The sequence below is a fragment of the Miniopterus schreibersii genome, assembly GCF_964146895.1.
Source record: "Miniopterus schreibersii genome assembly, chromosome: 2".
In the NCBI taxonomy this organism is placed as follows: domain Eukaryota; kingdom Metazoa; phylum Chordata; class Mammalia; order Chiroptera; family Miniopteridae; genus Miniopterus; species Miniopterus schreibersii.
The window spans coordinates 15,777,914-16,931,346 of NC_138102.1; the positions used below are offsets into that span (position 1 = coordinate 15,777,914).

Here is a 1,153,433-nt window from a genome sequence, read left to right on the forward strand (position 1 = left end):
GCTGTGAAACTAAATTGAGAAAGTATTATTGTTTTTAATTCATTCCCATTTGACCTTATTAAAAGTTAAATGTGCTTTTACTCTAACTTTTAATCCTCTTGACATTTCCTTCCTTGTATTTTATAGGTCCTTTTGCCTTCATTCATCATAATTTTCTCTTTATATTGTACTGTTTCCTTCTGGAAAAGCATGGTGTGTCTCCTTGCCATTTATTAAAGGGAACATCAGCAAAATAGTCTTGAGTATCTAAATTGCCTTTATTAACTGTGTTACTGAAAGAATTATATGAGGCAATTATTTCCCACTTCTATGAGACCTTGGCCTTGTATTTTAACAATAATTGCTTCCAAGAATGTTTGTCTTTATAATGTGATCTCCTTGAGAGCAAGTACATTTCTTTGCATCCCTGTTTCCCCAATAGCCTAACACAGAGTAAGCTCTCAATAAATGTTTGTTGAATGAATTTATAATTGGTAATATATTATAGTTGTTTATTCAAGTACCCATCTCCTTTGCTAGATTGAATTAAAAATGTGGATCAAATGTTATTCTTCTTTATACTACTAGTTTCTGCATATACTGTTTATGTAGTAGATATTTAAAATATTGCAGTGAATAAAGCAATGAAAAAAGGAACTAGATGGAGTAGAGGGGACTGTGCCTTATTATTTAATGGTTGTGGGAAAGCTCCCTCCAAAGTTACCTTTCTTCCACGCTGCCAATGATGTGGGTAATTCCACTGCAGGTTTATTCACTGTCTGCTGCTAAGGGGGCCTCATCATAAAGTAAGTCCAGAATTTGGTAAGAACTCAAGGTCATTTTTTAGAAATGCAGTTACTTCTTCACAGGATGAGAACACTGGTGACCTGGAGGGAAAGAAAATGATTAAGGTGGGCAAAAGACACTGAAAGAGGAAGCTTTGCCACTTTGTAATGTTGCCCTAGGTCAACCTGGTGGTAAGATGGAAAGACATTGAGACAGTCTATTTTAGTGTGTAAATATTAAAATAAGAAAGGAAATTCATGTGTAGCAGTATTTCTATGGGACTAATGAGTAGAGTAAGTAAAACAAGGCAAACATATAAATGAGAGGCTTCATTTATTCATAAAAAATATATTTTTGAGTGCCTGCTGTGTCCTAGAAACGGTGATAGATTTACTGTGGATATAGCAGTAAATAGCTAAAATTTTCACTATGCTAAAGAGTTTACCAGCTTGTAGGCAAGATTGATATTGAGTAAATACAACTAAAAACTATATATTTACAGTTGAAAAAGCAACATGAGGGGAAAATGCCTGGTATTGTGATACATATAACAATGGGACTAACCTAATATGAAAATTAAGGGACAACTTTCCCAAGGAAGGATCTTATAACACTTGAAGAAAAATAAAATAGGCATTAGCAATGCAGAGATGGAAAGAACGATGTTCTCAATAAAAGTGAGAGCATGTGAAAAGACCTCAAGGGAGAAAGGACTTGAGCATTCCTGGAACTAAAAGAAAATTGTTGTGGTTGGAGCTTAGTGAGAAAAGGGAAGAATAGAGCAAATTAATGTAGAAAAGTGAAAAAAGGCTTGGGACAAATTATGCAATGCCTGAAAACCAAGGAGCTTGGATTTTATTTTAATAGGAAGACAGTGACTAATTTAATCCAATTTATAGGAGAGATATCACCAACTAATACATTTTTTAAAAAGATGACTGTCAGAGATGGCAAACTAGGAAGCTCCCTCATTCATCTGCAGAAACATCAAGTAAATGATAATATACCAACCAAAGTATCTTTGTAGGAACTCTAGAAACCAGTTAAGGATCTGCATCAGCCTAATGAATTTCCAACAAAGGAAAAGCCACAGTCAAAATGTAGGAATTGTTGGGGCATGTTTGTTCCCTTTTGCTTCACTCCCTACTTGGCGTGATGTGGGAGGAAGCCAAACATTTCCTGGTTTCTCATTCATAATAGAAAAAAAAGTACAACTTGTCTGTAATATTCTGACTGGTATGGGGGTTGTCCAAGGGACTGGTTTCTGTCTTGACTGACTCAGAGCACTGATGGAAATGATGGCATAGTTTGGTTATCAAACTGGAGGTTGCTAAAAACACTGGCAGGCACCATGGCACAAGAGAGCTTCAGGGAGACCGCACACCTATGAGTACCTTGGGGCAAGAGATTATAAGCAGGGGGATATAATAGAACACTTACGGCTCTGTAAAGAGTAGGATTGAGACTCTCAGGGAAATTAATACATTTACATTTAAAAGCAGCCATGAATATAGGAGAATATGATAAAGTGCACACATACAGGCCCACGAAAGATGTATGCCCAGAAAAGGCCTGAGGAAATCTTAAGCCTTCACATCAGAATTTTTAGTAAAAGTCTTCCCTGTACAGAGCCATTCTTCAGCGACTGGATGAGGAGGCTATTTTTTCACATGCCCAATTTACAACAAAAACTCATAGGCATACAAAGAAATAGTGAAGCACAGCCCATTCAAAGAGAAAAGATAAGTATCAAGAAACTCAATCTAAAGAAATACAGGCTTCAGACTTACTTGACCAAGACTTAAAAACTGTCTTAAATAGTATGCTCAGTAGGATAAAAGGAGAACACAGAGAACTAAAGGAAATCAGGAAAATGATAAGTTAAAGAAATAAAAATATCAACAAGCCCATAGAAATTATTTAAAAAGAGCCAAACAGAAATTCTTGAGCTGAAAATTTTAATAACAAAATTGAAAAATTTACCAGAGGATTTCAACAAGAGGCTTGAACAAGCAGAAGAAAGAATTAGAAGACATTTTGAAATGATCAAGTCTGAGGACCAAAAAGTTAAAATAATAAAGAAAAGTGAACAAAGCCCAAGGACTTATGGGACACCATCAAATGAATCAGCATATACATTATGGGAGTCCCAGAATGAGAACAGACAAAGGGGCTATACAAATATCAGACAAAATAGACTTTAAATAAAAAACTCTTACAAGAGACAATGGACATTATATAATGATAAAATAGTTAATGTAACAATTATGAACATATATACACCAAACATTAGAGCTTTTAAATACAGGCAGCAAAAATAAACAGAATTGAGGAAAGACGTTGATAGCTATACAATTATAGTAGTGGACATTAATGCCCCGCTTTCAATAATGGATAATACAACCAGACAGAAAATCAATAAGGAAATAGAGCACATGACCAACAGTATATGCCAATTGTATCTAACAGATATAGACAGAACACCCTACCCAAAACAGCAAAGTACACTTTTTTTCAAGTGCACATGGAAGATTCTCCAGCATAGACCCTATGTTAGGCCACAAAACAAGTTTAACAGATTTAAAAGATTAAAATCATTCAAAAGTATCTTTTCTGATCACAAATTAATGAAACTAGAAATTAATAGCAGAAGGAGAAGTGGAAAAAATTTTTTTAAATGTGAAAATTAAACAATATACTTTTAAACAAACAATAGGTCAAAGAAGAAATCACAGGAGAAATTAGAAAGTATCTTGAGACAGATGAAAATGAAAACACAATACACCAAAATATATGGCTACAACAAAAGCAGCTTTAAGAGGGAAGTTGATGTTTACATTTATAAAAGAAGATCAGATCAGTAACCTAAATTTATACCTTAAGAAAATAGAAACCCCCCCCCACACACAGATTAAACACAAGTGAGCAGATGGAAGGAAATAATAAAGATTAAAGATAAATAAAACAGAGAATAGGAAAACAATAGAGAAAATCAATGAAACCAAGAGTTGACTCTTCCTAAAGATTAACACAATTGACATATCTTTATCTAGATTTACTAAGAATAAAAGATGAAAAGCTTCAACTAAAATCAGAAATGATAGTGAGGAGATTATACATACATATAACCAATTTTACGTAAATAAAAATATGCTATGAACAATTATACATCAAGAAATTGGGTGAACTAGATGAAATGGATAAATTCCTAGAAACATACAACTTACCAAGACTGAATCATGAAGAAATAGAAAACTTGAATACATATATGACAAGTAAGCTGATTGAATCAGTAATCAAAAACCTTCCAACAAAGAAAAATCCAGAGCTATATGGCTTCTCAGGTGCATTCTATCAAACATTTAAAGAATTAACACCAAACCCTCTCAAACTCTTCCAAAAAACTAAAGACGAGGGAACACTTCCAAACTCCTTCTCTGTGGTCAGCATTACCCTGATACCAAAACCAGACAGACTCACAACAAAAGAAAACTATAGACCATATTTCTGATGAATATTGATGCAAAAATTCTTAACAAAATATAAGCAAACAGAAATGAACAGCATATTAAAAGGATTACACACCATGACCTAATGGGATTTATTCCTGGAATGTAAGGATATCTGAAACATATGTCTAACATATAAAAATTGATCAACGTAACATAACGAAGGGAAAAACACCACATGATCATCTCCACTGATGCAGAAAAAACATTTGACAAAATTTAACACAATTTTCATGATAAAAAACACTGGAAAAAACTAGGAATAGAAGAAAACTACTTCAACATAATAAAAGCCATATATGGGAAGCCTACAACTATCCTATAAAATATAAAAGCTAAAACAACTAAGTAGGGTTTTTTTGTATTTTAAAAATTTATGTAAGTGGCATTATACCCTCTCTATCATTTGGTAATTTGCTTTTCTGCTCACCTTATATTTCTGAGAGGAGGGGTTTTGAGTCCCCGAAGTGAAAGTTATGAGTTTTCCTATTGATATTCATTTATAGAAAATACATAATAATATAAAATTCAAATATAATAATAAGAAACCCTGCTGTGTAACTCATATGAATGATATCTGATGATCAAAGGTCTTTATAAACTTTGTATCAAAATGATCATTGGAGTCCCATTTGGAGAAGAACCTAAGGAAAACACTGGCAGAAAGGAAGACCTCTCTTTTAAATGATAAAGACTTTTTCACTTTAATTTGAATAAGTTTTTCTGAATTGTATCCAATGTCAATTTTCATAACAACATACTGGTTGCATAACCCATTTACCAATTTTCCTTTGCTGAGGAAATTTTTGAAGTTGAATAAAACTTAAGTTTTTTCTTTGCTTGGGAGCAATTTCTGAACTATTAAGAGAAAACGATCCCAAGGACCTTAGTGATTGAGCCCTGGCGACCCCACACAGTGTTATAGGTGCTGAGCTTTCATTAGAAACAATATTTGCCCCTCAATGTTCTATGTATTATTTCATTTTGTCTCTTCTACATTCCTAGGAAATGGACACAACTTCCTCATTTTTCAAATGAAATAATTAGAACACAGAGGTTTGCAAGTCACCGTCACATAAGTAAATGGTGGCGTTGAGACTCAAAGCCAGGTCTTCCTTCCTCAGAGCCTACGCTCTTGATATTCTCTGCCAATGCAGATAAATCTTTGAGAAAAGTAAAAGTCTGCTTGGGAAAATAAATTTAGCTCATTTCTTTTCCTGTTTCTCCATCTGATTTTCATGGAATTTGTCGTCGTTTGTGAATAGACTTCCATATATTTTTATTGGCCTCAGCTATGTGACTCTTTTCAAAGCTTAAAAAATAGAATGTTTTCTCAAACTAATCTCGGTCATTTATAGCTGAGATTATCAGCTTTGCCAGAATGTCATAAACGTGCATGTTTATTTCATTTCTGCAGCTATTTCATCTCTTCTTCCCCCTTCCCTGGTTCTCCTGTGCCCAAATTCAGATATAGCTCATGGCATTAATATCTACTCTGCCTTCTTAAGATGTGGTTATTTGTACCAAATGAGAAAAACAAGTGTAAAAAGGTTTTGTAAACTCTGAGTTACACATGTCAAAGAGATCTAGAAATAATATATTTCAACCTGAAGGTTAAGGTCACTCTCACTTATGTCACTGAACAAGAAAAGGGATACGTTTTTCCCCAAGTTTCATTTAATTCCTTGAACATTTATGGTCATTATTTTGTTCTCTGTAAATAAAGGGGGAAAGAATGAGAGTATATACAATGGTTTCATTTGCATATAGAGTAGAAGAAATCCAAGGAACTCCTACAACCGTGCACTTGTATTTTGGCAGGCTGTTTCATTCCCCTGCAATTTAAAATTGGTGGTTTTCAGTGTATGTAAATTTACTTCAATAAAGTTGATTTTAGAAAGTTTTAAATTTAAAGTAAAACAAAGAATACTACCATTGTGCAACCACTTAAGATATAGGTATCAGGCATTGGTGGCTGCTAACATCCCCAAAAGAGAGGTAGCTAGACATTACGTGCCTTCTGCTGAAAGAATGCACCACTACCTAGATAGAGCAATATAAGCACCAGAACTTACATCTGATCAGCTTACAAGTAACCTAGCAGCCAGAAAATATGTTGAACCACCCTGTGAGGATCCAATCGGCAAAATCCAGACTGTGAGAATCTTTACAGAGAAAACAACCTTTTAAGGACAAATTAAGGACAAAATAAAATACATGGGAGAGAAACCTGTAAATTAAGGCCATACCATATTGAAAAGAGATTATAATTCCTCATCTTCATTGTAGGCATGCATTTTGTCACCAAACCTTACAGTCTCTTTTCACCATAGGAGGGGCTGCTTGCTCTACCCCTTGACACTGGGCTTAACCACACTCAGTTTCCCCCATTATTAATATCTTACATTAGTGTGTTACATTGGTTATGAATAATTAACCGGTATTTATACAGTATTATTAACTAAAGTCTATAACTTAGTTAGATTTCCTTAGTTTTTACCTAATTTTTATTTTCTGTTCAAGATTCCACCCAGGAAACCACATTACATGTGGTTGTTATGTCTTCGTAGGTGCCTCCTGGCCCTGGCAGTTTCTCAGACTTTCCTTGTCTTTGGTAAGCGTAATAGTTTTGAGGAGTACTGGTCAGGTATTTTGTGTACTGTCCCTCCCTCAGGATTTGACTCCTGTTTTTCTCATGATTAGATTGGGATTATGGGGTTTGGGAGGAAAGGTACAGACTATCAACAGGATTTATCACTATTGATATTGACCTCGATCATCCAGCTGTGACAGTGTTGGTTAAGTTTCTCCACTGATAAATTATTCCCCTCCCCCCTTTTTACTACACTCTTTGGAAAGAGTCACTATGGAAGCCAATACTTGAGGAGTGGGGGGAGTTATGCTCTCTCCATTTGAGGGTAGAACATCTATATAAATTATATGGAATTCTACTGCATAAGAGTTGTCTCTTCCCCATTTATGTGATCATTTGTTTGTATTAGTATAAACTTACAGGTATACTTTGTACTATAATTCAACACTACTTCACTTATTTTGTTGCTCAAATTGTTCTAGATGGAGACATCAGAGCTCTTTTAGTTGCATCCTGTGTCCAATAACATATCTTTATCATTGCATATGGGTTTTTGTTTGTTTTAGCACTTCCTCACTTTCTGGCACGACAAGGCACTCCAGGCTCATCCTGTATATTTCGTGTACCAGTCCTAGAACCAATCTTTTTGCCAAGAAGCCCTGGTTTCTTCTATTGGAGAATTATATTGGAAACCAAGATCTGGGCACTAAGTATGGTCACTGCTACTGGAATATCTTTGCCTCTAGGCCTTCTCAGCTGACAGAGCAAGGAGATGTATGTGTATACTAACTTTCTATTTAGACATATATACAAATATTGCACAAGTTCATACTGATATCTCCGCTCTAATCCTTCACTACCTTTTTCTCTTGTCTGCCTGTAACTTCCTAATTTAACAGTGAGAAATCTGGCTCCTATTTGCCATTCATTTACTGAGTTGTTCAGTTCTGGTGTATATATATCTAAATTCTTCAGCACTGCTAACCTGCGGCCCATGTGAAATAATTTTATCAACTAGAGTATAGAGTTTATGTACATTCTTATGGACTCTATTAATTTCTCAAATTACTTAGGTTGGCATCTCTTTCTTCCCTTCAGTAAAGTTGTTCCAGATTTGTAATACAGTTAGATTCTTTTGTCATATTGTGCATTCCATACTGGGTCTTCCTGAACTCCTAAATGATGTTTAATATTTGCATATATTAAAGTTTACTCTTTGAGCTGTAAAGTTCTGTGGGATTCAACAAATGCATAGTGCCATATATCTATCTTTATAGCACCATACAGAACAGTGTCACTGTCCTAAGTATGCTTTGTGCTTCCCCCTCCACTAAGCCCCTATCAATAACTGATCTGTTTACTGTCTCTACAGTTTTTATTTTTCCAGAATGTCATATAAATGAGATTACACATATGTAGCCTTTTCGGGCTGCTTTCTTGCATTTAGCAATATGCATTTCTAACTCTCCTAACTAGTATTCAGTTATATGGATGTACCGTGGTTTATTTATCCACTTACCAGTTGAAGGGCATCTTCATTGCTTCCAGTTTTTGGGCAATTATGAATAAAGCTTCTATAAACATTTGCATGCAGGTTCTATGGGGATTACATTTTCAAATTAGTTGAGTAAATGCCTAGTATTACAATTACCAATCATATGGTAAGATTAGGTTCAGGTTTTGTAAGAAGGTGTTAAAATGTCTTCCAAAGAGTCTGTACCATTTTGCATTCCCATCAGCAAGGAATAGGGGTTCCAGTTACCCCACATCTTTGCCAGCAGCGGTATTATTAACATTCTGGAGTTTAGTCACTCTAATAGGTGTGTTGAGATATCTCGTTTTAATTTGCATTTCCTTGGTGACGCATGATGTTTAACATCTTTTCATATACTTACTTTTCATCTGTATATCTTCTTTGGTTCAGATCTTTTGCTCGTTTTTAAAAACAGTTTAAAAAACAGTTGTGTCACTCTTAGGGGAAGCTTAAGAGAGGCAATGTGGCGGGGGAACATGGCAGGGGGATGGCTTAGGCACTTGTTTTGAAGTTGCATTTACATAACAAGATGTTTTTACTTAGGTTTGGGGAGAGGGGAGAAGAATAGCATAAAACTCTGCAGAACACCTCTTGGCCTCTCCACTGATTAGGACTTTAGTTATTCTTAAAACCTGATTTAGAGTATTTTAGTATTCTTATTTAATTTTTATAGTGATTGTACAGAATGCATATAAAGAATCAAAACTTTTAAAAAATCCTATTTTTATTCAGTTTTCATTCAAGTACTTTAAAAATGGACATTTCATCAGAGATAATGTTATGTGTGTTTACCTTACTATCTCCATGGCTGAGTGAGCCTTTACACTGTTATCAACTCTCTCCTGGTAATACTGAATGGGACTATGGCTCTTAAGTAGGCAATTTTGAGAAGGAAAAAAATCTAGATGCCGCCCTTTAGAGATAAACTGATCATCACACCAGGGTTAGACCCAAACAGCCTGCATATACACCCATTTTAAATGAACATCTTTCTCCAGTCTGTGGATAGAAATTCAATGTGTATTCTCTACAAGGCTCGTAAAAGAACAGCTCCTCCCATTTAAAGGATCTAATGGTCTTAGGGCCCCTTGAGGAATCTAATAATGGAAGCTACTCGGAGAATTGCAGAACATAGGAAAGCCAGCTAGTGAATGTAAAACACTTGGATCCAAAAGCTAAAATACTCTCTATCTCACGAGGCAAAAGCAAACAAAGAAATATCCACAGCTATAGTAAAATACTGATGATGTAAGATTTTCCTGTTGTGTTTCTGGCTTCGCAGATGCAGTGTGGGTTTATATATAAGTACATCAATTATATCAGCTTAAAGTATAGACTATGGAGAAACGCATGTTAATTGTCATCATTCAATGGTTTCCATGTTCCCTCATGAGCCTGCTACCTGTAATCATCAAAATACTGAGCTGGCTTCCACCTGTGGAAAGTCATTCCTGAAAGTAGTTATTTCCCTCTCCAGCATTTAAATCACATGCGTTGACCTAAACCTTAGAATTAAAATTCTGTCAAAACAATTGCTGCAATTTTATAAGTTAAACCTCAGTTCACATCCTCCTGGGAGGGTCGGGATTAGTTGTGTGGCCTCTATTTAAAGGAAGAGGAATCTGAAGTGTAGGGAAGTGATGAGATGCCTGATGCCACCCAGTAATTAGTGGAAGGGCTGCTACGGGGACCAGTGATTCTTTGAGGAAATTGAGGTCTTTGTGCCTAAACAAAACTTTGCCAACTCAACTGAATTAATTTCTTCTAACTCCACTGATAGACATTGGTTTGGGAGTACCCAAGGTGAAATTTATCTTTCCAATATCTGTTATTTATTATAAAAGTTTGATGAGCAAACTAATAGTAAACACAAAATTTTAGAGACAAAAATAAAGGGCAATTATTTTGAGCTACTGGAACAAAATTTTAAGATAAGACAACTAATTTTCATATAATATTGAGCTGAGTGTTGTTGATTTAAGCAATTCCTATCTGAGGGTTAATGCGAAAGCTCCCTTACTTGGCCATAGTAGACATCTGACACCATTTATTAGTTGTTACTTTGGTACTGACATCCTAGAGAGTTAAGGGGATGCTGGTTTTAGATTAGTTCAGATTTTTAAACTTCATATACCAGCAGAAGTTCACAGAATTCTGGAATTTATGTAGAATTTTTATTGTGTCAAATAGGGCCCTTAAAAACAATTACCATTTACAATCACCTTCATTTCAAAAAAAGAAAGAATTTTACCCATAAGAAATTGAAAGACAGAGGGGCTGGGGGACTGAGTGAAAAAGGTGAAAAGATTAAGCAAAAAAACCCCCCAAAACCTCATAAACAGATAATATTATGGTGATTACCAGAGGGAAAAGGGGGTTAGGGGAGGTAGGAGAGAGAAAAAGGGGGGATAAATGGTGATGGAAGGACATTTAACTTGGGGTAGTGAACACACACTATAATATACAGATGATGTATTATAAAATTGTACCCCTGAAATCTATATAATTTTATTAACTAATGTCACCCCAATAAATTCAATAAAAATTCGAAAGACACATTCTCAGAATCAAGGTCAGTTCCACAAACTGAATAAATTCAGCATTATAAAAATGTGTGTTTCACCTCCTTGGTTATTTTTGTTATTTTATTTTGTTTCGATTTTTCATCTTGTGAAAGAGCAATATCAGTTTTGTCACGGGCTGGCATTGGCTTGAGGACCAGTGTCTAAAGCTATCTGTGACTGAGACTTTTGAGTGATCTGACCAGGATATGCTCACGTCGCTTCAATGCAGTGTCATGATAGTCAAATACCATCCCTTCAGGATAACCTAGAGGGAGCCAAGAGCCTCTCTAGTTGGCCAACCTCAGAACAGATGGAGAAATGAACACCTTTGTCCCCTCTAATCTATGGCTTCACTTTCTACAGTTTCAGTTACCCTTTGAAAATATTAAATAGAAAAGCCCAGAAATAAGCAACTAATATATTTTAAATTGCATGCCATTCTGAGCAGCCCGATGAAATCTCGAGCAGTCATGCCCTGGATGTGACTCATCCCTCTGTCCTGGTCTCCACGCTGTGCACCCTCCCCTCTTGTTAGTCACTTAGTAGCTGTCTTGGTTATTAGATCAGCTGCTGGTATCGCAGTGTTTGTGTTCACCCTTATTTTACTTAATAATGCCAAAGAGAAGCCATGCTGCCTTTAAGTGAAAAGGTGAATAAAGTACAATAAAATATTTTGACAGAGAGAGAACCATTTAAATAACTTTTATCACAACTATTGCTATAGTTCTATTTTATTACTAGTCATTGTTGTTAATCTCTTACTTGCCCACATTTATAAATTTAACTTTATCACAATACATATGTATAGGAAAAACGTAGTATATATAGGGTTTGTTACTATCCGTGGTTTCAGGCATTCACCGGGGGCCCAAACATATATACTCTGTGAATTAGGGGGGGCTACTTTATATTTACGAGGAGAAACTGGCTGGAAAAGAAAATACTTTGTGAAAGCTGTGATCAAAATGAGTACATGTGCTTTGTGAAAGCTGTGATCGAAATGAGTACATTTCAATTTTAAATAAGATCGAAAAAAGGACAGCAGAGCAGTTCAATTGTTCAATTAGAAATAACAGTTCTCAATGAGAAAGGGGCTAATTAAAATAATAAATAGTTCAATTTCTGATAAGCTCTACAAAGTTTATACTAAAAACAAATTATTTTAGAAAAGGCATGTATTTGGAACGACAGTCTATCTTCACAGTCACCTCTGCATGAACTCATTTATATATGAAATCTAAAAACCAAAACATGCACACAAATAAAACAAAACAAAACCCAGACTCATAAATACAGAGAACAGATTGGTGTTTACCAGAGGGGAGAGTGGGTGGGGGAGGGAAGAAATGGACTTAGGGGATCAAGAGGTACAAGCCTCCAATTATAAAATAAGTAAGTGATGGGACGTAATATCCAGCCTGTGGAACACAGCCAACAATATTGTATTTTGGTGATCATTTCACAATGCACACAAATGTCAAATCACTAATGTACACATGAAACTAATATACCAGTGTATGCCAATTATACTTCAATAAAAAAGTAAATAAATAAAAGTAAGAATTTTTGAAGAATGCGTGAGCTGTTTGCATCATGAGAGCTCTACTTTCTGCCTTGTTTTGGTTGCTGGAAACAAGATTTTGTTGTCAGTAGCAGGAGCACTAATATAAAAAGCAGAATTTGTGTGCTTTGTTGGTCCGCATAGATCATAATTGAGGGCCATGAGCAATGCGCAGCTGCTCTCTCATTGTACCAGGAAAGCAAATATTTTTGCTGTGTTACAAGTCTGTGTGCTCAGACCTTCCTAACTTGCTCCTTTCAGAATAATTTCCCCAGAGTCAGATCTCAGCCAAGTGCAGCCCTTACATGCCGAGGCGGGCCTAAGTGCTAGCTGGAGGATTTTTCTGAAGTTGTCCAAGGTTCTCGGGTACTTCACTGGCTGGCTCAAGCATGTAACTGTGCAGGCTTTCATATCAAAACAGCGTTCCTTAAATTTTTCATCCTAAACACCTCCCCTTTTATTCAAAATCAGGGGATAATTAGAAAAGCAGCTTCATAAGATTCTGGCTTTTTAAAAGAAAATAAAGTTGTTTCAAAGCATGTAAATTATGGTATTTATTCTAACTCCCATAGCAGTAGTTTTGCATCCTTTTGTGCCCTGCTTGGCTGTTTATGTTTGGAATCCATCTGTTTTGTTTCAGTTCTAAGATGCTCTTTTACCCCAGTAAGAACAAATTCTTCCCTTATTTATTGTAAGAGAGATGACATGAGGAACCCTCATTATCTATGCAATTGGGTGAAACTACAACAAAATGAAATGGATTTTCATGGATAAAATTTACATAATTGAAAAGAGAACATTTTATCTCTAAGATAAATAGTACTATTTTTTTTTTTTTTTGGCCGCTGCTTTGCAATTCTTACAAAAAACAAAATAAAAATGAATCAAAAAGAAAAATCAATTCTGTGTCTTTACAAAGTGGTAAATATATATGTCAAATTTCCTTAGAACTGTAAATGGCTTTTATTAGCATTTTTCAAATTCCCAGATGTAACTGCATAAGTAATCTGGTTTCCAGAGGAGTTTGAATATTTAAAAAGCACCTGCTGATTTTCTCCAGTAGAGTAAAAAAAGTATTTTAATGATATACAAACAGCAGAATTGAAAAAGGAAAGACTTAAGTAGAAGGACCACTTTAACTAACCAATTTATTAATTTTCAAATTTCAAGCTTATCGCATTGATACCAAGACATGCTGCCCATTAGTTACAGATAGATGACATTAGAGCGAAATCAGCTATATTGTTGTTTTTTAAATGTAACTGAATGATATCAATGCTTCTCGTCCTGTCTTGATCTGGCGGTTCAGTATCCATATGGGAGAGGTGAACTCCAGTTGACTCTCTGGGTCATCCATGGGACTGGGATGAGGGCTGGCATGGATAAATGATATCCACAGATAAATTCAGAACATTTTAACTTGCATCTCTCCAATCCCCCCCTCCTCCCAAATTATTTCAGGGTCGTTGAGATGCAACAAAATGTGCTGAGTGCATTTTTTCCATTTCCTACTTAGGCTGGTTACCTTAACAGAAGTCTAGAAAAATTAGAAGGTCATTGTGTAGGCATGAGGAAAGAGACATTGAATTTAGTGCCTCATCATTAAGTAAGCAAGGCTGGATTTGCCATGCCCTTTCCCTTGCAAACCACTTTTTTCCCCCTAGCCTCAACAAATTATAACCTACCTAATGGTGAGCCTGGCCCTGGCCCTGGCCCTTCTCCATGCCTAATAACTGCTCAGAACTTGACTGAGATAAAGGGTCCAGCTGCTGCAGAAGCCAGCTTGCACGGCACAAGCAAGGTTAGCTCTATTCTCAAAGGCTGATTACTGAAGCATGGGGACAGCTGTCCTGTCCGTCATCCTGGCCACTTTGGACCAGAGGATTATTCTCACCTCATTCTGTGGTTGAGCTGAGGCTGGAGGAGGCTGTGCTTTGGTGGTTCACTGTGCCAGCTAAGAGAATAAAAACATGACAAAACACCTGAAAATGCGGCACCTGGCCATGCAATGACTTTAATGAGACAGGCTCTTATTTCTCTTTGGGGTTTGTAATGGTGACAAGACCACATTTGTTAGTTTTTATGTACTGCTCAGTTCTTTCAATGAAAAGCATTCTGTGTGGGGTTAGGGGTGGCTGGATGGCTAAAAAGAAACTGGTAAAAAAATTCCAATGTCACAGGGATGTAAAGTACAGCATAGGGATATAGTCAATAATATGATAATAACCATGTATGGTGTCAGGTGGGTACACCTGAAACTAATGCAAAATAATACTGAATGTAAACTGTAATTGAAAAATTAAAAAGAGCCTAAAATTAGAAAGAATGACTAAGGCATCTTTTAAGAAATGAAAAAAATTCCAATGTACCTCTGGCTGTGTCTTCTAAGGTTTGGACTATCTTGAAAGTAGGTATTATTTCTATTTGTTTTGGAAATCAAGTAGAATATTCAAACCAAGACTCACTGTTTATTTCCTTGTAAATAATTTTTAAATTCATTTATTATATTTTTGTACTTTTCACACACATACACACAAAAACCACGCTAATTTCTCTGTTTTTTAGGGAAAAATAAAGACTTGGCTATCTTTAAACCTTTAGTATCTAAACACTAGGAGGTGCTATAACATAACATTAAAAAAATGCTCCCCCATTTTCCCTACCCCACCACAGATTTACACGTTTGAAATTCTAGTTACACAAAGTTTGTTAATAAAACTGTTTTCTCTGAAAGGCCCTCAAAGTTCAGGGTCTAAGATATCCAGAATAGCAGAACATCCCTAGAGCTAAAGGACCCTCAGGGGAGGACAGTAGCCTTGTCAAGACTTCAGGGATATTAGTCAAGAATTGACATAAGAGTTTCTACATGGCTATAACCAGAAACTATTTGTGGAAGCATGGTGATTAAAGAATATTGAGCCCAGCCGGGCGTGGCTCAGCGGTTGAGCATGGACCTAGGATCCAGGCGATCGGGGTTCGATTCCTGGTCAGGGCACATGCCCGGGTTGCGGGCTTGATCAATGACTCTCTCATCATTGATGTTTCTGTCTCTCTCTCCCTCTCCTTTCCTCTCTCTGAAATCAATAAAGATATATTAAAAAAAAAAAAAAAAAAGAATATTGATACCATTTTTTATTTTGTGCAACACAGTTTAAAATACAAAAAATACAATCAGAAAAAGATGAGACTGTCAAGTGAATTCTGGAGCCTGCATATTATCTCTTCCCTGCTTGAGTATGTGCTTTTCCGACCACATGCCAGGTAAGGCTATGAAGACAATCTTTTCAGGTACGTAGTTAAAGAGAAATTTATTTGTATTTTTCTAGTGAACTAACAGCATCCTCTCTTGTGGAAAGCATTCTAAAATAAGCAATTTAAAAAAATTATCAGCTTCATCGAGATGTAATTTACTTAAAATGAAACTACAACTTGAAATGTACAATTTGATGAATTTCGACAAATGTGCATAGTCATGTAACCACCACCAAAATCATGATATAGAACATTTATATCACCCCAAAAACGTTCCTTCATGCCTCCTTAAAATTAATATTATCGCACACAATCTGGACTGAACTGTTTTCTATGACTATCCTTTTGATTTTTCTATAATTTATGTAGTCTTTCACGCCAATTTATTTAACTTCTAATGCTTTTAAGATTCATCTATGGTGCTTGTATTAGTAGTTTATTCCCTTTCATTACAGAGTGGTGTTTCATTATATGGATATGTCTCAATTTGACTTATATTCACAACTTGAACGTTTGGGTTCTTTCCAGTTTGGGGATGTTATGAATAAAGCTGCAGTGAAGATTCTTGTTCTAGTCTTTACATGGATACATGCTTTTCCTTTTCTCTTGAGCATCTGGGATGGGAGTGGATAGAACATATAGTAGATATATACTAACCTTTTTAAGAAATTGCTGCAATATTTTCTAAAAATGGTTGTGCCATCCTACATTACCACCAATAGGACATGAAAGTTCCAAATCCTGTATACTTCTTCACCAACACTTGGTATAGTCAGTCTTTCTAATTTCAGCCAGTCATATGATCTTAATTTGCAATACTCTAATGCGTAAGGATACTGAGGATCTCTTCATGTGCTTACTTGACATACATATATCTTCTTTAGAATTTTTCATTCAAATATTTTGCCAATTTTTAATTGGGGTGTGTTTTTGTACTACTGAGTTTTGAGAGCTTTTTATATATAAAGATATACATCCTTTACCAAATTTATGCTTTACAAATATTTTCTCCCAGTTTCTGGCTTGTGTTCACATTCAGAGCAGAAGATTTTTGTTTTTATAAAGTCTTCCTTATAAATATTTTTCACAGACCAAACCTTCTTTATTGTTGCTAAAAAATCTTTAACTCAAAGACAAAGATTTTCTCTGAAGTTTTAGGTTTACATTAGGCCTGGGGTTATTTGTGTTAATTTTGTATATGTGTGAAGTTGTATCAAAGTTCATTTTTTTGCATATTTCTTTTTTGCATTTTTCTAGCATTCTTTGATTAAAAAAAAAGATTACCCTTTTCCCACTGACTTACTGTCACACCTTTATAAAAAATCAGTTGTATGGGGGTTTATTTCTGGAATCTATACTGGTATAATGACCAAAAACTTTACTTTTACACCAATATCACAGTGTCTTGATTCCTGTAGCCAGGATCAGCTACGTAATTTGTAGGTTCAGTATAAAATGAAAATATGGATCCCTTTGTTCAAAAATTATTGAGAATTCCAAGGCAGTGATAGCAGAGTATTACACCAAGCATAGGACCCTCCTAAGTAGCTGGCCCTGAATGTAGCCTTATATTTTGAAATCAAAGTCAGATAGGGTTAGTAGTTCTACCTTGTTTTTCCTTTTCAAAATTGTTTTGTTTGCATTATAAAAATCAATGAAAATATTGAAGATTTTCAATTCTGAAAAATATTGAATATGTATATTGAAGCACAAATTTTAATTTGTTCAGGGTAGTTTGATGGTAATTATGAGAATCATACCTTAAATCTAAGCTCTTGATATTTCTTTCTTTTTCTGTCAGTTCTAAAAGTGTTCTACCTTATGTTAATTATACAAATTCTCTTTGAGAATAACTGAACCAATAATTTAAAATAGTTATCCAACTGTGCATTACTCTTAGTTTCTAGTACTAAAAGTCTCTTTTGATTTATGGTGTAACAATATCTATAACTACAATAGTTCAGTTCTGATAAATTTTAATTTTATTTAAAAATATTGGTGCAAGGTAAATTTTAAGCATTATAAAATTTTTACTTTCACTTTATCTAACTTTGGAAAGTTTATATGAGAGTATTAAACCCCCTATTTTGCATTTGCTTTGTTTCATTAACATGTCTTGATGATGTTTCTCTATTAGCATTTATATTTATAACTCTTTTGCAAAATTTTTCTTCATGTGCATGTATGGTAATATATGTAATTAGTCCCCTATTTAAGTTTTAAATAGATTTTTTGTCCAGTTAAAAATATTAACATCAGCCACACTTATTTTATTTTTGATATTAAACATCTGTAAACCTTTTAGGATTTGTGTTTTATTTACTGAAGTTTCCAGAATTTTTGGACCACTTCAGCTGGCACACTTAGATCATAATTTTTGGCTAAGATAAAGTGTAAAGGCTTTAAAAAGTCCACAAAAGCAGCCTCTACAGCAGCTTCTCTTGGCAAAACACATCCCAGAACTAAGCCAATAGGTCTTCTCAGCTTCACTGCATTGCCTTAGAAGCCATGAGTTGTCAGCATCCTTCCTGTAATTGTTGCAGAGAAATGCCTCAATTCGTACTTGGCTTGTTGGATTCAGTAGTTTGGCATAAATGAATACCACAAATAGGTTCTAGTTTGCTGGCCGTACATTACAAAATTTTTTGAATTTATGTTTATCCATATTTGTAAATTTCAGTTTTTAAAAAAATTGATATCCATTTTATAAAATGAGGCCTACTGTTTTCTAAAGCAGGGTTTAGGATTACTAAGAAATTTCTGATACTATTTTGCAATGGGCTTTATAAAGTAATATTTTGAAAAAATATATAAAGAAGAAAGAGACCACCTTCAAAATAATATAAATGTAATATGTGTTTAACACTTTGTCTCTTAAAAGCTTCTTCCTTAGATATTACCAAATTAAATGTCACTAGAGCCATGGAAGAAAGATTAGTGAAGGAATCTCAGGCATCTGTGGGCTCCCCTTTTTTGTCCAGGAGAAAAGAAGGACAAATAATATTTATTGCTCAGATCCCATAAGAAGATCACATCGTCCATTGTTTCTTATAATTCTTAAAACAATAGTGTGAGGGAGGTGTTATTAGACCTGAGATCCAGTGATTCAGTTAGGAATTTGAACAAGTTTGTATAGCTAGCAAGTGACAAAGTTAGAATTGAACCCAGATCTTTTACCAAATTCTGTGCTTTTCTCCAGAAGGGAGATTTTCCCCACTATAGGATACCTCCTGCATACATGTGCATGTTGTGTGTGAGTATCTGTCTGTCCCTCTGGAGACTTGCTTCAAAATTCTCAAACATTATTATACCCAAGGAAAGAACAAAAAAAATCACATAACCTGCATTTGTTTTTGAAGAGGAAAGGAAATAAATTTTAATGTGTGAGCCCACTACTTTGTAGTCTCCACTATTCTGTTTGCAAAAACGGATGAGGGATGGAGGCCTGACTATTCAATTTGATCTTTGACAATTTAGAGAAAACCGCATTTTGAAAATGTGTACTCTTTCTTGGGGTGTCACTGGAACTGAGAAAAAGAGAAGAGGGTCCTAGCAAAATGGAAGCAAAGTCTAAATAAGGATGGATTTGTTAGTAAAACATTTCCTGTGGTCAGGCCTGGAGGTGAATGTTTTGGAGCAGTAATGTGTCACAAAAAATTCAAAGTGGTTCCTGTTCTATATGATAATGATTTGGTTTTTGTCATTAACTCTTCAGTTAAATATTTTTATACATAATAGCTCTGTGTTGCTTTTATTTTGGGTAATGAAGGAAGGGAGTCATGTCCAAGGTAAAGCAAAATAGTGAGAAAAGAGGGTAGCAGCCACTGGAGGCTGGCCAGTGAGTAGCAGCCAGGAGTTCAGCAGGGCAGTGATGGGAAGGCAGGGGCAGGGGCTTTATTTCCCTTCCCCATCCTCATTCTGTTCTGCGCTGAGGCTCCTCAGTAACATTAGGACACTGCCCTGGCCAAGAGAGGTGGTAAAGGAATTGGGGATTCCACGAAGGAGGCTCGAAGACTTGTTTTACCATTTGGGGAGTAAATAAGATGCTTCACAAAACGATTTCTGTAGTTAACCCTCGATAGCCCTGAAGTGATAAATTATTACATTGTCAAGTTGACAATTAGGGCCTTTTAAGGTATAGAAACTGCTGAATTGCTTTATTTCTTCCTTTATTTTTTCTTTCCTTTTCATATTGGGAGGGTTATGTGTGCAGATGGGTAAAATTTTTACACATAGAAAATGGCTTTCTTACAAGCTGTTTAAAATTCATAATGAACATGTTGTAGGCTTTCAAAACAATCTCATCGCTATAAGAAGACTGAGACATGGAGGTGCAAAGAGAGTAACGTCCTGCAACAGAATATGAAGTCTGGGCACCATGGCCTGACGTAGAATGACCCGTGGTATTTGCTAGACTGTGTGAGCTGTCATTGCTGCCATGGAATCTTGTGTTCATTTTTCTGTGGAAGGTATAATGGAAAATCAATATAACAAGGTTAAAGAAAATTTCCAGTTTAAGTTAAATTCAAATAAAATAACTTGATTTTTAAAAATATCATTTAAAATTCAATTTTTAAAATGGTAATGCTTTAGTTATCCATTTCTTGAAGCCTCTCTAAATTAAGTCGCTGTATTAAAAATTCTAAAATAGATTATTATCTTTTTTGTTTTTCTGGCAAGGTTGGGTTCTCTCCTTTTCCAAGAGCAAAGCAGGCTTAGCTGTTATTACTTCCTGAATAAAGTATCCTCTAGACTGCCATTTAAGAATCTCAATTTTAACGACCTTTTATTAATGCCTGCAAATAAAGTGCATAATACTTTATATTGGTTTTCTGGCTTAGTTAAGTAAATTATTACAGGTGTTTCCTGGTCCACCCATTCATTAGAAACTAAATTGACAACACAAAACTATTGGGTGCATTTTTATTTTCCTAAAGTAAGTCAAATATTAATAAATTCTTACACAATCCCATTAAGAGAGATGGTTATGTCATGGTTCAGAGTGTGGACTTTGAAATGAGATGTCTGGGTTTGAAGTCAAGCTCCACCACTTACTAGCTGTGTGAAACTGGGCAGGTTCCTTAATCTCTTGGTAGATGGCTACCTCATCTAGAAAATGGCAATTAAATAGCATGTCCCTTATCTAGTTGTTGTAAGGATTAAATGAGCTGCTACATAGAAAGCAATTAGAATAGAGCAGGGGATACAGTTAGTACTTAAGGTTGGCAAATAATCTTTGTTTTAAAACCAAACTCAAGCAAAATTTATCCCATGGTACTTAATATTTTTAACATTAAAAAGGACAGGGAAATAATAAAAATATAAAAAGACAGTGAAAAAGCAATGTAGTTTAATAGTTAATAGCAAAATACCACACTGAAGTCATCCCTATTTAATGCGATGGTATGTAGATTTAAATTATCCTTGATGTTACCTGCATTATCCCAATTGTTGCAGGAAATTGTTTAATTAAACAGTTTTCCTCAGGCGGCAGAAAAAGCCATGAATAATAAAATACTTCAAGCTCAGCTATGTAGGCATCATTATCATAGCATATATTTTGTCGCTTGTAATTTCACTAATAGTAAGCATTTTTTTAAAAACAACACATTTATAAGATAATTATGTAAATTATCTTTTTCTTTTTTGACAATCTTAAGATTTTTCTGTTCAAGTGAATTCATTTTAAAATAAGGAAAACCAATAAGGCACTTTTGTATATTCTTGTCCTTAAGCAATTTTTTTATACCTACTTCATCCTGGTGAGTTTCCTTTTCATATGTTGGGGCCTAAATCTCTGCATTATAGTCTGTGACTTTTTAGTAGTTTTTTATTTCCAAAATATTATTACATTTTTACCATTCTTGTCACCCTCTCTGATGTATCTGTGAGGTGAAAATGGGAAGATTTATTTTACAAACATGGAAGCTGATTTGAGAAACTTTAAATAACATGCTAAACCCCTAAAATGAGTGTTTAGAAGAAATGGAGAGTAGCTTCTGGTGAAAGCTTCACTGATTCTTACAGGGTGGCCTTGTCCTGGTATGCGGAGGAAGTATTCTGTGATCATTCCATGAGCACACCAAGCCTCCTCCCCTTGAGTGTGGCACGACCTGTGACTTGTTTCTAACCTATGAAATACGGTAAAGGCGATGGGATACATGGGACTGCGTACATGTGCTCACATTACATATGATTGTAATGCCTGCCTTGTGGGTAGACTCGCTCTCTCTTGTTAACTTTGAAGAAGCAAGATGATACGCTGTAAAAAGTCCACATAAGCCCACAGTCTGCCAACCCACAAGCTACTGAACACCACTAACAGCCATGTGAATGAGGAAGTGGTTTCTTCTCCATGTAAATTTCAGATGAGACTACCTGGCTTACACGTTGATTGTTGCCTGTAGAATACCCAGCTAAACTGTTCTCAAATCCCTGAACCATAGAAATTGAGAGATAATAAAAGTGTTTTGTTTTTTTTTTTAATATACTAAGTTTGTGGTAATAGATAGATGATGAGAGCAGATTTTAGTACCAGGAGTTGGGTGATGTCATAACAAATATCTAAAAATGTAGGAGTAACTTTGGGACTGGGTAATGGGTGGAGGCTGGAAAATTTTGAGGAGCCTGGTATAGAAAGCCTAAGTTGCCATGCTGTAAGCTACCCATGAAGAGGGTCACATCGCAAGAAACTGAGGGCAGCCTCTGGCCAGCAGCCAATAAGAAACCTCAGTCCAGCAGCCTCTAAGGAGCTGAATGCTGCCAACAATCTCTTGAGTTAGGAAGCAGATTCTTCTGACTTAAGCCTCAGACGAGAGTCCAGTCCTGGCCAACACCTTGCTTGCAACCTCGTAGAGGGCCCAGTTCAACTGTGCTCATGCTGCTGACCCACAGAATCTGTGAGATGATATAAGTGTATTTCCTTAAGGTACAAAGTTTGGAGTAATAATTTTGCACAGCAATAGACAAATAATACATGGAATTTACTCAAATTTACACTCCATGACTGCAAATAATTTTGTTGGTATCTCAGCACCTATAAATACGTCTTGAAATATAGAAGTATTCAATAAATATTCATAGGAACTAAACAAGAAAGAAGGAAGGGAGAGAGGGAGGAAGGGTGGGAAAGAAGTTTGGTTCTCACCTGTGTCAAACTAATTTGGCTATTTATACTAAATTGAGAAGTTTGCATGTAGGTGTTTGGGCAGTTTGATGAATTCAGAGGAATTAAATTAAAAATATCTAGAATGTCTTTCAACTTCTATGCTAAGTATATGGTTCCTTTTATCACTTTAATGTTAATGTCTTTATTTTTGGAAATCCAGAACAAAATGACACTAAGTGAGGATTAAAAGTGTGGTTTTGGGGGTAGAGAAAGAAATACACCAATTTAGCTTGCCATCCTCATAGAGTGGAATAGATTAAGAGTGGAATAAGATTTAAGAAGGACTGAAATAAATGAATGAATGAATGCTTGATGGGTCCAAGGGAAGGTGCACAAGGCTGTTGGTCTACACTCCTGAATGCTTTCTTTTGCTTATTTGGAGGGCAGCCATGCTATCCCCAGAGCCTCCTTCTGGTTACCATTGTCAAAGAATAATGACAAGCTGCAGAAGCCGGGGTGCAACACCATGTAGCGTTTGTTATGTTTTAAACTTCAGGTATGAAAGGCCGGGCTATTCACAGACCAAAAGTAAGTAGGTCACCATCCTTTACAATACCCAAGCTTCAAAAAGAGCCACCTCATTTTTTTGATGTTCAGATGTTATACACATTTTTCAATGGTAGGGAGCTTGAAAAACATATGTACGTATAATAGGTGACATGAGTGTCTAAACTAGGACACAAAATTTGGGGAACTTATAAGTCAACTTCAGCATGAAAAAATTAACTGGCAAAATTGGGTAGCTAATGCTTTTTGAGTAATTGCTATGTGCTAAGTACTGTTCTGATTGCTGTATATGTATTAATAAACTTAATCCTTATAATAATTCTACAAGGTAGGGATAATTTATGATTATCTCCATTTGTTACATGAGGAAACTGAGGCACAGAGAGTTAGATAAATGGTCACGCAACTAGGAAGTGTGAAGTCAAGATCTGAACTCAGAGAATCTGGCTACAGAGCCTGTGTTCTGAACTCTTTCATTATTATGCGGAGTAACATTTATATAATGTAAGATATACCTAGATGGTTGTTGCCTTGTTACCCAAACTATTTACTGTAATAAAATATTTGAGACTTTCCCATTTTTATTATTGAGAATTTGTAATCATTTGAAAAAATTTAATGAAGTTTAATACTATTAACTATTTTAAGAAACAACTCTTTTGTAGCTTTTAAAAAATAAAACCATCGCTTCTTGGCCTTTTGGCTAAGATCAAGTGTAAAAATAAAACCAGAAATCACTTTTCTGTCCAGTATATCCCCTTAACCAAAAATACTTTCTCTAGTCGTGACTGTTATTCTTACTTTCACTTATTCTGTCTTAGGGTTTGTTGCTGGAGAATGTGCCTGGTTGAGAGTCCTTGCAAGTTCTGAGATGATCTTCCCCTTAGGGGTTCACACTGCCTTTGAACTACTTTGTCCTGGGTAATCCCAGGATGGATCAAATAATTATTCATAAGATGCAAAGTATAGTAAGAAAAATACCTTATTATATTTAATAGATTTTTAAAAACTTTGTTTTAAAAGAAATATTTTTATATTTATGCTTAGCCATTTTAATGGCAAAAATAATTTTGATAGATGAAGCATCTGTAAGATAAAGAAACATAATATATGCTTTTCAGATAACCAAGATGAGATAGGAATCTAGCAACTAATACCACAAATGAACAGAACTGTGGTTTAGCTCTACAGGTGGTATCACACCTGGGAGGGGCGTATGTGGAAAACTCTGCTTTAATGTGTCCAAGTTAATAGACAAAATAAGATTGCCGAGGGGGAGATTTATAAATTATTTCAGAAAACCAATTTTTTTAGCACCCTTAAGCTGGAGAAAAAGCAACTGTTTACCTGCAAATAATTGATATGCTAATTTTAGATAATTCTTTTCTAGGCATGAAATCAAATCTCATAAGAACCACTATTATGGAAGTTCTTTGATTAGTTTGAATTGTCTCAGGCAACTTGCAACTTTTTCAAAGATCATATTTCTTTTAAAATAGTCTATAATTTAACATTTCTATTCTTTCAGGCTGTTCTTTCTTTGGTTACTCCAAGTGGTTGCTCTCAAGTACTCCTCTAATTTATAGGTTTCTTATTTTCTATTCCTATCCATAATTCTGGGAAAATAAAGCAATTGTTCAATGAGTAGTAATATGAATGCATAAATATGTCCTCGCTGAAGCATTAACATAATTTAATGTGCATTCAACAAAATTAAAGCAGCCAATAAGGAATACAATTCTTATTTACATTTTGAGATGATGGTAACAAAGGGCTTTGTTACCTGTTTTGTAAAATGCAAGTTCCACATTAATTTAAGCTCTTTTAAAATTCTATGGACAATATAAACTATATATTAAGTTTTCATTGCCAAATTAAAACTTCTTTGGTTAAGTGTAGAATAGAAAAAAATATCTTCAAAGGACTGAATATTTGTGCTATTTCCCAATTTATATTTTGAAGCGTTACTAGCAATGTAATATTTGGAGATGGGGCCTTTAGGAGGTAATTAGGTCATGCGAGTGGAGCCCCATGATCGGATTAGTGACCTTTTTAGAAGAGACACAAAGCTTGTTTTCTTTCTCTCTGCCATTTGAGGATCCAAGGAGAAGATGGCCATCTGTAAACCATGAAGGGACTCTCACTAAAACCCAACCATGCTGGCACCCTGATCTTGAACTTCCAGCTTCCAGAACTGTGAGAAATAAATTTCTGTTGTTTAGCCACCCACTTTATGGTATTTGTTATAATGTCCTAAGCAGCCTAAGATACCCTATAAAGAAGAAAATATAATAATCTAATTTCTCCTGAACTCTATATAAAATTAGGCATCAATCTACATCAATATGTAGTAAAGACACATAAGCAGAACGTACATTGCATAAGGTACGCACATATCAGGGTAGAGTAGGTAATAATGCTTGTCTTAAATTATATAGATCCATTTAGATTCTTTTGATTTTATAATTTGGCCTCTTTTTTTTTTTTTTTTTGACCTGAACTGCTGCTTATTTATTTCAAGTTTTACAATATGTATTTCTCTTTTGAGGAAATGTAGACAACTGACATTAGGATAGAGCTTAAATTGCAAGAAATACTCAACTGTAGTAAAAGATATACATCAGAAATAATATTTGGTTCACTTGAAATTTTACTGGAATTATGTGTCAAGCTAAGATGTGTGAGAGAGCTGATGGGTTATGAATGAAATTTTATGTTCTACTCATCATTTCTAGAAATCAAAATTAATTTAAGACATCAGTTTTCAATAGTATTCTTATGTGTAACTAAAGCACGAGATATGTGATATTAGGTACAATAAAGATACATGCCTTCCAGCCTTTTGCGACATCTGTCTTCATGAAAGAGATGAAAGATACCAGCTCATGAGTTACGTAACCTTGAGACAATTTCCAATTTCTTCTTACAAGTATGAACAAATATCATAATAAAGACCAACTATCATTTGTTATATACAAAGTAAGTGGCTTTAAAATTATTTTTTCTGAATCTCAACAACTACAGGTGATATTTATGAGAAATGAGGTATACTGAGTTCAATTGAGAAAGTAGAAGATTCTATATCTCCATTAACTTGCGAGAGGTTTCATCATTTCAGTCCCCTGCAGACAGCCCAGTGATCTTTCCTTTCTCTGAACTCATATGGTATGACTGTCATTTGGCATCAATTGTACACTGAGTTAACACATAGTCTGTGTATGTTTCAGTATACACGTAGGAATATATAGAGAGATATGTATTGATGTTCTAGTTCCTTGGGAAACATACTTTAAGACTCTGAGATTTACATGAAGGAAGTTCGTTGGGGAGTGCTTTAGGGAACAGTGAAAAGAAGGAAAAGGCAAAGGGACAAGTTGAACGTCAATTGCTATGTAAATGCAGGTGCAACAGTCTCTGCTAGTCCTTCTGGGAGAAGCCTTACTTGGGTAACTTGGGTGATGCATTTCTTTTTTTTAAAAAAAGAGATTTTTTTATTTTAATTTTATTTTTTTAGAGAGAGAGAGGAAGGGAAAGGAAGAGAGAGAAAAATATCAATGAGAGAGCAAAACATCCATCAGCTGCCTCCTACACACCCCCTACCAGGGATCTAGCCTGAAACCCAGGCATGTACCCTGATCGAGAATTGAACCCATTACCTTTAGTTGTAAGGGATTAAATGCTCCAACCAACTGAACCACCTGTCCAGAGCTCTATCTTTTAATTTTAAGAAATGGCTATTGGAGTCTATTCTTTGGAGGAGCCTAACTCCCTAAATGTTGTGAAGTTTCTCACATGTAGAAGTTTCTTTCTTGTTCCCACGGTGGTGTTGGATGGGTAAATAGATGAATAGAGCGGTCCTCTTCCACTGGGTGACTAAGTCAGACTAATAAAGGCCCCACCTTCTTCAGCACAAGAAGCTCAAGAGCCCAGGGATCATCTCGCTTCCCCACAGCCGGAAGGGTGCCTGTGGGTCTGCACTGGAAGTGATGCGCATAGCTTCTGTTTACATTCTACTGGTTGGAAACCCAGGCCCGGGCTACACCTGTTCGCTGCAGGGAAGACTGGGAAGTGCAGTTAGCTGTGTGTCTGGTGAGTCTTGCTCATGATACATTGACTATGCTTTATATTTTCATGGGATTGAAGAGACCTTAGGATGGGGTAAATAAACTTGAGGTTCACAAGGCATATCTCAAAGCCACCTCTTTGTTTGGCCTGCATTCCCCTCTCTTTTCGATACGCCAGAATCGTGTTTTATTTGGATGCATCCAACTCCCACTCTCCAACATTTAGTACCCTGCATCTGAGCATGTTTTATAGCTTGCCTTTGTGCTAATGGAAAGGTTATAGTTAGAATTTATGTTGAAGCTTGGTGGATATTCACCTTTAAATAGTAACATGAACAATGTGTTCATCATGGGCTAATTAAATCATTGTCCACATTTTAACAAGTATTTAACTTGCTAAACAGAATTCTTTACCTTTTTTAATTGCTATGTTAGCTTTTGAAATCTGTTTTAGAGTAGTAACGCAGAACAGTGCAACTTGTTGCCCGCAAGACAATAAGCAATAAACAAGTCTATAGTCTCACCCAGAGGAGGGGTTCGTTGCTCCTGGGCCAGCAGTGCGTGCTTCAGGGGCCCCCAGGCCACAAGGTCACTCTGAGGTCTGGTAAGGGGGCAACGCCATCAGGCTTATCCTCCAGATGGGCCCTTACAGACCACGGTAAGAGTTTTCAAGGCGTCGCACAGGGATGTGATGGGCGGGGGAGGAGAGCGGATTGCTGAACTAAAAGGAATTTGGAAGCCCCTGAAATGAATTGGGGGGCTTAGCCCTTAGTAACTCCTAGATGCTCCGCGCTTCAGGCTGGGCAGGTGCTGCTGCATTGGCTACTCCCACGATTAATCGTAACATTCACAAAGGGTCTTAAGACTGGGTTCTGGATTGTCCCCTGACTCTATGGTGACCATGATTACTGGGAGCATGAACAATTTTTTAAATGCTTTCACAGACATAATATTATTTTGATTCTGTCACTTAGGGAGGGTCAGGGTTTATGTTCTTCCCACTCAACTTTGAGTTTCTAGCTCAGTCCAGGGTTTGTGTAGTTTGTTAAATGAAGAGTGTATTATCAACAGCTCTAAAAGTTAACAAGGCAGATGCCGCGTCGCTAGCATTTTGTAGAAGAAAGAATGGGTTCAGTGCTATTATATGCCTTTCCTTACATCACGTAGTTGGGTAATAACACACTGAATTTTGAAGCAAGTTCTTCCAATTCACTTTTCATTGTTCTTTTTACCAAATTATGCTACTAATCGCATTCTTTTGAATGTACTCAGGAATTGCAAATATTCATTTTTTGAGGATAAATTCCAGTTGGAATTTATTAAGATCAGAACCAGATCCAAGGAAACTGAAAACAGAAGCAAGTGAAGAGCAAAATGTGCAGAGTTCAAAAAATGGCCATGTTTAAAAACTGAGCTTTTGTTTCCAGTGATTTTAATAAAGCCTAGCATGCATAACTCAGATTGTGACTTGGCCTCCAAGAGGCGTTATTTGTAAATGTGGAGAGAGAACAAGCAATTATTTCTGTCTGTTCTGTTAGGTGATTTACTCAAATTACTCCTCAAGACAGTCTGTGGAACAATGTTTCCATTTCACAGATGAGGGAAAAGCTCGTGGTTTTCAGCTACTGATGAACTTAGTAAATAAATAATTGAGAATCTACACAAAATTTAGCTAAATGGCTATTTTTCCCCAATACCACAAAACTGTAAATAACCTCAACATCCACAAATAAAAGACTGATGAAATAAATTATAGTATAAATCAATACTAGTCAGCCAAAAAGGATTTACAGAAATACTTTTATTAACATAGAATTAAATGTAGTGATACTGTAATTCATGAAAAACTAGCATTATCTCATAGTTGTAAATAATATAAATACATATATATTTGTATATATACACATGTATGTTTACATACATACATATACATATTTTTATGTATAATTATTTCCTCTTGAGATTTAAATATAAAAAGGAACAGGAATTAGAATGGCTTCGTATGTCATAAAAACAATACTGAGAAAGAACAGTGGGGCCCTATCTTCTACATTCTAAGGGAAAACAGTTTTCAACCTAGAAGTCTATACTTGGCCAAACTGCCAATGAAGTGTAAGGACAGATTAATTGTCACTGAAGTGTAAGGACAGTCTGAAAATGTTTACTCTTAGGTACCCTGTCTCAGGAGGCTCCTGAAGGGTGTATTCCATTAAAACAAGGAAGTGAGTTACAGTCTTTTATGTAAGTTTCCTTGCTTATTAAACGTCCCGCCCACCAATGTGGATGATCTGCTTCTTTCTTCTGTGTCTCTTTGCCCTCCTGCCTGGGGCCAGTGTAGGATTTCACCCAGGAAACTCCAGAGGTTGGGAACCAACACTGAGGCATTCCAGAAAAAGACGATGGAAAAACCTTTCACTCTTTCACATCCCAACTTGAGCCAATTTCTTATGCCAGGCAAGATCTTAGCTGTTGAAAAATGACATACTCAATAAGCAGGTACAACCAGTAGAAAGCTGTTGCTTTGTTAATTTGGGGGAATAGTGGCAGGGGAGGCTGCTCAGCCTGCTTGGTGGCTGACACCAGGATTCTTCTCTGGTCTAACATTTGATTTTTTTTTTTTTTTTTTAATTCAAAGCATAACCTATTGGGGAAAGTTTATGATGTTCTAACACGGACCCCCGGGTTAGGGAGTAGATAATAAAATATTTATTTGTACCACACTTTCATGAGTAGATATAGTAAAAACTGATGCAAAACCTACCAGTGGGGCAGGAAGTTAATGATTTCTCTTGCTTCGATCTTTTTTATTATGTCTTTGTTTTTCAGACTCCCATGTACACTTCAGTAACAAGCTCTCAACCTAGTAACAAACTCGCTACCATAACTGAGACTTTTACAAACACTGCAGAATAGAAGTACTTATAGTTTCCATGGAGTTATGTTTATGTTTAGGAGTGCGTATGTCATTCTGTCCACATGTGTGAACTGTTCTAAAGCAGAACAATCTGTAGAACCAAAAGAAAACAAAACTGAGAAAATTGGAAGCAATCTGCTGTCATGGAAAGAGATGCACAAGGTAAGTTGGGCTGCAATGCTACCTGAGTTCTGAACACCCATTAGCCTCCTTCTGAGTGATTGGAGGTGCCGTCCATATCCCAATCCTTTCAAGGCAAGGAGGTGATGAAAACTTATGTGTGAAATAATCAAAAATTGAGAAATTGTTGAAAACAAAGTGTCAGGACTGTACCTTTGAGTCTCACGATTCATAGGTTGCCTTTTTCTTTCTTCTTTCTTTGACTCAGTCAGAGTGTGTGGTTCTGTAAGGTTTAGAAAAATAGCAGATCCCAAACATGACCATTTAATTTCCTGCATGTTTTTCTAAAGTTTCTTCCAGGGTTGTAGTCATCCCTGAGGAAAATCCCCGAGAAATGTTAAGAACAGACATTAAATCCTTTTGCAATAATTGGGAAAAAAAGCAAAAATGCTGTTTACCTTTACCACTCAGGAAGATACAACTCAAAACAAACTTAACCATTAAGCCTCCCTTTTTTTCTTAAAATTTGGCATATATGTAAGTAGCAACAACAAACTCCAAAAAGTGCCCCTAGAAATATAAATAAAATCACATCCATTACTCCTCAATATCCCTGTGCAATAAAATTTTCAAGTCAATTTTTGAGGGGATTTATGCATAATATACTTAGGATCTTAAGTAGCATATTTCTGTCAGATGGTTTATATGTTATCTATTGATAGCACTTCACTGCTAATAAGGCATAAGAGAGAAAATTGTGCTCAAGGAAAAGTGATAAAATAAAAATAATACTTGATCTTAACAACTGGCTTCCATAATCTGCCAAATGGTGATGATAACGATTCCTTCTCTACCTCACAGTATTGGGTTATCTTATTAGTTAATAATAATGTTAATAGTAGCACAGATATGTATCAGTTCATTGTTCCCAAGAAGGGTACCCGGGAAGTCATATTAACATTGATGCCTGTCTTTCTAGCCCACTAGCTTACCTGGGCATAATGACAGGGTCTTAGCTTGATATTTGCCTTCCCCCGACACCTCTTCCAAAGCGAGCCATGGGAGTGGCTGGGAGTTCCCACTGCAGGGACTGCCACACACGGGAGGGAACTACACCTGCTATTGTTCTGCTCTGTCATCTTTCTTCAGAGGTGCTGCCATGAGAACACAGCTCTCCCCCTTCCCTGACAAGTGCTGCACCTTGGTGCCCTTCCAACGCTGTCTTGCTCCCCCTAGTTCCCGCAGGACAGTGGTCCTTCCCCGAAAGGGAAGCATTTTCTCTTCACATTGTTTTTCAACTTTCTCACCTGCATTTTAAAGCAACATGTGTGGTGTGTGCCTTTAAGTTTTCTAACATACTTCACAAAGTGGCCACTCCAGCTTTTACTTGTGATTCTGTCCCTGGAAGGATGAGCCCTTGTTCTGAGCTAGCCTGGGGAACACATCCCATACTATCCTGTTTTCCATACTCTTCCCTCTTCTGTTTCTTCCTCAATTCTCTCCTTTCTCCTTTAGAAAACACGCACACATGCATGTACACACACCATCACCACTACCAAAATCATCAATAATCCCCCTTCAAAAAAATCACTAACTCATACAAACAAATGGGAGAGGTGATGGGGGAGACAGGATTATTAGCCCCAGACCTGCAATCATGGCTGACTCAGTCTAAACAAATAATGGCATAGCCTTGGTGCACATGAGTATCACTGGATCTTATGTAAGATACTTAAATAAGATCTTACAGCCTGTTAAATAAAAAACACTTTTAAATAGTCAGATATGTCTATTTAAAGCATCCCTGGGAAGTAATGAGCTCCTGACAATAAAGATATTTAAGTACACATACAACCAACTTTAAGGCGATTTCCAAAATGTGCTGCCTTCATTACTGTGTTGGAAGATTCTTGAGGGCCAGATATCATTTATCCACTTTGTATAATATATAACAATAGAGTTTCTAAAAAATTTTCATATATATTAACCCATTCTACTCTTTGCAAGTGTCCTGTGAAATAAAGCAGGGACTATGCTTATTCAATAAGTAAGAAAACAGACTCAGAAAATTCATACAGTTTCCTAAGGACTGATAAATAGCAGAATTGGGATCTGACACCAGGCCAATTATGTCCCTGAACTTTACATATATTGTCCAAGGCAAATGTCCAATGGATGTTCATCTCTTGGTTGGCTGGTAAGGGCTCTTGCTTGGTGGGTTAAGAAAAGTCAACCTAATTGAGGCTTCTTGATCTTCCATGCTTGACACAAAGTTCAAAGACATCTTTGATCACAATGAATAAATAAATAAATAAATAAATAAATAAATAAATAAAACCAGAAAATCCTATTGGTTTCACTCTCTTTTCTCCCTCTCAGCTGGGCTGAACTATGTGAAATCTATAGGATTTCATGTCATACCAAAGTGTGCAAATTAGTGACGCTTAGGTTCTCAGTTGTTTCAGGGTAGGAACCTTTCATCTCTGTATTCCTGCCTTATGCTACATAGTACTGCCCTTTTTATTATATAATTAAAGAAATGGATGAATGGATGGATGGGTGGGTGGGTGGGTGGAAGTGACCAGGGCCTCCAGTGTCCGTGATTCAAGGCCCTTGGCCCAGTTTTTGAAGATCCATATTGTGGCCAGTATTTAATAAGTCTCAACTCTCTAGCTACTCTTCAACCAAGACATTCCACTACATGCTTCTAATGGGTGGCTTCAGTGGGCATATAGTTCACCAGTTCTTTTGTTGCTCTTCTCTCAAGCCCAGCTTATTGTTAATTCGCTGTGTCTAAATTGTTCTGGGTCCTGTGTATGCTCCAAGATAGGCTGCTAAGCAAGCAAGGCTTCTTTTAGCAACTGCAAATTCAGGACTCCAGCACCAAGAGCACAGTTGTTCCATGATTTATGGCTGGAGGTGTGCACTCTGTGTGCTGTTGGTCAACAATGATAAAGTAGATACCAGCGCCTCTGTGGATTCCCTGCTGTCCCTTCAACAACCACCATTTAGAAGCATTTAATCAGGTATAATACTGGGGGTGGGAAAACCATTTTAGGTTGCCATTGCACTGAGGACTTCCTCTTCAGATTTTCTAAACTAGTAAAAGCAGTATTTCACATTTACCTGCATAATTTTGTCTGTTCTTTCCTTGCTTGAGCAGATGAATGTCAACAGGAGAGCATACATGTCTTCTTAACTAGTCAGAATATATCTGCTTAATAAGTCTTCTTTTAATAACCAAGGAGACAACCCACATTTTTTTTTTTCAAAATTGGAATGGGAAAAATTCATGAGGAAGGGACATGGAATATTTGAGCATAGTGCCTAAGTATGTTTATAGATGTTTATAGTGTTATTATGCCATGTAGATTGAAGTTTATAAATCTAAAGGTTTGGGCAGTGGTTCTCAAGGGGTGGTCTCTCCACCAGCAGCAGCATCACTATCACCTGGGAACTTGTCAGATGCAGATTGTTGAGCCCCACCCCAGATCCCTGCATCAGAACCTCTGGGATGGGGCTGGCAACCTGAGCTTTTTGATGCACAAGTGCTTCTGATGCACACTAAAGTTTAAGAACCCTGGTTTTTAGGATGCTCACAAGAATGAACCTTTTTATTTTTGTCTTTTTAGAACAATAGTGTGAACAAATTAAATTACCTTTTTTTTAAGAGCATTTAATCACACTGAACAATTATTCATACCTTCTCTCAAACATGTTAGTCATATTAGAAATGCTACTCCCCCTTCATTTAAAAGGGCCAACGAGGGTAACATCCCTCCAATATATGGGTGCCCTCAAAAATGAGGACTCCAAGAACTGAAATGAAATACATGTGCAAGTAGTTCATAGTACTGAACTGTCCTAACAAGGCTACCCTCACACAGAAAATATCCACAAGAATTACTCCTTACCACTCAGCTGAAGGAGGGGCAGGAGATACTGTGGGAGTAAGGTAAGAGCATTAAAACAATGCAGTAAAAAAAGGCATTAAAATAGAAGATTATTCTTAATCATAGATAAAATGCTTTGTAAATTACCAAGAGGGGGTATGTATGCATTTAATGACTCTCTAAACCAGTGGCTTAAACCTTTATTCTTGTCTTTACTGCCTGGAATTCCATCTCTCTGTGACAGTGCTGGACAGTGTTCGAGGTAACCTGTGGCGAGCACATCAGTCCATGGTAATCAGCTGACATTTGCTGAGTGCCTACCATGTGCGCCAAGCTGGGTTCAAACAAGGGAACACTGAAAATATGGTGTCTGCTTTTTAACAAGCTTACAATCTAGTTGGAGAGATTGGAGTAAAACCGAAGCATTTGGGCTCAATAATGTAACAGGCTCGAAAGTGAGGAGGCACACTACAGACGGCAAATACAGGAGATGTGTACCGTGGGGAGTGGTTACACTGAGTGTCTAGTACGTATTTATGTATTTCAGAAAGGAGGCTTCGCCTGGCCGGTGTGGCTCAGCGGTTGAGCATTGACCTAGGATCCAGGCCATTGGGGTTTGGTTCCTGGTCAGGGCACATGCCCGAGTTGCGGGCTCGGTCCCCAGTTGGGGGCATGCAGGAGGCAGCCGATCAATGACTCTCTCATCATTGATGTTTCTATCTCTCTCTCTCCCTCTCCGCTCTCTGAAATCAATAAAGATATATTTAAAAAAAAGAAAGGAGGCTTCAGGGGGTATGTGGACCTCAAAGAATGCTTATTCTCAGTGGTGGATTATTTGCAGAAATGGCCTTAGTTCCTCCCCTTGTGTCTCTGCCCCTTGGCAAAGCAAGTGATCAGCTCCTCTCAGCTCACACTGAGTCTGCTCCTCCACTCCTGGAATTTGACTGGCCTTGGAATGGTGGCAGTGTTGAGGTGCCAGTTCTGAGCTTAGGCCTTAAGATGCCGTGCATGCTTCCGGCCACTCTCTTGGAACATGTCCGGCTGCCATAAATAAGGGCAGGCTAAGCCTGTTGAAGGAAAAGAGACCATATTTTTTCAAGAGATGAGCTGTCTCAGTTGAGGCCATGTGAGACTAGTCAGCTCCCAGCAGAGCCATCAGTGAGCCCAGCTGAGAACAGAAGAACCTGCTAGCTGAGTCCAGTCAAAACTGCCAACCCACAGAATACTGGGCTCAATGAATGCATATTGTTTTCGGCCAACACATTTTGGAGTGGTTTGGCATAACTGGTACAGGTCTGGAAGGTGGAGAGAGAGGGAGAAAGTATTGTAGGTTAGAGCTGCAACTCCAAAAAGGTCAAGAGTCAGAAATGTGTGAGGTCAGGTCAAAGAGAAGTGAAGACACTAGTAGGCTTGGGTGTTAGACCACTTTCTTTCAATGAATCACTAGGAGCACCAGTGTTCAAGAGAACATACATGGAGGACAGACCTGCACGACTATGCTGTTCTATGGTGATCATCTCTTGAAAGCATTCCAGCAGGGCCTAAGAAGTAGGAATTCCTGCATGTTGAAAACAGTGAGCATCAGGCTCCATCCCTCCAAGCTGGACTTTGAGAGAGTGGGACATTGTTTTCTAGCTACCTATGTCATGCCAAGAAAAAAATAAAAGATCTTTGTGGTTTATAATTTGCTTTTATTTTTTATATAAAAAAATCTAAAGCTTATGTGACATACTTTCAATAAACTGCTAGAGGCAACTTGTAGAATCTCAGTATAAAGAATATTATGAACCTTGTTCCTTTTCACCGGTCTCTAGATGAGCCGCTCAGGCTATTGTCACCACCATCCCTCCACCACTGCCGCCCCCACAATGCTTCACTGTCGCTGAAGCCACCTCCAGCAATTCTTCCTACTGATTCGAGTGACCGAGACCCTGGTCGGATCCAGGGCTTGGTGCACCTTGATTTGGAGGAAGTAGGGCAGAGCCTCTATCAGGAGAGAAGTCTGGAAATCCTGGGGAGAAACTAGTTAAAAAGAAGTGGAATCTTGATGAGCTGCCAAAATTTAAGAAGAATTTTTATCAAGAACACCCCGATTTGGCTAGGTGCACAGCACAAGAGGTGGAGACATATAGAAGCAAGGAAAATTACAGTTGGAGGTCACACTGCTCCAAGCCAGTTCTGAATTTTTATGAAGCAAACTTCCCTGCAAAATATCATGGACGTGATTGCAAGACAGAGCTTCACTGAACCTACTGCTATTCAAGCTCAGGGATGGCCAGTTGCTCTAAGCGGATTGAATGTGGTTGGAGGAAAACAGACTGGATCTGGGAAAACATTCTCATTTGCTGCCTGTCATTGTCCACATCAGCCATTCCTTGATAGAGGTGATGGGCCTATTTGCTTGGGGCTGGCACCAACTCGGGAAGTGGCCAAATAGGTGCAGCAAGTAGCTGCTGAATTCTGTAGAGCATGTCAGTTGATGTCTACTTGCATCTATGGTGGTGCTCCCAAGGGACCGCAAATCAGTGATTTGGAGAGAGATGTGGAAATCTGTACTGCTACACCTGGAAGACTGATGGACTTTTTAGAGTGCGGGAAAACAAGTCTGAGAAGAACGACCTACCTTGTCCTTGACGAAGCAGAGAGAATGTTTGATAGGGGCTGAGGACCCACATAAGGAAGATTGTGGATCAGATTAAGACCTGACAGGCAAAGCCTAATGTGGAGTGCAACCTGGCCAACAGAAGACAGCTTGCTGAAGATCTCCTGAAGGGCTATATTCATACAGACATTGGTGCACTGGAACTGAGTGCAGACCACACCGTTCTTCAGACTGTGGATGCACGTCAAGGCGTAGAAAAGGAGAGCTTACCCATCCGATGAAAGAAGGAAGAGCTCCTGAACGAGACGGAGAATCAAACTATTGCTTTTGTTGAAGCCCAAAGATGTGGTGAACTTACTGGAAAAATGAGGAGAGACGGGTGGCCTGCCATGGGTATCCATGGTGACGGAGTCAACAGGAGCGTGACTGGCTTCTAAATGATTTCAAACATGGTAAAGCTCCTATTCTGATTTCTACAGATGTGGCTTCCAGAGGGCTAATTTCCCCCTCCCCTCCCCTCCCCTCCCCTCCCCTCCCCTCCCCTCCCCTCCCCTCCCCTCCCCTCCCCTCCCCTCTCCTTTCCTTTCCATAGAAACGTGGTCTTTGGGGCAAGGCCTAAACATGACAATTGGAGGACTCGACAGGGATGGAGGACCAGTGATCAGTTGCTTCCAGTCAATTAGAGGGGTGAAAAGCTGAAAATGTGCAGTAATCTTCAAATGGCAGAACATACCAACTCTGCCACCTAAACTGATCTCTCCGGGGGGGGGGGGGGGGAAGAAGTGGAAGTTATCCTCACAGTTCACTGCATGGTACTCCTGGCCCATCCTTTGCATGACTGCCGTGGTACAGCATGGTTTCAAACTGTTTACTGTGACCTGTGAGTCTTTGAGTGTCCGTGAATTTGCTGAAATGTTGAAGAAATAGTTGCAGACTTCAATGTTCAATGAAATTTTTGTTCAAGTTTGAAATGGAGAGAGCAGCTTTAAAAGATACTATACCTTTTACAAATTGGTGAGTCCTGGGGCATGAGCTCTAGAGCAAGAGCAGCTTCCCACACACAGTCAGTGGGAAAAGAAAGCAAGGCTTTGAAGGTTTCTCCCCCACCTACACAGTGGTCCTCAAGTGGGAGACCTGACGGAGAGAGACATTCTCAAGTGAATCTTGCCTTCTTGGAAACGCTTGCTCAGATGAGACACAGTGCACAGAAACAACTTTTGGGGACAGGTATGTTTTTCTTGCAGCTGCAGTTGTAAGGTCTTGGCAAGACAAGCAGTGTGGCCGGAATTTTGAACTTCTGCTGAGTGTGTAATGCAAAGGACCATGTATATTTTTGTTTAAAGGGCCTCAAAAGGAGCACAAGAAGAGGTTGCTGGGAACCTTTAAGTGGCCCTACTGCACAGAAGCATTCAGATGTCATTTGATGACCTGATCTGTAAGGGGACTTGCTGATTTGGGAATGTGTTAGGGAATACACATCCTTTCGACAGGCTCTGTTATTCGGTGGGTAGTAACACAGATGACTTGTGCTTTTTTTTTCCAACCTCAATGGTATCCTATAGGGAATGGATAATAATTTTTAAAAAATATGTATCTTTATTGATTTCAGAGAGAAGGGAGAGGAAGAGCGAGAGAAACATCAATGATGAGAGTCATTGATCGGCTGCCTACTGCACGCAGTAGGGGATCGAGCCCGCAACCAGGGCACGTGCCCTGACCGGGAATCAAACTGCCATCGCCTGGATCATAGGTCGAGGCTCAGTCGCTGAGCGAGCCTGCTGGGCTGGATAATCATTTTAACTATATATATTTTTAAGCCCGTTCTTTCTTGGGAATACCATTGTCTAAGTTTTTATTTTTGGTCTGGCTGTTGTGGTTTGCAAAACTCCGTGCATTGCTGTTTTGCCACACCGGCACACCTTACCGATGTGGGGGATGGGAAATTTGTCATCAGTTGTGACTACCCTAACTCCTCAGAAGATTCTATTCATAGAATTGGAAGAACTGCTCCAAGTACCAAAACAGGCACAGCAGACCCTTTCTTTGCACCTAATAACATAAAGCACTTGACCAACCTTATCTCTGTGCATCGTGAAGCTAATCAAGCAATTAATCCCAAATTGTTTCAGTTGGTCAAAGACAGAGGTTCAGATGTTCCAGGGGTAAGAGGGGGCATGAAGGATGACCATCAGGACAGATACTCTTTGGGCAAAAGGGGTGCATTTAACACCTTTAGAGAAAGGGAAATTATGGCAGAGGTTACTCCAGTTTGCTTAAAAGAGATTTGGGGGCAAAACCCCAAATGGTGTTTAGAGTGCTACCAGTTACACCAATGCGAGCTTTGGAAGTAATTTTGTCTGCTGGTTTACAGACCAGTTTCAGGACTGGTAATCCAACAGGGACTTACCAGATGGGTATGACAGCACTCGGCAATATGAAAGTAATATTCCAGACATGCACGATGATGTGAACCAACACGCAAATGCATACCCTGCCACTGCAGCTGTGCCCGTGATTGGTTAGCCAATGCCAACAGGATATCCTCAATACGATTTTACAAGTATATGTAAATGTCTGTTTTTCACAACTGCTCTTTATATCGTGTGTTATCAGACAGGATAGTTATTTTAGAAACATGGGAAACCCTACATTCCTGAAACAATTTTTAGGTTTTTGTGTGTTTTTTTTTTTTAAACTAGAAAATGCAGGCAGTGTTTTCACAAAAGTAAATGTACAGTGATTTTTTTTTCTTTTCTTTTACTTTTCCCATCACCATTTATCCCCCCATACCCTCTCCTACCCCCCTCCCCCAATCACCACGCTGTTACCCGTGTCAATTAGGTTTTTTTCCCCTTTTTGGCGCATACCCCTCCTGCTAGTCCCCTCCCTCAAGTTGTCATCTGCTCTTAGTGGCCATTGAATTACAGCTTCCACCCAGTATTATTAGGTCGTTGAATATATATTTTTTACCATAAAAGAGCCTGAGAGAAATATTTTTCTTTAAACGCTAAAAATGTGTTCTCTCCTTTTAAAAAATGTATTGTTGACAGTATTACAGGCCCCCCCCCCCCCCAATGTGTTGTCTTTCTGTTGCGTGGTACTCGCTCGGAAAGAGCATCCCTGGGAGGGGCCGGGTTCTGGTCTGAGAAGCAGCTCCTTCGGTTTTGCAGGACAGGCGGCGGGAGGGGCGGGCCGGCGCGGGCCGAGGTCGGTGGGTGGCCCTCGGAGGAGACAGTCTACCTACAGCTGCTCAGGTCCCGGACCTTTTGTGCCAGCGGCCACACCAACCTCTTTTCAGGTTTTTTTTTTAAATGACTAGTTGACCAAGTGCCATAAACTTTACGCCGAGGGCCTTGTGGAGCAACAATGCGCCCGCCGGCAGCGCCACCCGTCCTAAAGCCGGGCGAGCGGGGGCTCCCGCAGGGCCGCGCAGGGCCCCGCGCCGGGCGCCCGCGCGGGCGGGGGAGGGGGCGCCCGCCAGGCCCCGCGCGGCGCCAAGTTGTGCAATTGCGGCCGGTCCCCGGTGAACGTGTTGCTCCCTTTGACTCTCCAGCCGCCAGCTCGCCCCAAACTTTTCCGAAGCGAGGGCCCGCATCTCCCGCGCCCCCTCCCCGGCGGCGCGCCCCCGCCCCGCGTCCCGGCGCCGTGCGCCGCCGAGCGGGCCCCCCGCGGAGCCGCGCAGCCCCCTCGCGCCGCAGCCCGCCCGCCGCCCGCCTCGCGCCGCAGCCCGGGCGGGGAGGAGCGCGGCCGAGCGGGCGCCATGGGGCTCGCGGGCGCGGGCCGGGCTCGCCGCGCGGGGCGCAGGGCGCCGCCGCGGCCGCCCGCGATCCCGGGCACGCAACCCCGCCTCCCGGGCGCTCGCCCCGCGCTCGCCCGCCGCCGCCGCCGCAGCCCTTCGCACAAAGGACCGTTCCCCGCGGAGCCGCCGCTCCACCTCCGCGCCCGCCCCCGGGGACGCAGCCCCGACAGCGGGGCTCGCGCGGCGCCGGCGGACCCGTCACTCCCGGCAACGCGGGCGGTGGCGGCGGCTTTTTTTTTTTTTCCTTCCCCTTTTCTCTTTCGCTGTATTTATTGATTTATTTTTTTATTTATCTTTCTCGCCCTTATACCTCTTCGCCTTTCTGAGGTCCCACCCACCTCCGCCCGCCCTCCCGCCGCCGCCTCCTGCTCCCATAAACAACTCTCCGCACCCCCACCCCCCAATAAATAAATAACAGGAGCAGGGTACGGGCGGGAGGAGCGAGGAAACGGGAGGCGGCGGGAGAGCGCGAGGCAGAGTCCGCACCGACAGCCCGGAGCCGCGCGCACCTCGCACCATGAGATGGCGACGCGCCCCGCAGCGCCCCGGGGGCGCCGGCCCTCGGGCCCCGCGCCCCGGCCCCGCCGCCCGCCCGGCGCCGCCGCTGCTGCCGCTGCTGCTGCTGCTGGGGACCGCGGCCCTGGCGCCCGGGGCGGCCGGCGACCCGGCGGCTCCCGCGGGGGCCTCGCCGTGCCCCCCGTCCCCGCCCGGCGCGGGCGCGGTGCAGGAGCTGGCCCGGCGCGCCGCGGTGGTGATCGAGGGGAAGGTGCACCCGCCGCGGCGGCAGCAGGGGGCACTCGACAGGCGGGCGGCGCCGGGCGAGGCGGGGGCGCGGGCAGCCGAGCGCCAGCCGCCAGCCGCCGGCCGCGGAGCGCCGGGGCCGTCCGCCCAGGTCCCGCTGACCGCCGCCCAGGGCACCGTGCCCCCCCCGCCCACCGCCCCCGCGCCCGGCGCCGGCGCCCCGGGAGACGAGGCGCCCTATCTGGTGAAGGTGCACCAGGTGTGGGCGGTGAAAGCCGGGGGCTTGAAGAAGGACTCGCTGCTCACCGTGCGCCTGGGCGCCTGGGGCCCCCCCGCCTTCCCCGCCTGCGGGGGGCTCAAGGAGGACGGCCGGTACATCTTCTTCATGGAGCCCGACGCCAACAGCAGCAGCCGCGCGCCAGCCGCCTTCCGAGCTTCTTTCCCCCCTCTGGAGACGGGCCGGAGCCTCAAGAAGGAGGTCGGCAGGGTGCTGTGCAAGCGGTGCGGTAAGTCCCGCGCCCCCGGGGCGCGCTCCGGCCGGGCCGCGCGGGGAGGGGGCGAGCGGGGCGCGGCGGGCGCACGCCCGGGGCTCGACGGCTGCGGGCCAGGCGCGCTCTGGCAAGTTCAGTTTGGGGGGTTTGTGGACTTGTTATCTGAGCGCACCTCCGGCGGGATTCCACAGGCAGCGCCTTACCCGGTTTCCTAGGCTTTGCCGTTGGTGAAAGCCCAAGTTTGGTCCTCGATTGGGGCCGCCTGAAACTTTTTAATCCCTTGATTTCCTTCACCAAGCAGAATGGCAGTGACGCGTTGCTTTCTCCTGGGTGCAGTAGTGAACTTGGCTTTGGTTAGGAACTGCTGGTTAGGGCCGCCTCTGTGGTGCTTTTCCTTTGAAGGAGGAAGGGCGCGTCCAGTAGGGTTTTCACACCTCGCCTGCACTTGGGGTCCTGAGTGGTCAGGGGCCTGTGTCTGCGCAGAGCCCCCCCGAGATTCCTGTCATGTGGCAGCTTTTGGTGAACTCAGTGTCCAACAGATAGGTTTGTTTAGTCTACCTTTTGAATGTGTGTATGTGAGAAGTATAAAGTTGGTTGTTTTTTTTTTTTGTTTTGGTGAAATAATTTCAAGCATTTCTGTTTTCACAATATTTTGGTTTGGAGTGTATTTTTTTGCACTTGAGTGAATGAGAACAGATGACTGTAATTGTGAAGCTTCGCGTAGGCCCTGAAGGATTTCGGAAGATAAGTTTAGCAGTCGACTTCCCAGACCTTTTTGGATTTGCCACCAGCAAGTATTCTTTCCAGGGCTCCTGGAAAGAATCTGATCAGGTGTGAGAAATTAGCTGATGATCTAATTACATTCCTGAGGTAGCATTGCATTTATAAAATAATTTCTAGGTTCTAAATACCTGTATAATTTCCCGATTATCACATAATCACTGAAACATAGCAGGGTTTCTTCTCAAATCAAAATTTAACATGATTACAAATCACAAATTGTAACATGCGTATTAGCGTTTTCCTGGGTCTTTTTGTGTCTGTCTAAGGGGTGGTTGGGTTAATTGAATTTTGCAAAACTCAGCTTCGAGCCATGGTCCGTCTGCCTGAGATGCTAAGTGTGTCACTTCCTTTACATTTATACCCAGGGTGGCCAAGTATTTACATTTTTGGCTGGCATTTGTGGTGCTTATATCCTGCAGTTAATCAATAGCTAATGACTTGGTTTTAATGACAGCAAAGAGCATTGTTCATCCAGCATTTCCATATCCTAGAACAGTGCTCGCTGGGTGCCAGAGACCTGTTAGGATTGCACCACTCTGTGGACGAAGCTGTCCTCAGACAGTGGTGCTGAAGCAAGCTGAGTGACGTTGGGATTCCCTGGGTCTGGCTGATCCATATCACTGTGAGACATGGGAGACGCTCTGCTGGGACTTGGCTTATTAGGCAACACAAGAGCTCCACACCACTGTACCGCACGCAGCATGTTATTCTGTTATAGAATCTGAAACAAAATCTTTTTTTTAAGCTGTGCCAATCGTCCAATTTTGATGTTTTATTATATGCAGTTCAGGAAGGATTTTGCCTTTACCCCAAACCATATGAGTTGCGAATCATTTGCTGTACATGGTATGAAGTTAATATAAAGGGGATTGTAGTTGGCAATGGTGCCTAGGATTGGGGGTCTTACTAGATTAGCAACAGTGTTGGTTTTTTTGCCTTTTAACTGGAAATAAATGCCGGGCTTTGTAGGTAAAGTTCTTATAAGCATTTGGCAATGGAAAAATCATGTTGCCAGGAGGAATACTACCCTGTTTTTGTGCTTCTAAGGAGAAAAAGCTTCACTGAAGGTAGTTAGTTTTGCCCTTTTATTTGTCGGTCAAACGAAACACATAGTTCTAAGTTGTGGCATGCTATGCATAGCAGGTTTTTCTGTTTGTTTTGTTTTTTATGAACTGGAAATCTCCCTGCCTGTCATTGAATACATTAGGAAATCATGAAGTTACTGCTCTAGGTTTGTGTAATTATTGTGTATGTTTGGTGATTTTAGCATTATGTACTTTAAAGTAGGATAGTGCTTGAAACATTCATTAACTAATAGATGTAGCTAAGGATTAACTAAAATCATGCTAAAAGTTTCTCTTGAATTTTTATGGACGTAGTACTACTTATTGTAACATTGTAGGATAAAAGCAAACAACATAAGCTCTTTTATATAATGTAAACTCAGTAAATCCATACTTGAAATGTTGGGTGTAAAAGTGTGTGAAAACCTGTGAATTCATCCAGTTGTGTGGTCACAGTTAACGATGTCATTCAGAACCTACCAGGCAAAGGAACACAAACAATTGGGAAAAAATTAAACCGAGAGAATAGGGGCTGATTTGTCCTGGTTCGGCTGCTTCTGTGCGCTTTTGGTCAGAAGATTTCAAGGACGGCGGTGGAGCCCAGGGTTCTTATCTAACACGGAACTGCCCTGGGGCCGTGATGGTTGTGTTGCTGCCGGAGCCCTGACGCTAGCTGGGCTGGAGAGGGAACATGGCAAAGTCATTTTGTGATCTCATGCCCAGGGGAACAGTTCTCAGCGCTCACGCGCACAGCTGCAGTGTTTTCCACAAGTTGCTCACTAGAGTAGAAACCACACATGCAACAGATTAGCCTTAGTATCCAGTTAATAGGAGTCTTCCCTGAGTTTTTTTTTCTTCTTTTTCCCCCCATCTAACTGAAACTCCTGAGTAGTGTCTGTAAAAAAAAAAAAACTCTTCTCTAAAGAAACAAACCTCTTGAAACAGAAATTGTTCAGCGTTTTTTAGAGACAACGCAGAGTTTCATAGCTTGTTTGCTTTATAGTTGAAGTTTGCGTAGATTACGCTTCCTTTACAGTTGTTTAAATTCTTGCCAGCCTTTGTTGTTTTTTCTTATTTGCTGAATGAGCTAAGAAATATTTCTAGGTTCGATGAAATTTCTATTACTCAAACAAATCATTGTTTGAAGTGCTATGTTTTTAGTTTTCAAAGCATTGCTGCTATACTAGGGAGAAGCTAGTTTCCAAAAAGAAGTAGAAATACTGATGTTGAATAACGTCTATAATTGGGCTATGCAAGATTTGTATATCAATTGTGTTCTTACAAGCCAATCTAAATATTCAGTATATCATATACTATTGAATGTATTGATTCTGTAAATATGTTTATCAAATATTTGTGATAAATAGCACTGCTTTTTCTAATATCCTCCATATCTATTTAATAAAGTGTGCTGACCTTATGGTGTTATGAAAATGAGAAAAATGCTGTAGGGATTTTCCAGCCAGCAGTGAAGAAAATTATTTTTAATAAGAGCTATATTAAAGAAGTAGCAATAGGAACAGATATAGCTTAACTGGTTATATTTCATAAATACACATGTAAATTTAATTTCCCAAGTGTTTGTGACTGCTCTTTTTAAACTGTATATATCTTACTTTCAAAACTTTATGCTCTATTTAAAACACTCCTTTCTGTTGAGTAGAGAGACTGTATTTTTTAATATTTGTGTTAAAAAGATGAAATAAAGATAGGTCATTTGGGAGAACGATCCCTTAAAATAAAAGCATTTTAAAAGGATTTAAATATCCAAATTAGAATATTTTATAAGCACTAGGGGATGGTTCTTATTCATTGTGGGAGATCTATAAATCCTCTGACTCTAGGGAATGTTTTGCCATATGTCTTAATGTATTAGGTAAGACTGGGAAGCTTAAACAGCACTGAGGGTCAAAATAATGAGCTGTGTTCCTGCTGGCCTGTATATTTATAGCAAATGAGAGCAAAAGACGTGATTGGGCGGGTTAATGCCCTTGTCAAATGTAATCTATTCATTGTTCAGGAAATCTTCTTTGCTTCAATGCCCATTTTTCTCTGTTACTTTTTCTTAATTATAAATGTAACATCTTTTAAAACCTATTTTTTAATTTCAGTGACAATATATTAGCTGGCCAGATATCCAGAGATCCTCAAACTCTCATCTGCCCTTAGAACTTTGCAGTATTTGGGTTTTTTGTTTGCTTGGTTGTTTGATTTTTAATATGTTTTTATTGATTTCAGAGAGAGGAGAGGAGAGGGGGAGAGAGAGAGAGAGACAGAAACATCAATGATGAGAGTCATTGATTGGCTGTCTCCTGCATGCTCCCTACCAGGGATGGAGCCCGAAACCCGGGCAAATGCCCCGACTGGGAATCGAACTGTGACCTTTTGGTTCATGCGTGGACACTCGACCACTGAGCCACACTGGCTGGGCTGTTTGTTTGCTTTTGATATGCTCAAATGAAATGAAAAAAATTATTTCTATAGATAGCTCTGACTGAGTGGGTATTTTGATTAGCCTTATAGAAATAAGTGAAAATAATGAAATCAAAAAATATATAATGAGTAGTAGTGAAAGGGTTCATTGAATGTTGTATTCATTGGAAGTATATGATAGAAACAGAAGGTAAAAATTTAGGGCTCTTACTGACTCATGCAATTTGTTACTAAAAATAATAGCGTAACTTGCCTTAGTCAAAATTTTCATAAGAAAGTAAAAAGAAATTTTTAATGTTCTTAATTTTAAGTAACAGAAATGGCTGTTGTGGACAGTTTTCTATCCATATATGAATGCTCTGAATGTGTGCATGTACATGTGACTTTGTGCTCTTATGTCATCATCAAATAACTTAAAAATAAAGTAACATGAGTGAATGTATGACCTAGCTTCTTCCCCAGTAGCTAATGACTGATGTCACTTTATAATACTTGAACAGCTGATTAGTGATAGGAATATCCTGTCATACTTTTAAATCTAAAGTTGAGTTATTTGAGAATTTACAGGACACGGACTTAAGTCTCACCGATTTGAGGTGAGCGCTAGTCAGGAACTTGTGTTTCCATTTTGTTTAGTGCATGTGAGTGAGGCAGATCTGTTTCTGAAACTGGCCTCCCGGCTCTCCATCCCCGAATGGCCCACACAGATTGAAGCGTCTAAAATAAAAGACATTTTGGTGAAGCTGGGCGTCGATTCGATTGACATGAAACAATTCCCCCCAATACAGACTTGCCATCCAGGAATCCCAGAGAGAGCTGGTAATTGACGTTATTACTATTATTTCTTGTTCTTCGAGAGAACCAGGGTATTTTTTTTCCTGTGGCAAATAGTTTCCTTGGAAACTATGTCCTAACCTTGGTTCAGCCCATTAGGACCTGGTAGAATCTCTGTCTTGTTTTCCATGATACCTAAAAGAACAAAGAGAAGAGGTTTAGCTTTCCCACAGCCTGCTTGGTACGTGGGAGACAGTCCCATCAGTGCGTGAGTCAGGCCCCACAGGCCTTTGCCCTCTGTTGCCCTGTGAGGCAGCCACAAGGGGGGCTTAGGTAAAGGGGGGGACTTAGGTAAAGGGGAGTGGACTCCTGGGTGGATCTCAGTCTGCGAGGGACCAAAGTGTAGGGCTGTCATTCAGCCTGGTGCTGACCAGCCCTTCCCTTCACACCTTGGGATTCAGCTGCCCGGGGCCACGTGTGGCAGGCAGCGGAGGCCTTAGATCCCAGGCTGTGAATGTGGGTGGCCTGTCCGTTGCTCACAGGCTCTTTGTCCGTCCAGTAAGGACAGTGATGGTAACCCGCACTGCATCTCTACTTTGGAGGCGTTTCCCCCCGAAGCCCGAGGCTCGGGCTTCAACATCTGCCCCAGTGTGGTGCTGGGACCTGTCAGAAAACAGCATGGCCTGGCGCCCGGGGCCAGAGCTGGCAGCCAGATTTCAGAGGTGACGCTGGGCCCAGAGATCTTAGAGGATGGAACTGCTTCTTTTCTTTTTGCCAGAATCTGTGAGCAGAACTGAGCCCAGCACAAGGGAGCGTGCCTGATGAGGGCACAGAGTCCTGGCAGGGGGGTACCCAGGAGCCCAGGGCATGGGGGCAAGACCTAAGGGAGGCGCCCCATTGTCCGCTTTGCTGAATTTGGAAAGTGCACAGCAGTGATACTCTCATTCCAAGTGTTATCTCTAATAGGGAATTCCTGATTCGTTAAGGCAAAGGGAGGGAAAACATTGAGGGGCTAACTAAAACCACATTGATACAACTACCGCTCACCGAGTTGCTATCTTTTTTGCCTCTTTGTTACACACATGTAGCTTGATCGCTATGTGTAGATTAAATGCCTGTTCAATAGCTAATTGAACGAATGAATGACTACAGCACCCCAGCTCATTAGATAAGTGGCAATCACTGTTTTGGGCTAAATTTTGAAAGAAAAGGAAAAAACTCTTTCCTGATTCTCCCTCTTCAGATCTGTGATTTGGGGAGCTGAGAATGTGTAGGAAGTAGCATTTGGAGCCATATTTTACCAGGACCCCATTTCTTCCTCTTACCACCAAGAGCCTCACCTCTGAATCGACCTTGGGGCTTCAGAGAAAGGCTATTTAATTTCCTAAAATTTGTGTTTCCTCAATTATTTACGGACATTATTTATTCTGTGTAGTCTATAGCCCCAGCTGGGGGGAGAAAATCTCACATCATTCCAACTAATTTTGGGTGCTCTGGATCTCAGTACTCTGAAATTTCTAGGTTCTTCCTTGATCTCCACAGGTGTTAACCATCTCAGACTGAGAAGTTGATAAGTTCAGTTCTCTTAACTGAAGATAGAAAAGTACCACGCGTATCCCTAAGAAGTAATAAAACAAGATTTGGGATGAGTTACTTGGCACTCTTGTCTCCTTTGTTTTTAGCATCTCGTCGGCTCCCGGTGGGGCTGCAGGTGGGATGGTACACGCGGTTCGGGCTCGAATGAATAATGAGTTGCTGTCCCTTCGCTTTCTCAGTCGCCCCTGGAGACACCATGGGTGAAGATGTGTTGTCAGTGGCAGCATTTTCTCTCCATGTGCAGGGGGCGTCCTGGCTGCACCTCTGCACGGAACATGGTAGCTTCCTACTGCGGAAGGAGGGATGGCTGTGTGTGCTTCAAACAGAATTTGGCTCTAGACTTGGCCCTTTGGAGGTGACTGGAGGCTAGGGCTCTTTGGTGACTGCCAGGCTGGAGGTGTTCAGGTGACTCCCAGGCTCAGAGCGAGCACGTTCAGTACAGAAAGGTCAGCGCTTTGGAGCTGCCCGGGCTCCCTACTTCTTCGCAGGCCGGGGCACCTCTGAGACGCTCCTTCCCGCGTCGTCTCCTTTCCCATCCACCGAGACTACTCACATCTTGTCCTCGGAAGCACTAGCAACTTATCTTTCGTTGGAGTGGGTTTTTTTTATTAAAAACTCAAGCATTTTGGAAGATAGTCTTACTCTGGTTGAGCAGAGTCCCCCCGCCCCCCCAAATTATGGAAACATAAAATTGACCATTTACCCATTTTTAAGTGTGCAGTTCAGTGGTATTAAGTATTCACATTGTTGGGGAACCATCATCATCAACCCTCTCCAGGACTTTATCTTTCAAACTGAAACTCCATACCCATTGAAGAACTCCCTCCCTCCTCCCAGGCCATGGTAACCACCAGTCTACTTCAGTCTCCGTGGATGTGACTATTCTAAGGACCTCATATTAGTGGCAAAATATAGTTATTGCCTTTTTGTGACTGGCTTGCTTCATTTTGCACAATGTTTTAGCATGCGTCGGAGTTTTCTTTGCAGGACTGGTTAATATTCCGTTGTAAGTACATGCCACGTTTTGTTTATCCATTCACCTGTCAGTGGACACTCGGGTTGCTTTCAGCTTTTGGCCGTTGTAATACTGCTGTGAAGATGGGTGTACAAATATCTATTTAAGACCCTGCTTTTTCCCTGGCTGCTGCAGCTAAGTGGTTAGAATGTCAGCCCTGGCACCGAAGGGTTGCGGGTTTGATTCCCAGTCAAGGGCACGTACCTGGGTTGCAGGTTAGATCCCTGGCCCTGGTCAGGGTGCATTCGGGAAGCAACCAATCTATGTGAGACCAACCTATGTGTCTTTCTCACATTGATGTTTCTCTCTCTCTTTCTCTCTTTCCTCCCCCTCCCCTCCCTCCCTCCCTTCCACTCTCTCTAAAAAAATCAATGGAAAAAATATCCTCAGGGGCAGATTAACAATGACAAAAAGACCCTGCTTTCAGTTACTTTGGGCCTGCGCCCAGAAGTGGAATTGCTGGATCAGATCGTAATTCTATGTTTACTTTTTTGAGGAGCCACCATACTGTTTTTCACAGCAACTGAACTGTTTTACATTCCCACCAGCAAATCAGAAAGGTTCCAGTTTCTCCACTCCTCACCAATACGTGTTATTTTCTCTTGTTTTGATAATAGCCATCCTAATGGGTGTGTGAAGTGGTGGTGAGCAGTTTTCCTGTTGTTGTTTTCTACTCAAATTTATTGCCTCTAATTATACTGTCGTTAACAGGAGACAAAAGTTCTTGGAATAATACAGAGGTGTTTATCTGTTCAGCTTTCAATTTGCCCAGCATTTAGGCTCCTGAATCTGAATCCACCAAATGACAAAATCACAACAGATAATAGCTTAATAAAAAACAGTAAAAGTTTAAAGAGTAAGTTTACATATACTTAAGAATGTGTATTTCTACTTGGATCGCTATGGATGTGGTCCAGAAAGGCACTTGTATTAGTATCTGAATCTTTTAATTGATTTTCCTTATTTATTAATGTTTCATTTAAAAAAATTTCCCTGCCTCTGTTCTGTCCTTTACTCCAAATCACCTTTCTTTAAACACTGCACTGGGGGATGAGTCATCCTGAAATACTAAATTTTATTAGAGTTTTTCCCTGGCTTAGAAACTGTCAATGGATATGTTACAGTTAACTCTAGATCCTGACATTCAGTGGCCTTCTTGGTCCAAATTAAGTCTAATCTTTCTCATTTTCACTGTAAGAAAGTTTTCATCCAGTCTGCTGCAGTTGCTCCAGGAACAGTCATGCACTCCCTAGTCTCTTGTTTGTACATGTGCCATTGCCTCTGCCTGAATCTCTTTCCTCCCTCATTTCTGCCCCTGGGAATTCTACATTTTCTTCAGGGGACAGCTCAGATTCCATTGCTTCCATGGCAGTCCTGGCTATGATCCTGCCAGAAATGCTCACGCTAGTCCTTGAACACAGAACACCTTTTACATGGTGCTCTTACAAATTCTCCTTATGTCATCTTGTGTGTTTTTTAATATGTTTTTATTGATTTTAGAGGTGAGAGAGAAACATCAACTGGCTGCCTCCTGCATGACCCCTACTGGGGCTCAAGCCTGCAACCTAGGCATATGCCCTGACCGGAATTGAACACCCGCCACCTCCCAGTGCTCAACCAACTGAGCCATACTGGCCAGGGCTTGTGTATTTTTTATTTTTGAAATTGAAGTATTTAAAAAATTTCCTGAATGTGGACATGTCTTTTCTCACCCAATAGGCCATGGTGTCCTTGCGGGCAGACACTTGGAGCGTCCTCAACTTATTCACAAATCAAAGTGCCCCATTTTCAGGGTCAGAGCTCCTTTCCACCCCCAGCTTTATAGTTTAGTACCTGTGTGGTTTTGGGTACATAACCTTACTTCTCTAGGGCTCAGTTCCCTCATAGGCAAACTGAGAAGGTAGAACTAAAATGCTCTTCATGGTCCGTTCAAATGCATCTGATCCTTACCTCAGAAACGACCTGAGTTACCACTTCTGCTCCTGCGCCTGGAGCTTGTCTTTTCCTTTCCCCTCCTTTTAGTGTTGTTCTAAGGAGAATAATCCTGGAAAATCAATTGTGAAACTTTTAGACAATCTGAAAAGGGCGGGGGGGTAGTAAGAGAGCTTAATGAGAGGGCGGAGAAAGTTTCTCTTCCCCAGATCTTTTTACTTCCATTGCTTTTTTGTGTCATTTTGTTCTGCTGTCTAAATACCAATTTATTTGTATTCATGAGCATCATCAAGAAACAAATACCATTGTTTCTGCAGGCCCATCTTTGAAATGATAAAGTATGAGTAATAGATTCATCCCCTTCTTTATCATGAGATGATAAAGAAGATTCAAAATGTTTTACTATGAATTTTCACTGATTTAAAAGATGTACACCTGGCCCTGTTTTGGTTCTGCTGATCGGCACTGCTGTGGAATAGGTGAGGCCGGCACAGAGGGCACTGAGAGCTGGGTTTGCAGCTGGACGGCATCAGGCCTGCTGATGGCAGGGAGAGGACTCCTCCCTTAATGCAGGGTTGGCATCGGAGACCTTTTTCAGCTCATGATTCGCGTGGTTTGGGCAAGAAGGTGATATATTTTTGTCCTTTCGTGAGGAGAATGAATGGGCAATGGAGAAACAAATTCTCAAATGAGGAATAATTTGATCTGACTTTCAAAATTACTGCACGAAGAGGCCCAGGCAGCGCCACCGGGGCCCGGCAGGGCAGGGCAGGGCAGGGCACGATGCAGCTGGGCTACTTCCAGTTTTATTTTTTCCTTCAAGTTTGGCCTCCCTAAGCCCCTGGTAAGTGCATCTCATCCAGGAGATCCAATGCTGCTTATAAACTGTGGTTCCTAAATCCATATCTAGCCCAACCCTATTTTTTGGCTCCAGACCCATATATCCAACTACTTACCAGATAATCCACTTAAGTGTCCACCAGACACTTTCCATTAAACATTTTAAACAGTGCCTCATCATCGCCCCTGTCAGTTTATCTGTAAAATAATGAAATTACTACCACCACTGCTATTACAATCAATACTATTACTACTAGTGGTTTCTTTGATTGACAGCTTATTCTGTGCCACATAGAGTAGTAGGTGCTGATACATATTCAGTTAACCCGTCATCATATAATCAATGTATTCTTAGTTACTCCAAACTGGAAACCTCTCCTTTTGCCCCGTATCAGTTTGGTGGCCAGATCCCATTGGTTCTGCCTCCTTCACATGTCTCAGATGCCTCCCTTCTGCCCCAACTCCATTGCTTCTGTGGTACCTCTTCTTACTGTAGTGGTCACAGCCTCTCATCTTTGCTCATGGAGTCTTCTTTTTTTAAATCCATTCCCTACACTGTTGCTCAGGTGGTCTTTCTGAACCAGAAAAGGCCACACCCTTTCATAAAGCTCTTTAGTTGCCATCAGGATAAAATCCAGGCTCCTTAGAATGGCATATAAGGCCTTTCACCTTTTGTCCGAGTGCTCTTATCCAGTTCCTTCTCCAGCTTGGAACCCTGTGCCATGCAGATGCCACTGATCCGCTTGTACCAAGTGGCTTTAGGGCTCTATGCATTTGCACAGCATATCCTTCCTTCTTTCCAGAAGAATGGTTAATTAAAACTATGGATAGATAATAGATTTTGTAGTCTTTAAAAATCTTGGGGTAGAAGAAACTATAGTGACTTAGAGATACGTTTATAGTATATTGTCAAGTGAAAAGAGGATTATGCAGTATGTATATGATTACTTTTATCTACCTATCAGTCATTTGCTTACCTCATCTGTTGATCTGCCAACTTAAAGAGAAATAAAAGGCTGGAAAGCTGTATAATAAAATGTTAACAGTTGGGCATTGGAATTATCATTGTTTAGAATTTTCTTCATTTTGTTTGTTTTTCTAATGTTTTTCTAATGAATGTGTATTACTTTTTAGCAAGGAAAAGCAATAAATGCTATTTTAATAGTAATACTGATTTTTAACAAGGACTGAGTCTTACTTAATGGACTTTGCCCCTTTAGAACATTGGCTTTCTCACAGTAGATGAATTAGAATTAGGGTAGACTAACTGCTATAACAAATGGTACCCCAAATACATAGTGGCTCAACTGCACTAGTTTATTTCTGCCCAGTGAATGGACAGAACGCGAGAGGTTCTAGTCTTTACTTTCCTTTGAAAGAGACCTTTGCTAACACCTGAAGTATAACTGAACCTTACTTCAGACAGATTGGTTGAAATAGGCAGGGTTCCCATTCACGATGGTCATTTTGTTTTGAATGGCATAGCTGTCCTTGGGAAAGGAGACACATTCACCTTCTGCGGCCTCATTGCAGTGGGAGAGCCCCATAGCTATGTGCAGAGCAGATGGTAACAGCCATCTATGTTTACTGTAGATAAATAGCATGCTAACTGCATGCTCTTTCTTGAGCCCAAATGAGCATTTTATGGGTTAATTTTGCCATAAGTATTTAAAGTTTAATGCTCACTGTGTCTGGTTTTGTTTGCTGTCGTTGAAAGTGTAGAGGGTCAGACCACATTCACGGTGTCTTTTTCTGGAACGTTAGGATGCCTTTTAGAGCTCCATGTTGAGCAAATCGTTTTGATATAAGGACTGTGGGGAAATACTCTTAGGTTTCATCACTGCTGAATTAATTGAGTTTCATGATGTATATTTCTTCTTAGTAGGATAAATTAAAATGGCTGATAAAGCTGCCTATAAAAGCAAAATTGTTAGGTTAAACCTGCCTGGTGTATTAAATATACTGATGAGTAATCTTTCCACTGTTTTTTAATCACTTCTATTAACTTTTCAGTAATTTTATTTCTAGTAACTTACTAAATAGTGGTCATTAGGTACTTAGAAATATTTCTCTTTAAAATGCTATTGAAAAGTCCATGAAAATAATTAAGGTGCCAATATCACCCACCTACTTCCTGCTAGTAATTGTTGGTGATTTTATAATTAGCTGGGTGAATACTTGGGCTTCCTTTGTGAGATCCAAGAGGAAAGTGAACCAATTCAAAACAGGTGAATGGAGACAATGAAGGGATGCTTTTGAAGCTGGGTAAATAGTCTTTTGTGCATCTGCCTACATTGTGCATGTTGTTATTATGCTCTTTAAAATATTTTATTAAATACTGAGAAGATAAAGAGGATACTTCGGAATTGTGTGTAAAATATAAAGAAGGATACATTTGCTGTGCTCTTCTTTGGTTTCACCTTTGTCATGGGTCATTGGGCTTTGTAAGGTCTTGAGTTCCAAGTGGCTAAAGAATAGCTTAAGGCATTGTCTTACCTGCAGGTCAGCAAGGGACATATCTGTTAATTAATTAAAATGGATTCAAAATTCATCATTAATTTATCCCTTATTTTTCCAATTTATTTGTGTAACCCTCAAATCTTATTTCTTTCCTTTGAGATTTAGGCATTCCCAACATGTGAGAGAAATTATAGGGGCCATTCTGAAGGTGATGCTTTAAAAAATTATGATAATCATGAGAACACTAAGCAGATGTAGGTAACCAATAGAAAAAGAGAAGCAGTGAGCTCTCTGTGTTAATTATTTATTCAATAACTGTTTATTGCGCATCTATTATTTGCTAGTCTTTGTACTGATTTCTGGGATCACAGCAACGAAGAAATTAGGCATGGCCCTTTCTGAGCTAATAGTGCAGAAAGACAGGATGGTTACACAAAACATGACATGAATATATTTACAATTGTACTAAGCTCAATAAGGGACTGGTACAAGGCACTATGAGAACATGTAACAGAAAAGTCTATTTAAGTTTGAAAGATACAGGAAGTTCTCATTGAGAAAGAGAAATTTCTGATAGGGAGGAGTTAAGAGAAAGTAGGAGGGAAGGACATTTCCAGTCCTGAGACAGGGATGAAGCACAGCAGGGTGGAGAGTCAGTGTGTAGGAGGCAAGAATGAGGTCTGAGAGGTAAGGAAAAAAATAAGACCGTTCTGGAATTTTTAGGATGCTGGCCTCTGTCTTAAAAGCATGGGGACCACTGCAGGGTTTTAAGTGAGGGAGTTATAAGATTTCCATTTTAAAAACATCACAACACGCTGTTGTGCAGAGAATGGACAGAAAGGAACCTAGAGAGCGTGCAGGGGACTCGGGTGGGGCTCCAGGTGAGCCCGGGGTGTGGGCCTGCACTGCAGTGGGAGCGGAGAGATGAAGAAGCATAAGGATTTGAGATTATTTTGGAGGTATCTTTTTAGTCTTGGTTATGAAGGGGGGAGGCTGGTGTGTGGGGGGGATGCCTCCCGGGTTTCTGGTGCGAGCAGTTGTGTTTGTGGCAGGGAGTGAGATGGAGAATACTGCGTGAGAAGGAGGGTGAAGTTCAGTGGGTTTTCGATGTGTCCAAAGGGAAATACCAAGTACGCACTTGAACGGATGGAGCTCAGAAGAGAAGTTGTATTTATGAATGTGGGAGTTTTAGGCAAAGACAGGATGTTTCTCTCTCCACGGAGTAAATGCAGTTGCTTAGGGAAAGTGGGGAGAGGGCGAGGAAAAGTGAGTAGAGAATGAAACATGAGGAAGAGTAACTGTTAAAGTAAGGCAGAGGAGGAGCCAGAGGTCAGGAGAGGAGTAGCGAGAGAAGGGACAGGAGGACCTGACAAGGACCCAGGGTGGCAGCGGTGGTCGGCCTGTCTGCGTCCCAGACGATCCTTGTGGAGGATGGAAGGGAAAGCCCAAAGCGGCAGTACCTACTGCTACTGCCAAACACTTATATATATACATATATATATTTTAATATATCTTTATTGATCTCAGAGAGAGGAAAGGAGAGGGGGAGAGAGAGAGAGATAGAAACATCAATGACGAGAGAGTCATTGACCGGCTGCCTCCTGCATGCCCCCAACTGGGGAATGAGCCCGCAGCCCAGGCATGTGCCCTGATGGGGAATCGAACCCCGATCACCTGGATCCTAGGTCAACGCCCGGCCGGGCCAAACACTTTATATTTAAACGTGCTCATTGTTGGCAGCGAGAGGGAGTCCTTCTAAAGCAGTTCTGGCCAAGTGCTGCAGGTGGAGCCCAGAGAGGGTGGGTTGAAGTACTGAAGGCCAATCTGTGCATTATTAAGACTGGGCTTATAGTAATATTTGAATTTATTTGAACACAAGTAACAGGAAGCCATTATAAGAACTTTGAACCTTTTTTTAGGCATGGGCTTGGGAAGGATGATTCTACTTGAGAGATGTAATGGGTAGTTTGTATCAAGATATGATTTCTTAAAAAAAAGTCATCAACTTGATTAAGTCACATATAGTGTTACTGAAGTGTTGCTGAAGGTCACCCTTTTATTAGTATTTTTTCCCCTTGGCTAGAAATTTTTTCCTATGAACCATGTAAGCCACTTTAGTGACAAATTATTGTTCAAATTCTTCTTGACACACCAACTTGAGAACTAACCGCTGTCTCTATAGTTGGTACCCAAGTCCTAAGGGAATTTAATGCCTCACATCAATACTTGTGAAGTGACATCCATCAAATCTTATTTAAACAAATATTTGAGTCAAAAGGTCCTTGGACTGTGTATTTGGTTGACACAGAGCTGCCTTTATTTGAAGCTATGACTGAGCATTTTAATGAGCAGCAGTCAAGAAATGCAAAGTTATTATTCTGACAGTAACTGAATGCATTTTCCTGACTGTCCATATAAAGCCTTTTTATTGTCTACTAAGCTGCTGAATTGATGCATTCATAGCTATTATTTGCATAAGGAGTTTGAACCACCATGGGAACAATGGTTTGGGGTTTCCTGTTTTCATTTGTTTACTTTCTGTGCAATAATAGTGTTTTCGTGCAAAGATTTTTTTTTTACCCTGGGTTTTCCTAATTTTAATACAGTGTAAATAAGCTAGGAGTCGTATTTATGAAAATTGCACATTGTAAGTCAAAGGAAATAGGGAAAAGGTTGAAAATGAACTCTTCAAAAAATAGGAAGAAAAGCTCTGAGTCCTTCAGCATCAGCAGCAGGCTCTTCAGTCCAGCTCACCCTGGGGTACCATAGATGGGTTTTTGGCCTGATGTTTTCTGTTCTGGGACAGTGGTTTGCAAAAATAGTTTGCGGGTTAGAATGTGAAGATCCCTGGCCTAGACTACTGGAGAAAATAGTTGATTTTCAGGGTGTGTCCTGAGGATTTGCATTTTTGGAAATCTCTCCAGGTGATTCTGGCGTGCACTTAGGTTTGGGAGCCCTTGGACTCTGTGGCCACTAAGGTTTTCTCAACGAATAAAGTCAAGGAGTCTCTGGAAAGTCAGAAGATGGGTAAGAAAAAGAGAGAATTAGAATTTACTGAGTTTCTATTATGTGCTGAACATTTTTACATATTTTGCCTTCTTTATCCCTTCACACCGTCTTGGGAGCTGTATCATTTTTTTTCAGTTTTAACCCGAGATTGAAAAAGGTTTACAGAACTTTAAAGGTCACACAGCTGCTGAGAGGCGGAACCTTTATTTGCATTCAGGTAACTTGATTTGCTCTGTTAGAATGATGACCAGTGTTGGACCTCTGCAGCCCGCTGAATCCTAGTCGCACCACCCCGAGGGAGTCCTCTTGCCCTCTCGGTACCCCCCGCCGCAGCTGCACCCATTGCGAATGGTAACCTTTCCTGTTTATCTTCAGAGGCTGCACACGTGGGCGACTGGGAAGGGAGGACTGCACGTGTTTTCAGTGTACTGAAGTCAGATCCACTTGGACAACACTATGTCTTCAACAGCCTGTAATGAATAGGCCAGGTTATTGTGTCCAGAGATGACACTGTGTCGCTAAAAGGTCTGTGCTAACAAGTTCATTGTCTGAATGAGGGGACACCACACATCAACATTAATTTTCCTCCAGGAAGGGAATGAGACACGGGGGGATCACTTAGGGGGAAGACTTGGATGCTGGAGTGGATTTAGCACATGGCTTAAGGATCAGGCCTCGGCTCCTAGACCACTGGTGTCACTTGTGACCTTGGAAATGTTGCCTGACATTTCTAAACTTGGTGTAAAATGAGAGCAGTGTGTCCTCTTAGTGATGAGTGAGTGAGTGTGGGCTGAGATAAGCGTAATGTTTGTACTGAGCCTGGGTTAAAGCAAGTGTCCTGTTCATGCTAATTGGAGGGCTCACGGGTAGTCTCCATGGAGCCCAGTAGAGACAGGGAGGCTACAGGGTAACTGGAGACATGGAAGAAAGTAGCATTAGAGGCAGCAATAAAGATGAACATCCGTGCTTGAGCACAGTGCTTTCGAGTCCCTTACAAATTTATCTTCTAATCTGTGGTGCCCAAGGTCCTTGGACAGAGTGCCTCCAAGTGTGGTTTGTGGATTGGCCGCACTGTGCAGTAAAACCTAGTCAATAGGCTCTTAGAAACTGTGACTTTAAGCAAAAGAATGTATAACAACCAATTTTACCACAGGCTAATTGATTCAAACAAGAGTGAGGTTTCTGCTGCGTATCTCTAGTCACAGAAACATCATCCAGCGTCTAGATAAAGACCCTAAATACTTCTAATAGTAAACATTGAAATAAATGTGAGCTCTACAAACATTTAAGAAAGATTAATAAAAGCAAGAGAATTCTTTTCTTACCTGCTTATTCCCTTACAGGGTTGCAGGTGGCCCCAACCTATTCCAGCAGCTCAGGGTGTAAGATAGGACCTACCTCTGGATAGGACATGCTTCCGTCACAGGGCGCAGTCACACTCACACACGTGTGCACACTCCCTCTGCGTAGACACCCATTGAGCACAGCTTTGGGATGTGGGAGGAAACTGGAGTCCCCAGAGAAAACTCACGCAGACATGGGGAGAGGGTACCAACTCCACACAGACAGTGGCCCTGGCTGGGAACCAATTTTTTTTTTCTTTTATCATCAACGTTATCATGACAAAATGTCATTGGAGGAACCCATTAGGACTGCAAATCCCTGAGTCCTCTCCAGAGCTGTTGCTCACCAGGGGTTTCGGATGCTCTGTGACGTTTTAGCAGCACTGCTTCAACGGGTAGCCTCCCTGAGGGGGTGGTGGGTGTGCCTGGGGAAGGTGCTTGGTCAGAAAGGAGCATTTGCCCAGGTTCAGCCCAGGTTGGCTCTGCAGTGAGGGCTCTTTCTGTAGAACTCAGTATACGGTGGTGGCAGCCACAGAAAGAGAAGTGGGGGGGGGAGAAAGAGAGAACCTCTTCTAGAAAAGTTAAGTGATACCTCCTTTCTGGACTCCAGGACATAGCACCAAGAATGAGCAGTAATGAAACACTAAGTAAGGATACTTTTCTCTGAGCCTCACACTGAACCCTGGGCCTAAGCAGCGACAGATTGGGGTAGGTGCCCTTGGGGAGGGGAATTGAAATGGTCCCATTCCCAGAATTGCTGATGGAATCTTCCAGCACATACAGATAAAGAAAAATCTGCCAGACTCCACTTGCCTAACTGGAATGCAGAGTGGTCCAGACCTGTGAACTTCTGTGAAGGAGAGGGCACCTGTGCTGGGCGCACCAAAAAAAAGAAAGTCTAGGGAGGATATTCATTTAACATGGCACTTTTTGGGTAAATAGGGTTGCGCTTCATATTATGTTTGCAGAGTGTGTTAAAAACCGCTTGCCGAAGCACGTTGCATGTGTTTGTCTGAGTTGGAGAAGGTAGAACAGGGCGAGTCTTACCCATACTAGACATTTGCGCCTCGGTTGGGTAAGTTCTATACTAACGAACACAGCCCCACCTGCCACTGGAGATAGTAAAACTCTCACAAAAAACCTTGTCAAATGGGGCAAATCTTTGGATGAAAGAAATGTGTCTGGATACGTTTCCTTGGGAAAAGTGTAATTTCTGTTTTGAGGGGGAAATAAATGAACACCGTGGCTTCAGTTCTATTATCGGAAAACATGACTTTGTCTTTATTTTGAGGTAAGGTTGTTTTCATCTACAGTTGGAAGTCTGTAGTAATATAGACATTTTCTATGGTATTATTTGACGCCATCATTTATTCCTTTAAGTCCATGTCTCTGGCCTCATTTATAATTGTTTCTACATTTTTTATACTGGCATTTAATAGCGACCACCCATTAAAATGATTGCAGTACCTAAGTATATTATAAATTCATCTGACATGTTATTACTTCTGGATTACAAGCTGGAAAATAATTACAGTTCTCATTCTTGTTGTAATGCTAGCATTATAATGATTTAATACTTCCCCAAACAGTTTATGTAATTTGGTTCTTTTCTTCATTTGTCTGTTTCTTTATTTGCTGGAAAGGATATTTTCATAGTTATATTAAAAAGGAATAAACCCTCAGAGCTGTTGATTTGAGAAATCCTCTTACAATGCTGTATTAATTTATTTAGTTCTCAGACCTTTCTTAGGAGATCGAAGGAATTTCCTGGCCACTCCCAGGGGTCTGACTGGACTTTTATCTGTCTTAAGGAAGGTAATGAAGGTTCCTCAGCTTACCAGAGTCTGGTCTGGCCCTAAGTGAATTAGTCCCTATCAGAATCTTGGAAGAGAAGTATTAGCAATGCATCGATTTCTGAATTTTTTAACCTTATAGTTCAGTTGGTTCAGGCTAAGGTAGTTCCTGTAGTGTGAGGGCAAACTTAGATCTACATAACCTACAGTTGGCAATATTTCAGGGCAATATGGGTCTTTCTTGTTCAAACTCTAATGATTATTTGATTCCTGTGTCATTCATTTCAAATGCATCTGCAACACTTTGCTGACATATAGCAATGAAGCAAATGCTTCTTTAACGAATCATCCAAACAACCAGCATTTCACTGCATCGTTGATTTCCCATATGACTTTATACAAAGTTATTAATTAAATGATACGCCTGACCTTTTCTAAGCATGCCCTGTGGATGTCCACAGCCTTAAATCTTCAACAAAATGTTAGAAGTCAACAAAAATATCTTCAGCAGAGCACTCTTTACGACCTCCATAATCATAGTCATTAATTCAATAAATATGCTTGCGCGCCTGTTACGCACCAGGTACACTGTGCTACAGATACAGTGCTGTATAAGGACCTTGCCCTTATGGTGCACAGTCATAGTTTACAATCTGTCTGCTCAGCCTGCCTCAGAAAGGACATCTTTTCCTGAAGTTAAAAGGAAAAGGGGACATCCTAGGATGTAACCTGAGTTTTAGCCTTTTGTCTTTTCATGACCTTAGGAAGAGAGGGAACAACAAGAGAAAACCTTCCTAGAGCAAATGATTTTCCAATACAGGACACAGGCGCCTGGCCCTTCCAGAAAAATGAAGCCATAAAGTCATGGTTGTGTAGTTGGTGAGCTGGGAGCAGGTAATTGTGGACATAGTGGAAGTTTCCAAATTTTTACAAGATCATCAAGAGCTCTGAGTGGCATGTAAGTACTTTTGGCCATAGTTTTGACATTTGAATTATTTTAAATTAAAATATACAGGTTGATATTGTGCAACTAACTGAAAACGAGCTCTCTTTCAACAAAAGCATTTGTCACACGAATGGAAATGTTATGAAAAGTCTATAGTGGGCTTAGATCATGTAGTTTCTGACATTGCTTCAAAAAGACAAGAAAACAAATGTTGAAGCTTTTGCATTTTCAGTGTCTGTCATTCTACCTGCTACCCCTGCATGCCTGGGTTCCACTTTTGTCCATTTCTAGCTCTCATTTGGTTTACAAATGTCTGATTGGTTCCATGTGCCAGGTCCTGGTTATGTGATATCAGTGCCATCATAAATAAGTCAAGGACTCCATCTTTTATGGCCTGGTTCAGCTACCAACTTCTTACATGTCTTACCAACGTCTTACACGCCTAAGATACATATGATGAAGGTCCTCTTTAGGCTGTGTCATCATTACTAGGATGGAATGGATTTATGAATGTTAGAAACACTTAGAGGTCAGAGAATGAAAGCCTATCAAGAATTTATTGGTGGGAGGTGGGAGGGAACTAAGGGAATTCTTTGGGTCCCTCATCCTACCATCCTCCTTATAAGCTCCTCCCACGTTAGGAGGAGTTGGTCATATGATTGATTCAGGTTGTCATTCATTGGGCCGTGTGTCATTTTGGGCCTTCTCTCCCTCCCTGTGGTCAAGCGTGGAAGAGCTTGTGTTCACAGGGACGGCTCACCACACTCCTTGCCTGCTATGCACAGCAAGCCATGTTGCCTTCCCTGCTCACGGTGTGGATGGGACACCGGGCAGTGCCCAGGGGTCTGTGCCAGTGCTGCATGAGGCTGGTTTGCTGGAGGGTCTGTTGGTCCACTTCACAGACCCAGGATAGGTTGGATCTGAGAAAACAGGAAACCTCAGTGAGCCTTTGTGGGTAAGCTTTCTGCCCACGTGCTGTTTGCCAAAGGAGTTGTGATTTGGAAGTAGTCAGGTATTTAAATTTGTCCAACTATTTATAAAAACGATGCAGGCTATTCTGTTTACTTCACTCAGCAGGGAACTCTAGACGGGAAGGGAGTGAGGGGTAGGACACAGAATCAATACCTTTTACCCCCCACCAGCACAGTCCAAGAGGGTCAGGTACTAGACCCTCTACAGTTTATCTGGTGCCCCGCAGCTGTGGATGATGGTGTGAATGTTCTATTTTCCTCGTTCAGTTATAGGTGGAAGTTTGAAAGTCACACCTCTTTGGATCTCTGACAGCACCTACATAAAGCATGACTTACTTTTTCAACTATGAAAGATTTTTGTGTAACATCTTATTGATTGAGGAAGGCAGCTTTCACAAGGCCAGGAGCAGGGTTGTGTCCTGTGATTGATCGGGTGTGTAGGTTGTGCCGCACTTTTGAACAGGCGGGGGACTCTCCAAGGTACTAGCCTGCTTCCTTGGGTAGGTGGTTTTCTTCCCCCATTTTCCCATTCTCTTCTATTTTTGGAGTTGGAAATCAGAGGAGGAGGGTGCTGCAGGTTGAGGATGATGGGGAAAAGCAGAAAGCAGAGAGGACAGGTTGTTGTACTCAGCTTTGTTTATCCCATTCACAACTCGAAGTCTGACTAGGAGCATGCGGCCTTTCCCTGTGAAATCGGTAGTAAGATTCGCCGGTTGATCAGCTGAGAGAAAGGAGAGACAGGGAGAAATGCTTCCTCTTTTGCAATGCGGTAGGCATTTGCCATTTTTGACTGTTTAGCACCTAGCTTCTTTCTAACCACCCCCTTTGCTCATAGTCTCCTGCCTTCGTTCTCCAGCTGAGAGAAGCAGGCCCCGCTGATTCCCCTGCAGTCAAGACTCTGCACCACTGGGAATTTCCCTCTAAGGCAGGCACGGTCCAGTAATAATTGTACTTCTCCTCTCCAAAATTTGTTGGGCGTCTTTGAAGAAGAGATGATTTAAGTGAGTGGTGAAGGGATTAGCCGGGTATGGGGAAGCAGTGGGTACCCGTGCAGAGAGTGGGGAAAGGTGGAAACTGGGCGGGGAGAGGGTAGAGCTGATAAAGGAAGATTGCTCAGAAGGCAGGCGGGCAGTTATGTAGAGCCCGGCGAGGGACTGTTCTACCAGTTCATTAAAATTTCTTTTTCCTCTAGCCTTCACCATCTGGTTCTGTAACTCTTCCTCTTTAGCCTCTAAAGCAGTAGGTAGTAATTTTATGTTGTAATTCATGTTAACATTATAATGAGAAAAAAAAGTTTTTACTAGATCCTTTGTGCCAAGTGGAGATACCCCAAAGGATTGCATCCGGGTGGAGAGGGGGGTGGCAGTTGTCCTGCAAAATCGGGAGTGACGATCGCTAATGTCTTCAGGAGCGGAAGAAAGAACAAGCCACAGCCAAGGGGCAGAGCCGAACAGGTTGTGAGTTAAGGCCCCAGGTTCTGCCAGGGACTGCCGTGGGTAGGAGAGAGAGAAAGCAGGGTCAATGACGGGTGGGCTCCTACTCTCATTGCGAAGGTATCTGGGCCTTGGGAGAGAGCTGTACTGCAGGATTGTTTTTGGCAAAATGACAAATGAGCAAGTTACGGATAAACGACATGAATGTTCAGAGGAGGTAGAGCTCATGTTTACCAGAAGAAACATTTTGAGGGGGTTAGGTTGGCGGTAGACCTTAAGTGATGGGCAGTGTCAAAGAAAAACCAGAGCTGGATAGTCATTAAAGCAGTAAAAAGAGAATTTATTCAGGACAATTGCAACAGAGAAAGGAGACCTCGGGATAGAACCAGAATCCATTCTGAATACGGCAAATGCCAAGTGGGGATTGTAGCCAAGGAGCAAGGTGGAGGACAGTGGATGGAAAATTACTAAGAGGAAATATCAGGTGTGTGTGTGGGGGGGGGTTCTGTCTGTCTTGATTAATAGGATTCTTGCTGAAGACAGGCCAGGGTGATCTACATCACCTGTGGAGGGATGGTAGGAGGTGGAGAACCTGATCAGATATTGGGGAGACCAAGGTAGTGGTTAAACTGACTTAGCAAAGTTCTTACTAAAATTGGACTTTACAAAGATTCAACAGATGGACCTAGGAGAAGGCTCAGGAGCCTACCTGAAGTTTGGTCAAGGAAAGAATCTTCATCAGTGGGACACAGGGAGGAACAGACGTGAGTGATTGACACTGGGTTGGGCACTTTATGTATCTATGGTGGTACCCATCCTTCCAACAGTTCTGGGAGAAAGCTCTGTTACTTCCGCTTTATATTAAAAAGATGCAGGCTCAGAAAGTATAAATATGTGACCCAGCCTTCCTAACCTATTAATGATAAAAATCAGGGTTGGATTTTAAACTCAGGGCCTCTTCCAGCATCAGCTTGCCTGCAGGACATTCTGTACAAAGATGTAGCCTGGGAGCAAGAATGGGAACATTTTGCACCAGGATGGAAACCAGATCACTTTGGTGAAGGTGCAGAGTCATGTTGGAAAACTGGGTGGCGAGTTCTGAAAGGTGGGCTGGGGCTGGTTGCCGTGGACAAGAGCAGAGACTGTATCTCACACAAGGAAGGAACCATGAAGGAGCTCAGGCACAGGGGATCAGCCAGACTGCATTTTAGATACCTCTCAGAGAGAGCAACTGAAATGAATGGTTTTGTAGACATGGCCGAGGGTTTAACTGGCAGCATTTCCAGCTTGATTACTTTTAGTTTCAACCTGCATCTGAAAATCAATTATTAATATAGTCAATCTTTATTAAATCTTTTAAGTTAACTGTCAATATAGGAAAGCACAGGCTTAAAAAAAACTTTTTAATTCTCCTGGTGGTGTTTTGTTAGATTGCCTCCATCCTGAATGCATTAATGAAGTGGCGTGACATGACCTGGGGCTTCCATCTGTTTAATTTTGCTAATTTGCTCCGTTTTGAAATGAGTTTCCTTGGCTGCAGAAGCAGCAGCCAAGCGTGAACACTTGAGTGCCACCTCAGGCCCTGGGGATATTCTCTTATCTTCTTTTTGCCATTTGGGAACACAGCCACATTGTTTGCAATTGAAATATAGTTTTTAAACGTGCCTCCTACTGTGTTTTTATAGAAAGAGAGCCTCTTCTCCTGGAAAACAAAACACCACTGATTGAACCAAGGACCCTTCGAAAGGGCTTTAATTACTATATTAATTGCAAACTTCAGGACAAACCTGGGCCCAGTAGTAGCAAACTATTGGGCAGATTCCTAGGCTGCTTTCAAGAAAATGTTAAAGCCTTTTGTATATGAGAGGCCAGGTTGGTATGTGAAGGGCACTCCCTTCCTTCAGGCTGTGAGCTTTGCATTTTGCAAAAAGCCCTCCCCTCTCTAATTTGCATTGGGAAGTCAAAGGACTCCCTGCTCCAAGGCCTCTATCTTTCCTACCTTATGTGGATTAGTGGGAAAGGAGGAGGTGAGCTCAATTTTGTAGTTAGAACTTCTCTGAAAAATAGGTGACTGGGAAAAACGAAATACACTCAGTATACTCCTTTCATACGATGATCTTTGAAATGATTATTTTTTATTCTGAAGGGAAAAAAAAGCAAATAATTCCTTCTCTGGCAGAACACCCCCTAAAGTGTTCCCTTCACATTCTGTTTCTGGTGGTTAGCTTTTGGGCAAATTACCGAAATGTGAATACAGGTTTGGGAACCACCAGAAGACTGCATTAGTCAGTTTTTATGACATGCAACTTGGTCTCTTTCCCAAGGAAGATAACTGATTAAATGCTGAGGTAATTAGAAGGAATTGAAATGCATGCCTCAGCGATGCTTTCAGGATGGTGTCTTCCTTCTAAGGTGCTTTTGGTAGTAAATTACCACGCATCCTTTCTGGCAGGACTAGGACTGGCAGCCACACTTGTCTTCCTGATTTGCAGTATTGTAGCACTTACTGTGTGTCAAACATTACTCCAGGACTTTAAACTAAGGACTCATTTGATCCTCACAACAGCCCTGTGAGGTTTGGGACTGTCATGAACCCTTTTTGGCAGATGAAGCGCCTTGGAGAATTCATGGTGTAGAGTGCAGGCTGTTGGCTCCAGTGTCAGCGTATTCTAACCAGTGCTCCAGGAGACATCCATCTCCTTTAATGTCACCTTGAATATTCATCGTCGGTTCATGATTGTTACTATCATCTCCCCCAAAGGCTTTGTCTGTCTACTCTCTACCTATTTATCTATGTATCTATCTATGCACTTTGCTGCCTACTGAACAAATCTTATTGAACAACATTCTGGAACAAGATTCGGCATCATAATGAGGAAAGACCCCATCCATACACTGAGAATCTCCTAATCTAGTGTGGAGGACTGAGAAGCAAATAGGGTGCTAGCGGGTGAAGCATCAGACCCAGGCTTGGAGGACTCATTCGTCACTCCATTATTTTAACAGGGTACAGGGAGAGTATATGCCAAGTGCTGTAGACAAGTAACGATGCTGCCCATCGTTAACAGTTACAGTCTAGTTAGAGGAGATGGACAAGTAAACAGCACCTTGCAGTTTGCTGTGAAAAGTGCCGTAGTTATGCCCCAGGGTCAGCAGGGGTACAGCATTTGTAAATGTATAAGGCACAGACCCAAGAGAGGCAAGGGGCAGTTCAGGGAACTGAATGCTGATTTAGTGCAACTGGAGAGTGGGTGTAAGTGGAGAAAAGAGGTAGGAGGTGAGGCTGGAGAGGCGACCAGAAGGGCTGGGAGTCAAGGGCATTGCTTACGATGTGAGGGACCCTAGACCTCTCAAGGTGATGAGAATGGTACTTGGTGTCCAGCACTACAGTCTCAGGTCTCTTTAATTGCAAAGCAGAGAAGCTGAACTGCAGAGTAACCTAAAATCTAGCAGTGATAGGATGCTGCAAATTTCAGAAGGTTGGGAATCACTGCTGTTATTTATAGCTTGCAGCTATTTTCTTACCAGAGACAGACCGAAGAAGAGGAATCCGTATCCTGTGTGTCTGGTGCTGTGTTGGTTCAGCAACAGAGATGTTGTTAGAAAGGAAAGAAAAGGAGGGGCTTAAGAATCAACGCCTTTCCCATTAAGTTTTGATTCTTTTAGGTCGAGAACAGTCACATTTCAAGGTCATGTTATGGAGCCATGAGACTTACGGAGATAATTTATGGTGGATCTTTGAAATTTCACTATAAGCGAGTAATGAGAACATTACAAAGCGGCCAGATTTTATACTTTTCAGAATTAAAAGGAATGGAGTGGAAATGGATAATGGGTTCTGGAACCTCTTATTCTTGGATCATTGGTTTACATAGATCCCAGACTGGCAGTAACTAAAAGTTATTTCAATTTTATGTTTGCTCAGCGGCTGAGATGAAGTGGGTTAATAGATGAAGTTTTGCTTTTCTGTGGAGGAATGCCCCAGTCACAGAAATCCCTGAAGCTAACTGGCCTTCCTTATGTCTCCCCAGACATTTCCCTAGGCTGAATGGAGAGGGAAAGAGGCACCTCTGTGTCTCACACTGCCTTCTTACTAATTCAGAATGGACAGTGTACCAAGAGTACTATTTAGAAACATGAATCTAATTTTAGTTTATTGTGAAGTTCAATGGATCAGAAAGTACTGTGTCCCTAACCAAAACTAGATGATTAGAAAATTTTAGACTGAATGTTAGGAACGAAGTGCTGGAGAAAGGTGCGGATAAGATGCGGAGGCCTGGCTTTCTGGCATGCGTACCTGAATCCTTCTATCTTTTGTCTCAGTGCTTTACCTCTGTCATAGGCATGGACTGTAAGCTGTTGTGAAAACTGTTTGTTCTATACAACTTTATATACACAGTCCTTGATATAATGTGTGACTCATGGCAGGAGTTCAGTAGTTGTTAATGAGTGAATGAATGAATGGTGTCATCAGCATATAACGGTTTGGCTATACTATGCATAACAAAGCTACTAGAGGAATAAAGAGTCTTGGAAAAACATGCATTACAGAAAGGAAAATTTTAGGTATAAGATTATTATAGACTTAGAGAAATTCAGGACTAATTGCATGTAGTTCATTTATATTTTTTCCTGAGCCATGCCCCCCCCCCCCCCCAAGCCAGCCTTCAGCTTTTTCTCTTAAAGCATTATGGGTCATTAAAAACATATTTCATGCTATGTTTAGGACAGAAATTTACTAAAAACAATCCATCCAGCACTGAGTCCTTCCTACTTACTGAAGTCACCATGGCTCTAACGCCTTTTCCAAGCCATTTTTTGGGGCTTCACTGGCCCATTCTAACAAATCCCTGTCCAGTTCTTCTGAGCTCCTAGGCTACAGGCCTTTCTTTTCACTTTTTTACACTGTCCAAAACAGACTTTACCTCTTCAATCAAAACTCATCCAGGAACCTTGCATTGCCTCATTACAAAATAGTTATTTCATCTATTACAATGTATGTGTAACTGAAATTAGGAAGGCATCAAAAAATGATAAGCAGGAAATGTGATAATTGGCAGAAATGTACCAGCGCACACGCTTAGGGCTGCCATTCTGTTTTGTAGAAGATGTAGCTCCTGGCAGAGATGGGCAGAGCAAGAGCTCCCAAGTGTGGGTTTCCCGAGTGTCCGCCAAGCTTGATCCGGGCCACTCTGTGTTACTTGGTGCTAAATTAGAATCTCCCTGGTCCTGATAGATAGGTGGTGGTAGTGGGGCGGGGAGGGAGGCAGTGAGGACATTGTCACACAATCCAGGAGGACCAGGGTCGTAACTTACTCTAACTTGAGTTTTGAAAGGCATTTTTCTACCGTAACACTTTCCTTTGAGCTTTTTATGTGACTTCCTGGGGATAAAGAATGTTGTGGAAACTCACTAACGTCTGATGCAGTGAGAAGAAATGACAGGCTGCCAGGGAACAGTATGAGATCAGAACCCTTTTTGTCTTTGTTTTTTTTAAAGTACCTGTTTCCACATACATGCTCTAGTAAAAAAAAAAAAAATCCGGTGGGGAAAGTGGACTTTTAAGATGCTGGCAGTCTTATCGGGAGAAGAGAATCATCATAAGCATGACCATTTCAGCAGCAATTTGTTAAACAGATTTAACTTCTAAAGAACATTAGACACTAAGCCACTTCACTCTTAGTTTCACTATGAATTTACTTAATAAATCTCCCCTCACCCCTAAAAACAGAGCAGAAGCAAAAACAAGTCAAGCTTTTGTTCTAACTAGTACAGACTTAAAACCGATGATGTTTTGTTGATGTAATCAGGAAGTTTTATGAGAAATTCTTAGAATGCAGTCATGGCATCATGAAAGGAGCAAAGGGAACAAAAAGTTGCTGACATCCTTGTGGGAGAGAAGCGAGAATTTCATGAGCTGGAGGCGTTAACAGCCCACCATTCATTTTACCAGAGGGTAAAACCAGTGCCACTAGCAAAGAGATATGTCCCAACGTAGAGCTTCCTGATTTGAGGAACAGTTCTCAACAGCAGAAAATAGAGTTGTTCTCAAGACATATGTTAGGTCTCTCACAATCTATCAGAAATAAAAAAAAAGATAGTATAGAGGTGAGAGAGAGGAAGAGAGAAAAAAAGATTGAGATTGGCTGTCAAAATGTTGCATACACGGATGTATCGAATGTCACTATTATAAGAGGTCTTACTGTAATTACATTTCCTATCTATTCGGATTTACTCGTCCTAAAATCTTTCAGTTGTCAGTTTGGGAAATATCTCCTATCTAGGTGTTTTTTCTTCCTTGTTAAATATCAGCACGGCATCATTCACCAAAATTGGGTAGGGCAGTGCTGGGAATATTTCCTACCTCGGCAAGCCCAATATATCATTGATGTTGGCAGATTTCCTTTTTTCTGTTTCTACCATAAGAAAATATTAGACACCAGCCTAGTAGTAGACAAGTCATTAGATCAATATACTGAGACCTAGAGAGTTCCAATATTGGCTTGCATCATTTTTCCCATTTTAAAAAATGACAAAATTGTTCAACAAAGATGGAATGCAGATAATTTTACTGAAGCCGTGAGTGTGATAAAGGTCACGGACAAAAGATTTCTGCGAAGTAACAATCTGGGCTGGTTTAAGCGTTTGGATTTCCAAGCTTCTGCGTAGGAGCTGCGCCTGCTAGATCATGATTCAGGACCCGTGCATGAGAGAATTGAGGCCGGATTAATATAAATTATGACCTGTAGCACCAGAGATGTGTCTTCGGAGCAAATGATGCCTTAATGCTGGTGATTTGTAGGAATGCTGATTTTTTATTTTTATTTTTTTGTCAAACAAACTACATACTTTGTCAAGGAAGGTAGGTTTGGGGAAATAGTGCAATAAGTAAACTGAACATACCGATAAGTAAAAATAATTTAACTATTATGATGAGTCATTGAGTGGCACCTTCAGGTCATGAGGTGTTCTGGATTAATTTTCCTGAGAGCAGAAACATATCTCTTTAAACGATCAAGCATTTTATCTTCATCAATCTTTGAAGAGTATATTTCCAGAGTACATGATACACCCCCCCATGTCTGTAAATATTTTCTTTTTTAGAATTTAAAGAAATATTTGGGGATCTTGGAAAATAATGTTACCTCATTGTTTTACTGTCTTATCTACAATATAGGAGGTTTGGATTAGATGGTGATCAGTGTTCTTTATATCGCATATTCTCTAAGAATAGATCTCTTATGTTTTAAATTTTAGTGTGTACAAGAATCACCTCTGGTGCTTGTTAAAAATGCAGATACTCGGGCATCATTTTTGGAGGTTCTGGGTGAGAATGAGACTATATCATAAATAAGCACCACAGCCATTCTGATGACCTCATCTTGAGAAACACTGTTTATCTTTCCAACTTGGGTAACAGATGCCATTGTCCCGTTGGCCCCAGGGTCGGGGAAAGTCACGGCCGCCCTCCCTCAGTGACGTTCTCTTGTGCCAGACGAACAGCCCCAGGTGGCTGCGTTTCCATAGTCTTTGCTTCTGATCCTTTCTTCAGTACGACTGTCACTTTGTTAACGTCAGGAAACCAGAAAATCAAGCCTATTAAACCAGGTGCCCTGTATTTATAGATATAATAAGTCACTGAGTTGTGATCTCAGGACGGGGTGGGGGTAAGGGGACTCCCAATTTTCCTGGTCGCGTGAAGTGCAGTAGTTCAAAGTAAGGATTCTGGGGTCAGTTGCCCGGCTTCAGATTTTAGCTCTGCCCTTTAGTCGCTACTATTTCTGCCACTTAGGTACCTCCATGAGGCACCTAGGGAGGAAGCTACTTCCCGCTCTAAGCTTTAATGGTCTAGTCTGTAAACTGGTGGAATAAAATGCTGATTGCTCCTGTAGGAAGCGGTGAAGACTAAGCGGAGTGATGCATGGAAGGTGACCGTGCCTGGCACACGGTCAGCGTCCCTGCAGGGGAGCGGTCGTGCTCGATGCTGCCCCTGAGCCTCATCTTTCCCTGGACTGTGCGGGATAACGTCCGTCACTTATCCCTGGCAGCTTGACGTTTCGCTACTCATTTCTCAGCCTGAGCATTTGCAGTGTGTTCCATTTTCAATATTATGAAAATGAGAGTAGTTTTCACACTAAAATCCCCTGATGAACTGTAATTGAAATTTTGCTTACTGCCACCAAGCCAGTTCCCCATCTGGGGCAGAATGTCTCTTTGATAATAATTTAAGGCCTTTGTTTTAGAATGTGGCCTAACACATTTAGAAAGTCTAAATAAACATTGTTTCCTGCTTTAATTTATTTATCACCTCGAAAATTTTAGGTTTTTAATAGCTATATATATTTATAGATACCGAATCTGCCTATAGATATAGAGCATCTATTGATACAGATATAAATTCTATATCTATATTTATGGCTTTTCTTCTGTTAGATTATCCTTGTTTGCGTGCCAGCTCAGAGTCTGTTCTTTATTAGAAATTCCATCAACGTACCCTATACTTCCAACAAATCCGTGCTGAATTTTAGTTTATTGGAGCTTTTTCAGAGTCTTTGTTAGGAGACAATTCCTGGGCTATTTGTATGACTTGACCTGACTTTGCCTATAAGTTTATAGTTGATTCCGAGATCGTGCAGAATTCTGGTTGGACGTTATTCCATCTTGGTGATTTATTTTGTTTTTATTCTTTATTATCTTTCTCTGATTTAGCAATTTGGACTGCTTACTGCAGAAGAAAATTTGTATCCAAATATCCTCTTCAGTAACATTTGTCCAAGTCTTAATACATTCCCTTTAAAATTTTTTATTCATCCATGTATACATGTTCGGAAGTCCAGTTGATTCTTTGGCTGGCTTTCTGCCAATAATAATTAAAAGAAAAAGAAATCAACAACCATGAAATTCTTTTAAATTCCTTTTTGTTTTTTAAAGCATTCCTTAAACCCTTCAAAGTATTTTATAAATTTTATCTGACTCCGCCGCCCTTTAGGGGCAGCATTTCTCTAACAGTGCTTTGTTTGTGCCAGAAATAAAGGGTTCCTGGGTCAAGCTGGCATGGGGAAGGCTACATGCTTACGCAGTCACTCCACACCCTACCCCTGCAAACAGTTTAGTGATTCCTAATTCACAGTGGCATTTTAAGAGATTCTGAGATGTCCTGCATACAAAATTCATGGTAACTTTGGCCTGTGTCTCCCCCCCTCGAATAAACATGTATTAACCTGCCCTGAACTAATGTGTTCCACGGAACACCTTTGTGACCTTCGAATTTACGTGTGTTCTTGTTCTGTTTTGGCCGATCTTTATGTTTTCCGATGTACTTTTTTGCATTTGGACCTATTTATTTCCTTTTTTTCCAGTTCAACTTGCTGGCTCTCTTTTTCTGTTTCATTCTTAACATTCATTTGAAAATTCTGTTCCCTTATTTATCATGCGCTTCCTCTGACACATTTCAAACTATTCCTTTTCTCTTTCTGTGATGTCGTGTTTGAGGGATTCCCCTTTTTTGTCATGTTTCCTTAGAGTGTCAGTTCCAGATGGGGTCAGATAACCGTAGGGAGTACTTACCATGAGTCTAACAAGTTTTCGGTCTTATATCTGTGAATAGCTTTTTTTATTTCCCATTTATATTCTTCTCATGTTTATTTTATTTTTAAAAATACTGCCCTGACCAGGAATCGAATCCCGATCGCCTGGATCCTAGGTCGACTCTCAACCGCTGAGCCACGCCTGGCCGGGCTCATGTTTATTTTTTGACAGGTGTGTGTGACCAAAGTCGAACTTTTCTAATGCCCTTTACTTTGCACAAAAGAATAACTTTTGCTCATTACTTATCTTTCTGTGTTTTATATTGAAATGGTTATTTAGTATTTTTAATGAGAATGTTACTTTGGTTCTACCGGTGGTTATAGTGTTTTTAGCTGTTTTTGTTTTGTGCTTAATAGCTAACATGAGATTTTTAAGCTTTATTGCTTGTGACAGGCAATAAATAACTAAAACAGTACATTAACACTTATGTTTTCCTATTAACCTACCCAGATATTAACTTTTCTCTTTAAAATTTGTGCCATAATTCGATACTGCCTACAATGTTCCTCATCCCATCTTTGCGCTAGCTCCTGTCCAATGTCGTTTTCTCAGTGAGACTCATTCTTACCCCTACATTTACAATTGTTGTCCCCCCTTTCCCAGCACTGCCTGTTCCCTTTGGCTTCATTGTGTCTTTTGTACTGATCAATAGGTAACTTACTACACTTTTAATTTATTCATTCTGTTTGCTCCCCCTTAATAGAAGGTAAATTCCTGAGGCCACGCCTTTTCATCTGTTGTTCCGTCACTGCTTTACCTCCGCTGTCTAGAACAGGGTGACTCATTATAAGTGCTTAATAAATGTTTGATTAAATGGATACATATAATCTCAGTAGATGTAGAAAATGCATTCCCTAAAATTCGATATTTATTCATGATACAAAGTCAACAAACTGTGATTAGAAGGTACGGTCAGCAAACTTGATATTTAATGGTGAAACATTGAAAGCATTCCTTTTTAATATTGCAAACAAGATAAGATACATACACTCTTAGCAAGGCAAGACGATACTTCTGTGCAGTATTTTGTAGGAATTCCTAACTAAAATAATGCAGGAAGTAAAGGAAGAATTCTGAGCATTGGAGAGGAAGGAGGCATGGATCACTAGTCATTGAGGATGTTTTGTTTCTGTAGAAAAACCAGAAGGATCTACAGATAAAGTATTTGAATGTGTGAAAGAGGTTAGCCAGTATGCTGCAAACAAAATCAATACTATAGAAAACTGATTGCATTTTTGTACTCTACTACAACTATTTAGAGAAGACAGTGAAATACCATTTATACTAGTATCATCATAAATATAACGTATCTAGGAATAACTCCAACAAAAATAGGAAACACCTACATAAACGAAATTATAAAACGAAGACACTTAAGGAAACCTAAGTGAATGGAGAAATAAATCATATTTATGAATAAAAAGTCTCAATCTGCAAACGATGCAATTCTCACCAAATTGTTTTAGAAATTTTATGAAACTAGAATCAATATCCCTCTGCCTCCCTTCACCCATGGAACATGCAAGCTGATTCTTAACTGCAAATGGAAGCGTGAATGGGGAGTCTTGACCTACCAGTTATTAACACCTTCCATTATAAAACTATAGCACTTAAAACAGTATGGTACTGAGAAGAAATGGAAAAAATAGATGATTGGAAAATAATGGAGAACCTAGGCACATACACATATATTTATGGAAACTTCTTTTTTTAAATATGTTTTTATTGATTTCAGAGGAAGGAAGGGAGAGGGAGAGAGAGATAGAAACATCGATGATGAGAGAAAGTCCTTGATAGGCTCCTGGGGATTGAGCGCAAAACTTGAGCATGTGTCCTGACCAAGAATCGAACCGTGATCTCCTGGTTCATGGGCCAGTGCTCAACCACTTAGCCACACTAGCCAGGCATATTTATGGAAACTTAAAAAATATTTTTTATAAAGACCTGGCTCTGAGATAGGTGGGAAAAGAAAGAGTTGTCAATAAACAGTATTGTAACAAGTGGCTATATATGTAGGGGGAAAAATGGACACCACTTCATATCATACACACAAAAATCAATTCAAGTTGTATAAGCAAAGCTAAAAATTGTTAGAAAAAATATATAGAAAATATTTTTTATGATCCTTATGTAAGGAAGAATTTTTAAAACAAAATACAATAAGCATTGGCCATAAAGGGGAAAAAATAATTTTACTACATTAATGCACTATCAAAGGACTCAAGTGAAAAAAACCCCACAACCTGGGAGGAGATATTGATAACATACACAGGGGTGGGCAAGAGTAGGTTCACAGTTGTTTGTATGGCAAATAATACAATAATTAATAAATAATACAAGAATAAACTCTGTTTCATGTACTCACAACTACAAACCTACTTTTGTCCACCCCTGTATTACTGAAAAATGGTAAGTATCTAGAATAAATAAGAACAGGCCCATGTTAAAAAGACCAGCAACCCCAAACACAGTGGGCAAAGGACTTGAACCAGCACCTCATAAAAAAGAAAACACAAAGGGCCAAAAAAATCATGTGAGAAAATACACAACCTCCTTAGTCATCACAGAGACTTAACTGAAACCATTACGGTGTACCATTTCCCAGTCAGCATATTGGAAAAGCTAAAGTCAGCGATAAGAAGAGCTGCAGAAGCTGGGAACTCATAGACCGCTGGAGAGAAAGTAGTTACAACCAATTTGGAAAACACTTAGACTTTATCTTTTCAAGTTTAACATACTCTTTGGTCTACCAGTCCCACTCCTGGGTACCTACTCTGGAGAAACTCTTATGCATTTAACTAGATGATCATAATATTCACAGAATAGTTGTTTAAAAAATAGACTTTATTATTATTTTTTTGCTCATTAACTAATTAATTCATTGTAGCTTTACTGAGATATAACTGACAAAACTGTAAGATATTTAAAGTGTACATTGTGATGATTTAATATATTTGTAAGTTATGAAAGGCTTTCTCCCTCCAACCAATTAACATATCAATTACCTCACATATATATTTTACATGTACTTTTATTATTTTTTAACATTTAAGTACTCTTAACAAATTTCAACTACACAATATGGTGTTGTCAACCATAGTCATCACGTTATACATTATGGCCTCAGACCTCATTCATTTTCTAGCTGAAAGTTTATAGACTTAATTTTTTTAGAGCAGTTTTAGGGCCACAGCAAAACTGAGTGGGATTACAGAGATTTCTCATATACCTCTTGTCCCCACAACCCTCCCTGGAGCAGTGTATTTGTTACACTCGATGCACCTGCACTGACACGCCATCACCACCTCAAGTCCATAGTTTGTTGGGCGTCACTCTTGGTGGTGTACGTTGCGTGGGTTTTGCCTCATGTGTAGTGACATTGTCCATCATTAGAGCTTCATACAGAGTAACTTCGCTGCCCTAAAGCTTACATATGTCCTGCTTACTCACCCCTTTCTCCCCTGGTGACCACTGATCTGTTTTACAGCCTGCATAGTTTTGCCTTTTCCAGAATGTCACAGTTGGAATCATAGAGTCTATGTAGCCTTTTCAGATTTGCTTTTTTCACTTAATATGCATTTAAGGTTCCCCATGTCTTTTCATGGCTTGATGGTTTATTTCCTTTTAGCACCGAATAATGTTCCATTGCCTAGATGCACCCCAGTTCATACATTCATCGACTGAAGGGCATCGTGTAGGCTTCCAGGTTTTGGCAAGTATGAGTAAAGCTCCAGGTTTCTATGTGGACATGATTTTTCAGTTCCTTTGGGTAAATACCGAGGAGTACGATTGCTGGGCCATGTGATCAGAGTAAGTTTATTTTTGTAAGATACTGCCAAACTGTCTTCCAGAATGGCTGTACCATTTCGCGTTCTCACCAGAGTTCCTGTCACTTCTTGTACTTACCAGCATTTGGTGTTGTCAACGTTTGGATTTTCATCTTTCTAATAGGTAGAACCATTGTTTTTAATTGCAGATAATAAAGGAAATAATTCAGATGTTCATTAATAGAATAGAAACATTGAGAGTTGTGTATGTAATAAGTTGGCATAAAACTGTATACTCAATGAATCAAAGCCAGTTGGCTGGTATTGATTTTGAACTCTAAGTAGGTAAGATGTAACCACTGGAGGAAACTCGCTGAAGGGTACACAGGACTTCTCTGCACTATCTTTGCAACTTCCTGAACACCTATCTTTTTTCCCAACAATTTGAGAGTTGTTTTCTTGTAGTGAAATACTATCCTGCTATAAAAGCAATGCACTATTATAAAAATCACTCGGCTACATCTCAAAAACATCATTCTGAGTAAAAAAACCAATTTGCATAAAAGGATATCGTATAAAGCTTGAAACACACAACCTAAACAGTATATTATTTTGAGAAACAACTGTGATAAAACTACCAAGAAAAACAAGTGAAAGATAAGAAACAAAATTAGAGATAATGTTTATCTCAGGCCTAAGGGAGGAATATGAATACGAAAAGGGACTCAGGTCCTCAGAGGTGATTATAATGTTCTTTTAAAATTTTTATCAATCTCTATCTCTAAACAACTCTTTTCAGAAGTCTTAAAAATGTATAAGCCTGATTTTTAGCATTTAATAACTTTTTTTGGGTAAAGAATAAAACTAAGTGAAAGTTAAATGGGGTTTAGCACAATTAAACATTTTTTTTAATTGATTTGAAAGAGAGGAAGGGAGAGGGAGAGAGAGAGAAACACCGATGAGAGGGAAGCATGGAAGGGCCGCATCCTGTGCTCCCCTGGGGGCCCACCCTCAGCCCAGCCGGCGCCCTGACCGGGAATCTAAGCTGGGTCGGCGCTCAACCCACTGAGCCACACTGGCCAGGCCACAATGAAATGTTTTTGATATCTCATGTAATTATTGAACATCTAAATGAAAATTGGGCTCTAGTTTAAGGGTGGTCTGACTCGAACTTCGGGTAAGTTGTTTTTGGTCAGTGGTTCTTGAAGGGTGGCCCACTTGGATATTTGTTAAATGTAAATTCTCAGACCTCATTCCAGACCTACTCTCTGGAGGAGGGGCCCAGCAATGTACATTTTAACACAAGTCCTCCCGGTGATTCTGATGTGCACAGGCTTTTGGGAGCCACTAGTAAGCTCAACTTTCTCACTCATAAAGTTGGAAGATAAAGCTAGATCAGTTTTTCCCAAAGTCTGGTATATGTACTATTGATCATGTACGTGCAAGATGTTTTTAGGTGATATACATATCTGCATTTTAAATTTTATTATGCATTTATTTTAGTGTCTGTTAGAATAATACAAACATACTTATCTGAGATTCAGAATTTAACCATGGCTAATGGACACTGTGGATTTATTTACATTCAAATCATCAAAATTAAATATATTAAGGAGAAATCTGTTTCCTAAACACCATTTAATTTTAGAAGCAATTTTTTCTTTTCACTTGTAGTATTTTTAGTGGGATAGGCAGATGTTTTTATATAAGGAAATGAAATGAGACTTGGGGACAGTAAAACCATTTTGATAATTAAGGGTTTATACTTTGTAAAAGCCTGCATAAATTATAAATAGCTACAACATAACTGGCCTTTTAAACTAGCATTTTTTAGAACATTTCGTCACCCCCAAAAGTAATCCCGTATTTTCATCCCCTCTACACCCTCAACCCTGGGCAACCACCTATCTACTTTCTTTCTCTATGGAGTTGCCTGCTCTGGATATTTTATATAATTAGAATTATACCATATGTGGTCTTTTGTGGCTGGCTTTCTTGACTTAGTATATAATATTTTCAAGGTTCATCCATGTTGCAGTATGTATCAGTACTTTATTTCTTTTTACTGCTGACTAACATTTCATTGTATTGACCTATCATGTTTGTATATCCATTCATCAGTTGATGGACATTTGGTTTTTTCCCCTTTTTGACTATTATGAGTAATACTGCTAGGTTCATTCATGTGCAAATTTTTATGTGAATGTATGTTTCTATTTCTCTTGGGTTTATACCCAGGAGTGGAATTGCTGGGTCAGATAATAACTATGTTTAATATTTTTAAGGAACTGACTGGATCTAAAAAGCATTCTCATTCCAAGTAAAATAATAATTTTATTTAAAACTAAATATAATTCTACTCTAATTTTTAATGTAACCCATTTTATTTGACATTGGTTTTGTATAAAATATCTCTCCAAAATGATGTTTGGTAAAAATCATTATTAAAATACATGTTTTTGAAAACAGCAGCTTAGACACCACTGTTCTGTATCACAATTTATCATCATTTATCAAAATTGTCACATCCTTCTGTGACATGTTTCTTCCTCTGCATATTTTATTGCTGCCTGTGTCATTTAGCATTTAGGAAAAAATGGCATGGTGTCCGCTTCCTGAGCTGATGATGGCATTCATGGTTTTTGGGGTTGACTTTTACAAATAAATTATATGTCGTTAAGAAACTAATGGTATTTTTCTTCTTTTAAAAGTTTCATTTCAACAATAAAAACAGCTTGCTAAAATAAAAACATAACATTTTGGGGTCTAGCTGCATCTGACACGTACATTTCGCTGTGCTGTTCTAATAATATGTTGAAGTTTTAAGAAGAGATGCCTTTTTAATGTAATGAGTTTACGTTCAGTAAATTGTTAATACTCGACTTTGTCTTACTTTGCCACGATGATTTCTTAAAGGCTTTTGTGCCAGAGTGGCTATCTGAAGATTCCTTTTTAGAAAAGAATTTCAGGATGTTTCCTTTTTATCTCCTTATTTTTAGTACTTTGCTGTTAGAAATAAATATTTCTGGGGGAGAAAAAGAAACAACTAAATGCAGTGAGTACGTGGATTAATAGAAAGGCAAGTAACAGCATAGAAAAAAAGATGCTCCTCAGGGGAGAGAAAGACAAGGTACCAGTTAGGCTTGAAAGGGTCAGATTTGTTTATTGACAAAGAAAGCTAAGCCTTTCATTGCTACACTAAGGAAAAACTGGAATAGTAAGGCAGCCTGAGGCATTCGGTGTCCCCACTCTCTGAATATAGACCTATGGGATTCTGCGCATAGAGTAAGTGAAATCATTCGTGATTGTGTTTCTGGTGGGGTAACCGATCCTGTGCATAGCATGGTAGAGTAGTGGGTTTTATAATGAAGACTCGAAGCGTCACAGTTTGGTCATCTGGGAAGGGGACTCTGAGACTGGGTTTAGTGTGTAGGGTATGTGTTAGTGGGTGTCCTTGGGAACAGTATGGTGGAGGGGAGGCAGAGGAATGAGGATCGGGCAGAGGGAAAAGCCAAGGTGTCCCCTGGGCCAGCCACATAGGGAGCTTTAGAGTTGAAATGGTTTATTAGGATAGTCCCGTGTTGTGCCAACATGACCACATATTTATACTCTACCTCCATGAGTCAGTGGGTGAGGCTGCCTCCCACCCCCAAAGGTGTCACCTTGAGTGAGGCAGCCTGAGGCTCAGGTAATTCTAATTTGTAAAGAGGTTCACAGCTGGGACGAGAGGGTCTTCCATAAAGACTGGTCCCAGTACTCTTCCTCCCGTGTCCACCGCATCGTGTCAGTCACTATCCCCTTAATCTTTACCAAAGTTTAAAAAAAATATATATATATTTCTGTTTATGAAAGTAGTACAATTAGATACATCTTATATGTATATTTAATATGGGAGTGTTTAAATCCAGTTTTTACAGCTTTACAATTAGAGATTATGTGGCGTTAAAATAGTAAAGTGCATCTACGCATACTGACAAAAAATATGCTGTAATATCGTAGAATGAAAATACCAGGTTGTAGGACTGCACAGGCATATGTGCTGTGATTCTGTTTTTATTTACAAAAGCTATAAAGTGCTTGCAACACATAGACACACGTACATTCACCAAAGTTTTCACCTTCTGAAGATTAGATTGGGGTGAGCAAGAAGAGAAGAATAGTGGTTTCGCTTTGTCTTCTGTATTTTTGAAATTGTAATGCATTTGGTATCGTTGTGTGCTCAGTAGATGTATGTTTCCTATTGCTGATGTAAGAACTTACTACAAATTTGGCTTAAAACAATACGTATTTATTCCTTACAGTTCTGGAAGTCAGAAGTCTAACACGGGTCTCACTGCGCTAAAATCGGGATGTCAACCAGGTTGTGTTCCTTTCTGGAGCTTCTAGGGAAGAACCCACTTTCTTGCCTTTTTCCAGCTTCTAAAACAGGAGTGGAGAACCTTCTGGATATTTATAACATCACTCATGGGCCATACAAAATTATCCACTTAAAAATTAGCTATGAACAAAGCTTCTAGATTTATTATATTTCAAGTCCTGCCTGCGGTTGCTTGGCAGGGCCAGACCAAAGTATTTCGAGGGCCTTACGTGCCTGCGGGTTGGACGCCCCCACGCCTGTTAAAGGCTGCCTGCAGGCCTTAGTTGTGGCCGCTTCCTCTCCTCCTGCTATTTTTCCCGTTGCTTTTTCACAGAGAGTGGATGGGACAGAGGGAGGGGGGAGAGAGAGACACTGATGTGAGAGACACATCAACTGGTTGCCTCCTCCATGCTCCCTGACCTGGAGCGGGGAGCAAACCCACAGCCCAGGTATGTGCCCTTGACCGGGAATCAAACCCAAAACCCTTTGGTGTGTGGGCCAACACTGCAGCCATTGAGCCACACCGACCAGAGCTATCCACTCATCTGTTGATGGACACTTGGATTGTTTCCATAGCTTGGCTATTATAAAAAATGCTGCAGCGAACATAGGGAAGCTATTTTTTTAAGTTTATTTTTTATTTTTATTTTTGAAGATTTATCTTTATTGCTGAAAGTATTACAGATGTCTCCCCTTATTTCCCCCCATTGACCCCCTTCCCTCCACTCCCCAGGTCTTCCCTGAACTATTGTCTGTCCATGGGCTATGCATATATGTATATAAATTCTTTGGTTAATCTCTTTGGGCCTCCTCCCCCCCCCCCCCCCCGAAATATGTCAATCTGTTGCATGCTTCAGAGTCTCTGGATCTGTTTTGTTCATTTTATTTTGTTCATTAGATTCCACAGATAAGTGAGATCATGTGATACTTGTCTTTCTCTGACTGGCTTATTTCACTTAGCATAATACTCCCCAGGTCCCTCCATACTGCTCAAGGGTAAGAGATCCTTCTTCTTTACAGCTGTGTAGTATTCCATGGTGTAAATGTTCCACCGGCTTTTAACCCATTCATCTACCGATGGACACTTGGGCTGTTTCCAGATCTTAGCTATTGTAAATAATGCTGCTATGAACATAGGGGTGCACATATTCTTTCTGATTGGTGTTTCTGGCTTTTTAAGATATATTCTTAGAAGTGGGATCACTGGGTCAAATGGCAGTTTCATTTTTAATTTTTTAAGGAAACTCCGCACTGTTTTCCATGTACCACAGCTTTATTCTTTCGAATTAGTAATGAAACTGCCTTATGACCCTGTGATTCCATTTCTGGGTATATATCCAAAGAAACCCAAAACATTAATTCGAAAGTAGTTCACACCTTTTAATGTGAATTAACTTTTGGTTGCATTGGACCTGACCTGTGAAGTAGCAGGTGGCTCATTGTGGGATGGTGTGTGAGCTTTCTTAAGACAGAAGGGAGCGCTAGGTGACTGAAGCAAGTAGTGAAACATGTCAAGGGTTGAAATGTGACCAGGAACCAGCTATTTAACAATGCTCATCTATAACTTTACGTCTTTTCTTGAATCAGAAACCTCAGTGTTTTATGACAATTTTATATTTCCTGAAGGTATAACCTGAGTTTGACAGTTACCCTAGATCTACCATATATTTTGCCTCAGAAAAGTTAATGTGAATTGTGCTATTGCTTCTTGTTTTGATTTCTGGCACAGGCTTTCAGAAGGGCCTTAGCTGAACCCTAGGACAAAGCTGTGGTGACCATCATTGCTGACCCATGCCACAGCCCCCCCCTCTGTTCCTTTGCCTTTTTCAGGGACTTTCTTGTCATCCCTCCGCTCTTATTGGGTTGTCTGATAGATGTGTGGGTGCCCTTGATTTACCATATGTAAATTCTGTAATCTTTGGGCCTTGGATGGAGATGGTAAATACAATCTTTCTTAAAATAGAATTTGTCCCAAGCTATTTTGAGAAAACACACAAGGCATTAAAATTTACATTTTCAATTAAAGCATAGAGAAACCACTTACAACAGGAGTGCAGAAGTTGATAATGTTGTTTATTGTGTTATATTGGGTTATAGACCCTCATTTTACAGTTATTTCTGTAAAATGCAGTAAAAAAAGAAAGCCTAGCACCATAGCAACCCCCATGAAATGAGACATATGCTGTTTCTAAGACTCACAATATGTTTTTCTGATACTGTGATTGCTCATAAACATGTTTATTGTAGGTGCTGTCTGAAGCAGGGGCTGCTTTTCTATGCAAATTCTCTCTTGAACATACTAGTTTCTGGTTCCCCTTGAGGAAGAATGAAGCTTTTTTGGGCTACCTTAGGGACTTTGATACTTTAAGTTTTGAGAACATAGTCAATGGCTGATATGTGTCTTTATGACCTCTGACTGTTCTGCAACCTTAGTTTCAGAGAACACTCTCTATTTTGAGATGGGAGGGAGGTGAAGTATAGTGAAGTACATATTCTGTGTACCACACTTACGCCTTAATTATAAATCCTCTGTCTCTCTGTTTCTCTGTCTCTCTCTCTGTCTCTCTCTCTCTCAAACAGCATTAGATGTGAAGTCTGACCTGGGGTCACATTCTGGGTTTGTCATTATAAACTTTATGACATTGGTGTTAACATTTCTCTGAATCTAGAGAATTGTTAAATTGCTAAATTAAAACAAATTTATGAGATCCTTCGATGTAGCTGAATGCAATGTGCTGAGCGCCCAAGTACACATTCATTCCTTTAGTGGAGATGGCTTACAGTGGTAAGGGAGAGGCTGCTTTTGAGGAAGAAAGATTAGATGGTAAGTTTGGGAAAATGACTTACAGGGAAGGCCTGTGAGGAGGGAATCACCTGTAAACCTGCACTTGTGATCTAGCAAAGCTGCTTTACTTGTACAGGAGGTCTGTGTGAGGCATGTATAATTGGGAGTATGGGACAATAATTACTCAGAGTCAGTGGAGCCTATGATATTTGCTGCATCTAACCAAGTCTTTTTTTTTTTTTTTTTTTTTACAAATGCTTTTGTTTATTTTATTTTTTATTGTTGACACTATTACATATGTCTCCATTTTCCCCCCTTTCCCCACCACTACCCAGCCCATGCCCTCTCTCCCCTCTGCCATCACCACTCTGTTGTCTGGGTCATACCTGTACTTATATTCTTTGGCTGATCCCTTCACCTGCTTTCATTTAGTCCCCGCACCCCCTTCCCTCTGGCAGCTGTCAGTCTGTTCCATGTATCCATGCCTCTGTTTCTGTTTTGTTCATCAGTTTATTTAGTTCATTAGATTCCAAATTTAAGTGAGATCATGCGATATTTGTCTTTCTCTGCCTGGCTTATTTCACTTAGCACAATACTCTCCAGGTCCACCCGTGCTGCTGTTTGTTTCATCCAGGGTCCCAGACTAGGGGGCTGCAGTTATCTTCTGAAAGATACTAGGTATGATTATCTCGCTGCTCTTAAAATGAAATAGTCCAATTTTTGTTGAAGAAATGGTTTATGGAAATAATTGCCTTCGTGTTTTAAACATCACTCTGGACTATTTAGCTTCTTATTTGGGGAAAAGTATATGGAACTTTAGGTTGGGGAAACTACTTGGGAGAATTTCTTAGGAATAACCTAATTTAGATAGTTTGTATGTAGATGTGAGAAGAAAGTTTTCTTTTAAACAAGCCAATCTGTTTTCTTTTAAGTTCAAGTATTTTATTTTCCTTAAAAATAGGGACTAGAAAGTAGACTTTATAGTTTGAGGAGCTTGCCATTATTTAACCAATAACCAATAAATGTAAGTAGCAGTTATTTAGGGAGACTGATATAATGATAAAGTATCAGAAAATATAATAATCTTAATATTATGGAATTAGAAATGACTGATTACCTGATTTTATAGACAGAGTATATCTCATTATTTATCTCCCTAACTGTAAAATGGTAAAAATATTGGAGTTATTTTAAAGATTAAAAGGTAATTTCTTTATTCAATAAATAGTTATGAACTGTTTACTGTGTGCTGAGGCATATCCAGGCTCAGAGGATGTATCTGTGAACAAGAATGAAGAAACTACTGGCCTGATTGAATTTTCTAGGCTAGGAGGGAAGAGGCTCTACCCCATGATGACAAATGTGATGAGGAATTCTGAAGCCCTCCCTATAGAGGGGCATCAGACCTAACACAGTGCCTATTACTCGGGGAGACCTAACACAGTGCCTGATACTCGGGGTGGAAGGGGAACAGAACCGACGTGTCTTGGATGCAGATACACCCATTATCTCACTGAATTCTAACATCCATTATATAAATTGGGTCTAATTTCCCCCCTTTTACAGCTGAGAAAAATTGTGTCCTTGTAGGCCTGTATTCAAATAATGTTTATTAGATAAGTTAATGTGTAAACTTAAACCCAGAGCAGTCTTGTAGTTTGCCTAAGGTCTTGTGTGAGGTGGTGACAGAACTGGGACTGGAACCATTCCTGACTCTAGCCTGGGTGGGGCTCCTTCCTCCCTCGGGTATGCAGGGGATTTGTTCTGCCCCAGATGCCAAAATCCAAGGATGCCCAAGTCCCTTATATAAAATGGCATAGTGTTTGCATATGACCTACACACATGTTTCTGTATACTTTAAATTATCTCTAGATTTCTTATAACATCTAATACAATGTAAAAGTTGTTATACTATATTGTTTAGGGAATAACAACAGGAAAAAGTCTCTGCATGTTCAGTACAGATGCAACCATCATAGGCCTAACTGTGTCACACATGCCGGCCACGACTTGCCACTTTTTTCCTGGATATTTTCTATCTCTGGTTGATTGAATCTGTGCATATATGGAACAGTAGGCATGGAAGGCTGACTGCACGTGCATGGTAAATAGGAAAGGTGCAGTTTTATATATCCCACACTTGCCAATATGAAATCATTTCACATGCTGCAAATACCTCAATAATGGTGAAGTCAGGGATCATAGCATAATCAGTTTTAATTCCCATCACTAGCTGTAGATATAGTCATTTATCCAGATTGACTGACTTTGAGCTGTGGATTTAGTGTATTAAATAATAGGATCCAATTCTGGAACGTTTTCTCCGGTAAGCTACTGGCTGTGAAGTAAATTCAAGCTAGAACTCAAGGTCATTCATCCAAAATTCAGGGTGTCTGAGAGAGAAGGTGTATGTGTCATCTTGTCTGACGTGTGGGTTGTGTGGGAGAGTTTTCTCTTTGCAAATTCAGTTGTTGGAAACCAGTGTTCCTATAACTGCATTTGAAATCCTGCAGCTGGTAAACCTTTGGTAGTTGCAAGTTCTTTCTAAAAGAAAACATCTGTCTTAAGTGTGTATAGTCTAGTTTTGTGTGTCACACATCTTAATTAGTAAAGCTATAATGACTTCTTGGGATTTTTATAGAAACTCCAGAAATTAAAAACAAAGATTTCTGACCCCTTTTAGTGATTCCCATAATCAATTCCAGGTCAGTTTCTACCTTAGGCCGTATATCCACCAACTCCCAATTGTCTTGAAAATATTTTTTCTGAACATTGTTGATAGGAAATTACTTTGAGTGAGTGGGTCTCTTTCTTTTGGGTCAGGAGAGCAGAGGAGTTAATGTTGGAGGGCTCCCCTGTATATCACCTACTTGCAGTGCTTGGCAATGTCTCTAGTCCCAAAGAAATGACATGGGACTCCCCAAGTCTTCTAGGATTTTTAGAAAACAGGTGAGGTATTAATAGTACCTGTGTCTGTTTTGTAATTTATTTGGCCTCTGAAAATTGCTGTAGTGTATCTAATAGAGAAATATAAGACATGTGCCTATTTTCTTAAAAGACAACCTTAATTCCATGTCTCTCCAGTCTGCCAAGGGTCTACCCAATAATTAGGATTTTAAGACTTTATTTTAAAAAAAATATGTTTTTTAAATTTATTTTCAGAGAGAGGAAGGGAGAGGGAGAGAGGTGGAAACAATGAGAGACACTGATTGACTGCCTCCTGCACGTCTCCTTCTGGGGATCGAGCACTGACCTGGAATTGAACTGGTGACCCCTTAGTTCATGGGTCGACATTCAACCACTGAGCCATACTGGCTAGGCGGATTTTAAGACTTTTAAATGGTTAGCAGTCCTAAAAAGGGGATGCCACCCCAAATAATACATATGTTGGCACTACCACTACAGTGCTTTGGGCTTGTCTTTTCATCAGAAAAACTAAACCCTCTGAAATGAGTGCCCAGACAGACCAGTCTCATCCTGATTTCCCGTCAGGAGTCTATTGCTGTAGGAAGATGTAATGTGCTTATAATCCCTACCCCAAATATTTCTTTGCTCCTATATGGGAGTGTTTCTTTCCCAAACACATAAATATCTGTTTGATTTTAGACTTGCAGCTGTGTTATAAGGCAGACAAGCTCAAGTTGACACATACAGTTTCTCTCATGACAAGGACCAATCGTGATTTACGACCATTTACAGGATGCCAGTGATGTGGGAAAAGGTACATTTTTAACCAACAAGGCTATATATATACCCTTTATCTTGGCAGTAAAGAACATGGTAAAAGTCTGTTTTAGGACCAAAAAGAGTATCCTTCACTGCAGTTTTCTTTTTAGTGAAGAACCCTTAGGCTAATTTTCTATAATGTTTGGTTAATGTATTTGTATGTTCAAGTCACCTTAACAAATATTTATTGGTGCCTGCCTCCTGCAAGGTATTATGTTGTCTGAAGTGTAAGGTTTCATGAGAAGCCTAATGTATAGAATTGAGAAGTAATTTAAAAAAAAAAAAGGTGTTTTAGAATGGGTCTTTGTTGCTTTAGTTGAATAGAAACTGTTAAGAAGCGACGGATCTTTTTCTTAACAATTTTGGCTTATTTAGTGAGCATCATAGTAACGAAAGATGAAAAGTAGCTACAAAAACATTTATTCACTTTTAGTATCACTACAAACTCCTATTTTCACCAGAATTCCTAAAATCCTTGATTATAATATAGTAAAGTACACCCTGAGTTTGCCTTTTAGGACCAAGGATATAAATTTGTGGAAATAATAGATTCCGTGAAAGTGCAGACTCCTGCTAAAACAAACCCCAAGTGTCCTATAGATCTCTAAATAACAGTCTTAAAAGTGGAGCAACCGGTCTTCCTGTTGCTTAGGACCCAGTGACCTCCACCGTTGTAACTACTGCAATATAACCTGTAGCGTATGACTGAATATTGTTGGAAGGCTCATTTGTTGCTTATTTTGTTCTTATGAATAAAGAACTGCTTGCATTTCAGTAGTTTACTGCAATGGGGTGCTGAGTTAAGACTTTTTTCCCTATTACCAGAGTTCTCAGAAAAAGTCAAGATCTAATCAGGCACCTTCATTTCATCAAGTTGGACTTTGTACAGAGCCTTCTGGAAGCTAGCATAACATTTGTTCATAGAAACCATTGGCCCAAACACAGCCACATGACTATACTTCCAGGCAAGAAAGACTGGGAAATGTCGTTTTTAATCCATACTTTTGAATTAAAAAATCTGGGTTCTGGTATTAAGAAAAAGCCTACCGTTTAACTGCCCAAGTAATCTCCCCCCACCTCTGATTTCTTTCTAACTCTTAGATGCATGGTCTGGCTACATTCTTTTTCCTGACCTCAACAGCGCATGGATTTGAACTCCATGCCTAAGCCTTTCTACTTGAGGACCCTTCAGAGTAGCTGCATTGGCCCCGGCAGCAGGGTTAGGACTTGAGAGTCCCAGGCCTCACCCGACTTACTGAGCTAGAATCTCAGAGGGTGGGCCCCCGAAACTGTTCAACAAGTTCGCCAGGTGATTCTTGTGGACCCTGAAGTTTGAGAATTACTGCCGTTGAGGCTGTTGTCCAGGGTTTCTCCCAGGACTGTGAGATTCGCTGGTCTGTGATTGGGCCGTGCATGATTCAGCTGATATTCAGAAATTGAAAAAGTTGGGCAGAGATCTTACTTTAGGCTCCTGACGGGTTGTGAGTGTCCAGCAAGTTCACTAGTCCTATCAAAGTATATTCTTCTTGGTCTTCACCGCTCTCTAGTACAACCTGATACCTTCTATGACAAATACATCATTTTGTGGAATCGTGATCATCGCTAGCATGGGAAGGCACCATTACATGGCAGCTGTGTAATACTTTAAAAGATAGACTGAAGAAGAAACTAAATATAACACCCCGTAAGAAAATATTCTTGCAGATTTTTAGGGGGTATCAATATTATCTGGGTTTTACACCTTTACATTAGCTTAGTCCTTGCATCTAGGTACATTCAGTCATAGGAATAACGGTCAGTGGCCAGCCACACCCTAGAGAGCGTGACAGCGAGGATCTCATGGGCACAGACGTGCTTAGGGGTGCCTTCGTGAACGTTGCTATCACTGTGGAAGGAGAGAAGGTATTTATAATAGAGATCTGATTCTCTCTCCTCCTATAATGTCTCAACAGCTATAACTATTTTTTAAAAATTTATTTTTGTTGTTGAAGGTACTATAGGTGTCCCCTTTTTTCCCCATTAGCCCCCTCCTCCCCACTCCAAGCCCCTCCCCAGGCCTTCACTGCACTATTGTCTGTGTCCATGGGTCATGCATATATGCATATAAGTTTTTAATCTCTGAAAGTTTTGTCAATTTTCACCAAAGTATATAGGTGAAGAAGTGCACGTTAGATGTTATTAGTTTTCAAATTGTTTACAAGGCCCCGATATAGATGGGCTGACACCGTGTTGATGTTTTTCTGCTGGGAGGTTTTCTTCTTGTAGAAGGGATCCATTTGTTTTGTGAATCTCCATAAAGCAGTGAGAAGAGTTAAAAATTTATAAGGGTATTCAACAAGTGTTCCAAAGACAGATATTTTGGCATCCCACTTAGATGCCAATGTATTATGTTCTTCCCATGAAAACATAGTTTAAATATATATAAGAACCCTAGTGAAGATTTAAGGGTGATGCATGTCATGCTGTAAGTTCTCTGATAAAGAATTCACGTCAAGTGTCTGCTGCAATTTGTAACCTTTCCAGCAGCAATATAGTGTGTCTTCAGCCCTCATTTACAACCTATAGAAATTTTCCCATCTTATGCAGAAAATTGGAAAGAAGCAGGTGTTTATTCCTAAGCTAGAATTCTGAAGGCCAACAATTAAACATGTCGCTGCCAAAACTTGAACTAAATTAAAAATTTAGCATATAAATTAAAGCTTACTTAAAACTAAGTTTATCAAGGAACTACGTTTGTTTTGCATTACTGGTTTTAATTATTTCTGAAAAGGCTTTTATTTTTACAGAGCACGGAAGATTTTTAAAAAGTTCCAACCAATTTATTGGACAATTGCGCCATTTAGAATGAGTTATGAATGCGTTGTGTAAATGTGTGAGCTATTAGAACACAGTTGATAAGCTTATAGAGAGATGTTAAAGCCACTGTTCACCTCCAGTTTAATATCCATACTCCCAGGGCACTACAAGAACCTGGTCTGCAGACTTTAAATAAAGCTGTGGGCTGAGGATACGTGTAGCACTCTCTTCTCTCCTATTCATTTGCTCCTGTTTGTTGGGAATCTGAATTTTGACACATCTCCTATTGTCAGTCAAATATTTGTACTCTTAGGTTATTGCATGGAAGAAAAGAGAGATTGTTTCCTTGTTTTTTAGTATCTGTCTGCTCTTATCCTATTTGTACAATGTTGCCAAATTAATGTTTCTTAAACAACTTCCTCCATCATTCTTTTTTACATTTAATAAATACTTCAGTTGTTTACCCCCAGCTTTATTGAGGTATAATTGACAAATAAAATTGTGTATATTTAAAACGTTGAATGTGATGATTTGATAAACACATATGTTGTAGAATATTATCTGCAATCAAGTTAATTAATACCTTCATCACCTCACAACTTTTTTTTAGTGGTGAGAACACATAAGCTATCAGCAAATTTCAAGTATAAAATACAGTATTATTAACTATAGCCACCATGCTGCACATTAGATCCTCAAAACTTAATTTATATTCATCTTATAACTGAAAGTCTGTACCCTTTGACCAGTATCTCCCCATTTTCTCTGTGCCCCAAATCCTGGAAACCACCGTGCTATTGTTACTATGGGTTTACCTTTTTTTAAACGATTCCACCCAAGAGTGATGTCATGCAGTATTTGTCTTTCTCTTTCTTGCTTATTTTACTTCGCATAATGCTCTTCAGTTTTATCCACATTGTTGCAAATGGCAGGATTTCCTTTCTTAGGGACAAGTAATATTCCACTGTGTGTATCTCGCTCTATCTCTGTCTGTGTCTCTATCTCTCTCTGTCTCTCTATCTCTATCTCTCTCTCTCTCTCTCTCTCTCTCATCTCTATCTATCTCTCTCTCTCTCTCTCTCTCTCTCTCTCTCTCTCTCTATCTCTATCTCTATCTCTATCTCTATCTCTATCTCTCTCTCTCTCTCTCTCTATCTCTCTCTCTATCTCTCTCTATCTCTATCTCTATCTCTATCTCTATCTCTATCTCTATCTCTATCTCTATCTCTCTCTATCTCTATCTCTATCTCTATCTCTATCTCTATCTCTATCTCTATCTCTATCTCTATCTCTATCCCTATCTCTATCTATCTCTCTGTCTGTATCATCTCCATCTATCTATTCTCTCTCTATAACTGTCTCCTTTTATCCATTCATCCCTGGACGGACACTTAGGTTGCTTCTGCATCTGGGATACTGTGCTGACTTCTGCATCATTATTTATCATCTGGATGACACAGGCTATTACAAAATCACCTCCAAATAAGTGGAACATTCTTGCTTTTGGGTGGTCAGGGTGTGGCAAGCTGTGCGACGAATTGATATTTTCGAGTGAGACCTACTCGAATGGTGATTTATGGGCCTCGTAACCAAAGTTCCCATCAAACTTGAAAGCCCATTAGCCTTCATGACTGTTTGGTCAGGAAAATGAGTGTGATCCCCTCCCTCGAATGAGATTCTGGTTGCTTTTTCCTGACTAGCCCGTGAAGCAGGCACACGTTCCGATGTACTGCTTTAAGGTCACTAGCGCCTTAGGCATTTGAAAGCGAGATTCCGCGCGTTTCGCGGAGCACGTGGCCGAGCGAGGAGGGCAGCTTTCAGAAGAATGTGCGACTCCGCAGTGTCGTGTCTCTCCTGCTCCTGTCCTCTGCCCCCTGCCCCCGCGCCCGGCCCCTTCTGCCCCGTCCTGCGGCGGGCGGACAGGAGGTGTGACGACGGCCTGGATTGACAATGTGTGCGCGGCGCCAGCCGCTCTAGCTCTGCTTCCGACGGCGTCCAGCAGGGTTTCTGCACCATCTCTACTCACTGCCTCACTCCCTCCGTTTAACACCCAGCGAGGCCTTGCGGTGCTGAGATCTACCTTTTCTGTGAGTTCCTCTGCTCGATGGTGTGTTTTCCCTGGTATTTTATGAGATCTGTCACTGCCATTTATTTAACCTCTCTCTTCATTTTATTTTCTCTTCATGTCTTTCTCCTCACTTGCGCCCAGGCCTCTGCTCTCTTGACAAGACAGTTCTGCATACAGAAAATATAGCTTCGGCCCTTCAGGGTACCACCCAAGCAGAGAAAGTATTTGAGCTGATATCATTGGAAATCTGCAGTGGAAGGACCAACTTACTATTCTCTGAGTTTCTTTTCCGTTGTTTCTGTGTAAGATTGTTATCCAATCTCAGTGGCTTTGGGAGTTTACACAATTTTATGAAGATTATATCCTTCCAAGTTGGCTGAAAACAGAGTTTGTTTAAATTTTTTTTCCTCTTTATCCTGTTCCTTTGGTATAATATCCAGGAAGTGAAATATTCTCTTCTGATAACGTGTTCATACGAAAAAATGAAAACTGACATTTTATTTATTCATTTTAGTTTAGTTTTTTTAGAAATTGATGGCCATGTATGTAGTTCAAAATGAACTGTGCATAATTGTGAATAAAATTAGCCAGGGTTTAGGATAGTGGGGAGCACAAGCTTATTCGTGCCCCCACCTCACCGAATGCCACTGATTGTTATCTATTTCTCATTTGCAGTGTTTTTTCTTTTATGGACTGTTTTGTTACTGTGTGACCATATATTGCTTGAACTTAGAGTTCTGTATGAGAAAATGGACTTTGCTCTGTCATCGTTATGACTAAGCATTTCACGCAGCACGGTTAGAAAATAAAAAGCACTTTGCATCCTGAGATAAATTATCTATATCTATCTGTCTTTCTCTCTGTCTGATCTAATCTGTCTAATCACTTTGCCCAGCAGTAGTTCCCCAAATTAGAAAAGCCTTGAGTTCTTATGTCTCTAACTTTCTAATGGAAGTAATTCATTCACTGAATTTAGCAAAACTAGCATCTGCAGATATGTGAAGTTTCTTGCAGATATGATGAACCGATGAGGAAACTGTTGATTCCACCATGAACAGAATTGTTACCTTGGTAGCCTCGTGGATCATTTTCTCTAAATACCTGTTGTTGTGGATCCTTACAAAAGTTAACATTTTGTAAGTAAAGATACATTTTTGAGTGGTTTTGTCTCTGCATTTTTCTTTGGGGATGTGACATTTTGCCTATGACAGAAACAAAATCAAAAAAGTATTTCTGCTATGTTTATGTAGGGATGAATAGATAAGAATTAATTAAGAAGACTCATTTAATATAAAACTTAAGATTAGGACCATGATAAAGTCTTGAATTATAAACATTTGCTGTATTTATTAAGGATGATAAAATATAAAAACAAGGTGAGGCTCCATGGACAAAAAGGTGGATGAATATGGATCTAGGCCAGAGACTGACTAGTGCTAAAAATAAGTGAATCAATTGACATAAATGATCCATGATTAGGTTAAGAAAATATCTATTCAATTCAGAGTTCACTTGGTCACTTGGACTACTGTCCTATTCTTTCTTTTTAAATTTATTTTAGAGAGAGAGGGGAAGGGAGAGAGACAAACACGCCAATATGTTGCTCCACTTATTTACACATTCACTGGTTGCTTCTTGTATGCGCCCTGACTGGGGGTCGAACCTGCAACCTTGGCTTATTGGGACGACGCTCTAACCAACTGAGCTCCCGGGCCAAGGCCTACTGTCCTATTCTTTGTAAAAGTACAGAGAGCACCTTCCTAACAGAGGTGTGGGTAATGAAGAGCGTATATAAATCTCTGAAACAATTTTAATATAATTTAATCAAGGAAGTGATTAAAGTGTATAATAGCTTTCTATTTAAATTCATTCTCAGTGCAATTTTTTGTTAACTTTTGTGTTATGAATTTAATTATTTTTGTCAAGATTTTTTTTTTAATACATCTTTATTGATTTCAGAGAGAGGCGGGGAGAGGGAGAGAGAGAGAGAGAGAAACATCAGTGATGAGAGAGTCATTGATCGGCTGCCTCCTGCACGCCCCCGACTGGGGATCGAGCCCTCAACCGGGCATGTGCCCTGACCGGGAATCGAACCCCGATCGCCTGGATCCTAGGTTGATGCTCAACCACTGAGCCATGTGGGCTGGGCTTGGTCAAGATTTTAAAACATTATTATAACCACATGGCACCATCATTACTTTTAGGGAAGGGACTGTGTTTTTGGGGGAAAAAGCTTGCTCAGCCATTGGGGTGAAATTGAGAACCCCTGGAAGTAGTTACCAGCTGCTGCCAAAGATTAAGTTCAGTATGAAAAGATGCAAGTACTTCTTTTGAACTGTAAGGCCTGGGAATGGAGGTTTAAAGTAGTCCTTTAGGTTTTTTCTACAAGTCAAAAGGTAGGGAGGTTTTAGCTGAAATCTAAGCTATTGTTTTATGTAAATATAGCTTCTAAGTCATAAGTATTTCGAATTTTACTTTAAAAAGCTTCATTGAGCAATAATTAACAAATATATAGTTTTAAGACAATGATTTTAATTTTCTCAGAAGATATGAGTACTTTTTTTTCCAGAAGGTAGTGGAAGTTCACTGTGACCTGATGTCAGCGGATGAAATCTGCATGAATATTCCCAGTTAGACTTTTGTAGCCTGACAGGTAACTTTGTAAACACCTGATACTGATGACAGTCAGGGGTGGCTCTTGTGTCCTGTCTGTGTTCTCAGGAGAGATGCTCCTCAGGGGTGTGCACTGATGTTAGCTAGCTACTTTTGAGGACCACTCACTAACCCCCTTGGGTGGTGGTGGTGGTTTAGCTTTTATATTTTGTTTACTTTCTAGTGAGCTTAATTTTTATTTTGCTTTTTGTTTCTTTTGGTTGTAGAATGCGAACCAGGTCACAGACACACACCGTGTACGTTAATTTCTACATTGCTCTTCTTATTTTACTTCCAGTTTTCTCAATTGACAGTTATAAAATATGCCCCTTTCCCCTCAGAAATGCAACTTGATTTTATGTTAGTTATATGTGCTTAATTGCAATTCCTACCTTATTTCTAAGGATCTCAAAGTTGTTTCTCATGTTCGGTCAGTATCCTTCAGACATTCCTTTTCAGGGAAAGAGGCTTTATAGGAACAAGATTTACACTGATTTACACTGTAGAACTTTTCTCCACTTACCAAATCCTTTATCAACTGGTCCTTAACAACACATATTACCCCCTTGTTAAAATAAATATTGTGTCCCTCAGGTCTAGCTTTATCTCTGTGTACTTTTATATAAGTTTAGAGAGTTTTCACTGAAATATTTAAGAGGCTACTATCTAATCACATAAAAATTTAAAACTGCATACCCTTTTGGGTGAAGTATTAAGCGGCAACCTTAATCGAACAAAAACACTATCAGGTGAAGATCAGACATCAAAGCCATATCAATTCTGTAGTTTAAAGTAAGGCAAGCCTGACTTATATATTTGGAAAATGTTAGAGCTGGAACATTTAGTCTTTTTATTTTGTGGATTAAAGAAAAGAAAGCTCAGAGCAGTGAAATTACTCTCTCAAGGTAATGCTTACCACTTGTGGCCGAACTTGTAATAAAAGTTGCAACTTTCTTTTCTCTACTATCTTTTCTTTCTGTTTTATTATTCTAAGTTTCTTTAAATAAGGGTATGGAGAAAAATAAGTATGAATGGTAGGGAAGATAAGGGGTTGGGTTAACATCAAACCTGGGAGGGAAGAAACATTTCATAGGAGGACATGTAGGAAGGGTACCAGCGGTCAGTGTCTTCCACTTCAGATATCCCTGCTTTTATCCTACAAAGTGGGAACATCCTTGAGTTCCTTGGGTGTGGTCACTACCATGACAATAAGCGAAAACATCCAGTGCTACTTGGAAAGAATCCACAGCTTCATATTTCTTTCCCTAAAATATGCCATTTATAATCTTTGAAAGTTCAAAACAATTAATTTGATTTTAATGATGCCTTTTTGTCATTTCAATGTCCCCTCCAAAGTGCTGCAACACAGCTTAATGAAATTTACGTGACATTTTTGTTGTTATTGTTGATGATGATATTTTTATAGCAATCCTTGAGAGACCTGGGAATACCCTAAATTACTGAAAAACTGTGTTTGGAAATCACCTCTTTGGAAACAGATTACTGGTTACTGAGATTAATGCTGTGATTAATGCTTCTTTGAGTCGCGTGTGTGTGTGCCGGTGTAGATTTAAACATCTTTTTATAGTCTAGTTTTGTAAACATGCTAGATTTTTTTTCTCTATCAGCCAGAGAAATAAAAAATTTCCCAGGGGTCTTAAAAACAAGATTATTTACATTCTTTAACCTAATGGATATTTCCTGTACAAAACCTTTTTTTTCGAGGAGTCAAATACTCAGAAAATTAAACTGGTTGTAGAAGGTAACTGCTAGTTCTACGTTTCTTATCTGAAATGTGTTTGCATTTACTTTCTTTTATCATTTTTTATGGAAAGAACATGCATACATTATGAATGAGAATTCTGTATTCTGTCTTTTCCTTGGTGCATGCTTCAGATAATGTGCACAGCTAGGCTAGGTGGTTGTGTATGGTGTGTGGAATGTGGTTTCATTCATGCCAGGCGTGCTTCTTGCACTAATCCCTGAATGCACTCTCAGCCGCTGGGAGCAGTTCAAGGCCTAAGCGCCTTCATGCTTCGCAGCAGGAAACAGTCGCTCCCACACATGCTGAGCGCTCCCGAGTGAACCCAGAGCGTGCAGCGAGGTTTGTGCACCATCCCCCAGCTCCCCCTTTCCTGTGATAAAGTCCTTGTACCCGTTTGTTTGATTGTGTTTATTTCTCGGTAGTCACAATGCCAGTGGCAAGACAAACTTAAGGCATATCCAATTGGAACCCTTTATAGAGTCATAAAATTTCAAGAATTGGAAACTTTCTTATTGAGGCAACGTACATTCAGAATACTCTGGAATGGGTAGCCTAGATCAAGAAAAAGAGACTCTGAGAAACGGCGAAAGCAACACCATCTCTAACAAGGAAAAATATTTCCAGAGTGAGATATTGATGGGGGGGAAGGGGAGGGGAGAGGTTGAGATTGAGAGTATTTGTCTTAGTCGTAGGTTCTTATGTGCAATAATAAGTTCACAAAACTTTAGGAAACTAGTTGTTAAGGGTAAAAAAATGCTACATATTTGTGTGTGTGTGTCTGTGAATATTATTTGGATTCCTGTCAGTGGTTCCTAAGACCCTTGCTTAAGGCACAGTTGTCCTAAAAAATAAATTTGTATGTGAATGAGATCTGGCTAAAACATTTATCGCGCCGACGGGTCCCCTGGGTTTGATTCAGTGCCCCTGACTGTCTGGTAGGTGGCAACTTCTTTTCTTACTCATTTGTGCTCCCTTCTAAACCTGAGACTTGGTCAAACGGTGGGAATGCAGACTGGTGCAGGCACTGTGGAAAACAATATGGGGGTTCCTTAAAAAATTAAAAATGGAACTGCTTTTTCACCCAGTGATCCCACTTCTAGGAATATATCCTAAGAACCCCAAAACACCAATCAGAAAGAATATATGCACCCCTATGTTCATAGCAGCACAGTTTACAATAGCTAAGATCTGGAAACAGCCCAGTGCCCATCCATAGCTGAGTGGATAAAAAGCTGTGGAATACTCTAGTATTCCACACCATGGAATATTACGCAGCTGTAAGGAAGCAGCAGCTCGTATCCTTTGGGACAGCATGGATGGACCTGGAGAGTATTATGCTAAGTGAAATAAGCCAGGCAGAGAAAGACAAATATCAAATGATCTCGCTTATACGTGGAATCTAAACAACTTAATAAACTGATGAACAGAAAAGATTCAATGACATGGAAGCATGGATCAGGCTGACGAATGTCAGAGAGATGGAGGAGGGTGGGTGGGTGGGGGGAGAAAGTAACCAAAGAATTTATATGCATATATGCACAACCCCAGGACATGGACAGTAGACGGGGGAAGAACTGCAGAGGGGCAGGAGATGGGGGAAGGGGGGGAAGGGAGAAAATGGGGGACATCTGTAATACTTTCAGCAATAAAATTAAAAAAAAGTGTTTGTCTTCTGCATCCTGCCCTTCAGGTAATTTTAGACATATATTCTTCTTTTAATATTATCATTTGGTTATCGCATTAGGTCTTTTGCTCAGAAAAATGAAAAATGTCTCCAGTGTCTTCAAACAAGATTGCTTACATTCTTTAATCTTACAGTCATTTGCTGTGAAGGATCATTTTAAGTGAGGAGAGAAATACACAGAAATTAAACTAGGTATAGGAGGTAACTGCTCCTTCTACATTTCGTGTCTGAAATTGTGTTTCCATTTCTTTTCTTTCATCATATAGCAGCTACATGGCCCTGAAAGAAGTTCTCAAGATTGTGATGTGGAAACAAAATAATTAAGTGCTGAAATTAAGGGTGAGAGTGGTGTGTTTTTGGTTCACTCTAATGTAACTCCTAAACACAGGTTTTTAAAGTATAAAAGTGCCACAGTTACTTTTGAGAGAAGTTCTATTTATAGTGCTTTCGCTACTTCTTTCCTTTTTTAAGGTAAATTGAGGTTTAAGTAAGTGTTGATATAAGAGGGTCACACCTTCTTCTGGGGCATGAACACTTGAAGATGAACCGTAGTCCTGCATGGTGTGTGTCCAGTTAAAAAGAAATGGGAATGTATCTGCAGAGACTACCATATGGGGTGTGTGTGTGTGTGTGTGTGTGTGTGTGTGTGTGTGAATTTCCAGTTCCTGGAACTATAGTTTTTAAATTAATACAATTTTTTGTTGTTAGTTAGGCTCTGATTTTTGGCATGGTTTAGTAGGAGAGGATCTTAGAACAGGCTTGGTTTTTCTTAAGTCTTGTGCAAAATTGTAAGTTGTAGGGAGAGTAGACATCGCATATGGAAAGGCCATCTGAAATGTCCTTGTTTCTGTGTGTGTGATGGAAAAAGGGGCTTTTTAGAAAAATACTTTTTTTTGATTTTTAGAGAGAGAGGAAGGGAAAGGGAGAGAGAGGGAAACATCAATTGGCTGCCTCCTGAATGCCCTCTACCCTGGGGGGATCCAGCCCACAAACCCGGGCATGTGCCCCGACTGGGAATCGAACTGGCAACCTTTCAGTGCTTGGGACAATACCCAACCAACTGAGCCTCACCAGCCAGAGTGGAAAAAAGGGCTTAACAATGTTTAATAAAATACTAACATTTCTAGTTTCTTTATTTGGATATTTCTTTAACATCTTTTTCCTATTTCTATTGTAGCACCTATCAAATTACATTTAAAAATATAGATATAACTCTCTTTCCATATTAAATGCTCCTACTGGCTTTAGAACATGTCTTATGTATTTTTTTATTGCTAGTGGTGCACATAGTAAGCATGTAGTATAAATGTTTGAGTGGATACGGGAGTAATTCATGGATGACCTCCCTTAAACCGTGTTTTTTTTTGAAAGAAAGACAATGCTATGAAAATGATCTCAGCCCTAATTCAAAAAATGAAAGGAAGATGGATATCAAGGAAGGAAGAAAGATTCAGAGCTTATGGAAGTTCAGTGCAGGGACGACAGCTGAGGATGCTGCTTTTCTCATTACCCTATGGAGCCTGTGCTTGCTCGACAATTTGTAAATTAGCTTATTCCTTCCCCTGCATAGGGGTAAAGGAGGGCTTCACGGATAGAGAGGCAATACCTGGGGCTAATCTTTGTGGGCCGTTGTGTTTGTTTTGACGGGTGGAGCTAGGGATGCAGAGCTGATAGGAGAAAGCCGGGGGGTTTTCTCTGCTCCACCAAATCACATATGACTAGAAATTGCAACCAGACAGCAATCTGTGAGGCAGGCAGTAGGAGCTTCGCCGCCTGCGCCTGCTGCGGATGTCTGGCACCCAACTGTACCAGATTTGGTGTAAGTGGGGCTTCTGTTTAGGAAACTTTGCCAGGTTTTTTTGTTTTTTTTTTTCCTTGAAAAGTGGATTCTGGCTTTGTTTCTGCATATTTATATGGGAATAAAGTGTCTCAGAGTTGCAAATATGTTTATTATACCAGAGGCATTGGATCTGAGCTCTCTTTCCCATAGGATGCTGGAATGCTGCCTCTGAACTTTTGCTGCTGCTTTTGACAAAGTCAAGTCATGTTGACATTTTCCATTTTGATGGCGTTTAGATCTAAATATAGGCTTATTTTCTAACCTAGCTGCCCTTCCCTTAATACATACATTTAAGTAGTCAAATTTGGGTAGTTTTTATAAAATGCTTTTAAAAAAATTGTTACCTTTGGTCTCCTTTATCCGTTGAAATGTTTTCTTGTGTGAGAGCACCACCTCCCATCAAATCACCCTGTTGCTTTGACCTGCTCCCTCTGACAGATGACATGTCTTTCTTCCCAGGAGCTGTATTAAACCTTCTTCACTCCTATTCATTTTAATTTGGACATTGAAACTGGAGCATTGAATTTCCCTTATTTTTATCTCGCTTTTCCCATGACCCGCAATGCTATTTATTCTGCTTGGGCATGTGTGAAAATTTGTCTCAGTTCCCTCTCTCCCTGTCTTTTCTGTGGTTATTGTCTCATAGCCTTGCTCTTTAGAACTTTTGAAAGTTAATTAAAAAAATCTTTCTGAGTTGAATTTCTTCATATGTAATAAATAAACATGAAAAATAAAAATGTGATCAATAGTGTATTTCCAGTCTTCTCCCTTCTAGTGAATAGCACCACAGTCCATGCAGTTGTCCAAGTCATACACCTGGGAGTTGTTCCAATTTCCAAGCACTCATCCTTCGTTTATGACAAAGCTCCAAATCGTATGAAATAGTTCTTGTTGCCTCACTAGCCCTCTCACCAGGGTTCCTCCTGCCTGAGCTCACAGTTTACTATCTGCATTACTGCAGCAGACTCCTAAATCGGGCACCTTCCTTTAGTCTGCGCCCTTTCACCACTCACGCCTATATCTTTTCCAACTTTTGTTTACATTTTTCTTAATGTCAAAACTGATTAGTCATCCTCCTGCTTAAAATCCTCCACTGGGTTCCCAGAGCTTTCAGGTTGAAGTTCAAGCTCATTAGCATGGTTTACATGGCTCTTCAGGACCTGGCATTTTCATCTTTGGCCACTTCCCCAGAATGCTGTACACTCAGACCGTGACTAACTGGTTTCAGTCCCTGGTACTGTGGAATGTCACTGCTTTTCCATGTGCACTTGCTTACCTTGAAGTCTCTCTTTACACCCCCCCGTCCCCCCGCCATGTACTAATTCCCTTTTGGCTCAGCAGCACTGGGCATCACTGTCATCTTCCTAATGTCTAATTGGAATGCCTTTCATCTTTACTCCATAGACAGGGCACATCTCGGCACTTTTCCTTTAGCAGTACTGGTAGTTCACTGTCCCTTGATAGTAGCCATAGTCTCCAGGGTCTATCGTAGTGTTACTTGCAAATACCTATTACGAATAAATGGATAAATGAGCCTAAGAAATATTTTAATTGTTCTTAAGTGCTCTCTGTATTTTCATTCACTTTTAATTAAGCCTTGGTTTTACTGAATTATATTGATATTTAAATTTTTATGAGAGCATCATATTTAAATGTCTGTAGCCTTAAATGTTGAATCTTAGAACATTGCCAAGAACAGTACTGTTGACCCTATATCCAGACAAATAATCAGACACACAGGGGAAAAGATTTAACCCATAAACTATACGATCTCAACAGAAAGAGAAGAGAAAATAACCAAGGAGCACTTGCTCAAAACCAGCTGCTTCTGCCATTTATCCCGATTTCTTCTTTTCATTATTGGTTAAGAAATGTTAGCATTGAAAGGTTAAGCCCTTTAAATGTGATGGTTTTAAGCACTCTCTGGGGTGTGATTGACCATTTTAAATGTAAACTCCTTTGTGACTGTGATGTATAAAGTCCTAGTGTTGAAAAAAATTCAACAATAGTTATGATTTTTTAAGAAAACAATTGAAATATGAAAATATTTACAATAACCGGGAAATCATACATTGATGACCTTTGAGATTACAAAATAATCTTCAACTTTCAGATTATAAAATTTAGTCTTGAGGCGGAGCTTGTTTTAGCGAAACTGCTTAAAAACACCTTGATTTTATAAAATAAGATAAAATAGAAAGAGGGTATTTTATATTTTAAGCTTTCCAGTAAGATTCCTTGCGGAGATTTTTCATTATGAAAAGTGGTAGGGATTTGAGTGCCTTTGTCATTATTTTGCATAAGGAAGAACCACCGTTCACCCTCTTGGTCTGTGCCAGCCAAGGGTGAGTAAAGAGTATGGACACCTGGCAAAGGCTTGGATCTCACCTGCCTCATCTAAGTAGGGCAGGAAGAGTCCTGTGTAGCAAGAGAAGGTTTGTCATGGATTTCAATAACTTTCAAAAAGAAGCATCTTTTTCACTTTTTGTGGGGTTGCTCCTACTTCCTAGCCTCTTCTCTAACTGCTTATAATGCTTGAAATGACCTACAAACACTATTATTACCATCTTGGATGATGTTAGTAAGTTGTTATTGTCTTTGGAGCACTACGTGCCATGTTCTTTAAGTGCATTTTCTCACTTTAATTAATCACCTCTCTCATAGGTTTTATCTCTGATTTAGAGATGAGTAAACTGAGACTTGGATGAAATGAACATTCGACAGATATTCAGAAGTAGAGATAATTTGAAACAAGAATGGCCCATAGAGTTCATATCGTCTCTCTTGTTATGTAGGTGAGGTAACAGACGTAGGGAGAAGTTCAAGGAATTTCTCAAAGTCACATCATTATTGGTCAGATGGAGGCTAGATATTATTTATCCTGGATTTTAGTTCAATACTTGCTTGGCATTATTCTTAATAGAACTTTTTCTACATTTAATTAGTAAATTAATAATCATATATCTTCTCTATATATAGTAGAGGGAAGATATAAAGGTTAAAATATATATATATTCTGTAGCTACTCAAGTGTAAAATGTAGAGAGAAAACAGCAGGAGAGATGAAACTCTGTTTATTCTGATTGAATAGTATCTTCAGGCCAAGGCCAGCGGCATGTTTAGGGAGAATGTACGAAATTGCTTTAGTAACTCAATTTCAGAAGAGTTTGACCTTGTCAGGAAGATCTGTTGTATCTGCATGAGAACTATTAAGGAGTCTAAGAGAAAGGTGGCGTGTTCAAGGTTCTCCACTGTTTTGGAGCATCGAAGGAGCCAAAGGGAGAGACTTCTGTTTGTTCTTTGAGTAACGAATCTGTTAGCTAATATTTTCAGGCAGAATATGCTTTCCAAGAGTTTGATCCTTGGCCCCTCATCACATGAAATACTCTAAGTGCCAGGTTGTAAACAAGTTACTTCTGATTGTTATTGAGAAATGAAAGGATAACACTTTTACAAACCAAATAGTAATTAACATTACCAAAGATTTACACCACTTCTTTGTAGAGAAACTTTTTGACATTGTGAAGGAGTATGAGTGACTCTCCTTCATACTGGCTGTATGACCTTGGAAAAGTAATTTCCTTTTCTTTTTTTTTAGTATAGGCATAATACCGCCGCTTCACTGTATTAAGTTTGATGCATATCCATCAGCCTTGGAAATTGCAGTGCTCTAGGTCAGGGGTTGGCAAACTTTTTTTTGTAAAGGGTCAGGTAGTAAAATTTTATGCTTTGTGGGACAGAGGTCTCTGCTGCCACTACTCAACTCTGCCGCTGTGTGAAAGCAGCCCTAGACAGGCCATAAACAGATTAATGTGGCTGTTGTAGTCCAATAAAACTGTATTTATGGACTCAGTAATGGGATTTCATGTCATATTCACATATGATGAAGTGTTGTTCTTCTTTTGATGTCTTTCACCATTTAAAAATGTAAAAATCACTCTTAAACCACAGGGCGTATAAAAACATGTGGATTTGGTCTGAGATCTGTAGTTGGCCAGCCATTCTCCAGGCGATTACCCAGCTGTAAAACAGCTCCCCATTTGGAGGGATGATAGTGGGGTGGTGGTGTTGGCCAATTACATTGACTGAGCCATTTGGATGACTGACTCCTCTCTCTTCCCATGAAACTCAGAACAAGTGTTTGCATATGTCCCCAGCTAGTGGATGAGGATGCCCAGAGTTGGAGAAACAATTTCCTGGGTGGTTTGCCTGCCTTGGAGTTGGACAGAACATCTTATGGAATGAAAGTAGCACACTGCACCCACACAACTCATGGAGTTGAATTGATACAAATAAGTGGTGTCAGTATTTCAGAAACAAATTCCTCAACATTTTGAGGTCTCAGCACTTTTCCAGGCACAGCAGATTGAATCTTGGCATACAAATTCCAAGTCTCACTTTTCTTTTTCTTTTTGCTTGTTATGTTCCAGAGCCAACCTCTTTATATTATAGCTAGGGACTGAAAATGGGAAGCTCATTGAAATAAAAGAATCAAAAATAGGCCCATTTTAATTTTTTGGCAACTGTTGGCCCAATAGGCTTATTTTAAAAGAATTTTTGCATTTCTAAATGTCTTCCCTTGGACTTGTGTTTTATATAGTTATTATAATTGGAATGAAGAGATTTTCGTCACAGGGATGATTCTGTAAGATATCTTATCACACAGGTGGGGAGAGTATGGTCACCACAACTTTTACTTAAGAGACGAACAGACTACTAATACTAAGGTGAATCACAAAATTGTAATATTGATGATCATACCTATTTTATTGTCTTTATTTAAGAGATAATAGTGGCAAAATCTGAAACAGGGTTTGGGGTTTAGAACATATTTAAAGCTTTGATGTAACCTGCACCCCCTTCATTGTAAGCCATAGAACATTGCCTATATATAGTGTGAATTATTTTTTTAATGGCTCTAATGAATTTTTTGCCTTAAAAGAGATCTGGTTGGTACAAATTAGAAGGTACAGCTTTGTAACCACCTATTAATAGATGTAGGTCTAAGTAAACATAAAAAATAAATTTTAAGTACCCAGTTTAGATGAGAGATACTAAAAGAAGCATTAGCTGAGAAGTGTTAGACTAGAAGATTTAATGTTTTTTTTTGTTTTTTTTTTTTAAAAAGGTCAGGTAGCAACTAGTCTTGAGATCGAGAAGTTTATAGGAAGCAAAAGAACTCACTACCACTTTTATGGAAATAGAAACTTTTTAAGGCAAACTTTTGGTATATAATTTAGGAAACTAAAAAATTCACATGCTTCACATTTTTTTGATTTTAGTAGGTCTAGAATGAGGCCTGGAAATCTATATTTTTATAACGCTCCACTGATGTCCCTGGTTAAGGTCTATGGAACAGAGTTTGAGGCAGATATTACATAGGAGGATTATTGGGGAGTGCTCTAGGGAATAATTCCAGCTGGGGAGGGAAGCATGCTTGGAGAGGAGGAAAAGCTGAACTTCAGGAGTGCCTCCTGATCCTAAGGAGCCCTGGAGCTGGGATGGTCCTTGAGGAGGACTTTGTACCCTTGTGTTGACCAATCTTCGGTCGCAGGCTGCCCCAGGGAAGGGGGTGGTGTGTGTGTGTGTGTGAAAACTTGAACCAGGCAGCTCTCTTCAATACAGGGTAGTTCCCAGAGAGGGTCTGGCTGTGCATTGTCACCAGTCGCGACATTCCTGGTACCCTAAGCTTGAGCACTTCAGTCCCGAAGGTGTTTCTGGACAACACACCACAGCATTCACTACAACAGATGATTCTTATGATTGAAAAACGATTGTCTAAGGGGTTCCTGGGAATAAGTATTTGGACTGTGGGGCAGGCAAGGGAACATTTATTTCTAAAACATGTACTAAGTGCCTACTGTGCACTTGAGAGAGAAACATGAAGAGAGAAGTTCCATGCATTCAAAGAGTTTCCCATCTAGCTAGAGGCAGACATGTAAATAGTTAAACATAATTGCTAAAATAGGGGGGTATGTACAAGTTTCAAGATTTTTACAAAGCATTTGTTCACAAAACAATGTTCTATTCACTCCACTTATTTTGATTTGGTAGATTACAGCTTCCAAGTCTGAGTCAATTGAATTTCCTTTCTCTTCACAGATGTTTCCATGTCCTCTAATTTCTTATCACACTGTGATGAGGCAACCAGAGTCTTTAAAAAACAAATACTCTGCTCTATTGCAATCAAACAGTTTGCTGAAAATTAAATCATCACTATGAAGTGCCAAATAGGATAAACTCTTGGCTTATACAATGGATAGACCCTGATACCCTCTCTTAATTCTTCCAAATGAATGATTACAATCACACCATATATTTTCTTCTGTAAAACGCATCAAAGTATAACCAAGACATTTATTACTCTTTTAGACCCTTTAGGAGCCTATAATTAAAGTAATCAGCATTCCAACTATATGCATAAAAATATTAATTTCTTTGATTACGACATATTTTCTTTTCGCTTTTGTCCCTAGTATTATTAATTTTTGGGGAACTTTCCTGCAGAAGTATATGAACGTGATGACAAGCAGGCAAACAAACAAAAAACAAAAGAAAGGTGCGTGATTGTGAGAAAGTTCGGAGGTTAATGTCATTAGTTAAGGGATTACTGCTACATGCTAAGTTCATAGCTCACACAGTTCAACTTTATATCTCAAAAAAAACACAAAAGATTATATAAGTCATGGCCTTTAGGATTGCTTACCAAGTTATCAAATCGGTGAGAGGTAAATGTCAATGTACTGTTCTGTACTAATTATTCACAGATTCCATTGATTGGTTTTTATGATCCTTATTTCATTGACACCCTAGAGTCATAAAACATTGGGTTATTTAAAAGCCTGTTACCATATTTCAAGGTCTCAGAAAACGTATTGGAATTTTTTGGTGAGCAAGAGACTAATAGCAGAGATGATGATAATTTTGTTTTACTTCTAAATTCCATAGATACCATCAATTTAGAGGAGGCTCTAGGGCTTATCTGGTCCTGGAGCTTTTACTTTTGAAGTAATAAAGCTTTCATTTAAAAGAAAAATATGGGTGAAGTGGTAAAGGTTCAATTTTGTGTACTACTTATTTGTACACATATATACATTGACAAATGATGTTGGCACAGTTTGCTTTCAGCAGTCTATTTTAGGTAAAGGTCAGAAATAACAGTATTGACATAAGTAAACACTGGGGCGACGTTGGGAATTAAAAATTTTAAAACAAAGTTCTTTTACCATTTTATGCTACTTGCTAAAAGGTCATATTAAAAATAAGTGTATTATGCTTTCTACCTTTAGAAAGTAACATGTATTATACAAATTCACATGTAGGTCTTGTTTGCTTTGGCAAATACTTAAAAATGAGAGTGTAATTTGGAAAGAGAAGAACATGATGATATTGGACAAAATAGCATTAAAAAAATTTACCACTGGAAAATAATTGGAAGGTTTATAGAATTCCTAGGGTCAGAGTCTTCTCTAAATATGCCACTGAATGTAACCAGCCTTTTGCTGGTCTCTAGGACAGGCAGGTTTGGAGAACTTCGCCTTCTCTAATACTTCCCTCTTATCAATGAGGTAAAAGGTCCAGAAAATGTTTTTGTTTTTTTTCTAGAGAGTTTTCTTTTTTGTATTTATTTATGCCCCATCTTTTTCTAAAGTATATTTAAGGCACTTTATCAGAATTCATACCATACAAGAAGATAACAAATACAGAAATCAGGACAAACAGAAAATAAGGTTTTGAAAATGAAAGAGGTTGAAGTTATTACAAAAAATGTTTGAGGCTCTGTTTATTTCCTGAAAGAGGGCCACTAATTTGCTTAAATGGTCTCATATTTAATTCTAAGAAAAACACATTATGTTTTCCATGTTAAAGTAAAAATCAAACCAGTTACTCTGGGGGAACCCAACTCTTCCTCTCAGTGACCAGAGACAATTTTCTCCCTTGTCTTCAGAAAGAACCCCTGTGGAGCGTAGGGTGTATCATGAGCCATTAAGCTGCGTCTTTTAATGTCTCTTGAGTAGTCAGATGATTTCAGGCATAATACAGTGAAAACCAGTTTTACTAGAAGAAAAAAGAAATCAGTCCAGGAACAACATTCTTGTGGTTTGATTAATCCCAAACTGAATTTCAGATTATCCAGGGATGGAGAGCTGTGTAGACTTTAGACAAGTGCCAATATTTATCATTTCTTTAAGGCTTATCATTGTTGGGGAGGTAGGGAAATCAAATTTATGCTTCCTGGCAAATGCCTGGAGCACATCACTTCAGTGTTGTCTGCGGGCTGGGGCCCACATGCCTTTGTCATTTCATAAGCTGGGGACAGTGATGACATACAGAGGTGGCAGGTATAATGAGGGCCACTCGCTCTTTCAGTCATATACACACACATTCTTACAGATGATTATATTTATATACAAATACACACATACATGTCCTTAAGAATTTGTTGTTTAATAAGTCTAGTGTTTCAAATCAGTGGGGAAAGATAGGCTGGCTAACAAATGGACTTGAAGCAATTTGCAATCTGTTTGTCTAGAAATAAAGTTATATTCTTTTCTTATAAGATATACAAAATATGGATGGATGAAAAATTCACATAATACAATTATAAAAGTTTAGAAGAAAATATAGAATATTTTTATAATCTTGCAAAGGGGGAAGATTTTCAAAGCATCCAGGAACTTCATGAAGAATGTGAAATATTTATGTAAAAACAAGAAGAAACAATGAACCAAACTTTGGTAAGGCACAGATTGTAGTAAACATTTAAAAGTCATTATAAATAAAGTTAAAAGTCGTGACAGACTTAGAAATTGTATTTTAAACATGTATCAGACAAAAGAAGTATCTGTGAATTTAAAAAAATGTCAACATATTAACATAAGGGGAAATAACATGGAAAAGTCAATAAAAAACATTTTTTCCTTTTGAATTCAAAGAATTTGAAACAATTATTTTTATCTTTCGAGGGGTAGGGCTTTTCACAAAGTGTTAATGAATTCTAACTGCCGGGAAAGATGTAGAGTAACAAGCCTCATATTTCTGGAAAGCAATTTGGCAAAATGTATCTTGTTAACATTACATATGTGCTAACCTAGCAACTGTTCATACAGAAATCACCCCTAAAAATATACTAGAGATAAAATCAGAGATATATATTCAAAGGGTGTTATATGAGACATTATTCCTTCACCACCTTTCTGGGAAAAGCCCACATGTCCAACAATAGAGCAGTACTTAAATAATAATAATTTAGTAGCTCAAGAAGATATTGTAAAGCTATTGAAGTTGTGTTTTTAAAGACTAATGACATAGGAAAATCCATGCTATAAAATAAAATGAAAAAAGTAAGATATAAAGTTACAAAATACATACACATTTTGCAGAAAACACACACAAAATATATGTGATATATATTTTATACACACAGAATATACCCAGAGAGAAGTAAATATCTCTATCATAAATACAAATTTATATTATGGATTCATACAGTAGCTCTCTTTTTTGAAATAATATTTTTCAGCAATTTTGAAATTTTTAACAATAAGCATGTATTGATAGTATAATTTGAAAAATATTGAAACAAAACATTGCCCAGGCAATTTACATGTAGTGAATAAGCTTATAATACTTTCCAATGGGAGAAAAGCATAAAAATGTTTAAGGACATTCTGACCTCAGATGCAGTTTTAAACTTTTAAGGCTCTTCATCAAAATACAACTGCAGCCCTGGCCGGTGTGGCCCAGTTGGTGGAGCACCGTCCAGTGCACCGTGAGGCTGCTGGTTCAGTTCGGTCCCCGGTTGGGCTGAGTGCAGCAGGCAACTGATCGGTGTGTTTCTCTCTCTCCCTGTCCCTTCTTCTCTCTCTAAAATCAACAAAAACATATTTGTAAAACACAGCTGCAATATTAAATACAATAAAGGTGTTAGCAGCCAGCATAACTGTGGTCCTGTTTGAGCTAGATTTTTATCACATTTCTAAGACACGCACCTACCTTACCCCGGGCGATGGTGCCTCTGTCACAGGATCGCTTAAAGGCTCCGGCTGCAGTCTGTCATCTAGAACTTGGGAGGTGCTCAGTGATTTCAATTCCTCATCTTCTTGATCCCTTGTCTTCGAAACACAGAGACCAGATATAGAAAGTTATTATTTTTTCCTCACACTTTTTTTCCCTCTATCAAACCAGTGCCCTGCTTTGGTGATGGGAGCTGGCTGGGGCGGCCGGAGTGACCCTCACAGGAGCCCTTTCGGGTCCTCTGGGATGCGCCCCCGTGAGTGCGCTGCTGTTCGTGGACTGGTGGTTCACGGCTGACACTGCTGTGATCGGCCAGTAACCTGGTCATACCAGTGATTTAACGTAACCCATGTTTGTCACTCTGCTTTGGGTATTTCACTCATTGAAATGTAATCACATTAGCAGAGGCAAATCAACAGGCATATGCACAACTTCAACAACTAAAGTCTTGGGCCAGTTATCCTAACAGCCACCCCAGATTCTGGAAACCCAAACAGGTGGACAATAGGTATATCAGTTGCCTCTATTTTAATCTTCTTTAAACCCTCTATGAATCCTTATGAAATCCGGTGACTACAGGCATAAGACAGTAAATCACTGCAGTGTAATAATGTACAGCACAGGAAATATAGTCCATAATACCGTGTTAGCTTTGTACTGGGGCAGATGGTTACTAGACTTGACATGGTGATCACTTCGTAGGGTGCATAGATGTCAGATCAGTATATTTTACACTTGAAATGAATATAATGTGTATCAACTTTAATTTGAATATAAATAAATTAATTAAAATCAAAGAAATGAAAACAGCATCCTGTCTCACCTAGAAGACTGAAGCATCATACGAATACGTACTTTGAAATCTGGCCACACTGCTTCCCAGCGTCAATGGCTTTGGGTAGTAAACTGGCCGTGCCTGTGAAGATTGGACTTTCTTGCTATTTGACTCCTGACCCTTGGGAAGATTTTGAGGCATTGCAACTCTTGTCTGCTTCCTTCCTATGCCCATCTCCAGAAAAGCCCCAGTCTTTCTCTGGGGCAGGTTAACAGCCAATGGATGGATGGGTGTGAAGCTTTGCCTGGCACGTGGCAAACCCAGTTGCCACCCCCAGGCCACAGTTCCCACCATGCCCCATTGGTAAGAGTGCACCCACCTGTCTCCAAACAACGAGAAGTCCCCTAAGAGGCAGCCCCCTTGGGCAGATGCCAGCTGGCCGTTCAGACGTGTATTCCTGCGCAGGCTGCGAATACCACTTGTTTGTGTTGTTGATGCCGGGCTGGGTGACTCTCAGGGTCTTCTTACACACTGAGAACCTAACATTTCCTCCTTTAGTCTTTTGCCGGCCCCACCGATACCGTGTGTTTGCTTTATTTTCAATACAGTGGAGAAGCAGCTGCTTGGGGCTTAGCACCCTTGTGCTGTGGCCAAGGCGGGCAGGCTTGCTTGGAGACAGGCGCTTTTGAAGAACTCGAGAAACAAGGACATTCTGCTGTTCCCCTGCGGCTGGACTGTCCGAGAGGAGGTGTCCTGTGACAACAGGAAGGAGAAAAGGAGCGTCTGCATGGGTGTGCCCACCTGCTGCTGGAGAAAGGGGCTGGAGATAAAAAATGCTGAAGCAGAGTTTATATTCCGTTACAGGACGAGGTACTGCAGTAGTGAGCCAGTGTCCTACCCTCTCTTGGTCATCGGAGATAAAATAGGAACAGTGGCATTTACTGTAATTCCTTTACGTTTTTTTTAATCAGTGACCCACACATAGAAAATAATTATAGTCTAAAGGATTTGATTACTTGGGTAGTTAGATAATAGATGTCATTTCTTTTAAAAAATGGCAGCTTTACTTTCTAAAACTACCTTAAATGTCTTAGGAATGAAAAGATTCTCCTTCAGCCTATAACTTCAGAACCCACTGTTCCATCCAGTTTTCTGTGAACGTTACTGCAGTCGTGATGATAGAGGCTGATAAGTGTGTCCATTCACTGATGCTGCACAAGAGCTGATTTTGTGGTGTAGGAAAAAACCCTGCCTTAGATACACACATCTTTCTCTTCTCTCCTTTCATTTCAAGGCTCCCCGATCCTGTTTCCATTTCTTTGTATCGCTTCCTCTCTCCTGTTTCCAGCCCATCTTATTTTTGCTGTCTCAGAGCCAATGAATGTCAGCTAATCGGTGATGCTGGCGGAGGCCTGGACAGCTCTCCACGGAAGCGTGCAGCGCTGGACCCCTGGACACACACTAAATGCTTCTTGAGCAAGTTGATAACGGCCTTCCGGAGACAAAGCCCTGAACCAATCTACTTCTGCATTTTAGTGGGGACATTTTTCAGGTCGTCTAGGGACAGAATGGTGCAGGACAACAGTGTTTACATAGACTTTAAACTCACTGTATAATGTGCTTTGTCCACCCCCAGCCTTCACACAACCCACTGCTTACTCCTAAAGCATTTTTTTTCTAAGCCCATAGTGGTTTATGATAAATTGTATGTTTGCCGGTTGGAGTCTAAAGAGGAGTAGGTTTATTTAAGGGCTGTATTTAGTGCTGGTGAAAGCTATACTTACTATGCTAATTGAAACTTAAATTAGAGCTTTACCTTTATAACAAAAAAATCCATTGGCTTCCCTAGATATTATTAAATGGTCAGAATTTAAAGTATATCCATTCCTATTTCTGTATCTGGACAATACAATTACACATGGAACAGTTAACAAAAAATGTTACACTTTAACTTGTAAGTAGGACTTCAGTAAAATCAGGATTGGTCCTTTGCTTTTTGTTGAGTGCTTTTGTTTGTTTAGTTTTTTGTGGTACACCCTGTAGTTATAATTAAGTGATGTAAATCTTCACATTTGTGTGTGTGTGCGTGTGTGTGTGCAAATGATTTTCCTCCTTTTAACTTCTGTAACTTAGCATTATGAAGGAACTGGCCTCCTAACCATTACCTCTCAATCCCCCAAAATGACACCTCCAGTTTTCCAGTTGGTCAGGCTTAAGACATTGGAGTCATTTTACTTTTCTCTATCTCTCACATTTCATATCCAATTCACAAGGAACTAGCTGGATACATCAAGAAAGAATTCGGCCACTGCTGACCTGAATTGCAACCATACACTAACTTTTGCCTGGGTTGTCAGGATAATCTGATACTGGATCTTTTTTGCACCTTTACACACTATGCTCATTAGCCAGAGTAAGCCTTCTAAACTATATTCTAATTATATAACTCCTCTACTGAAACCTTCCAGTAACTTCCGACTTTACTCAGTGCAAATTACCAAGGTTCTCACCATGACCTATAATGCTCTTTATCATCTGGCCTCTTGTTACCTTCTGGCCTCATTTCCTACCGCTCTTCCCAGCTGACTCTGCTGCAGACGCTGGATCTTCTTGCCTTATTTGAGGTGCCCCAGGGCCTTTGCTCTAACTTCTTCCAGTACCAGGAAGGAGAATCCTTTGGATATCTACATGGCTTACCCCCTCACTTCCTGTAAGTCCTGTATGTTTCTGTTCAAACACCACCTCTCAGTGAAGTCTTCCTTGACTCCCCTTCATGAACTAGAATCCACACTGCACACCTAGCAGTCCCAGCTTCCTTAACCTGCTCTATCCTGTGAGATCCATCATAATCATGATGTTTTGATCCCCAATACCTAGCACAGTGACTGCTGCATAGTAGCTGCTTCATGATTAGTTTTTGAATGAATTAATGTTTAATTTTCTGTCATTGGGTAGTAGGCCAAACCTTGAACAGGTAGCCAAAAAAGCTTACTTCCCATTTAGGTCTGACACAGACTAAATATATTTCCTATTACAGGTGCTTAATTTCTCTGCGTCTCAGATTCCTCAAGTATTGAAACATAGTAGATTGAATTAGATCATTTCAAAGGCTCTTCTTGCTCTAAGAAAAACACTCTATGAGAAGTAAACACTTATAATCCTATTTATTTGTTATATATTTTTCATACAAGACCAGTTCTCATTAACATATGACTCATGTGGGTGAGCAACGGTGGCAATTTGTCAAAGATATAAGCTCCTTCTCCCACAGTATCACTCTGTTATACTATCCCTAGTTTTAGTTTCTGTTAATGCCTTACTTCTTAGCCCACTGTGAATAAAATGTGAAACATTTAGACTAGTTTGGACAGATACATGATTTTGCTTCTACCTCTCCCCTGCGGCAGACATCACTGATTATAAAACTCTTTCCCTCTGAGCTAGGACTGATCCGAAGAATCCTCTCCATCTGCTAAGGAAGACAAATTACAGTTGAAAATAGAGGCATAGTAATCTGTTTTTAAGCTCATTGTTAGGGTATCTGTGAGTTTAGAAATGGAATAGGGCAAAGGGGACCTGATACACTTTCCCCAACTTTTTTTCTTGGTTCCCTCCTATTGATCCTTTTGAGCTCAATGTAGATGCCACTTCTAGAAGGTTTTGCCTTAATTCAAGACTGTGTTAGGTGCCTTTTCTTGCGTTATTACATAAGACCTTGTTTTTCTCAGTTATTGTACTTATATTATATGGTAATTTCTTTTAACTTGTGTGCATTACCCGCCAGACTGTGCTCTCTAGGGGTGCAGACCACGTCTCTCCTGCTCACCTTTGCACAACTAGAACTGAGAACTGGGCCTGACACTTGCTGGGGACAAAACAAATATTTGTTTAATGAATAATTGAATGAATGACTCCTAGGAGAGGATCCTTGGCACTGCTGGCCTACCTAACATGTTTCTCTTGGGTAAGATTATCATTCATAATTGGTAAAAACGTGTCTTTCTCTTGGTTAAGTCACCTAATAGGACACCCAGCAGAGAATTTAAAAAATATATATTTTTATTGATTTCAGAGAGAGAAAGGGAGAGGGAGAGGGAGATAGAAACGTCAATGATGAGAGTCATTGACCGGCTGCCTCCTGCACATCCCCGCTGGGAATCAAGCCCACAACCTGGGCGTGTGCCCTGACCTGGAATTGAACTGTGATCTCCTAGGTCATAAGTCAAAGCTCAGCTGCTGAACCACATCTGATGGGCCTATCAGATAATTTTTAAGTTAAATCACTGTTTTAGAATAACTGGAATAGCAGGAAGCTATGTTATTTAAATCAATTCGATAGATTATCTCCTAATGCCTTGGGGAAATCTTCTCTTAAAGTTTGTCCTATGGAATCTAGTATCCTGAGGTTTGACTAAAATGGGTTCCATGGTCCAATTTGTTTGGAAAACACTGCTTACTGGCCTTTCCCTTTGGAATTTTGTCGCAGACTTTGGCATATGAGAGACGTTGAGTCCTTCAGGAAAGAATTTTGTTTAATTTGTTAAGCCAGAATTTCTCAATTCTTTTTAACCCAGGAATATTATTCAACATTATAGATAAACATCCTACTGAACGACTATTCCATGGGACACAATTTAGGAAATAGAGCTGTAAGCAAATAGGGGCCAATGAATACCTTTAAATTAGAGAGCAACAGTCATGTGGCTGTGAGCAGGAAGGATTTGAAAGGGGTGAACCAGGAGAGAGGCTGTTGCAGAAATCTGGATCAAAGAGAATGACGTCTGTAACCAGGGATCTGGTAGTGGCCGTGAGGAATGAAAAGAATTGTGCACGAAATTGTTCTTGTTACTGAATATTCCAGAACAACTGAGGTGGTTACAGAACCAGGACTCCCCAATGCCTTACTTTTACTTTGTTTTCAAGCCAACATGGTTCCTTAAATAGCTGTGTCCATCACTACTTAAAGCATTTATAATGCCCTGCTCTATGTACAGTCATGTTAAAAATCAAGATATTTACAACCAACTATAATTTATTATTCTCAAACCATGTACTGATTTGATAAAGAAGGTTTTTTTTGAACTGTTTATGGTAATGTTCAAATGCCTGTATTTGTATAGGTCTTTCTGTGTGTGTGTCTTATACATGTGTGTTCATTTTCTTGGGACGCTGTAACAAAGTACCACAGACTGGGTGGCTTGGAATAACAAAAATTTACTCCCTCCCAGTTCAGGAGGCCAGAGGTCTGAAATCAAGGAGTCAGCAGAGCCGTGCTCCCTCTGTGCCTCTGAAGAGAGTCCTTCTGTGTCTCTGCCTAGCTTCTGGCTGTGGCCACCAATTCTTGGTGTTCCTCCACTGACAGCTGTATCCCTCCACTCTTCACCTCGGTCATCAGGTGGCATTCTCCCTGTGTGTCTCTGCCTCTGTATCTAAATTTCCCTCTTTTATAAGACTACTTGTCACATTGGATTGTGTCCGCCACACTCCAGTATGACCTCATCTTAACTGATTACATCTGCAGTGACTCTGTTTCTCAGTAAGGTGAGATCACATTCTGAGGTTCAAGGTGTAGGACTTCAGCACATCCCTTTGGAGGACACAACTCAACCCATGATGTGTGTGTGTGTGTGTGTGTGTGTGTGTGTGTAAGATATGACAACATATATACCCAGAAGTTTGCCTTCCCAGTTTTACTGGTGATGTTTCTGATGCCTGCTTCCATGAAATTACCTTTACCCTTTCTCTGCAAAAGACGGATAATAAAGCCAGTTCTGATGAGTCATTAGAATCGGTCATGGCTGTTCTTTGTGCTGTAGACCAATTATTTGGCTACCCAGATCTTTTCATTCATAACATATTGTCTCACATTGGAGTTTGGAATGCAAAACTAATTTTAAAATGTGATTCTGATTAATGTATTCTTCTTAGTCTAGCATTCCTTTATATTTTATACTTTAGCTCCCCTCCCCTTTTTACGATCAAAATACACTTTCAGGTTATTTCGCTAAACTATTCTAAACTAATTTTGTTACTTTCTTAATGGTGGGAGGCTATGCAGGGTGGCCTTTTTGAAAGCTAAGCTGTACTGATTTTCCCAAGTTCATAAATATTAATAATGCGTTACTATGCCTCTGTCTGTGAAAATATTGTTGTGGAGATGGTACAAAAAAGTCATTTTATAATTTCATGCAGACCTGAAATAGCAAAAAAAATGGGGCAATGACATTTGGGGGAGCATAATATCTAAATGTTAATATTGTACCCAGCTTACTAAGAATAAGAATTTCTCTTCTGATGATGGTAATATTGCCAGTGGCATGAGAGTTTCCTTTTTAAATTTGTACTTTATTTCTTATGGCAGTTTTGTTCTTTATAAGGCAATTATAAAAGAAAAGAAGAAAGCTGGCATTTTGAATAAAAGAGTTGGGATTCTGTAGGGCAGAGTTGTTACTCAGGTTGCCTCAGTCTTTTGATGAAAATTTCAATTTAGAACAAAAAGACTTGGACACTCGCTTTCTAAGAGACTCCGTGTGTCCAGGCTATCATTCTTAAGAAATGGATTGAACCTTCTTAGTAGCATCTCATAAAAAATTTAGTTAGCTATAAATGTTTAAGGCTGTTGCAGCTGAAATGATTTGCCTTGTGGGGAAAAAATGAGGCTGTTTCCTTTTAAGTGTTTTGTTTTCTCTTCTTTCTGTTCTTTTATGTATCAGGCAACGTAAACCTTGTTTCCTAACTGTGCCATCAAGGTGTTTAGATGAATGGACCAAACTCACACACAGGACTAGAGAGAAGGGAGGGAATGTTCGAGATGCCTGTTTGTTTTTGTTTTTTGTTTGTTTGTTTTTAATGTAGGGGTATGTCTTATTGCTATTTTTGATTTTATATATTTTACTTTTGCTAATTTTAATTTCATCTGTGGCAGACGGTATCTTGCCTTTACTTTCTAAAGGGATTCATTAAGTAAGACTTGTCTTGTATTATAAGTAATTAGAGAAATATCTTGGTTGATACTTAGACCAGAGCTAACAAAAGAGTTCAGTGATATTCTCTGTATTTCTTACTGTTTTTAAATAGAAAAAAATAGTAGGCAAGAAAGTAAAGACAATGCTTAAGCCAACTGCCAAGGGACTCCTTTCATTACTAACAAAAACCTGCCAAGGTTGCCAATTTGTAAATAACTCTTCCTTCTCTGAGAGGGTAACTTGTAACGGCGTGTGTGTGTGTGCCATGTGTGTGTGTTTGTGCATGTACAGACATGTCTGATTGTACTGTGTCATAGAGCTAAATGAGTTAATGTATGCACCATGCCCTGTACATAGTAACAGCTACATAATAGTTAGCTGCTGCTGTTGTTATTAATATATCACAATAAACTTAAGTGCCAAGTTTCTCTGGGTTTGGCTGAAATTATATAGACTTAGTGTGTTAAGACTAGTTAGTATTGTGGTCACAAGCTTTAAGTGGTAGGTTTTCCTATCGTTTGATATATATGTGTATGTGCATCTAGGAAATATTATTGCTTAATAAATGCATTTTATTGTAAACAACAATTTATAGGGGAAATATGGAGGAAATTAAGAGGTCTGTGGCTTGAACATGTTGGGGCATCTTGCTTTAAAGCTCTAGCAGACACTTTCTGTATCTATAGCACAAAAAATATATAGTTTTTCATCGTCCAGAAATAATAAAATTTTAGCAAAAGCACTGAGAATTACTTATGTGACTTCTAAACTTCAAGCTTTCATAGGAGCATCGTAATCTTTGTAAAACTGGTGCTTCGCCTAAGAAAAAGCTTTGCTTTGGAGCTAAGGAATAAGAGTAAAGAAGAGGCTACCTACCTAGCATTAAACTCATGTATTCGCTACGTGAACGTGCAAATTAAATAGAAGAGACAGATTGCAGTGTAGAAATTGTTAACAGATTTTGCCAAGATTCCTTTAAGCCTTGGTTCTTTCTTGCTAGGACCCATGATTCAGGGCGTGGGATAATAGGCCTGTGCAGGGTTATCAAAGGTCTGGTGGCACCCGAGCCTCTGTCCCGAGCTCCACCCCGCCTCTGATGAACGCGTAGCCACCAGCTCTGTGCTGCTTGTCCTCCCACTGCAGTAGAATGAGTGACGAGATCCTCAGTCTATAGGCCAATGTCTGTGCTTAGACAAGAAACAGTGGAGTCTCTTTTCTTTGTGAAACACCATGCCACTTTCTTAAGCATTTTGTGGAATTTATTTCTCCCTCGAAAATATCCTGGCCACCCTCTCAGTCTCTTGGCTCCCCCGGGTCCTCTCTTCTCGCTGGCGTAGTGGGTGACAAGAGCATTGCCCTGCACCCAGCCAGATGACAGAGAGGTTTACTTTCAGCTTGTTCCCTTTGGCTCAATTTCCTGGGGATCTATGCCTGTTTCTGTTGTCTCTGGAGGTGGGCTTACCATGAAGTTAATGAAGTTTAAGCTTCAGGACCCCTTGCTTCCCCGGCCCGCTTCCAAGCCCACGGATTTGGAACACTGTATAAGGGACCCCCACTTGGCCTGGCGCCGTGCTAACGGAAACGCACACGTATCGAGCTGTGTCCTTGCTTTGCACACCTCTGTTATTCCACACCAAATATCTGTAGCAGTCATTTTTGATGTTTTCCTCGGTCCTTTCCCTTGTAAAACAAAAGACAAAACCAAAAAATACCGAACAGAGCTGTTTCTATTCGCTGAGTAAGTTGTGTTCTGAATCACTTGCTCTGTGACATCATGGCTGAGCAACTATTCTTTGGAATGTTCTAACTTCTAAAAAAATGGAAACCTAGAACCACATATTATCTGAAATATAAATTTGGTGTCTTATAGTCAAAACTAAGGGGAAAGGATGAATTATGGCATAACTAACTTGATTAATTCTTAATGAGTTAGAATAAATGTTATCGCAAAGTTACTATTTATCATACTTTTCCTGGAAATCAGGGAGAAAATGATAAAGAAGACTTTACCTGAAAGTAGTTTATAGTTAAGAGAAAGGAGGAGCTCAAACCACATACTTTAATGTGATGACTTTAGAGATGTTTGAAAGCTGCTGAGCAGCTGGTGGCTGAGCTGGGCTTGAAGGATGAACAGAAGAGTGGACGTGCTTTTCCCCCAAACACAAGGAACATTCTGAGCCAACATATTTAATTTGAAGAAGCCGATGAGTTCAAAGTACTTTATGTACTTAACATACCGAAGGGCAGGATGCAGGAGGGGTGGTGGCAGGGTGTGAAACTCAGCGTTCAGTTGTGGGTGATGTGCTTTGCAAATACAATTACAAAGCTATATAAACCATTATATTGGACAAGTTTAAGTGATGGTAGGACTTAGAGGAGACATTCCCACCATTTCCTGTGCTGAGCCTGAGTAGAACAGACTACTTTTTCCAAAAAATGTGAGACTGTTTAACATGATGGCAACATCACAGTCTTGAACATGAGACAAATCCAGGCTGGAATCCTGGCTCTGTCTTTCACTAGCTGAAGCTCTTCAGAGAATTGACTCTTTCTTTACGCATAAATTGAGACTCTGTAATGAGACCTAACTCTCACACTTGCTGTAAGCATGGATTTAATCATATAGTTACCTAGCATACGATAGGTACTTAGTGAATGGTGGTATTATTATTATTGTTATTAACAGATAAAGGGAAAGAAGTGAAAAGGAGGGAGAGGATATCAAACCATCATGGGAGCTGGAGGTCATTTGTAAGGTAAACGTCCGTTAGTTGACATCATGTCAGGAGATTACAAGAGAGAGCCAGCGTGGAGGGAGAACCACGGAAGGACCACGGAGCCGTTTCTCTGGACAGTAATCATTTTGGTTGAAATTCTGTGTTCTGTGTACTTGGACAAATCAGTGTAAATTTGGTTAAATCCTACAGGAGATTTTTTTCCCCTTAAACTAACTCTTTTTAGTTGGCACAACAGCTAAATGTGTAGGCGGAAAAGAGGAGAAGGGAAAATGCAATTGTTTTCAGTTTAGGGGGAACAAAAACAGCCCTAGGAAAATGTTTAAGTGCACGTCCACCAACTAGCAACAGTCGGGCCGGGCTTTCGTGGGTAAACGCTGACGCGGCGAAGGGCCTGCCACGCACAGCCCAGCATTTGCCTTCCATCGAGAATATGTGAGCAGCCCCGCTTCCTTAGCACAATGTTAGAAACGAATGAATGGTAGGGCACTGGCCAAGCAGCGAACGGGTTCGAAATGAAGGGGCCGTTCATGCATGGAGCCCTGACTTAGTGTCCGCCCCATGCAAGACCCCACGCTGGGTGCTGAGTGACAGTCATGCGCTGCAGTTGGGGACGCTCCCTCCCACTGGTGTATCAGACCATACACCTTACAGTAGGGCCTCTGGTAGGACAGGTAGGCTTGGTGAACTAAGTGTTGCCAAAATGCTGTGGGATTTCAGACAAGGACTTTTTGGGCTCGGATCCCAGCCCTGCTCTCTGACAACGCTCTCATCAGGGATGTGAGTGATTGCAGTCTCATGTGGGCTGCCAGATTTGAAATGGAAATTTTCTCATTTCTTTCCATCTCCTCAACCGGTATTTCCTAAGGGTCCCTGTTTTGTGTAACGTGAAAGCGTCTCCTTTCCTCTTCTGTCTGTTCCATTAATATTTTTTTCCTCTGATGTTTAAACACTTTGGCCAGATAGAGGTACCTAAGTAGCCACAAAAATATTTTTCTTCTTGCTTCTACCTTTTTCCTTTTTGAGGGGGTCATCTTGGCGATGTCAGTTTCCTTAATTAAGGTTCCATTTCACAAGCTGTAAACGGTATTAGGACAGGCCTCACTGGAAAAGCTGGTGGTTTTGTTTAAGATGAACCTAGGAATATACTTGTTTCAAAACCACATTGTAATCTTGAAATGAAGTTGGGTCTTTAGGGTTGAAGTAGATCCCAGGCTTCTCAGCTGCAGGTATATAGTTACTATGTTAACTGGAGATGCCTTCTTAGTCCAATGATGACTGACTAGTTGGGGTCATCAGGGTAAAGATTACCCAGTCTTCTTTTGTTAAATTTATTGTCTTGACTTTAATTCCATGTACTTGCAATTCATTGCAAAGTCAATTTTCACCCTACTTTTGTTTGCAAAATCTTGCATAAAATAGGCTGTGCTTCTAGCATATTTAACACTATTGTAGGAAATTAAATTACTTTTCTACTATTCTGCTATTCTGTTTTTTTTCTTTGTTAACATTCTTTCCATACTAAAAAGGTTTCTCTCAGCTTTTGTTGTTTTCTCAACTTTATACTAATAACAAAAAATATTTTTATAGTGCTTAGTATGTGCTAGGTACTGTTCTAAACACTTTCTACTATTAACTCTTTCAATCCTCACAGCAACCTTATGTGTATTGTTACTTGTTCCCATTTCGTAGATGAGTAAGTTGAGTCATAGTGACATTAGGTAGGTTAAGGTCACACAGTGAGTGGTGGGGGAACCAATGTTTGAGCCCATTCATGTACTCCCTCTGGAATCTCTGCCTTTAACTATTTCACGGATTTCCTCCTCAAGTCGGCTTCTAGTTCCTTGTTCTGAATTTGGGATAACCATACAAGCAAACACAAATTTTTGTTTTTTAACTTGTAATATTGTAACTGACCTTGAGCAGTAACATTTTTAGCTCAAGACCTAGATCCTGGAAACAGGAGATCATATGAAAAGAAAATAGAATAAAGGCCCTTTTATCTTATGTAGAACCAGCCCAAGGCCAACTTGTGTAATAGGTGAAGTATATCTTTGGCATCTTTTCACCTTTCTTTCTCTCTTACTTGTTAGCACTCTTTTTTGCTTTCATGCTATTTTTTTGCTCCACTTTCAGTAACTCTAGGCTGTCTAATTCTCAAGAATGTCCCAAGCTCTTAGTGTAGCTCACCTCAAGTACATGTTCAGCGGAAAGCAATCTACCCTCCTTCTGACCTTGTAATCCCTCTTCTCAGAATCCATCCTAAAATAATATTCTGAAGTGCAAAGATTTTTGCATAAAGATATTAATCACAGCTTTCATTTCAATAATAAAAAATTGGAAACTACCTAAATTTACAGTATCGGATGAATGCTCAAGTAAATTATGGCAAATGCATGCAATGCAGCAGTTATCTGAATTTCATGCCTCTGCATAAAACATAAACACAACACAGATGAGCTTGGGACATTAGGTTCTGCACTTCACTTTGGGAAGCTAAGGTTGATGGTTCCATCAGGAGAAGCCACTTCTTTTCCTGAAAGATAATTTATAGCCCATAGTAGAAGGGAGACCTGGTCACATTGATCTCAGATAGAGTTCCCAAGGGATGAAATTCCATCTCCTGAACATCAACTGATTACAGGAAGAAGAGAAAGAATGTAATCGGTAGGGCTGGGAAGCCGTTTTCCTAATCCACTCCCCAATGTCCCCTGCATCAACCTCCTGTGTGAGTTGCTTCTACACAGGGCAGTTCTAGCAGAGAGGGTTAAGCAAGAAGCACCATACTGTCAATGGAATCGTAATTATTTTTATATCACAGGGCACCACTTATGCATAGGAATGTTTTTGCACTACAGATATGCAAATGCAAAACCGCATGTCTAAATCTAATATCAAACACAGTTATATACACCTACACTCTTTACTGTTCTATCAAGGATGGTAATATGTAAAAATAAAAAAAAGGTGAGATATAAGAACTAAATGATTAGAAAAGAAATTATAAACCTCAATTACATTTAAAAATAGAAGTGATCAGTAGAGAGAACTAAGCCCCGTGGAGGCCTGATGCTGCCATCGCCTGTAAGTAAACTGAGAATTGTGTTTTCTCTTTCAAGAATGAGCTGCTGTATAGATCAGGCCTTATTGCAACAAACCACAAGTGACTTTCTAAATTCCTATGCGAGAGTGAATGCTCCTCTACTAAGTGAGCATGGCCTAACCTGGCGTGGTTTTTCTTGATCACGCAGTGATACGTGCGGAGAGGGGATCTGACCTCTCCTCGCTTTCTTCTAGTCCAGTGGCATTTCCTGCCCTCTCCCCCCCTTGTTCCCTGGGTGCTTACATAACTTGTCAGTTTCTCTTGTAGTAATTTGAAACTTTGAACCTCACATCATTAGAATTTATGTGTTCTGCTAGAAACCGGCATAATAATTCAGAAGTGGAATTCATGAAAAAATGATGGCCTCCCAATTACTAATCAAATTATTTTCCTGTAGAGGTGGAAAGAACGGGCCATTCTCTTTTTAAATTTCAATTTCCCAAGTATAATTTATGGCAACAGTGCTCTAAGTCCTACACAATCAAGGGGCAGAGGGGTTGCAAGAGAGGAGAAAATACAATTTGTTGAATGCTTACGATAGACAAGACATTTTTGAAGCAATTTATTTTAATCTTCTTTATAACCCTGAGCCAGTTGGTACTTTATCAATGCTGCACTCGAGAAAACTGAAATTCATAAAATTTTAAGTAATTAGCCATAAAGCCTGGGTGGGGAATGGAGGAGTGAAAGAAGGTTTCATTAAATAAATGGCCACTGGGTTACTAATTAAAAGATGAATATGAGTTACCTGAGTAAAGAGGGGGAGGGAACAACATTTGCAAAGAATCTGCAGTGGGCAGGTACTTAAAACTAAGAAATGTGTGGCTGAAGGACAGTGTGTGGGACAGTCCCCAAAAGCTGAGACTGAGGGTGTGAGGAGGAGCCAGACGAGATAGTGCTTTTCTAGCCCTTTTTAGGAATTTAGCTTCATCCTAAAAGCAATGGGAAAGCCATTGAGAAATTTTAATCAAGGGCTTTAGTAGAAATAGATGTGCTTTTTCAATACAGTATTATGCTTGTAGTGTGGAGTACCTGTTGACACAGAAAAGACTGTCAGCTCAGCAATCTGGGTGAAATGCAATGGAGTTTAGACGGAGTAGTTCTGGATGAGATGGAGACGTGTAGACAGCTTAGGGATGAGAGGTAGAAATGGTAGAATTTATTAACAGGAAGGTATGAGGAGGTGGGGAAGAGAAAGCTGTTTAAGGTGACACAGAGCTCTGCGAGACATAATAAAAAGGTGGTGCCATTTACGGAGACAGAGAACACCAAGAGGACCTGGCTTTGAAAAACTGGATCGTTTGTTTCCTTTTATGAGTTCTGGATTGGAGTAGGGATCACGTCTTTGGCTTTGGACCTGTTGTATTTGCCACACCTGTGAAACATATAAAAACACAAGTATCACGTGATCTCACTTATATGTGGAATATAATGAACAAAATAAACTAACAGAAAAATAGACCCAGAGACATTGAAGCATGCAACAGAGTGAGAGGGGGTGGGTGTGGGGGGGGGAAGATTAACTCCAGAACTTATTTGCATATATGCATAACCCGTGGACGCAGACAATAATGACCTGAAGGCCTAGGGAGGAGGTGGGAGTGGGGTGAGAAGGTTAATAGAGGGGGGAAGGGGGACATCTGTAATACTTTCAGTAATAAAGATAAATTTTAAAAAAGAAATGTGAAAAGGCAGCTGGAGGTGTGACTCTGGACTCTAGAAGAGAAATCTGGGTTCACAAATTTGGGGATGGGCCTGGGGAGACCACCTGGGGTGAAGAAACTGGACAGTTAATAGGCACGTTAACAAGAGTGAACCTGGAGGGAGAAAGAGAAGAACCAGATAAGAGGGAGGTGAGCCCCGGCTGGTTTGGCTCAGTGGTGAGAGTGTCCACCTGCAGGCAGAAGGGTTCGGGGTTCGATTCCCGCCAGGGGCACCCGCCTCGGCTGCAGGCTGGATCCTCAGCCCCAGTTGGGAGCGGTCGGGAGGCAACCAATCCATGTGTCTCTCTCACATTGATGTGTTTTTGTTTCTTGTCTCTCTCTCTCTCCCCCACCCTTCCACTCTCTCTGAAAAGCAATGGAAAAAACATCCTCAGGTGAAGATAAAAAAGAGAAAAGAGGAAAGTGAAGAGATAATGTTTTTTAGAAGGCAAGGAAATTGTTGTTTCAAAATATAGAAAGGGGTGCGTGGTATCGAATGCTGTAAGGGAGCATCGCAGATGCGGAATAAAGCATTTTTACTGGTTTTTAGTAACACGGAGGCTATAGGTGGTCCTAGAAGAATCAGCTCAGAGGTGAAGGCAAGATGGGAAGGGGTTGAAGAGTGAAGGTTGAGTGAGAATATAGAGAAGTGCAGGCAACTCTTTTAGCTGTGAATGGAAGGAGGGAGGGAAGAAGGGGAGGGAGGGGGGACAGGGAGAGGGAGGGAGAAGGTGAGGTGGGCAGGGCTGGAGGAAAGTTAATTGAAGGAAGGGAACGAGGGGAAGAACTTTTTGGGCGGAGAACAAACAATGAAAGAGCCTGAGGCAAGAGAATACTTGGGATGCTCCAAGAAGAGCAGGAAGGACAGAATGGCTGGAGCCGAGTGAGCAAGATTGTCAGAGTTTACGTTTCAGTCCACATGTGATGAGAATGCTTTGGGAACTCTTGAGCAAAGGTGTAACGTGACCTGATTGTCGCTGGACTATCACATCAGACTGCCTGGCAGAGCACAGACAGTAAAGAAGGCAGGAATGGGATGGGTGGGGGTAGGATCAATTAGAAGACTGTTTAGTTAACATTAAGCTGTTTATTTAACATCTACTGTGTGCCAGAGAGCTGTAGGCTGGGCTCCAGCTCTTGAACATGCACCAGAGAGAAGTGGTTAGACTTGAAATATAATTTGCTGATGGACTGGATGTGGCTGCGAGAGGACGAGATGAGTCAAGGGTGATTTCAAGATTTTTGGCTTGAACAATAAAGTGATGGGATTGGGTTTGAGAGCACCTGAGAAGGAGCAGACCTGAAGAGGGGGAGCCGCAAGAATTCAGTTGTGGAATTGTTAGGGGAATACTTTTTATTTGTGGGATTCTTATGAGAATAAATGAAGTAATGAATGTTAAGGACTTGGCAAAGAATAGTAAACACTTATAAAATGCTTATTGTTGTTGCTGTTATTACTATTATTGTCGACAATATTGAAAAGCAGTATCCTGATTTGGTGGGCCCATAACTGTGTTTTATTCTTGACTTTGTCACTAACTCGCTCTGTGACTTCGAGCAATTTATTTATTCAATCTGTCTCTTCCTGTCTGAAATTTTTCAAGGTGAGTGTCAGATGAGCAATTGACTAGTAGATCTGTAAGATCCCAATCAGTTGTAGCAACCTAGGATTCTATGTCATGACTGCTCAGTAGTATCGCAATGCTTTTTTTACTTTATTGATATTAATATTTTCCCTTATAAACAGGCCACTTTCAAAGCAGATTTAGTTTATTTTTTACAAGCACTGTAAGGCACTAATAAAAAATATTTAAAGAAAATTAGCAAAAATTATCTCATTGTAAAATCAGTCATTACTTCAATAAAACAAAAACAACAATCTTCCTAGAGGTGAGGAAATACATCAGTTCTCCCCTCCCCCAATATGTACTCACCTATTTTGAAATTAAATCTTTGGTCTCCATTGCAAGATTTTAGAAATTAGACACAAACTTGGAGGACCGTCGAGAGGAGAGCCTAGGGAGTTTGAGATTTAATTACTTCTTTTAAAAAGTAAACTTCAGTCAATTAAGGAGCCACAATTTGTCTTCTATTATTAAATTAACTGAATCATGCAATAAAATATCGGTGAAGGCTGCAATACTCACTTGGACAGGAATGGCTGTTTTAATTATTCATAGTTGCCAGATCTATCCAAACAATCACTCCCATAGAAATAATAGATGGAAAAAAACTCAAAAACTATCTCTAGTTTTCCTGGTACATCAGGAACTTTTTTTATTTATTTGCTCTCGTGACCTCCCTTTCTCAGGGTTTCATCCATAGATCAATTCAGCAATATCAACACCTATTAGTGATTCTTAGCATATAAATTCTTAGTACATCGACTGGTTCTGGTGACCAAGTATGAATGATGTGGAGGGTTAGAGAGCACTTATTCCAAAGAGTTTGCTCTGAAGCTCACCCCTCTGCTGCTGGTGACCTGCCTGTCACCTTGTGCTAGAAGGTGGTGAGGATGACATCTTGTGGCATCACTGAGATGCTGTTGATGCATGGATAGGTTCTTACTCCTAATCCTGGGGAAGACAATCTCTGTATTCCGATCTGTTCCTTGCAAGTGGCTGAGGCCGCTTCACACATAGGATCTCAGTGGCCTCTAACAGCTAGTACAGTTGTAGGGTCAGGTACAGCCAGTCTTATCTATTCAGATGGAGAAATGAAGGCACAATGTAGTTGTAAAGTAGCCCTTTTAGTGCAAAGTTGCCTAAGGATGGGCCCAGCTATCTTTCCTGAGTCCCTGCTGTTACACAGACATGGGGGTGGGCTGATTTGGTTTCCCCTCGGCCACCTACACAGGTATTTGGATGGGAGGCAAGGGCCCTCATTAGAGCATCAGCTCTCACCACGAACCCAGCGGGCACTGCCAGTTTTGTAGTTTTCCTGTCATCACGCTCTGCCTATTTTCCTCACTACCTGTAACTGCTTCCCCAGCTCCTGCCCTGGACAGGTCAGGGCTGCTGTGAGCATTCTGCCAACTAATGACTAGTTATTAGCTCACTTCCTCCAGAGTCTCAGCGGGGAAGAGTGACCTGCGTGGCCTTGCCTGAACCATAGATTTTCTTCCCTGGGTTGAGCTGCAGCCCTGACTTTTCTAAAGATATCTATCCCTGCGATCCCTGTCTTGGCACCTCATCATATCCCTTCCTGCTAATCGCCCTCCCATAACCCTCTAAGGAAGTGTTTTATAGCTGAGAAGCTGGACAGTGAGAGGGTCGCCTACTCGCTCAAGGTCACAGAGCTGTGCTTGGGCGTGAATGCCGATTCACGTTCTGTTTACTCCCCTGGGCCGAGCTCGGCCCCTTACACTTGGCGCATCTGGAGTCCCAGCCGCTCTGCATGAATGGCCAGCGAGTGCTCCCATTCCACTCACCTCTTAGGCTCTCAGAGCAAGTGGATAATATGATCTTGAACCTCGCTATTTTTAGTAAGTGCTTTACTTAACCCGAGGCAAGGTTAAGTAAAGCGCTCACTAAAAATAGCACTCCTGCTCTGCTTCCTAGGGGCTTATGTATAATCAGCCAACATACCTGACTGTCTATTTAAAGTGGCCGGATACCGTATCTAGGGCTTGGGGTTCCACTGCACTGCAGCCTTGAGTGTTCCCTTTCTCCAAGGGGTCTCTGCTGTTCTGAGAAAGACAGGATTCTCACCCCGAGCCCTCCCCACTGCACCGGCCCGCTGCCTGCTATATGAGGAGATTCCCACGACGATCGCCTCAATTCCTGAAGCACTTGTTCCGAAAGAGTCATCTCAGGTGTGGATTTGATGCGGGCCCAGCCCTTTTTCATAGGATCAAGGCTGTGCGAGGCAGTTAAGAAGGCTAAACGGAGAGGGAAGGCCCGTGTGGACAAAGCCAGCTCGGGGGGAAGCTTCAGCGATTTCTAGCAGCACTTTATTTATAAACAGTCCTCTGTTTGGATAGCTAGGAATCAAAATCCCTGCAAGCCACATTTCACATAGCATAGCCTGTGAGATCCTTGCAGGTGCAGTGTCTTCATCTCCCCGCCGCTCCCCCGGCTTTACCAGCTTGAGATGAGGCAACCGAAGCCTCCATTCAGGTCATACATTTTGGATGAAGCATGTCAGCCTTTCAGAGCATTTGTTCATTACACACACAGAGTGTCCTTGAAAAATATGGGTGTCTCTGAAGACTCACACGTGACACCCCAGTAGTGACTGACACAACTTTGTGAAGTTGATTATGAAACTCTTCTCAGGAAGAAAGCAGGTGCATTAATGGTGAGAGGGGGAGGAGGCAGAGAAAGGGAGATGTTGGCTGAAAGAGGAGGGGAGAAGTCTTTAAAGTGAACATCTGGGCACAGCTGGTTTTCCCCAGCAGGCCCTGCTGACTGAGGGGTGCCTGCAATGTCAATGACGGGCCAGGCCGCCCCAGTGGAGAGCTTAGCGATACACGTGTGGGGAGTGGTAGTCAGCTCCTTAAGGACAAACTTCCAAACTGAGATGAAAGAAGACCAAGGTCAATTATCCTTAAAGCATCTCTGCATCTGGGCCCCACCGGATTCACTTTATGGTCTGTTTTATTTCCTCTTTGTATCTATTAGAAACAAACAGTCAGGGGATTAATAAAAAATGTTGCTGCTTCAAAAAGCAACAAAACCGATTACCTTGTTTGTCTTGTGCCATATAAGTACACGTTTTTGAAGGAAGAACTGTAATGCTTTAACAGGTTTGATGAGCCCACCGAGCCTGGCTGCTTTCTTTTGTCTTTGCTTGTTAATTGATTTCCATTTGAATATCTTGGCGGTCATCTTCTGTAAGCAAACTGAGGTTTCAGTAGGGCCAGGGTCTCAGTAATGCATTTGCTGGACCCTTGCAGGCAAGGGGCCGGGTGTATTTTAACATGTGATCACCATTAAATATTACCATTCTCTGGCATGTTCAAAGTTATAAAGCATCATTTGGATTTTTGCAGCACTTCTTTTATGAGAAAAAGAGAGAATAAAGTCAGGTGCCTGGAACATAACATACTCTGAGATGTTTCTGATTTGGGAACATTTTCAGGCTATCTCAATACTAGAAATTCGTCCTCACTTTTCCTGCATGCTTTCTGCCTATTTTAGTACTTCTTACCAAAAAGTGGGTAATTTGTATAAATAATATATATATAATAAATGATGCCTATAATAAATATTCACATGTATTTTCCTCTACATACAAAATTTATAAATTTAATTGATATTCTCTTCTGTGGTGCCTAGCATGTAAAAAAGACTAAAATATTTGGTCAGTGAAAAGGTGTTTAGACTGTATAGAAGTAAACTCTTGGCATAATTTTATTTACTCATTTGTTAATATATGTATGCATGCCTGCGTGTGGGTAGTGTGCATTTACTTACGGGGATATAAAGTGAGCAGGTGCCCATGGTGTATCCCATTGTTTTATGGGAAAATCCCGTTACAGAAAAACTGACAGATTAACTTTTTAGATATGGTCTATCGTAAACTGGGAAATTACAGAATTTTAGAGAATATCTGCACAGTAAATAATAATTCGTTTTTGAGAGATCCTGAACTTTCTATGTCAGAGGCTGGTTGGAAGAAGTTTTTCTGAATAGACGAACATGTCATCCCAGAATAGTGACAGTTTTCTTTCTTTCTAATCTGTATGCCTTATATTTCCTTTCCTTGCCTTATTACACTGTATTCCAGGACTACATTGAATAATAATAGCATTTGCCGTATTACTGACCTTAGAGGGAAGCCATTTACTCTTGCACCAATAAGTGTAATGTTAACTGTGGGTTTTTTATGGGTGCTCTTTACTGAGTTGAGGAAGTTCCCCCCTATTCCTGTTTTCCTGAGCATTTCTATCAAGAATGAATGTTGATTTCTAGCAGATACCTTTTCTGCAACGTATGTAGTTTTTTGAACTTGAAAGCTCTTCTACTCTCTTGCAACCTGGCAGTTTTCAGGGTTTTTAATATCTTTCTCTGTTCTTCTTCATGCTTTGCCAGAGGGGTTCAAGTTAATTTTTTTTGACCATGTTGAGAACAGAGAAAAGTAAGACTCTCTTCGTCATGGAAGAGAAACGAGAGCTTGGGCTTGTCCTTATAAGGCCATGATACGGCTCCTGGTTCTCTGTACTCCTTGGTGGCTGGGATCACACTCTCTTCGACTCTCGGTTTCAGCATTTGCAAATTGGGAAAAACACAGCAGCTACCTTATATATTTACAGCGATGATCAGATGATTTGAGAGAGGAAATGCTTTGTCAGTGTAATGGATTTATAGATATTAAATAAGTAATTAGCATTAGACGACCTTCCCCAGTACTTAATCATCTTTCTTTGTTATTTGTTGCTGTGCTGTAGTGAGTCATTTGGCAGAGAGGAAAAGATTCTTTTCCCTGCAGAACTCACCAACATCAGAGCACACGAAACCATTTCCCTCAGTCAGGAGCAGGCCAGAGGCAAGCATGCATCTAGCAGCCCCAAGAGAAACCTGAAACAGATTATGACCACTAATACTAAGGAAGCTTTTATGGAGACTCTGAGGCATATTCTGGGCCTTGATAGATTAGTATGTAAGTGGGAGGAGAGAGGGTAGATGGCAGTTTACCTGCTATGTTAAAGTAGATCCCCTCAGTTGTATCCTGAGATATCACAGATAAGTTTCTTCACCCCACTTACTAGACTGTATCCAGAAAGACTGCAGTGACAAAGGAATGATAAGTGCTTTGGAAATAGAAAAGTGTGTGTGTTTGGGGGGGGGGGGGGTATGAGATACTGAGGAGCCAAAGTGTTTACAGAGAATTGGTGCCTACTCAGAACCCTTTTCAGGGGAAAGACAACAAGCCTCTGTGCAGTCCTAAGAAAGCCCAATAAATTTATGAAACACAGATAAACCCCTTGGTAGACTAAGTCAGAGAATGATGGTGGCACACTCAGGTTTCCCAAGACATTATTTCTGATTAAAACAATTCAACTCAGTGTTGGAGCATATCTTTATTTTTAATTCAGAAAACACAGACACTATTCTTTTAATGATTTTTCTACCTTGAGCAATACTCAAGTTGAGTTTTTTCCTGTTCATTAAATACTTCAAATATGTTCTTATTTGGAGGGAGGATTACTGGTCACTAGTTTACCAGTTGGAGTAGAACATGTCATCTCATATGTACTTACCTACCTTGGTCAGAAGCATCCGTCTTTACTCTGATTGGTCATCTGACAGCCAACAGAACAGATTTAACCTTCTAGGAAGCTTTCTTCTTCAGGGATCAAGAAGGACCGTTCCATGAATGTTTTCAAACACTTACTAGATTTGTTTCCTAGTGGAAGAAAGCGGTGGGTAATTCTTTTTACTTCAGGGGCTTACTGTAAGTTGGCCTTACTTTTAAGATGAAAAAAATAAAGAGAAATTCTCAGGGGCCTTCATAGCCTTCGTAGCAGGCTTTGTGACCTGGCTTAGCTAGAGACACCAGCAACAGACTGTTGATCAAAGTCAGTTGATTTCTTTTACCGGAACAAACTGCAGATTCTTTGCCTGTTGATTGATTTGTTAAAATTTCTGGCAGAACAATTAGTTATCAAGTATCCATTCTGAGTAACTAGAATCCTATGCTCTTGTTCTGTGGAAAGTTAAACGTTTCCGTGCTTTTTTGTTAATGCGCCAGTGTTGCATCTATGTTGACTTATGTTCTTGGTTTTACAAGTAAACATTGTTTTGTTTAACAGAAAACATTGAACATTCCCCACTTTGGATATATTATATTTTATATATTGAATATATTAAACGTTCTTTTATATATTGAATATATAGAAATTATTTTATATACTGCCACTTAGCAGGATGAAACTGCACAAATTATGCACACACACATATAATATACACACACATACACATATATATGTATATATATATTTCATGTTTGTGCAGCTTCATTCTGGTAAGTGGTAATATATAAAAAAATGCTGCCTGGCTGGGCATGGCTCAGTGGTTGAGGGTTGACCTAGGATCCAGGAGATCGAGGTTTGATTCCCGGTCAGGGCTCATGCCCGGGTTGTGGGATCGATCCCCAGTCGGGGGCATGCAGGAGGCAACCGATCAATGACTCTCTCCTCATTGATGTTTCTATCTCTCTCTCCACCCCTGTCTGAAATCAATAAAGATATATTAAAAAATAAAAAATAAAAAGAATACTTATAATTCAAAAAAGCCTTAATCTTAATAATTAAATGATATGAGCTTAAATACAAATCATTGTACTTAGAAATTTTCTATATTTGTCTGACATGGGCCATATTTCCCAATTCTTAACAACAGAAAAAAACAACACAACAACAAAGATACCTCTCGTATTGAAGATATGGCAGGGCTGGAGTATATCTTCCTGAAATATATTTCTACCAGATCAAACAACCCATTGCATCAGAGAAAGGAGAAAGGAGTTACTTCTTTACCCCATCCTATAATCTTCACCTCAATAAACTGGTGGGAAATTTTGAACTTGAAATTATACATCTTATAAAATAATTCACTTGAATAATTACTTTAGGCAGCTTTCTCCATGCAGAAGATAATAATTCATCTTATTTATAATCTTGAAAGAACTATATTTATAATCTTGCTTAGACTTAAACAGACCTACAGTTTACAGACAGTTTAGAATAATTTTGTTTATCCAACCCTTTAAATGAATAGAAAAATCTCCACCTCATCTTGAGTTGCCCTGGTGATCAGCTGAAATATTTTATTGGTTAAACTCTCTGGAACGTGCTTGGAGCATCATTTTAATATCACTGGAATGGTAGCCCACTGCAGTCGTGACTTGTGAACATTGTTTAAGTGACCAAGAAGAGTGAATAAATGATCTCCTTGTGCTCAGCTATGAGGGAGTAGTTCACACTTTTGAAAAATCTGACTCAACATATATTAACCATAGATTCTCGTGTTATGCTTTCTAGTGGGGTTCCTTTAGGGTTAGTCTTACTCTTCAAGGTTCTGCATTTTGGGAGACCCTAGGTACAGTTTCTTCTTACACAGAGCCTTGTTTAGTCTGGTGCTAAATGATAGTGAAGCTGGGTTCTTCAGCAGAATCAGCTCCCTTTGTGGGCACAGATAGTATCTCAGCAAAGAGAAAGACACTGGCATATTATTGAATATTCCAGAATGCACATGGTACCCACAGGCTGTCTGTTCCACTTCCTCTGGTCATCGGCCACCTTCAGTCACTTCAAGTGGAGAACTTTGGGTCAGCATCTAACCATGGGATATTCCACAGATGGACTGCGGGATGGCAGATACAATTGCTTGCGATTTTTAAACTCCATCTTATAAAATGTTTCAAAGATGCCCAAACTAGAGAGAACAAGTACTCATCACTCTTTACCAGTTTTTGAAACTGTACCACTTTCATTTCATCTTCTCTCCCATTTAGAATATTATTTAGCTGAAATATTTTAAAGCCGCTCCCAGATACCATGTTATTTCACCTTTGAATATTTCAGTAATTTACATGAGTTCTTAAATTACTAGTCTTTTATTCTGAGGGTTCTTTTAGTATCTTTACCTGCTGTAGAAGTTCATCTCTTGTTATAGGTACTATGTCTCCCTATTTTCTTCTTAAAGAGACTGCATCGTAGATGACCTTCTATAATAGCAATCATTTCTCTGGTCTGGACTGACCATTCATAAAACTGTAACAGTTTAGTTTCAAAATGCATTTCAACCACATCTGCTGATTTAATAAGAGAAAATTGAGGTTCAGAGAGATAAGTGTCTTTGCCAAATAAAGTAGAACTGGCAGTGCCAAGGAATTGAATCAAGAGTTCATGATCTGTGTTTTCCTCTTATACTGTGCTGTGTGTCTACTATGAAGGAGCATTGCGAGTGCTCTACTTTGAGGAAGGCTGTCTTAAAATATGTATTGTTACCCTTTACAGCTTTCCCATGTGTGCAGGTTAGCAGACTGGTTTAGTAAGTTGATACCTTTGATCAGGTAAACAGAATAACACTGTAAAAATGATAAAGAGGTGTAGAGAATATGAATTTTATTAGAGAAAGAAGTGTGATGGCTCTAGGGAGGTTAGCATTGGGAAGGAGAGAGGAGGGACAGATGAGTAGTGGTATTTAAGTGACTTTGGGTCCCAGAAAGAGGAAGTGAACGAAAGACATACTTTCAAACCTCTCCCTTACTGCTGTGACCAGCATCATCAAAATAAGTTGTGTTTTAAAGGTTGGTCTGGTCTCAGAGGGCTCTTTTAAGAGAGCTGCATAGTAGGATGCAATCGTTTTTGGGGAGTCGAACAAGTGTTTTCCTGCGGAGTGGCTTTCTTTGCTGTTCTAATGGCTGGTGGGCCTGAGGGGAGAGTTAGGTGCAGTTTTTCATCTGGTTAACCCGCCCTCTGGAGCAGCTGTGGTCCAGCAGCAGGCTTCGGAGGCAGCAGGAGTGTCATGTGTGGATCAGCTGTAGAAGGGCCTGCAGGGACAGCATTCACCTGCACATCACATCGCATGTTTTCGTATTAAGTTTCCTACACACACGTTAGTTCTTCTGCAAGAGCAACTGTTTTGTTTTGTTTTGTTTTTCTTTCAATTTAAAAACAAATGACTATATTCATTTTGGTGTGCACATTCCTGATAGCTAAATTATTTCTTCCAGGGTGTGCTGTTGACAGATGAAAACATTAATGCTTTTCTACTTTGGTAACACATTAGAATAATTGGGGAGCTTCTAAAAATGTTGGTATTGATACCTTTAAAATATCACCCCAATCTAGGCAGTGATCATCACTGGCTACAACCACTAGATGAACTGTTGATGGGGGATTTTCTATCAACGGGATCAGGCTGGGAGCCCTGAACTAACTGGTTGAGGGACTTTATATCACCTTATGAGTCTCACTCTGTCACAACAGGTAGTAAACAGCTTTCTCCATGAAACATGCCTGCCAGAAGAAGAGCACCTGAAAGGAACTGAGCTGCTGGTGGTTTTCAGGAAATGCTGAGGATAGAGGAACACTTTAAACAACATTACAGAAAATAACCAGACATGTCAGAATGTGGGTCACTGCACAGGAAATATGTCCTGGTTTATCCAGCAAATCATAGCACAGGGGACAGAAAGAAAGACACTGTTGTAGAATAATGGGAATTAAGTGACCTAACAACCAAAAGCATCACGCAGACCTTGTTTGGATAATTGAAATGAACTAAATTTAAAAAAGTAGCTTTGAAACAATTTGGTGACGTTTGAATAGGGAATGACTATTACATCATATTAAGGAACTTTTTAAAAAAATTTTAAGTCTTTTAAATTTTGTTAAGTCTGGTAGTTATAATAAAAAATCAGAATTTTGTACAGAAGTACTTATGAATGATATAATATGATGTGTGGGATTTTATTTAAAATACTTGAGCCTAAAAACAGAATTAAAAAAACTGCATGATGAGGTCATGTTTTGTATAGGTTCAAAAGTTTCCAAATTTAACCTTATAAAAAAAGAAATTATAGTCCAACGAAATTAGAATTTCTGGGGAATGGAACCTAGGTTTTAGTTTCTGGGTTTATTTTGTTTTGTTTAAGCTCCCGAGGTATTTCTGTTAGGCAGTCAAGGTTGGGAAATAGTGGTAAATGTTTCTTGAGTGAAATTTTTGAGATCTAGGACAAAATTATTTTTCTAATAAGACCATAAAGTTCAGAAATGTTTCTGGTTTGCGTTCCAAGATTATAAGTATCAGTACAGTTTGTGAAACTGAATTGTGTACTCTCAAGGGAGTCTTTGTTAATGTAAACCTTGAGATTTTATATTTATTATACATACTTGTAAATCAAAGTTGCATATATTTATCTATAAATCAGTTAAATCAGAGTGTGTATATATATATATATATATATATATATGTAAAATCAGAAGTAGTTATATTTAATTAAAATAAGGTTATATAATTAATTATACATACTAATTAATATAATTAAATATGCATATATGCATATATAAATGTATATATACTGCTGTTATAATGTAATAAGTATATAAGACACAGTATATCATAATATGTAATACATAGTATTTTATAAATAATATATATTTTATATGTATAAAATAATGCATCATAAAACCCTCAGAAGGAAAGGAGAATCTTTTTTTTTTTTTTAAATATATCTTTATTGATTTCAGAGAGAGGAAGGGAGAGGGAGAGAGAGAGATAGAAACAGAAACATCAATGATGAGAGAGTCATTGATCGGCTGCAGCCCGCAACCCGGGCATGTGCCCTGACCAGGAATCCAACCCTGATCGCCTGGATCCTAGGTCGACGCTCAACCCCTGAGCCACGCCCGGCCGGGCGCAAGGAGAATCTTTTGTGGACCATTTTTGTGTGTGTGTGACAAAAAGTTTTAGGTTAATAGTTTTTAAAAACAGTACTTTTTAATGGAAACAACTTTACTAAAAGTCTGTCACAGAATTTTGAGATCCATTAAAACAAGGTATAATAAGAGAAATAAACAATACACAGTATTATGTATTTAATATATAATACAATGAACAATATATTATAATAACAGCAGCCGTAAGTCCTGAATTTTTGCATGATCTCAATTTCAAATGTTCTATTATCGTAGTACACGGTCCAGTTTTTGGTTCAGAAAAAACTTGTCCTGTTAGTTAAGACTTATTTACAGAACTTTTCCGGCTCTAATGTGGGTGCCATGCTGATTATACAGGCCCTTCTTACAGGAATGGTTTTTGGTATACGTATTATACAGCCCCTCCACACTCATTCTGAAGTTTATGGAGTGTCTGTCATGTGCAAACATTGGAATGATTTTGAATTGATGACCGTTTTATTGTATCACCTTTTCTTGGTGGCTCTGTGGTGTTAGGCATTTGGTCTAGATTTTAGGATCTGGTCTTTAATTTAAAAGGAGGAAAAACATAAACTGAAATTGGAAAGTAAATGGGAAGAGACATCTGAGAAATTTAGATTTAGAGAGAACCTTAAGTTCATAACTGAATGGAAGGAATCCCAGAGCATATCTAGTCAGGACTCCATCATGCGTGAGAGCCCAGTTTACCATGACACTGGAGAAAAGGAACTCACCTAGCTTCTTGAACTTGACTCTTCCATAAGTCAGAGTTCACAGCTCGCAAGGATACCTAGCCCAGAGTCAGACAGCTCTAGCTAAGGCTGATCACTGGTTTTATGGACCATGCGGCCACCTCAAGGCCACTATTCAAGAGAGCATGGCTTTCAGGCCTCTGCCACAGCTTGTCCGCTTTCTTCGGCTTGCCTGCTGTTAGTACCGCGGCTGCTCACATTGAGTTAGTTTTTCACTGGAGTCAGAAAACAAGAGGGAAGCATTACACAGAGTCCAGAGTAAAAGGTAAGGAAATAGAAAAATAGAAGGCAGTGAATTGGCCTCAAGAGCATATTTCAGGATAAGGGAGGGGAGATGCCAATGTTGAGGATGAGTGTCCCTTGAAGTAGGGGTGTACGGAGATGGGAGTGTCCTATTTGTAAATTACTAAGGGCGCCAATGGTAAAATAATTTATAATAGGCTTCTCCTGTGACCAAGAGGGTTGAGGAGAGAGATCATCACTAAGAATAAAGTTTGGGGACATCAGTGTTTTATGGATATTTAGAAAGAGAAACAAGAAAATAGAAATGCTGAAAAATTACAAAGTACTTTGTATCGTTACAACTTCTCTTCAGTGAGAAGCTGCAAGTCCTAGAGGAAAAGCTCTGGCGTGTTTGTTTCCAGGGCACCGAAGCTCTAGAGATGTGCCTTAGTCAGACGTACCCAGGAGCAATGGGGAGAGAGAATCCCCAGGACACAGGTGTTGGCATCTGTTTAAAGGAGAGGAGGCAGACTGTATTCTAGAGTCTTAAGGATAAAAATAGAGTGGAACATGTGAAATCATCGTGGGAACAGAGAATAGCCCTTGAGGCTTGGCGGGTGGGTGGGGTCACCTCGGTCAAGTTCCTGCACTCCAAGGGCACATTTTGCTGTCTCTTGGACATGATCCCTCTGTGTGCCTTGAGTTTGAATGGTACACAATATATATATATATATATATGTATTTTTTAGCTAAAACAACTCTCAATATGAAATTATTTGTAGTAAAAACCTGAATTCAAAGTATTTGTAGCAGAAATATTCTTCCTGTTTTGTTACTTATTTTGGTAAAAGTGAATTTTCTGCAACTTTATGACTTGGTATTGGGGTGGCCTAAAATAAGGGGGTCCATTAAGTTATATGTTGTTAAAAACTTAAAAAAATAATTTTAGACTCAGGAGTTGTAATGTTTTAGAGTGTTCCCAGCTGCCTTTACCCATCTTCTCTCAATCAGATCTTACGTAATCATACCACAGTGATCAAAACCAGAAAATTAACACTGACAAACTACTACTAACTGAAGTAGAGATGCTACTCAGATTTCACTAGTTTTTACATATACTCTTTTTTGGGGGGGATTATAGTTTTATGAAATTTTATGACATGTATAGATTTCTGTCACCACCACCACATTCAGGATACAGAACTCTTCAGTATGCCAAAGAAGCTTCCCCCAGCTACTCTTCTGTAATCACCTCCTCCCCCCAACTCTAGTACCTGGCAACTGCTCATCTCCATCCCTAAAAGTCTGCCTTTTCAAGAAGGTTATATAAGTAGAATGACGTGTGTGCAATTTGGGGAATTGGCTTTTTTCACTCAGCGTACATCCTGAAATCCATTGAGCTGTGTTTCAGGGTTGAGTAGTAGTTTATTGTATACATGTAACACAGTTCCTTTATCCATTCACTCCTTGAAGACATTGTTTTTTGTCTCCCCCCACTCAGTTTTTAGCTGTTTCTGAGGTTACATTTTTTCCCTAATTATGTGAATTCTGTCAGTACATCTATAGCTTTTAGGACTTGACTCCACGTGGATGAGTCACAAAAACATTAAAGTGCATTTTGCCAGTTTTTCAGAGATCACTGGGATGATCAGTTTTTAGCTGAATAAAATATTACATCAACTAATTTTTGTATATGTAAGAATATGCTAAGAATTGCAGGAAAACAGGCAATAATCATTATAAAAAAGGAGGAAGGCCTAGGTTCTAAAAAACTTAGAAAGTTCTTAAAAGAATGTTCCACGGCAACAGTTTGTTAGCCTTTTTGAGATGGAACCTGAGAGTAGACCTGAAATAACTTGCTGCTCACGTAGACTTTCTCCCAGACAAGCACTTGGCCTCCGCCACCAAAGCTCCCCTCTCAGCACACTGGGCAGAGAGATGCAAGGCCGTGCAAAAGTAGGTGTGAACGTTGTGTTAATTCCGTGCTTGTGTGTTCTAGTAATTACTCCGCTTTTGTAGGAATGTTTTTGTTGGATGGTAGCCACCTCATGCCTGTCCAACGTAGTTACCCAAAGGAGCTATTTGTGATTATACCACATGGTTTCCAGATCACTCATTATTTTATTTAATTTCCTGAGTACATAGAGTTGTTATCCCATTTGTGAGTGTTGCTATACACAATTCATTATATTTCGGTTATTTTGTCTTCAACACTGGGGAAAAAATACACAGTTTTATATTTTATATATAATAAATACATTATTATATATTACATAATATATAATAATATGATATAATAAAATATAATGTATTATAACAACAGCAGCCATAAGTCCTGAATTTTTGTATGATCTCAATTTCAAATATTTCATTTTATTATTATAATGCATGGCCCAGTTTTTGGTCTGGGAAAAACTTGTTGTAGTTGTTACTTATTTACAGAAGTTTTCTCTAGAGATTCAGTTGTTTCTCGTCATGGTTTTGTACATACACCTTTGTGCTTCTGTTGTGTGCATGTGTGTTCATCCTGCCTCTCCCATAAAAAGTCATCTCCGCTATTTCTTCATAATCAGGACTCTCTTTTGCTGTAGTCAGGACTCTACATCAGTGATCTTGAACTGGTGTGCTGTGAGAATTTTCCAAACATTCACTATCTGACTGTAGTCAGGGACACTGGCCTCTTTCCCCTGAGACTGTCAAATAAAAAAATGACAGGAGCCAGCACAACAGTAGCCCTCTGGTGTGAATTTATCAAAACTGTGCCTCGTTTTTTATGTCAGATCGTCAGACAATACATTTTTTGGTGTGCTGCAGAATTTTAGTAATTAGTTTATGTGCCAGGAGATGGAAAAGGTTGAAAATCGCTGCTCTACCTGGTAAGGGCCTGGGCTGTTGAATGTGATCCATCGAAGGGACAGACAGGTAACTGCCTGACCGCCTCTGGGGATAGGGTTAACAAGGGCTCGAGGAGGTAACCCAGGCTTATTTTCCCTGAGCTTTTCTTAACATTTGTTCCATCTGTTAATAGTATCCATTCTTTTATAGTAACTTTTTTAAAGAATAAAATTGTTTTGGGTTTTCTGCTCCTCTGGAAAACTAGGTGTCGGGTTGGGAAGTAAGTTGGTCTGGGCAAGTGAGCCCTGGCCTGGAGGTGAGAAGATCTGGATTCAGTGCTGCATTTGCCTCTATCTCTCGGCCTGATCATGGGGTGCTTTCTGCTTCCTCATCGGCAAAACCTGGTGGATGCAAAAGCTGGTGTAGCTGATTGGATTGTTGTAATGGAAAAGGTAAGTCATATAAAAAATTCTAGACTGCATGTGGGGTCACACTATCCATTGCAGACGTACCAACAAGCTACGTTAGGTTCATAGCACAGAATTATAAGTCGAATGACGCTGTTCAACCACATTTTTCAACCTCTCAAAATTTTATCTTATAGTATGGAAATAGGCATTACCAGTAGTACTTGGAATACTTCAAAGAGAGTTTGAGAGAAGGCAGAGATTTATTGCATGATATGCCCATCTATGAATGTCCTGGTTCAGGCTGAGCTGACTGTGGAGAATCCTGCTATAATGCAGAAAGGTAGGAAACCTTCAATTTTTCAAAAGTTTAGAATTTCATAACCTACTTGTAGCAAATAAAATTGCTCTGAAACTGGCTGACGGATGGGTAAAATGAAAGTGAGCTCTCATCTTTTAAAAGGTAAAAGTGATATTGTCAGTGTAGCCCAGTGTTCACTGTTGTCCTAAGACTGGATTACATGCTTGATACACTGCCATAGGGGTGATAACATCACGTTTAAGTCATGGCCGTGACAGACGGAAAGTATCCCCTTAGTCTTGGTTTCAACTTTCCTCAAACTGTGTTTACAAAGGATTCTCATAAAGGAATTCCTTTAGGACTACCCTGATTCCATGCCAGGAGGAACACCTTGAAAATATGTCATGAGTTCAATTACGAACATAGTCCAGGCTGTCATCATCTCTTATTCAGACAGCTTCATTGGCTTCCTAACTAGCCCCCTGCATTGGCTCTTGCTCCCCAGTAGTCAGGTCCCCACCCAGCTTTTAGATAGATCTAAAAATATAATTCTTTTGAGAATATAATTCCCAGTGCAAACCCCCCCAGTGGTTTTCTGTTACAATCAAATGCAACACAAATGCCTTGCCTTGCCTACCAGAACCAGGTGTGATCGGTCCAAGTCAGCCTCTTCAGCCTTGTCACCTACCACTGTCCCTTTGCTTGCTTCACTGTAATGACACTGGCTTTCTTGCCTTTTTTTTTTTTTTTTTTGGATATGCCTCAGGACCTTTGCACTTTCTGTCACCTCTGTTGTACGCTTCTCCTCCCCCAGATCTTTGCCCGGCTGACTCGCTCACTTCATTTAAGTGTCTCCCCAAATGCCACCTCCCCAGAGTGGCCTCTGATCCCTCACCCTCTTGTCACTCTATCCCCCAGTCATGCTTCATTTTTTTCCTTCACCTGAGATCATGCTATTTTTTTGGTTTATTTTCTCTTTCTTTCTAGGATGCAAATGCACTGAGGTCAGGGACATTGTCTTTTTCTTGCCGCAGCCCCACGCCTGTGTCAGTATCTCGCTTTGAGTAGGTTTTTGATGAGTACTTGTTGAATAAACAAACACAGAAAAGGGTTGCAGCGAGTCAGATACGCCTAATGTCAATCAAAACCTCAGCAGCGGCCAGTTATTGGAATACAAAGCGTTTCTCTGCAACTTGCTAGGTCTTAGTTTGTAAGTTTTAAAATGTGTGCAGTGCTGCCTTCTTCACAGGTTGCCGGGGGAGATTGCAAACGAAGCCCCAGGTGGGGAAGCCTGTCTGCAGGGCGGCCACAGTCCGAGTCCTGCAGCTCTGAGTGGGCGCTGCTGGAAACTGGACTAGCAGCGCAGGGTTGTTTTCTTTCTCTGTCTTTTTGTGACAGGACGGTGTGGAACTCAAGGGGCTGGTTGAGGCCCTCAGAGGGTTGTGGGCCGTAAGGGTGAGAACCACTGGGCTGTGTCCCTGCGAAATGAAAAATAGGTAAATGGAAAAACAGATGTCCTGGTGCCTGCTAATTCCCAGCTGAGGACCTTGTCTGCCTTCTGAGAAGGCTCTTGTGGGAGGGCATGGAGGGCACCGAGGATGTCCTGTTTGCATTTGGATGCCCAGGCCTCTGTGCTGGAAATGATGGGAAAAAATACTAACTCCCCTGCTTGAGGGAGCATTAGACCATGGAAAGAAATGGAGAAAGTGTCAGGCTTGTTTTCAAAGTCCAGTCCCATTTCCCCCCTTTGTTTCTTTTCATTTCTGTTTTGAGACCACTTCTGAAGTCCCTGGAGTCCTGCCCAGAGAATGCAGTACTCAGGGTTCGTCTACTGGGTGTCTGGTCTCAGACAGTAATCAGAGCTGGAGCAAGACAGGGAACAGCTTACAAATACAATAGTGCTCATTAAGACAATGTAAACACTTACATAATGCTTAGGAGGTGCCAGGACTCTTTCAAGAACCTTTTGTCTATTAATTCATTGTCTTCACAGCAACCCTGTTAGGGAAATAACTATTGTTAGCCCCACTTATGTGTGAGGAAACCCTGAGGCCCAGGGACTAAATATCCAAGGTCACAGAGTTGATCAGTGACAGTCCAGCCCCCAGCTCGGGCAGGCTGGGTCCCAGGCTCAGGTGCCCTGTGGTGGTGGTGGTGAAGGGGGGGGGCATACTATCCCTCTTGTCCCCAAACATCCTAGCTCTCTTCCTCCCTATAATGGGTGAAAGTCCAGGAGAGAGCATCATGTAGGTCTCGGTCATACGAAGAACTATGAATGCAGGATTGGTTAAAATTTTATCAGGCCTATCTGCACTGGAAATCATAACATCTAAAACATAAGCAGTTTTATGGCTTACGAAGTACTTTATTTATCCCTGTTCCCAGAAGCCTTCTCACTCTCCTTGTCCAGAGCTACCACTGGGCCTTTGCGCTGCTCCTGAGTCTCTGCGTGCCATAGTCCTTGCTCTCTGCCTTGACACAGCCCTCCTGTGGTCCAGGGCGATCCTGCTGGCTCCGTGAAGCCGGCCAGCCTCTCTCTGCTCACCACCAGCACACTGTTCATTACATACTGTGCGCAGAGAGGTTTTTGTGAGTTAATTTTCCCCCCGTCTCATCTGCATTTATTTTCCTTTCCTCAAGTGAATCGCCAGGCCGTGTAGGACGCGGAGCGGATCTGTTTTGCCTTTTATTACTCCTTCCTAAGTTTCTGTTGTAGATCTCAACACCTAATTGATGCCGAATAATTGCTATGAAGCTGAATGACCAGCCCAAGGTATAGACGCTCACTGTTGCCTGGCTCATTACTTTTGTAAAGAGAGGGATGATAGGAGTGGTAGCAACTAGTGTCTGCACGGAGTTTACTGTGTGGCGTGGGTGAGGGCTTTACGGGTGGTAACTCGTTGAATCCTCCCAGCAGCTCTAAGCACTGCTCTTAGGAGCTTCATTTGGTGCACAGGGGAGCTGATCGGGGTGGTCAGGGTGCAGAGGGCCTAGTTCACTACTCTGAGAACAGCGAGTGCGCAGGAGGAGTTGCACGGCTGTGCCTCGGAAGAGCTGTGGCTGAGAAAGCAGGATTGTGGCTCTGTGGACTGGGGGTTGACTTGTGTAGCTGAAGAATTATTCTTATTAGATTTATCAATATGTTATGCCACTTATTTTCTTTACATACCCCAAGAAGGCGACCACTGCTGGAAAGTGGGAGCTGCTCCTTGCTGACACTCTGATGGAACATGTTAGTGTAGTGGAGACCTCCGCTGTTGACTTCTCTGGGTACTTACTATCTGCTCGATCTTGGGCGATTACGGAGGGTCTCTGCATCTGACTTGGCTCATCTGCTGAGTGGGTTCACTGTCACTGCCTCTCACGGTTGTGATGAAGGTTAACTGAGATGCCGTGTGTACAAAGGACGCGGTGGTGAGAATGCCCTGGGGTCCTCACTCAGTAAACTTTGGCTTCAATTAGGTGCTGGCATTGCCTTAAAATCCTAAATAAGCCATAGGTTTGGGATGAGAGTTGGAATCCTCGGGTTGGTGGAGTTGTCCCTGCTCCAGATTGCAGGCTTCACCCTGTGCCCCACAGCACTGGAGATGCTTGCTCCCAGGCAGCCCAGGAAGGCTTAAAAAACAAGCATTCTGGAAAGGCTGGTGTTTTATACAACATTGTGAGTAAGGCACTTATAGTTATTGAGCCAAAATTTCCACTGTAATAGGAAAAGCAGTTGCTTTTAAACTTCTGATCCAATTTAGTAATTATAGGTGAGTTAAAATGTAGGCCATTTGGATGGGATTTGCAGGATAAAGTAAGAGTCTACCCCACAGTGAAGGGTGACTAAGAGAGGAGGTAGTTTTACATCGTGGAAACAGCAGCTGACAAGGAGCCAGGAGGCCTGGGGTCCTCGCCTGGGTTTGCATGAAAAAGCTGTAGTAGTCTTGGGGCAAATCACTAAACATCTAAGTTCTCTAGTCTGTGAAATAAGAGGCTGTGTTTTTGAGTGGATTTTTCAACATACACAAGATTCTACCAAGCAGATAACTGTAAATGGAATATGTTATCTATGGTCATTAGGAAACAAAGCATTCTTGCTAGTGCAATACTCTTTTTTTAAAAAATTGCTTTTAGAGAGAGAAGAAGGGAGACAGAGAGGCAGAGAGAGAGAGAGACAGAGAGAGAAACACTGATCGGTTGCCTCCTGTACGTGCCCCGACTGGGGATCCAACCCACAACCTAGGTGTATGCCCTGCCAGGAATCAAACCTGGAACCTTGTGGGGTACGGAATGATGCTCCAATCAACAGAGCTACCCAGCCAGGGCAGTCCAATATATTTTTTTGGAGTGGATAACCCAATACGAACAACCAGAACCCAAGAAAATACATCAGCGCCAGAATGATTAAGATAAACTAGATATGTCCTAGGAATCTTGTAATATCCGAGGGTCCTTACTGTATCCTGGGAAGGCATGACCAGCTAGTTATAAAAGGTTTCTGAGATGAGTCCTTATAAGCAGAGGATTGCCTGGGATCCATCAATGGGATTTTTAAATGGTTATAGGATGTCCTGTCATATACATTATACACTGACAAATCTTGAAAAATAATTTATTGGTTGAACAAAACTCTTTAAACCCAAGTTTGCAAATGTAAAAACTGACTTGGGTTAGCTAGTCTATTCATGTTTCCTTGGCACTCTTCCTTCCTATCATTTCAGTTGCAGGTGTGAAGCCACATTGTGTGCTGACTGTCTTTATAAAAAGTAGGAAGTTTTACGAAGTCAGATTTAAGTGGCATCGCTTTCCACTATCACCAACTACCTGCAAAATGAAGATAGGTCAAGTATGAACAGATGGATTGAGCGATTCCTTGGAACCACTCACATTATAAGGGAGCCATCAGTGGTCCAATAGACATGTTCCTGAGAGTCATGAAAATTAAATTCTTAAAAATAAAATCCGATTTTCCCAGTGGCTTGCATTGGAATCTCAGGGATGCTTTATCTTCATTTATGATTGATTTTCAATTAGCAGTGGTTCCTGCCATTTTAAGTCTAAATTTTAGAGTTCCCTCCCTGCCCCCAAGTAGGTAAAGACATGTACAGAGTTGTGTATATTCGAGAAGGTCTTTTTGCCTCCTTCAGTCACCACCTTCTCATCTGTAAATGATGACCGCCATGGGGCCTACCTGGCTCCAACATTCTGCGCATAATTGAGTGGGAAAAGGAAACTTGCTGTAAATAATAATCTCTCGATTTTTCATCTCATAAATACATTTTCTTAAAATGGATTATACATCTCTGTAATCACCCCTATTCATTATTCTTATTTTTATTTAGCTTTTTTTGACTTGTACATTCCATGTCAGCTGGATTAGATTGGGGATCCTTGGGAGGCTCACTCAGCATAGACAGATTTATTCACTCTTTATTCTGGATGAAAAAGAGGAAAGATTTTAAGATAGAGCTGACGTGGAACATTAATTTGATTGAAGCTTTTCTGTGTGGGGAGTGATTGTAGCATCTTCATTGCCAAAATGGAGAGAGATTAGCATGGATTAGATTATCCCATGTATAAAGGTTGTACAAATTGATGGCCATTATTTGTAGGCTGGGCTGATCTCTACAGTTACAGGCATGACTTCTTAAGCAATAGAATCATGATTTCTTTCATGTGGTTCACATGTGGCCACGAGAAGAGCACATATCCCTTGTTACCAAACCGTGTGTCTCCCAATGGGATCTTGGCAGAGACTCAAAAAACACAAGATGCACATATACAATTTTAAGGAGATGGCACTGGTCATCTGGCAGGCTGTCTGTAGAGTCAGCAGCACACATCGGCCGAAAGCAGAAGAGTTCCTAAAACAGATGTTCAGACAAATGGCTAAAATACTGTCAAAATGTGGTCGAGAATAATTATGAACATAATCCTTAGAAGGTAGCCAAGATACGGTTCTGAATTATAGCCAGTCATGAGATTATTATTTAATTCCAGTTTGGTGTGTTTCCTGCCAAGTATGTGCCAGACCCTCTGGAAACAAATCTGGTTTTTGCCAGAGGTACTTAGCAACTATATTTTAAGCCTAAATTAAAAAAAAAAAAAAGAATAAATTGCTTTCTGATGGGAGTAAGTTATATTTCTAGCAGCCTCTGAAACCCCCCCTTTTCTAGGAGAGACTTTCCCAGACAAGAGTGGAAGAGAGGGGGCAGTCTTCTCTATTGGACCCATCTGGTCTGGTCCCACCAAGGTCTCTCCCCTAATGTTTTCACAGCAGTTGGCACCTGTGATCAGTGAGGAAACGGTAGACAGCATTCATCAGATTCTCAAAGGGACAGTAACTCAAACAAAGGTTTGTGAATTATGGTGTTCAACAAAAGAAACTTTATGTATCAATCCACAATACATCATAACCACATTGTTACAATGGTGAAAAAATAACACACATGTTTGCAAATCCTTTGTGAGATTGTGTTTTTACTGCAGCAGTGTTTTCCTGGACAAACAACTAACTTTTTAAGTTAACGTTTACCAGAGATGATATTTTCGTGGGGAAATATTAGGAGAAAACATTTGCAAAATGCTTAGAACCCAGCAATCCCAAGACAAATATTTGTTTTCCCCTGGCCACTGGAAACGGACCTCAGCTGGAAACATTGGCTAGAAATGAGTATTTGGAAACTCTGAGCCCCTCTATAAATGCCATTGCAGTAGCTCACTTGTACCTCTAATCTGAGGCCAAAATACCCTCAAAGGGGCACTGGTGTAGAAAAGTTGTTTTCAGACACAAAGCAAACAGCAGCCCGTGAAGAGCTGCATAGCTTTTCAGTCAGACAACTTACCCCCAGGTGCATTTTTCTCAGCCAAGGAGTGTGGGCAATTTCGTTCCCAAAGTAATAATCCCCTGAAAGAACAAGAGGAGACATTTGGAGGGACTGAAATGTTTATTATTAAATGGCTCCATTAAATAGACATTGACTATAGGGCTTCATCCAATGTGTTCAGTTTTAGGCTCCCTCGTATTGTAATGGCATCATTGTCATCATAATTGCTAATAATGCTACTCATAACCATAGTCGGTAACATTTATTCAGTGCTTAATATTGCTAGTCAGTGTGCTAAGCACCTCCCATATATTTTTTTGCATGAGAAATACTAGCAATACTTATTTGAAGTAAGTGCTATAATTATTTTTGTTTTGCAGATAAAGAAGCTGATGTGTAGATGTGTGATTTATGTTGTTCAAGGTAATACAATTACTGAGTGGAAGAATTTGGATTCACATCCAGATATTCTGATTCCAGAGCTCATGCTGTTAACTCATAACCACAGCACACTAACTTCTGGGGATCTGGGGACATCTATTTAAGAGACTGTTTTAAATCTTGGTTTAATTTACCCTGAGGGCTAATGGAAATAAAGATTTTTATAAACTCACTCTCCGAAATTAACTATTCTAAACTGTTTTTGAGGAGAAACACCAAATACTCTTTGTGAAGGAAATCGTGGTGAGGTTTTTACTCCTATGAGCTGGCAGCTTCAGTATTTGCATTTCATGGAGGTGCGGATTTTGTCTGGCTCCAGGCATGGCAAGCATAGCTTGGTGTGCAGAAGTGGACCAGGGTCAGGATAAATGCTGTTGTTTTTGATGTGGACCACTTTCCCTTGCACTCAACTTATGCTTCTGAGAATTAATGGAATGTCAACACCTTTTTTTTTTTTTTACTATATCTTTATTGATTTCAGAGAGAGGAAAGGAGAGGGAGAGAGAGATAGAAACATCAATGATAAGAGAAACTTCATTGATCGGCTGATCTTAGGTCCATGCTCAATCGCTGAGCCACGCCCGGCCGGGCTACACTTTTACATGTGGATTGGACAGGGCTTTTAGTTGCAAAGGAACAGAATACGCACAGGCCTGTTTAATCAGGAAAAAACAGTGTAATAATAAATATTCATGAAATTCCAGAATCTCTGGGAGGGTCTCCACAGCCCCACCCCAGGACATCTCTCTGATCACATGGCTTCTCAGAGCCTGTGGTGTCAGGGATCAGCCCCCTGAAGCTGGGGAACCGAGTGCCTCCCCCACTGCCCCAGCCTGGAAAGTGAGTGGCTCTCCCTTGGCTTCCAAAACTGGATCACAATGTGGGAATATTCCAGAATATAGGAAGATTTTCAAAGATGTTGGGCAGTCACCATGAAGAAGCCCCCAGATAAATATGCTAAAATAGCTTCCTTTTTAGCATAGTTTTCCCTCATTTTTACTTCCTTGGACTGCTGAATCCTTACAGAGAACATGGACTCTGTTCATTTAGTCCCCAAAATGGCACTCTGTTACAAGGCTCCTCATGGACTTTCTGAGTCTGGTGAAAGAGGTGAAATTTGTATTAAAAAGGCAGTGGAGGAAATGTGGTGAATTTGGTGCCAAGCATTTTTAACTAGAGAGAGATGGGAGGACATTCAAGTGAACATACAATTGGCAAGGACACACAGGGCACTGGGTTTGGGCGTGGATCTGCCCTCCAAGGACAGACAGTTGAAGCACTGGCCAGAGAATGGATGTATTTTGTGAGCAAGAGATGTCAACAAATAGAACAGAAGACTGAGTATGGAACTGTGAAGACCCCGTCCCCCTTGCCCAAGTCTAGGTTCAGAAAAGAAAGGCCAGCCTGTGAAGGAGCTGGAGAAGGAGTGGATGGAGAGCTCAGAGGACAGTTATATTGTCTTAGTGTCACAGTGGTTAACGGAGGCACTGTATATGTTGAAACTGACGGCATTTCTTGACTCTTCATTAAGATGTAGTTTCCAAAATATAAAACAGAATTTGAAAGTGATCAATAATATTTGAGATGTGTCTTATAATCATTAAATTGAAAAATACTTTCCATGTGTGGTTAATACAATTTTGTGGTTTTTTAAAAAATTATATTTTAATCTAACTTATCCATAAGATAAAATTTAATTTGCATGTAGTTAATCACATATTTGAAGCAATGACCATAGGAATTCCATTTTGGGAAAGAGTATTGCGTGGTGCACAGAGTGTGGGAATGGATACCTCTGTAGTTTCTTGCTGTGCCACACACTGTGGGCCCTGGTCAAGACCCCTAACCTCTCACTCAGAACATCATTCAGGACTAGACACGGAGCCAGTGTTTCAGATCGGAAGAAATAGCACTTTACAGCTTATTACTATGAAACATATGTTGCAGTTTCTTACATTTCTGCCTATTGTGAGAAATCCGAAGGCTTCATTTATTCAGAAAATATTAACTTAAAAAAGCCTACTGTATGCTAAGGAATATTCATGGAGTTTGAAGATTTGGGGTTGAGGTAGGAGAAGGGAGACAAAATGGGTAAGGCTGCCTCCTTACATTTTGAAAGGAATTGAGTTTTATTTTTACTTATGAGACATAAACAAGGAAAAGTGTGTGTCCCACACGACGTATGTCTGGGTGAGGCCCGGACTTGATGAAGGGAGGTTTGGAATCATGGAAGCTTCCATTTCAGTAGTAAGGAAAAAAACCCAACAAATTATGATGTGGATGTTTTTTCTGTCATACCAGAAGAGAAGTCCATTGAGTTTTCTAAGATGGCTTTGACCATTCTTTCTTTAATGCGGAATAAGTTGCCCAGGCATAGATTTTCTGTTGTGGTGACGGTGGACCGTAACCCATTGCTCCTCTTTGTCCTGGTGAAGTTCTGATCCCTCTGCTTACAGACGCTGTTGGACTGGGTTCACTTTGCAGGTACCACGCATCTAGTGCCAGATTTCTGTGGCCCTTTAATTCATTGCTTACCTAACCACAAATCATTTCATTCTGCCTAAGAGAAGAGTGACTGTGGCAACCGTAGGAAATACACAAAGAATCATCTATAGATACATGATAAACAAAGAATAAAACCAGAAAATTACAATGTTTGTTTTAAAAATTCTGAGATTGTTATAATTGTCATAAACTTATTTTCCTAAGTAGAGAAAAGTCAACTTAGACTCCATGCATGTTGGGCAAATATGCTAGTGTTATGTATGTACCTCTCTTGTTGGGGAAGTCATTTGTCTTTTTTTTTTGGTTATTCGGAATCTTTTATTATTTAATTTTTTTTACTTTTTAATTTTTCAGTTACAGTTGACATTCAGTATTAGATTAGTTTCAGCTATTTGTTTTTACTAACATCTTTGTTTTAACTAAAATATCGATTTCTTGTGTTTTTACAGCGGAGCTGTTGGTTTAGTGAATATCTGCAGTAATAATTAGGAACGTCACCAACAATTGCCTGCATTTACTGAACCCTGACCATGTGTCAGGCATTACTGAATCACTTCACATACATTAACTCATGTAGTTCTCACAATGAATCTGCTATGTGGAAACAAGTTATATGTACGCCTATTTCACACATGAGGAAAGTGAGATACAGATATTTTGAGGAACTTAGACAAATTTACACAGTTTGTAACGATAGGGTCAGACTGTGATTGCAGGTAGAGTGCAAATTCAAGATCTTAACTTTGATTCTTTCCTACTTTTTAACGATAGTTACTAAACAAGTCAAATTTTCTTAGAGCATATTTTTAGATTATAAAAATTAGTAAAAGGAAGAAAAGAAAGAAAGCAAAGACACTTTACCACTGGGTACGAGCTCTGTTAACATTCTGAGCTATATGAATACAGGATTCCGCCCCCCTTTCACCCATACCAAAAATTTGGATTATATTATAATGTTCTTCTTCTTCTTTTCTTTTTAAATACACCTTTATTGATTTCAGAGAGAGGAAGGGAGAGGGAGAGAGAGAGAAACGTCAATGATGAGAGTTATTGATCGGCTGCCTCCTGCATGCCCCCTACTGGAGATCAAGCCCACAACCCGGGCATGTGCCCTGACTGGCAATCGAACCCTGATCTCCTGGATCCTAGGTCGATGCTCAACTGCTGAGCCACGCCCAGCCAGGCTATAATGTTCTTTTTAACAGCTTTTAAGTTAAAATATGTTTTGAGAAGTTTTCCATTGTATTATTTTAGTATAATTTTTTTTTTAAATGTATTTTTATTGATTTCAGAGAGAGGAAGGGAGAGGGAAAGAGAGAGAGAAACATCAATGATGAGAGTCATTGATCAGCTGCCTCCTGCATGTGCCCTGACCGGGAATCGAACCACCATCTCCTGGATCCTAGGTCAGTGTTCAACCGCTGAGCCATGCCTGGCTGGGCATTTTAGTAGAATTTTTAATGGTGACATTCAGATATGGATGTTTCATATTTTTATGTACCCCCTATTATTGAGTACTTAGATTATTTTCTACCTCTTGCTTTTAGAAAGCAGGATTTTTATTAAAATCATAAAAACTATTAGGCAATAGTATCAAATATGTATAATTTAATAAAAACAAGAATATAACTTTAACTCCAATTGATTAATTTATGTTTTCCCTTTTAGACTTGTTTGGTTTACTTTAGTCACATCTACGCATATGCTCCTTAAAACTGTAATTTTGATTTGGGAAGATTGACAAAAAAGGGCATCTTTCAGTCTGAGGCTCCATTTATTATTCTGAGTCAGATTCAATGGTCAGTTTGCCTTTGAAAAATTCCTCAGGTGGCTCAGCTGATGCCGAAAGACCTTATCATTTAACATACGTCTAGTTATCTAGGAAAATGCTGGGCATACTATTCTGTGTTGTGTTAAGATTTGGATCTCCGGTGTTTCCTCTAAGAAATGCTATTCTTTTTTTTCTCTTGTTACTGTCTTTATTTATAGAGTCTATTCATTATTTTTTTATTACAATTTACCTTCAGTATTATTTCATATTGGTTTCAGGTGGGCAGCATAGTGGTTGAAAATCATGTGCTTTACAAAGAGTTCCCCCCAATACTCCCAGTACCCACCTAGCACCATCCATAGTTATTACAATATTACTGACCATTCTGAGAAATACTCTTCTTGAGCAGAATTTCCCCCATTTTCATTACAAATGTGTTACCTTTGTAAAAAGCTGATACCGCAAAGCTTTGGTTTTTCAGCCTGACAGCACTCCCCCTATCCAGTGATCCTGAATGTCTCCGCAATGATGGGTATTGTTCTTGATGAAGAACAGTGGTATTTCCATGAAAGTCTTCAGTGGATGATTAAATTGTGGGAAATACAAAGTTCTAGTTAAGAACGTGCATTTTGGAGTCATGTCGACCTGAAATGCTGGCTTGGAACTGCTACGTTCAAGTTCTGTAATATGGCACAAGTTACTTAACCTCTCCAATCCTGTTAATGTTAGTTTGTGTTTTCATTATTAAGGGCATGCCACTTCCAATAAATTTGGAATATTGGGTTTTATGTGAAGAATCTAAGGAACTCTCTCAGAATAGTAGCTAATCAAAATAAAGGATTTGTTGATGGGGGTTGATGACAAGACACTATAAACAGAATTATGATGAATCATCTGGAGTTCGTGTCATCATAACAACAGCAAAATAATGCAAGTCTTTTGTTTCATGTATCATAAATATTTATTTTATAACTATTTAGCTTGCCCAGGATTTTTCAAGAATACTTTATATGTTTGTTTTCTGTGTGATTAATGCAGGTACCGAATCTACTACTGGAAAATACTTAACTTTATTAATTTTGACAATAATTATAAGCTCAAAGGTCATCAGAAGCATAGTTCTAGGTACCATTTCAGAGATCCCACTGAAGAGAGAGTTTCTCCAATGCCAGCCAGCATTGTGATTGGATTCCAGAACTATATTCCAGATTGATCTGAAATGAAACCTTTATATCTCTGGTGTGACACAGTAACAAAAACATTGCTCCTTGCCCGGCTGGCATGGCTCAGTGGTTGAGCATCATTCTATAAACCAGGAGGTCGTGGTTTGGTACCCGGGCAGGACACATGCCCGGGTTGCAGGCTCCCTTCCCAGTGGGGGCGTGCAGGAGGCAGCCGATTGATGTTTCTCTCTCATCATTGATGTTTCTGTCTCTCTTTCCCTTTCTCATCCTTTCTCTGAAATCAATTAAAAAAAACTTTAAAAACAACCACCTTGTCCCTCCTCCCTAGCCTGACCCCAGTGCTGCTAAGCTGATTTTTTCTGTAGCACCTTATTAATAGCTGGGCTAGTTCCTAGGAGGACATTTTTAGGAATCCATATGTGAAGACAAAACTGTCAACACCTTATTAGGGTGAAATAGATCTGTGGATCTTGGATAGACAACTTGCAGAAATCAGAGCCCAAACTATTGGGAAAAGCCTGCATAGAGTTATAGATATTTTTGGGAACGGAGAAGAGAAAAACAGTGTAAGACCTGTCTGAAACCATTGTTTCTTAGCACCTACCAACCCTGGGGACAGGGTACAATTAAATGACATTTCAAAAAAATAATGAAAGAAGAAACCCATTTAGAAAGCTGTTACAGTTTAACAGAAGTAAGAGAAAACATCGACAGATATGGGGAATTCTTTTAGAATAGGCACACTGACAGGTAATTTCTTGTAAGCCTGAGGCTTGCTAACCCTGCCTCTTAGGAAAAGGCAGACCCCCTGGCTCCCAGGAAGAGCACTGGGCCAGAAGTCCTTTCTCTTCTGGACCAGTCTCAGCTGCTTTTATGCTTTTTACTTTCAGCAAAACAAAACCCAAACCAAACCATGTAACCTCTCAGGTGTCAGTTGCTCTCTATAAAATGGAGAGTTTGCACTGGTCCTGTTTTTGTTGCTGTTGTTGTACTGGGTGGTCTTGGAAAATGTCAGAGTCCTCAGGATTTCTAGTGCAGGTTAGGCTGTTATCACTGAGGAGTGCTTCAGTTTGTAAGATTAGCTGTGACGATCAGCTAATACACATCTTTTCACTCTCTTAAGGAATGTGTGAAGATACAGTGCTACTAACGTTATGTTAGTTATTTTTTAACTTTCAAAGCTAATTCAGTGGGAATGTTTTTAATGCCATTTTACAGATGACAGAATAAAATGCAAAGAAGCTAACTTCTGAGTACAGGATGGCTCTAGTTTTGCCCTTCATTATGGGACCATGGAATACATTAGGAGAGAAAGGCAGATACCCTGTCTTTTGTGGTTCTGACTGCTTAAACCAATTCCTGGGAGCCTGTTTTATACTGTGATCTGGGCTGTCTGATGTATAGTGAGGGAGGACGCTTTCTCCCACCGCTCACATGTTCTGGCTCCGTGGGCTGCTCCAGAGGTGACTGCAGAAGGCGGCCTCCGACCGCCTGCAGTTGTGTTGGCTCTTGCGCTCCCCTTCTGATCGCTGTGCAGGATTTTGGAATAAAAATGGTGAATGCTTTGGAGCTGCTTGTATGTTTTTTTAAAAAATTTATTCTGGTCTTTGTGTTCATTTCCATCACCTGAAATATTTTTTTTGAGACAAAAATGTACATTACTCTTTTAAGAAACTAAAGTTTAAATTCTGAAACGTAGAACACATTTATTAATTACACAAACTGTTCTCTCTTTTTAGAACTGTTCAAATACAAGTCAGATTTGAGTTCATATGGAATGTAAGGCCTCTTTCTGGGAGTAAGTTTAATTATTTCCCAGTCCAAATTCTGTTCTACAGATGAGGAAATTGAAGGGTTAACCCTCAGAGGGTTAAATGATTTGTTCCAGGGCAAAGCCTCCCCCCCCAAAAAACACAACAGAATAGGAAAAAGAACCCAGAACTTGCCAGTTTTTTGTCTAGTGCATTTTATCTCACACTACACTACCACCACTGGTTTTAGAATTTGCTTTATTTGAAACTGATTACTTAGGTGTTAAAACATGGTTTGATTCATAGGCTAGTAAAATATAATATTGATGTTCATTTGGGGTTTAGCAAGTCAGTAATATTCTAGATTTTTAGTTTTTTTTCTTTAAACATCTAATGGACATTCAAACCTCTCTATGGTCTCTTGGCTTTGAAGATTATATTCTCCCCAGCTCCATCTCAATTTCTGCATTATTCTCAGCCATAGGGGAGTTTGGAACATGCCAAACATTCATGGTGAGGCTGTTTCAACTCCTAGCCTCGTCTAAAGCCTGGACTGGGAAACCACCTTCACATTGACTTCTGGTTTCACAGAAAGCAGGAGTTACAAGTAAAGCGCAAGACTTAATGCATAACACCAAGATGTTAATCAGCTCTGCTCAAGTTTCAGGTTCTCACCCCCCTTTTCATTTACAGGCTTCTGTTCACGGATAGTTTGCACACCTATATGTATATTAAATTTAAATATTCAATGACTAGCCTATAATTAATCATATTAGAAAGGCATGTGTTAACAAGCAATGCCACTAACTAGTACTCACAGGAGTACTCTAGCTATTGTTACAGGGCTCTTGCAAACAAAAGCACTCGAGTACTGTTTCTTAAAATGTGAGGATTAGGTGTTCTTGAGGTAGAAAAGAAAAAACTATTCTTTGCAGATGGAGGGAAAGAGCAGTGGCTTCACCACTGGAGCCACTTTTATGGAAATGTGGATGTGCACTGCACTGGCTAGAGTTTAAACATGAGCGGAGGCCCTGCAAGATGACTGTTTAAATGCTGGATTAGAAACACCAGATGGAACTGATTCCCAGTGAAATGGAAAACCTGCTCAGTTGAAAAGGGGCCTCACTCAGAAACACTTTATTTTCTAAAACGAGTACCCCAAACCCTTAGTAACTGTTTTAAAACAGTACATAATTTCACATAAGATACATTTTTTATTGTTGGCAGTATTACAAATATCCCCCATCCCCCCCTTTTCCCTCTCCACCCACCCCCTCCCCAAACTGACAGCATATCTGAGTTTGGTGAGACTAAACACGCAATATGAATTTCCCTTGGAAAACTTCAGCAATTACTGAGATTATTTAAATTGAGAATCTATTGCAAGTAATCTAAGCGAACTCTCCCAAAGCATTTCATGGAAGCATTTACCCAAGAAGTAATCTTAAAAACAAAACAAACAAAACAAAATTATACCCACCTTTTCTCTATTTCATGTAACAAAATCCGTGGGCCGAGAAGAAGCAGCTTATGTTCTGTGTGCACAATTTTTGACTGATGCGGCCTTTTTTCAACCTTCTCACCATCTGTCAAGATACAACTTTTATTACTTTTCAGTACTACCTTTTCACAGCGTCTTTTTTCCCCTCCCGCCCTCCCGCCCTTCCTCTCTTTTCCCTCACCTCCTTTTTGTTTCTCTAATGGGAATCTCTTCTTTTGACCTTACATTTTCCCCAGGATGTCAACTGCTTTTATATTTCTCTGGTTCTTCATAACACAGTCTTCGGAGATTTAAAAACACAACATAAATAGAATCTTTAGTCCTTTCTCAGCAAAAAAAAAGGTATGGTTTGTATTACTTTCCTCATAGGATTATTTATGGGGTAAATATTTCCAGATGCCTCAAATCTCTCTGTTATATTTACTATCAAAAACAATAGTTCTTCCCTTTTCTCTACAGTAACACGATTATGTCCTGGGATAGGTCCTGTGCATAGTGCTGTGAGAACAGATGTTTCGTGAACCAAAGATGAGTTTCTTCAATTCAGTTTAATTCAATAAAGAGCTATTGATTCCTTACTATGTCCAGGATGCTGTTGGCTGTTGTGAATGATATGTGATTCCCCTGATCAAGGAATTTGCAATTTAGAATGGGGGAAACTATGCAAATACATATCTAACCCTAAGATGACTGCTGCAGGATAGAAATAAGCAAAGACTTAGGAATTCAGTTGGCAAGCAGAGGAAGTAGAAAAGCAAAGATGAGGATCTTTTATTTGTCAGTGTTTTACTTTAGCTCTGTATAGTTTTGAGACATCACATAATGTCTTCTTAGAGTTCTTGTTACTTTCTAATCATTATTATTACATTATAGTCATAGCTCGTGTGTAGATTGATCCACTTAGTGAATGCTCATGGAGAGGTAACATGCTTCTGGTAGAGTCTTCCTCTGAAAGAGATTTATTGATTTGAATCTGTAACACTAAATTAGGGATTGATGTTTTATTCCAGTTTTCAAATAGCCACTTTATCATATCCTGCAGGTAAATCCTTTGCTCTAGATCAGGGGGAATGAGCCCTCTTAGGATGAGCTGTCACATAGCAAGAGATAAGACTTCCTGGATCAGTTTTCTAAAGTGACAGTTTTATTCCCTGAACAGGACAGGATTTTAACAAACAGGCCGGGCTTCTGTGTGTACATAATTTTTTTTCATGTGTGTCAGGGTGGAAGATGCGTTTGAGGGGTCCTTCCTGTTTCATGGGGAATGAATCTGGTATAAAAGTGACAGAATGCTTTAATAAGATCATTCCAGTTGGAAGACACAAGCAATTAAGTAGATCTGGGCCTTTAGAGAGCATGGTTTATTGGCGCTCTCCATGGTGCTGAACCACTTCTCCCTATATTGCCTGTGAAACAAACCTTCAGACCTTTCAAAATGAAGCTGCTTTTTTTTTTTCCCCCTCCTGACTAGAGGAATTTTCTAACTTGTATATTTCCAATATTTGTTGTTTCTCCAGTATTGGTTATATATAGTAGCCCATTTCTTGTTTCATATCCTTTATTCATTCGACAAATATTTAGGTATAACCTCTGTGTTGGGCACTCTCCTAGTAAAGTGCCCAACTTCATTATTACAAAGTACTAACTATTATTATTTTTGATTTTTAGTGAAATTTGGGTTAAAGGACCAAAGTTTCTGATCCAAATAACTTAGGGATTCTGGGTTTTCCAGTGTTGTTTGAAGAACCTGGTTTCTGGTCTAAAGGTTTGGTCTCAGAAATCAAAACTTGAGAGCAAAGAGTATTGAACGATAAGCTCGCTTCCTGGAGATATTTGCTCTACCTTTGCTCATGGACCACGTTTGGCTGTTCCTTTGCTTTTTATTTCCCATTCCTCAGGGCAGTGATAGACCCTTGTTTAGTCACCCTATGCTGTGAGTCTGTGGATCTCCTCAGAGACCTAAAAGGGTCTAGTTATTACCCAGACCCAAAGTTTATTTAAAAATCTGTTTGCTGATTCCACCTAAGTTGCATCAGTTAGTTATAATGTAGTCTGTTGCTTTATTGCATTGTCCCCAGACTGGGTTTCATGATTAATTTCTTCTTTGCCTTGGACTTACTCAGATAAAAATATGTTAAACAAACAGATAAACTTGACTCTTACTCAGAAGCTGAAGGGTTTCTTCATTACTTTCCTCCATGTGCTTAGGAACCAATGCCACTGGCTGTTTTTTAATTTATTTTAGTTGATATAGTTTTGCTTGCTTAATAGTATGGCATATGCATTATATAAGAGTTCATATACATGATCTTATCTTAAGTTCATATACATGACTTAATCTTATAATTCTATGGTGTAATGTTACTACTTGCATTTTACATGTGAGAAAGCAGATGTTTAGGGCAGTTAAGTAACTTTCTAATGACCACCCATAGAATTAGGAGTAAGGATTGAAGATTCAGACCCAGGTGTCTCTAGCATTAGAGTCCCTGCTTCGTTTCTGATTGTGTTAATTTTACTTCCCACATAAAGTACCATATAAGAAATAGGATTATATAGAAAAGAGTTTTGCCCAACACTGGAGAAAATTATTTTAGAAGAACCTTAGCCAGTTTTTTAAAAATTTATTTTTAATTTTTATTTTTATTGTTGAGAGTATTACAGATTGCCCCCATTTCCTCCTCTTTGCCCCCCTCAACCCAGCTCCCACCCCACCCCAGACCTTCACCCCACTATTGTCTGTGTTTGTGGGCTATGCATATATTCATATAAGTTTTTTGATTAATCTCTTCTCGCCTCTCCCTCCCCACTGCCCTCTGAGATCTGCCCATCTTAGCCAGTTTTATAGATAAAATATGTCTTGTTTCAACTCTTTCTATTCTTAAGTTGTTATTACAAGAGAGATTGACATTTCTCTTATTTGTTGCCCATTTCCCTTTGTGTTATTCTACTGTAAATTGTCTGACTATAGCTTTTAGTACATAATTAAAATGATTGAGTAATTTCTGGTTTTTCCTTTACCAGTACCAGGTATTTTTCTCATTCATCATTGTAACATGTAATTTCTTACTTTTAAATGCAGAGTTTTTGATTGTGTGTTTGTTTGGACAAGCTATAAAGGAATATTGCATGATTTTATGGCTAGAACACAGGCAATAGTTAGGATATCAGGATCATTTGTTCAGCTCCAGTTTTGAGCTTTTGATTCTACTTTCATAAAGTCTTTACACCTACCTTTGGTATCCTTATGTAGAGACAGAATCTTTATTATCAACATGATATGGAATTGTTAGAATTGATGAAGTACTTTGAGCTCAGTGACAGTCGTCAATCGTTTCAGCAGTTCCTTGCATGCTTAATAATGCTGCCATTAGTGCACTCAAATGCTCATCCCCTTCCACACGGGCTCACCTTCCACATAGACTTGATTTGCTGGGAGGCATCTACAGATTCCATGATCACTGGACAGACATGGTCTTTGGGCAAACCTGACCTAATGGGCCTACCCCATGAGCCATTCTCTGCGAAACTAACTTCCAGTAAAGATCCTGTATAAAAATTGATCACTTGTATTAATCAGTTTTCATTATTTTTGCTACTTTGTGGAAAGTAAATATCAACAAGAATTTATTCTCCAAATTCATAGTATATTAGTCCTTCTGCACTAATATTTCCCAAATGTATATCATGCTTACTCTTAGTTATATATGGTACCTAGTCTCCTTTTTAGAAAATACTTTTTAGCTAATCATGTCTTCACAGATAATAATACAAGCAATTTACCTTCAGTTTACATTTTTATTCTGACTTTACTTCATGCTGCAATTCTCTACAGATTGAAATAAGAATTTATTTCTCCACAAAGAGTGAATGTTGCTCATGGTGGAAGAAATATGCTATTAAAAATACCTTCTACTTCATGTTCTAGTCCCTTGTACATATAGACATGTTCTGGGAGTTACATTTGTTCACAGAGTTAAGAAATTGAAAGTTATTGGTTGAAATGTTTGTGTGTTTTTTTTATAGTAGAGTCCCCTAAAAAAGGCTTACGGAAAAGTTGGTTTTCACAAGGAGTTATTCACATGTTGTATTTCTGATGCTTCTTTCTTCTTTCCTTTGAAAAAAGGTAACTCTTAATATGTCTACAAACACTATCATTGTAAAATTACATCCTTCTGCTTACGTCTTCAGTGTTTGTGCTTCTGCTTACGTCTTCAGTGTTTGTGCTGTACCCATTTGGAGACTAAGAGGAATCAGCAACCTGTAAGCTCAGGAACAAGAAGAGCATGTGTGTTAGCAAAACAACATCTGAGTGATTGAAGAAAACTAGCTGTTTCTGGGATCATTCCCAGTGCAGGGCACTGCATGGATCTGTAGTGCTTGAGTGAATGTTGGACTTTGTAGAATGCCAAAGATGTTCTGCTTTTCATATTCAGATTTTAAACAAAAGGAAATAAACTATACGTGGCCTTTTTGATGTTTGGGGTCAATTGTGGGAAGTCACCCAGGACTGTGTTTGTTGCTTTTTGTGGGAACCATAGCACAGAGGAGTTTCCTTGGCTTAGCATTCTGGTATTGCTCACATATTGCCTAATTGCTGATTTGAGAGTGTTCACGAGTGTCATGAATCATGATTCAAAACGATAGATGGTATACTGACTTTTTTTCTTTTTACTGAATTTAGTCTGATATGCTAATGAGAGAAATATTCTGAAAATAAACCAAGGGCCAGAATAGGTGAACCTAGTTTTCTCCAGATGTTGAGATATTTAAAAAGTCTTTTTTCAGTGTGCCTGCCATTATAACCTTTCCACAGATTTCATGAAATGTCAGGGCTGGGCAAGACTTTAGAATTCATTAGTTAACTCTAGCTTAATGGGTGAGAAAACTGAGGACTAGAGAGTAGAATAATTGCCCAAAACCACACAGGTGGCAAACTGGTCATAGAACTCAAGTCTTCTATTTACCCTCCTATCCAGTTTTGCTAGAAAGTTTATCCTAATTTGGGTAAACATTGACATCACATTGGATAACTTTTTGATTTGCCAAACTTACTAGTACATTCTGTTGACCTCACTTCCAACATGAGTCCTGTATCTATTTATGTCTCCATTCACACTCTTCCCCACCAAAATCTTATATTATGAACATTGAAATTGTTTCCTAACTCTTCTCTCTGCTTCCATAACCTTCTGCTACTCATTCCATAGCAATAGAAGAAAAAAATAATCTTTATTAAAATATTAATTGGATAATGGTGGTTCTATACTTAAAATCCTAGGATGGCTTTCACTGCACTTAGAATTAATCCCAGATTTCTTTCCATGACCAGGGATGAATCTACATGATCTGTCTGTCTGCTGCCTTTCTCTGGAACCTCAGCTCCTGCCTCTGACCCTTGTGCGCTACGCTGCAACCACTTTGACCTCATATTTTTTTTCTCCCTCAAACTGAAGGCACATTCCCACCTTCCAGGCTTGGTGTTCACTGATCTGTCTGAAACTCCCAGGTGTGCACATCTTTCAACCTTTATGGCCCTTCTGCTGAGAAGTTCCCAGCCTTGCCGTCTCCCCCAGTTCCTTCCATTAGGCTATTTTTTTTCATGGCACTAACCCCAATTTAATTACATCTTTATTGATTGTCTTCCTCCAACTATATTGCAAACTCCATGAAGATAGAGATCTTAATGTCCTGTTCACAGCAGTATTCCAGTAGCCAGCAGGGGATCTGGAGATAGTAATTAATCAATGTGTATTTGTTGAATGAATAAATAACCCAGTTCAGTAGTGGACTACTTGGAGAGTTTTGTACAAAAATAAAACATGTGTGCAAATATTTCCACCTGCCTAGCGTAACCTTTGCTCACTTGGCCATCCGAAATAACTTTTAATTGGCATCCTTTGTAGTTGTTACTCTCATTCATGCCTGTTAACGCTCAAATGGGGTAGGCATGTCTGCTGTCCATCACAAAAACTCTCCTTGGACTCGGTCAAATGCCCTTCTAATGCCCACTGTTCTGCCCAGAACTCCTCCTACTGTGGGAAATGGGGAGTCACAGAAACAGAACCTATGATATATATTAGAACCTATTATATATCTCTATATAAAAGAGACTTTGTTTTTAGGAATTGGCTCCCATGGTGTTGGCTCTGGCAAGTCAGACATCTATCTATAGGGCAGTCCTGCAAGCTGGGAACTCATCTAGGAGTTGGTGTTGGTGTCTTGAGGCAGATTTTTTTCCTGAGAAACCTTAGATTTTGCTCATAAGGCCTTCCAACTGATTAGATGAGACCCGCACTGTCAAGGGTAATTTCCTTTACTTAAGGTCAACTGATGGTACCTGCTAACCACGTCTACAAAACACCTTCTCAGAAACACCAGGATTGGTGTCTGATTTAATGACTGGGTGCTATAGCCCAGCCTATTTGACACGGAAAACTAAATTTGTAGGGTTAGAAATGGGAAATGCTTCTCCTGAGACCCATTGTTATTATTGGGACTGCTATTACTGGGTCACAATGAAGAGGAAAGTTTTTTTTTGGTAGCAGAATTCAAACTTGACTTGTCAGAAATAAAGTCTATAATAAAAATAAAGTCTGATCAACGTACATAAAATTGAATTGATTATTTTCTTATGCGTGTTTTAAGTTACTTGTAATGTCATAGAATATCATAAAATTTAGTCATTTAGGAATAGAAAAAATTACAAAGACTATTCATGATATTGGCGACTTTGTTTTTTAATATTAAATTTTACTTCTCACAAGCTTTATATATATAATTATTGGAGTTGTAATAACATAATTTGTTGTATTTTGTTCAAGTTAAAAACCTATTATGTCTTTTTTAAAAGCAGAAACTTCCTTATTTTTTTTAAAGAAGTGAGTGCCTTTTCTGTTCCCAGTATATGATAAACAATTATGGCTCTACTAGCATTTCTGTGTAATACGGCTAAAGAATCTGGCTCCAGACGTTGAGACGAAATACACATAATCACTTTACATACTACTGCCTGCCAGTCATTCCCAGCATTGGCTTCCGAGAAGACACAGAATCAAAGTTAATTTTAAAACATACTTAAGGACAAATGATAACATTAGAAAGTTTAGCTGGAGCAAGTCACATGTGGTCATTATCAACTTGACGTAATTTATATTCAGCAAGTTGCCAAATGTCGGTTATAGTAATCAAAACGCAGAGGTTCATGATAATGATTTAGGGGCAGGCCATCTATGCTGTCAACTGGAAAACTGTGAATTGTTAAGTGTCCTAAATTTACTTGTTGCTTAGTTATAAGTATAATTTCTACAGCAAATGGTAATGATTTATATGAATGTTGAATAATTAGGTTACAAATGAAAACTGCTCCTAAGCTAAATATTGTCATATAGCGTCCATTTAGAAGCCAGTATTCTTACCTCCAGCATTATTTACAAATTAATTATGCTGCAAATATATTGATGTCCCACAATTTGTTCACATTTCATCAATACAGATTTCATTCCATAATAATGTAAACTAAAAAGAAAAAGGAGAACAATTATTCTGCTTCAGAGAATATAGATTACCTATCTTCCAGTAAGATGCTCTAATTTATTTAGATATCTGCATTTCTTGCATTGACTAAAAAATTACTCCTCTCATCTTTGCTAATTCTTGGGGAAAAGAAACCCCTTTAATTTTAATCAAAACTCACATCGATCATCGATAATATTGTAAAACATAATGACTAACCCATTGTCTTGATTGTCAGGGACACATTAATAAAAGACTATTTGGATTCATTGCAGTAAATTAAGTGGTAAATGGAGGCTATACCCATGTGATCTTACTTTCTAATGAATCCAACCCATTAATGTACAAGTAAAAATATCTGTAATCAGTTTAACAGCTTTCTGCACTTAATATACACCGAGTTGTTGTTGCTGTTGTTTTGTAAACAGTTTAGTAACGTTTAGACTTGAGTATGTGTGTTGGCGGTGGTTCTGTAACACTTTCTCTCCATGATATATGGAACACAACCTTGGGTCATAGATTCAAGGAAATCTATCACCATTAAAGGGGAAATACTTTGTCAAGCTCACTTGTTTTCACAGTTCAGTTGCCTTAAATGCCAACCTCATCCTGAGTGGACACTTGACCTTGGCTTCCCTCGGGAAACAGGAGACCGGGGACCTGGAAGTACTTTTAGCTGCTTCCAACATGCAGAACTGTTTGCACTACTCTGTACCCTGCTCTTGGCTGCCGCTCAGCCTCACTGTGCTGCTTGAGCATGTTGAGGTTTAACTATTGAATGTGACTCGTGAATTACAGGAGATTGTTATTTCAGTGATGGCGATGGTTTTGTTTTTAAATCACATTTTGTTGTAATTTCTTTTCACTCATCCTTAGATGGGGAGTCGAAGGAGAGCGGAGCCTGTGGCTGAGTCCTTGCCATTATTGCTTTATATCCTCAAGCTGTGACAGCGCTAGATTCAGGTTAAGTGCTCAATAAATACTTACGGAGGAAAGGAAAGAAACAGAGGGGAAGAGGGAGAAAGAGAAAGAAAAATTCATGAATGTTTATACTCTCAAGGCAGGAAAATAGCTGTGGTTTTAAACGATAAAGAATAAGCTGCTCTTTTCAGAGAGTTTGCGAACCAGGGAGCTCCTTTTTCTAAGTAAAAGAAGGAAGTCATAGCACATGAAACCCTGAATGGATGTGTGAGATCATTTAAACTGCTCATTACATTTCAAATACTTCTGTGGGCAAATTTCACAGATTTTGATGAAAAACATCCCCTTCATTTCCAGTAGTCTATAATTTAAACTTTTTCTTTTCTCTTTAAAGCTAACATTATTGAGGAAATTTTTCTTTTTATTTCCAATGTCTTGATTTACTTTTGGTATCGTTTTGTGATTAACAAAGTTCTAGTTCATTGTTATCAGGATACATATTTGTATTGAAATACATGTGTATTTATATATTATTTTTTCTGATGATAATGGGACACTTGCTTTGGGTCAGTTCATGCTGGGAAAACATTTTCTTAGCTTTTAATTTCACATCTTGCCTTAGTTTTAGTTGTTTGTAATGCAAACAGCATCTGGCTTCCCTCCTACTACTCAATATTAGAATTTTAAAAAGACTAACTTTTAAGACAAAACAAATTTAGTAGATTATTTAGCCCATTCACATTTGTTGTAATTCATGATGTTTATTTTTATTTTCTTTTAGTTAATTTTTAATTTTAATTTTTATTGCTTTACCCCCCATATCTTCAATACTACTATTTTTCTTTTTTTTACTGATTGAGATTCTTTGTGTTGTTGCTGTTTCATCTTTTTTCCTCTAATTCACTTCTTATTTTTTTAGTGGCTACCCTTGAATTTTGAGAAAGAGATGTAAACGTATTTTATGTCAATGTCTATACTTAATTAATTAAATGTTAATTAATACTAATACCTTCCCTTGAACTAAGGGATTTCATTCTTAGTATACTATCCCATTCTATGCAGTCTGCTTTTAGTACTCTGATATCACATCCATATTTCCATTATTTTATTTTTAAATTTTGCAATAGCTCATTTTTAGGCATAAACATAAGTTACGTGTTTTGTTTGCTTCCTTATGTTTCATGTTATGCAAGTCTTTCTCTTTGTTCGATTATTTTTTTGTTTGTTTCATTGATTCAGTAACTTTTTCAGGACATGCGCATAGAATAGAAGCATTTTTCTGCATCAGCCTTCCCTGTCATTAAATGAGCCTTATACAAAATTTTGGTCAGGAGAATGAGAGAAAAGCCATGTATAACACTTCTAGGCTTTGCTCCTAAAATACTCCCCAGGAAGGAGGTGGGGAAGAGCCAGTGTGCCTTCTCCATGTTCTCATCGCTTGATTTCTGGCTCCATGTAAGGAATCCAGTGGAAGTCGATGAGTCATAGGTGCTGGCGGAGCTGCTGGAAGTAGGACACTGGATCCCTGAATGACTGGGGACAAAATCTGCCTTTCCACGTCACCTCCCACCAACCTCCGACGGTCTGCGATGTATGTGAAAAATAAACTTTACCAAGCCATTGATAGTTTTACGTTATGTGATCCAACGATTGGCCTATTCTCAGTAAGAGGCTCGCTCGCTTCGCTTCCTGCTGTCATTATTCCTCATGTTCGTTGATGCTTCGTTTTCTGTTTATATTTGTCATTAAGGGTCTAAATAGCAATTTGTTTTTTATCCTTTAAAGATTACTATTTATGCATCTGCCTCTTGTGGTTGAAGGGGACTGCTGGGTTGGGCAGCCCCGAAATGCTCTACTTTTCTGACCCCAGTGCTCTTTTTTAGAATTTTGTGGAGTCAGAACTCTCTACCCACCGCCTCTGCCTTTAACTTCAGGTTCATGACTTCAGCTGCCTACTCAGGACCTTCGCCTTAGATGCTTAATAGACCTCTTGATTGGGACAGACCCCAGGGTGAACTCCCACCCCAGGGCAGGTCTGCTTCTTCCCTGGGGCTCCCCTGTCAGGAGAGGGCGATGCCCTTCAGCCTGTTGCTCCTGCCAGCCTCGTCTCCTCCCTTTCTGCTACTTTCTGCACCCAATGCAGGAGCAAGTCATGCCCTCACCACCTTGACCTTCAGACAGATGCCGTAACTGACCCCCCCAGTGACATCCCTCATCCAGTCACCATCACCTTTCACCTGTCCTAGTGCAGTAGCCTCCAATATGGTCTCCCTTCTTCCATTCTTGCTTCTCTATGTTTATTATCTACTCATCAGCTCCAGAAAATATCTTAAAACATAAATCATGTCACTTCTTGCAAAAAAAACAAAAACAAAACTAAAAACTTTCTAATAGTTTTCCAGTAAACTGACAACAGAATCCAAAGTCCTTAGCGTGAGCAGGGTGGCCCTGCCTTGTCAAGCTCTTGCTTACCCCTCTGACTTTCTGTCATTTCTATCATCTCAATTATTTTTCACTGATTCCAGTCCTGCTGGCCTTCTTGCTGTTTTTGGAAGTAGTTTTCCATCTCAGGGCCTTGCCCTTTGTTTCCTTAGCCTCAGACTCTTTCCTAGACATCACTGTAATTGGGTTTACTTCTTACCTACTTACCATTCACTGTCACGCTTTTTTATGTCCTTTCCCCTCCACCTCCCCCACCTTTTTGCATAACACAGAACAGTGCGTGGTGCCATCAGCATAGCTTTCCTTCCTTGGTTTTGTTCCTCAGCAGAATGGAAACATGATCAGGGTAGAGACTTGACTACTTCTTCACCAGGGTGTCACCCTGGGGTGCTGAGTTGTGTCTGTTACTTGATAGGTTCAGAGGGAATATTTGGTGCCTAAGGCAGTATTTTCCATGAAGGGTTTGCTTTCCTGTGACTGCTGGCATCAGGTCATTCTTTTTGTTATGTTTCCTCTGTTGTCTTTGTGGAGATTTTGAATATCTCAGGCTCTGTGAGGCCCCTCTCTCGTCTGGCGAGGAGCCTTCCTGAGGCAGATGGCTAACTTTATTTAGAAACTGGGTTTCAGGACTTTATTCTAGCGATAAACACTGTGGCTGCTAGTCACAGAATAAACAAAGGCATTGGAGAAGATGGCAAACTACCTCAGCTGTTCACGCTGTGGTCCTTTCATAGTTAGCGTGGTTACTGCCTCTTGACTGTTCATCGGTTGAGTCTGAGTGTGGGGTGTCTCTTGTCGAGCTTTACTTGGAGTTTCTTTAGAGAGAACTGATCTTACTTGTAGCAGATTTCTCCTACATAGACCTGGGCTTTCATATTTCCTCTACTTCTGTTTCTCCATCAGTTAATCCCATCTACTTTAGGGATCCCCCCACCCAATTTCTTATCTACTGATAGATAAATTTCACCCAATGATGGCATGAATTTATTATAAAATATGTTTTTTTCCAAATTTCAGTAAGATTTGGGATAGAAAAGGGGATACATGTGTATGCTTCGTCCGTACTTAAATTCTCTCTTTTGTTTCTACTGCATGCTGTTTTGTTGTCTTTTTTTTTTTTTTAAAAAAAATATATGTTTATTGATTTCAGAGAGAGGAAAGGAGAGGGAGAGAGAGAGAGAGAAACATTAATGATGAGAGAGTCATTGATCGAGCCCGCAACCCGGACATGTGCCCTGACCAGGAATCGAACCCCAATCGCCTGGATCCTAGGTCAACGCTCAACCGCTGAGCCACGCCCGGCCGGGCTTGTTGTCTTTTTTGCTTTAATGGTTCACTAAATGTAGCTAGAGATCCATCTCTTAATCATTAGTTTTATTTTATAGTATTGTTCTATTCCCTTATAGTTTAGATAGGCTATAGAAACTGTGGACTATGCCCCTGAGTAGAATATTATGAAAATCATTGGAATGGCTTTGAGAGTGGGAAAATTTATCAAGGACAGACTTGCAGTTTGACAAAAGAGATGTATGAATGTGCTTAGTATTAAAATGACATAAACATTATTTAGATTGCTATGTAGTCCTACTAATTTCCTTTTTTTCCCCTGTATTAATGTATATATTGAATTAAGTGCCTTAAACTGTGAGATGTTTGCAAGATCTCATATCTCTCTACCGCTACAGCTATTTCTTTAAGCCCTGGCCATTTCTGCTACTTTGTAGTCTAAAATTGCTTCACAACTTCCTTGATAAAAATAGATTATGTGGGGGCTTAGAGTATCACATACACCTCATATAACAGCTGTGAAATTTCAGGTTCCATAGTGGATTATAAGATATTTTTGAACCTTGCTAGAATGTAGGATTAGTTGCTTAAATATGGAATACTTAAATACTGCAAATGTTTAAAAAGCTTGATCTTGGATTTAATGAGAGAAGCAAAAATGAAGACACTTTGAGGAGTTAGTGTGCACGAAGGTGACCTGGAGGACTTTTTAACACAAATTACAAAGCCCCACCCCTGGAGTTTCTGATTTACTAAGTCTGGGTGGGTCCTGAGAATTTGTACTTTTGACAAGTTCCCGGGTGATGCTGTTGCTGGTCCAGGGCCAACACTTGGAGAACTGTTGGATGAGAGTAGCCTTCCATGTGGATTTCTAGGGACAGCTTAGTGATCACTTACTGCTCTGAAGCCTGAGCACCTGATTTGTGAAATTTCCAGACTATTTTATTTTATTATTTTCCCTTCTCTCTCCATCTCCTTCCGTCTTCTCCCCCTTCTCTCTCTTGTCATTCTTGGTATCTTGCCTCTTGAGCATGGCACTACTTTATTTTAACTTAAAAAATTTTTTTCAATTACATTTTACACTCAACACTATTCTGCATTAGCTTCAGATGTACAACAAAGTGGGCAGAAAATCATGTGCCCCACAGAGCGGTCCCTCCAATGCCCCAAGCACCCACCTGGCCCCTACACATTTATCGCATTATTGCCGATGTTCCCTGTGCTGTAATCGACGTCGCTGTGCCTATCCTGTGACTTCCAGTTTGTACTTCTCGACCCCTTCACCTTTTCCACCCAGCTCCCCAACTTCCCTTCCATCTGACAGCTGCCAGTCTCTTCTCTGTATCTATGAGTCTATTTCTCTTTTGTTTGTTTGTTAGATTCCACATATAAGTGAAATCATATGGTGTTTGTCTTTCTCTGACTGACTTATTTCACTCAGCATAATACCCTCTAGGTCCATCCATGCTGTAGCAAAAGGTAAGATTTCATTCATTTTTCAGCCGATAGTGTTCCACTGTGTGAATGTCCCACAGCTTTTTCCCCACTCGTCTATTGATGGGCACTCAGGTTGCTTCCAGATCTTATTGTCAACAAACAGGTGCTGGCGAGGGTGTGGAGAAAGGGAGCCCTCCTGCTCTGCTGGTGGGAATGCAGCCTGGGAAGCAGTGTGGAGGCTCCTCAGAAAATTAAAAATGGAGCTGCCTTATGACCTAGCAATTCCACTCCTGGGAATATATCCAGAGAAACCCAAAATGCTAATTCAAAAGAATATGTGCACCCCTATGCTCATTGCAGCGTTATTTATAATAGTGAAGATTTGGAAGCAGCCCAGGTCCCCATCAGTAGATGAGTGGATACAAAGCTGTGGGACAGCCCTGGTGATCATGGCTCAGCTGGTGGAGCATTGTCCCATCCCATGCACGGAGAGGTCGCCAGGAGATTCCAGGTCAGGGCACATGCTGGGGCTGCGGGCTCAGTCCCCTGTAGGGGATGTGCAGGAGCCAGTTGATGTTTCTCTTTTTCCATCTCCCTTCCTCTCTCTCTCAAATCAATAAAAACATTTTTTATTTTATTTTATTTTATTTTTTTAAAGAAAAAGCTTTGGTACATTTACACAGTGAAATACTACTCGGCCATAAAAAAAAGAGAAGGAAATCTTACCTTTTGCAACAGCATGGATGGACCTGGAGAGTATTATGCTGAGTGAAATAAGCCATTCAAAGAAAGACAAATACCATATGATTTCACTCATATGTGGAATCTAATAAACAAAATAAACTAACAAACAGAATAGAAACAGACTCATAGATACAGGGAACAGACTGACAGCTGTCAGAGGGGAGGGGAGTTGCAGGGCTGGGTGAAAAAGCGAAGGGTTAAGAAAAAAAAAAATCTCATAGACACAGAGAACAGTGTGGTGATTACCAGAGGGAAAGAGGTGTGGGGGGAGGTAGAAGTGGGTAAATGGGGTGATAAATGGTGATGGAAGGAGACTTAACTTGGGCTAGTGAACACATAATACAATATACAGATGATATATTATAGAATTGTATATCTGAAATCTGTATAATTTTATTAACCAATGCCACTAAATTCAATAAAAAATTTAAAATGTTATTTTTTGAAAAAATAAAAATACCAGGTATAAAATTGAACTGGTCTTTGATAAAAAACATGCTAAAGAAGCTACCAGTTGAAGGTTATATCTTCTGGCTTGATATATCTCTAAATAACTCTTGCATAAAGTTTCCACCAAAGCAGACAGAGCTTCCCGAAGCCTAAAGAACTTGACAAGTGTTGCTGAACAAAAATGACAACAATGAAACTACGTGGGAGGGATTCTGCTTTAGGGGCACCTAAGAATTCTCTCTAACAGTTCAGCACTTTTCAGTGTGGAATATGACTTCTGTCCCTCTGTGTCATTTTCTGCAGTCTTGCAAAGCCTTAGAATGGAGTGCTGAGCCTTGGCCTAGACCTCAGATGGAGAGTCAGTCAGTGGGGGAGGGACCAGCGGCGTTCCACCGAGGTGGCCAGTTGCGGGGGCCCAGAGGTGCTTGGCTTCATGCTCTTGGTTTTTCTCTAACTTATTATTAAATCAAGCCCATTGGTAGTAGGCTCACCAAACCACCTCTTGTGTATCATTCATTATACATGGAAAGTCAGAAATGTGTAATTAGATATATTAGAAAATCTTTATATTTACGTTTGTCTTTCCTTAAAAATAATTCAATGTGTGACGTAGTAGAGCCAGGAATATCCCCTTTTCCGGGTGTTTCTTCATTCTCTTTAAACATTCTCAGCACTGGGGCATATGATGAAAAAATAGATCTATTTTCTTATGACAAACAAAAACACTATGCATCCTGCAAAAAAACAGAAGTTGTTCCTTTTAATTCGTGTTGTATGTAAATATGTTTCAAATTTGTGTAAGCTCATTTACTTTAAAATCAGCTCATCATCTGAAATTCCTTTGTAAGATATTACAGTGAACACTAATTATAAATCGTACCCTTGCATATGCAATCCTCAGAGAATCACTTTTATGCTTAAGTCATATTTATTTGATATCTTTAGTCAATTCCAGGACTCCTCTTTCTTCCTTCTAAACATTAGAAATCCTTTTCGACACAGAGAGAACAGATCTTACGGAAAAACCACTGATTTTGCTGTTACTTCTTTTGTGCCTGCAAATAAGGAATTGCCATGGACGCTACTGGCAAGATACTTTTCAAGCTGATTTCAAAAAAAGAGAGAAAAAAAAGCATAAGGTCAACTCGTAGGAATTTTTGAAGCCCTCCCATGACATTGAGTGAGAAGAGTCAGTGTTGGCTCTGTGACTCACTAATTGGTACATATTTATAGCCAGGTGCTGGGCCAAGTTAAATTGGAATGGTTTTTTGACATGATTTAATCTTGATTCATCTGGATTCAATCTGGATTCATAGTAAAACAGTTTTTATATTTTAAGCCTTCTTCTATCAAATAGATTTAATGGTGCTGTGTGCACACTGTGCAAGGAAAACAATACACTGGCATTTTATCTGCTATTGTGTAGTCTGTATGTTATTTAAAAATTTTCAAGACTTTTTTGATGATTAAAATACAAAGTAAAAATCTATCATATTTCTTAAAAAATATGTAACATTTTCTCAAAAAAAGACAATTGAACTTCTAGACTCCTATAGGAATTCAATCGCATAGCTTGGCCTCTACTTCCAATTTTGGATATGTGTTTGGTTTTATTTAATTTAAAATATTATATATTTTAATATAATTCCCACTTTGCATTTATTGTTGACCACACTCTCTTAATGAAAGCAGTTTATTTTCCCAAGCTTTAGTAGATTGTTTATATTTTTCAACTCTCTACACAGTTGTTAGGTCTGGAATTCGGTAGAATTCAAGGAAATAGCGTTACTGACAGTGAGTTATACATGAGAAGCCTCACCTTACTCAGTGGCCAATTTCCCTCCTGTTTGATTTCAAGACTTAATAACTGTTCTTTAAAAAAAAAAGAAAAAGAAGAACAGATAACTTCTCTGCCTTTTGGCTAAGATCAAGTGTAAAAAATGAAAAGATAATAAATTATGTGATCGGAACAAATTTGCTTCCTCTAGAAATGGACCAGTTCAACTTAGCTTCCCTTAAGCAACATGTCCTAATTAGCCTCTTAACTATTGACATGAGGAAGGGTTTATATTACAGGATGATTAATTAATAATTAGATATATAGGTAAAAAAATTCAAGATCATGTTCAATTTTCACAGTTCCACTTATTTTGTCACTTTAGAGTTCTATCTCTATACCGCTCTTAATCAGTTCTCTGTCACAGTGTGTCCAACTAATTCTTCCAAGGTAATGGGTCAGGAAGGCAGGGATACCTTTATTTTATTTAAAAAAAAAATCTTTATTGATTTTAAAGAGAAGAAGGGAGGGGAGAGATAAAAACATCAATGAGAGAGTCATTGATCGGCTGCCTCCAGCACACCCCCTACTGGGGATCCAGCCTGCAACTGGGCATGTGCCCTGACTGGGAATTGAACCACCATCTCCTGGATCTTATGTCGATGCTCAACCGCTGAGCCACACCGGCAGGACAGAGATGCCTTTAGAAGTAAGTCATAAGGGATACTTCCTTTGTGTGATGAACAGTATTAACTTTATATATGGGTCATATGCTGTTAGGAAATATGAGATCTCTGGACCAGAGAACTGATGTTCAGTAATCACAGAACATCTTAGTCCTAGTTCCCCAAGACCCAGCGCCCAGGGGGTGATGCAGTGAGGGCCAGACACCCCTTTGCAGTATTGTACCACATGAGAGGAACCCTGAAATTATGAAACTTGGAGCTTATGTAGGGCAGCTTGCCATCTGCCCCTCCTACCCTCCAGAAGAGAAAGATCTTTATCCTGGAATGTAGACAGATAACTTTCGGGGAGAGTGGAAAGATGAATTTGAGTATTATCTTATGAGCAAATGGTTCCAGAGGAGATACACACCTAAATCTCTCCAGAGCCATTCCCTGCCTCTAACTTCCAAAGCATATTTGCTATTCAATTATCCTTTAACTGAGATTGCCAAAACTCTTTGCTAAGAAACCCCAGATCATGCAGAAATGTGAAAGTATTCACAGAGAATTGTCTCTCAACATATGGTCCCGGGTACAAGAACATGTAGTGTTCTAGAAATAGTTGGTGAGGTTTGAACTCATGACCTTGAATTATGAGTATTGGAACTCATCTAAACCAGTTAGCAATGGAAAATTCACACATTTTGTGAGAACAGAATTCTGTAGGTTAATGATTAGACACAAGACATATATAACCCAAGTCATTTGGGGATTTTATGCTTTGTATAATTTATCTTACAAAAATAGATTCTAATTTATATTGTCTGAGTACACAAGTAGTCATTAAGGCCTTCTAAATGCAATTCAATGTGAGACAAGAGTGGTATATGGTGGTAAAACAAATATTTAAGTGTCCCATTCCAGTGTGATTGGTTTTAGACCTTTGTAGTTTACGTGTGGTTCTCAAATCACTAATGTTATAGTTATCAGGTGAAAAGTACACGGTGTAATTGCATGTTAAAATGAACTATCTGCTCCAATCTTTGGAATAGGAGCCAGATTGTCATCATTTCTGTGTCATGGAACTTAGAAGCATCATGGCTATTAGCAATCGCAAAATAATTCTTCTATGGCTGAGTTTAGGATTACTATTATTATTTTGATTATTTTATTTCTAAAGAGAGTCAGAAGAACATTAGAAAAGCATTTGCAGACATATACCAATTTTGTGGGAGCACTTTTGAACCTTCACTCCTTTGGACAGTTTTCTATGTGCAGAGTAGCTTCACTTTTTAATACATGCCTACTCCTCTACTTACAGGAAAATGCAATGTTTGTCAGGTTTTTCAGCAGGAGCGTGAATCACTGAGTTTTCACTTGAAAAACACACAGCGGGAATCCAGATACTCTTATTTCATTTTTATGTATTAGAGAGAAACCAGGAAGCATGAATTCTCGCTTTTCTTAAAGGTTTTACAGTGTCAAAGGGATGTTTCCAAAGAGAGGTTGCAGGAATCATTGGTTTGAAGTGCATCCAAAATTAAGGACCTGGCTTCTGTGTGCTAGCTTGTTTCTTAGTTTCAGCTGCCTTTTTACATTTATTTCAAGTTAAAAAATTATTTCCACTTTTCTTTTATAAATATACAATGTATATTTGTCTTTGACCAAGGTGAAACACTATTTCCACTGACCAGTAGAGGGGAATTTTCATTTGATTTAATGAAACCTGAGACATAATGCATTCTTTTAAGCCTCTGGTTGGACATATTAAACACAGCTTGAACTAGACCATGACCACCCTTCTGAGTAACTTTCCTTTGTAATAGAGTATTGTATTGAACATTTACCTGAACTTTAACTACCATGGATACAATATAAGTCATCAGAACTTCCTCTTAGAAGCAAGAGTCTAGAAGACAGGGTACTCATCGCAGTCACATTTGGTTCTCTTTATATGAACGCTCAAATAAATTTTTTCTAGAACCAACAAGTTCTCATTTTGATGAGTTTTTTGAGAGATGGTTATGCTGACATGCAAATGTTGTAACTTGAAGGCTGTTCAGGGAAGGTACCCCAACTTCCACCCCCACTTACCTCTTCTAGATGTAACACCGCTACGACCATTCATCTGCGTGCAGTTAAATTGGAAGGATCCTGGGAAGGAAGGGAAGTTGCATGAACCTATCAACTCAAATTTGCCAAGGAGATTAATTTATCAGTATATTAAAGGAAGTATGGGTGCAGAAGGCACATGAAATTTGGGAACATAAAGTACTTTTAAGGGAGAAAAGACATTGGGACCCAACCTGCAGCTCTTAGGCCCTAGACCCCCAAGATGGGTGAATGTGGCTTTATGTAAATATGGCCTGGAAATAGGCACACATTCTTAGAGAATGAAACATATGGATAAGTGAAGTGTTAGAATACAAATTAGTCAATTTACTTATTATTTCCTTTATTTTTAGCTTTGGATGCCATCACATAATGATTCAGATCAAAATAGAGAAGATTAGGTTTTGGGATCATTTGATGAAAGAGATGCCTGGATTCTTCGTGGTATGATTTTGATTCTGTTTGTTTCTAGGTAGAGATCTTTGGAGAGGATGTTAATACATCTCTGTCTCAAGCAATTCTTATAGAACCTTCACTTTAGAATAGCTAAACCTCATTGAACTTTAATAAAGCCAGGTAGTATGCTGAGCTTCTACAAGCATTGCTTCACTGGCTCTGTGTAAGAAGACTAGTGGAGTAGGTATCCCCATTTCACAGATGAAGAATGTGAGAGGATAAGAACGTTGCCCAAGGTCATATAGGTAATTGGAAATCAGGATTTGAACTTATAGCTACCTGAATGCAGAGTGATATTCTCCTAATTATGTGTAAGTCTTGAGAGGCTAGGTAATGACATGGTAACCGATGTCCCTCACATCTCAGTGGCTCCCACAAATAAAGATTTCTTTGAATCTTCTTGTGGGTCGCTTCTGCTCATGCCCCCTTGATCTAAACAGGTCCACTGGAAAAACCTGACATCCATGGGTTGAGGAAATTGAATTCTTCCCCAAGTAGGAGCAGTGGATTTTTATGAACAGTAATAGTGCAGCAGCCTCTGTGCCTCCCAGTCATCTTAGAGATTTCTGAAAGGCAAAGTGTTTTTAGTTCATCTTATGTGATAGGTTGACATTTGAAGCAAAAGACGGGCCCAGGTTTCACAGAGATGAAATAATAATTTAACATGGGAGCCAGAAGCAAACTCAGAGTTTTTGAATTCTTGCTTCTATACTTTTATTCTGGAAGCCTAGACTTCAGTTTCCTATGCAGGCATGGTAGAAGAAGGCATCTTGTTTTGCAAATAGAAACAGTCTCAGGAGACAAATAACAAAGGCATGAGAAATTTATGAAGTTTATTTTTAGTAGCAATCTCAGGCAAGATTTTACTGTCAATATTTTCATTGGTTCCCAAGAATGCAACAGAGGGGGCCATGTTTTATGAACTGACGTGGTTACAAATATTAGCCCTGACATTTCTAAGTGAACAATTGCGGAAAAGATGCAGAAGCAAATAAATATAGAATCCGTGACAACCAGGAGAGATGGAGCCTTTTTGAACAGTTATGAGTAAGGGTATTTTCATAGTAGTCTTGTTTATATTTGCTCGAATGCGTGTTCTTATTTTTTTTCTAGCCCCAGCACCAAGTGACTGATTGCTTCCTCCAAAACAATGTCAGCAGGGTAGGGATGTATTGGCTGGGGCTCATCAGTAACCCCATACTGATCCTTGACCTAATTAACAGTCTGCTATAGGCATCTTGCAGTTTGCTGCTAATGCCACCTCCAAATCAAGAAAATTTTCATTATAGAAAAATGTAAAGGTTGTCCCACCCAATTCATTATAGATTCAATTTTCATAAAATAAAATTGTATAACCTGTAGCTGGCTGGAAGCCTGAATACTACATTGTTTTATTTGGGGAACTTTTATTAGAATAGTTGTGGGTTTTTTTTAAAAACTAATTTCACAAATAGTCTTGTGGCCTAGTTAACATCTGATCAGGTCAGTTCAGCAATTAGCAAGGTGTTGATTTTGGAAATGTTTAGAACAGATTTTGTCATGTGCCTTTAGACTTAAGAAAACATCTTTGTCCTTATATAAATAAATAAAATGTAACTAAACAAATAAAATTGTCACAATGCTTTGAAAACTAGAGCATAGTGACCAAATAATTATGTTTTCTACAGATGCAAAGAAAAACAACCTCTGGTTATTGCAGTTTGGGCTAGAAATTTTCACTTACAGTGTCTTAGATTTAATGTTCATGACAGTCTTCATGTGGTGGCTATCATTACCCTATATTTTAAAATGGGGAACATAGCCCCCCCATTGAACAATTAAAGACGCAGCCTGGAACAGGCAGAACTTCTGAATACAAATCTGTCTGACTCCAAGGATGTTGTTCCATGTAAGACATGTGCTCTCTGTGTGGAATTGTAAGCTTTTAGCAGTTTCCCTTCTATCTCTGGGCCTAGAAAGGGGGCAGAAACTTCTTTGAATTCCTGAAGGGGCTTATAAGGCAAAACAAATACATTGAAAATAACCTTTATCGTTTCTAGATGGCTTTTCTGGAGCAGATGTGGAGTCGCTCTTTTTACGCATGTCGGCAACGCACTCTCATCAATGGCCCCTACCTCTAGGTAGGCGTGACCAATGAATCCTAGCAGTTTAAAACTGAAGTGGCCTGGCCAGACATGGCTCAGTGGTTGAGCATAGCCTAGGAGCCAGGAGATCGAGGTTCGAATCCCGGTCAGGGCACATGCCCAGGTTGCAGGCTTGATCCCCAGCAGGGGGCGTGCAGGAGGCAGCCGATCAGTGACTCTCTCTCATTGATGTTTCTATGTCTCTCTCTCTCTCTCCCCCCCTTCCTCTTTCTGAAATCAGTAAATATGTATTAAAAAAAACAACAAAAAACTGAAGTGACTATATATATCTTGTGTCCTGTTTCTCTTTGGCTGTTTATTCAAGAGCTGATTAAAGTAAATGTATCTGTTTCTGCAGATATGAGTAAAGCTAATTGCCTTATTAACAAAATAATTAATGAAGGGAAGTTATCTTCCATAAGGGGTGAGGAAAGTACTGCTAGCTAAATATTAGCCTTAGGCCATTGTCAGGCTTGCGCTAAGTTTCAGTGCACACACACGCACACACCCTATGTGAACAGCAAGGAGACTGATTTTTAAAAGATCCCTTTCTGCCTCATGTAAATATTTTTTACCAAGAACCACAGAAGAAAAATGAACACTCACCACATGAAAGGAAAAAAATAAGACATTTATTTATGCTGTATATTTTGTTACTTTTTAAAAATACAGCCATGTAGATAAAAATCACTTGACTTAAAAATTAATAACCATGTTTCCCACTTATATTCTTCTAGACGCTACTTTAAGGGAGATGGAAATAAATTCAAAGAACAGGGAAGGGAGAGTAGCTGAGCAGAGGAATTAAAAAATATCTAACACTATCAACACATCTGCCCTCACAACAATGCGAGGTCAGGGCTATTGTCTTCTGTATGAATAAATTGAGGCCCGGACTGTTAAGTAACTTGTCCAAGATATTGAAGATACAGGAAAAAACTCACAAAAAAAGAACAACCACACCAGGCCAGGGTGGCTCAGTGGTTGAGCACTGACCTAGGATCCAGGAGATCGGGGTTTGATTCCCCGTCAGGACACATGCCTGAGTTGTGGGCTTGATCTCCAGTAGGGGGTGTGCAGGAGGCAGCCGATCAATGACTGATGTTTGATGTTTCTCTCATCATTGATATTTCTCTCTCTCTCTCCCTCTTCTTTCCTCTCTCTGAGATCAATAAAGATATATTAAAAAAAAAGAGCAACCAGAAAAGACAGAGGACACACACACACACACACACACACAGAGGCAGGGTGGGGGACAGAGAGAGGGAAAGAACACGTTGGAGGGAAAGTCAACTTAAATCACCCTGTTTTTGAAATTAAGTTACTCTGAGGTGTCACCCACACATTGAGAGGTGCCCCCTGTGACCTGATAGAATGCTGGTTCATCCTCACAATTCCAAGCTCAGCTTTTCCTGGAAATAGAAGTCTCCTGTTAAACTGCACACATTCCCTGCTGGGACAAAAGGCTGCTTTGTCGATTCTTATAGTTAGGTGAGACCATGAGGCTGAATGCAGGGGGCTCAGGGTGGGATTTTTCTGTGGGACCTCTGGGAAATCTCCCTGGGGGAGCTGTGAGGACGCTTCCCACTTTACTCCCCTGGCCCACATTTCGTTACTGCATTCCCTGGGGTGGGTGGGGGTTCAGTCACTGCTGGGCCAAGAGGTGACCTAAAGTGTGGAGGCCAGTGCGTGGCTGTGGAGTAGGAAGATGGAAGAGGCTCAAGTCTCTGATAACTTGCAGGTCCCATTTTAGACCTGGGTCACCTCTTCTTGGACTAATTTCATATTAGAGAGAAATGCCCTTAGAGCGTGCTTAAGTTTGGGAATTTTTTTTTTTTTTTTTTTTTTTTTTACTTACATGATGCTAACTGTAATTCTAACTTGTATACCCTGTTAGTAAGATGATTTTAGAAACCTGCTGGTAAGAAAGTGGTTCACCAGCTTCAGTGGACAGTGACCTAAAAGCAACTGAAACTGAGCTAAGGGCCCTTGCAAGCCATCAGCCTGTGGATTTGCAGGCTCTTTGCAAGAATCATGCTTTAGTTCTTCTGGTTGAGAGCATCTCATTAGAAAGTGGAAATTTACATTTTTTGTGGAACTAATTGCTTTTGTACTTTAAATATCTTGCTAATAAATAATTGCTTTTATATTATACATATTGGTGGTATACTGCAGTTACAGTGTTTTTAGTGTTACAGATATTTTACATGACAATACGTAGAGAAGTGTGGGGTAGTTTCCCCCTGATATTTGGCTGGTCTTAGTTGTAACTGCTACAGTTATGCAAGCTACTTGTCATGGAAGAGTAATGGCCATTTGAGTAAGACTTTCCATATGGCCTTTCTCAGTCACTGGGAGAAAATGAGCCTTTAATTTTCATGTTTTCGTGAGGTGGTCTTTCTCTGTACAAAATAACATGGAGTTGGGTATGAATTTTCATGCATGAATGATAGTAAGACTTTTGAGTGATCATTTGCACAAGAAAAACAGCAGCATGGGTAAAATTCTTTACATAAAACCCTGAGTTTCTATAGCATGATTTTTAGGTGATGATTAAGAAATTGTACTTGAAGACCCGCTATCATAAACATCATTTTTCCTTTCTTAGCACTCGGGTAGACTTCCTAGGCAGATTTCACTTAACAGAAAAATAAATTATTTCTGCTTCCATTTTTTCCTTTCATTTCTCTCCTTCCTTTTCATTTTATCTGATTGTTTGTTTTGATAGGGTGGCTTTCGTTGCTTCCTTAAACACAACTGTGGATCCTTCCCAAAGAGACTGTGTTTGTGGTCAGCTGTATAGAAATCTGACAAAGCTGGTCTACATTTTAGCATGCTGGGATCCAGCCTTACATCCAGAGTGTCTAGCCAGAAAATTAGTTTTAGTTTAGGGTTTAAAGAAATTAGGTGATGTCCTAAAGAATTTGTTTGAGGGCAGCGGGAAACTTAATTTTAAACACTGAAGAATATACAATAGAATAGGCATAGACTGATTTAAACCTGCGAGACTCTGCGTTATCAGAGTCTGTGAGGTTAGGCAAGTCCAAAGTTTCTGTGAGTTCTCAGATATTTTGGAAGACTCCTACAGGTATTTTTGATAGGATTCCACTTGAAAAGCACACTGTATATGATGTGTATTTATGACACTATATACCACGCACGCTTGATCTATAAAATTTTCATGATGAAAACTACTTTGGTCAATAACCAGTGATGAGTTTTTATTTTTGCAAAATAGCCGCTGCTTTTTGCTGATAATTCCAGCTCTTTGATGACAATTAACCAAGCTGGCGCCTGAGAAAGTAACTACAATTGATTTAGTTACATTAAAGGGTCAAAATTATAGCTTCATGGAGCTAAGGTCACGACAGAACCAAAGAGCTCTGGGCACAAATCTTCCTTTCATGCTTGGCTGGGTCCAATAATCCCCCAAGGCTTAGGTCTCTGATTGCGTTTCCAGATGGTTTCCTCTGGTGTAAACACCACTCCTGCTCTGTCCAACAGCATCAGCTGCCCTGGCGGAAAGCAAAACAGCGGGTCAGGGGAGCACTAGGAATCACATAGTGGGGGGCACCTGTTGCCAGAGTTTGACCCCTGCCACCCCTCACCCATTCTCTCATGCTGTTTGCAACTTACCCCGTTGCCTTTACACTTGGGGGTCAACTCTCTAGTGTCTTGGCAGTAAGCCAGCTTCCTCAACATTCCTCCCCTCATGCCTAGATTCTTAGAACCAGTACCTGGAATTTTTGGCAGTCTTGCTTATGAATGCTAGTACTAGTCAGTAGAATGTGTTTGTTTACTTATTTATTCAATAAACGCCTATTGGCCATCAGTCATTTAGTCAACATCTGTTGAATGTCTAAGTAGCAGCTACTGGAGCTATTGCAATGATGAACGAAAAGAGACAGGGCCCCTGAAGATTTGTTTTTCCTTTCCATGAATGCTAGCCTTTGCTTTCCAGGTAAACCATCTTGCCTTGAGGGATCACTGAGAAACCTCCTTCTCTGAGGAGTTCTCTGATGAACCCCTCTCAGTTCTGAGCAGGCTGTCTTTCTAGAATTCTCTTAATACATAAACTTGTAGTCCCTTGTAATATTACTCATCTATAATTGTTCTCTTGTAGATGTTTTGAATTTTTCATGGTCTTTTGTTGTTTTCACTCAGTTGGAGATTACAGTATTTCTGGCACATTAATTAATTAATTTAGTTAAATTTATTGAGGTCCTGGCTGGGTAGCTCAGTTGATTAGGGCATTGTCCCAATATATCAAGGTTGCAGGTTCTAACCCTAGTCAGGGCACATACAAGAATCCACCAATGAATGCATAACTAAGTGGAACAACAAATCCATGTTTCTCTCTCTCTCCTCCCCTCCTCCCTTCCTCTCTCTCTAAAAATCAATAAATAAAAAAATTAAAGAAGATTGCTTTTCTAAAGTAAATAAATTTATTGAGGTGACATTGGTTAATAACATGAGTTTCAAGTGTATGCTTCTATAATACATCAACTCTGTATTGCATTGTGTGTTTATCACCGAAAGTCTTGCCTCCTTCTGTCACCATGTATTTGACGCCCTTTACCTTCTTCATCTTCCCTGCACACTTTTCCCTCTTTGATAACCACTATATTGTTACCTGTCTATGAGTTTGTTCATTTGTTGTTTTCTGTTTTATAGCCTACACACGAGTGAAATGACATGGTTCATGTCCTTTTCTGTCAGACTTATGTCACTTAGCATGATACTGTCAAGATCCATCCATGTTGATCCACAAATGGCAGCATTTGGCCCTTTCTTACGGCTGAGTAGTATTCCACTATATGTACATCTTCTTTATCCAGTCATCTATCGAAGAGCATTTTGGTTGTTACTATGTCTTGGCCACCATGAAAAATGCTGCAGTGAGCATAAGGGTACATATATCTTTACAAATACTATTTTTCAAATGTTTTGGGTAGATGCCCAGAAGGGGGATTGCTGGGTCATATGGTAGCTCTATTCTTAATTTTTTGATGAGCCTCTGTACTGCTTTCCACAGTGGCTATACCAGTTTACATTCTTACCAGCAGTGAATGAGGCTTTTTTCTCTACACCCTCCCTAACACTCATTATTTCTTGTCTTATTAATACTAACCATTATAACAGTTGTGAGATACTATCTCATTGTGGATTTGATTTGGATTTTTCTATAGATAGTGGAGTTGAGCATCTTTTCATATATCTGTTTGCCATGTGTGCATCTGCTTTGGAGAAGTGTCTGTTTAGGTCCTCTGACCATTTTTTAATTGGATTGTGTTTTTATGTTGTGGAGTTGTATGAGTTCTTTATATATTTTGGTTATTAGCTTCTTATTGGAGGCATTGTTTGCAAGTATTTTCTCCCATTCAGTTGGTTGACACTTTTATTTTTGCTTTTCACGTCCACTTATACATCGCCAGACTCTTAATTTGTGTTTAATAAACTTGATGAATTCATTCATTCAATGAAAATTTTTTGCACTTGTACTTCAGCCTAAGAATGGCATTAGCAACTGGGCATTATCATAGCAACTGGGCGTTAGGTAGCAATGAAGAATGGCAGACTCACCGTGATATACTGTGGGTAAAATTTATAATTTGTATTAAAATCTCATTTATTGTCTAATGTCTCATGGCTCCAACTTAATTTCTAAACTTGAATATTTCTATAATTATTTATTAAAAAGGTAAGAACAGTGTCCTTTGAGACTTTCTGAAGGACATTTGATAAGATGGGAAACCACTGTCCTCAAATCCTTCATGGACTTACTCACTGAGCGCAGTGGAACGTGGCCTCACAACCAGTGGAGTGTCCCTGCACGGTTGCATGCCTGTAGGAAGGTGCCTACTTCCACCTAGAATTGGCTCTTTTTGTTTTATGGATATTGGCCAGACTGACAGGTGACAAGGCCAGAGATGAGTTGGCCCCAAGAGGCAGTGGGGCAGCATGAGTTGAGGCACTTGAGCCATTTGTCACCGTCATACTCTTGACTGAATGAGTATCTTCTGTTCTACAATGTGGGCCGAATCCTGTTGCATGTGTCCATTTGTTGCTAGACACCAGGGAGATGTGCTTGTGCACAGTTCCCTTCAGATCTGATAAATGTAAACTTCCTGGTAGCTTAACCTTTCTTGGGATTTTCTACTTCACAGAAAAAGTAGTATAACAGCCAATCTTTGCTCATCACAAGTCACCTTTAGCTGAAAATATCATATCAGTCTTTTCCAGAATATGGTGAGCGATAGTGATAAATAAATAAATCAACCTAAAAGAATGGTTACTAAGAGAAGAAGAAGGCTGCTTGGCATGTCCCTGTTTAGTCATACGAAAAACTTTATTTTTGAACCAGTGCCTTACTCTATCTATTTGGGCTTTTGAAAATATTTCCTACTAGACACTTAGATCAGGTGTAACACTTTTAATTGCAGGTTACAGAAAAAAATCAAATTGGCTTAACCAATGAAGATGATTGGATCGTGGATACAGAGCTAATTTCTGGTGAGGGTGCAGCATAGGGACCATGATCTGCTTTCGCTCACTCCATTTCGTCTGGTTCCTTGGCTTTGGCTCTGTTCTCAGCAGGTTTTGTCTGCATGCTCCTAACTTGACCACTGTCATCTCATTCCTTATTCAGATCCAACAGGGAAGAAAGTTCTTCTTTCCCTAATCTTTGAAAGAAATTTCTGGGCTTCAATGTGATTAGGCCATTTCAGGGCATACACCTATCACTGAGCTGATTAAGTCCACTGCGGCTTGCGGGGGACTTACGCTGGTTAGTTTGAGCCTAAGCACCAGACTCTCACCCACAGGAGCCCCGAGCCTTACAGCTGGAGCTTGAGTCAGGTTCCCCTGGGACACCAGATGGAGAAGTGGATGCTTGCGTGATGATGTGGGTATCATTACCAAGAGGGGACTGCATGCAAGACAATAAAAAACTGTCAGCTGTGCTATACAAGGATTCATTTTAAAAATAGTCTATAGTTTGCCCGACTTGAGCGGCTCAGTTGGTTGAGCATTGTCTCATGCCGTGCGCCAGAGGGTTGCCTGTTCCATTCCTGGTCGGGGCATGTACCTGGGTTGTAGGTTTGACCCCTAGTCGGGGAGCACACTGAAGGCAACCGATCAATCTCCCTCCCTCCCCCTCCCCCCCTCCCTCCCCCCCCTCCCTCTCCCTTGGGTGAGGATTTTTCAAGTCTATAGTTGGCACATTATTCTAAAAGTGTTTGCGATTTCAGGGGAAATTATAGAGCACATGGCTTTGTGCTATATTCAGAATGTCATAAAGCTTCAAACAGTTTTCAAGACAGATGTAGAACAATTTTAAGATTTCTGAGAAGTAATTGATTTATCATTATAATAGTCCTAACATGTGAAACCTTGCTGGCTAATGACAAGAAGAAACATCTGGAACCAGTGACAGGGTTAATTTTGGGCATTCTCTCTCTGTGGAAAGGACCGGTTCTTCTGAGATTGATGTTGGCAGTTTGGAATCTTTTCCAGGTGGGAAGGAAGACTCAGAATAGAAGCTGAGATTGCCTCTCCTCCCATAAGAAAGCTTCAGCTTCATCACAGCTCCCCATGGCTGTGTCATTCCGAGATCTGTGTATAAACTCTGCCTTAGTAATGGATCCACTCAGAGGCCACCTGTGCACTAACCGGTGTCACCTAGGAGGTGGCTCTGTCCTGAGTACTTTCAGGTAATACAGTTTACAAAGGATGACAATGATGACTGTATTTTCAATCTGTTGTTACTCTCTTTTAAGACACCTCCTCTTCTCTTGGTCTTCTCAGCATATCTCTACACATTTCCCTGTGATACAACTTTAAAGACGGCCGGAGCTGACACTTTCTTCTCTTACAATCCAAGGTCTCCCAGTCAGGAAAACAGTTGTGTGCTGAGATGCATCTTCAGATATCCAATTGAAATTGAGGTCTAAAGCCTATTATTAGTGAAATTTTGCTCTGAGTTTAAAATTAGGTTGAGGTGGGAGATAAACTAGCCATGAAATGCTCTAGATTTTATTCATGATGACAAGAACAGCTCCCATTTCATGGTTTCGATTAGGTCCTCCCTCAGCCCTCTCTTGCTTACAATTTGGTACCTTATATTTCTTTCAGTAGTGTTTTTCTCCCTCTACCCAGAGCAAAGATTAGGGCTATTAGCTTGTACTCTCATTACTGAACTGAAACCTTGGCCTTGCGCCACAGGTGAACAATCCAGTTGTGGTTCCCTGTTGTTTTATATGTAACTCTTTTCATTAAAATCACAAACAGTTCAAATTACATGATAATTTCTTATGCACTTTGGGAATCAGTTTACCTTTTGCAGGTGTTTCAGCGAGACTTCATTGCAAAGGAGTATTCTTTAAAACCTAGAACCTGTGAGGTTTGTCTGTTTAGGAAGAAGCACAAGGCGTAGGAACTAGCTTTGCAAAGCTGTGGCACACCAGCATCCTCCAACAAAGGTTAGAGGCCACCTGAAAATCCCAGTGTAATTCACCTCCCTTCCAACCACCTCTTGTCCTTAGAAGCAGATAGCAGCGAAGTCATAGAGAAGTGGGGAAACCCTTGGAAGGAACATTGCTATGAAAGGCACATGGTGGAGAGGGTGGGAAATTAGGAAGAAGGAGATGGAGGAAATGTTTTCTTTTCAGTTAAATTAAAATCATAGATACTTGCTTACATTCAGGTTTTTTCTGACCTTCATATTCAACAGCTATGTGTACTTCTTTCAGAAAAGCATATGGCCCCCTGCCCATTTTATGAACACCTTTCTGGAAGCAACTGATGTTTAACACTTAGGAATACTCTGGTGACACCCTAACCGTGGATATGGAGAGTGTGTAGCCTGGAGTGATTATGGTTCCCAAAAATAACATCTTTGGCAAATTAGTTTTCAACATTGATGCAGATAGATCCACAGAACGCTAAGTCCCTTGGGGGAATTATATCACCTACCACAATGCCTGGTACATTGAGCACCAGTGATTGCTCAATAGATTTTTATTAAAATTAAAACTAAAGGGCAGGAGCTATCAAGTGAATATTGGCTTGAGCAGGCCCTCTGTTGTTTGAATTCGTAAATGTCTGTCCTTGACACAGCAACAACCCTTGTGCGGTTTTTCTTTTCTTTTCTTGATCTTCTGTTTCCTGAACTGGGCCTGTGATCTTCTGTGAATATATGAAATTGGGTAAAATCCTGTTTCTTATTCCACAAAAAGGAACAAGTGGGTTAACTCTATGAGGGAGTTAACTCAAGTTTTAATGAAGTTTCTCTGTACTTCAAAGCAAAGAGTTTCCCAACAGTGGAGAATTTAGACATTTTGGCAAGTCAGTAGGGGAGATATTTTCGACCAGCATGACTCTATTTGGCTCAAGTCAAAGTAAGCCCTCCTGGGCTGGTTTGCAGGTGGGTTCTTGAAATCTGGACATATTTCAAACACCGTTGCCTGTTCTTAATAAGTGCAGTGATGTGAGATGCCATGAGCGGGCATGATCTAAACCTGTCCGAGCATTAATTTTACTCATGAGCTGTTGGCAAATGCTTGTTGTCTGCCATCTCCGGCTGAAGTTTGCCAGTTAGCTAAACATCAGCCAACCATATGACACCAAGTCTACACCATTAATCTGATTTGGTAGAAACATTCATTTTTATAAGGAGTAGGAAAAAGAAAATCACACACACACATACACACACATGCACACACAGAAGTTTTGTTTTCCAGTGAAACAAGATGAAAAACTAGTCTTCTTGCCTAAAGCAATTACTCTGTGGAAGAGACTTCATATAATATACACATGTACCAGGAACCAAAATTGCTTAACGTCCCTAGTAGGTCCTTTTGTTTAGTGGTTTGATGACTCTTTTATTTATTTATTTATTTTTTGGTCTTTTCCTTCCTCATTGCCATTGCTATTTGTACCAGATTTAATCGAGGAATATGCTGTATACCCAGGTTTATGTCACTACACATTTAGTCTTTCGGCCTCTAACTTTCTTATTTGCATAGAGAATCACCAGCATGTGTAGGCCTCAACAGAGTGTGTTTCCTATCTGGTAAATGTTTTGAAGTCAATACATATATATATATGTATATATATTTAAAATATATCTTTTATTGATTTCAGAGAGAGGAAAAGAGAGGGAGAGAGAGAGATAGAAACATCAATGATGAGAGAATCATTGATATAGCCCGCAACCCGGGCATGTGCCCTGACCGGGAATCGAACCCCGATCGCCTGGATCCTAGGTCAACGCTCAACCGCTGAGCCACGCCCGGCCGGGCAAGTCAATACATATTAATAGCATGCTATTATTACTAGTTATATTGATGCCATGAGGATCACACAACCATTTATATAAAACATATATTATGGAGTTTTTTGTAGTACCATTTAATGAATACTTACTGTATGCCCGTGTACTAAATCATTTACCTATATTTCTCTCTTACTTTCCACAAATCCGAGAGGTAGGAACTATTAACACATTCTATAAAATATGACTCCTGTTACATAGCTTGCCAAGTCACGTAGCTAATGATTACTAGAGTCTGAATTTTAACACAGGGCCACCTAACTCCAGAGTTCACCACTAATTATTATTGCTTAAGTAAAATCGTATGTGCCCCCTAGATTCTCATCATTTAGAAAAGAACACCCTTTTGATGATTGGTTAGCCTGTTAGCTGTTTTGAGAATGTGTAGTTTGAGAATGTTCTAGATTGATAATCATGTTAGCCACATTATATCTGGTAAGCTGCAGTGCAATAGGAAATGGCTATAGTGTAGAAGGTGTTTTATATCTCAGTGATGATAATGATGGGTAATAATGTGATTTCACAGCTTGGCTTATCAGATCCAGGTGAGTGGATAAGTGGATTCAGATTCATCAAAATCACCAGGCCTGGCTTGTGGTCTTCCCTTCACAAACCCCTTGGGCTGTACATTGCCCTCTAATAGCATATTTTCCCCATTATAGTTGCCCTTGAAATTCATTTCAGTCACACTTACTGGTATAAATATGTACAAGGATAAGGGAAGATTCCCTTCCCTTCTCAGTTAATTCTCTTGTTGTATCAATAATGTTATATTTTAAATTATTATCTTAATTTATAGAGCACTGTCTAATAGAAATGCCTTTGATGATGGACATTTTTATTTCCATAATATTTCTATGTCTGCACTTTCCAGTGTGGTAGCCACTAGCCACATGTGGTTATTGGGTACTTGGAATGTGGATAGTTTTAATTTTAACTAATTTAAATTTAAATAGCTACGCAGCTAATGACAACCTTATTATACAGCAGAGGGCTAGAATATCAGCTCTGAATGGGACCTTAGAGATGATCAAATGCAACATGCTCATTTTATTTTAGAGGAATCTAGGGCCAGAGCATGAAAAGCAATCCACTTAAGCCTGGAACCCTCATCTCCCAACTTTTAGTCCATTGTTTCTTCCATTCAGACTTAAAATTTTTTTTTTAAATGTTTTCTTCAAATTTCATATTTGAATTTAAGGTTGTTTTGGTAGAACCTTGCTTATAGTTACCAAAAGAATTGTAACAGAAAATACATTTTGAATTAAAATGTGACTTATTTTGTCATATTTATTTTAAATTTTCTAATTACAAAATAGGTCATATATTAACATTTTTACACATAAATTAGGGTCACAGGGTTTCAAATAAAGTTTTCTTCTGTTTCTGTTTATTAGCCATTGATGGCCCTCTCCAAGAGCAGCGGTTATCATTTCTTTGTGTGTATTTCAGACCTTCATGTATTTTATGTGTATACAAATATTCGTTGTTCGGTCCTCTCAAGCAAACGCAGGCTACCGTGTATATGCTGCTCTGCACATTCTTTCCCCGTCACTAAACAGCTTACCTTTGGTGATCTTCCCATATGAGCACACAAAGCGTTTACTTCTAAGCAGTACAATTGCATTGTACATATCAACCTTAGTTTATTAAATAAATCTCCTATTGATAGACATTTACTTTCTTTTCAATGTTTTCTCTTAAAAGCAGTGTTGCAATGAATAGCCTTGCATATTTATAATTTCCATGTGTACAAATATATCTGTAGACTAATCCTTAAAAATGAAAGCACCAGGTCAAATGGTATGTGTGCATTTTAAATTTTAATAAATATTATAAATTGCTATCCATAGTGTCCGCATAATATTATATTCTCGCCAGCAATCTGTAATCTGTGCACCCTCATCAATCTGATGTGCTATTGAGCTGGTTGATCTTTACCATTATAAGAAGTGAAAAAAGCTCAATATAGTTTTAATTTACATTTTCTTATGATGACTCTATTACCATCTTTTATATGCATGTGTGAAATATGTTTGTATACTTTGCCCCTTTTCATCAGTATTTTTTGTTATTAATTTATAGGAGTTTGAACGTATTAGATGAAAATATGACATATGCAAATATTTTCTTCAGTTTGTCTTTTTCACTTTGCTTTTGGTAGTGTTTACAAGAGAAATTATAAATTCTTATGTAAATAATTATGACAGTATTTCTTTTATAGCTTCTGGGTTTGAGTCACAATTAGAAAGAAATTCCTTATTTTGAGAGTATATAATTATTGTAATTTGTTTGTAATTTATCCTAAACATGTAAAGTATGATGTAAATATTTTTTGTTTTCTAAATGACAACCCAGTTGTCACAATACCATTTACTACGTAATCCATCTTTTCTCCACTTATTTGAGATTTTACCTTTACCACATACCAAATCTTAATTCATATTTGAATCTATATCTTACTTTGTAGTCTGTTCCATAAAATATTTTTATTCTTGCCAGTACCTTTGTTTTAATTATTTTATATTTAAGGTATATTTTAATGGATTGTAAGACTATTCTCCCTTCATTACATTTCTCTTTCAGACTGTTCCTCACCATTCTTACGTGTTTATTTTTCCTTATGAAATTTAGACTCAGTTTGTCTATTTGCCCCCCAAAAGTTCTGTTGATATTTTTATTGGGATCACATTAAGTTTAAAGATGGATTTAGAGGTGTCTCAGTGGCACTGAGCGGCCTGTCTGGGAACACGGCATGCCTGTCCGTTGGCTTAGGCATTCTTCCCGGTCCTCAGCCAGGATTTAAGGTTTTCCTCTGATAGAGCTGATGCATTGATTGTATAGTTTTTCCCCGCATCATACTTTTTATGTGTTTGAAATGGAGTCTTTGCTTGTATGTATGAAAGATCCTGACTTCTGAATACTAACTTTGGACCTTACTGAATTATCTTAGTTTTGTAATATTTTCACGATTGATTCTCTTATATTTTCTAAGGACCCAAGTATAAATCCATAAATATTGTTAATTTTTTCTCTTACTTTTCAGTGTGTATACCATTACTTTCTCTGCCTCATTGTATTCAGCATTTCCTCCAGAACTAGGTAACCTGCGGTAAAAATTTGGGGCAGTTTTTTGTTGTTTCTTATTTCAGTTGGAAAAAGTCCAGGCTTTCCCCTTGAAACATAAGGCTGGATTTTAGATTGAGATGGAGCTATTTTATTAAGTGTTTTTTTAAAAATCAAGAATCAGTTTGAGTTATGTCAAATGCTGTTCCAACATCTATGCTAATGATTTTATGATCTCCATACGGGTTATTAATATTGTAAGTTAAATTATTTTTTAAATCCATAATTTCAAAAGCCTGTTGTTTGTAGGTTTTGTTCATTCTCTGCCCATCTTTGTTATTGTTCTTTCCCAGTTCTTTTCCTGTGTGAGTGTCCCAGCGGTCCCTGCTGTGAAGTCAGTGGTAATTACTTCTTTTCCCTGAGTCAAAGCAAATGTGCTCATCAGCAGAGCAAAGTGTCAAATGATAATAGCTGGAAATTCGGCCACAGAGAAATGAAATTTTTTTCTCTATTGCCATTTGTGTATATGTTTGTGTGTCTTTTTTCCAAAGGAACTCACCGTTACTCTTCATATTATGTAGCTGTGTTATTGTGGAATTTTTTAGTGAAAGAAAAGAAGAATATTGTCCAGCCATATAAAAAATATAAAATTGCTAAACCTGCTGGGATACAAGTCAAGAATGTCCTTTTCTGTGCCCACACGTGGAAAGCCTTTTCCCTTCATACTTTCTTAGTTTTGAGCAAGATGTTTTATGTCACAAAGTAGCCCATTCTCCCTTTTCTACTGTTTATGTCCAAATTACATTTTATATTCCAATCACAAAACGAAAATAAAAAATATATTTGCGGAAAGGCAAAAATATCAGTGTCTAGAACATGAAAATACTTAGTAAAACACTTTCAGCTTTCTTCTTAGCTCTGCCCACGGCTAGTCATTTTCACTTGTGCCCAGGTCTCTCACGAGTAAAGCGAGGGTGGCTGAACATGTCCTGTGAAGGGATTTCCTTGCAGGGATGGAACTGTGGCATCTGGAGATGGGGCCAGGAAGATAAGGAGCCAGATATTGGTTTCCAGAATTGGGGAAAATTCCCAAGGCCAGTATGAAGAATGGTCTAGAATAGCAGAACTGTTTTGTACGGGGGCTCTACTAAACCAAATTTGTTTTGAGCAAAGCAAATGAGCACGTAGAAAGGACAAATGACTGTACAAATGGAGTAATAAACAATTTAAGAAAATATATGTGGCCTAAATTTAGTATCAAGGTGACGGGCGAAATGGCTCACTCCAATTTGTGATGGTCCCGTTGCAAATGCAATGTCAGGACAGCCAGTAAATTGTAGTCACAGATTACAGCCAATACATCAATGGAGATGGTCCAGGTGCAGGCTATTTAAATAAGATAAATCATCTGTGAAGAAGGGAAAGGTCAAATGTGATATTCTCTCTCTCTTTGTCTGGATAAAATGGAAACATTAAAATTCCTTCCAAGAGAAGAAACAACTGCACATTAACTAATATGGTCTCCTTCCTACCCGCCAAGTCCGACTGGATTCCACCTGAGCCCTGTCTTGATCTCTCTTGTTTTCATCCAAGTGTAATTTGGTGACTTTGTACCCAACAGGAAATCTTACTCTGGCCTCACACCATTTAGTCACACTTGGAGCCTGATCCATTAATGATCTTCTGCCCCGATAGCACAGAAGATTGTTTTTTTCCAGCTTTCACGTGTAAAAGCATGAGTATTCTCTCTCTCTGTCTCTCAGAAACATTTTCACTGATCCACTTTTCTTACTCTTTGGGGTGGTTACATATTTACTGGCAGTGGGTACCCTTCGTTTAATATCTGTTGGACACCTAACAAGTGTGTATCGCTCTGCCTGGTGCTCTGTGGGGTGAAAACAAGGAGAGAGAAGGGAGAGGACCACAGTGGCGGACTATTGTTGAGAGGCATGCTTTCAGTTTCCTACAGGTTTCTAAGTTAGCTGTGTCTTTTATTTTACAGTTAGTTTGGTTTAGCATTTACTTTTTTATTCATTCATTCATATTGGCATGCATATTCAACATATATTTCGGAATGCCTACTATATCCCAGGCACTGTGCTAGGTTATAGGGATTCAAAGACAAATTAGAATCTCTTCTCTCAAGGAGTTGTCTGGTTATTAGATTTACAATAAAGTTTTAAAAATAGTATAATGTGCCTGCCTAGGATATAGTTGGATCTCAAAAGAAGGAATGCTCAATTCTATTGCTGAAGAAGTGATGATTAGAAAGTTTTGAAAGATGAATAGCTTCTTTACCAGGAAGGCAGGAATGGGAGGTGTTCTGGGCAGACACAGAAGATGCTTAGAAGACCATGGTACTTTGAGGGGACTTCTGTAGTTTAGGGCGGGATGGGTTTTGCAAGAGCCCAGGCTGGAGAGGTAGCCAGTACTTGATCATGGAGCGTCTTGCGCACCATTCTAAAGAATTTGGACTTTAACCTGCAGACACTGAGGAGCCATGAAAACAATTTGTACCACAGCAAGATTTTTCTGGCAAAAACATGGAAAATGGAATATGAGGTAGGGGGAAGGAGCTCAATAAGTTGGCTATTTTAAGGGTACAGTGTGAAGACATAAGGCAAAAACCAAAACCAAACCAGGAGAGTAGATCAGAAAAGAGTGCCAGCCTATTATATTTAATGACTATGGTTTTGGTAACATTTAAGGAAAAATGGACCTTCGAAAATAATAAATTAAGAAGACACTAGCCATTCATACCTTTAATGTCAGGTGTAAGAGGAATATTTTATTTCACCAAGTATATCAACCCTGACTTTAAAAATTCATACTAATACCATTGCAAATAATTCAAGGGATCATGACCTTTCTCACTCTCTTTATATTTGGAAGATTTAGAGAGTAGCCCATACACCCAGATAATTTCAGGGCACCAAAGGACCTCAGAGATCATCTTTAGTGATATTCAATACAAATTCCCTCTCCATGTCCTCCAGTAGAAGATCCCCTGATGGCTCCAATGTGTACAAGAGGCAGAGGCGGACCACTGGCTCTGCCCTCCTCCTGCTCCTTCCCACACCAGCTCGGAATTACATTTGCAGTTTGAAAACATAATTTTGTCAAACCTCCTCATTTCGTAGTGGGGACACTGAGATTCACATACTGGAAGTGATTGATTTACTGAAGGACACATGATTAACTGGTAGTAAAAGGGTTCCTAGGTCCCCTGGCTATTGGATAAAGCTCTTATCTGTTTTGGTTAACCTGATTTTTATCTGGCTTCTTAATAAAGATTATTGTCTCATAAGATCACTTGGGCATGACCAGCTGTTTATGCATTTACTTATACTTGTCATATTTGATTTATGTAAATTTTCTGTAGACAAGCTTGTTTAAGGTCATGTGCTTATTACTTTATGGTTACTATTGCTAAGTGCTTGTTTTTTCCATACCGCTGGATCTAAATTAATATGCAACAAACTAATCTGAGTTTAAATCTGTAGTACCCAATGCAGCCATTTCTTATCATTTCTAAATTCTGTTTTAGTTATGAGGTTTAATTTAATGGAAATTAAACTCCATATACCCCAAGACTGTGAGTTGATAAGCTCTTCCAAGTCTCACTGACCATTAGATTCCACCTACCCCCTACTCTGTCCCACCCCTTCCTGTACTTTATCCTAACACATATTGCTCTAAGTAATAATTTCTAGTTTCTTGTCTTCCTCAACTAGATTGGGTGCTTCTTGAGGCCAGGAAACATGTTTTTGTTTCCATACCATCTAGCTCAATACCTGATATGTAGTAGAAACTTAATAGAAATTTGTTAATAACTAGATGCATAGATACTGATAAGCCTTTGATCTTATCAATAGGACACATGTATGGGTAGTTTTCTTTTTTGTTTGGTTCCTCTTTCGCATTGTCATGGAGAGTTTTACCCTTTAACTACTAGTGGACCAGTAGCTGCATTAGCTGACAGTCCCACCAGACTGTAGATTTCATAGGATGTTTCCGATGATGAGATATGGCTTCAAGACAGAAAATTATTTGTCTTAAACTAATGTACTGTATATAAATCATGAATATTAACATAGAGATGTAGCAAACTTTAAGTTTTTCCCCCCTAAATAAGCATTCAGAAATAGAGTTTGAACACAGCAGGATACCTCTGTTCTTGCTGCCATTGAAATAAACTCTTTTATATTGAATCTCAGCAAACCTTGCAGCCAGCATCTGTCCCATTAGTTTTCATATACAGGAACAATGTGGCATGATTACTCACCAGCAACAGAGGCAGCAGTTTTATAAATCTCCTGTCGTGGTGGCTGGAAGGGACAGAGCTGTGTTCTCACTGTTTCCAGTGCTCTTTTGAAAATTCACCTTTGCAGTGGGTGGTTTGCTTTTTTAGCTCTAGGCGAGCACAGAAATATGTAGTGTCATTAAATGTCATATGGCTTAACATCACTCCAATTTTTAGATAATCTGATGAGAAATTAGTTATTTTTTCTTCCTCTAGTGGTGGCCTACTTCTTCTATAAGGCTGTCTCTTTTAAAGAGGGAAATTGGACAAACTGTTACTTACGAAGGTGCCCCTAAGACTGGTGCTTTCTGCTGATGTGGCTGCTTAGTGCTCTGATTCAATCCTATCACGTTTGGTGGAGGGTGTGAACGACAGTTTCATTAATGTGATTCTGATCCAAATTGCTAATAACCTGATTGTGTACAGGATACTAATTAGGGAAAAAATTTAAACCTTTTGTTTCTGACCTCCAGTCACTCTGCCTCTTCCCCTTTTATTGATGATACTTTTATGATTTATGTAGCTTAAATTTTCATTACAAAAGGAAACCTCTACCGTCACTTGGTGTGCGTCGGAACAGCGTATTAGGGGAAAGATTTTGTTTTTGGTTTTAAACTTCTCCTTGGTCATTGTCAATGTGGTAGATGTCCTCTCCTGATGAGTAATCCAAGACTAGGCCTTCACGGTCAGGATCATTGACAGAAATAATAAATGTCAGTAACAGCTAATATTTACAGTACCCTCTGCCAGCTACTGCTCAAAGAGTTTTATGTATATTAATCCATTTAATGATCTCAACAGCCATCTGAGGTTAATACTGTTCCTACAGGTAAGGCCACTTAGGCACAAAGAGATGGAATAACTTGCTCAGTGTTACAGAGTTGGGAACTCTGTAGGCAGGTCCCACCCCAGGCAGCCTTGCTGCAGAGTCAGGTCCTGCTCCACTATGGCATGCTGCCCATGGGGGAAGAGAGGTGGGTGCTGAGCTGGCTCCCATGGTCCACACCTGCCCATCTCAGAAGCCAGGGCACCTTGCTGCGTGGCTCAGTCAGCAGTCTCGTCAGTGTAGAAACTCCTCTGGCCACACCTCATGCATGTGGTGGGTAGCTCTTGAGATATCTAATGTCTCTTACTGGCTGGTTGGGGAGATATCAGATTCTTTACCCCATCTGTCCCTTTATTACATACCCATTAGGTATATAAGCTCCTGAAACACAAATGTTAGACAGTGATGACAGTATTTTCCTGTCCCCCAAAAAGATTTCCCAGAAGGAGAAAATAGCTGTGTGTAGCGTGGAAAGTGCCTCCAAAGGGGGCTGGCTTCATGAACTGAATTTCTCAGGAGCATCTTACTTTACCTCCATCATAAGTACTTTTCTGCTGCTTCTTTAAGATTCAGTTTACTCATCTACAACTAGAGATAATATAACCTACCTCCAAAAGGTTATGGTAAGTATTGAATGATATTATATTTTTGAAAAGTACCTTTGTAGGTTTAGTGAGTGTATTGTTCCATTTCCTTCCCCAAAGAGGTTTCTGGGGGAAAGAAATTGAGAGTGAGTTTTGGGGATCTTAGAACACAGGTTAAAAAGAGTAATGCTTGCCCGGCCGGCGTGGTTCAAGGGTATAACTTCGACCTATGATCCAGGAGATCGTGAGTCCATGCCCGGGTTGTCCGCTCGATCCCCAGTGGGGGTGTGTAGGAGGCAGCAGATCAGTGACTCTCTCATCATTGATGTTTCTATCTCTCTGTCTCCCTCTCCCTTCCTCTCTCTGAAATCAATAAAGACGTATTTAAAAAAAGAGAGAGTAATGCTTATATGGGTTCTCCCCTTACCTCTTTCTCTCTAGAAGTCTTTTCTTCAGGGGTCACTTTTATTTTATACTTGTGTAGGGTCCACACTGTGTTAGGGAAAATCTTCCCATAAAGAGGTTCTTTTTATCTCTCCCCCCCCCCATTATTTTATTTCCTTTGAATGTCATTCAGATGGACTCTCTTTACATACTGGGCCGCTCTCTAAGTGAGGGGTGTTTGGTAATTGTCACTGCAGTTGGGTTCACCCTGACTTGTTCTAGGCTTCAGCGGTTCTCAATCCTGAAATTTAGGACTAGGTTTTTGAAAGCAGTTACGACCTGGTTTTGAAGGAATGAGAAAATGCTTTATTTGAAAACCCTACATCAGCAGAGATGAATAAAATTCAAGGACTTAGGGGGTTGGTATTTTTTTTTCTTTTGCTAAGAAAATCCCTTTGCTCTCAATAAGAACATTAAAATAACTTGAATTACAGTCTGACCCAGTATTTTTTGGGAGGAAGGGGCTCCATTAGGGCAAGTTGCCATATGTTACATTTTAATTAATTAGTACATTTGAAATCTACATTTCCTTACTGAACCTGATATTGATGAAAACAGAAAAGATAAAGACTTGAGTATATTTATTTATTTACTTATTTCACTGTCAGATTTCTGGTCTCAGAAAGGATTTTATATTTAAAGGATTTTAATAAGTTATATCCATTTAACTTATTACGTGTTTATAAGAACTCTCTGTACAATGTTGCCTACAGAGCAGAGTTCAAAATAAGGCAAATCAATGTTGGATCTCTTTCCAGTGAGCTTTTTTATATTTCAAAAAGGCTCTATTATACCATGCTGATATCCATGGTATAGAGTCCCAAAGTGATCCTCATGGCTTTAGATGTGAGGTTTGAGTCCCAGACACGTGTATCAGGGTGAACCACCTCTTCAGCCAAGTGTTTTTGAGGAACTGCCCACAAGGTCCTCTCACAGATGCTCATGCATCTCTACCTCGCTATAGATAAGACATCCTACAGCAAGTCAGTTCTGAAGTTTCCACGTAACTTGGTTTCAGTATACAGTAATACAAATGGAGCAGAAGTCAGGGAACAAGTTGTTTGGTTCCTTGGGTATTGTATATCCTGAGGCCTAATAGACAAAATGACGAATTTCCTTTAAGCCTGTGTTCAGGCTCGGCAGCATGAGACAGCTCATTATTACCACTGTTCTTAGTATTTATACTTTGCTTCATTACCAGCACTCTCCTGAGTATTTACACATGTTTTGCTGGCAGAAGTTTATATCAAATACCTTAAAATTTGAACATTCAACAAATATTAGTTAATACCTAATGTGTGTAAAATATTGATAGGTGTTTCTTGAGGCTCCAAAGAGGACTCAGGTGGTAGTTTTGGACTGAAGGAGCTCATAGAATAATAGAAAAATATTGTTTTCAAATAACTATAATGGAGTGTGTCCTATGCAGGATGCATATGATGCTGTTGCAGTTCTGAGGGAATTAACTCTTGTCTTTTCCCTTACTCACTCTTATTTTCCTCTCCCCCAAATAAACAAATCAGGGACTACAAAAACTCCGCCCCAGTGATTTTTATTCAATGGAAAAATAATGAATATTAAGCAGTACAATTGGTGAGATTGAAAAAGTTGCCCCCATTTCTTTGCTTAGTGAATATTACTGTCCATGCATGTCAGGCACTGTGGGTAGATATGTGGCACCCATTTCAAGAAGTTCACAAACTAATAAGAAAGGAGAATCACTGGGTTTTGCACATATTTGTTGAATGAATGAACTCATTACATTTTATTTTTTTACATGAATCCTAGACAGATTGTACTACCTAGAGGAAAACACTCATGGAATCTGAGGTTTGGAAAGGGCTCGAGTGATCACATTAATGGACATCCCTTTTATTTATTGTTTTTGGATATAAATGAATGATTTGTACTTTTCCTTATAAAATTGCATCTTGTTTTCACAACACCTTCCTAGATTTTCAAGACGACTTTTAACTTATCCCAACCAACATTTTAAATATTCTTTCCAACGTGGGGCACGTTACATTTTCTGCAGAGCCGAAGACTGAGCTTCTATCCCCACAAATAGACAACTGCCTACTAATCAACATACTTTTGTTTATTCAACAGATATTTACTGAGCAAAGGACCATAACTGTTGTCATTTTCAGAGTTTTAGGATGAGCCGTGCAAGGCGCTAGACCACAGTCACACAGTGATGAATGCAACATGCATGGTGTCATGGACTTTATAGTCTACAAATATGGGGGCTGTGTAGTTGTTCAAGCAGCTAAAGAAATCTAACTATTCTAACTGTTCAGCCATAACAGGAATGCCTCCTTCTTCGAATTGATCAGATCTTCTCCTGCCTGTCTTTTCTCATGTTCCTCCCTGGAATATACTCTTTTATTACCCCTAGCTATCAAGATTTTCAACATTGAAAGGAGACCACATAAGTGTTACCAGTGCCCAGAAGTCCTGTCCCTGTCCTTGAAATCCCTTTTCATGTGACACGATGTAAGTTGTGCTCATCGCCCACTGATTTCTATGTCATTGTGTGTGAACCTGTCTTATTTTCCTATAAACTCATACTTTCCTTTCAAACACTGCTGAGGCCTTTAACATCATTGTATTAACATACAACATTGAGCACAATGCCCTGTTTAGAGAGAGTAAATATAGGTCTTTTCTAGAATAATAAAGACATTTGGGATGAATAAACAAAGGGCCTGCATTCCTTGGAAACTAGTCAGGATCAGCAGGATCAGTAGGTCTCCCACATACCTTTACACAGAAAACTTCCAGGAGCTTTTTTGAAGATTTGACTCATAAACAATTTTAAGCTTTGGACACACAATAGAATACAAAGAAATGCTCTATTATAAATACGAATGGGAGAGCAATCTGCACAATAATCCATGAAATTGTCAGATCTGAATAATAAAATACAAGATATTTCTCATCAATTTACATACTCTGATTCCTAGCATTCTGAAAATAACATTTCAGAATCCTGAATATTATTAGGCTCTTAAAGAGTTGAAAGATGCATGACTGCTCCTAAAACCCCAGCAGGCTTTCTGGATTACATGAGAGTGCCTAATAATGCTTTTCCCTGCTGAAGGGGAAAGCGGTGTGGTTGGCCAACATCTTCACTCGCTAAAGATCCATGGAATTATGATAGATTACCCTCATCATTCACATAGGCTCATTACAGTGTGAATCAGGTGATGTGGCTCACATAGCAAATATATTTCCTTTAACAGATCCAGGGGCATAATAGTCTTTTTTTTTTTTTTAAGATTTTTTTATTGATTTATTTTTTTAAGAGAAGAAAGGAGAAGGAGAGAGAGAGAAACATCAATGTGAGAGCGAAACATCGATCAGCTGCCTCCTGCATGCCCCTTACGGGGATGGAACCTGCAACCCTGACTGGGAATCTAACTGACAACCTTTTGGTGTACAGGACAATGCCCAACCAACTGAGCCACACTGTCCAGGGCCAGGGGCATAGTCTTTTAGCATGACTGACATAAGCCTTTTCTTTTAAAACAGGCTCTGCAGAGATGGAAGAGAGGGAACCAGCGATAGTCTGAGTGCCCACTTCATGCCAGGCAGGATGCTATGTGCTGTAGATACATCATCTGTTTTAGCCAACAGGACTCACGTTACAGCTAATGAACATGAATTGAGAAGAATTAAGCCATTTGCCCTAGATTACATAGCTAGTAAGCAACAGAACTGGGACTCAAATGCAGAGTTTCGATCCTTCAATAGGCCCCTCACTTCTGTATGGTATAACTGCATACCTGAATGTTTATCAGTGAATTATATTTATGTAAATGTATTTATAGAAACGTCAAGATGTGAAGAGTGTTAACACTCTTGTTTTTAGGAGATAGGAATTAACTCATTTCAAACAACCTGTGTTAACTTTGCCTGAAGTTTCCCTGATAAAACCCTGTCACTCTTGGTCACCACGGTGGAGCAACTACTGTCCACTAGACAAATACCCAATAGTACTTTATCTCTCTCCCCTGTCTTATGAGACAGCTACGGGGGGCTTCTAGTTCTTCCTAAGATTTCACCCCTAAGGAGAGAGAGAAGGCTGCATTGTTCCTGAAAGTGTCTTGTGCTGACCTGTCACTGGCATTCCCACCACAGGTGATAGTGGGATATTTGCTTCCTCACTCTTGCCTGTGTTTTTACGAATATATTACTGAAGCAGAGGAATGTGAATTTCTTGTTTAATAACAGTTCACTGTGTTTCCCTGCAAATAATAGTAGCTGTGTCATCTATCTCTGAGTCAGTAATGCAGTTCCCTATGGCATATTTGTGTTTTGAATTTATCTCCGAGAAACCTGGCAGAGTGAAATTTTGGTTGAATATGTTTTCTAAAAAGTTGAGAAAATAAAGTGTAATGAAGCTAAGATAATCTAATAAAAATCTGAGTACAGAATGGTTCAGAATGTCTGTGCTCCTTGTGTGATTTTTTTCTTGCCCAAATAGGGATTTTTAGTCTTATTTCCCCACATCCATTGAACTGAGTTTTCCCCACTGCTGGTCCTTTTTTCTTAACTGCCCCCGCTGTCCACTGGGGTAAACCAGAAGAAAACCAGAGCCAGGCACTAACAAAAGTGGTAAAAATATATTTAATTCAGGATTAGTACAATGGAGGAAAACAGACCTTAGTATGAAGCTGGCTCACTTCTGCACACAGCAGGGACAAGCGGGGATTTATGGCCAGGCAGTAGTGTGAGAGTCAGGGGTGGGAAATTATTGAGAGGTGACATCAGGGGTGAGGAGGATTCTGGTTAAATAAATCTAACATGATTTTTGCCCAAGGCAGGCCAAGGAGATCAGATATAAAGGGTGGCGGGTGGGGTGAGGCATTTGATCAGATATAGAGGGTGCAATGTTCTCTTTAAACTGATTTAGCAAGATTCCTGCTACCACGGGGTGATGTAGGCCTGACAAGGATGCGCACCGAGGTCAAGGCCTAGAGGGCTTAGTGGAGCCCGACTGAAGTTTGGTCAGGGAGGGAGTCTTGTCACTAATCGCTTGCTTTCTGGCCTCTCCTGCCTCCCTTCATAGCCAGGACTCCACAAGAATTTATTTCAGGGTTTCCTCCTTGATTGTTGCTGGACTGAGAGCCTGGCTTATGTTTCCTAATTACTCCCCTGTCCTCCCCGGTAATCAATCTTTTTCCCAGCTTCCTTGCTAAAGGTTTTTAAAGAGAGTCTGTACTTTTTGTCACCCTTTTCCTGTTCCTTACTCTCTTTTTCTTGATGTATGGCTCGATATCTGCCCATTCTACTCAACTGAAATTGCTTTCTCAGGGACCGAACATGCAACTCCGGGTCACAAAATCTGATTATGACTTCTTGTTTTCCACAGCATTTACTGTTGCGGACACCCCTTCCTTCAGGTGTTTCCTCTCCTGGCTCCAGGGTACCCTACCAACCTGGCAGTGTTATTCTCAGTGCTACCAGATATATGAGTAGAAATCGAATGTTTCAGAAATGAAATGCTTGCCAGTCTTAAAGACAGGTAGGCCAGAGAGTGCAGGTTCAAGTTCTCGGAATGAGTGAGCTTTGTGCTTTAATTACATATTATGATATTGTGACAGAGGAAGAGGTAGGACATGCCAAAGCCTTCAATCCACACTAATTAAAAGAACATTGTCTCTTCTTTTTCACCTGTTAAAGGACTTTAGTAAAAGTGTGATGGTGTCTTGGTAGCAGCCTTAGTAGCAGAAGGAAATATTTAAGTGTCTGTCTTCGGGAAAATTATTTCCTATTGTCTATGGTTATTTTAAGTAAAAATTGTACATCATTTCTTAAAAGGATTATGTGAGTGTTCTAAGATGCTGCCTTGGTGAAAGACAGTGTATCCTGAACTATTTGAAATTGATTTAAAATTTTTTTCAATTGTATTCTTTCTATTCTTTGGCTATAATCAGAAGTGTCAACTTTAGAAATATATTGAAAGACATGTGCTTTATTACTAACGTTGCTTTCTTTGACAAGCGAATTGTAAAAATGCAAAGAGAAGGCTGGCATTAACTGTAGTAAAGGTATCAGACGAATTTTGTGCCCACTGCGCCAAACACCACAAGTCTGTGAATCTACAAAACTGAAAGCAAGAGCCACGCTCACATTCGTTTCATTTCATTATTGTTACAGCTCCTCGGTCCATCGTAATCATGTCCCTCCTTCTCAGCAGAGTCTGAGCTACACCCCGTTTTTGTGAAGGCTGTTATTTCCGTCAGAGCGCAGTCCACATCAAATGATTACCTGCCACACGGAGGCTCATTTACAAAGCGCTGGCCTGTTGGGAGGGGCATGTGGTTAACATAGGGAGTGCTAAAGGTATTGGGCAACTGAAGAGCTAGAATGGTGTCTTACAATATAAATTATTTTTTACAATTTGCTTTATTACAAATGGCTTACACATAACTCTGAAAGAACACAGCAGCCTCTATTGCAGAAGGTGAGAAATGTTGGTGAGATCGTGAGAGCTCTGAGCTGGACGAAAAGTGCATCTGCTACGCAATTGTACATCGTACTGAGAAACCAAAGTGGTTCCCTGCGATTGTCTGAATTTCTTGGGCTTTGTTTCCTCTTTCAGCAAACGAAGATGCTACTTATCTTTAATCTCACCTTTCCTAACATTACCTTAGCTCTTCAAAGTCAGATGGAACCTGGAAATTCTAACTTTAGCTCCATTACAGTTTTTCCCCCCTTGTCCATTTCCTCCATGATGAATGGTTATGGGTCTAAATTTAGATAGTAGACTTAGGTTTTTTCCCTAGGTCAGTAGTTAGAAATAACACCCCCTCTAAGCAAAGCTGTGCCTAGGAAAGCAAAGTATCTAGTTGCCCTTGAGGGTTATTTGTAAGATGGGAATAACCATGTCCTGGTAGGGAAATAGATAGAACAGAGTGAACCCCAATTTATTCATAATGGAAAAAACATTGGATGAAAGGGCGCTTTGATGTAGATGGTCGTGGAGATGAGAGAGCAGAGGCAAAGGCGTTCCCCAGTTGGGTTTGTGATAGAGGCTTGAATTAGGGACTATGATGATTGATCAGTTTTGAGTTCTGTAAATGCTGCTGTAACAATGTCGGGGTTCCAGCTAAAGTCAAAGATGAGTATTGTGATGTTTATAACTGTGGTAACACTCATAATGCTGAAGACATTGTAAGAACAAATTAGAGCAGGGGAACACTTTCATGCAGCAAAACAGTCCTCTGGAGCAGAATTAGATCAAGAAAAGGTTGTGTGGTGGGCATTCAGTCATTAAAATATAAATCATTGCTGTGAACGATTGCTGTGGATCTGCTTTCAGACCTATTAGACGTGTCATTTAACCAGGCAATGTGTGCCTATTATTTTTTTAGCATGGAAAACAATTGCCGTATGTTCAATAGTTATTGAATTGTGACTAACAGATGTGCTCCAAAGTAATAATAATGATGACAATAATAATATCTTCGGCTTCAGCTCTCTCTCCAGAAGTATGGGCGAAGGAAAAGTGCAATGATGATTTGGTGTATCTGAATGATGTAGAAGGACAGTCTAGGTAATTTACAGCGAAGATCACTTCAGTAGCCAGGGTTGTATTTCTTTTTCCCTGCCCTTTATTCAGATGATTGTCTGAGTTCCATTTTGCCCTGCCTCTGTTAGCCAAATGAGATTTCAGCTACTTTAATGGTATTGGTCCTGGATATTTGTGACAGGTCCTCCAAAGATTTCAAAAATGCTTTCACCTATTGTATTACTTGAATCCCATAACAACCGTTTTGAGTAGGTTGGAGAGAAACGTTGTTTCCTGTTTTCCGTTTAAAAAGCTGAGATTCAGAGAGGTGAAGTGACGCCTTCTACACCACCAAGAGAAAGAAGTTTGTTGAATTTTTGTCTGATGAAGGTGGGAACCCTAGTGATCCTAAAATAACTGTTCTAATATAGTGTTACGTAGGTGTCACTGTCCATATTGTGTTGGAGAACATATTGTGTCCGAAGGTCAAGGGAAGGACAAGAAGGACACAGATGGACAAAATAAGGGCTGTGCTGCTGAAAGAACAGAACATCATGCGCCACTTAGGGCCCAGAACATTTCTTTTCAACCCAGTGCCTCAGTGGTGAGTAGGTTGCGGGGCCCATGTTGAGGGAAGACGAGTGCTGTCCTGTTCAGATGAAGGGCCTTGTTGTTGGGACACAGATGGGTTTGCATAATTCATATCATGCCCTCATTATGCTGACCAGAGGATGCACGTAATTTTATAGTGGAAAGAGCGGTCAAAATTGATGACCAGATTTTTTAATTTAAAAAAAGTTTATCTCTAGTTAGAACCTGAAGCAATTGTATCCCTTTTTTAAAAAAAGACAAGACAAGACAAGAAGAAACAAAAATCCACGAAATCCAGACTACTAAGGAACAAAATTTCCCTCTAATTTTCTCAGGAAAATTTGCTTTCCACATAGTGGTCGTGGCAACTTTGCAACTGCTCTGATGCAGTCAGCTGGAGTTAGAGTCTTTCACGAATCTGCAGATGTGATGGCAGACAGAAGACATGGGCAGACAGAAGACAGGCAAAGCCTAGCTCTCAGAGAATCCTGAAATGAGAAATTGGAGACCCAAAGGCCTCTTTCCTCCCTCTTACCTTGATGGACAAAAGCTTTTTCCCAGTCATGTTTGCAAAAAGTCCTAGACCCACAGTGACCTATCGTGAGTATATAACATGATCTGATACTTCTTCCTCTCCTGCTATTAAACTGATAATCATTTCATGTGCTGGATGTCACCTTCCAGATTTCTTGAAGAAAAATCTGACAAGTCACCCTGCCGTTTGAAGAAGAAAAATCAGATACTTCTTGTTTTGGGAGGATGTGAGCCGGGATGACAGCAGCCTGTTACAGGGCTTGGCATTTCCAAAGCTGAGTAGAGTCCGCGTGATCAGCATGCATAATGCCAGGCCCCTGGAATTGTGTTTCAGTTCTTGCTTGGATTTGGGATGTAAACAACCTTAATATTGTGTTCGGAAGGATAGACACCCTTGGAAATGTTTTTAAAATATGGCTTTAAAAAGGCAAATATGTGTTCTGACTTACAACAGGTAGAAGACATTTCTTTATTCTCATGCTATACTTCTGAGAATTAACCATAAGGGGTCGCTTGTGTGTGTAGAGAGAAAAGTTATGAGTGAGAAAATGTCTAATTTAGTTGTATATCCATTTATTCTTGATCCGGATAAAATTTCCCATGACTTATTTCCCATGACTACAAAGTGTTTCTAAAACTTAGTTTTGGTAATTGTTGTTGCAGAGAAAGGGAAGCTCTGAAAATATTCAATCTGATAGTGGTGGGTACCGAATGATACTAGATTGTGACAGAATAACATTCAGCCCTTATCTTTAGATATTTGTATTTTTTCTTGTAAACTATTTGCTCTGAGACAAAAAGTTATTGGTTTTGAACTTAACTTGATCTGGGAAACTAAATGATATACCTCAACACGTGCTGTAGCCCTACAGTGACTTTTTAATGCCTTTTCTATTTAATTTGGTTTTGGAAATGGATTTGCCCTTTAAAAATAATATCAGCATTTTTACTTGCTTTTTGTCTGTGCAGTAACTGAATTTGCTCCCTAAGAGAATGACTTCAAATATGCAGCCTTTATAAATATGTGAAAACTGTGCATCAGCTAGAAATGGTGACTCCAATAAGAAGAATGCAGATGTGGCCTTGAAAGAAGGATCCACTGAAAGTCAGTGTTGTCACCCAGATTCGCAGGTGCTGTCAGGGCCACACGCATCCTCCTGAGCCATATTGGCTATAGAGTCGTCTGTTACATCTGCAGGGTGGCCCTTGTGCTTCTTCCTCTGCCACCTGCCTGCTTATCTCCGCCCAGGTAGTTGTCATCAGCTCCAGCAATGGCAGCGAGGGTAGAAGTAAGGGGTGCAGGGTTTAAAAGTAGGGCTCCAGTATCCATTGGTCTCTGCCATCTCCTCATTGGTTCTTGTTCTGTCACTATGCTGATAAGCCCTATAATGCCAATCATTGTCCCTGGTCCATAAAACAACAGCAGTTACGCTGAAATATGCACTCAAATAACTTGAAGCAGATATACGGGAGTCCTGATTTCTTGGAAGCTGAAAGTGCTGAACATTCTCATAGCTATAGGATTATTTATTTGAAAAATGTTGCCAAGAATCACTCCCTGCTTTCAGTTTTCATCTATAGAATGGGTCCAGAAGTCTTCCGAGTTTCTCAGAAATTAGCAGGAAGTTTTATTGGGCAAAGGGGAAGAATCATCACAATCATCTAAAAATTTGTTGTGTTTAGCCCAGCCAGCATGGCTCAGCAGTTGAGCATTGACTTAAGATCCAGGAGATCGCAGTTTGACTTCTGGTCAGGGCACATGCCCAGGTTGTGGGCTCAATCCCCAGAAGGGGGCGTGCAGGAGGCAACCGATCAGTGACTCTCTCATCATTGATGTTTCTATCTCTCCCTCTCCCTTCCTCTCTCTGAAATCAATAAAAGCATATTTTAAAAAAATTGTTGTGTTTAATGCCATTTGCCAAGATATGTGTCTCATCAAGTGCCATGGCTCCTACCAGCCCTGACTCTTGAGCATCACTGTGTCTGTATCGTAGTGATAACGACAGACATGTCATAGCTTCAAATCCTTCAGGTGCATCAGGCTGGTAAAAGAATTTAGATCCAAGAGAGACAAAAACTCCTGTGGGTTTATCATATGGGATGAGCCACTTGCATCCAGCTGAGTGCAACTACTGGCACTGCTTGGAAATAACAAGCTTTTACCTTCTTGCCTGTGTACCAACTCTCAGAAAGTCCTCACTCTCCTTTCACTTTTTTATCTTATTTAACCCAACATTCAGGTCTTGTGTAACATCTTCTGGAAGGACTTCTAGACATTTCTCTCCCTCCTCTCTGACATGTTTTCTCCTGCAGGAAAGGTTCGATATGTTACTGGGTCTCCTCGTAGCTTTATGGATGTGCCCATGTCAGGGTTACCAGCAATCTATATTCTAACACACTTGTCTGAGTTTGTGATTGGATTGTAAATATCTTTAGGGCAGTATCTTCATATTTTATCTTTGCATTTCCAGTTTTCAGCTCATACTGAGTGAATGTATTTGAAATGGAAGCATGGTTTATATCTGGTTATGCAGACATGGACATAAATAATGATTTAATTTGCCCTGACTGTGAAAGATATTATCTTATCTACACCTTCAGTCGACAGGTGAGGAAACTGAAGAACAGAGTGTATGTTCATTCACGTTCATTCATTTTTCATCTATTATTCCTGCATTCATTCATGTAACACATTGCATTAAACGTCCATATGGGCCAGCACTGTGCTAGCCACTGGGTATGAGATGCTGAGTTCAACAGCAAGACCCAGTCCTGCTCTCAGGGAGCTTACAGCTCAGTGCAGTAAAGAAACAGTAATCCAGCTATCACAGGGGACATATGCACTCCCCACTGTGCTGTATAGGAATGTAAGAGCCAGTTAGCATGGGGATTTGCCCTAATTGGAAGAGTCAGGAAGCCCCTCCATGAAGAAGGGCTGTTTGCCCTGAAATCTGAAGCAGCAGCAGAAGTATGCAGGCACCGCTCGGGGAGGAGTCTGCTGGTGCAGAGTGGGAGTGGGCCTGAGGCAGGAGGCGATGATGCATTCAAGGACCCGAAAGGAGGCAGGTGCAGGCTCAGAAGGGTGAGAAAACCAAGGGAGAGGGCACAAGATGAGAATGCAGGGTGGCCAGGAGCCTTAGTGGGTGGGACCTGTGCCATTTAAAAGACTTAAATTGTTGACTAAGAGCACTGAGATGTTTGGATCCCTGGGGAGGTGGTCTGACGACATGGGCATTTCGAAGAAATCTCTGCTGCGGAGTGGAGAAGAGATTAGAGGACCCAGTGAATGAGGGATGGTCCCTCTGGGAAGACTGTGCCAAGTGCCTGCAAGAAAGAAGCCCAGAGGTCTTTCTTCATTTTACAGCTTCTCACCAGTGCTGTGTTTACCTCCACTTTAGCAAGCCAGGCCTTGACCTCCCCGTACTTCTTGTGAGTTCTGCTTTAGGTCTTCCCATTCCCTAGATAAGGGGACAGAGGCTGATGAATCCTCCTGTCCTGTAGCCAAAGAGTTTTCAGTTTTCTGAGATCCCAATCACTTTTGGCACCACTGCTGACCTTGAGGAGCCTTTGACATAGTCCATGGTGGCTCTGGAAGCCATGTGGATAGACGGCCTTGTTATAAGAAGTATAAGGGACTCGGGAGTGACTGAATTCGAATGAGCAGTTGAAGCCACCACTTCATCTGAGAGTCAGTGGCCGCAGCACCAGAGGAATTGGCCTGTTGGGGAGAAGATGTCACACCTCTTCTCTGGGGAGAAGCAAGTGCTATTTAACTACACTGATGAGCCCTCCTAGGAAGCCCACCCCTCACCAGGAAGGACCAGTGGGTCAGAACAGGTGCACCTCTGCAGGCCAGAGAATTTACCACCTGTAAGAAACTTGGAACAAAGATCCGTTTAAAGTTTCAGCTGAAGAGGAATATTAATAGCAAAATATATGTCTTGGGGGAAGAAAGTCACTGTTGACGACTCTTTACATTTTGGGATTCCATTTTTGATTTATATGGTCATGGGCTATGTCTTCCCTCTGGTGACCAGACAGGCTTGTCTGAAGGGACAGATTCAGCCTCAGATTTCCTGTGCAGCTCTTGTCCTAGCCTTTCTCCTCCTCAAAGACTCCTGCCTTTTGGCTCTTCTTCTCTTAAACCAATCTCCTTCTCCTCTGGCCCCTCTGGGCTGACCCAGCCCCTGCTGTAGGTCACTCTACCCCAGGACCACAACTCGAAGGGCTTCCACAGACATTGCTGTTCTGTCACCTTCTTCAGGTTTCTGGCAACAGATGGGAGGAGACAGAGTTGAGATGATGCCCATCTGTGGGGCTTATACAGACTCAGTCAATGCTATCTGAATTGAAAAATGAAGGAAGTTATTTATTAAAGGTTGGGCAGCAAGAGAGTGCCAGGGCTGGAACCAGAAAGCAGGTCTTTAGTGATGCTTTTACAATTAAATACTATTTGGGGAGGAAGAAATGAGATAGTTTGTTGGCTTTCACTGGTCCATTTGGGCTAAGAAAGAGAAATGAGAGTAGGGCTGACTGGGGACCCAAAGGCTGTTTATCTGCCCATAGTACCATGGAAGTTGAACATGTCCTATAATATGCTACAAATGCAAGTTTATTAGAGAGTTGATTTTGTGTATTTTATGAACATAGTGTCATTTCTTGTATGATGTTAACACAGTCCTTGGTTCTTGTTCTCCATAACAGCTAAGGATCTGTTATCTAGATGCAGCAAACTTCATAAACTATATTACTCTCTATGCATGCACAGGAAAGTAGCTTTTAAATGTTAGAGAATTCCATTTTCCAGTTGAAAGTGATTTTTAAAGCATAGGATGAATGAATTTTTATGTTTCATTTTTAGTTTTTGACTTGTCTAGGTAATGCATTTTAGGTGGGCACCGTTCCCAAACTTAGAATAATCATCATTCAATCATATAGTAATTTTAAGTTTCTAATAGCAATTTTAGGATGTCAGATTTTAGATGTCTGGTTTTAACTTGTTTGTCTGAGCTGCCATTTAAATTCAGCCCCAGAGTTATGTGAATGGACCTAGCCTTTTACCACTGCTTTTTTCCCCTCTTCATTGGAAACCAGTACCGAGAACAGCATCATTTAATAAGAAAAATGTTTCCTGCTTTGTTTCCTTTTATCCAACTCAGAACTGCCTGGGGGAAAAGACTGCTTCCTCTCTGACTGTGGTAAGCCACAGAATGGAAAATGTACATGTGAACATTTGCGCCTCTGTCGTCTTAACCTTGGGAAGAGGTGACAGGAATGTGTGAATAACGCTGTTTAAATAATCTTCCTCTCCTCCTCTCTCCTTTTTCTTTTCATCATTATCACTGATGACAATGCTGTAGGTCACTCTACCCCAGGACCACAACCCAGGGTTTTACCTCACAAGCAACTTCCTTAATTTGTATGTTTCAAAGTTGTTTTAATTTTTTCCTCCAAAATGCTACTTGTCTCACTGAAATCCTTTGTTAGATTTGTGTTACTCTAGTTTCCATTTTGGTGATTTCTGTTTCTGCCATGAATGTTTTAATCTGTGATGTTTTTCTATCACGTGAAGCCTGGTGATACAAGATTGGCCCTATTATATGATCCCTTTGCACTTCTTTGGAAAATAAAAACTATAATGGCTATAATTCATATCCCTGAGTTAAGAATATTCAGATTTCATCAACTAGTAGACTGTCAGAAAAATATCTGTTATATATTAGAAGGTAAAATTGGCACATTTTGCTGGTTTCAGTTCATTTAAGAGAACAACTGTTGTTTTTAACTCGTGGCTTAAGAAGTACATTTGACTATTCAAGGATAAATACCATATTTTCAGTTCTAATCTAGGAATGTAGGAAAGTTAAGAAATTATGGAGTTTGTGTATTTGATAGCCGCCTATTGAAATACGTATGTCACTGAAGGTATATTGCAGAAGATAATTCGATCAACTATATTGGACCAATTGCTCTTGACCTGGCTAAAGAGAGTTGGTTTAAGATATGGCCTGGAATGATTGTTTGCTTATGGTCTCATTCTTTCAGGACTAACATGGCATTGCCTAGGGATGGTTGTTCTATTGTGTCATCCAAACAGCTTTTTATGGGCTTGAGCAGTTGCAACCCACCATCTCAGAAACATACACATGCACACACATATGTACAGTTTTTAACTTGGCCTTGGAGATTGAAGGTTGAAGAACTGCAATAAGAACCAAGGAACTCCCAGGACACCTGGCTTTACAGCAAAAGTCAATAGAGAGGTGTGCAGTCGTCTGCTCAGGGAAATGCCCCTAGGGAAATGAGTAATGGAAATGGCAGTGCAACCACCCCAAATACATATTTGTACCAAAACGAATCAATCATCCATTTGACCAGATAAGGCAGGCAGGCCCAGCTCTGATTGGACATCGGTTCATTGATCATTGCCTTCATTCCCATGGATCTGTGCTATTATCAACACCTGCATCAGTCAGAGAACTGGTTATCTTTTTGCCACACACAAATGTATAATCAGGCCACTCCTTATACAATCTGTGTAAACTCTTTGTGACCTTGTCATTATGTATTTATCTTTTTGATCTTTCAAATTTATTTGCCACCCTCACCTTCCAGCACACCAGTTAACCTTTAATAATATCTTATCATGCATTCTTCGTTACCGCATTGAATCCTTGCACTAATCCTGTGACATAGGTATTATTATCGTTGACATTATATACATAAGGGAACCAAGGTTTAGAAGGATCATGTTAGTTGCTCAAGGTCACGCAGATGATTACTAGTAAAGGCAGAACCAACTCAAGTCTGGATGATTCTATAGCCTGCACTTAGCTGGGATAGATGTGTAACAGCCCTAAAATGATCATCTTTAAAATAAGTATCAGTTCATAGGTGTTAGTCTTCAAGAGGGTAGGGAAACTTCTGTAAGTGAGAAAACGTGATTTTTTAATGTTATGTGCTGATTGTGGTGAAGCGGTTATCGACTCCCAATTAAATTAGCTTAAAGTAATGAGCAAACATGCATCTTTGATGATAATGCTGTGATGGAGATTAATGTCCCATTAATGTTGGCTCAGTCTTAGATGTTGGAGGTTATCCTAAAGGCATATGCTTAATCTACACTTGACACTCTGATCTTTTTCATCAGACATAGATGTCCACCTCTCCCCAACAGCAAGCCAAGCCGAGGCTGATTAGTCCCTGGAGAATACGGGTCCTGTGTGGACTCACTCACAGCCTTAGCCCAGAGTCCTGCCCATGGTGCCCATTCAAGCTGTCGTCTCAACAGTTGAGACACTTGACCCCCCTCTGTAGGTTTGGAGCCTTCTCTGAGTGGCCTCTAAGTTCCCCATCAGTGCGCCACTCTGTGAACTGAGGGTGACTGTGAAGTGTAAGTGGACACGTCATCCTGTCTAACCTTTTCTTAAATTAGGACTTTACTTTTTAAATAAAGCTTGGTTGAGGAAAAGCTTTGTTAGCTACTCCCCAGTCTCTCTGGGAAGAAAAGTCTGGTTCACCTTGACCTCCTCCCTCGTTTTTGCCTTTCGGGATTATGTTTGCTCTATGTTTCATTTGAACTTTAGGTGCATAGGAAATATCTACCTGAAACACCTATGACTTGCACAGGTTTGAAAACACCAGTCTAAAAGTGCAAGCATGCATTCGGTGATGGGATTCTCAAATTGTCATAGCATGGTAGCAGGCCCAGCGAGGAGGCATTGGGGGTGCACAGCCGCTGGAAAGCAGCGTGATTCAAAGAGCAAGGAGTGACCTTACTGCATTCATACTACCTTAGGAATCTCTAAATTAGCATAGATGCTTGGGTACCTCTATTAGCAATAACGCAATCAAGAAAAATTAACCGGGGAGTTTCAGTGTTTAGCTGCTGCACATTTGTAAGAAAACTGGATTGGCAAAATACCTTAGGACCCCAGGAAATCTGTCATATTGAGTTGAAGAGGAGAGATTTTTCTTTAAGTTATTGGAAAAAAGCATGGAATTATGTTGTCGTTGCTGATCTCCCCGTAGTTTCCATGAACAAAAGAGGACATTGAAGAGAGAAAACTGAAGCCTGTTTGCAGAAGCGAGATAAGCGGACAAAGCGTTGAAGTGAAAAAAAATGGAATTTAGTCACATGCTGAATCGAGTCTAATTATATTCAGGGACAGGTGAAAGTAATCAGAAGGCAAGGAACCCAATTATGAGATAGTCTCGATAACAGAGATGGCTCAATAAGAATACAAAAATAGAAAGATAACAAAAGAAGGCTTCTGTATAAATTCTGCGTGCGTTTAAAAATGAGTGTGCAAGATGAAAATGTAGAAGGAAAGGTACCAAAATAAACCTGACGAGGTCTGTTGGTATTCAGTGAAAATGAGAGGCTCATTTTGAGTAACGAGCGAAGAAATACGGGCACTTTCTCTGATGTTCACCATTTTATAAGTGCTTCTGGATGGCAGGAGTTTCATCATTGAAGAGTTTTATGAAAAAGTGAAAATAATATAAAACCAATCATACATCTTTGGCTGAATTGTTCCTTTTTTTTCACTTCATTTCTTAAAAGTCATTATTCAAAGTCATTTGAAAATAAAGCTTGAGAGTTGGAATTTTTTTTTTTTTTTTGGTTAAAGTTAGTCCGACTGTTGAAACCTTTGCTGGAGTTGTCTGGCCTTCTTTTACTAAGAATTTTAGATGCACCTCCTGTGCAAAGGGCTGCTCAGTCTGTCCCTGCAGAAGCAATGCTCGACGCAGCGGTTCAATTCCGCGTCTCCTGTGTACCGACACGAAATTAAAATTAAAGTCAGTTCTTTGTGATGGGGTGATGGTTTGAGAATGAAGTCTCAGAACAGGAGTGCTTGTTAGTAACGGACTTTAGTTTTCTTCCTAGTGTTCTTAGCTCTACCCTTCCCTCTTCCTTTCAGTAAGAAAGCCAAATGTCTGCATCTTCCAGAAAGTTCTGTGGCAAGGACTTGGACTCAACCCCAGCCCTGTTGCTTTGTTGTTCTGCACTGTGAGAGGCCCCCAAGAAGAAGTCGCAAAACCCAGTGCCCTGCCATAGTCCAGCTTTCCAGGAAATTGGCCCCTGCAGGAGGAGCTATTTGTATTGCATGAAACCTAGCTCAGCGCCCCCTGATTCCAGGGCCTCTCATTTCCTGTGAGCATGTCACTCACTGTGTGACACCCTCCTGGGAGGGCTAGAAGGGTGTCAGCAGTCAGCCCTGGATTGTCAGCATTTTGTTTCTTATAGTCCCAAAACTTTCCCTAGGAAACTGTAGTTCTTATGTAAAAACAAACCAATAAACAAAAATCTCACAATAAAATAAAACAACTACCAAACAGAAACTCTCCTGAATTATTATTTTTTAATCCTCACCTGAGGATATGTGTTTTATTGATTTTTTAGAGACAGAGAAAGGGGGAGAGAGAGAGAGAGAGAGAAACAGCGATTGGCTGCCTCCTGGACACCAGGAACCAAACCCACAACCTTTGGCGTGTGGATGACAGTTCAGCCAACTGAGCACCAGGCCAAGGATCTTCTTGACTCTTGTTAAGTTTTTCCCATTCCACCCTCATCCAATTTCTCCTTTAAAAAAATAACTTAAAAAAAACCAACAACAAAAAACCCGTGAAATAATTTTGTTACATATTCCTGTTGGCCCAGGATGCATACTGATTAATATTTTTTCCTCTTGAAAAATGAGTTGCTTTTACTGTGGACAAAAAGAGCCTATTAGAAAGGGAGAGAAATGTGAATTCAAGAGGATGATGCAACTTTATACTTGGTCCTGTTTTGTGCAGAGTAACTGGGGGCAGCATCGCCCAGTCAAATCGAAGGTAATCACTGACCATTAGAGCCACTGGGACTCAGAGTCCAGCAGATGTCCTTGCTCAGCCTTGACAGCAGGTCCAGATTGAGGCATGTGAAATGTCCCCAGCATTGTGGGTGCTCACTCAACAGCTCTGAGTGCTGACACCTGAACAAATTCTTGGATACATTGGGAATGGGGAATGGACTTTTAATTGCAAGTCTGTTATTTTCTATCACCAGGAACTAAATTAATGGGAAATTAATTCACAGGGTTTATTATGCATTTTCCTATTTAAGAGAGGACTCTTTCTCCCACAACCCATTCACTTTTGTGTTTTAGCATTTCCCCCTCTCAATACTGAAATACCCTTTCTTGTTCAAATGACATTAGAACATTCAGTAAACTTAGCACCCTGCGAAGTCTGACAATTACTTCCTTACTGCAGTCCTGTCTCAGGACGAGGTCCAGAATATATATGAGTTTTTCCTGTTCCAGTCATTTCCCTGGTGATGCCTGTTAGTTTTCAAGATTGTCCAGACAAAGAGTTACTATGAAATATAAGAAAACACAAATTATTTTATGTTCTATTTGGTGAGAAGCAGTGAGACAAAACGTAAAAAGCCATAAGTGCTTCCTTAATATTTTTATCTGCACTTGAAATATCAGCCAGTGAGAGACAGAGGCTGACAATAGTCGGGAAGGCTTTGCGGATAAGTTCTGTTTATTTGGTCTCTCATGGAAGGGTAAAATATTGAAACAGGAATACAATATTCATCCTGGTAATAACTAATTAATATCAAAGTATTTTGAATTCAACAGCGCTGTATAAACAGTTCTGTGCTATCACTGGGTTATCGTAATGAAGTGAAGTTAACACGTCATTGGTTGTGTATTTGCAAATGTATGAAAGTGAGGTCATTCATTCTTCTGTAAACCACAACTAGGCCTTTGAGTTCTCCTGCTTTCTTATCATCAGGTAAAGGCATATTTGGTTTTTATAAAAAAATTATACATAATTTTGAATTTTCAGAGCTGATCAAGCAATAATAGATTTTTAAATTAATTAATTAATTCATTCATTTTACTTTGCAGAACCAGACACTTCAGGCTTAACATCTTGGGCATATTAAGGCCTAGCAAAGACTACAGCTGTAGTTTACTTCAATTATATTTGCACTGTAAATATTTAGATGAGAGGCAGGATGGAAATTTTGGGAGCTGCAAGAGTAGAATCATCTTGTTTAATTGAATTATGCCTGTGTTTCTGGCACAATTTTCATTTTATGAAAGAAACACAAAACTTGTCATGTTTCGTATTTCTATAAATCCAGGTGAGCAAATAAGTCCTTGGGGTCTAGTTCAGGGATTTAACAAGCATGATATTTGTTTAACAAAGACACGTGATAAATAAGAGACCCAATAGTCAATTGTCATGTTCCTTCTTTATGTTAATGCTGAAATTTAAAGTGATGGATGAACTAGATTTTATCTGCGTGCTTTGACTTTGGAGAAATTGGGAGATTAGAAGCATAGCGTTTTGTAGGAGAAATGTCTTTTTATTGATTTTTCTAAGGTGTATCGTAAACAAGAGACTCATTGGGGAGCAAAGAGGTAAATCCTTTGTGATGAATCAGATGTCACTCTGAGATTCAGGGCTCCTTACACTTTTTTTTGTGTCTTTGAAATCAGCTTTGCCCTTCTAAATCAATACCAAGCAAAAAATCTACACACACAAAAGCGATAGGGTATCCCAGAGTTCTTGTTTTCGTGCTTGCTAGCACAGAGGTTGGCTAGTGGCCACCTAAGTGATGCTCTTGAGGGGTGAAATGGAATTGGAAGCTTTCCTTTCCCCATTTTTTGGAGAGCCTTGTACCTGGGGAGCACTCCTGCCCCTGGGAATCCTAAATTTGAAGCTCCCCTCTACCCGTCCCCCACCACTGTCAGTGATGGAATGTACAAAAGCAACCCCCCTGCCAAGACCCATGTTAGGGGTTTCTTTGCTGCAGCTGTGTCCACAATTTTAACATACTTTTGAATTTCCCAGGAAAACAACTCAGGTAAATCAACAGTATTTTACATTATTTTATTCAGAGATGCTGAATATTTAACATTTCAGAAAGTGACATGCCCAAAGGCAACACTGCTTGTGAATTAAGGACACAAGACAGACTATCAGACTGCATGCAAGCTGTAGCTGCTGCATTACCATGATCCTAAATGGGTACGAGCATCCAGGTACTTTATGTTCTCTGTCCCTCTGTCCCTTTGTCTTTCTCTCTCCCTCTGTCCCTCTCTCTCTCTCTTATTTTGGTGAGAACATTTAAATTCTACTCTCTTAGCAAATTTCGACTACATAAAACAGTGTGATCAACCATTAGATCCTCAAACTTTATTTGTCTTATAATTGAAAGTTTGTACCCTTTACCAACCCATCCCCATTTCCCTCACCAGCCAGTGTATGACAACCACTTGTTTACTCTCTGTTTCTTTGAGTTCAACTTTTTTTAGATTCCACATAGTGATACCAATGCAGTATTTCCCTTTCTCTGTCTGGCTTATTTCACTTATCACAATGGCCTTCAGGTTTACTCTCACTGTTGGAAAAATGAGGGGATTTTCTTCTTCTAAAAGGCTGAATAATATTCTTTGTGGTATATATACAATGTATTGTACACACATATTCTTTATTCCTTCATCTGCTGTTACACACTTGGGTTGTTTCCATGTCTTGGCTATTGTGAATAAATCGGTGTTATGAACATAGGCGTACAGCTCTCTAAGATAATAATTTTGTTCACATGCAAATATGTATGCTTTGTGTATATACTCAGAAGTGGGACTTCTGGATCACATGGTAGGTCTACTTGTAATTTCTTAAGAACCCTTCGTACTGTTTTCTCTAATGGCTGTACCAGTTTACATCCCTACCAAGAGTGTACAACAGTTCCCTGTTCTCCACATCCTTGCCAGTACTTGTTATCCCTGTCTTTTTGACATTTCATTGTGGTTTTGATTTGCATTTCCTTGATGGCAGGTGATTTTTAAAAATATGTTTTTACTGATTTCTGAGAGAGGGAGGTAGAAGGAGAGAGAGAGAGAGAAACATCAATGATGAGAGAGAGTCATTGATCGGCTGTCTCGAGCACGCCCCCTACTGGGGATTGAGCCTGCAACCCAGGCATGTGCCCTGATGGGGAATAGCAGCCATGACCTCCTGGTTCATAGGTGGACACTCAACCCCTGAGCTGTGCCGGCTGGGCTAATCTTGAGTATCTTTTCATGTATGGCTTCTTAGGAAATATGTCTATTGAGGTCTTTTGTCCATTTTAAAATTGGGTTATTTGGTTATTTTGCTATTGAGGTGCATGAGTTCCTTGTATGTTTTGGGTATTAACTTCTTTTCTGATATGTGGTTGGCAATGTTCTCTCCCACTCCTTAGGTTGCCTTTTCATTGATGGTTTCCTTCGCTGTGCAGCAGCTTTTGAGTTTGATGTACTTCCACTTGTTTGTTTTTGCTTTTGCTGCCTGTGCTTTTGGTGTCAAATCCACAAAGTCATTGCCAAGACCTATCGTATCAAGGGCCTTTTCCTCTGTTTTCTTCTCAGAGTTTTATGGTTTCAGGTCTTATGTTCAAGTCTTTAATCCATTCCGAGTTGACTTTTGTGTGTGGTGTAAGATAAGGGTGCACTTGTTTGTGACATAACGTATAATATATCCTGGAGAATGTTTTATTACTGTCTGAGAAGAATATGTACTTTGCTGTTGTTGGGTGAATGTTCTGTAAGGTCCATTTTGTCTGAAGTGTAGTTTAAGTCCAATGTTCCCATATTGACTTTCTGTCTGGATGATCTATTCATTGTTGAACATGTAGTATTGAAGTTCCCTGATATTATTGTATTGCTATATACGTCTCCCTTCAGATTTGTTAATATTTGCTTTAAATATGTAGGTGCTCTTATGTTGGGCAAATAAATATTTATAATTGTTATGTCCTCTGATTACTTTTGCTGTGTCTAGTTTTTCATGCGTTTATATACAAAGTACATATAATTTTATTTTGAGTTAATATCCCTTAATATCATTTTATATTGTATCTAGAGCATTATATTGATTTTTAAGTTATTTATATAGGTAGGTTATATTAGTAAGCATCCTAATTCATTGACTATATAACCTATTTTAACTTCTGTTATGAAAGTCGTATTAAAAATCTCTATTAATAAGATGGCAGGTTGGGTCTGATAAGGCTAAGAAGCCTTGAAATAGAGATCAGTCTACCTGTGAGAACTTACACCTTCTAGCACGATTAGAATTATGTGGCAGTGTATTAGTTATCTACTGTCACCTAACAATATTATCACAAACTGGGTAGCTTAAGCGAGCAAAGACATTTATCATCTCATAGTTTCTGTGAGCCTGGAGTTTGGGCACTGCGTAATCGGGTCCTTTGCAAAGCTGCAATCAAGGTATTGGCCAGAGCGTAAGGAAGGATCTCCTTCCTGCCTCGTGTTTATTGGAAAAATTCAGTTCCTTGATGTCTGTTGGAATGAGCACCTAAGTTTGTTGCTAGCTGTTGGTTAAAGGTCACCCTTACTTTCCTACCATGTGGGCCTCTGCAGTATGGCCATTGCTTCATTGAAGTCACTAAGAGAGACAGTCTACAAGCAAGATAGACATTATAATCTTATGTGAGGTAGTCATGGAAGTGACATCACATCATCTTTCCTGCATTCCACTGGTGAGAAGCAAGTTACAGATCCCACTTATACTCAAGGGGAGGGGATCACACAAGGATGTGACTACCAGGACACAAAGATAATTGGGGGGCATTTTAGAGTCTGCTCACCGCAGACAGCTTTCAGTGGCAGTGTTGGGAGAGAGAATGAATTCTTGGGATCAAAGCGGTGGCTGGTGCATTTTCTAGTATTTATTGTAATGAAGGCAGCCATTATACTCAGAGAAGAGGGACATGATTACTAGAACAGGTTTTTTTCATTTAAGTTGCTTAGACTACAAAGTCTTTGCTAATTAAACAGGCCTTTATCTCACAAGAAATAGCTAATTGCTATAGAGACAGGTTGCAGTGATATGGGGATAGGTTGCCCACATTTCATGCAGGTTAGGATCTTTTCATCCCGGTGACCAAGCTAGTTCTCAGGTGATTCAGAGTTTGAACCGAGGTTAAACCGGGAGGAGAGAGAAAGCATTTTAAGAGCCAAAATTATTCACTGTGTAAATTATTATTAAGTAACTGCTATGTGCTAGTCATTGTTTTAGAGGGAAAGAGGCAGTGTATTAGTTATTACATGTTTTCCAGAATCTGCCCTCATGATTTTCCAGAACCTGCCATCTACTTGCAGTAGATACTAGACACTAATTTTTACATTGAGGGGGAACTTCCTTTACGAAGGGTAGAGTAATATATGTGGGAAGGATATGGGTTTTGGAAGCACACAACCATGGATTAAAATTATAATTGAGCTTATCAGGGGGTGATTTTATTTTAAAAATGATACCTCCTGATCCTTTATTTTGTCTAGTGAAGAAATGAGTCTAATAAATATCTCACAGGATTTTTGTGAAGATGTTGTGAGATTCAGGATATAAAACATCCAGCATGCAGGGGGTTCTTAATGAATTTTAAATCCCTTCTCCCTGTCTCAGTCTTCACTAAAACAGACCACTGCCAATTAGCGATAAAGATAGACTTCGATACACAACCTCCTGCACAATATTAAACAATGGTAATAAATAAATATTTAAACAATCACCTGGAACAGAATCTCTATGAACACTTTTTAAAATTAAGATCTCACAGTTATCCTCAGAATTTCTCGTTCATTATTTGACTATAGCTAGCATGTGCTAATTACCTAATTATACAAAAGATATGAATAACTCAAAGGAGTATTTCTGCTTGACTGCATCAATAGTATGCTCCTTGAAAACATATAAATACAGATGCAAATCAATAGATTGGAACATATTCATTTATCCATTTTGAACTAATCTAGTTTATCAAGTCACAAGATTTATACTGTTGTGGGAATGAGGGATGAAGAGTAGCATCCAACAACCACTCGTCAACATGGAAATTAATTTACTAATTTTTTTCAACATTCATTCATTCATTCATTCATTCAACAAACATATTAAAATTTCTATTCCAGGTTCTGGGTACTTGAAAAATAGTTACCTATTAGGTGTGTAATGAATCACAAAGCAAGATAATAAATTTCTTTTGGAGAAGTTGAGTTTTTTCATAAGTCTTTTTATCCAGCCCAATTCAATAATTTTATTAATATAGAATTCAGATAATAATTTACATTTTTTCTTTTCAGTAGATAATAGGGGGAATAGGTTAATCTGAAATGAAATGTTCTTGCATCCTGCTGTTCAGTGGGTGGAAGGGCATTAGAAACAGTTATTACTTAGCATCTCTTTTTTAAAAAAATTTCCATTTTCAGTGACAAATTCCCTGATATAAAATAATCCTAGTTATCACAAAGAAAGTCTTCTTTGTCTTTATTTACATGTTTAAAAACATTTTTTGACAGGATGGAATTTGAATAGAATTCTGATGGTTGTGTGATTCTGTAATTTCTTTGGTTGAAACTTAGAATATTCTCCCACAGGTATATATTTAATATGTATACCTTGTTTCCCTCATTAGTTTATAGGCCCCTGAGAATAGGAGATCTGTTTCTAAGTGTAGCAGTTGATCAATAAATGTTTTGATAGTTATTATTTGGATATTGAAAATAAATTGGCCCCCATCCAGTTTTCTTGGTGCGTGGGTAATTTTTACATTCAAAGGGTAATGATATATATCTTAGTTTTTGTTTCTTTGATATATTAGAAATGTTTTACTGCAAATTTCTAAGGCATCCTATTTGACAAGACTATTTATTTATTCTGAAGCGCTGTGTAAAATAAGCTTCAGGATTTTGATACACTTTGGGCCTTTGGGAGGGTAATAATACATAACGAAAACCACAACTCAAATGATGGAAAACCTCTTTAGGAATACACATGGTGGCTATGTTCTAGAAGTGTTCTAATCAAAGAGTCAATAACTATTCCGAAAATAACAGCCACTGCTGGCCCCAGAAGGGTTGAGGTTCATGTGGCCATGCACGCTGCTCTCAGAGCAGGGCCCCTCCTCTTTCAGCTTTAGCTCAAGCATCAGTTCTCATGAAAAGCTTTTCTGACCTCTAGCTCAGTGTGACCACTCCCTTCTCTCTGCAGCACTTTCTGCCTTGACTTGTAGGTTATCAGCTAGTGACGTATGAAATGTGTATGAAACCTAAGCTCATCAGAAACACACAGCATACGAAGGCAGCCACACTTTTTTCATAATTTCCCAGTTTATGGATTACTATTTAAATCACTTTAATTTCTTATGAAATATGTAGATCCAGCATTAAATTTACTCTCTCTTGCGTGCATTTGAAGAAATGCAATGGACATTTTTTCTTACATTGTCCTAGGAAACTTAATGATGACACTGAAGAGACACCCAAGAAGACAGTTGAGAACGCAAAGTGTAGCAGGAAAGCCTAAAAGAGTAAATACCGCACAGGGGAGTAAAAAGGGTTTACGAAGTAATTTGAGAGAGATTCTGGCTCTGTGAAGATGCATATCAGTTTTATAGCCCAGTTCTTGGAGGATAGAGTTTTTCAGCAATCCAATTTCATGTAAATAAGGAACAAATAAAAAGAAATTATGTGTTTCTCTCTAGAATGTGTAGTCAGCGACTGAATTTAATGCTACCAATAGATGCAGACTCATGCTGCACAGTAGGATTTCGATATGTTCTGAGTAATCATCAAATCAGAATTGGGTGTCTCATGCCATAAAATTATGCATTTTTAGTAAGTGACTTTAAGGTAATTGGCTCCTAAAGTATTTTTGGATGTCTCAGAAGGGATAGTTGTGGGAGTAACAGTGCCGTAAATGAATATTGACTGTAGAACACAGTAGTGGAAAAAGAAGTATAAGCAGATGAGATCCTGTTACTTGTAAAACGTATTTAGAGATAGAGAAGTTTGTTGTGTGGAAAGTCTTTAGAACCCTCGTTGAAAGCAAAGATGCCCACCACTCAATTCAAGTTCAATTGGGATTGATCTTGTTTTATTTAATTAATTAATTTATTTAAAATTTATCTTTATTATTGAAAGTACTACAAATGCCTTTTCCCCCCCTTTCATTTCATTTTAAACAGGGTTGGCTAATAAATTCCTGCAAAGGATTGTTTTTCTATGCAAATAAAATGACCATAATTCATTATGAGAGAGAAGATAATGCCCATAGATTCTACTCCTTACAGTTGCACTCGCCTAACAAATATATAGGGTGTCCCCCAAAATGTATGCACACACTTTGAATAACTATAAAGACAGTGTTTCTTAAAATTCTGCCTTTATTTTTAGGGACACCCTGTATATGTTTTTTGAATGGGTAAAGATAGAGGTCCTGAGAACCAGCACGAGAGAGATTTCCCATCAGCCTCAATAGTCATGTCATTCAGCAGGTAAACCTGGTACACTCAGTATATCCTGGGCTTTTGCCAGATCTTGGGAAAAATGAAGAGCCTTTCTATGCAGTTGTTTTGTACAATATAAATTAGAATAAACAGAGGAAGCATATTTTAGATATGCCACTGTGATACTTAGTGTTCCTGAACATTTCATGGTCAGAAAATAGGATTAATTGATTAAAATGAGGGAGAAAGTCATACCCACCAAATAAGCAGGTTGAGTTGAAGATGGAACATATGCCAGTAGGATGTGTGCACGTGTACAGAGAAATTTTACCAGTTATTGGAACCCACAAGAAACATAGAAACAGTTGTTTTGGTTAGTAAATATGATCCTTGCTTGGGACATGAGTAAGAATTAGTGAGGGACTAAATGCATGACAAAGAGGGGACAGTGATAGAAGTATATTCCTCAGGAAGGCAGGATATTAAAAATTATCCCTTTACCTATCAGTTCTCCATGTGCAGAGTTAATTGGAAGCTGTGCTAACCTCAATTTAGCACCACTTGGTGACTACCCAAAGTGATAGTGTAGGAGAATGTTTTAAAAGTTTGTTTTATGGTAGAAGAAATATATTCTCTTTATTAATAGTATGAAAGTAGAAATATAGAAGGAAACAAATAATCACTCGTAATTCTATCATCAGAGATAATCGTTAACATTTTGGTGTATTTCCTCACAGTTTTATTACTTTTGCCTAATTATATATAGTTATTGGTCTCTTTACTGTATACAAGATAGTATATATAATTATTTTACACCTTTGTGTGATAAAATAAATACATGTTCAACTTTTGAGAAAATGAAATTATGATGTAAGTATAACGAAGAGTGGATTTGATTTCTAGAAAACAGTGAAAGTAATTTGGAGCTACTTTTTTATTGTTGACACTATTACTGATGTCCCCCACTACTTCCCCTCCCTTTGCCCCCCCCCCCCCCCCCCCGTCTTCCAGCCTCCCCACCCGCCTACCCTCCGAGACCCGTCAGTCTGTTCCATGTATCCATGCCTCTGGTTCGGTTTTGGACAGAGTAGGAAATCAAGCCTTGTTTTTTAACAGACATACCAGTGATTTGAATGTATACTGTGGACCACAGGCCTCTCAGCTTGGGAGAAACAACACAGTGAGAAACCTGTCATCAAGGGCTTGGCTGCTCCGGGCAGGCAGAGGGCTCCTAACAATCAGCAGTGACCTCAGGCTGCAGTTGGTTTTCTTTTCATCGGAGATTCCGGGAGATACTCTCTTGGCTCAGTGAACGACAATCCCAGCTCCTGGCTTTAGCATTCTCTCCAGTGGTTTCCTTCTCTTCCTGTCATATTAATTACTCAGGAGAAATAGCCAGAGGTTTTCTTGGGGTCAGATCAGCTTAGAAAAGACAACTTAATCAGTGAACAGATTTTTTGGGGGTATTTTCTCTGTAATATTGTGACTCTTGTTTGTTAGTTTTGTCCTGTTTTCTGTTTCAGAAAAAGCTGAAAGTCAGCACACAGAGGAATGAGATGGCAGTTTTCCTGTGATGTAGCCCACAATTTGTGAGATGAGATTAGTAGTGACAACTATACCTAAGGGAAAAGGCAGCCTGATATGACACATCAAAATCATTTTAATTTTCAATGTCATTATTTGGATTTTATTCCCCAACTCTTTGACACAGATTTTGGGGTGGCAGGAATATTCTTATAATGAAGATTGTTGAGTTATTACATTAAAGCTACTCTCGTCCTAAGTTTTCCCCTAACTACACTCATAGAAAGGATCACTCCATGGGTGTGGTAAAGAGGAGGGAGATGTTTGAGAGGAAATGAAGAGAGATGCATAGAACTTGGAGCTGTCCCAAGATGGGACTTTAAAATGATTCAAGTCTTAGAAAATAGGATCTATGAAAAGAAGTTAAGGCTTTAGGGTCATTTTGCCTAAGGAAAGATGGCTGTGAAGGTCTTTAATGATGAGAGTCAAATACATGAGACGTTATTATATGGAGGATTCTGACCAGCTGTTCCGCAACCCTAGGGGATAGAAATAGATTCAAATTACAGTGTGTGGGATTTAGATGAGATAAAGGAAGTATGTTCTGATAGTAAGAGTTGTTAAATGTTAGAATATGTTTCCCATGAAGGTTGTAAAATCATTCTGCTGAAATAATTTTAGTTATTTGTGTTTAGATATTAAAGACCAATGAACACATATATGTTACATATTTAACTTTAATATATATGATATATATATTGTGTGTATATGTATGTATGTGTATATATGTGTGTGTATATCTGTCTATCATCTATCTATCTGTCTATCTATCTATCATCTATCTGTCTATCTGTCTATCTATCTATCTATCTATCTATCTATCTATCTATCATCATCTATCTATCATCTATCATCTATCATCTATCATCATCTATCTATCTATATCTATCATCTATCTATCATCTATCAATCAATCATCTATCTATACTAGTCTTTCTGCTATCTGGGGAATCACAGTCAGCGCCTTTCAGACACTGCTCTAGATGCTTTTGAGTGTGTGGACACTATTCCAAACTGCAGGAGGATGACATCAGTGAGTTTCACCCTTGTGTCAATACAGAAAGCTGTTACAGTTCTGCAGAAGAAAAGATAAACCTTCTTTCCTTGCTTTCTGAATTAGAAAAGTGAAGACGTTTTTTGTTGTTGCTGTTGACTAAAAGGAATGTCAAGGCCTCCGTGTGTTCCTGGGAGAGCAGCGATGCATTTCCCGATACTGACAACCATGAGCTTGGAGTTCTGAGGCCTCCAGGATTTTGAGTTGCCTTCTCTTGAACAGGCCGGTATAGATATTTTTTCTTGAGGTTTTCTCCTTAAGCAGCAAATCAGACCATCTACCTTTCAGATATCTACAGCTTATAAGTGGATAAAGCTTTCAAATCTTTTTTTTTTTTTTAAACCATGAAAAGCAAAACAACCAGCAGCAATAATCTCTAGCAAGATACTTTTGATACAGAGTTTTTAGATGCTCTAGGATCTTTTTGAGGCAGATTTTTATGTCCCCATCATTAATAATATGTTATCAGCATTATATGTCTCTTTCCCTCTGTTGATAAGTACTTTTAGACTGACATATTCATATGTGCTTCTGACAAAAAAACATTAAAATATGAATGGAGTGTATGAGAACCCTCTAAAGTTCTATATTTTCACAAAAGAGACTCATAAATATTGGTTTATCAGAGTGAAATATTTTACACCATTTTATGTCATGCTTTAAATCATTGTCATTACATGATGCTATAATCAAATATTAATGGTCAAAATATAAAGTTTCATTCTAAATATCTGTCTTCATTTTATAATAGAAAATAGAACTGAAAAGGAGCTGTAGGTGAATCAGAGAATCATCTCATTTTAAACATGAAGCCAAGGCCTTGAAAAGTGACATCATTTTCCAAATGTTACTAATCCAGTGGTTTTGGTTAACATCATTCTAAATTGATTGTTTAGAAACTTCTATTCCCCCTGTGTATATGACTGCTATTTTTCTAAAATTATTTTGAAGGTGTATCTTTTTGTAACCAAACCTTGTAAACAGACATCTTAATTTGAAAACAAATGAGATCTTTCAAGTTCAAGTTTGTGGACTGAACTAAACATGCATCTAACTCTCCTTTCCCAGACCCCATTTGAAACTGCATTAAAAGCAGATAAAAACGAATATATTTCTGAGCATGATGAGGTGCCTGCTGCTGAGAGCAGGAAGAAGAGGCGTCTGATAAAACTGGAGGAGCCTTCGGGAAGGAGCCTATTGGTCTCAGATTTCAGGTCAGCAGGTGGAGACCAGCATAGGTAAAAAGCAGAAAAGCAGACATTGAGGTTATTGGTCACAACTCTGAAAAGTAGCTCAAGTTTACAGCCTCCGATCCTTTGCATGCAACTAGTTGTAGCATTTAGCTGTGCTAGTAAAGCAGTATAATTCTTCAAAGGAATTCAGACATCTGCAAGCGAGGGCTAAGGCTGCCCGGTGTGTGGGCTGGTGACCCAGCAGCACTGCACCCCAATTCTGGTAGATGGAGAGGCTCTAGCTGGTCTGTGTGTTTCATGTGCAGAGCAAAGCACATTATGGAGAAATGTGTCGGGAGCATGGATCAGTTCATGCCAACAACCTATATCAATCAATCTAATCATGTACGAAAAGGACTTGGCAACAGAAACCAGCAGTAAAAGCGGAAAAGAGAAAGAAGAAGGGAAAGAAAGTTACCCTAGGAAACATTTCTCGGCCTCTGCACTATTGTCATTTGGGGCTGGATATTTTTTTTGTTGTGGAGTGTGTCCTGTACATTGTAGGATGTTTAGCAGCATCCCTGGCCTCTATCCAGTAGAATCTACTAGCAAGTAACCCACCCTCTCTACCTACTGTGAATGACAGTGTCTCCATATCTGGACAAAGATAGTGCCAAATCCACCTGAGGACAAAATCAGCCCCAGCTGAGAAACACTGCCTTGGATGAAGTAAAGATGATTTAGAGGAAAGGTATTTTAAAGCTATCTATTCGTGTCCTCAGAGAGACAGAACCATTATACTCTCGAAAGTAAGAATTTTCTCATATGAAAAATGGAGAAATCAAGGTACGGAAATAATTTATGGAATTTTAATATATAATCACCAATATTTGAAAAAAAGGATTATAAAAAAAATTCAAGGAAATCTCCCAGAAGAAAAAGAGGTGTAAAATACATGATAAGTAAAGAGACAGAATCAATTTACAAAACCTAAAGTCTGTCTAATAAGTTTTAAAACTGGAGAAAAAGAACAACAAATGAGATAAAATAATTATGATGTTCCCTAGAGTTGAAAAAAAGATACACCTTTAGAATAAAAGGGCTGAAGTAATGCTGACAGCAGTGAATTGTCAGAGACTTACACCAGACACGTGCTCATGAAATTTCACACCACCAAGACTAGAGGGAAGGTTCAGAAAGTCTTGAGAAAGAAAAACATAAACAAATGTTCTGTCATGGGAATGAGCATCATACTGAAGTTTTCAATCAATATCTTAAAATGCCAGATGATACTGGGACCATGCCCACAAAGTTCGGACAGAAGACAAACTTAATGCTAGATCTCTGTGCCCAGGAACATATCAAGTATGAGACCAAAAGAAAGACATTATTGTGATATGAAGAGATTCAGAAAGTTTCTATCTCACTCTTTCTGAAAAAAAAAATAAAATAAATAAAATTAAAAAAATAAAATAAAAATCACTTCAGTTTTTATCCTAGTAAGCCAAGTTTCAAACCCATGAACTGTATTTGAACTGGACATGCAAGGAAAGGTATTTCGAGAATGGCAGGCGGGTGGTAAGCAAGACAGCAGGCCTGGCACTTTGGGACAGTTAATCAGTGGTATCATGAGGAAACTGGATGGTACTGGCATCGTGGCATAAGAAAGCCAATGAATGTAAACTGTAATTGAAAAATAAAGTTAAAAAAGAAGATAACCAAATGCCTTGGCTTCGCTAACAGAGTCAATTAAATACTGTTTAAAATTAAAAAAAAAAAAGAAAGGAAGAATGGTAAAAGCATACAATGTAGATTTATAGGGCTTACTGTATGCAGATCATAAAAACACAAGTGGCCCAAAGTGAATGTTTTGGGATATAGTATTAGAGACAGCAGATGGGGGAGACTTTATTTTGTCTTTTATATGATTTTAATTTGTTTTATGTGTAAAAATGAGAATAGAGTAGGAACAAAGCATGGAAAAGTAGAAGCCAAGGGCACACAGGGTAACACTTGCTCTCCTGGCCTGAGCTGCCCACCGTTAATTTGGCTCCAACTCCTGGCGACCCTGTCCCAAAATGTCCTGTCCTCAACAGCCCTCTTCAGCTCCTGTACACTCATGCCTGTGGCTTCTTTTATGGAGTCAATTCATCTTATATTTGGTCTTTCTCTTTTTCTGCTGACTTCTGTTTTCCCCAGCATAATTATCTTTTCCAAAAAACAGTGCCATCTCACAATGTGCCCAAAGTAGGACAGCTTTAGTTTTGTCATTTTTGCCTCCAGGGATATTTCAGGCTTAATTTGCTCTAGGACCCACTTGGTCATCTTTCTGGTGGTTCAGGGGATCCATAGGGCTCTCCTCCAACACCATATTTCAAATGAATCCATTTTTCCCTGTCCAGCTGTCACATCTCTACATAGTAATTAGAAATTCAAGGGTGTGGATGATCTTAGCTTTGGTCTCTAATGACAGCACATCCTTGCTCTTGGTGATCTTTCCTAATTCTTCCGTGGATGTGCTTCCGAGTCTTAGCTTCTCTTGATTTCTTGGCTGCAGTCTCCATTTTAACTGATGATCGAACCAAGATGAGCAAAATCTTTAATAATTTCAATGTCTTCATTGCTTATGTAGAAGTTGTTTGTTTCTTCTTTAGTCGTGGTTTTATGTTCTTGCTGTTCAAATGCACTCCTGCTTTGGGACAGTCACCAAGAGCCTAGGAAATGTAAGCACCCAGTTGTGGTGTTTTTCTTATTCTTGCAAAACTGTTTGCCACAGGAGTCCTTTCTTGTGACACAAGCTCTTTAGCTATTGCTTAAGATTTTGCTTAAAGTTTTGTATATATGCAAAGTTCCCAAATATTTTTTATTGAGTAAAATGTAGCACTTATTTGGAGTTCTGTTTTTATTATTGTGGTGCCTTTAAACTGTTTCTTTAAAGAAAGAAAATATACCAGACAAATAGATAGACATGAACTCACAAGCTATTAAAACATGGAAAGATACACTCGGATCTTATCCATGCTACATTTCCTGTTTTTGTCATAAATCCGAAAACAAGACAGAAAACATGTTCTGTTTATACTCATGTTTCTGGTGTTCTGCCATTTGCCACCTGCAGACATGACAGGAGTAATAAGGGAATGCTGCAAACAGCTCTGCATGCAGAAATTTGACAACTTAGATGAAATGAACTAATTCCTTGAAAAATGCAAAATACCACAACTCATCCAATATGAAGTAGGGTCAGTTGAAAACCTTATAATTATTAAGTACATTGAATTCATAATTGGAATCTTCCAAAAAAGAAATTTATTATCCTAAATGGCATTGATGATGAATTATACCAAACTTTTAAGGAGGAATTAGCACAAATTTTCCCCATTTTTCCCCATAAAATAGAGGAGAGAACACTTCCCAATTTATTTTATGAAGCTAGCAATATCTGTTATCAAAACCAGATAAAGGCAGTGTATAAAAAGAGAACTACAAACCAGTATCCCTCATGAATATAAATTTAAATAACCTTAACAAAATATTAGCAAATAGGACTAAGTAATATATAGAAAGAACTGTATATCACGATCAAGTGAATTTTATTCCAGGGGTATAAGTCTGGTTCAATATTTGAAATAGGTTAATGTAAATTACCATTACAGGCTATAGAAAAATATCATTTGATATAGCAAAGGCATTTACAAAATTCAACATTGATTCATGATAGAAACTCTTAGAATAGTAGGAATAGTGGGGAACTTCTTTAACTTGATAAAAAGAATCTATAAAAACTAAAAAGTAAAACTGACATTTTACTTAATAATGAAAGATTAAAATCTTCCCCCTAAGATTGGGAATTATAAGACATAGATGTAAATTCTCAAGACTTATTTAACATCATACTGGAAGATCTAGACACTAGTGCAAGATAAGAACAGGAAATATAAGACATACAGATTAGAAAGGAAAAAATAAAATTGTCCCTATTTGTAGACAAAACTGTCTATTTAGAAAGTTCCAAGGAATCAACAACAATTAAAGAACAAACAAAAATAACCCAAATCCCAAACTCCTAGAACTAACATGTGAGTTCAGTAGGGTCAGAGGATACAAGATCAACATTACAATGTCAGTTGTATTTCTATATACTAGCAACAGACATGTGGACATCAAAATTAAAAATAATAATGCCCTGGCTGGTATGGCTCAGTTGGTTGGAGTGTCGTACAGGACACTGGAAGGTTGCTGGTTTGATTCCTGGTCAGGGTACATACCTAAGTTGTGGATGCAATCCCTGGTTGGAGCACGTAAAGGAGGCAACTGATTGATGTGTCTCTCTCACGTAAATGTCTCTCTCTTTCTCCCTCTCTCCTCTTCCCCTTCCCTCCCTCTCTAAAATCAATAAAATAATAATAATAATAGCTAATAATAGCATTTACAGTGTTTTTCCCATATTAATATACAAGTTTAATATAATTTCTGTCAAAATCCTAGCAAAATTTTTGTAGACAAGATTATTATATAAAATTTATACAGAAAAGCAAAGGAATTATAGCAGCTAAACAATTTTGAAAATTATATAGAAGAAAGAATCTGTCTACCTGATTTAAGTGTTATTATAGAGCTACGAGTAATCAAGGTGGTATGGCATTGTTGGAGGGGTAAAAACATCAATAAATGGAATGGAATAGAGAATTCATAAGTGGACCCATATACTCTTCCCCGAAGTGGCCAGAGGTAATCTCTGAATATCTTTCACTATTTACTTGACCTAGAAAACTGTACAAAATCATGCAAATCAAGAGGTTCAAGTCTTCTTGTTCACTTTAAGAGCACTCGTGAAACTGCCCAGGCCATCGAGGGTATGCAAATCTGGAAAGCCACGAGGTATCTGAAGGATGTCACTTTACAGAAGCAATGTGTGCCATTCTCTTGTTAACAACGGTGGAGCTGGTAGGTGAGCCCAGGCCAAACAGTGGGGCTGGACACAGGGTCGGTGGCCTAAAAAGAGTGCTGGATTTTTGCTGCACACGCTTAAACAGGCAGAGAGTAATGCTGAACTTAAGGGGTGAGCTGTAGATTCTCTGGTCATTGAGCCCATGCAGGTGAACAGAGCTCCCAAGATGTGGTGCAGAACTTACGGAGCTCAAGGGCAGATGAACCCACTCATGAGCTTCTCCCTGCCACATGGAGATGATCCTACTGAAAAAGAGCAGATTGTTCCTCAATCAGACAAGGAGGTTGCACAGAAGAAAAAGATATCCCAGAAGAAATGGAAAAAACAAAAACTTAAAGCCCAGGAGTAAATTCAGCATAAAATAAATGCTAATAAAAGTTTAAAAAAAGAAATCGACCCATATAAATATGTTCAAAATGATAAAAGTATAAAAGCTCTTCACTGGAGGAAAGCTTGCCTTTCAACAAATGGTGTTGAACATCCAAATGAAAAAAAGTAACCCCCACCTATGTCTTATACAGTTTACACAAAAGTGAACTCAAAATATAGCATGGACTTAAATATGAAATGGTAAAACCCTTAAAAAATAAACAGAAGAAAACCTTCTGAATCTAGGGCTAGGCAAAAAGTTCTTAGACTTGACACGGTTTACATTGCCTATACATGAGAAAACTGTTATATTGGGCTTCATAAAATTAGAATTTGTTTGCCCTGCAATAGAATCTTTTGAAAGGATGAAAATACAAGGTATAGATTGGGAGACAATACTATAAAACACATAGTTCTATAAAACACATAGTTGACCAAGGACTAGTGTCTCAAACCGAGCAGTTAAAAAAAAAAAAAGTTTAGAAAATGGGCAAAAGTCATGAAGAAATAGTTCACCAAAGAGGATATATAGATGGCAAAAAACACATGAAAAGGTGTTCAGATCATTACTTAATATGAAAATGCAAATTCAAACCACAATGAGATAACACACCAACCAGAAAGGCTAAAATGCTGGCCGAGGTGCGGAGAAACGCTCACTCATACACACATTGGGAATGTAAAACGGTACAGCCACTCTGGAAAACAGTTTGGTAATTTCATTAAAAAAGCTAAACCAGCAAGTACCATATGACCCAGTAATTGCTTTTATCCCAGGGAAAAGAAAACTTGTGTTCACAGAAAAACCTGTACATGAATGTTCAAAGCAGGCTTATTTGTAAGAGCCCCAAACTAGAAACAGCCCGACGTCCTCCAAGGGGTGAACGATTAAACACATCGTGATGTGTCTGTGTCAGCGATTTCCAGCCCGTGCACCGCGAGAGTTTTTAAATCATGCAACACCTGACTATTTAGTCGGGGGCGCTGACGTCTTTCCCCTGAGATTGTCAAATAAAACGACAACAGCCAACACAACAATAGCCGTCCCGTGTGAATGAAACAAAATTATACTTATTTTTTCTGTCGGATCGGCAAAATATCTATTTTTCGGTGTGCCGCAGAATGTTAGTAATTAGTTTATGTGCCGTGAGATGGAAAAGGCTGCAAGTTGATGATCCATGCCATGAAATACTGCTCAGCAGCAAGAAGAACCTGATACATGTAGTAGCCTGGATGAATCTCCGGAGCATTATTCAGAGTGAGAAAGGCCAGTCCCAAAGGTTACATAATACATGTTTCCACTTGTATAATGTCTTTGAAATAATGAAATTAAAGAAATGGAGAAGAGAGTAGTGGTTGCCAGGGATTAAGTAGGGGATGGCAGTGGAAGGAAGGGATTGTGGCTACACAAGTGCAATACGAGGGATGCTTGTGATCATGGGATTGTCTGTATCTTGACTGTGTCAATGTCAATGTCCGGGATGTGACATTGCAGCACCACTTTGTGAGATGTTAACTTGGGGTAACTGGGTAAAGGGTTCATAGGATCTGTGCTGTTTCTTACAGCTGCCTGTGAATCTTCAAGTAACAAATAAAAAGTTTAATTTAGAGAATGGATACTGCTTGATTTGATCATTTGATCAAGGTGCACTTAGTTTAAATAATAATTTCAGAACAATCTTCATAATGAGTCAGCCAACCACTGAAAACTCTCAATTATTTATCTTGCCTTCCCTTTCTCTTTCGTTTGGGTTCTTTTTAGGGGCCTCTTAGAAAAAAGTTAATACTAAGGTAGGTCTAGATCTCTTAACAATTTAGGGTAACTTCAAGATGTCTGCAGATGTGACATTCTTATATCTGAGTAATTTACTGGAAAAGCAGTGAATATGTAAGTATAGCAGTGCCCTGATCAAATTACTGGTTGAATTGAGATTAAGAACAGAATAAAATTAACATAAAAATAATCCTACCACTTTTGTGAAAAACTTAAAATATTCTTTCGGCTTTCTCTCCGGGATTGGATGACTCACCTTTGCTATTCTCTATTCTTCTGTGATTTTTATTGGCCATTTAATTACTGACTGTCTAGCAGGGTGGGTGTGGAAAGTGTTCAAAGGTAAATTTCTAATAAATTATGCAGTTTATCATCGTCTCCCTGGAAAAACACAAGTACATGAAATATATGTTTCCCTTAAATTTATGTATTTATCTAATGTGATTATAACTTCAACCAAACTCCTAGAAATAATTTTTGTTACGGATTTCTTTTTGGAATTTGACAATATATATATATGTGTGTGTGTGTGTGTGTATAAAATTCACCGCAAATAAATTCACGAAGATAACTAATTGGTAAAATAGAAGAGTATGTGAGATTATTAGTACTAGTTTTCAAAGTGGAGTTTAAAAGTATATATAGAGTGGTATTATGCTGAATAAAGATTATAGGGAAAAAATCACAAGAGCATAAAAAGAGCAGAAAGAGACTCATCTATGTATGAAAGTCTGTGTAAAATATACTGTATTAATTTATATACTATTTAATATAACATTTTGATAAATATGAGTATAATAGGCTGTATTTCATTTGAAGGAAAGTGTCATTAAATAAAAGATATGAAAGCAACTAGGCAACTATAAACTTGTCCCATTTGCTGCATCATACACCAGAATAGATTTCATATGGATTTAAAGGTTAAATGCAAAACAAACAAAGTCTTGAAGACACTACAACAAAATGTTAAAGACTTTGTTGTGATCTTGCATCAACTGTTTAGAAAATTCTTGAGTGGTTTGTGCTCAAAGAAATTAATCACGACAATCTTAATGATAAAAATTAAATGTTTATCAACAGGGAAATTATATCATCACATACTTATGATAGAATTTTAACTAGGCATTATAATCATGCCTTTGAAGCTTTTTTGTTTTAATAATGTGGAAAAATAGTTATGATATAATGCTAACTGATTAAACAGTACGAATACATGTTTAAAAGCTGCAGGGAAATACGGTAAATTGTTAGCAGCCATTACTACTGAGTAGTAGAATTATAGTTGTCATTTTCTCATTACATTTCAGAATATTCAAAATTTTCAGCTACTGTATAAGCCTCCAACCTTTGTAATCACAAAAATATGTCTTTAAAATCTCTAAGGATATATATCCTTAAAAAAGCATTTAGCTGGTGTAATTAATAAGTCCACAATATTCTTCAAACACCATCTCAGCTTTGTCCTGATCTACAATCCTTTGGCATTGTCTGGGTTTGGCATCATTAACTGCTACAAGTAAAATAACAGTAAGGTGCATTTACACAAAGGAAGAAAGGAGAGATTAAGGTCCCCTGTTAGTGGTAGAGAGTCTGACAGATTCTGATATGTTTTGTGCACTGTATCTGTATTTTCATTTGCACTGATATTTTCAAGGGTTTTACAGCTCAAGCTAGTCTCCAAAGACGTCAGGGCTTTTTTGTGTTACCCACAACTTGGCGGGAGGCGGAATGTCTGCAATTACGCCTTCTTTGAATCCTCTCCTTTTGGCTTGCGCACCTGGCTTTGAGACAGAGGAAGGCAAAAAACTCTATCTGTTGGTTTTCAAATGTCATTTCCCCTTTGGCTTTGTTGATGGTAAAATTCTGTCTTTGCATCTGAAATTGGAAACTCTTCTGATCCTGGAGTCTGAGTGTAATTCATTGGAAGGCTTTCTCTAATCTGTGTCTAGGATCAGCATTTGGTCTGACATTCATTTATATCCAGGTGTAAAACTTGAAGACTTTTACCTTTAGTGTGCGGCCCAAATTTTGTAACTCACTGTGCTTGTACTACCATTAACTGTCAGTTCTTAATTATATCCATGTATGAATTTGGGCCAGCAGGATCTGGGCTTTCTCTTCTCTCTGCATGCCTGACCCTTGGATATTTCTTCCTTCTGTTCATGTTTGGTAGGCTCTGATTTTGGATTTGTAGCCCTGCCCAGTCAATACAGTGTTTGGCATAGAAAACAGTAATTATTTCTGATGGGATTCCCTGTCCCAAAAGTTCGAATACCCCTTTTATATATTTATTTGCACTTACTCCACAGAAAGAATCGAGCTGCTAGATTATTATTAAATATGTCTTTATTGATTTCAGAGAGAGGAAGGGAGAGGGAGAGGGAGAGATAGAAACATCAATGATGAGAGAGTCATTAATTGGCTGCCTCCTGCACGCCCCCTACTAGGGATTGAGCCTCCAACTTGGGCATGTGCCCTGATCGGAAATTAAACTGTGATCTCCTGGATCATAAGCCAGTGCTCAGCTGCTGAGCCACAATGACCCAGCGAGTTGTTATATTATTAACAATAGTATCATGAAATGCATATAGTTCAAAGTTCATAGCGACTTTGACACGTCTGTTCCATTTCATTCTCACAACTCTTCTTAGAGCAGCTTTGCCCAGTTTTCACTTGAGAAAACTACATTGAATAAAGTTGAATGGAGCCTGGCGTTGCTAGCTCCAGGCTTTCCACATCCAGCACTCGCCCCCTAGACCAGACCCATCTTTGAGTGACACTAGTGTATGGACTCAGGTGTGGCAGAATCCATTCTGAGAACATTGTTGATACTTCAGTCAAGCCTCTTTAAAATGACTTTCATTTTTATTCATATTTTGTTATATAGGTGTGTTACCCATTTTCTGTGCAGAAACTTGAAGGGAAAAGAAATGAGGTTCTCTTTAATACTCCTAACCCCCATTGCTTATAAGATGAAGTCCAAACTCCTTCGCAGTCTGGCCCCAAACTACTAAAACATTCTGATCCATTGTCACCCAGCTCCATGAACACTGTACTCCTTCTGTGTGAAATGTTCCTTGTTGTCTGAACGTGTTTCTTGCCTGAAATGCTGGCCCTCCCCATTCTTATTTAGTTGGTGAATTCCTACTTCAGTGGCGTTTTGTTGAACCACAGATGGCTGGACTCCACCTCCAAGGTTTCTGGGCTGGGTCTGGGCCCCCAGCCCTGCATTTCTAACCAGTGCCCAAGTGGTCTGAGGCTGCCGGTCCAGCTCTGCCGCACTTACGGAGTGTTAGACCTTCTTATTCTGGAAGACCTAGCTCAGTAGACCTGCAGGTTCTTTTCTTACTACAGAATTACTTGCAAGTGTCTTCCTTACTTGACTGTCTTCCTTATTTAAAAAAAGGACAAGACTTCTTCTATGTGTGCAGATCCTCATGGTCTAATGTGATGCTGGGCACCTGTGGGAACTCACTAAGAAACCGAATGAATATATAATGTGCTGGGAAGCGCTTGTTCACTGCAGGTTGCTTGCACAGGATGAATACTTTGCTTCACCAGTTTTCTTTTTCATTGTGTCTTGGTTCCCAAACCAAACTTTTCTCTTTTTAAGACAACTGGAGGGGGAAAACTGTTGTGTTTTCGAAAATATCTCCTATATACTAGGTACTGTGCTTTACATATATTATTGTATGTTATTCTTTGAGTTACTCTTATGGTGTAACCATATATTATTCTCATTTTAAAGATAAAAACTGAGGCTCAAATGTTTAAGTAATTTTATAAATATCATATGACTTGAAAGGAGTACAAAATAAGATTTAAATTCAGCATTTTCTTATCCAAAAACGATTTCACTCTGCTACCTTCCAAATTAATTCTTGTTTCTTTCATAGCATGTTAAGATGATTGGGACAGTGGTATATCTCCCGATAAAATAAAAGATGACCTCCATGTTAGCATTATTAGTGATGATTCCTGCTTTCCTCTTTGCATCCAGGTTCAATTCCTAAATTACTGTCAGCCTCACAGTGATTCTACTGTGTCTCTCCTTTCCTTTCTATGGATCATTGAAGAGCTAGCTCCCAATGCCTTCATGTCTGTGGCTTTGCCAAAACTTATGTCGATTGACTGCATTGTAAATCAAATGCAGTTTATTTTCTCTCTTAGTCAAATAGAAGAATTAAGCAAAGAGACAGTTAAAAGATATTAAAACCAAATACTCACTTGTAATTTCTAGTGACTTTTGTTCTCTGCAGCTGAGGAAAAAATGAAATTCATTTTCACAAGTACTCAATCAAAATTGAAAGTTTATTTTCTGGATTTTTTAGTCTATGTACACACTTTATACATCATAATATCATTTTAATTCTCCCTTTGCAAACTGTTCTTTTCTTCTTTCCCAAGAATAGTGAATTGTCTTGGGGATAATTGGATTTTTATACTTACTGTAAGTTATAAGCATAGGTATACTTGGGAAGGGCAAATATCTATTCTTTCTTCCACTTATTAAAATCATTCTTTCCTTAGGAAAGACAATAGATGGTCACTTTTAAGTAAAAAACAAATTTGAACTTGTAACCAATTCATTTTGTTAAATCATTCTCTAAATGTAAATTTCATGTTTTATGTCATTCAGTGATATGAAGCTGAAAACTATGATATATCAAAGGGTTGGCACAAAATTTCAGTTTAGTATCTTGCGTGTATTCATTTGTTTAAACTATTTGATAAAGAAAATATAATTCATCATTTAAAAGGCAAAAATATATTTTGTTCTCTATTATATTGTTGGGTGTTTTTCTGTAGTACTGAAGAATGGACTCTGTATTAATAGAGGGAGGTGGATATGACATGTCTTTTTCGTTGATATTGATATAAATCCTTTTTTTCTATTGGGCAAGCTTGGTGTTTTGCATTTGTGAATTCTGTTAGGCTGGATAATCATGACTACAATGAGGAAAAAAAATATTGAAGAGGGCACCCTGGGACTCTCTTCACATTGTTTATTAGTCCACTGACTGAATTGGAATACCAGAGATTGGTTATTTATTAGACGTATTCAATACTTCCTTTGTGGAAACCTCTGGCTACACTTAGCTGTATTCATTTTTTAAATTTTCTGAGATTAAATTTGAGTTGCATTAGAAAAACCTAAAGAAGTCCATCATAATTAGCCCATTTTATCGAAAGCACTCCACAAACCTTCAGCTTCATACTCTGAAAACAAATGCAGTTGTAAAATTATTACCCAAGGGACAGTGGTGAATTGATCCACCAAGAATTAAAAAAAAAAAAAAAAAAAAGAATTGAGAGGGTAATGAGGTGAATTGCAGATGATATTATTTTTTGCTGACTGATCTTTTGTTGGTTTTTCCAAATCGTGGTCCTGTATCTCCACTGGGTCTTTGAGGTCAAGCATGTGTTACATATGCATACATATGTGTGGTTTCTACACATTCTGTGTATCATTGTTTTGCTTTGTTTTATGTGCTTGGAACAGAACAGACGCAATGAGAAGGCATTAAGAATGCTGCTTGATGGAAAAAAGAGAATAAAATTAGAAGGGTCAAATTAGTTCACTAGTATTGGCTTTGCATACGGTCCCTGATATGAGGGTAGTTAAGTCAATTAACACTAACACTGATACTCTCGTTTGTAGGCAATGGTAGGATACTGGCTACCCCACATAAAAATGAGGTAAATATCTGTGTCTATAAAACCTGAAAGCAGTCCAGAGTAGGAATGCAAACCAAACAAATGAGCAAACAAAACCAAAACCATAAAATATAGTGGAATTAACCATAAGGTCACCCATGAGAGCCCAGGAATTAAAATCACTTTATGATCAGCTAAGGGCCTACTCAACATTTTTACTACAATCCCCTGGTGTAGGCTTTAAGTCTAGCATTGTACTAGAGAAGATGTTTTACTAATAGATAAGTGTAAAAATCACAGAACCTACAGAAAGTAAGTCATCCTGTTAGTTGTCATGACCTCTGGGACAGAGTTTTTATCAGCTATGATCAAATAAGTTGGACAGGTCATATATCAAGTTAGAACTTGCCAATTTTTAAATAGAAAAAACAGATGTCATCTTCTGTTGTAAGCTACATCCTGACCATATCCCACTCTGACTACTTTATAGCATGCAAACTCCCACTCCACCCCCTTTCCCCCTTCTCAAGTAAGCCAACCTACCAGGCTGTGTATTTTTAATCACTTTCTCTAGCAATCAAGAATTTGCCATCAGAGAGACTGTTTCATTGCGCCTTATCTTTCGATGCCTGTGCTTGCTAAACAGATTTAAGATAACAGCAACTGGCAGCAAATGCCCTTCCTGAAAATAGAGGTCAAAGACCTTGCTAGTGAAGCCCTAGAGTAAACGGCTCTGGAAAGCATTTGAAATTTTAGTCATATTCAAACCCCAGATACAATTTTCCCTCGTTTCCCCCCCAGAAATTTCAAAGTTTTTAGAAATAGTTTCTAATTGAAAAACTCTTTCAGTTCTATATAAAAGCTAGAAATTAATGAGTATGGAGTAACTCTTTTTTATGTGTTAATAATGAGAAAGAACATTTTAACTGAAAAAGAAAAGGAAATCCTTCGAGTTTTGGGGGTTGTCTGTGAAAGGACTACAAATGGAAAAAGTTAGACTCACTTTATGGTGATATCTGCAAAAGCAAATAACGTTACATTTGTGTGACCTGTAAGAGCACCTTAGACGTGTTCTTACGGATTCTAAATGGAAGTCTGTCTTAGATCGCTGCTAAGGAAAACCATTTGTTGAGACTTTTTTTTTTTTTCTTTTCTGTGACTATATTGCTTCAATATTACAAACCAAACTGTGTTAGAAAGTGTGACCTGGAGTGTGAGAGAGGCAGAATGAAAGGTAGCGTGACAGAGCGTTTGGTCTGTTCCCCAGGATGAAGGAGAAAAGGGGGATTGACTTGGTGAACCAGCTCTGCCCTCTGCTAAACGGCGGAGTATCACATCAAAGGCCACAGCTCCATTTGAACAGGTGCTTCTAAAAATTGTATTAAATAACTTCTGGGCCGCTTTAGATTATGAATGGTCCACATAACTTCACAGAACGAGTGAGTGCAAGAAGAATGAACTGGCAGGCAAGGCCTGTCTGGTAAAGAATCCATGATCCTGAGGTGCTTATCGCTTTTCAAAAGATTCAGGGTCTGCTTTAAATTAAATGTTTGATGTGACTGAACAAAGTCCCATGAAGGTACTGTCTACTTTCTTCTCAATATCAGTTCCTGGTTGTTGTAATTCCTTTATCAGAATTTTTCAGAATGCTTTTCTTTCTCAAGTGAATTTTTAATTTGTGTATTTGTCAGTGACAATTTCATAAGGATGCCATTATCTGTTCTCTTCTTCTGCTTCCAATTCCATGAACTAGAACTCCTCTCTCCCAACTATGTGTGAAGACATTTTTGTTGTTGTTAATCCTCACACAAGGATGTTATTCCATTGATTTTTAGAGAGAGTGGAGGGGAGGGAGGGAGGGAGAGAGAAACATCAATGTGAGAGAGACACATCAATTGGTTGCCTTGCATGTGCCCTGACCAGGGTTGGGGATCAAACCTGCAACCCAGGTATGTCCCCTTAACTAGGAATCAAACCCATGACCCTTCAGTGCGTGGGCCGATGCTCTAACCAGCCACACTGGCCAGGGCTGTGTGAAGACTTTTGAATGACACAGCTACAGTTAGAGAAGATGTTGATACTTATATACTGATATATGTGTTGTATTCAGAGCTGTACTAGTTAAAAAATGTGTGATTGAAAAAAAAGGGGGACTTGATTCTCCACTCCACCGGCATCTTAAGAATTTAGTTGAGAAGCAAAATTAAACCAGTAGGTAGGGGGACTTAAAAATGGGTAGGATTTAGGAATAACGGGGGTATTTCCAGGAATGAGAATGGGTGGACCCTGGGAAAACTTAACAAGACTAGGTTAGTTTATTACTGAAGATCCTTTTTGATTTTTGGATTGTCTTGTACATATCAGTCTTGATTGCCAAATAATCAGTAATTGTTCTCATATGTGCTGCTGGGCAACCACTCCATACATAAAAATATTTTGGTGAAAATTTTGCTTGTTTTAGTTTTAAAGTTAACTACCTATCAGACTGTCATTGCCAGAGAAAATTCAAAAGATGAGATATTACTGTAAAATGGATGAGTACCAGAAGATGAGGGTTTCGAAAGTATACTAATTGAAACATACTTATTTTATAGTTTAGTCTACAAATGTTATAATTATTTGAATAGAATCTAGATAGATATGTTTCTTTGTAGATTTTAACAGACATATTTTTTATAATAAAAAGTATAGTTATATCTAATTTAGGTTACAGTAGATTATATTTTCCAAAGATGGCCATGCCAATAAATACCATCCCATATGGCCTTCTTCCAGTATCGTGCTGACATTCCTCCATTGAGGGCTGGGGTCTTTTTTCCCTTGCTCTGGAAATGGGCCAGCCTTAGTGGCTCACTTCTATCCAATAGAATGCAGCTGAAGTAACCCTGGAGTCTAGGTCATAAAAGGCGATAGAACTCTCACCTGGTTCTCTCTCTCAGGACACTTGATCTTGGAACCCAGCCACCATGCTGTGAGAAAGTCCAAACTAGCCCATGCAGAGAAATCACATGGAGAGGCCCACACAGAGAGGAACTGGGGACCCAGCTGACATTTAGCATCCATTACCAAATGTGTGAGTGAAAGAGGCTTCAGATGATTTAGCTCAGAACCTTCTGTTTGAGTTTCCCATGTGAGGCCCCAGGCACCATGGAGAAGAGACTAGTGATCCCCACTGTGCTGTCTGAATTCCTGACCCTCAGAATCCACTAGCATAACACCACCAAGTTATTAATCTGTTACATAGCCACTATAACTAGAAAATATGCCAATCAGGTTTTCATACCTAAATTTATACTGGCTCCAGTAAATGAATTTTTCTTTAATATACAAATAACCTGACTTTCAAAAATATCTGTCTGTACTTTGAAAACTCAGTTTCCAAATTATGGACTCATTATTTTGCCAAATTTTAGAAAACAGTTTTTAAAACTCGCCTGTATCTCCGTCATCTCCATCATTTGGTGCAAATTCCTGACTTTGTTATATGCTCCAGAATCAATCAGTGAATCAGTCAGTCTCAAGGTGTGCTGACTAGAGACCTTTCTCTCCATGGCTAGCACTGAAGTTTTTACCATTATTGGAAGAAAATTGAAGTACTACAATTTTTTTGGTGATTTTTCTCTTCTTAAATTTTTATTTATTTTTAATTTTTATTGATTTCAGAGAGAGGAAAGGAGGGGGAGAGATAGAAACATCAATGATGAGAGAGTCATTGATCGGCTGCCTCCTGCACACCCCCTGCTGAGGAACAAGCCCTCAAGCTGGCATGTGCCCTGACCAGGAATCCAACCATGATCTGATCTGCATCATAAGTCGATCGATTCTCAACCACTGAGCCACGCCGGCTGGACTTTTTTTTATTTTTCAATTACAGTTTATTTTTAATATTATTTTGTGTTGGTTTCAGGTGTACTGCATAGTGGTTAGACAATTATATACTTTACACAGTTTTCCCTCGATTTTTTCAGTACCTACGAGCACCATTCATACTACTTGGAGGAACATACAGCCTAGTGGAAAACCAAGGGATGAACTGGGGTTGGAACCAAGAGCTACAAGAGCATAGTATAGGAGAATTAAACTTGACTGAGAGGTTTGGGTAAAGCATCACAGAGAAAGTTAACTTGTGAACTAAGTCTTGAAGGCGGAATAGGAGTTTATGAAATGAAGTGAGGACCAGGGGAGTTATTTGTATAAAATGCCAATCATTGCTTTCACACAGTGTCCTCTTGTAAGAATGCCTGTGCGCATACATAGACGCTGTTAAAGTCCTTATCAGTGCCTTGTGATTCTGGAACCTTGGCCACTGGTTCAAGCACACTGAACAACTGATTCCAAGTAGTGAATCCATAGGTTGTTTTGTGCCATTAATCAGAGTGTCTCTTATAAGATTTCAGACTAAGAGACACAGAGATGGAGAGAGAGCAGCTATTGCTGAAGCTGTTAAGATCATGTAGACATGGGTTTGGCAGCCATACAAGCAAAAGAAACTGGTCTACTGAGCAGAATATTAGGACAGTAGTAACACAGGGCCTCAAGAGAACACAGGGCCTCAGTAGGGACAGCCCAGTTCCTACCGCCTTGACTATCATTCTTGCCTTTTAATTCTGTGAAATTTTCTCTGAATCCTTCCAGTATGCTCCTTTTTTACAAAGAACTAGTTTGACTGGCTTTTTAATCTTGAAACCAAAGAATTTCTAAGGCTACAATAAAGGGAAAGTGTGAGAGTGTATTAGAGACCTGAAAGAGTCTGGTAGGTTTGGGGAACTGCGAAGTTCATCTTCAAAGAAGTATTTGCTTCTCCTGTGTGCTATACACTGTGCTAGATACTAGAATTCCCACAGTGATGACAGAATTTTTTACCTCACCGAGTCGGCATTGGATTACAGGTACAGCCAGTGTTAAGGTGGGAGAAATGACATAGGGACATAAATTCAGTTGTATCTCCTGGCCTAAGGAGTTTAGTCTTAATTCTGTAGTCCATGCCTTTTCAGTAGGGCCTGTTACTCCCAAGGGGCTGAATATCGTCTCTTACTAGAGGAAGACATTACAATGGATTATCCACAATGTCTAATATCAAACTTACCTGGAAAAAATCTTAGTTCTTAATACTTAGTTTTCCTCCTTGGGTAGGAAGGGGTAATGCATAAAAAGTGATGAAACAGTGTTGTTAGCCACAGTGCTTCTTTCTCTGTGTTTATCTTTGTCTTTCTCTGTATTTAGCAAGAGACTTTTTTTTCCTTCTTAATCAGTAATGTATCCAGTTGAAGAAAAATGGCTAGATTACATCTTCATATAGATGTGTTGAACAGCCATGGGAACACATGCTTTTCTATATCCGGAAGACTCATTTTAGTAGCATTTATATTGGGAACTGTGACTGTAGTTTTGGCAGAAGCCACAGCCTGTCCTAGTAACTGCTCTCGTGTATAAGCTGATCAGTGTAGCAGGGTAAGGCCGTCTGCATGTGCAGAGCAGTAGCTTTCTCATCAGTCTTAGTAAAAAGGCGATTGCTCTTGCGCCTGGGTTTTCCCTTTTGAGGAGCGCCACCTGACCTTGGCTTCTTGAGCACGCTTTAGTCAGTGTTGCCAGTGACCTTGTCTTTATCGGTGCTCTTGACACAACCTCAGCCAATTCCGTGTGCCAGGAATCAGCAGGGCAGTTGAGAGATGTGGAGTCTGACTTTAGATGTCACCTCCACCATTTACTAACTGTAGGATTTGGGATAACTTAAATGATTTTCCCCAGCCTTAGTTTTCTGATCATTTTCATCCCAATAATTTATATGAGAATTCAATGAGACCATGTAGTGATGTGCTGAGCACAGGTCTGGTATATAGTAGCACAAAGTAGGCATTAGCTGTAATTATTATGATTATGATCGTATCCTGTAGCACATCACCATCATCATCATTAACTAGAATACCCTTTAGTTCCATGCCAGTGAGATTTCTGATTAACTCCCATCTATGCCTATGTTTCTCTATCTTACAACGCCCTTTAACGGATGGGCTACTATATTAGCTACTTGTTCCTTTAAATAACCTCCAAACTTATCAGCTTCAGATAATAAACATTTCACACAGTTTGTGAGCCTCAGGAATCCAACAGCAGCTTTGTTGGGTAGTTCCAGTTCTCCCATGGGGTTGTGGTTAAGCTGCTGGCCAGGGCTACTGTCTTTGAAGGGTTGTCTGAGACAGGATTATCCACTTTTAAGCTCCCTTGTATGGCTGTAGGCAGGAGGCTTCAGTTCCTTCACATCTGGGACTCTCGGTAGGGCCGCTCACGACACAGCTTCCCTCAGAGCAAGTGATGCTAGTGATGTCTGTGCGGGAGAGAGACCTGGTTGTATAATCTAATCTTAGAAATGGCCGTCACTTTGACTGTATCAACCTTGGTGCGGTGTAGGAGGGGACAGCAGGGAGAGGAAGCCAGGAGAGGGCGATCTTTGAGGCCCATCTTGGAGGCTGCACATCTCTAGCTAGAGTTCCTGTGTTTGCAGAATCATTGCCTAGATTTAAAATGTCCCAATGTACCCTTTTTCACGTGCACTCCCCCTCTCTTTACACCTCAATTTTCAAACTGAGCAGTTCTTTTAAGAAAGAATTATCTTCCCTTTCAGTGTGAGAAAAAACTCCCCTGTGTACAAAAACAAAATAATCATTCACCGTCTCTTTCTAGTGTGTGACACGCAGTGAGATTTAACTTCATTGCTCTGTTTGAATATTCCATGTTCTGTGGAGGGCCATTTAAAAAAAAATCACTCTTTCAGCCTCTGCCACAAGTATAAAAACGTATCTCTCTGAAGTTTGTCAAGTGAAATGGACACAACCATTCCACAAAGGCTAGTGAGACAAAAATAACAAAGTCTACAATCTCTGTCTATGAAAAGGAGATAAGTTAGAATAAAACTATAGTAAAAATGTCCAGAAAACATGTGCTGCTTTTTCAGAAGGAAATGAGAAAAGTCAGAGAATAAAATACAGAGCAAAAAGCTTAGAGATCACAATAGGGAAACAAGACACCTCAGAGCATTTTTATGCAAAATACTTTCAGTGTTTTGGGGCCAACTGCAAAGAAAGCCAGGTATACAGGGAGCTTTAGGGCACTATGGAGAGAAAGCTTCCAAAATGGGCTCTCAGGAGTCTCATAAATAGGAACATTCTCCAACTTACCTGACAATGGGAGAATATGAACTCCTGGTGGGAGATGCCACAGAAAGATTAAGGATCCACCCCCCCCACCCCCCAATGCAGCCATTTCTGTAAGGAAGAGACTGGGAATTGATAATGCTAAATTGATAAATCCAAATAAGCCTTTAGGCAAAACAGACAGTCCTTTTTATTTCTTAATACACAAACCAATCTCAGACCTCTTAACCACAAAGCATGTGTGTTAGCTTGCAGGCTTTTAAAAACTCCTCAGCAAAATAATGTAGTTTTCAAGAGTTATATAAAACCAGGTTTTCATCTTGGCTCCAGTCCCCACTAACTCACATTCTATGAAGCTTGCTTGGCTCCCCAAAGCCTCATTTCCTCATATGTAAAACAGAAATTAAACCCGACACATAGTGTGTACTTTGTGAATTGTAGTTCTTATTAACAGAGAACATTTTTTCCCAAGTGATCTTGATGCCTGGATTTTCAGGAGTTAAAAGTTCTAAGTGAAGCGGAAGGCTCTATCATAAACTTGTATCTTGTTAGTGTGAAATGAAAAATAATTAAACTCAATTCTCCTTTGAGTTTAATGATACAATCAAGGCTCAATAAATTTTTTTGGATTGTTTAACTTCTGATTGCACTACGATATCCTAATTATAGCTATACTTATGGATTTCTGATGAAAGTATCTATCTAAACTGCTCACTACTTGAAGACAAGAACTATCACTCATCACTTATCCCTAGTTTATTAGCACAGTGCTTTGCACATAGAAAGTGTTCAAAAAAATATTTTTTTATATGGAAGGGTATACAATCTAATTCTGGAATTCACATTCCATTTTTCTTCCTATTGTCCCATGCCAGTCCTATTTTAGCTGTTAATATATAGGGTGGAGCAAAAGTAGATTTACAGTTGTTCCTATGGAAAATAATACAATAATTAATAAATAATAATACAAGAATAAACTCTGTGTTTTACAACTGTAAACCTACTTTTGCCCCACCCTGTACATAGTTGAAGCCTGGAGCATCCAAAAAAGGCAGTGGAGACCTATTTAAGCCATTAATTGTCCAAACTTGGTAACTGTCTAGACTCAGTGATCTGTCTCTGCTCATTAGTACCTCTCCCTTCCCTGGAAAGGGAGAGTGAAAAAGCCCATACAAACTCTTAAGCTCAGGGGAAAAGCATGAAATTGTAAGTCAGCATGAAATTTGATCAAAACCAAATTTGTTGTTTTTTCGTTATCTGCATCATCTGTTTCCAAGCATATTTGATAAATAAGACTTGACACTAGATCGCTTCTTTGGGAAAATATGAGGGTAACACTGGTGACAGTGGTTTATGGAGATGAGGGGTTTCAGGTGTGTGTGGTGGCCTTGTCACTGTGAGCTGACTCCCCACAATAGAAACATTAAAATAAAATGCCAGAATCAATTTTCCAGAAAAGATGAGCAATGGGGTGACATATTGAATTTTTACTCACTCGATCTATTCCATCATTATGGATTGAGTAACCATGATGTGGTGGTATCTTTTCTAACTCTGTGGATTACATAAAAATGAAGAAAATGTAGGTCCTCATCTCAGAGAGTTTTCCAGCTCAGTGGAAACAATAAAACAAACAGTTGGAGTATAACCAAATTTCAGCTGTAGGTCATCTTCCCTGAGTTAGTGTGTTTTGGATGTCCTGGTTAGGTAAAAAGTTGGCCTCATGGCATCTCATCATAGCAAACATTGGCATTATTTGTTTTCAATATCCAAAATAGGGATATGTCTTTATTTAATTCTGTTTTTGAATAGCAAATAACCATATGACCTTATAAAATGTACCTGCATTTATCTAATCAAGAAAATATGTTTAATTTTCATTAGTAAGTATTTGGAAGAAATAAAACAACAATATTGCATTACCACTGTAGGACACTTTATGGTTTTCAAGGGCATTAAACAACACTTTTTTAACATGAACTTCTTAACAACCCTGTATGTGAGGCAGGGAAGGCATGTCACAGGTGAAGACATTGAAGCTCAGGGATGTTCAGTGACTGCCGGCTGGCAGGTAGCAGTGGCCTTGACCAGGCTCCCTGACTTGACATTCAGGCTCTCTCACACTAATGTGCTAGAATTGCCCAAGGAAACAGTCTGTATATAAAACAGCATTGGAATGAGTTGACTCTAGCACTTTCTGCTTAGTTTGGTCCATATTTATGTAGACAACTAGTTAGAATTGTTCACTTTCATTCAGTGTGATGTCTCTGAATGGGAGTTAGTCCCTCCCGTCATACTCTCAGCTGCCTGTTTATATCTGTGTCGTATTCCTCCTCTTGACAGACACACAGGCAGTGACTGTGGCAGAGTGTGACTGTGTCTGCAAACATTGAAAATAGACCTGTGGCTAACCCAAATGGCTGTGGGTGGCAGTAGCTTTTGGAGACCTTGACGAGACTTTTCATGGGGATGTTTTCTGTGGAGCAGTGCATTCTATGCACAGAAGGGAAAGTCCTTGTGGGCATTGCTCCTCTTGGAAGCGCTTAGCCCTTCTGCTCAGTAATGCCCTTTGGCTTCTCTCATTCGTCCCTCACCTGAACCTAATCCACTCTAGGCGCTGTTCCTGGTGCTGAGGATGACTGAGCAAGGTGCGTGTGACCCCTGCCCTCATCGAGATCACGTTCTGATGAAGAAAATGGGCTACTCAGGCGCAAACCAAAAATCGATGACCTGTGCCTTCCTATTTTTTAGTTAAGGAGGGAGAGCACTGAACTACACATCAGAAAACTTGGGTTGAAATCCCAGCTCCATCCTTGACTAGTTGCTCAAACTTGGCCACATCCCTTACCTACCCTGAGCCCCAGTTGGCTTTTCTGACAATGGTGAACATCAGACCTACCCGACAAACTTGTTGCAAAGGTTAAAATGACATAGCTTAAGACACATCAGGGACACTCAATGAGTGGCACTTTATTTTTATTTGTAGTAGGATATTGGGAGTAAACACAGGGCTGAAAGCAATTATAAAAAAGCAATTTGTTAACTAAACACTACAAGTAAAATGCGCTGATGCCTTTATGATTGATAACTCTTTTTTGGTCAGCTCTTTAAGTTTAGATATACCTCCTTACTTTCTGGTCCAGATCTATTTACTATGGAGAAGTTGTGGGCGAGTTGGTGGGTAGCCAGGAAAGATGCCAGCTAGCAGAGCTCAGGCAGAGCAGCAGATGGAAGTGCAGGAGGCTGTTGGTGTGGAAGCCCGGGAGGCAGCTGCTCTGGGGTAAGAGCCAGGGGAGGCCGGGTGGTGGGGAGCGGCCCCGGGAGCTGGACGGAGGTGCCGCAGGATGACTCAGGAAAGTCTGCAGGGCTTTAGGCCTGTTCCGCTCTTGGCTTGGAATGTGGGGAAAAGACTAGAATGGGGTTTACCTGTTACTCAGAGATGCTCTTTGTAAGAGTATAAAGGTTGCAGACATGTGCGTGGGCTTGTGCTTCTCCCCGTCTTCCCCGCCTTCCAGGGAAGAAAGCTCCGACTCAGGGAACCCAGAAGCCTGCATCTTCGCCACGTCTGCTGGAGGGGTGCCGCTCTTCAAGCCCATTTTCCACTATCTTAATTATACTTCTCAAGCCTCACATGTGTTGCTATCTGTTAAACTCTTTCTAGGTTATGTCTCCATAGGTTATAGGAAACTCACCTTTTCGCCCTTGTACTGTTTTGGTGATAGGTTGTTAGCTGGATTCAGCCCGCATTTATTGGGCGCTTATCAATCTGTATAATAGCTCTATCCAAGCATTTTTATCATTTAATTTTATACAAACTCTTTGGAAAGTGGGTATTATTCCTCTGCTAATTGGGACACTGAGGTCTTAAAGAGGCTATTTTATTTTCTATAGTTAAAATGGGATTAAGCCATGATTTCAACATAGGTTGTCTGCCTTGAAGCCCTGGCTTGAGCCACTGTGGTATAAAACGATCCTCTTTCCTTGGAAAGATCAGTGTATCCATCTTCCGTGTCTTATTTATAACTAAACAGGTGCTCTCTGCCCTCTTTGTTGAGATATTTTTTTCAGAGTAAGAGGAAGGGAAGGAAAATGCTTTCTTGGCCACATACCATGTGCCACAGTACTTTGCAACTATTTTCTCATGATTCTCAAAGTAATTCAAAATGGCTATTTTACCCCTATCTTGCTTAGAGGGATAATGTTTTTGAAGACACCGCTTAGAGAAGTTGAGTAGTTTATCCAAGCTCATCGTGTTTATTTACTTTTCATCTAACATTTATGCATATCTAGCAATTGCCAGAAACTGGGTCATCCAAGGATACAAAGAAGAATGACAGTCTCTGATCCCAAGGGCCTCAGGCTACTGGAGAAGACAACATATCAAGAGACAATTACAAAACAAAAAAGTTTCAGTAGAAAGGTAGCAGTTTGTTCAACATTGAATGTGAGCGCAGAGGGGCCATAGCCAGCCCAGAAAGAATCTAAGAGGGCAGTCTGCGCACTTGGGCTTCTCTCCTTCCCTAACTGCACCATGGCGCCTCTTAGAAGGACTGCAGTCTGTATGCCGAGCAAGTCTGAGGGGTGGTCAGGCACCCAGTCTGTGCAGGAAAGAAGTGGCGAATCACAAAATTAGGTTCAGTCTTTAATGCCGTCTGCTAACTGTCAGTAACACCATTGCCATCTCAACTGGGTTTCTGTTTTTCTTGAGTTCCAGAGCTGTTCTGGGATGGAAGGGAACTTGGTTTCTTTAGCAGAGGTTGAAGAGCAAAGAAGAAACCAAGTCAAGATCCAGCAGCATCTATAACAACCCACTAGTGGGCATTCTGCCTAACCACCTCTCATTCCTTTTCTAAGCACTTATCCGTTTGGCCAAAGAGGGTATGAACTTCTACCTCCTTGACTTTTGTCCCCCCAAACAGGAATTCTGTTGAAAAGGGACATCCTTCTGCGGGGAGGAGATATTCTTTCCCATTCAGATGTGTAGATGTTGGTACATGTAGAGAGAGCTCTTTTCTGAATTTTTGGCTACTGTGACTCATACAACGTCTGCTTAATATGCAGAGCTCCAGTAACCATCTTAGCATGATTACATGTTCACTTTTCCTCTCTCAGTTTTGCACAAGTTTTAAAGTCTTGGTGCAACTTTTTGGATTCACACTAAAAAACTTCAAGTTTCCAAATAAAGAATTTTTCTGACCAATATTTTGGTGAAGATGACCGCCACTGGAGTTTTCAGCATTTGAGGGAATAGATAGATAATTCTGGAAGGGTCCTAGATGTAGCAGCCTGCCTTGTGCCAGATATGAGCTATGTAGACTCGAGTCTTCTGCAGTTTAACCCCACCGTAGATCAGCTAATGGTGCCCTGCATGTGGAGTGAATTCTTGAGGACTTTAGACAACTGTGAGAGATTTTAAGGGACCCACACATAGTGTTGAGTTCACTTTCATGAAAATATTAACAGCTAATAAAATTACTTGTTTGAAAATGAGACCAACTTATTCCAGCATGGGTATTCATCATTTAGTCAAATCACATTTTTTTCTGGATAGTTTTTAGCATACATTTTCTTTTTGGTGAAGGACCATTTTGTTTCAGAGATCTATTTTCTATTGCAGTTCAATTATTTCACCAAAGCCTGGTCAGAATTTTAGCCTAAGGAAATATATTCAATTGGTTGGCAGGTGATAGTTTCTTTTTGGCATTATTTGCTCTTTTCAAAGGTCACCATATGGTAGAAATTATAAAATTTCAACAATTATCAGTTATTTATATACTAATAATATCAAAGTACTTTCTTTAGACTATTTTTTTATAATTTGTTGACTTTCCAAATTAGTAATTTTATTCAGATTGTTCTTTTTATGAAGTAGCTTAAAGTCACAAATTGAGAGCATTAGATAATACAAATTATTGTTAGAGAGTTGTAATATCTGCCATTCATCTGAAGGCTAGTGATTCAAAAATTCTGTTTCCAGTGAATTTTAATTAGAAACACTTCTATTCCATCTATTGCTTGATGCCCAAATAATTGCTTACATTGCATCAAGTTACTTTTTGCTAAAGGCAAAATAGCAAAAACCATAAATTATGATGGCAGCCACATGGTTTGCTGACAGAACTATATAAAATATTGTTTTCATCCTCATGTCAGCTCTAGTCCATTTATCTCTACATTAATTCCTTGGGGATCTTGTGTAAGTTATAGTTTTGAAAAACATCTCTGTCACACTGAGCTGTGTCAGCTTGCCTTCACTTTACTGGCCATATGACTCCTCTGATAGAACGGATAGGAGCTGTGAGTTATGTCTGAGCTGCACTTGGGGAAGCAGTGCCAAAATAGTTACAGAGAACCTAAATATTAATAACCATGCACCATTGTAATTTAAATGGGATATTTCGCAATCTTACACCTGCAGTATTGCAAGGTAGTTATAAAGAGTACACGGAACTCATTTCTATAAATATATGTTCATTTTATATCCTTTACAAGCTGTTTCATAGATTGCTGATCCAAAAAGCACATTAGTACCAGTGACATGATTAATAGAGTAGATTATAATGTTTAGCAGCTCATTGGAGATGACATATTTTGCAAGTTTAATTTACACATTTTCTTACTGTATATGTTACGCACATATTTCTACGATTATGGGTTTTGATCTTGCCTTAATACCCCTTTCTATTTTAAAATATTATTATTTTTTTTAGGAATACATTAAAAAGTCAGGATGTTTTTAATAAGCATTTCTTAAAAGTATGCTCCACACTACCAAACCTATTCTGAAATTGGAGCTTTATTTTTACTTACTTCTAGCTCATTTCATGGGAATGGCAGGGCCCAGGAACCAGGAAGGCATTAATCGATTATTCATTTTCTTCTAATGGTTTTGATACTCCCCAAATGAAAAATAGTTCAGGGGATATAATATACTAGAACAGTTTGATTATATTGTGTAAAAGTATATCCTCATGGGAAATTGCATGAGAGGCTCAGTACATTTTAGTCTGTGGTTTTTTTTTTCCCAGCTTTGTCTAAATATTTATTTTATTATTTGAAGGAGGGTAAAGTGTTTCAGTTGTGGTTTGAGTATTTCGTTTTACTTATACTCTTCATCTCCAGCCAAGTAAAATGAAGAAAGAAGGAAAGGGTTATCATTCTTGCTTTTTAATTTATTTTTCCTTCAATTTAGCATTGACATAGGAGATCCAAAAGAAGTCATCTACCTTCACTATGAGATTTTGTATTTTGAAAATGTGCATGTGTTTGTGTATTTTATAATAGTGACGACTTATGCATATATTTCTAGGAAATTCTGTTCCAGATAGATTTTAAGGAGGCAGCTTTTAAAATTTGACACATCAGAGAAACTTATCCAATTAATAATATCAATATATTTCAGCAGACACATGGGTGACTCAGTGTTAACCTGATTCTGCCCTTTAGTTTGCAGTGGTGTCTGGACAGCTTTGAGCACCTTCCTGGTACAAAGCCCTCTGCTGCTTACCTCAGGGTCTAGGAAGGTCAGCAAGAGAGATCTTGTTCCCCATGAGCTATAATTCAGTAGAAGAAACAAGATAAAAATATGAGTCCATGCAATATAAAGTGGGATAGGGCAATGTCTTATAAGCCATAGGATTGAAAAGCAAAAATATTAAATGTGACGTGAAATTGAGAATTTTATGTGTGGTTATGTATTTTATATAAAACACATATAAAAAGTAAGTGCAGAAACCTACACTCCTTTTGTCTCATGGCCCCTGTTGGAATGGGGAAAACAACTTGGTTTTTAAATACATGTGCCTAATTGTTTTTCACTTGAGTTAAATAGGCCTTTGTTGAAGCTAACTCAATAAAATATTTCAGTGATCAAATACTTGGGAAACATTGTAGAGATAATGCTCGAAGTTAAAAAAGGGACCCTCACGTGATGTGCTTTGTTGTTTTTATTTCGTGTAGTGAAGATTGGAATGGGGATGCTTGCTCTGTTAGCAGCACTGTTTCAAAGTATGACAACATTTTGAATTACTGTCAGTGACTGGAACCACCTTTATGCTTTTAATTTTATAAAATGATGTATGCACATGTTCTAAATAAGTAATAAAACCTATTTTGGACCCAAATATTTCAATTCTGAAGGAAAAATTGATAGGTATTTTATAGAAATAAATCATCATTATTAATGAATGTATGGTATTTTTCATTCAGTAGTACCCAAATCCAAAACACATGGTGTTGTCTGGCATTGCTTTATTGCCAAAAATTGTGATGTGACTCCAATGCAACCTGGTTTGTCTGAATGACTCTGAATGCTTCTTGAGACTTGCTCAGGGCCCATCCAACTCCTAGGAAGCCTTATGTCACCGTGGCAATGATCCCAGACTCTGCTGACAGACTGCCTGGGTTCAAATCCAGATTCCTTTGCTCACTGTGTTTATGACCTTGGGCAAGGTTGCTTTGCCTGTTTCCCATCTGTAAAATGCTGAACGTTGTATTACATATCTCATATGAATATTGTGAGGATATTCTAAGATAATACAGTTAAAAATGAGCTTTTAAAGTTTTTGCTAAGTAGTAAGGACTCAATTATTGAGAACTTAGAACTAAGCTCTATAAATATATAGGTAGCTTTAAAACAATGTGTGTGAAAGCTTTCTTCTCACAACATTATAAAAGCTTTTCTCAGGTTTTTGTACATTGTCAAAGTATATGATGTATTGCTCCTGCTAAATTTACAGGATAATTATTAGAGAATTCCTGGGAGACCAAACTATGTGGAATTTCCTGGTACAGAATTATAATATATAATGCCTCCCCACTGAGGCATGTGGTAATGACTCCTAACTACCCGTGGCCAAATATCTTTCCTATTACAGAGAGATGTGGATGGTCAGCTGTGTTCTCCACTGTTACCTCAATGACTGGTGCCAGTTCATTGAAACCCTCCAGCTGACTCTTTATTTTTAAAAATATTATTGATTTAGAAAGAGAGAGGAAAGGAGAGAGAGACAGAAAGAGAGAAAAACTGATTTGTCATTTCACTTCTTTATGCATTCATTGGTGCTTCTTGTGTGTGCCCTGACGAGAGCTTGAACTCACAACCTTGGTGTATTGGGATGACACTAACCAACTGAGCTATCCAGTCAGGGCTCCCACTGACTCTTCAACCCAGCCTGTAAGATCGCAAGGAGGTTCTTTTTCATGATCACACACAGGAATGTGGTAGAAACCTCAAGGGCTAGAGACAACCTGCACATACCTATTTTCACACACACAAAAAGTTCTTGGTTATTTTAATTCTGGTAATAGGAAGAACATGGTAGGTAGACTCTTGACATCATAAACAGTTCTTCCTCTGACCTCTGCATGGATCAGCAGACTGTGATCTCTGCAGAATTTAGGATTAATTGCACCAAGAAAGAACGCCTCTGAAATCTAAAATGTGGGCTTGGTCATTAGTTCATTTTGCATGCTGCGAAAACTATATTTGGCATCATTAACAGCTGCTTGTATGAAGTGTTCTGCACTAAAATGTGATTGGTGAACACTGAGAATTTTATTTCGTGATATTGCTTGCAATTATGGAGATGTTGATAGATCAATTTCCATATCATCTAAACCCTAAACCAAGAAATAAAGTGGTCTATAATAGCATGTCCCCTCTATCTGAGACTGCTAATTTTCTTGGTTTTTAATTTTTTAAAATTCTAGGATGGAAAAGAAATCTCTGTTTTAGTGATGTTCCTTGAATACACATCGTGATCACTTTCCATTTCCTAAGTGACTCAAGCAGCAATCTTGTTTTTAGAATATTTCCACTGAAATGCAGGCCCTGGAATTTCAGTGCTGACTAGAAAAAAAGCATTCTAATTACCTCCTGACAAAATCGACCCAATTCAGGTGCAGGTGAATCTGGCAGAATGGGGATAAGAAGCTAACTTACTTAGAATTACTCTGTTTTTGCTGTGGTTTTTGTTACAGTGGCCACTGTGACTAATAGGCAGATGCAGTGGAATGAGCTAGCATAGCCATCAGGAAGTCTGAGTGGCCCCTGTATGGTATATGGTATACGAGTGAAGTCACAGCCAGTGGTGTGCTCAGTGATAAAGAGCCAGCCCTCAAAACCCCAACAAAACACCCTCCCCCCCAACCCACGCTTGGCTTGTAGCATTTGCCATGGTGTAAACACTCCCATCATGGCTGTTTCCACACCATCAACTTGATGCCACTGAATGTGGAATTGGAGCCATGCTCTCATGGAACAGTCCTATTTGATTTTCTGTTCCCTGGGCTGTGTGATTAAATGGCTTTTACTTTCCTCTTTGTGAGAGAGAAACATTGGTCAGTAGCCTCCCTCACATGTCTCAACTGGGGATCCAACCAGCAACCTGGGCATGTGCCCTGACCTGGAATCAAACCTGCACCCCTTTGGCACATGAGAAGGCACCCAACCTACTGAATTTCCAGTGGGAATGCTTTTAACTCTGTTCACTTACAAGATTTAGGACTCTTCATATTTTCCATTCTTCTCATATTGGTTTTCGTTTGGGGTTTTTCAAGAAATTTGATTAGCCATTTAATCAACTTGTCAGATTTATTGACATAAAGTTACTTCTCTTATCTTGTTTACACCAGTGGGATTTCAGTATGTCCCATTTGTTTTTACACCTGATATTTATCATTTGTGCTGTAATTTTTTTTCTTAAACAGACTTTTTTCTTAATTACAGTAGTCTTTTCCAAGAAGAATTTGCAGACTTTATTTTCTGTTGTATGGATTTATCTCGTTTCCTTTCTTTCTTTCCCTTTCTTACTTTGGGTTTGATTTGTACTTCACGCTCTAACTTGTTGAGCTGGAAGCTTAGGTTATTGACATTTAATCTTCCTAATATATGCACGTAGTTAAATTGCTTTCTAAGTTTCTGGCGATTTTTCCTTCTACCATGCTTTATTTAAAAGTACATCACTTACTTTCTAACATTTGGAGATTATACAGTTATTTTTCTATACTTGAGCTCAAGCTATATATACACGGGTGGAGAATATACATTGTATGATGTTGGCACTTTGAAATTTGAGACTTGTTTTATTACTCATCATATGATCCAGTTTTGACAAAAATTCATTGTGCACTTGTTAGTAATGTGTATTTTGCTTATTTTAAATGCAGTGTATTATAAATGCTAGTTAGGCAAGTTTGTAAAATATGCTAGTCAAATCTTGTCTCTCCTTACTGATTTTCATTTTTGACTGTTCTGTTAGCAATGGGACAGCTATGTTAAAATCTCCAACTTTGATTGTGGTTTTACCTTTTCTTTATATAACTTAAAGCTGTGCTATTAACTATGAAAAATTAAGAATGTTTTTGTCTTTCTGGAGGAATGACTCTTTTATCATTATTTTTTATTTAAATCTAGTAATGCTTTAAAGTCTAATTTATTATTCATTTAGGAATAATTTGTCTTTCAAATTAGATTATTCAATCAATTTAAATTAGATGTAGTTCTTGATATGTGATAAATATATCCTGCTTGGGTTTGATAGAACTTCTTGACCTTATGGCTTGATATCTTTTGTCTGGATTTGGAAAGAGGTTGTCTGTGTACAGATTCAAATATTTCTTGTCCCAATATCTTCCTATCCATTTCTTTTGAGATTCTAATCACCTGAATGTTATCCCTTTATACCATGTCTTTATGTTCTTTTCTATAGTTTCCTTTTTGTTTTTTCTCTTTATGCTTCAATCCAGATATTTTCTACTGATCAATTTTCCTGTTCATGAGTTTTCTTCTGTGTCAGCTATGCTGTTAAGCCTATCTACTGTGTTTTACATTTAAATTATTATATAACTTTCAGTTCTAAAATTTTCATTTTCTGCATATTTAATTGATTTCAATTCTATGGTGAAATTCTCCATCTTTTAAAATAAATATTTTTATTGATTGTTAGGTAGGGAGAGAGGGAGAGAGAGAAACATCTGTGTGAGAGAGAAAGATTGATCGGTTGCCTCCTTCACATGCTCTTACTGGGGATCGGACCCACAACCTGGGCATGTGCCCTGACCTGGAATCAAACCGGTACCCCTCTGGTGCATGGGAAAATTCTCCATCTTGTCATCTGTTTTATTAAACATATTAATGACAGTTATTTATTTTAACATCTTCATGTAACTGCTATATTTAAACCATCTGGTAAGTCAATTCCTGCTATCTTTCCTTCCAGTTTTCAGACATCTGATCTTGTCGTATGCTTGGCAATTTTGGATTGGGCATCAGACATTTTGTACAAAAACATTTTTAAGGTTCTGGATGATGATATATTATCTTAGGAAGAATTGTCTTTTGTCTGGAGGAACTGAAGTAGGGGTAGGTCTGCTTGATACAAATCGGAACTGAGATGATTCAGGGCTGCAAATCAGACTTTGTGAGAACTTGCTCTTTTCAGTTTCCCTTTTTTCTTAGGATATAGCCTTTCAGGGGTTTCAACTGAAAGACTGGGCCCTCTCAGCTTATGGGTCTCAGACTCAGTTTTTGCCTCCCAGTTCCATGACACTGTGAATAGCTCTGAACCACTGGTTTCTACTTTCTACTCTGCCTCTCTGCCCTATGCTGCTCCGAATAGGCAGCTGCCTCATGTGAAATTCACTTTCCTTCTGTCCAGATCTTGATCCTTCAGTTTCTGGCTGCCTTAGTGACCCTCCAGTGCCTTCCAACATTTTCCCCCCTCTGGCATTTATAGTTGTTGTTGTTGTTGGAAGTGTTAGTATGATACAAGCTCCTGTTCTAGCTGGAATCAGAAATGCTGCCATTGAAGAATTTTAAGCCTTGTAATGATGTCATTTGATTTGCAACTTAGGAAGATTTTCCTAAGCATCAGTAACCTCATCTGTGCAATGAAGGATTTTGATAAAAACTGTTCCTTAACGCCCTTTCAACTTCAATATTTTGCAAATCTTGAAAGTATTCACAGTATGCCATACCATTGTCAAGCTGCAAAATGCCCAAGGCTTTCTTTAATTTTTATTTACTTATTTATTTTTATTTTTTTAATCCTCACTGGAGGGTACATTTTTCCATTACTTTTCAGAGTGAGCGGAAGGGGGAGAGAGAGAGAAACGTCAATTCGAGAGAGATGCATCGATTGGTTACCTCCTGCACTAACCCCTAGCTGGGCCGGAGATCAAGCCTGCAAGCGAGGTACATGCCCTGGGCTGGAATCAAACCCGGGACCCTTCGGTCCATGGCCTGACACTCTAGCCACTGAGCCAAACTGGCCAGGGCAGAGCATTTAGTGTCAGTAACTTAAAGTGAGGCAAGAGTAAGCTCCGGGGAAAACGGCCTAGAAGGCTTCTGTGCGAGGCGTCTTCTCGTGCGGCTCTTTGCTGCACTGCTGGCCAGCTTCCCGCGTGTCCTCTTGTTTCTGAGCCCAGGTATCTGGGGACCAAGCTGGTTTCCCAGTAGCCTGACCACTCTCTGCCCGCGAAGTAGTGTCCCCTCTGCCCTCTTCTCAAGTGTTTCTCAAGTGAAGGATAGGCCCACCCCACACCCTGTCTTTTCCCAGCACACATTTGAGTAACTCCTGTTCCCTCATGTGATTGTTTTATTAAGCGAGTTCCCTTCAGATAATCAAAGCCCCTATCTGCTGTTACATTGCCCTAGTAAAGTGTGCACACCTTACAGAATTAGTGGGATTTGTTTGTGTGACAAAGAGCAGAATAGCATTTCAGGCTCTGCTGAAGAGGAATGTCTGTGTAGGGGGCCTTTTCTGGTGTTTGTTAAACTCCACTTCAAAGTGCTTGACTGTTCTGCAGACGTTTAAGCTTGATCCTGGGTCTGAGACATGCTAAGAGGATGTCAGTGTCCAGAACTTAGGTCCTTGGGGAATAAGGTAAAGTTGAATTTATTCCTCAGTTACAATGGAGCTATGGCTTTTCTTACTTACAGGACTATGCTCCCTTTTAAAAACTTTTTATGAGTTCATTATAATGCAAATAATGTTTATTATATAAAAATAAGAAAAAAATTGAACAATAAGAATATAGCAGCAGTTCTATCTGTCAATAACCCTGGTTAATTTTTAAGTATTTCATCTTATCTTTTATATACTTTTCTACATGGTTGGAATCACTCATAATTTGGGTTTTTGAATTCTGCTTTAAATTTTGAACTTAAATTATATGCATGTTTTTTATGTTACTGTAAACTCTTGGTAAGCATTATTTTAATGATATACATATATTACATTTTGTTATGGCACCTGTTTTTTTATTTAAGGTGGATATTTATTTAATTGTTTCCTTATTGTTGGGTTTATTTTGTATCATAAATAACATTCTTTGAAGGAAATATTTTTAAAGAAAATGGCTATAAATTGCCAAACTAAGACATTTAACTTCCTGTTTTCCTATCACTACCCTTGATAACGTACCTAAATTTTCCTTTACTATATTTCATTTCCTTCTTTCTTCTTATTTCTAAGGACTGTATATATGCCTTATTATACATATCTTTTTCCTTCACCACTTCTACCTGTTCATCTTCTCATTGTTATTTATAGGCTTGTCAAGTGTCTAAGATAGCAATCTCATACAGCCCACCTTTCTCTTTTGACGTAACTATAAATATTTCATTGTTTGTGTCTTCCCCAGCAAAGCATCCCTTTAGGATCTGCTTCTGCCTTGTCCTGGTCAGCATGCCTTCCCCACTCTGTAGATGACTGGGGCTGATTGCTTTTCTGATTTCTTAGAACAGATGTGTAGACTAGGGAATTAGCTAGTGAGTTCAAGGTGGAGGTTCCCAGGGAGTGAACAGGATTCTTTTGATTATGATCATTGACATGGGGATCCTAATATCATCGTCAAAAGAAATGCTGTTATTGCTGAAGATGCAAGTAGTAGCTAAAGTTAACTGGTTAATGTGTAACTGGTTAAAAGACAAAGTTAAGTCTTAACTTTTTAATTTGTTGATTATGTTTTGAAAAGTTTAAAAGAACACCTAATGAGTAACTAGTGCTAAAGAAATTCCTTTGATGGTTGTGATCCTTACTGAGGCCTAGAAACCCCAGCAAGTGGTACAGTTTCCAGCACCTACTAGAAAATTTTTCATTGACTAGAATTTCATGTGTAATAAAATCCAGGGCAATGTAATGCATGGCAATTTTATATATTCATTGCCTTTTCCTCTGTTTACCTAGATTAACCATCTTTGGTGATTATTTTGTGATGGTTGCTTTCTAAACAACTCTACTGAGGAGCTATGAATAGATATCTATTCTAAACCCCTTAGAGTCTGAGTTCAGTGGATGTTAGTTAAGGGAATACAGTTATTTGGATGTTTTGAGACAAAGAAGCTGAGAAATCGTATCTGTTTGAAGCCAACCTGCTGTGTGACCTTTTATAATCTCCTCAACCTTTCTGAAATGTATGTTTTCTTAAGCGCATAGCAATGATAGCATGACACCACCACCACTTTTTTCAGGGCATCTTATTGGCTAATTTTATAAAATTTGAGCCACAACAGATATGAATGAAGAATCATTTGTGGCAGTTGCTCTCTTCCAAATGTTCCTGTGCTTTGAATGCCATATCTGAATGACAGATTGCTTCTCCAGATGTTATGGGCTCATATTTCCTTCTGGCAAATTGATGGTTGGTTCCTGCCGACGTTTCTCGCAATTTGTATTATTTCTCTGTTTTAAGTAAGATTTTTATAAATACTACATGCTTTAGAGTTTGGATTCTATTCAGATAGAGGATATTTCCAATGGACTCTTGCTTACCTGCTTCCTCCCTTGAGAATGGTAAGAAGCAGTTAGCTCTTTCTCTCCTATCCTCTGGTAGGACAAGGGCTACCATTGTTTGTCGTCTCCTAATATATTAAGTGTACTGACCCCCTCACCTAAGCCTTAGGTCAAAGGAGAAGCAATGATTGTTTTTAATTGGCTGATTGCTACCATATGCTTCCCTTTTTGTCGGATCCAAAAAAAGAATGACCCCCCCTCCAAAAAAGACTAACAAGAGGAGGGCCTATAGAGTATGTCACGAAGGTCCAGGCTTTGACCCTTGATGACAAGCATGCCACAATGTGAGTTTTAGCCCTGTCACCTGCTAACTCTGTGCGATCTTGTGTGAGCTGCTTAACTCATCAGGGCCACAAGTTCCTAACCTATGAAATTATTGTGATCATTGTTATGATGAATGAAAAGTGACTAGCTTTTGAGATTGTTGTGAAAATTACACGTGATAATTGTCCTAAAGTACTTAGAATGGTGTCTGGCACATATTATGCCCTTAGTAAATGTGTTAACTGAAAAAATCAATACATGAAACTACCCCAAGAATCAAAGAGCAAAATGCTGTGCTCCCGTTTATGAAAGATTTAATCTCTTGTGTCTCCAGGATTCTTAGTAACTTACCCTAGGAAGTTGCTGTGGAGAAGTGGGCTCTGTCCCTACCAGGGGATGTCTGCCAGTGGGGCCTGCGGGCAGCCTTACTTACACTACTGCCATCTGCTCAGCTGCTCTCTCGAAATACTTAGGTTGTCACTGAAACTCCTTTATTTCTCTCAGTGATTATCTACCATAAATGTTTCATGTGAAGTGACACTGCTCTAAAAGCAAGCTCAAAGAACAGGAAGGCGATTGTCAGAGTTGTCATTCTGCTGAGTCAGGGAGGGCTTCAGCCACCAAGTCACCAAAAGAGGTGCAGCGTTTATACCTGCCCCTGAGTGGCTCATGGAGCTAAATAGACAACTGAAAAGGAAGATGAATTTCCCCTCCATTCTTGCCTAGTTTAGGGAACATCTTTTGGTAACTGATTTTTCATCTGTCGACCAATCGTGACATGTGTTACAAATCACAGGTTCCTGGGTCTCAGGTAAAATGTGATTTGTAAATAGTATTGTCATATTTCACTGTGAGCAGTCCTTGATCTTGGATATTATTCCATATCTTTCATTGAACACATTTTGTTTATAAAGAGACTTGGAAGCACACATTTTAGCAAGTCTCTGATGCATTTTATGGATTTACAGAGCCAGCTACGTGACAATGTTGTCAAAAGGAGAAGCAGCACTTTTGGATGATGCAAGTATAGAACCACGCCAAGTAGTTGGTACAGTACTTCTTATGTTTTACCTTTGAGATCACCTCATCCTGGGAGCCTAGGGGAGTTGGAATGGTCTTATTTTGATACATTTTTCTGACAGTCGCTTCAAAAAATCTTCAGGAGTGACATTTATTACTCTTGTATTTTCTCTGGCCTTACTTGAAAAGTTTTGCTCATCCAATACGAGTACTTTGAGAGTATATTTTTAGAAAGGTTACAGAAATTTTGTATTTGTCTCTCTTCATATTCTTATTTTTCACATTAAAGTGAAAATGCTCAGATAAAAGAAACTGCGTGTGGAGTAAGTGCGTGGCTATGCTCGCGCTGTGTCATCGCCAGGCTGAGATGTGCATTTATCTGGGAATCTGAGAGCTGAGTCTTCTCAGCTTTGTAGTAGCTTCGGCCGCTCTAGAGGGAATGCGTGTGCGTGTGCATGTGAGAGTGTGTGTGTGTGTAAAACTCTGAATTACTTGTTTAAATGTAGTACAGAACTTCAGTGTATGTAAGCTGTGGAAAGCAGCTGCCTTTAATGCAAAATACAGTTTCCCACGTAAATGTGCTTCTTGAATTTTTTTCCCCTTTTTTTCTATTCAAAGAATTTACAAGAGCAGGTTATGGTTTGAAAAGTGGTTTAGTTATATAAAATTTTATATAAATTTTTACAATCATGATTTTAACTAGTAAGAAGTGACTTATTTTAACAGTAGCTGTTCTAGTACCATACAACAGATTGTTTCTTGTTTATGACAATCTTCTTTTGTTCATTAAATGATAATTGTATTTAACGCTTCTAAAGAGCTCACAGTAGTACATTGTGTATATTAACTAATTTGTTCTCCATAATAATCCTATGGAATATTATTATTATTATTTTCATTTAAGAGATGAAGACACTGGGATATAGAGAGATGATGTAAAATTGCCTAAGATTACAAAGCTAGAAAGTGTAAGAACTAAGATTCAAAATCATCTTGGTCCAGTTCCTGGGCTCTTAAATATTTTACTAGAATGTCTTATTATTTATAACTGCTGTAATGAAGTTGGTCTAAACATTAACAATATTGGTTTTATGTTCCATTTTATTTCTGTCATGTGTAGTTATTAGTTAATAACTATTTAAAATATACTTGGAGCCAATAGTAACCTTCTACATTCCTAAGTATTATTATTTAACACCAATATCAGGATGAAATATGACAGAAAAAATGCAGTCGTGGGCCCGAGTGCATGCAGCTAGTCTGATCACAGCTGGAATACTTCTCATGTATATTTTATAAAATATCAAAGTGGTCACAGCTGCAAAGAGAGTTACAGTTGCTGCAATTGGAAACCTACTCACATATCCATGCTTTTATAAAGCATCAGTATATGTATATGGGTGCCTCTGCCTGTGTGTATAAATGCCCTCTAATAAGCTACAAATTAATTACTTTAGTCTAGGACATTAGAATTTTAATGCACTTTTTTACATATATGTTGAATAGGTTGCAAAATTAAGATGTGTTTCCTGCCCTCCTGTGGCTTAACCTAATGAACAAGGAACTGATTACAAATACTCATAGGTTACGTAAATGGATAAATTTACCTAATAAATTTGGATAGCTAGATGGCTAGATAGATAAGTGGATAGATAAATAGATATAGAGATACCTTTATTTTCTACTACACAAATTTTATTTTGATAAAAGTTGGCTTTTACACCTCCTAAAAGTTGATAATTGTCCAAGGAAAAGTTACCCACATTTTACCTTTGAGGATGAGTTATGCATATACTGGCTGGTAGCAACTAGTTAATAAGTTTTTTCTATGTGTCAGGATCTGAACTTCTCTCTCTCCCTCTCCCCTCTGCCTCTCTGTCTCTCTCCCCTTTCCTCCCTCCCCTATCTGCTATCATCTATATCTATCTATCTATCTATCATCTATCTATCTATCTATCTATCTATCTATCTATCTATCTATCTATCTATCTATCTATCTATCATCTATCTATCATCTATCATCATCTATCTATCTATCTATCTATCTATCTATCTATCTATCTATCTATCTATCTATCTATCTATCTATCTATCATCTATCTATCATCTCTATCATCTATCTATCTATCATCTGTCTATCTATCATCTATCTATCATCTATCTATCTATCATCTATCTATCTATCTATCTATCTATCTATCTATCTATCTATCTATCATCAATTATCTATCTATCATCTATCTATCTATCATCTATCATCTGTCTATCTATCTATCTATCAATTATCTATCATCTATCTATCTATCTATCTATCTATCTATCTATCTATCTATCTATCTATCTATCATCTATCTATCTATCTATCTATCTATCATCTATCTATCTATCTATCTATCTATCTATCTATCTATCTATCTATCATCTATCTATATCTATCATCTGTCTATCTATTATTTTTTCTCAGTTAATTCCAAGATTTAAACTTCAAAATGGCAAGGGTTTCCTTGGTTTTGTTCACTGGAGTACCAAGCACTTCAAACAGCTTCTAGCACATGTGGGTACTCAGCATATGCTTTCAGAATTGAACCAAAACATCTTTATGAGGGAGCACTCATATCTTCAGTTTGACAAATGAGAAAACTGAGACTCAGAGAGTATGGATTCCTGACCCAGTCACAGCTGGGTAAGTGGCAGAGGCCGGCGTAGAACCTCTGTTCAAAGGGCTCCCTGGTCCATACTCACTGCATGAGACTCTGTCACTAGGGAGTCTCTCAGTGCATCGGAGGGGAGCATCTTCTGGGCTCGTTCGGGCCACAAGTGTTCCTGGTCATTTCATCACTCTGAAGTGCTGGCTGAATTCAGAGTTCTAGGGGATTTTCTCTGAAGCTGAAGTATTGTGTGGCTCCATGAGGGCCTGGGCTGTGACTTTACAGTATCCTTCCTAAGGCATTTTGCTTAGCTCCTTGAAGGCTTCCATCCACTCCTTAGCTTAGGAGAAGAATATGAGCAGCCACAGAGAGAAGAGGTTAATAACCAACAGGGATAAAGAAGTAGCAGTAAACAGGCAGGAACGGCCAAGTGGTTGGAGAGAGGGCTGCAGGAGACGGCAAGGCAGCAGTCAGGGGTCACAAAGGCCGCAGGAGGGACTGGTAACACAGGAAAGGTGTAAGAGTTTTAATTTCTTTTAGGTAAAATTTAATTTATGGTAAGATATTTTACTCCATAGAAAAAAAGCAATGGCAAAGAATTTTTGCAAATTTTATTTTGTTTATATTTCAGTGTCCCGTATGTAGTAGTGCACAATAAATGTTTATTGATTCCAACTGAGTAACCAAGGTGTTCAAAAACTTAAATACATAAACTCTTTAGTGGACTGAAACTGAAAAGATAGTCATACATATTTCATAGATTTTTAAATTTTAAGATATTTTATGATTTCACAGGTAAGAGGTTTCTCAAAGATTGGTCTGTAGCCAGATAAAAGTTTTCAACTTTATATTCCCTTTTGCAAGCACCACGATTTCTAGTGATCTCTTTCCATTAACTGAGAACATTTGCATTTAAACCTCCATTGTCTTGGTTCAGGAAGAGCAAAGCAACAGGTCCCCAAAGGTGACCAGATTTGTACAACCCTGTAATACATTCCTGATTTACACAAGTATGTTCCACCTCAGAAAAGTTATCTAAAATACAAAACCTGCTTATTTTATTTTAATGCCTTTAAGAAGAGTCCAGGTATATGTGTACCAGATCTGAGGCCTGAATAAGAATGAATTTTAGGATGAGAACAACTGTCTTTGGTATATTTTGTGTCCACCATGTGTAGAATGAAGTTTAGGTGCTGTAGCAAGATATTATCCTTCAGGCTGTTGGATAAATACAAATAAACATGTAAAACAGGTCACTAAGCCCATGAATTGGAGTGGGCGTAAATGACCCCTTTGTGGATATCTGAATCTTATTGAAAGTTGTCATAAGAATTTTAATCTTGTGCAAATGCCCTTATCACCAAGAAAATGTAATCAGCAAAGCTTATGTTAAGCATTTTACAGGTGACATGCTTAAGATGAATTTAAGAATCATATTTAAAAGAATTTTTAAAATAAAAAGGGCTTAGAAAGACCTCTCACTGAGACCCTTTGGGTCAATTGGTTTTCAAATAAATTTTCATTAATGTCACAGAAAGGGATCATATATGAACTGCCACAAACTTCTACACGTGACCCACACTCTGCCTGCCCTTCTCTTTTAGTTGCATCATCCTGTGGTCCCATCTAGGTCAACCTCTGCACTTGTCCTTGATTCCCATCACAGCTTGTCTACTCACTTTTTACTTTTGGAAGAAAAAAAGTAAAATAGGTCAAAACAAATACATGTCAGTGCTGGGAACTTTGCCCTGCTGGTTGGGTTAAACAGAGTCGAAAGGGGTTAGCTAGAGAAAATGTAATGGAAAAGGTGAAATTATTAGTAGCATTTACAGGAAAACAGAAAACGACACATTTTAGGTTTTGGAATAAATGAAAGGAGTTTTAGATATTAAGGATGACATGTGAAAACCCAGAGGTAAAAATAGGCAAGAACTATTGGATTGCAAATAGGTTTATCTAAATTGAAAAGAATGAAGTATTTGGTGAAATAAGAAAAATAAGATTTAGTTGAAAAATGAAGAAAGGTGGTGAGATGAACACATGCCACCTTGTTCACCCTCTTCACAATATGGATAATGGAGTGAAACAGTTTGCTCACATAAACTGATTTTACCAAAACGCGTAATCATTTCTCTGGCCGAATGTGAGAAGAGGAACGTACAATCGGATCAGCACCTTAATGGGAAGACATCGATAGGGAAACTCCAAGGGTTCCCTGCTGCCTGCTGCTCAGAGTCCACGTGCTGTTCCTGCCTTAATGTCCTCATGATTTGTTTCAATCCCCTTACATTCCCCAGGGAGGCAGTTTTTTACCAGTCTTCAGTCTGAGATATTCTCATGACTTTATCAAAATGATGCCCTACCTATTCTTCACCTCTAGCTTCACAGGCTTTTCCAACTAGTCTAATTACCACTGATTTATTTTTCTCTTAACTTATTTGGAACATGTGACTCAGTTATATAGCGCAGCATTCACTTTTTCTCTTTTATTCCCCCATGTTCATTTTGTCTCTCTAGACTAATAACCATGAATATAGAACTGAAAGTTTAGAGAGGTCCCATCCAACCCTTTATTTTGACAAAGAAGGAAACTTCATAAAATGGAGATTACAGTGATATTAAGTACATGCTATGACTCAGACAGCTGTAACATTTTAATAGGTATTACTCATTTAAAAATGGAGATTACAGTGATATTAAGTACATTCTGTTTGTCAGAGAGTTGTAACATATTGACATGTGTCACTCATTTAATCATCCTAAAGATCATATACGCTAGGTCCTATTATTGTTACCAGTTTACAAATGAAAAGATTGATATGCAGAGAAGTCTGCCAAGAACACACAGCTGGTAAGAAACAGTGCTGGGATTTAATTGCAGACCTTCTGGCTGCAGCTCTTAAGTCCCTAAGTTAGTGACAAAGGCAGAACAAGAAACCATGTCTTTCTCCGTTTCAGGTCTCTGCCCCACCATGGTTCCTATACCAGTGCCCTGGGCTGAATGTCTGTGCCCGGCCCCCCTTCCCCAGTTTACATGTTGAAACTCTATTCCCCCAGTGGTGTCATTAAGAGGTGGAGCTTTTGAGAAGTATCTAGTCAGGTCCTTTGCCCATTTTTTAATTGGGTTGTTTGTCTTCCTTTTGTTGAGTTGTAATGAACAAAATAAACTGACAGACAAAATAGATCCCGAGGCACAGATGCGTGGACCAGACTGACAGATCTCAGAGGGGAGGGAGGTGAGGGGAGGGTGACTGGAAGAGATTAATCAAAGAATTTATATGCATATGTGCATAGCCCAAGGACACAGAATATAGTGGGGGGTGTAGGCCTGGGGTGGGGCAGGGGCTGGGTGGAGTGGGGAAGAAGAGGGAAAATAGGAGATTTCTGTAATAATGTCAACAATAAATATAAACATAAGGAAAAAAAGGTGGAGCTTTTGAGAAGTAATTAGGATTAAACACCGCCATGTGCTCACAGCTGTTTTTCCCCCTGTGTTGCCACATAGCAGAAGGAACAAGAAAGGTCTCTGGGCTCTCTTTTATTTTAGCTACATTTTTACTTTTTATTTTTTTTCCAGATTTATTGTGATATAATTGAGATATAACATTGTGTAAGTTTAAGGTGTACAATTTGGTAATTTAATCCACTTACATACTGCAAAATGATGACTTGCATAGTTTAGCTAACACCTCCATAATTACCATTTCTTTTTTTTTTGTGGTAGAAACTTTTAAAATCTACTCTCTCGGCAACTTTCAAGTCTATAATTTAGTATTATTAACTATAATCACTATGCTGTATATAAGATTTTCAAAACTTATTCATCTTATAACTGGAAGTTTGTAAACTTTGACCAACATCTTCTCATTTCCCCCAAACCCATAGCCCCTGGAAATGACCATTCTACTCTCTTCCTATGAGTTTGGCTTTTTTACGTTCCACATGTAAGTGATGTATATCATACAGTATTTGTCTGTCTTTGTCTGGCTTATTTTACTTAGCCCAATGCCCTCAACATCCATCCATGTTGTAAATGGTAGGATTTCCTTCTTTCTCATGGCTGAATAATATTCATATCTCTACACATATACACACACACACATATACCACCCCCCCCCCCCCACTACTTCTTTATTCATTCATCTGTTGACAGACAATTAGATTGTTTTCACTTCTTGGGTATTTTGAATAATGCTACTATTATCATGGAATGCAGATAACTCTTTGAGATATTATTTTCACTTCCTTTGGATATATACCCAGAAGTGGAATTGTTGGATCATGTGGTAGTTCTTGTTTTCATTTTTTGAAGAAACTCCAGGCTGTTTTTTATAGCGACTGCCAAGGTTCCCTTTACTGCGAATCCTCAACAACACTTTTTACCTCTTGTCTCTTTAATGATAGTTGTTCAACAGGTGTGAGGTGCTATGTCATTGTTGTTTGATGTGCATTTCTCTGGTGACTTCTGATGTCAGGCACCTTCTTCATATACCTGTTGGCCATTTGAATGTAGTTTTTAATTTTTTTACATGTCTATTCAGCTTCTGTGCCCATTTTTAAAATTGGACTGTTAGTTTTTTTGCTATTGAGTTGTATGAGTCCTGTATATGTTTTGGATATTAACCCCTTATCAAATAGATTATTTGAAAATATTTTCTTCTGTTATATAGGTTGCCTTTCCATTTTGATGATTTTTTTTTTTACTGTGTACAATCTTTTTTAAAATTTTTTATTGCTTTTCAGAGAGTGTTGAAGAGAGAGAGAGACAGAGAGAGAGAGAGAGAAACATCGATGTGAGAGACACATCTATTGGTTGTCCCCCATATGCGCCCTGACCAGGCTGGCGAGGAGCCCGCAACCCAGGTACGTGCCCTTGGCTGGATCTAACCTGGGATCCTTCAGTGCGCGGGCTGACACTCTAGCCACTGAGCCAAACCAGCTGGGGCCTGTGTAGAATCTTTTTAGTTTGATGTCATCTCACTTGTTAATTTTTGCTTTTCTTGCTTGTGTTTTAGGTGTTATATCCAAAGCACTGTTGCCAAGACCAATGTCATGGAGCTTTTCCCTATGTTTTCTTCTAGGAGTTTTATGATTTTGGGTCTTATGTTTAAGTCTCTAAACCATTTCAACTTAATTTTTGAGAGTGGTGAGTAGTTATGTATTTTGACTCATTTTTTCCAGGGAGAACCAGATGCATGCAGTGTTTAACTGAATGGTTTTTGGGTCACAGATGATTTGGAGTCAAAGCAGCTAGATTTCCAAATGTGTCAAGTAGAAAGTTAACTTACTGAAACCCTTCTATTGCCCAGTTCTCTTCCAGCACACCCCTTACTTTGAATTGTTTGGAACTAGAATGCGTTATAAATTTATCATGGATGATTCAGATGTATTCTTGTCCAGTGACATAAAGATGGATTCGATAACATTCCCTAAGGCCATTTTGCTTTAGAATAAGTGCTCTTTATCATCCTAAGCTTCTTACTCCGAGTAATGTTTGCACCTGGCCCCACGGATTCCCCAGAACAATTCATGAGGTCATTTGCATAGTTGATATTCTTGGGCTTTTTCCTACAGTTCAGGCTGTATTCTCTGTTTAACTTAATATGGCCTTTTCACTCCATGACTTTTACCATCCCAGTTTCCTTCTTTAGTTCCAGAGTTTATAGACTGTCACCAGACTTTGCTCTGTGTCCCTTAGCCAAGCCATTCATACTTTGCTTTTTTAGTCTTCTGTTTCAGCAGGCTTCCTGTTACTTATATCTCTGCCCTGAGAGTCTCAATTTGTTCCAGATCTTCTGGTAGAGATTCCCTTCCACCAGAAGCCGTATTCCAGGTGCAGCCGCTTGAGAATTGAAGAGAGGGAAGTACATGGACCTCTTTTCGCTGTGATGTCTTTCCATCTGCTGTTCAAAGCAATACCTCCACTTGGGCTACCATTTTGAGCGCAAACTCACCTGGATGGTAACTGCTGTCTAGCCTCAGCGCCTTTCCAGCAGGTCCTTCTCAGAAGGCCTCCTTTTCATGTTTATTTTTTCCCTGTTATTATTCTCTATCCCTGTGGATATCTGTGTTTTCATTTATTTCTCCCCAGTGTATAAGCTGGCCTTTTCCCAACTTGACTCGCGTTTTGTTATTTGATCCCAAGATCTGTAACTCCTCTCAGACCATCTGCATTATTTCTCTATCTTTGCTGACGGTTTGCAACATTCCCCAGCTTACTGTCATCTGCAGATGTCATTAGCATGCTGCTTACTACGTTCTGAAGATCATTAATAAAGATGAGCAACAGAAGAGAGGACCTTACACAGACATCTGTGGAATTTCTCTAGACTGCCCCACAGCTTGATGGCCATTTCTTTATTTCACCTTTTTTGTTTTTTTTTTGGTTTTGTTTTTTGCCATTGTTTCATCTAGTTCTCTCTATGAGCACCCTGTTCTTATATCCAAGTAACTATATAATGTGTGCTTTTCCTAGACTACTTTATAACTTTATAATTGTCTAAACGATCAGGTTTTTCTGACAGAATGTATCCTTTCTTAAACCCAAGTTTTACTGACAGTTTCCACTCTCCTCTGGGTTGGGTAAGCTCTGTAAGAGTGTATATGCCCACCCCGCTTTCTCTCCAATTGGTTATTGTTTTAAACCCTTGAGTGCATATGGAGGGCCCAAAAGATGACACACAGGTGTGTGCACGCAAGGGGGTAACAACAGTCTTTCTATCAAAATCTTTGGCAGTTGTCTCAGATTTGGAATGACAATTTATATTTAACTTATATTGTAGAATCAAATGAATAGATTTTTAAAACTGATTAAGAAGCAAAGCTGTATTTAGAGAATATCTATGATGTGATCCAATGTGATATATTTAAGTCCATGATTACAGCAACCCTGAAGGGCAAGTGTTTTCAGGAACACTGCAAACCCGTAGGGTGCATTACGAGAATCCAGAAAGCGGTGTCCCATCCATGACGCAACCTCATGCCTGGCACACAGCCGGGACAGCAGAGCACAGGCTGGATTTCAGGCCCTTGACGCCTTAGGCCATGTATCCTTGCGTGGGGCGCAACCTGCCCCAATGTACATGACAGTCCTGGTTTTCTTTGGTTTGTTTTTGTTTTCATTTAAATGAAGAGGAAGGAGTAAGAGACCTGTTAAGAGCAACATTTAGGAGTGAAACCAATTCAGTGTCATCTATGCCATTTTGCTTCTCCACGGAAAGAATAAATATGCATCAAACTTCTGTTTCTACGATTGTAGGCTAACTTCAACAATATTTTGTGCTTTTGCTTACAGAAGAATGGCAATGATTTGGTATACAGCCCTTTATTCCAGTCTTCAGCTATGATGTTTTTGCTTTCGTCTTCAAGTCTGTTGTTTCTGTTACTCCTGTTACTCTGTATGACAGAATCTAAAAAGTGTCCTGGAGAGGATGCTGTATTCCTCTGGCTCAGATTCTTTTCCCTGTCTTCAGAGACTAGCTGAACTGTGTTCACCCACTCCCGTTTGCCTGTTTGTCTGTCCAACACTATATATAAGCCACCCTTTCATGATACTAAGCACCGATAATTGCAGTCGCATGCCCCTCAAGCGTAGAACTATGACTTAACAATGTTTTAAATCATTTGACTCTCTGATTTAAATTACTGGATACATTTATAAAAGGGTAGAAGTTTTGGGAACCGGAATGGGTATGCACACAGACATATACATCCACACATACGCGCATTTATGCGTGGCTAATATATATTTCTATAAAGCCAATGTAGTGTCAAGAGAAGTACTTACCAAAGCACCATATCTTATAACTTTTTCCCCTCTCCTTTACTTACTACTTTCATTTTCCTCGAGCACTGCTTTTATTGCAGTGTGCTTTCCACTTTAGCTATAGAGCTTTTTCTTGTTGAGCAATGTAGTTTTCTTGCTCAACAAATCTGACATTCAGGTAAGTGGAAAGAAAATGGCTATGGGAGTTGCATGTTCATAATGCCGCTTGGCCACCCTGAAATCTATGCAGATAATCTACTCGGAAGGCTTTGAGCCCCAGCGGAACACAGAGCCATGTAGTGCCCTGCATTGATTTACGGCCCCTGCTACAGCCTCTTGGCTCTTGGCAGGCGTTTCCTCGGCTGCCAAAAGCTGTTACCATTGCTGGGCAAATCTAGGTGGAGGTCAGACTTACTGGACATGTTTATAATCTTCAGAGTGATCTAAGCCATTGAGGGCTAATTTCCCCAAGATCAATGGCTAAGGGAGAATTTCAGAGGTTATCCTCTTTATCCAATTTCCTGTGTCCTAATGAGATGGCTGAAACCTGTTTGGAATCTTTCTGATTAGAAACTCTTGTGAGAGTCAATAAAGAATGTGACATTCATAAATCTAAATGAGAGGTGACTTGGCTGCCTACCTGGTGATTCATACCACGAGCCGGGCCTTTTCCCTGCCCCCAGCAGGGTGTGTTATCCGTGGCCGTCCTGAGACAAGGTCAGCTTTGAAGCAAAGACTTGGCCTCTGCAGTTGGATCAAAGGCCTCTTTTGCGTAGTCAGTTGCACTATCTGTTTTTCACCTCTCCTGATTCATTTTCATTGCAGTCCAAATCAACAAAACTTATTTTCGTGATTATTATAAGTTTTCCAACTCACTTAGAAGAAAGACAGATAAACTAACTATTATAGTATGTGGTAAGGGTCACAGTATAGATCTGAACAAAGTGCAATAAACGATTATGATAAAAATAATATCTAACATTTATTGCTTACTATGTCAGGCAAGGCACTGCACTAAGCACTTCACACACATTATTTTCTTAAATCCTAACAACCTACTCATGAGTTAGGTACTGTTATTATATTTATGTTATAGGAGAAGACTCTCAGACCTAGATAAACTAACTTCCTAAATTAACAAAATTCTCCCTTAACTCCATACCCCCTCCAGCTGGCACGTGATTTCTTTCTTCCCCTTCTCAGCTAAACTTCTTAAAAATTATCTACAATGATCACCTCCACTTCTTTATCTCCTTTTTGCTCTTCAGCCCATTCAGTCTGTCTCCTGCCTCTACCACAGAAATGAAATCAGTAAACAGGGTCTTCAATCCCCACCATATTGTCAAACACAATACCTTAATTTCCTTGGATTTCTCAGCATTCGCCACAAGTAAGCACACCCTCCTGGAAACAACGTCCTCTCTTATTTCTTATCTTAGTCTATCTGGCTGCTGTAACAAAATACCACGGACTGGGTGTTTTATAAACAACAACATTTATTTCTCACAGTTGTGGAGGCTGGAAGTCCAAGATCTGGGTCAAGCGTGGTTGAGTAAGGGCTCTCTTCCTGGTAAAGGATTTCTTGTTGTATCCTCACAGGGAAAAGGGGGTAGGGAGCTCTGTGAGGTCTCCTTTATAAAAACACTAATCCCATCCATGAGAGCTCCACCCTCACAATCTGAGCACCTCCAAAAGGCACCCACCTCCTGATACCATCACATTGAGCAGCAGGATTTCAACATATGCATTTCGGGAGGACACAAACTTTAGGACCACAGCATTAGTGTTCTCCTGCGTTTCCTTTGAATTTATTAGCTGCCCCTTCCCGTTTGCCAGCACCTCGTCCTCTGCTAAATTTCTCATCACTGGTGCATTTTAGTTTGAATTGGATCTTCCTCTTGCCTCCGGCTTCTGCTCCATGTCAAGGGTTCTAAACCTTATTGGTGTCATGCACTTTGTTGGAAGTCTGAAGAAGCCTACGGGCCCTTGTTTTTAAATGTACGAAATACCTTGGATATTTCAAGGTCTCCCAACTTGTTTCAAGCAAGCATGACTCTTGTTTTCCATCCTCAATTTCGTTTTTCCTCCAGTTTTTCCCCTCAGCAATCCAGTTGCTCAAGAAAACTAGAAGTCGTCTGGGCTCCCTCATGGATCCTCACAGGCAGATCTTACCCTATCCACGAGTAAGTTTTGGCTATTCTCCCTCCTAAGTCTTCCCAGTTTTTCCTGTCTTCATTGCCACCCTGCCATCAACCTGCGGGTGGTCCGTAATGAATGTTCAGTGAGTAGATAAAGGTTTGGAAAGGGCAGGTAAGGAGGCAGAGAATCGTGGAGATGCTCTTACAATACACTAGGGAAGACTCAAGCTAGAGCAGACCGTCTTAACTGAAGGGGAGCAGAATGAATTTAAAAGATAATTTTCCATAGTGGAAAATATAGACAAAGAAGGAAGAGTTACACATGCCTGTTCATGTGACTGAGATTCCTTGAAACCATCTCCAAAACGTTTCTGTGGTTTTTTTAATGTAGCCTTTGGATCCATGTTTTACGAAGTCCTTTGGAGACACTAAATCATATTGTTTTGGGATTTAGGGGTAAGGATGGGAACAAAACTGAAAGGAGGACTCTTTCCTAGATTCTGTTGACAGTGAAACAGCTTCAGGACTGGGAGAACAAGACAGATTGGTAAGAATCAGACAGTTTGACTAAGTGACAGCTGGAACTGCTTCTTAGGGTCCCCTCCAGCCCTGCTTCACGTCTGACCCAAGCGAAGCTGGAGTCAACCCCGCAACTTCTCTCATATTCTCTGTTGTTCTCAGGTTTTAGCTTTTGTTTGTCTGTTGTTTGTTTTTGGCTGCCTCTGCTCCCTGGTTAACTGGGAATAATCCCTGTCATCCTGTGGACGCTAAACCCTGATTTACATAATGTGTTTTCCATCCTTATGGCATATCCCCTCCAAGTCAGAGACGACTCCCCAGGAAGGAGAGGCAGGCAGCATTTTTACTGCTTTTCCAAACTTGCTCTCTACCAGTCCTGGGCATTTGGGCCTTCCCAGTGTCAAGATGGTGTTTTAAAAAGCTGAGAAAAACAACAGAAATATGAAGAAAGGACACTGTGAAAATCATTTCTCAAACTGACCTGTATGGAAACTGCTTCAAATCTGAGTCATGGAAAATAATAGTGATTAGAATAATGCGGTACATTGCATTCAGGGACAGTTAATTCTCTTATGAACGTCATGGTCGTATTTTGCTCATTTCTCAGGTCGAAGGGACTGTTGTAGCCCCTGCCTTCCTCTGTTCATTGGGAAAGTTGGAGAATAGCTGTGAAAAGGAAAGAGTTCCAGATTGAAATGCAGTCGAGGCTGACTCCTCCCTCTGGAGGTGCGGGCTTGCCTCCTGCGCTCCATCCGTGCTTTGCGTTTGGGTCTCCATTCTTTGAGGCCTCGTCATGTTCCCCGCAGAGGGTTTCCCTTTCACCTGAGCGATCATCAGTTCGGGAAAAGTCCATGGGGTGGTTCAGCTGTGCGCACATTTCAGTGCCAAATGGAGACAGAGCGCTGCTCAGGCCCTGCGAGCTGGAGCAGGCTGCAAAGCATTTCTGGGCCCGGGCCAGAGAGGTGATCCCTGCTCCAGGAAAAAAAAAAAGCACAATGACTCTGAGATTGCGGCTTTCCATCCCTCTGCTGGGCTGATTCATACAGCAGCATTGACATTGAGTCTCCGGAGAACCGCTCTCTTCCTAGTCAAGCTAAAAATATCCCAGTTCCCATTTATAATGACAGGAGCTGATAAATTTGCTGGGGGAATGCAAGCAGTGTCACTGTGGTGCTAGGAACCCTGCTCTGATAAATCGAGGAGGGGAAAGAAACTGCCAGGCCTGGCATAGACCCACAGGGCCCCTTCCCCTGGGATGCTGAGCATGCTGAGCATGTTTTCCTTGCCATCAAAGTCCCCTTTTTCAAACATAGTAGGTAGCAGGAGAATGCTCTAGATTTAAAAGGAATATAGAAAGCAGAAAGCATCTTTTTGATCAAAAGAATGACATGACATAAAACCAGATCTAGTCTTCTGTAAAATATTTTTGTGTTTCTGTCAGGAAAGGAGTTTTCTTTTAAAATACTCTTTTGCCAAGATGAAATTTCCAGTTAAATAGCCCTGCATTTCAGTGGTGACCTGTGATTCAACCAGGATCTATTAATTTTGGGATTCAATAAGAAGCAGACTGTACATACATTTTTGTTTGAGGTTCCAGAATCTAGGCTTTTATCACTGCCTGCTGCTAACCTGCCTTTTTTCTCTTTAGTTGGTCAATAGATTCTCAGAAGGAGTGCCACAGAATGTCCCCACCACCCCAACTGGCATGAAATGATTTGATATGGCTTCTACTTTAATTTATTCACCATTCCTTGAGCACCTACTAGAAGTCAAATATCATAATTGGCATTTTCTAAAATGAGGAAGGTGCAGTGTGCTAATAATGGGGCAGACGTACATGTAATGAACTCATTATAAATCAAATCATAAATATAATAATTGACACATGAACAATTACTATGAGAATGAACACAGAAAATGTTTCTGCTGGGAAAAAACCAGAAGGCTTCACAGAAGGCGGAGGATTTGTACTTGGGATGATGCCTCTCAGTGAATGAGTACTTTCTAGCAGGAGAGGAGTATTTCTAGCAGTTAAGATAGCATGGCACTGAGGTCAGAAAAGGACTACCTGAATCTGGGACTTAACAAGATTATTTAAAGGGTTTAAATGATGTTTTTTCTTCACTGGGTCTTTAACTTTGCCAAACAACTTGCAAACAACTGCTAAATTTTCTGTAATTATTTTAGATCATTAACTCTGAAAATTACTGTTTGCATTACTCCCTACCTCGGCCTTGTACCCATTAAGAGCTGTCATCTAATGACCAGGTGGATGGCCAGGCCTGGAGGTTTGTCAGACACTTGACCCACACTGAAAATGCCATGGTAGTCTTTGCTAAAGAAACCTTGTGGATTTAAGTCTCAGCATGATGATCTAATAATCTAATGTGCTCTGTTGTGATGTGTCGATTTATAAAGTTTTGAAGCAACAGGATTATCACTGTTTCCTTGAATGAAGAATAAAGGCTGGGATTTTAATTTCATGTAGCATTTACTCAATACAAAATTATGGATTTGAAAATGTTTATGTCTTTCGTTCTCTGGTCTGAACTCTTTGCCATCCTTTCTTCTAGATCAGACAGTAATTTGTAGGTTTGGGGTTTCAATTTCAATAACAAAAATCTCTAGGAAACAAAAGTTGTTTATATAGCCCTGGCTGGGCAGCTCAGTTTGTTGGAGCATTGTCCTATATGCCAAAGAGTTTGCTGGTTCCATCCCTAGCCTGGGCATGTACAGAAGGCAACCAATCAATGTTTCTCTCTTGCATTGACTTTTTTTTCTCTCTCCCTTCCTCTCTCTGTAAAAATCAATAAATATATCCTTTGGTGAGGGTAAAAAAAATAATGTAGCATAGATATGCATGTTGAAGTACTTAGAAGAAGTGGAAAAATGCTTGTATTTTATTTTGAAATGCATCAACAAATACAATGGATTGATGGATGGATAGATGAGTGGGTATGTTATAAAACAAGTATAGTAAAATGTTAATGGTAGAATCGAGATTTGGAAAGGTGGGTATTGATTATAAAATTATTTTAACTTTGTAGAATGTTTGAAATTTTTATAATACAATGTTGAGGGGAAAAAGATAAGGTAACATAGACCTGAATTGGTAGAGGTGTTTGGATAAAAATTACTATATACTTAAAATGAAGAAACATTTCTCTGACTTACCAAAAAATGTAGACACGAAGAATAGCTGTGCCAGTGAGCTAAAAGATACAGTCTTTTTTCACCATTAGCTTGTGAATCTGTCAGATTAGAAAAAAGAGCGTTCTAGGAAGAAGAGGGCCAGATCTTAGTCCACTCAGCAATATATAAATAGGTTTTAGAGTTATTTTCTGTATATAGAATACCCAAATTCTTCACAAATAAGACAATTTTTGCCTTCTCAGTCATTTCAACATGTCTTGAACACCTCCTATATTCAAGGCTTAGCACTGGGGCTTCAGGGAGGACGCACTTCGGAAAGTTTAACGTGAAGAAATGGAGAAAGATGAAATCCGGTAATGTGATAAAGTGAACGGAGGTCTTATAAAGTGCTGTGAGTCACTGGGTGTATTAGCTCTGTGATCTTGGGATCTTGGCCAGGTTACTTAACCTCTTTGTGCCTCAGTATTTTCATCTGTAAAGTCTGGCTAATAATAACTGTTAACCCATTGTCTGTTAAATAGCAATACCTAATGAAAGGTCACTAATATCTTTAACTTAGAGAGACCAAACTGGTGGTGGGGGTGGGGTGGGGGGAACCCAACCCAAACATTAACCCATAAATAGCCATAAGATTTGCTGACAGACATCCTTCTTTCTCCCCCCACTCCCTACCCCTAATACACTTACAAAATCACTGCCATGAAAATGGAACAGACCTTGTCATGGGTTTGGGACAGATGCTCCATTCTCAGCCCCATTTAGAGATGAGGAGACTGAAGTGACTTGAGAGAAGAGACTTGCCTTAGTCACATAACTGGTCCATGGCCAGGTGAGGAGCACACAGGTAGTAAAGCTTCTTAGTGTAGAGAGAAGTTGAAGAAGGGCTCTATTCTTTTGGAAATACATTTTAGGATTTCTTAGGAAGAGAGAAGATACTTAAATATTTCCAAGCTGTTAGAAGAGAATGTGTTCTGGGGTACCTAATTACAGTGCACTGGGTGGATCCCAGGTAGCAGTGGTTGAGATGTATTGCACCAAACCCCTCCCGCTGACTTATCTGTGTGGCACAGCTAAACCTTGCCCTGCAGGTGACTGCTCCATTAATTACATTATGTTTAATTACTTTAACTATACTTTGATATATAGAATCTATAGAATCTGTGTCTTTCAGCCCTACATAGGTTTATGCAGAACTCAAAGTGGCAAAGATGCTTCCCTCACTGTGAGAATGGAATGAGTATTCTAGGAGCTTCTCTGCAGTGTATCTGACTGGATCTGTGGGGCATAGCATGTTTTCCTTGACAGGACAGAGGCTGCCTCTGGAGATGGGCCCATTCACAACTGGGTGATCTAAATATTGGGGCCAATGGCCTGTATTGGCTTTGAACTTAAGTACTTTGGCTGGAAGACTGTTCAGGGGTAAGATGGAGGTTCTTAAATGCTAAGGGAGGGTATTTCTTATCACAGAGGAGAGAGAAACAAGAGAGAGGAGAGGGAAAGAGAAAGGAAAAGGGTGAGAGAAAAGAAATATGATCAAAAGAAGGAAAAAGTTTACTAAAAACAACTGATGAGATTTTTTTTGCAGAAAAATTTAAATTATTGGGCCCTTAATGCAATTAAATTTCATCAAAGTAATTGTCATAACATAAGGGATTAAACAAAATTCAGGTAAAATAAGTCGGGAAAATCACTGAAAGAAACCGATCTCCCTCAAGCAATGATGCCGAGTAGAGAGAAAGACTGAAAGATGTTTTTAGTAAGCAGCTCAAATCCTTGCACTCTTCCACTGAGAAGCTGGCATAAGCAGGCAAATGAATACACGAGCCTCCAGGTCATATACTAGAGAACATGCCAGAGCCCGTTGTCTCAGAGAAGGAAGGGAGGAAACGGCCAGAGCAGTGCTGCCCTTGGGGATTTGTTGGTCTTGGCTCTGTTGAGCAGACTGAAGAGCACCATTGATTAACAGTTTAGGTCTTGGGGGAGGTGGGGCCAGAGCGCCACACACAGTGATCTAGGCCGCCTGTGCGGTGGAGGGAGCGAGTCAGGGAGCCTGGGCACTCTGGGCAGTAAGCGGCCTTCCCACTGTTCGCGCCTCTTTCCCAGCCTCAGTGGTAAAGGAGTGGGCGGCTACTTTGGAGGATTTTGAACACTTAACCCTAGAAAAGCCTAGATTCATCCCCTGCAGTATTCATCATCTCTGTAATGATGAAAATAAAATTCTTTAAGTAGCTGAATGAGCTGGTAAAGTGGCCCGTAATTGTGGCCCAGCATTTTCAGAGACAATCAGCGTTGACAAGTCTAGTGCGGTGTGTTGGCGCAGGGTCACTCAGTAACCCGGGAGAAAGAGGAGCGGACTTTCAGAAGAATCTATGTGTCAGGCACTGGCCCCACGTGCGTTACTTCATTTTGTGCTCACAACAATCCTTCGAAGTAATATGATGACAGTGATGTAACATGTTAAGCAGCAGGCCTGGGATTTGAACTCAGATCCATATGACTTAGGTCCCCACTCCTTTTCTATTACGTTGGCTGTGAACCTTCTGGCTCGTGACTCTTCAGTCAGTAGGTGGGTAAAGATGTAAAGTAAGCTGAAATTCAAACTAGTATACTTTTTCCTGTGTTAGCTACTGTGACCGAAACTATTAGCTAAAATGAGGTTTGGAGAGTAGGCATGAATTCTAATTTTTCAGTCTTCCTGATGAGAACCTGCCAAATCATATTATTTCCCTTGCAGGACATGTGGTCCTGTCCAAAATTTCCACTGAGATATTTGGTCAATGCCAAAAAGTCCTTGGTCATGTGCCATTCCCAGTTAGCAATACCGACACAACGTGATTACTGGACCAATACAATGTGGTGGCATTTTTATGTTTTCCTGTGAATCAAAAGGGTAAATAAAGATTATGGGCCATTTGAACCCAGGGATGCTTTCTAAGCTTGGGCATTTTTGATAAGACCAATATCAAAGACCATTTGGTATGGACCAAAGATGCCCTTGGATGTTCTTACAGGGCCAAATTTCAAGGACCTTTTGGTGTGGATCCGTTGTCTCAATAGACGCATGTGGCTAGTAGCCCCCGTGGGACAGGTCTACACTAGGAAAGTAATCACTCGGTGTTTGTTGAATCTATTTTAATTCATTCACTTGGTGCTCATTCTCTCTATCCCATTACCTCATCCATTTATTTGTAGAAGGACTATACCATTTCCATTTCATCAGAGAACATGAAAGATCTAGAGATGTGACTTCATCGCCTCAGAGAGGACTTCTGCATGGTACTTAGTTGAAGGGAACTAACTGCCTTGTCTATTTCAGGAAGATTAAATCATTATCATCTTAGCCATTCAGTTTAATACCCGTGTGCAAGGCAATAGAGACGACTATATATGTATATATAGAGTCTCTCTGTCTCTCTCTTTGTGTGTATATATATATATGTATATATATTTGTGTGTGTGTGTACACATATATGGGATATATATCTTATTAGGGATAATATATCTTATTATATATATCTTATTAAGGACATATATCTTATATATACAGGGGTGGGCTAAGTAGGTTTATAGTTGTTTTTATGGAAAATAACCCAATAATAAAAAATACAAGAATAAACTCTGTGTTCCTTCTACTCACAACTGTAAATGTACTTTTGCCCACCCCTGTATATCCCTAATAAGTGGATGTGGAATTGGCGCACATCCCAGAACACAATACACTGAAATTTCTGATTAAAGATAACAGGTAAATGAAATGAACATCTAATAAAAACCTGTTTGTATTTTTAAACAGAATTAAAAGACTAAAATTAGAACAGAATGTAGGAATACAGCTGTACATGACAGCAATTTGGGTAACATTTTGTTACTTCCTGGCCTCCTGTAACTTGAAGGGGAAAAAAGTATGACCCTTAGTCACATGCCTTATCATAATAGAGCTCAGATCTTCCTATTCTTTTTTTCTTTCTGTGACTCTATTGCATTTTAAGATTTACCACATGTCACTGGCTCATGGGAGATAGAGATGTGGACTTGCCAAAGGAGAGAGAGGCAGGCGTAGGGTTTTGAGGATGTATCCTATATGGAAGATATAGCGACAGTGCTGTGCTGTTGCTCTACAGGGGGACAGAGGTCTGAGTGGCAGGAAGGTTCTGAAGGTCGTCACTTGAGCCATTTGTCTTGGTAGAATTCTGTGCCGGGGAGGGGCAAGAGTTTCAGCTTTGGGAAAATATACTTTACCAATATGTATGTGAGGTCTTTGAAGTTCTAAGACAGACAGCTTGATACACAAGTTAGGAGAAATTAATAAAAATTTCAGGTTATTCCTTGTGTACCAATGATACAATCAAGCTCTTATTAATTTTTTAATTATTGGATTCATCCATCAAGATGTCTTTAGGAAGCTAAACAAACTGAGAATGAGCAGGCCTGTCATTTGGATTTATCATGATCGGGGGTGTTTAGTTCCCCACAACAAAAATAATGTGTGGTAGACTTGCTGTCAGGAAGATGTGGCTGGAAGCTGGCTTCTGTGACTTTAGGAAATCACTCCATCTCTCTGAATCTTACTTTGTTTGCATCAGTTAAATGTAAACACCATCTCGCAGCCTTACTGTGGGGCGGAAATGAAGGCACTGATCTAATTTGTCTGGGACAGTGTCTAGCAAATACCTGTTGTCCCATAAATACCCAGGAAATGCCTGAAAGAATACCGTTGCGCTTTACCCCTCCCACAACTTCTTGTTTGTACATTTTACCCACCACCCATGGTTTCCGAAAAGTTCTGCCTGCAGATTGAACTTTAGTTAAAATTCTCTATCCTTGCCTTCATTTTGTATTAATTAATACAATTAATCCCATCAGAAATAGAAAACTATCAGTCATTAAATCAAGTGTCTATTAAGTACTTGCTCTGTTCCAGTGTTGGGCTCAGGAAATACAACAATTAATTATTATTGCTCTTGCCTTAAAGGAGCCTTCCATTAGCCTCATCTGTGGATCAAAGTTACCAGGCAATGTGAAGCCAGCCTTGTATTGCTGAGTGGGGAGAGATTCAAAATCCCAGAGAATGCAGGCCTGGCTTCTGACCCCATCTTGATGGGTCATGTTCAGTTGTAATAATTCCAGTAGTTATAGTTAATCTATACAGTCTTATCCAGATAAATTCACAATTATCTTTAAGCTTTTTTGAAGTATTGAGAATAGCCTGCTGACCCCAACTGACACTTCAGCAAGTCCAGGAATGCAGAGATTCCCCAGGGGCTGCTGCCATCGTAGCATATGCGTGGCCCAGGTTTTGTGAAGGGGAAGCGGGAAGGGAGAACCCCATAATTAGCTTTTCTTCAGAAACAGATCTGCAATGGCAGTGCTGCAAACGAATTCAAATGAAAAATCATGGCTAGATTTAAAGGAAAGCATGACTGGGAGAGCTGAGGAAGAGGTGGATTCCAGGGGATTACTGATGACAGGCTGGATGGAGGACGTCAAAGAGAAGGGATCTCTGCTGCTCTGATCCATTCAATTGCATTGTCTACTTTTAACACTTGTGGGCCTGCGGTGGATTTATTCCAGGCTATCATTTATGAGGTTGGGGTTCTTCCCTGACAGGTGCTGAAGCCATGGGAACAAATGAGTTCACCAAGGGAACAAATGAGTTCTCAAGATGAGAAAAGAGAGGGACTTAGAATGAGATGCTCGGGGATATTATGCTAAAGATGAGGTTTCAAAGGATATCCATTTTCTGAGCCATTTCTTCAGTCCTTGGAATGCTGCAGCCTTTGGACGGCTGCATGTGGAAAGCTCTTTCCTCTGAGGAAGCTTGATCATCAAACCTGGGAATTTATTTTATTCTACTCTCCTGAATCACGTTAGACTCCAGAATTATTAGTTTTATTTTCCCCTAATCTTGCATCTCTTTGGGAACCTTCCATAATGATTTTGGTTTCGAGTCTAGAGAGTCACTTTTGGTAGCTCATTCATTGTCAAAGAAGTGATAATTTTCAGAGTACTGTATTCCAACTCAACTAATGATCACAGCCTGTCCAAGTAAGGAGCTCAGCACCGAGTCCCTGGGAACTCATTTGCCCGCTGCCACCCCTTAGCAAGGGAGCGTACCTAAAATCACACCTATACATTTTTATAGTAATATTTAATAAACATTATAAGGGAAGGGTGGTTCCCTCCTCTCCACAGGCAGTTATAACTTGTACTTCTATTCTTTTATCTTTGATTTGCTTTAGCTATTTCTAGCTAGTAGGTATGTAATAATATGACTCTTAGTAACTTGAGAGATGACTCTCAGTCCTTGGAATGTGTTTTATAGTTTCAAGAAGCAAGACTTGAGAGAATGGTTTGAATTAAAAGGTTTGTGTGGGTTTAAGTGAAAAGTAACACAATTTACTCAGAGTAGCAGAGTCTAGTACATTTAAATTGGTTGAGACAAGCAGACTTCACTTTGGAAGTCACTATAAATCAATGCAATAGAGCAAAACGCATATGCTATTCCCTTGTTGTTCCTTTCCGAAGGGTTCAGAAGATTGGAAGAGACTCCAGATCATTGTAGGGAGAACATATTGGACCCTAGAAAAAAACTGCAAAGAAATGCATCTTTTTGCATATTGATTCTTGAAACTTGACCCTCAACGTAAAACTGTTTGTTCAAGAAGTTTTTTTTCAAGTAAATATATCTTGTTCTACACAGTATTAAGAAGGAATATGTTTAGCCTCGACCGAGTGGCTCAGTTGGTTGAGCTTTGCCCCTTGCACCGAAAGGTTGCCGGTTCAGTTCCCGGTCAGGGCACATACCTGGGTTTTGGGTTTGATCTGGAGCATATGGAAGGCAACTGATCAATGTTTCTATCTTACATCAATGTTTCTCTCTCACATCAATGTTTCTCTCTCTCTCTCTCCCTCCCTCCCTCCCTCCCTGCCTGCCTCCTCTCTCCCCCTTCCTATCTCTAAGCATGTCCCCTGCATGTCCTCTGGTAAGGATTAAAAAAAAAAGAAGAAATAGATTTACTTAACTAATAAATGAATTCATTGTTGCCCCCCATTGATTTGGGATACTTGTTTGAATTTCTATAAAAGTGGTGTCTTACTTATTTACTGCTTCTATGATAATGAAACTATGTATGGACAAGAATATATCCAAATTACATGTTGATTTATTCAGGATGCCATGGTTAGGAGCGTGGGCTTGGTGGATGAGAGAAGGGGGAGGCAATGTGTGTTGGCTTCAGTAGGAACATTTCTTACTCAGAACAAAGGTGGGGAATGCTTCATCTTTGTAAGACAATATCCTTGCTCTTCCAGCTGAGATTTTAATATGGCAAAGGAAATAAAACATAAAGGGAAGATTAGGAGCTAGGAGATTCTAAGATTTAAAAACAATTTTAAGAAGGCACACTTTCAACTATGCAAATGGTCAAAACTTTTGATGAGACATTGTTACCAATTTTGGCACATACGTAACAATAGGTAAGTTTGAAAAGTGCTGCAATTAAAGTTGCTAAGGAAACAGACCTCCACTAATATTATATTATGTTTAGATTTAGTGTTCATATATTTTATCCATCTGTGCTTCATTCCAGTGCAACATTATGGAGACATTGCTCAGAGGCGCTCGGCTTAAGCATGGATTTGTGGAGTGTCTGAATGAAAATCCCAAAGCTGCTTACTAAGAGGTTTTGAAAGTCCTATACATCTTCAGACCACACCAGGATAGCTATCAGAGAAGAAATAAATGACTTCTGAATTTTCAGTAATAAGAGTTACCAAATTACCCAAATTCAGTGAAGAGCCCTCGCTTTGCAACCTTGCAAATCACCCTTATTAATTAATAAATTAGTTAATGTTCCTTAACAAGAGGTCTCAGTGATGGTTTGAAACGTCCCTTCACTGAAGGGCATGTGCAGAGAATGGAAGCTTAGAATAAATGACCTACAAGGGTCCTTCAGCTGAGATTTTTGTATTCTCAAGAATTATTTTTGCTGTTATTTAATATCCACACTAATTCTTTGTTTAGGGAACCAATTTGGATTAAAGGATATTTCAAAACTACCCAAGCAATCAGTATCTAATTCATTAAGTTGGGTTTCTCCCCGGGCCTGCTGAGTGGAAGCCTGATTTTACCTGCCATTGCTCCTTTCAAGCACTTTGGGAAAGGAATCATCTTCTTAAGACCTGCTTTCTCCTTGAATCTTGGATGTTGTATCTATATAAAAAGAGTTGACATATAATATAAGGAAGGCCTTAGAGTGTTAAAGCCTTTTCTAAGAGAATTAATATAACTTTGGGAAGGTTTATTTATATTTAAAGGAGAAAAGAGACAAAAGTATAAATGGATGTAACAAATCATGTAGACAGTGAAGAAAGTAAGAAATGATTAAAAAGTGATTGCTTGTTCTTATATTCCCAGTGTCTTATTATTTGACTTGGAGGGATGTTCTAGATCTCTAACTGACTGTGTTTTCTCTTTCTCTACATAGAGAAAAAAATTCTGAGATTTATTTTTTTGGTACAGATTGCAATTATCTATATTATTGCCCTGAAAAGTCCTGTAGTGACCAATGTCAATGAACCAGTAGGTTCTTTAGCAAATATGAAAATGAATCCTTGACTTTCTATCCTCATGCTCTAATCAACAAAATGCATCAGCTAAATTATTTTGTTTCACTATTTCAAGTGAATAGGTTGTGCTTTTATATTATTATTATCATCATTTTTTAATTTGAGTATCTGAATTTTTAAATTTTGGTTTGCCTTAAAATTCACTGGTGCCTCTGGGTACAAGTAAGATATTAACAGTTTATGAGCCAAGAAAACCAGTCGTTATTGTGTCGTCTAAATTAACTTGTGGTGTATAAAATACCTTAATATCTACACATATAAGCTCACTTTCAAAATCAAGATAAGGTGAGCCAGTTTTTGTTTATGCCAGACAAATGCGTATCACTTCACTTTGCTAAAGAAATTGTTCATTTCATCCTCAGAAGCGTTACACATGTCTCCTCTTTTCAGCTTGGTAAAACAGTCATATTCTTTGTAATTTTACTTTCAGATTACCATCAAATGTGATAAAATGAAACAATTTGTGCTTTTATTGTACTTTCCATTGTCAGGGGTCTCCCGTCTGTGGCTTAGTAAACCATAGGTTGCCACCAAAGCTGGGGAAGTCATTGGTTAAGAGAGCATGGCAGTAGGAATTATCTCCATAACCTATCTCCATGTAAGTCATGACATTTTAATAGGTGAATTGTCTGAGGGAACTGAGCTGAGATTGACAACCATAGACAAGTTTGACCACACTGTTAAAGGGTAGAAAATGCGTTAGAAGAAACAGATTTTTCAAACTTACATATCCTCTCTCCTAAACATACCATTGGTTGGCTGTGATGTTACCTTACAGTTGAGTGGTAGATGCTGCATGGAACCCCAGGCTTCTGGCATGGACAGGGGGATATATCAGATTGGGAGATGTCTGGCTTTCGAGCAACCCATATGGCCACTGGACTGAAGTTTGTCACGGTGAAGCACAGGAAAATAGCTGAGAGACAGAGAAGGAAGTCTCATCAGCATGGTACAATGTGATTCACAGGGTTTGTGAAAATGGACAACAGCTACCAGTAAGGATTCTACATCATGAAAGTCTAGGCAGGCATGAGAAGGTGCCTGATAGGCAGAGATGAAGTAGACATACCTGGAGTCAAGCGAACCAACACTATTAGCTTCTTTATTGTAAAGATAAAGGCCTCTAGAATAGGACTAAGATTCAGTGGATAGATTTTAGTCTTGGTTGAGTGATTTTCAAGAGTAATGCAGGACACTGATTTTTTCAAGACTGGAGGTGTAATATTAGACGCAGCACTAAGAATTTTAGAGATTGTCTTATTCTTCTAAAACTCTGACGTTTGTACTAGTAGTATTTTCACTTAACAGATGAGGAAACTGAGCCACATGGAAGTTGTTTTTTGCCTAGAGTGACACAGCTAGTATTATGGAAGGAAGTAATTATTCCTACCCGAAAGCGGACACCAAAGCTCATGGTGATTGACATGATACTGTTAGACAGGTTACAAAAGCTTCGCCTATGACACATTCTAATAAAGCAAGCCCACAGCTGAGACCAAAAAATGCACAAGACAAAGCCTCCGTCATTAGGGCCAAAGCACAGGTTCACACTGGGGCCGGTGGCGGAATGACATGGGCTGTTTTTGACCACGAGCTTATTAGCATATTCTTTGCCCACAGACAGAACTGTTGCTGAAGGATGGTGCACAGCTGGGCACCCACTGAGCACAACTGGAAAGAGAATAGGAAGTGGTAGAAAAATGCAAATGTCAAGAAAAATCAGAACAAGCACATAGTAGATACTTACTAAATGTATGTTAGTAAATAAGTGAAATGGTGCTCCACATTTTTAAGGAATTCTCATTCTCAAAACTTTTTTGGTAAAAGATAATGTTTACTGCAAGTATAAGTAACCTCTACATTGTTCCAAGGAAAGCGGTGGTGTCTGTATTTGGTCTGTCTATTTAGGAGTGGGGGACTTTTTACCCTGTGCTCTTTTGAATTGTTTTATTTTAAAAATATTTCACCTTTAAAAATACACAATAGGAGAGAAAGATTCTTTTCTTTTTGCCATACAGGAATTTAGGGGCCTAAATCACAAAGATTCAAGGGTCCAATTATCTTTCCTAGATCTGCTTTTACATTCTGGGGCAATAATCTATCAAAGCCATTAAAGATAGAGGCATATTTATCATTGTCCTTAAAACTGTCTGTAGAAAACATACATGCCCAGCTGGTGTGGCTCAGTGGCTGAGCATCTACCTATGATCCAAGAGATCACTGTTCAGTTCCTGGTCAGGGCACATGCCCGGGTTGAGGGCTTGATCCCGAGCAGGGGGCATGCAGGAGGCAGCTGATCAATGACTCTCTCATCTTTGATGTTTCTATCTCTCTCCCTTGCCCTTTATCTCTCTGAAATCAATAAAAATATATTTTAAAAAAATACACAATAATTTTTTTCAAGGGACTTAATGAGATGACATTTAATAGCCCAAATTAAAAAGAGACATTCCATCTGAGAAAGTTGCAGACTGCTGGTCTATAGCTTTGTCCCATTATTTGAAATTATGCCTACATGTGTTTGAGATATTTTCCCTAATACCAATTATTATGGTTTTTCCACTGCACTTCACTGCACAGTGCCTCTTAAGGAAGTTGCTTATTACATTTCACCCTTAGATGCCAATTCTGAACTGCATTTTCTTACTGAATATATCGGACACATTCTGGATTTAGTAAGAATAACCTCTGTTTATGACACTGAAGTAACATAGAGGGGCTGTCGTTAGCAGCAGGAGATTGAGTAAATGATGATATTGAAGAAGAGTCATGAAATACTTGAGTATAATCACAGCCCATACCAATTCTCAGTGGTCGTTTTTACAGAGCATGAAATCGTCACTGAAGTCAGCTCTGGTTCTGCCCTAATGGAGAGGAACAGTGCACAAATAATCCTCAACCATGGATAATTCAGATGCACTTATGCCTGGCTTTTCAATGCTTTTTATGATAATTTCCATAGCACATTGCTCCTCTAATTATGTTTTGTTTTGGGTAATATTGAAATTAACTTGTATTTAGTGATTTAGTGATATGTGCTATCTGATGGGTTAGAATGGAGTGCCAGCAGTGTATTGGAAAACCAGGCTGTGGATGACCCTCAGTGCTTACCCAAAGGAAGGCCAGCCAGTTTAAAGGCTTAAAGAAATAGAAATGATCTGGCAGGTAGCTTCAGAACCTCAGTTGCATGCAATTATATCTCCTTTTCTCCACTTCCTCCTCCTTTCTTGGCAGCATGGAAAGTAACCCAAAAGAAAAAAAGCCAAGAACGTTAGCACTAGGACTTGGTGATGAGGCGTACTTAGGTCTCGGTAGTCTCAGTCATCGGAGTCGGCAGCAATCTGAGCAGTCAGGTGTTGTAACACCAGCAGCCAGGGGGTCGAAGTCAAGCAGCCAGGAGAGAGGCCTCGATGCATGGTTTCTGTAGATCCAAGCAAGACACTTGGTTAAGGCTTAGCATGCAGTCAGGCATCCACAATTCCATAAAAAACAACACGAGGTGAAGAAGTGAAAGGAACTAGCCAGATGTTCTCTCTAGTGGCTTCAAGTGGCAGTAAGAAGGGGGTACTACCGAGGCAAGATCTCACTCTTAGCAAGAAGCCACCAGTGAGCAGGGCAGCCACTCACTCACCACCCCAGCCAAACCGGTCAGAGCCAAAGAGAAAACACTAAATGGTCAGCCACTTCTTTGATTGAAGACCATGCCAGATGCAACTAAGTACCATCTTTAAGACACATGGTGGTTAAAATAAAACTCTAAACCCTCCGGAAAACATTGCTGTGATGAAAACATTAGGGGTGAAGGAAAATGTTTGTACAGCAGGCCCTCGTCTACCACTTGGAGGCTCAGCATTCAATTTAAATTCTTTCCAGGGCTGTGAACAAGACTGGATGTAACCCCTGGGTTCTTTCAAATCTTTTTCTTAAAACACTGGCCAGTGGAGTATCCCTTCCCTCCCTTTTGTTGGTTTCCTCCGGTACAGCTAAGATAAGGAGTTTCAAATTTTTCAACAAATCTTAAAGGAGCAGCAAAAACGGAAATGAAGAAAATGAGATGGGTCGAAAATAGATATGTATGTCAAATATGAGATAACTCCAGCTCAGGTTTTCATGGGCTGACACTGATGAATTGTCACTGGCTGTCGGGAGTGCTGTGTTGAGCAGGGTTCAGCAACTGAGAAGGCTCTAATTGATTTGGCAAATGTCTGCCATGGGTGAAGGAAAGGGGAGTGTTGACAAATCGGCTTCATACTTGCCAACCTCCGCTCCATTCCTGAAGAGACAGTATTAATGAACTATCACTTTATTTTTGTTTGTTTTATCGTGTAGTTAATATTAGAATATAAGTGCCCAGCCAGTGTGGCTCAGTTGGTTGAGTATCGTCCCATACACCAAGAGGTCACTGGTTCCATTCCCAGTCGGGGCACATGCCTGGGCTGCAGGCTTGATTCCCAGTAGGAGGTGTGCAGGAGGCAGCCGATCAATGTTTCTCTCTCATTGATGTTTTTATGTCTTTTCTCTCTCTTTCTCCCTCTCTCTTCCTCTCTCTCTGAAGTCAATTTAAAAATACACACACACACACACACACACACACACACACACACACAAAACCCCACCCACACACAATAGAATGTAAGATCTGCAAGAGCAGAGACCCCGACTGACTTGTTCCATAGCATCTAGAACAACACATGCGATACGCTAGGTGCTCAACAAGTATTCGCCTGCCTTCTGAGGTTGTAGGCGCGTTGTCGTATACCTGTGGGAGCGATTTCCTGGGTTTGCTATTTTCTGTTTTTTTCTATCTGCATAACAACATCAAATTGGGCCCTGGTTTTAGTTGGAGGGATACGCCTCTTCTGCAGCCAGCTGGCATAAATGTGGTAACTCACCCTGTAAGAGGCTTTTCTCCCAACTGGGAAAAGGCATGATCAATGATAGGCTCACCCTGTAACTTTTCCTTACTGTCACCCGTGTTACAGGAGTGACATCTGCTCATAGCACGTCTGCTCCTCTCCACTGTCCCAGCATTTGTGCCCTCTCTCTCCACGCTTCCGTTTTGAACCAGAGTTGTCACTGGAGCATCACCAGTGAGTCGGTCGCAGCCCTTTATAACTCTAGTGTAAAAGGGTTTCCCATGTTGTCTGTTTACCCCCATGTGACATTCCTTCCATCTGTTTACTTTCCATTTGTTTTTTCTGTAATTTAACTTTTTATAACACATGGAAGTACTGTTGAGTATTTTCTGAAACCTGTAATATTTCTTACTTACTATGTCGTATGATAACCTTAGGAAACATAAAATTCTATGAATTTAATACCAGTATCACATTGGGATCATTTTTTAAAGCAGTAAAAGCCTTTTTACTCATGTTTCACATTTCAGAGGAACTCAAAGCTTTTTTATTGAAGTGAGAAATTTCATAGCAATGTCCTGGTGCTTCAAAGGGGAAGTTAACTGATTGAACACCAGCAGATCCTGGAACGTTCGATGCTCTTGATCTCAGAAGGGGCCCATGTAATGTACATTCCACCTGAGCACACTTACCAAGTGTTCCCTTTCCTCTCCTCGGCTGGGATTGGTTTAGACAGCGATGGATGCTCGTTTGACCAGACACAATGGATACCTGACCATTATATGTGCATATTCCCCTATACCTGTGAAACATGCTGATTGCTCCCTCTCTTTCCCTTGCTTCATTCCCGTACACAGAGAGAAGCCTAGGTTCCTTTTTTCTCTCTTAAGTTCCTCGTTTCAGAAAAAGTCAATAAGGAAACAAGAAACTTTTTCTCAAGAATTGGCATGTCTCTCTTATTTATGCTAATTTTTTTGAAGTTGTGTGTGTGTTGGAGACGGGTGGTGGCGATGCCATGTGTGACAAGGGTCAGTCAGGCAAATACTCCTGCTTTATTCCCATTTTATTTTCGTAAAACTGAGGCATGGACAGGTGAGCTGATATTGTCTATACTTAGTGAGCCTGTGAATCACTGATTTGTTTGCTCTAAGGAAGCATACATAAAATAATTCACAAAACAGATATACAGCAATTTCAACTTGGGGCTAATGATAGTAGGGTTAGACTCAGGGTTAGAGAGTGGCTGCCAAGCATATCTTTCAAACTTTCACAATTTTATTGTCCTGGCTTTAAAAAAGTGATGATGTTAATCTATTTCCTAATGAAAACATTAATTCATCCTGCACAGGGGTTCTGAACATACAGCCTTCTCAGAAAATTCAGGTCTAGCTAAAGGCCAGTTTCAGGATATAATGGAGAAGGGCTAATGGAGGCTCTTTGGTTTTTCAAATGTTCCTTAAATGATTCCACGTCTTCCTTCTTCTCAACTCCTTTTCTCTGTACCCTGCAGACATAGCTACCCTCTCCATCTGCGCCACGAATAAATGATCCGCGACCTTTTAATAACACAGGCTAACCTGGCTGTCACGTCAAAGTTAAGGGCAAGCGGGAGAAGGAATTCTTGCAGGTAGCCTAGGAAAGCTGACGGTCCTTAGGGAAAGTTCTCAGGTCCCTAGAGCAGACAGCAGGATTGGGTTTGAGCACAGGCCATATGAGCTTCTGGGAGCAAGCACAGTTCAGCTCTCAGTTTGACCCCAGTGTTACCTTTCCTTTGCTGCTTTACTCACCTGGCCTGTTACTCCCACTGCTTTGGGGGGCTCTTCAGGTGCAACTCTGTGCTTCTGCCTGGCCACTGCATGTGAATGGTGTGTTCAGTAGTTCTACCCACTGGCCCTACATCTTCGTCAGCCATCACCTTATAAACATGCAGCTAGAAAAACTATGTCAATAACCTATTTTTTTCTAAGCTCATATACTTAAAGATATATACGCACCCATACATATACACCCATTTACATGCATGCGTACATACATGCATACTGTGGATATATAGGCATTTTGGTCATAGTTTATTTTAAAAGATGAGATCATAATATATACATTTTCTGTATTTTGCTTTTGTCATTACATATTATCTGGCAAAAACCACTTCAAATCTAAAGGAATAGTTCTAAACCATTTTACACTCAGTTGTTAACTGTGCTACTTCACATAAAGCAACAGACACTTATTGAGCATCTGCTATATGCATACTAAAGCCTGAGATGTATTCAGATTTCAGAATTGGAAAGGGACTAAGATTAGCAGTTCAGCCCTCCTGAAGTGCAGATGAGAAAACTCAGGCCTGATTTGTTTAAGGTCATGCAGCCAACTGATGTGTCCTGTCTTAGATCAGAACCAGCTCTTGGAGACCACAGTCCAGTCCTCGTTCAGTCGTATGCTACCGAGTCCCATAAATTAGTTTTGAGAGACTAGTCTGTCAGTTACTTACATTTACTGCGAGAATATGCTACAACATAAAGTAAATATCCAGGCCAGAAGTTAGGGAGAGAGAGGAATGAGCAGGAATTCAGGAAAGTTCCTGATAATGGTTTGTTGTGTACGTAGACCAAACTGTTTTTAAATTGAACCAAATTTATCAACCAGTGGAGACTCATTAAGACTCCCAGCCTTTGAAGGGGCATCAATAAAAGAGAGAAATTTGTGTTGAAGAGCTGTGTAAGAGATCCTACTAAAGCTCTTCATGCCCCATCTTAACAGAGCTCTTTTCAGAGAGAGAATTATGAGTAGACTGTGGCTGAAGATCCTCCCTGGCCTCTGCAACACGCCTGGAAAGGCTCGGCTTGCAAGCTGGAGCTCCTTTCACAGTGCTGGAAAACTTACTCTTGAGGGCTCCAAAGCTGTTTCCCAAGATGCCAAAGCATGTGGCAAAATATGAGAACCTATGTGTTCATAGGAAAAATAAAACAGGCATATGCATCACATTTCTTAATGGGGCTTCTGTGGATTTAGTTGTCAAGAGTTAGCTCCTGCCAGATTTTTGTGCATTTGGTGCCTGTCCATTGTCCCCAGAGTACTTTAGTACCAGTCTGCTCATTCAGTCATCAACTAATTTGGGGGCATCTATTCTATGGCAGCACCATGCTAGGCACTGAATTAAGGGAAAGTATGGTTGCATGGGCCTTCCACAGCCAAGCAGGACACGTACTACCGAATCTCCTGTGTGCTTGTCCTTCCACATAATTCAGTGTGGACTCTTGTTATTGGTGGGCTGCCCTCTGTGTCCTCACCTCTTACTGGTGGAAGTGGGGTTCTTAGGGTACAACAGGGAAAAGAATTTCCTGAGGCCCCCATGGAAAGCTTTATTGATGATGTCAAATTAAAGGGGTTCCCTTCTAAGATTCCATTTTCCTCTGTCTTGCCATGGAAAAAGTCTAATCTTGTCTCAGGAGGGCAAAAATTAAGGCCACTGCCCAGGGTCTCTATTCCACATTAAAGCACAATCCTGTTCAGCATCTGGCTAGCTCAGCTTGTGTTCCCAGTTGCAGTCCATTGCATGTAGGATCTGCACAGCCCAGGGCCATGCAGCTGCTTGAGGCCATATGGCTATGACAATAGGATGGGTGAGTGCAGGCCTTGGAGCAAGAGTGCGCAAAAGCAGACAAGAGGCAAGTGAGAGAATTCTTTCTCTGGGTATTATAACCAGGAGCTTAACCAATTACCCCTTCAGGATTTTGCATGCTTGCGGTGGCTCTACCCCTCTAGCCAATTATCTTTTTCCCAGACTAGACTGAGAGGCAAGCACCTTCCCTATATCACCCTGGCTTCATTGCACATGCTCCCATCTCCCTCTTTGCTCATCCCTCCTCCCAGTGATCTGCAGGGAATGGTTCCCTGGGGCGTGTGAAGTTGCAGCTTCCTGGTGAAGCTGCCCAGATGACCATGCTTACAATATCTGGCTTCCCCTTTACTTTCTTCCTGTTATTAATATTAATAACTAGCGAATTACGACAATAACACTGTGACCTTCACTGACAAAATAGTGAGGAATGAACAAATGTTCCTCAAGCCAGTTAATTCTTTGGTTATTATGAAGATGATTGGATCTTTCGTATGCATTCAAAAGCCTCCGAGGAGAGTCCTTGAAGGAAGAGCTGTGCTACAGACCCTTGAGACTTCCCCCGGCCAGAACACCGAGCTCTGTCAGTTTGTGACGAGCTTGCACGTGCAGGGCGCCAGGCCATCTGATACACAATTGCTTTCCATGCTGGGTTTTCTGTGGCAGTTCAGAAACAGTAGTACTAGGCTCCATGCCTCTACTGTGTATAATGTCTTTTTCTTTCAGTGCTCTGCATTTTGTGCACACACAACGTCTAAGATTTATTTGATACTTACCTGGTGTCAGATTCTCTATTAGGCACTTCACATTTTCTAATACACCCACCTTGCCAGTCATGTTATTATCCTCATGTCAGAAAGGAGGTTCAGAGAGTCAAGGTAGTTTATACAATGTCACAGAGCTGCAAGAGGCAGAGCAGGGGTGAAATCCAGATGCCCTTGTTTCCATAGCCTGGTTGAGACCCCTGGCTGTGCTACCCCCACCGCTCTGGGGCAGACTGGGGCAGAGTAGATTCCAGAGGTGGGGACTGAGGTTGGGGCAGGAGTTGGGTTCTGATGGAAATTTTAAAGGAGAGCCAGTTTTCTAAAGCTGAATTTTAAATGTTGACAGGACGTACTTGAAGTCAGTGCTAATATATTTCCTGGAGCTGGGGTTTTCTATTGAATGCCCTACCCACGCAGGTACTCTGAGGAACAGTGGGAAGGGAGAGCAGATTGACTTTTCAAGGAATGTGACAGTTTAAAAAAAAGAAGAAAGTATAACTGTAATTCCCAGTCCTGGCAGGAAATCTCTAGGGTAATTATGGCCGAGTGCAATTTCACTGCATCTCAGTTAACTGTTTCTAAGTGCAGTTGGTGTCTACAGATAGTGTCCTAAATTGACAGTCTAGGTGAGAAAAAGACCCACTTATGCTATAAGTATACATCGTTATTCATATTTAACCTTAGCCATTCTATAGCTCTTATATTTGTTTAATGTTTATTTTTCAGAGTCTCCTTTGCAGTAGATTCCTGGGTGATTGGTGTTATCATGTCAATGTTATTTATTCAAAATAAGAGAACCACCTCAGAGAGACTAAGAGACCCGTGAGAGCTTACCTAGTGACTGTGACAGAGCTAGGAGTTAAATTACTGTCAAGCGACACACTGTATATAATGTTTCACATAATTTCTCAAATGTTGTATTGGTACACTCATTTTAAAGCTGTCGGCATTAGCTGAGGAATGAATCCTAATGTCCACCTATTTCTGGCTAATTGCATTTGGCCCTCTGTATCCGTGGGTTCTGCATTGTAGATTCAACCAGCCTGGGATCAAAAATAGTTTTTAAAAGTTACATTGCTGCTGACGTGTCATATGTAGTTAGGCTTACAGTGGTTACCTCCATACTGAAATACAGACTTTTTTTGGTCATTATTCCTAAACAATAGAGTATAGGAGCAATTTACATAACATTTACATTTATTATGTATTACAAGTAATCTAGAGATGAATTAAAATATATGGGGATGTAGTTTGTATGCAAATACTAGGCCATTTTATACAAGGGACTTGAACATCTGTGGGTTTTGGTATCTGCAGGGGGTGGGGTAGGTGGTGGCTCCTGGCACCAATCCAGGGAAAGATGTGGATATAGAGGGATGGCTTCTGTTTGGTAAAAAATTAGGAGTTCTTGGTTTAGTTGCCTCGTAATGAAATCAGTGCTACTGTTAGTGTTAACATTACACAGTGAATGTCTGAATAATTCTCACTGCACCGCCTCCCCTTCTACTCTTAAGCCATACTGGGTCTTCCTTCATCTTTGTAGACTTTTTAGCTATTTTATATTATCTAGATATCTTGATTAACTAATTCTATATAGGAACCATGTGCTCTGACAAGAGTCCAATGACTAAGAGACCTCAAGCTCAGGTCACTTAATGCAACTATCCTCTCTTGATGTGCTATTTGCAAGTGGTGGTGGGAGATGAAATTAATTTTTTATAATATATATTGTAGAAAGAAATATTAAAGTATTAAAGAATTGTCTGGTCTGTTGAACATCAAATCTTTTATTTTCCAAGTTTAACCATAAAATGAATTATTAAATATTACTCCATATCAGCTGTTTTTACTTCGTGGGATTGTTGGGGTCAGTGGGTGAGAATCTGGTTTGGTTGTGTATGTGTGCTTCTGCGTGTGTGTGTGCATGTTACCTATGGCTGTTAATTATCTGAGAAAGGCAAATGCTCAAGTGAAGAGAAACAGACAATGGTTCACAGTGAATATAAAGCTGTGTTTGTACCACTGCCAACTCTTTGGGGGATTTTATACCTGTTGTTAGAGAAAAAATACTGCAAAACATCAGTGAAAGCCTACGATGAAATCCTGAAAACTATGAAGATTGATATCTCTTGGTCATCCAAAATAGAGACAAATATTATTTATGAAGACTAAATATTTATGTTTCAAGGCTACAATATTTAGTACTAATAATTATTTCTGCACCATGTTTGGATTAATCCCGACTATGCTAATTCAGAGTATGAGCTGCTATTTATCTTTATCTGTTTACTAGTTTTGATTAATGTAATTTGCTTACTGTCAGTGAGCAAACCAGCTATCTTCAAACATTTTAGAAACGTCTATGTACAAACAAATGTTAATTATATCTAAAATATTCCTTTTTACTTAGACATAACCATGTTAACTTCAAATCCACCATATTTATATGGTGATCCTCAATTTCTAAGGTAAACCAGTGTTTCCTGCTGATTACCCCCATTTTGTTGTTGATATAAGTACTGTTCCCCTCATCGTGGAACCTCAGTCTTCCTTAATGTCTCCTCTCATGTTATGCCTATCCATTCTGTTACAACATCTGGAAATTCTCTCTTATAATGTTTCACCACTACATTTTTAGCTTCATTTCTAGCACCTCCATCTCAGAGGCCTACTAATCCATGGGACTTACTTTTCTCCCTCTGCCTACCGTTTCCTCCTCTCAGTCCGTCCTGTGCATCAAAGTTGTTCCATCTTTTGGCTTTTGCAAACCACTTAATGAATACTCAGGGTAATGACAGACCAATTATAGGCAAAATTTTAAAACATTTGTCACAATAAAAAATGATAATAATAAACAATGTTAAATGGTAATAATATCAATTATAATACTGAAAAAAACCACAATCATATTAGTGAAGGGAAAGAGTATTTTCAGCCTTGCCAGGATATTGATCACCAGCTCTGTGAGCATTTGAGCAGTAGATTAGATTCCATATAGAAGCTGTTTCTTCCTTTATTCTTTTTTAAAAACTTTAAATTTATTGGGGTGACATTGGTTAATAAGTTTATGTAGATTCCAAGTGTACATTTCTATGATACATGACCTGAATGATGCATTGTGTTTCTACTAAATTAGAAAGACCTTACTTATAAGTCATTGTGAAGAGCGGCACATGTTTGGTGGTCTGTCAGCTAGTTCTGGTTTTTCTAATCGTAAAAGGATTCAGAAATTATGGAGAAAGTTTTCACTGATAGATCCAGTGTCCCATCAGGAATTAATTAGGTTGAGGGCATGTCCTTCTCAAAAATGGCTGGAATGTTGAACATATCAACACAGAAAATAACTCGCAAATGGATTTCTAATGAATTCTTCATTGGATTTATCTATGGTAATTATTTCTTTATATTCAGTTCTGGCATTCAGATGGATTAAATATGGCCAACAACAGCACTGGTTTCTTTCTCTAGTAAGTTTGGAATATTTTTAAATAGTAAGAAAGAAACTCTTTACAACCAGTTCATTTATATCAAAATTCAGCCTTCTTAGGAAATTTTCCTCTCTCTTCCTAAATGTTAAAAATTGCAATACATTGTTTATGAAATAATAGAACCTGGCTCCTCCAGATATTAAATATACCACTGAGACAAGCTATTGGAGATTAAAGATATATTTTTACTACATTTTTTTCACTTGTTTCAGAAACTCATTAGAGGATGTCTACTCTTGACAGCCAGAGTTCTTGAGTATGAGAAAACAAAATCTTCTGTTCCTTGTGCATTTTCTTGCACGGCATGCTGGAAATTCTTGACTATGATCTGATTATATTCACAGCTTTCCTATTTCCTTCAAACTTCAATCAAGTTCAGGAAGTATACTTATACTTTCAGCTGTGAATAAAGCAGGGTTCAATTGTCCTGATGTGCAACTTCTGTTATTGAAGTGGCGGTATCTCAGTTTGCTGAACATACAGGGTGGGGCAAAAGTAAGCTTACAGTTGTTCATATGGATAATAATACAATAATTAATAAATGGTAATACAAGAATGAACTCTGTTTCATGTACTCACAACTGTAAACCTACTTTTGCCCCACCCTGTATTGATGGTACTCAGTCAATATCGATCCCAGTGCACTTTTAATCTACACCAAGGTGTACAAAATTATTAACAAGAATTTTTCCCCCTCTGGCATTAGTTTTCAGTGATGAAACAAATAATCGTCAGTCTTTTCCTCCTTCTGCTCACGATCTCCTTTATACCATGAATATCTCTGATTTTGTACAACACTGAAGAAAAATATCTGCTAGTCAACATAGTAACTCATGGTAAATGTTCGTTCACATTGTATTCCACTGGTATTATCCATCTTCAACAGTGTCATTTCATAAAGAATTTTGCAATTAGTTTATTCTGCTTTTTCCCACAATATTACTAATTGTCATTGAATGTCCTTGTGACTTTGAATGGTGCCTCGTTAGTTTTGGTCTGTTCTCTGCCTTTAGTGAGAAAACTCATTCATTTCTTACTTAAAAGCTTTTGCTTTTTACTTGTTTTGCAAAAATTCAGTAGATAGATGTGAACCCTGCCTTGAAAATGACAGGAAAGTTTCAGTGTTGTTCATGCCACTGTTTGACAACTTTGTACAACAGGCAACAAACGCACTAAGGACCAGGGATGAAAGATGGCCCATCCTGAAAATCCAGGCTTGAGATTTTCATCACTCTGCTTCCTGCTTGCAGTAATCCTTTTGTCCTACTCACAGATATCATGCATTCAGAGAGAACTCGGCTCTACACATATTCACTGTGTATTTTTTTCTCTGAAAATGTCTTTGCTATTTACTTGACAACGTTTCACCATATTATAGTATACAATTTATTATGCTATTTTCATGTGTGTTTTTTTACTTTTATATATCCAATGGATTCATTTTAAACCCTTAAATTCATTTTTGTGAATTAACACTATTAAACCCAATAGAACAGCATGTGTTTAAATAAGAAAAAATACAAAGTTATTATGTAGAGACACTGATAAGCACACTATGTGAGAATGAATCAGCTGAAATAAACAGCACCCTGTTTGCCAGATATTATCAGAAATAGCCAGTCTATATATTCCATGTATGTGAGATTTTTTACACTGTAAGAACTATCAAGAACATGATACCTTTTTATAAGAATATAATCAATCTTACAGTTCAAATCTCAAAATGCTTGATTATTGCCAACCACTTGCTCTCACAGGTTTCACACTGAAAACTGTGACTTGTCTCTTGACTTATTTTATCAAGGTACTGTCATTTAATAAAATTTTTTAAAAGCCCCAAAACATTTAGTGGCTCGGATAGCCCATGTGATAAAGTCAGATATTAAAAGTCTTCCCTAAAGGCTTCATCTGATCTATGTAGACTGGCCCTATCCCATCAGCTCCACCTGGCTCTCACACTCATGATGTCCACTTGAAGCTGGTTCACTTCATAACAGTTCAAGGCAGTTGTTCAGAATCTCTTCTTTCTTTCCCTTTCCTTTACAGCAAAACTTGTTTGCAGAAAATGGGCCAGGAATCTTGGCTTTGTTCTCTACGAATCAGCTCAGGCTCTTGCTTATAAATAGAAATTGGGATAAAGGAGGCAAATTTGAACAGTGTTTCAGAATCAGGTCTCCATTATGTGTTCTCTGAACCACCCTCTTTCACTATATTTTACTTCTTGTTTCTCCAAGTTTGTCCTGTGCTTTTATTGTTTCCACTTAAAATACATTGTCCTACTCATCAGGAATACGGCCTCTGTCTTGTCTGCCTGTTCAAATTCTTCAGCTCTTCACTCCTGTCTCGCCTCCTATACAAAATCTTAAGGGACTACCTTGGCTGACCTGCCTTCTTCTCTCTATAGCTCCTATTGAAATTACTTTCATTACAATTCTTTAGTCAGTGGATTGCTTTGAGAGCATATATTATGTTACCTGGAAATGATACTTAAGTTGTTCACTATCCTTCGATTTCAATCATTGTCAGTTGCCCAAAACTAGATTATAAGCACCTTGAGAGCAAATATTGGCTTATATAGCTATGCATCTGCTCCAGGGCTTTGGCACACTGTGAGTGAGTCACACACATTGTATCTGAGTCAATCTGGGTGCCAAGATTTTCCCACACATATAAAATAGATGCAAGAATTTAAGAATAATAACATGCCTCTTCAAAAGTATTCTATTTAAAGCTTTTCATTCATCCTTCATGGCTTCTCATCATCTGATTTGAATCAGTGGCATTTAATTAATCTGTTTAACAAATGCTAGTATTATGTAAACTATGTGCCAAACACTCTTATGTGCACTTTACAAATGTTATCTCATTTCATTTTCAAGGCAACCCCCTTCAGTAGGTGCTATTACTATCCATATTTTATATAGCAGGAAACTGGTTTACTGACAAGTAACTTAACTAAAGCCACAGTTAGTCGGTAATGAGCTAGTATTAGAACCTATACTTTAACCACTGTGCTCTAGGGCTTGAAGCAACAGTCTTCTCTTAGAAATAAACCTCTCTCTTTGTTTATGACATCCCTATAGGTTAGATATTAAATCACTGAAAGAAAAATAACCCTCTGAATTTCAGTGAAAAGAAATTAAGATATTTTAAGTAGGCATTGCATTAGACATTCCTTAGTGGACATGGAAGAGACAGAAATTCAAAGCCTAAAAATGGTCTAATCTGAATCCTGTGAGACTTTCATTGCAAAAAAACATTTTGCCTTCGGTCATTATCCTGATAATATGCTATAGTGGCCAAATTCTGTATAAAATTTAACATCTTTTGAAGCAATCAACTTAAAGGGGGTGTACATCAGAGACTCCTCCATGGCTTCCTAAAGAAGATGGTGCCCCAGCTGGTGTTAGTAGGGGCCATTTGCACTTGGCCACCTTCCTTAGGACCATCTTGACTCATTGGACACATACTATTTGGTGCCTTTCAATCTATGCATAAATTGGACTGAATGACCCTGAATAGTGAATGAAGCAGTTCCACCTCTTTTACTAATTAGCACTGGAAACTGTTTACAAGCTCTGTTGGCTCAGTCACCCCTCACCTCTCACTTAAGAATTTTTCTGGGACAATCTTTTAGTCTCTGTTGGGAGGAACACAACTCATTGCCCTTTGGATTCCAGCTGCCATTCACATCGCCTCAAAATCTATTTCTTCTTTTGCTCTTCTCTTTTTTAAAATTTAGGATTCCTTAAATTTTTTAACTTAGGCTTTAAAAAAATATTGTCCCCTTTATGAATATGGCTCTTATTTTCTAAGATTTCCTTGTAACTAAAGGAAAATCTAATTTGGTCAAGAAAATACTTTTATCCAGGTGTATCCACTGCCTATGTTTACATACCCCAAGGGAAGTGTGGAATTGAGGATTATTTGCAGTGTTAGAATAGTATTAAAAATCAAATGTGGTTAATTCTATTACCAAAAATGTTTCTAGTTTTTTCTAAAACTGTTATAAGGCTTAGGTCTGAATTAGATAATTACTTCCAATCAGTCATCTCTGGAAACAAAACCAATGAGGCTTTGTTTTCTTTATGATATTTCATAGATTTTTTTTCACTTCCTTTAAATATCATAGTTTGGTTTTCCTGTCTTGTTTTTCTTGCCTCAGATCCATCATGTGGTTGTACCACTAGGTTAGTACTCTACAACAGTCCCTCGATTATTAATATATTGCTGTTGACTTCCTATTTACTTAAAAATATATTTTACCAGGGTTTACTTCATTCTAGGTGAAAGAATAGTAAAGAACTGGTGGGTGGTCATCTACAAAGAGTTAACATATTGAAATTTCCTTGTAATGGAATGTGACAATGTTCTATGTACATAGCAAGCTAGGAATGGGCTGGAAAGAGATTAAATATACACATGTATGAGCCAACATTTCTTCTACCCACTAACTGCCCCCCAAAGCAGCATTGTATGAGTTAAAGCAGGAGAAGGTCTGGCCCATGGGCCGTATACAGCCTGTGAAATCATTTGGTCTGGCCTTGCTAAGGCAACCACAGGCTGGACTCGAAATTCAATAAGTCTAGGAGTTTTTTTCATAGCTAATTTTTAAGTTGATAATTTTGTTGTGGCCCTCAAATGATGTTATAAATATCCAAATGGCCCTTGGCAGGAAAAAGATTCCCCACCCCTGAAGAGAATTAGAGTGACTGCTTTAGAATAGTGGTTCTTAACTTTTGGAGCTGAAGTGTTAACCCAGAAAACATTGATGTCTTTGTCCTGAAATCTGTGGAGTGAACGATATTTTTGTACCTAGTATGGAGAAGGCAACAAACAAACAAACACAACAGAAACTAAAATGGCTCATCAGCGATTTAGCATCTTAGAGATTTGAAAATTGTGTTTGTGATTGGTACCTTGATATGCTAATGGTGAAAGCTCCTATTCAGATCGCCTAAATCTATAAACATAGTTGGAAATTATATCTTTCTAAGCAGCAATTCTCTTAGAGCTGGGTGGTTACACCAGTGCTGTTTTCTTTGTTGAGTGACTAATGCAGTGACATGGATAATGGGGAGAATCAGTCATTGGATTCTCTGTTTCATCTCCCCACTGCAGGCACATCCAGTGTACTCTCGTGTTGACGGTAAGATGTTCCCAGTAGCTGAACTCAGTGGTTTATATTTTCGGGTTCAAAGTCTCCAGGAATATTTGAAAGGTAGAAGTGTATTCTCCCTAATACTTCTTGAAACTGTCTTAAAACCCTTGATTTGGGGGACACCGCGTTGTCTTGTTTCTTTCCTGTTTCTCTGACCTTTCTTGAGTGTTTCACTGATCACTTTTCTTCTGATTCTAGATGTGGATCGTTTCCCCTTAGCCCTGTGCTCCTGTCTCTATGTATCAGTAGTTCTCAGTCTGGCCACAGGATAAGATAGGGGGCAATGGGCAGTGGGGAGAAGAGATTGTATTGAACATTTTCTTTCAGACCAGGATACATGTCCCTACACCTCTTTCCCACACTAATAAACTAATAGAGAGAGGGGAAAGGACTGATAGATTTTCAGATTTCCTCATAGATATGCCTACCACATTGAGGGACATTGTGATAAAATTCTTCTTAGAACTTTATTTTCAGTGAAATGTCTTCTCTGTACCAAGCTCTTCAACTGTCTGCTAGAAATGTTCATGTTTATTTCATTTATCTCCCGAGACAACTTCACTGTTGTTGTTTTTTCTCTTTGATAATGGGACTTATCACCATTCTCCGATCACGTGGGTTCAGTCTGAGTCATCCTGAGCTCCCTCTTGCTGCCTTCTGCCAGCCCTCCAGCATTCTGGCAATTATCAAACCTTGCTGAAATTCCTTTCCCTGTCTCCATGGCCCTTCTTTTCCATGGTTACCAACACCTCCCTGGTTCAGGCACCCTTTCCTTCTTTCCTGAATTATCACGGCAGCCTCCAGTTCGGTTTTCCTATCTGATGCTGCTTCCCTCACATCCATCCTGTGGCTACCACCAGGTTAGTATTCTGCTCCTTGAAATTTCGAATAAAAATAGCATTGTCACTGCTCTCATGGAGCTTATAGCCCTGTGAGGGATTCAGATAGTAATCTGTTCATCTCATAATTGAATGTATTTTTAAAATTTATCTTTGTTGAAAGTATTACAGATGTCCCTTTTTCCCCCCATTGACTCCCTCTACCCTGCCCCCCCAGGTCTATGGCACTACTTTCTGTGTCCATGGGTTATGCATATATGCATATATATAATTTAAAATAGGAGCTTACAAAAAAATGTAATATTGTGCTGTTAGATCCCAGAGAAAAGGAGATTATTCAGCTAGGAGGTGTATGGATATGTGCCTGGCAAAGGGATATGTGCCTGGCAATGTATGGGAGTCACATCATTGAAGCGGTAAGGATGATGTGTGAGGAAGGCTCTCTCATAAAAATGGGAGAGCATGTCTAAATATGTCCCATAATGGGCAGGAACATGGAAAGAAAACTGTAGTCCCAGTTTAAAGAGACAGTGGGAGAAGGGAATTCAGTGAGCTGGTGACATAAGAGATGGCAAGGTTATGTGGCTCTGATTAAGAGTCTAGATCTTTAGAGCTATAGAAACTCATTGAGAGTCTCAAGCAAATTAATAACATGACCAGATTTGAAAAGATCATCTAGTTACAACATAGGATACAATTTGGAGAAAGGTAAACTATGGGGAGATTGTATGAGGCTACTACAAAGATAAATCTGAAAAGTTAGATTAGGTGATGGAAATGGAGCTTGAGATCCAAGGAACTCGATGAGGATCCCAAAGTGCTGGGAGTGTGTTTCCATGTATCCAGGACTGAGAGTGGCTTGGGATATTTGTTTGGAATGCAAAGTTTGTTGGGTGTAATGGCCCTGGAAAGGCAGGTAAGGCCTAGCTAGTTATGAAAGTCCTTTGTGTAGTACTGACGGCAAAGAGAGTGACTAGAAGACTTAGAGTAGGGCACCGCCACCAGATGGGGCCTAGAGAAGTCTTCTTGGAAGTATGGGGGAATGGTCTTTGTGGGGTGAGACATGATACAGTAAGAGATCATGGAAATCTAAACTATAGCCATGACAATGGGAATGGACAGCAGGGACTGCATCCAGTAGATGTGAAAGAAGTGGAATCACCAGTATTTGGTCACTGATTGCGTGTGGGGAGTGAAAAGGGGCTGCCCAGGATGAGTCTGGTTTCTGGCCAGGACAGTAGGCAGCTGATCGTGTCATTCACTTAGAAGGCCACTACGCTGGGAGGAGATTTTGGAAGAAGGTGCTGAGCTTAAGTTTGTTTAAACATCCTTTCTTAATACCTCCCTCAACTGCACGTCTTTTTCTCTGTTTCCCCACCTGAAATCCATGGTCTGTTTCCAGTAGTTGTTTGATTGGTTTGGTCATGAACAAAAGTACCTCTTCAGCTCTTGTTTTGTGCCTATTTTGAAATTAAGTGAGAAACTGCTATTTTTTTCTCATGTAAAACTTAATAATCTATCATTTAATCCCCAGAGGCTTTGGGGCATAGATGCCTAGGAAGTGATTGTTAATAACCAACATGATTATTTTCGGCAAGGCGATATGGAAATTTATTCCTGCCAAATAATCAGTACCAGTTTCAACCTGGCAGCAGTTTTCAAAGACTGAAGAAGGGAGTCTTTTCCCTGCATTAGGAGAGCACTGTGTCTTTCTCTTCCTCATAGAGTGACTCACTTCAGGTTGGCACACTGTACCTTAATCAGTTTATGTGGCAATATTGTACAATTTTAAGCCTGAAATGAATATTAGAATTTACTTGGTCCCTTGGACAAAATATGTAGAATATTTCTTTCTCAGAGATATTGTGATATATATTACATCCCGGAAATCTTTTCAAAACATCGAGTCATTAATTGAAAGACACCACTAGAGATCTGCAGTCACATTCCTCACATGCTTATCAGTTAGTCATTTCTGCAAAAAAATTTAAGTGTTTCATTGTAGACTGCTGCTGTAAAATACTTAACTACTAGCCTGATATAAGTACAGTCCAGCCCTGGCCAGTTTGGCTCAGTGGTTAGAGAGTCAGCCCACAGACTGAAGGGTCCCAGGTTCAATCCTGGCCAAGGGCACCATGCCTTGGTTGCAGGCTCGATCCCCAACCCCAATCGGGGCGCGGACGGGAGGCAACCAATCTTTGTGTCTCTCTCGCATCCATGATGTTTCTCTCTCCTCCTTCTACTGTCTCTGAAGAGCAATGGAAAAAATACCCATGGGTGAAGATTAAAAACAAAATTTTTTAAAGAGTGCATTTTCCCCCCAAAGGAAGTGAAATTCCTGGTCTGAAACCCAGATCTATTAAGGTTTAGAATTTGTATTCTAGGCCAGCTATTTTAACCACACTGAGTCTCCTTTCACTCACTTATGTCAGGCTCTATGGACATTTAATTCAATATTAAAAATCAGGATAAATTTTACTGTCATGAATTATTAATTAACTTATACAATGAACATTAATGAGTACCTCCTATATGCTAGGTTCTGGACTAGCCTGGTAAAGGTGAGTCCTATATAATTCTTATCCAAAGAGGGCTCTTGAACTGATGAAGGAAATAGACAATGATACAGAGTGTGAGACATGCTAGGTCAAGGATCCACACAGGAGAAGAACCTAATCCAACCAGGAATGGTCAAAGCAGACCATAGAGACAAGTGATCTGAAGTGGAGTCTGCAAGATTAAAATCATCCCTGAAGAAAAAAAAAAGGAAAGGAGAAGAAGGTTTGTAGAAGGTGAAAGGGAGAAGAGAGAAAAACGAGATAAAGCAATTGTCAATTTGTTGATATAGTTGCTGAGTAGAGAGAAAGACTGCGGTAGTGGGCACAGGTCATATTATAAAGGGTCTTGTATTCCAAATTTAGGAGTCTCTGTTTGACAGATAGCTTTAAATCCTCTGCCTAAAATCTTACAAATATAAAGACCAAAGAGGCATAGGGGATTCAACCCTCAATGTCAAAATAATAAGCTTGCATTCCTGAAGGGGAAAACTTTTACTTGGAATAAATATGGTAAAATGTAGAATAGTATATTCTGAAAAATACAAGTTCTTCTTGAATTATGAGAAATGTAAAATTCATAAAATTATTTCCATGATAAAAACTTTTGAGAAGAGAGAACACTTTGAAAGTTTTTTTGTTTGAACCCCGCATCTTAGAAAACAGCTCCAGTTTTGCCTGATTCTCCGTCTGTGAGACTGTAGTTTTCTCTCTTAAGACCTGCTTGATAAATCCCAGTTGGAATCCTCAAATGCTGGAAGGTCTCCTTTAAAACTAGACATTTGGTGACCAGAAGACCTTTAGAACTCATCCTGAAGGCTGAGGTATAGTAGAAAAAGTACATTGAGTCATACACACAACTTTGGTCAACAAATGAGGAACTGCGTGGATACCAGCCCCATCTACACTGTCCCTGTGTGGGGTCACCTGAGAGAATGTTGGTGTTAGGCATCCTGACCTGGGTGGGAGCTGTGTGGCATCTGTGTCCTGCAATGCTAGCACTTGTAGAGAAGAGAACCCCAACCTTTGTGTCTCCACTCTGCCAGCCAAGTACATAAAGAGAAAAGCTAAACTGTGATGGATAAGTCTGTTCTCAGCAGCTCCGTTTGCTGGTCTTGCAGCATTAGGCACGTTGCCTCTGTGTACCTTTGGTCAAAAAAGCATGAAGGAGATTTTTGGCATCTTGCATTGTAAGCACAGACTATATTTATTTGAAGAATTTAAAATTTTTGCAGCTCATATTGACAGTTCGGCAGTGAAATTAAGTGTTAAAAATCATTTACAGTGGGGGTCGTTTTTGGAAAGGAAAGAATTATTTTCACCTTGTTTTCTAATCCTGCATATTTCTTGGAGGTTTTCCCATCCCACACTCTGCAATGAGATGATATACAGAGAAGTGCTGAACAAGTATTAATAGTCAAGTTTCAGAGATTGTTTAGAAGGAGAATTGTGAGGTTTGTGATCCTTCTTAAGGCAAGAAGAAATAGAAGTGATAACTTGAAAGGATAGCTATAAGAAAAAGGAGAGAAAGAGAGAGGAGAGAAAGGGAAGGGTGATTGCAGACCCAGCACTCAGGAATCTCGGTTCTGTTTTTGGTGTTCTTCTATACATCTTGCACTTTGACGTAAAGTGAAGGAGTTAAAAAATTGTAGGCTATCTTTTCTATCCACAATGAGCAAGCATTTATAGAAAGGGGCAGGTCATTCTCTCAGTTGAATACACCTGGCACATCTGGAGATTAATGCAAAACTCTAGGGAACCCACTTCATGGCCACTAAAAGAAAAGTGCGATTAAATATAAGTTGTTCTTGTTTATTACTGAGAGAGCCAGAAATAGATAAATAGAAATTGCTTTTTCCATATCTTCTTTCAGTCTCAAGTGCCTTTTTCCCCCCCATTTAGATACTCAGTGTAGAATTTATAAAGACATTTGGGAGTATCTCCAACCTCAAAGGAAAACAGAAATGTAATGACATTTAACAGTTTCAAATATTTCATAATATCTAGTAGGTTCTGTGTACACTTATGCTACATGAAAAAATCCAATTCATTGGTTGTCTTAAAAGGCTTTTGTTTTCTGCAGAGATTGGATTTCCAAATATATTGTAATGAGTGCAGTATTCATATTGCCTTGTTGGGGCTGTACTTATACTGCTTTTCTTCGCAGAATTATTGATGATACATTCTTGTTCTGCGGTGTGGCGCTTGGCAAAACACTGCTTCCTAATTTGGACTCTTCGGTGTAGCCTTCAGGGGAAATGGCTCTATAATATCATTGCATCAACTCTTTTAGTAAATTTACACTATTAGATATCCATTTATAACCTACCCTCTAAGTGATCTCAGTCGAACCACTTGATGTCTTGGTTTTGCTTCTGTGGAATTTCCTGTAGCAGTTGCCGCCCTTGCTGATTTCATAGGACTGCTGTGTGGTTCAGTTAGATGGTTTTGGCGAAGTCCATTTAACTCTCAGGAGTGGAGTTCGTGTGATTGGAAGGAACTTTTAGTAAATTTCTCAGATGAGGGCAGGGGGTTGTGACTGCTTGAAGTATATCAGGAAGAGATCATTGGTTGTGAGAAGTTCAAAAGGTGGGCAGAGAGGAGAGGAAACCTAAGAAGCTCCTACTCATATCGAGTCTCAGCTTACACCATGCTCCCTGCAAGGAACTGCCACACATTGCCTCCTGCAGAGCTTCAAATGACTCAAATCTGGGTATTATTGGAGGCCGGGGGTTTCAAGTAACTTACCCAAGATACTTTATGCAACTGGGAAATGCTGAAATTGTCATTTGACACAAGTCTGACTGGCTCCTAAACTTCACACTCTTTCCACAGAGTGGTTGGAGACAATGGAACATGGGATATTTCTTAGTTACACAGGTGAAAGTATCAACTTCACTCCGTTTTCTTATCAGATAAAGTCTCAACGACAGCAAGAGCAATGGAGACGTGATTCTTGCACAAGCTGTCTGGCTGTTGTCACGTCGCATACAAACAACGGGCAGAGTGCATGGCGCGAGGCCCGCCCACGTCAGCCTCCGCGGCCACTCCACTGCGGGTGGGACGCAAATTCGCGAAGGCAGCCTCTGCTCGCTGGGGGCTCTGTGATTTCGAATCTAAGTCCGAGGTAGCCAATTAATAATACTCATTTGTGAGTATTTGAGTTATTTTGTTCATTATTTCAGTATTTGTGTCATTTTATCTCTAAATTTGAGGTAACCATAATACCCATTTCAAATTGAGACAGTCTAAAAATTAGGGGAACACATAAGTTGATTGACTTTTAAGTTAAAAAGGCAGAAGTTATAAGTGGAACAACTCAAGTAGAGTGTTATAATCTGACTCTTTACCATAATAATTGAAATAGGCTGTGAAGTAGGACAATTAAAATGTATTAGTGTAAAATTACAATTATAATTTGCCTATAGGATAGGCGTTAAATTATTCCCTAACATCAGTATTGTATAGAATTCCTTCTGTCCTATATCCTCGCTGGATAACTAGTAGTAATATTAAAAAAATCTTAAAATGGTAGAGCTGAACCCCTAGGTCTTCACACTCATTTTAAGAATAAGAAACTGTGATCTCAAGAGAGAGAGTAATTTATTCAAGCTTACTCTGTAGTTTACAGAAAAAACACTTGTACTCAGTACTTGTTTCCCCCAGACACACTGCCTCATACTATACCTGCTACTTATAATAATACCTGGGCTGCCATTGCAGCATCACGTTCTTTCATTCAGATGTTTCTGTCTTAGCTTTTCTTATTAAATAGTGGAAATCTTAAAAATTTACTTTCATTTCTAGGAACAAATTATATTAACCGAAATATTCAATGCTCTGCACAGAGAGGGCGAGCCGCAGACAATTGAGTGAATGATTGTAATTGCAAATTGGCTGATACTTTTACTTTGCAGCATTTGACCATAAGTGAAGAGGGGTGAGTACCTTGAGGGCTGATGTATTTGGATGGGTCATAGTGCCTTCCTCTCTCACATCCTCTTCAAATGGAAGGTGCTTGACTCACGATTTCCACTGAAGGCTCTGCTCATGTGGTCATGCCTGTTAGTGAGTGAGCCAATTGTAGCCGATATGTAGACTGGCCAAAACTCTAAAAGTAGACTACTGTGCAAATTTCTACCAGAGAAGGAATGATTAGCAATTAGCTGGGCCAATCGAATTCTCTCTTCTTCTGGTGCTATAAAGACACAGAAAGAAAGCAAGAAATCTGAGACCATAATAACAGGGGTCATAAGAAGGCACACGGAAGTCACCAGAATGAAGAAGCAGAAGATAGGAAGTAAGGAAAATAATATATACAGAGTAAAGAGGGTGGGATGGGTTAGATGCAGCGCTGTGGGGAGACTAGAGACCCACCGAAATGCCACGCATCACAGAAGTGGACACTAAGAAGTTTATGATTCTGAGGGAATGAAAAAGTAACCTGTATGCTTGAGCGTCTTAGATCCCGTGTTCTGCCAGTTACACTTCACAACAAGTCTGGGGCTATGCAGTTACCCTTCCTGTGAAGTTCCTGAGCTTCAGTGAGAGTCCTAATCTTTACTGTTACATGATCTTCAATCTATAGAGTAACTTGTACCCTCTCTTTTTTGAAGACACCTATATGCGTTTCTGTTTTGTATGGGACAGAGCTTAGAGAGCTTCTCAGCAGTGATGTCACAATCCAAATGCTTCAACTTTTCAGTGTCAGTTATATTTACCGTGATCCTGAGTCGAAGACCCTTTATTTAGGCCCAGCCCTATTTGCATCATCTTTCATACAGCATAAGGCAACAGTGACAGAGATGCTCTTGAGAGTAATCTCCAAGTACCTTTCCAAAGCTGTTATGCCTTTAACTTTAAAGCTTATGGTCCTCCTGGGCCACTCTTGGCAAAATATTTGGAAAGATATCTGGAACATAGTTATTTTTAAATGAAAACAAAAAAGAGGAGGAGGAAGAGTTGCTCTACACTGGGAAAGAACAGTAACATAAGTATGCCTTTGAAAGCCCCCATGCCCTGTTCTTTTCTTTAAGGCCCCTTTCTCCTTGATATATGACCTTTGGCAATCATGGTGTTCCAGAATATGCCAATAAAATTGGCTGAGTCTGAACCATGTTGGAAGATTCCTTGTGGCTGGAAATCCTCTTGCCTGTTGAGATATGCACTGGCCGTTCTGGGTTCTATGCTCATGTGAATTCTCTGCATCTTCAAGGTATTATGTCTAGTAAGCAACTTCTCATAAATTTTATCTGTAAAGTTATCTTAAGGCTCCATTACAAATAGAGTAGGATTAATTCTGTTTTAGGCTATGATTTGTTATCCGTTCTAATGTTGCCTAGTAACAAGGGAATGTCCCAATTTGTAACTCCAAGGAGTTCATGGTATCAAATACACATCTCATTTATTTTCATTAAGACCTGTGTGTCTTTTTGATGTCAGACATTAAAAATGTTGTTTTACAGTTGGGAAAATAGAGAGCTGGTAGCTGGTTTTACTACTAAAGCAGTGATTGTAGATACATTAGTACAAATTATATATTCATTTTCCTAATCTAGACTATGTTGTTTCAACAAACTATGTTTCATTTAACTTTATTTGAATTGGAAGTGGAATCCCATCCTAGGTTGCATTTACCAAGTAGTTATTATGTATCAAATCATAGGTTATACATTTTTAAGTTTTAAATTATGATACAAGAGCCTTATAGGTGAGGTGGGTAAAAATGCCTAGACAAAACATGCCTGAAAGAAATGAATACACAGTTGGTTTATTTTGATAAGTACAAATGGGATTGCTATACCCAGAGCTTTTGTAGATACAAGCAGGGTGGATATTATTAGTTGCATTACAGTTGCACTATAGTGGTAGAGAGTAATTGGAAAAGAAAAATATGTAGGCCAAGACTAAGAAGTTTTCTATTTTTGTCATATTTAGCATAAGGCAAAATATATGTTCCAAAAGAACATTCTGTGGAGGACATTTTTCCTTTATTAAGCCATGTGACATCAAGTGACATCTATTTCCTTCCTTTGTGGCCATTCTAATCCTGATCCTAGCTTGGACAGGGTTGAAGTGTCAGCATGAAGTACAAAGGCTTCTTGTTCAAATCTCCTCAGGACTGTCATGTTTTTTAGCCCTTGTCAATGAGCGTCATGCATGGTTGCCAAGTCACCGGAGAGACAATGTTAGTGTGGTGACCTTGGGCACAGATGGAACAGCAGGATGAAATTCTCTCTTGTTCTTTTCATACAGAGATGGTAAAGAGCATTTAAACTGAGAAGGGTAGGTCCTGACTTACCAGGGAAGAAGTGGTCCTTTTAAGCTGTTGCTTTTCAAAATCTTCCTGATCCATGGGTTTGCAAGTTAGTTAGAAATGTTAATAGCCCCCTTTATCAACCTTCATGGTTAGCTGCTGCTTCAGAAAGGAAATACATGTTGCAATAGCTCAAATAGTAAGAAGAGAAAATTGTAAAAGTTTCCAGTTGTTTTTAATTTTTTCTTGATCGTAGACTTCTTTATCATATAACCATAGGATAGTATGTTCTCTTCTGGTGATGGGTTTTCTATAGCATACATTGAGAGGAGCTTTTAGAACGCTCTGTGTAAGATCAGATCCTGGTGTGCGTACCTTTTCTGTCCTGAGGTGTGTTCACTGGAGAACACATTTTTAACTACTGAGTAAATAAACCCCCTCCTCTACCTTCACAGCTCTTGTTTCTCGGGAATGAGTTTTCTTCATTCTGACATCATCGACGTCATCATCATCATCATCATAATCATTTCAGGGACCAGTCGGTGAGCACCTTCTATGTCCAGGCACTGCTCCGGGCTATTTACAAGTGTTATCCTACCCTCCACGTGATTCTCTAACATGAGTGCAGGAATGCAGTATGGAGAGATGGGTGAAGCTACTCTCAAGGTCACATTCCGGTGGAGCTCGGATTTGACACCAGAGCTATATGATTTGAAAGCTTATGCCCATTCCTGTACGAAGCTTAGGAATGTATTTCAAATCTCTCCTTTGCCCATCTACTTTTCAAATTAAAATTTTAAAAATTTATTTTTTTTATATGATGTTTTACCTGTAGTACAATGCTGTAACGTTTCCATGCTTCTGCCATAAGCTAACGTTTTATCTAAGGAAAAACAATATTTACCACCTATTCTCTTACCTTTGAGAGCCTAGCTGGGAAAGGGGAAAGCGTAAGACCCCAGGTTCATGACACACTGCAGTTTACCAAAAGCTTCTAAATGTTCAAAGAGAGGCAAGACATAATTTGCATTAAAAAGAAAATGGGAGGAATTCAGTTTTTATTGGGTTGGATTGGATTTCTGAAAAAGGTCCCCCAAATGGAGGGTGTTTGGACCGAGTGACATTGCAGTACCTACATGGCATCTAAGAACAGGGTGCCTGATGTTCAATTTGAAGATGCCTGCACCACTGTGATGTCACCTCTGCTTGCATGATACCGAACCCTAATCACGTGTATCATGCCCCAGACATGAGAGAGAATGGAAGGTAACTGAGGAGCAGCTTTGATGATAAAACTAGGAGCCAAATGCAGGCCAGGGGAATCGAAGAACTGGAGTTGAAAGGATAGAATTTTCCATAAGAAACACAAAGATTTTTGGTACCTGACTTCTACGTACATGAATTAGGCTAAAGAGATTTACCTTTTCGGAAAAACATTCTAATCATATATCACTCACTTTAGTTCCACATTTCAAAGCAGTGTTGCGACGAAATCACCTGTACTTGTAATAATTTTAGCAATGAACAAAAGACATTTCATAAAATAGTACATTTATCACAATTATTGGCAGGTACAATTATCAACTTCATTATGAAATAGGGTTACAACTGAATGCACAGTGTTGACAAGTGTGAAGTAGTTTTTCCAAGAATAAATGAGTATTGAAGCATTTTAAATTCCCCCAAAACTCAGAGTAGCCTGAGCGGGATCTCTTCCAAAACCATAGTAATAAGTTATCATCATATTACTCTGGAATGTATTCCATTAACCAAACCATTGGTCAGCCCGTAAATATTTACTGAGACTCAGACTTTGAGCTGTGCTCTGGGATATGGGAGGATTGCAAGGATTAGTATCATCTCTAATGTAGCTTACATTCCAGAGTGATGGACGAAAGCCACACACAGAAACTAAGGTTGAACCTGATTACACAGTATCTAGTGTTGATTCAAGTAGAGGGTGATCAGGGAGAGCTGCATGGGGGAAGCTCACTTTTGAATGTCTCATAAAGGGCTGGGGCAGGTAGAAAAGGAAACTTCTAATTCATACCATGTAAAGAAGGCCACATTAGTGGTATTAAATGTAGTACGGTTGAGGAGCAGAGAAGAACAAAGCTGACAATCAGGAGAGTGTATATGAAAGAGCGAAAAGCCAAATGAAAGGACTAGCATGAAGCTGGGTCATAGAAGGAATTGAAATCTAAATTTAGATGATTTATGAGCCCAAGAGACCTGGCATGATATTTTAGGGTAGATATAAAGTTTTAGGAGATTAGGTGAGCAAGATTTTTTAAAGGCAAGGCCAGCCAGAGAAAAAGTAACTCTCGGAGGCCAGAACAGCAGAAGACAAGAGGCATCATTACAGCCAACTAAAGAAAAGCGCTGATGCAAGCATGGGCTCCACGGGGCTTTATTTGTGATCCTGGGTTCTGCTTGTTTCATTCTTGGGCTCCGCTTTTGACTGTTGGACTAAGTACGTTGCCACAAGATCACCTATACATTTGCTGGTTTAGCAATGAACCAGACACCAGGTCTGTTTCTTTTCTTGAATGGTGATAAACCCAACTTGCCTGCCCGTGCCGTTGCTTACTGTAGCACTTCTTTTTAGCTCATCCTGATGGCATGGAGGCCAAATCGCTCATGACCAACACTGCTGACTGGCTGGCTCCATTAAAACAAGAAGTGATTGTGCCATAACCCAAATAGGGTTAAGGTTCAAACCCAACTTGAGGAAAAAAGGCAGAGAGATGGAGAATGGAGTTTCTGATTTCATAGATTTAAAAGCTCAGCCTTTACAACATTAAAGGTTGTGGTATAATGTTTCGATTCTGGCAGTGGCTGGTTTGCCTTCTTAAAGCAAGATGTGTGGTGCTATTTGGAGTGCTTTGCAGCAACACATAAGAGAAGGTTTGAGGATAATTCCAGTGACTTGTACACAAAGATGTTGGGTAATATGAATTTATTCTATGTATGTGGGTCTGCAGAGTATTCTTGTATCTTCAGAAGAGAGGGGGATAATCCATGAAGAATGGACCAGCCGAAAGACACTGGCACATAGATGTTAAGGGCAAAGCTAGGCAAGAATCTAAATAAGATGTTAACATATGGTATTTGATTTTACTTATATGTGGAATCTGATGAACAAAATTAACTACTGAACAAAACAGAAACAGACTTGTAGCTGTCAGAGGAGAGGGGATAGGGGGCTGGGTGAAGAGGGTGAAGAGATCAAGAGAAAAACAGCAACTCACAGACAGACAAAAGTATGGTGATCACCAAAGAAAGGGAAATGGGGGTGTGGGGAGGCAGGAGATGGTGAGGGGCTTACATGGGGATGGAAGAAGACTTGACGTGGGGTGGTGAACACACAGTCCAATATACAGATGATGTGTTATAGAATTGCAAACCTTAAACCTATATAATTTTATTCACCAATGGAACCCCAATAAACTCAATAAATTAGATGTTAACATAACTTAGTACAGTCTGGAGTTGTATGAAAGATTAGAAGCCTCCAAATGGTTCACCTGTGGGAAGGCTGGTTGATAATTTACATTTTCCCTCTGTGCTTTCACCCAGAACCCTAAGTCCTCTGTAGTCGAGGACTCGTGCAGTCCCACAATTCTTTTGGGTGGAAAAATGTGAACCACTGACTCAATTTCGTTTAGAGGTGGGTAGGCCTCTCTCTCTGAGTGGTCATATAAGTTAAGATACTTGGCTTTAGGTTAAAATATTAAATTATCACTAGACTGTAAATAATATTGTGGAATTACAGATCTTTCTTCTACCAACAGTGCAGAGATTCAGTGCTTTGAGGATTGAATTTGTTAATCTCAGCAATTTCTGAACATCTAAGTGATGTTATCTAATAACACCTTTTGTTTTTCTCAGTTTTATTCGTCAATTATGTTATGTTACCAGAGAGCAATGTTCTGAGACTATTTTACTTTACATCCTCATAGAAATTCCTTCCCAGAGTTACAATTTAATGTTCTGTCCTCAGATTTTTTATTGAGGTTGATATAAGCAATAGCCTGTTTATATTTTCTACGAAACTCCAGTTAGAGACTTTATTTCTTTTGTGTGATGCAATCTCCCTTATATAAGGCTTTGCATGATGACATTCTCTGGGACTTAATGCACAGAACTGACAAGTTGCTACTGATGGCCTTTGCAAACTTGATTTCATTAGTGATCTGTAAACAGATCATGACAATTTTCATTTTCCTTGGCTATCAGGGAGCTCACAGCAAAATTTAATTCACAGTTTAAGTAACAATTAGAATAACCACTCTACCCATTACTTCGGGTATAATTAATGTTTTGTCATTCAAAACTAGTTTCTCTTTATTACTCTTTTTCTTAATTATCTTGTTATATTTTCTTTAACATGGTAGGCTACTCCACATCCTCACTGGAAGACTATTTATTAGAAGTCTTTACATTTGTAATTATCAGTTTATACTTCTTAACCCCCTCACCTTTTTCACCCAGCCCACTAGCACTCCTCCCATCTGGCAACCTTCAGTTTGTTCTCTGTTTCTATGAGTGTGTTTCTGTTTTGCATAACCACCTTTAAATAACAGATTCAAAATAAATAACTTTTGAGTGCAAAAGAAAAACATAGAGTGCATATAGTAGCTATGTGACATTTGCAGCTTTAACATTCAGTCTTAAGTGTAACTCTAATAAAGGTCCTTGTTATGTAGTAATTGATGATTTCATGGGGCGCATTTTTCATAGGTACGCAAACGGCCAAATGCACAGATTGTTAGTGTGTAGTTGGAAGTTATATAACCCCTACCCCAATTAGGACAGAACTTTTCTTCAACCCAGAGTATTCCTCCTGGAGGCACAAATTAGAATAACTCCTGCCCCGAGGCTAATGTACCTGAGTGAGATAAACAGCTAGTAAGAGAACCCAACCAGCTATCTGCAATCACAATGGAGCTTGGTTTTTTATTTCTCAGTTCCTTTTCTCACACAGGTTATAAGGAAATTATTTTTATTTAACAGTAGACTACTTATTAGAAGCTAGCCTATAAATATAGAAAACTAAAGTATCTTTATCAAACCCTACCCTGTAACCAGCCTGCCACCATTCCTCTCCTTCCCTGTGAGCAAACCATAGGATTGAAAAGGATCCTTCAGCATATATCCAATTTGCATGTATCGTGTAATAGACACCAAGGATCATAATTTGCATATTTTATCATATCTCGAGGTTTCAGAAAATTTCCTGACATAACAATTTTTACATATCCATTTATCAGATATCAGCCTATAGGAGTTGCCCCCATGGCACGGCCAAGGAACATTTGAATTCTTGGGCCCTGGGCCTGGAGCCCATCTCTCTGTGCATTATGTACTCAGTGTTCCTTTGTTCATCTGAAATCATTTTGATTTGAATTCTAAAAGCATTTGTGGAACCCTTAGGGGTGGCTCAGTTTCTGGCCGTTTTCCTACTTGCCTGTACTTAGGGAAATCAAATGGAAACACTGAGTTTTGAAAGCAGGGAAAACACCTGGATCCCTCTTCATTTAGCAGTTCAGCTGGAGGTGGTATAGAAATCTCTCCACCTGCCAAAATCTTGCTGAGATGTCAAGGCTCAACTTCTTGCAGCATTCTCTCTGAAGCTTCCTCTCTGACCTTTCCCCACCTTGCCCTTACTCCAAGCTGAATGAATTCCTTCCTGTTCGGCGTATATGTTGTGATTTAAATGTACTGCTAGTATAGTACCTAGAAAACAACGCTGTAATAAGGCCTTTTTCTGTCTTGGGTAAATCTTCCTCACATTATTTATTTTGAAGGCTTAATCATTCAGACTGATTCACTAATGAATTTAGGCATTATTTTTCTCTAAAACAGAGATCACACTGAAAATTATATAATATCAGCTGTAGCTAGCTAGGGAGCTCGGAGCTCTCTGCACTGTGCCTTGCCTTCACTTATTTTATCTCCAGATGCTCTCCTTTGAGAAGCTGACTCCGAGAGCGGGGCATCTGGGCTACGTCTGAATGCTGGGGCTTTTAAAGCCCCAAGTTTTGAACGTGCATTTGCCTTATTTCTGTGTTCTCAGGTAATTTGCTTACCTCTATGACTCTTATTTTCTGAAGACAGAGGTGAATTTTTTTCTCAGCAGTGCACCTAGAGAAAAAAGCAAGTTTAGAAAGAGCACCATATTAACATTATTATTGCAATTGCATAGTAACGTATATGCCTTTCCATTTTGTTACCTTTCTCTTGTCCACATTCTTTTGTTTTTCTGGTCAGCTTACCTATGAAATGATCCTTTTTATATTTCAGTATTCCCTGTTCCCCCTATATGCTTCTTTTGAAACCCCTTTGAAATGTTGCAAGGAAAAGTGCTTTTCTTTTCTTAGGGCCATGAGCACATCCACCTTCTGCTCTTTCACGGTGCCCGTTTCACTGCGTCATCTTTCCTGATGCCTGCGTGTCCTTTCTTCATTTTCATGGCTCTCACACTTGTATCTTTGCATATTGTCCTACAGTTTTCTTTCTCTCTTCCCCCCTACCAAGCCTCATCTCTTTTTCTTCTTAGAAACCCATTCATAACATTTATTTTTAAATAAAGTCTTTGTACTCTAAGGTATAGACACATCAAGAGCTTTTCCACATTCTTTGAATTTCCACTCACTAAACAAAACTATATATTCAGAAGAAGGCAGGAAGCCTGGTAAGGATTTGCCAAATAAGTAAATTACCACTCAGTGGGATTTCACATTTCACCCCCATTGGGAAACCTTCTGTCGCTGTGGTTCAATTTGGTTAACATTTAGAAAGACCCCTTTTCCAGTGTTCGGAAGCAGTCTCAAAACACAAATGCCCTCCGATGGGTTACACCTGAAGCGGGGGTCCCACGAAGCATGACTGGCTGGGAGCACACTTTGTGACCCCTGGAAGAGGCAATAGGAGAGCAGAATGACACACAGAGAGGAAGCCGGTGATTTCTGACCTGCTTGAGCACCCATATACTTAGCTTAATCAACGAGAAGTCTAAATGCAGAATGTAAATCTTTCAGCTTAAAGGGTTGGATTGATTCATTCAGTAAAATATCATTTGCCCACATTTTCCTATTGGGATAATTGTATAAAGGACCTAAGAAAGTTGTATTTTGATTAGGATGGGCTCCTTCACCCCATGCCCATATCCATTAAGGGAATTTAAGTGCCAAAGGAGTCCTCCTCTTCAGGTTATATGCAGTAGGTATAGTAATGATCTCAAACTCAAGTTCCAATGCTGCATTTGTCAAGGTAATTTCTTATCTCTACTTTATCATTAAATAAAAATTAAAACTTAGGACTTTTCTCCATGTTGGTAAAAATCAATTTAACTTTTTTAAGGGATTCGAAAGGAAATAAATAACACAGGCATCTTTTATTCATCACTTGCTGAAAATATGTTAAGGAAATACTAGTCTTTATGTGGTAACTGCCCTTTTACTACAAAGGCATTAATTTCGTTTTATTTTTAGTGCTTGCTCACAGTTCACTTTCTTGAGCGTCCTTTAGGCCCATTAGGTTCAAAGGAAAGAATATATTTCTTTTTGATTTAAAATGTCTGTGCTATTGTAAGATATTAATAGAACTAATAACAAGATAGCCTGGCACAACCTTTTACTGTCCACCCAGCTAAGAAACAGAGTGAAAATATTCCTCACTGTGCTCCTGATGATGACATAGAAATAACATTTCATATTTCATACCACATTATATTTCCCAAAGCTGTCCCACATCTATTACCTCATTCGATCCTTACAAACAATGTTGTGGACTAGGTATTATTTTCCACATTTAAATGTGAGGATATTTATGCTCAAAGAAGCAATGGTTTGGTTGAAGACACAAAGTTAGTGTTAGAGCCAGAATTAAATTCATTTCTTCTGACTTCCGCCCCAGGCCCTTTCCACACCATTACACTTTCCCATTCGCTGTGTCATGTTCTAACCTGCTGAACTAACTGATTAGGGTCCTTACATGCTGCCTTAGAAGAACTAACACTTACTGAGAGCCTGCTCTGTGCCAGACCCTGTTCTGAGCACTCACATGTGTTCCAGAATTCAATCCCTGCAACACCTGTGAGGTAGGTAATAGTATTTTCTCCACTTTACAAACAAGTAAACATGAGACTTTAGTGACTTACCCAAGATCACATAGCCAATAAATAAAATAAGCGGATCTCAAATCTGGGCAGTCTGCTTTCAGAGACTGCATGCTCAACCACCGTCTTCTATTGCCTCTCAAATTACAAACCTCATGAAGATTTTATATACGACTTTTCTCATGGCCTGGGGTGAGTTTCTAGATACCACTTACGCCAGTGAGAATTTCAACAATCATTATATTGGTTCACTTTCCAAAAAGGATGATTTCCTCAGTAGGCAAACCAAACTAAAATGTGTATTCTGTTAGAAATGATTGGTTCAGACCTAGGGACATATCAAGAATAGTGCTATTGTCAGAAAGATACCAGTTTCGAGACAAAGATGACAGTATTTCAGTTAGTCAACTGTACAAATTTTTGTTGAACAGGTGTTCTGTTTAAGGGCTGTGGTTATATAATGTCCACATGAAGCTTACAATCTAATAAAAGAAACAGCGTTGAACAGAGACATGGTAAATCACTAAACGGCACAACTCTTCATGGACACTGGTAATTCCTTTAATATGGAGAAAGCAAGGGAGGCTTGATGGAAACAGTAGCTTTAGAGCGAGGCTTTGGTTAGGAGAGAGGAAAAGAGAAGTTACAATACGTGGCATGACCGTAATATGGGTTCTTTGGGGTTACAGCAACAAATCTGCAGAGTTTTCAGAAATTACTCCACGAGTCAGTAGAGACTTTATGTGATCGTGAAAATAAAGTGCATCGTTTTAAAGCACAATGCACGTGGCATGAGAGAAACCACACTGACATTTGTTGAAGAAAGGTTCTCCCAGGTGATAAATTGGGCCTATCAAGAATCAAACCTTATAGTGATTTATAGCTACTTTTTCATATACGCACTGTTCATTTTGATTACTGTTAAATCAATATAAATTCTGAATGAATTTCTCTGACTTCCACTTTGCTTATTAGGCTGGAAATTCAATTAGGCAGATGAGAATTTTATATCATTTCTTTGAGCGAATTTTTGGGCAGTGGCTCTTTAAGACCCCGTACAGTCAAATAGTTCTTCCTTTTGGTGACATTGCAAGTGAGGATTTCTTTGCTGGAATAGATTGATGGTTTGCAAAAATCAACACTGATGGTATTTTCCAATGGGAATTGACAGGTATATTGTTAGACTGACAAGAAACATGATAACACTATTAAGAAAACATTGTATTAAATTTTAGAGCTTTAAAATTATTGTTAAGAATAATGAACTTTGTTTGCAATCCCTTCTCATTAAATGTCCTTGTCACACAAGCAACTCTGCATTCATTTCTTCTACCGACTACCTGTGGCAGCCGAGCAATAAAGGTTTTTTTCATATTGATGAACCATTATTTACCAGTTTCTTTATTGGGTACTGGGGTTGCTTTCAGTTGTTTCACTGATGCAAATAACAGTGTGTTGAACTTTTTTTGCATTAGTAGTTTTTTAAATAAACTTTGTTTTTTAGAATAGTGGTAGATTTACAGAAAAATTACGAAGATAGCACATACGATTCTCATATACCCTAAAACCAGATTCCCTATTATAATATCTTTCATTAGTGTGGTGTATTTGTTAACAAGTAATGAATAAATATTGATACATTATTTTTAACTCAAGTCCATAATTTGCTCATATTTTCCTAGTTTTGACTTAATGTCCCTTTTTATCTTTCATGGTCCTGTTCAGGAAGCAGCATCACATCTATATCTGCTTAAGCTCCTCTTGGCTTTATCATTTTCTCAGACTGTCCTTGTTTTTAATGACCAATTTTGAGGAGCACTGGTCAGATATTTTTCAGGAGGCCCCTTTATTGGAACTTATTTGATGTTTTCCTCAGTATTCGAGTAAGGTTATGGGTTTTAGAGAGGGAGATCATAAAGGTAAAGTGCCATTTTCAGTCTCTCATATCAGGACTGCACACCATCGACGTGACCTAGCACCGCTGATGTTGACCTTGATCACCTAGCTGAGAGGCAGTGTTGTCAGACATCTCGACTGTAAAGTTACTGTTTTTCTTCTCTCCATACGGTTCTCTTCAGAAAGAAGTCACTATTTACAGCCCAAATTTAAGGAGTTGGGAGTTATTGTCCATTTCCTTGAAGGCTGATTATTTGCATAAATTATATGGATTTCTTCTGCTTAGGAGATTGTGTCTTCTACCCTATTTTTTATTTGTTCAGTCATTTATGTCAGTTTGGATGTTCATTTTATACTTTTGGTTATAATCCAATATGACTTTATTTTATTGCTTAAGTCACTCTAGCTTTGCCATTGACCTCTGTGTTCCTTTGACATTCCCTATGCATGTAAATTTTTTGAGCACTTGCTTACTTTCTAGAACTATAAGATTCTACAAGCTCATTATGTATATTTCCTGCCCCAGTCCTAGAATGAGCCTGTTCAAGGGGGAGTGGGTGTATGGGAACTCTCTCTACTTGGGTTTAGTTTTTCTGTAAACTTAAAAGTATTCTAAGGAATAAAGTCTATCAATTTTAAAAAATATACTTCAGAGAAAAATAAAGAAAATAAATCCAGGACAACATACGAGACTGTGGGGATTATGGATAGAAAATCACCAGTAAGGCTTATTATTTATAAATAAGCAATAACCAAAAGTGACAAAAATATATATCCAAAACAATGTTGACCAAACATTTTTAAAGATAAAACTGTAGTGTAGTGGGTGGGAAGGTGAGAGAAAGGGCTTGATCAGAGGAGACCTCAGAGAGGTGAGAATGTGCTAGGATACTTGTCTTTGGAGCAATGTAAAATTTTATTTATATGTAAAAATGGTAAAGGAAATTAATACAAGTATTTTCTTAATAAATTGGGAGTAAATAAGGAAGAATGAAATTTGAGAGTTTAAACTCTCAAACCAGAAGAAAACTTATGTCCAATGAAAGTAAGAAAAGTAAAGAAAGGAAGAAAAAAAAAAAAGGAGCCCTGGCCTGGCTGGTGTGGCTCAATTGGTTGAGCACCAGCCAATGCACCAAGAGGTTGCTGGTTCGATTCCCACTCAGGGCACTTGACCAGGTTGTGGGCTCAACCCCCAGTAGGGGGCATGCAGGAGGCAGCCGATTGATGTTTCTCTCATCCATGTTTCTCTCTCTCTCATATCTTTTATAATATGTTTTAAAAAAACATTTTTTTAAAAAGGAAGGAAATGTAAGGAAGGAATAAAGGAAATAAAAGGTGAAGGAATGAAAGCAGAAGGAAGAAGACAGAAGGGGGAGTGGAGCCAAAACAAGTAGGGAATGTTTGAGAAGATGAAGTAGCTGTTCTGTGGATCGTGTGCATTATAAGGAAGAGATTGTTGGAACTTAACACCAGAGCGAAACACGGAAGGGCCTTGTATCCTCACAAAATCTTAGGTGTTTTCTAAAGTTCATAATTGAGAGCCCGTGGGAGGCATTTTATAACTTCCTTGGTTGGTTTTGCTAATGTTCTTTGTAGCATGTAGACAATTACATGTGAACCATTCTTATAAAAATAGTTAGATTGGTCAAAAATAAATGAAAATTAGACATTTGTAGGAGAGAAATATAAGAGCAGTAACTTTCAAGTTTCTCAAAGTGACAATTGCTGAAGACAGTCGTCTTAAGAATCCAGTATAACTGCTAGTTTCAAATATTGCTATCAAGTAATGTTATTGAATAATGATTCTCAGTAGGTATCAAAAGCAATTTTACACATCAAGACTTTTTATTTAATTTATCTTAAAATATATCAGAGGCAATTGGTGTGATACTTCAGACACTTGACTGACAGTAAAAGTTTTCTACAGTAATTTAAATGCCTCCTCAAAGTGGATGAGCAAAAACAAAATGTTCAGTGAGATGAGTGTTAAATTATTATTTCATAGAAAAATGAGCTCAGCCATTTTCTTTGGCTGCTCTCATGTAATTCCATAAGCTGATACCATTTCCATTTCATTCTTTGTATTTGTCTTTAAATTTTTCAATACAATATAGGTCACTAATGGGAGCAGACGTTTTTATTTGAGTTTCCATCCATCAGAAGTTTCTATCTGCTAGTTACTTTGCTGAACACATTACAATTCTCTCACTTTTTCACTGTCTGTTGAATTCACTTTAGCCTAGATAGATGTTCATCTTTGTTTTTTTATCATTCAAAATATTACAGATGTCCCCTTTTTCCCTATTGACCCCTTCCACCCTGCACCCCTCCCCCTCCCCCAAGCCTCCACCACACTATTGTCTGTGTCCAAGGCTTATAAAGATATGCATAGAAATTCTTTGGTTAATCTCTTCCCATCTACCCCCCTTCCCTCTGAGATTCATCAGTCTGGTCCATGCTCTTTTTATATTTTAAAAGCATGCACAAAAGAATAAAGTAGGGAGTTTGAGGAAATTATTCAGATAAGTATCCAGAATATAATGACTATATATTTAGGAAAGAAACATTTGGTAGTTTTATTTTATATTAATCACTTAACTTGGTTAGTTGCACAGTTCATATTTCTCAACCGTTCACTCACTTCCTAATTTGCTTTTGGTTGTGTGGACATAAATTAAGTTACTTTTGAATCCTAATTAAGTGATGTGTTGGTCAATTGGGCTGTGTTTGTTAGAGTGCCTACCTGTCCGTGTGCTCTGGTCACAGAAATATTAAGAACCTGTGAATTGCACAAAAATAGAAGACACTCATTTGCCCTTATTTGCCTCACATAACACTTTTTTGTTTGCAAAAAACTTGGTATTATCTTTAGTTGCCTGGCACAAAAGGTCAGCATTGTTTAGGTCTCTTGAAATGAGAAAAGATGTAATTAAAACATAAGTTGTTAGGGAGAAATTCTAGAAATGGCCCCTAAATTCCTCATGGGTAATATCCAGAATCTTATCACTCCCAAGATTGTACGTTACATGATATAGTTAACCTTAGAAAGGGAGATTATCCCCAGGGGAACCTAATTTAGAGAACTTTCTAGAGCTAGAAGCAGAAGAGGCTAGAAGAGGGGAAGTCAGAGAGATTCAAAGCGGAAGAAGGATTTGACTGCTGTTGCTGGTTTGAAGATGGAGGGGCCTCATGAGAAGGAATATACATGGCCACAGTTTGCTAAGAGAGTGTCCACTGCTGACAACCAGCAAAGGAAACTGGACCTCAGACCTAGAGCTACCAGTCTCTGGATTCTGTCAACAACCTAAATGAGCTTCGAAGTGGGATCTCCACAGCCCCCACATAAGAGCCCGGACACTCAACACCTTGATGTTGAGCTGTGGTGCCTCAAGCAGAGCTGTGCTGAGCCTGTCAAGACGTGACCTCCAAAACTGTGAGATAATACTTTGGGGTTGCTTTAAGTAGATAAGCTTTTTCTAGTTAGTTATGCAGCAATAAAATGTGAATATCGCATTCAAAACAGGTAGCCATTTATAGTTTGAGATGCCAAAGAGGATCTCCTCCCAACAGAATATTCAGAGTGGAGGCCGTTTTTCCTCCCATCTCACTGATACTACTTTTATTTTGGTTTAAAATAGGCTCCCTGGCATCACAGAGGGATTATAAGCTTCTTTATTAAAAGTTTCAGTTAAGGCCTTGGCTGGGTAGCTCAGTTTGTTAGAACGTCCTCAAGATAGGCCAGGGTTGAGGGTTTGTTCCTTGATCAGGGCACATACAAGAGTCAACCAGTGGATGCATAAATAAGTGGAACAACAAATCGATGTGTTTTTTTTTCTCTTTCCCTTCCTCTCTTTCTCTAAAATAAAATAAAAAAAAAAGTTTCACTTAAGATATATAGCATAATATATATATTTTACTCATAGGGGGTCTTGTAGGAGGCAAAGCTGGCATTAGAAACCAAGATGCAAGATTACCGACCCAGGAACTTTTCCACACCAGGCACACTGCCTCTGACTTTCAAATTTTCAATGACCGAGCAAATAATCCAAACGCTAAAGAAATGTATACTTATTTTTATCATTCGGCTAATTCTGCTCAGAATCCTCTTTAAATTTATTTACTGAAGGCAGGGACATGTTCACAAAAAAATATTATAATACAGATCTCTCTAATAATATCATAAAATACCAAGGCAAGCTTGCTCATACCAGATAATTAAATGAAGCACAGAGGAAATAAGCAGATGTTCAAGGTCACTCTCTGCAATTCTGAAAACTGAGTCCCAAAGAGGTGCAATTATTAGTTCAAATTTCCTCAGCCAGTTTGTGGCAGAGACAGAACTACAATCTGAGTCTCTTGATTGTCAGTATTTTTTTTTTTTTTTACACTGAGCTGTGCCAACATGTCAGTTCTTTAGGGCTTACCCCAGATTAGTTCAAGAAATAAACTGTATTCACAGCCCCTGAGCTTCCACGGTACTGCTGGCCAGGATATCCATGACTTGGACACAGGCTGTGATATTCTCTGGGGCTACTGATTTTAAAGAGCCATTTTTACATCAGTCTGCCTCCCAGAATTGTGATTAAATTGGCTAGAAGGCAAACGCATTATGCTGTATACCTGAAGTACAGTAATGCACAGCCAGCCATATGACTAGACCCCATCCTGATATGTTTGACTGGACTGTGATTTAGTTCGCTACTCAATACCCATGCCCATCTCCCAAATCCTACAGGGATTAGGAGAAACTACTAGAAGATATGCTGCATCCTGAAGGCTCAACAGAGCTCTGGGAGTAAAACACCTCGCTTGAATCCGAGTGGTTGGGGCTGATCCATTTCTATTGCTATTTTCTCCATCCATGTGGCAGTACTTAAAGAATGCGTCTGTTGCTTGAGTCCCTTGAACCAGTAAGATATACTGTATTTCTTTGGTGAATAGGCTGCTTAGCAAAGATGAATGTCAGCTTGCTTTTGTTCTTTCACATACTTATTAGAGTATGTGTGTAGAAAGCATGAATTTTCTTTTTTTTTTTTTTTTGAAGCTAGTTTAAACTCAGATGTTTTCCCCACTGAATCTGAGATCCATGGAGGGCCCAGCACCAGGGAGTTGTTACACATGTACAACCATTCCTTTCACACCTCTTCAGGAGTTTCAAATGAGTTTAATTATAGTAGAAACAAAGAAAACAGTTCTTCATCGGCGCTGCTAGGAAAAATAGCTTTGCTGGGAAAACTGCTGATTTATTGTAAGCTTTGATCTGCCTGGTTTTGTTTCTCAGAGTGAGTATTTCAAGTAAATATTTTCCTGATTTGAATATTGTATTATTTATTTCTGTAGTAAATGTACAGGGTGGGGGCAGAAGTAGGTTTACAGTTCTTTGAATGGAAAATAATACAATAATTAATAATAATATAAGAATAAACTGTTTTGCATACTCACAACTATAAACCTACTTTTGTCCAGCCTTGTATATACTACATATTATATATGTATGTGTACATACATATTATATATTCTGTTTAGACAATTTATGTATATAAACAGTGAATATGTATACTATACTTTATATATGCATGTGTACACACATATATTCTGTGTTTAGACAATAAAGGAAAAGATTCCAGTGTTTCAAAACAGATTGAAATGTTTCAGTGACTCCTAACACATAAGTGACACTTTTATTTGAGAACACATTGACCAGAATATGTCAGGTTCATCATTTATACGATACTAATTAGCCTCGGGACAAACAGGAAAAGAGAACCTTCTGTTAGCTTCCTGAGGAGTTGTGTGAGCCTCAGGAAATGTCTTTTTTGTTTCTGGGACTCAGAGAGCCAGGGAGATCTGTGAAGTTGAATAGTGCCTGCTCATCCTGTATCCTGGTTCCTTCCATCACTGTCATCGTGTCAACCAAGCCCGGGAAAATGTGTTGACTGCCCTTCCCTCCTCCCTCCAAGTACATGCAAATATTCAAAAGGCCTCAGGCAGGGATTTTTCTCAGATGTACTCCCTTCAGCACAAAGTTCAAGATTAGATGGACCTGTGGATAGCTTCCAGATCTGACTATGGTGACCTTAGTACTGCTGGTTAATTTCTCAGAGCTTCCTCTTAGGATTCTTGGGAAATTCCTTATGGATAATATGGCCATATAAGATCTGAGTAGATGTATAAGATCTGAGAAGATGTCAAGAACTTAGTAGGGGCCTCAGTAAGTTCCACCTCTCCTTACTTGCATCACTCCCTCCTCCCCAATTATTCATCTTTCCCTGCTCTTTTCAGTGAATAAAACTTAATTTACTGACCTGAAGATATATTTTACTCCCAGTTGCACACACTGTGGTTACTTTATATTTATCCTTTAATCAATCAGTCAGCTGAAGTTTTTGAGGGTCTGTGTTAGACATTGGCCTCCCTACTAAGGACACAGCAGTGAACAAAACGGGCCACTGCTCTGCTGGAACTCAGATTCTAGTTGGGGGAGAAAGACAATAAGGACACAAATAATATAACATATTAGAAGGTGATAAGCCCTAATGGGAAAAATAAGGCAGGAAAGCAGATCGAGTTTTGAGAGGCATTGAAAAAAAATTGTAATGGTCTAGGTATGGCTGATTGAGAAAGTGATATTCGAACAAAATGTTCAAACAGGTAAAGTAGCAAGACACACAGATCTATATAAATGAATATTCTAGGCAGAGGCAATGGATAGTGCCAATGCCCTGAGGTTGATGCATGCCTGGGATATTTGAAGACCTATAAGGAGGCCAACTTGGCCACAGCAGCGTGTGGGGAAGAAACAGAAGGCGCTGAGGTCCAGAGACAAAGGGGTGGGACGTTTGCTGGCGTGTGTAGGTCCTTGAAATCCAATGAAAAAGGAGGGAGCCGTTGGAGGGCTTGTAGAAGAGTAGACATGATTTGGCTGAATATTTTAATGACAGCTTCTGTTGGCCATGTTGAGAAAAGAATGTTGGGGACAGGAGCAGAGTGGAAACAGTGAGGCCAGTCAGGAGGGTACTGCAATACTTCAGAAAAGGGGCGATGGTGTTTAGACCAAGGCAGTAGCAGTGAAGATAGTGTGATACGTGAAATGGTCAGGTTTTGGACAGTTTTAAGGTAGAACCATGAGATTTGAGCCCAAAAGAGGAGCCTAAGATGACTGCAAGGTTTTTGGCTTGTTTCTTAGAAAGATGGAGATGCGGTTAATGAGGTGGGAAAGACTACAGGAAAACTGCACCATTAATTAAAATTACTCATAATCGGTGTATGGAAAACACTGCAACAAACCCGGTTTGTTGAAAATAAGACTGTGTGTACGTGTTGCTGCTAACTTCGTAAAATCTGGCAACTAAGATCTTATTGTAATAGCCGCACCCACTTGGTCTTGCTGTCAATACATCACAATGTCTAGAGTGACTGTTCTCCTTGGAATTTTTGGAGAATGTCGGTTTCATTATAATAAGGTAAGTTTTAATATAAATGAAATGTCATCACACTGGAATCCCAAAATAAACCTTAATGACTGTGACTTGTGGGATAATTCTGGTAGCATGTTGGTTTCTTTCCAGGTTCGGGGGGTTATCTCTCAAGTGATTCATGCTCTGTGAGTGATGAACATCTGAGCCAGGATGCTCAGCTCTTATTTTAGACTCTTCATAGTAGATCCCATTCTTTGTTTATCAATTTCCTCAAATGCCTAATTCTTTTTCAACTGACTCATACAGAATATTCTTTTTCTTTAATTTTTTTAATATATGTTTTTATTGATTTCAGAGAGAGGAAGGGAGAAGGGGAGAGAAATCGAAACATCAATAATGAGAGAGCCATCGATCGGCTGCCTCCTGCACACACCCCACTGGGGATCAAGCCCACAACCCAGGCATGTCCCCTGACCTGAAATCGAACCGTGATCTCCTGGTTCATAGGTCCACACACAACCACTGAAACACACCTGCTGGTGGAAATTTATTTTTGTTAATGACCAATATGTTCTAGCAATGTTGGAAGCCTAATAACCGGTTAGGGAACATGACTGTAGGGCACTCATTCACTCACTCACTCACTCACTCACTCACTCACTCACTCACTCACTCTCCCCCTCTCTTGACCATCCTCCCCCCTCTATGTCTGTCTTTCCAGGTTTCCTTGATCAGCTGTGTATTACGGCCAGGATCAACATGTTCTTGGCATTCATGATAGAGAGGTTGATGTGATAAAACCTCTCTCTGGAGGGCAATCACCTGCTGCGTGCAGTCTGAGCTGAAACCAGACTCCCTCACTGATCAGGACCATGACATTTCCCGGGTACCTCCATTAAACCAGCCTCTTGCAAATATAGCTTGAGAGTTATTCATAAGTACTTTATGTTCCAGATCAGGTAGGTTAAATATATTTTTGCTATTATAGAAAGGGAAGCACATCATAATTAGAGTAAAACAAACTGGCATTTTTGAGTTCCACATGTAGTATCCAAAAAGAAAACAAAGCAATTTATGTGTATTATGATCTGCACTGCATAAACTGTTAGGTTATTTTCAACCTGATCCCAGTGATGCTGGCATGAGATTAGGTTTATGATAGATTTCTCACTTTATTCTCCCACCTTCTTTTCATTAATTTTTTAATATCTAGGAATAGGGCGATAAAGTAAAACACACTATATGGTTCTTGCTTTGCTTTACATTAACTTCAGGTGGAGCACATACTTGTTATGTTGCTTTTTAAAACATATCCTCACATCACGTAATAAAAAAGAGTGGTGATTTTTATCATGTTTTTAATGTGATTCTTTATTGCTTATAATGTCAGTCAGTTAAGTCGAAATGGGTTGTTATTTTGTTTTCTTCTTAATTTCAATGACTTGGATCTCCCTACATCACCCATTGTTACATGCTACCCAGTTGCTTTGTTTTACTTGAAAATAAGATATCCTTTAACATTGACACATTTTTTCTGACCTTAAGTGTACTGGTATTGTCTTTAGAAAGTTATAATTGTCAGAGTAAGAGGAAATAAAAGATGTGTTTTATTTTTCAGGACTTACTGTATCAAATCTGATATCCTGCAGTATTTTAGAGGGATGATGGAAATTGTCTGCAACTAGAAGCTGAGTTATTATTTAGTTTTATAAGAAGAAACCTCCCTTATTTAATTAGACTTTTAGGTGCTTGCTTTAAAAATAATATTGGATAAATAATGGGGAAGTAAAGTTTGAACTCATTGGTTGGCCAAGTCATGATAATTAGATGCTGAAGTGTAGTGAATGGTGGAAAACAATGAACAGATCACACATAAAAATTATTAAAAATTATTTTGTGGTGGCAAAAATATAGCTCCTAACCCACAATGTCTTTAAGGTACTTTGGAAAAAATGAGTGTGTGTGCATCTCCTATTTAGCCTATGAACTTGTTTTTATTTTGTATATTATGGTATTGTTTTAGGTATTTTTAAAAAATTGGACCATAAATGTGTAACTATTAGTGGCATTTTCTTATGTCAATAGCCAGTTTAACAAGCCCAAGCTTTAGAGCATTCTTCAGGCCTCAGGGTCCACTTGCACATTTAAGTTCAAGTCTCAAAGCCTGCAGCAACAGCCTTTACACAGCTGTGATTAACACTTCAACCTCCAGCCTACTGGGTAAGGTTAGGCATTATTCATAGGTTAAACATTGGAATGATTAAAATTACAAACCTGAAAGTTCTTTTATCAGACACCCCTCTTTAATCTGTTCTTTTCTGTTGCTGCATCCTGTCACTTTTGCAACTGACTATCATTTTTTTGTGAGAAAATTGCACCTGGTTATCAAAATTGCTTGTTGTCCAAATTGCTTTCCAACATTACAAAATGTTGTTTGTGGACAGTTCTGAGCACTGTCTCTGTCTGCTTTCCCAGTGTGTACAGTTGGGGAGGGAACAGGAGAAAGTCCGGGGACCTGGGAAGGGCTGAGGCTTTTCACCCTTTGAATGATCGGCTTGGGACCCAAGAAAATCTACCCACAAGACCCCAAGTAACTGAAGTTCTAAAAGACACTTAATGAGATTTTCCTCACTTATTTCTGAGCTTACTTTTTTCTGAGATTTTGTTTTGTGAATGAACTCTGAAGGTCTGTGGTAGCTGGAATAGCACCCTGTCAGCCCAATTTTCAGTGAAACTCAAGGGAAAATAAGTAGGTTTCCAGAATATATATATATATATGGTTTCCATGCATAAAAAAGTAAGAGCTTTTCATTGGAAGCAAGTCTGCCCCTTTTGTCAGTTCCTTTGCTTATTGATTTCTATAAATTCTATAGCTTAAACTGTTTGTTCTTTATTTTTGTTTTATTGCAGCTTCTGCATGCTAATAGGTTATTGATGACAAATTATTTACTAGCCATGAAAAATGCTTAGGTGGCAGGGCATCCATGACAGTTAATTTTAGTCGGAATTAAGTTGGGAGAATTACAGTTGATACCTAGGGACATGGTGACATCAACGGAGCAGGTAGCTCACGGAATCACTGGCCAAAAATAGTTTCAGGCACAGTACACATCTCAGGCAAGATTAGGAGAGTCTATGTAGAATTGCTTCATAAGAATATTAGCTTTTTAAAAATCAAATGAGACCAGAAGGTAGGATGCTGTTCAGTTACATGTGATTTTTTAGATTGCAATAAACAAGAGCAGAGATTACCCTGTGTTTAGTTATTTCCATTTTTAAATAATTTAACTTGGGAAAAATGATGTCCTCTCTCTTGGACTCAGTTCCCTCATCTAAAGACAGGGACTAAAAGATTCTCATGTATCAGAGTTTGTTATCAGGATTAAATGAGTTACTATATGTCAAGAACTTAGCAAAGTGTTTGGGCACCAAATACATGCTGTAATACATTACAGAATGGAAATAATATCTGAAGGGGTGTGTGTGTGTGTGTGTGTGTGTGTGTGTGAGTGTCAGAGAGAGAGGGTGGGGGGAGAATGTAATTTCTCTCTTGCATTTTTGTAAACCTGTGACTTGCTTCCAACTGAGCTGAAGTACCCATCATGGAGAGAGCTGACTTAGGGTTGTTCCTGGAAAAATGGGAAGAAATGAGATTCAGCATTTAGTGTTCCTAATGGGAATTTTCCGTGAATGGCCAGACAGTAGGAATGAAAGCCAGACAGTCAACAAAGGAGAGGCTTTATTAAATTCATTACCAAGAGGCCTGGGTCATAGAGCTCTGCATGAGGCAGGACCTGCTCAGGCAGAAGAGGAGAGGGGAGGAAGGCCAGCCCCCGATCTGAGGGGTGTGAGCAGAGCAGAGGGGAGGAGAGGAGAGGAGGGAGGGCAGGGGCAGGAGCCTTCCTCCTCCAGACTGGCAGCTGCTGCTGCACCTGAGGGCAAGGCTCCTCCTGGTTTGCTTTTTGTCACTCTCAGCTATGTTGAGTCTAGCAGTCTGGTTTAATCTGAACTCGCATTACATTTGAAAATACAGTGTAAGAATTTCATTGGAAATAAGCTTCGCCGTGGCGCCTTTGCAACTCTGCGGCCCACATTGCAGTGCACTATGCGGAGGCCTGGACCGAGGGAGGGCGGCCTGAAAGGAAACACCTCGCCTTCTCCACTCTTTGGGAAAACCCGATCCAAAATCTGAAAATAAGATAGGCACGGTATCCGGATGCCCAGCCACAGACGTGCTGTTTTGAGAGGTAGCTTCTTTCAGGTATAAACCGCTCAGTGAAAATGTGTGGTTAGAAATAACATGTATACATTCCTGCAACTTCATGATCCTGCCTGCTGGAAACAGTGTGATCCATTAAAAAATATATATAATAGTCATTGAACTATGTTAAAGAAGATAGCCACAAAATCATTATCAAACTGTTTCGAGCAATACAGATCAGATTGTGCTTCTACTAATTCCAAGGAATTGCCCAAATTATTTTCTTATACTAAGAGCATAGCAAGCATATGTTGCACAGTTAATTTTGTTCTGTCTTTCGCTTGGTAATACTCCCTGAGGATAATAACAGGATTTTTTTTTTTTTAGAATTTCTCTTTTTTCATACTACCAAATCATGTAATTCCTGTTGATTATTCACATTTTCTTTCCCAGTTTAATTTTTTAAAAATGTTGTGCATAATAGTCAGCCCAATTAAAGACCTCTAATTCCAACAATATCAAAGACAGTAACTTTAAGAAAGTGATTGGGAGATGGACAGGGGTGGATAACTGAACTTGTACTGACAATAAAATGATCACAGCCAGGGGGGATTTACTGTGTGAACATGGTCTGGACAATTACCAGTCTGTGCAGGGACTTCAGCAGCAGAGCCACCAGAAGAGTTACAGATGATTTGTTATTTTATAGTTCTCTGCACGAGTCCCAAAAGAAATGGCATCAAAAAGTACAAACACGTATATGTAGGATTTTGAACTCTAGGAAACATTTTAATTTAGAAGATACTAAAACATCATAGTGGAGAGGAGATGGAGTGGTTCATATTTACGCTGGCTTCTGTTCTGTATACTGAAGAGCTTAGCTAGTTGCTTTGTTTTAGAGTTCAGTCTCAGAAAAAATAAGTGTAACAGCTTTATTTGTGGTGTGTGTGTGGTGATTTGGAAGAACAATTAGAAACACATTAAGATGATATTCTGCCACACTCTGTATTATATATGTTTATATAAATTCTAAGAGCAGTTAGAAGCATTCCAACCCAAATCGTTCTGTCTGTCCCTTGTATGCTTCCTTCCTCTGGTTCAGTCCAGTGGCTAATCCTGACCAATTCTTTTAGATCTAGAACAGTGGGGAAAAGCAACGTTTGTTTGACCAGAGGATTAACTGAACTTTCATTTCCCAAGTTTTCGACTGAAAGGTTGATTACTTTATCTCATCTTTTAAAAACTTTTTTCTTTCTTAATTGACGTGTTATTAATTTTGAGTGAAGTGCACAAATATTAAGTAATCTTGAAATGTTTGCGCGTTTCTGATTATAAATACTTTGTCATGTACGTGTATCGCACATACGTTCTTCCACTCAACGGCTTGCCTATTTGCTTCTTAATAAACAGAAAGTTTTAATGAATAGAAGTTTTTAATTTTGATAGAATGCAATTTACTATCTTCTTGTCTATTTAATGAGTAGACAGAGCAGAGAAAGAACTCTCATTAAAACTTTACCTATTCCCAAATCATAGAGACATTTTCCCTATTTTTCTTCTGGAAACTTTGTGTTTAGTTCCATATTTAGATCTCTGGTCCACGTAGAATTTCTTTTGTATTATGATGTAAAATAGGGGTCAAAGTTTATTTCCCCTCCACACAGCCAGCCAGTTGCTCCAGCATCATCTATGAAATGGCCACATTTTCTCCTATGGGATCTGTCATGACTAAGTCATAAACTATATACCTGTAGGTCTATTTCTGCACTCTGTTGTATTCCTGTGGTCTATTTTCATATCTTTACTCATTATTAAAGTCCTGCAACTTTCTGTGATGTGTTCAAAATTACCTTGGTTATTCTAGATCATGTCTATTTTAATATAGAGTTTTGGAATCACATTTTCAATCCCCTGCCCACTCCCCCCAAAAAAACCTTCTGAGATTTTCACTGGTACTGCGTAAGCTTATAGATGAGTCTGTGAAAAATAGTCATCTTAATGATATATCCAGTCCTGCAGTCTATGAACATGCAATAACATCTGCATCTATTGGGATCATTTTTCTCACTAATATTTTCTAATTTTTGGAGTAGAGGTCTTACTCATTTCTCATTAGATTTAGTAGTTCTAGGTACTTGATATTTTTAATGCTGTGCTAAATGATTTTTTATTTTATTCTAATTTTTATAACTGTGACATGAAATTCAATGAATTATTGTATATTGACCTAGCCTGCAGTGTTACTAAGTTCATTCACTCATTGTAGTTTCTTCTGTATTTTCTATGAAAATAATCATGTTATGTGTGAATAATTAATGACAGCTTTCTTTTTTTCTTTCCAATATTTATATGATTTATTTCCTTTCCTTGCTAAATGCAATGGCTAAGACCTCCAGTGTAATGTTGTAATAAATTTGCTGTCATAAACAAAGTATAATCAAAATTGATATTTTTTAGGAAAAGTGTCAATTAAAAAGCTATTAACCAAGCATACACTAATGTGTAATCTGCTACCTGAACATACATAGCTTTGAGATATAGCAAGACACTTGAAAGCCTTCAGAATCTTCAAAAATGTAGCTTTTAATCTGTATATATTATGCAAAATTTTTGTTACGTGATGACATAGACTACAGAATTTACTCTAAAAAATAAAATACAAAGTAATGTTCATGGGCATCATTTTTAGGATCTAAACAACATAGAAGGAATAATGATAACTTTTTTGGTCTTGACTTTTATTCTTCCCTCCTCTTTTTCCCCTTGCTTTTCCGTAAGTTAATCTGGTTGCCTGGTTTCCCTAGTCAGCAACGGCGAGGTGGAGGCTGTTGGGGACGGGAGTGTTTGGGGGTGTTCTATTTTGATGGACTTAGGTCTGAGCGTTTCCATGGTGAGCGAAAACCTAATGTGTACTTGTCATTTTTGTTATATCGGGTCTTAAATAATACCTTTATAAACATCACTTTTAATCATTTATGCCAAAGGGTATTTAATCTTACAGATGCCATTCATGGGCGTAAAACCTTCTACAAGGAAGGGGAAGTTGTCCCTGTGAGTTTCTTAGGTGGCAATTAGGTGGACAGAGTTTTTCATTTGAGTCGTTGCTTAACTTGGAGGTAGAAATATGAGTGTGCTCGGAATCTTCTAACTCTTAATTTAATTCATTTGAAAGCATCTGTTAATCAATATCCTCAGTCCAGACACAATACTGCTTCCAGCCAACCTGTCAGTCATGTTAAATAGGACCTTTATTTCTTTGGTGCCATGCTTAAAATTCAGATGATTTATTTACCAGGAGATGCATATGCAAATGTACTTATAATGCTGAAATTTTGACATTTAAAGGTAAATCTAGGTGGTGTAAAGTATATTAAAGTTACAAGACATAAAATTTATTTTAAAAACTAGTGCACCTACTGACAGCTGGGGAGAGGTAGCTCTTCAGAGTAAGCAGGACAGTGTTTGTTTATCTAAATTTTATTGGCACATTATTTGACATTTGATATGACATATAAAATCACTTGGATTTGTATAATGTCAGCACTTAGATACAGAATAATTGTAGCTCAAGATCTTACAATTGCATATACATTTTCTCTATCTGATGCAATCATTTCATAAGACAAATGAGTCTACAGTATCTCAATATTCAACATTTTGTTTTAATTCACGTAGCCATTGAACTGCAGAGTCTAAGCTGTTATCACTATAACTCAACAATACTGGCAATGAACAAACTTACAGTTCAGTGTGCATGGGAGCTTAGCTTTTCAAATCTGTTTCAGTGCAACCTTATGCATTGTCTTATTGCATTTATACCTTATACTTTCTACACTACCAGCACAGATGTGTGTGCTTATGTTTACGTGCATATTATCAATGCTGGAAATTTATTGATAGTCGTGTATATCAAGTGAATTGGATACTTAACTAAGCTATATCTCAGGGACTCTCTAGAACTACATTTGGAACATTTTAACTGATTTTGGCTATGTAATAAAATTTGACACCTACTATCTCATATTTCCCTTCAAATTCCTTTTGAACCACATTGCCCAGATTTTCCTGTCCAGATGCTTAAAGAAATGGCTAAGGGAAATAATGGAGGGATATTATAAAATGTAGCGTTTCCTTAAAAATATCAAAAGTGCAAATTGCACGAAATCTGTACGAAACTTGATTTATAGTGCAGAGAAAAATCCTGGAATTTGCAGGAAAGGAAGCGAGCAAATTGGGCAACAGCTGCGAGTATGATGGACTGACTGCGCTGCCCTGGGCTGGCAGCTCATCTGTTCTGTGCGCAGCTGCGGGGCACAGCATCGCCAGCCTCCCTCCAGAAACTGGCCTTGGCATTGTAATTGCTAAGGTGCGCTGCGCTCACAGGTGACCAGCTGCTGGGGCAGCGAATCAGGAGCAGCCCCAGGCCTTCCAGATTCTCAGGGCAAAGCTGAGAGGAAGGGAAAGCTGTGCCTGGACTCAGACAGGCTGCCCAGTGCCGAGTTTCCAAAGGCACCTGGAGAGAATGCCTTGAACTTGAGAAGCAAACACTGAGACTTCCTGGAAGGAAAAGGGGCCTGAAGCAGGATTCCCAGGCTGCCTTTTCCTCAGGGTCAGATCAGACACTGTGCCTGAAGAATACAGCAGCAGATGAATCCGATCCTTGCAGCCACCCCTGATTTCACATTTACCTGCAGGCCTAATTGGACTGGAATATTGCTGGGTGTGCTTGGATCTCCAGGCGCCGAAGGAGCTCCTAGCAGGAGGCAGAACAGAGTCCTCCTCATTCTGCAGGCAAGACATAGCCCTCCCGTCGATGGGCCTTTCAGGTCAGGTTTGGGGCTGATGCTCTGCTTCCCTGCTCGGCACGCCCGTGACCTCTGAGCACACGCATCAGGCAGTTTCTGCTGCTTCTGTGATCCTGGCTGATGCTGTAATTTCATCCCAGTTGAAACTTCCACTGCATGAACTTGAGGAGGGAGAGCTGCAGCCAAACCCTGTTCCCTCCCCAAAACTGTAAGAGCCTCGCTGCTATGTTAAAGGGAGTGGATGGAAACTTCCAAAGTGAACTGTGAAGGAGTTCAAGAAATCAGAGGAAAAGGAGCCAAACCTTGTAACATATATCTGAGTTTTGAGTGGTGGGCAAAGAGGCAGGACGTGCAGCCAGCAAAGGGGAGGGGAGGAAAGAGCCATGGAACCAGGCAACAGGATCCTGCTGTGCTCCAACTTGGGGCTCTGGCAGGAAGCTCTCGTGAGTGGAACTAATGGTACACAGCACCCTGTGTGTTTCAGAAGAGGACTGGGGAGTGCCGTGGGAGCCGACGACATTTATTAAATGAAGATTACCTCAAGCTTGGTTTTCCATCTTGCCGAGAACCATAGTTAATTGGCATCTCTGAGACTCTTGTGAGACCCAGGAGGCTGGAACCAACAATTTAGAATCATTAAATCAAAAAAGAACTGAAAATCTAGATGGAGAGCCAGTTAAAATGACTAAGGAATAAAATGTTTTTTAATATGTGTATCTCCTACAAATCTATACACATTTTCCAGCATGTCATTGAACCCGTGAGTGAAAATGATCCGTAAATGCACCGAAAATAAAGAACAGTAAACAAATTAAGTTCATATAATGTTTTAAACTTGTTTGGAAAGTATCTGAGAATTTTTTGACCCAGCATGTATTAAAAAACAGATAGATCTGTATAGCTGTGTATATGGGCACATACATAGAAGATTTCTAGAGAGAAGAGTACACAATTAGCAGTGGTTATTTCTGGAGAATGGGAATGGGATGTTGGAATAGAATGTAGGAGATCTGTTACTTTTTATTTTATATTTCTCTCGTGAGCTTGAGGGAATATTTCACTTTATAATGTTAAAAATACTGAAATATACATAGATTAAAATAATAATCCATATTCTTACTTCTCAGAACTAACCTTGTTTACCATCTTGGCATATTTCTTGTATGCTTTCTTCCTGTGCTTCTTTTAGAAAACTCTCTAATTGTTTTACTAAAAACAAATTTTTAAATGCATTAAACTAGTAAAAAATGCTGCAAAACAAATCACAGAGAAAAACTTGCAGTTAACATTATATACATAAAATTCCGTGATGTGTATCTTTGGGTGCAAGGATGGGAAGATGGATGGGTTGATGGATAGATGGATGGATAGACAGGTACTTACATAGATACAGACAGAGAGAGAGAGATGTATACAAATAAGCCTCATTTGTTACACTAAGCTCATAGTGTAGTTAGTATTTTAATTTAACAGGAGGAAAAAAAAACCTGAAGTTTTACTTTTAGAGGGAACCGTTGACCTCAAATTAATGTTTTATTTTAACATCAAGGTATATCTTATCCTAAAAGATCCATCTAAGTTTCAAAGAAAATTAACTTAAGGAAAACACATGGAAGTGGGTTCATTTTTCTTTAACCTTTCCTTCCCCCCCTTTTAACCTGCAAAGTTCAATTGACTCCCTGTTACGAAAGTGAAGACATTGCCACAATTGTACTTCCTCTTGTGGAAATTCTTCACTCCTCTCGGTTTTTATTAGTTGTATTATTAGGTTTTGCAGTTACCAAGTTTAGAACATATACACTGTCTTCCATGACCATCTTTTCCAACTGTCTGCTATCAGTGATAAACTCAGCTGATTCAGTGCCCTGGGCCATTCAGTCCTTTGGCGACTCCATTTCTAAGCTTTTAATGGAATTCATTTCTTGGCTGAATTTTGAGGTCAAATAGTTTATTGGTTATTTTTCCCCCTAACACGGGCTCACGGGGGCTGTTTTCTCTTTTTTTCATGTTCCACAATATCTACTTGTTGCTCTTTGATTCACATCACATTCTAGGTTCATATGATAATCTTCCTTCACTTTTGATTCCATTTAACTTTTGGAGAGTGTTCCATGTTTTGATTATTTAGTTTTGTAGCAGACAAGTCTGAAGTAAAATAAATGTCTGTACCCTATAGATGACTGGCTTTCTAGTGCCAGGATACTTTAAGATACTTTACCCTTAAAACATGACAGCTTACCTTGGTTGGATCTGGAAGTTTGCGTATTTGATACCTGATTTTCTAGAAAGAGTGCTCTTTCCATCGAAAGATATAGGTAAAAAATTTTTTAAGACAATTTCTTGAATTATAATTTTGAACAGATACTCTTTTTATTTGTTAATTTCTCTATTTCAGGGATACCTGTTAGTTTCAGGTTGGATTTCTTTGTCTAAAGTGTATATCTATAAACTTTTCTTTAATCTTCTTATCTTCATGATCTTCCTTTATTGTAATTATCTGAAATCATTCTTCTAGGTCAATAATTTAATTTCAGCTGCTTCTGTCTTTTTCTAATTGACTTATTATTTCATAAGGCCAGTTTTGTTTCATTGCCCACTTAGGTCAGCTGTCTCCTTTATCATCTCATTTAGTTATTCTATCATTCACCTTTGAATTCTTGTTTTAATGAACTCATGTTCTCCTATTAAATTCTATTTGAAGTAGTTTTGAGTATAATTGTCTGATACAAGATGCCTTTTAAGTTTGTGTTTCAGATAAACAATGAATATTCTGTTTTAGTGTAAATGGGGGGGGGATAAATGGTGACACAAGGAGACTTGAGTGGTAAATTTGGGTGGTAAACACACAATACAATCTACAGATGATGTATTACAGAATTGTATAATTGTATTAACCAAAGTCACCCCAATAAGTTTAATTAAAAACAATAAAATATTAAGAAAATAAAAGAAGCTGAAAAAATATTTTGGGGTACATTATTTTTGTCTTAACATATTTTTCTTTGTAATTTTCATATACTTTCATTATGTCTGGGTCAAAGATGATCCAGATGTTACGCATAATGTTAGTTTGTCCTACTAATGAGGTTTTGAGTTGTGAAGTTAACATTCTACTGTTATTACTTTATTTTCACAAATGTGAAGAATTCCTAAGCAGGAATATTTCTTGAAAGTCTCATGATCTAAATGGTATTAAATATGTAATAATTGAACTCAGTTCTCCAGGGTAATTATAATTAAAATTATGAATGCCAGTTTATAAAGAGAATTCCACAAATTTAAAAATTATGAAACACCCTAATATCTATTATTCAACTTTATATTATTATTTTGAAATTTTATTATTATTGGCTCCAGGGATAAATATTTTTCTTAAAGTTATCTACATAAAGCACTCTCTTTATATACATATTAACTGTTAATTTTTTTCCTTCTAATTTATATTGAAAGGTTTAAACAATTAGTATCTACATAACACACTCTCTTTATAGTAACATTAACTGTTAATCCCTTTCCTACTTGCTTATATTGAAAGTTTTAAATAATTGGCTCATACATCATAATCATAATTAATTATAGTAGCAATGTACTGTTTAAATAATAAATATATATCTATATTTCAACTTCTTGTTACATTTCCACATATAGTGAACATAAGAAGGTTTTCACTCAGTAGAGCTGTGATATTATATGAGAAAGTGAACACTCACAGAAAGTGGCAGCACATCCTAATGGCAGGCTTGTTTGTATTACTGAGGTTATGTTGTTGATTTGATAAGATGGTGAGCTATGTAATGATATAACTATTCACACACCAGTTGGGAAATGTCAGAAATGACATTATAGTAGTCCCCCATTGGCCTTGAGGGATATATCCCAAGACCCTAGTGGATGCCTGGAATCATGGATAGTACCAAACCCTATATATACTATGTATTTCCTATACACACATACCTATGATAAAGTTTTATGTATACATTCGGCACAGTAAGAAATTAACAATAATAACTAATAATAAAATAGAATAATTATAGCAATATTGTGTAATAAAAGTTATGTGAATGTGGCCTCTCTCTCTCTCTCTAAAACAATATATTGTACAGTAATCCAGCTTAGATGCACTGGACAAAGGGATGATTCACGTCCCAGGTGGGATGGAGCAGGACCGCATGAGATTTCATCATGCTACTCAGAAGAGCATGCAATTTAAAACTCATGGATTGTTTATTTCTGGAACTTTTCCTTTAATGTTTCAGGCCGCAGTTGACTGTGGGTAACTGAAACTGTGGAAAGTGAAACCATGGTGGGGGGGGGCCTACCATCATGTAGAGATTTGGCTGTTCTGCTCTTTATAGACTAAGAAGGAACTTGAGGTCGAAGAGCAGAGTTTGGTCACACTGATGCTAACGTTGACCTGGTGCTGTTCTTGCTTCTAAAGGGAATTATCTTATTTTTTTAGCAGCTTCTTAGCTTTTCAGCTCTATCCCCTTCCTCAGCCTCTTTCACATAAAATAATCATTTACTATTACGGATGATTTTTAAAAACCTACTAAGGGATACTTCATAGCTCAAGAGGGAAAACCATCTCTCCCAGGCCCAGTTTGGGGATGATAATACCTTGTATTACTCTTGCCTCTTTGCCTCTGATGGATGCCCTCCATTAAGCCTATGAATCAAGCCAATGAGCACTGGCTGTAGTAAAGAAGAAAGCCCCAGAGTACTTCTATCATCATTTAGCATCGCTTAAGATTAGCCTTGTCAGGAAGGAGGGGAACCAAACAAAATGCTGGGAATATCTCTTCTTGTATGAGCAAAATTCTAATCAGTGTGTTATTTTTAAATAAAATAAAGGCTCCTAAAACAAAATTAAACATCTTGCATATATACTAACAAGACTCAATTAAGATATTTCCCCTGGTTAACCTATCCAGTCGGATCAGTAATTCTTTGTCTCCACATCACCTCTCCAGCAGGATCACAGGCCAGCCTGAGGCTAGAGTGAGAACCTCCCTGATGCCAAGTGGATCCAGTGGTTCCCTGACCCTGACATCTCACTGGGGAGACAGTGCCGTGGTCCAACGGGGCCTGGGCATCAGCACCGGTCCCCTGCTGCCAGCATCCCGTTGTTGTAAGCTTTCTGCCACCACATGTATCTTCCAGTCACCCAAGCTCTGTTTCCAGGGATAGCAACCTCTGTGCCCAAGCCACCCCCAGACCTCAGGCCCACTCCTCTTCTATAGGTGGGCAGGTGGTCTTCCCCAGTTCCTTAATTTTTGTAATAATATAACTAAAGCCCATCTGGGATGATAAAGGCAAACGTCCCCACAGTTAGTCCACTGTGTTGTTTGGTCCCAGAAGCTCAGTGCACATGAGGGGTGCTGTGTGCCCTCCCCTCCAAGCAGCTGGCCCTCACACATTGCTGATTTGCCCTTCCTGCTTTTTGCAGCCATATGTCTATGGTGGAGCAGCAGTCTCTGTTTCCTATGCCATGGAATTTCCTCTACAACTGGGCAGCAACCTTCTTAACACTGAAATGAACAGCCTAGGTCTGAGTTTATATGGCAGACAAGTGACAAGAACTTACACCATGGTGATAACAGCTTGCTTTTGTTTTATTACTGTTTTGTTTTATTTTGCTTTCTAATGGAATTAGAAGAAAGAGGGAGTATTCAGGAAGTGTTTTTATTGACCATGAATTAGTCCTGTATACACTTATTTTAAAACTATGATCCCAAGTTTTTAAATTCAAGTTCAATATGCATTTTGGAAGGATGTGACACTTGGGAGTGTCTTGCTGCTACAAAGGGTGAGGACTGTGAGAGGACTTGGTGCTCCTGTGAGCAGCCAGGTCTGCAGAGAGAATTTGCATCCTGCCGAGGTCTGTTAGAAAGGAAACTAGCCCCACCTGTTGTTCAAATGTGTTTTGCTTGACTACAACAGGAATCCTGTCCCTGGAAGCTTCTTTCTCCCCAGTGGGTGTTTCTCTGGTTCTGGGCAACATGACAAAAACGATCTGAAAAAGTTTAAGGAAAACTCCCATCTAGAAATGTTTTATGACACTGAGCACTGCCCGAGGAAGTGAGCCGAAGCTGTCGAGTTCCGCTCCCCAGCATTGCCAAGGGCTGTCGGATGTTTATTTTGGCCTCGTGTTATTATTATGTCTATGAAGACGGAAGCTGAACACTTTGCTCCTTCATCTAGTTTCCCATTCATGGTGCAGGGCTTCACTCACTAGCTGTTATCTTGTCTGAGACTCAGTTATCTTTATAGAGCCACACTCATCGTAGCTCAGAGGCTCACTGTGAGGAGTGAATCAGATTCTGTGCATAACACAACCAGCATGTGGATTGCTGGACAGTATTCCTTAAACAGATGCTTAGTGTTTTTTCCCTCCTTTTGTATATCTTAGCCTATGATTGTCATTCTAGCGTTGGTCTCCAATAACTTACCCTCAGTCATTATTAGATTCTGTTTCCTTTTATGCATTTGGGTGAGGACCGTGGAGAAGGGCGCCGTGGAAAGGCCTCGGTACGGTTGCTCAATCTTGCAGAAGCGTCAGTACACAAGAGCTGTCAGTGAGTGGGAAACGTGGGAACGCACAGGTTTTGTTTTTAAGCACAGTTCTAGCGGTAAACATGAATGGTTTCTACTATTTCCAGGGTTTGCAATTTAATGCGGGAAAGGTGAGAGGACTATGCCGATGCATGTGATTAATATGAGGGCTCGTGCAGAAATGAAATAAACTTTTATGAAAACAATTGAATTTAACAAACATTATTGAATACCTTCCCTGGGCCAGTCACTGCTCTTTCCTGAACTCAGCAAGGGTAGAAAACATGTTCATTATAGACATTACATTATCCGGGTGCCTAGCACCTGGTCCTTGCCCTCACAGAGCTCACAAGTGAGTGTGAGATTCTGTTTCAGAAGGAATTTTTTTTTTTTTTAAATTTCTATCATTCTTACGATTCTGCTAAATTGCAAGAACCAGCCTAAGAAATTTGCAAATGACTTTAGAAGTTGTAAATCCCTAATTTATTACCTGAGTAGCTTAACTTAAATTTAACTTAAATTCTCATAAATAGCTGTACAAGTTATAGGTTAATGTGAATGAAAAGTTATTTTTATTTTGTGGGGCTCAAACCACATCATTGTGTTTTTAAAAGACAAACATTACCAACTCAGAGTTCAGGCAAGACTGGTTTCCCTGGCATGTGGATGTGTGAGCAACTGAAGGAGAAAATTGGCTGTATGCACAGTGCCCACTATTTTCTCTTGTTGCTGTAAGCTCTTATATGTTATGGCCTTTGTCAGATTGAAAACAAATGATTAATGCTGGTGGGTAGACTTTTTATTTGTTATTCTGGATATCTATATCTCTATATTTATAGCTATCTATATCAGTATGTATTTCAGTACTAAATTTTAAGCTTATGTAAATAGATTTATTTAGAGGTAGATTATTTGAGCACTGAAAGTGTGTTTGTACTGCTGAGCTTTAGTTGGAATATAGTCATAGAGGATGAATGCATAGGATTTATTTTTCTGATTAAAGACAGGAACTTTAAAAATTGAATTTCATTACCTCTGCTGCTTTCATATATTATTTTGGTACCCACATGAATGGCATTGTTGAGAAATTTCTGATATCTGACAATGTGTATGACCCCAAATTAAATTTTTAGTGCTAAGAAATCGTTTTATAATATAGACAACTCAGTTATTTAGAACCTAGCTATATAATTTATAATTATTTTTGTATAAAGTGACAAGTAAAAGCTTTCTGTGGTTGAAGCTGGCAGCTGAAGACTAAAAGCAAGATTTGAATTATTAATTTCTCTCTTTTCAGCCTAATTTTTCACAGGCAACTTACACACAGCAAGCTTTATCTTTCTAAATTACTGCTTTTATTATGGTATTTCTCTACTCAAAACTCTTTAGTGAGGTTCCAGTTTGGGGTCAGTAAAGTAAACAAACTGAAACCTGCTCTTCCACTGAATGTAACTATCAAAACTGAAGCAGATGAATAGGTTACACTTTTAAGGACTCCATAAAGTAAATAGTAGCAGAAGGATCGAGAAAGACCAGAAATGAAAATACTATAAAACTAGAGGCGAATTTATCATGTTTTCCCTCTGATAGCGCCTAGATTTGATTGGGACAACTCAAGAGTGGACATCAATATGGACCGAAATAGCTGCAGGAGAAGACCTCTAGTTGTGGCTCAAGGAGCAGGAAAGGAGTCTCCTGGTCGTGGCAGCAGTGGCAGTGGGGAGCCTGTGGGTGCCTATAAGTCTTAGGAAGAAACACTTGGTCCAAGAAGGCTTTTGGAACAAAAGGGCTTGGAACAAAAAGGGCTTTTTTTCTCTCTGTCCCGGTTGGCCTCTTATATGGGTACAGTCACAGGTGTGTATAACGGAGAAATCTCAATAAAGCTACAGATTTCTGGCTCGCGAAATAAAGAGGAACCTCAAGTAACCAGAATGTACCAGGGAAATTGCAGAGAAGGAGGACCTCAGGAAACCAACCTCATAAAATTTGTAAATAAATGTGTAAGCTTACCCCTGAACCAGGTATATCTGGTCTAGAAATTCCAAAGACTTTGAGATACTAAGAGCTATAGCAACCTCCAAGTTTTAGACTGGCCATTGGGTGACACAACAGAAAATTTGACTATAATTTACAAAATTAAATCAGGAAGAAAATCTTCTTGAATGTCTACTGACTTTAGATTGTCTTCCAATCTCCATAGCAAGCAATGGCTGGCTTCCATTCTCTGGCTACACCCAGCTTCCCTACCTGTTTTCCCAGGATTGCTCTGTTCTGTCACAATTCATGGTGTATCTCTAATCCTTAATGCCTCATGCCCTTTAGTTCCTCTTTGTTCTCTGACGATCCAAATCACCATGTACAGATCTCTCTGATGCTGATGTTTGCGTTCAGCATCAGACCTGGAGCTAGTTACCTGGCAGATGTGATTGGTTACAACTTGAACTCATTCACCAAAGACACACTCAGTTTTCAGACTTGAAAAGGGATCAGTGTTTTCAACGGTGAGATTTTAAAACTTCCTGAGGCAAGGATGAATTTCACCCTAGTGGCATTCTGAACAATTCCCCGTGATTCTAGTACTCCTAAGAAAGGAGGAAAGCAGCTGGGAGTATTTACATGGGCAGAACTGTGGTTGAAAGGAGATAGTAAACCATTCAAATTAATGGTGAATAGTCATTTTCCGTATTAACAAAGGATATAGGAAATTGAAGTGCTCAGGAATTGTACCAGGAGGGGTTATGTGGCACCGTAAGGAAGAATTTCCCACCAAGAAACATTTCACCCTGTTAGAAAACATGGCTGAGGTTGGTCACAGGGGCATCCTCAGATCTCTTTAAGAGACAGATAGATTCTTAACTGTCTGAGATGGTTTAAGGGAGGCCCAATGGGAAATTTGAAGGAGATCAGTCTGCAGTCCCATTGTGATTTCTGCATGCCTTCTTCAGGATCAGGCTGCTCTTTGCCAGGTCAGTATTTAAAAAACTTCAAGAGGGTCAAGCTTCTTCTCTCTCTCTTTCTCTTTTGTTTTGTTAATCCTTACCCAAGGATATTTTTTCCCATTTATTTATTTATTTATTTATTTATTTATTTATTTATTTAGAGAGAGAGAGAGAATGGAAAGGAGGAGGGAGGGAGAGAGAAAGAGAGAGAGAGAGAGAGATGTCTCTGGTGGGAGGCTGGAGATCGAACCTGCAACCCAGGTAGATGCCTTTGACCAGGAATTGAACCTGTGACCCTCCGGTGCTCAAGCCAATGCTTTAACCACTGAGCTATACCAGCCAGGGCCAAACTTCTTCTCTTGAGAGGAGAGATGGCTTTTTCTCCACTAATGATCTGAATTTAACACTGGATCACTCAGGGCCAAATTCATTTGCAAAATATTTGCTTGGCTTTGATGCGAAAGCCTCTCAAAGCAAAGGGAATCCGGAGAAATGGGTTGTTCATGCAGCACTGCAGAGCTTGGTAGCTGACATGAACTGTATTTAGGCCTTTCCTAAGCATTAGTCTTCTAAACCTATGAAAGACTGGTGACATATATTAAGGATATTTCATGCAGTTGTGATCCGTCTCCAGTCATCTGAGTGTAAGATTCCTGTTCTTTCTGTAGAAATTTAAAGCCGTGGTGAAGGCAGATGGTGAAGCGCAGAAACCTTGCTTGATTTTTTTTTTTTTTTCCGTTAAGCTCCTGGCTAATTTCTTATAAGATGTTGGAGGTTTAATCAGTTTTAGTTTAAACAGCTTGAGAAAAATTATCTTTGTTTCATTACCATTAAAAAAAATCTTACAACTAAATGTTTGCTACATGAAGTGATATTTAATAGCAAATAATTACAATTACATATTGCAGGCATTTGTGGAATAGAAAATTCAGTATTTTCTTTAAAAGGAAATTGGACTTACATGAAATGTTAAAGGAAATAAGATTCTGAAAGATGATCATAAGTTCTCTAAGTCTTTATTAATGAAAGGGAAAATTGGGATTTATAATCTAGGCCCTGGACCAGAGTAGTGAATAGTGAATTTCTGAAATGAAGCATCATTACTAGACCCTCTAATCAACCTGCATTTGTCTCTACATCTCTTGCAATCAGCTCTGAGACTTTCCCAGTGCTGTGTAAGATTTATGAGCATGACCATGTCATCAGACCATGGGTGGGGATCTAACGTTTACCAATTATTAGCAGTATGGTAACGAATGAGGTGGTTCTTTACCTGCAGCCCAGAGAATGCCCTTTGTGCAAACATTTCAGGAGAAAAGAGCTTGCAGTTAGTTAGGAATGAAGATTACAAAGAGCCTCATCATCTTGAAAACTAAGATAATATCAGTGTCATCATATATTGTAAACAAATAAGGTGATTTATATAAAGAAATCAAATAGCAAGGCATGTAGTAATGTGCTCAATAACGGTGGCAAGAAACAAAATATTTAAGGGAAAAATAAAAAGGCATTATGTCAGTTGATACCTGTTTTCACCAAGAAAACACAATAAACAAACAAAATGTTTTCTCCACCTTCCTGCCAATAGAAAAGGTTAGGGAGTGGCTGGAAGGTAGCTTCGAGTCTGGCTCCAATGAGATCACACCTTCAGTGAGTTAGGATTTTATTGCTCCTTGGGAATCCACTGCAAAGTGAGATTCTGTCCCTCTTAGAATTCTAAGGAGTTCTTGTCATTCTAGAAAACTGACAAATAGTATTTAAAAAAAATCAGAGAAGGTAAGAATGGTGCTTACTCCCAGAAAGTGAGTTGCAAATTGGTCAGAAAGTTCTTTCACAAGTGTCCTAAAAAGTACCTGCCACCCTCCCACCCCCATCCCTCCACACACAGCTTGTCTTAAATACTCCTTCACACACTCCCAGCCAGACAGTTTTCTCTTTACTGACGAGAAAACTGTACAGACTATATGACCTCACTCCTTTTTCAATCCCCCCAACTTCCCTTCCAAGCTCATAGTGTAGTGGCCAGTCGTTTGTAGCCTAGCCCCGAACTTTTGGCATGGCCTTGTTTGAAACGGTAAGATGTCATCTTTGGAGAATTTGACACAGAAGGCACAAAGTGGTAAGCAGTGAAGCTGAAGGCTCATGATACAGAGAGACCAAGGTAGCGACCACGGGCAATGAGTTAAGCCAACATTATGGAAAAGTAGAAACTATGACTATGAAGAAGTATGATTTATTACAGAGATAGATGAGTTTTACTATAGAGAAGGACACACAGGTTAGAAAGTGACAAAGCCAAAGAGTAGGAAGAAGAGCGTGGAGTAGACCTCTGGGCACGTAGGAAACTGCTGAATCCATGTAGCTCTGTGCCTGTAGAGCATTATATTCTACTGACTTTTTCTGAGGATAGGAAGCTACAGGAGGTGATACTTCTGTTGGAAAAATCAATATGGGATGCCTCCTGTTTCTCCAGGGTAAAACCCACAAGGCCTCATGGCTGACCAAGGGCACAGAGGAGGGCAGCTGCCCTTGTGTTTTAGTCACCCAAACATCTGTTCCCCAGTTCCTTTCTTTAATGAATGTGAGTAAAGAGCATGCATCGTATAAAATGGATGTAAAAGGAGGCCTCATTTGTTTATGTATTTAAAAATAGTTATTGACTCTCAGTGATGCGTAATATCCTCTGTGGTCCAGGGCTGGGCCCAGTTTGGGGTAGGGACCAGGCTCAGGAACAGGTTGCCGTCCTGTGTTAGGACTCGGAGAAGTAACAGATTCTAAGGGCAGGGTGGCTGCATGTGATCCCGAGGGACACGCGCTGTGGGAGCCCCGGGGAGGGCCGTCTGCCTCGGCGGGCTTAGTGGTGCTAAGGAAGAGGGTAGGGAAGTTTCCTCCAAGAATTCCACCTGAGCCGAATCATGACCTGCCGGCAGACTCCGCCAGGCAAAGGGAATGGGGTGTTCAGGAATTAAAAACTAATCTTGTGTCCTTGGGTTATAGGCTATGAGAGGAGAAATAATGAGAAATGTGTTGGGGGTGGGGTTTGGAAGCAAGGTCCCAGGAAATGAGCTGTTTTATGGCATAATATGTGGTTTGGAGATGATCCTTACAACATAGGATTTCAAAAGAGCATATGTTCATATTCGCAATGGGGAGGGAGAGAAGAGATCAGCGTGGAAAGATGTTAAAAGGATGGAATTTATTGTCCTTGGAAGACTCAGCCTGGTACCTGATTTCTATATCAGCATCTTGGGGGACTGAGGCAACATGGTACACAGGAGGGACAGTAGCTCTTTCCAAAGGAATGCAGGTGACATTGGGATGCTGAACTGAGTTGTCTGGGGGACATACAGGTGGGGGAACAGAGTAAGTAAGAGGAATAGGAGAGAAACCCAAGACGGAGATGGAATTTCAGCTTTCATCTCTGTAACAACCATATGGCTGGGTATTTGGTTAACTTTGTTACACAACTAATTTAAGTTCTTTATGCTTTCAAATCTATGGGAACAGATTAAGAGTTATTCACCTCCACCTCATGCATAGATTTAAGAGTCTATATTTTAGCATGTTGTATGGTCTAGAAATCTAATTTTGAGTGGGTAAACAAAATCGACCCAAGTTCTCTTTGATTTAGAAATGTGGGGGGAAATATTTTGTTTACCTTGCTTTCATGCAGAACAGAGAGGTATTTCTAATAGGTTAACACAAAAATGGAAAAAACCCAAGTCACAGTCAATTTGCCCTAATTTTTATTAGTTATGTTCTGACATATTCCTATGGGTGACAAACTCGTTACAGACACTCTGGGGAGAACCAGCATTTGTCATAAAGGTTCATATTAAATGTGAAGGAAGTGAGATTATTTATTCATCGCCATATATAATGACTGAATTAGTTTGGCTGACGTAGGTAGCTATACTGGCCGCCCGCCAACATAAACACAGAAAATAATGGCAATGAGCGCAGAATAAACTCCCTTGAATGGAGAACAGTCTTCAGTTCAAGTACATGAGTGTGAGTGACTAATGGAAGCGCAGGAACTAATTAATGCTGATCCATTTTGGAGCCTCCTCAATTGCTCGGTGATATGGATTACCTAGCAGGCAGGATTGACTACAGAAATTGATGCTCCAGGGCCACTGAAGATACATAATTGGCCAAAGAGTATATGAGGGCATTGTCCACTTTATTCTGCCTACTGTGAATCCTCAAAGCTTAGCACAATGCCTGCTAGGTATATGCTTTACAAACATAGGGTATGCATATATGCATTGACAAGTATATGTATACACTCAGTATATGTGAGTGAGTGAATGAGTGAATGAATAAATGAATAAAATAATATTTTCATTAGTAACCATGGATTGAAGATAATAAGAAGAGCCCCTAGGAATTCTGGATTGAACTCTGCAACTGGGTCACTCAACTGCTCGCTTTGTGTAGTAATTGTATGAGTAGAATTGAACTAAATAACCAGGATGAGGGCTTCATGTTTGGGGGAGTCAAACTTCTTTTCATCATGAAAGCTACTGGGTGGCCACTGACATGATGTGTTTAGTTATCAAACATGTCAGCTAATACCATGGAGAGACCAGATGTATAAAAGTGACAGACATAACAAGGGTCAGGGATTAAAGGTGAATTGCAAAGGGCTTTCACTGCATCACTGTTGTTGTAACCGTTTCTGGTAGGTGGTACCCATGAGCAGAGAAGAATTATGAGGAATCCTGGTGAGCAGTAGTTCTCTTTCCCAGGCGGCTCAGGAATTTTTTCCCACATTGAGCTGCATATTCTTGAAATGCTGTGATAATTACTACGCCTATGTTGTCTGTGTGACAGCACTAACCCATTAGGAATGGTCACCAGTTCTTTCTCATTAAGTTTCATTTACCCCAGTTTTAAAAAATTATTTATTTATTCATTTACTTATTTTAATCCTCACTGAGGATATGTTTTTATTGATTTTAGACAGAGAGGAAGGGAGAGAGAGAAACATGGATCAGTTGCTTCCTGTACGTGCCCCTACCTGGGATCGAACCCTCACCCTTTTTGGTGCAGGCAATAGTGCTCCAACTCAGCCATCTGGCCAGGGCTACCCAACTTATATTTGTTATATTTTCTGATTATAAAGGTAGTATAGAATCATTATTGAAAAAATAATGAGTGAGGGAAACACTAATATAGAAAGTTAAAATACTGTGTGTTACAACATCCTGAATATAACATTCTTGCTGTATATCCCTCCTGTTAAATTTGAAGATGGTATTTCATTCTTTTATCAGACATAAAGAAATGTTGGAGAACTTCCTTTGGCCCACCACTGTGTTTTACACTATGGTATATACAGAAATTTATAATGTATCAATGTATAAACATGGGGAAAATCTAATGGCATGTCTGTATACCCAGCAGTCTAATAAAATGCCATACCATGCAGTGGTGGTAATTAGAACATATAATATGACTGTGAGGTCTTCGGGGGCAGTGGTCAATGTCTTTATCTTTGGATCCCTAAGGGTGTTGGCCAAAAGTTTACGTAGCACTTTGAATGAATGAATGCTTATTAAGTGAAGGGTCAATTGCACGTGACAATAAATTCAATAAAAACTCGTCAAGGGAGAGATAGATATGCCCTACAGTTACTCATGAGCTTTAAGCATATATTAAGATAATTTTAAAACATTTAGATGATGACATTTGGAAGTTGTGAGCTGAACTGGATAAAGTTTGAGCAAGTTTTTGAAATTCCATTCTGTCTCCTCTGATTTATCTGTTGGTTATGGTGTTGGGGCTATTGGGGCTGTTGCCATCTTATAGGTCAATATTATATTGTGGTGATTCACTGGGTAATTTAGGCAAAAAGTAATCCAAAACTGTGATCAATCAAGGAAATGGCATCACCTTCCCTGAGTCTTCCTTGTCTGTTTTCTCTAATCCCTCAGGTAGAGCTGAACTCAGGTGTCTACTGACTCAAAACCAACAATTTTTCTCACAAAGCAATTAATTTCCAAAGCAGCTTCAACTTCCATGTTTTAGACTCATTGGGTAGAGTGTTGTTTTTCTTCATTGAAAGTTTTGGGATGAAGGCAAAATTTGTGATAGTTTTGAGGCGAATGAATATATTTCTGTGTGTGTAACATTTAACTCTGAGGAGAAAAAAGTTTCTATGTACAATATATCAGTGCTAAGTGCAAGAATTTTCTGTCACTGGTCAGCTCCATTCAAAATGAAGTCATTTCCCCCTGGGAATCAATATATTAGATCCATCATTATAAAAGATCTGTGCTTCAGGGGCTCGATGAAGCTCTGTATCCCCAATCTGTTTCTTCACAGGTAATGCCATTAAAAATCTAGCTGCTCTTTTAGAGATTGTAGTATGGAAAGCATTTCTCAGAAGACAAATATAGAACCTAAAGTTGCTATAACAAGGCAAACTGCATAGTCCGAGTCCATATTTTTCACGTCTCTCCTCTTCCTTTGTCACAAACCTCACGGGAAGGCATACTACACGTTTTGACACATTTTCTTGCTTTGAATAGCTGTATACTCACCTAGCTGTTTTGAGATATTACTTATATCTTGCATCTTTTAACTCAAAGGTAAGCTCAGAGACTGGAAGGCTCGCTTGGGGCTGGCTGCTGGGATGACCACTCACGGTGGTGTTTTCCTTGGGGACAAGATGCAGGGTCGCATTCCCGCAGGACTGTAGGCTAAGGGCTGTTAGTAGAGTGGGTAGAGGTGGTTCTGCCTCTCAGAGTGAGAGTCACGTTAATACAGTTCACATATTGTCTTACATGCCACCCAAATGCCAAGCGGTCTGACGGCAGTGACGGAGGTAGCTGTTAGACAGGCTGTGGCCCTCAAGTCAACAGGAGTTCACAGGGTGCTCTCCCCACCGCCAAGGCCAAGCAGCGTGGGATCTGCATTATCCTCCCGGGGCCACATTTTCAGTTTATGATGAGAAGCGTATCTGTCTGATGAGAACATTTCTGGAGTCTGTCTGATAAATGTATTCTCTTCCCGTAGATTAGTGCCACGGGATGCCAATTTTTCTGAAACTCGCTTCAGAATATGGATTAAAAACAATGGGAATGAGTCAATCTTATATTTTGTCTTCCAGTTAAGATGTTATAACATTTCCTCCCTCTACCAGGCTGGCCTGGCCAAGAAAACTATACTGAATTAGTCCCTAAAACCGGAGTGGACAATACATGTTTGTTTTCTGCCTTCCCTTTTCCTGTGCTTGTGTTTACCAACTATCTCTTTCCCCAAAAAGGACATGTTGAACTTTTATCTACCATAGTTTTGATTCATCCCACCTCAATTACATTTCTGCCCTGTAGCCCTAAGATTACTTCTATCTAATTTTTATAGGCATTTGGGGTATTTCCAAATGCTCAAATCAAACATGTGTAGTTTATTGGTCTAATCCCACATTTGTTTAATCATATCCTTTATTTTTGAATCATGGAAATCAACTAATTGCAGTTCACTGGCAATGAAAACACTTCTATTTGTTTATTGCATTTCCCGAAATGGCAAAGGAGGCAGAATTGTGAGAACCAAGGGAAATAATAGTGTTCTCTGCCTCTGGCACTTAATGCAAATTGAAATGAAAAGAAGGCTTGATTTGATAAAAAGAGAAATCCCAAAGAAGTAAAAAACTAGACTGTCTTTTTCTTAGAGATAGTAAAGAGATGGAGATGATTTGGGGAATGTGGGTATTTTTAAACATGAGTGAATATAATATTTTCCCACCTTCTGGAAGTATTCATGGAATGACTCCATAATCTTCTGCTACCTCCTAACACAACTGGAGATATACGAAGGGTCACCCAATATGGTTTCCACATACCACCTCCAAAGATGTCAGCTTCTTCAGAATAAAGATGGCAATAATCAGAATGATCACAGTATCTTTGACTCATGACCAAGTATGATCGATTTCTTTTTCTAATTCAATATTACAAGCACTTGTAACTTGTGAGAATAGACTTCTGTATAGACTGTGTTTATATGGGAAAATTAAGGCAGCCTAGACTTTTGAAGCTGTTTCTATGTAAGGACATTGTAGTTGATCGGTTCTTGGTTTTCTTTTCTCATTTATTTATTTTGTATCGAGCCCTACACTGGGGAAAGGCCTGGTGCTTTACGTTGAGTCCTGCATGTTTGAACTTTACAAAGGTTCAAAGGTTTGCACATGGCTTGGAACAGTAAACATTTGTCCTAAAATCATCCTTCAGCTTCTGACTTGGCTTGTGATTTAATTGCCACCTCATTAATACGGACCACAGAGTGTGAATTTGTCAAAACAAGATACATCAAGAGGGCTGAGTGAGATGGTTCATGGTTAGAGACTTTGACCACTTCCTGCCCGGCCTCTCCATGTTTCTTAAACTTCTAACTTCAAGAGGCTGCTTTGATAAACATGCCCCGTCCTCTAGGTCAGTGGGTTAAGTATCAGTTCAGTTTTTCTGACCTTTTCACTCTTTCTGTGTAAGCATGAATGAAGTGCTTACAGGGTTCTAAAACTAAACATCGATGGAGAAAAAGGACCTTATTGAAATAGAGAAGTAAGCAAAATAACTTTATGACTACTCACCTTGCCTTTTGGGGTTGCCTTTTGGTCATGAATGATACCTCATCCTCATGTTCCCAGTATTTATACTTTTGTAGAGTTTCTGCATTAAAAGAAAAGGAATACAAGGAAAGGCTATATTTAATCCTCATTATCTAATTACTAATGGTAAAATTTGATATAGAAAGAAGAAAGACTCCAAGAGAAGTGCCTATACATATATAAAAGCTCCCTCTCTTTATAATGTCTCATCTAGAAAAGTCATACACAGCCTATAAAGAAATAAGGACATCATTTTATGCCAATACCTGGTATAATACATGTGTTGCACACAAAACACTCAATAATTACTATAAATAGTATTATACATACAAGTATGTACTTATTTATTATCAAAACATAACATGCCAATACACACAATGAGTAGTGCCAAAATATTGCTGATGAGAGTTTCCTAGGCCACCTTGCTCAATTCCATTGTTACTCCCTAGAGGTGTCTTATTAATTTTTTTTTACTTTTAAGTTTTTACTGGTTCTTATTTTGAGCAATCTGATAGAGTACAGAATATCTTGGCTTATCAGATTTAGATAATTTTCTCTGAAATTTGGAAGATGGACTTTTGCTTAGCTGCACTTTCCTTGTTTTACTAATATTTTTCTCCTTATAGTAATGGCACTGTAATATAATTGTAAGCGTTAGGGAGAATCCTTAAAGCTGTTTTCTCATTCTGGTAACTTGCAGCACTCTGTTCCTCATGAGATAAAGTGAGGATCTTAGTCACACATACTCTCCCCAACCTTTTCTCATTTCAGGTCCTAATTCTGTTAACCACTCTTTTCCTCTGTTTAGGCTGTTTTCACTTTATACTAAAATTACAACCAAGCCTTTGTCCAAAGGTGGTTAACATTAGATGCAGAACAATAAACAGTATTAATATTATTCTGATTGTATAAATATCCTTTGGTGTTAAGTCAAGAAGTATGTGAGGATTACTTCTGTTTTTACTTTAAGAGCCCAATGTCATGACCTTTTACTCACTGAAAAGACTCCTAGCATTTAAGTTAGAATCAAAGATTTTTTTTCTTACAATGAATAAATTGCTTAAAGTTAAGCCTCATTTATTTTTTATATTCTGATTTCCTTTATCATAGCTTCATATGTTTTTCACTCTCTTTCGTATCATCCTGTCTGTTTGGTTCACCCTTCCTCACCCCCACAGATCTCCCTTCCAGAACATTCCTCTTTCCTGGGCTCATAGCTCCTAGAACTGATATGCAGCTGACATCCTGGGTTTCCTTTTATTGTTGTTGATTAAAACTGCTGTCTCAATATCTTTCTATTTCTTGCCTCATTTTCTCATTTTATTATAATACATCATAAAGTAACTTCCTAAGAAAAATAATATGGGAGGCAAATATTCTGGTTCTTACACACACTCATTTTTGTGTGATACTTTGAACATAGAATTCTAGGTTGGAATGAGTTTTCCACTGGAAAATTATTGATGTTGATGAGAACTCAGGTACCAGGCTGTCTGATTCCTATTTATCTCTAAAAACTTCTTGTATCATCTCATTATTTTAGGTGTTTGAATGTTTTCAGTGACTCACTTGAGGATCTTTTTGCACATACGTTATGCATTCCCTGAGACTTTTCTGTAGGCTTCAGCGAAGGGAAATTTATTTTTATCACTTCTTTAATAATTTTCCTCCTTGATACTTTCTTTTCTCTTTCTGTGGCTTCTAATACTTGGATATTAGATCTTGCAGATTTATCGCCTCTCATAATGTCTGTCTTTATAGCTTAGTCTGTATTTGTTAAGAGTTCCTTGGCTGTGTCTTTAGTCTTTCTACTATATTCATGTCAACGATCATGTTTTCATTTCTAAGTACTCTTTCTTGTTCTCTATTTTAATTATTCTCTTTGAAAGCCTTCTGTTTTTGTTTGGTTTTTAGTTTGTTTTTTTTTGCTTTTAATAGCTTCTTCAATATGTCTAAGTTTATGAGAGTTTTTGTGCCCCTTTTTTCCTGGTTTTTAAATTATCTCTGTTTTCCAGCTTGTCTATCTTACTCTTTACCCAGAATGCTGCTGAGGTGCCTAATGCTGCTGGATTGTCTGGTTAGTAGATTGATTTTGTAGAAGTGTTCAACCTTAAAATTTCTATGCTGAGTGGGAATCCTGGGAACAAAAGATGCATTAAGATAAAGAGGCATGATTTGGCGTCAGTGGGTCTCTACCCTAAGAGAATTACAGAATTGTTGTTCTCTGATGCCAGCATCTAACTAAGCCTTGTCTTTCTCCTGGGAATGTGTCCAGGTATTTTAGAGAAGCACCGTCAATAATTTTTTTTTCATTTGTTTGGGATTTTGGTTTTGGATGATGATGATGATGATGATGATTTGCTTGGGATTAATCCAGATACCTGTTTCCTGAGATTGAGAATGGAGAAGATGTACAGAAGATAACAGCATTCATAGCTGTTTCATATCCAGAACTTATATTGGGTTCTGTTTTCAGTTAGAGCCTTCATTTCTTCCCTCAAACTCTGTGAGATTCCTTTGTAGACATCCCCACCAATTCTGTAGTTACCATATAGCATATTTTGGGCTGTGGCTTCCTCTGCCTGTTCTTTCTAACAGTTCTCTCCCATTTTCTGCCTGCATTATCATCACCACAACACCCACCCTTCTTGACTGTTATGCACTTATTCCTCTTTGTCCTATAGATATTTACTGTTATTGCTATATATTATATTTATGCTATGTAAATAACATATTTATTATAAATAATAAATTTAATACATAAATATTTCTTAGATTCTCTGAAAGGAATAGAGGCAAAAATGTATTGTCTTTTTGAACCACAATAATTACTTACCTAAAGTATCACTAAATCTATAAATTAATATGAATGGATTCTCCATACTGTGTGCTTTGTTGTTTGTGTTTTGTTTTGATTTTTTTTTTAGGATTTAAAGTTCTTTCTTTAAAACACCAGACCTATGGTCAATCAATAGCATACTTCCCTCAATATTGTATTACTTCTGAGTGTGTAATAACTACTAATCTCTGGAATTTCTCCTGCCCCACAACCTAGTCCTCACTATTATCATTTTATGATCACAGTTGTTTCTGAACTTTCTTTACTTAGCTGATATGTGCACATTTCCCCCAAGATACTATAACAACTAACCACTATAGACAATCCCAGGCGTGCTCCTCTTCTCTTGTGATCCGTAAAGATAGATCTTAACCCTTACACTATTTTGTCATGTGCAGTATTGTATACCAGCTACCCTTTTACTGCTGACCTTTTAAAATAAGCACTGTAGGCAACCATGAATCACAGCAAACTTAAAGCCTCTCAATCGCCTACTATTCACCAACTCACTTTTTTCTCCTCTCATAACTTGGAAAGTCATATTTCAGAACATTGCATTTTGGTGAATGCACACAGCTCAGCAGGAAAAGGAAAGAGGCATAATGAGTAGTTGTTGGCCAGGTGAACTTTTGGGAAAGACCTGCTAATAGAAGAGGATATAGAAAATGCCTCTTTCTGGTGAGAAATATGAGCCACCCTCCATTTTGTATCACATTAAAATGTAAATCACAGGGAGAACTTTTAAAAATAATATCTAGCTCAAACAAAAACAGAGGAGAGAACAGAGTTCCCAGAAAATGCTATTAGATGACAGATATGAGAGTCCCCAAAAGAATGTGAGATTCTGAAAGCCTCTTAGCCAGGTGCGGAGCACAGAGAATGCCCTGGGCTTCTGCACTTTCAAAGCGTGTCAGTTGGAAGTAGAGCCTGCTAGAGTAGACAGTTTTATTGTGCTTTGTGCAGTGACCTTTGAAAAGGGAAAGGTCCTTTCTGCGATATTTTGAGTCCACTCATGCGTCTGCCCTAGCGTTTGCTTGGCAGTAGGTATGCATGTGACACCAAGCCTTCTGTCAGAGCACAGCCTGCTTAATTGTCTGGGGAAGGGTGCCTTTGGGGTGTTGTTCAGATGCAACAGCAGGAGGTCTTCCCTGGGCTTGTCTTGCAACTGAATAGATGGGATTTTCTGGAGTTTGAAAAGTGTCTTAAATATTTCTTCAGACCATAGATTTGGGGGAACTAGTTTTGTCTAGCTTTATACAAATGCCCAGCATTATATGCATAGCTCTGCAGAAGCCCCAGCCGCCTCACACAATCTGACAACCTCATAGAGAGTTCAAGAACTGGATATTGTTTGCATAAGAGAGGGCTTTTTCTAAAGAGTTCAAGAGTACATCGCAGAGAGAAGTGCCTCTTCCTATATTTCTCTCAAGTATTTATTTTCCCCTAGTCTAGCCCAGGGAAGATAAATTCCACTCATCCATGAAGCAAACATTTCCTTATGTGCTGTTCTGCGTTGGAGATGGTGCTCAACCCTGGGGTGATACTCATTATGGGGGCTCCACTGTAGTGTCCCTTCCTTTGTGAAGCACTCTTAACTCCCCAGGTACACCTGGCTTCCTTCCTCACCTCCCCGCTGCTGCTGTTCTTCTGGCACACCTCTTTTATGCTACCTCTCATGTAGTGTTGTGACTTTTTTGGATATTTGACTCCCTGAAGATGAGTTATGACTCTTTCTCCTGGCTTTTCTAGCACTGACAGAGCCTGGTGAATAGCAATTAATCAGTAGAGAATTGTTGAAAATAGAACTACTAAATGAAACATAAACTCTTTCTACAGTCTAGAGATGGCAATGAACATTGATTCATTGACCAAAGTAATAGAAATATCAGGGTGAGGAGTTAAGATTCGAACCCTGGTAGCTTGACTTGAGCCCATGCTCTTGACACTGTTCTGACTCCCTCCACGTATATAAGTATCGCGGTGTGAGAAGCGCTGTTGATAGCCATTGGCATCGAGAAAGGACAGTTGCTGGTAAAGTCTGTTCAGCTGCTCGCCGTGCATGCTGTGTTGAAAAAGTTAGTTATCCTCTTGGAACCTCAATTAACTCATTACCAAAATGAGAAGGTTGTCATAGATGATGTTATAAAATTCCTTTAGCTCTAGAATGCTCTACTTATGTATCCAGTGGTATTGGAATGTGGACTGTGTGTGCTCTATAAGATGAGAGATAAAAAACCAGGCAGGATATGAGACGGGAAGATAGAAAAGACTTTCTGGAGATGACAGAAGGAGCTTAAACATTGACCAATGGGTAAAACTTGTATAAAAAAGGCAACATGAAAAATACCTTTGGATGGTGGCAGGCAAAAGATCAAAAGAATGCTGATAGCCTTTTTACAAATAAAGATTCTGGAAATTGTGTAAATTCCCAGAAGGCAGAAACTGGGCAGTCCTGCCTCTGCATTCCTTAATATGGTTCATAATATGGAAACACAGAGTGGACACAGTGGAAGCACTATATAAAAATTTACACATCTAATGAGGAATGATACCATGGACATAGTGAAAAATAGCCTCTGACTCATCCAGATACTTATTAATCTTAACTACATATTTTAAATTGTTTTTAAAATTAAATGTGTATTTTAAAATAAATACTCCTAAAAACTAAGAGTTCTAGGAACTTATCAGTGACTTTGTTTTTGTCTATGCTGGTGCATCCTGAAAATTAGGGAAACAATGACTAAATATAGTTGAACATCATTTTTTAATCTATATCAACCAGTGAATGGCTAAAATTCAATCTTTATATACAGCACATTTTCATGAATTTGGATGGATAGTAAATGAAACTTCTGATTTTTAAAAATGTTACTTTTAATTTTATTCTAGCCAACTAAAAATATTAAAGATATGTATGTTTGCTTATTTTGTTTTATTTTAGGAACCATAAGTTTCTAGAAGAATAAAGATTAACTGAGTTTCTAACCATGAAAGCAAGTAATATGACACATGTAATAATGAATTAGGCTATTCATATACATTCACTCCTGTAAACTGTTGCTTCTCATAGGTCCTTAGACTGTGTATTTGAATCAGGAAAAAGTCTAATTTGTACTTCATATGTTAATTAATTATATATAAATACTGTGGACATTTCTAATGTGTTTTAAATTGACTACCCTCACAGTATGACCCTTCTGTTATTTACATCTTACACATCACAGAATAATACAGTGAATGATGGGCCATGTTGGCAATTAGAAAAACCTGGGTTTAAGTTTTGCTCCCTGTGCTAACTTGAGAAAGTTGGTTAACTTTTCTGACGTTCAGTTTCTTTACATGAAAAAAGAAGGACGGATAATAACAATAGCATTAACTTCAAGATTTGTTGTAAAGAAAACAGGTAAATGATATAAACTCTGTGGTTTTTATATTGCATGTAGTAGGTGTTCAATAAATAAAGTTAATTGTAATATTATTACTTATAAAATGATTCACTAAATTAAAGGTAAATTTGAGTCTGTTCTGGTTTAAAACACTTTAAAGTCCATGGATCTCTCTGTTAATGGGCTTTGTAGGTGACAAAGCAGCAGAGCATATTGCAAATAGCATGGGATCCAGAACTTGGTTCCTAAAGCTGTTAGCATAGTTGCCTGATCCTGGAAAGACAATCAAATGTTCTTGGACAAATTATCAAAAATAGTTGTAAGACTGAGCTACAATTATATCATGTGATCTTCCTAGGAATTGCTACCCTCTGGACTGTAGATTTTCTGCAAATGGTCTCTGTACCTACGTTATTTTGCCAACAGATACTAAAGTCTCTCAACTCTCATTAAAGTTATTACTATTCCAAAGGGACCTACAGTCAGATACAAAACTATTTTAAGGACTAATCACCTATATTGGACCTGAGATTGGCTGGAGATGGTCACACCTGTTATCGCATTATCACTGAGAATTGTCCTGTAAGATTCAGCAACCCTTGGTCAGAACTCAGCTCTGCCCAGCCGGGCAGAGCTCAGCAGTTGAGGATGGACCTAGGATCCAGGAGATCCCAGTTCAGTTCCTAGTCAAGGCACATGCCCGGCTTGCGGGCTTGATCCCCAGTCAGGGGCGTGAAGGAGGCAGCCGATTAATGACTCTCTCAGCTCCATAGTACACGTATTAGAAGAGGCCAGTGCCAATTGTATCCTTGGTTATAAAAAAAAGGCCTACTGTAATATAAGTCTTTTAAATTATGTTTATGCACCCTTTCTTATTGGCTTCCTATGTTGCTATGGTTTTCTCTATTAACCTTCTGATTTATAGGTGACTTTCTCATGTAGATGAGAAATTTAGTTTTAGGTTTGAGCTACTTCCTAAGTAAAGCACCTTGATTAATCTTCAAATTCTTCTGTTTTTCAGTCTAAGGAAATGAACCAGATTTCTGGAAAATTAGAGAGGCATATGAATAAGCTTGTGAGCTCTGAACTGACTTTAGATTATAAGGAAGACAACTTGAGCAAATTTCATTGAATATTTCTGGATACATGTATAATTTCTCCTTCTTCAGAAATTGTCTGTCTGTTAAAGATAATTCATGGCAGATGAAATCTCCTGTCTTACAACACAAGCATTCAACATTCTAAGAACTCAGCAGACATTTTATGTCCCCTATGGGGACTGTGTGACCTTGGAGTATGCATGAATCGCTCTGAGTCTCAGTTTTTTGAACCGAAGAACAGAGATGACACATTTCTCTGAGTTGTATGCAACAGAAGAGATGTCTTTGGTGCCTTCCACCAAGTTTGGATGGTACTGATTAACTGGCAATCCCTTTCCTTTCTCACCACTCGACTGTATGCCAATATAAATCATTGCATCAAGCGATTCTTTAGGTCTCACTAAAAGAATTGTGCTGGTCTTTCATCTCGTTCTGTCTTTATACTTAACACAGACACAATTCTTGTTAGTTTTATCAAAATCGTTTGATAATCTCTTTAATAAAAATCCCTGATTACAGTTGCATTCTTTTGGCAACCCTCAAGAGTTGAACTTGCTCTACCTTTTGATACTGTGGATGAAGCTGAGATGAAATCCTTTGAGGACATTCTTTTCCTTATTGAATCTCTGTGTGTGCGGGGGGAAGATTATGTGTAAGAGAGATGGGAAAATGTGCTGCACTAAATGTAATGAAAGCTATGCTTTTGGCATTTTTTATGGACCACTTTAAAAATGTAAATGTTTCTTAGTTATTTTTAGCTGTCAGACTCATATTTCTTCCAAATGTAATTCCAGGCTGAGATGACCCAAAAGATGGTCAGATTTATACTGATTACCATAACAATTTTTTTCACTTGATTAAGAGCATCAAATGTGAAAAACAAATTACATAGGTTTTATTGCAAATCATTGAAGTCTGAAACAATAATATAGAACACAGAAAAGGAGCTCCAGAGCAACACAGCTGCAGCTAACCTGTCTGGAAAGAGACCTTGATCAAAATGATACTCAATGAAAGGAAAATATTTTCAATAATCAAATTATTAGTGTGACCAAAGCTTGATGACTCCACCTAAATGGTCATTAGTGATGGGTAATTGGACAATTTAATGTATTGTTGAAACTGGTGTGAGTGGAAAGGGGAGATCGTACCAATTATCTTGGGACAACAGGTTTTAAACTCAGATTATCCTGGAAAAACCAGGATGTATGGTCCACTTGGTAGGGGTCTAATCATTATACATCTGTACTCTTAAGTACACAAATGGCATCTTATAATGAAAGAAACATGCAACTAAGAAAATTGCACTCAAAAACTTTCAATAAAGCTGTGAAGGAAGACTTGTTAGGCCAAGATGGGAGAGAAATTGAAGGCCTGGTGCAAGAAGTGCTACAGTGAAGAGCAGGGAGTGAATCTCAAACTACTTCTAATGTCCTGAGTCTTAAAGTTTCATTGTGCTGTCAAAACCACTTGTTCCCTAGACTGTGATTAACTGGTGATACTGGCTGGCAGTCACTTTCAGTGATGACTTAGCTGATGACTAAATCCTGACAGTTTTACCATCCTTCAGTGGTCTTCATAGGAGGCGATCGGCTACCAACATGCATGGCATGTAGAAGACTCCAGCCTCATGAAATTAAAAAAAAAATAAAAAACAGTATTGCTTAAGTCTGTAATTAACAAGCTGGTAAGAAAAAGATTATTAACTATAAAATGTATGAATTATCATCAGGGAAAATTATTTCTTACAGCCACATTGATCTAAGCTAATCCTTAGGGAAACTGCCACAGCCAGTTGGGAGAAATGGATCATAACACTTGTAAGTTCCTGTCAGCACCACTTTTCCATGTTTGACAGCTTTTAAACCAGCAGTATGAGAACTGAAAGTGAAAAAAATAACATGAGTAAAATTTTATGTGCCTATTACATAAAGGCCATATATTAGATGCACATTTTAAGTGCAGACACTGATTTCATAGCAACATAATTGATGGAGCCACTCAAAACTCCCTGGGAAAAATGACTTGAGAAACACCAAAAATGTTGATAACAAAATTAATGAAAGAGAATGAAATTGGGATATATGAGTTTTAACTTTAGTCCTTCTATTGATTTGCTTTATGAATATATGGAATTTAGATTTTCTTGCCTTAAAACAATCCATGAAAATGCTCATAATGATGTCCAGGCTGCTCCTGACCCTGCAGAGCTGATTCCCATGGAATGAAGTGCTTAGAGAGAGAGGGACTCTGTAGCCACAGATATTTGACCCTGAGAGTGACCCTCAACTTTGGGCAAGCATTTGACTTTTAGAAGACTCCTTACGCAGTAAGAGATCCTCTTCTCCATACTTACCTGTTTGAAACATCTCACTTGGTAAAAAGATTCATTTTCCAAATATATTAACTATGTTTTATGTATTTTCCATTCATAATTACTGAGGAAATGTGGAAATTTATTTGTCTTTGGTTAATTGGCTTTAAAGAAAACATCTTTTTCATCTATCAGAATTTAATTTGACAAGTTTTGCAGAAACTTTTAAAGATGAAACAAACTGGATGTATTTCTCTATAAACATCAGCTATTATTAACCTTTTTCAATGCTTGAAGAGTTTCTCAGAACAGAACCTAACCTAAAAGATGAGTCATTTGTTCCCAAACTCAAATTTAAATAATACACCTTCCTTGGATTTTCATCCATTGCTGAATATGTTTTCTAAGAACGGGATGACATGTTTAGTGTTAGATCATTGTTCTATGAGTCAGAGGCCTGGGTTCTAGGCGTTATTAACTTACTTTATGATGTTGGGTAAATCACTTAACCTCTACAGTTTCATCTTCTGTAAAACATGGAAGATAGGCTTAGAACTAATGTTTGTTTCTACCCTAAAGGCTTTAGATATTTTATCTCAGTGGCATGGCTCATAAGCATGCTGTGATAGAACCAAGCAATTGCAAAAACAGTAATCATAAGGTGGAGGAAACTGGACAGGATGTCTGACTTAGCCTGGGAGGTAAAATCAGGGGATGTTGTCAAAGTCAGACACTGGGTTACCACATGCCGTAGTCAGCTTGGGATGCTGTAACAAACACGCCATAGACTGGGTGACTTGAGTAGCTAATTTTATTTCACAGTCCTGGATGCTGGGAAGTCTGAGATCAGGGTGCCAGGAGATTTGGTGTCTGGTGAGAGCCTAGTTCCTGGTTTACAGATAGCTGCTTTCTTGCTGTGTCCTCACAAGGCAACAAGAGAGCAAGCTCTAGTCTCTTTCTCTTCTTATAAGGACACCAACCCCATCATGGGCTCTCTACCCTCATGACCTCATCTAAACCTAATTACCCCCCAAAGGCCCCACCTGCTAATAACATCCTGTTGGGGTTAGGTTTTAACTTGAATTTGGGGGGATATAAACTTGCAGTCCATAGCACGATAGGAGGAAATGGCAGTGGGTAACAGACCTAACAAAGACATGCATAGAAGTCATGGACTATTCCAAGGCTCAAGCAAGCTAGTCTCAACTGGAAGGCAAGCAGAGGGATGGCAGAGTAGAGGATAGCAGGTCAACAATAGTTGTTGCTGGGGGATTTTTCTGAGAGCCAGGAGATCAGATCTGTGTATGGCCTTACCTCTCTTGGTGTTAAAGAAGCAGACTTCTAGATAAATCTGACACTCTGCCCTTGAGCTCCTTCTTCAACCAGGCTGCGCTGAGGCATGGGTTTCATGCTGTGAAGACAGTGGTGGAGGCCTGCCACAGATTGTGGGTATTGATAGCCAGCTGTGCCCTTCAGTCATACTCCTTTCTGACAAAAGACTGGCCAAGTGCTGTTGCCTGTTGAGCCTGCCGGTGTAGCTGAGAACTGTATTCATTGCAATGAATTGCTATGCATTGATAGAGATTACTGTGACATGCTCTTTGTCTTTGTGAATTAGGCATGTGTGGGGTGCTGGGTGTCCTTGGAGGAATGGCAGAACCACAAGGAAGATAGCATTTATGAGGAATGATATTAGGAAAAGTATCTAGCTTTGTAGGTGGAAAGTAAAGCAAAAGTGACATGAGGATGGCAAAGAGTACCTCCTTGAAGAATGGGTGAAGGGGTCCCTCAGGACCTGTCTGCCCATGGACTTACATACCAGGACGGTGTTTACATCAGATCTCCCAGAGTTTGAATTGGGCCTGTTTGAATATGACACATAATCACCTACGTTAAGACAAAGAGCAGTAAATGAATTACACGTTTGGATATTGTCGGGAATTGAGGGCATGAAATCCAAGTTGGAATAAAGCATATTTTTATGTGTATGTGGATCTCAGGGAGCATGAATTATTAGGGAAGCCCATATTACAGCTAAGGTGAAGTAAAGAATCTTCTGAGATTCACACTTATGCCTTTGTTTTAGTCATCTGACTGGAGGTGACATACAGAAAAAGCTTACATCTTGACAAGTAGTGTATTAAAGTAGTGGCTTTCTCGCTCTGGTTGCTGAACTGGGTGTCAGAAATCGAGATTTGGTGTTTGGAATGCTATGAGGTTGGGAAATTTCTTTGCATTAAAGGGACACTCTAATGGAACTACCAGCACAGCCTATGTCCTGACAATGAAGTGGGCCCTCCTTGTGAGAGAGCCCTGCAAAGTAAGGATGCTCATGACCCTGAGACTAGAGATGACCCAGAGCAAAGCCAAGGGTCCAGAGACCTTGGACTTGGGGGTAAAGGCAATGCCCATACCTCCCAGGGGATCCTTCATCTGAACATGTCATTCCCACATCTCCCTGCAGTGGTCTTAAGAACCTGAGCCTAATCTTATGGCTCCTTCCGAGTTTTGTCAGTGTAGTGTGCCTACACATTGCTCTAGGAAGGATATGTAGAGATAGGAATATAACTAGAGAAGTTCCTCCCTGACAGAAAGCTCTGTGTGGTCCCACCTGGGGCAGTAATTTAAAGGACAACCCAATTGACATTGATAGCCAATACCAACTAGAAGGGAGTGTACTTGGGAACCTCTGAGAAGCATCAATCCATAGTGGAAATTACATCTGTTTATTTAGGTAATAAATGTGTCTTAAGAATATACTGTTTGTATGTCAATTTTCTCACATGTAAAATGGCCATTTTGCCCGGCCGGGCGTGGCTCAACGGTTGAGCATCGACCTAGGATCCAGGCAATTGGGGTTCGATTCCCGGTCAGGGCACATGCCCGGGTTGCGGGCTCGATCAATGACCCTCTCATCATTGATGTTTCTCTCTCTCTCTCTCTCCCCCTCGCCTTTCCTCTCTCTGAAATCAATAAAGATATATTTAAAATAAAATAAAATGGCCATTTTAACATTGTTCTGCATGACTGACAATTGGGTTTATTGAAATAATATCTTTAAAGTGTCTGATAAAGCATATAATAATAGTAGCCAGTAGCCATAATTATTTTAACTATTAAAATTTGTACAAATAAAAAGATTAGAAAGTACTGTATTGACTTTCCCTTCTCCATAAAGGGCATGATTGTTCATCAAGTAGCATCATCCAGATTTTGATTCCTCTGGAGGTTTTTTTGCTTTGTATCCAACCTGTAAGCAAATTTCTGTTATTTTTACTTCAAATTATATCTCAAATCCATCTCCCCCTCTCCATCCAAATTAATGAAAATGTGCTGTTATAAATTAGGACTGAATTTTAGCCATTTAGTGGTTGATGTGGTCTAAGGCACTCACCTTTAGCTAGCTCCCTTGTCGTCACTCTTACTTTCTTATAACATTTTCTCTGCAAAGCAGCAGCCAGAGTGATGAGTGATAATTTTGCTGTACATATCAGATCATGAGAGCTCCTTGCTTAAAATTGTTCAGTGGATTCTCGAAGCACTTACCATTCCGACCTGAACTTGACATCATGACCAGACCTCTCTCGTTCTGTTTCATCTCATTCTACTTCCCCTCACTAACCTCCGACCTTGGCTCCCTCCCAACTCCTTTCAGCCTCGCTTTCTTCTCAGTTCCTGGCACACACCACACCCTCTGCCACCCCGAGGCCTTCTTACCTGCTGCTCTCTCTGCCTGTGATTCTCTACTCTCTTGGCAGAACTCTCTCCTCTTTCATTTCCCATCCGCAGCCTTACTGAACTAGCCGTCTGTCCGTCAGCCTTCTTCCTACCCCTTGCTATGCCTTGTTTGTGTTTGCTTCTTTCTTACGTATTTGCCTCTGTGATAATTAAATTCCTTAATGTTCATTTTTAAATTCCTACTTTCTGGCTCAATGGGAGGCACTCATTAAACTAGTTTTTTAATAGCTCATTTCTTACAGTAAATAATTCCAGGCAACCTAATCGTATGTTGAAAACCTGCAGTGGTAGATGATAAGACATGATCATTTCAGTTTTCTAGTTGAAGACTGTATTTCTGAAGATCTGTGTGACTTAGTCTGGTCCTGGCAGCCTCCTTGCCAATGAAGTGCTACTGTGTTGGTCAGTTGTGTGGACCCACTTTCTAGATGAGCCGTGTTTCTTCCTTCTGTGCCATTAACTGGGAAGTTTAAAACACTTGGGGACATTTCTATTTCTAATATAGCAATAGAAGTGTGGGGAGCAGAGTGAGGAGCTCAAACTGTGGTTTTCCTTTGTGATAACATTCTTGAAAAATAGGTGCGGTGAGAAAGGCTCCTGAGCAGCGGCGTGGGCGTTGGTTTTAGGAGAGTGTGACGCAGTGGTGGAGCAAGGGGCTTTGGAGTCGGGTAAGCCTGGCCTCGAATCTCAGCTCTGTTGTCCACACATCAGGTTGCCACGAGGTAATTTTACTGATTCAATTAGATAATATCTCTAAGGTGAGTTCCTAATAAATTAGCAGCCGTTTTGAAATTTCATATCACAAGACAGGTGACAGCACATTTATAAAAGTATTGGTAGCTTGACCTAAAGTTCTTTGAGAGCAAAATAAAGCGAATGGGAAGAAAGGCAGAATCCTTTCTTGCCTAGGTTTCCACATCTTCTGTTCTCATGAAAGCACAGGCCCTGAGTCCAGCATTCACCCTGCCAATTAGGCAAGCAGTAAACAGAATATGGCTTTTAGCATTAAATAAACTCCAGTGAGGCCCAGAATTCACTGTGAGTAAGCACTTCTCAGTATAGAATCGCCAGAAGACAAAAGAACATCAGAGAACCACTAAAGCTTCTTAAAACATCAAACAAATAAAAACAAACAACCAAACCTGTGATTGAAAGAAAAAAAAAAAGCTAAGAGGCCCTTTGTTGTTTTGTTTCTTTTCGACCTATATTTTTTATTTCTTTGAGGGAAATAAAGTCCTAAACTACTCCGGCAATAATCTAGGGCGATGCCAAACCAAGTACCCGCGCCAACCCCATGTCTCTAGAAGCATTCTGTGTCACCTGGTGGCCCTAACTAACAAAAACAAATGATCCCACTATTGTCGCGTGTATCTTTCACTCTGAATTATAAAGTAGCTTTCTTGAATTTCTTTCAGTTGCTTTACAGAGAATCTGCATTAAACCCATAGATAAAATATAATTCTGTAATAATGACCTAACTACCAATCGTTTTACTTCGCTTTTGCATTTAAATCTTCTGCACATCTAAGTCAGAGGACAAATGGTATAAGTGATAACATGGTGATTTATTTAAAAATTAGTTTAAATTTTATTTTCTTAAGACCGAGTTAGCTTAATGGCAAACAAGAAAATGGTTTTTTAATTTAGTGTGTTAATTTCTGAAAAGCAAGCAGTTCCCTGATGACAGTGATGCCATCAGTGGCTACAACTTCTATATATCGCTGCCCTTCATTTACTACAATTTCAAGAGTTGCTAAAGTCTTCTGGACCTTGCTTATTTCTATTACCAGCATCTGCTGCTCTGTTAAGGGAAATTTTGAATGAACACATGAAATCTTCCTACTAGCTACTGTCCTAAATATAGTGTGTGACATCAGGTCTGGGGAAAGAATTTGGCCAAAGAGATATCCTGCGTTTATTTTTAGGAAGCTGATGCTTAGGGAAATTAACTAATGGTAGGAAAGTCTCTGGTTTCTATCTTTGTAGATATTCCATTAGGAGGCACATGCCTCTCTTCAGCATCTTGTTTTCCTACCCCTAGGGCGTTCCACCTCGCTCCCGATCTTGTTAGACCATTAAGCAGAAAGAAGCTCCAGGCAGGAGACAGCTAATGCAACCTTTCCATTTGATCCTGCAATTTTTTCTGCACAGAGCTTCATAGAATTTAATTTCAGGTTAACAAGGGGAAGTTGGAACTGAGGGAAGAGCTTAGGCTCTGCCAAATATAAACCAAAGATTACTAAATTCACATGTAGAAAATAGAAAATGGGAATAAAAATGGAAAAGTCCCTGCAGATTTCTTGGTAGCAGACTTACTTCATCCTTAAAAAGCAGAATTTCATCCTGCTCTTCTTGGTGGCATAATTTCTCATCATGAAATTATAACAAAATTGCTTTGTTTATGTGTGTATCTTTCTAAAGCCTGAGTGAGTGCCTGACAGCAGATGATATGGCTAATACGGCCCTCATTTTATGGAAGGGAGGTAGGAGGCAGAAAGCTATCACCACCCTGCCAGGACAGCATTTCTAAGCATTTACTAACAGCCATTTAGGCTGCATCTCTGCAATTCCACACAGAAGGATAAATGTCGAAAGTTCATTGCATGATCCAGGTGTTTCAAATACATGGTTGGTTTATTTTTTATAAGTAATGCATTCTCAGGTAATTGAAATTTAAATTTTTCATTTGGAGTTTTATCACTTTACAGGCAACACAGATTAGAAAGGTTTTTCTTTTCCACGTCCTACCTATTTCGTTTGCTAGCTTCTATCAAATGCTTATATATATATATATTTTTCAGAATCAGGATGGATGACTTATTAGGCATCAGATATTAACAAAAAGTTTCCTACACTACATAAACATCACTAAACAAAGACATCTTCCAGAAAATTAAATGAGGTACCTAAGGTTTTTCAACTGCAACCACCTAAATTTCATAAAACAATTCTATAACTCTGCCAAGAGATATTATACTAAGCAGGGATGCTGAATATCACTTAATACTTTCTGTGATGGCTACCCAGGGTCATCCGTAGGGGTGTGCATTCCTCATTGCAAAGCACAGATGCTTCGACTTCGACTTTTGTGTTTTGTCTTCTCTCCAGCATTCAACCGTCACCTCTTATTTCTGTAAGAGGTGATGCGAGCAGGGAAGTCAGATAATTAAGCTTGATAAGAGTTGTAGAAGCTTGAGTCTCATTAAATGTATGTTTTTAAAAATTCATGAGAAGTTAATTGCTGACCGAAGGATATGGTCTTAGAAAAGTGACCCAATGAAAGTAGTTGGATCCTCTCTCTGTCCAGTAAATGGAACTGTGTTCCTGGAGGCCTCCCAGTCTTTGTCTTATTGCTGGAGGCTGGGTGTGGGTCAGGGGGAGGTGTGTCTTGGAATTACAGTATCCAGTTTGTCAATTAGCCATTTCCTTCCCTCTGTTCTGTTTATTGGGACATCAAAAGTAATTTAGGGCATTTATTTTCCAGTCAGTGTTTCAGTTATGAATTCATGATGGAAATGGAAATGTGGAGAGAGGAATCAATATTGTAGATTCTTTTCATTGTAGCCATATTTATAAAATACTTAGTGAGATTTAGGAACAAATTAGCGCTTGTTCGTGTACAAGTTATTGTTATTCCTTCCAAACAATATGAACATTCAAGAGATAGAACAGGTTTAACTGGAAAAAAACAAACTTGAGAGATATATAGAAGTTAAAACAAGGCCTCTGGATTAAGATGTCTGAATATAAATCTCAAACATGCTATTTTTTGCTGTGTGCTTTTAGGAATGTTGCCTCAGTTCTGTCATTAGGTTATTGTGTGAGAAGCTCAAAGGAGTTCCTGTGTGTGATATGCCAGAACAGCACCCGGCCTGGAGCAAGCTCCATGTGTTTCCTTGAATAAAGTGAAGACCCTGGTAGAGATATCCCATAAAAACAACCTTAAACATTATCTGAATTTATTAAGCCCCCCAAAATATGAGCCCCTAAACTTCTCTATGACTTACCATAGTATTTATACCCAAAGCAAGATGTTATTAATCATGCCAGAATAATAAGAATAAATTGGGCCTGTCTCAGGAAAACAGGTACATTGAGATCCTATCTATAACATTACTTGAGTCTTCATAACAGTGGCAAGTAAACAAAAGAATTTTTCTCAATGGTTCCTGCCTTGTACAGCTGTCATTAGGATAATCCTCCAGAGGTTACTGCTGTGTCTTTCTTTTCTCTTTTTCCTTCTGCAACCAAGCATATACTTTCTTGTCATGTCTTTTCCCCCCGCCTCGGTTCTTTTCTGCCCAGATGACTTAGATACCACTTTCCAGAATCAGGTGATGTTTCCTGATAATATTATTGAAATTGGCATGATTTACTCCTGTTGCCCCTTCATTAACGACGCTGGTCTCCAGGGAACATTTGGGGCCCTGCAGAGTTTAAAGCACAAAGAAGAAATGAGGCAGTTCCTTGCAGGCTTTCGTTTCATGGATCATTTTTGGCTTTGTTTTGTCTGTGTGATCAATTATGTATGCATGTTTGATGCGTACAAGTAGATGAAAATGTGCTTAATACACCGAAATGATTAGAAGATTATTGTTGAGCACTGAAAAGAGAAAAGTCTGAGTTATCTCAGGAATATTATCCTGCTGTGTAGTTCAAGTTGAGTGTTTTTGTTCAGTTTGTTTCTAACAGGTTTAGGACAAAATTAAATCATGCAGATAAATACTTTAAGGAATAGCCAAGTGAATGGTAAGTCCACCTGTATCTTATGCCAAATTATGACAGAAAACCCTAATTTTGGTTTACAAAAACATAACACTGGGCACTGTTTGAATAATTGGCAATGGAAAGAACTGCATATATTGATTACTGGTAGTAAAGTTCATAAACTGTTAGCTACAGAAAGAACTAAAGGGTAAATAAATAAAAAAACTTAGATGCTTTATCTGAGGTCAACCAGTAAGATCTTTAATCTAAAACCTAGGGCTTTTGAATCTATTTCAACGTTCTCTTCTCATAATATCACATTATGTACTTAGTAAATAAATTTAAAGAACCACTGTTTTAAAAATCATTAACCAGGGAAAGCATAAATGTTAATAACCACTTATTTGTATTTCTGAATTAGACCACAGGTGCTAACAGCCCCTGCCATATAGTAGATGCAATAGATCCAGGTTAATTGAATGAATCATGTGATCATAAGTAATTTTTACTTGCTTCTTTGTGCTTCTTAGCATTTCTTTATTTTTACATTGATCAGGTATTGCTCCTGAAAATTTTTTTAGAAGCTGATAATATAAATAAAATTACAGTAACAAGCATTACAATAGTCTGCTGGCTGATAAAACAGTATGTTTGCATTGAGTTTGAAACCTCTGATATTAGGAACTTCGAGAAGCTTAATACAGATGCTAAGTGCTCTGTGTTCTCTATGAAAATGCTAAGCAGTTTGATCTGGAATTAGGGGGAGCTGCCTGAGAGGGTGGTGCAGGCTGCCTGAGGCCTTGGGGATACAAGACCAGCTTCTTCCGACTGGAGGTTAAGTTCTCTATGGCTCCATGAGAGAGGCCAGCAATGAGCTCTTCCAAGTCGCTCAGAAGTCAGCTCCGCCGCTTTCCATGACAATTCCAATTGGCCATATAGCATCATACACATTTGGTGATGTTAATCCTGTCCTTTACCATATTTCTGAACAAGAAAACACTCGCCCTCAAATGCTTGAAAGCGAGGGACAAATGAGAACAAGCATTCCAAGAGGACCTGCTTTCCATGCGCAGTGCTCTGGGGTAGCTCCAGGTACCCAGCGAAGAATCTGCCTGCTGTGATGCAACTGGACCCAATGACATGGGAATTTGGTTTTAAGAATGGATGTCTTTCCAAACAATTCTACCTTGCTGAAGCTTGTTTATTAACTTCTTTTTCAGTTTCCAAGGGGGGAAAAAATCCTATCTCTTTCTTTACAGCCCACTCTCCTGACAGATAGAACCTCCCTCCTGTTTAGTTCTGTGAACTGCACTCCAGCTGCCCAGCCCTGAGAAAACGAATGAATGACGCCCCTCTGCTCAGCCAGAGGTTTGCTGCAGCTGGCTGGCCCTCTCCCGTGCCTATGGATTCTGTCAGCGGGCTTGAATTAAGATATTAACTGGCAGTTATTCATTAATTTCCACCAAGAACAATGGCTTGACGATACGTCAACCCGTTCTGAAGCATTTCCACTAATATTTTTCACACTGATTGGAGCGGGACTGAAAAGCTGGGACAGGCACATGGGAAGAGGCAAAAGTACCAGTTGTGAGGATTGGAGCAGTCCAGCTGGAACAGGGAATAATGGATTTAACACAGAATGTGGAGCAAAACATACAAACACACACACATGACTGATCATACTTTATATTTGCATTTCCCTTTTAAGGTAGCCCTCCCAATATTTGTGGTTATTATCATAGTTTTTCTCATGGTATAATTAAAATATAAAGCAGACATAATACTTTTTTTACAGAAGAGAATGGGTTAAACAATAATTAACTGAGCAAAAGATATGCCTTGGCACTGCACAATTTTACAGAGGCTATTTCTTTTACTTTCACCTCAACCCCATCAAGTAAAGAGTAATACCCCAATTTACAGATGTGGAGACTGAGACTAATTAACTTGCCTAGAACCAAGGTGGCAAAGCCAAGACAAGAATTCAAGTTTCTTTTCCTCTAATTTAGCATTCTTTCCTGTACAAATGTAAATGTTCTTTAAAAAAAAAATAGTGAATACATAACTGCAGAATTCATATCCATAAGGCAGAATTTTCTGCCAGAATTACAGTGTTTACCTGAAGTAAAATGTGCTTATAAACAAAGCAGGCAGTGCAGCTGGTGCTTACATCTGGGATGATTAACTGGCATACACAGAATTTTTGGCCTGCAATTGCAGACTGAATGCAGCAAAACCTCATGGTAATGGGTTTGTTCTCACATGGGACAAGGTGATCTGAATGATATAGCAGGGAAACGCTGCATGTGGGAACACCGTGCCAAGGATTCATTATGTGCCTTTTGTAATTCTTAAAATAATTTTCAAGGTCTATTTTATACCTTTCAACATATGAGAAGGTATATATTGCATGCATGCAAACCTACATACAAATATACACTTGGCTAAAAATGTAGAATGTTTGTTTTAGTGAAATATAAACAATAGTATAAAAATATTTATAGTAAAGAGGAGAAGATTCAGGGTTGCAGGAAAACATGTGGGGGAAAACACACCAAAATACCTAACTATCATACTTGGCAATGTCTGTAATAGCTCTTTGAAACTGCCAGGATATAGAGCATACATTGAATTGTCTATCCAGCTTCTAAAAGAAACTGTTCTCTTCCTTTTTGTCCATTCTTGGTGGGGAAACTTTTTCTCAACGTGATTATTAGTCTCACATTTGACTGTAGGATTCTATCCATGAAGAGAGAGATTGTCTTGGTATTTGAAGGAAATACTCTAGGGAAAAAATGCAAAAGGAACATCCCTCACCCTCCTCTTAAGGAAATGCTGAGGTGACAGATCAGGATATGCCGTAGTCATGCCACTTAATTTCCCTTAGCCTTTCCCAGGAGCACAGTTACTGCACTTAAGCTCAGATAGTGATAGTCAAGGGAGAAAAAGCCTTGTAGTAATAGTTACAGATATACACATGTGGTGCCTTGCATTAGATTTATTTTTTAATTACATAAATAAAAACGAATCTGTAAAATAAAGTTTCCCTCTTTTCCCTCCCCCTGTACTTCCAAATTCACCATCTGCATCAAACCAACTGGTAGGAAAGTTCCCACGTGTTATTTCCAGACTCAGCAGTTAGGAACAGGATGCCACGGTGGGGTATTGGGAGTGTATTAGTCGGAGGAACAGACCGATAGTATGAGTATATATAGGAAGAGATTTATTTTAAGGAATTGGCTCACGGGATTATGGAGGCTGGCAGGCTGAAAATCTGCAGGGGGGGCCAGCAAGATGTAGCAGAGAAGAGCCGATGTTCAAGTCCAAAGGCTGTCTGCTGGCAGAATTCCCTCTTGCTCAGGGGAGGTCAGTCTTCTGCTCTAGTCAGGCCTTCAACTGACTGCCTGAGGCCTCCCCACATTATGGAGGTTTTACTGAAAACACAGCAGTTTAAATGTAAATTTCATCCAAAAATACCCTCATAGAGACATCTAGAATAATGCTTGATCAAGTATATAGGCACTGCAGCCCAGCCAAGTTGACACATAAAATTAACCATCTCAAGTCCACCCCTGGTCATTTTGGGACCCATACACATCTCCTTTAAAAATACTTAATCTCCAAATACAGTCATTCTATGAAGCTGGAGCTTTGGGCTTCAATGTATGAATTTCGAGGAGACACAATTTATTCCATAACATAGGGGAAAGCTGGGGATTGTTTCTTTCCCATTCTTATTGGCAAAGACAGTTGGAGGAAGAGGGAAGTTCCTTCTCATTTATTTTACTGTCTTCCATGTCTAACTAATGCCAGCTCCGTGAGTGAAGAAGATGAGTTGGTTCACAAAACAAGGATTGAAGGGCAGTTCGCTTGAATCCAAACAGCTCCAGAGCTATGCAAGGGAAAAGCTACATTTTCAGGGTAGAGATTGAAGAAATAAACAGAATTGCAACTGGTATAAGACAGGCTTGTTCTAAAATCAGAGAGTGGATCTAAAATACAGTTGTTTGGTCATAGGATAATTTTTGGAAAAGCTGACTCCACCCATTCTCTCCCCATAGAAATATATTTAATGAAAGCTTGGGAAAGCTAAGCTTATGGTCTGATAAGGTCAGGTCATTTTCCTTGGGTCCCAGAGTCCAATGAGGAGAAAGTGCTGGTAAGCATTCAAGTTGTCGGAAAGGTGGTCTTGTGCTCAGGAAAGAATATAGATATTCATAACTGTGGATTATGAGTTTTTGCAGAAGAGGCTCTTTAATTCTCAGTAGCATTCCATTTCTACCTGAGGAAAGGAGACACCATCAGATCTTAAAGCCTCTCACCAACCTGAATTGGGACCATAGCAAGGTCTGGGTTTGGAACTGACAAAGGACATGGTGTCACTGGCGGAAGGAATATCTCTTGAAGAGAGAGTATGCATGCCAGTGAGAGAAACTAATTAAAATATTGGTGACAGTCTAAACTCAGTTTCAGCACGTTGACAGACACCATGCTGACACAGAGAGGAGATGATCCTGAGGGCATCCCTGGCACCCATGTCCAGGAGGTGTTTTTCACCTTGCTGTTCTTACTCTTGTGTCTTGCCATGAAAAACAACAGGGAGCTAAACCACCACCCTACAGCATGTCTTTAGGGTTTCAGGTTCCAGTGGGGGGGATATGAGGTGGGAGATTAATAGATTCCAAGCATTCTTTCCTGTTGTCAGTTCTCTTTCAAGAACATTGCTGCTGCCTGACCACACACCCATGGCCCCTACTTCTAAGATCTGCTTTAAGATCGGATTGAAGTGTAGATAGTATAAGTAGAGTAAAATAAGCTTGCTTTTTAAGAGAATTTCCCCATATTTCCCAGTTGTTCTATGTATAGTCACATTGTATATTACAAAATGTATGTTTAACTGCCACATACAAATATATTTCAACTTTTAAAACTCAGACTGCATGCTTATAGTCACTATAAGTAAATATATATGTCAGCGGCACTCTATCCCTAATTCCTCCCCCACCAAAAACTAAATAAAGGGCAAGTGAACAAATAAATAAAATTGTTCAGACTGCTGACCTTCCTGTCAACAGAGGTGATGTGAATTACATGAATCTGTTTTCCAGCTGGAGACAGGGGCATGGCCAAGAGTATGCTATACCATTAATACCATTAAACATACTCAAAAACAGCAGCTGTGTTAAAAGGCCAAGTTTGGTATTATGTGTATTTATGAGGACTTTTAAAAACACGTGCAAACACACAAAGCTGAATTAATGATACCAGATGATGGGTAGAAGATAGGAAATGTAAAGTTCCCCAAGCAATGTTCTACACTTTTTAGTGAAGTACCGAAAATACTGTTTTACTGAGTTGGAGGAAAGAAAGACTTTAAGCCAAATATCCTGGTATCCTGGGTGAGGCTTGCAACTCTTCCTTTGTTACAAATTTAAGAGCCAAAGAATGGGGGGGGGGACCTTTATCAATACAGCAGGTGAAATGAATGTTGGGTTATCGCTTTAGGCTACTTTTAAGGTTTCCAGTTTTTCCTCCTCAGCAGCACTCTCAGCTCCCCAGTCTCTCTCTCTCTCTCTGAGAGAGCTGGATGGTGAGCCATTTGCTCAGTGGGAAGTGGATCTGGTTTGTTCACATTTTATGTTAGATGCAGGTCAGCTACAAAACAGGGGCAGGGACAGTGTGAAAACATTAAATTTTATTTCATGCCATGTGATATAGTATGCACATACTTTTTAAAAAAGAAAAGCCACGTATTTTATAGTTCATTCAGCTGTTTAGATTTAACTCTCCTCATGTAGACCGTAGTAATAATGGTATTTACAGAGATCTCAGCAACTTCAGAAGGACATTTTCCCCAGCAAGATGAATGACACCATTTTTCAAAGCGGTAGAGAGAAAAAGTGGCATGAAATTTACTTAAGAAGAGTACTGTTGAAATGAGACAAAATAATTAGTTTACCTTTCCGTGCATCCCTCCTCTGGCGTTTTCCCATTAGCCCTTAACACGGAGACAGTACCAGGAAGAAGCAGATATTCTAAATCAAGACTAATGTGACATGTTATATCAATTTAGTATCACTATTCCCATTACTCTTATAGAAACTAAAAATGGAATGAGTGCTCAGAATGTACAGTGTGACTGCCTGTTATTTACATGAGATTATTTCTAGACCTAGCACCCTCATTACAGACATTCATAATGAGTTCACTTATGGAATGCCATCTCACAGAGTTTTTTCAGAGACTGTTCTGAGATCTCCAAATGAGGTCTCAGAAACATGATTAGAACTTAGTCATTTAGTTTCCCAGCAAATGCTGATTCTTTCCAGGAAAATTCTGTAAATAAAGAAGCAAGGCTGGTTGTCAGTAGTTTGGAGCAGCTGCGTTAGATTGTGAATATTAATGTGTAAATTACATCTTGTGCCAGCTATATACATCTAGGGCTGTATGCATATCTTCCAATGGTTTATTTTAAATATGATTTTTATACAAATACTGGTGTACTTGAGTTTCCAAAAAAAGTCTTAAGAGATGCCACTTGCTACTTCGAAATATTTTGCCTTGAGAATTTTTGATAGGTAAGATCTACCAAAAGTCAAAATTGTGAAGTTATTTGTACCATTGTAGAAAACATTCTAGTCACAGTAATTCCAAGTGAAAGAGCTAGATAAGCTGGGGTTTGTAAAACTCAATCTTTATAGGGCCAAGCTGGATGGAATATGGCTGGTTGGCTGGCGGGATGGTTATAGAACCCCTTTGGCAAGAGACCAATAGTGATGGTCTAGCCCGGCCGGACGTGGCTCAGCAGTTGAGCATCTATTTAAGATCCAGGAGATCTGGGTTCGATTCCCGGTCAAGGCACAGGCCTAGGTTGTGGACTCGATCCCCAGTAGGGGATGTACAGGAGGCAGCAGATCAGTGACTCTCTCATCATTGATGTTTCTCTCTCTCTCTCTCTCCCTCTTCCTTCCTCTCTCTGAAATCAGTAAAGATATAGTTTAAAAAAAAAAAAGAAGAAGAAGTGATGGTCTAGACTGAAGGGCAAAAGAGCCTTCTGAGTACAAAGTCTAGGTCAGGACCAGAGTTGGCTACTCTTTGATAAAGAATATTTATAGTTTCTCTATTTGAAGATGAATTTTTAATTCAGAACTATATTGAAAAATAGTAAAAGAATTCATAAAGATGAGCTAAATCCAGGCTAGGTAATGACTGCATATATTTTACTGTCCAGTGGTCTTTCATGTGTAATTATATTAATATAAGAACTACACATATGCACAAGCATAATAAAAAGGTCGCTCTGAAGTTACACTCAAACTCCTTGGTTACCAGTCTATTGTTGAAACCCTTAGCTCAAAGAAGGGAAGGGAATATCTCTGTAACCATTGCTCTAAATCCTTTGCTTTTGACATCATTATTTCTCTGGCATTTAAAATTGATATCCAGTAGTCTTTGGGATGCTTTCCCCTCTATTTTTTACTGGTCATATGTTTCACTGGTCATTTTCTCTATGCTAATTATACAGAATCTTCAATGTCTTTTGTGATTTTGGTCTTAATAGGAATGCAAATTTATGCTTTGCACTGGAGAGATAATTTTTAGTTGTGATGCAGTTGCCAAATTTGTTTCAAAATTTATTTGTACAATTTGATGGAAATGTTAGAAATTTAGGAACTATAGCTCTTCTGTAACATAAATGTTGTCTCATCACACTGTCAAAAATGCTTATAATTACTTTCTTTTAAACTGTGGTTTCTATGAAAGGGTTTGTTAGACCTTTCTGGTTTCAGTGTGAAAATATGAACTTTCAGACTAAGTGTTCACCGAAGATTTCATCTCTCATTACTCCAAAATTAATTCTACACAGGCTTGTATCTCCCTAGTTAAACATACCTTTAACTGCAACTTATAATTTAAACTAGTATCCAATGAGAGTGAAGAGAAGAGCCAAAGATCGTATATGCATAACCCATGGACACAGACAACAGTGTGGTGATGGCCAGAGGGAAGGGAAGGAAGGTGGGGGCTGGGTGAAAGGAAGCAAAAAGGAGGGTGTGGAATGGGGACATCTGTAACAGTGTCAACAATAAAAATAAAGAAAAAAAATTCTTAACTTTAAGTTGATGTCAGAAGTTAAGGAAGGCGTGATGCCATGGGCAGGGAATAGCCGTCTGGACCAGATGACTGAAGGCAGCAGCTCGGGGTCTGTTTACCTGAAGCACATTGCATCACAAAGTCACACAATGACCACACGGTGTGACACTGGTGGAGCTATGCTCTGCCTCTTAGGTAGTTCTTATGTCATTTCACATACTTGCTCCTCAGCAGAAGGGAGGACATTGAAGCAGTGATAAATGCAGTTGATGTTAAGAATTCCACACGGATGTAATGGCATTTCTGAGAGTCACAAGCTGTGCATGGAGTAGAAAGAATGTTCTAATAGTATTATCTTAATGCTAGGTAAATTGGAATTTCTTGTAAATGGGCATTTCATGAAAGGGTGCTTTGTTTTAGCAATTAAAAGATGTGACCTGATAGACCTATGATGCTTTTGAGTGGACATTATAAAAAAGAAAAGATTTTCTTAACCCAGTTAAAAATATGCATTAATTTTGGCCCACACAGATCACATCACCTGAATAATTCAGACCAGTTGGCTAAAAGAGGCAAGAAGAGGTGTTTTTGAGAATGTTCCTGCATTTAGACAGACTTTCTAGTTTCATACATAGACATTTTCTGTAAAGGTTTCTTGAACTTAGTGAAGACTGTTTAGCAAGTTGAGTAAGCTCTGTTAATGTGAATGTCACTTATGACTATTGATCATCTCAGTTTGTGTATAAACATTTTCTGTCAGATCAGTATAAACTCATGTCGCTCATAATCTGTGTATTATAATGACTGGTGTTAACTTGGCAATATGCTTTTTCCAGTTTATTTTCTTGAATCCACTTTTCTAAAGACCAACATTTCTGTATCTTAAGCAAATATAAGTTGAAGAAAACATAATTTGGAAGACTGTGGGCATTCAGGTAGAGGGAAAGAGCTGCTAAATTACTTTTTAAAATACTGCATTGAGGAATAATTGGTAATAACACGCTTTAAAAATATAAAATTTAAAGTGCATAATTATTTTTAAAGTAGTGATATAAATTTCACTTAGTCAAACTAAGTATATAAAAGCAAGATAGCCTTATGAGTGATGATGATCTTCCTAAAGACTTTTTTTATTATAATAAGAAACTTAATTTAAGAACTACCCTTTAAACAGTTTTTTAACTATACAATATAGTACTGTTAACTATAGGCACAATGTTGTACAGCAGATCTCTAGAATGTATAATTAAAACTTTATACTTGTTGAATAGCAACTCTCTATTTCTCCTTCCCCAACCTCTGGCAACAACCATTCTACTATTTGATCTGTGAGTTTGACTATTTTACTATATCACATATGTAGAATCATGCAGTATTTATCCTTCTGTGACTGGCTTATTTCACTTAGCATGATGTCCTCCAGTTTCATCACGTTGCACATTACTAAAGTTTTAATGAGAACAGCTGGGTGACTAAGACTTAGCTGAAGTCAAATGGGATGTTCCTGGTCCTTGCTTCCTAGCTTGTTACCTCCTTGACTTGACTATGGCCATTCCCTCTTCCCACCTACTGCACAAGGCCATATTTTAACCATCTGTCGAGGGCCTGCTCACATACAAACTCCACTAGGAGTTTTTGTTTCCAGGCAGAATTCAGTATAACTTCACCTGAAAACCAGTGGAACTTTGCAGTACCTTTTGCTATACCGTGTGTCTATGATCTGTCTTTACAGTGAGAATGAAAGCTCCTGAAGGCTGGCGGGGACAATGTCTCTCTTGTTTTTGTGTCTTCCACTGGGCCTTGCATTTAATGCGTTAATGAGCATGCAATAAGTATCTGTTGATGGATAAATAATCATGGGATATAAGTTCTATACCAGTTCTGAAAAGTGGATTATAATTGTAAACAGTGTGGAAACTAAACATTTCAAACTATCATAACTGGTGAAAAGCAGTCCAGACATAGTCAATGAACTACCTGAACAAATACTTTTCTAACCCTTTTCTTGAATTCATAGAACTTTAGGTCTAGAAAGAAGCTTAGAAATTATAAAATTTGACCTTTTAGTTCTCTAAGTTAGAAAACATTGATCCAAAGAATAAAATGATATACTTAATGACAAATAATGACTGCAGTGGGACTAGAACCCAGATTTCTTTAAACTACTTCAGATGTTTTTCTTTTTACTCAGCTCTGCTGCCTCCCACATGCTGCCTGTCTGCCCATTTTGGTCTCTAAATTGTCATGAAAACAGATGCTAGGTCCCTGTCAAAATGTTTGTATATTTCTGGGTATAAAAGGGTGTGTGCATGTGTGTGTGTCTCTGTGTGTGTCTGTCTGTCTGTCAGAATATAGCCACATGCTTGCCTGTTGGAGGGAAGAGAAAGGCTGTAGATTTCTTTAAGTTACACACAGAGTACCTCCGCTGGCTTATTCATACTCCATAGCAATAGTACAGTTGCTGGAAAGCAATGGTGTATTTTGCATAGGGCTCTTGGCCATGGCAAGAGTATATCTCTGTAAAGAATGCTCTCCTGACCCTTTAGTGTTTTCCACACTTAATAGATAGAAAGAATTAATATGTTTAAGACATTTCCCTGCTAGGTAGTTGAACAAGCAACTTTTACACATTAAACCTGAGTTTTTTGTTCCCTTCTGTAACATAGCAAGAGTAATGACTATTAATAATGCTAATTAAAATATTTCAAGTATTTATTTTTTTCAAAAGGAAAAAATAAGAAAAGGAAATGACAGTTATTTCTCCCTAGGGCAACAGTCTTCTTGTGTCACTTTGACTTCACACTAAAACCCTCTATAACAATATAAAGGCAGAATTACCCTCCTGTCAGCAATGATACTGTGTGCAGTGAGCAGATGCCATGATATACAAGTAAGACTAAGTATAAGAGTGTCAAAAACTGAATGGCAGAGAAACCCATACATTAAAAACTAAGAATTAGACCTAAGTGGTTACAGGCGGCGTATAAATGGGAGGATCCCATTACCTTTGGTGATGTCAGATGTAGGGGGGAGAGAGAGAGGTGAATAGAGAACATCTATGGCAGGAAGCTACAGGGACTTCATTTTGATAAACCTTTTGGGGAATAAAGGAAATACTGTGTTTTCTGTCATATATATTCCAAGTAAGCTGGCTGTTTTTCTTATTTATTTTTTGACCTGATCTTATAATGTATGTTATGAAGAACTCCTTTATTATTGTGTTTTTAGTGGTCACATTCATCAGTCCCGTCAAAATAATTATGAAAAAGCTCTTATATGTGGACAAGAGCATAAATATATCAATTGTGGGTTCATGTCTAGAGTCTGTCTCTTAAAGCTTGTCAGATACTGGACAAGTCAAATCACTTAACCTTTTGAGCCTGTTTCCTCATTGGTAGAATGGTGGTAGAATCATCCCTTACAAAGATAAGAAAATGACAAGAGCTGCATGTACGTGTTGAGGAAATTATAGAATATTGTGGATATCCTAGTTACTATTAACTTTGTCTTTTGCTTCAAGTATTGATAAATTACATATGGCTGAAAATACATTGAATCACTGTCATGGACTAAACTTTAAGAAGTCTTAGTTCAAGAGTATTTTTGAAACCATGAGCTTTATCATTGGAAGCATCAGCACCGCAGAAAGAAAGGAACCTTAGAGTTCTTCTGAATCAACTCCTTCATTTTATCACCACCAGCAACCTGAAGGCAGAGGGAAATGGCTTGCAAACAGTAGCACACCTGGGGGAAGTGGAAGTAGAACCTGGCCTCTGGTCTTCTTTGTCTAAGTCCAGGGATCTCTCCATCTATTCCACCTGACTACATTTGTCAGCACCACCACCACCCAAATCATTATCACTATGACCAAATTAAATTTAAGCAAGTTTTTTTAAGTATTAATTTTTCTTGATGTACATAAAACAGCTCACATCACCTTCCTCATTTGTCAAATGAAGGAACTGGATCAGATAATTGGTATGGCTCCCACAATCTCTAAATGCTAATAAAATCGTATTTTCAATGGTGTACATGATGGTCCTAGTGCCCAAAATAGGGGAATGAAAAAGAACATTTCTGAAGTAATACGAAGGCTGAAAAAGAAGGTGGTAGAGTTGTGTGTTCACATTGTGAACATACGTTTTTGCTCTCATCCCATTCATGGTAAAGACGAGTAGCCACGCATGCCCTTATTGCTGTTAGGCTCGGCTGGGCTAGACTTACGCTCTTGTACCATATCCAAGGTCAGAGAAAATTTTCAGTACCAACATGGGACCAACAAAGGCAGTGTTGGAGCAGGAGCCAAAGGCAGGACCCGAGGCCAGAGGTGATTCACCACAGCTAATGGTGTCGAAGAAGAGCTGAAAGGGAGAGGGGGGAAGAGTGGCTGAGATCTGAGGTTAAGCTGCCAGACACACAGAGGCGATAATGTGGAAAAGGAGCGATGAGGCGAGGGCCAGCCAGGGCTGGGGACAGGCCAGCCCAAGGGAAAGCAGCGGGCAGAGTGAGAGTCAGACAGAACTATGCCGACAGCTGAGTTGCATGAGTCTCCGAAGAACAGGGCCTTGAGCTCACAGGCTTGCTTGTCCCTAATGATCCCATAAATGTTGCTTAAAGTTTCATGTCTGAATTAGACAACCAGAGATTAAAAGTGAATATAGAGTTTGGAAAAAAGACATTAAAGTTTTTATAAAAAGGAAAATAATTACAAATCTAATTTCACAAAATATGTAAAACCTTTGAAACACCCTACCATCCCAACACATGTTTTTGGATGTCAAAAGAGAAATAGTGCCCATAGAAAGGAAGTTTTGAAGAACATTCAAATGATTTGCTCCCCTCCACCCTGCATCCACCCGCCCCCAGGCTTTCCCCATGCAGTTGCCTGTGTCCATGGGTTTTGCATTTATGTATTAATTCTCTGATTAATTCTTTGATTAATCTCTCAATGGGAGAAAATAAAGGGGACATCTGTAATATTTTCAACAATAAAGATAAATTAAAAAAAAAAAATGATTTGCTGATTTTCCGATTTAGAATTGGTTTGCCAAAAAGGATATAATATTAGTTCACTAGTGAAAGAATTATATATTTTACCCCAATTTCAGAGGCTTTTACTTGAGTATTCCAAGTAAGTGTTTGTCTCCCACCTTATCATTTAGTTCTGTTTGGCCTCAGAACTAACACCTTCACAAGGTGTTTATCTTGTCTTTCTTCCCCCCCCCAAAATAAAGAGTTTATTTTTTCATAAAGCAGCCACTGTGAATGGTTTCTGTGTTTTTTTATTGCACAGTAGGCGGGACTGTTTGTTCAAAAACTACCTGACCCAACTCCAATTCTTACATATGCGATTGTTAAATTATAACTGAAGTAAGCGCATTTAAGCTCTGCCTGCTTTGTGAAAGGTAAAAACTGCACCACTCCCTCCTGGCCATGGATAAGACAGACCCAGCAGCTATGAGCAAACTCAACCCACTGTGGCTCTTCTGGGCCCCTCACTGTGCTGCTGAGCAAAATCACTAAGTGCCTCAGCTCCCTGACTGATTCCCTTCTCCCCCTGGAACCCCGTGCCCTTCTCTTTCTCTAGATGGGGACCCAGCCTGTTGTCTCTGGAAGGCCTCATGCTGGGAGGGACCTCCCTGTGTGCAAACCTGTCAAAGTGCTCCCCAAATAAAGCCTGATGTGTGTTACTGAAAAAAGAAATCCAGGCATCCTTTTTCTTATAAACTTGCTTTCTGATCTCTATTTTTTAATTTCATATTTCTTTGATCTAGCTATTGATTAATTGTTTTCAATGTAAGATAGCTGGGTAGAGGAGTGTGTAGGTAGGAATAAAAGTGAAGACTGAGCTCATTGACAGTGTCTTATCACATATGATGTTGGTATGTCATCAGACAGTTTCCCACATTCCCTGAATCTATGCTTGTGTATCTCCAAATAGTTGCATAAACAGAAAAAATCAATCATTTGGGTTTTTTTTCTACACGATACTAATTATTGAAATGCTTCTCACCCCCTTCTTTTCATAATGACGGGCACAAGGAGCACTGACTTGGAGTAATGTCAGAAAACATGTAACCTAGTGTATATTCATAGACATATTTTTAGTTGTCTGGACAGGACGAATAGAGTAACATGTCGCTGATTAGTCGTGTTTTAGTAGAATTTTGGAAAGAATAAATTACCCTGTGCCATCTGACTGTCCTGATACCTGCTATTTATAGATCTGTTCTGGGCAAAGACATGGAAACAGAATAAATTCATTGTTCTCCATGCCGTTGTGTTTTGGATATAGTCATATCAACAGTTATAAAAATATAAAATCAACACTGATGAAAAATAGAAAGTGATTTTCCTCTTTTGTCTTTGAGTAAAAAAATTATTATTTAAGACTGAACCTGCATCTTCTACTGACTGAGAAGTTCCTATTGCATTGTCAACTGCATTGTCATTTGTGTAGTAAATTGGGCTAAAGGTACACCCCAGTTCCCTCCTGACTCCATCCTATTCCACCCCCCATTTTTAACTCTAAATATTTGATTGTGGTAAAATATGTACAACATAAAATTTACCATATAAACCGTTTTGAGTAGCGGTTCAGTGGCATTAAGTGCATTCACGTTGTTATGCAAGCACCGCCACCATCCATCTCCGGAAACGTGTCTTCTTCCCAAAGCTAAGTGCTACGCCCATTAAATGAGAACTCACTGTCCTACCTTCCCCCGGCCCCTGGTAATCACTGTTCTACTTTCTGACTCTATAAATTTGCTTATATAAGTGGAATCAAACAGTATTTTTTCTTTTGTTCCTGGCTTATTTCACTTGGCACCAATGTCTTTACAGCACCCATGTTGTAGCATGTGTCAGAATTTCACTCCGTTTTAAGGCTGGATGATAGTCCATTGTATGGATATACTTTTGTTTATCCATTCAACTATTGATAAACATTCAGATTGTTTTCCAGTTTTTGACTATTGTAAATAATGTTACTATGAACATTGGTGTGCAAATATCTATTCAAGTTCCTACTTTCATTCTTTGGGGTGTATCCCCAGAAGTGCAATTGCTGAATTAATGGTAGTTCTATGTTCCAGTTTTCTCTTAATGCTTTAATTATTTTGTTTGGGTATCTAACTGGCCAGCTTCTCCATAGGACTACTTTCTTCTTAATCTTGTTAAAACTCTTTATGGAATAATTTAAGCTATACTATTTGAAGGAATGCCAGCAATTAATGATTTTATTCATTCAACAAATATATAACAAATGTATGGTAAGCACATAGAATGGCCAGGTACTGTTCTATAAATAAGTAAGGAGAAAATTCTAGCTGTTAGGTATAAGAAAATAGAAAAGTAATGTGATGGAGATGGCTGGAGCTACTTTAGTTTGGAGTTCCAGGGAAGGCCTCTTTGAGGAGGAAAACTGAGCTTGGAGACCTGAGTAACCATAAGGAGCCAACTGTGCTGGGAAGAGCATTCCAGGTTGGGGGAACGGCAAGTACAAAGGCCCTCAGGTGAGAATAACTAAGGGCAGTGTAGCCAGAGTATAAGGGTGGAGTGGGTTAGTGACAGGAGTTTGAATTTTATTTGAAGTTCAACTAGAAACTAACAGATAACATGATAGCAGATAAGCAGGAAGTGACATGATCTAATTTATAGTTTATAAGCTCATTCTAGTGGTTCTGTATGAAGACAAGAGACACTGAAAAACAAGAAAACCAGATAGGGGGCTACTTGAGTGGGCCAGGAAAGAGATTATGTCAGATTAAAGTAGATTGGAACTAGTGGTTAGGTACAAAAGAAAAGGAGAAATTGGAATCTTATTTTATTTTATTTTTACTTAAACAAGATAGTTTATTTCTCTCTCATGTAAAATCTGCCCAGAACTGTTACAGTGGTCTGTGGTAAAAAGACCCAAGATATTTTATCTTGTTGCTTTACCATTGGTAACTTCCATTCCTAAGGTCATCTCAAGGTCCAAAGTGGCTTCAGAAAATCCAGCCATTACCTTAAATGGAATATATTTTAGAGGTAGGGTCAATAGAACTAACCAAAGAATGAGATGTAATTAAGGAAGGAAAGCAACTAAGGTTAACACTCATTTGTGGCTTAAGTAATTAGATGAATGGTGATATATCAGAATGAGATAGGGAATATTTGGGGAATATTTAGTGCGGGGGCATGTTTGAGGGATGAAAATGCTACTAATATAGATATCTTTTATGCAGTCAAGTAAAGATATAAGCAATTGCCTAGAAAAGTCTGGGATTTAATGAAGAGGTCAGAGTCAGAGATACAAATTTGGAAGTCATTGGGATATAGATTTATTTAACGTCAGGTGACTGGATGAAATCACCCAAGTAGACAATGTTGGTAAAAAAGATGAGAGTCCAGAACCAAGCCCTGGGAACTCTAATATCAAAAGTTGGTAGAAGAGAAATCAACAAAGACTGAGAAGCAGTCAGTAAGGTAGGAGGAAACCAGGAGGACATGGTATCATGAAAACATCTCAAGATGAAAGGAGTACTGATTGAAGAGAAGACAGAAAAGTTTCCATTGGATTCAAGGTCACATTTGTGATCATGACAGTACAGTTTTAGAGAGTAATGTGTTCAAATTGTACATCAAACTGAAAGACATCCACTCTATGCACTCTAATCAAAGGGATGACCACAGAAGGTTGGCACATTATGTACCTGGTGCACACGATTTTGGTTCTGTCGTTTGGAGTCCCCCGTTAGATATGCAATGCTCTTAAACAGAGTCTCAGGAATGATGTCTTGGTGATGAATGGTTCTGACAGGAGCCAAGAAATCCCAGAGTGAGGCACATCAGGTTTATTATTAGTTGTTTCCTGAAAGCATTTGAAGCCTTGAAGACTTTATTAGGTGAAATATAACTCCATTAAATTGTCTGACTTTTTAATACTTTAATTTAGTGACATGGGCCACTTTTAGTGTGAAATGTTTTGGCAGAAGGATCCCCCTTTAAACTGCTTGGCTTTTGTAATTCTGCATTTTACCTTCCGAGCCTTTTTGCCAGTGTAACTATTCCAGATTTGTATCTTACCCAACAGTGATTGAGGATGAAGGGCACTTGGGGTTTAATTAGCAAGGATGGAACAAGTTAATTTATTCAAAAGGGTGCTGAGGTGAAAGTACATTGGACAGGGTGGAATGAAATTCTGATTCACCTCCCAGCTGTTCATCCCTGACCCTCCACATTAGTGTTGTAGCCATAGAACCTCTTTCGCTCCTGGTTTTCACATTTGTAAACTCCCTACATATGAGCTAGGAATTATACCTGTAAATATAATTGTAGGATCTCATGTATTCCAAGACATTAGTGACAATCCATGGACAGTTCTGTATTCTAGTTTGAATGACAGATCTAGCCCTTACTAGTGAAAAACACACCCTGGATATAGGAACTGGGAAGTGCCATCTGGTCAAAGGTGGAGATGAATGACCTCTCCCTAGTACAAGATGGACTTAGAGAAAACCCGAGAAGAAAACAGGGGGATGAGACAGGAATGGAGAAAAGCATGGGTTAAGGGAAGCATGTGACAGTGAAGCCATTTGGAGATTGAAAGGTGAGAAACTGAAGTCCAAGGCTTCACACTAATGGTTGGACCTTGATCTCAGGTCAGACAGGATTTTGCAGGCTGAGGGAGATCAAGACAAGGCTTGATTGGCTTGTTTAAAGCAGGGTCACAGAGTGGGAAGTTTGTGGTCTAAACTAAGCTGAACTGATAGAAAACATGAGACTGAACTGAGATTTTCAGCTGTCTATAGGTGTGTAAAGAAACAGCCCCCTACTGTAGTGAATGTCTGTGTTAGAACACGGTGGCCGAAAGTGGGATATAGAGACTCAGACTGGAGCAATCGACTGTGTTTGTGTTGGGGAGGAGGCTCGGGAAGGACAAGAGCTTGGGTGGGGAGGCGGGCTCTTAGCTCAGATTCTCTCTGCATTGTCTTTTCTTTCTCCCCTTCTTCCTCCTTTGCCTCTTCTTAGTCTCTCTCTCTGCCTTTCTCTTCCCCTCCCCCCCCAAAAAACTATGCTCATACAAACAGCAATATTGTCACACTTTGCTGACACCACCCCTCCTGAGGGTAAGATGTTTAAGAGGAGGTAAATTCTAAATATTTATATTACGCTTTACAATACAGAAAGCACTTTAATAAAACTCCTCTGATTTGATCATCACAATAATGCCTGAGACTGACAGTTATATTGATGAATTCTCAATATTGATGAAGCAGCTGAAATTCTGATCCATTAAATTTGTGGCCTGAGGCTTAGTAATTGGCCAAGTCAGCCAAGCCTGACTGTCTTCAGACCCCATGGTCCTCTGGTTCTAAATGTCATGCTCTTTTCCAAGACAGTTCATGGTTTTAGACACCAAAAAAACCAATTATTTATTAGATATGAGAAAATGGAACACATTTGGATCCTTCTTCTTGTACTATAATATAGATGCCAAGAGGCAGCTGACCAATGGCAGAAGGAAACCAAAAATCCTGAATAATTCATAAAGTATATACTAAATAATTGATAAAGTATATGCTCAGAAACTGTCAGAGTGGGCCGTGCTAGAGATGCTGGAGCTGCCTGGTTTTTCATGACACCTGGTGACTCTGGGTCTCTCAGTAATGAAAACTTCAGGGAATCTGAAGGAAATAATAATTGAGTTTATCACCACAAGGGATAATCTGTAATTGGATCAAATGATTATAAATGACATATTTTTAGGGGCATAATAAGGAATTCAAGGGACAGTTCTGGTTATTAGTGTCAAAATATGCATTTATTCCACCTACTGCTTTTTGCAGACATTTTCTGGTATCTCATTTCTGACTATTAAATTACGCCCCAAATAGAATCTGCAACTGCATGTAACCAGCCTATTCCGGTGGACATTACGTGCAGCATAAATAGAAGCTGAAGATAATCAGAAGCATTTAGAATTCTGTTCGCATTCGTCTCACTTGCTTGTCCTTCTGGGTTGCAAGTGATTCTGAGCCTCTCTCCACACTCGCACTCACACTTGCTCCCCAGGCCCCAGCTTCTGGGTCCACTTTCCTCGTGGAAAGAATTCCAAGGCAGACTTCCACTTAGGACTGCTTATGTGTTGTCCACACACAAATCGCTGTTACTCAAAACATAGGAAACAATGATTGGGGATAAAAAGAGAAAGCCAATTCCTTGGAGAGCAGGAAGGAAGCCAGCAGTCTTTTTCATACTTTCTTGTTTGTGGGAAACAGATTTTTTTTTTTTTAGTGAAAGCAGATTTGGAACATAAAAAAAAATGACCCAGATTGTGTGTATGTGCGTGTGCGTGCGTGTGCATGCTCGCGCATGTGTGTTTTATTGTATCTACAAATAGTGTAGCTGAAATGAGCTGTTTTGCTATTGGTCCTAAATGATAAATTTGATTAGTCATATAGGAAGCAATAAATGCAGTGTTTGGGGAAGCTGCAAGGTTAAGAATATGTTAAAAAAATAACATCTTGGTTATGTTTAATGTAGAGGACAAATTAAAACCAAACAAGCTGAAAAGCCACAAATATCAAACAATTTTTCCCAATAACTATAGAAATTAAGAATTGTCTGTGTTCATCTTTCCTTCCAAGCTGTACCGGGATTTTTAATTTTGTAATTTATACTTACATGTCACTATACCAGATGTAGCCTTTTGAGGCTTTCTAGTTATAGAAAGCAGATGAAATGAATTTTCAGTTGAAATATGCTTTCCTATTTTCTTTTTCCTTTTTTTTGAAATGTGCCATTTAACGTTTGTTGGGTGTTTTATGAGATGGGCTTTGCATGTAGACTTGAGCAGTTGAGTAGACTTTATAGCAGGGTGAATCTGGACATTGGATCTACTTAGAGTTTTATTTTCAGAAGCAGATGGAGAAAGAGTGATTCTTGCTTTCAGATTTACTCTTAACAATATCCAGGCAGTTGACAAAGAGTTATTGGAGACTTGTATGCTAGGTGCTAGGCAACACAGAAGGAAAAATGAAGCTCTCCTTGTCCTCCAGGAATTTACAGTCTGGGGAGGGAGACAGAACACTAATAAATAAGCACCTACCAATTGGGCTAAGTGTTGTGATGGAGAGTAATGGGAATGCAGCATCTCCGTGCTCCCTGTTAGCACCTGGCCCACTGGGAGGGCCCATCAGGTGCATCCATCGGTCTTGGTGCCTTTCTAGAACCTCATCTGGGGAGAGCTACATGGAAATTTTGAGAAAAGTGAGAAGACAGCGTTTTAAAAGCTGGTTTTTTTGGAGACCTAAGATTCTAGGGAAATGGCTCCCAGGCAGAGCCATGGAGAAGGAAATGGGGGTGAGCAAAGGGGTGGGGGTGCAGGCTGGAGGTGCCTCCTCCCCAGCTTCTCTCAGACCTGCTCTGCTTTTATCTGTTGAAGAATTCCCCTGCTAAAGCAAGAAAAACATTTTAAATTCACTATTGTCATCCAAATAGGCCAGTCTTTGGAACTAGAGGATCCTGGATTCCAAATAGCACTGTAGCATCAGTGAGTCTTCATCTCATTATCTGGAAAATGGCGCTCAAACCTCTCCTGTGCATTTTTCAAGGTTTATAAATATTGCCCAGGAGAGAGGAAGTTACTAAGAAACACAACTCTTCATGCTCTCATCACTTATATTTGTAGTTAGTTAGGGTGCAAAAAATATAACTGTATTATCATTAATAATGTTTTAAGTGTTGTGAGATCAGACGCGGCCAATTTGTGTAACAATATCCATGTTTCTATTTCTGTTCGACTAAGGATTTTTGGGGGGGAGTAGAAATTCTTCTGGACACTTAATCTCATCTCCCTACAGAGAGAAGTTCTTGATATGCTACTAATGCTGCCAAATGGACTGACTCACTACTCACTTAGGAATCATAGAAAGAAAAATAGAGTTGAGAAGGGAAAGGCACAAAAGTTGTGTGTACATATGGCAATGGGAAAACTGCTTGAGACAGATTTGCTCTGTGAACACCTGTGGGAACTTGCATGTATCTTTTTGTTTTTTCAGATTTTGCTCAGGGAAGGGACACTTAATTTGTTCTTTGAATTTAACTATTATATTTTAACATACATGCTGATCGAATCAGCATTTTGACCAGCATCACTGGTCAAAATTTTCTTTTTATAGCATTCAGACAGCATGTGCATATAACCACATGCAGTTTTATTTTGTCACCAACTGGTCACCATATGGAAGCCTGTTGAAATGTATTTTAATTATATAACTCTCTGCACACAGGCAAATCGTCACTGGGAAGCTCAGGTGGCATAGTGACAAGTGGATTCAGCTTGAGACTAGAGTAAGGATGTGGATCTGAGAGTTCGCAATTCTAGGCCCACAGTGACTGAGAAAGACCCATACGTGACAAACAGTGCCTTAAATTATCTATGATGAGCTCATAAAAACATGTGCTGTCCAACCATCTTCAGATGTGATGGTTAATGTTATAGATATTGCTTTAGTAATCTGACCACTTGGATAATACATTTACAATTTAAAAAATACAAAAAAAGAGAAATGGAAGGGAGACTAGAATTAGTGGTTACAATTGTTGAAATGCATATGTAATTTATTCCCTTTTAAAAAAAATTAAATTGGGGCTATTCTATTGTGCAGAGACTTCTGTCCTTACATCAAATTGAGTAAAGAATAAAAAGCTGCATTTTCTTCCTTTGTTAGTCATCCCTGTAAATATCATTTAAGGCCATTTAAAAGAAAACAATTGTCTCATTAAAATTTAATTACATGTTGTGTTAAAAATGTTAAAATTTATAGTGGAAATAAATCAGGATTTATTTTCAGTCTTAAATAGAGGGATATAAGAATACATCATACAGTAGTTTTCTAGATGCTATTAGATATTTTTTGCCATTTTGTCATTTTTTTTCAGAAGACCCGACATGAAGATAAAAATGACAGTCATTTCTTAGTTGGCATTTGAAGGACAAGAGTGATAAGAAACCTGAGCAGAACTCCTGGAGACTTTTCATAGGGAAAATAAGCATATTGACATTCTTTGACTTTGTATATTGATTTTTGGCTCCAGCAGCTCCAAAGCCATTTAGAGGTAGAGTTAATCATTCTTGATTTTTTTATTGTCAGTCAGTCCTCTTATTTATAATGCTGAATAATAGTAATACTATTTAGTTTTATTTATGCTCACATTCAGGTCTATAGTAAAAAATTCATAAGGCAGCATACTGAAATCCTTGCAGGTAGCTGATAAAATATGTGGTCTTTAGTAGGCTGTTGATTGATGTTCTAGTAAAGGGGTAGATCCTGTGAATTTCCAAAGTGGTCTCAAAATGGTCTTAAACAATCCTGCCGTGTTAAAAATATCAGTATCTCTTTCCTGTAAAAATAACCTGAGGGCCCTTTTGAAATATGGGCAAGTACTTATTGGTGAAGTCAGCTTAATTAGCTATGAAAAGAATGACTTTTCATCCCTATGTTAATATCTTCTTTCACTGTGAGGTTATAAAGGCTTCTTGATAGAGATTAATGCCTTGTCTAATAAGCTCCCTCACAATAGAGTCATAAACTGTTTCTGTTTATATCAAAATTTTTAACACAGAGTAAAAATAGACAATGTGGTAAGCAGGACAGTGGCCTCCCAAAGATCTCTGCACCCTAAACTTTGAAACCTATAAGTGTGTTATGTTCCATGGCAAAGGGGAATGAGGTTGCAAATGGATTTAAGGTTACTAATCAGTTGTCCTTAAAATAGAGAGATTTATTTATTTCCTGAATTATCTAGGTAAGCTCAAAATAACCATAAATTTCGTTAAAAAGTGGAAGAGGGAGACATGAGGAGGTGGGAATGATAAGATGGGAGGACTCAACCCACTGTTGCTGACTTTAAAGATGGAGGAGGGAATTCCACTAGCCAAGGAACACATGCACCCACTAGAAGCTGAAGCAGGCAAATAATCAGATACTCTCCTAGAGCTTCCAGAAAGGAATGCAGTCCTGACAACATCTTAATTTTAGACCTTTGAGACCCATTCCAGACTTCTAACCTGCACAATGGTAAGATAATAAATGCATGTTGTTTTAAGGCAATAAGTTTAGGATAATTTGTCACAGCAGCAATAAAAAGCTAATAAGGGAGCAAAAGACAATAGTGTCTATTAAATAATGTAGTCATTGAACATGTATTACATGCCTGTTTATTAAATAACAGGACAACTTCTACTGCAACATAGTTGGTGTAATTAAAACATCCTCCATGGATCAGAGTGAAAATTATACTTAAGTTTATCTGTCAATTGCCTTGATAACAGCAAGCCTTGTGATTTCTGTACTCATTGTATTGGGAAGGCTGGGGCTTAATGAGTGAGCAGTGTGGTGGAACCACAAACATCATTCTACCCAAACACATACACAATCATTCATTCTCTACTTTCTTCCCCAGGTTTCCCATTAGTATAGAGAGATGCTGGATCATGACTATCCCTGGGAACATGCAAAGTTCAACTTTGGGGTCCAAGAAAAACTTATTTAAAATATAGCCTGTAAGAAGCAGAAGGAACTTTGAGACCATCTGGTCCAAAATATTGGTTGTACCAATGAGCAAATTCAGGCCGAGGTCACTCAGCTGGCAGGTGGTTAAACAGAGATTAAGTCCAAGAGTTCTGTTTCTTTCTAGTCCTATGTTTTGTCCACTGTAGAATGAATTCCAACCAGATCTAATCATTCAGTCCCCCAGCTAGCCCACCATAGAAACACCATCAAGGCAAATACAAAGGAGGTGTTACATCCAGGAGTCCATGCTAAATACTTGCGTATGTTTCCTAGATACATTCCTTAAAGATTTCCCATAACACTGAGAAGCTGAAAAAGAAAATGGAAGTTCCATGTTCAAGAAAAATTGAGAACATCATTCATGGATTATAAATAATATGATCTTTTAATGGTAAGAGTCACCCAGTCATTAGGCATAAAGGACACGAGCTTGTATTTTACCTTGCGTATTGGCCACCATCTGAAATACTGGATTGGTAAAGAGTTTTGGGCTACTTCTGGCATTAACATGGCAACCCCCCCCCCTTATTTTTTTTGACTTTCTAGCTATAAGGCTTTAGGTAAACTCTTTGACTTTTCCGAGCCTAGGCGCCCTCCTCTATTCAGTGGAACTGAACGTACTATATCAGAGAGCCAGTATAAAGATGAAAGGGACTGATGTTTCCAAACTCCATACTGTTACTTGGAACATCACATGCTGAGTAAATGGCAGCTATTTAATTGTTATGCCTTTTTTCTAAAACTTGCTAGAAATTCTGAAGAGCATAGTGATCTCAGTGGGGAAGGACAAAGGAGAAAACCCTAAGTACGATCCTTAGGATCTTGAAAGGGAGAGAAAAGAGAAAGGGAGAAAGGCTGCCTGAGAGAGAGAGAGAATGTCATTCTGAAGGGGGAGCCTTGAGAAGCTTCCATGGCTTAAGTCGAAGGCTGGGCTAGAAATGGAACAGAGAAGACGGGCGGAGGGAAGGGCGAGCAGAGGAAGAGTGGAAGGAGAGCAGAGAAGCCAGTCGTGTTTTGTAAAGGTGGTAACTGGGCACGGTGTGATGGGAAGAAAAGGACACAGTGAGTGACTGAAACCACCAGTTATTTTCTTCTGATTTAGCTCTCAAAGGAAATACTTTCTAAGAGGGAGCTTTGCTCTTTTGTGTGCTAGCGAATGGAAGGTGAGTGCCTCCTTCCTTTACCCTGAGCAAGGACACGCTTTCCTTCTAACAGCCCCTTCTGTCTGAAGCTATGTGACAGTAAGATCAAATAGGGTGTCCTTGGTTTATGTGACTGAAATAAAGTTGAATGATGCACCTGGCTGATCCCTTTGAACTGCCCCATCTGGGAACTGAACCAAAGACTCTGTGATCCAGAATCAAGGCACTTACTGACTGTGCTCCCCTTCTCTCGGCGTCCCCATACTCACTACCCCAAATTATAAAACCCTCCTCAGAACACTGGATGAAGTAGAATAACACAGTTTTTCCCCAAGCTCGCCTGATTATACAGATACCCAGAAGCATGCCTGCCTGGAGATTCTGTATCTTAACTTCAGAGTGATTGTTAAAATTTACTGAAACATGTAGAAATGAAGAAACTTCAGAATAAAGGAAGTGATCTTCCTACTGCCTGGGCATTTCTGAATAGGACACCATGGTCCTCCCGACAACAGAAGTTGACGATTTGACAAATAGGCTTAGGTTCTGTAGTCTTATATGAGTTATCTCTGTTTTAGCTAAGTTACCTTATTGCTACTAGTGATGATAATTTTATGGATGTCTTTCTGGTCCATATTGTCAGTACTCAGAGGCACTTCCTCAGTAAAGTCTTTATTATGCTTCTGACCAAGTTTGCTGGTCATGCCTTTTCTGCATCATGTCATGCCCACAAGTACGGATTGCAGTCACATTGTGTAAAAATTAGCTGCCTAGTATTTCTCAACACTCCATGTCGTATTGGAGGTCATGCCTCATTCATCCTTGCTCACCTGGAATATTGTAAATGCTCAGTGTTCATTGAATGAACACCCACCCAATGTAGACGCTTATGAAGACACACCTGAAGGGTGAGAAGATTGAGCTTATCCTAAGGAAAAAAAAACCATGACGTAGGAGTAAGAGACTTGCCTGAGATTATCATTACAGCCTAATTGGCCAGCAGCCCCAGGGCCTGTCCTGGCATCTCTCCAGACACCAGTTTCCTCATCTGGCTAGAATTGGTATAGAATTGATCTCAGAGGTTGGTTTGAGCTTCATCAATCACTCTACGTATGAGTCTCTGATAATTAGGATTTTCTCTTGTGCTCAGGCTGTAAGAAAACCTGTAGAGATAGAAAGGGAATAAAAGGTGATAATGGTGACTAGCTAGTAATATTTTGTGACATGAAGTTGAAAAGATAATATATTGTTGTATTGAATATTCCAGCATTAAACTGCTGCATCAAGTGCCATAAGCACTACCTAAGGCAAGGGCCACAGAAGGTATTCTAAGTAAGAGCAAAAGATCGCTGAAATATTGAGATAGAGAACTTATAGTAATTGCATTAGGGATTTTTTGCATTAATTAATATTCCCTCTGAGTTGATTCCTGCCAAATTCGTTTGGCTTCATTCCTGTTTTAACTGTAGTGAAACCAGGATTACCCCAGAAAGTGAGGCTAGGAAGATTTTATTGTGGGAAAACCTCATGTCTAAACCTCCGACAAAGGACCAAAGGCGGGGGAGAGAGCTGGCTGCTGTTGCGGGGGAGCAGGAGTCAGCACCCCCACCTTCCATTCATTTCTATGAGGGTTGATAAGGGAGTTGATTGTTTAAGTCATGTCTGCATGTATTTCCTTATTTCCTCCTTTATATCCATTTCAAGGCAAGTTTTGAAGGAAAAACGGGTGTTGCTTTTCTCTGTGTGGGTTACTTGCTTCTTCAGCTGGAGGAGCAGGAGACACCCTATTTGCATCTTTTCTGCTGCTCCTAACAAGCCCAGGAAGTCTGACTCAATGTTTGTGGCCTGGAGTGACCAAAAGGGAACAGCAAAAGTTATTCTCTCAGTAGCAGTGGCCGAGAACACGAGCCCCTTCCTTGCTAAACTGGAAGAGATTTACCTGCACAGTCCATCCCCCTGGTTGTTAGCACTGTCTGGGGGGATGGAATTGAGCTGGGCCTTTCTGGGAGGAGTGTGGACTTTGGCCTCAGCGAGACCAGGTTGGTTTCAAATATTACTGCAGCCACTTTCGTGAACCCCACAGCAAGTTATTTAAACTCTAAGCCACAGAGCTCTCACCTGTACAATTGGAGTAACAATGCTGTGCGCTGAATAGCTACACAATTTGCAGTCCAGAGTGAGATAGAAATGTGGAACCTTTGTTCAAAAAATATTATGAATTTTTATTAGCCAGTGTGGCTCAGTTGGTGGGGCATCATCCCAGGTACTAAAAGGTTGCCGGTTTGATTCCCGGTCAGAGCACTCGCGCAAAAAATATGATTTTCAGGATGTTGATAACTTAAATCAAGTGTGTGGCCCTTTAGAGCTGGTATAAGTAGGCAGTCACACCCATAAAGCTGGCCCTGGCTATACAAGTCATTTGCTTCTGGTTCTCAAATATGTTCCCCTGTTTACCTCAGTATTGCAGAGAGCTGATCCCTGAAAACAAGTTGTACACTTGAGCCTGGCCAGGCGTTGCTCAGTGGCTGAGCATGGACCTAGGATCCAGAAGATGGAGATTCGATTCCTGGTCAGGGCACATGCAGGGTTGTGGGCTTGATCCCCAGTGGGGGGCGTACAGAAGGCAGCTGATCAGTGAGGATTCTCTCATCATTGATGTTTCTATCTCTCTCTCTCCCCCTCTCCCTTCCTCTCTCTGAAATCAATAAAGATATACTGTATTAAAAAAACAACAACTAGTTGTACACTTGAAACCTGTATGGTTCTTGGACCCAGCGTCACCCCCAATAAATTCAATTTTAAAAACTACATTTCCACTGGCTACTGGCTATATTTGACCAATGGGAGGAAACAGTAGGAAACTGGAGCGTGGGAGAAGCCAAGTTATCTCCCTCTCTCTCTCCACCTCTCCCTCTCCCCCTCCCCCCCCATGTTCTCCATCTCTCTCTCTCTATTCATTTTTCTTTGAGAGGTATCTCCAGCAGTGCCTGCCTCTCCTCTTCAAGTTCCAGGTCCTCTAGGACACTCACCTTCTAGGGTCCCACCTTCCCCAATCCCACTTCCTGCTGGACACTCTCCACCCTTTCAGGTCCCTGCTTCAGCAAGTGGCCTGGCTTCTGGGCTCTGATCACACCACCTTTTCTCTTGTTTCCTAGGCTTCACTGAAGAAATGAGTCCCTGCTGTTGCTAATATCTTAGCTGCCTCATTGTTCCCTATTTGGCATTTCAGCTCTTCCAAGCCCTTTTTAACCGGTTCTCCTTATTAGATATTCTTTATTGAACTATTCTGCATGGAATCTGATACTAACATCTGCCTTGCAAGGTTTTTATGCGGACTAAATCTGCCTAAGTCAGTGTTTTTCAACTGTAGATTGCAATCCATTCATGAGTCATGAAATAAATTTAATGGGTCAAAACCAGAATTTTAGAACACAGAATAACATAAAGTAGAATAGAAAAAATGTCAGTGTGTTGTATGTAGTTGGGGTAAGTACTGTTTCATAAAACTTTTAGTTGTCTGTATGTGTATGCTTGGCGTGCACCAGTTCATGGTGTAAAAATGTATTACTTTCTAGCAGCTGGGATTTAAAAAAAAAAGAAAGCCAATGGTCTAAGGTTTCTGGAACATAATAAGCACTTAACAAATCATAGCAACTATTGTTGCCATCCAAGGCCATGTCATATAAACACAATCCAGTCAGGGCTCAGAGAGTTTACTGGTCCAATGCACTTCAGTACATTAGGAGAGTTCCACATAGTTGGGCCAGGATGTACTGAAATGGCCAAAGCATTTACTTATATTTGTTTGATTGCACTTCGACAGGCCCAGCCTGAGTCACCAGCCTTGGCTGAAAGAGAAGCCAGCCCGGTTGGAAGAACAGAAGATAACATTTTATTTTTCAATGATTCATTGCAATTCTGTTCCTGCAACATTTCTTTTAACAGCTGAATGCTTTAAAATAAGCAAACCTAACCTAGGAAAATGGGAATGGGAGGAAGCGAGGAGATAAAGTGGCTCCCAATCAGCATGTTAGTAAGAAGACAACTTGGGTCCTCTGGGATTCCTCTCTTTTAAAGGTATTAAAGGCTCTAGAAAAATAACTGTGGTCCAAGACAGCCATGAGATTGGTAAATAACAAATATCATCAACCACCCAGCATTTGCTGATGGAGATCTGAAAAATTACAGGTTATTTTGTCATAGCCATCCCAGCCGATGGCTTCTCTTAGCTATGTGTTGATGACGATAGGAAAATGACTGGCAGAAGAATTTTTAGCTCCTTATCAAATAGGCAAGGCAAAGAAATGCAAGTTCCCAACCATTCTTGAATCCACCCAACTTCAAAGAACAAGGAATCTGAGGAATAGCAACAGCTATGGGCCCCGTGGGTTTCTCTGCTGCATGGCCTCCTCTGAGACCTCACCAGAGCTCTCTCTGTGGCTGAGAGCAGTCTTTCCCAGCTCTCAGGCCCTTTACATAGCACAGTGGGCAAGAACACTCAGACAAGTGCTGGTTTTGAGTATCCTTAGTGACAAGACAAATGTGTCCTTCTACCACTGCATGATGACAGTGCGTGTGATGTCAGGTGACAGAAAAAGGGCAGCTTATAGAGCCCTTACGTTGTGTCAAAAGGTGTATTAAATACTTTCTACATTTAAAATTATTTAATCCTCAGAACAATCCTATAGGGTGGGTACTATTATTACCCTCATTTTTCAGCTAAGGAGCTAGATAAGGAAGGCAAATAACTTCCCCAAGTTCACGCAGCCAATTATTAGTAGTAGAGCCAAGATTCAAATAAGACAGTCTAGCTGCCAGTCAATGCAGACAAGAGAATTGCCCTGGGTGTTTTAAAGTCCCTTCTAGTGCCCCCTTTCTTATTTCTTTGAGTTTTAGTGTCTAGAGAGATTCTATGAATTCATGTAATATAGTCTATTGCTCTAAAATATTTCAAACCAATCAGTTACTAACTACTTTTCCAAGGTGTCCAAGCAGGGCTGTGTTTCTTTTCACCCGCATCCTCACGGAAGGCGAGGAGGCTTCATGTTTTGCTTCTGTGTCTGTCTCCTCCCTTCTTTTGCTTCTCTCTCTGACCTAAAACTGCCTTTTGTCTTACAGCCTCTGGAGGGGAACCCCAGGAAGTTTTCTAAATCCCTGAGGTAGTCACACAGTCCCCTCAAAGGAGTGGCAAGTTAGAGGAGGTGACTGGCCTAATGGATTTATATGTGATAGTGATACACTGCGGAGATCGTGAGGAAGAAGAGGGGTGGGGGAGACAGAGCACTAACCAGTGTTTCCAATTAAGAGAAGAGAGAGGCCAGAGAACTGCCCTCTGCGTGGAGCTCACCACCACCTGACACGCTGATTAAATATCTCGCTGCAGAAAGTAAATGTTTACCCCAAGCCAGGTGCTTGGACTCCGCAGAACTCTATTAAGGCATGAGTAAGTGGCTTAAGTGGCCTACCTTTATTCAACTGTTAGTATTTCCCTCTTAAGGGCCTGTCAGAGAGACTCTCTGTGTTCCCCTTGTCACAGCTGGCTCATAAAAACATAAACTCATCTGAAAATGTTGAGGAGGGATCTTGAGTTTCCCACTCCCTTCCCTCAAGTTTGTATTGAAGCGGCAGGAGAGGAGAGGTAAAGGGCGCTCTTCCAGCGGGCGGTTTCATCAATGTTATCAAAATTAATGGAACCGTATTTTATAGTTTGCTCTGTATTTTATGTTTTGTTTGTTCGATCTCCTGAAGATGGAACCTTAGCTGAACACCGTGGACATAATGAAACTCGCGCAGTGGCCCAACTGCAGTATTTCTCCATGAGAATGTCTCTAAAGCGGAGCCGCAGCAGGGCCACAGAACCTTCTTCCCAAGGCAGGGGTTTGTGGTCAGCTTGACCTGTTAGCAGAAGTGACTCTGTGCTGCTTTTCCTCTTGCAGTTTTGTCGTTGTTGGATTGACTTTCCAGGCACTTCCCCCCAAGTGTGTGCTTATTAATCCATCTGCTTAAAATGGTTTGAATAAACAGTATATCCAGATATCGGAAATACTCTCCTCCGAAACCAGTGTCCTTGGCTTCGTACCCACTTGGCCTTTCCCTGTAATTGCTCCGCTTGGCATTTGTTAGGAAGACAGCATGGGCAAGAGGGGTGTGCGGTTCTTAGTTATAATTAATATGAATTTGTATTGTTTTATGTATTCGAGGGCCACACTGTAAGTACAGGGAGCTCTTTCAGAATAAACTTAGCCCGGTTCTCTCGGAGATTTCGAATTTATCTTTAGTATTTTCCCAAATTGCGTCCACAGAACACTAACTCCAGAATATGCATCTTGAAAAAAGGTGTCGTGATCTAATTAGTTTAGGAAATCTTACCCACACTTTCCATTTTCTTAAGAATAATTATTAATATTAGCAGACTGAAGACTAACAATTGATTAGTAGAGGAACTCATTTACTTTTAACTCAGTATTTCTCAAAATTAATTGATCCCATCCACCTAAATCCCTGCTTTTATTCTGACAGTTACTACCTACAAGCTAGCATTCTTCGGAATAGACTTGGGAAATGACTCTGGATCTGCGATCCTTATGGAATATTGATAGTAGTCATCATTTGTTGAGCATTTACTATGTGGCAGGAACTGTTCTAGGTACTTAAATGTTGTAATAACTAGCTGTTTATTTGGGTACTTTAGCAGAGACTGAAATGACTGCTTTGTAGAAAATAGACTACGTATCTCTCACATAAAAGTCTAACATAACAAGCAGTGCAGGAAGTTAGGGCAGCTCTCTGACAGGGTCATCCAAGGGCTCAGGTAACTTCTGTGGCGTTGCCTCACCATCCTTCAAGGTGTTCCTTTTCTGTGGAATTGAAACTAATTCATCATCTGTCACCCATGTTCTGTCAGAAAAAAGACAAAGGGACACCCTAAGGAAAGAGAAAATAGCCAACAGCTTCCTGTTAAGGACCTGGTTTGTATTATGCTCATATCCCATCGTCTAGAACTTACTGACCTGGTGGCCACACCCAATTTATAAGAAATTGTGGGAAATATAGTCTTTGCCTGGGGAACATATGTTCACCTCAAACTTAGGAAGTTTGATTAAGGAAGAAGGAAAGAAGGATTACACACACTTAGCTTTCTCCACTATGCTTTTTCAACATTAAATCCTACAACCAACTCCATGAAATAGGTATTTCTGTCCCCACTTTAAAAATGAGAAACTTAAGATACAGAGATGGTAAAACTAAAATCACATAGTGACCAGTGGCTTTAGGCTTAGATATCAGGTTACCTAATTCCAGAGCCTGGGTTCTTTTTTAAAAATTATTTTTTATTTGTTTAACTTTATTTTTACTGTTTACACTATTACAGACATCCCCATTTTACAATTTGCCCACCTCCACCTAACCCTCACCCCTCCTTTCCTCTAGCCAATACCACACTATTGTCTCTGTCTATGTTTTATACATATATGTTCTTTAGCTAATCCCTTCACAGTCTTTGGGTTCTTAAATAATACACATACAGTGCTTCTCCCCCCCAAAATTTCTAGTAGTCTCCAACATTCTTGGACTTACACTTTTCTAATTTTAAAGGAGACCCATTTTCTAAGTTAGTCAGAGAATAATTTCTTCATTCAAATTCTGTTCTCTTTTCTTTCTGGACCCATGTTTAAACTATATTTTACAACTTCTCTTAAGTGTGGCCATATAACTGAGTTCTAACCAATCGAACATGAGAAGATCTGATTATACCACCTCCGGGTTTGGCCTTTAAAAACCTCCCTTGTATGTTCCTCCATGCCCTCTCCCCTCCAGCTAGCTGAAATGAAAATGGCACCCAGGATAACCAGAAGCCTTATGTCAAAGGTAACAGGGCCTTGCCAAGCCTGAGTCCCTGAATGACTATGTGGAGGAGAGATACCACAAAACCTGTTTTACCACCTACTATTGTTATGGGAACAAAAACAAACTTCTCTTGTGTTTGATCCATTTTCAAGTTTTTGCTCTGTTTGTTTTAACGGTTTGCCTACTCTAAATAATACAATCTGTTAGCATAGTGTCATGAAAGAAATTGACAAGCTGGGTTAAAATCCTAGACTTGCCATTTACTGGTAATATGACCTTGGACAATTTATTTAATCTCTCTGAGCTTCAGTTTTCTCAGTTTAAATTAATATCCAATCATAGAGTTGCTATAAGAAATAAATTCCTCTCTATAAAAAGTGTAATTTCTCGTTCCTTATTCCAGTCCTGTGATCAGGAATTTGTACTTATTCTAACTGTCTCACCATTTGAAATGTATATGCCTTAATATTATGAAAACATTTTTTTTAAAAATGCATCTTAGGTTTCCTAACGTTTCCACATTAACATTAGAGAACTTTCAGACTTACATTTCATGCCATTAAAAAAACATACGTCAGCAAAGTGACGTATGCAGAGAGAGTAGCAGTTTAGGGATACTTTCACAAACCTTGATAAAAACATCTGTTTGACCACTTATTAGCTCATCACCTCTCTGAGACTTAGACGCAGTATTAGTAATTTTGCAATAACACTAGTCTTCTTTCAAGATTGTGATGATTAAATAAAATTCTAAAAATGTATGAAACCTCTTTGCACACTGAGGTTTTCCTTCTCTCTCCAAACAGATTTTTCTAGTGTTGACCTTAAACAAATAGACAGCCAAATATTTCTCCAGCAAAATTAGGTTTATTCAGGAACAACAAAGAATTGTAATTCAGGACATGTGGTCTCAGGATGAACCACACACTATTTTCAAGAAACGAAGGAAGGGAAACTCTTTTGTAGAGAAGAGGAAGCGGGGAGAGCTGCTGTAACACAGGGTTCTTCCTGCTGGTCCCCGTGACCTACAAGCGCATGAGAGTGCCCCCCTTCTAGCTTCCCAACTTCATTGTAAACGAGGTTTCTGTTTCTTAATTTTTACAATAAAGAACACTTCTGGTCACTTTTGCTAGACTGCAATCACCTTCCTTTCTTCAAATGTTAAAACTGAACAATAGTCACCAACAACTTGAATTCTCTAGAAAGCAGATTTGTTTTTCTGATTTTAACACTGAGTTGCATCTCATGCCTCCAGCAGGCCTGTGGATTTGGGGTGGTTTGTGAAGGAAGAGGTTGGCCCATAGCTATATTATCAGGAGACAGGACAAGCACTGGTTTCACTGCCAATCCAAGAAAATGATGTTCACAGAGTGGGCAAGCCAAGGCTGATTTTGTGGAGGGATAGAAATGTTGTAGGTTATCTAATTGTCTCTAGCACAGTGTGGCTTTGAATGTTTCCTCTGTGTGGGACGTGCAAAGGGATTTCCATTTGGCGGCATGTGGGCAAAGTACATTCAGGTTCCACACCCATTTCACCTGTGGGGATTTTACTTACTATGGAACTAAAGATTCAGATCCATTGCTTCTCATGCCCATTTATATTATAGTAGGAATGCAGTGGTTATAAGTTGCCCTAATTAGGTATAACATGACTTAATCTGTTGTTGCATAAAAATATGAGAGGCATATTAGTACCTGTACAATCTTCTAGTAGCTAAGAGAAAGGTAAAATATTGGAAAACAGAAAGTAAAATTATGTTTAATCTGAAGGCTTTACATTTCCATTCAATGTAGTATCCACATGAAATCAATGCATTTTAACTCAAGTCAATGGCAACCAACAACATCACATTAAATGCATGAAGAACCTTGGAGATTAAGGGGTATTTTATTGTTGAACACTCCCTTTGGGAATCCACATGGATTGGTTTTTTAACTGGGGAATTTTTGTTTTTCGGTTTTTTCTTTACCTTTGAAAAGTAAACCATAAAACCTCAATTTACTAGAGTGTTCCAGTTAATCTCCTCCTCTATTGAGTGTCACTCTAATTCCCTATTTCTCTTAGCCTTTGTAGTGAAAATTCATTCTAAATAGATACTGCTAAACTACTTTTCTGCCTTATTAAGAAAAAAACTATTGGGTTAAATTTAATTCCTCATGACTGAGAAATGTGGAGCAATGTTTGGGTTGTTTTACATTTTTTGGAACATAAACTATATTGAGAATATAATAAACACTATGAATAATATCAGAAATTATCAAGGAAGAGAGAGAGACAAACACACATACATAATTTTTCATACAATTTACAGACCTCTGCAGCCCACCTTTGAGCCTCTGGCAGGTTAAGAATCCCCATCATAAAGTCTTTTAAATTTATTATTTTAAACAGTTGCCTTAATTGCAGTAAAAACATAGATAAAGAAAAGGGGATCTGGCAAAATATTCATTCACTCAAAAAACTCAGAGTACATAAAAGCCATGAAAAATATTTCTCATGTATATTCCAAGGAAAGTACTTGTTAATTATTTTATTATTGGACTGTGTTTAATTGATCTGCCTGCCTTTTTCTTTTAAAAGCAGAATATCAAGAGTCTCATTAACCCAGGGTTCTGTGGAGTTGCTTTTAAATAGATGAGATATATTTAAAGAGTTCTTCTGAGTATTCCTTGAAATCAGTATATAGAAATAAATTCCAGAAGTTTTTCAGGATTTCTCAAAAACAAATATAAGCACTTAGCAAAAAACAAACAGAAATCAACCCCCAAAACACCAAATACCAGATGCACTTTATTTTCAGCACATTCTCTACTCTCTCTATGCTGCTGGTTCTCAATAGGAGTAGGACTGCTCCCCAAAAGGGGGTTTTGGAAATTTGTGGGGACATTTCTGGCTGTCACAATGTCAACCAAGTAGGTATAATAGCTATTTGAATAGACAGGGTTAGGGTTGCCAAGAAGGCTTTTTCTTTTTCTTTTTTACATCCCTTGTGACTGTGTAATCTCCCCTAGGATATTCCTGTAGGTGCAAATGCTATTCATAATAACAGTGCTAGGCTATAACTCCATTTTACAAAGAAACACAGACAATATTTTTTTATGGTTTTTAATGTACTCTGAATTTTTTAAGAGGGTGTGAGACTGCCTTATATATCGAGGTAAGGTTGTCTTTTGGTTAAGAACTTTGCTAAAAGTTGTTTTCCACTGTGGAAAATCATGCCAAAGACAGTGATGGGAACACATCTGTATCAGTGTACATTTATAACAAGGAATAGTGATTCCTTGTACAGGTGTCAGCTTTTCATTACCTCACTATGTCTTCTGATATAGTTATCCCAAACATCGATATATGGAAATATTATCTATTATAAGTGTATTATGTTCTATTTTAGTCTATAATTTATTCTATAAATTACAATTTATCAAATAAGTCAAAGTTTCTGGAGAAAAATGCTTGAAAGTGATGTTTTATCTCCTTGGTCTTTTCACTACTTGCCAAAGAAAATTCACCGGCACCAAGCCTGGGCTTTTATGGTTATCCAGAGCTGTGCTGTTAAAAGGACAAGTGAATTATGACCTTCTCAGAGCTGAACTCAAGGGGGGAGTTTGACTAATGACTTGTAAAATAAAATAGTGGGAATTTATTTCTTTTGTTCTATACAATCAGCTACAAAGCACCCTTAAACTAAAGAAATGAAATTATTTATTAACAAAAGTTGGAACATTTAAATGCTTTTTTTTTCTCTTTTGCCTTCATTGCCTCCATAATGCAAGCTTGACTCTAATGAAATTTTGCATAAATGACATGTGGCAACCTAATTTAGTATAAGCTAGAGAACATGGTAATACTTTAACTTCAAAGCTCTCGCATTTCATTCCTTCATTACTTTTCCTCCTTTCAAAGCATTCTTTAGCCATGCACCAAGTTTGAACAATGACAAATTAAATTCCCAGAGCCAAAAATAGTGTTTCAATGTTTCCATCTAATTAATCGGTGCTTTCTGATGAGCATCCAGTGTACTTAGTGCTCTCATAGAAGATTCTCGAAGCCTGACACCAGGTTGAAGTTCGGAGTTTGTGGAGACCTCCATTGATAACCTCCTTTTGCCCTCAACGCCATCCTGCTGCCCCGGGTCATTTACTCTATCTATCATGTGAATTTGTACCCCTATTTTCAAGTTGTATCCTACTAACTCTTCCATTCTAGAAAACTCTGCTAACCCTTCTTCCGTGTTGCAAAGGCAACAATAGTGATCACATCACCACAACAAAGGCAGTTAACATTTTGTAGATGCCTCAAATGTGCCAGAACTAGCAAAGTTTTTTTTTACCTGTATTGTCTCATTTAATTCTCTTAACAACCTATATGATAACTTTATATTATCCCCATTGTACAGATTAGAAAATGACATTTGAAGAAATATAGTCTTCATCATCGGGCAAAGGTCACACGAGAGGTTTATTTGATTCCAAATCCCTCTTCATCATTATGCTTTGCTGGCTTTTATCTCATGGTCTTAGACTGCTGTTATCTCTCCATGAGGTATTGCTGCCTCACTTCTCACTCTTTAGGGATCATTTCTGCATTTTTTGACAGATTATACATAGATCACAAAAATTATCCAATCCAACCTCTATCCAGGGTTGACATCACCTCCCTCCTCATGCTATAAAACTCTAGTGTGACAAATCAAGTCCAGATTCCTTAGTCTGACCTTAAACCACCATCTCATTCAACATGTTCTATTTCAACCAGCTCTATTTGCCTCGTTGTTGATTCTCATTGAGTTGTTTCCTTCTTACCAAACCTCTAGCACCCTTCCTGTGTCTGCTCATGTTTCTAGTCCCCCAGGTCCTTTGACGAGAGGGAGCTCTTTTTCATGACCACTGATCTGTCTCTCTTCTCCTTATCGGCCATGTACACACATCCCAACTGCAGCATTTGACTGTATTATGACTTAGTTTCTAAATTTTCTTCAACAAATCTTGTCACAGTAAGGTTGCTGGGGCCTGTAAGTATTTTGTGACTTATTGATTAAGGGATTCTGATTAGTCTTCCATTTTGTTGGGCAGATTCAACCCCTCTCTTCTCTATGCTTCCACTGTTCCTTGGACATACCTCTTAATTCTTTACATGCTTGTCTCTACGGGCTGACAAACTCCAAGGTTGGGGCCATGCCTCATTCATCTTTGTATCTTTCCAGAACTAGAACTAGTAGGTACCTTGTAATTGTTTGTTGAATGAATGAAGAAAATGCTGGGAAACAAACTCCATCGATTTTGTGGGTTTTATACATTTTCTCTGGACGTTGCAAGAGATAAAGGCTATTAATGAATTAGTGTACCCCCACATATACCCTGCTGAGATGATGTGATAGAGTGTATAACTATTTAATCCACCTGAAATTGCTATTAGGCAACAATAATGCTTTGACTTCAGGGGCTGGAAAGCAAACAATATGTAATGTCCAATTGCTCATGCTAGGGGCAGAAAGGGCAGATTTAAGGAAGAAGAATATAATGAGTTGAAATTTGGCCAAGATACAAGGTTAATGTCTCCTCACCTCTGGAAGAGTACAGAATGATCGTTCATCATCACAGCTGTTGGAGCTTAGAGCTTACTTCCAGTCCAAATGACAGTGCCTCTCACAGAAGGCTGTTTCCCAGGCTACCCTAATCAGCCATCAAGTCCTGTAGAGGAGAATTCACCCTGCTTGTCTCTGTCCAAGTAGTGACTTAAGCCTGTCTGAAGTCCTTCATTAATGCAGACAACAGCCCGGCCCATGGTGGCAATGATTCCTAAAGCTGAAGACTTGGAGAAGGACCCGGATTTTCCATGGTGTTGATTGCTCTTTTCAGTAAGAAGTTTACCTCTTCACTTTCCTCTCTGCCAAGTACAAATCAGAGTATTTCCAACATCCCGGTGTTTAACTAAGCATTGCCGGCTTTCACTGCTTCTCTTCAATTAACAAGCATCTGTGAAAGAGCTTTTAACTGACATGGGAAGAAAATCTCTAAGGAAGGGATGGATGGCATCCCGCATCTCTAAATCCTCACCAGACATCTTCTGTTAAGTCACCAGGGAGACATGCGCAGAAGAGACACTTCAGATAAATGAGTACTCTATGACTAATTGGGTTTGGTCCCAAACCTATATATAGATTCTTATCCAAGGGAGCAGAGAAGGGCCTTAGAAGATCAATTATTTCCTTGGTTGAAAGCCTAGAATGTAGGACAACTGAGTAGCTTGTTTCTTTAGACCCTTCTTCCTGGTCAACCCACTGAATTTGGCCTTCTGGGTTTTAACTCCTCAGCCACAACAAGAAGCATGGAAGCAAACAGTGGGCAATTTTAGCCTAAGCTGAGCTTCCCATGTCTTCCTTTGATGTGGCCACGGCCCTGGGGCACTAGGCCTTCAAAGGACCTTCCAAGAGAGGGCTGACTACAAATATTTGTCAGCAAACCATGAACCTGAGGAGGAAAGAAAATATTCACAGCAAGTTTACCAAAAGCGACAGAGGAGATTGCCTTACTTCTGTCCTCCTTGCCCCCTACATAGATTATGGGTACTTAAGCTGTTTTCCAGCTCCTGTCTTTTTGGTGGAATGTGTGTGTATGTGAATGTGCGTTTGTGTGTGTTTGCACATGTGCATGAGTGTGTGCACGTATTTACAAATTCACAAACATGAGATCTTAGGCTTTCTGGAAGGTCACAGTGTACCTTCAGTGAGCCTTTGTAGGGAAAAAAGGCTTCTGTAGCTCCAGATCTTACCATGAGTGTATAAATACGTGAACATCAAAAAGAAACTCTGATTAGGATGGCAATAATAACACACTCTGGCTTTCTTTTTTTCTGCTTAGTGACTACATCTACAGCTAAAGACACCATTAGTGGTTTAAGAACATCCCTTCTCCCTTTCCCTTCCCCACCCCCAGCAATTTTAGTTGACTCATCTGATAAAGTACTTACATTTTACAGTGACATGGTCAGAGGTAATGACATGATAAAATTAATTCTTTTTCCACAATCTCTGCCCGGTAATGTTTAGGTATCTTCCTCCTTGAGTGCACCAGCTAAGATGAGGTATCTTTCTCCACTTGGTGGAGCTGTGCACATACGTGCTTGAGGGGAGAGGGAGCAGGGTCCTGCCAGGAGCTCTGTCCCAGCTGTTTCAGATCGAGTGGTCTTTCCAGTGCGTCATCCTGGCTTTAGACGGTGACGCCGACCCCATGATCGCAGTAAAATTTTAATTAGTGGGCACTGTGCATTCCTGTGTCATGGAGGGCAGCCATGACAAGAAGAAGACACCACCGTAGTCCCAGTTTCGTTGTCAGCCAGCTGTGTGTGGACAGTTTGCTTCATTTTGCTGTGCCAGAGTTGTTGACTCGGTAGAGTGGGGAGTAATCCTTCTACTTATTTCTGGAGTTTGGTGGAAGCCTAACTTAAAATTAGATGTGAAAATGCTTTGGGAAGTGAAACAATGGGTAAATGCAAATCAGAATGCTTCTTTGATTCTATCAGTTTTCCCAGTCTGTAGGCCGCCTGTGTCCAGCTTCTCTTACTTTGCAATCCATTCTTCACACCACAACCAAAATGGTCTTTTTCAGTGTGTATGTGATCATAGTAATTCTCTTATCAAAACCCTAAATATTTTTTCCCTCCCATAGAATTAAAGTCGCAACTCCTTAAGTGGTTTACAAAGCCCTTCACTGTAGGCCCGCTCCACCTCTGGCCAGGGGCTTCTCTTTTCTGATACATTAACAGTGTGCTAAACCTTCATGTCTTCTGTCTTGCTCTTCAGATGTTGGCCATGTGGTTCTCTTGGTCTGGAACCAGCTTTCTGCTCTCACTCTCTAGGCTCACTTCCACTTGTCTTTTCAGATTTCAGCACAGAGTCACTTTCAGTGGGAAGGTTTCCATGGTCCTCTATTAGAAGCCTCTGATGTGTGCCCCACAATGCTCTGTTCTGTCCTCAGATGTTTTATCTGATTGTTTTTCTTCCACAAGACACAGTCATCGTCTATATAACTCAATATTGTAAAACCTTGGCAGCTAGCACAATCACAAGCTCTTAAAAAGTACTCAGGAAATATTTGTTGAATGACCAATTAGATGGTATACTAGTTTCCTAAGGCTGTATAACAAAGTACCACAAACTAGGTGCCTTAAAACAACAGAAATTTATTTTCTCATAGTTCTGGAGGCTCGAAGTCTGAAATGAAGGTGTCAGCAGGGCTGTGCTCCCTCTCTCTCTGAGACTCTGGGTAGAATCTTTCTTTGCCTCTCCCTAGCTTCCGGTGGTGGCCATCAATCCTCCGCATCCCTTGGTTTGCAGCTGCATAATTCTGATCTCTGCCTCTCCTCGTGTGTCCCTGTCTTTACATGGACACACATTTCTCTCTTCCTATAAGGACACCAATCCTACTGGATCAGGGCCCACCACAATGACCTCATCTAAACTTGATTACATCTCCAAAGACCTTATTTTCACATATGGTCACATTCACAGATATCAGAAGTTAGGACTTCAACATACCTTTTGGGGGGACACAATTCAACCCATGACAGATTAATAGACCAATTAATTAATCATCAATATAAGTTATAGATAAAAATGACTCCTTCTGATTATGGTTTAAAAAAACAGACAAAGATCTAATCAGTGTACTTCCTTAAATAATGTATGTGTATAATATATATGTGTGGTCGTGTATATATATATGTATGCACATACATTATTTTACATTGTGCAAAACCCCCAAAGGCTAATTATTACAAGTAAGAAATATTGTATGATTCGCCTTAAGTACTTCAAAGATTTCTGCATTTTTCAGATGTAAATTTTTTGGATGACAAGAAATGGTTGCTTTGCCAAAGAAAGATTCTACCCAGAGTCTCAGAGAGAGGGAGCACAGCCCTGCTGACACCTTGATTTCAGACTTCGAGCCTCCCGAACTAAGAGAAAATAAATTTCTGTTGTTTTAAAGCAACTAGTTTGTGGTATTTTGTTATACAGCCCTAAGAAACTAGTATACCATCCAATTGGTAATTCAACAAATATTTCTTATATATACTCAATTATATAATCCATCACCCAGCCATTCTGTGACTCTATCATTTAAAAATATAAGAACTCTGAGATTAATAGCAGTTCTAGCTGTAAAGATAGCAGTTTAATGTCATCTTTTATTCAGATTTTATGATATTGGGGTCAGCATGTGGCTCTAGCTACCACTCAAAAAGTCCATGTTTGCCTTATCTTTCAAGCTTGTAGCTGCTAAGCAATCACTCCAAGAAGCCAAGAGTGAATCATCTTTCAGTTTGATATGAGGGCAAATCTATAGTGTAGACTAACTTTGCTGAAATAGATATTTTAGAGAATGTGGATGCCTGTCTCAGACAAAGGGGATTATAGGTGAGTGACTGGCTAGGGCACTTTTTCAAATCCTATCTGTGTGGGTTCTATTACTTAGAGTTTCACGGTAACTTAGCCAAATACCAATCTCATCCTTTCCCAACTTTTCCTAAATGTTCGTGATGGAAATATTCTTTCAGTGATGGGAGTGGAAAAAATGTTTAGAGAAGGAAAGGCAGGTTGAGAGAGGATGGGCTTCAGGTCATTGCACTGCTTCAAGGCAATGTGTCCATTGCATTCCAATCTTAAACATCTAACTGGAGCCCTCTAACATTAGCTGACTATCTTGATCTTGGGTAGCATGTGTGGGCAAGTGCACCACTCTATGGAAAAAGGCAGAGCTCCTGAAATCATATATAACACAGAGGAAGGTCAATTAGCAAGTTAATGAACTGAATTTTATACAAGATAGTAACCATACCTTTAATTTCCAGATAGAATTGTTATCAAAATTTCTGCCTTGATAAAGCTGTTGGGACCTACAAGTTTATTTGCCAAGCTTGATTCCCCATTATGAAATATTAATATCTTGAAAAGTCAAACATGCTTATGAAAATGCACTTACGCTCTCACTTTCAAGAGAGTCTGTAAGTAAAGAATAAGTGTAAAAGTCCTTAGTTAAGCACCTGGAAATTGGGGCTCAGTGAAAGTAGACTGCATTATTTCTATGCATGTCCCATCCTTGCAAAAGCACCTGCTCTTCTGCTCTTTCTTCTACACACTGTGAGGTGAGGCAGGGCAGCGAGTTGCATTTTTGTCTCCAGGTTGAGTTTAGTACCCTTAAAGTCCAATGTCCAGTGACCACTCAAAGGTGAGGAAAGAGCTTCCCAAAAGCATCTTTTGTTTCACTGAACCTCTCCCTCTAATTACATTAATTTTCATGTTGATGCTTTCAAGCCTATGGTTAATTACACTTTATTTCTTCAATGCTAGTACACGAATATGTGAAAAGTATTTAAGCTTTCCAAGAAAAAGGCATGAAAGTAAGGAAAAGGTTTGTGTCATTTTTTAAATTAATACCTTTGTTATTATTCCTATTATTGTCCTATTTCCATGGTTATTAGAGGATTGAATTTAACATTTATAAAGTACATAATAAGCACCCTGTGATAGGAAGACCATACAATGATCATTATTTCCTTCCTTGTGCATTACTACTGAGATTGTCACAAATCAGGAGATGTGAGCTCTAAACTTTTTCCTGTAGCCATCTTATTAAAAGAGCTCCCGGGTTTTCCCCTGAGATTGGAAACCGACAAAACAATCCAAATAACTATTAAAGAGCACTGAAAGGGAAAATTTAAAAGGCATTTTTTTAGAATAGTCAACTCCACATTGAATAATAAATTAGATTCAAATTAAAATCTCCTTTTGGACTAATTGTCTGGATGTTTTTGCTAACTGGCCTGTAGCCATTTTTTCTTGTCCTGGCTAGTCAAGGACTGCACTCTCGTTTTTGAGAAGAAATAAAAATAAGAAAAGAGAAAGTAAAGGACTATTATGAAGGACTTATTATATACTGTGTACCATGTTCCGCCTCCTTCATGTGTGTCATTTCCAAGATAACCTTGTGAGGTAGAGGTTGTGATTCCACCTGGAGGGTAGGAGCACATTTCAGATTCAGTAGCTGACTTTCGATGGCATACAGCTATTGAAATAGGCAGGATTTTAACACAGCTTTAGAGCTGCCTGATTCCTAAGGCCAAGTTCTTTTGTGTGCACCATGTTAATTACCAAAAAGGTGTGAGATTGACATGTGAAAGTTATATCTTTATGTAAGTGCAAATGAAACAAGACAGAGACTAGAATGTTCTCTGGCCCTAGCCAAGATACAGGAAAACACAGTGGGAGATCTATTCTGGCCCTATAAATTTAAAATAATAAAAAACATTTAGATTTGGTTTTTTGTCTCCTATCCACTAAGTCCTGTCCCAATTCTCTGATTAAGGGGTGTGCAGAAATGGTTCTTTGTGATAAATGATTGTGCGTGCGTGCGTGCGTGCATGCGTGTGTGTGTGTGAATAGATGCGAAGACACATCCTAGATAATGGAGTGTTTACTGCTTTGCAATTAGCACAATGGGCTGTCTTTATGGAGTGTAATATTCAAATTTATGCACCAGTGCTCTTTCCAATAGAGAATTTGCTTCCTATTTTCACTTTAAACTATCTTTTATTTTAATTAACAGGAATGCAGTTTAATCATCCATCTTTTCAGCTTAGGGACTTTCACAGGCTTATAATACTGTGAGAGTCTAGGGTCTATAAGTGAGAAATAGAAAATTTGGAGAAAGAAATGCATCTCTCTCTCTCCTCCTTACCCCACCTTCCTTCCCTCCCTCCCTCCCTCCCCCCCTCCCTCCCTCCCCCCTCCCTCCCTCCCTTCCTCCCTTCTTTCCTTCCTTATGAATAAACTTCTACAAGCTAGGAAGTTTTATTGATGGTGTGTAATTCCATGAGCTGGATCCCATCTCAGAACATCCCTTAGACTCAGACCCATTTGAAGCTTCATTCCAATGTCATTATCTAAGATCTCCCATTGTTGTGGGCACATGTTTTTATAATGGTGGGAGAAACGATTTGTACATGCATCTGTGAATTAGAATCAGTGGTGTGCTAGTTTAACAACCAGTTATTTGATGGACTATGTGGGGACACAAAGAGTGGATAGTGGACAGCCTTGATTTCTAGTGTTTGCCAAATTCTGTGGTGTAAATACTTCTACCATGGCCAACTTCGTTAGGGCCATGTAAGATATTAAGAAGACAGCAGTGATAGGAATCTGTGTGGTTTAACTGATAGTCACTTATGACTTGAGACTTTATGCAATTAAAATAGCTACTGGTTTGAATATCCTAGTGTTGTTTCCTCCAAGAAATATTTTTCTTTTATCCTGAAAAGATAATAATAAACATTCATGACATAATTTAGGAGATTTTTTTTAAATCATCACCTGAGGATATTTTTTCCATTGTTTTTCAGAGTGGAAGGGGGAGAGAGAGAGAGAGCAGCATTGATGTGAGAGAGACACATTGATTGGTTGCCTCCTACACGCACCCCGATCAAGGCTGGGGATCGAGCCTGCAACCAAGGTCTGTGCCCTTGGACAGAATCAAACCTGGGACCCTTCAATCTGCAGGCCGATGCTCTAACCACTGAGCAAACCAGCTAGAGCAGGAGATATTTTTTATTCTGTTACCTTGTCATTAATGCTTTGTGTGAAGCCAGATTTGTAAAAAAGACCCAAGGATTCTACATTTATTATACCATTTCTTATTGGTTTGAAAATGAGATGTTTATTTTGCTAATATGTTTTCCTGATTAAGAAATTGAGGTAGCAGGTTATTAAAAGTTTTTCTCAAGGTGATACAATGGTAGACTAGAAAACTTCAAATTAAATAGTGGTAATCCCTTTGTTCTGTTCATTTGCTATTCAAAAGTGGGCTAAAACACAGGTTTTAAATTTTTGTATGGGTACAAAACACAATTACTCAAGTTATTATTTGTCAAAAATATATATGTCTGTAATGATATATATATATATATATACATATATATATAAAATATATATATACACATAGCTAATGAATTAATTTGCCAATTAAAAAATTGAAAAATAAGATAAAGGAATCTCATACTCTGACAAGGAGCTGCACCTTGCTATAGGTGGTTGGTTCTGCATCTCGCTTCTTGCGACTTGGCCCTTCCCCTCTAGGAAAAGATGAGTCTCTTTTCTGCCCTGTGTGCTATCAAAATCTCAGTCTCTATGTGGTGACTGCACATAGTAGACACTCAAAAAATCATTTAAAAAAAATAAATAAGTGAATAATTTAAAAGATTGCATAGCAAAATCAGGTATATGCATTATTTCTGTAACATTGTTTAATTTTAAGTATAATTGCTTATCGAGTAGAATGCTTAGAAACTGTATTTGCCTGGAAGTGGTTTAAAAGCTCTCAATAGGCAAAAAATATAACTCAAAGTAGTTCATCTTCAAATAAAGGCCTCCAGATGTCTGAACACCTTCTATGTACATGAGCCAATTAGACTGTGACAAAAGATAATAAAAGGATTCTATTGTTTTAATTACCTGTGTTGTTCTCCAAGGAACCCCCACCTTGTTACACATGCTATATATTCATTTATTTATTCATTCCATGCATTTATTTAAGAAATAAATTGTTCCAAGAACTGTGTGAGCAGTGGAGATACCACAGTGAGCAAAGACATCTACAGGAGACCCTTGTTATCAAGAAGCTTATATTTATGAGAGATTATATTCATACATAAAAGAAATATCAGTATTGATAAATACTATACAGACAAATAAAATAAGATGCTGTGGCCTGAGAATGACTAGATGACAGTACTAGATTGTGTATTCAAGAATGAAATGAATTTAAAGTCAGATCTGAGTGATAAGAAAGAAATACCCTTGCAAAAATGGAAGAAGGAGGAATATCAGAGATGGCAAACGTCTAACATGGATGACCTGAGGCTGGCATGACTTTCTTTTTCTTTCCTGAATAGGCCACAGATTGAAGGACAAAGGTGAGGAGAAGGCTGTTATAAGATGAGGCTGGGGAAGCAGGCAGAGCCAGGTCATGGGGCTGTATAGTATGGCTGCGGAGTTTGCATTTAATTCTGAATGCAACAGGATGCATCGAAGTTCATCATGTGGGGGAGTAATGTAACTTGATTTAAATTTTTAAAATATAATCTAACTGCTGGGAAGAAAATGGATTATATATGTGATAAGGATAGAAACCAGTTAGGAGAATAGTTAGAAGGCCATTACACTTGTTCTGGTGTCAGGTGATGATGACTTGGTGTGGGGCGGTGGTAGTAGAGAGATGCAAAGGAGATTCTGAACATGTTCCAGAGGCAGAGGAGGCAAGATTTGCTGATGTACTGATTTATGGTATTGGGGCAGAGGAAATACAAAATTAAATGGTAACTCGAAAATTTTCAACCTGAGTAACTGAGTAGGATGGTGTGGGAATTTACTAAGGTATATAGACAAGATTGAGAGAAGAGTAGAATTGGAAGGCAAAATTATTAGTTCACTATCTTGTCCATGTTCACATTTTGAGATGTCTATTAAATAGCTAAGTGGAAAGGTCAAATGGGCTGTTTGTTATATATGTCTTCAGCTCATGGGAGAAATTGGGAATGGAGATGAAATTTTGTGAGCCTATAACATATAGGTAGTATTTAAAGCTAAAAGTCCATGTGAGATCACCTAGAGAGTACTTATAGTGTCTCAGTCAGCTTTGGCTGCGATAACGAAATACCAAAGACTGAGTGGCTTAAATAACAGGAAAATTTATTCCTCAGTTTTGGAGATTGAAAGTCCAAGATCAAGATACCAGCAGTGTCAGTGTGTATGAGAACTCTCTCCTTGAGATTAGATAGCCAACAAGAATGCAATGTCTTCACATGGCTTTTCCTTGATGCATGCAGGAAAAGAAAGAGAGAGGCAGCAAGCTCTCTAGTGTCTTTCCTTATAAGGGCTCTAATCTTGACAACACTCATGACCTCATCTAAACTTAGTTACCTCCCAAAGGCCGTATCTCCAAAGAACATCATCTTGGGGGTCAGGGCTTCAACATATGAATTTTGAAGGGACACAGTTGGTAACAAATAGGAAAGAGGAGGGAGCCCTGGAGCACTCTAACATTTACAGATGAGCAGAGAAAGAAAAGCCGGCAAAAAACAAACAAACAAAAAACCTGAAAAGGAGCACAAGTGAATGAGGAAAACCAAGAAGCACAGGGTATGCCATGTGGCAGTGGCTATCAGGATGGTTGAAGAGAGAGAAGGTTGAAACAGTTACTTAGGACAGTGAGAAATCAAACACAACAGAAAAAGGGTGGTGGTATGGGGAGATAATTCTCTATGGGTCTTTTGCATTTTGACTCATTTTGCCATCAGTGTCTCTGACTGCCTTGTTTCAGGCCTTTTTTTCAAGGCTGTGTAGTAAATGGCCCTGGGAGATAGAGATAGTGTCTCTCTCCAAAGCTAAGGGCAGGTCTGTTTGCTGTTCAGTACAATAACAAGAATGTAGCCCCCTGGGGCAGAGGTCAGACAGGCTTACTGCCCAATATAAAACATTCAGGTTCCCTAAATTCATAGTTCTCCTGTAATGCAATTTACCTGCATGTGCACATGTCACCTGGCCCTTCGGCATTACCCTGTGAGAAGTGGAATTCAGGGGATGAGTATAAATTCTGACACTGAATACTGCTGTTGTTGTAAAGAGTCCTTGGTCTCTGACCCCAGAGTGTCATGTCTTCTGCCAGCATCCATAAAACAGTGACACATTGCAAATTGGGGAAGATAATGTCTCAGATTCGTCATGGTTTGTCACAGATGGTGGACAGTTTCGATTGTCCACTTTAGATCTGTGGTTATGGGGGAGTATTTTTCTCCAGCAATGTTCAGCGGCTCTGACGCAGGTGAGGTAGGTGTGTTTATGAGTTAGGGATTTAACATGATGACTTACTGCATCATCACAGAGCTCCTTTTGGATACTGAGACTCCCTCACTACTGGGTTGGGAAGACCCAGGAAGAATGGTACTTGAACACTGCCAGGTAAAGTGTTGATAACTGTGTCAGAATATTCAGATATTTCCAAGAGGCACTAAAATGGTAAACACTTAACTCAATCATTTGTCACAATCAAATTGTGCATTTTTGTGCTTAGATTACATCATTTATATTAAAGAATTGATCCTTCCTTATGTGACACCTTAGTATTAATAGTATTTGACAAAACCATGGACCTTGAACCACACTTAATTAATAATAATAATTAATACATCATGCATTTTCAGAGCATAGAAGGAGGTAATTACATATTACAGAGGCATGTAATTTATCTCTGGTTTATTAGGTTGAAAATCAATAAACATGTTTTTTTTTACATGATTTTTATCATGAATTTTTAATTGAATTGTGGAAAGTTCCCTTATTACTTGGCTGCTACTTTTTCTCTCTATAATATAAGGATATTATCCCTACAGAGCAGTTAAGTAGATATTTGTGTGTAAAGCAATTTAGTGGAAATGATACCGTCTTTGTGTGTATTCCCACTTACATGCTCAGATAATGTACTGAGGGATTCCAAGTACTTGACAGTCTGTTACATCTAAAGACAATTGTACAGAGGGAGATCCATGTGCAAATCCAGTCTCTGGTTCTAGTTTTACTTCCTCTCCTACACCTTCTCTTTCCACAACTGCCCCTGATGTACACAAGCATCTTCATCTCTCAAGTTCTGGTTGGCTGTCTCCAGTTGGGTACCAGAAAAATTGCTTTCCCTGCCTTCTGAGAGACTGGTGCTGCAGGTCAGTAAATATTCTTCTAGTCTGAATTCTCTCAGTCATTCCTAAATGTATTTTCTATAACATAGTCATTTTGCCAGAAGCAGATTCATATTAAAATTAAAGTTTTCTTAGGTTTGTTGGACATCTAAAATGTACCCTGTTACTGCTGAGATTCTTTTGATGTTGAAGGTTCTAGAAATAGACAGTAGAGGTGTTTAATATTGCAGAAGAATGTCCAGTGTCCTTGTCGAAGAGAGAGGAGGGGAAGAAACCCCTCGAAAGCCCTCTTTCCTCCCAAGCCTTGCTTCTCTCCTCGTTACATATTCAGCAACTATGCCTGACTCGGCAGAGTCCACAGCAGCTACACAGCATCAGTGAGGACAGTAGTGAGTGGATTTAAACTTCAGGGGCAATGTACCAATGGAACAACTAGGATATTTAATTGCTGCACAGAGGGCAGAGTGTGTCTGCACTCCCTGTGGAGGTCCTCACTTATGCCCACCACCCAAGAAAGACAACTAAAGCTCAGCAGAGGGGTCCCCTAAGGCAGAAAAGACAAGCAAAGCATTTTCCTCACAAGATGCAAGTTTTAGGATTTCATGTGAGTGACCTGGCCCTAATCAGGATGCAGCTTTCGCCCGTCTCAAGGCCTGAACCGGTAACCATGGCTCCTTGGTAAGCAGGATTCTGCTGGCTTAGAGCACAGACAGGCTCCGAAGCCATGCCTGGTGGGAGGCTCACAACAGTTCTTAATTCAAGATGGTTGAAGCCAGTTTTGCTTTTCTTGTTTCCTCCCTTAAAACTCAGCCAGGTACTTCTTTCAAAAGAGAGAGAGAGGACTCTTTTGCCTTTAGCACAGCATAAAAGAGTCCTTAATATTTTGACCTTAAGCAACATTCTGACCATATCTTCCCCCATTCCCTACTCACGCAGTCTCCAGGCACATCCAAGGAGTTGAACTTCCTAGAATATAGATAACCGTCTGTGTCTTAGTGTAAAATGTTTCCTCTGTTATGTCCATTTCTACCTTAGAAGTCATCCTCATCATTCAGGTTCAACTGTAAACATTTCTGAGGAAGGTCCTATTGACCCCCATCCCTCCCTCCCACTCCCCAGCGGTTTAGTTGTCACAGTGAATGTCCGGGGGAGAGATCTGCTTAGTGACCGGGTAGAAGCCAGAGAGTGCAGTGACAGAGAGAACGACCTAGCAATTTCTTCTTGCGCAATCATGAAAAAAGATGAAAAGGAATCCATGTTTTACTTGACAGATCATAAACTGTCATGAAATAAAATGAAACATTATAAGCCTTTAGCCCCTGTCAAAGTAATAGATGTTGGAAAAAAATATCACTGTTACATATATACAGATTTTAGAAGTAAATGAGCCATGCTTCTTATAAAATGTAGAAGCCAGTTCCAGTAGACATGTGTGTGTGTGTATATATCTATGTGCGTATAGATATATATACACAAATACATTTACATATATCGGGAATGGTGGGAATTATGCAAATTTTTACACTTTGCTTTAAAAAGGTAAGATTTGCAAATTGCAAGATGAGAATGCGTATTTATGCCATGTGGATAATGCATGAAAAACTCTTGGTAACAAGAACTGGGTGGCTTACTTTTGGGGGTACTAAGTATCTCTAAAATAGTACCACTTAAGGTTTGTAGCCAGGATGCTTTGCATCAAGGGCTGTAGGATTCGGTAGCTGTGAATTTCATGGCCATGAATGCAGTAGGATAGTAATATTTCCTTCCCTGCATGGCACGCTGGCTCAGCTGATAAGTGACTTAGGGACCCAGGGACTATGGCTATTTCTGTCAGGAAATATCCCCTTACTCTAGAAAGGAATGACTTGAACACTACAATTCTGAAGTTAGTCTCAACAGCAATGAAGGCCAGGGCAATCCTTCATGCAGATGGATTTCTGTCATCCATGTTGAGATGTCTACTTAATGTCTGGGATGTTGTCAGGCAGTGGTGTGGTATTATTTGCTTTCTTCATGCAGAGGCTCACTGATACCTAAGACCTGTGATCAACTGAATTTTCCCTACCTATCCAACTTTATTTTTCCTGCTCTTAGAGTATAAACCCTGTCTTTCCAGGCAGGTAGATATTTTTCCTGTCAGTCCAGATTTCTTTTAATTACTCACATCTTTCTCATCTCCTGAAAATTCTCCCTCCTCCTTTCTAGCTAATCAGGTGCTTCAAGGCACCACTGAAGCCCGTCACCTCCACCTGCATTGACCCCCTCACTCATCGTTTCTCTGAACTCAGAACTTACATTCTTATCCACATGTTTGAGACCTTGATTTTATAGTCCCTCCCTCCCTCCCTCCCTCCCTCTCTCCCTCCCTCCCCCCCTCCCTCGTCAACTATTTTATTCCAGTACTTGGTACTTGTGAGCACATCTTATTAATATCCTAAACTCTATCCTAAAACAGAAAATATGTTTTACTTCTCATGTAAGAAACCACACAGGGATCAACAGCATGTAGTGGTGGATGGACTGGTAAACAGGTGATGTCCTACTTGAGATGGTCAGTGGGCTGTTCTAGGACATGGTGAAAGAATGTGGTACCAGGGCAGCAATAAGCCACCCAGGGGAGATAAAGTTGTTATTGTATTTCCTGGAGGAATTCAGACTTTCCTCTAACCCTTTGGCATTGTTTGAATCAACTACAGAAATGTTAAGAATAAGTTACTTAATAGTATTCATTAAGAACTGCTAATACCTTCAAGAGACATAAACCATGATTCTCTTTTTTGTTTATTTCTGAAGTGAAATTTTGGCCAGCAAAACCTTTTGCAATGAACTCTTGATGGAATCATTTATCTAGCTTACAGATGTGGTATTTGTGAAGAATTAGATAGTTGCTTGAGTTTATCATATACATATATGTTTGCGTATATCACCATATATCTGTGTCTCTAAACTATTCATGACTTTTGCACTAGTCACTGAATAATATTTGAAAAATTGACAAATGTCTCTTCTGGCTAAAGATCAGCTTAAACATTTTGTTTGCTCCATGAAGGCTTGTGCCAAAAGCTTGCCCAGCTCAAGATGTGCTGCACAACAAAAAAAATAAAACTTTTATAACTCCAGCTGATACAACTCATGGCTTTTCCAGTTTGAAAACAAAGGATGGCTGCTTGGTTTCCATACTTAATATTCCTAATGCTGAAAAATATCTGTTCAGGGAAGTTCCCATCGCTGGAGCTTTGCTGATAATCTTCAGCTCTGCAGGAGGTCTTTGGACTCGGTTGCCATCCCTGAAAGTGGCTGCCCTCTTCCATCAGTTTCCTGGGCAGGGGATCAAACCAGCTATTAGGTGTCTGTTTGCACTGCATGAAAACAAAATTTAATGTAGGAACTTATAGCTTCCCTATGCCTGAAGCCCCAGGAGCCTCATCCTGCCTGGCCTCAGGCATTTTTTGAACTGAGAGGGGGATGGATATCTGTTTGACCAGATTATTTTATCATTTCGAAAGTCCTAATGGCCATTGCCCGTCTATGTATTATCATGCTCTTTTATTATTTGCAATCATAGGATATAGGGTTAGTTGTCTATCCTTGTGGTGTGAGAACTGATAACATTGCTGTGTTAATTCTTGGATTTCCTAAGCTGTGTAATCTCCCTAAAGAGCCCATTCAGAGCACGAGGTTTCAGAAATCAACATTAGCCCCGATCATTCCTCCTCTTGTGGGTCATTGACTTTCAGAGACCATAAATAGGTCAAATCTACAAGCATCAGATTTCTAAACACATGTTTAGTGGGCGGAATTTCTCTTTCCTAACTGATGGATGCTAGCTACTTGGTCTGGAGAAAAATCTTCTGAGAAAACCTATCCATAGCCAGAGTATTATAGCACAGAGCAAAAGAAAAGCCTGTTCTTTTGTTTTCTGGGTTCTTTATTATAATTTAAAATTACTCGTTAGACCAATGAGATAATAAAAGAATATGGCCTCTGAAAAATAATTTTCTTTATAAAATAGGGCTAATGCACATACAAATACAGAATTATATCAGGCATGTGTTAGAGTGTAGATAAGGTTTCTAAATGTGGGTGTGTATTTATGTCTTTCTTAGACTTAAAATGTGAGGACTCGACCTTGCTCACTGCCTGAAACTTATCTCCACAGTTCCATCCACCACTGCAGTCCCTCTCTCCTCCAGTGTCAACAGATCATGCCCATTGAACACACACACACACACACATGCACGCACATGCATGCAGTTGAAATTCTGCTGAGTTCAGGCTCTTGGGGAGCAGAGGCAGTTTGCTGAGAATCACTGTATTGGTTCATTATCAGCATAGACATGATCATATTATGCCGCATCTTGCTCTGGAAGGCTCCTTTAGCCTGCAAGCCTCTTTCAGTCCGCCTGTCCTTCCTGTGCACCTAGACTGATGGGCCTGTCGAAGCCTGCTAGGGAGGGACAGCCATAACGGGCCCATCAGCGATGGAGACAGGTGGCCCTTATCACACAGAGGCATCTGGCCACAGAGAGAGACAGAGAACCAGGATCTGCTAGAAGCTTCTTCAGTCCTAAAGCCAAGGACAGTCATTTTGAATGACAGTGTAGAAAAAAAAAAAGAAGAAAGAAAGGAAATGGTTGGGCCTAGAGTTATCCTTTTTAGTCACAGATGGTGACCACCACTAGTGAAATAACTGAGTAAAGAAAAGCTGTTTACAGTGTGTGTGTGTGTGTGTGTGTGTGTGTGTGTGTGTGAGACCAGGTGTAACCCGGGGCTGAAATTCTTGTTTCATAGTCTTGCCAAGGCAGAGGTTTGCCTAGATTTCCATCTGCACGTGACTGTTTTACTCTGAATGATGCCGCCTGTTTTGTCTGACAGTTTCCTTACCTATGACTAGGCAGAAGCTGCTATGGGATGCAACAGGGATTATTTTCATTACTTTGAAAGCTGGTACCATTCTTAGGATATTACTGTTCATTTATTTATTTATTCATTTATTTTTGGTCTGGGTTTTTCTCTTTTCTCCCCACTTTGATTTTTTAGTTTTGATGTGGGATTTCCTTTATCCCCACCCCACCCCCAACTAATAACTCACAGGGGACAGGAGTTCTTCATGAGAATGGGGGCCTGCCCACTTCCAGTAACATGGTACCAACACTGACTAGTCACTGCCCATTTAGAGCAGAGATTACTTCTCTGGAAGCCCAGGGTCCTATAAGAAGTCCATGCATAACTTCTACAAAATTATATGCAAAACAATTTGCAAGGGTCTTTTAGAATTAGTTTCTATGAGAAATTGCTAAAGTTTTCATTCCATTCTCAAAGGGCAACATGGCTCCAAACAAGGTTGAGGGTTGTTTCATTCAAAACAGAGAGCAGGCACCACAAATATCCAGCCCATGGATGTCTTTCCTTTGCTTATTTGGAATAGTTTCCAGAATTTAAAAGTCATGAGATTTCCCATAAAATAAATGCAGTCTTCTGCTTGTCTGGAAAATCAGACCTGGCAACAGACCCCAGATTCCTGCCCTAAACTGAGCAAGAACTCGCCCTTCCAGATGGGGCATTGTACTCCCCAGTCCTATAAAGTCTACCATTCCTTTTCTTTGTTACAGAGCTGCTTTGACTGCCCTGGTCCTGGTAAACATTTGTGTGGTTCTCTAGCAAGGTAATTAAAGTCTTGAGCTCTGGAACCACACTGCTTGGTCTCAAATACTGGCTCTACCCTTTGCTACCCTATAGAACTTTTGTGGGTTTTGTAATAACTCTGTGCCTCCAATATCTCAAAGGTAAAATGGATACAGTAAGAGTACTTTTCCCAAAGGGTTATTAAAAGGAATATAAAAGTTAATACGTATTAAAATATTTAGAAGAATTTGCCAAACCCTTGATAAATGTTTCCTATTACTATTTAAGCTGCACTAAAGGATTTGACAAGATAGCCTCAAATCTATTGACACATGGATTTCTCAGCATGCACATCTTTTTAGCTTATCTAAAAACCTAGAGTATATTGGAATATATTATAAGCCGAATTCATACTTTTATCTCACAACTTTTAAATTCTGTGCTATAGAATGTATGCTCTGGCCAACAGCTTTTTAAATGGCCACATTATCATTTCTGGAGCATCTCTGTTTATTTTCTATTTGTGTGTCCTAAATAATATCTTCTAAATATACAATGAATATTTATTGAGTTGAATTAGAAGGGTATAGAAATATTTGACTTTCAGCTGGGCTGAAATTGCTTAGTTCTGTATTGTCTCTTGGTATGGGATTTTATCACATCTTTGGAAACAAAAAATCAAGCCAATGTATTATAGGTCTCTTCCTATAATTTCTCGTTTCTTTTAATTTGCTCCATTAAGAGAGTAGTAATTACATCTCTAGTAGAATATTCTTGAAAACATTTGAGTTTCCACAGTGCAATGAAATTAATCCTGCTTGGGACTTACACTGTTGGGGGCCAAGACTTCATCCAGAGTATTCTATACCACAGCCGATGCAGCGGGAGCTGACTAAAAATGCCGACCTGGGAGGGCCCCTCAAGATGCCCACTAAAATAAGTGCTTTACACTTAAAATAGTTGCATGGTCACAGCAACTGAAAATAACGTAATGATCACAGCAGCTCCTTGGACCCTCACTGCATCCCTTGGCTTGTTTCCTTTCCTCGGTTCTAGTTTCTGAGTTTATCGCTAGGTTTTGATGCATGTGTATAGGTGTTAGGTTTTGAAACAGAATTTGAAGTTGGAGTGAGAAGTCCTGCCCTTGTTTGTGTTTATTTCCATTACTCCATCTTACAGTTTTCTCCTCAGCTGGCATGTGCGTGGTAACAGAGCCAGCTGCCAGTCACATGTCTCACTGGGGTTTCATGACCTCACCTTCACAGGGGCACTTGGCTTAGCCAACCGAGTGGAAAAATCCGACGGTTTGGACATAACCAAATTCAACCAAAGCCTCAATCTTTCCTATTCTCCCGCTTTTCATTATACTTAATGACTGCCCAGGAGGGGTATAGGAGAGACTTTCCAGAAAGAAAAAAAATCAAAGAGGAACAGATTGCCTTTCTGTTTTCTGAAATATTTGAACCAGAACCTATTGAGTATTTACTTCTAAAATTCTGTGCCCTAATAGATGAATGCCATTTTAGGTGCTTAAAATATATTTTTTCATACTAAAAAAGGCATTCATGTAAACAGGCAAGAATTATATTTCCAATAAATATATATTAACACAGTTTCAATAATCTTGAACCTAAGCTTTTGTTCCCCAAATACAATACTCAGTCCAGAACATGTGACTTTTCCTCTACTGCTGCAGGGCTGCCATAAATGATTGTGCTTTTGGTGTAACGAACAAAGCACCCAGCCAGAGGCTGAAATCAGACAGTGCCCTATTTGTAAAGAATTACTTCTGTGCTTAGGACTGTGTCCACCCTAGAGGATGTGCCTTTTCAAATTCTCATAAAGAGAAGGTGCACAAATAAAGAATTACCTGATTTTAGAACATGAATGGACATCAACATCATGAATGTCTGCCTTCCATGTATGGTGTTAGGGTATGTATTGTAATTAACAACTTTGGAAATAAAGGCAATGAATTGATGTGTCCTTTGATGCCCTGATTCCCCTAAAATTCAGCAGATTCCCTGCAGGCTGTGGAAAGTTGAAGTGTAACCTCTGGTCCTTAAGATTCTTTAAGAAGGTGTACAAATCAAGGCACCAGACACTCTTTTAGTAACTATAGTTTTTGTGAGGATCAATACATAGCAGCCAAGCTCTAATGTCATCTCATGTTGGGTCAGCCAGAAAAGAAGTAGCTGGACTCTCTAATAATTTCTTGGGTATAGTATAAGCAGCTGGAAATTTTAGGTGCATATTAAGGATATGTGAGAAGCAGGAAATCTATTGGCTCATTGCCTCTGGGTCAAAGTCCAAAGTCAGAACCTGAATGTTGTTCAGCAGGACATTTGTGTGTTCAGCTAGGATGGGGAAATTCTAACTATGTGGGAACTTTTTCTCATTGTTTCCTTTAAGTGCATGTCACTGATGTCCTCCTAAAAGACCTTGTGAAAAGTAGTAAAAATGTTTATTAATTGAAACTGAAGCATAACTTCCCTTTCTTATGCTATAGTTTCTATTAACTATATATATATATATATATGCTAAAAAGACTTTCCTTGAAGAAAATTGTCACCAAATATTTGCAACATTTAATTAGCCAGGAAATTAATCATTCCTTGAACCTGAATTATTTGGCATCACCAGCATGTTTAAGCTTCACGATTTGATGGGAACAAGTTTTTTTAAAGAAAGAAATGGTGTTACTCTTACCATACATCTGTTCTCTGGAAGAGGTGTCATTTGGCACTACTTCCATCTCTTTGTTAGAGTAAAACTTTTAAAATGTATAGAATAACTTTTAATTTCTCCAGAAAGCTCTCGGAGAAAAGAAAAACATCATAAAAATATGTGGCAAAGAAAGGGCCAGGTAATCGGAGATTGGGAGGTTATCATGAGAATTTAATAAGAGAATTGCATGCCTAGCAAGATGTGCTGCATATACAGAAGCAGTAGACAATAATTTCCTTCTCTCACTCTACAATTCGCCTCTAGAGCCCTCCTTTCTTTCTCTGGCAAGCATTTTGGCAGCAGCATGGTGGGTGGGCCAGACAGATTGGTTGGTTCTCAAAGGAAGGAGCCCTGGTTCTCATGAGAACAACAGTCCGGCCAGCTCCATCCACAGCTGTCTCCTTCGGAACATGCCCCTTGCACTCAGGAGGTTGTGAACAGGAGGTTGAAGCCAAGAAAGTAAATGTTTATTAAATAAGGAAATGGCACTACCATCAGGGTCGTAGGTGAGCTTGTGCTCAAAGACCTGGCTCCCCAATGGCTTCTAGAGGGTGAGTTACATAAGGGACTAAGGGAATTAGGGTCATGTTCTCTACTCATTGGTTGGTGCTAGCTTAGGGTGTAGTTGATCATTGCCTGTGGTTCTGATGTCATCCATGACGTCACTTTGTCTGGTTTCCCAAGGGTATGGTCGGTAGGTTGGGTCGTTACAATCTTCTGGGTATGGAACTGAAACACAACTGAGACCTCGATGTTATCTCAGGTTTAACTGAAACTCTTGTACACAGACTCAAGGCTTTGTTCCTAAGATTATTTGAAGCTGAGCAGAACCTCATTGCCCGAGGGCCTAATGACTCAGGGAGTGAATGAGCAGGGGAGAGGAAGGCAGGTGAGCCAGGTGCTGGGTGAGGCCCGTTTGAATCCAAAGGAAAAAAGGAGAAAAGATCATATTAAAGAAACTAAATTTCTGCACGTTTACACCACCAACCAATCCTGTTAAACATGGCCAAAACCATTAATTATTTCTGTTCCGTAATCTTTCTCATCTCCCATATCTAATCCATCATAAAGCCTCTTAACACCAAATGTCTTTAAATCATCCACTTTTCTCCAACTCTGCCAGTATCCCCAGATGCAAGCTTGGTATTCAGTTAAAGCTTGTTAAGTTAACACTGAGTATGATCCCATCGGTAATATTAGCACATCTGTCTGCACATGTGTCAAGAAACATGTACCTGGGGGGGAGCTGTTCACCAAACTGTTCACTGTGGTTTACTGTTAAGTGGTGGGATTTAACATTACTTTTATTTTTTTTATTTGAATTTCTTTGTATTGTTTGAAAAAATTAAAATAATAATAATGTATGATTTACTGTCCTCCAAAAAAAAAAACTTACTATGAAATAGAGATGATAACTGTTAACCAACCATTCTCTGTACAAACATGAAATGCAAGGGGAAAACTAAGTAAAAGGACTGATCAATACAGAGTTCAGCTTTGAAATTCTTTCATCTGCTAAAGTTGCCTTTCTTGGCAATACCAGCAAGATCTGGGATCTTTAAAAATCATTGTTATACATGTATTGAGTTTATTAAGATGCTTCATTACCATATCCACTTGCTTATAAGAAGGCATCGGTATGTGTCAAAGACGAGTCCACTTATTGGGTTGTCTTTTGAGCCAGGATTATTTATGTCTCATCTGGACAAAAATAATGCAAAGCAACAGAGGCTGCACACCATTTACAAACTGCATTTGTATTCATTTTCATGTATGCTAAAAAAAAAAAGAGAACAAAGGGTTGAAAGCCTTCTAGAGAGATAAATGCCACGATTCACTGGAGAAAACACATTTTAATTTGCGAACATCTCCTGCTAAGAGTAAGTGTGGTGGAGGAAGATGAACCCTGGGCTGCAGCCTCCTTAGCATCTCAGTGCCTTGGGGGCTGAGGGGCCTAGACCTTCAGTTGCAGCTCATGTTCAAGTAAAAGGGAAAAGTGTGAATGAAGTGTTTCATTCCTACATTTATTGCAAATTATCCTCTAATGTGTTCCTGGTGGTCAAAAAACAGGACCAAAAAAAAAAATAGGTTATACATCTTAGTGTACTTTTAAGATTCCAGTGTTTGTCAACCTAATGTCAACATTCACATCAGCAAAGAAAATAAGATAACTTGTGTTATTTTTGTCACGTTTTCATCTGTAAAGTAGAATGGTGGTCAGAAAATAGAGAGAGAAAAAATAAATTTGAGATTTCTTTGGAAGAGATGTAATAGCTAAAGGGTGTTTATATGAGAAGGAGTACATTATAATCAAGAGGCAAGACAGCTGGTAAAGAAAAGAAAATTATACTCAACGGGTGTTGCACAAGGATCCAGGTACCTAGAATAAAATGGCGTGCTCATAGCCCAGGGAGATTTCTAGGATTTAAAAATTGGGGAACACTACTTCTTGATATGTCTGGAGGCTACCTGAATGGAAGTCGTGGAAAATGCCTGAGACAAAAGCCAAGACAAAGCAAAAAGTCTCAAATAGAAAAGCTAAGAATCAGGCTCTCATAAGGACAAAAATAAAACTCATAGAAATAAACAAAATAACTTCCCAGATGAAAAGGCCAGTCACACATGATCTATAAGTCAAAAGAAAGTCTGGGTCAGGAAAGCAAGTGTGGGGTAGAGGTGGGACGGTGTCAGGTATAGATTAGAGCGGTATTGAAGTCAGACCAGTAGAAGGCACTAGGCCCAGTAAGTTAGATCCTAGTAAGCATGACTTGAAGGGAAAACATGAGTGGTGGACAGGAAAATCCATGAGGATCAGAAACCTGACTGTTGGTACTTTCTGTGGAGGTGGGCAAGAAATGAGAGGGAGAGGGCAGGCTGAAGCAGCTGGAATCGGGAATCTGGATAAGAGGACCTGGCAACAGCCAGTAGGAGCTGGAAGAACAGGAGCAGATTAACAGCCAAGCTTCACCTTCAGTCCCCAAATGAATATTCCACCTGTGAGGCCCAGTGCCTTTGGGTGATAGTAATAGAATTTCATTGTCGGAAGGGATTTCAGAGGTAGTCAGGGAAGACTTCTTTGCATCAAGCCCTGTGCAGTATTTCCAGGGAAGAGAGCAGAAGCACTCCACTGGAGTAGGGAAGAGGGGAGAGAAATGGAAATTTCTAACCTGGTCTATAAATGTCTTATCAGTGAGCTAGGCTAAATGAAGCAAAATTTTTTAAAAAGACTCTAATTGTTTGTAATTTAGCTATTCATTTTGTATCCAAAGAACTCCACAGCTGTGTGCAAAAAACTCTTTGTACTATAATAATCATAACTGTTTGTGTAGTGTTCAAATAGCCTATCAGAAAGAAATATTGCTGAATAAGTAAAAAGGAAATGCTATTTTCTCAAAGTCCTGGTCTTTACAGGGAGGTAGCTCTTTGCCTTGGGTGTTGGTGATGGAGGTTTACAATCTGTGGGAACGCTTGTGGCCCTTCTTTTGGAAGAGATGTTGATAGCTTTATCACACATTCCAAGGTTTTTATTTTTAAAGAAAAGTTACTAGATAAAAGTAATATTTCAAAAAATCTCAGAAGCCTACTTTGAGTCATGTATAAGTACTCCTTTTTAAGGACATCTAATTCACACTCATAACTCAGATAATGTAGAAGATGCCCAATGAATATGAGATAGTTTCCCATAAGATTTCTTTAAATAATAAACTCCTTTGCTGCATATAGTCCACACATCAATTTATACAAAACCATTTCCAGTAATAAAGTCAGTTTCCGATTTATGAGAAGACACTGTGTTTCACAGTTAAAAGTTGGTTTTAAGTAGGTTGTTTGGAATTCAGAAGCATCAGTCGCAAAGAGTGAGTGCTGAACTGATCAAAGCCTTAGGGCAGCCCACAAACAAAACAAAGCAAAACAAAACAAAACCAAAAATCAAACACACAGCCCGAGCCGGTTTGGCTCAGTGGTTACAGTGTTGGCCCGTGGACTGAAGGGGCTCAGGTTTAGTTCCTGTCAAGGGCATGGACCTTGGTTGAAGGCTAGATCTCCGGCCCTGGTGGGGTGCGTGCGGGAGGCAACCAATCCATGTGTCTCTCTCACATCAGTGTTTCTCTCTCTCTCTCCCCCTCCTACTCTCTCTGAAAAGCAATGGAAAACATATCCTCAGGGGAGGATTAAAAGCAAACAAGCAAACAAAACTAAAAAAACAAACACATTGCATTAACATTAATCTACAAGGCAATTTTGCTTACCTGCTTTTAGATAAAAAAAACTTTTGAAAATTAGAACTCCCTGTCTAAATGAATTTACCTGCTGTGGCATATATGCGCATGCACACAAAAATTGACCTGCGAAGGTGAAGGGATTAAGAAGTACAAATTGGTTGTTACAGCATAGTCATGGGGATGTAAAGGACAGCATAAGGAATATAGTCAATAATATTCTAAAAAAATTGGCATGCGATTGGAAGGGATACAGGAGCCCATTCTAATGTGTCCAAGTTAAGAAACCCAAAGGTTGAGAATAATAATAACTCTATATAACAATAATTCTTTGGGAGGAGGCATACTGTATTGTGATTTCAGGTGCTTAATAAGAGAGGGAATTCTCCATCCCCTGTGTGACTAAGAGTGAGAGCCAGAGGGTTCTTTTAATTCTAAAAAATCAACAGAATGTACAGTGTGGCAGGAGTGCTTCTTTCAAATGTAAGTCCCAACGAGAACCAGCCTGCTTTCTAATCACATGCCTCAACCAGTTGCTTTTAAATCAGGATTCCCCTTCATTGTCCACTGGGGAAGAACTTCTTTTCTACTCTTCAGAATAAATGAATAGATCTGTTAGCACTATGAGAAACCAATGAAGTATGAAGCAGCTCTGGTGCTTTTTCTATTCTCTTAGATTCTGTGGTGAAAGGGGGAAAGCTCAGAAAATTGCTACCACTGAGCACATGAAGGTCTGAAGTAAGATTCGAGGGAAGCTGGGCATCTGGGGAATTACTTCCAAGTGGGTCAGAGGTAACGTAAAAGAGCTAGATGTATGAGGCCTAGAAGGGGGAGGCAGGAGATGAGCGGGGATAGGAGACAGTGCAGGGATCAGAGGAAGTAGGAGCAACCCCAAGATGTAGGCATCCTTCATGGTGTCCCTCTCCCCTCATTGCTGACAGCCCTCCCCTCCTGGTCTGCCACAGACTGACTCTGATACAAAGAAGGAAGGGCGAGTGCAGAAAAGATGGAAAGAAAAAAAGATTGCAAGTTGAGGAAGGAAAGGAGGGAAAAGCGAGTTTCTGTCTCCATGCTCTACGAGCTGACTTTACTGCTCATAATTCAAGGTGTGCAAAGGAAGTATGTCTTAGGTATACGCAAACCAGAAACCCTCTGAAAGTCTCTCATCCATAGCAAACTATTGCCTACCGTTTTTTTTTTGTAAGTGAAGAACTCCAATGAAAAGCTGCAAAGGAATCTTACTTGGATCTGAACCCCCAGGCATCTCTGACAGCTCAGAGTCTTAAGGTTGAAAAACTTCAGAATCCAAATGCACAAGAGGGAAGCAAGCATAGTATTCTTTGTGGGATAGCAAAAGAAATCTAAGTAATCACAAGAACCAGGAGACCATTGGTGGTATAAAGAGTAGGCTGGGAGGTCTTAAAAACAGTTTGGTTCTAGGGATCAAAGAACTGCCCCGGCTGCAGGGCTTCCTTCTGAGTTACCGCGAGAGAAGCTGGTCTCCAGTCCTGGTGTTGGGCCCATGCCCTGCTGAACATATATTCTTTCGGACAGAGAGCAAGCAGGTTCTTCGGTGAAGTTTTGTTTACCTGAAACTCGTGTTCTCTCTTGGCTGCTTTATCTTTCTGATGAGGACAGTGGAAGTCTGCAAAATTGAGAGGGTTCAATCAGCAAATAGGGAAAGAAGACTTCCAAGTAGATCAGCCAGCTCTGAACCAAATGTCCTATCTCCAGACCATACTGAGGAAGGCCAGTGCTATTTCGCAGCCTCTCTCTCTCTTCTTCCTTCCTCTGTTTTCATTCATCCTCTCCTTCCTCCTTGATCTCTGTTTCATCTTTCTTTCTCTTCCCCTTGCCTGCCCTTCTTCCCTTCTCCCTTAGTGATACCTTTTCCCTTCCCTTCCCTCCCTCCCTCCCTCCCTCCCTCCCTCCCTCCCTCCCTCCCTCCCTCCCTCCCTCCCTCCCTCCCTCCCTCCATTATTCTTCCCTCTGCAAGGTCTTCTTCCCAGTTTCCATCCATTTTCTTATGTAAAGCAATTTTGAATCCTAGCCATCTGTTAATATAAGGCACCGAAAAATGTTGAAGTCACATCAAATTCCACTTGCTCTGCCAGTTAAAAATACAGATGCTTCCTGTTTTATGCTTTCCTCTCACTTTCTCTGGAGCTTAAACATGAAAATATGTTCGATGATAAAAACCAGCACATATCCACTTTCATCAGGAAACATAGTCCAAACAATGAAAGGTAGGGTTATTTTCCCAGGTCCAGCCGGGGTAGTTAGATGCTGGGGGAATCATGCATAGAACCATCACTTCATAGAACAAGAACATAATATTCACAGCTATCACATTTTATTGATGAAGAACTTGAGATCGCAGGGAATTGTCGTAATTGTTCTCATATGTGCCGCTCATAGATTTGCCAAAGTTCACATCAGCTTACATTTTCACCCAACACAGTTGGGCCTCTATTGCTCTGCTGTACTTTTTTCTGTCCACTACTTTCAGAAAGGGTTCTTTTGGCTACTGGGAGAGGCCAAATCATTGAGTAGTGGAGCATTAGCTTGAAACTCAGTGTTAAAGTTAAAACAAAAAAACACAAAAAAACAACACAGGACTTAGTCAAGACACCTGGTTTCTAGTAACAGCTCTGTTACTAACTACCTGTCAGACCTTGACAAGAATTTCTCCTTGTGTTCCACAAAGGGGTTAGGTCAAATGCTCTCTAGCCTTCCTTCCACCTCTTTGAATCTTGATTATTGCTCCTTCACTTTTCTGCTGACTCAGAGTATATAACCTTAGCCAAGGTATTAACTGCCATAAATCTCAATTTTTCCAAGTACAAAGGAAGGACACATTCCCATGGTTTCCTAGCATATAGACACTGAATGATCTTGTGTTAAATGGACTAGCTTTAAAAATCACATTAAGTGTTTTATATTTATAGTTATTTAATAAGTTGCTAAAGCTAGAATAAGACAATGGTCACATCACTGGGCCATGTCTCTGCCTCTGGTTACATTATAAAGCACTGTAGTGACCACGAGTTCTTAACCCGCTTTGCTTCCATTGTATCTTCTTATATAAGTTGTTATGTCTTATATTTTTATAGCATAGCATGTTGTCTGTCACTGTGTTCTTCCCTCCCATGGTATCTGGTCCCATGCTAGTATTTCTTATCTCAATTACTAGCTTCTCCTCCATTTTACTAATGCAAGATAGAAACTTTCTCACTTTTTAAAATGTTTTACTTCTATAGCCAATGATTCACCAAGTTCTTACTGATTCTGTCTCCCCCATGTCATTCAAATTCACCTATTTCTCTTTTTTCCATTACATGCCCGTCCAAGAGCCCATTACTTCTCACTTGAACTACTCTATTCCACACAGAAGTCAAAATAATTATTTTGATTGCAGACCCGACCGTGTCACCCACTCCCTAACCCCCCAGTACCTTTCCACTGCTCTTCATTTCAAGACTAGAATCCTTATCAAATCCTAGCCAGCAGGCAGTTCCTGGCCCGTGCCTCGTTCCCAGTCTCCTAGTATACCCTCCTAACCCACCGCCCTGCTAACCTCTGCCCCTGGCCGTCCTGTCTTTAGAGACACGGGCTTTTCTGCTGCCTGTTGTTCGAAAGCTCCAATTAGCAGCCACCTAGTTAAGTCCTGCTCATATGCGTTCACACTAATGACTGTGTTGTTTGTCTTCACTGCTCTGTTTTCTTGCTCTCATTGTACTTGTCATAGTTATAATTTTACATTTGCTCTTGTGATGCTTTTAAAATTACTTTTGGATAGCTTTTCCCTCAGTAGATTTCAAGTTCCAAGACACCGTGTCTATTTTTCTGTCACTATCGTAATCCCAGGGCCTAAGACAGTATTTGACATGTAATAGGTACACACTAAAGCGATGCTGAATAAATGAGTAAATTAATGAGTGAAAAGACCGAATAGTCCGGCCGGCGTGGCTCAGCGATTGAGCATTGACCTAGGATCCAGGAGATCGGGGTTCGATTCCCCGTCAGGGCACATGCCGGGTTGTGGGCTCGATCCCCAGCAGGAGGCGTGCAGGAGGCAGCCGATCAATGACTCTCTCATCATTGATGTTTCTATGTCTCCGTTGCCCTCCCTCTCTCTGAATTCAATAAAGACATATTTTTAAAAAAGAAGAAAAGAAGAAGAAAAACTCCTGAGTTCAGAGGCTATTTCCTCAATTTCTGGCATACGGGGTTGGAACCATAGAAGGCAATTAATAAATTAGTGTTAAACGAGTAAAGATGATAAGCGCTGAAGTGCCCACTGAGCTCGGAAGTACAGGAAAAGATTATAGTACTAAGATATGGAGTTAGGAATGTTTTTAAGTAACAATACTGTTAAATGTGACAATCAATATAGCTTACAAGCAAGCCCTAATATACTGCAAAAGGAAATATTTCAAATGCCAAATTATAACTTTTTTTTATATGTATAAAGAGAAATACTAAGACAAACTATACGTGCTATAAATTCAAATAAGAGAAAAATCATTAAAACTAGTCATGAGAAAATGCTCCCAAGAGGGCCACACTTGAACTGTGCTTTGAAAGGTAATTCTGGTTTCAACAGGGCGGTGTATATCGCTTATTTCTTAAAGATCTGCTTACGTGGTGATTATTTGCCATTTGCTCTTTCTCACACACTCTCCACCCAGCTCCCCAAACTCTGTGTTTGGGGCCACTGGCATCTATGGACCACATCTGCAGGACTGCCTTGCTCCCTGTGTATGAGTCGGGTTTCACCAGAGAGGCACTGGCAGGGATTTGTATGGTGGAAGGAGGGAGTCACGGGCATTCAGTTCCCACTGAGCCCTCCTTGCCTGGCAGTGGTTGGCAGCACCTGCTTCCTTTCCTGAAGGCCACAGCTCCTGCTGGATGCCTTCTGACTGACAGCTACGGTTTTCAGTGGGTTCCCCCTTCAGGTCCAGGGGTAACAATCACTGTCTGTGCTCTGACCGCCAGAATACGCTTAAACTCTCTTCATGTATCCATTGCAGAGACGTGTGTTTCCTGCCAAGAGTGAGGGAATGGGGTTTTCAAAAGCTAAAGAAACTGTCAGCCTATCGATGGGAATTTTCTCAAACAAAATATAGTTGAATTTTCTCCTTTTGTTTGTTCTGTTCAGATAATACATATGCTTTACATCAAAACAAATCACACAGCAGGGGTCACTTTAGATTGGCGATCACAAGCTAGCCAGCAGAATTAAACGTGTCCTTAAGTAAAACAGAATAAAGTGGGCAGATAGAAAATGGGACATCTGCCTCCCCTACCCCATACACTACAAGGAAGGGATCTTCAGAGAAAATAAGTGAGTAAGAGATAAGCCCTGTCTTGTGCTCCCCTCCCTAGGTATACCCATCAAGCATTCCAGTGTTTCCTGACGTAACAGACTCAGGGAAAAGAAAATGCTGGCAGGGTCAGGAGCTAAGGGTGGGGGTGCAGGGGAGCACAATTAGGCTACCAGGTTTGAACCCAGGAAATAGCTGCTCTGGCCCATCCATTCTAATTGCCACATCCCTCCATCCAAGATGATCGTGCCTGGGTACCTTTCCCCCCCTCCTCCTGCAAAGGAGCTTGGCAGGGGCAGTGCCACCTCAGCATGGTCCAGAGGGAGGCACCCCCACTTCTTCTGCCTTTAGTCACACCTACAGTGAGGAAGAGGGTGCCCTTAACTAATCGAGTTGATCAGGGATGGGCCACGTCGACAACATTCCCTTGCCCTCTGTCTTCAAGCTGGGTTTTCGCCAAGAGAGGCACGGGCAGGAATTTGTGTGGTGGAGGCAGACGGACAGGCATTCATTGTCATAAGTAGGAGCAAAACCAGTAGCTTAGCCAGAATCGTGTAGAACTACAAAGTTGGTTCCACTTCTAAAGTACACTGATTGGTGGGAAAAAAAGGCTTTATGCGGCAACTGGGAATTGAATTATTTCCTCTAAAATTATTCCCAGCATTTTTAAAAATAAAGGAACACTTAGTTGATGGAAAATATAGAATCTGTTAGTAATTAGAATAATTGAATAAGTTACACAATGTTCTTTGCCAGAAAGGCTTACATTATTACAATGGTTAAGAGGTACACTAATGAGTAATCTTATTAAAATAGTCCCAGTAATCATAATAGAATGAATCACCCTATATTATAATTATAATTGAAATAATATATATTTTTAAAGATCAACTTTTTCATGATGTGTTGGGATGGAATGAGGTAATAGGAGAGCCATGATTTGGCTTACGCATTAGATATTCTGACTGAAGCTAGTGCAATATCAGAATTCATTTTATCTACTGACTTATTAAATGTCCAGTGGCAGATAAATACATATACAAGTCTGTATTAGGAAGAGAGTATGTTTCTTCCCCTATGAGGCATCCTGTGAAAGCCAAGTATAGAGAAAGGGTGGATAGTGAAGGATGGCCTGGGAGAATGCTGAAGGCAAAACACAGCCGCTGCTGTGCACGTCCCTGCTCACCTCTGTGGGTGCACTGGGTGCAGTTAAAGGGACTGAGAGTAAAGGACCAATTCAGATATGCAGATGAGGGGTAATAAAAACAGCTAGTATTTGGTGAGCACTTACTCTGTGACCAGGAACTGTGCTGAGTGTTTTTTCAGAGGTAATTCACATTAATTCTCCCAGGCGCTCATGAAGTGACTCATCATTCTTACCCTTGCTCTTTAGATGAGGAAACTGAGAGGCAATGATGTTAAGAAACATGTTCAAGGTTCCAGCAGCAGTCACGGTGAGGCTGTGGTTTGAACTCAGCCTGACTCCAGAGACTGTGCTCTTAACCATTAAGCGAAATAGGCCAGCGTCCCATTCAGGATGTCTACCTATACATGTACACACAATCAAGTATTTGGAGGCAGCCCTAAGTCTGGGTTGGTGCAAATGAGCAAGGGATTTTAATATTGTCACCATTTTGTTGTAATTGCATTTCTTTTGTCCATATTATTCAAATGTATTAAAACATGTGAGACATTTTATGGTTTTTATAGAACATCTCCATTTATAAACACTAGTGCAGTTAAGATGGATTCTTACCTTTTCCTCTGAGTGGTAATTTCTAAAGTCCTGTAGAAAAGCTAAAAAAGCTCAACTCTAGAGTTATTTATGGACTTGAACACCAATATTTTAGTATGTTAATGCCTTGTGTCTTATTGGATGTTCCTAACTCACCTTGAAAACTGATGTGTCAGATGAGGCCCACTCTACAGATGAAGAAAGTTGTGGCTGCAAGTGATAAAGCCTAAAATATAGTCAAAAATAAATAAATGTACATTTTGTTTCCCTTATTGAGATCACACTAATCTCTATAATTATCATCAGAGGAGAGAAGTCAGCCTTCCAGGTCTTCAGTTTCTTACCATTAAGTAAGACTTAAGAGAACAAATGTAAATACTTTGCCTCATGGTCCACTAGACCAGAATTTCTGGAGTTCTGAGTTCTAATTTAGCTCCACTCCTCATTTCCTTATCAAGCATCATTTCCTTAGAAAGGGTTAAAAATTATTATATTTCTAATCAAATAGCTGATATGACTTAAATTTGGTAAGTCATTAGGTAAGTTTAGTTGCAAATTCTAGATGAGAAAACAATGGGAAATTGGAAAGTCATTAGCAGAGGCTCATTGAATCAGTTAATTAAGGATGGCAAAAGGGCTGTACTACAAACTGGAAATATTGCTTAAATGGACCAGAGCCCATTCCCATAAAAGGACCACTCATGAACCTGAAGTTATAAAAGTAAGTGTGAGAGATAAATAATATGAGAGCATCCTCAGATGAAAAACGATTGTGTTTATATTAAAACTAGCATGTAGCATGACACATTTGATCTATGTATAGACATGCGAACTTGAAAAAAATACTATTATTTTTATGACTTAGGGCATGCTAACTGCTGTAAAAATAATAACTTCAAATCTTGTTGTTCAATCAAATGTTGTTGTTTAATACAGCAACAATGTGTATCTCGTTGGTTCAGATTCTAGTGCACTGTTCTTGGTGGGGTTGCTCTTCTAAGAGGTGACTCAGGCCTCTGTTCTCCTCTGCTGTAACAGAGAAAGGTGGCTCCTCCAAGGCCAACACATGGCTTCAAGGTCACTCTGGCATTGTGCAGCCAGCATACTGTGAGCAGAATGAGAGAGTGTGAAAAAAGGCCTGTGTGTGGATATACCCTCCCCTTCATGACCCAACACATACTCTTAACTACCTTGTTTTGGAGGTGACACATACCTTCTACTCACATTCCATATGAGAGTCAGAATTAGTCATATGGCCCCCATCCAAGTCTAAGGCATCTGGGAAATGTAGTTTGACTTTGTGCTCAGAAAGAAGGAGCTACTCATCTAGTCAGTTTCCATGACAGAATTGGTTCAAAAATCATACCAGTCACCTGGCTGGGCATGGCTGAGTGGTTGAGCATCAGCCTAGGATCCAGGTGATCAGGGTTCAATTCCTGGTCAGGGCACATGCCCGGGTTGCGGGCTTGGTCCTCAGTAGGGGGCGTTCAGAAGGCAGCCAATCAATGACTTTCTCATCATTGATGTTTCTATCTCTTTCTCTCCCTTTCCTTTCCTCTCTCTGAAATCAATAAAGATATATTTAAAAGAAAACAATCATACCAGTCAAAATAAAATAATTCTGCTTATTACATTCTACAAGATGAATTGATTAAAGTAAATGTACAGTTGACCCTTGAACAATACGAGTTTGAATTGCACTGATTCACCTATACACATATTTTTTTTAATCGATAAATACCTGCACTGTTTTCAATCATTTTGTTGGGATATGGACAACCAAGTGCATACATTGATCTATTCCATTTTATATAGGGAACTTGATCATTCATGAATTTTGGTATCTGTGGGGGTCCTGGAGCCACACCCCCCTCCCATACTGAGAGACAACTAAGTTTCAGGGAGTCAAAAGATTTGTTCAAGGGTCAACTATATATGCATAGTGAAGTGAAGCGAAGTGAAGTGAAGTGCATATTATTAATCTAGTAATTTCAAGACTGGTCTTTATAAACTACATGTACATGTCTCTAAATGGATATGAAAGAAAGATTGGGTCTTAGAAAATATTTTAGACATCATCATGGAATTCTGGTAATCTAATCTGTGCCTGAAAATTGCCAAAATATTGGCTCAAAGAGAACAGATCAGTCATCTCAATTTTGCAAGAGTGTATGTAAATGTTTTACTGTGGATTCAGTTGTATTGGAATTTCATAGATATATAATTGGTTAAAACTCATGGCAAACTTATTGTATTTTCAGACTAAAAGTAAGGTGTGAAAATTTTTTTCTAAGAACAAAATTACCCCAAATTAAAAAATAAAACTATGAGTAAAACAGAGAGTCTACAAGTTCCATGGTTAAATATTTGCCAATTGTTCTAATCTTTAGCAAAACTTAAGATGTAAACTCAAGACTCTTGAGTTGTGATTAACCATATATGTTTTGTGAATTGGAGAGTCAGTTTAGCAAATTCAGGATTAAAAAAAAAATGGTGGGATCTGCTAGGATTATAAATTTGCAGGAAATTTGCTGCCTAGAAATATGAGCTGTGTGTAATTACTCCCACCTGCTGGGTAAAATCTTTATTACATGGGCATTAAACTTCACTCCCACCAGGGATTGGGGAGGAATGCATTGTGACCCAGCCACATCACAGGGTTTGTGAACATGAACCTTTCTTCCCGATGCCTCCTGACCCTCTTTTCCAAATTCCAAACGTAGCATAACTTAGACTGGAAACTGCAAGACAGTGCTTATCCTCTGAACAGAAAGATTTACTTCCCCCTAAGAGAAAAGCAAATGGAGAGTGACTGGAAGGACCAGTGGATCCACCATACTTATCCAATAGGTGGTTCGGTTCTAAGGAAAGCGAGACAGGAAGGGGACCTGGCCAGCAGAATGATCCTCAGCTCTATTTTTCATCTAATGGACCCAAAAGGCGGGAAGCGGTCCTTGGTCACTGAGTGCCCTGCATGCACTCCTCCTAGGTGCTCGTGGTGCACGTGAAAGCACTGACTTCAGAAAGAGATGAGCTTCCAGCTCTCAAGGGCACACTGTTTGGTGGAAGATGGTGGGAACCCACAGACTACAAAAGGTATCTATTCCACCATAATAATAATTCCTTTCATCCTTGCCAGGAGGTAAAAGAATTTGGGGGAAAAGCTTAGGAGCAAATGTAGTTTGAGATTTTTTCTGTTTTTTTCCTTCTGTTTTTTATTTTGTTGTTTGGCTTTGCTCACTGTCCCAACCCTCACCCCCCCAGTAGTTTAGGAAAGAGAGTTCCAGAATGGTGACCTTTTGTTCCCAAGAATGGGGTCTCAGTCCTTCATTGATATCTGAAGTGTGTAACTACCCCTTCTTAACTAGTCTCCTTGGCCCTGGAAGAAAACAGACATAGTTAACAGAGGTGAGGATCCTGGTATGTCAAGAATGTAATTCATTCTAGGGTTCTTGGCCCTTGAGTTTGGCTGTTGCGTTATTGACAAAGCTGAATTGCTTCTTTTATGCTAAGAAGTCTTGGGTTAAATTGCAAACTTGGTTTACTGTCCTTTAGCAACTAAACTAAACAAAAATCAAGGTGCAAAATAGAGTTCATGAACTACTGGCTCCCGTAACTGGCAGTGGCAGTTGTGATGTGTGTCTCTGTGTGTGTATATTCAATTTCTTTCTTATTGTTCTTCTTATTTTTTATCTTCTGACTCTGTTCCTCCCCTCAGTCTTTTGAATCACACCTTATTCTGTGTGTCCTGTTGCCTCACGTCTTCCTGCTCTTGGTTTCTCTTCTATGCCTTTTTCCCCCTACTCTTAACCTCATCTGTAATCATGTCATCAGTTGTAAGCACCATGGAAAATGCTAGTTTCATCATCTCTATTTGAAAAAAAAACACATCAACCACGGGGGAAGCTGAATATATCTGTCTTTAGTATCTATCACTGAGTTTGCAGGGCTTCCTGCCAAGAAAACTGTCTTCTGAACCTCCTTGGATCTTGCTGTTTTCATGAAATACACCAGCCAGTAAGGCTGCCTCCTGACATGAGCTTGACTATCTGGGTTGACTTTTGCTCCTAGCTGTTCCAGCCAATGAAAACAGATGCCCTAGGCCAGTTTTTTCCAGACAGATTTTATGGGACAGTAAAATCTTTGGGAGAGAAAGAAAGACAGACAGAGAGAGACAGAGTGAGAGACAGAGAGAGAGACACACAGAGAGAGTGAGAGACAGACTAAATTGCCTTTTATTTAAATTTTAACAGGTAAGACTTTAAAAATGACTCCATTGTCACCATCATTTCATAAAGAGGAACAGTTTAGGGAGAATGCTCACAATGTAACAAGTTGAATTTCAGCCTATGGGAAACCTCCTGCTTTGCCCTTGTTTTCTCATTTTATCAAAGAGTGAATACGGATACCAACCAGCATGGGTGCAGTTTGGAGCCTTAGTCTGATAAAATTATTCTTTTTCTTCTACAATGGTTGTGCCTTCAGGCTGATTGTTTTCCTCTCAGGGGTCCTTATCTCCTGTTGCCTCTTTGTTGAGGATGGATCATCATTTTATCCTTAGAGCTACAGTGCTCCAAAGGAGCTAGTGGCAAATTCTTAGCTCCAATGTCTAAATAAATAGAGGCACTAAGACATAAGATGAAATTAATTGGACCCACACGGGAAAGCTAGTAAATGGGTCAGCTTTATTTCTACTTTTTCTTTTTGCCACCGTGTAAGGCATTGTGGTGGGAACTGCAGGCATGGGAGACTGTGGGAAAGAGGGGTGCGTGCAAGAGGAGAGGGGATGTTTAGGAACATAAATACAAGATGCGGTTCTTATTCAGTTGATTGCAGTCTCATAGGACAGAGACTGTGCCCAATTCATATCACAAGACAGACAGTAGTAAATGCTGAATAGAGAAATAAGAAAGGTGCTGTTGGAGAGCAGAGAAAGGAGTAATTCATCTCTCTGGAAGAATCAAAAGATCACAGAAGTATTACATGTAATTGTGGGATTACTTGGTAATTGTTGTCCTTCTTGGCTATGATCTGAGCTTTATGAGGGTGAACCTCTATATCTCAGCCCTTAGCATAGTGCCCAGTGTCTAGTACATGACCCAAAATAGTTCCTGAATGAGCAAGTGAGTCTCTACAATGATAGGTGCTGCGAAAGATACCAAGAAATTAAAGTTTCATTCATTGCCTTTAAAACATTTGCAAGTAGATAGGTTTTCAAACATGGCAGGTGTGTTCAGCCGACTCATTGCTTGTGTGTGAGATCACAGATGGTCATAGTGACTTACCTATTTCATTCTGAAATGGAATCATTTCATCCCCACTCAACTTTTCCTTAGGCACAGGTTTTGATGCCATATTTATCAAGACATCTACTTGGATGTGGATATCATGCTGTGAAGAACCATTATAAACAAATGTTACAGCCACTTGCCAAGTAATGACTTATGCTGGGCAGTTGCTTAAAAGGCTGACTTTATTCATTTTATTTGCTGTATCCGTGTACTGCTTAAGGAAGGGGGAGGTTGGGAGGGCAGCAATCTGCTTTTTTGGGGGGTTTTTTGAGCCAGTAATTATTTGCAGAGGTCTGTGGGCAAAGTGCTCTACTCACACCTGGGAACAGAACCTGGGTTAGAGGGCGGCCACGGTGATATTTATACATCTCCAGGTTGTGGTTTGCCCATTGAAATGCAGACATATGCAGCAATGGCCTCATTGCCATTCCTTGTTTTTGTAATATTATCTTTGGCTCGACAGATTCATTTTTTTCCCCCTTCTTCCACTGTCAACACTGCTCCAGCGGTGAGCTATTTTATCCGGTGACATCAGAGGAAGCAAAGTTACATGTGTCGGCTTGGCAGGAATCATCCACTTACAGCAAATTTGTGACAAGTTGCATTTTTCTACCATTTTCACCTTGAGTGATGAAGTATCCACAGTTTGGAGAGACACCCTGGGGCCTCCCTTGATGGTAACAGTGCTCTGTCAGTGGAACTGCTGTTGCTTCAGTACTGGAGGGCGAGGAGCCTGTGATCTTTGAGTAATCCTTCCCTGTGAGGAGTGGGAACATGTCCCCAGAGCTGATTACCTGTATCTATAGGTAATGGAGGCTTAACTGGCATTAAAGTCATAGCCAGTTTCAGACCCATTAAGTTTAATGGTTTGTGTAATGATAGGCTAAAATAACCTAAGAACAATTCATGAGCTGTTTATGGAAGAATACCTTTACCATTCAAAATGGACATTAAACCGCAGATGGTTTCATTGCAAAGCAAGAGTCCTCCTGTTTATTTTCCAGTTAGGTTTATCTGCAGCCCATAGAGTATGGTGAGAGGTGTATCTCAGGAGAAAGATTGAAGCTTTTAAGCTAATGAGTTTGAACTTTTGAGTGTTTTTTATCACTTTTTTAAAAAATCAGTGGTGATACATGATTAGGAGCTAATAAATTAATTTAGATGTAAGTCAAATTAATGTGAGTTAAAGCCAAATGCAGCTAGGGAAAACCAAATATGCATGTTAAAAGGACAATCCCTGCCCCCATTCATCAATGACCCATGAAAAGTAGAAAATTTTGGTTAAGATGCCACAGCATGTCATGTAAATCAGAATGTAAATACCATGAGATTAGGAATTGTTTTGTCTGTTTTATTTACTCTTTTGTCCTCAGGGTCTGGAGAAATGCCTAGCGTATAACAGACATGCCATAAATATTGAATATAAGTGGTTGGTGAATATGTATCCTATTTGGTGAGGTAGCTTTGTTTCATTTCTGAGTGGGAAAAGTTATTTAAGTAAAAGAAGAGCAAAAAAGATCTCTACAGAACAACTTACCCCTGGTTGATATTCTTCCCAGATCTACCTCTCTTCACAAAGATCTTTTCCTGAGGCTGAGAGCAAGCCACAGGGATTAGTGGCTGTCACCCTCAATGCAAGGTTTGAGATATGATAAAATGTAGAAAAAGGCTAAGTAGGAAAGAGTCCATGCTTTATAAAATAGAATGTAAAACAATAGCTATCAGCAGCAGAACTTTGTAGGAAGCCCATGCTGGGAAAATATAAACCCCACCCTGGTGATGGCATCTGGTACAAATTGAGAAATGAATCGGAAAACAAAACAGACTGTGTCTAAAGCAGCTCTTAAGATCAAACCACCCGTGTGTGATAAGCATGAATCCTTTGGAGCCTCTACCTTCCTCTTTGTGCAACAGCTGAAATCAGTAGGGGAATGAAAAGGAAATGGCTTTATTATCTGTGAGCAGCTTGTCCCTCCCTCTGGATACCCCACTCTCCAAACGTGCGTTTTGATATGCCTCGGGAGGGAGTTCTTTATCTGCTCATTCCATTTAGAGAAAAATGTACCCCTCCCTGCCCACATCCCACATTGTTACATCACTGATTTCTCATCATTCTGACACATTCAATAATCTTACATGGAAATCAACGGAAAGAACAGTCATGGCCAGTGATATGCTAGCATGATGGAGGGTAAAGAAAAATGGAAACTGGAGAAACGGGAAAATCAGTGCCATTGATCAGTGAATGCTCCAGGCAGACGGTAGGAGTTAAAAAAATTCAATTCAATAGAAATTTATTGGGCACCTTCCATGTGTCCGGCGCTGGGATATGTCACTGAGCAACACGGTGCTTTTTGCTCCCTGGTGCTTATGCGGTAACATCTGGCAAGTGTGTTCTCAACAGCACTGCAGGTCACTTCGGGCTGGAACCATGAAGCCTGGCAAGAGGGTTTGCTTTCGGTTAAATGAACACCATCTCTATAAAAATCTAGAGCTGGGACAAATGTGGAAGTGAGGGTCCTATTGCCTAAATCTTGTTGCTGGTTGAATTTAGCCTCCGGCTATAAAATCCAAGAGCCCAACTTTTGTCTGTATCCTCGGGGGCTTCTTACAAAGAGAATGTATTTTGACAATTAACCAAGGATTTAAAGTTCTTGGAAAATAAACTGTTTTAAAACAGGAAATCTATGAAGAGAGAATTATAAAATCAAATGGTCTTTTTTTTGGAGGAATAGGAAAGCAACTAGCTTACCATTTCACTTCCTTCATATTTTGGCTCAGATATTCCCTTTTCAGCAAGACTTTCCTTGATCATCTAACCCCTCCCTGCTCCTGGTGCTCCCAACCCCCCTTGTCTCTATGTCTGGTGTGTACCATTTGACACACTATAAATGTCCTTATTTATCTGCTGATTGTCCTTTCACTCTGGACTAGAAGCTTCATCAGAGCAAGGACTTTTTCAGAGTTGTCCTCAGGTGGTGTCAGGAGCCTCCCATATAAGCCTGGGAGGCATATTCCTTACTGGGTCTGTTATTGCTGGCACTTTTCTGCCATTTTCCCTATAGTCATTGCTGGTGTCATTGTCACAGATGACTTTAGGCTTCTAAAATAGGTAAACCAGATGTTACACTTGATGATTACATCACATATCCACTGATAAGGGGACATCTCAGTTAATACCTGAAACTTAGAGTTAGAGTAAGTCCCCAAGACACAAGACCAAGTGGTGTATAAGTGTTTTAAGACAGCTGTTTTCTCCATCTATGGGTGTGGATGGGTGGTCTTCTCCAGATACCAAGTCATGACACAGTTGGTTTTCTTAAGACTGATTCTCTAATTCTGCTTCCTATATAACCATCGGTGAAGGAATTTTGAAAGTTTGTGGTGATGAAACATGCAGGCATTTGAGATTTGTGAGGGTGAATACATGACAATTTGAGAACAGAGTCCAAATGACCAAAAGAAAATAAATTCTCATGTTAATAATAATTGTTAGGGGTTCCCTAGGGTCAAGAATTCCAGGGTTGAGTTTCTGGGAGTTGATGGTTTGGTGATGAGTTGCCTGATGGTGATTAGTGGGAATTAAATGTGTGTAGTTGAGAAAGTGGAGGAAATTGAAGAGTTGTTTGTACTTGGTGACTGTGGAGGGATGGAACACAGTGGAAACGTGGCAACTGACTACTTCACATAATGCTAACTAAAGAATAACTTTCCAGTTAAAAGATGGAACGAAGACAAGTTATCTTTCCTTTAAATAAGAACAGATTTACATAGAAAACACAAACACAAACTACAAGCAACACAAAAGCAAACTAGAATAATTTCTCTTGTCCTTTTGTAATGGGTTGAGTTGTGTTCCCAGAAAAGATATGTTGAAGTCCTAACTCCCAGTAACATTGAGTATTACCCTATTTGGAAATAGGGCCATTGCAGGGAAATTAGTAGGATAAGGTCATACCTTAATCCAACATGTCTGGTATCCTTCTACAAAGAGAGAAGATAGTGTGAATACATAGATAGACAGGAAGAATGCCATGTGAAGACTATGGTAGCAATTGGAGTGATGCATCTACAAGCCAGGAAATGCCTGGGGCTACCGAAAGCTGGAAGAGGCAAGGAAGGATAGTGACCTAGAGGCTATGGCAGAAGCATGTCCCTACCAACACTTTGATTTCAGACTTCAGGACTCCAGAACTGTTAGACAATAAAGTTCTGTTCTTTTAAGCCACAAAATCAGCAGTACTCTGTTATGGCAGCCCTAGGAAACTAATATACCTTCCTAGACCCAGATGGGGAAGAAAAGGGAGAAAGAACCCCAAGTCAAAAAGTGAAGTAAAAGACTGTCACTTCTCACCACTTGAGGTGAGATGTTTCATGGCAGAGAAGAGAGTTTTCACTTTCTGGAAGCCTGTAGGATCCCCTGTCCTGTCTCGTGATTACAGGAATAGCTGGAGTATCTCAGGAGGTGAAATACCAGCAACCAAGACCAGGTGTCTGTGCTATTGCCTCTGGCTGCCCAGGTAAAGGGTCATAGGCTGACTTTATTTATGATGCCAATTAGGATTAGTCCTGGCTCTGGAAAGCTGGACATTTAGGCAAAACTGACCTCAAAATCATTTTTAAATGAATTGATCAAGGCCAATCATCTTCTTTTTCAAACAGGACACTGACATCTAAAAACCAGCCTCGTGTATTTCATCAAGTTGCGTCAACTAATTTTATATTTGATGTCTGTAGGCATCATCTAATTTAGGGATAGCATGATGTCCAAGCAAAGAAGGTTTCATTAAAGATGGAAATTCCTTGGGGTACCTAGCCCCCCAAAATGATTGCCATAGGGACACTTCTTCATCTACCTGTGGATTCCAAGTAAACTTTGTCTTTACTGTTCCCACTGATCATCCCCTGCTTTCTCTCAGGGGTAACCAGAGCAGCCTTGGAATTGCTCACCTGTCTCTTGTGTTCTCCATTCCTCACACCTGCCCTCCATAGTCTCTGCCAGTATCATGTACTCTTGTCAGTCAGTGGATTTTCTTTGCTTCCTGTGTGTCTGCCTTGTTGGAGGGTGGGGAGAAGAGGGAAGGCTGAGTAACTTCGTGTGTAAAGGTTATTCAGAATTGTTATTACTTGCCTTCTGCATTTTAGGGAGAAAAAATGGAAAGAAATACCTTATAAAGCAATTAAGAAATATATATGTAATTGTTTAGTAAAAAAGGACTTTGTAACAGTGGTAACATGTTCTACCTGTGTTACTTAATCAGGCACCATCAATTCATATTTAGTGATTATGCAAATAGGAAAATTGTGACACTTTTAAAGAAACATAGATGTAGAAATGTTGTCTGGAAAGTACTATTACTCTATCAATATTATTTATTTTAGAGCAAACTTCATTACAAGCCTATCTTATTCATATACCCATTTAACAAATATTTATTGAGTGGCCACCAGGTGCTGCGATTGGAACTGCAAATGCATTTGGAACAAGAAGGACACTGTTCCTGGCCTCCTGGGCCTTATCTATCAGGGACACAAACACACAAACAGGTGGGACAAGAGCATCCTGTTCAGGTATATGGCAGGTAAAAGGTCAGGGAGAGGGGAAGGGAGTGAGTCTATAAGAATAGAAATAGCCCGTTAAAAGGCCCAATATTTTAAGAGCCTGTATGGCAGTGAAGCTGAAAATAATTTGGTAGGGAGGTTGCTTAGACTGAGAGGGAAGGAAGCTGTGAGAGATGAAGCTAGAAATAGAGTCAAAGATGTTAAAGATCTTGTGCTTTAGGTTAAGGAATTCCTATTTTATTCTGAGGGCCATGCAGGGCTAAGAAGCAGAGCAGTGACTAGGAAAGGTCACTCTGTCTTTTGCCTGTATGCAGACAAGGCCTGACTCCGGGGAGCCACGCAGGAGGCTGCTGCAGTATCCCAGGCGAGACCTAGGTGGCAGTGTCACCGGCAGTAGGAGAGACACGCAGAGGGCAGGATAGATAAGACTGGGTGACTTATTAAGTTTGGGCATGGAGCGGGGGGAGTGACTCAAGGGTGGCTTACACATGAAGCATGCGGAGCTTCTTTCTATCCTAGAAAAAAAAATCACTGTCATAAAAAATGGTAGAAATTGCTGGACATACGAAAGCAATTAAGATCTCAGTTCTCAGTGCCATGGGAAGAACTGTAAGCTCTTCTAACATTTCAAGCAGAGGTGTACATTTCGTTTCAGAAGACTCAATTCATAACTAAATTATGATTTTAGACCCAATCCTCAGTAGTGAGGGGTTAGGAGCTGGAGGAAGGGGTCACTCTTGCAGGTGGTGGCATCCGCTGCCTCCCTCGGAGTTTCCCGGGTCTCATGGTCGTAAAGAGGGGAAGCGCTCATATCCAACAGAGTTAGGGAGCAGCACAGAGGACTGCACCTGATGCCAAAGTGGAGAGAGCAGGAGCCTTAGCACCCTGACAGCAAGGCACCTGTCGAGTTGATCAGCATTTTCAGGGGCTGAGAGAATTTACCTGAGGGAAACGCTAGAAGGCAAACATCTCTCAGGAAATCACCATTTGTTTCCACCATTGAAAGTTTTCCTTATGTGTCTATTTATTGGTGAAAAGTGAGACAATCAGGCAGTAACTACCACTACTGATTATTTACCAAGCAAAGATACTGGGGAACTGTTGCCAGGCTACTCCCCTGGAAACTGCCTGCACCCCTCCAGAGCCTCCTCTCCCAGCTTCTAACCAGCTGTTTGCAAGTCCTGCCCACACTCCTCTCACTGGCTCTGTGATCGTGGGCAAATGATTAAACCTGCTCACAGGGCTGGGGACATAGTAAGTGCTGCAAACACACTGAAATATCATAATACTGTCACTAAGTAACTTGGCACAATACCTGGAAGCTTTAAGCTCCCTGCTTCCATTTTCCACACTCCTCGCTGGCCCTTTATGTCCTGGCAGGGACTTTCCAACTTTCAACTATGTTAGAACATGAAGTTCCTCTCTTCCCAGGCCCCAGGTGAATAGACTGCCCTTCATAGTCAAAATATGTTGGGTGCCCACTAGCCAGGACTGTCCAGTCTGACATTGGCAATGTCAGTGGCATTGACAATGGACCTGGATTTTCCTTCTCTTTAAGCACAAATGCCTTGTACACCTTAGCTTTCCTGTTAGTGAACCCTCATGTTCTTATCGTATTTTTGTCCCTACTTTTTATATTTAATCTCAGCATCTTTAATAATCTAGACTTTATCTTTTTAGGACGATGCACGAAATGTTAAGACCAGTGTGCGTATATCCCACACAAATTCGCCTTCGTTCCAGCGCCACCCACATTCTGTACTTCCCTTATCTCTTTAAACCTGAGCTCGCATTTTTATTTTGAGCCTCTTACTCTTCTGCTAGTGCCGTCTGCTAAGTTTTTGTTGGGTAAACGTGCTTTCGCCTTGCCTCAGGCCTTTTTGATCCATCGCGCCTCACCTTTGGGGCTGGTGCCTTGCAGGCCTCTCTGAAGGAGTTTGGCTTCTCTCACACCCTGCTCCGTACGCCTTTGCAGGCTGCTGCAGATGCATTCTATTCGTGCAAGAGGAAACTTTGCTCTTCTAATCCTGGTGGTAAATGTGCTTGGTGCCATAGACCCCTATTCTGGTGATGCCCAGGGACACTTTCTCAGGAGAGTGTCTTTAACTGTATATGCGAAATGCATGAGATTACAAAGAAATCCAGTTAAATTGAAAGACAGTTAAATATTTTTTATAATTGTGATATTGTAATAAATCAAATGCTTCATTGGTGCATTAAGTGATATGGTCTAACCCCAGAGCTAATAACTATTATGCTACTATTTCTAGAAAAATCACAGATACTGTTAATATTACTGTGATTTGTTGTTTGATTTTCATTTAGAGTCCAGAGAAAAGAACCATGTGAACATGTCCTTCCATCTAAGGTCATGGATCCCCTGTATTCTGTCCACAGGTGCTTGAGAGGGTGTCTAGACCCCAGGTTAAGAACCCCTGCTAGTAGCCCTTTGTGCCTGGAGGCTTAGCTCGAGTAACCATCCCCTCTGTAAACTTCTCCTAAATTTGCTAGGCCCCTTCTCTATCTTGCTCTTATAGTACCTTGTTCACCCTCTATCACACAATATTCATTTATTATTATTAATAATAATAATACTGCATATTGTCCTGTATCTCTCTCCCCCCTTTGTACGTATCTGTCTGTTCACTTTTATTTCCTTGGAATCCAGGACAGTTTCTGGCATATTGCAGGCACTCAATAAATGTTCGTCTAATAAGTGAATTAAAACACTAAGCAGCTTCCAGTAAGTTTTCCCAAGTCACAAGTAGTAGAAGGACATGAGTTTATTTGCTTCTACAAGGCACAGTGTCTAAGCACTGAACTTCAGTAAGAGGTGTGCTCTCAGCAGTGTCTTCTTGGCCTAGTCTTAACCTTCCCTCTGTGTTGATTTATACCAAATCTCTCATGAAGTCACAGCCAGTGATTTATAACCGAGTCTTCAAAGTATCTTAATACCTTACGAACACACAAATGGAAAAATTAATTCCATTGTTAGATGAAAATATATTATAAAAATTACCAGCAAACAAATAAGCATTTCTCTTTGAAACTAAGGAAAAAACTGACAAAGGAATATTACTTGTTTACAAGGCATTTATTCTGAATAATGTGCTGGGAGATTATACATAACCTTAACTATCTATAAAAAAATAGGCTTTCGGAAAAATTTATTTGAATTAGTCTAAGTGTATTAAATTTACCACTAAGTAGCATGAATTAGCTGCTATTAAGCATAAACTTTTACTTCAGTGTTGTCTAGTTCTGTTCTGTATTAAATTGGACATCAAAGATCAACTGAAGTTGGATATCATGAAGTTTTACTCGTTATTAGGAGGTGGAGATGGACACAGTCTGTGATAAATAATAAAATGACTACATAGTAAGCATAGAGAATCATAAAGAGAAAATCGCTAGGAGACCGTAGGGAGAGCTGGAGCCTGGGGAGTGTGAGCAGTGAGCCTTGAGCTTCTTGTACTTGCACTTCAGCAGGATCTCAGGACTGCTGGTGTGGTCAGTCTTGAAGGGCTGTCCTCTCTCTCTCTCCCTCTCTCTCTCTCTCTCTCTCTCTCTCACACACACACACATATACACACACACTTTTCCTCTTCCCTCATATGTTGTCTTGGGTGGTGGGGGAGGGTAATTTTCTAGGTGACAACAAGATTTTTATAATTATATATTTTAACTTACATAGAATATTTACAAAACAGTGTTAATTTTTTTGCTTAATCCCTTCACCTTTTTTACTCCAACCCCTAAGCCCCCTTCCCTCTGACAGCTGTCAGTCTGCTCTCTGTATCTATGAGTCTGTTTCTGTTTTGTTTGTTAGTGTATTTTGTTCATTAGAGTCCACATGTAAGTGAAATTAAATGGTACTTGTCTTTTTCTGACTTGCTTATTTCATTCAGCATAATAACCTCTAGGTTCAAAGGGTAAAATTTTCTTCCTTTTTATGGCTGAGTAATATTCTATTGTGTAAATGCACCACAGCTGTTTTATCCACTCACCTATTGATGGACACTTGGGCGGCTTCTAAATCTTGGCTATTGTAAATAATGCTGCCATGAACATAGGGGTGCATAAATGCTTTCAAATTAGTGTTTCAGGTTTCTTTGGATATATTCCCAGAAGTAGAATTGCTGGGTCACCGGGCAGTTCCATTTTTAAGTTTTTGAGGAAACTACATACTGTTTTTTTATAACATACACCAGAATAAACTCAAAATGGAGTAACCACTTAAAAATGTAAGACTCAAAGCCATAAAAGTCTTAGAAGAAAACATAGGCGGTAAAATCTTGGACATTTCTCATAGCGGTATTTTTTCTGATATATCTCCTCGGGCAAGTGAAACAAAAGAAAAAATAAACAAATGGGACTACATTAAACTAAAAAGTTTTTACACAGAAAAGGAAACCACCAACAAAATGAGAAGACAACCCACTGAATGAGAGAACATATTTGCTAATGGTACATCTGATAAAGGGTTAATATCTAAAATTTATAAAGAACTTACACAACTCTACATAAAAAAAACAACAACAATCCAATTAAAAAGTAAGCAAAAGACCTGAATAGGTACTTCTCCAAACAGCACATACAGCTGGCCAAGAGACATATGAAAAGATACTCAATGTGACTAATCATCAGAGAGATGCAAATTGAAACCACAATGAGATATCACCTCATACCTGTCAGAATGGTTGTCAACAATAAATCAGCAAACAAGTGTTGGCGAGGGTGTGGAGGAAAGGGAGCCCTAGTGCACTGTTGGTGGGAATGCAGACTGATACAGCCACTGAAGAGAGTACTTTCTTACAAACCCATATTGATGTTAGAGGGACTTGTGATTCCTCTAAACCAAGCTTTTCAACCTTCCCACTTGTCGCTTGTCAGAGGACTTGGGTCAAGTCACTTACTTTCTCTTTCCATCACCTGTCTTTCTCTCTTCTTTGGTTCTAACTGGAGAAGTATCCCAATTTTTATTATCTTTTTCTGTTCCAGCCCTACAGCTCTGCCCAAGGCAAAATGTTGCAGGGATTAAAAAGACAAAGCAGAAAAATCAAATGGATATTGACAGCCAGTCAGCAGGTCCAAATTTCAGCGAGGCAAATGTTCAGCATTATCTCTTGGGCTTCCCACCAACATCAACATCACCATATTTTTTCATTTAAAGTACTCACAAGACAAAAATCAAATAACTAAAGCACCAGCTACTCATTGCCTTCTGGCTAATGAGTTCGATTTTAATTAATCTCAAATTAGAGTTCTTGAGTAGACTCACCTTTGGACTAGACTCTCCCCCCCTAAGGGGAGCTTATTTCCCAGTGGTTAGGCAGGTAAGCTCTTGTTAGCCCTTCAGATATCCTATCCAGCTCTTTAACATTTGGATGGCATGTTATGAGAAGAGGGGCAGGGAATTGAGGCTACTTATGCAAGAAACAACCTAATTCAGCCTTTCTCTCCTCTGGCAATTCACAAGGATTTCCTTTAAACCTGTTGTATTGGCTGTGTTGATTCAAGTAATGATTTTCTTAGAAAAATAGGGTGTGTAGTTTAAAATGCGGTGAGATCTTGAAAAAATATTTAGCAACTCTAATGATATATTGTATTTACATCTATGTATTTGTACATGTATATATTGTATTTTTTCTTTTATTTGTTTCAAATATTTCAGAGTAGTACAGAAATAGCATAACAACACTGCACACAACATATACTATAAAAACTTATTTTTACCTTTTACTTATAACTCATTGAAGCTAGTCACATTCTTCTATTTTCCTGAAGGTACATTTAGACATAAACTTACAGTTTAATACATACTTTGGTGTTTTATTTTTGCTAAGGGCAAATGAAATCAAGGCCCACATATACCCCAAATAAATTTTCACTTGTCATAAATTTACTATGAACTGGCATTGTGTTGGTAAGGGTTTTATTTAGTCTATAATATTTTAGGAATTTTGATTAATATGATTTGTACCATGATAACATTTAAACTGAGATAACTACTGCTTTCTCAATGTATGTTAAATTTTATGGAATATGTAAGAAAAGCCTCTGGTAATGGAACAAATTATCTAGTAGAACAAAAGACATTTTCCTTGAAGGAAATTACTTGATTTTTACATTAATGGTTAGAACTATTCCATTATAGTGTATCCTCTGCACACTTCTCATTTTTCTTCTTAATAAGAATAAAATTTAAAAACTAAAAGTCCTTCCTAAAGTATACGCATTATTTAATTTTCAAAAGGATAGTGAGATTTACTTGCACATTAAGGTAATATATCAAGGAGGTAAGTTTCTAAGGAAACTTTCTTGGGAAGTTTATAGAAGTTGATTTTAGTAAAGGATTTGATGACATGAAAGGAAGCAGTGAGCAGTGGAGTTCCCAGAGGGACCCTCTATGTTATAATTCTGTGTCCTTACCTAGGAGATGATATTCCAGAGACTTGTGTGTGTAAATTAAAACTCAAAATAGTTGTCACTTTTCCTAAGCCTGCTTATTCCAGGGGGAATATAAATTCTTCTTCCACTCTTCTAATTTCTCATTCCCATGAGTTTGTATGCATGCGTGCACACACACACACTGCACATTTAAGTTACTAGACTGGAATAATAACACAGCAAATAAAGTAATAAAGGCATTTATTTCTGTAAGCAGGTGATAGGATATATTGGTGTGTCTCTCTCACCTCTGAATTCCTTCTTCCTTCAGTGAGAGGTTGGGGCATCTAATCATTCCAGGGCCATCCTTCTGCTCAGTATGATTTAGTGAGTCCTTTTTAAGTCACTTTTCCAAATTACATTCAATGGTTTTTAGGGGTCAAACCAAAGAAAGCCTTGAAGTAAAGTCAAAATAGCATAATTGTTCATAGTTGGTCATTCAAGGTCATAGAATTGCAGAGTAACGATGAAGGAGTTAATGTCATGCTTGTTTTCCTTCTGGGGGAAACTGAAGCCTACATAGTCTAAATGCTTTGTCCACCATCACAGGATGATAGAGGGGAAACTGTAAGTACAGTTCAGGTTTTCTTTGACTTTTGTTCATCTATCTGTCCCTATGAGTCACACTTTTTACACATTGCCCTGCTTTCATCAATGAAAACCCATGAGAACATTTAAGGATTTAATGACCAAGGTTGTTGTTATCCTGTAGCTACAATTTCTCCAGTAGTAAAATAAAAATCCCTTCATAGATGTGTTAAGAAAGTTAATGAGCTTAATTGAGAGCCACTTGGAATTTCTTGTGGGAAGGACTCTTTCTACTTGTCAGCAAATTCTTCTTTAGTTTTCATTGCAGAATGCTCCCCTTTCTGCAGTTATGGTTCTGAGGTGAGATCCTATAGAAGCTACTCTGTAAGAACCCAAAAAGTGCCACTTATAGCATGGAGAACTAGTTATGCTTTAACCACAGGCTACAAGGGAAGCTCTCTGGCTACCACACTTAGTGCTGGTACCATCTTGCTTAGCAGTTATGTACCTAAGAAATGGATTTTTGTGTTTTAAACTGAAAACTAAGATGGTTTGCATTGCATAGTGGGGTCACAAATTTTAACATATTATAATTCAGCTTCTTCTCAGCTCTTGGGAGTGCTACAGAGATATAGACCCTCACCATTCAAAGTGGGGTCCTTCCTGGGAGCTTGTTAGAAATGCAGGATTTCAGGCCCCACCTAAGACCTACTGAATTAGAAAGAGAATTTTAACAAAATCTCCTGGAGCTTCATATGTACAGTAACATTCAAGGAGCACTGAAGGAAACATCTTGAACATACTATGATCATCTCAATCTTTGTAGTTGGCTTTGCACAGCCCTTACTACTGCAGACATAGCCACGCTGTCCTCTCAGGTTAACTCTGGTAGCTCCACAGTCAGAAAGATGCTCAGGAGAGCTCAATCTTAGACCTTTCTTTGCTGACAATGCTGGGCTGCTCTGCAGTCACTCTCTTTGTAATAGGCTGATGCTCTTTCCATGTTGCCTAGAATGATTGTTCAAACTGCCACAATATTTAGTTTGCTTACGAGAACATCTATGGTTGCAATTTTCAATAAATGATAGAGTGTAGTCATTCAAATAGCAATGAAATTGGAGCAGGATGAACATTAAGTGAATTACTTGCATTGGGAAAACCATCATGCTCTTAACGCTTTTATTTCATTTTCATAAATACTTACCAGGGGTGAAAGGTGGGCACATTAGTGGACTGGTATTTTCCTGCCCACAACGCTGGGTGCAATTTCAATGACACAGCTCTTTGGGATCAGACTCTATCGTGTGTTAAATATTGACAAGGACCTCAGGTATGAGAGAGTCCTGTCCTTATGACAATTTCTCTTGAATTATTTATCTAAATAAAAAGAGCAAACAGTTTTAACTTTGCTAATCTATATTTTCCTAACAAAAGAGTTATTGAAACCTCTGACTTGAGGACAAATGATAAACGGTGATCCTTGGAGTCAGGACATCACCCTAGGCTGCTGAAATGTAAGCCTCACTCAAGGTTTGCTTCCTGCACAATGAAACATGTCTGGGATTCATGGGGCACTCATCCTGTGTGCTGTGTGCTGCCCTTAGGCCAAAGTCACTGCAGAAAAATAAATGGTTAATTATTAGGAAAGGAAGGGGTGGTTTTGATAGGGATCAGGAGCATGTCATGGTTGGGAGGGATGATTCAGAGGAATCCTAGCCAAGAAGAAAGGAGTATTTTTCACGGACATGTCTTAGATCTGCCAGCCCATGTTTATAGTAGAAAGCAGATTGGCTTTTCACCAGTTTTATTCTTGTTTTAAAATCTCTTAAGACAGTGTACCCATTTAAGGACTGTACTTGGGGCAGTGTGTTCCCAGCACCACCACTCCCTTGGTATGTCACTGCAGGGGACTGTGCTCCCAAGTCTTAGGATGTTACACACTGAGCACATGTACAATCAATCTCTGAAGGTCGGCACTCTCCAGCAAAAGCAAGAGATGATGGGAACACATTGGCTACAAGTTAATGTCTTGTTCAGATGCTTTCACTTTAGGGTTATGAGTTTTGACACTTAGATTAGTTTGACTGGTGTAAGTAGGCAAAATAATTACCCCCATATAACCCTGCCAAAGGTGTTTCACTTCCTAGTCCCCAGAACCTGTGAATGGCACATGGCAAAGTAGAAGAGAGGCTGTCAATGGAATTAAGGTTGACAGTGAGCAGAAAGGAAGATTACCCTGGTTTATCCTGTACTGTGTTCCTCTGAGAACCTCAGTTGCCCATGTAGTCATCTGCCAGTCTCCAGGGTGTCCATTAGTGCTGGATTACTGTTAGGCTGCTTATGATTGCAGAAGGACCTAGCAGATCTTTGTTCGGTGGGAGACATCATCAACGCTCATGTTAAATTTTGATGACTTATATACTCCCTCTCATATACTCTCATAAAATGCCTTCATGAATTCCACCCATTTTATCTATTCAAAACTGACCAAGTAAATCAAGTAAGAAGGGTGCATTAATTTATTTGAATACGTACTGTCAACATTGTTCAGAAAAAATAAGACACCAGTTGACTGCATCTTTATGTGCCCCCCTTAAAAAAACATTGGAAATATACTTACACCTAAGTTCTCTTATCAAAATTTATTATTCTAAATACTTTTTTCTTTCCCCTTTAAAAATAATTCTTATCTGCAGATAATTTCTTCTAAGACACTTTTTAATAAAGGAGAAAATATTTATAATTATCCAACATGCTTCAAGATAATATTTGCCTCTGTGGTCAAGTTATAATATTCACTCGATATTAGTAACACTCTTGGTTCACTCTTTTCTGTACTGAAATTCAAATTCTGAACTTTTTCTTGAGCAAATAAAGTCAACAGCTGTGAGGTCCCAGTTTATCTTTTTGGTTACACTCTTACAATAACTGGCTGTGCAAAGTTGAGGGCAATTAACACTTACAAAGTGCTCTAAACCCCATTTTTACTAATTTCCCTGAACAGCAACCAAACCACAAGAGTCCTGTAAAGTTTCATGACCAAAACAACTATGGAGATGGTGTTTCTCTTGGAATGTCTCCAATGGGTGCAAACATTTTTAAATCCAGGTCTCTTGAGAATCCTTTTTGGTGGATGTAAGAACTGTGGTTTTACTCTACTTGCAACCTAACAAGTTAGTTTGTCACAGGACTGTGGGCAGAAGACATGAAACTCCTGGGTCAGAGATGAGGAATAGTTTCTTCCTGTGGGAACTGCAGGAGCAGAGCAGCTGCAATTGTGCCGCTTCCCCAGATCCAGTTCTCACAGGCAAAGGGAAGAGAGCTTGAATACACGTGGAGTGGGGAAAACTGAACTTAGGGAACCCCAAAATTCTGTAATGGTCTGATGATCTGTTGTTCTAGAGAAAGATATAATCTTTTACTGGACAACAAATAAGCTTCCTTTTGCTGCAGAAGGAGACACTATCTCTATTTTCCAATGGATTTTGTTATACAACCATTCTGGGAACACTGGCCTGGAACAAAGTTATTAGATCATTCATTCACAAGATGTGCAGAGATATGAGAGGCCATGAAGAATTGTCTCCCAACAATGGGTTTCTTAGATGTAGATAAGTTCTTTTTCCATGTTGGTAAGAATGCTGCAGTATGACCATTATCATAGATATATGTAATGGTAAGCCTTTATCCCAGACAGAAAGATTTGCTTGGCTTCCCTGGCAGAATACAGGTTTTAGTAATGTGGTCAACCTGTTTGGATCAGGCAGGTTAAAATAAATCAATTTTATTTTTTATAAATACTTTAATATTTAACTGGGTAGGTAATGGGCATGGGGATGACAGAAGGGAGATTGTATGGCCCATAATAAAGCATTACTCTTTTTCTTGCACTTTGCTACCCATTTTAATGTTGGTGGTCAGTAGCCAGGGAAGGTCCAGAGGATCTCAGACTTGGAGGCAGGAGAGAGTTAAGGAAGCTACACAGACCTGGCACAAGAGCACAGCACAATCAAGTCTTTAGCCATAAAAGTCATTGATATCTACACCTGCCTTGATGCTGTTTCTAGAACACACTGGGCCTTATCCCACTTCAAGCTTTTTACACTGGTTCTTGTCTCTTCCCCAGGTAATCCAGGCTCACTTCCTCACTTCCTCAAGCCTTCCTTCAAGTTTCCTTGTCAGTGAACCACCCTGAACGGCAGGCACCTACACACACACAGCAGAACATTCAATCTCTCTTACCCCACTCTGTTTTTCTCATTTCCAATGTATTATACCATTTATTTAACAAGAAGTTAAGTTCAATGAGTAGGACTTTCTCTTTGTTTTGTTCTCTGATATTTCATAGACACCGAGGTCAGTGCCTGGCACATAAATAGATGAATATTTGCAATAAATACTTTCTGAACAATGAATCAGTGAATGTCAATATTGGGGGTCTTCACTGTTATTCACTGTATTCCTAGGAACACAGACTGATTTGTATGATGCACCATTTTTGAAATATCGTGGGCTGGGTTGGATGCTCTCTTTGTGGGTGGGAAATAGTAACAAATGAATGAAGCACAGTCACAGTGACCCTGTTGATGATGACAATGAATCACCTTGATAAAGCACTCTTCCTCTTCTACCTTTTTTTTGGGTGGAATTCCCCTCAGTGTCAGGGTGATGGATTATCACCATTTCTTCTAGAAAAATGGCTATTCCATCTTAATGCAGGCTTTTAGAAATGAGAAATAATGCCTGCGGCAATCAACTTTTAATTATCTACACTAATGGAGTGCTGGTGCTGGAGAAAGAATCCCAAAATCGTTTACATTTGACTTCAGGATACAACCAGGGGCTTGTACACAGAAAAACAAAACACCAGAAACTGGATTTGGTAGGGATTCCATGTTTGTGATTGAATTGCATTCCCAAAGAAGGTGTGTTGGTGTCCTAACCCTTAGAAGCTCCGAGTGTGATGTTATTTGGAGGTAGGGAAAAATAAGTTGAAATGAGGTCATTTGGGTGAGCCCTAGTCTCATATGACAGATGTTTTCATAAAAATGGGAAAATTGAGTGCAGAGACAGATGTGCACATGGGAGAATGCCATGTGAAGATGGGAGTTATGTTACCACAAGCCAAGGAATTACTAGAAGCCAGGAAAGAGGCCTGGAACAGATCCTTTCCTTAGCATCTTCAGAGGAAGCATGGCTCTGTGGGCACCTTCATCTCAGATTTCTAGCCTCCAGATCAGCAAGACAATGCATTTCTGGTATTTAAGCCACCCATGTGGTACTTCATTATGGCAGCCTTAGTAAGCTAATACACTCAGGGACTCACTTCTTATGTGGTCACTTAGCATGCAATTTCTGCTCTTCCCAAGCCTCCAGTTTCTCATCTCTGAATAGAAACCAAAGCCCCTTGCTGGTTGGAAGCTCTATAATGAAAACTTCCTAGGTAGAGTCCCCATCAGCCCTGCTTTCCCAATGTAACAGTAACTCCCTGCCCATCTTGATGTCCTCTAAAGTAGGCAATGACCCTAGAAGAAAGTTCCACACATAATTTGCACACCAGAGAAAATGCATGAGAAATGATCCTATTCAAATTTGACTGTTTCTGTTGGAAAATTCAAAAGTTTAACATTTTTACATTAAAAAAAATGGCAAGCGTGGCATTCCATATCGTGATAATCCAACTCTCAGCTCTATTTCTGTTGGCAGAATCTGTTCTGTCCCCCAACCCCATCCTCCTTCCAGGTACTGTTAAGTTGAGCAAGCATAAGTTTTGCTCAGGTGCTGGCATAGTAACACCAGTCTGACACAGATTAGGACTAAGAATGAGGATCTGACTTACATTCCAGCACATGGCGTTCAAAACCACCACACCCACTGAATTTTCTTTATACAGGCCCTAGCAATAAAACCCATGCCTAGTGTTCTTCAGGCCCCATAGAAGAGAGAATGAATGTAAATGTGTTTATGTGTGTGTTGCCTTGTGTAATATTTGGAGTAAATGCAGGTGGGTGGTGTGTGCAGCATTTACTCCAAAACATGTAAAAAGAAAGATCAGTGGAAAACATTGCTCCAAAGTATATTCTTATTTGGAAAATATTTAGAAGACCTACTTCCTTTGCGACGTGCTTCCTCACTATGCTTCCCTGGAAAAAGATGGGTGATTCCCTACAGATGAGTATTTCAAGCGTGAAAGTTGTTCTCCGAAAGAAAATTACACTCATGAAGTAAATGTTGATTTTAAATAAAAGGTTTCCAAGTGTTCTGAGAAAGTCACCGACTTCTCAGTAAGTGTAGCTCATTCCTAGGAAGTAAGCAGGAGGATTGGTTTATTATGTATAAGTTATTTAGTACTCTTAAAGTGGAAGGTTGATGATGATTTCATCATCAACACTATTATCATCATCATCGTTTTCAATAACATCCTGGACTTGGAGAGGTTACTTCTCTGGGTCCTGGGCTTGTCTGGCTTGGCAGCAAGAGGCAGGTTTCAAAATCCCGTAAACAGTTAAAATAGGTCAAGATGAAAGCCTGTGAGTTTTCGCTTTTATTCCAAAACTATATGCCTGATGTAATTACAATATATTGACTTGTTTGGTTTACTAATTCACGTTAGAAGCAAATAGTATATGACAGGAATCAGAAAAGCTATTAAAAGGAAATGGAAGAGAAAAAGAACGTAGCAATGTCAGGTCATTACGTCTGGGCTCAAGTAGCCTCTAAAACCGCAGTAGTCTCTGAGTGTGCCACTGGCAAAGCTCAGTCATCGATGGTTATCATCATGACCTTGAAATCTTAGGATACACATCAAATGCTATGTTTTATGTTAGAGAATTGTATAATATATTTAAGACAGACATTCCATGCATAGTAGTTGATTTTGGTCTTAATATTGACAGTCAGGTAGTGGGTTATGGGACTCCTAGAACAACTTGGTCACAGGGAAGGCCTTATGCCCTAACAATGCCAGCTAAGTGAAGAGTTGCTATGCTTGTGTCTGTACAAAGAATGTGCAATAAAAGCCATGTCCGGTGCTCTTTAGGGTCCATAGAAGAGAAAATAAATATATATGTGCTTGTGTGTGTGTGTGTGCGTGTCTGTGTGTGTGTACGCTCAAATACCTGTACATGATTTGGAAAACCGTTGATCTGTACATGTCCTTTCAATCATTAAACACATTTTTGGGTGCCTACTGTATGTCTTACATCAGCTGTGCTCTGAATGTTGATGATGAATGAGGTGCGATAGCAGGCGCAGGAGTTCCCAGGGCTGGAGAAATGATACACGCATATGGGTATAGGCTGATGAGAGAGTAGGCATGCAGGGAAAGGGTGTCACAGGCTCTCCCCACTTTCATTGGGAAGGTTTTCTGATAAAAGGACACTTTCATTATCTATGCTTAGAACTTTAGACTCAAAATACTTGATGTTGAGTCGAAAGGACTAAATAAAGTGTGATAAGAAAGCAAGACTGCCCAGTTCATACAATGAATCCATTCTCTGAGTCAGTTGAGTGTCAGCAAAAGCAGAAATGCACCCAGTGGAGAGCCCTGGGAACAGAGAAGGAAGCAGTTTTTATTAAAGTCTTAATTTCCAAATGATGAAGGCCAAGAAGAAATTAGCTTAAAATTCCAAAAAATATTTTCATCTTTCATCCCATTGTGGACTGATGGCTCTTCAAAGGACATTCAAGCAAAGCCAAGGATTTTCAGCAGCATGTCTCAGTAAATAGACTCAAGGTCTGTGACCCAAAGTCACACTCATAGCTTCCTTTTCTCTTTTAGTGTGATCTTATTGGATTTCATCTTTTTCCCTATGCTTGTTCCCCCGAGTTCTTTGAGATGAGATTGTTAGATTCTACGTTTCTAAAGCTGGTTTTCTACTATGTGTGTGATGAGAATATTCTTACTCTGAGGGGAAAAACAACAACAAAAAACCACATCACAGCCCTCTGAAAATTCTCTTGCTCACACACAGGGACAAGGTGATCTGCTCTCAGCCCCCCCTCTTCATACTCACCCTGGGAGCCTGCCTACGCTTTGCATCCATTGCCTCCCAGTCTCTGCTAGAGGCTGACTCAGTGACTGAATTAATCACGTTGTCTGCACAACCCTGGAGTGAGCCTGGACATATGTGCCTCCGACTTTGCCCAGCTCTTTGCCTTGTGGATGGTTTATCACTTCTGAAGCCTTACTTTCTTTACTCAGATTGTGAGAGCTTGGATCAGATTGTCTCTAACGTTCCTTCCAGTTTTGGCCTGTTAGAAGTATCTGCTTTTAAATGATTTGCCAAAAGTCACACAGCCATAAACATCTGGGATACATATAGTATTGGCTTATTGTCTAACTTTGGGCCAGTCATTTCAGCTAAACAAACTGAAAAATGGGTGCTGGCCCAGAATCAAGTCTTAGAAGACGTCTTTCCTAATATTTGATGCTTCTTAAATTAAATCATTCTTTCTGTTTCCCTTAATTCCTCCCCTCCTCTGCATTGTTTTTGAACTTTCAGAGCCCTCTGACATTTTGAGCAGAAGGTTACAAACACTTATCTTGATGCTTGGCCATGTCCCAGGAAAAGATCCTCACCTTGCCACATCCTAGAACATTTCCTCCGTACTTTGAGAACGCTCAGCACACACATACACACAAACACACCCACACACACCGTCCAGCACTTCCCCGAGGATGAATGAATGAATATTCCTGGGCCAACTATTGCATGAGGATTTGGGCAATATTTTGGCAAGTGGAACAACTCTCATATTTATGCTCTCTGGCAAGACAATTGCTTGATCATCCTGTCCTTGGTGAAGGGCATTGTTTTCTAATCAAGATAACTTAGCTACCCTTGGGGTGATATTTAATACTGTAGCTGCTTGAAAATGTCGTGTTTTCATAATAGATCTTTCTCCAGCATCTAGAAATTTAGGTTAAGTTGAAAAAAGGGACAAGAAGAAACATTTACTGTGCATCTATTTTCTGATTTTACACAATGTCGTTTGATATTTACACACATTTTCTGAGGTCAATATTATATCCATTTGACTGGCAAGGAAAGCAATGCTCTAATTAGCTAAGTGATTTGATATTTGTTAATCACAGGGCTCTCATTCTTAAGCCTGCATTCTTTCCCCTAAACCATGTTGCTTTTTTAAGGAGACTGCCTGCAGCAGTTTCATTTTGTTTTTCATGGCAACGTCTCTTTCCCTTATCTCCACAGCGGCCCTCAGCTTCAACTAGATGCTTTCTGAGCTTACTAGGAAGCTGTGGCCTTGTTACTTCCTTTACTCACCATCCTGGGATTTCATTTCACCACTATCCTGCTTTCCAGGGCTTGTTTCTTCCCCTCCCTTGTTTGACTCTCTGTTTAACACATTCTTTAGTAGCTTCCAAATAAGCATACCTTAGAAATACATTTTTAGACCCTGATTGTCTAAAAATGTTTTTATTGCACCTTAACATTTGATTCACAAAAACAGAGAGGAAGGAAGGGAAAGAGAAAGGGAAATAGGGAGTGTTGAGGTTTTAGGGGTGAATTTCAATATCATTAATATAATTTTAGTACTTTTTGAAGTTCTTTCCTATTTCATTCATTCAGCAAGTATTTGTTGTGTTCCTCCTATGGGCTGAGCATGTTCCTATGAACCAGGAATTCAGAAGGAATGAGACGTCACCTCCGTCCTCACAGAGTTGCATTTGTGTACCTGGAATCCGAGATACTCTCATCCAGACATTCAGTACGACCCCCTGAGAGTTCTGTGATGGGACCACAGAGAAAAGGAGGGAAGCGGCTCAAGGGCATGACAGGGCACAAGAAATGCTGGACTTTTAAACTGGGTGATCAGGGTCGTAAAGGATGCGTTGTTTTTAGTAAGGATTTGAAAGAGCTGAGTGAGCGCCAGTGCGGCTGTGGAGAAGGCCGCGCTGGGAGGCGGCAGCGGGTGCAAAGGCAGGAACGGGCGTGGTGTGTTTGAAGAGGAGCCCGCAGGTTGGCGTGACTGCAGCCCACTGAGTGAGGGGGCAGTGAGGTCAGAAAGGCAAGGGTGCGGGAATCAAGATTACTTTGGCCCATGCTGGCAATGACTTCAGCTCTTGGTACAAGTTAGCAAACCATCTGAAGATTCCATGCAGACGAGTGACATGGCCAGACTTAGTTGTAACAAGACTGATTTAATTATTGTGTCATTGGCAGGGTGGTTTTAAATGAATGTATACTTTTGTTTAGTTTGTGGGTCAAAACTAATCAATGAAAACCAGAAAAGAGGAGCTTTTCTGTGACAGAGATACTAATTGCATTTATTGTCATAAAGGAAGTTATGGCAGCCATGTACCAGTCAGAGTAGCATTTAGTCCTGATTGCCACAAAAAGGAATGACTTTGGATGTTAACTGGACTGGACTCTCCTCATTTGCAAGCTGAGGGTAATAGTTTCTATATAATAAATCATCGTTTATTGCTTAAATGCTTAGAAATATACTGGAAGGAAAAACACTAAGATGTTAACAAGAATGGTATCTCTGGAGCTATTAAAAATAATTTTTGTTTTTTCTTTATTTTACAAATATTCCTACCTTGATTCTATGTTACTTATGTAATCAAAAGCAGCCAATACATGTTATTTAATAAATGTTAGAGTGGAATTGCAGAGAAGTTTAGAAGATGCTGCTGTAAAGAACCCCACCCAGTAACTAGATAAAGGGGCTGAACACTCATTTTTTTCTCAGTGATTTTCTGACCACACATAATACCATCGGGGCTACAGAATTACAATTTGATGAGAGGTTTGTTATTATGAAGAAAGCTTTCAAATAAAAACTTGGGATAATGTGACATATATGAATTTTTAAATGAGAACTAAAATGCAGAAGTGTTCACTTAAAACCCATTCTTTTCCTCTATCGTTTGGCAAAAAGTAGCATGACCTCTCCTGCATTATACATGTGAAATGGAGCAGACTCAGAGCCATTTTATGTATTAGATGGCCCTTCAAAAAAATCAGGTGTTTGCCTATCACTGCAGTCCACACTTTTCCTAAAGAAGGCAAAAGTAGCAGTGACTGGTATTGCAGAAAATGTGGACTGTTGACCTGGCAAGGTGGGCATTACCTGGCCAGCTTATCAAGACCACTCCCCACTGGCAAGGTTTCAGGGAAGAAACAAAAATGAAGATTGCACAAATTAAGTCTAATGCGAAAACGCTAGAATTGAAGGTGGTTTTAAAATAATTAGAACCAGTTTTATTGGCTGGGAAAAAACTTGTGATCTACTTCTTTTGGTAGCACAGAGCTCACCTGTATACCTCCCACGCCACCTTAGAGTCACGCGGCCATACATTATCCAGCGAGTCCTTCAGGCTTTAATGGCTTTGCAAAGCCCTCAGAAATGAAAGTCATGGAAGACACACAGCTTAATTGAACACTAATTAGATACCTGTTAAATTTAAAGGGGAGGGGTTATTGAAGGGGAAAGAGATTATGGGGGGCCAAATATCTCTATAAATTCCCAAATCTTTTTTAAAAAGCTTTAGTAGATCTTGACTATCTAAAGAAGATTGAAATTTTCTTTGTTTTTATTCCTGAATATTGATCGCTGCCTTCTCTGTAGCCAATTGACATTTTTATTACTATCAAGGCCAGAATTATTACCCTGATTATGGTGAAAGGAAAAGTATGCCTGGCTAAAAGGAGGGAACCCAGGGCTTCTACCATAACCCATCACTTTTTTTAGTAAGTGCATGTTACTTATTCAGTGCTGTCTTCAGCATTGGAAATACTACTGTGTTTTCATTTTCTACTTAATACTTAGATAGCAAAGGCATAAAAAATGACATTTGTTTTTTAAAATAAATTTTTATAATTTTTTGGAGCATAAAAGCTACTAAAACATAATTGTCTCTGGGTTGGGATATTACAGATAATTTTAAATGTTGTCTTTATAAATTATTACTTTTCAGTCTTTTACAACAGAAGTGCAATATTAATGTCATTAAGGTATAATGACAGAAAAAGCAAAATGGGTACCTCCAGATTTTAGAGGACGTCTAAATGTCATTGCCTAATGCTCCCTTTGGTTTTGCTCCCTGAGATTTTGCTAACTTCAGTTGCAGCAAAGCAGGCTCTCCCTCTCCCCTGGCAGGCATCTCTCCCAGTCCGAAGCTGCCACTCAGTTCTTGTTAGTTCAGTTGGGGAGCAGTCTATTTCCTTTTTCATGTGTAGCTAATCTTTATTATGAATGAAACGTGATTACATCCAGCCAAGCTATGGAAACATCATAATAGCACGTGGGGAGCCTTCCTGTGTGCCAGTTTGCTATTTCCGTCTAATAACAGATTTTAGAAATCCAATTAGACAGTTTGAAATAAGGAAGCCCAAGTTAAAAATATCTGACTGTTTGACTCAGCACAGCGGGGAATGGTTTATGGGCCAATTATTCCCGGTGAATAGGATCTTAGGGTGAGAAACTCGCTTCTCCAGCCCATTAGAATAACAACTTTTTATTCCTCACACAGCTCCTAAAGCTTCCTACTTAATTACACCAGGTTAAGTAGCACACATGCTCACTCCCTTTATGGGGAGGAAAATCACGCTGAATCACCCACATAATACCATCCTCGTGTGCTAAAGGACTGGAGGTGACCTAATGGGAAGACAAACAGATGGCTTAGGAAATAAGACATGATTTTTCACCCGGTGGTTAATGCACGAGGAAGGCATGCCGGATTTCATGACAGCATGTGCTCTGTGAGTCATTCTTAGAGAACTCGCTTGGGTTTGATTTCTTAACTATATTATAAGCACATGAAGCAATTAGTCATTTTCCTCCTCTCATATTGGCAGATGGAATAAAATTGTTCATCGTTCAACGTAATCAAGGTTGTAAAGAGATGGGTGCTCTCAAACATTGCTGCTGGGAGTATAAAGTCGTTAAACCTTTTAACTGTTTGTGAAATAGAATTATTCCACAGAATAATCTGGCCTAAGTAATACAGTCAGAGATGCAGTGAAAGATTGTGTTTATAGATGCTCATTACAGTAGCATTTACAATAGGGAAAAACTGGAAGCAGCCTAAATGCACAGTAAACAAGAATGGCAGGGACACGAGAAATACAATAAATACAGTGTTACGTGAAAATATATACAACCTTACCTCGAGGAAATTTCAATATACTATAACTACTTGGAGAAATCTGAATGCCCCTCAAAATGAATGATGATCTGTACAAAGTAGTATTTTTGATAATTTTTCTTTTTGTATAAATACCTTTAAGTATCATTAGATTTTTCCATAATAAGCCTGCATAGCATAATTTATCACGTAAAATGGTGTAAAATAAACGTAGAGGATAAGATCATGGGCTTTGCAATGAAGGTCTGGGTTTGAATCCTGTCTCTGCTATTTACTAACTCTATAATTTCCCGAAATTTCTGAAGTCTGTAGGTTTTAAAGTTAGGACTCCAGTCTTTCTTGCATACCTCACCATTTATTTATTAACCACTTTTGAAAAATTATTGGCAGTTCTCTTAAACGATAAGGAGTTAATGTAAGTTGTTGAGCAAAAGAGTGCTGCTATTAAGATGAGGTTTGAGAAACCTAATTCTACTTAGTGTTTGGAAACCCAGGTGTGTAAGGAATATGTATAGGTGTAAAAACTGAAGTTGATCAAGTGGGACACAACAAGAAGTGATGGGGACCTTAACATAAAATGGTTGGAGAGGTAACAACTTGATAGCAGAAGTTGAAAACTCACCCTGAGAGTCTCCAAGGATGTGTCTATAATCTTTGCTTTTAGATCAAGCCCCATTGGAAGGCTACCTCTGGATGAACTCTACTCATCGAAGGTGACTTTGGTTGCCATTAAAAGTCATAGCTCAGGCTGGATGGCTACCAAGTCACAGACTGCGTAGTATGGGGCAGCTGAGCTGCTCTTGCCTCTGCACTGTCCATGAGAAATGACATTTAGTAGTGGTTTTCCTTCCCTGGCCTCCAGAGAAGCAGGTGCTTTCTTGCTTTGGCCTTCCATGTCCTCATCTGTAAAAGGAAGGTGCTGAATCAGATGATTGCTGTGTTACCTTCACATGCTAACTCTCTGTGAGTCACTTCTTCATTCCATGTATCAAAAAGCACAGTAATGGAGTCCTGCCTTTGACGGGGTTTAGGGGTTAAAGGATGCAGAATGAGCCTGAATCTCTTTTGGCACAGATTCAATAACCATTCTTTATTTATTCCAGGGTGCAAGGGCAGGACTTCCGTTGGTGTCCAAAGTCTTTACTTATAATGGGAGTGCATATCAGCATCCTTGATAATATAGATTCAGAATCAGGAGATGTTTATCGAGTATATCGTTTCTGCCAGACCTTGTGCAGGGTGGTTTAAAAAATTGTTAAAATGAGGAAATAAGGAGACAGCTTTTGCTGCTTTTTCAGATATATGATTTTAAAACTCTGTTAAAATTTGGCTGATCTCGTAAAAGTTGTGATTTCTAATTGTGTTTAAAGTTGTAGTTGTTGTGATTTAGAAATTTACATCTGCGTTAGTTCCACAATGCTATATCTGGCAATATGATTCTTATTTCTGTCATCACAAATGAAGGTCAGAAAATGTTACCCATGTGAGAATAAACACTAGTCCTGGCACCTAAAAGAGCTCTTTTCTTTCCTTCACATGATGGGATTTATGAGCTTTTGTGGGAAAACAGTGAAATCTGCATTCAGATTTTAGGAGGAAAGAAGCAGCTCACTGACGAAACCCCTGCAAAACCTATGAAAATGTTCCACCAAGAACGGATGCCCTATTGCCAAAAATACTGTCTTTTCTTGCTGTTAGGCTTTTGTTCTCAAAATCATGTACCACCCCGTTTTCAGTTCATGTGATTGTTAAAAGCCATTTGTGAATCTGCCTATTTATATGGGTTACAGACATCTATTTTCCTGCTGTGTTTATACACATTTGGGAGCCAAAACACTGGCAAACACTTAATATGCTTCATCTGAGAGAATTATGATCCAGTCCTTTTTTAAAAAGAAATAAATGAGCAGAGCGCAGTTTTGGCTGCTTGGTTCCTATAGCTCATTCTTGGAATTACATCTGGGTTGTGTTGAATACAGTGATCAGGTCCTGTAAAGGTATTTAATGTTAAAGGCATATCCACATACCTAATTATTTAACTCTGTAATAACATCAGAACTCCTCAACTTCGCTCAGCCTACAGGATTTTTCCATTTGCTTCCAGTCGAGCTTTGTCACGGCCCACACTTGGTCTCTTTTGTTGTAAATGTGCAATGAGGTGGTCTGATCACCAGGAAGCAGGAGAGCCACAGCCCAGGTCGTCAGAGTTTAACCTTTGAGATTGCTGTGGAGGAAAGAAGAAAGCAGAGGGAATCCCTCACCCCTCCCAGGCTCTGGGACCAGAACTGAGGGAGGGTGGGGTGTTCTTTAAAATATCAGTTCTACACCCAGCTCAGTGGGCGTTATTAACACAATAGATTTTTTTTGCACGTATTGAACCTTGCAGTGGTACAAGTTGCTCAATGATTTATCAGGCAACATTAAAAAAATCTGTCTAATTTTAGCTTCAAGGACTTGGCTTGCTTTGAGGCTGGTGCTCAGGAGCCTTTAAATGCAAATGAGGGAAACCCCAGGTTATAAAGCATCTGCTTCTGCAGACAGGTTTTCAGTCCCGTTACCTTAGCAACATTTGCCCTTGTATTCCACAGGCCACCTTGACGGCCTGCATAATGTAACGGGCAGAGACGGGGGAGATGAGAAAAACCCGGGCCCTTGCGGGGTTTAACATTGGTTAGTGCATTGGGATCCTTCGGAGAACGTCCCTGCAGTAAAAATAGAAACCTCATTTCCAGAAATAAATGAAGTTGGGGAGAAATAAAAACGTTGATTAAAAGGGGGTGGGGGGAAAGGTAGGAGAGCTAGCTGGACCTGAGAGAGCAGCGATTTTCCAAAAATATCCCTGCCCCCAGCCGCGCTGCAGATGCGCGTGCGGCTCGGCCAGGCGGGCCATCTGCTGCAGTGTTTCCCTGGAAACCCCCGCGACGCCCCGCCCCCGCGCCCAGGGCCGCGTGACGTCACCGCCGCGGCTGGGAGGGAATCCCGGGACCTGCGTCCCCGCGGAGCCAATCAGGGTCGGCGCGGGGGCCGGGGACCGGGGCTCGTAACCTTAAGGAATTAAAAGGCGGCGCGCAATTCATCACAGTCGCGAAGCACCGTTCCTAACCGATTCTAAATTCGTCATTTCCCAAAAATAAGAAAGATGACACTTAGCTGTAGAACTGCGCCAGCCTGCAGGGGCGGCGCTGCAGCCGGTCCTCCCACGGAGGTTTAACCTCCCTACGCCCCGTGGATGCAGGAAAAAAGAAATGAAATGATTTTTCTTAACCACTTTTAAAAATAAAGGTAATGGCCGTTTCCTATCTCTAGGCTGGTGATTGCATTGTCGCTTCTGCGGAAAGTGGGGACGCGTCCCCGACGCGCTGTAGCTGCGGGGAGACCTGCACCGGGCGATGTTGGCCGGCGTGCAGTTTCCCCCGCCACGGGGGAGGTGAAGGCAGGCTTTGCCCACCCGGTGCGCAGTGGAGGGTGCCACCTGCTTCCTTTCTCCCCTCCTAGAGACGTTCCTCTGGGTAGGGTTGAAAATACGGACAAAGAGCTGCCTTTGGAAGATTGTGTTTAACTCACATGTTCAAAATCATACCAAAAAACCCCCAAAACAAACCCCTAAAGAAATAAAACAAGCTTTAGCAACGTTAGGGTGGGGCACATAAGTAGAAATAGATACTCTTGGATATGTTACATCTTGTGTAGATAATTACAGCTTTATTGTCATATTGTTTTTAGGTAGTAAATCACAGTAAATATAGTAGATTCTTAGGAAACAACAATCTCCTTTTTGTTTTGTGTAGTCTGAACAAAATTGAGAGTGTAATTAGAGCGTGTATTGATTGGGTACTGATTATTGGGTACTCATTATTTTTTGTTGTCTCCGTAGATTAATGTTAAGTTCATGAATCTTTATTGTCTTGTCATTGCTAGAAAAGAGTCATGTTTTTCAAGGAATTGGTCTAAAAGGGAAAAAATTGAACATACACTTTCATATTTTTGTGTGTGTTTTTCCTACAGTGTTTAGTGTTTTATTTATTTTTCAAGGGTTCCTAGTCTCATAGTTACAATTCTTTACCTTTCTGTCATTCTTATCTTTGTTATCAAAATGCATTGGCCCCTTTTCACCATTCCATAAGCATTCTTTTCACATTTTCACAGTTAAGCTAATGTGCCTGTAAGGGAAGCACACACACACACACGCACGCACGCACATACACACACCCTTCTTTCAGGCCACAGAAAAGAAAACATGAATAAGTGTCTATGTCTTTTTAGTACTATTTATACATAAGAGTCTCTACCTAAGATATTTTTGGAAATAAAGGCCAATACTACTTGACTTTACATTATTGCAGAGTGCTAGCTCTATGTAAAAGTAGATTTTTTAAAAAGGTCAAAAATGGAGATGCATATAGGAGCTCTTACAAAGCTTTTTTGAACTTAATCCCTCAATTTTTTAACTCCTTCCTTTCCTGCCTCTTAGGAATGATACCAGGAAGGGTTATTTTAAAAGGATTGGAATTTATAAGATTCTGCATAACTGTTAGTTAAAATCATCACTATTTACAAGGCTTCGTTTGTGACATGGGCCTTTTGAACATAAATCCTGGAAGCGGAAAGAATAAAGAAATTTTGACCCACTATAAACGCTGTTCTCTCTGCTGTCTCCCCCAGCTACAGGGTAAGTCCCCCTTCTTCAGAGCCATTTGGCCTGCCCACAGCTTCTGTCTTTTCAATATTTTTGTGCCATTTACCTCTTAGCTTGGAAACCTTTGATTGCTTCCCTCACTCACCCTTTTATCACCTTGTTTCTTCCTCCACTCTCTCTACAACCATCACTCTTGGCTCTGGAATCTTCTGCATCTCTGGAAACAGGATTCTCGTCTGCCATCACCAGGTACCAGTTGTTACCACTTGGAGGGAACCGCCCTGTCAAAAATTAGGAGATATAACACTCACAATGAGGCGTTGCAGACTCGCCTGTTATAAATAGATTCTATTTCTGTTTTGACGGCGACAGCACCAATGTTGCTGATCTGAGAGCAGCCTGCATTCAAGGTATTCAATCAATCACAGAGGAAAGAAACACAATGGCAGTGTCTCAAAGATCAGATACTTCATAATGGGAAACTATATTGTTATCTGCTTTTCTTTACTTCAAATATCAGATAGGAGAAAATGGGATGAAACAGGATGCATTTATTTTGCCAAAGAAATCAGATTAAAGGAAAAACAAGCGTAACTACAGAACACCCGACAGTTCCAGAAGTAATCGTATTTCTGATCACTGGGAAAGACATTAATAAAGAGCATTTATTAAACGTTTAAATAAACCCATTGCCATGAAATGATAAAAATCTTCCCTCTAAAAGGGAATTACTGATATTTTGTATTTTAATAATATGGCATAAAGTCAAGGTCCCATGTAATTGAATTATAAAGATATAATTCTTTACCACAACTAAGTTTAAATCTTGGAAGAATAGAAGTGCATCTTCAAATTTTATGGTAGAATTTTCTAGAATACGTCATTCAATAGGAAGATATACGTGGTGCTTCTGTGACCTTGGTTAAGTCACTTATCGTCTCTGAACCTTGGTTTTCTTCTTTTGTTGAAAATAGAGACAGTAATACATGACTTTGTCTCTCCATATTTTTTAAGGTTAAAAGGGCCAATATAAACAAACATGCTTTTGTAAATAGCGATGCATCCATCTGATTAACTGTTACATATGTTTGCACTTCGTCTGAGCTCGTTCCAGCTTAGCGAGCGGCCCTTGTCCCTGTCAGCTGTGTGTGATCATGTTGCCCTCTAGTGCCTGCAGTTCGAAGAGGCCCCAAGGCAGCCTTGAGAGAGAAAAAGTAGCTAATGGGTTTAAAGGAGGGAAGGGCACAGAGGTTGGTGAGAGTAAATTATGGATATAAACCAATCAAAGGGGTAAGACAAATAAGCAATGGCTTACTTTGAGTAAGGGGGCCTGAAGCACAAACTGAGAGAAAAGAAAAATAGAATAGAGAGAAAGGAGATGTCGATGAGCCTAAAAGGCTCAGTGGCCAGGGAGGCAGGGGAAATGGAATGCCCATCTTTGTAATAACTAGCATAGGACCTTCTCCAGCTCTGGCCTCTCTAACCGGCCCGAACTGGGAAATGAGATCATTAAAGTAAAGGTTAACCAAAGTTCCTTGCAAGCCCAAAATTCTTTGAGTCAACGTAAAAAGATGAGAGGAAAGTAGAACCATAAAAAAGAGACATGAAAGAGAACAGATGAAAGGTCTGCCGAAAAAAGATTTCCAGAGCAGTTTTTTAATGTGTCTGAAGTCTCTTCGATATTTTAGGATCTTAATAACAATCAAGTGGAGGAATGATGCAACAGACTTGGGGATTTGGTCTGTTCTATGATTATAGGAACCAAAGTATGTCCTGTAGTGCGCTTACCTCCTTCTTGGGGACCAGCTTGTGTGAGGTCACATCCTGTGAGATTGAACACCTAGAAACCTCAGTGCCTAATTTCTGAAGAGCTCCTTCTTTTGGAAATTAATCCCTCTTTACTTAGAGTCATCTGAGAATCAAAAGATCTTACTGTAGGGAGCTTTATAAGTCCAGCTTCCCATTTGAAATTATAGCTATTACAACCCTGTATGTGTTAGGCTGCATGGTGCTTTCCCTAGATCAAGGGAGTATTATAGAAAACTAATCAAGTCCACAAGAACTGTGTGATTAAAATAATGATAGTGCAGTAATCATGAGGTCCTATCATTGCTCTCTCTAGAAAGATCATCAGTCATGGGTGAGTTTTTGAAATTATTTTACTAAAAGATAGGGTGATACAGTTCAATGGAAGGAATACTACATTGCTGTCTGAGGGGTGGGCTTTAATTCTCATGTTCACTTTTGCTAGTTGCATGATCAGCAATATTTTAAACTTTCTAAACCTCAGTTTCCTTATCTGTGAAATGGGAATTAGTTCATTTATTCATATTTATATTGACTGTTTACAATGTGCCAGGTACTGTGTTAAACTCCCAGATTGCAGTGTTGAACAAATCCTGTGTCATGATAAAGATCAGATAGGTATATCTTTTAGAACTCTGTGTTGAGGAAACTCCATACTGTTCTCCACAGTGGCTGCACCAATCTGCCTTCCCACCAGCAGTGCACAAGGGTTCCCTTTCCTCCACATGCTTGCCAAAATTTGTTTGTTAATTTATTAACAATAGCTATTCTGACAGGTGTGAGGTGATATTTCATTTTGGTTTTAATTTGCATTCCTCTGATGATTAGTGATGTTCAGAGTCCTTTCATATGTCTGTTGGCCATCTGTATGGAGTTACTTCAAAAAATTAAAAATAAAACTGCCTTATGACCCAGCAGTTCCACTTCTGGGAATATATCCAAAGAAACCCAAAACATAAATTTGAAAGAATATATGCATCCCTATATTCATTGCAGTGTTCTTTACAATAGCCAAGATTTGGAAGCAGCCCAAGTGTCCATCAGTAGATGAGTGGATAAAAAAAGCTGTGGTACATTTATACAATGGAATATTACTCAATTGTAAAAAAAGAAGGAAATCTTACCTTTTGCGACAGCATGGATGGACCTGGAGACTATTGTGCTAAGTGAAGTAAGCCAGTCAGAGAAAGACAAGTACCATATGATTTCACTCATATGTGGAATTTAATGACCAAAATAAACTAATAAACAAAGTGGAAGCACACTCATGGACACAGTGAATAGACTGACAGCTGGCAGAGGGGAGCGGTTTAGGGGTTGGGTGAGAGAGTGACGGGATTAAGCAAAGAAAAAAAAGAAAGACTCATGGACACAGATAACAGTGTGGTGACTGCCAGAGGGAAGGGGGTGGGGGAGGTAGAAGAGAGTAAAGGGGGGATAAATGGTGATGGAAGGAGACCTGACTTGGGGTGGCGAACACAATACAATATGTAGATGATGTGTTGTAGAATTGTATACCTGAAACCTGTATAATTGTATTAACCAATGTCACCTCTATAAATTCAATTAGAGAGAGAGAGAGATTTCTTTTCCCACTGAAGAGCAACATTTAAATTTCAGTCTTACTTTGGGAGCCCGTGACCATGGGAACACTGGAAGTGACATCGTCACTAAGTATTTCCTTCCAGTGAAACCCAAAACATGTTACCTCCCTAGAACTATTAGCTCTGCCAGAGGGTTTTCCATTAGCAAGCGGATAGGGCAATTACTCCATAGCAGTGGTACTGCTAGGTAGTACTTACTGAAGCTCTTTATTTAAACATTTTCATCATATCTAGCTACCTCCCATGTCCAATAGCTTCTCAGCACCTTTGTGCACAAATAGGAAGGAAAGTGGCCGGTCGTCTGTGTCGTGTCCCTTGTAACGGGCATCTCCTCTTCTACCCCTGCCCTGCCCAGGAATTCTAAAACTATTGTATGGGGCCACCAGGTGGCAGTTAGGCAAATGGTTTTATGGTCTCTCCGTGTGCTTGGGGAAGGCCAGGTGGTTGCTGATGGAGAAGTAAGCCCTGGAAATATGAAGGTCATGGAGCACTTGGGGCTGCAGGGCCCTGAGCTCCGTGCTTTCTCACACAATACCTCACACAGCCTTTGCAGCAACATCTGGTAAATGTAGCCATTAAACACATACAGATAAAGAAACACGGGTAGTGAGCAGCTTTCCTAATGCGCAAAAGCTAGAAAGTGCCAGAGTGAATTCAAGCCCAAATGATGTGACATCACAGCAGTGTGTCATTCCACTACAGCACGGACTCTAAACACTGGAGCTAGGGAAAGGGTGCACTGTGCTATTGCAGTGACTTCCTCAAAGGATTTTAAGAGTGTTTAGATGAACTTAACAGCTAGTACATTTCCTTTCAGGTCTCTCCCGCCTCTTGGTCTCTCCTCACCATTTTTCTGTCTTTCCTGCTCACCTACCTAGTGATTTTTCTCCTTCTGTAGTTTGAGTCTCTCCTTAGCTTTAAGATTCTATGCATTTTACTTCTCTTTATAAATAAAAACAATCTTAGTGTGAAAACCTGTTCAGGAGCCTGTTGACCTGAAGGCTAAAGATATGGCTCTGGTTTCCTTACTGCTTCAGGTGGGGACTCCACATACAAAAATTCACTGAACTAAAATTAAAAATGGCCCCAGCCTGGTGCTCAGCTGGTTGGAGCGTTGTCCCGTACACCAAAAGGCTGCAGGCTGCAGGTCTGATTCCCAGGCAGGGCACATACCTAGGTTGCATGTTTGACCCCAGGTCAGGATGCATGCAAGAGGCAACCAATGGATGTTTCCCTTACATTAGTGTTTCTCTCTCTCTCCCCCCCATCTAAAATCAATAAACATAACCTCTGGTGAGGATTAAAAAGGTAAATAAAACATTTGACTTCTTAATCCCCTTTCATAAAGTGTTGCTAAATATTAGAGCTGATTTATCCTGGTGTGTTTTTTTTCTGTCAATATTTTAGGCTCTTGATGAGAAATAAGTTAAAGCTATTTTTCCCCCCCTTCAGACAGTACAGTACCATTTTAAACCTAGAACATCTATTACTCAAATTTGGCTAAAAATATGCCATCAATTCATTATCCATTTTCTGGAGACCGGTACTGGCCTGATATGTATGTGTGCACTGGTTGGCAGATATTTTGAGTAATTCTTGTTCTCAGTTTGTGCCTACTTTATTGCAATGCATGTTTCAAGGTGAAAGAGAATACTTTAGTAGAATATTAAATAGAATATTTATAGAAATTTACATAGATACTAAATAGAGAATGCTTTCATAGGCTTGTCTTTCTCTGGAGTTTGAACTTACCTGGTGAGTAAGTTAAGGACTATTGGTTTCTCATTCCCACTTCTGTCTAAAACATATTCCAAATCATTACCTGAAACTCAAAGGGATGACGTTTTGGAAGTTTGTCTTCTATTGGGTGATAAGTAGTGTTTTCTATTTTTGTCCCATCCCTATTTTCATGGGACATGTCATTTGGTTATAAACGTTTTCCAATGAAAGTATCACAGAAGAGAAAACATGAAAACTAGGGAAATGATTTTGCATGCAATTTTTTTTTTTTTTGGTCATCTGGTTGCATTGTGTAGGAGATAAATTTTCCCTATCAAAATGTCAAGTTGTTTTGCTTTCACAACAAATGAGGAAAGAAGTTCATAAATATAGAACAATAGCTCAGTAACTAGGGGGTGCTGAGTTCCATTTCTTCCATCCTTATATCACAGCAGAGAAATGTAACATGCCCTGCAAGTTACTGAGTCACTGGCACACTTTCTTCTTTAATTGTTTCAGAAGATAGGATTCTGGGTAAATATTCTGGAATGTGCAGTGTTACTGTTAGTACTTGTGGGGATTTCTGTCAAGGGTAAGAACTTCCTCTCTTCTTTTATGCTGGAGTTTTCTTGAACTGAGTCGTTTGGACAAAAGACCCACATTTCATGAATTCCAACTGTGGGAGTGTTTCCCTCCAAGCTTGTGCTTCCAAGAGTGAGGTCTGGTGAACATGCTCATGAGCCTTGTAACATGTTCCAAGCTCTGCCAAAGTGCTTAATTCATTCATTAGTCAAAGACTAACACATTCACAGCAAAGAATTGCATTATAAGCATTCTTTCTTGATGAATGCATTAGTCCTACTACAAAAAGCAAGAACACCAATTACATAAAGTAATAATAATACATTAAAGGTTGCAACGTTTTTAAAGATTGCACAATCTCAGGGATTACTTTAAGGAAAAACTGGTCATCTCTCTTTGAAGGGTTTGGCCTCAAACTGCACAGGGAAGTTAGAGGTAAGCTTGTAAAAGACTTGAGAATTAGCATTTTGGAACCATGCTGAGTGAAGTGAAACCTTTCTCGAATTCTCTGTTCCTTTCTGAATGTCTTTTGGGCAGAGAGAGCGGTACTGGCCTTGCTTTTCGTGGGAGTAAAGGTTAGATTGGACAAGCTCTTTGAATCATTAACATGCTATTCCCCAGGAGCGACTAAGCTCACTCCCTCAGTGGGATACATGCCAGGCCCCTCGCCCCTCGTTTCCGGCCCTGTGCGTCTTAGGAATGTGCTCAACCATCCACAGCATTCCTGGTTCCCACCTCCAGGTGACAAAACGGAAAAATGAGTGGCAGTGAACCAGAAGAGGTTAGACCATCTATTTTACCCTAAAAATGGTTTGGAGACAAGAAATGTCTAAAATACAAGCACGGTGGTAATACACATATAGAAGATATTAGCAACATTCAGAAGTATAATTTCTATAAATTTTTATTCTGGCCTCTCTCAGATAGCAAGAATTATGTTTTGCTTTTAACCCCCATCTCTTGTTTCTAGCTTTCTGCCTTAGGGATGCTGCCTCAGTGAAGACAGCCTCAAATTTTTACATATTATTGGTGGTACTTATACTCTAATTGTTTGACATTAATTAATACTGACATTTACTAATTTTTGCCAAAATCTGGGTAAAGAATAGAGTTTAATGACATGTACTTATATCAGTGTGAATGGATATTAAGGTTACTGCTCTGACTTAAAAAAATAGTATTCAAATAAAGTTCATACTGAACAATTCTGTGTAATTAACAGCCAAGTAGCCCCACTGAGGCAAGGTTGAAGTAGATAACTTAAAGTCTTTTACAGTCTACTTCATTTTGGTTCTAATTTTCAATATTAGCCTGAGTATCTGATTAATTTCGGTATAAAAAATGATACCCAATTGTGATATGACTCTTTCAATCTCATGATGGTACTATTCATTAGCTGTTCTTTTTCTTCTCATGTAGCTTTTCACATGAGTGGGTTAGAGAACATGACTTTTTCTACATTGTATAGTATGTGAGATCATTAGCTTGACTTTCCTCATTACCTCACTATCTATCAATGACTAGGGTGTATGTAAACCAAGAATATTATGCCCCAATTTACATTATATACAATTAAAGTAAAATTTATTAGACCCATTTGGAAGAAATAAAAACTCCCATAATTGAAACACGTATAAATATATATTATGTATGTATCATACTTTATGTGTACAAGGTGTGTGTGTGCATATGTACCCTCCACCGAGTTAAATCCCCCTTATCCTTTTAAGAATAAACTTAAATCCCCTGTTTGTGAAACCAAAGAGCATTTTCCACCAAAGAAATACTTACAAAGAAATGTAGGTATTTAATTCAGACAACTGACTCAGACTTAAGACAGCTTGATAGCTCTTTCTATACCAAGAAACCCAGAAAATCTCAAAGCAGACTTGTGCCAGCTTGGTAGGACAAGCCTTCCCGTAGAAGCTCATTCTATTCCATAGGAGACGCTGCAGCTCACCTGGCATCACCAGGCCCACTGGGCACCCCAAAGACGCACGCTGCTTCCTGCTGGCAGCCGCGGGGTGCGCGCATGGAAGGCTGCTGCTTCTGCTGTGTGCCAGGGGGGCCAAGGAGCTCATGCCCGGGAAAGAGCAAGTGCAGGAGGGAGCAAACAGTGCAAGGTTTTGTGTCTCTGCTACAGATGCAAATTCTCATTTACCAAGAGCAGTTCCAAATCGACTTGTGAGGATTTTGTTGGCCAGGGTCCCCGCGAGTGGGCAAAGCAAACAAGGAACAGCAATGCCACGAGGGGCCTGGGCGGCGGGAAGCTCCCCGGTCCCGCTTTAGCTCCAGCAGCGTGGGGACGGGGGTAAGGCCAACGGTTTCGAGGCAGTTTCTAGCTTTCCTCTGGCAAACAGTCGGACAAGGCCGTGCCTGTAACATCGCCCTGGGCCAGGTCCTAAAAGCTCTTCCTTACAACCTTTCTCAGGTGTGTAAAGGGCCACCCACCTTGGCCAACAAGAGAGAAGAAACACAGGGTCAGGGAGGAAAATGTTGCCAGGCCATTGGCCACATAATTCCTACTGTATGCTTTGGGGCTGGATGCAATATTGGATTCTGTAGACGCTTCTTGCCCTGTGGTGGAACACAGAGAGTTCTTGGAGGAGTGGAGGGAGAGGGCAGCCTCCTCTTGCAAACACTGGTAAACGCCGGCCTGCTCCAGAATCGTCTTCAGGAGAAAGGTGGCAGGCCTATCTCCACACATTCCTCAACCCACACGCACTGTCCCGAAGCTTTCACATCTTGCTTTTCAGTCTCGGGAAGATTCCCATTGTCAATTAGAAACTCTGCATGGCTTCGGGAGCCGCCTTAAGGAGAACTTAAGTCTGATACCGTTTCTTCTAACATTTAGCTGAGACCAGCTGTACTGACAGTTTGAACTGTATCTATGGAGCACAGAAGAGAGGGAAGAGTCCTCCTCTTACTCGCCAAAGAAAAATGCTAAAGTGGGCCGTGGCGCAGCCGGTGGCTCCTGGAAGATGGTAGAAAGTCACGTTGCAGAAAGGGAGATGGACAGACAAGTTTCTCGTGTCTAGAGCAGAAAGTGCTATCTGCTCTTTCTTTCCCCCCTCCCTGCACCTCCCAGGCTGCTGCTCCAGGGAGGGGGGGCGTAGAGGGAACCACTGGGGCAGAAGAGTCGAGAGTGGGGAAGTCAGGAGAATTAGCCTGAGAGAAATGGAAAGTTACTACAGTGTTTTGAGCAGAGAAAAAGCAATGAATCAAATGAGTACAGGACCAAAAGATGGTAGGAGGTCCAAGGGAGGACAGAAGGGCCCAGATTCATGTCACTGCAGCAGAAACAGAAGAGAAAACAAGTTTAAGGATGTGTCAGAGCTGTCGAGTAACAGGGTTTTTGACTGATCGAACATAAGAGGCAAAGGAAAGGAAGAAATAAGGCATGATTTGGATGTTTCTTGCCTAGGACACTAGTGAAGGAGTAGGTCTGTCTAACAATGTAAGAAAGTTGGAAAAGGACATTAGTTTGGGGGAGAAAATAACATATTTAGATATATTGAATTTATCAAATTTATGTGTTATATCTTAGGGCTCAATCACAAATCCTAGTATAAATTTATGTATTTTATAGAAAGCTATTAACTGGAAAGAAATGCATATATTTTTTAAAAGATAAAAACAAATTAAAAAGTTATAATATGTCATGATTCTGTTTTGTAAAGAAAAATACGTTTGGCATGTATAGATAGAAGGGAAGATGCAACATTATGTACTCTGGGGTGTTAATAAGAATAGTTGTGAATAGTATTATTTTCTTTAGTTTACATTGCTTTGTCAAACCTTTCAATTATTTTACCTTGAATGTAATTTTGTTAGTTTGTAATAAAGCATTTAAAATAAGTTATTTTTAAAAAACTTGATAATTCAAATTATTCAAGTTGCTCTCATGGCCAAAGAAAAGATAGTTCCAGGAGGGTCCATGGCACCTTACAAATACTTTTGCAGCTCAACAGAATCGCAAAGCTGAAGAGTTTTCTTTCCAGTGGTTCTGTACCATGTAGATACTGTGATTATACTTTATGAAACTTAGATTAGAACACATGCTTCAACAATAAGACTTATTATTAGAAATTATACCTGAAAATTTTATGGATAAGGTGGAATGGAATGTATACAGAATCGATCCCAGTACAGAATTGCCTGGGATCTTACTGGTGTTTCTTCATAGGGAAAGAAACCTGGCTGCACAGGTTTCTTGTGAAGGAAATGGGGCAAATGACCCATACAGAGCTTTTTCTAGTATTAGTTGAATTACCAAAAATTCTTATTTTTGGAAAGTTTTATCTAACCCTGGTCACTAAAAATTTCTTAACTAAGTTCTGTTTTTTTTAATGTTTTATCTCTGACTTTTAGCAAGGATGACATGAAAATGGCCGTTTCCATAGTTTTGTAGCACCGTGTTTGAAAATACATACTGCCTAATAAATATTATTTGGGATTTCTTGTATAAAGGTCCGTATGATAAATTTCTTCTATAAGTTTTTACCAAAAAGCTTTGATTCTCTTTCAAAATTGTTGTTTCTCTTTATCTGTGAAAAGTATAGAATTTATCACTATTCCCACTTTGCTCTACATAACAAGGTGCTCATTCATGGTAACTATATTTGCTCCTCTTACATATGACATGATTTACAAAATTGTGTTTCTATGTGCACCACCTCATTACCTTCATTTATTAAAGTTGCATACTACTTCAAATCCTGATTGGGGAAAAAATACCAGTAATGCTGTGTCTTCACGTATAAACAGATGTAAATGTATGCAAATATATTACGGCAACATCTTGGTAAGGGATAAAGTGACATTATGTTGCCCACAACATAAGAGAAGATCATAAACCCGATTATGCTCACGAGTGCAGTAGAACATACTTATAATAGTAGCATATTATTATGTATGTGTTTCCCTGGGGAGATTTTGGAAGATGTCTAAATCTTTATTTTAGTTCCTTAGTTTTGCCATAAACTTCAGTTTTAAAAGTGTGTGCATTGGCCTAACTGTGAAGGGGTTAAAACTGCAGGGTTGCTTTTTGCTTACGAAAGAAATCCATAAACATAGAACTGTCGCTGAAATTTATGTATAAGGGAAAGTGATGAGGATGGTTTGGAAGCCTGTGGGAAGACTGAAGGCTGTCAAAAACCTTTCTCTGTGTAACTTTGCTACCTGTATGTACATTTGCATCCTAATTGCTGGTATTTGTAGGGCTTAATTTTAACCAAGATAAAGAAACTAGACTAGGAACAGCTCCTCAGAAGAGTGAAAATATTCTAGAGGTTTTCCTAATTCCTAAAGAGCTTGATGAGCCTTGCCTTTTCATTCTTAGCCCCATGTTTGGTCTTCATTAAGTATCTTACTGACATTGGCTAAATAATCTGCAGTTATAAACCAAATTTTATATATATTATCAGATTCAAATCTCACAACAATTCCGTATATATTATCCACATATATTCAATCCTCATAATAGTTTGTTGTCTCAGTTTTTAGCTTAGAAAAGGTAGGCGCCAACAAGCTAAAAAGTGATTTGCCCATGTTCACAACTTTCAGTAGTGGTAGAGTCAGACCAAATCCATGTTTGGGGGCTCTACAATATATATTCCTCTGTTTTAATGGAACGAGACTTTGTAATAAAGTTGACATCAGCAAAAGGAACAGGACAATGACTTAGCGAATAAAATATTAGATATGGCAGAAAGTATGTATCACAGTGGAATGTAAATACTGAGGACCATAAAAATGTTGATTTTACCCATTATTAATTGTGAAGTAGAATTTACCCCATATCCATTGTGAAACAAATAAGTGAAAGAGTGTGGTTTTGTTCCCAGAGTCAGTGTTGACCAACTCTGTGCTTCGATGATTATTTTCGCTTTCTGACACTAATTATACTAATTCTTGCTCGTACAAAAGTCTCCTTCTCCGTACCCCACCTTTGTTTGATTCTTAACCTCAATACATAAGAGATACTCAGTGTCTCATTTTTCTTTCCTCGACAGGTATGTTGTAAGAATTAATTAATACTCTGAGTACCATTCAAGTAGTTGGTTCTAATGGGTTCTTTAGTGCCTAGTTAACCCAACACCCTGCCAGGGCCCTTGAGTGGGACAAAGAGAGTTGAAAGATGTCAGGTATCATTTTGGTTCTTAATAAAGGGCTCCTGACTGAAAAACAGTTGTGTGGTTTGGAGACCCAATGACGAACTGCAGGTCGTGGCTGACGGAGCCTCTATAGCAATGATTCTCACACTTCTGGTTACATAAATAACACCTGTGTTAAAATAATGCAGATTCCCAATTTCCAGCCTCCACATATCCCATTATAGTTGGCAAGTCTAGGATAAAACCAAAAAGCCTCATTTTCATGAGCTTTTCAGATGAGTCTAAAGTTAGAGTCACTCCCTGTCCTGGTTTCCCTGGGACTGTAGAATTTCCCAGGATGCAGGACTTTTCTTCTGAGGCCTACTGGAATGGATGGTTGGTCACTCAGATTCCAATGCAGGGGAGCAAGTTTTCACTTTCCCACATACTGTAGTCGTTTTGGTTTAGTTCCAGGAGTTTGGCCCAATTCAGGACTAAAAAGGAAAATCCAGTTTTGGCGATTTGGGGATTAACAAGTCTCCAAAAGTTGACCTTGGATCACTTACTGAATGACTGCAGGTGAAGTACAGATGTCTACATGTAAACAAGACTCACAGGCAAACTGAAGTTGGATGATCACTGTCATTGAGTCTCAGAACCAGAGCTGTTTAGCTTGAGAACAAGTGAAATTATCAAACTAGATTCTTTGAGTAAGACTGGGAGTTAGAAGTTGTCTATGATGCTTTTTTTTTTATTTTAACTATGTCTTTATTGATTTCGGAGAAAGGAAGGAAGAGAGAGATAGAAACATAAATGATGAGAGAGAGTCATTGATCAGCTGCCCCCTGCTGGGGATCGAGCCCACAACCCGGGCATGAGCCCTGACTGGGAATCAAACCGCGATCTCCTGGATCCTAGGTTAATGCTCAATCTCTGAGCCACGCCAGCCGGGCTATGATGCTTTTTGAGCTAAAATGCATTGATTCTAAAACTTCTAAAGGATTCTACTACCAGAATCCTATCTTCTACCGTAAGGATTAAGATGACTTTTCCATTTTGTTTTTTAAATAAATGAGGCCCCTTTTGTGGCTGAAAAAAGTCTTGGCCCACCTGAAAGTTTGTACCTGTCTTTGAGACAGTTTAGCCCTGCAACCAGAACTGGGGGGAAAAAAAAAAGTCAAATTATGATGGTGTTAAAGAAAGCCCTGAAGAGTTTCTAAATGCCTCTCCTTTATGTCCTGCTCCCTCCTATTTCTGTCTTTCTATGTGTAAGTAATATATCTATTGTAGAAACAGGACACATGTTGTAACTACTGAGAGTGGAAAGGAGCTGTAGCTTCGTTGCCGTGATGCAGATGAGCGGGCCACGAAGCCAGGCGAGTTCGTGCGGATCACGGGCCATGAGCTGGAGCGCGGACAGCAGGGGAGGAAACGGGCTATTAGATCATCAGCTCGCTCCCCTCTCCAAGCAGAGATTCAATTTGTTTTCTTTTTCTCAGCTTGCTCCTTGCTTAAAAAAACAACAAAAGACAGAGATAGGGGGCATTTCAGCTCCTCCCCCAAGAGAGTGACACCAAACAGAATGGTGCCCCCTTAACACGTGTGGCGAGTGAGAAGATGGGGCAGGAGGGAAACGGGGGGGGGGGGGGGCTGGGAGTCATGGTTCACCCGCAGGACGATTCTGGCTGCTCCCTTCGCTAATGGGGAGGGTTTGGCACTCAGGTGCGGCCCCCGGAAACCTCCACCATCTATTATAAACCCCAAGGGTGTGTTCCGACCCTTAGTTTCAGGGGACAGCTTACTGAGAGGTGACGGCTGTGGTCACAGTGCAGGATAACAGATACACAGGAACTCAAGGCGGGGATGAGAGAAAATGACAAAAACCAAAACCAAACTATTTAAAACACAAGCAAATTAAAAACAATCCACGTTATAACTGTAGACGTCCAGGGTCATCGCCTTGAATAGTTTTGTAAAATCTCTCAACTCTTCATCGCAGGCGCAGGAGACGTGTATGCATTATCTAAATGATTCCTTGCCGATTTTTTTATTGTCTCTTAACTGTACTTAACCTTTCCCCTTATCTGAGTATTAACTCAGTGTGAAGCTCCCCAAATTTTTGGACTTCTGGAGAGGGAGCAAAACATTGCAAAAAGCTCGCTGAGTTTTCCGTTACATATGTTTTCTGGAAGACTTCATTATGTTCCCGTTCTTCTGAGTTTCTTTGTCAGCACAATATGACTAAAACTTCCAACATCCCCTGGAACATGACGAAAACTATAGAATTGCCTTTTTTTATGGATCACCTTTATTACATTGTTCTTACATATCTTACTTAACAACTTCAGATGTCTGTGCATTGGGGATTTTTCACTGTGTTTGGTGGGCTCCAAGGATACACATAACTAGCTTATTTTTCCCAGTTGGACTGTTTTAAATATAACTGATTCAAAACTGTGTGTTCCAGAGATAAGTATGTAAGCCTTTCTCCTATCAAAGAAAGATTCCATTTTAGTGGTCTAATAAGTAGACCATTGGCCTTGAGTTATGAGTTGATAAGTAGATTTGCATTACAGCTCAAATACCTGTTGAAACCTCAGTTTATGGTTCTCGCTGCCTCTTTTAGGTTTATTGTTATTGTTTGGCTTTTGGCTTAGACTTGGACTTTTCAGCGGGGTCTGTTAACTTCTTGGAACGACTGACTTTAAGAGTTTATTACATGAATTTTCCCTGTGCATCTATTTCCATTTAAACAACTCATTAACTAAGAACATCTTTGGAAACCTGAGACATACTTCTAGGTAAATATCTGTGGAAAAAATAAATTCTGTTTAGATCTGCAGACAAATAAAGCCATTGCCAAAATGTGGCTCTCTTTTACAGTCAGCACAATAGTTTTTTAGTTTTTTAATTTATCTTTATTGTTAAAAGTATTACAGCTGTTTCCCTTTTTCTCCCCCATTGATCCCCTCCACCCTGCATCCGCCCCACCCCCAGGCCTTCCCCATTCTATTATCTGTGTCCATGGTTTTAATTTCAAAAAATGACATAAAGGCTTCTTGTCAGTTTTTGCTCAGATGGCTATCTGATTCAATGAGTAGTACATGAGGGAGTAAATATAATTATAATCTGTGATTACTCAAAAAATATAAAGCCCTTTAGTGGGAAGTCCCCATTTCCTCTGTTGTTATAGCGTCACTGTTAGAGACATAGGACGGCCAAATTTTAGAACTCAGATATCCTTGACTACAGAGAGAGATGATACGTCCTTGAATAGTCTGAGCAGCACCATTCTCGTTGACATGTCTGTATTCCCAGTAATCACATGCTTGTAGACATGATGAAGTTGTCCATTGTGGTAGGTTCATTTTTTTATGTTTCAGCAGCTTCCCTCATTTTTTAAAGTTCTTTAAAAAATTAATTAGTGTTTTAAACCGTTATGTTAAGAAGGGGCTATTATGAAACCTAGAACAACTCCTAACAGATCTTATCATTGAACTTGACAGCCAACACAGTGACTGGGCCGAAGCCATGCCTGAATTGAATGGGGCATGTTTTCACACCTTCATGGAGACACGCTTCCCACCTGTGAGCTTGGCAGCAGAGCCAGGCACTGGGTGCAGGGAGAAGGTGACTATTCTAGAAGCTAACAGCCTTCAGTTCTGGTTGTTTTCCAACATGTTAGCTGTGTGACCAGAAATAAATCTCTTAACTTCTCTGCTCCTTGATTTAACTACACTAAATCTGATGAAATATACCAGCAAGGAATTTTCAGCATATAGGTTAATCTGAAATTTACTTGGAAATGCAGAGTACCTGGAAACACTGAAATGATTTCAAAAATGATGAATGAAGTGGGAGAAACAACTCAAACTGCTGGTAACTAGATAGTTACCATTATTCAAGACGGTGTGAGCCTAGGACAGAATAGGTAACTCAGAAATAGAGCCAAATGCACATGGCTTGCTGAGTTCCCACCAACACGCAAAAGGGATTCAGGGGGGGAAAGATGCCTTTAAAAAAACAGTGCTGGAGCTAGTGGACTTCCATAGGCAAACATAAATAAATAAATACATGAACAAACTAACAAATACATAAATAGATAAGAATCTGCTTAACCCGCACATCTCACACAAAAATTAACTCAAAAGTCAATCAGGGACTTAAATGTAAACTGTAAAACTTTCAGGAAGAAACATAAGAGGAAATTATCAGGACCTAGGGCGAGGTGGGCTGTTAGACTTGGCATGAACAGGATGATCCGTAAAAGGAAAATCTCATAAACTGGACTTCATCACAGTTTAAGACTTTAGTCTTGGGAAAGTGTCTTGTCTGCTGGTAGTCACATGAGCCTGCGATGTGATGAAATTGCATAGAACTGAATACAAACGCAGACATAAGTGAGTGAGTGTGAAACTGGTGCGACCTGAGCAAGTTTGGTGGGTGATAGGAGTGTCAATTTCTTGGTCACAGCAGTGAACTGCAGCTTTTCAAGATGTTGCTATTGGGAGAAGCTAAGCGAAGGGTACATAGGACCTCCCTGTACATTTTTCTGCAGCTTCCTAAAAGTCTATAATTATTTGAAAATAAAAATATTTCCTAAAAAACAAGAAGAATTATAAAGACCCCTCCAGGTCTTCTATTTAGTGATTTAACCAATTATATGAGAAAATGAAGTTTTCATTGACACCATTTCCTTCCCATACAAAGCCCAGTCAACAAGAAGGTATTAGAAGAGAAGGGTAACAAAGGATCCCTGAGACTCCAGAAGAGTCTATACCCCCCAATGTTCTTTTGTAGCGATTGTGGTGAACAGAAAATGGAGGAGGGAACCCTAAGGTGACTCAATGGTTCTCAAACTTCAGCATGCAACAGATTCACCAGAGAACTTGTTAAGACACCAGTTTCTGCTCCCAGGCCTCAGAGTTTCTGATGAGTAGGTTGGGAGGATTGTGTTCAAGAATTTGCATTTCTAGCCAGTTCCCATATGATGCATTTTGAAAACCACTGGCACAGAACGTTTGAGAGTAGCAATGTTAAATACTCCCAAAAAACTTCCAGGTAGATGTAATGAAATAAATTATTTAAGAATTTCCTGTATTTACATCTCTTTGTACATTTGTATTTTTTTTCTCTCTCAATATGTTGGCAGATAAAAATGTTATTTTTAGTTCTTCATCTGTGTGGGCTCAAGAGTATGTCATTGGGTTAATTTACAAAGCCTCTGGCTCCACATCCGTCACATTCTCAGAAAATATTATCCCAGAAAAATCCATCAACACAACACATAAGCCCCTAGATGTACTGCACAATTGGCATGTGAGAGAGCGAAAGAAACCAATGAAATGCAAAAAGATCTATACAGAGGCCTTAGAATGCATTAAAAAGTTAAGTCCTATAGTAGAGTGTGGGACTCCATTAGGGGTTCATTCTTATGGGTTTCTTTAATAGGTTTCTAAAATAGAAATGCTGTCCTAGGCAGAGCATTAAAATGATAAGCTGCTCCTGCTATGGAGTCAAATGCCCCATTTCCCCCCCGCTAGTTTAGCTTTGCTACTTACTAACAGTCTTAATTTGACCAAGACAACTAATGTAAGCTCCAGTTTCCCATACATAAAAAGAATAAAATAATGCCTAAATTGCAATGGTTGTTAGCCAAATTAATATGAACGCATTTAAAACAGCCCATTGCCTGACACTTAGGGTCTGAATAAATAGTTGTGTGATCATGTTTAGAAAGATCGAGATGATGATTATTAATGATCTTACTGGTTGATCATATTTTGGCAGTTCTCCTCCAAAACAAATTAAATAACAATTATAACCATTACCACTAGTTACCATTTTATTGAGCAATTACTGTATTCCAGTCTCTCTGAAAAGAACTTTCTCTTTTTTATCCTTTATATTAAATCTTCACAAACAACTTATGAAATAGTTACTATTTTCTTTTTCTTTTTTAACATATCTTTATTGATTTCAGAGAGAGGGAAGGAGAGGGAAAGGGAGAGAGTTGAAACATCAATGATGAGAGAGTCGTTGATCAGCTGCCTCCTGCACGCTCCCTGCTGGGGATCGAGCTCGCAGCCCAGGCACGTGCCCTGACTGGGAATCAAACTGAGATCTCCTGGCTCATAGGTCGATGCTCAACCTCTGGGCCATGCTGGCCAGGCAAATAGTTGCTTTCTTCATTTGCCATATGAGAAAACCAGAGATTTTTTTAAAGAGCCTGGTATCTTCAAGGTTACCTGGTGCATTATTTTTCTAGGGCTCCATAGCAAAGTACCACTAACTGAGCAGCTTAAGCAACAGAACTTGATTCTCTCACCGTTCTGGCATCCAGAGGTCTGCAAGCTAGGTGTGGACAACGCCGGTTAATTCTCAGGTCTGTGAGGAAAGACTGTTCCAGGCCTCTCTTCTTGGCTTGTAGGTGGCCGTTCTCCCTTCATCTGTTCATATCATCTCCCCCCTACACATTTCTGCTGCTGTGTTCAGATTTCCCCTTTTGGTGAAGGACAGTATTCCTATTGGATTAGGGCCCAGAGTAAGGAATTCATTTTAACTTGATTACCTCTGTCAAGACACTGTCTCCAAATAAGGTCACAGTCTGAGGTTCTAGGGGTTAGGACTTTGCATATCTTTTGCCTGGGGACAGAATTCCACCCATAACAACCAGGTTGTCAAGCTGAGACTTGAAGCTGACTTCATAGGCAGTGTTACTGAACTGCCACGTCCTCCTGAAATTCACATGCTGAAGCCCCTGGAGGGTGGGGCCTCCATCAAGGGATTAGTGTCCTTATAAGAAGGGGAAGAGACCAGAGCTTGCTTTCTTCCTGCCAGGTGAGGAGTCAGTAAGAAAGTGGCCATTTGCAAACCAGGCAGAGGGCTCTCAGCAGACACTGAGTCTGCTGGCGTCTTGATCTTGGACCCGTCGGCCTTCAGAACCGTGAGAAATAAATGCCTGCTGTTGAAGCCACCCAGCCCATAGTATTTTGTTATAGCAGCCAGAACTGACTCTGACAGGCAATATACTGAATTGCCTCCTGCTACAGGACGTTAAGGGGACTATGAATCTCATTGGCAGTGCGACGCGTCAGGTTTATTCGATCCTCACACCCAACAGACACGTTGCTTCTTCATTTATTGCCACCTCTTTTTATAAGATACATAAAACTTACAAGAAGCCATAGATTTTCTGCCTTCTTATTCCACTCGTTGGCAGGATCCCTCCAACAAGTCATTTCAAATCATTCTGTGGGAACTCTAAAGCTAAGGAGAAGTGGTCTCTGTGTGTTTATTTTTTAGAAATCCTTTAGTCCGAAGTCTAAATATTGCATCGTGTTATAAGACAAAACCAGTTAAAAGTTATATAAGCTAGTTGTTTCTAAGTAATGAACCAAAGCAGAAACAGAATTTAAGACATAGGATGGTACCTATTGTCAAAGTCAATATGTACCAGACAATGAAAGATTATTTTTTCAGGCTACTGCAGTTGATGAGGATGTTCCTGAAGAAAAGGAAGGGCATGTGGAGTCTTATAAATCCTGGAGAGCAAAGGTTGCCAACATTTCTTACCTGCTGCTGTTTTCTAGGAGCACAGTGATTGGGTCATGTTCAACAGTCCATTCCTCCTGTTGTTCAGAATGAATGAATGCCATTCAACTCTGCACAGCTCAGAGGTGATCATCCTAAACCTTGTGAGTGAGGCTAATCAGGGACTCACATATAGTCTCTTGAGAATTTTTGCATTGTCCCAGTAAAGTGATTTAAATCATAGTTGAGAAGTGGTAGCAAAAGTAAGGCTCCTTAAAAGAGAGATATTTGAGCTGATTATATTAAATCCAAGATTATATTAAAGAGACAGGATTTGAACCCTGAGGGTGCCAGTCCTGTGGATACTAAGAGATTGGTAGAGGAAAATCCTTCAGTTCTGTAGCGCCATTCATTGAGTTTCTTGAAGTTAGGATGCCACTGCTGATGGTAATGTAATGTAGTCTTAGTTCTATAGGAGAATGGATGACCTGGGCATGGTTAGTGGCCCTAACAGTGGCTTGTCTTGGGTTAAATCCCACCTACGCATGATCTGCTACAGTGGGGTGTCCTTCAAAGTTCATAGCAAGTAATTGAACTTCAGGATTCTTCAGATCGTGGAGAAAAGGGCCAGCTTCAGAGCAATTGAGAATCCCAATAGGAATCTTGGAAATCAGCTTTCAGGTCTTAGTGATGCTGAGTCAGGGAAAGGGAGAAAAATTGGAAATGTTCGTTCGGAGGGTTGCAGTCAGATATTAATCGAAATGGGAAGATATGAAATTTTGGTAAGGATTGATAATTTGGTCAAAGTAACAGAACACAATCCAATTTATAGGTAGGTACCCAAGCCAATTTTTCCACAGTTAGGGAAAAAGTCATTTAAATCTCTCCAGACAAGTCAGTTTTTACATGTTCATCAGTTATCTCTAATTTATAAAAAGGTGCAAAAGAGGTCAAAGAAAACAAACATGTCTACAATCTGATAAACTGGAAGGGTGTGCTGGAGTTTTCTCTTGAAACAAAAGTTCCTTTCTATAGTCACCTCTTTCAATCACAGACATTCTCAGAGAAAGATCATTCTTGATCACAGAATAAAGTTGGTATTGTCTGATTTGACCTGGTTGTTTACAAAGGTGCATCAAGAATGATAATTTACTGTATAAAACTTCTTACGTTTGCTTTTCTGGAAGTTTTCATAGGAAACCTCAAGTTGGATTTTTACAAGCCTCTTGAGGCTAGGAAGCTAAACCAAAAACTCACCAACAGATATCACCTATAGTAGCTGTTAATTTTGGTGAACTCCTCTCTTCTGGAGGTTCCCCCAAATATTCCAAGTTTCCTGGGCCTGTTAGGAAGTGACTTTCACACTCACCTGTATGGTGGGGAACCCTGTATGCCAGGAATTAGGCCATTTTCCCCAGAGGGCTCTACAAACATGGCTCCATAATGTCAACCGTAGTTCCTTAAATGTGTCTGTTTATATCTGATTAGATGAGTATTATTCTCAAATAAGTATTTCAGGCAAAACCATGGTTGCATACTTCATGTTTTCAATATTCTTGCTAAAAAGGAAGACAGATTCATATTGAACCAAATGCAAATAACTATTTTGCTATGAAAATAAGTGGACTTAATAAGTTTCTGAATTCTGCAAGTCAGGAAAGAAGAAAAAGACACCATTTACAAATGTTTTATTACTCTTAACAAAATCATACACTACAGAATTTTTATGAGTTACAGGTAACTTAAGAGAAAGACAAATAGGTTCCCTATGTCCAGAAAATAGACTACAAATATATCAACAATATTGTAAAACCCACAGTTATCCCTTATTATTTCATTTAGTTCTGTGTAAGTATTCTACTCTATCATTGCTTAGCAGTCTCATAAACACATCTATTTCCCCTCTAGGGTTCTGGAAACCCAGCCCCAGTCCATTGGTATGGTTTCAAAGTTGTTTAAGCAATGCCATCGGAAGACTTTACCCCAAATTACAAGTACCTGGCATAGGCCTTTTCCACGGGGCTTTGAGACAGTCATTTAAGACAAACTACTCTGGCCTGTAGCTGACTGGCAAGAGCTTTCAGGGAAGCACCAAAGTAAAACAAAATCTATTTATAGATGACAAAAAATTTGAAATGACTGTGGTTAACTTATTATTGATAATTTTCCAAAGTCAAACATCTGATGAGGGCTCATTACCAGAATCCCCATTTGAAAATCACTGGCTTAGAAGATGTTAGCTTCAAATATAAGAAGTAAAGTTTTGACCAAGTTAATATTTTAAAAATAACTGAAACTATGACTGATAACACTACACTGCTGTTGTCTAATATCAGGCAAAGCAACACCAGGTCTCAAATAAATAGAATTATATTATGGGTAGCAAGGGCATTGACGATTCTCTAGGAGTTTTCCATACAGCATACAATTTCTGAAATACTTATAGCAATGACATTGTACCCATACAGATTTATCCTAGAGAAGGCTAAGTATGACCTTTGATTTAACAACAACTCCCATGTGCCTCATCAATAGTAATATACCAGATAAACCTAATTGTCTTCAGCATCTCTCTTTTTACGAAGTGAAATAACAAATTCTTTGTGATTTCCAGGAACCCTTTGGAAAACATCAAAGACAGTTTTAGATGCAAAAGCTATCACTGCATAATCAGTTTCGGGAAAGAAAAATATCTAAAGTTGTCTTAAGATTTTCACACCTGATTAAGATAAGATCAGGAGTTTCTGAGAAATAATACTTGGCTAACTGTTAAATCAAGTGACAGTAAAATATTTAAAAAGTAAACACAGATAGTAGCATGATTGTAAAGTATCTGGGCTTGTTCAAAAGTAAGAAGACTTTGTTCTTGTAAATAATCAAGGACATTATAAAGTTAACAAGTATATGGAAAATTATTCTAAGATACAGAATCTTTGCCTTCTAGGCAGATTACTCAAAAGGTAAAAAAAAATTACAACCTCTTGTTAACAGTAGACCAGTAATCCCTGTTCTGAAAACATAGGAAAACAAATTTTTCTTTACATCAGTATAGTATTTGATACTAAAGCTCTTTTTGATAATCCTACAGATGGATCCATCAAATTTTAACCAGCTTTGACTATGGCAAATCAAGTTCCTTTTCCATAAGTTTTGTACAACTTTCTGCATCCATTCAGGTTTTGTGCTACATGTTAACAACTAGTCATTTCGGATAAAGTTACTCTTTTTTTCCCTTAACAAAAACACACATTCTGCAAATCTTGCACACAAAGTTGTACCACGCTGCCATAGTTAATTATGGTTGAGTGTCACTCACATATATCGATTATAATTTTTAACTACAATAACTTTTATTTCACGGGATAAAGGGAGATGGGTAATTATGAACTGTCACACACCAGCATTTTGTAGCAGACTAACAGAGCTCATGAATATACATCTCACAACTTTTAATAGCCAGTCATATCCTTCATAGTACAACTTCACACGATGGCAAAAAGGAACACATTCATTAACAGAGCCAACTATATCTAGCCTATAAACATATATAAATAAAAGGGAAAATGTATATGAACTCAAAATTATGCCTAATGATCAGTTTTAGTATTCTGTCTTATTTAGAAATGATCTAGATATACAATGAACATCCATTAATTAGCTCAACTTAGTATCAACCCACTGTTAATTGAAGCACTTTAATATCAATTTCCTTAATTTTTTGAAATTTTAGAAATACTTACTCTATGTAAATAATTCTAAGCCAATTAGAATAGAGCTTATTTAAGAGATTTTACAATATAATTTGGTAATGCTATCCTGAGATAGGAAAGTGTTACATACTCACACAGTGAAGTAAAGTCCTTTTAGAATTACGGACACATAAAAATGCTAACGGAGACAGAGAGTTTAGTTTGAATTCTAAAATTTAAGCCATGGGTGAAGAGTGAACAGGGAATTAAAGAATTAGAATTAGAGAATTAGAAAAACATAGTTGATGATCCATATCAAAGAGTTGTTCACTTCCCTATGGGTATGAATCTTAATTGATTTGAACTCAAAAGAGACGAACAGAAGAGAGTAACCAATGAAATTTTCTGTCATCTTTCACCCAAGAGAGACAAGATCTTTATAAATCATTAATCCATTTATAGAGAGATCACCAAGTGGTCAGACCACAAAAACAAAAGAAGCTAGCACCAGAAAACAGGTCAGTACTCAGAAGGAATAAACATTAAATCCTTGTCATGCTGCCAGGGGGCAAGATTTCGCATCACAGGACCAGTGGTCGGACTCATCTCTGGGCTCCTAGACCAGGAGCAGAGCACAGTGGGCCCCGGAGGCCTCGTTACGTGGCTGGATTGAACAGGGATATGAATGTAAGAGCCAGTCTGTCCAGGTCAGGGCATCAAACTGTCACAGACAAGATGACCAGACAATTAAGGAAATTATTTTATTAAAATGATTGCAATAGAGAGAATATTGATTAATGGTGAATGCCCTGAAGAAAGGTAAAGGGGTCTGGGGTTTTATAGAGGCAGGTAAAAAAAGGGAGTCATCTACAAGTCTTATGGGAGACATGAGGAAGGGTGGAGAGAGGTTTTATCTCAATATGTGAAGGCAAATGGGTCCTTTGCAGTTAGTCATCTTTAAGAACACAAAAAACAAGAGATTTCTTTTTTTTTTTTGCATTTCAATAACTTTATTGAAATATATGCCCCTTAGTAACAAAACATAATGGCAGTTGGTTTGGTTACCTCTGCCAACCCAAAATTAACACCTATGTAATAAAAATATTCAAATATATCAGCCTTTGGGGAAAACTGAAAAGTTATTTACAAATCATGGTTTACTAAAGTACAAGATATACTGTGACTCTTTGCTTTATTTTACAGTGCATATTTATCTATAGCATGATGCCAAAATTGAGTACAGAGATGTGGACTTTATTGCTTCATGGGAATTACATTTAAATTTGTGGATATTTCATATAAAGCAAAATCACATATGTAGTAATTTTGGTATATTAATTTATTTTTATTTTTAAATTTATCTTTACTGTTGAAAGTATTACAGATATCCCCCTTTTTCCCCCATTGATCCCTTCTGCCCGGCATCCACCCCCACCCCCTAGGCCTTCTCCACACTATTGTCTGTGTGCATAGGTTATGCATATATGCATATAAGTTCTTTGATTAATTTCTCCCCACCCACTCCCCTACCCCTGCCTTCCCACTGAGATCTCTTAGTCTGTTCCTCACTTCTGGATCTATTTTGTTCATCAGTTTATTTTGTTCATTTGACTCTCACTATGAGTGAGATCATGTGATGTTTGTCTTTCTCTGACCGGCTTGTTTCACTTAGCATAATATTCTCCAGGGCCATCCATGCTGTCTCAAGGGGTACGAGAACCTTCTTTTTTATAGCTGTATAATATTCCATGGTATAAATGTGCCACAGCTTTTCTATCCACTCATCTACGGATGGGCACTTGGGCTGTTTCCAGATCTTGGCTGTTGTAAATTGTGCTGCTGTGCACATAAGGATGCGTGTATTCTTTCTGATTAGTGTTTCAGGATTCTTAGGATGTATTCCTAGAAGTGGGGTCACTGGGTCAAAAGGCAGCTCCATTTTTAATCTTTTGAGGAACCTCCATACTGTTTTCCATAGTGGCTGCACCAGTCTGCATTGCTACCAGCAGTGTACCAGGATTCCCCTTTCTCCACACCCTCGCCAGCACTTGCCATTTGTTGATCTGTTGATGGAGCCATTCTGACAGGTGTGAAGTGATACCTCATTGTGGTTTTAATTTGCATCTCTCTGATGATTAGTGACTTTGAGCACTTTTTCATGTCTCTTGGCCACCTATATATCCATGTTGGAGAAGTGTCTATTTAGGTGCTTTGCCCGTTTTTTAATTGGATTGTTTGTCTTCTTTTTGTTAAGTTATTAATTTATTTTAAGTACTGTTTGGTAGAAAACAGGTGATGTTTGTGTCCAGGAAAAAAAATGTTTTTATACAAAATCCACTACTTCAATCTAGTGCCATTAAGAAAATTAGTTCTATCATATTAGTGACTCAAAATAAATGAACGTCACTCTGAAAACTTGCATATTTAACACTCCAGAAGTTTTTACTAAAGACTGTTTTTATAAAACTGCCACTGCTTTAATTTCAAATTTTGTGTAAAGTGAAGATAATATGCATTCACTAATTGCCCCTACTGTGCCAACAGAAAGTCTTAAGTAAATAAGCACCTTCAGAATCGTGAGATTGCTGAGGTAGTGCCAGGACTTTCTATTAAGTCAGCGAACATAAGGAGATCGACAGAGTTAAAAGTTATACACGGCTACTCCGTGCCCTGTGCAGGCCACGTCCGTCCAGGATGGCTGTATACAGGGTTCTCATTCATCCCTGTTTTCTAGCAGCACAAGACTCAAGTAAATTTCAGCATTTTCAGTGCTTTTTATCTCTTCTTTCTCATCTGTAGCAGTCTTCTTCATTGAGGCTCTGTGAAGTTATGTCTACCATCTTATTCTGTGATTGGTTCCCCCAAAATAGTTGACATGAAGTATCTAAGTTCCACTGCACCTCAGTCATTTATTATGCAACATTATCCAAAGGAGGTTTTGGGCTCCCTTTCTGGAAAAGCAACGAAAAGAGATCTTTTGGAGATGGTCTGGTATTTGACGAGCGGTAAGCAAGAGGCCTGCAAAAGTGGGTCATAGACTCTGCCATTGAGCCCCAGTCCGCAATGCGTTCTCCACTGCTCACGTGCGCTTTTCTTTAACTCCGGGAGTACTTGGATGATTTTCGTAACCCAAAGCTTTACCTCATGTGGCACATAGTGATATTTTCTGTCTATGCTCTTTTCTGCTATGTTATTTCTTAAAACTGGTAGTGACTCTTTACAATTTCTTCCCGCTGATGCATTGCAAAACACAGTTTGGAGTACACTGGCTAGAATATCTTTTTAAATTACTTACTTTTATTATAAGAATAATTTAATAACCTTTTAAACACTTTTACTACTCTTATTTTTTGAGGGGGTTTAAAATACAAATATGTTGCCTTCCAGTCTTTTCCACATAATATATGTCAGATTCCCAAGCGTATTTTAATAGATCAGCAGTTTCCAGTGCCATATTTGGGCTGTGATGGCGTCTTATCAGAGATAGTCTGTAATGAAAAATTGAGAGAAATGATGACAATGTAGTTGGTAGGCATGTATCATTTATTCAACAAGTATTGGGTGATTTTTAGATTCTAATAATGGTTCTACGTAACTGGAGACAAATAAGAAAGGCGAAATCCTTGCCTAGATGAATCTTACATTCTAATAGAGAAAAAGCTGTCAAATATCTTTTATTGAAAAATACAGGCTTTTTCCTTTTCCTTGTATTATATTAGTGTATATTCACACATCCTCAGAGGGACCCTGCCAAGAAGTGAAATTTTATTATTACATTTATTATATATTACATTATTATATTATATATTATATTATAATAGTGTTAAAGCTTTCTTTCCTTTATGAATGAATGGGGGTATTGGATAATTTTGTTTGTTTTCCTTCAAAAATAAATTTGGTAACTTGATGTCAGTCCCTAATTTTTAAATGGTTATTTTCCTGTCTTATGAAATGTGAGCATCTGGAATAAGCTGGAGCGCTGCATTCCCGCTCCCGCCCTGCCAGGAGGTGATGAGTCAGGGCTGGCTCTGACTGCACAGCAGAGGCCGGGAAGACCCGCATCCTGAAGGACCAGCCGCCACTGTCTCGGAGACCAGTGTCTCTCGTCTCGCTTCTTAAAGTCATTTGAAATTGATAGCAAGCTCTGAGATCTACTGCATAAGAAATAGTAACGTTTAGGGTCATTTAGAAGAAAGATTAGTTTAATGAATTTCGGCATCCCGTTCCAGGCAGAAAACCATGACCATGTGTTAAGTACAACCATATTTAGTGCAGCATGTGATTCAAAAGAGTGATTTAATAGCTCTGGTCCAAGAAGTGTTGACAACTCTGGCCCAGCGTATGCTTTCCAGTACAGGACACGTATAAACAGAATGAGAAATTCAAGAATCAAACTGATGACTGTGTCAAGCTCTGGAGGAACTCCATTTTCAGACACAGAGCCAGGGTTTTACCTTCATTTGTGGACACTCGCCTCCTACGGTTTTCCTTGCACAGTTTTGCCTGCAGGCAAGGGGAAGATGCGGCTTGGTCTCTCTGTCTGTCATCTCTTCTCCACTCCCCTTCTGAAATAACATTGCAGAGTCTGGGGGGAAGGTGAAGTAGTTCACCCTCCTGCAGTAAATGCTAATGATGAGAATAGCTAAGCCTTGTATTGTCTTCATGTGCCAGGGACCGTGTCATACACTTCGCATCTATAAACTCATTTAATGCTCACCCTCCCCTGAGGTAAGGGCTGTTGTCCCCATTTCACAGACAAGAAAACTGAACACAAACAGATACAAAGTGAGATCCCACAACCATTAAGATGTGGAGCTGACACTCAAAGCCTGGCCCCCTGGCTCTGAAGTCCGCCTCTTAACCAGTATGTTCTCCTACCTCTTGCAAATGGGCAATATTAGTATCCAAACGCAGGTGCGGAATGAAGCGGGAGTCGGCCCAACAGCTTGCTAGTTACCTGTGATCAGTAAGAGACCCGGGGATATTTGGCTCTGGGTTACAGGTTTGGTGGATCCCGGCGGGGTCCCTTAGCTGAACCCAAATACAAGTAATGCAGACCCTCAGTCCTGGGGCTCACCTTCCAGGGTGAAACCACCAAGTGACAAAACCCAAATTAGTTTTTGAGTTTTTGCCACTAAAAAAGATGGGCACATAATTATTCCCCTCAAAAAAACACAAACGTGCAAGCTTTTTTTAATCAGTGCAGGAATACCACATAGTAGGTGTGTGGACATTAGGGAAGTATGAATAGGAAAGGTAAATGAATCGAACTGCTCTTTTCCCCAAAACTCTCATTCCTGTAAATGTCAATGCCTGGGGGTTTTCCTCTTCTCCCAGTTCATATAATAACATTCCAAATTCCCCGTGTGGATTTTTTGAGGGTGTTTTTCCCACACATCTCTCCTTCCCTCATCAGCTTCTTGTAATCAGCTTTACACAAGAGTTGCTTTTCCTTCATTTCTTTTTCTTTTCCTTTCCATTTTCAGTTCTGGGCCTTGGCTGCCCATTGAATCTTGAACTGGGTAATTAGATGGTTGGTAAGCTGCAAACATGTTGAAACCCGTGTCATACTCCTATGTACGTCTCTGCCCCAACTTGATAAAATGAGTGATATTGGGACACCATTGTCATACACACCCCCAAGCCTGGGTGTGTAGCCTCCAGCTGCCTGAACTTGTTCAGATGGAAACGGGATTGCTAAGACTCCTAGATACCCTCCCCACTCTGGTTTTCTTAGGAAAGGTGCGTCAAGACGGGAGTTCACAATGGAAACGTCGGGGGTGGCAAGTAGAAAACCTGTCAGAGGCAGAAGTCCTTTGGGAACACCGAAGGTGACAGCCTACATAATTTTGAAACCATGAGTTTTAGGGGAAGTGTATTTCACTAACTTAAATAGTCATGGACAAAATATGTAGCTTTGGAGAAAGTACCTGGTTGTGCCAATCATTCCACGCTTCGCCTCCTAGCAGGAGCAGCCCCAGAACAAAGATACCAAATGTCTAGTTCTCGGCTCTTTCATTCCTGACACGCTCCATCTTTATCTCGTGCCCAGATCTCCTTTTTGAACGCACTGTGGATGAGTCCCTCTTGATTTCTGTAGCTAATTTGCCTTAGCTTTAAATACACACTTTACTCAAAGCCTTTCTCAACAACCCTCAGATCTTGAGTCCCCTTGTCCTGCCAGGGCTCTGCCCTATGTCTTTTGCTAAATGCCAAAATCATTCAGACATTTGGTACTCCGCAGGGTAGGAGAGTCAGCAAAAGGAAATCTCCTGAAGGGTTGCCAGAATCTTCTGTGGTTCCCAGAAGCTTTATGTGGCCTCCAGCACTTTCCTTGGGCTGGGCTCTCCCGGGCTCTGCTTACCCTTGGTCCTTTTGTCCCTCCTGACCTTCATTTCCTTTCTTCTCTCCGCCTTCTCCATTGTCACTTACAGTGCAGGTTATGGAAGAAAGACACTTAACGCTGTTGGCCACCTTCATAACCCAGTAAATGGACATAAGACCTCAATAGTTTTGTACTTGGATGTAATTTGTTAAAAACTTTCTCTTTTAGAATGATCTTAGATTTGCATTAAGGTTGCAAAGAATGTGCAGAGTTCCCATATGTTCTTCACCCAGCTTCCCCTAATGTTAAAAATTTCCGTTAGTGTGGTACATTTGTCCAAACTAGAAAATCAATATTGGTGCAATATAATTAGCTGAACTTCAGGTTTTATTCGAGTTTCACCAGTTTTTCCACTTTTGTCTTTTTTCTGTTCCTGGATCTAATTCAGGACAACACACTACATTGCTACATGATGGTTTTAAATGGTGATAAAAACAAGAACTCTACCTATGATCCTGCCACTGTGTGTGTGTGTGTGTCTTTATCTATCTAAGACTGTGAATAGAAGAGCTATTAATTCAACATGGAGATTTTTCTTTCTAGCCTTTTTAGATAGACACCACTGACAAATTAGTCAGGGGTTATATTATCACAGAATATTTGATATCTTTAAGCTTTTGCTTTTCAACACTGACTACACACAAGCTTCATCTGAGGAATGTTCGTAAAATACACATGCTTGTTCCCCATCCAAGATTTATTGAACAGGAATCTCTAGGGGTTTAGGAACAAAATCCACACTTTTATGGATTTGTCAAGGCCAGAAAAGCTTGCCTTTGGCATTTTCAGAAGCTAAAACAGACTCCCAATTTTATAGCCCCTAATTTGGGACATATGTCTGAGTATAAATATATGCATGTAAAAATTTGTGATGAATGTTAAATATATTTTAATAGCTTTCCCTTGCAGGATATTGTTCCCTTTGCCATTATTATTAAGCCTATCTTGACAAAATGGGCTTCACGCCCCTAAGCCCACACTGCTCTCGGTATTTAGATACATGGTCTTGAGTTCAAGCTCTAGCCCTGCCACTTACAGACTTGAGAAAGTTATGTAACTTCTCAGGAATTGCTCTCTATCTGTAATAGAGGAAAGTTATTATTACCAACATGCAAGATTGCTGAGAGCATAAACCACCTGACACTTTGGAGGCTTAGGACACAGGATTGTTCAGCAAATAGTGGTAACTCTGAAAACCTGTAACACCTGGGAAATGAGAAGATTTATCAAAATTACCAAATTGGTAACACACAGTATTAAACCCCGGGCCTGTCTTAGTATCTTGTATAGTTAGGGCTGTCTCCTACTAAAAATTTCCAACACAACATCCAATTAAATTGTTCTTGGATGTACAGTGAATGCAGAGGAAATATGGCTTATTTGCATTTAGAGAAAAAGAACACAAAGGAAAATGCTGAAGTTGTGAAAACAAGTGTCTGAAGTAGAATTTTTTCGAGTCCTCCGTAAAGTACTCACAGTTTTGAGACCAATTGAGGCTCTGGATCTATAACACCTGACAGCAGAAACCTCATGTCGTATCTCTTCTACAAGACATGTTTCCTTCTGAAAATGCGTGGAGGTATTTTTAATTCACTCTGTAAAATGACAATAAATGTTATCAAGTGATATTTTATATACACTTGTAAGACCTTGAGTATAAAGCCTATTACAAAGTATATTACCTTAAGTTTCACAGAAACAACTTTGAAACATGAAAAAAAATATGTTTGTGATGGTAGATTAGAGATTGTGAATAAGGAGACTTTCCTATTTTGTAATAATTTTTAAATTTTGTTTAGGTGTTCTTTTTCCTTCTGATCATAAAAAAGTTAAGAATATGCATAAATAGGTTAGAAAATATCCAAATAATAGGCTGTCCAAATCCTGCAGATGTCAAAACTGGAGACAGTTTGCCAAGCTAAGAGGCCCTTGCCATTCTCCAACTGCTTCCCTTCAACTAGTCCCATATGAAAGAGTGCCAGGCTTGCATATGACACTCCCTCCCCTGGGCCATCTGTTAACTGGTTCTGTTAATTAGTTACTTACAAAAAAAAACCCTTCACACCTATAGAAATACTTGTCTGTTTTGTTTACAGATATATTCCAAGTGTGTAGATTAGCACATAGTAGGTGTTCAGTAAATATATATTGAATGAGCAAACGAATGACTGACTGACATTGTACTCTACTTTGTAAATGCATCATTCATTGTTTATAATCCTTATAGCGTCCCTAAGCTATAAGTACAGTTACTATCTTCATGTTACACACAACAACCTGAGCCGATTAGGAAACTACCCAAGGTCACACGGCTGGTAAACAAGTGGCAGGTACTCACAGCTAAGCCTTACACATCAGTGGAGCATGGCCTTCCTGTCTGGCATCCTGGGGACGTGTACATACACACATAGGGCATGTTAAGGAAGTTTGGGGCACTGGGAGAGTGTAGGAAAAGAAATAATAGTGGCGTTTCATGCTCACCACAGGCACCCCTTACCCTGGGCTGTTGTCTGACTCTCATTTCCTGTACTTCTTTCTCCATCTGTCTCGCCTTGTCTTTCCCGTCAATAGTTTCTCTAAGGCTTTCAAGTTCAATAACTAGCCATTAATGGAAAATATATCCTTGAAGTCATTTAGCTGTTTATATGTTCTATTTGCTGACTATTGATGAGCTTCTTTTCATGTATTTCCTCATGAAGCCACCGACACGACTATGACGCTTCAGAAACCCCTGAGATTACCCTGGGTGGGCCACATATAAATCCTCACACTGTCGGATTCTCTGAGCAGCCCTTTCTTGATTCATCAGGCCAGCGGTCTAAACCAACACTGAAAAATAAGGGCCTGAGAGATTTATTTCAGCTTTCAAACCTCCTCCCTGATGTTCTAGGGCTATGTCAACATAGGCAGAGAGAACCGGAGAGCCAAGGGATTTAAGAATCTCGTCATGTTAGAAGTAGAGGAGGACTTGGGGGTCTTTTAACCACACCCCTCATTTTACACGTAAGAAAACAGAATCTGAAGCCAACAGTAACCTTACTTGCCTGCCTGTTACCTGTCATTGTAATAATAATGGACTACTGGGGAGGAAAGAATTCATATGGATAATAAAGATTTATTTTGTATTCAAAGGTTGGCATCTTTTACTAATTCCAAGTTTTCCAAAATTAACACAGCCATAGAATAACTCCTGTGCTATTTGGAATGTGTCTGATAAATGTCATTAAATTCACTTCAGTAATCATTTTATTAGGTATCTGTTAACATGCTTATTGTTAAATACTCTGTGTTATTTCACAGTTGATTTAGTCACTAACTGAATTCAGTAATTAACTGAATTCATTTAATGTAAATAACTGAATTTATTTGAGGGAAGGGGAATTAAAAAAGAAAAAACACACACATTAAAGCCAGAGGTAAGATAAGCGCACAAGAACCTAGGCTCCGAGACTGGAGGGAGGGAAGCCTAAATGTAAGCCAGAGCTTCCTAACAAGCAAAGTAAGGAGAGAAAACCTGGTCAACTCCAAGATTCACAGTTGCTATAAGACAGGCAAACCGACTTGCTTTGTGCAGTCAACGCTGCGCAGCAATCCATGATAAAAAGTCCTGAGAAATATTTTTATTCAGATAACGAGGGTCTACAATTTGTAATGCACTGTGGTAAAACAGACAGAACCTAAACTGAAAGCTGTTGTCACCGGACTTACAATTCACTTGGGAAAGACATAAACTATGAAGTGTGATATGATGAGAACAAACTGAGTCCTCTAGTAGTAGTTCCAAAATGATATTATAAGATAAGAGAGGAAGGAAGATTCTCAATGGTGGGTTTTGGTAAGACTTGGTGAAGGAAGTGGCATATGGATGGAGCCTTGAAGGCTGCCCAGACTTGCAAAGTAAAGGTTAAGGGAAAGGGGGGGGGGGGGTAAAAGAATTCGTTGGTCAAAGGAACAAACCCTTTTGCTAATAGATTGTTGAAAAGTGTAGTGTCTGCACTACTATGTGACAATGACAAATGTTCCCCCTCTGTCTACCAGAATTGCCATCAATGAACATTAATCTCTGTGATTTTTATCAAAGCCACATTTAGTAACTTCAGTGATATTTTAAAGTATAAAGTAAAGTACTGTTAAAGTGTCTCAGACTAAAGGAAACACTAATACCTCCTCTATATAAGTCCGACCTCTCGGAAGGAAAGGCTGAACAATGTGTAAATGATAGTTTCACAAAGACAATGTCATGCACAATGGCGTGGGAATAGGAGAGGATCCTTGACCATTGATTTGAACACCTTCTTATGAAATAAGAAACTAACAGCCGAAAGCATTAGCTCAGTGAGGCAGGAGGAAATGCTTACTTTTTGGAAGTGAGTTTCTTCCTGGCCCCTGAGGTAGCCTACGTTCTTGCAGTGATCCTTTCCTAAGCAAGGTCTGAGAAGAATTAATGCACTATCTAAAGAGTTAGTCCTAATTTGTCAAAAGGACCAAGCCCCAGGTGATTTATTCTGATTTTTGATTCTTCCCAAGTATCTGTGGATGTTCTTTGGGTTGTGTAAGGAAGATGACTTCCCTAGTTTTGGGAGAGGAGCCTTGAAGAAGGGCTACTGGAATAGAAAGCCATCAGCCTGAGAAGATAACGATTAGTAAGAATCATTAAGTGCTGCCTAAAAGGTACAAAAATAATAGTGTTTTCGCTCAATAACTTTTTAAGAAACAAATCCATCTATAGACCTGAAGACTATCAAAGCCCTACAGTCTAGCCCCGAATTTGGGAAAGGATAGTGAATCTTAAAAACACATTCTTCCGACAATATGCTCTGTGATGTAGAGGTGCCCCAGATGATGGTCTGTGGACCATGTTAGTGATTCCATTTGAAAGGACATTGTGGTGTGAACAGGGCCGTGAGAGCTCAAGGTCCACTGCTCTTTGGAGAAGTGGACCATTTAATTTGACTGAAGATAAGGCAGTTGAAACAATAAACTTTCACCTTTGGCTTAGATGTCATTGTGCTTTTCAAAATGAGCTCTCATTTACCAAAGGCAAAGCAGAGACTGATCTTTTCTTAGAAGAACACAGGATATCAAACATGATTACGAATAAAAATGATCCTTTCTTTGAACGTAGGAAAGAAAGTTAGTCCAAACTTCTGTTCTAAGTGAAGGCCAAGCGCAGCTTTCATGACACCCATGACTATAGGGGTCAAGAAGGAACATGTATTGTATTATGATGCTATCTGTTTTGTGTTCTGTTTGGCTTTGGTTTATGGATCATTCAGATAATTTTAGTTCTAGGCATTTCCCCCCTAATTTCCTAAAATAGGGCCATTCACCCCCTCATTGTGTCACACTTCTCTTTATGTAACAATTTCATAGAAAAACATGAAGAATATTCCTTACGGATTTGTGGAGGACAGTTCAAGGTCATTGCTGTAGTGGACAGACTCTGAAAATGGTCCCTGTGATCCCTGATCCCTGGTGTTCACTCCCTTGTGTGATGCTCTCCCCTTGAAGGGGAGCAGGGTCTTTGAGTGGTTTCTTACTGATAGAATTCAACCAGCTTGACCAGATATACGTGATTGCATGTCTGAGGTTACCTAATCATATTATATTACATTGTAGTGCATGTGACTGGAGTCTCTCCCTTCTTTGCTGGCTTTGAGGAAACAATAGACCATGTTGGCTGGTGCTAGAGATGACAGAATACTTATAAACTCTAGCAACTACAGACCAAGGCTCATGTACTGTTTCTAAAACATGTGTGAACACCTGAGAAATACAAACACTTTCCGTTACATACTGCCAGGGCTGCCTCTTGGAGGCTGTTTCCTCATAGGTGATGCTTTGATCTCCTGCGGTCTCACATTCTGCGTCACTGCAGCATAGAGCTTCCAGGTCCACGTGGAACAGTGATGGCAAAGCAGCTTCTCTAAGCCTCCCTGTGCCTTCCCTGTACCTCCTAGAGTTGGGAGCTGGTGGAACTGATGACTCTGCTGCTAGAATGTCTATGACCAGGTCACTTGGGAAGGGAGAGGACCTCTCTGTGCAAAGCTAGTCTGAGTTTTTGCAATGAAACTCCAGTGGTAAAAGCAAGAGCGTGGGATCACTTTGTGGGATCACACACCAGATATAGTCTGCCATGCTAAAGGGATGCAAAACAAGGAAATTTCCTATCAGCACATCAAGTAATTCATTGACTCATTAATTAAGGCATGTAAGCAGAAAACAAGTATTTGCTGAGGACCTCTTATTATTTCTCTTACTCATCATGGAGTTTTTAAGAACAAAATGCATCTTTTGCAAGAGGAGCTGAATAATGACCATTGCTTCAGTAGCATGTGAACCAAAAGTGATTATGATGTAATTGATATCCCAAGTGCTTGCTCTTCTATCTCTCACAAATTATTAACATTTGGGGCTTATAAAGAAATATAACATCTGTTTTTCATATATGCATATACATACAACAATCTGGAAATATTTTATGAATACTCATATTAAATAAAAAATTCATCATTATGTTAAATGTCACTGTGATTCTGAACATTTTAATATACTATGGAGGCATCAGAGTAAAATAAAGATAAGGTTGTATGTAAGTAGGCATGCTAACTGGTCTGCTTTATGTGCCCAGTGAATTAAAAGTAATAAGACATTTTATTAAATTTATCTATCAACAGTGTGTAGTGTAGAGTCATGAGAGGTCAGAAATAAAAAAATATAACTGTCTAAACCAAAAGGAAGGGCCGTCCCAGGCTCTGAGCAGAGATGCTCTGGAATCACAGATTTTGTGGAATACAAGCAGCATCACCTTGGGTTCCTAATTTATATATTTGATTTACAACTTCTCATTCTTATATCCCCGGGGTTTTTTTCCCACTTACTTAGAATGAAATAAAAAATAAATAAGCTATTTGAAGTTGGGACATAACTATACCAGATTATACAAAGTCACACAAATACTTGTGAGACAAAAGTAGAAAAATACAAAATTTCATCTTCAAAAAGTAGACATTGCTAGAAAACATATTTTAATAATTGCTACAGAGTGATGTTTCAACATGTCACCTTGCAATGCTCTCTAGTGTTTCTTTGGGCTTAGCGATTTCACATGAAGGTCCAAGTTAACGTTGATCTTCAGCAGTAGGCTAGAGCCGACATGTACGGCCTTGTAGAGCCAATCATGTTTCTCTTCCGAATGCACATTCAGTGGCATCCTGTTAGTAGCTTCAGATTGGTCATGTGGGAAGCAGTTACACCACAGAAATTGGAAAAGTCTGGAAATCAAGCTACAAATGCTACAAATGCGTGTTTTTTCTCTCTTTTGCTTTTTTTTTTTTTAAATTGTGATCCAGTTGTTAAACATTTATCAACCTGATCTTGTTCCTTGTCAAAGATATTCTATCTCTCCTCACCACTTTTGATTTTTTTCCCCTTTTACCCTTCATCTGGTGCTCCTAAATGAAAGCCAATGCAGGTCTTTGTATTTGAGGGTAAGACCAGTTCTAGCAAAGTATAAAATGGGTGAAATAGGTCCGTGGGTTTCTTTTTCCTAAATCTTTTCCCTTTCTCTCACTCCTCAGAATCTCACTTTTTTTCTTTTTCATCCCTGCCTCTGCCCTGGGTCTTCCTAAATCAGAGAAGTTTCCAGAAACGGTGTGAAAATATTTGCCATAGGCTGAAATAGTCTTCCCAAAATTTAGTCAGAAAAGTAGAGCTAAAGAGAAAGAAGAGATTTCAGTATTGCATCAAACTCTGTCTAGTTGGGAGGAGCTTCACAGAGCATTTTAAAGCATGATTAACAATTAAGTAAGTAAGTATGATTTAAGAAATGGGAGTGTAAGAACTCAGAGCATGACCCAGTGATATGCAGATTCATAGATGAGAGGCAGATATAGAAGAGGCTGGGCACTAACTACAACACAAATTCTCAAAGTGGGGTAAATTCTTTATTATAAGAAAACAACCCTTTGGCTCTCGTGTAAAAATTTCTATCAGTGAAATTGTTGTTCATTGCAAGTCTTTCATTCTTTTGTTCAAATGTGGACAAATGCTCTTTAATTTGTTGGAATTTCATACTAGTGGGGATCTATGGTACAGTCTGCAAATCCCCACACCAGCGGTGTGTTGCTCAGGTGCAGACACCTCTACGCTATGGATCTTTAGTGGACTTACTTTTGGGTCTGCTTCTGAGGACTCAGTGTCCATCTGGGTTAGAGAATTGGTCAGCAGAAGCCTCTTTGTGTGTGCTGGGGTCTACATTCATGCTCCTCCTGGGGCCATAGGCACTTCCTGAGACCAACGCAAGTTCTAGGAGTATGAGATAGGGCCCCACGTGTATCTTCAGAGCAAGAAAACTAACAGCACAGAGGCGGTCCTGGCAATGTCATTTCTTAAAGGGCTGATGAAAAAAGGACTTTTTAAATTTCCCCATCAGCCTGCTTTGGTGAGTAAACTTCAGCCATGCATCCTTTCATCCATTCACTCAGGTTGGAGCCTATGTTTCTGGGTTTCTACTATTAAACTTTAATTTTCCTAGAATAAAGACCTATAAACTAAATACTAGCTGGGAGTATCTTTGTTAAGATCGGTTACCTTGGCCAGTCTCAGAAAGCAGAACCCTGAGGGAGAGGTGCACCGACAGGTACATTTCCATGTGAGGTGGGTGCAGGGAGACAGCTGAGAGGACACTTAGTTAAGAAGCTTGTAGTGAATATAGAGAGGGGTGTAAGAGGCTCAGAGAACCGGTAATGAGAGTTCACCCAAGGCAGACTCCTACCTCATAAACTAGCCTCTAACTCACCCTGCCTCTGTATCCTAGGGGGTCATGCATTATTGATCAAATGGTCAGTATACCTTTAAGACTGTATTTCAAAGGATAATTCTGTTATCTTAGAGATCGGCACCAAAATACTAGTGGTTCCCAGTAAAATAAATCAGTGTTTCCTTCATCCAAACTAGAAACACGTATTGGGATTTTTATCAAATTATTTGATGGGAGAAAAGATTGATAAGCACACTTTCAATTGCAAGGAAGCATATTTCTTAAGGTTTAGAAGGCTGGAGAGTTGCATTTTGATTGACAAAATAATGAACCTGTTGATAGAGCCCAGAATTAGTTGGCTGAATTTGTTTTCATTTCTCCATAAATTTGCCAAAGTCAGAAGAGAAAATCCATAGAGGCAGAATGATGAACCCTTTGATTAAGCATGTTATCAGCCTGGCTGTGGCCAAGTTCCACCCTCATATATTCATGCGCACATCCTTTGCTATGAGTTGCATATGTGCTTCAAGGTTGTGGGGCAGATTTAGGTTTGTTTTTCTTTCTGTCTTTTCTAGTCCAAAAACTCATCATTTAAAGTTTTTGGAAGCAATTTAGAAATGCTAGGAGATTCCCAGCCCCTTCCCATCTTTTGGAATACTCACAGTTATTTTTTCTGGCACAGAAACAAAACCAAAAAAAAAAAAAAAGAAAGAACACAAATGCCAAGATGTCTTCCAAAGAGAGACATAAAAGTACTGCCTACTTTACTTGTAAACCACCATGACTTGTTTATTCTTGCCTGCTGTTACCAGAAAAGTTATTTAAAAATTTTAAAAAGTGGGAGGCAGCTTTTGGGAGGTGGGATGCTGCATCTTTGGGGACCTAAACTGAAGAGCATCGCTGGATAATTGCAAAAAACAGTTGCTTTTTTTGATCAGTGGTTAATTAAAGCAAGTTTTGAGAGGTTGAAGAATCAGGTGGTACCTTTGAGTCATTGGATACCTTTTTTCCAAGCAGCATCTTGAGATGCAATGTAAATTGGTTTTAAATTCTTAATCATTACAGTTTATTCCTAAAAACTGGTAATTATGAGAACATTGCTTTTTAAGTACTTTGGGAACCTGAAATGGGGAAAGAAAGAAAACCTTTGAAGATGGATGTTTTTCAGTTACAGAATTATGTTGGATTTGTTGGGTAATAAGCATGTTTACATTGGCATTTTTCTAGCACGTGAAAGGTAATCCATGATTTATACCTAAAATCATCTCCTGTCCACAGAACAATACCCAGTCCTCACCTATAGCTCTGTGGGAAAAATAAGCATTGCTTCTCCCAAATCGAGTGGATTAATGTCTTTGTATTTTTTTTAACAATGATCCCTTGCAGTTGAACACCATATGCCTACAATTATTTTATGGCAAAAAAAAACTGTGATGGGTGGATCAGTCCCAAGCAGGAAACCTGAGTAAAGATGACAAGGGGTCACGTGATAATCCCTCTGTGCTCAGTAACTGAAACAGGTCTGGAGTTCAAGAGCACCTTGCCGAATGTTCTTTCCATTGTAGCTCGGAGCCTTCGCAGCCGGTGGCTCTACCCCAGTCCCCCTCGTAGTTGGCTTCGTCCCCAACACAGCCATGCTCCGGGTGCAAGGTTATCATTTAGATTGGGAGTTTGGGGTGAGCGTGGGGTGGGTAAGAGAAGGTTTTCTTCTCTCCAGTGGTTCTCCAGGCCAGCTGCCTTCAGGAGACCCAGGAATGGCTTTGAGCAGAATGTCCTGACACACGAATTGTCCTCCAACCCTTTGCTCTCACAGTCTGTCCTTGAGCCATGTCCTTTCTCCCATTAACATTTAAACAGGGCAAGAAAGCCAGAGGTTTTAATGCTTCCTGCTGCTACATCGAACTCTGCTCTTCTCCTCACAGTGCACACGGCCTTTTCCCTGCCACCTGAGTCGTGAGACCATTTTACCATCCCCTTCATCTCAACCCCAGTTTAAGCAGCCACAGGCAGCCAAGCAAAACATGCCCATCTGCTCCAGATGTGTCAAATGAAGCTCTCCTGTTTTAATTTTTTTCCAGACAATTCCTCCAGCAAATGTATAAACAGGTTGCTTTTTAGAAGTAGTAAAGATTAGTCTCTCTGGGGGGAAAGTCCATGCATTTTGGAAACATTGGCCATTTTCCCTTTAAAAAAAACACCGTCTAAATGAGATGCACAGCTTGTCCCCCTGTGTGCCAGAGAGGGCGGGGGAGGCAGTTTCAGGCTTTTTCCCTGTAGCCTCTACTTGATTTGGGCTTATCCTCTGACTGAGAAAGAATCTACCCTGCAGCCAGATACTTGCCTTTGGTCCCCCATTCATTCTTGGGCAGCTCTGAAGAGAGTGTCACAAGATGCTGGACAAGGCAGCCAGGCTGTTGTCAGTGACCAGCAGGACCCCAGCCTCCCGTGTTCTCAGGGTGTCTCCTTTCCTTCTGGGGAACATGTCTCATGAGACTGCACAATTATCGCTGGGTCATTTCCTGATGGCCTACTTTGTGGCAGGAACTATTCCAGGGCCTGAGGATTCGGCCATGAGCAAAATACACGCACAGTGCCTGCTCTCAGGGACCTGGGGACAGACAGGGAGGCTGTATGCAATATGAACTGTGCCTGAACGAAGACCAGGCAGGCTGGGGAGTGACCTGGCAGGACGGGGTGGAGAGCTCAGAAAGGCTTATCAACAGCGGTCAGAGCGGCCTCTCCAGGGAGGTGACATTAGAGCAGGCACCTGAAGGAAGGGAGAGCGTGTGGGAAAGCAGAAGCCTGGGGCTGGGACGTGGTTGGCAGGTTGAGTGTCTACAGGACCTCCATCGAGCTACAGAGAGGTGAGCAAGGCAGGACAGAGGGACAAGAGGCACAAGAAGTGACCGCAGGTCAGAGCGCAAGCACTGAGCTCCTCACACTTCTGTGTCCGCACAGGGCCCCAGAAGACCCTGTGAAAATGCAGCGCTGATTCAGCAGGGCCGGGGCAGGTCCTGAGTCTGCATTTCTAACCTGCGCCCAGGTGATGCCCTGGTCCCTGCTGGTCTCCAGAGCGCACTGAGTAGCAAGGAGTCTGGGCTCCTTGGCCACGGTGAGAATTCTGACTTCACTCTGAAGGAGAGGGAAGCCTTGGAGGCGTCTGAGTAAAAGGAAGGTGGGATCTGACTTGTTTCAGTGGAGCCACTTTGGGAAAATGACACGAGGGAGGAAGTAGGAAGCCTGCTAGGAAGCCTGATGGGAGTCCTTAGATGAGATGTGACCCTTGGATCAAACAGCCACACCCAGAGCCACTCCAAGTGCATGTGGGGATCAGCGCTGCTGGCCAGGTGCAAACACAGGTAAGGGTGTTAGCCTCTGGCTTTGCGGAATCCTGCAAGTCTGAAGGTCTTTGATGATTTCCTGAAAATCAAGTCTGAGAAGCTTGATTCCGGGAACCTCATCTGCCTCATTCCTGAATTTAATTTCCATTCCTGGCTCACGTGTTACTATTGAATTAACTGTGAAGTCACTGTATCCTGTGTGTACACTGCTATAGCCGAGGCCCTTTTAGCCATCTCCAAAATAGGCATGACTTCTGCTTGCTTATAATATGACACATGAGGCTAAAAAGAGTACCTATTTCATTTTTTAAACTATTTTTGTGTTCTTAAATTTAGGGTCAGATATTTGACTAAAAGCTCATCTCAGGACAAGAAACTTCACTTGGAATAGAAATAAAGATCTATTAGGTGGACTGTCACTGTAGTGGGATAGCCTTAAATTATAAATTCCCTAGCTGAGTTCTTTTTCTTAAATACATGTGTGTTTTTCCCTTCCCTCTGATTTTATAATTTTCCTGAGAAACCTTCCTGAATTTCTTTAACTTTCCCTGGCCTTGTTTCTCAACCACAAGTGATTTTTCCCACAAGAGACATCTGGCAAATGGTGAGACATTTTTGATGACCAGGACTTGGGAGGGTGCTACTGGTACCTAGTGGGCAGGGGCCAGGGACGCTTCTTGCCATCCTCCATGCACAGGAGAGGCCCCTGTGACATAGACTTATTCAGTCCAAGTGTTAATAGTGCCAAGTGTGAGGAACCCTGCCTCTCTGGTAACCATGAGACCTCCAAGTACAGAAAATGTAAGCGACCAAAGACCCTGTTGGCTGTGGTCTGACTTCCATCACAGTGTTTGCCCTGAGCCATCCATCCCTACAGCTGCTGCCAGCCCATGGCTGCACGTGGCAGGGGCTCTAAAGTTCCTTTCTGTGGGACAGAGGAGTCCCCTAAGGGCAACTTTCGCCCTGGGGTTCCCCCAAACTTTGCTGGTACAGCACAGCAGTCTAAGGCACGTCCACAGAACTCCCTTCCTGCCCTCTCTCCTCTACTAGGGTCAGATTAGCATCTCAGTCTGAAGGCTCTCCAAGCCTCTTCCGCTCCCAATTTTCTCTCAAGACAGTTCCCCTAATAAAATCCTTGTGCACCCATTTGAGAGTCTGCTTCTCAGAGGGCTTAGATTACTAGGTTGCATTAAATAATTGAGAATAATGAATTTATGGACCTTCTCCATTGTAGTGATAAGGGAAACAAGTGTTCCAATGCATAGAGAAGGCTGAGAAATAAGAGCTTGACTACTAAATTGTTAGTAAAAGCAACAGAACAAGTGAAAGAAATATTTAGGAAGAAATTGAGAAAACCCAGTTGTTCAAGGATATAAAAAAGAATTAGCTATTGTTCATGTGTTTAAAATCCAACTCAGGCATCACCTGAAGCGACTAAAACTAGGAACCCAAATTAAGCCCCTTCATTCCCGCTCACTTTTGAAAACCTGTGATGGTTCCAGGCATGGTCATGAGGTCATCATTTCTGCTGAGGAGAATAATCCCCATTCTTGGATGTCTAAGACAATCATCTCACCATCCTCAGAAAGCCTGTCTCTGTTTGTAGCTCTGCCTATGACAAGTGTGATCTTCCCACACCCTGTGGTCAGGAAGTGTCCCATGTGTAGACACATCGCCACAGAGCACTCAGAGCCACTCCCTTACGTTCCCTGGACCAGCCTGCCTCCCTTCCATTGGCTCCCAAGACACTCATCACTTTGGGTAGATTCTGTTCTGCCCAGGCAACAATTGCTCTCTGTGAGTTATCAAACTGCACCTTGCTTCCTGGGGACTTATGAGCCCCTCCTTGGACGAGCATGCCCCTCAGCCACCCACCACTGTCCATGTTTCTGGACTCATAGGTCCTGATCTGGGCTCTATTCTGAATTCCAGCCAGGGAAATACTCATACCTTATTCCTGACTCATCTGAGACTGCATTTTCCTTGGACTTAACCTAGTTTTACAATTTCAAGATTTGTTATGCCAATGGATAAAGTGCCAACTCTCTCCCTCAAACTAACACGATGCCCTTTCTAAAGCAGACTCTCCCTATCCCCACTGGCGATCCTTAAGAAATCCAGAGGTGGCCCAACTTTATTCTGGTGCTTTAGGTATAAGGGTGGCCAACTGCACACCTCCACTTATACTGTGAGGATAGGTGTCTTTGAGGAAGACCTGCAAGAGGGCCTGACATTTTCTTAATGCCTCTATGCAGCAAGCCTTGTATAAGTCACATTTTGTGCACTAATTCATTTCATTCCTGCAAGAGTCCTGTGGCATGGGTATGTATTATCACCATTTTACTGATGAATAAACTGAGACTTAGAAAGTCTAAGTGACTTGCTCAAGGTCACAGGGTTAGTAAGTGGCGGAGGAATAATTTGGGCATTCTTATTCAAATTCCAAAAGTCCTTGATATTTCTAGTTTATATTCTAGGTAATAGCCGTTTCCAGCAGGTATGCTTGGTACCCGGACCTGCTATTTGAGCCTGTTGTGTTTTTCTGACTGATATACCCAGTGGGACAACTAAGAAACCCTCTACCAGAAGCAAGTCTCTAGTCAGGCACATAGGTAGCTGGCAGACCTCCCTAACTCTACAAACCAGTGCCTGCTAATGGACAGTAAAGGCAAGACTGTCAGGGCAACACCCACGCTCCTGAATCCACCAAAGAGATTGGAAACCAAATTGGTATCATCGGTCACCACATTGTATCAACGCTCATCATTTACATGCAATAGGTGCTTAGTAAATTCCTGTGTGAATAAATGCCTGAACAAACCAAAGCATTTATCGGTAAAAATCACAAGTTTTAGAGTAGAATGAGAGCCTGAAGCTCATCTAATCCAGACGTCTGCAATGTCCTCACCAAGTGGTTATCTAAATTCTGCCTGACACTTCCTTTGGCAGGGTGTGTGCACACACTTCATGAAGGAGTCTGTCCAAGTTCATAGGACTCTGGTTGTTCAGAAGGAAGCACTGGTTCAGTGAGGCTTTTGGAATAAGAAGTTAAGAAACTAGGTAGAAATAAGTAGGAATGACTATATATGATGGTTTATCAACTTGGAGATTTTGGTTACTTCACATTTTTATCAACTTGGAACCATTATGCTAAGTGAAATAAGCCAGACACAAAAGGGCAGATATTGTGTGATTCTGGTTATATGAAATACCTACAATAGTTAAATTCAGAGACAGAAAGTTAAATGATGGTTCCCAGAGCCGGGGAGAGGGAATCAGGAGTTATTGTTTAATATATATTAAAATTCAGTTTGGGATGATGAAAGAGTTCTGAGGATGGATGGTGATGGTGGTTGCAAAACAGTGTTAATTATCTTAATGCCACTCAGCTGCACACTTAAAAATGGCTAGGGCGGTAAATTTTATGTTATGTATATTTATCACAATAATTTAAAAAAAAAACTGATTCAAGACAAGTATGTATAAACCTGACCAAGAAGTGTTTAATTCATCCATTTTAGATACGCAGTGAGAACTTATGAAAATGAGAATTGGCTCAAGGATGTTCGAGGCTTTCTGGTAGAAGTTAAGGAAAACAGCTTCCCTTTCTGAACACCTCCACCACTCGGAAGCTGGTGGACTGTGAATTAGATGACATGGCTTTTAACTTGATAGTGTGGGAATCAGGCTGTAGGGATTTTAGAAGTCTTGAAAATTTGAGATGGAAAGTAAGTGGACACAGGGGACCAGTAGCATGGTGCACTTGTGCCCCCGGTGGACAAAGTACAACTTGCACAATGCAGAACCATGGCCTTGGCCTTGGCTGGAGAGTCTCCCTTGGCCTTTGCCCCCCTCCTCCCATCTCTACTCCCCCCCTCTTTATCGCTCAATCTCTCTTTGAGTTTCTCAGGACCTTCCACTCCAAGTATGAAGAATATGTTGTTTCCCTCTCTGATCCACACTGAGCGAGTTGTCTGGCTGGGAGCCAGCAGAAGGGGTGTATGCACCCTTTATTAGGCCAGATCTCCCGCCCCCTTCAGTAAGTGGTTCAGCATGCCTGTGTGACATGCTTTCCATCCTGCGATGGTTCCTGCTGGCAGAGCATGCAGTTGGCTTCCTTTCGCAGAGGACTAATTTTCTCTAATTGCTTCCAATGAGAGGTGGGAGGCAGGAGGGCGGGTGCCTTGCTCGGGGTCTCTTCAGCCTCACCAAGCCATGGAAGCAGCTTTCATGCTCATGGTCTTTTTTCTTGAGAGTCTGGCGCTGCAGACATAGTCATGCCGTTGTTATAATAGCACCTTGTAAGGCGTTAGCCATCTAGTCACCTGACTTTCTATTCCACTTTTTAAAAAATATGTTTTTTATTGATTTTATAGAGAGAAGAGAGAGGAAGAGAGATGGATAGAAACGTCAATGAGAGAGAAACATCAATCGGCTGCCTCCTACACTCCCCCTACTGGGGATCAATCTCTAAACCTGGGCATGTGCCCTGACTGCTTGGTGCATGGGATGAGCCTCACCAGCTGGGCATCTATTACACTTTTTAAAATACTCTGTGCTCAAGTGAATATAGTCAGGCCTTGGTGACACATCTGCTTGGGTTCCCCAAGTCCATGCTTAGAAAAGCTTCCATCACAGGGTACCTATGCCCCATCTTCTTGGAGGCAGGGAAAGAGTTGTCATATTTTATCATTTGGGTGGCAGGGGGATCTCCAAAATTGTTCTAGTCTGTTTCTGAGTAGCAAAGGCTATGTGAAAGACCTTGGGGTTAAGAGTTTCGATTTGACATAAAGGCACTACTTGTTCTGGGACATCTCTTCAGCTACTTTATGTCCAGGGTAAATGCTGAGCCTCCTACTACATCTGAGGCGCAAAAAAATGTCACAACTGGCATGATTTAGAAAACACTTAGTTTTGGTGGTGGATGGCATTTACCTTGACATCAGAAGCACTTCCACAAAGAACAGCCCATTAGTCCTCCTTGTCAGAAATCAGAAATAGTGACTCCAGGCGTGATGGGACCTACCGCTGGCTCTCTGGAATGACTGCCTGAATGAGTCATGATCAGAATCTCTGTCTAGAAGTCAATTATAAAATGTAGAACCTTGGAGCATTATGAAATCAGGCATTCTAATCTGGAAAGGATCTTAAAGATCATTTCACCCAAATGAAACACCCGTTTTACAGATGGAACTTGCTCAAGGTCACCTGATACCCTGGAGGCAGAGGGAGGAATAAGTACTCTCAGTGCAGTGGTCTTTCCTCTACATCAAGATGAATTCTGTAACATCATTCACAGTGGTCAGCTACAAAGCTCAGAGAGCAAAATTAGGATGTGAAATGACAGGACTAGAAGGATCTACAGCAGCTATCTGGTGGCCCAAGTGTCCAGGGGACTTGGCCAAGGTTATGCACCTATTGTGGTAGAAAAAGAACAGAAATACATTTCCCTTGATTTCAAATCCAGTCCTCTTTTCCCTGCACTACACTGTGCAACATCAAAAAGCACATTATCTCGAGGATTGGCTGAGGTTGGGCAATTCAAATGTTATTTTTAGCTTCATGTCTACTTGGGGTAGAGGGTGCTGCTTTGTATTTCATGTGTGCACTTGAGACTTTGTGATGAGGTTCTGTGTGCCTCACTATAGGTGGTGTTTTTATTGTTACCACGTTGTGCTCCTATAAAGAGAGTTTTTACCGTGAACCAGAAAGCTGTCTGGTTTACTGCCATGGTTGTAGGCAAGAGGGAACATAGTGTGTGGCTTCTGAACAGACGCTGGCTGCTCTTTAAATTCAATGAAGTGAAAAAAAGCAAGTTAATTGACTGCAGACATATGCAGGAGAGTTCTGAGTCCAGCCATAAGTTCTTTTGGAATTCCAGTGCTTACAAGGTGGCCGTAACAGCCTCATAAGCACTGTATCTATGGACCTTTGGACTGTTACCATGAAAAGGCTGCCACTGCTTGCTTCTTGAGAATACTGTCTCAGGCCATCAGTCGTTTTTGGAGATTCTTCTGTATGTTATATGTAGTAGGATACATGTGAGCAAAACAAGATGCCTCTCATGGCATCTAGATGGGTTTGTGAGTTTATCAGTTAAATATCACTGCATAAGACACCATCCCAAAACTCAGTGGTGTGGAATAGTGAACATTTATTATTGGTCCCAAACTTAGGGGTGTTTCTCCTGATCTGGACCAGGTAGGACTGATCCTGGACAGTGCCTAGTCAACTAGCCGGTCACTGGGGACTAGATGATCTAAGATGCCTCGCTCATGTTTGGCTATTGGCTGGCATTTGTGTCAGATCCCTGGAACTTGTGTTACTTTCTATGGTAAAAGGTTTGATTAAGTGACAGATATTGAGAGTAGACATTTTCCTGGATTACTCAGGTGGACCCTAATGGAATCACATGTACTTTCACATGAGAGAGAAAGATAATTTTGAGATAGGCATACCTAGGGCAAGGCGATATGAAAACAGCAGACAGCAATAATAATGACCACCAGCTAAGGAACAGCAAGCCCACCAGCATCTGGCAGAGGCAGGAATAGAATCTCCCCGGGGGCCTCCAGAGGGAGGGAGTGTGGCCCCATCGACGCGTCGATGTCAGACTCCTGCCCTTCAGATATGTCAGATAATTTATTTCTATTGTTTTAAGCCACCAAGTTTGTGGTCACTTGTTACAGTGGTACTACACAGGATAAGTACAGATAGTGATTATGTGAAAATTAAAAGTTAAGACATGTCTAAGACTTTGATGCTGTCATTTTTTGATTTCAGTCAATTGTATGAATATTCTAAACTAATAATTAAGATTTTTAAAAATGTGTTCTGGCTGGTCATGGTAGTCAGATTGCAAACAGCTGTCCATCTTATTTAATTAGAAAAAGAGAGGCTGGTCATAATTTATACCAAGGAAACAAAAAAATGCTTTTCATTAAATTATCTCCAAAAGTCCTAAAAACTTATCAGCACACACCTTACTCATTGCTGTTTTAAAATAGCTTTTTTTTTTTTTAACATCTAGGTTCCAACCCTGTGTCAAATGAAATGTATTAGCATCTTAGTCTCATTACTGGGTCTGAACTGGAAACATTTCCAGTGACTACCAGTTGCACACCTCATTACCCAGTCATCATTGGTTGTTTAATCTGAAAAGAGCAAGTTCTGCTCCATCACCTAACATCTGTTCACTTTGCTCCCAGCTCCATTCAACCAAATCCAATTATTGTCAGGAGAGGCTCTGGGTAGACTGTATCACTTAAGAATGATTTCCATTTCTTTGTGGATCCTTAATTCTTCCTTCTCATAGCTGCTATTTTTCTAATAATAAATGCTGTTGGGCGGGGTGATGTTTTTCTGAACCTGTGTTTGTTTCCAAAATAACAAGACTAGGAACTGAAAGTTTATTTATGTTTGAAGTCATATAATGCCTCAAAACATAACTCAAGTGCTAAAAATATTAACATTCCCAAACAAAAACCTACTTATAAGTAAGAACTCTAACAATTCTGAGAATAAAGGATTATGTACAATCCTCTCTTTGCTGTTGCTATTGGTCAGCATCATTTTAATTCCCAGATGTATTGAAACCATTTATTTATTTACTTGTGATTTTTTAAAAATCCTCACCTGAGGTTATGTTTTACTGCTTTTAGAGGGAGAGGGAGGGGAAGGGAGAGAGAGAGAGAAGGAAGAAAAAACAAATATATTTTATTATTTTGAGAGAAACATCAATCATTTGATTCCCTTACGTGCCCTCACTGGGAATTGACTCCACAACCTAGGCATGTGCCCTGACCGGGAATCGAACCGAAAACCATAGGTACAGGGCTGACACTCCAACCCACTGAGCCACACCAAGGTGTGAAACCATTTTAAATGTTCCTTACTTTTATTTTGGTGGTGAAAAACATTTTCCAATGTTATTATTTAGGAATTCCATAGTTCCTAACTGAAGACAACATTTTCAGCAAAGATGTTTAAAATTTGAGAAGGCTTTAAATTATTTGTGAAATTTCTTCAGATTATACAAATGGTTTTTTTCTTAAACATACAAAAATGTCCAGAATAAAACATGTCAGATTAAAGGGAAACTTTTAAAAAATATATATGTTTTCATTGATTTTAGAGAGAGAGAAAGGGAGAGAAATAAAGAGATAGAAACATCGATGAGAGAGAGACACCTGTCAGCTGCCTCCTGCACACCCCCTACTGGGGATGGAGCCCACAGCCTGGGCATGTGCCCTGACCAGGAATTGAACAGGTGACCTGTTGGTTCGTGGGTCCATGATCAACCACTGCCACACTAGCTGGGCGGGAAACCTTTTTATTTTTTAAATGGATCTGAATTTTGCTCCATCATAACACATCCAGAAAATTTGGGATGCTGGTGATAGTGAAAGTGGGGTCCAGAAGAAGCATCTTTACACTGATTTTTGCAACTTGTCTTAGTGCAGGGGGTTGGGAATGTCTCCTTTACTCCTATAACTTCCTATTTAGCAATTGAATAGATCCAACATCTTATAGTAGGATTTTACTTTCTGGCAGGATCTTCAAATTACAATTCATTTAAATTATGTTCTATGTATGTTTTGATGCAAGAAGTATACCATGATGGCATTCTGCTCTTTCTATTTCCAGGGAAATCAAGAGATTGGGAAGGATGTTAAAGAAACTTGCTTGTTTCCTCTTATGAAAATAACCCCTTAACCAACTTCTACTGCCATGAGTACATATACCTTGAAATTAGCCTCCCAATGTTATTATTGGCAAGACATGTAAATAAGATTCATCATAGAGCTCCATCACATGCAAGAGCTCCTGGCCAGAACTTGTACAAATTTTCTGGCTGTGAGGTGTAGTCACTGGAAGTCTGAAAGCAGGAGCATAACATGTTGGAACCATGTGTATCTAAATGCAGATGTGTCACTTATATATTAATTTCTGTTGTGAAAGGGGATGCAATAGGAAAAAGTAGAGTAAAGAAGGAACATTGAGAATGTTTTTAATACAAAGAAATGTCTATGTTGCCATTATTTGGGCTATTAATTTTTTTTCTAATAGAGAAGATATACATGTTTAATATATAATCTTGGAAAATACACAAGGAAAAAAATTAAACACTAAAACTCTTGCCATCCAAAACCAAGCATTTTAAAATAGTTGTTTTTAATATTTGTTTTGAAATAGTTGCTTCTGGACTTACATTTATGCATATTTTAAAAACCAATTTTGATCATATTTAATATTCAGGTTTTGTGTTCTGCTTGTATTGTACTTATCCAAAATTTATTTTAAAATTTCTGGTTACCCTGTAAAATGTTGGGAGAACCAAGGCAAGTTCATAGTGATCTAATGAGTTATCTATTGAAATAGCTTGACAGTAAATAAAGGCGATTTCCTCAGGTCTGAGTAATACCATAAAATGTATTTGCCTGTTGGTATTTCTTTCCCTTTAGTACCATTTAAATAATAGATTGATCAATGTAGTTTATTCTGAGCAGAGGCCAGGCATGGTGCCTGGTAATAAAATGTAATTAGCTATCTAAGTCAGAATTAGATAGGGAAGCGTATGAGTAGGGCAGCAACCAGGTGTTAGGTCGCAAAGGAGATGTGTGGCTGCACACCAGATGGCTTGCTCTTCAGGAGCTGCTCTCTCTGGATCCTTCTCGGGCATTCCAAACGTGAAGGGCCCATCTCTCAGGAAGAAGCTCTTGCCCAGGGCCGCTTATCTTGCTTAGTTTAGTTCCAGCAGGTACAAAGAGGAATAGCCAGGTCTTGATGTCCTGTGGGGTGCTGCTCTCTCCACATTGTTCCGTAGCTGAAGAGTCTATCCAGGACGACAGCCACATGTCATTTTACAGCACGCATAGTGGCAGAGGTAATGCAAATCTCTGACTCAGAACCATGGCTGCAAAAATATCTGAAAGGGCAAGCCTTAGTTGACCCGTAGAATTCTCTCCATTTAGGATTAATCACATTACATTATTATTTTTAAAATGAAAAATCATCCATTCCGTAGGCAGTCGTATGCAATGTAATTAGGGCACTTGGCCAACAGTATGCAGAGAGTTTACTAATCCATGATTTATTTTTAAATGATTAGGACCCTTAGTTAATCTATAAGGACATGATTTAAATAAAAAGTTTTAAAGTATGCAATGCATATGCAATAGCGTTCAAGTATGAAATAGCATCTTAAAGAAGAAAGTAAACTATTAAGACTAATTAAATGGATTTATTGGCTAATTGGCGTTTTCACATGTTGTTATTTCTACAATTATTATTCACTTGCTGATTTACATAATTCTGTTCTCTAAAATTATCTTGGCATTAAGTGAAGCTGGAAGGCATCTCTAATTTGGAAAGTCTAGTAAGCAAAGGATTTTTAACTTAAAGTTGGGGTGATATTAAACCAAGGCCCAGCAGGAAGGACTTCAGAGTCAAGAGAGAGTTTGTTTATTACTCTTAACTCCTTCCTTTGCCTTTGGGACCAACCTAGCAAAAGCTTTCATCTTCTAAACCATAATTATCTAATCTGCAAAGTGGAGATGATACCATTTGAACTGGATAGAGAGGATTAGCAAATTCCCATCTACCAGAGTCACCACAGCCTTAATATTTAAACAAGAAGTTATGTATTTTTTAATCCCTTCACCTTTTTCAAAGTACATGATTGTCTAACCACTGCACTATGCACCTGAAACTAGTACAAAATAATGTTGAATGTAAACTGTAATTGAAAAATAAAAAATTAAGTTAAATTACATTTTAAAAAATAAAAAATAAAAGTTATGTATTGATCACTCAGGAACAGTACTTCCTTTCTACACAAAACTAACCTTCCATATAAATAGATTAGCTGGAAGTTCTTCCAGTATGTCTTCTAGATAAATAATCCTTGGAGCTCTTGTTTTCTAAGAATTACAGAAAACAAAACAAACAAAAAAGATGTTCTCTCTGTCTAGGAACATAGATTTCAGACAATGTTGAAGACTGAAGATAAATTTGACTCCCATGGAGAAATAAACTCTAGAAATAAAACTTTAATTTTTTTTGCAAATTTGTTAATAAAGGCAGCCACTCTAGAAAGCAATTGCAAAGTAAATCACCCCATTTAAAAAGTCAAAATTGTGAAACAATTACTGGGCAAGGGATGATGATACCACAGAGACATGATGAAAGACAAAAATATTAGCTCTCAAAGGTAATCACATTTCAGTGGTTAGATAATGGGAGAAAAACAAGGTCCAGATTGAATCATTTCAGATGAAGAATGATTTCCATTTTAAATAATTAAAGAAAATGAGCGCCAGCTAGTGAGACAGACTCTATCACAGGGACATACCTAATCTGACTTCATAACCCTCACCCACATTCTCTCTACCAACAGATTCCACAGAGAGCCCACATGTTTCATAGGGTTTCAAACTAGGATCAGTCCGGGGGCTATTCAGAAAGCTGAAAAAAACAATACAACATGAGATTAAACACTCTAAGATTGTTAACACTATCTTCAGTAAGGTGAGATAACCAAGATGACACATAGAAAAATTAAAAATTACTGGTAAGGTAGAGCTGATTCTCATAGAGTGAAACTTCATCTTCACAGTTTTGTACTTTATCAAGAGAAAAACATAGGATTAATCTCGTTTTCTGCTGTGACCTCCTTCTTCAGGGAAACACATTAATCTTTATTTAAAATATCACCAGAGCCCTGGCCGGGTAGCTCTGTTAGTTATTGTCTTGATAACACCAAGGTGGCCGTGTGGGTTTGATCCCTGGTCAGGGCACATACAAGAACCAACCAGTGAATACATAAATAAGTGCAACAACAAATCAGTGTTTCTCTCTCTCAGATCAATCAATAAAACAATTTTAACAACAAAATATCACCAGAAACTTAAAGTAAGCTTTCTATCCATGCACATCCCTAAAGACACTTTACATTGCAGGGTAAGTAAATAACATGAGGAAATAGAAACCTAGGGGATGTGTGAAAAATAAAACAATGAGATCTAAACATTAAACATGATTTTAGTACAAACAGAATGGCAGCTGCAACTGATGATTAAAGAATGCCATCCAGTTGTCAGGAATAAGTGTTGTCGTTTTCTGAAAAGAGTCATTTTGTTATAGCTTTAGAGTTGAATAGCTAGAGTTAGACACACTAGAGACACATAAGGCCTTTGGAACAGGTTTCGTGAGGAAAGTTTTTCACTGATTATTTGGGGGCTGGCCAGCAGTATATTTTATTTTCAGTCACAGGAAAATTTTGCATAGTTGGGAATCTCCTTTTAATGCAGGTAGGGGGAAGATGAGCTCTGACGAGACATTTATACAAGAGATAAACCTATTGTAGGCAGTGACCTTTTCTGTACCCTGCAACTCCATTCTTCTTAATCAGAAAATGATATGCAAAGTGACATATTTGAAAACATTACGCGTAATACCTCAGTAGTACAGCTCTATTCGTAGAAAAAAATCTCACAATATTTATTTGGTGACAACTGTTTCCTAAGCAGAACCTGAATAGATGGCATGGAATTTTGTATGATCCTTAACTCCTCTCAGCAAATTTTAAAAATGGGAAGTTTCTATTTCCCCATTTTATTTCTGATTCGGGTTAAACATGGCCATAATGAGTAACGAGAGTCTGCATTTATAAATGTATGTTGCCGATGGGAAGTTGCTGGAGATGATTCAGATCACATTCTATACTGGAAAAATACATTTAATTGGCAAATGAAAAGAGCAGGCCAATTTCTTATGTCAACCCTGGTGAAAGTCTTCTTGAGAAGAACACAGGGATAGTGATTTGCTACATAGGGAAAGAATTTATCCACTGTTAGCATTATAATGGGCTCCAAGGAAACATGCAGGTTCACTGAATCAAAACTCCCTTCTTGAGTTTGCTACCAGCTGGGTTTCAGCTGGCCTTCCCAAGAGGGCATCGTTGAAATCAATGGCTCCAGGGCTTTGTGGTGAGCCTGGACAAGGAGAACTGAGTAAATGACACCGTTGTCTATTAAACAGTATGGCTGCAAATCCATTACTATGCTTTCCCTTCTCTCCATTTGATTCTAAATCTCTGGTTCTGGAAGGCCTTGACTCTGTATTTTTACATTGAGGTAAGAAATAAGATAAAGATTTTTTACAGTGACAAGGAAAGAAGGAGTGAGGTTGATACTTATTTTGTGACCTTGTTAATTTTTAGAGGAATGTTTTTGCAGGTCCAAATATTCATCAATCAATCAAGCAACTAATCAATTAAAAATGCCAAGAGGAACGGAGGGAAGGGAGAGAGAAAGAGAAAGAGAGAATGTTACTCATTGAAGGACCACATCCCAGTGATTCCTGGTCTAGGGTTATACCAATTCTATTCCTAAAGCATTCTTTCTCTGTTAGGGCTTAAATTTAATGGAAGTTTTAATCCCAACTAGGTTTATAATAAGGGGCAACTTTTAAGACATTAAAAGACATTATTCTCACTTTCTAGATAAAGAAGTTACACAGAGGTCACAGTGCTTTTGTGTAGCACTTACTCTTTAAAACTATCTTAACCTGCCCACATGTGGTCAACTTTCCCTTAGGGAATCCACTGATAACTCAGGGCAAAAGGAAAGCACTCCGTGGAAATAAGGTCTGAAGGAGATCCTTTTCATTTTCTAAAGAGGAAAATCAGAGGGCAGGCTCAACCTAGATTATGTAAAAAGGATTACTCCCTGACTCAAGTCAAAAGTGTAAGCGTCGTTAATTAAAAAGGGGAAGAGGGTGGTTCACCAGAAAATGTGGGGCCTGGGGCATTTTCTGGAATGTGTAGAGTCAGAATGTGCGTGTTAGTCAGCCGGGAGAAGGCACGCAGCCACACCTCTCCCACATACTGAGTAGTCATCCTTCCTCTGTGGTTCAGAAGTGTTTGTCTTGGAGTGCTGCAATTTAAGCCCAGTTGCTTTCAAATTAAAATGGCAGTGTTATAAAGTGTGAAAACAAACGCTGGGCTAGGAGTTCCCAACACTGGCCATGCTCCCTCCTACCGTGAGAAATGGCCCTGTCATCACCCTCTCCGTGTTTTGGTATCTTTACTTGTGAAATAAAGATGTTAGACCAGGTGAGTTCAAAAGTACAGTCTGGGTTACTATAGGTGTTGAGTTGCTTTGAGGTGGCTTGAATGTACACACAGGTGTGCAAAGGAGGAGCTGGGACAAAGCATGAGCATGCCCCTTGCGCCTTCTTGGCACTTGGGCGTTTTAATCACCTCTCAGGATGTGTCTCTCTGTCTACAGCTGACGTGCCTCCTTTGATACTGTATCTGTGAACAAGAGAAACGACTAGCACCAACTGTGTGTGACCTTTCTGACATTTATTGTAAACTCTCCCCAACCCCAGAACTTGCCACAGATACTTGAAGGTTATCAGTGCTTCTCAGCTGGCCAAACCTGACAACGCTGGGTGAGGTTACTTTTATAATCTGTTCTGGAAAATGGGAGCCACACTCCATTTTCAACCTGTCCCCACCCACTCCCATGTCTCTCCAGGGTTCTGTTTTCCTGCTTTTTACTTTGGGCCAGGCTTTTCCAGTGGGCATTCTGAAATTGGAACCTTGATGGTTTCTGCTTAGATTTCCTTACTCTCCACTTTAATAAACATCAGTAAATTCAGACTCCTTCACCTTCCAAGGCTCTAAGGTATTTGTGACAGCAGTGATTTTTAAAATTCATTAAACCTCCGTCATTCCGTTTTCTTTATTATGGCATCTGTCTAAGCTGCCGTGTATTAACCATAGACTTTCATGTATCTGAATTCACTTATTGTTGCCTCCAAAGTATGTTCTATCTGAGACACTATCTCACCCTCTCCTCTGCCAGATATTGATTATTCATACATTCTCGGATCCCAAACCCTTCAGCTTTACTCATTGTTATGTCTTTGTAGCTCTTCCTTCCCTTAAATACAAGGACAACTTACTGATCCCACAACTCAGCACTCATTCCTGGGTCTCTCACATTTCTGAAGCCAAGGAGAACACCAAGCATTGTCATAGGCTCTTTTTTTCCTTCCACGTGACCCTTCTTTCTCTTCTTAACTCTTCACATGCACTGTCACATTTCTCTACGTAGTTGCCGTGACAAAAATTCATCCCTAGCTGTTAAAAAATGAGGTGTTCAGGTGCAAGCCATTCTCTGTGGCAGGGCAGTAAAGAACAACATAAAAGAAAAAAATCACTGAACTTCGGGTGCTGTGGTGTCCCCTTGGAGTAGAATGATGTATGGAAAAGGGGAGTCAGTGTCTTGCATTGTCCCGGTGCTCTGGTTGAACGAACTAGACTTGTTCTTCTCTCTGTGGTCTATGGATCACTCCCTTCATCACACCGCACCAAAGACAGCGTTGGTGCATTTGACCGCTGGCCCCTGTCTCACAGGCGTGCATTTCTGATGGCTGCCTTCTTGACTGCTGATGTATACTGTTGACCTTTAGGAAATAGCCGGGTATTTCCCCAACAAAATGGGTTTATTCAGGAACAATAAGGAATTGCAAATTGATACATGCGGTCTAAAGAGGATCATGCACAAATCCGGAGAAACAAAGAAGAGGAACTGCTCTTTTATAGGCTTGGAAGGAGTAAACAGATAGTCCATTGGGGGAAACGGAAGGTCCGAAGCATAGTGACTTTTCATTGGCTGAGTTAGGGCAGTCTCCCAATGCCTGAGCTGCCGCTGGGCAAGCAGGAGTCTTTTCTTCCTCCTGCTGAAGTAGTATAGTCATGAGCCAACATTTTATTCAACAGCAGACCACATGTAAGTTGGTAGTCCCATAAGATTGTAATAAGGCTGAAAAATTCCTATCACCTGGTGACGTGATACCCATTGTAATGTCCTAGCGTAATGCATTTCTCACATGTTTGTGGTGATGCAGGTGTAAACAAACCGACTACACTGCTAGTCGTATAAAAATGTAGCGCATATAATTATGTCCAGTACATAAGTCTTGATGATGATTATAAATGACTTGTTACTGGTTTATATATTTTCTATATTTTCATCATTATTTTAGAGTATACCCTTTCTACTTATAAAAAAAAGTTTTCTGACATTGGCCAGTGTCGCTCAGTGGTTAGAGCATTGGCCCACTCACCAAAGGGTCACGGGTTCAATTCCCAGTCCAGGGCAGCGGCCTCACACATGTTCCGTTTACTGTGTCTCTAGACTGCAGCATCTTCTCTTCTGCTGGATTTAATCTCGTGTTGTTTCGTAACCTGCTGTACAGGCTTGTAGCTTACAAACAAATAGGCGATACCATATAGGCTAGACGTGCCGTTGGTCCTACCACACAGGTTTGCATAAGTGCCTTCTATGATGTTCTTCTCACAACAAGGAAATCACCTAACGTTGCATTTCTCAGAATGTATCTCTGTTTTTAAGCGCTGCATGACTGTGGTGCACTATCTCTTTCTGTAGGAGATTTAAGGTACATCTCTTTCTGTTGGGGTTTATGGTCCATTGAGTGCTTGAGGATTTTCTCTTCTTTGCCTCTGCACTACATTTTAAATGAGGTTCCCAGTTATTAATTTTCACAGTAGACTGCCTCCAGTCATTAAAAAAAAAAGTCTTTTCCAACAATTCAAAGCTCATCAGCATGATGGATTCCTTCCAGTCTTTACACATGTACCTATTATTGGATGATTTCTATTTCCCAGCGAAGCAATATACAGCTGCGACGTTTGGAACATGTGATCAGCTTACTTTGTGTCTTTGTTCCAACTGTGATAATGCTGATTCTGTGGCTTGAAAACCCCTACTGGGTGACACTCTTGTGAAAATATGCAATTTTATATATGCATTTCTGACAAAAAGGAAAAAAATGTGAAGTCCACCCTAGTTTTGTCCCGACAAGCACAGAGAGAGGCGTGTTAGATTGCTAGACAAATATTTCCCTCGCTTTGCTGAATGAACTTGATTCACTGTAGGGCTTTTTTGCCACATGAGCAGGAGAGGTGGGCTGCCCTGGAAGCAGCCAGTGCCCGCTCTCCACGGGGCACTGGTGTGAATCACCGTTTTCATGAATGACAAGAATAGGCAGAGGAGAAAAGAGAAAGGAGCTTGTTGCTAATGCCCTCAAACAAGGCAAACATTTTGTAAATAATTTTTAGATAATATATGACGGGTTGACTTTTGGATTTTGTTGTTTTGAATGGAATGCATAAAAAAAAGAACTTGTTTCAACAAAAGTTTTATCTGATATGCTATTCATAGGCCAATTCTTTCTAAAATGTTTGGCAACTTTTCGAGGGTACAGAAAAGGCACAGTGTTGAATCACGGTGCTGTGACGCGTTGGATCAGTGCAGGCATGGAACGTACTGAGTGAGTGTCCATCCCACGGGACAGGCAAGGAAAACGCTGGCCAGAGTCTATGCCCACCTCATTTCTGAGGAAAATTGGGGCTGGGATGTACCGATGTGCCTTGCCACAGACCCAGCACCTTTAATAGAGGATGAAAAAAGGGAAGGAAGGAAGGAAGGAAGGAAGGAAGGAAGGAGGGAAGGAGGGAAGGAGGGAAGGAGGGAAGGAGGGAAGGAAGGAAGGAAGGAAGGAAGGAAGGAAGGAAGGAAGGAAGGAAGGAAGGAAGGAAGGGGGGAAGGAAGGAAGGAAGGAAGGAAGGAAGGAAGGAGGGAAGGAGGGAAGGAGGGAAGGAGGGAAGGAGGGAAGGAGGGAAGGAGGGAAGGAGGGAAGGAGGGAAGGAGGGAAGGAAGGAAGGAAGGAAGGAAGGAAGGAAGGAAGGAAGGAAGGAAGGAAGGAAGGAAGGAAGGGGGGAAGGAGGGAAGGGGGGAGAGAAGGAGGGAGAGAAGGAGGGAAAGAGGGAAGGGAGGGAAGGAGGGAAGGAGCGAAGAGAAGGAGGGAAGGAGGGAAAGAGGGAAGGGAGGGAAGGAAAGCCAATATAGACACTAGCTAATTTGTTACAAATGAAGCGTATTGAATGTCCTCCTCACTGGTGTGTGCCGACTTTGGTTTGTAGAATACACTCAGTGAGAATCTTCTCTAGCCCAGAAATGAGAAGCAACAAGGCGAAGAGAATGGGCACTGGATTGAACGTGAGTAACAGTGGAACGATTGATCCCAGTTTCAGGTGTTGTCCCTGGGCACTGAGCCCCAGTGGAAGGCCCAGGCTTCTCCTTAGGTGGACTCCAGGGCATGATCCTCTTGAACTCCTGACCTCATCATGCCCTTATCAGCCTTGGACCGCCCCTCATATCCTGGCGGGTCCCTGTTTTCTCCCTCAGCGCATGCTATTCCCTGTACCTGGAACCTCTCATTCCCTTAGCTAGGTGTAGGCGGCAGGGTTTAGCACAGGCCTCCTCTTTTCAGCGTGGTCTTCCCAGGCCCCACCCTGGGCTAAGCGTCTCTCCGCTATGTTGGCTCTAACTCTGTGCTAGCTGCCTGATTCCCAGTTCTAGTTGCCTGACTCTGGGATCCTCAAGGGAAAAGACCGCTCCATTCATTCACTCATTCATTTATTCTTTCATTCATTCAACAAAGAGACATTGGGTTCCTATTATGTGCCAGGCACATAAAACTTTAGACACTAGGGATAAAATGGTGAAAAAGATGATTCCTGTTCTCTAAGAATATATATACTAGCAGGGGAGACCAAAAAGGAAACCACTAAGCTAGTAGGTTAAATACTGCAAAGAAAGTGAAACTAAGCTGCTGACTTAGACTGGGTGGTTAGCAGGGCTTCGCTAAAGATACAGCTTTGAGCTGAGACTTCAAACAGAGGAAGGAGCCAGGTACATGCAGATCTGGGGACAGGTCTGAGTCAGGGGCCGCGCAAGAGCAAGGCCCTGGATGAGGAATGAGCGTGTGAGGTAAACACCCCAAAAAGGGCTGTGTGGCAGGTGGAACAGCATGTCCTAGCATCAGTCAGGGTTGGATAATGCAGGGCCTGAGGGTCACAGTGAATGTGAGGTTTCATTCTTCACGTGATGGGAAACCCAGGGACAGAGCTAAATATGGAGTCGTGGGATGTGATTTGTATTTCATAGAAATATGGTGACTGGATTTTGCTTTGTGTCTTTGGAGCTTAGCATAGCACCTGCTTCTGTCCCATCATGACACCCTGGAGCCAGGCTGCTTTCCTACATGTGAAAATCTGCCTTTTCCAAGGTATGTGGCGGTGCAGTGAAAAGGAAATCTCAACATTCAGTTCAACACAGAACAGAGCTGAGTTCCTCCGCTGGCCTCCGCGATCTACTGGCCTATGCCCAACTGCTTAAAATGTCGAGAAGTTAAAATCACTTCCAATGTTTTTTCCCCTCAGTTTTATACATAATTCATTCCATGTTTGCACATCCCATTTATACCAAGTTGGGCAGCCTCAGAAGTGATGAGGGATTGTCTCTAGGCAAGGCCACAAAAGGTGGGGCAATAATGAGGACTTGAAGGACCTGTGGTACCTTCTGACTTTTACATGTCACTTTCTAGAACACGCTGAAAGCAGTAATCAAGGCTTATATTCACTCTGTGACTTTCTCCCAAGGGCCTCTAACCAGTTCCTCTGTGCGTTAACTTGGGCCCAGACAACAGCCTGTATTATTAAAAACGAAACTTAAAAATCAGAGCACACAGGCCTACATGATACCACCTGGGAGATGAAGTTCATGTAGCCTGTTTCACATCCCTGGGGAGGGCAGCCCTATGTCACTCCACCAGCAAAAAGAATGTCACTTTGCTCTTTTATGTCACCCTCACATCTGCTTGTGGTGCCTCGGATCCATGGTGGAGCGATAATTGATGATGTGCTTCAGAGACTTACTAACCCCCTGGGAGTGGAGTCTTTTTTTTGGACTATACTAGATCTCAGCAGTGGTTCCAGACTGGCTTGAATCCATATGCTTGCAGCTTGCATTTCTAGGTAGAAATCAGGTGCTTTGTAAATAATGAGTCCTCTGGAAAATGCAAAGTTCTTTTAATCTTTTGAAGAGAGCATTTCAGATTTACACTCCCAAAGAGCCAGACCTTTGGCCACAGACTAAAACGCAGTAAGAATAGTGACAGTGAAGTGTGCGCCGTGCCCTTGTCTGACAATAGCAATGCAATGCTAGGTCCAGGGGTCACGCAGGGTGTGCTTGTTCTTTCTAATGCAGGGAGTTGTCATAGCCACTCATTTTTAACATGTATATTTTTTCTGATTATACCATTTAAAAAAACCCTGGGATTTGTGGGGTGGAAAGAAAAGAGATCATAAAAATGCTCTAAAATCCCAGAGAAAACTGTAGTTACCATTTTAGTCCATTTATTTCCATTTTCTCTCTCTCTGAGTATTTATGTCTTTGTACATGTTTCCGTATGTAGTACCCCTGCTTGTGCAGGCATATTTGTAAATATCTGTACTGTACTTGCTTTTACAAAGTTAATATCAATTTTTATATTTGATATATGATATAAAAATCTTATATTATTTCTATACAAGCAACCACTACTTTTTGCCGTGTCCACAAATGCTGGGCAGCTGGTTTTAACTGCCCTTCATCAGCCTTTTCTTGCAGTATTTATAATATACATCATCTTGATCACGGGCAAGAGACAAATGAGATTATTTAAAGCTTAAACGCCTTCCTCCTAGTTGGCTGCCTTTATTTAGCAAATTAATTATATGTTTAGTTTTCACTTCACTGTATGTCATGTAAACTGGCTTTTAAGTGGAAAAAAAAAAAGCCAATATCAGTGCTGGACCCAGGTTCAAGGGGTCTGGTTTCACACACCAGCTGTGCTCCTGATAAGCAGTGTACCTGGCAGTTCCCCTGCTCCTAGAATTGAAATGGGGATTTCTAAGGCTCGTTTATAGCTATAATAGTCGACCCTTGGTTAGCATTCTGTTGATACAGTGCTTTTCCAAACAACCTAAAAAATGGTCGGCCCGCTGTGAAAATGTAGGTAGTTGTTCAGTTAACTTCCTGGGCTGGCTTAAGCAATAAGCCCAGTGACCTCTGTAGAGCTGTTCAATAATACAGAAGTAAACAATTACTCGACACAATCTTTCCTTCCAAGTGCTTCCCTCTGGTCAAACATTAATCATCTTATTGGTCTTTTCAAGCAAGGGATTCTTTAGCTCCTCCTTGCATCTTACTGAGCTTTGTTTATTGAGAGGCCAAAAGTCCAATAGACAGTGAAGGGGGGATATTTCTTCCCCACGTGCCAGTGAATGGGCATCTCTCTTCAGCAGTGTAGGAAGGCAGCTTCTAAGTGGATCTTTGTCCTTATGGCCTTGGCCCAACATGCATGTCCACCTCAGCCTTCCATAACTGCTCCCCGATTCCACAGCCCAGCCATGCCTGCCGGTCCATCACTCTCTGCCCTCTGCCCTCTCCCTTCTGAGCCTCTGCCGGGACTCTGTTCCCACCATCACCTGGCTAATTCTGACACTTTGTTCTTGTCTCACTTTAAAGATCACTGCCTACAAGAAGCCCTGGACCTTTCTCCTCTGGATTGGGTTCAGTGGGTGACCTTCCTCTAAGCTATCACAACACCCTGTGATTACCTTCACCATAGTTTGCACCACCTTCCATTGAAAATGTTTATCTTCTAGTTGGGTTCCCCTACTAGAGTATAGTCTTTTCACAGCATTCATTGGTGCCATCCAGTCGCTAGCAGGAATCCCCAATTTGGTGAAGAAGGGAACTTTGTTCAGTGCAAGCAGCCCAGTAGTGCTACAGCGCGGCTGTGGAAACAGCGTGGGTAGAGAACAGCGGTGGGGCCAGCCCCTCTCCATCTAGACAGCTCTGCTCTGCTCCTCTCGGGCCTCCTCCACCCTGTGCCCGTCTGCACCAGAGACATCGTCATTGTTTCAGCTCAGCCAGGGAGACGTGTTCTTCATCGGAAAGGGAAAGTGCGCTCTCCCAGTCACAGGGGTTTGGCTCATATGGACAGAAGTCCTCTCCCCTGGCCCCTGACTGGCTTGTCACAGCTTGATTAGTCCAAAGGCACTGTCATGATTGATCAGAATAGAGGCAGCCACTCTGCTTGGTCAGAGCTGCATAGCTCTGATTGGATGGGGAAAGCCTCGATCCCACTGGTTGAAATAGGATCTCAGGAAACCTTTATAAGGGCTGGTTCCAGATGGTGGAAACAGTGCAGGCGGGCAGTTCAGCACAGAGGCTTCTCCAAGAAGTGAAGTTTGTCTTGAGAGGCCTCTATGCAGAAATAGCTACTAGCTTATGCATTTTTTCCCCAGTTAGCCAGTAGGAGCCCTTCTTAGTAGGTATATTTTTTCTTAAGGGTTCACACCATTAAATCCCTGTCACTTAGCATAGTGCCTGGTACTTGATAGGCCCCACACACATATTTGTTAAATAATGTAAGTCTACGTGCTTATTGTCTACTTATCTCTGCAAAGTGGATGCCAATGTCTAGGAGACTCAATAAAAAGACCAAGTAGGAAAAGCATGTATAAAACATTTTTAAATGTTCCTGCTGTTATGACAGGTGCTTTGTATATGTTACATCCCGTATGTATTGACTAAGTGTCCTCTTTGTGCCCTGCATTTTGCTAGGCACTACAGTATATAGAAAAGAATAAAAACCATGAATTTTATCTTTATAGCAACTGAAGGGAGCCAGTTAACCCAAATGGAATAGTTAGAATATAAGTGTGTGATAAGCTGTGTCTGTATTGACTATGAAGGCTATGAACGTGCAGGACAGTTCTAAGCATCCTGAAAGCTCCATGAATTCTAGACCTGGTGCTGGAGAGACCCCGAGGGTTCCCAGATCTCAACACATGCACATTCCTTGGCAGTGATGGGAGGGAGGCAAATCTTCACTCTGTGTCAGACTTGGAGGAGGCAGGAAGATTTTTCTCTTCTTCCCATAAACTACTGTTTATAAGATAAATATGATGGAAGGGCCCTTTGCTAAACCTGCAGTTCTGACATGATGTTTTCTCTACCTCACTTTGGTCCTTGGCTCGAAAGGAGTCGCCACAGGTTTATCTGAATTAGCAGGCCCCCTCTTTTAAAACACATTAGGAATTTTAAATGAGCTAGTGGAGTGAGCTGAGATCCTTGTGCCTGAATGGGATTATGCAGGCTTGAGGTAGGGTAGGAGGTCTAGGAGACAAGCTTCTAGAACAGGGGTGGGGAACAACTGGCCTGCGGGCCATATATGGCCCTCGAAACCATTTGGTCTGGCCCTGTCAAGGCAACCAGCAGGCGGGACACGAAGTGCAATAAATTGAGGAGCTTTTTTCATAGCTAATTTTTAAGATGATAATTTTGTTATCAACAAAATTGAATGATGTTATGAATACCCAAATGGCCCTTGGCAAAAAAAAGGTTCCCCACTCCGGCTAAAGGGTGAAGAAGAGCTCAGAGAGAAAAATCAGAAGACCCTAAAGATAGGCTCTGCAAATGGCGGTCCTCGTGGGAATTTTCTCCTTTCCTTGAATGAATGGAGTGGTCAGGTTTGTGCAAAGCAGGCTTGGGTTAAGGAAATCATACATTGTTTGTTCAAGGTAGTAAACTCTGTTTGATATAAAACACTAGACTAAATATTATTTTTTAATATTACCCATAGATTTTTTCTCTCCACTATTTAGCAGACTTTTCTGGGATTGATTAGAAGTCTTCCTTGCACAGAATACCATAAATGTGTTTCTCAGTGGAAAAGGGACAGAGATCCAGAGTGGAAGAGGGAGCATCTTGCTTTGGAAACAGCTCTGCTTAAGAGTCTGTAGGAAATAAATTACATTTTCCAGGGTTCTGATTTGATTTTTAATGACTTACTGGCTCTGCAAAACAAGGCACCACTCAGGAAAAAGTATGTGCAAGCTGAAAGATATCTACATTTAAAAAAAATCTGTTCCTTTCTTTTGAGATCACCATCAGAAAATAGGTATAATTTAAATAAATCCGAGGAAGAAGCATTTTCTTATTGTCTGCAGAAGTTTTCTGTTAAATATATCAGATGCTTTGCATGCTGAGAGCATAACCTCCTCCTTGAGTTCTTGATTGAGACTTAAGGCAGATGTATTTTTTCATATTACCCAGTTGCTCTAAAGATTACCTGTAGTTGTTTTGTCTTGAGATACAGAAATCTTGAAAACTCTTAATTTGAAATCGCAGAACACGGCATGATAAAACAGCAAAATAAAACAGAAAAAATGCGAAGATGAAAAAGAAAATCTTCCTCTACCATAACTATGCTCTTTTGTAAAGAAAGAATGCCATCGTGGTGACAAATGAGGGAAATTTTACCTGTTGCTGCACAGTTAAGCACAGGGACATCTCTTGGTTATGTTCCAGGGTTTAGTGACTGCTAATCTTTCTTTCCCCCTGAAGCAGTAGAGGGTGCTATGCTGACATAATTGAAGAGATGCTAAGTTTCTATGCAACATCAGGACTGAGGGCTGCCCTCTCTCTTCAAGCCACTCATTCCTCCCAAAAGAACTTGGAGAGGGGAGTGAAATGAGTACACAGGCCATGCTAAAGGATATAGATGAAGCAAGAAGCTCTCCAAGAACATGGGAAATCATCAAGTTCTTCTAAAACTCTTCTAAAATTATACTATTTTGAAATACTTAGCAGAAGCCAGGTATGGCAAGCTTTAAGAAATTATGAAGTGACTGAAACTTTGTCTGAAAGCAGAAGGCAAAATTTTGAGCGGATTCCTACAATTAGAGAAGACCTTTGACAAAGGGTGAAGCAATTCCATTATTGTTTGTTCTGATTCTTTGAGTAGTTTGTATATTACATGAGAGTCAGAATGTTACCAGTATAGGTTTGAAATATATTTTGACAAGTCTATCCTATACTTTTTATTTAGAATCATACATTTTAGAGCTGGTCAGCACCTTTGAGGGTGACTTAAAACATTAAGTACAATTTTAATGTTTTAACATACAGAGTCGTTGGCACCAAGAAGTTAAGCGACTGATTCAGACCTGCCAGCCCGTTAGTGGGAAGGCCAGGACTGGAAGCCAGTGTCTGTACCCCTAGTCTAAAGCTCTCTCTTTTTGCTTTGCTGCTTTGAGCCTCAGTATTTTATATGTTGATGAAACATAATCATAATATCATACTATCCATAATCATAGATCACTTTAGTCTTCAAGGCAGTTTACATATATTATCTCATCCTTATGTGCCAAAATGTCTTTAAAAAATATATTATTCTTTGACTTGCTCAAGGAAAGGCCTGCCCAGTTATGAAAGACTAACAGAGAAATTAAATATCTTTTTGCAGTGATGTTTAGAGAGCAATGTCCATTTATACCTAGTTAATCAAGCTTATTTCTATTCAGCCAGCTTTCTCTCACCTGTAAACTGCCTTCTTAGTGCCTGCTTTCGCTGTTTTGTGTGAATGGTGGAGTCAGGTTCACCTGACTCAGGGTAGGGAGCCTTGGCAAGATTAATGGGCTTGTGTGACACCTTCTTCAGTGAGGCCTGGTAATCGTGATGGGGCGATGAACAAAAGGTTTGCTGACACCACTGGTGCTTCAACACGAAGGTGAAAAGTTCAGTGACCCGTCTTAAACCTCAGACCTTCAGATTCTCTGAGAGGTGAGGTCATGCTTCTTAGAGTCTCTGTACGGACATCTCTACATCTTTCTTAGCCCACATGCCCTGACGCAGTTAAATGGAAAGACAGCGGCAGGCCCATTCCCTGATCAAGCCCTGGAGCTGTTTGCAGGGGCATTGATGGAAGTAGAATAAGTTACCCCCAGGGTCATGAAGGTGTAGGTTTTGAATTCCTAGCCGGCCCTTCCTGGATGATTTGAGGTTAAAAAAAATCATCACCGCCCAGCCAGTGTGGCTTAGCAGTTAAGCATCGACCTATGATCCAGGAGACCTCTGTTTGATTCCCCGTCAGGGCACATGCCCAGGTTTTGGGCTCGATCCCCAGCAGGAGGCATGCAGGAGGCAGCCGATCATTGTGTCTCTCATCATTGATGTTTCTGTCTCTCTCTCCCTCTCCCTTCCTCTCTCTGAACTCAATAATGTATTTTTTTTAAAAAGTCACCTTAAGTTTGCACAATAGGGCTAAACTTGGAAACCATTCTTGGGGTGCACGAAGGAGCTGGGCCAGAAACCTCAGAGGGGCCCTGAGAACTGTCTGTCTAAGAAGAGGAGGAAAAGGCTGAGAGAAGTGAACCTCAAGGACCAGGCAGGAAAGGTCCCCTGGATCATAGGCTGATGCTCAGCCACTGAGCCACACCAGCTGGGTGTAAGCAAGTTATTTTAAATTGCTAAATCTTGTTTTCAATTTCAAGAAAATACTAAGAGAAGCCTTACAATGACTTACCTTTTCCCCAAAATTCGGCATTGTGATTTTATAACTTATTTATAATGATATTTCTGGGAAATCTAAAGTAGCTCTATATTATAAGATGGGAGACATGTCAACTCTTTATGTACCCCTCTAGCAAATTAGTTTATTCTCTCACAGCTCTTATCCCCATCTCTCTAACCTTGTAAGGTTACAGTTATTAGAATCATGTTTACCACCTGTAAAAAAACCTGAGAGAAGTACTATTTCGTGTTTTGGTTTTGTGTGTATGTGTATGTTTGTGTGTGTGTGTTTGTGTGTGTGTTTTTTATTCTCGACCACATCCTCTGATAATGATTTCCATGGGCTGGAAACACTGTGAAGAAAGAAATATTTAGTTGAATTTATTTGAAATGAAACCGATAGCTTCACTAGTGATCTCATAACCTCAAAGCACTTTACAAACTGAGTAATCATTGAGGATGCTAAATATAGTAAGTACAATGTTTAAAACCTTCACAAATAAATCCATATTAAATCTTATGCTACCACTAAGTAGCTTTGCTTTTGAAGTACTTTTTAAAATCATGGATTTCTTGATGGAAGTATTGAGTTTGGTTCTTACAGTTGCTCTTTGTTTGATTTTTTTTTTCCAATTATGTAAGTTGGCCCTCTCTCTCTCTCTCTGCAAGACACTATCATATGTGGAAGCAAGATGCTAGAGCTATGGTCCAGGTGCCCAAAGTCTTTCCTAGCCCAATTAGTAAGTGAATATCTCATTTCCAGTTTTAAAGTAAGAATGAAACTGTTTCCTTTCCTTGTAGAGATTTTTCTGAATATAATATCCACATTATTGTTTATAAAATAATAGACTTTTAGAAATGTAACATGTATAGTTTTCTTGGTATTAAATGAGGATTATCCTCATTTAAGTGTATATACGTTTGGCAAAACCATATGTTTAATTTTTTAATGTATCCATGGACACAAATTATGTGTAAATGCTTCAAGACAGAAAAATTTTAGAAAAATTTAATTTAAATATTCACTGTTGTTTTTTAAATTCATTTATTTCATATATTGGTCTTAGAGTTGCTCTAAAGTTACACCCTACAGATAACTGGCTTCAGGTGTGGGACACATGATCCCCACATCTCCAATTAAATTCTGGGCGTCATGTCTCCTGCTGGCCCGTGATCTCTCTATAGGCAGTTGTGGTGGTTGTTGCTGAACCTGACCGTGGGGCAGCTCAGAAAAGGAAGAATATCTTGAGTGGCACCTTTCCTTTAGTAAACACGTTTTTGCGTGTAGAAGATCGAGCAAGTAGTCAACAGAGCCCCATTCGATGTTTTCAAAGGGTGCATTTCTCTTACACGACTGAGGCATTTTGCTCTAGAACAGCGCCCCTCACTGTTTTCATGTGCGTACATATCAGTAGGAGATGGAGCACTCTGCAGGAATATAGCCTGTCCTCAGACACCAAAGCTGCTGCTGGCTTTATGGGCAGGGCCTCTGTATCAGAGCAGGACTAAACCCTGGAGACAAGATACCTGGTAGTGAGTGCCACCCTGAACCCCAATTAAGCGTGGCCCTTCCAGTCATGTCACTTAATAACCTTTCGTGAGAATAAGGTAGTGATGAAATATGTTGGATTTGGCAAATGCTTTTTTAAAAGCCACATAAAATAGCATATGAGGTCACCTCTGATTCCTATGTAAAGATCCCTCCTCCCTTTCCTAACTCATCTCCTCCACGCCCTGTCCCGCACCCACCTCCTCTCCAACCCAACTAGCTCACCCAAAGTTTAATTTTCCTTTCCAAAAGCAGCGTACCGCAAATTCCTATTCTTTGTCCTGTGTATTTTTGTTTCCTCTTTGATATTCCTTTTTTCCAGGTTTCCTGTTGATACCAACATGACTCTCAAGGGCTTCCTTTGGGAGAAAAGAAAGGAGAGATGAATTTAGAGCCCGGTGGAAAGTGATAGTCATGAAAAGGCATCTGTGGCACGCAGCCGGGCAGAGACAGGGCTCAGCCACCCTCCCTGGGAGGACATCCCTTTGGAACAGAAGCACCATCCATCCCCCAGGGATCTGCGAATTGTTGAGCCCTGAGTGATAAAAGGCTGAATCAGAGGCCGTCCGTGCAGGTTGCTCCTTTGCCTCTGCCTTGAGGGCGTACAAGCCATTTTTTATTCTGTTGCTGGAATTTGATTCATTTCCCCTTTTCTCCCAGTTGGCCCTCAGATCTAGAATTCTGAGTTTAGCTATTGGAGGGGTTCCGAATCTGTGCTGATCCTCAGGATCCTAAGACTGATGTCATAGCTACATGAGCAGACTGTAGGTGGACAATAGCTTTTGCAGAAACCGCGAAATGGACCCATGTAGCTGGAGATACCTTGAGGAGCCCAGTGTGGGACCCAGAGATGGCATCTACCTCAGGATGATGTGGTCATGATTTTAATGGCTGCTGATCCCAAATGTGTTTTGCGGCCGGTCCTCACCACCCGGCTTCTCCATCTGCCTCTCACAGCACTGGTGTGAAGGGAAAACTAATCAGAATGTGAAGTGGCTAAGTGACTGGAAACGACAGGATGAGTTCATTGAAACATCAGTCTTCAGGAGGCTTTTGTCAAAGCCCCCTGAAGAATGTTCCCACCTAAACTGCCCCCTTGTTATTTAGCCAGGTCTCTGGTGTCTTCAGGCCCACAGTATGCGAGCCCACACTTATGTTTACGTGGCGTTGTCTTTGGACCTGTGACTTATGGCTGGGGAAACACAAACTGCCTCGCCTCTGATGGCTCTTGCCGCAGAGAGCAGGCTTATGCCTTGAAACCAGGGAGAAATCCAAATGGTCAGGAGGCAACTCATCGATTGGGGATTGGCTTCCTCTGTTCCTTGAAACTGTCCTGTTTGGAAGAAAAATTGTTAAGTGTTGAGCAGGGAGGAGTCTTGCTGAGGCTTGCTTTTGAATACCGGGAATTCAGCTTTTCTGCTTCGGAAGCCTGCGTTGGGATGTAGGTGTGTAGTGGAAGGAATGGGTGGAGGCTTCTAACTAATGGGGAAGGCATCTCTGAAAGAAGCTGAGAGGAGGCCCTGGGATTCTGGGAAGCAAAGCACTGCACTTCGGTGGGAACATACTCTGATATCTGTGGTTGCAGAATAAATATGATTCACCCTGGGGACTGTGCATCGCAATCAAGCCTGACAATGCAAATAGACAATCTGAAAAATTACCTAGAACTACATCTCAGTAGTTTTAAAAGAGCTCCCAAGGACATTTATTTCTTCCTAGCCATTATTTGTTAAAATCTCCAGGATATTATCTCATTTTTGGTAATGCTCACGTAGCATCTGAGAAAGCAGGCCCTCAGTTTAGTGCTAAATCTGCCTCTTTTGAGCTGTAAGCCCTCGAGAAAGCTTCATAAATCTCTCTGCATCACTACTATCAACTGTAAAGCGGGGAATAATAATAGTATGTATTTCATAAGGTTGTTTTAATGTTTAAATTAGATTATAATGCTTAATATTAATTGACCGCTTTGGAGCCAAACATTGTTCTAAACTCTTTATGGGTATTATCTTTATTGTCATCATCATTACATCAACCCCAATTGTTATTTGCTATGTTGTATTATGTGGAGCCACACACAACTTTGATTCCACAAAGGAAGAAATTCAAGACGTAAGGAGGCATGAGAAAATATCCTAGTAAGGTGTTTTGGGTTTTTTTGTTTTGTTTTATTTGTTTGTGTGTTTTTTATCATCTTCTAGGGATCCAAGCAAGTCTGAAACTTCATTGCAAACTTTTGCTGTGCTTTTTAGTATTTTTAAAGGGTCAGGTAAATAAAGTGAGAATTAGGAGCAGAATTCACCTATGATGTAGATATCAGGAGATATTTATTATAGTCCTAAATCACTTATTACCTATATGTATAACTTTGAATATATCATTTAATTTCACTGGCTTCAATTGAAAGAAAAGTTTTGAAATAAAAAGAAGTAATAAAGAAGGAAGTTGAATTAGGTGATAGCAAAAGTTTCTTTCACTTCTGTGATCCTAAATATTATTCAATACCTACTCTGTTCGGAACATCTATTTCTACAAGATAGCTTTGGTAGCCCAAGACTGGGTCATAGTCCTGCTTTGTAATGGGACTGCTAAGGACAGAGATGCCGGTCACTTGAACATAACTCATCCTTCATCCTATATTAAGTCCAGGAATGACTTTTTTCCAGTTGGCATTCTCTCTTCCCTTTGGACACCAGGTCTTGGATAAACCAGCGAGGGACTACTTGTACTGGCATATGCATGTTAGTATAGCAAATATACTCAAAGTGGAACCAGTGAGTCCTAAAATTGGATTTTTAAAAAGTGTATAAGAAACATAGAGTTCAAATGAAGATTATACTGTTAAAGTTCTGCAGAGATAAGTGCTAAAGTTGTATCTCCAAACTGTTTCATTTTAGGCACTATAAGGAATTCTATAAATAAATAAGAGATAATTTAAAATAAAGAAAACCATGCTCAAGTAATATCTTTGATTGCAAGGCGACTCTGACAATGAGACAAATCCTTGAAATCTCAGCAACCCTAAAATGTGCTGAGATTTTGGTTTTCATAGAATCTCACCTAAGAGGTCTTGGATATTTTGCTAGTCAGTGGACTAAAATGATGGACCAAAGAGAAGTCCTCCAGCAAGGCACGGGGCCAAACGTCTCTGACTGCCTGTCCTGTTTCATAAGACTGGGCTCCCAAAGCAGCATGGTGCTGGTGAAGGGATGAGACACAGGGTTCCTCCCGGTTTCTGCTCCTTTGAACCTGAGTGGGAAGAGAAAGGAAGCAAAGAAAAGTGATGCAACCTAGGAAAACCAATGCTGTGCCAAGTTTTCTTCCATATGCTAACAATATTGATTTGTATGGCATAATTATGCCCAGATGCTATAGTGACAGGGCAGCAGACATTTCTGACTTGTATAACTTAACATTTTTTAAAAAAGACAACAAAGAAAAAAGAAATCAGTCATATAGTTTTAGCATCTTGGGGCTTAGAGTGTTTCTGCCAGGGAAAGTTATAGTCTCTCTATACTCTTTTCTCCTAGACTGTACCTTAAAGACTGGTTTTGATTGGATAACATATTTTAAGGGAGACCCTGACACTTAGTATCCCAATCAAAAGGATAAGTAGGTTACTGAGGGTCTGGAAACCATCCCTGCAAGTTATAGTTGAATTATCTTAGGAAGGTTCCCTTGGACAGAGAAGTAGAGAAACAGCAGATGCTTTCAGATATGTGAAGGGCCTCCTTGTTCTTTGTCTTTCTAGAAGGAAAAACAAATGAAACCTGAAAGGCAGATTTGAGTCACCATATTGAAGCTCTTTCTAACAGTTAGAACATCATAGGAATGGGCCAAGCAGTCTTAGAAGGTGATGAGCTCCCTGTCATTGATGGGAAGCATACAGAGGCCAGTTGAGTGTATGTCAGTAAAACTGTAAGCAAGGTTTCCATTCTGCCTGGGAGTTTGGAAGGGGTAGGGGGTTGCGGGGAAGCCACCAACTCTATCACAATTAGAGAACAGAATTAAAAGTGAAAAACCTGGGATTTCTGGAAACCAGTTGCCTTTCTTCAGATCTCTAATGTGAAAAGGCTGAAAGCATCTTAGACCTTCTTGAGCACAGAATGACTTAAAGAAGTCTGCAGAAAAAAAGATTGCATAGAGACATAATGTCCCAAATTGAGACAGCATCGTTTTAGAATATGGTTTCCCTTTGGGTAGAGTGGGAATAATAATATTGGCTGTTCATCTACCTCACAGAGATGTTGTGGAAGGATGTGACTCAGTGTTTTTAAAGGGCTTTGAAAGGCTGCTGTGGAGAATGTGTCACTGCAAATGCTTTTCCAAGGCAACTATTTTGATCAGAATGTCACTCACGATCAGTAGTCTATCCTCATGAATCACTTGGGGACAGTCATATAGCTCAGATCTGTTATACGTTGTCAAACATTAAAAAATAATAATGATATGCAGTATGATAAACAAAGCACTTGGGTTTAAGCCCTAATTTTAAAAAAAATTGTTTTCTGGTAAAAAAAAAACTTTGCCTACACTGAGGTCCAAACAACTGTCTATAATTTCAAATGTCTATGTGGCGTCAAGCCAGGCCATTTAAAGTTATATCAGGTTATTTTATCTCTGGGGAGTATGGACAGTAAAAGCAGGAGCATCACAGAAGCTGAATGTATAAAAATGACTGGTACTTTTTAGCATACTGTGATTTCCTGGAGGACTGTCAACAGGGTTGGGGGGGAGTCAAGACTGTTCTCAGTGTACTGAATGCAATAAAGGGCCAAGTGGTGAGGAAAGTCTGGTTAATCATCTAAGGATTATGAATCCTTCTTTGCCGTTTGACTTTGAATTCCCCGTCTGCAGCTGAACTCTGAGGAAGACTGGATATGAACGTAGGGCCAATGCTTCACTGAGAGGTAGAAGAGAGTTACTTCTTACTTGCTAAAACCCCTGAAATCTATATGTTGTCACCAATTATTCTTGCACTTACCAACCACAGTATCAAAATGATTTTGTCATAAAACTCAAACCTTAAAAGACAACTAGATTCTGAAATATGAATCATGTCTAGATAACATAACAGGTCTACACATTAGTATCCATGCAGAAAAGTAAAAAAAAAAAAAAAGTTTAAAAAACATTAAAAGAAAACATGCTGAAACTAGTGATATCAGCACTCACAGTAATATTTAATAATAGAAAATAAATTGATTGATGAATGAGTTATTGACAGGCCAATGCAGTAAAAAACCAACTCTAGGTTGATGGCTCTCAGTTCTGGTTTGAAACTGCAGTTGTAGAACTTGACACCAGTCCCTCTCGCGAATTACAGTCTTAGTGACATTGCCCTCTTAGGTGAACTATTCTCTCATCCTTCTATTAAAGAGAAAAAAACAACTCTTAGGCAAGTATTAATAAAAACACAAAATTATTCTAGATTTGATTTGGTCCTATACCTTATGGCAGTAAAATATGTGATACAGAACAAAGCGTCAGCCTCTAGGAATTATTTTCTAGGTCTCTGCTCTCAGAGCTAATATTCCAGGTGGACAGAGCAGTTCATTGGATGAGTCGAGACCCTACTCAGATCCATTACTTACCAGCTATACTAAAAAAATCGCTCACCTTTAAGAGACTTGAGTTTTCTCAGATATAAAATGATAGAATGAGTCTGGAGAGTTTCTTTAGATCAAGCTCTTTTGGAAACAGACAGAGAGAAATCTGAGTGTAGTGAGTTTATTGGGAAGTGTTCTTAGGAACATCTGTGAAACAGTGAAGGGTGCAGAGAAAAGTGGAACTAGAATTCATTTTCAACAGGGTCCTCAGCAGATTCTGCCACCTGTAGAGCTGGGGTGGCCCTTCAAAGTTGTCCTGAACCACATGGAGATCAGCCCCTAGGCATTTGTATGTCACTTTGTCAAGCCTTTGGGCTGCCCCTTAGAAAAAGCTGTGCTTTCCGACAAGAGGACTCTACAGCTGAGAGCAGTTCCTGGGGGAGGAGTCAACTATGAGTTGTCACCAGGCGACACGCCCAACAGTTTGGGAAATGAGCACCTCCAGAGGCTGGATCTGGGCCGTGTGCCATGGCACCCACTACGACAGTCACAGCGTTATTCTTGTTATCAAATTCCTTGATGTTGAAGTGTTGTGCAGTCAGTGATTTCAGGGCATTTTTATATCTTGGTACTCATGACATTTATCCTTTTCTGTGTATACTATGTCTTTCCCCATCAAGAGTCCTAGAATGACTGTCTGCATTCTTGTGTCCATCTAGTTTTACAGTTTCTATTAGTTCTCCTTTTAGGACAGATGAGCACTGCATGGCGATTTCTTTTGTGCTTTTGTGGAATATAAAATATCTATAAAATCATTATCATAGAAGTCTCAGTGAGTTAGTTTCTTCCTTCAGCTTCTCTTATTACTACTATTTACAATCTTTATCTCTCCATTAGAAAGTTTTTTCTTCCTACTTCCAATCCATTGTTCATTGTCTATCTTTCCAACAAACTTATAGCCAATAATTTGCCCCTTTACAATTGAATATTCATGAATACATTTCTTTACAAAGAGAAAGTGACCTTTTACCTATATTCAAAATCATATGCCCTGGGGATCTTTTGATCAAAATGAGAGTAAGCATTGAGGTAATGGAAGGAAGTGTGAGTAGTGAGTTAGTGAAGAGATTTGTAGGTGGGTAGGAAAAGTGGTATATGATTAAGAGATGATCATCACGGGCTCATGTGTGATATATGGTTGTGAGAACATGATAACCCAGCCTTGAACATCTGACTTAGGAAGTTACACAGGTGTCTGGACTTTTCCAAAAGTTTGCGTGCCATTGATGACTATCTTAGATCAGCTTATGCAATGAATGATGACAATGTCAAATGAAACATATAAGGTAGGAGGAAAAAAGTAAACAAAAAATGCAGCAAAGGGCAAAGAAGGACGGTGGTTCTTCACACTCCTGCTGGGGCAGCCGACATATTGAGATTTCCTTCTTTAGATGTGAACAGCTTGCCGTTCTTTGACCCTGTTGGAAAAGTAAACAACAGTAACACCAAAAAAAGACACAAGAGTACCCACCAGGGGTCCAGGTTTATTCTACTTTGAGAAGGTTCCCTGACCCCCTTCTTGACAGCCACACATCCAAGCAGTCACCCGTTTGTGTGCTCCTTGGAGATTTTAATCATGGCACTTTGGACACTCTATTATAATTATTTATTTCATGTAAACAAACAAACACCTGTTTAGTTACTACTACGTGCCGGGTGTTAATCTAAATGATTTACAAATGATAACTTGTCTGATTCTTATTACAATTCAGTGAAGGTAGTTCTATTATTTTGACCAATACAGATAAGGAAACTGAGGCATAGAGTGTTGGGCACATCTCCTGCAGTCCCATAGCTAGTAAGAAGGGCTGGGATTCAAGCCCAAGCCTCTGGCGCCACAATACCTGCAATTAGCCACTGTGTCATGCAGTCTCTCTTCTTTGCTAGCTTTTCTGTTATACTCATTAGACTATGAGAAGATGCCCTGGTAAAAATAGCTTTTTATTGTACAAATAGTACTTGCCCATTATAAATATTAAATCAATACCTAAAATATAGTAAAGAAAGGAAAAGTTACCTGGAGTCTCATTACTCTGGACTTGTGATAACCATAATTAAAATTTAGTTTCTTCTTTTCATGCATTTATTTAATGTACCACCCAGCCACACTCATACACAGATAATGAAATGGGGCCATATCACTTGCTTTCATCACAGATGTTATCTGCCCTCCTCCTCCCAGAGTTGCCTGTCCTGGTAAGACTTGTTAAAAATTGATGTGTGAAAAAAAAATCCATTTATTTTTTTCTCTTGTGGCCTCATCTCATCTATGTTAATGGAAATCACTGGTCATTCAGAAATAGGATCATACATACTAAATGTAATTTTTTTATGTTGTTTTTCTCACTCTATCATCTCCACAAGTTACTTGGCAAACTCTAATTCATTCTTTTCACTGGCCTCATGACAGTCATCCCGCAGTGTAGATGTCCCACATTCGTTTAGCTACTCTGCAATGGCATTGCCTTGGTTTCCAGGCCTGGGGTATTCCAAGCAACACAAGGACTATGACTTTAGCCCTTGTTTTTCTGACATTGTGCTGGGCACAGTAGGACCCCCGAATAAATATATGTTGAATTAAAAAATAGAACAGAAATTAGATTTTAGAACAAGTAAACTGGTTTTTCCTTAACTTATGAAATGGGTGTGATCCTAAATGAATACTGAATAATGAAATTGTAGTGAGGGAATTATAATTTAAATGTATGAGAAGAGCTTACTATTAAAAAGTCTCATGTGTTTTCAAAATTAAACAATTGCCCTTATTTTTTTTTTTTGACTGATGAAAAATCAGTTTTTCACATAGAATATTGGCTTAAAGTGGCCTACTTTGGAACAGTATTAAAACACCTTTTTCTACACACAGTTCATTCCTCAGATACCTCATGCTTTGTGATCTGGTCCCTGTTTTTCAACCTGTTTTCCCACTACTGCTGTGTACAAAATGCATGTTCTGCCCATACAAGCTACTTACAGTCACATAAGCATGATAGGTTCTTCCAAACAACTATTCCTTTGCATATGCCAACCCTCAGCTTGAAGTAACAGTTTCATTACCACAGTTGCTCTGATAATTTCTGTTCATCTTTTCCTGTGCCACGTCCTCTGCAAAACTTCCCGATTACCCTCCTGAACAGTGAACTTTCACTCATTTGACCCCCTGGAATCTATCCTACACTAAAACACAGTACTTAAATCTTCAATTTTAACTCATCTTTATCACCTGCAAGAATGTGATTGTTTTCTTAGGATTGGTTTGGAATTTGTCTTTTCCATCTCTTTCTCTAGTATAGTCTTAGTATCAAGCATATAGTAGAGGCTCAAATATATTTGTTGAATATGTGAGAATCAAAAAAACATAAAAATGTTCTGCGTTGGAATCCTGAAACCTGTCCAGTTATCTCTAATATTACAAACCTCATAGACACAGTCAACAGTATGGTGGTTACCAGAGGGAAGAGGGTGGGGAGAGGTAGTAAAGGGTAGAGGGAGTCAAATACGTGGTGACAGAAGAAGACTTAACTTTGAGTGGTGGGCACCCGATGCCATATATAGATGCTGTATCATAGAATTGTACACTTGAAACCTATATAATTTTATTAACCAATGTCACCACAATACATTTCATTTAAAAAACCAAAACAAATAAAACCACCTCAGTGGTATTTTAGAAGAATCATCTGGGAGCTTTGAGACTTTGCAGGGGGCACTTTCACGGAAAAGGAAGAGCCAGGACTCTGATCAGAGCTTGAGTAAATATCCTCTGAGGCCCCTGGGTATCCAGACTTTGACAAAAGAAAGGCTCTGTGAGGCCTGCCACTATTACTATAAGGAAGTCTCAGCTCAGATGATTCATCGTCAAATATTTGCATGTCCTCTGGCTAAGAAAAAGAAAAGCCATGACATTCCAGAGCCTGTAGGCCTGTAAGATCGAGGGACTTTCCCGGCTATTCTCCTTAAAAACCGGTAACTGAAGAGACTGTTTCATAAAAGCAAGACTTGCAAAATGAGAAGTCATCTGCTCAGAAATCAGCAAGTGTAACAAAGCCAGCAAAGTCATTGTTAAAATTGAATGTTACTGTTGTGATATTTTGGTATTTCTGTCTTCTCTTCTCTAGCATAAGCTAGAAAGATGATGAAGTGTGACAAACCTTATGAATAAAGAAGTGCAAAATACAAATAAAATATTTTCCCAAATCCCCACAACAGACTGAACTCACAGTCCTCTGACACCAGCAATCAGGATCCTTACTTCAGCTCAGAGTCAACCTCACTCTCTTTGGTGGGCACTTTAAATGTATTTCTTTCACAATCACCTTGAAAATTCAATGTTGTTATTTCCATTTCATAGATAAGAAAATAGAGGTTAAAAAAAGTAACTATTAATAATTAATATAGGCAGGATTTGATCTCGGGCAATAGAGAAGGTGGAACTCTTCAGAGAACGATTTCAGAAAGGCTATGTAGAAACCGTTGCCTGTAAACATATAAACCTATTTCTTTATTACTTGAAAATGCACAATTACAGCTTTATTCTTATGGTTTAAGATAATGGCGGCTTTCTATGTGTTTCATGCAAACTTCTCCCAAATCTTACAGTCCGTTTATTATTCAATGTGGGTGCTTTTATCAAATTGTTTTCAGAAAACAATTGTGATTAAGGAGTGCCAACAGTTATTCAGCTGTTCTCCCCTGTCTTCAAGCAGGCAGTGACCTCAGCACTTTGGGTAGCAGTCCTTCACCCATCCATGTTAACCTTGGGGCCAGACGTTTCTCCTTAGGCCAGAAGGATATGGCATTCATATTTAATAAAATATGTGTAATGTTTCAGGACCAAAAGCCCACCAAGGAGACTTTTCTGAAAGCCCCGACACTGAAAGTCTCTCCAGTTCTGGGAAATAAATTACATGAGAAAAATGAATAAAAACTTCTGTGCCACCCACATACGTCTTTCCTACGTTTTTTCCATAAATAAGATGGACTGGTAGATGGAGCCCTAGTTTATAGTCCCGACTCTGGTACAATGGCTGTAGAATTGGTTCTAAGATATACCTTCTTACTTTTTTGGTACTAATTTATTTTGGACCTTGGTCACAATACTTCCTCTTTGAAACCACACTTGAAAAAATGCAGCCCAAGGAGAGTGACATCTTCACTATGCAGAGGGGGCTGTGGGCCCCACAAAGAAGCCCACACAGCCGGATTATATCTCTGAGCACCCACTATAGAAAAGTACATGGCCAGGAAGCCAAGGGCAATTCTGATACCTCTTTTTCACCTAACACACAGGTGTGCATGCATGCACACATGTACACATGCACACAAGCACGCATACACACATGCATGCAGCTAAAACTAAATATAAAGCAAAGGGCACCATGCCTTGTCCCTAGAAGGTGCTCAGAAGCCCACATTTAAAGAGGTCTCCTAGTCCAGGGTACTCTCTTCATTTGATTCAAAATCAAAGCTTCCCGCCTCCCCACTTTTTTTATTCTTCCATTTCCCACTCCCTCCTTCTTTCTTCACACATTAACTGAGGCCGACTCTGTCCTAGGCACTTATGTATGCACTGGAGATAGAGTGAGGGTCAAGAGAGGCAAGGTCTTTGTGATTATATTCTAGTTAGGGGGCCAGATAAAAAACAATAAATAGGATACTTTAAAGCACTGAGTGGAAACATAGCTGCAATGGAACAGAGAGGTCCTAACCAGGTCTGTCAAGTTATCTCAGAAATCCTCCTTTGGAGGATTTCACCCTCAGGTCAATCCTCAGGTAGGCCGGAGGGTGCAGGAAAAGAGGGGTCTAGACAGCCAGAATAAAAACTGAAGACTCCCGGTGCGTAGTGTGTTTCCAGATTTTAAATTAAAAAATAAAAATCTTCGTGATTCAAGGAACGAAGGGCAGCTATTGAAGAGACTGCAAGGTGCCCAAGTCAAATTTTGTAGGAGCTTGTAGACCATGGTAAGGTCAAGAATTGATTCTAAATGCAATGGGATGCCAGAGGGATTTTAGCAAGGAGCTTACACGATCCGGATGGACGTTGGAAAGAGCACTACGGATGCTATGTGACCCAGTGTGGTAGCAGGGACAGTGACTGGGAGTGTGGCGGTGTCCAGGTGAGGCATGACGGCATTGAAACTAAGGTGGTTTCATTGAAGACAGCGATGGCTTGACTTGTGATACGTTTTTGAGGTAAAGGCCACAGGGTTTATTTTAGGTGGACCTAAAGTTCGTGTGCCTTTGAATAAGGAACATGTGCACTTAGCTTTATACTAACATGTCATTGACTTGCTCTAGCCCAGCCCCAGAATCCAAGTCTGATTACGAGAAGGATCTTAATCAGAGTAGCTGATGAAACAAAGGGGGTTATAGCAAAATAAATCAGTAAACAGTACATTGTTGAAACAGTAAAGGAAGGGAAGCCTGAGCTATCGAAAAGACACATCGGCTATTACAGAGCAGTACAAAGGGCCAAGCCCGCATAGCTGTGCAATCTTTGAAGTCTGTTTTCTGTGACAGTGTCGGAGCTGAAAAGATCTATAGGTATCACCTGGGCCGTTCATCATCTCAGCAATGAGAAGTCGTAGGAAAGGAGATTGCGATGCCTTACCTGGGGTCACGGATCTAGTTGCTGGTATGACCAAATTTAGAGCTCTTGTCTCCTGATTCTCCAGACTATGCTTTCTTATTGCTTTTTAGTATATAATCTAATTTTCTCCTAATAGGCTCCCAATACACAGTGCCTGAAATTTAAAGTTTGCTCACTGTTTGCCTCGAGGCATCAAATGTCTCATTTGAAATGTTACGACAAGTGTACCACATCATTAGAATTATTCTCACTTGTTCCATCCCTTTAACATGAGTTGCTGTGAGGTGAAGTCTCTTCTAGAAAAGGGAGGGGAAGGGGGTCTAATGTGGGGAAAGGACGTGGGGAAGGTGGGAGAGGAGTAACCGTGAAGGAGTTTCGCCTTGGACTCAGTTACATGTAGTTGTTACCTTCTGGTTTGACACCCTTGGACATGAATCATCCTGTCTTTTTCATATTTGTTGCAATGTGTGGAAATATGGTAGCTTGGTGCCTTTCTTCCATATGTACCTCTGTCTAAATTCTTATTTTGGTTGAGATAGGTAGCTCTACTCTCCTAATGTGGTATATGCCATGTAATCCTATAATATCCTACAATTGTAAAATATGTTTGATAAGTGCTAAATGTCCGTGCTCATCATGAAAGCTGGCCATTGAAACATCTATGTGGATGCTAAGAGGATGGTGGAAAACCAGGCAGTCAGTGGATTCCACTGGATTATTTTCTCAGACAACTTGGCCTCTCTTCTGAAATCTGGTACTGATTTAATGAGACCTTGGAAAAATTTTATTCTCAGCAAGCCCCAAACTTCAGAAAAATAGCAAAAAGACTGATGCTTTATGAGACGTGTTTTTCATCCTTAAATGCAGAGGCATGTTATAAATACCTAGATGCTGTCATTCTTTAGTGAAACCTTTATCACCTGGTGAAATTATACTTGGACAAGTACAAACATGCCTTGGTGCCCATTCTACGCTCCGGAGAATGTTCTTGTTCAAGCTTATTAGCATCTCAGGCACTAAGCATCTCACACCAATTCCTTCATCTGACTTCAAGTCTCTAGTGAGCCCTTGGGAGCTCAGCCTTTTCAAAGGAGCTTCAGATCAGAGCTCAGGTCCACCTAAGAATGGAGAAATGAGATAGGGTTAGATCCCTGACGAAGCAGATGGAAAAGTCAAATCCACCTCCAGTCTGAGTGACTGGCATAGAGAGGTGGCAGCCAGATAGCTGTCATTTTGTAGAGTCATGGTGTTTCAAAGAGAATAGAAACCTTTTTTACCCTCTTGCAATTATTTCCATGTGCTCTGGTTCTCCTGCCCTAAGCAGTCTACCTGGATTTATCAAGTTCGAAAGCAAAAAGAAAGCTGAATGTGCATCCTGGAATCTTACTCAGTCAAAAGGACACACACAATTCAAACAGTATTCTAATAGTAACATAAACCTAATTCATCACTTTCTCTCCTGCGTCCCTAAGCCCCAAGCGCTCACCTTACCTCTCTGACTTCATTTACCTCTCTTGCTTCTTAGAATTAAAAACTGATGAGAATAAGCATCCATGTCAATGAAATAGTTTAAATGTGGTAGAGTAGATGTAAAAAGGTAATGCAGTTGAATCGACCCCATATAAAAGAAGTCTGTGTGTGGCGTGGAAGACCAGGCACCAGCTCTTGCTGGGTAAACATCTAGGAAGCCACATAGCTCTTAGTGTTTTGTCATTATGTCTGTTAAATAGGATGGTAACAATCACAGTAAGTGATATTTAATGAGGACTTTTTATTTATTAGACACTGTACTAAGAGCGTTACATGCATTATCTAATTTAATCTCCCAACCCATCTTTGAAATGGGCATTTCCCAAAGAAAATGAGCTTTAGTAATTTTTCCGTGGTCACAGCTGATATAATGGAGGGAGACGCTACCCTGGGCAATCAGACTCAGGAGTTGTCCTCCTGTCCTTCTCATCTGGTCTTCGGAGGTTGAATGAAATACCATTTGTCGCCCTTGCCAGCATGGCTCAGTTGGCTGGGCATCATCCAGCGCACCCATAAAGATTGCCGGTTCGATTCCTGGTCAGGGGCGTGCAGGAGGCCGCCAGTTGATGTTTTGCTCTCACATCAATGTTTCTCTCTTTCTCTCCTATCCTCTCTCTCTCTAAAAATTAATTTTAAAAAATAAGAAATACCATTTGTCAGTGTAGAAATAAAAAATACTCTAGATATGAAAGGTTTTCTTTATAATTTCTAGTCTAAAAAAATAAATTATAATCTTAATAAGGACCCTGTTATCTACAAATTTGCTTGGTGAGGTCTGAGGTAGTGGCTTTTGGAAGTCAGGCAGGAATGATTTCAAAGAAACTTGAAATTTCTTCTTTCCCTCTGTTGCTGGGGGGTAAAATGGGAGTGGTTCTCGGACCTCTGCCATAGAACTAGGTATGTGAGCTACAGGAAATGAGAAAATGTAGTACTGCGGCACAGTGCTAACAGATTAATTGGCATTTTATAAAATACACATGCCACATTATTTCAGAGTGTGCAACACTTAAAACAATATACCTATGCCTGCAGACATACACACGCGTGCACGCGCGCACACACGCAAACATACTTTTTGCCCTACCTCGGGCTGTCACCTACTTATGCAGGCTTAGTGACAGGGGTGCTTCTGGTCCAATTCAATCATTATGAAGTTGGAAAGTATTAGGACAGTGCAGTATCTGCCAAATCCTGGATGAAAGAAAAGCTCCTTTCTCTGCCTCATCTCTCTATGACTGTCTTATAGGAATGCCATTTCTCTATCCCTTTGGTAACTAGACTTGATTTTGGGGTTGCTAGTGTGCTATAAAATTGGTGCTAAGACATACTTCCTTCTGGTAAAGGCAGTCCTGAGGAAGCAGGAATAGAATCATTTAAACGAATGTGTTTATACTATATAAGTTGGCTGGTTGTGCCAGCCAACAAGCTCAGCATTTTGTATTCATTGTCTCACATAATCCTCATCACAAGCCCCTGAATTGGGTTTTATTATCTCATCACAAAGAATGAGAGGCTCAGAGAAGTTTAAGGACTTTTTAAGGTCGTTCAGAGAATAAATTTCAGAGCTGGGATTCTAACTCAGCTTCTTAGACTATACGCGCTGTACTTCATCAGCTATCGTAGGGGTCAGCAAGCCACAGCCTGTAGACCAACTCTGACCTGCTGCCTTGTTGGGACAGAGTCATGCTCATTTATTTCATAGCTGGCTATGGCCACTTTTGCACTACATGTCCTAGTTGACTAGTTGCAACGGAAACCATGTGGCATGCAAAGCTTAAAATATTGACTGTTTGGCTCTATACAGAAAAAGTTCACCAGGCCCTGAACAGCACCAAAACATGACAGATCCAGTTCAAATCATTAATCTCAGTGAGTCTACATTTTTACAAGTTATCTCCCAAATCTGACGGGTATATGTGTGTAGACTTCCTGTCTTAAGCCCTGCTTCCTCTGTATATATTTGTTTTGTTCCAGGAGGCATGAATAGACCTGAATTCTAGACAAATCCCTAATAATGAGTCATGATTAAAAGGATTCTACTTCATTTTGTATTTCCGAAACATGTTTCTTTCATAGAAATTAAAGTACTTCCTAAACCTGTTTATTTAGCAGGCAGATGGAAAACTACCATCCTTTGGCAGAAAGGAGAGATGAGTTACTCACTTGGGAAAAGTGAGACACCAGCCTGCTCAGGTGTGAAACCCATATTATACCACCCACTCGTACTACACAAAGTGTAAGGTCATAGGCATGAGGTCTTTGGCCATCAGGGTCTTCGACCTCTTAGATTTCTGAGGTAGGTTGTAGACTCTACATGTCCTGTGGGTTTGGGGGCCTGAGGAAAAAAACAGAAGTGTAGCAATACAATCAGAGTTGCCTTAACTCTGCCTAGTTGCCCAAAGCACACAGGCATGGGCAAGGTGAGTTGGCTGATCTCATTTGTTTATTTTCTGTGTCCTTTCTCAGGTGGTGATAGAGCTTCTATAATCTCAGTTTTTGAACCAAATTGGATTACAATGTTAGAAAATAAATGAAGGAAAGGTAGAGAAATTTTTAAATGAAATAATGTGACTTCCAACACACACATATAGAAGTCTGTCTGAATGAGTGAATAAACTATAATAAAATAATTTTGAAAAAGTGCCATTTTATTTATAGTAACCCACATAATCCCAACTAAGGTAATTTATACTATGTAAAATTACGGAACTATTTGAATGAATGTATAAAACACTTAGTATATCAATTTAAAATATTTAATATCAAAGATGCTTGAAAACAATGTATGTTATGTGCACATCTGCTTTGCGATTTTTAATGCCATTTGTTTGCTCATAATCCTCCCCTATGTTTTACTCATTAGTGACATCAAAGACTGTTTCAGGCAAGTCCACCTCTAAGCTACCTGAGCTCATGTTCATGTGGGAGGGGTTTTTGTGGGTTAGGTCTCCAGAAATTTTCACACTCCAGAGCAGAGTCAAAAATCTCTAAATTAACAGAATGGGAGGAAAAAATGTAAACCATATATCTAGTAAGGAATTAATATCTACACTAAGAAAGGAACTCCTACAACCCTGTAGCAAAACACACAAACAAGCAAACAACAGCAATGACAAATAAACAGATTTAAAACTGGGCAAAGGACTTACATAGAAATGTCTCTAAAGAAGACATACAAATAGCCAGTGGGCACATGAAAAGAGGTTTAACATCAGCTATCATCAGGGAAATGCAAATCAAAACCACAACCTTATGCCTGATAGGATGGCTATTGTAAAAAAAAAAAAGTACTGGCAAGAGTGAAGAGAAATTGGAACCCTTGTGCACTGTGGGTAGGAATGTAAGTTAGTGCTTTCACTATGGAAAATAGTATGGAGGTTCCTCACAACAATGAAAACTAGAGCTGTGGTATGGCCTAGCAATGCCACATCTGAGTATTTACTCAAAAGAATTGCATTCAGAGTCTTGAAGAGGTACTTGTACTCCATGTTCATTGCAGCATTATTTACAATAGGCAAGATATGGCAGCAACCTAAATGTCCATCAACAGATGATGAATGGGTAAGAAAATATAGTCTATTCATACAATGGAATATTATTCAGCCTTTAAAAAGCAGGAAATCCCACCATATGTGACAACATGGATAATCTTGAGGACATGCTAAGTGAAACAAACCAATTCACAGAAGGACGAACACTGTATGACTCCATTTGTATGAGAAATCTTAAATAGCCAAACTCACAGACGCAGAGAATAGAATGGTGGTTCCCAGGCAGTGGGGGGAAGAAAATGGGCTGTTGCTATTCAATGAATAAAAGTTTTAATTATGCAAGATCAACACTTTCTGGAGATTTGCTGTACAACATTGCGCCCATAGTTCACAATAGTCTATTGAACATTTAAAAAATCAATAGGGCCCTGCCAGGTGCGGCTCAGTGGTTGAGCCTCGACCTAGGATCCAGGCGATTGGGGTTTGATTCCCCGTCAGGGCACATGCCTGGGTTGCGGGCTGGATCCCCAGTCGGGGGAGTGCAGGAGGCAACCGATCAATGACTCTCTCATCATTGATGTTTCTATCTCTCTCTTTCCCTCTCCTTTCCTCTCTCTGAAATCAATAAAGATATATTTAAAATAAATAAATAATCAATAAGGTAGATCTCATGTTAAGTGTTCTACTATAATGAAAAAAAACCTCTAAGTTCAGTAAAAATCTGCTTCAGAGCAGCCAAAATAGCTGTAAGTAAGCTCATGCTCTATTATAGGCAATTGTAATAAATATATCTAGTTTCCCTGAATACAATAGGTCAAATATCAGACATTGAAAATGAAAGCAAGACTAGTCATCACAAGAGCTAAGACCTGTTGAGGATTTACGCTGTGCTAGGCACTAAGTCATTTGCAAGCACTTTATCTTCACAGCTACCCAGTAAGTTTGGTACTCTTGTTGCTCTTTTTAACAAGGAAACTAATATGCAGAAAGTGGAAGTAGCTGACCGGTTTGCACAGCTAATAAGCAGTAGAACTGGAAGCAGTCTAGACTCTTGACGCCATGTCTATTTTATCTCCAGAAAATATTACTCCCACCTCCCTGCTTCTTCTTGATGAGGCTGTTAACTTACCGATGTCCCTGATGATGACCTTAGATTTTTAGCTTGTTTCCTATACCATATTTAAGAATTCAGGTAAATATTGGTGCATGTTAGAAATATTTCACTTAACTATGGTTACATAAAAGTAGATTTATCTTTTGAAAAAACAAGCAAGCATTTATTTTCTAGAAAATCTACTGACATGCATCATCATCCATTAACAATAGCTGAGGTGTTACCACTGTGCACTTCAACGGTAGATGGCCTTGGATGCCAACAGGAGGCATTTCATTTATACAGAGCAGGCTTGGCTGATTGATGAATGCTAATTGATGGCGATGAGATCTGTACGAATAAGAAAAATAAGTTGTCTCCTAGACGTGTTTCTGGAACACCCCCCCACCGCCATTTTTAGGATGTAGATAGACGTGATGGTTTTACAACGCCAAAATAATCTGTTCTCTAGAGAAAAAATTCACTCAACCATTTAAACTTCCTGATGCCGAAGACTCAGTCACCTAGGACTTTAAAATTATTTTGACATCTTGTTGTGGCTATCTGTAAATATATCTTCCAAATAAAAACCTCAGAAGATGCTTTACAGGAAAGAAAAGTGTGCAGTTAGTATTTAGTTTAACTTATTGTCAGCTTCTATTTTACATATTTGTTCCAACTTGTTAAACCTTCGCGGTCATTAATGCTTGCTACAGAATAATATCCTATTTTATTTTCTAATTATATATGAAGTTCAGGGTCAGGATTAATCAATATTTTTACATCTTCACATTTAGAAACCTAGTGTAAAGTCTTACACAGACTAGCAAATGTTTGCCTTTCATAATAGAAATTTAAAGAGTACTCTAGTTTCATTTATACATTTGCTAATGGTCTTCCCTGCTATGAAATTTAGACACATTCAGTGAACAGGCATAGAGCGTGACATACACACAGACTTAATGACCTGTCAGGCATGTTTCCAGAGCAATAACCTTGCCAGCTTATGTCAGCCAGAAGTAAAAGGGGAGACGGTAGTGGTGGATCTGTTTGTATTACTTGATGCTTAATCATAATGAATCAGAGGCTTTTATGAGAAATCTTTAACCAGCCCGTGAAAGATGTGCTTGCCAAAGATATACAGATTTCTGCTTTTTTGAAAATTTGTTTAGGCTCTAATTGTGTATACATAAGAGATTGTTTGTTGAAAAGTTTAACAGTCATTTTATGCTGTATCGGATGTCACACTGTTCTAAGTTCACGTTTCTGATGTCATCGGACTCTATAAGATGTGATTTTAAAAACTTAATCCTGGTCAAAAGGAGACCATTAGAGGAAATCTACAGTATATGCAACTGTGGCTCAAAAAATGCTCAGTCTTTTCATGTAGATACTGCCTGGCAGTGGATACCTTTATCGAAAGGCCACTGTAACATCTAGAAATTCCTTCAATGCATCATAACTTCATATCAAACACATAATTGCTAAGAGAACTTGAAAATATATATGTCAGGCACCTCCTCAAACTATACAGAGGTGAAGCTTATGCAGATGGAATTATTTCCACTTTAACTGCCCACATCTGGGTTTGAAAGAGACAAAACTTTTGTGTGCTTCCCTCATATCAGGACAACCCATTTCTATGCACTATGAAATTATATTAGGAAAGAGCCACATCTTAGCTCTGTAGAAAACACCCCAAATTTCCTTTGACAATTCCAAATATAAAAACTGCTTAGTTTGTTGTAAGACATTGAATTAGTAGACACTTAAATTTATTAGACAATTAATTCTGCTGCTCAAGAAAGGGTAAGACCTGCCAATCTAGAAGAAGGAAGTCTCTGAGACACTATTTCTGCTAGAGGTCTGCCAGGTGACACTTTGTGGTTTCATATACAAAAGAGTAGCTCACAATAATGTCAGTATTCTAGTGGCCATGTATTTCATTGGCCAGACCTAAGATTTGGCCTCTCCCTTATTTCCTCTGCTGTGACCTAGACATTAAATCTGCTGACATCCATGTTGATGAAGGTCTGTAGCCATCTACATCCCAGCTACACAGAATAGGGAAATCGATGGTAAAGGTAGAAAATACTCATTTAGTTGTGAATGTAGGTGCTTTCCTCACTCTGGGGTGGTACAAGCGCTATATGCTTTGAGGAATAGTTAGATTATTTCCTTTCCATTGGCTGGAAGCACCTATTGAAGAAAGGCTTGGTTCTTATCGTCTGAAAGCTAGCCAGGCAAACTGATCACGACAACTCCACCGTTTTTGACTTGATATTGGGGGCTTCGTCTGTGAGTGGCAGCCCCATGGTTGTCCTGTTTCAGTGGTTTCAAAGTTTCAAACACGTGAGGACAAATCCAGACTGCCATGGCCACTGCTTAATGTCATTGGAAAGTGACTCAACTGTTCCTACGAAGGAAGGTGGAGTCAGGGTCCTAAGTGCTTTCTCAAGCAAGTACAGTACATATTTTCACTACCTCACAATATATGAGTGTTTCTATATTTAAGTTAGGATTAAATGAAAAGTCACATAGCCACATGGCAAACTCAAACAGTATGGAAGTATATATTTGACACGAAAAATTAAATCTCTTCCCTCATCTTACCCTTTCTTATTCTTTCCCTTTAATTCTATTGTCCCAAAGGAACCACTGTTAACATTTGTTATGTGTATGTTCAGAAATATTTTGAGTAGTCACAAGCACGGATTTATACACAGATTGATAACTGTAGCTAGATAGCCAGCTCGCTAGAGCTGTTGAATGGGAATAGGACAGTTCTTCTAAAGGCATCTCTTCTTTCAAGCAAACATTAAGGGAAGTCTCTGGAAAAAAATTTATGTTTAGCTTAATCTGTTCTTCAATTAATCAACATAAACTGTGATGGACCTTTTCCCCTTCGAATAAATGAATGATCTATCTGTGATTTAGTGTTATTAACATGTGCTTATCTCTCTTTTTGGAGGCCCCTATTTTGATAGGATGGGGGCTCTGCAGGGTCTTAAATATGATCCCCAGGTGCCAAAATTTTTCAATACATATTAATAGAGTTCAATGTCAACTCACATGCACCTCATTTAACAAACTGACTCAGGCAGCCTAGATTCCTGAGCTCTCTTCATAGCAATGAAATTATGGTAGTCCTATGACCGAGGTCATCTTTAGTTAGATATACTTGTTGCTTTTCTATATATTTTTGTATTTTTAAAACACAAGGACCTACAGGCAAGATTTTTAATAAGAAATGGCCTTAATGTTCTGCATTAAATAAATTCAAGAAGGTTGAACGAAACGGTATTTGCAAGATTTCATGCTACAAGGGTGATGAAGGTGATGGGTGAAATTAATGAGTCTGAAATGGTCGTGACTACAAGTTGTTTTTAAAATGTCATTTTCTCAAAGAGCACAGGAACTTGAAACCAACAAGCATGAATATGGGAAGGTCTTTTCAAAGAGATCCTATGGGCATTCTCAAAGACATGCATTGGGCTTTGTACAGTCACTCCTAAGCTGTGGGCTGCATTTATATGTGCTCATCTTCCTCATCAGCTTTTAACCAAGTTGATATCCAAGATGCCAATCTGGTAACTGAATTGGAATCCTGTGATCCCATCTTTTACCAGTTATGTCAGGAGGTTGAGTGGTCTCACACCTCTACTTCCCTTATTTCCTTTTAATTACCTTTGCTCAGCTAATCTGAGTTTCAAGATTCCAAGAGTCAATTCCCTTCTCATATTTACCTAGACATTCTCTTTAAGCCCCTTATGGAGGTTGTTTTTCAATCTCACTCCCATCAATTTCCCGATTATTTCAAGAAAACCTCTTCTCACACCACATTCTGGTCTATTCCATCTTGTCTCTCTCTTGACCATAAAATAAAATTTGTCCAGAGCAAAGGTAAGTCTCTGGATGTCCCTAGAAATATTTTAAAGTAGCACAAAGAAATCAATGCCATTACTCTTTTGAACTTACTTTAAGGTCTGCTCAAATATCTGCCTTCATCTTTCCATCCCTCTAGAGTGAAATTTCCTTAGGTCTATTTTTTTTAGTCAAAATACAGATTTTTCTACATTGTTCATGATGAATGATTTTTTTCCTGTTTTCTTTTTTGAATGTATCTATATACTCTAAAATCACAATGAACTACATTTATACTCAGAAAACAAAACAAAATAAAATATACTTCATAGCTGCTTACTTCATTTTTATAGTGTGTTTTGAAATTCCAACTATAATATTAATATCATTTTCTGCGTTAATGTAGTATATGTCTATATCTTGGCCATATGATAGGTGAAATAGTTTTCTGTGTTAATCTAAAGTGAGACACAACCACTATCTAGACCATATCTTTTAAGGGAATATGTATTTTACGGTAAAACAACTACTTCAAAAATCACATTTTAAACAAATCCAGTTCATATGTTGCATTGCTTCCGTTTTCCAAAGATGATTAATTTGGGGGTATTGAGAAGGAAAAAATAGTGGTTCACAAAAGGTCACCAGACTTTTAGAGCAAGGTCCAAATCTTAGGCATCTTTGTCTCCTAGTAGAGTACACTTAGTAGGTGCTCAATAACTCTGTAAGATAAATGAGTCAGTGGACAAATGAAGGAAGCATCAAAGACATTGGCTTCCTCTGCTCTGAATTCCCCTTTTGAGTGGGACTGCCTCCTGCAAGCCAGTTGAAAAATAGCCATTGGCTGCCTGACTTCCCCTTTTACATTTAAAGGTGTCATCAAATTACCTTAGTGCATGTCTCTGGATATTTCAAAGATATGTTGTGATTCACAATCCCATTGACTTGCTTCTATGTTTCATCTTTTAATGGATCTGCATCTCTAGGGACACGACTTATCTTGGCAGACCATATAAATATACAAATTTCTCACCTGCCGCTTAATAATCTATCTTAATGAAAAATCATTGAATTTATGACTAAGTTTTCTTTTAAAAAATCCACCCTTCAGATTGTAGTACAAAAACTTCCCAATTTATAATAGGAGACTGTTTGTACAGACTGGAAAGAGAAGCACAGTTGGAAAACTGGTATAGTGGAAGGAGTATTTGTGGTATTATGCACACGGTAAGCATCAAGCAGAGTTCCTTTCATTTTGTATGTCTCCTTGCAATTATTTTGGAAACTTCAAAGTATATTTCTAGATAACCAGGGCTAGAAGTGCGGCGTAGGACAAGGTTTTCAAACATATAAGAGAATAAGAGATCCTAGATTCTCCAAATGATACGTAGGAGGCAGTTAATGAGTCAAGTGCTCTTCATATGAGAAGCAGGCAGCATTTGGAGGGAGCAGAGGGACAAACAGGTCAGCCCTGGAAGTGTCCAGCTGCCAATCACACATGAAAGTTTAACTAGGGGTCTTGCCTGATCCCCGAACTGACTCCATGGTACACTGTGGTCACAAGCTCCCTTGGGCCTGCTGGGCCCATGGTGACTTTCTTCATCAGCCATCTCCTTCCAATGCTCTGCCTTCCTGGGATCCGGCTACTTGCAGTGACAGGACTGAGGCTGTCAAGATGCACATTTGATTTCAAAACTGACGCTCTAAGCAGATATTCTCCTTTTTCATGGAGGGTACTTGAATGAACACATCTTCTTTCTCCAGGGCTTGAAGGAAATGGGATGGAGCAGTTAAGCAGAAAAGAATGGAGGGAGTGGGCTGCAGCTGTCCTGGGCCGCTTCCCTTCCTTGGGGGAAACCAGCTTTTTAAGGATTTCAAAATGTACCCTAAGTGGTCCCTACGCACCAGCCTTTCTTCTTTCCCAATCCTGCTGTGGTTGCAGAGGACACTGAAAGTAAACACTGCCATAAACAAACAGATAATAATAAATTGTAAGGATACAACGGAATATGTTTTTTACTTAAATTTGGAATCATTAGATCCAATCATGCTCCTTCTGTCCTTTCAAATCTCCAAAGTGTAGAAGGTTTTTGTTTTCTGGAATTATGAATTGGGTACAAATCCTTTATCTAGAAGTTTATAATTCCTGTTGGGAAAATTTGGATAGAATTCTTTCCTTCTTACCCAAATAAGTGATGACGTATCTTTGTTAGTTTATAACTAACCAAGCCCCCACTCTGATTAGAAAGACAGAATGGTAGATGAGCACCTGTTTACACTTAGTTAATGAAGATGTGGAATTTCTCTGACAGAATGAAAATTTATTCAAACAACATTTAGCCCTGGGCTGGCACATACTAGGTACTCATTAAAAGTCTGATATGAAGAGTTGGGTTCTAATCCTAGGTGTAAGAATATTTATCCTTTCTAGGCCACTGTTTTCTCCTCTATAAAATAATAAATACTAACAACTATTTTAGATTATGTATTATGCTATATATTAGTATGACTAATGTAACAAAATATTATAATATATAACTATTAGAGCCCCTTAGGTTTTATGTATTGACTTTTTGAGGGCTGTGACTACATCTAGCTAGATAAGCTTTTTGTCCCACCACCCAGCACTGTGCCTTTCCCATACCAGATGCTCAGTAAATATTTATTGAATGAGTGTTGTTTGTGTTCAAAGAGAATGTTTGACGTCTTACTGTCTCAATTTCCACCTCCCCTTTCTTGCTCTCGTGTCCACTATTAGTATATTGACGTCCGCGAGTTCTCTTTCCGGGAATCTCAAAGTTTTCTTTTAATACTCAGAGATATGGGTCACTTTTCTAGAGAGAACATTTAATATTAATTAACATATCTCGGGTTAGACTCCCACCCGCACATTCACACATGTATACACGTAATTTGCTTTTCTTTTCCTTCCTGACTTGGACATGCTGTAAGAGTTGACAGGTGACTCACTTCTTATCCAAGAATTCTGAAGTAGGAGTGCCTGAGACCCTGTGAGGGCTTGTGAAGCCCATAGATGGTTTTCAAAGGACCCATAAACTCTGGTACTATATGAAATGTTTGTGCCTTTTTATGGAAATAAGATTGAATTTTTTTAAATCAAATTTTCAAAGGGTATTTTGACCCATAAAACGTTAAGATCCACTCTCCTAAATGAGGAAGGGCTAGTAATTTAGAAAATCCTGCGCCCTCCCCTCTGCGATTGCTCCAATTTTCTAAAAGTATTTTACAAGATAATAAAGAAAAACAATTTACATCTTCTAATCCTATCCTACAGCAAGACCAGCTAATGTGTGTATCTTAAAGCCTTCACCTCTCTATCTGAGGGGTCCCCACTCCCAGCCTACTCAGACCAAGAAGCCCATATAGCTCATCCGTCAGGCAATATCTTCTCTGCACTTCCATGTGCTGCAATATCTTGCTACCATGACACTGGGCAAGTATATTTCCCTCATATGTACCGTGACTGGTGAGAAAGTGCTATTTTTACTACAATGCGTTTGGGGTAGACAATGAATGTCAAGGTCACCAGCCTTAATGAAGGATAGGAATACTAAGAAACAAGGAGAGATGAACAGAAATATAATAGAAGGGACACTAATGTAATAGTCAGGGACCACTCCTGAGACTGCTGTTAACATTCTGTGGATATTAAGGAAGTTATTCAGCTCTTTGACTTTATTTTTTCATAAACTGGTGCACACGTGGAGCAGGATTATCTCCAGTGTTTTCCAGCTTCAGTCTCCATAACTGTGTGACTTTTGTTCCTTGATGTTGATCAAGTTAATGAAAAGTCCTAAAGCCTTAAAGAAGCAACATTTTGTAGCTTAACAGGATAGTAAACAAATCCAAAATATTGAATGAATTTAAAAAACAAGCTATTTTAATGGACAGAAATACTTAATATTTTAAGTATTTAAGTAAATTATTATTAAACTTATTATTTAAGTAAAAATCTCATTTCCCCCCAAATTATAAAAAGTGTAACTTCTGATTTATTTTGTAAAAGATGAATTTCTTACAATTTTACAAATTTCTGAAATGAACAAATGAGAATAGTCTAGGCTTCCTCCTCCCCACAAAATGATAATTAAAAATAATAAAAATTTATACTATCTATGAAAAAATAATATTAAGCTACAAAAAGTAAAATACATAATATAGCACAAAATAAATAAATGCAATTGATTCAAAAGTACAAACTACTGATGATTAATAATAATTGTAAAAATAAAATTATACCTTTTTTACCTATAATTAAAATAAAATAATAATTAAGAAAATAACTAAATTAAATTAAGTCTAAAATAATTGTATTGTAATAAAACTGTAACAAATTTATAATTATAAAGCTAGAGTAATGTTATAGTTATAATATTATTCCATAATTATAGTAATTTGTAATGATATAGTAATAATTACAATAATTAATAAAAAGAAAACAAAGGACCCTATGAAAACATAGGCAAAACATTTGAACCTACACACTTCATCACAGAAATATGGACCACCAAAAAGCATATAAAAATATGTCAAACAGCACTAGTCATTAGGGAAATGAAAATTAATACCAAAGTGTGATCCTCCTTTATATCTATTAGAATGTCTAAAATTTTTAAATCTGACTATATCAAGTGTTAGGATATAAAGGAACTGGAACTCTTATATACTGCTCGCAGAAACATAAAATGATGCAACTGCTTTGGAAAATATTCTGGCAACTTTGTTAATAAGTTAAACATACACCTTGAAGCCATACTACTCCTAAGTATTTGCTCAGAGAAATGGAGTGTATGTCCATACAAAGACTTGTACACAAATGTATTATAAAATCTTTATTTGTAATAGCTTAAAATTGTAAATATGTCCATCAACAGTTGAATGGATAAACAAATAGTGTCATGTACATACAAATTGAATACCACTCAGTAATTAAAAAGAATGAACTATTGATGTGTGCTACAATGTGGATGATACAAAATAATTATGTTTAGCGAAAGAAGCTAGACCAAAAAAAACAGTACATTACTACACAATTCATTTATATAAAATTCTAGAACATACAAACTAATTTATATGAAAAGCTGACTCTTCAGAGGGAAGGCAGGGGTGGGTGGGTAGGAAGAGATTAACCAAAGAATTTATAAGTATATATACATAACCCAGGGACACAGACAATAGTGTGGTGAAGGCCTGGGGGGCGGGGCAGGGGCAGGGAAGAAGGGGGTCAACGGGGGGGGGGGGGGAAGAGGACATCTGTAATACTATCAACAATAAAGATAAATTTTAAAAAATAAAAAAACGCTGACTCAGTTGTTGCCTGTACGTAGCGGATAAGGAGATTGATTGAATCTAACAATTTAAAAGATAAAAGAAACTGTTGAAAACTATGCAAGTATTTAGCTGATCTTAAACAGGAAAAGCCTTTCTAAACATAAAGACGAAATGTTTAAAGTTAAAGGATGATTGATTTTATTTCATAAAATTTTGAAACATTTACACTAAGATAAATGCTAAAATTACGTCATATAGAAGAGGGGGTAATATTTGCCATAATACAAGAGAAAAGTTTATATCCTTGGTAGGTGAAAAGGTCTTATAAAACAATGACTTCTGTTTTCCATACCGACTGTACCAGTTTACATTTCCCTGAGCAGTGCATGAGGGTCCCTTTATCTCCACAAATACTTATTATCTCTTGTCGTATTGATAATAGCCATGCAAACGGGTGTGTAAGGGTCTATCTCATTGTGGTTGTGATTTGTATTTCCCTTAGAGCTAGTAGAGTTCAGCACCTTTTCATATATCTGTTGGTCATTTGTGTGTCTTCTTGGGATAAGTGTCTATTCAGATCCTCCGCCCATCTTTTAATGGATTTTTTATTTGTTGTTGTTGAGTTGTATTATTTATGTATTTTGGATATTAGTTCCTTATTGGGGGTATTGTTTGCAAATATCTCCTCCCATTCGGTTGTTTACCTTTTTTCTTTGTTGGTGGTTTCTCTTGCTGTTCAGAAGTTTTTTAGTTTGATAAAGTCCCATTCATTTATTTTTGCTTCTACTTCTCTTGCCTTTGGGTTGAAATTTGTGAAATTATCTCTGCGACCAAGGTTCATAAATTTAGTACCTATGTTTTCTTCTGTGTATTTTATTGTTTCAGATCATATATTTAGGTTTTTGATCCATTTTAGTTTAATATTTGTGTAAGATGTCAAATAGCAGTCTAGATTTATTCTTTTCATGTAGCTTTCCAATTTTCTCAGCACCATTTATTGAAGAGGCTTTCCTTTCTCCATTGTATGTTCTTAGCTCCTTTGTCAAAAATTAGCTGCCCATTACATGTGGGTTTATTTCTGGTCTCTCAATTTTGTTCAACTGGTCTGTGTGTTTGTTTTTCTGCCAATACCATATGGTTTTGATTCTTGTTGCTCTGTAGTATAATTTGAAGTCAAGGAGTATGATACCTTCAGCTTTGTTAATTTTTTTTCAGCGTTGCTCTAGCTATTTGGGTCTTTTGTGGTTCTATACAAATCTGATTATTTTTTGTTCTGTTTCTTTGAATAATGCCAACCTCCCAAAATTGAGAATAGAGCTACCATATGACTGAGCAATCTCTCTTCTGGGCATCTATCCAAAAAATTTGGAAACCTTTATTCATAAAGATATATGTACCCTTATGTTTATTGGAGCATTATTCATGGTGGCCAAGACATGGGAACAATCTAAGTGTCCTTCAGTTGGATAAAGATGTGGTACATATAGGCAATGGAATACTACTCAGTCATAAGAAAACACGAAATACTGCCATTAGCGGCAACATGGATGTGCCTTGAGAGTATCTTGCTAAGTGAAATAAGTCAGATGGAAAATGACAAGAACCATATGATTTCATTATGTGGGATATAAAACAGAATGCAACAAACTAACAAACAAAAAACCTTAGACACAGACAACATTATGGTGGTTACCAGAGGGGAAGAGAGAGAAGGGAGCTTGAAAAGGGCGAAGGGGGTCAAATACATGGTGACGAAAGGAGACTAGACGGAGCACACAATGCCGTATACAGGTGATATATTATAAAATTGCACACTTGGAACTTATATAATGTTGTTAACCAATATTATCCCAATAAATTTAATTTAAAAAAGAGTGATGGAATAGAACATCCCTATTTTAAAAGGGCAAATCATATAAACTGGTGTTTTACCACAAAAGGATCGAGGAAGAAAAGGGAGGGGAGGGGAGGGGAGGGGAGGGGAGGGGAGGGGAGGGGAGGGGAGGGGAGGGGAGGGGAGGGGAGGGGAGGGGAGGGGAGGGGAGGGGAGGGGAGGGGAGGGGGAGTTATTAAGACTTTAGGAAGCCTTTAAATTGCAGGGGATTCTGTTGGTGGAAAGAGCTAGCATCCAATGGATTAAGTCAACATGTAAATATGTATTTTTGGAGTCTACAGTGATCTAACAGGATATTAAATGTTGGTGTTTATGACTATGGTTTAAAATCATGGCACGGTTTCTGGGTTTCGTGAAGCTGGCCGAGTAGGAGGAGGAACGTGAAGTTGATAGTTCTTGCTGGAGCACCTGAACTTGCACTTTCATGACGCCACAGGATTGAAATTGTATTGTTCTGTGTCCTTGACCAGAACAAGCTACACATTGTCGGAGGGAAGAAATAAGTGAGAAAAAAAAAAAATTTCTAAAAATCCCCAGAAGTCATAGTTCCAAACTATTCGCACAGCAAAGTATTTAAAACTTAATAGTATAAAAAGAGAGAAGATAATGTTATCTTAAGATGAAATGCTAAGGTTTTAAAGCAGGGATAAACATTTAAGAATGGACACAATGTATCTTCCATGTGCTCTTTGTCTTCGCCATAAATAGACATGAGTTAACGTGTGTTTGAAGACTCATTTCCCTTTTATTGAGCTCACCTCACAAGTTTTTTCTTCCAGCATGTCCTGCTTTTATAAACCAACATCTAATTTGACATGATTACGTAATTGTGTGGCCATTTGTGCCCTCTCTTTTCTTCCTCCTTTCTACAAGGTAGAGATTTCTTTCTTCCAGAGCCTGATGGAATATAATTCACTTAATAGCAATAATAGTTTTCTCACCACAACTAGTTCTTCTGCTTACTAAATTGTTATTAAGGACCTATTAGTTTGCAGCCACTGTGCCAGGTGCTGAGAATACAAAAATGAGTAAGACCCATCCCCTTCTTTGGAGCTTTCAGCCTAGTGGGGGATTCAGGCAATTAAACAGATCATTTAAAAAGACACTGTGATAAGTATGCAGAAATGTGTGGCAGACTGCCAGTTGCCTCTCCCAGCATAATATTTTCCCAATTTTCATGAGAGACAGAACCCTTTAATTGTCCCCAATTAAAAGACGAATTCTCCCAGTCTCCTCTATAGCTAGATGTGGCTATGTGACTAAGCCCTGGCCAACAAGATACAAGTGTAAGTGTTCGGGGAGGGTTCCAGGAGGGCTTCTTAAGAGAAGATGACTTATCCAGAACAAAGGTCCTTTTAGCTGTTGTCCCTTCCAGCTAACGAAAGAGCTGGAGCTACAGCAGCAATCCTGGACTATGGAGTAACCTTGAGAGCACTAGAAGGTTAGATTCTAGTGACTTTGTAGAATCACTGTATGAGTCCCAGTTTCCTGCTGACTTCTTTTACATGGGAGAAGAAACCTTTGTGTATGGAAGCCACCGTAGTTGAATCTCTGACCACTACAGCCAAAAATAATACCAGCAGAAAGACACTTAAGAAAAAACATGGGAATGACTCCCCACTGTCTTGGTAGGGAGAGGTCAGAGATGGCATTCCTGTAGACGTTGCGTCTAAACTGAGACTTAAGGGGTAAATGAAAGAGGGGGCGTGGAAAAGTGTTTAAGGAAGAAGGAATACCATGTGAAGATCTGAACTGGAAAGAAACTGCTTATCAAAAAACTAAAGAAGGTCAGCATTACAGGAGGAAAGTGGATGAACCACCTGGCAAGAGAGAGAAGTCTGAAAAATCTCAAAGATGCTCCGTTTTGCAGAGACCCTCTTAAAGATATTAATGGGTAGCTGCAGAGCATAGAGATCTAGGGTAGGGGTACACATTTGGGAGCACCAATACAGACATGGTTTCCAATGTTTGGGGAATTAATGAGGTCACCCAGACAGAGTATTTAAAGTCAGAAGAAGACCCAGGACAGAGGCCTGAGATCCAACAATTAAAGGTCAAACGGAGAGCCTCCCTACCCCCTGATAAAAATTATATAGATCAATTTTTTAAAAAAAGAGAAAGAATATCAGCATAATTCATTGTCAAAAATATAAGAAATCACTGAGGCAGAAGACAAGCATGAGTCCGGATTTTTTTTTTTTTTTTTTTGCTTTGTTTTGTTTTCAAATAGGCAGAATGAATTATTATTGACACAAGACTTCAAGGAGAGTAAACATCCCTCTTTGCAGTTTTGCCCTCCTGGAGAGACTGGTGGGTGGACCATTAACTAAGAAAATATTTAAAAACAATGAGCCTACGGCAAGCCCCTAAGGTCCCCAGTTTCGTTATTTATAAAATGGAGATAATAACACTTATTTTGTAGCTTTGCATGAAGTTTAAGTAAGATAAGGAGAAGGGAGTATAACTGGATGAGAAAACCCTTTAAAACTGAGTGAAGCCAAGATGGAAAATTATCTCATATGATATAAGTCTTAGTTTGTCAACCTCTTAACAATTAGTGATGTATGTATTTTATGAATTTTCAGGATTTTTTTATGTGCCTGTGCATTGGCTAATACGGCCCTTTCGCAGATAAAGTGAGAAGAGCAAGTCATTTCTTTGAAAGGTCCCTGTGCTCTGAGGATTTGCCATGACGCCTGATTGGCAGAGCTCCTCCTTGCATGGCCTTTTCCAAGACTCTTGCAAGGGGTCCTAGCCATGTATCCCCATGCTTACACATTTACGTAATATTTGCAAAGCAAGGCAATTAAACTACAGTTTATTAAGACAATGGTTTCCTTCCACTCTGGCTTTCCCTCCCAAACACTCCTCTCGTGTAGGTGGAGCCGGAAGGGCCCAGGGCTGTTTGGAATCAGATGGAAGGAAAGTTAAGTTGGAAATGACTTGGCTTGGCCCTCAGTGGGATGGCTAGTAAAGTTCTTGCAGTGTGTCCCAGAGTAGGGAAGGGTTCCAGAAATACGCTAAAGCCACTGGGCTGATTTGTACAGCACCGTGTCGGAAAGGGTCAGGACCAGAGACTACTGTGGATGAATGTGTCTTATTGCACCAAGCACCAGTAGGATGTGAGCCACGATGGGACACGTTTTGGAAACATGGAGCCAGCAGCTAGCCTGTGGAAAATTCTACCAGGCATCAGACATGTGGAACTGTGACCAGAACATTCAGTTTCACTGATGTCTAGTCAAAATGGAAATTCGATTCTGCAAAGAAGATAAATAATAAGTCAGTGTGTGCAGCTATAAATTTACCAATTTTTTTCCCTTTTTCAGTGGAGATTGCAGGAAATTAAGTTTATCAGAATCCCTGTGCTTGTAGGACCCAAACTAGTAATAGTACCATAAACTGTGAGTGTGTCTGTCACAACTAATACAGAAGGAAAATATAACAGAGGTTTTCTGAAATTTGACAATCTTAAACATTTACAGAATAAGTTGTGAGGTTGAAAGAAGCTCATTTAATTACTAATAATAAAAAGCAAACTTCAATTAATCGTGTTAAAGACTGATTGTCTTTCTGTTTTCTCCATGCGAAAAATATAGTAATTGCCCTAACTGGTTTGGGTCAGTGCTTAGAGCGTTGGCCCGCAGACTGAAGGGGCCTGGGTTTGATTCCCACCAAGGGCACGTACCGCGATTGCAGGCTCAGCCCTGGCCCTGGTCAGGGCACGTGCAGGAGGCAACCAACCGATGTGTCTCTCGCACATTGACGTCTCTCTCTCTCTCTCTCTCTCTCTCTCTCTTCCCCACTTTCTCTGAAAAGCAATGGAAAAAATATCCTCGAGTGAGGATAATATGTACATATATTGCAAAATCATGGTCAGATGAAGAGGCAACCAAAAAACATTCAGTGGGAAATAAAAAGGTAGGGAGAAAGGTATCATTAGGCAGTTAATTAATAAAAATATTATGTTCCTTTCCTGAATGCTGTCATATTTGTTGTTTGCCAGATTTTTAAATTTTGTAATTGATGGAATTTTTTTACATTTTAAATAAGTATTCACTTTAGTACCTCATCATTTGTATTTGTAGTTCTGTATTCCTCTTCATAATTTTTGAAATGATACGCTTCTCATGTCCCACAGGACCTGAAGCACTGTGTTCCTGTCTGCTGATGTTTTATTGTCTACTTACAACGAGGCCCAGGCCCTCTTCTAAAAGTGCCCCCGTTGGCCATATAAATGAAGATTTCTTTCTAGGCTCTCTATTCTTTCCATTGATCTATGTGTCTGTTTTTTTTGTGCTAGTACCATACTGTTTTGATTACTATAGCTTTGTAGTATAGCTTGATATCAGAGAGCATGATACCTCTAACTTTCTTCTTTCTCAAGATTTTTTTGGCTATTCAAGGTCTTTTGTGGTTCCATATAAATTTTAGAATTATATCTTCTAGTTCTGAGAAGAATGTCATTGCTATTTTGATAGGGATTACATTGAATATGTAGATCAACTTGGGCAATATGGTCATTTTAATATATTAGTTCTTCAGTGAGCACACTGTGCCCATCCATTTATTTGTGTTCTCTTCAGTTTCTCTCTTTAATGTCTCGTGGTTTTCAAAGTTCCCTCAACCATCCCCAAGGAGTCAGCAGTTAATGATATCATCAGCCTGCTACCAGTTCCAGATGGTTGGAATGGAAAACAAAGCCAAAATGCCAAAAACGTGAGGTTTTGACTGGTGATTTGGGGGTAGGCTGGTCCTTGGCACCTCTGTGACATACTAAGAACTGAAAACAATAAACTGCATTTCAAAAGGTTCCAAATTTGATCTCAGTTCTGCCACTATATGTATGACCATAAAAGCTGAACTTGACTCTTCCAGGCTTCAACTTCCTCATGCATATGACAGACTCTCTCATGCCTACTGTGAGGACCTAGGTAGTTTATGTACATAATGCACATGCTGTATTGTAAGGGATTGTTCAGATGTAAACTCTGATTGTTCTCCCTCTTCTCCACCATTGCTAAGAAGCCAAGAACTTACTGCTGATTATGTACCGTTATTTCAGAGAGACATGTGAACACCCTGAACAGGCAGTTAGCATGGTGTCATTTCAGAATGCTATTATTAACGTGTGCTTGGCACTTTTTAAGCTGAGGGGCTGAGTGTAGTGAGGGAAGTGGTGGAAAAAGATGACTACTGGTGGCAACAGTCTCCTCCTGCTCTGAACTTGATTGTTTCATTGAACCAAACAGAAGATCAGCAGACATCCAGAAGCCACCTACTTAACAGGCTGTGCACAGGCAGAGCAGCCATGTGTCATTGTGCTCACGTATGGAGAGGTATCAGGCCTTCACCCCTTCTGCCTACATACAGTACATTTCATGAACAGACTCCTCATGATATTAGTTTCTCATGCCACTGACTTCCCAGTGACATTTATGCAGCCCTTCTTCATGGGCATCCTCCAAAACTGTCTGAATACCCCTCTGTTTAATCCAGCTCTGGCCACAAAGATCATTCGTCTCACCTGGGTGTTTAACTAAGTGATTCAAGACTCCTTAAGTGGGCTTAGGAGCCCTGAAGTAGTTGCTGCATCCATCCTCTTTAAAGGCTTACAACCCATGAATGGCGTCCACTGGTCTTAGTGGACAATCCAAAATCACAGTCTTAGCAGCCTGCAAGGGCCTGCATGGCCTCACCAACACCTACTTCTCTAGCTCCATCCCAAGCTGCCTTCCCCTCACTCTGCCCTCCATTCCTGCTGGCCTGCTCACAGCTCTTCTCTCTCGCCAGGCTCGTGCCTTACCCTTACTTTACCCAAGCTACTCTGTGCCCAAAATGCTTCCTACCTCCCTTCAAGAAGCTATCTCCCACTCACCCTCCAGAAGCCAATCATACCAAATGTCACTTTCTTGGGAATGCTACCCTGGAGATACCCTCCTCTGGATTTAGTTAGAGTCCCCTCTTCTAGCCCACTGTAGATTGAACTATATTGAATTGCATGTATTAAGTCATTTCGACCTACAAAACCATCAACAGCATCTGGTACTCACAGTCCTCTGTGCATCACGGCCCTCATTGCAATTGTTATTAGGTAATTACTTGAGTATTTGATTAATATCTGACTTCCTGATGGATTATAAACTCTGTGAGAGTAGACATCATCTCTATTGTGTCTATTGCTATTCAGTACATACTAAATACTGCCTAATAAATATTTACTAAATATTTTTTACTCTATGGCACCAATAGGCTTTTTTACATTTTTGAAATTTGTGATATATCCAGAATGTGTAATGTTATGGAGGAAACCACTGTTTAGCCAAGGAGGGTTTTTTTGCTTTATTTTTATTAAGGCTCTGGGCATTAAATGTCATTATCTAATATTTTGCTGGGCTATTTGTAGTTCTTTGGCCCTAATGTTCTTTTTTTGGTTATGATACAGCATTGTGCCTGAGAAGTACATTCTGGATGTACCATGAGGCTGCTCAGACAACCACAATCTTTTAAAATTTTCCTTTTCTCCTAAGATAAAGTTCAAGCAAAATTTTTCTCCTAAAAAAGAATGGAACTTTTCACAGGCTTCTGCCAAATAAACGCTCTCAGATTACAAAGCAGAAGATGTTGCAAAATACTTGAAAAGTAGTTTACGAAGCAGAAGTTACACAGGTGTCATGGAAGGAAGGTCTAGTGAAAAATAAGAAAAGATTGTAGCACAAATTTAACTCCTTTCAAGACAGCAAAGGCACTTCAGGTGTGACAGACGCTTGTGAGGACATTGGGAACGCAAAGCCCTGCTTTCCAGACGGGGAAGCACAGCAGGTCCCCGACTGCAGCCAGGGGCCCTCATTAGACCTGTCAAGGACCGCCCGTGCCCGGCGCCAGGCCGAGGGCACAGGGGGGGTGCAATTAACTCTGCCCACGCTGCTGATGTTTCAGGCCATTAGTCTGCGTGAATCCTGAGCATTTGGACTCCACTCGGCCCTTCATAAACATATGCCTCATTGTCTGGAGCTTCACACTTGTTCCATATTATAAAATGTCTTTTTGAAGTGTCATGAGCTGAAAAGCTATACGTGGTTAGGAGCAACTGAGATGATACTGACGTCAACAGCGAGCTTCTCAGGCCCCCTTCCCGCATCTCCCCAATGGGAAGAACGATGCGGCCTTACCCTCCTCTGGGTTGCTGGGTTGGCTGTGTAATTGCACCAAAATGCATCCATCGGTACCCAAACCCAGGGACTTCCTATAACTCCTCCCTTGAAGAATTTCTTTCAACTTTGAAGGGATTGACTTACTTGCATATGGATATTGCTCCAAGTCACTAGTCCTAGAGTCTTTTCATAGATGGGTGGGTTTTTTGATAAATAACTCATCTTATGTTTACTCAGCTTTGCAACTAGCCAAGTAGGCTTTTTTTAGAACAAGACTGGCAAATGACTTATATATATATTTATATATATATATGTCTTTCTCTGTCTTTGTCTCTCTCTCCTCTCCTGTCTTTTTGAAAGGTTATTTCTATTGTTTAAAAAATAACTATTTCCCCATTAAAAACAACTCATGAACCCTCTAAGTTGGTCCAAAAACATAGAATTCAAAGATATAAAAAATAAACTATAGCAGATAAAAAATAAACTATAACAGAACACAGACCAATGATTGCCAAGGTCTGTGTGGGGAAAGTGGTTGTCGTCCAATAAAGGGAATAAATGAATTATGAGGGATTATGGAACTTTTTTATCTTTTGCTTTTGAAAGTTATACAACTGTATATTTCTGTTCACCTTGCAGAATTTCACACTAAAAAGGGTGAATTCTATTGTAAATGTAAATTTTTTAAAAATTGAACAAAAAGAAACCCCTATATTTCTACCAACTAATGACAAGGGCTATTAACACTCTGACATACTTCTGACTGCTCTTACTTGTTGATAGTGGTTTTTAAACAAATGCAAATATGATCACACAATATATATACAGAGAGATAGCTAGATGGTAGAGGTGAGAGAGACAGAGAGAGAGAGAGAGAGAGTGAGAGAGAGAGAATAAATTTTAAAATACAAAACAGTTTATTCATGCAACTCGCACTAAATTCCAAAGTACAAGGAAATATACTATGAAAAGTCTTCTCTTCCAGTCCCCTTCCAGTTTTCTTTTTTAATTTTGTGTGAAATACACATAACATTAAATTTACTATCTTGGCTATTTTTGGTGTACTGTTTAGTGATATTTAATTTATTCATAATGTTTTGCAACCATCATCAGCATCTATCTCCTTAATTTCATCTTGTAATATTAAAACTCTATACCCATTAAACACTAACCCCTCCACCCCCGCAACTCTGGCAACCACCATTCCACTTTCTGTCTCTGTGTATTTTGAGTATTATATCCTGTGTAGGTGGAAATATATAATATATGTCTTTTTGTGCCTCGCTTTTTCACTTAGCATAATGTGCTCAAGGTGAATTCATGTTGTAGCATATTTCAGGATTGCCTTCTTTTTTAAGAATAAATAATATTCATTTATATATTATATGTATATATACAAATTTTGCTTATTTCTTTCTGGTTCTTACACATCTTTCCTGAGATAGTCTGTGCATATACAAGATAAAATGCACATATACTTCTTTTCTAATACTAATATCAAGACGCTAAATTCATACTTCTCCATCCTGCTTTTTTTTTTAACTTAACAAAACATCTTAGAGATTGTTCCAGATCTTACCTACATAGCGTTTTCGTGATTTTTAATGTTGCGCGGTATTTCCGTGTTTGGATGCACTGTAATTTATTGCATTGTATTGGTAGTTATCTGGGTTGTTTTCAGTCTCCTGCTATTACAAACAATACTGTAACGAACATCCTGATACTAGGGGCTTTGCTTTCATTGTGGGTTACTGTCGCCAAAGAAGAAATTTTCAGAATTGTAATTGTGTGGTCTGAGTCTACATTTTAAATTTTTATAGATAAAGCTAAATTGCTCTCTTTAGAGTTGCACAAAGTTTTATTCCAACTAATAATGTATGAGAGTGCCTGTTCCTGCTTGTGGTTTCAAACTTTTAATCATTTGACTATCTAAATGAAGGATGGCTTCTCACAATCACTTCAATTTCTATTTCTCTTACTGTGACTAATTTTGAGCTTCTTTTTATATGTTTAAGAGCCAAGCGTATTTCCCTTCCTTTGAACTGCCTCTTCATATCCATGGTTCATTTCTATTTGATAGAAATGATTAGAGGAAGGTGTTTATTTAAAATAAATTAGGAAAATGAACCCTTTACACTATAATAAGTCACATATATTTTCTTTTGTTTACTGCTTGCCTCTCTATTTGGATTTTTTTGACTTTCATAATTTAATATTTATGTATTTGGATTTGTGAGTCTTCACATCTGGCCTTTTTTACTCCAGTATGATCTAGGAAGAAACACTATGAAATAATGAATTCTTGTACTTCAGGGTTTCTTTTTTTATTCTGATAGTTGACCCATCTGAAATTTGTTTGGGTATACTAATGAGGTAGGTTTTTAATATTTTATTCATCTAGATTGCGAGTCAGCAAAGTTTTCCGTAAATGGCTAAATAATAAACTTTGTGGCCTTTGTGGACAGTGTGGTCTCAGGGTAGCATCTCAGCCCTGCCATTGCTGTGAGAGAGCAGCCACAGACAACTTGTAAACAAGTGGGCTGAGTGTGTTCAGTTAAAGCTTTATATACAAACAGGACGCTGGCAGGATTGGGCCCATAGGGTAAGTTTGCTTACCCCTGGTGTGGAAGGCTACTTAATTATTTCAGCAACATTTGTCAGATGAATAATTTTCTGCATGGCATATTTATCATATACTATGTTCTTTGGTATAGGTAGGTCTTTTATAAGACTCTTCATTCACTTTCATTATTTTTTCTACTCATAACTGGTACTACACTGTTTTAGTTACTATAGCCTTATATATACTTTTAACATCTGATGAGGTCAGCTACTCCTCAACTCTTATTTTTCAGAATTCTATGCATTTGACTATTACTAAACAGATTAGAATATCAGAATACATTCTAATAATGGGCCTGGAAGCCATTTTTAAAAAAATATATCTTTACTGATTTCAGAGAGAGAAAGGGAGAGGGGGAGAGAGAGAGAAACATCAATGATGAGTCATCCATCAGCTGTTCCCTGCACGCCCCCTACAGGGGACTGAGCCCCAACCCGAGCATGTGTCCTGACCGGGAATAGAACCATGACCTCCTGGATCATAAGTTGGTGCTCAACTGCTGAGCCACACCAGCCTAGCGGAAGCTATTTTTTAAAAAAAATTAGAAATAATTGTAATGGGAAAAGTGGAAAAGTTTATTTTTATTGTATTAGTTCACATTTTCCCAGGTTAACAATAACTTCCGAGTAGTGAAGAGAGTGTACTTAGAGGGTCAGAGTGCATGAGCTAGAAGAGGCCCCTTCGCTCTAACGCAGTCGCCCATTTGTATTTCTTGATTTCTTTTTCTCTCTCAGTCTTACTGGCTCAATAGACACTAAATTAAGGCTTGTTTCCTTGTATATGATAGGTTTCATCCATGCCTTTCCACCTTGGTCAAAAAATAATTTTAATTATCAAAAAAGCACATGAATTGACTTTAGGAAATAGGGAGACCATAGAAAGTTATGAAAAATATAATTAAAATCGCTGTAACACTGCACTCAGAGATATCCACCGCTAAGATTTTTATGTATTTCTTTCTCTTTTGAATACACGTGTACCATGCATGTGTGGGTGATACATATGCAAACAATGCGTAGTAAAATCTTCCAACCTGCTGTTTCCTTTGTTACTCTATCACGTCATTACACTATTTTTAAAGACTGGCAGGGTTCCCAAAAATAAATTGATCAAGTCCCTTGCCCTTCAAAAGTGCACATTAAGAGCTTCTGCGGACATAAGTCTTGCCCAGATCACTGCCTGTGTCTTCAGGCTTTAGTTTTCTGTGTGTCTTTTTCTTTTTGAGGATCCCTGTTCTCTCTCTGTTCCCTTTGCTGTGGGGCTGCTTTCTCTCTTTAGTCATTCACCCTGAAGTGGGGAGGAGGTGGAATCAGATGGAAAGAAAGCATCTTGCCAGCATTCAAGGTTTCATATTTTTTGCCATGTTTGCCCCTTGGCGTTTCTCTCAGCATCCTCCTGTGCTTTTGTCAGATTTTACAAAGAACAATCCTACTTTAGAAAGTCACTGTGATACTATTGTCCGAGAATAGGCATTTAGAAGAAAAGATTCTGTCTTGGAACCGGGTCAAGTGCCTGAGTTGCCAAAGTGCCGTGGACTCTGTCTTGGCTCTCTCTTTGGTACTGAGCAGCCACAGCCACGCACCTTGAGAGCATCTTGAAAGATAAGTGCCTGTATCTGCCCTTTTTGGAACGAGAATGGTGTGAGATTTAATTTATTAGCTCTACAGGTTGTCTTCACATTTTCAAATTTCAAAATAACTTTTTATTTAACCAGTGCTGGTACAGTGGCACTGTTAAAATCCCCCTGCCCCCCGAATAAAATTTATTTTTCTAATGGAATTTCAGATTTCCATACAGAAATGTTTTTCTGGCATAAAAAAGCTTATATTTGCACCATATCCTGATGGGACTATGAAGAAGTTTTACATGGTTTAAAACTCAGGAAAGAACTAAAGCTTATGAAGATGCACTTGAACAGACCTGAAGGGCTCTGACCCCAGAATTGGGGACAAATGACAGACTCAGAGGCATAGAGAGCTAGAGTGGAGAGCCAGAGGCAAAATGATGTGAAAGATAGGGGAGATTGGAAAGGTTTGATTCAGGGAAAAAAAAGGAAGAGAGGACAGGACATGAGTCCAGGTGGGAGAGAAAGACTGATGTGGGTTGGCAAGTGACAACAGATAAAAGCACCAGCCTTCTCTGGTGAGTGGGAATACTTTTAAGTGTTGTTGTTGATGTTAGTGTAATCTTAATTTTTCTTCTCCTGAGTGAGCTTGAAAATCAAGGACTGGCCCGGCTGGGCGTGGCTCAGCAGTTGAGCATCGACCTAGGATCCAGGCGATCGGGGTTCAATTCCCTGTCAGGGCACATGCCCAGGTTGTGGGCTAGATCAATGACTCTCTCATCATTGATGTTTCTATCTCTCTCTCTCCCTCTCCATTCCTCTCTCTGAAATCAATAAAGATATATTTTTAAAAAAAAGAAAATCAAGGACTGAATAGGAGAGGAAACCAAAGATTAGGCAGGACATAGAAGTTTGAAACATATATTCTGTGCATAATGGTGCACATTTGAGAATGGAAAAAAAAATTAAGTGACAGATAAAGTGTCCAAGCAGCACTTGTAGCAGAAGGATTGTTACAAGAGCAAATTATATTTTGCGGAGCTGGGAGCAGGACACTTGTCTTCAGTAATGTGAATGGCTGTCCTCCAATAGGACTGCAAAAGGAAGAACTGGGACTCATGGGTGGATGTGTGCTACATATATTCTTGTTCAACAGGAGCAGATGTTATCAGTGTGCTGTTACGCTGCTCTCATTGCTGCTGTGACTGTAAATAATAAACACTGTCCACCAATGAAATGGGAAGCTTTGTGGAGTAGTGAGATTCCTTGCATTGCACTTATTCAAGCAAAGGCTGGATGAACATCAGACAGGATGCCCTAAGGGAGCCTCCTGCATGAAACACATGACTTCTTAAGGTCCCTTCCAATGCCAGCATTCTGTGATTGGGTGAACTTTGGATTGAGTTTAATAATGAAATCTTACCCTAGCAGGATCATTTTTCAAAAGGACCCAACAAATAATGTTATCAATTTGGATGGAGACTGGTGTCTGTCTACCCACTCTATCTATTCTCCATTGATTTCTTGCTAACCAAAGCTTGATTTTATCAGACAACATTGTACCCAAGTTAAACACAACGTTTCTCAACTTCTGCTGCAGACAGGGATGGTTCTAGCCAAAAAGACAGAAGTGGGAGTTGAAGGAACTTCTGGGATTCCTGAGGAAGGGAGACTGAGTTTATAGACATGGAGCTTGTCCACGCTCTTCTTCCCACTCTCCTTTTCCTCATCTGGACCAGGATCCCTGACCATGCTGGGACCATGAGGCAACGTCAAAGATCCAGCCTCAAGTTAAGAGTAGTAATGCAGAATATTCACAGGATTTGGCCTCAGAGCTCACTGTGGAGCCGCCATACCACCCCCAGACTGCCTCTAGACTCCTCATTCTCCTAGAAAAATGAAAACCGTGATTTGTTTCAACCCCTGTGTTAAGTCTCCGTTACTTGCAGCTGAACGCAACACACCAATATGGTTGAGATCTTGTTTGCCAAAAATTATGATGCTCCTGACGGTAACTTTTAACCCAGGCTCTGTTGCCTCCCAGCTGTTTAACACATTCTCTGCCTTTCCTCATCTGACTCACCGATGAAAATAAAACAGTTACAATCTCGATTTCAGAATTTTATGTAAACAGTTTAGAAAACAAAACAGAAAGGAAATGACTGGGTAGGTCCAATCCTTGGTGCCCAAACACAGCTGTGCTATTTCTTATGTATAACCTTCGCCAAATTCCTATACAAATCTGTGTGTGGAGCTGGGAGAAGGGAAAGATGATGAAGAAAGTGGGGGGTGGGGGATGATCTAAAAAGTTTTAGAAAATTGAATGTAGGTGAAAGGTAGCTCACAATTCTCCATCATCTATGTTTGAATTTGGGGAGAATGCTGCTCTGCCCACTTTCACTTCCTGTTGCAAAGGCAAGAAAGACTCTGCCTCCGGGCAATGTGTGGATTATCTGCCACCAGAACTGAAGTTTCAGTCACTCAAATCCTGGTGTCATTTACATTGTTTCTACAGGGAAAGGTCAGGTGTCAGCAGGGACCATAAGCAAAGAGAAACCCATCCCCTGGAAGCACAAGTGTAAAGAGAAGAGGGAAGCAAGTGACAGCAGGTCTCTGTGCTGGATCACTTTCAGGGGCAGCAGACCACGACATCCTGAGGCTTTTTCTTTGCAAAAAGGAAGCTGAAGGACAAACATCTGAAGGAGAAATTAATCTCTGTGAGTAGGTGACAAGCCACGATAAGCCCTCAGGGTGCACGTCAGGGTAGCACAGATGTTCGTGTGAGAACTATTACTTGATTCTGGGGAAGCGGGGAGAAGGGCGGAGGAGGGGGGAGATGGCAAAGAAAAACAAAACAGCGAAAATTAGAATCATCTTTGCTGAGCAGCTGATTTTTTTTAAAGGCCATATATCCTCCGAAGGAACAAAACATTAAAATACACCCATATGGCAAAGACGTGGTAAAACTGGAATTTTCATCTCTTGGTTTTGACCGTGTGCATTTGTTCATCCCATTTGAAGAGCAATTTGACATTATGATGTAAGTGCCATTAAACACGCACATCTATTTATTCAGCGATCCTGTTCTTAGAAATGGATCTCAAAGAAATAACACAAAAATATACTTTTAAAAAGTTGTATGCCCTAGGTGCTCATTTTCATTTTTCAACATAGAGGAAAATGAGAGCCAAATACCTGACACTGAGATAAGTTTAATTCAATGTATGCAAATTTACTGGGATGCTATGCAACACTGAAAATTAAATATCTAAGATAGGAAAACATGGAAAATGCTTATAACATAAAGAATGCATAACTAAACCAATCATATGACTCCAAGTATGTAATTATTACAACTGCATGTGGACAAGAACAAGAAACCTTTGAATTAAAAAAAAATTGGTATTATGAGATTATCGGTAACATTTTCCCCTCACTTTAAAGTACCGTTATTGTTGTAACAGGCGTGAAGTCAAGCAAAGGACTAAAAAGAATGCTGGAACTTTACAATGGAGAGATCAACCAGTCTGAACCTCTCATTTTATGGATGACAAGTTGAATATAAACCTTATGTGAGACAGAACAGACTCATTTCATGGGAAATAGTAAGAAATACTCATTTTCCCCAAGTCCCTATTAGAAGTGTTGTCACTTTCCAGGGGCCAATAGTAAACAACATAAAAAAAGACATGATGGCGTGATCTGAGCTCTGGCTCTCAAATCCCCAGGCTTGCTTGCTTTCAGCTGCTTCTTGCCACGACACAGTGTTCCTCCACATTAACCACATCACATAATGAATAGAGCATCGAAATGACTCCTTAAGGAGAGAGGGGAGAAATTATTTTTAGATAACCCAAGAGTTTCAGAAACATCACTGCCCTCCTCCAGTACCTATCTGTGTTGAACTCACTATTTAGGTGGTGCAAAGAAAACAGTGACATTGAGGCCCAGCTGTTGTTTGAAGAATAGCAAATAAATGACTGTGAAGTCTTTTGGAAAACAAAATAAAGCCAAACAAAATGAGTGATTTCCCTCTTCTGCTTCCCAACATCCCACCTAGAGGGCCTTCTTTACATGTAGTACTTTTTTTTTTTTTTTTAATATATCTTTATTGATTTCAGAGAGAGAGAGAGAAACATCAGTGACGAGAGTCATTGATCAGCTGCTTCCTGCATGCCCCCCACTGGGGATCGAGCCCGAAACCCAGACATGTGCCCTGAGTGAGAATCGAACCACGATCTCTTGGATCCTAGGTCGATGCTCAACCGTGGAGCCACACCAAAAGAATTGGAATATTTTTTCTAATTTCACTGTTTGTGTAAGAAGATAATCTTCCTGACAGAATGGATATAGTTCTGGGGGATAGAAATGATGTCTATCATGCAGCTGAGGTATTGTTTTATCACAGGCTGTAAGGCAAAGCTAATAGGCAACCGGATAAGTATCTACCATTGGGAAAGTGGACATCTTCTGGGAGGAAGAAGTGTACCCAGTCCTTCAGTGAGACTGGACCGTGGAGCCCTTGGTGTGAGGCGGGGTTGGAATTGAGCTTGGCATTAGGAGGAAGGGCTGTGGGACAGATGTCTCTAAGCCTGCGTCATTTTTCAATGATAGAATGGCAAATTCTGTTCTTGAAAGGCTTGAGTTTGTTGACTTTCTGATAATAACCTTGGATTTTTGACTTATTATTAAAGTCCTCTGAAAGCCAAGCCTGTTGCAACTATGGTAAGGACAGGAGTTCTGAAGGGGGAACAGTGGGAATGGGCAAGGTGACAATGGGAGTCTCCTGAGAAGGTAAGACTTCCCTTTGCAGTGTCAGGTGACTGGATCAACTGCCATTGAATTTCTGGAAATTTTTCTAAACCTCTTATCTCAGGGAGTTCTGCCACTAGGGTTCATAAAGAAAGCTCTTCCCTGTAGCCCTTACAGTTTATTTTCTTCTCACATTTTTGTCTCTTATACTGAAAAGCTGTGCTTCACACTGTATCAGGGAACAGCTTCTCCTTCCATGGTAAGGGAGTCTCTGCCACAAGGACACGACCTTCACAGGCTAGTTAGGCACAAAACAACCATCCAGTCAGTCCTGAAGGACAAGGCTTCACTCACCCTTCCCTTCACTGTTTAACACACATGCTACTCTCCTGTGAACTTTATTCTTAGTCTTATTTTCAAGAATAAAATATTTCTGCTTTCAAATTGGCATCTTTAGATTCAACAAACTAACACTAGAAATTACCCTGTGAGATAATCTCAATAGTTTGTTGAAATTATGTCTTTTACTTTTTTCAAAGGGACATTAAAAAGCTTGTAAGAACCGATAGAACAATAAAGCTATAAAATAAAATAGAAAACCAAAATCAGAGGTAAAACTGATTATGTTGAAAGGTAAACAAATTGTTGGCATGGGTTTCGTATTTGCCTATAAGCTTCCTAGGACTCAGAGCAAAAAGGAAAACAAATATATATTCTAGCTCTTTTCACACATGGCTATAGCTGCTGCCTTTTGTCTGTCCTGCATGTTTCCTCATGCTCTTTTTCTGATAACAGTGCTGTCTTGCCTTGCGGGGGAGGTTCTTCTCTACTCTCTGCCTGAGGCTCTCAATCAGCATGCTCCATTACCTACGCTTCCCCACAGTATCCTATCCCCTCGATTGTGATTAACAAGAGGTGGGTATCTGTCCATCAAGTATCAGCATCAATGAGAATCTTCCCCAGGGTTGATACACAGACTTTGGGGGAGTTTATTTCCTCCTGAAGATGCTAAGCTGGAAAAATATGAACCAGGAGAAGCTATTAGACATCTTACTTGCCCTGAGGAACAGGCTTGTCTCCAGTAGAAGGAAGGAAACTAACTAAGCAGAGGAGACAGGCCAACAGAGAGAGAGAGAGAGCAAGCTCTGTGTACTGAGTCCTGGCTCTTGTCCCTGAGCCCTGAAGCCTGGTTGCTGCAGCTCTCAGATCCTGTCCATAACCCAAGAATTCTTCCCAGCAATGAGAGCAAGTAAATTTCCTTCTTCGATTAGAAAGTCTGAGTAGGGCTCTGCCACTTAAAACAGAAAAGAATACTAATTAATACCTTTTTCATTATTGGAAAGAGATCAGAATATCAATTTAACAAGGAACCCATTTTGTTTCCTAAAATTAATTTTAAAAGAATTTTCTCATATGGGACTTAATAGCACGTATTGAGTGATGTAATGGACAATGCCCTCAACCACACTTTTACAGTAAATGCAGAAGTGAATTTCATGTGGTGGTTTCTAGTATATACCTTGAATAAAAGCCAATGGCATAACATTAAAGCAAAATTGAGTTAAAGCAATTCTGTAAGGACTAGCCCACTGCACACAATGTGTTCAACATTCTAGTGGTCCAACTTCATCCAAAGATAGAGCTTCAAGAAGTGGCAGAACACTTTGTAACTTTGACAGTCTTCTTCAAGTTTCCCTTTCCCCATTTATCCAAAACTCTGACAAGGACTGAATACCAACATTTTTAGATTCTACTTTACAACCAAGACTGACATTTTCTGTTACTGGGTGAGAAATGGATCTGAATGTTTTGGAGACTGGGTGAAATTAGAAGAACTAAATAGAACAGTACTTTTTCATAATATAAGACCATTTTGCCCCTGCAAGGAAGTGACCTATGTGGACCTTGGGGGTACCTAAAAGATATCTAGATTTTCTTTTCAGGAACCAACTTCGGATTTGCAGCAGCACTGAAGCAAGTTATTGATTAGATCCACAGTCAGCGGGCAAAATGGTTTTGACCTGGAATTTTTTCAAAGTCGGAATTTATCATTACCCAGTGTGATATAGAAAGGCCACAGAGCACTTTGGCTTCCCAGTTTGCTCTCTAGGCTCAAATAGTTTTCAAATGTTTATTTCCCTTCTTTTCTCCTATTCAATGGCATCTAGTATGTCAACCAATGTACTTATCAAAATGGTGTGATCGGAGTCTGCCTAAAAATAGATTTAAGCTAATCACAAATAATATCAAGCCATTCTTTCTGAGAGAAATCAGTACAAATCCTCTCTTGAAGTTACCTCTCATTGTCTCTGGTTTTGATCACCATTGCATTCCCAGTGCCTGGCATAATCCCTAGAACAACCTCTAAATATTTGCTGAACTAATGAATGTATTAATTATTCAACTGATAGAATCAGACATATTTTAAAAGGAGCATTCTGAATATGTTCTGGAAATTATATTGGACAAAAACAAAACTAGAAGTGGGGGACCAGATAAAAGGCTCCCATAACCAATCCAGATGAGGATCCCTTGTGGCTTGAATTAAAGTGGTGAAAATGGAACAGAGAAAATGGAGCTGATTTGACAGATATTTAGGAGTTTGATGACATGGGGAAGTAAAAGAGAAAGAAGAATGAACAGGCCCACCTAAATAAGTTGTGGGGCCCAGTACAAAATGAAAATACCAAGTCCCTTGTTTACAAGTTATTAAAAACTTCAAGATGGTGATAGAGCATGAAACTAAGTTCTATATATCCCGTAAAGTTGTACAGGGCAACTGCTTATGAAGCTGGCTCTAAGAAAGAAGCAACCTCTATTCACTATGGCAGCGGCACTTTCATTTATTCCTAGAGTGCCTACTATGTGATAGGTAGTGTGGCAGGCCTTTAACTTTCCCTAAAAGTAATAACATAGCATTAGGATGTAAGCGCAAGTGAAGATCTGAGTGTTTTCATAGTATGTATGAGATTCTTCCTGTTTGCCCTGGTTCTTAGAGTTTTAATAGTTGAGACCCTATAATTACTCCTTTACAATTTATCATATTTGCCATCTATGGGGTCAAAAAAGCCAATAAAAGATCAACAAAATCTCCAAACATTCTTAGGTTCTTCTTGACATTTTTTTTTTTCTATAAAACAAAAGAGATTATAAGAGAAACCTATCAACAGAAGAGTGGTAATGCCTTAAAACCACTTTATGTAAGATTCTTCTTTGAGATACACAGGCCTGCAAACAGTGAGGATCACCACTCACTTTTCTATTAGGCTTTAGCCCTTGATGGTTCATTCCCGGGACAAAATTGTATTATAGTCATGAATTGGGCCCACTCTCCTACCTCAATAGTGAGAGAATAAAACTATTTGCTGGGCATAAGTGGTGAACTAGTGACACACTGGCATTTTGAAAGGACTAGTTGATCAAAACAAATACGAGGTATGCCAAGAAGACAATTGGAAAATTCCTCTAAGAGGAGCATTTGCACATGATTGATTTAACACATTTTGATGCAACATTTACTGAGCTCCAACTGGATGTCTTCCATTGTGTCAGATCCTTCTGCAAAAACATTGAGTTCAATTCTCCTTGTAAGATTAACATAGACCCGTATCACTGTAATATATCAGTAGACCCTTTCAGGTGAGGGAAATTCAGGCTAGGAGTGGTAAAGTGTTTTTCCTAAGATTGTGTAAATATGTTCCAATATCTCACATCTTGAAAAGAAAAGAAAAGAAAAGAAAAGAAAAGAAAAGAAAAGAAAAGAAAAGAAAAGAAAAGAAAAGAAAAGAAAAGAAAAGAAAAGAAAAGCTTCTCTGTCTTACTCCATTCAGGATGCTAAAATAATCAAGAAAACATTGTGGAGTTGGCCTTCATTTTGTGACTTAGTTGAGTTCATACAAAATAAGAATAAAGAACAACTTCTCTAACGTTATTGAAATATATGTTTTAATAAGAAGTTAGTATAGTAATAGTAATTTAAAACCCAAAGTAAGTATATGCCAAGCCCTTGAACATATTTTATAAAATCTAGACATCTAAAAGTGAAAAATCCCCTAGAGAATTCCAACTATTATACAGTGTGTTTACTTTTACATTATGAATGGTGTGGATGGGATGACAGCAATAATAATTAATTAATTATATGTTATTATAATTAAAAAGACATCATTCTAAAAGCTTTATGTGAGTTATCTCATTTAATCCTCACAGCAGACCTATGGAGTGGGTATTATTATCATTTCCACTTTCACACATGAAAATTGAAATTTCGATAGGACAAGTAACTCGCCAAGGTGACAAAGTTAGTAGGTGTTAGAATAGGATTCTGTCAAAGAAACAAGTAGAAGAGGAAGACTGGTCTGCTGGGAGGTAGATAATTATAATAATTAACATTTGTGTAATAGTTTATAATACTCTTTTCATAACCAAGTAAATTATGCCACCTGTATAAAGCCAAAATACCACTGTGCTTGTCTGAAAATGGATTCAGAAGATAATGCATTTTGTAGTAATAGAGTTGACACTTTGTCTAAAGGAAGAGAGTTGGGTGAAAATGTGGAGACTCTCCAACTGGGATGTCTTGCCAGAGAGATTCAATGACTTGTGTTCTCCACAATTCTCAGAACTCCCACCCTCTCGAGGACCTGCCTACTTGGAGATAAGATTGTTTGCAAATCCACTTGAGTAAATGTGTCTCAAGATTTTAATTGACATCTTTGTAATACTATTCATATCCTCCACTTAATTTTTTTAAATATGTTCTTGTTAACTTCAAAGAGGAAGGAAGAGGGAAAGAGAGACATGAACATCAATGATGAAAGAGAATAATTGATGGGCTGTCTCCTGCACCCCCCTTACTGAGGATCGATCCCACAACCCGGGCATGTGCCCTGACCGAGAATTGAACCTTGATCTCCTGGTTCATGGGTCGACGCTCAACCATTGAGCCATGGCGGCCAGGCTTCCACCTAAGTTTTACACACAAACTACCAAGGAAAAGACTTAGGTTGCAGAATGTTCACAGTCTGACCTGAAAACCTAGATCTATAAATCAGCTGAGCTCTCCTTACGATGGTGGGGGAAAACTCAAAGTTGTGACTTTGATTCATTCAAAAAATACTTCTTCACTCTGTCCCACGAGCTGTCCTAGACACAAGATATTCAACAGTAAATGAGCAGATGACAAACACCCTGCCCTCAGGGAGCTCACATTGATGGAATAAAAGACTTTCTGTGTTTAAAAGAAAGAGAATGGGGGAGGGACAAGGGATAGGTAAACATGTTTTACTTTTCTAGACTAGCACTGATGGTAGCCACCAGAGGGCTACTTACCATCCTTGGGAGGGGTAATGTGACTCAAAACTTCCTCCTACCTTTCCCTTACTCCCACCTGTGAACTAACACACTGGGATCCAGCATCGAGAATATCTGAATGAATATATCTAAATGGAGATAAAATTCATAATTTCTTGCCCCTGAGCCACTATAAGGAAGCAGTAGGCTCCTGCTTTAAGACGAGAATTGAGAATATTATCTCTGGAGCCATAAATCAGAGTCAGATAAATGTGACTGCCAGCTTTTCTATCTTTTTTTGGTGTTTTGTCAAGGAAAGTTGTCTTGTTCTAAAGATTATAATTAATGTTCTAAAACAAAAATATCTGATTAAAAGGAAACCTGCCATTGTGTCAGATGAGGTTTCCAGTTTCCTTGCCCACAGGCTGAACCAAGATTTGTTTTTGTTTTTGGCTAGTGGTGTGAGATTTTTCATTCATTGCATGTTTTGGTTTTTATGTTAGAGATGCCCACGTCAGAACACAGTGAAGAGGATGGCTGCCGGGTAAAGCATGCACAAAAGGACCCTCTGGTTTCACCTAAGCTCATAGTGAAGTGTTAATTTTACATAGCAGTGTCTTTCCATTCTCACTCTAGTCATTCCTTGGAAAGAGCTCCTGCTTTAATCAAACTGTACTTCCGAATTTAGCCCATGACTTGCCAGGAGGCATCTCTCCCTTCTCTCCTTGTACAGATAACAAAACTCTATTCTTTAAATTTAGCTTCAGTGTTTCTTTCTAACTCCTCCCTCTTCCAAGACTGATGAATCGTTCCCTCATCTGAGACTTATAACCTTTTTATACCACTACCTAATGGATAACAAACCCACAATAATGGAATGTTAGAGCTGAAGGGATCCTAATGGCTCTCACTTGCCCAACTGGCTTCATCAGAAGCCTTTGAAATCAGTTAAGCATATAGATTTCTAGGTCCCAGCCACAGATTCAGGAGGCTGAAGTGGATCCCAGGAGTCTATACTCTATAGAAGTCCCTTGAGGTGATTCTGAGGCATAGTTGGGTTAGGAAGCTGCTGGGATGGTGTAAATCTCTCATTTCGTAAACGAAGACACAGAAGTTGAGGGATTTGTTTAAGGTGACAGAAAGAAAATTGCAAAGTCCAGACTTGGACTCAGTGCCTTTTCACTAAACCACCCTCTCTTGTCGTCAGACACCATCTGGTAATGGATTAGTCCATCCCGCAGTATCAGAATCAACCATGGTACTTGGGAACAGTGATGGGTAGAGGAAAGATTTCTAGATTAGAAGTCGGCTGTTTACCAACCAGGTGACATGCGTATGTGATGGGAATGCATAGCCTCTCTTTCTTCATCTGGAAAATTGGGATATCAAGTCCTACTCTGATTTAGCCCCCGGGATAAGATGTAGATGAAGTACATTATAAACTGTAAGTGATGTTACAAGTATAAAAGAGTAAGGCCAATGACACATAATAAATGTAATGAATGCACTGATGATAACAGTGAAGGTTACAAGTGATTCTTTAGCTCAGAGGTAATAGGACTAACCAGCTCATGGCTCAGGCGAAGCCTCTCAGGTATCTGTCTCCTGATGGGGCTAATGCACAGTCCAAAGGCTGGTCCGTAGCTTTGTCATTACTTTGCCCCTTCGACTGAGCTCTAGGGTATTGATTAACATTATTGTCCCGTAGTTGACATCTTTATGGTAGCTTGGGAAGTGGAGATTAAAGCAGATACATTATTGCCTTTTGATTCTCCTTTTTCCAAACTGATAATTCAAATATTAAGATGTCTTTGGGGAGGAAAACAAATATGACAACTTTCAATGCTGAAGGAACGTTCAGCATCAGAATCCAAGAACATCACTTTTTTTCTAAGTCAGTCTTAACTCATGCTTCTGAGGAAACAGATTATTTTGTCCTGCTTACCTTTTAATCTTAATGGGATTTGAAAATTACCCGTGATTTAATGAAATTTAAAAGGCCTTCTTTAGGAGCCTTGTACAAGCTGTTTTATAAAGGGGGAGTAACTCCTGCACTTTCTACTCTTCTCCATTTTAAGCAGGAGTTTATTGATTCTAAGTCTAGAGAATAATACAGTAACACCCCCTTATCTACAGTTTTGCTTTCCGTGATTTCAGGTAACTACAATTCAATACTGTCCAAAAACGTTAAATGGAAAATTCCAGAAATAAACAGTTCATAAGCTGTACATCGCACGCCATTCTGAGTAGCATGATGAGCTCTTGCATCATCTCATTCCATCCCGACCAGATGTGAGTCATCCCTTTGTCCAGTGTGTCAACGCTGTATGCGGCCCCTTAGTCACTGAGTGTCCATCTGGGCTACGGTCAGCTGCGGAGATGCCACCGTGCTTGTGCTCAAGTCACCCTCTTGTCTCAATAATGGCCCCAAAGTACAAGGGTAGTGATGCTGGCAATTCAGATGGGAGACAGGGAAGCTGTGAAGTGTGCTTCCTTTAAATGAAAAGGTATATTTGTGTAGGGAAACCGCAGGATATATAAAGTTCGGTATTATCTGTGGTTCCAGGCATCCACCGGGGGCCTTGGAAGGTATCGAGGCCAAGGAAGTACTGCTCTAGTCCCTGAGCATATCCCCGCGCTGTCGGGGAAACTGTCTTGGTGCCTCTCCATACAGCTCTGTCGCCTCTTTTTGGAGCAAGGTGACAAGAAGCAAAACCAGCCAGAGCCTTATGATCCTCACCTCAGGGAAAGCAGCCTCTCCATTCACAAATGAAATCAGTGACTCGACACCAATCTTTTCCTCTGTGCTTGTGTCAAGTAGAAAAATATTGGAGCAAAATGCCACTAATTGAGAACAACACCACGTCGCTGGTTCAGATCACCTAACGACCAGCCTGAACTCTGTGTGCAGCAGAGCCTCCTTGCTTTCACTCTTTCCTCTGTCCTCTGCCTCTGCTGGCCTAGGCCTTCACGGGCAATTCGAGCTGCCACTGGAAGACAGTCGTCTAACAAACCTGGTTCTTTAGGCCATTAATGTTTTCTACATAAGGGAAGACTAAATCAGTGAACGGAGCTAGGGGTCAGGAGCTCCAGAGACTCATTCCTCGGTTGTCTCAGCTGTTACCTTTGTGAAACAGAGGGATTAGGCCTGATAACCTTTAAAACTTCTACATGTGCAGACGCTCTGTAATGTGAATTATTGCCTTAAGTGATTCTTCAGGGGCTTGATGAACCATTATGTCAGTCTTTTTTGTTTTTTCAACAAATATTCATTGAGTACCTACTATGTGTCAGACACTATTCTAGTCACTGTAGATACAACAATGAACAAACAGACAAAACTCCTTCCCTCATGGAGTTCATATCCGAGTTCATAAAAAAAACAAAAAACAAACAAAAACCACTGAAAATAAGTTCTGCCAGTTTTGACGGTGACAGGGGTTCTGCAGGCTGGGAGCAAGGGGAAAGAATGAAGCGAATGGAATCCTTGGCACATTCCACTTTGTACTGCTCCTTCTGTCTTTTCTCACTTCTGTCTCTTCTTTAAATTAAAAAAACAATTTTAATCCTCACCTGAGGATATGTTTATTGACTTTTAGAGCTAGAGGAAGGGGGAGAGAGAGAGAGAGAACCATTGATGTGAGAGAGAAACAGCGATCCATTGCCTCTCGAATGTGCCCTGACGTGGGATCTAACCCTCAACCTAGGTGTTTGCCCAGATCAGGAATTGAACTCACAAACTTTTGCATGGGAAGACACTCCAGCCAACTGAGCTACCTAGCCAGGGCCTCATTTCCTTCTCTTGATCTCGTTCTAGAACAACACAGATCAAAATTGTATGTTTGCTACCAGAAAATAGTTATCGTCTATGTAGTTAATCTGTACTAGGTACAGAAGATACAGAGCAAATCAGGACATAGCCCCTACCCTCAAGAAGCTGACAATTTAATTGTAGAAACTGTGTGTGTGTGTGTGTGTGTGTGTGTGTGTGTGTGTGTGTGTGTGTGTGATGCTAATTCAAAATACCATAAGCTGAGAGCCAGAGAAGTGGCCTGGACAGTTATGTGCCCCATCAGTTAGAAGGAGAGACCTCTCTAAGGGTTGGTTTACTTAAGAATAATTTTTAGTGCATGTAGAGCTTGAATTTGAGTAATGAAAGTAGTTTCTTGATTTAAAAAAACAATTATTATCACTAAATTCAAGAAGAGATATGGGTACACAGAATAAGAGTAGGATATAACAGAACAGCTTCTTTTTCTGTCAGTTAGGTACACATTGCATAGCTTTATTGACAAGGTTTATTTATGTGACTACTGGGATGTGACTAACAAGGGCTTTGAAGTAGAGACATGAGAAGGAGCTAATGGGAGAGATTGACTTGAGACCTTGCACTTGAAGAATGATGATTGGGCTTCTAATGTATTATTAAATAATGCCCAGCTAACAAAAAAAATTGAACTTTTGAAAAGATGTACACAATAGCTCTATGCCTTGGACCTGGTGCATTCTGATTTCAAGAGAGAAGCTACTTGTATTCCCATGGTGGTGGCTGGATATATTCTGAGCCGCAGCTAGAACCCATGGCCATACTCATGACCACATCTGATTCCCAGGAATCCTTTTAGGAAACACCTCCTGGATTAAGTGATATTTACCTACTTGGCCGCTTTTGAACAGTGCCCCCACAGCTTCTTAACCCTAAAGAAGTTCATGCCCCAACACACACCCTGTTCCTACAACAATTAAGTTGGTTTCTTTTTACCAATGCTTTCAATGGTCACATGATGAAAGAAAGAAATTTTTGAAAAGAAAAGAAAGAAAAAAAAAGGGCTGGGTGTCTTGGTTGACTTTGTAAAAGTCCCAGCAAAAAGATCCTGAGACCTTTCTGAGTCTCAACATGTTTCCTCCGAGGTCTGTGTAAACTAAGATAAAAGTGGAGAGTGCTGGAGCAGCAGCTGCTAGCACTGGTGACATTCATTGTTATATAATCTCCATTGAGCTGGGATTAGGAAGCCACCTGTCTCCCTAAACTTGCGATTCAGTCACTTGTAAAAAAAAAAAAAGAAGAAAGAAAAACAAGACTTTCAAATGAGAGTGTTAATGCCTAATAGACCTGGGGAGAAAGGTACAACTTAGTCAATGAGCAACATAAAATGAAATTTCCAATCAGAATTCTCTTCAGCCTTAGTCAGCACTACCCATGTCTGTGTTTCTTTTGCTATATTTGCCACAGCATCTCCAGCTATGTAAATATTGAAAACCTTATTTTGTAGAAGAATTTGTAGAACTTTTAAGAGATACAGCCTATTTAAGCGAATAAAGGATATTTGAAAAGGCTCTCTTTTGCCATGAGTAATTAGAGTATTAGACACAGATCTGATGAACCTCTTTCTTAGAGTATATATTCATCCGAAGCCAAGAGAGGCTGTATCTTTCATTATTATTAAGCAATGTTTCTAATGTGCGGATTTGCCCTTCATCGCATGTCACACTGCTGTCGCCTAGATCTGTGCCTGCCTGGCCTATGGAAGTGTTTAATGAATGCTTGCTCAGTCGGTGACTGTATCAGCAAGCATCTTCTCAGTGAGTGCCTATGGTGACATTAACAGGGGGTATGGTCACAGGGTGCAGTTGGGTCCTCAAGCTCTGGCTCCTCTGGAGGGACTCAGAGACAACTCATCAGTTGAAAAGGATGATATATTTTTTAGACTTTCAGCTCATCCGTTTGGCTGATTATTGCAGGAGTGTTTTTCTCCCCCCGCCAAAATGCTTCATTTCTCAGAATACTATTTCAGTATTACTGGTTTTTTTCCTCACCAGTTCTATTTTCAGCTCTCTGCCTTTTCTCATAATAACGTTTAGGTGATAAATTAGTAATAATAAAAATCAATAAGGAAAGGTAAAGTTTTCTCTTTGGGAAAGTAGAAATAAGTTTTATGTTAGGGAAAAAGGAACATTGCAGTCGGAATTTCCTCTAATTTTAAATGTGCCTGGCTGGCTTCTGGGAAATAACAAATGTTTATGGACCTCCCCTCTTATTAGGGCAACCTAATCCTGCACACTTGAAAACTTGTATTAGGAATAACCACATGTTGGCCATCTGGAACCCACAATATTCATTTAGCAATTAAAAATATTTTTAAAAGGATGTTATTTATTAGTCATTGTTGAAACTGATAATCTCTATTGTAAAATTGTCTTAAAATGACTGTTCAGCACATCATTACAGCCTTACTGCCCCTCCCACTGTGCACTGAAGAGTCACAGGTCCCAAGGGTCAATCCAAAGAAACTTAAATCAAATGCCACTTCAACAAATACTAAGGGGTAATCGTGACTCTTATGTAATGATTGGTATGCTTTGCTTATAAAATTGTCCTACAAAGAAGGCTGTCAGTTAAGATGAGAGATTTTTATTATATAAAGATTAGAGTTAATATTGATATTTGCTGGACTGGATTCAACCTGTGTGAGACCTAGTCACTGGTCCTAGGGAATTTATAGCATACTGAGAAGATACTAAAATCTTTGACTAAAGTGTGATTGGCTGATTTCCGCATGCCTTTCTGAGTATATATCAACTCTTTCCTCCTTACTTCCCTTGCCAGCTAAATGATCAATCACTGAGCCTTGTTGGTCCTATCTCTTAATATCTTTTGCATTAGTGTTCCTTTATGTCTGTCTTGTGTTACCCTGGTTCAGGCCATCATCATTTATCACCTGACTTTCTGAAATTTCTGCCAAATTGGTCTCCCTTTTTTCTGGCCTTATGTCCTTTCAACACTTGCTCTACAGTCAGAGGGATATTGCTCCAAATGTCCCACGGGGAGTTCTTACAGAATCCTGCCTGCTGTAGGAGCCGCTTTTCTTCCAGTCTTACTGTTCACTGCTTTTCCTCCTGTCCTTTCTCCCCCATCTCACGCCCATTCCCCAGTCTGGTCTGCATCCTTAAAGATGCTATGTTCCCTTGAGGTCTCTGTTGTCCATGATTCCAGAAATACTCTCCTGCCTCTTCTCTCTGAACCACATCCTTCATATAATTCCTGTTCCTCCTTGAGATTTCATTTTAGATGGCAGCTGTTTTCCCATAAAACTTTTCCTGACCTTTCAAGTTTGGCTAAGGCACCCTCCTACCTGCCCCCCCACTGCCCACTTCCTGTGCTAACTGGCTGTTTACTCACTCAGTCCCTTCCCTATTTAAGGAGCCCCTAAAGGACAGAGCCTGTATTTATCTAGATCTCATTTGTATTGTCAGCATCCAGCACAGTGATGGGCACTTAGAAGATGCTAAATAAACATTTGTTAAATTTTTAGAATTTGAGAATTCAACGCTACCTTAATCAATCGTTTTAAAAAATATTTTATTTAGGAAGTATTAAAACTTGAAAGACAGCCACAGTCTATACAAGAAATAGCTTTTGGGCCCTTACTGCCAAGAGCCAGTTTAATAAAACAGTATGCTAATGATAGCAGTGAGGCGGTTCATTTGAAAAAAAAATTAAAATAACAGTTAGGAGACCTGGGAGGCTGACGGTCACCCTTAGGAAGGTGGCAGCTGCAGCATTAGTAGGTACTTAAAACCAGGCGACCATATATAAGCAAATGATGACTTTATGAGTCATTGTACACCTGTCCCTTGACAGCATCCTGAAAGTAGAATCACTTTCTTACTCTTAATAGTTTTAATATAGTAAAGAACTTTTTTCAAGACATTTAGAAGCTAATTTAAATTTTGAAAGATTCTTACATTCTATGAAAGCAAGAACTGCAAGGCTTAGTTCATCAACACGAGAAGAGTAAGAGCATGTCATGGCTGTACTTTCTGAATGTTCCATTTAACTTGACAATATGCTTCTCTGTTTTCTCTCACTTGTTTACTTCAATTAAAGACTGTTTCCTGAGGCTGATTTATTTTAATATGTCCAATTACCACTTCATCATCAATTTATTTGCATAATAGTGTCTTATAATTGCCTTAGGCATTAAGCCCTATTCGAGTTAGTTCTTTCCTTTTTAGTATAACCTTGCAGAGGGAATTCTTAGGACCTAGTTGGTAGTATAGATTCAATAACACGTTTTCACATTGGTATTTCAGTGTTGTTTAGTTAGCAGTGATTTGAGAGTGATGAGTCTTAAGTAAAAACCTTTTTATTAAAGCAAACAAGTCACCAGCCTTTACGGAAAACCAGTTAGTCAGCAGATACTTGTGGTTCAAGTCCAGAAGGGTGCTTGTGTGGGGAGATGGAGAGAGAGCCTCAGGGGTCAGGAGATTATACGGTAGGTGCCCCCTTACCCTGGCGGATCAGGGCTCTCTCTTCATCTGACTGCACTTCATTACTCAGTTTCTACTGAGCAGCTTTGCAGGGATTTCTGGGAAGCAGTGGTTTGCCCTGACACCACACACCTTAGAGCTCAGGAGCTGCTTTGTTTTGTTTTTTAAACTAACTTTATACGTATACTTTCCCTCTTCTTTATGCTTGAACTGTAGCATGGTTTTCTTCTCCTTAATACCACAAAATATCATCTTCCTCTTACGGGGCATGAGGCTGTTTTCTTTAAAGCTAGGATTTCCTGACCCACTGGGAGAAAACCATTTCCTACTCGGACTCTCAACTGAAAGTTGGTCTCCAGTTTCAAATATGTTACCATCCTCATTTCCGTTATCCAACCCACTGCCTTTCCAACCAGCTACTTTTTCTAATATCTGGCTCCTCTGGTTCTTATTCTACATTCCTTAAAGCTTCCGGCTCCCTTTCATTTCTGCTGGTCCACTCTACCTGCCTTTATTTTCCTACTCGCTTCAATTTATCAGACATGGAGCGATCAATTAAAAGTAGTCTGCAATGAACTAGGCACTCCTGCTTTTACCTACGTCTGCTGTGTGGCGTCACTTATAATGAAAACAGAGCTCCTTGCTGAGTAACCAGTTTGTAAACCAGGGGGTAGGATGTTCCTCAGATATTCTTGAATTTGTTGCAATTCTTTCCTATCACCCAGCTCCCCCAATCTCCCTTCCTGCATCCACCTACCCCTTTGTATCACTTAAGCCATGTTTTATCTATGTCTTCTCTGTCTCTGACCTTTAGTCACTTGAGACAGGCACACAAAAATAAGACTTTGACATAAACCACATTTTGCAAGCCCCATGAGATCTTGACTCATCCTTGACAGCAACCTAAAAAGTAGATCTGGGGCTGTGGAAAATTCTCCTGTTTCAGTCTTTTCTATCTTTTGGAATTTGGGGGTGTTTTCACAGAGTGATTTGCCAAGAAAACATTCCAAATCCTCAAGGATCACATATCCCTTAGCCTGTGGTCAATTCCCAGAGACCAAGCTTAATGGGACACTTTGGAGCTCCCTTCTTCCTCCCAGCCCCTGCTCCCCCGCTTTCTTCTTCCCCTTTTTCATAAAATTGACTTCAGCTTAGTCTTCATGTGAGATCCAGAGATTTAGACCATTCAATTGGCACAAGTATTCCACAAGAAAAAAAAGTGTGATTTTTACTAGGTGACAATAACACGAAGACAGTTTTGTATGGTTTTTTATGCCCCGCTGTGCTTTTTTAAGGGTGAGCTTTTTATACAAGAGTAAATATTGTCAGATTAACAAGGTTTCAGATGGTTTCAGATGATATAAAATAAGCAATGAGAGAATGGCTGTATCCTATGGATTCAATAATTGCTGTCACTTTCAGGGGGGAAAAAAAGGGGGAGTTTAAGAAATATTTATTTCAACCTATGGTACCTGGTCCTCCTTGCCACGCCTACTGCTTTCTAAATAACACTGACCGTCTTCCCTCTTCCCTCCTGTATGTACAAGCTTCTGTACTAGGTCATGTGGGTCATATAGCCTGGGTGAGCTGATGCAATAGTGCAGGAAATTTTATTATTAACAATGACGACAGCTAGCATATGCCAACTGCTTACCTGTCCAAGATCAAACAATTAGTAAGGGATGGAGCTTGGATGGGGTCATATGGTGGGTGTACTCACAATGTTTTAAGATATTGCCAAACTATTTCCCAAGGTATTGAATTAGTTCACATTCCCAAGAGCAGTGGACAAGGAATTCCAGTAAATCCACATTGTAGACAACTCTTGGTATGGTCAGTCTTGTAAATTTTGGACATTTTAATCTCTATTAGTGGTTTATCATTGTTGTTTTAATTTGTATTTCTCTAGTGACTAATGATTTTGGACATCTTTTCATGTGCTTACTTGCATATGATATTTCCTTTGGTGATGTGACTATGCAAATATTTTGCCCATTTATTAGTTGGGTTGTTTGTTTTCTTATTATTGAATTGCAAAAGTTCTCATGTATTCTTGATACAAGTTGGGTGGTTTTTTGTTTTTTCTTATCAAATAGGTTATTTACTTAGGTTTTCTGCCAAGGTGGATTACTTTTTCACTCCCTTAACAATATTTTTTGCCAAGAAAATGTTAAATTTTACGAAGGCAAGTTTATTATTTTTTTCTTTAGATTGTGCTTTTGGTAGTATATCTAAGAAAACTTTGTCTAACCAAGATGATAAGGATTTTCTCCTACTTCTTTTTACTAGACATGCTATGCTTTTAAGTTTCATCTTTATGTCTGCGATCCATTTTAGGTTAATTTTTATATGTAATGCAAGATATGGATCAAAGTTCTCTTTTTTGCATATGGCTCTCCAGTCGTTTTAAGCATCCTTTGTGAAAATATGATCTTTTCTCCACTGAAGCGCCTTTGAATCTCTGTTAAAAATCAATTGCCTGTTTATGTGTGAGTCTATTTTTGGTATCTCTTTTCTGGTCCACAGATCTATTTACTTATCTTTACTCCAATACCACACTGTCATGATTACCGTAGCTTTATAATAAATCTTGAAGTCCGGTAAAGTAAATCCTCTAACATTGTGGGGTTTTTTTTTAGAGTTGTTTTGGCAATTCTAGGCCCTATGGATTTTCAGAAGATGTTTAGACTCAGCTTGTCAATTTCTACAAAAATGTCTGCTGAGATTTTGATTGGGATTCTGTTCAATTTAAAGATCAACTTGAAGAGAACTAGCACGTTAGTATTGTCTTACCTCTCAGTTTATGTTGGCTTTTAAAAAGCCCTTATCAACAGTATCTTAAAGTTTTTCAGTATTGTTAGAGTTACCCCAAGTGTTACACGTTTTGATACTATTGTAAGTGGTATAGATTTATTAATTTAAATTTCCATTATATAAAAACATAATTTATTTTTGATTTCTTATCTTATGTCCTGAAAAATCTGCTAAACACATTCATTAGTTCTTTTAGTTTCTTTGTAGATCACATGAGCTTCTCTATAAAAGCAATTTTACTATAAGCATCAAGGAAACCGGGCTGCCACACTTTCCACACTGTGCTTAGAAATTCCCTCAGCTAAACATTCCTGGGATAAATTCTGCTTGGCCATGGTGTATAATCTTTTCCTATTCTGCTGGATTTTGTTTGCTAGTATTTTGTTGAATTTGCATCTATTGCAGAGGGGATATTATTCTGTAGTTTTGTTTTGTTTCTGAGGTCTTTTTCTGCTTTTGGTAGCAGTGTAATACTGGCCTTTATAGATTGAGTTGTGAAATGTCTCCTCCTCTTCTATGTTTGGGTAGAATTGATGTCAATTCTTCTCTAAAGCTTGGGTAGAATTCACGAATGAAGCCACCGGGGACTGGCTTATTTGTGGGAAGTTTTCTGATTACTAATTTACTCTCTTTACTCGTAGATGTATTCAGATTTTCTTTTTTTTCTTGAGTTGGTTTCATTGCTTTGTTTCTTTCTAGGAATGCATTCATCCTAGGTTGTCTAATTTGTTTGCGTACAATTTACTCAGAGTACTGGCTTACAATCCTCCCCCCCTTTTTTTCTCTGTAACACGGTAATGAATTCACTACAGACGTGAGCCTTCCAAATCCCAGCCTTGTGCAGTTCAGAGCCTGTGGAAGAATTAACGGGCTCACTGCCTCCCGCTCCCACCTTCAGAGCAGCCCGCTGGCTGAGAACTCCATCCTGCCTCTCGTCTCAGCTCCCACCAGTGCAGCTTTACCTAACATTAACCTGCAGCTCTGCTCGACTATTTTTTTAATACCACCCGCTGCAGCAGCCTCCAGGCCCGCCGAGCTGCTTGCCTGGGCAGTCCAACTTACCTCCCTGGGTACCAATGATTGTTTTTGTTTGTATTCTGGTTCTAAAGTTCCGTAGGTTTGAAGTGATCTATCCTTACTGAGATTTTTCTCCTTAGTTCTGCTTTTATAGTGTGTGCTTTTGCAGAAAATGAGGTTTTTCGAGGTTACATATAGTGCATTGTAGTAGAAACACCTTCTCTATGTTAAGAGAAGTCTTTTTTATTTCTGTCTGCACTTACTAAAATACTAATGTACAAAAATAATACAGTGTAGTTCTTATTCTCTGTTTCTGTGGACTGAGATGGACACTTTAAGATGATAAAGTCAGAAATCTGAAAACAAAACAGACACAAATCTTATATACCTTGCCCTAATTATTTGTACATTAAAGGCCCACGTATTTGCAGGAGATGCACTTGCATGTGAAGAAACATATTGAGGGGGTTTATATATTATTAGAATACATAAAGGAGTTTAAAATTCCGATAGAAAGTAACTATGAAGGCTAATTAAAATGTGTCTTTTTCAAACTAACATGTTCTACATCTTAAGCTTAAAAATGTTATATGCAAATTATATCTCAGTAATAAATAAATTAAAATGTGTCTTTAAAAATGTAATTAGAACCTCTTATTTGTCATTGCTGAGATATATTTAAAATTCCTTGTCTTCAATTGATAACCTGTAGCAAGTTAATAATATCAAGAGAATACTTCTTAAATTCTGATTTCTTGTGTTTTATTTTGCCTGTTCTTTGGGAGTTTGCTTTTTTAAATATATAAGTATACTGTTGATAATAATCAGGAAGGTTGAGAACTCTGGAGATATTTATAGCAAAAAGGAAAAAATGATGATTGTTTTCAGTATTTTATGAACAGCTACATGGAAGAGGAGCCAGAAATAATGTTCAGGATGTCTGAATGAAATGCAGGTTTGTTGAGGCCAGGATCTCAGTCTTCTTTGTATTTAATCACCTGAACAAAACATGCCTTCAGCACTCAACATAGAAGACACATGATAAATATTGCTGTAAGGTGAACTACTCATTAACTCCTTAGCAAGAATTAAGGTTTAAAGGTAAAGGCATATTTTTATTCAAAAAGATATTTTTTGCAATTAGAGTCAGAGAACAGAATGAGCTGCCATCAGAAGTAGCAATCTCCCCATCACTCCAAGTGTTGAAACTAATGTTGACTAAATCTCATGAGTGTATTATTCATGACTATAATATCCTCTCCAGGGCCAAAGAGTTCTCTTAGAGAACTGCATGCAGGGTTCATTTTCCTGAGTGATTTTATATTTTTTCCACCAAAATGTTTCAGGCTAGGACTTGGAACTTGGGAGCTTGGGAGAATTCCAGGAACAGTGATCCTGCTTTGGCTACTCCTGGCAAAGCTTCTGGCAAACAGAGATGGGAAGAACATACTTGGGGCCTGGAAACATGTTAAATTGGGATTTTTGAGACATCGCATTCAAATGCTCATATCTGACTAAATCACTGCGTGATCTGAAATCGGTAGTTTTTGGCTGATATCTTTATGTGTATATAGTACAAAGATGATGCCAAGAATTGCTGATGAGTCATTAAAACTTTGTCCTTTCAAGTCAAATATAATGGCTCATGGTCTTACATTCTTCAGGTCTTTGCTCAAATGTCTTTTTCATCCGGGAAGCCTTAATTGACCACTGTACTTAAATCTGCAGTGTCCCCCCACTCTCTAGCGATATCTTAGCCCCATTAACTATCTTAGTGCTCTCTTTGGCGCTCATCAACATCGGTGTGCCACAGTTGACTTATCTCTTTTATTTCTTGCCAGTTTCCCTCCGCTAGAGTATAAGCTTCATGAGGGCAAGCATTTTCATGTTTTGTCCACTGCTATGCCCCTAATACTCACAGTGCTTACCATAGACACTCAGTGAAATATGCTGAATTGGACAAATAAGGAAAACACACTGTGTCCTTGCCATTTGTAGTTCATTGCCTACCTAACACACTCTGTCTCTCCCATCAACTGTGAATCTCTTACAGAGTCATTCACAAGAGTTAAAGAAAACAGGTATGCATCTGTATATCCATAGACTACAGTGATGTACCACATAAAGACTATATATGGGCCCTGGCTTTGGGGTGAGCTCTTCTGGTGAAAAAAAAAAGAACTATATATGTGATGGTGGTCCCATAAGATTATAATGGAGCTGAAAAATTTCTATCACCTGGTGACATCATAGCTGTGGTCGTGTCTTATTGAAATGAGGGCATTATTCCCATGTTTGTGGTGATGCCGGTGTAAACAAACCTACTGCACTCCCAGTCATGTAAAAGTATAGCACATAAATTATGTACACTACATATACTTGGTAATGATAAGAAATGTCTGTGTTACTGGTTTGTGTGTTTGCCATACTATACTTTTTATTGTTATTTTAGAGGGTACTTTTTCTACTTATTAAAAAAAATGTTCGCAGTAAAACAACAGCTTCATACATTTTGTTTCCCTTGTCTCTTGATTGTATCATTGTCTCTTGTGCTCCATTTAATCTTGTGTTGGTTTGTACAGTAACATGCTGTACAGGTTTGTAGCCCAGGAACAATAGGCTATGCCATAGAGCCTAGGTATGCAGTAGGCTGTACTATCTAGCCTAGGCGTGTAGTAGGCTGTATCACCTAGGTTTGTATGTAGTCGGCTGTACCACTCTGGTGTTTGCACAGTGACAAAATTACCTAATGACACATTTCTCAGAACTTATCCCCATCATTAAGCAGCGCACGACTGTACAGATGCTACTTGTATTACTTCTCCTTAATCTTGTTGAGGAAAATAAAGGTGTAGAAGCAAAGAATGAGACACTCAAGTACTAAATACCTACTGTGTGTCAGGCATTGTATCTATCATGTCATTCATTCACCCCTAAAATCCCATGAGGCAGTTGTTATAATCTCTGCTTTTCCAGATAAAATCGACCTAGCTGGGCATGGCTCAGTGGTTGACCATCAACCTTGATCGAGGAGATCAAGGTTGATCCCCGGTCAGGGCACATGCCCTGGTTGTGGGCTCAATCTCCAGTAGGGGGTGTGCAGGAAGCAGCAGATCAGTGACTCTCTCATCACTGATGTTTCTCTCCCTCTTCGTTCCTCTCTCTGAAATCAATAAAGATATATATATTTTTTTAAAAGATAAAATCAAGTCTCAGAAAGCTTAAGAAACTTGTTCATAGTCACCCAATCTATAAAAGTGAAAGAGCTAGGAGTCAAATCCGTGTTGTCTGACTGGGACAAGGAAAGCTCCTCGGGTAGAGTATCTGAGTTCCTCCCTGCTCAAAAACGCTCTGACATTCCACAGATTTAAAAACTTATGAGATACAGATAAATACTCACCTGTAACACCTCTATGTTCATGAATCAGTTATATGTATGTGGCAATATTTTAGTCAGATCAGCATTTCAGAGAGCTAGAGTTCATTGAGGGAAGGAGGAAGGGACCTTTAGGCTCATAATGAAGAGGGATTTTGATTTTTAAAAATTTGCCTTCACATGGTACAAAATTCAAAAAGTACAAAAATGTAAACAATAAATCATCCTCCGTGCCCATCCCTGTCCACAGCCACCCACTCCCCTTCAAGGCAAAAATGACTCTCGTGCCTCCTTCCTGAGAAAGCTGGGCTATGCTTTAAAAAAAATTCACACAAATGTTAACCTCCTGTGTTCATTGTCACGCACCTGACTTTTCACATAATAAACGTATCTCAGGAGCGGTGATGATGGGGTTTTGGACCAGTGTGAGGGGATAACGTAGGCCCTGGACACTTGCATACCTAAGGAAGCAGTTGAAGAGGCCAAGCCCTGGGGAAGTGTTGCCTGTTCTGCACTTGGCGGCGCTTGATGTGCTTTGGAAAACTATCTGGGTGCTGCACAGTTCCGGAGCAGCAATGGTGCCCCAAATGCCAAAACTTGAGACCAAGGGGTGTAGGTAGGAAGGAAAATCAGAGAAGGAAAAAACGTATTAATAGTCTAGTGAGTACACTCAAGGGTTTTCCGAAACTTGTCTTTTCAATGCCCCGTGTCATTAGACAGTAAGCTCCCTGAAGGCCCGGGCCGGCCTCTTTTCCTAACCGCCGCTCCCTCCGTGCCAAGCACTCAGCTTGGTGCGTTACACAGATGCTCTTGCTCAGCCCTGGTCCCTCCATGTAGACCGCGCCTGCTTGCCCTCTTCCTTCCTCCTGTTCATGTCCCAGAAACGAAAGTGTCCCTGCCCACGGAAGCATGTGCCGCCCTCTCTGCCCCGTGTGGCTTTCTTTGCCCCCATCGCTGTGGCTTGGGATAGAGTCTCCCTCTCTTCCTCCCAGTTGCTCCCAAGAATAAGCAAAAATAAGCTTTTTTCACTTCAGGGGTTTTATTGCTAATCATTAAAAAGGAACAGTTGGAATATCAAACAAGGAGAAATTGCAACAATTATAAAGGAATTAAGTGGGGCACAACACAAGCCTGATTTCAGCAGCTCCTCGCATCCAGCCCCGCCCTGTTCCCTCTGGTTCCTCGGGCGATGCCATCAGCCCCAGTGGGGAGCAGAGGAAGGTCGCTCCAGGCCTCTCTCTCGCAGGAAGAAGCCAGATGCCGCTCAGACTCCTGTTTTCTTATGTCTCTTCAGGTTCTGGTTAATTTGCCTTCTCACTCTCCATCTAATTAAAGTACTTGGGATTAGGCTATTTCAGGTATTTCTGTCATTTATTTTCCTATTCTCATCTGAGGCTGTCAAGGCCATCCAATATTAAATAACCAGATGTTTCCAGCAGTCACTTCTATTCTTTTCTAAACAAAGCCTTCTCGATGGCAGGCTGGACAAGACCACTCACCGGTGCACAGGGATTTTGTGTCTTGTATATCAGTCGCTGAGTATTTGGCTGCCCTGATAAATATACAACAAATGTCCTTTTTAGGGATATTTTAACACAGATGCTGATTTTCTCTCATCTTTTTCTCCAAGCAGCTGATTATTTCCCCAATGTCCACACTTATACATTCATATAGAGACAAAATGATTGCCTGTAATTCCACATATCCCATGTAATTATTGCCTGTGATAACCAGGCAGTCTTTATGAGGCTATTACTGACAGTTTTCTAATCTCACTTTGCAGTGATGAGTATTGCACACTAATCTGCATAATGCCCCCTTGATTATATTTGCTGGATATGAGTTTCAATTTACTGGCATTTAGGTTAAACATTTTATAGTTTTCATTTCATTTAGTAGGCTTTTAAAATGTGCTTTTATGTGAGAATCTGATATTTCAGTGGGAGGCATATCCTCACTAATTCCTCCTAAAAATAATCTGAAAGGCAGTAGGCATAATATGAATTTCTCATTATCAAGATTTAAAGAGAGATACATAGAGAATAAATTATTTTAGGTGCTCATACAATAGCTCTCCTGCAGCCAGGGCAACTGAGCCTTTTGTCGTTGGGTTGAGTAGTTCTACACTGAATCATAGGATTTAGAGAAGAAAACTTTAGATTCCAGCTACTCAACTTACTGGTTGTGGGTTCTTTCTTGGCCAAGTACCTTAGTTGCTGTTGTTGTTTTTTTCCTTCTATTTGCAAAATAAGGACATAACGATGCTGGTCTCATAAGGTTGGTATTAGGATTAGGTTGGGTAATGCCTCCTGTATGTTTATAAGCACGGACTCAGAAGCTACACTTTGTGGGTTTGAACTGTGCAGCTTGGGAAAGAGACCAAATGTATCTATATCTTTGTTTTCTAGTCTGTAGAATAGGAAGAATTATAGTACTTACTCAAAGATTGTTGTGAGGATTAAAATAATTTAATACTATAAAGTACTTTGTTCCCTGGCATATAATAAACACTCAGTTAAAATTAGCTGTCATATGGTATGTGCAAGCATTGTATAAATCCTGATACACTCTCACCTACTATCTGGGATCTGTGCACCACTGTGTTTATCTGATGGAGTTATTTTCTATAGATTTAGTCATATTTTATAATGCAATGCAAGTGGATAGAAGTAGGTATAGAAAGCTTAATTTTGATGTTTCCCACAATCTTTTTTATATTTTACTATAACACACATGTATATTATCCTGCTTCTTGGTGCTATGCTATAATGGGAAGGATGTGGGATTTTTCTCTAGCCCTTGAGTCCCATGTCTGAGGCATGATTTTAGGCAAGTAACTTCATGGTATCTCTATTTCCCCATATGTAATATGAAGCCCATATATCCCCTTTTCTGTTTCACAGAGATGCCTAAAATTGTTAACAAAGATATAAGAAAGTGCTTTATAAGCTATAAAATTGGTGTACAAATATTAGGATTATTGATATTCCAAGGCAAGCCAATGATTCTGAGGAAGACCCTAAATATTTTTCTTGCCAACTCTATATGTCAGTAGTTCATTTTTTAACTGAGCCAGTCTTAATCTTGTCTATTACATTTATTCTGAAAAGTGCAGGGTAGAATCCATCAGCCCTTTAGAACAAAGGATCTATTAGGCAAGTGAATACCTAATTCCAAGATTTTACCCTTAGAATAAGAGGTATATGTATCATCAATGGAGTTGAAGTCTGGGGTAGAGAGAGAGGGAGGAAGACTAGGACTGCTCCCTGTTCTCACATAGTCACTCTAATTCTGTTTCAGCCCTCAGCATGGAAGCTCATGTGCCCCTCCTTTGCCTCTCTGCCTCTACATTCCTTTTCATTCATATCTTAATCCATATCTCCAACTGCAGCCTCATGCAAAGTGTAAGGCTAGGGAGAAGTGGTGAGCATTCCTCCTCCAGCCTTGACAACAACCATGAAGTATGCTCCTCTAAGTTCTGATCATAAAGGAATTAGAAACTCTTATGTGCTTTTTTTAAAATCGAAATATACCAGGAGCTCCCAAAAGAAGGATCTGACCATAGGGGCCTCAGCTCATTGCTAGGAGAGGTGTAGCTGGTAAAACTCTCTTGCAGAATGTTTTAGAATGGAAGGAATCAGAGGAGTTGCTGAGTTGAAATCCTAATTTTAGACCACAGAGTCATCCTGGTGTATTTATTTGTATGCCTGAAAACAAGATATTTACTGGAACTGGGTGAGTGCTCCCTAGGCTTTGATCCCAAAGATGCTCCTCCATTACTCATCAGAAACGCAGGTCATTTCTGAGACAATAAGTTACTGCTAAGGCACTGAAAACCCTTGCGGTGGACAGTGGGAGGGGAGGGTCCTGTGATGAAAAGATGATGGTATGTTCTCTTATTAATAGACAAATGGAGCTTCCTTGACTCATTCTCAGGGTGAAGGGCATTTCTCACTGAGCTGCTCTCCTGATCATGGCCTCTCACTGAGCCATCTACTCGCTTTGCCTGGTTCCTTTCAAGTCCGACGGTCAGAGAGCATAAGCCAGCTGGCCGAGCCGCAGAGTATGGCCCAGAGGTTCAGGGACCGTTTGCAGCTGTGAGCCAGAGCCAGGCTGACTCTGTCAGAGCAGGGAGCCATGACCCTTGGCATATGTGAGTTGTTAGTTAACACTCTGAAAGCTCTTGGGCTGGTTAGTGAGGGACTGAGAGAAAGCACTTAGATCCCTGCTGAGCTCCTTACTATAATTAGCTTCTTCATTCTGGTGGCCTGTGCAGAAGGGGGAATTCTCCAAAGCCTTGGGAATGTGTGTGTGATGGGATGTAGGGAGATTCTTCAAGATGGAAAAGAGATTCAGTTAAGCTTCTATTTAAAGAGAAAAAAGGTTTGAGGACATGAACTGACTGTCAGAACATAAGTGGAAAGCGGACAGAGCAGGTAACAGCTAACACCATGCTTCACCTTTTTCCCTTAGCTCTTTACTAAGAGACGAGCTTTATAGTTAACTTCTCTCTGTGTCTGTTTTCTTCTTGTGCAAACTGGGTGATGACATTGACTCTCTTCACAGGAAAGCACTAGGTGCGCATTAACTAAGTAATGAGAGCAAATTGGAAGGGTGATGGAAACCCTTGATAAAATCGCTGATAGATGTCTCCCAGCGGGAGAATACCTTCGATGCTCCTTTCATCTGGGTCTTACCAGCAGGATGCACCTTCACTATCTCCAGTCTCCTCCATCCTTCCCCTCAGAACCCTTGTCTCTGAGCAGCTTTGAACTATTTACTGAAATGACTCCCTGGTTCTCCCACTAACAGCCGGAGCAGCAAGATTCACTTTCCTCTGTATGGGCAGAGACAGAGACAGGAATTTGGCCAAGTTGTGGATGATTCCTCACTGTTCCCATCCTGAAGAAAGCAGCTTTTCAAAAATATTCCTTCCTGAAGATACACCTGATAAACTTTCTGGAGAACAGTTTAGTAAAATACGCATTCAAATTTCTTAGAAATGTGCGTTACTCTTGACTGAGGAATCCCAAGTTCCTCATCACCACTTGTCTTCTCATTTACTTTTCTCTTCTTTGCACCGGAGCGTGCTGCCTTCAAAAGAAAAGGAACCACTTTTGGACTTGGAATTAACCAGTTGCTTACCCTATCTGCCCATCCAGTTACTATAGGTCTGAAAAATCTGCTACTTAGTGGGCACAGCCTTCCTTCCACAGGCTGCTCACTCTCTGGTTATGGGCATGTTCAAAAAAAATCTATGTATTTACACAGAACCTTGGAAATACGGACGTGAACAGGTTTGAGTGATCACAGTCCACACTTTTTTTTTTTCCAGATGAGGGATCTAGACTCTGAGAAGACCGCAGAAGAAATTAGAACACTCTTGTATGAGTTTGTCTCTAGTTATGGAAGCTTAACAATGTGGGACTTAAAGCAGAGATAAGTCATTGCAGGGAGAACCTTTAAAATGTAGAGAGAGAGGTCATGTTTGTCCTGTGCATCATGGTTTTCCAGAATCCACTATTAGAATTATCTACAGTTTATTCTGCATAATTTAGAGGCTGGGCCCATCTACCTCAATTCATTCAAATTTTTTACATCCATAGATTATAAGTTCTAAAGTAAAAGAAAGGAACATTTTTTTTATCGGTTTCTCAGCTAAGTCTCAATGTACTGTTGGTTCCTAAATTTGATCTTGATTAGGGCACTATGGGCAGGTGGTTACTATATGCTAAGGTTTTTTACATACTGTGTTAATTTTAGGTGTTAACTTGACGGGGTCACAGGTTGCCCAGACATTTGGACAAATATTATTCTGCAAGTATCTGTGAGGGTGTTTCTGGGTGAGATTAACATTTGAATTGATAGACTGAGTAAGGCGTATTGCTAAACACTGGAAGACCTAAACAGAACAAAAGAGCTGAGTAAGAGGGGGCTCCTGCCTGACTACTTTTTGCTAGGACACCCATCTTTCCTGGCCTTTGGACTCAAACTCAAACATGAGCTTTTCTTGAATATTAAGCCTGCCAACTTTTGACCTAGAACTGACACCAAATGCCAATACCTACTATTATCTTTCCCTGCCTTAGCTGACAGCTTCAGGGACTCCCAAAGGGCAGGATGGTACATGTTCATCAGTGCACAGGTGGTCAAGGTGTACAGGAAGATTTCTGCTTTGGTGGGATGTTTTCCCATGGTGTGATCTAAGACACCGAAGAGTGAAGTTTTGGTTCCTTTTCCAAAATATTTCTCTTACACAGACCACCTTAGATATGAAACATGCTGCCCCTACTCACTGGGCTACACTGTGTTGTGGAGACGCTGAACTGAGAGTAGAAGCCCTGCTTTCTAATCCCTAAAAAGACCCTTCCCTCTCTTCCCTCCTTCCTTCCCTTGTCTATTCTATGAGGGCATATCTGGGAGTGTTAACAGAATGGATATCTTCGCCAGTGGTTCTCAAGTGTAGCCTTCTACTCACCACCAGCAGCAGCATCACCCGGGAACTTGTTAGAAGTGCAAATCCTCTGGCCTTTCCCCAGACCTCCTAAGTCAGAAACTCTGGGGTTGGGTCCCAGCTCTTTGTGTTTTAACAAGCCTGCCTGATGATTCTGAATCTGACTATTCCAGTGTGAGGTTTTAAGACATAGAAGTGAATCTCTGTCTCCAGTGAAGGTAAAAAAGAAAAGGCCTTGCCCTGGCCAGGGTACTTCAGTGATTAGAGGGTCCATCTGTGCACCAGAGGGTGCCAGGTTTGATTCCTGATCAAGGGCATGTGCCCGGGTTGCAGGTCTGATCCCGCCCCCAGTCGGGGAACGTGCGGGAGGCAATCAATCTATATCACATCGATGTTTCTCTCTCTCCCTCTCCCCCTCCCTTCCACTCTCTCTAAAAATCAATGGAAAAAATATCCTCACTCCTCTGCTGAAGATTAAAGCAAAAACAAAAACCGGAAAGGCCTTGGCTTACTGTAGTTGGGCGGTATGGCAGAATGTAGAAATTCTATTAAAAAGGGTGGGTGCAGGGTAGAAGGGGTCAATGGGGAAAAAAGAGGGACACCTGTAATTCTTTCAATAATAGAGATAAAGTGAAAAAAATTGCGAGAAAAGCACCATGTTGAGCAACCCTGTCTGTTAGGAATGTGCCCTCTACTCAAGATGTAAATAGGATAGGAAAACAGCACTAGTGACAGCTGCTCCATAATTATTTAGTCACTCTCAGGTAACTAAACAGCATGAGAGTGTTCACCAAATACGCTCTCGGGCAATTGGCAGTGGAAGTGTGAACCCTTCCCACTCCAACAAATAGCAGAATACAACTTGCAAATATTGTAACAGGAAACAACTAAATAGATGACCTTTCATTGTATTCCTTCAGGGATATATTTTTGGGACTTTCTGGAGAATATTATAGAGTGAAATGTACATTGTGGATAAGACCTGGGGGGAGACCTATCTAGTGTCATAGCAACCAGAACAGTGTTGACATGCGTTCAGATACACAGAAGACTTCGCAAGATTGTTTTCATGTTCAGTGGTTATGTAGAACATTGTGTAGGACACATCTCCTTGTCTGATCTGTCCTTTTAAACTGAACTTCCTTTCTTGGTCTTTTAAAGAAGAACCTGTTAGGATATTATCAAGATTTGTTCTAGCCATGGGAAAAAATGGAAAAAGCTATTCATTCTATAGTTGAGTTGTCTTTTTGCTAAAATATTTTTTGGAGAACCTCTGATGTCATTCCTCTTAGGATTTTTTCTCTTTATTGTTGAAATAGTGTTTATCTTTCCCTATTATGATTAGGGAAGTCTATTCACCACAGTATCTTTTGTTAGTCATTGGTGTGTTTTTCTATTCACCTTTCCCATATCAATTCTATCGTACTTATCTTGAAAAACGAAAATAATAACTTTAACATAAATCCTAGTGATAATTTCACATTAACAAAAGACAATAGAAGAAATACAGGAAAATGAGAGATGCATCATTTTTGAAAGTTAAGATTCTCATACAAAATATTTTAAAGCATTTAAAAACAACAACAATATTTATTTATAGTGCTCAACAATTTTGCAGTTCTTGGATCTCAATGAGAAATGTATTCATTTACAAGGTACTTCTAAGCTAATCATATTCTTCCAGACTAGCATTGTTCAATAAAAATATAATATGAGTCACATATATAATTTAAAAATTATAATAGCCAAATGAAAGGTCAAGAGAAACAGGCAATACTAACTTAAGTAATACATTCTACTTAACTCAGAATATTCAAAATATTGCCACTTCAACATGTAATTAATCTCTTAAAAAAATCAATGAGATATCTTACAATATTTTTTCACATTAAGTCTTTGAAATCCAGTATGAATTTTACACTTGCAGGACATCCCATTTTGGACTAGCCCTGTTTCAAGTTCTCAGCAGCCACCTGTGACTGTTGGACAGGGCAGTTTTAGACTTAGGAAAATGATGTCTATAAGATGTCTTCTTAAATAAAGTCCCCCTAAATGTAACAGATCATCAGATGAAAATATATACACCTACAAATAATTATCACTAAAGTAAAAGTGTGTTGAATGTAAAGCTATTGACTTGTTAGTAATTATATATGTTAAGAAACAGTGTTTCCTATTACTCTAAAACTGTTCTTAAAAAAAAAAAAAAGACAGCATTGGAGTTCAGTTGACAAATATAGATATTTGAAGATGAAGGGATTTTGGACCACCCATGCTTAAATTTGATGAGCTTTATCAAGCACCTTATATCCTTGATTTTGAGATACACTATTCACATTTCAACATTTTTGAACAGAGAACACATCTTGTAATTAATGTGTTTATTTCATGTGTTTGTACTTCTTTTCCTGAAACTTTGTTATGTCCTTCCCGACACAGAAGGAGTTGTCAGACATTGCGTGGTTATGTTTTTTGAGAATGTGTCAGCACTGGAGAGATGAATTTCTTAGAGTTTTTATTAAGGATGAGAATTGAAAGGTGGCACTATACAAATAACAAACAATGGAATTAAAGCGTTTGCCTTGGATAAGCAAAGGTGAGCGGGACAAAGGGCAGCTTTCTGTTCCAGCGCCACTTCAACCACAGGGATTAAAATCTATCAGATTTTATGATACTTGACCTTGTTAATCTGAAGAAGCTGCTGGAACTGAGCTTCCCATTTGAATGGTAGAGGAACTAGTGAGCTCTGAATGGTGACTGAATTCTCTAAAACACACACCAGAGCAATGGCTAATACAATGTGTTTTTTATACCACCGCTTTCTTCCAAGAGGCATCAATGGTGGCTGGCCTACATTCACATAAAAACAGAACTAGATCCTCAGTCAATTTGTCCTATTAGACCAAATCCTTAAATACCCTTTAGGCAGGAAAGATAAAGAAATCCAGGGAGGGGAAATGATTGGGATAAAGGACCAAGTTTACCGCTCATTCTAAATATAATTGAATTACTCAAAACTATTTATCTTTCATGGTAATAGTCAGACTCCAATTTTTATACAAGTCACATTCACATTTGTCTTTTGGAGAATTCAAAACATTTTAAAACACCAAGTCCAGTAATATCACATGCCAAGGTAAATAAGAGGTTAGAAGAACTACAACATAAAGCTTGGCTAACATACCTCATCACAATACAAGTATAATTATTGTACATATGTGTAAACAGACACTGTATATCTCTCTCCACAGACTAGGAAATCTGTGGAGTACGTTCTCATTGTCCCTTCATTCCCCGTGAATATTGAGCTTCTTCTAATTCAGTAGTCCCAATAAACAGATGGAAACATGAAAGCAAAGCGCCACAGGGATGGTCCACAAAGTCAGTGGCACCAGGGTGCCTGATTCTGGTGACTTCACCAGAAAGTGATTCATTTATAAGGGCCAGGGTCTAGAGCCCATGTCATTTCTCCTGCTCTCTGTGTTTATGTCCAGCTAACAGGATGCATGCAGAGAACTTCAGTGTGAACACTCCTCTGAAAAGCCAAAGAGCATGCAGCCTGTGGGGTGGGCCTTGCACTCTTGTATTTAATGGAGGTTGTGAGTCCACTTCTGCTGGGAAGAAAGGGGTTGTTTTGGGTTATTGTTCCTTTGGTTCAACATTTTATTTTGATGTTTCAAGAGAAGGGAAAACTTCAAAAACTTTCTCATTTGTATTTCCTCTGTAAGATCCTGCACAATTTCTACTATGGGCCTTTTCCAGGAGCCTTACCCAGAATTGCGGGGAAAGGGTTGTGGGCATGTTCAACCGTAGCCTCAACATCAAAAGCTCTCTAGCTGTGCTTTCCATTCTTTGGTGCCTGCCGCTAGATTGATGGGTGGCCTCCCAACTAAAAATGGGATTGCTGGCATGTAGGAATTTGTGGAGTTTTAACCCACATCTTTTGAATAGATTATGTGGAGTGCAACCCTTTTTCCAAAACCAAACCAGACCTGTCTAAATCCTTTACCAGAGACCCCAGAATTGAAAAAGAGGGAGAATAACTGTATTTTTGCAGATGAAGATAGGGAAGGGACCAAATATGAGATGCTTCCAAAGTTGACTCCCTGGTCAGTGGATCAGCAAGTGGAAAACATTGACCATACAAGAGTGGCCAAAATGCAGAAAAATAAAGCTTTCACTCGTTCACTTCCTACAGAGTGTTTGTAGGTTCTGGCCAAGTCTGCCCCTGCCTTAGCCTGAAGCTTCTACCTTTGAAATGGAAGGTAATTGCCGGCAGCTAGAGCTCACAGGCATACCGCATGATGAGTGAGGTCATGTTAATAAAACCCTTGGAAAGAGAAGCAATATGAAACAGCAGGGCTATTACCGTTCCAAGATTATTTTGTAAAAGCGAACCTGAAGTTCAGCGTGATGATTAACAAGCTATTAGAGCCAAGTTATTGATTTCTCTATCTTTAGAGTAGCTAATGCAGTGCACACCCAAGGCCACAGACCCAAAGCTTTCCTTCTTCCTGTGCATCTGTGCTTCGTGATGGCACTTTCCCTGGGAACACGCAAATCATTTAACATACGCAGTGGGACATCTTTATCATGCAGGTGCTGGGAGAGAGGAAAAACACCTAAATGGATTGTGTGTTTTATTAATGTTTGCTGATAATAAAGGTTAATACAGATACATAGAATAATCAAAACTTAAAAAGTAGGAAGAAAAAAGTGAAGCCTTCATTACTCCAAAGTCCTTTACTCTGAAGGAGCTGGTGTTCGAGTTCTGTGTACATTATACACACGTCTATGACCATCTTAAGCATGTTTTATGACTTGTTCTCTGTCTCTTTCCTCTTCCTGCTCCTCGCAAATAACAGTATCACGGATGGTTCCTGATGTCCCTTGACATAGATTTCACTATTATTTTTATCTGCAAAATATTTCATGGATTATATATACTATTAGCTAAACCATTTAACCGTTCTCCTGTTGATGGACAAAGAGGGTGTTTACAACATTTAAACTCTCACAAACAATGCTCCGATGAACCTCACGCGTATATCTTTGATCTTTTGACCAATTTTCTCTCTGTGATAAGTCTATGGAAGTAGCATGGTTGAATCAAAAGATTTGGAGATTTTGTATCTTTAAACAAATTGCCCATCTACCCACTGGAAGGGTCATACCAGATTATTTTCTGCCTGCACTGCCTGCTTCCCCCCAACCTTGCCAACACTGGGTAATGTCAATGTTTTTGATCTTCGACAAACTGATAGGGGAATGAAATGTCTAATGATTTTTACATTACATTCTGGCCATGCCATATCAGACGATAACTGAATGCAGTTGTTATGTGTCAGGGGACCTGGTTTAACTCATAGCACACTGTTTGAATCTGTTTAATAACCAACTATGATATAATGAGACTTTGCTGTAGTTTTGAAAAAGAAGCCAAACATTCACATGGTTTAAATTACTCTCTCATTTACACTCCCAATGTGCTAGATCATCTGGGAAGCTCTTCGGAGGTGCCCCAGATGACCCAGTACAAGTTGTTAGCCGCACTCTCCTGAAGGCCATGCTCAAGAAAGGCATCTTGGAAGAAGTACTAGTCTACAACTGAGATTGCTCCGTCAGGTGGCTGGTGGCATTTGAGTCATTAGGAGGTATTAATCCCTTTGCCTTCAGCAGTAATATTTTCACACTTTGACATGTTTTAAAGGTTATTGTCTCCAGGACAAGTAATTGAGGAGACCTCACACTTCATCAGAAGCATTTTATCTTTATTAAACAGCCACACACCAGGCAGCATATTTCTCTTTTCACTGACAGGTTATGCCAAGATTTACAAGTCCTCCTCTACATGAAAGCAAACACATGTTTGGGCAAAGATTCAAATAAGTCAAAGATATAGGGTCAGCATTATCCTAACACAAAAGTCAGGACTTTCCCCTCTTTTGCCTGCACCACACAAACGCACACACACACTCCAGTGTTTTTCATCTCTCTTTTTAAAATATTGTTTTCACATATTTGCTTTGGGTTCAGGTTTCCATGAAGACACCCATGATTGGTTTACTGTGAGTTACCTCCTGGCAAGTTGATCTGCTCAGAGCTTTTTTGACTGTTGTCAATTAATTAATTTTGAACCCCACGATAACATATTTCCCTCAAATTACTTTTAGATAGTTTGCATTCTACATACATTACAGATAGAAAAATGAGGAATGAAAAAGTTGTCTTGAGCCAGTATTTTGAAACCTGGTGTTTGGAATTCTAGAAGTTTGTGTCTCCTGCCCCGTTGCTAAGCCATCTTTCTGGATAACCATCCAGCAGCTACCCTGGTATGTGGCTGGCTTGGTTAATTGGGTCTGGGCTGTACATCCATATACCATATTTTATGTTTCTCAAACTTTTTTCTGTGACTATGAGTGAGCACTGCGTTCTCCTTCTGTGCCCTTGGTTCTGCCCTCACTTCCCCACTTGTGGCATCCACAATGCATTACACAGACTTGACAGTGAAGGACCGGCGTGAGCAGGCGCGCTGAAAAGCACTTGTCCTGGGCCCCTAGAGCTGAGAAGTCCTAGGCCAGCCAGGAGGTTATGGATCATTATTAGCACTTAACAGGCGCCACGCTCGTCCCCCAGACCCTTAGCTTCACTGGGGCTTCCCAAAATATCTTCATCTTGAATGTTAATGGTAGGCCCTCTTTTTAAGGTTTAATTAGATAAAAAGCACTGGTCATCAATCTTGTGGTATAGAATCGGGAAAATCTGGTAAATCAGGAATAGTAGGTAAATGAAAATCAAGATGAAAGCTTATAATTTTGGTGCAGAGAGCATGCTAGGGTGAGTCAGGAGACTTGGTTGCAGTCCCAGATTTACCTCTTACCAGTTGCAGAATCTTAGGTGATTCAACTCAAATATTTGAACATTAGTTTCCTCATCTGTGAGATGCAGTGAAGATGAGGTCATATATAATTATCCTTGGCATAACCTTTGGCAAATTGTAGGTACTCATTTAAAAGTGGCTATTATGATGATTTAAGTCCTCTATGGCTTTATATTTCTAAGATTTACTATAGATCAGTAGCAATTTTCTTGCCTCTTGGCTACACAGGTACCACTGAATGTGAACATGTGAAGAAGATGAAAAGGAACGATACTAGCTGAGCTACAGAGAGAAGGGTCCAAAAGCATTTAAATGCATTTCTTTTTGGTGGCATTTGCCTCAGTTGCCAATATCCATAGAACAAGTGCCTTGGGGCAGGAAAAGCTGGGATATCAGATTTCTTAATAGCTCTAGTAGAGCCCTTTTTAGAAAGTAGTAATTATCTCTCCATATTGATTTTTTCAGTTTTATTGAGATATAATTGACATGCACACTGTAGAAGTTTAAGGTGTACAGCATAATGGCTTGATATATACACACACACACATATATATGATTACCACAATAAGTTTGATTAACATTCATCATCTTATCACCTTATATAGCTTTAAGAAAATAAAAGAGAAGAAAAAAAGAAAAAGGAGTGTTCTTTTCCCTTGTGCTGAGAACTTTTAGGATTTAAATATACTGCATTAAATTTTTACATTTCCTAAATAAGTCTAGGGGGGAATGCAAAGGCCATGAGTGAGTGTGATTTCACCAGGATGAGAATCAGATTTGCAGATTATTATGGGAAACGGTATCGGTTTGTTTGATTTAGAACAGGAGACAACAATTACAGCCCAAGTTTTATTGGAACACATTTATTTCCAACCATGGCTACTTTCGCTCTACCATTGCAGAGCTATTTAATTGCAAGAGAGACCCAGAGACCATATTGCCCTCAAAGCTGAAAATATGTACTATCTGACCTTATACAGAAAAATAATTTGTCAACTCTTGATTCAAATTATAATAGTATTGTCTCTGATTGAATGGGTAGTGGCTGGTACCAGCAGGTAAAGTTTACACTACTGAAAGGCGGGAGGTTTAGGAAACAGTATATGTGAATCTATTTATTTGGAACAGGAGGGAGAATGTCCCAGGTACCATCATTCCTGTGACGACGCACACACACAGCTAGGATTGGGAGTGAGGAGATGGAACGAAAGTCTTTTCCATGAGACAGTTTCTCTGGCTGGGTTACAGTTTGTAAAGTCTAAGGGAAATCATCTCATCACAGGCCTAAGGAAGCAGGAGTATGACTGTATATTTAGGCTCAGAGAAACATGTAATAAAGGTATTTTCAACCAGTGTTATGCTGGGTGAGAACTATTTAATAAGTAATAACAATAAGAATTGATTCCATTTTGAGCGCCCAGACCAAATGGAACGTGCAGCAAAAAATGAAAGGTCAATTTAGATGACTTCGTTTAGGGGCAAAGCTTATGAAATAACAACTAGACAGCTATCCAATGAAGAAATAGGAGAGATTGCTCATCAATCACCAGAGTTTGCCATGAACTACCTGCCTGGACTTTTAGTGTTGGAGCGACGATGCTTACGTGCACGCTTATGTGCAAACTGTAAAAGAAAAAAGACCCGGACCCATTTTCATCAGAAATAGAGAGAAAAAAAATCATCCACATGTTTGAAACTCTTCTAGTGCAAAATATTGTATAATTCATGAACACTTCTTTGCGATTATTTTAATTCATAGTATGTCCAGAATACAGGACTCACTAGCTACCCTCGTGTACGAAAGAATCACTCTTTGGGTGTGTTTATTTGATGGTGAAGTAGTGAACACTACCCTAGAGGATGTTTAAGTCGGCAAAAATGATGAATTGATGAATTCTGTACATGGAAAATGTGGTCATGGGCCCTTCCCTCTCTGATCGCCACCCTCAACTCCACACCCCACAGGCACACACTGCCTTTCTGCAGTGACATTGGCCACACTGTCTCTGCGACACACAAAGCCCATGCCCAGGATAAGCTTTTCTTTCAAGTGCCTATCGGGCTTTCAGCATGTGCTTTGAAGAGATAGTGACATTGCTACGCTCTGACATACACCATAATGTCAGCACAGCAGAAGCAAGTGGAAGATTCTACTTTTCTGATAATGATCAGTTGTTGTTTCCTGTCTTGAAGACGAAAGTTGAGCAAATGCAAAGGTCATCTGTGTTTATATTAACAATGCAAGAGTTACACTGCATTTTCGCAACAACATCAGGTCATTATTTATCCACTTGTCCTTTTTTTTTTTTATCAGCCTTTGAACTGCCTACATTTGCTTATCGTGATATTTCTAAGTCTGTAAACAGCCCAAGTGTAGCTGTTCTATTTCTCTAAATAGAGTCTTAGGTCATTTTATTATCCAGCATTATAAGTCACAGGAATTTACCCATCTGTTGTCCTTCCATATCTGGGGTAGCTTTAACTCTTTAAGCCTATAGAAACACTAGAAAATCCACTGTGACATTAGTTTGTTACTTTTTCCTACAACACTGCTTTCCAATAGGTTTTTTTCCCTAAAAAAATCATAGGGAAATTGTTAAGTATTTGTTCCTTTGGAAATGGCACTCCCCTTAAATATAATGACTTCTCCCCTTTCACTTGTTTTCCCTGGGATCAGAGACACTCAGAGTCTCTTCTTAGCAACTGAAAAAAAAACCCAAAAAACACACACACAAAAAAACAACCCTTTGAAGATGGGAAGTCCTAGGGCCTCCAAGGCAACTTTCCAAGCAGCCAATGGGCAGATCTCCACAGCAGTGGAGGTGTGAGTGGGGCAACAGGTGGTTTAACACCAACAATCTTGTCAATTTGCAAATCATTACTTTAGATTTCATGACATACATGATCACGTTTTCTTACATGTGCATTTGGTGGGTAACAACACATTGGCAGAACTGTTTTCAATTCGTTTGACTATTTTTAATTTAAAAGCTCCTTCGGCAATGAAGAAAAAATGAGCAATCAGGTTTGAATCGAGTGTTAGGCAAACCACAATTTATCAACTGATTATAAGATTTTTCTAATATGTGAGACAGAATGAGCTCTCTTTCCACCATCTATTGGGGACAGATGCTCAGCATCAAGGAAATTGACAAGTGTTTAATTACTTACGTCGAGTAGCTTGCAAACACAGTATGAACAGAGGCAGCTTCAACAGCACAATTCTTTTGTTCCAAGTCGTTATCTGTTTCAGCTGGAATAGGCTTGACTGTTTTGTATTAACAAACTACCGCAAAATCTTGGCAGTGTATAATAGCCTAGGTTTATTTTTCAGATGTGCTACCTGCCCAGTGGGTGTTCTCTCTGTGCGACCCACAGTGATGGGGGAGTCTCCCTCTTAATATTCGTGCTCCTTATGGTGAAGACAAAAGTGAATCACAAGTACAAGCTATGTCTTAAGCTTCTACTAGATACCACACGAGCCACTTCCACCCCATGTCCATTTTAGTAGAAGAGCAAGTGAATCCGAGCCTGACTTCAGTGTCTTGGGGAAATATAATTCCACCCCCATGCCCCCAAAGGGGAAGCAGATAGGGGTGAGTGGTAATAAAATGCACCACTCCATCAACTCTCCATGTCATTGATTATTTGAGTGAATTCTTTTTTTCCCTAATAGATCCCTTTTTTTCTTTATTTTATTTTATTTTTTTCCATCACCATTTACCCCCCATCCCCTCTTCCACCTTCACTCTCCCTCCTCCCCCTCCAGGCACCACACTGTTGTCAGGGTCATTGAGTTCTTTCTCTCTTTTTTTCTTTTTTGCTCAGTCCCTTCCCCCTGCCCTACCCCACAACCCACCCACCTCCATCTCTTTTAAAACATTAGCCTGAACATCGTGCTTATGGAAATCGGCTTTACTAGTTCTATTGTTGGGATATTTTATCTGACCTTGTTAGCGGATTTGAACCATAGGCTTAACTGGATGACCATTTTAGAACTATTTCCACTCATAGAACTACATGTTTTCCTGCTTAAGGGTTTCACACTTACGCGTGAAAGGAGTACACACCTTTAGCAAAAGGGCCCAAACTCCCTCCTGCTCTGTCACCTGCTGGTTACTTGCAGCAAGTCACTAAAACCAGGTGCAAGGTGCTGAGGCGTCACTATTCAGCAAGTCCACGCAATCTGTGCTTATGACAGCTCCCTGGTAATTCCTGCTGCTTGGATCACTCCCAGATGAAAACCCGGCTTTTATTTCAGCAACAGTAATGGGTTGCCCTGGACCCCTCACCTCACGTGAAGATGTCTTTATGTTGGATCTGCCCTATATCTGGGGTAGTTGGTTCAAGACTTAGAGAAATTTCTACAGCTCTCTCATACCAGGTAAGTTGCTTGTCTTTGTTTTGCTTTTGGGATAGGACCTAGTCATATTCCGTCACTATTGGAAAGCACAGATCAGTGTTACATATGGAAGCTCGTTTACTCCTCCCGCTATGCTAAAGTTTTCCCAACCGAGCATGAGCGGCATCAACACCAGGGCTTAACCTTACGCAAGTCCACACAGTTCTGTTGGACCTTAGTGATCAGAGGGTGGGAGTGGAATGAAGTGTGGTTTTCTTAAGACAACCTAAGAACAAGCTGTGTGTTTTACAATTTGAGTGGGATTAGCGCTATCCAAGGATATTTACCCAGAGTTTCTCTTATATTTGTTTTGTAGAATGATGGGACCCAAACAGGGGAATTGGCCCGAAGAAATAATCGCTTCCGGCTTAGTGAAGTGGACCCGAATGTGAAGGTAAGTGTTTTGAGACTCTGGTTTCCTAGGAGTAAGTCTTTGCCTCATCGCACATAGTCACAGCCTCCTTTTACCACTTTGGCCCAAACACTAGGAAGCCTTCTGCCCACTGGCAGTGTTTCCCTTGCCATATGCTGATTACCAGTGCCAGTAAAATACCTAGGTACTTTGCCAGTAACTTATACAAATACGCATGTTTCTAATTACAGGGAAATTGTTAGAACACGACTTGGACTAGAGATACACAGTTATTAATCTGGGAAGAAATAGTGCTTTGTTTTCCAACAGAAGAAAATAAGAACTTTAATCTTTTTTTTTTTTCCTTTCTCTCTCCTTTTGTTTGTTTATCAAAACAAAATGCATGGGCAATATCATACCCTGGCAAACCATGTGGCCATTTCTTCTCAGACTGGACATACTGCATCTGTTACCTGGTTTTCCACCCCTCCACTTTCCTGCTACAGCTGCATGTCCACAATTCTGTGTCCTGCCATTGTTATATACCATGTTATATACCATGTACATTTTAAAAGAATAAATGTAAATTAATTAAAGTTGTTATTTTAAAATATATATCTATATAGTGTATGTGCATAGTTTTTGCTTTTCCTAATCTTTTTTCTTACAGGTCAAAAGGTTAAATCTGAGAGTGATACGTGTGAAACTGAATGTACTAGAGTGTCAAATGGGCAAGGAGGTTCTTCAGCCAAGTCACACAGCCCTGCTCTTGACTGTGCTGTTATAAATTTGCATTATCAAATCATCGTGTCTTCAGCCTTAGGACAGTGCTACTATTATTGTTGGTGGATTTTGCAACCTAATCTTGACTCATTCAGTGAACCACACAAAATCACCTGAGGCCAGAATCCCAGTCCACAGGAATTCCCTTTCAAGTGTAGAGAACTTCACTCTTCTTCAAGATCCCCTCAAGAATTCTCAGATTCTTGCATATGGAATTATTTCTGCTTATCAGTGAAGCAGATACTGTTTATAATACTCCCTTTGCTTCCCCACGTTCAAGAAAGGAGAGAAATCTGGTAACATATCTAGGAGTGGCAACAGATGATCTATTCTGCTTCCTCCTAGAACAAACCTGGCAGTGTGTTTAAGACATGTGCAGAGCCTGGGCAAATGGTGGCAGCTGGGTGGCATGGGTGAGGTTAGAGACAGGCGAATGGAAAGATCTGCCATGGGAGGGTGCCTCCATATACACCAGTCTAGGCTGGTTTTGTATAGTCTTAGCCCATCTATCCATAGCTCAGATTGTTTCTATTCTGTCATTTCTTTTATTTACCAAAAAAAAACAACAAAAAAAACTCGATGAGGTGACTTGTTACCAATTGTTTGCTCTGATTGCCGCTATAAACCTAAATGTCTGAACTTTGTCAGTGGGCTCAGTGTTTACCTTATAAGACTGTTGAGCAGGTTAAAATGAGACAAGAAATGGCACAAGTACCTCAAAGGTATTACTTCACAGATGGTAAATTTACTGTTTACTGGCTTAATGTGTTACCCTTCCCAGGAACATTTGTGTTTTAATAGAAAATAAGTAACCAACCCAGGTTAAGGTAGCAAATTTCCAATTGTGGACTTTTTCTCTTCTGTTAGCTGGTGGGAAAGGTAGATATATTTTCGCAGGATGTATGTGAGGAAGGGAGGCTCTTTGAAATACACCTGGCATAAGGCTCATCATTAGGGGCCCTGGGCCTGTCCCTAGGAGACAGTGATAGAAAATTCGAGAATTCAAAGAATGGCATAACAATGGATTACACATATTGAGAGCTCAGTATGTACTGAGTAGGTTCTAAGCTTATTTTACATTATTTAACTCATTTAATCCTCTCAACAACCTTATAATGTAGGTATCACTAAGTTTCCTCATTTTAGGTATAAGAAAACAGAGCCTAAGTAAGATTATATCATTAGTTCAAGACCTTAGTCAAGAGGGAGATGAAGGATTTGGATCAGATTTTTCCTGACATCAAAGTCCATGTGTTTAACATAACATCTCACTATATTTAATATCACAGGGTCCTCTCTGCTCTTCCTGGGTGGACCCTGAGACTCTGAATGTTCTTGGCAAATCCTATTTAGAGAGAACAGGTGCTTGTGAGTGGCGGTCGGTTAAGCAATGATTAAACTTAAAGTCCTGCTCTAGGCCAGAGGAAAAGGGGGAAGAGTGGGATGAGTGTGTTTGGGGAGAAATGTTTGTTGTTGGCAGTTGTGGTTTCCAGCGCTGTCTGCGCGGAGTGGGTGCTCGGAGGCGCGGGGGCGCGGGCGTGGAGCACATGATGTGTCTTGCGTATCAGCTTGGACACCAGGGCGCTGGGGAGGGACAAGCCTTCCGGTGGCCTGGGCCCCGTTCCTATCGCCTGCATCTGAGGACCAGGCAGCACGGCATCAATGGGAGGGACATGTGAGGAGGCATCAGGAAAATGTCAGAAGGAGAGAAATGCGAGTCTCTACAGGATGTTTCAGCTCCCCGCTCACTCCCTGCAATTAGGAAAGGGGCGATAAGGGCCCAAAAGGGCAGAAGAGAGAGCTAGGTTTAGGCAATTCTTACCAGGCTCATGGTGGAAAAGCGAGATATGTCCAGCAGCAGAGCCATGGAAACGATTAGAAACTGAGCTAATTGCAGACTTCTTATGTACCTCAGGAAATGGGAAGGCATTTTTCCCTTTGGGGCTTGTATTTTTCCAACTCGCCTTGTTCGGGAAAGAATTCATTCTTTGAGCAAGGTAACCTCCTGCTATGATTTCTCAACTCCACAAACCAGAATAATTATAGATTAATAATGGGCCCAAATAGAAAATGCTAAATGTGGGTGGCAGATAAGTGGAAAATATTCTGTCTTGTAAATTTCATTGTTTTGGTTCCTGGCAACACAGAGGAATAATTCTCACCTAGGCAACCCTGAATGAATGTTAGAATTCACCCCTCTTTCCAACGGGTGTAAATTTTTTTTGTTTTAGTGAGACTAGAATTGTGAAGTATCCTAAGTTTGGTTGTGAGTAAGAAAAATTTCTTCTAGCACAGATACTTTTTCTTCCTTGGGCTAAGAGATCTGTGGCCTTTCACATACAGACTCACTGGGCACAGTTTTCAGGATATTTCTAAGTAGTAAGACTTAGACTTAAAGTTTTAATTGAGAACTTTCTGTGGATCAGACCCTGGGCTAGATGTTTTCCACATGATATTCATTCAAAAATTAGTTCTGCAGCAGCCACCATGTGTCAGGCACTATGCTGGGTGCTCAAAGCACTGTGCTGTGTCTTAATTCTAACAATGCTTTCAAAAATAGATAGGATTATGCTTACCTATTTTATAAATGAAAAAAAAAAGTGAGATTCAGAGAAGTTAAGCAACATATATGGAGTCAAGTAATTAATATGTGATAGGAATCAAATTGTTTAGAGTCCCCTACCTTACTGAACTCTTCATGCCCCCAGAAGCCCAGATCTGGACCCGTTTCTGGCACCCACAGACCTGGAGCAAGCCTCCCAGGCACTCAGACTCCTTGGCTTGTTAGTTCATTCTGTTTCCTGTTTCACCATTGAAACTTAGCCCAGAACCTTAGTTCCCGATACTCTGTGCCTTGCAGAGTGACAATGGCCTCATCAGGCTAGGACAGATTGCCAATAATCATCACCTCTTCCCAGGTTCATTTGCACAGTGGCCTTCTGGAAACACTGTGCCTATGTTTTTGTCTGAGTTAAAAATCAGGATGGATGAAGAAATATGGTCCATAAGCAAGGGGGAGGCAGCTATTTCAATAAACGCCTTTCTAGTTTCACTTATGACCTCCTTTCTGGGAAATTTAATCACATCCACCCCAGAGTCTCATTGGTTTCCTCGTTGGTTGGGTGGGTAAAGATATCCACGTACCACAAAAGTGTTCTGAGATTTCTTCCCTCCAACCAGGGAACCTGGTATTTAAAAGCACCTTTATCCAAACTGAAATAAACTCAAGTCCACAAATATGGTCTTAGCTCAAATCAATGAGTTGTTGGCTTTGTGCAGTCTCTGTCGGAATAGCCCCGTTGACTGACCCAGACAATCGTGTTACCGGGGAGAGCCAGAGCAGAGCGTTTTGCATCCTCTGGATACTTCACGTGGGTCCCTTCTGCTCAGGCACTCAGCTGCTGCACTGTGAGCAGCACTCATGCTAGCAGCTTGGTCCGTAGTTTTGTAAATGTGTCTGGCTAACAGTTTACACACCTCAGTTCTTCACATTTACCATGCAGATAGGTCCCTTTCCACAGCAAAAAAAAACCCATCAGGCAATTTTTTAAACCTAAGAATGTGAAATAAAATCAAGTGACTTCAGTACTCTAAAGAATTAGAAGTCAATAAAACTCACAAGTATTTCTTTATTAATGATTCTGGATGTACTTTAGGATGTTTTGGAACATCTCAGTATAGTAATATGTAGCTATTATTTATATTCATAGATGCATACTATTATTTCTGCAGCAAAATAGTTTTATTGATAACATGTTTTTATTTACCAAAATGAAGACTTCTTTTGTAACGTTTATCATTTGCCCACCCTTGGAATCCTGGAAGGCACCCTAACCTATTCTGTCACTGAATGTGCATACTTTCATTTTACTCCTCAAACTTCATTTCTGAAGTTTTCTGCAGATAATTTGCTTAGAAGCTTAAGTTGGCTTTCTAGTTATCAAGTAACTTTTGTTTCTCTAAACAATAATTTATGAAGGAATCTCTTGATTTAGATTCTATCTTTTGCTTTTTCATCTGACATTGCAAAAGTGTGCATGAGTCTGATCACGAAGATAATATTCTCCCTTGGACAGAGTTATGGCAAGGGCTTGTTGTGTCTAAGAACGTCATCAGTTGGGCTGTCGTCACTCAGTCCAGATGAAGCAGCGTGTGTTAGATCTGTGTGAACAATCATAGGTCATTAAATAAGTGTAAGTATATTTCTTTGCTTTGCTTGGAGATCTCAGTGACTTAATAGTACTTCTAGTGATTAACAGTATAGGAAAAAATTGTGTAAGGGTATCAGTGTTACAGGGCACAGACTGGGCCTCATGTGACCAAATATTAAACACACACATATGCACACACTTTCAAATATTCTGGTGCATTAAGAGCATTCTCAACACCAGTGTCCTCATCACCACTCTGTCACAGTGTCTTACAGCCAGGCAGGGAGCAGAAATGTTTGAGACTTGATTTGCGAAGTGTTGGGGCTGTGTTCGTGAGTGTGCCCCTACCAGCGCAATAGTGTGTGCTGATCAATGGGGAGAGATTTTTGGTCCGTATTTTATCCAAATCAAGGGAACTTCTACTTGTTAAGCTCACTCTAACTTGGAATTTATTTAAAGTGAGATTACAGGTCCTTTCTAGAAGTCCTCCTGGGTGTTTTTGGGTTTGTTTTTTAAATGTATCTTTATTGATTTCAAAGAGAGGAAGGGAGAGGCAGAGAGAGACATAGAAACATCAATGATGAGTCATCATTGATCGGGTGCCTCCTGCTCACCCCCGACTGGGGTTCAAGTCCGCAGCCCGGGCATGTGCCCTAACCAGGAATCGAACCCCGATCTCCTGGATCCTAGGTTGATGCTCAACCGCTGAGCCACGCCGGCCAGGCTTTGGGTTTTGTTTTGTTCTTTATTTATTTATTTTTTTGAACCTGGCTAATACCTCATTCATTGCTCAAGACGTAGCTCATCTTGGAAAGTCCTCTATTTCTCCAGCCTGCCCCAACTCCTAACCTGAACTCAGTGTCACTCCTGTGTGCTTCTTCTAGTGATTTCTTTTGTCGCTTACACTTGTTACATCATACTGTTAAGTGATATTAGGGAAGCTTTCTTCCCTCCCGCATGCCTGGACTTCCTTGACAGGAGGGATCAGGCCATGCTTACCTTCGTCTCCCCCATGCCCAGCACAGAGCCTGGCTATGTAATAACCTCTGTAGAAATGTCTGTTGAATGGACAAATAAACTTCTGAGACTCCCACGCAGGCTTCTTTATTTGCACAAGAAGTCACCTTGCACTTCACCTGGTTGCTTTCACAAAGATGAGCCTTACAAAGGAAGGAAGGAAGGGAGGGCATTAGCTTGCAAAACACCATAGCCTTGCGTTGTGAATATAACATAGTTTTGGGGTTCTTATCAATGAAGATTGTCCTTAGAACTAAATTTCAGAATTTTAACCCCATTCTCATGTTATAACACCATCATTTCTTACTACAGTTGTTATGGTTTTGAGTACTATATTTTCAATAGGAAACATCTGACTGAAATATATTTCTTTAGATATTTTTTATTATCCATCATGAGCTATGTTTTCCCCATATGCAAATCTCACTCAGGAAATACGATAGGCACCTTTGATGTTTAACTCTTTTTCGATATTAAGGTGTTTGTGGAAGTTGTAACTTAAATCTTAAAATAATATCTTCCTCAAAAATAATTTTTCAATTAAGCTTTGTATTTTGAAATAATTATAGATTCACATACTGTTATAAGAAGTAATACAGTTTCCCGCAATGTTAAGATCTGGTAAAACTATTGTACAATAAGACAATCAGGATATTAGCATTAATAGTCAAGGTACAGAATATTTTCATCCCTACAAAAATCCCTCATGTTGCTCTTTATAGCCATACCTACTTTTTTCCCCTTGCCCACTCCCACCTCAAATTCTAGCAAACATTAATATTTTCTCATTTCAAAAATGATATATAAATGGAATCGTAGAGTCTGTAACTTCGGGGTATTGGCTCTTTTCATTCAGCATACTTCTTCAGATATCTTTAGTTAGCATAATTCTCTGGAGATTTATACAGATTGTTGTATATATCCACAGTTTGTTCCTTTTCATTGCTGCATAGTATTTCATGAGGTGCCTGTTTAACACTCACCCATCAAAGGACACCTGGGTTGTTTCCAGTTTGGGGCTATAACAAATAAAGTTGCTATAAATATTCATGTACAGGTTTTTGTGTAAACATAAATTTTCAGTTGTCTGGGATAAATGCCCAGGAGTGTAATTGCTGGGTCATATGGTAGTTGCACATTTCGTTTTAGTAAGAAACTGCCAAAATGTTCCCCAACATGGCTATACCACTTTACATCCCCATCAACAATGTGAGAGTGATCCAGTTTACCTGCAGAATTTGGCGATTTCACTTCATTTTAGCCATTATGATAGGTTTATAGTGATATCTCATTGTGGTTTTCATTTGCATTTCCCTAATGGCTACAGATGTTGAACTTCTTTTCATGTGCTTATTTGCAATTTGTATATACTTTTAGTGAAATGTCTCTTCAGTGAAATGTCTCTTCATGCCTTTGGCCGTTTTTCTGTTGGATTGTTTTTAACTGTTGAGATTTGAGAGTATTTTACATATTCCTGAGAGCTGTCGTTTAGTGGACATGTGGTTTACAAATATTTTCTCCCAGTGTGTAGCTTATCTTTTTATTCTCTTTACCATATCTTTTACAGGGCAAGTTTTTCATTTTGTTAAAAATATTTTTTATAGTAAGTTGACAACCAGATATCCAAAGTTTCTCCTGCTAGAAAAACTTGTCCAAAATAATGTAAAATGGTTTTTATGTATTATTCATAGATCTATCTCCACTAATGTCATGTAAATTTAACCTTCGTAATAACAATGAAAACAGAATCCTAAATTATAAATTGGCTAATTGTTTTTCTTACTCAAATCTTTTGCTATAAATTTACTTTCAGTAACATTTGTTGAGCACCTTCTGTGTTGAGTAATAACAACACAAAATTTATAATCTCAGGTTTATTTGCTTCAGGCACTTATATTTTACTGGATTACATCTAAATTTCTGTTTGGCAATTTACTTTCAGGAAGCTCATGATAGTGTTGTTTTCTAAATCCTCACTGCCTTATGATGAAAAAGAGAAATAAGGTCTTAGCTTTGCTTTTAACTATAAAACCTGAAGAAATAAAGTGAAATAACTTGTATACCCTTCCACAAGGCACAGTGAGAACATTTTCACAATTTGACTTTGATTTTTCAAACCCTATATATAGCAAATTGCTGTTTCTTAGGACGTAACAGGTCGCTTTCAGAAAATAACAAAACTTAATAAAAAAATCATGATCACTAAGTAGCACTATAGAGAACGGCTTATATTAAAATGTAAAGACGATTTTACTGTGCTATGTTTATAAACGCATACAAATTACATGTATACTTGGGCGATAATTAGAATTAACTACTGAAAAATGAGGAAGGATTATGAATGGTTTTTTCTATGTTTTTAATTTCACTAATTTCTGATTACTTTAAACAGTCATTATTTTTGCTTGTCATGATTTTTACCATAGAGAACATTTTGAACTGGTGAACATATAAGTGAATTTGATTTGCTGGGCACAGCAGAGAGAATTGATTGATGACTGAGAGTGCCACAGGGTAATATGCCATCATAGCTGTTTCCATGGTGATGAACTATGATGTCACAAACTCATTAAGCTGGGATTCAATGAACTATTTAGCCAGAAGATGAAAACTAAGTAGCAGTCCACCAGGATGCATGCCATCTTTGCTTTATATGATATTATTAATTAAAATGAAGGGCTGGGTATTTCTCTCTGTGAGATTATATAAAGATATCACATGTAGTCAGACTTGCCTGAACATGGCTCTGCTGGTTTTAAATTGAGGTTTTTCAAACACTAAGAATTTATTAATAGATTTTGACTTAGAAGTGTATATTCATAAGAAAAGATCTTTTCTTCTCACATTCTGAAAAGCCTGATCATTAATCACAGTTAAATCAAGGCCAATTTTTCTCAGTTTACTTGCTCTTTTATTATTTCATGGTCTTGTTTTCAGTTTAAAATACTGGCACTGAGTAAGTAGACAGTAAAGGTCTCAGTGCTCCCATGCTCAGAGATTGAGAAAGCAGCTTTGATTTAAAATTAGGCACTTTCCCTGATCGTTTTGGTTAGTACACGCTTAAGGCTAGGTTTCTATGACACAACCGGATGCAAATGCGTTGGCAGCCGTCTTGCCTGCCTGCCTGCTGTTTGTGCCATCTCCGTGGTAGCAAACATCCAGGCTAGAAGCACATAGTTGGCTCTGTGAGTCAATTCAGTTCATACACCTAGGAACTCACAAACCTTCCTCTGACTTTTTTATATCAATATACAGACATTTTCTCTAATTTCAGAGGTGCTCAAGAATTTCACAAAGCAGTAGAGACCAGTCAAAAAGCTAACCTGAATTTTCAGTAAGAAATTAGAAATCTAAAGCTAACAATTGGCACCAAGGCCCAGAATAATGGAGAAGGCATCAAGGACCTTGAGTTATAGATTTTATTTTACCAGTTTATAACCTTCAGCTCTGATACTTAACTTTCTTATAAAGGGTGAGATCTAAAAACTTTAACTGAATAACAGAATTATTGTGAGAATTCAAAATAAAGCATATTTAAAGCTCCTAGTTTAGTGCTTGATATAAGGTCAATGCTTAATAAATGATAGTTACTCTACCCTTCACAATAGATATCTAAAGGTATGATCCCGTAAACGTTTCACACAAGTAAGGATTAATTCCTTTTGCTGTCCCCAAAGCATACAGAAGGCGAATTCTCCATCATTTTCCTCTTACCGTCACCCACAGAACACACAGCTGGTACTCAGCTGGTGCACAGAGAGGGGATCGTGTTTCTCTCACTAACCACTGACCTCTTCTTCATTAAAATCACAGAACCACAGGCTGGCTTCCTTCTGCAGGTTTACAGGTTTACCTGAGCCTGGATGCAAAAGAACTGCGTTCATTATGAGCTAAAGGAAGTCAGACCCATTTTCTGCTACAGGGGCCCTCTGGCTCTTTGGCACTTTCTATGTCCCCCTCATTTGGAAACACTTTCATAATTTTCTGTCTCACAAAGCAGTCCTATTGTTGCTTATTTCCACTGCAGGGAAAAGATGAAACATCTTACTCAGGGCTGCAGAACAATGAAAGTCTCTGGAAGAAAGGTTTGCAAGTAATACCCAAGTTGCATCTGAGATATTCCCAAATCCAGTTGTTTTGCTCTTTTTAAAAATTTTAGAAATTTTTCAAAATCCTCTTTGACACTATTTCATAAAGCTTGTGAGTGGGTGAAAAGGCTTATTTTACTGTGTACCAAAAGGGTTCTAGATTGCTTTGCAGGATCATATACATTTTTCACCTCAACACTGGGTACTAATCTACATATTATTTACCACACTTTCTTAGACAGGAGTATATATGGTTATTTATTGTTTACATAAACCTTGTCTTGCATTTGGGAGAAAAATTATGCTTTTCCAGAATGTATTTCAATATGAAGTTTCTTAAATTTAAAGTAAGAAATAAATGGTTCTGGAAAATATTCTAGCGATTTTTGACATTATGGACACTTATGAATTCCTGTCTTGACTGTCAATGCCATGATGCTTTCATGCTGTCTGGAGATTAAATGGGATACATAATACAATTTCTTTTTGTTTTCCCATATATGAGTTATTTTACTTGCACGGAATTTTGAAGAGATGAAACACATTTTAATCTTCTATTTTTCTACTTTGTTTAAAAGCCAAGGCAGCATCAGCCAAGTCATTAAACCAGTTGACTTGTAAATGGATTGGCATGACTCAGGCATTTTCCAAAGGGTGAACCCATATTTTGGTAATCCCATGTACTTTCATCATATTGTTTTGTCTGTTTCCCAATGCCTTCGTGAGGAACATCATTCTTTCCATGGAAGTCTGACAATTTTGTCAAAAGAGATGCTGTTGACTAGTGCAAATCCAGCAATTAAAAAGAACATATCTAATAAATGAGGCCACCCTAAAGAAGTCATTTGGCCCTCCTTGGCTCTGTCCACCTTACCTCTAAAGTAAGAGGTGAGACTAATTCACTTCAAGGATTGTTGGTAGCTTTAAATAAAGTCTACGATTGATTTCTAGAGCAAGACCAAACAAAAAAAGTACTACCTAGCTATTGCTGTTGTGATAGTGATGATTCAAAGAGAACTGGGGAAGGGGAGTAATCATCCCTGGATGTTTCTTGAAAGGCACTAGAAATTGGATCAGCACCTGAGGACCACGTAGTAATAGCTAAAAATGATGGTGGTTGGTGTAGGCAAACCATTTATCATGTGCCCTGTCTACGAAGAAATCTCCCCTAACAGTCCTGGTTGTCCATTCCTTCATTTCTCAAGATTATTGAACCACCTGATTTGTCTTTTTCTACAGCCTCAGTCTGTCTATTTCACCTTCTGGGTGACATGTGTGCTCTGAATGTGCAATTCAAGGCCTAAGTATTAGCCCTAATTTTAAATGAGCATAACCCAAAAAGATGGGCAATGATGACACTACCCAACTGATTTCTACTCTCTATTCTCTACTCTCTTTTCTTAGTTAATTTATAATAGGTAGAATGGCCTAGGCTCTTTTTTCAGATATATATATATATATTTCCCATGACATTCAGGATTCTATCTATTTAAGATCAATTAGGGAAGGCCTAGCTGAGTGTCACACACCACCCCAAGATTCATCAAAAGTGAGGATGTTTCATCTGGATTTCTAATTGCTTAAAATTTTGCTCTAAGCACCTGGGATCACTATACATCACACAAATGAGACTGTTATCTATGAAGAAAGGCTCAGTAAGCTTTTTCTTCGAGAAAGCTGCCGTGGTACTAGCAGTGTTCCCTGCTATATGGTTAACAAGGCAAATATGTTATTATTATTTCAATATCCCCAGAATAAAGACTTGAAAAAAAATCAAATCTCAAATAAATAAACTAATTTGTTGAATTCTGAACTAACCCTCTGTTTGTTTATTAGGTTTTTTTAGTATTAACAGATCTTTATTGAGATCATACCATATATAGGGAACTGTTTGTGTCAGGCAAACCTTTGAATCAAAATTTCCTCATACTGAATCAGACCTGAAATGACATTTCATTCAACTGCAGACTTGTATCAGAAGAACATATTGTCTCTTTTCATGACACAGGTCTGATGTGTCTTCAAAAGCAGCGGAGTGACTGGTTTCCTTTTTCATTATGCTTTGGGATTTGCATAGACTAGGGAGGGACATCGTCTGGGAGTGATATAAGTTTATAGAAAGACAGTTCCTTTTGTAGGCAAAAGAGATGCGATGTTGGCAGCAGCAATGGAAATCAAAACTTTGGGCTAACGCTCTTGACTATTTCAAGAGACTCTCTTAGCTGACTAAAGCGCTTGAGGAGAGACACGAATCAAAGGCTGGGGAGCCTTCTCATATCCATGCCCAGCTTCTCCACACTGACCAGGAGGGGTCAAGCGGGACGGACGTGATGAACCTCAGTTCTATACTGAAACATAGTCATGGGGCAGAATTGGGTAAGAGTTTCTCATAACTCATACCCAAGGACATTCAGTTCCCAATAAACTAAAACGATCCTTAATAAGGTTATGTCATCTAGGTCCTTCACAATAAGAACACCAAAGTTCAAAGGGCCCTAGGAAATGACAGCGGCCAGAGGAATGAGGCGCTATCTTGGTTTTTGCTAAGAAATGCTATGATCAAACCCTCTGACACACTCCTGCTGTCATGAAATCATCTGCAGCTAATCACTGTGGGGCAACATTTACATCCTATCTAGTTATACAAAGAGGAAAGCAGATGATCTCCGAACATCAATGTACAAGAATACCAAGAAATGCACCTATTTTATAGGTGACTATCTGCTTTATTGCTAGTTGCAGTTTTCCCTAAAAGGTAAAGGAAAATACTTTTAGATGGCACCTAAGTTTTAGATAACACCTGGTTTAAAATAGATTGCCCAATAAAAGAAAGATGCCTTTCTTACTGTAAATCTCTATGAGTACTTTTTCCAAAATGTACAATCTCAGGGGTTGAAATTTTTGTAGGTGATAATATTAACTTTAGTAGACCTTATTTTAAAGTTTGGATAATTAATCCGATTCTATTATTCAGGCTTTCCAAAGCTTAGTTATGTATGTTCTCTTTGGTTCAAGTCTTCACCATATTTTAGCATTAAAAAAATGATTTCATTTAACACCAAAGAAGCAATTATTAAACCATTGCTACATTTAGTCATGGCGCTAGTACGTGGGTCTAAGCTAGGGACATACAATTATTTTTATCAGCAACTGATGTTGATATACACACCTGGACAAACAACATTTACAAATAGGCAAACCACCAAGAGAATGTGAAAATTACCTACTTGAGACTTCTTCTGCCATCGATTAATGTTTGATGCCACTTGCTTGAGATTTTGTTTTCAAGAGTATTTCTAACCAGGTTCTTTATTTAATCAATAGGAATAAAATGTCCAGGGCCTAAATTAGCATAATCTCTCAAGATCCTGAATTTAACACTTTTATAATTTTTATGTAATAGTAGCTTCAAGGGATTGGAATTGCTCTTTTATCTGGCCTGAGTCTGAGAGGAGAATCCAAAGTCTCTGCATTGTTTTATTTTATTTCTTTTTACCCCTAAAGCACTGGAAATGGTTGGCGCTGAAGTACTCCTAAGGCAACCGCAAGATGAGGCAAAACAGGAATCAGATGAAAACCAAGCTCACCCACATCCTACGTCAATTAGCTATTTTCTTTTTCTTTGTAAACAAGGAGGGGGTGTTAAAGCTTTTAGGATAGATGTTCCTCCTTACCTCCAGCCCTCCCCAGAGTTCTCTTCTGCCCTCCCATCACCCCTCCTCCTCCAACATAAGCTGACAACAGAACATGTTTTCTCAAACAGTGTTTATTGTTTACTTTCCTGTGGCTTCATCTTGAAGGTCATCAGCACATTGAATTTCCTTGGAAGAATCTTCAGAATAGTGTGTGTGTGTGTGTGTGTGTGTGTGTGTGTGTGTGTGTGTTTGTGTGTTTAGGAAGGATGTGAGGAGGATTGGGACATGGGTCTCTGAATAACATGTTGGAAGAAGAGTAATAAGGAAAGTGGTGTTTAGAATTGTACAGAGTGCAATCAGTTGTTGATAGAACTAAAATGAAAGGAGCTCATGGGGACTTTGGTTGAGTATTTAGCCTTAAAAAAAAAAAAAACACAAAAAAACAACAACCCAGCACCAACAAAACTTAATTCCAAAATTGCTGACACTCAATTTTTCCAGGGTGGGGCTTTTTTGAAAACGTAAAGACAATATAAGCACTGTGTTGTACCACTAAAACTAATATAAAATTGTTTGTCAACTGTAATTGAAAAGTTAAACAAACAATATAATCATAAACAGCATACTTTGATGGACTTGAGCACAAGAAAATCCATTCATTCATTTATTTATTGAGCACCTGTTATGTGCCAGGCAATGTGCTAGATACCATCAAAGATGTGCTAAATTCACAGTCTAACAGGAGAGACATAAAAGCAAAGAGTGAGAATATATTGTAGCGATAAATATTTGGATATGGTGGTATCACAGAGTGTGGATACTTCAGCTAAATTTTTAAGTATGAGGAGGAATGTGCCACATAAAAAGGTTGAAAGGGGAGCTTGTCTTGTACTTCAGACAAGAAACAACCTGTGCAGTAGTGGAGTTATGGGAGAGCACAGTATATTGACAGACCGGCAGCTCAAACTGGCTGGTACAAGAAGTCCTGGGAAGGAAATCAACTGGCCGAGGAAGAGATCATTGTGGTCAAAGTAATTAAAGTATGATTGAATTTTACATATGATAATGGGTGGGTGACTATGAGAGAGCAGACGTAGACCATTTAGGCTTATAGGGGTCTAAACAGAAGTAGAATAATTTTGTTCAACACCTAATGTGGACACTTGCTAGATTATTTTATGTATTTTATCTCTGTTCAGTCTTACCACAACTTTGCGAATTAAGGTTGATAAAGAATTACATAAAGGCAGAAGTCTATGAAAATCAAATGAAAAGCATAGAGGAATGTCTTTGGTCTTCGTCTCGGGCTGTGTGCCAGAAAAGTGAGGAGCACTTTAGGAGAGAGATCAGGGTGAGGGTCAGCTGTTTACAGTGGTTTTGTTCGATTATCTGAGTTCCTGTGCAGGTTTTCAAATAATGAAAAATTGGTTGGCGAGTAAAGAAGTGAGGAGGCCCCCCAAAGCCATTTGGAGAAAAATTAGAAAACCTAAAGGAATACACAAATCTTTTTTGGCCTTTCCAACTGTGACATCTCTTTAGACCAATCTGTAATATAATAATTTTGATTTCCTTAAACATCCTCCAAGTGGAACATTGGGGGAATGACATGGGAGTGCACATCTGCACTCCTGTTTGACTTGCTGCAGAAATCCCTTGTCTGATTCTCCCTTTAAATCTTACCACCTGGGCCATCTGGTTCTCTGCTTAATTGCACCAGTTTTTTGCCCTAGCAAACATGCAGCAGGCTCTACTCATTTTCTACCCAGACATCTCAATGAACTGTTTTCTGCAGTTACTCTCTGGCAGAACAGGGCAGTGAGAAAGGAATGGAAGCCCAAATTCAGGGCCCTCCTTCCCAGCACCTGAGCTAGGAGAGGTCCCTTTTTTCTTGGGGGAAGAGAGCCTTCCTTCTGTATTCAATAGTTGCCTTTATCATTCTCATGTTCTTTCCAGTGGTTCTTTGTGCCTCAAACAGAATTTCATATCTCCAGCAATTGAATTAGGAAATTTGAGGGCCATGTTATACTGGCTCCATAAAGACAGAGATTAAATGGAATTGCTTATAACAACTCTTTTCTTCTTAACCATCAATGACTCTTCAGGTTTATTTGGCTGAACTTTTAGCTCATGATCAGGGTCATTGAGAAGTAGTAGTCTATCCTTACACTACAATTCTAAGTTTTGTTTTGTGTTTTGTTTTATTTTTATTATTTGGGGAATTTAAAGTTTGGGTCTTTGCTTATTAAACTGACTTATTTCTGGTCAAGTCAATTCTGGAAATAATCATTAAGGTGAGCACCTACTACAATGATAACAAGGCAATGTTTGCCTTAAATGGGCTCTGAACCCAGTTGGGGAGATGACACATATGGAATGAACTCTAACAAAAAAGTGAGCTATACTTGGTGGTACAATGGAAATGAAACAAATTATGCTATAAACCAAAGAGGAGATGTTTCAGACTTTGAGATGGGGAAGATATCACAGAAGAGGTGACACTGGAGCTGGACCTTGAATGCAGAGTAGTACTTCGTGAAATAGAAAAGGAGGGAAGGCACTCCAAGATCAGAAGTCAGTATAAATATACAGACACACAGAAGGGTGTGTCTTATCCAAGGGATAATAAATAGGTACAGGGCTGCTAAAGTCTACGGTGCACAGGTTGGAGGCTAGAGGAAGTGGGAATAATTAATCCTAGAGAGATAGAATGGGCCTTTATTGTAGAAATATTTATATGCCACACTGAGAAGCTTTGAGTTCATTCTCTTGGTGACTATGAGCCGTTACATGTTTCAAAAAATAGATCTGGTGGAAAGAACTGAAATACAGATGATATTCTAGTATGTAAAGTTCTACTGCGAGTCCAGAGTATATAGGGTATCTGCCCCATGCCCAGTATTCTGTTTATGCTATTTGAACCATTTGAGAATAAGAAATAATAACGTTTTTCTCTGATATTTAAATAGCTTATAGCTACCAATCCCTACTAATTTTCCTTTAATAAGACATTTATCCCAAATAGACACCATCTCCATGGCAAGTGACAATGAGGAGACAGCTTGGGTTCTACATTAGAATGTTAGCTACATTTTCAGTTTTGGAATGCCACTTACAATTGATGTCTACTCTTATTAAGTACCAACTTCCAAGAGGTGCTAAAAAATTATGTTAATTTGTGTGTGTAGTGATTTTCAGGTATTAGGAACGGATTCTGTGTCTGTAACTCAATTAAAACTTTGAAGAGTTTCCCCAGGTTCTAGGTCTTTCCTTGAAATGCTTCTGAAAAGATCATTTTCAAGTTAACTTTTCCATTGAAAAAATATTTTGATCACTATTGGGAGGAAAAAATAACTGAGGTGACATAAGTCTTTCTCCTCAATATGTTCTTTTGGGAATTATTATCTTATTGATGAACTAAGTAGTAGAGCTTAGTACACAGGAGCTGTTGAAATGTTGTGTCAGTACAGAAAATTGTGTTCATTATTTCTCATTCTCAACGTAAACAAGCAGTAAATACACCGCACAGGGGGGTATATGCATTAGGGCCTCCCACGTAAACTTCATCTCTGCAAGAATAAACATTTTCTTATTATCACAAATAATCAACAGGAGAGCAGCAAATGCAAGTTTAGCTTTTCTCCAGAATGTTTATCATGGTTACTTTAAACTGTTTATAGGAAAGAGAGGACTATAAATGTCCTTCAGGAGCTGGGCAAGACCATATGGCTCAGAAGGCTTTTCTGTGATAAAATGTTTGGTTAAATTTCAGGCACACATGGTCCTTCCATCGCAATTATTAGTCATTTCAAACATTGATGTTGATATTCGACTCCTGAAACAAATAATACCAACCTAAAACATTTATAGTAACTTAAGAAACAAGGTTCATTCGGGAGCTGCTGGGATCCAGCTGCACCCAGGCTCCCCATCCTCCAGTCAGCTGTGGCTCCCACAGGTCCCGAGCTCCATCCCTGCACCACAGGCTGTGCTACAGAGAAACTCACGTGGGCCTTCAAAACAAACACTGGTGTCATCCACCCCAATGTTTTCCACCCTGGGGCTTTGAAAATCCTAATTCTCTCTATGAATTTAGCCTGTGTATTGAATGGCTTGGGTAATAGTTTAATTTCTGATGATAAAGCATGTGCCAAACCTTGAAAGTGTCTCAGATATAGCGCGGGCATTAACTAGATGTGAGCTGAGTAGGAAGGCACCATTTCTTTGGAAGTGACCATCAGATCAGCTTCAATGCAGGACTTCTTGGTTTGTCTAAATCCAAGCAGTCGAGAATGAGATTAGCCAGAGAAGAGGCAGACCTAGTCCCAAGGCCTTGGCCTTTGCCATGTTCGCAGATTCCCCCACTTCGTTTACACTGACAAGACTGAAGGTCATCTTGGTTAAACCCTTAGAAAGTTACTGTGGCAAAAACCTAGACTAGTTCTCTCAAGAGTTTTTGGAATATATATGTATTTACATACATTATGTTGGTAGTATAAACCCTTAAGTATAGTTCAACTTCAATCCCCCCCCCTGCAACGTTTATTGTGTGGGGCAATGAAAAAGAAATCCTTTGTAGTTTCCCCTGAACCCAAGGAAGTTAGCTATTTTGGTTCCTCCAGTTCTAACTTAGTCAAAGAAAATACCACCACCACCACCACCACATGCACGCACACACATCCACAAATACACGCCTCTTCCTCCTCTTTATGTTTCTACATTTATTGGAAAGTGTTATAAAATGGATACAGAAATGAATACAACAGTTTTAATCCAAGATATTTACAATACGAAAGGGAAGAGAGTAATGCCAACGAAGAATTATGGTGGATATTCAGTGTGATCCATTTTATACCTTAGGTACTGAGAAAGTACCGAGGAAGCACTAAGGAGAGAAAGATTAATTCTCATGGGTGTGGTGACCAGAATGAAGAAGACTGCGTGAAGAGGTGGCCTTGGGGTAGTCTTTAAGAATTAGTTTGATTTTAAGAGGTAAAGAGAAGGGAAATAATGCTCAGAGAACTCATAAAACAAACAAAAGAATACCTTGTCCTTGGGCATCTTCCTTCCTCCCCCCTCCCTTCCTATCTTCCTTCCAACCACCTATCCATTCTTCTTACCTCCCTTATATAAATATTAGACTACCAAAAGTAGTCAGCATTTTACTTTTCATTTGGGGTTTCTAAATGTAGTGGATTTCATTTGTAGTTAATCTTGTCAAAAAGGCAGAATCTTAAAACAACATAAAACAAGCATTAAAAATAAATTTTTGGAAATAGCGACGATAGAGGAAAATAAAATCTGTATGATCAAAATTTGTGTTTGAATTTTTCTTTGTAGCACTACAGAACTGAAATTCGGAATGCCCCACTAGTAGATTTTAATTGACCCCGTCTTTATAGTTGTAATGCAGAATGGTGTGATTAGCATTAGTACTATAATCCTAACTGCTTCTTATAAAATGCTTACTGTTTATAGCAGTAGTTCTGAATCCGGTAGTATCTGCTGCCTAGGGAGCTTTTGCAAATTTCTGGGCTTATTTTTTTGGCAAGTGTTGGTGGATTACTGTCATTAAAGGGACAGAGCCAAGATAGCCACTGCCCAATGAAGGACCATCCTGCATCCCGCCCAACGCTTGATGTCCAGCAGATACTCATGTAGGTGGAAAACTTACTTATGATCATTTATGTCAAGTGCCTAACTCTGTTTTACACATAATTTTTTATGATTTAAAATATACTGAATTTTTTAGGCATGCAATTACTATGTAAATACAATTAAAAAGTGTATTTTTGTTTTGTTTAGAAATTTGCTGCATTTTTTCCCATTTCAGAGAATCAGATCAGATCAGTAGCTTATTATTTAAGTCACCAATACAATGCAAGAATGTATAAGTCTTTCAAGTAGAGGCACAAGCATCGGACTGCTTCTCTGTGGCTTCCACAGTAACCGTGCTGAGTAGGCACCTGTTGAAAGGCACTAGAGTTGGGTGGTGAAAGTGGGGACACGGCACCCTGCCTGCATTCTCTTACCTTCCACTCTTACCTCACACTAGCTGTGTGAATTTCCGCAAGTTACTTAACCACTCTGTGTCTCACTTTTCTTGTCTGTAAAATGAGAATAATACTAGAGCTTATCTCACAGTTATTAAAAAGGTTTGAGAGCTAAGAAGAATGCCAGGCGTGTAGTGAGCATAATAAAAGTGTTAGTAGCTGTAACCGGTTCATATTCCTTCTCTAAAACTCTTGGGACTAGGTGTGTTTTAGAATTGAATATATATTTTTAAAGCTAATCTGGTGGTTGTATTGTGTATATTATGCAATATTATAGGGTGAGCAGCTATAATCAGAAGCATTAATTTTTCTGCAGAAAAACTTCTGGCCATTAACATTAACTGGGAAAAATGAAAACCACATCAGCTTCATGTGTGTTTCTGTCAGGGTTTTTTTTGCCAAGCAAGTTATGAAATGTTTTTGAATTTCTGAGCCATTTGGATTGTAGCGTTGTGGAGTAATTATGGATCTGAATTTTATTACTTATTACAAATCACTTTCCTCTATTTGTTTTTTATGTGACAGACATTATTTTTGTTCTTTAAAAGGGTATCTTTGTAGGTAAAGAATAGCATCTACGAATTTCATTTTGAGATGTTTGAGATGTTTTACAAACTATTAAAAAGAGGGCATTGGGTATGATAGGGTTGAGAACCTCTACTATATTACTTTCTAAACATATGAATTATTTCATTTGATCTTCACCACAGCCTTATGAGACAGGTTCTTACTTTAGAGTAAAGAAAGGCAAACGCAAGGGGAATTAAAACATGTCAAATGCCTCAGTCTCAGTAAGGAAAAGAGTTGCACTGACCCACATCTTGGACCTTGAGTCCTGCCCTCTCCCTCCCATTCCCCTGCTGATGCATCAGCCACAGAGGGGCAGAGCACACTGTGCACTCAGCCCCAAGCCGGGACTCACAAGGGACTGGCTAAAACTAGAGGCGGGAACACAGTGGATGGTAACAGGCCGCTTCCCCTCAAAAGGCTGATTTCTATGCTATTATATTATCACTTAACATAGCTTCATTTTTCACCTCCTTTGTTCATTAAAAATTATTTAGTGCCTGGATCTATTTTTTTCCCTCCTTTTCTTCTCTATGAAATATTCCCTTCTTTCTCTATGAAATATTTTCATAGTGAAGAAATTTTACTCTTTTAAGATTTCTTTGGTCTAAATTCCTTTTTTAAAAACACTCATAAGCTCAACTAGGTTTTCATTTGAGAAAGAATGCAATTGGCAGTGCTCAGTAGTGAAAGAACGTTATATTAGAAGGCAGGAAGAATGAGTCCAGGCCCTAACTTAGCTTACCTAGGCAGCTTGATTAACTGGACCCTAGGCAAATCACTTGCCTTTATGAATCTCAGCGTCTTCATTTGATTTACTGTGAGAATGAAATGAGGTGCCATGCGTAATACAACCAGAATAAAGTCTGCCAGATGAGTGCACACTCAATGCTGAACCACTGTTTCTACACCTATCAAATAAGGAATTTGTACTATATCAAGAGCCCATCTCTGAAATTCAATTATAATGGAATAATTCTAAATTATCCCTCAAGGAATCAACTCCCTATTGATGACCCATTGATCTTCTGAGTTCAGCGTTTCATCACACCTTATTTTAACTCATAAATAATAACATGCTGTTAATTTTTATGGTTTTACTAGTGAATTATATTTCCAAGTTGAATTGAAACAACAGTATAGCAGGCACTGCTCAAGACACAAGATAAATTTTAAAATATTGCATTAGCCAGTCAAAATATTTTTTAAAAAAAGTTAAGAAGCAATCACTGAATAGCTTTCCTTGATTTAGATAGCCATTAGGTTAATAATTAAATGAGACTGATAATCACAGTGGAGGAACCTAATCAGCCAGATTGCAATGCATTTCTTTAAACCTCTTGAAAGATCACATCACAGCTGAATAGGGGAATCTACTTATGACTGACGTCCCTTGGTCTTTACTAAATGTTTTGTTGGATGCCGGTCATCAGAGGAAAAATTGTTTCAAACAGTCTTTTCTTCATAAAGCTATATTTTAATTTTTGAATTATTTCATAAGTGTAATCAATGGAATTTTCTTTTCTATAACAAGAAAACGAATTCTGTAAGTGAAAAGTAGTGGATTTTGCATGCCCTGTTTCACACCAATCCAGCAGTGCTCTGACCTATAGTCTTCATTATTTGCAGTCTTGTTTGCTTGTATCTCTTTCCTTTCACAAAAGAGAATTGTTTTTACTTTTACAAAGCACCTGAGAAATATACACATCCTTATGGTTACTTGCTGCTGAAAAAAAATAGGTTGCTTTTCTCAGGGAATTCTGTCCCTCTGTTCATCACGGTGCAACCTACATAGCGGTTGCATTCATTCTTTCACTCCTGAGCTCCTTCTAGAGCATCTGTTTGTCCGAGGCTGGGCCACATAAAGTTAATAGCAAACACATGGCTGCGGGCCCCATGGAGCAGGTGCCTAGTCAAGCATGGCCCCCAGCTCCTTTCTGCAAAGCGCCTTTGGATTTGTCCACAGTTCCTTTCCTGGACTGCTCCAATTTTTGCATCTTTGAAGAAGGTAAATCATTTCAGCCCCATTACTTTTTTTTCCCTCTCCTACCTAAACAATAGAAACTAGAACAGAGGACTGCCTGGAGATTTAAAAGAGAATAGAAGTCCTTATTCAGATTTCCTTTTCGCTAACTTTATTTTTTTTAAATAAAAGGATTCCTCCTAGATTCAAGAATCCGAAATGACTCACAAAAAGACAATGTTTCTACTTTAATCTTTTCGAGTTGCAGTGTTCCTTTGTTCATTTGCATGACAATTGGCACAAATCATTCTGTAACCAGGCATGGTATACAGGGGAAGGGGCTCCATTAAATTCAGGAAGGTTTTTTTAAAGGCGTTTGGTTTGTTGTATTTTGTCTCAACAAAACAAGGCTTAGTGACCAGGAGGCAGATCTCCTAGTTAATGTATAGTACATATACAGGGGGAATATATATGTATGTGCTCATGGTTCCTTAATGTGGTGAATGCAAATTATTCAAAGGCTTATTCTCTGTAGCTACCCTAAGGTTTGGCCCTCAGCATGCAGAGAATTTAAAAAGTGCATTGGGTCCATGTTCGGCCAATTTTTCTCTGACCTTACATAGCTTTGGCTTTTCATTCTCGTAGCAGGAATGAAAAGCTAGAGGGGAATGAAGTAACAAGGGCCTTTTTCCCAATTGTTTCAGGTTTCAGAAGCCAACACTTGATCAGTCACAGGTTGAGAGAAGGGAATTAAAGTCTCTCTCCCACTCCTGAGTATTTCTGCCTATTTTTCTTTTATTTCCTGTAGGTTTTGCTTTATGAATTTTGAAGGGATATTTTTATCGTGCATAGATATCCATACTTCTCATATCTCTATTACAGATGAAGTCATTTCCTAACATCACTGCTTCCTCTCCCTTCTCCCACAGGTCATCCATGAGAAAGGAATAAATCATGTTATTTGTGAGGGTAAGCTAATTCGGATAAGTAGCATTACCAAGAAATGTACATTTACTCTGGAGTTTGCGTTTACTCCCCCCCACTACAGATACAAGCGAAGGCTCAGTCAGATCTCCCTCTATGCAAAACTATGATTTCTTTATAGTAAACCTCTCTCCTGGCTTTCTTTATTTCACTGACTACTCATTCTCAGTGCCCCTCACTCTTTCTCCTCTGTTTTACTTCCAAATACCCAAGCGTTTCAGAGCCACATTTTCTTCGCTTACTATATATACCCAGTGGTATACATATAATGGCTTCAAACACCATCTGCATGCTGATGGCATATTGATCTAGCTCCTGTCTCCCAGAACTCCAGCCTCCTAGGCCCATAGACGTCTCCAGTTTAGCGTAGTCGAGCAGGACTGCAGCCTTCCCCCCAGCTAGCTCTCCTGCCCCCCTGCTCCCCTGGTTCATCTCGGTAAAGATCTCTGCTGCTTGTGCAATTCCTCAGGTCAGATGCTGGGAGCTAGCCCTCTGCGTCACTCACCTCCTTCCCACCCTGTAACCCATCCGTCACCATATCATTCAACTTCTAATTCCAAGTAGCCCCAGAATCCTTCCACTTGTCTCCATCTACTTCTCCTTGGCCCGAGACGCTATGTAATCTCCTGCCTACCTTAGCAGAGGTTTGCAAACTCACGCTTTTCATCTTTTGCCTCTTCTGTGGAATCCTCCATGGCACAGCCAGAACGATCTCCTTCAGATATGAATTAGATTCGGTCACTCTCCTGCTTCAAGCCTCCAAGGGCTCTTCACTCCACTTAGAATAACTTCTAAACTCCTTCTGGACCCTCTGATTTTATCCCATGGCTGCCCTTTGGTTTATTGCTGTGCCTCCGTTAGGCCAACCTCCTTCAGGCCTTAGGGCCTTGGCACTTGCTGGTGTGATTTGGTTTTGTTACTAGAACACTTTCCCCTAGATCGACAGAGGGTTGACATCTGTCACTTAGATTTCAGATTAGGTGTCTTACCCTCTCAGAGAGGCCTTCCCTGCCCTCGGGGTGGCGTTGCTGCCAGCCGTTGAACTTCAGAGCACCTGACAGTAAGTTTCTCACTGTCTGCTGTTCTACTGATTTGGTTTTTGCTCTTCTTCTGCCACCTTTTACCCTTGAAACAGAAGGTAAGCTCCATGAGAGAAGGACTTTATCTGCTTGATCCTGGCAGTCATTCCTGCCCTTGGAAAGGTGCTTCACCCATGGGTGATGCAGGGTGAATGAATGAAAATCATCAGAAAACATGACTCAAAGTGAGTTAAGCAATGTATTGAGCTTCTTGCACATGTTAGTTAATAACAATCTGGAGACCATTTATCTGTACACAACTATCTCATTTCTTACAAAACTGATGAGCAAACCAGTTCTGTCGTCACAGACGAAAGTACTTAAACCTCTAACTTGAGGTGCGGCGTGTGCTGTCAGAAGGCCTAGGCTCTACACATTAGGACCAACTAGATGACCTGTTGAAACGCTTTCTGGGATGGACTTTTAAGTGCCTGTCAAAGTTTACAATTTGAGAGCAAACATCAGCGAACTGAACCTGAACGCCTTTCACCTTGAACACTGGATGCTTGAAAATCACCTCTATTTTACTTTTTGCTGGCTGGATCTACTTATCTTTTAGTTTCAGGGTCTGATTCATCAGTTTGTACGGGTCCATTTATAAACTCAGTCAGCATTTTGGTCGGCCAGCCTGTGAGTAAAAGGGGGGCAACTGCAGGCTCGGAAAAAAATTTCACTGATTCTGCTTTCAATTAATTTCCCAGAGCACAACACAATAGAAAGTGACTTATCTACTTGCAGTTCTGCACTTAAATACAGAATATATCCTACTTTTCTCCTGTTTTATTTTTGTGTATTTTGCCCCCACTTCAAGACTTATCCAAGAAATAAAGAGAAGCTCATTGTTCTAGTCACAAAGGGAAAACAACCCTAGCACGAAGCCTGCGTCTAGATGTTAATAGATAATATATCCTATCAGAGTAATTTTCACACCTCTTTAAAAAAGGGATAATAACAAGATTTACTGAACTTTTGAGTACAGGGCTCTGTCATGAACCTTTATGAACTCAAAGACACATTTTTATTTTTCCTTTCCCAGTAAAATAGAACTTTCTGAAAACTCTAGCTCAGATTGGTAGATAATAGAAGAATATTGTGGATGAGTCCATGAGGCTCCTACCCTTCACGTAGGGTAGGAATTGGCTGGACTTGTCTAATGATTTAATAATGCTAAAAAAAAAAATTATTTTTTTCTAAATTAAAAAAAAAGCCTTTCAAAAGAAAATGTAGATGGAAACAAAAAATGTCCAAACTATGGGAGACTGATTTGCAAAATACATTTCTTCTAATCTAATTTCAACCACAGCCTACATAGGGAACAAAAGTGCCTTCTAGAGCTGCCTGTTACGCTAATATAGCCGTTGTCTGTAAGGAAAGAGCTTTTTGTGTGTGTTGTAGCCAATAGAAGAACTAGAGGTTCTATAGTCTCAAACATGAATTATGTATGTTTCTCTGTATCTAGCTTCAAGTAGCAATCACCCTGCAAACCTCCTGTGCCCTTCAATACGTAGTAATCTAACCAACTATTTTTAAGTTACTTGATCTCCTAAACTACCGGATAGGATGAATAAAAGAGCCCAGGGTAGAATCTTGTCCGCCCTCCTGGCTTTTCTGGTTTCTGTTCCTCTTTGCTGTTGAACTTCAGGATGAGCATTTAGAATTGATCGTCAGGTGGCTAGCTTCGCAGGTGGAATATCTTTTGTATTTTTTTCTGCAATTCATGTGCTGATTATTTATTTTTTTCTGGTTTCATACATTATCTGTAAGAGCCTCAGGACTAAAATAAGTTTGAGAAGCATTTGAGTTCCGCCCCACAGAACACGTTAAGCTTTGATTCTGGTTTCCTTGCAACTTGATTTCTGAAAAGATCCCTGCAGCTCCACTCGGAAGACTGTGGTTTGTCCCTTTTTGTGTATTTATTCTCATTTTGTATTGTTTCATGCCTCAATAGCGAGGAACCGCTCTTCTCGTGAAACTATTAGTATAGGTAAGTAAAGACTTGGCTTAACATACTACAGAAAAATAGCAGATAGCTGTAGTAAATAGTTTTTGGAAGGAAATTGTAATTCATCTACTTTATTGACTTGCAAGGCAGAGTGAACATAATGCAAGAAATAAAGCTTAGTTCCTGCTCATAAACACAGAGTTGAGAGAAAAGGGAAAAAAGTGAGATGGTTATTGGAAGGCCACGAAAAACTTAGGCTGAGCGAGAGTTTCAGGATAAAATTTCACTCTGAAATGAGATATGTACAAAGATGGTAGAGCCTCCTTTTACAGAGATCTTTACTGGGTTTTTGGTTTTGGTGTTTTCACTTAGCATCTACATATCCTTGCGAATCATAGCATTTGAATGAATTTTGGAAAGTTAAATGCTTCAAGACCATGGCAAGAAACCCTACCAGCTTTCATCTTCCTCCTCCCTAATCCCACCCTCCTCCAGTACTATTCTGTAATTCTCTAACCATGAACTTCTTGGGGAAATCACAAGCCAACCTGTTATAGCTAATCCACCATTTGTTCACTTGTTCACACCGTCTATATACAATTCACACACACACACACACATTTCTATAACTTTTTCTTCTTTTGCTCACTTACTTTTATTTTGCCATCACAGTTTTTCTTTTTAAGGTAATATTGTCTGGTAGAGCACTGTAGTTCTTCCACTGTTTCCTGTTACTTTTGTGTAAAACCAGGAGTGAAATTCAGAATTCTTAAAGACCTGATTGACATTTGTATGGAAGCTGCAGTTCCCACGCACAGCCACAAGGTCACACTCCGTGAGAGTGCTGGCTAGTCCCCATCTGACAGGCACTTGTAATGTACCCACCATGACACTAGTGCCACTGCCAGTGCCCCACTGGCATCCACTGGAGGCTAGACCTGCCCTGGGCAGGGAACATGCAGAGGCTAGCTGGCTGGCACCCCCTGCAGGCATCTCCCAGGGCCCATGTGGGCTGCAACTATGAGTGGTTACTTAAGTGGCTAGGGACAATAAATAATTTATTATTTTAACAATTTTATGAGCATACAAATGCATACTAGCTGACTATCAGTTCTGTGTATAGCCACAAATATCTTATCTTGTTAATTACCTCTTTTCATACCAAATCTGCTGCTTACTGATGGTATTCATAATTCAGGATTTTTTATTTTTATTTTTATTTTTGGTAAAGCAGGAGCAAACTAATAATATCAGCTCAAAGTCAGTCTGTTACAGAATGAATCAATAAAGTTATCAGACTTTAATGCTACTAGGAAAAAAATTAAGCTATCCTATTTCACATTTTAATAAATAGACAAATAAGGAGACAGATCTGAGAGACAGGGAGCTAGCCCTTGCCTGGAAGTTTGAGCACCAGCCCTGTGTTCCATATGATTCCACTGGCGAGAGAAAGTGTTAGTATGTGCTGGTGAAGACGGCAAGGCACCAAAAAACATGATGTTCTTTGTTTTATTCAGAGGAATTTTGAACATATTTCTAACTACTATTAATTCTCCAAGTCTGAATAAATAGCTTATGCAATAAAATTGCAACAGAAACAAGAGACTTCAAATAATATTCTCTTAAAATTTCACATCAGTTTAGAGAATAGCTACTGATGCTTATAAGACTTTGGTTTTTTGTTCATTTAGTTATTTACTCAATAATTTTTGAGTTCACATTATGTAAAAGTGAATGACATTATACTGGAAAATTTCTACAAGAGAGCTATGCACACTGGCTGAGGAGAGAGTGAGGCAAAGGAAGCTTCCAATAGAAGTTATCTTGTGATCAAACTATGAGCTACCCAGGCAAATGAGGAGAGAAAAAAATATCCCAGAAACAGAGAAACGTTTATGCAAATAGAGGGAAGGAAGTGTGTGGCACCTTGAGACAGGGAAGCTGGAAAGGACCAGATTATAATGGTCTTTTAAAGCCATACCAAGGAACAGGAGTTAATAGGGGTTCTTTGAAGGGCAGCAGGGATTCTTAAAATCAAACGTGTGATTAGAAAGCTCATGGGAGGAAGGCAGGCGGGAGTGCTCAGGATGGTTGGAGGACCACTGCAATAGTTTGGGGGACTGATTATAATGTCAACTGACATGCTGGCTGGATGCCACTGTGCTTGCGTGTGCTTGTATCAGGGAGCTCCTGTGGGTAATTTAATAAAACTCTGTAAAAAAATCAATCCATCAATTAAATAACCACAGACTTCTCATAACTAAGGAAAATCACATCCCCTCTCCGGGTTTCGGTTTCTTCTTTATAAAATATGAGGCTTGTACTTGAAAAATTGTAAATGCTAAATTCCCCCAAATCTGGTAGAGGATGTGTTGGCACCGTTTCCTTGAGGTGGGTGTTTGACATTTCCTTCACTAGCTTCTTCACGTGGGAGAACCCAGGATCCTGAAGTCCTGAAGTATATTCATGACAATGAAATTCCACTACAACCTTTCTGAATAGGAAGCTCCCACCTGAAGTCACTTTCACTTTAAATTGATCTGCTCTAATCTTACATTACACATGGGGGGAGAAATGATAGGAACACTTAGGATTCCTTATATTCAAATAATGCTTGGTGTTTTCAAGTTATTTTCATGTACATTCCCTAGTTTACACTTATGTTGACCTTATGATATAGCCAGGACAGGACTGTTTCACAGATTAGAAAACTGAGAATAAGAGAATTTAAGTATCTAGCTCATACATTTAGGTTCCAGAGTCTCCCATAGTCCCGGAATTACTCCAGCTCTGCAATCTTATAAAGTGATGATACTAAATAAAAATGAGGTTCTTGTCAGAAAACACAGTTTACGAACACAGAGATGTTAATGCCACTGTGACCCATGCTTCAAATAGAATGTGGGAGATGGTTTTCTTTTCAATTTGGACAATATATGAGATTTTTGGGGGAAGAGGTTTTGTCACTAACTAGTTGCATATCTTATACAGGCCACTACATCTGTCCAGGCCTTAGTTTTTATTAAATATTGTCATTGAATCAGAACTTGCTGATATCCATGGCATTTTCAGCTATAAAATTCTAGAATTCTGGTGTTCTTTAATGTTCATTCCTTGTTTTACTATTATTGTTTTTTATCAAACCACTTCATCTCAGGTAAAATGGCAACCTGTACAAGTGGAAAGTGTGCCATAACTTGCAAAGTGAGTACATTCACCTGGCCTACCAGCAGCCTGTCTGTAATGGGTAACAGAGCTTTGCAGGACAGTCCTTGCCATCACACCTGCGGTCATACCTTAGACCTGTCCCTTTCTTTTATTTTGAGAGAGAGAGAGAGAGAAGTAATAACAGTGCACACAGCAACCCATCAGGATTTTATCTTCATGTCCTTCAAATCCCGTCCCATTCACTGATTTTTTAACTTGGCACATTCTTAACCTGCCTCAGGTAAAGACACAGATATTTCAGATATAAAATTTACAAAGCTGTGCAATATCTTTGTAGCATGAACCCAATAGAAATACAGAAGAGTGTAGGAGAGACGCTTGAGCAATAACCATAGGCATGGGAAATGAATACAACCATAATGGTAATGTTTATTTTATTTGTTGGCTTTTGCTTGAAATTTCAATAGTTATTTCACAAAGTGATTAGGAGAAAAACGTGTCCCCTTTTAGAGCCTTCTACTGAGTCCCAGGGTCCCAATGCAATTGTGCTGTGGACCAGGGCTCTTGCCCTGAACCTACTAGTGTGTAGCTCGTAGAGGCTTGTCCTTGACTGCATCCTGTAATAGGTGCCGAGCAACATCCAGTGCACACTCAGTCCAACACACAGCTACTACATAGGACAATTTCTTACCATGCATGAGAAATTTTTTCTAAGTGCTCAATTCAGGGAAATCACTTATTCCTTCAAAAAGTATTCAATGAGTTCTTAGTAGGGGCCATATATTATGCTAAAGTAGCCACTAAGATAAGACAAATATAGATTCTCTTTTTAAAGAGCATACAATATAGGGGAGGTCTATACACCCTGTATAAATAATGATACTATGATGTCACAAGTGTTAAGGGCCACAGGGGAGAGTTAGAGGGCTACTGAAGCCAGAAGCAGTGCTCTGTGAAAGGTCAATGACATTAGAAAAGGCCTCCGAGATGTTATTGTCTGAGTTCCCTTCACCCCAGCTCTTCATAGAGTCCAGCCTGCCCGGACTGCTGATTGTCTCCTTTCTCTGCATGAAATTGTCTAGTACATCATGCCTCTCGGGTACTTTGAAAATTCCGACGATAAACAACTGGACCCAACAGAAGTTTCCAGGAAGTTGTCTTCTGAGCAGCTACCTACAAGCAGGCAATAAACACAAGACATTAAATAGTATTGAGTGCTCTGGGGATTGCAGTCCTCCTGCCTCCTAATCCCTCAATTATTTTCCTCTTTATCGACTGGTCAGGAGCATAACACGTAGCCAACCATTAGAGCACAAGAAATGACTTTCCTACAAGGGGGCTTTATGGGGTCCACTGGAGATATTCACTCTCAGGACAGAAAGTTACAGGGACACAGGATAATTACAGAGTCCAGCTTTGTCTCCCTTTAAGGGCTAAATCTTCTTTTTCTTCCTAGCTTTTGTATGTTTGTAACCTGAGGTCAACTGAAGTTAATTCTTTTAGTCGCTTCTTGAGAAAACCCTTTCAGTCTACATTTCCAGGCACAAATCTTAACTCCAACTTAAAAAAAAAAAAAAAAAAAAGCCCTCCAAACAACAAACAGCTAGTTACTGGAACCCCCTTAACTTATAGCTACATTAATCTTTCTCTACAACTTTGCCCTAAGTATCCAGTAATTTAACTTTTTACAGCAGCTGTTGCATTTCTCTGAAAAACTTGAATGTCTCTACTTCTTGGGGCGGGGGGAAGAGGTAAAGACATATTTTTATCCTTACTTTTACATGTACTTTTTCAATCACCTTCAGTCACATCAGAAAGCAACTTTTCTGTTTTCCACCTATTATTCTATTCACTCTCTCTCTCTGAGCTGTCACTAAGTAGCATCTACACATATGCAGACTTGAGCAATCTAGCACTAGTATTTTTTAAAGCAAGAAGTGTGTTCATCAGACATTGAGAACTTGGGAAAGGGACTGCTACTCTCACACCATCAATATTTCTTTTTATCCACTTGCATTCTGGGAGGCTTTTTCCCAGAGAACCATGTGGAAGACTGAGTGGAGGAAAAGAATATGAACAAGGTGTTGACGCCGCTGGAAAAGTCTTCATTCATTCATTCGTTCATTCATTCAACAGCTATATTCTGAGCACTGCACTGGACCTAAAGACAGTGGTGAAGGCAGAGGAGAGTCCTCCTCAAGCACAGCAGTCAGAACCAATAAGAAGTGGGGTCAGAAGTTATAAAATAGCACATAGTCCTTGTAAGATAATTAACCGGGTGAATGATGGAGGTGATGCAGAAGTCTGAGCAAAGTGTAAGAAAAACCTGTTAACCTCCCTCCTCTTTGAGAAATATACATAGGTTTAGATAGGTTGAGAAGTGATGCAACAAATATGATATCATCAGGAGACTCCATTTCCCATAATGACAAAGATGTACTAAGATAGTTAATAGACAGGGTGGGGCAAAAGTAGGCGTATAGCTGTTCATATGGAAAATAATACAATCGATAATGGATAGATAGTGAGACAAGAATAAACTCCTAATGCAGTGGAAGGAAAAACAGAGAGGAGAGGAGAGCAGATAAGGCAAAGAGAAAATCATAAAAATAAACACTTTGACCATAGGGCTTATCTGGGCCATGGATTTTTGTTGTTGTTGTTGTTGTTGTTTCATATACCTTTATTGATTTCAGAGAGAGGAAAGGAGAGGGAAAGAGAGAGATAGAAACATCAATGATGAGAGAGTCACTGATAAGCCCACAACCGGGTATGTGCCCTGACTGGGAATCGAACCCAGATCGCCTGGATCCTAGGTCGACGCTCAATGGCTGAGCCACGCCCGGCCGGGCCGGACCATGGATGTTAAACCAAGTTTGGGGCCAGAGGAAAATGAAGGCTTATGCTATTCTTGTTGGTAATCATGGGCAGGCTGGGAGGAGCAGTATTATTAACCTTTTGGGGCCCTAAGTTTAATAAAAGGGGCTCCAATCACTCCACCATCACCGACCAGCTGCCCACCCAAGGCAAGGCATTCAACTTCTCTAAGACTCAGTCCCTCATGTGTAAAATAGAGGTAATGGTACCAGTCTTACTTCATTTTAGTGAAGATTAAATAAACCTTTAGCAGAACACCTCATACCTAGCAAATATTTGTAAAAGTTAGCAGAGATTATACATTGGCAGGGGATGGAATGAGACCCTCAAAATGCTAATCTTCAAGGGATTAAGGATTCTGGCAAAGCAGAGGAGGCACAAGGGGTTTAGAGAATTATAAAGACAAATGAACTAAGGATTAAGATCAAAGAGTACTAAGAAATGTTTAATCCACTCAGGGTGGAAAGTGGACTCTTTTTAACCTCTTATCCATATCTAATCTGAGTTTCAATTTTCTTCTTCTTGTCATAAGTGCTTTGTCCCTGCAACAAAATATATAAACTAGAATTGCTTTGGGATGGGAGACAGTGAGAGGGAGAGAAAGCTGGGAGGTGTCTATTCATTTGCTGGTACCAAGCCCTATCCTAATGTTTGTGATATGCACCCATAACTCATCTCTCCCCTGGCAAATAAAGTATACTGGGGTTTCACTAAGGAAAACAACTGCCAACACTTACCTTTCATCTGGTTCATTTATATTACATGCCAACAATCCCTAATTAATGAAATAATTTGCGATTTCATGGGTAAAATTCTTCTCTCTACAACTTACTCTTGGCTTCATCAACAGACCACAAAACAGAGAATTATCTCCTTTTTTTTTGCACATGGCCTTTAGAACATTTAAATTCTGCTTCCTTCTTTATATCTACTAGAGTATAATCATTTGATTAAAATTTTTTTGTGTTTTAAAAATAGTTCTTATCACCCTTTGGAAAGATCTACTAGCTCTGGTAACTAGGAATGGCTCTCTTGATTTTTAATAAGCAAGATCTTAAAGAGATGAAGAAAACTCACTTTAAATTATTTTAGAATTCTAGCTATGTTGATTGGCACACTCTTTAACTTTTCCCCATATTGCTGCTAATCTTTTAGAAACTTTTGCAACCTGATTGTCTTCCTGCCCTCATTGGGTCTCCTTGATTGAGGTCACCAACACTTGGAGCCACTTATGCCTGTAGACATACAAATAGCTAATTCCCTTCACAACTTGTCCATTTCACCACAAGCACTAATTCTGTTTCGGTTTGACTTGGATTGACGTACTTATCTTTGCTTCTATTCAGTTATCTTTTTCAGCAACAATAGGATTCTTTATCTACATGGCTTAGTGGATGGAAGGGCACACTGACCTGACCTGCTGCTGCTTTTATTTCAGAAAATCATTTCTAATCACTTTCCCTTGCACCCAAGTGGGCTTGTTTTTTCCTCCTACATTTTGTAATTTGTCACATTTACATTTTTGATGAATTTTTGGAATCGATTTTCCGATAAGAGGGTTGTGGTTATAGATCAATCACCATCCATCAAGGTACCAAGCTGGAGAGAAGTACACTGCTTTCTAGATTTCATTTAGGAGAAGTGCTTATTTTACATAAACAGATGATCCAAGTAGAATTTACTTGGGTGTAGTAAGAAGCAACAAACATTTAGAAACAAAGGCTCATATTTTTTTAAAAAATCCTTTAAGACAGATCCTGTATTTAGAAACTACCACTGTTAAATACATAATATTTAATATTTGTAATATTTAAATATCAAACGGGGGGAAATGTTTTTTTGTTGAAAGTTTTCTTTTGAGTCAACCTAGCTTCTCAGCTCCAAAAAGCACCCCCAAAAAGCTGATTTGTTACAATTCTAAGTCCTAGAAAATTATTTGACTCTTTTCTAGCTAACTTTGTAGGGTGTATGCTCGAAACAGTTAGAGACTAGGTATTGAAAAGAAAACTAGCAATGAGAGTGGAGAAAATTGGTAGTAAGTGTGCGTGAATGCCTATTGACCACTGGAACTCCCCATATTTAAACTAGAGAAGAAGATTCTGGGTACTCACTCATTTTCATAGGCACACGATTGAACTTGTCTAGGCAATATCCCATCAGATATTTCCACTGCTTTAAAAAGACAGCAGAAGTTATCAGTTGGATTACAAGGGACAAATTGTGGTGTCTTAGTGTTTATCTTCTATTTCTCCTTATACCAACCCTTAATGAAACATAGTTACTACACATTTACCTTTTTAAAATGTACAGTTTTTGTTGCTAAAATAGTATAGTGGACACCAGAATAGTTGGAAGGCCATGTTCTTTGAAATCTTACTTTTGCAACCTTAGCAAGTCTTCACTTTTCTTGCCTGTAGTATGGGGTAGTAATACCTACTCTGTAGGCTCAAGTGGAATATTCATGAGTGTTCTGTACTTTGCAATATGCATCCTAGTAGTGTTTCTATTTATTTTTTGTGTGTGCTTTTTTTCTCCTATAACATTGTAAAGAAAGGCTGAAGATGAGTGGGAAGGAATGGGAGCCATCTGTTGAGGTTGGAAGGCTAAGTCCTTATTTATTTAATGAATTTCTCTCTACAGTTCTGTTACTAGCCACTTTCTTCTTGGATTTCTGATAGTGTGTTTTGACTTTCTGCTGTTTGGAAGATTCAAGTTTATTCATGACAAATGGGTGGAGGAATTTAGGCTACAGGGTGAAGTAGGAAGAATAAAGTCTGAATCTGAGTTGGAATCAACTTTGACCTTAAACAAGTCACTAATGACTGAGCTTCTTTTGTCAAATTGATTTGTTAAATGGATTAGAGATAACATATGTGCATATGAACACTAGTAGAGGGAAGGGACTAGATAAATGGGTGCTACTATCCCCCTGATTATTACTAATATTATTTGAAAGAAGAGTATTTTCTGCACACAGGATACTCACTGAATTTAATTTACCTTAGTGAACAGTGATGGGATTTTAGAACTGGAATAGACTTCAGAGATAATCTAGTAAGTGAAATCTAATCTAGCCCTTCATTTTATAGATAACAACAACAAAAAAAGTAAGGATTTGAACTCCAAAACCCTATCCTAATCAAGGCCCTTTCTACTATTACACTCTTTTTAACATAATACTCCATCTTTCCTTTTCTGGTTCCATCCTGGATTCTAGAACCAACCTAATCCACTATTTCTCCCCCGAGCCCCCAAGTGCCTGATCAGTGAGAAACCTGGTTCCTTTGTTAGGTTTCCCAAGGCTTACAACTCCCTGGTCTCCCATTCTTACATATTCTCTCTCAGCATCCTGATCCCTGGACTTAACTCATTAAGATGCCTTTACATTTAATAATTTTTGTAGTCACTTACCAAATGTCCTTATCATAAGATATTCTATTTGTGACGGGACAGCACTAGTATGTTTTAATGAAGGCAGACATTCTCTCCCATACTCATAGATAAAAGAATAATGTGAAATTAAAATAGAAATTTTGTTTAGAATAGTTTTCTTGAGTATCATACACTTATTGTAACAATATTGCCCATCCCTCAAAACACTCTGGAAACTCCTTGAAATCTCTGGATTGAAGAATGACTGTGGTAAGAAAAGATATCTGGGAGTGGAGAAGACTGATTATAATAGAAAGCAGATTCCTAGACTCTCACTTTCACACTCTCCTACAGTCTCTATCCTACAGGTACGCAAATCTCCCAAAAGTGCTCCTCTCCCTACAGAGTGCAATGATCCCACCTCTGGATCTGCCCAGGACCTGCTCTCAGTGCTATTCCTGTTTTCATGGCTGTGATTTTATGCTGTGGAACAGGCACTGTGTGGCAGGGATGATGTCAGTTGCTCTACCCTGTGGTCTTTTTTGATTTTTCTTTGTGAGGATTATTGGTTTATTTATGCAGAACACATCGAATTGCTCTCTACTACTGCAGAGTGTTAGTGCTGAGAAGACTTATACATAATGTTTCCTCCCCTACAAATCCATCATCTCTAAGATTACAGCACTACTTTTCCCTACCTGCTTCCTGGACCTTGCTCACAACCTTGTCAAAAAGTCCCAAGAGTCAGCAGCTACGGCATCCCCCCACCTCTTGCCATCACCCCAAAAGTCCCTGGGACTCCAGTTTGACCCCTTCCTTAGAAAGTCCCTCCAATACTTTCCCTCTATCTTTTCACTTGACCTTTCCCGTCATAAGGATAAATGCACTTCTAACTGAAGGAACGTGGTACAGAGGGGAAAACATGAGACTTAAGTGTTAAATAAATCTAGACTCAATTATTGGTCATCACAGGTGACATGATCTTAGGCAAGTTATTTGACAATAATAATAATTATTAATATCAAGAACACTTAATGATCCTAATAGGTCAGGTGTTGAGTCAGATGCGTTAAGTGTGTATTCTCAATTCAGAATGCTGATTTTTAACGTCTATTCTAAAAAAAGTTAGGACAAATATACCTATCTCATTGGGGAGAAGTAAAAATTGAACAGGTAGCATCTGGATCCTGCAGAGTGGAAAATGTATTGTGTCTGAATGTGTGGGTGTGAAAGAGACACAAATATATAAGGAAAACTGAAATTGACTTGAAAACATGTAATAGAAATTGGGGGAAAAGGAAAGTCTGTTGGAAAAGAAATCTATCTGTATCTGTGTGGTCAAAGACAAATATAGGAAAAGAAGAACCAATTACATGAAAAGTGACGCAAGGCATGTGCAGAGTTCTGGGGTTGGAACTAAGAGGTGGAATAGGAGGTTATGTACGAAAGAAACAATTCATTCTGCAGGGGTCCTCTCTGCTGATATTATCTCCTTTCAGGAGCTATCAGTTAATTTATTTATTTTACTCCTTTATGTTCTCACAGGCATTAAGAATACAATTGATCCCATACAATTATAGGAAAGTTTCATTCCAGAAGGCCAACAAAGAGGGAGTTTCTTTCTGACCTATAATGAGGGAGCCGTGATGACTGTGGAGAAAGATGACTATAACTTTTATGGGTGGGCACCATGCAATTTATTTTCTAGGGGGTCTGTAAGATAGTTTCCATGTTCAGTTTGATTCAAGAAACTATATTTTTTATAGGACTGACTCTTTTTGGCAACCCAGACTTACCAATGATTATAGCATTTCCTGCTCTTGATAGCAACTCTCCTCATTTCCTTCAGTCTTTATATATGACCCGCTGTAAATATTGACAGTTATGTTGCTGGGAAGAATAACACACAGGATGACTTTTCTTAAGCTCCAAACTGAATTTCGTGGTTAATTGGCCAGCTGGCCCTGCTGTCTCTTGACCTCCACAAGAGCCAGCAAGATTGATGGTTTCAACAGCCTTTCATGGTGCACTGAAGCATTCAGATCCATCTTTTGTTATTTGGGAAACACTAAGTTCTTATGTAGCACATTATTTAGATGGACTCAGGGGCTGATGAGTTGGGAGGCAGACAAATGCCCAACTGGAAGACAATGTCTGCAGATCAAAGGAGCCGAGGAGACGGAGAGTTCATAAAATGTGAATACAATTCCAGGGGAGGATTGATGATTATGGAAGCAGAAAGCCAATCAAGTTAAATATTCATTCTAGCAACAAGTCCGATCATCTTACTGGGACCCATCCCTCTACAAAGTTTCCTCAGCTTTTCAGGGTCTACACAAGGGAAGAACAAAGCCATCAGGATGCTCTCATTCTGGAAAGCCGGCTGCAAGATGGCATGAATCAGAGGGTCAGCAGCTACCACTGAGAGTTCATCGCATTCGACCCCGTGAAAAATAAGGCTCCCACTGTGGTTCTGCAGGAGCGGCTCAGCGTCATCAACACCAATGAGCCCTAATGAATGTGACAGCTTAGAATTATTGGGCCATTTCCTCAGAAACTTTTTCTCCTCAGAAATACAGCAGGCTGAAACTCATGTCTTAAAATGCTCTGTGCAGATTTTCACATATTAATATCCTAAATCAGATGATAGAAGGGCATATTAACAAGTAAAACACTGGGATATAGCTTTGTTTCAAGAGCATAATCATAATGCAGCCATAAAATATTAAATACATACCTATATATTTAAAAACCTCTTGGCCTAGTTTTGCCACTTACATCTGTCAATTGTCATTTCAAAATTTCAACTTTTGATGACTTTTGGCAGAAGGTGAAGTGGAATGGTGGTAGAGGAAGAAAGGCTGAAAAGAAAATTAAATCCAAAAAAGTAGGGCTGAATGGTAAGAGTTATTAATTTAGTGTCTCCACACAAAAAGAATCACTTTTGGTCTTTGGCCTCTCACAATATTCAGTTTAATTCCCTGTGCAGTTAAGTGAATAAAATGCCTCAGTTTGATTCTTGGTTCAAATCTTGGAAAACATTCTAAAACAGTTAACTCTGTTCCTTTTTGCTTAGCTTGCTGAGTTATCGTTACCAATGACACAGTCCATGAATAGACCACATTAAGATTTGAAAAATCACAACATATAAGAAATCTGTATATAATTCTTATTCTTTGGAACAATTGAGAAGTTAAAATCACCTGATCTCTTCAAGTGAATGTTACCACTTTGACCCAGGCAAATGAGAAGTAAAACAATACCAACCAGCAGTTTCAAGCATCCTTCTGCCGCATAATAACTCAGCAGTAGGCTGTGCTAATGGTGTTTATGAGCTGCCAGACTGGGATTGGCCCTTAGGCAAGCAGGCATTTGCCCAGTGGGCTTCTTCTGTGTGGGGGGCCTTTTTACACCCTGAGGGCCCTTTTTAGGTGACTCTCAGCAGGAGTGGTCTCTGCAGGTCAAGGCCTTTTGCAAAAAGCTAACTGTGTTCAATTATTGCTTTAAGGCCCATGCTGCATTCAACATTTTGGGAATCCAACATAATAACATAAAATTTAGTATGTAGGAAACACCTACGCTATGAGGTCATGGCTGCTTTTTTTTTTTTTTTTTAGGTATTATTTATTTGATGCCATTAGTGGGAAGCAAAAAAACCAAAACAATTACTTCCCAAAGTTTAATCAAGATCACTGTATCCTAAACTCAAACGGCACTATAACGTGCAGTGAATTTCAGTGTAGCAATCATCAACCATCAGCCATGAGGTGAGCATGGAAGGAGATTATACACAGAAGTCGGGAGTAAAGACCACATGGCGATGGCTGAGGACAGGAAAAGGGGAATGTAATCGAGAGCCAAGGGTTGGACCGTATAAGTTGTCCTTTGGCCTTAAAATGATCCAGAATGTTCCCAAGTTCAAGTTAAAGAAGGAAATCAGTAATGCTCAATATACTTTAGGTTTCATTTGCCACCCACGGCTGAAACTACGTCTTTGGGGTGTGAGTATTTACCTCAGCAGAGAATAGAATTCAATTTGGAAATTATCTGCAGTGTTACCTGTTCAGACCTGTTACTTCAACTCCTTGAAAATTCCTGTACTGAGTTCTACTGGGAAGAGTTTTCACAATGGCATCTGTTTACTAGAAGGGGCAGTGCCCACCTACTCTAGGGTGCTGGCATAAATGATAATCTACACCAAATTTATATAAAACATGATTACCAGGAGGAAAACTTAAGAGACAGGTCTTGGCAGGATGCCAGGGAATCTCAGTCAGGTCCCTACTCCTTGTAATTCATGGAAGAAATGAATTCAGTAAACTGTACAGACCTAACCAATTTATTTATCATAGTTTGAAGGAAAGGAGAAAGTTGAGCAAAGGGGCTTGATGCCCTTGAGTGGAAGCACACTCCAAGTTCTCAAGGACGGTTGCCATTACAATTTTTTACATAATTTTTTCTAATTAGTATTTGGTTTTGGTTAAATAAAATTTAACTTTATATATCATCTTCTTTAAATTCAGTCAAAGACACACAAGGATCTGTCCAATTTATGTCCAACATTCTGGTAAGCTTAGGGAGGAGATCCAAAAAGATGAGAAGGAATTTAAGAAAGCCGTTACCTGAATCACTGAACAAACAAACGCTCCTTATGCACACAATACATGGAGGATACATATGGAGGAAGCAGAACACGGAGTCCCAGTCTTCCAGGTGACAAAGTGAGGTGGCAGAAACAATTAGGACACAAAGAACATACCCGGAGCCGCCATTAGGTAGCAAATGTCAAGTGAGTGATCAAGAATACGAGTGTGTAAAGTCTGAAAAGTGAGTCATTATTGTGGTCTCTGGGGTGTGCTCTGAGCCGCGTCTCTCAGGGAGGCAGCGTTGCACTGTGGTTAAGTTTATGGACCCTGGAGTCAGACTGTATGGGTTCAAATCTCTGCTTTACCACCAACAGTTATATAATCTCAAGCAAATTACTTAATCTTTCTCTGTTTAGTTTCTCCTCTAATACAGAGCCTATAGTAGACTGGAATAGTTGCTGTAAGGATTAAATAAATTAATAAAATGCTTAGAACAATTTTGGAAGGAGCTAGACCTTCTGGTTGCCTTGAAGAATGGGCTGGATTAGGAGAGGGAGGGTGAAGACATCACACTCTGTCAAATGACAGGTGTCAGTCTGAGTGGGAATACAGGGATGGAGAAATGCCCAGCTTGTCTGGGGCATAGTAAGAGGACTTCTAACTGGCCTGAGTGTTCTAGCACTAGCAAGATGCACCCGGGTCAGACTATTAAGAGACCTGAATACTAAGTAAGATAAGGAGTTTAATTTCTATTCTGTAAGATAGTTTTCTACCTCTCTTGTTAAGACAAAAAAATAAATAAAAAGTGGTGCTATATGAATAACAGATGGTTACCATGTATAACCGTGAAGAGAATTAAACACCTGTAATCAAATAAAATTCACAACAGAATTAATTTACCACATTAATGATATGCATTATCAATGGTGTGCTGGTAGCCAGCTCTCTGGGTGAAAAAATTCCGATTTATAGAAATACCCTCATAATGGTCAATCAACACTATCAAAGTGATGTCACTGAACTGGGAATTGGGAAGAGGCGTGCACAGTCAGCCCTGGTGAGCGGGTGTGAGCAGGTGTGAATGGGCTCCAGCACACCATTGCATTGTCTCTTCACACACAGAATGTGCTCCTGGAAAGCAGGAACTATGCCTTACCCTCTTTTATATCCCCCACACTAAACACCTAATAGTTATATAATATGTGAATATATGTGTAGATAACAAATCATATACATATAAATACATACACATATATAGGTAAACATAAATGGACCTAAAAAATTATCATAGCCCAGCCAATGTGGCTCAGCGATTGAGCATTGACCTATGATCGAGGAGGTCACGGTTCGATTCCCAGTCAGGGCACATGCCCAGCCTGGGGCTCCATCCTCAGCAGGGTGGTGCAAGAGGCAGGCAATCAATGACTCTCTCATCACTGATGTTTCTTTCTTTCTCCCTCTCCCTTCCTCTCTCTGAAATCAATAGGACATATTTAAAATAATAATAATAATAATAATAATAATAGTTAGCATTGCCTTGATAGAGTCAACCTAAATTTTTGTTTGCTTTCTCTCTTTATTTGTTCTCTAGTGTCTTTTAATAGTATCAATGTTTGAGTGTCCATATTTATTCTTTGTACATCATTGATACACACTAAAAATCAAAAGCTCCCATAGCCTTCTGAGCAGATCCTGGCTGAAACCCCTGTGCCCTGAGGGCCCTGTGTCCCTGAACCAGCCTGACCTGACCTCCCTCTGCTGTGATTAGAAAGGGACTGCTTCAGTGCTCTGGATCCTCTGTTGGATAAGCCCAGTTCCTCCCTCTTCCTTACCTGAGGAACAGGGGCAGAGGCCTGACAAGAAAAAAATGCATGGAGTAGGGGGAAGGAAGAGGCAAAATGGGCTTGAGGTCCTAAGCTATTTTGAAGTGTCAGGTTTGAAGCTGTAGGGATTGAGAAAGATAACAGCTAGTTGGAATCCACCAAGGCATTCCCTTTCTCAATCAGGATTTCTCTCAACCAGTTTGGTGTTAGGGAACCACCTGGGCTTTAAAACTTATTTACACCAAAGTGCAAAATGACTACTTTGAGAGAAGTCTTTGATCTACAGGAAGATGGTGTTAGGCAACTTGAGTTTTAGGCTGTCCTGGAGTCTTCCCACAGTCTGCTGCCTCTCACATGGTACACACTCAATTCATGTCTGGATGACACTGAGTTAGCACGACCTGAGGGAGCCTGTAACTGTGCATGGATGTGTGTGTGTGTGTGTGTGTGTGTGTGTGTGTGTGTGTGTGTGTGTGTGTGTCGGGCAGATGGACGAGAGCATTTTCTCGCAGATTGTCCTTCTTGTAGGTCACTGTTTTGTTACTCTTCCACACCTTTGGCTAAATCGTATGTTTTCCAAGGTATAGCCTGGCTAGAGGTGCCTTTTATTCATAGGGGTACTAATCTATTCTCTGAGATATGGAAACTATTTCAGGAAGACTCCCTCCCAGTAATACTGTAGTTTCCTTGCCTCTGAAGAGACACACACAAAATGAACCAAAAGAATCATTGTGCTAGGAAGGATTTCAAATAATCTGACCCCAGCCGCTGTCCTGAACCTCTTCTCTCACCATGAATGTCATGTTTCCAGTCCCCTCTTGTTTATTACTCTGGACTTAAAGCGAAGTGACTGTTCTACTTCTGTGCTCAGTATGCACCACAGTGGCTTATGTCTGAGACCTCCGTCATCCACCTTACATGCCTTTTCTCGAATGTTTTTCTCTCCATCTCTAACCTTATAGTGACCTTGTGCTAAGCTCTTTGAAGGCAGGGGCAAGTGTTCTGATTAGGCTCCTTTGTAGTCCCCTTAGGCTTAGGCCTGGAGAACGGCATGTTTGGCCACCCTGTCTCACTCAGGTAGGTGGCACCGCTGTCCTGTCAGTTTCTTTCACTGCTAAGAAGGGGAGAACCAGGTGGGCAGTGACCTCCAGAAACAACTTCACAGTTCCCATTACTGCTTCAGATGTCCACTGACCATTAGAAAGTTTGAGCAAAACCACAGTAATTCGGGAGAAGCTCCTTGAGAATTTGAACTAAAGCAGTGTAGCTAAGAGAATAGCTGCTTTCTGTGCAACACACAGTGTAGACGAGAGAGAATGGAGTGAAGAAACCGTGTTGGGCTGCTAAGGTGCCCAGGTAGAAAGTGCTGAACATCCTATACGGTTGCCATCAGTGGGAAGGAGAAGAAAGAGACAAAGGTGAACTACATTTTGAATTAGCGTGATTTAGGGACAGACAGACTCATATGGAGAAAGCGTGAGAAAGGGAAGTCAACTTTGACAGAGGTTTCAAGAGCAGATCACTGATGAAATATGATAACAGTAATGAAAACAGAGAAGTTAAGATGGTTTTGGTGGACACATGATGGGTTCGGTTTTGAGCATATTGAAGTCAAGGTGACTATTTGAAATCCAAGTCCTGCTGCTCAGCAGGCAATGGGAGATAGAATCTGTGCCTCAGATGTCTGTGCCTTATCTTAGCCTATCTGTGCTTCATATTGTTTTGCCTTTATCCTGCTAGGAACCTAGGAACTGACTTTTGCCTTTTTCTAGTGTACAAAAATATGATGGGAAATATTCTTATTTTTCAGAAATTATTCATTTTTACTTTTGCCACATTTAGCTTAATCTTAAAAAAATGTACAAGCAGTTTTTGAAGGCACCATAATTTCCTCAAGAGGCTACAGAACAGCCAAAATTTAATGCCAACTCTGACTCTTTCCCTTCTCTAGATCTAGTAGATGGCAGGTACCTGATACACATCCATGAAGTGACTATGAAAAACCTGGAGAAAATGAAAAAGTAATTTTTTAAATTAAAAACATGTAATGTACATTTTTGTCAGATGAACATAATTGGAAAGGAAAATTATCATCTTTTAAATTTCCAAGTTCCCACTGTTGCCAATAATAACATGTAAAACAGTATGTATATGGCCCCTGCCAGTTACTGGATTATCATGTTTTTTTTTTAATGAAACTTGAAAATAAAGGAGTAAAAATCAGTTTTGACTGAAAGTTGTGATACTACCTCAAATCTGCCACTGAAAGCATGGAGGAGGTTAGACCCAAGGGAAAACTTTAGCCCAGTCTACAGCTCAATTTCCACCTCCCCAGGGCAAACACACTATGTGGCAAGAGACACGGAATGCAACTTTTATTTATTTCACTTCTTTTGTCTTTCTGAAAAGATGATTTGAAAAGATATATTTCAAGAGACTGAGTTTCTTTTCTTTTCTTTTTTTGTACTTGCTGTAAGACAGGGCTTGATGATTTCTTCAGGTCCCTTGCAATCCTCTAATTTTCCTTCCCAAGGAAGTATTTGATTGCAGGAGGGTTGGTGAATGTCTTTGTGCTCTTCCATTCCAGACAAAAGAGCCAAATGAGATTTTAGAAGTCCCAAAATGAATGAAATGTGCACCATTTTACCCTTGGATTCCTTGGGACCACCTGCCTGTATTCCTGTCCCCTGGAGTTCAGGCTCTCTTGCCGAGCATTTGGTGCCACTGAACCCTGAAGAGCCAGGCACGCAGCATCTGCTGGGGAACACAATCTGGTTTCTGTGGATCAGAAGCATTTCTCTAAACATGAGAGACTAAAGGATTTTTTAAAGAGTGGGGGTCCGCTCAAGGAGCTCGTTACGGGTCCCTTTCAACTGGAGTCAGAAGTAAGAGCCCTCAGCAGATGGTTGTGGAGTGAGGTAAATTGCATGCAGCCTTCAGTCATTAGTGACAGATCTATTTTAAAGGCTTGAGGTTGTGTAACCGGGTACAAAGGCCGCTCGGGATTCTAATTGTTGGGCTCCATTAAAAGGGATCTTTCGGGAGACCCATGGCTTCTTAGGGCACCACAGTCTACCCCCAAATGAAAAGCATCCTGCTGGCTAATTAACTTGCAGCATTTGCTTTTCTATTGTGTCCTGTTTTTTGTTGTTGTTTTAATCCTAGACCCTGTTTCTAGTAGGACCGATGCAGTCTTCTAGTGTTTCACCCAAATATTTTATGATGACCGGTTTCAGTCAACCATTCACTCTGATTTCATTGCTTTCATCTTACTTTTATTATAATCTGCAATAGAGACAAGATTTTTAAGTTTTAAGCTCTCTTGTGACATTTTTCAGCATCATGAAACACTTGAAGATACTGATGATATATTCAGTATATCTTGGAAGATATATTTCCCCTATTTTTTGAAGTCCTATGTAGGAACATACAGTGTGATTAATTTGGTTTTCACTTATTTCAACACCTCGCATGAGCATTACTAAATGATAAAGAATTCAGCTTCACGACAAAATGTGCAGCAGCGTCTACTGCCTAGGATTTCTACTTGAACAAGTGCATTGCCAAAGCAATATCAGAGGAATTCATGGAAGACTGGGAATGTTAACATAATCTTTCTCTTGGAATTGTAATCATAACATATGAAATGAAATGAAGGAGCAAATTAGGCCATTGAAAGGAGTGGTTATTACACTTCTGACCATTTGGGAAGCGCCTCCAAGGAAATGGCTGAAAGGTCTCATGAGTTGTTCAGTAATGTGTTAGCTGTATGGCCTATGGAACAAAGAGGCAGAAATAGAAAGACAATGGGTGAAGAGGAGGAGCCTCAGATGGCACAGAAATCTCTAGCACCCAGGTGAGAATGACACTTCGAAGTAGTGGGAGACACTTGCCCAGGGCTGGAATCACAGGTACACATTTTCTAAGGAGCCTTCCAGACTTCTTTCTAATGAAGGACCAGGACTGTGTGATCTGAGGGCTGCAGATAGTCAAAGATATTAAGTAATGGAAGGTAAATATTTAAATTAATAACTCATAATAATTCTCTGAATGTCTGTAAAAGGCTTTCATTTAACAATTGTTGGCAACTATTATGTCAGTGGAAAATACAGCCAACCTTTGGCTCATCCAAAATGTTGTCATCACATCACTTTAATATTTAAGAGATTAATGTTTCAAGACTCTTCCAAAAAATTGCATTTGGAGCCTGATTGAAAGACTTCTCTGCCTTTAATACTTCATACTTTCTTCTGCCTCCCTTCTACTCTTTGTTAATTTGTGACTTTGGATGTTCTAAATACATTTAAACTGTATATGCCTATGAGAAGGAGTTCTTAAAGTAGGTCCCTAGGCCAGTGGTATCAGCATCATCTGGAAACTTGTTAAAAATGCAAATTCTTGGGTCTTACCCCAGACTACTGAATCAGAAGCTGGGGGTGTGGACCAGCATGTGTTTTCAGTCCTGTGATTCTGATGTGATTATGCTCCCTGGGAATGAGCAGGTTGTAGGTCATGATGACCTGGAGGATTATCCTTGAGGCACTCTTTGTGACTCATGAAGTAGGTAGGAGTTGATCAATGTTACTTCAGTACCTCTAGGTGTGAAACATTCTATCGGTACCATTTGTCTTAAATACAGAGCAGAAGGGTAGCTCCTGTCACTCATGGTCACATGGAGAAAAATCAGGATGCCAGAGTCCACCTACATAGGCCCCCCAATCTCCTAAGAGCTGCCAGAGACCAGAACCCTTTGTCTTGAGAAATTTTAACACTCCTTTTGCTTTCAAGTTTTATTTAATTTTATCATTTCTTTATCAAAATGGTCACGCTCACCTCCTTGATTTATTTTCCACATCTAAAAAGAGACGTTAAGTTTGGAAGAGTGGCCACCACCCATTCTGTCCTCAGGGAGGAGTGCTTGTGCATCTTGTCTGATCTCTACCTGCCATCACCAATTGGCACCTTTGCTCTGATTCTACCCTCCAGTATTCTATTTTATATCCTTGGTACTTACGCCTGTGTCCATGGGCCTGGTATCAGATGAATGCATAACAAACAAGACTCCACGTTTACAAATGTCCTGAGGAGCCCAATATTTTCTTCTTCCATGTCCTCAGGGGGTCACTGCTTAAGCTTAGTTCCTATGTAATCTCTATAATGGGGGTGACGACACTTGCTTTGTAGAAATCTTGGGGAAATGAGGTGAAAAAATTCCCTAAAAGACCTAGGATAGTGCCTGAGCCATCCAGATGATCAATTACTTGACGCCAACAAAATTATTTTGGCTACTATTGAAACTTCTTTTACTTCTCACATTAGTACCTTTGGAACTAATTGTAAGGAACTAATTCACAAGAAAATCATTCTTATTTCATTTTAGCACAAAGAATATATGATATATTTAAGGAGATAAGTATTTGAATCTATTATGTTTTTATGCTTATAGAAAATTACTATTTAAATAAGTTTCCTAGTCACTCATACCATGTACAAGAAGATGCTTTACTCCTTAATAATTATAATAGGGGACTATGGAAGAAGCAGATTAAGTTGAGGCCAGGGGGATAAGGGCAGAATGTTTTCTTGTGCAAACAAAATAGAAGCTTCTCTTCCCTTCAGTTCAATCAGCCCCATATTATTGGATACATACCATGTGCTAGAGATTCGCTCTCCAGGTGGTCTGGCTTAGAGTGGATCCTCAAGCCCTGGCCATCTGCACAGCTGCTAGAGGGAAAGGCTGTCTCAGTTGACTCCAAGAATGTCTTGGGAAATATTATATTCATGGAAATGAGTGCAGAGTGCCTACTCGCACAATGGAAGATCCACCATCACATACCTGGATCTACGGAACACCTTCCTGAAGTTGAGTTACTTCCTCTTTGGGGTTTATAACTCCAAAGTGATACACATAGGGGCTGCTTTTGTTTTTGATTATCTAGGACCTGGGTGAGGTGTCATTCTTCCTTGTACGCTATAAAACTTTTATGACAGCTTGTTCTCTGAAAAGGTGGAAAACTGGGTGACATTCTGGCTTATAAGTGACAAGTCCAATGTGCTACATAACCAAGAAATCCCAGTATATAATGTTTATCATGCATAAATCTACATTTTTGTACATAATCCCTATAATATTTTCACTCATCAGAGAAACTTATCCAGCTGAGACATAAAAACCTGAGTCAAGACGTAAAAAAGCAATTTTCTCCCCAAACAGTCATGGGGGCCAGATTGTCTCTGTGATTCATCAGGGCCTAGCCCAGTGTTGAGACCTACTACAGGTGTTCAACAAATCCTTGAGGAATTGAGTTAGATGGACGTCAACTCCTCAGGCAAGTATTGGATTAAGAATTTGAGTCCCTGATAGATTTACTTTGAGTTAATGTGCAGGACGTTTGGTTTTACAACCTTATATTCGGTGTTAGCCGTCCATCAATACTACTACAATGTTGCCTTTGCCTTTCTACTTCTTCATCTTCTGTTGTTGTTTTTTGAGAAAGCACACATGTACATACAACATCTCAGTTCCCTCCAGAGCTGAGTTGCAGCACTTAGCCTGTGGAACGTGCTGAAGGGCTTATGGATCTTAGAACAAACCCTTTATTTTTCAGGAAAATAAACTCTAAACTATGAGGACTTCCAAGGTGAAAAGAAAGTGCACAAACCCAAGAAATATTTTAAGGAAGCCTGTTCTAACATCTGTACTCTAACATCTGTATTCTCATTTACAGTATTTGCAGCCTTTAGGATGCTTTGGACCCTCAACAGTCCTAGTGCCTTAGAACTGCTCGTCCCAGTCCAGGGAGCTGTTACATGAAACAAGTTTCCATTAAACACGTTTTTTGAGGGGGTTGGAGAGAAGGAGTGATGGAAGGTTTATATTCATTGTACTTTTAGCCAACGATATTAACAAGAAATGTTTCTGAAAATATGATGGTAGCGTAGCAAAAACAAAACAAAAAAGTGACAATAATAAGGTGGAGAGAGCTCTAATTAAAACAGAGCTTCTCTGTCCAAGGTAGAATTTTGAGACGCAGGCTTACTGTTCCTTTTTAAAATAAACTTCGCCTCAAATGTCTAGAGTGGCAGCTTTACCCTTATATCCAAGTGGAGGTAATTAAGAGGCCTCCAGTGAGTTAAAATGGGTATTTACAAGGATGAGAAGCTTCAGATACCGTGAGCCAGATCCTCTTTTCTTGTTAATCATGCTCTAAAAATCTAAGACGGCAGACTAGTGACTCTCAACCCATTAGACCACCCTAACTAAGAAGCTCCATGCGAGGTGCTGAGCCCCAAGGGGAGTGCAAACGGAGTCTGGAGTAACAGGCCACTCACTGAGCGATGCTCCCTCCCACCTCCTGCCTCAGAAAGTGAATTCCAGAAGACCAGCAGGGGCAGCTAGCTACCTTTTATACCCGCAGTTGAATGTTTGCTTCTTTGCTTAAAATTAAATAATGGAAGTTATTCCATGACTTTGGTATGGAGGACTACCCCTTCTTTGACATCAGTTGAAAGACCAAGTGGCATAGAGAGGTGACATTTCAAAGAGACCAGTTGCAGCCTTGTAATTGCTTCATTTGAAACTGCAGTCTTCCATGCGGTGATTGGCATCCTTCAGCTGATTGAGTACAGTAGAGTAAACAATTATTAAAAATAACACTAAGTCCATTTCAAGCATTCTAATTCTCTGGGAGGAAAAAAAAATTCTAAAAAAAATGTTTTATACATACAAATAGGCCAAATAATTTTGCTGTTGACTTTGCTGAAGTTGCAGGATGGACTGACTTAAAAGGTAATGAATTTCTCACTGCTGGGTGGACTCCGAGTTTCAGCTGAATAATCCCAGACGATGTCGGCATAGATGGTCTTGAAGGTTTCTTCTAATTCTGAAACTCAATATGTAAAATTCATAATTTTATTAAAAGAACTTTTAAAGGTGTTTGGAAGGAAAAGATGGAATAATGAAAGGGGAAATGCAGAGGTGATGTTTTGGTTATTGATATGCTTTGTAATTATCTTTTTAATGGCTTGCTTGTGGCAAATACCGTGTTGTAGTCAAGTGGCTTTTACAATAATAAAACACTTTTCTGATTTAATTGCACTGCGAAGAATTCAGAGGCGAAAAGAAGGGATTCCTGCCTTTAAGAAGCTTATGTATAAGCTTGCCTTGTAAAATTGACTTGTTTTTCTGATGATAAAAATACTGTATGTTTGTTGTAAAACATTTGGAAGCCACCAGGGTCTATAAATAACCGGTAATTGCCCCATTAGAGAAGATCATTCTTAATATTTTTACTATTTAGTTGTATTCCTTCCATATGTATTCAAATTCACATTTATATTAATTGTTCACATTATGTGTCTTATTTTAACCTGCTCTTTAAATTTTATACTAATTGGACATCAAAACAGAATTGTGTCTCAAAACAGAGCTGAAGTGATTAATTTGTTAATGTTTCAAAATTCTCATCTGGATGAAATGGACCAAAAGGAGCACATCTCTACAGGGAAGGGAATCAGAGTTATTTTGTTCACTTGATCAATTAAGTAGCAATCAGCCATGATAAAACCCCACATTCTCAAGTTGACAAAAATAATTTTATTTATTGGCCATGTATAAAAGTTAAATGGAGACAAACAGAAAATTAATATAAATATTTTTTAAAAATTGGAAAATACAACTTTTAAAATGAAAATAAGAACAGTTTCCCCCCTCCCTCCAGATTTACAGATTTTTTATTTTTACTCTGGCCAATTACTGAGTAATTCTTTAGCTCTTCTTTGCGCCTGTACATTAAGCCTCGTCATCCTTAGAAAATTTTGTGCACTTTTTGTTTCCAAACTTTCAAATATAATATGTGTAAAACTACACAGGAAGTAATTCTGGTCCTTTATAAAATTCCTTTCCAAGGGATGGTTTATAGACATGTTAAATATTCCTTAGCAGTTGTAAACATAGACAAAGTCAACTGTAAGAAAGAGTACAGAAGACAAACACAAAATTTCCCATTGCTCCTGTGGTTCTGATTTGTTAGACTTTGGTTCTTTGTTTCGACATTGAAACAGAGTCGGGGTTAATACTGAGAATTGTAGCTGACAGTGACAAGTGGTCCTGTATAAAGGGACCTTCCCAGTGCAGTCCAACCTGGTTTCAGATGACTCTCTTTGACTTGTCAATTAAGACATTTTTGGTAAATCAGGCCAGATATCTGAACAGAATCACCACTGTGCAGTGGTCTGGCTGAACACAATACATTTATAACAATTTTAGAAGATTCCCCCAGGAGTTATATAAAGATATGTGATTAAACTGGACACATAATACTAGGTAATAGGGAATGAAATGCTCCACAACAGTTGTTTCGCTTTTACACAAAAGCCCTGAAGATTTTAGCAAAATCCCCCAAACACAATGTCAGATTTCTCAGCGGGTTTCTATTGTAACTTTCCCTAAACAGTAGTTAATGAAGTGCTGTGTGTTAGCAAAGCAATTGCTTTGTTATTCTGCCCGGGATGACTTTCGTCTGTTAAACCCACCATTAAAAAGCCCCTAAACACTTTAGAAACTGCTCCAATTTTTACCTAAAATTAGGAAGGGTGGGCATGCGGCTGAAGAGGTTAACCAAGGATCATGGGCTCAAGTAGCAGTTGTCTATCATTTAAGTTCTTCTCAGTCATTTTTATGTCTGATTGTGCCCATTAGGACCCATTTCTATTATTATAATAATTATTACTATTATCCCCAAGTTAAATTTAATAGGCATGAGAAAGAATCAATAAACCTAGAATCTCTTTCTTCTCTATATTAAAAACTAAATTCTATTTCATGTTGGCTAGCAATACACGCATACGGCTTATTTGATTCTTCCTGTAATTTTGTACCATAGGAAAGCAGATACAGATTCTTATTTCTCTTTTACACATAAGGCCACACATTCGGAGGCTCAGTAAGTTGCTCAGAGTCACACAGCTCATGAGTCAGAACTGTTCTGGTCCAAATACCATCCTTTCACATTCCGGTACCCATTTATGGTTTTTTAATTTTTCTAATTGATTTGTGAGTCTTACTGTTAGGAATTTAACAGAAACATGTAAATCTCTAAAAACAACAACACTAAAAATGTTAGAAAATTTAAATTCAGCATAGTTATTGTTTCTTAATTTATGGGTTGCCGTAATTCTGCGAGTGCTGTCAAGGGTTAGGAGGTTGTAAAGAGCCAGGCCCACAGAGCTTCCAGTACCCAACATTGACCTTTCTCTGGCCCACAACACAAGCTCTACATGCAGGTCACCAGCTAACTAACAAATGCATGTTATTAGCCAGGGGATAAAGGAGCATGCAAGGGGGCAGTTGGAGAGAAAGCATTTTTTCTCTGCCCTCTTAGGTTCAGTTTATGGGGGCATGTGAATTAGAATAGCAGAAGATTAACAGGAGAAAGGATACCCGGTTCATGTTAGTATTTATGTGCATGGGATTTCACAAGAAAGAAATCAAAGTCACAGGGATGCTTAGACTTGGGGGCTTATATACTCTTCTTAACAAAGGAAAGAGGGTTTAAACTGCAAGAGATGATAATCCTGAGAAAGTGACTAGGAAGCATATGGGGGAGACTAATAAGATAAGGGCTATGTTAGTAAGATCCTTTTATGCAAACTCTTCTTGGTATTGACTCTCCATCTTTGATGATGACTCGCTTTTTCTTCCTGGTGGGTGTGATAGTGGGAAGCACTTTCCCCAAAGGGAAATTCATGCCCTACTTTAAGGTAGGTAGGTGAAGGCTGAGAACTCCTGAGTCTCTCAATTCTCATCAGCCTTCAGCTCAAAATAATTCTCCTGCCATATTGAAATATTTTGGCACTTTGGGGTGATATATTCTGAGTTTTCATTTCCCCCCACTGAAAGTTTCCAGGAAGTTTGACATATCAAAAACCTAATTAGTAGCTGTGGAGAAATGATGCTAGTTAGTAGCTAAGAGGAAATCTGGGAAGAGAGACAAGAGAGGTTAGAATGAGAATTGAATAAGCAGAAAGAACAAATCTAAGCACATTTCTTTAAAACCCATTAAAACAGTCTCCCAGTGCTGGAAATAGGTTGGTTCGGTGAACCCACGTCTCCTTTTAGGAGGCCGTGGTGTGGATAGGAGTAGGTACCACCTGAAGTTATATGGTGTGAGCAGCAGGGCATTTAGTGTGCTTATTTCTGCAGAAACAAAAAGAAAATAAACATTAATGTTGCAGCAGACTGTAAGGCCAGTTTCTGAGTCCAGAGGGCAAAGAAGATTCCTAAGTGTTGGGCTCGCAGTGTGTTTAGGTGGAGGGAGGGTGGTCGTGGCGGCCTCACAGTCAGGGTTAGGCCCCGAGATCCAAGGACCACGTTCCAGGGAGCGTCCTGAGTGGCCCGACTGTTGCGGTGAAAATCCCTTGAAGTTACACCAGGTCATCCAGCTCCAGCTCGTAGGACGTTAGGAAAAGGGCAGTTTTAGTTCTCAGTGATGCCAAGTCAGGAGGGTGGGAGAGACCTGGAAACATTAATACAAGACAGGGGATCCAGCTTACGAAGGAGTGAAAATAGTTCAATAATAATGAACACCCACAAAGCTGGGTTATAGTTTCCCACTAAAAGATAAAATTTCCCTCTACAATCACCCTCATTCTGATCAAAGACAATCACAGAAAGGCTATCTTTGTTTGCAAAATAAGTCTAATCTCATTAAAATTGGCCCGATTATTTACATAAGTACAGCAAGAATACTTTTTGACCACAATCAATAAGAGCTTTTTACTTTTCAGTCAGATAGGGAGGAAAGATGAATGTTTCATTTTTGTTTACAAAGGTATAATCCATTATAGATAGCTCCAGAGAGAAACAATGTTTCTTGTATCTATAAATTAGAACATTAAAGAATCAGAGAGGTTTCAAACAAAAGAGCTATACAATTTTTAATCATTTTTTAAAATTCATTCATTCAGTCCCATGTAACTAATTCTTGTTCTGTTTGACCTTGGGTTGGTGCTCTTATAACCCATCAGCTTCTCCATTAGTTACCCAGTCCAGTGGTATTATCTTAAAGTTATTTAAGCAATGTCATCAGGAGTGTGTACTCCAGTGACTGTCATAACCCTTCCCACAGTCTATAAAAGAGCCCCTCTTTGTTGAAGATGACTGCAAGGGCTTTCAGGAGAGCATCCAAGTAGAAGAGTAACTGTGAACAACAAAAGGCTTAAAATGATTGTAGCTAAATATCTGATGAGAGTTCATGATATCACAGCTGGCAAAGGTATTTGGTTGTTTCTGTGGCATACAACATTTTTAGTTGATTACTAGAATTATTCCTGATAACATTATGTCAGGAAATACTGTGGACAATAAGAACATTGACAAAGTACAAACAATTTTATACGATTTCTGAAAAAAAATCATTTTCCCTCATGCGAATATAACTTAGGGAAGGTTAAGCATCACTTCTTATTTGACAATGGTTCCCATGCAATTTAACACATCAACTAAACCTAATTAGTTTAACATCATCTATTTTTATAAAGGGAGAGAACAAATCCTTTGAGATTTTCCAGGTACCCACCAGGAAATACCAAGGTCAGTTCAAGTTCAAGAAGAACTTATTTAGAATTTTGTTTTAGGAAGTTATCTAAAATATCAAAACATTTAAACATTTTATTAAATTGGGTCACAGATCACTATGAAACCATGCCTTGTTATCTATTTTACCAAATTAAAAATAAAAAATTTTAAAGGTAAATATAGAAGATAACATTATTATAAAAAACAAAAAAACAAACCTTTTTTAAAAAAATGTTTTTATTGATATTTTAGAAAGAGGGGAAGGGAGAGGGAGAGAGAGAAAAACACTGATGTGAGAGAGCAACATGCATCTGCAGCCTCCTGCACACCCCCTACCCGGGGGTGGGGGTTGAGCCCCCAGCCCGGGCATGTGCCCTGACTGGGACCTCTTCGTGCATGGGACAACGCTCAACCGATTTAGCCACACTGGCCAGGCTTGACTTTTTAATATTGAGAAGACTTGGCTTTTTTAAATAATCAAAGAGATGATAAATACTACATGAAGCAGACAGAATTGTTTTCTAGGCAGATTATTCAAGAAATAAAGAAAATCTTCACAATCTTTCATTAAGAATAGGCCAATAATACAAGAAAACTTTGTTATTTTAACAAAGAAAGAAAACCAAACTGTAATTTTTTAGTTCTGTATGAGTGCAGAATTAAGCTCATTTAAAAATAATAATAAATCCATCAATCTTAGCCAGCTTGACCTCACAAGATTCTTTCTCTCTTTCCAACACTCACATAGATTCTTCACGGTCTTCTGTCTTCATTCAGTTTTTGTCTTTCATTTCTCTCTCTCTGTCTTGAACAACCTTGACATGACCTCTAAACTACTTTAGGATAAAATTCATTCATCTTTTTCCTTAATAAAAACGCATCTTGCTTTCCTTGTATATTTTGCATAAAGTCTTTTTCTTCATTTTTATTAGTCCTAATAGTTCATTTACATATATTGATTAGAACTCTTAACCCTTAATAACCTTAGTTTCCAGTGAACACTAGGAAGTAGGTAATCGGGAACTATCTGTCACATTTCAGAGTTTTGTAGTAGAAGAGGAGATTTATGAATACAGCATTTTACAATTTTTTCTGATTTTCTTTGGTTTATGTTTATTATTTTAGTTTTTGATTACAGTTTGCCTTCAACACTATTTTGCATTAGTTTCAGGTGTACAGCATGGCAGATAAACATTCACGTACTTTACAAAGTGTTCCCTCCGATAATTCAAGTGCCCACCTGGCACCATACATAGTTATTACAATGTTGTTGACTATATTCCTTATGCTTTACCTATATCCCCATTCTTATTTTGTAACTACCAATTTGTACTTCTTAATCCCTTCACCTTTTATATCCCACCCCTCAACACCCTTCCCTCTGTATCTATCAGTCTGTGCTCTGTGTCTGTGAGTCTGTTTCTATTTGTTTGTTCATTTATTTTGTTCTTTAGAGTCCACATATAAGTGATATCATATGGTATTTGTCTTTTAGGTCCATCTGTGGTGTCACAAATGGTAAGATTTCATTCTTTTTTATGGCTGAGTAATATTCCACTGTGCAAATGTACCACCTCTTTTTCATCCACTTGTCTACTCATGGGCACTTGGGTTGCCTTTATATCTTGCTTGTTGTAAATAATGTTGCAATGAACATGGAGGCACATATATTCTTTCAAATTAGTGTGTTGGGTTTATTTGGATATATATCCGGAAGTGGAAGAGCTGGATCACAAGGCAGTTTTATTTTTTAACTTTTTGAGGACCCTCCACAATGTTTTTCACAGTAGCAGTATCAATCTGCATTCTCACCAACAGTGAGCTAGGGTTCCCTTTTGTCTACATTCTTGCCAGCACTTGTTGTTTATTGACTTTTGATGATGGCCTTTCTGATAGCACCATTTCATAATTTCCAAAGGCATATATTTCCTCATAGTAAAATTGTTCAGTGTGGCAAAAGAATATATTTACTAACATACCCAAATACCTTTAATCTCTGTAAAAAAAGCTAAAAGTCAATAAAGTTAAACTTATGTTTAGTAATTAATGTTTCAGTATTTTATCTTCTCTGATAATGATCTAGATATTCAGCAACTATTTTTTCTTTAACTTAGTATAACTTTAAGGTTTCAAGTTACCAAAAAGATTTTTTAAACGAAAAGAAACTGACATACTATAAAACACAATCGTTGAAATAAAATTTGTCAGAACAATGACTCAATTTGATTAATATCAAATATTTGTTTTATAATCTTAAACATCTAGTAGTTATAATATTCGCTTATTAGCAAACCCAAGTAGAATAAAATGTATATGAGTATTATATTTAATGTTGACAACTCTGAAAACATGCTTGTTTTATTAAATCAATACTATTAAACTAGTTTTACTTACCAAGAATTATCCCAGATTAAATGAACTTGAAAAGTATTTGGGTTAGTGCCTATATTTCTGAGAGTTTTAGGAATACTTAAAAGTGCTTATTTTTTTCTAAATCAATTTAGAATAGAGCTCTTTTATTAATTTGGTAATAGTGTATGGAGGTAAGAAAATATCACATCTGTATACCATGTATAATACATAAGCACATAAGCAGACACAAGCAAAGACTTAACCGTTTTTATTTTAAGATTTCAGCCATAGCCAGGCATAAATACAGAAACACAAAATTTACTAATTTATATGAGTTGGTTGCCATTTTTATCTTTTTTAATCCTAATTATATTTCTGGTAGGTGGAATAAGTCAGTTACCTGCTCAATATGAAGGCTAAAGCTTTTTACCAATATTTATGGGGGAGACTTTTAAGATTCTTTTTCCTGACATATAATCTTATGGAAGCTATGGCTTTAATTCCAGGTCGATGTTTTAATCTCCTGAGAAGTTAAGGCAAGGTGCTCTTGGGGCTGGGAGCCAAAGTTATTCCCATGCGGGTTTCCATTTCAGGTGATATCTTTCATGTCCAATCTCCCTCAAAAGTGAGGCACCAGGAACCATGGATTTGCTAATCTGTGACACTGGGCAGCCCATACAGAGATGGGACTTTCCCAGCACTAAAAAGGCAAGAAGGAAAGAGATGGCAAGAGCCCCTTATGGGATAAGATCCTTTATTTAGACACACTCCCCTGAGAGCTGGAGTAGGCAAATGTGTCACTTGTACACCTTGTGCCTCCAGGTGCAGGCCCAGCAACCTTTGCCCCGGCAGGTGAAAACCAGAGAGAGAACGTTCTCACTAGATCTAAGCCAAATTCTCAGGACACAAAATGAGACAGAAGGAGAACCCCACTGGTGTTGTTTTGGGTTTTTTTTTAATTAGTGACCTGTAGCAAAGTTTGTCCGAATAGCTGCTGGTCCAGTGAGAACAGTAAACTCACTGGTCTGTGAGTCCAGCTCAAACAGCAGGCTCATAGGACCTATGCCTGTGTTCTAGCCTCTGATTCTTCTCCTTAGGACCAACAACACAAAAACAGAGACAAAGGGAAAACCGTGGCTATCTGCAAGAGGGAGAGGACCAATAAGAAGTATGCAAACCCAAAATCACAAGAGTCACAATAACCAAAGTACTAGTTCCTACAAATGTTTTCTCCTGCCAATCTGTATTTGGAAAGAAAAAGACCAGGAGAGGCTGTTATTGCTCTCACTCCACTGGTCTCTGAGCATAAATCTAGGAGGCTGACTTCATAAGAATTCTTACCTTTGTTGGCTTGGTCAGAGGTCCAGAGATCTCAGCTATAGGCTTCTGAGCAAACAGGGAATCTCAATCCATCCCATTTTTATTGTGAAACTATGGGGAGGAGAAACTTTTCCTCTACTCCCTTTGGCCATTGAATTCGACCAACAAAAAACAGATTATCAGTAGAGACAAACAAAAAGCTCAAATTGTTGCTCATAGGCATCAAGGGCCACCACATCCTAAGGGCCATGCAGGCTACACTGGCCCTCTTAGTAATAAATGAGGATGAATGACTCCAGGACCAATGGCTAGCTTGGCTCTCTTCAGCTCTGCTTCTGCTCCATCCTTCAGTGTCCTTGAAAAAAATCTCTGGGGAGAGAATTCTCAATAGAATGAGCTTAATTTTCTCACAGGTCCCAAAGATTAAGGATTTAAAATTAACTTTGAGAAAACAAAGGTATACTTTAAAAAAATATATTTGAATTATGAACTGAGATTTTTACCTACCAGACCAGAAAAGATGGGAACTGTTCCAATTCACAGAGCAAGTAGACATACATGTTCAAACAATTATGAAAAATATACAACAGATTTTTATCAGCAAATACATCAGTAAGCAAACTTCTGTGACCCTGCCATTCTTGTTTCTTATCAATGCACACAAGCACACACACACACATACACGAGTGCATGTAATTATTTGAAATATAGAGACCCCTTGAAAACATATATGAGTGGGTAAGAGCTGCTTATCGCCTTGAAGTTCCATGGAAAACCTCTTCTTTCTTTATATAAGGAAAGGATTACACTTTTTTGCATTTTCTCAGATCATCACAGACACTCTGATATGTTTTATAATCCTGATCATGCACAGGTGTTTCATACTAAAAGTAAAAGGAGCAACAGTATTTAGATTATTTGAAGCCTCTTAGATTAACTGGCTTTGAGAACGTCTTCAAATTGTGTCTAAACCAGGGTTTGTCAGTTGGGTTGCAGGCCCTTGCTTGAGTCAGTCAGATGTACTCACTGATAAAAAATAGCAAAGGCTTGCAAATGAGACAACACTCTGCTGTATGAAATATGCTCTGTAAAGGCAGAGCTGTGCTTTGGAGGGTAGCTCAGAGCAGATGAGCAGATGGCAGCCATCGGGTTAGGAGCAGGCGGCTGTGCTGGCCCTGAATGCGGAGGGGACAGCCTGCGGCTACCGTGATGTGACAGCTGCCAGGAAGCCAGGCTGAATGGCCACAGCCAGGACCAGGAGGGTGGGACTGAGGTCGAGGCTCCGGTCCTGTGCTGGCCAATGTGTGGTTCCTCCACTGCTCGGCACACGCCAAGTGCGAGGCTCCCCGTGGCCGTGGCCGTGGCCGTGGCCGTGGCCGTGGCCGTGGCCGTGGGCAGAGCTCATTCCATGCCACAGGGTCCCAGCCCCCCGGGCTGGTCGCCTTCCTAATTCAGGGTAAGAAGGACGAAGTGGGAGGGGGGCTACTGCGTTAGGGGGAGGGGAGAACTGGAGAACCGTCCAGAGGAGTTAGAATTTGGATGGACAGGTAATTCTGCCGGATAGTAAAATAAGCATACTAGACGCATTTTATTGGAATTACTTTAAAAATTATGTCTACTTTCCAAAAGGATTGGATGCAATCCTTATAATTTAGCCAGCTGAGAATACTAATGCTGATTTATAAAACTGAATTTGACATGGAGGTAACAGGATAATGACATATAAGCTTATATCACAGCTTTATGATCCAGGAATTTCCTTCAAAAACTGTTATTTTTATAGCTTTTTGTTGTTTTGTTGCATTTTTTCCAGTTTCATTGAGATGATAATGACGTGTAACATTGTATTAGTTTTAGGTGTACAATATGATGATTGGATGTACGTATATATTGCAAAACCATTACCACAATGATTTTAGTTAATGTCCATCACCTCACAGTCTTACAGATTTTTTTCTTGTGTTTTATAGCTTTTTATCACTTTGTAACTTATAAGTTCATTTGCATTTCAAAAGGATCTGATAATAATAGCTAACATTTATTGAACATTTATTTTATGCCAGAGATTCTTCTAAGTGCCTTTATCTCATTTATTCCACACAGCAACCTTATATAGTAAGTACTTTTATTAGTACCTTTTATGAATGATATGACAGAAACACAGAAAAGCTAGGTAACTTGTCTAAGGCCACACAACTGGTAAGTGGCAGACCAGGATTTGGTCAGGCAGGTTGACCTGAGCACTTAGACCCATGGATGGTGGATGCTTCTGGAAGAGAGATTAATAGGATGCACTAGTGAGGAATTTCTACTTTGCCCGTTTTACAACATGTTGTTTGAATTTGTTTACAATAAGCACACACTTATTCTGTAACTTGAAAACAACAAAAAGAGATTAAAAGCCCTCATTCTTTAAAAATAGTATTGGGAAATCTATTTCAGTAGTGTTATATCAAGCTGGTCTAGTTTTTTGTCCTTTGTTTTGGTTTTAAAAATATCCAGATGGAGATAGACATACGTGAAAACGTGGAACGGTAAAATTTGGACCTTTCTATAATGACAGAGAAGTATGTATAAGGCTGTTTTAGGAAGATGAGGAGATGTCAGGTCATGGTCAATTATTATGTGTAATAGTTGATTTTAGGTAATTCTCTATATTGCTTGGTGTACTGGACTTGATATATGTATTCATGTATAAGATATATATTTAACTCACTTCACTAGTTCCTTTTTATTTGTGTTTCCCAACGTGTTTAAGCAAGTGATATCTTTCCATATAAGGGGCAGAAGAATTTGGGGCTGTGAGGCAGGCTGACAAAGAGGAAATATATCCTGTCTGAGCAAGCAAGTAAAAGGGAAAGAAGAGTGGAAATTCTTGCAACATTTAGTTCTTTAGAAGAAAAAAAAAAAGTAGCCATCATTTCTCCAATAACAGTTGATTTGCCACTTTAAACAAAAAGCCTAGAAATAGAGTTATTCCAGAAGTGCCTCCCTGGGGCTCAGTCTCTATCTATTAAATGGGGTAGTGGGTCACTGGAATCGATTAGATGATCTATAAACTCCCTTCCGGTTCTAACATCCTCTGATTCTCTAGGTCTCACCTATGGATACACAAGCCCAACCAGAAGGATCATTGGGCACAAAAAAGTTTGTATTATTTTTGAGGATAAAAATAAACAGCTTTTTCTTGCATATCAATGAAAGTCTGGGTCAGAAAATACAACTTCGTGACAGAGGAAATAGTCTAGTTGATCAGTACTAAAACTAGTATTCCAAATCAATTTATATATTTAGATGGACTAGGGAACTATAGGTTATGGTATTTTACTATTTCAACACAGTATTTACGCACAGAAATGAGACCATCTAAATGGGAATGGAAAGAGCAACTCGTGTGTAAAATGCTCTAGGAGTATGTTGCCGTACTGATTAGGAAAACTAATTGAAAAAATTTGCTAACAAGGCCATAACTTATGGACATTTTCCAGCTGTATGCTGTAGCTCTCAGGGGTTGGCAAGGCTGAATCAGAATATTTCTTTGCCAAGACTTGTCTGCAAATTCTTAACCTTTTTTTGTTTGCCAAGAACAAAGAAAAATTGTTGTAAACTTAGCTGCTGTTGTAACATATGAGCAGTCTTTTCTGAAAATGCAAATTAGACAAACGAGTCATTACATCATTTGCAGCATGCAGCTACATTTGGTTTCTGCTATTGTATGTATATATTGCTTTCATACCTTCCTTGATATATTTCATAGTGCTTCGCCATTTTCAAAGTGCTTGCACATGTGAGTATCATTTGATCTTTTCTGAGATCCAATGTTTCTAATATACTTCATGTTTAAAAACATTTGAGGCTTAAATTTATATGGTGCATGCATCATACAACAAATGTTTTGATGATCATTGTATGGAAAATTTTTACTATATCCCAAAATGTAGGTTACACATATTTGGCAAAGTAAGCCATTGTCAGTTTTTATAGCCACACAGATTGGATTTTAAAATACTACCAAGTGAATCTGGGTGTTTTTTAAAGTGTAGAAGCATCATTTATTGGACAGTTGTTTATGCAGTATGTGGGAAATAACCAAGTAGTTTGGGTCACGTGGATTACTACTGAAGATTTGATCTGATACACTGAAAAGTTCCTTAACATACAGGTGACTAACAAAACTATTGTTTCTTATAAAATTGAATTTCAGGTGTTCAGGTTTTATTATTGTTTTATAAGGTAAGACCTATCAGTTGTTGTTAGTTGGGAATAGAGATTTATCTAGAAAAGCAACCCGTGATTTTGTTTGTTGAGCAACTGCTCACCCCAGTGATAGACAATGTATTCACTAAAGGATTGAAAAGAGACTTCAGGGGAAGGTAAAGACGATATTGAAGATCATTGGTAATATATTTGAGTAATTCTATAAGTAAAAATGGGTAATTTCAGTCAGAATAAGACCATGAAATCTGACTGAAACTTGAATGGTTCCCCATTTGCCTGCTTCCGCCTGTTTGAGGCCTGTCGTGCTCTGCCTGTGTGGCTACCCTGAGCAGCAAGGCGTGGCCGGAGCCTACTGTAAATCCCTTGTCCTCCAGCCGTCTTCCCTTCCCTTCCCTTCCCTTCCCTTCCCTTCCCTTCCCTTCCCTTCCCTTCCCTTCCCTTCCCTTCCCTTCCCTTCCCTTCCCTTCCCTTCCCTTCCCTCCCCTCCCCTCCCCTCCCCTCCCCTCCCCTCCCCTCCCCTCCCCTCCCCTCCCCTCCCCTCCCCTCCCCTCCCCTCCCCTCCCCTCCCCTCCCCTCCCCTCCCCTCCCCTCCCCTTCCCTTCCCTTCCCTTCCCTTCCCTTCCCTGGACTGCACCAAACCCTTGCAGTGTCTCTGCCGGGAGAGCGTTCTCCCATGCTCTTCACTTGGTAAGGGACTGCCTGTCTTCTAGGTCTCCACTGAAGTTCACTTCTTTGAAAAGCTCTTCCTTTTTTCATAAAGACTGAGTTTATCTCTCTTGTTAAACACTCCTATAGCTCCCAGGATATAACTTCCAAATTGTGCATGTGGGGGAGGCTGGAAGAGGGAGCTTCTGTACTGGGCATCACATTTGCGAGGAAGAGGCACTAAGCGTTGGAACCCTTATCCGAAGAAAATAAACAATGTGTTTGTATTTTTCTCAAAGGCCTTTATTTTAATTTTTTGATGCATTGACAAATTTTGTATTCCTAATGTGCATATATTCCCATACCTAGTTCTGTGAAATGCACAACAAAGTTAAGGGCATGACCCTTGCAAAGCCGGGAATTTATTTGGGGAGATTACTACAGAGAGATGTTCTATCTAGCCTCATATGGGGTGTAATATAATGAAATGTTCCGTCCTATCATACATGTAGGGCTGGCCTTATGGAGTCACTAAGTAGCTAAGACAAGATTCCTCTGACCTGTGGTATTTTTCTACAATATTCATTTGGGTTAATGCATTAAACTTAGTAAACTGTTCATAGGAAAGCTAAAGCAGACATTATTAACACCATGTAAACACAAGCTGGTTTAGATGTTCCCTAGCAGAGAGCACATTTAGGCCAGAGAAACAGGAGAGGAAAGTGGGAACGTGTGGAAACGGGGCTCGGGGCAGGGGGCAGGTGTGGCAGGAAGGGCCTAGGTGTCCAGGAGCCGGGGAAGGGAAAAGGGGGCAGAAGGAGGCCGCCGGCACCGGGTTCAAATGCACGTTTTCATAGTTTGCAATATTGCCCTGGGCCAGCGCTGTGACAGATTTCCAGACCCGTCTTTTGTGGGCTTGTGTGGCACATCTTTTCTCAGGTTTGTTGCTTTGACCCTTTCGCCCTCACCGTTCAAAGACCGCACAGAGGCAGAGTGAAATGACCGTATTGTCACCTCTTGCGAGGATACTTATTGCCGTCACTTTTAGAACCGACCAAGGAGCTTTGCAGAGCCTCGGACACCCCACAGCAGCATGTTGCTGCGTGTCCAGTGCCTGGACCAGCTCGAGGGGAAAATTCTGTTCTGAAATCTCCAAAGGACCTAACAGGTCCTTGCAATAGCTGGTCCCAGTTGTGTGGTGACAAACTGATCTATGGAAACATTAAGAGTGTGAATGGGAGGGAGGCTCAGCACTCCCCATTCTTGCAGCTTTCACTCCCATGGAAGTGTCATTTGCACAGTGACAACATTTGAAGCTGTGGGGTAGGGGACTAGGGAAGTCCCCTCCTGAGCTGCACAAGCAAGAAGGCATTTCATGACCATCCAGCTCTGCTAAGGACTGAGTTTCCCAGGGGCTAGTCCCATAAAGATGCAGAGAGAAAAACATTCTGAGGCAGAGTTCCACTGGAAAACCGGAGGGCGGTGGGCAGGGGAAGTGCCTGTTAAAAGAATAGCATCCGATTTGGCGTGTAAGAAGAACTTTGCAGGGCAAGGAAATTTAAAAAGCACATACAGAAGAAAGGTAGATTCTGAAAATACGGATGGGATTCAATGGCCGTAGTAATTTTGTTCACAATTAAAAATGTGCTTGACTTCACTGAGTATCATTTTTTTCAGGAGCACTTACTAGTAGACTACTGAGTACAATGCACATTGTTTAGGAAGTCATAAATAAGCTTCCCATATGAGTCATTTTCATAGTGTGGCACTGCAGCTAATGAATAGTATTATAAAATCAAGCTGTTATTATTATAATAGCAAGGTGGTATTTTTCCATGGATGAGATTCTCTTAGACTTTTGATATTTGTCCTAGCTATGAGATGGACCTACATCCAAAGACAGTTGAATGTTGCCAGATAATATGGTATTATTTTAGAGTTAATGAAAGTTAATTTAGTTTTGAGAATCACTAAGCTCCTTGAGATGATGGGAACACATCAAAACCTTGTAACAGAAAGCAGGAGCTGATTCTTTTAAAAACTTGCTGTAGTTTTGCAGTTAGGACTAGTTTGCTTGAAAGATACCTTTACCTAAAAACTCACTAACTTTTATTTTATTTTTTAAAAATTTATCTTTATTGTTGAAAGTATTACAAATGTCCTCCCCTTTTTTCCCCATTTATCCCCTCCACCCCCCAGGCCTTCCCCACACTATTGTCTGTGTCCATGGGTTATGCATATAAGCATCTAAGTTCTTTGATTCATCTCTCCCCACCCACTCCCCCACCCCCGCCTTCCCACTGAGAGTCATCAATCTGTTCCACGCTTCTATGTCTCAGGATCTATTTTGTTCCTCAGTCTATTTTGTTTATTAGATTCCACATATGAGTGAGATCATGTGAAATGGAATCAGGAAGAATCAGAAACCTGAATAGGCCAATAACAACTGATGAAATCGAAGCAGTAATCAAAAAACTCCCAGCAAACAAAAGCCCTGGTCTGGATGGCTTCACAGGAGAGCTTTCTAATTCTTTAAGTTGCAGGGTTAGATAGTTTACTAAAATTTTTTCTTGCTTTTTGAAGTAGGCCTGTAATGCTATGAAATTCGCTCTTAGGACTGCTTTCACTATGTCCCATAGATTTTGGTAGAAACTCACTAGATTTTAAAATGTGCAAATCTGATGGCTAGCTCTTGCCACAAATTAAATGTTGATAATTTATTAAGCTAAATGTATCATTTTTAAGTGAAATTTGTTTTGAAGAGGAAGGCATTGCTTTGTGGAAGCAAATAGCTTCAGGTAATACCTATGAAAATCATCGCAATAACAGATTTCATTTGAGATATGAAACATTTTCAGATTTGGACAGAGAGTTACAAAAACCAGATTTCCATTGGGGGACCCTAAGATAAATCAACAATAATGTCACACACATGTTGAGTTATTTTATTTACTAAATTTTAAATTAAAATATCTGGTCTGGTGATTTAAAGGACACCTAGAGCATTCTGTCAGAAACACAGGAGACTTCCAAGACTGAATCAAAACCAAGCCAAGCAGAATATTCCACTCAGAGATTTGAAATCTGTGATAGATAAGGTTGAATTTTTTGTGACCTTATTTGATCAAGAGTAACTTTGTTAGAAGTTCCCCCAAATCTATATTTCTTTCTTTGTGCTGCCAGGATTTTTAGTATTGAATATATGTAAGCAAAATATAAATGGGGTAGATTTTCACCTATATTACTCACATTTTTCATAAATGCTCTGTTCCTCTTGTGTTTGCTGTGCATACATGTACACCATACATGTACACACAACTCTTCAATCACGAGCAATTATATTAGTCTAAAGAATTAAAATAGAAATGATATAATAGGGTGTATAATACACAGAGCTGGAGCCCTATTTGCTACTCAGTGCTATTGTGAACTTGGATAACTTTTTAGCTCAAGTTCTTCACCTGTAAAATAGGGAGGAGAATACTTATATCATAGGGTTGTTGTGAAATTAGAATGGACTAATATGTGTAAGCTCTCGCCACAGTGCCAGAAATATAGTGAGAAGCAACAAATGGTATTTATTCTTGTTACTCTCTTTATATAATATTAAGTCATATGGAAATATAATAAAAATATCATTATAGGCTATGCCTATATGACAATAAAGGCAAATGGACATAGGATCTCTTTTTTGGGTTATTTGTTTTGTCTATATAAGTATTTTTTTAAAAATCAGCACAATCTAAATGATTGATTTTGGAAATATTTTGGACAGATTTTAGATAGATTTATTGTACTCTGTGTTCTTAGTGCTTATTCCCTGATACTTAATTTTGTAAATGCAGAAGTTAAGCTATTGGAAATCCTTATTCATGGTCATGGAACAAGCCCATGATGGAATAATAATAGAATGTTAATCAAATCAATGAATATTTCTTAGTTGCCTCAATGGAAAACAATTAAGACAGAAAGTACCATACAGCACTTACCTAAGAAAATAAATTGGGAAAATAAAAATCAAAGACAGAGAAGATAATTTAATATTCATTTTCATGAGAGAAATAATCAAATATTCAGTTTAAAAATATTAATATTATTGGCTATTCTTAAAGAAAAAGGGAAATAATGAAATGGTTGCTTTAACCCTCTCAATTGAAAGCAACACTGGATGCGCCTAACTAATTTTATTTAGGAAGAATTCCTTTAGTTTACCTCTATCTTTCTCCTAATTTTAATTCCTTTTCGGGTAAATATGAGAGCCGTTAAAAAATACATGAGAGAGTTAGAAAGAGATTCCCTGAAATAAGTACCAGATGAGTCTAGTGTTTGCTTGAAGAAGATTCACTTTTCAGTGACAAATCCAGAGGTTTGTCTCTGTTGTGAATATTTCCCATGTGACATGAGCTCACTCCAATTCACAGGAGAGTCCTTTGTGAGTCTGTGAAGTCACCCAATGCAGCAGAAGTGTGCCCAGTTTTGCCAGACCTCAGCCACTAACACAGACCACTAGAGAGCCATGCTATTTTGCCCAGTGTACCCCACTTAAAACCCCTCTTTAATGCCCTTTCATTTATTTAAAAAAGAGTATTTCATGGGTATCCATTATGGGCTGAGCACTGTGCTGGGTGTGTCCACCTATTCTGCTCCTTTAATCATTAATTTGTCTCTTCTTAGCTCTCCCACAGCCGTATTTCCTCAAGTTTCCAATGTTGCTCCCATTTAGCAAATGACTCTCTCATTCTGAACTGAAAATACCAAAGGTGCCTCACCTTTCCTCATCTTGTTCTCACTGCCTGGGGTTTTCTCTGCAGAATTATTTATCTTTCCTTATGCTTTTGTGTCATGAGGAAGCCTTAGCACTTTTTCTCTTTAAACATTCTCAAAGATAGACCACATGTTAGGACACACAATGAATCTTAATACATTTAAGAAGACTGAAATCATATTAAGCATCTTCTCTAACCACAATGGTATGAAACTAGAAATTAATTACAATAAAAGAAACAGAAAAACATTCAAGCACATGGAGGCTAAATAGCTTGTTATCAAACAATGAATGGGTTAACAATGAGATCAAGGAAGAAATCTAAAGTTGCCTGGGAACAAATGAAAATGAATACACAACCCCAAATCTATGGGACGCAGCAAAAACAGTCCTGAAAGGTAACTTCGTAGCACTCCTTTAAAGGCTAAATTTCCTACTCGGCTCTCCACCCCTTCACTTCTGCCCTCGGATGGGACCTTGATTCAACTTTTACCTTTATGTATCTTTAATTTCTCCCTTTCTTGTTTCCTTACCTTCCATTGGACTTACAAACATCCTTAGGTTTTCCTAATTCTTAAAAACAAACAAATGGACTCAGAATCCTTCCCTCAAACCTAATATGTCCTCGATTTGCCACCCAATTTGTCTATTTTCATTGTTAAATTTCTCGGAGAGGTACTCTACATCAGGATTTTCAATGCACACATGGAAAATTTGAGGAGCTCTTGGTCGTGAGACTCTTCAGGAAGTCCCTTTTGCAACTACCCATCTGTTTGATGCCAGATTTTCTACATATCCTTCAACCAAAACAACATTTTCCAACAGATTGAACACAGAAGCAGATATGAGAATCTGGCTGTCTTCTATTAAGCCAGACATTAAAAGAGATTTACAAAAATGTAAACCAATGTTCTCTTCTCACTAAAATTATTTTTGTTTTTGGGAAAATAGAGTTATTCGTCACAAAACTATGTTATTTATGTTAACATATCATGACTTAATATTGTTATTTTAAAATGAACTAGTAAATTTAAAAATGTCTTACTTGCTTAGGTTTAATTTCTAATAGGCAAAATATTGGTCAAGATGGCCCATAGAATCAATAGCTTTTTTTTTTTGGGGGGGGGGGGTTCTTAGCAATTTTAAGAAAGAATGAAAAGGAGTTTTGAGATTAAAGGGGTTGAGAAGAGGTAGGTCTGCATTCATGACTCCTTTTACTCACCACTGCCCTCTCATTCTTTTAACTCTGATCACAGAATTGGCTCCACCAGAATCCTACATCAGATTTCTCAGTTATTTCTATATTAACTATATCTTCCTGGGATTTTATTTGCCCTTGTTTCCCAGCAATGGTTAGCAGTGCTTACCTTCCGTTCTTCATAAAAATTTTTCCTTCTACAACAGCAAACGACTCTGAGTTTCTCCTTACTTTCCTTTCTTTCTCTCTCTTGGTTCCTAATCCCTGGGATATTTTTCCTCTCAGTTGTCTTTACAGGCTTGTTCTTAAAGATGTTTTTTCTCTCTCTGTTCCTAACTTTTTTCTAGATCTGAGCATCTTTCCCAGGGTGTCAAACAATAAGCATCCCAGTTGACAGCTGAATATTTTGTATCTCAGTGTCAATGGGACTATGACTAAATTGAACAGCTTTCACTCCAATAGTTGTTCTGATTAATCTGATGACTACCATTATAGAAGCACAATTTTCTTAGTTAGCTGATTTTAAAACTCCCGAGTAGTTGTGTTTTACTTTCCCCACTACACCACATGCATGTGTTCTGTTTGTTTCTCTGTGTTTCTCCCATCCCTCCCTAGACAGAGCATGCTTGGAAGTTTATTGTCACAAACCTAGGCTATTTCAACAGTCGCTTATTAACTGATTTTCTCTTCCTCCCCCATACCCTTTGACTTGCCCAATTTACCCTCTACACTCCATCAGATTTACCATTAATCTCAATTTTTATTTTTGACCAGGAAAAGCTTTTTCCACCCCCCCAAAAAAAAAAAAAAATTTAACTCCAATATTTAGCTAACTGGGCTATACAAGTGGATTACCACTGAAAACTTGAGTGAAGAAATGTTTGAAGAGTCTTCCAGGCTCTCTGTGTCTCTAAACAGAGAAAGGTAATCACTGAGATTGGCAGTAGAGACTGCTTTCCTGGCTGTCTTTTTCTTCCCCAGTCTTTTGCCACAGGCCAGTCAATTTTTCTAGACATGACTAGTTTTAACATAAGCATGGGAGGTGTGTGTGGGGAGTGGAAGGGGGGAGAGAGAGGAGAGAGAGAGAGAGAGACTGATTGCCAGCTTTCTAAGAACTGGGAAGAGATAGGAAGATAGAAATCATCATCATTCAAATTAGGCTTTCACTTAATTTCCCTATTTTTGGTCTGAGAGCACACATTTACATTCACTCATCTTGCCTCAAAATCTCTCTGCTTCAGTGTCTTCAGAGAATAAACCTCCTGTCCCCTGAAGGGAGGTTTAGTCATCTGCTTTTAAGGTGCTGGAGTGGATCTGTGTACCTGTGTCTTACTCATACTTTCATGCCTTCAATCCTTGTTTTCAGCACCCCTCCCCTTTTCCCTTTCATTGTAGTTTCTGTTCACGGGTGCTTCCAAATCTTCAGCTTTTCTATAGTTCTTTAATCCAAATCAACTGTCTTCTTGTCCGTCTCCTTTGTAAGAACATAGGTTTCAGCTTTTATGTCTTTACTAAGTTAGTCATTACAAATCCATCAGCTTCCCATGTCACAAAACTTGAATATATTTTATCTACAGTTCATCTCTTTTTTTCAGTTTTTCTTTTTTTATCTTTAGGGTTAATACCCATTTATTTCTTTTCTTACCCTCACTTTAGTGATATTACAAAAGATGTATTAGTTCTCTATTACCATTACACACTATCACAGATTTAGCAGATTAAAACAACACATATTAATTATCTCTGAATTACTGAGGGTCAGGACTGTGGGCATGGTTCAGTGGGGGCTCTACTTCAGGGCCTCTCACAAGGCCACAGTCAAGGTGCTTGCCAGGGCTGTGGTCTCAAATGAAGGCTCAAAGGAAGAAGCATCCACTTCCATGCCCATGTAATAACTACATGTTTCAGTTTCTTATGAGCTGTTGACCTGAGAGGCTCAGTTCTTTAGTGACTGTTGGCCAGAAGTCACCCTCAGTCCTTTGCCACATGGCCCTCTCCATGGCATCATGCTTCATCAAAGCCAAGGATGGAGACAGTCAGCTAGAAGCATAATGTCACTATCTTATGTAACCTAATCACACTTCTGTGACATGTTAATCACTTTGCCACATTGTATTGGTTAGTAGCACAACACTCAAGGAAAGGGCATTACAAAGGTGTAAAATACCAGGATGTAGATTTGGGGCAGTCTTAGAGTCTTCCTGCTCAGCTAATAAACACATGTGTTCAACTGGGAGTCCCCTTTCTCTCCCACTTCCATCAAGCTTACATCCCCATCATGCCAAGAAACCTGCTCTTGTCAAGGCCAACAGTCTTCCATCTTGCAAAATCCAATGAACTATCCCAAAATTTCATTATCCTTCAAAAACCAGCAGCAATTGACCTACTCTCTTCTTAAATCATTTTATTTCCTTGGGTTTCGGGATACCTCACCTCCCTGTTTTTTCCCTCCACCCCTTCCCTTTGTGTCTCAGATTCCTTTGCTTGTGGGGCTTTTCTTTTTGGCCTCTAAATGTTGGAGGGCTGCAGGGCTCCCATTTTAGTCCTCTTGTCTTTGGTAATTACATATTATACCTAAGAAATCTAGTCTTATCACTTTAAATTCCACCCATATATGTCAAGTTTATATCTCTAACTTCAAACTTTCCCCTGAGCTCCAGATAGAAACCAATTGGCATCTGCACTTGGACTCACAGACATCTCAAATTTAACAACTTAATGCAACATTTTTTATTTCCTATCTCCCCCTGCCCAAAACCCCCACTCTGCCCAAATTGGTTCCCATTTCAATAAATGTCACTACTTTTTACCCAGTTGCTCAGGTAAAAATCTAGTAGTCTTTCTTTGCTTTTCTTGTTTCTTTATACTCCACACACAAAATACAGAATAAAATAAAGAAGTGGGATTTTAAAAAACCTGAATTAGTGACTCTACTCATAGGTGGTCAGGTAGTTTTTTGTGTGTTTGCCCTTTTTCAGAGTCATTTTCCCTCCCCATCACCATTAAATAGGTGATCCAGGAGCAGTAATACATCATAGCTTTAATTCTCCACATGACTGATCCTGTATAACATTCACTGAAATCTTTGCTGTGGAGAAGTGAGTGGCTCACTCCAATTCTGGCCTCAATTTACAATTTGAATAAAGATGTAGAAGGCAGACAAGTCCACTAAGTAATTGACCGATGCTCAAGTGTGACTACAGCTTTATAGCATAGTCCAGAGCATGAATTTCCAAACACCATTTTCAACGATAAGTTAAGATGTTTAATTTCTAGACTGCAAGTGACTTTGATAATCATGTAGTTGGATTTAAATATGCTTTCAGGTCTCTAAATTAGAACCAACTCTCGTTTCTGTTCCTCCCTTCTCTTTCCCCCTAGTCCCATTCTCATTCCACATATGAGGTTTTTTGGTAACCAGATCCACAAATAATACTTTTGTAAAGTTGTTTGTGTAAAACTTAAGCATTTTATTCTAGCAGGTAATTATTTTCATATCCCCCAAACAGTCTACTGGTAGCAATTGGGCTTAGGGGCTTAAAGGTTGTGTTTGAGAGATGCTGACTGGGACTTAGTGGAAATGAGAAAACCAGGAAAGTACTGACCATGAAATTCTAGTGAAAATTCAGAAAAGCAAATCTAGAAAAAGGGAGAAAAAAGAGAGAAAGAAATGGAGGATGCCCTATAATCTGCTAAAAGATTAAAAAGAGTATAACTCCAGTCACTTCTGAATACTTCCAAGAAAACCACTGTTTTCTGTCTGTTTATATTTTCTACTTTCTTTTTTCCCTAAAAAGTATTTCAACATTAATTACTTTTAGAGGAGAAATTGTTATGATAATATAGTCAGGAAAAGCGAAGCTCCTTACTGTCTTATTGCCAAAGATTTTCAGCCAAAATTACAAAAGAAGACTCTATAAAAGGGAAACTATGCAAGTTGAATGCAAAACTCATTTTCAGATGTCATTGTAGCAGTATAAAATAATACTGTGTACTCAAATACCTAAAAACTTCTGAAACTTTCAAATGGTTTTAATGCAACTTGAGGTGTTGTATAGAGACAGTCTTAGATAACTTTTTAAGGTATAGAATTTTTAAATTCTCAGCTTTAGTGTATGCATCTATAAAATGATAAAGTGAAAAATAACACCCACCTTGTAGAGCTATTGTGAAGGTTAAATGAGAGAATGACACTTAGCTAAATTCCTGGCATACGAGTCAATGCTAAATAAGCCAAAACCAAAGAAAGTTCCCCAAAGAAAAATATACTATAACTAGAGTGACTATAATATATTGACTAATACATGTATGTTTGAAAGTGAACAAAGGTGCTCCTAGTAATTACCTGGACCACAGGTATATACCAGAATGGTTCTGGGCATACTGAAATATGTGGTTTCTCTATCAATAATCAATTATCATAGCAAGCAATAAACTTTCTCTTTTTCAGAGATCACATGCACACAAGGCAAACAGAGCCTTGATTCAATAGTGTACCAGTAACTCACCCAAATTTTCAAGAAGTTATATTTATTAGAATTATAGTATATTCAGAGCTTATGTTTACGAAAGTAAAGGTCACCAAAGATTCTTCACATATGTCTACAAGCTAACTTGGCTTATATCTACTTTTCTTATAAATCAGAAATTTTCCCAAATTTTTATTCTTTGCTTGATTGAAGCTAATATGTGTTTCAAATTTTTTTTTTTTAATATTTGCTTATTTTTTCTTCAAAAATGTCCATGCAGTTAAGGTACTGTTCTTTCAAAGTGCCTATGGCTTCCTATCAGAAATTAAAATGATGCTTAATGAGAACAAAACATGTTTTCACTTGAAATGCAATTAAACCAATTTGGAGAAACTGGGTTGTTTTAACTAAAATGAAAACAGCTATGTTTATCAAACTCTTAATGGTATTGGAATTTCTCTTATAGAAACATTTGCCTTAAGATGTATTATTTCTAAATTATAATTGGCATTGTAGATAATGCTGTTTTTATTATAACTTCTTTTCAATCAAGTTATTTCTCTAGATAACCCTTATACTTATAACTCATTGCAGACTCACTGGGTCATGATTAATAGAAATTTTATGGAGAATTGTTTTTAAAGACTGTGTGGAAAGTCTCCCAGCAAGAATTTCATTTCTTAACTAGATATGATTTATTCATAATATGCTCGATTTTTAATTCTTAAAGTGCTTTAAGAAGTAAATTCTACATAAATTCAAAAATTTTTCCCCAAAGGCAAAAATTGTAGATACTTTCCATAGTCTAGAAAAAACATTTCTGTAAGTCACCATTTTTTTTTTCCATTTTTATTTGTACATTTTGGCATTTTGTACATACATCCCTGTCTCAGTTTAATACATGCTGTCATGACTTGATGATGTTTTTCTGGGGAAAAAAAAAAAAAGACTACATCCATTTACACATTTAACATTTCAGTCCATATCATTGGGAGAAGTAGAAAATGTTTTCTTGTGTATATATAAATTCATGTACACAAATAGAAGAAATACACAATTTCCTGTGATACTAACATTTTAAGATGTCATTACCAACAACAGCAACAACAAAAAACATTACTACTCTTAAGAGCTTGACCTTGAATATATAACCTTAAACTCCTCTGTTTGGAAGCAGCATGTAAACAGCATGTAATACATGAAACTCTAGAAATTTAAGTTGGTTATAAAGGTGATTTTGATTAGTCATGCAGCTATAAAAGACCTCTATATCTTAATTTTTAGTTAGACCTGCATTAGGCAACTGGTTAAATGTTTTGACCAGGTTAATTGACTTTAGTCAGTTAAACTTGAATAGTTAAGTGAACTATGTATTATTTTCCTCCTTTGAAATAATCACAGAACCTACTGTTTTAGAATAATTTCAAAGCTAAGACAATGTTTGAATTAATATTCTCTAATTATTATTAAAATTGTATACTTCTCTATCTTAAAATAACTGTCTTAAAAACCACACATTTAGCAATTTTAAAGAGAAAAATATTAAGATGTATCAAAATTGAACAGTGTTAATTAAATGCCTTAGAAAATAGACTCATTTATTATCCATCAAATATTTCTGACATATCTAACAGGTAAAAAGCACTCTATTCAGTACAATGAAATATGTAATTCCAATAACACAGAATCTTCCTTCAAAGAACTTACCACCTATTTATGGGTAGATTAATATGCATTCATCATCAAGAAGACAGAGCTTTGATCAGTGACATATGAACAATATAATCAGGCATGTTCCTTACTTTCTAGGATTTGCAATGTAAGGGAGAAAGATTAGGCCAAAGAATGATGTTAAAAATATGAATTATTTTTGTACTCTGGGCCATTTTAATATGAAATATATGCAGATAGATCTGCATTTTTGGCAGTACCAGTCATGGTGTTAGTGTGCAAACAGATGCCACACCCTTGACCACATAAAGAGGACATTACCTTTACCAGCCATGTGCCCCTTTCCCAGATCTTAGAGAGCTTTGCAAACCCAAGTGCTCAAAGCTTGGTAAAGAGGGGATGCTCTCGATGGTGAGAATGGGCGGATGATCTGAATCATTCAGGCTTGATAATGCAAACACCATGACTTGAAAAGTTTAAAAAATCAGCTATTTAGTCAAATGTCAATGTAGTCAATGTAGCAAACCCCAACTGTTAAATGTGTCTGCATTTTTACTATATTCCTCAAAATATGTTTATAGTCTCCTTCAAACCAAAATGAATTTTGATGGTATTTTTAAAAATTACTAATGCAAAACTAATTAGTTACTGGCCTTGGAAGGGACTCCTGCAAGTGTCGGGCTCTGAAAATTACTAGCTTCACCATAATTCCACCGTAGTTCATAGATGATTTCAAAACATGGCAAGTGTGATTGAAGACATACAAGTCTAATTAAATATGAGCTCCATCATCACAGAATGGTGATATTAAAACAGTTAGGGATAGTTCATGAGGGCTCTTATTGATAATCTGAGACTCTGTCTCCAGAAATAGTGATGTCTGATTGTACAAACAATTCCATTAATGTATAGATCAACATGCGTAGTTCTGACCTCAGTTCCAACATTTTCTTCAGAAATGGGGCTCAATTTGTCAAAATCAGGCTCACTAAATTTTTTATTACCATTTTACTTTGCCTATACAGGTAGTCTGTGGGCTGTTAAAGCATGTTATATTATTGAGTATTCTAAGATTGTTCCAGGATTGAAATATTTTAGATTATTTTGGTCTCTTGGAATTAGTTAATGCATACCACAACTTTCTTTGAAAAAAAATATATTTGAGCCAAAGTGGTGTTAGGGAAGTGTTTTATGTTTTAATGAGATTGGGAAGAGGAAACAAATTCATCTGGTGATAGTAAGAACTTTTCCAAATGGCATAGCTACAATTTCATTCCAGCTGATTCTGTGGAATTGAAACCTTTTACTCTGCTTTTCTGTTTTCTAAAGAAGTTTGCATTTGGGTTATTTGTACAGGTCAGCAGATATATCCTTAGGTCCTAGAGCAAAAACAATCCAAACACATCTTTTATCCATGCCCGAAATTTTGCTGCTTCAGGACCATGGACCTTCCTTAGGAACATGCTCACATTTCCCCAATAATTCCTTAGACTGATATACAGGGTGGGGCAAAAGCAGGTTTAGCTGTTCATATGGAAAATAATACAATAATTAATAATAATACAAGAACAAACTCTGTTTTGTGTACTCACAACTATAAACTTATTTTGCCCCACCCTGTATTTTTGAGTTAAATTATTATTTAAAAATAAGTTTTTTATGTCTGCCGTGAATGTGCATCAGAGTTTATATAGCATTCATCTTCATGGCAGGTGCTTTATCTTACTGATTATTTTGGCAGAAAACACATACCAAAAATATCCCTGTGAGAAATAAAAACAAAGCTCTATCCTCCAAAAATAGAAAGAAGTCACAACTGTTCAGGTTGCCCTTGGACCTGTGGACAAGGCACATGAACCTCCTTGGAGTCCATCTGATGTCTGTGATTCTGGCTGAAACTCAGAGAAAGGTTTGGAGACAGGATGGCCTACAAATAGAAGAGCTAGGATTCCTGAGTTGGGTTTGATCTGCTATCTGTGAAATTTTCCAAGTTACCTTCCTATATGCCTTGTTGTGTCCTTTCAAAAAATGGGTTTTTTGATCTAATGATGTAAAATATAAAATATAAAGTAAAAGGACATTTAGAGCCTGGAAAATGCTTTAGATGCAGCTTGTCTTTTATTTGTCTTTTTGTTTTAAAGATGAGGAAAGTAAAAGCTGGGAAAGTTAATTCCCCAAGTCCATAGAATCCGGAAATGGCAGAGCTGGGAGAGTCACTGCAGATTCCAAAATTTCTTCCTATTTGTCATTTCCCCTCCCCCTCAATAACTTGATGTCTGAAGCACTGTATAAATTAAAATGTTTTTATAAATGCATTAGTTTACTATTGCTCTGTAACAAATTACTCAATTTTGGCATCCAAAGCCAACACTCATTTATTAGCTCCCAGTTCTGTCAGTCGGAAATCTGGGCATGGCATAACTGGGTCTTACAAGGCTGAAATCGAACTGTTGACTAGCCTGTGTTCTAGACTGGTGCTCGGGTCTTCTTCCAGGTTTATTCAGGACTCAGTTCCTTGTGGTCTAGGACTGAAGTTCCTGCTTGGTTGCTGGTTGTCAGCCAAGCTCCCAGAGGATGCCCTTTGATCCTCTCACTACATGGCAGCTGCATCTTGAAAGCCAACAGGAAGATTTTTCACATCAGGAAAAACCCATCCCCCCCCCTTTTTTTTTTTTTAAAAAAAAAAAAAGGCAATTGATTTCAGAGAGAGGAAGAAAGAGGGAGAGAGAGAAACATCAATAGTCATTGATCGGCTGCCTCCTGGATGCCCCCTGCTGGGGATCGAGCCTGCAATCCGGCTTGTGCGCTGGCCGGGAATCCAACCGTGATCGCCTGGATCCTAGGTCGATGCTGAGCCCCGCCAGTGGGCAAAACCCATCCCTCCGTGTAAGGGCTCCCCTTTTTAGTTCATGTCCACCCAATTTAAATTCCCTCTGGATGAGCTCAAATTCAGCGGATGGAGAACCTAACCAGAGAAGCGGTTTCCCATAACATCTTCAAGTCCCACCACACTCAAGGCGAAGGGATTACTCAGGTCCTGGACACCACGACAGAAGTCTTACGATGAGAATTAGAATTCTCTTTACCAAGTTGGTAATATTCCACCCATTCAAGGACTAGTTTTCTTTTTTGTCTCCTTTCCCTCCTGCTGCCTGCCGTCGGGCCCGTTTAGTCTTCTGTACTAGAGAAAACCCAGAAAGGGATGACGAGAGGAGGTGAATTGGGATCAGTGTGGTGGAAGCTTCAAATCCACTCAAAAATGTGATTTTTATGGTTTAATTTATTCTTTGTATACTTAAGCATCAATGGCCTGGAGTAATCCAGTATTACCTATTCAGGAATTACTGAATATTTTAAAAATTACTCCCCACCCCCACATAAAACTCCCTTTAGTAAAGTTGGCTTAAATTCAGAGATTTGGGGGAGACCTGAGTTGGGTTGGTAGGAGCTTCAGCCAACAGCTAGAGCTCAGGGGACAGTGGCAACCACAGGAAGTGCCATTTTCCTAGGGTCTGCTGGAAGCTGGACACTTGACTCACACGAGCTCATTTAACCCTCACAAGAGTGATGCTACAAGAGATATTATAGCCCCAGTTTACAGAGGAGGGGACAGCTGTGACGCGGCAGAGTCAGAATTCAGCGCTCTGTCTGAGTCATGGGTGCTTTCTGGGGGACAGGCTCTTTTTATCAGGTTTCCTTCCATCCAGGCCCGAGGCAGAGACTGACCCTCGGAGGCTCCCAGGACAGAGAGATTGGGGGGTGGCAGGTGGGGCTGCTGAGTGACAGGCACCCTCTGAGATGGAGGCCATTTTAAGTAATCAAAGAATATCAACTCTAGGCCCTGGCTGGGTAGCTCAGTTGTTTAGACCATAGTCCTGGTACGCCAAAGTTGTGGGTTTGATCCCCGGTCAGGGCGCAGACAAGAAGCAACCAATGAATGCATTAATAGGTTTGTACAACAAATTGATGTTTCTTCCTCTCTCTTTCTCTCCCTAAAATAAATAAGTTTAAAAATATGTTTAATCAACTATATAAAAGGAACTCTTATTTCTCCCTTCCGGAGTAATAATTAAATTTTTCAAAAGTCAAAATGAAGGCCATTCATAATAAAGTCAGTTTTCTTTATAGAGGAATTTACAAATAAGGTATTAGTTGAATTTTATAATTCCTCATTATGGTGCCTGAGTAATAAGTGTTGATATTATTTTTTAATGTGGGGAAATAAGGCATACAGTCGGTAAACAATGGCTAAAGTGGATTTAACTACATAAAAATGTAGTGACAGAAATCAGAGCGCTCTGTTCTTGAATCCTGCTCACTGTAACTTAGGTTGAACCAATCAATTAAGATACAGCGCACACAGCTGCAGAGCTTGGAAAACACAGTTGCTTCTTGGAAGTCCAGTTTGCGTTGGAGTAAAAAGTTAAATTTGGAAAATTTTCAAAACCCTTCAACGGCTGCTCAATCACTCTGAAGCTGAATTAACTGTAAATTGTGAATCCTTTGAATTCATTTAGTCCCTTTGAATATACTTATGGCGAGTGTGTACTTTAAGGAGATACAGGGAGGATTCCCGAGGCAACATTCCTGCATAGCAGGGAGACACACTTGAAAAGAAATAATTATAATAATGTAGGTGCTAAACTGAACAAGCATACAAGGAAGACGCACATGCAGCAGCAGTTGGTTCTGTTTGGGAGCATCTGGGAAAAAACAGAACAAGCAAATTTTGAAATGGGTCTGGAAGGAAGAGTGGAAGTCTATGAGGCAGAAAAGGGGAAGGAATTTCTAGGTAGGGGGCAAAACAGAGGTAAAGGCATAGAAGTAGGAAAAGATATACTTTAGTGTGACCAGAATGCAGTGAATGCACAGAAGAGAGAAAAATGGGTTGAATATTTTTGCAACACTTAGATTGAGAAAGACTTGGCTACCCTCTACAGGGAAGTTTCAGCTTCATAGCAACAGGAACCCACTAGAGATATGATGTCAAGAAGGACAAGATAACAGCTATGTTTTTGAAGGTTAACTCTGGAGCAGGAAGGAGAATGGCTGAGTGGGCCAAAGGACCCAGGCTGGGTTACAGTGAAGGCCGTAGGGGATCAGTTTATAAGCTGCTTCAAAGGGAATGGGGGACACCAAATGGCTGGAATTGGGGGAGGAAAGAAGTAAGGAGAAAAAGAACAGGTAATGCCTAATTTATGATCTTGTGCTATGTTTTTTGTTTGTTTTGTTTTTTGAGGTGAAGGAAGGGTGGGGATTAATAAACTATCCTTTGGACATGGTTCATTTGAGGTGGTTGGAAGTAGAAGTTTGTAGTTCAGAAAAACATTATACACACATTTGTGAATTATCAACATTTGAGATAGTGGCAGTGAATGACATCTTTATAGGATTATCATGTAGTTAAGAAGAAAACAGTTTTAAATATTGGGCCATGAGCTGGCATTTAAGAAACAGGTAGAAAAGAGAGAGAACATTCTGCCACTGAAATATGACTGCAAGTCCCAAGAAAAGGTTTCAAGATGATGTGTGGATCAGTGTGCTCTAGGCATAAGGACCACAAAGAACACACTTCGTCTGACAGCAAGGAAGGCATTGGCAAATTTTGAACAATTTTATTAGATTGGTGGTGAGTAGGGGGAGGAGGTGGATTCCTTGAGCTGATAAAAAAGAACTGAGAGTGTTTGTTTGTAAAAGGAAAGGAGGGTCAAAAGAAAGGCTTTTGTTATGGCTTCTTTGTTAGAGTGGGGAAAAATACTGTTCATGGAGAAAACTGGGTAATTGGGGTGACTCAGGCATATTTTAGACATTCAGTTGGATATCTGGGTCCAGAATCACCTCCCAGAGTTTCTCTAGGCCCCAAAGAACCCTACCTATTGGATAGGACCCTAGACAAGGCCAGAGCTCCCTGAACCATTTCAACTAAGAGGTTTCCATCTTCCACCTTGGGAAAAGTTGGAACAAACCCAATCTTTATGATGAAGCCGAAAAGACAATGAGAATGTAATCTTCTGCATGGTTGGTCACCAGTTATTTTTTGGACGTTCATTTGGTTTCCGTCAAGTTAGCTAATTGTTCTGCTAAATTATCTTTTAAAGATGACTTGCCTTCTTGAGTTGTTAATACTTGGGAAATTCTTTTCCCAAATGAATGAGAACTGAAAGACATATATACTTTTTTAACACACACATACACAAAAATTCCCAAACATATATATGTAGTGTGTTGAAATTTGGTCTGTTGCGAAGTAACTTGAATTCTAGGCCTGGGTCCAGGGTGGAGATGGCTGTAACATTCCACTTGAGAACTTCACTCTTGGCTCTCAACTTAAAACCAAAAATCCCTATTCAAGTCAGATATATGAAGTATTGGGCTCCAACATGAGGAGGAACTGAAAAAAGGAGGTTTTCATAAAGACTTAGTGAGGAAGTTAAAAGGAATTATGTGGGAAGGAAGCAAAGAGTAATTGTGCTGTGATTACATGCCTGGGCCAGGTACAGAATGTCATGGGTCGGTTTTTCATTCCATTCAGCCCAGTTACCGTGATGACAATATGAAGTAATTCCCTATGTAGTATAATCTGTTTTGGAAGTGCTTTCTACCAGGTGTCTCTGTGGGACATACCGAAGAAAAGAGTTGATATGTTAAATGACTCTTACTGTTCAAATATTTGAAGTACTAATTCATCATTCATGACATTAAATTTATATTTTAAGATAGTTATATGTTTTATAGGGGTGAATCTTTTCACAATTATGAGTCAAGTGCCTCTTGAAAGGAAGGATGTTAACCTTGGGGAAGATCTTGTGGGATGACTCTTAAAAGACATGGACACATCTGAATCTCTTGGCTGAGCATTAGATGTTCACAGAATCTGAACCCCAGCTCCCTATGGAGAAATCCCTCTGCCTTTGCTGTATGCATAGGGATGGTGGGAAGGGAAAGGCGCACAGTGTAAGAGGAATTAAAGCTTAACTCAAAGCTAGTTCTAAGGTGTTCCTGGGTGCAATTTGCTGAAATGACTACATCTGGGCTTACCACTAGTCTGCAAAGAAAGAAAGAATCGTATGGGGAGAGGAAACTTATATTGTGCCCATGCTACGAAGGGGTTTTTAACCTCTCCATTAGCATTGGTGTGTTTTCAGGTTTTCACCCATTATAATTTTGTTAGAACATCCTTGCTAAAACCCAGCTGTTTTATGGGCCTCTTTGACATGTCACAAGAACCCAAGAGAGGAAATGGAGCCCATAAATGTAATCTACAGGCACAACTTGCAGAGGCAATTGAGGGGAAAAAGTAATTATCCTTCTTGACATTTTACCATTTCTTAAAAGTTATCACCTCACCTCTTAAAGTTTTGAAAGATTATACTGATTAGTCAAGGTTTTTATTTTATACGTTTCTTCTCAGAAATGCTCATTTCAACAGATGTGAGTCCAAGGCGACTTCCCTAGTATCTTAGTCATTATCATTTAAAAATTTGACCAAATAAATATAAGCACATGCACATCTTTGTATGTACAGTCTTATGGGCATTTGAAAGTAATTCTGTTTATCTTCATTTATCCACCAATTAACAAAACGCATGTGATTGGCTATGATGAAAGAGGCACAGTGCTAGAGATGTAACACAGAACACTAAATAGTCACAGTCTTTGCTCTCAAAGAGATTCCTGCCCAGTGAGAACAGATCACTGAAAAAAAATTATGTAATAACAAACTGGAAGAAATGTTATAAAGGAGATGCAAAGGTGTGATGGGGGAGAAACACAGTTTTCAAAGGTGATGGAAAGCTTTTCTAAGTAACTGAAATCCAGTTGGAGCCTGAGAAATCAGGGGAATTAGACAAAATATAGTAGCTGTGGTAAAACGCAGGCAGAGGAAACAGCGAGCACAAAGGCACCGAGGATGGAAGGAATGGCAGGCTTTGGAGGCAGGTTGCAGAGGCCTCCGAGAGCAAAGCATGGAGAGCGAGGGACGGGGAACAGGGAGAGAAGGCTGGAGTTGGGCCCAGCCTAACCCTTCAAGAGCATTAGATGTGGTTCTGGGAAGCAAAGGGCAGCTGGGTTAGATTTACTCTTCAAAAGAGCTCCCAATTGGAGGGGGCAAGAGTCCAGGTAGAAAGCTTTACTATGGGCAAAGCAAAGAAAGAATGAAGGCTTGGATTTGGGTGGTGTTTAGTGAACACTGATAAAGGGAGGCTGACGTCAAATGTCAGGACTTGGGGATGGGTCGGATGTAGAAAAGGTGTCAAAGATTATTAACAGAGTAGGTAATGAGTAACTGATTGATAGAAAGTGGAACTATTAGCACCAGGTTTTTAATAGTTATCCTATCCATTTAAATTCATTCTATGCAAAACTATTTAGTGCTTACTAGATGCACAGTGTGGTGCTGGGAATTCTAATGGCCAGCAATGTGAGAGAGGTGGGTAACATAAATAAATAATCTCAGCTTCTTACAGGCTCACATTCAAATATAGTGTTTCTCATCCCCAATAGCGGAAAGAGAAACAATAACTATATCCCCACACACATACATGTATTAACACAGTTGTATACACACATGCGTGTCTGAATATGTGTATGTGCATTATTCAGTGTCCCAAAAAATGTATACATGCTTTAACAGCTGATAGCTCAATTTTGAAAATGAAATGTATTTTAATAAACACTGCCTTTATAATTATTCAAAGTGCTTTTATACATTTTTTGGGGGACACCCTATATATGTATATTTAAACATGAGGTATTTGCATCACATACGCATCTCAATCAAGTACATGTTGCAAGGAGATTGGGGAAGATCAAAATAAATAATTACTGTGAAGGTGAAGAAGTGAAATAGAAAAGTTGCAGGAGAACTATTTTCTCCTTAAAATAAATTAAAATGTTTCAAAAACTATTAAGTCTTATATCTTCACCTTATTACAGAAGAGACTTCTGATACTGGCTCTGTTTATCAAATAAGTTCATACAAAGAAATTAGGCACTAGTCCTCAGCTATATAATCCACTTTTAATCTATGTTGTATCCCTACAATCTTGAGAGTAATATTTTCAGTAATAATAGTGACAAATAACAATAATCATCGTTGTGTAGTAATTTTTAAAAACCACACAAACAAGCAGAAAACCAAAGATTTCATTTTAATGTGGTTTGAACATTACCTTTTTAGTATTTATCTTTGGATTCTAAACTCACACTTTTTTTCTCAAACTGACTTCACAGAAGACAAAATACGGTTAATTAGTAATTCTGTTAAATATTTGCCCAAACTGGAAATAGTGTTTTGCCAGTTTTGCCGGGGCATATTGTTGGACAGAAGCCCTTCGTTGAACAAATTTCAACTTGCACGTTGGTTCCAAGAGTCTAAACATACAGGACAATTGCTAATCTGTGAATTCTTAAGGCTCCTTTCATCTCATTTTCCTCACATGATAGTCTTTGTGTGTTTCAGTTTTGTGGGTATTTCTTTTGATTGCTTGTAAATGTCTCCTGTTTATAGCGATAGCATTACCTAATCTCTAAGATAGTATAGGAGCTAATGAAGCCTACTTTTCTGGGCCCCTCACATCCAAGGGCCCCTTTAATATTCTTGGACTTAAATCTGCATTTTTAATTTTGTGTTCTTTACCTTTAAAAACATCTCTCAAATTTTATGAGCTTCACGCCCTGGAAAACTCATCTGTCCCTGCTTTGCATCTGTATTATAATTAATTTGTTTTTATAGCTTTCTCAAAATACTTAGCTTCATGAGACTAGGGGTGATTTTTGTTTGTTTCTCTGCCATCTAGCACTTATTTCAGTAAATGCTTGGTGAATGAATGAATAAGCCATGCACATTTAGTGATTGTTTTGGGACTGGCTCGGTGAGTGAGATCTTCTCTTGCCTTCCTGAATCTTTATTAATGCCAAGTTTGTTGTAGTTTTTAAAAAGTAATCTTTATATAAATTATCTTGTTACTTCATTTTTAAAAAGTTAAATGGATCTATTTGCAAAATTGTAGATTAAATTCTCATTTTTTGTTAATATGACAGTATTTTGTAAAAATGCAATCTATATTCCCATGTTAATGTTCTTTCATTTTATTTATTTACTTATTTTTAAATTTTTCTTGGAGTATTTTCTAATGAGATTTAGTCAGAGAGTTGACCAGTTTTGTAGATTCTGAGGATGCTTCTAAAAGTCAAGCGTAGCCAGAGAAAAATGTTATGGTGCATGGTTGCACTTATTTCAACTTGTCCTTGAATATAAAAGATCTGTTCTGTCTTTATTTCTCAAGTTGCTTATTTATGAATCTCCACACTGTTTTTCAGGAGTTGGCATTGTTGACAGCTTGACATATGTTACCAGAGCCCATGCAGCTTCCATGATATACATTCTAAGAGTTGAACACTACAAAGCAAAGTCATAAAATTATACCATGAAGATATGTCATCCTTCCTAAATTAGACAACTGAGGTTCATATTTTTATTTTCAAAAAAAGAAAATATTTTCCCTCCTTTCTCCATCTATGTTCTAATCATTTCCAAGGTATTTTTTAAAATTCACTTTGCCACCTCCTGACCACAGAGATGAATAATTTAAGAACAATCTCAAATACTCGATAAATCATAAATATTTTAACTATCAAAAAAATGGACTTTTATTTGGTTAACCTTTTAGCTAGTCATAAATAAAGTAAAAAAATAAGCCTGTGAAAAAAATTAACATGAGGTAACATAAAGGATAAAGACTTGTAAACGATATATTAGTAGAAAACATTTTTTTGGAGTTTGCCATGAGTTTCCTGACAAATCAGTGGCAATTGGCCATTCAAATATGACTCCAGAATCTGAACAAAGTCCCAGGAAGCAAACTTGTCATCCAGGTGCCGCTTCATCATCTTTAATGTCTCTTCAACATTTATCATTGTGATTTCTGTGCTCTCTTTTTCCCCCTATCACATGAAACAAGGAAAAACAATTATTGAAGGCTCGTTTATATCGACCTTCCTTCCTTCATATCCACTCATTCCCTAGGCCTGAGCCCTTCCACTGGAACCCTGGCATTGCTTAGGGGCTGCCCTGCTTTCCTGCAGTGGCACCGAGTACCAGCAAGCCTTTCTGCAAGTCCTTCATGCTTGGTTAGGGAAAGCTGTCCTCTACGACTACAGATTTGTTCCAGTGGAAAATTATCACAAAATTCTGGGATCTTCCATGATCCTCACTGAAAAATGACTGTAATGAGGAATTAATAAGCTGTCTTGTGAAGTAAAACATCTAGATAAGAAACAAAAGTACTGAATGGCAGTATTTCCATAGCTATGCGTTTCATTGCTACTTACTGGCTACCTGTTTTTTGGTAAGGTCTGAAATTTTTTAAACTCCAAAATAAGCTTTCCTTTATATCCTTCCATTTTAAAATAATGATATATTTGATAACATGCAGCTGTTTTGTACTAAGCCCTTACAGGGTCTCTCACATCCTATAGATAAAGTACCCTTTTGGAAAGGACTCCCCTTTTTCTGAATTTCCCTGTTTCCTGCTTGTTGAGCAGTGTCCCCTCCTGGGAAAGTAGAGTTATTTCAGCCAACGTTGGGACCCCATTTTACATTAGAATTTGTGGAGTATTATAGTGCTATTCAGATATATTCATATTCTTTCCCCAGAATCTGCTGTTTCTATGGTCCAGAATAATTTATATTTTTGTTGAAAGGCTATCAGGAGATATTTGAACATTAAACTTTTTCAAGATAATGATGGCAGTGCTGCTCAGATATCTTTTCACAATGAAAGCCACCCAACAGAGTTTGGTTCTTATTACAATGCCAATTAAAAGAGAATGAAGTTATTCTTATTTTAGGACAGTTTCAAAATGAATGTTTTTGCCCCCCTCCCTTCCCACATACAAGGAGGCACCGCAGAGTTGACTTTTACTTAAATTGTGGCAATTGGAAGATCCACCCAGGAGGCTGGATGCAGGTAATGTTCAGTAGGCACTGAACCCCACGGAATGGGAAATCAGGAGCCAGGCATTTTAAAGTGGGGTGCGTTCATTTCATACACGGATTGTCCATGCTCACCCCTTCCCGACCACAACCCAGATCGGTCACTGTCAATCACCTTGGCAGTTGGTCACAGCAGGGAGGCAGCTAGGAGCCTGCTTTCTGGGCCCGATTCTGGGCGGCTCGCGGCGCGGTCGCTCGGGCCCTAACTCCTGCCCTGGCCGCTGGCTGCTGACGCGCGGCGCTCCCCGCTCCTCGGAAGCCTCCACCAGAGGGAGGAAAAGGGCCGGGCAGCTGCGCCGCGGCTCGGCCGCGGGGAGCCCCGTCCCGGCGTCGCGCGGAGGACCTGACGGCCCCGGGCTCCCGCACCCGCTCCCCGCGCCCAGCCGCGCGCCGCCCGCCCACGGCGGGAGCGTCACTGTCCGTCGCCGAAAACCAGGCTTCCACGGTTCGTTTGAAACTAAGTGGCGCGATAGTTTAGGACACCCTCTTGGAAGAGGTCAGGTTATTATTATTTATTTTAGTTGAAGCTGAAGGTGAGGTTTAGCGGGCACGTTGTAAAGCCCATGGAGAAAGGACACGCGGACGCGCGCACTCAATAGCAGACCCGCGGGGACGGTGCCATCTGACCACCTTCAAGGGGCACCGAGCCCTCCCCCTGTATCCAGGACTGTCTTACCCGCGCCTCCTTCCCACCCAGTTCATTTCTGCCCTACGAGCGTGTAACTCACTAAAGGAAGGAAGGAATGAACCCCAAACTCTCCTGGGAAAACAGCAAACGTTCCTCCCCTTCCCAGGGGTTCCCGAGCCTTAATTTGGGGGCAGGTGTCAGAGTTACAAACTTTTGTTTCCAACGTGTCTCTGCGTTAAAGGGAGCGGACCAACCCTTCGGGGCGCTGCCTGGCTCTGGAGAGCGCGGAGCCGCAGCCGCGGGGTTCCTGCCTCGGTCCCCCGGTTCGGTTCCCGCGGCGCGCGGGCTGCGCCGTCTCCGCGCAGGTTCCAGCGACCCCTATCGGGGGTTCCCTGCAGCCGCGGGGCGCGCCGCCCCCCGCCCGCCGGCCCGGCCCGCAGGGGGGAGAAAGGGGCTGCGCCCGGGAGCGCCGAGCCCAGGCTCCTCCCGGTGGCGTGTCCGCGCCTCGGGGTGGGGGTGTGGTAGGGAAGGGGGAGGGGGCGAGCGAAGGGGAGGGTGAGAAGGAGGCGCCAGCCTCCAACCTGCGGGCGGGAGGTGGGTGGCTGTGGGGCAATTGAAAAAGAGCCGGCGAGGAGTTCCCCAAAACTTGTCGGAACTCCGGGCTCGCGCGCAGTGCTGGAGCAGAGCGGTGGCGGCTGCCTGGGCGATGGGAGCGCGGGCAGGACAGTGAACGCCTTTCCCTCTTCGGGTCGCCAGCGTGCCGGACAGAGGCCAGGACAGGAGCCGACGGCGGCGGGATCAGCGCGGCACGAGCAGCCCGAGAGCAGGCGACCGCCGGCCGGAGCGATCGCTAGTCCCAGGTGCCCGCACCGCACGCCGCGCCCGCGCCGCTCCCCCAGGCGGCAGGAGGCGTCCCCGCGCCGCACGAGCGCCGCAGCCCGGCCGCCGCGCCCCGCAAGGGACAAACTTTTCCCAAACCCGATTCAAGCCCTCGGGCCAAACTTGCCGCGCGTAGCCTTCGCCCGCAGCCGTCGGCGTACAGCGCGCACTCCTCTGGCGAGATGTCCGAGCGCAAAGAAGGCAGAGGCAAGGGCAAGGGCAAGAAGAAGGACCGAGGCTCCGGCAAGAAGCCCGCACCGGCGCCCGCGGCGGGCGGCCAGAGCCCAGGTGAGTGCGCCGCGCGTGGCCCCGCGGTCCGCCCGCCTCCCCCTCCTCTTCCCGCGGTGCCGTCGCTTCTCCCCAGGCCGCCCGCGCCCTGAGCCGCGAGCGCCTGGCCCTGCTCCCGGGCGTCCGCGGAGCCGGGCGGCCCTCGCCCTCCGTGGCGCCGCCCCTTACCTGGGCGCCCAGCTCCACCCGGGCGCCCGCACCCGCCGCGCAGGGCGAGGGGCGCAGCCCGGGCCCGCGCCCTCCGAGGGTCCGCGAGGAGCGGCGCTCCCAGGTGCGGCCTTCCCCCGGCGCCCAGCCGAGCCCTGCCGCGGAGCGGGACCTGGAGCGCGGGGCGGAGCGGGGCGCGCGTCGGGAGCGGGAGGGCTTTGCGCGGGCCCCGTCTGCCCTCTAGCGAGAGGAGCGGGAACGGTGCCCCTCGCTCGGGAGCGCCCGGCGGTCGAAAGGCCTGGGCCGCGGCTGCGCTTCGGCGTTGTGGGCAGAGCGGGAGGTGCGGGGTCCTCGCGTGTGCGCACCGTCCCCTGATTCGGCCCTCGGGCACTGGGGTCCGATCGGCGGAGAGGGATTCCTAGAGGTCAGCCGAGCAGATACAATCTAGCCCAGTGCCAGGAATCGGGCCTGTTCCAAATAAGTTATCAAACTTTCGGCTGAGCAGTTCTAGTTTTGAGGAACTCCTTGATAAACATACGGTCCATTGATGTTCCCAAGAGGTGCCAAAAAGCAAAAGTTTATCTGAATTTTTGAACCCAGCTGTTTACGGGTTATATAATAGAAGGAAATGGCCGTTGAGGCTTTTTAGAGACAAATCTTGTATTTGATAATCAACACGGACATGAATGACACTCGCACCTTAGATTTCCCTAACAAGAGCTGATGCTTTCGACGATGTGTTGGACAGAGGAGGCATCCCAAATAAATAGCTGTTCGTGAGTGATTGAGTGAAAAAGATGCTTAAAAAAGAGAAGAAGGGGAAGAATATAAGGGCTTTTTTTTTTTTTCCTGCCCAAGTCACTTGAGCATCCCCCAACATTTTTATTGCAGTACCTCTGAAGAATTAATTGAATAGCACTTGGTAATACTGTGGCTGAGGAAGATAAGCAGAAGTATTTGCCTGTTCCTTGCAGGAAGAAAAAAAAACTTGCCAAGTCTTATTGGCATCACCGAGAGCATTTCAGAACCTGGCATGTTGGCAAAGGCCTTAAGCAGGTTTTTAGCAAAACAGAAATTGAACAGAGAGTAATTGGCCACTGACCATTCCTGTGCATGCTTCTATATAAGATACTGCTGATCAGTCACCTTAATTACCTTTCATTAGCCCTAATGAGGAAGTACTGACATTTTCCTTACTTGTATCCTATGTTTTGGAGATACCATATAGTATTTCATTCAGCAAGGTATGAAATGGGGAGCTGGACTGGCAACCTCTCTCAGTGACTTTCTCTACTGTCCTTTCCAAGGTCATCATAGTAAATTAAAGAGACCTTAGACCTAACCCAAACTGTAAAGCTGTAAAGAGTTATTTGTAGGGCCCTTTAGGAGTTCTCTGTCCTGCCTGTGAATACTTTGCGTTCAGAAGTTTCCATGGTCCTCTGTAGGTGGTCTGAAGAATTAAGGGAGGGGGGAGCAATGGTTTAAAGTAACAGGTTTGCATTTTTCATAGCAGCAGTGCCCTAACACAGACATTGTGGGTAAGCAGGTAGTTCCCTGAGGGAGGAGCTTAAGAGCAAGGAGGTATTTCTGTGCCCTGCAGGTATTATCTACTAGGTAGGTAACTGTTGTGACTACCTGATGTTCTCTCTTGACATGGATTCGAGAGCTTCCTTGGTGGCTCTCTTTCTGCTTTTCGGTCCCGCAGCTGTGATTCCCTCTAAACCTGTGATTCTACTATCTTCCTGAAAACATTGGGGTGACCTCGTCTCTAGATTAGTTCTTTGTATATTTGTCTCTTTTCTATCAGGTAGTAAGTGATCTTCTATGGGGAGGAAACTTTTACTCCATCCAGGACACCTTGTGCTTGTTAAGCTATATAACCCATATGAGAATATTTATTCTTCATTTGATGTGAAAAGAGGTCAGCTTGAAACTAGCTTTATAGAAAAGCACGGGGCATTAAATAGTGTTGCTTTGAAATCAGTGTTTCCCTCCTTCTTGTCATTTTCCTTATAATGGACCAGTGTTTTTTCCTTCTTAGGAGAATGAATAACTGATAGCCGTAACAGCTTATGGGAGAAACCCACAGCTCTTTTTCTACCTTTTTATGCACTCTGTAGTCTTAGGCATTCTCAAAGGAAGGACCTCTAGAGGCCCTAACTATAGCATTGCCACTTGCCTGCCCAAGTCAGGACTTACAAGGACACCCATGTCTTGAATGGCTCCTGTATTAGTGCCCTTCAGTCCCAAATTTTACCCCTTTCCTTAAACAGCCACTGAAACTTGTGTCTTACATGATACACATGCAACAGCCAGGCCTTTCTTTGGATGTTATAAGAGTCCTTCACGACAGTCGGGGGAGATATAATCTGGAGAAAACTCAGCCTCTCCGCCCCGCTGTGAGCTGTATTACATGCAGAGGCATAAACACATCTGTTGGAGGGAAATTTTCTGGAGAAAAGGCTTCTTTAACTTCCATGCGCCATATGCGACTGAGATGTGATGCATACATGGCTATGTTTTACAGCATCCACATTTTTATACAATTAACTGAATGTTAAATTGCACACAGTTAAGGCTGCAGATGTTCAACAGAATTATCTATTCCGTAATAATGGCTCTTATAGGTCCCAAGCCCTTGGAGCCACTAATTCCTCTTCTTTTCTCAAAATAAGCAACTCAGCAAAATTCTGGGCTTTGTAACGCGGATCCATGTACCAAGGGCCTTGTAATGTCCAGGGCCTCCTATATGCCAGACCTCCCATGTTACAGGCTCTTCCTATTGATTGAGCTCAACAAACTTTTCCTGTTGAAGCCTGAATTACAAAACCAGAAGTTTTGTTTTGTTTTGTTTTTTTCCTTTTTGGTATTTGGCTCTAAGCTTTCCTTTTCAATCTGTTTGCTGATATGTTTTCCTTTCACTAAAACACTGCAAAGAATTCTTTTTTTTTCTTTTTCTTCTCTCTCTTAAGTGGCCTGGAACAAACCTATTATCAAGCCTAGCCCAGTTCTAGAGCTATTGGGTCTCCCTTGACTCCTGGCAGAAGAGGCATTTGTGAGGACAAGTGGTAGAAAATTCGAGAAACTTAGTATCCCCAACGAGTAGAAGCAGAGCCCTGTGTTCCCCAGATGACATCACCCACCTGCTTCGTTAACTAATGGTCTCCTTGGGCTGAAGTGCTTGTAAACATTCTTGGATATGAAGTGTCCTGTCACTAACAGGGCAGCGTGTGTTTACAGACCGGGAGGAATGTCCAGTGATCTGTTTCAACCTGGTTACTTGTAACCACTTACCTTCTGTAATTATTAAAAACATTAGGTAATATTTACAGAATGAAATAGGATTTATTTTGAAGAATTATTTGGAAGCAGAAAGGGTGGGAGAAAATGAGATATTATTCTCATATCTGCAAAATGATAGAATGATATTAACGGGAGAATGGGTAGGAAAGAACATATAACCTTAGAAGATGTTGAACCAGTATGAGAACAGTAACCATTTATGTGCCAAGCTCTCTACTGGACACTTATATTTATTAACAAGGGGGCTACTGTTTGTCAATATCTTACAGTGTGGTCTATGTGTTTTATCACCCGTCTTCTAGGAAGGAAAATGTCTCACTATTAGACAGCAAGAGGATGCCTAGTTACATCCTAGTCTGCAGCCAGATTGCCTGGATTTAAATCCTACTTGTGCTCCTCATCTGGATAGTCACGGGAAAGTTGCTCAATCTCTCCATGCCTGACTTTCCTTATATGTAAAATTGGGATAATAATATCATTATCATCATGAAGTTATTATGAGGCTTAACTGATACCCATAAAAGCCTTCTGAACATCGCCTGCCATAAGTGCCCAATAAATGTGAGCTCTGTCTATAAAATTACTTCAGAAACAAATAGTCTGTGTGTTTCCAAAGATATTTGATATAATTTTTAAAATCTACCTTTTATGGCCAAAAATAATCCAAAGCTGGCCTTAGATTAGAGTGAGTATAAATATTAATATCTAGTACCTGTAAATACAGAGAAAAGTGGATAAGTATGTCAAATACCATAACTGCATATATGTATAATGAAAACAGTTCTGAATTTAGTCTAAATATTGAAAGAAGAGTGAGGTGCAATATAATTTTATCTCTGGCGGGAAAAATGTTGAGATTTCAAGCTATGAAAAGAGTTTGAAACATGACTCCTTTTCTGGCAACACTGAAGAGATGATGCTTACCCTCACTTTATTATATAGAATGCATAATCTCTTTTGGGACTAGTACAAATTGCAGCAATTGAAGAGCAAAGTGTGTATTAACATGCCCCTTGTTATCTTTTTATCAAGTGTAACTGTATATTGCCAGTGAGGTTCATAGAATCGAGTGCAGGTGTTTCTAAATATAACCAAAATAATGAATATAATAAATCCACGTTTCATACTATTTTCTTTCCTCCCCCTCCTCACTAGAAGAGCTATATGTAGTGTTTAAAGTTCTGGGGCTTTAACTCTTACCAAATCTGTGTTTTTTATTAGCATTCTTTAAATAACGTGTTAAATTTGACTTTTCTAACAGTACTGAGAGTTTATTGTGTTCTGTTACAACAGAAGGAAACAAACCAAGTGTCAGTGTTTTGGGTGAGTGATTTTATTTGCTCAGAGAAGCAAATAAGTGGATACTAGACTTTTCAGAAGATCACTTCATAGATTATGTACATGTCTAACCACTATGTTTCATACCTGAAACTAATATAAAATAATATTGAATGTCAACTTTAATTGAAAAATAAAAAATACACATACAAAAAAAGAAACAAATAATGGACTTCTAATATTTTGGTTAATCCTAGGGCTCTCCTCTTGACAAGCAGGAAATACAAAAAATTAAATCAGATAGTATGAGCTTAAAAAACAGATTTATCTTAGCCAGAGAAAAATAATATCTGTTAAATGTGCTATTAGGTACATAAAATGAAATTGCCCCAAAGAAATGTTTGGATTCATCCTAATCTTAGTTTATCTTTGTGTGTGTGTGTCCTTGCATGAGCTCTAATAGATTAAAAAAAAGGAAAGCTACCAAAATGCCAATAGATGTCAGTGTTTGTTGCTTTAGAAAAAGCAAGGTGTTAGAAAAAAGAGACAACTAATTTATTCTCAGTTTTAATAAACATAAAGCTGGCTACTTTAAAAATTTGACCACTAAGAATACCCTCTATAATTTTGCTTATGTTGTTGATGAAAATATCATGTTTTCACACCCCTTCCTTTTAAATACTAAAAGATGCCTCTGCAACAAATTCCTCCCAAAATTCAGAATGTAGGCTGACAATAACACTAATCAGTACATTTCTTCTTTTTTAAAATTTAGAAACAATTATTTGAGAATTTTGTTACACCTTGGATTTATTTTGCATTTTTCAACTATCAATTAAGTATGCATGTTTCTCATGTCACCTCGATTAAGACTGAACAAGTGCATTTTTGAGTCCAACTCAAGTGCGATCTGTGGAGTTCAGCCTCTGGAAGGCCCCAGATGATCAGATTTCTTTTCTTTCCTTGTCTTCCTGGTGTCACCTTTCTCTGGCCTCCAGAGGGTGCTCCAAGAGCATCACACTGCTATTCCCCAAAGAACGACTCCTTTTTTCTATTCTGAAGTTACCTCGATATTCTGGGCAATCTTTGGGGAGGAAGAGGGCCTGGATTTCACGAGTTAGCTGCTTCAACAGGAGTTTGTTTTCCAGCTTGACCCAACAGCCTGAATTTCTGAGGAATTCTGAATCAGAACATTCGGAACCATCATCCTGATGAGTAGGAATCAGGCGGCGTCAACTCGCAAGGGGACATCTGTGAGATTAACTTTAACCAGCACCTTTTCCCTAGAGAGCCGAGCACCTTTCAGTGGCCTCTGATAGCAATGGCTTTGGAATACTTTCAGGCAGTACCCACGGAGAGATTTAGTCACACTTAAGTTTCACGCTGATGTTGCAAAATTGTACGGGAAAGCATGAAAATTGAACGAAGGATCTTTACTGACTCGTTTGTTTTCATCTCTACCCCTACCCTCAACCCCTGGCTAGCACGTTTAAGAACGCTACTTTGAATGACTTACACATTTTTGAAAAGGGGTTTGAATGATGAATTCTTTTGGATCATGGGCTAATATTGTACCAATGTCATGTAGTCCCTGTTATTTGCTCATGATTTATTCCACCCTGCACATGTCATCTTCATCGTGAGTGACTCCCATTACCTTACTCCCATTCGTTTTTCAAAGTGCAAAAGTGGTCACATGCTTTTGGTCTGAGAAAGGTGTTATTGATGGGCAGTAGGTAGCCTTTGCTCGGTCCCAGTGTCCCCAACCCTTCATTCACAGCTTCAGGACGCAGGCAGCTGGCTCCTCTGGGCAGCTGTTGAGTTTCCCTTTCAATGATGTGAGAGTCAGAGAATGTTTTATTAGGTTGAACCATATGAAATTGTCAAATGTTAAGGTCATACGTGACTGAATATCATCAGTGTCATATAGTTTAATATCTAACCTTTATGCTTTACATATTATTTTAACTAATATAGTAACGACAACTTTAAAAAAATTCTTATAAGTGTTTGTAATAAAGTGAGGTTAAAGCAATATATAAAAGGAATGTGAGCTAGGAAATCATTGAGCCAGTGGCATTTTCTCCAATAAATAGATCAGGTCATATGATATCCATATAAAATGAATTCAGCATAAAGTTAGGGAGCCAGGGCAATGAACATTTTCCCTTGGAGAGAAAGTTGTACATTTATACCACAGCATGTAACTTTTATTTTTATTGGACATGTTAGCAAGCTGGTATCATGCTTTATCTCACCCACCATTATTTCTAGAGAGATTACAGAGATTTGAGTAGGAAATATTGGCGATTGGTGAGTAATCCTACCTTTATTTTATGGAATAATACAGTTTCACAGTGCTACATCAATTCAATTTTTTCTAGTAGTTTTAATAAGTGTGAATTTTACTGTCTAGTGAAAATGCATCACATTTTGAATGGTCAGTGGTCTATATTACTTTATAAATAAGGTTGAATATAGATAAAGCCAGTTTTTTAAAGTGTGTAGGTTTCTGCTTATGGTTGTAACTCATCTATTTATTGTAAATAATCTCACAATTGTGGAAACAAATGGCATTTTTAAAAGATACAGCAGTCTTCTTAGCTATTCCATAAGGAATCTAAAACAAATCTTTAAAAGGAAATGTCTAAATTCCAATTTGGAATGCATTTTTTTTCCAGAACAAAAACATTTATAAATATAGTGAAATGTTTTGAATACTGAATGCCTTATATTTAAATACTTCAAAATTGAAAGTTGAAATTTCTACATGTTTTATGTTTCTCAAAAAATATTATTTACCCTAATACAAGGCAAATTTAAATATTAATTATGTATAGAAAATTTTCTCTATTAAAGTCCTGAAGTTTTACAACTTAGAGTTTTGAATCTGAGCTGTTTAGTATGTCATTTATTAGGAATTTTCATTTGTATATAACAATAGGAAATGACCCATGTGAGCTGACAAGAAATGCATTCAAAAATCAAAAATAATAAAATGACGGAGGTAGTCAACAGGTATTTAAAAGAAAACTAATGCTAACAACAAGAGAGCTTTTTTAAAAATAGAGATAAACACATAGGTTGCTATTTAATGTTTAGAAATATGTACTCTGTGAATCTAATGTTCTTTTCCATTCTTAAGTTTATCAGGACTTAGAAAAGTTTCTGGTTGTCCCTGAATGTGTCTCCTCTCCCCTTTCCCCGCCTTATCCCTTGGACTTTCTGCTGTATTTTAGAGGACAGGTAGGGTTGTAACTTGCTCTAAGACTAGTTGATTAAGATAAGGAAACTCATTTTAGACACAACACACTATAGTGCCTCCACTGCGCCTACATGTGAACACTTGAATTATGTTTAACATGAATTAGTTTATGAACAGTACCTTTTTGTGGCTCTTGTGCCTATATGAACATTTGAATTGTGCTTAACATGTTAACATATGAAAAACAAATTTTTTGTGGCCCTTCCCTTTGTCTTCCCTCCTGCCCCTACCCCAACCTTGGAAAGTTTACTTTCCACTTATGAGTTTATACTATTTTAAGGGTCATAGACATTTAAGTGAAAGGGTTCCTTTGTATTTGTTTTATATATTCATCTATTCATATAATATATATTCATATGATATATATTCATATAACACATATTCATATATTCATATATTACATATCCATGTCATATATGAGTATGCGGCACAAAGACTTTTTTGAGTGGTGGCCAGCATCATATCCATTTGTGGCCTCAGTTAAGGCTGATATTTGAAATCAAGATTCTGATGATTCTAAGTTTAACTGATAATTACGCTAAAGACATTTTTACTTTTTCTCCAAGCCCACTGGAGTGAAGGAAGTACATTGTGTGGGTGGCATTTTGAATCCACATTTACCTATTTCACAGGGGACAGGATGAAACCAGATTTTCCTAAAAAGGACATACTTGGGCTCTAGCCCCTCTGGGTGTGGCCTCGCTCCTGAAACCTCGAATCCAGCCTCCTGCAAAGGAGCTATAGGCTGACTTTTGGCAGCATTCTGGACCTGAACAGTATTTTGCCCTCTCCCCAAATCTGGCCTACTCACCTTAAAAATAAAAGTTCCTTTTCTGAATGTCGTCCCTAAAAGGGAAGATCAGCTCTGTTAGTCCTGAGCCGGCAGGCCAAGTTAGACTCCTCGTAGTTGAATACAGTGCAGCACTGAGCACAACACCATGAACTTGGCCTTCCCACAGCCCAGGGGGAGGCCCTGGCAGCAGCTGCGTGTCCCTCCCAGGCAGGGAGGCGCTGGCTCGAGGCAGGTCACACCCGTCCCGAGAGCAAAGGCCCTGGCCCTGTCCTCAGTGACACGCTGCGAGCCCTGCCTGCACCACCTCCTCTCTCACGGCCACTAAAGCCCTGGAAGCCTCAGTTTCCACGTGTGTACACTGTGGGAAGAAATACTGTGAAATTCCTGTGGTTATCATAAGAATTAGTGTTTATTGTGCTGAGTACAGAGTGAGGACTAGATGATCTATTATGTTGGGTTTAAATGTTAATAATATCTAAGCACTTTTTCAGTGTTCACCTAATAGTAACTTCTAGTTACGTATGTCTACGTCATTGTTGTCTGAATGTTAGCCTTTCAGGAGATAACTTCATAAATATTGTACCACTTTCACAAGGCCTTATACATAGAGGTTCTTTGTAAATAATTGTCATGTTGTTGAGAATACATATTAGATATTTATTTGGAATAGATTCTGTAGCTTTGGATCATGGGTGAGACTTGGGTGCGAAATATGTAGCACATTCATAAAGAGATCATCTGGACGTGTTTAACCTGACGTTTAGCTTGAACTTTGCCCTGTAGATATACTTGTTTTTGGAGAATGGAGGAACCCTTGTGATGATGTGTTAACAGGTTGGCACGATAACAGGTTATGTGCACTTTTATCTTAAATAAGACAAACACACACATACCCTTAATTTTTTAAAATATATGCCAGTTAGTTCTTTAGATGTGACTTTCCCATTCCTTGATGGTCCACAGTATATTGCACATAATGCCTAGGAGAGAACTTTGCACACAGTTATTAATAGGATAAATGAGTGAGAATCATGTTTCTCTTTACATTTGTTGACTATTTTGTTTCCTGAGCTACAAGGGTAGATCATTGTAGTTTATGAATTGATTTAATTGGAGCATGCTCCAACTGTGTTGTGAGATATAGTAAGCCCATTGTCTAACGTAATTTTTCATTTGCATGTTAAGCAGACATTATTTTGTGTGTATGTATCAAATCTCCTTTTATATTCTTTTGGTATAATCTCGCCAATAGTCTGTCAATATTTGTGTTAAGCACGATATTTCAGTATTTAAAATTGTAGTATTCCTTACATGCTTCATTTAAATTGTTTTCAAATAAAAAAGGGGAGCTTGTCTTGAAGCCCATGATGTGGTAGATTTTTTTTAAAGAATAGTTTATTGATTTTTAGAGAGAGAGAAGAAAAGAGAGAGAGAGAAACATCCATGTGAGAGTGAAACATTATTTAGCTGCTTCCTACACACCCCCTTCCGGGGACAGAGCCCAAAATCCAGCATGTTCCCTTGACTGGGAATCAAACAGGCAACCTCCCGGTGCACATAAGGATGCCCAATCGACTGTGTCACACCAGCCAGGGCAATATGGTAGATTTTATAAACAATTATAATAGCAGTAATTTTGAAAATTATTGTCATCTATTTCTGAGAAAAATATTGAAGGCTGTTATTATTGCCCCCAGAAGAATTATTTCAAATACAGAAAATAGATTGTGATTATAATTTGTTTTAGTGAGGTGACCTTGCTGTATGCTTGGAATCTTCCCTGGGGGGCTGGGGAGGGAACTGCTCATACATTATCCATTTTGGGAAAGAGTTATACATGCAGAATTATAGAAATGAGCTGGTGGGTTTGGTGAGAGAAAACCGATTATTTGACTACTCAGTTGAATGGAAATAGAAATACATAATTTTCCATAAATTGAATTGAATTGAAATGGGGATTTAGGTCTTAAGGGTTGCTATTTTTTTGTTTTTTTTTCATGTTGATTATAATGTGTGTTTTCAGTTGACCTTAACCTGACAGGGAATGAAAAATGTCAATGGAAATAGTTATTTTATTTGATATTTGGAAAGCAACATTAAAGTTTTAAATGTTGGGTGCATTATTTACACCCCTTCAAACAGGACTGTGATCCACTTCAGAAATGCAGGTGAGACAGATCATTTATAATCTTTTCCCAGGAATTAACAGAAGCAATAGGGAGACTATAGACCTCAAGACCTCTGCGGATTCACTGTCCTCTCAGATCACATCTACATGGGACTCCTTCTACCAAGTAGTGCCTCTAAATTGGACCAGGCACAGGGAGAAAATGTCACCACTTACAGTATACCTCTGATTACAGAATAGATATTCACAAAACTTAAAAAGCTCAGTGGAAGCCCCATATCTGAATTTGGTGACTGGTCACACCCTCTAAGGTAAAGACATGTCTCAGTGCTTTCCTGCCCCTTCCCCCAAAAGGGAGGCTTATTTCATTCTGCCTCTTGAAGTCATGATGAGAAGGCAGGACACAGCTCTCTCCCTGCTTTGCCCTGAGTCCACCAGTCTGGGACTAAAACTCCCCGTGGCCAGAAGCATAGTGGCAGCTACCTTCTGGGGACCTGCATCTAGGCATATTTCTTTGGGAAACTATCAAGGTCCCTGCACCTCTGACACCACAGGATTCCATGAGAGAGGCAGCTGAAGGCTCTTTTTGCCATTTTAGAAATGTGGTTTATAAAATCACTGCTGACCTTAACACAGATGCCCTTTTGGGATGCGTTTCTGTGAAACTCATCAGCAGCTGGATGGCACAGCCCCTGAGTAAAGCTGCTGCTCTTGAGTGAGATAAGTCACAACTGCATCTAGAGAGCAGTTAGTTCATCCCCGAGTGGTCCTCTAAGTCTCATTAACTCGCAGAGAGAAATATCCCTTTGGCAGATTCACAGAGTTTTGCTGGTATTAGTATGTTGCCTCGCTATAAGATATAAAAAATGTTCCCTACTTGGGACTTTTACGAGTCTAGTCTTTGATTATGAATATAGCAGTGCTTTATTGAAAACTCCCTTGACAAATTAATCAAACACTGAACATCTTTGGAATTGTCATGTTTCATGGTGCATTTGTAACTAAAAGCCTCTTCTTTAGGAAATGACTGATGGTTTCATGGAAAAAGTCACCCTATTTCTGGCCACTTGAGGAAATAAGAAATGGAAAATGATTGCATATTGAGACCCATATGCAGGGTTCTGAGGACAAAACTTGCACATGGTCTAAATATGTGGTTATGTTTTCTATGGGCACAGACTTTCTGTTCAATTACTTTCAAAAACTATTAACAAAGAATTATACTTAAAATTGACTAGAGCTACCTTTTAAGTGGTCATATAGGTTTACTTTTTATAGGATTACTTTTGTGATTGCTAGTTTTATAAATGATATTTCAGGACTTGGTATAAATGCTGAGATATTAAACTATAAGGACATCAACAAATATGTATAAACAAATAGTTACCTTTTGACATTCTGTCACATAGAAAATATACTTTGAATATTTGATTTATCGGAATATTTTATTACCTTGGCTATTTTATTTACTTATAAATTATCTTGCTTTTGTATTTTGTTTGTAGGGCAGAAGCCAAAGCCATCTCAGCTCTATTTTGAGCAATTTAGATTTTTATTTTGTATTTTAGTTCTGTTGTCACCCGGAGGAGTTTTTAACTGAGTGGTCACAGGTGCATGCTGTAGCACTTCACATCTTTACACTGCGACCTCCTCAAGGTCATGTCTGCCTTATGCATTAGCCTATCACCAAGGGCCAGCACAGTGCTAGGAACATAGTTGTTACCCTTAAGAACCTACTCAACGGTTGAATGAATGAAGGGATATTGCTAATTTGCTTAAAGCAGTGATTTGTGGGAGTTTATGGATGTCAGTTTGGTTATTATGTTACTATCAGTTACTATTTAGTTATTATATTACTATCACAATTGCAATATTCATGCAAATCAACAGAACCAGTGATTCAGGGATCTGTTCCTAAGTTGAATTCATTATTTTTCTAGTTTAGATTTGCCCAGTTTGTCTTAGAGCTCTCAGTAAGTAATAATCTGCTTCATTATTCAGGCTAATGAATAGAAATGAGAGGTTTGCTTAATCTGCAATTCTTGCTAACCCTACAATATTTTTGTTACATTTTCTCTTAAGTACATAGAGGCAGTTAAGAAACTAATTATGCTGATGCTGTTGAAGGAGTTAATATTTGTAAATACTTAGACTATTGCCTGGAACATAATGTTTACCATGTTAAGAGTTTGTTATATAAATCGATAACAACTGTTCCTAGTAAGTAATAAAAAAAAATTATAAACAGTGTTAGTACTGCCTAAAAAGTTCACTCTAAATACAACTACTTTAGTCTTGGGAAAAAAATCATAAAATGTTAGAACTGAATCATGTCTTTTTAGATGAAGAAAACTGTAGGGTCCAACAAGAGCATCATTCCCAGCACTAGGACCCAGGAACACAGATTTCATAGTAGGGATTTTCATTATTATGATGCTACAACTTTCAAATCTAGGATTGGCTCTGTGTGTGAATTCAACTTTTATAATGCTCTGAGTGTTATTTTGCTTCCAAGTAAGAGAGATGTATTTCTGTTCCATTGAATAGCAGCTTGGCATGCATCAGTGATATGATTTTAATTCTTTGGAGAGTTGCAGTACATTTAAATCAGCCAAGCCTTCTCTTTGTTTGTTCCCTGTTACTGTGTCTTGCACCCAAGAGGGTTCAATAAATAATGACTGACGAGATGACCATTAATGTAAGTAAGTTCTAATGTCATAACATGGAAGAGGGAAGGAGTGTGTGTGTGTGTGTGTGTGTGTGTGTGTGTGTGTGTGTGTGAGGGGCGGGGGAATCCATGTATGGCTTGGGCTGAGCTGTCTAGGTGCTGTGAAATGTTATTAGCACCGACACCTTAATGCAAGAGGCCCTTACAACAAGAAAAGTCTCTGTGGGCTCGCTGGATGGTCTTTGTAGAAAAATAATGTGCTTGCAAAAGAGTTGTGAACACTTGTGGCTTGACAGCTGCCCTAAGACCACCAAGTCACTCAGTTGCGTCTGTGAGCCACCGACCAGTCACTGATCACAGTGACATTTTACCAATAACAACCTGAATTATCTTTGACCCAGAGACCCAGGGGTGAAAGGCCTCCTCGTCCATTATTACATTTCTAGAGAGGTAGTTCAATTTGCATTAGGAAATTTCTTTCTGTTTTATTTCTTTAGCTTTTTCGGGGGACGGGGAGCAGGAGGAATGAGAGATGTGGCTGTTTCTCCCTGCCCCCCATAGGATTATTACTTAGTTCAAACCTTTGTTTGTAGGATGTTGCGAGCATGCTGAAAGAATGGCAGGTCCCAAGGCGCCACACTCTGTGGTCTCCGCCTGGGCCTCCCGTGGAGCATCGAAAGGCCACTTGGAACCTTGGAACTGGAGCTCCCCAGGAGAGTGACACTGCGGGGGGGGCTTCACCTGAGCAAAACGCAGGTGCTCTGAGGGCGGTAGAAGCTCCTGGAGCTGGCTGGTTCATAGTCAGCCGGACCCATTCCTGAGGGACTGAAGAGTGACTAGAAAGGGCCCGAGGAGTTTATTTGGATCCTGCCCAAGGACTGGGAGGACAGACACCACTGATGCCCAGCCAGTCGCGGGTCAAAAGCCTCTTCAGGGTTGTAACCGGGAAGCTGTCCCGGGCCAGAGTTGGGAGGGACAGGGAATGAAAACCCAGGGTGTGTGCGAGTGTGTGTGTGTGTGCGAGTGTGTGCTCGAGCCTGTAGAAGTGCACGGCAGGCAGTCACCTCGTGGGAGGAGCAGCAGCGTGCTGGTGGGAAAGGGCACCTTGCAGTCCGGAGAGAGCGCTGTGTTCACACGGATGCGGCCAGCATTGAAAACGCCTGGGCTTCTCTGACCAGAGGGTCTCGGGTTCGATTCCCGGCCAAGGGCACATACCTCGGTTGTGGGTTCAATCTCCGTCCTGGTCAGGGCAGGCGCAGGAGGCAACCAATTGATCTCTCTTCTTCCCCCCCTTCCCCCTCCCTTCCACTTTGTCTAAAAATCAATGGAAAAAATATCCTCAAGTGGGGATTTAAAAAAAAAAATCATGCCTAGGCTTTCTATCCTTGTCTAATAATTAAGAAGATTGATTTAGATGAGGTGTAAAAACGTCAGCTGTAAAATAAAACTGTGATTAAAAGCCTGCATTTTATTCGTCAGTGGTCTCCACGAGGCAGCCCTGCACGATTCTGTGTCACGCTTTCCTGGGACATTTTCGCTCAGAGGCCTGAGTAGTGAGCGCCTTTTCAGAAATCCTAAGGTGTTTGAAAAATAATAGTCATGGAAGGGCCAGGCAAATGACAGATTGCCTTTATGTAGGAAGCAGTTTATCTTCTACACAATAATTTCTGATGGGTCAACTAGTTATGTGACTAATTTATCTTGGCAAACACCTAGAAGATTTGTTTAGGCATGTGAGTTATTTAGTGAAAATGTAGGACATGATAATAAATATTTTTCTAAATTACTAGCACCAAAGCCTTTTATGTGAAATTCCCGCTAGGAACTGGGGACTGGCTGTGAATTGTGAGCTCTCAGATATCTCAATTTTGTTGTTCCCTTCAAAGCATATGATGCAGTTAGAGTTAGGGGATTTAACCTCTAGGGAGGACCAGACTCTGTGAAGCAGTACAAACCCAGACTAGACCAGGCCTTTGAGAAATTCTTAAAATATATGCTTTAAAAAATTAAACTTGTATAATTTCTTCTCTCAGTGGTTTATGTTCTCTAGATTTAATTTTGGTTCTTCTCAATCCTTAATTTATATATAATTTATTTCCTTTTTTTAAATGCAGGCCCTGTTTATTTTCCAGAAAAGATCCCCGGCACTAAAATTCTCAGGAAGTGTTTTAACCTTGTTGATCATCTTAACGGAAAGATCATATTAATTCATGATACCATATTTTTCTCTGTTGTAACTCTGAATTTTCATCAAGCTGTTCATTGAAACGATACCTCTTAAACTTTCCATTACTGAGATTCCCACGTTTATTTGTTCTCCTTTTCATAAAGCCAGTATTTCATTAGAAAAGCAGCAGCCGGCTCTTTAGGTGGAGTGTTACTGTTATTGTGAGCATGTATGATAAATCACTCTGATTGCCTTTGTAATATCAGCATCACCTAGACCCACACATAGAAACATAAAGTGCTTTTTTGCATTTCATAATCATAATTAAGGATTTATCGATAAGCAAATCAGAGAAGTGTATGAAAGGAAAACTGTATTTCTCAAAAACTTAATCTAAAGGGAAAAAAATTGAGCAAGCGTCACGTGCTTCATCGGGGCCTCTGGATGTATTTAAGTATATCATCTAGAGGCCCATTTATTACCAGGAAAGAATCAATTCCACTTATTCTTCTCTTTCTCTGTGGCACAGCTCCAGGAAGGTATTTTAATTGATTGGTGGGAAGATTTTAACTCAGGCAAAACTTATAAGCCAAGCACCATTATTTCTAGTACAGTGGCTTTACCACGTTATTGGGTAATAAAGCTAAAAGCTGCCAAACGTTTCAGAATTATTTTCAGAAATCTACATCCTCTTTGTTCTCATTACCTTGAGAAAGAGTTCAGAGAAAGGGCTTAATGAGCATGCAATTATAGTATTAGATAAAATATAGAGTTGGGTCTAAAACCAAGAGGCAGCTAGTTGTTAGTGCCCTTGCATCAGTTCAGAGCTATTGAGAAGTCAGTTGTCATTCTGCTGCTCTTTGAAGGTAATCTGCCTTTCTTCTCTGATGCTTTTAAGATTTTTTTCTTTTTTTTTCTTTTCCAGTTTCACTATGATGTATTTAGGTGTGTATGTCTGTATATTAATCCTGCATAGGATCCATTGGGCTTCTTGAATCTACCCATCGCTTTATTCTGGGAAATTCTCACCCATATCTCTCCTATCCCAAGTCCTTTATCCCACTCTCTTTCCTCCTTCCGGAACTTTAATTAAAGGTATGTTGGACCTTCTCACTCTAACCACCAGTTCTCTTTGCCTCTCTTTCAAATTTCCCATCATTTGTCTCACTCTGCTGCTACATTTCTTCTGATCTGTCTTCCACATCACTCCAGTGTCTTCTGCTGTGTACAGTCTGCTGCTAAGACCATCCATTAACTTTTCATGTCATTCTTGTGTTTTGTTATTTTTTTCATTTCCAGAAGTTTTATTTGCTCCATTTCCAAATCTTCTTTGTTGCGTTTTATACTTTCCTGGTCTCTAAAGGTATGGCCAAGTTCGTTATTCATTTCTTTTAGCAGAGTGAGCATACTTGCTTCATAATTTGAATATGATGATTTTAGTATATGCTGCTTCTCACTCGGTGCCTCATTTCTTTCTGTGTTTGGTTGTTTCTGACTCTGTGCTGGTTCTTGCTCAGGAAAAATAATCTGTGACATTTCTCAAGATATAGGATAAAAGGACATAACTGCTTGCAAAGGGGGCTTGTGTTTGTTCCTGCTGGCTAGCTCGGACCCTACCAAGTTCATGGCCTAAGGCTCAAGGGCTTATCACTCGTCTTACCTGGGGTTCAAGAGCCTGTTTTTAGCTCAACGTTCTCTTCCTGCTTCACTCAGGGCTAAGACAATGTCCCTGGTTCTTTGGGGTTGGAGAACAGTTGGTTTTGTTTTGCTTACCTGGGGGTGTAGCTTTTTTGGGGTCTCTGTAGGTATAGCCAGCTTAATATGGAGGGGATCTACTATAAGAATCCCCACTTCAGGCAGGCTAAGGGCCTTGACTGCTACTTCCTTCCTCAAGATGGGCAAATGCCCTCAAAGAAGATGTGGTTGTACTGTTCAGGTATTTCACCTATGTTTCTGAGTTCAAAATTTCCTCAGAATTTGTCCTGTAAGTTTCCTATTTTGTCAAATCTTTTTAAGGTGGTGTTTATTATATTTAACTCAGAATTTTTAGTTGTTTGCAGTATCAGATTATTGAGAAAAACTTACCCTCCATTACTGGATGAAGAAATCATTACGAAGAAATCATTACTCAATAAGAAAAAAGATGTCACAGCGCTATTAATGCCTCACAAGAGATTTGTTAAACTGAAGAGTACACAAATTCGGGCTTTCAGAAGGTGGCATTCTGATAGTGTACTGACTGCTTTTATTCAGCAAGCTTATATCTACTCAATTTTGAGTTAAGGACATCTGTATGAAATGCCTCAAGTGGAGGTAGGGATGAATTTTATAAACCAAAGGGTCAAGGGGTCAATCTTGAAAATCTCAATGAAATAAGGAAAATATGTGGCTCAAGATATAATCAAGGTGAAAATCTCCCTGAATATAACTACTGTGGTTAATACCAAGTTTAACCACGTCAAAGAATCAGAGTTTTAAGTGATCTTTCTGGTATAGTCCAATGCTCAGTCTTCAAGAGAAAAACAATGAAAGGTTGGGTGACTTGACCAGGGGCCTGCAGCAAGGCAGCCTGGTTGTCCATCTCCTGGTGTCACTGGATATCTACATAGGTGGGACTGGAGTGTGACTTTCTGCCTCGCCTGGGACTTTAAAACATCTTATGTTCTCACTTCTTTTGAGTAAACAATTGTGTTTTATTGCTGTAGCTCTCTGAAGTCTCTAGTATTTCACTCCAGCAGGGACCGCTTCAGGCCATCCCCACCCAGTGAAGTGCCCTGTGAAGTTCATGGGGCTTGTGTATCGCATAGACAGGGAGCAGGAGCACGCACAGGCGTCTCTGCTTTCGAGTTGCAGTTGAAGAAATTGTTTCCCAACTTGAATTGGCCGTGTGTGCTCTCTCTGCTGCTCGAGTTCTGGGTAGAGAAGTAGCTGTGATGTTTATGAAGGGAGCGTGGGGGTGGGAACAGCAGCTGCGGGACGTGAGGAAGGGACTGGACTCCGGTATTCATGTTTGGCAGGTCAAGGGTGAGATTCAGCCTGACAAGATTTGGACTATACCCTGGGCTAGCAGAGTAGTGTTAAAATCAACTCCAGGTGTTTCCGGTATTACTAATGCCTAAGTATTATTAAAGCAGAAATAATGTGCTTTAGGATGTGAGGGGGAGGGAGGTGCTCGCGGGCTGCTCGGGAATCACTTAGTATTTGTAATAGGGTCCATCCTCTCCTGACAATTGCTCCTGCTTGTCCAGAATGCGCCATAAATCTCCAAGTGCTCTTTTCAATAGCAGGAGTTGCCTCCAAGCGAGCTGTTAGCGCTTTTGTCTTCGGGAGAGCGCCGTCTCAGTGAACCTTCCTGCCTTTCCTGCCTCATGCTGCGGAGTCTGGACATCGCATTGGCACAGCCACAAGGCCCTAAGTTATACTGGAAATGAAGAAATTTTAAATCGTTGTGCTTATTTTTAAAATCTCAAGTATTAGCAAATGACAGATGATAGAAATATGCTGTAGAAATGTGCCTGAGTTCGAAATGATAGGCTTTGTAGAGCAGCTCAAGACATTTCACAGGAGATACTCCTCCCCCCTCCTCCTCCTCCTCCTCCAGCTCCTCCTCCACCTCCTCCAGCTCCTCCTCCACCTCCTCCAGCTCCTCCTCCTCCTCCTCCTCCAGCTCCTCCACCTCCTCCAGCTCCTCCTCCTCCAGCTCTTCCTCCTCCTCCAGCTCTTCCTCCTCCTCCAGCTCCTCCTCCAGCTCCTCCTCCTCCTCCAGCTCCTCCTCCTCCTCCTCCTCCAGCTCCTCCAGCTCCTTCTCCTCCTCCAGCTCCTCCTCCTCCTCCAGCTCCTCCTCCTCCTCCAGCTCCTCCTCCTCCTCCTCCTCCAGCTCCTCCTCCTCCTCCAGCTCCTCCTCCTCCTCCAGCTCCTCCTCCTCCTCCTCCAGCTCCTTCTCCTCCTCCAGCTCCTCCTCCTCCTCCTCCTCCAGCTCCTCCTCCTCCTCCCCCCTCCTCCTCCTCCTCCCCCCTCCTCCTCTTCCTCCCCCCTCCTCTTCCTCCCCTTCAGTCCCTGTTACTGTTGGTTGAGCCTCATTCTAGGTGTAAACTCTGCATGAATGCAGGAGGAAGCCATTCTCAATCCATATTGTGGTTAAGAAATGCTCTGTACCTTAGTATTGGAGGATAGGTTGTGGCTTTCTCTGACATGTCATTGTTGCATTTTGGGGGACCTGCAAATGCCCCATGACCATACCATCGATGTCCTTCCCATCCTGTCCTTCAGTTTCGCCTTACCCCTGCCCAAACACAAAGCCAAGGTATACACCCTTTGTTAAACTTTGTAATCCTCCCAGGAGAATGCCCTGCTGGGGCAGCTTGCAGGCTTCTAGATTTTTTCTGAGACTCAGTTTCTCTCTGGGTGAAAGCATGCCTACAAGTTAAAATGAAACTGGACTATAGACACCTCAAGGGCAGAGTGTGTCTTACAGAGCTAAACTTACTTAAAACTGTGTCTCGTATATAATTAAAGCTCAGTAACTATCAAGCATAAGAATGAATTGGCACATTGAACAGACTAAATGAATAAAGCTAGTTGTTAAGAGAAGTGAAGTCCCACTCTGTGCGGCAGGTCCCTCTCCTGCTGACCAAGCCCTCTGCACAGTACCGTAAGAATGCCTCCCAAGGAAGACCTCTCTGCCTTGCTCTTGCTTGGTTCATTAAAAATTGGCTAATTTCCTCCAGCATTTCCCTTCATCCAGTCCCCGCCTCCTGTTCATTCTCTCTACTGCTGAGGGAGTTACTGTCTGAAATTTGAACTGGACTGTGATGGTTTTTTGCATGAAAAGCATTCTCAACTCCCTTTACAGATTGAATTTTACTTGCCTGAAGTTGGCATGGCAAGGCCCCTTAAATCATGACCCAACCCCAGGCATTGCCAGGTTTTTTTCTGTCACTCCAGCCACTCTCTATGCTCATCCACATGGAGCTCACTGTCCCCTGAACAGCGGTGTGGGTTCATAGTTTTATACCTGTGATCGTGTGGTTGCCTTTGCGTGGCATGAACTTCTCCTGTTCCCTAACTGTCCAGTTCTTAGTTTTCCTCAAAACTTAATTGATGTTCCTCCTCTACATAGCTTTCCTAGACTCTGCACAGTTATTTACATTTTCTCTATGCCTTCACGATACCTTCTTTTCTATATCTCTATTGTGATGCTTTTTGCTGATTGTAAATTTTTTAAAATCTTTTTTCAAATGTTCTACCTCTCTCCTGACAAGGAGATCTTTCAACCTTTCAACATCCTAACACAGTATCAGCGTGCAGAAGGCTCCTCATATATGTTGAAAGAATGAGAGTATCTAAGCAATGGTTATGGTGTGACACTCACGGCCTCCTCCCTAGATTAACCTTGACAATTAATTATTCATGCGGTCCACAGTATCGCCATCTATGATCTATCACATTCCAGTAATATATTCAAAGTAATACCCACATAAAGGTCATCTGAAAAGTCCCTCTCATTCTGTAAAATGCAAGAGTTCTCTTGGTAAGGAAATCTATGTAAAATCTAATTTTGGGTTTGGCTGTTTGTGTCCAAGTTTTGGTCAAAGGAATAGCCTTCATGTCTTTAGACATCACCCTCAATCCTCTGTTCTGTAATTTTAGGAAATTAAGATTAGCTGTCATTATTCTGTTAGTAATGAGATATTTTTAGTATCAGTGATTTTTCACAGGTTGTGATCGGTTCTGTGTTGCTCGTTTTATTATTCCTCCGAGTGTGTAAAGCCCAGCGTGGCCTCTGGACCAACGCAGCAGCATCACCTGGAGCCTTGTTGGCCATGCAGACCCCCTGGCTTCACTCCGACCTCCTGAATGAGAAACTCTAGGATGAGGCCCGGCCATCTGTGCTCTAACAAACCCTCCAGGTGATGCTGATGCTCACCAAAGTGTGAGGGTCATGCTTGTGAAGAACCCTGTTCGATGTAAAGGTTTGTATGTCCGAATAAGTGAAAGAGTTCTTTAAAAATAATATCCATGTCTGAGAGACTGCCATGATTATGCAGTTTCAGCAGATGGGTCCAAACAAATGGTCATATACAGGCAACATCTTGTTAGTCGAGGGAATTAAAAAAGAAACCAAAAGATGATAAATGTGCACATGAATAATCCATACGACAGCCATGTGACCTAGAAGTGGGATGAGAATTCTTAACAAAGAATTCTAGCCTTTCACAGTATCCTGTGGAAGTAATACAATTACATTTAAAGACCAAGGTTGGCAAGGGCGTGCTTTAAGTGTGTGTGTGTGTGTGTTGTGTGTGCACACACACATTCATGTGTGTTTGTTTTCATGGCTCACTTGCTTTAGCAATACTGTATAGTTAAAGGAGTAGTGAGCTTATCTAGATCAAGATTGCTCCAGGAGAAAACAATCATTTTATTATTTGTTTGATTTCTATTTTGCCCTTTAAAAAAAGAAGACATTTTACAGAGGACTCAGCATGTTTGATATCTGGCAAATTACATGAAACTGTTATTATTGCAGATGAAATACTCTGCCCTTCCTTTCCTTATTTACTGTTTTTCTGTACTTTGATATTAGAGTCCTCAGGTTCATTTTCTTATGACTTTCTTTCATAATTCATCAGGAAGACAAGCTTGTGTCAAATCACTCACTTTTTACTGGATGTGCGCGCATTCATTTATTCAGCAAGTAATTATTAAGGACCTAATATGCTTACATTGTGCTAGGTGCTGGAACTAAACAGTGAATACAATCAACACAATTCTTACCCTTGAAGAGTAATTAATTTATATTTTAATAATGGTATGGAGTCCTTTTTAACAGAACTCTGCGTTATATACATAAACTCCAAGAAGACTAGGTCTTGTCTTCAAATATTTTGTGTTACCCACAAAACTTGAACTTCATTCACTTCATATGAAAAAAAACCTAAATGGGAATTTCTAAAATATTTTGCTCCACTCTATTATTAAGCTTTTTAAAAAAAAAAAAAAAAAAAAAAGTTTTTATTGATTTTTTTAAAGAGAGAGGAAAGGAGAGAGAGAGAGAAACATCATGAGAGACATTGGTCAGCTGCCTCCTACACATCCCCTACTGGGGATTGAGCCCCAACCCAGGCATGTGCCCTGACCAGGATTGGAACGAGTGAACTCTTGGTTTATGGGTTGATGCTCAACATGGGGCCACACTGGCTGGGCTATTATTAAGCTTTTTAAAATGAATAAATCTCACCCAGAGTATTTTCAAATATCCCATCATTGCTAATTAAATTTCTCAATTAACTTAAGAAAGCCATGAGTGTCATCCCTTGTTTTGAAAGAAATCTTTCTTTAAGAGAAACTATCACATGCATAACTGAAGTATTGATGATTTTGGGTCTCTCAGTAATCAATGATAAGGTAATTATGCTAATATGAATTATGATTATAGGGTATTGTTAAAGTACAGGAGTGTAGGTGATTTATATCAATGTTAACTGAGTTTATCATATGCAGAAAGTTGATCTTTGAACCAAATCCCTAGGAAGTGCTTTTGTTACTGCTTATTGCATATGAGAGAAGATTATAGTTTGTAAGGGAAGGTGTGGGTAGTACATATACAGATGGCCACGTGAACTCTGCCTTGTTCGGTGTTGGAAAATCTGTGGTGGGAAAATTGGGTCAGGAGGATTGAAGGTAGGAGTGAACTTGTCATAGCCTTTATTATATTTTTGTAGACAATAAAAGAAAACAATAAAGACAGTGCTCTTATTTAGATAGAACAATGACGTCAACATTTATAACTGGTAATAATGGATGCTGGACTGTATTATTAATTCCTGTTTAGCATCCCTTACTCGCTAGAAATATTTTAGGATCTTGATTCCTTTGCAGCTTCAGATGCCTGTAACTTTATTTTGCTGTGTTGTAAATAATGTGCATTTAAGGAGATTTCTAGCACCACCCCCTCACTTAGGATCTGGCCCGATATTTAAGTAGTCAATGCTGTTGTGATTTTACAGTATGGCGGAGGAGGGGGTGACTTTCAGGTTTTATCATCAAGGTTTTGATAATGTCTTCTTCCTGTGTGGGCCCTGCCTCAGTGTCTCCCTACTTCCCAGTTCAGCCCTCATATCCAAGTCTTAGATCTTTTGCCTTCACACAAACCAACAGAGTTCCATAAAAGGAAAGGTAGAATTAAATTCAACTCACAGTTGAATACAACTCACAGTTACTAAAGAATTACATATATGCAATAACTACATAAGTATATTGTTTAAACTACCAATATTACACATGGCCATGAAAATGGGTACTGAGCTGGAATTCAGTCTCTGAACTATCTGATTCCAAAACCCATGTAATTTTTATGTGCCGTTCATTACTATCCCTTTTTTCTTTTACGTTCATTTTTATCTTCTATTTTTTCTATATTCTTATGTTGCCTGCATTTAAAAATGTGTCTCTCTTCTGACTTCTTACCTATAGTATTTATTTCATCCCAATCCACTTCTGTAATTCTCATTTGCCTGTTTCAAAGAAACAATTGCAACACATTTTGGAAATACTTACAACATGTGACATATTTCCCAAGTCTTTCTAAAATCTGTTTTCCTCAACTTCCCAATTTTTGGCTTTCAGTTCACTTACTTCTTTCCTGATAATCCCCTTTACAAAAACTCAGCATGATTTTGTAAACAATGTAAATGATCTTAGAGCCTTCCAGGAACAAATTGGATAAACTGCCATCTACGCAGTGTAAGTCAGGTACAGAATTAAGTCTCCAAGTTATTGCTTGAAGAGCCTTTTAATATTGTTACTGTACAGATTTGATTCATTAAGACAAAAATTTATTTTTTGTAAAATAATAATCCATTGTCACAGTCAAATCCTGGAATGGCTCCTGCTTACTTTCAATGTGTTATTATTCTAGCTTGCATTTGCATCTTATCTCTGTCTTGACTATAGTTGAAAATCATTGACAGCCATTAGGGGCATAAAGCCATAACCTCTCAAATTTAAACAAGATAGGTTTTATAAATTACTAATTGAGTAGTATCAGAATTTTCCTCTTTTGGGTAGATTCCAATGGGTGAGGCCTTTTATCATTATGGCTCTAATTTTATATCACACATGCTTCATTTTCTCTCTCTGATAACTATGCTCACCCAGGGTTTCTGTCAGTCAGGATTTGGGTAAATCAGTCTTCCTCTTTCTCTAGGTAGCAGATTAACATCAAATAAACTTATATATACCACATAAATATGTATCAAGTGAAGTATCAAGTCACACATTCATAACATATTTATTTTCTTACTTTGAGGTTGGTTTCCCCACCACCCCTTTCTAACCCATATATCCCACCTGTACTAGCAAGCCATTTTTGCCCAAACTAGGTAATGCCAGCCTTTATCCTGAGTATATCAGAGTCCCTTCTGTTTATCCGGATGAGGAGCTAGTTCCTTTCCCATTCGCAGGTATTTCACTCTATATACTTTGTAGACTCTGCAGTCTAGCATAAAAGCAGTCATAGACAATTTATGGAAAAATGAATGTGACTGTGTTCCAATAAAACTTTGTTTATAAAAACAGATGGTGGGCAGGATTTGGCCTGAGGGCCATATTTTGCCTGCATCTGCTCTATAATATCTGCTCTGTAATATCCCTTGAAGAGTTGTCATTGCAATATTCTTCCATAAAATATAAATTCTTGCTGTTTGCTGTAACAATCCTTGTTCTAATTTTCTTTAACTGGCATTGTGTATGTTCCGCAGCCAGTTCTGTCTTTTTCTTAGTAATCTGTGTTCTCATAGGGTTTTCATCTGGCCTTCAAAAGGCCTTTGATAAATTTACTCAAATATAGTTCTAAGAGATCTCAAATTTAGTAGTTTAGTAGAGCACGGAGCATTCCTTATTTTAGGTGGTTTATGGTACAAGTCTGCTCCCCACCTCTCCCACATTTGTACAGAAACCTTTGATTCTGCTCAGAATGCCCAGTTGTTATGAGAGAACCAGTTATGTTTCAACCTTAAAGGCCTGGAGTTCTACGCTATCAGGGAGAAAACAGATGGCTGAGGAACAGAAGTGAACCTGTAAATCCAGAGCCTAATGTAGAATAAAGCTAAAGAGCAGATTATCAGCCCTTTTCCTTACTCCTCAGTGAAGAACACGTCCAAGTCCAGCCTCTGATCCTCCCGGCTCCCAGTTGACCTTTGTCTCAGTGTCCCTACTGGCTGGCTCTGCCTCCCTGACGGGGACATCAGCGATGGGCATTGACGTTCTTCACGAAGATGCTTCTTTTCTGCTTACTTCCCCCTTTCCCAGGATGCATATTTTAGTTCAGTTGGTGTTTAATTGCCCTTGTGGTTGGCCCACTTCTTCTCTTCCCGTTTCCTACTTTTGTGTTTGCCTTAGAGTTGACTAATTTCTGGTTGATTGGCTCTGTTTATTGCCTAATTTCTACTTCAAAATTTCCCTTCCAGGAAGGGTTGGGCATGTGTGTGGGGGTGGGGGTGCTAGTAAAATGGACTGAATGTTATAGTGGTCTGGATAAAAGGCATGAGTAGGTGAGAACATCAAATTTTAAATTTGCTCAACTGAATGGATACTTGTGCCATTTTTTGAGATAAGCGATACTAGCAAAGATCTAGTCGGAGATACTAATATCCATAAGAATTAATGCTCAGGTTTTCCTAGGAGAAGACTAGAAAATGAGAAGAGTTAGAGGTAGTATTTTGGTAAAGACTGAATGGTTGCACTAAGGTAGGGCTTGGATGTTCTAACGAAGGTTAAACTAGAATCTGAGAATGAGACCTTCTTATACCATTTATAATTCTTAACTACCCTTTCTAGATGTAGGCATTCATACCTGAGGGCAGGCATATATTCACCTTACAGAAAGCACAGATTTTAAATTGTTTACTTCTTTCTCTTACACAATTTTAAACATTAGAGAAAAATATTTTTAAGCAACCTCCATATGAACTGTCCCAAATAAATGTGTTCCTGATTAACAAAATATACTTTAAATCATTTTTTAAAATATTATGGAATTATTGTGCCTGTCCATAGAGACTAGTCTACCTCTTGTAACACTTGAAGATGCATGCAGGTGCTTAGTTCAGGAGAAATTTATTTGAATATTTGATTCTCTTTTTCTCATTTTTTTCCTCTTATTTAAAAAAAAATTATAAACCCAGCACTGACTCTTAGTTAACTCTTATTTTGGATATGAAGGGTTAGAATTGGAGTCTTAGAGGTAACTAAGCAGATGACACCCATTAAAGCGTTCACATAAGAATGCAAAAACTCTCATAAATTACATTTGTCTCTTTCTGTACAGTTCTGAATTTCTCCAGAAGAGAAATTAATCTTATTTTCTTTAATTTACCTCAGGCAATAAACTTGAAGCATTCAAAAAATGTCTTTACTGGAAAGACTTAATGGAGTAGCCAGTAACTCTTTTGTAAATACTGAGCAACTTTTGAAGAGAACTGCACCCCCCACCCCCAGCATTGTAGTATTTCTGAAAATGTCATGCCCAAGAGCATCTTTATCAGAAACATCTGGGGTGCTTTTCCAAAAAGCACATTATTAGGCTTTTCTACAACTCTAGTAAATCAGAGTTTTTCGATGGGGTCTATGAACATTTTATATTTTTGGTAAACATGCTGGGGTGACTTACACATACACAAGATAACCTCAGGCCTGGGTGAAGGGGGTTTGTAGGATCATGGGCAGGTCCCTGTCCTATTTACAGATATTTCTGCTGTAAGTCTGTGTTGGAATTCCTGGAAAAAAATCATTTTGCAAAATCACACACTAACAATAATAGGGCTTCTGGGAAAAGTAGGGCTGGGCGAAGAGCACTCCAAACTTATGGGACTGTCACTGGAGCACCAACAAGAATAATAATGATCTTGATAAGAAAGTACAGCACACTTACAGCTTCAGTAATATTTGTTCTTAACACTTTAGTTGACTCTACACCCTTAAACCTTGAGACTGGTACCTATTTTGCAGACCTTGGTCCTTGAGAGCATTCTTTTCTATCAGAGATCAGTATTCACTTCTTGATCCATTTTTTGAAAGCCTAATACATGCCATCGCTATGGCACTACATATAAAAATGGGGAAATATTTTGGCAGATTTTTCATCTGTACCACAGCTTCTGCAGATAGCTTCACATAGTGGAAAATGTAAGTATTCTCGAAGCCACTAAACCAGGCATGACTTGCAATGTACATCTGTAAGAGATCAGCTTTTTCCTTAAGATCTTCATGTATTATTAATGCTATCTCTTTAATTAGAAGAAAGGTTGTTCCTTAGTGATTCAAATCATTAATGTGCTTGATATCATGCCCCTACTTAGGACCTACTTATTACATTAACACATGCTGTAGCAGAACCACTATAGAAATTTTTGGTTTTTTGGGTTTTTTTTGTCACTATCATGGTAAAACTCTTTAAATTGGAGTTCTCACAGTTACTTTCTAATGGTTAAATCAAAGTGGTCCACTGCATTGCAGATGGACTTTTTTTTCAGAAAGCGGTGACCCTACAGTTGTTTAGGAATAGCCTTCATGGCCTGTCTCTAAGCTTGATCTAGGCTGGGTTCTTAAGTGTCATATTCCTATAGCTTTTAACTCATTTCAGATGATTTTCTCCCCTTTATAGATAAATCACTGTTCAACAGATTCACTGCACACTTTTGGTCTCATTTCACAATTTTCCCTTGTGTTCTGTAAGACACTTGAATATACCAATGAAATAGTTTTCTTTCTTTAAAATTAAATTCATTGGGGTAACATTGGTTAATAACATTATATAAGTTTCAAGTGTACAATTCTGTAATACATCATCTGTGTATTACATTGTGCAGCCACCACCCAAAGTCTGGTCTCCCTCTGTCACCATATATTTGACCCCCTTTACCCCCTCCTCCCACTCTGCTGTTGTCTGTGTGTATGAATTTGTTTTGTTTGGTTTACAACAACATGGATGGATCTTAAGAATATCATGCTAAGCAAAATAAGTCAGATGGAAAAGGGCAACAACCATATGATTTCATTCATATGTGGAATATAAAAAGAAAAGAAAAAAAAGAAATTGCTTTCTTTAGAAACAGAAACTAGGTCACAGAACAAAGATGTAGGATTCCCAGGTGACGTATCTTATCAGACATCAACCCAGAAGTGAACGTAATGTTAACCTGTAAAGTCTTCTTTTGAGAATTATATTTTCCAAAAATTAAGAAAAATTACTGCTACTTAAATAGTAAAGTCATTAGAAAAATAATTTGTTTTATTTTATTACCTTAACTGTCACACTTAAGCAAATTTCTACCAATATTTAGGTTTGGGTTCTTGAAAATCTTGGAAAATTTTATAAAAGCCCTTTCTTCTCTCTTTTGTATATTGTTGCCATTGGGATGCTAGTACTCATAAATCATATTTAAATATAAAAATTAGGTTGGTGACTCTCCACTCATAAATTCCTGAAACACAATTACAAAAAGGAGAAGAAAAGATCTCCCTGACCCACTTTGGAGCTTAACAGCACTGAAAGGTGACCCTACCTCTCCAATTTATGAACAGGAAATTGAGGCTAGAGAGAGATTGGTTGACGGGGGCAGAGCTGGTTGGGGTCAGTCCCTGGGGTTGAACTTCAGTTCCTGAACTCCTAATAGTTTCCAACCTCTGTTCCTTGGGGTCTAAGATTCCTTCGGTGTGGGGGTCTCTCTTGGACCCTGAATAAGAGGATATGAAGGGTGAAGTGATATATAGCTATGGTTCTCCTCACCCTGGTCTGTCTATTTTTATGCACTATGGTCCTATAAACCATTTCATGAGATAGAGTTTCACAGTTCTTAATATCAGAAAATCAGCACAAACGATTTCTCTTTGGGAATCGTATTAGTTTTCTATTCCTGCTGTAACTAATTACCACAAACTTAGAGGCTTAAATCAACACACATTTATTATCTTAGAGTTCTATAGGTTAGAATTCTACAAGAGTCTCACTGGGCTAAAATCATAGTGTTGGCAAGACTGTGTTTCCTTCTGGAGGCTCTACAAGGGAATCCATTTTCTTGGGTCTTCTAGCTTCTTGAGGCTGCCCACATGCCTTGGCTCAGGGCCCCCTTCCTCTGACTTCAAAGTCAGCAACATTTCATATCTGACCATTCTTTGACTGACTACACCAAGAAAAGACTGTCTACCTTTAAGGACTCATGATTAGATTGAATACACCAGATAATATAGCATAATCTCCCTATTTCAAAGTCCTTACCTTAATCCCACTTTCAGAGTCCCTTTTGACATGTGAGGCAACCTGTTCACAGATTCTGGAGATTAGGATTTAGATGCCTTTGGGAGTCAGTCGTTATTCTGCTCACCACAGGGATGAGTGTCCTCTCTCTCGTCTTAGCTCTAAGTGGGCAGGCACTTTTGAAACTTTATATACATTTAGAAAGAAAGCTTTATAAACTGATCAAACTTACCAGGCACTTAAATAATGAAATAATAAGTATAGCTACCAACACTTATTGCGTGCTTGCACTATGACACACTGACTGCTAAGTGCTAAATGCACAATCTTGTTTGTTCCTTTTAACAGCCCTATGAAGTTCAATTATAATGTAGGTGGGGTCTATTATGATCTCATTTTACATTTCAGGAAACTGAGGCCTAGAAAATTTTAATAATTTGCCCGCACTCACATAAGGCTGAATATGACTTGAATTTAGGTATGTCTGACTCAGGCTTTTAACCAGTGAAGTATTGAGAATATAATTTATGTAAAGAAAGCTAACTAGTTGCTAGTTGCTTTTGATAAGAAAAATAATTGTTATGACTAAGAGCTTTTAAAATGCCTCTTTACCAATTGAGCAATGTTTAACTGATTAATATTAGTTGGTTATATATAGATTTTGTGATTAATTCTTAGTGTCTCAATTTAAATAAAAAAGAAGGTTGTATTGCATGACTAAGTAGAAAGGCTATAGCTGCCTCAACAATTTTAGTGCTTTTAGATTATAAAAATAAAGAATATATTTCACAAATTACATTATGGTTTAATCAATCAATAGATTCTACCTCTACTTCTGCTTCACCCTAGGATTTTGGCTTCCTTGAATGGCATGTTCAGCCCCATCCATGAATGTAATTAATTCCTTATGAATCTCCATTTTTAAAAAGAAGCTGTTATTGATGTTGTGTTTATTGTGTGCTTGGCAGTGTCCTGTTCAAAGTACACGATAGAGTACCTTGACCCTCACACTCTGTCCTGTATAAGGTAAACCCACCTTCCAGATGCCGGGCTGAGGCCCACATAGGACACAAGACTGAGTCAAACTGGACTCGGAAGCTGGGCCTGCCTGACTCCAAAGCCCATCTTTTCCTCCCATATGCTGCTTCCTGAGTCATTTTCCTATATAGCTTCCTAGTTATTAATAAGTATTTTCTAAGTTATACATCTTATTTTCCAAACTTCATTTCTTTTTTAATTCTAAAATGACTTGCTTCATGTTTTGAGCGCTTTCCACACAAAAATAAATATAAATTTTTATGACTTTAAAGACCATTGCTTTGCTTTCTTGGTCTTCCTGGTATCCGTCTTTAGGGTTCTATAATGTTTAGTCTATTTCTTGACACAGGCAGCCCTTCCCTTTGAATGTTTTAGTGACCCTTCTTGATAGTTTCCAGCTGCTTTTTTTTTTTTTTTTTTGTCCTCAGAAATGACACAAGCTATATGCGGGTGTTTATTGTCTAATGTTGTGTCATCTGGATTTATATGATCTAATATTTTCTGACTTTTCAGATGAGTTACAGATAATGGCCATCAAATCATCCCTAAATAATAATGCTAACTAATTTTTTTAAAGATGTAAAATATTTTCACTATAATTTTAAAAATAGATTTTCACAACTGTGTGAAATGGGTAAGGCAGAGGCTACCCCCCCCTTCCTTTTACCCCCAAGATTACGGAGGTTCAGAGTAATTATGTGACTCCCTGGTCCCACTTAGACACCAAGCTTGCTGACTTCTCATTCTGATTGTTAATAGAAACTATCAAAAGCTAGAGGCAGAATCTCAGGATGTTATGTGTAGAGTTTAGTAATTTCAATTCCTAGACTAGAAACTGTTAACAAAGAATCTAATTAAACTTCTTTCTAAGCAAAACCAAACAAAATAAAGACATAGCTAGTGGCATGCCAGTGTCCCTATGGAGGAAATGGGAGCTATATGTTGACATGCTTCATTTAGGTTTCTTTTAGGTTTCTTTTGTGTAATATTCGTGAATCGTCATGTCAAGAAAACTGTATTGCGATTTAGGAACCAATGGATTATCTCAGAATGTATGAGAAGCAGCTCACTTTTACTTTCAAAAGATGCTTTAGTGAATTAATGTTTTTATGTAAAATAAGAGAAACTATAAATTCTGAGTCTTATTGTGATTCCTTTTTGTGTGCTCTCTGAAACTAGACCCCTTTGGCTCTAATCTTACAGTTTGGCTTCCAAGGCCTGTCCAGGAAAGCATCACAGCCTTATTGCTCTGTCAGGTTGCTTTAGATGAGCAACTATGGAGCATAGATTGTCTCTCCACGAACTGTCTGTTTAATTTGACCCCGGTCATTTTCCACCTCTTCAACAAATTCATGACACAGGGAACCCTAAGCTAAGACACTTGTCTTCCTTGGTCTTTCCTGTGAGGTAGGAGTAAAATGATAAGGATCCACTGTTAGGTTGTCGGTGGACCTGCTTGAAAATGCAAAGAGCTACACAAGCTTTAAAGAGCCTCAGAAAGTCAAACTTGGACCCTACTTACTAAGAAGGGGTTCAAGGATGGTTATTTGAAACTCTAGGAAACAGCAGAGAACAATTTAACTGATCTCGTAAGCCTCAGTGAACTGAGCAGCCTCCTTTCAATCCTGGCGTGCAGCTTTTAGTGTCATTTGGTTTAATAAGTTATCTGAGAATAAAAAATAAAAATCAGCAAACTACAGTGTAGGAAAGTTGGCCTATCTAAATAACAAAGAAACTGATTTTAGAGGGCCTGAAAAGACACATTTCTTTATGATTAGCTCTGCTAACATTTTTTGTTCTTCACAGAGGAGTAAGTGTTAAATGGCTCTGTGACAAATAGATCACAGGGAACCAATCTTGGTAGATTATTTGGGGGTTTTGTTCATTTATGTGCAATGCTTAAAAGTTTTTATGTAGCTGTCATTGTTTAAAACTAATTATAGCCAGGTGCTAACTCATCTTACCTGGGTATTTCATCCAGTTCAGAACATCTAAATGAAGTCTTTCTTTCCAATGATAAGAGAATTTTAGTGACATCAGTTAATTAAATAATTGTAATTCAACTTGAACAAAGAAATGATGGGCATGAAGACAAATATTAACACACCAAGGTTATGCTAATGGGTTAAATTTACTTAAGCAATAGAACATCACAAGAGAAAATCCCCAATGCAGTAAGAAAATAAATAAATATAACATCAAAATTTTAGTATCTAGATATTTCTCCATTTCTCTGGTTAGATGACATATTGGAGGTGAATGTGACAGGTATATATAACAAATTTTTTTAAAACCCTGATTTTTGACAACAGAGAAGATCAAGTTTATATACTTTTTTGTCACATGAAATTTGCTACATTATTAGTCAGGTCAAACTGTAATGGATCCATTTTAATTCTGGGTATTGATGACCTTAAATGAAGCTTACAGGGACATCTTTATGTGCACGAATGAGATGTTCTGATAATTGAGGGCAGCTATGGTGACAGCATTAATTAGTCAGGCCTGTTGAACACTCACCTGAAAGCTGCTGACGGCTGCTCTGTGATTTATCCGGCATCCGTTGTCACAGACTATTGCCTTTATACCTTGAAAGAACAATGTTAATCTGTTAAGATCCTCTGGTTGCTATATCCCCCGTACATGGAGCCTGTCGTGTTTCAGTGAACCAGGAGCGAGAGATGTGTGGTTCACCCTTGTGGCATTTGGCAGATGACAGACCACCACACAGTTCAAAAACATTTATTTATTTTTTTGTCTAATGCCAATTTCAGATATTCTGTCATGTTTTATTTCCCCACAAATCATCAAAGTAGCTCAAGAAATTCAGCAATTTTCATATCTACTTTCTCTCCCAGACTGATTTTTGCACTTCAGATGGGTGTAGAAACGATCTGTTGTGTTGTGTCCCTATGTTTTATCAAGAAAATATGCTCACTATTGATATATCAATAAATTAAACCTTACATGGGAACTATAAATATATCCAACATAGCAAAGAATTGAGCTTGCTGCCTCACAGTCCAGACAGAAGCTCTGGAGTCAGACTTCCCGGGTCCAGATACAGGCACCACAATAGGCCGGCTGTGTGATGGTAGGAGGTTGTTTTACCTCTCTGTTCCTCTTTCATCACCTGTAAATTGGGAATAATGATAGTAATGTATATCTCCTGGAATTGTTATAAAACTTAAAAGAGTTAATGAACATAAAGTTCTTAGAACAGTCCCTAGCACAGAGTAGGTACTTAACAAGTGTTAGCTATTATTATTGTGGAACGTGCTAAGGAAGAGAACCTCATTTAAACTCGATCTCCTAGGCCTTGGGAACACTATTGTGTAGTTCCATAGTTTTATCATTAGCCCTCGATTTATGAAATATGGGACAAAGAACACCAGGATTGTGTAGAAGAGGAGGATTGCTCATTTCAACAAACATAATATCAATTTTCAGGCGGAAAAATTCTCTTACCTAATAAATCCGCACTGTGTTCCCTTGCAGAATTTCACAGCATTGTAAACCTCTCACAGACATGCTTGGAGAAGTGATCTGGTTTATATAGCATACTATAAGAAACAAAAAATGACCAGAGTGGCTATGAAATGGAATAATCTTTCCTAATTTTTAGTCTCCTGCTCTCCCCACCTTGTCCCACCTTCACCTCACAGAGGCACCCGCTGGAGGAAAAAGTCCCAGGGCAAACCCTGGCCTGCGGCCGGTTACCCTTGTGACACAGAGCAAGTTCTGCATAACCCTCCATCTCCTCACCTGTAAAATGGAAATACTAATTATCCACCTTACATACGTACATACAAGAACTGTCACAGGGAAAATGGAATTTGACACAAACCATACATTTGTGCACAGGTGCTGACTGTAAATGAAAGAGTACATTTAACAGTTGAGGGAACAAACTTAGACCTTGTAGCCTGGGGTCAATCAATGAAGATGACCAACTTTGATTTGAAGGCAGAGGAGATAATACCATGTGTGTGAGCCTCTTGCTGAAATGGCAGAAGAGCCTGGCCCCTGTGGGGAAGCTGAGATGAGGTGCACTGCATCAGACAGGAAGGAAATGATTGCAGTGACTGGGGTGTGGGCTACGGTGGGGTTCAAGTAGACCACACTCTGATGGCTATGACGAGGTTAGAGAAACATAAGTGAACATTGGAATTTCCAAGTAAAGACAGTACTACTTATTCTTTCAGCAAGTGCTTGAGGTCCTACTTTGTGCTCAGTTCACAGGATCCTATGTCTCTTCCATCTAATAAATTTTGACATTTGGATGTTTGACTATAGTGACAATCAAAATGGACACACATGCCACCACCACCACCAGCAGCAGCCTAAGCCTCCAAATAGGGACTGTGACCACCTACTAACAACCACTCTTATCCTTCCTTTGATTTGGATAAATTCCTTAAATGGCCCTCTTTTTGCACACGTGCCTTTTCACTGCAGTGTGTTGGGTATGGTATTTAGATGTAGAATGTGATTAGTCATTTTCTGTGGCCTTAGAATAGGCATAGTTTTAAGCACAGTTGTCAGGGCTGACTGTGGCTCATACCCTCAACTAGAGATTCAAGGGAATCAAGAATCAAGATTCTTGCAGTTGCAAAAATCACACTGCTTCGGTCCATTGTAGCGGTTCTCTGTGAGAAGTGGAACTCTGAGCACCTCCAAGTGTAAAAATCCCCACCAAGGGAAACTGATGTGTTTGGGGAATCCAAGTTAACTCTAGTAAGAGGCCAGTTTTAGCTGGAGAGGCACGAGCATAGTGAATATTAGACATAACATGCTGAAATATTGCTCCCAGTTTTACTGTTTTGTGTTTCATGTCGTGCTCTGTGCATGTTCTGAGGATTACTGTTTGCTCATAGAGAGATCATTCAGTTGTACACATACACGTCCTTGCACGGCATCGGGAGTTGGACATGGAAACACCAGCGTGGTGTTTCTGGAGCCCAGCTGTCTCAACCATACTTGGAAGCATATTGCAGTGTTTTTCCTGGTTGAGTTTGGTTTGCTGCCAATGATATGGAATCGGCTTGAGAATATTTTATAATACCCTAAATTTTATAGTGACTTTCTGTCAAATGAAGGCACCTGCATGTTTTATCTCTCCAGATGTCCTCGCTAAATGCACAGGGACAAATAGCAGTCCCATTGTCACTCATGGGGAACTCCAGTTAATCAGGGTGAGGAACTAGAGTGATGATTCAGCTGGAGCATGGGGCAGTTTGAGCACCATGTCACCACGTGTGGCAGCAAATGGTGACCTTGTTGGATGATTCTTAACTTAGCTCAAGATCACTCACTGTATCAGGAGTGGTTTTAAAGCCAGGTGTATTCTCAAATACCTTGCCACTGCAATCCGTGCCTTTTACACAGCTATATTTACAAATTTTAATCTGATAAGATAAATTTTCCCTTTTATAGTCAGATTGTGAGTGCAGCTCAAAAGAGAAGACCAGATGGCAAAGCATAAACTTTATCCACATTGTGCGCGGCCATAATCTCTTCCATGAGCTAGAGCAGCGAGGGAGAAATATGATCAGTAAAGGAGTTTTAGAGACTTTTCTCAGTAATTTATTTACCTCTAACATGACTATGAAAAAAGGAAATCCTTCTGCCTAGAGGACTGATGAATGATATCGTGTGGCTTTCATTAACTAACATAATTGTCAGTCACCAATTTTCACCGTGAGATCTGCGCGTGTGTGATGTCAAGCTTTTAAAAGGCTTTATGCAGGGAAGACATTACCGGGACCACAGCTGAAAGCTCCCTGTTATTAGATAATATTTTGCAGGTTTCCTGTTTAATTTGTTCAGTGTGTTGAGGCTCTTCAGATTAGCTACATAGTCAAACACGGAGAGTAATGATATGAGCTAACTTTGATTTGTCAGGTCCTTTAAAGAACAGAAAGCATGACTTATCTAGTGTCACATGCTATCAGCATATCTAGGCAGCTTACACACGTGAAAACTTGTTTCCTGTTCTTAACAATTCAGTACAGTACTTGACAGAGTCACACTGAATATATTTTTTAAAAAGTGCACAGTGGATGATTAAACAAGAGGATTGTTGAGATGAATGTTTCTTCTTAAAAATGCCGTTTTCTTTTATGACAAATACTCACCCATTAAATTATTAGAATAAATGAGCATATCACCTTAAATTTTTGTGTGGTCAGAATGTAAAATAAATATTTTTGCATTAGGGCCATGATCATCTTTTCCCTATGGTTATTTTTTTTTTTTTTAATATTTTTTATTGATTTGAGAGAGAGAGGAAAGGAGAAGGAGAGAAAAACATTGGTGAGAGAGAACCACTAATGGGTGCCTCCTGCACGCCCCCTTCTGAGGGTCAAGCCTGCAACCCAGTCACGTGCCCTGACCGGAATCGAACCCGAGACCTCTTGGTACATGGGGTGATGCTCAACCAACTGAGCCACACTGGCCAGGGCACTGCTATGATTTTTTTTCTATATCGTGTGACATATCAAATAAGAAAGGTAGAAGTGCAAAAACAGACTTTTTAAGTATACCTAGTATACCTACCTGCATTGAGTTAGAGTCAGAAGAGTATGTTTGTGATCTTTTAAAAGCCTGCAATACACTTACAGCCTGTAAAAAGTGCCTGTGAAGTGTGTGGCATTGCTCTCAGGGCTTTTGAGTTTCTATTTTAAAAGGCTGCTCTTCTTTGCACTTTACTGTCTGTCTCTGTTGATGCATTTCTAAGGGTGTGGATATGTTCATATTACTGTCAAGCAAGTTCAAAATAGATTTAGGCAGAGACTGCTTAAAACTTGCTGTTTCATTAAATTATTTCAGGGTGTGGAGCTACTGCCTCTCCAGAAACACATTGAAAGCAAAATTATGAACTGTGGTAGACCAAATACAATGAAATCATGCCAGAGAGTCACAGAACACTTACTGCATTTGAACATTAACTTCGCCTTGTGTTTGCCTTCAACCAATTTTTAATTAACAGACCATTTATCCTTAGACGAGAATTGAAAGGCAAGTAAAAATTTTTTGCAGTTTTAAAATCCAAGTACTCAATTAAAAAAAAAATGACCCCAAGTTTAGGAACTACCATGGCCTTCCAAAGTTCTACCTGAGTATTAGAAAGTACTTGGTAGTGTAGATTTTTTCCATGAAAGAAGTGAGATTATTTCATGTGAATAAACCATATATCTAAAAAAGCACATATACTTTTAAAATATATTCTATGAATATATAGTTATTATTTTATAATCTATTGAAAGAAAATGCACCCTATTGAAAATTGTCTTATTATGGATAGATGAGGGGGAAAACAAGCATACAAACCACATATGTTCAATAATGGTTTGCATTTTTGTCAAGAATCTATGAAATATTTCAGGGGTATTCCATCAGTGTAGTTATGTGAGAAGACAGGGTAATTCATGTTATTGCCAGTTCTCCAGCATCCTTGAATTTGGGCTCCACCAGAAATGTGTGAGGAACCTTATATGGTATTTCTCTAGTAGGTTCCACTGACAGCAGATCATCCATGGGCTGAGCATGCAGCTGTGTGGCTCTGTTGGTGGTACACAGATTTTTTTTCTATATTTTTGCCGTGGAAGATCTTGAGTTAGCTCCTTAAAAGAGCTATTCTCGCCCGACCGGGCGTGGCTCAGCGGTTGAGCATCGACCTAGGATCCAGGCGATCAGGGTTCGATTCCCGGTCAGGGCACATGCCCGTGTTGAGGGCTCGATCAGTGACTCATCATTGATGTTTCTATCTCTGTCTCTCCCTCTCCTTTCCTCTCTCTGAAATCAATAAAGATATAGTTAAAAAAATTAATTAATTAATTAAAAAAAAAAAAAAAAGCTATTCTCTGAAAAGCTCATGTCCTTGCGTGGTAGATGGTTTTCCCTGAAGGCCATGGCAGGGGCAATTATTACCAGTGGACTTCTAGGGATACAAAGTCAGAGTAGCTGGGAGCTTCTGCTTTTTGACAGACTTGAAACTATGTGCAAGAGAGAGAAACTCAGGCTGGTCAGTAGAGAGATCCTTGAACCCCAAACATCAAGAAATGTTTATACATTAGGATCAGCTTAAGGAGTAGATATTTTAGCTAAGAAGGGCCTTATATCCTAAAGTACCTGCCTCATTACATCACAGACCCTCTCTTAAGGATAAAGGATGTACCGGTCTTTGCACATGAACCCCAAAGGGAAGGTTAGACATTGACCTGCCAGATGAGAGAGTGTTGTCTTCCCACCAAAGGACCTAGTAGGATTGGAACTCCAAAGTCATGGTTATGAGGGTGAACCATATAGGGATTTCAGTGCCATACCACTCACAGATTTTAAATGGAGACATAATCTTAAGAGCTACATTTGTGAATTATAACACAAATATTTCCAAGACTCTTCCTCATGGCTGAAAACTTAACCAAGACTTTAAAAGTACTTAATGTAAGCCGGAGCCCTTTATTCAATGGCAGAAAGACCAGATATAAAAGGCAGGGGGCGGGGAAAAGAGAAATCAAGTCTCCTTTTTCTCTGTGTGTATTTTCTTATTTGCTGAATCATTTGAAATTTAGTTGTAAACGTCATGACATTTCACTCCTAAATACTTCAGCAGATACCACGTAAGAACAGAACATTCTTCTGTATAACCACAGTGCAGTAATCGCACTCGAGGAATCTAATTTTTATACAATACTTTGATGTTCTCCCAAGAGTCCCAATAATGTCCTTTATAACTACTTTTCCCCATAAAGCAAGACCCAGTCAGGAGCTACACATTGCCTTTATTTGTCACATCTCTTTCATCTCCTTAAATCTAGATCAGTTTCACAGTCTTCTTTTGTCATTTGTGACATTGACATTTTTGAAGTCCAGACCAGTTGTTTTGTAGATTGTCCCTCAATTTGAATTTGTCCAATTGTTTCCTCACATTTAAAATAAAGATCCTTAATAAAGAAACAAGAAATAAGTAAATAAGAACAGGAGGGTGGGAGACGAGAAAAAGGAAAGAAAAAGAGATGCAAATGACATAAAAATTATTTATTCAAACCAAAGAAAACTAGCCTAGTCAATTTGCATTCAGACTATATTGATAAGCACATGTATGGAGTAGGCAAGGGAGCAAACCTTGAGAGTTTTGGTTGGGGCCAGTTTTTAAAAAAATGAAACTAGTTCTTTTACTCTGCATGTAAAATAATGAGGTGATTAATTTTTCTTAACATATGTAAAGCACTTTCTTGGTGTCATTCAGCTCCCCCAGATTTGTTTCTTTAAAACTCTTCACCAGGCTTGCAAAATTGAAAATGATCTTAGAGAGCTTATAGGAGTGTACAGACACTACTGCAGATTGATGAGAATTTAGTCTGTTTTTAAAAACCTCCAAAACAGAGATTCGTGGACCCCACCTTAAAACGAAGGCTCCTGTGAAATCTGTTCAGGGAGTAAATCTTATTTTCAAGCTGTCAGACAAAACCATCAGGTATTGAAGGCTCCAGACAGCTGAGATAAGTTTTCTGACTTGTCACTGTGTCTCCACACGGAGTCCCTGCTCCACCTCGTGTCCTGGCCTCCAAACAAATACAAGGGGGACGTGTAACCGCAGGAGCACTGCTGAGAAATCACAGCGCTCAAGTGGCTTTCGCTGTAATGTACTGGAACCCTTATATGCTCACTCCTGACATTTTTTTTTATTGACTTGGTCAGGGCAGAGTTGTAGAAAAGTAAGCATGGCCTGAGTAGGAGCGATACTCTGCCCCTGTCTGACGGGGCTCCGACTGCTGTCCTGGGAGCCTTGATGGCCGTCCCCAGGGAATGAGTAACTGGGCCCTGGATCAGGGAAGCGCAGTCTCATTTGCCTGCATTTATTTTTTCTGGGACTTGCTTTTAATTCCTGAACTTGAGCAGAAGTAGCTTTGTAGTTGGCTTTCCTAAGACACGACGGAAACAGAGTTGTTGAGATCTCTATACCCACAACATGGGTTATTACGTGGAATTTTGTGTGCAGAGGAAAATCCATTCATCAGTCCTTTCTTTTAAACTGTTTTATTATGAAAAAGTTGGAATGTTATGTAGAATCGTGTAACAAAGCACCATGTGTATCTATTGCCTCGCTTCTACCATCATCAGCTCCTTGGGAAATTTGTTTCCTTTTTATGCCTATCTGTTCCCTAGCACCATTTTATTTTGAAGCAAATCTCAGGTATTATAACATTTTATCCATAAATATTTCAGTAGGGAGGAGATTCTCTCTTAAGCAGTCTTGCTTAAACTAAGAATTAGGTATGTAGGTGTTCAGTGTAAGGCATTCTACAAGTTAGTGCACGATTTGAGATTTACAAGAGCTAAGCGCAGCCTCAGTGATAATTTGGTGTGCGTGCGGTGGTCATCTGGGATGGTCAGACTTTGTCTAATGGGACAGCACCTGTTGGTCCAATTAAAGACTGATGTCACCAAAGAATTTCCGTCTTGAGGAAAGGAGCTTTGTTAAGATTTGTGGGTTCTGTTTGTTCTTTGGGCCACCTCTGGCGACAGGATACTCTAACTCTGCCTGTCCAGGAGGTTGTAGCCGTGGAGAGGTCAGTCACCTGCCTGTCTCTGAAATTCAGCTTCCCCACTTAAATAATGGGCATGGTGCCCGCCGTAGCTGGGCACAGAACTGTGACAGGGGCCTGCTGTGATCTGGGACGCAGCATGCCCGGTCACACATTCTCCTTCAGGATCTGTAATGGTATCAGAGAATGTAAACATGGAAGCAACTGTCTAGAGTGTTTTTAAAGGGTTTTATAATCTGGGCCCTCTTTTCCCCGAGTACCTTGTGTTTGGGCATTTTGTTCTTCAAGGTGAGACACATTTTGGCTAACCCCACCCCCACCCCATATCTGTTTCTTTCTCGGATAGTAAAACCTTTGGGAATGGTGTATTGACCGGACTCACCCCAAATTAATGTTTCTCCTTGCAAGGTTACCAGGTGATCAGAACTTTCTTTTTCTTTCTCTTTTCAGCCTTGCCTCTCCGACTGAAAGAGATGAAAAGCCAGGAGTCCGCGGCAGGCTCTAGACTGGTGCTTCGGTGCGAGACCAGCTCCGAATATTCCGCGCTCAGATTCAAGTGGTTCAAGAACGGGAGCGAGTTAAACCGCAAGAACAAGCCGCAGAACGTGAAGATACAGAAGAGGCCCGGGTAAGCTGACCGCGAAGCAGCAGGAGCAATGCCGATGAGCTGAGATACAGAAATGACCCGCAGCCTAGCCCCGGCGGGTGGCTCAGTGGGTCGGAGCGTCCTCTCGTACATCCAAAGGTTTCGGGTTCGATTCCTGGTCAGGGCCCTTACCTAGGTTGCAGGTTTGATCCCTGGTTGGGGAGTTATGGGGGTGGAGGGGTGGGGGCAACCGATCAGTGCTTCCCTCTCCCTTTCCCTCTCTCTAAAAATCAATAAACGTATCTTTGGGTGAGCATAATAAAATAATACTATAAAGTGCTGCGGTGTTTTCTACGTGATATTTTTTATTACGATATTCCCGTAGGTAGTAAGGGCAGTTGGACTCTACATGGTACGTGTGTAATTTTGTGAAGCGGTGTGCCTTTCCTTGAGTCACACAACCAGTAAGACTAAGCTGGAACACAAACCTGTTTCTTGGATTTCTTAATGCCTCCTTCCTTCTTTCAAAATGGAAAGCATACATGTTTAATACCATGTGCATGTGGGGAGGGGAGGGGAGGAGATAGAGTGAATGAATTGAAAAAATAAGTATGATTTTTATAGAGAAGTTAAGAAATACTTTTAGATGGATTTTGGTGTCTGTTTTGTTTTTCATCCAATAGACAAGTTAGTAGAAATTAAGTCATCTGCACATACAGAGTAATGTCTCATTCATTTCCATGGGGCTGTCAAATGATAGCAATGACCTTTCAGTGCCTGTGAAAGGGTTTATGCTAGAACTGTGGAGAAATGGAAGAATTATAGGTCGACATCTTTACACGTAGGGGTCATCAGATGGTATAGAGACGATCTAGTTCTGACTTCTAAAAAGCAGGCATTCCTTTGATACTGTGAGAAACACTGTTGGCCTGGGGAGCTGCAAGACTGGTAAGCAGCTCATCTACTTACAAATGGTGATCTTTTAAAAAAGTATTAGTTATATTGAGGTAAATCCTACTGTATCACAAGTCAAGATTTAATTAGGGAGATGAAATATCCAGCACATCATATCAGACAATGAAACTAAGTGCTAAGTTGTAGGTTACTGACACTAAGTGGCATGGTTGTTGAAAAGAGGGGGAGACCCTGCGAGCTCAGGAGTAGCTGCGGGGAGTGTAGATTTGACTCTGCTGAAGGGAGAGAGGCCCCTCCGGCTGGGTGGGTGATGTGGGGTGGGCAATTGGGGGGAAGAACAGGAATCACAGTCAGTAGCAGGTCCTGTTAAGATGCCAGGCAGATTGGAGCGTGGACAAGTGGGTAGGGATGTTGCCCTTTATTGTTCAAATTGCTGTGTGTCAGTCCCTGGGCTAGATTCTGGCTACGCAGAAGTGAGCAAGACATGCTCTCTGCTCTTCAGAGGCTTGGTCTAGGTGGGAGAGAAATGTAAACAGTTTTAAATGTAACACCCAGTTTTAAATTGTACAATAGTAGCCGTGAGATACTGTAGAAAGAGGCTAACACAGATTGGGGGGGGGGGGGTACCCAGTCAGGGACAGTGGCTTCCTAGAAAGAAACTGAGGGGGAGGGAGGGAGGAGAGGTTTACCCAGGCTGCAGGAACAGAACAAAGCCTCTGCAGACTGCAAGTATCAATCTGACGATGCCTAGAGAGAAGTAAATGAAGTTGGGTGGGTAAAGTGAAAATAAGGAACAAAACAACTGAGCTGCTTAGAATAAACAGTTTTGAAAGAGTATATTCTTTTCTTTTTTTTTTTTGCCTTAAAGAGGCATTTTGTTACATGGCTTGGATGACATATAAAAGCATCATTAGTATTCAGAAAAGCATATTCGTATTGGCTCCATAGGTCCAGACAGCTAAGAGCACTGTCTACATATTAATAAAATCCCATTATACCAGATAGGTCAATATTCAGAAATGGCTTCTTTTAAACAATAGCCTTGCTGGAAAGATTTAAATGGAAAAAAAAGTGTTTTATTGAAGTTATATAACTGTAACTTACTGTAAGAAAGACATTTAACGTATTTGATCTTCTGAAAATAAAAGATTTTGAAGTGACCAGCTTATCAGTTTTCTGAATTGGGTATTTGGTCACTTCTGAAGTTGTATCTTTTTAAAAAATTAGTGTGTCACCTTTTTTTAAGCATAAAGGAGGAAACTGAATCTAAATGCAATTAACATTTGCAAAGTGCTCTGTTATTTCAAGTTGTCTTGTAAATATAAGAGGATGAATGCTGTTATTATTATATCCACTTAAAATTAAGATCCTGAGAATGAAGGAAGTTGTTTCTTCCTGTCAATCTCAGGTTAATTAATGGTAAAACCTGGGTTTGAAATTGGTCTGACTCCCTGTCAGGAGTCTTTTCACAAATGCTTGTGATTTTTCATCTACAGTGAAGTCGCAACACAAGGCTAAGGACATGTGTAGGCTTAGAGTGAAGTCTTTAATAAAAACATTCTTATTTTTCAGCTTTATCTACATATGTATAATGTTTTCATTACCAATATATTCAAAATGTTAATAGTTTGCGATGGTTACTTGGTTACTTGACTTAAACTTTATCTTACTACACTTGATCTTAGCAAAAAGGCCGAGAAGCAATGAACTTTATCTTTAAACTGTGATCACCAAGCAGAGGTGAATTTTAGTGTGAGGTGTAGGGTTTCCCTGGGATTCTCTTTATTGAAGTAAAACATTGACTCTTTTCCAGTCCTTAGTCTAAGGTTTCTTTTTCACATCTTAGAATCGAGATTGTTCATAGCAGCCGGAATTTCCTTCTAATCCCTTAGTGTTATGAAAAGCTTTCAAACCAATATGCAGTTTCTATTATTTTGTAAAGTCTTATCGCCCTCCTGCCCCTGCTCCTACTAATACACTGCATTCCTACATGTTCTTCCTATGATTTTGAGTTTACGTTTGAGCCTTTGTTTGTTTTATTTGGCCAAGCAATGTGTGGGACCAATTAGAAGAAATGGAAACTGCCCCAGTGGTATGTGTCCGCTGATTCCTTTGTTCTTGTTTCCTTTGCCCGGTGAATGATTTTGATGCAGAAAACTGGTTAAAGAGCTTGGTGAGTGGCAGATTCACGTACGAGGCTGTCAGACTGGCCTCATTTCAATATCGGTTCTATATGGAAGGCTAACTGCCTACTGCTTGTGTATGGCACACACTTTCGGATGCCCTTAATGTTGTCGTAGCTCTTCATTTCTCCTCTTACATATTTTAATTTTGTTTAAAATGGGCTCTACTTCTTTGGTTACAGTTTTTTTTAAAAAATTTAAATTATTTCTTCTGTTGTTGGTGTTTTTTTTTCTCTATAATAGAAAAACTTAATATGTATTCCCTTCTCCTTTTAGCTTAGCAGCTCAGGAGGTCATTTTAACCTCATACGTAAGAAACTCTCAAATTCCTTTCGTATGAAACGGGAACACCAAGTGCCTATTTCATACGGTTTATGTGAGGCATTTGGTGCAGTGCCTGGTTCTATAGAGTGTAATAATCGCCTGTGAAGCCCCTCCCCCTCCTTATTACTGGCACTTCTGCAGTATCTGAAGCTGTGTTGACACACACATGCACACACGCAGAGTTCATATGTGATTCCTTAGAGATCAGAGGAATGGAATTACATAAACTGATCCCTCTATTAAGTTGTCTGGCATGTCAACTGTAGTGGAAGAATCACGCTAAATAAGACAAATGAGAGAGTAGCTGCTGGAACCATGAGTCCGTCTTGTCAGTGAGCCCTTACTGAAGGAACATAGTTTGCATTTTGATATAAAAGAAGAAAAAGAAATTAATATTTAGAATTTTCTTTTATAGATCAGTTTGTACTAATTTATTTTTACATTGTATTACTTTTTCTGATTTCAAAAGTAGTGTATGCTCATTATAAAAATTTAAACATTGCAAGAATGTAGAATGCAGTTATGATAACAGCTAGCATGTATCAGGAGTTTACCCTATTTGAAGCATTGTTTTAAGCATTTTTTATAAATGAACTCTTTTAATACTTTTAGAAAATGAAAATCCACCAAAACTTCAACCCCTCCCAGATTCCCAGATAACTTATTAATTAAAGAGCAAAAAGTTAATTTTATGATTGGAAGGGAATTTCAGTAATTTTCTCAAGTTAACATCCTTCCTATAAACCATGCATGGTAGTCTGTTGAGGGTAAAGCAAGGCCATTGTATCTATATTTATCAAAGCTCCAAATTGTTGCAATATAAAATTTTCAAGAAATATTTGTTTATTTCCATTCTTTTGCCACAGTACTTCCCATTCCTATTCTAGAACCCACGGATTGAAGAGTCTCAGTTTAAATATATTATTAGATTAGTGTTCAAAAAGGCCCTAATAATGAGTACCTAGATCAGTGATTTACCCATTGATTTCCTAGAGAATCTTGTTTCTTTTGGATTACCAAAAGGGTTGCCAACCTCCTTGACTTGAACACTTTCTCTCTTTTAACATAGTTTTAAGTATGAGGCACCAATTTAAGATTTCATTTTTAAACAAGATTCTTTTTTTTGTTTTCAAAAGTAGTTGAAACCCCTGATCTAGTTTAATCTTTCTCTGCATACAGATATTCTTGTTAAGAGTGTGTTTGACACGTGGTTATGCAGACTTCAATCTTTCCAGAAAAGAGAACTTAACCTTTCATGAGACACCCAATTCATTTTTTTAAGACTATCATTTAAAGTATGCCTTCTTGCCCAGCCAGCATGGCTCAGTGGTTGAGGATCAACCTATGAACCAAGGGGTCACAGTTTGATTCCCAGTCAAGGCTCATGCCCAGGTTGTGGGCTTTATCCCCAGTAGGGGGCGTGCAGGAGGCAGCCGATCAATGACTCTCATCATTGATGTTCTCTCTTTCCCTCCTCCTTCTTTCTCTGAAATCAATTTTTTAAAATTTTAAATAAATAAATATATATATGCCTTCTTTTCCTCTAAGATGTAATTCTTCTTCAAGAGTTTCTCCAAATAATGTCCTTTTCTAGATGACAGCCTTGAAATATATTAAAATACCTACCCATACCTTGTTCATAACTGCCTGCCAGTAGGACCTGTGTTTCTTTAACAGAATCTTCTCTATGCCCTATTCAATTCTGATCACCCTCTTCTAAAGTCCTCTAGTTATTGATATTTTTCACCAAATGACACTTCAAAACATAATTCAGTATTCTAGATGAGATCCGGCCTGTGAACAGTGTATTGAGAATTTTATCTAATTTGATTTATGCTGTTTTTGACCAAACATTGCATACGTGTGTTTTTTTCTTTTAATAATTGTTTAAAATGGAGTAATATTAAATGCATGACTAGCTGAAATCCTTTTTTCTGTGTATATTGTTGTCAAAACACCTCTCTTCCAGCCTGTATTTCTGCTACTTATTTTTGAACCTGAATGTATTTGTTAGGCTTATCTTGATTAAATTGTGAATCTTGGTCTTGGCCCATTGATGTTCCGTGCTAGAATTCCCAAGGGTGTTTTCTACAGAAAGGATTCCTTAGCCACAAATCATGCCTGCTTTAGAAATTCACAGTACATATTTGCATAAAAACAACGAAGAAGTACTGTTGTAAAGAAATCTCTTTATCTTTCTTTAATGCAACATTTATCTGAGCATAGAAAAAATCTTTTTTCCAGTTCTCTCTCTTTTTTAAGCATAACACATATTTACGTTACTTGGAATAGTGTTCCAGGAAACACTGCCCAGGTCTATTGGGAGAATTTTTATTTTAAGAACTATCCCTTTAAGATTATGTTAACTATAAATTTGATTACCATGTTTCTTATAGTTTGATAAAGTTCAATAGTTAAAATAATAATGGCACAGAGTCAAGAAAGAAGTCTATATATCATAAAGACTGTTCCTAGATTTATATAAATAGGACAGAAGTGTTCTTAGAATTATCATAATCTTAGGGTGTTGTACATTCTTGGGCTGTTGTTTTAGTAATCTTATTTCAGAGTTTTGGGGCTTGAAAAAAATTAGTATTATCTTATTTTAGGAATTCACTTTTTCTTCTGTGTTGAAAACCAAGATACTATTCCCCATCCTGACATTCTTAATAATTTACCTATCAATTATTGTTAGTGGTTCCATGGTCATAAATGAAAATTCTTTCAGCTAAGTATGTTATTTTGGGATGGGCGAGCTTATTGTAATACTGATTCTATCATTTCTCATAGTGTCTGTCATGAAGAACATTTGTCATATATGAACAAATTATACAAATAGCTAATAATCCATTTAAAAAGCACTAGATTTGAAACCTCAAACAAGGCTTAAATGTTATCAGAATCTGACAGGGGGGTGAATATCCTAATATTGTTGTAAAAGCTATTACATTTTATTATCAAATCTCAATAATAAATCTACTTGCCAGGGTATTTGCCATCCAAATGATCTGTTTTGGTTTATAAGGATATACTTCAGGGAAACTTTTCTATGAATAACCTCTCTGATTAATATGTGAATATCCCTGTATAAATGGCCGTTGGGTCATCTTCTCCATACATAGATAAACAAGGTTGTTATTATATTAGGTTCATTTTTTAATCAACATTGTTCTGTAGACCATTATTTTCAAGAAATATTAACATATAAGCCATGTGAATGACAAGGATTTCATGGTCAAATAAATTTGAGAGAAGCTAAATAATATATCTCCCTCTTGGCGAGTCAGAATACATTAGCATATTAAAGACTGAGAAATCATGTCGGATTTACAAAACAGCAAAAGAAAGCCTGTTTTCGTTTAACCTACCGTCTTCCAGACTTATTTGAGCATAGTGCACTTTATTTCGTTTTGTTTTCTCAGATTTATCTGTTGACATTGTTCTGAGTTACAGCTAATGAAGCTGATTTTTCAGTCCACACGTTGCTTTGGCTCTTGCTGCCCTTGATCTGGAAACCTCTGACTGCCTCTGCCCTCTGGATATCGCCTCCCCCTTTCCTACCGGGTACAGCCACCAGTGGGAACATGATGTGTTGCAGAGAGCTTAAGAGGGAACATCCAAATATTTTCTTCATCTATTCACACATTTATCTAATGATGTCGGAGGATGCACCAAGGGCAGAGCGGTGATGCCCAGAAGTTTAAATTACAGACTCTCCCTTTAAAGTGTGTGTGCTAACTTGAGAGACAAGACATGTTGAGAGCACTCTGAGGATCATGAGAGAGGTACTCAAAGCTCAGAATTTAGACCAAGGACAGAGCGGCTCCAGCTACGTGATCATGGAAGTCTTGATGAAGGAGTTGGCGCTTGAGATGGTTCTTCCATGATCATGTCAGCTAATATCTTGATGGTTAGAATTGTGGGTTTCCCACTCCAAGAGGAAGAAAGGACACATGCAGGAGCACCAGGATGGAAGACCATCAGGCTTACATGCGGAACTGGGCGCGTGGTTCAGTTTGCTAGACTGGAAGAGAATACTAGGAATTACATTTGGAATAATGGCTCTAACTTAATAATATTATATGACAAAGGACCAGAAAATTCACCAAAAAAACTGGAAGTTGTAATTTATGGGAGGTTTGCATATAATCCTGAATTGCTATCTTTGCTCCCTGCCTTCTTTCTCCCTGCTGTCCTCCTCTCAAGAGCCCAGGCAGCCAGTACCAGGCTTGAGTATATAAGGATGCTTTTAAAAGGCTTTGTATTATAACACTCACATAATCCTATTAAAATATAGTTACAGAAAAAAATGAAATAAAATAAAAGATTTTAGTAAATGATGAGCCGATCACAGTATTTCTGAATTTTTAAATAAGAGACTGCTTAAGTTATAAGCTATGTGCAATAGTAAAACATAGACTGATGCATTCACAATGCTGCCCATGTTCAAAAAGAGTGCCAGACATTGATTTCATGGGCAGAGCTTATAAAAGTGTGTGCTATTGTTGCATGAATATATATTTGAACATTAAGAACCATTTGTGTGGTACTGTGCTCCTAGCCATGAGGGTCTTGAAGGAAGACCAGTTTCCTTTCTTTTGGAACTGATAAACCCTTTTCATTCAAAGTTAAAATGATTCCTGATGTTACTCTACGAGAAAAGAAATGCAGAGCATTTTAATCTAGTCTAGCCTTAAGTGTCTGACCTTACCAAGTTTGTAAGAAATGATTTTACACTTCTTTTACTTTCCTAAACCCTAGTGGCTGGCGACATTTAGAAATAGGAGGGAAAGAAAATTTACCAGTTGGGTTGAGAGAAAAATCTGAGGCATAACGGTGGTGGTAGTGGAAGAAAAAGAAAAATTAGAGAAAACTTCTTTTAAATTCCTGATCTGGGAGATAAAATTAAGACTATATCCATGGTATAACTTAAGTGCGATATGTCTCACTTTTACTCTTGGTAAAATCATGCATGTACTGGAAAGCTATGTTTTAATTGGCGAGTACAGAGTGGAGAGGGAGAGACTGAGAACTCTGAAATGACAGAGAAATATATTTTGATGATCATTGTATTTCTGTGAAATAAACTTACACCACTTTTGTCCTGATTTTATAGGAAGTCAGAACTTCGCATAAACAAAGCATCACTGGCTGATTCTGGAGAATATATGTGCCAAGTGATCAGCAAATTAGGAAATGACAGCGCCTCTGCCAATATCACCATTGTGGACTCAAATGGTAAGAGACACCCTACTGCATTGTATTTCTCAGTCGGTAAGAGGGGTAATCAAGATATGCGGTAAGACTTGTAATAAATTGGTGTATTAAATCTCATTATGAATAAATTTTTAAAAATTTATGTATCTTGTATGTCCTTCAGAAAGCTCTCCAAGACTCCCCAAGGTAATATAGACTTGAAATATACATAGATTAAAAAAAAATAATTTGATAAGTTCATGAATGGCAGAGACAGGATTGGTCTCTAAAAGAAAAAAGTTGTACTTTCCCTTAAGTTAGTCAGGAAAGGCAGTCAAGACTTTGGCTTTATCAACAACAGAATATGTGTGTGTGTGTATATATATATGTGTGTGTGCATTTATTATAGAACATATATGTATATACAGAATTTATGTATATTGTATATATTTACATACATGTATATTATGTATCAATATATGTACATTGTGTGTTTAAACAATATAATCTTGACTCAGTCTTGGCAAACTTGGCAATTTTTATGTGCCTAGATATACTCTTAGTACATCTGGCTTTAGGTAGTAGAAAGTTAGGCCATTCAGTATTTTTCTTTGTTTGTTTGTTGGCCTATTAATTCTGAAGTTAGGAGAGTCGAGGGAAAGCATTTTTTACTCTCTATATAAGCTTCAGCCTCTGCTTTCCTGAAAACAGTGCCCGGAGATATTTGTTAAACAAATGAGTGGTTTGTTACCACCTCCTCTCTGACATTTTCTCTGAGATACCTGAGGAAAGTCAGAGACCAGCAGCTAGTAGCTCTCTGTTCATGACACCCCAGTACTCTACCATTGGATGGAGTCATCTATAGAAGCTGGCAGTGAGTGTCTAAATCTCTTGAAATAATAATATGCTATTTCAAAACCTTTGGAGCTTCTTTTGTTTTCTGAATGTGGCACTTCACTACTCGCAAGCCTGTCACCTGTGATGAAACCAAGCCTCCTGGCACTGCTTCTAGGTGATAGATGACAAAGCGTGTCCACTGCAAAGGCCTGATCTCTTAAAATGATAACGTAAAACTGCTAGTCCAGCAGGGAAGAGTAAAAGCCACTTTCAGGATCAACTCCATAGGAGACTGATATATGTAGTTGTGTCAGGTGACTTAATAGGATAGATAGGAGTGAGATAAAAATATGGAAGGGTTAGGAAAATCCAGGTCAATTCTCAGTCTTCTCAGGGCTTCCTAACAACTGCTCCATTGCAGTGAAATCAAAGTTCATCACTTTCATTTTAAATACCTCCCTCCACAGAGAGTAAAGGAGACAGTGGAAAGTAGTTTCCATTAGTATTTTTAGGAGCGGTGGTTATGATTTAAAAATGTAAAAGCCATTTAAAATGTAAATAAGGAAATATAACATCTCTTTACTTTTTAGTCAGCACTGGTTAAACAATAGATTTTTGCTAGTATTTTTATCCCATGTGGAATTTTCTAAGATGCTGCTTGAAACACAAATTCATAAATTAATTTCAGTGGCTTATTTTTTTTCTTCCTATCATACCATGTCTAGTAGCTGGTTCTCAGTTTGTCACTGGCTTGATTCAATGTGTCTCCTCATGGTAAACGCTATTGAATTATGATTTGACAGTTAGAATAGATTTGTGTAGCTGTGCGTACCATAAAGTCCCAAGGAAATCAAATTAGAGTAAGTGCCATGGTCTCCCTGAGTGCTGACAGTGGCATTATATGGATTATTCCGTGTTTTCTGTTTTACTGGATTAAGCAATGAATTATTTAACGCTATATTTTTTTCTGGAAAAAAATGTATAGGATTCCTTTTTTATTTATTTAGAGGGTGCCAAAAGTTGGGAAATACGGCTTTTCACATTTCTCTCATAGGAGAAACAACATTTGTGCATATTCATTCAAAACTGGTTTTGATTTTCAATATATGTTATTGACCAATCATAATGTAGAGAAATGAAAGTAGGTATGTTTTGGATAATAAATCTTTTTGACCTGACTAGAACAAAGGGAAGGTCATGGAATATTGTAAGAAGGTCATCCTTAACCACCTAAAATTCTTCAGGGAGTGGGTTTTCATTGGTTTATTTAAAGTATCAAGCATCTGAAGGAGAGCAAAGACTCTCAATTGCAATGAGAGGTGGTCTTGTTTTTGTTTTCTTCTTAGAACATTAGGAAAAGTTCATCCTTATGTAGTCCTCTCATTGTGTTAAAAAGAAATGGAGACTTAGACTGTGTCTTAGGACAGACACATTCAGGATCAGAAGATATTTACTAGCAGAAGGGGACATGACCCCGATCCCTTTCATTCCTGGTCCTGTGTAGCTCACTCTCTACCTGACTGTGTGTTTGCCAGTGTTTTAGGTAAATTCTTTGGCTTATAAAGAATAAAAACTGAAGGGATGGTGTGAGGCATAAGGAGAAAGAGATTCCCTGGGGGAGAAGTAGAGCTTCATTATCACTGGGCCTCAAGGGGATGGAACTGAACTCAGGCATCTCTAAGAATTTCAACCCGGGGAGTTTGTGGCCTTCTCTGTCTCTGCCTTTCGTGTGCCTCAGATACTTCTCGACTCGTCCGCCGTTTCTTGTATCCTCTCATGTCTCCTGCCGTCAACTGTGCTTCATGATTCTAAACTCCACCCTGGTCATGATCCCTCCTGGCCACCTTCTTCCTCATGGCTCTTCTTAAGGCATTCTGCCAGTTTTAACTCCTGCCTGATTGTTTCCCTGGTTCCCAAATTAAACTTCCCATAGCGAGACTCTGACTGGCAGAGCTTATTGCACCAGCCCACCTGGAAAAAGCTACAGAGCTTGCAGACCGTCTGCCCTCACATGAGGTGGCACCAGGGGCTCAGCCCAGGAGAGCAGAGCAGGAATCGAGGGTCACCCCTGTCTCAGAGCAACGGGGGGGGGGGGGGGGGTGCAGCTCATCGGAGCCACCGGTTTGGCCAGGGCTGAGGCCAGTGCCCTGTGTGAACGGGGAGACTGTTCTCACTGGTTAGGGAGCAACCAAAAGAAACAAATGTAGTTTTCTGATCTTTCACCCTCTCCCAGTGCTCTCTTCAGCTCAAGGCTGGTTATCACAGAAGTCAGCTTGGGCCTGAGCTCTGTGGGGCGCTGGATTTCTGTTGTTCATCCCTGTCTCCCTAGGAATCTGGGCAAAGGTTGTAGAGAAACACTCTTTTAGAGAGAAAAAGAACACTCTGCTGTGGTTGCGAACTGCCACGTGGCTACGCCTTCTCTTCCTAATGTATACTTGCTGTTGACTTGAGCTGACAGAGTGGAAATCTCAAGAATTTCTTTTTCTGTAGGGTCTAGGAAAAAGGCTGAGAGGTATGAATGTTATCAAAATATTATATAGAACTCCCTTGAGATTTTAATTTATGCTTCTACAAAATATCAGTAATTTTGTTTATTTTGGGCTGTCTTAGTTCCCTCTCCCATATTTCTAATAAGTCCACAACGATGCATTGATCATTCCTTTGCAGGTAGCCTTGATGAGAGATCCTGGTATGTTGCTGGAGCCAGTCACCCCAGTTCCATCCTATGCAAAAGATTCCTTGTGATTTACTTAAATTCGCACACTGCTCTATTCTTTCAGCCAATGTGTTTAGGATATATTTTGGTATAATATTCTAGGAAGGATGGCAGGGGTTAGGAGAAGACATGTAGGGAGTCTGTTTTCTTTTCTTCCCAGAAAAAAAGAAAAAAATGTAGCAAGATGACCTTACTATGTGACATTATGTTAAATCCTATTAAGACAGTTCTATAACTATTAAAGTTAAATTAGCATATCATAAAAGTCTTCTATTCAATATTCAGAACTTTCTGCAATGAAACTCGTTGTTTAAATCTACTTAGGTTAACAACTAAATGAAATGATTAAAAAAAAACTAAGAAATTCCCCTTGAATCATTTTATGCTTGAGAGAAACAATGACCATATTTCCATTATTTTCAAGCATTTAGAAAATAATATACATGTAACCAATCAGTTTGTTAAGCTATATTTTAAAAACTTATATGTTCTCTGCCTTCCTAATGCCTTTTAATTCCTACCCTATTTGGAAAAAAAGGTTTTGTCATACAGTAGACAGATCTAAACCTATGGAAGCTGCTAATTACTTCTGGGATTATGCAAACTTAACACAGTCCAGTTGAGTTTTCATATAAAGAAGGATCTCAGAGAAAGTCATCATTACATGATGGATACAAGTGGATTCCTTTTACAAATGCAAATATAGCAGCTTACAAGGTCATCTGCACTGTGCTTACAAAGCTCACACTGTAGGTTTATGTTTATTTTATTTAACTGGGGTTTTGTATAGGAAACTTTAATTTAGCAATTAATTCTTAGCTAAGAAGCTCTATGAAAACTCTTGGGCATCAGACTAGGGAAGAGAACCTAGCTGGTTTTCAAATTAATTAAATACTGCTGCCTTTTAAAAGATTAACACAGGAAAATATATAACTCATCAATCATGTCTTCTACTAGGTTTTCTTCTTTTTTAATCAGAAGAATAATTATTTGAGTGAGATTCAAGATCCCATAGGAGCAAATGGGCTCACAGCAATAAAACAGCTGTTTCATTTACGATGAGCAGAAAAATATTATTTCTATGAAATTTGATTAATACATCAATTGGTCCTTTAAAAAAACTGTCTCATGTGGGTAATGGGCTTAGCCTCACCCTTTCTCCCAAGTTGACAATGCTGTTGCAAATGTTGTGGTATTGGTGAACAACCTATAGTTATACAGAGAAGCATATAAAATATGTTCAATATTGGTAGAGCAGTCTCCATTTATGGCATACTGTGTAGGAGTCCCGAGGAGGCTAATATGAGTGGAATAGAGTTGTCTTTTTAATGCATAGTATCTATCTTGTCTACACCATTTATTAACTTCAAAATTTCCCAGTTGCTTTAAAGTAAGTGCTCATTATGAGCAAGAATTCAGACCCTCCAAGTTGTTCCTGAAGTTACCTTTACCAGGGCTAATACATGGGTGCCCATCTTAAATATTTAAAAAGGAGACTTGATCACATGGTTTGTATGCATGACAATGCCTGTAATTTTAGACTAACAGTCACATAATTTGATGTTTAAATGCACACAGAAATATCCTATATATGTTTGTATATATATGAATATGTGTATTTTGCTAAATAGTTGTATTTATTATATTATGCTTATGGTGAAGACTCAAACAAGTCATGCATATATAATGATTAGAAAAATTGCTTTCCAGAAGGTGTGATTTTCAGACACTGCAACTTTTCCTTGAGACCAGATCCAATTTATTAAGAAGGCATTCAAACATTACAAATACACTAATGCTCCTTATGTTTACTCGCCTACTCAGCGTAAGTTGTATCCAATTCCTGATGATTCTAAATCGTCATTATTTTGCACTAATGAAGGGGATGTCCTTTATAAATTAACAAAGTTAATATTCCAAATTGCTATGGGAAAATATGATACTTAAATAAACATCAAAGAGATTGTGGGAGTTAATAATTTTTAAATCTATAGTTTAAGATAAAATTCTTTTCAGTCACACTTCTAACAAAAGGTTGTTTTCTAAATCTATGAATTCTACCTCAAACACATAAAAGTGTTTGTTGAGTGGTTTTAATAAAAAAGATGAACTTTTCTTATTAGCAAGATTCTTTTAGTCTAGACGTATATAACTTCTGAGTTTATATTTCCCCCAGGACAGTTCAGAAGATTTTTATTTGGAGCTATAATCATTACAGATATTTTTAAAGGCCTCCAGGATAGATATCTAATTATAGGAATGGAGGTTATTTTAAGTTGCCTCTGTATAGGTACATCTCTGTAGTAACCTCCTGTTCTGGTGTTTTAGTGTACCATTCAGTTAAAAAAGGAAATGTTATGGTTAACCTCTCCTCTAACATGAGATCTTTTATGCAGAGGATGGAAAAGTTCTAATTTTTTTTTCCCTTGGAAGGTCACAGTGACCAGCTACTTAGTTTGTCAAAAATAAATGTGAAGAGTCTTTATTCATGCTGGGGTTGGGACGTTTGCCCAGGTCCTGTGACTCTGAGCTTACTTCTCCAGTGGCTGTCATGTCATTGATGGACCCTGAAGGACCGCAGGAGGAAGCATCTCTCCCAGTGTGGGCACTTTGCTGGGACTGTGGATCTTCCGGGGAGTCATAAAGAAAGACAAATGCTGTGAATCTTTGATTAAAATGTTTCTCTCAGATTAAATTTTCCCCAAAGGAGAGCAATTTCATTTTCTGCAGCCCAGATCAAGAAAGCTAGTTGTAGCCACTTTGGAAACAGATATTGCCCTATTACCAACTCCAAATAGCCTCTTTAATGCTGCTTGAGAAAGTCCGAGGATATCATACACCCTCCCAGACGGTTCCTTTTTCTTTGTCCCATTTTTTAGTGGGTATAAGGACCTATGGAGGCAACTTTGGTGACTTGATAATAATCTCACACCTGGAAGGCTTTGTCCGCCTAATGCTTGATTAGAGAGGATCGATACTTAATTTGCATGAGAAGGACACACTTGGTCTTATTAAAGGTAGATTTCCGATCCTTGTATAGTCATATTTACAACCCGATGCTTATTCTTCAGCATCCCTGCAGAGTCTCATGTGCACTTTTTCCTTCCAATTTCACAAAACCTCTTATCCCTAGAGAAGCTTCTGAGGTTGAAGAAATATTGCCACTTAAATTAATTTCTCTTACCTACTAGGCTAGTCCTATCATGGAAACCCTAAATGGTCATATCTATATTCAAAGATGATTACATTGATCATGAACTTTTCTAACTCCATGATTAACAGGCTATTAATTGATAGCATATTTGACCTGCTTAGGATTTTAGTAGGATCTAGTAACTTTTGTAATGTGTGTGTGTGTGTGTATGTATCATAATGGATTCAACTCATCTCTTTGTCCTGGTTAGTAAACAGTAAAATACTATTAAATCACTTAACAATCATTATACACACAGTGAAAGCTGAATGATATTCATCATTACATCTCTACATCTTCCCAGGCTTCACAAAACTATGCCTTATTGGAAATATTACAGCAGAACAGCTGAACACCCCTTTGCAGAAGGACTGAATGAACACAGAATTAGTTAGACAATGTAATCATTCTTTATTTCATCATAAAGGTGATAAGAAAGCAAGTCCAAGCGTGAACAAGGCTCTCACAACTCCCGTGCTAATGATGTGCCCGGAGTGTGCAGGTTCATTCTTCGTTGCCTTGGGGTGGGAGCCGCCTACTAATTCTGCGTCCTGCCGAGCAGCTGAAATGTCTATCATAGATAAAGCATCCATCTTCAATATTATTGGCAATTTTATATAGAGTTGAATGCCAGAGCTTGATGTTTTCCATCAGTCCCAACTAGAAACATTGCCTGCTTTTGTTTTTGAACACAATGTAATTCTCCAAAGACCTACAATTTTAAAATTCTGACTATAGCTTTGATGTTCCTAGTTCTACTATTTCTCAACCTCTTTGCCATATACTGTCCTTCACTGACCCCAGTGGGGGCAGTAAATTCTTCCTAATTATTCTAGCACAGTTCATCTCATGCTCTTGGCTCAAGAAAGAAGAAGTGCTTGACCAGATAGTCTTTTTTTTTTTTTGCATTCCTAGCTCTCTGTACGGATAAAGCCTGGCTTTCTTCACCCTCTTGCAATACTTCCTTCCTTTACACTCATTTTTCTGTTGAAGGCAGGCTGTGGAACCGGTTCCCAGCCTCGCGATTATACATCATAATATCCTATCACCTTTTCTTTTTTGCAGAGATCATCACTGGCATGCCAGCCTCAACTGAAAGAGCATATGTGTCTTCAGGTAAGGAAATTAGGCTTGTCGAGTGTTACTAACCAGAATGACACACATCACTGCTGGCTGCTCCTTCTACTAATCAGAACCCCTTCTGTGTCCAGATTTTAGCTGTTCTGTTTTCTGCCCCAATATTTTCCTCCAGCCCATTCTGCCTTTTTGGATTTTGCTTACTGGAATGCAGTTCTTGATGTATGTCTGAACTTGGGCATGAGAGGCATGTGCGAGGAGAAGGAATCTATGTCTAGATACAATTTAGTGACATTAGAACAGTAAAGGAGACATCTGGGTTATAAATTCAGTTTTTATATCTTCTTAGCTGCCTCTGCGCTCTTTCATCTACCCTAGTTTATTCCTGGGGAATGTGTCAATGTCTGATATCTGACCTTCGGGCTCCTAATGATCAGCTGTGGGATTGTAGACTTAAAAAACAAAGCAATGACTTTTGAAAATGTGGTTGCCTTTGTTTTTGGTTTGTTTATTTCTCACTTGCCTATAATATTTGCTGAGAGCAATTATAGTCTGTGCAGATACTCACTACTTATAGCCCAAGTATACTAATGCATGTATGTATAACCATAATTCATTCATTTCTCTGCTAATTATACATTTAATCTACTCTAATTTTATTTTTTACTTTTTCTTATCCTCTATAATTCTGTAGTAAACAGAACTTTAGCATATTTAAAAATTAATGTTCAACTGGGAGCAAATTTTTGCAGACCTGACTTAAAACTTACTTCAAAGGTATAATAACTCTCTTTGTTCCTGATACTTTACAGTTTATAAAGATTTTTACAACTCATTTGATAATAACAACAGATTCATGAGACATTATTTTTCTTCATTTTACAAACAAGAAAATTGAAGCATTAGGAATGTTAAGTCATATGGCTCAGCAAGCTCAGTAGTCTTTCCATTCATTACCCCATATTTAGTTTTGGCTTTATTGATTTTTGTAATTACAGCCTGTAGCTTGTTGAACCTATAAGAGGCCATATAATCTGACACAGCACGATCTAACTATTTTTTATCTTACCTTCACCAGTTTTTTATCTTCCTTTCAAAGCCATTGTTAAAAATCATAAAAGCTATATTTCTCTATATCTTAGACTGTTTTGGCCATATTTAGGGCATATTCATGGGTCTTATTAGGATGTACGTATCTGTGTTGTAGGGTGAGATGATCCTGGACTCGTAAGAGGCTCTTACTTTTCTTAGAAAGGGAGGGAAGGAGAGAGGAAGGGAAACAGATCAAAAGAAAAAAAAATGTTGAGTTATCTGAAACTCTTCGCCTTTCACTGAGGCTTTTTTTTTTTTTTTTTTTTAATGTAGGGACTTAATTATCCAACTCCAGTAGATGCTGTTACAACCCTGAACTTTTAAATTTATGTGGTGCTTGACTTGGAAATTTAGACTATTATTTTTTGATATATGACTTGAATCTTTATAACTTTTGGCTGCTGAATTTCAATCCTTCTTTGATACCAAATTCTTATTTCTTACTAATAAAAACCCTTAGGTCCTGTGCTTTTTTTCCTGCATGAGTTATGTTTTATGCTAGGTCTGTACTTACCTACTGGTTTCCCTCCTTTCCTTGCTACCCTGAGAGGATCTTGCTACTGTACCTCCCCAGTGATTGTATTATGTGCTTACTTAGCATGTTTTGTTTGAATCCTAGTGTAACTCCTTAAGTGGACTGTGCATGGACTTTATTCAGCACTGTGTTTGGTTAGGATGGTTATGCCAACCAAGTTGCCTGAAAATATTCTCATGCTTCTTCCTTTATTTTTTATTTTCTCTGTGCATGAAAGTTGACTTCCATTCTCTCTGAATATGGGGATTGTTCTCTTTGGTTTCACATTTTTAAAAATCAAGACCACACTTCAGGGAAGGAATTGTCTATGTCGCCTGTAGTGTGGCTCTGTTTAGAGTAGTACTTCTAGGAAATGCATACAGCAGTTGGTGTGGGATATCCTTGCAGATGGACCCACTCCATGTCCGTCTCTTTCAGCAGTCTTTGGATCTGGACTACAGAAATACTCAGTGGTCTTTGATTACTGCACTTCTCTTCCTTTGACTTTGAGATGCTTCAGCTTTTCTGTTGCACTGTTTTCTAGCCCTCTCTCTAGATGATACCCAAGCCTGGCCAATTTCTAATGTAAGAATCCAAGTGGCATGACTCAACAAAGCCTCATTCCACTCTTATGTTTTATAGAGTCTCCCATTAGAATATCAGTAACAACCGAAGGAGCAAATACTTCTTCATGTAAGTATATTTAAATATTCTGTTCACTAGTTTTTAACACAAGACAGTGTATGCTTCTGAAGGTCGTGTTCACATCTACCCTCTACCCTTACTGAGGGACCATGTATCAAGGTTGGAAGCAGGACGGTACTTGCTGTTTGAAATAGAAATGGTCCCCTGTTATGCTCGGGGTCCACTAGATACCCCCTCCCCCTAAGATACATCTGGATATTAACAGATACCACACACGTGGGCGTTTTAGGATAATGTAGAGTCTTTAAATGTTGGAAAATAACTGAATAGCCCCTGAGGCCTAGTTCTGAGTGAGCAATAGAGAACATTGTGGTTTGGTTTTTTTTAAAGTGTGTCATGATGCCTTCAGCAACTGCCTGAGGCATAATACCCAGCTGCCTGGGTCCCCTCTTCCAACCTCCTCAGTTCTCATATAACATGTGCTGTGATGGAGTTAGGAAACTATATATAGATGCCCTTAATTCAAATTTGATAGCAAGTGACTAATTATGAAAATGTTTGAAAGCAAGTCCCTAGGCAAGATCTCAGATTAATTTTCATCCGTTTAATGTTAAATGTGCTTTGTGAGTATGGAGTTCTACAACTGTTAGACTGATTGGTGCCTTGTGCTCTGTCAGGGGAACTGAAGACATTATTAGAGAGGACTAGTAAAAATAGTTTTCATACTTATAAATTGTGAATAGCATAGCATTAAATTTTGATATCCAGCAGGGGAATTTATCCGACCTTGAAAACAAAACTTATAACTACAGTCTTTCTCTCCCTTATTTTAGCTCTTTATTTAAAGCCGTTTCTCAGTTTGCTAAGCTCCTCAATAAATAGATGTTCCCAATTATTCAGTTCCAACCTGGAGGCTGTTTAAGGAACAGTTTCCTTTGACTATCAGCATGGTAGGAAGCCCTTGAAAAGAAGGTCTGTACTTTTGGCAACTTTGGTTGTTTTGCAAATCTGTTTAAATAGATCCAGTTTGACTTAAAGCCTTTCCCTGTAGATTGGTGGTGACAAAATTGTAATGATATGATGTAAACATATTTTTTTACTGCATGAAGTATAATGTTTTGGCTACATTTTAGCTAGATAAAGCATCATTCAATTGGATTGATGACGACGATCTTGTAAGATCAAACAGGAAATAAAATGCTAGAAAGGAATAAATTAGCTTCCTCTGAATTGCAAGGGCACTCATTATTACATACTCCAAAATGATAATCCCTCTGGGGAGTTTGGGATAGTAGTTATTTAATTCTACTTATAAAAAGATTAGTGTAATTATATAGATTTTAGCTGACTAGCATTAAGGAATCATGTTGTGCTTTGTTTTATATATTTGAGTGCTTATTACACAAAAGCAAATACCGGGTTTTTCTCTTTGGCGTTTTGTTCTGGGAATAATTTCTCTCCTGCATGATTCATTGAATAAAGTTATTGAAACTCTTGTAATTGGAACCCTCATGCTATCATTAATGGGGCGATGGATGCTATCCTCAAGCACAGCCGAGTAATTATGGAATGGAAGAAATATTTCTTTTGGTTTTCCAGAGCTTTAGGGAACTGAAATGAATCTCTCAGTTTACATTTCTATTCATTGCAATACTGTTGAGAGAGAAAATAATTTTGAAATCCGACACCAATCTCTAACTCTCGGCAGAATTAGTTCCTGATATTTGGTAAAGATTTAAGACACAGAAAGAAGGCTTTAGTGCTAGTATGTTAAACTAGCTCAGCGTACCATTTTTGTACATCCCTCTTTATCCACGGTAGGCTCTCAGTAAATATGGTTACGTTGATTAACTAAGACAGTTTTTGATCTCATGAAAGTATGCTTTGTAATTGGAAAATGTAAAGCAATAGTGGCAGGATGCTAAGTCCAGTCTTGATTGGAACAGTGACAGCGTGGCCAGGCTCTCGGTTCCCTTAAAGGCAGCGTCTCGCAGAACTCTGCATTGCGGAGGCCTGTGACAGGCACAACGCTCTGTTCAGTAAAGACCCGAGGTGACACTGGAAGAATCAGCAAGAACGATAAGCTGGACTTAGAGATTCAAAATATATAAAAGAGTCAAAGGCCTTGAAGAGTTCACGTGGGTCAGAAATAATCAGCCCCGAAGAACAAAGTTTTCTTCACTTACTTTCCCCAGAAAGGAACGATGCTATTACAGCGCAGTCACGTCTGTGAGGGCGGCATCCTTTGAACTGTTGACATCGGTGTTTTCTGAAGTCAATTTCGAAAAGCCATCCTGAAGTAGTAGTATGGATTCAGCAAACCTGTTATGTGTTGTAATGATTGGGGTGCTTTTCGGGTCAGTGTGGAAGAGGCGTTCGGCTCCTTAGGCACCAGTGTGCACACCCTCGAAGAAAGGATCCTCTCCTGCTGGTCCTGTCTAGAGACTCTCCCTGCTGGGCCCCTTTTGCGAGGGTTCAGCGGTGGTAGTTCATGTCCTTGGCCCTGCTAGGTGCCCTGCCTGGGACGCCAGGCCAATCTCTGCCAACATCCTGTGTCTCCCCAGAGCCTTCCCTGACCCCTCCAGCCCCCAAAGTTCTCCTTGTCTCTTCACTTTGGAATAGAAAAAGCAGAAAGAAGAAATTAAAAATTGCCCACCTACCTACTCAAAGTTAAATTGCTAATATTTTAGCATATTTTCTTCTAATCAGTGCTTTTCATTCTCGCTTTCTGCTTACCCATTCTGTCTTTATTTACTTAATGTATCATCCACATTTTACCCATGTCATTAAATACTAAGAAGAAATTTAAAAAAAAAATTAAATCTAAAGTTTTTAAATAATTTTTTCAATCATTGTAACAATGAAGAGATCATTCCTGACCTGAGGTTTTTTTAGGGGGTCTCTTTTCCATTAACAAACACCTTATCACTTTTCTCCCCTTTGTATTTATTTTTCCTAGCATTTCATAAATATTGGCAGAATACCAAAGTTAACAATCCTTGCCTTTGTGAGGCAAATTTTAACTACTTCTTTTTTGAGATTGGGAACTTGCATTGTACATTCACTATTTTTAGAATCGTTAATTATAATTTTTTAAAGATTGTTAGAATAATCTCCTGATAAAGAGCAACATTATTTTTCTTCATTTTATTTTATTTTTATTTTTGTAACTCACGCCACCAGTGATTTATAAGTGTATAAATAACTTGCTGAATGAGTGTCCTATTACACAGAAGTGACAGGCTTCAGAAGGAGAACTTGAACCTTACAAAACTGTCAGTAGGACTATCTTGTTCCTGCTTTACACGCAATCAGCAGAAAAGAGAATGGATTGTTTAGGACAGACCTTAATGACTGCTCTCTGAAGTGCCAGCTGCCCGGGACCCCATTTTGTCGACAATTTTGTCGAATGCTGTAAAAGATACGATTGTTACACCAACCACTTTACTAAATTAAACCCCATCCATTCCAATTGAATGTATAAATGAAGAAAACAAAAATGAAAAGCCAAATGAATAGAAATAGGAAAGAAGGTTAAGATAAGTTTTTGGAAAACAGTCCTTAGTAGTAATAATAATAATAACAGCAAATGTTAATTGAAGGCCTACTGTGTGCCAGGCACTGGGTTAGGTGATTCCCGGGAACAATGGCTCAGGGTCCTCACAAAACCTTATTCCATTTGTCAGATGATGAAACTGATGTATCTTGTCTAAAGTCACACAAGCATGGTTCAGATCTAGTCAATATGATGATGCGCGAGGTTTAGTCGCCTCAAAGAGAAGAAGACTAATGTTCAAAGGACTGAGATTCTGCGAGCAGCAAAGTGCATTGGGAGCATATGCGGTAGTTTGAGGTAAATGCATTGCCCGGAACCCGCGGTGGCCGTCACCTTCATGTTCCACACCTGAGGTGCCAGGTGGAGAGGTCACATGGAAAGAATGCACACTTTGGATGGCCTCTGCTCTTAAGCCTAAACAGTGCCGCTGTAAATTACTGTGTAATCTTAGGCAAGTTATTTAACCTCCCTAGGACTCAGTTTCTATGTCTGTATAACCCTGTGCATCTCAGACCCATACTGGGAAGCCTAATGGGGGAAATGAATGGGATTCATTGAGCCCCATTAGGTGGTCTCCCCTATACACGGAAGGAGAGTGAGCCCCTAAAGGAGTGATGTGGCCCTGAAGGGAGACTGGAAATCAGGGGAGTCCTTGCATCTTATTGTAACAATATAGGACACGAGCTCTACTGTTGGGGGAGGAAAGGGGTTAATGACTTTTAGTCTAAATTATGCTGCTGAGAGCTCTACGCCAAGAAATCACTGTATTTTCAAAATATTATATATTCTCAGTGAAGGCTGCATTTTAAAGGAACTTATCCAGGAAGTTCTCTTTTAAATCGCTGAATGAAATGAACAATTCAATCTTTAATTTGGCACCTAAAAGAGCTAGCTGAAGGGGAAAAAAAGCTCTTTTGTCTGCTGAGACATTTCAGTTATAATGAGACACAGTGTTTTCGCTTTGGAACAACCCAGTAATATATATTGATTAGATTAGACCATTGGTGAGATGTAGTTCTTATATTCCACCCTCAGCTCTAACTGACTTACCTGCTTTAATTGTAGAGGAAAGTGCTCGAACCTTTGCTAAATGATTCTCAGCTGGAAAAATAGCATTTCAATTTTAGAACTTTATTGGTGGCAAAATATGACCACTGCCCTGCCTCTGTTGGAGAGCTACTTCTAATTGAATGCAAATTGTATTTCCAAATTTTTATTAACATGGCATTTTCAAGGGTGTGGTGGCTCTGTCTATTGTAGACAAACAATTTACTATGCATCATATAGCAATAAAAGGATACTTTGCAAAGGAAATTGCCCAACTGGTATATTTTTGTCTCTGATTGCTTAGACTTAGTTACAGATATGCAATACAATGACATGCAATACAGTGACTTGGAGCAGGAGTAGGCACTTGTATGTCACAGACATTCATATGCTCAGGCTGTTTATTACCTTCCCGTTCAGTTCATTCATTTTGTAAGTAAATGTATCTTACTTTTTTTCTTAGTACTACCTGCAACTCTAATATAAGTCTTCAGTTCTGCCTTTGTCCTTTCTGAAGTCATTCAGTGTCTCTCATTGTGTCCCACTGCTGACAAGATAATCTCAAAACTTTTGATCAAGCTTATAATAAGCTAAATCATAGTTAACCTTTTGTATTTGGTTGAAATTAACCTTCTACAAAATTGTTCTTTTGAACCATACAACTGTATGTGTGGGTGCTATGTATATATAAATAACTGATATTTGTATCATACTATATATTTTCTAAGGCATATTTTTATTTATTGAATCATTTATTCACACAGTAACTCTGTCACCTAGATTTTATCCCATTTTATCCCAAGTCTTAGATGAAAGACTTGAAACTCAGAAATTTCTGACATGTCCAAATTCAAAAACTAAGTAGGTAGTAGAGCAGAAATTTAAACCTTAATCTTCTGATTTCAAATCTTACAGTCTTTTATTACATACTCTTATGGGATCCATACAGTAGCTCAAGGTTAGGCCATCTTAAAAACAACAAAAAAAGGCATCGAAATGGAATTTTTGTAAAGATTCCAGGAATACAATCACATTTATCCAAGTAATCCCAAAGCCAACTTTACTGAATTAGTACACTCTTTGCAACCTACAAGGTAGTGAAATAGATAGGAGAGCCCTTAGTTCATGGTAACACAATTCAGGGGGTTAATACTATAAAATGAGGCAGAGACGTTGGTCTAGAATCATGTTAGTGACTGACTCTTTGGCTTTGTTACTTTGAGAATGATGTGGTCTTTTTCAAAACATGCTATTTACAGAGATGGGAATAATCATAGAGCCACTGTTCTAATGGGAATATGACCTTCATCCAAAGGGCAAATTTTCCTTGGTGGTAGTTTATGTTTGGGATAGATGTGTTGCCTTGTTCCAGGCTAACTACTATTTAATTTAGTGGATAACATTATAAATCCTAGAAATTATCTGTGTGATAGCCAAATCTGTTAGTAGAAAAATATTAGACCTGGAGCAATTATTTCTCTGTATTTTATTCTCCTGGGTGCTTTTTACTGGAAGAGTCTCTTTACATTTAAAAATATCTTCCATCTTTTTGTATATCAGCTATGAAAGGGAAGGACAGTTTTATGTTTCCTGTTTAAGAGAAGTAGTAAAACTATAGTAAGGGTTTTTAATCATAGAGACAGATTAGTGAAATGGATATATAAAATATTTTTAATTTTTTTAAATGGTGAAGTGAAGGTAAGAGCATGGAGACAGAGGAAGCAGATATCAAGAAAGCAGCTAGGAGGGCAGAGCTAGGAAGATTTTGATAAATTTTCTCATGTTGAACTTTGTGGCTTTCTTAGTTCTTCATTTTTTCCCAAGTTATCTAGGGATCTGAGAAACAGGAAGATGGGACAGAGGCCTTTAAATTAAAAGACCCTGAACGCCATAAGAAACAGCTCTCCCACTCCCAAAAAATAAAGTAAAAAAAAAAAAGGAACAAGTTAGAGGAAGGAGTGAGGAACAGCATGAAAAGGCAGCAAAAAATCTGAACGGTGATGAAGTTAGGAGTTTTTCAGTCGAAAGTGATAGAAATTCAGCTCCAAGAGCTTCAACATAAAGCTGATCCAGAGGCTCAAGTGATATCATAGGCTTGTTTCTTAGTCTTTATGCTTCTTTTTTTTCCCCTCTACAAATGTTAGCTTCATTCTCAGTGGCTTTTGACTGCCTGGCAGGGAGATAGCGGCTGGTATCTCGAAGCCTGTATCCCCTCAGCTCCTAATCTAAAAAGAGACAGTCTACTCCCTTATCCGAACAGCAGAGTTTAAGGGAGAATCTGATTGGCCCTGCTCGCATCAGATGCCTACCCCTAAAGGAATTACCGTATCCAGGGAGATGAATGACTGCTGGGCCGGGGCAGGGTCGGATATCCAGCCCTGTGTGTTTGGGTTAGTGAGGCAGATGGGCTCGCCCCCTGGGACCTGCATGCTATGGATTCATTACAGAGAGCAGGGCCCTGCACCTAAAGAAAGGGAAAGCGGCTAGACAGGCAAAACCAACAGGGCCCTCAGAGCTCACTGCAGAAGAATCAGGAAATTGATCTCAGTCACAGAGAATTTTAAAGGAAAGTTAAACATAAATGTTCCTGATAATTGGGCAGACACAATTAAAGCAGGGTCACCATTTTAAATAACGAGGTAGAAAACTGAAGACAATTGAAATATCATTTTTTAAAGACTCTTGATTAGTACCAAGGAGCTCACTACAATCATTCTTAGGAATGCCCTCTTTTTTAATCTAAGAACTCATGCTCTTGTGAAGCAGCAAAGAGTAAAACAGATGAGTTACAGTTTTCAAATTAGAGGGCATGGGAAGCATTTTGAAATCTGGGGAATGTGCTTTCGACATAAAAGTCAAAAAGCACTTGATCCAGGTCCTTGTAAGCAGATTTTTAAAAAGTGCTAGTTTCTTTCATCAGAGTAATTGCAGTTGATTAGAGGGTGCTTCTTTCTTTCTTTTTGTTTTAGTAAGAAAATAAAAAGAAGCGTGCTTAGCCCATCCCATTTATTATTGCAGAGGAACTCGGCAGGTCATAAGTGTGCAATCGCACTCATGGGGCTTTATCCGCCTCAGGGACGGCAGTGCTGAAACCTGGAGGAGGCAACGACTCCTGTTCATCTCATCTCCCACTTTTCTCTGCCCTGCCCTCGTTGTAATGCATCTGGCATTAATTCATTTCTTTCATAAAGGGGTGCTCCGTATACATAGTTCAACTCATCATCAACGAACCGCTGGAATGGCACTTTTCATTTTCTCTCTCAGCCAACCAGGGGTCAGCTAAACCTTATGACCAGTTACATGGGCCAGTGTGGGCTATAGCCTAAAGCTGTGCTGGCCTTTAAGTCCATGACTCTCTCTTACATAGAAGATTTGATGTGTAGGTTGAATTGTTCATCAACTATGAGCTATCCTTTTGTTATTTGCTCTGATACTTCAGAACTTTTTTTTCAGCAAATATTAAGCTTTTTAGACAAGGGGAGGGAGGGAGGGAGGGAGGGAGGGAGGGAGGGAGGGAGGGAGGGAGGGACGGAGGGAGGGAGGGGGGGAGGGAGGGAGGGAGGGAGGAAGGGAGATTGTCTTCATTAAATATTGCAAGAACTTATATTTATAATGATACTTTTTATCAGTCTTTCTTTTCTTAAAAGGAATTTGGGGCTATTAATCTGTCTGTTTCAATAGCAGAAAAGTAAAATACTGTATAGATAGGGACGGGCTAAGTGACAACTAAGGTCAAATAGCAAGTGAGTGAAAATTTAAGATTAAAGTTTGATGGCCCTGTTTCTGCTACTTGATTTATAATTTTTAGTCTACAAGGCTACATTTTTTCCCAAACAAATGAAAAGGCTGTAAAATCTGGCATGTTCCACCTCTGATGAGATGTACCACGAGGAACCCCTTGTCAAACAGGGTATTTTTATGATAACAATGTGGTATGACTGAAGGAAATATGAAGAGCAATACCCTTGCATATATCAGAGAGAAAATTATGTAAGTGGCCATAATGTATTTTTTATACATTTTGTACATTTCCCTTTGGCTGATCCAGATGGATTTTTTTCTCTGTTATCCTCATAGCAGCTTCTTAATTTCATGTCCCTAATGCTCCAGAGCAGAAATGCATCTTTGTTCAGATTTTCCTCAAGTTATCTGTGCAAAAATAAACCATACAAAGAGTCCTTGAGTATGTTTTAGGATAAATAGGTTATGGGGATGAGAATTGCCTTATATGTGCAAATGAGACTGTGTGTGAAAGCAAGATAAGCTTTAGGAAGGAAATAGGTGACTCGGGGCACATAAGGCATTTATTGGAACCTTTCAAACCCTTTTTACAGTGCAGGTAAAGGGGACTGAGATTTAAAACTGTTCAGCCTAGTGAAAAAATAAATAAAAATGAAACATTACATCCACTACATGAATTCGCAGAGAAACAAGTATTAGAGTAAAATTTTCTGCTTGTTTTTTTTAAAGGACTAGAGCATTAGCTGTGACCTCAGTAAAAAGCGCATTGAGGAGTGAGTGTAACAGAGGCTCCTGGTGGGGAGGGTCTTCGTCAGGAATAGGCTCAGCTATAATTTCATTCCGTTTCAGAATGTCGCAGCTCCTTCCCTCCTTTTTAAAGGGAAGTGCAGGCCTGGGTATATTTTATTAAAATGATGCTCTGAAATGATAAAAAATATTATTGTCCAATCAAGGAGTAAAACAAGCTCTTTATTATCCCATTGATATATTGAGATGTTAGATTATCTCCCACCCCCCAGCAGGACTCTCTTGGTGCTCCTACCGCTCCGGTTCAGACAGCAATCTTGCCACTTATTAGAGACACAGGTGTGCACATTGGTTCCCAGACAAGAATGTAAGGTCTTGAAAGCAGGACTTTTGGTTTACTTGTGTCTCCATTCCCCTAACATATCACTACACTGGTTCCTAGTGAGTATTTATTAAATAGATATTAATAGTGATTTGCTTTTTAAAATTAGATTCCCACCATTTTTTAAAGTTGTACGCCTGTGTGCTTATAGGAAAACCTTAAATCATGAAAGCAGATATTTAAATATTTTAAAATCAAAGTTAAAAAACATAACCTTGACTTAAATAATATTTATTAGAGAATTTTTAACATTTGAGAAGTATTTCACATGCGGGTATGTTTCTATTTTAAATTTTTCTAGCTTTTATATCTGGAAGTTTTCTTCATTTTATGATAAATACTTCTTTATGGGGTGACTTTATAGGACTCTGTTTCATTTTAGATGGAATTATTACAAAATATCTAAAAATCTCCATAGTAACTGGTACTGGTTTGTCGCTGTTCCTCCCTGTGGTGCTGAAAAGTCAGTCACTTATTTGAGATTAAGGGAATGAATGCCACCATAGCATTAATAAGATTGAGTTTTCTTTTATTATTATTAAAAATAATTATTATAATAAAGTAAATAATGTTTTAAGGAGCACTTACTATGTGTCAGATACTTTCATCTGAGAATAGATGCAATATAATAGTCCCATTTTACAGATGAGGAAACTGAGGGTCTCGGACAATTTAAAATTAGTCAAGGTTATATAGTGGGTATTGGTGGAAGCAGGGTTTCACGCCAGTGTCTCTGACTCCATGTCCTGGGTTCTTTTCACCAACAGACAGTAGAAGTAGAAGGTAAATAAAAACCCTCAGAGGGCTCCTCTTATGACCCTAAACCTGCTACTCTCTTTAAAGGGCTTGTAGTGTTGCAGTGACTTTTAAAAATGGTCTTTTTCCTTAATGAGTTTACTTAGAACAAATCAGTTCTATGAATCAAGGTGCCCGAACAGGCACAGAAATATATACACACATATTTACTATGATAAAAGGTATTAAAACTAGGGAGTTTATATATTTATATAAATTGTTTACTTGGTACTTGGGTAATTTAGAATAAACACCATGAGCCCAATCCCCCTTCACCCTCTAGTACACACACTTTTGGGATGGAGGGAGAATGCTGAGCATTTTATGGTAGATAAAAAGTATATGTGTTAAATATCTGAAACTCAGTTTATTCAAAAAAAAAAGCATAAATATAATATGTGATATGTAACCTCAAGTACTTCTTCCTTGATTTTGATGGTAATTTTTGAGATGTAGAATAAAAACTACAGCTTTTTGTTTAAATTCCAGAGTGATATGAAAGGTTATTTGGTTTTAATAATTCCTGCAGTAAGTTTTCTTTTTTGTGTTTGGATTGACTTCTTTCGTCAGCTTTCAGGGTATTTTTCCAGTGAAGATGACATTCTCATTCCCGGCTGCTGTTAAGCATTTCAAGCAGGCAGCCTGTGGTGTAAATTCCAAGTGACTGACTATGATTAAACACAAGATGAAACTTGAATGGCACTATCTCAAAATCTACTTAAAGCCTGACAGGCATCTGTCTGTAGCAATATATCCATTTTTGAACACATGGGGAATAAGAAATTGTGGCTTTTTTTGTGGACGCATTCCTTTTTCTTTGAAATCAAAGGGGTAAAACTACCCATTTGTCCCACACCACTAAAGCAGCGATACGGATTTCTAAACAGTATAGACAATACAAATACACAGTTAATGATACCTGACCTTGAAGTCTGATAGTTTGCACCATACCCATTTTATACCAGTTGTAATTTTCTCATTTGGATATAGATACTATAGTAACTTTAAAAAAAAAAAAAAGCATAACTGTAATTAAAAAGCAAGCACTCTGGAAGCACAAGACACAAAGAATTAATTGGGATGTCACCTCCCCTTTCTGCATCCACCGGGAAGCTTGGTGATCTGAATTGTCTTCAGCAGTGAGCTCAGGACTCCCTGCTGAGGCTCTTTAACATTTGTTATTACTTAGCTATTTTATTTGGCAGGCAGCCCTTCTATTTCATCTTCTAATGCACTGGCAAGGCTCCTATTGCCAATGGCTTAGAGTCTACTACTGCTAGGGTAAGCGGCATAGCCGAACTTTCAAGCCTCTGCATCCTTCTAAATAATGCATCTGGTTTCCTGTAACTACAGGAACCCTTAGGCTTTGGTAGGCATGTCTTTGTTAGCGAGGGTAAGAGAGTTGGGAGATGAACGATTGGGGAAATAGTTGTAGGCAGTTATTATCACTGATTAGACCCTGCCTCCATCATATATGCATTAATCACTGGGCTAATGCTAATGGAATGCTTATGATATTGAGAGGAGACATAAACAAGATATATAAAAAGAATATCTTTGCTGACTGAACAGCGTGCTTAATTCAACATGGAAAATGCTCGTCATGTTAATCTAGGACCTTTTGAAACTCTATTGCCTGTAATTAGATCTAATTTGCTCCTTGTTTTTAAAACGTCTTTTAGTTTGCGCAGAATTTATTGACTTTTTGGGTGCGTGCACACTTGTTTTTAGAACAATAATGGGATGTAGGTTAAAGGTAATACCTAACGCCCCAGATAGATTGATGGCATAACACATTCCTGGATTTGAAATGAAGGGGGAAATGCCACGTTAGCAAGTTAATGGCAAAGTGAATCATATATATAATACTTTTATACATATCTGTTTATAAAGTTTTATAATTAAAAATTTTTTCGAGCATCAGAAATAGTAGCATTTAAACAAGAAAAATCAATTTTCAAAAGTGAAAATTGTTTTAGCAACGTCTTTAAGATGGACCTTCAGACAACGCTGATATTAAATAAGACTGCTCCACCCCCGTGTACCTCCTTTCTTCATTGCACACACCACCGTCAGACAGTCACAGCCTGACAGGGCTCAGTATGGAAATTGTGTTGTAAGGATACAGAATTCAAATTGGTTTAGATGTTGAATGAGAAGCAGGTTACTCCAGAGCCTTGCATACTTTCATCAAGTTTAATTGAAAGAAGGAAAGATCATGTTTCTAACTGGATAAAGGATGCGAATTCTGATCATTTTGTTATGTATTTCTTTCATCACCATCAGTCCCAATGTGAATAGTTCATGAAGACAATGGCTTTTAACTTTAATTATAAAACTTATTTGGTCATCTTTAGCTTTTACTGTGTCGGTTGTTTTGCAGATCCTAGGTAGTTCCCAGAACTGTTAGTCAAGAGGTTAATGCTTATTTCTTTGAATCATGGCTTAAGCTAGTTTCCTCATTGTTAAACTAGCTTCCTCATTGTTTAAGCTAGTTTCTACAAGCAACCAAGTTTTAAAGCAAATCATCAGATCTGTATCTGTATGTATGTAATATGATTTTTTTTTCTTTTGATTTGGACTACAATATTTTTTTCTATTTTGAAAGTTTAGAATATCTATGAAATTAAAACATTTCCATAACAATTCAGGAAATTTGGTTAACTATACGATAGAACTGCATTGGCATTTTCCGTAAATAAGAAGTCTTCAATTTGCCATAAAGATAATAATAAAATGCTTTGATATTTTAATTGATTCATTTATTTTAATCCACCCACCCAAAACAATCAAACCAATAACTTTTTAAGAAAATTAACCCACCATCAAATTACTACTCCAGCCTAGTCTGTTTGGTGAGTTTTGTTTTGATGGTTACTGAGGATGGAAATAGGTGGAATTTGTTTTATGCCTCTAATTGTCCAGTCCTTCCAGAGGCCTCTTGACTAGGCATGGTCCCTCGGGAACTGAATCTCTGCATTCTTCTTCTATCACTAGTCAAAACAAAACACTATCAGAGGAAAACATTTTCATAACTGGATCCTGAGTGAAGGAAAATCTCAGATACTCAGACATGCATATACAATAAACAGTGTTTCCTGACAGGCTCATTAAAAAAAAAAAAAATAATCACTCCACAATATGTCTACCACACAAATAAAATTCATGATAAGACTATGGACTCTCAGTTCTAAAGAATTTGCCTTGTTGCCAGACTGGCATTAGGAAAACTAAGTTCTCCATTAGAATGTATAGCTGTGGAAGCAGGGACTCACTGCAGTATCTTTCTCTCTTTTTGTCTACCTTGTGTAAAGCTTGACATATATTAGGCAATTACTGAATAAGGAATGAATGAATGAATGAATGAATGAATGAATGAATGAATGAATGAATGAATGAATGAGTGAAGTTACCAAAGGCAACCGGGGCAAGATCAACCTAGAGTGTATCTAGAAAAACTAAGAAAAGGCACATATTTTAAAAACTGTATGGGAAATCGGTGGCAGAAGAGACATTAATTAACTAATGGCCAAACCTTCTCCGCTATACTATGCATAATCTTTAACTTGCTGTAATTGCACAATGTTTTCAAATATTGATTTAATTTATTTAAAAAATTGAAGCAGAGAAATTAGATTTTCCTGCTCAACTCTGGGTTTATGGCATGTCTTTTTCCCTCCTCTTGTTCATATTAGAAGAAATATGCATCTGAAGGGCATCATACTATGTAGTAAGTTAAAGTTTTTTTGATTCATGAGCTTACTGTCAACATCATTTAAGCGGGTTGGATTTTATCATGGCCAGAGTTAAGCCACACATCATAATGAAGTGGACCACCTAACGTAGCAGACTGAGTTCTGGGGTTGCGGGAAGGTGCACCGATGTGAGGTGCAGATGTTTCCGAATGGGAACTGTGTCATGAATGTGAATGTGTGGGTGCGTTGTCATGGTCATAATTGTTCATCTCTTCACTTCCTCCTCTCCCCTGCAACTTCAGTCGTGCTTGGATCCAAGTACTGGAGAGCTCCAAAGAAATATTATTTTTTATTGAAATGATTGGGTTCACAATGGTTAACAAAACTACACAGGCTGCAGGTGCACAAGTCGATAACACATCACCTGTGTATTGCATTGTCAAGTCTCCTTCCATCACCACTTCTCCCCCCTTACCCTCTTCTACCCCATTTCTCATGTCATCGATGACCTTCTTTCTTTTTAAATCTCCCATTGGTGCCCTTTCACAGTATAATTCTCAAGAGGAGAAAGAAGGATCCTGGTAGTGAGGATTATAATGAAGGAAGGGCTGATATAAATATTCTACTTGCCACGATGTCTGACCTGCTCTGTTTGTCACAGTCAGCCCTCCCTTCTGTTTTCCAAGGTGACTCAGACCTTTCCACTCTCAGGATTTGAATCGTGCCTTCATTTTTGGCATATAACCTCACTTTCTTCTTCAGAGAAAAAAGAGACTATAGGATGGAACTTCCTTTACCTTCCTGTTACTAAATCTATAAGCCTCAGCACAAAGTCTGAGAGATAAGTAGCCACTTACTATCCTTTTTTTTTTCCGGATGCATGGTGGATGGAGAGCTAGATAATTAACATATATCTTGGGCCTTTAGAAATGGTGGCTATTTTTATTATATCTAATACAGTGACCTTAAATATGAAATCTACCACTTTTGAGAAGCAGGTCATCCTCAGGTTTTCTATTTTTTACCTGCCAGACTGTGAGGCGAAGTTAGTTTAAATGCTGAGCAGCAAATTTCCAAATCAGTTGCTGCATGCTGGCTGAATTTCAGTAATATCATTTCATTTTGAGTTGGACAACTCAAGCATTTCGTCTTGATTTTTTTTCACAACATACTTATCACTGAAATAATTATGTTGTACCTATTCGACAGCCATAGGTTATTTTAAAACCACCTGACCCCAGGAGTACAGCTTCTCTGAGCCTGAGACGCCTAAAAATGTGTTACCTTCGCATTGCACTTGTGTATCTTTTTTAAATTTCAGAGATCTCCCTCTGCTCTTCCTTTGCATCACCAGATGCTTAGGTACCTTGGAAACCTGCTTATGTATTAGTATTGATCTCAGTAGATTCTTTGGCTTTAAGGGTATGAATGGTTAACAATAATTAACTTTTTATATAGCCATTCAAAACTTTTTTCTTGGAGCCTTTGGGGGTGAAAGGGAAGAATGAGAGGATCCTTCTGGATGCCTTTGATGTCAATCAGTATTGACTAGAGTAGTAAACATTTGGAAGGTCATGATAGAAGAAAAGATTGGGCTAAATTCAGGTATTTAATCTGGGGTTAAGGGGACTTAACCTGAAAATGGGTTGTCTGACCTCTAGTGACAGTCATGGCAAAACCTCAAGAAAGAATTTTTGAGAAACACTTCAGAAGATTTATGTTTCATCTGAGAAGGCTGTTTAAAGCCTTCTGAACCATTTCAGTTAAGCCTTTCCTTCTTATGGGAGGTATATGGGGGCAGAAAGAAGCATATGGTTGAAGCTCTGCATTGCAGTGATATGTAAAAGAAGTACTGCTCCTGCTAGGTTAAATTACTCTGCATGCCTCTTGCTGTCAGTGATGTGATTTAGTTAAATACAGATGCTTTTAGAGGGGCTTTGTGCTGCATCATAAATATTTAATAGTTTTATAAAATATCTGCATCCATAGCTGGGTGGGAAAAACATCAGAGGAGAAACTCAACCTCTATCTACATCAGAGCCTTTGGCCTTAGAGTGTCCACTGACCAGTTGACCATTGGAAAAGGCATTTTCAGGATAGGAATGTTATTAACAATAAAAGGATTGTGTTTTTTGTTATTTTTCAACAGAATAAAAGTTATTGTCTAACCCTTCCAATGTTGTCAGTAGTGTGAACTTTACAATTTTCCTAGTCACATTATTCATAGATGTTCCAATTCCCTAATAGTTAAAATATAGCATTAAAAAAATCCCTTCTCAATAAATAAAATGGTATGAGGAGAGGGGGTCAGGAACAGCTCTTAGATTTTCTGCAGCAACTAATGGTTTTTCATATAAAGATACTTCGTTGTCATCAGATAATGGTTCATATTATATGGCTCTTATATCCTTGATATAATTTTGAAATTCATCTTAAAAGTCAGTTTCTTAAAGTAAGAGTAGTAGGAAAAGGTGGGTGGGAGGGGGCGTAGTGGAGGAAGAGAGGTGACCTAGTGCAGGTTACTGGATGTGGAATTGGTAGATTCTTTTGGGTCTTTTTTTTTGTTTTTTGGCATTGGTTAAAGAGCTTTTATAATAAAACTTACTACAGTAGATTAAGATGGGTTCTCTATCCTTTATGGTGACCAGAAACAGCCATGAAAAAAATATTTCCAAAAGGTTTTTCAGCATTCTATCATGGAGTTTTTAGACATACAGAAAAGGTGTATGAATTGTACAGTAAACAACTTAACATTGTTCACTATCTAGATTTTACAGTTGACACTTTTGCTTTATGAAATATCTGCCCATTTATCTATTCATCAAGTCCTTTTATGTTTGATGCAATTTAGGTTGCATCCATGAGAGCATTTTACCCCCAAATATCCCAGTATGCATGATATATGTGTTTTATTACATTCCTTAAAAGAATATATAGGTGATGGGTTAGCCATCATATTTGGACCTGGGGTTTTCTAGTCATGACATTTCAGAGTAGATCTCAGTCATCAGCAGCCGTCTTTTTCCTGTTCCTGACAATCCCTCCTTCCCTGTACCAGTCTTCTAATTCTCTGAATTAAAAGAAGTAACCTTGGCTCACCAGTTCTCAGGTATTAGCAGTTCTTGATGTTGTGTATGTTTGAATCATTGCAATAATGTAAGGCCGATCCCTATTTTACAGACACTTTCCTGGAGATAAGCTTCCTTCTCTCCACTCAGAGTCTCTTTATTCCGTACCTTCCCATGCAAGCATAGAGTTCACTGTAATGTTTCAATTGTTTAATGAATTTCTGATCTGCAAGCTGTTCTCAGCGAATGTTCTTTCACTTTGCACCCATATCCTGTGTGTCCCCTCAGTGTATTGAAACGCTCTTGAATAGCTAAGTTCAAACATGAATACTCCCAGGAAGAGGGCCTGGATATCAGTAGAGCTATGGCCAAAAGTAGTCATGGGAGCATCAGATAGAGTGAATTTCCAAGTAGACACAGTTGCAGTGAAAGGTCAAAGTGAGATACTTCTGCAGAGATAATCCATGGTGGTAGTGACAGAAAATCTAAACCATCTGCTATACTGTTCCTTCCTATCTAATTCTCAGGACACAACCAAAGAGCTTTCCACTGTGGAAATGAAATGAAAGGAGGGGAGCAATAGACCTGAATTATAGTCATGACTCTGAAACTAACTTTGGTGTGACTCCAGGCAGTTCATTTTTACCCTCTGGAACCTTTTTACTTCTTATGTAAAATAAAATTTATGGGTAAGGCCTGTTCTAGCTTGAACATGCAGCCAAAGAAAAATTTAAATCTAATTATTTTTGAGATTATAGTTTATCTTTGTGTTAAGCCTAAATCCTTTCACTCCAAATAATTTCTGCAATAGAAAGGAAAGAAAAGAAACAGTCGTTCTTAAGTCTGATTGGAGGTTTTGAATTGGAGGTCACATCGTAAGGCATTTTTATCTTTCAACTTTCAAATTCATATTTTTAAAGTAATAAAAAGTATAACAATGCAGAAAATGTTTCTACCTCTTGGACTGAGAAGCAGCAGAAAAATATGACGCAGGCATTAGATCAGCAAAAAAGTAGGGAGAACTATGTAACCTCTAAAGAAAATGTACATTGTACAAATTTTCCTCTAGGTAAAGTCTTCTCAGATTTACACATTTGGACCATATTTAAAAGTAGAGCTCTTCAGATAATTTCTTTCCCCAAGCTTCCTTTATTCTGGGTGAGTTTGAGGGTTTAATTTACACATGGTTTTATATGATGTTTCAGAGTCTCTTGAGTAGGTGGTACTCTTTTATAAGTAATTCATAACTGGCTCCTTATGTGGATCAACAGTTTCTATCTGAACAGGAAATTTAAAAATCTAACAAATTTCTACCTGGAGCATTTGTAAAAGTGATATGCTGTGCTACCCACTGCATTTCTAGATTGATTTGGGGACCACAGTTTATAGGCTTAGCTGACAAGCAACTGAAGTATAAACAAATAGCTGGTGCCTAAGTATAAATCAAAATCAATTACATCTATTTTTGAAACTTTACGGAATTTGTATTAAACTAGCATTGATTTTCAGAGGCATTTTCCCCCTTATGTTTAATTTTTTTCTGCAAAGTACAGCCTTTATTATTTTCTTTAAATGAGATTATACATCTACATGCACATAAAAGTGCAGATTACCCCTTGTATTTTTGTTACATTTGCCATAAGTCTTGAGGGTAAAACAAACAAACAAATTCTCCCAAAGCTGTGATGCCCTGTCCTATGACCTTAACTTATAGTAGTAAATATTAATGAAGCAAAGCAAAGGCATTTGTTCAAGGTGACTAATACAACATCTATTGCTAGTAAACATTATGAGTGACCATCCATTTATATAACATCAGAGTAGTCGCTATAAAGGTAATTTTCCTTTTGGTCTTTCTTCTTTCTGTTATACACATTATTTGCATTGATTCACACAAGTAAAACTCTCTCTGGAGTACCCATGTCTTTAAGACATTTTCCCATAGTTTACTGATCCCCCTTCAGTAGAGTTTCCATATTGATACATTCATTCAATAGCACTCACTGTGCGCCAGGCCTGCTCTAGGTAGTAGAGATATATAGTAAAGGAAACAGACACAGTTCTTGCCCTTAGGGAACTTGCATTCTGGTGGTGAGTGCCACCAGAAAATACTGGTAATTCAGAAATACTGCCACTTTCCTCCATCCTTTGCTCCTACTTCTAGTATATTCTCACTAGGCAATGGATGGAGTCCAACAATGAGAAATGATATTTTAACTCTGTAAAATGAGATAGTTATAGATATTTCTCAGTTTTTCATAAAACTTCTTTTGGATTGAAACTCTCAAGGACATACCAATTTATTATATCTTTATTTGTGCTTTGAAGTTTCGTGGGATGCAGTATTGCATCATCAGCATCAATCACTTCAGAGTTTATAGTTAATGATTGCCAGAGATTTAATGCCACGTGACCTACTGAGATTTTGTAGAGGAAAGGGCAGCCTACACATAAAAAAGTCTCATTATTTTAGGGCAGTCCACTCGTAAAACTAGTCATATAGGACATGTTTTCCTTTTAAAATTAAATGTTGAAGAAGCTGAAACTATGATGCGTGTCCATTGTAATTTTTTTTTATTGAGTTGGAATTCACTTATAAAATTAACCATTGTAATGTGAACGATTTATTGGCCTTTTTCACCATGTTGTGCAACCACCATCTCCATCTAATTCCAAAACATGTCTAGTGTAATTTTAAAGGAAGGTGACTCGTAAAATTAGAAATAAAATAAACTCTGGCTGCTTATAACTGATGATTTTACTTACGGGGAATGCAAAAGTAATAGGTTTTCTCAAAGTAAAGAAGACTCTTTATAACTATCACATTTCATAAAAATATCTTCCTATATAAAATTCTCACGTTCTCATCTTTGAGGTCATTTACTGTATCCTAAGCTACAAGAGAACTGAACTCATAAGGAACAAACTGTGCCAGAGTAAATTGATCATCTTGGTACAAAATGAGAACATAAACGCACTCCACAGCAAACATTTAATACAGCATCTCACAAAATGATTCTTCAGATTAAGTCACATTGACTTCTCTGAGTAAATTTTCCGTGGGTGAGAATAAAGTATAATCAGAGTCTCGACTAACCCTCAAAGTGGGGCAGAAACACCTGCCCACTAAGGTGAAATGAATCTCACTCACCCATTTAGCATTTTGAATAATGTTGAAGAACTTCAAAGACCAAGTGGACTTGGTTTGCCCTCAGAGAACTCTTCTGTTTGGCTCACGAGAAAAGAATTACAGGAAAAACAGTGACATTTTGGCTCAGTCCCAATTTTTCATCCATTGAAAGGAGCTGTGGTGGTTAAGAGTTAAGCATAGTTCTGGTAACAGAGTTTCACTAAAACAAGATAAATTCGTGAAAGACATATTTGGGAGAAATGAGAAAACTTTGTAAGGATGTATCTGAACTAGTAGACGTTAAAATACCTGACAAAATGGAGGAGATTATAGAAGGTATTTTGAATAGATGCATGTTATGAAAAAAAAGTGTGCCCATTTATTAGAAGTGGCATCATCTGTATAATTCAATCTCAATGAGAAAAAAATAAAAAATAAAAAATAAATAAATAAATATATATATATAGAAGAGAGAGCACAGGTCTAGGTTTGGGACAATAAGATATTGATAGACCTGACCTTCGAAGAATTGCATTCTTCAGTCCTATGTACAAGACATAGTTAAATAATAACCAGCATTGAAGGTATGTCCCAGTAATGGTGTGGTTTGGAAATGCTGGGTCTGTGACTTGGAAGCAAGGAGGGCTCCATGGAGGAGCTGAGACTTGAGCTGGAGGTTAATTTTCAGGTGGGTGGGAAGAGGCTAGCACATCCATTTGAGTACTTTGTGCTCACTCTTGGAGGAAGTAGCAAGTTTTTAAGGTTACCTTTAGGCCCTGAAGGTTTCCTGTGAAATCACAATTTCATAACTCATTAGCAAGTAAATCACTGTAAGTTTATACATAGTCATCTGCAAAGATTATGATCCCAAAATTAAATTACTGCTGTCGTTGTGGTATTAGATACCACAAAGTAAATTTTACTTTTTCAGCCATAAAATTTAGGAGCAAGGATAAACTTCAGGGATAAACATTTTCAGAGTGAAAGAGCCAAAATACAGGGGTGGAAAATGTAAAAGGGAAAATAAGTTTGGGTAATACGGTCCAAAGCAGAATGGCATTTATCATCCTCTGTCATCTGCTGGAGCTATGCTAAGTACTTCTCATGATAGAATACATAAAATAAATGCAGAACCAAAGAGCCTAGTTTGAACTGAGGTAGCAGAGAAATTTGAGTATATTTTATCTGATGATATAGTAGAATATTTTCTTCAGTGAAGCTGGTTTGGAAAGATGCTGGAATATTATGAAAGTGGATCAAAAAAGTATGTTTTGAAAAGTCAAATCCCTTTCTATATTACTATGTCTCCTCTTGACCCAGATTGACATATTAATATGTACTTCCTTACCTTCTGTGGTGGATTAATTGTGGCTGCAAATTCTTTGGCCCTCTGTCCATCAAGATTTATTTGTCCTGTCTTGAATCTCAGGTGGCACTGCGACTGCTTAACCAGTAGGATGCAGTGGCAATAACCTGTGCAGCCTCCAGATCCAGATTGCAGGAGGCCTGGCAGCTTGCATTCCTCTCTGTAGGGATGCGTCCTCTCAGAACCCAGCTGCCAGGCTCTGAGAAGCCCAAGCCACTTAGAGAGGCCACAGGTTGGTGCGCCACCCGCCAGTCCCAGCTGGGCTCCCAGCTGGCCCCTGGCATCAGCTGCCAGCTGTGTGTGAGCCATCTTCAGTGTTTCAGCCCAATTGCGTCTCCAGCTGTTGCAGCCCTAGCTGCCATCAAATTGAGCAGAAGAACCACTCAGCTGAACCCAGTAAACCTGCAGACTAGTGAGATAATATACAATGGTTGTTATTTTTAGCTATTTCAGGGCAGTTTGTTTTATAGCAGCGCACAACTGAAATAGCTTTCCGAAGAAAATCCTCAAACTGGGATTTCGGAAGAGTTCATTCCATTTAAACTATAAATAGATAATATTTAAATAGCCTGTGCTTAATCCTTATAATGTCTGAAAATCAGTAGGCAAAATTTTAGAAGGCTCTTATTTTGGAAACTAGGCGCCTTTAAGGTTTTTTTTACTAATTACATTAAAGTGATGACTATTTCAGTGTTTCACTTTCTGGCTCGCTTATTCTGTCGTTGAAGTGATAGGTCAGCAATACATAATCAGGTGGGCCCTTTGATTAAAAAGGAGAAGCAGCCCTGGACAGTTTCGCTCAGAGGTTACAGAGTGTCGGCCCTCGGACCAAAGGGTCCCAGGTTCAATTCTGGCCAAGAGCAAGTACCTCGGTTGCAGGCTCAATCCTTGGTCTGGTTGGGGCCAGTGCGGGAGGCAACCAATCAATGTGTCTCTCTCACATCGATGTTTCTCTCTCTCTTCCTTTCATTCTCTCTGAAAAGCAATGGAAATAATATCCTCCAGTAAGGATTAAAAAAATGGAGCAGCAGTATTTTTCAGCAGAAATAGCATGAGTCAGGCCTTTGCTCAGATTTTGGCCCTATAGCTTAATAGCTCTGTGTCCATGGCTAAGGTACCTAAGCTGCCCGAGTCTGTTTCTTATTTTCAAGATAATATGTCCTGTACAGGATTTATGAAGATAAAAGCAATGCATGTTAAGAACCTAGCAGTGTTCTTGGCTCTGCAAAGGTGGAGCTCAATCAATGTTGCTTTTGTTATGAAGGAGGTGGTAATGTGGTTTTAAAAAGGCAGTAAAATTTGACTAGCTCATTTTTTAAGGGGACATTGAAATATGGGTGTTCCTGGGCTTTAACGGGGTGAGGTGTAAAGAGTTAAAGTGATATGTCTTTGCAATTCTTCCTGCAAACAGGCATGACTTATCTGAAGGAAATTCTGATCCCTAATCCCATACACACTACCCTTCCTCACTTCATTATTGCCAAAGAGGATCCGATAAAGAGTTAAAGGCAACTTCTGGCTTCTAGTCTCAAGGATGGAACTCATGGAAGATTCCTTTGATTTTTTTCCTGCTGCCCTACTTCCTCTCCTCAATTCCATTCACCTTCTAATTTGGTGGGAAACAACTTTATAGGATGCTGACTCTCTGCAGGCTGATCTTAGCTTGAAGGTGCTACAAGGCTCTGGTCCATCTCCAGGGAAGACAGACACACATGCCACAGTCTGAGTTGTGTAGTCCAGGAGAAAGAACAGCTGTCCCAGCCCACAGATCTATCTCTGATTTGTCCTAGCCTTTGTATAATATGTTGTTTTCCTTGGTAAGTGTTGGGTGTCTTTGCTGTGACAGCTAGTGCCTAGTAATGTCTTTGTCTTCTGAATATGTTTGCTCTTAATGATTAAGGAGAGGTGAGTAGTTGTTATTGGTGCAAGTTAAGGACCACTTTTCTTAACTACAGGTTACTTGTTCTTGGTATCTCTCTTCCCTGCCTGACTTGGGCTACCTGAATCCCATTTTAGTCTTTGAAATTTATGTGACCTTGGCTGTGGATAGAATGCCAATATATTGTACTCAAGTGTAATATTGGTTGAGGGCAGAATTGAGGAGTTAAGTGCCACATATTTAAACTGGGTGATCTCTAAAGGAATTATAAATTACCCTAATGTAGCATAAGCACTTACTTGCTTATATTGTTTTTTAATATTTACGTGAATATTGGTCATTAAAATCTTAATACCTCTCAGTTTGAATACTGTAAATGCTTCAATATAGATTTTCTGTGATATGAAATTTCATGACCACGACTGGAATCTTGAAGAAAAACTCTCACTACTTTAAAATCAAAGAGTTAAAGCTAGAAATTAGGCATAGGAATTATTTTAAAGTACCATTTCCTGGGATATAAGTGCATGTTATGTGGAGGCGAACGTTAAGATAACTCATTTCGCTCATAAGCTTATCACAGTCATAATCACGATTATTTAAATCAGTTCAGGCTTTTGTTGTGATTGTTAGCTATAGTACTGCAAACACATTTTAAGATTTTAATATTCTTTTAATTATTTGTAATTATGGACTAATTTCATTTGGAAAGACATTATAATATGCAAATCCCATGCCCACTTAAAGCTGAAAAGTAACCCAAAGCAGTGAAGACTGTGCTACACAAAATAGACTGCACTTAAAGCAGATTTTCTCAGGACTCGAGCCCTGTATTCCCTTGCTTCTGGGACTCGTATGATACTCATGTAATGTAGATTTAGAGAGAGTGTCTAAGACTCCCGTTGACATGGGTGAGCAGAATGGCTCCTTGGAAACCATTCAGGTGTCCGGGCACAGTAAAGGTGGGTTAAAGGGCCGAGGCCCGCAGTGCTCACTGACAGCAGCTAGGGGGAAGTTCAGGGAGCCTGTCTCTGTTCATCACTGCTGTTTTAAAGGGAAGAAAAAAAAAAAAAAAAGCACTGAAACTAACTGTAAGGTAAAGCTGCGGAAACCCAACCCCAAAAGGCATGCTCTTACAGAAAAGTCGCCTTAATTCTCCCAGTGCAGTCAGAGCGGGGGACATGTGGTATGTATTACATCGCCCAGGGGATGCAAGCCTCCGCAGTGTGCAGTCGCAGTGAAGGCTAATTTCGAAGTGACCTGGTAGCTCGGTTACTTACCAGTGTTTCTTATTAGCTTGACATTAGTCTAGGGCTGCTGCGGGTGGGACAGGGAAATGGAAACGTAAAGGGGACCCGAGACAGGCTGTATGAGCCCCCTCCCCTGCCCTGCAGCCCCCTCCTCCAGCATATGTGAAGCTCAGCACTTGGCACTGGGCTTTGCAAAGTCCTACAGAGTCTGCATGGAGCCGGCTGAAGGCAGAGCTGTCCATGGTTAGAAAAATGTCCTAACTGTTGGTGGAAAACCCGGTAACAGCAGTGCTCTTGGAGAACAAAACTTAACTGGAGGGCTGGGGAAGGAATGCTAGCTCTCAGCAGCAGCAGGAGAAACTGCTGTGGCAAAGCTTGCCCCCGGGGGAGGAATCAGATATCAGACCTTGCCCGGCCTCAGGGCCACCCCAGAAGGGCCCACCGACGTCCCCACCCTATCCCAGCTTTGTTAGCTGCTGCCATCGATCGGCGCGGGCTTCGCGCTGACCCGCCGCGCGTGGGTGAGGGAAAGAGCCAGCGAGACTGAAAGCAAACCGGGCCGGGCTGGGAGACGGAGCCGCTTTTGCAGAGGGAAAGAGTGGAGAAAGACAAGGGGTGGGGGCCGCGGGCACGGAGCCTGGCTGGTGCCTGCCTGCTTCTCTTTGATTTGATGGCTTTTATTTCTTCTAATTGGATGAAATAGGAAGTCACTGGCGGTCCTGCGTCGCTGGCTATCCTGATTTTACTCAGCCCAGGCAGCCGCTCGGAGTGCGGACAGAGGGTGGGGTTGGGAGAGGAGGGAGAAGAAACATAAAAAGAAGAAATTAAGGGGGGGGCGTGTTTGAGAAAGGAGAGGAGAGAAGGAGCGAGAGACTACAGAAAGGGAGATCCGCCGGGCGGAAAGTGAATGAGCGCTCCCGGAGCACAAAGAGGAGCGGAGGGGTGGGGGTGCGGGTGCGGGCGCGGTGCGGCGGGGGCGGGGGCGGGTGGGGGCGGGGCGGGCGGGGAGCCGCCTCCCGCCGCACTCTGCCGGGCCTCCGCGAGGATGCTGCGGGCGGGGACGCGCCGCGGGCGGGCACCTGCTGCTCCGTAGGAGCCCGCCGCGCGCGCCCGCAGGATGCCGCCGCTGCCGCCGCCGCCGGTCCCGCTCCCGCTCCGGCTCCTGCCGCTGCTGCGCGACAGCGGGCTTCCCCACCCAAGCAGACGCCAGCCTCAGGGGCTCGAGGTGAGGAACGTGCCTTTCGGTTTGGGCTACTGGTTTACTTAATCCAGCCACCTTCCGCTGGGTGTCCTCCGGACCAGCCGGCCGGGATGCTTTGGAGAAGCATTTGAAAGAACTGCAAAAGTGGCCCCCCAAACAGCGGTCAAGAATTACAATATACTTTTATTTGGTAGTTGCTAGAGGCTCCCCCCCCCCCCCTTCTCTTCCTTCCTCCTGAACTCCTCTTGCTTCGGATAATGGCCTTGGACTTGGACGACTTATCGATTTCCCCCTGTAAGATGCTGTCTCATTTGGCTGGGGGGGGCTCTGCATGGTAATGGACCGTGAGAGAGGCCAGGCCTTCTGGAGGTGAGCCGATGGAGATCTATTCCCCAGACATGTCTGAGGGAGCTGCTGAGAGGTCGTCCAGCCCCTCCACTCAGCTGAGCGCAGACCCATCGCTTGATGGGCTTCCGGCAGCAGAAGACATGCCAGAGACCCAGACTGAAGATGGGAGAAGCCCGGGGCTCGTGGGCCTGGCAGGTCCCTGCTGCGTCTGCCTGGAAGCCGAGCGCCTGCGAGGCTGTCTCAACTCCGAGAAGATCTGCATTGTCCCCATCCTGGCCTGCCTGGTCAGCCTCTGCCTCTGCATCGCCGGCCTCAAGTGGGTGTTTGTGGACAAGATATTTGAGTATGACTCTCCCACTCACCTTGACCCTGGGGGCTTAGGCCAGGACCCTGTTATCTCTCTGGAGCCAACGGCTGCCTCCGCCGTGTGGGTGTCGTCGGAGGCGTACCCTTCACCTGTCTCGAGGGCTCGGTCTGAAGCCGAGGTTCAAGTTACACTGCACGTTGACAATGCCCTTGTGTCCCCTGAACCCCCCGCGGCACCAACCCCGAAGAACCGCCTGTTTGCGTTTTCGTTCCTGCCGCCCACTGCACCGCCCTTCCCTTCGCCCACTCGGCACCCCGAGGTGAGAACACCCAAGTCAGCAACTCAGCCACAAACAACAGAAACTAATCTCCAAACTGCTCCTAAACTTTGTAAGTAGAGAGAGAGCCGGTGGCGATTAGAGGACAGGGGTGGGCTGGAGGTCCGGCCGAGCGCTCCCCGGAGCGTGTAGCTGTTCGCTTTTCTCCTCGCGTCTTAATTGTGCGGTGTCGCTGGAGCGCGTCATGTGACTGGGATGCTCGGGTGGCGGCGGAGAGACAGGGGAAAGATCTTGCAAAAGTGCCGCGTGAGCCGGCGCCCTAACAGCCACTCTTTCTAGCCGCATTGCTGAATCTGGGGTGGGGGACCCAAAACTTCAGCATCGGCCAGTCGCGCTTGAACTTAAGTGAAATTCAGTTGATTTCTAACATTGGCTGCAGTTAAAGTATCAGGTCATCATTTACTTTTTAATGTACGTGTGACTTCCGTGTAGCAGTGAGTATGACTTTGTGTCTCTTCCCCAGAACATTTTCCCGTTACCTCCGTTCACCTTTCCGTTTCCCTCTGCCTCCAGCAGCCCCCCTCCATCTCTTCTCCCTGTTCCCTTAACCACCTCTCCCCTCGTCTGTATTTCAATTGGTTCTTCCCGGTACTGCATCAAGCCTTCAGGCGTTTACAGCGCTCACCTCTCCCCAGCATCGGACCATTGGCGTCCTGCTCCGATTGTAGTTTTGGCTACTGGGCACTTCTTAGGGGCAGCCTGATTTCATTCAAGGCACGGTACAATTCTGCATGAAAGGATTTTCCCGGATGAGTCTTGTCTTCTGTAATCAAATGTTTAAGTAGCTTTCTTGGCAGTCATTAAAAAGTGCAAGATTCACTGGAAAGGTACATCGCTGTGGGGTTTTTTTTGGGCATGTGTCATTTGCTTGTCACATTGCAGCAGCCCAGCCTAATAACCTGTGAGTGAAGAGAGCCCATGCTTTTAAAACAATGCAGAGCAGGATGTTGCTGTCTGGCCTGGGTGCTCGCAATGCTCTGTGATGGAAAGTTGACAAGGCTGGAACCATGACTGGTCAGAATGTTCTAAGCATCAGTATAGAAAGGAAGAGATATCTTTAGCTTTTAAAAAAATATTTCTAATTTACTTTTGTGTTCTATCTTCTATCACTATTTTCTATCGATGACTATTTCCTTAGTGGGAAAATGTAAAAGATCAGAGAACTTGGTTCCTAGTAACATATGTAGAATCTTTTGGAGTTAAAGGTGAGTGGAGGGTAAGAATTCGGTGATGAAATACTCCTTCTGTGTCCCTCTAGATGGTAATGAAGAAAAAGAATAGTCTTCCAGACGTTATGCTCAGGATGAGATAGAGCCATGTGTTATAGAAACACAGCAAAACTTGACTTCTGCTTGCGATTCAAGATTGTTTCATACACACCAGTTTCAGTGGCAGAGGTTTCAAAAAAAAAAAAAAGAGGCTTGTTTTTCAGGTGTAATTAGGAGAGGAGCTCCTTTCTGCAGACACTGCTTTGTATCTTTATCAAATCCCTGAAGCATCATTAAAGGGCTGACAGACATCACTGCATTCGCCGCCTCTTCCCACCTGGCAAAGTGACCGGGAAATAATACCCAGATGAAATGACAGGCTATAAAAAGCAAGTACAGATCCTGCAAGGAGAAGCAAAATGCACCATGAGGACAAGGTTACTCCTTTGTCTTTAGCGTTTTTAACTTGTCTTTAATGAAAATGTGGCCGAATAGGTTTAGTGGTCCACAGAAAGAAAGAGGACCCTTTGGAAACACTTGTCAGCTAAATTCTATAATTTTGTCATCTGAAGAAAACAAGCAAACAAAGAAACATCCAGCACATTTTCCTGATCTAAGACCATATTACGAAGTATGTGGTGACTTTTTGAGAAATTATTTTTTAAGCTAAGTTCTTCTACTAAGTGTTTTAATAGATTAAACATCCCATACAGCTTCTTTTTAAATTTTTTTTCAAAGGAAGGGCATTGATTTTCTGGCACTTGCATTTAGTGGAAGAGATTTACTGCTGCCTAAAAGTATCACGGTGGCCAGTGCTGGCTGAGCACAGCTGCAGCCTTCGGAAGTGCATTGGAAATGGGGCTGGAAACGCAGTCTGGGAAGTAGTTTTCTCCTGAAAAGTTAGGGATGGACAGTTGGTTAACATTGTACAGCCTGCAGGGTTTTCTGTGTGTGGAACTCTGTGTTAATTTTTTGGAATAGTGACTAAAAACAACAAAATTACAGTATCCAAAAAATTGAGAGTCTTTTTTTTTTTAAAAGGTTGGTCCTTGGATCTTTGTTTGTTTGCAGACACTCATAAGTGGTTGCTTTTGTTTAAAACGCTTGTAACCATCAACAAATGGGAATTTTTAAAAAAAGGTTTGGAAGTGAATTTTGTCACTTTTTAACCTCTCTCACTTTTTTTCTTTTCACCTAAGAAAGTATTGCTTAGTCACAGGAAGATCTGGAGCTTTCCTTTCAGCGTGCATGCTTTTGACATGAACCGAGCATCGTTGTGTTTATTTTAAAATGACATAACCGGATCCGAAGCATGTTCTTCCTTGGTTTCAGGAGTTTGTTCTCCCTTTTCTCTCTGTCTCAGCATATTCGGCATATTCTGCTCAGAGCTGTAACCTTCAAGGTCATAGTCTGTTGAGGGCTAATTGATTCTTCTTTATCCTGGGGCCTGAGACACTGGAGGAGAGACAATCCTGGTAATTGCGTCTGCTGTGCTCTTTCCCAAACCAATCTACCTATTAGTGTTAGGGTTTTATTCTATAACACTAGAATTACTCCCTTCCTCCCTGATTCCTTTAAAATTAAAACATTCTTAGTCTTTATTATCATAAAAGGCAAACTAGAGTACTTTAGATTGCCTATAGCTATAGTGGCTGTGCCAGCTTTTCTAAAATGGATATTTCTTTCATAAGGTAATTTAATTTCATGTTTTCACCATATTAATCTATGCATACATATAGATCTTAAGAAATCTAATACAGGGCTGGAAAATATATGTATAATTCTAAAGTTTCTCTGTGTGATTAGTATTTTTTTCACTACCACACATTGTATCACCATGATAATAGTTAAGTTTTTATTTTCCAGCAAGTCAGATAACACTGGAACCATTCATTTGTAGGATTGTTTTGCCTGGGCTTTTAAATTTTTCTTGCCCTCTATTTGTGTGGAAAGACCTGACTCTGGGAGATTGCAAACTTAGATTATTATAAAAAGAGCTGATTCATTAAATTGCAGCCAGGAAACTATGGTGCCATCTTGAAATGTATGTATTTCTGTATGGGACAGCTTGCTTGATGACGGACTCTTGGGTACAAGAATGGAGTAGTATTTTCATCTTAGGCCAAACTTGTTTTGCTTTGTCTTAAATCTTTGTACTGGGTTGCATGGCAAACCATTGTTACCACAGTGACAATATGAATCACTACTATTTACAAAGCTCAACATGATTCATTTAATTTACCAAAGGATTTCTTCCCTTCAGTTTCAAATGGCATTCATTTTTAGCCCAGTAGATTCTTCTAGATCCTTGCAACTGTTCTTGTAGGTATTTGATCCTTGCAACTGTTCTTGTAGGTATTTGATCCTTGCAACTGTTCTTGTAGGTATTTCAGAATAGTGTTCTCAAGTAACTTTTCTCTGCTTTTACCATACTTATTTAAACCCTAAGACATTAAAAACTGGAAGAAACTGAAAGACCCCCGATTTGAACCAAATCATTTTATAAATTTACTGATGAGCCAACCCAGACTCTGAAAGAGTTAGTGAAATTCTTTCACTGATATTCACAAGTTCTGAAAGGTTTAGTGAAATCCGAAGGGTAGAGAACAGAGTAGTGACCTGTCTCCTGTCCCATTTCCCCTGTTCTAGAGAGTTAGAGCTGGAGACTCGCTCTGGTGGTTACCACTAGTCAAGGGTGTGGAGTTCATACCATTAAAATTGAATTTTCTTTTCACCATCTTGTTTTGCGCATATAAATTTTTTTTTTATCTGACCACCCATACAATGTCCAGCTTGCTTTTGAAGACACCTTGGCTTTTCTTGGTTGAGCTCTTTCCTGCCATGTAGCCAATGGCCAAGTGGCTCACTCTTTCCTGCACATCCCACTTCGTTCCTCCTGCTCCTCTATGATCCCCAGGTCAGTTTTCTTTCCTTCCTCTACCTTCCCACCCTCTGGATTCTATCCTGAGTCTTTCTTATTTTTCTAATTAGGCCATATTGGCTTTATGTATCAATATTTCGTTGCATTCTAAGATATAAAAGCATCACCACCTGTCTTTTCTTTCCTTAGTAGGCTTCATGCCAGTTTCTCTGCAGACTCCGTCATGTGTGTACAAATCTGCATGTCTGCATTTCCAGAAAATCACTAATGCCCCAAGTCATACATCTTTGTTCTTCCTTGCTTCCCTTTCCCTTTTAATAACAGCTCAAAATATCATTTTAAAGCATGAAAGAAGAGATAATTTGTAAATTGAGAAACAGAGGCATGAAAAGTTATGACTTGTCTAAAGTTAAGCTAGAAGCCCCTAAGAATTAGGAATATAGCCCTTGTCCACTGAATCTATTGGATTTTCTATGAAACCATAAACTATGCCATGTCTACTTTTATGCTCATGTTTTCATTTTTATTATTTTTTCACATGTTAGTGATTCTCTTCTATCATTTCCTTTTTTTGTTCATTTAATGAATATGTACTTAGTACCTTGCATGCACCAGGCACGGTTCGAGATTGGTTATATGGCAATGAAAAACAGTGAAAGTCCTTGCCCTCAGAGAGCTTGTGTTCTAATGGATTTTAGGAATTTAGTTCCACAACTGAATTTGAATTATTTTCTTACTTTCCTAAACATATACTCTGAATTCAAAATTTCTTCTCCTTACCTTCATTTTATTCACATTTTGACCGCCAGCCCTGTTCCTGCCCTAAGTAGTTCCTCTTCTACTTGTTGAATCCTGAAGACTTGCCAGCATTGTCCTGCATCTTAAAAGTGACATGAATCCTAACTCTGCTCCCCACAAGTTGGGTAACTTTGGGTGATTCATGTTTGGACTGCGCGGCACTATTTAAACAAACCATTGGAGTGGTTGGAAAAGTAGTACCTGTCTGGTTCTTTAGGAGCAGTCTCTTAAGTAGAAAATATGTACATAATTCTATTAGCATGAAAAGATTCTAAGATTATTTTCAGATTCTAGAAAGCTGATAGCTGTAAATATTTTTGTTTTTATTTTTTGGTCATATTTTCTATTTATTCTTTTGGTTTGTAAAACAAGAATATTAAAATATTCCCAAGGAATTTCAGTTTCACTGTCCAGAGAAAGTTCTTGATTCTGCCATTAAGTTATTTAGTTCTCAAGCTGAATAAAAACTTGGGTTCATATATTATTCACATGAGAAGTGATTGAGTAGAAATAAAGTTAACCCTCATCATCTTAATTTTGTTGCAGTCTTTACAGCAATGAATGTAATCACTTGTATGTGTGAGAGAGAGCATTCAAAGTTTATTTCTGAGTAATTGACATTCTGTAATCACAGATTTTTATATAGTGAACATTTATAGAGATTATCTGAGTGGCTTCCAGAGGGAGGAAGTCATATCTGGAAAAGTGAAGTGACTTGCTCAAGGTCACTGCAGCTAGTGTCAGTGCTGATACCCAAACCAAAATAACCCTTTCCTTTGCTATACCATTTGTCTTTTCCAAACTGTTTTTAGCATTTAATATTCAAATAATACAGTAATCCCCCCTTATATGCCTTTTGGCTTTCCACAGTTTTAGTTACCCATGGTCAACTGTGGTCCAAAAATATTAAATGGAAGATTCCAGAAATAAACACTTCATAAGATATAAATTGCATGTCATTCTGAATGGCATGATGAAATCCCACCTGGGATGTGGATCATCCCTTTGTCCAGTGTATCCACACAATATACGCTCCCCTCCTGTTAGTCACCTAGTAGCTGACACAGTTATTGGATTGGTTATCAAAGGGTGAGCACATTCACATAACTTATTACAGTATATTATTACAGTTCTATGTTATTATTAGCTATTGGTGTTAATCACTTCCTGTGCCTAATTTATAAATTAAACTTTATCATAAATGCATGTGTACAGAAAAATATATATATATATATGCCTTTCTTCATGGCATTGAGCAAGTTATGTCATCGCCCTGAGTCTTTTCTCACTTATATGTAAGAATAGTAGTATGAATTTGTTGGGGTTGTTTGGGAAGATAAATGAGATGTTGGAAAACACCATGTTCCAGAACTAAAATATAGCAGATATGAAACTAGTATCTATTTATCTGTTTTCTCCCTCATTCTGTGACTCCCTTCTTCACGTCATTCATTTCTTCCTTTGCTCTTGACAGAATGGTTCTCTATCAAAGTTTGGAGAGTTAAGTTTGGGAGTTTGGGGAAGCTTATGAAAATTGTAGAAGTAAGGTTAAGAGTTGAAGAGGCATCATGGTGAAGTGGAAATTGCCCTAGAAACTTGACATGAAATCCCAGCTCTCCCCTGTATAAGCTATATGACCTTGAACAACTCGCTTCACCACTTGAGGTTTTAGTATTTAACACCCAGACAGATGGGGATGTTAATACCTAAAACTTTCACGAGATTGTGTTAAAGACTAAATAAGTTACTGTAGTGAGAAAAATACCTGATATGAGGACAAATATTAACTTCATCTTTTCCTTCCTCTCTAGGAGGGTTCATATAGACCAGTATTCGCAAATGTTAACATTTCTAGGAATAAATTGTACGGAGTCTCAACAGGCAAATTAATTTGTTATTTCTTAGAGTGATGTAGAACTTTACTAATTTCTTGAACCCTAGTGCCATAAAAAGAGTTCACCCATAAAAACTGGCTAGAATACAGAGATTATTACTCCTTGGGGAATGTCTGAAAGTCACAGAATGAGTGTGTTTCTTACAGGCAGAATGATAAGGAGCTACTCCCAAGACGGGGAAAGACGGGGGTGATTAAAATTGCGTTTGCAGGGAGGTACGTTCTGTGGGAAGGCTGGGTTCATGGAAAGGAATTCATGCAGTTCAGTGCGGGGCTTGGGAAGACTTGGCTGGAAAGATCACGTATCCTTCTTGATCTGAATGAAAATTATGCTCACCGAACTCCTGTCATTGTTTCAAACTGGAATTTCCAGACCCCAAAAGACAGAAATTAAGCTATTCTCAGGATTTCGCAAAATCCATGGAAATAACAATTTACATAGAATAATTTTACATGAACCAAATTAAACATAGTTCTTTTAATTTTGTTAAAAATATTATACACACGCGTATATATATTACATACACATAATATTCTAAATAATAGGGGAAATGATGATTACTTGACAAATATTGCGTAAATAAAATTATTTAAAGTATAGAGGAAAAGGTTATTTATCAATAAGTTTAAAAAAAAACTCTAGCCCCAGATCTAATTATTAGAGGCTTATGAAAAGTAAAAGAAAAAAACTGTTATATAAATAGAGAATAATTGTACCTTAAATATATACTGGAGATTCTGTTACAATGGACTTGAAATATTATTAGCTTGATTATTGGTCACAATTCTACAAGAAGAAAAAAAGCAGTGCTATTCTGGACGTAGGCACTTACAAAGGGCTTTGGTATTTTTGTATTTTTGTGTGCACCTCATGACTTTTTTTGCCTAGAGATGTAATTTGTTAGAGCTTTTCATTTACAAAAATGTATAGTGATCAGCATAATACATGTTTTTCTTTATTCTTTAACATAGTAGAACTAGAAATGTGTGAAAACGTTTGTGCTTTGGTCATCTTGATTCTTATTAATTCAAGTAGAATAGACATGGCAGAAACTGAACTCTGAACCAGTACTGAGGCAGTGAGGCAGCCACTTCTAAGAGGACAATATTCGATAACAACAATCTAGGGCAGATTTTACCTGAGTATAGGCTTTCCAGACTGTGCAGTGGAAATGAGCTGCTAAACCCAATAAAACTTGATGAAATACAATAGAAATATTCCCAAGTTAAAGCATTTTTTATTTTTCATAAAAAATATGGTAGGACAAGATGAGCCTATATATACGATAATTTTCAGTGATATGCACTCGAGTGTTTGAATTGCCTTACTTGAGGTGTTGTCATCCCAGCAAAAGGGGAAATTTGTGAGCTCTACTTTTACCAAAAGTTAGTACAGAATTTAATACTCATGTAATCATCTAATAAAACAAGTCTCCTCTATAACTCATTTTAAAAACTCGTAATTTAAAATTAAACCAAGTATTCACACAATTATATGCATTTGGAAGGAAGAAGATTGCGACACTGAATACAAAGATAGTTGCCTTAGAAAGAAAACTCAATTTATAGGCAAACAAATGACACGGTAATTCTCAAGTCTTAACTTTGGTACCTGTGTTGGTGTCGGATACTGATATAATTTTATTTATCCAGCTTTCCTCCCTTCTCCCTCCCTTTATTTCTCTCTTACTTGCTGTCCCACGGCCACTTTTATCCATTAGTCTGCTGGTCCTGCCCCACCACTCTCCCCCCCTGGTCTGAAGCCCGTGTCCGGGAGCTTCAGGGGCCGTGGAGCCCGCCGATGGCCCCGGCCTGTGGTTCGCACCAGATGGGCTGGGGGAGAGCGAGTGAGACCTTAACCGCAGACTTGACCACGATTAGCCTGACGACTTGCAGCGGTGCCTCTTCCTTTGCTAAGTAACAGGAAGTATTTGTTTTGTGAAGTATGTTTGTGTCATGCAATAAAAGCTCCATAAATAAATGGAATGATCTAAGGACAGTGGAACTGAGCTCTTCTTAGCATTTGTTTGTAATCCCTTGGTGGAGCTTCCTGAGTCATAATTGCTCGCTCTTCTGGGAGCAGAAGGGAGCAGTAACCATTGATTGTTACATGATGCTCCAGTGTTGCCTACGAAGCAAATCTTTAGAATGATTAGTGGCAGCGTTCAGTGTTACAACTCCGATCTCTCTTGGCTCTAATCCTTAAAGCAAGCTGGATTTCTACAATGTTTCCCCATCCCACAACTCATGATTTTTCAAAAGAAGAGCAAAAATAGTATCATGTAATCTGGGTAGACTTTGGTTTACATTGGAAAACAAAAACATTATATAAAATAATTACTTCAGTCTTTTTATCTATTTCCATGACAACAGGGAGATATTTAAAGCAACCCCCCACCCAGGAAGTTCAGTTTCATATGACTGTGACTTTAGCTCATCTGCGCTCTGGAACCTGAGATACACATAGCCAATAACCTATATACTCCCCACCTATTCAGTAAACTGCACGTAAAAACATAGGTATCAGCATAGTAAATCTTTGGCTTCTCAAAATCCTTGGGAAATTAGTTGTTCTACATTGTTGAGTTTTCTAAATAGCTGATCATTTATCACTTTGAAACTTTAATTTTGTTCATTTTGGATGGGAATCTTTTAATAATCAATGCTACATGCTAAACAGGATTTGTTAAATATAGAATCTTCATAGTGTTGACTACTGTGATATCTTGAGAACATAGCGGGTTATAATTTTCTTTAATACTGTGATCTCATTAGGACATATTAAGTTATATTAGGAATTCTAACCCCAGACCCATATATATTTTGAACCTGTGCTGGGTTATTACATAATCATGATTAGAATTTCAAAACATTAAGACATCATAGAGACAATTCACACCTAATCTTTTCATTTAGTGCAGAGAAACAGGCTCAAGGATGTTAATTTTTTTGCCAGAGATCACATAGAACCAGAAAATTTTGATGATATTTTTGGTATTCCATGCTTTCAGCTACGAAGTTACTTTGGAAGCAACATATATTAATGAAAATACTTTTCATACTCCTTTTAATTTATAGTTCTGATATCCTATGGGGTTTTGTAAATCAAGTTTTAAGCAGGTTAAACACTTATGTGAAAGATAAAGTATCTCTGAGTAAGGTTCTCTCCTTGAGAAAATGCCTAAGTTTTGGTGACATATCTTTTGCTTATCAAACCTGACTCTTCCTGTGTTCTGGATCAGCAGAGTTCAGGATGAGACGTGAATGGCAGATGAAGAGGAAGAATAACTACTTTATTCTATTAGTGCTTAGATTTAGGGAGCCTGAGTCTACTTCCAGAAGTTTTATTTTGTTCACTTGTTTCTCCTTTCATTATTATATGTAGAATCAGGGTAGACATTAATCAGAGTACCTAACAGGACATTATTTTTTGAACAAATGAACTCTACAAAATTAGTCAATGTGCTTTATTGGCTTGTTACAAAATTTATTTGAGAAACCTTATAATTCACAGAATAGAAATTATTTTTATTTTATTTTACTTTCTGGAGTCCACCATAGCCAATATTATCTCATAAACTCTTCTCTGGTATTCAAGGCCCTGACCCAGCAGAATCCCAAACTTTCTGTCTAGCCCAACTCCAGTTGTCCTTCAGCCAGAACCATATGGACCCATGTTCTAGCCAAGTGAGACTCTACCTGAATATTATTTTATTTCTCTCCTTCATCCTTTTCTTATTCTGTTGCTGCTACCAAAAATGATCTCCTTCCCCAATCTCTACCTTCCAGAATTCTGCTCAAGCCTCAAGACTAGACAAGACTTAACTCACTAATTTTCAGACATTGGTCGTAGTATCTAATAGGAAACCTTCCATGTGAGATGTGGGCCTTCTTCCTCTGGAGCCCCAGAGCACCTTGTTTGTTCCTCATTAAGTAAGGATGTCCCACATTCTCACTCAAGATATTCTTATTTGGACACTTGCGTGTTACTCATATGAGACCGAACATTTTTTGAGTCTGAAGTTACAGCTGATTCATTTTTTTGCCCTGTACAGTGCTTAGCAAAGTGTTTCATGCGAAGTAGGCATCCTTTTTGCCTATTTTTGGACTAAAAATTGAGGTACCACAAGCATGACTTGCTTATGGCAGCACAGGAAGGAAGAAAGTGATCTGAAACAGTATATCATATAGCTAGAGATAGAGATATCTCCATCGATATATAGATTCCTCCTGAATATATACGTATTGGTGATTTTGCTGCCGTCATAGCTGCATTGTTCTCAGGAATTTTCAGGAGAGCTGAGAAGTGTAACCAGCAGCCACCCGTCAGCCAGAAACAGAACTACACGGTTTAGGTGGTTTGAGAGAAAGCTGTCCCCCCTTTGGCCGCACGCCGCCTGTGGACATGCTGTGGACTGTCAGATGCATGCGTGTTTAAGGTGATTGCTGTGACTCCCTAATCTGTCATAAAGTGGTGTGCACGTCCACAGGGACACAGCGAACTTCCCTTAGCTGTCGAAGAACAATTGCAAAAGCTTTTGGTTCCCTAAGGCTAGCGTTTTCACAAAGCTGAAACCTTCTCAATTTCCAGATGCAGCCAACAAGTTAACGCCATGATTGGTGCTGTCCCTGATGAGATAGCAGTGATTTGGAAGTATCTAAATTTTATTAAACAGGATCACAGCAGAACCATTGACTCCATAAAGATTTAGGAGCTCTTATAGATAAGCTGGTCAAAATATTTTTCTTTATGCCTGAGGAAACCAAGATACAGAAATGTGAAATGATTGGGCCTTATATATTTTCATAGTAAGAGACAGAGACTGGTCCAAAAATGGGGATACCACCTCGTTTTATACTTTTTTCAGTGTCCCGTGCTACCATATATTAAATAATTTTTTAGAGCTGGAAGAGCTTCATTTTTCCCATCTTCCCATATTCTTTGTCGGGTGCCTCTTCAGAAGGCTTTGTTCCAGGACTTTATCTCTAAGGGGAGAAAATAGGCCAAAGAATAGTAAGTAAATTGTGCACTATTTTAGAAGATGGTATGTTGTAGAGAGAAAATAGCCAGCATAAGGTGGTCAGAGTGCCGAGGGAGAGGCCTGGTGATTTTAAACCGAATGATCAGCATAAGCTGCATCGAGAAGGTACCAGTTAATGGAAGACCTGAAAGATGGTGCTTGTTCGATCTAGGGGTGAAGAACAAGGTGGGCGTTGAAAGATATATACAGACAATCCTGACGGGCGTCGGCATTTCAGGTGAAAGGAAAGACATTACTAGAGCCAGGAGTGAAACAGGCCTGTTAGGCACAGAGGGAGGAGGCCAGTTGGATTGGTATGAAGGAATTTGTTGATCGCCTGCATTTATTAAGCGTGCGTTGTGTGCTCCATGTTTCACGTGTGTTATTCGACCTTTAAACACACACATAAAAAACATGAGCTGGCTGTATTATTTTCCCTCTTTTCAAAGAAATTGATGGAGCAGAAGAAACTGGTGGTTCAGACATTAAAATAGTAAGAATAACAATGGTGGTAATCATAAGCTGAAGGGTGCGAGAGAGTGGGAAGACCCATAGGTATAAAAGACATGAAAAAAAATTCCACAGGAGTAACTGAATGTAGGAAAGGAAAGGAGGAAATGATTTTGCACCCATTAGTCATTTAATGGTTGTTCAATTAATGAATTTCTGAATGACAAGCTCATGCATTCATTCAATGTGCATTTATTGTGTTCTATGAAGTCTTTACATGCTTCGTAATGTACAGAATCAGTTGATTTATGACAGGAAGTGACTTGTGCTCCAGTTTCCAGGAAGCAGTCATTGCTTTTTCCTGACCGACCCTCTTAACTAAATAATAATAATTGTTCTTCCCCTGGTATTATATAAAATTTAAAATTGATAGAATACAGAATGTAAAGGCATTTTTACTTTACTTTTTATGGACATTATTCATTGTTGCTGATGAATCAGAACCCTTTGCTGATTTATATCCTCATAAGTAACTTCCATGCTGAGAGTTATTTTGATATGGCAATTATTTATAGAATTATGTATTGAATTTGTAGTTAGTCCATTCTAAGACACAGTCTCTGTAGTATGTCCAGAGCATACCACTTAGCTTTTCAAATGCTTTGGCGTTAGTGATGCTATGTGTGAATTCTCAACTTGCAATTGAACAATTATTACCAAAAGCATGTAGAAAATATTTTTACAAAATCATTGTTAATTTTTTTCATGAATATTCAAACAAAGCTAGATATTTATTAAATTCCTTAACTTAGTTCATTCAGTTGGTTCAAAATATGAACTCTGAAATGCTGCAGTTGATGTAAAATTTTAGCAGACTATTAATAATCACATTCTCAATTTGTAGTTCTTTCATCCGTGCAATTTTAGTGATATATGTGCTGTGTTCTAGGAAAAGGAATATTTCAGGATTAAAGAGGCAATCAGTATGTTGGTACATTTATTCAGTTTTTTAAAGCTGGTAAATGGAAACAAGCAATATAATCTCTACTCACATTGTTCACAGGCAAGCCTTTGAGACTAGAAGTGTATGAAATATATCATGGCTGCAGATATAAATGGTTAACGGTAGAAACATTTCATTACTTAGTTGTTTATTTAAAGCAGCGATTCTTAAATTAATATTATACAGCAAGTTATTGTTTTTAGAATTAGAGTAGAAATAGGTATAATAAAGATACTTCTAGTGATTAAAACATTGTATAAAAAGAAAAGGTTAGAGCAAGAAGTTGAGTATTCTATTTTAATGTGATTAGAATATGTAATATTTTATTTTCAAAGATGCATTCCCACTTGAATTAGAATTCATCCAGTGATGCAAAAATTCCAATTTCTCTTCCTTCTTGCCTGCTGTCTGATCTTGATCTTGTATTTTTTGAAAAGAAACTTCTTTTGTAAACAGTTCTTTTGCTTTTGCACCAAAATTCCTTAGTGTCCAAAACAGTCGCGTAAAGAGGAAGTTGAATTTCAACATTTTAGCTTAGAAATTAGGATTTAACTCTACTTATTTCTCCTTTATACATATTGAATATGTAAATTTTTGTAAATTTGTGGGTACTCCGTTCCAGAGAGGCCTCAAAATCCCTGGTGAATTGGGGGCAGAGATGGGAGACTGACTGTTCTTTGCATTTCAAAGTCCGCCCTCTGTGCCCTGCTTGGAGGATGAAAAGTGGAAAGTGCCACCCACTCCAAGTGAAAACCCACCTCTCTAGGTAATACTGCAGGAAAGGTTCACTTTAGATCCATTGACTTTCACCTTTGCTTTTCAAACTTGCAAACAGAAGCAATATTTTTATATCTTTCAAGAGACATTAAGTTGAAAAAACTTAATGCAGAAGAAGCTCTGGAAACACCACTTGAATTTTAGGTGGTTAGTCCCCAGTCTAGTTTTGTTCTTCTAGGGTATGAAGATGAAAACAATGAATTAAGTCAAATTTGTGAACAAGAGAATTTCCTAGGGAAACATACTGATAAATGTCATTTCCTTAGCATATATTATAATTGTTCCTCCCTCCGATAGTACTGTGGATTTGTGAAGGTGCAGTAAGTACTTGGTTGCAAAGATGTTTTTAACTAAAGCAAGAGAGAATTGACTTCTTTCTTCTTAACCTGTGTGATCATTTATAAGATTTCCTTTCATCCTTAATCATTAAAGCTACCTGACCGACTTTGATGACTGACACATTGGACTGTTTTAAACAGGTTATCAGTTCCAAAGTGCATTTGCCTCTGATTTTTTTATAAAAAGAGCCTCATGCACCTGGCTGGTGTGGCTCAGTGGTTGAGCATTGACCCACGAACCAAGAGGTCCCCGGTTCCATTCCCGGTCAAGGCACCTGCCCGTGTTGCAGGCTCGATCCCCAGTAGGGGGCATGCAGTGTTTCTCTCTCATCAGTATTTCTATCTCTCTATCCCTCTCCCTTCCTCTCTCTCTAAAAAAAAAAAAATCAGTGAAAAGAGTCTCAGGACACGTTCGTGCAGGTGATGAAGACAGTGAGAAGGAAGGAGACACGGCTGTGCTGCTCCTTTAAAATGCAGGCCCTTCATTGAGGACCACATTCCCGTTCCTCAACTGTTTAATCCCTGGGAAGAGTCCCAGCCAGGATTTCCTGTTAAGATTTATTGTGCTTTGTGTTGTCAACAGAATGCTTTCTCCATCTGAGCTCATGGAAATAATCCAGTTTATATCTCTAATGGCTCTCAGTCAGAAAACTATGAGTGTAGGTGATGGAAGTGTCAGGGCTGCGTTGGCCTTCTTGGCCCTGTGCCAGCTGGGACTGAAATAGTGGACTGAGGGCTCTTGCCAGGGAGACTCCTAGATCACCAGCTTCACCACTCGGCTGTCCCACCTGGAGGACTGGGTGAATGCCAGAAATATAGTGAAATCCCAGATCATATTTTGGCATAGTTCGTTATATCAAGCATTATTCTCATACATTGTTTGTTTATTTTCTGGTTTGCAGAGTAAAACGTTAGTTTTCTGTTTAATTTCTGTACTATAAGGTCCCTGTTGTTTCGAGGAAATAGGAGGTATCTGCTTCTCTGACTTTAACAAATATAGAACTTCAGAAGTAGAAAAAAGAGAGAACATGTTGGTATCAATAACGCTTATTGTTATAATCGGTATGGATCCAACTTCTGCTAGCAACACTAATGTCCTCTCTTTTTCCCCTTTCATTTAATAACAATTTTCTTTGGGTTACGTAGAATAGAACCCTTTACTTAATATTCCTTGATAAAGAATACAATATAAAGATAGTCATAAGGAAATAAAGTATCAAAGGCTTACAAGGTAGCGTGTACCACTGATACATACGGAAACTCGAGTGAGGTTTTGACAACTGAACCCTTTCTGGGAAAAGGATTACTTAAGCCTCAAAATATTCCTGCTGTCATACTGCTTAATTTGCATTGTCCTAGACATCCATTATCCATTTCTCACTCATGATGGGGATGAGACTGATAAAAGGACAACGTGAAAATTACTGGGAGAGCCCAGCCGGGCGTGGCTCAGCGGTTGAGCATCGACCTAGGATCCAGGCGATCGGGGTTCGATTCCCCGTCAGGACACATGCCCGGGTTGCGGGCTAGGCAGCTGATCAGTGACTCTGTCATCATTGATGTTTCTACCTCTCTCTCTCCCCCTCCTTTCCTCTCTCTGAAATCAATAAACATATGCTGGAAAAAAAAATAAATAAAAGAAAATTACTGGGAGAAAAGACAGAAAGCAAAAGATAGGGCAAGGCATGCATGCCACATGCTGCTCCAACCAGTTGGACTGACTTGGACTCATTCGCGATGTCTCCGAGGCGTTAAATCTCTTAGACAAACATCTCTGTCTTTCCTTCTCGCTGAGAACTTCAACCCTCTCACCACCACCCCCGCCCAAAGGGAAATAACAAAAGATCTATATAGCTTAGCAACTTCCACATTCTATAAATGTAGACTACCTTTCATGTGGATCCCAGAAAAAGAAAATAGCTAAGAAGCTGAAGGCGACATTTGCTTTGAATCCTGGAGGTTTTAAAAGGCAGTGGCTGTGTCCAGCAAGAAGTAGACCCGCTGGATGAGTAAAGTCAGAGTGGAGTCTGGCGTTTGGAGTTAAGTAGTTTTCCCTGCTGCGGAAAACTAACATTTGAGTTAATGGAGTGGTTTCCAATGGATTTCTTTAAAATACTGCAGTTCATCTGAGATATGGTTTAAAAGGTATTTTATTACGTACTTTGAAGAAATGATTGAAGTTGGTCTCTTTGGGTCAGGGCTTTCAAAATCCATAGTTTCGCCTCATGACGTGTACTCAAATAGTGAAGTGTGATTTTCTTAGCATGGTTGAAGCCTAATTGTTTTTTATTCTCATGTTCATGAGAGAGGGTTGGAAACGTGAGAATTGCAAAGGAAAGAAAATAACATATAATGCAGTCCAACGTCTCATATTCCTATCCCATGGAGTTATGTGTAAATATTTACCAAAATGATATCTAGGTATATTCAATTTCGTAACTTTTAAAAGTTTAATATTGTATTATGAGCATTTTATGTCAAATTTTTAAACGCCTGAACCTTGTATGTTGACTTACTATGGAACCAAGTATTCCTGTGAATCTTGAAGGATCCCCTTTTAATTAAGCATGTTCGAAGCTCCGGCTTGTCGGCCTTGCTGTACTGATGCTGCCCCCGGACTCCAGCACAGACTCAGCTGCTGAGGCCATGTGATCAGGGGCAGGGGTACTTGGGGTTTGAAAGAAGGGCATTTTGAGGTTGAACTGTGTTCCCCTTTGAGGACCAAGAAGAGAGGAAGGATTGGAAGCTGTATATTCATTCAATTTTGAGCCAACAAAAAATACTTCCAAACACAACCCAGGACTTTCTCTTACTATTCTATAGTGAGCTCCTCGGGTCTCTCCTCCCCTCTATATGTTCCTCAGAGAAAGGCTATCAGGGCTATAAGGGATCTTTTTGGATTATTTCATTCATATCCACCACCCTGCCTCCACTTCTTCCCACTCCCACCAAAACTTAGCATCTCTGCAAACAGGAAATCACATCCATGTATTAAAAGTTGTAAGTGGCATACACACAGAAAGTGAAAAATCAATGAATTTCATAAAATTATATATGGGTAGCATCTTAAAAATATTGAGGTACTTTGTCATAAATTACTTCAAAGCACGCAGAGAGGGCTCAGAGAGCATTTGCTGAGCGAGTGAACCCTGACCAGAGCTGCCTTACCCGTGAGAGAGCAGAGGCCCAGAGAGGGTTGTGGTTTGCTTACAATCTTGCATCTCCCTGTGAGGAGAGGAGGGCGGCCCAAGGTCAGGCTTTCTTATGTTAACCCCAAGAAGCAGGCGGTTATGGGAGACTTGCAACGACAATAGACTTAGAAAGCTTTTGTATTTAATTATCGCTCCTACTCTTATGACCCTATATGCATTTGGGTTTCTTTTGATACTACTTTGTTCTTTGATTAAAAAAAAATCATCCTTGAATGGTTCCAGTTTAACTTTTGACCAAAGGATGTTGGAAGGGAGCACTGTGACAAAGGTCAGGGATTGTTTTGCTCTCCTTAGATCTTCCTTTGTTTTCCTCTTCATATTACAATGAGTTCTGTTTTAGGATTCCTTCTGCTTTTTAGCAGGACTGTCATGTGGGGCCTTATCCAGAAATGCAAAAGCTGGTTTGATTAGGGGCTTCTTTGTTCCAGGTATCTTCCCTCAGAGCGCCTTTGTAATGAATGAGAGGGGTGGGTTAGAGGTTTCCTGGAGATAATTTTTGGTGTGCTCTATAGGGAAAATGTTGCCTTAATTAAAGCTCAGATGGGATATATGGAATACAGTCATCTTCATAATCAGGAAGTTGATTTTCATCTTAATATACTTTTAAAATGTTAAGCAGTATACACACACGTATACACACATTACCAATTTCTTGATATTTTTTTCTTGTTTTGATTAAATATAAAGAAAATCGTAAAAGCAGGAACTAATAGTGTCAAAATTTTATGGATTCCTAGAGAATAAATGTGTTAATATGGACTCCCTGAAACCTTTTTATAAATAAATTCAAAGAGCTTTTTATTCAAATAACAATTTGGTTAGTTAGATGTATAGAAAGCAAACTGTTGTGACATAAACATATTTATGAGATTAGAAAGTCATATACACTTGAAATGAAAAACAAAAAAGATACTGGTTTCCACATCACTTTTCCAAACTCCCCTTTAGCCCAGCCAACATGGCTCAGTGGTCGAGAGTCGACCTATGAACCAGGAGGTCAGGGTTCCATTCCTGGTCAGGGCACGTGCCCAGGTTGTGGGTTCGATCCCCAGTCGGGGGCGTGCAGGAGGCAGCTGATCAATGACAACTCATTATTGATGCTTCTGTTTCTCTCCCTCTCCCTTCCTCTCTCTGAAATCAATAAGATATATTTTAAAAAACACACAAGAATGTGAAAAATTATTCTCACTGAAGTTAAAAGTTAAGATTCAGTTGTGTTTAAGAATAAGCATCCAGTATGATTTATATAATTAATACAAACATATAATTAATACAAACAGCAAACCAAAAACATATCTTATAAATGGTTGAGTGTCAGACCACAAAGCGAATTATTTTAAAGCAGCCAGATGTTCTCAGCAACTGAACAGAGGTCTCCTGTCTATCCATGTGATTTGATCGTGTATCGTACTCTGTAAAGTTAAATCTCTTTCACAGCTTCATAAAGTTTTCAATTAAATTAATTATAATAATAAATGTGGCACTGTTGTGAGAGAGTGAGGATATGGAGTTTATCCGTTTATCAGGTAAGACATCTCTAAGTACAGTTATAATAGAAGCTGAAGCCTTCTAGTTTATCTACAGTTAAGTAGATTATACAATATTTGTGTAATGAATGACAGCATATAACAAGTCATTAAAAAATGGTTATGTCTTACAAATCATTGTCATCTGCTGTTATATTTCCAGCATTTCCTTTTGAAAGGTTAGAAGAATAAAATAGCATGTTGTAATCTTAAATGATGGCTCTCCGACAATGGATTAAAAAACAAAAACTATTCAGCTTGTATTTTCTCCCATGTGGTTCTACAAAGAGACAGTAAGTCGCACACTTCCAGGAAACAAATCTACTCTCGGTTGACAGCTGCAGTGTACTTGTGACTGTCTGCATTCTGTAGCAATCTATTTAAATATTAGCATTTTTGTCACCTGTAGATTGATAAACTTCTTTAGTGAGGGTGAAATGAGGTGATTGGTGTATGTGAAGAGGATTTTGTAAGCTTGAAAAATAGCTGGCACTTAATATTACCTATGGTTTTATCACATATGCATATACTGAGTGATGCCCTGTTCTCAGCTTGTGCCATGTGCCTGAAGAATGTCTAGTTTCAGTTGTCAGAACAGCTCCAGTCACTATAATGTGGCATCAACAGCAGTGAGCATTTAACTTTGTTCCAACTTGTTTGCTCCAAATGGCTTTCTCTTACCACTGAAGAGAAACAGAATGTAAATATGGGATTTAGGATTTGGTTGATGTCAGTCTATCCAAGTGAGGGTAGTCGAGTCAGTTAATAATAATTATATTAATGAAACAAATATTATTTCCTTGACTCTGCTGTAAGTTCTGTAAAATATAGGGACTTGATCTTACTTATACTCTCACCATCTACACTGTGCTTTGCAAGTGCTAGGTTCTCAGGAAATAAATTTTTAATGAATGGCTTTTGTGTTAACCTGAGGCATGTGAAGGGAGACTAAATCATATCTGAAATACATGACAATCCTCGTTTGTAGTTCACTGATCATATCATCTTCTCATAGGTGAATAATTTTGAAGCTTATTAGTAGACACTTACTCTGACTCTTTCCCAAATATCTTCTAGCGTCTTTTAGTTATGTAATCAGATTAGACAATTTGAGAAATATGTATAATATAACCATTTCTCTGTAGCATGAATAATATAGATGACTATTAAAATAAGTTATGATTCCATCAGAGTCTTAATATATTCTAAGAATTTTATTCATTCATTTATATTCTCTGGAATTTCTCCCAGATACTTTAAAAGTACTTCCTCAAACAGTTTCTTCTTGCCTCTCAGGCTGTTGAGACCATATAACTGAAAGCAGAATTTATCAGCTTCTCCCTCCAACTCAGCCCCACAGTTAGTCTTATGAAGTTAAAAGCAAGCACATTTCTAACATTCACCAAAACTTTTTTCCTCCAATGATAAAATATTTCCCTATGCTGAGTATACCTAGTCATACCTGCCATTAAGAAAGAAAGACAGCCCTGGCCGGTTTGCTCAGCGGTTAGAGCGTTAGCCTGCAGACTGAAGGGTCTCCTGTTCCGTTCCTGGTCAAGGGCATGTACCTCGGTTGCAGGTTCGATCCTCGGCCCAGTGAGTGCTCATGCAGGAGGCAACCAATTGATGTGTCTTTCTGGTGTCGATGTTTCTCTCTCCCTCTCTTCCACTGTCTCTAAATATCAGTGGAGAAAATATCCTCAGGTGAGGATAATATAAAAAAAAAAAAAAAAGAAGGAAATACAGACTTTGCTGTCTTGCTATGTCAGCTTATCTTTTCAATTTACATTCTATTTGCAAAAATCTTCTAAACTCATGGTTTTTTCCACATTGGTCACATTATATTATACACAAATACTACCCTATCTCCATGCATATTAATTAAATCCATTTTATACATTTAATTATATTTACATTTTTTTCAAGTCAAGTGGAGCATAAGTTTACATTTTACAACAGTGCATCATGGGACTCTCATTGCATCATTTTTCAGCTAATGCTCTAAGTCACCTATCTGAAAGGGACCACTTAGAAGGGCGGAGGGCAGGCCATCACGGGCGACGCCCTACAGGTCTGGGACGCAGAGACAAAATAATGCAAATACCGCCTGTGGCCTAAGAGTGCTGTCAGTCTCAGGTATGTTGGCTATTGGGCCTATAGCCTACATCAGGTAGATTTTTTTTTTTTCCTATTGGTCTTGTTTGAAATGACTCCTGTAGCCTTTCTCACTCTGAATCCAATGAAAGGTTCTTTAAAGTACTCATCCCTGGCATTATATGGCGATCAGCTTTAATGAGTGCTCAGAAATACTCTCATTATGTACAAGGCTTTTGAAAGAGGCTCCTGTCTCAATCAATTGCTTAACCTCCTTCAAAGCAATTAACATAAGAACAAAGGATATTAAATTAAACTTCTGGGCTTTGGTGAAATTAATTAATATCATTTCACCAGTGGAGACAAGGAGTAGATAACCATTCTTATTAATTTATTTCAAAGAGATTATCGCCTGTGCAGCAGACAGACTCATGCAAAGCTAACCCATGCTGAATATGGTTGTTTCCAGTCTGCGTTGCAGGAGATTTTTGCATAATTTTAATTGCTCAAAATTAAAAATTTTCAATTCGTTGGCAAATTGAGCTGGGTAAAACTTGGTAATTGAATCCAGACAACTGCTTGAGTAGGTTGGAAATCAAAAACTATTATTTTCAAAATGGCCTAGAAAAGGAAGAAGTAAGTGTTTAGTTAGATAATTAGCTATCAGTTCTCAGCAAATGATGGCTGATTTATATTTTCATGTTTATTCTTGTACAAAAAAGTTGAAGTGTCTCGTAGCATCAAGTTTTTAGAATTCCAGAGCTATAAATGCCAACAGTTTACATGCATTGATTAGTAGTTTAGTAAACTCTTAGTAAGATATAGTACAGGTCTATAAATAAAATGTAACAGTTGAAAATAAGATTATCCCCTCTTTTTTGGCTTAGCATGATAACTTTAGTTTTCATTCTTAAAAGAATTAAGCGTTTAACTCTCCCGAAAACACTGTCACTTTGATTTTTACCCTAATATGCTGACAGAATGGATTTCTTTCCCTTTCCTGCCATCGTAGTGTAATATATAAAGAATACTGCCCTACTATTTGGGATTAATTTGACTATTTGGGCACTCATTACCAAAATGACCTAATATTTATTTATTTATTTATTTACATAACTATTTTAATTATTTTTTACTTTATTTTTATTGTTGACACTATTACACATGTCCCCATTTTCTCTCCCACACCCCGCCCACCTTCCCTCTGGCCATCACCACACTGTTTTCTGTGTCTGTGGGTTATGCATATATGTTCTTTGCCTGATCCCTTCACCTTCTTTCATCCAGCCCCTCCCACCCTGCTCCCCTCTGACAGTTGTCAGTCCATTCCATGTATCCATGCCTCTGGTTCTATTTAGTTCATCAGTTTGTTCATTAGATTCCACATATAAGTGAGATCATATGGTAGTTGTCTCCAGGTCCCTCCATGCTGTTGTAAAGGGTAAGATTTCCTTCTTCTTTACAGCTGTGTAGTATTCCATGGTGTAATGTGTCACAGCTTTTTATCCACTCATCTTCTGATGGGCACTGGGATTATTTCCAGATCTTGGCTATTGTAAATAATGCTACTATGAACATAGGGGTGCATATATGCTTTTGAATTAGTGTTTTGAGTTTCTTAGGATATATTCTTAGAAGTGGGATCACTGGGTCAAAAGGCAGCTCCATTTTTAATTTTTTGAGGAAATTCCATACTGTTTTCCATAGTGGCTGCACCAGTCTGCGTTCCCACCAGCAGTGTACCAGGGTCCCCCTTTCTCCACACGCTGGTCAGCACTTGTTGTTGGTTGATTTATTGACCGTAGCCATTCTGCAGGTGTGAAGTGACATTTCATTGTCATTTTAATTTGCATCTCTCTGATGATCAGTGATTGTTGAGCACCTTTTCATAGGTCTGTTGGCCATCTGCATGTCCTCTTTGGAGAAGTGTCTATTCAAGTCATTTGCCCATTTTTTAATTAGATTGTTTGTCTTCCTGGTGCTGGGTTGTATAAGTTGTTTATATATTTTAAAAATTAACCCTTTATCTGATGTATCATTGACAAATATATTATCCCATATTTTGGGTTCCCTTTTCATTTTATTGATGGTTTCCTTTGTTGTTAAATGGTTTTAATTCAGCATGCAGTAAGTAATAATTGAATTGCAACCCAATCTATTTCTCTGGTCTTACATATGCACTTCCTTGAGTATACAATAATAAGTTCAAATATTCTTGAGTAAAAACATGCTCATTTTGATTAGAATGAAGGGAGTTTTTGCTAATGAATTTGTAAGTATATTTACTCCTGTGAGCTAAGTATCTAACTACTGACAGTTATTACTGTGCTGCTTTCTAATCTCTTAAAGATTAAGAAAATTTGATTGCCTTCAAAATAATAAAATATCATATTCTTTTGGACATTGAGGATGTCATTTTGTAAATTAACCTGTGACATTTTGCCTTTTTGTTAATCCTTCAGATTTACCTTTCATTGCATTTATCTGTGAATTAAAGTAATGATTTGAATTGGGTATAGTGTCTACCATAATTACCATATCCTTAGTAAAAGGTTATTGTTAATGTGTCTTATGGTTGGTTGACTAGAAATTCTCTCCAGTTTCACATTTTCAGAATGAATGCACTGTGAATGGAATAGTGAATTCACTAATTTAAGCCATGTTAACCATTAACGTAGACCTGAGGCAACAAGTATCCCATTTACCCAGAATTGCAGGAGTTCCCAGCCAAGGGCTTTGTTTTAAAAGTGGACAGAGGGTTTGCTGGAGAAGCTGGACTTTTAGTGGTAAAATCAAGGAAGTCCCAGGCAAGAGATATGAGTGGATCACCCCATATAGCTGTACAGTGTAATTCAAATGAATACAGTTGGCAAGACATCATCCAGTTTGCCCCTATGAGAACATAATTTCTGTGAACATGTAGATTTAGCCACTGATGACTAAGATGAAGGCTTTTCCTTAATGAAGAAGTCGGATGGTATAGATCCCCATGATGATGTTAATATGACAACACTGGTAACCATTTATTGAATCCCAAGACTGAGTCTTTTGGAGATTTAGCCAAAGATAACTTTTTCTGAAACCTTTCTTATATCCCTTCCCCGGGCCAAATTTACTTTTTTCCCCTCCACTCTCAGTGAGCCTTGTAGAAAGTTTATTATAGTACAGGCAAACCTCACTATTTATTTGTCTCCCTCTAATAGACTAATCTTTAGAAAGATAGGAGCCTTCTCTTCTTTATCTTTGTACCCCCAAGCATCTAGTGTGTTTAGTGAGTGAATGAATAACCTATATATTTTCTGCTCTTCAAAATAATACAATAAAATACATGGTATTTATTATCCCTATTTTACTGAGAGGAACTCAGATATCCAAGATTAACGTTATGTAACAAGCATAAGAACACAACGTGCCAAAGATGCAAAATCAGATCCGTCTGGTTGCAAGGCCATTATCTTCTCATTACCCTGTATTAAGTCATGCTAACCAACCATGCTGCTTGGAAGGCCCCCTTCTCTCGGGAGCAGAGTAGACTCCAATACAAATGCAGACCATGTTAGTCTTGTCCTGGTTCCCGGTTAGGTTTTTCCGCTAACCCGCATAACAGGTTTTATAGATAATTACTGTGGGGAAAAAGTAACCATATGTAAAAAGATACCCAATGTTGCTATGTTTAGACAAAGAAATCAGAAGGACTGCTACACTCAGGCAAATAAAGCAGACGTTCTTTACCTGTCCCCTTGTGTCACCTGCAAACTTTTTTTTTAGACAATGAAGAAGCTCTGCCTTAACTAATCCTTTATTAACCCTAATTCTCTGTCTCTACCTCTTTCTGCATCTTTTCCTATGTGTGTGTTGTTTTGATTTTCTAATCTTCATCCGAGGATACTTTTTCAGTTGCTTTACAGAGTGGAAGGGAGAGAGAGAAGAAATATCGATGTGAAAGAGACACACCGACTGGTTGCCTCCCTCAGGAGCCCCAAACTGGGGCTGGGGATCGAGCCTGCAACCGAGGTACATGCCCCTGGCCGGAATCGAACCCGGGACCTTTCAGTCCACAGGCCAGCACTCTACCCACTGAGCCAAACCAGCCAGGGCCCTATGTGTTTTTTAAAATTCTTAACTGGCAACCAAAGATAATAAAGTGTATCAATTTATAAAGTATAGTAAGACAGCCTACGTCTACTGGAAGAATATATTTATACTAGCACCTTGATTTTTTTTTACAAAGTGATGCACTAATAATTAAACAAAAACAAACGAAAAAGAGTTTTCCAGCTGCTTGGAAAACATTTGTACACAGTTTCATAATAATTAGCTCTTGGTATATTGTTACCACAGAAATGCTGTGATTTAGGCAAATTCAGGAGATATATAAGAAAATAACCACCTGAAAATAAATATGTGTATCACTTCAGTTTATAGGACATGAAAACAAACAGTGACACATTTATTAGAGTTCATTTTGATGATGTGATAGGGACTTTTAAAGACATCACAAAATATTTGCCAGGAATTAAATGTTTACTATTTCAAATCCTGAGCAAAATGAGATGGAACATAGAAACATGTATTATGTTCAAGTCCCTGGTGGAGTAGAAAAAGCACTCCAAGGTTCATAGGTATTAAGTCTACAGTCAGGTTTTCACAGAGCAGGAATATAGGTCATTTCAAGCAAAGAACACATGTGGGATAGAGAAGGTAAGATTGGAATCATACTTAGGGCAGAGTCACTGCAGAGTTCTTGAAATGCTGGGTTGAAGAATCTGAACTTATTGGTTAGGTATCGGAGACACTGTGATGATATGTTTAGCAGTGGAGATTGGAGCATTTAGCCCATGAAGATTAACTGACAGGCTGTACAAGAATTCTGTACTTAGAGATATAAATGTAAATATATTTTCCCCAAAGGAAATATTTAAGCTAAAAATTTGAATAGTGTACTTCTTCATTCTACCGTGTAGAAGAACTGTATATTTCACTTATCTCTCATTCAAATGGACAATTTACTGTTCCTCTTTATTTTCTAGTAACTCTTAATATCCTTGCAAATAGTTATTCTACATTTATTCTCTTTTCACGGACAAAATACAGTGCATTAGCATGCACAAGAACTTATTTTCTGTCTTTTAAATAATTTATTTCCAAGCATCTATGGTTTCTTTCCAATCATCCTAAATAAAGAGCTAAGATAGGAGACACTATATCCATGCGAACTGAATTCATCAAGTCCCAGTCAGTGACTAGAAGCATTTGCTAAGGTGCCAAAATTAGCTTGAGCTCGTCTCTCCAACATTTACCGCTGTCGAGCTGCAGTGTCGACGTGGTAGAGAAAGTCGGGGGGGGAGGTATGGTCCCCTGGCTCTCCCGAAGCAGTCGGTTGCGGGCAGATGCCCATGTTTATGAGCGTCCTGCCAATTTTTACCAATTCACAAATGTGTCTCCCCAAATAGGGAACACCGTGCAAACTTATGATGCCAACGTGACAAAAAGGTGTGTGTCCTCCGTCGTCGGCCAGGCCGCACCCTCGCTGCCGTGTCTGGAGGTCAGCAGCAGGTGCACTGCTGTTGTTTTCAGTCATGGCAGCAAAACCCCATTTAATCCGACCCACATGGCACATGTGTTTCTCTCTCGTTAGCATCAGGCCCCGCGTTTTACTTATGTACACTTTTTTCTAAGTCTTTCTAAGAGTAACCCTTTTTGGTTTTCTCTTGATTTCCATCTCATTTGAACAGATCACTTCCATTCATTTGTTGAACCTTGAGTCCTTGAAGTTCATCCTTTGCTTGTTTAATTTATATCTAGAATCACACACAGGTATCCTGACCCCAGTAAATCAAATGAATGAGAGGCAGGCACATCTTAACAATTAATGAACTTTTCTTTCTTTGTCCTTTTATTTTCTGTTTTAATTAAATGTTTTCTTTACTTTTCAGCCAGTTATTTTCTACTCGAACTAATAGTACCACCCTCTGGGTGATTGCTCTTCCTCACACACAGTTATATTCTCAATCCAGGCTCACAGACTGGATGTACTTGAGAAAAGAATTAATTTGTTATGTGAAAATAAACCACTTTCTTTCATAACAGTTGTCTGAGCCTCTTGAGCATTATGCATTTTAGAAAAACATTATAATCCTGCGTGATCGATATTAATTAAGATTATACTGATAAAATAATCCTGGTCTGAGAATAGATGAGAAACGTAAGTTTTTCACCAAGCACTGGTCAAGAATTGGTTTGTTATAAAAAACCAATGGTGATTATTTACTCTGAAGCTGAATTATCATATATTGCTTGTTAACATCCTATTTGTGGCATTTTTATTACTGGCAGAGACTCTAACTTAACTTTAGATGCTATGGAAATGCGATCAGTCTACCCACTCATTAATTAACTACCAGGCATTGACTGGATAAATAAATACCTCCTTGGGAACATCCATACGCTTTTTGCTCTTACAAGAGTCACATGGGAAGAGCCACAGAGTTTTTTAGCCAAGCCTCCTTATATTAGATGATAAAACTGCTGTCTGTAAGACTTAAAAAGACCTCCTCAAAGCCTGAGCTTGTTAGTGGCAGAACTGACACCAGATTCAGCTGTTCTGTCTCCCAAGTTCAATGTTGTTTTCATTTCAGTTCTCATATTCTTTAGAAATCCTTGAGTCCTGAGCAGTAAATATTTAATGCAGAGCCATTTGAGGAATTGAATTAAAAATTATAGCCAAATGCAGAATATCCTCATTAGTTAGAGAGCAATTTTGTGACCTAGGAATTTGAAAAAATGAATTCAGTGGAACACATGTTAATAGGAATAGTACAGAAAAATTTAAGAAAAGGGGGATTGTTTCCTGAGCAAAATTTGGCAATTATATTCCATTCCTGGAGATTTACAAAGCATATATAAGAGTGAGAAGATCTGAAGTAAAATAACCTACTTGCTTTTTAAGTCCAATGTTTCTCAGAAGGTTTGCCCATGGTGTTTTGGTTTTTTCCCCTGAACACCTACTTACTTTGAAGATAGGGTTCTTATAAAAATATTAGACTAAACACTAATGAATAAGCCAACAGGAGAAGCCCAAAAAGAAGTGTTGGAAACTTATTTTTGCTTCCATATTTCTGGTAATATAATGGCAGCAATAATACCTGTTACTCCTTGATTGTGTTAAAAATTACTATAATTGGATAATTATTTCCCTTCAGAATAAGGTGGGGTCCCCCCCCTTAAGTCTGGGCAAAGTAAAAGTTGCATTTTATTAAATTTTTGTTAATATATAGTTTTGTGAAACTTGTAGTTTTCTATGTGACATGACTAGAAAGAGATTTTATGGTGCGTAAAGGATGCAGTAAGTTTATTAAAACTTAACCATGAGTGACAATGATCTTGTAACATACCATTTAGTTGTATAATATGTGCATCTGATGCATCCTTTTACTTTTTGGAAGAGATTGGTTCCTTCCTAGAAATCAGATCTCACATGCAGCAGAGCGATATGAAAGGCTGTTTTGCCACTTGGAATATTTCTAACCATGGGGAAGGTGGCAGGTGCTACTTCCTTAGTGTACACTGTTTTGTTTTTTTCCATGTTCAAAATAATAAAATAATAGTTACGGTAAAGCTTATGGAAATGAAAACTGTTGTAAATCTGTAATTTAAATGAAATTTATGTAGGGAAACTTTTGGTTTCCTTTAAGCAACTCTCCTTTGCCATAACTTAGTTTAGAATAAAAATATGTACCTTATCTAAACTGATTTATAGAGCATGTACTTTGACAAATATTTAAGGGGCTTCATAAAAAACAAAACAAAACAAAAAATTCTTAATAGCAATGTCAACTATACTTTTAGTATGATTTATACTTAACCCTTTATCTTTATGATAATAAATATCACAGATAGTTTGAGCAGGCAACTTTAATTTATATCTATTGGTGAAAAGTTTTAGCTATTGTTTATACATTAAGAATTCTGACTTTTTTAAAATTAGCTTTAAATTTTTGGATCAACTCCATAAAGAAACATATTTTTGTTACACACAGACCCACTTAAGATAGGACCTTAGCATTACTGCATTTATGACCGGAAGCCAGCAGAGTCTGTTTCCATGTTTACTTACTTTGTTTTAGTGTGCTGTTCAGCTCAGTGTGCTATGGAGCTCAGTGTGCTATTCAGCTCAGTGTGCTATTCAGCTCAGTGTGCTATGGCAGCTCAGTGTGCTGTGTCATGTCAGTTCAGTGTGCTATGTCAGTTCAGTGTGCTATGGAGCTCAGTGTGCTATGTCAGTTCAGTGTGGTATGTCAGTTCAGTGTGCTATGTCAGTTCAGTGTGCTATGTCATGTCAGTTCAGTGTGCTATGTCAGGTCAGTGTGCTATGGAGTTCAGTGTGCTATGGAGCTCAGTGTGCTATGGAGCTCAGTGTGCTATGGAGCTCAGTGTGCTATGGAGCTCAGTGTGCTATGTCAGCTCAGTGTGCTATGGAGCTCAGTGTGCTATGGAGCTCAGTGTGCTATGGAGCTCAGTGTGCTATGGAGCTCAGTGTGCTATGGAGCTCAGTGTGCTATGTCAGCTCAGTGTGCTATGGAGCTCAGTGTGCTATGGAGCTCAGTGTGCTATGGAGCTCAGTGTGCTATGGAGCTCAGTGTGCTATGGAGCTCAGTGTGCTATGTCAGCTCAGTGTGCTATGTCAGCTCAGTGTGCTATGGAGCTCAGTGTGCTATGGAGCTCAGTGTGCTATGGAGCTCAGTGTGCTATGTCAGCTCAGTGTGCTATGGAGCTCAGTGTGCTATGGAGCTCAGTGTGCTATGGAGCTCAGTGTGCTATGTCAGCTCAGTGTGCTATGGAGCTCAGTGTGCTATGGAGCTCAGTGTGCTATGGAGCTCAGTGTGCTATGTCAGCTCAGTGTGCTATGGAGCTCAGTGTGCTATGGAGCTCAGTGTGCTATGGAGCTCAGTGTGCTATGTCAGCTCAGTGTGCTATGGAGCTCAGTGTGCTATGTCAGCTCAGTGTGCTATGGAGCTCAGTGTGCTATGGAGCTCAGTGTGCTATGGAGCTCAGTGTGCTATGGAGCTCAGTGTGCTATGGCAGCTCAGTGTGCTATGGAGCTCAGTGTGCTATGTCAGCTCAGTGTGCTATGGAGCTCAGTGTGCTATGGAGCTCAGTGTGCTATGGAGCTCAGTGTGCTATGGAGCTCAGTGTGCTATGGCAGCTCAGTGTGCTATGGAGCTCAGTGTGCTATGGAGCTCAGTGTGCTATGTCAGCTCAGTGTGCTATGGAGCTCAGTGTGCTATGGAGCTCAGTGTGCTATGGAGCTCAGTGTGCTATGTCAGCTCAGTGTGCTATGGAGCTCAGTGTGCTATGGAGCTCAGTGTGCTATGGAGCTCAGTGTGCTATGGAGCTCAGTGTGCTATGGCAGCTCAGTGTGCTATGGAGCTCAGTGTGCTATGTCAGCTCAGTGTGCTATGGAGCTCAGTGTGCTATGGAGCTCAGTGTGCTATGGAGCTCAGTGTGCTATGGAGCTCAGTGTGCTATGGAGCTCAGTGTGCTATGGAGCTCAGTGTGCTATGGCAGCATTCAGGGCTCGTGTGGATGTCAGTTGCCTTAAAGCGAGGAAACACGGGCTATGGAACCGTCAGGGAGGCTCAGCACTGTAGACCAGCACAATTTGAGAAAAGCGTTTGCAGAAAGGTTGCATGTCAGTCTTCAGAAATTGACTGTAAATGCAAATTGGCCTCAGCGTCACAGTCTCTGAACAAAAGAGACGGAAAGTGAGGCACCATGGAGCAAGCTCAACGCACTTTCAGGCAGAGCTGCTTCCACGAAGACAAAAATAGGGCCCATTTGTCCGTTCACAATAGATGCTCAGACTCGCCGCTCATGCCCATGGTTTATTGGAGGCTGCAGTGCTCCCAGGAGAAAGGTTGCCTCAGTCTAATTTATCGTGATGTTTCCCCTCCTTCCTACGCAGGGAAGGCTTCCAGTCCCACCCTCCCCACTTCGGAGCATTGGAAGGAAAGACCTACTCTGAAGCCAGTCTCGTGTGTTACCTTTATACCTTTATGCAGATGAAACGCTGTTATAGTTTTGTACTTACACTTGCCTGTGTCTCCTGATGACTCATCATGCGCTGTAGCCAGGAACCTGGTCTAAATTCCTGTTACAAAGCCTTGGGCTCTTCTAATTTGCTTCATGAATAAAAATGCATCTTAGAATCTTTAGGTCAGAGGGACAAGAGGAAAAAAACAGAAAGCACATAACATTTTATTTTTAATTTTTGTCACGCCTATACTCAGACCTCTTCAATTATCACCCACAATTAAAGAAATATTTTTCTTAAGAGAATATTGGATGGCTGCAATTTTTGCTTTTAATCTGTCTCATCAAAATAGGATGATTTTCTCTTTGCTGTCTCAAGAGGTATTCTACTTTTAAATAGAGAGGTAAGAAAGAAAGTGATTTTGAAAGAAAGTGATTTTTCATTTGTTCTGATAAGTTATTTATATTGATAAATGTCTTGCATTTGAATGGAACTAAGGTGTCCTCACCTTCTGTGTATATTTTTAATGCTTTCTCCATTTATGTGTCCGTTATTAAAAAATCAATAAGAGGTATTTTTTCAGAAAATAATTCTAAAATACCCTTTTTAAAAACAATTTCTTCAGTTATGCATGGGGAGAAGCTTCCTGACTAATGCTCAAATTTGAACCACTTCAGTCAATGCTTAATATTATTTTTTTCTTTTGACAGCACTTATCAATTTGGACATTTTATTGTGAGAAATCTAGTAAATTAGTTCTGAGAGCAGAGAGGTAATTAGGTGGGTGGTATAAATTTTCAACAGTTTTGACATTACTGACCTTTTCAGAAAAAGAAAAAAACACACATATACACACCCTAGTTCAAGGTGAACCCAGCTGATAATTAAATACATTTCTTGCTAAAGTTAATTTTTGAATTTGAGATACTTGTAAATCCACCTACAGTTGTAAGAATTAATGCTGAGAGATTCCATACAGAAGATTTCCATCACCACAAGGAACATGTCTATAAAAGAGCAATTAAATAGATTTTGAGGGATTTCCCCTCTCTAAATTTTTTAGCACTAGATATTCTTATGTCTGGACATTCTTACATTCTTACACTCTAGGAAAAATGATTTGACTATAGAGTCAATAAGCCTGAATTCAGTTCTCTGCTCTGCCACTATAACTGGTTTAACTTGGGGGTCACTGCCTCATTGTGCTTTAATTTTTTATTTTGTCGGGATTTGGTCTAAATCACTAATTCTCAACTAGGATGCAAGTGAGTGATGTCTCCTCTTATGAAGACTTGTGAAAATCTTGGGTCAAAGGGGTTTTTCAGACACAGCCAAACACCTTTCCCTCCACCTCCACTTCTACTTCCACCTTCGCCACATGCAGATTCTGATTTTTGCCCTTGGACTTCTAGGATCTCAACTCCTTCACCCTCCACTGAGAATTGCTTATGAGAACAATTAAATATGTTACTGGTGGGCTGTAGATATACAGTTTAACAACAACTAGTCAGTTTCAAGCATCTCTAAGCTACTTTTCAACTTCAAAATAATAAGAAAAAAGTATCGAAAGAACGTTAAAAACCTCCGTGCTTCATAGCATCAAGCTGGTGACTCATCAGAGTGGAGGAAATGTGCTCAGTTCACAGGTCAGGTTCAGGGTGGTGTCTGAGGAAGGTCTCCTCCAAGAGGGCTGTTGGAGAAAGGGGGTCCGAGGCAGTGCAGCTCTCACAAGGGAATGATCCTGCAGAAACTGAATCCCCTAGATTGAGAACTGAAGAAAATGAGTCACTCAGCATAAGGATTTGACCCTGTCCGATGCCTGATTTATAGTTTGTTTTTAATTTTAGAAATACGTTGCTTTCTCTATAACTTGGATATACTATCTCCAAAACAGATTTATTGTAAAATGTTTTCATAAAAAAGAAAGACAGTGTGTTTTTATCATTATAATTGCTGTCTTAAATATTTCTTTCCAGGGTCCAGTCTAGACTATTAAACCTCCTTAGTTTTATACTTCTGGTTAGTACTATCTCCCTGACTGTGGCAGATCCAAGTTTCCAATATCACTCCTTTCTAGTTCTTTCCTTAAGGAGCCACAGCATATGGGGGTGGGGGAAGGGCTTTCAAACTACATATCTAATTCATACTAGAATATTGAAAAGCAAGAAATGAATCTGAACTGAGAATCAAACAAAGAGGCAAGGAAAATAAAAGGAAATAACAGTTTTCCACATCCCATTAGAGATGATACATGAAAGAAAAATCAAGGAAAGCCAGAAACAATAGTACACTCTCCAAAATGACAGCTAAATGAGATTTTTGGACCCACACTGGAATGAGCGCAGGTGGAGAGGTGGAGCAGAGAGTGATGAGGAGAGGAGAGTATCGGTCCCTGTGTCAGCCTCCAGGTTTAAAATAGCTTAGAAGATATCCAAATCCCTCACTCAGATACAGGATTGTTTGCACACTTGATTGCAATTTAAGAGGCATCCAGAGCTATGGGAAAGCGATGGAAATCTGGATACTTGCTTTCAAGTGAGATCCTCTAATTCTATCAGGCGAGTGACACAGCTGTCCTAGGAGATGAATTGCCAGCTCTGCAGTAATGCACTGAGTGAGGTCTAAGTGAGAGAGCCCCAGAGACTGAAGGCAGACCTGCTCTGTGCTTGAGAGCATCCAGTAATGACTCATAGGACGTGGGGGGAAATGTGCTCAATTTATGGGCAGGTTCAGAGTGGTACATAAGAAAAATCGTTTGGTATTACTGATACAGAGGACAGAAAGTATAGCCAGTTACCACTGAAGGAAAAAACTGATTTGTATTAACCCAGTGTCTGAATCTGAATGCAAGACCCTGTGTGGTGCCAGCTGCTGAATTCTTTATAACCTCCATTCTGAATGAGTGCCAGATTCAGGAGTCTTTGGGATTACTGAAATGTCTTGTAAAAAAAAAAAAAAATCCTCATTCCTATAAAGATATAGGAACCACATCCAACCATCTTTAGCATACCACTCTATGTTAGTAAAATACAAAAGATAATATAGATCATCAGTAGAGAAGAGAAGCTTCAAAGAGTTGGTAAAATAAATTATTATTACCAACATTTCAGTAAAGGGTGAAACAAGATTGTTCTGGTATCATTTGTGAGAATTTTAGACAAGCTGTCTTCGAAGGGAAGCAGGCGGATAGATGATGGATGGATGGATGGATGGATGGATGGATGGATGGATGGATGGATGGATGATGGATGGGTGGATGGGTGGGTGGATGGATGGAGGGAAGCTAAAGTGGACATGTGCATTGAAAGATGTGACAGAGAGCTAACATCTAAAGTCACTTGAATTTATTCTAAGTGGAAGAAGAACAAAGGACAGACCGGAAACCACATATGGGATTAGCAAAGCTGAGCAGGGGCCCGCGCACATTGTGAGGAGGAAGAGCCATTAAGGAGGCTGTCAGACGAGACAGATGATCCATTACCAGTGGAAACCAAGAAGCCCGAACCATTAGCCGGGCTGCAGTCCTCTCGCAGGGGCCCCCCGAGCGCCTGCGGGGGGCTGGCGTCCGTGGGGAGCCCGCTGCTTCCTGCAGGGCCATCACGAGAACGTCACTAGGTCCCCGCCACAAACTTCTTTTGTGAAAGATGGAGCGACTTGTTAAATTTCAGATACTCCTAGCAATAGCCTGCAGCCAGGGCCACTTAAGAGGACAAATGAGCCCTTTTTACTTGGGCTGGACTTTTATTGTTAGAATGTGTCAAGGAAAGACTTTATTTTACAAAGAAAGCCTTCTGAGTGTTTTGGGGAGGCTGAGAGCTGGAGATCATTGCTTTTAGAAATGCTGTTTTTACGTGTTTGATGTCATCACTGTCCCCGACTGTTCATCTGTCAGAGACAGTGTCCTGAAGTGTTTAAGCAGGGACTGAACACACACTGCCCAGGTTCGAGTCTTGCCTCTGCTTCCTTATTAGCTATGCGGCCCTAGATAATTTACTCATGTTTGGGGCCTCAGTTCCCTTATCCAGAAAATAGGGATTAAAAAGAGCACCTCAATCCTAGAGTCGAGACATTTAGATGCATTATTATATGTAAAGCAGTTGGACAGTGTCTGGCACCCAAAACCTATGTCCTTGTCTCCCTCGCTTCCTTCTGTCATCCTCGGAGCTCCGTGTGGGTGTGCGTGTGCGGGGGCGCACCGCAGGCCTTGGGGCAAAGACTGATATCGGGGGATCACACAGCTGCAGCAAAAGAGAAGTGGGCCTCCCTAACATCCTGGCTGATTCTTTAAAAAAAAAATTTAAAAAGGAATTAGCTTTGATGGCATGTAGGAAGGAAAACCGTGAGAAGGGAGAGCAAGGCATAGGCCTACAGGTATTTTTAATGAAAGAAAAAGAAAAGGAAGAGTTGTGAGTACAATACTTAGAAAATTTGCAGCTGATAAGAGCTAAGATACCTGGTCCTTCAGGGCTCATCGTCATTTTCAAATACCTTGTGGCTTTTCCCCCTGTGCCACTCACCGCACCTGGCATGCTTTTTGCCCTACAACAGGTTTCCATTAATTAACATTATAACCATTTTTCAAAGAGCAAAACAAAAAACTGCCTTATTTCCAGCTACAAGGATTTGCCGAAAGCTGCTTTTCATAAAGGTCATTTTTTAATTTGCTCTCCTTTCCTTATTATATTGTAAACTCTTTAAGACAAAAATCCTGTTGTTATTACCATTTATTATTTCTAATCTTCATCTGTCTGCCTCCCCTGTGCCCAGCCCCACCTTGTAGTATGTGCAGAAAGCGGATTTGTTGAGTTACAATTGAATCCCAAATCCATATAAGCGAGGAGTTTCCTCTCTGGGAAAACTCTTAGAAAACCCTTTTCCAAGTCCCAGTAGACCCCGTATAATGACAGTGACAGCTTTTCACCAATCTCTTAAATATTATACTAAGTGATTGAAATAATCACTGCTTTAGGTTGCTAATAAAAATAAGTAAACGGTCTCTTCTCTGTTAGCTCAGTGTGGTTCTCGGTGAATTCGGTTCCTGTTTTCATTGTACTCCTGAAACCACAGCTTATTGCCAGTTCCTCTCTTCAGCATTTGAATTACTCTGCGTCGCATTTGTTCTTGTATTGTCTAAGGCTCTGTCGGCCTCCTAGGGTCGTCACACCATAATCTTAAACACAACATGTGCCTTGTGGCCCAGATGTTTTCCAAGAGGGAGCGCTGCAGCCAAGAAAAGCAAGATAGTATCTTGAATACCCGCAGGGATTGATATGACTGAAAAGCAACCGTGCAGCCAACTGGATAGCTGTCCAAGAAAAAGCGAGCCTATTATTTGTATAGTTGGAGTTTTTGTGATCAAATAGTAGGATTCGAAAAAATTTTTATGATAAGACCTTTCGCTTCACAGATTCTCCTAATATCTGCTTTTCTAGCGTGGACTTGGGCGTTTGGCAGTTTGTAGATAAACTAGGATTATAGCAACAAGAAAAAAAAAGGAAGAGTTCACAGGCTGTGTATTGTTTTTCCATAAATGTGACATGATAAAAAATTACCTTTTTCTCCTAATATTTGAAAGTAATGCAAAGAAGGAACAAAAATTGCTTCTAGAACTATACTTAGATTGTGACTACTGTGAATCAACTGCTCTTGTCTCTATTTTTTCCCCGGACAAAGTTTGCCTTTTGTATTTTTGCAGTGGGCAGGGGTACCTGAAATAGTTCTTTTGTTTTTTCCCCAGGAAATAGCTAAATTATATTTTTCTGTGGTGAGGGCTTCTTTTGGCTTGCATACCAATTCACAAAGGAACACTGTGGTTACATTACATTTATATTTTCATTAAGTTATCTTATTAACGGCTTCGTGTCTTTTTATAACTATGAATGCAGCTCTTGGTCATGAGTATCATACTCTAAGGAACTGTAGAAATCCATGTATATGTCACGATAATGCCCTAGTCAAATTTTTCCTACCTCTTGCCTCTGAAAATGTTTGGCTTCTATTCTAACCTTAATAGCTTGAATTATAACATTGTCTGGCCTAGTCCAGAATAGGGGAACTAATAGGAAGCTGATTTTGTTCTGGGGTCTATCTGAGACTTCAGGTCTATCTTAGGAAAGCTGGTCTGAGATGTGCATGCCCCCCCTGAGCTAAGCATTGATACACCCTCATCTTTGAGATCCTGGACGTAGCATTACCTTGAATGAGTCATGCTCCAGCATAGCTACTCAGTGCTCGTTTAGATCCCAGTGCTTTTCAAATTTTTAAAAGCATCGGAATCTTTGTTTTCTCAAATTAAGTTCTATTGGTTTTGGTTTAAAACCATGAAATCAGATTTCCTCTTCTTGCACTAATTATGAGACCCAGGAACCCATAATTCCATTGGCCCCATGTTCCACTTACGCTCTGCAGCAGCCCCTGAACAACTTGAATGCCACCTCAACTCACCCAGCACCATGTGAGAACATCTGCTCTACTCCAGCCAGCCTGAACCCACTGTATTTACCTGTCTGACATGGCTGGACCGCCCTGGCCATGTGTGCGGTGAGGACAGCAAGGATCCAGAGATCTCTGCCAAGTACCTCCTACCACACGATCAAGACAGTGTGCTGTGTTACTGCAGGACGCTGAACCCAACATTTTGGGCCCTGTTTGATTTTCTTTAAGCTTCAAAACCTCCTAGAAAGTTAATAGTCTGTAAAGACCCAGGGTTCCAAAGAATTAAAATCACCACCGTAGGCCTGGTGAAGATAAACTCCATGGCATGTAAAGAAAGCAAGGAAGATACACTCAATGACCTTTTTATTTATTTTTTACCCTTTGAATATCAATAATAGCCTTGAACAGAATGACTCTTTATCAGGGCTCTTGACCCTTAGACTGGGTGGCCATCACAAAAGAAAGAATCAGGAATTGAAGGTGATTTTTATTTTATCTCATGTTCCTAGTAGGAGAATCTCACAAATTTCTATATGATGGATATCCTTCTGAAAGTTACAGGGTAATCTAGTGATTTTTGTCTCTATCTCTGTCTCTCTCTGTGTGTGTTAGCCATTTATTGAGCATACATTTCTGTATCCCCTCAAAAAAAAATCTATAAACTTCACTGTCATACAAGTTAAAAGGTGGAATGCAGATTCTCCTCAGGACTCCACTAAGCCTCGTGCTCCATGTCATTGTCCCCTCTGGAAAACATCCCCCCAAACATACCTATTTGCTCAGGATTTCATTTCTCCAAATTGTAGTAGACATGCTGCTAAGAAACACAGGCTCTGAAAATAGCCTCTCTGAAAAGAGAATTCCAAGTGCAACCACCAATTTTTTTATATACTAGTATATAAAGATAATTATTGTGACACGGTGAACAGTTCTTAAAAAGTGCTTATGTACTCTTGTGTGACTGATTAAAACTTTGGAAAAAGGAAGCTTTTTAAGTAGCAAGACGGTGCAAAACTTAGATATAATAATAGTAGCAAAGAAGTTGTGGGAATTGTCGGTGTGATTCATTTGTGAAATTGGTATATTTTTCCTACTAATTGGGAAGTTAGTTGCGTTCAAGTTTTGTGTTAAGGAGACACTGTTGTGGCACCCTTCTTTTAGCTTTTTATATAAATGGTTGGGCTGCTTTCTGTCCTGATAATTAGAAGCAGTTCATATGTATCTTGTTTTCCATGAAGGAGTAAGTGGTATTGATTTCATCATCATCATCTTTACAGGTAGCAGCAGAATACCTTTATTGAGCATCAGTGTGTACATAGCATCGTGCTAGACTAAGACAACCAGATGAATAAACTTTGGAGGCCTATTTCCTTTTCTTCCGACTCTATTTCCATAACTTAATTAGCCTCCCCAACCCAATTCTAATATGCATAATGACTTTAAGTATATTCCAGACTCAATCAGGTGGGGTTTTTTTTCCTTTTAAGTATTCTCAGGGCAGGGTAACACTACCTATTACATACATACACTCTGAGAATTTAGCACAGTTGGCTGCTGGCAACAGACTCAAAGATTTATTCCGTGTAGCTATTTTCTAGCCTGTTGGATGCCAGCCAGTTGCCTAATGGATCATGAGTGAGTCAGTTTCATTCAGGCTCTTAGCAAAGTCAATTTGTCCGGCAGCACACGGTTTTCTGTCATGTAGCGTCTCTGCCTGGCACTGCTGTGAGGGGCACAGTCTCACTGTTTCTACATCTCTAGATTCCAGCTGGGCTTTGGCCCCAGAAGTCTGGTCTATTGGGAATCAAAGTCCCTTCTAAAGAGGAAAAATGATGAAATGAAAGCTTCCTGGAAAAATTAGTCAGACTCTACAATTCCCCTGTCTTCAAAAGTGGGTCACAAAAATATCCGTGTATTAAGTTGGCTTAATATTTTTGTGTGCCATGAACAAGAGCACTTGTCTTTTGATTACTTCAGGCCCAATGGCCCTTTCTATTTTAAGCTGCAGAAAATTAGTGAAAGCAGGTACATCTGGAAGGGACTGAATAGCATTTGCTAAGAAACCCAAGTCACACCCCCATGTTGAAGAATCGATGTGGCTCCTTTTAAGGAAATCTGCCCAGTGTACGGGAAAAGGGACCAAGTCTGGGCAGGAGGAGAGATAAACAGTCCTGTATGCCCACCCCTCCAAGATTACCGTGCATGGAATTTCCCTGTGAGGGCTCATTGCACTGACATGTCCAAGTCCAGATAGGTACTTGGAAGTGGGATATCACCACACATGTCAGAGGTTTAAAATACAAGCAAATTATTAGGGACCTTGTGGAGGAGCGCCCCATCACTGAATGCTTTTGCTAGTAGCTGTATTGATTGGTTGTGAACAACCAAGAAGTCATTTTTTCTTTTTTAATATATTTTATTGATTTCAGAGAGAGGAAGGGAGAGAGAGAGAGAAACATCAATGAAGAAAGAGAGTCACTGATTGGCCTCCTGCTGCATGCCCCTGCTGGGGATCCAGCCCACAACCCGGGCATGTGCCCTGATGGGGAATCGAACTTCGATCTCCTGCATCATAGGTCAATGCTCGACCACTGAGCCATGCTGCCGAACAGAAGTCATTTTTTTCTGAAGGAAGATATTGGGGTTAAGGACTGCTGTTTGTACATACGCATAAACTTAGAAGAGGTTACATTATGCAAAAACAGATACATTATGCAAAAAGATTATTGTTTTAGCTAATGGCTCCAGGACAGCCTAATTTGTCTTCTCTATAGGTCAGTCTTAAGTGAATACTTTAGTTTTCAAAGAACTCACATTCTTAAACACCCTGCATTGGGAATAGAAGACAGAGGCAGCAGGCTTTCCTTTTAGCCAGCAGTCTCTAGTTGAGAAATCATTAGCCGGAAGGTGTCAGGTCTAAAAAAAACTGCAAAATTTTGATTCCCCTTGGGGAGACTGTGGTTTAACATATATCTCACTTCTGTTCGTTTTCTTCTATTTGATAAAGTAAAATCAGAATCTTGTGAACCACTGCGGACTAGGCAGAGATGCTCCTGTGGATAAGACAAGGGTTTGTTTCATTACCCATACACTGTATTTGTTAAAAGTATGCGAAAGACACCTTAGTTGCACAGACTGTCTGATTTTCTCTCGGATCCATTTTTGAAAGACTGTGCACAATGACACATGCCTCACGCTTGTCACTTTGCCCTCGCCTTTGGTTGGTCCCCGTGTAGCCTCGGCAGCGGGCTCTTGGCTCGGCCTCAGCTGTGCTTTCTTACCTGCTGTGCGCCTCACACTTTCTGCCAGGTAGAGGCTGGTGTTTGCTTTTCACTGGGGTTAGAGCGTCGTAACTCAATCTTCCATTCTGCCTTTCACCCCTAGAATCTATCTGGTTAAAACCCACATTTTAAAAATATATGTCCTAAATGATATCCAACACTTGTTAGTATCGATTATTATCATAAATTTAAATCCTAGATTGCAGATGTTCATTCTTAGACTTTGCCAATATCCTCATGTCTTTTTTCCCAGAGATGAGTGTTCCAATTTAAGTGTTTTCTTTTCAAGAGTTTTCAATATGTAACTAGTCTGACATTTCAGAGATTGTAGTATCCTTAATATTTAGTCTCATGAGGTGCTTCACTTTTTAAAAGTACTCTTTTCATTGTGTTTTTCCCTTGCTGACCCATCATTCCACTAGATCAGTTTCTTTTCTTTTTTTTTTCTTCTTTTTTTTTTTTGGTGCATGACTAATAACAAGAAAGTCTAAGCTCCGGTTTCATATTCCATGTTTTAATTGTATAAAGCAACTATGAAGACCCACACTGACAAGATCCTGAGCCTAAATGGAATTAGGTCATGTCTCAGAGAAATCATCTGTGAATCAAGCAAAACGTGTGGGTGTGCACACATGTGAAACAGAGCAGCTACACCAGCACACAGCCCACCACACTGATAACATTTCCCCCGGCAGCTCCTACACAGTGTCCTTGTAGTAAAATGAGAGGAGCTCCGAAGTATGTCTAGTATTCATGTTACAGATTAGGACCCTACAGCCTAGAGAGAACACATTATTTGCCTGAAATCCTGCAGAGCCCAGGTTAACTGGACTAGAACCCAGGCTCCCTCTGTGCTCCGAATCCAGCCTTTACTTTAAGCCAGCTCTGAACAGGACCTCAAACTCGGCCTAGCAATCAAGCGCTGATGATACAAAAGGAGAGGGCAGGGGAAATCTGAGTCGACCAGTCAGTCTTGAGATTCTAAAATTGGCCAGCCAGGTTGTGAATTCAGGAGTTGCTAAACAAAACTGGAGAGTGCCTGTGTATCTTTATCACAATTTTATGAGGAAGTGCAGAAATGAGTAAAAAGCAAAGCCATGGCACCTTCTGTACCTGGTAAAGGGAGACATCACAGAGCAGTTGGGGGAGAATTGGTTATAGGCAAAATGTTCCCTGTGGGATTAAAAAACAGAATTGTGAAAATCACAAATTGCTCAAGACCCAGTTTAAAGTTGGGTGACTAGATAGGCATTCTGTGATGTTGGGTAGTGGCACTCTGCAGGGCAAATGTGGGTCCCCAGATTCATGGTGTGCCCCCATGATCAGAAGTACCACTCCTTTTTTGTTAATTTTATTAAGTGCCAGCTACTAAAAATCAGATGCTTACAAATGAGAGTATTTCAATATTGAAGGAAGCAAGAGACTGTGTCCCATTATTTATTAAAATATAATGTCCAAATGAGGACATGATCAAACAACACAAACAGTCCAAGAGTGAAGCAAAGGAATGTCCACAGTATTTTAAGCCAGTGTCTGGATGCTAAAAATCAGACTGACTAGTCAATGAAAGTGACCACAAAATTAGATGATTTTGACCCAAAAGAATGCATTAGCCTCCTTTCCAACAGTGTTTGCCAGTTTTCCATTTCTGTGTTTCCCCTCTTCACCCCTAGCCCCATGTGGAAATTAAGATGGTTTTCCATTTGTTTAGTTTTAAAGAGAGAGATTTAAGTCACTGAACTATAATGTGAGGGGAACTGTTCCCATCAAAACTGACAGTCTCAGGGAGACAGGGAACATGAAAAACTACTCGTGTCTTAGAAAAGCTTTCCCGAGAGTTGGATCATATTGGATAATGTCATGATCCTCTTTACTTTCAAAGTTCCTTAATTACCTTAGAGAGGAAAAAAGATACAAGTGGTAGAAATCTTTTTTTTTATTCCTAGTGAAAAAAGAGCATAACACTCTTCAATGGAAAACCCTCCTGAATTTCTCAAACTGCTTTTCCTTGACATTTAACTCCTCTGTCAACAGAAACATGTGGGCTGTTCCCCATGTTAAAGAATACGAGAGTCTTGAAAATTACCACTGTTTCAGAAATATTGATTAGATTAAGCAGCTTTTCCTGCTTTTTCTGATTTTATCCATAGCTGTCTTTAAATTTATTTTTCACAAGTTCTTTGAAGACAAGAGGTAGGAAAAGTTCATGATTGTTTTCCAAAAACCTTCAAGTGCAAGGTAATCAATCTTTAAAGATTGTTTCATATGTCTGATTTGTGTACTTGGCGTAGGTAAATAGAATCAAAGTTCTGTAAACTGTAGAATTGCACTGGTGTTGCCTGCAATTCCATCTGTGGAGCCCTTTATTGCTACATTAAACATAAGAGCTAAAGTTCTTCATTGAAGTGGACTGAGGAAAATGGAAGTAGAATCATGTGGGCTGAACTTGTGTCAACCTGTTCTGTTGAAGAATTAGTATGACACACCAGAGGAGAGAGCCCTGGACTGGTCATCTCTCCAAGCTTTGCATACCTATAATTTTCATCATGGGTAATTTAAAGAGACTCTCAATTTAACTAATAAATGTTTCCTTCATATCCAAAGTTAACCATTCATTTTTGGCTTGAGCAAAATCAGAGGATTGCGTTGTGCCAAATACTTACTTCTTTGTTCTATAGGTAAGACCTTTAAAAAACTCTCTTATTGGCTGACATAATGATGTTGAACTACCCTCAAGTGTCAACACACTCTCCCAGGGCTGATAGAGTCCTCTAGAATAATTGCACACGGCAGTGAACTTTCAACTCAGTCCCATGACTTTTTAAAAGAGAGAGCTGATTACATTTAGAGCTGAAAAGAGGCCTGCATCCAACCTATATATATGTGAGCTGGAACTGGTTAGTAGGACACCAATCATAAGATATGGCATTCACTTAGAGTAAAACTGTATTACAAAAATAAATTGCAAAAGCAGATATGATTTTCATAAATTGGGGAAGTATGGCTCTGTTACTTTTTATAGCATCTGAATTACGGCTTAGACTTATTAAGAATTAGAAAAACAAATTTCAGTGCTGTCAATGATACCTCAGTACAATATGAAACTATCTGTTAGACATAAATGTGCTGAAGAGATAACAGCGGTTTTCAATGAGTAAACACATAAGTAAAGCACACAGAATAAAATCACTATTTTACATGGCATTCAAGGAACAGCTGGAAAACGGAAGAAGCCTAAAGGAGTGAAAGATCCAGAAGTATATATTGGTGACTCAGCTGGAGGGAAAGTTCATTACAGAAGAGTTATACGGGCAGATAGGATCTCCCAGCTCTCAAGTAGCTATGTGGCAATGTGCCCACGATCCAGCCTGGGAGACAGCACAGCTTAAGGTGTCATCGTAGCAGCCATACCCGTCTCTGATTGTGCTGGACAGAAAGCCCAGCTAGTAGAAAGTCTTAGGAAATAAGGGGCCTATAAATGAGCCCCGAGTGTCTCTAACAGGATAACGACAAAATAAAGGCCTAGGAGGTCAGCTAGGGACCTGGGTAAAAAGCAAAGGCGCCACTTCAGTTAAATTCAGGACGGCTTTTGTATGAGGAATGCTCACATTCTCTATGGCTCACTCTGCTTTACGAAGGCTAGTTTCAGAGAATCTCTAGTCTGTCTTTTTGGGATCAAATTTATCAAGGAAGTAAGATGATAAATTTACTCCATATACAGGTTTTACTTGGGTTTGACTTCATATAACATTAAAATCTTAGGGCTGGGAGTGGTGTCCTGAAGGCATTGAATCTAACCTCTAGCCTCAGGTAGGACTTCACCTAGAGAGACCAAGGAAATGTATTACCGACCTGAGCCATTCAGAGATAAGGCATAAACCTTCCTGGAAGAAATTCCACAACTGCCCTTATAAGTGCTTCCAGTGATAAAGACCCTAAAGCTGCCCCAAGTACATTTAGATGTGTTAATCTGTGTGTTAATCTGTTCTCTCCCCTTCATCCCTGTGAATTTGTATTTGGGCTCCCACTTCATAGGAGTGCACGTGTCCCATGGTTAGTTGGTTAGAAACTATGTTATGAGTAATTCTGCATGGATAAAACTGCCATGCAAGTGTAAGCAGCTCTGCCTTTAATTAAGTAATTATTAAAAATGGAACTTGTCTACTTCCTCCTATTCTGTAGTTGACAGTGATTGAGGCCTTGGTGTGCCCACGGTGGCACAGAAATGGCGTCAGTAAATTAGAGCAGTTGTCAGACCCAGATTCTGATTAGCGAAACAGCTTGCCTGGGTTAGTGATTAATGCGTTGTAAGGGATGAAATCTGCTCTCCTAGCGGAGTCACAGGAGAGCCTTGAGCAGAATAGATTTCTGTGGCATTTCTCCGATTGTGTGAACCATCTCTGAACTTCCTCAAATGCAGATGTAATTTAATATTGGGACTTGAAAAAAGAATGGAAAGATGACTTCGAATGTAAGAGAACAAGATTTAATGTAAGAACGTATTCAAATGCGTATACCTCCGCTTCTAAGGATTTAATAGTTCAAGTTATTGAAAAAAATTTTTTTACTGACAACTTCATTATGATGTAACATATCGTAAGATCCGTCCTTTCAAAGTGTACCATTCACTGCTTCCAGTGTATTCACAAAATTGGGCAACCCACCATCACTGTCTACTCCCAGATCATTCCGTCACCCCCAAACAACACTCATACCCGTAGAGGTCACTCCCCATTGCCTCTTCCCCACTCCCCCCATTCAAGTTATGTTTGAAGGTGTTCTGAGTAGAGCTACACATCTGTGGTTTATGTTTATAGCTAGTGATTTTTTTATTAATTAAAAACAATTTATTCCACATATATGGTAGTATATATAATTTATTAGAATGTTTTATTTCATTTTCACGAATAGTAAGATATTTTACTATGTATAACTGATGAAATAAATTTAACAGTATTATGAATGAAATGAAAGAGCTAAAATGAATGATTTTATCTAACTCAAAATTGATATAAGCAGGAAATTAAATTATCTAGGTAGATCAGATGAATTATCTTAAAGAAGCAAATTAATTACCTTTCCTCTAATGTACAAACTGTTACATAAATTGTAATCATATAAATAGAACTCAGATCAGGTAATTACTTTTTAAAAATCTGTATCCCTTTTTACTTATTCAACAAATACTTCCTTGTCACCACTAATACAGTAATCCTTATTCTGTTCACCTCTACTAATTGGTACTTTGGGTGTACCCTGCACATCAGCTAGGAGAATGGAGTTAAAGTTTATCTCTGTGAACAAAAGGGCTCCATAAGTTATTTGATGAGGCACAAAGGGAACATGCAATTTACATAAGTAAATATACTGTACACATTTTAAAATAACCATCACCATTCAATTTAGGATTCTCTATGCTCTTGCCCTCCCTCCTTCCCAAGCTCAGTCCAGCCTTCTGGAGCCTAGACCACACTGACCTGCTCTCCCTGGAACTGGCTTTGTCCCTTCGTGGCTTTGGATCTTGATTCAAACAAGTCCTCTCCTATGGAAATTTACAGCTCGCCCACCCACCTCCCACACCACCCTACCCTTTGCTTACGTAGATACTCCTCCTTCAGATCTCACCTGGTGGTGCTTCCCCTGGGAAGCTTTTTTCAGCTTTCCAGATGAGGCCTGGCCCCTGTTTGTGTTCTCAGAGCACCATGCTTTCCGCAAGTAACATTCATGATCCTACACGAATCTCCTTTATTTTCCAAGATGCAGCAAACATCAGGAACCACTGGCTTAACTGTGTGACACACACACACCCTCGCGTGCTCAGTGTGTGTGTACTAATGATCCAATAGTTTTTCAGAAAATCTGCATTTTTAGACTTTCCATGAAGTCAGACCTCACTTCCTCTTGAGAATTCAGAATTTTTTTTTTTGACACATTAGTACTGTGAGATTTATTCTCCATGTTTAAATCAAGAGGCAAAAATCCCAAGAATGATAACTTGTCAGTAATTGGTCAGTTTTCACTGTTAAAAAAACAAACAAACAAAAAAACACAGCATCTTTCTCTCAGAAGAATGACAGTTCAGTGCTAGAGGAGACATAATGACTAATGGGCCAACATATGTGAAAGTGATTTTTAAATATTAATTGTTATAGTCTTTCACTTGAGTAATTCTGATTCTTCTAATCTCATTAAACTCCTGATTTCTCAACTTACTAAAATTTATTTTGAAATAGACAAAGCTGTCAACTAAAGAGAATGTGCTCAATTAGAAGATTATTCACTTTGCAAAACTTGACAAAAATTATAATTATTTATCAATTATCACTTTCTAAATTAGCTATATATTTTACTGTTTCTTGCTATGAAGGATTTAAGGTATTATACTGTCCAACATTCAGGTGCTTGAACAAAAGGAAAATGTGAATGGTGCACTTTGATAAAGGGACCCACCTGAATTGAAACTCTCCCAAATGTCTTTGAAAGTCTATAAACTGACTTGTGCTACCAAGATCATGAGATTACAAAAATGACATATCCTTGAGAATCCCTCACAAAATAAATCAGAGTGCTAGGAATTGGATTTTCTCTTTTCCCAGAAATCAAGCATGCTTCTAGGATGATTTTTTCTAAGACTAACAACTTCTCATCACTGAGACTTGGTTTGCATACCTAATATAAAAAATGGAAAATCTTCGAAAAAGGAAAGGATATTTCAGGAAAACATGTCCCAAGGGCTCTCTTTAAGGCACTGACCAATCACCACCCACATCTGAAAAAAATGACTCTACTGTGTCACTTCCAGAAAGCACATGGCAAACTGTGTGCTTCTACAAAGCATGTGGGGCTAGGTTCAGATGTGCCCGGTGGCCATAGATGAATCATACAAGCATGAAAATCAGGTGAACCTGCTGAAACCAACAGCAGCCTGTATTCAGGCATCTTTGTTGGTACAGATGAATTTTCAGTATAGAATGGATTAATGGATGTTACGAATGTTGGTAATGTTTTCAGTATTATTGTGAATTTTTTACTTGCAAAATTATCAGTCAGCTCTTGGAACATGAGGAAGGGAGGAATGAAAAGCAAGAGGTGAATTATAAGGTTGCTTAGGCTATTTTAATGTCTTACAGTCCTATTTTTGTCTTTTTATTTTTTTCCTCTCTCTGATGGGTGGACTTTTCAACAAAACTGCAAGCCAGCAAAAAACTGCAAGACAGCTAAAAGTGCAAATTTGAGTTTGTACCTTAAATGAATTAATAATTTTAAGGGGTAGTATTTAATTATATTTTTATTTGTTTACAGAAATATTTTTATATTTGGATTTCCTAAGTAATTATCTTGGTTAATGGATGGGAGGGGGTTCAGAGAAAATGTATGAAGATGAAAGGCATTCCCACCTCTCTGGCCTTACTGTCTGGCCTGAAACCCTACAGTCTTTGAGCCAATTTGAGCTTGAACACAAACAATATTGCTCAGGGCAGAGGAAGCAGGGTTTTGCCCTGACCTCTTTGGAGTCTTAAAATTTTCTCTTCTCAGTTGTCCTATAGTGGAGCAAATAATCTCATAAATACTATTAGTTTTGAAACATCCTTTCATCTCTTCAATTGCCCAATTGATATGAGGAATGCTTTGATCTTTTTTGTCTCATGATATTGTTGATGATTTTATAAATACTTATTATTTTCACAAATATTTCACTTGGGCTATCATGCCATATTTATAACTTTCTTACATGCAAAGAGATACAAATTATTCTGATTCCTAGACTTTTCTAGTGGGATCTAAGATATCAAATTGGAAGTGAGAAAAATCAATAAAGTCAAATAAAATTAATATTTCTGCCCCAATAACAATAGGTCATAAAAAATGTGTTCATGAAGGTACATGCAAAGTGTACTCCTTGGTTTAGCATTCTTCATTGTACATCTGATACCATCTCAAAAAAAATAAAATAAAAAGGGAAGGGGCATGTGGCGGGAAAAAAATGAATTTTTCATCAGCTGTGTATCAGTTGTATATCTTTGAAGTAGCAATATTACTTGGAATAAAATAAAGAATTTTTCCTACTACATAAACACAAGTAAATAAATCTTAAGACACACAGAAATCATTGCACTGTATTACTTTCTCTTTAACTTCTACATTTTTTTCTTTAGAGAGTTTGGGGATTGATGAGTACTTTTTTAAGTAAGAGGCAGTTCTAATTCATTTTTTAAATAAAATTCATTAATAAAATTCATTGATAAAATTGTCTTTTTTGATAAATTGATGGGTAAAGAAAATATTTCCTTTTGGTCAGTCTACTCACAGGAAGGACGAAATAGAAATGAAAACCTGTTATATTCTTATTTATAAACAGGGCATAGCTTTTTAAAAAAAAATAGTAATAAAGTTTATGCTCTAGTTTTTAATGTGGAGGCTTTCAGACAATTAGTGGCTAAATACCTTTTGTTGTCATTGAGATAGTGTTACAACACGTTCAGCCTTTGAAAAAGCAGCATCTTCTCTTGGGAAATGCAGATGGTCTTCACTCTACTGTCTCTCTGACCCCTTTGCACATGGTAATTTCAGATACCATCAGCAAAAATGGACTGTGCTGAACAAGCACTTATAAACTAATGGCTCTGCGTAGGACAGAGCTGTGGCCCTTTAATAGCAAAGAATGATGCAGAGGGAATGAGTTAGTTTAACAAATTGCCAGTTACCCATCAGTCCTCTAAGCAGAAGAATGATATATGCAAGGTGTGCTAAAAAGAATGTTTTTCTTTCTTTTTTTTCTCCCTGTTCTCTATCTCCTGTTACTCTCTGGAGAGGCAGTAAAAGTGGGGGAGGGGACATATTCAATAAAAAGTATGACAAATTGGTGAATTTTTAACAGTGATTTGTTGAGCTGGATTAAATGAATTTAGAGTTGAATCTTCAAAATGATCATTTCTTTTTTCAAGGGTTTTTTGTGTGTGTTTTTATAATCTAAGATGTTACTAAATTGTATAAGTAACTTTACAGAAGGCACAATGAAAGAAGTTTTGTATAATAGACTAGAAGATTAATCTGCATGACACACATATTTAGAAAGAAGTACTTACATATGTTATGATGTGACAACTGTAAAACAAATAAACAAACAAAAGTAGTCCAAAATCTATGTTAAAAGGCAAGATCTGATTTCCCAATGCTCAAACCAGTTTGTGATTTGAGAAAAATGGGTAAGTATTGCTTGCATTTCTGTACATAAATTTGATTATTTCATGCTTTATTTTGCTATACTGTCATGAAATTAATGGAACATGTTCAAGTAGTTCTGCTTGGAAAACATCACTAAACTATAGTGTTCTTCAATTCATGGCACAAACAAGCTTATATTTATCACTTACAGGCAAGTTTTATTGGTCCTGAAGCATTTAGCCACCCCCACTCCCATTCATCTGCTGATGGCCAATAAAAGCTGTAGGAAGTCTCTTTAATGAAATTAGTAATCTGTGGGGACAGAGATGCAGTTAAATGCCTGTCATTCTAGAATTGTGATCATTTGGAATATGCTTTTTATAGCCATTGAAAATATTAGCTTGACTTAACAAAATGTAGGGTTGTTCCTATTGTGAAATATATTTTAAAATTCTGAACACAAAAATATTTTTACATAGCCAAAATAAATTTTTTGAAAATATTTAATAAGTTATAGCTTTTAGGAATAGCAATCAGCCTGTGATTAGTGACCACATTTCTTAATCGGCTTCTGGTGTATTTGACAAAAACTGCTGAAATGGAAAACTTTTGCTTTAGACTTTCACAGAAATAGAAACCTATGTGAGGGACATTAGGTCTTTTTCCCACCGTGAGAGGGACCCCCTCTTGCTCTGCTCTGTATTCCTGTCCCAGTGTGTCCCAGGTACAAACTGATGAATGAGAACAGATGCTCGAAATTAAGGTTAAGATGTAGCATGTTTGTGGTCTGTAAAAATCATGTCAGGTCTTGTTTAAATATGAAAATTGTTGAGTTTAGCCCAAACCACCAACATCGCTGATAAATCATTTAATCTTCTCCTTAAAAATCATAGAACCTCAAATTTGGAAGAAATCTGGAATCGTTTGAGGCCTAATCCTATCCCTCTTTGCTGTGAGTCCCACTGAAGAAAAACTGTCAACTAGTCTATGCTTTCTTTAGTTACGGAGAAATGCCCAGCTTACCAAGGCTTACCCACTTAAGCTTGGTTTAAGCTCTACAAATTGATTCATATATGCAGCTGAAAGTCTATCTTCCTGTAGCTTCCATTAATTCGACCCAGTTTCTACCCCTTAAATACAGAGTGGGGCAAAAGTAGGTTTACAGTTGTTCGTATGGAAATTATACAATAATTAATAGTAATACGAGAATAAACTGTGTTTTGCATACTCACAGCCCTACACCTAATTTTGCCCCACCCTGTATATAAACATTTCATGTGTCCAACTTTGATATGTTTGAAAACCAATACCATTTCCCCACACCCTTCTGCGACCAACACCAATTTCATCTACTTTCTTTCTATGGTAATATTTGAGCTTCTTAACCAAGCAGACCTCTGTCCTCTGAGTAAATTACATTTTGCCAGTGTCCTTTCTACTTTTTTTTCTCTGAAGACTTGTTTTCTGTAATGACGGGGTCAGTGGCATGCACGGTAGCTAAGTGAAGGGTGGGTAAGATGCCCAGACTTTTCCACCTCTTTTCTGGGCCTCGGCTTCAGGGAGCCTGCTGGCTGTGCTGGTAGCGCAGGGCTTGAAAAGTGGCCTCTGAGCCCTTCAGCTCCTCTTGGCCCACAGTGCTCAGGAGTCCCTCCTACCCTGCGGAGCTCCTGCTGAGGGCAGAGCGGTTCTGTTGCAAATTCAGCCTCACTTGGAGACTCCAGAGGTGCTTTTACCTCCACAGAATAGTGAGCCCGATAGACCTGGAATATAGATGAAAACCTGACTTTCAGAATTTGGGCATTACCTCGCCCTGGGCTGCTTGCAGCCCGAAAGCAAGCCTTTCCATTGGCAGGATTATTGACTCCTTAGTTATTATTGCCTTGGACTTGAAGCCTGAGACCATCAAAGCACAAAGAGGCAACAGAGTGTGAGCGTGTATGTGTGGGATATATTTTGTTAGTTTGAAGTGAGTTTTGATTTGAAGCCTGCCCTCGCCCTCTTGGGTTCAATCACAACAGAAATGAAGTAGAAATCCCTGAGGTACAGCAGCAATATAGTAGCTAGTAATTGTAATCTTTTTGATAAATTCAGTTTCAGGGCTGAATGAAAACAATACAGCCTCGTGGTTTGTTTTTATGACTGTGTGTGTGTGTGTGTGTGTGTGTGTGAGACAGAGAGACAGAGAGACAGAACATCTTCTTAGCAAAGGAAACACTTAGAATGCCATATACTGGTTAGAGTTGCCTGATAAATTACAGGACACCCAGTTATATTTGAATTTCTGATAGACACTAGATAATTTGTTAGTTTATGTATATCTGTAATATTGCATGGGCATGCTTACACTAACAAGTATTTATTATTTATAGGAAATTCAAATTCAGTTTGTTATCCTGTATTTTTATTTGTTAAATCTGCCCATCTTGTTTTCAAGAGGGGCAGGACAGCTAGTGAGTCTGGAGCTGGTTTGGGAACTGGACTCCTCCTCCTAGGAAACTGAGTCTTAGCAGGGTGTCTTCTAACTTTTAAGAAATGAAGACTATCATTTATTAAACTTCAGCAAGAGTCTCATTCCTTCTTGTAACCCACAAGGCAAGGAGTCTGGAGTCAAACACAGGGGAAGCATCTAGGATTTTCCTTTTCCAGGGTCTGTGGCTGAGTCAGACAGATGGTTTTACCAGTGGTCAGGAGTGGAAGGAGCCAGACGGCCGGGGGAAATGATAAGGAAGAGAGTGCTCTCCACGCCAGGAATATCAAGTTTATCATTAAACACAAAAGCTGTGGTCCTAGGTTATAAATTAGAGAAGGGAAAAGAAAGAATGGGATTATTCCAGCAACCCGAACATGTAGAGGCTGGGCAGTGGACAGGATGGGGAAAGATTGGCCTGATTTTAAGCCACAAGGACAAAGTAGACACTCAGGGATGTAAAGGATATGAGTCGAGTAAAGAGGAATTTGCTTGCAGAGAGATGAACTAGCGAAACGAGATAAACTGGGCTGATAAAACTGATCCAAAATGAGGTTTGCATACATATAGCATATGGTATTCACAAATACTAAATTTGTCTCTAGTGGATCAGAGCTGATACTAAGGTAGTAAAACCACAGGTTTGTGACTCTGGGGAAAAGCCCATCTTGGGTGAGAAATTTGCCAAGATTTTCAAATGTTATTTGTATTTACAAATAAATCATTCGTAAGTAGGCATAGACGTATCTGAATATTTTATCTCTCCTCTAACTTTTCTTTCCACTACTAGATAAACGAGACTTGTAAGTATCTGAGTAGACAAACAAGCAAAAAAAAAAAAAAACCTTTCTTAATTTATCTGAGACACTATGCTCCAGAACAAGTCAAATGGGAAAAAGCTTCTATGTGTATAATGGTCACTTGGGTTTTTTAAAGTTAAACCTGAAATTAAGAGCTTTAAGAAGTGTGTGAGTATGTATAAGCATGTGCAGATATGTATATAATTTCCCAAGAGCATAAGATTATGAAATAACAATAATTTAAGAAAAATTTGAACAACATTTTCACTTAAGAATGTGAGCCTTTAATTACGATGAACGTTGCAGACCCTCAAAAAGATTCAGAAAATCCCTTCATAGCGGTCCTTGAGACCTAGAGATTGAAGTCATAAGGAAGGATGGGAGGTTTACTTTTAGAATTTTAAATTTTCTCAAATATCCTATCAAATATTAGTTTTAGTTCTATAACTTAAATTCAGTTGGTCATTAAATCTCATAGTCAAAATTAATTCCGTAAAATAGGAAATCAACAGAAAGCTTTAGAAATAAATCTTTTTGTTTTCTTTGTAGATAAATGCTAATGAATTGTTATCAAAGTTAATATAATTTCAGTTTTTTAGTTTACAAACTCCTATTGTAACATCAAGTTTTTATTTCTTTTTATTCCAACGTTATCTGAATATTCTGGAAAAATAAAAAGCAATCCATATATAGAGAAAGCAATACGTTTTAAAGTAAAGTGCATTTTGTGCTTGGATGCAATGCTTATTCATTACTTGATAAATGATACTTTCAATTCAGTTAATTAGAATAATTCATAACCAATGATTAAATATAGCAGAATAGCCATTGCATTTCTATGAAATAAACATGCATTGTTCTATTTATATTGACTAGTAGTAGTAGTAACAAAATGTTACCTAAATTCAGTAATAATAATGTTCTAGGGTAAGAAAACTGTACAAATGTAGGAGCTAGATTCTCTTTCTAATCTTTTGTCATACCCTTGAGAGGACAAGAAGAACAAATGTCACTATAGCAAAGGGCTTCCTCAGAAGGAAAAAGCTAGTCAGAGATGGTTTCAATTAAATTGAATGTGAAATAAAGTGTTACCTTGACTGTTCAGGCAATCACACACATTTATGTTTCATGGCCAATAATATTTAGAATTATATGAGTGAATTTCTCTACTAAATGTTAAAATATTTCAACTTTGAATTTTTTTATTAAAATTATATTACAAAAAAGATTTAAGTACAGCTCCTTGGTGTTTTGAAGCTATGCACTTCAACAAAACAAAAAACACATAAATAAAAATATGTCTAAAAAGTACATGCTATTTGTGTTTTGTTTCTTTTAGGAGGAATGTAGTTTTTGTTATATTAAGTTGTTGCCACAGCTCTCTTTCAGAAAATTGAGTTTCTATCTTAAATAATACTAGTCCAAGTTTTAAAATAAGAATGTCTAAGACTATTAAATAGCTAGAGACTCTCTTCCTCCCACCCCCAATAGCTTCTGAAATTGTAAGTACAAAGGATTTGTGTGTTTTTTAAGCTATGAGGCCCCTTTTAAATAAAATATTCTTTCATTACCGTAGTGACATTATTCATAATAAACTCCTAAAGGTTAAATTTTACTTACATTAAAAAAACAAACTCCTAAATAAGCTTTCATTTCCTAATTTATATTATTTTACCGTATCATGATCTGCAATAGTTTTGGTGATGTTCTTAAATATTCTTATATTTGCCTCTAATAGAGTTAACACAGATTATTGAAAAAGGCCTCTGAAATAAAGCAAGTACAAATAATGAATGGGGGGGGTAGCTTTTTCCCTGATGTCTCTGGAATCATGATATTGAGGGTTCTGAATTACAGAAGTCAAAGGTCTTTCAGAGTCTGACCTCACTGGAGAATTTTTAACTGGAGATCCATGGAATAACTGTGAATTGGCTTCAGAGGAGGGGGGGTCCATGAAATCCCAAAATTGGACCCTGGCTTTTTTATTGACACATACAAACAAAAAGCCATAGCCTTCCGCAGATTCTGAAAGAAGTGTATGGCCCTCAAAAATAATAGTTAAGAACCACCCTTTAAAATTCTTTAGTGGTGTCTTGGAAAGCTCAGGGACTTTGTTATCAGAGTTTGAATCTCAACTGAAATTTTTCATCTGTAAGACCCTGGCACACACTTTAGTCTCTTTGAAACGTTTACTTTCTGATAAGTGGGAGAAATAATACAGAATTTGCAGATTATTGTGAGAGCTTTATAAGGTCATGTATATTTTTTCCCTGCACATTGAAGTCACTCAATAATTATTTCCTTTTTCTCAATATCTTTCCTTAGAGATGATAGACATAGTTAAAGCAACTAAGTGTTAAATTGAGGTTTTCTCCTCTGCTGCTCATCACACGTGGGTAGATCTACTGCTGCACTGGAGCTGGTTCTCCAAGCAGCTCTCCACTGTGGGTTTTTTAATAGAAAGCAGCCACATCAGCTGCAGTATGGCCCAAGGTGACACTTGACATTTATATGGTGACTTTTTAATAAAGTAATTTAATTTATTGCCTTTTCTTTTTATTATGGAAAAAACAACTGAAGAATGTTGACTGGCCTCTGTGCTGAAGCTTCCCTTTCTGCCTGCAAAGCTTTTCTCAAGGACATGAAACAATCTTCCTAATGACTTTTCATTGATTTCTTGACATTTCTGCTCAATGTTGACTGCTTATTTTTAGGAAACAAAGGATGCTAAGCTAAAAATGTTAATGGTGCATTTGAAAGCACAAAGTTCAATATTTTAGTCACGTCTCTTACACGCACATAAATAGTTTGAAAAGCTACATAACCATTTGCTCTGTGCCTCAGTTGTCTTATCTTCCTGCAGAGAGAAATATAAAATTCTGTGATCCTCAGATTTCTTCCATAGCTTTAACTTATTTTGAACAAATCAGTGATTTATACAATATTTCAAATCTTAAATAAGTGAAGATAAGAGTTGGCATAGTAAAAATCTACTGAATAGAGAAGTGACTGATGAAAATTAGGCAGCTCTATATTATAAATTCTTACTCCAATTTTGAAGTCCTTTGCCATTAGTAAGCACTTTAATTATACCTGCCACTCTGTTTATAGCATTAGTTTTTTTTTTAGGGTGAATATGTACAGCAGTCTGATTAGATGATCCTTATATGTAACTTCACCTAAAGGAAGCTGTCTCAAGTTAGCTATTTAGAATAGTCCACTTTTGTAAGAGTTGTTCACTTAAACTACTTGGTTTTCAGGATTTAACTTTCAATTAGGGGTGCTACCACAAGACCCATTTTTAAAACTTTCTTGTGGGTGATTTATATGTTATGTGAAAATGAGTTTAAAGAAAATTACCAGTCAACAAAATGAGGCACATTTCACATGTCCCTGGAGATAACTTCTCATTTTATATAATATATGTGTCTCTCATAAATACATGTTTTTCTTTCTTTTCCCCTATCTCTTTGCTGACTATAATCAATTTTTAAAGGAACTAGTGGTATTAATATTGCACTGAGGTCAATCAGCAATCTTATGCAAATATTAAATATCGTGCAGGCATCATAACTAAATTTAGCATTTCATTTGGAATAGTTCCCGCTGTCATAACTTCTCAAACATGTCTCTAACTTAGTGCATTTATATTTGTATATGCATTTACATGCACATGCATAATTTCTCTTACTTTGCTTCATAAAGAAATAAATGAGGCCATTTTTTTAACTTTGAGATTATTAATACATGAAAATTAAATTATTTTCTTAAAATAATTTAAGAAGGAAAATGAGACTAATTTGAACGGAAGTTAAATAGCATTCATTACAACCCTGCAGCATGGGTGGTCACATCATCAAATTTCTGACAACTTTCCTAACTTAGGCTAAACTATTCGGGATCTGTTTAGTTTTCTAGTTCTTAGGAAAGCTAACTAAAACGATAACCTTTTTATTCTGAAAGAGACAAAGGAATACTAAATAATGTGGAATGAGCATTTTCCCTGAGTTTAGACAAAAATAATATCAATTTGACCAACATTGGCCTCCTGTGTTCTGCTAAGAAAGCATAACCTAAAAGTAACATTGTAAGAGTCATTCCTCGACATATAGTTTACAAACAGAGGCAAATATTCAGAAAGTGACACTTTGTGGAAGAAGGAAGAATATGGCTTCTCTAATAGCCTGTGGAAAGAATTTCAATTTTTGTTGTTTGCTTCTCTTTAACTTCCAGATCAGGTGTGTAGCTCTGGAATGAAAGGATCATGAGATGGAACCTTTAGTGGATCCATCGTTGTCTTTGCAGTCAACCGGCCTTGGAATTCCTCTCCACTTTGTGTGTGGTGCTGAGAACAAAGGCATGCTGTTCAACCTTTTAGCCTCGGTTTCTTCATCTGTGAAAAGGCTTAAATGTTACCTATTTCTTAGGATTGCTGTGATGACTACCTGGCACACTGCACTTAATGACCGTCAGTCTTCCTGTTCTTTGCTAAGAATTGTGTTGCCTTTACCAGGTAGATAACTTCTGAGTTCTCTTCAGCATTGATTTCTCCTCCAAAAAGGGGGGGGGGGGGATCAGAAAGAATAAAAGCAGAAGACACGCCTTTACAATTTACAATGGACATTATCAGCGTCAGATACCTAATGTCCTAGATGAATCTGATTTCTACTTCAAAGTATAAGATTCCTGGAGAAAATGGTACAGTGTTTTCATATAAAGAGGAAGCACTTAGGAAGAATATATAGTGTGCAGAGAACTCTCCCATCTTTGCCATCATGAAATGTCTTCTCTCTGCTTCTCATTTCTTTTGTGTTTTTCCCTTGACCTACCTTGACGATCACCATAAAGCCAGAACTTGATAGATAGCACGCTCAATGGAAATGGTAGTTGTGAGCATATTTAACGTGCCTCTTTGGTGTTTAACTCCTTGTTTCGCTGGGATATATTTTATGCTGGGTCATGTTTCTAGAAATATGACCATTAAGAATGGGTAGATTTATTTCTCCTACAATAAGAAAAGCAAAAGAGGAGTTGTATTCCCAGAAAGATGACTAATTTTTACGATTTCCCAGTATGTTGGATATTGCACAAGAGAGTTCACCTGAGTAAGCAGCAAGCCTGACATGGCCCTTTCCCTTATATTTTTCTCTTTGAGCCATTAATGACTCTGATGTTTCAGTCTCCTACACTTTGTAGAAACCATACCCCAAACAGAACTTTGTAGACCTTAGTTCTTCTAGCATGTGAAAGAACCAAGGTGGTCCCTCTGACTTTCATGCTTCTGAGACAGAAAAGGGCAATGTAAAGATGATAGTCTAATTTAAATTGTTACGATCTTTTTTTTAAATAAAAAAATATATATTGATTTCAGAGAGAGGAAAGGAGAGGGAGAGAGATAGAAACATCAATGATAAGAGAGTCATTGATCAGCTGCCTCCTACATGCCCCCAACTGGGGATCAAGCCCGCAACCTGGGCATGTGCCCTGACCGGGACTCGAACCGCAATCTCCTGGCTCATAGGTTGATGCTATACCGCTGAGCCATGCCGGCTGGTCTTACGATCTTTCTTTATTTTTAAATTTAATTTCCAGTTTGTATGATATTTTAGTGGGAATTTGCTGTAAAGAATTTAGTAGCCTTATACAGATTAATAACCAGGCCTATTTGTTGTTATTTTTTGACAAAAGAAGTTGAAGGTAGGGATTAAGAGAAGTGTGTTGGGGAATTTAGCATTCTTTTCCCAGTTAGCCACAACTGTACATGTTCTTCAACTTCTGAATAATTTTTAAGAAACTTATCTCTTATTTTAAATTATGCCTGAGGAATTGGAAATGCTACACATAGCAAGTTCTATATTTGGAATCGTACAGATCTATGTCAACCTCATTAAAATGATTACTTCTTATCTAACTTGGAACATATCATTTTTAACTCATTAAGTCATCAACTTTAGCTGAACATTGAGGGTACATTCTCTTTGTTATTTTGATTAGAAACTGTCCCTGATTATTTTTAGGGTAGTGATGGTCAAGACATGAATGCCACCCCTGGTAGTTCTTGTAATCACTCGTGTTGTGTTAGTGATGGATTCCATCTGTCTGGACCTCTGCTCTTGTGGTTCTGTGATCTAAGAACAGTTGGAACTGTGTCCTGACCTCATGTTGTACCTACTCTCAGAGTTTGTTGTAAAATAGAGCAAAAGTTTCAATAAAGTAGATATATTTCTTATCTTTAGAATTGAACCATTGGTGACTTCTTTCTCAGGGTTGCTAATATGGTCAGCAGTGTCATCCTTAGCATGGAGCACTAGTCCCACAAGTCGGAAGACACACCTCACTTCCTACTCTGTCGCCATCTCTCTTTTGACCTTTCTATACACTTGGTTTACCTGTCTCATCTACAGACTGGGATTCCGGGAGCATAGATTATATTGCCCATTTAACAGATTGCATTTCCTGAGACTTTCAATTTCTGTAACTTTCCTTGTTGCCATGTCATTATTATTATTGTTCTGCATGGGAAACTCCAACTTCACTGGATTTGGAGCTAGACTTTACCATAAATTGCAGGTTTTCAGCCCAATATGGTACATTAAATAGGAAGGAACAAACCAAGGAGAGTAACCACCTTTCACGTGAGCATCAGAAGTCCTTGCAATGGCTGTAAACCCTCATGTGACTGTCTAAATACATCACAAAACTGTCATTCCAGACCTTCCTAATTGAATTGAACTTCAGATTCATGGTTAGGTCCCCAGAAGAGCTAAGTTCTCACAGATTAGATACTTTCTAATCTCTCCTTCCCTCCTGCATATCCATCATCACACGACTTTTTTGCTGTTGTTGTTTTCTTTTTCTCCAACATTCTGGGTAAGTTCTTTTTATTTTTTCAGTATGTGCAGCCAACATTTTCTGTAGATATTACTATGGGTCTGCCAGTGCCTACTCCTGACTTCAGAAGAAATATTTTGACACTCTACTTTCATTTATAATGTCCATCTGTTCATCCATGTGTTCTGCCTGTTCACCTTTGAGCAACAAAAATATGTCATTTACAACTAAAATAATTCACAGATGAAACGGTCTTCAAATCTTCAAAGCAAACAAACATACAAGCAAAAACGGAAAACAGACAAAATTACCAAGCATATATTTGGAGGGTTGAATTTATCAAAGGATAAAATTGAATTTAAAAAAATTTAAATAGTAATCATGTATTCTAGTAGTATTAACTAATGAACTTACTTATCTTCAGTCTTAAAATATTTGATTTTATGATGAACTAATATCAAATTGATGAGACTAAAAAAAACATTCTAGAAAATTAAAATGGGGGTGGGGTGGGGGTGGGGGAAATCCTAGGATATCACAGGCACTTTTTTAGTTCTAAGAAAAGAGCTTTGATTACAGGAAGTCATGAGATTTAGTTAAGGACAAAATAGCCTACAGTCTTATTTACCAATGAATCTTTCAATTCCTGTGATTTCTTTTACAAAAAACAAACAAACAACTGAAGAATTTAAAGCAGCCTTTCAGTCAATGGGTGACACAGTGCAGTTTGATTTTCCCAAGTAAGGAAAGCCACAGTCACAGGCACACACACACACACAATGCCCTGGCAAGTAGCGGGTCAGCTCCCCAAGCATGAGCCTCAGGCGCAATCCAGTGGCTGTAATGGATCCATGTAGCCATTTGACTGATTTTAATGGAGAACAGTGTAGGAGGCAGTGAAGGATTGCTGAATCCTTGCAACATCTGTCTGGTAATTAAGATCCTTTTTTTATTATCACCATTTCATTCCAAGGACTTGTGTGGTTTCTACAGAACAATGCCTCACTTTTCTGACTTCTTTAGGCTTTGAGAAAAATGCAGGCATTAGAGTTCCTAGTTTATAACATTGGGCATTAAAGTGCAAGGTAACGGGGTCTCTCAATAGGGAGGGTCTTCCACCTGTGACTAATCGCTACAAAGAGACAGTTACATCCCTGTGATTGTGTCCAGCACTCCAAAAAGGTGTGTAATCAAGAAAATCTCTGACTCTTTCAACAAAAGTGTCCTCTATTTCAAAATTCTTCAGAAGTAAAGGTTTTTTAAGGGGAAAGCCATGAATAAATCAGGCCTTTTTAAAGAACAGGGTCAGAGGTCTGGTTTCTCCTTATTAACAAGACCTCTTGCCTGGAAAGGCCTTGCTTTCTGCTTAGAAACATCAGAAGAACTTGCCTCTCATCTGTGAACTCTCCCTCGGTGGGGTGCAGGAGCTGACTAACTCTGCACATGTCTCCACATTATGGTGGTCACTGGATTCTGCAGTTTCTGAAATGGAAAATTCTCACTTGGTATTGGCAATCCCACCTTGAGCGGAATACCAGTGCAGATTTTTACTAGACATACCATTTGGTGTCGCAAGGTAGTTGGCTTCTTGAAAGCTCTTGAATAAATGACAGATCTCAAGTGAAGACAGTTGACTCCTGTACGGGAATATGAGGAACGAGATTGGCAAGGTGGCCATGCTTAGGATTTGGGTCTATGTGCTTTGATTTTTAGGTGGCTCTGTAGAGCCCTGGTTCTCTTTCAGCTGGTGTGCTGAACAGCCACGATTTCCTGCTTTAAATTTTCTTCTTCATTAGTGTTTGGGTAAGAAGCCCCTTAGTGATGGATAGAAAGAACAAAGATCTGTACTAAACACATACTTTCAATGTCTACAAAATGGTTTATGTTTTAAAAGGGGAAGCCCTCAGCCATGCTGAATTATGATAGCTCCAGGAGATGGAAGTGTTTTATTAGCCCATATACACAGATAGATATATCACCACCCGGAAAGAAACTAATAAATTATAACTAAGATCTTCATATTCCCTGTTTCTGTCAGTGCAGGGAAATAGCCAGGCAAGCTTAGAGAGGACCCTGACCTCTAGTTTTTTTAATGATGTGATTCAACCCATCCTTTTTCAGTTTTAACTATAAGCAGGATGATTTCTATCTAGTTCTTCCAACAAGCGAATGATGTATAGATATGAAACAGCCAGGCCAGGTGATGAAAGTAAGATGCTGAACACGTGGCTCCAGTTTTTAAAAAATACTGTGTACTTTGGAAAATGAGTTCAAAGTGTGCACCTGTCTGTTTCATTGAACAGTAGGTTTTAACGCCAACAGTAGAAAAACAGGCGCCCGTTAGGTAGGAACGTAAAGGCCCAGAAATTCAAAACAACAACAACTAAAAACAAAGGCTTAAGGAAAGCTTTGTGCATAATGTAGTCAAGGCTAATTTATCATTTTGGTCCAGTTCCTGTAAAGGCACAGGATTTGCCTGTAATATTACCTCCCCCACTGCCCCCATCTCTAAAACATATATGCTCTTTAGAGAAACAAAACCTATTATGAACTAGATATTATGAGACCAGCTTAGTCCTTTGGGGGGCAAAGCAAAGGTTTTCTTGAGGTGAAGCATTTAAAATGATGTGTTTATTCAAGACCCTGTTTTATTCCTGCTCAGACTGGTCATGTGTAAATGACAATAACCGTATTGAAAAAAGTTAGATTTCCGTGTGTTACTCGGTTACTAGAATTTGTGCTGGGAACCTAAAAACTGCAGATACACATTTAATAGTGCATCACGTTACAGGGAGGGGTGTTTTGCTATTCTGATCACGAACCTGGGAAAAAGGAACTCCTGGGACTTCTGGGAAAATATGCGGACTGAAATTGGCCAAGTGTTGCAGAGCAAGATTCATATGTTCGAACATGCTTTTACGGCTCCGTTCCTTTCTATGCAGTGACCTTTCACCTGTGAGCAAAATGCTGTGCTTATGGAAACAGAATCTGGCTGTTTATGTTCCCGGCCATCACACAAAGCCAGAATTGCAGTAATTGGGCTAATGGTATGTAGCGAAGGGCAGCCTGGTGTTTCAGAGCTGCAAAGGTCACATTCTAAGGAATAATATTCAGGCCCCTTGTGTTAGGGAGCCACTGATCAGAGAGACCTGGCCCAAACCCCAAACACTTGCGAGAGTGTGTCCATAGTGTCTAGACCCCATTTTTCTACACTTTTATGCAGGCTTCTTTATGCAAAACATTGAAAGCTTAGATTAATTCTTTTTCTGGAATCATTTTCTGTCATAAAGATGCTCCCAGAACTTTTAGGAACGTCACTGCCTTGATCACCTCTGTATCTTGTGCTTTCAGGGGGACTAACGTATTGTATATTCTTAGTGGGGTCCTTTAGATCATCAGATATGTGGTGTAGTCACCTGAGAAAAGCATCATGTGGCTTGGCTGTCACTTAGACATTTTTACTTCACTATACAAGTATTGAATATTGGGAACAGGCCCCAGCCCTTCTGTCTACCGTGGGTATTTCCTAGATTGCGTAGAGTAATGAGGAAATGCGTGTTAAGCAGTTTTAACACCTTAGAAAGAGGTGCGATGCAAGGTGTGAAATACAAATGAGCTCCAGCATTTAGCTCCTACCTAATTTTAATGTATATAAATACAAAGTTGTGTTATTTCTTGAACAGGCCCCTATTCCATTCCCGTCATGAGTGTGCTAGTTCGAACGATTTTCTCTTACCTAGACCTTTGTGACAGCCTCTTTACTGGTCGCATCTCCATTTTCTCTCCTTCCAAAGGTTTTAGACTAGACCCTTACTTCTGTTAATTATGGACCTACTCAAACGCCTAACTCTCTCCATGGCCTGCATAATAAACATTAATTCCAGCCAGGTTATTAAGGGCTTATCTCATATGGATGCATTATTGTATACCTTCATTAACTTCACCTTTCTATTTGTAATCCATCTCCTAGTCAGGCTGAATTGCTGCCTTTCACTGAACATGACGTTCATTTTTCTATCTCCACAAATTCATTTGCTTTTCTCTTTAAAGGACTGCCTTCTTCACCCCCAAGCACAGACCTAATTCCCCTTCTTAATATATCACCCTTTTAAGATATTTCCCACTCTGTATATTTATTGTTAGATTCACACCTGGCAGGTCTAATTGATTTATATTTCCTGTTGCTATTGTGAATATGATCCCTTTATTTCATTGGGTTTTCTTGCTAGTCAATACTGGTATCCAATTATAGCATCTTCAAATGATGATTATTTTATCTTCTCATTTCTTACAGTTTTACCACAGTTTGTTTTTGTTTTTATTCCTGCCTTATTGCATTGGTTAGAGCAATGCTGAATAATAGCTTTGGTAGTCAAAATCCTTGGCTTGTTGTTGACATTAATGAAAATCTCTCCTAGAGTTTACAAGTTAAGTATGATTTAGGTTGTTAGCTGAAAGTCTATAAATTTAGATGATATAGAGTATCATTCGAATTTTACATTATAAAGACATGTTTTGAAAAGCCTGAAATTGATAGTTTTGCATTTTATTTTAAACATATATAAACATACATTTAAACATGTACATGTATAATAACATACATTTAAACATGAATATCAAATATATAAAAATACAAAGAATAGTACAGGGTGGGGCAAAAGTAAGTTTACAGTTGTAAGTACTCGAAACACAAAGTTAATAAAGCTCTTGTCATGATCATAACCTGCATGTCTTTTTCCATACGAACAATGAGTCTCCATGTAGCCATCATCCAGTTCAGCAACTACCAGTTTTGTTTCATCTTGATCCCCCTCATCCAGTTCAGCAACTACCAGTTTTGTTTCATCTTGATCCCCCTCACTTCCCTTTCCTCTTATTATTTTGAAGTAAGTTCCAGACATCTTATAATTTAATGTATAAATATCTCAGTATATAGCTCTAAAAGTTAAGGACTATTTTCAAATATAACCATGATGTATTTAACACACAAGCAAATTAATGATAACCCCTTAGTAATACTAATTATTGAAGCAGCGATCAGATTTCAGTCTCTTATGAATAACATGCATTTATAACTATTTAAATCAGGATCCAAGGAAGTTGCACACACTGTTATTAGCATATATGGCTCATAAGTCTCTTCTAAATGTCTATATTTTGGATTTTTCTTTTATTTCACCTTGTTATTTCTCTAGCTCTAGTTCTCTTTGTCCCTTTTAATATATATTTTTTAAGAAACTGAATTATTTGCCTTGTAGAGTTCTTTGTAGTCTGGGTTTTGTCAATTGCATCCCAAGGTGTCTTTTAATATATTCCTCTGATCTATGTATTTACTGTAAATTAGTTGTTATATCTGGATGTTTGATTAAATTCAGGTTGGATTTAGGGATAGAGGGTCTTATAGAAATTGATTTGTTAATCTCATCAAGTTAATTCTGTATCTATCGAAATGAGCATATGCCTGTTGTTTTTTGCTATGCCACAATTTTTTTGAATTTTTTTGAATATGAATTTGCCTCCTAGTTTCTGTATTTTGACCTTTCATCTACTTTCACTTCTAACTGTATTTTAGTTGATGAATAAATTAACCTATGTCCTTAAATGTCACATGGAAATTTTAGAAGCTTGCTGAATAACTGAATCTTTGATTAGTCCTCTTTGTTTTCATTTGTTTTGTTGAGTCCTCAAAACATTTGACTGATTTGGAAAGTGGCAGATGAACATTTTCTACATTGGCACAACCTTTTCCCAACAAAATTAATACTGGCAGAGTACAGTAAAGAATGTGTGCCTTCTACTGTTAACCTGAGGAGATCTATAACTATATCAAATTAAGCCAGTCAAATGGACTGACTGCTAATATTTGCTTTGCAGGCTCGGTGGATTTTAATTTTTTAGAATAGATATTGATGGGAAAAGATTCAAGGGACAGCTTGAAAGTTTGTCGACTCCCAGCTATGGAAATTGTATACTCATATAAAATTGTTAGTGATTAGTAGAAAATACATAACAGGATGGTACTTCTGGAGTTTGGCTTTTTAGAGTATTGACTTTGTAAGGAAGAAAATGTAGCTTTCTTGTAATTTCAGCCAGTCAGTGATCCACTGTGGGAAGAGACTCTCCCTTTTCTTCAGAAAAGCTCAGACATCATACAAGGCATTTATGTAACTGAGACATTGCTCTAAGACTACAGTGATTATACTGGGTCAGGAGTGAAATGCACTGTCAGGAAAAAAAAGAAAATGAATAGCAACTTGTGTGTTTGAAAAATAACCTTTCTTGACAATTTTGTTTTTCTAAGGATACTACTATCTAATAACATCATATCATTTGCCCAGCAACTGCTGGGAACTTAGAATCTGCTTTCTGTTTAGCTACAAATGAGATCAGTGTTATTAACAAAAATTATAATTTTGTTTTATGAGGAGAAACACCAGAAGGTCACTTTTCATTCTGCTGAAGAGGGAAGAAATAATGTTAGGTTCTGCCCCGAGAGCTTGTGATGGAGAGAGGGAGACCTAAAGGCAATCTTATTACCCTGCTTCAGCCCCTGTATGCGTTTAACACAACAGAAAGCAAGCATTTCCTGATTCCCTTGTGTGACCTTGGACAGCCTTTCCCTGTGTACTTTTGTGAAATCTTAGCTAGAGGTATTTTATTAAAGACCACAGAATTGTTCTTTTGAAACGAATTGTATCCCCTTTTAAAATATGGGATAAACTATAAAGTATCTTAAGGTTCTTTCTGGTCCACCATTCTGTATGTGTTTAAATGATTCCTAAACCCAAGCGCATTGTTTAAATCTGTCGATCTTCATTGGGCTTTGGAGTCAACCTATTCTTTGGACAAACTCACACCTTGTAGGTAGTCTCGGACCTGTAAGTACTTCCACCGCAGTTCCGTAAAGAGAGATGTCCTCATTCTACTTAAGAAAGTTCTGGTTCCATTTATGGGTCTCATGATGGCCCATCTCTGGCTTCTCTTTTTGTTTCTTTCTTAGAGTTCAGCAGAGGAGAGGCCAAGGAGATAGTATATTATTTTAAATCACTGTATTGGCTCTAGGAACCTCCAAGACAGGCTTCTTTTATCTCCCTGTCATTTTCTTCTTTTTCTTTTTCAAGTACCTATTTTCTATTTAGTACTGAATTAAATGACTACTCTGAAAAAAGAAAAAAATTGCCAACCGAGAGTGACAGTGCTTCAGTAGTTCTGCGTCTGGCTCTGGCCTTCCCCTTTGGAAAACCAATGTCATTCCTTTGGCATCTGTAGAAGCTGCATTAGGTAGCACAGCATTTCTGCTTGGCTTCTGCTCCTGAGCTTCTTTTTCAGGAGCCACATAAGCACTTTTTTGCCAGTAGGAGCTCAGAGCTTCTAGCATGTAATTGCAGAGGAGCTGTATTCCAAGCAAGAATAAATTGCGATTTCAGATTTTTTAAACTGGGAGATCAAAGAGCAAGAAAGCATGCAGATTTCTAAATCCATAGCCATTGAAGATATCACAGGTAAGGTATAAAAAGAAAACCTGTAATGTTGTAGTGATTTACAGTTTCATATTAGAACATAAAAATGGTTAAAATTTGTATATTTCATTGAGAAAACTGCATAGTTAAATTTTCTGCAAGTGAATCATTAAGAATTGTCCTCAAAACTGCTCCTAAAGACTCATTCACTTAGGAAAGACAGGATCTAATGATTGCTCTGTGGGTTAAACACTGTACATTCATGCTAATTCCTGCTAATTGTCAAAGAAGAATAGAGTGAATCTTATCAGCAGTTTGCATGTGTGTAATGGCCCTGGTCTGTTGCTGCTGTCTACTTCACTGATAAGGAAAACACCACTTAAAACAAGCAAGAAAGTCAGCCATCCTTTCAAGCATTTTTTTTTTTAAGCCTGCCTTGAGCAGAAAAAGCCTGGCATTCTACAGGAAATATTGTGTGATTTCATGGGAACATATTTAGTAATAGAACAGTGAGCAATGAATTAACTCCTCAAATTTTTAGTCCACATATTTTTAAAAGTATGCAATAGAATATGATTTCCACAATGTAAAGTTATACTGTGGATGTCACAGTATTTTTAAATACTTTTAGAGTTTTTAAACCCTTAAAATGACACAATATTGTAAGTGAATGTAATTCCTGTAACTTGCAGTTTTGGTCAGAAGGATTAAAGAATTGTGTGGATCTTGAAAGTTGAAAATAATTACACATTTAAGATGTTAGTGTTTTGTTTTGTTTTCTTTTAACGTGAATTGTTCTTCAACTTATTTTATAGGCAATTTTAGTGGTTATAAATTATTGACAAGCAGCTGTGATAAAGTTAAAATTGCATAGATTATTGATATTTACTTACTGCTTTACAGTCATGCAGAGGTTACCCTTTCATATTTCATAGGATAATAACGTACTAAGAAACATTTGAGGCTTGATTATATAGAATTCCAGAGCCTGCAGAGAAATGTTTTGGCTTCTCTTTGTTCCATGTTCATACCATTAGTAATAGTAACAGTGTTATATATGTGTGTGCAGGGTTGCAGCTGAAAAAGTATTTTATCACACTTCACAGCCCCACTGTGATATCTCATTTTTACAGCGGAGATTACTGAGGCGGTCAGCGGGACAGGAGTCATGCAGACAGTAATTGGTAGAATAGAGCCCTGGACCTGACTCTTCTTAGCTAACTCCAGTGTTCATTTCATTACATTTTATCCATAAAGGTTGCCTTTTTAAGGAGAATTTTTCACAGTCTTACAGTTTTTATCCCCAGTAACTCTAGTTGTTGTCATTATGCCTTCCCCATAATATGCAATTATTAAAGAATTGTGGAGGTGGGGAGGGGATGGAGGCTAACAAAGAAGGAGTGAGTCAGTATTGTGTGGTATGGGATTTGGGGAGTCTGGAAATTATGATTAAGTCTCCAAAGCCTTAGTCCTGACCTAAATTGCCAAGAGAGACCAAGTCAAGAGTGAAACACCCCAGAGTGCATTCTCCGAAAACAAGTTACTGCTTTATTTGCACTTTCTTCTTTATAATGTAGTTGGGAACATCTAAGGAAAGTGGGTTCATATCAATGGAAAACATGAAAGGAACGAAGTCATATTGTGCAGTGCTCCTAATTGCTGTTCATTTAACACTTACTAGAAGATGGCAGACTCCCAGCTTAGGACAAACTACTCACACAGGGAGGGAGGCAGGATTGATTAAGTACTGAATGAGTGAGATCTACTTCACTCACTTCTAGGAACAGCTATGAAGGTCCTCTTTTATATATTGAGCCACATCCTATCTGCAAAACCTTTAACTTCACCCCTGATAAACTCCTCCCGAAGCTCCCAGAAGCAATGGTGCTTCCATAGTTTGGTTTGAGAGGCTGCTTTGTCTGTTTTATGAGTTTCTGGCAGAATCACCAGGTGGTCAGACTTCTCAGTACAGCGTGTGTAAGCCAAAGAGAAAAGAAATCCCTGCAAAACTGAAACGTCTGCTTAGGACTGGGTGTCCGCTGAGTTCAGCTAAGGAGAATTTTTAAAAACTTGGCAAAAATGTGAAGGGAGCGCATATCACCATCTCCATCCAGGTTCTTCTGACGATTACAACTTACCCCTGGGTTTGTCTGTCGGTTCAGAACAGCTGTACCCAGTCAGTTCACCCTCTGTGTCATCTGGAAGTTCTCTGCTCTTTTCAGTTCCACGATCACTTTTGTCCTGACTGCTGCTAACAGATTAAAAGGCCAAACACGACAGTCGGTGACCCTATGAGATAGCTGCTACTTCATTGTCTCCAAGACTCATTCTACTATCAAATAGCCCATTGCTGGTTTCAAGTAATGATCTTAGAACTGTTCAGATGAATGTGTCATAACTTGGATCTACAGGATAGCAGTGAAAAGATAATCACTTTAGGGGAAAATCTTTTTACAGGACTAAAAAGTAGGAATTATTTCTAGTATTAACACACACTTATTAATCTTGCTTATGTGATAACACAAGATCAGAGAGTCTAAGGAATAGGGATGATGCATCTGTCTCTTGCTTATAGCCCTGCTAATCTTTATTGTAAGTTTACGATTTGCATGGAGTGTCTGCTCTGAGGGGATGTTGGCTTTGTTATTTTTAGCGAAAGCCTCAGGATTTGTTCTGAAAGAGCCCGGTGCAGTGTTTGCTGTGCGGCGTGGGTGAGGGCTAATCCTTAGCAGCCTGTCAGGGACTCGGAGACCACTGGGGCCCGCCTGAGGCCCGGAGCGCCTCTGCAGGGACCGACGCGGTGACAGCGCACTGCAGGTGGTCCATTTTGCACCGTCACTTGGGACAGCAAGGATACCCTGTCCAATTTGTCATCCCATAGAACCCTGTCAGCAGTTGAAAGTCTTAAGCGCAAAACCTTTAACACTGAAGGCAAACTTCCTCCTAATATTTTTTAAAAAGGAATTGCTATGGATGAAAATACGAATACACAACACCTATGTAAACAGTGTTTCACATGCAAGTATAATATTACGTTACATCACATGGCATGTGATCTATGGAAATGTTGTCTATAATTTTACAGACTAATTGTTGCTAATTACATTCCCCGCTTCCTGATAAAGGTAGTAAAATATAGCTGCTAACAGAGGGTAAAATCAGTCTCTCCTCACTCTCCCTGGTGTCTTTGGTTTGTTTTATAGACCTGTGAAGGATACTTGAAGTCCATTTTGAAAACTTTTTGTTTCGATAATAATAAATAATTGAACCATTTCTTGTTTATCCATAGTAGTAACTCAAAAATAACATGCATCTTCGAAATCCCCAAATTTCTGTTATTAAGCTTTTATTTGATTAATGAATATCCTCTTTACTTGCCCAGTAATAATACCTGCTATTATTCATCGAGTGCCAGTTTTGTGCCAGTTCCTTTACCTAGGTTATTTATAATCTCTACAAATAATGGGTAAGCTCAGTTTCTAAATAGGAAAACCGAGCTTCTGGGTGGTTAAATGACTTGCTCAAGGACACAAAGCCATCAGGAGGTGGGATCTGAGCCAGATCTATCTCCAAAGGGCAGGTCATTTCAACTGTCCTTTGCTGTTATAAACCATGCCGAGAACAGCGAGATGGCCCCCAAACAGGCCTAATTTAAAAACGGGAGACTAAGAGGAGGAAAGGTCTGAGGGACTGAGAAAGTGAACAATCAGATGGTGAGTGTTTCTGTCAGGTAGAGTAAAAATCAAGCAGAGTTAGAGGAGAAACTGGGAAAAAAGTCAAAACAAGATGTGGACTTGGGAAGGAAATGAAAAAGAAAGGCAGAAGGAAATGGAAAAATAATACATGACAGGTTAAATAAAAGTAAACAGTCATCTGAATATCATATGCAAATGACAAACTAAGGCTAAGGAAGGCAAGGATTAAAATCCACAAAGAATGATTCGTAGACAAGAGAATATTTTGTTTAAAGATGGATTTTTTTCCCCAAGAGAGTAAATGGAAACCTCATTGGCTTGACATACTGGTTTTGTTTTTTGTCCTGATAATATGAGTGATAAACATTATGCAGATTAAACTGCTTTTGGTTGAGACTGAGCACTGCCTGTGGTCTGAAGAGACTTTCTAATGCCAAGACCTTTGGCTTTATTTAATCCATGCTCCTGATGGTGGAAGCGTCATTTTCAGATCATTGTAAAGTTTGATAAGTCAGTATCAAGCTTATTACATGAAGATATTACAAACCAAAATTAAGACTAATTTCTACTCTTGATTCAAAATGGGTGGATACTGTAGTGCTTACTGTACATTTTTAGCAATATTAAACTGTCTTCATTTCCTCAAAAGTATGATGGCAGTTGGACATTTCAAAAATGTTCTTCTGAGAAGAAATTAGGATAGAATGGAAATTTCAAAAAGAATGGCCCCTATCTATATGATAATATATATTCAATTAATATATAAATTTTTATTAGGAACAAGTAAGCCAACTTGCATTTTTTTTGCTATATATTATGTCTAAAAACATGATCAATATATATATAAAACATAATTTCCAAAATAAATAATTTTATCAATTAGTTGCCATTAAAAAGTGATATCTGAATTGAGCTGCACAGACATGACTTCATATCATTATCATTGAGCTTTGCTGGAAAATGTATTCTACTTAATGACAACAGATCTCTTTGTCAGCTTCCTTAGAAGATAAAATACAGGTTATAAAAAATGTTGTTGTGAAATTAATTGCTCAGAGTTATCCTTTTCTAATTGTGCTCTATTTAATTACCCTTTAAGTTAATTACTTGACTCCTTTGCTGCTGTGTATTAAGCCTGAAAGTTCAGTGGAGCCTGTCGCACCTCCTGTGGTCGCCCCTCTTAGGAGACTAGAAGGTTAAGGGCCTGGCGGAAAGGGGGAAGTGGCTCTAAACCTTCCTTTTTCCTTCTATCCAGCTACATCTACTTCCACCACCGGGACGAGCCACCTTGTGAAATGTGCAGAGAAGGAGAAGACTTTCTGTGTGAACGGAGGCGAGTGCTTCATGGTGAAAGACCTTTCCAACCCCTCAAGATACTTGTGCAAGTAAGAAAAGAACCCCCTGTGTGGCTGTGTCCCTAACGGCTGCTCTCCCATGACTCTGTCTCGTGATGTACTGTTGCTTCTATTTCCAATTTCGTTGCATCCTGTTGAATAACGCTTTTTATTTGTAGCTTATTTTAAAAAGTTTGCACCATTTGTCATCTCTGTTTTTATCTAGAATTGGTTTTTTTCCTGCTTTTTACGATTTTTTTTGCCTTCACATTTATAAAGTTGCTTTCTTCGCGGTTTTCATCACTGTTACCTAGAAGAGATGTGCAGATATCATAGAGGCCTGTAACTAATGGCACCTGCTTCTCCAGCCGATGTGCAGTTAAGCTGTAAGATAATGTCGCTTTTTAGCCCAGTGATCACCTGCAAAACAAATAAGATAATTAAAGATACAGAAGTACAGAAGGTTCTTTACAGACACAGCTGTTACACTTGACAGTAACTTACTGTTTCATCACTATTTTTAAAAATGGAATTTAAGTTGGTCTCGCTAATTATCAAAAAAACAAATTGCATGTGTTTGGAAATGGATATAGTGTGTTTAGCATCACTGTGTGTGGAAAGCAGAATGTTCTTCAATGCACTGCCGTTATTTGTAGATATATTTAGAATGGCACTCTGTCCTATGACCTGAAGGGGCTGATGCACCATTCAGAAGTATCACAGTTAATCCCTCTGAACAGGCAGAATAAAACAGTAATATTATCAGTACACTGAGTATTCAAACCATGTAGTTAAAATTAGCAGGTCTCATTAAAAAGTACATGTTTACTTGCCATGCATTTTAGTTCTATTCTTGATATTTAGGCTACATACATGTGGTACAAGAATGTTTACTGTCTCACTGAAATGATGAAAAATACACATGTATTTTGCAGCTGACCAGTAGCTGAGTCCCACTGTTCTAAAGAAGCACTGCTGGTCCTACATGACCAAAAAAAAAAAAGCATGCCATCATAAAAACTGACTTCTGCTCCAGGATATATTAGCTTGTCATTTAAATGTTGACAAAGAAGAATGAGTTTGTTAGAGAGCTAATAGAGTAATTAGCAAAATGGAAATAAAAAAGCACAAGGAATTATTAAGAAGGCAAATTCCATACATCATGTAAATAGTGTACAAATATTTATGTGCCAGTTCTAAAAAAACCCTTCATTATTTGTAAGTAATAAAGTACATCTTAAAGGACACATGTTTTACAATCATAACACCAAAGAAAAATGCCATTTTGTAAGAAATGTTTTGCTGTTCTCTGTGCTGTTCTGGACATGCGCCGTGTGTAGAGTTTCTCATGGGACCCCATGAAGGAGTACCCCCAGATCTACTTTTTACCCTCAAAAGCTTTTCTTTTAAAAGAGTAGAAGTGGTTCCAGAAGAAAAGTTTTGTTGGTTGTATAGCTGATTTTATCAATTAGACAACTTATAAAAGTCAATGTAGTTTGTTGGAGTGGATAAGACTAGGAATCACAGGAGCGCTTCAATTACTAAGCATCTCTTGATATAGAGAGGTAATAGTTATAAGCCAAAATAAAATTAATAGATAAAAGTCTTTTCAAAAATTTAAAGCTAGGTAAAGATGAAAGGGTATGTAGAAAAAAATTATTTCTTTCCAGGTTTGAATTATTTCACATGACTATCAATGTTTGTTGTTTTAAAATTAATCTTAGATTTCCCTGTTTTATCACCAGTATATCTAGATCTATATGGCTAGAGCAGAGAATCAAAATTGGTCAGTTTTAGTCTTTGGTTCTGACAACTTGCTGTGAATACAATAGAAACACAGCATCCCCATATTTATCAGAGTAAATCAGGATGGACAAATTTTATAATTTTCTATAAGGTTTTCTCAGATCAAAATCGAAACGCCAGCTGAGAGTTATAATCTGTAAAATATGAGGTTCATTTATTACATGTGGAACTCTTGTTATTCTGTCCTAATCTCAGGCATACAATCCAATTATGTTTTAATAAATCTTCTTGAAAAACACTTAAATCATAGTTCCTTAAATTCTCCTCCTTTTTAAACAAAGTGCCCATATTATCTATGTCTCATATTTTTACTTCTTTAGAAAAACATCTGAGCCACTACATTTTCATTATAATAATGAAACATGATCATTTTTCATCATAGCCTTTGCGAAGATTTACAAGCTGAGTGAGTACATGTGATATAGTTTCCAAATACCTCTAAGGAACCAGTGCAGCTATTTTCCACATATTAACTTCAGCTACTCTGCAGCCCTCCCACGTCCTATAGAACATGCAGTTGCAGGGGTGTTGTTCATTTGTTCCACTTTGGTATTGTGCCAACAACTGCAATTTCTCTTTCACCTACACAGTTTTTCATTAAATTTTAAGCCCAATCTAGGAAAAAAAAAAAAAATACTTGCTATATTTTTAAAAGTCTTATGCTGAAATGTTTGTTATTTCTCTAATAATTATTAAAGTAGCAAACTGTGAACGAACACTCTGTATCCCCCAAGCTCATTGTCTGGAGGGTTCTATTGTCTGCTACTTCTCAGCCCATGGGCATCATAAGTTTATTTTTAATTTTTTTGTAATTAGAATTTCTCAGAAAAATGTTAAAGCTTATTACTGCATCTTGTCGGGAAGAAACTTGGATACTTACGATTTTGATAATCTCCTCCCCTCCCCCCAGCCTTTTCGGTTCATGTCTTTACTGACGCATCAAAGCAAGAGCCAGTACCTTAAGCGAAGAATTGGAATACAGTTCACACCTAAAATATTTCAAGCCTTTTTTGCTAAATAAAAGTGTTTTTGTAAAAAATAATCCCTGTCTTTAAAGCATTTATAGCATTAAATATAATCATGACTCAGAATTGAAACCAAGACACATAAGATACCGTGTCTGAGGATAATACACTGTTCACTGGACCACTTGGCGGGAAACAGAAAGCGTGCAGATGCTGCTCTGGCCCGTCGCGGCCCTGCGCGCTCCCACACGGGCGTCCGTCTGGCGCAGGGCGCGCTGGCGCGTGAGCTGCCCCGGTCAGGAGCAGCCCCGTCCTGACTGAGACGTGACTCAGAAACGCCGCAGGCAGGGACGGCCGAGCGCTCCCTCTGGTCACCTAATCCGCGGTTGTCCTGTTGGGAGCCGGAGCCGAAGACTGGACAGCAGATCTCTTTGTCTCTCCCGTTAGCACGGGGTCTCCAGTGGATTAAACATAAAACAGTTAAACAGCGCCCTGAGGAGCCTGTGCTGCTTGCTTGGATTTCCCCCGGGGCCCGTGGGGAAACTTTAGTGGTTGTTCTCATCTGTTATATTTCTCTTCCCTCTGTAGTCATTGAAAATTTATCCTGAGGAAAAAACGGTTACTTTCCCAGACTATATGAAAATGAGAAAAGAAACATTTCATCTTTTACTGTCTGATGCGCTACGTAGTCACAGAGTTCAAAGAAATCAGACAGTTTGAACATAACATTGACCAAACTTTCCTCAGCATCGCCCCCTCATTCTTGTATATCTGTTCTTCTAACAGTTTTAGTAGAGAGCTGTCTTGGAATATGTTGATGTGATTTTTCTAAATCTAAAAATGATTTTATACCAAAACACATTTATGAACCCATGGTGCTGTCCCGTGGACAGATGTGGCTTCCCCATGAGGGGACTGGAGTTTTTACCACCAGTCGTGCTGAACAGTCACGAGCCCGCTCACTTCAACTCTCTAGACAGGATCTAAATTCCTAACATGGAGTTAATACGCCCTCCACATTTCTTCCCAGGAAGTTAGTGAAATTAAATGAATTCATTTCTGCTAAAGTACTTCTAACTCTGGCAAAGCAGGATTTTTTGCCTTATAATAAAAAGTAAATGGTAGTATTACATTCTCTCTGTAGACATTGGAAAAATATAAACACCTGTCTTAACAGACTGTGTTATCATGTTTAATCCCCTATTCCTCATCTTATTTAACATTAGCAGTTTTTATTTGGTTCGGTGGGGCCACCAGCTAGCTTTATAACTTTGCATTGGACACACCATTTCATAGCTCTGATGATTATATTCCTTTTATGCAAAAAACAACAAATCTTAGGAAGATGGAAAGTGCCTTCAAATATGAGCTTATGATTTTTTATAATTAATTTTTATGAAACTATGTAGTATATATAAGGGCCTATATTGTATTTTTATAGGAGACAATTATGGAGAATATGTAACTGTAGATTGGGTCAGAACAAATTTATAGTAAATTGAACTCAATAAATGAAATATTAGTAAGCAGTTGTTTATAGAACAGCTACATCTATGGCAGGCATTTTTGAAAATACAAAGCTTGGTCTCTGTCCCTGGGAACTTAGTTTAAGAAAATTAAGTAGCTGAAATAGTGAATCAATAAGAGTGAATATATCCCAAGTGGTGCAATGTTGATAATTATGGTAATGAGAATTTAAAGGAGGAAAAGAAAAGATTGGAATAAGTTGGAAAAGACTTTTCTAAACATAGCCATTATTTATGGAGTTCTTTTTTATGTAGCAGACAGGCACTGAAGTTGCAGTAATGGCCTCTGTGAGACCCGGTGATGTGCGTATCTAAACCAGCAGCTCCATTCTAAGAAGTAAAGCAAAAAGCTGAGTTAGACACTGAGCCAGTTTCTGAGCTCTGGAGGCCAGGCAGAGGACTTTGGACACTTGTGATAGCTAATAGGGAGTGATAGTAACTTCTGGAGCAGGAGAGGGGCACCATAAACACAGCAGATGTTCAGGGAAGAGAGATTTCTGTACAGGATAGAGAAATTCTAAGACTAGGTAAGATGGGGAGAGAAAGTCAAAGACACTGGCTATGGTTAAAGTTTTATAAAATCTTGGCATACTACTGATGGTGATGATAATATTTATACTACTTATTAGCAGCTAGATGAACATAATGAAAAGGGCCATGATGATTCAAATTCATAGCTGTGTCCTGCAGCCTCATCATCTTGGCTGTAGAAAGAGAAATTTGGACTAGATAAAGGGATGTATATTGAGTTAGAACGGATAATCCTTAAGAACAGATGGCCAATTGTACTCCAACTCCAGCCCCGAAAGAGTTCCTTCTTTAGAATGAATGTCACACCTGTCGCCCTCCTGTATTTAAATGCTATGACATTTAACAGGTACAGAAGCATTTATCAGAGAGAGCGAGTGGGACTCTTGTGGCTTAGGTCAAGATCATCAGCTCTTCAGAGGACCATGTCTTCTATTCTTTCTGTTTGCCTCATGGATCTAGAATCCTGCTGTGTGCTTCTAGGTATATATTAACCCATTTTGACTTTCACCCACTGATTGATTATAGGAAATCCTTTTGTTTTTATAGGAACCAATTTAGGTGCAGTTTGCCTAAAATCAGGCGCACTGACTAAGTAGTCTTAATAGCTTTGCTGCCTTTGTTCTAAACCAGCCAGGGAGCCCCATGTACTTACTGAGCTTCTTCCCTGAGGCAGGCTCTGTGCTGGTGCCCAGTATGAAGTTGGGAACAAATCACTCTGGTCTCTGCTTCCATGGAGTCTGTAGGCTATTGCGAGTAATAAATGTGTTTCAAGTAATCAATTTAAATATAGTAATAGGTGTACCAAGTGCTCTGAAATATATTTAGAGAATAAGGGTATATATATAATGAGGGACCTCAACTAGTCAGAGGCAAAGACTGAAAAAAAAGTGTCTGCAACCCTCCCTTTGAGAGGCATACAGTCTATCTAAAAATAAAATGCACAATTAGAAAAAAATTTTATTGAGTGATATAAGTAAAACATGAATATTTAGGTATTTCATCAAAAAATGCTGCCCGTAGAGTAGATAAAACTGTTCTGAATTTACAGAATTTTGTTTGATGAGACAGGAAAGGGCATTCTCTGGAGAGGAAGACCCAACCACAAATTAGCAGTCCATATGTCATTGTGTCACACAGGATGTGGAGATGTATGGGATGTGGATTGATCCCATATCCAACTGAATTGTTTGACCCCAAACTTACAGATACATCATGTAGAATAAACAGTGGCAGGGTTTGGGTGTACAGATGAGCATTTCGGAGCAAGCTGTGCAAACAGAGCTTTGGAGAGGGCACCAAGGTTCAAACAAGGATGGGTTATTTCATAAACACTGCCATCCTCATTATTGGGATTCTATGTCTTAGACTCTGAAAAACAACATTGGAGAGCCACGACAACTTGGATTTCTCCCCCCCTAGTATTTGCCTGTGAGTCTAGTGTGGCCACTATGCATCTCATGGATTGAGGAAAGTCTTCAGATCATAATTTAAAAAAGAAAGGGGATGTGACATATTAGCTGAATGATGATGGAGAGGTATAGGGTTGGATCTAAAGGAAATGTTATTGGAACATTTTATATTTAATATTTTCTTTAATGATGTTGAAGAAGGCATTCCCTTGAGGAAATAAATGTCTTTTGCAGGTGATGTCATAAAAAACACTAAAACACAAATTAGAAAAGCATATACATACAGACTTCTAGGAATTTCACTTAAAGGTAGATGACAGAATGAGGGTCATCTCAGAAGAATGCAGACTAATAGAAACAGTACATCTGGGGAAGAATAAGAATAATCTACCTCACAGATTCTCAGCCAGGGAGTGGGCGAGGCCCAGCCAGGATGCTGAACAGGCGCAGGGGTGACAAAGGTCAGCATTTGCACTGTAACGCTGGACACACAGACCATGTAACGCTGGACACACAGACCAGTGCCCTGTGAGCTGGTGCTCACGCTGCCGGCTCGTTATTCAGAGTGAGAGCAAAGGCCTGAACGCCTAACACTGAAACCCACTGATACCCCTCAATATATATTCATTGGCGTTTCCATTATTTGAAATTTATAGAGACACCAAAGAAATTATTTCAGATGTTTTACAATGTGAAGTTCATACCAAAACTAGTATTGAGGTAGAGCAAAAAGACAATAGGGATACTTCTCTAGACGAGGTATTTAAAATTGTCCAAATGTGCCATTGTAGAGTGATGACTAAAGAGAGAGGAAATATCAGATGTGGACCTTGTTTCCCTTCTCCTGCCTCATTAGGGAAGGCCTGATGAAAATTAATGAAACCAAGAAATAAAGAAAGAGAAAAAATAGTTTATAACTTGACCATACATTTATAAAACCATAAAACATTTTTAATGGTTTATAAAATTAGCAAACCCTAAATAACCAGAAATTGGGGGGGGGGGGAGGAGTAGAAATCTGTATATATCTTTGAATATATTTAGCATCCCACCAAAAAAAATGGGAAATAATTTATTCAATTAGAATATAAAAAATTCACTGAGCACTAAATGGATTTTCAGAACACATGACTTTATGTTTGATTACATAGTAAACATACCAGGATATTCACAGTGTAGTAAGGTTATTATTAAGGACAATTTTTATTTGACTGATGCAGTGTGGAAGTCTTGGTTACTAGATTGTACTGCTTTATTGAATCCTACCTAAACTGGTATTTCAGTAACAGGATTTAAATTTGAGATAATAGACTTGCCCTTAAAGAGTTACAGAGTCTTTTCAAATTCCCAGCACAATGTTAAAGGTTTCTATTTAAGGGAGGGAGTGTGTGAGGAGGGTGCTGGGAGCTCCTATAAAAAAGTTATTTAGGAGCCTACAGAGGAGAATCTGTCATAAACTAAAAAAATATAAGCCAGAAGTTCAGTATTGACCTGTAGTTGGCAAATCAATTGACTATATGAAAGTCTCTTTGATACAGTTCTTTACCGGACACTTCCGTCTGATCCTACCTTAGGCTCAGTTTAACAGACATTTTTGAGAGCCCTTTATGAGCCAAGCACTGTGCTAAACGTTGGAGATGCAAAGTGATCAAAATATGGTCACTGTCCTCACAGAGAGATAATCACAGCACACATACATAAGGGCAGTCGAAGAGATGGGGACAGGGTGCGACGGGACAGCCTGAGAGGGGCCCAGGGTGTGGAAGAGGGTGATGGGGAGGTGCAGGTCAGGGTTAGTTGCAAGAAATGATACCTAATGTCATACAAACTGCCTGTGAATTTTCATCTCATTAAGGACAAATATAGAACAAAGATTGTTTATCCCATTATGAGCAAATATTAAAATAAAAATAATTATTCCATCTTCTAACCTAATCAATAGAACAAATGGTATATATATTTTGAAGCTACAGTGGGGGCTTCATTGTTATTCAGCCAGGTTCTAAGAAATAAAATTCTTGGAATTTGCTCAGACTCATGCCAAAGTGTATTGCCCAGAATCAGATTAAATTTACTGTACTCTTATCTCCCAGGAAAGTGATAGAGCGGATGCTTAATGTATAATGCTAATATAGAAATAAGTCGGAAGCCAGATAGTCTCCCTGTTCTTTTAGAAGTAATTCCTTAGACTTTAATCCAGGCTTATAGAGCAGATGAGTTTTCATTTGCACAATCTGTTTCTACACAATCCATGCAGTCTGCACTTTGCTAGTGCGGAAACTATCTCAGTTTCCACTTCCTTCCATTTGATTTGGCAACAACTCTAGACGTCCACAAAAGCTATACGACGGCTGTTGTTGCTGAATGCTTGAACTGCTTGGGAGTAGGTTTTGTGATTTGTTTTACCTCCATGGTTGTCTTAAAAGTTTATTCTACGAAAATCCTTGAGTCCCCCCTGACTGGTAATGCATTTAGAAAAAAATGATGGTGGGGTTTTGGCACAGTGATTCCATGTGTTAGGAAGAGCTTTATTCCCAGAACCATTGTGGTAAAAGAAACCTTTGATAATCACTTAGTTAAATCCCTTAATCTCATCACTGAGAAAAACTGAAGCCCCGTGAAGCCCAGTGGGCTGCTCACCTCCAAGCAGCAAGAGGCTGTGGTGCCAGGACAGAGAGCCTTAGCCTTCATCTCCCAAGGTCAGGGTCCCTGACACCTTACACTTTAATGTACATACAAATCTCTTGGGGATCTTATTAAAATACAGATTTTTATTCAGTAGTTCTGGACTGGGCCCTGGGATTCTGCATTTCTACTAACAAGAACCCAGAAGATGCTGGTGTCCTTGGTCCGTGGACCCCACTCTGAAAAATAATAAGACTTTACGCTAAGAAAATTTATCTGAGTGAAGATCAATGTTAGTGACAGGATAGTTCTGGTTCAGACATAGCTGATAATTCCAAAACGAATTGGCATACCTTAAGCTCTAGTGTTACTGCACCAAATATTCTGTATCATTTTATGATAGAGATAAACCACCATCCCATAATAGTGGTTCCTAGTTTCCTAGGAAACACTTAGAATTTCATACTAATTACAAAATTGATTGGATACGATTTTTGATCCCCTTCACCTAGTCCTGTGCCCTCTGATTTCAAAATTGTCATCTAAGAGGCATCAATGACAATTTTCTAATAAATTCATATTCCTTCTCTTAAGGGACTCCTGATTCCTCAGCTACTTGCTAATTTCATAATCCTTAAATAGGTGATTCCTGACCTCAAATGTTTCTCTCTCTTTCTCCCCCCCACACACAGACAGACGCACAAACACACAGTATTCACATATCTTATACCATGTTCTTGTATGAAAAAGTTGGATTATTGTGTGATCAATATGAGATTTTTAATTTTTTTCAAGAAAGCAAACAGGTAAAATGAAACAGTCATTGTAGAATATATCTCTAATTCTGAAATTACCTGCTTAATTGCATGTTATGACTATATGGGTTTATAGCCCTGGTTCAGAAACAAATACACAAAAACTCCAAATACTTCAGAAATTATTATGTCAACTACGTTATATGGAAAGTAGGTTTCCATGTATTTTTCTTGCATAAATCTGTGAAGGCGTTCTTATTTAGCATGTAGAGTGACATCTTTATGAGGAATCACCCAGCCTGGAAGGTCAGAGTTCTTATTTCTGTATTTGTCTCAGTAGATCTTCCTCTGTTTACTGCAGCAAAAGTATTCTAACCAAAAATAAGCAGTTAATTCATGTAAAAGTGTTTTGAAGAGTTTAAAAGGGCCATATCAATCAACACAAGATGTTTGTTGTTAAGCTCATCCATATGATTGTTAATGATCGTTTATACTTTAAGTTTACACAGGTACTCGTGGGGCTGAAAATTTGGAACTGCCAGCATTTTATCTTGCATGCCTTTCTTCATGAAGTAGGAGAATTATATGTACCAAATCATGCGATAACATTTTTTTGCATCGAATTTGCCTTTAAGGGAAATTTTTAAAATTTTAAAAATACTCTTGTATTAGTAAAAACAAATAGTTTTATTCACAACTCTTCGATGCCAAAAGATAGTGTTTATTCTTATTTACTCTGGAGGAGAAAGGGTTGTGTGTAAATCATGAAGTATGTGCGATCAGAACTAAATCATTTTGAGTGCTTTGTGTAACATTTGTGGTATAGATGAACTATTAGTAATAATCACGGCCATGGGTGTTGAGCGTCTATAAGTATATTGCTTCCTAGAATTTTTCTCTGGCCCCACTTACTGGAGCATGATAGTGGCCGAAATGACATCAAGTACTACTGCAGAAATGTTAATGTTTAAATGTTAAAAGTGTATTTGCCTTTGATTTGGGATAACTGAATGAAGTGAAATTTGTTCTAATAAAAATCTGCCTCTTTCTGTCTTTCACCATTAAAAATGAGACCTAATTTGTTACATATTTAAAAATACAGGGAATGTAGTTTTTCTTGTCAGTGATCATTAGGTTGTGAAAATGCATGACTTCCATTGTAATTTGATGAGTTAACTTATAACATAGAAATATCTGTAAAATAAGTACAAAATTGAGTGTCTATAAAAGTAAAGGCTCAGAATCATTTAAGTAATTGAAGATTATGGGTGGAACCATGTAAGCTCTTACCAAAACCTGTGGTTTTTTTAAATTATTTTTTATTACAGTTGACATTCACTATTATATTAGTTTCAGGTGCAAACGTAGTAGTTAGATATTTACATACCTTACAAATTGGTCACCCCTGTTACCATAGGAAAAGTCAATGAACAGTGGCAAACATGGAAATGCCAAAAGGAAAGTAACAGCTGCCCGGGTCTTGCCTCCCTACTCGATGTTTCAACCTCACTCTAGCTAAGTTTGGGTTAACTTACAAAGACTGAAACAAGTAACAACAGAAATGTATACCCCACAGTTTTCATGGGACATGGTTTTCTAAATGTTTTGTCTGTTTCTTCTCTTCATGTTGTTCGGCCACCAGGTCATTTGTAGGACTCTCCATATGCCATAGGAGGAAATTGCCAGTCTGAAAGTTCAATGTCTTTAGCGTTCTGTTGCTTATCACATTTTTGCCCTCTAGGTGCCAACCTGGATTCACTGGAGCGAGATGTACTGAGAATGTGCCCATGAAAGTCCAAAACCAAGAAAGTATGTTAAAATAATCTGACAATTTGCTTTCTCCCCCAAACTACAGCAACAAGCACTACCACTTGGTGTTTTTACAGCTCAGTTGTAACTGATTCCTTTTGTGCTAATTATGGTTTCACCACTCGGGGCATAAAGCATCCAATCCGACCGACCTTGTTCAACCATCTCGCAACATGGGCCCCAAAGGCCATAAGTTTAAAAGAATGACCAGCAGGATGGCCAGGGATTCTGGCAACCACGGCAGGGAGGCCAGCACCAACAACAGACATTTTTCTTCCAAATTTTTGACTGTAAAGTTATGAGATGGAAAACCGAGATGAAGGAAAGGTCAGATTTAAAATCCTTTAAGCGGCTCCTTTTGAAAGAAAGCAGCCACTTAAAACACTGGGATCTACAAACCCAAGGGCCGCCTTTGGTCCAAACATCTAACCCTTCGGGGCAAACGCCAGAGCCTGAAAGCCATGATTAGGACAAAGACTCCGTTCCTGAGGGTGAACTCGCCAAGCTGTCAAATGACACTGAAGGAGCTTCTTTCTAGCATATATTCACCTCTTCTCTTTTTCTCTGTTTTTTCTACCATTGTTTTTTGTTTCTTCTCTCAGGTGCCCAAATGAGTTTACTGGTGATCGTTGCCAAAACTACGTTATGGCCAGCTTCTACAGTACGTCCACCCCCTTTCTGTCTCTGCCTGAGTAGGAGCATGTTCAGTCGGTGCTGCTTTCTTGTTGCCGCATCTCCCCTCAGATTCCACCTAGAGCTAGATGTGTCTGACCAGGCCTAACATTGACCGCCTCTGCCTGTCGCATGAGACCATTAACACAAGCGATTGTATTACTTCCTCTGTTTGTGACTAGTTGGCTCTGAGAATCCGATAGGTGTGTGAGGCCCCCGATGTTGCTGAAATTCATATTGGAATAATGTGATGCGAAATGAGAGTCACTATGCAGCAGTGCAATTATAATAAAGGCATTGAAAAGTCTCACTTTTATTGATAAAATAAAAGCATTCCACCGAGCAGTCCATCTTCTTTATGAAATGACAACATCCTGAGAAAGATGTTGCTAAGTTGTAACCCATATGCACTTGAAATGATGGTAAGTTCATTTTGATTCCAGAATGTATTTATAACAAATAAACATAATAAAAAGAGTTCAGATGTTTTTCTTCATTAACCAGCAGTTTGCATTTAGGTATTAAAAAAAAAAGCTCTGAGTAGGAAAATTAAAAACAAACAAACATTGCACGGCAAATGAGACAGCCTGGCTTTTATATATGTTGCTTAGGAAACAAGTGATTCAGAACTAGTTTAAATAGTCATTTATTTATGTTAGCAGGTCTTACTGCCAGTTTCAATGGTAATGCTAGGGGATAATAGGTTTTTTTAAAAATATTTATTGTTTACTTTGAAATATAACAGTTCACCTTTAGATATATATTTTTAAACACAGAACTGAGAAATGTTGATGTGTTTCTGTGGCTTCATGAAGTTTCGAGCATCATTCCTAAGCAACCCAGTTCCCATTGCATGTGATGGCATGGATAACTGAACTGTGCACCCGCCCTTCTATCGTGAATTGGGACTCTAGCTCTTGATTTTGGAGCTTCCAAAGCATTGTATTTATAGATTCCATAAAGCTATCCATTTAGAGCAAAGGTTGAGAACTTTTTTTTTTCTGTAAAGGATCAGACAGTAAATATTTGAGGGTTTGCAAGTGATATCATCACTGTCACGATGACCTAACAATGCCATTGTAGCACGAAAGCAGTCATAGATAGTGAGTGCACAGACTGATGAGCCTGGCTCCCTGCTGTTAAAACTTTACTTACAAAAGCAGGCAGCCGGCTGGATTTGCCCACCTCTGATTTAGATTGTCAGTTGCTCACCCTGAATAATATTACACGTAGCTCATTGCAGTGTAAATTTATGTAACACAGGAAACAGTGATAGGAGCTGGTCATCTGGGGGCCCTAAAAGAAGGGATTTACCCTTATTCATACGCACACGGAGGATAAGATTCTGTCTCTCAGGTTAACAGTCTTTAAATAATAAATCCCATGGAAAAATAAATTCCATATGCATTAGGGGGAGATTAGACCCATAGTGTTGGTCTATTTATTATTGGTCTATAAATATCATTTATTTAGCGAAACGCTACTAATTATAGATTTACATGGGCTACATATCAAAGATTATGTTTTGGCCATTTTCTGTTATGAAAAATTAGTAAATTGATATTACTAAATTTTCAAATGCAGTCTTCACTTTATTGACAAATCTTAAAATAATATGCATTTAGTGGGCAGAATTTTTCTCTCCAGAGCTATAGATTAATTTTTTAAAAAGTAGATAAGAAGGAAAGTAAAAATAGAAGGGAAATAATAGAATTTCACTTAATATATTAAAGCTATTCCTTTTAGAAATGTGTGTTTGTATTCAAATAATATAGATTTAGCAAATCCATGTGACTGTATAAAAACAATGAAATATTTTATAATTTAATGAAAATTCTGAACATTTGCATTATACTCAAATTTTTGGTGTTAAATAGTCTCATTGTGCACTGAAGGCAATATTGGGCCACTATATAGAGAAAGTATTAAAAATGAAGATATTTCTAAAAATAATAATGCCATTGGATCTGACAGTTGTAACCCGAGAAAATATTCTCAACTTCTCTTTGAGACCATTTTCTTCTGTAAGATATTTAAAAAGAGCCACAGTATGTATTTAATCAGAATGTGATTCCTTGAGTAAATTCTTTAGTGAGCTTTCAGTGGCACTTTTGGAAGACATCCAGGAAAGCAGCGTTCCTATTTAACCTTATTTAACAAAGATTGATCGGAAGCACATTTATGAACAAAATCTGTAATGACTGTGCATTGGCTCTGCCTCGTGCCCAGAAAAGCAAGGGCTTCCAACCAGAAATGTTTCCAAACTTGTCTAGCCCAGAGTTAATTTTCTAACCTCCATGTCATAAATTCTCAATTTTTATTTCTGCAAACTCCCCCATAGACAGCAGGAAAATAAATGTTTCTGTTCTAAGAACTTTATGTTCAAGTAGCAGTGAGAGCTGCACAAAGAATAAAAAACGTTGCCACAGTGGTAATGTTTAAAATATACTTGTTAGTATCATAAAGTCCAAAACACATAACATAAATTTTAAAAGAAAAGATATTCCCCAGCTTTAAAGAGAAGTTTTTTTTTTTTACTTGCCAAACCACATTTTCAGTGGAAAAACAACATTCTAAAAGAATGTACGATTTTTACAACGCTTATTAACAAATAAATTACATTATCAGGATTTGATACAACTTTCTGGTCAGAGTGTCCTATGGGGCCTTTTACTGATTTATAAAAACTGATTTAAATTATGAAAGAATGGAACAAATGTTTATTTTATATGACTTTCTTGAAGGCAGCTATGTGCCTTGAAATAAAACATATTTATAGTACTTTCTAGGAAAATATTGCCAAGGCTAGTTAGCTTCAGATTTAACCTATGGACACAGAATTCCTACTTGAAAGGATTGTGTTCATCAATGTGTGTGTGTGTGTGTGTGTGTGTGTGTACAGGCAATCCATAATCAATTTATAGACTTTATGGAGAGGGTGAAAAACACTGAAGGCTTCAATAGTTAGAGGAAGTATGGAACAAATATGTCATATATAAACTAACATGTAGTAGGAAGTAATTACAGAATAGCCCAAACTATAGAATATTTTTTAAAGAGTGCAATTTTAGAACTTTTAGGCACATTCTCAGAATGAGTAAACTTAGCAGATACCCTTAAAAGTAGTTTTTAATCAGAGGTTACTTCATAAATTACTTGTGTTAATATAAATCTTTTAAATGCTTTAAAATTCTGTTAAAGTTGTTCATTTAGTTATCAAACACATATCTTGCTGACAGTGGAATAAAGGCACACTCAGTCTATGACAAAGTTATGAATTCCAACTGAGAGTAGTGAGATTTACTGTGTCTGTGTTTGTGAGTGTGCTCTTGTGTACATGGAAACGGGAGTAAGGAGAGAGCCTCCTATTACATTTCAAAAGGCCCAGTGGCCATATGGATTGGTATATGTGAAAAAAAATGTATCTACATTTGTAAAGGTAAGTTGAAAATTAAAAGTCAGACATTAAATTGGTTCCGTGTAGAACTGACATTGACAGAACTCCTTCAGAAATCTCAGAGGTGCAGAAAGTAAAGGCTACACACAAGTCTTTGAGATTATTTCCATAAGGAGACCCAAGATGTGTAAAGGAATAAAATCCCGAAAGTCTTCAAATTTTAACAGGAACCATAATTGCATGGACATATAATTTTGGTAAAAGAAAGTTGTTTCATTGTTCATTTCTCTAATGGAATTGAAAATTTAAATTAACCTACAGGTTAATCAGTTTTCTTCAAACAATTATAAAATCCTAAAGCAAAGGATTAGTGAGTCAATATTTAATAGTTTCTGAAGACTCTTCGATTTAAATTAATTTTTTATATTGCTTACTGCACAGCAGGAAATCACATGTAGAAAAGGAAACTAAATTGTTTACAGTAACCTTTGTGTTTTTGAATTATTAATTTAATTTGAAAAAATGTGGCTAGGCAGACGTTCAATAGGAAGCGTAGGATGCATAATGATCCTAAGCCAGCATTAGATTAAATAGAATGGATAGAAAGTAATAACCTCTTTGTAAAATGAAAAGTGTTTGTGTGTTATGCTTTCCTTGACTCACAATGAAGAAGCGTAGCCACCAATAGTAAAAACAAATTAGAGTAGTGTTTGCTCCAGGTCTAGAATGACGGATGCATGTTTCCTCTGCTTGTTTCCTTGTTAGGGCTTATGGCCAGAAGAGATTCCAGTTTTAAGTACCAATTTCCCTTTGAATTATTTGAAATTGGAGCTGCCTGATATGAATGACTTCCCATGAAATGAAATTATAGTTAGGCTCACAGACTTACCTATAAATGTAAATGCAGTAATATGTATGCATGGGCATGCTACTAATTCTATTGAAGACTTAACCAAGCTTTCTATGCAACTAATATAGATCATTAGCAGTGTTCACGTAGGCATGCAATAATGATTCTCTGGAAAGAGTTTCTGTAGATATCTCTTGATTTTTAACCCTTAAATTGTTACTGACTGGTAGGAGGAAAAGGCAAGAAATAGAGAGTTTTCTAGAGAGAAATTTTGAGTCACCTCCTCATGAAAATGTGTGAGAACATTTATCATCGCTTCCTCCCAACATGAATTTTCATACCTATTGTTCCAAAGTTTAAATGAAGGGAACAAATGGGAAAAAGTGTCCATTTGTCAAATTGTTGCACAAAGGCAAGAGAAATGTGTTTGGATTTGGATACACTGCTTTGCTGTGAACATTGTGCAACCAAATTAACCCTACACCCTCTGGCTTTTAATTTACGAAAAATGTAGTTATTTGCCTGAGTACCCCAGACCGCAGGCAGAGGGGACTCTATTATACATAGTGCCCCTCATTATCATCGTTACTCAATGTACTACTTGATATGTATATTTTTTAATCTGTGAAACCTCATTTCCTTAAGAGGTGGCAAGTTTTTAAAGTGGAAATTCTTGATGTATCCCAGCTTCCAGTTTTCCTGGCCGTGAAATTAGTCAAAAGTAAACCTCCACGCGGTAACTGGCCCAAGGGGAGCGTCGGGACGTGTCTGTCCTCCAAGCTGTTAACCCTTCGGCCGTTGGCCAGCCTATTTCACGGCTTCTTTATTCCATGCCCTGCGAGGCATGTGTTAGTGTCATAAGCATTTTGTCAATGAGAAATTAACTTGTCCAAAGTCACTGAACAGGGAAATGGCAGAGTCGGGACCTGAAACCAGGACGACTCCAGCACTCGAGCTCCTACTCTTCCCTCTGTATGAGGCGCTTTGTCCAGGCCCAAACTGAGGGCTGTGTAAGAGAAATACCCCTCTGCCGCACATTTTTAAACTTAAGAGGCACTTTGTGCTATGCGTGAGCCGCCCTGGTATCTCCCTAGCCCATGATCAAGGGAAGGAGTGCAGCCTCCTGGCCCGTTCATTCTGCCCTTGCCTCCCCACCACACTAGGAGCTCCTAAGGGCCCCACATGGTGAAATTTGATTAATAATTTTTGTTTCAAGAATGGAAAGTCATTTCCAGGGGGTTTTTTTCTCTTTGGCCCCATGTTGCCCCTTTGCTCATTTGAGCTTGTACAGGTCCTGCCAGTCCTGCAATCCTGGCGCCTCCAAAGTCAGATCTGCCAGGACTGCAGGCCGGGGGCTCACACCTCTGAGTTCCCTGCCCCGGGCTGCCCTCGGGTCCTCTGGACGCTTGTGCCTGTTGGCTGGCATCTGGGCACCAGGGCTCAGCACTGTGGAGCGATCATCTAGTTGGCTCTCGGTTATTTGAGGGAGTAATAAAATTGACTAAAGACCCCAGGAATTGTATCCCCCCCCCTTTTTTTTTTTACAATTACAAAAGGCCTTAAGTGTTTGCTGTTCCATGCAGGAATGACATGAAAGAACTAGAAGCAGGTTTTGAATCCCCACTGCCCTGTCTGGCTTTGGGGGCAGAAATGTTTGTTAAATATCACGTAAGTGGTGGAGAAAGTAGAAAGTTAGGGGGGAAAGAGATAGAGTTGTTTTGGGGAGATTTTTAGTGAATTTTTTTAATCCCCACCCAGGAATATATTTTTTTTATTTGATTTTTCTTTTTTTTTAAGAGAGGAAAGGAGAGGGAGAGAGAGGGAAACATCAGCCGATTGCCTTCCATGGCACCTTGACTGGGGATCTAACCCACAACCTGGGTTATGTGCTCTGCCTGGAAATCAAACCCGGGACCTTTTGGTGTACGGGCCAGCACTCCAGCCAACTGAGCCACGCTGACCAAGGCAAGAAGATAGAGTCTTTTTAAAAAAATAACCAAAGCAGCAAGAAAGAAGAGAGCATAACTAAAATATGAAACCAATGTGATAGAATTTCATACCAAATTTTTAACTTCTTGGCTTCTCTTCCTGGCTCTGCCTCTGTGTGTCTTTGGGGAAAATAATTTCACCCACCTGGAACTTTGCTTCTGCCTTTTAAAAATACAGGAATGAAGTAATGCCAAATGCCTTTTCTGATTGTAAATATGATATTTCTATTCCCAAACAGCATAGGGACAGGAGCGTAGAGGGTAGTTCAGCTGTACAACTTCTCCCTCAGTAAGGCCTTTTAAGGGTTAATAAAGACTTGTGTGCCCCTGTTGGCACACCTCTGGAAAGAGAAGTTCCCTGTGTGGACTCTGGGAGGCGTACCTGAGCACTGCTTGGCTAACCACCACCGTGTGTCCTGTTCAATGTGCACGCACAGAGAGCCGTAATAGTCATGTGTAATGTGTTTTGGAGTGCAGTGTATTGCTCTTTTCTGAAACTTTTTCCCTTTCTCTCTTTTTTTGTCAACTTTCTGCATTGGCAGAGCATCTTGGGATTGAATTTATGGGTATGGACCAATCATCATTCCTTTTAGCCTGCAGAATTTAGAGCCTATGAGCTGAAATCTTTTTCCCTCCCTACTCTTACCTTTCAGTTCCTAACTAATTTCCTTTTTCTTTAGAAGGGATCATACAGCTATAACAATGATTTCTCTACTTTCGATCTATGATTAGTTTACCAAAATGTTACTGAGCACAGCAGCTTTTAGATGCCCCAGCTTCACTTAGAGTTTAAAATCACATCACCCGCTGCCAATTCACATACATCCCACATTCCTTGACCCACTGATTGGATCTGGCCATCCTGTTATTTCAGAGCTGGGGTAAGTTGGAATGGTGCACAAGGCTGCAGGAGGAACCAAACGAGGGGCCTGAGAACCAAAGAAGTTCTAAAGACTTCACCTTAGAAAACACCACATCTCAGGCTGATGGGAGTTTGACATACAATATAAAAATCATATGTGATATAGTAACATTTCTAGCCCTTAGATTGCAACACAATATGATAGGAGCAGACATGAATTGCTCTGATTTTCTGGAGCTATTCAATCATGACTCTTGTCAACTTCATTAGCTCCTGAGCAAGGAAATATAAAACAGAAATAAATAAGCCTTGTACTGTTTCAGGTGAAAATTCTAGTGCTAATAGAATTAAACATGAGTCACTAAGATTATCCAGACAAGTGATCAAGCACTGTAAACATCAAATATCTCCTATGAGCATATGAATTTGGGGCATGCTCCTGTTGAAGGCTTTCATCCTAGTTAGAAAAGGACAGTCTTGGGAGGAGGGGAAGCCCTGCTAGCTTCCATCCTGCAGGCCCAGCCTCCTGAGCACTGCACACAGCCCTGGACTGTGGTCATGGGTAACAGTGTCCTGATTAACAGAGTATCTGCCCCCATCCAGCTGGTGTCGGTGACATCATGTAGGGAGGGCACCCCACAGCTGCTGTTTTCTTTCGTCTTCTGATAGCATCACAGTTGACAGCTAATGCACTTTCCATAATTTGTGGAAAACGAGACTGTGGCAGGCTCGAGCAGTTGCAGGAATAGAAACTCTGCTAATTGTCCATTCCTCCAAAAAACTTCCAAGAGGAAACTATTCATTTTATGAGAAACCCCCTGCATTTATATGTGGTCCTTTGAACATCAGAGAACATCTCCCAAGCGTGAGAGGCAACAGAGGGCCCACCAGTGTCACTTGAGTGGCAGGTCGTTTACTTGAAGGGAGTTACCTATATGGGTTACTCCTCCCAGGATAAAACCGACCCACTTCTAAAAAGGCTTATTGGCCTTTCCTGCAGGGAGGAAAAACATCCCAGCATCACCTCCCTTCATCTCCCAAACAGCATCTCTCCTACTTTATCACTTTAGAGTCTGATTGTAGAATTGATTATTTCATTCTCAAACAATGAACTAAGGTAAAGGATAGCTCAGCTACACCACTTCCCCCTCAGCAAGGTCTTAAGGGTTAATGAAGGCACATTGTGCTGGTTTTCGGTGCCTCATAAAGACAATTCTTCCAGAGGCTCCACAGTCCCAAGGCTAGAACGGTCCGCCCTTAAGGAAAGTCAGATCTTAAAGGTCAATTAAAATTGAGAAAGACAAGGCCTCTGTCTCCTGGCCTGGCCAGACCATACTGAAAACATGCCGGACCTGAGTCACTTGAGTGCGTCCAGCCAAACCATAGAGCAGAGGTCTCGGCAGCGTTTCCACTCATTAAGGCAGATCTGCCAGTGGACTGAGGGCTTCTCTTTTTCAGAGCTGCCTCTAATTTACTGTTACCCATTGACCCTGTCACACTAGGAAAAAAATAAGGAAAAACCAGGGGGAGAAACCATTGTTTATATTATTTTTCATCAAGCATTTTTTTTTAACACATTCCTATTGTGGGGGCCCCACATGATCTAGAAAAGCAATGGAAAATCAAACAGAAACTTAGATGAGAAACATTTAGGGCATTCAGTAAATGCTGGTTTAAATGCAAAATCTGAACCCCACATCTGTATTCTGTGGGCCTTGGCGTTCGTTGGTTCATCTTAGCAGTTTTGCTTTACCCCTGGACCTTCATGGAGCTGCCCTTTTATTTCCATCACTGATGTCACTGGAAAATATGTGCCTTCCTACATAACATTAGGAAGAACAGGCGAGTCATCATAGGCCCTGTTCACAGACCCAGGTCAATCTATTCTCTTACCATTAACAACAATCAAAAAACTTGTCAAAAGAACCTCCGAGAGCACACATGATGCTGTGTCTTCCGTGGATAGGTCCCATTTTTGTAGTTTGCAGAAGCAATTTCCCAATCTTTTTCTAAAGATACAATATTAAAATGTCAACGCTACCAAACGCTTGCCATTTTAAAAGGAGAAAAAATAGAGTGAGCGGAAAAAGCACACTGAAGGCAGGGTCTTCATTCTCTGGGCAGCAGTAGCTTTACACTCCCCTTTCCTAACCAGCTCTCAGCAACCGAAGGAGCCTTTGTGCCCAGCTCTGTGTCCTGGGTCCCACCCACAAGGACCAACGGGCACTGCCTCTGCTGCTTAGGCCTTTCAGCTAAGCACTGATCTGGATGCCAGGCTAAGGAGGAGGCTCCAGGGGCACCAGCTCCCAGATTAGCACCCCATAAAATAGAATTCCCTGCCCTGTGGCTATGGGGGAGGGGAGGCAGCAGACACCAGCAGTTAACACACAAGCGTTCACATTCCACTCCTCCCTTGACTTTTGCTGCACAAAATATGCTCCACCGCAGTGCCCCAGCTGCTTCGCTTCCTAACTGCGGCCTCCACGTGCCGGCCAGCCTAGGTTAGGCGTTATGCTGTATGGGGTAACCCTTCCAACTTTGCACCCACCTTTGCTTCCTACCTGAGCCTTCCCTCCCTCTGGTTTTCTTTTATTTGTTTGTTTTCCTCCCTTAGTATCAGGCATGCTGTGCCAGGGACTCCAGATGACTCCTCCACTTGTAACCTTGTTTTGCCTTGTACCTGACTTCCTCCCTCTCTCGGTCATTCTGTCAGTCTGTCTGTCCTCTCGGTTTGTTTTTCCTTTCCACTTCCAACCCCTCGCGTTTGTTTCTGTCTAATCTGCGGCATTCTAGTCTTTTACCCACTGACTCCTGTCCACCTCCGCCTCCCCCTGTTAATAATCAGTGCTCTATTAATTTGATTTGACAAAGTTCCTGACCTGTTAACTGGAATTTGATTACCGTGGGCTTGGCTTGTAGGAAGTGTTTTGTTTAATGATAAGGTCCGCTGTATCATAGAAATTAAAACACACTTTTTCATTTCAAGAAAGCTTCCTGCGAATTGCCCTCTCTCAATAGAGAAAAGAGGTGTGGTCACAGAGACGGAGAATGTAAACTGACAATGTTCAGAAGGCCCTACGCTGATGTCCAGATAGGAGGTGCTCATTTGTAAAATGTTCCCCAGTTCTTGACCGGACCGGCTTGTTAATCAGAAAACCAAGTACAGCTTACACGGCTTATTATACATTGGCTGCGCTTCTTTCTCAGTCACCTGGAGACTAATTTCCAGTGAGTGCCATTAGACTGGTTGGAAGCTCAGCTCCCATGCAATCGGGTTCACCATTAAGTCAGCCAATCTTGTTAAGAACCTGACCCACCATATAATCAAGTTGTCTGCCCCAAATACTGATTTGCAAATAGAAAGGCTTCTGTGCATAAGAGACTGGTTGCATTTGGGGTACAATAGTACTTTAGTTCTAAGTATCACACTTCCTTGGTGTAATCTCCATTAGCTGATTTGCCATGTTGGTCATTGCAGGAACATATAATTTATTCCAAATCACACACTATTTTGCTAGTAGTTCCTTTATACAGATGGACGAGGTCTCTAAGTACAATTGGTGAAGTAATAATAATTGTCCTCCGAAGAACAAATCCTCACCTTGGCCCAGGGCTGTCCTACCCATCGTATTGGGTTTTCTCTGATACAGCGCCTTGCTGCTCCACATCGTGGGGCTTACGTTCGCATTTTACTGTGAAATCATAGGGATCCTGCACCAATTTTGTTGATAACTACAAGCCAAGCTCATGTTTGCAAATGTGTTTGAGTTTATTTCATTAAGTTATAAAGTTCTTTGTAAAGACCACTGGAATATACAAGAGCTGGGAAATCAAAAGAGACTGGGGGTGGAGAGAGAAAGGAAGAGAGGAAGGTACCGTGGTGCCAGATCCAGCTCCTTTCATTGGCATTGATTCCTGTTGTCTTTGCAAGAGATGTTTGCCAGAGATTCTTTTAAATATAAAAAGTACAGTTTCAAACAAGTAATTATTTGATAATCAATGTTTATGATTTGCTAGTTGAATACATATGTATCTATAGAGTATAATTAAAGTAATATTATGGCATACTACTTTTTATTGTCAATGGCCCCATGTGGCTTTGCTGTTCATGCTCAAAAAGCAGTGCAGAGTATGCTGGACCTTCAGTATGTCTGCAAAAGTAATGAATCGTCACATGTTTATTTTCTTGTGACCATGGACAGTGCCATGCAGCATGCCAACTGTTCAGTTGTAAGTCCCGGCACATGTACTGGGCCTTTGGTGACATCTGCTCTTGTCCCTTTCCAGAAGCGGAGGAGCTCTACCAGAAGAGGGTGCTGACCATCACGGGCATCTGCATCGCGCTGCTAGTGGTCGGCATCATGTGTGTGGTGGCCTACTGCAAAACCAAGTAAACCTCCCCCTCGGGGCCTCCCTCTCGGGTGCACCCACAGTGTAGCCTGCAAACGCCGTGCAGACTCCCGCCTCCACAGCCCAGCCTTGAGAAACAGGGGAGAGGGGCCCTGGGGGCCTTTCTCTCTTCGTTTTTCTTCTGAGTCATCCATTTCAAGCACCTTTCCTAATCACACAGTTAGAAAGCACTGCCTATTTGTGCGAAAATGTTAGGAAGACTTCTGATGAGTGACCGCTGCCCCACGACCAGAGAAAGGGTTGGGGGGCCAGGCTCAGACAGGGCTAGGCGTGTGCATGTGCACGCATATGGATGCGGGTGCACACACCACAACATCCTGAGGGGACAGTGGGAGGTGCCCGAAGTGTGCCTGTCCAACACTGCTCAGGACATGTGCAATTTGCACTAACGCTTAGAAGATAAAGGAAATGTGTGGCGGTGTTAGAAATGCCATATTCTGACCATTATACTGATTATTTTTTAATTCAGTCTAATTAAATTTCCAGTTCAGATGCCCGCGAGCGTGAGATGTACAAAAGGAATCTCATGGGAGGAAAATCAGGCGAAACTTGCTTTGAAAGAACAAAAGGGAAAACATTGAAACAGATTTGTGTCCACTGTTTTTGATCCTTTAAACTGAGTCCATATTAACAAACATAATCACTTTGTGACATGAATTCCTTCCACTTTCTCTCTGACGTATAACCTCCCCTTCAAGCCTAAAACAATATTAACAGTATTGTTCCGTTGCTTCATCACATAAACTTTCTGGCCAAAACCAGCCACAGGATATTACTGTGATCTGAAGGGTGCCCTGAGGAACAGGGACAGTTGCTTTCTTACCATGAAACCATGGATGGTGTTTTCCTAAGACCCCAGGACTCAGTGCCAGGATTGAGTAAGCGACAGAGATAAGCCTTCGTGGAGTCATCCTTACGAGCCTTTTTAGACATTTTAATATTGATTACCTAGTTAGACCAAAAAAAAAAGTGTTACTAGAGTGGAATCGCGTTACAATTGTGCCCAAATCTACAAGCACAATATGTACATACACTCATGTGCAGCACAGCCCATGCACACGCACCATGTGTAATGTACAGACTCAAAACTGACTGCATTTTCTTAAGGCAAACAGGCAAAATTATAAGAAATCAGCTTTGTCCATTGCACAGCACAAATTGTTCCCTAAGACAAACGGCCACCTGTAAGACTGAGGCACAGATGGGTGGACTAGGGAAGGCGGGGTGTCGGCCCAGGATCGCCTCTCCTCTTTCTGCCGTCTCTCAGCCGTCGGGTTTCACCCCTGGAAGAAGCCCAGGCGGCGTCTCACGTCTGTGTCCTGAGACGGGGCGGTGGTTCCCCGTTGGCCACAGGCAGACTCTGAGATGAAGGGGCGCGTCCTTCTGCCCTCCCTTGCCACCCATCCACTGCCTGAGTTACGTGTTGGTGAAACAAAGGACTGACTGAAATAAGACATGTAAACAATAGAGGAAAAAACTAAATGCTCCCTTTTTCATCTGCAGGAAACAGCGGAAAAAGCTCCACGACCGGCTTCGGCAGAGCCTTAGGTCCGAGCGAAACAACATGGTCAACATCGCGAACGGGCCTCACCACCCTAACCCACCCCCCGAGAGCGTGCAGCTGGTGAATGTATGTTGACTCTGGCCAGTGGAAAAGCTGAGCATCTCTCCTCTGTCCAGGCACCTTGAAGTTTATTTTCTAAAGCTCTTAGGCTCTTAGCTGCTGCCATTAATCTCCACGGCTTCCAGGAACCCAAGGTTTTGCCAGGAGAAAATAATGGGAACATTTTTTAAAGTGGATTTGGTTACTGTAAAACCAGCACGTTTCCTTTTCTAAAGTGTTCATTAAGGGGCTGGAATAATAACGTTGGGTTTGTTCTGCGGGGAGGCCATGGCTGGAAGAAAGAAAAGAAAAACACAAAGAGAAATGAGGAAATTAATGGTACAAGAATCAGAAGGAAATGTTTTATTTTTATAATTTGGAAATGAGGGCTACTCCAGCCTATAACTGATTAGTGCTGATAACCGAGCTAAGGGCTTCAGAGTGATTTTCAGCAGAGGCATTTCACCGTGCCTGGCGATCTGCTGATTCTGATTTACAAAGGAAGAAATTAGGGCATGGAAAGGTCAAGTGACTTATCAAACTTGCTTCTCAGCACAACTGGAAGAACACAATGCTTTCCTACTCCCTGACTCTTTCCACGTGATGTCGCACCCTGCAGATGAGATCTATCCCGAACCATTCAAGTATTTTGTTTAAAATTTACCAAGCACTCAGCTTTTAAATATAACTAAGTCATAGACTATTAGATTCTGGAAAGTCTTTCGACAGCATCTTCCAAACCTCCCTTTTTCACAGATAAGGGCCAGAGCTGGACTCAGTTTTCCTGGCTTTCGAAATATACTTCCTGTTTTCTTCATTTCTCTCGGATGTTTGGCTTTTTGTAAGCAAAGCTCAAGATTATATTGCACTGCCATTTTCTATCTTATAGAAAAAGTTACATTGTGTGTGGAGCAAATACATCGTGGAGCCAAGTCCAGAGCTAGTAGTTACTAAGCCCCTCGTAAGGCTTCTGGCAAAGGCCTTCAGGAGACTGCTAGAGTAAGGTGCTAGCACATCCCCATACTCGGCTGCTTTCCTCCCCCTACCAGTGTTCCTTAGCATGCTCTGCACTGTTGATAAACACACTCACGACAGACACACCTATAAGCCGCCACTACGAGTGTTACAAGATACAGGAAGCAGAATGACTGCCTGGGTTCCAGGCACGGCTCAGGCTGTGTGACTTTAGGCTTTAGCCTTTCTAAACCCTATTTGTTCATTCTGAAAACAGGCCTAAAAATAACACCTACTTCAGAGAGTTCTTCTCAGCATCAAATAGGAGAATCTGTAAGAAACAGCCCAGTGGCATTTAATGAGCATTGAATAATTGTTAAACATTACCTTCATTAGATTCCCTGAGCCTGGATTGCCTTCCAGGAGCAAGAGTGAAGCGGTACCCAGGCTGGAAATAGCTCATTATGTCTGACACCGCTACGTTTTCCTTAAAACGAGCCAGCTGCATGTCCCAGGGAGGCCCACATGGAATAACCTTCCGCCTCAGAGAACCAGTTAGGGTTTCAAGCATAATTCACGTTGAATTTTTTGGGGTTTTCCATGAATATATCAGGTTCTTTTAGTGCCCACAGCCCATCAGATTACAAAGTGCTCTATTGTATCTAAGGGTATTCCTTCCCATGCCTTATCCTCTTATTTAACTTAATTTGGTATAAATACGAATAGCATTTAGAAACAACTTCAGAATGTGCCTTTCTCACTGAGAGGAGGCAGCAATAGCTGTGATTTGGTGACAAAAATGAAGTAAAATGCACTCTCACTGCATATGGGTTCCCTATGTATCATGTGCTTTCTCAAGATGTATGTCCTGGACAACTACTGTACATTCTTCTAATCTCTCAGTAGCCTTGTTAGTCTTACTACTGACAACCTAAAAACTTCAGTGATATCATTTGGGCAACATGGGCACTAGGAAATGGTAAGATGGAGGTAGATCCAAAGTAGAGAGACTTGAAACAAATTCTTCTTTTACTTGTAACGACCAATGACAGAAATGAATATTGGGCAGAGATTTGCATCGAAGTCTAGCCATGTTATCAACTGGAAACAAAACAGAAAAAATAGGTCTGTTTCTGATAATATGTAGCTGTGATTCTAGGACCTACATTGAGGGCACATCCAAAGAGTGATTTATTTAGCTCCATTTATCGAATCTAAAGGCCACAGTAGGCCAGGATAAGATTTGCTATCTGGCCATTGGAGAAATGAAATGTATTATGAAGCATGTGTACTAGAACAGATTTTTTTTTGTGGGTGACAATGTTAATGTTTTCATTTACATGGATCTTCAAGTTATGTCTCTTTGTTTATCCAGCAATACGTATCTAAAAATGTTATCTCCAGTGAACATATTGTTGAGAGAGAAGTGGAGACATCTTTTTCCACCAGTCACTATACCTCAACAACTCATCATTCCACTACTGTCACCCAAACTCCGAGTCACAGGTATGGGAAAAAAGCAATTGCATGGAATTTCTCCAAGAATGGATTTTTGTACATTTTCTTGTGCCATTACTGCCTAAGAAAGGGACAGGAGCCATGTATGAGGCAGTGAAGTATAGTTAAATGTATGGTTTGGGACAAAATCAGATTTGACATCAGCTGGCTCTGCCATTTCATTGTTGTTTAAATTTGAGTCTTAATTTTTTTCATCATCAAACAAGAGAAAATAAAACCTACCTCAAGGATTGTTGCTCCCCATTTTAGAGGTTGTCTTCACTCTTGCCCGACCACTCACTGAATTGCTACACTGGGAAAAGTCTGTCTTAGATGCTATTTAATACTTAGAAGTTGAATTCTTCCAATGGTTGAATTACCCTGGGAAATGCACATGAGAAATTGGTTAAATTGGTGAACCCTACATTTGCAAATGCCCTGGTGACCAATATCTGAGAGCATGCTACCAAGAGCAACACTAAACTTCCAAATGTAGCTCATCGGGCAAGTGTTTCCTTAACCTAAGCCACTCAAGATCAGAATGATTATAAGAATACTTAGTACATAGTGACATTTGATAAATGTGTTGGATGAGTGAACAAATGAATAACCTATTTCCTTACAAAACCAAACTAAATCGAGATCCTTTCTATAGCAAGCATTTTTTAACAATTCTGTTCTGAGACCAATACTGTCAAAGCGATCTACTGATGCATCCCAATAATTTGAAATATTTGTCAGATCATTCTCTTTCATTTCCATTTTTGCCTATATTTTTTTAAAAAATACATCTTTGCCTTTCACATTTCCCCTCTAGCTGGAGCAACGGACACACCGAAAGCATCATTTCCGAAAGCCACTCTGTAATCATGATGTCGTCAGTAGAAAACAGTAGGCACAGCAGCCCAACTGGGGGCCCACGAGGACGTCTTAATGGCCTGGGAGGCCCTCGCGAATGTAACAGCTTCCTCAGGCATGCCAGAGAAACCCCTGACTCCTACCGAGACTCTCCTCACAGCGAAAGGTAAAACGGAAGGGAGAGCTACTGCAGAGGAGAAAGAGCCCCAGTAAGAGCACCCCATGGGCACCTGCGGTCTCACCTAAGGAGAGCTGCTCTAATGAGACTCAGGGGCGCAGTTGCCTGTTCTAGGAGTGCTCCTAGTTGATGAAGTCATCTTTCTGTTTGACTGAACTCACTTCTTCTGAGCTTCTCACGTCGTCCCAGTGACTGACAGGCAACAGACTCTTAAAGAGCTGGATTGATTTGATGTGGAAGGTGCAGTCAAGTTGGAGTTCCTAACTCTGACCTTAGGCTCAGCCCCACTCGGGATCTGTCTCCTCAGTTGTCACTTTAGAGAGATGGCACCAATGATTGATAAGGACCCTTCTATAATTCCTATTTGCCAGTAATCCACACTCTGGTCAAACTGGCCTCGTGTTCTCATGTGCTAACTCTGCTTACCTTCCAGCCTCAATTAAATCAAATCAAGGGCTATGTCACTGCTGAGTGTCATGGGGAACAACCGCTTGCGTTCCACCATAGAGTATCCCTTTTATGAAATTCCAAGAAGGGATGAATAAATACATCTTTTATATGCTGCGTCTGACAGTCTTCACAGGTGGTTTTCAAAGCAGATATTGCCTCTGATATGGCCCTTTATTCCAGAATGTTTGGGCTTTTTTTTCTGGGGATATTGGGTTGGGTTGGGGAATTACAGCAAAGGTAAAACAAAGAACAGAGGAAAGTAAACTGAAAGAGCTGCTTAATAAGGATACTGAATTTATAAATTCTCTTTACCCATTTTCAACTAAACTGGGAGTTATACCCAACCAGCATTTCTAGCCTATCAGTAATCTGTCACTTGTTTATCTTCAAATCCAGTGGGGTTTTATCTGTTTACTATGTCCTCTCAGTCTAATCTTTGACTACTTGTTCAAAGCTTTATGTAATGTCAAATCCATACATATTTGGTATTTACATGAGTGGAAATTATTTTGATAGACTTTTTCCACTCTGACTGGGAAGATGATGAATTCTGGGCTTTCAGGTCATATAGAACCTGCTGATCACTTCTTCAAGGGGCTTTCTATGAAACAAATATCCCAAAATGGTATTCCAGTGCTTTATGGATTAAAGGTTGCTCTCTTCCTGGATGAAAGAGTGGTTATTTTCCAAAACTGGTTTAAAACATTAGTCTTAGATATATATATAATTATATCCTAATGTATTAAAAAAGTTTATCTGTCCTATTTCAGTCTTTTTTGAAACCTGAAAAAGAGGTTAGGGATAAATTCTTTATCACTACATGTGACATTTATCTTTAAAGGTTTACATTCCCCTACTGTGGTAGGCTTCCTTGAATACCTCAGATATTCTCTAGGACTACAAAATATACCTGAACCTAGAGACCATGGAGAGAAAAGATAAATCACTTTTACATGTTGGTTGAATTTGGATTAGCATTTCTCAGAGAGCTTAATTTAAGTATCCCCAAAGCAAAAAGTCTGAAGACTTGGGCCCCAAGCATTTCAATCTCTAGACAGTTTCCCGTTTTAGACACAGCTAGATCTCACATCCATATGACTCTGAATCATGGCTGAAAAGCAGCAAAGTTAATAGGTTCCTGTTAGCTAATGTTCAGATGGGGGTGTCCTGTGTCATCACAGGTCATGTCAAATTAGACTCTGAGGATGCCAATGTGAAGAAAAGAGTCATTTAGTGCTGTGCACTGGTAACATTTTTATCAAAAGCTGAGAAATGTGACTCTGAATAAGCCACATCTCCTGCTTCCGTGCCAAGTCAGGTCTTCTTATTCGTGGGGGGGGAAGCATGATATGGTTCAAAAAAATGCATTCGATGTCTTGACAAGATTCACTGAGCATTATCAGACATAACATGACATAAGGTAACATGGTACAGCCAACCTTGAGCAGTTACAAAGATAAGCCAAAGACTGATTCAGCTGTAAGTCTGGGAAGAAAGGTAGACCAGAGACTGAACATACTGTGAAGCCAACGTGAGGTTCTCTCAGGCTTACCTTTGGATGTCTTGGTCACTGGGATGGATAGTTGCAAAATTGAATGTTAAGAAATAGCATTTCATGGAAAAATTTAAAGCACACAAATGTGTTACACTGTTATCAGGAATAAATCGTAAGTCACTATGCTCTTTTTTTTTCATAAGACATAACCTTATAGCTGAGCTAAGGAGAAACAAGGCACACAGATCCAAATGCATGCAGATCCAGCTCTCAGCAACTCATCTTAGATCTTCTTCCATTCCCCATTTGGGCTTCATTCTCTAAGACCCCTTGGCCTTTAGGAAGGTATAGTATTTAAGTAATACTTCTTTCCCTTACAAATCCCTGAGCCTTGGTCCTTAGAAACTAACAGGTTTCCAGGACCTGGTGCCCTCTTGTCTTGACTCATGCTGTTATTTAAAATCATGATGAGCTTGAAAATCCTAAAAGCTTTGAAGAGCTAGGCCATGTAGCTGATCTGTGCATGTACTCCTGTAAGGAAACTCTTGGCTCCCTAACCTTAGATTCCAAGGGTGCTGAATGTCCCAGTGTAAAAATCAAGAAGCCTACAAATGAATAGCGATTCTTTGTTCTCTGATAAAATACCATCGTGAACTCTGTCCCCTTACCCTCCCCACTCTGTGCCTCTTATTCCACCACACTTATGCGGGGTATTCTGTGCTCACACAGGTATGTGTCAGCAATGACCACCCCGGCTCGTATGTCACCTGTAGATTTCCACACGCCAAGCTCCCCCAAATCGCCCCCTTCGGAAATGTCTCCACCCGTGTCCAGCACGACAGTGTCCATGCCCTCCATGGCAGTCAGCCCCTTTGTGGAAGAAGAGAGGCCTCTGCTCCTGGTGACGCCGCCGCGGCTGCGGGAGAAGTATGACCACCACCCTCAGCAGTTCAACTCCTTCCACCACAACCCCGCGCACGAGAGCGGCAGCCTGCCCCCCAGCCCCTTGAGGATAGCCGAGGATGAAGACTATGAGACCACCCAGGAGTACGAGCCGGCTCAGGAGCCCCCCAAGAAACTCACCAACAGCCGACGGGCCAAAAGAACCAAGCCCAATGGCCACATTGCCAACAGGCTGGAGACGGACGGCAACACAAGCGCTGAGAGCAGTAACTCAGAGAGCGAAACAGAAGACGAAAGAGTAGGTGAAGCCACCCCTTTCCTGGGCATACAGAACCCCCTGGCAGGCGGCCTGGAGGCGGCCCCCGCCTTCCGCCTGGCCGAGGGCAGGACTAACCCGGCGGGCCGCTTCTCCGCGCAGGAAGACCTGCAGGCCAGGCTGTCGAGTGTAATCGCTAACCAAGACCCTATCGCTGTATAAAACCTAAATCAACACATAGATACACCTGTAAAACTTTATTTTATATAATAAAGTATTCCACCTTAAATTAAACAATTTATTTTATTTTAGCAGTTCTGCAAATAGAAAACAGGAAAAAAAAAAAAACTTTTATAAATTAAATATATGTATGTAAAAATGTGTTATGTGCCATATGTAGCAATTTTTTACAGTATTTCAAAACGAGAAAGATATCAATGGTGCCTTTATGTTATGTTATGTCGAGAGCAAGTTTTGTACCGTTACCGTGATTGCTTTTCCACAGTATTTCGGCAAAACCTCCCATATATTCAGTTTTCGCTGGCTTCTTGTGCATTGCATTAGGATGTTGACTGGATGTATGATTTGCAAGACTTGCACCTGTTTCCTCTGTTTGCTTACAGTAGCACCCAATCAGTACGTCTTGTAATGGCACATCCATCCAAATACTCTTCTCTTTTGTATGAAGTTTTCTTTTGCTTTCAGTATATGAAATGAGTCTGTCTACTCTGCCAGCCATAGGTTTGCTTCACTGGGCTCTGAGATGATAGTAGATCCAACAGCATGCTACTATTAATTACAGCAGGAAACTGCGTTAAGTAATGTTAAATATTAGGAAGAAAGTAAGATTGTGATTTTTTTTTAAAAAAACTATATTACTAATCAGAAGACAGCTTGCTCTCACTAAAAGGAGCTGACATTTACTTTATTTTGATTTATTTTTCTTGAAAAAAAAGTAACAGTTTGGGGGGTAGCAGAAAGAATGGGTTCTGGCCTGCTCTCAGGGTAAGACCAACCCCTGATCAGAGGACTCAATGTCACTTTCTCTCTGGGGGAATGACACAGCAGCACATCTAATTGAAGGTCAAACCATGGCTGGGAAAGGTGCAATCGTTCCCAACTTGTATTTTTCACTGATTTGGGAGCTAGGGATTGGTTGTTTCTTCTTGGCTCGAAACAGACACGCGATGGCACAAAACCTCAGCTTGAACAGCACACTCAGCACTTGTCTGAAATGCGTCTAGAGTTTGAAACGTGCCTGCTGCACACAGCAGTGACTTGTCACCGCAGGGAAGTAGACTGTCTAGAGGGAGTGATAGATGGAAGACATGGGCGGGGGGCAGCTGGGTTACGTGGGCTGCAATTTTAAACAGTTCTGTTGCCCACTCCTTTCTCACTACTTTTCTCTTGTTTTTCAAAGTTGCCTTGATTAGGTCATAACTATGCATGAACATTTTTGTCAGGAATGGCCAATGTGCATGTGATTTGTAACTCGCAAGAACTTTCCGCGAGTGATGTTGCATCAGGAGATGTCAATCGTGTGGGAAAGATTGCACCTTTCTCTGCAGAAACGACCCCTCCTTGTGCTAACCTCTCGACTCACAGCCTGTACCTCCCATCTCTCCCCTTTCTTAGTTTTTGCTTTACTGTCACAAAACAGAGCTAAGATGGGTCTACACTTTGCATGTAATCTTGGGATTGTAAATCCAAGGAAGGCCTATAGGTATTAACATTTGGAATAACTGCTAATTCAGGAAAATAAGGCATTTTTGTAAAAACTGCAGGCCCCGTTTCATGACCTGCCTGATACCTGTCTAATCTGGCTGGAGCTTTAGTGAGGTTCCAAGTAGACTCCTCGGAGCCATGTGACAAAATGGGAGACAGGTTAGCTAGGGGTCCAAACTACCAGGCATGAAGTCAGTAAGAGTAACTGCTTCTTGTTTGCAGGTGAACTGAACCTATTTCTTCACCAAACCTCTATGTTAAAGGTAAAGTGAAGAAGTGACATGAGAGCAGGTCTTAGAAGAAAACTGCAGGCTGGGCACGAGTCATGTCATTGAGCTCCCACATGTTTCTACAATCCACAGAGATGCCTGTCTGCAAGTCCTTGAAGTTACTTGAGTATTTGGAATGCCAGGCTGCCCTCCATTGTTCACGTACTTTCTCTGTGCCCAGCAGTGCCCTAATTAGCTTGTTAATCCACATCGAGGGGCCCCTGTCAGGCTGCACAGGTTGTCCTGACTTCCCAGGTCTGTAGAAATGAGTGAGCTCATGGCAGGAGTGGGAAGACAGTCAACCCAAAGAGGTTCTATAAATTATTCTAATATTGCCTGTGGGTCATTCTTAGACTGTTTCAATAAAAAAATTCTATCATGAATTAAAACTCTAAAATTTCTGTTTCAAATTCTATAGGCTTTGAAGGTTTCAGATGTCTCATTCTGGAGAATTTCAGGAATACATAAAATCTGTTGAAAGCAATGAACAACATTTTCACCAGTATAAAAATTACTGTAAGTTTTCAGGTTGCAAAAATATATGACAATTTAGGATAAGAGGAAATTTTATTTCCGACTTCATTCTGGTCACTCTCAGAGGTGGCATTAGTTGGGACAGCATTACCATCTGTAGGACAAGAGCTTCCCTTGATAAGAAAGGCCAGCTGACTCCTCAGGGCTCCCTGCTGCGGCCCCCAGATCTGTGTTCACAGGGACATCTCTACGATGTTTCATTGCCATGTGGCTCTCAACCAACCCTGTTTATACACTCAGGCAGCGCTGTGGCAATTCGAAGGAGATGAACCTATGTTCCCAGCAGATGAAAAGCTTTCGTGGGCTTGTGGGTAGTGGAAATTGCTCAGAAGTTCCAGTCACTTTGTTCTCTGGGTCTGAAATCACATCCCACGCAGGGGTTTGCAGTGGAACACAGCATATGAAAATTCCTTTTTCTCACTTGAGATTCCTTTTCTGTCCTACTCTCCCTTCTTGCCTGGTATGACTTTTTTCAAGAGTACCTGGACAGCCTCATGCTTTCTACAAAACAACACTCTACCTGGGTGTACGCGAATGTGTTTCAAACACCAACATGCTGCATCTTTCTTGCTTAAGTGTGACCGTCTTGATATAGGTGGAGTTTATCCAGGGTAACTTGCTCAGTAATTATTCCTTTGATTGTTGTTATTTTTTGGCCTGGGGTTGAAAGGTGCATGGCTCACATTGGTGAAAGTAAGGAAGGCCTGGTTTTATCATTTAGCACCGGCTGCATTCCACCAGCCACAGAGATGAGATTTCTATCTGCAAAGACCCATGAAACACTGCAGAGAAATGCAGACAAAAAGGAATGGCCACATATCACAAGTTCTATTATATATTCTTTTGTAAATACACATTGTACATTACTTGGATGTTTTCCTAAATCATTTACTGTCTTTATGAGTTAATGTCAGATTTTTACTCTCTCAACTTACTGTGTAACATTGTAAATAACATGATGTCCTTTATTATTTATATTTAAGCATCTAACATAGAGTTGTTTTCATATAAGTTTAAGATAAATGTCAAAAATATATGTTTTTTTCTTCGCTTTAAAATTATGTATCTTTTCCTTTCTTTTTTTTAAAAGAATAATTTATTGTTCAGGAGAAAGAATGTATATGTAATTGAAACTATTTGAAGAATGCACATTTGAAGGCCATGGGGTACTGATAAACTAAAGAATTTATTATCCAAAATACTAAGCAATAAGTAATTGTGATTTATTTAAAGTTTTGTTCATTTTCCATGAACGACATACTGCAATAAAAATGCTACTCTGTGGAGACCTGGGAGTGTTGCTCAGCAGACTAACATTTCAGTCTGTTAGACCAGCACCTTTCGTGTTCCTGACAGTTGTGCTAATATAGGAATGTGTTCAATGGACCCCACCATCATCTTGTATGTCCATTGCTTTTGCCTCACTGTCTATTCTTGAGTCATCTCTGCCTATTGATTCTGCTTGCCACTGTATTCCTTGTTGAAGGGGCCACATCCAAACAACATGATGCTCCCCCCATACATACATTAACATATCAAAGATGACATTCTAGAGCATGATTGCCTGGTTCTTGGTTGTTAACATGTTCTGTAATGACAGCAAGAAACTTCTTGAGACTAATGGAGATGTTAACATGGCAACCCCATGCAGTCATGGACGGAAGACTTGTTATCATGATTCAAGTAGTCTGATGGCTACCATGGCCTCGAAGCAGCCAGTCAGAACGTGGACATCTTAAGCTTTCCTATTGCTTCAGTCAATTGATTTTCCATCAGGCTCTTAACTCATTGATTCAAAGTTGTAAGAGGAGATAAGGCTAAATTGGGCTCATTCCTCTCATTCTATCAATAAATTAAACTCAGTGTCCATCTTACTGCTCAGGGAAGGGCCTATGCATGAAAAATTCCCACATCCTAAGACTTAGTCATGGAAACGAGGATATTACTTTTTTTACTGAAATGAGCCTAAACAAAAGCCATATTTTAACAAGTAGATATTTGCATGGGGGACACTTTTTATATATTTCAAGCATTTTACTCACTATTCCAAATAGGATAAGAGCTTCTGAAGTATATGGAGGAGAGGTCAGTAGTCCTTTGGTGTATACAGTGGCCCCCTTGAAGTTTGAGGCTACCCTGAGGCTTCCATCAACATCACTTCCATATCTGTACATGATTTCTATTCCCTATTAACATTGCCACTCGAGTCCTCTCCAAAAGAGTCTGGGTGTCTAGAAGAGTCAGAGTGACTTTTGTGCTAGTTTTACTATTTATATTACTAAATTTTCAAAATTATTCAGAAGCCTCACATTTGTGTCAATTGTGATTTACACACACACACACACACACACACACACACACACACACAGTCTGAATACACACTAACCTGAAGCCACCACATTCTTTCACTTACTCAGTTCAGAAAATCAAGGATTGCGCAGAATTTAAAAACTGAAGCTGAAGGCATTTTCCTACATCTTCGAGTTTAAGCTGAGGCTTTGTCCATCTCCCAAATTGAAAACTACAGTAGCTGTCTTAGTAACTTAGGTTAAAATTGGGTACCTAACATGCATTGGCATTTGAGGCAGTTGCACGTGTTGTGGAGGGTGATATGGAGAGTAAAGATGCACATATAGCCAAATTAAATACCTGGATAATTAATACTATTCTCCATTCACTTCAACCATGTAGACGCTTGAATGTCAAACCCAGGCCAGCTCTCCAATCTAGCAAACAATCTGTCTTTCCAACTTAGTGTCTTCCCCATCATTAGATTTCTTTGCTCTCTGTCCCGAAGATGAATGATGAAAGGACTTGATGTCAAGGATTTGGGGTGAAGAGAGGCAATTCTGAAATCTAGAGATTTAGGATGCTGGAAGAAGTGGGAATTGTTTGGTCTCACGTGAAGCACTCTGCACTTTACCTCTGGCCAGCCCTCTCTGAAATGGATAGCATAAAATAAATTTAAGGAAATTATTACTCCAAAAAGATTAATTTGGTAGGAAATAGAAATGCTTTCTGTTTATGGAAGACAGAACCATCCTGCTGCTACAAGCAGCAGCAATATTCTTAACCTTTCAGGCTGTTGCTCGACAAAGCAGTTAGGCCCAATCCTGCCTGTGCCTTTGGGCTCCTGTTGACATCCTGAGCCTGCAGTTATTGGACCTCTCTGGAGAGCTGTTGGTTTTGAACTTCTCTGAGCTCCAAAATATCATCCATCAGGGGAATAGGAAAGGATGTTGTTACCTGGAGGAAAACTATCATGATCTACCTGATCCTTTTGAGAACAGAGTAGTAGGAGGAGACCAGTAATTCCTAAAGAGGAGACAAAATGGGGTAATGGCTCCACCCAGGATCTTTTTCTAATACTTCCCCTTCAATCTGCCTTACTGAGGCAGAACTTGATGGATGAAACATCCCTTCCCACCTCACAGCATGCTCAAGAGCCTAGAGACTTATTTGTAGATGTGAACACCTTTAATAGCTTATGTATAGGTTTGCTCATATTCAGAGAAATAACTTGTTAAATGTAAATAACATTTTATAATGCGTATGGCTTAAAACATCCTTTATCTATTTTTTATTCTCATTTTTAACGCTATGGGCTACTGATAAGTGACGAGGGAAATTTAGGCTCAGAGAGGTTAAAAATCTTTGCTGAAGCTGCACATCTAGTGAGTTGCAGAGATAATACTAATATCCAGGCTTTCCGACTACAACTCATGTTTCTACTGACCAGACTCCTCCCAGCCACCCTGACCCAAGCACAAACAAGTGTTCCATTTTCAGCCTTTCGTTATATGGACAGGACAAGTGACAACCAAAACCAAGTTTCTATTTGAAAGACAGCTCCTCTGGCTTTGGTTTAGAGTTACTCTAGAAGCCAATTTGCTCGCCTTAGTAGCTCTATGTACCCTTCCCTAAATGTAGCTTCCTAAGGAAATGAAGTGTAGCCTTGGGAACGAGTTCACAGCCTCACGCTGTAGGTAGCATCCTGCAGCTTTGCGGTCAGAGCACCGTCCCCAGCACTTAGCAACTTCGTGAATTTGCACTATTTCTTTCTCCAAGCTGATTTCCTGATCTCTAACATGGCAATTCAGCTGACTTTACGAGGCTGTGGTGTGGGGAGGAATCTGAGCACCCTAAGGGAGCCAGGGAACGGCCACCCCATAGTGATTCTCAAACACCACCTTCCATGTGCTTCTCCTCTCCCAGGTTCTTAGGTTTTGGAACCTAAGTTTCTCAGTTCCAATCGACACACTCTGCGTTCCACAAACTGATCCAAACTGATCGAATAAACACATTTTACCATTTCTCCAATGGAGTGAGCCAATATTTGCAACAAGTAAATTCCTTTTTAATAACAACTATAAGTTGTGCAGCATAATTACTAAACAGCATTAACATTGCAGCTCAAATACCTTTATGTATTTTATAAGTTTGCTTCTTGTGTAGCCACACCATTTTACATGAGCTCTCCAATTTTAGTGTCTTATTCTATTAATGTGTCATTATAATTCACAGGAATTTACTGAAACATAATTCTTTGTAAAGTTTCATAATTCCACCTTCAAACTTCGTTGCAAATATCTAGTAAAACAAACGAACAAAAAGATCCTAAATTGATAGGATACCTCTGCACGATGTTTGCCTTAATTTGCACCCAGGATGTTCAGACATATTCCATTTTCTTTAAAAATATAATCCAAAGGTCCAGCAAAAGGTCTGCGGAGCAACAACATTAGAGGAGCCAGGTCTCAGATTAACTCCTAAATGTAAGAAATCACATGGTTTATAGATGTTTCTCAGCCACTCCCATTACCCCATCAAAATTCTTAAGGTTCTACTCACACTTCATTCTATGCATAAAACAGGGTTCTTGTCCTGGGTGTGAAGCCATTCATAATTCATAGATTTAAACTTTTTGGATTCAATCGTTTAAAACTTCATCCTACATCAAAGGTGGTAGGTGACTTGGTCTCATGATATCCATCACTAGGCTTGTGGTGTAGACATTGTTAATAGTAAGAGAGTCTCATGTAACTGTCCACACAGTATTCTCCATTTAAATAAAAATGCATTTTATTGACATAAAGTTGTCTTTATTTTTAAAAAAATAAGGAAGCTTTCTTATTTAAAAAAAATCTAGATGCAAACTTGTGTTTTTTAATTATGAATTATCATCATGAGTTAAGCTAACACCTGTCTTCTGTGACTTTCATTAGGTGATTCTTGAAGTAAGATGCTCAGAGAGACTTTAGGCTAGGGTGGTTTTCTAGAGCCTTCTGGGGGTTCACAGTTGAGCCTAACATGAACTTTTAATCTTCGTCATTGTTGTGTACTTTAGTAATCAACAAGGTAACAAAACAGGAAATTTCCTCTTGGATCCTCGAGTCTCACCAGGAAGAACCACGAAGACAGGGAATGTCGTGTGTGAGAGCCGCTCGTTCTGATCTCAGTTCCCAGCAGCCAGGTTCCTTCCAATTATGAGATGGTTCTGCCCTCATACAAGAATCTCCCCACAAGGTCTCATCCTTCCATTAGAATTATTATTATTTTTTTTTTTTGCAAAAATACCTCCCCCCATAACTCCTTAGTTTGTAGCCCTTTTTGATCTGATTTAGAAATATATGAAGTCATAGAGCCATGTAACTTTACCTTCTGAAAAGAAACGTATTCAGAAATCATGGGGTTTAGGATTTAAAGTAATTTTATGAAACTAGAAGTCTTCTTTTTGTTGTAGTCCATTCAGAAAATCGGAGGGCAAGCCACACGGCATTGCATCTGTTCCATGATCTGTTTGACTAGATCCTTCCCTCACAACGGGAAGAGGATCTGTCTCCACCACACCTTTTACGTTCTGCTCTGTTTGTTTGAGGAGTTAGATCTCTAGCTAGAAGTGTAAGGGAAGGACCTTGGATCCTTCCTATTAATTTGTTAACACTGAGCTATGGAGATTTAGGGCTCCATTCAGGGTCAAAATCATGTCAGTTATTAAGCAAAGGAGCAAGTTAGGGAAACTATCCCCTCATCTGGTCAAGAGAGCCACATGTTCCCCATTGACCATTCTGGAACCTGAGCAGTATTCTAGGCTTCTCCCTCCACATCTGATTGCTGACAGTGGTGACCCTACCACAGATATGTCAAACAATCCCTCCCCTCTCTCAGAGCCACACTGCTTGCACCCGCGGTCATCCTCTCTCACTGGGCCCCATTAGCTTCCTAACTGGTCCACTTCCTTCAGCTGCTCTGGGACATCCTTCGCATTCTTCTAGAAGGCTCTAGCTTGCAAACCTTATTGTGCCATTCTCCTGGTTATAATCCTTCCATGCTTCCTTGTGAAACTCAACTCCTCAGCCTGACCCAGGTTGCTCTTCACAGGCCCGCTTCCACCAAATTCTTGTAGTCTGTTTCCCATTCTCACCCTTCATTCCATCTTATGATTTCCTATTTCCCAAACACACCACACCAGTGTTTATCAAATTCTGGTCCTTGGCAGACCAACTTCATGATTATTACCATGTTCATGAACCACTTGTATTATTTTTTGAATATATTTTTTTTAATTGACCTCATTTTTAACTACAATAAAGTCATTTCAAATGAAACTTCGTAGCAATGCTGTGAATGGAAAACTGGAATCAGTTGCTACAACAAAAATAAAACTGTAAAAATGTATATAATAAAAATGGAACAATATAATTAAGTTTTAACAAGATCATGTGGACAGCTAAAGTATCTGGGTTGAAATCTGCTCTCTGACAAAAAGGGAGACCAACAAGTGTTAGAGGGACGGGAAATATATTCGGGAAACACAGAAAGATTGGAGCATTGAGTCAACCAGGATTGAGAGGGAGTAGCTTCTGTTTTATTCAATATTATTTAATGCTAGATCCTAAAATCACTAGAGATGCAACATTCCATCACCCACATACCTCAGACAACCACACAGTGTAGTGCTCATTATATATCCCTTCCCTTGTACAGAGCATTTCATTTTACAGAAACTCCCTTCTCCACTTACCCTTCCAACAAACCTCTTTGACCCTTTCCCTGGGTAAAGAGAGTGTCACTGTTCAGGATCCTTCCATGAAATGTCTACCTTTTCCAGATGTTAAGTGCTCCTCCTTTGCTGTCTCATAGCACATCATACATTCTTCTACATAATACTTTCCAACTAGCTCGCAACTTCTGGTTAACTGAAATTCCTCCCTTAGGAGGTCATATACACTTTGAGGGCAGAGACACTGTTCTCTGTATGTATATATATACAGTGCCCAGCGCAGTGTCTGGAACATGGCAGATGCTGAATGTCTGGAGAATAAATCACTAGCAACTAGAGACTCAGGATATTTACAGAGGTTGGCAAGCATGTGAGGAATCAAGGTGATCATAGGTATTTTTAAAAGCCAAGATCAAGAGAAAGTAGCCTGTAAGTCATCAAAACAAAATTAGAAGCCTATGAGAGTAGAGCGAAGTTTGCTAAGACATAGTGAAAAACACCAGAGGTCAGAGTCTAAGGGACGGAAGCCCTACAGTTTAGATTAGATTTTACAGCGAATACATGACTACCTCATGAACCTTTCACATTTGGTTTTGACTTCCTCTCCACAGCTTAAAATTAACCCTTTATATCTACTCTCCCTTCTTCCCTCCACTTCTTTGCAAGGTCCTGGAAATAAAGCCTTTTAATTAGGTAATGTTCAACTAGGTCAGTTTTTTGAAGAAGTCTTCCACATTGGCCATTGCCTTCAAACCAACCTAAGTCCCTAATCCTTTGAAAAGCTACAAAGAAAACTTTGCACATAACAAGCTTTCCAAAAGTTTTTTTTTTAATGCACAGTTTGAGTAAAACATTAAATCAACATGCTATAGAGGTCAGTGGGATATATAATTTGCCATTCTGGATAGAATGGCAATTTGCAAGACTGAGTGGTCAGTGATATTTCTGGGTGATTCAATTTCACAGGCTAGTATGATATAACTAGTTGCAAGGGAGGGGAAAAGAATCTACCTTTGACCCCACAAGACTTCGTTCCCCAATAGTTTAGCTAGTCTAGAAGTATAGTCTTCTGGATTGAGTAAAAGCTGATCAGTCTGATGGTCTGCTTAAAAGTAAAGCTTTGGTGGTTGTTGTTTAGCTTGGTGAGTCTAAGGCTGACCCCAAATTTAGTTACCCAAAAATTAAAAGAATGTAGCCATGTAGTTATTTAAGCTTTACTGGTTAATGTTCAATCTCAGAAATATGGTGACTTTGCTGGTCAATGGAAATTTATGCAACTTTAAACTTCAGAGGAAAGACAGTTGGATCAGAAAACTTAGAGGCGTTTTGAAAATTTCAGTGCAACGGTATCACCGGCACTGAGTTTATCACAACTGCAGACCCTGCCCAACTCCGTGCTTGTCACATTCAGAACTAATCTCCTTCGTGGCCTATTCAGTGATGCCTGAAGGGACCTGTACTGTACAGCCTCAGGGTAGCAGATATCACGTTGCTCCTGACATCGTCAATTTCCCACCTGAAATGCACCAGGTTGACAAGAAGATATTGAAGTATGAATATCTCAGGAGCTTGGACATGGTTAAATCTATGAGGTCAGAATATCCCAGCTCCAAGACAAGATTACTGGCCTATTTTCCTAATAAAATCAAGGTCCAAGAGATTCAGAATAAGCCATTTAAATGATTACAACTTTTCCCTTTGAATTTACACCTTAAACATGTAAAAATATCTGGCTTGCCCACAGTCACCCAGCCAATAAGGTGAAGACTTGAGAAGAGCCACTGGCCACTCTTAGGCTGTCATTTGGCCGTGTCACTACTCAGACTTAGAGTGCTTGAGAAAATACGAAGAGTAGAAACCTTCAGCTCTCTCTTGCCATTATTCATATACCCACCTCCATTCTGAAAGCGGAGAAATACTGTGTAGCTTTCCTAGCCCCTGCCTACTTCGTGGTGCAAGAATAACATAGTCTAAAGGACAGGAATTCTGAAACCAGCAAAGTGTAGGCTTGAGACACTCCTCCTATACTTGAACAATTTGGGCTACTTAACATCCCTGAGCCTGGGATGCATTGCGTGGGTTCCCTGAGATAAGTATTGGATGTGCAGGCTTCAGCAAGGTGCTTTGCCACATAGTAAGTGCTCAGTAAATATTACGTCTTTGTTGGTGGTAAATTTCTTGTGTAGGAAAGCCAGCTTGTATGGCAGTGAGAAGGGGACACACAGTGTTCCCAAGCTTAGCAACCTAGCTAGCTTTGGTTCATCCTGGCCTGCCTTTGGAGAACTCCCTTGGGAAAGCTAGTGGAGGATGTGTGCCATCGGACAGCTGGGTTCTAGGCTCTGCGGCCAGGATGGAGTCCCCTTTTGCTTACCCAACTACGCCAAAACACAGGAAGGCAAATTTACTCAGAACTGAGTTAGCCCAGTAGAGCAGATGTTCCTTGTTCCCTGAGAAGAAAACAATTTTACAAATTCAGAAATGGAAATGATAGTTCGCTCCATCCAATTAGCAGGAGCTAATTTGGATTTCAAGGTCATTGTGTACAGTGTACTCCTCTTCACATGCCCAGCACTTTGGCTTCACTCCCTCTCCGGTTTTGTGGCTCAGCATCCCTGTGCACATTGTCAACAATCACAATTTCCATTTTAGGATTTCACCTCCTGGCGATGTGCTGCAGTCTCCATTTTTAGGGAATTGATGCTTGGCAAACAACTAAAGGTTTCACAGATTATGAAGGTCATGGCACAGTTTTCTCCTGCCTTATGGCTTAATTTAATTAGCTCTCCTGTAATAGCTCAGCAGCAAAATTGTGCAGCAGAATGGGCTCCAATTTGCCCATAGGCAACCTCAAGAGCAGAGCTAATATGAGATATGCCGGATGACTCATCAGCTGATGGAAAAGAAGTGAAATTTTTTTTCAACAGGATCAAGCAAGGTGACTAAGAAAGCTTCTCTGGGAACAGACACCTAGACATCTGATAACTCTGCATCCACAAGATCATTTAAAAATGTGCTTATAATGAAGCAATTAACAAAACCACTGTCTGACCTTGAAATTATTCTGGACCTTGAAAGCCCTGATGGAGGTAGCTAAATCCAGCCATCTGGGACTTTGATCAACTCTGTCTGCCCCCAGCAGAGCAGCCGGGACCTCAGTGAGCAGAAAGCTCCTCTAGGGCATGAGGCCCAAGCAGACAAGTCAGGAGACCAAGATGCTCTTTCTTATTCTGACAGATGCTCAGTTACCTCATGCTTTTTACAAGGTTTCAGATGTGCGCAAATTCTGATATTGATTATCCTTGTTGGGGACACTTGCTTCACAGATGTTGTTTTTCAAACATGAAGCAAACGAGGCCCTGAAGTCACAGGATGTTTTGGCAGCTAAGTTCAGGCTGGATAGAAAGGCATCCCTGTGGGGAAGGAGCTTCTCTCTGGTTCTATTTCACTTTCTGTCTTCAGAAGGAGAAGATGGAGAGATAACTGGTTGGGTGGGTGCCATATGATGGAGATTTTCTTTTAAAATGAAAATGAGGAAAGCTTTAGACAAGTTACAAATGACTTCCCAAGAGACTACATGTAACCAGTCACTCCACTTATGAACAGGGTTGCAAGCTAAGACAGTGCCAGAGATGGCCTTGGAGACAAGGCTCACTGATGTGGTCATTTGGTACCACCACATCCCCCTGGCAGGGTTGGAGTGGGAGCCACTCTGTCCTTGCTCGCAGCCTCAGCACACTGCCTGCCCACTTGATGTTTGAGAATCAGTCTTCAACACTCTCCTGCAACCCCTTCCAGAATCAATCCTTGAAAAAGATGCATTCAAACCTCATTCATCTACACAAAGCTCATTCTGCCATTGAACAAACACTTACTGAGTATATATAATATGCATGATCCCCAGGCAAGAACTGATGACGCAAAGATTAAAATACATCTCATTTGAATACACTTAATTCTTCCAAGAGAGCACATTCTGGTTATGGAGACTATTACATAAACAACTGCCAAGTGACTGCTTGAGAAGGCCATGCTCCTGTGACAAGAGAAGACATGGGATCTTCCACCACATGTTCACTGCCAACTCTGCCACATAGGTGCTGGGTGAACTCTGGCACATTACTAAGCCTCCCGGAGCCTCGTTTATTTACTTATAAGAGCTGAATGCTCTTAAAAGGATATTGTTGGTGTAACTAATATATGTATAAGAGCATCCAATATTTATCTGGCACCGAGCAGCACTTCAGTAATTGTTGTAATGGGAATTTAAAGGTGCTGTGACAATGACATCACAAAGTGCTATGACAGCACAGAAAAGAGAACCACTCTCTGGGGGTCATAAAGTAGCGAAGTTTTAGAAGAGCTGTGGCTCACCCAACAGAGAGCTGGGTAAAGGTTGCTGCAAATTAATTTTCATGACAAAATGCCCTGAGAAGTGAATGAGCAGGATCTTTTCAAGTTCATGCGGGGGATGAAAATGGTAGGAGGGGCTGGAGGTGGATTCAAACGTAACCAGCTGGGACTCAACTTTGGAATAAGGTCATTTTGCAAGCCCTGGAGACAATTAAGGAGGTGACAAGTTCAGAAATGGGATTTATGAAATTAATTCTGGAGACCAGGCCCTAGGGCAGTGGAGTGGAGGGAGACAGAAAGACTGAGAGACTTCAGGACGCGAAGGGAATGTGGCGGGTGAATGATGATGGTCTGATTAGAGGCGAGGAGGGCGGAGGGGAACTTACGGGGGGGGGGGGAGGCTTGATGACCAAATGGACACGTGGCGGGAGGTGGAAGAGAATCCAAGGGTGTCACTGAGCTTGGGCTTCAAAAAGGTTGCCAGCTTCTGTTCTGAGAGTCTGATGGAGCACTCTTCACACACTAATAGGAGCCCAGGGGGCAGGGCCTGAGACAAGTGCCGCACCCTGTTCATCAGAGTCGTCAGACCCGACTGTGGCTGTGGACTACGAGGGCCGTGCTGTGCTAGCATTTGTGTGGATGTCCACGCTTAATCTTCCCAATAATACTATGAGGCAGGTATCCCCATTCGTATTATACTATAGATGAGGAAACAGAAGCTCAGCTATGTTAAGAATCCTGTGTAAAGCCATATAACCAGCAAACGCTGGAGCTGGGAATCAACCAAGGTTTGCCTCGTGCCAAAGCCCCTGCTCTTAACCACTTCCCTCTATCTGCTCTAGGATTTATACTGGAAAGACACTTCAGAGCATCACCCTCCTTAAATGCAGACAATCAATCCCTCCCCATACTAACATTATTTTCCTTGGTTTAACATATGAGAGAAAATTCTGACTGAAGTTAGGTTGTCTTCTTTTTACAAGTTATTTATTATAGAAGCAACATTTGACTAAGCCGGGCATGAAACTCACATCTTCCCCATATCTATATTCATTCATTCATTCATTCATTCATTCATTTATCACTCACTCACCCACCACCCATTGGTAGCATCTTACCAATGCTCCTTGCTCTCCCTTTGGTCCTGCGTTAGTTGTGTGAAGATGTCTGGGATACTTTGGGAAACCTCTCCTGATGCTGTTCTTCATCTTACCACCTTCCCCGGAAAAATGTTACCCCTTTGGCATTCTAACAGTTCACAGAGGAATCAATATGTCTTCTTGTCTTCTCAAATTGCTGAAAATGCTGCAGATCATTTTTAACTTAACATTTGAGGACCTATGTTGGGATCTGCCTCATCAGTCTTTCAGAAAATTAAGGTTTTAGTCTCAATTAGTCATTATAGAGAGTGGCAAACCTTCCAGGGAAGACTGAGCTGGCCTACCAGTGGATTAGTATGCCTCAGGTGTGACTGTTTCATTATGGAACATGGTGGTTTGCAAAATGAGTGCTGCTGGACAGTGTTGGTCACCCAGATATTCATGCTGCTTTAAAAATGAGATATTCATGCATGTTTTGAAAATGAGGGAACCTGATCTCAATGGGAGTGTAGCATGGAAAGCAGATTGTGTGACTATCAAAATACAGTCATTACTATAGGTAACTACTGTAATCCTGACAGCTGTGAATGAAAATCCCAAACCTCAAGGTTGAGGACCAGAGGGGCAACTTGATATTCCTTCTCTACAGTGTGCCTTCTTGTAGAAAGATTGGATCACTGCTTTTGCTTTGGTTTCCAGGGGATCAACCACAGCATGTACCACATCATATCAGAGTTAGTTTCATGGCTGACTTCCAACAAGTTTCAAGCTATTAGGAATTAAGCTGGATTCACCTTTAGTCCTAATGCTTAGCTCAGCACCTGGAACTTAGAAGGTCCTTGATAAATATTGTTCAGAGTTACTGCTTTAGGCATAACTGTAGACAGGGACAATTTCTTGACAGAAGAAAGTAATTTAATTCACTCAAGATTCTTCTCTGCACTAGTCTTGCCCAAGATAAATGGCAAAAATATGTTGGTTAGAGGAGGGCAGGAGAGTGGATGGTTTTATAAATGAAGATGGATTATAATGTTATAATGTTCTTTTACTCTGTGTGTGTGTGTGACATGCCACTGAGTCAGCTCTGACTCCTGGGGACCCTATGAATGAGTGATATCCACCATTTCCTGTCTTCAATAGCTCTGCTGAGATCCTGTAGACTCATGCTGATTGTTCTTTTGCTATGTCTCTAATACATTATAAAAGAAAAAAATCTCAGTAAAGGAAAAATAGAAAGAAGAATCGGTGGTGCCTTCAATTAATGTAATGGGTATCTCAATTTAGCTATAAGAGAGTCAGTCATGCCTGGGCCTGTCTATTGAACTGGTGGGAGCAGCTGCCAGAAGCTTGTTTGCATATGGATTGAGAGTCCTCTTGGGACAGTTCTCATTCTGAAGGAAGAAGTTGCCTGGCAACAAGAGTTTGACCCTTGGAGACAGCTTTATCCAACAGAGCAGCAAGGAAGCCTGAGTACAGCGTGGTGTCTGTCATCTAGCTCTCTCTTCCAGCTGGATGACATGAATATATGCCTAAGTGATGCAGAGAGTGGGGAGTCTACATGTACAAAGATGGAGAAAAGTAGCCTGCTTTTTTAGTATCCTTTTAAAACATTGGAGTAAAATTCAGGGTTTCAGGATCCATCTGATAGACTAAAACCTAAATGGAAGGGAAACAATTTCCCCTTTTTAATTAAAAATATGTTTTGGTATGGGGATGCCCCCAACGTATTCATTACAGTGCATGGAAGAGCAGCAACAGTACCAGGGGAAAACTTTTATGTCCATTGAAACATTAAGGATCAATGCCTGTAGGATGTGGTATTATCCAGATCCTCATTGAGATATATCTGCACCTGAAATGCAGCTGCAGAGGCACAAAGTGGCCCTCATCAGAGGGCTGATGGGAAATTGTTTCATCCAATGAACCAGTGGTACCAGCGGTAAATGGTGGTGCCGGTGAAGGAGCTGTGGAAGGATTCTAGAATACTAGTACAAAGATAATTGAAAGAACAGCTGCTGCTGGACTTAACAAGACCAGGAATCTCTAGCCCGGATGATTTGAGAGAAATTGACTGTATTTGAAGCTGAGCTAAAATGATACAATTTATTATATCCTTGGATTACAAAGAATAGTAAAAACACATTGAAGATATGCTGAAGATTTAGAAGACTTCAGGAGTATTCTACTGTTTTGGATAAGGCATGTGATCTGTGCTACACTTTCTGCATCCTTAAAAATTGGAATTAGTATGCTTCTCTACCTGTCCTAGGTGGTAGTGGCTAGAGTAAGATAGAGTGTGGGAAAGTCCTCTGTGTACATTGTGATGCTAATAGAACTTGTGTTTAAAGGGGAAAAGAAAAAGTAAAATAAATAAATAAGGTGCACTACTGAGCAACACCAGAAAATAGCTTACTATTATCTAGTAATAGTAATTATAATTACTAGTGGAATTTTTTTTTTTTTTTTTTAGAAACTTGAAGGAATAGCTATTTACTGATGATCCCTTCTCTTCTTCTTAGGGCTAAATCATATTGAGATTCACAAGCACACTAATCTATTCACCTTTTTTTTCTGGGAACTTCAGGGATAATGACCAGAAGCATATGATTATTAGGGAGGGTAATCCAGAGCAATAATTTTATCACTAAAACCCTTTGTTGATATAAGTTCACTAACAATATTTTTATTCCTGGTTAAACTAAGATAAATGTTGAGAGAATCCCTTATCTATAGCAACAGTTCTAAATTATCTTAATTGTTTTCTGAAAAGCAAATACAGGTTTCTTTATTATTCAGTCTAGTGACTTTTACCACCTTCCTGCATGTGGTGACAAATTCATCTTTCACTGCAAATCAGTGAAGAGACAATTCCTACTTGAAAGAATTACTGATTCATCATATATATGGGGAAATACAGGCAGGGAACTTAAGGATGCTTAGTTTAATTTGGAAGAACTAACTGCATGTCAGATGATACATCAAAAAAATGGTTCAGTTCTATTAAATTCTCATTTCTCTTGTAAAAATGTTTTCTATATTTTGAACAACTGAAGGGTGATACTAAGAAATAGCTTAGAGTCATTAACCTACACATTTGCCAAGAATTTTAATAAGATGGGGAAATGTTCAATATATATGAAGATTTTAACAGCTAATATTTAAACACTGGAAAATGTATGTTACATATTCCCCATCATATTAAAGGTAATATTTATTTTCTTCATTATGCTTTTATGTGTTTTTTAAATTCCCTACAATAAATAGGCACTCATTTATAATTATAAAAATAAACACTTTTATGGGGAAAAACAGTCCTGTCAGAACATATCTAGTTTGGTTTGAGGCTTGAGTGGGGTTTGGGCAAGACTCTTGCTCCTCCCATTTAGTAATTTTGTACCTTCTCTCGTGGCCTGGGCTCCACAAGGCCAGAGACTTTCTCGTCTTTCCTGTTGGGGGTCAGCAGGCTGGTGTTACAAGAACTGATGAGTAAATAAAGAAAATGAGGAGGAGCCAGGGCAGGCTCCCAAATTCAAGCAGCAACGGGAACAGATACATGAGATTGGGAAGGATCAGTGCTGAACTGCAGACCAGCAGGGAACGGCGTGGCTGAGACACGGGACTAGCGGGACGCGGCGGGGACTAGGGGCTCCAGCAGCCGGTGAGCCTCCACCGTGGACCAGATGCTGTCTGAGCACCTGCATCTGCAGCATCTCATTCTCCTTATGACAGCCCGGGAGATGCTTAGTACTTTTTCAGATGAGACTCTGCAATTCCCTCAGCTTAAGCGAGTTGCTCAAAATTGCTATATAGTAAGAGGAGCTGAGATTTGGAGCCAGAGCTCTCTCGCCCCCAGGGAGCCCTCTTGACCCCTGCACAGCAAAGGAGCAGCCTTGGGAGGCTGCGTAAGCAGGTGGGCAGCCTCTTAAAGGCAGCAGAATGCCACTGTTCCGAGGAGAGGATTGCTCTTTAGGGCATCACGGTGGAGCAAAACGGGGCATGGCTCTTCTCACCCCTCCCTCTCACCTCTCTTAATGTTACTTTTATAATACTTGGAACTCCGATATGTCTCACACCTTTGGGCTAATGTACAGAATAGCTTGGGTAAAATGCTCATAGCAGGGAGGGCTGACTAAAAGCATGAATAATTTTTGGGAATGAATCATCAGAGTAAACTCCTGAAGGAAGCAGGCACATTTCTCCTGTGTAACTCAATCATCTTTTTAAAGACCTCCTCAAGCGCCAGTCACTGTCTAGGCATTTGCCATGCATCACGAACAAGACAGACACTGCCTCTGCCGCCTTAGAGCTACAGCCTAGGACACAGGAGCGGTCATTTTTATTGCAGCTGGGAGAAGGTAGACAAAAAGGTTGCAAAGGGGACGTCATGAAATAGAGTCCACGCAGTGAAGAAAAACGAGGATCAGAACCAAGGCATCTAGAGGTGTCAGGTGTGGCGTGAGAGGGGAGGAAGCGGGGTAGGGAAGGTCCGGGTTCTGCAGCGACACGGCCTCCCATCCCTGAGGCCGCCAGAGAACATCACGTTTTCTTTCTAGATACCTGCTATCTTGGAAAGGAATTAATACAGGAAAGCTTCAGCATGAATCCTGCTTGTGTGAGAAAAATGAGCTTTGAATCATTAACAAGGCAAGCGCTGCTACATACTAATGCTGCCATTTCCCGGGCCTGGTCTTTTACATTAATGCATCCCACGGTGTGGAGTGAGTGATGTGGAAATGATTACACGCTTTGGAGATACTTCTGCATTTGATTGTTTTATGCCATGCACTACTTATTTAGATTATGAATTAACTAATAAATCTGTGTTAGTTCCTCAGGTTTAGGACTGACACGCCTACTCCTTCCTCTGATACCAAGCTAATGTAGCGATCTCTGATGGCAGGAAATGAAGACTAAGCCATGGCCATTACTGTCATCTACTCACACATACCTGGTTCCCCAAACCACCACTCATCTTTCCTAGTGACTGAGAGAGCATGCCTTTAGTATTATGAATAATTTATCCTCGAGGCATTGTCATTTATCTTGGCTTGTGGCACCCAGCATTGTGCTCATTAGACTCAATAAATATTTATTTCAACTTAAACAAATGTTCATATATTTTCATTCATATTTAGGATTCTATAACAAAATAATTCTAAATATGACAAACATCAAACTTATGCCAAAAAAAACCACAAAATTATGTATGGTGTTAAAATATTGGAAATAATCTAAATATACCAATATAAGAAATTATTAAAATAAGTATAGGTCCTTTTAGATGATGAAATACCACATAGCAACAAGGAGCTATGTTGATGCCAAAGTCTTATGTGAGAAACCATAGACAAATTGTATAAATATTATTACAATTATGTAAAACATATTTTTTAAAAATACAAAATAAAAATACTACAAAATAAAAATAGTGGTTTTCTTTGGGCAATGATGCTATTAGTGTTATTTTTTCTTTATTTATAATATATTACTTTTAACTTAAAAAATTATTTTAAAAAATATTTTCTTGATTTATCCAATGAGCAATCACATGCTGATTTGAAGAATTGCAATGTCCTCTGAAAGTTTGTTGTTTCTATGAAGCCTGAACACCTTGTAGAGTTCCTGGGGATGACAGGTCCCTACTAATTATTTCCCTTCCTAGAAAATGTCCAAAACATGGGTCACTCTTGTCGAAGAGAAGCACAGCCAGATACCATCTGAAGGGTTAAGGGCAGATTTTATCAGTGATATACTATTGCAATAGGGAAGAGGCCAGCATGAATTGAACTCAATTTTTGTTTGTACAAGTTAAAGGGAAACTGAGGGAATGGGCAGGGAGGTGAGTGGGGGCTCTGTAGATTCGGGAAAGTGAAAAATTACAAAAAAATGGAAAGGGTAGCCTTGGCCCCTGTGAAACCTCTCTAGGTTTGCTAACTGTCTCGAAGTTAAGCTACTATCCTTCCACGGAGGCTGGGAGACAGAGGCCCTATCTTCAAGTGTTGGTTAGAACAAACTAGATTCTTTTGGCAGCCTTGGGTTTTCTCAGGCAGGCACTTTAAGTTGAGCAAGGTTTATACTAGGGATAGATCTTTGAACTGTTAGAAACTGTATTAGTGCTTGTTTGAGTCTTTATAGGCCAAAGTTAAGGTCTAGTTGAGAAGAGAGCTCAGAGAGGCAAGCTTTAGAGTCTGGTAAGGAGAAAATTTTGTCTTTCTATAGGACACAAGATTCTCACACTGCACTTGACAGGCTGTCTATTGATCTTCGATGGCACTTCAAATGTTGTTAGATGTTAAACTGGGTTCAGGAGGAGGGAAAATGCTTACATAGACATCTGATCAGAAGTACCCTACTTCCCTAGAGAAAGCTCCAGGGTTATATTGAACCTATGACCCTGATATTCTCAGACAGCTGGTTGGTGGTAGATAAATCCTTTCTCTCTGACTCCAAACTCAGTTCTCTTCCCAACACATTATGCTGAACCATATGAAACTGCCTTTTTTGTAGATCAAAAATGGGTCAATATTATTCATGTCATTTGATTCAGCCTAAGAATCCTCCCCACCTTGATGAGGCTTTAAAGTCTCCTGGAAAAGACCACCTATCAAAAGCAATACAAATCTATATTCTTTCTGATGCCTGAATTCCTTTAAGAGAAAAACTTTTCTTCACAACCAGAGCTCTGATTCAAAACTCAGACGTGTGGTTTAAAAAGAGAATGTCCCAAGTAAAAGTGAAACATCTATTTATACTTTCTAGATCAATTAAAGTAGACCCTTTCCTAAATGCCAGGTTAAACAGGAGAACATTACTTGCTGATACTGAGCAAATTGTTTTAATAACTGCTATCATATTTAATCCCCCAGCATCTTTATGAACTAGATATTGTAATCTTTCTTTAGTTGGTAAACTAAGCTAGAGAAGGTTAATTTAATTGCCCAAAGTGACAACTGATACAGCTAAGATTTATTTTGAATCCTGATCAACCTAATGCCCACATCATAGTTTTTACATTATACCTTTATGCATCCCTAAGAATTACTGCACTGGTTTTTCTTTTCTAATTTAAAGATAAATTTACCTATCTGATTCATGTAAGCTGATTGATTCAAAATTTGAGAGTAGCAAAAGGTATCTTGTTTGAAGGCTTGTCAAACCTTGGGAAATCAGTCATATTCTAACAAGCAATTAGATTATTTCTGGGTGTTTTTTTTTAGTTTTTATTTCTTGCTTCCAATTTTAGCCTCTCCTAATACTAACTTGAATTTCACATTTTGAAATGACAAACAGGAGGGAGGTTCAGTTCTAGTGTGATAGAGGTCAAAAATTCTTTCCCCAACAAACAGTGTGAAGCCAGAAAAAACTGTCAAAAACAGCCATTTGAGTGCTCCAGAATTGACCAAAGGCTTACAAAACTGAGAAACATTTATTCATGAAAGTTATTAAACTTCAGGTAAAAACAGCATGAGTCAGTGATGTTCTTGTCTAGGTGGTCTCCATCTCTCCTTCACCCACCCCCAGGTCTATGGGCATCATAGATAATCCAGGCCTCAGCAGGCCTTAAAACCAGCGATTTTGCTTGCAGTGCCAAAGAAGTTTCACTTTGAGTGTGGTTACATTGGTGTTCTTAGTGGCTAGTAAAGAGGGAGATCAAGTGGCTCCACCAGCCTTAAGTTGTGGGTCTGTTTGAGGGAAGCAACAAAATAGTATACTAACTAGTGACTTGACAGGGAATTCCAGAAGGTAAGAGAGTCATAAGTGACTTGACAAGCTCTCCACATATCACAAAAATGATCCATAGGCTACACACACACACAGCAGAGACCAGAATGGCCCAAGCCTCCCATGAATCTCTGGCTGATAAAGCCTGTGTACCCATGTAGAAGAGATGCAAGCAGATCTGAAAGGGCTCAGTGGAAAATAAAAACATGGCAGACCTGAAGATGGTCTGAACTTTGAATGTACTATTAAGCCATACACAGACTCATCAGCAAAGTGGAAACCTTACAGGCACAAAGTCGAAAAACATCTGACCAATCTTTGGCTGAGTACCAAGCTATTCAGAACATCAAGTTGACAGTCAGTCTTAGAAATAAAAACAGCCTGGCTAGGCGTGGCTCAGTGGTTGAGCGTCGACCTAGGGTCAAAGCGATCAGGGTTCGATTCCTGGTCAGGGCACATGCCCGGGTTGCGGGCTCAATCCCCAGTCGGGGGCGTGCAAGAGGCAGTCGATCAATGGCTCTCTCATCATTGATGTTTCTATCTCTCTCTCCTCCTTTCCTCTTTCTGAAATCAATAAAGGTACATTAAAAAAAAAAAAAGAAAAGAAAAACAGATACACTGAGCAGAGACATTAACAGTTATATACTGGGAATGAGGGTAGACTTGACTTCACAGATTTAATCTAGGCAAGGTATTTAAACTAACCAACAAAAACCTTGGGAGGAAATCATAATCTAGAATTACTACAATATATTATCTATAATGTCCAGTATTCATCATAAGGTACACAGCATGCAAAGAAACAAAAAAGTGTGACCCATCAAGGAAAAAAATGTCAGTCAATAAAAACTGTCTCTGAGTTTCTCAGATGTTGAATTTAGTGCACAAGACTTGAAAGCATTTGTTATGAATATATCCAAAGAGCAAAAGGAAACAATGTTTGAAAAATTAAAGGAAAGTATGATGGCAATGACTCATGAATAAAGAATCTCAATAAAGTAAGAGAAAATGGAAATTCTGGGCTTGAAATATACAATAACAGATATAAATAATTCACAATGGGCTCAACAGTAGATTTCAGATGGAATAAAAAAATCAATAAACTTGAGGATAAATAATAGAAATTACCCTGTATAATGAACAAACAGAAAAGGATAGGAAAAAACCCCATAACTTCAGAGACCTATGGGAAATCAGGTATACCCAGAAACATGTAATGGGGATCCCAAAGGAGAGGAAGAAAACAGAGGGTCAAAAAAATATTTGGAGGAAGGATAGTGAAATTTACCCAATTTGATAAAAAACATTTATTCATAGGTTTAAGAAACTCAATGAATCTTAAGTAGAATAGACACAAAGAAAGCTATATCTAGACACATGTTTGAATAGTCAAACTGTTCAAAGCCAAGGAAAAACTCTTGAAATCAGAAAGAGAATAATAATTCATCATTTAAAGGTAAATGGCAATAAATTAATAACTGACTTCTTAAACAATAGAGATCAGAGGCAGTAGAATGACATACTCAAAGTGCTGAATAAAATACCGAACTAAAAAAAAAAAAAAAAAAAAAAAAAAGGTACAACATAAAACAGCCCCCCTTTAAAAAAAATTGTCAACTAAAAATTCTACATCCAGAAAAAACTATCTTTCAAAAATGAAGGTAAAATAAAGATAGTCTGAGATAAACAAAATATGAAAGATTTCATTACCAACAGACCTACTTCATAAGTTAGTTCTTTTAGGCTACAGGGAATTAACACCAGACCATAACACCATGGAATCCTAAGGAATCTACTCCCTTCCAAAGGCTTCTAGAACTAGTAAATGAGTTTATCATGATACAAGATCAGTATGGAAAAATCAATTCTATTTTTATATACTAGCAATAAACAATCCAAAAATAAACGTAAGAGAACAATTTCATTCATAATAACATCAAAAACAAGAAATACTAAGAGTAATTTAGCAAAAAAGCCCAAGACTATGTATTGAAAGCTATAAAATATTGCTAAGAGAATCTTAAGAAGAAGCATCTTTAAAGAAATCTTTAAGGAGAGGCATTCCATATTCATGTATCAGACCACACAATATTGCCAAGATGACAATGTTCTCTAAATTGATCCAAAGATTCAATGCAATCTCTATAAAAACCCAGGAGATTATTTAGAAATTGACTTGATTCTAAATGCAAAAGACCTATGATATTCAAAACAATTTTGAAAAACAAAGTTTGAGAACCTACACTACATAATTTCAAAACCTACTATGAAGCTACAGTAATCAAGACAGTTTGGTATTTTATAGGGGTAGACAAAGAGATCAATGGGAAAAAACTTAGAGTCCATGTAAGGAAATAAATCCTTACATGTATGACCAATTGCTTCTTTACATAGGTACAAAGACAAGAGAGAAATAAAGGTCTTTTCAACAAATGGTACTATAATTAGACATCCATATGCAAAAATATTAATTGAGACCCTTATTTGATACATATAAAAAATTGCCTCAAAATGGGTTATACACCTAAATGTAAGTACAAAAAATAAAATAAACTTTTCCACTTCTAGAAAAAAATATAGAAGAAATCTTTGTGACCTTGCCAAAACAATGCGCCATGAAAGAAAATAGTTGCTAAATTGGACCACAATAAAATTAAAAATATTTACACTTCAAAAGACATTAAGATAGACATTTCATCAAAGAAGAAAAATTACTAATAAGTGTATGAAAAGATGTTCGACATCATTAGTTAATAGCTACTAATAGCTACCCTTGGGGAAATTTAAAAAAAAAAATAATAATAATATACCCAAGAAAAATACACACATATGTCCACATACAAAATTACACAGGACTGTTCACAGCAGGATTATTCATATGAGTCAAAAACTGAAAACAATCCAAATGTCCATGAATTGGTATACAAATAAATGAAATGTGGGGTATCTGTACAATGAAATACTATTTGGTAATTCAAAGGAATGAAATACTGATATATACTGCAACATAGATGAAACACAAAGCCATTATGATAGGTGCAGAAGAGTATATATATCGTATGCTTCCACTGAAATAAATATTCAAAAAAGGCAAATTTATAAAGAGAGAAGGTGGATCTGTGGTTGCCTGCGGCTGGAGTGGGAGCAGAGACTGACTGCAAATATACTAGAGGGAATTCTGTGGGGTGATAGAAATGTTCCATGTGGATTGCGGTGATGGTTGCCTAACTTCATAAATGTACTAAAAACCATTGACTTATAAAATTACAATGCTTTAGTTATATGGTACACACACATATATATAATATATTTCAATTTTAAAAGTAAAAAGTAATGTGAACTTAAAAAGGGGGAAGAAGATGGAAAGGAGAAAAGTGGTTCTCAGTTCACTTGCCCTTCTAGGATGTTAGTGGGGAAAGTTGATTAATTATACTGTTTGGGGTGGGACATTTGCAGCTTTGTCAACTTGGGCTAGCACAGGGACATGGCTCTACCGTGAAGAATCTGTTGTTTTAGTACTTGAAGCTGCTATAATAGTAATGGGTTTTGTGTACTTCATAACTCAGCACAGTGTGGTCTCTTTCAGAGTCTAGACTTTAAGCTAGTATCCAATCGGTTGGGACTTCTAGGCACACAGTGTGAAACTGATAATGCAAAAAATGTCCACTAGAGGAATCTGGTATCTGGCCCTACTCAGGATCAACAACAGAACTATACTAGGGAGCTACTCGGATTGTAATGGTGGAGTAACAGGATACTTGTTCCAGCAAATTTCCAGAATGTTGGAAAACTACAGAAACTGCAGAAGACTGGTGATTTGCTTTTGTCTACTCCCATGTATATCACTCCCAGAAGAGAACTGAAAAATATGTAAATGAGAAACAAAATGGTTTAAGAAATAAGAAAATAAAGGAGTAACTGAAATAAATGGTATCATAGGGAACACAACAGAATTTTTCAAAAGAATATCATGACATCTAATGGATGCGTGGGAGGCTTCTTTCTAGGCCTTGCACCTTAGGCGTATGAACGCCACAGGTTTCAGCCAGACCCGGTGCCAGGTTCCCAAGGTCTCCAGGCCTTAGTAAATAACAACTGAAAAATACTAAATGCAATTTAGATTTTTGCATTCCAAAGTTTGACAATTATGATTTCCTGAAAGCTATTTAAAACACTGCTCCTGACATTTTTCTAATTGTCATTACTTTCAAAATTGCATATATTCAGAAATTAGCTTTATAAGTATAATCATTGGATATAGGGAAGGAATTGTCCTGGAGAGAGAGAAAAAAAGAGCATAATGATTAATTTACTTCCCTGATTGTTATTTTTTATTGAAAAAAATTATTTTCATTGTACTATATATTGTACAGTGTCAATAATTAAATGGTATGTGTACTAAGGCATCGATAGGAATATTTTCCTAAAGAAATCTGTTGACAATAAAGAACTATAGTTCTATTACAAATAACTTTTTTTGTTTTTTACAAAAACACAACCAAGTGACTTCTGCGCCAATATGAGAAAGCTCATCTGTCCATGGAAGAGTACTGCATGAACTTTGATTTTTTGACATCTGGTTTCTGGAGGAGAGGGAGGCGCTGACGGGCATGGAAAGCAGCGCGGAACGTGACCGAGAGCCGGGCTGCGGGCGACTGCCCAGAGGCAGCGGGGAGTGCGCGCGGGAGCTGAAAGGAAAGGGTGAGAGGTGACAGGCAAAGAGATAGCGGCGGTGGAAACGAGAGGCCTGGCGGGTGGCGTGGGCCATCGCACGCACCAAGTTTCAAAGAAGCAGGGAGTGTTTTCCTTCCACAGCGCTGCTCTACCCTGTGAAATATCACTGCTGCCTGAAAGGCTGCCTGGGATGCATTCCAGGTCACAATTGGTATTGTCACCTGCCATGTAAACAGCTGAGGGTCAGGAGTGCACGTGCATGGTTGTCATTTTATGCTCCTGCTGTAGAGAAGAAACATTCATAAGGAAATCCATCTGAAAGGCGCAGAGATGGGAGAAATTCCAAATCATTTCCAGCACATGTCTCTACCAAGAGATTTCCCGAACGGCCTAAGCCAGTATTGCCCAATCTCTGCTTGGATAAAGTGTATTTTTATAATAGAGGCAATAAATGTTTACCTTGGAAATTTTGTAAAAATAATGAAGTAGAAGGGAACAGTTACGAGTAACCCTCCCACTGAGGAGCCGTGAACGTTTTTATGCAGATTCTTACCGTTTGCTTATGCACATACCTCGGGTTGTGGGGTTGTGATAATAATGCACACAGGCTTATGTCGTCCTTTCCTCTTCTATTCATATGCATTTTCTATGGCACTGTAAATGCTTGATGAACATTATTTTTCATAGTTGCCCGATTAAAATAGTTTTGCTCCCAGTTTTCTGGCTATCGAAAATGATACTGTAATGCACATTTTGTATATAAATATTTTTCTATATATTTCAGATTATTTACTTAGGAGAGATGCCCAGAAGTAGAATTAAAGTGTTCAAGTAGGTTAAAGTGGAAAAACATTCCCTTTTAAGGCTCTTGATTTGTATTTTGTATTTTTCCCCCTAAATAGATGCATGCCCACCAGCAACACTGGTGTCCTTTTCACCCCTCCCTCATGGGCACTGTATATTATCATTTTAGCAGTTATTTGCTAATTTTGCATTCTCTGATCTAATTCAAAGATATTAAAGATAGAACAACAACAATAAAACAAAAAGCACAACAAAGAAAATAAGATAGTAAAACCTAATCTTCCTTGAGCACTTACTGTGGGACTAAATGCTTCATGTCACCTTCTTTCTTCCCTCACCTTCCCAGTGGGTGCTAAGTTATAACAAGTTAGCAAGTAAGTAGAGGCACCTAGGGGTTATGTAACTAGCCCAAGTTTAAATGGCTGGAATGCATACTTCCGTCTTGTTTACTAACCTGTCAGTCTTTATCCATCCTATTTAAAATTAAGGCATTTTCACTGTCTTTGCTAACTCCAGCCCATTCCAGTCTTTGTCCATTCCCTCTCTTGTCTGATATAATGATCTCTGACTTACCCTTTAGAGCCGAAACATCTCTCTTCTGTGAGGCTTTCTCTGAATTGTCACCTTCTTTATGTAATTTCCTCACCTTGGTGGCTCTATAGTCCTGTCACAGGTCACGTAACTACTTTAGGTGTGTGTTTCTTTCCCACTAAAGGAAGATGTAGCCAAAACAGAGAAAATATGCCATTCGTTGTCTGGCTTAAGCCCATTACAATTTTTGTTTACTTTTCTGTGCCTGCCCTTTCCTGCTCTGGTGGAGTCTGTCAAAGCCCCATTTTATACCCATTACCTGGATGGGCGTGCACCAGCACAGGAATGTTCATCGCTAGCTGTGGTTAGGCTTAGGTGCCATCTGTGTCTCCCCGAGACCGGCCTTGTCTCCATGGACACAGCCAATGCTATTCTCCTAGTTTAAAATGCTTATTTCCAGCAGTCTACCCACCAAATCAGAACTACTAAAGCAGAAATTAATTTTTTTAAGTTCTCCAGGTGGTTTCAATGCCACAGGAGAGAGGAGCTGTCTTTGGATCTACTGGTCTGGTAGCTTAGTCTGAAAATCGGACACATTGAATCACTGGCGGTCATGCTGTTGTGCTCCTCAGAGAAAGCAGCATGCTGGTCACATTGGTCAAGGCCAGTCATTCTGTCTCCCTGCAAGTACTTACCAGTAAAAGGGAGAAGAAAGTTAACAGATTAAAAATTATTAGAAATAAACTGTGCATGTTGATAAGAGTACCAATAATAATAAAACTCACGTTTAAGGACCATATTTTGTGCCAAGACACGGTGCCAATTGTTATATCTACATTACACCTTTTGTTTTTATCTAAAGCATTCTTACAAAATAGGGGATTCTTATTTTCATTTCATAAGTGGAGATTCTAAGATTTACAGACATTAGCTAATTTGACCAAGGTGACACAGCTGGCAAGCAGGGGACCAGGATATAAAACAGGCAGCCTGACTCCTAATCCGCATAATTAACTAGGACAGAATGGGAGGGGGGGGGAGTTATGGGAAGAACTTAGCCCAACCTTAAATCTTTAATGTTTAAATACCAAATATAAATAAGAAGCAGAGGATTGGTGCAATTTAATTAATAAACTTTGTGTATCTGTACACAAAGAAATATCATCTTCTGAAGCATCCCTGAAATATTTACAGGATGGGCTCAATTCTGGGCTAAAAATAAAATGTTGAAAAACAAGTTATGCAAGTCTTATTTATGGATGAAATGTACTTTGAAAATTAACAAATTTTAATAATATAAACAAGTCAACAATTCTCCCCAAAACCAATCTTATAAAAAGAAAACACTACACAGACCCAAATAAATCCTAAAGAGAGGAAATTATAAGTAGAATTCTGATTATATGTAATAGAGGGACCATGGAACCACACATTAAAAAGTACTTTGATATGCGACCAGATAAGTACTACTTATTTGGGGAGGCAAAACGTATCTTCATAGTTTTCTTTTTTAACAAGAAAGAATTCAAGTAAATAATCACAACACTCACTATTTCTTTTAAGAAGGTAAAATAAATAAAACAATGTACTTTTGGATACCTTAGGTCAACGTCCTTCATCCATATCTTTCTAATGGAACAAAATAGAAAGGAAGTATTGTGTGGGACAACAGCTAAAATCTAATTAGCACACGATAAGATTTTTTTTTTCCTGCTTCTTCCTTATTTATGTGACAGGTCATTTCCTTATAGAAGTCACTTAAGTGGGCCTGCCACTTAGAAAACCAGGATTATCTGCTGCATTGTTCTTTGAAGTGGTTGCAAATCAGTGGATAAACTGTGCTGGTAAATTCCAGGTCTCAAAGGTAAAACAATTAATCTACGATTATTAGGATCCCCCTGCAATTTCACTTCTAAAACTGTCCTAAGTGGGAATTCATAGACATTTATATTGATTTGCCTGTATTTATTTGAACGTACATATACACAGAAGATGCTATATCATCCATACTTCATTTATTCTTAGACTGGCTTTTTTTCCCTTCCATGAAATTCTATTAATTTATAGTGTTTCTAATCACATTTGCTACTATCTTAAGGACCTTAATATAGAGTGTCAGATACAGATAATTTCATTAATTTCAGTCAATGTGCAAAAATCATTCATTTCACATTCATGTACTTGAGTAATTGAAATAACTCCTTTTTCTATACTCTCCAAAATTTCTCCTGCCACTCTAATTTTTTCTATCTTATCATTGCTTTCAATAGTCTTCTCTTCTGCTCATCTGTGATGACCTTTTATTAAAAATTAATTTTTTCTGCATTTTCAGGATATTATGTGAATACTGCTTTCAGCATTCTGGGTTTCATTTCAGCTGAGGGAACATAATTTTCCTGCTTTTGTCTTGTATTTTACTAATTATTTTTTTCTTAATGTTTGTATTTTTTACCTTGTTACAATTGTGCATGTGAGTGTGTGTCTGTGAGTGTGTACATATGTGTGTTTTATCTCTACTCATACAGTGTGAGCTCCTAAGGGAAGATCCCATGTTTGCCTTATTTGGTATTTTCCTTGGCATATGTAATATACATCAATACATATACATTGTACAGCACTTTGCACATATTAACTGCTTTATAAATATGTTAAATGAGGATACAAGTGGTGCCTTTTACCTTTTGCAAGCAATTTCCCCATTCTCATTTTTACTTTCCTTGGCATGTCTGCACATAGCCGGCCTACTTTAAGCGCCTTTGTGGAAGATGTGGTCTTTATAGGGTCTGACCACTCAGCACCAGAAGGTTAGCAAATATTATTATTCCTTAATGAAAACGAAAGTGTTGTTTTTTTAAAGTTAAACTTTGGACTTTATAAAATCTACACAGACTTTGCAAATAATTATATTCAGTTCCCTAAACAATAAATTTAAACTTCTTTCTCCAGCCCCAAATACCACTTTGGTTTAGATTTTTACAAATTTTTCACATAATTCAATACTGATCAGTGATTTTTTTCTAGAAAGACTTGGCCAGATGTGTGATTTCTTTAGCCTTATGGTCTCTTCCTTCACTGCAAGTTTCTTCTTACCCATCAAAGTGGCTATGAGCTGGAGTCAGAAATTGAAGCTAGCAAATGTGGCATTAAAAAATAAAAAATGAGCCAGTTGCAAAAGTAGGCCAAACCTGATGTGGTAACATGATTGTAGCATCCATGTATCCATAGGGACTGAGCATTTGTGTTCTGTGGATTCACTGATGTGGTTCTGTAATTTGCAACATAAAAGAATATGACTCTCACAGCCACACAACCATGTCTAGACAAGCCCTGTCCAAGTTTCCTTCCTTTGAAGCGATGGCAATATCAACTGGTTTTAACTCTTCCTGCTCTGCTCTGTTCTAAGTCTCTGAGAGATTTATCACAATCCCTGATTAATGTATAGTTTTAACTAAACTAAGATTCTGATGTTCTGATGTTAACCCTAGTATTTGATTGTTTGGAAGCATTGTTACAACTTTATTCAGAAAGACAGACTATTCCCAGACAGACCTGTAGTTTCCCTAACCATGGATCTTTAACTTTGTAACTTCATTAATCCTTCCTACAGAATTTTTCTGCTCGAATTCTTCTGTGCACATCTAACATTGGTTTCTCAAATAAACCTAGTCTGGTTCCCTGGGAATTATCTATTTTTTCCATTAAGGCAGCACAGGTAAAGAAAGAATTATGGATTACCTTATTGAATTTGTCCAGATTTATGTGGAATTCATCTGTAGCATTCTGTCTCTTTGCCTTTTTTGTTGGCAATTCAAACTGATTTCCAATTCTCTGTTGAACTATATGTTATCCAGCTCTCTATACAAAGTGGAATTTATGTACTTCTATGTACTTTAAGTTTATCCAATGAGTGAGTATAACTTATTCTTGTGCTTACAGAATAATTTACATGAAGAACATTTAACTACTCACTGGGCTCTTCCAATATTAGGAAAGAGTACTTTTACTGGACTCCTGTGAAAGAGGAAATATTCTCTAAAACATATCTCATCCTCTGTGATAGATTCTATTATTGTTTAGCTAAAATTCTCTCCCCCTCCTCCTACCAGAGGAGGAGCATACTATTAACAGGGCATGGACACGTGACTTGCTAATGAAACGTGGACACATGTGACAGTACACATTTCCCCTAATCCACCTGCACTCCTGCTCACCATGATGAAACACTAAGCCCTAGATAGTAGCTGCTCTCTCATCCTGGGGCTTTGAGTCAGAAGACACCTGGGGCATCTCCGAACCTGACTCTGTGCTTGGAGAAAGATAACAGAGATGGCCTGCAGACCTGGGTAGATCGTACAGAAACACATTTGTGTCTGTGTGAGAAATAACTGTTTTTAGTTATAAGCCTCTGAGATTTGGAGTTGTTTTTATGAAGCATTTTCATAAGGACATTTTTCTCAGTGGGAATTCAGAATTGCTATGGACCAGTGACTATTGTGTGCCTCCCATTTTTCACATTTCCAAATAAGATTGCTTATTTGCTGTCATCCTGATCTTGTTTCACCTTTCCACGGTGTGTGTGTATGTGTGTGTTCAAAAGAGAATATAAATACCTTTTCTTTTTAGCTCATAGGTGTTTGGATCAAGAGGAGCCATATCTGGGTGTGCCGTAGATGCTAGTAGATTCTAAACTTCAAATCTGATGTGTTTTGTGGTAATCTCCTCAAAAAGGCTACGAGTTTATTCTGAATGCACAGGGAAGGTGCATCAATAATTGAGACCAAGAGACTGGACTGCTGCAGATTATATTATTATTCAGCAAATATTTCATCTTTCCTCCTCCCCCACAGGAAGAGAACACTATGAAGCCCCATCAATGTCAGCTTCACCATTTAGCCATAGGACCTGCTTCCTGTGAACAGTGGGATGTGGGAGGAAGGGACAGTGTGCCAGGTCCAAAGGAAAGCGTAAGAGATGTTAAACGTTCCTACCAGCTTTCTTGCACACCAGCTCTCATCACAATAATAGTGCATCATGGATAGAAGCTATGCCTTCAACTTTGGTGTTAGGATAAGAAAGCATATGAGGCAGACCCACACCAAGAGCAGCCATAGCAGCCACAGAACTGTGAGTGAGATAAATATTTGTTGTTGCAACCAACTGAGATCTAGATGTTTTTCTGTGCAGCACCATTGCAGCAAAAGCAGCCTGGGTAAACTTTTGATAAGAGAGAGGATAATGTCTACATATAGTTAGCAGTTGAGCTAAACAAATTTCTGCCCAGTCAGCTACATGTAGAAAATATCAAATTCAAAGAAGGGTTATTCTGGAAAGTATTAAGTAAATTAGGAACAAAGGGCCTTGTTCTAAATAAATTCTGCTATCCACCTTGCATGGGGGCTGCTTGCCAAAATTCTGAGGAAGGTTCACTGGTATATTTTTTTCTATACTTGTGGAATGGAATGCAGATGGCCTGTCTCATAGGGCAATGGGCCCTAGTCCAGGTAGAGGTAACTGCACTTCCAGCATATTTCTGGAAGTAGATCCAGAGCATTAATAACTTATGACCTTGTAAACATAATACTTTGGGATAGTGCACAGAACATTTTGTGAACAATGACCACAGACTCCTTTTCTGGGATGTTTACTTCTTGGCTCAAGCTTAATCCTTCACTCTAATCACCTATATTGAAATACACAAAATCTGCCTAATTATGTGTCTTTTGATATAATTCACTAAAAACTAAATATATACAAAAAGCTTATTGTCCTAAATTTCACCTTAGTATTTTTGGTACTATTCTTGAACTATACTATCAATGCCTAGAAAAGTTTTTAAAAAAGCAGAACAATGCACAAAAAACTAAACGTTATAAATTCAACATGTATGCATATTTACATGTAAATTTATAACTGTTTCTTGAAAGACAATATGAAGAATATACAAATTTCAGTAACCTGTGTTTAATCCCATATCAAACATGGAAAATACTGAAAAGAAATTGGGGCAAGGGGAAAAAGAAACAAGCTTAACTCTTTATCTCATATAAGCAAGAAATCAAGTATCATATTTTTCTGAAATTTGATAATGATACATAGGTTCAAGTATATGCAGTGGGCTGCACTGAACTCCCCCAGCCCATCTTAACCCCACACACGAACGTCTCTTTAGTGGCAATGTGGTATAATGAAATAAATATCAGCTTTGGGTTAAATATTCCTAGTTCTAACTGTGACATTTTCTGTGTGATATTTGAGAAGTCAAAATCTCTTAGAACATAATTTGTCTCATCTATAAAGTGGCCTTTATAACTTGCTGTGAAGAATTGCTGGAGAAACTGGAAATAATATATGTAAAGTGCCTAGCTCAGTGCCTGGTGCATACTATGTGCCCAATAAAAGTGGGAGCTTCTGTTTGTAATGTTGGGCTTTTAAGATTTTGATTAGTCTACTCTTCTAAATTCTCCGCAAGATAAGATCTGTGTCTTGGCTATACTTTGGAAGAAAACTCAACACCTATTCAAGTGCTGGGTGTTCAGCAAACGTGGCATTTAGGACGTACACCATGATAGGGACTTCTTTTTCAGAACTGGGAACTACTACTATGCACGTGCTTATGGGAAAATAATATGGGCAAGTTTATCAAAAGGAGGAATAGTGCACTCTTCGAAGATCGTTCATTATTAGTTCACCACAGAGGTTGGCATGGCCGCGCCTGCTGGGTAAAAATCTCCTTTAGACCCAATGTTGTAGTGAAAATAAACAGGGTTAGTATGTAATAGTGGTACATCAAGAAAGCCTCTATTGATATAGGGTGTGCACCTGAGAGCTGATTTGGAAGTTGGTGGGCAGGCTGAGTAGGATAAATGGCAGCAAGTCCAGAGAGATCCAGGCTTCTCACCTCCCTGGTTGATAACCAGGTGAATCATGTGCCTTGGGAGGAACTAAGGGAGGAGGGATTTGGCACCTGTGTTCACTCACCTGTGTCTTCGATCTTGAGAGTGTCCTCTGCCTCCTTATTGGTTGGTTTTGTATTAAAATGAAGACTAGACTACAAAATCTAGTCCAACCACATAATTACCTGTTAAGAAAAAAAAAAACTGTCAAATTGTCAATAATTTCTACCAAAAAAAAAAAATACGAATCAGAAAATAAAGATTTAGTACCATTCACACCCAAGATAATAAATTATTTTAATAATTCACTCTTTAGGCAATAGCATAATATTTTCACTGCGAGGTCATCATAATATTTTTAAAAATATATAAGGAACACTGAAGAGGACATTTTTCCAAATGCCTTCTTACTAAGAATATAAAAATATTGAAAACTAAAAAGAATGATTCGTGAAATCTGAGCTGCAGATTTATTTTATTACATAATTTCAGAGAGTGACATGGTCGCCTCAGTCTGGGAAAGCTTTCAGAGTTCTGGTGTGAGGGGCCTCTTAAATCCCCCTCCCCCCCAAGACTGGCGTCTGTGTGTTCACACCAGGGCACTTGGCAGCGGATGGTGATCTAGAAGGCAATCAAAAAAAGTGGCTATTAAAAGCTCACAGGCTTACTAGAGGGAGAAAAATGACTTTTGCTAAAAGCTAAATCCCTAAAAGCCCCGAAGCTATTTCCCTCTTGACCTATATGTATGGCCCTGCATATGCATAGTCACACTTTTCCCCCGATTTTTTGTTGTAATAATCTTTACACACATTTACATTTAACACTTGGTGAGCACTTAAATGGCTTAGTGAAACAAGAAGTCACTTGAGCAATTTTGGCTCCTTGCCATTCCTTGGGATGTCATCAGTGGCAGAATAACTTGCAGGACGAAAGCCAACCTCTAATTGTTTTATTTAATTAGACCATTTAGAAGGCGGAATAAATAGCAACCTGAAGACCCCACCTCTCTGCCTCCCCTCACCTGGATAGGATGGCTCGTGTTGGCTCCTGTTTCTCTCGAACCTCTGCAATTTTGGACCATGGAATTGGTATGGGACTCGTTAGGGTCTTCACACCATTTAGCTTTTATTTCAGCATTTTCACGTAGATCTTCATTGCTCCATTTGCTCTACTCTGAAATAGGCGAAAATTGATCTTTTCCTTTCTGCAGCCAAGAAGGTTGTAAGTCACCATGAATCTATAGAAAGCTCCCTGCCTTTAGTGGTGGTATATTTGTTCATATTTTCTAAGGGGTAAGGGAATGAGTGTTAATGATAAATTCTCTCTGCCACCTGGAAGACAGGAAAGTGCTCAGCTGTCAATTTATCATGAACTTGACATAACAATGGAAAACAGGATTTTTGTGGCACATTAAAATCACACACGGAATTGCTCAGATAGACTAGATCCTCTGGAAGTGATCAGGTATAAGGGCCCGCGTGTTTGGGGACAGCTTTGTTTCCCTTTCTCTCGTGTCAGGTATCTCATTCCAGGGGCTATGGGAGCCCACGGCTTCTCTGAGCACCAATAAGAGGCGCAAATGAACAGCTGAAATACTTACAACTTGGCTTAGCCAAATGTAATGAGTTCTTTTTATCACCATTTTAAAATAGCTTCTCAATATTCAACCAAATATAACCTAATTGCATTTAAATATTGCAAGGGAGCAAGTGTGAGTGAGGCCAGTCCTTAGGCAGGTTGCTAAGGGGATTAGGGAGTCCAAGATCCCTGATAAACTCTCCTGACGTCTCCATGGTGGAAACACAGAGTCGGATCACAGGCCAGGTGAGGCTGGGAAGTTGCGTGAGGGAGCTTTTCTCTCCAAGTCTGCATCACCATTTCTACAGAAACGGAAATTTCACCTTCTAATTTTGAATATATGTATCCTGAGTGCACTGGGTCAGGGGCCCCGGACCCTGAATCTTATCTTCATAAAGTGTAAAGACTACTTTTCCCTCCTTCTGGCCCAATTCCTGCATCTTGGAGAAGGCTTGCTCGCGGGCATACACCACAGAAGGCGGCAGCAGGGTCAGGACGGCGGGGCAGGGCTGTCACCTACCAAAATGGTGTCACGTTGGTTTGGTTTGGTTTGGTTGCCTGGTGTCCCCTCCCCACTATAATCCTATCTCTGACCATCAGTTACTTCTGTGAGCTGCACAAGCCGAGAGTGAAGTGTGGGTGAGGGTCCCTGTGCGTGGGGTCTTCGTCTACGCATTCACTTGCGCAGGTCCTGCAAGCAGTGACCCACCAGCAGTGCCATCCTCCAGAGTAGGCAACTTCAGCAACTGTTTTGCCACCCAACCTGATTACTTATTTAGCTGACTTTCCTGGGCTCGTAAATTATGATCCTTTCTTTTAAATCTAGATGGTTTACTACTATGATGGCCGGGAGAAAGTGATTTCCCCAGAGAGCAGACAGCAGACAGAAAGTAACTCTTTCCTCATCAGGGAAGATATATGAGGCTCAGCTATCAGCAAAGGTGGATAAATGGGACGGTGGCCGTGGCAGCCAATCATCATCCCAGTTCCTGTCTTGCCAGGGGACAAGACGTCACCGGGTTCAATGCCCTAATATACACAATGGAATGATGAGAGCTTATGTTTGAGACATGAAGAAGCCAGGTATTGTGCTAAATATTTTAAATACTTTAGTACATTTTTAAATCCTCACTCTAGCTAAAGGGATGGATGTTATTATAGACACTATTTTGCAGTTTAGAGAAATGAGGCTCAAAAAAGTCGATTCTCTTGCTGAGGTCTCTCAAAAAGAAGAGCTGGCATTGAACTTCGGCTACTTGACCCCAAATCCTATGTTTATGGCCATCACATTCTGACGTGAGAAACTGCTGATCCAGGCATCCAATTGCACAACTAAAGACATGCAAACTCCGAAAGCCAGTGTCATGAAAGGGAAGTGGTACCGACCTGCAGGTGGAGTGACCTGCCTTCCGGTGGTGCAACTCCACACTGGCCGTGAGCCTTGGGCAAGCCACCTGTTCCCTGTGGCTTCCTCATTCTCACCTGTAAAACAAAGGTGCTGCATCATTTGATTTCTATGATCTCTTCTAATTCTAACTTTCTGTGGTTAGTATGTAACAGAGCCAAGGACAGAAGACAGTTCACGAGACTTTGAGTTCAATGTGGATGTCATAACATGCGATTGCCTGCTTATACAGAACAATTTACAAACCATAGATCCTTAATTGTATTATGAAAGAACCTTTAAAGAGCATTTACTTAAATTTTAAGTTATTTTTAACTTATTATATGGTGCTTTTAGAATGAAAAGAGACTCAAAAATTAAAATTAAAAACAAAACATGAATATCCTATTATTTTATCACATTTCAAATATATCACACTTAATAGTTTGGAGAATACATTTCCAGGCCACCCTCCCCCTCTATCTTTTGGTACTCATATATGCAGGGTTTTTTTAAAAAACAAATTAATTTCAACAAAATTGTAAAAGTAATCACTTCAGACATCATGTAACCTGCTTTTGATTCCTAATATACAGTGCAGGTTAACATCCTAAAATACAAAATGTGGCCATAATAGTTGCGTAGTATTCCATTCAATGAATGCAAAATAATTGATGTAATCTCTGCTTTGTTGCTTCCATTTTATAAAATTGCTTTTATTTCATTTTTTTGCTATTATGAGTATCTTGATAGATTCCTAGAGCTAATTATTTATACATACATACAGCCTTCATGAAATAAGAAAAAACATGAAATAAATGCTACATTAAAGACTATGTACTTTTTAAGAGGTTTTAGATACATACTGTTGAAACCTCTGCAGAGATTTGTTTGTTTCCATTTCATCAGCAGTATAGGAGAGTGCCCACTCTCCGCTGCCCTCATCGACACTAGGTATTATTTTAACAAGTCCTGCCAAACCAATGTTGACTTCTCAGTGTGCCTTTGAGGTAGGAACGCAGCAGGGCTGGAGCACAGCCAGACTACCTGGGTGGAACTGGGGCCCTGCCACTTGCTACTTTGTAACCTTTGGCGACTAACCACTCTGTGCCTATCTAATGGACCCCAACATAGGACCTCCCCTGTAGGGTTGCATGTTACGTGAAGTGACCTATGTAATGGAAGTGGAACGGTGCCTGCACATAGTTAAGAGATATTTTCATTGTTAGCTATTGTCATTGTTCTTTAATTAAAAATTAATTTGAGTATTTTAATAAGCCTGTTAGCCATTTACTTCTTCTTTATTCAATGGCTGGTTCCAACATTTAACCTATTTTTATAGCCAAGGATTCTACTCTTTCTTTCCTTACTTTGTAAGAAGTTACCATAGGTTAGAAAAATTACTCCTTTTTGCTTCTCACCTACTGCATATAGTCATCTTATTTTCAAATGAAAACACAGAGGCCCAGGTAGATTGAATATCTTGTCTTCTAAGGTCCCATCTAGGGCTCTTCGTTTTTCATTCATTCATTCTAACAGAGCTGTTTGTTTTTTAAAGTTTTGTACCCTTGGTAAATTTTCCATTTCATTCCTCTTTTTTCCTCTATGTCCAATCCAAATTGTACATAAATAAATAAAATTATATCTTGAGAACACAGGCCTCTTATGGAAATATAATTTCAGGAAAATTATAAAATTAATCACTTCAGATGTTTACCTCTATTTGTCTTTTATGATTCAGTGTACATCTTCTGACACCTGTTCAAACTGTACCTCTCTGCTCTCCACTTGAGAGAGAGAGAATTCTAAGATGGGTCCCAAAAGTTTTGCCCCTGTGATATATACACGACGTATAATCCATTCCCTTCGAGCATGGTGGGAGCTCTGAGTATAGTGGGGACTTTACTCCAGTCATTAGTTTACATAACCTGGCATCTTCATATGAAGTTATAAAAGCTGTTAAGTATTTACATAATTCTAAATTTAGCAATGCTAGAATAGAAATTATTTATTTTTTAATTTTTAAGCACACAGAAAGAGCACCTGACTTCTAGTATCATCTAGCAACTCACTGTGTGATTTTGGGCATGTTGCTTGACTTCTCTGAGCTATCCTTTCTTCATCTCTAAGTGAAATATTTGAACTTACTGGATGATCTCTAAGGTCATTTAAGATCCAGAATTTTCCACGTCTATGAGGCTTCAAACTGGAGAACATATCTATTTGAAAGAGAAGAATGCCAAGAAAAGAAGTTAACACCACATTCACTAGATTTAACAATCTGTTACATATCCTTAGTTTCTTATTCAATAAAGAAGATAAAACAATAATTACGAAAATAATATCAAAATAGCCTTCACCCAATAGGACTGCATTCATATGAATGTCTTCATTCTTTTATTAATAGGGTTAAAACATCCTGTACTCTGATCATCTAATATCTGGCTTTGCAGATGTAGCAAAAACTGCAGAAAAATTCTGAGTTTTAAAGGAAAGGATGAGAAATCAATAGAGCGGGGGGGGGGGGGGGGAGGTGGTGGCCACAGAAGTGATGGCTCTGCTGTGTTTATTCAGAGCCAGAGTCGGTCCCATTTAGCTCATTTCTGTATGAAAATGAAAGTCATCAGCCTCATTGCATGGAGCCATTAGCTACCGCTCCAAAGTGCTGCATTTCAGAAAGGTCAGAGAGCCAGCCCGGCAGCAACAAGAATTTTGCAAGTGATGTGTGTCACATTTGCATATGATAATTAGTTTCTCTATAAATACAATTTGTTCTGCAGATTAACATTTTGTGTCCTCATTAGATAGCAAACATTTCCATATTAAACCCACAAAGCTGCCAGAGCTGGCTCTGCTTGCATTGCCTGATAGCATTAATACCTCTGTTTATATTGATGCCAATTAGTAGTGCTAAGTCTCGGAAGAATAGGAAGATCACTAATGTTATTGATATAAATAGTAATGATAATGCTGAGAAGCTTTTGCAAACCTTGTTAACTTCGAAGATCATTAACAGTGAAGTACCACCAGGCTGCTAATGTCTATGTTCTTGGTCACATAAAGTACCAGCATGTCTAGAACACTCTGCTCTCTACACTGGAGCCTGCTCCTGGCTTACAATGTGGCTCTTAAAAGATCTGCGCCCTGTAAAGAGGAGCATGCAATTAAAACATTGTTTTCTTTTGCTAAATGCGTTTCATCCAATAAGGAAGTTGGAAGTGCTCTAGCTAGGAGACATAATTTGCTCAACTTGTTCAGCCCAGTGCAAACAGTTTGCTCTCATTCCTGAGGCCTACTTCTCCAAGGGAGGGAGGTAAGGTGTTTTATGGTCTCATAAAAGGGTTTTATAAAGCAGGATGCCCCAGAGTTACTGATGAGATGATTTAGGTTTCACTGGAGCAGAGTGAACAGTTCTCCATCACAGGAGTGTCGAGGGACGTAGAAGATGCTGATGGACACCCGCGATGTGGGAGGGTGTTCACTGTTGTGCTCATTATTACTGACCTGAAACCGAGTGGAGGAGTCTGATTCAGAGACACAGTGCTTTTTGAAGCGCTAGTTCTGCAGCTGGAAGGACTTATCTGAGGTGAAGACCAATGGTCACTTACTCTTAGCTCAGTGACAGGGGAGAGATGACCCTATAGTCACCACTGATAAGAACAGTTCCTGCAGAAATCAACTTGCTTCACTTCCCTGCATAAGTTTCTTGTTTGATGTGCTATATATACTTAGATTCAGCTTTTTTTTAAAAAAAGCACTGGTTAAGGCATCAAACATACTCAACTCAAATGTAAATAATGCACTATTGAAGTCTGGACTGTGATACAAGGAGAGGATACCAAAATGCAGAATTTTATATCATTTCAGATGCCAGGCTTAGAAGTCAGATAAAAGTAGCTTTGTTTCACAGCTCTGCCACTTACTAGAGGTGTAATTTCAGATAAGAGGGTTTCTCTAAGTCTGAATTTTCTCATCTGTTAAATGAGAATAAAGATTGTACCCATTTCACAGATTATGAAGATTAAAGGAGTTACCCCAGTGTTAACACAGGGCCTGGCCAACAACAGATTTAAAAGATAGAAATAATAGCTACCATTATTACTTATAATCATATTTCCTGATGCTGGGGGAATAATAGTAACAAAACAACATCTCCCTTAGCAGATGTATAAGAACTCCAGTCCTCTTTAAATCCTACCCAAGGACACCCCACATGTGCCCAGTGCAGAACCCTCTCCTCTGAGCTGCCATTAAGCACACTGTCTCTCCTTAAACATCACCTGCCCCCTCTGACTGTGTTTTCTCCACCTTGTCTCCATCCTCACTCCTGCCTTGCTGTAGAGCTCATGTTGTCTTGTCTGGTCTAATGTAATATGTTATAATTGCCATCTCATGCGGTGTACAATATCACCCAAATGTCACCTTGTATTTCCTGTTAACCAAAAATTTTTTTGTGGACTTGGCCTTCGATTCTCAGTATTCCTTCTCCCCAAGTGGGCACAAGTTCCAAGCTAGAACCAGGGAACCAGCTAAGGCCATACCCCTCAGCATTCCTCCTTTCTCAGGCTGACTCATGGCTCTTATAGAATGATTTGTGGTTGGTTAGGTAGTTACTGATTGGTTTCCATGTGAAGTTCTTTAGTCCTTCCCATAAATGGACACCCTGCTGGTTCATTCCTGCTGTTCACATTTGAATTCTCAGGGTGAACACATGCAAGATTCCTAAGCTGGAATTTCTGATATATGTTTCTAGGTGTAGAAAGGAACAAGGGACATTTAATATACTGAAGAGAAAGTTTAGGAGGGATGTGTTAATGTCTCAAAATACCTAAAGGATTGCTGAGTGGAAAGAAAGATTAATTTGCTTTTGACAACCAAGACAATGAATGGAGGCTACGGGGGGGGGGGGGGCGGGGGGGGCGGGGAGATAATAGCTAAATTCAAGCAAGAGCATTCCAATGGTCATAGCTGTACAAGGACAACTGGGAGAAAATGAGCTCTCTGTTTCTAGAGGTATTCAAGCAAAGGTGAATAATAAATGGCAGGATGGCTGATAAAGGGTGTCCATGCATCAGTTGGACTAAATAGCCTTGAGCAATGGTGGCTCTAAACTTCTCTGTCAGATCTTTGGCCCCCAGTCCAACTTGGGAGATATATTGGAGAGTAAGGGAGGCTTTAATAATTGTCTTGAAGATGTTTTGCATAATGATTTGCATAAAATTAAGAAATATCAAAGATCCGTATCAAAATATGAAGTGATAGGCAGGTGGTGATCATTCACTCAGTCTACAAACACTTGTTGAGCCCTGATTCTGTGGCAGGCACCATTCTAGATCTGGGAGTAGACTGAGGAGCAAGACACAGTTACTGTTGAGCTTGGATTCTAGTTGGAGGCTGAGAAGGACCTGTAGAGAGAAAGAAAAGTAGATACAAGAAAAGGTGGATATATGTTGATACTCCATCAGCTTCTCTTTTTTTCACTTCCTCCGGGGTCTTTTTTCCCATGAGCTGCTCTGAGATACTGCTCTCTATCACCACTATAACCAGATTAAAGAGGAAACAGTTGACAGATGGCAGATCGATCTCTGATTCTACAAGATGTGACAAGTGGATTTCTCCTACTATCTGTTTCCCTCTCTAGACTCAACATGGGAAGAGCAACAACTCTTGTTCACATAATAGATTTTTAATAAATAAATACACCAGAAAAGAATGTGGAATCTGTAACCAAGGGTCATCATATAAATCCTTCCCTGTTTTACTTCAGAGAAAAAGGATTGGAAGTCTTTCTGGGTCAGATGCGACAGACAAGTGGGTCAGGTGTCTTTTCAGTCCCTGTGAATGCCTGTAACTTTCCAAGGACCACACCTTGCATTTCCCTTGGAGTTTCTCATGGCATCAGATCTTCTAAACCCCCACTGTTTCCATCCCAGAATGGATTCTTGGAAGTGAAACAGGCCTGTTAAAAAACTCTTTTTTTAATGCAATGAAGGATGTAAGGAAACTGGAGGAAGTTCAAAGAAGAATAACAAGAATGATTAAGGGGCTGAGAGCATGATTTATGTTGAATGATTAAAAGGATTAAACATGCAGAACTTGGCCAACGCTACATACTTAGCTATAAAAAAAAATCAAAATTAAGTGCCAAAGCTCTCAGCTCCCATGAAAAATACAAATTTGCATATAATTTGGCACATATTTCCATGCAAAGTTCAGCAGAGCTCTACTGAGGCAGCATTCACATGATGCCAAAACCACTTGTCTGGTCAGTTTGAAGCACAGCCTGGTCATATCACTTAAAACTTGCTATTTGACCTAATTGAACAGACAATTGAATTAAAATATGTCCACCCAAGGCCACATCCAGTTGTGATGCATCCATAAAGTATATCAAATACTGTGACACGCAACATTTACCTAAGGGTCACAGGCTAAAATCCCTACAGTGGGCAAACATGTGTCCACATGAAAGAAGTGGGCTAAGCTTGGAGGGTGCAGGGCCCATTGAAAGGGAGCAGCCAATAGGGGCTCCAGCTCATTGTTGCCATGAGGGAATTTTGGCTAAGGGTGACCAGATCTCTCGTCCATCAAATGTAGCCAGTGATTTGGGGTGCTTTCAGTAGCAAGTAATGAAAAACTAGCTCAGAGAGGAGGAGCTGGTGGACCCAGGAGCCCAGAGTTACACATCTTCAGAGTAGAAAGCAGGGGCCATGGGGCAAGAAGTTGGAGGTGGAGGAATATATGTGAGAAGGCAACCAAGCCGCATCCATTAGAGTTTAAAAATCCAGATTATTACATTAAAATATCTACTGACTTTTTAAAAAAGTAAACATTGCTGGAAAAGTCACTCTGTGTATACCAGTTTGCCACTTCTTATCTGGCTATTTCAGAGTTGGAAAAACAGGTCCAGAGAAAAGGAAAGACACTCTCTATGGCATAGTAAGTGGATTATTAGAATAAGAACTGAGCTGGAGCAGGGGTATATCTTGGTTCTTTTCTGATTTTGTTTTCTGGGTAAGTTACCTCTAGGCTCATAACTTTTCACTTTTCTAGCTATCTGTTAAATAAAGAGTCTGGAAAACATGAGTTTATGATTTTCTCATGGCTCTCAGCCTGTACTCTATTAGGACCCACATGAGAAAAATATACCTAAGAATTTTATAATTATAATACCAACATGTACAGGCACACCAACATACATTCACATGCAAGCTAAATTGGGCACTAATGAACATGAGAGAAGGTTGTTTATTTTAGGACTGTGTAGTTTGTTGAGGTTATGCACTGCACAAGCCTTGGGGTGCCAATGTGCAGTGCACACTCCATACTTGACACTGAAAGAAGGTATCAGCCTGGCATTGTGATCCCTGAAATGCTGGTGTTATAATTCTGAGACAGAACAGCTCGATCAAGCTAAAACTCCATTTGCCAAATTGCCAAGATTCCAGGTACGTGTTCCCTACCCCATCTTTAGGTACAGTGGCTTCTGGAGAGAGAGAGAATCAGAGAAGAGTTCTAGTAAAAAATAAAAAATGGTTACAGCTTCAAAAGAGTGAGGTGTTCATTCTAGTAGGTGGACACAACTTTGAGTGGAGGAGAGCAGTTGTCATTTTTCAGAAAGGGAACATTTGGACTAAACACCCTGAAAAATTATGACAGCAAGAATTATGAGTTTGGGGAAATATGTGGTAAAGGAGGTGGTGGAAACGTCATTCCTGGAGCCATTTGGAAGTCAACAGGATAGGGAATCAGAAAACCCATTCTAGGAAAGAATCCTCCACTGATGCCCCTGGGCCCGAGGGATGATATCATGGGTCTCCTCCATCTCTAACTGTCATCATTCTCAGACTTTATGTATTTTCCAGGGCTTTCTAATGTTGCTGTTAGACCAGCACTGCACTCCTCCAAAAAGTGGTTAAAAAACAAACTCCAAAGAAACCATAAACTAAAGTTGTTCCAAGGAGCATAAAGATTTGCCCAAATGGAAATTGTGCGTCGTAAAAGTCTCCAGTGTGAATTTCATTATTCCCTGAAGGTAGTCTACCAAGATGAGAGACCTTATCATCATTTTACTGCATTTCTCTGCTTTTCTCTTTCTAGTTCACTTAAATTCCAGGGGAGAAAAGGCAATGGGACTGCAATCCTCATAGCATGGCTGCAAAGGATTTACATTGTTTTCTCCTTCTGTTCACTGATACTCCACCTAGAAACCTGGCTCCCTGAGCAATAAGTCAGTCAGAGGAGTTTGTGCACACCCAAGGGGAATAGAGACCTCCACATCTGCCATCTGCATGCAGGAAATATGGATTTCTCTGAGGCTCAAGAACTGAAGAAACTGTTGGGTTCTCTCAATAACGTGAGTTTAAGGGGATATGTGAATGAGCATTGGTTGTATATGGAGGCTCTGGTGATTGGGGTTTTCATCTTTTCTCATACATACTATTGTATTACTTGTTTTCATTTTCGGACTCATGGGATGGCAGAAATCTGAGTTGGACTCAGGGAATTTGAGGTTCCTTCTTTATTACACAAAGTCTGAGAAATACCACAATAGTGGGATGCCCAGTCGCTGTAGTCCAGAGTTCTCTCCAGGTGGCAGCAGCTCTAAGGATCAGATTATAGCATAATCCAGAACAATGTCTAAAACGTGATGAGAGAAACCGACGTTTCTATGAAATTTGGATGCAACACTAACTGTAACCTGCCTTCTGGTTTTGAAAAAGGAGGGGAGGAAAACCTGGTTAAACATTCATCTCAGTCTTGACTGTGTTGTGGGGAAGGTTCCACAGCACAGGTACCCTTCAGGGGTTATCAGCCATGCTTAATTTGCACTGCGTATTAAAAAACTAAAATTAGCTAACAATTTATAAATTATTTTCTTACAATTGCTCTATGTACATGGCAGTTTATACATTCTTGAAATTTTTTTCTAATAGACTTCCAACTTTTAGTTTGAAATGAAGAGAAAATCTCACTCATGTTGGTGAGGGTCACAGAGCACCCCCAGTGACCAGAAATTCTGAAATGAAAGAATTACTGCTCCTAACTCCAGGAAAAGTGAATCCAGAACTAATGCGGGAGGGGAAGGGGGCTCATTGGGAATGAAGCAAATTCGGTTCAGTTTTGTATGATGACATTTTCCTGCTAACACCTCTCCTTTATTGCTTCCTTTAGAACCTGAGAGAGTGACCATCAGAAACTTTCACGTTTATCTTGTTATTTAAAATGAGAAAGAAGAAGAAAAAAACACCACAAAGCACTGGTATTTGATTGAGATTTTCAAAATTGTATGATTGCAGCTCTGTGTTGTCTAATCCTCAACTCTCCTTGCCCTCCCCCTCTGCTCCCTTTCAGATATGTCTGGATCTTGTTTTTCTTCAGTATAATTTCTCCAGGCGACTTTGGAGTCTTTCCTTTCCAACCTCAGTCTTTCCTCCACTGCCTCCATCAATAAACATATTCCTTTGCCTCTAGTCTAGGGCCAAAGCCTGTATGTTAAAGTGATGGTGTCACAAAATGCCTGGTGATGTCATAAAGCACTGGGAGATCTGGCAAAAGCACTGGTTCTTGTTTTTATGTCCTGGGAAATTATTGGTACCCGAAGGACCATCACATCTTCTGTATGTGCACCAGTTGTTGTAGAAATAGTGAAGGCCTAGTTCACTTTGGGCATTTACATGTTTGGCAAATTTCTATAAAATGCCGTGTAGAATGTAGATTTAAGGAGCCGAAGTTATTAAAAAGGGGTGGGGTGAGAGAAAACACGCCAATAAAAACAGACATCGTGGTTTTTTAATCCTTTGCACAGGAATTCAGGCTAAAGGGGAATAAAATAATTCTATAGGGTCACTTGTAATTCAGCTTAAACTAAGCTCAGGAAACTGAATAATATTTCTCAGAAGGCTGATTTATGTACTTAAAGTAACTAAGTCCCAGGTGTCATAGGAAGTAACGCAACTTCTAGCAATGTCCTAGCTTGTATGCTCAGTCTAACTGCCTAAATCAATTTCTAACTTCTCTTTAAAACATTTCAGAGTCAGTTCTACTGGGACTGTTCAAGCCCTAGATTCTCTGTTAGCAGAGCTTGCTGCAGGAAGGGAAGTCCAAGGGCCTAGGTAGGCTCCACATTATAAACAAATTGTGTTCCAAAGTTTGTCTGTGAATCACTTCTTTGGAAACCTAAACACATTTTCTGTAAAGAAACAGTGAAAGACACAGTCAGACTCCCTGGCTCTCACAACCCTCTGAAGTCCATTTAAACCACATGCAGGTCAAATCCCTTCTACTACATAAAAACTAGAGAACAGTCACATAATCACACAAAACTGTGGGGGTGGGGAGAGAATCAGATTTAATAAACTTCTTTTTTTCATTTATCTCTTTTCCCCCTCCATTAGAAGGAGGTAAGAGATTGATGGAAATTTGCCGGATGTTCTAATGGAGGCATCTCAACGTTTTTGAGGATTGTAGAGATCAATGGCACAGTTTACTTATTATAACTAATTTTGCTTCACTATGAATACTTTATATTTTCTGACCAAGAAAATGGTTCAGCAGAGAAAGAAAAATAAATCTCTAACAATTTCTGCTGGAAGAAGGCCCTATCAGGGTAGCTATTCTTGTTGCTAAGTCAGGAGATCTTGCCCTAGCTGGTATTGCTCAGTGGTTGGAGTGTCGGCCCTCCCACTGAAAGGTCGTGGATTTGATTCCCAGTCAAGAACACCTACCCAGGTTGCCGGTTCGATCCCTGGCCCTGGTTGGGGTGCGTGTGTCTCTCTCATATCTATGCTTCTCTCTATCTCCCTCCCTCCCTCTCTCCTTTCCACTCTCTCTAAAAAAATCAATGGAAAAAATATCTTCGGGGAGGATTAACCAAAAAAAAAGGAGATCTTGGAACTAAGAGTTTCTAAGTCAAATATACTTGGAACCATCAAGCTTCATTTTGCTCAATGGTTCCAAAGACCTCACTCACCCATCTCCTTATTAGGCATGCTAATAAAAAGTAAAATAAAAATATTTCTGGCAACCTAGGCCTCTTTCCTCTCAAAGTGCCCTGAAGTGGTGGTACAGAGTGGAACTAATACATCCCAAATGTAGGTAGTCAGAGGGAGGGGAAGAGAAACAAAGGGCCTGGATACTTCACAAACTGGATAAGACCTTGATAACCGAGTTGACTGTATTTGGAATTTTCCTGTTTCCTCCTGAAAGGAGACGGAGAGCTGAATGAAATGCTTATCTAAGAAGTGTCAGGACCCTTAACAATGTTATTACAAGGATGTTGGTAAAGTGGAGTGAAGCTTTTGGCAGGTACAGATGGGATTATATTTGTCTGAATGTATTTTCTTGCTACGTGTTAATCTGTACTTTTCTGGTTTCGAGCTCTCAAGGAGTTCAGATAAAGGCCTATCAGAAACTCCATTAACACTCTCCTTAGTATGCTTTGCAAGGAATTTGGCATCTCATCTGGGACATGGATGGAACTAAATGATTTCATTTGAATGTTTGGGAGAAATCACTCTAAAACAGGAATCATAGCAGGAGAAGTCTGGCTAAGAAAGACATCTCTCGAATATTCCATGTGGGGCTGAGGGAAGGGGTAATGGATCGTTTCTAACAGGTTACACCCAACTCCAAGTGAAAATCATTTCGAAGAGTCCCAGCTGGGCTTCACAGGCCCCTAATGAGAGAGAATGATGAAGCCAGAAGTACATCCACAAGAAAAAGTTTAATTTGGAGGGAGAGGACTCTAAGAGGGTCTAGATAGAGCAGTTTGGAGTTTCAGGGGAACAAATACGATTTCCACAAGGTCTTAAATCTTGGCCCACTCAAAATGTTAAAAATCTCCTCTTTCCCCATTTAAGCCAGAGCAATTTTCTAGTATATAAAAAATTGAAGCTCAAAAGATAAAAAGAAAACCCTTACATAAGAGTTACTAAAACGGTAATAAAAGAGAAACCATTTTCTCCATGATACTAATGTTGGTGTAGCAGGTCACACAGCCCCCGAAAAGCATGTCACAGTGTACTTGGCACCCAAAAGGTCTCAGATGAAGTCAGGTTTTTATAGTAAGCAGATCAAAGGCAGAGGGAAGAGCACATGGTCAAGAACAAATACAAAGGAATGACATGGAACTGGGTAAGAACAGAATGAAAAGGATAACCCAGAGGGAGGGAAAGGTTATTGGAAAATGTGACAGCCAGGAATTAGTGATGAACAGATAAAGCAAACATGGGACGAGTAGGCATGATGCATGGAGAATGGAGAGCAGACTGAGCTGTTCTTCTTCCACAGGGTTTACTCTTCTGTAATAAAGTTGTCTTCAAGCTGGAAGGAATAAAACGAACATGGAAACATGAAACTGAAGCCCAAGATAGGTGAGCTACTTTAAAAGGCATCTAACTTTTTTTATTGAGTTTATTGGGGTGACATTGGTTAACGAAACGATACAGGTTTCAAGTGTACAATTCAACAAAATATCATCTGCACGCTGCATAGTGTGCCCATCACCCAAAGTGAAGTCTCTTGTACATCTAAGTCTTTAGGTCCAGATACATTATATTCTAGGATACTGAGAGACCTTTTTAAAGGGGATGTCTTTAAAAATATTTTTTGAAATAATGATAAGTTCACAGAAAGGCAAAAAGAAATATATTGGGAGGTCTTGGGCACAATTCAACAAGCCTTTCCTAATGTTTGCAGATAGGATTTTAAAACCACTGACCACCGTTTTGACAATTCATGGAAATGAGAAGAATGGGACCAGAAGACTGACAGATGGACAAATAATTTTAGAATTGTCAAAAGTTGTGGGAAGGTAATTTCTGAAATCTATTGTTTGGTAAGTTTGTAATAGATCTCTTGCTAAATTCTAGGAATGGTTGAGTATACATGAAGCAGTGTTACTAGAATAACACTAAGAACAAGCTGGGAGGGTTCTTTTTTTAGAAAGAAATTCTTGACTGACGAGACTTTTTGCCTCCAGTATTCCTGTTTTCCCTCCAGCTATTTGAAAAATTCTTTCATTATATGTCTGTTGACAAATTGGTTTTAACTGTAGCATATAGTTGGAGGAGCTCATTGCTAGTACAGAGAGATCAATGAATCAGTATCAAAATAGAAGGTATTTCTACCTGTGTGTCACAGGGCTTGGGCACGAACTTGGATGACTGAATAAAAACCCCAAAATGACTCTGGCTGTTGGAAGACTAGGTTGAAATCACCAAGATAAATTTGGATAATTTTTAAAGAATTGTACTATAGAAATATAAGATGTGAGAAATGTGTTTTAATAGCAATAATTGTGAAAAGACTTTGGAGTCTTAGTTGACATTTCGATATGAGTGATGTGGTAAAAACCAGAGTGATTTTAAGACACGTCTAACACAAGAGATGACAGAGTCACACTGTACTTCACACTGTCAAGCCAACCTGGAATATTGGGATTAGCTGTAGGTCCTGATTTTAAGAGGGACACTGACAAGTCATTACTCATTCAGAGAAAGTTGAGGGTTTGGGGGACACTCATTTTAAGAAGAGAGAGCGAAGCAGCTGGGTTTGTCATAGTTGTCTTCATGTAAGGGAAGGGCTCTCATGTGAGAGATGGGTTAGATCAGTTCTCTGTGGCCTAAGGTATAGAAACAGTGCTAAGATATGGAAAATGCAGTAAATAACCTTAAATTAATATAAGAAAAACACTTTACTAATTATAAACAGGGGTCAAGCACCGTATTTCTGTAGGTCAACTGATTTGAGTGTTTAAAGCACAAGGGAGAGGTGTGGAAGAAAGAGACAGGTTTGGAAATCAACAGCCTGAAGTTTGAATGAGATAACTTGGAAATTGGTCAGAACAAATGTTTACTTCCTGGGATGCATTCACCCCAGGGAGTCTTTTTCCTGACTTTGGAGAAGCCAAGTTTTGTTTGTATGTGCAGTTCTCTAGATGATCTGTAATAATCCACAAATTCCCAAGGATCTCACAGCCTTAAAATTTGAACTTTCCTTACACAATCAGGAAATAATTTAGACTAATAAGAGGACACTTGAGGAACATGAGCTTTTTAAGGTATAGGTGGAGGAATAAAAAGTCACAGAGGTGTAAGGACAAATGGGCAAGTAACAGAATTCAATGGAAAGAAATGATGGGAGTCAGCAGCAGTTCAAATGCTTGGTCATAAGACAAAAAATTATAACATGCCTGGAAGAGGTGCGACATACATATAGAACAAGATAGGTAGTGTGCAAAGAAACAATATAAGAGCTGTCATAAAGCCAAGTGACACACTAATTTCAACTAAATGGTGCTGAAAAAGGCTATGAGATTAAAAGAACAAAAGTTTTCATGGAGAGAGCTGGACATTTAAGAAAACCCTGTGGAGATGGTAGGACATAAGCTAGATCTAGAGTCTTTTGTTCCAACCAAAGTTATTCTTATAATTATTTAAACTTTCTTCTTCTTATGTCTTCTGAGTGAAAACATATCCTTCACATAAGAAGTACCTAAGTGTTTGAAGATGACTATTAGATCACCCCTTAACCTTGTTTCCTCTAGCTTCAAGAATTCCCAGTCCTTGAGGGGGAGACCACCCCTAGTGAAGAGCCTCACAGAACTTGATTAGGAGTCAGGATTTGACATGAGGAGAAATAAAGAGCCTCTTCCAGTTTCTGAAAAAGAGTTGTATCAAGACCAAGAAAAAGGGAGCTTAAATAAGAGCATTTGAGTCACAACATTGTATGTAAGGAGATTGGGCAAAGTCCAAGTGCAAGTCTCTTATGGCCAGTCTCAGGGCAGAGCAGTGGAAATAGGAAGAAGGGGGGTGGACCAGAGAAACACTGCAGAGGAAGAACTGCAGAGCTTGGTCATGTGCAGGATGTGTGATGAATGAGATATCAGGGATTGAACTCTCCTTGACTTCATAATGTACTTAGCAGCCCCAGTCCTCAGACAGATGCAACCTGGAGAAAAGACCAGCATTCAATTGTCACATCTATTTATTTCATGAAAAGCACAGATGTGTGATAGCCATGGAGGGGACTATGAAAAACAAGGGGACACTCCTCATGGAGTACAGAGCAAGGAAGACCAAAAGTACATCCTGATTGGATTTTGTGTTCTGGTTATTGCAATGAAAGAGGAAATGTCTAAAAGGGGCTGAAGTCACTGTTACCAAGTTAGAGTCTCAAAGTCCTCTAAGCTTGTACTCTGAGCAGAGGAAGCCCAAGGTATGGTATGGCAATCCTCTGTCCACGCTCTGTATGGGGAAGAGAGGACACAGAAGAGAGAGCAAGAGAATGTTCCATCCAGGTAAAAATGGACCATGTAACTGAGGGAGGCAACTTAAATAAAATTGACATTTATTGAGCCTCTACAAAGTGTCAGGCACTTTATATACACTTTTGTTTAAATCTTATAATAACCCAAGAAGGAAGAATGAGAGATGAGGAAAGTACATGAGGATTTAGTGAGCATGCTGTTAAGTTTTGATTGCTTATAGTCCTCATAAGGGCTCCTTTCCAGACAGAAATAAGAAGCCTCTTTGTGCAGGAGGCATGTGCCCTCTCTGAGACAAGGAGAATATAATTGTGCAAAAAAAGATGTTAAGATTAGACGTTACAATCCAAGAATATTTGATCACAAAGTGGGTAGGATCATAAGAGTTCCTGTGGTCTCCTCCCTCTATGAAGATAAAGTGTTATCATTAAACCCCCTTTTACAAGGCACCCAGGCCCAGGCAGAAGAAGAGCTTGAACTGAGGCAATGACTTGCTCTAGTCCCTCGATTCTATGGGTCTCTACCAAATATCATGAATCATGAGGACCAGTGGATGTAGTCCTCACTCTGATTTCTACATCTTGCAGGAATGTTGGATTGATTTCCACTATAAATGCACAAATTATCAACTTGTGTGCACTGATCTACTTGGCCCCCATCTATTCCACCTTTCCCATCCCAGGTGAGGAGACAGGGCCCATACGCCATCAGAACCCAGGTGAAAGATTCAGATAATAGCTGGGATTGGGTAAGCTCGTTTCTCTCAGGGATGAAGCAATTGAAAGGAAAGAGGTTACTTGCTTCCAGAGATTGCTAGAAAATAAATGTAGCTAACTCCCTTTATACTGAGTGGATTTAGCTGCATTCCCCAGGAAATTAATATTTCTTCTCAGGGTTCTTTTCTTGAAATCCTTGTGAATGTTCGAGGAGAGATCCCTGTAGCAAAAACTACCTCAGCCACAGGCACAACAGCCTCTGAATTATGTTGCAATTTCCAGTGTGAATGCTATGTTAATGCAGTATCATGGGTGACAATGAAAATGCAACCAAGTCAGGAAATTCAAATTTATGACTTCAGTAACGGCCTTAACTTCTCCCACACTGGTAAGCTCAGTGTTTTATGTTATAGTGCTTCCAGTGAAATTTATGCCTTGATGTGCATTGTGAGTGAGTTATGGTTACTCTGGGAACTTTAATTTTGCATTTCCTGACTTCCGTGTGTTCAAAGAGAGAAGCTTTCAAAAATCATCTATAAAAAGCACACCAAACTGGCCGATGTGTAATTCCCTGAGCCCAAGGAATGGAAGTGAGGAGTTTCCATGGCTGGGGCTTCTTTGAGTCTTCCTGGGCCTACAGTGTACAGAAACAGAGGGACATGGTCAGGGTCTGGGCGGGGATTGTGCAGCCTCAGGTGGATGTTCGATCCAGATGACAAGTGAGAGGTAATGGAAAAGGAAAGGAATGGGGATTACGTGGTTTTGGTTGATAGTTATCATTTGTTGAGCACCTACTACATGCCAGTAGTTGTATGCAGAATTGTTGTATTTTGCTTATGTTTTTTCACATTAGTTTTCTCTCACTCCTTTGGAATAGATTTTATCATCTCAACTGTGTACATCAGGACACTGAGTGAAGAAAATGCATGAATTGCCCAAGGTCACCTGAGCAGCAGAGGCAGAATTCAGATCTAGTTCTATTGACTCCAGAATTCATGTTCTAGTCTGGGGTGCCTCTTCAGTCAGCAAGTCCTGAGATGCAATTTCAACTCAGTCCCACTGTTATCGGTGGAAGTGGAGTTCTTGAGGTGCCACAGGGAAAAGAATTTCCTGAGGCCCCCACTGGAGGATGGGGTTTCATAGAAAGCTTTACTGATGATGTAAAATTAAGAGATTTTCCCTCCAAGGTCCCATCTCTGATCCCAATATCATTAACCTTATGGCTAGGTTTAAAATTCACTCTTCCTAAAAATTACTTCTTGGCATTTCCATAAATGAGCCTTGAGGTCTCATTGTCTGCTATGTTTCCTATTAAGGTTGACTTCCTTCTAGACAGTGTTCTTGCTCTTGATGACTCCTCAACTGGTCCCCTTCCCAGTTCCCTAAGCACAGGTCTCTCTGGCTTTCTGGAGACCTGTGCTCAATTTATTCTCTGGGATTAAAAAGGCAAGGTTATGAAACTGGTAAGGGGGTAATTTGTAATGATGAAAGCAAGGCCTTGGGTCTGAATCACAACCTTGCCCCTTAATATCTGTGTGATAAGTTGTAGTTCCCTTAAACCTAGTTTCTCATCTGTTGGGTTAAATAACAATGCCTTTTTTATAGGGATTGCCTGTCCTTGGTAAGCAAGCACCCATTGAACGTTTACTGTCCCTAAGAGACAAGAGTCATAGTGCAGATTTCCTGGAAGAAATATTTTATTTAAGTAAAAGAAAATGTAAAAGCTATTAGCCAGATTTTTGTGTGCGAGGTGACTGGAAGGGAAGAGACTACAAAAAGAAGTATTCTTATAACTGTGGAAATTCTTGAGTTTAGTCAATTGATTTTCTTTATAATCAACAACGTAAAAAGTTTATTTTGGTTTTGTACCTTGGTGTGTGTGTGTGTTTGTTTCATTTGAGCTTAAAGTTCCTTCTTCGTGTCACAAACAATGAACTCTTTCATCCCTTACAGTAAAAATGTAGGGCGTGCCTATTGTGTGCCTTATATTCTGTAAAGTGCTGGCTAAAACCAAGTCCCTTGTAGGCGAACAAAATCACAATAAATGATCATAATACATTGTGACAAATGTCGCCACAGTGCCTCCTGTTCGAGTTCATTTCTGCGGCCTCCTGTTCCTGTTTCAGGAAATGGAAGCACTTACGGCAGAGGTTCTGAAGGGAATTTCCCCTGGCTCTTCTCCATGTCAGAAGGGGACATGCTTCTGAAGTGTCTCATTATCGGAAGACAAAGCTATCCAGAAAGTGTCCAGCTTGCGGACGCCTTGGGCAGCTGTAGGGGAGGGAGTTGGGTCAGGATGATTGTTCTGTTGTAATTAATTAAAGAACCCTCTGAAGTTTCCCGAAAGCCAGAGAGACCTGTGCCACAAATACAAGGCAAGGCAAGTTTGGGGGGGGGGGTTTGCTCTCTCCATATATACGTAGAGACACAGCGGGGATTATTGAATATATGATGTCAAACAATGTCTGAGAGCAAAAAAAAGTCCTCTGTGTAATAGCCATGTTCTCGTCTGTCCGGCAGTTCTCAACAAGTGCTGTTTATTTGTTTGTCTGTCTGTCTGTTTAGGTAGCCGCAGAGCCTTTGGTTTTGTAAGATTCCACATCGACACGTGTCCACAGACACCTTTACAGGATGACCTGGTGCCTCAGCTGGATGCAGTCAAATATTCAATAGGTGGCTTGCAAACAGCCTCAGTGTCTGGTATGTCAGTGAATTTGGGGGATAGTCGGCATTCTATCTGTGAATATTTTGCTCCATTTTTACACTTGGCTTCAAACTATGTATCCTGATTTGGTGCTTAGAAATAGATGATCTCCATATGAATAGCATTAGATTTCCGTTCTCTCAGAACTGTAAACACTTTTGAAGTGGTGTTTCTTTGTCATCCAATAGCCCTGGTTTTCTGCTTGTCCTTGGGGACCCCATGCCTCCACTTCAGCTCTCCTGGTCAGCATACCCTCGCAAACCATTTCTCCAGGCCCTGGTATTTCCCGTCCCGATGTGGCCATGTGACCCTAGAGACATGGGTGGTGTTAGAGTGGGCAAGGGCAGGCGTGTGACACGACAGTGCTCTGGACGCCGCCTCAGTTTTGCAGCTTGTCTTCCATACCCATCCCCCAAAACATAAACTCCCGTGGTTGGAAACTGAACGAACAGCCTGGAAGGCGCAGGTTAGATGCTCCTATGATCCTAAGTCTCCTCTTCCAGCTGTGAATCTTGTCGGGTGCCCCCGAGTAAGTCACTTAATTACCCTGTGGCTCAGGCTTGCTCATCTGAAAAATGGGGATAAAAATTATACGAACCCCACGGTGCGGCGGTGGGATTAAATGCGTTAATCTGTGTAGTTAGAACAGTGACCGGACAGCAGTGGGTACAATAGAAGTACTGCCATTAACGTGACAACTACTCCTGTTACCACTGCAGTTCACGAGTGCTAGTCTAAGTGCTCATAAATGTTTGATGTGGCACTCACGGTGACACAGGCCTCTGGGAAAGTTCCTAGGAGCGCAGAGAAGGAAAGACGCTAAGGGCTACAGAGACCAAAGGCCTCCTCCCTCCTCCACGCAGAGCAGGGCACTGACGGGCGCCAGGGCCCTGCTGGGCCGCACGGGGCTGTCAGCCGCTCACATCTGTTCTAGGGCCTGCTCCTCTTTGTGCGTCTTGTTCGTCTCCGCTCGCGTGGCCACCCTGCACCCCATCGAGTCGCTCGCTGTCACTCTCTACTCTGACTCAGCCAGCAGGCATCTTAAAAATCAACACTGGAAAATCCACGGCCAACCATCACCGCTTTATCTGTTCTCTTTGCCCCTCACTCTCTGTGGCACCAGTTTCCTCCCAAGGAAGTTTTGGTCTTTATCGGCGCCCTCCCCCTTTTCTCCCCCACCAACTCCGTAACGAATCGTAACAGCATAAAGCAATTGGGCTTGGAATCTGAGCTTTGACTTTTACCCAAGAAGTTATGTATTTCTAAATACTGACCTTTAGACCTCCTATTTGAGTCTAGATGGCTTGTTCATATATTTTCTAGCTATTCAGATCACTGCTTCCTTGGGTGATTGTTTCTCAGGTGGTTTTATTTTACTTAAACTCTAACCTCCTTCTGTAACCTTTGAGATTTTTTTTTTTCAAGGGATCAGCCAATTTGTGTTTGGCTGTCTAGAAAAAAAAAAGTGGTATGGAGATTAGACAGAGGCCACTTGCTTTCAGAAAATGTAATTTTCTTAAGATACTGGAGCATGCTGACTTCCTTTCTTTGGCACAAATATTACACCTTATCTAGACCTGCTAATGAGATCAACCTAGAAAACGGACCTGCAAAGCAGAGTTTGTTTTAAAGCCTGGCATTTACCTAGTTTAAAAAAAAATTCTGTGAAATCATTAATTTAAAAAGAAAAAAACCCAGGTGGTGAAAAAGAACCATTGAACAATATTCATTAAATTATCACTTCAGGCCAAAAAAACAGAAAAGAATATAAAGAGAGAAATGCCAGCCAAGGGGAAATAAAAGCCGTTTGCAGTCAACAAGGGCTGCCGGGGCCAAGCCAGGTCCACAATGGCCTCTGACAAGGTGTTTCTCTGGAAGTCACAGCACCAGGCAAACCACAGACAACTGCCTGGTGACTGTGACTGTTGCCACAAGGACACGTCAGGATGCATATGACAAAAATGTGCCCATTCTTAGAAATGTGGAAGTTAGAACAGAGGCCATCAGCTAAATGGAAGGTGCACAGAAGAGAAAAGTTTGCTTTGGTTCTGTTCTAAGGTGCTTGCTTTTTGCTGAATCCTCTGCTTGCCATTTACCATACAGAGCCTTCTTCAATTCCAGACGCCATCCCATGCACACATTCGTCACCTTGTGGTATACTATAGATCGTGTCTTCTTTATTTACACTCTGTCCCCCTCTGTCACACTCTAAACTCAATGAGCGCAGGCATGTTCTGTCTGTTTTGTTCACCATTATATCTCCAGTCCCTAAGACAGTGCCTGGCACATAGTAGGTGCACAATAAATATTTGCTGAGTAAACATGTGACTCCTTCACAGTTCCTCAAACGAAGCACCACTCCGCCTAATCTCCAGGAGAATACATAGATGCCTAGTCATAGAGGTACATAGGCATTTATAGATATAAGGAAGCCTATGTTTCTTAGAATCATGGGTCTTTTGAACCTAAAGAAACTAGCTTACTTAGTTCAGTCCTTAATTTTATTGATAAAGAAGTAGAGGTCCAGAGTATCAACCCCAGGCACGTGCCCAGACACGTAGCAAATTAATAAAATAACCAGGAGTAGAAATCAGGACCCCTAGTCCACTGTTCTTTTCCCAAGTGACCCTTCCCCTCTAACTTCAGTAGATACCTTTTCCCACTCCTGGGACAGCAGGGACCTACCTCCTCCATCACAGCGTAGTCGGGGCTCAGTATGCTGAGCCTGCCCTGGGATGCCTTACATGACCTGTCTGTTAGTCACAGTCCAAGAAAATGTATTCCACACTGTTGAGGCCTTTTATTTGATCTTCAGACATATTCTCTTCTGTCTCCCTCTATCAGGTTGTAGTTCAAACGCCAACCATTCCACGAAGTTTTCCCCTCTAAATCCAGTTCGTATGGATGACACATTTCTCCGCTTTGCTGAGATAATTTCGAATGCAGCCAACAGAGCAATGTAAATGAGGAAAACTGCCCAGGGCAGGGAGGGAAGGCTAGACTGCTAGATTTTTCTATTTTTAAAGAAACTAAAGTTTCAACTGACGTTTTTCCAGAGCTAAGATTCCCATTGTCACTGGTCTCTAGGTTTTCACCCCTGCCTTTCAGGGATAAGCAGGAAGAGTGATGTCCAGGGGCAGAGGCCTTGCATTCTGGGTCTCAGTCACTCTCTCTCCTGCTTCGGATGTCTTCCCCACTGCAGTCCATCCCATCGACTGTGGACCCCACAATTATGGGGAATCTATCAGAACGCATGAGCGAGGGGCATGAGCTAGGTCTTGTCTCACTGTCAGGCTAATGGACAGAGGCCGCCCTCTCCCTGCCTCCTTCAGACCCATGAGCTGTCCTCAGTCCCACTCTGGAAACTATTTCCTTCCAAGCTTAGGTCAAGCTGGCTTTTTCTTTCTGCATCCGGGTCTACTTTCCTTTGCCTTCAGGTTAGAACTGCTACTCTTGACCAACTCCATGATCTTTTCCCCTGGAGGTTGCTCTCAGGAAATCCTGGAGGCACAAGCCTGCTGTCCTCCCATGAGCAGCTGCCTTCTTGGCCTCACATTGGGCCTTACCCTTTCTTCTCTTTCATTCTTTCTTGCTTTTAAAGCTTTGCCAAAAACCTATTTTTTAGCACCCTAACTCTGGGTCAAGTTATCCCCTATTTTTCAAGCTTCCCTAGGTTTGTGGGGGAAATTGCGTTCTATTTTTTTGCTCTTGGCAATTTGAAAATGGAGCTGAGGATTTCCAGCTGTTTGCATTGTGACGCTCCTCCTAACGATGCCGTGACAACCATTAGCATAGAAAAAATTGCCTCCATCTTTCCATGAGTTCTTTTTCTCTAATCAGTGAGAGAACTATGGGATGTACACACTCATCTTCCAAAAAAAAAATTGTTTCTTGGGTAGTCTTGACATCTCAGTCCCTTTGTAGGAACACCTCTGTTAAATGTTTCCCCTTGTCATAGACAGACTGCTTTTGGTTTACAGTCTGCAGTCTCGTCCTTGACTCGGAAGAAGTTCAATGTTTTTAAATAAATCCTAAACTTTTTGGACCAATAATACAGATAATATGAAATTATCATCCTTCCTCTCATTCCCTGGAACAAACACTAGTTACTTTAATGAGCAGGAAAGCCATTCTATGGCTGGGATGCAGCAAATTTCGATCTGTTGTCAACTAAAATTTATGAATTACTTGTCTAGAGTTTTTTGGTGTTGATGTCTGAGGACAAGGTCAGGGCACAATTACTGAAGACAAGATAAGGAAACTGGATTGGGCTGAATTATGAAGACCTAGAATACCATGTAAAATATCCTGGAATTGATCCCAGAGAAAATACATTTATTTAGGAAGGAGGGCTAAGTTTCAGAATTAAATTGTTGAGGTAGCACGCTGGAAGATGGGTTTTAAAAAGAGAAGCCAGAATTAGGAAGACTAGTTGTAACCATGGGGATAGAAATATTACTAAGAAGTTAAGAAATATTATCGAGGGCTGAAGTAAATGCATATCCTAAATTTTTCAGATTCCTCTTCCCTCTGTCCAGGCTACTGCCTCTGAATGTGTCGTCAATATTGTATTTGTTCAAGCTAACCTATGACTCAAAGTTTGGCTCAATGGCTAACTTCTGTATGAGGTCTTTCTTTCTCCCATTTAAAGGGAATTCTCTGACCACTGGGAAAACTTTAGCAATTGATCTACCAATTTTGAGTTGGGACTTACCACTTATAGCATCGTATTATAGTTATTTGAATGTCCTTATATATTATTTTCCTGAAGAAAGAATTCAAATTCAGCATTCTATCCTTTATATCCTCTTGTGTAGCACATCGATGACTCTTTATAAATGGTAACAATAAATATTTTACTTCTCTTAGCACCATTATGTAATCATATAACACTAATTTTTATTGTAAGTAAATATATTGATTACTAACACAATCATTTACATTTAGTATTTTTCTTTCGTTTACTTTTTAATACAGATATTCATATTTGTAATGGAGAGATTTCAATCTGTCACTGTTCTTAATAGGAGCTTGTGTATTTCAAGAAGACTAAAGTAAAAACAATCAGAAGAACTGGAAGCCTACAGGCTCTCAATCATGTGTCTTGGCAGTGAGAGTTGCAATATGTTGCCACCTATTAATTAAATCTGTACTCTGGTGAATTAGCCAAGAGAGAGAATTTTTAAAAAAATAAACCAAGAAGGATGAAGAGGATAATAAGTCTGGAAACCACTTGGGTAATCAGAACCTTTGGTGTGGCAACCTCAGGGCCATACCATTTTCCCAGCAGCTGCGAGAGAACTGCAGGGAGGCATGGAAGCCAAGAGAGAGCCTGCAGATTTTGGCTGGAAAATCACCACTAAAATATTATATTGCTTCATGACAAATTTGTGAATAATACTGAGCCAAAGGGAAGAGTCAATTATGAGCTTGATCTGAATGAGCGTGTCAGATATGGACAAAATTTTAGAGACCATTTAGATTCTAGAATATTACTAATCAGAATATTATTGCATCAAGATCTGTGGAAATCTGTTGACAGCTAGGGACCTTATCTCTAGGAAAATGCACATACATACATTCGCCTTAGGTTTAGACTTTCTGATTCAGAACACATTTCCTCATTATAGGCAAGGAAAATGCATCTCAGGAAGAGCTGATAATGTTCTCAAGATCAATGGGTAAAGAAGATGTGGTGTACATAGATGCAATGAGATATTGCTCCCCCATTAAAAAAAAGAAAAGAAATCGTGCCATTTACAACAACATGATGGACCTGGAGAGTATTATGCTAAGTGAAATAAGTCGTACAGACAAAGACAAATGCTGTATGATTTCACTTATATGTGGAATCTAAAAAACAAAACAAACAAGTGCAACAAAACAGAAATAGACTCATAGATACAGAGAACAGAGTGGTAGTTGCCAGAGGATGGGGGTAGGTGAAACAGGTGAAGGGGATTAAGGGGTACAAACTTTCAGTTATAAAATAAACAACCCATGGGGAAGTAGCAAGCAGCATGGAGAATATAGTCAATAATACTGTGACAGTTTTGGCAAGAGAAGGTAACTAGAGTTATCATGGTGATCACTTCATAACGTATATAAATATCACATCATTATGTTGTATACCTGAAACTAATATAGTATTGTAAGTCAGTTATACTTCAAATTAAAAAAATCATGTATGAAGTTAACGACAGAGTGGTAGTATCCCTGAAAAATGCCTCCAGAACTCAAACCCCAACCTTGGGTTTAATTCAACACATATTCCCTCATGTGTAATGTCCAACAAACACAGTAATTAATTTTATTTGCACAAAAATCACTCATCCTTTTGCTCTCTAGGAGGGAAACTGAAATAAAAATCTAGTGTCTTTTGTTTCAGGAAACTGTACCAGGTTCTTTCAATTACACTATTTTACTACTACAACAACCATAGACAATATTATTCTTATTTTACATTGAGGAAATGAAGATTGAGAGAGATTAAGCAACTTCCCCAAATTCACACAGATATAAACTGAGGCTCAGATATGAATCTACAGCTCTTAACTCTACTGTTCTTTCAGCTACACCTCCTTACTTTTCTTCGGGCCAAGCTAACTCTCTGGGAGAGCCTTTTTTTTTTTTATTTTTAAGTTTTATTATTGTTTAAAATATTACAGAGGTCCCTTTTTCTCCCCAATGACCCGTTCCACCCCATTCCTTCCCCCTCCCCAGTCCCTCTCCCCACCATTGTCTGTGTCCTTGGGTTGTGCATATATGCACATAAATTCTTTGGTTACTCTCTCCCCCTCTCCCCACCCACCCTCCTCCATCCCTCTGACATCCATCAGTCTCATCAGTCTCATCTACGCTTCCATGTCATTGAATCTATTCTGTTCATCAGTTTATTAAGTTCTTTAGATTACAATAGCTAAGATCTGGAAACAGCCCAAGTGCCCATAAGTAGATGAGTGGATAAAAAAGCTGTGGGACATTTACGCCATGGAATACTACGCAGCTGTAAAGAAGAAGAATCTCATATCCTTTGGGACAGTGTGGATGGACCTGGAGAATATTATGCTAAGTGAAATAAGCCAGGCAGTGAAAGACAAATATCACATGATTTCGCTTATACGTGGAATCGAGAGCCTTTTTTTAATCTGGCAAAAGAGGTAAGGCTTATTGATGCTGCAACTATGGCTAAGTACTGTAGATTTAAAGAAATGTAAACTTTGTGTCAAAAGCCTACCAACAGAATTGCTTGGGAATGTCTAGATCTGCCCTTATCTCTTTCGGCACAATTTTTCCAGTTGTTCTAATCAAGTTTACCTCCCTCTCTGCTCCCTGTAAAACATCAGCCCCAAAGCTAACCGCACAGCTGGTAGAACCATTTTGGAGAACCACGTGTTAGTATGTGTCAAAAGCCTTAAGAATTTGCCTGCATTTTTCCTCAGTAATTCTATCAATTTATCTTAAGAAAATAAATACACAAAAAATATCAGAAAGTCTACCACAATATATGTCTAAAATTGTTATGATATAAAAGTTATAATATGAGACTAAGTATCTAGCAATAGAAAAATATGGCATGTTCATACAATGCAAAATATGCAGGCATTAGAAATAATGTTGTAGACGAGTGATTTTCAACCTTTACCATCTCATGGCACATATAAATTGATTACTAAAATTCTGCGGCACACCAAAATATTATTGTAATTTTGCCGATCTAACAAAAAAATAGGTATAATTTTGATGGCTATTGCTGTGTTGGCTACTGTCATTTTTTATTTGACAATCTAAGGGAAAAGAGGTCAGTGCCTCTGACTAAATAGCTAGGGCATGTTTTAAAATTTCTTGCAGCTCACCGGTGGAAAATTGCTGTTGTAGACATATACTTATTGGCATGGAAATAGGTTGATGGATTAATTTTTAAGCTGAATATGACTGTATTATACACACAGTTCTGTGGCTTAGTTTTCTCATTCTTTTTGAAGTCTACATATCATCATATATTATGAATACATATTATTTACCTACTGTTGTGTTGATACATATATCTTTGTTTTCATTTTCATTTTTTTTTTTTTTTGACACTGTAATGATCCTTATGTCCCTTTCAGGAATCCAGACATCTTTTTTTTTCAAATAAAGTTTACATTCAATATTATTCTGTATTAGTTTCAGATGTAAAGTGAAGTGATTAGAAAATTGTGTGCTTTAAGGAGTTACAGAGTAGTCAAAGAGATGTAGATTATAGCATAGGGAATATAGTTAATAATATTGTGATAACTATGAATGGGGCCAGGTGGGTACTTGAAGCAGTGGGGGGAGGGGCAGGAAGCATCTTTACTTTAGATATTTTCCTTCTAAATCTTTCTTCTTCCTCCCAAGTTGGGGGTTGGGGAACATCCTCTTTGGTTTTGGGGTTTTTTTTCCTTTTCATTTAATAGGATCGTTTCCTACTTGGCATGTTACATTCTGCCTACACTAAAGAACAAAACCCTATGATCTAGGTCAGTAACATTTAGCTCTTAAAATAGTATAAAAGAGAGATTGTGAAACTTAGAAACTGTTTTTCTCACTCAGCAAACCTTGGCTTTCAAAACAATTTCTCTACTATGTGATAAAAAATTATATTTTTGAAGTCAAAATCTGAATACTGCCTCTCTGCTTTAAAATACTAATTTTTCCCAAATCAGTGGAGGCCCCTGGATGGATAGGCCACAGAGAAGAAAGCAAGCAAACAATAAAAGCATAATATATATATTTGAGAAATTACCCTCATTAAACATTAACTTACAGTTTGATTTTAAAATGAAAAGGATTTTTATAATGAGTTTTCCCACGCCAGAACATGTTATATCTTTTAAGTAACTTAGGTTTTCTTATATGCCTAAAAATACATTATTATTATTTTCTTCGTGGACATTTGTACATTCGCTATTATGTTTACTACTACGTGGTTTAGAGTGGTGGTTGCTGTTTTAGCTGTGATCTTTTCTTTTTCATTTTAATTTTAAATTATTGACAGTGTTTAGGAAAGCAATTGATTTTGTAAGCTGATCATGTATATAAAGCTACCTTGTTGAAACCTTATATTTTTTTCTTGGAGGTAGGGATTCTTCTCTAGTACATCCTAAATAGATATAGATAATACTGTCAGCAAATACTTACAATCTTATCTCTTCTTTTTGAATGTTTATTCCTCTTATTTCATTTTGTGTGTTTTGCATTATTTAGAACCTTCAGGAATATAAGAAAATGTTGAAGTACAGCATTGATATTGGTTACCCTTTCCCTCTTTCTCTCTCTCTCTCCCCCACTAACTGCAATGTTTGTTAGATATATATAGAGGCTATAGGATTTTCTTTCTGCTATAGTGACTAGGGATTTAATTTTTTTTAAATTGGAAATGAGTGACATCTTTCATTGAGATGATCATGCCTTTCCCTTCCTTTAATATTTTGATCTAGTAAATTATATGGATTAATTTCCCATTGTTGGAACCTCCTTATATTCTTCAATAAACCTTACTTGGTCATGGTATATTACTACATTCAATTTATACATACTTTAGTATTTTGTATCCTAGTGTTGGTTAGTGGCACTGGGCTAAAGTTGGGAAACTGTCCATCAATTTCTATGCTTATGTTACAGCTTATGTAACATAAGAATGATCTCTTCCTGGATGTTTGGGCAAAATATAATGCCAAGGGAGAGAAGCAATTTATAGACCATCATGTACAATATGATCCAATTTTTAAAATATAAATATATATATGAAAAATCTGGATGAATATATCAAAGAGTAATAATATTTCTATGGAGTTATATTATGGTTGGTTTTTTGTTTATTTTTGCTAAACTAATTTTTTGCTTGTCTATGGTGAATGTGAATTTTTTGGGGGGAAAACGGGCACCAAATGACATATAGATGCAGAAGCGTATAGAAAAGCATGTGACTGGACACCACACAGTCTGGTAGCATGCTCTCAGGCCCTTTAAACAGGGATACCTTGCCCTGCTCTGGTCCCAGGTAACACATCCCTATTTCTAGAACTCGCTCTCCGTATCCATACCACCTACAAATTTGACTTGGCTTGTTCCTGTCTCATAGACCTTCTGACACTACTCTGTGGACACTGTCCCTTGTTTCTTTCCTGGCTTGGGGCATCCTTTGATTATGCTGTGTCTCCTGTCCCTCTTTTTTCCCTAGGGCTCCACTAACATTGTCATTCCCATCATTTGCCTCTGGGTTGAGAGCTGACCAAGGAACAAGGTTAATAAAGAGTTTCTGGGTTTCCTTTCCTTGGCTTCTCTCAGGCCGTGATCCGCATGTCTACTCTGCTTCATCTGAATGTAAGAAACGTGAGGATGTCACATTGGTCACTGACTGAAATTTATTTTTTACTTGAAAACAACAACAAAAAGGATTTCCCCAAGTAAATCTATTGACTAGGAATAAAGCAGTTATAGAGTTTCTATTTATGCTCTTTCCAAAGTTTTCTCTTATACTTTAGAATTAGGATTCTCAGCAGTTTTCATAGCCATTTAGAAATAACCTAGGGCAGCATTGTATCATCTGCTTCAATGGCCTAAACTAATTCAGGCAAGAGCATATTGCAGCTTGGGGAATCCTCACCATATCTGTTCCTCTCTTCATGGGCTGTGGATTCTGCACCGTGAGTATTCTCAGATTTGCCAAGTCAGCAAACACACTGCCACTGAAGCAAGCTCCTTGGTCAAAAACAGTGTTCTCCATCACCATCCCTCTTACGGCGGATAGGGCTGCCTGCCTGGGTGTGGGGTTAGGTCTTCCCTTCTCTCTAGCAATTTTTCATAATTCAGTTTTAGTCTCTGTTTATGTCTCATGTTTAAGGGCCCTCCTCCAAAATCTAGTAAACTGGTCTTTATCAAGTGATTAGGCTGTTCTACTTTCTTTTTTAAATATATCTTTATTGATTTCAGAGAGAGAGGAAGGGAGAGGGGGAGAGAGAAACATCAATGATGAGAGTCATTGATTGGCTGCCTCCTGCACGCCCCCTGCTGGGGATCGAGCCCACAACCCGGGCATGTTCCCTGACCTCGATCTGGATCTTAGGTCAATCCTCCACCCCTGAGCCACGCCAGCTGGGCTGTTCTGGTTTCTTATGACAGTTCTACAGTCTTCCCCCTCAAGGTCATTATTCTCACCTAGATGGGTTCTGAGTGATGATATGGCTTAGTGGTTAAGAACATGGACTCTGTAATAAATTGTCTGGGTTCACAACGGACTGCACAAATTTAATCACTGAGCAAATTAATCTTTCTTCACCCTCTTTCTAATCTGTAAATTGGGGAAAATAATAGCATGATGTTGTTGGGAATAGTAACCGAGAAAATGAGTCTAAAGCTCTTAGCAGAATGCCTGGCTTAGGGCAACTTTTCACTAAATGCTATCTATTATGTTCTGAAGTGTGCCTGAGGCAGTGCTCAGAAGCTCTGGGCTTCACTTCCCACTCTCTGCTTTCACTGCCAAAACACAGCCTGCTTGTCCGTTGAATAATTCCACACAGGTCTGTACAGTTCTGCTGTCCATAGCAACTCTCGGTGTTAACAACTATGCCGATGACACAGACAAAGCACCCTGTCCTCGAAGCTCTTCAGCCTCATCAGCATCACCTGCTTTCCCGCTGGCGCCTTGTTACGCGTGCTCGCAGCCAGGCCCAGCTCTCATCGCCCCTTAAACTGTCCATCGACGGTCACGCCCTGCGCAGCCTGAGCCCTTCCTCCTGACTCTAACGCGCCCCCGCCTGCACAGCACCTGGGCCTGACTGACCGCTCTCCAACGCCTTGCCTTATCATTCTCCATCACGAAGCTTCTTCCGTTTTTCTCCTGCGTCTGTATTCTTTCTAGGTTTTGTGAGGCTTCATTATAGTCCTGCCCTTGTCCGTCTCTACTTCCATCGCACCTACTTCTAAAAATGGCAGCTGTTGGATAAATGCAACCTCCAATCTTCAGTGCTCAGAAAACAGAAAGCTGAGATAACTGGGCTGAACAGAAGAGAACAGAAGTCCCTGCCTAAGAGGGAGGGCATGACAGGTGATCTTGCTACAGGCTTTTCAGGTATATATGTTTAGCCCTTAAACAACCCTAGTCCTATTTCTTGCTGAAACCTAAGCAGAAGGGTTGATTTGTGCTTGGCTGTCTATATATTTGGATTCGGATTTATTTTTAAAATGTGGCTGTGTAAAGTGTGCTACACAGAACTGACTTCATTTAGAAAGCTGTGCATTTTTGTCTTCTTTAGAATTATTGTTTTCCCTGTTTAGCTCCTTATAGTGGAGAAATGGTGCCCTAGCATCAGAGCAATGTTAATACCAACATATATATTTTTGTCATCTAACGTGACTGTGTTAAGGTTGCTGACTCAGCATTACTTGGAAATGAATCTGAATCTTGGAAATTTGCAAAGTTCAGTTTGTAATTTTTTAAACCTCTTGGCCTAAAATTCAAAATGTAAATTTCATAGGATTAGACTTCAAAAGACCTCAACAGAAGACTGCAATATAGTACTTGCCAATTATTGGGGCGGGGGAACTACATCATATTTTCCATAATCACATCTTGGCCCCTCATTCCAAAAAGCTATTTTCAAAGTCAGAATATTTCTTATGGAGGAAAAAAAAAGAATATAGAAGAATTCAGAGCAATAAATAATATTATCTATTTTGTGCCAGGTCCTATTTTCTCAGTAAATTTTAAAAAGAACTAGATATAGCTTTTAAAAAAAGTAATGGAGATAAGACTCAAGTTCTTTTTTTCTCCATACAGTTTGTTTCCAATTTCTAGTCATGATTTTTCTAACATTGCATGAATGGCTCACTCTGCCCTGAGCTGCAGAATGAGGGCAGGTCAGTGGGAGATCTGCGTTTGGCAGAATGCAAATCAATCCCCCTCCTTTGTTAAGAACATTTATTGTCCATAAAATTTATCTTTGGCACTTTCTTTTCTAAGTATATCCATCATCTCTGCTTATTTAAGAAATGAAAAGGCTAAAACAATATTATAGGTCAGCTTTTTTCTTTCATAAATATGTTTACTACTTTTTACTAAAAAGAATTTAATTTGGGATGGTGCCATCATTGCAAGTAAAGACAAGGAGAAAGATGGAGGCGAAGGGAAAGAGAGCTAGGAGAAGAAATGAGGGTGCAAGAAAGAACAGTTAGCAGGGTGGCATCTACTGTGTGCCTAGAAACATACTTGGAGTCTCAGAGAGGGTGGAAGAAATAAAGTGCTTCCTTGCCTGACAGGTGGCATGTTCATCTTCTGTGGCCACCATGCACCAGAAAGCAATGACACCTGCTTCTAATGATTCTTGTTTTTTTCATCCATGCCTTTATTGTCCTCACAGTTCCCTGCAGTTTATCACAGTCAAGCCTAGGACTATCACTGATTTATTCACAACAGCTTCCCCAGCACCTCACCTGATGGGTGCTCATATATTTGTTTAATTATATATTGATAAATGAAACCACCACAAGTATCTGAGTGGAGATTTGTAGCGGGGAGTCAGAAAAACAGATGGGGAATTTAAAAGCGATCTAGGTGTAGATGTAACTTTTAGAGTCTATCAGGACTTTGCAGTTTGAATTAATTTCTGTCCAAGTGTGGTGTTTGCACAGATTGAAGGAGATGTTGGTAACTCCCATCTAACTTCATTCTTCACTGCCCTTCTCGAGGTCTTTGGTATTGTTTCATAAATATTCAGATCTTCCCATTTGGGGAAAGGCCATGCAACAAGCTCTAGCCCATGAGTTTAAGTGGAAGTGACATATGTCACTTTTAAGGAGAAGAGTTAACTGGTAAGACCCTCCAGAGCTCCGTGTTTTCTTTAGCCACAGTTACCAACAACGTTCTCAAGAGTGTCTAATCTGTCACCCTGGGCCCCTGATGCAGACATTGGCAAACAGAACGGAGGCCCCAGCTGACCCTCAGTGACATGTAATATGAGCCAGAAATAACCCTTTGTTGTTCTAAAACTGTGAGATGTTGGTGGTGTTTTACTATAGATAATGTAGCCTATCTTGATTGGTAAGCTTCTCCACGTGAAATATGTAAGTAGGCCCAGCCCGAGTTTTCCGAGGTCATCCTGTTCTTCATGTCCTCCTTACCTGACATTCTTCGCTTCCTCTCCACTCACTGAAATTCTTACCCTTCCTTAAAGACCCAACTTGAGAGAGTCCTGCCTCCCTCCACACCTTCCCTGGCCAGTTCAGTGCTCAGAGCTGGGTCCTTCCTCCCAGTTCCTGAGGTCCTGATCACAGGTGCTATTGGTTTCTCATCTATAGCTTTGTATGCTAATTTTCATGTGAGCACCTGTTATTTCTCCATTGAAATGCAAATCCCTTGAAACCATCTGAGATCATGCTTATGATTCATTGAAACCCTCAAAACCCCTCTCAATTTGAATGGAATGAATTACTCACAACTCAGATTTATGCATTTATTCAGTCTGTCAACAGATATTTAACAAGAGCCTACAGTGTGCGTGGAAAAGACTGGTTAGTTGTTAATCAAACCATTTTGCTTTTCCCGCTGTGCACACAGCTAGACCACATCTCTGTCTCTCGTACAGTTGCACATAATCATGTCACTGAGTCCAGGCCCATGAAAGCTTGGTAAGTGATATTGAATGAGTTCTCTCTTGGCACATAAATAGCTCCTGCTTTAGCTATCACTTTCCTTTTTCATTGATTTCTGGGGCATGCTTAGAATATACATGCTAGTGATAGCAGAGCCTCCCAGAGTGACTACGTGGAAAAGAGCCACCATTCCTTCCCACCATCTATAATTTGGACTTTTGAGTGAATAAAACTTTTATTTTGATAAGCCATTGAGATTTGGGGATTTAACTTTCATAGTCGCTAGCGCTATCTTAATTAATAAAGAGATCTGAAAGTTCAGGATTGTCATTTTTATCATCATGGTCAGGAAGTTCTTCTTGAGAAGGTAACATCTGAGCAGACTTGTAATGGCAAGGAAGGGAGCCATGTGAATTTGTGGAGAAAGAATGGTCCAGGCAGAGGGAATAGCTGTGCAAATGCCCTGAGGCCGAAGCATGCTTGGCATAGTCAAGGGGCAGCAATTAGCTCAGTGTGATTGGAGCCAAGAATGGTAGAAGAAGTAAATGCAATGAGAGGGGAGGGTATTGCCAGATTTTTCAGGGCTTGAGGCCCTTATAACACTATTCTAGGCACTGGACTAGTGTTGTCCCTCATATGTCCAATATTTTCTTTTCTTCAAGCCATGCTAAATCATATAGCTGCCTTTGAATATCTTATACCAAAGTACCGATGGCATAAATTAAATGCCCTAATTATAATCCTCTGTACTACATTTTAAAATGTCAAATTTCATCTTTCCTTTGCCAGTATACAGTGAAGGCTCAGAGGGAGGAGTTGGAACAGCTTACCAAACCTGGTAGATCAGGCCATAGGCACAACTAAGTTACAGCATTTCTTCAAGAAGAGAGAACTTAAAATCACCCCGTACTTCCTACAAACTCATAGGAGGTTGGTGATGGCTGTCAGCTACCGGTGCAATGGGAGGTCAGCCCAAGGTGTCTCAATATTTTATCCTACTCTGGAGTTGGTTCTAACAATTGTCTTCTCAGGTGAGTTTCAGGTCAAAAAGATAACTAAATGGTCGTGTTTCATCTCTAAATGTAATTAAGCCATGAGGTTTACTAGACATGGCTATTAGTATGTTCACTTTCTGTTGCCTTAATATTTGAATAGTATAAGTTTAAATAACTTCTTTTACTATAGTAAGAAAATGACCAGTAAATGAGCAAATATCACAAGAAAAAAGTTATGAAAGGAAAAAGTAAAATACCCAGTAAATATATGGAAAATATTTAATTGGCACAGTAATAAAAATGTCCTGGGTATAGCATTATTTTAAATTCATCAAATTGCTTAAGTTAAAGTAAATAAATCATAAAGATCCATTTTGACAAATATTTGTTAAGATCTTGTGTTCTCTCCAAAAAAAAAAAAAAAAAGAGAGAGATAGAAAAACTTGCTCTATCATACACATTAGTGGTAAAATGTAAACTAGAACAAAATGTTGAAGAAAATTTGGCAATAAATACTGGAATCCTTGAAAGTACATGTATTTCTTAGCTCTCACAGGAGAGCCTAGAATTAGTAATACCCTAGTGACAACAAGCATACTTAGTGCCCAGATCTTGGTTACTAAATATAATTATCCGATTAAAGGAATCAAGGTTCCTTGGAGAAATGATTGATTATAGGGCTGAGCATGGAAAATACAAGATAAGAAGCCTGGAGTTTCTTACAGTGCCAGAAAATAAGAAAGGATAAACAAAAAATATAGGAGCCAGACAGAGAAAGAAATACTGCATGGCATCATTTATATGTGGAATCTAAGGGAAAAAAGTCAAACTCATAGAAGTAGAATAGCTTGGTGGTTACCAGGGGCTGGGGATGGAGGAAATGGGGAGAGACTGGTAAAAGAGTAAAATGTTCAGTTATAAGATTAATAAGATCTGAGTATCTAATTTATGGCATGGTGACTGTAGTTGGTAACAATGTATGCATAATTGAAATTTGTTAAGATCTTGTGTTCTCATCAAAAAAAAAATTAACTATGTGAGGTGATGCATGTGTTAATTAACTTGATGGTGGGAATAATATCACAAAGTATATGTATATCAAACCATTATGTTGTACACTTTAAACACATTACAATTTTATTGGTCAATTATGCCTTAGTAAAGCTGGAAAAAATTGGAGCCAATCTGAAAGAGGTAGCCAATGCTAAAACAATATGAAGAACAAATAAATAAATATTGTATTTAATTACAACCCCCAAAATAAACTTCTTTGGTTTATTATTTTCTTTAGTTTAAATAAATTGAATTAAAATTTCTTTTTAAATAGCTACATTAATACATCTGCAAAATGATCTACTTGGCCTACAGTCTTTAGGCATCTTTAACAGAGACTCCCATTGGCCAGCCAGCGTTCCTTCCCTCTTCTTCCTTAGGAACAGAACCCATATTCTATTCAGGGTAGCAATGTGCCCAGTAAAAAGATTACATTTGCCATCCTCCCCTTGCAGCTAGGTGTGATCATACGACTGAGTTCTGGCCAGTGATGTGCAAAATAGAAGTGAATGATGGGCATTCCAGGAAGACTCCGCAAGGGAGCTGACTCAGCTGAAACACTATTTTTGGCCCTTTCTCTCTTCCCCTTCCTTCTGCCTGCAGTGGAGCTGTGGTGGATGGAGCTCCCGGAGTCTTCTTGGATCATGTGGTGACCTTGATGGTTTAAGTTTTGTACACCAGAGCATAAAGATAGAAGGAGCCTGGGTCCTTGATGAATTCCTGAAGCTTCCATAGCAGTCCTGCTCTGCTGTCTTCCTGACTACTTTTATGCAATAAAATAAATCCTTGTATGTTTATGTTCGATTACTTTGGGATTTCTGTCACACACAGCAACACCTAATCCTAATTGATACTGTATCTCATTGGAAAGTCCTTGTTCTTTAGCAAGTCTGTCTCTGCAAATATGTAAAAGTGTGGCTAGAATGACTTTCAGATACCCAAAATTTAATATGACCATTATTGACACTAGGATTTTTCAAAGAAACTTAGATTTGTTGGGAAAGTGAAAATGGGTCATTTATGTGATACATTTAACTCAGAATCTAGTCATACTAAGTAACCAGGGAATGATGACTTCTAGATTATCATTATCAGCTTATCCCACCCTCTGATTTGAAGTGAAAACAGGTCATTTATGTGATACATTTAACTCAGAATCTAGTCATACTAAGTAATCAGGGAATGATAACCTCTAGATTATCATTATCAGCTTATCCTACCCCTGATTTGATATGTAAGGGAATGGAGATCCAGAGAGGGGGAGCACCTGGGCCAAATCATGTAGCCACACAGCAGTGCAGGCAAGACTAGTTTCTTCACTCTTGCTTCAGTGATCTTTCCCCTCTCCTGAGCCTTTTTGCAAGGGAATGAGCTCCACCAAGAAAAAGTAAAATGAAATAATAAATGTTTGTGAATCCATACTGATATCAATCCATAACCAATCAATGGGGGAATGGAAATCTTTCTTTAGAACAATTTCAAACAATCTATTCAGGTACTACCACCTTTAGGAGGAGAAACTTAATGCCCCTCCCCTTACGTGTTGACTAGACTTTGTGACTTGCTTTCAAAGAATGAAGTTTGGAAAAGGAAAAACAGTAACTTTACAGTGGAGAAATGTGACAAGACACTGCTTTGGCCAAGCGGTTAAGCTCAACATCCCTAGTGATAAGTCATGATGAGATCACGTACCCTCCGATATGACATAATGAGAGGGGTACCTCGCCTCTATGGTATCTTCTCCCAAAACACATAACCCCAATCTAATCATGAGAAAACATGAGACAGACCCCAAATGAGGGATATTCAACAAAATACTTTACTGATACTCTTCAAAAATATCAAGTTCTTGCAATAAGGAATGCCTAAGAAATTGTCAGACTTGTGGAGACAAAGGATATATTATGACTAAAGGTAACCTAGATTGGATCCTGGGACAGAAAAGAACATTAGTGGAAAAACTGGTGCACTCTAGATAAAGTCTATGTTTAGTAAAAAATTTAAAAAAATAAATAAGTAAATGAAAAAACAAAAAAAACCTTTGACTAAGCAATACCACTCCTAGGTATGTTTCCTGTGGGAACAATTATGACATAAGTCAGTGATTCTCAAACTTTAGCACCCAACAGAATCACCTGCAGAGACTGTTCCAACCAGCTGGCTGGGTCCCACTCCCAGAACCTTATTTGGCTCGTCTGGGGTCCCCAGCTCCTGCGGCTGTCACTGGTCTGGAAACCATACACTGAGGAGCACCAACATATGCAGACATTTGATACAAGGGTATTTATTGTTGTAATTAAGTCTTGGATTATACACTTTTTCTTTGTTATCTTTTTCATATGAACATTCTCTAATCTTTTAAAATATGTTTTTATTGATTTTAGAGAGAGAGGAAGGAAGAGGGAAAGAGAGAGATAGAAACATAGATGAGACAGAAACATAAACATTGATCGGCTGCCTCCTGCACACCCCCTACTGGGGATTGAGCCCCAAACCTGGGCATGTGCCCTGACCAGGAATTGAACCTGCTACCTCTTGGTGCATGGGTCGATGCTCAACTACTGAGCCACACCGGTCGGGCTGTTTTTCTAATCTTTAAGAATGTTTTTGAAAGTTTCAAATGCTCCTATAATATGTAAGGCAGCTCTTTTTCACATGATTTTTCTTAATACCAAGATAAGATTATTGTGAGAAGAGCAGAATGGTGCACAAGAAATGCTATTGGTGGCTGCATTTTAAAAATTAATATTCAATTTATTAAAGTGAAAGTTGAAAAGCCTACTCTTCCCTGAAGTTTAAGGTCAACCTAAAAATAATATTATTATAGTGATATCTAGTAACATTTAATAGTCACTTCCAAGAGAACTTTGATTAATATTTTTATATCCTCCTAAATATTCTGCCCCATGTGAAAACCTGGCTAAAGTCTTTTAAAACATTTTAAACTTCATATATAAATGTAATATACTCAATTCTATTTTTACATATTTTAAATAAATGTTCAATAAGCAAAATTTTTCCAGATACTTTGACATTGCATGTACATCTATTAAATTATACTTTACAAATATAGAGAATCTCAAGATCATTAAAACATTATAATATTGTTTACAAACTTAGCCCAAAACTCATACTTTTCAACTTAAAATTCCAAGTCTAAAATCAGTGACTTAGTTACATGTTTTACATTTTACTGGAAAGGCTAAGCTTTCAGAATTTCAAAATGTCAAATTCTTTTAAATATGACAATCATGTTTAATGCCAAAAAATGAAGATCATTCCAAAACCTAACATAAATAATCAGTTCTGTGTGGGTCTAATATACTTCTTTATATATGTACTGCTGTGAGTTGAATTATGTCACCCCCAAATTTATATGTTGATCTAACCCCAGTGTCTCTAAGTGAGACCTTATTTGGTGATAGGGTCTTTACAGTGGTGATTAAGTTAAAATGGGGGAGGGGGAGAAGGCACTTTGAAGGCCAAGTTGACTGTTTTACAAGTTGGGGGAGCTGATGAGCTGAGAGTTAATAACTGGAGGAAAGTGGTTTGAGGAGGTTAACATAACTTCTTGCTGGGAGGAGTAAAATGTGTCCTTAGGGAAACACCCTAGAGAAGATATGTTCACCCTTACCCACCATTAAAAACACATTCCTTTGGGATAAACGACAGTGTCTAGCAGAGTCCACTATTAGCATGTTCATAATCTCTGAGTAACTTGCCAAGAGAATTAGTTCCTCTGGCCGTTATTTGGCATATTTATAAAATGAGGACAATAATTTTAGCAAACACTGCGCATCTCCCCACCTCACCCCTTGTCGCTTTAGAGCTCACTATTCCTGAGGACTTAAGAATGCAAGTACCTTCAGATCTTTGCTTGAGGGCTTTCTGCGCCTCCCAGGAACAGCCTTCAACTAATAACTAATGGGAGTTAGAGGCAGATGCCCAGCTAGCCCACCCAAACTCTGTGATGTGCTCTCTGGGTTTCCCAGGATCCCCCACAGGTGGAGCCCCAGTTGCCCCCACTGGTAATCTGCTCATCAATGTGCCCTTTATTGGCTTTCTTTCCTTCTCTGTTTCACTTCCCCACTTCCCTAAGGATCCTGCCTAGAATTACCTCCCAAAGAAACTACATGCTCTCAAATCCTCGATTCAAGGTCTGCATCTGGAAGAAACCAGTCTGAGACAGCAAGTTACAATTTACAAGATTGTGCCAAAGGGAGAAAATTAAACTTGGATATTTCACGGCGGGGGGGGGGGGGGGGGGAGTCTCCTATTATATAGTGGAAAGAACAGTGAACTTGGAGTCAGAAAACATGAATTGTAACCCAGGTTCTATCACACATTAGATGAGTAAACAGAAAATGAACTTCTTTGGCCCTAGCCAGGTGGCTCAGTCAGTTGAAGCATGCTCCCATACACCAAAAAAGGTCATGGGTTCAATTCCCAGTCAGGGCACATACCTAGGTTGTGGGTTTCATCCCCAGTAGGGGCACATATAGGAGGCAACCAATCAATGTTTTTCTCTCTCTCCCTCCTCCTTCCTCTCTCTCTAAAATCAATAAAAATATATCCTTAGGTGAGGCTTTAAAAAAAGAAAATGGGCTTCTTTGAATTTCAATATCCTACTTTATAAAGTAGAGATAATAATTTATAATTAAATAGGATAATCCATGCCAAGGTGTCTAGTACATAGTAGGTACTCAAGAAATACTAATTCTCTTCTTTGTTCATATGTTCATGTTATTAATACATAGTTGGAAAGACAGTATAATGCCAAAGAGAGATAAAAGTCTTTCTGTCAGTCTGGCTTAGATTTGACTCCAATCCTGGCCTCAGCATATGATCATGACCAGGTACTCAATTAAAAAAAAAAGTAGTAGCTTTTCCCTTTCTGCCAAAACTAGGAGTACAAAGGTCTTTGCATTAAGAAAATGAGATCTTACCCTGACAAACAGATGTCCAGATGTTTATGATGTAATCAGAATTACAATGTGGATTTAAAATATTGTGTAGCATGGCTCCCACCCATCACTCTAAAACTCCTCTCCTATTAAAAGCTCAATCTAAAATTGTAGGAAATTTGTAGATAAAATATTGGAACATAAACCCATTGCAGTCAGTTAATGTAAATTTGAATCTTAGCCTCCACAGTTCAGCGTTTTGGAACAGATTTGTCAGGTGACTTGTATCTGAATGGTCAATGAACTGGTTTTGATCATGTGGAAGCAGCCATGGCCATATTGCGCATGGAAGAGTGCACGCACACATACACACAAGCACTTTTTACTTATTTAGCATGTATATGATTGTTTCTCAGTTTTTGTCAGTCACTTTAGCTCCAAAGAATCAAAGAACTCCCAATTAACCAGAACTTAATTGTATTGGTTACTTATCCCCATTGGAAAATAATATTTTTTTTCCTTCAAAAATATGTCTTTATTGATTTCAGAGAGAGGAAAGGAGAGGGAGAGAGATAGAAAAACGTCAATAATGAGAGAGTCATTGATCGGCTGCTTCCTGCACACTCCCTCCTGGGGATCGAGCCCACACCCAGACATGTGCCCTGACCAGGGATCCAACAGCGATCTCCTGGATCATAGGTCAATGCTCAACAGCTGAGCCACACCGACCGGGCAAAAATAATTATTATTAATCCTGAATTTTAAAATGGCCCATTTACCGAGAATAGTGGTTCTTCTCTATTTAGAGTAAATTCTCAACCGTTAAGGCCCTCTCTAATGTAAATTCTCTTATGAAGATTTAACTCCTCCAGGAAGTGGCCACTAACCTCAGACCTAGAGGGTTTTTTACTGTTGATATAACTTTTCTTACATGTGAGGTTGTAATTTACCAGTTTCTTTTGAAACAGTATGTCCTTCAAGGGTTGTATTCATGTCTTTTGTATGTGTTAATTTATTATTATTATTTTTTTTATTTTTATTGTTGACAGTATTACAGATGTTCCTCATTTCTCCCCCCCCCCTTTGCCCCCTTCCACCCAGCCCCACCCCACCCTAGGCTTTCATTACACTATGGTCTGTGTCCATGAACTATGCATATATGCATATAAATTCTTTGGTTAATCTCTTCCTGATCCCCCTCCCCCCCTCCCCTCTACTATCTATCAGTCTGTTCCATGCATCCATGTCTCTGGACCTATTTTGTTCATTTGTTCATTTTGTTCATTGGATTCCACATATAAGTGAGATCATGTGATATTTATCTTTTTTTGACTGGCTTATTTTGCTTAGCATAATAATCTCCAGGTCTATCCATGCCGCTGCAAATGGTAAGAGATCCTTCTTTTGAAGGATTGTATGCATCTTTTAATTTACTTTTGTCTCTCAAGTGCTGTTACTGTGCCTGGTACACAGTAAATGCTCAATAACAGTTGTTACTTAAGACAAATATTCTTCTGTGTTCTGTTATGGTCTTCCCAATTTTCTGGCAAGGGAGAGTTTACTCAGACCATTACTCTTACAATATGAGGCTTTATGTTTAAGGATTTTGGTATTGAAACTTTTGGGTTTTTTTAATAACATTAAAAAAATGAGAGACAACATGATATTTACTGGTGAAACTTGCTGATGGCCGTTGTCTAAAATTAGCCAAGTATCAGCTTTGCACAGTATCTCCTACCTTCTGGCTAGCGTTTAGCCATTCCAGAGGTCAGCCAGATGCCTGTGCAACAATCTGGGTACATGCATGCTCTTAATACTTCCTAAAATTAATTTAGACATCAGCCATGAGTAGCTGTGGATTTTTCTTATAATTTTTCTAAGGCTGGCCATCTCAATATATGTGTCCTGTTGGTTGTGGTTTCCACAAATTTTTACCAGTTGAAATTTGAAGGCAAACTCTGGCTGAACTACATCATCAGAGATGAAGACTGTAATGATAAATGTAAGAGTCCATTGAGCAGAACCCATGTGGTGGAAATGTGTGGGCGAATGTAATTCTGACCCCTCTCAGTCCTGCTACAATGCAAGCCATTTACCAGTCACCAACGACGTAACCACATGCAGTCACCGTTCCCAGAGTAGCGCATTTCCATTCCTGTCAAGGTTACAAAGGGTAAACTGGCTCCTAAAGGGAGAGGACAGAAATAACTCCTTAAAACACTTTGCTTAAAACCCTCAACTTGACTGCCGCCATCACAGGCAGCTGTGCTATTTGCTCACCTTAATACTGATGATTTGTATTCACCCGGCAAGAACACAGGGTTACTTTACACATATTCTCTTTAAAACTCACACTGCTGCTGTGAAATAAATGCATGGTTAATTGTACTTTGTTCATTTTTCTAGGCAGGATCATAAGCCATGGAGTTTGATTTACCTAGGAAGTACAGTGCTTTAATAATGTCCAAGACTGATAAAATGACTGCAAAGTAACGCAGTTAATTTTCTTGACAAACATTCTAGAAATTCTACATCATGATCTAAAATACAAATTAAATATCCTCATTTCCATGCTGCTGCCACCTTCGGAGCTGAGATTTGGGTAGCCTCCGTGGTGGAAGTGCTTCATTCATCCTTTTGATATACTCTTGTAAAAACCTGGTTATTAATTAACTAGAAAGAAACAAAGGAAAGGCTGAATATTATAGGCATGCCCAGCAAAGCCTAGGTGACATAGGAAAGATGATTGTCTGTCGTTCACACCTGGGAGCAGGTCACTGCCAGGAACAGGCCTGGCCGCTGCAGGGCCTGCACAGAGGAGCCCCCGCCCCTTGCTGCGTGTGCCTGACTCCTGGCCGTGGGGCTCCCGCACTCTGCACTTGCCCGCATGGCCCACAGCCACGTGGACCCCACACACCATGGGCTGATGGACTGGAATTAGCCTGATGCTGTGCCAGACTCAACTCCACCATGGAATGGAAACGTTGGACAATGGCTTTGCCTCCAGCTCTTCTGAAGCCCCAGCTGTACCTTTTCCAGGACTGGTTTAAGGGAAGTGGGACTGTGGAAACCCAGGGATGTAGCTCCACGCAAATAACAATCATTCATCCTCCCGTGCAAGTCTCGAAAAATTCTTTTCCTCAAGGTATCGTAAGAACCCGCCTCCGGCACCCAGTGGGAAAACAGATCCCCCACTTCTACTGATAACACTTCGGCTTTTCAGAAATAGCCAGAAGACATCCAGAGTCAAGTCAGTCCAGTGAACACTGTGGGCAGCCCCACTGCCCAACAGAGGTTGGCATAAACAATAAAACAGTGATTTATTTTTATTCATACTTTCTAATTTGGCTTTCTGAAAATTTCCATGTGTCCAGAAATGTTTTACAATATAGCACCATCACTAAAAAAAGAATATAGCCTCTCAAGATGAATATGTTAAGTCAGTACTTAAATACGTAGGTTTGAGTATATTTTCTCTTAATAGTCCCTTGACACTCTACCTCTTCCCCACCCCGCCACCACCAATTTTCTCCCAATTCCTCCTGAATCCATGAAATAATTACTGGCTTTGCGTGTCCATGTTAGTGATCCATGCTCTGAGAGGATAGTGCACTTTCTATCCAGCTTAATTAACTACTTATTTCTTATATCACACGTTGCATGGCTATCTATTATGGACTCAGAGGCCACCTAAGGGATGGACCAGCCAAGCAGGTATCTAGGATGCCAATCTATATGGGGCAACACACATTACTAGGGTGATTGAAGATTTCTGAACATAAAAGGAGATTGAGAAAATTGTAACTTCCCAATTCCTCTTCCAAATAATAACAAATGCCCTAACAATAGCAAATACCCATATGTGGCCCAATCTGTGCCAGGCACTGTTCTAGATGCATTAACTGTGTCAACTTCTTTAAATCACACAGCAACTTTATGCTGTTGGTACCATTATTATTCCCATTTTACAGATGAGGAAACTGAAGCACGGAGAGGTAAAATAACTGCCCAAAGTCACACAGCTAGGAAGTGGTAAAGCCTTTATCTCACCTGATGGAACTGTAGGTGTTAGGGTGAATTCCTCAAAAGCCTCCTGGAATAGTTCTTGAAATCCCCCTCCCCTGGTGTTATGCTCTGGATACATAAAATGTCCATTTAAGTCCTTATTGTTTTCTTTCTTTTTAATTTATCTTTATTGATTTCAGAGAGAGGAAGGGAGAGGGAAAGAGAGAGAGAAACATCAATGATGAGAGTCATTGATCGGCTGCCTCCTGCACGCCCCCTGCTGGGGATGGAGCCTGTAACCCGGGCATGTGCCCTGACCGGGAATCGAACCACGATCTCCTGGATCCTAGGCTGATGCTCAATCGCTGAGCCACGCCCGCCCGGCGGGCCATTTAAGTCCTTACTGAGGAGGGTCAGCCTAGGGACTGGTCGGGGGTCGTGAACTGCCTGCGCAGGACAGGGAAGGGAGTCTGAAGGTCCTTACCCGTCTTCCCCCACGCAGCTCTCTACCTGCCCTCCACATAACGTGAACAAATGATCCAAGAATCCAAGCTGAGGGGGCAAGTGCATTAGCCTGCTCGCAGTGCTAAATTATTAGCCTGCGTGAGCAGCCTATACATCTTTGTCAGAAGCTGCTCAGACTGAGTGTATTTTAATGGAACAGGGCTCCTGAAATAATTTTAAAGAGAAGAAAAGAAAGAAGGGTAGGAGGCTCAGAGTGAAAGTGGCATGGTCACTGGCATCGTGTTCTGATGATAGGATGGGGTCCGGCTCCCTAATTCCACAAAAGCTCCTGCCAAGAGACTGTGTGATGGACTTTATTTGCACGTTTTGTCCTGTTGGGAAAGGACCAGGGCTGTTGCTTTATTGTCTTCTGCCACCAGGGTTGTTGCTGAGGCTGTGGAATCTCTTCCCTGTTTCAGTAAATTTTTAGTTCTTCACATCGAGATTCTCAGAAGCCTGTATGCTTGTAGCTAAGCCATCATTAGGCAAGAGAACACAGATGTGGAATTTACTGTTTGGAAGAGCCTGTCTTGCCTGCACTGAGGCACTAGACTCACGGAGAGTCTATCAACAGACATTCAGAGGTGCACCAAGAAATGTGCTATGTCAGGTTGTCTGCCATCCATCCCTGTTCCTTCCAATAATCCAGCTTTTTGCATTAAGAACTATTTCTTTCTCTCTCTTTTTTTTCTTTTTTATCTTAGAGGACGGGAGAGAGAGAGAGAAACATTAATGGGCTGCCTCCTGCATGCACCTCGACCAGGGATTGAATCCTCAACCTGAACATGCGCCCTGACTGGGAATCGGACCCGCCACCTTCTGGTGCATGGGGTGATGCTCCAGCCAACTGAGCCACACCTGCCAGAGCAAGAACTGTTTCTTAAGGTTCTGTTTCTGTTCAGGAAAAAATCATGAATGCCAGTTGACTCTTTAATATGCCCTGTGGTACACATTTCCAAGCTTCCATCAAATGCACTACCCTTTTCTCTTTGTTCCCAAGCTTAACTTTGATCCCTAACCAGACAAATGTTTGTTACTCCCATCAGGGCCAAATTACACATAGATGAGGTTACCAATTAGGTAGTATGGTTTCAGGCAGGTCTGGTAAGGGTTGAAGTCCCCAGACACTTCTTTCCTGCACTTAGAAGCAGCCCGCTATTTCATTATTAGCATTTCTTCCTTCAGATTTTGATGTTGTTAAGGGTTGCTCCTTCCCTAAGAGATAATGCCTTTAAAAATTATAGCAGTTTGCATTTCAGTGTGAAGGATTTTTCCAAGAGCAGGTAAAATAGATCATGATCCAGTGAAAATGAGGGCCTTGGAGTAAATGAAAAAGCCACCACTACATACAGGGCAGTGTGTGTGTGTGTGTGTGTTTTCAGGTTTTCTAAAACAAGACAAAACAAAACCAATTTATATCCCAGTTTACATAAAAATCCAAGGATGACTAATTTCAGGAAAATAATTCATGTAAACCAAGGTATACTAGATTGCTCTTTTATTTATGTTTAGAGGGAGGAGTATTTGGCAGAGAGCTGTGATCTGTTATCTGCGTGTGTTCGGTAATCAGACAGCCTGAATTTTCAATGATTACACTGAATTTCAAATATTCAGTCACATTTTCCCTACAAATACACTCCTATCTATGGAACTACATGTCCAGATTGTTGGTATAGACTCTGAGGGAAATGTGAACCCTACACCTAGGATAACTACTGTAGCTAGATGGCCTCCTCAGGAAGGAAGGCCATATGTGGAAGTTTGCCTGGTGATTCTGGAGTCAGAGTCAAAGGAATATTCTCTGCTAGGATATGGCCTCATTGGTCCATCTTTTCTTCTCTGCTTTCTCTCCTAGAGACAAGTTCTATGAACCTTGTACCATGCTGTTTCCTAAAATCAAGTTCCTTTATCCTTTACCTTGATTGAGAATCACGTTCCCTACAGGTCTGATAGTCATTCCTATGCTGTAATCAATCTTGTTTCAATCAAAACAAGTCTCTCCCCCTGATACTTTGCTAGTTTCACTCTACCTACAATTTGCAATAGGTATAACATTTTGGATTTACAAAGGCAGGTGTGCAAAGATGTGATTTTTTAAAACCAAACTTAATGTAGCTTGTAAGTGCCCGTTTCCACCAGGTAGGCAAAAACTTAGTCATGCATAACCCATGGACACAAAAAATAGTGTGGTGAAGGCCTGGGGTGGGGAGTGGATACAGGGTGAAAGGGGTCAACGGGGAAAAGGGGGATATCTGTAATATTGTCAACAATAAAGATAAATTTTTTTTAAAAAGTCATTAACTCACTCCCAGTTAAAAACTGTATCTTTCCGTGCCCACTAAATCAATCCTGAAGTTTCTCTGCTTTTCTGCCTTTGTCCCTGGATGTTATGTATATTTCAAGGTGGCTGACTTATTCTGACTCTGTGTCCTGGGATTAGCTGAGGGCCTTCTGGCCCACCTGCTACACTGTGACCTCTTTGACCATTACTGAGGTATAGTGTATGTCATCTGGTCTTGGGTTTCTATTTCTGGCCCTGCTACATCTGCTGCGGTTGGTTATCTCACATGCAGGCCTGGACCCCAGGTGACATTTTGCACCATCTGAGCCCAACAGAAAGGTACTTCTGTGCTCCTCCTGGGGGGCTGGGGAATTTTTAGCCTCATCGCTGAGTTTTCCATATCACACTGGAGTGCTCACATTGATGCCTTGCCTCCCAAAAGCCTCCTCAGCTTCTGTAGACTTGGTTGTCTCCCCCAAGGCCAGCAGGTCCCCAGGCTATGCCCTCAGAGGCCAGGCAATGTGCTTTCTTTTCTAGGACCTAGGGTTTCCATCAATGTTTCTATAATCCATCTTCAATTGTGGATTCATCCTAAGGCACCAACCAGCAGTTCCTGACCCCCTGATTGTTCCTGCCTACTTTGGATGAACCTTTGTGTCTTGGTGGCAGGAGACTGTTCCTCATGGATCATTACTCATAGTTCCCTTCTCTATAGTTCATGACATACATGCTCTGCTAAGAGTCCTCCCTGGTTGTCAGCCCTTTGGAGCTTAATAAAACTTTTTTTTCTATCAAAAATTCTAGCTCATAGTATAGAAAGACTTGTATTGGAGCTATTTCAGCTATTTTAAAAAATGTCTGATATGGTGTTGGAAATTCATTAGTGCTTTGTTTCTGGCTCATTTTGACTTCCCTTGGGTTGGAGAGAGTTTTGGTTTTCTTGGGGGCTGCCAGTAGGAGAAACTTCCCCTTCCCCTCCTCACCATCATGTCTTTTTCCAAGGCTCATTTCCATAAAGATCATCACAAAATAGCCCATTTTGTCATCTTTTTTACATGCATTGCTTGCTACATTTATTAATTTTTCAAGGTCACCTAATTTAAGGATTGTAGCCCTGTGAGAGACAAACTGTACTGGATGATTAAGGAGATTATTTGATTCAGACTATTGCACTAGGAGACCACTCATTAATGAAAACTGTCTCAAGAAGAGGAAGAAATTGAGGATTTACAGAGACAGGTAAACAAGAGGAGTCTTATGGGATTGGAGGAGGGGGGGGGTCATGTGGTCCTTTGTGCTTAGCCATTTTCTAGAACATAAAGGGTGGATCATTAAAGTTCAACATTGTCAGTCCCTCCTTTTGTTCAAGAAGAATAACATTCTTCATTCTATCAGATTACTCAGAAGGTTTAAAAAGTACGGTTTACAGTCTTTTAGTAAAGCAGATAAATGTAAACACAAGCTCTTCTTGAAAATCTTATAAATAAACCCATCAAACCTTAGCTAGCTTTGACCATGGTAAATAATTTCCCTTTCCATAAGCTTTCTATATCCATTCAGATTTTGTCCTACAGTATTTGTCCTACCAGTCATTTTACCTTAGTTCAAAATTGCTATCTTTTCCATTTACAGAAGCATGTCCTGCACATGTTGCATACCTCCCTGCTACACTGCTCCTGGTAGTCTCACACGTATGATTTAACCTCAGTAACTCCCATTTCACATAGGAAACAAGGGGGCAGGTCATTGTGAACTATCTATCACACACCAATACTTTTCTACAGACAAGCTGAGCTCCATGAATATACACTTCCTATAGCCATATACAACCTGATAGTACACCTTCTCAAAGTGGTAAAAATGAACATGTACATTGACTCAAACATACAGTCTCCCTGTAACATATAGTGTCAGAGACAAAAGTACATAAACTTAAAATTATGCTTATATACTAATGTTTCAGTATTTCTTCTTACTTTGAAATAACCAATTAAAATGTTAACTCAATTTAGTATATATCTAAGGTTTTAAGTTTCCTAGAGATCTTAGAAATTGTCTTCCTGCTGACATACTTTATAAAACATAATTACTGTTGAAATCAAGTTTGTTATTATAATGACTTCATTTGGTTAAACACAAATTTATATATTTTTATAATTTTAAACATTAAGTCTTAAATATTATTAATACTAGCTTAATCAGTAAACCTGTATTAGTTTATGCAGAACATTCCTAAGTAGAATAAAAATCGATGTATATATTATTCTTAACCCTAATAAATCAGAGACACGTTGCTGTTTTTATTAAACCAAAACTATTAAACTAGTCTTGCTGCCAAAGCTTTGTCTAAATTATGTGAACTTGACTTTCTAAAATATATCCAAGTTGGTTTCTGTAAACATAATTTTTAAGTCTAGCACACTGAAAGTATTTAAGATTCAATTTCCTTAATTTCTGGGAATTACAGAAATATTCATTTATGTAAGTGCTAATTTATCATTAAGCCATCAGAATAGAACTCCTTTAAGAAATTTTATAATCTAATTTAGTAATACCATCTTGAGGTAAAGAAATATTACACACACATACAACGAGAGGCAAAGCCTTTCCAAATTAGATCCATCATCATGGGGGATGGAGAGATCTTACAACTTCAGTTCTAAAGTTCCAGCCATGTGTCAAGCATAAACACCTAATTACCAAACTCTCCAGTCCTCTTCAAAGAGTTGTTCTTTTCACAGTGGGTATGAATCTTTAGATTATTTGAGCACAGGCAGAAAAAAAGAAAAAAGAAAAAAAAAAGACTGACAAGCCAGATTATCTGTTGTCTCACACCTCAGAGAAAGATCTCTATAACTCCTTTATTCCTTGACAGAGATCACCAGATGTTCAGACCACAAAACCAAAAGAAGCCAGAACCAGAAACCAAGTGAATCCTCAAGAGGAAGCAAAGTCCAATCTGTGCCACGCTGCCCATAGGCAAGGTTCAGGGCAGGCATGAGTACCAGACGCACTGCTGGGCCCCGGACCACAGTCAGGAATGAGGCTTAATGAGCTTCAAGAGGCCTCTTGCCCTGGGTGGAGTAAATGGGGATCTGCAAGCAGGACGTGAGCCCATTCAAGACATGGCGCCCAAACTGTGAAAGACAAACGTGCTATAAAATCAAGGAGATGGTTTTACTTAGGCTGTTGCCACAAGGATAACATTCATTAACGAGGAGCATCTCATAGATGAGCCAGAAAACCTGGGGTTTACAGAGACAAGTAAATAAAAGAGTTATAATGGCAGGAAGTCTTAGGGGATTCACAGAGAGGACATCCTTAGCCTGCAATAGGCGAGGACGGTGGGGTCCCACGTAGTTAGCCACTTCCCAGGATATAAAGAGGGGGGAGGTTTCTTGACTGTCAAAGCCCAGGGTTCAGATAAAGTTCAGCATTGTCACCCTCTCAACTTCTTGTAGGTCTCAACTGGCATGGGGGGTTAGGAATTGGGGTAGATATGAGAAGGCAGAGCTGTATAATTTGGAAATGTTATTCAGGTGATCTTGGTTACTTTACCCCCCAAATGTAAATCTCTTACACTGTAATTTCCTTAAGGTCAGCAGTTATATAGTATATCCCTTTGTGACATTAGGGGAAGTTATTAAATTTGTCTCAGCAACTCTCTCCTACTCAGCAAAATTAGGGGGTTGTAGATAGGTGCAATGATGTTCATTGCATATTTATCCATAAAAAGCAAAAGATTGGAAATGCATGTCAGTGGGGGAATGAATAAATAAAGGGCTTTCTACTCACACAATGGGATATAATAGGGCAGTTTAAATACATCAATTTGACTTACATACATCATCACAAATGGATCTTAAATTTATAATGCTAAAGAGAGAAAAGTAGAGAATGATACCAGCAGTGCATCACTTATGTAAATTGAAACTCATGATATAGAAACAATACTATATATATCGAATGCACATATATGTGTATATACATATGCTAGCCTCTAGCCACATGTAGCTATTGAGTAGTTGGAACGCAGCTACTCTGATCTTTGAAAACTTAGTATTAAAAAAGGAAGTAAAAATAGCTCGTGAACACTGTTTTGATATTGATTACTCGTTGAAGTTACATTTGATATATCCAGTAATTTAAAATGTTATTAAAATTAATTCCACCTGTTTCTTTTTACTTTTTAAAATGTGGCAATTAGACATTTAAAATAATATATGCGGCTCACGCTATATTTCTAGTGGACAGTGCTGAGGAGGTTTACATCTCAAACCCGGCCTACTGTTTCTCACAGAGGAAAGGGGGAAAAGTACACCTGAGATGATATTTAACAGGGTCTTTGCTTCAGGAAGGTTTAAAGGTATTAAAGAAATATCAGCTAGAAGCAAATATGAGAAAAATGTTGACAGTTGCTAATTCTGAAGTATGAGAGCAGAGATGATTGTTATATCATGTTGTATCTTTATAATTTCTCAAAAGAGAAAAAAATAAGTTTTTGGACTAAATATTCTGCAAAAACTTGCATAGCTCCAACTTCCATATTTGACTAGATAAAATGAGTAGTGCCTGGGAGTTTATTGAAAACTAGCTATGTTGCCTTAGATAAGTCACCTACTTTTTCTGTGTCTCAATTTTCTTTTCTACAAAGTGAGTGTTTGCGGAGGATCTTCAAGATCTCCTCAGCTCTTAGAGAAACCTGATTTGTTCTTTATGTGCCATTGTATGGTCCTAGTATGGCAAATGTGTAATAAACTATTGTGGAAAAGCTTGTATTTATCAAAACAAATGTTCCTACTAGCAGCCATGACATTGACATACCACACTCCATTAGTTTGATGGGTTTGCTTTGAAAATTTGTTATAATTTTGATGTAATCATGATAAAAATAGGGGTTCTTTTTCATTTATTTTTCTTTATAAATAAATTTGGACTCAACTTGTAGCAGGAGAACTGGGTACAACAATAGGCTATTATTATGCAAAATTAGATGATCTGCAGTGTTACACTGTACAATTTTTTTTAATTTTATTTTTGTTTAAAATATTACAGATGTCCCTTTTTCTCCCCAATGACCCATTCCACCCCGTCCCACCCCCCTCCCCAGGCCCTCTCCCCACCATTGTCCATGTCCTTGGATTGTGCATATACGCATATAAATTCTTTGGTTACTCTCTCCCCCTCCACCCACCCGCCCTCCTCCATCCCTCTGACATTCATCAGTCTCATCTATGCTTCCATGTCATTGACTCTATTCTGTTCATGTTTATTAAGTTCTTTAGATTCCACATATAAGCGAGATCATGTGATGTTTGTCTTTCACTACCTGGCTTATTTCACTTAGCATAATATTCTCCAGGCCCATCCAAACTGTCCCAAAGGGTACGAGATTCTTCTTCTTTACAGCTGCGTAGTATTCCACGGTGTGAATGTCCCACAGCTTTTTTATCCACTCATCTACTGATGGGCACTCAGGCTATTTCCAGATCTTAGCTATTGTAAACTGTGCTGCTATGAACATCGGGGTGTATATACTCTTTCTGATGAATGTTTCAGGATTCTTAGGATACATTCCTAGAAGTGGGATCACTGGGTCAAAAGGCAGCTCCATTTCTAATTTTTTGAGGAAATTCCATACTGTTTTCCATAGTGGCTGCACCAGTCTGCATTCCCACCAGCAGTATACCAGGGTCCCCCTTTCTCCACACCCTCGCCAGCACATGTCATTCGTTGATTTGTTGATGGCAGCCATCCTGACAGGTGTGAGGTGATACCTCATTGTGGTTTTAATTTGTATCTCTCTGATGATTAGCGATGTTGAGCACTTTCTCATGTGTCTCTTGGCCATCCAAATGTCCTCTTTGGATGTATAATGTTCTTGATAGTACTTGGGGGTAAATATGTATGCAGTCTCTCAGAACACTGGGAAGGGTCCTCTCTTTGCTCTCCATAAAGTATTATGGCATGGATAAATATTTGAAAAATAATGTGTAATTGACATACATGTAGATTAAGGAATAAAGGACTAAATAATATCTATTATTGTTTTTGAATTCTCTTTCAAAATATAAGTAGATTCTCTTCAAATGCAATAATTATTTCTCTTTACAATATGCCTTTTTCAAAGCTAATCATTGTAGCTTCATAACTAAATGAGAGAAAAAATGACTCCTACTTCTGCTGTTTTTTTGGCCTTACATTTCTTAATTCATCATTTTCTCTTGTTTTTATTTCTTCCATTCTATTTAATGAGTATTGGTACTGAGTTAATACTCAAAGATATTCAAATATGAAAGCTAGACATGAGTCAAAAACTTAGATAAAGCTTATCTTCTAATTATTTTTATCAAAATATGTTCAAAGGAGCCTATACGATAAGGTATGGAATCTATGCTTTTTGGGCAGATCACGCAGACAGCAAAGAATAACTACGTGCTAAGAACTCTAAAGCTAATTCATCATCTTAATAGAAAACAAATTCTAGTTTTTCACAAATGGAATATTTGGCAAGAAAGAAGAAACAGAATATTTTCTTATTGATAAACCCATCAAAACCGAGCCAACTTCATAGAAATCTTAGCACATTTCATTGCTTCTTTTTAGACTCAGGGATTATAAACCAAGGGAAATAAAAGTATCTTTTCTGTAAACCTTCTACACCTTTCTGTATCCATGCAGAGTTTGTCTCCCACTATTCTCTTCAGGTTTTAAATTCTGGATCAACCAGACACTTAAGACAAAATTCTTTTTATCTTGATAAACAAAAACAAAGTCCATTACTTAGCCTCCACAGTCATACTTCTCTGCCACCACTGTTCCCAGAACAGACTCAAAACTCATGGCAATTATAACTGTATCAAAGAAACTGACTTCTATTCACAGAGAAAACGGGAGGTAAATAAGAACTATCTGTTGTATAAAGCATGTTAGCAGAGTAGCTAAGCTCATGCGTACACGTAACACAACTTTCTACAATCACTTACTTCCCTTCTACACATTCTTAGAGTAAAAAACAATAAACGTGTTTGCTAATGTGACCCAAATATATAGGTATCTCACACTATGTAAACATAGAAGCAAAGGTATGTACACTTAAAATTATGCTTAATCATCTAATTGTTTAGATGCCAGTGATTCTTCATTAATTAATGCAATTTAATCTTAGTCCAAAGTTTTAAATTAAGGAAGGGCCTTGGATTATGCTCAAGCTGATACATTATAAAATATGATTACTGATGATATAAAAACTATTTCAGAATAAAAACTCAAATTAATTGAACACAAATTAATATTTTCTTAGTCTTGAGTACTATATAGGAATATCATTAGATTTTTCTTGATAAATAATCCAATAGAAAGCATTTAGAAAGTTTAGATTAACTGCTTTCTTTATGAGAAAACAAACTTTAATCTGATAAAAACAAAATGTACTTTTATATTCCATGCTGATTATATTTGGGGAGAAATATAGCTGATTTTTTTCTTTCTTAAACCTGAATTATTAGACCAAGGATTTATCTTAAGTGCATGAATCTGCATTCTTTTATCAAAATATTCTTGAGCTGATTACATCTATAAATTTGTTTTTCTTAAAAGTCCAACACATTTTAAATTTTACAAGTTCAAATTTTCTCATTTTCTTCGTATTTTGGAAATATTATATCTGTATGAGTCAAGCTCCTTTAATTCAAGATTCAATATAATCTAATTTAGTAAACCCTTTGGAGGTAGGAAAACATTTGATACTCAACAACCAGAATAAAAGCTCTTCCTGAATTACAAACATATACACATAGAGGGCTTAATGTTTCAGCCATAGGTCAAAGTAGACACAGAAGAGCAAAAATTCACTGTCCAGAGCTCAAAGAGCTTTTCTCTTACTCAGTGGAAACAAAATTCTTAATTGATTTGAGACAAATAGACAAACAAACTACGAATGGATTGGATTCTATGTTGTTTCTCATTTAACAGTGAAAAGATCTGTATCATCCATCCAATTTGTACCACCAGGGTTTTGTTTAACATAGTTCTCTGTCCCCCATATTTCCTGTAAACTAGTGGTTATTGCTAGATATTTAATTAGATTCAGTTTTGATTTATTGGCAAGAATTCTTCATAAGTTAAATTGTGTACTGCCATCAGGATGGGCTGTCTCTCTCTATTTGATGCTAAAATTGATCAGTGGGTTCAGATGTTGTCAGCCTGAAACTTTCATTATCAAGCTTCATTTCAGCTCTTAATCTAATGATTTTAGGTTGGTGATCAATGCCTACATACATAATTTCATTAAGGATTGCAAAGTGGTGATACCCTATCATACCTTCGTGATTTATTAGCTGGAATGCTTCTACTAACAACCTTTCTTTGAATAAGAAGGTGACATAATCAAAACTGTACTTTAGGAGGATAAATCTGGTACTGATACGAAAAATGGGTAGGAAGGTAAGATACTGGGGACAGAGAATTCAGAACTCCCATGAGCCGTCTCTGTGGAGGTAACGGGTGATCTGAAAAAGGTAATAACAGGAAAGAGGGAAATGACAAAAAATGCGCTACGTGAAACGAGCTGGCAACTGCTGGCCTGTGAGAGGGGATCAAAGATCCTGGTGTCTGGGGAAATGTTGGTGCCACTAACAGGAACAGAGAGGACTAGTGGTTTGGAGGAGAGGAGAGATGATGGATATTCTTGTGTCTGTTTTCATCTCTTTGTTAATAGATACATTCTCTCTCTGCTGCATTTTCTGTTGCTCTGGGGAGTCTGATTTTTAAGAGCATCACAGTGATTGTCGATTCCCTCAGGGACCTCCTTCATGATCTAATATTTCTCACCATCTGGACATGGAAAGATTTTTCCCGACATCTAACTAGAATTTTTTTTCTCTACTTTTTTCTTCCCGAGATGCAAACACAATCATTTCAAGGGCTTATGGCGAGGCATTTTGATCTTTTTAAGTTTGAGGGACCACTGTGATGACTCAGCTAATTTGGAATTCAGAAGGTTGTCTCTGAGGGTCTTTTAAATACATAAACAAGGGCATTTTATTCCATTTCATTGCCCCTACTTAACCTTTTTTTCTACCTCCTGAAAAGACTCTTCTCCCTCCTGCATTCTTCAATTACTCATTTCCAAGCCTGGCCTCCTGCTCCAATAACCGATATGGACAGTATTGTTTTGTGGGTCTTTGCCCATAAATCACTCTCCCAGTTTCTAATCATATCTGCTCCTGTTCTTTTAACTTCCTTGAGTTAATCTATATTGTCCTGGCATCAACGTGCCCAGGCTTGTATTTAGGATTCCAGAGAAAACTTATCAAAGACACTTAAAATGAGATTTTTTTCTCTTTTTCTCCACGTAGACACCGTTCCATGGGCCTCTGCGGCATTGCCTGCCAATCCACTAATTCCTTAATGTTTATCAATGTTCTTGCCTGATACTGGGAGAGGCACATTTAACCTAAGAGCATAGAACTCAGAAATGAAAAACTGTTTTACCTCTGCTTTATTCTGGTTGCACTATTATTTGGTTGGGCCATTAAGTTCAGAGAAACATCATTTCAGTTGTATCAAAACATAAATAATAGACCTTTACTTAAACACTTTATAAAAATTGAATTGTTAAGTGGAACTTTTAAAAATTACAATAGAGGAGTTGGATACCTAAAATAACCTTATGTAGAGACTGTCTTAAAAAGTTAAAAACAAAACAAAACACCTTTTTAACAATGAGTCTGGAGATACCTAGCTTTCCCTTCTTATATGCTTAAAGAAAAAAGTCCATACACAGAGCAGAGTAAGAGAATCAAATAATGGCAACGAGTGAGATTTTTTAAAATTAAAGGATGGAGCCTGAGATGAATTGGTCACCTACCATCCCTGGGATATGCCTCTTCCGAGAAGAAAAAAGTACCAATAGCTTGGTAGATGCAGTTTATGTTCTAGCACAGTCAGTGCAGGGACCCTGTCCTCGGTGCCTCACCAGTAGCACAGAAAGGCAGTCACTGAGAAAGAGGCTTTGATATTTGGAGCTGGGACAGGGCTCAGGAGTGACTGGAGCTCATGTCATGTATTTCATGATTCTTCAAACTCTGAAGAAACAATTGGTATATCACAATATCCATCTTTTGGGAAACTAAAATAGACTGAGTGACCTCTGAAAAAATGTGGTAACGCCCTCTATCGCAGGCTCTCCAAGAGAAGCTAGACCACCCATAGCATTTTACAGATAAAGCTCAACCGTGGGACATCTAATGGAGCAGCTAGCCCCACTTGGTCTCTAGGATGGAGGCGGGACACTGTGTTTTCTACTTCCTGTCTGGGCAATAAACATGTTAGAATGAGTCAGGCTGCAGAATGAAAATTGAGTCAGGTTTTCTGCATCCCAGGACTGGTGAGGTCACCACAGAGGTGACAGGGCTGATTTGCAGGCCATCACGCTGCACAGCACACTGGGCGTTAAAGCTGGCAGCCTTTATGACGTGTGGTTGAGTCCGTTATAATTGATGAGCTGTTAATATTTTGCATGTCATCCCCAAGAAAGCATTCCTTGCCAAGCTCAAAAAAGGAATTAATTCCTGAAGTTAGAGGAACCCCTGAACTCTTCAGTTCTACTCATTCAAAAAGATATGAGTGCATTATTAAATTAGATCTCAGAACTTCCACCTGACGGTGCATTTATATGCAGTTCTCAATTTGGCTAAACCCTCCAAAGTTGAGAGACCCAGTTAATGAGAAGCAGTTCTTTGGTTGGTGGAGGATTCCTTTTCCTGCCTGGTATGTGTTAGTGACTTGCAAGCATAAAAAACAAAGTAATCTCTCTGAAATGTGTGCCGGGTGGCTCATTTTATTCTCGCAAAATCTGAAGTCAAATGGGGGCCTATCCGGACTGAGGAGCTCCAAGCAAGTCTATCAAGTCATACATCTTGCCCCATATTTAAACCCCAGTGAAATCTGGTTAAACTGAATATCCCACAGAGCTAGTAAGGAGCAAATGCATCTCTTGAAGACTGTATATGAAAAAGCAGGCATTACGCTGCAGCATGGATAGTCCTGGCTCCATCTCGTTGCTGGGAATTGGGGATGTAGGGAAACAGAGAGTATCTGTTGGGGACATTTTCCTCCCATCTATTGTGTGTATATCTCTTCAAATCTCCACCTGATAGTCCCACAGAAGCTAGGGTCATTTCCCTGATTCGCCATTGAAAACCCACCCTAAAGTGTAGCCAAACTCTTGTTCTCTGGGTGAGAAACTTTTAATAGCTCCAGATTCCTCTATCTTGAAATGAACTTTCCAACTTAATCACTGACTAATAATTTGTGATTTCACTTCTTATCCCACTTGTTTTTCCTAATAAACCCTAGGAGGCTGAGTCTTAAACTCACAAAATTCTCTCTTCCTTTATTCTCAACAGCATCAATGAATTAAGGAAATGAGATGATTATGCACATAATTCAGACTATGATCTTGTGGTGAGGTTAGGAATGCTGATATGGGACATATATCTCATAATCCTAAAAAAGAATAAATTAATGACTCAGGTGTTAACTTTGCTTTTCAGAGTGTAACTGAACAAAAAGTCCCATGATTAAATAGAAGGCCATCTAGGACTTGTCATTACCTGCTCAGCAAAAGAGTCTGGAAATATAGTCTGGCCCCAGCAGGTACCTATTGGAAAGGTAACCTTGAGTCTGAAAATGTCAGATATGTGCTAAGTTTGTGACTCATCAGTAATGAACTATAGAGACAATTATCTAAATTCATCTAATTTGTTGAGATTCACAGCTAGAATTTTAATTTGCAAGTAGAGTGGCTGCAGCTGTTATGCCTCTTGGTGTATATAAAACCGCTAGCATATCTTCTCTGTAACAATTTTAATAGCATTGAGTTGAAGCAAAGTTTCTGCAACTTCAGCAGGCCTAAGTGGTTCATGCTTGATACTGTACTAGTAAAATAGTAAAAGATCCAGACAAAAACACACGCATGAATCTCTAGAACACTGGATATACCTTCAATCCCTCCAACATGATTGTGTCAGGCCATGTTGGATTTGAATGCAGGCACTTGGTTAGGTTGCTGGTAAGTGATGTTGTAGCATTGGGACATAAATTGCCCAGGGTGTAAAGTGACAAGTTCTCCAAGGTTCAGCCAATGAAACCTAAGAAGCAGCAGTTTTTTTTCAAAATTGGCTCACTTATTTTAGTGCTTGTTTTTGCCTTTCTCCATAATTCCTGTGGAAGTTAGAGAAATTGAGCAAGCAATCACTGCTTAAGGAAAGAGGCAAGGCAAATTGTATCTTTCCATTACATTAAATATAAGAGGGAGATCCTTTGTTATAAGACATTGGCTGTAATTATTGCTATTCTTTGTTTTGAGTGATTTTGAACAACACTCAAAACTTTGCTTGGAGGAATTCTTGAAGTTTTTCTCCCTTTGCATATCTTTATAAAAGAAATTAAAGAGTTAAGGCTTTGATGGCTGTAACCACAAACTCATAAGATAATTCATGGTTGGTGTTTGCATATCATCTGTTTATGCTCTTTGTTTATAGTGTGATTATTTTTATACTTGTTTTTGTTTGAAATTTTAGGTTTATATTTGTATAACTACATAGGCACACAAATAACCAGACCAGTATGACATGAAAAATTTGTTTCCCACCTGTCTCCATATTTGTATAAGCACCTAAATCAAGCTGGCCACAAAATCATTAGGTTTTATAAAAATAGACAGCTAGGAATAGGTGAGCACTATATGATTTTCCACAACAAACTTCTTAGCATATAATTTATAAAATGAAAACAAGTGTCAGACCAAATTCTGACACATAGATCATTTATTAGCAAGCAAGTACGTAACAATTCATAGCCTGCTCAGTAAGTATGGTGACCAAGTGTTCCAGTTTGCTGGGTATTGTCCCAAGTTTAGCACTGAAGTCCTGAGTCCAGGAAACCCCTCAGTCCTAAGCACATCAAGACCTTTGGTCATCCTAGATAGCCTCTCTTCTTATAGCTGTCCTAACCACACTCTGAATAAAAGATTTCCATGAGGCTGATGAAAGAATCCTGAAGCAAGGTGCAGTCAAGCTCACAGCAGACATATTGTGGGCACAACTCTTTAGAATATCAGCCAGACACAGAATGATGTAAGAATGCAGCCTCAGGTGCTGTTATTAAGAGTGGATTTGAAGAATATTCTAGATCCCTATACCCTTTTCATGTAAAAGTGTAGTCTCTCTAAAAGATGGTAGTCTATCCATAAATCTTGAAAGCCACTTGTCTCACCATGGAGAACTCATTTCTGACACCTATTATGCCAGATGATCAGCCATTACTTTAACCAAAGAAATCCCATTTTTAACACTCATTGTCCTGTTTTGAAAAAGCCACAAAAGTTGATCACTAGAGCATTTGTAGCAGCCTCTGAGTTTCTGGTTACCTGTTTGCTGATCATCAACAACATGGATAAAATTAACACTATGCATTTGTATGACACTGTATATGTTCAAATATTTTAGTGTAAATAACAGTTACCAAAATACTTCATGCCTCAAGAAAACTGAAGGAAACCCATAGACTCAGAAACTTGGGAAAGAGTGCTTTCTAAGGACAGGGAATCTGAAAATCTATTTTCTAACAACTTTTTTTAGAACATCAAGGTTGTCTCTGTAACAACATCAAATTTCAACATAAAGAAAGTGAAAATTCTTCCCCTGGAAGTTACAAGATTAGAGTAAATCCACACCATTCTAGCAAAATGTTGACATACTAGAAAAATTGTTTTGGAGAATAGGGCTTGAATTCTAGGCCTTTCCATACCCCTTGGCAAGATCTTGAAATTGGCATGGGGGTAGAGCTGAGCCAAGTCGCCTCACTGTTTTTGAATTTTTGTCTCTTTTGTTGTAGAGTAGTTGATCTTTAAGACTCTTCTAGTTCTTAAAGGTGTATAAAGTCTAGATTATAGCCCAGCCAGGCATGACTCAGCAGTTGAGCATCGACCTACAATCCAGGAGATTGCAGTTCGATTCCAGATCAGGGCACATGCCCAGGTTGCGGGCTCGATCCCCAGTTGGGGGCGTGCAGGAGACAGCTGATCAATGATGACTCTCTCATTACTGATGTTTCTATCTCTCTCTCTCCCTCTCCTTTCCTCTCTCTGAAATCAATAAAGATTTTTTTTTTTAAAGTTTACATTATAGTTCTTAGTATTTGGATTTTTTGCTGTAAGTTTGAGGGAGATAATTAGCTTTTCTTGTGTTTTGCCTGCATTAAATGGAAATTTGGCTGACCTCAATGTTGCTAGTTCTTCAACCACCATCTTTGACTCCACTGGAAATGGTCAATGATTTCTCCAGGGCAGAGAACAGAGCTATGAACACAGTGGTGTTTTGGAGATGTGACTATCAGCATCTTTAAGGTGTCTGAGTCCTTTTGACTCCTAAGACCAGTGAGCATAACTTGGCCTTCGAAAGAGCTCCACACAGACATTCTGAGGGTATGTTTGCCTCATACTCAAGGACAACGCCCCACATAGTCATTCTCCAGGAATGTAGATCTTACAGCTTTGGCATTAAACTTCTCTAAATGGAATTTGCTGTACAGATAAAGCACAAAACAGGGCAAGCTTTGACACTGAGGACATTTCCTTTGATAAAACACACCAAAAAAAAAGTCTATGGGAATAATATTATTTAGCCCCTTGTTTATGTGAAAGCAATGAGTTTTTCAAAGCAAGGTGAAAATACCCACCCCAATCCTCCAGAATGTTTCAGCTGCTTTCTCAAACTGATGGGCTGCCTTAGTCTGACATCTAAATCAAGTGTGACTGTACACTTCAGGGCACAAATTAGAGGACTGGCACCAGACTCCAGCAGTTAAACCGCCGAGGAATCGATACAGGCCATTTAAGCAACAGGACTGACTATGTTTCATTTTTGACACTCAGGTTTATGCTTATTGAGAAGGGGAGCTTTAACTCTGCAGCAGCAATAAACTCATTAGGAAGTGTCAGTTGGAGTGTGGTGAATGTTAAATAAATACCACCAGGTCTGAGACACAGTCCTCACTGACTTTTCAGGACTGCATCTGGGTGGGAAAGCAGTGTAAGCATTTTGGGGTATAGCGGGCTCTGGGAACAATTTCCCTCTCCTATAGACTTGTCACAGTGCTCATACTCAGTATTAGGAATGAATGTCATTGAGTCTATAAGACTTTCCTTTTATCTGGAAACCTCTAACAAAATGATATGCGGATTCATCACCTTTAAGTGGATTTGTTCAATGTTATCTGAAAGCTGAATCTTAGAATGAAATTCTCATTAGGCATCTGGAAACCTATGTTGGACAGACAGACATACAAGGAGGTTGTTGTAAAGAAGTATAGTCTTGTCCTGGCCAATTTTGCTCAGTGGTTAGAGTGTCAGCCCGTAAACTGAAGAGTCCCAGGTTCGATTCTGGCCAAGGGCACATACCTCGGGTTGCAGGCTCGATCCCTGGCCCAGGCCCTGGTTGGGGCATGTATGGGAGGCAGCCAATGGATGTGTCTCTCTCGCATCAATGTTTCTCTCTCTCCCTTCCACTCTCTCTCAAAAGAAATGGAGAAAATACCTTCAGGAGAGGGTTAAAAAAAAAGTAGTCTCTCCCTCAGAACACATTCTCTGAAAACGATGCTTTACAACAAAATTTAAAGACAATACTTTGATATAACCCCTGATGAGACAATGATGAATGCAGTCAGAAGAAGCAAAATGCCGGAGAGCAAAGCCTGGAAAAATGCCCTCTGACCAATGACTCAGCTCTGCCCCCTTGCCAAGCACCCTATGCCACTCTTTGCTTTTCCTCGTACATCTTTTGGATCCATACGTGGAACAGAATCCCCGCAGAGGAAAGTGGCTGGTGCCACAGATGAGCCTTGCCTAACATATTTCCTATTCTAGTGTTGTTTATTTTCCCATCAGCAGATTCAACTGAGAATCCAAAAAGCTTTTTTTTCAGCTTCTCTCAGGGTTGAAATAAGTAAAATACCTCTCTGAGTAGAAAATCTTTTTAAATGTTATTGGTTAACTTTCAATCAATAACTCTAAAATGTGACCCAGATTATCTTTTGTGCTCTATCCTTACTGGATGGGACCCTTTCCTGCCCCTTTCCAGCTGGTTGTTCTCTTCTGCCTGTTTTTTCATATTTCCTGTTTTTATATCAAAATATAGCTTACATCAGAGAACAAAAGAATTTACAAATACAGTTGGTCTTGTAGGCTTCTTCATGTAGTTCATGTAATGGATCTTGGTACTCTGGCAGGATCTGCAACTTGGGGCCCACTGTACATTCCTATATCATGATTTCCTGAGACAAAATAGCAAGCTAGTTCATTAGGACAAAGTCAAGTAGCTGCATCACCCAGATTGTATTCCTGCAACCAGGCGAATCCACTCGGTGTACACAGCTGGCCTGGAGGACGTGCACGCTGAGCTCTGGGCTCTTAGCCTTACTACTGAAAAGCAACTTGAAGCACTCTTCTGGTGATGGCGTATCTGAAAATTTTGAAATATTTAACTGTCTCCAATAATTAATTGACCTGGAACATATCCTTGTTCAATAAAAAAAAAGTACTGGATTTTAATGAAAAAGAATGAAGCCATTTGCTAAAATGTTAATATATGTAAAGCACTTGGAAGACAGCCTGGCCCATCTTAAGTGCATGCTAATTACTCTCTATCTGACCCTTCAGCAACCTCCCTCCTCTCACTATTAATTCTCCTCTATATATTTTCTCCTGCTCCCCTCCCAGGAAATGGGACCTCCCTCCATAAGGACTACATCACCCAACTTCCCTTGCCAGCCAGCTTCAATTTGGAGCCAGCCAGAGGGAGGAAGAAGCAGCAGGGACCCAGAAGGTAGGAAGAGAGAGACGATGGGGAATTTTCTTTCTGTGTCCCTCCATTACTAAACTCCTCTGGGTGGCCTGTCCTCTATCTCTACAATGACCTTGTTTGCCTCCTCTGTCCCTCCAGGCCAGGAAGGGTAATGCCTTCTCCCTGTTGCTAGTCCCAGAGTGCTTCAACATCCCATATTTATTTCCTTAACCCTGTAATTAGATTAGTTTCCAAATCTCTGTAAGTAGTCCCTTCATTAAAATCTATTTACTTAAATCAGTGGTTCTCAGCTCTTCTTGCACATTACCATCACCAAGGGAGCTTTGGAAAACTACCGATGCCCGCGTCCCTATCCCCAGAGATTGATGTACCAGGCCAGGGGTGATGCCTGGACTCTCATGTTCTTTAAGAGCTCTGCAGATAATGAAGCCAGCACTGAGAATGACACATAGAAACCTGAGTGAATTCTGTTTCCTACAAAGACCCTGCTACCTATTATTTTCAGAACCGCCACCACTACCACCCTTATTTATGCTACGCCAATTTAATAGTTGTCCCCAATTTACTGCAAAGGAACCTTTTACACAGAGGTTAAATAAAGTTCTGAAAATTACATGATTTCTAAGTGGCAGAGATTTTGGAATTCAAATTATTTGGCTCAAAAGCTTATGACCTTAATGCTCTTTCCACTATGATGTACTACCAAGATCAGAGCTTCTCAAACTTTAATGTGCATATGAAACATTTGGGGACCTTGTTACAATACAGTTTTGATCCAGTAGTTCTGGGGCCTGAGATGTTGCATTTCTAACAACCTTCCAGGTAATGTCAATGCCCCTGGTCCAAGGACTTCACTTTGAGTATCAAGGGCATAAACAACTATTTCCCACCTTCTCCTCTCTTCAGACCTTCAAAAATTCTCCTCCTATCCTCATCATTTTCACCTGATGACCTTGCTTCTTACCACACTGAGAAAACAAAAGCACTTAAAAGACTCACATTATTGCATCCAGCCACGAATCCCATCTGTCCCTACCTACTGTGTCTTCCTACCTGTAACCATAGGTGGAACATCTATGCTCCCATTAAAAACAACCCATCCAGAGCACTATATGCCACCTGCTCTTGTTCACGCAAGGACATTGCTTCAGGAATATTCTCCTCTACTGCAGCATTCTTATTTTTCCTCTGTCCTGGACTGTTTCCATCAGCATGACATGCAAATATCATTATTTCTCTTATCTTAAAACACAAAACATTTTTATTCTATCCCTCCCCCACCAGCTTTCACTCCAATTTTTGTACTTGTTTGCAAAGAAATTATACAAGTGTTCCACATCTCTTGTCGACAACTGTATTCTTTTCATTCTTAGCTTTTATGAAGGTTACCAATGAGATTTACATTGCAAAATCCAGTGGTCAGTATCAGTCTCCCCCTTACTTTTTATTGGCATTTCATTCATTTATTAACTGTCTCCTCTATGTTACAGGTTAGAACACCACATCTTGTTCGTTGTTTTTTCTTTTTGGCTGTCTCTTCCTATCTCTGACCTCTTAACTTTGGCATGCTCGAGGCTCAGTCTTTGGTTTTCTTCCTATATGTACTCTTTTAGTGATATCCCCCACCAGTATGACTTTAAATGCCATAAATATTTAGAATTTATACCAAAAAATGGGCCATACACCAAATTTACATAACAAAAATGTATGCCAAATCTATACCTTCACTCAATCTTTCATTTGCAATCTACACTCATAAATCCTATGTAACATCTCCATTGGGATATCTAATAGACATTTCAAACGCAACATCTGCAAGACTGAATTTATTATATTCTTCCCCAAACTTATTTCGCCCAATTTTCTCCTTCTCAGTTGGCCCAACTCCAACCTTCTAGTTGCTCGGGACAGAAATCTTGAGATCATCCTTGACTCTGTCTTTCACACCTCACGTCCAACATAACATGAAATTCTGCTGATTCTTCAAAATACACTCAGAGTCCCACATTTCTTACCACCTCCACTGCTACCGCCCTTTTCTGAGCCTCTCGCTGGGCTACTACAATAGCCTCCTGAACACTTGCTACCTGACATCCACATCTCTCTTTTAACAAAGCAGAGAGTGATCCTTTTAAAACGCAAGTCAGATCGTACGGCTTCATTGCTCAATACATTATAATAGACTTCATTTCACTCAGTAAAAGCCAAAGTTTTCACTGCAGTTGATAGCGTATAGGTGATCCATCCCTCTCCCTGCCCTCCCAGGGTTACTTCTCGACACTCTATCCTGCTACTTTTCTGCTCAAGCACTTCTCTCCAGGTATATTAACTTTCTTGATGCTGTTTGAACTTCCCAGGTATGCTCTTGCCTTCTAGTCCTTGCACTGGCTTTCCCTTCACCCTCAAATGTTCTTCCCTGAGTATCTGTACATAAAGCTCTGTCATCGCCATCAAGCCTTCCCTCAAATGTCACCTTCTCAATGAGTCTTCATCCTGATCAAGCATTTAAAAGTTGCAATTGTCATCTTCCACCCACTACCTCTCTCTGGCTTTCCTGATTTCCATTACTCTGTTCATTTTTTATTTTCCCACAATATGCAATCTCCTTATTTACTATGCTTGTTATTTATTTCCTGGAATATGGGTTTCCAGGAGAAGAGGGATTATTATCTTTTGTGTCCTAATTGTTCTTAAAGTACCTAAAAGAGTGTCTAGCACATAGTACTCAAAAAGTTTTGTTGAATAAATAAATGAATAAAAAATAGTTTTTATCATGATTTTAAGATTACAGATAATCGAACAAACTTTTGACAGTTAAGAACCAAGAATCTTAGTAAGTATGGTAATAAGACTCAGACATAACATATACACACAAAAGACAAGAGTTCCATCGCTTTCTAAACTGATTTGCTTATCTAAATCCAAAGAAAGGACATCTGTCTATTTGGCAGTAGAACTTTCTGATATGTGAGAGTCTCTTCCCTAAGCTTTGGCCTACTCTAATATCTCAATCAAAGTGAACAGCTATTGCCTACTTTCTGTGCTAACAGATTTGCCAGCACTTTATAGTGTGAAAAAATGTCTCAAGGCATGGAATTTGGGCTATTGACAGAGTAAGGGAATCTAGAGGGTTTGCGATAATGTTCAGTGTTTCACTGCACAGAGCCCTCAGGGTAATGTTCTCAAGAATCAATAATTGGAAGCCAACTAAATAGCCTTGTTCCTTCAAATATGAACCTGGTTACTTTATCAAGAAAACAGATGTTTATTGCTTTCAGGCAGAAAATAATAAGTCAGGCAGGTTTACAAGCCCCCTTTCCATCTTGAAAGCATTTCTGTCAGCTTCTTCATCCTCAGAGAAAATTGCCCAATCAAGTCCTGAAAGGGAGATGATGAGTGGGCGTCACACTTGGCATCTCATTTCTTCTTCCTGGCCAAGGATATAGTGATGCTATTGACCTTCCATTTAAGAAAAAACATTTTTGACAGCAAAGTTCTCTCAGGGCTTTTATTTGGAGCAAAGAAGCCAGGTAACTATATTCTAATGCAGAAAACCAAGGGCACCTGGCATGAGGCTCTCAAGACAGCTCTAATCATGGTTTAGAAACAATGATTCAATAGCTGGCATTTATTATAAGAGAGAGAAGAATCTTATGTCTTCTCTCCTAAAAAGTAATTTGGAGCAGGCTAAAGGAGTCACCTCGAAAACCTGTTCATCCTTTTTGATAATCTGAGTGTTTTAGGACGATTTTCTACACCTTTTAGGAAAATTCAGGAAAGAAAAATTATGGTTATGAGAAATGGTCAGGGTCTCTGAAAGTCTACATCCCAAGTTCAGAGAACACTTAGTAAAGTTCTACAAACACAGGGGCATTCCTTTGGATGCTCTAACTTTCAAGCATTTTAATAATGATTTTAAAAATACATAAGGTAACTACATGAGAAAGAGAGGGTTGTAAGGTTTCATTCACCTTTTGAAGTAGAGAACAGCCAGGACCAAAAGAGCCTGAAGAAGCTTTATTCATACTGGGATGCTTGTGTCCACAACAAATGGGATGGGAATCCAAGCACTGCTTGCAGATTGAATCAACACGTGTTTTACAGACATGTAATAGTATTATTCAAAAGGGTATAACACTATATAAGGTCTAAAAGAATCCTTCAAGCTAGTCTCAGAGCTGCTTCAGAGTCAACTACTAATAATCAAAATGCCGTCTGGACCCACAATCTCCACTTTGTCAGCAGAGTCAGGGCACCCACCCTGTGTTCCCTTTCTGTGGCCTGTGTAATTCTCTCTTGTTTCATATGGGTGAGTCATACCTCCCTCTAACATTGTTAACTCCCGAAGGCATGGAAAACATGGGATTTGGAGCTGGGCCACCTGGGTTTATGTCCCAAGTCTGTGCTCAGCAGCAATATAGCAAAAAAAAACACCAGTCGTTTAATATCTCTGAGTCTTAGTTTATTCTATTTGAAAAGTATAAAAGTGATAAAAATAATACCTCCAGTATAAGAAGAATATAAGAATCCAGTGTGTTCAAGATGATTTGTAAATGAAATACTCTACAAATGTTAATTTCCCAAGCGACATGTAACTCTCTGTGGCTCATGGTATAGGTCAGCATTTTACAGTTGTTCACCTGATTTTCTTGTTTTATGCTGAACCATCTCAGTCATTTTTTTCTTAAGAAATTGGGTTAGCCGGGGGAAGAGGAAGATATGAGAAAATTAGATTTGCTCCTCTGTAGCACAGACAGTGCGGTGCTTCTGTTGCCTCTGCTTACCTAAATATTTTGCATTCATGAGATGGACCTCACTTTCCTCCTTTTTCCAAAATAAACTCATAATTCGTGAAGGTCATTGTTAATGTAATACGTGCAGTTTGGGGGCATGTGACAAGCAGATTAATCCGCAAAGCTCTGCAGCACCACTGGCATGTCCTTCTCGACACTCTCTCCAGCTACGCAAGTTGATGCCTCTGCATAACGTGCAGAACGGGCATTTCATCTGGTTATTTTTCTTCAGAGAAATACACTTCTATAGATGTTTAAATGAGCTGCCAAATATTTCCATGGGCTCAACATAATGGGCTTCAATTAAATACATTTCCCCCCCTCTTGACTCTCAGTTCATGTTCTTACTGACCAAAACACAATTTGCCACCCACAGAAGTGATAGTATGTGTAAGAGGAAGCTAAGGACATTTGTGGGATGGCTAGAAAGATGAATTTCAGGAAGTATAAACTCACTGTACCAGCAGGATAGTAACAAAACTATAGGTGAAATGATGTTAAAGATAGACAAAGAAGTCAAATTTTGCTACTGGAACAAAACAATAGGTGAAATGCAAAACAGTAGGGAAACGATGTTAAAGATAGAAAGAAATCAATTATTTTTTCTAGCAGACATTACCATAGATCCAACCACAAATTGTCTAGGTCATGGGTGAGGAGTTAGATAGAAGGGCACATAGAGAGAGCTTAATGAACAGAAGATAGGTAGTTGGGTTACAGGCCATTATCTTTCTTGAACAAGTTTCTTGTCAAGGTGTCACATCTTTTAAATATTTACCCCTCTTCTCACACTTAGTGCTAATTCTTTTAAAGAAAACAGTAGTAGTTACAAAGTTGTCATTTTTGTTGAAGTTTTCTTTAAAAATTAGTCTAGAAGAACATATTGGTGGTTATAACTCCTTATTAGTAATAATGAATATATTAACTGACCTTACAAGGCCTTTGTTGTGGGGCGCAGCCCTGTGGTCAGCCAGAACCTGCCATCAATAACTTGTATAGGTTTAGGTCATCTTCCCCAAAACAAAATAAAGGACTGAATTTAAAAATAAGAATTTGCTATAGGACAGTGAGCCAGGATTGGAACATACAAAATTTTTAAAATATTACTGTTAGTTTATATTTATGTAGGATTATATTTCAAAGAACTATAGAATATTTTACCTAATCTTCATGCCAAAAGTTGTATATAGTTGATATAAATTATTTCTTATAGCTTAAGAAACTTGATTGACAGTGGCCTGACTAAGCCTTTGAAAGCCCATTCTATACCTTGTGTATCTACTGTTACCGTTCTTATGTAATAACTCCTGCTTTAAGAAAAGAGGTCTGAATGATTTAACTTAGCATAATACCCTCAAGATCCATCCATGTTGTTGCAAGTGGCAACATTTTATTTCTTTTTACGGCTGAGGAGTATTCCATTTTATATATGTCCCACATCTTCTTAATCCATTCATCTGTCAATGGATATTGGGCTGTGTCCATATCTTAGCTATTAAAAGAATGCCTCAGTGAACATAGCGGTGTATATGTTTTTCAAATTAGTGTCTTAGTATTCTGCGGGTAAACTCAGAAGAGGAATTGCTGGATCCTATGGTACTATGTTAAGTGAAATAAGTCAGATGAAAAAAGACAAAAACTATATGATTTCAAACAAGAAAGAAACAAACAAAACAAACTCATAGATACAGAGAGCAGATTGGTGGTTACCAAAAGGTAAGGGTAGGAGGAAGGGCTAAGTGGCAAAGGGTGTCAATTATATGGTGACTTTTGGTGATGAGCACACTATAATATATACAGATATGGAATTATCATGTTGTACACCTGAAAACTGCATAATGTTCTTAATGAGTATTACCCTCAACAAAAAGAAAGAAAAAGAAAAGAGGTCTGTAGAAAGAACTAATAAAGCAGCTTTTATATTCCATTCCCCATAGTGGGTCTCTTTCAACCCACACATGCTTTTACTACTATCACGAACTTCCTCTTCTTTCTCTATTTACTTCCCACTGTGAGGAAAATGTTAAAGAAGAAGTGGTATAGGGTACATTTTATTAAAGCCATGAATAAAAGATATATCTTGAATTTTCTAAATTTAAAAAAATGATACTTTTAAGAAAAATTAACATTAGCAATATTGATTACAGAGAATACAGAAGACCTAAATATACTAATAAACATGATTGAAATGGAAAAAATTACAAGATCTTTCAAAACTACTACAGTACAGACTTACAGGTGAAGTCTTTAAATCTTTCAAGGATAATTAAAATATATAGACTGTCTCAAAATATAGGGAAAATGGATGTATGATGTCAAAACCTGACCAAGGACCAAGCAAAATAGAACTTTAAACAAATCTCACTGAAGAACATAGGTGCAATTAATCAAAGCAGACAGTAATTTAGAATTTTCAAACATTTTTAAACTAACTTTTACGCAGACACTGTCGCAAGTTATGAAACAGAAAAAGGACTTATATTTCTATATATATTTTGTAAGTTTGACTTTATAAAGTTTATTATTAGTCAATTCTTTATGGACAACAAGGCTGCTTTGATGAAAAGACAATCTGAGGTGGAGGATCATGGATCATAACTGCAGTCATGTAGCAGAGAATTGAAAACACCACAGTTCAACAGGAAACTATTGCAAATGAATCGAAGTTTTACATAGTTTGCCTTATAATTCTTAGGTTAACAAATTAGGAAGTCTACAAAAGAAAATGTAGGTACATTTTGTCTCAATACTCAACAAAACGTAGTGGTCAAACATCCCTAGCACAATTGTTTACCTTGGAAAGCTTTTATTTGTGACTTCACTTCAATAATAGAGTGTGCACTCTATAGTGACCATAGGAGACAGTGTGGGAGGGTTTTCCTTCATACTGCTGCTCTGAGAATGAATGATGATATACCTGCTAATTTGCTTAAGGATGAAATTAAAAACTGGTAAAAATACCATTTTTCCTTTATTGTGATGTCAAGGTTATGTTGGCTCTATAAGATGTTAGAAACTGTTCTCTCTTTTTGTAATCTCTGGAATACTATCCCAGGATTATACAAAAATCAAATCACAGAAGATTAAACTATAGAGCTGCTCAGCATATTTAATAAGTAGGTAAATACACTCTGAGTCTCTAAGTTGGGACTAGAGCTTGGCAGATTTCTAAGCTTAAATTGTCATAAAATTATTTCTTCAAGGAGGGCAACCATCCTATAAAATATACTTTGAGAAACCCTCAAAATATTCCAGTTAAATTTAAGAACAATAGAAGCATATTGGGTACTCTATTTTTAACATTATTTCCAAAGTGCTGATATGATACAAAAAAATAAAGAGTTTAATGGTTCAAATGTCAAAAAAGGAGGAGGTAACATTTTCATTCAAAGATTGTATGATTTGTTCCTACAAAATACAAAGAGTTAACTAAAACTATCAAAGTGGATAAAAGGAATGCAAAAACACTACTATAACATACAACCTGCCCGGCCAGGCGTGGCTCAGTGATTGAGCATCAACCTGGGATCCAGGCGATAGGTTCAATTCCCAGTGAGGGCACATGCCTGGATTGTGGGCTTGATCCCGGGGGAGGGAGGTGGGGGGAATGCAGGAGGCAGCCGATCAATGACTCTCTCATCATTCATGTTTCTCTCTCTTCCTCTCCCTTCCTCTCTCTGAAATCAATAAAGATATATTTTTTAAAAAACCAAAAACACATGCAACCTCTCATAAAATGCTACAAAGCAAAAGTGAAAATTGAAAATTCCTTTTCTGACCCTCAGATTAGCCATTGCTTAAAAAGACTAAAAATGTGAAAATAAATGAATAAAATTTTGATTTGGTGAGGACACTTGCAAAAATAATTTCATGAGGTGATTCTTCTGTGTGTGTGTTTTTTTATAGACACATTTGGTAGATTCCATCGTATCATGGATTTAAATCTGCCAAGGTCAACATTCTAGTCTAATTTATTAAAAATCCACCTTTTCTGGCTAAGAATAAGTACTTCTTAGACTTCTTCATTTTCATCACCAGCACTAACAATGGTTTATTTCTCCCTGAAGAGCCATTTTTCATGAATACACTAAGGTTTTATCACTTAGGAACAGCTACTGCATCAGAGAGGAGAACAGGGCTAAGGTGAGTCACACACGGGAGGCCAGCTGCTTCCCTCAGTGCTATTGTGACCAGCTCTCACATATCAGGTTCTTGGTGTGCACAATTCGAATTCATGCCACCACAAACCTGCAGATCACTGTGTGACATAAACTTCTGAAGTAGCTTACAGAGAACACAAAGTGCGATAATACATCCTAGAATGCCCGAGGTCTGCTGAACAGCAAATACATACAGTAATATCTATCATCCACCATCAGGTTAGGTTCATCGTTCCTATAGAGCCCTGAAACATTTCACTCTGGGTCACCTGGATTAACTCACTTTAGCTAAAAATATCCCACAGCATGTATCTTGTTGTGCCTATTAAAACGTGTGTGTAATATCTGAAATTTGTGCGAGACTGAATACTCTAATAATGTAAGATAAGTGCATTCAGCAATGAATAATGTATGGGCATCTTCAGAATAATACTGTGTGGCAGATTATAGATCATCTAACATTAAATAATTCATCTGCTTAGTGCCCTCACATCGTAAGGGTTAGGAGTCCCATTTGACACATAAGGAAGCACAGGCGCTAGGAGGTTACCTGGCCTTTTCAGGGCCTCACGGGAAATGGTTGGTAGATAGAGGGTGACGGGATCAAACATCCTGAGCTTCAAGCCATTTTCCCTGCTCCTTGGATTTTGTTTTTCTGTGATTAGAGCATTTTCTTATTTTAGCTGGTTGAATACTCTTGACCCACCCTGAAATCTATTCATAAACATAAGCATGTAGCATAAACAACATACAGACATACACGCACAAAATAAGAAGGCAGAAAATCATTTAGGGCCAGTCCAAGCAACTTGAAATTATATGTAACAATTACATATAAAAAGAGAACCCTCCTTAGCCTTAGAAATCTTAACTAGGGCCCAAATACTAAAGTTGATTCTCAAGCTCCACTGTGTTTAAGACCCACCTGCCTAGGCGTCTTCATTATTAACAGTGGTCACTAGGTAATCCTAGGCGATTATTCCACAGGCCACATTCTAAGAGACACTGCAGGAGAGCACAGTGCTTAAGAGTTCGTGCTTTGGATTCAGGTGGACCTGGGTTAAAAATCTCATCTTGTATTAGGTCGCCTTGGAAGCAGACCATGAACTGAATTTGAGTGCTAGCTTACTGGGGAGGCCATTCCAGAAGAGAATGAGGCAATATTAGGTGTTAATAACCAGCCAATCACTGTGAGCCATGAGTTCTCAGGCCCACTGATGACCTCTGGGTGACACCCATGTCTCAAAGCTGCCCCACCCAAAAGCAAGAACACTAACATGTGTATCTACTAACTCCTTTTTGTCCTCTGTTGAAACTGCTCACAGAGCTTCTATCCCCTGGTCCCCCCAGCCTGTCCTCCATGGGTTTACCATGTTCTGATGGCCAGAAACAGCTCTCAGACAGTCAAAACTGCATGGCAGAAAGACAGGAAGTGATACTAGATGAGAGCATGGCAGGGAAAGGAGACCTGAACTGACACAGGGGAAGAAAGTAGGCATCTAAAACTTCAAAAATAAGAGTGCAGCAAAGTTTTAGAGGAAAAGCCCCAGGCATGAAACCATGTAATGCTGAAGTCAGAGATTGATAGGTATAAAATTATGAATCATTAAGGGTGACAATAAAAGGTTACTAGATCAAATAAAACTTACAAACCTTACTTTATAAAACCTCTAAGATTTGGGGGAGAGGGCATGGTAAATACTGACAATTTCTCTCTATGCAAAACCCTAACATCACTATTTGCCCAATTTTCCTGGGCTGAGAGGGCCCTGCCTTAGAAACAAATGGCATCTAAAGCATTTGGCTATCAGACACATTTTTGTCTCATTTATACCTGTTATATTAACCTCAACAGACTAGAGATCAAGAGATGGCAAATGAGCCAGCCGGCGGGACAGTTATCCTGAGCACGACCATGAGACTGATGAAGGGCCTGCTCTCTGCTTTGGAGCCAGTTGAACCAACCCAGGCCACAGAGCCCAGTAGCTCTTTGGGTGTTTGTCTTGTCCACTTAAAATGGGTTTATACCCTTCTGCCATGCTTTTCTCTTCTGAGGAGGGAGACACTCAGCCGTGGCATTATACTCTTAATCATTATTTTCTATTTCTATTTCTTTTTCACTGCTCATACCACAACCTGCTAACTACATAATTCTCAGGGTCCAATACAAAATGAAAATGTAAGTCTTCTTATCCAAAAAGCAGGGGAAAAAATGCTGTTAAAGGCACTAAATTTGTATCTCTTTTGTTGTTGTTGTTTTTCTCTTGGTGTACCATGAAATTTTTTATTTGCTTTTAATGTTGTTCTAAGTAAAAGCTTTTTTAAAAATTTGAATTATTAACATGAATGTTATTATTCATTTTTATATTGCACAATACAAATTTAAATTGCAAGTATAAGAGCATTTTACTTCTATGTAGAGTCAACAAATTTACACAATTTATATTTCATGATTTGCACACATGTACATACTTTGTCATTACCAGGGCAGTGAAAATGTTGCATAAAATGAACTCAGTTTTTCCATTTTACCTCTTGATACACACAGTCTCTACATTTGGTTTACCGATGAGTAAGAAAAGACTGAAAGAAAAAGGAACTCTGGGGATCGTCCTACCATTCCTTCTATATCATCATTTTCAACATAGATCATTGGCTGATACAGGGAAGTAACAAAAATAAGAATGAATATAATAGGATTCCTTGGTTATTAGTGTTTCTTAGATGGAATTGCCTTCTTTCTGAGTTAAAGCAAGTTTTAGTTCTAATGGAATGTGGTTCTTGGGGCTGTCATCACACTTGCTTATTCAGCCATGGGCAAAAGAAGCTTACTACACACTCAATTTAATAGTGGTGAATTCCCATGCATTGTGGGTTCCCCGGAATTATGTGCTCATGGTGAACACTGTATACAAACAGGGAGACAAACACTGGGGGTGTGTATCTCTTCTCATGCTTATGCTTCATTGCCCATCAAACTTCAATTAAAACCCAAGTTCAAAGATAAAATTATTAAAAATTTCAAGAAGGCTACGACAGAGCATTCAACCAAGCATAGGGCCCTTTTGAACATGGAGCCCTGTGAGACTGCAGAGGTTTAATGCCCATGATGTTGTCCCTGGCCACAACCTTATACAGTGTAGTTGTCAGGGTGGTTATGGAACAAGTGTAATGAGAAGTCATACAAAAGTTTTCATAAAACCTAACCCACCGTATTCCTAAAAACCACCTTGTTGCTAAAGAACATCTTTTAGCAAATAGAAAGGTATTTAGATACTTTTATGTGACTGCTTAAAAGTGATTGCTCTGATTTAAATTCAAATGACATGAAAGTATTGTATTAGTTAATTTTGTTTACAGGTATTTTGTTGCTTAGGAGTTTTACCAAACTTTTGGGCTGCAGCCAGACGAGAATTACTCTTGGGCTGCCTCCCAGTTCTGAAGATTGTGGACCCAAGTCCAAAGGTCAAGATCAAGGACCAGAGACTGGCTGCTTGGAACTATTAGAATTGAGAAAGTGACCTCAGCATTACAGAAAGAAAACTGAAAGTTCATTGATTTGTAGCACTTCATTTCCTACCACTTTGAGCTCTCACAGAGGGAATCCATTAGATATTAGGAAGGAAAGAAATCTATTGCATATTGAAGTTGATTTTCTAAACTGTTGGTTAAATATGAAGAAGATAATGCTTGGGTAAAGGAATGATTAAACAATCCAGATCTGCTCAAAGGAATCTGGCCATAGAATCATGGATCCAGGAAGAATAGTAGCTAATCACGAACTTGTGTGTTTTGCAAATGACCTTACAGCTAATGCCAATTTCATGACTCTGCAAGGGTCACACCACCTTGTATTCCACTAGTGCTTGTTACAGCAGTCATATCTCTTGAGTTGTTTAGCCACCTCCTGTCATTTAGCCTAGTAATATTAGAAAAGCGATCATAATATGCCCAATGTCTCTGGAAGACAAGAGAAAACTATCACTCAAGTATATGAAGGGTGAGACTAAAATTCAGGAAGATAAGAAGGATTAGACAGAAGGCACAGATTTGGGCAATGACAAAGCCAAAAGTAAATCCCAAGTTTCCTGTCCTCCAAACCCATGTTCTTCTTTCAAATACATTTTGGTCTGTATTTTAGGTGATTTTATCTGTGGTCTTAGATGGATTTTTACAAGCTCTGTAGAGTTTACGCAGGCTGTCACATATGTTTTAGTAATGCTGATGTTAAGTTTTGCATGTGTTTTATTTTATTCCCTTAGTAATATTAAAAGTAGGACAAGAATTATTTAAAGGGGAAAAGAGATTATTATTTCAGTTTAAGAGCCCCAATAGAATGGAGAAAACTTGGAAAGTGTAAAGAGGTCTATACTCCTATTAAGTGTGACTCAAAAGCCACCCTAGGTTTTACACTATCTCTATCAATAACTTTAGCTCTCCCCAGCATTTTGTTTTTCAGGCTTGCACAGCAGCTAATCCTCATAAAGAAAAAGCCACACATGAAATTTAAACTCCAACACTTTTGCTAAAATTCCTACAGGAAAACATCTTCTCCCTCCCCATGACTATATTAAAGTGACTACATGGAATAGAGTTAAACATATCCCTTCAATATTCTATACCTTTGGACAGAATCCAGGCCTTAGTCAAGAAATGTATAGAAAATCAGGCGTGATCAGACATAGATTTTCTGGAATACATACTTCTGTGGTTTCTGCAAGTAATACTTCATGGATGGACACGTATAATTAGATATGGACACATATCTAATTTAACTATCTAATTCTAGTAAATATCAAGATATGTACAATATGTACATCTATACTTGTAAAGAATTTCAAAGAAAGCCCATGAACAGAGCCAATTTTTTTGTTTTATTTTATGTAAAAAAAAGTCTCAGCTATTAGAAGTCTCCCCAAATCCCTCCCGCCTCCCCAAATAGAAATAAAAAGTAAGAACTGCCCAGACGGCATGGCTCAGTGGTTGAACATCGATCTATGATCCAGATCTCAATTTGATTCCCAGTCAGGGCACATGCCCGGGTTGCAGGCTCAATCCCTCACGGGGGGCGTGCAGGAGGCAGCCGATCAATGACTCTCATCATCGATATTTCTGTCTCTCTCCCTCTCTCTTCCTCTCTCTGAAATCAATAAAGATATATTTTTTTTAAAAAAGAACTTATTTATTTTATTTTCTCCCCAAATAGAAATAAAATTAAGAATCTTATTTTCTCATCATATAAGACAGTAAATAGAAATTTTCTCTCCAAGTTTTTTGTTTAATAAGAGGTCTGAACATATATGCCAGTGAAAAATATTGTGTGTGTGTCTGCTTGTCTATGTATGTCTGTGTGAACAAGAAAGAGAGAGAGAGAGAAAGAGGGCAATATTTAATGTAAGGAATGGAGAAGGAAACTGGGAAAGCAAATTTAGTACAAAAGATGTAAATTTTACCAATAATCTGCTTAACCTCACTAGAAATCAGAGAAATGGGTATTCAAACCATAGTGAAATACTGTTAGATTGGCAAAATGTTTAAAGGTTTACAACAGCAGATGTTCGTGAGGTTGTGGAACAGTAGGAACTCTAATACATTGCTCATATGAGTATATATTAGTATAACCACTTTCAAGTGAAGTTGAAAGTATACATTTTTTAACCAAAATAAAAGTCATCCACATATCTGTCAATAGGAATATGAAAAATATAAATGAAATGCAAATCATAAATGAAAATGAATGGACTGGAATTATATTTATTAATGTGGATGAATCTTCATACATACGTTGTGAAAAAAGCAAATTACAGAAAAAGATGTACAAATTACCTTTTATATAAAGTTTATAAACATTCAGTTATATGCACTAATTTTACAAATAAATGCTTGAGAATAAAAATCATGTGATTCAGGACAGAGATTACTCTCAGGGGCCTGGGGAGATGAGATTGAGGGTAGCAGAGAACGCCTTCAAATCGATGTGCCATTTTTTATTTCTTATGCTGAATAATGAATCATATGGTTTTACTGTATTATTTTTATATCTTTCTGTGTATCTTAAATAATTTCTTATAAATATTAAAAGCCCTATTTATAATATGACAAGCACCTCACAGACCTCTTACAACAGCATACTAGAGAAGGACTGGCTGTAACATACTGGTTTTCAGGGAATTTCTGCCCTGCGTGATAAACCTGCTTATTAGTCAAGAAAAATGGCTTTTTACTAGGCACTCTTAACATTTCCAGGGAATTACTAGAGCCATCAAGTACTGCCACTGAAAGAGAATGATGCTTTTTTTATGTAAGAATGTATTTGGGAAGTGTTTTAGAAATGATCTACTTCTTGACCTCACCCATATGCTCAGGAGTACCTGAGCAAGACACTGACTTTCATGATGCATGATGTTCTGCCTATAAACTAGCAGATATTGCTAAACCTATTTAAGGACTTAACGTAGGTCCAATTTTCCTACTTTCTGACAAAATGATGATGATGAATGGGTCAGAGGCTTCCCTAGAATGCTTCAGACTCTCTAGAGATGGGGCTTTTCATATCAAGGAATGCTCTTCTCTGTCCTACTCCTAGATCAACACAAAAACCCAGCCTTGGATTTCACATTAGGTGGCTCCTGCCTGCCTATTTTAGGCTCCCAGCCTCCCCTGTATGTAAACATGGCTGTGTTGTCTTCTGGGTGGTGTCTCCCTCCAAGGACAGAGTCATATTTCTCACTAGTTTGCAAAATAGCCTGACACACTAACTGTATTTTCAGCTGAAATTCCCAACACTGGGTGAGTCACACTGAAGATCCTGTTGAAGCCAGTCTGAGCTGCTGCTTCATGTTTACAGCCACAGAAAAATCAAAAGCTTAATATTTAGAGCCAGGCCTGCACTCTAGATACATTCACAGGACCTATGGGTACTTGATCAGCTTAGGGTTTACTGGAGTGCTCTCTTCTTTTAATTATAAACTATTAAAATCCACCCAAGAATTATGACTGAAAACAAGAGCCTGAAGTTACAATGAAATCAGAATTCCTGTGTTTTTCTGTGAGGGAGGCCAGGCAGGGACATTAGAACCACTCAATAAGCACTAAATAAATCATGTTCCCTTGCTCTGGTGCAGAGGGACCCAGCACTTCCTCTGCTAGGCCCAGCTGATCGACCTCAATAAAAATCTCAGCAGGCACTTATGTCCCAGCAGGAGCTGGGTTGGGATGAAATCACGGAGTGCCTGAGGACAGTGACCCTCTCCCCATTCCCATGGCAACTGTCATTCTCACAGGAACAGAAGGGATGTCTTAGATTTGAGATTTCTCTTGGATTGCCCTCTGGGATGGATATGTCTTATTAAATTTCAAAGCTTCAAGTACTGAGACTCAAGGGAGTCTTCTATTGTACTGGGGTAGGGAAGTGAGCCATTTTTTCCTTACTGGGAAACAAACCTTGGCCAATGGGTGGAATTTATAGGTTAACATATTTGCTCAAAATAATGCAGACTCTTCATATAAGTAGTCCTGATCAGTCACAAAGTGGTGTAGCTCAGAAATTCAAGCATTCCCTGACACTGTAATAATTGAAGCAATGGACAGATGTCTAATAATCAAAGATGATACAGAAAAAAAATGAATTGAGTGAAGTCCCTGACAACACTGAGATTATATCTAAATTTCCCACAAAGCTTAAATTAACTCTACTAGGATTCATGACCTATGGTAGGATCCATTCATAACCAACATCTAGAAGAAATAAGCTGAATATATGGAAAATGTAAAGAACTGAAAGATAAGCATAGGGTGGGTAGAAAAATAGGAGATATGGTACTGGGATTGGGTGGAATCTGGTTTTGTTATGGTTACTAAATGTCTGAGTAACTTTGGACTAGTTATTTGAACACTCAAGCCTAGGTTTCCTCATGTTGCAAAAAAAGGAGACAGGACTAGATGTTTTTAAATACCTCTCCCTTACTCTTGAAATCTGGGACTCACACCATTGAAAAGATTAAAGGGAGAGAGCTATGGGGCCATAGTATGAAGACAAATTCAACATTACTAATTTCTGAAGATAAGCCTCCACTAAAGAAGGTTTCAGGTAGAGATAAATAACAATCAAAATGGCATTTTGCCCAGCTGGGTGTGGCTCAGTTGTTGAGCGTCCACCTAGGATCCAGGAGATCGGGGTTCAATTCCTGGTCAGGGCATGTGCCCGGGTTGTGGGCTCGATCAATGACTCTCTCATCATTGATGTTTCTATCTCTCTCTCTCTCCCTCTCCCTTCCTCTCTCTGAAATCAATAAAGATATATATTTTAAAAATGACAAATTTCTTTTCATAAAGAGAGAAATATGTGACAAGTCCAAAACTTTGAATTTTTGACTTATACTTTTCCAAATGAAAAGAAATGGTGACATGTCCTTCAGCTCTTTCTTCTGTATTCTCTCTTTCTTTGTATTCTTGACAGTAACTTAATATTTTCTGAAGAGGGACGAGGTAGAGACACCTAAATGAACAACTGTCAGTTAGTGAAAATTTTCCCCACCTTTATTTTAAAGCATACAACACAGAACAGGTCAGAACATGGAATCCTGAGAAAAAACCACCCTACTGTTGATTCTGATATTCTCTCCTGGTATCTCCAGTTTATTATAAGAGCACTAGAGCAGAGTTCTGACACCAGTCAAATAGGGTCAGGATACCTGGTGATGTATGTAGGTGATCAAACTGTCCTTCAAAGGGGAGATAAGAGCACCTTTCAAGCTTTTCTCCAAAGAGCAAGAGACTGCTTCTGAGTTCCTAGTTCTTCGTTCTAGCGGGGGCATGCTCACCAAGTTAAATAACCTCTCTATAAAGGGGCTGTATTAAAAGAGTAAAATGTTTCTGTTAATGCTATGATTTTCAAAGTCACAAAATCCCTGTAGTCCTCAAAGCTCAGAAGGGGTCACATTCTGGTCACACAGAACAAAGATGAAATTGGCTTTATTTCACATCATAAAAACCTATGATAAGAAACTCAAAGATGAAATGTATACAGCATATGTGATGAATGAAAAGTTTTCCATTTTCAGTACTTTCAATACATTTTGTCTTTATTGAACCTAATACCATATGTGATATCTGGAATGGGAAATCGAGCCAATTCCACACTGTCATTTGTATCTTATAATTAGGAATGGTGTGTAATATATGGACATTTGTGCCTTTTTTTAAAAGAGCCTATAATTTTGAGCCAAACAAAACCCCCAACCAGTACAGATTTGAGTTAACCCAGCAGCTTGTGAGTTGATGAGAAAAAACTCAATGTCAGATGCCACTTCTTAACAAACATGAAATGTTTCTCCCCTGCAGTGGTGATCTCTGGGATTTCCTGGTACTTATATTTCACCTCAAAGAATTCCCATACCCTGTTCAAAAATCAGCATTACCTTTAATATTTCCAAAGTCATAAGCCTTATCTCTGGCCAATCTAACAGTCTTTAGAAATCTAAATTCCTTCCAACATAAAAATCTTTGAAGTAAAGAGGGGAAACTTGTAAGTCACTGAACAACAAACACATACTATTACAAACTGTTATTTGCAGTGCATTTAATAGAGAAAATATTGTAGGAAAGCTCTTTAAGAATTTTTATCCATTTAACTCTTAAAAAACAAGTTTGCTACGAGAAGCGTTTTAAGTTTAGAAAAGACAATAAGGTCAAAATCCTTTTACTTTCCTTTATCTAGTTACTTAGCTTCACTGTGTATATTCAACTTTAAGATACCCTTTGTTTTTTTCCCTTCTTCCATTTTCTAAACTAATACTGTGGGTAGCAGTGAAAATGTATTTACCTGCATCTTCTTTTCCTACTGAGACTCTCACTCTCCTTGTCATTAGAAACTAGGAGAAACTTTATTCACTGAAGACTGACTTCTAGCAAGGAGGATACAGAGAGAAGGCCCCTCGCGCTCTGAGATTAAACAGCATTATTCTTCAATAATGCGAGATTCCTTGTATTGGTCATCAGAAAACAAAACAAACACTAAAACACTGCTGAGTGAGCCAATAGAAGGTCCACAAACCTTCTATTTTGGTTGGGGGGGGGATTATTTTTAAAAACCGCCTCTTTGATCTGCTCTCTCCCCCTTCAAGTATCCCTTTGGTCTCTCAATTGCAAGTACCTACTGCCCTATGCTTTCTCTGAAGCTTCAATAAGAACCTCAGATTATATTTTGAATTCATCCTGGGGTGTAAATGGTAACAACACATTTAGGCCATTTGTATTTGATGGGGGCAGGGAAAAGCTTTGTGTTAAAGAAATTACTTTTTCTGAAAATATCTAGTACAGCCATGCGTGGGGTGATTTGTCAGAGAATTGAGCCTTCTTATTGCTCTCCTCTGCCAACCATAAAAGTTCCTTATGCATGAAGCCAGCCCAGACCTGGACTTCTTTCCATCACAGAGACAAGGTACAAGGTCTGAGTATTTATTTACTATATAATGCATTGATTTCATCAAGGTGGGAGGGAGTGAGACAGAGACTGAGCAGGCAGAAGTCTCCTTGGTATGGCAGGATTCAAAGACCCTTCCAGCCAATGCATTAAAGATACCTAGTTGAGGTTGCAAGCTACTATCCTATAGAGTATCTTCTGACTCCATGTAGTGTTACCCTATCATGGTCTGTAAAAGCTACTCTAACGTTAATTTTGGAAGAAAGAGGATGACCTCCCTATCATCTGTTCCTCCCATTTCTGTTTCACATAGAGCAGGAAGCCCCTGGAGTGACCAGTCTGAAATGTGAAGACTCATATTACCCATTTCACAGGGTTAACAACTATAAGTTTCTGACTTCTCTGCCTTAGCACTGCATTTAAATCTCATAATGTTTCCAGTAATCAAGGGATATAATACACATGGCCAACACTGACAAAAGATGGACACTTGTTTTCTAAAAAGGCAAAGCAGGAAAGTCCATTGATTCTTTGATGCTTTCTGAAGAAAATTATTTTTTGTACCTCAACCCACTGTCAAGTTCCAAGCAAATGGAAAGATCGGATATTTTAGCCTTGACCTGCTCTTAGCTAATGTCATATACTCTGTGGTCCCTGATGTGTACCTGGTCTCCTCAGACCAGTTTAGAGGTAGAGCTGCTCATAAAGCGTGCTCTCAGAAGCAGATAACCAACATGCTTTTCTTTGTGGCTTTATGTCAAGAGGAGACCTGCGCTAAAGAGGCCAGGCCAGGGGCAATTCATCACTGGGAGAAGTGTAAAGAAGGCATGCTTATAATTTTATCCCTCACAGAGAAGAGGCGAAGGACACATGCTTTCTGTAACTAAGAGATCCAGGCTTAGCAGAGGACCAGGTTGCACTGGAGTGGTTGATCTCGGGAACCAAGGGACATCTCCAACATTCCAAGAAAAGAACACGACAGCAGCAACTGGAGCTTCCTAACATAAGGGAGGCTTCTGTCCACTTCAGCAGCATTCCTAGAATCCCCCAGCACCACTCCTAATGTGACCTGTCATGATTTGAGGCCTAAAAGCCACAAAACCACTACTAAAATCCCTATAATACTTTGGCACAGAAGGGTGGGCTCAGGAGAATTTTTACCCTTATGTCTATAGTTTTCTGGCTTTTGCTAGCTTAGCATTATCCATAAAATACATGGAACACATTTTCAATCATTCATAATTTATTCCTAAGGTCTGGGGCTAAACCAAGAGAAAGTGCTCTTTGGAGGATCATTTTATGTATTGGAGCCTGGAAAATTAAGAATCTCTTTAAACTGAAGTTAGTAAAGCAAAGTATCTAAAAGCAAAGGCTCTCAGGATCTTCTGTGATCTTATAATCTGTAGGCTGGAGTAAAATCCATATTGTTATTACATATATAAAGTGCAAGTATGAATCTATATGTAAATCTTACCCAAACTCTTCAAAGCATTCATTGTCAGATGTCCACTTATCTTTTCTTCAAGGTATAAATTTGCCACCCAGTACATAAAACTCTACATTATCATTCTTGTCCTCACTGTTTATTCTCCCCTCTGAACTTCTGCAGCATCACTGGTCTACAAGCTTTTGTCAGTCAGCAAATATTTGCAGCAAATATTAGCCCAGCTATTTTGAGTGGGAAGGGATTTGATACAGAGATCTGGGTGCTCACAGAACTGTTGCAGGGTTAGCAGAATCGGCTTTGTGCTGAGCATGTAGAAGTCCTCCAACAAGACCTCCTAAAGAGCCTATCAGAGGGAAAACACCTTCACCACATTCACAACACAGGATACCAGGGGAACTGCTAGGCTTGATGCCTGTGTGTGAAGCTGAAACTTGGATGTTTGGAAGGCATTGCTACCACTGCTGCAACTGCCTCCCCATATCCAGAAAATGAGTGACTGAATGCTGCAATGTGGCTGCAGAAAAACCCATCTCCACAACCTGGTGTCTAGCAAGAACAAGGGAAGCAGCAATCAAGAGGCTACTGCTTCCCTCTGCCTTCCAAGCCTCGGGTAATGCCTCTAATTGGAAGAATCTAATTAGCATCCAGTACTCTAGTTTTAAGAGTCTGGGAAATGTAGTTTTTAACCTTCTACACTCTGTAGCACAGAAAACACTAGAAGCAATGAGCAATGTAGGGTAGATGAGTGTCAATTCAAACATGTGTGTCACTACTAATTACAGCTTTGTTTCCTACTCTCACATTTCCTTAAAATTGTTTTTGAGAATAAGTCCATATTTCAAACTTCTAAATGCCCTATAATGCCTAGAAAAATTCATGTTCAATATTTGTGGGTTGATTGCTTCACCAAATAATCTTTCTTTTTCTTGGTAACACGACTTTGAATGTGTTTATTAAAATATTCAATGACTTTCCTCCCTTAATTGGTAGGATGTTTTTAGCATAGTTTATTTAATTTAATTTTTTGATGCTTGAGATCTTGCAGTAACTTGAGGTCATCATTCTGGACATTTGTGATCATAGTGCAGAAACAGTGCAGGAGGAAGCAGTTGAAGGCAGATTACATCCAGTGTAATGTGCACTGACCATGCCATGGCTATTTAAGGAAAAGTGCATTGATCTGAATAGTCTTGCCATATTTCATCTTTCTGCTAAAAGCTGAATGTAGAAAAATCTGGATATTTTACATAAATGAGTATAATTCTAGGTAATTTAGACTTAAGCATTAACATCCTAATTTCAACATACCAGTACATCCTAATACTAACATATAAAACTTCCATTCCAGTATTCATTACCCATATAGCAAAAATTTTCCCAAAATCTTTTCCTGCAGAGGTAAGGAGGTTGCCTGTGGTGGCCGTTGAAAGAAATACATGAATCAAAAGTCTGAGTGCTACGGACATAAATTCTAGGGAGAAAGTGTGACTTCTTTGGGACACACACTTGGTAAGTGAAAAAACTAGATCATAAACCTAGGTCTTCTGATTAGCTTAATGCCTTTTTCTCTGCACAGTGGATTATGTGCCTCTTTTTTACAATAGAATTGAGTTTTCACTCCTGGAAAAAGAATCTCCAAATGCATTTTCATGTATATGAAGAGGTTTGACTTTTTTCTTGGGATATTTTGCAAAACACACACACACACACACACACACACACACTACCATCTGGTTGAAAGGGTGGTTTCAATATAGACATTAACAAAGGTGATACTTACAGAAAGAAAACTCTCAAACTCCCTTCAGCTCTACAATTCTATTGATTCCAGCCTACTCATATAATGATTCACTCAACAGACTAGTACTCATATCCACATAATGGATTTCTAACATTTGCTTTGACTTAAAAATTAGGATAGTTTTGGTGAATTCACTTCAGTATATGGTGATATAAGTCTTCAAGAAAGGTTATCAGCTCTATTGAATCTGATGAGGGAATGGGAAAATTAGCGTCTTAAATATCATGCATTGGTAGTAAATGTTATGCTGGCACAATGAATTGTTTCCAGGAATTGAAACATTATAGGCTCAGTTCTTCTGGGAAGAAAGAACATCCAGGAGACTTGGGGAGGGGAATGCATGAAAGAGGAAACAAGTCAGTTAGTGGGAAACTTCCCAGGACCAGAAAAATGAGATCTTCTATTATCATATTTCTAGTCCTTGGTGAGGCTTTTAATCTTATTTTCATTGAATTTAGTAATTGTTCATATCTGCAAAGATAGAGTCCATAGTGATCAATGAAACACAGAACAATAATCAGATGATCCAATGACCTATAGAAAAGCAATTCCTCCAAATGCCTTCTCTGCTCTCTCTCAACATAATGTCGAAAATAATGAATGTTAGCAGCATAATAAGGTCCTTCCTTCTCTATCAAGAGAAAATCTAGTAGTAAATATATATTCTAAGTCACTGTGCTTACTAAGCAGTGTAAGTAAAAGTCACTAACAAAATGTCAGTTATTCTGCCTTTATCAATGTAAGCCAATTTCAAGGATCCAAAAGACTGGTCCATAATGAAAAAATACTAATAATCTCTTTTTAAAGAATATATTAAGGTCTCTGCTGGTCAGTGTTAACTTTTACAGTTGCACACAAAGAATCTTTCCTTGCAATAATGTCAACATTAAAATTTTTTAATTAAGAGTAAAGAAACAAATGGTGACTTATTAGGAGAAAATTGATATTCATGGAGTGGTAGGTTAGGGAAAGAAAAAAACTGCCCATAACCATTAACCAGGAAGATTCCTAGGAAGAAGACCTTAGCTAAATCGATAAATAGCTTAGAGGTAGGAAGTATAAATTTTCATAAAGGCTATTTTAAAAACATATTGTACACTAAGAGTAGAATATTATTTTAAACAGCTTTCTGGAGAGGAGAAGTCAGTGTCCTGGGAATACAGAAACTGGATCATCAGCTAACATCACCTGAGCATTTACTATGTTAAGAACTTTATATAGATTATTTTATCCAGTCCTTGCATCAAATCTATGAGATAGGTACTACTAATAATAAAATGCACTATTTATTTAATATTTATAATCTGCTGGGAATTACTCTAATTACCTTATATAAATTCTCTCTTTGAATCCTCATAATGGCCCCATAATATAGGTAGTAGTTTATCCCCATTTTATAGAGATATTAAATAACTTGTCCAAAGTATCACACCACCAAGTAGAAGAGCCATGATTTGAGCCCATACCTCTGGTGGCTTCTTCCCCTTTTCCAAAACGATGATATTATCACATCTTCTTGCATTTATTTGTTTATCCAAAATTTGTTGAAAGACAGTTGGGAAAGCTGTCTGTGAACCGAGAAAACCTAAGTGCCCAAGACTGTTTTCTGCACTTACAGGGTTTTCATTCTAGCTGGCTCTTATGAAGCCTCATTTAAGCAAAGACTTGAATGCAATGGGGGAGTTAGTCATATAGAAATCCAGGGAAAGAGTGGTCAGGTGAAGGGACAGTTCCTTAAAGTCCCAAGGTTGAAAAGCGTCAGTTCCTTAAAGTCCTAAGGTAGAAGCATGTGTTTCAGAAAGAAAATTCCAGGTGCAAGAGACCCCTTGAACAAAGGCTCTAACGTAGGGTCACATATGGCATGTTTGAGTTAAACAAGGGAGGAACAACATGGACAAAGCAGCTGGACAGAGAAGTAGAAGCTCAGAGGGCTCACAGGGTCTAGATCAGATGAGGCCAGTGAGACCACGGCAAGCACATCGGTTTCCCTCTGAGGAAGAGGGAGAGCCACTGCAAGGTTTTGAAAAAAATGATCTATTGTGACTTATTTCTTAAAAGGATCTGTTTGACTGCTAAGCTGAGAATAGGCTGTAAGGAGACAAAGGTAGAAGTGGCAAGTGCTTGATGAACTGTGATTGGTAAAGGCTACGGTGCAGCAGGCATGAGAGAGAAGATCAGGAACTCAGATTTGAATACACACTGAGTTCAAGATGTTTCTTGGACTTATGAGTAAAATGTCAAGTAGACAATTGGTAAACTTTGGGAGAGAGGTCTATGCTAAAGATATAAAATTTGGAATTCTCAGCACATAGACGGAATTGAAAACCATGAGGATGGATGAAATTAATAAGCTACTGAACATAGCTAGAGAGAAGACCTACAGACTACTTCTGGCCTCTCCAACATCAAGAGGAGGAACCAGCCAAGGAAACTGAGAAGGAACAAAGAACTGGGCCAAGAAAAATAAATGGGTGTCCGATGTCCTGCAAGGCCAGTAAAGAACATATATCAAAGAGGACTTTTTAAAATAACCCTTGGTAAACAGGTCTTACTTTCACATTCAATTGCTTTTCATTTATATCTGATAGCTATTGCTGCCATTACAGCTAAGCTCATTCATGAACCGGCAGGTCAGCTGGGGGATGGCTGGTGTGCAATAACCTAGGCTTGGCTGATGTGGCTCTGCTCCACATGGTCTCTCGTGATCCAGGGAGCAACCAGGCTTGTTCTCATAGTGAAAGGCAGGTGTCCAAGAGAGTATGAGGCTAAAAGAGAGAGGGGGGGAAGAAATGCACAGGTGTTTTGAGGCCTAGGCTTGAAATTGGAACACTGTCACATTGCCCCTTTATATTGGCCAAAGCAAGTCACAAGGTTAACCTGTATTCAAGGTGTGGAAAGTAGAGCCAACCTCTTAATGAGATGGACTGCAAATCACATTGCAAAGGGCATGGATATAGAGAAGGGTTAAATTTGGGGATATTTTTGCAATCACCCTCTACACCAGTATGTGCCACTCTGAAGCTCCAGGTTCTATCAGAAGGTCCCATCCAAATGTCAGGAACTATACCTGTGATTGTGATGCTTTCTTTATCTTGCATACTGATCTATCCCTGTCTCAGTGCCCACAGCCCTTGTGACTGGAACCACATTAAAATGCTTAAGTAGGGGACTGCCACATAGCAAGCATTCAGTAAGCAGCAGTGATCACCAGTATTCTTCTTTAGCACATTACAAGTTGTCTGAAAGGTTCTCTTAACTATTTTTAGCAGTAGTCTTATCAGTCTCCCTAACTAGGCCCCAATCCACTTAATGAAAGGGAGATGTCTTATGTATCTTGTGTACAACAGTGGCCAGCACAGTAAGAGGCACACGGCAAGTGCTCAGTAAAATCTTGTTAATGAATAAGGATTGAGTGAAAGTCTAAGGAGATTCTTAGAGTTTAGAAATTATCACATAGTTAAAACATCATCAAGCTCCATTAATTCTAGGAATGCTAAAAAAGGCATGCATCTTGGAGAGAACTGTTATTGGCAGAAGGATTATTCTAAGGAAATTATCTAAATATTTTCTCACATTTTCACATCAGTATTACTGCTTAACTACTTGGAATTAGAGGTGTGAACTTAGAAGTTCTAGGAGACTGATAAAAGCAGGTATTCATTATTTTTAAGCATATCTTATATTTTTATCAAATACATTATCCCATCCATTTAATATGCTGCGTGGAACTTCAAAACAGATCCTGCCCTTGCTGGTGGTGTAAAGCTTGAACGAGAGACAAGAAAATGCAGGCTCTCTCAAAATTAAAGTGAGGGACTGTGAAAAAAGAAAATATAAACATGCAGCAGAAGGAAAGTATTAGCAAATGTGTTAAAAATTACTTAGTACCCCACTGACTTTGGTGCTCTATGGTTATGTCTGAATCGCAGGCTATATTGTTTCAGTATCAGGTATCACAATTTAGGAGGAAAAAATTAGAGCAGTAGTGCTTTGAGGTGGTTAGAAGGATGTAAGAGGTTAAATGAAGTATTCACTGAACCATTTCCATAGACCCAGAATATCTTGCTTCTTTAAGATATTAAATTATCCATAAATAACATGTCTGTCATGGATTTCAACCCATTTTTTTAAAGTTATCAAATCAAATCAAAATCAGATTGTCTCGATTGAATAAAGTCACGGTGGAATGACTGACTTTTAACAACTCATTAACTTCTCCAAGCTTCACATTAAGATCAGCCTCACAATTGCAAGTCTATTGGTTATTAACTTTGTTCTTTGTGAAACATAATCTGGAATAAAATTAAAATTAAAACTATAGAAATTAGAAAGTTAGATGTGTCAAGGCATTTTTCATTTTTAAATATTTCTATAGGTTTTGATTTTCCATTACATTTTTCTTTTTCTTTTTTTTTAATTTATCTTTATTGTTGAAAGAATTACAGATGTCTCATTTTTTCCCCCTGATTTTCCATTATATTTTAAAGGTGTGAACTTCTGGTCACTCTGTGGACACATAATTATGTTATTATTGCTAAACATGAGAGCTTTTTTTGAGATTTTAGACATGTTTTACTTGTACAGGCCTATATCTGGAGATTTAGACTCTACAATAAAAAGAATGAATTCAAGTGGCTTAAATGGAATATGAATTTTGTGTCCAAGTGATCAGTCCTCCCTGCCCTTGTCCACTTTACTTACTTTAACTGCCACAATTTGGATTCAGGAATTATATCTTAATGCCAAGACAGGTTAAACTTCAACATTTGGAGCTCTTCTCCCCTCCCCATCTCCACTCTCTCCCTTTTTCAATTCATTCTTCTTACTGCCAAATTAATTTCCCTTGATTAACAGATTCATCATATTAGTTCCTTGCTTAAAAACCTTCAACAGTTCAATTAGGCTTTGAGAATAAAATCCAAGAAGCTTAGCTTGGTATATAAGGCCTCTCACTGAGTAATCTCACCCACCTTTCCTAAGATTCCCTTGCTCCTTTACAAGACGCCTCCATTCAGACAGTTGGTTAGTCATTCTTTTCTCAATATATATTGTATTTCTCACTTAATACAAAGTGAGACTTCTCATCTCTGGAAATGGGAAATTTAAATTCCTGCCTTCTCTCCGTATGTCTAATTCCAGTGTTATCTTCAGAGCTCAGCTCAAATCCTCAGAAATAAGACTTTCTCTGACCAATGGGAGAGAAACTGGAAGGAACCTACACAATATCATTTCTCCTCTTTTACCTTTTAACAGAAACCTAATTTTTATAGTGGCACTACATTCAGCCTAAAAAATATTAAAACTTATCTTTCCAACCCTTTGTGATTTAGTTCAGGCCTATGAGATGTAAGTGCAAGTTTCTGGGTAAGCCATCCAGTAAAACCATTTAAAAGGAGACAAACTCACACTTGTTTGCATTTCCCCAATGTTCAGTTATAAACAATATTGTGCCAAACCTACTTGTAGCTCAATGTTTGTGAAGATTAACTATTTTCTTAAGATATATCCATGGAAGAGGAATATACACTTTAAAGGTTCTTGAATCTTACTGAAGTTCAAGTTAAATACCTTTCAAAAGGTTGTACCAATTAATACCTCCTCTTATAGTATACAAAAGTGTCAATTCCACATAATTTTGCAAACATTGGCTAATTATTATTCTTTTATGTCTTTTCCAATTCTTTCCTATTGTACATTTTTAAAGGTATTGCGTCTAGTAAACTTTGTAACTGTGAAATAATCCTCAAATTTTAAAAAAAGTAATAAATATTTTGCAACAAAATAGTTTCAATACTCAATCATAAAGTACATTGTGTTTAAATGTACTAATTTGTGTTGACAAATAAAACATGAATTTAATTTCCACATTTACCAACTAATATTAACTAAATATGATATTGTGTTTGCTTTTGTTGTGAAAATATATGTATTTTGCCTTCATTTGGAAGGATATTTTTGTTGGGTATAGAATTATTCCATTCCATTGTTGCCCCATCATCTCCTGGTTTCCATAGTTTCTGTTGCAAATTCAGCTGTAACTCTTATTGCCGTTTCCCTCATGATAATGTACCTTTATTTTCTGGTTGCTTTTATGTTTTTCTTTTTATCTTTGGTCCTCAATTATTTGACTATAATGTGTGGTTTTATTTGTATTTATTCAACTTGATATTCAACGAGCTTCAAAATCTGTGGTTTGATGTCTTCCATCAGTTTTGGGAAAGCCTTGACCATTATCTCTTCAAATATTGCTTCTGCACTACTTTCTCTTGCCTCTCCTTCTAGACTTTCTACTTTGATAGTATCCTATATGCCTCTTATGCTTTGTTCTGATTTATTGTTAAAGTCTTTTTTCACTCTGTACTTCAATTTGCATTATTTCTATAGTCCTAACTTCTGGTTTACTGATCCTTGTTTCCACTGGACATTGTTATACCCATCCAATGTGTTCTTAATTTTGGATATCATGTTCTAAATTCTATAATGTATATTTAGTTCTTCTTTAAAGATTGAATTTCTCTGTTGAAATTCTTCATCTGTTTTTTGTCTTTTTCCCATTCTTCTTCTATTTTCTTTGACATATTTATAATAATACTTCAAAGACTTTATCTACCAATGCTAATATCTGGGTCATCTAGGGGTTTTGTTTCTAATGACTAATTATTCTTTTCACTATGTGTTATATTTTCCTGCTTCACATTTTTTACTGTATGCCAAAAAATATGTATAATAAAACTCTAAGTCCTGAAGGTGATGTTATTTTCTTCAAAAGAAGTACATGTTCTTTCCTTTGAGGAGTTGATCACTTTGTACTAATAAGAACTGGGCTGCAGTTTTCATGAATTTTTGTTTACTTTTGGTTTCAAGAGAATAACAGCTGTCTTGAAATTATTGCATCCCCTTCCCTCCAGCAGGACTTTGAATTCTAAGTACTGTCAGACTATAGGAGACTTCCCTCTGTCTTTCTAGCTCAGCCTCCAGCCTCCTCTGATTCCCAGTATTCAACAAAAATCCTATAGGGGGAAATCAGCATGTGGTGAAAAACAGCTGTATAGTTGAGGCATCTCCTGATTCCAATCTGTCATTTCCATTCTGCACAGCTGTTAAAAACTATGATGGTGTCTCTTTCCCATCATAGAATTAATTTTCTGTTCATACTCGGATATGGAATCTTTAACTCCCCACTGGGGGAGAGAAGACAGTGGGGAATCTTCACACCTAAGGAGGGCTTTTCCCCCTCTGGAATTTAGTTCTTTTGACTTGTTTGCATCTACAACCCTCCAAATTACCTAGATTTTTTTCTAACTGTTTTCATGGGAGAGGTGGTTTGTCAGAAACTTCTACATCCTAACTGGAAATGGAACTCCTTTTTTCATAATTTTGGGAGCTTTCAGAAAGCATAGTTGAGAAATTAATGCCAGACTTTTCTAGAGTAAATATTAAGCTTTGAGTATGTTCTTGTCTACTAACATTAGAAGAAATACATTCAAGAGTGATAAACATGGTTATATTATCTACTAATGTGCCCTTTAGACCTTGTGACATGTAACTACAGTGGCAGAAAACAAATTAGCTTAGTTAATAGCTTCTAATAAAGGCTGGATTTTGTTATAACTGAAAATTAGGTGCAGCATAGAACATCTCCACATACTGTAATATGTCCTGCATGAATTCTGCTGGAGCAAGTCTTAAGATATCATCAATATTCACTCTTAATTTTTATTGTTATCAATTTTCTTTTCTAAATGTTACATTTGGAATAGTAAAACTTGTAGGACTTTGTTTACTAACATTTTTTAAAACTCCACAATAAGATCCCTATACATCTGTCCCACTCATTTAATTCATTTATATATATATATATTTAGGGAAGCATTTTCAAAGAATGCTCTACGGAATGCTGATTCTCATCATTGATCTATGGAAAAGGATTCCTTAGGTAAATACATCTAGAAAATACTACACAGTGAATCCTCTTTTTTGATGTTTTCAATGAACATTATTAGTATCTTAAGGGATCTGAAGAGTTATGCAATAACCATTTTACTCTGTTTAATTTGGCATTTCCACACACTCTGTTAAGCAATCTCTCTCTTTTTTAAGTAACATCTATTCATGTTCTTTGAATCTAGTCTTCTATGGAATATACTTTGGAAAATGTTTTTCTAAGAGGGTATGGAAGTTAAAGATAATGTCAACAAATTTTCCAACTTAACTGAAGAAAAGGCAGTTCGATTGTCATATAAGTAATACAGGCTAGAAATTTCTATGTCTTTTGCAGAGATTTAAGATATAATTTCATAGACTTTGGACTATATATGCATTCTTCTGTAAATAGTGCAGTGATGTTTCTGAATGCTGTGAAACTTATGAACATGACATAACTACCAGGCTTTACCAGAACAAGAAGTAACACACTTATTTAATGTCATAAACTCTCTGAGTATTTTAAAATAGATTCTGAATGATGTAGTTTTCCTCTTGTAAAGAAGCCTATCAGTCTGCATGTCTTTCCTTGCATCTGAAATCACAAGTATTTAATTGCATAAATCCTAAGTTTTTTCTGACCCTATTGGCAAGATCTGTGTGTCTGACAATATAATCTTAAGTAGAAGCTGCTGCTTTAATTTATGTGAAATAAGGTGGACAAGTCTTACTAGCAATAGAGTTTATTTTTAGCCATTATAATGCGGTTTTATTTGTCATTATAAATGTCAAATTTTATCCAGTCAAGAAAATCACTGGAGTGTTTCATTGTAGATTCCATACACAAGGATAATCCAACTCCATGATGTCATCCAGGAAATTCCCAATTTTTAGAAACACAATACATCAATTATTTCACCTCCTGGTTGATTCTGTTGGTGAAACTTGAATCTCTGAGCACTACTGGATGGTGTTGATATTTCCGCTGCCTGAAACCCTTCCTTTGAACATTCCTCTTGGTTGAATCCTTGAGGTTTCAACTTAAATGTTTCTAAGAGAGAACTTAAGTTACCTCCTTCCCCATCCCAAAGCAACTCAAATTAGAGAACTACATTTGTTCTCTTCCACAGCAACCTAATCTTTCGTGATTATATATTTATTTGGGTTTTTAAGTATCTAATGTCCATTGCTTCTACTAGACTTTACAGGGGGTTGTAAAAAGATACAGATTTTTGTCTGTTTTTGTTTGTCTTTACCACAGTATAATCAATACTAAGAACAGTTATGAAACATAGTCATTATTTGATAAACATTTCTTGGATGAAAGAATGAAGTGTATATTCAAGCATCCTTCGATTTCATCATATATTTTAATCCCAGCAGAAACATATTTGAACTGACAGACCTACCCAAGAGTATAGTACAATTTTTTTCAGAGTTATACCTTGCTTCAAGATAAAATGAAAACTCTTGCAATGAAGCTATGAAAGTTTTTGATTGATTGATTGTGAATCCCAATAAGCAAGTTTATTGTCATAAAATTTTATAAAGATTGATTGGTTCTAATGGTAAGATGGTCATATTTAATTGTATACCAAAATATTTGAGAAATATTTGAACTTCTCTTATCTAATTTCTTTCTAACAGGATCCTTCCCATGCATTGAAAAGTGAGTTGGTTAACGAGGAAACAGTCATGATGAGATAGACACAATTTGTATTAACTTCTGTGCCCATAATTAGATTAATTGTCATGAGGTGGTCTTTATATGCTTAGATAAAACTGTGAGAGCCTTTCCCCCACAGGAAAAGAATATGCAGATTTTCAATTAGGGTCATCTTTCCATTTGCCTTTAAGAGTTTGTAGATGGTAGATTGAATGCTGATGGCTGTTCAGTGGAGCTTAAGGTGCCAAACTTGCCTAGAGTGCAGTAAAAATAGCTCTACTAATCAGAAGAAATGGCAACACTGCAGTTTTGTTCTAGAAAGGTAATGGGAGAGAAAAAAGAAAAGCAATGGCTGCTGAAGAAACATTTTTCCTAATGTCTTTCCTCCTAGTTCTTTCGGATGTCCAAGGCCGAAAGTGGTTTTTTATTGATGATGAAGACTGAGGAGGTACTCAGTACAAAGCCACGTCCAGTATGCTGCTGAAGAAATGCTAAAAAATTGTGTTAGAATGTTGGGAGAGAGTCTTTATCTGCTCCTCCTTCTTTCTCCCCTTAATGGGCATAAGGGGATGGAAATGCTCAGTGCTGGGGAAAAATCCAGCCCAAAGATAAGGGGTTAGCTGTTGTCTGGCAAAAATGGCTATCACAAGAGGAGGAAAAACGTATTGCATTTGTTGTTGCCAGCTAAAAGGAGATGGGGCTAGATAATAATAGAAGAAAATTCTGAGCCTTCTCTCTTCTATTTTTTATTTATTCTCCCTTTCCACATCTCATAATCACAGTTCAAGTAGGGAAAGCTACTTGACTGCTCTATAAATTTTAGGATAAAATAGCCTTATTTATTATTATTATTATTATTATTATTATCATTATCATTATCATTATTATTTTTTTATTTTTCAGTCCACTATATGCAAGCCAAGACAATGCAAAACAAACCTTTTCTTTATGGCCTGGTTCCACCAGGCTTGAATTCACATAAATTGATTCATGTGAGATACATTTAAAGGGCTAGACCTCTATAATAAATAATTAGCTAATCATACAATTTTACAGCTGGAAGTTATCTAATCAAATGTCTTCATTTTATAGATGAAGATTAAGTCCTTGGCTCTACTCTGAGAACAGCAATAAAAGTTCTTGGATGCTTTGAGATAACCCCAATGACCTCCCATTACCTTCTACTTTAAATGCAAGCCAATGTGAGTACTGAATAGAGATTTACTAGAAGCCAGAAGCATTTCTAAAGTGACTTCTTAGACATTGGCATGCTTATTTCAGAGGCCACAGTTCTTACTTCCTGAGTTAGCATTTTCTATGGATTATTTTATCTGATAGTTGTATTTGATATTTGCAACTTGAGTGGAATGATATTTGCATTTGAGATCAAAGGTGGATAGTGATTTAAAAAATGCATTTAGAGCATCCTTATAAATAACACCTCACTTCAAGTAATAAGATGACCCTTATTAATTTTTCTTCATTTTGAATATTTTATTAGGATGGTTCTTTTCAAAAAACAGAGGGTAAAAGAGAAAGAAGAGTGTTGAATTGAAAAGAAGGAAGTCCATCAACATTTATGGATTGTGAAACACTTTAGTGCCTGCTTCTGCATGCACTAAATTATCTCTTTTAGTTCTTTCAACAATTCTGTGATGCAGGTAATAGTCCATTTTATAGATGAAAGAAACAAAGGCTGAGTGATGAATAATGAATGAAAGTAAGTGATGAAGTAGTGTGCAGTGACCAAGTGATTGGTAAACTCAGATACGTCTGATTCCAATGTTCCCTTTATTACATCATCTTTGAGGCTTGGACTATAGTGAGTAAAAAAGATGTGAAAACAGACATAGCAAGCTTCCTGCATGCCTACCTGCAGAAGGGTAAGGATAGAGCTTAGAGCAAGATAACAGGACCAGAGAGCCCGGACGATTGCATGCTTTCTGTTTACATGCTCAGAAAGCTCTCCCTCCAGTTGGAGAAACAACTCTGCTTTTTACTCTGTGTGTTTGTATGTGTAGCTAGAGTTTAAGCATTAACATCAATATCTAAGAAACAGGTCACTAATTAAACCTACTAACTACTGAAGAGCCAATTACAGCTCTGGGAGAGGAGCTGATCCTTTGTTAATTAGTCCTCAAATAAAGTCTATTTCCTCTGTGGCTATTTCATAACCTTGTATCATCGCAAGAAATACACAATGGGCTACTTTCCTTCACCCAGGAAAAATATATTCATCAGATGTATTGATTTCTGAAAAATTAATTAGAACCACTGACATCCAACTAAAATCTAGTGGCATATTTAGTTAAGTTTATTAGAATTTTGCCAAGAGCAGCTATACAGAGAGATAAATTTATTCATCTCACTTAAAAAGAACACAAGGTCTTCTCCTTCTGGATAAATGATGTAATAGGGACCAGGTTTACCTTTCTATATGAAACAACTAAAAAATTAGACACAGTATTTGAAACAATGGTTTTCAGACATTGATACCAGGCAACACAGGACAGTCTTCCCTGAGAGAGGGGGAACAAACAAGATGTCTCAGCTACTGCTGGGTAGAGTTTCCTGGCTACAGTGCAGCAGGGAAAGCCAGGTGGGGCCCAGCAGCCTGCCAGAGTTAGGGATCCGGACAGGCTAAGGCAGTGAGAATTCACAGAGGCAAACATGAGAGAGGAGAGAGGTGCGCAGAGGCAGAGTTCCCCGCAGATCCTAGGTATGTGAGGGAACCATCCAAAGGTACAGAAAAAAACCACCTGTAAAGAGAAGAGGGAACAATCTCTGGAAATTGCACCAGCCCCAGAATAGTTTGTGTTCCCTTCAGAGAAAATGAAAAGCTGTGAGTTCATGGGGCATTGAGTAAAGTACTCAGCAGAGCATTATCTAAGTGGGCAGAGTTAGCCCTAGACAATAGGCTGCTCTGGTCCCACCTTACAAATCTTAAAAGCAAGCCCCAAAAGGATCAAACTATTTCCAAGTACCTTACCAACATTCAAGGGGAAAACACTGAACAATATGTATAGGGATACAAAAATATCCAGTACTTAAGAAAGCAAAATTCACAATGCCTGACATCTGATAAAAAATTGCCAGTCATACAAAAAAGCAGGACAGTATGACCCATAATGAGGAGAAATATCAGTAGAGACAGGTTCATAATTATGTATATGACAGAATTAGAAGATGAGAACATTAAAAGTTTTTACAACTATATATGTTCAATCAAGTAGTGGAATGCTTGAGCATGTTAAGTAGACATAGAACATATTTGAAAAGACCTAAATACAGCTTCTAGAAATAAAATATACAATATCTAGGATTAAAAATCAAAATCAATGTTCCAACAGGATTAATAGCAGATTCTACCCTGCAGAAGAAAAGATTAATGGGCAAAAAGGCATGGCAATAAAAATTACTTAAAATGATAGGAAAAAGACTGAAGAAATAAACCTTTTTAATGAGCTGTGTTACAATTTCAAGCAGCCTAATATATGTGTTATTCTGACCAAGTTTTCTCTGAATTAATTAAATTTTCTTCTGCTGGGAAGAATGTGAATGCTAGATATAAATTAAGTTATATAAAAGTAAATATGCTATCCCTTGGGGGAGAAATCGTAGGCAGTCCACCCAGGGCTCACTTGGTATTCCTCAGTGACAGGAACAGAGCCTCAATTTATCTTCAGTTTCTTCCATGCATAGCTTCCATCGTGTTAAGAAATAGAAATCATTATTTCCAACATGGAATTTATAATTTGGTTTGCTGTAATAGTTAAGCAAATGCTAGCTGCTATAACAAAACCAAAAAAAAAAAAAAATGCTTAATGGTAAAACAAATGAGCTACTAAGCCATGAAAAGACATGGAGGAAACTTAAATGCACATTACTAAGTGAAGGAAATCAATCTGAAAAGCCTATACACTGTATGATTTCAACTATATCACATTCTGCAAAAGACAAAACTATGGAGACAGTAAGAAGGTCACTGGTTGCCAGGGGCTAGGAAATGGGGTATACATGACTAGGTGGAGCAGAGAGGATTTGGGGGCAGTGGAAATACTCTGTGCGATGCTATATTGACAGATACATGTCACTATTGGGAGTTTTCTCATGACTATGGAGAAAGAAGATCATAGAGGTCAAGTGGCACCCTCACCACAAATATCAGGGGTACATACTATCAACGTGACTTATCACTGTTGATGTTGGCCTTGATCACCTGGCTGACACAGCATTGTCAGGTTTCTCCTCCATGAAGTTACCCTTTGTTTGCTCCTTTCCACATTATACTCTTAGGAAAGAAGTCTCTGCACAGACCACACTTAAATAGCTGAGAGTTATACTCCACCTCCTTGAGGGCAGAGCATCTACAAAAACTATGTGGAATCTTCTACACAGATTTCTCTCCTCTATTATTTAATGTAAAATAATAAATTATTATTAATTTATCCAATCATTTATTTATATTAGTACAAACTCATGGATATTTATTTTACACCTTGGATGATAATCCCATACTATTTATTTATCACATTGCTCAAATTTTTCCAGCTTTGGCCATTGGGAGCGCTTTCAATTGGCTTTGATGTCCTTTGACATATCATCATCATTGTGGGTTTGTTTGTTTTTAACACTTTATTATTTTCTCATAATATAGCCTTTTTAATATCAAATACAGGATTTTTGCATTCGTTCCTATTAAGTTCTGTTCTATTGGCATTAGTCCAAAACGCTAATATGCTGAAATAATTTGGCTTTTTCTTCTTTCAGTTTTCATTTTAATTATCCTGCACATTCGGCTCATCAGAAAATTTAACATCTTCTCTGTGTCCATCTAAATACCCTACACAAGACGCGATTACGGCTGGAGTCATGTGGCCCCTACTAAAGATCCCTCTCTTTCTCTCTCTCTAGAAATATATAGATATATAAATGGATATATGTATATATATCTCCACTTTCCCCCCAACCTGATCCTGACGCCTTAATGAGAACTTTTTGGTGCCTTGTTCATTCGGATGAAAATGGACTTTATAAGATTATCTTCCAACTCACATTGCGCCCGCTTATCCCCAAGAACAAAGCAAAGAACAGGAAGTCTGCTCGAGAGTCTCCGGGAAGAGTAGTAATTACGAGGTGGCTCGCTACTCAGAAGTGAAAGGAGAATGAAGTTCAGTGGGAGGGGAGCGCTGGAATTTTATCTTTCCCAGGAAGGAAGCACGTATCAGGCTTGGAGGACAGATCGCAAGGAATGAAAGATGGATCGGAGTGCCTCTAATTCTGCACAGAGGCATCGAACCCGAAGAGAAATGGCACAAAACCCTCTCGAGGGCGCATTAGTTTCCACAATGGCAAGAAGGAGGGAAGAAAAGAGTCACGTTAGAAAGAGGCAGATAAGAAAACCAGCCACAGTCTCGGTGAGAAGCATGTATGTGCCGTTCAAAAATAAATGGATATTGTAAGCCCGTGGTATTAAAAACATCTCCTGACTTCCATTTCAGCTTCCACCTGCTGCCTGCTGATGCCTCTGAACTAGTCATGGCTGGAGGAGAAAAGAGCGCTTCTTAAAAGGAAACTCGCACGCCCAGCTTAGAGGGTCCCATGGAAACACTATCAAGAGAAAAAATGCGACCGCAAGGACTTCTGAGGTTTTAGAAATGCTTCTCAGAGCAAAGCCAGCAAAGTCGGTCTGTGACCTGAGATGTTCCCCAGTATAACTTCCCAGGACAAACGTTCAAGCTGGATCGCTTTTCAAACGTGTATATGCAATGTGCTCGGGGGGTAGCTGCTACCGGGCATAGAACACCTACTGTGTGCAAGCCTCATGTTTTGCCTAATTCTCATAAAAACCCTGGGGAACAGGTGCGAACTTACAGATCTGAACTGGTTGTCAGAAAGCCTGAGTGGCCTGTGCGTGATGTTAAGTGGCAGCAGCAGGAGTCACACTCGGTAGTTCTGCAGGTAAGGCCCCCGTGTGAGTGCATTGCATTGCACCATTCTGCCACAAGCCAGCAACTCCCTGGCGACCTCAAAGATCTTGAACAACTGTTAACACAAGATAGGAGGCTTGTGTCCGAAACTGAAGTGTTTGCCTCTGTGATTGCAGGGAAATATAAAAATGAGATCCTGAACCTGATAACTTCAGCGTTTGACTTCAAATACAGGAGGTTTTGACAAAGTGGCTATTTACTCTTCCTGTTACATGTGAGTTTGACTCCATTGTACCTGCTTATGCAGCTGAGAACTCCTGGAGTCATAGCTGAAACAATGTTACTGAGAATCATAATCTTTTACCTGGACTCTCCAAAAAACATTTAGAGCTGGAACTTTGCTCGAAAGAAGTGACTTTAGAGGAGATTGATGTGAACGCACTGAACCCAAGACTTAAAATTAACGCTTTTGTCAACGGCAAGGAACATTTATTGAATCTCGTAACAGGTCGGAAAACCCTAAGTTCATTTTCAGGATAGCATTTTTCTTGCTTTTTGCCTCTGGCCCCTCCATAAGATCTACACTTATAGCCTCAAAGGTCTAGGTGATATTTCAATCCTTCATCAATAATGAGCTAATTTATGGCTGCTGGAAAAGGTTAGCAGCCCGCATGTAACATCAGATCTTCTTCCCTCTGAATTTGCTCAGGGGAGATTTTGTTTTCCTCTACCTTGCACCTGCCAGAGAATATGCACCTGACCAGTCACACTGTGAAGTCCTGGCTGATTAACATTCTGGAAGGAACCTTGAGGAAGCTGCTGGTCCTGAAAATTTTCATTAGCACATTCTTCAGCAAAGATAGCATTCTTCAGTCTGCAGCCTGATTTTCCTCTGGTCTCGGCAGTCTCCTGGCACCCAGCCACTGTAAACTGGAACCTCTCTTGTTTTCTCAACCTCAGTGAAAGTGGATGGGTTTAATTGCTATTGCTTCACTTAGAGCACAACCATATTTACTGCCATTTGATGCAATCTGTGTATCTTGCCCCTTAAGTTTCCAAGGCAATGGTCTCAGGAAAATTCTTTTCATCTGTGCTGGACTGTTAGCTCAGTGCTCTTCAATCCTAAGGGATGACATCACAGCTCACCTTGCAAAGCAAGAATTGAAGGTTGCAAAGGAGACACTAAGGACACTAAAGTATCAGTCTCTGGAACCATTTCTGTTACATGTATGTCCCAGAGTCTGAACACTATTTAGAAACACATAGAGAAAAGAGATGCACTCGTTGAAGCCCCTAGACCAAGTAATGCCTAATCTGTGAAGCTGATCATTTGGGAGGGTCTTTGAGAAACCAACACAGTAGGTCCCCCTGTGACTCACCCACCCTGATCTTCACAGGAGCAGCTGGAGGCAATGTCAGCACCCCTGGGGAGTACTAGCACCTACTCGGGTCAGTGTGCTTGGTGTTGGTATTTGGAACCTCCCGTGCCATGCATCATATTGTAGAAAGTCAACCACTGGCATTTTGTGTCATGCCCTAGCAATCAGAGTTAGAGATATATTGTTCAAACTCAAAGAATTCAAAATCAATTTCTAGGATCTGGCAATACAAATCCTGGCTTATTTCTCTTTTTTATCTTCTGTGATTCATAATAGTCCCCCTTTTAAAATTCATTCTATCAGCCATAGCCTTAGGACACTAATCTCTCTTCTTTGTTAAGGCCTTTTTTAGAACTGTCTTCTGTTCATCATTGCTCAAAATTTCACTCTGTGATATTTAACTATTGGGAAGAAATCTAGGGTATTTTAACCATTTGAAAAAGAATTGGGATTCTTGTCGTGTGGTGAGTGGCATGGCTGGATGGGGACCAATGTGGGGATTCTAAAGTGAGGGGCCAGGGCAGGGGCTCCTCTTGCCCAGGTTGTAAAAAGGAAGGTTGTATCTCATCCAGAGGTTAGAGAAAACTTTAGCCCTAGGCCGAAGCCCTCATTAACTATGATGTGCTTGACCAGGATTTATTTAAAACTATCCTGGTGTCTCTGGGACATGTTTGTGCTCTGAGGTGGGTAATTACCATGAACATAAATATTTCTGTCTGCTTTGGTGAGCTCTGACATGTGGGAAGGAAACTTTGAGTTCTATGCACCTGCAGGTCTGCGCTTCTGCAGTTGACTGGGTATGAAATCACATGGTTGGTAGGTGCTGTGTGGAAGTCTGCCCCCCAGTGGCTGTTATCAACCGCTGCATGTCTTTAGAAAGTCGATGTGGCAAGGGGACCCAGAAAACAATAGTGTCTTGAAGTTGTTCAGCAATACATATTGTTGCTTGGTTTCCTGGAACATTTCTCATTAAGAAAAACAGATATTTCACAATTTGAAGAAAATGTCAGTAAACACATTGAATCAGGTTATTTAGCTTCCAGAAACATGAAATAGACTGTGCATACAAAAGAATTAGTTTGGGAAGAATTTCCACTTTTATAGCCGTCATATATCCACAAGTGGTCACTTTGGCATTGTTATCTCCACAAATAAAGTTGGTTATATTTTCCAGACAGTTTTTCAAAGGGTGGCCCCATTTTTATGATATGCTTCATTAAAAACAGAACAAAACAAAACAACAAAACCCCTTTTATTTTAAAAGGACTATAGGTTCACAGAAAGTCGCAAAAATATTAGAGTGGTTCCATGTACTTTTCACCCTATTTTCCCAAATGGTGACATCTCACATTTACTATAGCACATTATCGAAATTAGGAAAATGACATTGTTATAATTCACATACTTTATTTAGAGCTCACTGGTTTTATCTGTACTCATGTGTATGTACTTGTATACAGTTCTATGCAATCTTATCACATATGTAGATTCATGTAGCTACCACCACAAACAATACAGAACTATTCTGTCACAATAAAATATCTCTCGTTACCCTTTTATAATCACATCCACTCTCCCCCACACCACCCCATCTCTAACCTGGCAATCACTAATCTGCTCTCAGTCTCCATCATTTTGTCATTTTGAGAATATTATGTCAATGAAATCATATAGTATGTGACATTTTGAGATTGTTTTTTTCACTTAGCACAATTCCCTTGAGATCTTCCAAGCCGTGGTGTGTAATAATTCATTTCTTTTTATTGCTGAGTAGTACTCCATGATATAGATCTGTCACAGTTTGTTCAGCTATTCTTACATTGAAAGACATCTGGTTGTTTCCAGTCTTTGCCTGTTACCAATAAAACTACTATGAACATTCATACATAGGTCCTTGTATGGTTACAAGTTTTCATTTCTCTGAAATAAATACCCAGGAGTGTAACTGCCGAATCATATGGTTCCTGTATGTTTAGTTTTTTAAGAAACTGCCTAAATACTTTTCAGAGTGGCTGTACAATTTTACACTCCCACCAGGAATGTATGAGAGACATACTTTCTCTGCATTCTTGCCAGCATTTGGTATTGTCACTGTTTTTTGTTTTAGCTGCTCTAATAGATGTGCAGTTGTTTCCCACTCTTAAATAACATAATGTATCATTGGGTTCCTGCCATCAAAACAGCTGCACCAAGAAAATCTATGAACAATACACACACGATTGTGTGGTTTATGTCCCTATTTCCATGCTACTCAACAACTTAACTAAATCTTACGAGAATAAAAGCTCAAGGATGATACAGACATTTGCAAAATAGAAAATTTTAACTGGGCTGGTTGGGTTCCTTATTAAAATCATTTTTTCCTCTGGCAAAGCCAAAAAAATTGCCAATTTCTACATTAATTGAGTTAAAAGGGGATTTTACTGAAAGGTGTTTCTGGCAGCTATCTAGAAATGAAGAACACTATCCTCCTACCTTTGAGTTCGCTTGTTGGGTATATTAACGTCTGGTCAATCCAACCTACCTGTTCTCAGCCTGTTTGACCTATCTAAAGAACAGAAGGGAGCGTTCTGTTCACGTCCCTGTGGAGACCGTTATGCAGGTTACACTCTCTGACTTCCTGCTCATGTGTATTACCCCATCACTACTTCACTTCCTGCATTGGGGTGCAGAGAGGCCTATGAGCCTGGACCCCAACCTTGGTTTTCCTCCCAAAAGGAGCCCGTGGGTCTGCTCCCCTGGTTGTCTAGTATCAGACGTATGATGCATTCTTGCTCTCAGATCTGTTTTTCTGTGTCATCAGACCTCTAAGAACATGAAAGGCTTTACATTTTGTGCTCAAAAATTCCCTCTAAATATATGGGGTCCAACTGAGAATTCTTGAGCCATATTTTAGTTTTTATGTATTTCAATTATGAGGAAGAGCGAGTTGGGTAACATGAAAGCAACAAAAGCCAGCCAGTTGGAATGGAGCAGCACCATAAATTTACCATAACACAGAAAAAGTGCCTATTGGGAAGAAAAAATACAAGAATACAGACCTCAATCATTTTAAACGACCACCATTATAAAAGTGTTCAAATTAAAGAGAACTCTCAATCATAATGCCTACATTTATAGCCCCTCATTTGCAAAAAGAAAAAAGTCACAGAGAGAAATGTAGAGTGAAGAAAACTGCTAAAAGCAAACCTCTACCATGTTCTCTAATTTGTCATACGTTTACTTTTTAGTCTATTCAAAAGGCACCGACTTTTGAGGAAGATCATACAGAAATACTGCTCTTTTCCAGAAACTATACTGGTGGACGTGTGCTGATGGAAACCAAGCCTACGACGTTTCCTTCTGCCCTGTCAGCCTGATGGGGAAGGTAAACAGGATTTGTTACAAAATTCCTCGAATCTAAAAAAGCTTGCAGTTCATTGATGTCTCCTAGTAAAAATTAATGACTAACCGTGGAAATATTTCGCCTCCTGGTCAGTTTGAACAGTTGTCTTCCTTTTTCAGCACGGGGCAGGAAGTTCTCCGAGAACTATCACGAGTCTCAAATCTCAGGTCCACAGTAGTATGTGGCATGTGTTTTTGCCCAACTTTTATCAGAGAATAAAGTTCAAAGGACATCAGAATCTACAATTCAAACAGTCTCAGAGGAAGACAAAACAGGGCCAGTTTTAAGGAGTGAGAACAATGGGAAAAACTTCCAATGAATAATGCTCAGTCATTTAAACTAGTATTTCTTTCTCTAGGGCTGTTATCAAGACTTCATTCTGTGTTGCTGCAGGATCTGAAGGCCTCTGCTGCATTCTCTCCATCTTAATGTCACTTCATCTATTAAGAATAGTTCACTTTTCCCCTCCCCTAGAATCTTACAGAAATATAGAGTAACTGGGTTTATCCTAAGGTCTATTTGTGACTTATCATTTATCTCATTCTGGGGCCTCTATTATTTAAAACCTTATCGCATATGCAGATGACTTAAGATCATTCTAATAACTTAATAATAATATAGCCAGGGTCCCTAAATTCCATTAATCACACTCTTTCTCTAGAGAAAAGCATTTATCAGATCTCTATTGCCAGAGAAGGAAGTATCTCAAAATTGTATGACTCCCAATCACCCACAAAAATTGAAGATTCCAATTACTTTCTTAGTTGCTAAATATTCTTAGTAACTAATAAGTTTAGACTGATACATGAGGAATAAAAGACTATACATATACATTTTTTAATGGAGCATTCTTCCCCACCATCTATGCTTTCTGCTCCTCCATACCTCAAGCACTACCCTAGTCACTATTTCTTCATTTTAAACTCTTATTTTCTATTGCTTTTATAGTTTTGCGCTGAAAAATTATTTTTGAGGCCATGTTCCTTAAGGAGCATATTTAGATTATCAGAAAACCTGAAAGGAATGCTACTTTCTTCACTGTATCCGGTTCAATCACCCTCTTACTCTTTACCGTGTGTTCACCACTCCTTGGCTACTCAATTTTCTTAGTCTTTTTATTACCTCATGTCTCCAGTTTCTCATCTCAGCTTGTACTCAGTAGACATTCCCTTTGATATCTTTCCCTTGTCCTTTCTCTGAACTTGCCCAACAAAACTCCAACTCCTGTCAATGCAACCATCTGCCTTCTCTGAATTATCCCTGGACTACTAAACCCTGCCGGTGCAAAACTCAAAAAACCAAAGGGATCAGAGATCAGAGCAGTAGTTTCTGAACTCTGGCTGGATGTAGAATCACCGAGGGAGCTTTCAAAATAATGCTCCTGCCCAGAAAAATTAAACCAGCATTTCTTGGGGTGGGAACTGGGAATATGTACTTTTTAAAGTTCCCCAGGTGATCCTGTTTTGAAGGCAGGGTCGAGAATCTGAAATTGCACATCTACAGATGCCAGTCTTTGCTGGGTGCTCATCTTCCTTCTTCTCCTCTGCCTTAGTCTCTTAGCCGTTGACCTTGACTTTCTCCTTTCATGTTATTAAAATAACTGATGCTAGAAATAGATGCCAATGGGAAGAAATTCCAACAGCTCCCTGCTCCCAATCCAGACCCTCCCAGTCCACTTGCCTACAACTTTTTTTATCCTTAATCCTTACCTTTCAAATCAAAGCAACAGAGAAATATTTTTCAGTCTTAAATAAGCTCACTGCCTGTTTCCTGGCTCTCATCACCACCCACCTCTGAGAGTCCGCCCGCCATCTATTTCCCCATGTTCTAAATTTTCCACTCTCCTCTTTAAGTTCTTTCCCATGAACATCTAAACATACTCAAATTATTACCACTTTTAAAACATTGCCTCATCCATGCACTGGCCCCTTACTGGCCTCTTCTCCTTTATAGCCCAACACGCTGAACAGCAATCTCTCATATTTCTCCATTTTATCATGTTATATTCACTTTTAGAACTATTGCATACCTGGGTTTCATCCCTCAATAGAGTGCATGTTCTCCCTGAGTCAGCAATTAATCCAAAAGACATTTTCTACAACCACCACCTTCAAGAGAGCACATAACCTAGTTAAGTCTCCTGTAATGCAATCGCCACCTTGCTTTCTCCCACCTCCGTGTAATCTTCCCTAAATTTCCTTCTTAATCTCCAATTATGAAAGAAGCTATAAAACTGTTATTCTCTGGAGCATTTGAGATCTTGCTCCAAGGCATATGTCCTCATTCTGGCTCAAATAAACTCTCATAAAAATAAAAAATTTTAAAAAACACCAAAAGACATTTTCTATTCTTATCTTTCTTGACCTCTCTGTAGCACTTGGTTCTGCTCATTACTCAGTTTTTTTGTTTTCTCTTTTCCTTTGGCTTCTTAACACATTTCCTTAATGGACTCTTCTGTTCCAATCCTTGGGTCTCTCCTTTTCCTTCTCAACACATTTTCCTCTTGTAGGTTAATTAACCCCCCTGGCTCCAATTACTGCTTACATGTTGATAACTCCCAAGTCACCTATGTATCCCACAGCTCTCTCCTGAACTCCTGAAAAGCTCTATTTAGAGGCTTCATAAGGACTGTAAGTTCTTCAACTGAATTCTACCCTTTTTAACAAAGTATACTCTTTCTGTGTCACTGATCTCAGTGAATGGCTAGTCAGTGTCCCCCTGCAAAAACCAGAAACAAAGTCTTATAATTCCCCCTCCTTGATGTCCCTGGACTCTGATTCTGTGCTTTATGTCCCACTGCCATAGCTTAGGCTCTCCTCATTTCTTCCCCAGATTATAGGCAAAGCATCAGCATGGACTTTCTACTTCTAGTCTGGCCTCTAATTATTTTCCCATATTTCTCATTTTCTTTCTCTCTTCCCCAGGACTTGGAGATGTTCATCTGGGTTTTACTGGGAAGAAATATAAGAAGGAAAAAAAGCTAAAGGATACATGAAGAGTTTGAAGTAATGATCCATAGGTCTTACCTAGATTGCAAAAGAAATGAAAACAAAAGGCCATAGACAGATTGAAATAACAGGGAATGATCCATGTGATAGAGTCTTGAAGTTGAAGAACTACTGAAGCAATGAATGAGGTGGTCAGGAAAGGAGTCCAATGAAGGGCTTTCTTTTCATGTTTTAGGTGGATGTAATTCCTTCTTTCACTAAAGTATCCCTGGATAGAACTTTTAAAACTCTCCAACACCAACTTACAAAGGAAGTAGATAATGAAGCCTGCAGAGAATGGTCTTGGTAATGATTGGGTAAAAATTTATGATAGGGAAAGCAGGATCAATAGGAAGAGACCTTCCTACAGACTCTGGTTTATTTCAAGATAAGTTTTACTAACATTTATTGAGCACTTAATCTGTGCCAGGCTTCATAACTAGTTATGTACACACATCATTTCAATGAAGGACTTTATGAGCACCTATGAGATTGGTTTGTTAGTCTCTTGGTTCAATAAATGAAAAACTTGGGTAAAAGGGTCTTAAGTAACATTCCTGAGAGCACACATCTAATGAAAGACAGAACTGAGATTCCAAATCATGTCTGTCTGACTTCAAAATCTGCACTGTCACCACTATGTGATGCTGTCTCATTCACATGTACTTATTTAGCCTTACCAACCCCTACTCCAGGTCCCATCTGAACTACATTCTATGTGTCTTCTACTCTAAATATTTCCATTGTACCAAAATTTAGATACTTCCTTTTCAAAATGCTTTATAGCTTCTCCTCCTTCATTTTATTTCTTATATTACTTAGCTCTTTGCCTTGTGCTATTTTAAAATAGGACTCAGAACTCCAGGAAATTCTGTGAGAGTTCAGTTGGAAAGCAGACTTTCCACACTACTATAGATATTCTTTGCAAGTCCCGAATTCTCCAGGATAGAAGGTTTTCTTAGGTGTTCTCCCAGATAAGACTTCCAAGATACCTCAGTAAAAAATAGAGCCTTCACACAAGGCTTTTTGAAATGTAGAGGCAGGCCTGGGTATATCCACAGGTTTTTCTATTATCTTGAGGAACTTAACACCCCTCCATGTGTCTCTTTCTTGTTAGCAGAAAATATTCAGTTGAATTCTTACTTGAGAACATAAACAACCTGGGGACAATCTGTTCAAAACTTTTCTGGACTGTGTGCCAATTTGTGTGCAATCCAATGCAAGCACGGTGTCTACCAAAGATCAATCATTAAGCCTGGAATAGCCGGCAGGAGATCTCAATACTCTCCTTGGCTAGTCTTAAAAACAGCTGGCTATACCATAAAAAATTCTCTTAGCACTCTGTGATTAAGAAATCTATTTTCAAAAAGTAGATAAATTTTGGCAATTAAATGATTTTGCATTACAATGCAATCTACAATCTAGTAGATCCAAGCATTCTGATGTGTCAGTGACGGTGACACTAAACCATGCTATCTTTAAAGGATATTTTCAAATTACTGCCCCAATAATGCACTAATTATGACATTTGTCAGTCATGGAGATGCTGCTGTGTATGTGGACTTAGACCACCCACTATTCAAGTCACAGGGCAGCTTTTATTTGTTTTGTTGCAAATAAATTCCTGTAGCCATCCTAAACATTAGCCAAGGAGGCACTGTCTAGTGCCTGGTGTACATAAAAGTCTTGTCTTGTTGATGAGAAGGGGAGTATTCTTTATCTTGTTTTCCCCTTTGTAGTACTGGCAGGGGTCATAGGGGATGGATGGCTTGTGGGCTGAGAGCTGCAAAAGGCTGTCCACCAATGTGAGTTCCTTCCCACTCTCTGCCAAGCAGACCTCTGTAGAGATGTTGCTAGGCCATCCAAGGTTCAGCTCTTCTGACATGGGACTAGAAACTCGACAAGAAATGGAAATGCACTTTGACTTCCTCTGCCCTCTTCTGCTCCTTGAGTCAAATAGCAAATCAAGCTTTGGTTTCAGGGGGAAAGAAATGAAACTGAAGGAAGAGAAGGTGTTGGTGTTTCTTTGTTTCCATCCCCAAACCCCTGCTCACTTTCAGTCACTACCTTAGGTACATGGAACATCTGTTTTCAGGTAACCTGACAGATCTTGGGAATAGCACCTTTGGATTCCATGTCTTTGGGGCCCTTCTGAAATGTTCTCACAGAGTCATGTCATGTTTTTCAAACAAATTGTTTTTCCTTCCTAATTGAATTCTCCCTTCAGTTTGCTTTTGGAACCAGGGACAATGATAATTTCATTGGAAATTGAATCAATCGCAAAGCACTGGGAAAGAATATGGTTTAAAACCTCAGGTTGGGTTTCTTGGAGTTCTGGGCCAAGTCTCTTTCCCAGTTGCTCACAGGAAGTTTCAACTGATGTCACTGGAAAGTGTGTGTGTGTGTGTGTGTGTGTGTGTGTGTGTGTGTGTGTGTGTGTGTAATTCAGGTCACAGTGCAGTCTTAAGGCTCCAGAAAAACTCTTGTTTCAGATCATACTAGTGATTACATGACTCTTCATGCCCAGCTAGTATCTGGAGCCACGTGATGCTGATGAGCCAGGCAATCGCTCCCACCTTTGCCAGTTTGAGATCACCATTAAAAATTTGGCCCCTTAGGTGGGAAATCAGAACTTTGTTCAACTCAGTGTTTTATAAACATAGTCCTTTCCAGAGTACTCCTTAACACTTTTAGAATGCATATTTAGATCAGCAAGATGGACACTTGCCATAACTCAGAAGAGATCATTTATTTATGTCATACTTTTTCATTTCAAATTTTAAGGGGAATTTACTGGAGTTGTCCTCATTTAAAAGGGGGAAAAAAACCACAAAACAACCTTTAGCATGTAACAAAAACATTTCTTGATGTTTTAAAATATAAATAATAGAGACAGAGAGCCAAAGCATGTGCAGGGAGCACAAATCCACAGTCCTGCAGTATTCTGGCAGAGGAGCATTAAGTTGGTAATGGGTATGTAGTTTGGCAAAACTCCACAGGCAAACTTGCAACCAAACAGCAAGTCATTTTTTTTATCTCATTTTCTTTCATTTAACCAAGTTCACAATTCACCTTGCTTCATTCTAACCAAACTCTAGAATTTAATGACAGATGAACATATGAAGCTCCATATTTCCCTAATTTTTCCCAAGCCCCTTTCACAGCCTGTCCTTTTCCTTGTCTTCTTTCAACACAATTGTAGTAAATTGTCCAAGAAATATCTTCAAGGTCGTGATGAGAGGCTAACTTTTCAAGGACTGCAAGTGCTTAAAATGTCAAATATTGCAGCAGAGTATGTTCTGTCTCTATCTTACACCCGTGTTCTTTTTTTTCTCCCCCTGGTTTCTGTCTTCTTGGACAAAATTAATCTATTTTCTTTTCTTCTAGGCTTTCTTTTGAATTCCCCATACAGTGTTTGCTGGGTTTCCAAATGACTTTCCTATTCTCATCCAGTCAAGAGTCGAGATTACTCCTAAACTGTGGTGCTAGTCTCTAATTCTTGAAGTGCAGTATGAAGCATAGCACCAGACCCTGAAATTTAGCGACTGCTAGTATTGAATGGAAAGATATTCTTCAACAGTATCAGACCCTTAGCTTTCCATAAACCTTCCTCACTCCCAGCAGCCCTTTTTTAGTTTCTGAAGCACTGGTTACTATTACTCCCCTCAAACATACCTCCTCAAAAAAAAAAAAAAATTAAAATTAAACAATAAAAAAAAATACCTGAGCGACTTTATAGTTCTAAACCAGCCATAAGAAACAGCATTCTGACCTCTTTCTCTATTCTGGCATTACTTGGATTTGTTCTGGTTTAACACTCTGGTTTCTTAGTGAAAATTAAGACTTGATTTTTCTCTTTCTTACATGGTAGTGTTTTATTTGTTTTGGGTGGGGGATTTTTGTAGAATATATCCAACTCAGTCTTGCCTTTTGTGTTTTGACTTTTTAAAATAATTTCCTTGCTCTCTGTCACCCATAAGCTCCCTCCTCCCAGCAGGCATGAAATCTGGCACTTGTTCACCAGTCCCTGCCTCAATAGGCTCTGCTCCATAGGTTTCCCCTCTCATTTTAGATGCTCTTAATGCCTCCTCTAGTATCTCAGTGTCTTCTCACTCTGCCTAAGCATTGGTGAACCCAGAGGGGAAATGCAAGGAGCTCCCAGTGTCTGGCCCAGGTTCCTATTCCAGGACTAGTGAGTGATCTTCCCAGCAACACCAACTCCATCTGAGAAGGCATCGTCAATTCTGGGCTATGAAAAAGGTATGTTCCATGAATGCAAGAATTTTTATATTCTTTGTTCATAGCACTTAGGACAGCATCTGGCACACAGTAGGCTCTCAACAAATATGCTATGAATAAATGAATATAAATAATCCTTAAGTATTCATTTGTGAACGGGAGAATTGTTTTTAATTCAAAACAAAGTTTAGCATTTTTAAGTCAAAGCCTTTATCATGCTGCAATACAGTGGTAACTCGGTTTTCGAATGTCTCCATTGGCGAACATTTCTGTTTACAAACGCCATAAACCAGGAAGGAAATGCTTCCGTTTTCGAACACACCTCGGAAGTCGAACATGCGACACGGCTTCTGCCGAGTGCAAGATCCTGAGGCCTAGCTGTCCACTGTTGATCCCTCGGTTCTCCAACATTTCAGAACTCGAATGGTCTTCTGCAATGGATTACATTCAAAAACCGAGGTACCATTGTATTTGACATTGTAAGCATTCCCATTCTCGTCACTAAGATTATATAAAAACCAACAAACAATGGATTTGCACTCTGCCAGGGAAAGACCCTGGAAGAACCATCATGATGGCTGCCCAAGGAGAACCCCAAGTTCTATTTAGACATCTATTGGTTGATGATGAAAGTGTTGGTAAAACTGTATTTTCATAAAGTGTTATTTGACTCTTGAATTTGAGATGTAGTCACTTTTTGTTGAAATTCATCACCCTGAGTTTCAAATCAACAGTATACCTTTTAAATCCAACACTTTAAACATAATTTGGTGGCCCAAGAAATGGCTATTATTTCTAAGCCCATCATGCCATTATGTTTGATGTAGCATTAACAGTTACAACTGTGTACCTACGTGGCATAAAGATCTGGTAGGAGTATGTGAAAACACCCCCATTTTTATTGCATGGCAATAGAGTGAAGATTGAGAACTGGAAAATTAAGGCAAAATCTATTGTCTTCCAATAAAAGATGAGTCTTTAGTAATATGAGATTTCTGCCAGAAGTAACTACAACTTTTTGAAAACCTGTTCATTGGCTTGGTAGGAAACTAATTGGTGACCCAGACTTGGAGTTTGTTACTATGCCTGCTCTTGCCCCATCAAATGTTGTTATGGACTCAGGTTCAGGTGTTTAGTATGAGCGTGACTTAGAGGTTGCTCAGACAACTGTGTCCCCAATGAGCGCGATACTCTGTGAGAGAATGAGGCTGAGGTCTGAGGTCTTGTCTTATAGGAAACCGTCTGTGATGTCCAGGATACAGTGTGTTTGCTACTTTGTTACACAGTTGTCCCTCAGTATCTGTGGGGGATTGGTTACAGGACCTCTGTGGATACCAAAATCCATGGGTGCTCAAGTCCCTTATGTGAAATGATCTAGTATCTTTATATAACCTGTGCACATGCTCCCGTATGCTTTAAATCATCTCTAGATTACTTATGATACCTAATATAATGTAAATGTTTTGTAAATAGTTGTTATACTGTATTGTTTAGATAATAATGACCAAAATAAAGTCTGCACGTGTTCAGTACAGATACCTAAGTACATAGTACATGTCAGCAGTGACGTAGCTTTTTTTCCCGAAATATTTTTCATCCGTGGTTGGTTAAATCCAAGGATCTGGAACCTGCAGATACAGAGGACTGACTGTATACCTAACCAGACATGTGCTTAATCTTTGGGATGCCAAGAGAGATAAATGGAATTCAAAACAAATGGGCAGTTTAAAAAAAAGTTTCTATTTTAGACCTTCATATTTGAGTGTTTGGCCCCAGTTGTTTCTTTCCTAAGTTTCAAATATAAGATTGCTAGAGTCACATCACATGCAAAAACACAAAAAAATCAGTAGGCTTATTCTTGTCTTCTGGAATTGGAACATTATGGGTAAATAAAATAGCACTGGGAAAAATCCAAAATATCCATAACAATTGATTTAATATTTCACAGTGCTTAAAATAGTGATTATTAAAATTTAATAGCATGAGAAAATGTTTATGTAAGTTAAGTAGGACACAAATAGAATATACATATATTCACAATTATAGTTCAAAAATAAGAAATAAAAAAGCTTAATAGGAAATATATTTAAAAAATTAATGTGATGGGATTAAGGGTAGCGTTTTAAATTTCTACATTTTTTAATTTTTATAATAAATATATGTAATTTTAAGGAAGAGAAAATAAACATTTATTTCAATTAGCAAATAAATGAACCATTGAGTACATAAAAATGCCTTGAGAAAAAAAAAGAAACAATGCAAAATAGCATATCATCATCAGATTACTGGGAAATATTTGCAGATGTAAAAAGTTGATATTATTTAACCGCATTATAAAAAGCAATTAACAATTATATGACATGCATTGCTTTATGATGATTCTATAGCAAAATGAATTTAAAATATACCTTTCAGCAACTGAATCAACACAATTGTGAAAAAAGTTTAGATTCTCTTTTTGTTGGTTTGATTCCCTCATGTGAATCAGTTATTTCTGTGTTTTTGGCCATAGCTATATATAAACTAATTAATAATTTCAGTAGGTCTATTTACTACTCTATCCACACACACCCCCAAATATTTCCCTGGTCTGAATTAAGACAATTATCCTATTGGAAAAATAGTTCCAACAACTTGGCTCATTGGCTCTAGACTGATTATTATGATTATAAGTTATTAACTGAAATCAATGCTCTTGGCCATGTGCTGGCTTAGTTACACGGTATCCACATTTTTTTTACTCTTCTTTGCATCTATTTTTGCAATGAAAAAGGAAAGTAATTCTAGCCTATATATTTTTTCTTTTTTTTAGCCTATATTTTAAAATAAACAAAATGTGTAATTTTTCACAAAATTCTCTTCATTACCCAAATTTTTAAAATCTCTATCCTTGTTTTCTATTTTTACTGTTCCTTCTATTCACTCATTTAGCCCACAAGCATTTTTAAAGTAAACATTTTGTTTTAGATTTAAGAAAAAATGCAAAGCTAATACAGAGCATTCCCATATAGACACCACAGAGAGTTTTCTCTATTGATGTTTTACTTTAGTACGGTACATTAGTTGCAGTTAATGCATTAATACTGATACATTATTATTAACTAAAGCCCATTCTTTATTCATATTTCCTTAGTTTTTACCTTGAGGAAAGGAGGTACTAGTAATTTTAATGGCTAACACTTATATGACTCTTATGAGGCAGAGTCTTATAAATGTTGCTTATATTATAAATGTTATTGCATATTAACACATTTAATCCTACTGTAGACTTAAATCTATAGGGTCAAGAAGCTGGGAGAACTCCAAACAGGATAAACCAAAGACATCCATAACAAGACACATCATAATTAAACTTCTGAAAACTGAGGACCAAAAAAAAAAAAAAAAAAATCTGGATAGCAACCAGAAAAAATTGACACCTTACCTACTGAGAAAAACAATTTGGATGGCAGAAGATTTCTTTTTAGGTAGTACTCATATATCTCCATTTTGTAGGTGAATAAATGGAGGCACTGAAATGTTCAGTAACTATCATGGTCACTTAGCCAAAAATGAAGGAGCCAGTTTGTCTGATTCCAGAGTCTGTGTTTTTACCCCATGGTTAATCAAGCCATGATTAGGCAAATCAGGCAACCACTATTTTTTAAATCCACATGTATTCAAGCCAAATCACCAGATCACCAAGTTATATAGGGTCGTGGAATCAAAGCCCCAGTTAGTAATAAAACGGGATTCTATCTGGAATGTTTTTTGTATATATATGTGCTTTTGGGGTTCTCCCTGAAATTTCAGAGAAATTAAGAACTGGTGGAGGATTCAAGTGTTCTAGATCCTACAGAGACTCAACTTAGAAATAGTAAATATATACATAAGTATAATCTTAAGAATGAGCATAGCAAGAACAATGTGGCACCTATAAAATGAAAATAAAATACCTACAAACCAACTGAAAGAAATAAAAGAAGATTTAAGGACTTCCACTTCGAGGAGTATGAAATAGATGCACTCCTTCCTGTTCCTTCCTCTAATTATAACTAAAAATCCTAGGTATGATATACAAAAAAAAAAAAATAGGAAGACTCTGAAAAATAGAAAGAAGACAGATAGGCTCAGGATCTCAAGACCTGAGGAAGAATATGAGTTACATTAGCGGAGGTTCTTTGTTGGTTTTTGTCTGTTTTTGCCTCTTATATCCAATCTTGGCGCTAAAGAAGCTGGCAATCTGGGAATGCCAAGTGCATAGAGAAAAATACATCTCCAACAAAATTCTGCTATCTCTGGCCATGTTCAGAATAGGGGCAGCCTGAAAAGTGCAGACTTTTAAATAAGCTACTCTAGCCAAACACAACAACAAAATAAGGGCTCCACCAATGTCAGCAAAAACTAACTAGGAAGTCCAGACTTTCACTCCAAGATGTTGCAACAAGTGCCCCAACAGCCCTGTAGAAGTAGTGTCAAAGAAGTAAGTTCCACTTTTATTCCCACAGAGATGTAGAGAAGCCCTACCTTCAGTGTTAGGGGAGACCACCTTCAAAGTCTGGACTTCAGTATCTACCCAGCATTAATGAAGCACCTCTCCCGCTCCTTATGGGTGGTGTCAGAATAAGCCTAATGGAAAGTCAAGACATTCACCATCACACGTTAGTAAAGAGGCCACCCCCACTGTGATGTCAGTGGAGACCATGGGAAAAGCTGGATTTGAAACCTACCCAGCAATAACAAGGAGCCTACCACTTTGGGTGCAAACAAGGCTGAATGGGGAAGCTGGGCTTCTATCTCCACATCGTAGTAACAAGGGTTGCTTCACCATCTGCACCAGAGCAACATTAGACAAAGCTAGCTGAAGTAAACATTTAAGTAAAAATCAGAGTCTCACGACACAAAATGTCCATGATTAAACAAAATATTACTAGTCATGTTGTGAATTAGAAAGTTCTCAAACTGAAAAAAGACAATCGATACTGAGATGACAAGTATGTTAGAATTATCTGGCAAAGATTTTAATGTAGTCATGAAAAAAATGCTACAGCAAGCAATTATGAACATGCTTGAAACAAGAGGAAAAGTAAGCCTTAGGAAAAAAACAAAAGATACAAAGAATAATCAAATAGAAAATTTAGAACTGAAAATTACAATAATTGAAATACAAAGTTCAATGGACGGACTCAACAGCAGAACAAAAGAGACAGAGGAGAGTATTAGTGTACGGGAAGGTAGAATAATAGAAAATACTCAATCTGAGAAAACAGTGAAAATACACTGGGAAAATTAACAAAGCCTTGTTTTTGTGGAATTATAATAAGAGATTTAATATTCATATTATTGGATTGATGGAAAGAGAAAAGGGGGAGAAGTTGAAAAAATATTCAAATAAATAATGACTGAAAATTCTTCACATTTTGAGAGACTTAAACCTACAGATTCAAGAAACTGGCCAAATCTCATATAGGATAAGTCAAAGAAATTCTCACCAAGATACATCAAAATTAAACTTCTGAACACTAAATAAAAGAAAAAATATAGAAAACAGCCAGAGAAATATATGTACTACTTGTAGTGGGAAACAATCTGAATGACAGTAGATTTTTCATCAGAAACCAGGGGGATGACAAGGAAGTGACACAATATTTTTCAAGTGCTGAAAGAAATCAACTGTCAATACAGAATCCTGTACCCAGTGAAAGTATTCTTTAAGAATAAAGGGAAAATAAAAAACATTCACAGGTAAAAGAAAATTAAGAATTTGTCACCAGCATACCTACCCTAAGAGAATGGCTAATTGAAATTCTCCGAATGCAAAGGGAATGACAATAGAAGGAATCTTGGAATTCCAGTAAAGAAGAAAGAAGGTGGTAAGTGAAATTTGGGTAAATACAAAGTGTTTAATTTTTCTTGAATTTTCTAAATGATGGCTGATGTCAAAACAAAAATTATAGTGCTGTCTCGTGTGGTTCTAAGTGTGTGAAAAGGTGAGATTTAAGACAATTATGTTATAAATGAGGGAGAGTAAAAGAACATGAGCTATTCAGTAAAATGACACACCAGTAGATTATGATAAATTATGTACATAAAATGTAATAACTGAAGCAACCACTTAAAAGACAAAGATTGGCAGAATGAATTAAAAACCATGACACACTATATGCTGTTTAAAAGAAACTCACTTCAAAGATAATAGTATAGTCAGGTTGGAAGTAAAAGAAAAAAGGTATCATTAAAGCATTAATCAAAATAAAGCAGGAAAGGTTCTATTAATATTAAAGTAAACTTCAGAACAAAGACAATTACCAGAAACAGAGAGGGACATTATATAATAGTAAAACTGTCAGTCTGCTCAGAAGACACAGCAATCATAAATGAGTGTGCAGCAAACAACAGAGTTGGAAAACACGTGAAGCAAAACTGATAGATATGAAAGGACAAACAGAAATCTCATTATAGTGGGAAACGTCATCACTCCTCACTCAACAAATGATAGAATAACTGGACAGAAAAAACAGTAAGAATATGGAATAATTCAACAACATCACAAGATCACTTTAATCAATACAGAAAAATATTTTGACAAAATTCAAAACTCATTCATGATAAAAACTCTCAGAAAAATAGGAATAGAGGTATGGTCCTAGAAGGTATTATGTTAATTGAAATAAGTCACACAGAGAAAGACAAATACCATATGATTTCACTTACATGTGGAATCTAAAAAAACAAACAAACAAAACAGAAACAAACTCATTGATACAGAGAACAAATTGATGGTCATCAGATGGGAGGACATTGAGGGGATGGGAGAAAAGATGAAGGGTTACGAAGTACAAATTGCCAGTTATAAAAATAATTATGGAGCTATAAAGTACAGCATAGGGAATATAGTCAATAATGTTGTAATAACTATGTATGGCGCCAGATGGCTACTAGATTTATTGAGGTTATTACTTTGTAAGGTATATAAATGTCTAATCACTATGCTGTACACCTGAAATTAATATACTGTACATCAACTATAATTGAAAACTAAATTTAAAATAAATAAATAAAATTTAAAAATAGGAATAGAGGCAAACTTCCTCAACTTGATAAAGAGCACTTATAAAAAACTTACAGCTAACGTTATCCTTAATGGTGAAGGACTGAATGCTTTCCTGAGTTCAGAAAAAAATGCAAAGAAATCCACTCTCATCACTCTTATTCAACACAGTGCTGGAGAGTCTACCCAGAGCAATAAGGCAAGAATGGGAAATAAAAGAAAGATAGGAAAGGAAACTGCATGATTACTTAGAAAAAAAAAATTTTTTTAAGTGTAAACTTAATACACAGAACGACTTGAATAAATCTTCAGGAAATTATGCTGTATGAAATAAAGCAATCCCAAAAGGTTACACACTATGTCATTCCATTTATAACATTCTTGAAATGACAAAACTGTAGATATAACAACAGGTTAGTGGCTGTTAGGGATGAAGGAAGGGCTATGACTGGGAGACAGGGGTTGTGGATATAAAAGGGCAACCTGGGGGGTCTTCATGGTGATGGAAATGTTCTGTACCCTGACTGTATCAAGGTCAATGTCCTGTGTGTGATATTGTACTATAGTTTTACAAGATGTTAACCACTGGAAAAATTGGGTAAATGATGCATACAATGTCTCTGTATTATTTGTTACACTAAATGTGCATCTCTATCTCAAAATAAATAGGTTTATTTCAAAAAAAAGAAGGAAGGAAGGAAGGAAGGAAGGAAGGAAGGAAGGAAGGAAGGAAGGAAGGAAGGAAGGAAGGAGGGAGGGAGGGAGGGAGGGAGGGAGGGAGGGAGGGAGAGAGAGAGAGAGAGAGAGAGAAAGAAAGAAAGAAAGAAAGAAAGAAAGAAAGAAAGAAAGAAAGAAAGAAAGAAAGAAAGAAAGAAAGAAAGAAAGAAAGAAAGAAAGAAAAGAGAGAGAGAGAGGGAGGGAGGGAGGGAGGGAGGGAGGGAGGGAGGGAGGGAGGGAGGGAGGGAGGGAGGGAGGAAAGAAAGAAAGAAAGAAAGAAAGAAAGAAAGAAAGAAAGAAAGAAAGAAAGAAAGAAAGAAAGAAAGAAAGAAAGAAAGAAAGAAAGAAAGAAAGAAAGGAAAGAAAGAAAGAAAGAAAGAAAGAAAGAAAGAAAGAAAGAAAGAAAGAAAGAAAGAAAGAAAGAAAGAAAGAAAGAAAGAAAGAAAAGAAAGAAAAGAAAGAAAGAAAGAAAGAAAGAAAGAAAGAAAGAAAGAAAGAAAGAAAGAAAGAAAGAAAGAAAGAAAGAAAGAAAGAAAGAAAGAAAGAAAGAAAGAAAGGTAACTACGTGCACATGGTTGTACAGAACAAATTTTGCTAAGGTTTATTTTTGTTCTAATTAATGTGCAGACTTTGTACAAGATAAATCGCAATCCCCTAAAGTTTATATTACAAACTGATCAAATGTAAAACCTCTGCCTATTAAAATATATATATTAATTAAAAGATAAAAATTACAAAACATGTATTCAAATAAATAAAAAACACTCTAAAGCCCCAGTAGATCAATAGGCAAAAAATTTGGACAGAGAGTTTACACAAAGGAAAATACACATGGCCAGTAAATAAGCCTTATGAGATATTTAATATCCTTAGTTATCAGAGAAACATGAACTAAAACAATACTGTACATTATCTCAAGTCTCTAGCAGAGCTCTGACCAAACTGTGAACCTTTCTACTCCACCTGGAATACAATTTGCTAGATCATTTTTCCTCAGTAATCTACATGAATTCATAACTATTCTTTCTGAATCCATCCGTTAGAACAATTTACTAGACACTGTACTTCCCTTGACTTCTTGGCCTACAACTTCCTAATTTGTCTTCTTGGCCTTCCTTAGAATAACACTGTCGAGAGCCTTGTCATGGCTGGTAATCTCCAGCTACAGACCTGTATGTACAAAAATAAGGCTACCTCTTAGGTTTCCAAATTTTGAATGTGCTTCATGGTTCACTCTTAGTCCTCTCAGTACCTTAGGCATTCACTGGAGAAAGTGAGGTAGACTTGGAAAATTTGGTGGGTGCTCCTGTTCTTTCTTTTATGTTTGGAAGGAGAGAGTAGGAGAGATACAGAAATGAGAGGTTCAGAGGTAGAATATGGCTCTGATTTTGCTCTCTATTGCAAAATGATGGAGTGCTAAGATGGGAGGCAAAGTATTTCTCCTTTATTTATGCCCCATTTCTATCCTAAAAGTATGACACAGCATTATAGTTCAATCAATTACAATTCACCTTGCTCTTCTATGCAGTGTACTCACGAGGTATTTTATTTCATTCCAACATGATAGGTTGCATTCGAGAGTAACTCTGATTTCTAATTTTTGGTTCAGTAATAATAAACAACTTCACATATTCATTGAATAAATACATATTATGTTTTTGCATCAGAACGGCATTACATACTGGGAATATAATAGTAAACAAGACAATTCTGTCCCTAATAAATTTACAATCTAGTGGCAAAAACAGACACAAAGGAAACATATAATTATCAATTTTAATAAGTACCTTTAAGAAGAAAAAACCCACAAAAGACTGAAATGCGAAATACATAGTGGAATGGGACTGTTGGATCTATTTCAGATCTTTGCTCAAATAAAGATCTCTTTCTTAAAGAGGTATTTTCTGACCTATTAGAAATTGTAATCATTCTATTCCAGCACTCTTTATCTCCTTCTCGCCTTTATTTTCTCATACACACATGCACACACATCTAATTTGCTTACTGATTTTGTTTTCTTTTTTTCAATTGTTATTTATTGACTGATTTTAAAAAGAGAAGGGGAAGAGAGAGAGAGAAAAAAATAGCTGGTACCCTGACCAGTTTCAGGACTGGTGTTTCAGGACGACTCTAACTAACTGAGCTACCTGGCCAGGGCCTTATTTTGTTGTTCTGTTTCTCTATTATATGTAAGTTCTCTGAGAACAAGAACTGTTGCCTTTTTATTGTGATGGTTGTTTTACTTTTTCTTCTGGGACTACAATAGTGTCTGGCACAGAGTAGGTGCTCAATAAATACTTGTTGAGTGACTGAATGAGGCAGTGAGGAAAAGACTTTCTGAGAAGGATATTTAAACTGAGACCTAAAGATGGATCTAGTCCTGCAAGGGGGAGGGGCCAGGGGAAGAGACCTTTCTTAGTAGAGGAAACAGAAGTTGCAAAAACTCTGAGGCAGAAGAGAGATGGACAGAGAAGAAACTTGAGGAAGCCCATGTGCTGGAAGCATGTCTTGGGCAGCGGCCAGAGCTGAAGTTGGAGACGTGGGCAGGGCAGGGTTGTGTTCTGTCTTACAGACCAAGGTAAACATTAGGTTTCATGGCAAATATAATGGGAAGAGATATAAGTGAGACGGCAATATAATCATATGACTTGGGTTTAAACATGATCATTCCTGTTTCTGTGTAAAACAACTATTGGAAAATGACAAAAGTGTAACCAGAGAAACCAGTTGTGAGACTACTGCAATAACAGTGATGATATTAGCCAATATTTGTTGAACACTTACTCTTATCAGGCACTGGTCTAAGCGTTTTATATATTATTTCATTTAAGTAAAAATTTAGCTTAACTACTTGATAGACTCTATCAGTTTTTTCAAATTAATTTTCTTAAGCTTTACTTTTCCACATTATAATCTACTTTAGTATAAAACCAGATATAGCAAAATAATTTTTTTATTATATTAAGGTTACGATGTTAACATTTAATGGAACTCCAAAGAACACTATGATTTTAACATATTCTTTATCTTAAAATTTTTAAAAAATGTTCCCATAGATATTTAAGAAATACAATTGATTCTTACGCATTTGAAAATGGTGTTTGGAAGAGAACAGTAATCTAGCAAAGTGTAGGGTAACCTGGATTAGGGGATATTCTGAAGTGGAGATTCAGCTGAGAAATGGGTAGAGTAATTGGATACTACATGATAAGCCTAGTCTAATATGATTGTAGTAGGAAATCTTAAATAAGATAAAGGCAAGAAAAAGATGCAAAATAATAATAATAAAATGGAAAGAATTTGATTGACTATGGGAAAGCATAAGAGAGAAAAGAATTGAAAATGTCTTCAAGACTTTGAGAAAGAGGGTCATAGCAGACACTGTTAATGACCTGCCCACATCTCCTTTTTGTGCCCATTGCATCTACCCCCAACTGCTATGGGTATTGTCCATTAAGACTCAACACTTACACTCTTGTCTGGAGAAATGCCCTAAGGATTGTCCTCAGCAGAGAGACTGGAGCTGCCCCTCCCCCAACTGGCAGAGAGGTTATGTTCTTCCACCCCCCCTCCCCCAGGGGCAGCTGACAGCTAAAGACTGATTGATATGGGGTATGTCTCACGGTGGGACAACTCAGAGGAGCTGTTATGCTTTAGAGCTCCCTCTAGGATCAGGCTGAGGATAGTTTTCAGCTGAAACCACATCTTTGCTTAGCTTCAGCCCCTGCCTTACCTATTTCCCTTGCTTCCTTACAGATATCTCCTGAGAGCCCTTCCTCAATAAATCACTTACACAAGAATCCCTGTCTTAGGCTCTGCTTCTATGGATATTGGCCTAAGATAGAAGAGTAGGGGAATACTGGAGTAACTGAGAGAAAGGGAGCGTAAGAGAGGAGGGCTAATTTGGACTTGTTTGATAGATTAGACTTTCCCAACATAATGTGAGCTCTCTTGGAGCACCCTTCACACAGCTCAGGCATGATCACAGCTAGAGGAGAAGACTGCACCATACTGAAGAAGTAAGGCTTAACTCAAGTACGTTTGATCTAAAACTGACTTTCTGAAATCAATTCTTCAACTACAGAGCCAAATGCTCATAGAATTAGTCCTAAGTACATTTTATTGAGTGACCCAAATTTTACATTCTCAGTACTTTTGAAATAGAGAATGAAGAACCCATGGGCATGAGCACCTAGGGATGAGCAAAACATCCCCAACAATTTTTCAAATGTTTGATTTTTGGCAAAACTTGATTTAATTCATTTTGCAAGTGCTCTTCCTTCAGTTTTTAAACCCTTGGGTATTTCAAAGGAAATTTAATCCATATGTTTCTGATTCATTTACATTTTAAGTCATAAAAATGTTATTTTTATAAGAGCTGTTTGATATCCAAAAAACTTTCTGAGACTTCTTTTTTAAATCTCTTTAAAGTCTTGTCGGTCGGAGCCAGGGAGCAGACATGGTGTGTGATGCACCACCCGAAAATGTGATCCAGACAGACTAAGCCATAGACTGACCTCAGAACAATGCTTGCCACAGCCAGCCAAAAAATAATGGCAATGAGATGATCAAGAAAGTAGGGCTGGACACCAGGGAATCCTTGAGAAACACAAGAGAAGCCAATGGCAAATGATAATAAAGATTAAAGTGGGATTCACTAGTGTTTCATTGATGTGTTGGGCCTAGAAGGACTAGACTCACACACTACAGAGAGCTATTGTTCCTGGCAGCTTTCAGGGAGATTTGCAGACTTCTACATGACAAAGACCCACGTCACTGCCCAAATACTTTGTGAAGAAAATCGTGTCTTTTCTCAGCACCACACATAATAATAAAACATCAAAATAACAATAGCTGGGGAGACAACAGGATAGCATGGCTGCGTAGGTAACCGTGGTCCCTGCCGCCTACCGCAACCACATCAAAATCACAACTAAAATACAGAACCAGAACCACCATCTCTCAGAACCTCCTGAAATCCAGCTGAACAGAAGCCCCGCAACCAGGGACCTGAAGCAGCACCGAGACCGGGAGGAGGGGTGGAGACCCGGGCGGATCGGGGCTGAATCCCGGGGACGAGGCCACGGGCCCACACCCGGTGCTGCAGGGTAAACCCCAGAGGGACTCTCGGGGGTGGAGACCCGGGCGGATCGGGGCTGAATCCCGGGGACGAGGCCACGGGCCCACACCCGGTGCTGCAGGGTAAACCCCAGAGGGACTCTCGGTGGCGGAGGTTTCCCGGAGGAGTGAGGGGTCCCAGCCCCACAGCAGGCTCCCAGCCCAGGGCTCCAGGGCCGGTAAGAGATATCCCCACAGCTCGGGACTGTGAAACCAGCAGAGACTGTGGCTGAGGGTGGCGGAGGATGCGGGAGCCCCAGCAGCTCCTCTAAAGGGCCCGGCACGGACTCAACTCGGACGCTCCCTCTGAGCCCAGCGCTGGGAGCAGCCTGAAAGGACCCGGGACACTCGGGGAGGAACTAACCTGCCTGAGATCCGGGCGACAGCTGGAGGGCGGCTTCCTCCCAGGCAGAAGGGCTGGCGGAGGCCATGGCTCCTGTGGCGAGTCCACCGCACACAGCCGGCAGGCAGGCGCCATATTTGAATCGCCAGCGCCAGACTCACCTTTGGCCCCGCCCCGTGATTCCCAGAGGCCCCGCCCCTCCCCACCTGCGGCTCATCCAGGCCATTTCCAGGGGCTTTTCTGTGCAAGTGGCCTCTCGAGCCTCATGCTTAGGACTTTCCTAAAATCTCTCAAACAAGCAGCATTGTGCCCCATATAGCTTGATAAGCGGCCCCTGGCCTGGCACTAGCGGCAGCTGCATTGGCTCATAGCTTGGCCTCTCCTGGGCACCTCCAAGCCCAGCACAAGTAGCAGCCAACTACGGTTTGCTGTGTAGCTCATGCTGGGTGGCCCTGGGCAAGGCACTGGCACAGGCTGACTTTTAACCTACAGGGAGGCCCCAGAGACAGTGCACCTGGTGGTCAGACTCGACCACACTGGATTACAACCCTACCACATCCACAAGTGACACACTCAAGGGGGGCACTCAGTGAACACCAAAGTTCCAATGAAGTAAATCCTGCTTCATAGAGGAGTCTCCAGCACAGCAGCTCTTTGGCTGTAGTTGCAGCTGGTCGTTATAGCCAACTGGCCTGGAGATCAGTTCCTCCCAGTGACGCCAACAGCAACCAAGGCTCAACTACAACAGGACAGTGCACACAGCCCACACAGGGGAGCACCTAGAAGGCCCAGCTCAGCCACTGGGGAGGCTGAGCCACTGGACCCTACAGGACACCTACTGCACAAAGCCACTCTACCAATTCCAGGAGACACAGCAGCTCTACCTAACACATAGAAACAAACACCTGGAAGCAGCCAAAATGTGGAGGCAAAGAAACATGTCACAAAGGAAAGAACAGAAGTAATCTCCAGAAAAGGAACTAAATGAAATAGAGCCAAGCAAGCTAACAGACACAGAGTTCAGAATAATGGTTATAAGGATGCTCAAGGATATTAGTAAGAGTATTAAGGAAACTAGTGTGATGATCGATGACATAATAAAGTACCAATCAGAAATGAAAGCTACATGAACTGAAATGAGGAACAATTTACAGGGAATCAACAGTAGAGTAGAGGACACTGAGAATCAGATCTGCAATTTGGAACATGAGGAAACAAAAACAGTGAACCAGAAGAGCAAAAAGAAAAAATAATCCAGAAATATGAAGATAGTATAAGGAGTCTCTGGGACAACTTCAAGAGGCCCAACGTTCATATTATTAGGGTACCAGAAGGAGAAAGAGAGCAAAAAATTGAAACCCTATTTGAAAAAATAATGACAGAAAACTTCTCCTACCTGGTGAAAGAAATAGACTTACAAGTCCAGGAAGCACAGAGAGTCCCAAACAAGAGGAACCCAAAGGGGCCCAAAGCAAGACACATCATAATTTAAATGCCAAAGGTTAAAGACAGAGAGAGAATTTTAAAAGCAGCAAGAGAGAGAGTGCCTGGCCGGGCGTGGCTCAGCGGTTGAGCATTGACCTAGGATCCAGGTGATCGGGGTTTGATTCCCGGTCAGGGCACATGCCCGGGTTGTAGGCTAGGCAGCCGATCAATGACTCTCTCATCATTGATGTTCCTATCTCTCTCTCTCCTCCTTTCCTCTCTCTAAAATCAATAAAGATGTATTTTTAAAAAATTAAAAAATAAAAGCAGCAAGAGAAAAGCAATTAGTTACCTACAAGGGAGCACCCATACAACAGTCAGCTAATTTCTCAACAGAAACTTTGCAGGCCAGAAGAGAGTGGCAAGAAATATTCAAAGTGATAAAAAACATGGAACTACCACAAAGATTGCTCTACCCGGCAAAGCTATCATTTAGACCTGAAGGTCAGATAAAGAGCTTCACAGATAAAAAAAAGCTAAAGGAGTTCATCACCACCCAACCAGTACTACATAAAATGTTGAAGGGTCTTCTTTAAGAAGAAGCTAATGAACAACAGAATCTGATGAACTAAATAGACCCAGAGACACTGAAGCATGCAACAGATGATCATATTTCAGAGGAAAGAGGGAAAGGGGGTGGGGGTTGGGGGGTGGGGATGGGAAGAAATTAACCAAAGAAGTTATATGCATATATGCATAACCCATGGACACAGACAATGATGGGATGAAGAGGGGTGGAGGAGGTCAATGGGGGGGAAATGAGACACTTGTAATACTTTCAACAATAAAGATAAATTAAAACAAACAAACAAAAATAACAATAGCCAATGGGCTTTAAGTAATTTATTGCACATTTTTACTATAGAATACTAGGCAGTCATTAAGAGAAGGGTGTAAGTATGTATTTAGTGATGTAGAAAGATGTTTGTGATACACTGCTGAAAAAGAAATATGGTGACAAACCTGTACGTGGATATTAGAACCATGTTTTTTGTTAAGGAAAAAGGAATATTAAAAACTGTTTTTATTTATGTACAATAAATATTAGACAGTGTTTTGTGCAGTTGGTAGGATTAGGGGTGTTTTTCTTGACTTTGGTTATATTTTTAACTTTTCTACAATATGCATTTAAAAAAAAAACCTTCTGCCTGTACTTTAAAAATTGTGTAGAAGAGTCTTCCTGTAATAGTGTAAGGGCAATGCTTCTTTTCTCCTTATTTCTTTTGCTTGGGAACAGCAGTGCACGGGGTCCAAGCCGGAGGGGGTACTGCAGCAAGCACAAGATGATCAAATCGTCTGAGAGCTGATGGAATGCGAGTGTTCATCTGGAATTGCTGATGCTACTGTGACCAAGCTTTCTGAACCCCAAATTGTCACACAATCTAACATGGGGAGGGGGGGTTCGACATGAGAGATGATTTTAAATCAGAACTGTTCTCAAAATCTTAGGACCTGCAGTTGTTCCAGCTATAGGGCACGTTGCTTTGGAAAGGAAGACAAATTCTAAAAGGCAATCTAAGGAACACCCTGAAGGGAAAAACAATGGCTGGAAATTTATAAAAGCATAGCTGCTGGTACTGAGCATCCATGGAGTGAGAAGAACTCTTCTGGTTCTCCCCTGTGTAAATGGAGACAGCATTTTAAATCCAAAGGACGATTACTTTCACATCTGTTGGCATCTAGTCAGTTGCTGTTTAAAGTACTCCCTGCACAAAGTGTACATGGCTGCCAATATTAATTATCTCATAAATTCTCCTGAAACCTGTAAAATAAAAGCTTTCTCTTGAAGAGCTACTCTCTGTAATATCATTAGCACCCCATTTTCTCTCCCCTTTACCACCATTCCCACCAACCTCAGGACTGGCTCTCAATCACAAGCCATTTTGCTTTCTGTTCTGCTGGGCTCCTAAGTTCCATTTTGGTCATAAAGACAGGATAAAGCAAAGCAGAAACATCCTTTTCTGAGGCCCCATTAGTAGAGGAGAGTTACATAAATAATCCTTAATGTTTTCTTTTTAAAAAAAAAAAAAAAAAAGTGATTTCACAGCATTCTCATCAAAAGGAATAGTGTAAGTGGGGAATTCAATTAATTATCATATAAAATCAAGTTATTTCAAAACTCTGGAAAGACTTTCTGTGTTAACATTCTGCGATGATTCTATTTAAGTATACTGTAATCTCACATTCTGGAATGACTGAGTTTATTTTAAATAAGCATTAACTTTGAAGCTCAAAAATGATGAAAAGTTAAACCAATTGACCTGTCATGGTCAATCACTTTTACCAAACACTCTCCGCTCCACTGACAAGATGTTGAGCTTTCAGTTCCAGGTCCCATGAGACAGTTCTCAAATGCTGGCAAATCTCTTTTCCAATAGACAGTATTTTATTTAAAAGTTTACCAGGGCCCCGTTATGGATTGATGTCAGGTAGAGACAATGTCCTCTTCAAATGAGACCTATAGAAATGAACCTCAAAAGTCCTCTGTCTCAAAGCTATGGGATGCTTTACTGATCCCCTGACCTGAGAAAAGAGGCATGTGTGTGTGTGAGAGAGAGAGAGACAGAGGGGCGGGGGGAATAAAGAGGCATTCACACACCCCCGACTGTTCTACAGTTGTCAGGTCATTGTGCCCAAATGTCACCAAAGCAGTGACACATATTAGACGTGATGTCAAATATTGTTACAGGCTGTAGGTGCCTAATAAATAATTATCTCATCAAAGAAACTAATGATTCATTTATTCACTCATTCATTTAGCAACTAACTTGAGGATCCCTAAATGGCAGCTATTAGGGACAAAGAACAGAGATGAGTGAGCCAAAACCCCTGCCCTCAAAGAATGAATACTCTAGCAACTGGGGGTGGGAGAATGCAGGGTGAGGGCAAGTCATATAAAACAATGAAAACTGTATATGGTACTATGAGAGGGAAGGTAACTTTCTCAGCCAAGTTGGACTTGAGATGAGTTTTGAAGAACAATTAAGAGGTAGTCAAACCAAGGGTGGAGGGCAAAAGAAAGCTTGTGCAAATGCAGGGGATGGATGGATGGATGGATGGATGGATGGATGGATGGATGGATGAATGGTTTTTTTGGTATCTTTTAGTCAATGGGTAACATATCCCTACCAATTAGAGCTTATAGATCCCTCTTCCCCTCAAAAACATAAATAATAGCTAAGCTATGATCAGGTTTATATTTTAAGACAATCAATTAGAAAAATACATTTCAGTTCATTTAAAGAGTCAGTGCACCTAATACTAAAAAGAGAGATCTTTCCTCATCAGAAGTCCAGTGACATTTTATTCTATTACTGCTACTGAATCATCTACAACCAAGCCCAGATTTTTCTGGAAAGTAAATGGGAAATTGTGCAATGTTTGAGAATACTGTTTTTTAACAGAATAATATGTGTTTGAAAAGGCATGAACTTGGGTTTGAATTCTCCACATAGCAGCTGTGTGACTGAGCAAATTAAGTTTTCTGAGATGCAGTTTCCTCATCTGGTTTATTAGTGGCAACAATTCCTTTCCTACTTATTGGAGCTGTTGGGAGAATTAAATTAAATAATGTATATAAAGGTCCTAATACAGTATCCGGCACTGAGTGCATTGTTAATTCTGTTCCCTTTCCCTTTCCTTGGGAATGGGGAAGGGGGTGGAGCTAAACAGGGGAAATGAGATAGCCCAAGCTGCTCATCCTGAAAGTACTGCCCAAGTTCAGGCAACACAGACATTTGCCTAGTTGACCTCATGTAAGTCAGCCAAGCCCGACTCAGTCTGATCATGTTCTTTTTCACAGCTGGAAAAAGAATAATATTTAGTTATGGATCTCGGATGCCAGGAGAGAGCTAGTGCTCACCATTTCATTTACACACTGAAGAGACACCTGCAGTGTAGCTTGTAGAGCAAAATTGAATTGTTATAAAAAATATTTCCCATGGCAGCAAAGACACTTACAGTTAATGAGCTAATAAATATTGTCAAGTGACCTCTCTCTTGCCAAGCATTACATTGTAAAGAGACGGGGAGGGAAAGATTAGAACTGTGCATTTGCTACAGAGTTCAAATCCTGGGCTTCTTCTGGGTAACCTTTGTTCCTATTGGCAGTATTTTAGGCTTGTCAGTCCACTAATTTCCCATGTTGTTTGATGCTGCAAGTTGTCTCAGCCAAAGACCTCTTTCTTGTAGGCTAGTGTCCGGTGGAAGGCCCAGTTCTTGTTCATCTCGGCACTGGCCCTTTGCACATTTGCTGCTCCTCTTGCTGCCAGAGTGAAGTGTGGGGACTGGTCTTCTCTGCTTACCTAGCTAAGCGGCTCCTGAATTTCTGACACCCGGAAACTGTGAGATAATAAACACTTTTTGCATTAAGCTATGAAGTTTTGGAGGTGATATATTATGCAGCAAACAATAACCAATAGAGGTAGATTATGAGGTGTGTTTCTGTAGCTTTCATGAGACATCAAAGTCCATTACCTTTGATTCCTCTCATGCTTACTTATGGGTTGCAGAATCAATTTGCTCTGAATACTCATTATTCCCAAGGAAATGGTGAGTTTCTCTTTATTCTTCCTAGAGTTATTTCCATGTCTGTCTTTAAGAAATAGCAAGAAGATCATTTTATGTGAGAGTTCCAGCCCTCAGCTCTCTGGGAAGAGGTATGTCCCAATGCAGTGCGTTAGCCCTGAGTGGGCTCACTCTTCCTGTGTTCATCTTCACTCTTCTCCTGTTCCCTTGAGTTCTCCCTCTCAACCATCAGGTCCTTCCCGTGAGACAAGGATGAGCTGGGTGGGAGTGCTTGCTGCACGGAAGGTGCAGCTGGGAGATGGTTGGGAGCCAGCTACAAGGCAAGAACTGTCTTGCTGAAGGAAATGAATGATTGTTTCTAAAATGGAGAAATAAAAACTAATCCAAGAGGGCCTGGGTCATAAGCAAGAGAGGAAAGAAACCTGCCTCTTTTTTGTGAGATGCAAACTTAAGATCTGGCTGGTGGGGAAATAAGTAGTAAGAACTCCAGAGGCATTCGGATGTCCTGAGTTTCCAATTACCTTTTTCTTGAAAAGACGTTTTTTCTATCATCTTTGGTGAGATCACAGGCCCCTGACTTTCCTCCTATCAAAGCTTCTGAACTTATACTGTTTCTCCTTCCCCCTCATGGGTCTCTAATGTTAGAATATCCCAAAATTTAATCTTGGGTCTTCTTTTTCTATGCACTCACTAACTGACATCATCTTGACCCATGGCATGAAATAAATCTGTATGGCAATGACCCTGAATCTACACGTTTGGACTCTCCTCTGCAGTCCAGATACATCCTTCATATGTCTACTTGAGTGTCTAAAAAGCAGCCTACCCCAGAACAATTTCCCCCTCACAACACATCAGCTTTTTGTCTGCTCTCTTGCTTGCTTCACCAACCATCCAAGCCCCAAATCTAGAAGTTATCCTTGGTTCCTCTCGTTCCCTGCACTCCCACATCAAACTCATCAGCAACTCTTATTTAAATTTACTATAGTCCAATGTGTCTTCTTGCTTTCTCTCAATGGCCTATTTCCTACCTCATAGCTAACCATAAGCATAAACAATGATTCACATCCAATTTTCCAATCATTTTTTATTTCCCTGGGAACAAAATTTAAATGTCTCACCTTGGCTTTGTGAAGTGCTCTATAATCTCCCTCTGACTTACATGCTGTCTCTCACTCACCCTTCCAAACACACTCCCTTCTGTTCCTCAAACATATCAGGTACCTTCTTGCCTTTGCGCCTTTGCACGTGCTGTGCCCTACATTTGAATTCTCTGCTTTGTGATATTTGCATGTCATGTTACTTCTTGACATTCAATTTTAGTACAACTTCCTCAGATTGGTCATTCCTGACCCATTCTCTAAAGTGGCCATTCAGCCTCTCACCCACATCACCCAATTTCAGTCCTTTGCCCAGCTCTGTCAAAAGTATCTACACTATTTCTTTACTTATTTTCTTTCTTATATTTTTTATCTTTCTGACTATTAGATTCCCTCCACCTAGAACATTCCTGGCACAAAGTAAGGTCTCAGTTCATACACATGAAGTAAATTAATGAAGGACAGTCCACGTTCTTATCATGAGGCTCAGTAATATTACCCAGTTCCCCCCACTATTAATTTTTGGGTGAACTTCTTTGATGTCTGGCAGTCAGGGATTGGAAAACAAGCAAGGGTTTCTGTCTGAATGTGGGCTGTTTGTGTCCTGAGAACAATGCAGTGCCTCATTTCCTGGAGGGTTTGGTGACAGGGCTGAGACAGGAGGCTGCCATATGGTCCATTGGTATGCACCTGCCATGAGAACAGGGTTTATAGCACTCGTTGGAATAATCAGGAAAATTATGGGAAGTGACTGGCTTCAGAGGACTTGACATTTTGCCTCAAAGCTCTGAGGGGGGAAAAAGGCAGAACTGTTAAAAAAAATTAATTGGCATGTCATACAGCTCTCCCAAGTAACACTAATTTGAGAAGATAGAAAAAATCTCCCAACATTTTTTAGAGCTGAATACCAAGTACTTCTGCTTTATTATGTGTAGCAGGGAAAATTCTCAGTATGTGTACACATCCCAGTATGTACACATGCATATATCCTAATACCTGGAGGTTCAGCTAATAGTCATAGCTGAAAAGATAAACAAGTGTTACCTCCCACCCACCTTTCTTCAAGTAATCCAAGGAACACTGATATTATTTAGAAAACTATCAAGATGATATGAAAAATGCTGAGTTGCTTAGGCACAGGCATTTTAACTATGCAGATGACTGAAAAAATCAAAGGCCAAATATAAATTAATTTTCTGAATACTACTAATACAACAGAGAACTTCAATTACTTTGTGTAATATTAAATGTTGCAAATGTTCCATAATAGCTACTTTGACCAAAAGAAAAAAGGAGAGGAGAGGGAGGAAAAGAAAGGAAAAGAAGCACAGCCAAGTGTGGCTCAGAGGTTGAGCATCAGCCTAGGATTCAGGAGGTCGAGGTTCGATTCCCAGTCAGGGCACAAGCCTGGGTTGCGGCCTTGATCCCCAGCAGGGGGCATGCAGGAGGCAGCCGATCAATGACTCTCTCATCTCTCCCTCTCCCTTCCTCTCTTTGAAATCAATAAAGATATATTTAAAAAAAAAAACAAAACCCAGAAAGACAGGAAAAGTAAAAAAGATTAAGTGGTCCCCTTTGTGCACCAAGGCAAGGAAAGGGGCATCTCATGAGAAAGTATCAGATGAATGAAAAATGAAGGAAAGGCATCAACTCTTGAAGCTGAAATGATTATACATCTGGCTTCTAGAAGCTGGACCTTGGTGTTGCCCACTATTGGGAGACACACCAGAATTTCTATATAAAAGTGTCTTAGGAGCAGCTGCCCTGCTGGAAGAAGCAGGTAGGAGCTTGTCTTGAAGCCACATTTGCATAGCAAGTGTACTCTTTTACCTTAGATTGTATCTTTACTTGGGTGGCCTTGGGGCATGGGTAATAATTGGAGGGAGAGGGCGTCCCTCACACATTACAAACTCCCCCTCAGATCTGCCACTACAGTGTATATACAGGGGCCCTCTTATATGCTTTTTATAATGGAGAAACAACAGTTTGCTCATGAGCAAATGAGATGAAGGAAAACTCTTACTAGAGCTAGAAATAACCTTAGAAATCATCAAGTCTGTGATCCGAAGGTCATAAGAGAAGCTGAACAAAATGTTGATAATTATTGAATCCGGTGATAGGAATGTGGGGGTTTTATTATAGTATTGTCATTAATTATATATATCTATATCTATATCTATATCTATATCTATATCTATATCTATATCTATATCATCTATATCTATATCTATACCTATACCTATATCTATATCTATATCTATATCTATATCTATATCTATATCTATCTATATCTATATCTATCTACACACACATACATATAAGTTTATGATAAAAGGTAAACAAAAGAGAGGGGTGGGTAGAGAGTATAACAGAGGGAGGAAGGAAGGAAGGAAGGAAGGAAGGAAGGAAGGAAGGAAGGAAGGAAGGAAGGAAGGAAGGAAGGAAGGAAGGCCGGTCTCAAGTTCTATGGAAAAGAAACACTGGTAATTTCTCCCTAAATTAAGAATAAAAAATGGGCACAGCCATGGACTTCCCACTCAGAGTCCACACTTACATGTCTACCAGGACCCACATTCTGAGCCAACCTTTTTACATGGCTCTTTCTCTTTCTCAGGAATTGTCCCACCAACTGCCTCAGCACTTCGGAACAAACAGCCCCTTTCAAGACATTCAGCAATGAGGCTCTGGATCTATCCAAAGTTAGAAAATCAGATGTGAAGTCAAAATGCCCCGAGCATTCAGTCCTCTGACCATGTGCCACTAGAAAGGCAGACCCAGCACATCTGCCTCCCAGCTGCACAGCTTCATCACGGACAAGCAGATGGGGTCTTGTTTTATGGATTCTATTTGCAATCATTGTATAGTCTCTATTATTTCTTGAAAATCCTTCACTACTCAGCAGGCCCAGAAATGCATGTCAGCTCTTCATATGCCAAATTAATAACCTGCCTTTTCGGATGCCAAGTTCAGAGAAGTGTTTAGAAGGAAAATTAAGGGAACTTGACTTGATAAGTAGTGGGAGTTAGCTCTTTGTGGCAAACTGAAATGAATATCCACTTACACATGCCTACTCTTATTCCAACCCAGGTGTTGTTTTTCCTCTCTGCTGCTAAGCACTTATCTGGCCATACACAGGCGGGAAAACTGCCAGGAGTGGTGGTGAGGTCCCTTGTAAGGTCTAATCAATTCACCAAAAGGTTATTAAGGGCCTACTAGGTACCAAGTACTGTGCTATGTGCTGGAAATAAGATACAAATGGCCTCAAGAGGGTCAAAGTCAGGTGGGTAAGATTAAGAAACCAGCAGTGATAATACATTGTGACATGGATTACTGGGCATTTACACAGGTGAAATCACACGAAGACAGAGAGAAAAGGCTACAAAAAGGACATGGCATTTGAATTGAGTCTTGAGCGGTTACTTGGAAGGCAGCTATTGATGGTATGGAAAGGGAGGGCACTGCAGGGAGAAGGAACAGCAGGAAACAAGTCCTTGGGCACACACAGGTGTGAAATGTGCACACACCGTCCATCGGATGAATCAGTCTTTGGGCAAACATTCTTATGTGCCTTCTATGTTCCCAAGCTGGGTGGGGGTGATGCGAACAGGAATCAGAAGTGGTCCTGCATGGAGGGCTCTCTGTGAAGACTGCTCAGCACTCACCTGGACTCCGGCTGGAAGTCAGGAAGCAGAAAAGGAGGGTTCTACCCCTGTCCTGGGCAAGGGCATCTCACAGGGAAAGACACTAAAGCCCAGCCGTGTGTGGATTTGGAGCTGGAGGAACAGAGGGCAAGGTAAGCCTTAGGGTCATCTTCTAAGTCAGGCAAGTATGGCTCTGCTGGTCCTTCCTCATTCCTTTCAATGGATTCCCCTAGACCCCTTCTTTCCTAAAATCCCCTTCTGGGTCACCCTCACCCCTGCAAACGCACACACTCTCCAAAGACCCCGCAACCTAATTTACCCTAGATTGCCTTCCCCAGAAGAGGCCCTTACTCCAAAACTGTGAACCTTCCCCCCAAATCTTCCATCTCTTCAACTATGCTCAGCCTGATGTTGGAGGAAACAGAGCAAAGCAGATAATAAAATATAAATAATTAAAATTCTCTCAAATCTCCCTGGGGACTAAATTTAAAGAAAAATAGCACTGTTTAAATTATAGGTGGCATGTTAGGCAATTTAGAAGGGATGTTTTATGGTGGGGACTTGTAGTGGTCCTTAGAGTCTACAGCCAGAAAACAGGCTCCCTGTCTCAGGTATAAACTTGGCCTTCGGAACAAAAAGAGGAAACAGTTCTACCTGAGAGAGGAGACAGCTTCGGCTGTTCTCTCTCTTGATTTGCTCCACTGGCTTATGGTGAGCCCTGGGCTGCCCTGGACTCACCTGTGTCTCTCTGTGAAGGGCTGGAGAGCCTCTTTGAGAGGGGCCAAGGGAGAGGGCTGCCCCGAGAGCAAGGTCAGCATGGCTCCGGGACCCATGCCTGCCCTGACCCGTGCCCGGCACTGGAACCCAGCACAGCCAGCCAGGGACTGATGCAAGCCTAGTCCCCTGTCAGAGCAGCGTCCTGTACCCTGCCCCCACTATCCCTCACCCCGCAACCTTGCCCAAGCCCCTGGTTCCTTTCTCAGGTGACAGGCATTCCACAGATCCTTAGGAGCATCTGATCCAGATGCAGCATCCTCTCTGTTACCCACCAGGCGCGGCTCCTGCCCCTTCCCTGGTTCTTCCAGACATTCAGTCAGGCCTTAGGTCCACAGCCCCCTATCCGTGGTGTGCCAAACCCCGTCTCTTTTAGGACACAGTCCTAACAAAGCCACCTCTGGCTCAATCCCACCCAGCTGGTCCTCCCCCGAGTAGGGAGCTCATCGCCGGGGAGCTGCAGCGCCAGGCCCTCCGCAGAGCCGGGGGACGCATCCCGAATGAGGCCAGCACTCGGCCGAGGCGCTTGCTCCCTCGGAGCCGCCACACGCTCCCCGGCGGCGGGCCTGGCGCAACCTCCCCACCAGAACAGGCACTTCAGAGGACACTGCGACCAAACCCCTGCCAAGCTGGGAAGATCAGGAGCCGGGAATGTTTCACCTCCTTGTTTCTCCAGTTTCAGGAAAATAGACAAAAGTAATCTCGAGGGGTGAAGGGAATCTTATCAGCTGAGGAGAACTCAAGGAAGCCTGAGCTGTTTTGCAGACTCGTCGGTTTGTTTTCTGTGCAGTGGCCCTGATAGCCCCCACCGGGCTCGCTTCCCTTCCCTGGAAACAACTGCCTCTGATTGAACTTGTTCTGGTGGATAAAGGTACATAACCTTGGAGAGGCCGCAGAAAAATGGCTTCACTCCTAAGACTTCAAAAAGTGTGTGGTCCCTTTTGTCAGGCCCCAGACAAGGCTAATTTATGCCGTCGCTATCTTACTCTGAAGGACTCTCGTTACTTCACATCTGCACTCTGTCTAATCTCCCTGTGAGCATTGAGGTGGTCTTGGCAGCGCGAGGCATCTAGTGGTCCCTTAACTGTTTCCTGCCCAACAGGGCCAGGCTTTCAGGTTTGCTTTTCCCTCCCCTTTGCCGGGTATCAGACGGTGGCCCGATGCTCTGTGCGCTCTGACTCCAGCTCCAAGGACTGAGCTGCTCCCCAGCTGGCTGGCCGAGAAGAGACCAAGAAGCCCTGCAGGACAGGACAATCACCATTTCACCTTCCAGATGCAGAGAAGGTGATAGGAGGGGACAGGTTATGCACGGAAATGTGGATGGGCGCTTCACAACACTGTTTTCCAGCCTGTGGCTGCGATTACAATTTTAAAAGTTAAATAGAATAAAAATATCAGAGTATATTACATTAGTAAGAGCATTTTGTAAAATCTTTGCTTTCAGTGTGTGTGTGTATGTGTGTTTTCTGAATCCTAATTTAAAATTCACTTCTTCCTATAAGCTGCAGCCAAGACAGTTCGAAACCACTGGCGCAGTGTGTTTGGCGCTGAGTTTCAGATCGATGGCATCACCATCTTCCACCAACGGGATCATGGCAAGTCCATTATCGCCTCGGAGCCTTGTCTCCTCTGCGAACTAGAAACTAATACGTGCCCTACTGACCTCACAGGATGCTGAGAGGCCCTAAGCAGAGAAAATGTGTGCAAGCTTTACACCAAAGCTCTATACCGGTCAAAATCCACCCCACAGGCCAGAAAGGGCTCCACAGAGGGTCCTCAAATGTGGCACCGTTTGAGAGAAAGGGAGTCATGGAGGCAGCCTCAGGCTCGGGCTGGGCTTCAGGTCCTCACAGTTACTACACTTACCCGGCACCATTTATTGGATGCCTGCTATGCCTCAGGGACTATTTTAGTGATTGGGGATAAACAGACAAACTCTTTGCCTTCACAGGACTCACACTCTAGGTGAGGGAGCCAAATTAAAGAAGAAAAAAGGTGTGTGATATGATGTTAAGTTCTACAGGGACAAACTAAAAGATCTACTAGTAGACCAGTGTATCTGTTACCAGTTTTTTCTAAGATCTCATGCAAGTATTTTTTTAACAAGGTTTGGTGGCTAAAAATGCTGGCGAATCACTGTGGAACATTGTTACTTTGGAGTCATGTGCTATGCAAGGTACCCAAAGACCCTTTTTCCAAAAAAAGACCCTTAAGAGCTTTCCGGAATCATCACATTAGGGCTTCTCCCTGTTACGTAGCCATCGGTTGTAAGAAAAATAGGCTCTAAATTGACAGGAGGGGCTTCTTGTCTAGAAGAGAATTAAACATGGAATCTGTAACCTGAACTAGTTGTAAAGCCAAAAGATAAACAGGTTCAAGATGGGTTTAGAGAAATACAAGGCTAACAAATGCTTAATGCCATTAAATATTTTTCAAAGACATTATACAAACTACAAGGAGTCCTAAGAGCCTATGAGTGCCCTGGGCTCCTTGGTGCAGGCCCTCTGCTTACTCACCACCACCAACACTGTGTAACTGCTGCCTTGCAACTAACGTCCAGGTCTCAGCCTTCGGGATAATATTTAGCCGCAGAGTTCAAAGGTTAGGAAGCCAAACCTAGAGCTGGGAAACCTAGGTGCTCACCCCAGCTTCCAGTTTTAACAAGTCAGTTCTCATTTCTAAAAGGCTCACATCCTCCTTTGCAAAGCTAGTTAGTCTTTGACGACCTTTGAGGCCCCATTCAGCACAGAAAGAAACAAAACCAGAAAAACCCAGATCCAAAATTCTATCATGAGAGCCTCTCCTCATTTGAGGAGAAGCCCGCACCCCGCTGCCACGATGCTCTAAGAGGCTTGTGAATTCACTGTGATCAAAGATCTGACCCTCAGTCTTACACAAGCAGAGTCTTCACTTTGTCAGCACAAGAAAGTGAAACTACTTCTCCAAGGCGGTGCACATTAGCAAAACTAAGCAGGGTTTACATATAAAAGAGAAATTCACGTTTTTACTGAAAATACAAAAAACAAAACAAAACATTTTTAATGTCCCATGGTCTAGACAAAGGAAAGCAAACTATGGCTTAAGTAGGCCAGCCCTGCCTGACACCTGGTTTTGCAAATGAAGTTGAACTGGAGCTCACCCATCTCATTGGCTTCCATGAAAGTGAGGCTACTTTCTCCCCACAGTGCAGAGCTGCATGGTGGCAAGAGAGACCTGACTGCCTCCAAAGCCCAAAACACCTGTTATCTTGCTCTTTACAGAAAACGTTTTCCAAGCTCTGGATGTGAATCTTTTTGTCAATGTAAGTAATACGTTCTCTCCTTGAAGGTGTAAATTAAACTACAGTGAGAAGGCTGCTTAGTAAGCACAGGAGAATAGGTGGGCTTCCTTGGGTGGTACTGAGGAGTCATTATCAGCTAGGAAAGCATAAGGCACGGTTGTCTATTGCAGGGAGTGTCTTGCCAGGGGAGTCATATATTAAAATCCACTGGACAACTTTTTTTTCCCCTTGGGGCTGTGCTTAAATAGACACCGCCAATATTTGCTTCTGTCTGTCTTTGGTTATTGTGCCTCCATTGCTGAAGAATCCCCATCAGATCAATACTTTATGTAGCATGAACAAAGTTGGCCGTGTTCCTTCCCTCCACAGATCCCACCTCAGCACAGTGACACAGCCGAATGAAATGCAGACATGACTGCAAAACCACGAAGTGCGACATAGATATGGACTCAAAGTGCTCTCACACCAGAGGGCGGCTACCCTTGGCAACCTAGCAAATATCTGAAAACTGCCTTTAGCTATTTCACCAGTGTTATACTCCAAACTCTTCTTTTTCCCTCTTCATAATTCCACCTATGCTAGCTTCCATCTTCAGAGGCTTCCCTGGCACAGGCACATGCCTTTCGCTTTTTGAATTTTATTTCTGAGTGTTGCCTTGTCTTTTCTTGAGTGCATCAGCTTAGCTCCTCCTAGTTACGGTCTTACTCCTCACAAAGATTCATGGCTAGGCAAACAAGAAAAAAGGAAAGGAAGGAGGAAGGGAGGGGGAAAGAAGAAAAGAAACAGAAGAAAGCTCATAATTTTAAAATCTTATCTCTGCCATATTTCAATATGCAGAATGCTATTTGTTGAATTGTGTCCGTCCCTAAAAAATAATATGTTGAAGTCCTAAGCCCCAGGACCTCAGAATGTGACCTTATTTCAAAATAGAGTTGTTGCAGATGTAATTAGTTAAGGTAAGGTCATAATGGGGTAGGGTGGGCCCCTACCCCAATATGACCAGTGTTTATATAAGAAGAAAGCAATATGCAGAAAGAGACAGACAGGGAGAATGCCAGGTGACAATGAAGGCAGAGGTTGCAGTGATGCAGCTATAAGCCAACAACTGCCAGAGGTTGCTGGCAAACACCAGAAGCTAGGAAGAGCCAAGGAGCGATTCCCCAGCACATTTCAGAGACAGCACGGCCATACTGTCCTCTTGAGTTCATACTTTTGGCCTCCAAACTATGAGACAGTAAATTTCTATTGTTTTAAGCCATCCAGTTTGTGGTTCTTTGTTACAGCAGCCCTAGCAAACTACTGTAATGCAGAAATGTATTGAGTCAAGTCGTGCATTGCAGTTCAGTGCAAGACTTTGTGCACCTCTAATCTATTCCAGGACATTGGTTTTAGAGCTGAACCCATTTCTCTTTTTCCAGTTTTTTTGGAGCTCCTTGTGTCTGGCCCCACTTGCTTTCTACACTTGGGAGGGCAGACATCAGCTATCAGAATTGTTTATTTCCTGTCTACCTCGATAAATGCTTTTTAGAAAAGTTTTGCACAAAACACTGTGGGTTTTGCAAAAGAACATTTACTTAAAAAATAATATATAGAAGTATCTTAGACATTTCTAACATAAGCATAGTTCTCTCTTGCATGAGTGTACAGCGAATTAAGGAACAAACACTCACCCTATCCACCCCACCCCCAGACCCTTCCTTTTTATGACTATGATTTACTGTACTACCCATTAACTTTAGCATCTGGAACCGGCCCGTGCTCCTCCCCCAAATCAGACACAACCCATGTAGATGAACATTATTTAAGAAACATAGGAACTCATACAGGTTCTGGCCCTGTCACTGGTAAATAACACTGACAATGATGACAGGAGTCTTTGGCTTTTTAAGCTATAAACTTAGCTCAAGAATTTTGATTCATCGCTCGATACAAAATACTGTGCAAACGTTGATTAGCAGGTGGTCCCATCAGGTGGATGAATTGCTTACACTTTCTTCATAGTTAGTCACAGTTCATTTTCCCTTCAGAACTGTTAGGTACAAGCTTGGAGCTCTAACATGTTTGGGTTTTAGATTCTGGAAGGAATGCAGTAGAATTTTTTGGCACTCTCTGTTGAGTGATTTATGTACTGCTCCCACTGGATAATTTGTTTTATGCATGTGTGACAGGACCAGTGCTGGACTTCTACTTTGGAAACGTTTGTTTCCAATTTGCAATTGTCGGCCCTTCTAGACCCTGCAACTTACATTTGAATGAAAAAATCCTTCCTCAAGAGACAGTTACACTACACCCTGAGGGAAAACAGTCTGAGAACCTTTCTCTCCTTTTCTCCATTGGGAAGAATCGTTAAGAAGCAAAGAGGGAAGAACACTAATTTTAAGATTGGCAAGGAAAATACCCAGCTAAAATAACTTCGAAATGTGTTGGAAATTTCTTTCAGGAACACGATGTATGGAGAAAAGATAATTAAAACAAGAACCATTGAGGCCTCCCATAAGCAGTAAACTCTGCTAAGGCATCTGGTTAGAGCTTCTCTTTGGTGATAGTAGGTGAATAGTGGTTCTTCCATTTCTGAGAATGAGCATTGCCCTTGTTAAACAGAAAAACAACGACAAACATATCACCTCCAACTTATACTGATGGTAGCAAGCTTCCTTGGAATGACTCCCATCAGACCCAGATTCTAAGACAGTGACAAATTAGCTAAATTCATAAAGAACAATATTAGTAACAATGTCTTAGACTTTAGGGTTGGAAGATAGCAGAGATATTTCACTGGGTTTTAGAGAGGCTGCCGAGTCTATTCAATATGTCACTCCTGTCAGTAAATAACATAATGTAGTCTCAATCTTCCACTGTTAGTTGAAAACCTGTCAGGGAGACAGGCCAAGACCTTGTGCAATGAACAGAATACCAGTGCTAACAGAGGTCACATTTGGCAGAATGATTTGTCAACAAGAATCCTAGATTCACACAGAAGAACTGAGCCTAACTTATTAATATCTTTCTTAATCTAGGTAACAAGGGATTTTGTAGTGGGCATTCACCATGCTTGGTGCCATAGAAGAGACAAATATACCCAGATCCATCCCTATAAAGGTAAAGGTTAATCTGGGTGCTCTTTGAGAAGGCATTGTATCAATTAGGGTTTATGAGGTAGAGAGATGATGCATTAAATAGAGTTTAAACAAAGAGAGTTTAATGAAGAATCAGGGTTAAGGGAACCATCAAGAGATGTTGAAGTGTTACAGGACAAGCAACAGAAAAAACTGTCACCACCCCTGAGCCTGAAAGGACAAAAGGAGGGAGTGGCATTACTAGAACTAGAGTAAGAGAAATGGAAGAGGGCACAAGCCCTTTTTCCATAGACAGTTGAGCCACTGCCAGAACTGCTGTGAGACAGGAAGGAAATGAGGGAATGAACACTTGGCCCTTCTCTCTTCCCAACATTCAGTCTTGCATAAGTTTCATTCTTTAGCCCTAATGCATGGGAAGCACTGAGCAAGGGTGCCCTGGTGATGCTGTCTGTAGAAAGAAGCCTCCCTATTCACAGAGCAGGACAGAGGAGAGGAGAGAATAGATTTGGGGATGAGAGGAAGAAAAACAAAAAGTAATTTTGGCACAAGCACCTAAAAATAAAATAAGCCACTCCTTTGTATAAGGCTGTCACCATAGGTTACACCTTGGGGTGAATCATTTTTGTCCTGCATAAGGTTACTTGTATGATTTACCACCCCTCCCCAAACATATATGCTCACTCTATTAGCTGTGTAAATGTAGGGAAAATAGGTATTCCTTGCTGGGGAGAGGAAAGGGTGAGGAGGCTTATCTTGGCCAGAAATATATAGTACTTAGAATAAACCTTGGTATAGAAATGTGGTTTCTGGAGAGGAAATGGACTAATTTACAAAAAAGGCTAAATGGCCCTCAAAGGGGAGTTAACCAAGAAGACAGGAGGTACCTGAGCTGGTACCAAAGGCTGAAAACAGAGCTTCCTGGAGGTTCCTGTAGGAGAGCTGATTTCTGCACCATGAGAGGCTAATGTAGAAGACTCTTCAGATCTAGCAACTCAGAGCCAGCAATATTCTTGAGGAACAATGGCTGAAACTGTGGGAATGTGAATCAGAAAGAGCTGTGATCTTGGCACCCAATATAAGTCACTACTGGGACCTAGATCTACAAGGATACCCCAGCAGCAGTGGACAGTTACCAGACTGGCAGAACCTGTCTTCAACTGCTAGTGCAAGTGGCAGCAAGAAACAACAGCAAATGTGAGCTGATCAGAATCTGGTTCTCTCTCCACTGCATGCGCACCACAGGCTGGAGAGGAGGTTATTGACTCAGCTTTAAGAAGCCTACTACTCAGACAGGGAAACAAGACTTACCCAGAGAATACAAGAAAGCGAACAAAATTGGTACCATGTGCCAGAGGAATTCAGGGGCAAGAGAGATTGTTGTGGATGGTCACAGAGGACTCATGGAGCCTAGGACTGGAACTAAGCCCAACAGGATGAAGACTATTTAGGGAGGCAGATAAAAATTTTAGGAGAAAGCCACATTCCAAGCAAAGTTTCCCTAGGTGGAAACACATAAGACATGCTGGGAAGATGGTGAGTAACTCATTTGTCTGGGGGAGAGTGCACTGAACACGTTTTAGCTGGGAGAGGTGATGAAAGCAGTGTTTAAAGAAAATCATTCTGGCCATGGGGTGCCAGATGAATTGCATTGGGGAGCAACTGGAGGTATGGAGACACGTTAGGAAACTATTCTAGCTAGGAAATAGTTCAGGCATGAAGTGATAAGGGCTCAGACTAGAGTTACAGCAGTGGGAATGAAAGGCAAGGGTGGACTCAAGAGAGATTGGTAAGGAATGATTAATGGGCCTTGATGACTACTTGAAAGTGGAGGGAGGGCTGAGGAGAAGAGGAACCAGTGATGAACATGAGGTTCACAGCCTTAGTGACTCAGAAAATGAAGGTGCTCTAAAGAGATGTGGCAAATTAGTTGGGGGTAGGGGTAGGCTAATAATTTAGTGAAATACTTATGATGTGGCTTTAGTACATTGTTTGGGATGACATTCATTGAAGATATTCTTCTGCAGACAAATACTTGCCCCAGGTTGAACAGCTCATTAAATGACCATTTCCCAAACCCAAAACCCAAGAACCATCCTCATCAGTTCTTTCTCCATCACTCCCAAAATTAATCAGTCTCCAAATTCTATTCAATTTCCTTTTATTATCTTTCAAATCTACACTCTTTCCAAATCCCATAGTTTAGGCCACAATCACCTTTCACCTAGAATGCAGTAACTGTTTCTCAAATGGTGTCCTGCCCCCTTCAATCACTTTCTGCAATGAAGCCAGAATGTTCTTCCTAAATGAAAACATCTGATCCTGCCCTCTGCCGATAATAGGCCTTTGGTGGCAATAAGTTCTCATCGCTGGCAACTGTTTCATAATCTGCCTCATCTCTCACCATTCTATGGCTCATGTTCTGTGTCCTAACCACATGGAGCTATCTAACATTTCCTTGGATGTGTCATGCTCTCTCTCACTTCTGCCGTTGCTCATGACTGCCCCTTCCATCTGGAATATCTTCTTTCTTACCGTGCATCATTCTTCACATGAAATGCCCAAATATCCCTGCTTCAGGGAGCGTTTGCGGTTATCATAAGTCCAGTCCAGGTCAATCTTTTCTGTATTCCCTCAATATTTCACTCATCCTCCTACCACAGCTTGTATCACTGTATAGAGTTAATTGCTTATTTACTCATCTGGCTCCCATTCCAGATCTATGTGCCTAACTTCAAAAAAGTATTGTTTCATGAATGAATAAATAAATAGGAACATGGCTTTTTTGGTATTTAAATCAATTCAACAAGCTGGCACTGAGTACCTGCTATTTGCCATGCCCTGTACTGGAGGGTGGAAATATAATGGTGAAGGCAAAGGGACAAATCAGCAAATATATTACACAATGGAAGTGTTCAATAATATTAGAGAGTCAGAAGAAAGTACAGGGGGAAAGCCTCTACTTTAAACGCAGACGGAGGTTCAGTTTATTCTCCAGTTTTTATGTGGCCTTGAACAAAAAGCTTAACTTTTCAAACCCCAGTCCTTTAATCTATAATGAGGATATAAATCTTATTTAAGATCTTATAACGATTAAATAACCACTCTAGGGCATCATATAGATGTTCAGTAAATGCTATTTTCTTCTCTTTATATGGATTGCTATTGTTATTGTTTCATATGTTTGAGACTTAAGACATCTTCAGACACATCTTGTTAAAACATAACACTGGGCGAGGCATGGGGACAGGGCAGAATTTAATCACAGAAAGGGGTCCAGATCTTTACTGAAAGCTTTTGATAAGGCAAAAAGAAAAGAGTCTCTGGGAAGGGAAAATGACACTGTTGGAGAAAAAAGACAGGGAGACAAGACTTCTTCTCTAGCTTGCGATAGACACGCAGAGGAGGAAGTGGGATCCGGTTGGCACGTTTGCCTATGGCTGATATTGGCTCACCCACTTAAAAATCACTAGTAGTTCAAAAGTCTACAGCGTATCCAGCTACAAGTAATGCAGTTCCATCTGCAGCAGTAATACATTTTCTCCTTCCTCCGAACTAGTTCAAAAGGACCTCATCAGCAATGTGACCAACCCCATCAGCAACAGCACGCAGGCAACAAAGCTGAAATTGCAGCCTTGCCTCTGACTAAGTGTATACCTTCAGAGTATCTTTTTCTTCTTTAACCCATCAGCTAATTTCCTGCCCTTCAATGATAAACAGTTTGAGATATCTACGAAATTTCACCAGGACAGGATTTAAATGTAGTGTTGGGTTATCTCCTGTGAGCAAAAACAGCAAAAATTGACTACAAAACAATAAAATGAGAATGAGAGGGGGGGTACAGGTGAAACTAAGTCTTATCAAAAGCAATGAAGATGGAAAGGAAGAAGAAAATTAGACTCTGTTTGCAGACAGCACAAGTATTTATGTTGAAAATCCCCCAAAATCTACACAAGTGCCAGAATTAATATGTAAATTTAGTAAGGTTGACGTACACAAAGTTAATACAATTTTATTTTTATATACTAGCAATAAACAATTGGAAATTAAATTTTTAATTTGCAAATTCTACTTGCAAGAGTGTCTGAAAACAAAGAATACTTAGGAATACATTTAACAAAAGGCATGTGAGCACTCTTCATTGAAAAGTACAGGACATTGCTGTAAGAAATTAAGAAAGAATCAGGTAAGTGGAGAAATAAACCATGTTCATAAATTTATTGGGCGATTCTGATTTAGAGGTCATTGGAAATCATAGGTTCAATGAAAGTTTCAATTGTTAAGATAGTAATTCTACCTAAATTCATCTATGGATTTAACGCAATCCTAGTCAAAATTTCATCAGGTATTTTCACTGAAATTGATAAGCTGACTACATTTTATTTGGAAACTTGATGGCTTTAGACTAGCCAAAGCAATTTTGATGAAGAAAGACAAGCTGGAATAGTGTAAGAACTTTCACTACCTATAAAAATCAAGTAGTGTCGTACTGGCGTAACGACAGACATAAGCAACAAACAATGAGAAACAATAAAGTTCAGAAACAGAGCCACACATAGATGGTTACTTAATGTTCAATAAAGATGATAAAGAAATTCAATGGTACTAAAACAGTTAGATATTCACATGCAAAATAAAAATTTTAATGTTTACTCAAACTATATATAAAAAGTAACTCAAAATGATTATAGACCTAAGTGTAAAGCCTAACACCATAAAATTTCTAGAAGAAAACAACAGAGAAATTCTATCAATCTTGGGTTTTAAAGATTTCTTAAATGGGCCACCAAATTTATAAAAGAAAACTCAATAAATCAGAACTTATCAAAATAAAAATTTTTTACTTTTCGGGAGAGACATAGTTAAGAAAATTAAAAGACAACCAAAAGAATGAGGCAAATATTTACAAAGCATATATTCAACAAAGGACTTGGGTCCAAACTATATAAAGACAACTCAATAACGAGAAGGCAAATAATAAACTAAAAACAATGAACAAAAGATTTGGACACTTAACTAATAACAATATACAAATAGCATTTAAAGATGTAAACCCCATTAATCATCAGGGGAATGGAAATTAATAGTACAGTGAGATACCACCATGCATCTATTACAATGACTATAATTAAAACAACTGGCAATACTAAATGTTGGTGAGGATGTTGAGTAACTTGAACTTTCATATATCCCTGGTGGAAATGTAATATGGTTCAATAACTTTGAAAAACTATTTGGTAATTTCTTAAAAAGTTAAACATATGACCCAGACATTCTACTCCCAAGTATTTACACTAAAGAAGTGAAAACATATGTCCACACAAAGACTTGTACACAAATATTTATAGCAGCCTTACGTACAATAACCCAAAATTGGAAATAATCCATAGCAGCTTTATGCACAATAACCAAAAATTGAAGCAATCCAGATGTTCACCAACAGGTGATGGATAAACAAAAAGTGATGCATTCATACAATAGAATATTATTTAACAATAAAAAGAAACAAATTACTAATATACACAATAAAATCAATGAATGTCAAAATCATTATGTTGAGTGTAAGACGCCAGACATGAGTATGATTCTGTTTATATAAAAGACTAGAAAATGCAATAAAAAGCTGCATTTTTTTTAAAAAAGCAGCTCATTGTTGAATAGGTCCAGGGGTGGGAAAAGAGAGGGACAGAAAAGAGGGCAGAAGAAATTTTGAAGGGTGATTAGAAATATTTTCTCGCATGACTGTGACAGTAATTTCACAGGTATACACTGAGTTGTTCATTGTAAATGAATACAGCATGTTATACATATGTAATATCTCAATAAAGTTGATTTTAAAATAAACAAAAGAAAGCTAGCCCAATACTACATCTCTACATATAACTACTAATCTCAGGAATTTGAACTCAAAATTTTTTAAATAACATCATTTCCCTCACCAATCTCATACAATAAGGGACCATTCCATGTCAATTTTCCTTTCCTTGCTCTCATTCCACTCCACATTCCACTCCATCTGCCACTCTACTCACAAAATAAAGGCATGAAGGTCCCTTTCAACTAATGCAAAATCTCTCCTAATGCAAAGGCTCTCCTGCAACAACAAAAATAAAGGCAACACGTGTATGATTATGTGCATCCTTTCCCCCCAAACATCCTTTATATGCACAGTGGGGAGACTACATAGGAAGGCAAGTGATGTAGTTTTGTTTTTGTTATGTTTTGTTGTTTTTTTAAATATATCTTTATTGATTTCAGAGAGAGGAAAGGAGAGGGAGAGAGAGAGATAGAAACATCAATGATGAGAGAGTCATTGATCGAGCCCACAACCTGGGAATGTGCCCTGACTGGGAATCTAACCCCAATCACCTGGCTCCCAGGTCTACACTCAACCTCTGAGCCCCGCCCGGCTGGGTGATGTAGTTTTGTGTTATAACTAAATGGCTGGAAGGGCAGCAATGAAGGACTGTAGGAGTTTAACTCTTAATCTGGGGCTATATGTAAATCATATCTCTTTGGTATGGACTCTTGAGTTTCAACTAAGCTAGCTTGTTTCCTTCAATCCCGTGATTATTTTCTTCTGATAGGAAGTCCTTAAAGCTGCAGTTAGTATGATCCAATAAGTTGCTATTATCCCAAAGCCCTCACAAAAATTCCCCCTGATCCCAAGAAGGTATGTCCAGTGTCTAGAAAAGCTTTCTTGCTATTGTTTATATACCCACTTCTATTATTCTAACAAGCTGATGACTGATACTTGTGTAGGGCCTGAATTCTGCAACTCTTAAGTATGAACAGCATTTGCTGACTCAGAGAAGCATCACTGCAGTTGAAGTGGAAGCCTTGTTAACCTCTGTCTCCTACAGAAGGCCAGCTGGTGTAGCTTCTGAGCTAGGGCATTGGAATCCTGAAATTCTGTTGAACACAATCATATTCAATCCCTGCCAGTTGCCCTCTGGTCAGAAAGTATAATTAGAGGGTCTGCAGATGGCCTGGCAAGGCTTCCAGACGCAGTGGAAACCAGCAGCTGACTGCACAGCTATATGAAATTGAAAACTGTTTCAAGATATATACCATATGCACGCATACGAATCCATTAGGGCACATGGTGAGCTCTTTGCATTATATGGGTATTAGATGCTACGGCAAATGAATAGGGAGAATCAGAGAAATACATTGGGGTGGGGGGAGAGAGAAACACAAATTAAAATCTTAACCTAAGATAGTTGGTTCCCAGGCTGAGTAGGATATACTTTGATTAAGGAAATGTACAGAAAAGAGATTCAAGACTTAAAACTTGAAGGCTGTTCAGGGAGAATTAGTGAAAATGGCAATGTTTCTTCCCTAGGACCCTTCAAAGGTATTTCAGTGTGTTGTTTTAAATTAGAGACTAAATTAGTCTTTTTATGACATTTGAAAAGTAATAGCCAGTCCGGCAGTGTGCTTTTCACTTTTCTGAGTGTTACATATTTGCATAATATTGTAAAAGCAAGAAGAATGATCATTACACCTTTTAAAGAGCTTAGTGATGAGGTTAGACTAGTGGAAAAGTGGTAGATCAAAGGAAATCTTTGAAAAGACAATGAGATCTCTCTCTCTCTTTTTTTCTCCACCCCACCAACCTCCTCCTGCCCCCCCACAAGAGCAGTGGTGATTGTTGGTGGTGGGGGGTAGAAGAGGGCATAGAGGGGATAAATGATGGTGAAAAAATTAAATTAAATTTAAAAAGAAAAGACAGATATTTGAATACATTCACGGGCTGTGACACAGCAGTTGACACAATGGGCTAAATGACCTTTCAAAGCCCCTTCACAAGGGGTCCTTCAGGATGTTTTTGTTGAGCAGGTATAAGGGGTTCTCTAAAGGATGTCAAGGAAACCTGTTTACCAGCTGTTTGGCTAAAAGTTCATTTTAAAAGATTCAGAGATGAGGCCTGTGTGTCTCATCTTATTTGAGACTCTGTATGTCTTCAAGAGACCAACACTGGGATTAAGACTGAAAATCTTCATCAGTTTTCTGAATATTTGGGCAATACGGTGTTCAGTTTTTACGCATATCTTTAGCATTTTTAGGATCAGCTTTCTTCCTGGTTTCATGAGCCGTTAGGAAACCTCTCCTTTCAGCTGCACAAGCCAAGGTACACCTTAGTGAACCAGGGTATGAGCCTAGTTTTTACACACTTTCAATGATCTCCATCCCAGATCAGAGAAGGATTTCTCTTGTTCGAGTTAGCCCGGCACTGATGGCAAGTATTGGCAGGCCCGCCTGGTCTGCAATTCCAGGTGATGCTGGGGTTTCAGTGTAAGAAATCATCATGCTCTGACTCCTTTGAGTTTAGAAACAAATCAGTAATAGACATGAGAAGGGTCAAGACAGGTGCACTGGGAGTGGCAAACAATGCCTCCCCCAGCTATGGAATTGTCACCAGAAGTTTTCCTTTGGTTCAGGTTAGGATTCCAAAAGGCATTTCTCTAAGTGAAAGTTAATATTAAATTAAAGTTCTGAGAGTGACCTAAAATTTTAAAATGCTGCTATCTGAAGCCATCTCTTTAGGGTAGCAAAGTTGAAATCTATACCCTAGCCTGAGATGTTTGACTTAAACCATTTTAAAGCAGCAATGTCACTTTTTTTAACGCTCCCTGTTATTATTAGTACTATTCAAAAACAAATTTCTCACACGTCCTTTAAAAATGTAGATACTTCTTCGTTTAAGTGAGCAGAATTTTCAAGGGCCTTGAGCCTCACTGTTCGGTTTATATAACAGCGGGTGGGAAAGCATAAGGATGGCCTGGCATTCATGTGTCCTTCGGGTAAGGAATGAATGCCTTAGAATTTGTTCCCATCTTTTTTCTTGGGTTTCGGCACTTGGCTCTTCTATCTATAAGATAGAAGGTGGCACAGTGACACCTTCTATCTTATATCCATCCCAATTTACAGTTCTCTTTCTGCCTGACACATAGACACATTGACGATATTCAGCAAAGGGTTGTTGAATCAATTATTGTTGAACAATTGATTGTTAAATAAATAAAAAAATTCTACCATAAAGGAACAAATTAAACACTCACTATATCCAAGTCACAGAAGGAGGAAACAGAAGGAGGAAAACCCACACACCTAGGAAGAGAATCTTTGGGCAGTGTCTTTTGTAGTGGACTAAATTTTCACTTTTAAATTCTCTCTTTCTTCTTTTTCTAGAGATACTGGAGTTCATTGCTTAATTGTGTTTAGAGTCTTCTCAAGCAGGCCTCCTCCAAGCTCCAACCCTTTTCTCAAATAATCACCACTACAAACTCTTATGCATTCCTCAGAGCCTTTTTGAGGAATTAGCACACAGCTCAAGATTCTAAGACTATGCTATTTTGTGTTACAAGTCAAATTTACTTAGTTAGGTCAGAAACTTCAATAGCTACTTGTTTCTTCAGAACAAAAATCCATAATCTTCCCCTTGTTTACTCTTGAGAAGTGATAACGCAGTGTAAAATTAGAAAACTTGAAAAATTTGGGATGTTGGATCAAATACTGCCATAACCACTAAGTATCCAAGATTTCTTTGTTTTTCACTGTTCAATCATATCACCCCAAGAAGGAAGAGAACTTTGAACACTCTTCCGGAGGATAATTAATGATTGATTTGCTATGCTTGGAATGTGTAATGGGGTGGATTCCAGAGAATGTGCCTATCCTTGTCAGTGGGCAGGAGAAAATGTGGAAATCTTTCTCAAGAAAATATCTCTGATTGGATATCCTGCTAATGATCATGAATGCAGTTTGGGATTTAAAGCCTGCTCTGAAATTCAACCCTAAACAGGAATTCTACTTTAATAGACAGGCAAAGATACAAACTAAAACAAAACTACTTTATCAAGCATGCATTCTTAAAAATTCTACATATCTTCCTTTGCAGGAGTAGTCTTTGGCAATAATTATCATTCTCTCTCTGATGTTCATTAGATTATATGACCTTGAATAAATCAATAGCCTATAAAATAACTCAAAAAGTTGTTTTCAAGATTGCATAAATCAAAGATGTCAGACATTTAGCATCATGTCTGACATGGCAAAGTTACTCGTTAAATGCTAGTTTTCTTTCTTTTCTCCCTCTCCACATGTAGCATTTTAAACATATTTTGTACACCACTGGAAATTTTATATGAGCTTTGGGAAATACACTTTAATATTTGTGTTTAGGAGCACTGTGAAAGAATTTACCCTGGTTACATACCCCATTTACATGGTAAGCAAAAGCATGCAGCATTGTATGAAAACCAGGGCCAAAGCTCTTTTGTAGGTGTTGAGGCTGGTTAAGTATTCTCCACACTGAAACATAATGAAAATGATGACCAGAGGTTAAAACAAGTGTGTAGAGCACTTTAAGAATCTTGAGCAGTCATGGGCATCAAAAGAAAATTATTATCTGTATTACCTTCCTCCTAATAGAGTACTTAAGAATGAAAGTACATCTGGATGGATTCCAACAGAAAAAAAAAATCCCCCTATGAAATAAGGATTCTGCCAACTCTTCTGAGGTTTTTGTGCATGTATTCAATGGGATTTTGTTCCAAATAGTTGGCATGAAAAGCTAAGATGAATAATGGAAAAAAGAAAAATGATTTTCTAAAAGAAATGATTTATTTTTTTTTTAAATAGAATTAATTTTTTATTTTTTCTGGACAGAAAGGGATGTGATTGTGTACTTTTAAAGTTCTAATCATTCTGTCTAAAGGACTATGTTTAAAGGGCTATATTGAGACCAACATAGATGACTCTTTGGTTTTAGTCAGGGCTTAATACATAAAGGCCTTCGAAGAAACTACCTCCTAAAACTGTGAAGTTTCCCCATTCCTTCAAAGTGATCCACCACCCATGTGTTGATGCCATTTAAAAGGAATGGATTATCCTAAATGTGATGATTAGGGATGACACCCCGTTACTTCCACAATACTGACTTTCAACCACTTCCTTTATTGCTTACAGAGCCTGCCTCCCACCAGAAAGAGTGAAAACACGTGAAATTTGCATTCCAGCCCCCTTGGAGGTTATACATGGGAGTGTCACCCAATTCTGGCCAATGATTTTTTTTTTTAATATATCTTTATTGATTTCAGAGAGAGGAAAGGCGAGGGAAGAGAGAGATAGAAACATCAATGATGAGAGAGTCATTGATCGAGCGCGCAATCCGGGCATGTGCCCTGACGGGGAATCGAACCCCGATCGCCTGGATCCTAGGTCGATGCTCAACCACTGAGCCATGCCCGGCCGGGCCTGGCCAATGATTTTGATGAGAAAGTATTCTGGGGGTAGAAATCCCAAAGAAAAATATTCCCTCCAGTTAAAGAGACATGCACACTACAAAATTGGATGTATTTATATGAAGACATGGAGATGTCCCAGCTATTTTACAATCACAGGGACAACGCTAAAGGTGAAAGCCAGCACACTGATGATATCCCTGAAAAAAGATAATCGAAACAGCTGGGTCCGTGAGGACTTCATCTTAACTCCAGACCTCTTGTTAAGTAAACTCATAAACTTATCATTTGAGCTATTTTAATTGAGGTATACTTTACTTACAGCCAAAAGCATTCCATTTGATATAACAGTTCTTGTCAGAGGCTGAAAAAGTACTCCAATCAAGGCTAATAACCCTTGAAAAAAGAGTAACAAGCTCCCCATGTGGTATGACTGGAAAACTCTTGAAACGCATGCCCCTTACCTCTTCACATTCTCTATCTAAAATTCCCAGCAGTAGAGGCTTGATGATACACATTCGTCCCACAAACAAACTTTGACTTGCTATCATGTGTACCGTTGTCAGATAAATATTTGGGACATATTCATACTAAAAATGTATTCATCATTGATCTGAAACCCAAATTTAACTGAATGTCCTGTTTTTATGTGCTAAATCTGGCAGCCTTACTATGCATTATGTCCTGTGGTAGGCTCTGGGGATAAAATCCCATTCCCTAATTCAAGGAACTCATCTCCTTCAAAGCTTCTACATGATTTTAATGTGCAGACTGGATGGAAACCCACTACCTTAGAAACTTTCTGGTTCAACTCCATATTCCACAGACCAGGAAACTGAGCCTGAAGAGGTCCTGTGGTTTGCCCAAAGGCACACAGCTACCCTAAAGCAAAGGTGGAACTGGATCCCACGTCTCAGGATTCTTCCTAGAATACCTCTTTGCAATTGCCTCTTCACTCCTGCTCCTGAAGGCTCTTTGTTTTGGGATAAAATGGAAACTAATTTTGTTTGACTTAGTGAGATAAGGAGGCTTGTAATATAAATGATCTAATTTCCTTTGATGAGAAAGACAATCACATTTTAGTCACTTTCTTACCTAGGAAAGTATTTTGATTAAGAAGAGAAAGGCTTAATTGTGGCACAAGAATATCTTGTCCAAATCTACAGAAATACTTTCTTGAAAAGAAAATTTTCCAAATATCCTTTTATATAAGTGATATATATTTACATATACATGTCATATGTGCATATATATGTCATGTGTACATGTATATGTCTGACATATATGTCTATAACTTATTACCTATAGCATGTATAGGTGATATATAGCTCAAAGCTACACCATGACTTGCTGTAACTTGAATGTATCAATGAAGAAGACTTTCCTTTATTTCTCCTCAGGTATCCTTTACCTGATCAGCCAAGTTCCAAGCCTCTGTAAATAAAAACCTTTGTTAGAAATTTATAAGCAGTGGCCATGGTGACTTGCCAGTGGAGAAGTCATTGTTCCTTCTGAACATGGGCAGCACTGAATGTAAAGCTCTCTGCACAGGCTGCTATCGATCACATTTCCAACCCATAGAGCACCAGGACAGAGGCTCGGAGCTTCATCTAAGGAACTTTTTCACCTAATCCAAGTCTTCCATTTTGCAGTGTTAGTCAAAATCATGTGCTTCTGTCACTAGAGAAGATAGAGACTGAATTAAGTCAAGTCTCTGTACACCTTAATCTAGAATAGGTTGCATTTAAGGCCTTTTTTCATGTTTCCTATAAGACAAATCCTATTATCCTAAATGAAAGTAATAAGGCAAATTTCACTTTAATAAAAAAATTCCAAAACATATTCTTAGAGTATTAGATTTTATTTAAAAAATAACAGCAACAAACTAACACAAACCTCATGAAATCCAGAATAAATAGCATAAAGTCAAATGATCTTTTGAATTCATTATAATGAAATATGACTACAAATCTCAGTTCTTCAGATCTAGGCATCCTCAATCAGTATATCCAATGATGCTGTACTGAGTCTTAGAGGTTTATCAAGTATCAAAGTTACGGCATTCTTTCTCATGAAATGTCCAATTTGGAAGAGAAGCACATATTACATCTCAAATAACAACTCTCTATCTCAAGTTATCCTTGCCATAGGTTTCTTTTGTGAAACCCAAAAGAAACTCCTATTTGAAAAACAAGATTGAGCACTGCAGCTTCAACATTTCTAACTATTCAGCTTTTTAAGTGATTCTCCTCTGCACTGGCTCCAAGCTACCCGCATCTTGGCTATTTCCAAAATTCAAATCTATTCTCAAAAGACAAGGTTTATTACTTCTGAGAAGAGTCAATATTTATTTGATTGAATACATTCTGTTATGATTATTGATTTTTTAAATGAATTGCATTACCTTATAGTCTCACCTGTGTAGATGAAAATATTGTCCCATGTTAAGCATTTCTGTAATTGAAATGTTAAAAGTACACCCTGAGACTTCTATCTACAGGATGGTGGATTCATCTCACCTGCCTGGGCACGTTGCTGAATTGAGGTCACAGTTACGCAAATGACATTCCAAACATTTTTTTCCCACTGAATTAAAAGGGGGCAGTTCAATCTTCTTTTTCTGCCATTGGTTAGAAGATCCTGACACAGGGACCTAGAGAGCTCTCCAGTTCTAGAATGAAGCTATTGTTATTCACATGACTTGTAAAAGGGCATGAATCCTCTCACCTACTTCCCTGCACCATTATGGCCCCTTAGTCAGCACAATTCAACACTTGGAAACTAGGCAACCTGACTAAGAATGTTCTACTTGAACTTTGATTGATTGCAGAAGAGTGGCATGTCTTAAATATTGACCATTTACTGATTAACTAAGAAGAATTCCCTCAAACAGTGAAATAAAATTTAGAGCTAAAATTTTGACACAGAAAAACTGTACGGAGAAACTTATTTTTTTACGATACCTGACATCTATAAACTTTTCTCTTTTTTTTTTTTTTTTTACTCTGGATAATGGGATTACTACACACTACACCTTAGGGTATTTCTTCTTTTCCCAAGACTCCCTGGCCATGGGAAATTGGTCTCTTCCTTATCAGGCATATCCATCTATAAAAATGATAAAATAACTGCTGATGGAAGGATTACTATTTAGTAGTTGTACAGAGATTCCTTTGGTGCTTATTAGGGAATGGCTTCAAGTGTATGATAATAAAAACTTTCAAAATGACTAAGGACCAGACATGAGCTGTGCTTATAGCTGATGGCATAAGTGTGTCTATTGGAGACAATATTTCTACATATGATTCAAAATTGTACCCATAAACCACTCAATTTTACTCTGAACAATTGAGCTACTGATTTGGGACTGTTCTTTCTTTCTCAAGAGTTTAAAGAGAAGTAAAAGTATTTCATTCTTAAATTTACTCTAAGAGTGAGTAAAGGTTCCCTGGAGGAGGTAGGGGTGTGTGGAGGGAATAAATATGATTAAAGGAAAAAGAGTAGAATAAAAATGACAAAACAGTGTTTGTTCAGGATGTCCCCATCAAAAAAGTCCTGGCTCTAAGTTCAGTTATTTTTCTCTCACAAGAAATAATAAGAATTAACTTAAGAATTAATCATCATGATAAGATTTGTTATTATTACTATCTAAATTCCATTCATCTAAGTGTTCTGTTCCCAAAAGCAACCCCAAAGAGATGACAGAATAAGTAGCCCTCTCTGAGTTAAACCTAAAATTGTTTCCTCATTGTCATCCTACCCAGCTTCCTTTCCAAGCCATGTTCAATCCTGTCACTGATATACTTATCTAAGCTTTTTTGGAATCCACTTATCTCACAAAGAGGTAAAGCAATTCAATTGAGAACAAAAATATGTGCAGTTTTTTGATAAAATTTCTCACTGAATTTTTGTTGTTCTGGGAGTATATCCTGTCCATGCTATAGCTTAACTATTTTTCTTACTGGAGTGATTGCTCTCAAGTGAGCTCGATAGTTTTATGTTATTGTTGCCTTTAGTTTATATTCAAGCTTTCTCAAAGAAAGTACTGCTATCAGTAATTTCCACTTACTAATATTTTCTTTAACTAATTAGTATTTAGCTGGTAAATAAATATCTAGTTCAAACAATTCTGATAGGCTCATAATGCCATCTAGTGGACAATCTTCAAAATATTGTCCCGTGGGCCATTTTCTTTCTACCCATGAAAATAGTTATTATTCTTGAAGAAGTTGCCCCAGCTACTAAGCAAAAATTATTTGTTAATATCACTGAACTCTCAGACACAGCTATGAGAGCATTTCTAATATTGGGAAGTCTTAGGAAAAATTAACTTACCGTCTTGTGTGCTTTCAGCTCCTCATCTGTTCAATGGATGCAGCCAATGCCACTGGAAAAAAGGAGAATTCCACAAAGTAGTAATTGAATGCACTCAGTTTATCCTTATTTATGGTATACTAAGTAGCTCATGTTTACTATCTGGAGGATACAAGACTATCTTTTCAGTTCTCTTGAATACCATAAGTAATAAATGATATGTACATAACTTTATTTTACTGTGTAAGACTTTTACAGTTTCATCTAATCCTAACAGCTACTTTGTGAATCATGTGGAATGTAGTCATATTACACTTGAGGGAATTAAAATTAATGAAAACTAATTGACATGATCAGAGTCAAAATACCTAGAAAAAGCTCAAACTCAATCATAGGTTTTCAAAATCTCAATAATTCTTTCAATAAGCTAGCAATGTATTAAGAAGGATACTTCATGACAAAAGACACCTTTTCTCAGAAATGCAGATTAAATATATGCTTGTCTATTAATGCTTGTCTACTTAAGCAGATATCAAAAGGAAAACATAAGACTTATCACAACAGATTCTAAAAAAGCATTTGATAAAACTTCCCTACACTGTAGTAGCAGCTGATCCATGCAGCCAAGCAGCCTGGGAGTAAATCCCTCTCAGTGACAGCAACACTATTAAAGGCTCCACTACAACAGGACAGTCACACAGCCCACACAGGGGTACACCTGGAGTGCCTAGCTTGGGTGACTGAGGAGGCTATGCACTGGACGCTATAGGACACCTACTACATAAGGCCACTCTACCAAGTCTGGGATACATAGCAGCTCTACCTAGTACATACATAGGAAAGCAGCCAAAATGCAGAGGCAAAGAAATGGGTCCCAAATGAAAGAATAGAAGAAATCTCCAGAAGAACTAAATAAAATGGAGGCAAGTAAACTACCAGATACATAGTTCAAAGCAATGGTTATATGGATGCTCAGGAAACTTAATGAGAACTTCAACAGCATGAAAAAAGGCATAGAAACCATAAAAAAGAACCAGTCAGAAATGAAGGATACACTAACTGAAGAATAATTTACAAAGAATCAACAGTAGAGTAGATGAGGCAAAGAATCAAACCAGTGATTTGTAATACAAGGAATAAAAAAAATGCCCAATCAGATCAGCAGAAAGAAAAAAAGAATCCAAAAATATAAAGATAGTGTAAGGAGCCTCCGGGACAACTTTAATTTTACCATTTACACCAATGGAGAGGCAGAAGGAAAAGAGAAAGAACAAGAAACTGAAAACCTGTTTGAAAAAATAGTGACAGAAAACTTCCCCTACCTGGTGAAGAAAATAGAAATACAAGTCTAAGAAGCACAGAAAGTCCCAAATAAGATGAACCCAAAGAGGCCCACACCAAGATGCATCATAATTAAAATGCAAAAGGTTAAAGACAAAGAGAGAATCTTAAAAGCAGCAAGAGAAAAGCAGTTAGTTACCTACAAGGGAGCTCCCATAAGACTGTCAGTTGATTTCTAAACAGAAACTTTGCAGGCCAGAAGGAAGTGACAAGAAATATTCAAAGTGATGAAAAGCAAGGACCTACAACCAAGATTACTCTACTCAGCAAAGCTATCATTTAGAATCAAAAGACAGACAATGAGCTCCCCAGACAAGAAAAAGCTAAAGGAGTTTATTAACCACCAAACCAGTATTACATAAAATGTTAAAGGGTCTTCTTTAAGAAGAAGAAGAAGAAAAAGGATAACAAATATAAACAATAAAATGGCAATAAATACATATTTATCAGCAATTGAATCTAAAAAACAAAATAAGCCAACAAGCAGAACAGAAACAGACTCATAGATTTAGAGAACATTGTGACAGTTGTCAGATGGGAGGGATGTTGGAAGGATGGGTGAGAAAGGTGAAGGGATTAAGAAATACAAATTGGTTGTTACACAATAGTCATGGGTATGCAAAGTACAGCATAGGGGATATAGTCAATAATATTCTAAGAACTATGTATGGTGTCAGGTGGGTATGAGATTTTTTAGGATGATCACTGAGTTATATGATGCCTAATCACTGAGGTGTATACTTGAAACTAATATAATATTGTATGTCAACTCTAACTGAAAATTAAAAATTACTTTAAAAAAAGCAACTCACATTCTTGATAATAATAATAATAGAAGTCTTGGTAGTAGAAGGATGTTTCAATAGCTTGATAAAGATTACATACAACAATCTTATTATAATCCTCACATATAATGGTGGAACATTATAATTCTTTCTAATTACATTTAGCAATAAGGCTATTACTTTTACTGTCATCACTATTTGATCAATGTACTTGAAGCCTGAGGCAATGCAATATGACAAGATAAAAATCTAATAGACTGATTGACTGTTTACCAAGAAATTACAAAAAAATTAACAAATAAAATCAGAGTTTATAAAATGGATATGAAACAGTGCCAAAATACAAAATAAATATATAGAAAACAATAACTTTCCTATACAATTAAGTTATTAGTTTTTTAAATATTAACTTGTAGAAGTTCTTTTATATATTTCAAAGATTAACCCCTTATCAGATATATGTTTTGTTAATATTTTCTCCCATTCCATAGATTGTTTTCTTTGCACTGCAGAAGCTTTTTAGCTTGATGTAGTCCCACTTGTTTATTTTGTTTTTGTTGCCTGTGCTTTTGGTGTCATATCTATGATATCCATGAAATTATTTCTAAAACAATGTCATAAAGCTTTCCCCCTGTTTTACTCTAGTAGTTTTACTTTCAGGTTTTATGTTTAAATCTTTATAGTTCGCTTTTATGTAGGGGGTAAGATAAGGGTCCAATTTCATTCTTCTGTATGTGACTATTCAGTTTCCTAACACCATTTGTTGAAGAGACTATATTTTCCCCATTGTGTTGGGTCTTGTTGAAGACCCATCAACTATATATGCATGGATTGATTTCTGGGTTCTTCATTCTGTTCCACGTCTATGTGTGTGTGTTTATTCCAGTGCCATACTTTTTTATTATTACAGCTTTGTGATATATTTTAAAATCAGGAAGTGTGATGACCCAGCTGTGTTATTTTTCCAGATTGATTTGGCTACTTTTTGGTCTTTTGTGTTCCATGTAAATTTTAAAATTATTTTTTCAGTTTCTGTAAAAAAATACCATTGTGATTTTGACAGAAATTGTATTGAATCTGTAGATCAGTTTGGGAAGTATGGACACCTTAACAATTCTAAGGCCCATTCATGAACATGAGGTGTCTTTCCATTTGTTTGTGTCTTAATTTCTTTATTCAATGTTTTATAGTTTTCAGCACACAAGTCTTTCACTGCCTTAAGTTGTTTGTTCCTTCATATTTTATTCTTTTTTGGTGCTATTGTAAATGAGACTTTTCCTAATTTTCTTTACAGATAATTCATTGTTAGTATATAGATACACTAACAATGAATTGTTAGTGTATAATGAATGTGTTGGTTTTGTTTCCTTAACTTTACTGAATTTATTTATTCTTACAGTTTTTTAAATGACATCTTTAGTGTTTTCTATGTAAGATTATGGCAATATTGTTTCTTCCTTTCCAATTTGGATGCCTTTTATTTTTTATTTTTTCTTGATTATTTGCTCTAGCTAACACTTCCAGTACTATGTTGAATGGAAGTGATGATAATGGAAATCCTTGCCTTCTTCCTGATCTTAAAGGAAAAGCTTTCTATTTTACACTGTAAAGTGTAATATTTGCTGTGGGCTTTTTATATATGGTGTTTATTATACTGCGGTAATTGCTTTCTATTTCTAGTTTGTTGAGCAATTTAATAATGAAAGGATATAGAATTCTGCCAAACACTTTTCTACATCTATCGAGAAATCATATAATTTTAATCCTTTATTAATATGGCATATCATATTAATTGACTTTCATAGGTTGAACCATTTTTGCATTCCAGGGGTAAATCCAATTGGATTTGTGTTGTGGGATTTGGTTTGTTCCTATTTTGTTGAGAATTTTTATATAAATATTCATCAGGGTTATTGGCCTATAGGTGCCATCCTCTGGTTTCCATGTATACATTTAATCATTAAAAGATGTGTTAGATATTAAAAGATATTTTTAAATATATTTTAAAAGATATTTTGGAATGATCTGTCTTTATTCCTTCTTCTTTCCCTCCCCATGTTTCTGCAGTATAGCTACATGGATTCACATAATTTTCTATTAAAACTAATTCACAACTTTAAGTACAAAAAAGAAAGGCAAAATAGAAAAGTGAAATGCTAAAGGTTATATATTTTTATCAAAAATATAAAACTCCAATTAATTATTGTGTTTGCCACTAGTTGTATCAAGTTATATACTAGATTGGTGGTAGAGGGAGGAAGGCTAATGCTTTCTCATTTCTCTGCTGTTAGAGACACTTCCATGGGAAATTTTAAAAGGACTGTACTTGTAAAACACACATTATTCTACTATAAATGTTCCATTCTGTATTTAGGAAATATTCCCTTGGAGATGCCCAGAGAACAGTGGGTCTCTCTTAGTGTTTGCTTTTTTTGAAGTTCCTTTTAGTGCTTTTGTTCCACTTGATTTTCTGTAATTGAAAGCTTTGGTAATTTCTGTAAGATTTCAGCTGGAGTCATTTTTGTAGAAATAAAAGTGTCCTGTAGAAGATCTGCTCTTCCTTGGCCTATTTTAATAGTTCTTAGCACCTTTCTGTTTTAGGACAAGAAAGCAGCAATTCAGAGAAGTTAACTGACTTGTTCAAGGTCACAGACCCAAATCAGTAGCACAGTTGTGACTAAAAGGTAAGACTCCAGATATTCAAAGAGAAGAAGGTTGCCATCATCTTATCACTGGGCTTGCGTGGCATCTCAGTTCCAGGTGGGTGAGTGGGGGACTGGGATTGGGACAACTATTTTAATATGTCTGTGCCTCAGTTTCTTCATGTAAAAAGAGGAAACAACATGGACTACATCATTGGTTTTCAAACGGTGGTGGTGTCTCAGTGACCTCCAATGGGAATGAGGGAACAAGGAGTTCTAGGCTCCTTACTCCCAATTCAACCACAAGGGTTCCACTTTTCACTGTGGTATATACTGAATTAATGAAGAGATTTTTATTAAATAAAGAATTGCATACACATACACATGCCAAGTGTGTGTGTGTATATGTGTGTACTATGTGTGGTGCGATGTAGGTATATATGTGTATATATACTGAACCATTTATCAGAACTCTTCTGTTTGCTTTAAACCCTCATCAGACATTACAGCTATAAGTAGAAGATGCAACTGAAAAGAATTTAACTCCCTTTTGAGTTCATCTCTAGTGAGGTAAAGGAGCAAGGTCAGTAGGGGTCTTCTTCAAGAGCTAAGCAATTCAAGGAAAACTGTCCAGGGTTTTTAATTTATTTCATAGGTTGTTTTCTCTTTTTTCTCTTTTCAAATGTTTATCTGGATTAAAATAAATCAACTGTTTCTCTACTGGATTATATTTAATTTTAATCTTTGAGACCAACAACTGTCCCTATATATTAAACAAAAAGTTAATCTTCTTAACAAAAGCTTAGTCTTCTTTCTATATTTAATTTAGTCCATGACAAATTAAAATAGGCATTTCTTCCTCTACTTGAACTATTTTCATCTAATACATAGATTATTTCTAGACCTGTCTCTGGAATCTTCTTCTCCTTCACTAATGATATTTTATACCCAGACAATTCTCATTAATATAAACAATTTGGATGAGTCCCTATTCCATCCATCTCTTAATTATTCTGTTTTGACTATTTAAATCATTCCAGTGACTTATAATACATCTGTAAATCATGCTTACTATTTTAAAGAAAAGGAGTCATCAAAATACTCTTTGCAAAGATTTAAAAGACAAATGCTTTATTTTAGGGTGTTCATATTACTAAAAACATCATCACTCTCACAAAACATACCATAGGAAAATGACTAGGACATTATGATGTAATTTAATAATTAAAACTAAGTATTCTTGCTGGGATATAGAGTTAATTTGGAGATGCCTAGAATCATATATCTCAAATCTAGAAATAAACTGAAAGTCCGTTAATCTAACCCCATTATTACAGCTGATTTTACAGTTGAGGTCACTGAGGATCAGATAGGCAACTTTCAAGGTCATCCAGAAATTTACAGTAGATCTGGGGCAAGGATCCAGGAATATGTTTTTGCTCAAAAGTACTCATGAAAATGAGTTAAAATCACTAGGGCTTTGTGTTACTTAATAGCTGTGGGAGAAAAAACAGGTTGCTTAATCTCTGTGATCTTTACTTTCCAACCAGAATAAAGGACATAATTATCACCACCTCCCAGTGATACTGTTGTGAGGATCATTTGAAGTAATTGTGTGAAAGCACCCTACAAACATAGCAGTGTTACTAGTGAAATACTAATGTGTATTTTGGAATCTAAAATGGATCTATTGTTAATGAGCTCTGCAAGAAACCAGAATGTTATGGTGCCCCTATCAGGGAGCACTTTACCTCTTACCAAGATTTAAAATGACTGATACAGATATCCCCTTGGTTCCTCAGATTGCCTTAAAAACAGGAAATTGGTTCTTGCAAATCAATACTTACTCTAGCTCTAACTATAACTTTAACAGCTGTTTCATCTGTCTTAAATAGAACTAGCTATGCCACTGAAATCTGAGCATATTCTGTGTGACTGACAGTTCTTTTCTTGAGGCTATAACTGAGCTTGTTGGATAAAGGTTAATTGCTAACTGTGGAGTGCTAATGATAGCATATTGATGAAATTACAGGATTACTGATAGAGAAAGGGCTCCTAAAGCACTGGGAGCTGCAGGGAAGCTCTAAATAATAGTTATTGATTTGTTTCTCTGAAGGCCACTAAGTAGTACAAACTGCTCAAAAGAATAAAAATTATCCACAGTTACGATTCTTTTATAATTCATTTCTTTGCTTCCAATTTTCTACCTGCCAATAGCCAATTATAATTTTAATAATTATATGTCTCAAAATAAGTAGTTTATACCTTGGAGAAAGAAATGCTACAAATTATTTTATTCCCTTTTATTGTGTTTCCTCTCCCCTATTGAATGAGTGTTACAAAGCATAATAATCAGGCAGCAATTCCTAAACTTCATGTATTTAAGACAAATGAAGTACCAAAAGAGTAATAGATTGAAAATATTTAAAAACAGTTAACTTTAAAAAAGGCCCCATGACCCTTAATTCCCAAGTCAGGTTTCACTCTCACTCAAATTTGGCCTTAGAATTTATCTCCACATTTTACCCATCTGCCAGTATATCGAACCCCATTCAGCTCTCAGCTGGTGCTTGCCCCCAATATCCTTTTTGTTATTGCTAGCATACAGTGACTGAGTACCTCAAATCAGGCTCTGTTGAATTTTATATGCATATCATATCCACCCTAGGAGCTGGGTAGTATTATTCCCCTTTGACAGCTGAGAAAACTGGAAATCAGGGAGGTTAATAAGCTCCCTTAAGTTCACAGAGTTGGTAAGGTCAAAGCTGAAACTGGACTTCTGCATCCATGCCGGCCACCCAGGGCTGCAGTATGGAAAATATTCCTCCTTTTTACTTGCCTAGCTCCTTCCCCAGAGATTTCAGATTTTTCCTATGACATTCATTTTCCTATGAAATTTGTTTAGTCCAACAGAGAGATCCCTACCAAGGTTCTCTGGTTTCAGTACATATTTCAATCTACCCAATTATTTCAGTATAAATTTATATGGTATATTACCTAAGATGTTTCTCTTACTCCTGGAAATAAACTAAAGGATACTGTAGGAAATATCAATGATATATAGGATCAAAGAGAAAGGAATAATTACTTATAATTTAAGGGAATCAAGGCAGTCTTCACAAAGGAGGGGAAGTTTAAGCTTTGGAGATTATACGTATATCTCCTCAGGAGTCCAAATCCATTCTGTAAGTCTAACTGCCAAGCTCCAGAATTGGAAGATTAGTAATTATTCTGGTAATAAGTTTTTTTTAAAACCCAAAAATTATGTAAATATTCCAAATAAACAAACTCCAGAAATTCTGTAACAGATTAATTAAAAGTTCATTGTAAAAAGGAGCCAAGTCTCATCATTATTTTAGATGTGAGACTTCAATGGTTTAGAGAATCAGAGATGTGGCCTGTGCCAATGACCACATCAGAAAGAAAGAAAATAGAAGTTCTCAAGTATAAGGCATTTCAGAACATAAACTTTCCCACAATGAAATTGAAAAGTATATAATTGAGTCTATACACAGAGTTGTCATAGAGGCACTATGTGATGAATTCTTTATGAATGTTTATGAGTTCTCCCCGAGCTGTTCTCAGTTCATCACAGCACTAGTGAGAAAAAAATAATTGCTACAATTATGAAAACACAGAATCCCCAAGCTAAATGGGACCTTATTTTTAATCTAGTTTCATGCCCTTCTTGTATGTGACAAAGGACACAAAGACCCAGTGAAGTGATGGTACAAGATGCCACAGGCACTCAGTGGTGGAGTCAGGACTACAGCTAATCTTTTGGGTCCTAACTCACTACCCTTCCAGCCCCACCTTGTTTTTCTCCATCACCTTATGTCCTTCCCCAGGGATTTCAGATTTTTCTAAGACATTCATTTTCCTATGAAATTTATTTAGTCCAACAACATTTGGTTGTTCAGAAGAGGCAGCTGAGATCATGTCATTTCTATCTTCCCCAATGGGCCATCTAAGCAAAGTAGGAGATCATAAAGGAGCATAAATGTTTGCGCCATGGGTCAACCTTGTCCACTGTTATAGTGCTACTTTCTAGTCAATTCTTCACTCCAAAACACACATCTCTCAAAGTGACCTATGCCTGTAGAGGATCAGAGACCTGTCTAGTAAGTTTCCACAGAAACAGTTTCTGAAAACAAAAAATACGACTCAGTTTTGGCTATGGGGCTACATGTGTCCTCCTCTCAATGGGGTGTTTGGCCCTCCAGGGGCTGTTTGTAAAATGCCCTTTATCTGGGGTCTTGGGTGCCAGTTATTACCACCCTTGGTTTGTTCCTACTTCTGTTACAGATACTTCAGAATAAAATTACAAGTGTGCAATTAGAGATTTGAGACTCCTTTTCTCTGCTCAGTAATGCAGAAATTTTATCTTGTTTTGCTGAATTTATACGTTGAAACTCTTTCATTGAATTTTATATAGCTTCCCAGTTAAAGAAACATCTCAGTAGCTAAGACTTACTAGTTCCAAAGGCTATGTAGTGACCCAGTTGGGTATTTCCAGGTACCTTAGATCACTACTGTGCATCCTTTCTTCTAGAGAATGACCCGTGGGAACAGCTGAAGTGCTTGTTAGAAAAGCAAATACCTGTACCCTTCCCAGGTCTACCAAACTGTATTTTTTCTGGGTTCCTTGAGTGATTCTAATGCACCCTAAATGTTGAGACCCTTTGCTCCAAAAATTGCTAAGTGGAGAATTGGGGAAAATTCTATTGGTAATTGGATGCTCTAAAACCTCGCTACTCCATGTATGGTCCACAGACCAGGTATAGCATCTCCTGGGAACTTGTTAAAAATGCAGAATTTCCACCCCCACCCCAAACCTATTGAATTAGAATCTACATTTTAACAAGATCCCTATGTGATTCTCTGCACAATAAAAATTGAGAAGCATTGCTCTAAGAGATTTTGCTTGAAAGGTTAGGTAATGCAAGACACATGCATTTCTCTTACTTGAATCACTTGGATAATTGCCACCATTTTCCCTTGCCTTTTACAAGATAGTTAGAGCTTCAGGCAAAAGGTATCTTTAATAGAGTATTTCAAGAGGTGCCAGGTTCCCTAGGGCTGCCTGAGGAACTTCTGTTTTAAGGCAAATTCTCAGAGCAGGACTGACAAAGCCTCCAGCCATTGCAGACAGCTGCTCAGGAAAGTGGGTTTGCCTGTGGAAAGACCAAGCAAGCCCTCCTTGCCTGAAAGCCTTGAGTCTGGTTGAAGGTCCACTAGGTAAATCTCCACTCTACTTTTAGTTTCCTATTTAATTCACTGAAAATCTTGAGTTAATTCTGAACATTAATCCCAACTAAAAGGGTCATAAAGAGGTGTAAACTAGGCTACAGTGTTGGCAACACGGCTTGTCCAAGCTTGACCTGCCTCCTGTTAAATTGCAATTTGACTTTATTCTCCAGTGAAATCAGTCATTAACCAAGTTGGCAAACTAGATTAACCAAAGAATTTATAGGCATATATGCATAGCCCATAGACACAGCCGAACAGACAATCGTTTGATGAGGCCTGAGGCGGGGCGGGGGGGGGGGGGGTTGGAAGGGGGACACTGGGGGGAAAAAAGGGACACATGTAATACTTTCAACAATAAAGATAATGTGTGTGTTTTTAAAATTCTCACCCGAAGATATTTTTTCCGTTGCTTTTCAGAGAGAGTGGAAGGGAGGGAGGGAGGGGAGGAAGGAGGGGAGAGAAAGAAAGAGAAACATCTATGCGAGTGAGACACATCAGCTGGTCGCCTCCTGCACTTGCCCTGACCGGGGAGGGGACTGAGCCTGCAGCCGAGGTACATGCCTCTGAACAGAGCTGAACCCGGGATCCTTCAGTCCACGGGCCAACACTCAACCACTGAGCAACACCAGCTAGGGCAAGAAAGATAACTTTTTAAAAAATACACCTATATTTTATGGCATGATGAAAATAACTGGACTTCAGGTCAGAAATCCTCTTATTAATTAGTTTTATTGTGAGGCCTTGAGCAAATCACTTAACCTCTCTAGGTCTTTTGTTCCTTTACCTATAAAATGGGGTGATAAGTGTCGGGCACAAGCTGTGTGGTGTTAGAGCTTTATTTATTCTTTTTTTAGGATAAAGTAAAAATCTTTTTGAAAGCACATTTTAAAGCTTAGGTGTTTCACAATTGTGATTCTGTTTTATGCCAAATCAATGAACTTCAAGTCATGGCTCAGAAACTTCTATTCTTTTTCAAAGAGTCCTGGACCCTCTGCTTTTCTCCTTCTTGCAATCTGTTCATATTAAATGCAGACCTAACACTCATGCCTGCGGGGCCCTTCCTGACACCAGCCTTGCACACTCAATTTGCCGTCTTTTATCTTTCATCTTCCAACCAGGCTTCTGTAACACAGCACCACTTGTGCCAATACAGTCACTGACAGTACATTTTGCAAATGAGATCCTTTGGGATGTTAGATCAGATATTTCCCTGAAGTCTAGACACATTCCAGGGAGCCTACTCCACTCATTATTTATGCATGGGTCTGCCATTTAGTCAGCCACGGTTTCTAGAATAAGAGCTTGCTTTCCAACCGTTTAGATGGTATAGATTAACAAGTCAGAGAATGTCCTGACACTGTCATAGGGCTTTACATTTTGTACTGGACTGTAGTAACAGCCAAGATCTTGTTTTGATTTTTATTTTAAAAATCCCTGAAATCTACAGGGTAGGGAGGCGTGAGCCCATTATGTAAACTAGAAACAACTTGTCTCAAAGCCACCAGCTAATAAATGGCAGAAATGGGTCAAATCTTCAGGCTCTGACCATAATCCCTGGCAGAAGGTGAAGTGTAATTAGGAACCCCCACCCGTCAGTGTCCACTGTTTCCAAATGTATACAGACACACATCCTCTCTCTCCCTCTCTCCCTGCCCTCCCCCACCCCTCTCTCAGCTCCCAGAGTGCTGTTTTCACATTTTCACTTTTGTACTTACCACATTTTATTCCCCATTTACGCATCTTACTTCTACTGGTTTCTCAGCTTCTGGAGGGAGGGAATAAAGCTGCTTTATATTTGTAGCTCCTGCATCTAACACACTGTCTGGCACTTAGCTTCACGCAGTACGCGTCCGCTGGATGAATTTCAAGAGTTCATGTGTATGCCTTGAAAACAAAGCAAAACAAAGACACTGTTTTATGTTCACTGTGATTTGATACAGGAGGCCCAACTTAGAATATCCATCTACACCCATCTCAGTCTACGGCACAGTCACACCAGTAGCTTTAACATCAAGCACCACCCCAGTCTCAGAAAGGACATCTGCTCATCTAGACATTATAGTAGAGAGGCTAAGAACACAGGTGGCCCAGGCTACCTGGATTTGACCCCTCACTCCACTAGTTGTGTATCCTTACGTAAGTTACCTTTCCTCTCTCTGCTTCAGTTTCCTTATGTATAAAATGAGATGGAAAGATATGACCTATCTGTTGGGATTGTAGGATTAAATGGTTTTGTATTTATAGAGCGATTAAGTACACTAATAAGTATTTATTAGTATCATTAGAGCCACCATTTCCCACTTCATTTTGGTACTAGGGCCAACAACTTCCAAACTGTTTCCATTTTTTCTTTTAACCCTCACCCAACGATATGTTTTTATTGATTTTTAGGGAGAGAGGAAGTGGGAGAGAGAGAGAGAAAGAGAGAGAAAAAAACATTGATGTGAGATAGAAACATAAATTGTTTGCTTCCAGTATGCACCCTAACCGGGAATTGAACCTGCAACCTTTTGGTGTACAATAGGGCTCTCCAACCAACTGAGCCACCCAGCAAGGGCCAAACTGATCCATTTTAAATGTTAATAATTATGTCAAATACCAGCAAATTTTATCTCTGTTCTTATCCCAATGTCATCATCATCAAATAATTTCACTTACCAATCCAAACACTATACAAGTGTTTACATAGCACCTACTGTTTGCCTGGCACTATTGTGAGCTCTAGAATTACACTGTCAAATCGATTGTGTGAATATATAAATTTACATTTAAATTAGTTAGAATAAAATAAAAATAAAAATTTAGTTCATCAGTTGCACTGGCCACATTGTAAGTACTCAGTCACTACATGTGGCCAGTGGCTACAATATTGAACGGTACAGATACAGAAAATCTCCTTCAAGGCAGAAAGGCCTGTTGTATAGGGCTGCACTACAAATACAAAGGTAGGTGCTGACATTCTACTAGAGAAGATAGGTAATAAACAAACAAATACATAATATTTATGAATTAATAATTTTCTGTGAAGAAACACACATTCAGTTACTAAAACATTCTTAGAAAAATTAATTTTGATATGTAATTCCTAACTGAACTGCTATATAATTATATTAAAATTATGGCTGATTTATCAATTACCAAAATAAAATATCTTTATTGTAGAAAATGTTAAAAATACAGAAAATTATAAAAAGTAACCTGAAATATACATTAGGTTAAATAATATATAGAGTAAAATAATACATTTTATTATATTATAAAAGATTCATACAAATATGTATCCTGACTTTATTTCATATTTGTAATCTAAGCATGTTACCACGTAAGTCCTCAAAATGTAATTTTCAATGCCTACATAATAGTCCAATTTGTGAATGTACTGTTATTTATCACTGCCTCATTGGAATTTAGTTTCTTTTAAAATTTTTTATTCTAATACCTAAGTGAACATTCATACCTATAATTCTTCGTCTGTCTTTTTATCATTTCCTCATGACAAATTCTTAGAGCACCATTCTAGAACAAATTATTAAAAGTTTTTAGACATGACTCATATGCTGACAGGTTTTTTCGAGCTAGAACTCTCCCATTCAGCAAGTTACTTTTCTGTCGTGACCAGTCAGCAAGGTGCTTAAAATTGCTTACGTTAATGTAAGTGCAGACATGAGTTATCTCGTGACTGGTCAGCAACGTTCAGACATGAAAACATGTGTATTCTTGTCACTGGTTAGCAAGATGCTTAAGAAAAGACTTTCCAAAAATCTGAACTTTATTTGTGCATATATGTGTTCACCCTTGACAATAGTATACATATATTTTATTTCCTTAATAGTGAAAAAAATACTTTGTTTAACCTTCTATTTCTTTGATTAATGCTGAGAATAAACATCACAGCTTACCAGAGGGGTCTCCTTCCAATGGATGTGTCAAGCTTGGTTTCACACATCTAATATTCTTCCATCCTTTCCATCTACTATTCTAGCATCTCAGCATCTTCCAAACAGTGACTGACCAAAGAAACATGTAATGTGTTCTAGAAAAGCATGGGACTTAGAGTGAGAATCAAGCTTTGAGTTTTTAACATGAGTAATTACATGAGCTTGATCAAGCACATAACCTCAAAACCTCCGTGTCTATATCAGAAAAGAAAATAATGATTATCATCATAACTATTATTATATTTAACATTTAAAAGGCCCATGGTTCGATTCCAGGTCAGGGCACATGCCCAAGTTGCGGGCTCAATCCCCAGTCAGGGGCGTGCAGGAGGCAGCCGATCAACGACTCTCTCATCATGGATGTTTCTCTCTCTCTCCCCTCCCTTCCTCTCTCTGAAATCAATAAAGATGTATATATATATTTTTTAAAAAGAAACTGCTCAATATATGTTACTATCCGTGAACCTAAATAATTATTATTCTACTTCACAGGATGGTTGTAAAGTTTAAATAAGATAAAGTGTGTAGAAGTGCTTCATTAAAAATTTGCTCTATAAATATAATGCCTATAAATATAATTTGCTCTATAAATGTAATTCTTATGACTGTGCTTTCTCCCTCCCTACATCTCTCCAGACCCCTGGCCCACTTCCTGTGCAGATATTCGGTGTCGATACTCAGTCTCGTTTTTTTCACTGGAGCTTCTCTATCTCCAATGAACACAACCTGTCTTCTGTAAACCCCTTTTCATGTCCAGCCCTTTGGAACCGCCCTTCCTCGTCCTGCCTTTCTGCTCGTGTCTACTCCTGCTGTCAGCCTTCGCTAAGGGCTCACATTCCCAGACTTGGTGATAATGAACGCATCCTGGCTACATTTGCTCCACTCCATTACTTTCCTTAGATAGGATATGACAGTTTCAGGCCCAACTTAATAGTTTTAGGAAACCTCTTTCATTTCTTTTCTTCCAAAACATGTAACCTTTTAATGCTTCTGCAAGGCTCTAAGTTGCTATAGGGCTTCAGTTTCCTTTCGTAGGAATGATTTTGAGTGGTTCTGCGATTTTCTTTAGCATGGTTATTAAGAAATTAGTTCAACAAATATTTAATACATGCTATGCGACAAATGCTATACAGATGCTGAAAAGATTAATTTTACATACTTCTCAAAACTATCATAAGTGAGAGCCTTTTAAGGTTGCCACCAAGCAGGCACTCTTGCCCTATAGTTTGTTTTCTCACTGAAATCCAATGAGAAAGATGGGAGGAGTTGTTACACTAAATTTTTTTTTAGGCTATTCCTACATATAGTAGTGACTAAAAATTTTGACAGTGCCTAACCTAGACGATCTTGAAAATTACTTTTACGCCTGCATACCTCCCAACTAACTGTTCTCTCACATGGAGTTCCTTATATTCAAGTAAGCTACTCCAGAGTAATGCAGTGACAATCAGGATAGTCCTTAGGTAATGTTATAATCATTGATAATCATAATTCAACCAATTTCTGTCATCTTTTGACATGATTGCCAACAAAAGGGAATAAATAGCCTCTAGTGATTGGTCATATCCAGGGTCTTAATTAGTTTAAAAATAAATAAAATAAAATTTAAAAAGGCCTGAAAAATTATCAGGGAGGAAAGCTTTAATATTTTTGGAATGAGAGCTTGAAAACAATGTTATTTTCCACTGTAAAAGTGAACACATCTTTGCTTCAGAAATGGATCTCATTCCCTTTTCTGAAAAATTCCCCAAAGCAGGAAACTTGCTGCTGGCAATATAGTCATAGCAAGCTAGTATGTTCAGTATCTCAGGGTTTCGGTTTTGATTTTGGTTTTTGAGGCCTTAGCTCCTTCTTTTCCCACCTGTCCAGAATTTCAAGGGCCAATTTAATACGAGATGCACGTTGCTTATGTTAGCTGAGGACTCCCAATTTTAGGGAGGATTCTTGTGGGAACTCAGAGGCCTTGCAAACCTAATGTCTGTGAGAGCCCTTCTTTTTGTCACAAACACAACTGTTTCTGTTGGCTGTATGTGTCTGTACAGCCTTCTGAATAGGGAATTCTTAACATTGCTGCATTCTTTCTGATAAAACTCGAGAACAAGCCCACTGTGGATGCTGTCTGCCAACAGTGTGTCCCAATCTTCCCTAGTCACATCCAGAGATTGTGTTGGCCAAGGAGATCCTGGAGAATTTGGAGCATCTCTTACTTAAAAAATAGGTTTCTCCCATTGTTTGCCAAAGGAATGTCTGAAATTCAAAGCAGGAAAAGACAAAAAGGTGTCTGTAACTACTGATGGAAGGCCTTGAGTAAGCAACAATGAATCAATAATGATTTCTGAAACCTAAATGGTCTCCAAGCACTAGGAGATGGCAACTTGTTTTAATCTCCCGTGCCAACCCCAATTAACTCCCAGTGACTCCCTGGAGTGCTATGTTTAAAAATGGTCCTGAAGCTGTACGCCTCTCCATGGAAGAGTGTGGTTCTTCATAAGTAATGTCTGCCTGAGCAAAGAGACAGGAGTGGTGCCTTATACGTCATGAAGTTCGCTCCCATGCGGAGGCTTCAGTTTTAGCAATAATCACTAACAAAACTTACTACACTGGAAACTTTAGAGCAGCAACTATAAACTTTAGTAACTTCAAATAAAGATATACCAATCAAAAGAAAACAGGAAATTTGCTAATTTTAATATATAGGTGCTTGAAGGGTGACATTCCTGTAATGGTGGTGTTTTAAAAATAAATATTATTGTTCCTAATTAATGCTTGATTAATTAAAGAATGAGCTGTATGATGCTAAACTAACAATGTCAGAGTGGGTGTGGCCAAGTATTAATAATGCTTCAAAGTCTGTTTCCCCTTCTATAGGAATAGACTTTCAGCAGGGCATGGCCCAGATCAACTATACTTTCCATAGCCTCCCTTGTGGCTAGTTGTGGTAACGGGACCAATTCCATTTCTTTCCAGTGGAATGTGAATGAAAATTATGAGTGCAAATTCCACTCATAACTGCTTGTCCCCGACTTTCCCTTTCATGTGGGTTAGAATAACAACAGGGCAGTGACTTTGCTTCAGCTCTACAATCAAGAGCAACACCTGGGGAGGTGTTAATTAATTAATAATATAAATGGAACAGGCTTAAGTCCCTGAATGAGTGCACAGAGCAGAGTTGTCCTGCCAACCTCGACCATTGTCCTCTAGACTGTTATTTTAGAGAGTAATGAAGTTCTATCTTGTTTCAGCCTCTATATCTTGGGGTCTCTTTATTTTGGGGTCTCTTTACTTGGGGTTAGCTTTACCCCAAAGCTAACTGGAGTGGTAATCAACAGGCTGTAGGGTGTTTAAGCAAATTATCAGGACAATGGTGACAGGGATGTCTAGCATAACTAGCAAGGCCCCTTGTGGCTACTGGAGTTCGGGAGCAGGATTCAAAGCCCTGCACAGCGTTAAGGGACAGCAAGGACTCAAGTCCTTAGTGATGCTAAGCACAAGGCAAGCAACCAAGTCAGTGCCCTAAGCAAAGACAGCAAGAAGTGGACCGGTTGCTTGGCAGGAAAAGAATAAGCAGGGAGGCTGACTGGATGCTGTCCAGATTGTGTTTTAATATTTCTTCCCTGCTTAAGATCGGGATTGGTCTCAGAGACTGGGTATGAGTGAAGCTCTGTGTGAATGTTACCAAATCCTGCAGCTTCTTGTGCCAGGAAGCGAAGCATGTCACTGTTTAAATTCTTCTGGAATTCCCACTTCTGCCCATGTCTCGATGTGCTTTCACCTACCCACACATCCACCTCCACGGGGCCTGCTCTGTGACCTGCAGTTCAAATATCCTTCCTAGTCCTAGGGCCGTATGAGCCGGGATGGACCCTCGGTTAACCAACACAAAGATTCTTTGAATGGCACCACAAATTAACTTATCCTTATCTTTCACCTCCAATTTGGTCAAAAGCTATCTTTAATGATAGATGAGCATTATTTCTTTGCAAATCCACTTCTTCTATCCTATTTTATTTCTCAGCGACATCATCCATTCCAGATCCTTTCTTCTTTCTCCCTCTAACCCTACCATCCTACTTCAGAAATACTTCTCGGACCAGCCTCTCTGACACTAGATCAGGCTTTATAAGAACTCCTTAAATTTTTTTTCCTGGTTCACATCTCTCCATATTCCACTTTATCCTGCACCTGTCAGATAATTCTTTATAAAATACAGATTTGGTCATATTACTGCCCACCATCCTCTTTCCAGAAACCTCACATAGCTACCCATTTCTTTCAGAAGGATATAATAAGAAGTTTTAAACCTTTAAAAAGTCTCTGCAGAGACATTGGTATGGGGAGGGCCAGAGACTGGGGTGGATGCAGGGTGGAGGGGATCAATGGGGGGAAAAGGGAGGATATTTAAGCCTTTATATTTTATAGGAGGTCCTTCTCTTGTTAGGCACAAAATTATAAGAAATAATGGTAGACATTTCTTCTCTGTGTTATATTAGTAAATGTGCCCAAAGTCGATGAAGAAGTTTGGTACTTCCAATAATATTCTCCTGTACTATCGTACAGGGTCCTTTATTTGCTATTTTCAGCGTTACAGTGTTATGATACTGTTCTGCCATGTTGGCCGTGTCACGTAGTACTGTTTTCAGGTTACCCTTCCTTTCTATCAACTTCTCTTATCTTTAAGGCTCCTAATCTTTATAACCACTCTCCATCAATAAAATCAAGCTGCAGAAAATAAGCTAGAGATAAGGCTCACTGACGTGGTAATGGGGTTTTCACTGCTTCCCTTGAATTTTCTATTTCAATAACTCTTGCTGCCAAAATTTCCTTTTGATCTTCAAGTCAGAAAATCTTTTGATGTGAATGGCAACTTATCACATTAAAATATAAAAACTAGCAACTTGTTAGCACCTCATTTTTCCTTTGGGTTTTACTGTCTCTCACATATCAGTAATTTTTTTTTTTTTTTTTGAAGTAACTCTTTGCATTTATGTAGTTAAGGTGTATTATTTATTCTATTATTTGTCCCTATCAATAATTTGTTACTTTTAGTTATTTTGAGGGCTCATTAAGTCTTCCTTCACCTTACATTATTCTGAACACATTAGACATTGAATTCAAAATATATGCAGTGTATCACTTTATGTTCCTTTTTATCGATAGCTTTGATAAATTTATTTTCTATTTTATCTTAAATTTCTCATCCACTCTCACTTCTTAAGAACCTGTGCACCCTTAAGTGACTAAGGATTGAGATAAGCAATGAAATTGCTAAGGCCGTGTGTTTACAAAAGCCTTTTGACGCTGTTCTGCTCTAGTGAATTATATTGGAAGTTGGCTGATATAAGGCATAGCCAAGGGGACTACACCATGTCATGTTAACTCTCCTCCAGTGTCACCGCCCTAAGTCCTCACTCCGTAGAAACAGTAAGAAGGCCCTTGAGACATCTCGAGTCCAATGTGGCCCTGGCTAACCTTCCGCCCCCTCCCTTACACATCTGTCCCACCTCTCGACCCCTCTGTTCTTATTCATACAACCCTACATCTGGGTTTGCAGAATAAAAGTGCTCTTTAGACTGGCATCTGAGCCCATCGTCCATCTGGTCGCACCCACACTCCCAACCGTCTTTCCCATTCCTCTCTTCAGATGCCATGCGCCCCAGCCAAACCATACCGTCGGTTATTCTTTAACACCTTGCAGCACCTTCAGGAAGCAATCATGTCCTCTCCCGCCCGTTTTTATATACCCAAGTCCTATCCATCCTAAAAGCGGAGTTCGAATGCCTCACACAAAATACTGTCTTCTAAGCCTGGAAGCATTCTTTCCCCTCCAGACCCCATGGCGCTTCACTGGTATTTCTCTTACATACATGCCACTTTTTCTTTAGCTTTGGGTGATTTATAAACAGACCTCATTTCTCCTACCAGACTGCAACTTCTTGAGGACTCGATCCATTTTCATACAAAATCATATTTTTTAATCCTGCACAGTGACTAACAAGTACCTTACACACAGAAGGGAGGCACTTCCATGCATTTTCTTAATCCTTTCATGTAATAACTCGGTAAGCTCGTTAATTTTTGTCCACTTTGTAAGTAAGGAAATGTATCATCAGAGAAGTAACTTGCCCTTAGATGTATCAAATAGATACTTAACTATATTGAATAAATGACTGAGCAAATAGATCACTTCACATGAGGTTCAGAGAGATTTTACTAAAGGAAAGATGTGCCTCGTCAGCCAAGAAAGTTCACAAGTACAATTGAGAAAGAGATCTGTTCTTGGTGTGTGTGTGTGTGTATGTGTGTGTGTATGTGTGTGTGTGTGTGTGACACAGAGAGAGAGAGAGAGAGAGAGAGAGGGAGAACTGCTTCCATGAAGTGGGTAAATGAATGTCAGAGGGGTAAAGAGAGGCATACATCTACATATGCAACCAGATTTCCAGTAATGAATAGTTAGCAATCATTCCTTTTAGCAATAGTCTGTTAGGTAAGCACATTTAGTCAGCTGCCAGGCTAGAAAGAAGGCAAATACTCTCTTTTTTTCTGGAAAGTGGATGAGTCTTCCTAGTGTGACTTGGAGTACTTTCTTGATGATTGCAGATGGGTGAACTGACTGATGGTAGGGCTTGAACTCAGCTCAGTAAATGGGAAATCGATGTTCACCATCACGCCTGGCTTTCTGAGTGTGCATGCCAAACAGGGAAGCTTCCACACTTTTACCTTAAAAAATAGTTTCCTGCAATGAGAAAAAAAGCAAAGAGAGCCATTCCCTGGCATCCCAGAGAGGAGTGTGGCTGAGAGGATGGCACATCCTGAACCGTGGGCTAAGGATTTGTCAAGCTGGAAAAGATCTGTGAGCCCATCCAGTTCAATCTCATCTTTTTACCGCTGGAGAAACAGGGAAGTACCTCACCCAAGATTGCAAGAAACACAGTGACCAGGCTCCAATGTTGCCTCCAAGAGAATAAAGTGGAGGAAAGTTGAAGAAGTTGATATATTAACTGTAAGAAGAAGAGAAAAATCTGTCAAGCTCAAACCCAATGTCAGGGATCCTTAGATGTCTTCTAGGGAAAACAACATGACCTTTACACTGAGAAATATAATGAATTTTGTGCTTCTGCCATTTACTGCATCCTTAAGCAAAGTAGTTTCCTCATTTGTGAAATGTGATTTTTTACAAGTATCTCCTTTACAAGGCTGCACCCAGAATTGCAAGAAATGAAACATTCAGACCAAGTCTGACACATAGTAAACAACCAATAAACGTTGGTTCTACCTTCAATAAGTTTAAACTTGAAATGCAGAAAAAAAATTAAATTAGGGAACTGGAAGAGAAAAAGAAAGCTAAAAAATGTCTATTCCAATCAGCAGAGGCCTGAAAAGACAATCTGAAGCATATTTAGTCTCTTGGACAAGTAACAGAGGATACAAAGGAATTAATATAATTTTTCATTAAGTGTTTAAGACATATGGACAATCCAAGCCTGGCCTTTTTCTCTTTGCCCAGAAAACATTCTAGCCACAATAAAACTTGGAGCGTGATCAATGTAATATCTTCAATGGAGTTTCTGGTGTGTGCATATTTTCACATAACTTTGTCTGAAGGGCTCTCAGTGGAGTCTCTCACCACCTTCATCTAATGGGCAGCAGCTGCCTGGAAACAATCCTTCCATATTACTCACCTTATCAGACCACAATAAAACATCTCCCTTCATTCTGCCCTGGGAAGACTATCGGTTCTTCTTGCTATTTGTAATGTTGACAGTCCCTTTTAGGGTAGTTTTTCCTACATCAGGTGGTTCTGCCTTTTTAGTGTTTTTCACTGAATAACTAATTCCTCCCCAAGTTTATTTGAATTTCAGTTTGTTTCCTTATGAGCAACACATTTGTATTTTCTTACTCTCTCCTGGATTCCTACTTGGCAGAAATAATGAGAAGCAGCTGTCTACCCTGGGAATTGGCATAGAGATACTGGTGTCATCATTAGGGCTGAAAGCTTGTCATACCCACCTAGATCAACCTGCACCTTTTGTCTATTGCAGTCAGATTTCTGATTCAAGGCCAAATCAATTTTTGTACTGACAGGTATAGCATTGTTTTTTTTCCTACTGTTCACCCATTATATGTCCTTTATTGGATATGGGGAAGGGGAGGCAAATGATGTGGGTTTAGTCTTTGAACGCTTATAATTTTTAGAAAGTTCTGCCTTCCACCATACGTATTAATCAATCGATCACAGTCTATCAGTAAATCTATGCCTCTTTTCAACTCCTCAAATGCCAGAATGATTATAATAAACCTGTGAGTCAATCTGATAAATAAATAATTAATGCTAGAAGAAAAAATCGGAAGAAATGGCAAAGATAATTACAAAACGATCCCAATATCTGATGCTCTTATAGCTTCAAATTTAAGATATTTTTCTAGATACATATTACCCACTACTGGAATTTAAAATAAAGATGATAATAATAAAAGTGTTGACTCATGGACCTTTTGTCTTCTTCCCTATAAATCTGAGATGGAAATATGATCAAATGAAATCATTTAATTGACTCAAAGTAATAAATCCTCATCCCAAGTTGTAGATCTGGTCCTAACTATGTGACCTTGAATTATACACACATACATACACACATATGTCCTATATGCATACATGCATATGTGTTTATATGTACATGTGTATATATGGATGCCCATATATAATATACATTACATATGTATTAAAAAATATATACTGAAATTTTTAATAAAGATATTTTAGAGACAAATTAAGACTTCTGCCAATCCTACAGGACAGTAAAGTTTCCTGGACCATAGGAGAATATCTGAAAGGGTCCTGGTTATCTCTTTTAAAGTATTTGCTCATGGGTATGTCTATTATGGAAAAATATTATTGTAAATTTTAAATTAGATGGAATTTGAATACCTGGAATTATCAAAAAACAGCAGATTTCAGACTGTCTCCTTTAATTTGGACTCAATTTTTTATATTTCTGCAAAGCCTTAATTGACCGCGGAGCTAAAATTGTGCACAGCTACCAGTCTATTGACATTCTCATACCACTGAGAATACAATGAAAAACATCTCAGATGAAAATTGTAAAAATAAACAGTTTCCAAGTTTAAATAGTATTTACATGCCAGCTAGTGGTCATAAGTCTCAACAGAAACCTAAGATTAGAAAACAGTTCCTCTCCAAAATAAACTCCTCTAGATCTGATTCTCTCTGTCGCAATACTGGTAAATGCTATTGCATATTTTCCACATCATTGTCACCAAATGTGAGGCCACAAAACTTGTACTCATTAAATTCCTAGGAAGTCATTTGTTTTCTAGCTAATTCAACAATGGGGATGTAGCTTTTTCCTTTCGCCTTGTCTAAGGTCTGTGTGTTTTAGTAACTCACGTGTCACTCCCCATACTGGATTATTAGAGATCTGATGCTTTGGCAGAAGCAAATCCATAAAAAGTAAAGCTAAACCCAAGGGAAACACCAGGAGCACAATCTGGTGCTTCTGGTATGGCTGTGTGGTTACTCCACACTACCTGATGTTGCTTAAACATAACACTTTCACACAGGCACAAAGTAACAGCAATGAAATGCAATTAATATGATCAGTGAAAATTGAGTCATACCAAATATCCAATTAGTATCATAATTAATAACACTCAAATCTGATTTATTTACTCAAAAATTAGTCCAGCTGGAAGATTCCAAATTATTCCAAACATAGCTTAGTATTATTACTGCCATACATGTTCTGCCTGCTAAAACCACAGCTCCAGTGAGGATGTTGGCAGTGAGACAGGTCCTGATATTGGGTGTCACTCCATTTCCCCCAATACACACACAGCAATATATCTTTCAGGATTCATTGGACTTTCTAAAGTTAAATGTGGGGCATATATTATTTAATGTTTTTATAGTTTCCAAACAAATTGCTATGCATCTATATAAAAGAATCATTCTATTTTAGTTTCTAAAATTCATCTTAGTAACAGTGTCCCAAACGGAAAATATTAATCTCTAAAACAATTGTCTCATAAGTTCAACAAATCATTCTTCCTTGCCAATTTCCCTATTTGTGATTCAAGGTTGCTAAAAAGAAGCTCCAGTTAGAATAAAGACATCTCACAAATTACATGGTTAAGTGACAAAAATCTTATATCTAAATCAAATGAAGTCTTGCATTTAGAGTTGATCTAGACATCTTGTCACTTAATATTAGTTCCTCACAGATCTAAAATTCCTGATGCCATAGCAGACACACTTATATGGGCAAGGGACTTCTTTCCTGTAAACTCTCTTAGTTGTAAGAATTCTTCACTTTGTTAGGTACAAATTGTTTCAAATTAATGGATGACAAAAAGACAACTGCATTATTAATTATAATCATCATGCTGTACAATGCATCTCCAGAAGTTATTTGTCTCAGAATTGGAAGTTTGTATCCTTTGACAACTTCTCTTATCTTTAACTGGCTGTTATGCTGTATCAATTATGATGCATGTTATTATATAATGCTCAAAATACTGTCCATAATTTTGAAAATTTTAGAAAACACTGTCCATTAGGTCTGTATATCACATGCTCTCCATGCCATGGTTCTCGGTCTTTGAATATATAGTTTGAGTAACAGAAGAAATGAGATGGGCTGAGAGGCTCACAGGCCTCTATGATAGAAAGATAGGTGTGATAGTCAGAAAAATGGCTTCCAAAGATGGTCATGCCCTAATCCTTGGAATTTATAAATGTATTTTATATGGAAAACTGGATTTTACAGATGTGACTAAGTAAAGTATCTTGAAGCTCCAGTCATCCCCTTAGTAGTATAAAATTACTCTTGAATTAGGCAGACAAAAGCCCCTCAACTATACTTTAGATTAATGGACCCCTGCAGAGAAGCTCTGTGTGGTGCTGGAATTCTTAATAGATATGTCAAATTATGCTACAAGAAAGAGCTCCATGAAGCTCAACAAACAGGTGGGACTCTTTCAATGCAAGTAATAAAAATTCTTATGCAATCTGGTTTAAGCAAAAAGAAATTACTGGCTATTTTGCTAAAGTGTTTACAGTATGTCTGAGTCAGATAGGAGTCTCCCCGAGTTAAGGAGACAGAATTAGGAGCCTGAGGAGGGTAAGGCAACCACAGTTCACACTGGAAAGTACCAGACAGGAGATAGTTGCATAGACAGAGGTTGGAGATTCACTGAGGGCTTCCCTCAAATCCTCAGCTGAACATTCATTAGCACAAGTCTCTTAGGAAACTACTTGAGCCCAAAGACAAAAACACTCTAGTGGAGCAGAGGGGAAAATTTCTGGCACCTATGCAGCACCAGAGTGGAAAAACCTCACAATTCATGGAGCATCGGGTAGGGAACTCAGAAGAGTGCAGCCTCAGTAACAGGGTAAATCAGCCCTCGACTAAAAGCTCACCCAGTCCCACCTAACAAAGCTTAAAAGCAAATATCAAAAGAATCAAACCATCTCTAAGTAATTTATCTGTGTCTCAGCATATAGCTTAAGAATACTTGTAGGAATATAAAAATATCTAGCTCTAAAAATGATAACATTCAAAATGTCTGGTATCTAATAAAAAATTACCAGACACCCACAGAAGCTGGAAAATACTTTCCATACTGAGTAGGAAAACTGATCAATAGAAACAGACTCAGAAGTGACAGAAGTAGGCAAGAACATTAAAATAGCCGTTTTAACTATATCACATATTTTCAAAAAGGTGGAGAAAAGAGGAAGCATGTTAAGTAAAGACATGTAAGATATAAGAAGATGCAAACCAAAATTCTAGAGATACAATACTTTAGATGAAAAGTACAATAAAAATACAATATTTTAGTTGAAAAGTACACTGGATGGGATTCACAGTAGAAAAAAAATAATGAACTCAATGACATTAGAATTAGAAACTATTCTAAATGAATCAGACAGAAAAGGGGCTATAAAACTGAACAGAGCATCAGGAAAGAACAGCTTCAGGCAGCCTTGTCTATAATTGTAGTTGCTGAACAGCTGCTGCAAAAGAATGTGAAACACAATGTCCGAGAACTTTCTAACTTAGATAAGAATTATAAACTCACAGAGTTAAGAAGCCCCATGGACCCAAAGCATAGGAAATATCAAGAAAACTATACCAATGTACGTCATAATCAAAATGCTTAAACCCAGTGATAACGACAACATTTTTAAAGCATTCAGAGATCAGAGACATGCTAGATACAGAGAAACAAAGATGAGGGTGACAGCAGACTTGTTGGGAACAGTGCAAGTGAAAAGACAGTGGAACAACATCTTTACAGGGGTGATGGGAAGACACCGTCAACCTGGGACTCCCAGTGAAGCATCTTTCAGAAATGCAGGTGAAACAAAGACTCCTTCAGACACACATAATCCTAAAGAATTTGTCACCAGCAGGCCTGTAGTATAACAAATGATGAAGGCAGTCAGGAGGAAAATAATACCAGGTGGAAATCTGAATCTACACTAAGAAATGAAGAACACCAGTAACTATGTAGGTAAACTTTTTTTTAATTTTTGAAAAATTTATAACAGTTCTTAATATCTAATTAAATATTTAGAGCAAAAATCATAGGAACATATTATGGGGTTTATTAAATTTGTAGAAGTAAAACCTGGAATACCAAAAGCACAGAGGCCGGGGAGCAAGGCGAGGGGTGGGCATACGCTGCCACAGGGCTCTGAGACCGTGTGTACACATGGTTCCTACACTGCATGTCAGACGTTCTAGTATTACTTGAACGTGGATTGTCATGTACAAATGTATCTTATAAACTCTAGAACAGCCATATAGAAACAAAGGTTTAAAGCTAATAAGCTAAGAAAGGACATAAAATTGAGTCATAAAACATGTACAATTCAAAAGAAGGCAGAAAAAAAGAAAGAAGGGACAAATAACAGGTGGGAGAAATAATAAATGAACAGCAAGATGATACATTTCCGCACAACCATTTTCAGTAATCACGTTAAATGTAAAAGGTCTAGGCATCCCGGGTGAAGATTGCTGGATGCAATAAAAAAGCCAGACCCAACTCTCTGCTGCCTACAAGAAATATGCTTTAAATATAAAAACACAAATAGGTGAAAAGGCAAAGAATTGAAAAAAATATGCCATGCTAACCCTAACCAAAAAACCTCAGATTGACTCCTTTAATATGTGACAAAGTAGATGTCAGGGTAGAGAATATTACCAGGGATAAAGATGATCCTTTCTAGTTATAAAAAAGATCAATTCATAAACAGGGCATAATAATCCTAATTATTTTCGTACCTAGTAACAAAATTTTAAAATGCATGACAGAAAAACTGATAGCACAAATGAATAGACAAATTCACAGTTATGGATGGAGAGCTTAACACCGATTTCTCAATAACTGATGGAAAAAATAGAAAAACATTATCAACCAATTTAGCCTAATTGATTCTTTTGCAACACTCTACTCAACACCAACTACAGAATACACATTTTCCTCTTATGCAAGTGGAAACTTGACCGAGGAAAGTAGGCATTTATCAGGTGGGCAGGGACTGATAGAAAGAAGAGGGAATGTCTCAGGCATGATAAATGGGTATTTGTCACGTGGATATATTCATTTAACAAAACTCATCTTGTATACTTTACACCTATATACTTTGAGTAAATTTTACTATAATAAAAGTGTACAAAAGTATACATGGCTACACAAATGAAGCATATTATCTCACTTGATCTTTAACTTAAATTGGCATGAAGTTATTTTGTCAATAATTATCACAGGCTAATTAAACTTGAATAACTCAGCCATTACTGGTAGTGTTCTTAAACATCTAATATCATAGATATGTATGGATTTCATCAAGAAAATATAAGAAAGTGTATTTGATGAATTCCCTTTATTTAGGAAGCATTCTTGCAAAAAAATTTGAGAAAAAAAATAGAAATATGAGCAAAACATGTATTTTATAGAAAAAACCTAATAATTAAAAATATGGGAAGTTTTTCAGCTGTATTAAAAATACATGGTATAAAGAGTAAAACATTCGATTTTATCTATAAAATGAACAAAGATCACTTTGACTGGACACCACGTTCATGAGGAGTCTCTCTCACTTGCTTTTTTTTAAATAAATATATCTTTATTGATTTCAGAGAGAGGAAGAGAGAGAGAAAGAAGAATCAGTGACGATGAGTCATTGATCGGCTGCCTCCTACACATGTCCCCCAGTGGGGATCGAGCCCCCAACACGAGCATGTGCCCTGACTGGGAATCCAACTGCAATCTCCTGGATCCTAGGTCGATGCTCAACCGCTGAGCCACGCCCGGCCGGGCTCACTCGCTTTTAATAAGAGTATAATTGGTAAACATTTCTTTGGAGGGTAATTTGACTATATCAAAATTAAATATGCAGATACTCTCTGGCCTACAACTTCTACTTCTAAAAATGTATCCAACAGACACACTTGGACATTTCCAAAGATATGTATACACAAATATCCACTGGAGCAAAACTATAGGAAAGATCTGAAAGAACTCTGTATGCCAATAAGGGAAGGCGATCTGTACATTTTGATAAAGATATCATTAAGATATTCTATTTAGTAATGTATATTTTCTTTATTACAGAATATATTTATACATATATAGTAGAATAGTTAGTAAACTATGCACCCATTGTGTAAATGTATATATATAAATGAATAAAAATTTTTAGAAAAGACACAAAGAAACTGTTGATGGTGATTATCTTCCTGAGTTTAGGCTTAGAGGGAGAATTGATTACTATGTACTTTTTAGTATTATTTAACTTTTCACCATATGCTGCAATACTTTAATAATAATGGCACTAATAAGTACCTCCACTAGTAGGATTTTTTAAACCTTTAAAATGACAAAAAAGGGGATATCCAAATTTTGAGACATAGGTCTAAAGAAGAGAGTTCAATTGGAAGGAAATTGGTGAGACTTTTAGTGTGTTATTTTGGGATTGTTTTATTGTTTTTTAGAAATGACTATTCCAAAACATTTCTGTTCAATAGTCCCAAAGTGTCAAAGTTCTAACTTACACTTATTTTTTTATTTCAGTCTTAGAAAAAGAATAATATGGATGCTGTGTGAGATTTTATGGATGCTATAATATGACAGGTTTAAAAATTTTTACTGTATTTTATTGCTTAGTTTCCTCTGTAATTCTTTGGAAAACTGACAGCGATTATTAATCCTTTGCCAAAAATACCATTGAATTCCAGCCACTTCTGTTGAGTAATCCAAAAGTTTATCTTCCAGCTTTCCTTATATCCTAAATCATGCCAGATCTTTATCTAATAATAAGCCCAAAAGGCGAAGTTTGCTCATCTAAGTAGTGCTGATACACTGATAATTCCTAAAACAAATTCTATTTTCTTCATGAACATTTCTAATTGAGCTTTTTGAAAAATCACCCTTTCAAACCATACTTTATTAATAGATTGCAACCAATTCTCTTTCTAATATACAATTCTATCTAAAATGCTTCTACCTGAAAGTGAGAAGTATGTGTTTCTTTTATTAGAAATATTAATCTTTCTAATAAGAATTGAGTTCTCTTATGTAGTGTTAAAAGTTGCTTACGATGAGTTTAATTTAAAATTTATTAGCTAAAACCATGTTTGCTGGCAGCTAACACTTTCTCAAAAAGCAGGTAATCTCTTATTTAATTATTTGGAAAAATGGTTCTTCACACACATTCTCATTGGAATTTTAATAGCCATTAACTGACAACTCACCCTAGGAAAACAGATACAATTTTAGTAATAATTATCTAAGAATAAGAAACATTGAAAACAGGTTTTGAGTCCAATAAATGCTGAGTTTGTTTCTTTTTTTTTCAGTAGCTTAGTAACTTTGGTGGAAGAAATATTGATCAGTGGCAGGTAACCAGAGAAAAAAAGGAGCATAAATTAGTGGTCAGATGAACTTGAACTTGGGTTTGAATCCCAGCTCTGATTCATACTAACCATTTGACCTTGAGCCATATCTGTAAAATTGTAACAATATTTTTCCTACAAGACTGTTGGGCAGATGCTATAATATCTGAGCTTAGTTCACAGTAAGCACTCAACCACATTTATTATTCATAAGAGTAAAAAAGCCATTTGGGTTTGTAAGAAAAAAACACAAAGGTATTACCTCTGGTGATTGGGATTTATTATGAAACAAAACAGAAAAATCATCTCAGCAGCTATGTAGTAACTCTGGACTGCAGTGTATTTAAGATTGGGATATATATCAACACTCATGTGAAACCAAAATCACAGCTCAGTCTTTTAAGACACAACCTGAGTCCTTGGAGTTCCTTTTACATTGGTAGTTATGCTTTCCAAGAGAGAAGATCTGAACCGCTCAATTAGTCACTATCCAATAAAGAGCAAGATTTTGGTGGAAAATTCTTGCCAAGCAGCACCTTTATTTTCTCCCTAAGCATGAACACTGATCTCTGGCCCAATTCAAAACCAAAGAGTGAGGGACAGTCACTGAGGGATCATAACACACATTACGCCATGGCCACTTTAGGCAGAAGGAAGGAGAGAGTGCTACTTTTCCCAGAAGGACGTAGGCATGGCCAGAACATAAACCTTCATAGACATATCTCTAGTACAGAAGACCATCTGGAAAATTTACAGATTAATTACAAAGTTCCTAAGAATTAACTATGATCA

General features: G+C 39.2%; 1 protein-coding gene and 2 pseudogenes across 11 annotated transcripts; all 3 read left to right on the top strand.

Annotated features, from left to right (window-relative positions):
• The first annotated feature begins 30,574 nt into the window (after window positions 1-30,574).
• Window positions 30,575-40,443, top strand: LOC308553625 (putative ATP-dependent RNA helicase DDX5; annotated as a pseudogene). The gene is made up of 4 exons: window positions 30,575-30,593; window positions 36,414-37,545; window positions 38,972-39,208; window positions 40,366-40,443. The product of its transcript is annotated as a putative ATP-dependent RNA helicase DDX5 (transcript).
• Window positions 40,444-41,826: 1,383 nt separating this feature from the next.
• NRG1 (neuregulin 1) lies at window positions 41,827-923,834 on the top strand. 9 transcript variants are annotated; one of them, XM_081129571.1, is made up of 13 exons: window positions 730,713-731,273; window positions 773,321-773,498; window positions 781,995-782,116; window positions 789,886-789,936; window positions 792,146-792,196; window positions 891,622-891,751; window positions 903,729-903,787; window positions 910,576-910,599; window positions 915,183-915,285; window positions 916,809-916,935; window positions 919,238-919,368; window positions 920,177-920,383; window positions 923,070-923,834. In XM_081129571.1, the coding sequence occupies exons 1-13, from the start codon at window positions 731,168-731,170 to the stop codon at window positions 923,719-923,721; spliced, it is 1,941 nt and encodes a 646-aa protein (XP_080985697.1). In that variant the 5' UTR covers window positions 730,713-731,167; the 3' UTR covers window positions 923,722-923,834. The 9 variants fall into 9 exon arrangements, with proteins under 9 accessions (XP_080985700.1, XP_080985698.1, XP_080985701.1 ...); XM_081129572.1 differs by lacking the exons at window positions 903,729-903,787; window positions 910,576-910,599 and adding an exon at window positions 903,059-903,126 and having other exon boundaries at window positions 730,648-731,273; XM_081129573.1 differs by lacking the exon at window positions 910,576-910,599.
• LOC308553159 (large ribosomal subunit protein uL22 pseudogene) lies at window positions 236,671-237,205 on the top strand (annotated as a pseudogene). The gene has a single exon. The product of its transcript is annotated as a large ribosomal subunit protein uL22 pseudogene (transcript).
• Window positions 923,835-1,153,433: the final 229,599 nt, after the last annotated feature.

Bases quoted from the DNA above. Each gene is read 5' to 3' on its own strand.
- NRG1 (XM_081129569.1), top strand. From the start codon at position 818,383: ATGGAGATCTATTCCCCAGACATGTCTGAGGGAGCTGCTGAGAGGTCG. The intron at 910,600-915,182 runs GTATGGACCAAT...GTCCCTTTCCAG, and splicing joins TCTTGGGATTGAATTTATGG to AAGCGGAGGAGCTCTACCAG. The intron at 916,936-919,237 runs GTATGTTGACTC...TTGTTTATCCAG, and splicing joins AGAGCGTGCAGCTGGTGAAT to CAATACGTATCTAAAAATGT.